The 1053835-nt window shown below is 40.5% G+C and overlaps 3 protein-coding genes and 1 pseudogene across 5 annotated transcripts; 2 read left to right on the top strand and 2 right to left on the bottom strand.

Moving 5' to 3' along the window:
* Positions 1-86477: 86477 nt before the first annotated feature.
* ASTN2 (astrotactin 2) lies at positions 86478-657087 on the bottom strand. 3 transcript variants are annotated; one of them, XM_075184700.1, is made up of 22 exons: positions 656583-657087; positions 562325-562512; positions 521003-521357; positions 504782-504889; positions 477127-477273; positions 409779-409946; positions 405741-405825; positions 391345-391419; positions 390146-390283; positions 328421-328571; positions 311311-311477; positions 306556-306744; positions 295544-295668; positions 292617-292721; positions 291992-292171; positions 206207-206472; positions 191436-191569; positions 188811-188959; positions 141825-141966; positions 104785-104885; positions 102020-102203; positions 86478-87145 (listed from the first exon to the last, which is right to left on the bottom strand). In XM_075184700.1, the coding sequence occupies exons 1-22, from the start codon at positions 656863-656865 to the stop codon at positions 86908-86910; spliced, it is 3678 nt and encodes a 1225-aa protein (XP_075040801.1). In that variant the 5' UTR covers positions 656866-657087; the 3' UTR covers positions 86478-86907. The 3 variants fall into 3 exon arrangements, with proteins under 3 accessions (XP_075040801.1, XP_075040802.1, XP_075040803.1); XM_075184701.1 differs by lacking the exons at positions 521003-521357; positions 656583-657087 and having other exon boundaries at positions 562325-562411; XM_075184702.1 differs by lacking the exons at positions 504782-504889; positions 521003-521357; positions 562325-562512; positions 656583-657087 and having other exon boundaries at positions 477015-477142.
* Positions 236712-251840, top strand: TRIM32 (tripartite motif containing 32). Its single transcript, XM_075184703.1, has 2 exons — positions 236712-236790; positions 247802-251840. The coding sequence occupies exon 2, from the start codon at positions 247808-247810 to the stop codon at positions 249737-249739; it is 1932 nt and encodes a 643-aa protein (XP_075040804.1). The 5' UTR covers positions 236712-236790; positions 247802-247807; the 3' UTR covers positions 249740-251840.
* LOC142101412 (E3 SUMO-protein ligase NSE2-like) lies at positions 402812-403487 on the bottom strand (annotated as a pseudogene).
* A 229371-nt stretch (positions 657088-886458) lies between the features above and the next one.
* Positions 886459-892264, top strand: TLR4 (toll like receptor 4). Its single transcript, XM_075186055.1, has 3 exons — positions 886459-886612; positions 888770-888936; positions 889026-892264. Exons 1-3 carry the CDS (start codon positions 886541-886543, stop codon positions 891343-891345), a joined length of 2559 nt encoding a protein of 852 aa, XP_075042156.1. The 5' UTR covers positions 886459-886540; the 3' UTR covers positions 891346-892264.
* The last annotated feature ends 161571 nt before the right edge of the window (positions 892265-1053835 follow it).

The raw sequence follows: 1053835 nt of genomic DNA, 5'->3' as shown, positions 1-1053835 counted from the left end.
TATATCCCATACAGCCATTTTTCCTTACTGTGTCAGGTCAAGTTGAAATCAACCCAAACAACCAGTCTGCCTTAAATCTTGTCTTCAGCCTGCTATTACACCCTCAGGCTTCGTCCTTATAAACAAATCACAGGGACCAAACTAGAACCTATCATGAGATAGGTTTATACCTCGTGGTAAAGTCTAGCATAGGACTCGGATATCTGAGATTATTCATTTTGCAAAAAGTACACAGATCAGAATAGACTGCATTCAAAGGAGACTTCTGCCAACATCTAGTCATTAATGTACTTGTCTTTTAAATAATCTATAGGATTTAACAGGTTTTGTCAGTATTATATTTTACGATCAATCCATAGAAAAAAAATCTTTCCCTGAATGTTAATGCCATTCATGGATGGGTATTCCTGCTCATTCTTGGAAACACACTGCCCTTTTTTAATTTCCATTATCAAGATTTCTTTTTTTTCCCCTTTTTAACCATTATAGAAGAATTGTATAGTTCATGTTTGTCATATGTGTTTGTGGGTGCTGTGTTCTAGCTATTTTCATATAAATTAATTACACTTATGTGAAATATAATATATATACATTGGAGATTCAGAATTCTCAAGCAGACCAGTAGATGATAAGGCTACAATGAAAAAAACATGTTCAATAAGTAGCTTATACGTTTGGTCTCCTTTTGTTTTGTGATAGCCTGAACAGCACACCGAGAAATATTCTTGGCGGGCCAGTCTTGCATAGCAATGCTTATTGTATATACTGCTGAACAGTCTCAATTGGGGTTCATATGCAAAATCACATTTTATGCAGGATAGATCATATTTTTGTGCTGCTGCTAAAAGAAAGAGTGTTCATTTTTTAAAGCACTATGCTGGCGCAAAAAATGGGTCTGAAGATGTCTAAGGAACAGAGATCTTTTGGAAAAGAGATGGGATTGTCCTGTGTTTAAGATCCCTGAAGGATTAGGGCATTCCCTGAGGGTGTTTTTTTAGAGCAGGTTTCAGCTACCTCCCTTCTGGTTTCAATTTCACTGGCTTGAAACTGTCAGTTTTGTTTTAGTTCGTTTTCCTGTGTTTTTTTTAAAAAACAAAAACAAGTTACAAAAATCATTTGTTTGTGGCTGATAATGAGTGATCATTTTTATTTAAACTGCACGGTCCAAAATGAGATGCAAAATATATGGTTTAAAGGGACGTAATGTAACTAGTTGCAAAGCAGAGAGCTACAACCACACTGCCCAGGTGGCGTTGGCTTACACTATGATTATTAGTCTTGTGTATTAACATCTTTCCCAGTGCGTGAGATTTATTATTAAGTGTGTGATTGTGCTTATCTTAGAAAAAAATGGACACAAATAGTTGTTTGTTACCAGTATTTCATTAAACACTAGTTACTGCATTTAGAATCTTACTATAGCCATATCCATTGATTCTCCAGAACGCTGCTAGTAGCTTACAAAAGAAAGCCGATTACTCAAAACCCACCTATTTACTGCAATGCCATTTTGCCATAGGCACAAACCAACTACTGCACTCAACTGATCTGTCTTTCAATATTTACTCATTAAATAGGCTCTACGCACTTGTCTTGTATCTGATTAAAATGCTTCAGAATGCAAAACTTAAATATTTAAAGAACAAAAATGTTGGGGGTGGTAGGAAAATAAGTGTTATTCTAAAACAAGAATACAATTAGACAGTAGAGGTGAGCACACAGACCATTTAAGTACCTGAATAAGTGTTGGAAGTGAATACATCAAACTATGTATTTATAATATGCAAAACTGCACAATTGCTCTTTTGCTGAGCATTCCACTAATTTATGTTTTACTAATTTGCAAATTATTTGCAAAAATCCATTGACAAACAAATGCAGTACCTGACAAAGGGATTCAATCCCCTTGTTTCAAATGTTGCTGGATTAGATTATTGTCAGCAGATCATTGAAAAAAACAAAAAAAACTGACCCATGCGTATTAATATTCGGCAGCGGTGCTTATTGCTACAGTACCAGTATTAGAACATTTGGGGTTTTTTCACCCATTCCTCTTGACATATTTAATCCAGTTTATTTATATTTATTGGAAAGTGCAAGTCGATCACAATTTTCTAATTCTGCCACAGAATATCGATAGAGTGGAGATTGGTACTTTGAGTGGGCCACAAGGACATTTAGCTTTTATCCTTGAATGGCCACAATGTAGATTTGGCCCTGTACTTGGAATCATTCTCATGGTGAATTTTATTCTAATCTTAAATTTCTTAACAGACTGAAACAAATTACCTAGCTATGTTTCTATGTACCGTTCTGCATCGATTTATCCCTTAGTTCTAACAAGTTTTCCTGTCCATGCTGATGTAAAGGATCCCCACAGCGGGTTGCTGCAGATACCTTAAACCAGTGTAGATTATGTTTCTTGGCAAATTTGTAGTGCTAGATCAGCGATAGGCAAACTACGGCCCGCAGGCCAGATCCGGCCCACTTAGAGGTTCTATCTGGCCCGCCAATATTTTAAAAAATGTCATTAAAATATGCATAAAATTATTAGGGCCGACCCTGTGTGTCAGAACCTTAGTTTTTATGCCTTCCCAGCTATTTCCTTCATTACACTTCATCCTCCTTCCTAAAAGGACACTTCGTATGTCACTCACTGAAACACCTGCCCGCCCCCTAATGGCTGAAAGTCATGTGAGAAGAGATGGGCTGGGCCATATACTAAGGCGTATTTTGATTGGCTGCTGTGTTGTCAGTTAGTGGCTCACCAGAAAGACGGATCTGCAACAACCTGCTGAAATAAGTGCTGTGTCTGTACGATCGCTGCACTTATAGAGGTAACACTGCGATATAACACCCTCCCGTCCTATTCAAAACATTTGTATTATATATTTCGATATTTGAGTTTTTTAATAAATTATATTGGCCCGCCTAAAGTTTTTCTTTTTTATTTGGCCCGCTCCTGAAAAAGTTTGCCCATCACTGTGCTAGATTATCACCACATATAACATTTTACATATAAAAACTGTCTGGATTTCATCTGACCTCAAACTCTTTCCTCAGATCTTAGCTAGATCAATCTTATGTTGTATAACAAGCTTCAGACAGGCGTTGAGAATTGGCTTCTCTTTACACCCTCTCGTATAGGCCAGTTTTATGCAGAACACTTCAAATAATTGACTGTAATAAACTTTCAGCCCTGAACTCTGTAGGTCTGTCAAAGTGATTGTTGCCTTCTCAATGGCTCTCCATACAAGTCTTCTCTTGTTCATATGTTGAAGTATGAGAGACGTGTCTTTTCTAGGCAGTAAGGGTCATTTGTGAAGTGCCAAAGTGTAAACACGCAGATAAAATGCTTTTTTTGGGACATCTTTTGCATGTATTTACACTAGTGTGACTAGTTTTATGGAAGAGCACATGGTTTTCTGCTTGAAATTGGTGGCATTTGTGAAGGGCGGAAAGGTTTGTACTGGCCGATGGGGGAAGTTGGGAGGAATAAGGGCTTTTCATTCTAAGTGTGCATTAAGCGCATACGTGTACCTACATTTGCACTGATGTGTAAGAACAACATTTCGTTTTTTGGGATGGAAATATTTAAATGAAATAAAGGGGAGGAGAGGGGGTATAACCTCTTTCTTTCCACAAAAAGACTTGAATTTTCAAAATGACCTCAGTAATGGGGATACTTATAATGGGTTGTCTTTTTCCCCTTGCTTTTACATTTGTAATAAAACTTCAAACACAAAAAACACATGTAATGAAAACAGTTTACATGTCATCACTGTTGTTATTAATTTAAGACAAAATCAGGCTAAACCAGACAGTATTTTAGGGGAAAACTTAAAATTTAATTGAAATAAGGGGGTGGTCCTAAACTGGTAATAAGTTGGACTTTGATGTGGCATTTTTAATTCATTCATGTTCTGCAGCATCGACCGATCTGCAAAACTAGGCACTGATTGCTTTTATGGGGTGTTTCCAAAAGCAGTGATACAGGCCTGCAAATTAAAATATGCTTGAAGGACAAGTAGCGTAAGTGCTTCGTCACATAAAGCAACATTGAAAGACCACATGATTTGTGGTTTGCAAATGACCGCTAGTGCCTGTACTGAAGCTTAAACTTCTTTATTATTGGATCACCAGGGTAGCCAATCACTTGGGGCTGAGAGTTGGCCGCATTTGTGCCACAAAATATGTTCACTAAAAAAGCTGCAATTGCTGGTATATACAAAGCTGCAAGATATTGAACCAGTAGCATAAGTGCTCGGTTTACACCAGGCTCACTTAACAAACACTTACATACATGTTTATAACCATTTGTTTTGTGTGCAAAATATATATTCTTTATAAAGCTACAAAAAAACTTCAATATCATCTCTAATTCAAGAGAAACACTTTTAAAAGCATTATATATTTTATATATATATATATATATATATATATATATATACATACACGCACACAAATATATCTATATATGTGTGCTCAACAAAGCGCCTATCAGCGTCAGTGGTGCATTTGCAAACAGCCACAAGTGGTTCGCTATTGCTATATCCTGCCCATGATTTGCAAATAATACAGATTTGACAGGTGCACATATGTCTGTGTCCCGTTCTGCATCTGTTGACAATCATGTGAACATGCCCTTACTGTACTTGGCCTACGCTAGAACACCCATTCTCTATCCTGTCGCGCCTCTCCAGGAGTAAGTGCCAGAAACACAGAAATCAGCAGAGGTACATATGTGTGAGGCCACTTTTCAGGGCTTAAGTAGCAAGATTTCATGCAAGATCTGCTACACAAACTGTAGTAGGACTCACTCTGCATTGGGTCCTATAACTCTAACTTCTGTAGAACGCTCTACATTCTTTATTCATGTACCTATGCTTCAGATTCACTGCCTGATCAATGATACTTAAAAAGAATGGGGTTTTTATCTGTATAATCTTTTGAGATACTGTATTAACTATAAATTGCAGAAGATCTGAAAAAAACAAGAATAAGCCAAATATTATTTATTTCAACCCTTACTCTTAGAACATCTGCAGTTCTTAGAGGAGAGTCTGGTTAAGACCCCATGGGGCCTTAGACAAGACACTGCTCCTGCTCCTTTTGTCCAAAAAATCCACATAAAACCAGTTTAGGGTAATCAGAGCACCTAAGTGCCCACTGACCCCTAGAATAGAGTCTTTGTCACATAATGGATGGTCTGGCTCTTTTTTAAAGAATTAATTTACTGCAAATTAAAAAATTAAAGATCTTACGGAAACATATGTTTTCGCCTTCTTTTCCCCATTGATTGTACATGGCTGCTGAAAATCATGTATATATCAGCAAAGCATAATTTAATAAAGTGTCAATTTGAGGATGTTAACAGCAATTTGCCTCTTTATATTTGCAGTGGTTAGTTTTAATATATGTGTGCTGTGGATAATAAATGGAAAAGAGTAGGGTGAAGTATTTAGCAAAGAAGTGACGTGCAGTTTTATCTCAAACCAGGTCTGAGTGCTCTACCCCAGTTTACACCAGCAGTTAATTGGAACTAATATTCGCTGCATTGTGACAAATATGAAATTATCTGCCTGTGTTAAGGTTAATATAGTGTTTGTGTGTCTGTGTGTGTGTGTAGCCAGACGCACTGTTGATTGCTTATCTGTATATTTTACATGCTAAGTCTCCATATAAAAACTGTGATCTCCTCAAAAGAAATGTAATGTACCTATATTATGGAAATTGCTCTTCCTTATTTATGTATTGTAATGGAACTTTTATTTGTAATATTATGAAATCTGTTACTTTTTTTGATCAAGAAAAACTGAAAATATTGACGTATCTTAAGAACATGTTACCTACTGTAATTTTAATGTCAATTTCTCCTCTTCCTCATCCTCCCCCTTCCACACCTCATGTGTGTATTTGTGCTGCTCTGTTGTTGTATTTAGAGATTTTTTTTGTTTGAGAAAAAAATATAATTGAAAACCTCCAAGCAATATATAAAGATGTAAATAGTAGAGCTTATTTATTAAGAATGTCATACATTTAATTTATATCTACACAATGTTATTTTTAAATTATTTTACTTTCATCCAATACAGTTTTTAACTATTATTTTGTCATTATTTCATTGGGGTTTTTTATGTTAATCACATACGGTACACAGGTCAAGTTTAATTCTGAAAATGGTTGAAATCTTATTTTATTTTTTGTTTGCATACCTTGTATGGTAATGTATATTGTTACGTGACACTTATGTATTCATACTTTTTAAATATTTAGATTACCTTTTTGTTCTGGCAGTTAAAGGTTTTGTAGGAGGGTCCAAGTCTTTTCATCTATCAAGATGAGACATTACAGATTTACAACTTGAAGACAATCTCTTATAATAGCTTTCTGACTAGTATCTCTAAATATGCAATGCAACATTGCATGATAAAATCACCATTGTAAATCAGCCATTAAAGTATAATACTTAATTTTCATGCAATGCTGATATGTTCTTAAAGGGACACTACCACCAAAAATAATATAAATAAAGTTATGTTTAATAATTTTATGTCTATCAATTTAGTGAATGTATTTACTTTGTGTGAAGGTGTTTTTCGCTTTACATAATTCACAGTGACTTTTAAGGAACTTTAAAATGAAACAAACAAATAGAGCATATATGAAACAGCAAACATGAAGTGCTTGATTACATTGTTCTGTTTAACATAGCTCTTGAACTAGGAAAAATGTAATTACATTTTCCAGATTGTTTCCTACCCCTGAAATGTACAACTGACCCGAAATCAATCTGTATATCTATAAAACTATCTATCTATTATTATTATCATTTATTTATAAGGTGCTGCAGATTCTGTAGCATCAGATACAGAAGTATGTAACAATTAGTTAAGGTAATACACATAAGTATGAGTGTAAGTAATGCTATGGGGACTCACACAGAGTGCAGCAAAAGACATGACAGGATGTAGCGAGGGAGTCAGATAGTAGACAAATATGAGACAATAGGTGCTGAGGAACCTGCCCACGAGAGCTTACATTCTAGAGGGATGGGTGGTGAGAGATAGATAGATAGATAGATACTATCTATCTATCTATCTAGTCATCATTTTTCAAATCCCCTGCACCAAGCTGAGGAGATAGATAGTTACCTCCTCACTCCCACCAACAACACCAGTGTAGATGTGGTCTTTCTAGCCTCAAATGGTGCTGTGTGAGAAGAGAAAAATGCCTACCCCCGGACCTTTGGTGGGATGCAAGTTAATTGTCATGGCCCACAAGCTAGTGTTGAAGGTCCTACCCATCATTCTAATGTTGGATGGAAACAGGGCAGTGAGATAGTGCTTAGTCTAGTTCTTGAAGTTCAACACTACCCCTTGGAGCCAGGTGGGGAAAGTTGTCTACTTGATGATTTCTCCAACCCCTAGGGTGTGCTGTATGGTATCTACAATATGGCACGGCCTGGTGATGGAGATGGGAAGAGATGGGGCAAAGCACCATCCCCAAGGCAACTGTTTCAGACCTTAACTACCCTCCCTTTAATGGAGGAAAAGACTTGATAAAGCTAACCTCCCCTACCCCAAAAAAATCATACCTTGTTTTTTAGATTTTTTTGTAGTCTAAAAAATAAGCAACAAAGAAAAAAGGTACATAGAAATCAAAGCAAAGTAAAAAAAATGTGTCCCAGTGGTAACAACTTTTCAAACTGATTAAAGCTTTTCCAAGGAGAAACAATGGACTCCAGATATGGATCCCATTGTTAAGCTGGAGGCCATCCCAGGGAGTAAGTGTAGGCTTTGGCTGGGGGAATATATTTTAATAAATAGATACAACAATATTCAGCATATTTAAATAGGGATTTTATAAATATATGTATGTGCTTATTATTTTCTTGTTTGCTTTACATTTCTAGCCCTTACCTCATAGAAAGGCTGGGTAAAATCACGTGGCTACCTAAAAAGTAACAAATTTCATGAAGCGAGTTTGGGATGCAGTATCCCAGTAATAGACCCTATCACTCACTGGTCACAGAAGATTAGCATTGGGGTTAAAGAGCAGTGCCGTAAAACGATAAGCAGCAATAACTTTTTTTTTTTTTAGCGGAATCTAAAACTGACAAATGGCACCAAATCAGGAATTAATAATGAGAATTATATGCAATGCATGAACACCCAAATCCTTCTGAAGTGCTATCACTCTTTATTTTATTGTATTCACAGAAGGAAAGAAAAAGTAATTTAAACTGAGATTTATTTAAGTGGTACTGCACAGTTTTTAAGCAGTTTGTGTATATATTTAGTGGGTCAGGTGTTTTACCAGGTAAATACATTTTCTGTACATAAGACGAGGCAAAAAATAGTGGCTTTGTAAGTCTTGTGTTTAAAGAGCATAAAAAGAGTTCACCAGGCAAATTTGGAGCGATGGCTTTTGTATTGGCCTGGAGAGGATCTTAATTTCGTAAGAGTGTAAACAGGTTGTATTTCTACTCCTATTAAAATTACATGCAAAGTTATTTATTCAATGTGACAAAAGATTCATGCAAATCTGCTCATGGGAAAGAAATGTGAAAGCAGAAATAAAAGGCCACACAATATCATTCAGCCCCTTAGTCCTCACACATCTCTGAGCTAGTTAATCACAATTATAATCAAATAGGCAATTACAAGAATTTGACAAATGGGATGTGGCATAGAAAATTAGATTCATTGACTGCATTTATGTATGGAAAAAAATATCCAGGACCCACACCAGTTACCCATGAAAAGGAAATTGAGTCAGTTGAAGACTGGAAAAATGTTATCTGGTCTGATAAATCTCAATTTCTGCAGAATAACACACCGTTTTAGCATGGACCAGAATCACTAAGGAATGTTTCCAGTGCCTTTTTGAATCCATCTTACTAACAATTCAGACTGTTCTGGGGGTAAATTAGGGGTCCTACCCAGTATTATAAAAAAACGACTTGGAAACACAAAATGCGCTTTTACTACACCTGGATTCTCTGCCATAGTGTCACCAGCCCTGGCTGGTATAGCCTAGGGCTGGTATTGGCATTTACAGAGGGACCCAACACTTTTGTCCCTCCGATTTTGCCAGTACCAGGAGCATAACATAGAATACGCTTGAAGGGTGCCTTATTAAAATGAACGCATTTTGCATACTCTTCAGAGTCACACATATCTTAAAAAAACATGCAGATCTGAATACAGAGTAAACTAGTTGACACTAATATGCTTACTCTTTAAGCGTAAATTGCTTCCAACTACAGATAAGGCCCTGAGTATATACACAGATCAGCCACAATATTAAAACGACTGACATGTGAAGTGAATAACATTGATTATTTAATTACAATGGCACCTGTCAATAGTTGGACTATATTAGACAGCAAGTGAACAGTCAGTTCTTGAAGTTGATGTGTTGGAAGCTGGAACAATGGGCAAGCGTAAGGATCTGAGAGTCTTTGACAAGGGTCAAATTTTAATAGCTAGTCAACTGGGACAAAGCATCTCCAAAACGGCAAGGCTTGTGGGGGTTACCATTATGCAGTCATTAGTGCCTAGTGGTCCAAGGAAGGACAATCAGGGAACCGCTGACACTGCCATGAGCGCCCAGGGATCAATGATGCGCTAGGGGAACAAGGCTAGCTCATCTTGTCCAAACCCACAGAAGAGCTACTGAAGCACAAAAGCTAATGCTGGCTATGATAGAAAGGAGTCAGAACACAGATGTGTAGCTGCAGACCAGTCATATTGTAAATGCTGACCACTGTCCACTACCGACAGTGGTCAGCACCTACAATGGACGCTTGAGTGGCAAACTGGAACATGGAGCAATGGACCATGGAACAATGGACCATGGAGCAATGGAAGAAAGAGGTATGCCTGGATGAATCACATTTTCCATTATATCATTTAGATGGCCGGGTGCATGTGCGTCATTTACTTGGGGAAGACATGGCACCAAATTCCCCAGATCTTAATCCGATAGAGCATCTGTGGAATGTGCTGGAAAAACAAGTCTGGGCCATGGAGGCCCCACCTTGCAATCTACAGGACTTAAAGAATCTGCTGCTAGTATCAAAGTGCCAGAAACCACAGGTCACCTTCAGAGGTCTTGTGGAGTCCATACATAAACAGGTCAGAGCTGTTTTGGCGGCATGAGGATGACCTACACAATATTAGTCAAGTGGTTTTAATGTTGTGGCGCATTGTTTGGCATGTTGTCTGCACAAGAAACAATATAACAAGAGAGTAAAATGTCCATAAATAAAGGTTTTTTTTAAGTGCACTCCCTTTTATAAAGTTGGCAGCTCTTTTTGAAATATCCCTGTTTGTTCCACCAGGAATGGAATCTAAAATCTAAAAGAGAAAAGAAAAAAAGGCACTTCCTAGTGGAGTGTTGCTATCTTTTATGATTTCATCTCTAAAAAGAATCACTTGCCATAAAAAAGTGAAATTATGCTGTTCCATATAGTATAATGAGTCACTGTTTCTTCAATTCCTCAATTCCTCATAGCAGAGGATGGTAGCATAGTAATAAAAAAAGCAAAAACACAATGGTGAATATTTTTTTTTACTTCAAGAAAACCCCCGTGCACAAAGCATAACCGAGATAAATCCGTTATAACAATACCTTTGGTATATTTTCATGCGCTTTTGGAATGTTATTCATCCAAATCTTCAGATGGCTGCATCTATAGTCAAGAAATTTATTGCAATCCACCTTTTTATAAAAAGTTTCAAGTCTCAATTCCTTTATCACTAGCCCACAGAGCTATATCAAGAAACCGAATATGTGAAGGGTGACATGTGCTTATATCAAGAAACCGAATATGTGAAGGGTGACATGTGCTTGTGAATTTTAAATTATATTTGTTATTATTCAAATGATTAACAAACTTATTAATAGATGAAACATCCCCTTCCCAAATAAAAGCAAATCATCAATATGTCTGCCATAGAGTCCTGATTTTCACCAAACCCACCACCCCAAATTGTACTCCAGCTCAAACAAGCCCATATACAGGTTATCAAAACATGGAGCAAATATGGTCCCGATGGCAGTACCCAGTGTCTGAAGGTAAAACTGTGAATCAAGCAAAAATAGTTGTGGGTAAGAATAAATCTAATGTATTCCAATACACACTCATGTCATGCATCTCGTAACTTCTCATTACCTAATAAAAACGGCCTGACCATCGTAATAACTGCCTCATATGGGGTACTGCTGAAAAGTTATTCTATAACAAGTCAGGAAAAAATTATTGAAATTCTGAGAAATCCCTATACTCGTTTTAATAGCATACTGCATGTAGGCATATCTACAGGCCCGGCGCTCCCATTAGGCAAGGTTAGGCAGTTGCCTAGGGCGCCGGGCTCTGGAGGGTGGCACTGAAGTGGGGGACCCAGTGATAATTTAGAAGTAAATGCTGGCGGTGCGATCGCCTAGGACAGATCGCCCGCCCGCCTGCAATAATGCGGCGCTGCACTGTAGCATTTGAAAATTTACCCAGCGCCTGGTTCCCGGCTTCTGGCACCGGGTAGTGACGTCACGACGCTGCCGCCTGCCGCTGCGAGTGTAGAGGAGCAGAGGACAGAGAAAGAAGAAAGAAGCGAAAAAGGAAAGAAAATGAAGAAACGGTGAGTACAGGAAAGAGGAGGCTACAGAAAACAGGAAGGGATGGGTGACAGATGCTATAAATATGGGGGAGAGAACGGAGGCTACAAAAGGGGGGAATGGAGGCTATACAAGGAGGGAAAATGGAGGCTATACAAGGGGAGGAATGGAGGCTATACAAGGAAGGGGAAATGGAGGCTATACAATGAGGGGAAATGGAAGCTATACAAGGAGGGGAAATAGAGGCTATAAAAGGAGGGGAAATGGAGGCTATTGGAGGCTATACAAGGAGGGGGAATGGAGGCTATACAAGGAGAGGGAATGGAGGCTATACAAAGGGTGAGAGAGAATGGAGGCTACAGAAAGGGGCAGAGAACAGAGGCTACAGAAAGGGGAGAGAATGGAGGCTATACAAAGGGGGGAGAATTGAGGATACAGAAAGGGGGGGAATGGATGCTACAGAAAGAGGGGAATGGATGCTACAGAAAATGTGTGTGGGGGAGAATGAATGCTACAGAATATTGGGGAGGGGGAGGAGGCTGGAGAAAATAGGGAATTGGGGGATTACAATTAGAAATGTCCTTGAGTTAGAGACTATGGGGTCTTGTACTAAAATAGTGTCATGACAAAATGCAGCGATGCATAATGAAGCACAGCTTTAATTCACCTTGCTGGGGCTACTCTAGGATAGTTAAGGAACTATTTATGTTTTTTAGTATTTGCCCTCTATTTGGCTCTGCTTTGTTGTCCTCTATTAGTATAATTAATTTTACATCTGCAGAATACATTAACAAATGCAAATAAAATAGAACGGTCTAGATTATCTGTCATTTAGTTTACCTTTCTCTATTTATTTGCATGTGTTAGTATATTTAATATATCATCTACAGAATACATTAATAGACAGCAACAGAGGAATTAATGGGCAGGGGGGCATGTGAGTGAAGCTGGTGTTATGTGGCTAGCATATGTGACACAAGCTGATAGGCAAGGGGTGACATATGTGAAAATAGCTAGTGGGCAGATGGGCATGTGTGAGTGAAGTTGGTGGGCAGCGGGGTACATGTCAGTGTGTAACCGGTGAGTGATGTCAAGTTTTCTTTTCTTTTCTTTGTTTTGTTCTGAAGTCTAGCATTTGGAGCCTCCCTTCTAGATATCCTGTGTTTGCTCCTGGGCAGAAGTGAAGCCTGGACAACATTCTGCATCAGACATCAGTGCTGCGTCAGACATTTGGGCTGCATCCTAGCCAACCAAGAGGAGGTAAGAGTTATTATTTTTAAGTGTGTTAGGGGCTGGGAAAATAGATTTTTTTTTTTTTTTTTTTGGGGGGGGGCGCCAAGCTTAAGCTTTGCCTAGGGTGCCGGGCAACCTTGCACCAGCCCTGCATATCTAAAGCATAACAGTGCACAGTATAACTTAAAAGTATATGACATCAAAATACAAGTCCCTTATTGGATCCATCGGTGCCTTTACTAATAAAACTGGTCATTCCCTGCCTGATATTTAATCAATTCAGACTGACACTGCTGAGATAATTTGAAAGTTGGATTAGTAGTTTGTCCTTTCAAATGAAGTATTGTTAAAATCTCTATTTTGATTGTGATGATGCATAATATGTAAGGAAGAATATATAATACCACATCACTTTCGGGAACTTATGTTTTAAAATATTTTAAATGTTTTTAGAACTTATATTTGTTACCAACCTTGGGAACATAGTTACATTTTGGATGTATTGTGACCTAAATAGGTTTCATTTACTTATATATATATATATATATATATATATATATATATATATATATATATATATATATATATATTCTGCACTTCTTTCTCCTCTCTCTTTTTTGCATACTACTACTCTGTGCGGATTGGCAATTGCACATACTGGAAGCAGGTTTATATATATATATATATATATATATATATATATATATTCAAGGGCTGCTGCGTTTGGATGCAGCAATAACCACAGAGAAAAGACAGGTCAGACATTCGCATCTTCTGAATACCACCAATCCCCAAAGTTCAGCAGCTAGATAACTGGACACAGTTAGTTCTAGTAGAAATCGCACCGCACTAAGTGAATCACTATCCCCTTATTCATTAGCTAATTGTAAAATGATGTTTCTTGGAAAAGTTCTTGTTCAAATGATCTGAAGTTTTATTCAACAAAATACAAATCCCTTATATGAGACACAGCTCAGGGATGGAAGCGCACAACTCAAATGCCATACCTAAAATCCCTCAACTTATACTTTTTCCCTAAACAGGATATACTTGCGTCACACTAAATATAAGCTCAGTATACATTTTCTTACTATGATGTCTTTTTGGAAAAAACAAGTCCATATAAGGTATAAGATGAACTTGGTCTGTAGCTGTGATGTTACCCGTCTTGTTGCGTACACATTTTTTCCTGTTGCTGTGTCACATACACATTTTCAAATAATAGCTGTCATATATATATATATATATATATATATATATATATATCAGCATTGAAATTCTTTGTCATGATTCATACACAATTTGTTAAATTTGGCTTCTTCATTAAAGTTACTTTTAGATAATATTGACTATTTTTTATTCCAAATGCAGCAACATGTATCCAGCAACTTTGCGGACGATAATATCTGTTTATTTTATACAAATCTTATTAGTTATTGTCTGCAATTTACTATATTATACACAGATAGATACACCTCTTTCATCCATGTGTATGATATAGGGATATTGATTATTCCTTTTGAATTATATCACTATTAGATATCCACTGGTTTTAGACCTAAGCTATATCAGACTTTTGATTTGGCAATTGAAAAACTCAGAAAATAGTGAGTATACTCACTGACCAGATGCTCTAATGGATTAATGAACATCTTTTTAAAATATGATAGTTCCTTATAGGATCAATATGCACAAGGTATAGCTCAACGTAGAGAGAAGTTGAAGGAATTCAAAGGTATAGATCATTTTCAGAAATCTTATGAGAAATCTAAAAGTGATTTGGACACAACTAAGAAACCAAAAATAGAAAGGAAGGGAAATAAATTCACACGTGACAGAAATGATTATATTCAGAACAGAAAATGTAAATGGGACACACGCAAATATAGGAAATCCACTGTAACATATAGCACTTTGGAAGTTGAAACCTCAGAAGGTGAGATCTCTGACACCTCACCCAGAAATAAGGATTTACCCTACCCAAGCAGGGATTTTTTGGGAATGGGCTTAAAAAATCTAGATAAAGTAGTTGGAATAAATACAAACCGATATGAAGGGAGTGGGAGGGGGGGGGGTCAGAAGAAGTCTAACAGAATGAAAAAGGAGGGACAAGGTGCCCCACAATTCTTTTGGGGGAACAACAGACGATTGAGACACTGGAAGACACATTGAGAGTGATTAATTTATCTGACAAAATTCTTAACTCCCAACACATTGATCTTTTAAGTAGAAACGTAACCTTCTCTCCAACTCAGCCCTTTAACAGACTTGAATGGGAGATAGACCTGACTTTATTTTCCAGGAAACTTATAATAAAGAGAACATATTACAAGTACTGATGCTAAAATTGACAAAATGAGAAAAATGGCTTTTGAAACAGATGATAAAATGCATACCTTTAGAATATTAGAAGAACTAGAGGGACTGATTAAGAGACTATTGCAGATATCAATACAGTTATAGCTGTAACATAGTTACAGAAAAAAATCAACATTCTCCCCTGATATATCTATATGTCCTTAAGTGCAATTTTATAGGGTTCTGGTATCTAAACATTTGGACAGATTATTGTTGAAGTCCAAATATCAATTTAAAATCCATAAGAATTTGAGCAACAATAAGCCCTTCAAGAAATTGAAAGTTGGGATGACATTGTGAAAATGCCCTCTGATAAGGGAGATAATATCGTCCTATGGCCTCACTCGAAATATAAGGCAAAAGCTTATCGCCAATTGAATCATACAGATTGCTACAAACATCTCTTATTCAACCCTACAGCTAATTTTCTGACTTTATACACTGATTCATAAATAGCATACAATGAAGGTAACATTTTTAAAACTGATTATGAGTTTTTCCTAGTTGAAAATCCCAAGATACCAACATTGTACATATTACCTAAAATTCATAAACATGAAGAAAATCCACATGGTACACCTACCATCTCAGGGGGAGGGGGGTTAATGGAGAATAGTAGGTTTGTTGACTTACATCTCCATCAATATTTAATCAGTTTACAATAATACTTGAGAGATACACTTGATATGTTGTCCAAGTTACATGGTGTTTCAGTGAATCATGAAACTAAACTGGCATTGAATGACATTATTTCCATGTATACCAAAATTGCACATGAACGTTGTATGTTGTACAATGTAATATATTAATATTAAACATTGTACTTCAAAAGTCCCTTACTTTTTGAGCATGGAAATTAAAAGTGATCTGAGTGACTTTATTTCACACTGTAAAAGTTTGTATTAACTAAGATCTATTTCATCTTTGATGAGGGATTCTACTTGCAGATCAGATGTATAGGGACATCTTGTGCCCCTACATATACAAGCCTCTTTCTAGGTTGGTGGGAAAAAGAGAAGGTGTTTAATGAGGAGAGTGAGAAATATATCAGCCATATAAATCTATGACTTAGATATATAGATGATATATTGATTCTATGGAAAGGTGATGAAATTATTTTTCATGAATTTACCGAGGTATTGATTATCATTGAATTAAATCTCAGGTTAAGTAAAGATATTGATGCTACTACAATTTTCTTGACTTAACAATTTACAAAACTATTGAAAGTAAATTAAGCACTGCTATCAGTTTGTTGCACTTTTGAAGAGCACACTTCCCTTCTGTAATCAAAAGAGTTCCGAAAGGAACTGTTCAGATGAACAGACATTTACTAGGAGATCTGAAGATTAAAAATCAGATTAAACCGTAGGGGATACAGTCAGGGCCGCTGAGAAGGGGGGGGGCGGGTACTAATTACTCGGGCCTGGGCATGTCAGGGGGCCCGACGTTTTTTGTTTTTTTAAAAAAAAAATACATTTTTTTCTTCTTCTTTTTTTTGTGGCGGGGGGAGGGGGGGCTTGGTCATTGGTGGGGGTAGCAGGGTAGTTAAAAAAAACCAAAACCATACTCACGTGATCGCGGCACCGCCGTCCCTCCTCCCTGCTGCTCTGTGCTCCATTCAGACTGTCTGAATACCGGGTGTGACATCATCATGTCATGCCCAGCATTCAGTCAGTCTGGAGCAATGGAGCACAGAGCAGAAGAGAAGACCAAGAAAGAAGAGAGAAGAAAAGGTAAGTGAAGGGAGGAAAGCAGGGGGGGGACAGAGGGGTTCAAAAATGAGGGGGGGGCTTAGAGGGGTTAAAAAACGGGGTTGCAGGATGACACAGAGGGGTTAAAGAAAAGAGGGACAAGCAGCATGGCACAGAGGGGTTAAAGAAAGGAGGGACAAGAGCAGTATGGCACAGGAGGTTAAAGAAAAGAGGGACGAAAGCAGCATGGCACAGGGGGTTAAAGAAAGGAGGGACAAAAGCAGCATGGTACAGGGGGTTAAAGAAAGGAGGGACAAAAGCAGCATGGCACAGGGGGTTAAAGAAAGGAGGGACAAAAGCAGCATGGTACAGGGGGTTAACGAAAAGAGGGACAAAAGCAGCATGGCACAGGGGGTTAAAGAAAAGAGGGCCAAAGGCAGCATGGCACAGGGGGTTAAAGAAAGGAAGGAGAAACGCAGAAAAGCACAGGGGGTTAAAGAAAGGGGGATGAAGGCAGCATGGCACAGGGTTAAAGAAAAGAGGGACAAAGGCAGCATGGCACAGGGGGTTAAAGAAAGGAAGGAGAAACGCAGAGAGGCACAGGTGGTTAAAGAAAGGAGGGACAAAAGCAGCATGGCACAGGGGTTAAAGAAAGGAGGGACAAAAGCAGCATGGCACAGGGGGTTAAAGAAAAGAGGGCCAAAAGCAGCATGGCACAGGGGGTTAAAGAAAAGAGGGACAAAGACAGCATGGCACAGGGGGATGATGAAAGGAGGGGGCAAAGGCAGCATGGCACAGGGGGATGAAGAAAGGGGCAAAGGCAGCATGGAGGGTGCAGTGTGATCATAAGGGGGCATAGCATGGTGATGATAAAGGGGCACAGTAATGTGTGTGTGATGGCACGGAGCTTTTGGCAATGTAGTGTGTGTGAGGTAGATGGTGGCTAATTAATGGTTGCTATTTTGTTTGCGGGGTAATGGGAATACTATTTTAATGTTGGGGCTGGAGGAAGGCCTAATTATTAATCATGGATGCTATTGATTTAACAGTGGGGCTGGCTGTAATTTTCTAAATGTAGCCATTTTTTTTTCCAAATAGGTCCTCCAACATAACAGGTTTGCGGCGCTGCGGAAACCTTGTGGCGCTCAACAAATAAATGATAATAATAATAATAATTCCAGGATCCGGACAAGCCGCAACTAAAGAAACCAGCAGCCACATGTGGTAAAAGTGAGAAGAACAGGTAGGACAGAGCAGCATAGTGTGTGAAATGTTGTGATTCTAGTAGGGACAATGCCAATGTTTGGTGAGTGTTTGGTGAGCCCAGTGGGCGCAGGCCAAGACTGAACTCTTTGTGTACACAATGCATTCTTCCTATACTACACAAGGGTGGTAGATGTCCTGAAAGTCAGGAGTGCTTGTACAAATGTGACGGTCCAGTGAATTCAGGACCTAGTGATTTTGATGTGCTAGCCACGCCCCAATGGTGCATAGCCACACCCCCAATCGTGTGACCACACCCCTGAATTTTTTTTTGCTTACTCAACTATAAGGGGGGCCCCATGAATTTGTTGTACCAGGGCCCTGAATTCCTCTTGGCAGCCCTAGAAACAGTAATAGGAACATCAAAAGGGATGTACATTCAGTGAGTATTAGCGATAGATAGTCATTGATCCATTTACCATCTAAAGCTAAGATTAAAGACTCTAAATTGCGAATGATAGAACTTTCTGTTCGGAGTGGAAGGAAAGCATCAATGTTTTCCAGAAACACTGGAATATTCTCCTTCTGATTGATGACCTAAGGGAAAAATTGGAGAACAGAATCTCTATTACTTGAAGGAGATCAAGAAACTTAAAAGATCAATTAGTCCATAAAAAACTTCTAATAGACCATTTTTAATAGACCAATATTTATAGATGTGACATCTGTAAAGTGCGCCAGTTCAAACGAAAGAATATACTAGGGATGCCCAGGCTCGGTTTTCCAAAAACTGAGCCTACTCAAACATTCCAAATCCGAGTACCGAGCAGAGCCGGCTCGGTTTTTTCCCACATCCTCGGAACTGAAATCGAGGCAAAACGTCTTTGTCGCATTGTCAGATCTTGCAGGTTTTGGACTCCATAAGTACCTCCCTACCTAAAGATTCAGCGCCATTTCTCAGACAGACACATGAGGGGGAGCAGCATTCTTAGCAGTTTCCAGTGCCATTGCTCACACAGAAACAGGAGGGGTGGCATGGTTCTTGTTATTCTCCAGTACAATATTTTATAATAATATATTTTTATAAAAGCATAAGCCGCCTAGATGAGGCCTGGTATCTTTTGTTTTTTGTTTCCATGTATTTCTGAGTGAATTTTACTTGGAGGAGGAACGAAAAAGATCATGCAATAGAGTTGACTACAATCTTCTTGGGTATAAGCATAGTACCATAGAATGAAAAAGATCATGCAATAGAGTTGACTACAATCTTCTTGGGTATAATCATAGTACCATTTGGGACCAAAGAGATTAATCACTTTGTCACTGATATTTGGTGTATATGCTGTGAAGGGGGACACCCATGAGGTGTCAAGCTTTTTTATAGATGTATGTGTGATATTTTAGTCTTTTTTTATGTGGAGCCACTGTTCTTATACTTGGAGTGGTGTATATAGAGGTGTATATAGAGGAGGAAAGAAGATTACACCTTAGATTTGGACTGCGCTGTGGAGGTCACACAATATTGTGTTGTATTACTCTGTTTGCCTCAATCTAGTGTGTCATGAAGCCAGTTTGGAATAGACCTCAAAGCCCCGCTCTATATAGACTTACCCCCAGAGAGGTGCAGAGTCAGTAGAGAGGTATTCAACAGCGATCCCCGCAAGGGAATATGAACTTAGCTGCTCTGTAGCCGCAGGTCGCGGTCCTCTAAGAGGGATTAGAGAAGGGTGAGATGGAACCGTGGTATGGAGCAAAACTGCTGGACGATAAATGCAGAGGTTCAGGTGAACCGCAGTGAACCGAAGTGTTCAGGTCTTTAGAAAGCGAATAGCTGAGAACAAGACTGATTATGAGGCACAAGGTTCCTGCAATAATACCACAGTTCTTGATCTTGCAACAGGAACACAGGATGCCAACTGAGAGGTGGTGAACTGCAGAGAATTGATGAACTGAGATCCCTGGAAAGCGAATAGCTTGAGAACGGGACAGATGATGAGGCACGAGGTTCTTGCAATAATACCACAGGTCTTGAACATGGAACAGGTAACACAGGATACCGATGAGCAGACAGGAGACAGAGAGAACAGCATCCTAACAGGTAAGGAGACCTGAAGATCTGGCAACTTAGAGAAGCAGGGGCTTTAAGTAGACAGAGCTGACAGGCAATTAGCCAATCAAGAGAATGAAGGAAGTTTTGAAAAGACCAGGGGGTAAATGTATCAAGCTGAGTGTTTTCCAGCGGGTTTAAAAAGTGAAGATGTTACCTATAGCAACCAATCAGATTCTAGCTGTTATTTTGTATAATGTACTAAATAAATGATAGCTAGAATCTGATTGGTTTTTCAAACCCGCCGGAAAACTCTCAGCTTGATACATTTACCCCCAGGTGTGCGCATGCTCAGTTCAGACCAGCAAGTGAATGTAGGAAGTGATAACCAAGGGAAACAGGTACGAACAGTACGACACAGAAAAGGGTGCTAGGATAAGACCTGCTGTGTGTAAAACAGCTGCCCCCAAAAAACTAGGATACAAGCCTAGACCAAAAACAGAATAGTAATAGAAAATGAGGAGCGCTTGTAATAACACTTTACATCAGATTTATTAAAATACATAAAATATGCAACATTTATAATAATGACCTTCAACACCACGGAGAATGTAGTGTACTAAACAAGGGATAGAATATGACAATTAAGTCTATAATCCTATAGTACATAATACTCTTAGAAAATCATCTTCATATAATATTCACATTCCATTTCAAGTAAAGCAAAGCTGGTAACCAAACTTGCAGATTTGAAGCAGTTCGCAGAAGCGGAGATTATATTAGCAGAGCTTGGTGCATTTCTGTTAACGTATGTTTCTCTTGGCAGAGTAGAAATTCAAAAGTGAGACATAATTATTCAAACATATCCAGCCTGTGGATTAACGAAAACACTGAAACGAGTGTTCCCTTGTGGGAATATATTCAAAAAGTCTCAATATTAATGCCCATATAGCGATGGTAGCTTCATATAGAGTCACACCGATAATTTGTGTAAACAGCAAATTCCCGTTTTGCATATATACAATCAACAGGTCCAATAGAATGAATCGTAATTCAAACCAGCACTGTCCAGCAAACTGCATATAGTTCAAAGGTCTCACCTATGGACCACAGCCTATTTGGAGCTCATCGTGCGTATGGGAGAGAGATCGTCTATTCCTTTGTACGGCTTCACAAGCCCTCCTCTATGGAACCGTCTCTTTCGTATACTGTATGTAGTGAAGCACGTATCGGACCTAGTGTACACTGTTAAAAAACCCCGGGGTCACTTCTCCACTAGTGAAAGCCTATTTTAGGCAAGCTTGACGCGTTTCTCGGCTATAGCCGTTTCCTCAGAAGCTGAACAGTGTCCAAAATGCAGGTTAGCTGGTGCAATGTGTGACATAGGCCAACGCAATCTCTCTTTTTTATTAATTGCTCTGTGCCATTGCTCACATAGAAATTGGAGGGGTGGCAGTGTTCTTTTCAGTCTCTAGTGACATTGCTCTATGCCATTGCTCACATAGAAACAGGAGCAGTGGCAGTGTTCTTGTTTGTCTCCGGTGATATTTCTCTGTGCCATTGTTCACACAGAAACAGGACGGGTGGCAGTGTTCTTGTCCCACTCCAGTGTCATTGCTTTGTGCCATCGTTCCTTTACAAACGGGAGGGGTGGCAGTGTTCTTTTCAGTCTCCAGTCTTCAGTGCCATTGCTCTGTGCCATTGCTCAAACAGAAACAGAAGGGGTAGCAGTTTTCTTCTCGCTCTCCAGTCTCCAGTGCCATTTCTCACACAGAAACAGAAGGGGTAGCATTGTTCTTGCCAATCTTTAGTCTCCAGTGCCATTGCTCTGTGCCATTGCTCACATAGAAACAGAAGGGGTAGGAGTGTTCTTGTTAATCTTTAGTTTCCAGTGCCATTGCTCACACAGAAACAGAAGGGGTAGCAGCTTTCTTGTCACTCTCCAGTCTCCAGTGTCATTGCACAGTGCCATTGCTTACACAGAAATATTTCCTTTGTAAAAGCCGATCTGGAAAAAAACAGTAAGGCAGTAGAAGAAACTCTATTTTCGTAAATGACACAAATCCCTGAGAAGAGTCTAACCATGTTAGACTTATGTCTAAGCCTGACCTTTCTGATACTGTACTCATAAAGAAGCCTCCTTTCACCATATCTGCAAATGTGTGGATGAGCAGCCCAAATGTAGCTGGTGATATAGAAACTGATTATGCCACTTTGGATTTGCAACAGGATGAGGGGGATATTTGTGTAGCTGTCGATGGCGCCTATGAGGATGTTGATGATGATGTTGTTTGTGTAAGTCTTGCATCAGTGGAAGCAGTTCTTGCCAGTGATAAGAAAAAGACCATTGCCATGCCTGGACATAAGACCAAAAAATTCACCTCTTATGCGTGGAATTATTTTCACCCAAATCCTGCCAAAAGTTGTCTAGCCATTTGTAGTGTAGTGTTTGCAAAGCCACAGTCAATAGAGGTAGGGACCTTAACCATCTAGAAACCTCATCCATGTTATGCCATTTAAAGAGAGTTCATGGAAGCTTTTGAGAAAATCAGAAACTCATGCTAAAAAAATAACAACAAGCAGTCCAGCATCAGCTAGCTTCCTTCTCTCCGCTAGATCCCAGCACCTGCAATCTACACCGACAACACCTTCCTCTTCAATATCCTCTATCACTAGTGATCGGTGTTTGTCCTGCATGCAAGTTGCTAAGGCTAGATGACTCCTCCCCTATCCAGGATTCCTCTGAAGAATTCTTCAGGGTTAGGCCCACCTGCTGCTGCTGCTGCTGGGGATGGATCATCCCAGAAGCAGACCAAGAAGAAGACTACTAGTAGTTTACAACAATTAAAAAAGGACTGTTAAACAATTCTTTGCAAGAGGAAGAAAGAACGATAGCTTTCACCCAGTCTCACAGTGGATCACAGACGCCATGGCGACTATCCTAGTATTAGATCTGCATCCAATATCCTCAATTAATGCAGCTGGTTTTAGACAGTTAATTAAGGTCCTGTGTCCCCGTTACCAAATTCTATCTTAACACCATTTTAGAAAAGTAATTTCTCACCTGTACCAGAAGATTTACTAAAAATTTAATTATTAGGGTACAAAATGCCATTCTACCCACTGTACACTTAACCACAGATATGTTGACAAGTGGAAGTGGACAAGCTAAAGATTAAATATAACTGAGACAGCCCATTAAGTGGGTGAATCGCCTTCAGCAGCAGGAACAGCAGTGACATCTACCAAACAACACCAGATATTTCAGAGGCAGGCTACTCTGTGTATCACTGGTTTCACTAATAGGCATACCTCTAACAACCTGTTAGAAAAACTAAGGGATGCCATTGCAACATGGCTTATCCCGTTTTGATTCTCCTCAGGATATGTGATTTCTGATAATGCCACCAATATTATGAGAGCATTTCAGCTGGGTGAATTCCATCACATTTCCTGTTTTGCTCACACAATCTACTTGGTGGTACCAATCACTTCAGCCACAGAAGTTAATAGGTTGCTAAGTTAAACATCACAGTAGGGGTGTGTTTCAGATTATAAAAGACCAACCGTAGGGCTCCTTCAGTTTGCCTTGAGAAAGCAAATGTAGCGAAATGCACTTCGATGTCAGCCACGCTATTTGTTTGCTCCTGACGATTATTATTATAATAGACTAATAAATAATAGTTAGCATGACTATGTATTAAGAAATTGAATCCAGATACATTAGATATGTTTGATATGGTACCTTTAGAGAGATATTGCTTGATAGATTTCAATCTTCCAGAACCAGTAACTGAACAACTGCATATGGATCCGAGAATGATATAATTTAATAGGGAAAAATCAATAACCCTATATCATACATAAGGACAATAGAGGTTCCATTTAAATCACTAAAGGAGATTAATTACCCCTATTTGTGTATAATATGGTCAACGCAGCAAGAACTAATAAGAATTTGTATGAAATAAACAGATATTATTGTCTGCAAAGTTGCTGGTTACATATTGTCATTTGGAGTTGTCACACGCCGCTCATCCGCGGCTGTCACCTGGTAATCGGCGCGCCTACCTGTTTCCCGCTTTCTCCCCCGGCTGTCATGTCAGCAGCGGCGCTGCGCATGCGCGAATGTCCATCTCACCTTTTTCTTAACTACTCCACTCTTCCATTGGTTGCCTCACATTGGCACCCCTTTATAAGGCTCCTGCTCTAACCTCTCAGTGCTGGTTCTTCTGGTCAGTCTCATGTACCTTCGTCTGGATCTCATCTCTCCAAGTGTACTGCCGCAGATCATCACTTACCTGCTCCATTCATTAGTGGTAATCACTGCATATCACCGTTCTCATCTCTCCAAGTGTACTGCTGCAGATCATCGTTTACCTGCTCCACTCATTAGTGTTAAGGGCTGCATAACAACACTCTCATCTCTCCAAGGGGCACATTTATCATTCATCGGCAAAAATGAGAAATAGTTATCAATCCTTATCGCATGGATAAGGATTGAACTATTTCTCAAATTTATTAAAAAGCAGAGCATCGCTCACCTTTTCCACTACTTAGTAGCTATCAAATGACTACCTACTCCTTGTGTGCTCAGCTCTCTATCACTGCTCACTGGGAACTTCCCTAGAGGGCCGCGACCTGCAGGGTGGAAGCTGCAAAGCCCAAATTCCCTTGCAGGGATCCCTGGTGAAAACATTCCACCTTGTTAGACTCTGGGTGGAGTACCACCAATCCCAGCTGACAGGGAGGGATCATGTGATCCCTCCACACACGCGCTGTCCAGCTCTGCTCTTCGGAGCAGAGCTGACAGCATTGGATTTTTTCAATTTTGATAATGTACGCCAGCTTCAGCCAGAGCAGTCACTATACTGTTAAATGGTGACTGCTCGCAAAAACGATGATGTGTGCAAAGCAGCAGGTATCCATGATATCTGCTGCGATGCACCTTTAATAAGTTTGCACATCGGAACCTGATATCCACGGTAAGTGCACGATAGTGCACTACCGTGATTTCTTCAATATGCCCCCAAGTGTACTGCCGCAGAAAATCGATTACCTGCTTCACTCATTAATGGTAACTACCGCAGATCATCGTTCTCAGCTCTCCAAGTGGCACCTGCCACAGATCATTACTCTCTTATGGATAAGGATTGAACTATTTCTCAAATTTATTAAAAAGCAGAGCATCGCTCACCTTTTCCACTACTTAGTAGCTATCAAATGACTACCTACTCCTTGTGTGCTCAGCTCTCTATCACTGCTCACTGGGAACTTCCCTAGAGGGCCGCGACCTGCAGGGTGGAAGCTACAAAGTCCAAATTCCCTTGCAGGGATCCCTGGTGAAAACCTTCCACCTTGTTAGACTCTGGGTGGAGTACCACCAATCCCAGCTGATACCAGAAGGATCCCAGTTATCCTAGTGAACCCTGACAGGAGTAACTGGAGATAAATAATAGAAATTGAATAAAAACAGGAGAATTAATTATTGGGATATCATTATATATAGTATATAGATACAGTAGCATGGTTTAGCAGTTGAATACTGATATTTTAATAATACTTTATTAAACAATTAAATCAATTCGCAAATATCGTTTTTAATATTCCGCTGCTCGTCATGATTCAATAACAGATGAAATTGATTTCTTTCTTTTTAATGCATACCCATAAAAGTTGTGATTTTATATTAGTTTTAATCATAAAGTGCCTCAATTGAACACATTTTCTTATATACTTTTTTTTGCTTCAAGATAGTACAGCGAGATAGATAGGAATAAGTGGTACTGGACACAGTCAATGCAGTGTTAGGTAGCATCTTGTAGAACCAGACATAGCCAATTCAGGAATGGAGCACAACAGTCATTTAGTACTAGATAGAAGTAGGTGGATCCAGACACAGTCAATGCAGAAACAGAGGACAGTAATAGTTCAGTTCTAGGTAGCAGTAGATGGAGCCAGTCATAACACAGTAATAGATAAGAAAGTTAGGTGATTCAAGTCAACATAGAAGCAGAAGATCAAACAACTGGGAATTTATTCTAAATATGTTAAAAATATCCAGAGTAACTGATGATCAGATACAGAGGATACATGGCTTGCAACTGACTAATAAGCAAAGAACAAAGTCTCTAATAATGGTAGTCTCAGACAGCTGTAGTCTTCAGATCTTCCGAGACACTGGCAGTCTGTAATACTTCAAACTGCATAATAACAGTTCTGATAGTAGACAATAGTACTCACAGATCTCATCTTGGTATTAGAGGATCTCCAATATTCCTGATCACCTTGAATGCATCAAAAGTCCAATTGAACTGAGATAAGCCCAGAGCCCCTCAGTGCAGGCAAAGTGATGTAATAAGATTTATTTTCTAGCCAGCAGACAATTGTTTCTTATCAGCAGTTCTATGTTCAAGCTGCAGTGTTCACAATAAAATTAAAAGTAAGCTGGATGCCAAACAGCTGATTTGGAGTAGTAAAGCTGTTTTCCAAGGTAATAATTAGAGGAGAATAAGAAACTGGTAAGTGAAGAATCTCAGAGAGCAGGCTCTTCCGTTGTCCAGAGACCAGAGTAACTTCTTTTACTAACAAAGACTTTATAGAACACAAGTGGATTATAAACTTCAAGGTCAAATCGGGTCAGGAGAGAATTACACACTAATTTATTAAGACAGACGTGCAATGAATCATGCTCAGCACAGCTGAAGAAGTAATGGCAACATACACAGTCAATGATTCATGCTCACTAGAGTTAAAGAGGCAATCCCAATATCCCAATATTCTAACACAATAAGTATAGACATCAGCCTTCGGTAGTACACAGAGGTAAAAAAAAATTACACAGCTGTGTGTAGTAGCAAGATGTCCAAGTGGACAGATTAAAGGCACAGAAATAAATAAAAGACAAATAATGCATAGTCAAAATGACAGGCAGATAGCAACCATAGTCAGTACAGCGCAGGACCAAGGTACAGATAACAGGATTGCTGGACACTGGTCTCAGATATTCAATCATCTGCCAAGGGATCCTTGCACTGACTGGATCTTACCTGCACAACATCAATAAATACATCAGAATAGTGCTTCCTGTGTCTCTTTAGGTCCAAATAAGCTACCACAGCTATTTAAATCATAATTCATAGATAGTCTCTAGTATTGCACTTTCTTCATAGCAAGCATTACTGGGCTTCAGATGACATCAATGCTGAAAGAGTTTGTGTCAGGAAGTCACAAACATTTTTTTCTCTGGGTTCATACATCCAAGGTTGCTTCTATTGAAGCTTATTTTAATATTCTATGCATGTTTACTCATAATTAGAGATGGGCTGGCTCGGTTCCCCGAGAAACGAACCCGCCCGAACTTTGCCTATCCGAGTACCGAGCCGAGCAGGCTCGGTACTCTCCCGCCTGCTCAGATTCCAAATCGAGGCCAAATGTCATTGTGACGTCGTCGGATCTCGGGGCTCGGTTCTCGCGATAATTGTAAATTTTAAATACCTGCCTCCACAGCAATCCATCGCCATTTGACAGAGGGACAGAGCAGATTGTAGTCTCAGGCTGATTAGTGCAGGGACAGAGAATATACCTTATTCTTCATCCAATTCTGATAACAATTCTGATAACAATTCTGATTACAATTCTGATAACAATTGATAGAGAAGAGAAGAGAGGAGGATAGAGGAGTCTTTTGTTCAATATTTGGCACTACAAGTGCTTTGGGGTGTCCCATATTCCCCAGTGTAAAACAACAATTTTTGTGGTGCTGAAAGTCTTATCTAACAGCACTATCTGGTTAATTGTCTGCACTCCAAGTGCTTTTGGGGTGTCCCCCATTCTTTTGCATTAATATTTCTGGCTGTCAAAAGTCCTATTTGTCAGCAGTCTAAAAAAATAATATTTAGCACTCCCAAGTGCTTTTGGGGTGTCCCCCATTCGTTTGCATTAATATTTCTGGCTGTCAAAAGTCCTATTTGTCAGCAGTCTAAATAAATAATATTTAGCACTACCAAGTGCTTTCGAGGTGTCCCCCATTCTTTTGCATTAATTTTTCTGGTGGTTAAAAGTCATATTTTTCAGCAGTATCTAAAACAATTTGTAGCACTACAATTGCTTTGGGCTCATAATGGATTCAAAGCAGTCCACATATGAGCAGATTCAGCAACCAGGTTCTGTCACCAGTCCTAATGGTAGTGTTTCCAGTACATCATCTGGAAAAGGCGATGTCAAACTACACAGTCTTTTGAAATCAGTCAAAAAAACACACACCAAAAATATTTTTACCGCGTTGAAGCGAAAAAGAAGTGTAACTGAGGAAAAGTTAAGTGCCGATAAAAAAAAAATTGCCAACATGCCATTCTATACACTAAGTGGCAAAGAGAGAATGAGTCCTACACCTTTGTCTGTTAGTGGCAGATCAAAAAATGTTACCGAGCCTACAAGTGGTGCACAACTACTTTACACGTCAAAGCTGACCTGCAAGATAACAGTAAGGCATTAGAGGATAATGTTTGCTCTGAAACAGAAATGACACCAATCCCTGTGGAAAGTCAATCCAACAGTGGGATGTCTAATCGTGAGCATTCTGTTAGTGTACCCATAAAGAGGGACCCTTTCAGCAGTTCTGCTGATGTGTGCCTGAACAGCCCGAGTGTAGCCGGTGATACACTAAGTGAGGATGAAACTTTGGCATTAGAAGAGGATGATGGGGAGATTTGGGTAGCCGACGAGGGCGCTGATGAGGATGCGGTTGATTGTGTAAGTCCTGCGCCAGTGGCAGCAGGGTGGCACCAGTGGCAGCAGTTCTGGCATGTGAGGTTCTCTAACCAATTTGCACTTTCCAAACACAAGCAGAGATGACGCAGGTGGCAGACCACAAGAGTTTGACATCTGGGCTGGTTTGAATTTTTTGGTATTTTATACAAGTGGAGGGGGGCCTAGAGAGACAGAAACCAAACTGGCTTTCTCCATTTTAATTAATATTGTATAGTCTATAACGACTGAATTTTTTTGTATTTTCTACAATTGGAGGGGGGCCTAGAGAGACAGAAACCAAACTGTTCTTTGTCCATTTCTTTACATGTTTAAGTACAAGTGTAGGGTGTAATATACATCCAAAGACGATGGCTGCATTGCCAATATTCATAGATGGAGAGGAAGACAATCTGGTTTGTGTGTTGAATTAATGAACGCCTACCAGGAATTAAACTGTTTTTTGGATAATTTATTAGCTTTACAACTACATTACTTATCCAAGAAACAGGTGGAGCACTAAATTTGGCTATTTTAGGCCCAAAAACAATGATTTTTAATCAAAATAGCAAAACAAAACCAACCAAAACCAAAACCAAAACACGCAATGACGGTTTGGCAAAACCAAAACCAAAACACGACGGTAATCCAGATCCAAAACCAAAACCAAAACACGGGGGTCAGTGAGCATCTCTACTTATAATTGCTATTTGGTGTAATGGACAGTTGTCTTAGGGAACTGCATCTTTTATCTGGGGACCACTGGGATGGCAAAGTTGATATTCTCCACAGCCTAGGGTGTTTGGGAAGAACCACTGTGCAGTTCTTTGCACGGTTGGTAGTCTCCGGAAAAGGGGATATGTTGGTTTTTTTACACCCCCACTGAGGCACTAGCCTTTTGTTCGTACAATGGCAGGTGGACCTCATACCTATAACCTCCAAGCTATAGTGGAAACTAGTCCAGGCTGTCTAACGCTCAATCTGGCTGAGGAACTGGGGGGCACACTATTCATCTTTTTTTGCTGGACCTGTGAGATGAACATAGATTTTCCAATTTGTGTACATTAGTGTCAATGGGGTTTCTAAATGTAGCATGATGTACAATATAGCAATCATATAAGTCCCTGCCCATTGGAGCTTACAGTCTAAATTCTCTAACATACACACAGACAGAGAGAGAGAGACTAGGGTCAATTTGAAAGCAGGCAATTAACCTACTAATATATCTAGATCCTTTGTGGCTTTTAATTTCTGGCCTCTATATTTCAATTATATAGATAGACCATATAGAGCGCTGTATTTTTCTTGTGAGTAATTATTCTGTTTTAATGGAGTGATATTGGCAATCTCCTTTTTTACAGCAACCTTGGTCTATTTCTTAATTTCTAAATTCCATTATTTAATATTATTTTGTTGATTTTTTATACTTGATTTATGTTAAGTTTGTTAAAAAATTGGTTCTTTCTACGCCTAATTAAATTTGTTTTGATTTCTTGACCTATTTACATAGAAACCATCAGCCAAATTAAAACCCATGAACGGAAGTGACTCGGGGTGCAGTGGAGGGAGGAAAAAGTGGATTCGACATCCACCTTCACTATCAATGCTCTCTTACTAAAACTAGAGATGCACAGGCCCGAAAAGAACCCACCCAAACTTGTCCGATTTGATTACTAAGCCGAGCCGGCTTGGTACTTTTGCGTGCCCTCAGAAGTGAAAAAGAGACAAAACATTATTGCTGCGTCAAATTAACAGTCTAATAGAGAAGAGAGAAAATGTGTTTAGAGGGGCACTCATAGGTTTTGTTTAATATTTTTCATAAAACACCATATTTGCTTTATTAATATACATTAAGATCATATCCTTTAAGTAAGTAAGTGAAAAAGAGACAAAACGTTATTGCTGCGTCAAATTAACAGTCTAATAGAGAAGAGAGAAAATGTGTTTAGAGGGGCACTCATAGGTTTTGTTTAATATTTTTCATAAAACATCATATTTGCTTTATTAATATACATTAAGATCATATCCTTTAAGTAAATTGTACTATTCAAACACTGTTAGCGAAATAATAAAAAAAGAAGAAATGAATGTAAATGAATAACAAGGACTAATTCACAGTTAAAATAGCAGCAAATAGCTGCTAACGCAAGCCACCTCAACTCCTGTATTCAAAATATTAAGGTTGACCAAATTAATGATATTTATATTCACAGAGTGCACCTTATAATGTTATTTCCTGTGAATAAGAATTAATTGAAATTGTTCAGCCAAATTGCCTCGATGCTGATACTGCTGTATTTACTTCACAAAAATCGACATAGGGAATTTTATATTAGTATTACTGTATTAGGTTGTGTTTGTCTCATATACAGCCAAAATATATGCTAATAAAATGTTTGCAAAAATATTAGTACTGAGATGTTTATTGAGCAGATATCTGCATAAGATAAACCTTATAAGAGTCACCACAGTGGTTTCTAGTTGTCTCACGGACATTCAATTTAAATGTTTCATATAGGCGTCCATGTGACACTCATCAGCGTCCTCTAGCATAGGTATAGTTGAGGTAGTATACACTAACTGTGTGCTGGTAAATACAATTGACTAATGATATCCCCTATAAGCCAGTTAATATGCCGACTAGTCTGCAGAGACATTCACGCCGCAATAACTAGGTGTTGTCTTATAGACGCCAATATGATAGTTTCCTGCATCCTGTCACTGATACAATGCCAATCATTTCAATTTGTATTCAAATAGAATCACCATACGGACATATGTTCTTAATCTACTAAAGCTGTTTAATGAGGATATCAATACCAAAGTGTTTGTTTCCCAGACATATACACTGTGTGCTTTCATAGATATCGCTATATGAAACTTTTTCTGCCAAGCATATTACTGGCGTCTTATGCCACCTCAGATCAATAGTCAGACGTAATAATCATATAATTTCTTTAAATGGTCAATACTGATCTAATAATATAAAGTAGAGTAAGTGGCGAGCGTGCCACGCCGACGCGCATTTCGCTAAATTCTTTTTCAAGTAAAAAAAACACTTTGCCTTAAAAAATACTTTAGCGAAACGCGCTGGAGGCAGCCCGGGAAAAGTCATGGAGACAGGAGTGAGAAGAGGTGATCAGTGAAGCAGTGAGGCGGCGGCCAGAGGCAAAGCGGAGGGGGCGGCTAGGAGTGTAGGTAGAGATGAGATTGGAGATGTAGGGAGGGGAGGATTGATTATGAGCTTTAAAGTTGAGGGTGAGAAGTTTAAATTTAATTCTGTAGGCCATGGGGAGCCAATGTAGTGACTGTTGGAGGGAGACAGCAGAGATAGAGCGGTGGGAGAGAAAAATGAGGAGGGCAGCATTGAGGATAGACTTAAGAGGATCAAGACGAGAATCAGGTAGGCCACAGAGAAGGAGGTTACAGTAGTCAAGGCGAGAGATTACAAGCGAGTGAACGAGGGTTTTTGTAGCTTCTGTGGTGAGAAAGGGGCAAATTTTGGATATATTCTGAAAGGAAAAGCTACTTCTGTGGAAGTAGCAGGATTTTGAGAGGGACATAATGTGAGGCTTGAAGGAGAGGGAGGAATCAAGGATGACCCCAAGGCATCGGACTTGAAAGACACAAACGAGGGTAGTGTAATTAACAGAAATAGAAAGGGGGGGGGAGGTGGGAGAGTCCTGGCAGGGGAGAAGACGATAAGTTCAGTATTGGAGATATAGTTTAAGGAAGCATTGGGACATCCATGATGAGATGGCTGAGAGACAGCAGGAGACATGAGACAGAAGAGAAGGGTAGAGGTCAGGGGATGAAAGATAGATTTGGGTATCATCAGCATATTGGGGGTACGGGAGACAAAAGGAGCAGATGAGGACACCTAGGGAGGAGTTGTAGAGGGAGAAAGCAAGGGGCCAAGAACGGAACCTTGAGGAACATCAACAGGTAAGGGAAGGGGGGGTGTGGAGTCATGTGTAGAGACTGAGAAGGAGCGATTGGTGAGGTAAGAGGAAAACCAGGAGAGGACAGTTGTACAGAGGCCTATAGAATTAAGAGTTTTCAAAAGGAGTGTGTGGTCAACGATATCGAAGGCAGCAGAGAGGTCAAGAAGGATAGGAAGGGAGTAGTGTCTATTGTGTTTAGTAAGGAGGAGGTCATTAGTAACCATAGTGAGGGCAGTTTCAGTGGAGTGGAGGGGACAAAAACCGGATTCGAACGGGTCAAGGAGTGAGTGAATGAGAAGAGAGAAAGGAGGTGAGACGGTTGTAGACAACGAGTTCAAGGAGTTTGGAGGCAAAAGGAAGAAGTGAAATAGGGTGGTAATTAGAGAGAAAGGCGGGATCAAGGGATGGTTTCTTGAGTATGGGGAAGACAAGAGCATGTTTAAATGAGGAGGGGAAGATTCCAGAGGAGAGGGATAGGTTGAGGAGGTGGGCAAGGTGGGAACAGGCTTCAAGAGAGAGGTAGTGGAGGAGGTGGGAGGGGATTGGGTCCTGTGGGCAAACAGAGGGGGGAGAGGAGGAGAGAAGGATATGCACTTCATCTGCAGATACCAGAGTGAAAGAAGAGAAGGAGGGTGAGCTAGCAAGAGGGAAGGGGAGAAAGGAGATAGCAGTTGCATAGGAGGGTGGGAAGGGGGACAGAGTGGGCAGGGAGGGGTGAGAGGGTGGGGTAAGAAGGGACTGCTGAGAGATGTCATGACATATAGACTCAATCTTGGAGGGTAAGTGGGTAGTGTGAGAGTATAAAACAATTAATAGTTATTAAGATGTACAAATATATGTGTGAAATACCTTAAAACTATACTTCAGATGCAGGACTACGCCTTGAAGAAAAACAAGTGTTTCCTATAGAACAGACAATAGCAGGATGCCAGACTGAAGGAAACGGCCGGGAGGAAAACCACGTAGTACTGAACAAAGGATGTTGCCTTATATGTATTGTTGTTGCAAAGAAATATTTGCTGAGCTAACGAGATTTCCTTAAATGTACTTGTTAACCAGTTAATGCTGAACCCTAGGTATGAATAAAGGGCCAGCCTGGAAAGACCCTCAGAGCTGATATTGAAACTGCAACACCTTGTTTGTGTTTCACTTCTTCACTCTCCTGTCGACAGTATTATACCAAATAGGAAATCTGGTTATCAGAGATTGATAGTAGGGACACCAAGACTCGGTACCCCGACATTTACTGGGTACTTTGTCTGGGATACTCTACATACCAGGACTGACCAGAGACCTCCTCAATCTTCTGGAACAGCAGACAAATCCGTGCGGTGAGTAGTTGAAGTTTTGTGTATTTGCACCTCTCTACTCTATCTGCTCTTCCTGTAAGATATAGGGTGGGGTTCAGTAGGGGATGGTATAACGGGTATTTGAACAATTACTGAATAACCTGTTTTCCTGACATATTTGTTTTTTGTGAAAAATAGATAAGTGAATGTATGTGTTTGTGTCGATACAGGATGTATATAAAAGGATGCAAATACATAACTTATTAATTGACCTCGATAATCAAAGACATTCCTCTATACTTGTTGCTGAGACCTCGCCTTGTTCTGTGTAGATGATTGTCCTTGGGTTTGAGAGGTCATTATAAGAATCTTTCGCTCCTGTAAAGATTGAGTGATATTGTACTGATAAGAGATGTATACGGGGACAACATAACCTTGAAAAGACTAATCTGATCAAAGACTGTACCTTGCAGATGTGACAGAGGCTTGACCTTGTTTTGTGTAACGTGCGATCACTGGGCCAGCTGTCAGTCTACAAGGGTTCTCAGCTCTCTTAGAGGTTGAAAGAAGCAACCACTGAGTAACATGGTAAAAGTGCAGAAAGGTTCCTCACTGATTCTGGAAAGGGTCCTTCGCATTTCCTTGTAGGTACCTCTGTGGAGGGGCGCCTGAGGTCGGAGGATAGGTCTGTCTACTTTTCACTGTCTACTGTCTATTGTCTACTGTTCACTGTCTATCGTCTTAAGAAAGATTAGCTGACACCTTCAGAAGAAGTAGCTGAGTGTATTGGTGGAATTATTTTAATAGTAATAATTGTGCTAATAATAATATATTGTTTCATAAAAACATCAAGGGGAACGGAGGGAATCAGAGACATGCTGTAGGGAGTATAAATGTCAGAAAATAATCTTAGTTGTCCAGACTGTAAATGTGTTGTTATAATTCAAAAGGTATTGACGATACAAACTAGTAAATTGATAGCGGTGATAGGAACTGACACCAATTGTTCAGTAACATATGGTAAACATAAGGAGGGAATTTTTAATCCAATGATATATACAGCAATAGTTGGAAACTATTCAAAAAGAACATAGTATATGGATTACTAGGAATACGAAAGAACACCAAGTATCAGCATGGGTAAGGGCATGTAGAGAAATAGAACAAGAACAAATGGTAAAGGAGGAGATCTTAGAAGACATCCAGGGTCATACAATTGTAAGCACCCCTTCTACTCCGCCACCCCGAAGTGCACCATCAGACCCACATAATCACACATTAGAAGGGATGTCAGGATAATTGTTCCACAATAATTAGTTTGTAACACCAGTAAAATACCCCAGTCTTAGAACATGGGGTGTGAAAGGGGATAAAAAGTGTCCATCTTGTGGATTTTGTATCCCCAAACTGTGATAATCAGGTATCAGTTAAAGGAGAACCATGTGACTCCCTCCTAGAAAACTTAAATAGAAAACCTCCTCTGTGGTCACCCTCATCACATTGGACTAGGAGTAAGGTTAATATCTGCAATTGTGGTCAGGTTGACTCCAAGGGTACCAAATGTAATTGTGGGAGGATTACAATGTATCCACTGGAAGTAGGGCCACCCCCATATCTTCATAGTACTGTCTCCAGTTACCCAATTACTATACAGACAGTGCACAAACCAAATCCAGAATTTGATCAATTAAACCACCCCGATGCACCTAGATTAAGAGTTACTCGAAGACAGGAACAATATAGACCTTGGGCACCGGCGGAATTAACTGATATAGTAAGGAAAGCCCCAGATTACAGGAAAAATCCCCTAGCCTTACATAGATATATAGAAAAACTGGTGACAATTTGTAAAATGATAGTTGGAATGGGTAGTGTAAATGATATACTTGCAATACCTGTTGGGGATGGAATAGTGGCAGCCCCAATAGGAATAGAACAGAGAACAGAAGAGTCTGGTAATCTATTCCTAATCAGGTTGAGATGCTGGTGTGAGGCGCAACAGCAGAGAATGTCAGCTGTTCCAGAGGGTAGACAGAGGAGGGACCAGTCAGTGAAAGATTATTATGATCAAGTTCATCAGGCACATCTGGATAGGGGATTCCAGGAAGATAACCTTATACATCAGTGGCTACTGCGTACCGCTTTCCTACAGGGACTCGAAGAATCCCTAAGGAGTGAGTTAATGGCCAAAAGGCCAGAGGCTAGTACAATGACAGTAGCTTCCCTGTTAGAAGTATTAAAGGCTATAGAGGATCAGAGAGAAGAGAAAAAGAGAAAGAGCCAAGAAAAGTCCTCTCATGTTACTGTCCATGTGGTTCAGGAGACTCCCAGACCAAAAGGCTTTAACCAGAAAAAGAGAGTCACTGGGGAAGAGGCAAAAAGAAAGGGATTATGTTTCTTTTGTAACCAACCAGGTCATATGAAAAGGGATTGTCAGAAATATAAAGTCTGGCAGCAGAAAAATACCCACCAAAACCCAGAAGCCTCAGCATTTATTACCTCCACACCCAATCCACACCCATAGGAAATAGGCTACCCAGTGTCAACCCCCCCAGCAACCCACTATTAAAACCCCAGGGCCCACAGGAAAAATTCAGTTGGAATTACCCCAAGGGGAAATTATTGATTGCATAGTGGACACTGGAGCAAGCTGCACTGTATTGATGGCCTCAGAGATACCATAATAATACATGAGTAAAGTAAAAATCACTGGCACAGGTTTATCAGGGGATGGAGTTCAGCTTAAACATAGCGAACCAGTATTTGTTAAATTACAGGATAAGACTTTAACGGTACCTGTACAATTTCTAACTTCAACTACCTGTCCAGTCAATCTATTAGGGGCTGATATACTGTCAGCAATACAGGCCAAAATAACATACAAGGATGAGAGGGTTCAGATTACTTCCCTGTCAGAAGATCATAGTTGTCAGCTGCACACTGCCATATATTTGGTTCAAAGTATTCCCCAAGAAAAACCAAGCTCAATACCCCTGTGGCTCAGTGAAAAAGTGCCACAGGAAGTGTGGTCATGGGGAAAGACAGATGTGGTATTAGTTAAATGTACAGCCTGTACATTTAAAAATGAAACCAAATACTGGCCCCATTAAGATTAGGCAATACCCCCTGTCTCAACAACAAGCAATAACCAAACAGGTAGTGGCATACCAACAGGCTAAAGTTCTCAGGGAATGCAGGTCTACCTGGAATAGTCTCCTTTTCCCAGTAAAGAAGTTAGAACCTGGAAAACCACAGGAATATAGAATGGTTCATGATCTTAGAGAAATTAACAAAAAGATGGTGATTGATGCACCTATTGTACCCAACCCGCATACCCTCCTCAATCAGATCCCTGTATAAGCAGAGTATTTTACTGTTATAGATCTTGCAAATGCATTTTTCTCTGTCCCTCTTTCAGAGGACAGCCAGCTTTGCTTAGCATTTACACATCAGGGAAAACAATACTGTTGGACTCGATTTCCACAGGGAGAGCCACCTCACCATCAGCATTTTCAGAAGCAATGGACCTCATATTACAGGATGGAGACCACAATATTCATCCACACAACTGATCCAATATGTAGATGAATTAATTCTGTGTTGCCAAATGATTGAGGGGTGTCAGGAAAAGACTATATCCTTAATTAACTTCTTAGGGCAGCAACATTGCAAGGTATCACCAATAAAAATACAAGCAGCGCAGATTAAGGTAATATTTTTAGGACATTGCATCTCACAAGGTACCAGACACCTCACACAGGACAGGATAACTGCAATCCAGCAGGTAGAGCCACCACAGAACACCAAGGAATTAAGGGCATTCCTAGGTTTGGTAGGGTACTGCAGGGAATGGATTGCCGGAGCACCCCTCCTAATGCAACCCCTCTATGATGCTCTTAGTGAGGTAAAATGGTCCAGGATATATTTAACTGAATCACAACCAACATTGTTTGAAACATTAAAACAAGCCATTGTGCAGGCACCAGCGTTAGGATTACCACATTATGATAAGCCATTTACCTTGTTCTGCAATGAATCTAAGGGACATGCACAAGGAGTCCTTTCACAGGTACACTCACATAAACAGAGACCGCTGGCTTACTATTCATTACATCTAGACAGTATCACAAGAGAAGCCCCTTCCTGCATAAGGGCGGTGGCAGCCGCAGCCTTGCTAAAAGATAAAGTGGCAGACATAGTACTAGACCACCCCTTAACTATACAGGCCTCACATGCAGTTACAGAAATACTAAACCAAGCAAGAACAAAGCATCTGTCCACAGCAAGGCTCACTAAGTATGAGGTGTCATTATTAAGTCATGCACATGTAACAATTAAAAGGTGCACAGTTTTGAATCCTGCTACACTGTTTCCAGTTGAAGCAGATTCAACAGAGGGGAGAGAGGTGGGTGGGGACCTACCCACCCTTGATAAATCAGAAAGGGGGGAATGTATCAGTACCAGACAAAATACACACAAAATTTTTCCCTTTTCTGAGTCACATGACTGTACTGAACTAATGAAACTAGAAATGAAGGAGTTAGAAAATGTGACAGATGTCCCTATACCTAATGCAGATTGGAACTTATTTGTTGACGGTTCCAGGTATTATTATGAAGGGTCACCACACATAGGGTATGCTGTGACCACCCTGGAAGAGACTTTGATACAACAACCACTCCCAGCTTTCTGCTCAGCGCAGGAGGCGGAGTTGCATGCACTCACTGAGGCATGTATAATATCAAAAAACCAAACAGCTAACATATACACAGACTCCAGGTACGCAAATGGCGTGGCCCATGACTTTGGGCCAATATGGAAGAGCAGGGATTTTGTGGGGTCAGCAGGAAAACCTATCAAGCATGCAGAACAGATAAGGGCTCTGTTTAGAGCTCTGCAGCTACCCAGAAAGGTAGCTATATTGAAAGTCCAGTATTGGAAATGCCAAGGCAGATGCTGTTGCTAAACAGGCAGCCCTTATGCCCAGGGTGCAGGTCTGTCATGTGACACAGGGTGAAAACCCTGTAGAGCCTGTAACCCTTGACATACTGCAGAAGTTCCAGGAACAAGTCTCCTCAATAGACAAAAAAGCCTGGGAAAAGGAATGTGCTACATGTCAGGGAGGGCTCTGGAGAACAGATAATAAGTATTGTCTGCCCGGAAGCCTATACCCTATGATGACTCAATTGGCACATGGGCTGGTCCACAATTCTAAAGAAGCTATGACCAATATTGTCTTAGGACATTGGATAGCACCAGGATTCAATGCAGCTGCTACGGCATATGCAGCAGCCTGTGTGATATGCAGAAAATACACTCCAGGTCAAGTAGTGAAAACACCACAGAAGAACACACCAAAGCCATTGTACCCATACCCATTTCAGAGATTGCAGATTGACTATATACAGCTACCTATGGTAGGAACATATGAGTATGTCCTTGTGTGTACAGATCTATTCTCAAATTGGCCAGAGGCCTGGACAGTGGCGAAGGCAACAGCTATTATTATTATTATCATTTATTTGTTAGGCACCACAAGGTAACCACAGCGCCGCACACAGTACTAACAGTAGACTATACAGGGTGAAACCATACAGAACAATGAACAAAAAGAACCAATACTTCAGAAACTCCGGCCAGTCATATGCAGTAAAGACGGAGCGGAAGAACAGGTATGGAGACAGGAGGGGAGGGGGCCCTGCTCATACGATCTTACATCCTAAGGGAGGGTAAACAGACCAGGCAGAAGAACAGCTAAAAACACTGCCAAGAAACTGATAAGTGAAGTAATTTGCAGGTATGGAATGCCTGAAACAATAGAATCAGACCGAGGATCGCATTTTACGGGGGAAGTAATGCAAAATATAATGAAAGATATGGGGATACAGCAAGCCTTTCATACCCCGTATAGGCCTCAGGCAAGTGGAAAAGTTAAATGGCACATTAAAGTTAAAAATTCAGAAAATGATTGCAGAAACAGGAACAAACCTGGGTAGATTGTCTACCTTTAGCTCTATATTCAGTTAGAACTAAGGGGGTTTTGGGTTTTGGGTTTTGATTAGCTTGAGGTTTTGGGTTCTGATTTGTTTTGCCAAAACACCTGACGAAAGGTTTTGGTTCTGATTTCGGGTTTTGGGTTCTGATTTATTTTTTAAAAAGCATAAAAAGCGCTAAAATCCAGTTTTTTGGTTATTTTCCACTCCTACGCTATTATTAACCTCAAACCCATTCAATAACAATCATTTCCACTAATTTTCAGTCTATTTTGAACACCTCACACCTCACAATATTGTTTTTAGTCCAAAAACGTTGCACCAAGGTAGCTTTCTGGACTGCGTAGTGGAGTGGCCCCGGTACCCAATTTGGTACCGAGGCCACAATACCTCCTCCAACCATGGTACAGAGCATTCATCATTGAGATCCCATCAAGTATGTCAAAGACAGACAGGGTCGAAGTGTTATTTGTTGACTTTGGGAACAAAAAAGCTGTCCCTGTTGCAAATCTTCGTGCAATGAAGTGTGACTTTTTCATTTAAAGGCTCAAGCTTTCAAGTGTAGCGTTTATAAGTTATATTATACTTTTGGTTTAATTTGTTGAATTTGTTTTAATTTTGTTTTACTTTGTGCTCATGGCAAACGATTGTTGAACGGTCACATAATGCCAAAAAAAGAGTTGCAAGATGGAATTGTCCTTGGGCCCACCCACCCACCCTGATGTTGTTGAAATAGGACATGCACACTTTAACAAACCAATCATTTCAGCGACAGGGCCTACCAAACTACTGTAGCTAAAATGATTGGTTTGTTTGGGCCCCCACACAAAAAAAGCTATTCATCTCTCCCTGTACAAACTAAACTGGCTCTACTGAGGCAAGATGTCGTCCTCATCCTCATCCTCTGATTCCTGGCCCCCTTCAGTGTGTACTTCCTCATCCTCACACATTATCAATTCGTCCCCGCTGGACTCCACAACCACAGGTCCCTCTGTATTAACTGGAGTGCAGTGCTGTACTTGATTGAGGAATTGATAATTCATTTTTATGAACATCATTTTTTCAACGTTCTGAGGAAGCAACCTCCTTCGCCGCTCACTGACCAGGTTACCCACTGCACTAAAAACTCTTTTTGAGTACACACTGGACGGGGGACAACTCAGGTAAAATAGAGCCAGTTTGTACAGGGGCTTCCAAACAGCCTTTTTTCCTGCCAATAACAATATGGACTGTCTGACATGTCTATTTGGATGGTGTCAGCAAAATAATCCTCCACCATTTTTTCAATTGTGACAGCATCCAATGCAGCGACAGTAGACATGTCTGCAATGGTTGGCAGGTCCTTCAGTCCGGACCAGATGTTGTCTGCATCCCCGCTAGCGGGTCTTTTAGGAAAACTGAGTTTTTTTCTCGCAGCCACAGGTGTGGAAGAATATTAAGGTGGAGCTGTTGGTATGTCACGGTCCTCTTCAGAGAACAATTTCCTGACCAGCAGGTCTTTGCACCTCTGTAGACTTGTGTCCACCGGAAACAGAGACACAACATACGCTTTAAACCGAGGATCAAGCACGGTGGCCAGAATGTATTCCTCTGACTTTAAAAGAGTGACCACCCTCGGATCCTGGCAAAGCGTACGGAGGGCTTCATCCACAAGAGCTACATGCTTGGTGGAATCGCAATGGTTTACCAGCTCCTCCCTCACTTTCTCCAGCTGCTTCTGCAACAGCCTGATCAGGGGAATGACCTGACTCAAGCTGACAGTGTCGGAACTGACTTCTCGTGTGGCAAGTTCAAACGGCTGCAGAACCTTGCACAACACGGAAATCAGTTTCCACTGCGCTTGACTCAGGCGCATCCCCACTCCTTTTCCTATGTCGTAGGTGACTGTGTAGGCTTGAATGGCGTTTTGCTGCTCCTCCATCCTCTGCAGCATATAGAGGGTGGAGTTCCAGCGCGTCACAACCTCTTGTTTGAGGTGATGGCAGGGCAGGTTCAGACTTTTTTGATGTTGCTCGAGTCTGCGGTAGGCACTGGCAGAATGCCGAAAGTGTCCAGCAATTTTGCGGGCCACCGCAAGCATCTCCTGCACACCCCTGTTACTCTTGAGGTAATGCTGCACCACCAAATTAACGGTGTGGGCAAAACATGGGACGTGCTGGAAATTGCCCATATGTAATGCCCGCACAATGTTACTGGCATTGTCTGACACCACAAATCCCCTGGAGAGTCTAAGTGGAGTAAGCCACTTCGAGATTATTTCCCTCAGTTTTTCTAAGAGGTTGTCAGCATTGTGCCTCTTACTAAAACCTGTGATACACAACGTTGCCTGCCTTGGCATGAGCAGCCGTTGTGGAGATGCTGCTACTGATGCAGCTGCTGCTGTTGCTGCGGAAGGCGATGCATCTACCCAGTGGGCTGTCACAGTCATATAGTCCTTAGTTTGCCCTGAACCACTTGTCCACATGTCCGTGGTTAAGTGGACAGTGGGTACAACCGCATTTTTCAGAGCACTGAGGACACTTGTTCTTACTTCTCTGTACATCTTTGGTATCGCCTGCCTAGTGAAGTGGAATCTCGACGGGATTTGGTACCGGGGACACAATACCTCCATCAACAGTCTAAATCCCACTCCACTGATGGCGGACACCGAACGCACATCTAACACCAACATTGCTGTTATTGACGCAGTTATCTGCTTTGCCATAGGATGTCTAGTGTCGTACTTGGTGCTCATGGCAAACGACTGTTGGACGATCCATTGTTTGGTGAAAGACGTAGCGGTCTTACGACTTCCCCTCTGGAAAGATGACCGACTATCAGCAGCAACAGCAGCAGTGGCAGTAATAGGCGTACCGCTGCAGGATTCCTCGGATAATTCCCGTATTGAAGAGGACTCAGTCTGGCTGGTGACATGGCCTGCAGGACTAAATCTGATGGAGATCGTGGAGGAAGTTGACGAGGAGGGTGTTGGTGGTATGTATCCAACAGGACCAAGGGATTTAGGTGTCCCTGGACTGCTGACGGTCCTAGCCACAGGTCCTGAACTAAACACTGAATTATGAAGGTTCTTCAGGTGACGTATAAGTGAGGATGTCCCTAGGTGGCCAAGATCCTTACCCCTGCTTATTTGAGCTTTATATAAGCTACATATGGCAATACATTTGTTGTCCGGATTCGGATAAAAATAACTCCAGACAGAAGAGGTGAATTTTTTGGTCTTCTGACCAGGCATGACGATGGGCTTTTTCATCCCATGGACAACAACTGTTTCCCCCCCTGGTGGCTCATTTATGATAACCACATCAGCATCCTCCTCGTCAAGTTCCTCCACAATGCCAGCTAAATCAATAGCCTCCTTGACACCTTGATTATCCAAATCTGGATCTACACTGTGGGTCATCCTTCCAGCATATGCAGAGGGTGGGCTGCAAATTGGGGATGGAGTCACCTCTTCCCGTACAGTGATGGGAAAGTCAGGCTTCGCAACCACCAACACCCTTGGACTCGCCTTGGGGATATGTGATGTCATCTGTTTAGAAGGCAGAGTTGTTTGCTGTGTTGTTGCTGACAGCATAACTCTTTCAAAAAAAATTTGGGGGGGAGGAGGTCTTAGATCCTTGGGTGAAGCTGAACCACTAGTCCTGAACACGGGCCAGAGCCTAAGCCGTTCCTTGCCACTCCGTGTCGTAAATGGCATATTGGCAAGTTTACGTTTCTCCTCAGATGTTTTTAATATTCTTTTTTTGCTAATTTTAGAGAACTTTGGTTTTTGGGATTTTACATGCCCTCTAGGAGATTGGACATCGCCCTTGCCAGATGACGTTGATGGCATTTCATCATCTATGTCATGACTAGTGGCAGCAGCTTCAGCATTAGGAGGAGGAAGTGGGTGTTGATCTTTCCCTACTTTATCCTCCAAATTTTTGTACTCCATTATATGCAGCACAAGAGAGTGTACCCCTAAACCACACACACTCGGCAAAGCCTTTACAAATTATCTGCGGCACAGGAGAGTACCACTGTACTGGAGTTATACAGCAGTACCTAGTATTTTAAAAATAATTTTTTTATATTTTTTTACAACTATTTTTGTATAATTTTTTTATAATTTTTTAATTTATTTTCTTTTTTTTTTTTTATAATTTTTGTATAACTTTTTAATTTAGTTTTTAGCAGAACAGAGCACAGGACACAGGCAGCACCACTGGACTCAGCAGGACAGAGCACAGGACACAGGCAGCACCACTGGACTCAGCAGGACAGAGCACAGGACACAGCCCCACTGGACTCAGCAGGACAGAGCACTGGACAAAGCACAAAAGTACCACTAAGATTAAAACAAGGACAGGAGCTCCCTAACTGCAACCTCTCTCACGAGTGATCGCAGCCAGAATGAAGATGGCGGCCGCTAGCGCTGAATTTATGACATCCGAGTCTCGCGAGATCCGACGCGAGACTTGGATGTCATAGCCTCGGTTTGGCTCCGTTTGGCGCCCAGAAGTTCCCGAACAGTGCTCAGATACTGTCGGATCCGCACTGTTCGGGTGGGCTCGGTTTTTGGAAATCCGAGCCTGCTCATCCCTAGTTAGAACAACACCAGGAAAGAAGCATAAGTTGTCCCCTTATGAAATATTGTTTGGGGGAGTCCCCAAGACAGGGTGTTATTTTCCTCAGCAATTGCAACATAATCATGCAGATCTAACTGATTATTTAATACAGCTTACAAAGATAATGACTAATGTGCGCTCTCAAGTTTTCTCCTCCATTCCAGATCCAAATAACCATATAGGAGCCACATGCCTTGCAACCATGAGATTAGGTCTACCTAAAAAGGCACATGAGGAAAACTTTGGAACCCAGATTTGATGGTCCATATCAAGTGGTCTTGACCACTCCCACTTCTGTTAAGTTAGGAGGAAGAGACACCTGGGTCCACACGTCTCACTGCAAAAAACTGACGGTGAAAATTGAAGCACCATGAATCCTTTCTGTGTGATAATGTGCATAGCACTAGTTACAGTACAGATAATATATATACAGATGTATACGCCAGGAAATAAAGTTCAGAAGGTAGACTTAACCAAATGTGCAGGTATGATATGGAATAAATCAAGTAATCAAGAAGAATGTGTAGGGATAGGTAGAAGCAGGATAAAGATTCCATATCCCTGTTGTAGGTTAAACTTTACATTTACTGGTGGCGATGGGTTTGTAGAAACAGCAGGAAGGAATGAACCCCATTATTTTTGGGCACCAGGAGAAAATGATACTATGATCATGACTAATAGTACTCCCATCATATGCTGCACTGAACCATTTATCAAATTAAAAGGGTATAACCAAGCCTGGATAGAAGCCCTCAAGTGTGTAAATGGCTCCAATAATAATACAGTACCAATAGGAAGGGCGTGGAAGGGAATAGGGGATTTGATGATGATGTGTACCAACAGTACTGAGATACCAGGGGAGTATGTACTCATGGAAAAACTATACATATTAGACCCCAAGCCAAGAGTCATTAATGATACTCTAATCAAGGTGCCTTCTACTTGCAGAAATATAGGTACTAGGAAATATGCAACCCAGCACACTTCCAATATCACATTCCCTCTTGATCCCAAGTGCCAAAATAGGAAGAAAAGGGAGTGGTATGATACATTATTGGGGGTAACAGGTACTGGAATGGGGGTGCTTAACAGTATAGACATAGAAACATTGAGTAATAACATGAGTGCAGCAGGAGAAGATATAAACAAGGTAATCACCATGCAGACACAGTGGATGCCTACAGTTTTCATGCCTTTGCAGAAACTAGTATTATGGGACAAAGAATATTTACAGATATTTAATGCAACATTTTTCAATTCCTTAGGAATTTTATTTTTTTTATTCATTTTTATTTATAAGGCGCCACAAGGCATCCGCAGCGCCGTACAGAGACAAACAAATTACAATACAATGGGAGACAGCACAGTACAGTAAACAGTAAGCACAGTAACTCAGTAAGCTTAATGCACAGCTAGAGAGGGCGGGGAAGGGGGAGGTAGAATCCGCAAATGACGGGGCCCAAGAAGGAGGGCGCGGAAGACAGGGAGACCCCCAGGGGGGAGGAAGAAGCGAGAGTGGACGTGGAGTAGAGCCTTGAGGAGGAAGGCTAAGTAGCTGGAGAGCAGAGTTAGAAGTGGTGGAAACAGGAGGAGAGATAGCCCTGCTCAGAGGAGAGTACAATCTAAGGGGAGGGGTGGACAGACAGAGAGACGCAGGGGAGAGAGGGAGAGTAGGGGGATGGAGGCAGAAGATAAGGCAGGAAGTTAAGTGGGAGACAGAAAGGCTTTAAGAAAAAGGTGGGTTTTTAGGGCCCGTTTGAAACTGGACAGGTTAGGGGAAGTTCTGATGGAGGGAGGGAGCTTGTTTCAGTGGAGGGGGGCAGCGCGGGCGAAGTCTTGGATACGCGCGTGGGAGGAGGTTATAAGGGGGGAAGAGAGGCGACGGTCAGAGGCAGAACGGAGAGGGTGGGGTGGAGCATGAATAGAGAGGAAGGTGGAGATGTAGGGCGCAGTGGAGTTGGCGAGGCCCTTGTAGGTGAGTGTAAGGAGCTTAAAGAGGATTCTGAAGGGGAATGGGAGCCAGTGAAGGGCTAGGTAGAGGGGGGAGACAGAAGAGGAGCGGCGAGAAAGGAAAATAAGCCTAGCGGCAGTGTTAAGAACAGATCGAAGGGGATCGAGATGAGAGTGGGGGAGGCCAGTGAGGAGGAGGTTGCAGTAGTCCAGGCGGGAGATGATCAGAGAGTGGATAAGGCATTTGTTGGCATCTTGGGAGAGGAAGGGCCGGATGCGAGCGATGTTACGCAGCTGGAAGCGGCAGGATTTAGCAAGAGAGAGGATGGGGGGGCCAAAGGAGAGAGAGAAGTCAAGGATGACACCAAGGCAGCGAATTTGGGGGACATGGGAGATAGAGGTGTTGTCGACAGTGATGGAGAGGTCAGAAGGGGATGAGGTAGGAATAGATGTAAATATCTCCTTGATGTTTAACTGGACTGAATGCTCAATTAAGACACTGTATCAGAGAATACAAAAGAGTAACGCTCAAACTCAACTAATGCCTAACAATGAACTGGTATATAGTGTTATGCCTTCAGCAGTTATGTATTTATATATGTATGTATTCTGTGTAAACTCCATCTAGTGGTCAGCTTGGTATTAACTTAAATTGAACTCTCAGAGCCTCTGTAGCTTATTCACCAAAGCGCCATGGGTAGCTACGGCATCCGTTTTAGATATTACATGCTAGAAGCAAGAGGAGCAGTATATCTCTCCCCTTAGCACAGCATCAATGGTAAGATTGCTCCCTAGTTATGCACTTTTGTCATGTGTTTTCATGTTTGCATTACAATACATTTGTTCATGTTGTAAATGTATTTCCTTGTTTCTGTATTACAGTTTTACCACTTGAATTATAACATTCTTAACTACTTGAATAAACAACATTGAAGTAGGAGTGGTTATGCTGTCTGTCTGATTATATTCAGGCTAAAGAGAAGATTATAGTGAAGACAGAACAGTAAAACATTGGCTGTCAGCAAGTGAAACACATATATTCAGATTAACAGACCTGCTACACTGCCAGCTCAGTTATCTGCATATGACAAACTCAGCAGTTGTCTACACAGTCTGCAACACAGTGGCCACTCAGCAAGAGGAGTGCAGCCACTTGACTTCACAGAAACCTACAGATTGTCAGTGCAGCCATCCTGATTCAGCAATAAAGCAGTTCCTGCATAGTCAAACACCTCCTTAAAGGAGCCAACACTCTGACTTCTCAGAAACTGGCACTCAGTATATGCAGTTACCTGTATACTGCAATATAGTGATCTCTATACAGTCAAACACCTACCTCTTAACATCATGTCACAGAAAACGACACCTTCATACAAAACAAGGTCTCAAACCTGTGGTTCCTCAAAATCTTCATCTGTCACCAACGCAGCCATCATTGCCCGCGCAAAAGCTGTAGCCGCGAAAGTACGCTCCAACTTTGCAGAGCAAGAAATGCAATTGAAAATAGAGAAATCACGCTTGGAGGCAGAGAAATCACGTCAGGAGGCAGAAATGACAATAGAGAAATCACGCTTGGAGGCAGAGAAATCACGTCAGGAGGCAGAAATGACAGTAGAGAAATTACGCTTAGAGGCAATTATGGGAAAGCTTGCTGCAGAAAAGGAAGCCGCAGCTGCCATTGCTGAAGCAGACTGCAGATCGCCCTGCTATAAAAGGCACCATCAATGTACTTGACTCAGAGCTAGGATCCCAAGATCCACTGCAACGCACATCGGAATATGTCCATCAAGTCTCCAAAATGAGTAGCAACCCTCCAGAAGCACAAGGTATGCAAACAGACTTTATCAGTGAAAAAAGTCTAAAACGCTGTGCAGGTCAACCACATGTGAACAACAAACCGCAAATTTACAAGCAAGAGAAATCTACACAAGGTGAAACCACGAGGGACATCCCTCCCCCACTCCAAGAGTTTGAGTCTGTAAACTACAACAAAAGGCAGCGCCTCCTGCAGACAAAAGTGGTATGGCACAAGCCGGCTGGAAACAGACAATCCTAGCAGGTATGATCACACACCACTTGCTCACTATGTTCATACACCGACAGCACATCCTAGAGCCAACCAGGACACACTAGACTTTGCCAAGTTTCTTGCACGACGAGAGCTAGTAACACAAGGACTTTCAAAGTTTAATGATCGACCTGAGAGCTTCAGAGCTTGGCAATGCAATCAGAGGCTTAGACCTTTCATATAGCGAGGAGATAGACCTCTTAATTAAATGGCTTGGAAATGAGTCTGTTGAACTTGCTAAAAGGATCAGAGCAATTAATATAAACTTCCCAGAGTCTGGCCTTAAAATGATCTGGGATAGACTTGATGAATGTTATGGCTCACCAGAAGCAATAGAAGCTGCACTATTCAAAAGAATTGATGATTTCCCTAGATTACCTAACAAGGGTTACCAGAGACTTAGAGAACTGAGTGACTTATTAATGGAGCTTCAAGTAGCAAAGTCTGAAGGAGACTTACCGGGACTCACCTACCTTGATACAGCAAGAGGCATTAACCCCATAGTTCAAAAGCTACCTTACAGGGGTCGTGGCTAAGACGCCATCTCAGACAGACACGTTTTTGGGCTCTCCCTGTCAACGAGCTCTTAAACCAGACAATATTTGGGCTTGAATACTGCCAGAGTTGCCCAGACGGCGTGTGACGCTAGCTGAGACCTCCGGGGATGTTTGCCTACTTTCTGGGGCTCTGGAAGATCGCTTGCAGCCGGCTGAATATCTCGCGCTGAGTGCCCTCTCATAGGCTGGGCTTGCTGGCATCCCACTGGTTGCTTAGCTCCTGCCTGAGTAGCCCCTCCGACCCCACTGACTCCTTTCCGGGCTTCCAGCCGTTCGGAGCGCATACGGCGGGATAAGGGGCCTATTTCCGGCAGAGTACCTGGGCTGAAGTTGAGAGCTGCCCGGCGGACCCTCCACTTCCGTTTTCGCTGCGGGACTTCCGGTTTCGCCGCGGGACTTCCGGTCGGACGGAATTGAGCTGAGTCGGCATCCCTGCATTGGGACTTACACTAAAATAATAAAGCGCCCACCTTCTCAAGGCTACCATCGCCTTGTTGCGGGGTCCTTCCGCTGATAGAAGCAAAGTGCAGCCCTCTGACCACTCAATCAAGAGAGACACACAGCCAATTGCAAATCTTCCCTTATGTACAAAAATGGAATAAACATTCCTGAACTGCTGTAGTAGGAGTCCCCCAAACACTGGTGGTCTCAGCCGTACCCACCTCTTGTTGGGTTTCTAAGTCAGGTGTGGAACACCATAAAGGAGTCTCTGATCCCTCTCAACTGCTGTATACTGCAAGTCACCACATAGAAGACCATCGCACTCCAGCCTCACAGTAAAATTGTTGGTAGGCTCTCCTGGAGTCATATTAGAGTCACCAGACCATCCAGAGAGAAAACTAACAGCGGGACACTAGGGTACATACTACCCCTCTACTTAACTGTCCCACAACTTACTATGTCCACTTAACCCACATGGGTTTGTTCCCCGCCCGTCTGCCTCATACTCAACATTTGCAAACGGTTTCCCAGAGATTCTGAACTTAACATGAATAAATCTACGGGTAAAGGCCGCAAAGGCGCACCAGTTGAGATAACTCAGCACTTCTGCCGTCAGGACAAAGCACATACTTCATCTTCTCCTAACTCACCCTCGGAGTCCCAGAGCGACCAAGACCCTCCTACCACTGCTTCTCCCTCAACCAAGGAGGACTTTGCTGAATTACGAAATTTAATCGTGGAGCGCACTAACGCCTTTTCCGTTGATCTTCAGAAGGCTATAGACGATCTCAAAACAGAAATGGTCGCAATCTCCAAAAGAACCTCGGTTCTGGAAAACAAGATGGAGTCGTCACTTACATTCCAAAATGTAGCCTCAAAAGATATAGACTTCCTGCTAAAGGACAACGATTTCATGAGGGACAAGCTTGAAGATGTTGAGAACAGGGAACGACGCAATAACCTCAGATTACGCAACATCCCCGAATCAGTGGAACCTACGGATCTGGAGGACTATGTGAGTAGGTTCTTCTCTTCTCTGGACTCTGCCTTATCCAATCACCCTATGCAGATCGAACGGGTTCATAGGGCCTTGAGACAACGCCCGAAAGATTCCGAACCCCCTTGTGATGTGATATTGAGACTACTATCCTTTAAGACCAAGGAACTTATTACCAAAGCGGTTCGGAATTCTTCATATACTCTTTACGAAGGGTCCCGTATCCAAGTTTTTCAAGATCTTGCCCCTTCAACGATAGCCAAGAGACGCGACCTCAGGGAGGTTACCAGCATCCTTAGAGAAAATGGATACAAATACCGCTGGGGTTTCCCTTTTCGTTTGATTATTGAAGTCGAGACCCGTCAAGAGTCAATCCGAACACCGAACGAAGGAAAAGACTTACTCCGCAAGCTCCATCTCTTCCGTCTTGACAGGATCGTGGGTGGCGATGCCCAGAGCTCCTCGCAACAACCTCCTTGATTTGTAAATCTATGTCTCTGTTAGAGGAGACGTGAAGTAATATTGTGCCTTAACTTGCTCTGTTTGTATCTGCTTTTATTCTTCTAACAAATGTCAATATTTTCATGTTGCTCTCATAATTACCGTAGATATTGTTGTCTCTGGTTACAAGTTTAGCTTCGGTTTAACCTTATTATGTTATTTATGTACGGGCGGGGGACGTGTCCTGTCCTCCTAGCCACGCACCCACATACCTTGGGATTTTCTTAGCAGTCTATCTGATAGTTTATATTTTACACGCACTCCCGTACTCTGTGCCTTGGTTCTGATAATTGAATAGGCAAACTTTGCCTTGTTTTTTAAGTTAATATAGCTTTTTTAGGCACTGTCCTAGTAGGTCTCTCCTCTGCTATTGAGGTCTGAACCTACACCCTTGCCTTTCTTCTTTCATAACTCCTCCTTCCTTTACTCTTCTTTCCCTTCCCTTCCCACTCCCTGCTCCCCTCCCCCCAACCCCTCTCCCCTGGTACTCCAGTTCGAGGGATAACATCTTTATTCTTTGTGTTTCTCCTAAGAATACCGATCATGACTCTTACAACACTCTCCCTCAATGTTAAAGGGTTAAACACACCTCAAAAGCGCTCTATGCTATTCCATACATTACGAAAACTTAATTGTGATATAATTTTTTTGTAGGAGACTCATTTCAAAGCGGGTGGCCATCCTTCCCTGTCCTCAAGAGGATATCCTGATGCCTACTATTCCTCTCATTCTACAAAGAGGAATGGTGTTGCCATTCTTCTCCGCAGTTCAGTTCCATTTGTCGTGTCAGCAGTTAAGGACGACCCTGAAGGCCGGTTTCTCTTCCTGACGGGAAAAATTGGTCATCTAGATATAACCTTTGCCAACATTTACGCGCCAAATACAGGTCAGACAGCTTTTTTCACACACTTTTTCTCGGAACTACACCATTTCCGTAAGGGTTTGCTTTTACTCGGGGGTGACTTTAACACTGTTATGTCCCCCCTCCTAGACAGATCCGCTTCTAGGCACACCTCCCCCCATCTTCACATACAAAACATCTGCAGAAACAAGTGACTGAGGCCGGCCTATTTGATATCTGGCGAGCGTTATATCCCTCTTCAAGGGACTACACATTCTACTCCTTTCCCCACCAAACCTACTCCCGGATTGACATGTTTATGGGCTGCTCAAACATCTTCCAACATATAACTAGGGCTGATATAGTTCCCAATACGTGGTCCGACCACTCTATATTATCATTAACGGTTGACCTTTTTCAGAACCCTCGGGGCAGAACCTCCTGGAAATTGAACGAGACTCTTCTTAAACTCCCCGGGTTTAAAGATCTCATATCTGATTCTATCACAAAATACTTTGAGATCAATTCAGACCCAGAGATTCAGATCTCCACTATATGGGAAGCCCACAAGGCAGTCATTCGGGGGGACATCATTCAGTTTGCCTCCCGCAGGAAAAAAGAACGTAACGCAACGCTTGATAAACTTACTCTTCAACTTAAAAATTTAGAAACAACACATAAGGAGTCTAACTCCCATTCAGTTTTGAAAGAAATCCAAAAGACTAGGGACGAAATTCAGTCAATTCTCGCAGAGAGAACAGAACGCCAGCTTAGATGGCTTAATCAAACATTTTTTGAAAAAGGCAACAAGGCCGATTCTCTTTTGGCCAGGAGACTGAGAGCCAAACGGGGCTCCCAAATAATCAATTCTATCAGAAACAAAAAAGGGGACCTATCTTACGATCCAAGGACCATAAATGAAACATTCCACAAATATTATGAAAATCTGTATAACATTCATAAGGACCAAACCTCATTTAAAGCCCCCCCTCAAGCCATCAATACCTACTTAAATAATTGTTCTCTTCCTTCCCTATCCTCCCGCCAGGCTTCTACTCTTAACGAGGCTATCTCCAATGAAGAAGTAATCCTTGCACTAAAGTCACAGAAGAACTCCAAAGCCCCCGGTCCTGATGGCTTTATGATGCTTTATTATAAAACATTCTCCAAAGAACTAGTCCCTCATTTGACGCATTTGTTTAATTCCATTATGACGGGGGGTAAATTCCATACGGAATCCACGCGCTCCACTATAGTGGTGATTCCTAAACCTAACAAGGACCCGACCTGTTGCCCCAGCTACCGTCCCATTTCACTAATCAACTCTGACGTTAAACTTTTTGCCAAAATTCTGGAAAATCGTTTAAATGCCTATTTACCAACACTGGTCTTCCCAGACCAAGTAGGTTTTGTCCCCAACAGGCAGGCTTTAGACAACACTAAGCGTACTATAGACATCATCGCCCATATTAACCAGAATAAGATCCCGTCAGTTGTTTTGGCATTAGACGCCGAAAAGGCCTTTGACAGACTCTCGTGGCCTTTCATGTTCAGCACGTTAAGTCATTTCGGTTTAAACGGGGCCTTTCTTTCGGCCATCCAGGCCCTATATCATCGCCCCACCTCATCGGTATTGACCAATGGGCTCCTATCCCAGGCTTTTTCACTAGGTAATGGCACTAGACAGGGGTGTCCCTTGTCCCCCCTCTTATACGCTTTATGCATAGAACCTTTAGCTGCCGCCATTAGAAGAAACCCGGACATATCAGGGATTCAAATTGGTCCTCGTCATTTCAAAATCTCCCTATTCACTGATGACGTACTATTAACACTCGCAAACCCCCTCATTTCACTCCCAAATCTTCTTAAAGAACTTAAAGAATATGGATCCTTATCAAACTATAAAATAAATAATTCTAAATCGGAAGCCCTTTTACTCCAAGTCCCTATCGTCACCAAAAATATTCTCGAATCTTCGTTCGATTTTTAATGGCGCCCAAAGGTGCTACGATATTTAGGGGTTCAGATCACGAAAGAATACAAACAGCTATTCCACGCCAACTACACCCCCTTATTTGACTCAATAAAAAGAGACCTGGCCAGATGGGACTCGCTTTTTGTCTCCTGGTTTGGTAGGATTAGTGTGATAAAAATGAACGTCTTATATCTTTTTCAGACCTTACCAATCCCTATCCCGGGTACCTTTCTAACGAATCTGCAATCTTCATGCGGTACATTTATCTGGCAAGGGAAAAAATCAAGACTCAAAAGGTCCTGCCTAGCTAAGCCCACCCAGTCAGGGGGATATGGACTTCCGCTCTTTGAGTGCTACTATCATGCAGTTAACCTCAGTCATATCATTTCCTGGCAGTCTGCTCTGGGGATCAAGAGATGGGTCGATCTAGAGAACGCACATACACCAGATCACAATCTGAATTCGCTCCCCTGGCTCCCTAGAGCTCAAAGGCCGGCCTCAGTGTACTCGCACCCCTCCATACAGTTCACACTCAACCTATGGGACAAGCTCCATAGAAAGTGGGAGCTCACCTCATTTCCTTCTCCTCTTACTCCACTGTGGCATCACCCGGATTTTCCAGCAGGAAATATGCGGTCATTCTTGCGCCCCTGGCAAAAGGCTGGTATCACTCAGTTTACTCACATTATGGGATATTTTGCTCCCCGCACTTTCCCGGATCTAAGAGAAAAAAAGGGCCTTCCTTCATCCTTACATTTTGCTTACACTCAAATCCGAAGCTTTATTCAATCACTCCGTAGATCTTCCAAGCTACGTACCCTCACTCCTTTTGAGAGGAGCTGTGTGTATAGACCAGGAGATTCAGGACTAATATCTCTGATATATCATAATTTCCTGGAACCAAAAACTGACACTGCGGAATCGTTTGAGGTGGCATGGCTTCGGGACACTGGTAGAGCTCTGGATCAGAAGGGATGGTCCCGGCTACGGGTGAGAATCTCCAAAATCTCCATTAATACCTCAATACGAGAAAACACATTTAAAGTATATACAAGATGGTATCTAGTGCCTTCAAAGCTCCACATAATATATCCAGGCACTTCTGACTCATGCTGGAGAGGGTGTGGGGAGGTGGGCTCATTCTACCACATCTGGTGGACATGCCCTAGAGTTTCAAATTTGTGGTCCCAGGTGGCTGACCTAATGACAAGAATTCTAGAGGTTGAGGTTTCACCTGACCCAATGGTTATGCTGTTATGCTCCCGGGTCGAAGGCCTAACTAAACAGGCAGATAGACTTGTTCAACACATTTGTGCGCGTAAACGTTGGCCTACAGATAGCGAAGGAATGGAAGTCCCTTCATCCACCCAGCCTCCAAAGTGTAGTTTCTCGTGTGTGGTACATGGCCTCTATGGAATACATCACCAGCCTTCTCCACGACAAAATTATAAATTTCAAAAAGGTATGGAATTTCTGGTATTCTTTCCATCAAGCAAATATGCCCGCTACTTAAAAGGCTGTTTCTTCAGAAGCTCTTACCAGGTCCTTGCATAAATAAAGAGTTTAAATAATAAAAAAAAAAAGCTACCTTACAATCTGCAGGAACAATGGGTCACCCATGGCTCCAAATACAAACAGCGGAACAATGTGCTATTTCCCCCATTCTCTGTTTTCGTGGACATTGTACACCAGCTAGCTAAGATCAGAAATGATCCTAGTTTTGTCTTTACCCTATCAGGTGCTACCCCAATACTACCTAGCCCACGCAAAACATCAGTTGCAGTTCACAAGACTAATGTGTATCCTCCAGATTCCTTCCACAAGTCTTCCAGATATATCAGTAAAGAGTCTAAAGACAAGGATCCTAGCAAACAGTGTACTCTACATCGGAGACCACATCCTCTCCTGAAATGCAGAACCTTCAGAGAGAAGTCCCTGGAGAACCGCAAAGCCTTCCTTCGAGAAAACGACATCTGCTACAAGTGCTGCTCTTCAACATCCCACTTCGCCAAGGACTGTAAGGTCAGTGTCAACTGCACAGAGTGCAACAGCACAGATCACAACACAGCTCTACACCCTGGGCCTCCCCCATGGACTTTATTACACAGTTAAAGTGACACCGAGCATGGCGGGGAGCACAGTGGAGAGGGAAGGAACACTACTACAGTCACACCAGAGATCACTTCACAATGTACTGAAGTCTGTAAAGAAGCCATAAGCGGCAGATCTTGTTCCAAAATCTGTTTAGTAAGAGTCTACCCAAAGTGCCAGCCAGACAAAGCTGTCAAACTCTATGCAATCCTAGACGATCAAAGTAACAAGTCTCAAAGTATTAAAAGTATCAAAGTAGCCATATCAACCTTCTTTGAAATCTTTAGTATCAAAGGCCCCAACACTCCTTACTCCTTAAAGACTTGTGCAGGGATTTTTGAGACAACAGGGAGGAGAGCTACTGGCTATCAAGTCGAGTCCATGGACGGAAAGACTTGTCTTCCCTTACCAACTATCACTGAGTGCAACCAGATCCCAGATAACAGGTCTGAAATATCTACACCAGATGCAGCTATTCATCATGCACACTTGAAACGTATAGCACACCTGTTACCAGAACTAGACCCTCAAGCCCAGATAGTTCTACTCATAGGAAGAGATTTCTTAGGGGTCCACAAAGTCAGAAGCCAGATCAACGGTCCATACAATGCACCTTATGCTCAACGACTAGATCTGGGATGGGTCATAATAGGAGATGTATGTCTGGGAAACGTACACAGACCATCTTCTGTTAACAGCATGCTTACCCATACCTTGGAAAATGGACATCCTTCTATTTTCCAACCATGTCACAATCGCTTTCTCATAAAAGAATTGCCACACTTTCCTGTCATAGACTCCTCTAGTGACAATCACGTCTGTGACAACTACCAAGATCATCTAGGGTGCACAGTCTTCCAAAGAACACAGAAGGATGATCAGGTGGCAATGTCAATTGAGGACAAACAATTCTTAGAAATAATGCAGAATGAACTAGTCAAAGATGAGGCAAACAGCTGGGTTGCACCTCTACCCTTTAGAAACCACAGACCTCGCCTACCTAACAACAGAGAACAAGTACTTAAACGCTTCTCTTCACTTAAACGTAACGTTCACAGGAAACCAGAGATGAGAGATCACTTCTTCTCTTTCGTGGACAAAATATTTGAGAATGGCCATGCTGAGATAGCTCCCATCCTCAAAGATACAGAGGTACAGAACCAGAGACTCTGTGTATTCTCTGATGCTTCAGTTAAAGCAGTAGCAGCTGTTGAATATCTTAAAACTGTGGACATAAAAGGACAATGTCATATCGGGTTTGTTATGGGCAAAGCAAAGTTAGCACCACAACCAGAGCACACCGTACCCAGACTGGAACTTTGTGCTGCAGTACTAGCTGTTGAGTTAGCTGAACTCTTTGCATTTGAGTTGCCTATTGAGCTTGCAGAAGCAGAATTCTACACAGACAGTAAAGTAGTGTTAGGCTACATTAACAATGAGATCAGACGATTTCATGTTTATGTCAGCAATCGAGTGCTACGGATAAGGAGATCTACCAATCCAAAACAGTGGCACTATGTATCTACTGTTCACAATGTTGCAGACCACGCTACAAGAGCTGTCAGAGCCAATCTCCTTAAAGACACTTCATGGCTCACAGGACCTGAATTCCTGTACAAAGCAGATTGGAACAATCCAGAAAGTTACACATTTGAGTTAGTAGACGCAGGCTCAGATGCTGAAATCTGTACACAAGTGACTACAATCCATACCACAATTTCAGATTGTCAATTGGAGCCTCACAGATTTCAAAGGTTCTCAACTTGGGAAGCACTTGCCAGAGCTTTTATTTGCCTAACCCACATAGCTCGGTCATTTAAAAATGCCACACCTGTAAATGCAAATGGATGTAAGGGTCAAAATACTTACATAGTAACAGAGACACAACAAACCAAGAACCTCATTATCCGTGTTGTGCAACATCAAGCCTATACTAGAGAGATTGACTGTATTACCAGTGGAAAACCTATTCTTAGAGACAGCGTCCTGAAGAAGCTAGACCCATTCCTCGACAAGCATAATTTGCTAAGAGTAGGAGGTGGCCTTGAAGAAGCAAACTTAGGTTTCAATGAGAAACATCCATTAATCATTCCTGGAAGTCACCACGTTACTTCTTTAATTGTGCAACACTATCACAATGAAGTCAAACATCAGGGACGATTATTTACCGAAGAGGCTCTACGATCAGCTGGGTTCTGGATTATTGGAGCAAAACGACGTGTAAGTAACATAATCTTCAAATGTATCACTTGTCGCAGACTTCGTGGTACTTCCCACACTCAGAAAATGGCCAATCTTCCAGCAGACAGGCTTAGTACAGAACCTCCCTTTTCTAATGTTGGTCTTGATGTATTTGGTCCCTGGACTGTCATCACCCGACATACAAGAGGTGCGAATGCAAGCAGTAAGCGCTGGGCAGTTGTATTCACCTGTATGGCTATCAGAGCTGTTCATATTGAAGTCATAGAATCAATGGACACTTCAAGCTTCATTAATGCTCTTAAGACGTTTCATTGCCATCCGTGGTCCTATAAAACACATCCGCTCCGACAGAGGCACTAACTTCGTTGGAACAGCCAAAGAACTACAAATTTGCTCGAACATCGAAACGAAAGGTGTGCAGAGATACCTTAGTGAACAGGGTTGTGCATGGACCTTCAACCCACCTCATTCTTCTCATATGGGAGGGACCTGGGAAAGAATGATCAGCATAATTCGCAGAATCCTTGATTCCATCTTCTTACAAGTAGGAACTGCAAGACTCACTCACGAGTGTTTAACAACCTTCATGGCTGAAGTCTCAGCTATTGTCAATGCTAGACCTCTGATTTCAGTTTCTAATGACCCAGAAGACCCATTCCTGCTTACTCCTGCTACTCTTCTTACCCAGAAAACTGGGACTATCCATGCTCCTCCTGGAGAGTTCAACACCAAAGACTTATATAAACGTCAATGGAGGCAAGTACAAAGTCTTGCAAACACCTTCTGGGACAGGTGGAAGAGACAGTAGATCTCTACGCTGCAATCAAGGGACAAGTGGCAAGATTCCAAACCTAACTTAAAACCTGGTGACGTTGTGCTCGCCAGAGATTGTCAATCACAGCGTAATGAGTGGCCTTTAAGTCTTGTCACCAAAACATTCCCAAGCAAAGATGGGAAGGTCCGTAAGGTCGAGGTCAAGATTTGCAAGCACGGAGAGACTAAGTTATTTCTTAGACCAGTATCTGAGCTAATCTTGTTGTTACCTTTGGAGGACTTAAGTGGTGGCATCAATTGATACCAGGCGGGGAGTGTTATGCCTTCAGCAGTTATGTATTTATATATGTATGTATTCTGTGTGAACTCCATCTAGTGGTCAGCTTGGTATTAACTTAAATTGAACTCTCAGAGTCTCTGTAGTTTATTCACCAAAGCGCCATGGGTAGCTACGGCCTCCATTTTAGATATTACATGCTAGAAGCAAGAGGTGCAGTATATCTCTCTCCTTAGCACAGCATCAATGGTAAGATTGCTCCCTAGTTATGCACTTTTGTCATGTTTTCATGTTTGCATTACAATACATTTGTAAATGTATTTCCTTATTTCTGTATTACAGTTTTACCACTTGAATTATAACATTCTTAACTACTTGAATAAACAACATTGAAGTAGGAATGGTTATGCTGTCTGTCTGATTATATTCAGGCTAAAGAGAAGATTATAGTGAAGACAGAACATATAGAAATATGTTTAATGTAGCTACGCAGCTATGGATTCAAACCGATGGAATGGGTGTGAAGTGTACAGAAAACTGGTGCATAGGAAGTTTTCAGACATACAGTATACTGAGGACTGAGATAATGTATAAATTCCTCATATTACCTGTCCCACTTTATGCCCAGGTTGGTGGAACACAATTATGGACCCCGCAGATAAAAGGGGAGTATATAGATGATAAAAACAACACACATAACTTAGGATTGTGTTCAAATACAGACAATGGAATAGTGTGTTCTCAAAACACTAAAGTTTATGAACCTTGTAAGCTAGAACATCCAACTAGTGTCTGTAATTCTCCATGACTGGAGAAATGATATCTTTATAGAAGTAGCACCACAAATAGTGTGCTTAGTAACCCATGATAAACAAACTATAGAAATGTATAACTTGACTAATCCATTTTCAGGATGTTTTCAAAATGTTACTCATCTAATATGGAGAAATGAAACATATATTCTATAAGGACAGGAAAGACAATATATATCAGCAATTTATCCCAATTAAACTACCCTCCTATAACTTGACTATTAATCTTCAGGGGATAATCAATGCTATAAACAGCACCCAGCACCTGGCAGAGCATTTGGCACAGGTAAACTATTCAGCTAATCATGCACAAATGCAGACAATAATAGAACACAGGAATAAAAATATGTAGCTCATCAATTAAAAGATAGTCTGCAACACCATTGGTGGGATGTGTTCACAGGTAATTCCCCCACTGCAACAGGTATTTTTAAGGTAATGCTCCATCCAATACTGGTAATAATAGTGGTTTTGATCCTGTTGATTGTGTGGAATTGTTATTTGTCCTGTAAGTTTAGAAAAATGGTTAATCAGGCCATGACATGGTACCAACATATTTTAGTCAAACTCATAAAGTATGTACCTCATGTAAATAGAATAACCCCTATCAAGCAAAAATTACATGTGTATACTGCAGTGAAATACTGCTAGGGAAAGAATACATGATGCAAGGATACTTTCTCTTGTGAATGATTAATTCTCTATCCACATGGAGACTTTAGGTCAAAATCAGGGTAAATGTAGCTTGAGGACCAAGTAGCCCTGTATCATGACATGATAGGAAGGGTCAGGAAACACATGTATATTTGTTTAATTTAATAAAAAGAGGGGATTGTGAGAGTATAAAACAATTAATAGTTATTAAGATGTACAAATATATGTGTGAAATACCTTAAAACTATACTTCAGATGCAGGACTACGCCTTGAAGAAAAACAAGTGTTTCCTATAGAACAGACAATAGCAGGATGCCAGACTGAAGGAAACGGCCGGGAGGAAAACCACGTAGTACTGAACAAAGGATGTTGCCTTATATGTATTGTTGTTGCAAAAAAATATTTGCTGAGCTAAAGAGATTTCCTTATATGTACTTGTTAACCAGTTAATGCTGGACCCTAGGTATAAATAAAGGGCCAGCCTGGAAAGACCCTCAGAGCTGATATTGAAACTGCAACACCTTGTTTGTGTTTCACTTCTTCACTCTCCTGTTGACAGTATTATACCAAATAGAAAATCAGTTTATCAGAGATCGATAGTAGGGGCACCAAGCCTCGATACCCCGACAGTAGCAAAGTCGACAGCAGAGAGCATGAGGGAGGGTGGGAAAGGGGGAGGGGAGAGGAGGGAGTTGAAGGTGGCAAAAAGCCGATAGGGGTTGGAGGATTGGGAAGAATTGAGAGCTTTAAAGAAGGATTGTTTAGAGAGTGATAGGGCCGTACTGTAAGAGGCAAGTATGAATTTGAAGTGGAGGAAGTCAGCATGAGTGCGTGACTTTCTCCAGAGCCGTTCTGCACTGCGAGAGAATTTTTGAAGATAGCGGGTAAGTTTAGAGTGCCACGGTTGTGGTGGGGACCAATGAAGCTTGATGGTGACAGCTGGGGCGACAGAGTCAAGTGCAGTGGTAAGAGTGCAAGAAAGAGTGGTGATGGGGGAGAGGAGCGAGCTAAGGGAGGAAAAAGTGGTAGGATCAACTGTGTCAAGATTACGCCTGATGAGAGTAACCTTGGGGGATGGGGATGGTGAAAGGGGAGGAGAGATGCTAAAAGAGAGGAGATGGTGGTCAGAGAGAGGAAAAGGTGAATTAATGAGGTCAGAGACAGTACCAAGGTGTGAGAAAAACAGATCTAGGGAGTGGCCATTGCATTGGCGGGAGAGGAGGTCCATTGAGAGAGACCAAGGGAGGAGGAGAGAGAGAGAAGTTTGGAGGCAGCAGGGTCTGAGGGATTGTCTATAGAGATATTATGAGGGAGTAAAGTGATCAAGGAATTGGGAGACAGGACCGGGAGGACGGTAGATAACAGCAACACGGATGTGGACTGGGTGGAATAGGCAGATAGAGTGAACCTCAAAGGAGGAAAATGAGTGGGAGGGTTCAGGAGGAAGAACCCGAAAAGAGCAGCAGGAGGAGAGAAGTATGCCAACGCTGCCACCTTGCTTGCGGTGTGAATGTCTCTGCAAACTAGTCGGCATATATACTGGGTTATAGGGGATATCATTAGATAGTCAATTGTATTTACCAGCACACAGTTAGTGTATACTACCCCAACTATACCTGTGTTAGAGGACGCTTATGAGTGTCACATGGGCGCCTATATGAAACATTTAAATTGAATGTCCGTGAGACAACTAGAAACCACTGTGGTGACTCTTATAAGGTTTTTCTTATGCAGATATCTGCTCAATAAACATCTCAGTGCTAATATTTTTGCAAACTTTTTATTAACATGTATTTTGGCTGTATGTGAGACAAACACAACCTAATACAGCAATACCAATATAAAATTCCCTATGTGGATTTCTGTGAAGTAAATACAGCAGTATCAGCATCGAGGCAATTTGGCTGAACAATTTCAATTAATTCTTAATCACAGGAAATAACATAAGGTGCACTCTGTGAATATAAATATCATTAATTTGGTCAACCTTAATATTTTGAATACAGGAGTTGAGGTGGCTTGCGTTAGCAGCTATTTGCTGCTATTTTAACTGTGAATTAGTCCTTGTTATTCATTTACATTCATTTCTTCTTTTTTTTATTATTTCACTAACAGTGTTTGATTAGCACAATTTACTTAAAGGATATGATCTTAATGTATATTAATAAAGCAATATGATTTTATATGCAAAATATTAAATTAAACCTATGAGTGCCCCTCTAGACATATTTTCTCTGTTCTCTATTAGACTGTTAATATGACTTTCATGTGCGGGTGCACCTCTTCTGCGGCTTTATAGGTATAATCATATAGGAATTTAATAAAATTAACTAGCATATAGACCCTCTGTTGAAAAAAGGTTTTCCTGGTGCAATATACACACAACTTTAGGAAGTTATTGTTGCGTCGTTGGATCTCGCAAGTTTTGGATTCTATAAGTATCGCCCTCCATGGAGATCCAGCGCCATTTCACAGAGGGCCACAGAAGGGGTAGCAGGGTTGGTGGCAGTCTCCAGTGCAGTTGGGCAGCGTTAATACTTAAAAAAATAAAAGGAGGGGTGGCAGTGTTCTTCAAAGTATTCAGTGACATTGGATAGAGTTCTAGCTCACACAGAAACAGTAAAGGGGGCAGTTTTCAGTGCTGAAAGACACATAATAGAGTTGGCAGTGTTCTTCAAAGGCTTCAGTGACATTCTACAGAGATATAGTTCACTCATAAATAAGAGAGGTGGCAGTGGTAAGTGCTGAAACATAAATTCATATAATAGGGATAGCAGTGTTATTAAAAGACTACCGTTACATTTTACTGTGCCATAGCTCACCCAGATATAGGAGAGTTGGCATTGTTCAGTTGTCACGGGCACTAGGAGTCTTTACCCAGGGATCACCAGGTGATGGACTTACCAGAGCAATATAGGTGGTAATATGGTACTCTGGTAGCGGGGTGATCACGGAACAGGAGACAGCAGATGGTAGAGAATGCTCGTGGAAAGTCTATGACTAGCAGCACTGGTAATATATAAGTAATAGTACACGAGGAACTGAATGGACAAAGGAAACGTGAGAGTAGTCAGTGGTCTGCGGATAGCAAGTTGTACCACTGCTATAGTGAGGAGGAATGTCCAGAAGTAACGAGGAGGTGATGAGAGTCAGCGGTCTGCGTTAAGCAAGTTGTACCGCTGTCTAGGTGAAGGAATGGAATCCAGGTGGAGGTATCCGGAGAGTCAGTGGTCTGCGTTAGCAAGTTGTACCACTGCTATGTGGAAGGATACTGGAAACAGGTGACACAGGGAACAGGAATCAGTGGTCTGCCTCTAGCAAGTTGTACCACTGAAATATATATGTGAGGAGGAGCACGGGGAGATAAATGTAATGCAGAGTATACACGGGCACACTGAACTTGATCCCACGATGATATGCACAAAGTATAAATAACTGAGCAGCACTGCACAAATATACAAAGTCACAGGAACTATCCAGACTACAAGGTAACACAGTCAAATGATGGCAATAGTCTCAGTGGATAGGCAACTCCAGAGAAGAATAACTCAGTCCAGCAAGGTATGCAATACACGAGCACAGTCAATGATAAGTATGCATACTGTGGTTCAGAAGAGCAGGCTGTCAGACAGGAGTGCAGAGATACCTGAGCGGCAGGAGGCCGGCAGGATGCGAAGTCCCAGGGAAATGGAAGCGGAATCCAAGTAGGTGCAGCGCACAAGGTAGGTAGACCAGCAACGATGGAAACAATACTCAGGAAGCAGTAGTATATAGGACTGGTCGCCTGGAGATCACTGAAGAGTAGAAGTGGTAAGGCAGAGAAGACAGCAGCGGAGCGTTGATCCAATGCAGACAGGCGAGTTGACACAGGCAGGAACACTGTAGAAGCACGGAGAGCGGATCAGCTGGCTGCAGACACGAGGAGTACTGGAGAGTAGCGATAAGGAGGACACTGCAGATACACGGAGGTAGCGGATAGGAATCAGCAGGTGCAGTCACGATGAAACACGAGAGAGTTGAGGTAAGCTGGAACTGTTGAACACGGAGACAGCGGATAGGAATCATCTGGTGCAGTCTCGATGAAACATGGGAGAGTTGAAGTGAGCTGATAACTGTAGTGCACGGAGGCAGCGGATAGGAATCAGCTGGAGTAGTCACGATGAAACACGGGAGAGTTGAAGTGAGCTGATAACTGTAGTGCACGGAGGCAGCAGATAGGAATCAGCTGGAGTAGTCGCGATGAAACACAGGAGAGTTGAAGTGGTCTGGAAACCACAGGAGAGTTGAAGTGGTCTGGAAACCACAAGGGAGTTGAAGTGGTCTGGAAACCACAGGTATCAGCTGGGCTGAATACACGAGGAAACACAGGAACACCTTCAGAGGCTCATGGGGAATGAGACTCCAAGATCAGGCAACGAGGTATAGACAGCAGGTGCTTTAAATAGGGAGTGTTGCCTGATCAGCCAATTAACTAAAAGGAACAGAAACTGAAGGTTTGAAAGGGCTGCACATGCGCAGACCCTCAGGATGGTGGACGGCCACGGTTCCTAAACATACGGGAAGAAGCACTCACAGTCTGGTGAGTGACATCAGTGCTGAAACAGAAATTCAAATAATAGGGCTGGCAGTGTTATTAAAAGTCTCCAGTGACATTCTACTGTACCATAGCTCATACAGAAACAGGAGGGGTGGCAGTGTTCTTCAAGGTCTCCAGTAACATTTTATATAGTTATAGCTTACACAGAAACAGAAGAGGTGGCAGTTTTCAGTGCTGAAAGACAAATTAGAGGGTTGGCAGAGTTCTTCAAAGACTCCAGTGACATTCTACAGATATATAGTGCACCCAGAAATAGGAGAGGTGGCAGTGTTTAGTGCTGAAACTGAAATTCAAATAATAGGGCTGGCAGTGTTATTAAAAGTCTACCGTTACATTTTACTGTACCATAGCTCTCAGTAATATGAGAGGTGGCATTGTTCAGTGCTGAAACAGAAATTCAAATAAAAGGGCTTGGAGCTTTATTAAAAGTCTCCAGTCACATTTTACTTTGCCATAGCTCATCCAGAAACAGGAGAGGTGGCAGTGTCCTTGTCACTCTCCAGTCTCCAGTCACATTGTTTTTGCCACTCTCCAGTCTTCAGTCACATTGTTGTTGTTGTCATTCTCCAGCCTCAGTGTCATTGGTAACACAGAAACACGGGTAGCAGTCAGTGTTCTTGTCAATCTCCAGTCTCAGTCATGTTGATACTAATCCCTCTACATCATGTGCTGTAGCTTATGTTCAAGTGCATAGTGGTTTTATGTCAAGGAAACAAAAATGTAAAAAAAGCTTGTACCTTTTTAAAGAAAAAAACACCTCTCTAATAAAGGTGAAGGTTTACTGAAGAAACAAATAAAATTGCAACATGCCATTCTACCCAAAATGTTACAATGGGCTTAAGGCAGCTAAGGTAACAGTGCTGTCAATTAACTCTACAGTGGAAAGATGTTGTTGTCATCATCTACAGTTTCATCCTAACACAATATTAATTCATCACGGCAGGAAACCACCATTACGGAAGTCTCTGTAACATAAATGTCAAAAACAAAAATGTAAAAAAAAAAGATTTTACCTTTTTATAGAAAAAAAAACATCTTTAATAAAGGTGAAGCTTTACTGTAGAAAAACATAAAATTGCCAACATGCCATTTTACCCAAATATTAATAAGCATACCAGCATCTCAGTAAGATCCCAGCACCTGCAATCTACTGTGTCATCATCAGTGTGTACATCATCCTCACACAATACTAATTCTTCATCTCAGCTGGCATCCACCATTACAGAAGTCTCTGTACTTTGATGCAATTGCCAGTAACAGTCTTCCCCGAGGAATTTGTGTGATGTTATTGCATTAGATATGCTTAATGTTTGTAGACACTCCCTTATATGTTTAAGCTTGAATATTTAGTGATGGTCCCTAAGACCATGGGGAATGCTGGGAAGTGGGTGTGGGCAGTGTGCAATGTACCCGGAGTCTGCAAATGGCTGAATAAAGAGCTCAGCAGTGCCCACCCATGCTTCAGTGTCCTGATGAACTGATTTACAAGTATATTAACAAAACATGGTGTCAGAAGAAGTTTTAACTGGACTGCTAGAGCTCAGAGTGTGAAAGGATCCTGCAGAAGTCTGTAAAGCTGTGACACGCAGTGTCTGAATATCTGCCTTGTGCTCTGGTCACATCAAACAGTGAGTAACTATGGATAGGCTGTCTCTATTAACAAAACAATTTGTAGTTCATTTTACGACAGAGCTGTAATGATTTTTGGCCAATTCTTTTACACCAGACCAAGGGGTATAACTACTAAACTGAGGGTTTGAAAAGTGGAGATGTTGCCTAGAGCAACCAATCAGAGTCTAGCTGTCATTTTGTAGAATGTGATTGGTTGCTTAAGGTAACATCTCCACTTTTTGAAACCCGCAGTGACTCATCTACATTACCACTGGGTGTCTTGGGAATGCTGAGTTTTTCCTAGCAGTAGCCAGAGAAACTGAGGGATGGATGAGTCGTTGTCATGTACCACTTAAGCTGTCAGGTTGCTGACCAGGAGCTCATTGCATTTCTTGAGATCTGGTTCAGGTGGAAAGAAAGAGAAGACATAGGGCCTGATTCATTAGTGATCTTATCTTGCGCAAAAGTTAAGATGCTTATTTTTAAGAAGAAACGGGGAAATAAGAGTGAAGTTAATATGGATTTTCATCTTAATTTATGAAATTCTTCACTTGCGCAGTGGATTTTGCTTCTTATCTCCCTTTTCTGAGCATGCACAGAGTGGATTTGCTTAAGATAAGCAAGAAAGACAGATAAGATCGCTAATGAATCAGGCCCAATAGCTCTTAAACCTAGGATCATGCACAGTTGCCAAAATGTTGTGATGCGATTTCAAGATGTTGATAACTCTGGGATCCTGGCGAAGCGAATACAGCACTTGATCTACAAGTCCTACATAGTTAGCAGAATTGCTTAGTTTCATCTCCTCCTTCAATTTCTCTAGCTGCTTTTCCAAAAGTCTAATTAGGGGAATCACTTGACTCAAGCTAACAGTGTCTGAACACACGTCACAGGTGACTACTTAGAATGGTTTCAGCACCTTGCACAATATGGAAAGTATTCTCCACTGCCCTGGATGAAAAGTACATTCCCCCCCTAAAATTTGATTCTTTTTGCAACAGCTGAAATCTCCTACATGCTGTTGCAGAATGCTGAAAACTACCAAAATTATTTCGGGACATACATCATCTTGCATGTCACTGTCATTTTTTAAAAAGCTCGGTACCACCAAACTGATTGTGTGAACAAAACAGGGAATGTGATGGAATACTCCCGCTGTAATGCTCTCACAATATTGGTGGCGTTATCAAAAATGACATGTCCTCAGGACAGTCCAAGCAGGATAATGCACGTTGCAAAGACATCCCTTATTTTTCCAAGCAGGTTGTCATTGGTATGCCTCTTAGTGTAGCTGGTGATACATAAATGTAGGATACCACTTTGTATTTGCAACAGGATGAGGGGGATATTTGTGTAGCCGACGACAGCGCTAATGAGGATGTTGATGAGGATGATGTTGTTTGTGTAAGTCCTGCACCAGTGGAAGCAGTTCTTGCCAGTGATAAGAAGAAGGCCATTGTCATGCCTGGGAATAAGACCAAAAAATCCACCTCTTTTATGTGGAATTATTTTTATCCAATCCTGACAACAGTTGTCTAGCCATTTGAAGCGTTTGTAAAGCCACACCGACAACACCTTCCTCATCAATATTTTTATTAGTGATCAGAGTTAGTCCTGCATCCAAGTTGCTAAGTCTAGATGACTTCTCCCCTATCCAGGATTACTCTGAAGAATTCTTGAGCGTTAGTCCTGCTGCTGCTGCTGCTGCTCCTGCTGCTGAAGGTGCATCTTCAACCCAGAAGTAGACAAAGAAGAATAATACTAGTAGTCTACAACAATGGACTGTTAAACAATCCTTCACAAGAGGAAGCAGGTATGAAAGCTGTCACCCAGTTGCAAAGCAGATCATGACAACTATGCTAGTATTAGATCTGTGTCCAATATCTACCATTAATGAAGCTGAGTTTAGACAGTTAATTGAGGTCCTGTGTTCACGTTACCAAATTCCATCACAACACCTTTTTACTAGAAGAGCAAGGTTCCATAAAATGTAACTATTGGGCTACAAAATGCCATTCTACCCACTGGAAACTTAAAAAAACAGTTATGTGGACAAGCGGAAGTGGGCAAACTAAAGATTATATGACTGTGACAGAACACTGGGTTGATGAATTGCCTTCAGCAGCAGCATGTGCCCAACAACGCCATATTACTCTGAGGCAGGCTACTCTGTGTATCAGCGACTTCACTAAGAGGCATGCCGATGACAACCTGTTTGAAAAACTAAGGGATGTCATTGCAACATGGCTTATTCCGTTTGGACTCTCTTGAGGATATGTCATTTATGATAATGACAAAAATATTGTGAGAGCATTACAGCTGGGTGAAATTCAACACATTCCCTGTTTTGTTCACACAATCTACTTGGTGGTACAGTGCTTTTTGAAAAATGACAGGGATGTGTAGGAAATGCTGTCTGTGGCCCGAAAAATGTCAGGATATTTTCTTCATTCTGCAACAGTATGTAAGAAATTGTAGCAGCTGCAAAAACAATTTATTTTGCTCTGCCACCAACTGAAGCAAGAGGTGGTAACAAGGTGGAATTCCACACTTTATATGCTTGTGAGGATGGAGGAACAGCGAAAAGCCATCAATGTTTAATCCACAAGCAATGACATTGGGACAGAGAAGTAATGTATTTTAGTCCAGCGCAGTGGAGAATACTATCCGTGTATTCTCCACTGCAAGATGCTGAAATGATTCAAAGTAGTCATCTGTGAAGTGGTTAAGACACTGCTAGCTTGAGCAAAGAGATTCCCTTATCTAGACTTTTTGAAAAGCACCTTGAAAAATTGAAGGAGGAGATGAAACCAAAAATTACACTAAGTATGTCAAACTTGTAGAGGAAGTACTTCAATCGCTTTGCCAGGATCGAAGAGTTATCAACTTCTGGAAATCGGATCACTACATTTTGGCAAATACGCTTGATCCTAGGTTTAAGAGCTCTGTCTTCTCTTTATTTCCAACTGTCCCAGATCACAAGAGATGCAATAATCTCCTGGTTAGCAAGCTGACAGTTGAAGTAGTACCTGACACAATGGCATCCCCTCCTTCAGTTTCTCAGGCTACTGCTGCTAGAAAAAAACTAAGCTTTTCAAAGAGACCAAAGGATAATGCAGATGATTTAGTAGAACATTTAGACATCTGGTCTGGCCTAAAAAAATTGCCCTAAAATCATGGCACCTCTGACATAACTCCAGCTTTTCCTACTATCAATATCCAAAGATTGATGGAGGATTATTTTAACGACAGAAAATAAATAGACACGTCGGACAGTCCCTTTACATACTGGGAGATAAAAAGGCGATTTGGAGACCCATGTACAAACTCACTTTGCTATATCTAAGCTACCCACCCTCCAGTGTATATATTTGGAAAGTGTTTACAGCAAAGCCGATAACCTTGTCGGGGATTGGCGTAGGAGGTTACTTCCTAAAAATGAGAAAAAGATGTTCATCAAAATGAACTACAAATTCCGCAAGGAAGGCCTTTACTGGCATTTAAATCAAAGTACAGAGACTTCTGCAAGTCTGTGTGAGGATGATGTACACACGAAAGAGGGTGAAGAGGATGACAATGTAGATTGCAGATGCTGGAATCTAGCTGAGAGAAGAAAGCTAGCTGATGCTGGAATGCTTATTAATATTTGGGTAAAATGGCATGTTGGCAATTTTATGTTTTTTTACAGTAAAGCTTCACCTTTATTAAATATGTGTTTTTTTCTTTAAAAACGTAAAAGCTTTTTTTTTTACATTTTTGTTTTTGACATTTATGTTACAGAGACTTCTATAATGGTGGTTTCCTGCCGTGATGAATTAATATTGTGTTAGGATGAGGCTGTAGATGATGACAACAACATCTTGCCACTGTAGATTTCATTGACAGCACTGTTACCTTAGCTACCTTAAGCCTATTGTTAGCTTGTGTTGTGGGGGGCCCAAACAAACCAAGCACTTCATCCACAAAAGTGGCACTGCTTGTCGCTGAAGTGCTTGGTTTGTTAAAGTTGCATGTCCTTTTTAAGATCCATTATAAGTGTGGGTGGAAGAACCCAAAGACAATTGCATCTTACACCACACCACTTTTCCTTTCGGCTACCGCTGTGTGTCAATATTACTTACATGTCCTATTTACTATTTTGTGGTTTGCAAAACTCAAAGATACCCATTGATGATGCAGATGATTTAGCACAATATTTTGACATCTTGTCCTGTCTACTCTGAATTGCTCAAACTTAGTGACACCTCTGCCATAACTATTCCTAATCCTACTATCAACATCCAAAGAACAGTGGAGGATTATTATTATTTTTTTAACGGTATAAAGACAATAGTTTTATTAAAAAAGAAAAAAGTTGTTTGCAGAGATAATGCAAGCATGGATGTTTAAATAGACGTGTATATGTATTTCTCAAACCTTACACCTTGCTGCTGTCTCATCAGTATTGCACAAAGTGTTTGTAATCTGCACTGTACATCAAAGGTACCTAGCTATATTTTAATTTTTTTTGGGATTCAGGCTGATTCAAAGCTCAGTGATGACCTTGCTTTTCGCTGTGAATTTAAATGACTCTTTATAGTGCATTGTCTGGAAAAAGATCCAATATACTCGTGTCATGGCGATCACAGCCAATTTTTTGACACCCGGCGGATTTACTCTTCAGAAGTTTATTGTCAATCATTCTTATAATTGCTTCTCTCTCGTACGTGTGACCACATACTTTGTTGTTCACCATCTCCAACTGTGTTATAGGAGTGCTCTGTGTGACAGTGATCTCCTCGTCTTCATCTTCCAAATCTTCATCTGCAGGGGCTGTTGACACACCCATTTGTTTTCTGAGGTCTCTTACCTGTTCTTTATACTGGACATATTTATCATCCTTCCTCAGGGCCTCCTCTGTATTATTCTTCTGAAGCACAGTGTATCTCTCGTGTGCAAGCTCTCTTAAATTTGGGATCTCATCCGGTGGATCACATTTTTTGTATGGTCTCCTCAACTGCATCTATATATCGGTTTAAATCGCTGTTAAATGCAGCCTATTCCAACATGACGGATTCCATGCTGCCCACATGTTCCTTGTCCTTGTTCCATGCCACTCCAGTTGTAATATCCATTCCTGTGTCATCATAAGTTTGTCAGTTCTTCAGGGGTTGAGAGGGAGGTATCCAGAGAGGAGAAGGAGATTAAAGCTGCAGCACGAGCAGACATGGTTTAATAATGTAGAGTTCACTGACAGCACTGTTGGGCTTAAGGCAGCTAAGCTATGGATAGCTTGTTTTGTGGGGCCAAACATGTTTATGTTTTTCTACAGTAAAGTTTCACCTTTATTAAATATGTGTTATTTTCTTTAAAAAGGTAAAAGCTTTTATTTGTTTACATTTTTGCTTTTGACATTTATGATACAGAGACTTCTATAAGGGTGGTTTCATGCAGGGATCAATTAATATTGTGTTAGAATGATGTAAACACTGATGAGGGTGAGGATGAAACTGAAGATGATGACAACAACAACATCTTGCCACTGTAGAGTTCATTGACAACAATGTTATCTTAGCTGCCTTTAGCCATTCTCAGCTTGTTTTGTGGGGGGTCACAAGTACTTCAGCCACAAAAGTGGCACTCCTTGTCACTGGAGTGCTTGCTTTGTTAAACTGTACATGTCCTTTTCAATATGGTACATAAGGGTAGGTGTGGCAATGTTTCCTAGATTTGCTATGAACTGCCATGTGTTTGTGTCGTTGCTCTCTCGCTTAGTATCCAGCCAGCTCGCTGTAGTCTATGTGCGAAAGTGGATAAGTGTCACGGTCACTAGGATACTCAACTCAGAATTCTGCCAATTGTTGTCTACTTCACCAAAGGCGCGGAGTCTAACGCAGTGGCTGGTCTTCACCAGGGACCCCCAGAAAAGGGTATGGGTTTAGCAGCTTCCACTGCGCAGGTCGCGGCCCTCAGGAGAGTGTGGCAGGGTCAACGGACATAGAGCTATATAGAGAGAAGGTTGAGGATAAGGCAAACTAGATATTAGGAGGAGATGAGGTGCTCTGCAGATTGCAGGTAGTAACACTGGAGTAGAGGAGATGATCTGCAGCTGGCAATAGAGGTAATAGAAGGAATAGGGATACTCTGCGGGTTGCAGGTAATAACGCTGGAGTAGAGGAGATGATCTGAAGACTTGCGGATTGTAGATTTCCACAGACATGGAGATGAGGTTAGCCGGCCAGCAGGTGAGAAGATAGGAGACACTGCTATGAACAGAGGATGACAGGTATTACCACAGATGTGGAGATGAGGTTATCTGGCCAGCAGGTAAGAAGATAAGAGACGCTGCTATGAACAGCGGATGGCAGGTATTATCACAGACATGGAGATGAGGTATCCGGTCAGTCAGTAAGGTGATCCAGAGACGCTGAGACGTTGAGTAGGTCAGGAACCAGGAGGTGAGTAAACCACAGCTACCTCAGCAGAGTGAGGACCAAGAACAAACATTGAGAGAAGGTCAAAGGTGCCTTAAATAGGGGAAGGCTGCCAGAGGGCCAATACGGAGTGAGGAAAGTTTTTTAGAGTTCGTTCTGGTCTGCACTAGTAACTGGCAAAGCCCAAAAAGAGCTTGATCGCATTGAGACATGTAGGCAAGGGCCAAGGCAAGACTGCATTCCCTTTTTCAGGGTCCATCTCCAGGCCCACCCCGGACACTAGGTAGCCCAAGAAGGGAATCTGAGATAGTTCAAAGGAGCACTTCTCCAATGTACAGAACAACTGATTTCAGAGACTGACGACAGAGTCTTGAGAGGACTTCTGCAGCATGTTGTCGATGTAAAGAGAGGTCTTGGGAGAAAATCAGGATATCATCCATGTAGCAACCACACAAACATAGAGCAGGTCCCGGAAGATTTCATTCACAAACCCTTGGAAGACAGCTGGGGCATTACACAAACCAAATGGCATGACAAGATATTCATAGTGTCTGTCCTGGGTGTTGAAAGCTGTCTTCCACTCATCTCCAGCCTTAATCCTGACAAGGTTATATGCACAGCGGAGGTCAAGTTTGTTGAATATCCGGGTGCCCCTGATGCGGTCAAAAAGTTCTATAATCAAAGGAATTGGGTAACGTTTTGTTACAGTTATGGCGTTAAGGCCTCAATAATCTATACAGGGTCTTAACATGCCGTCCTTCTTCTTAACGAAGAAGAAGCCTGCTCCGTTAGGAGAAGTGGAAGGTCAGATAAATCCTTGCTGGAGGTTCTCCTTGATGTAATTTGACATTGCCTGAGTCTCAGGTAGAGAAAGGGGGTACACCCAACCTCTAGGTGGAATTTTACCAAGTTGTAGATCCACGGGACAGTCCCAGGATCGATGAAGAGGAAGCCGTTTAGAACGTTTCTTATCAAATACATCAGCAAAAGGGGCGTACTGAGAAGGAAGACCAGACGGAAGAGAGCTTAGAGATGAATTAGATACTTTGACTGAGAAAATCCAGGATAGACATCTGTGAAGACAGGCTGGGCCCCATGATAAAACTTGAGGTGAGATCCAGTCTACTTGCGGTGAATGGAGCTGAAGCCAAGGGAGTCCCAGAACGAGAGGGTTAGTAGTAGCGGGAAGGACCAACAGAGAGATTTGTTCTCGATGGAGAGCAGCTACTTGGAGAGAGAGAGGAGTGGTACGTTCAGTGATGACTCCGTTGGGGATTCGTGAACCATCAATGGCCGTGATGACGATGGTTTTTTGTAATGGAATGACTGATAGGGACCACTGGGTCACTAAGGAATGGCAGAAAAAATTACCAGCTGCTCTGGAATCCAAGAGTGCCTGAGATGTAAAAGAACCGGTAGGAGTGATGGAAACAGGGAAGGAGCAAGTCTTAGAGCAAGAACAGATTGGAGAGGGTTCCAGAGACTCTAGCCTGACCTCTCCGGAACAGGTTAGGGCTTTGCCTGGGACAGGAATTTAGCACATGACTTGGATCAGCACAATAGATGCATAGTTTTGTAACGATACTGGTGGTATTAACTGAAGCCCAATAGCCAAGTAGATATTCAGAGAGTAGTCAGTTGTTTGCCGGGTTGGTACAAAAGCGGGTGGTCAGACGTTTGCCCGGTCGGTACACAAGAGGGTAGTCAGACGTTTGCTGGGTCGGTACACAAGCAGGTAGTCAGACGTTTGCCGGGTCGGTAGACAAACAGGTAGTCACAGATGCAAGGTAGAGTAGCAGGTAGCAGGAGCTGAGCAAGCAGAATACTCAAGCATATGTCTGAACCAGGAAGTGCCATTTATAGGCCCAAACAGGAAACATCATCCAAGATGGTTTCTCTTTGATTCCAAACTGGCCATCTTGGATAAGGGCAAATCTAAGGGCAAGTTTGCAAATGCAGAGACCTCTAGTGGTTGGAGGTGCAAATGTCAAAGTAATTCCTTACAAGTTTATTCCTCAAGCGTCATTCCCGCTCCTCTCGTGTTAGTGTAGAACACCCCAACTCCATGGGTTCCCCCGGTGGAGAGGGATGTCGAAATCGGGGTGCTAACCAGCCAGGTGTACGTAGAGAAGATTCCTTTTCAGAGGTTCTCTCCTGAAAGCTCATATCCACACGGTTACATAAAGATATTAAGGCATCCAGAGAAGTGGGTAATTCCTGAGAAGCCAGTACATCTTTGATTTTATCTGAAAGGCCTTGCCAGAAGGCAGCCACTAGTGCCTCGTTATTCAACTGGAGTTCTGAAGAAAATGTGCGAAATTGAATCACGTATTGTGCTACTGAACGATGTCCTTGTCGTAACCGAAGGATACTGGAGGCAGCTAAAGTGACCCGTCCGGGTACATCAAAGATTCTCCAAAAGGTGGCTAAGAAAGCAGTACTATCACTTAAAAGGGGGTCATCTTTTTCCCAAAGAGGGGAGGCCCATGCCAGAGCCTGCCCAGAGAATAGAGAGATGATATATGCCACCTTAGAACGCTGGGTAGGAAAATTTTGTGGCTGGAGTTTAAAGTGAATGGAGCACTGATTGAGAAATCCCCTATAGGATTTTGGGTCTCCATCAAAGTTGGAGGGAGTAGGCAGATGTAGCAAAGAAGGTGTATGCACCAGGGGTCGCTCAGCAGGCTGAAGAGCCACAGGAGGATTCTGAGCGGGAGGCAGGGAAGAAACTTGCTGGAAGTCCACCCGAGACACTAGAGATTGGAAGCACTGTAGTAACTGTCGCTGAACAGCATCTTGTGCTCCCACCGAGCCACCAGGTGTTGCATCAAATCCTTAGCTGAAGATTCCGTGCCTGAGTCTCTCATGGTCTGTTCTTACTGTCATGGTCACTGGGATTCTCGACCCAGAATTTTGCCAATAGTTGTCTACTTCACCAGAGGCGCGGAGTCTAACACAGTGGATGGTCTTCTCCAGGGACCCCCGGAAGAGGGTATGGGTTTAGCGGCTTCCACTGCGCAGGTCGCAGCCCTCAGGAGAGTGTGGCAGGGTCAACAGACATACAGCTATATAGAGAGAAGGTACAGGATAAGGCAAACTAGATAATAGGAGGAGATGAGTTGCTCTTCGGATTGCAGGTAGTAACACTGGACTAGAGGAGATGATCTGCAGATGGCAATAGAGGTAATAGGAGGAATAGGGATACTCTGCGGGTTGCAGGTAGTAACGATGGAGTAGAGGAGATGATCTGATGACCTGCCGATTGTAGATTACCACAGACGTGGAGATGAGGTAATCCGACCAGTAGGTGAGATGATAGGAGACCCTGCGAAGAGCAGCAGATGGCAGGAATTACCACAGACGTGGAGATGAAGCTCCGGCCAGCAGGTTAGATGATAGGAGATGCTGCTATGAACAGCGGATGGCAGGTATTATCACAGACGTGGAGATGAGGTATCCGGTTATTCAGTAAGGTGATCCAGAGACGCTGAGACGCTGAGTAGGTCAGGAACCAGGAGGTTAGTTAACCACAGCTACCTCAGCAGAGTGAGGACCAAGAACAGACATTGAGAGAAGGTCAAAGGTGCCTTAAATAGGGGAAGGCTGCCAGAGGGCCAATACGGAGTGAGGAAAGTTTTTTAGAGTTCGTTCCGGTCTGCACATGCGCAGAACCATTCCTAAGATGGCGGAAGGCCTGGCGCTGCAAGGATGCCAGCAGAGAGGTGAGTGACCTGGATCTAGGTTTAGAGGAACCAGAGACCCGGCGAGTGACAATAAGAAAAATATTGTAACATGTGAGGTGGTCAAAATTGACTAGATATGACTGTAAATTAGTGTTATTGAGGTTAATAATAATGTAGGAACAAAAAAAGAGCAAAATTATGTAATTTTAGCATATTTTTGCTATTTTTCTAAAAAACACAGATCCAAAACCAAAACACGCGAGGGGGTTTTTGAAAAAAACAAAACAGGAACTTAATCCAGATCCAAAACCAAAACCAAAACATGAAGATCAGTGAACATCTCTATCTAAATCCCTTAACCATCTCCAAGGCAGACTTAAATGATTTAGAAAGCACACTACAGAAATTTTTCTGGGATAGTGTCAATAACCGACCCATCCGGCAGAAACAACATATACTCGATCCACTAGAACTTCCCTGCAATTTAATCACAAAATGTGGAGCAAAGAAAGTGCCATAAATACGTTCCCCACACAGTGACAGGGAGTTCAAGTCCCTGACCCGACATGCCTGGGAAACCTTCAACCAGACCTCGATATCTTCGAAACCAAGAGGAAGACTTAGGTGTCCCTCATACTTGGCCCAGAATTCTTCTACCTAATCCTGTCATAGAGACATGTGGATATATTTAAACACATCCATGTATTCATGAGCTTTTGTTTCTAAGTAGCAGGTTGCGAAATGTACACACCCCTCAACCAGTTATGATAAGTTTTGTAACTGGTTTAACCACTGTAATGGCGAACATGTCTACATGACAACCCTACTAGATCTGTCAAATGCACCCTGCTAAAAATGGCTGGACTGGCACAGTGCACAATTTCGCGCCCAGTAGTCCCAAGGTCCCTGATGACCGACCAGGTTCCTCCTCCACACACCCGAGTCATCTTTGTGTCAAAATGCTTGTGCAAACTCCTAACAAGCTTGTTGGTGCAGACTCCAGACCCTGACAAATCTGCACTAGAACTGCGACAATTGACGAATGCAGGTAACATATTATCAACAGAAAGTAAATCACCCTTGCCCATCTGTGAGAGTCAACCTCAGAGCTGAAAGCAGATGCCAGGCCCTGGTCACTAGATAAAAAAACAAGTTCGGTCCTTTTGGTCAATGAACACATCAGCCCTGATCGCGCACCTTGGAGACTCCTGTTGGGAGTGGAGAGTTATCACCAACATCAGGGGATACAAGAACAGCTTTCATCAAAGGGGAAGGGGCCAGAGCCAGAAGCGGGGTGCTCAAGCATGAAAGGCCCACCAATCTCGCGATTCAGAAGCACATCTAAAAACTAGCATTCCTTTATGCCGTGCATCGAACCACCGCTTCATACATTGCAATGTTTGTATGGTACTGCAATTTGCCAGTTAGAGAAAAAAAATGTTGCTTGATGGGCTGATATTACTTTGATAAATCATACAGTTTAAAAAACCAAATAAAAACAAAGGGGAAAATAGACGCAATTGAATTGCAGTGTGGAAAACCACAACCCTAGAGCTGCTAGGTCCTGGTAGTCAATACTCAAGGATTATAAATGGAAAAAGACAGAGCGGGGATAATAGAGACGCTTAATCCTAATCAAACTCTAATGGGAGTCTCAAAATATTGTGATAGGTTTCAATATATTGAAATGTCAGTTTTGTTCAAGGAAATTGTGACTCAGATGTCACAAGTCTGCAACTAAGAATTTCCACTCCGCATGGAGAATGGAGATATGTGAAAAGGCAATCAAAGATCTCAGAGATATAACAATGCATAGGACGTCACAGTAAATACAGACTAGCTGTGAATAGCAGTGGACACTGCAGAAGAGATGTAGGCAATCTGAGCTGAAGAGATGCAGGCAATTGCGCTGCGACACACCAGTGTGCATCGCAGCACAATATGCGTACTGCCTGAAAGGGTAACCTTCCACCCCCAGACCGCGCCGTTGGCCGGAAGATGCGGCCACTCAACCAGCGAGGAGCCAAGTGGCAGCAATGAGGGCTGGAGAGAAAGAAAGGAAAAGTCTGTAGAAGAGCCACTAGGGCTCTCTATGGGACCAATTTGGACACTAGGTAATCGAGATAGAAAAATGGAAAACAGAGGAGCTGCTTCTGATTCCAAGTGAGCAGAAGAAACTGAATGGGGCAGGGGGTGATGAGCAGAAGCAAGCAGGATAAAAGGAGAGAAAAAGGCCACAGTGCGCAGAGGACAGACTGAGGGAGGAAAGCAGGAGAAATAAAAAAGGAGAGGGCAGAAAAGAAAGACCAAGAAAGGGAAACAACAAACACAGGCAGGTAGAAGAGAAGAGGTACAACTTATCATCATCATCATTTATTTATATAGCACCAGCAAATTCCGTAGCGCTTTACAATTATTCTCCCAACTTGTTTATAATGTGGCATAAGAGACTTCTCACAGTGACAAAGGAAATGGGCTTATCTGAGACACAATTTGGCTGCTCACTTTACCCCTTAGAGACGGACAAATAAATTTACAAGCACGATCAGCTTTTCATTTCTCTATGACTTAATTCAACCCTTAGTTATAATTGCAATAATCTAAAACATACTTGCCAACTTTTCCTCATTGGCTTCAGGGAGATCCCGGGGGAGGTTGGCATGTGGGGGCGGGGCTTGACAAATTGCATCATTTTGGCCCCGCCCCCTAAACAATTGTCACAATTTTGGCCACTTACAGCAGGAGGCGGGACTAAGATGATGCAATATTTGCATCATTAAGAACTCCCCCGCCACTTATCTACTGCAGGGCGAGAGCCGGGAGGTTGACCTGCTCTCCCGAGAGTCCGGGAGGTCTCCTAGAAATGCGGGAGTCTACCGGACATACCGGGAGAGTAGGCAACTATGCGTTAAAGAAAAGCAGCTAATGAGACTCTAGAGACTCAAGTGTCTTTCACATTTCTGTCTCCATTACTAAAGTTATATTGTCTTACCTATCAGTCTTTGATTAAATCTTGGTCTCCATGAAAATGGCCACCTCCGTAGGCATCAATACATGGACATAGGACACAATTTCAGAACTGTGTCATCATGCCACAGATGAAGAAGCCAACCACATCTTGTACTGGCTCAGCATCAGGGAGAATGCCAGACTCTTCAGGGAGTGAGGAAGATCACCCCTATTTCAGGGAGTCTCCCTGACATTCAGGGAGAGTTGTCAAGTATGATTTAAATTACAAATACAGTCACAAGTGGTTATGGAGGAGTTCCACGTCACTCTCAATCTCTAACAGCTATGCAATTTCTGCTGCTCATTCTGAATACCGAAACTGAAAAATAAAACATATAAATCAAAAACATATAAATAGAAGTCTAGAAGGCAGAATAACATATACGAATATTGTTTACACAGAATAAATGATTGTGTGCACCTAGTGCCTGAAGTAGAAGAGTGAGACCAGGCAAATATCTCATGGAAACTAATGAGAAAGTAAGGAACTTATGTAAATGCACCAGTCTTGACTCAGGAGAGATAATACACTCCAAAAATCCTTAAGGTGCATCATGAGTCCCAGAACAATAGAATAAAATTCTAAGCACTTTGAAACAGCAGCTAGGTCTAGTGAGATGCAGTGCCAAAATGTTCCTTATTAATAGAGAGCTCTCAGGTATTGCTGCAGTTATTATGCTGATCATCTGCAATCTTGAATCAAGGATTTTTTTTACTCACTGATACATAAGCCAGTATCTTAGCATTTTAAGGGAAACCCAACATGCATACAGGCAATAGAATGTATTGTAACAACGATATTCCTGCTGTCATTTTGCTGATGACAGAAATCAGATATACACTTACTGCAAGAACTGGGTACACTACTTACCTGATTGTCTTCTTACAAATTACGGTTATTGGTACTACAACTTTCATCCTCATTATCTTCTTTAGAGTGAGAGTTGTCTTCATCAATAATTTTCTACTTGTTATCTTCTTCATTATTAAAGGTTGCAATTATACATTTTGCTACCTTATTTATTTTAGATTCAGAGCCCTAGTTATGGTCCAGAATGAGCATCAAGCAAGATTTAACTTCTCCTATTTAATCTATGTCTCTTGTATTCCAATTCTTGTATCAGGGTGTGTGCCTGTAGGAATCAGTATAAGTAGCATTTTTTTTAAAACTACTCCAAACGTAAGGGACCTATGATCACGCTGCCCAGAGTCGTTTGCGTGCCCGCCTACTTGGGGACCTAAGACCGGCTCTGATTTTAAAGGTGGTTGGAGGCGACTTCTGACTCGTTTGTAGCCCCTGACGACGGAAGTACTGGTGCAGGAATGATTGTGTTGCTGGATACCTTGTCAGGGACAGGATTAAAAAAGCGATATTCATCAATATGTTCACGATCACAGATATGAGCAAAAAGAATTTGGCTGAAGCTAAGGATAAGAATGGTATAGGAGAAGATGCATACAAGTCCTTCGAAAACTGGTCAAGTGGTTACTGCATTTTTGCCGCCATATACATTAAATATATAGACCAGATGAAAAAAACGGACGTCTGGCGGTATTTACACATGATTAAAGATATGTATCAGATGGATGACCGATTAATATGGCGCTTCTATGATGACATGTTTAGAAAGAAAAAGAGTGGACTAGCATTCCTTTAGGTAGTAAGGACATTGACACCTGGCTTGACTTGATGTGTCCTAGCAAAACAGGCGTCAAACATCTTGGGTCATAAGTGATTCCATTCAGCGGGGAAGGGGACAGCAACCCTCCCTCCCAAAAATAAATACTTTCCATTCAACGCTGGATTCTGTTCCCGCGGCACTGTGTACAAATACCACCACGTGTGCTCAAATTGCAGAGGATCACATCCCGCCATGGAATGTACTAGGCGCATATCCACCGCTGGCTGGGGACGAGGAGCTCAGGCGGCAGCTACGCATTAAAGCCCCTTAGCCAATTGACCTGTTAGCTCTAGAAAGATGGCTTAGCCTGTACCCGATAAAGAGAATGCTTTCTTTTTACAGCATGGTTTTAGTTTTGGTTTTAGACTCCCAATCCAAGGTAGTCTATGTCCTTCCATTCCCTGGAATTTAAAATCTGCATGAAGTTTTCCCGTATTACTGTCGGAAAAAATAGCAAAAGAAGTTAGCTTGGGCAGTATGCTGGGCCCATTTACAACCCCCACCCTATACCCGATTTGATAGTGTCTCCAGTTGGGGTAGTTCCAAAGAAATCCCCCGGAAAAATTAGGCTCATCCAACACCTGTCTTACCCTTTTGGCAACTCAGTAAAGGATGCCATAGACCCAGCCCACAGTACAGTTAATTATCATTCATTTAAATCAGTTTTAACGTTAGTGCAGGAATTTCGCCATGGTCCATTACTAGCCAAACTAGATATAGAATCAGCACTTAGATTATTAATGCCACATCCAGAATCATTTAGATTCATGGGTTTTAGATACGTAGATGGATTTTATATTGATCGCTGTCTACCCATGGGGTGCTCCATTTCATGCGCTTACTTTGAGAGCTTCAGCACTTTTCTTCACTGGGACTTGCAAGCGGGAATGGGTCAACATAGAATAGCACATTACCTGGACGATTTCTTCAAAATCAGTCCCTCGGGTTCCCCTCAGTGTGGCAACATATTGCATGCAGCCCAAGCCTTGTTCATGGTGCTGGGAGTACCCATTGCTCATGACAAAACAGAGTGCCCAGTCTCCCGCCTGTCCTTCTTAGGAATAGAAATTGATAAAGCAGCAGGTTGCTGTCATCTACCACAAGACAAAATTCAGAGAATGATCCAAGCCATTGGAGACATTCAAAGCTCACAATCCAGCCAGCTAAAACAAGTTCAATCCCTTTTAGACCTTTTTAATTTTGCATGCAGGGTCATCCCCATGGGCTGGGTTTTCTGTAGGAGGCTCCAAAGAGCTATAAAGGGGATGTCCAGACCTCATTACCTGATTTGCTTGTCAGCAGAGATTAGAGAAAATCTGAAAGTATGGGTTAGATTTCTTCAGAATTTTAACGGCACCTGGATCTGGCCCACTGCACCCGGTTTCCAACAAGCAACTTGACCTGTATATGGATGCATCAGGATCCCTGGGTTTTGACATTTACCTGAATGGAGATTGGTGTGCAGCATGCTGGTCAGAAGCTTGGCATCAGAGTGGCATCGCCTCCAACCTTTTAGGAACGATTATTGTAGCAGTAGAACTCTGGGCCCCTATCCTGCGTGAAAAACACATAGGGCTAGATTTACTAAACTGCAGGTTTGAAAAAGTGGAGATGTTGCCTAGAGCAACCAATCAGATTCTAGCTGTCATTTTGCAGAATGTACTAAATAAATGATAGTTTAGTAACTATACCCCATAGTCTTTTGGTGTGATAATCTGGGAGTTGTATAGGCGGTAAACAAGCAGAGTGCTTCATCCGTACATGCCACTAGACTCCTCCGACATCTCATTCTCCACTGTCTGGAATGCGACATTTCATTTACATCACAACATGTTCCAGGCTTAAAAAACAGTATTACTGACTCCCTATCGCATTTCCAATGGCGGCGTTTTAGGGCATTAGCACCGCACGCTAATCTTATGGGAACAACGTGTCCCTCTTATGTTTGGCAGATTATCAGGCTGGCATAACAGGACTAGTGAAGAGAGCCCTGGCACCTTCCATGAGACTAGCATACCAGGCGGCGTGGTGTCAGTGGTCCAATTTCCTGAACTCGAGGGAGATCCAGGAGTCAGGTCATACAGATTCCATTATGGCTTTTATGTGGGAACGATATAGTGCAGGCGCGTCCAAGGCAGCTATGGCGGCTAACTTATCGGGTATATCATTAATGTCCTGTCTTTATAATGTCCCGGACGAGACAAAAAGTTTCATAGTGGTAAAAGCCCCAAAAGTTTGGGCTTGAGAGAGACCAGTTCCGGAAGACCTGAGGGGACCAGTCGACCTCCAGCTGTTGCGACAACTAATGCTTGTTTTTCCAGACAGCCTTTGCACTGGTGTTTTTTTTGGCGCATTTAGAATTTCAGAGCTAATAGTGCAGTCCAAGCTTCACTCCCTCTCAGGCCTATAGACCCAACATGTAGTCATTCAAGATGCTAAAGTATTATGTAAGATAATAAGGTCCAAAACAGACCAGGCTGGTAAAGGCTCATGGATGCACATATACCTACACGCTTACACGGAGATTTGTTCAGTGAAGTTGACTAAACAATGTTCTAATAATAGACCTGCCCATTCCCCCATTTTCCTAATGCATTTAGATAACACCCCACTCACGAGGTTTAATTTCAGGCAATCTTTAATAGAGCCCTAAGTTTTAGGAGTTTGGACCCAGCACAGTATGGCACCCATTCCTTTTGGATTAGGGAAGCCACGTCAGCAGCCTTAAGTGGTGCATCGGTAGTGGCCATTAAAACATTGGGGAGATGTTGGCTGACACAACACATAAAACAACGTGGCCCGCCTGATATCCTAGTACTACATTTAGGATCCAAGGACCTTGTTAAAGGGAATTCAATTGACCTGATTCTCAGATTACTCAAGGACCTGACATACATCAAAACCAAAGGGCCGACCATCAGTTTGATATGGTAGTGGAGGTCCGATATCCCCTTGAAGGTAATGTAAAAGGCAGTCAAAAAATTTAACCGGGAAGTAAGCTTACACGTTAAACAATTGGGTGGCTCCATAATTGAACACCCCTTGTTAGCTACAGGACAAACACAGCTGTTTTGCAGGGATGGGGTTCACCTCACAGACGAGGGTTTAGTTATAATCATTCAGCGGATCTATAGTCACTTAGGAGTTTTTTGTGTTGGTTAGGCAGTGGCGGGCTGTCAGTCCCCTAAGGACGTCCAGCGTAGAAGGAAGTCACTGTGGGCAGCGGCTGATTGTTACAGCATTATCACTGATTTACTGCAGGTGCTACCTCCTTCAAGGAAAGTGACTCATGGTCATTTTTGGTGAGGATCCCTTGGCCCACTTTTGAGGGGGGCCATTGTGTAGTCGGGAGGGGGTGCAGTTATTACTCTGACGTCAGATTTAGCGCTGGCCAGGCAGTTAAGAATTTATCCCGTTAAGTGGAGTAGGCCGCTAGCCATCCATGCTTGGTTCCAAATATCAGTATGATTTAGCTGCTTCACAGTGCACTTTCACTGCCACTTATTCATTTAATTAATTAATTAATTAATTCTTTAGCCACTTTCATAAGTCTCAGTGTTGTTAATCTTTATATAAGTTAAGTGAGTGGTATATGTTTTAGGAGGTTATGGTTAAGAGAGTGAAACACATCCAGGTAATGCAGTTTATAAATCTATCCACACATTTTAAATTTACCTCCCCTTCCTCCAATGCAACATGGTTTTGCCCAGGTGCAAAGTTACTCTTTTTTTTTTTGCTTTGCTCTCCATAATGACTCAGGCCCAAAGACTATTCAGATTGGTTTGACATGACCAGTTCCTCATAAAATCATGCTGCCTCTTTATTACCAGCTGTCTCTATCTGTATTGTATTTTAGAATATTATCTCTTGAAATAATTACTTACAACTGATGCCAGACTCACTTGTTTATGATTTTCTAGTTTAAATTTTAAGCCGTTTTTAAATATTGGTAGCACTCTTGCTTTCTGTCTTGTGGTGCTGTTTCAATTATGATGGAGACCACAAATGAAATAGCAATATATCTATTCAGTGGCGCACGCAGGGGGGGTTTCTGAGTCTCTAGAAACCCCCCCTGCGCTAACTAAGTGGCCACTGTCCTATACAGCAGCCGCGGCGCTGTCAAAGAAGCGTTCGCGGCGGTGCTATATTGTATACAGCACCGCCACAGACGCTTCTTAGACAGTGCTGCGGCTGCTGTATAGGACAGCGCTGGCGAAACCCCACCCCCCCCCGACAATCCTCCGTGCGCCCCTGCTATTATCAAACTTAACCCCCTTTGCACATATTGCTGAATGTCATCTGTTTCAGTCTTCTGCCATTATGATTAATTGCATTTGTTATTTCACTTATGTTTATTTCATGTATTTGTATAGCGTGCTATGGAGTCAGTGGTGTTTTAGAAATAATGAATTATGAATTCTTTTTGTGTTATTGTTACCTTCCTTAGCAATCACTTTCTACCTTTGCTATCTTGATTTCTATCTTACAAAATCTGATAGTTTTCTTATAATTATCTAACGACTGATGCGTTATAATGCATTATATTCTCTGTTACTTTACATGAACAGCTCTATGAGTGTTAGGACAGACAGTTAACACAACATTTGTACTGTAGGAAGATGTTTAATGCACACAGGTTGTAGAACTATACACACAGAATTGAGCAGGTTAAGTGAACTACAAAAGCAAGAAAAATTATAAAATTCCCTGCATCATTTCCACATCAACTGGAAAAATCAAAAGGAATAATGAAAAGATTAGATCGGGCACAACTCAATCCAAGGAGTAAGTTGTATAGCAGTGCCTTGCTGGTACTCTTCTGGGCGTTTTACTAAAATATGTATTAAAAGAAAAAAATGTCTCTGTCCAGTAAGGTTCTTAAAAATGGGTATGTGTCTCCATAGCACCTTATCTGTCCTTAGCTTATAAAAGTTGCTATGACCATTTTCTTGGCTGTTTTTGACATAACCCTGGCATGACCATCAATGCTCTTGCCAGTCCATCCAGAGCAGGGTGGGGTTTCTTGGCCACACTCACCGGCCTTTTGAGTCTCCATACGTATTACGAGGCATGGATACCATTTTTTCTTCACATGTAAATTTGCTGTCCCTCAAAATGCTGTACAAAACAAAACCTGATGTTCGGAGGTCTTCACTGTGACAGATTAGGTAAGGAATATTATCTATCCGTCTTTGGATATGTGCACTTCGCAGAAGTCCGGAACAATGGCTGCTTACTTTTTCTAGTCTTCTGAGAACCAGGTGGGCTTTCCTGAAAAGAGTGAAAACACATAAAATGTAATGTATATCGGAAGTCACTGAAATATCACAAAATTGAAAATGTGAGACACTTTATATCAAAGAGCTGCTAAAAGCATTACCTATAAAAGGTAAATGTTAAAGAAATGTGTTAGAACAAAAAAAAAATCACTGTTTTGAATGATAATTCTCCTATTAGTGGATTCATCTTGATTATATATGTCGCCTAGGACCCATCCAGTATCTGCTGATGCTAGAGGACTCAGTCCATCTGTAGCTGTTTAATAGAGTTTTTTTGAAGTGTTTCGCATGGCTTTGCAGTGCATTCATTTTCCCTGCAAAGCATAATTAAGTGTGAGCTGGCTGTCAGCTTCATTTAATGTGGAGGTTTTCTGGGGTGGAACCACCCCTATTTGCTATACATGGGGGATTTGATTAAGTAGGGGTCAACTTAAAGGAACATTACCTTTTTCTTTGTTTTTATAGAAATAAGGTTCCTATGAGCATAATATACAATAGGTTATTATAAGCCTGTTTCTGTCTCTTGTGTATGAACTGCTCTATATACATGCATGATATAAGTATTCTATAAAAATACATTATCTCCAGGCCAAGATTTTAACTTGCTGCCACACTAGGCCATTCTGCTGCCTACTTTCCCTACTACTGTCCATTGTTACACAACTCCATGGACCGAACCTCAACCATGTCTTATCTGAGAAACATGTATTTTTACTAGTAAGTGAAAAATGATAACTGTTTGCTTAAACTGACATGCAAGTAAAAATATGGTAAGATAATTAAACAAGACTCAGCTGACTGCCTTTGCAATTCGGGCTCCCTAGGCCTGTTCACAATTTGGAGACTATTTATCTGTATATACATAATTGCCAACATATTCATTCTGCTTTCAGGTCAGAAAAATGGGTGTGTGTCTCCATGGCATCAAACTTGGCCCGTAGGGGGCCAAGTGGGAGGGGGGGGCGTGGCCACGTGAATCACATCATTAAACCCCGACCCTGCTGCTTGATGCTGCGATTCTCAATATAATACAGTGAGGAGCGGGGCAAGTATGACACGATTCCCTGTAATATATGTCATTCCCATCTCCACCCACTTCACCAGGGAAGTGGATAGGATGCAGCAGTTTGCACTGCTCACCCGGGTGCCCGGGAAACCTCCTAGAAATCTGTGAGTCTCCTGGATATCCCGGGAGAGTTGGCAACTAAGCTATACATGTATATACTGAAAAGAGTACACAAAAAAAATTGTTGACTATGCATACAATAAATAAGAACATAGCAGGGAAACATTATTAAATACTATTGCTGTGCATGTAACTACCAAAGCAAAGAAACAGGCATTAGGTCCTGATGCTGACACATGTAGGTTACACTCAAAAAAGACACCTGTAAAAATAGCGTATTTATGCTCATATGCTGAGTGTTAAGCATCTCAAGATGAAACTAGCTCTGCACCTGCAGCATATATGTCAGGTTTACGACAGACTTACATCAGGCATACATACACCCACAAAAGCATACGCACAACCAAGTCATAAGCACAAACATTTGTTTTTATAGCAAAAGACACATTCACTATTAGGAGTCACATTTGTCAGATGATCGCAACTCTGCTCACATACACGTGCACTCTCTTCGTGAGAATATGCAGTGCAAATTGTTGCAATTTATGCTATGCAAACGGACCTTTGTTTAACTCAGCACCTAGCCCTTAGTTTCTTAATTAGAAATGCTCGGGCTCGGTTTTCGGAGAACCGAGCCCACCTGAACATAGCCGGTCCGAGTTAAAACGTCATCGTCGCATTGTGGGATCTCGCGAGTTTTGGGTTCTATAAATACCGCCCTCCACGGAGATCCGGCGCCATTTCACAGAGAGACACAGAAGAGATAGCAGGATTGTTGGCAGTCTCCAGTGTAGTTGGGCAGCATCATAGCTAAAACAGAAAATGGAGGGGTGGCAGTGTTCTTCAAAGTCTCCAGTGACATTCTACAGAGATATAGCTCACACAGAAACAGGAGAGGTGGCAGTGTTCAGTGCTGAAAGTCAAATAATATGGCTGACAGTGTTCTTAAAAGTCTCCAGTCACATTCTAAGAAGCGGGGATGAGCTAATTTTGTGTGAGGATGATGTACACACTGATGAGGGTGACGATGAGGCTGAAGATGATTACAACAACATCTTGCCACAGTAGAGTTCATTAACAGCACTGTTAGCTTAGGTGCCTTAAGCCCATTGTTAGCTTGTTTTGTGGGGGCCCAAACAAACCAAGCACTTCACCCACAAAAGTGGCAGTCCTTATCGCTAAAGTGCTTGGTTTGTGAAAGTGTGCATACCCTTTTAAGATCCAACATAAGAATGGTGTGAGAGCCAAAGGACAATTCCATCATGCAGCACTTTTCCTTTTGACTATCGCTGTGTGCCAGTGGTACCTACATGTGCTATTTACTATTGTGTTTTGCAAAACTCAAAGACACCCATTGATGATGCAGATGACTCAGCACAACATTTTGACATCTTGTCTGGTCTACTGCGAGTTGACCAAAAGTAGTAGTGACACCTCTGCCGTAACTTCACCTGATCCTACTATCAACTATCAACATCCAAAGAACAGTGGAGGATTATTATTTTTTTTTTAGCAGCATAAAGACAACAGTTTTATTAACAAAGAACAACGTTGCTTGCAGAAGTAATGTAAGTATGGATCTCTAAATAGATGTGTATATGTATTACTCAAACCTTACACTTCGCTGTTTCATAAGTTTTGCACAAAGTGTTTGTAATCTGCACTTTACGTCAAAGGTACCTAGCTATATTTTAATTCTTTGGGATTCGGGCTGATTCGAAGCTCAGTGATGTCCTTGTTTTTTGATGTGAATTTCAATGGCTCTTTTTAGAGCATTGTCTGGAGCAAGATCCAATATACTCATGTCACTGTGATCAGAGCCAAGTTTTTGACACCTGGTTGATTTATTCTTCTGAAGTTTGTTTTCAATCAGCCTTTCAATTGCTTCTCTCTCGTACGTGTGACCACATACTTTGTATTTCCTTGGATTCACCATCTCCAATTGTGTTATAGGAGTGCTCTGGGGGACTGCAATCTCCTTGTCTTTATCTTCCAAATCTTCATCTGCTGGTGACACATCCATTTGTTTTCTCTGATCTCTTAGCTGTTCTTTAAACTGGACATATTTATCATCCTGCCTCAGGGCCTCCTCTGCATTATTCTTCTGAAGCGCAGTGTATCTCTCGTGTACAAGCTCTCTTAAATCTGGGATCTCATCCGGTGGGTTATGTTTTAACTTAAGTACGGTCTCCTCAACTGCATCTATATATTGGTTTAAATCTCTGTTCAATGCAGCATATTCCAACATGACAGATTCCATGCTGCCCATATGTTCTCTGTTACAGTCTGTCTGAAGCAGATCTAATGCCACTCCAGTTGGCATTAGATCTCCATTGCATTCCACAGCAATATCCATTCCTGTGTCTACACAAGTTTGCAAGCTCTTCAGGGATAAAATAGAGGTATCCACAGAGGAGAAGGAGATTAAAGATGCAGCACGAGCAGATATGCTTTAATAATGTTCATTGACAGAACTGTTGGGCTTAAAGCAGGTAAGCTATTGGTAGCTTGTTTTGTGGGGGTCCAAACAAACCAAGCACTTCAGCCACAAAGGTGGCATTCCTTGTCACTGGAGCTCTTGGTTTGTTAAAATGTACATGTCCTTTTCCATATCGTACACAAGGGTGGGTGGGAGGACCCAAGAAAAATTCCATCTTGCACCACTTTTCTTTTCTACCACTGCTGTGTGGCAATGTTTCCTAGATGTGCTATGAACTGCCATGTGTTTGTGCCATTGCTCTGTCACGTAGCATCCAGCCAGCTCGCTGCAGTCTTTGTTTGAAAGTGTATAAAAATAATATTGTGACCTGTGAGGTGGTCAAAATTAGCTGGAAATGACTGAAAATTAGTGTTATTGAGTTTAATAATAATGTAGGAACAAAAAAAGAGCAAAATTATGTGATTTTAGCATATTTTAGCATTTTTTCTTAAAAAATTCAGATCCAAAACCAAAACACAAACTTAATCCAGATCCAAAACCAAAAACAAAAAACACAGGGGTCAGGGAACATCTCTACTCTTAATAGGGCATTGGGCTACCAAAAAACTGCCTTAATGCTTCTTAGCAGAGGAAGTACCTGCCATGAACCAGGCATTATAGGTGGTGCACTCCTCATATTTTTTCTGAAGTCTAAAATCTGGCCGTTTCTACAATGAGGGAGAGTGAGGTATTTGTCTCAAGTTGCTGTCCTCTAACCCTAATCCCTTCAGCTTGAGCCAGAGAAATATTTGTACAAAATATATAAATATATATCTTGTAGTAGGTGATAACCATATGAAATGTAGGATGATATATAGGAGGTTAATATGTATAGAAGAGTATTTCCACCTGCATACAAATACACATCCCTTTGTGAATACTCTATATAGCTGGGAAAGAGCATTTATTCACACAATTATTGTTATAATCATTGTAATTGTTTTTTATGATTGATTATAGTTGAGCGCCTGTCAATGCAAATTCTTATTTATTTTATAATTTTTTGTCTTTGGGCTTAGTGGAAGCCCTTTATTTGCGTTCTGGGCAGTCACTTATCTTTGGAGCGCTATGAATATTTTGTTTTCCTAAGTCACTACTAAGTTACTACAACCTCTAAGAATGTAATTGATAAATAATTTGCAGATGTATAATATCACACATGCAAACTTTTGTTATTACTTTTTTCATTTTTAGATTTAAGATTTGTGTTAAGTTGCATAATTATTGTTATTTTATGATAATTAGGTTAAACTAAACTGAAAGTTTATAGTTCTATACTTTTTTATTGTTTTAGGTGTGTACATATCCTTCAGCCTGATAAATCTGTCAGTATACTCTAGATTTAGACAGTTAATACTCCTATAAAAGCACAAACAGAGAAAACATTGCTAATCCAGAATTCAAAGTGATCCACAGGACTAGCCAAGAAAGGAATCCACTCCATCAACGGACTATGAAGAAAATCAGTAGAACGTTTACTCCTAACAAAGAATTATGTTTTGCCTGAAAACTGTAGGGTCCTTCCACTAACCCTGATGTGAACACCACCTCCCACCATAAGCCCCAAGTGACACCACATCACATTGCCTTAGAATGTCGCACTAAATGAGATCCCTGCTAAGAGATTAATACCACACCTGTTGTAATGATACTTAGGGCACTGACGATAATGGGCCTGATTCATGTCCGAACCTAAGTCCATTTGTGTGCCATATCTTGCGTGAATTTGGTCTGTGCATGCTCCAGAAAAGAACTTACACCATTTAGAGCAATTTCATGTCAAATGCAAATGACACATATGACTGCCTACAACTTGAAGGGCAGAATAGAAGTAGAAAGGGGCGGACAAACGTTGCAATGTACAGTAAAGGGCATGTATAGGCAATTCCCATGCAGATGCAACCGATTCAAGTCCTGGGCATCGCTCAAGTATGTTTGCTTAAGCCGTATCCTTTACACCATCTACAGACAGGTGTAAGTGCCCACTGATAGTGATGACAGACGCGGCATCATCTTTGTATTAAACACTACACATATGCATGCCACTATATAGCACAGAACATATGTTTGTAAGAAAGACTTTAAAATCGCATTGTGTATGTACAGTACACATTAAGAACATTCTAATTTATGTATATTTATTAAAGATTACAGTAATTAGATTCAAAATGAAACGCATCTCAAGATCTGCACAGATTTAAATATAGGCAGAATTATGCTCAAGTTACATGCTCTTCTTCTTAATAGCAAGTTCTGTGCAAGTTGCATTCGGATATGAAACAGGCCCAATGTGTTTATTCCTTAATTCTTGCAAGTTTTAATTTTTGGTTACAAAACACAAAATAGAGATAGTATTATACTACCGTGTGGCCCATTTATATACATTATAGCTATCTACAGGAATCCATCATAAATAAACAAATGAAAAAGAAAAACGCATCTTACAGTAAGGAAAAAGTAGTATATAATTGGATTGCAACCCCTGAAAATCTGAAGATGATAGTGGGCCCTCTGCAGTGGTAGAACTACATTGGGTGCAGCTGCTAAGGGTCCACACATGTTCAGAACAGGTCCCCACTCTGCTCTTTTAAAGAGAGATGGTTTACAAACATTTTTATATAGGCCCCAGCAATGCGCTCCTCCATCCATGACCCTCTATATTCTAGTGAGATGCAGACAGCAGGCACACCCTTTTATTTGGGCCTCACAACTGCAGCCTGCTAGTCAGGCTGTTCTCTCTCTCTTTCCTCTATTTACTCCAGGGACTCTTAAACCAGCTCTTACATGAGTCAGACCTATTAGAAAGCTGTCTTTCCAGCACTCTCAGCATTCAATCTTCTCAACAATGTCCTCCGGATGGTGCTGTGTTTCTCTGGCTATCTGTAATGGAATTCAAACAACAATTGAAGAGCAAAGCCATTCTGGTTCTCAAAAATTGTCTTGTGGACCTTACTCCTGCCATTTTATTAAATATTGAAGTTTGTTTCAAAAAAAGTGTGCATCCAGAATTCTTTCTACAATAGACTCTTCATGTCCATCCACTTGAACAGGATCTGGAACAGGCAAGATGAAAACAGAAAATGGATTAAAAATAACTGGTTTCAGTAAAAAGATACAATAAATCAGATGAACCTTCGTGGAATCTGAAAGTCCAAGCCTATAGGCAGCTGGACTGACCTTGGCTAAGAAATTAAAGCGGCCTATGACTTTGGGGCCTACTTTAGTTGTAGGCATGCTTACTTTTAGATTTCAGGTAGAAAGCGAAACATTGTCATCATTTTTTTAGACTGGTGCAGCTTTATGGCGCCTATCAGCAAATCTTTTGCAAATGTCCTGGGCATGATGCAATGCTTTATTTTAATTAAGGGTATTTTGTACATTCTCTTTTCTAGAAGTAACAACAAGAATGGAAGAATCTTAGGGATCATGTTTCGCTGGTTCCCCTTATTAGCATAAAATAGGACTTTTATTAGTGGATGGGTGTTGGGAGTTGTATGAACTCTCAGCCAACAGAAGAACATTAATTCCGTCATATTGCAGATGGCAAATATAGCATTGTAGATATTGTTCCAACGTCTGCTTGTGCGTTCTGTCTAAACATTGGATTGAGGATATAAGGTAGTTGATAATTTAATATTAATGTCAAGAGTAGAACAAAATTGCTTTAAGAAACATTAAGTAATTTTCACTTCCCAATATGATATGATATCATCCGCTACTCCATGTAACTAAAACCCTGATTAGGAACTCAGCTGTTTCATTCACGGCAGGAAGTCCTTGACAGGGGACAAAGTGTGACATTTTTATGAGTTAATCAACAACCACTAGAATTGTAGTCATTCCTTTAGATCCACAATGAAATCCATAAAGAGTAAATCCCATGGATGAGATGAAACAGGCAAAATTTATGAAAGTCCAAGAGGGGAAGTATGAAGAGCCATAAACCTTGCAGAAATACTGTATGATGATGCAAACTTTTTACCAGCCTCCTTGTATCCTGGGCCACTAGAAATACTGAGAAAATAATTGATGGGTCTTATGGCCTGGCAGTTTAGAGTCATGCAAAAATTCAGTACTTTTAATCGTGCTGCTTCTGGTAAATATAAACGATGTTCATACTTCCATATTTTATTTTAGGTTAAGTGTAAGTCTAATGGGGGAAATAAAAAGTCCGGATTCATTTTAAGAACCTTCTTTGATGTCAGATAATCATCATCATCATCAATTTATATAGAGCCACTAATTCCGCAGCGCTCTACAGAGAACTCATTCACATCAATCCCTGCCCCATTGGAGCTTACAGTCTAAATTTCCTAACACATACACTGACAGGCATAGAGAGAGACTAGGGTCAATTTGATAGCAGCCGATTAACCTACTAGAATGTTTTTGGAGTGTGGGAGGAAACCGGAGCACCCGGAGGAAACCCACGCAAACACGGGGAGAACATACAAATTCCGCACAGATAAGGCCATGGCCGGGAATTGAACTCATGACCCCAGTGCTCTGAGGGAGAAGTGCTAACCACTTAGCCACCGTGCTGCCCATATAATAGCTCACCAGCGCCAATAGCATCCAGGAAATTTGATAAGGAGAGACCTGTCTCTTCTGTCTTAACCAGGGGTGAGTTATAAATAAATTCTCTACATATGGTATCAGCTTTCCCATTACAAAATCCAGGTCTGTAAAGAATGACAAAGTCAAAGCGATTTTGGAATAAACTCCATCTGGTTTATCATGGTGAAACTTTCTTTGGAGACACAAACTTTAAATTCCATTGGTCTGTGAGCACAATTATTTGATATGTAATGCCTTCTAGCAGATGTCTCCATTCAGTAAATGCAGCCACAATATTGAACAGTTCTTTATTCTCCACATCATAATTCTTTTCTGAGGCAATAATTTGACGGAAGAAAAAAGCACATGGCTGCAACAGCATCTTCTCTCCTACTCTCTAAGACAATATTGCCATGACTGCAGAATCCCAAGCATATGCCTCAAAGATAAAAGAAAGTTCTAACTTGGGATATATTTATATGTGATCATGTGATCTGTAGTAAAATTTGTCTTTAGCAATAGAGAGCCTTTTCAGCTTCTGGAGACAAATAGAAGGATACTCCCTCATTGCTTAGTTGAGTGACTGATGCCACACATCATATGAACCTTTGCACCACCTTAACAGTTCTTGGACTAGGCCAAACTATTATGGCATGAACTGTGCTTGGATCCATTCTCAAATCTTGGTGCAAGATGACATAGGCCAATAACTAAACCTGTTTTGATGTAACTCACACTTTTCCAGTTTAATGTCTAAATTATGTTTGTGTAGATGCTCTGGCACAATTTGAACTTGTTGTTGATGTTCTTCTTTGGAAGTCTGATAAAAAATAGTAAGTCTATAACAAATTGGTCAATTTAAATCCCTGAAAACTCTGCCTCTGATATTGAAATGTTGCAGAAGCATTGCACAATCCAAATGACATCACAAAATATTTGTAAGCATCCTCCTTCGAGAATCTGAATTATATTTTGCTACTGAGCATGTCCCCTGACGTACTTCCAATCATGCTATTTTCAGCAGTATGCTTTCAATTTAGATCATTAGATCATCAAAAGTTTGTGTTATTGCTTTAATAAATTGATCAACTTTCTCCAGCATTGGACAATAGATTTTGATATAAGAAGAAGCCTATGCCAAAGTAGAATCTTTAAGCAGTAAAGGGACACTCTGTAACTTTTCAGACTTAAAATGGAAATTGTGCAGTTCAAAGTGCATCTTACACTGATTAATAAACTCACAGAACTTTTGAGGGTCCCCTCTGAATAGGGCTGGAGAAAAAGTAGCAGAACATGATGAAACTGCAGACAATTGTGGTGATTGAGTCTTCAACTCAGTATGATTTCCATGTTGGGGCTTTCTAAATATAAATTTGTGAAAACCATTATGTGCACCCAGGGCTTTTTGTGAAGTAACTTGAACTTCCTACTGTAAACTGTAAATCGAGAGTTACAAAGCTTTCTTTCAGGAAATTAATCCTGCCAAACCATCAATTAACACAGTGGCTAAAATTGTCACACGCTGCTTAACAGATATATTTAAATCTGACTCCATTGCAAGACTTGAGTATCCTATCACAGTACTGGTATGTTAGCTGAAGTCCAATGGTTGAAAGTAGATATACAAATGTAAGCCCGATTGATGAACAAGCAGCTAATCCCATTATGCCAGAGTCAGTACATGAGCAGTTAGTCAGACGTATGCCAGGTTCAGTACACAAGCAAGAAGCTAATATGTCACAAGACACATGAGCAGGTAGCAAGGTTTCAATCAGGAAGTGCCTTCTAATAGGCACAAACAGGAAAGAGACTCCAAGGTGGATTTCTCAGAGACAGTACTGACCATCTTGGCTAAGGGCAAGTTCAATAATAATAGTGACCTCTGGTGGCTGGAGGTGAAATTATCTACGAGGCTCGATGATGCAGAGCTCTGCCTCTGATAGTAAAAATGACCATTGTAGCCTCATATAACCCTATTTTAGTGATCTGTAAACCTCTTCAGATTGATTTAACCTATGCATATGCCATTGATTAGGCACACACAAAATTACAGAAATGATCCCGTTTTAAAAAGTACATTTTTCCTTCTTTCAGGGTATCAGTTCTGCCAAAACCCTATAAGACGGTTAACAAGAACTGGTTCATAACTGGCTACTCTGATACTTGCTAATAATATTTTAGCTGTTAATGCAATCAGTAAATATATGCTGGCTTTGGGCTTCTCTACCATTTATGTAAAAAATGGAACATAAACAGTGGCCAGAAAAGCCTCATATTGTTTAAAGATGAATGCGGGATAGTAAAATTGTATCTTTCCTTTTTTCAGATATTTTTTAGCAATGCTTACCAAAAACTTGATATGCATTGATTCAACTATATGATGATCATAGAAGTGTTTTTGCGACTGAGACGTGGTAACTTATTAATACAATTTTCAAAGTTTTTGTAGTCTAAAACAAATGGATATCGGATTATAAAATAAACCAAGACAAAAGGAAAGCTTTGTCCATATCTCAGAGCACCAAATTACATTAATACAGCTTAATTTTCCTTCCAAATTGAAACTTCTCTCCATTACATGTTAAGATGTTCAACTTACCCCAACGTAAAAAATTTTACACCAACTATGACCCCATGCTATTGTGAACAGCCTCTCTAGAAGGAGAATCTACTCAAAATCATAAATAGTTTGTTTAAATTAATGCCTTGCTCTGTGTTTATTTCAGACCTCAACAATAGAAGCTCCCTTATATACTCTGAAAAAAAATGCAATTAGATATATTTTATTTTTTTAGGACTATAACAGGCCCCAAAGAAAAAGGTCAATATACCTAATCGGGATGGTGATGCCCAAAATTTCCTATACTATTATTATGTGACACACCTCAGACAAGTGATTTCTTGAATGCCCCTAGTAGCTAACTCAAGGTGAGCCTACATTGAATAATCAACCTTTAGTTCATGTCAAAAATTTATGTCCATATGGGACAAGCCTCTAAGGCATTAAATCAAAGTCGGTCTCTAATGCTTCATTTGAACATGTGTGTGTAAAGTCATGGGGTTTAAAGAATCATTCCAATGTGTATGTCTTCTTGTCCTCTCTACCCACAGAGAATTTCCCTATACATATATGAAAACACTCAATATCCACTTGGAAACCATCTGTCTCTCAAACTCTTCTGTACACTGGTCAGGCAGTGCTAACTGTGGAACAATATACTATATTTTCAGCTAGCTGACATTTTACTATCCATCTTATGGTTCCACGTACCATTAGATCTATTTTATATTTACTAGCATAACTAATCCCCAAAATTAATCATGTTTTGACAAATGTCTGTTGTCTCATATGTATCAGTAAGATGTAAAATTCCCTTCTCGGAGGGTAACCCTAAAACACATTTGAGTAAACTATATAGAATTGCTGACTGCTAGGGTTCAATAATGTAATCCTCTTTTTGAGAATCTTTGGAATTTTTGTAACTTAACCAATATTGCATACATTTAAAGCACTGTGGATATGGCACTGTACCCACTTATTATTTTGACACTGCCAACCACCCCTTTCTATGAATTTGTCCTTTGTTACTGTTCTGAATTTTTTCTTTTGTGTTAACGTGACTGTGCATGCTTTGATTCAGATTAATGAGGTATAAAAAACAAATTTGATTAAAAAAAATCTATGCACTCAAACTGACATAATTATTAGTTCAAAGTAAAATTAACAGCAAGATATAACTTTCAAAAATCTTCAACATGTAATATAAGTGGTCTGTGCAAAGTATAGAATTAGCGCAAGTACTTTGTCATTATACTAGACATGTTGTTACATGAATGTGTATTTTGGTTAGTCTGCTTTTTTGCTTTTTAAACTATAAACTTTTATACATTTGAACATTGAATTACCTTTTATTTTATGTATCATTTTATAAATTTGCATTCTGATGATAATTCTCTGGCATGTGGACAAATCAATTAATTTCTATTAATCTATTTTAGCTTTAATTTTAATTTAAGCAGTTCTAAGAATGCGATCTGAAGCGCTGAGATTCTGTGCAATGAATACAGTATTTTATGAAGTATATTATGAATACCAGAAATGAGTCAGATGTACAGAAAAGAAAAGGTGTGACCTGAATGTAAAAAAAAATGACCTATGAAATCATAGTATTGACTGCAAGTCAAATCATGGATGAGATGGTTATGGCAGGACAGAGAAATTAGGGTGTTTGGGAAGAGGAGATTTGCTGGTTTGTAACTCTTTCCAGCACACTATTGCGATAGGAAAAGGAGGGCCACATGGAAAGGAAAGAAAAGTCCATTCAAGCCCAAACATCTGGAAACAATTTTATTCTTTGAGAATAACATGTAAGCCGTCATTTAGTAGATTTCCCAGACCCCAGTGCTTGTATTTAGCTATAGGGAAGATCAGGAGGATTCAGTGACAGGCGTACAAGGCAGATCTCTAGCACTTGTTCTCTACACTTGAAATAACAAAAAAATAACTTTTGATGAAATAAAGCTTTCAGCAATTCAATGATAAACACTAATACAAAAGTTTTAAAAATGTCAAGGTTAACAATATAAAGAAAATGTGACACAAGGTTCTACAGGAAGGAAGACTCATTAGATTCTTATGTTAACATCTATATTATGCAGGGTTGGTGCTGAGATCTCTGGCGCCATCCCCATGCCTGGAGTTGGCCCATGCTCCATGAAGCCCCTTTGGCACACTACAGAGCATGGAAAATGGGTGGCTTCACTGCACATGCACTGCTCCCCATACTCCCACACTTGTTTCGATACCCCCACGCTTGTCCAAATATCTGCTCTGTTATCTGCAGAGTGGGGACTTGGAAATTTAGGTTGCACTTTGTGATGAAAAAAAATCAACAATTCTGAGCAGGTGGGCTTGTGGGGTACCCCCAGTAAGCCCTCAAAAGGCCCAAAATTTGGGGAGAGTTGGAGACCTTGAATGATCACCAGAAACTCTAACAAGCCTATTTTCAGCACTCATAGGGGTAGATTCAATTCCCAGCAGTGTTCGTGCATTATTACCGTTACTATGGTGATATAAACGCAGATTTTTGCTCACGGTTAACAGATCTGAAATCAAAAATCAGTTGAGAAATGACCGTAGTAACGGTAATAATGTGCAGCTATTACCGTAGTAACAGTAATAGTGTGTGCGTCACGTTACTTTCACGAGTAACGCTCCCAATTGAATTCCCCCCATAGAGTGGGTACGTTAGTAACTAATATTGCAGTTAATATTACATTAATCTCAGAATAAATATACAATATTATTAGTTCCTTACATAACATGACACAGTTACTTTCAAAATGTTCAGCTTTACATGTGGTTTGCAAGAATCAATTAAATGATTGAACTAAGTAAAATGTTTCATAGCCCCGTCACTAACCTTCCCACCCCCAATCAAGACTGCTTTTTACACCTTTATCATGGCTAAACTTCATTGCAAAGATTGATGTTTCTAAATATCAATTTGCAGAAGGGGCTAGAGAAAAAGTAAAACTCATCATGTGTGTTTTCTTTAATAATTTGCTTAAAAAACTTTAAAAAGGGTACTTTTGTCCTTACTTGAATGCATAATGGAGTACAGAAAAACAATGAAATATGTACACTGAATTTACAAAATGTAATTAAATGTGTTTAAATAATTACACAGATTGTAGAAAGATGAGAAAGACCAGAAATGTACCCCTATATGTACATGCTCAAGCATTACATGTGCAGTAATATAACAAAATTGCAGTTCAATACAACTTCTACATATATATTGAGAGCAAGAAAAAGTTTTCCTCAATACAAAATCATGTTACAATGCCAGGGGTGCAAATGAGTTTATTATTTTGCACATAAGATAAATACTGGCCATTTTTTCATATAGCACACAAATACTTCATAGCTTATTTATACACTGAAATTTAACGTTGATCTAGAACATGCCTTACCCCAACAATACATCTGCCATCACATTTTAAATTTATCTCCCCCTCCAATGTCAATGGTTTTGCCCAGGTGCAAAGTTGCTCCTTTTTTATGCTTTGCTGTCCTTTAAGAATCAGGCCCACCATGTTGACTGAAAAGCTTTGCTATAATAAAGGAACAGTTTAAAACTCAGCCTTCTCTGTAGCGTGACAAATATTTGATTCATATTCTGTTCCAACTATTTCTAGAGTTCTTTACTCACTGAATCTGAATCTTCATCTATAATATCATTCACTTATCTTTCAAGCTCTCTGGAATTCATTTTATACCATAAAGAGCAGGGTTTTCACTACCGTTTGAGCAGTTTGTAAATGTACATGTATGCCACGAACTGGCAATTTTCCAATTATATACTATACTATGGAATATGCTTATATAAATAAGGCACAGTTATATTTTTAATAATAATAAAAATAACTTGATGTATATTAATTAATGTCAAATATTCTACAACTTCATGATTAGAATAAAGTTGATGTCAGTGTGCAGTGACTGTAATTATTATTATACTTTATTCAGCGCCAACATATAAGGCAAGAATACTTATTACTCACATAAGTCCCCAGTGGAGCTTACAGTCTAAACTCTCTACCACTCAATAGATGGTAGATTTTTATCCTTTTTCTTAACAGTGGAGTGCAGTAAGCTGAAGGATGACTGTTTGTGTGTTACAAAGTGGAGTTTTCCTTACCGGGGTCCCAGTTCATCTTCACTGCGCCACACAAAGTCTCCAAATTTCTCATAGAGGGCATTGTAATGATGCTGGACTCGGAGAAGCATTGAAGCAGAAACCTCCATCAAGGTGTTGTATGCTATCTGCTGCTCTTTCCCGCTGGTATATCCGTTGTACAAAGTATAAATTCTATCAGCGATTTCTGTAATGGAAATGTTTCATTAAAGTACAAGTTGTCCAGAAAGCAGAAGTTGGAATGCAAAGCATTATGCGAATGTATCAATATACCTCACCACTGTGAACAGTATTAATAAGTACTAGTCATGTATTAGTAATGTACACATTAAAAGTGAACACCAGGAGTGGTAGGGGATGCTGATTTTCTATGTACTACAAAGTATATATGGCTGTTACACCTGCCCCTTTCTATTCGTGCAGCAAACTTCTCTTTCAAGGCTGGCCCCAAGACTGATATAAATATGTGCATGCTTACTGTGGGAGTCCAACCCAAGTGTGGTGTGGGTTGGGATGTGGAAGGGGCCACTGAACATGGGAGCACAGTGCAGTTTCCCCCTGCTTGGAAGCCCATTACAAAGAGGAAATATTATTTTCCACTGGAATTTGACTTAAAATAAATAAGTACAACAGCAGTGGATTGTTTAGACACCACACGAATACACAGGCTTATCAAATCAAGGTAGAACAAAGAAGCTGTTATTTTGCAATTGTATATACATATAGTGGATATGTAACATGCACACACCTTTATTGCAATTGCAGGTGTTTGTTATATAAAGCCTGTAATCAAGATAAGTCATACAAGACCTTTCTCTACCTTTAATGTGAACTTGCAACCAACAAAACTCAAGTGAAAAACAAATATTAGGAAAAAGGAGTGAAAATAAAAAAGTTATAATACACGCTCATGATTACTTTAAGCCATAAATGAGAATAAACTAAACAGTATTTTAGGGAAAAGACTATAAAAATGTATTAAATGAAAGGTGTGGTTCTAAAGTTCTAGGAGGTTGGACTTTCACAGGAATTTTATACTTTTGCACAGTGTGTCTTTGGAGATTTGTCTGCCTTCCTACAACATAGGCATACATCTTTAAAATGTTATTTTTACATTAAACAGATAAATGCATACACATGTTCTGTGCTATCTAGTGGCACTCAAAGTAAAGTTGCTTTTTATAATTACAAATATATGTAATGTACAGGCTGAGAATTGTAGACAGCAATGTCTACCATCTATGAGTTTCAAGATGGTGGCCTCTTTGGGTGATGCAAACATTTGCATCTTCTGATTGGATGAGCTGGGTGGCTTTGAGCATTTCTAGCTAAATGAGAGATATTGTGCCTCATATACATGCTGAAAATAGATTTAGTTCTGCAGATTTAAGGGAAGGAGTGAGTGTATTTATGAGGGTGACCCCTCAATCCCTTTTTCCCCCAACAAATTGTTTTCAATGTTATACATCCTTGAAGGTGGTGGTAATAAGGACTCAGTCTCTCTCTTTTTATGGAACACCTTTGAACCTTATAAGTGTACTTTACACAGAAAAGTGCATTTCTAGGCATATATTTTAAAAAATGTAATATGAATATTCAAATATATATAATTGTAAAATATGTAATAAAGACAGATTTGATGCCCCCTCCCACACATGACAAATTTAAGAACTAAGGGCCTGATTCATTAAGGATCTTAACTTAAGAAACTTCTTATTTCAGTCTCCTGGACAAAACCATGTTACAATGCAAGGGGTGCAAATTAGCATTCTGTTTTGCACATAAGTTAAATACTGGCTGTTTTTTCATGTAGCACACAAATACTTAATAGCTTATTTGTACATTGAAATTTAAAGTTGATATTTGTGTGCTACATGAAAAAAACAGTCAGTATTTAACTTATATGCAAAACAAAATGCTAATTTGCACCCCTTGCATTGTAACATGGTTTTGTCTAGGAGACTGAAATAAGAAGTTTCTCAAGCTAAGATCCTTAATGAATCAGGCCCTAAATGAGGCTTGACCAAGCAGTATTTTACAAGAAAAAAGTAAAACTTCTAATTAATAATGACATACAATCCTACAATCCTGCAAAAGTCAGTACAGAGTTTACAGGGCAGATGTCAAATTCAGGATGTGGACTTCAATGTTTGTAAACGCTAGGACGACAAGGAAGCACATTTGCTCAATTTGAAATCTAATGCATACATTTCAGAGTATGTAAATGACCCGCACTGAGATTTGATTTCTCCTCTCATAAAACGAAGTTGAATATAATGTGACATTTTATTTTTATAGACTTATGCTCGTGTGATGACAGTGATATTGTTGCACTGTGATTGGCTCTTTTTATTTGCTTACCAGATTCTACTAGGGGTATTTTTATTCATCATATCTCAACTGAGGTCGATTAGAACATTTATTTGTTGGACCAAAATTTAAGATATTTGTACCGATTTCAATTTTGGATGGAGTTTGCACACAATACTCAAGGCTGACTGTAACTTTTCAAAACAGCCACATTAGTGTAATACACAGAGACTATAAACTCCTAAGTGCACTCATTTGAATCCTAGTACATTTCTCACTGGCAGTCCTCATTTGTTAAAAAAAAAAAAGAAGGTGACCACCTGAAACATTAAATACAGAAATATATGAAAATGCAACAGGTCAGTATGCATATTTATAATTTGCATCAATAGCATTGAATAAATGCGTTTCTTCAAATATTGTGCAAACGATGCTTTAAAATGTCTTGTATAACATACCTTCAGCTTTACTGTCATCCACCAAAGAGCAAGCTGTGCGCAGCGTAACCAAACTTTGTGCCGAGTGCCGCCCATGGCTATCAACAGCAAACAGACTAAACCTGTGGGGTAGCATAAATGAGAGTATGATGTCAATCATCCATTGTAAACATTATGAGCTACAGTGAGATGATGGGGTTGAGATGATAAAAAGTTAAATATTTTAAAATGATAATTTTTTAGAAGAAAACATTATAAACCCTTTACAAAACTCACATAGAGTAGTAGTGGATTTCTGTGTACTTTAATTAAATTGTACAAAAAATATTTCTGTGTTTATCCTTTTTACAGCCTTTAAATCAAGTTTTTTCTAATAGCAAATGATTGAGTGCTGGAGGAATATTTGTGTTCATTTGTAATGTGTGGCCTCACACACATACACTTTGCCACGGGCTTGGCATATTTTTTTGTATATGAAAAATAGACATAAAGAGCGGTAGTAGCAAAATATTTTTTCTCCCAAAGTGGTTTAAAGCATTTCCAACATGCTTTATTCGGATCAAGTTTTCAACCATTCACAGCTCAGAGTAGAGTCCATATAATAGACTATCTTCGGAGACTTTCTCAGAGTGCTCCAATACGATGCTGAAGGAAGAAGCAAGAGCAGTATGGCTAGTTGTGTATTGGGCAGGTGTCACAAAGGCTAGCTCTAAGTTTGGCTGCTTTAATTAACACAGGTGCACAATGGATGTTGTATAATTGCCAGTTTTTATTTTTCACTACACACACACACACACACACATGTAATAGTGTCAATATTTATTTGATAATAAATGTATAATATTTCTTTTAAATGAAGCTTTAACTGCATTTGAATTTGATTCTTCTACATAGCATATCCCATCAGGAAGTTTGCATCATTATAAAGCAGCAACTCAGATACATGTCTACAGTTGCCACCAGAAGGTGAGAACATTTCTTGTTTTTATATAGTATTCTGCACTTATATCTACTGCATTATTGGAAGGAAATTGGGAACTTAAAATGGTCCTGGAAAAATACTGAAAGTGGCCTCATGTAGGTGGGAAAAAATAAACTGTAGGCAGGGCCAACAAAAAAAGTAGGTGGAGGTAGCACACCAGTTCTAGACACAACAATGGTAAACGAGGCCAATGCAACAGGCAATGATAGGTAGAGTCACAGCAATGACATATGGATTCTGTGGAAGTAGACAAAGCATTGGAAAGGTACATGGACCAAACACAAGTAGGCAGCGTCATCACACCAATGGGTGAAGTACATGCATCGGCTACATGAGTGGTGTAGCTTAATCCAGCAGCCGGTTTAAAGGGCGGGGCACAGGGGACACACGCCCTGGGTCCTCCATCCTCAGGGGACCCCCTGGTGCCTAGCACCAGGTACAGTTCCTTATTTCATGCATTTGTAGACAAGTTACAGTCCCTGGATAAAAACATTAATTAAATAACACCTGATAAGTCTATGGCTACTCCGCGCCGGACTATCGGGGCACCTTTCTCCTCCCCCTTTTTAATCTCTCTTATTACAACCTTTATAAAGAAGAGAGGAGGGTGGGTAATACATTTTTGCACCACCCTCCTCTAGAAGTGATCAGTATCACATATACTAGCACTTGGATTGGCTACAATAATTAACACAGAGGCACTGTGGAAGTTGATGAATTGCCAGTATGGTACCTCATTAATTAACTTCGGCAAAATAGCCCCTATATATTTTCTTGCATTATTAGTTTTTCATTAGGATATAAGGAAAACCTGTTCTTTTGTAACAAGTCCTGTTTGCTAAAAGCATATATTAAAGGTAACCTGGATTTGGTTAGCATGATTAATGGTGAGTCTATATGGCAGGCCTCCAAGAAATCATTCTAAGCAGCCCAGACTAGCTACCTTTAGTTTAAAGCATATGAGGAAAGGGCAAACGTTTTGCTTTGCATGTGATGTGCTGGGCAAGCATAATTTTGACTCCATTAACCACTACACAGGAATGTGCAGGAATGGGAGACGGAATAACATTTCTAAGCCTTCTAGTGAAGGGACAAATTATTTATCTTAAGTGTTGTTTAAATGTGAAAAGTTGAATGTAAATAATGCTGTTATAGTTTTTAAGATTTTTAATTTGAGATAAAGCAGGAGAGTTATGTCTGTGTTCAAAGCTAAAACACAGAAAATTGGGCTGTTAAAGTTGTATGCAACCTTAACAGACTTCATTACTAAGTATTTTCATATGTTTTCCATAAAATATAACATATACATCATTATACATCAGTAATGATGTCAGCGATTACATCATATTGAACATATAGATCATTTAAAAAACAAGATTAACTTTCTGATGCCACACAACATTGCTTATGACATCAACGATTACATAAGCAAACACCTCACCAAACAAATTGTTTATGTTAGTAAATAACACTCAGGGTGTTTCAGGTGAAGAGTAGTGCACCAGCTGGAGGTATACTAACCTTTACTGCATAGTTATTTTATTAGTTTGACCAACTAATAAAATAACTATGCAGTAAAGGGTAGTATACCTCCAGCTGGTGCACTACTCTTCACCTGAAACACCCTGAGTGTTATTTACTAACATAAACAATTTGTTTTTATATCACTAGTGCATGTTAGATAATAACAGTACATGTCTATTGGTTTCTATAATTTAGGGCAGATATGCAACTTGTGTTAGTAAATAACTCATTGTACTAAAAACAAATTTGTATAATTATTTATTAGCACAAACGTGCATAGGAACTACTAGCTATATACAAAATTCAAAAACATATTCCGCCGACTGTATACTGATATCATTTCCTGTCTTCCCCCAGACTAAGGGCTCTATTTATTAAAGGGTGAAAAGTTCTATCTCCAGCAACAACGGATAGTCTCCACTGGCAAAAAGATTTGATGAGCTTTGCCGATGACAGCTTCCCCATTAAAAGTAGAATGATAAGCAGTGATAGAAAATCAACCTTATCACCGCAGATTGATAAATAGGCCCCTAAGTTTGTTAAAAGAAATTTTATTCATAGACACTAAATACGAATTGATCTTGTTAATATAGATTGTATATAGATTATTGTAAGGCGGCACTTCAGACAACACTTATTTTAACTTAAAAACACCAGCTAATAGCATGGCAAGGAAAGGGTGCTGTTTATTTAGGCTGCAGCTAAGGACATGTGAATACAGAGATTGAGAAAGAAAACAGTTTTAAGTGGCCCATTTTCATTACTTATTTTGGTTGGCTGGACACAATGGGGTGCATTTAGAAGTGGGTGCATTTGCACTTTGAATGTATATAGGAAAAGATGCACAAAAAGAGTTTTTTAATGTATAGGCTCAGTAAGACGCCAAGATGCGTCAAGCTCCAAATCCACAATAGCGTAGAGATGCGGCTTGACAGTGTTAGTAATTAATACTAAAGTCACATTACCCTATTTGTATACAATATAATAATGTAATGAGGTATTATATACACAAAACAGAATATTAACTGGACAGTTATTAATAAATGTGAAAGTCACATCTTCAATATAAGATTTAATTAAATACAAACACAAATTAAATTAAATTATGTTAAATACAAATATATGTTGTTTTCCCCTTTATGAAATGAATTGGGAACCTTGTTTTCTGTAATAGTCCAAATGGAACTCTCAATTAAATAGATGGCAGCGACTTCATATAATATAGCTGAGATTTACGATTGGTTGATTGCCAGAGAGTTTAAAATGCAATCAGCCAATTGAAAGCTGCTAGATAGTGCTACTAATCATCATCAATGTGTGGAAGTTGAATAACAATCTGGATATACAATGGAGTTTAAAAGTCATGTTGTACATACTGTAGATCTGTTTTTTTTATGAACTTTGTTTTGTACAGAGATGAATATGTTTATGCAAAATGTTTTCCTTGCTTCTAGGAACATGACTTTTTCAGTACGCATTAATTAGCACCAGTAATTATCTAAACATTGATAAGATAAATAATGTTTCCTAAACCAGAGATAAAGCCTTTTCTTGTTATGTTTAAGACAGGCACATTCTGTGGGTGAAGATGCATGTAATTATTATTTAGCCAAGGTTAAACGCCTCTCTGCGATAGATGCCAAAATTATTGCTTATAAAACTTATGTGAAAATGTATAATCTTTGCCTTCTGATCTGATTAAGACTTGGTGGTACATGTGTATGAAAATAAAGATGGTATGAGTCACAATATGACCAACTGATCAGTCTTATCAGTGGCGAAGCTACCATTGGTGCAGCAGGTGCAGTGCACCAAGACCCATGGAGATAATGGGGCCCGCTGCACGGGGAACTAGTGAGCTGTGGGCACAGATTATCTCCTCCCTGTTTCCCTGCATCGGGGCCCACAGCTCTCTAGTTCTGCCTCTGAGTCCTATGTTATAGAAGAAAATATTTACAAAGAACATAACCAAATTGCATGTTTCACTGAATCTTTGAATAAAATAAAATAACACAACTTGTGCCGGGAACAAACATGACACATGCCTACACATTTAATTGCTATTCATTTTCTGAATTGAAAAGACTGAAAAAATAAATAAAAAGAATTTGGCATATGAAAAAGATTAGGTACACCTTCAGTTGATTTAGTAGCACTTCAAAACGTGATTGACGTATTAAGCAAATTAGGTCAGGTGAATATAGTTCCAGAGTTTAATTAACATCTCAGGATATTCTGTTTACTAGCAAAAGCTATGGGCCCTTCGATGCAGCTGAGTGAGGACTTGAAAATAATAATAATTGACAGGGCCAGGGGAATATGGCAGGAGGGAGCCACTCTTCCAAAGCGCCGCACTACCTTGTCTCTGGTGAAAACAATATTTACACTTGTCTTACCCTAACTTACCACGGTACTTCTGAAAAAAAGAACACAGTCATCTACAACATGAGAGGGAATATTAAGGCTGCCATGGAGTATCTTGAGAAAAAAAAGTATCACTGAGTATAGTTTACTTATTTCCTCTTCCTACTCTATGGCAGTCCTTACCAATAGGATGTATCCAATAAATACACTGGGGTGGACTAAACAGGAATCATTAGTCTCAACAATAGAGATCTTGCATTTAAAAGTATTTATTATTCAACAGCCTGGAGAACCATTCTTCCAAACCATTCTTCTGTTGCTATATTCTGTCTAGAAAACATATATAGTAAAGCCAGGTCTGCAGATCTACATAAGGCATTTGCTTAAGCTTGAGCTCCATGTCCGCATAAAGTTGCCAGTGACCTTGTTGAATGTGTCAAGGCACCTCCTGCTTGTTCTTCTTAAAGGTTGTTCTTCTGTACTATCCCTTGCAGGATAAATCTTGCTAATACCACGTACACACTGCCGCCCCAGCAATATCCCGGGTATATGAACTGGGTGACAGAGCCTCCCACCCTGGCAAATTCCCGGGTCGACCGGGTTCACACTGAGCCCGGGTCTGCCCGGGTCTCCCTGTTAACATCACAAGAGGAGCTTTGACTTTGGCTCCTCTTGAGATGTTGATTGTTATTATTTATTTACCTTTCAATAGTTTTCGGTGAGAACCAGGTCTCATCATTCAGACTGGCACCTACCCGGGTCGGACCTGGGAATAACCCTTCAAAAGACCCAGGTTCAATTCCAGGGTCATACGACCCGGGTAGATGCAGGGGACCCCCCCATTCACACTCAGCCTCGACCCCCAGCAATAACCCGGGTTTTTGGCAGTGTGAACAAGGTATAATATATCTTTTGATTTCCTTAGTGTGGATCTTCCAGGATTGCAAATAGATGATTTCCTATATTTCTCTGTCCTTTAAATATACCATGAGATTGCTCTCACCTTTCCCTTTCATCAGTAGATTCTGGGAGGTATGATTTTCTGGTTTATATGGAAATTTGAACCTACTTTAGGTAGAAAGTCCAAGTTCGTTCTAATTATCACATTGTCACTGTATATACAAAGACAGACAAAAAAAGGACATGTGTACATTGGGGCACTCGGAGGACCAAATATTAAAATATATTTCAAACGTTATTGATATGTATTAAAATGTTTCTGAGATAAATGTTCTGTGTGATTCTTAAAAACAATACAATTAGCGAAATAATAAAACATGAAAATTTAAATTAGAGACCAGAAAAATTACTGTTAAGACTAGCACTGCTATGTTGCGCCACAAGCTTCTATAATATAGTGATATATACTGCCATTGGTGTGGGTTATACAAGATGAACAATAAACTTGAAATCACTGCTGCCTAAATAATAACAGCAGGATCTTGATATTGTTCCCATCAGAGAGATTCTATGCCTATGTGTGAGTGGGGTATTCTAGTATAATAACCTTCCCCTTCCGTCACACTGCAAATGAACACTGTTATAAATTTCTCTAGCAGGTATATCTATGCCATTACAAGTATGTGTAGCCAGTTAGGGGACTCCATAAGAACTCACCCCAAGTTATGATATGTAAATCGTGAGTCCTTGGTATAATATCTTAATCCTCCTCCTGTAACGCTAAATGAACTCCTATGACGGCAGTCGGGGTTAATGAAACTATCCTAGTCGGATTCAATACATCTTCCCCTAATTATTATACCCCACAGAAAAATTATGGCTAGCAAGTATCTATTGTTATAATATATCTAAATAGAGGCATAGTTTATAGAGAGACGGGGGTGCGTGTATAGCCAATGCGCATTTCGCTAATGATAGCTTTATAAAGACAACCCGACTAAGCCTTTTTATTGGATATTTATAGTAGAGGGACTTTCCATCCGTGATGTCATGCTTAGCAACATTGTTAGTAACTAGAACAAACGCTCATTAGCTGACGTTGCTGCTGACCAAAGAAACAAGAGAGGACATCCACCGTCCAGTGATTCTGATTCGATGGCAGGAAAATGTGCATACAGTATAATACGAACTGAGACCCTAGTTTTATAACAGAATAGTTATCTCAGTCTTTGTTTAAGATGTATATGCCAGTCTTGGTAAGTGGATTCAGAAACCCATATTATTTATGAAGATCGGATGTACAGATTACCAGTCAGATAGAGCAGAGAGGAAGAACAACTCCATTATATTCATATTAAAATGTCCATAGAACTTATCAATATATAATGGTCATTAGAAGGACTTATATTTAATACAGAAAAGATTACCATATATGTAATAAGCATAACACAACCACCCTGTTAGTATGCCATAAAAATAAGAAAAGGTGAGTTTTGTGCCATAAATGGTTAGTGTACCAAATAAACACATATACACATACGATGAAATAGAAAAAATAAGTGAAATATCAAAGTAGGAATCCATTACCAAGGATGGTGATTGTCAGAGTACTATAAATGATCGTAGTGAGCCATATGAGATTAAAAAGCAGTACTGGACAGAATAGTAGCTCAAAAAGATTTATAAAATAAGAATGTAACAATATTCTTTATTCCAAAAGGGATATTCCATGCAGCCACCCTAAGTGATGCCTGTTAAATCCAAAGTCATCTTGAAGAGTACAAGTCTAAAAACTAAAATGTCATAGTAATGTGTTACAATCAGCAGGGTTGGACAGATTAGAATCTTAATATTAGACTGTGAGTCTCTATGTACATTCATGCCTACATAGTTGTATCAGTAAGTATATAGTCCAAGATCATAAATAAATCATAAAATTATTGTGGTCATTAAGACCATGTGGGCCAAACTGTCCATAAGGAAAATTCTCTTTCATTCCCTCCTTAGAACTTCCTGATCGAGGTCTCTCCCTCTCAGACCCAACTTGATCTGCTCCATGGCGTAGGCCTGGAGTCCATGTGGGCTACCGTCATGGCATTTCATAAAATACCTCGCAACCGTTGTCAATTATTTGAAATTATCCACATCCATTTATCTCGTTTGATATTGCCCACATGTTCCAGAATTCTTTTTTTGAAAGGTCTGCTTGTCATGCCCACATAGTGTAGATTACAGGGACAGGTCAAGAAGTAGATTACATTAGGAGAATTGCAATTCAAAAATCCTTTAATCTTCCACGTTTTTAAATAGTGGTTCCTATATTCTTTAGTTTGGACCATGAATTGACATGCCCGACAGGTACCACATTTATAGAAACCCATGGGTTTATTGGAGGTTCCAGTTTTAGAAGGTAAGGTACCGTGCACAATACAGTCCCTCAGATTCCTAGACCTACGCCTATCTCCCAAAAGCTTCCCAAGATCATCATTAGACTTAAGAACACACCAGTGTTTTTGAAAAATGTTGGCTATTTGCTGCCACTCAGAGCAGAACGCGCCAATCATACGGATCTTTGCATCAGTGTTCTTAGTTTTGGGAGGTGGATAAATGAGGGTCTCTCTACTCCTTTTGTATACAGATATCTTGGCCTTCCGGATAATCCGTTTGCTATATCCTCTACACTCCAACCTGGTTTTAAGCTCATCTGCTCTGTGGACATAAACATGTTCATCCGAGCAATTGCGTTTCATCTGAAGCAATTCAGCTTTAGGTATGCCCCAGATTACTGCTGAAAAATGTGAATTGGTGGAGTGCAGTAAGCTGTTAGTGGGCATTTTTTTTACGATATATGTCGGTACTTAGTTGGCCCTCTGACGTTTTCGAAATCACGTCCGTATCCTTCCTTTTTCTTAATCTTGCACCCCGTCCTCACACCTCTTCGTATCGGTTTGGGTTTAGTCCCCCTCCACCTTCTCTGCATCGCAGCCTGGGGCCTAAAAAATCCCGCACTGATGTTCATTCCTCTCTGGATTTTAGAGAATGATCAGAGGTTTCTTTTTCAGACAATTCTACTTCTGAAGTACTGTAGCCCGATACAGATCTTTTAGCTTTCTGAGCGTCTCATTTAAATACCTTGTTGTTAGAATAATCATTCTGATCTCTTGAAACTTTATTTTGTCTTTTGTCAATGATTATCCTTTCAAATTGATCTAGTTCTTTTCTGAAATTGTCATATTACTTCTGGAACTGATCTAAGTTCTCATATTGTTTAAGTTTTACTCCTAATACCGTAATCTCCGGAGAGTATGTATTCAATAGCTAACTATCATGTTCTACCAGAATATTCATCAGCTCATTTGAACACTTAGTTAAAGCTACCTCCCATTTCTTTTTAAGATCTTCATTGGCCAATTCAAACACTGGATAGAATTTAGGCCTTAGACCTCTTGGGATCATTTGGTGTTTCAAATAATTATTGAACATAGTTTTGTTCCAAAATACCTTGGTTTACATAAATATGAGGTTTTCAACTCATATAATAATTGGGACCACCCTTTAATTGAGCTGTTGGAAATAAATAGTGACAAATCAGAATTCAGCATCAACATCTCCCTGCCATTTCTCTTGTCTTTTGATAAGATCGCCACTTATACTGAAGGCTGCCATGGGTCTAGTTGTTTGTATTACTATTTCATAAATACAAATTTTTCACTTATATAATCAAGTCACTAAAAAGAGAAAATGTACTACAAGAGGAATATATCACACCAGGTGGACCTGACTCCTCCTAGATGGTTGATTTGAATCAAATGTCACAAGGCTTTATATCAACCAACATATTGCCAACAATCACAGGAGTGGTTGCACCCATATCGATCAGTAACCATAAAGACAGACAAAGAAAGGAAATGTGTACATTGAGGCACTCTGAGGACAAAATAATAAAATATATTTCAAACTTTATTGATATGCATTAAAATGTTTCTGAGATAAATCTTCTGTGTGATTCTTAAAACAATACAATTAGCAAAATATTAAAACATGAATATTGAAATTAGAGACCAGAAAAATTACTGTTAAGGCTAGCAGATAAACACTGCCATGTCGAGCCACAAGCTCCTATAATATAGTGGTATATAATGCTATTGGTGTGGGTTATACAAGATGAACAATAAACTAGGAATCACTGCTGGCTAATTAATAACAGCAAGATATTTGTATTGTCCCCATAAGAGAGATTCTATGCCTATGTGTGAGTAGGGTATCCTAGTATAATAACCTTCCCCTTCCGTCACACTGCAAATGCACACTGTTATAAATTACCATAGCAGGTATATCTATGCCATTACAAGTAAGTGTAGCCAGTTAGGGGAGTTCATAGGTAAATAATCCCACCCCAAGTTATATTTAAATGGGGTGTCCTTGGTATAATATCCTTATCCTCCTCTTGTAACGCTAAATGAACTCCTATGATGGCATAAAACTATCTTAGTCAGGCTTCAATAAATCTTCCCCTAGTTATTATACCCGCAGCAAAATGATGTCTAGTAAGTATCTATTATTATAATATATCTAAATAGAGAGGCATAGTTTATAGAGAGCCGGCGGCGCATGTATAGCCAATGCGCATTTCATTAATGATAGCTTAATCAAGGCAACCCGACTAAGCCTTCCTATTGGATATTTATAATAGAGGGACCTCCCATCCGTGATGTCATGCTTAGCAACGTTGTTAGTAACTAGAACAAACGCTCATTAACTGATATCAAGGCTGACCAAAGAAACAAGAACTATTCAATTATTTTTTAACGCGGCGCGGTGAACTGTCAAATCTGCAGTTTTATCTCGCCCCTCTCATGGCTGTGCAAAAAATTAAAAACATAAGAAATCTTTTGAAATCATGTAATAATGTAAAAAAAAAAAAAAAATTATGTTTCTCAGCAATGTATAACATAAGAAAGGTGAATTTTTTTTACAAAAAGCATGTAATTTTTTTTTTTATAAAATTAATAAACACAATAATCAATAATTAATATATGTATGTGTGTACTAATACGTATGTACTAATGTGTTTAATGATGCTATAGACAATTGTTTAGTAATAAAAATAAAAGTATGGTAAAAAAAAAAGGGCTGTATGTAGATATTGTAAAATAGAAGGTAGTGTAATATAATACAAATGTTTGCCCATGCATTTTTTTTATTCTAGATGGCCGTTTCTAACCCCTCTGTGCCATGCTGACCCCTGTTTTTTAACCCCTCTGTGCCATGCTGACCCCTGTTTTTTAACCCCTCTGTACCATGCTGACCCTTGTTTTTTAACCCCTCTGTACTCCCCCGTTTTCCTCCCTTCACTTACCTTTTCTTCTCTCTTCTCTCTTGGTCCTCTCTGCTGCTCTGTGCTCCATTGCTACAGACTGACTGAATGCTGGGCTTCAAATGATGACGTCACACCCGGCATTCAGACAGTCTGAATGGAGCACAGAGCAGCAGAGAGGAGGGACGCCGGCGCCGCGATCAGGTGAGTATGGTTTTTTGTTTTTTTTTAAACTAGCCTGCTCCCCCACCAACGACCGACCCCCCCCCCTCCCCCGCAAAAAAAAAAAAAATGAAAAAAATCTAGTTTTGAAAAAAAAAAAAAAAATCATCGGCGCAAGGGCCCGGGCCAGGCCCCCTGATATGCCCGGGCCCGGGTAAATAGTACCCGCCCCCCTCTCGGCGGCCCCGGGCGGCAAGGCCAGTAAGGATGCATTGCTATCAGTTACACTCCTTCTTTCTCTATTTTCCTCAATGTGTAACTTTGAGGTATACTGAAGGGAATACAAAACTCACATTGTAATTTCAAGATTTTGTCTGTGTTTTTTCCATTGCCTTGGGATCCTTGTGACAAGAGAAAAATTGTAGTGCTCTGGGATTTCAATTTGCTTTTGCCATTAGGTCTAATTGAGGTAACCCAAATATTTTTGTTACGTGTAAAACACTTCTTGGTTTCGGTGCCTGCTAAAGTAGTCTGCCAGTATGTTGGCTATGCTGCTATGTGCAGGGATGCTAGGGATTGTCAGTTGCTTTTCTTCCACATGTAAGGACTGGGGTTACATCTGCTGTCATAGCCATCCTCTTAGTGCCACCTCATCCACCGCTGTGCAATTGTCCGAGAATATCTTTAAATGTTTGTTCAGCAATTGTGGCTGAAATTGTTACATTGCTCACCATACTGCCCTTGCTTCAAATATGTGTCATCACTATCCATTCGAGTGGTGATAGTGCAATCTATTTGTTTTTCAGGGCTGGACTTAAGCACCAAAAGAGATACTTCCTGGTCTGGTATTCTGATCAGTTGATCTAGGGACTGGAATTGCAATCACAATTCTTATAGCACTTCTTGTTGTCTAAGGCAAATTCTTATTGATGACTGTTGTTGTTGTTGATGAACTTGGAAGGCCATCTGCTATCAATTCTAGAGTCTGTCCTCTGACATAGAGACTTTGTTCTTTCTGGTATAAATTAGGTTGCATATATAACATGACTTATCTGATATTTCAATCTATTAATATAAGTAGCAACTGATATAAAACTTTTTCAGACAAGGTAAAATTGTCCATATATTCTAAGATAGCTGTAACATTAGTGTTCAAAGCAAAAACAAAGTAACATATACTGTGTAAACTTCACTACACATATATTTTGTTGCTGTGTCTCTTATTTTATTATTGATAATGGTACAGCTTAATGGGGTTAGAAGCTGTGTAAACACAATATATTCTCAACTGTATTTAACAGAGGCAATAAGGGAATGATCATTTATTTAAATAACAAGTATCATGTTAGCAAATTATTTTTATTTTATAGTTTTAAGAACATCCTTATAAATGTATTTTCTGTTTAAGAAAATATATTGTTATGAGCGTTTTGTCGCTATCCAATAACGATTGTTGAATCTTGGTTTGTGTTTCCAACGCACAAATATTTATTCTCAAAAAGTAGCAGAATAATTCAAGCGAAATAATAGTAAGTACAGCTGTTACTTATCGCAGGCGCTCTGGATTCAGTGAACAGTCATTCAGTCCTGAAGTCTGTGGTCTAGGTGTGACTGAACTCTGGATGAGGAGCTGCTGCTTATATGCAAACAGAGATACAGTAAAACAATGCAAAGGTGTGGCTGGCTTCTATTGGTCCAGGCATCAGGAGGGTGCAGGGGGTTGCAGATCATAGGCTAGTTTAAGCTCAGGAATCCAAAGGAGGGGGTCATCTCTCCAGGGGATGGGTTCTGATCTTCCCGCCAAGATTTCTCATCATAATAGTCCATATTTCCTTAACATCAGTAACTTGCGTATGCACTCTGCGATCCCTTTGCAGAGTGAACCGGACAGTGGGAAATGCGAAGGGGATTAGTATGATACCACACATGACTTGATTCCTTCAACGTGTACCATATGTTTTACTGATATGCATATAACTTATACTATTACACATAAATACTACTATATTTCGACATAAATGACTATGTGTTGCAACTACCATTAATGTGTACTATTTTACAAGTGTGCGTGTTTGTGCGAATGTGTGTAAAAGACTAAATACTGTTGTTGCCACGTGTTGGAGCTGCGTACGCCCTTCCATGCAGTAGCGTGCCCTTTCATGCCGTAGCGTACCGTACGCATCTTTTCAAACAAAGACAACCAAGTTTGCTCGATTTTAATTGAAATGACTTTATCCAATTTGCTGACTTCGACAATATATATATTTTTTCAAATGTATTTTCGTTAATGATTATAATATTAACAGTTATTAGTGTCTTTGTTTTTTTCTATGCGTTCTGATGAGACTTTATATTGCACATATGTATTGTGTGTATCATACAATACACCAGAGCTCACTTATACCCGTATTCAAATAAGACGTTTTTTGAGGTCCGCTTGTACTTGAATACGGATGTATGTGTGTGCAATTTCCATCCGTTTAAAAAAAAAATTTACTTTGCCTTTCTTAATGAATAAGACCCATAAACTGCAAGTACCAATGTAAAACTGTTCATACACTGGCTGATCCCACCTTCAGGCACCTGCATTTCTGTCAGATTATGTACATGGAAGTGGATGCAACTATAAAATATGGACGTTCTACACTCGACACTTTTAGCGAGGTTGAATAATGATGAATACACAGTTAGAAGCCGTCTTTGGCTGATCTCTGTCAGATGTAGATCTAAATATGTGGTCTTTGTGCCCATACATGTTGTGATTTAGGTCTAAAATAGTCTAATTGCAGAATTTCAGCAGATATTTCTGATTTGTTTACAGATGATAAGGATAAGAACTTATATTTCTTTATTATTATTATTATTATTCTTTATTATTACTTTCATATTTTACCTTCTTGCTGCCTGGACTGTGTTTGCACTTCAACTTGCTGTTATTAAGCAGCAAGAGAGTTTGACTCTTCCCCACCCACTGAGGAAGCTTCTAGTTGTGGAGGCAAGCACAGTAAATCCAGTGAAAAGAGAGGGATCTCTAGAAAAATGATGAGATATGTGCTTAAGTTACCTAGAAACACAAGGTGACATAAGCACATACACTTATAACTAAAGGAGCTAAGAACTAAATGTTTGTAAATATATATTTATAGGACAATGATGCTATTCCTTCCTATCCAAATGCCTTTGAGTTTGAACATTCAGACTGACTCAGAATAGTGTCAGCATGACTCAAATTTATAATAGCTTCCACACCATATAGCTTTAGTGTATTTGATGCCTGTAACTGTTTCTGGTAAACTATGTGTTTGTCATTTTTGACATAACCATTTCTTTAACCATTTCAGATACTAGGATATATACACACTGGCTGCAGGGTGTTTACCCCGTTTGTGTGCCTAAAGTTGAGTTGGACACCGATGTATAAAAATGTATGCTCAAATAAAGCTGCATATTAAAATACCATATTTACACCCATATTGTCAAGGCTTAGTAGAGTTGGATCCTTGGTCTGCCCAGTTTAGCACTACTTCCAGCAAGGCACGGAATCTAACGGGCAGATGTTTTTCACCAGGGACCGCCGCAAGGTGGTTTGGTCTTAGCTGTGTCTACTCCGCAGGTCACAGCCCTCACTGGAAGTATCAGGCGAGACCTTTGAGGTAAGTCCTAATTATAAAATCAATTAAAATGCCATTGACCGGCACTGGTTGAACCAGATATCCCACTGATGCTGAACTATATTTATGAACAAACTTTGATGACACTTACCACCGCTAGAAACTAACATCTCAACACATTCAATTGTCAGAAAATATAAATTAAAGGTGGTTCTCAATGAGGTATGTGTGATGGATGGGGTTGTGTATGTGCAAATAGATAAAACCAAAAGAACAGCACAGCACCTATATGTAGACACATATTATGGTACACAAATGTTGCATGATGTGTGCTGCATGCAGAATGGCTAATTATAGGATATCTGTTTAGCTTGTGCAGTGAGAAGCTATCAGCATGATAATATAACTAGGCACCAATTTTTCAAATCTTCTCAATTAATATGTAGCAATACACTTTGAAGTTAATATAAATGATGGGAAGACTTTAATCAAACCATACTAGCATAAGAACAATATTTAATTTATGTGTTAGTCCATTTAGAAAAATTCATATTATATAAGCTTTATTACATATTTTTCTTCCAAGCCTGAGGGGTCTGATACATTATAATTGTTATTTTTTAATGAATACAAATAAAATTAATATTTTTAATATTTCAACTTGGTGGATTAGGAGTGTCTCTATTAAACACATTCTAATCTTCAAGTCTAAGAATTAGCCTTGAGGTAATGTCAAGAGAGCACCCACATTATAATAATTCATATGATCACACTAGGAGGTAAATGTATTAAGTAACGGATTCTGTAAATCACCGATATTCGGCGAATTTGCAGAGGAAATTTAAAACGGCAAGGGCTTTCAAGGCAAGTACCCCGGACCCACCTCCATTACTCTTTTAATGTCGGCATAGTGATTAGCGACATTATTAATGTTGCAAATCACACTAGCGGTAATGGGAACCTGTCAGTACAGTGGAATAGTAGGAATTTAGCCTGCCGACATTTTCATGTAGGGAGGTTAAATGCCGAGATTTCATGTGCCAGAATCCTGACCGCCACTGTGGCAAAGCAGTAAATTTAGAACAAGGGGCTCTTGGTCATGTGACCTACAGTTCAGGAAAGTCATCTGCATCCATATTTTTTAATCCTGGTTTAAATTACATATGTTTCTTATGTGTTTATATATTTAACTGGACACACATATTTAGCTATTGCATAAATAAATGTGAAAAGAACAAACTAAAACATCCACAAATGGGGTCCACATAATAAGTTCTGTTATACCTTTTCAGAACCGAATTAGCTGTAACTGCATCCTGGGAATTGGATGTCTAACATCACCACACAGTCTCTCTTAGTCTTTGCCTGAGGAATAGGTTACTGTATATTGTTCATGATCTTGACCTTTGGTTTTGTCCAACTGTGAACTCTGAACTCTGGACCAGCTTTGTTCCTGATCATACATTTGCTACAAGACCTGACCTTGGCATGTCTCATTTCTGAACCTATTCTGGCACCCCTTACCCTTGGTCTGTTCTAAATCTTGCTTTTTCATGTTCTGTGTCTATACCTTATCACTCCCTACGCAACTATACTTATTGAGTGGCCATGATTACTGACAATTTGAAAAATATGAAGTCAAAATCAAGAACCAAGGTTTAACTAAACTCTTCCTGACCTTCACTTCTAAGTTATGATGTCGAACACAATGGTGCATAGGGTTACTTGCTTATACAACTTTATGAATACCGTTAAAGAAACTCAATATTGTTACCTCCTTGTTAAGTCTTTTGAATGCCCATCTGAGTAAAGAATGTCTGATAAAGAACTCTATGGACATTCTTTTATTAACCCAGCAAGCACAGCGTGTACTGAACCCTCCCTCATGATGGTATCCAGCGCCCCTTGTGTCTTTACAAGTGTGGTAGTTGGTAATTGAGGGCTTTTGGGAAGTGTCTACAAGCTTCAGCTACATAATCTAAAAAAATAATAATCTGTAAACATTTTATTTATTTAGGTTAAACATGGATTATAACTTCCTCGGATAGTTACACTTGAAGCTCTCAGAAAGACAAAATATTACTGCTATTAAATAATTGACATGAACAAATAGCAATGTGTGCACAAACTGTGAACAAGAAAACTACATAGGGTAAAAGCAAGAAAAAAAATAATATCTTAGTCACTACAAGTAGAAACAAAAGTGCAATTACTACACAACCTGAAATGGACATGCATGCAGTTATATATGTACAGTACCACTAGATGGTGATAAAGAATACTTGTTACTCTTACAGGAAGTAAGAACACACATGACAATTAACCTAGTTTAACTAATAAACAGCAGGCTTCTCTGCCTGTTTTTTGTGAATGCACCCTCACCTCTCTCTACTATTATCTGATTACCAAGTGAAGTAGTAATGCTTTTGAAGTCTATGAAGAAAGAAAGTGTCACTGTGACCATTATTCAAACTCAATGATTTAATGTGCCAGAATGATAGCACTTCTTTGCCTTTCTGTTTATGGGTGAAGAGGTTTGATAGCATGAGCTGCATTATTTAAGCAAAAGTATTTGAAAAAAAGGTATTTTATGTATGTTAATATTTAATTATGTAATTATTGCTAATTATAGTAGTAGAACAGGCCAATTTTAGGAAAGAATAAATAATTGGATTTAACCTGCCATCATTGAGGTTGGGTCATAATGACCTGGGACATTTTAAATTATGAATATCTTTTTACTTAGTTATGCGATGTTGCCAAACCTCTCAGTAGCTGAAGTTAGGGCCCAGGATCTTGCTTCCTATTTCAAGGACAAGATTGGTAAAATCAGACTTGAAATGGTATAATCTCCCTCAACTACCAATCAGTTCAATTCCTTTCCAGCATTCACTGACACCCTCTCTTTATTTAATCCCACAAATGAAGAAACAGTTTCTACTCTCTTCTTATCTTCCTACTCTACCTCCTGTCCTCTTCATCCCATACCCTCACAAATTGTAGAACCCTGTTTCATGTGCTCATTCCACCTCTAACTAAAATCTGTAATATCTCTCTCTCTACTGGTATCTTTCCATCACTATTCAAGCAACCAGTGATTACTCTTTTTCTAAAAAAAAACAAAACTCTCTCAAATTACCGCACAATCTCTCAGCTCTCATGCCCTTCCAAACTTCTCGAGCGAATTGGCTACACTCGCATCATACTTTTCCTTTGTGCAAACAACCTATTGGATCCTCTTCAATCAGGCTTTCGCTCTCAACACTCCACAGAGGCTGTGCTGACCAAGGTTGTCAATGATCTGATCACAGCTTAAACTAAAAGTGATTACTCTCTTCTAATTCTCCTGGATCTCTCTGCTGCATTCGACACTGTTGACCACTCTCTCCTCAAATAGACGCTACAAACCCTAGGTCTTCAAGACACTGTCCTATCCTGGTTCTCATCCTAGTTTTCTAATCGCTCTTTCAGTGTTAATTTCTCTGGAACAACCTCCACTCCGCTTTCTTTATCAGTTGGAGTAGCACAAGACTCAGTCCTAGGTCCTCAGCTATTTTCTATCTACACCACTTCTCTAGGAAAACTAATAAGCTCCTTTAGATTTCAGTATCATCTCTATGCGGATGATACACAAATTTATCTATCCTCTCCTGATCTCTCACCATCAGTGTTGTCTCACGCTACTGACTGTCTTTCTGCCATTTCATCTTGGATGTCCTCTTGCCAACTCAAACTCAATCTTTCAAAAACAGAATTAATAATATTCCCACCCAACAATAGAAGCTTCCTGTCTGACATTTCTATTTCTGTTGACAACATGACCATAAATCCCACTCCGCAAGCTCGCTGCCTAACTGTAATCTTTGATTCGCAACTATCCCTTGTTCCACACATCAACTCTATATTTACATCATACTGCATACATCTAAAAAACATTTCCAGATGTACATATCTCACACAAGACATTGCAAACACTTTAATTCATGCACTCATCATCTCTCGCATTGACTATTGTAATTCCCTCCTTACTGGTCTTCCCAAAATCAGACTCGAGCCCCTACAATCTATTTTGCACTCAGCGGCAACATTGATTTTCCTTGCAAATTGTTTTACATCTGCTTAGTTACTCTGTCAGTCTCTACATTGGTTGCCTGTTTTTCAAAGAATCCAATATAAAATTCTTCTACTAACATACAAGTCCATCAACAAAAATGCACCAGCATACATCTCCTCAATTGTCTCAAAATATCTCCCAACTCGACACCTCCATTCTGCACAAGATCTGCATCTCTCTTCCACTCTTATCACTTCCTCACATTCTTCATTACAGGACTTTTTTCAGGCAGCACCCACTTTATGGAATTCACTCCCTTGCACCACAAGTGTTCTCTGAAAACACACCTCTTCAGACAAGCTTATAATATTCCTCTACCACCCTCTTAATTTCCCTAGGTTACCCTATTACCACCCTCTACACAGCTAACACAAGGCAACAACCCTCTGACCAACATAGTTGTGTGACTGAGCATACAGCCCACTAAATACTTTGTAACCTGTGCATTCTAGCTGGACAAATATTTAATATGATGTAGCACTTACCCTTCTGTTTTAAACCATTGTCCCATAGATTGTAAGCTTGCGAGCAGGGTCTTATTACCTCTACGTATGCATGTATTACCCAGTATTGTTTTATTGCTGTTTGTTCCCAATTGTAAAGCACTACGGAATCTGCTGGCTCTATATAAATAAATGTTGATGATGATGATGAAGATGCCTCCAAACCTGTTTCCCACTAGCAGTCAGTCAGCTGATGACAGCGCAGAGAACTAGACGGGCACAAACTCCAAAAATGTTATTATGAACCAACCTCTATGTGGGTGTAACAATTTTGTGCCAATTTAGTATGTGATGTTTTACATAAAAATAAAAGACAAATTCTTCCAGAGTTTACTAAAACATGTGGTAGAGATGGTTATTCATCTATATTTGGCTTTCAAAAAGATGTTATGATTGTGTCCCATATTCCTAAGAAAAATAATATGTCAACTTTACACCATGATGAACAAACTGATGAGTTAACTGGAGAAAAGAAGGAACCAGAAACAAACACATTTTATAACTTAACAAAAGGTGGAGTAGAGGTACAATTCGAGAATGGCCCCTGACTATTTTTTATACCATGCTAAATATGGCTGGAATCAATACAATCACAATATATTGGTGTAATAATAATGGTGTGAAGCAAAATCAACATAAATTCATCAAAACCTTGGGTCTTGCTCTCCTAAATGAACATTCGAGCATCTGCAAAGATGTATTTCATTTACCAAGAGAATGCAGCAAAAGAATTAGCGATTTCACTGGAGAATCTTCAGAGGAGCCACCAGCAAAAGTACCAGGAGTTCGAAAAAGACGTCAAGTGTGCACCGCTAAATAAGATTGTAAAACCTCTTATACAAATTTATATGCCCAGAAAACCATAATTCATGTTGCAGTGATTGTAGTGATAAGCTGGGTGAAACTGATTAGTTGTAAGACTGATTTTGTTTTTGTATTGTTTTAATTTTCAAAGATATGCTTAAGTCAACGAAAATGTCAGATGCCGTCCCTGCATCCCCTCACTCACACAGGAACAGTCGTCTGCTGCTTACTTCAGGGCCGCATCTGGTTTCTTAGCAACCAGGCGCACTAGTTCCGGCCATCGGTCCACTCCTTGTGAGCATGCGCATCCCGTTGCTAGGCAATAGGACTTTATTCTGAGACCCAGCAGTGCTTTCTTACGTCACAGCCGCTGGTATTATTCGTAGACATTCTTCCCTATATAAATGAGACTTTGGCACCACTAGGGTGCCAGAGTATCAGGTCACCCTATGCTCCAGCGCTCCAGGTTCTGCGTCCTACTTTTGGTTGACCTCCCGGCTTCTGACTCAGCTGCTCCTGACCCTGATTTTGGATATTCCATTGGGCCCTGTTTGCTTATCCTGGTATTTGACTTCTGGCTTCCATACTACCCTTTTGGTTTAATCCCTTGTACCTTGCATCCCGCATGGCTTGACTTTGGACTGTTTAAACTACGCTTATTCACTTGCTACTTCATTTGTAGCTGGCTTGGAGAACCACGACCTGCACATCATCATTATCATTTATTTATATTATTATTATTATTATTATTATTATCTCCAACATATTCCGTAGCACTTTACAATTGGGAACAAACACAGTAAACTAATAAACAAACTGGGTAAAACAGACAAAGAGATGAAAAGGCCATGCTTGCAAGCTTACAATCTATGGGAAAATGGGAGTTTGAAACATGAGGTTAAGTCTAAATTTTGTATTTCAGTCCAGCCAGACTGCAAAGGAAAAAGTGACTCATAAGCTAAATGATCCTGTCACACAACAATGTTGGTCAGGGGGTAGTTGTCTTGTGTGAAATTGTGTAACGGGTAGAAATAGGGTATTGTAGTGAGGTTAAGAGGGTGGTTGAGGAATATTATAAGCTTGGCTGAAGAGGTGGGTTTTCAGAGAAGGCTTGAAAGTTTGTAGACCAGAGAGTCTTATTGTGTGAGGGAGAGAATTTCATAGAGTGGGTGCAGCCCGAAAAAAGTCCTGTAATCGGGAATGGGAGGATGTAATGAGGATGGATGAGAGACGCAGATCTTGTGCAGAACGGAGTTGCCGAGTTGGGAGATATTTTGAGACAAGAGTGGAGATGTATGTTGGTGCAGCTTTGTTGATGGCCTTGTAGATTAGTAAAAGTATCTGTATGTTTCAACCAGTGTAGAGACATACCGAGTGATTCAGCAGAGGAATAACGATTTGCAGGGAAAATCAATCTTGCAGCTGCGTGCAAAATAGATTGTAGGCATTTCCTGCAAGAAAACTCATACCCTCCTTACAGGGGTCCCTGGTAAAGACCAGGGGATAAATGTACCAAGGTCCGATTTTGCAAATCCAGCAATTTTATCGTGAGAGTTGAAACTCACAGATGTATGAAGCTGAGATTTCATGCAAAATCGCCAGAGTTGTGCTTCTGTCAAAATCATTATTTGCAAAATCGCCAGAGATCAAACTCCCGACTGTTTGCCACTGCAGCTATACAAGTCTCCAATGTATGAAGCTGCGAGTAAGCAAACTCAGGAGAGTTTGCTTTCAAACACGCCAGATACAACACGCTGCATGCTAGCAGCGTGTTGTATAAACACATCACTGTTACACTGCCCTGGCAGCTGTAAAAATGGTGAAGAGTAGAAGAAAGTTAAAAAAAAAAAAAAAACGTGGGGTCCCCCCGCTATTCCTGCTTAACCCTAGTGCTGCCTGACTACTACTGGTTCCGTGAAAATAGGGGAAACATTTTGCGTGGGGTCCCCCCGATTTTCACTTAACCAGCACTAAGCAAACCAGCCTGGGGTGGCGGCACTATAGCAGTGGGACACGCAGCAGGGGTCCCCCTGCCATAATGACTAACCAACCCTAGACTGTTCAGCCCTGATAGAGTTAAAATAACAAACGGACGCCATTTTGTTTTGTGGAACTACAGGTCCCAGCCAGCCATGGATGTCAGGGCATGTTGGCATTTGTGGTTCTCCAAGTGCCAACATGCCCTGGCTGCCGTGGGTATGCTGGTGCTTGTAGTTATACAAGCAGCAGCATGGCCACACTATTTTGGGCAACCTGGCTGGCTGGGACTTGTAGTTCCAGAAAACAAAATGGCGTCTGTTTGTTATTTTAACTCTTTATCACCATTATTACCCTACTACCCACAGCCCAGGGGTAGTAGGAAGAGCCCTAGTGCTATCAGCACTGGGCTAGGGGTCTCTAGGGGGGGCCCGCTCATTTTTTTTGGCGGACCCCACTCCCTAGGGAATCCAGTCCAGGGCTGAACAGTCTAGGGTTAGTTAGTCATTATGGAACTTTCATCTATTCTTTACAGTTTTTACAGCTGCCCTCCTGCAGCTGTATGAAAGCCAGTGTAACAGTGATGTGTTTACAACTCGCTGCTACAACACAGGAGAGTTAGCTAAACTCGGGAGTGTTTACATCGCAGTAAATCGCCAGAGATGACCAGCGATTTTGAAGATCAGTGTCAAAATCGCAGCTTGATACATTTCAGGTTTTTTTTACTAATATCGCGGTTTCACACCCGCGATTTGCTGAGATTTTAACACGCTGTCAAAATCGGACCTTGATACATTTACCCCCAGGAGGCGTGTTAGTCTCCGTGCCTCCAAGTTTAACTGTGTCAATACTGTCAAGTGGCCATCAATCACCAAGCCCATGACAGAAAAAGTTTAATTTTAGATGAAAAGTTTATTTTTAGTTAAGATATTTGCAATAACACAAACGTTGTCCATTTCATTGATTTTTTTTAAGACAACGTAGAAATAAAAATAAGTTCCTTCTCTATTCTCTATGACTTTTTTTATGAAAATATCTCATTCAATAGTTCATTATTCCAAATATACAGTCAAGGCCAAACGTTTTGAGAATGATACAAATATTATTTTTCACAAAGTCTGCTGAAGAGTGGTCTCATGAAGAGTGGTCAGATGAATTGCAATTAATTTCAAAGTCCCTCTTTGCCATGACAATGAACTTTATTCCAAAAATATTTCCACTGCATTTCAGCCCCACCACAAAAGGACCAGCTGACAGCAAGTCAGTGATTCTTCTGTTAACACAGGTGAGAGTGTTAACGAGGACAAAGCTGGACATCACTCTGTCATGCTGATTGCATTAGAATAACAGACTGGAAGATCTAAAAAAAAACATGGTAATCTGCAAGGAAACACGTGCAGTCATCATGATTCTTAAAATTTCAAAATCAGGCATAAAATATACCCGGGTCATAATGACCCACCTCAACATCCATGTTACAAGTTTCCACCACAATGACGTTGGGTTAATTTAACATTCTATACTTATTTTGCTAGCTTTCCTGTACCAACACCCACTTATTCATTTGAAACCATAGAAGTGAGATGATGAACAGAAGAATTTGAAAATGGAAATGGATTGCCCAATTTAAAACCAGTTTTTGGAGCATGGTATTCACAAAATACCCTTAAATTCAGTGCACACACAGTAAATTCAGATTTAATTACATCCAAACTGTATTTGAGAGCCATTGTTGTAGACGCAAAAGATCTCATAAACTGGCCACACTCTGAGATCCTGGTGTTCAGATCTAAAGTCGATTACACAAGCTGATGGTCACTTTTAGAGTCAATGGGGACTGTTACAGTGGTTGAAAAATGACTGCTCGCATAGGCCAACAGTGGTTATTTAGTAACATTTCCGATAATGATTTAATCGCTTTAATATGATCATCTTTGGACAAGGCAATAGTTTTGGAGCCACATATATCGAAGTGTGTGGTCAATATTAGATTTCTACTTTTTGTTCTTATTCTCACCAGCTACACTGAAGAAGGGATAAATGTGATAAAGATACCCATAGCAGCAATGCTTAATACATGTCCTCTCATCTTTTTACATTTCTTTATTTCTTACATCATGGAATCAAAATTGACTTATTCTGTAATTGCTGTCAATGATAAATTAAAACAAATATTGATCAAGACCCATCAGGTTAACTAGGGACTGTTGGTAACCAACAATTTTTAAATCATTCCACATATTCTCTTTGGTATTAAAGTCTATACTTTGACTGGGCAAGGCCAAGACCAAGACTGGACCAAGACATTGAATCAGCATCTAGAATGTGTGGGATATAAATATTCAGTCTTTTTTCCAAGATTTATTTCCAGCCATTTTCCAGGCTATTTTGACAAGTTTTTCAGTCCCTAAAGTAGAAAAGCATCTTCATTGCATTATGCATTCACCACCGTGCTTCCTGGTAGGGATACTTTTCTTAGGATGATATGTGGTGTTAGTCATGTGCAAAACAAAGTGCCTACCATTGAGATCAAAAAGTTTACTCCTGGTCTCATCTAAGCATAGAATGTTCTTTCACTTGTATCAGGGTCTCTCACATGCATTCTGGCAAACTCTAGGCAAGATTTTAAGTGAGTTCTTCTTTTTTGCCCCCCTCCTGTGTGGTGTATATTGGTGAACTGCCTGGACTTCTATGTTGTCAAAGGGACAGTTTCTCCCTTCTCTCCAAGGAAGACTGTAATTCTCTGAGAGTTATCATAGGTGTTTTGGTGGTATTAATGAACTGATGAACAGGTATTTTTCAGTTGTATCACTTTAATTATATAGGGATTGGACTGTAATCAATTTATTATGTGATCTCTGAAGACAACTTATTGTAAAAGGGTGACTGTTTATGCAATCAATCAGTGTCTTAGTTTTATTTCTTAGTTGCTGACTAAAAAAAAGTTCAGTTGTTTTTGTATTTGATATTACATATTTTGTGTTGATCAGTGGTAAGAATTCCAGAAAGAATAAATGATTATTTCATGATAGAAATGTGGTCCTCTGTAGAGAGGGCGCTGATGGTGGCCTTTCCGTCTTCAGATAAGATGCAGCCAACCCGAAGGCAGAGATAGACAAGTCACCCAATAAAGTCAAGACCCAGGCAATGATGACGTTGTTAAAGGGAGAAGTAGGATGAGGGAAAAAGGTAGATTGAGTTTTTTGGTGTGATCAATTATTGACATTATGCGGTAAAATTTGAGCTAAGGTTATCAATTCTCCTAAACAATAATACTATTCTATTACTAAACAAATTGTATACCTGGATTTATACATCCCAATCTTGTTTTGTTTACGATGGTATCATTTCCTAATACAGTATGACATAAAAAAATTAGTTTGCAAGAAAACCTTTTAAAATCACTAAGATGCAACAAATCTATTGCAATAGTGCCAATTGTGTTTGAATGATTAAAAAATATTCTACAGTACTGAATAGTGCATATTTTTCTTATTTCAATAATAAAAGCCAAGAGTCTTAACAACTTGTGGGATCCAATGAACTACTGAGTAAGGCACAAGTCTTTGATTATATTTTGTGTTACATATTATATTAGATTGTATGTGTTTACATAGCTTTCCCTTCGCATATTGTCTTACTTTGCTGAAACATTTGGTAGTGTTCACTCTATCACTATTTTCCATGCATAACAATATTCACTTTCTCAACAGGCCAAAGCTGTAATGTCAGCACTTAACTTATCCAGCAGTGAATGAGTGATGATTGTGCCTGTCTAGGGATGCCTTTCAGGTTGACTAGTGACTCCACAAGGCATTGTTCTTGAAGCGCTGATTCTGAGTGCAGCCTCTGCGGTTTGGCTCAGGAGTATTGGCCTTATATGATAGTCTTTGTCTTTTGTTGCTCTATTCATCATTAACTCACTCTATTCTCACTGTCCTCTAGTCCTTTACACCAGCAGCAGACCCAAATGGGTCCAGGAGGTGCAGCACATTCTGGGGGTCCCAGGAAGCTAAGTCCCTAGCTGTAGCTCAAAGTGCTTCAGCTAGCGACAGGCAGGGGCTGCTGTCCCGGGACCTGGTCTCTCCCTCTCTGGTACTATTTTTGGCCAGAAGGGAGACACAGCCCAGTCCATGGAAGTAACTTTGAGATTTATCTTTTAAATCTCCTGCCCCAGACAGACAGGCACCAGGAGAGGAGAGTGGGCTGAACTCTCCTTTCACTGGCAGCTCCTGGACAGGGGGAAAGCATACTCCTCCCTGCCACTAGCAGCAATGTTAAAAGGTGTTCAACTCTCTGGGTTGATTCACATGCAGGCTGCATGAATCAACCCAGATTGGTTAAAGGGACAGGAGAATGGATTACCTCCTGCTAAGACTAGTTCCAAATGTGTATAATAACGGCTCTGTTTTGTATTAAAAATCTTTCTTGTTTCTTCTGACCTCTTGATCACTGGTAGCTTAAACCAGTGTGAAAGCAAATAAACATCTCTTGCTTCAAAGAGCTGCTTGAAAATTTCTCCATGCTGAAATTCCTGTGACCTACAGAATAGACCCAACTCTAATCCGTTCCTGGTTGTACTGATGTTTGGACCCAGCCTTCTAGAACCACCGCTCTGCCCGTTATCCAGCAGCTCTGGCCAGTGTGATAGGCCATCCGCAGCAACCCTGATCTATAGGTAGAGGTCAGGGGTACCAGTCCAGGTGCACCAGCAAGGGGGTAAAGTAGTAACGACAGTTACCCAGAAGGAACCCGGTTCTGGATGCCGGAAAAGGAGTCCAGTGGTGGCAGGAACATAAGCCCCTCCTACTGCGGTTAGAGGGCGCATTTGGGATAAAGGGAGGGAACGTTGGCAAAGTAAACCTAGCAGGTTTCCAGCAACAACTGACAGGGTGGCATTGGCGGTCCATCCTGTCACAGCAATCATCCAATCAGAAGCAGATAGCTATAGCAGGTGATCGCTTTCATCAGCAGTAGAGCTATGCAAATGGGTGTATGTTCAACTCTGCATGAGGCCATAATCCCTACATACTTCTGTACTCTATCCTATATATACTCTATCCAATATTTTTCAAAAAAAGTAAGACAAGTATATGTTTTCTTAAATTACCTTATATTTCTCAATAAGGTATACAACTATATGTTTCTAAAAATTATCCAGCATTTCTCAATAAGATATAACAACTATGGCGTAGATTCAATTGCTAGCGATGTCTGTCTGCGCACATTGCCAGCCATTATGGTAGGAATATCCGCTCATTTTTCTCTATGGGCTGTGAGGAAAAATGAGTGGAGATTCCTGCCGTAACATCGCATGATGTGTCTCTGTGAACTCTCCGGAGACTGAATCCCCCTTATGTGTTTTAGAAATGATATTTAATTTCTCAAAAAGGATACAAGTATTTTCTAAACTATTGTATATTTCTCAATAAAGACAAAATAATTATGATGTCTATTTATCTGTCACTCTCTGTTTTGTCTTTACTGTCAACTTTTACCGCTACTCATGTCACATCTATGTTATTTTTCTTTTAAATCTGTTCCCTGTTATAATTTTCTGCCGTCGTCTCTTTTTATCTGTCTTTAACTGACTCCTGCTGCTTATTCAGTCTCTCTGAAAGCTTCATTGCTTTCTGTCACCTCTATGTTATTTTACTTTTAGATCTGTTCTATCTTTTTTGCTCTTTTATCCATTTCTTACAACCTATTTTTTATTCTAAGCTACCAGTTTTCTCTTCATCATTTTTTTTACCCATATCCTCTCTTTCTTTCAAACATATACTCTTTCGCCTAAGTTTTTGTGGCTCTTTATTTCCTCTCAGTCAGTGCCCCTTGTACACTATTTCACTTTTGTTTCCTCTATGAGTCGATGAGGTAACTGCCACAGCATGCCGATCTTATTGTCAGCAGCCGGCAAGAGTCCCTTCATCTCCAGCTAAGCAGGAAAGCAGCGAGAGATTTTTTCAAATGCAGGGTAGGGGATCAAGTGGAAGCAAAAATGTCGGTTGGTAGTTTCTATTGCAGCTTCTCCGTCACATCAACCCTTCTAAAACCAACCAGCTATCTCTCCCTCAAGTACTAAAAATGACGAAGCTGTCAAGAGTTTTAAGGGATAGTTCGTAATTTGAACGGCATTTCATAAGAAAATAAAAAAACAAAGGCATACCTCTCAACATTTACAATCACGAAATATGGACAAAATAACCCCTATCCCATTCCACCCAAAGTCCGCCCACAAATAAACACCTTTTTAAAAAACTTTGGTTCAGCAGCGCCTATTTTCCAGCCTTGCGAAAAGGGATGCCCTGTCAAAAACATACTTGCCAACTCTCCCGGAATGTCCGGGAGACTCCCGCATTTCGGGTGGGTCTCCTGGACTCCCGGGAGAGTGTGGCAATCTCCCCCATCTGCCCGAATTAGGGCCAAAATGCCGCAATGGCATTTGCCCCGCTGCCAAATGATGCGTTTTGCATCATTACATCACAGGGGCGGGGCCAAAATGATGCAATTTCGGAGCCCCGCCCCACGCACGCCCACCTTCCACCGAGAGGCTCCCGGACACCAACTGAAAAAAGTTGGTAAATATGGTCAAAACCAGTACACTAAGGTGGTATGCCAAAGGTGTAAATACTTTTTAAGCCTTGCGAAAAGGGATGCCCTGTCAAAATCATACTTGCCAACTCTCCCGGAATGTCCGGGAGACTCCCGCATTTCGGGTGGGTCTCCCGGACTCTGGCCTTTGGCCCACAGTACTTTAATTGCCTAGTCTACAATACTCTTGCCTGGCAGAGGAACATCTCCTTGATTGCAATCTGCATACCGAGAAAATAATACCACCCAATATTACTAAAATAAAGGACATAAAATGATACAAACAAAAAACAAAGCTTAACAAATGAAGGCTCTGAAAAAAAAGATTTGCCCTTTTGGTTATTTAATAGAACAATTGTGCTGCTGAAAGAAAAGAAACTCCGTCATGAGGATTAAGAATGTTTCTATTAGATATAGAGCACATGTAGGTCGCATGTCTGCTTGCTCCTAGCAATATCATAGTCACACAGGTGTTTATATGAGTAGGCTGGACTTCTGCAGTGCTCTCACACATATATGTGTGTAAGACAAGAGCCAGAACACACTGTTTATCTAGAAAGGCCCCCACTCTATCTGTAACAATATGATAAAATTCCCAATGCTCAGTAGGAAGAAAAACGCAACATTTTATTGTGTTTGCATGCAAACTAAATATTTTAAATCTTTGACTGTTTTGGACAAAAAGAAAATCATTTGTGCATAAATTCTATAAAGTAGCAAAGACATGAATGTTTATGGCATTATTTTCTATGGCAAAATATTGAAATAAACATTCACTTTCAAAAATATTCAGAAGAGTCTCCCAGTTCCCCAGCATTGCCGCTTTAAAACCACGAATAGAATAGATGCCCTTTTAAGTGATGTCAAAACGGTGTCTCAGCATTTCTTGTCTTCAGAATTTATCTGTCATTTTTAAGGTCAGTGTATATTTATTTCTGGTTAGCCATGTAACCATTTTAAAGTCGCTATAGTAAGTGTCAGGGTTATCATTATTTTCTTCTTTCTTTCCTCCAACCTCTAAAGTTTCCACTATTTGCTGTAAATAAAATTACCAGTAATACTGGCATATCACTATATTAGAATATACTCGCTGTCATTTTTTCCGTATCCGGGAGATCCCAGAGAGGAGGTCAGGTGGTGACATAATTGTGTCACAGTTGCACCGCCCTCTGGTATGTATTCATTGCTAAGTGTGGAGAAGGACCTGATGACATGAATCACGCCATAAAGTCCTGCCTCCACAAAAATAAGGAAGGATGTTAGAAAGGCTAACAAACCAAATGCTATGTGATTAGAGGAGACTAGAATGCATTTAAGAAGCTCTTGCTGTATATCAATAATTACAATATTTTCTTGAAACACAGAACATGAGATACAGACAAACACAGGGTGGTTTCCTAGTGCCTGGGGAACTGTATGATTGAGGTGGCTGGACCCTGCCCCCAGGACCAGCCACTTTGCAGATTGTGTGTAGATCGTTTCTGTCTACACTGTTATCAGCCATCTCTCCCCTGCTGTGTGTCCCCGCCCCTTTCTCTCCCACTGCCACCATGTCTGGTGTGTGCAGCAGGAGGACACAAGACACAGCACTAAATGAAAAGGGTAAGTACAGGGGCGGAACTTTCCCGGTAGGCCTATGACCTAATGTGGCCGCCTGTCTGGGGGTTTTTTTCCGTTGAATTTTTTATTTATTTTTTGTTTTGAACAAGGCCTTCAATTGGTCGAGGATCTCCTGTCCCTCCCCCCCTGTGAGCGGCCTATAGCCACAAGAACTGGATATCACATGGAACGCGCACCATGTGACAGGTGCCATCCCATGTGAGCAGAGAAGCACAAGGTAAGTGTGAGAGCAGCGGCGGGGGGGCTAATGGTACTGTTTATGTGTGCGCGGAGGGGGGGCTGATGGCAGTGTGTGTGAGTGGAAGGGGGGCTGATTCCAGTGTGTGTGTGTGTGAGCGGAGTGGGGGCTGATGGCAATGTGCGTGTGTGTGAAGGCAGCGGGTGGGGCTGATGGCAATGTGTGTGTGAAGGCAGCAGGCAGGGGTTGATTGCAATGGTGTGTGTTGGCAAAGGGGGCTTGTGGCAATGGTGTGTGTTGGCAAAGGGGGCTTGTGGCAATGTAGTGTTTGTGTTGGCAAAAGGGGCTTGTGACATTGTAATATGGGTGTGAGGTAGGTGGTGCCCAATTAATGGGTGCGGTTTTGTTTGTGGAGTGATGGTGGGGCTATTTAAGATGGGGTAGTTTGGGGGCTATTAATTGAAAGTGGGGGTGAGTTTGGGAAGAATGAGGTCTATTTATTAAATGGAATTTTTAACTATTTAATGCCAGTGATGGTTGCGGTAAATAGGTATATTTATTAAACATAAATGCTATCAATTTATTGCTGGGGCTGTGGACGTTCTCTATTTTAATTTAGGTGGGAGGTAGGCTAGAAATTTAATGGTGGATTGCAGGTTGGAGCTAATTATTTAATGATGGGTGCTACTAATTTATTTGTGGGGTAACAGTGGTGCTATTTAATTTCCACCCCATCTGTAATTTAATGGTGGGGTGGTTTGGGTCTGTCAATTGAATGTGAGGCTGAGTTTGGGAAGAGGGCTATTTATTAAATATGAATATGAATTATTTAATGCCGGCATGGTCATGGGAAATGGTTATATTTATTAAATGTAAATGCTGTTAATTTATTTATTAAATGTGAATTCTAGCATTTTAATGTTGGGGCTGGAGGAAAGCCTATTTATTAAATGTGGGTGCTTTTGATTTAACACCGGAGCTTGTTAGAGTTTTCTAAATTTCATGTACTCATTTTTTTTTTTCAAATAGGGCCTCCAGCATTCCAGGATCCAGACTAGCGGCAACTGATCAAAAGACACCAGCAACCACAGGTAGGGAGAGCAACAAGAACAGGTAGGAGAGAGCAGGACAGTCTGCCAACTGTATTTTTCTATATTGGCAGTTCCTCCGCAACATGTTATTAAATAAACATGAATATGTACATTGTGATGACATTTTCTTTTACTGGGTTGCTGCTGCTAAATTTAGTTGCTCATTTTGTCCTACTTTCTATGTATTAATGTACTCATCACTCGTACACAGAGGAGGCAGCCATTACGTGGGTGAACCAATAAATATACCTCCCATCTGAGTCCCTATTTCAGCGGGACAGTCCTGATTTAGGGCTCTGTCCCATGAGTGGGAATGTTGGGACAACGTGGTATGTAATTGGCAGACTAGCAATATTCAGCCCTCCGATGACATAATCGACTTTGTATTAATCCTGCCTCTTTTTATGTTTGCCCTGCCTACACTTGATTTAGTCCCGCCCACATGAGGCCACTTCCAGATTTTTTTTCAGGGCCACTTTATTTTCCAAATCCACCTATGGGTAAGTGTGTGAATGTGTATGTGTGTGTGAGAGTGAGTGTGCGTTTGTGTGTGGGGGGGGGATTTAATGTGCTTTTAATGTAAGTGGGGGGATTTCAAGTATAAGTACAATAGTACATTTGCAAACATAGGCTTGGAGAGGCTTCTAATATAAGTGTGGGGGAAGGGGGAATAGGGATTTTAAAGTAAATGTAAGGGGGGTACTTTATGTGATGTGAATGGTGTGTGAAATATTAATTTCATAGTAAGTTGAGAGTTGAAGCTTTTAATTTATTGGTGGGGTGAAGGTTGGGGATATTTAATTTAATAGTGGCATTATGGCAGCCCTATTTTGAGTGGGATTTTGGGACTATTCATTTAATGCTGGGGTGGTTTAGGTGCTATTAATTGAATGTGTGGCTGAGTTTGGGGAGGAGGAAAGCTATTTCTTAAAAGTGAATTCTAATTATGTTTAGAAGGAAATAGGTTTATTTATTAAATGTAAATACTATTAATTTAATGTTGGGATTGTTTGGGTGGAAATTGAACTTTTTATTAAAGGTGAATGACATTAATTTACTGTCCTGGTTGGTTGCTGGGAGACCTAATTATTAAACGTGGGTGCTTTTGATTTAATATCGGGCTGCTTTGGGGAAGGGAGGCCCACTGTGTTCACTTATTGCTAGGATTTATATATCATGTACCTGTCCTCTCTCCAAACAGTGACCCAACATTCCAGGAACCAGACAAGCAGCAACTGAGCTTAGGACACGAACACCAGCAACAAGTATTGAAAGCAACTAGAGCAGATAGGATAGAGCAGGACAGTCTGACAACAGGACTTGACTGTTGGGACAGTTGGGTGGTATGTCCCGCTTCACACGGCTCTGCTCGAAAAGGGAGAGCTGGGTGCAGTAGTGCACGTAGCTTTGCCCGTGTATATGATGGGGACAGGAAGAGTTGAAGAGCAATAGAGCAGGAGAAAAAAATCACTGCACCAGGTATAAATATTTGACCCTTCCCCTTAATATATCATACATTTTGATTGTTTAGTATCCTAAAGGGTGCACCCAGCACATATCAAAGTATCAAAGATAAAAAAAAAGGGTGAGAAAAGAATGTGTATTTGAGGGGCACACAAGGGTGAACATATGTTAAAATATTAATTTTATTAGATATACATTAAAATTAAGAATTGGTTGAGAAAGAACGAAACAACTAAAATCATTGATTAAAATGAAAAAAGTTTTTGTGGTGAATTTAAAAATGCAAAATCAATTGCATATCCTCAGCTACTACCAATATAACATTATAACATTAGGCACATGAATATAGGTGCAATTCACTTATAAGATGGTCTCCAAATAATTTATTACTCACTTATAGATCTTAGATCAATTCTACAAGGGGTGGGAATTGCAATTACTATCTATGAATTCCACTGTATCTGTCCTAAAGAGTCATAGTTATTTCGCTCTTTCTCAACCAATTCCTAGTTTTAATGTATATCTTATAAAATTTATATTTTAACATTTGACCACCCTGGAGTGCCCCTCAAATACACATTTTTTTCTCCCCCTTTTTTTTCTTTGATAGATTTGAAGAGCAGCCAAGCACTATCTAAAATTATAGCTACGCCCCCATGCATGCTGGCTACGCCCACTGGTGGCGTGGTGTGGAAACCCCTCTCTACAATTCCTGCATTTGCCCTTATAAGCTGGATAGTGGGAATGACAAGTGGAAGGAAGGAATAAGAGAGAGTGGTTAGGGAAAGAGTAGGAAAGAGTAATGATTGCAATTAGCACATTAGTGAACACATTTACATGAGAGATTTCCTTTCATATTCCTCATTCAACTTACATGGTGAAGTTACACCCCAACTACCACACCTTTGTTACACACTTACAGTAGAAGAGGAGCACTTAAAAGTGTATAAAAAACTGGCCTACATGTATATGTAACGTCGGATTTCTAATAATAATAATATAATTTATTGTGTGCAACCCAATTTGCAATATATATTATTATATATATTATTGTTATTATAAAATATTGTTTATTTGCAAATTGCTAAAAAAAAATACTATAGAAATGATATGGGCTATTGAACCTTTAAAAAGGCTGGTGGACATGTTAGGAAAGAAGATCTGTGAAGTTTATGCTGATTCATTGCAAACTGTTTTGTAACTGATCATGTGACCTCAGATGACATCATTTTGTAAGACACACCCACCATTGTCAACAGTTTATAAATGAGTACGTAGCCCATTCATGAGTCTCTCTCTCCTAGAAATCATGAAAGACCAGGTTGTATGCAATCTATATGCTATGAGCTTTATAACTCTGTAACTGTACATTTGTTTTGAAAATTAATTCAACAGAGGCATCATTGCAGACCCTGGCTGCACACAAAGCATGTTTGCAGGCAGAGTTTACCGTAAAAGCAAAACACAAATACAAACTTATCTTGGGAATAACCAGGGCCGGATTAAGGGAATGGAGGCCCCTGGGCTAAGGGGGCCTCCATTCCCCCGTGAGGCCCCCCCCCCCGTGATCCGAGCTACCCGCTCTCCCCCCCAGTGATCCGAGCCGCCCCCCCCCCCCAGCACTTACCTCCTTCTCCGGCGCGCTGTACGCTCTTTACTGAGGAGATCTCGTGAGAGTGAGACTCACGAGATCTCCTCAGTAAGGAGACTACAGCGCGCCGGAGAAGGACCGCAGTGAAAGTGCTCAGCAGCACTGATCGCGCCGGGGGCACCCCCGGCCGATCAATACTGCTGCTGAGCACTTTCAAGGGCCCCCTGGATGCCATAGGCCCCTGGGCTGTAGCCCAGTTAGCCCTATGGTTAATCCGGCCCTGGGAATAACTGGTTAATAAGTTCAGTAATGTATCACTCACAAAATCACATGCCAGTTAAAAATATCAATAGAGTAACGAATTTTAGCAATATCTATGCAGTTTTTCCCATGCATATTAAGATAAATAAAGCTCCAGGTCCAGATGGCATACACCCAAGGGTCCTTATGGAGTTAAACTTGGAAATAGCCACACCGCTATTCTTAATTTTCAGAGATTCAATCTCATCAGGCTCAGTACCAAGGGATTGGCGAATAGCAGATGTGGTGCCGTTGTTTAAAAAGGGGACGAGATCACAACCAGAGAATTATAGACCTGTAAGCCTGACATCAATAGTGGGGAAACTACTGGAAGGTATTTTAAGGGACAGTATTCAGGATTACTTGGTACGCAATAAAATTATTAGTGGGAATCAACATGGATTTGTGAGGGATAGGTCATGTCAAACTAATCTAATTAGTTTCTACGAGGAAGTTAGTGGGAACTTAGACCAGGGCAGGACAGTAGATGTGGTCTACTTAGATTTTGCAAAGGCCTTTGATACAGTGCCACACAAGAGGTTGGTTTACAAAATAAGGGAACTGGGTCTAGGAATCAAAATTTGTACTTGGATCGAAAACTGGTTAGAGAATAGGGAACAGAGAGTTTTGATAAATGGAACATTTTCTAATTGGTCAAAAGTCTTAAGTGGAGTACCTCAAGGTTCCGTGCTGGGACCACTCCTTTTTAATATATTTATTAATGACCTTGGTGATGGTTTAGAGAGTAAAGTTTCTATTTTTGCAGATGACACTAAACTCTGTAAGGTAATAAAATCAGAGCAAGATGTAGCTTCTCTACAGAGGGACTTAAAAAAACTGGAGGATTGGGCGGCCAAATGGAATATGAGGTTTAACACAGATAAATGTAAGGTTATGCATTCAGGGATCAAAAACAAGAACGCAATCTATAAATTAAATGGAATTAATTTAGGAGAATCTATAATGGAAAGGATTTGGGAGTGCTCGTAGACAGTAGACTTAGCAATAGTGCTCAATGTCAAGCAGCAGCTGCAAGGGCAAACAAAGTATTGGCATGCATAAAAAGGGGCATAGATGCAAGGGAAGACAGTGTAATTTTGCCACTGTATAAATCGTTGGTAAGACCTCATCTTGAATATGCAGTACAGTTGTGGGCACCACTCTATAAAAAAGAGAATTTGGAACTAGAAAGGGTTCAGAGAAGGGCGACAAAATTGATAAAGGGTATGGAGTCATTAAGTTATGAGGAAAGGTTAGCCAGTTTAGGCATGTTTACTTTAGAAAAGAGGCGTCTAAGGGGAGATATGATTACTATGTACAAATATATTAGGGGTCAATACGGAGAGCTTTCATAGGAACTTTTTACCCCAAGGACCATACACAGGACACGTGGTCATCCCCTAAGGTTAGAGGAGAGGAAATTTCACAACCAGCAAAGGAAGGGGTTCTTTACAGTAAGGGCAGTCAAGATATGGAATTCATTGCCAGGGAAGGTTGTGATGGCAGATTCAATAGATATGTTGAAGAAAGGGTTAGACAAATTTTTAGCAGAAAGGTGTATCCAGGGATACGACCATTAATTTAAAATAAAGGATAGTAGTGGATATAGAGTAAAAATTGGATTGCAATATTGAGTCTGGGGGGATTTTCAAAATTGAAACAGATTGGCGGTTGCTTACTCTGGATTAATTTCAAATATAAGTGCAGGATCGCAGGAGATCCAAAATAGGTTGAACTTGATGGACTGGTGTATTTTTTCAACCTCATCAACTATGTTACTATGTTACATATATTTGCTTGATTTGTGTGTGTTTAAATTAATCAATAGTCCAAAGAAAGCAATAAAAATGACCATAAATAGACATCTACCACAGTGCTTATGTTTTCAGTTACTTTACTCAATAGACATTCTCACATATATATTATCATATTTGTTTATATACTATATGGACTTGTTTTTTATCTTACTTGTAAATACTATCAGCTTCCAAGCACTTGAAGATGACGGAATAAAGGTTGTTGTCTGCAGTCCCACCGTGACTCCGCCCAGCTGCAATGCAGGCGGTACCCAAACCAGACAATAAATCATCAGTGAGGCTCAGGGACTCTCCTGGTAATATACAAGAGGAGCAAAGGGATATAAAATTAGATGCATGAGGTGATCATAATAACACAAAGGAAGAAAACAATAAACTAACGTGATATTAAACATAAATATATTTTGAAGCAGCTAAGTTTTAAGGACATGGGTGCTTTAAATCAACATTTCCAACAGATAGCATAACAAATAAAACAAACTATATTAAATACTTGGCCCATATCTACCATATCATATATTTGCCCTCTGTAACAGGTTATTTCAGTGACACAATGTCATAAAAATAGAGAAGCATTTTTTTTTTTTACTATACTATAGAGTAAATAGGCAAATTCTATGCTGACCTTCATTGTAGTAAACATAGAGAAACTATAGGGGCATAAACCAAATGCAACATTGTGACATCTTCACTGCTTAAAAGAGATCTGAAGCCAGCAAAGTTGTGAATAAACTGCATAAATTCCTTATTTTCTACAAATATTGAAGTTAACGAGGCTTCAGAAAAAGAAATTTGGTGCATATTTCACATACATTAAACTACATGGCTGAATAATATCTTATAGAACAGGAAACGATTCGTGAAATGTGTTAATAGCATAAGCAATTCAGAAAAATAGAAATAATGTTGTTCAGGAGTTCATAGTTGCCTACTCTCCTGGAATGACCGGGAGATTCCCGAATTTTTGGGATTCCTCCCGGACTCCATGGAGAGCAGAGCAAACTCCCGGATCCTGGGCAGTTCAGTTAGTTCAGTGGAGGGGCGAGGCTTAGCTACGCGATTCACATGTCGTCACGGCCCCGCCTCCTGCTATGATAGGCTCAGCGGTCCACGGCCCCAGAATCACTTGTGAGCTCTCTCTTCCCTGAAGACAGAGGTCACAAGTTGGCAAGTATGCAGTAGTTTCCAGCCTCTTTAACTATTATTCTTACTGCTAAAATTAGAGTATGTGCAGAATACCAGAGAATGTGCTTTAACATAATTATTTCTATTGTTTTTAAAGGACAGATTAGCCATAGAAGTAATTGAAATGCATTGACAAGTCCTGAAATATAAGAAACTGAGATCTAATACAAAGATGTTCTTTTTTTTCCTTTGCTGGATTTGTAAGGTAAACAATACAGGTATTCAAACTATTATTATTATTCTTTATATATATGGTGCCGCAAGGTATAAGCAGCGCCGGAAAAAATACAAAAATACAATACAGACAGTATATCAGGGTACAACAGGACAGAGTAAAACGAGTATAACCAAGACTTCAATATCTCCAGGCATAGCAAGTACAGTGGTGTAGGAGTAGAAGAAATGGAACTGAGACAGAAGGGAAGAAGGCCCTGCTCATAAGAGCTTACATACGAAAGGGAGGGAAAACAGACAGCAGCAGGAGAGGAATCCGTAGAGGGGATCAAGCAAAGGAGGAGTGTCAGGCGCCGTCTCCGCATTGACACTTGGTGCAGGAAACGAACGCCTGCACTTTTATCGTCAGCCGCATCCCTATCCCCGCTCAACTGTCAGCGTGTCTGACCGCCAAATCTCCATCACCCAATCAGGATGCACCTTATGGTATATAGAGTACCCTCTTACACATGTTGGGTGCCAGAGTATTGGTTCACTCCTGCTCCAGCGTTTCCTGAACTTCTGATCTAGTGTTCTTCGGTTCTGACTCAGATTCCTGTTACTATTCTCCTGTGTTTCGTTTTGGTATCTCGCTGCCTGGCTGGTTTGACTATTTGGCTTGACCTTACTTCTCTCTGGACCCTCCCTGTGTAGGGAGGTTTGGCTCTGACCTGGACTACCTGACTACGCCTGTCTACTACTGTCGCTACACCGGTGACTGTCTTGGAGAACCGCGATCTGCGTACCCTCTGCAGCTAAGCCCAAACTCCCTTGTGGGGGTCCCTGGTGAATACCAGGGGTACGTTAGACTCCGCGCCTCCCTGTTAAGTCGCGCTAATACCGGTTAGCGGCCCTCTCTGAAATTCCGTGACAAGGAGACAGGGAGGTGAGGAGAACAAAGAAGGAGGAGATTAAGTGGAAGGCTATTTGGCCTTGAGAAACAGATGGGTTTTGAAAGACCGATTGAGGGAGCTAAGATTATGGGACAGACGGATGGAGGGAGGTTGTTCCAATGGTGAGGGGCGGAAAGGGAGGTCTTGAATTCTAGCATGGGATGAGGTGATCAGTGCAGAGGAAAGCTGACGGTGACTGGCCGAGTGCATGGAATGTGCGGAAGTATGGATAGAGACGAGGTTAGAGATATAAGGGGCAGTGCAATGTGAGAGGGCCTTGTAAGTGACTGTGAGGAGTTTAAAGAGGATTCTGTAGGGGAAAGGGAGATAAGGCAGAAAGGGGAGGCAGAGGAATAGTGGCGTGAAAGAAAGATACGTCTTGTAGCCGCATTAAGAATAGAGCGAAGAGGGGCGATATGGTAGTGGGGGAGGCCAGTGAGGAGAAGGTTACAGTAATCGAGACAGGAAATGATGAGAGCATGGATGATGGTTTTGGCGGCATCCTGAGAAAGGAAGGGCTGGATGCGGGCAATATTCTGTAGTTGGAAGTGAAAGGATTGGGCAAGAGATTGAATGTGGTGGGCAAAGGAGAGAGAGGAGTCAAGGGTGACTCCAAGGCATCGGAGTTGGGGATCAGCAGAGATGGTAGTGTTATTAACGGTGGTGGATAGTTTACAGCAGGGTTAAGATTTAGAAGGATGGAAAACAATGAGTTCAGTTTTTGCAATGTTGATTTTGAGAAAACATGAAGATATCCAGGAGGAAATGGCAGAGAGGCAGTCAGAAAATGAGATAGGAGGGGGAGGGAAAGGTCAGGAAATAAGGTAAAGGTGAATGTCATCGACATAGAGATGGTACTGGAGGCCAAAGAAATAGATGAGATCGCCCAGGGAGGTAGTATACAGTTAGAAAAGAAGAGGGTTGAGAACAGAGCCCTGAGGCACTTCAATGGGGAGGGTGGAAGGGGATGACAGAGAAGGAGCGGTTGGCAAGATAAGAGGTGAACCAAGTGAGGGCAGTGCCATATAGGCCAAGAGAGAGAAGGGTCTTGAAGGAGGGGTTGGTCCCAGTATTAAAGGTGACAGATAGATCCAAGAGAATGAGCAGGGAGAAATCGCCCCTGGATTTGGCCAATAGGAGATAATTTGTAACGTTGGCCAGGGCGGTTGCAGACAATCCGTTTGAGTAGTTTGGAGGCAAAGGGGAGAAGTGATATTGAGCGGTAGTTAGCTAGAGAAGTTGGGACCAGGTTAGGTTTCTTAAGAATGGGGGAGATAAGGGAGTGTTTGAAGGAGGAGCAGACAATGCCAGTAGAGAGCGACAGATTGAAGAGGTGTGCAAGGTGGAAACAGGCGGTGGGGGAGAGAGAGCGAAGGATGTGGGATGGGATGGGATGGGATCCTGTTGGCAGGTAAATGGGGGAGAAAACAGAATTAGAGAGTAGACTTCATCACCCCATGTGGGGTGGAAGGAGCACCATAGTTGGTTATTGGAGGAATATGAAGCGATGGAAGTGGCCGGAGTGAGAGACGAGGAGATGTCCAGTCTGATAGACTCAATTTTAAAGGACAAAAAGGAGATGAATTCGGTGGCAGAGAGGGAGAGCGGGATGAGGGGGGGAGGAGAGAGTTAAACATAGCAAAGAGGCAGCGGGGATTGGAGGACTGAGAAGATACATAATGAAGGATTGTTTGGCAAGGGTGAGGGCGGAATTTAAGGAGGAGAGGATAAACTTAAGAAAATTGGGCAGGGAGCGAGTTTTCCTGAAGAGGCGTTCAGCAGTGAGAGTGCACTTCTGAAGGAAGCGGGTAAATTAAGTGTGCCAGTGTCGGGGTAGTCGATGGCGGCGGTTATCAGAAGGGGCTGGGGCAAGGGCATCCAGAGCAGTAGTGAGGGGGAGGTTGTAGAGAGAGTTTGTAGAGAGAGTCGCCTGGTCAGGTCAGACAGGATAGGAAGAGGGGAGAGAGGCGTGTCAAGAGAGGAGGAGAAACAGGAAGGGTCCAGAGCATCAAGGTTGCGCTTGGTGAGGGTAGATTTAGGCAGGGGGGTACAGGGGAGGACGACAGAGTAAAGGAGAGAAAGCGGTGGTCAGAGAGAGGAAAGGGGGAATTAGAGAATTCCCATATTAAATATTATACCAGCTGCTTGGCAATAAGCCCGCGCTTGGTATATACCGAGTGCGGGCTTGTTTTTTCTCTGGTTTTGCTTCACAATATTGCCTTATAATCATAGCAGCTGTCCATCAAGCCTATTTTAGGCACATTTGGGTGTGGCTCACAATCCAGCCCTTGCTAGATGTAAATAGCTGGGAGGTGAGTGCATCTGATTTTAACTGCATTTTAATGGTGTTTAAAGCATATAGGTCAGTGTAGGACCTGCATATAATGAGGTGCCCTTGATGCTAGAATGCAGGCTTAAATGTTTTGATCAAATGAATATGAACTAATACCTCATGTTTTCATTTTGCTAGATACACACAGATATGCAGTGTAAAGGATAAGCGCTGACAACTGTCTTCTTGTAGGAGAAAGGAGAAGGCTCACGCCGCCTATTGGATGATCATCCGGTCTGGTGGAGTGGGTGAAGGAGAGGCTTCCATGGGAAAGAGTGGTGGGGGAAACAGTGTCAGTGCCAGGCGAGGGAGACAGTGTCAAAATAAACAAACTGGTTCTAGTTTAGATCAATTACAACAATGACACAGCCTTTATCACACATTATCAATATTATATAATGGTACAAAATCAGTGGACTGAGAGGGCAGAACAATATATAATAAGATAGATGAATACTGAGGTGAATGCACTAACAAGTACTTTTATAAGTAGTTCTGTATTTTCAGAGCATATGATGCCAATCATTGGGGGTGACAAAACACAGTTCAAACCCATCTGTTAACTGAGGATAATTATAAAAAGTGCACTCAGCTGCTGGTAGCCATGTTACACATGCATAAAAAAACAAAATATCTCAATATTAAAACAAATACAGTCAGTAAAATGTATTCAGTATGGTGGACACAATGATCCTTATTTAGAGTTAGATAAGAGTGCAAATTTGCCCCTTGAGAAACCAGGTTGTGATGCAAGAAGTGCAAATACTATGTTTTTGCATGCAGGAAAAATACTGCCTGCTTTTGCATACACTGTAGTGCACAAATACTGTACAGCTTTATTTTTACACTGTGATTTAAAGTTCAACAAGGCTGTGCTCTGCTCCCGACTCTTTCTGCCCATGCACAGCTTGATTTTGTCAAGTTGCAAATAGATTAACGTACGACTGTAAAGGAGGCTCAATGTGTCAAAAAGTAGCCATAGTTATGCCCTTTGACATATGGTAACATCATTGTAGTTGGCACTGTTGTGATCCACTCTGAAAAAAATTCAATAGGTTATAAACTGATAACCAATAGAGCTATATTTATAATGCTAATCAATAAAAAAAATACAAAATATTTCACAAACTAAACTTAAAAAAAACAAAGCAAATGTTGCTTATGAACCAAAAACTATGAGTATACTATATTTAGAAAAGCTGTGTGTTGCGTAGGCGGACACATTGATAACAAGTGTGGATGATATAAGAGACAATGATTGAAGCAGCTGTAGTTAAGCATGTAGGAGTTAGGTTACACTTCTCTGAACCACAACTATGCAGCACTCCATCAAAATGTTAAAAAAAAATAGCATACAGGAAAGGAGCAAGAATTAGGCAATATAAAATATTCCACTCAAATTGTGCATCCAGCAAGCAGGAATAACAGGTCTGGCCAGGTGTAAAAAAGACTCTCTCACCCCCTATAAATACCAGTAGCAGGATAAGTATATATAGCGTTGTAAGTTAAGGTAACCCAAGAGCATATCGTACGTCCAAAATAATCCATTACAGAAAAGCCTTTTAGGTAGTAGAGAAAGTAGTTTGGTCAGGATATGGCTTGTATGGGTTTGTCTACTACATAGGACTAAAGCACAAACATGCGAGATGTCACTGTGACATCATAAGGCATATGAGAAGGTAGATCTTAAATGCCAAAATACAGCTTTCTGACAACTTGTGCATGAAGTATGCATAGCTCCCTGTTGACACTGACTGGCAGCAGTAAGCAGAGGCTTACCTCTTTACTGGCTAGTTTAGGTCCCTTCTGTGCATGCCTGATCCAGCATAGCCAGGTCACACATGCGCACTGCACTGGATGCCAGGTCTTAGGCTTCAAGTAGCAGATTGAAAGAAAATGAAAAAATAGACTATAAAAGAAAAAATATAGTTACAAAATAGAAAAAATATAGTTATAAAAACAGGGAAAAAAGTAACAATTTTGCAATAATTTTAAATGGAAAAAATGCTTTGATTAAATATAACATTTCTTCCTCTATCGCTGCTGTAGTAATCATCTTAAGATAACAATCGCAATCAGTGGATCGGAAAAACCCCTTTTCACTGGCTTTAGGGCCTTTCTACTTAAGATAAATAGATCCCTTTTTCTGCAACGCTCTACAGGAAAGAAAAAAATGCTGAAAGTACAAACTTCTTTCACATAGAGCTGTGTTTGACGCAACCATCTTCTTTTATCAGTTTGATAGGGCAGCACGGTAGCTTAGTGGTTAGCACTTCTCCCTCACAGCATGACTCCGCTTTCCTGCCACACTCCAAAAACATACTGGTAGGTGAATTGGCTGATGACAAAATTACCATGTGTGCGTATTAGGGATTTTAGACTGTAAGTTCCAATGGGACAGGGACTAATGAGAATGACAAATATTCTCTGTACAGCACTGCGGATTTGGTGGTTCTCACCCCTTTTCTGGGCTATTGAGGGCCCTAATCTCTGCATCAACTCTCAGTCTGCAACTTCCTGCTTGCCTTCATTCCACTCCACACATCGTAACACTCACCCTAACAAACGCAGTCTTGTATGGTGAACCTCAAATGTGATGTTCGAGCACAGTAGTGTTTGCAGCTCAAATTAAAAAAAATATATAAAATACTCTCATTATCATAAAATATTATTTAAATAGTGTTTAAAAATAATAATATTTAAAAACACCAACTTAAATGTCAAACCTCGAACTGGAGAGGCGAACCCTAACTGCTAAAAGCAAATTTCAAACTACAAATTAAAATCAGAGTCAATTAGAAATTGTACTGTGCACATGCTCATGGCCATTGAACTTCTGCTGCTCAGAGAAATCTGATTGGCTACAGGTTCTTCTATCCTTGCCCATTTCCATAAAGAGGACATCCTGGATGAGCATGAAACTAAATACAATAGGATACTCAGAAATTAGTCAAACTGTTATGGCAAAATCCGTTAAGCTAATGAGACCTCTTGAACCGCTTTTTCACTAATAGCAGCCCCCTTTCTTGTTGAGCATGATTTCCTTGCTAATACTCGGTTGCCCCAGGTCTTGTTTATTAGTAGTAGGGGTATTTCTCTGGGTATTGCATATTCTCTGGGTATAGGCTTATTCACTTATATATTTTAGTGACTCATCATCACCTTCAACTACTCACTCAGTAATTCGTCAAAATAAAATGAATATCTTTCTCAGATTTACAAAGGTTCAATAATCACTTTATATAAATTTTCTTAATTTTTTACAGTTACATTCACTAATTTATTTTGGATATTTATCATTTTTCATCACTTTTACCTTGAATCATTCACACATTTTTAATTTTCATATCACAATAAGGGCACAGCCTTTTCCCCTCTCTTCAGTATAAATATGCAATTTTTTGTTCGATTTATTACATTCCTCCTATAATGCCAGGCTATTGTTAAAACCTGTCCCTATGTTACAATATACTTACCTAATTATGTCTGTATCATCACTGTTGATTACCTACCTTCAGAAATCCCATGAGGCAGAGAAGATAATAAAATATTTCCTTCTCATATTATTTTTACGTTATAGGATCATTTCTTATGTTTATAAATAAGGGTTATATGGACATACTCACCCAGCTATTCATCTATTATTCATTATTTTTAAAGTAATGAAAATTCCCATATGAGGAATCCTTATGTATGCACATATGCTGGATTGTAAGCAAAATGATAATAAATTATAGCATGTAAAGATTTCTGACATTTGAGAACGATGTAATTGAATCTCTCAACATTGTTATAAAACATCTATTACAAGGATATTCATGATTTCAGATCTCTACTAGACGGACAATCGTACCAATCACAAATGATTACAAATGCATTGCTAACAACGTCACTACGATTGACGTCACCCCTGTAGGAGGGTCTTTCACTATAGAGAGCCAATCAATGCCGTTCATTGGCTTGCCTAGTTAAACCCTCTAGCCAAACGCACGTCGGCGGACGCCGCATTTGCTGCACCTTACTCTATATGTCTCTAACCTCTAGAATAACTCATTTAGATTATCAAAAGACCAATAATATGGTTCAGTTCAGACTTTCAAATGGTCACATGGGCATGCCCTTTATATAATCTGCTGTCTTGAAGTATTGAGTTTACCGAACAGTAGTTCCATTGCCCACAGCTTAAACAGGAACAAGCAATCTTGCATATATTTCCACAGTATAAGTCTCTTTTATATTAAATTTAATCCTTATGATCTGATGGATAGTATATTCCGAAATATGTTGGCTTTCATCCATTGAATTAAGGAAAGTCAAACTACATCTTTGACATACACATACGATTAGGACCCACTGTTGTAGGCAGATTGAAAACAAGAGTAGACAGTAAGGGTTAACTGGAACAGTATGCAGAGTTCTACGATAGATGAGGCTAGTGTCACCAGAGTGATACCCGATGAAAGAGAGGATTTGCAGCGGTCAAGAGCAAAGTCCAATTGGCAGGTCGAGGTCAGGGGCAGGCAGCAGTCAAAAGCGAAATCCAAATAACATGCCGAGGTCAGGGGCATGAGAGAGAGTCATGTCATAACAGAGAAGCACACACAGCGCAGGGTTCAGCACATTGGTTCAGAACAAACAACCACCAGCATAGGTGTACAGGAGAGGAAGCCTAATCCTGGAGGGTCAATAACAGGAGGTCTGGAGGACAATCCCCTGGATATCTGACATCAACTATCATTACTTAGTGACCAGCACTGAAAGGCAGAAGAGTGGCAGTGTCTGACTGTGAAACACTGACTGTCATTACTAGGTAATGGCTGTGAGCGCAGCGAAGCTGCTGATCATAACACAAGCACAGCATAAAAATTAAACTGTTCCTTACATTTAAGACTGTCTGGGTAATGCAGCGTTGTGTCTTCATACCTCCTTTGTCAGCAAGGACTTAGCATATATTTAGGACTCAAGTGTGTTGCAAACACAGTTGGTTAATAATTTACCTTTGAAGAAGTTGTAAGACTAAGAAATTAAATATGCAAGGAATGGTGTTTTATGCTGAAAGATTCTTTCATTTTGGATGAGGATATGTGGAACTGGATTTGTGGGCTCGTAAAAATGTTTTATTTTGCTGCAAGGTGTATAAATTGTCCTAGGAGATCATATTACAGAAAAAGCTCACTGAACATTCCAATTATTATATATTACATTTATCACCAGATTATTTTGGATCCTGTTGCATAAGAGATGTGAGGTATGGATTCCTAATTAACAGTTTAGGCATTGTCTTTTTTGCTACTAGTTCTCAATGCTGATGTGAATATTTGTTAACACTGTATGAAACTATATTTATGCGATTTTCTATTGTCGGTTGTATATTTTAGTGCACAGTAGAACTAGTATATGTTATATTTTATATGGGTTGCGTTTAAATATTATTGATTTTATTGATTCACAGGTTTGGAATTATTATTTCATATTTACCTTTATAGTTATGTAGTATTTTTTCTGTCTTAAGAGCTAAAGTGGTTTGAATTCTCAGATACTTTAGCAATATTTCTTTTGTATTTTTGTCACTGTGTATCAGATACAGGTGCTATATCTGAGTTGAGATAAATTAAATTTTCTGCCATTTGGGGGGAAAATGTTGTGCTCTTTTGTTAATAGTTAGTTAACATTTGGCCTATATACTGTATATACTGCCTGTAATGCTCTGAAGTACAGGGTGGAAAATACAGAAGATGCAGCTACTATGGTCCGGGAGGTGAAGGGGACCTTTCCTCTCTGAAGCCCTCACAGCACCCTGCTTTGATCTTCTGACAGCACAGGCCTAGGGGTGGAGTGAGGGCCTCCAAGGGGAAACTGGCATTGCTGCTCCGATCTCTGCTCCAGGCCAGAACAGCCGCACTCTCTGTAGTTCCACCTTTGATCTTCAGAGCATTACTCACCACTTGTGTTCACTGGTTACATTAAACTTTTTTTTTTTTAAACCACTGACCGCCTGGCCGCAGTAGAATTACTATGGGGGAATGGCCCTACAAATCTGAGGTGACTTTTTAACCTTGCTGGTTATGGAGGCCCCATGTGTGCCACCATCGTTGAAACTGGACTCTCACTGTAAGTCAACTGACAAGGTAGGGGAGGTCTAGATAGGATATTCCCTGCTACTAAAACTATTAGAACCAGTATTATCTGTATCTAATAGCAGCTTGGATGCAAATTGATACTAAGGTTAAGATAGCAACAGCTCCTAATAATTTTAAATTTTCTAACAATGGGGCATTTATCAGATTCTCTGCACACTATATGGGGTCTAAGTATGAAACATCTTCAAAATGAATAAAAAAACAAAAATACATAAATAAAAAGCTGAAAACATTTTTTAAAAAAGACCCTTTATCCCTCCTTAACCCATTCTAAGCATGACCCATCTCAAGAGTAAGCAATTTGTATTGCTAACCCTATTTCTAACCCTATTCCTAATACTCTTTTTCCAAGTTTAGAAAATATGCCTGGACCCTTGTGCAAATGTAGCATATTATAAGTATAATACTATTTAATCTGTTGTGTGATGGTCTAATATAGCTTTACATTTTAACTTAAATTTTTTGAACACAATACAAATACGTTTTGTACATTGATTATATGACACCTGTTAAATTGATTCATTTGTTAAAGGTTACTTTAATCTGCAAATACGACAGAACCACTAACAAAAAATGGATATTTCATCAGGTTTATTGTCTTTGATTAATAAGTGTGTTTGTGCTTTTTCTAATGACAGGAAGGAAACCAGTGAAAATGATCAAAACATATGCAGATATAATGCTGTTTGCATGGCCTAATGAGCAGTAAATGTCGCTACAGCATATTAACATCATGCCATCAGTACATGCAATCATGGAAACAAAAAACAGAGATCATTCTGTTTGTGGAGTTTCTTGTGCCATGACATCATTGTCTTGTAAAGGCTTTGGTTACAGCAATATTGACAGGAGAGGTTGGATAGGATCCTAGCCGTCTTGTCCCGAACAGACTATCAAGTGCCGTCTCTCAGCAACGACGTCTTAGTGAGAAACACAACTGGTGGAGAGAGTAATCCACCCAATTTTATATCATGTATATTTTTATAAACCTATATAGGTCTGCGAAATGAAAACAGGGAAAAGTGTCTTATTTACAAAGGAAATAAACCTGTTTATTAAAAGTGGTATCAAGCCTGTGAAAGCATTAGCTTATGCTAGTTTACATCAGTCCTACAATCTGTGTTTGCGAACAGGAGACACTTATTAAGTTATCTTTATGACTTCACAGTGAAAATGATCTGCACTGATCTTATATTGTGTATAAGCAAATTAAATGTAGATAGGTGAAAAGCAGGCAAAACAAATGTATACTGTAACATATATTGTTCTTAATAGGACAGTTTGGGTTTTGCTTTCACAAAATATTGTGCAGTTGTTTTCAAAAAGCAGCATATAAACGATTTTCTATGTACAAAGATGGTCTTACATCCAAAATGATTTTGTTATTGTTATTATTATTATTATTACTATTATCATTTATTTATATTGTGCCAGCATATTCTGTGGCGCTTTACAATTGGGAACAAACACAGTAATATACCAATATTAGAGGTATTTAGCTTATAAGTATAATAAACAGTTGATTATTGCAATTTTCTAAGTCTAAGCAAGTTTACATATTTATAAAAGGAACGTTTGTATTTATATGTGTTAACACGTAACATGTGGGCCTCCTGTTTGGGTTTATTCAGTCACATCATGAATTGGCAACTCTCAAGTTATGTAAATTGGTATAAAGATGCATAATAAGGGAAAACTGACACCTAACATTGCTGTTTCATAATTGACACAATTACTGTTAATAATATTATTGCAAAGTTTAAATGTATGCAGACTAGCAGATTTCTTCAAAGTGTCTGACACTTCAATTAAGGAAGTAAAAGAAAATTGTATGGTGGTTGAAGAAATGATGGTCATATTGCTTAAACAACTTTCTAAAGCCTCAATAGTATTTGGATGTGTGGTTTTATAAAATATATAGTTTAGTGTTAAAAGAAAAAAGTTCCAATAGTGCTGTCAAGTTTGCTGAAATCAGCAAGAATTGACAGCAAAAAAAATAAAAAAAATTCTGCTTTCCAAAGTGTTATTAGCCGCCCGCAAACTCACAACAACTCACTGGTTGCTAAGGAGCTGGGGATGCTACTCCCTGCTTGCAAGCACTGATTGCTCTGCCCCTTATTTCCTCGGCTGGATGCTAAGCAGCTGGGACACTGCTTCTGAATTAAGCGATCACATAATTGCATTCACCGTATTAAGTTGCTGGGGAGCTTGCTCTTAGGGGGCATTCTGATTGGCTCTCATTACTTATAACATTTGTGCCTGCACTTTGTGAAGCCTGCTGTTTGCTGAGACATACCTATTAATTACCTTTTGCCTGACCTTGGATATGCTCTATCTGCTGCCTGTCTTCACCCTTGGCTTATTTTTGGGCCATGCTTGCTCGCTGCTTGTCCATACCTTTTGGCTTGTCTCTGGTTATTCCTGTTCGCTGCCTGCCCTCCACTATTTGCTTCTCCCCTGGTATGTCTTCTGTATACCACCTGGTGTACTACTACTAATTACAGTTTTAATACCTCATCACTACCTGATACCTATGATTAAACTCTTTCTACTGTGAGTATAAGTCCTGGGAGAGTACCTGGGAGAATATCCTTCTATGGGAAAGGTGGTTTGCTATAGATGTTCTAAGAATTTATTTGGTTTCCAATGGGAGTCATCACACAAAGAACCAAAGTTCAAACTACTTGAAACATGGTGAGCTTATAGTCAGTTTGCTTTTACGAACTTGTGTCTTTTTCAACAAATGTTAATTCAGAGGGAGGACAAACAGCCCCTACCCCTCAATAAGGCAGCAATCAATTTAACCTACCAGGTGTAAAATGGCCTCCCTGGCTTTAAAATAATATTCTAACTACATCATAAATGCTGATTACCAATTTTAGCTTCATATACAATTTTTTGTAAAAGGCAACCAAACCATTATCTTCCCAATAAGTGATTCTGTCACAACCATCTTGGTAGTGAATTTCCCAGGGTGACAATCTTTATAGAGAAGTAACACTTTATATGCTGGTGTTGTAACCGTTTTTGTGGAAATATGAGAAGATACAAACACACCCACATCTGTTCTGCCTCTCCTGGTGTAAAATACCTTTTAAATCTAAAAACAGATACATTTTGAAATGCATGCACAGTACAGAAGTGTATATGTTTATACCACAATAATTAATGTATGCCCAACTCTTAATGAAGCTCACTGCTTTTATTACGCATATTTTTTACCTTATTTCCTTTCTACATATTTTGTTGCATACATTGTATTTAGTTAATTACGTATTGCCCCCTTCAAGTTTTGGTCATTTAAATATTGTTTTATGTACCTGCATCTCTACTTTTGCAAAACATTTCTTTAAACTGCTCACTGTGCTTTTATTTAAGGAGATATTATCCCAGTCTGTGAGCGCTAAACCTTTTTCTTAGCTGATTAAATGTAATCATTGAAAATGAGTGTTTGCTGTAGCTCCAAACTTGCATATTCTATTTGAGATATAAAACCCCCAAAGAGTCAGCTGAAAGGGCCATAACTGCAACAAGCAACCTGCCATGGTCCCGCGATTTGGCCAGGTCAAAAGCGGGAAGGGAGGAGTTTTAGCAGCTCATGACCGCAAGGGGCAGGAAGATAGTTGAAAGCAATTAGTGAACTCACTACCTCATCTTCACACAGTAAGCAATGCTACCCAGCCCACCCTGGATAAGATAGTTGAGGTGAGGGGGTGGGCTGTTGTAAGGTAGTTTCAGGTGCAAAATTGTAAAAAAAGAATTGACAAATAATTTTACTCTACAAATAATTGGAAATTTGTTAATATGATGTGTGTAACAGCCTATGTTGTGGTTAAGGGTAGGAGGCTTATTGGTTGTCAACAGTAGGGGTGGGGTTGTATGGGGAAATAAACTGTTTATTTGGATGTTAGGGGAGATCCTGGGATTGGCCAGGATGGCAGTCCTGGAGGGGTTCTTGGGCCACGGTTTTGGTTATTATACCCCAGTTTGGATTTGTCACCAGGATAGCAGGTGTCAGATGGCAGGTTGATGGGCAATGTTAACATTACTTTTGGATTGTGGATTATCCAGCGCGGTGTACATGGCATGGTGGGCAATAAGTTTCCCTGGTATGCCCTTCCACTTAAATAGCCTTTTTAAAAAAAGGATGTGGCCATTTTTTTTCAACTTCTATCTACTGTAGTATTGTATGAATGATGGTTGTCTGTTTACGGGACAGAGAAGCAGATAGCATCCCTGTCTAAGGTGATGTGCCTATTTTTGCACAGATGCAGTTATTTTTAGGTGTGTCAAGAAGGCAACGTCTACTGCCAGGCAATTGCAAAAGTTTACATCTTCAGATGGGAAGTGCTGGGCACATCAGGAAAATTATAGCTGTAAAGCCTCTTTCCTTGGCAAAAGCAAGTAGTACACTTATTAAGCCATAAACAAAAAAGTAGAAATAAATGAAGGGGGGTAAGAATAAAATGTTAGTAAGCTGGAGATGGATTTGGTTTCCCAAAAGTGGAATGAAGCCATGGTTTACGTGTGCACTAGCCAGTCACAGAAGTGCATTTGCCAAAAACGTAACATGCTCAGTGTCCACATAGTTTACTGTTAGTAAACTACCCTTGCCGATTGTATTTTATTTATGAGTGTGATTATAACTTAAGATTAGAACAAGCATATTGTGGCCCAAAATGTTTGAACTGCACTATATATAGTGGTCAAATTGAAAATTTTGAAATTGTAGTAAGGAAAGTTAGGGGTAAATGTATCATAGTACGGTTTTTTCAACTCGCAGGAAATCGGCGAGTTGACAGCTAAAATTTAAAGTGGCGCTAACTTGTAAAGGCAAACTTGCCTTTAAAAGCCAGCGCCGCTTCAAATTTTAGCTGTCAACTCGCCGATTTCCGGCGAGTTGAAAAAAACGGACTATGATACATTTACCCCTTAGTGTTATGGAAAATGTAAGTGAACAGAATTTGATAGCTTTACAATGAAGGCAGTAGGATAAGTATACCAGTCCACTTCTTTCACTGACTATATACAAATGTTTGGTATGTAAAAAAAACTTTGCATGAAAGAGAGCAATGGTAATGCCACCACAGGCTTTTGAGACTAGCAATGGCTCTTCTAGTTATATAACATTTTATAGCATATGACAAAAGATACAAATCAAATGGTCTTGGTAAGACTATTTGTCTACAAAGTCCTTTTGTCTACAAGACATTTTTCTCCTACATCACTTTTTTTTTTTTTACAAGGCTTTTCGCATCTGTATTCTCAGCCCCAGTGGGGTTTTTGCCCAAATACAATTCAACATTTGTTTGGTGACCTAATAACCTTTGAGGATGACCTTGTCATAATAAAACTACCATAAAACTAGGTAAATAAGAAAAATGTAGAGGGACTCTGGGGACCACACACAAAAAGTTAAAATTATGCTCAATCCAGTTATTATTAATCTTCATGTTTCACTTTATGCTTCATATAGCCAGAATTGTGCAATGATTCATCATAATGAACATTTAGGCATAATGTGCCTGTAGATCTAATTGTTCAGCCTTTTTAGTTTTTATTTAAACAATAAATATAGATATAATTTTAAAATGCATTTTAAAAGTGTAAGTGTTTTTTAATGTTTTTGTTTTATAATTTGTTGATATTGTTTCTGTAGTTTGTTTTATTTGTTCCTGTCAAATAAAATCATATGAGTAGGTTTATTCCATTTGATTCTGCAAATTAATCCAAAGTCTTTGAAATGTATACAATCCAAGAAATTAGGAAAATAAAATAATTGGTTCTCTCAACTATCTATGTAGTTAGGATTTTCAAAAAGTTAAAATTAAAAGTAGTCACTGATCCTAAATTAAGCAAGGTTCAACCCCCTCCCAATACTTGCAATATCAAATATCTATTGTTGACTGGTGACATCTGGTGGACTGCTGGATACTTAAATATGATTTGTTTGGATATATCGCAGCAAGCTTACAGTAGTTGACTTGAATTGTTTTCCCGTTCCTTTGTGTAAATTGCCCTGGATAAGCACCTTCTTGTCCACTGTCTAAGGTTGAATACGCATTAAGGCAGGGGTCAGGGAACTTTTTTACCTTTTACCCACAAATATATTTAGATATGCCAGCTTTACTCCTTTGATTTGAAAGGAAGGAAATCATATATTATTAATTATTGGAATTGAAAATGTTATTGAATCTATTCAAAATTTCTTTGAAAGCTTCAACTTCAAAACTTCAGGTTTTGGAGAAATGATATTGCTTCATTTTTGATACGAGAGCATCAATATTGGGGCATTTTGATGTCAAAGCAATTTGGATACAGTCTTCAGCGTCCAATTCTCTGCTTTGTTTTTATGTTCGTTAGAGTGGAAAATACTTGTTCGCAAAGGTAGGTTGTTTCAAAAGGCAACAACTTTTTGACTGCCTCCTCATGTGCAAGTTTGAATGCCTTTGCAGTTGTTGACATCCAAAAATATGACAGATCTGCTTTGTTTTCAAATGCAATACATGCTACATTATTGCATCAAAGTTAAAGAAGTGCCTCTGCCAACCCTTGAGGCTCTTCTGGTACAACAGCAATTTCACATTTAAATGGGTCTACAATCCAACTGACAGCATGTGAATCAGCAGCATTACCCCCAGGAATTTAATTTTTACCCCATTTGGGGTAATTTACCCCTGTTTCCTAACCACTGCACTAAGGGGTTTTCAGATGATTATCAGGCAAATCACACAATAAACAGCCCAATATTGCATTAGTGTGTACACTCCAACGATGAGCGATTATTGTTCGAAAGTATATTGCATCGTTTAATTTGATTTATGATCAGCAGTGTCCATAGATCTCTATGGAGTGTGCAGCCACGATCATTCAGCCGGTGGTTATGACAGATGAAGAGCACAGATCTGAAGGTAAATCATGTAAAATGTGTTTAATGTGTACACTTGAACTGCCGTGCTGATTGGGACTTTTTTATTTAATCATTGGTAAAATCATTAAGGTTATCGCATCAGGACAAATTTTCTGTAGTGTGTACCCAGCCTAATATTATTTGGCTTTCACTATTTGTGATGGAGAGGACATGAAATACCCCAGTACATATTATATTAAAAAAAAATATGCAGTGGAAAGTCAGGACAATGTAAAAAAAATGCAATTTAGCTTTATACTGTACATATACTACATATTAAAATTTGGGTGTTTAATCCCCTGCAAAAATCTATCAACTGGTATCACTTGAATCCAGATAAAATACAAAAGAGACTTTGGGCTAGATTTACTAAACTGCGGGTTTGGAAAAGTGGAGATGTTACCTATAGCAACCAGTCATATCGTAGCTTTAATTTATTTAGTGCATTCTACAAAATGACAGCTAGAATCTGATTGGTTGCTATAGGCAACATCTCCATTTTTTCAAACCAGCAGTTTAGTAAATATACCCCTAAATGCTGTCCTTGGATTGTTGATTTCCAGGACTAGGTGAGGATCTAAATGAGAGCCACAGATAATGTCTTCCAGGGTCAGGTCATTAGCAAATTAACATAGGCCACTCTCACAAGCACACAGCCCTGGCATTGAGCCACTTGTAATCTTAATTAGGAGAAATTCTAACAGGACAGAAAGTAGAAAACTAGTCTTTTTGCTGATGACTCGCTCTTAAGTTAAACATTTTAGGTAAAACAAACAAACGTGTTCATTTGATGTACAGAAAAAATTGCAAACTGCAGTATAAAACTGATCTGGACAGTTGGGGACGCCTAAAACCCTACTGCTTAAATTCCTCTTCCTATACCAGTGCCTGTTTCTGTTTGGTCAGACTGCAATCACAAATCTTCACCCTCATTTGTAACAAAGAACTTGCCCAATTTCCACAAAGTACCATGTATTTCCTTAGTAGAATGGGGTGAGGGGCTGTTGGTTCCCTCACTCCTTGGTATCCTGCAGTGAGTTTAAAGCCTAACAATGTGTAGCCTTAAGCTACTTTGTATTGCAAAGTATACCAAAGAATGGATCAGATTTATGTTGGAATGTTGACTTATAGGGGTTATAAGCATCACCTACACCATAATTGTTTGGGGACATATGGCAGCATAATGCAGTTTAATGAACTAAGTACTGTTATTATTGAACTATGTACAATGATGATACTCACAGTATGATCCGAATGGTTTTTAGGTCATACATGGCAGCTAATTATAAGCTGTATATGAACACCAGGCAATCAAAATCAAATGCAGAATAGCACAAGAGAGAGCAGGGTAGTGGTGGCACAATAAGCTGAGTTTGCATGGAGAAAAGCATTAACAAACATCAATACTCACTATAACTACACTGAAACTGGGTGAAAAAGAAGTCTGAGGAGAGAAAGAGAGAAAGAGAGCTGCCAATTGTTTCCACATTCACTGGTTAAGTAATACTGGGAGACCTGGAATTACCTCCCTTTAGGGGAGTCTTTTAGCATCCCAGGGAAGGTCCACACCAAATTTGTTGATCAATGTTAGGTGTTGCAAACTATTAGATCCAGGCAATACTAGATTGCATAGTGTTGGTGGGCAGGAAAAATCAGGCCTTTCTTTTACTCGGATGGGTTTTCTAAGGATAATAAATTCATAAGTACATAAAAAAAAGAAATAAAAGCAGTAAGAAAGAAATAAGACATATAAAAAACAAAGAAAAGTTGAAAAAGCACAAAAAATTCCTTGTTCTTTCTAAGACATAAAATGAGACAATATTTGTTCTTCCCCAACCAGCCCTTCCCACGCTTTCTTAAACACTAAGAAACTGTACACACATCTACATTGTGCAAAATTAGACAAAATAAATATAATATTGTTCCTGGATCCCATAACTTTGTCAGACTTTGTAAAAAGTACATATTAATACACATTGTGGCTCATGAAAAGCTGGATGCATTTGCACTCTGAGCATATACAGGAAAAGATGCAAGCATGAAAAACCACATATGTATGGCAATGAAATGGCAACAGTCTTTAAAAGGCAATGTTCTCTTTAGCAGGTGAGTAACAATAAACCAGCATGTAGCAACTCAAAGTCCAAACATAGCACGATGACAGTCTCAGTACAGTAACAAGCTAGCTAAACTTCACAGCTTTAGATCACCACTGTTCCAAGATGTTAGGATTACTCAGACCAGATTATTACCTCTTCAATCTAACTCTCCAAACTAGCACACCACTCTGTTTGTGGGTTTTGGAGACAAAACCTCAGCTCCCAGTCTCACCACCAGATAACACCAACTGAAACCCCTCATGCACTGGCATGTACTGGCGTGCACATTTTTATAGGGACAAAAATGGCCTTCTTCCATCTGAGTAATAGAACACACCTTTGCAATCAAGACCTATTTTTACTATCAAAATGTGCATTTGGATTAAAGGATTAAAGTCAATTTTACCCTGTCAAGGACAAACACTTTGATTTAACCTATTCAATTAGTAAAGTTCTGCTAGATATGCTTACATTAAAGTCATGCAAAATAAAATATTTTCTATACACAGCATAATACAATACCCTCTTGGCTTTCAATACAGTTTGTTATTAATTACACTGAGGAAGATAGTTTGCTATTTACTGTGCAACAATATCCAAGCTGCTGACTTCTACAATAGAATGTTGATCAAGGCCTGGCTGAATAATTGGATTAAGACACAAGGTTTAGAATATTAACCTAATTGTAAAAGTATGCATACCCTATCTAGTAACTATGCACATTTTACCATCTACATTATGACATTACTCAAATAATAACTATGCTCAAAGTCTGCCATTTATCTTACATAGAATAGTTATTGAAAACACACTGCTAATTTGTTACCTGTCACCCACCTGGTGTAATTTAAACAATACGTCCAAAAGTACCAAATTTACAGATAACATAAATTCATATGAACCATGACAGACACGAAATGATGATGATGATGAAAGTGTGGAGATATTGCAGAAATGTGGCTTCAGTGTGTTAGTGGTAAATATGAAAGTCACATTACCCTATTTGCACATAATATAAAAATATAATGAAGTTTCATATAAGAGAAAACAGCTTCTTGACACAGCTATTGAGACACATTTACCACATAAAATATAACTAAATACAAGACAAAATACAAACTAAATAAAATAAAATAATACATCTGTTGGTTTGACATTAAGGAGGAGATTCAATTCTAAGCAATGTGTCTCCAGAACAGTCCACGGAGACACATCAATATGATGCCAGGCTGAAATCTCTGCTCTTTTTTTCTCCCCCGTTCCCATAGAGGTGAATAGAAAAATGAATGGAGATTCCTTACTGTAAAGGTGGCAATGTGCACAGTTGAATATTTAAATGTCCGGCGGCACATCGCTTTGAATTAAATCTCCTACTAAAAATCAAATGGGAAACGTTTTCCTACCACTATTCAAATGCAAATATCAACATATATATAAATTTTAGCTATAGGGGTCAATCTGCATTTAGCCAATCAGAAGTGGGTAGGTAGCGCTGCTGATTTTAAATCATCATTAAATCTCATTCACCATATCTCATAAAAGATCCGCCTCCTGACAGGTGTATATGAATATGCGTCTAAGTCTATTTGAGTCGCAATTACATGAACACACCCTTATAGTACTCTTACTACATGCCCTTCCTTCCCCTGTTCTGCCTCTCAAGTCGTAAGGAGTTGGAAGTGCAAGATGTGACAAAATCTGCATATGGATGTATAGGCATGCATGCACATTAAGATGATGTGTAATTTACTCAACACAAGCCCCATTAAGTATGTGGTACACTACTTGAGTGAAAATAATCATATCAAAATAATGTGTATTTATTGTTTTCCTAGTTTTCCCTGTATAATTTCCATGGCATAAATATAAATATGTTCTATTAAGCTACCAAAAGAATGCCCTATCTACCTTTACAAGCAAAACTGTCAGATCATCAAAATTGGTCTGCTCAAACATGGGCAAAAGAAAAAATATTGTGCAATGAAAGGGTTTAAAAACATTTAAAAGGTATACATTTTAAATCCATCTGCTTAACACCAAAATGTTTCTCTTACCTCTATTAGTAAATAGCAAGTTTTCCTTGATTGGCCCAGGGAATTAATCTAACTGTTATTAGGTGGTCAGTAAACCCACCACACTCACCCTATTTAACAGCTGCCTCATTGGTAGATTTGTTTTACTGTTGCCTGTTTCAACACAATTAGAAATCAGAAATGATTGATCTGAGACTTTTTTGTTTAAAACCTCAATAAATATGTTACTATGAGTGCAAAGGCAGCCCAATTTTATGGTGATATACAGTTTATGAAACCCACTCAAATATTTAATAAAACTATGTATTGTTTTGACAATTTGACATGCTTTAATTGTATAATAGATATTAAAACTGAAAGTAAGTACATTATTGAGACAGCAGTGATCTTTTGGTACTATGGTTAAAGCTTCGGATAAGTATATATATATTCTGGGCTTGGGTTATGTCTACTTTAAAAAATAGGCTTTTGTTAGATTTATAGGAGATATTGCTTCATCTACTGCTAAAACTAGAGCTATTGATAGCATTAGCTTAGGTTGTATCACAAAAAAGCTAATGTATTTATTGTCTTATTTAAAAATACTGCTATTGATTTTCACAAGAAGTAGAGTTCTCCTTTTTTAGTCATTACTTACAAGCAAACTTAACATTTCAAAAATGTACAATGTGTTGATCCAAAAAATACAATTTCCAGTGAAACAGTTGACAATATAGCCTCACAAATAAACTTGTGTTTTGAGGATGACTCTGGAAAACTTCTGTCCCTGGAGAAGTTCCCTGGGGCAAAGATGGCCTGATAAGATGTACGGCCTTAAGGAAGAGAAAATTTCTCCTGGATGAAATATAATGGTAAGTTGAGGCATTAAAAGATTTTTAATCTATGTTAATGCCATTGAATGATAAATAGAATGCTACGAATCTGGTAACCATAGTTTATATGCTTGGCTCTCATGATGTTTGTTAAGATTGTTCCTCTGCTCTATCCTTGGTGTAGTTGCATAAATGAGGAAGCAGAGGCGGAACTAGCTAGCTGTGGGCTCCGATGCAGGGAGGCAGGAACTGGGGCCTGCAGCTGACTAGTTCCCTGTGCAGCGGGCCCCTTTATGGGCCCTACATGGGCCCTGGTTCACCACACCTGCTGCCACTGTGAGGAAGACCACTCTGCTAGTAGGGGGTTTACCTCAAACACCATATACATGGGCACTTGTAGCATGTGTAAAACTGGACATATCCATGTCTGATCCTCACTCAACTAAAATAAATTAAAATTTTATGGATTATAATAAGGGATAATAAACGTTACAGCATAACTTTTCATAGGAGTAAAAAACAAATCAAAACAGCAACATATAAATAAACAATGACTTTCACTCAAATGGGTAAGTTTCAAATGGTTTTGCACAGTGCATTTTTCATATACATAAGTTTGAATTGTTTAATGTAAATGCGATTTAAAATAATGTTAATAGACACTTTGGGGTTATGCAGGTTGAGGCTGAGTGGAAGCATCCATACACATAATTAGCAGTGCTATTAAGAGGCGCTTGGTACACTACAATCCCTGTGCAACAGATGTTAGCTGGTAACTATTTATACAGAAACATGACTCATACTTGCCAACTCTTCCGGAATGTCCGAGAGACCACTGAAATCCAGGTAGGTCTTCCGGACTGTCGGGAGAGCAGGCAGTTCTCCAGCATCCTGCCTACTTCCTAGTGAAGTGGGCAAGATGGGAGCTTACATGAGGTGATTGTGTCATTTTGTCCCCACCTTCTGCGACAAAATGTCAATTCCGTTGCTGGGGTGGGGCAAAATCATGCAATTGACAATTCCTCACCCCCTTCTGTTCTCCAACCACGCCCCTTACCCGGCATCTCCCGGAGCTCCTTCTATCAAAGTTGGCAAGTATGAAAGTATGACATCACTTGACATTTGTGGTCATCAATATTTTGTAAGGGCCTTCATGTATCAACCAAGAATGGTAACTACCACTGTAGCAGCAGCACCTACTACTATGATAGATACATCTCTGAATGTGTGCCGAATCCCCGACCTTCTTGAATTTTGTTTGTATTTTCCTCTCTTTTGAATGTGTTACAATACATTTTATGGAGAGTACCTTCTGTGAAATAAGGGCCTTGTTATCTTTCTGTTAACTCACAGGAGTGAAAAAGAGCTCCTTGTTTAATGTCTTAATTAAAGCAACCCTAAACATATGCAGTACAAGGCTTCAGTTGCTAAGGTAATTAATGCTTTTCATTTCCATTCAGTTGAAGACACCAAACTGCATTATTATTTGATGTGAGTATCTAATTGAAGAAAGGGAGGATGTTGTGTTTCGCTTGCAGTCTATGAAATGAATCGGCTATATGCTTGATCATTTCATAGGTGTTCAAATCAAATGTAAAACAGAATAATGTATACATGATTCTGGTTGGATATAATCAATTTACATAGGTGATTAATAGCTATTACAAATTTGTGATCTTACTGGCCAAATTACACATTTTATCAAATCATTTCATTCATCAACATCTGCGAAAACCATTTTATAAAATGAGTTACTGACGTAGCAGCAGATGCAGATTTGGATCTCAAACTTGAAATGTTCTTTATTGAGCAGTCAAATATAGTAGCATAAATACAAGTTTATGGTATATTTTAACAAGTAGACAAAATGAATTTAATCTTGTACATTTCACGTAAAAAGAAAACTGCTCTTGCAGTTTGCCTTCATTAAGAGTGAGTATATGTGTTCAAATAAATAGATTTGTGCAGTCTACATACTGAATAGTACTAATTACAGTTCATAGAGGGCTGTATTTACACGCTGCATCAGACGTGTTTGTCCATTAATGAAGGACCCCTTCTGCTACTAATTCTCTTTGGCTCTGGTTTCACTCGGTGTCCTTAAGTGACTTTCTCCTTTAGTAAAACCCCCAGCGCTATGTTTGCTTTTTAAAACAGGGATGTAATGAGTCCCCTCAGACTGTGCCTGGCTTGCAAAGCAATGAAGGAGAGCTAGTCAGCAAATCTGTGTGTAACATGACCCCTCCCTCCCTCTCTATCTCACAGGGGAGGTCCTGGTCCTGCTGTTTACTAAGGTAATGTAAGAGGAAGAAAAAGGAGGGGGTGGGGGCAGGAATTGTGGAATTTCTATGATTCTCTGAATCAAGGTAAGTTTTTTGTTTTATAAGGATCCTGCAAAGTATGCAGGATGTAGTAATAACAACTATTCACAAACCTCTGTTTGAGACACCTCTTGACCATTGTGAAGTGCTTATTACAACAATTTATCCTGTAGAGAAACCCTCCATTTTATTTTTGTGCCTTATTCTTTACACCTTGCAGCTACGCATGCAGCCTTTCTACCCTTTCCAGGTGCCTCCTGTTCTCTCCATGGCTAATATGTCAGCTGCTCTGGAAACGCATGAACTGTTGAAGAGAGAGATCAGTTGGCAATGAATATACTGTTAGATTCCGTGAAGAATATCTAATGCAGGAGCCCCCTCTCTTGGCCAACAGTTTAAAGAACTGTGCTATAGAAGCACAACAGAACAGTCTAACCATAATTTATTCAAGTTCTACTTATTGACTTTTGGATGTTATAGCTATGCATTCATAATGTACTGTATGATCTTTAACAGTTCCAAAAGTGGTTAGACAAGAATGACAGATGTCAGACATAGGGCTCACAGGGTTCCACTTATCAAGACCCCGCAATATGGAAAATTTGCTCTCTGCTTATTATAGCGATAGAAAATCTTCTTTCACCCAATTTACGAAGTACATTTCGCCGGGGTAGCCGAACGATGTTTAGCTCCCTGGTATATTGGCTGGCAGTGGTAGGAGACTGTTTCCCCAGTCAGTGCAGGGTCCCTCTGCGCATTGCCGGTTCACACATGTGCATTGGAACTGGAACCACTTTCGAGACAAAAAAATAATAAAGTTCCAAAAACTATATATGTAAAAAATAGAAAATATTTTTTTTTAATATCTGTAACTTTTGTAAAAATGCTTTATGGAAATAATAAACATTATTATTTTTTTGCTTGTCCCCAGCTATATAGTGAGTGGAGTTTATCTGTGTACTACATGGATGAAAATATATGGCTGGCAATGGTTAGATTTATGTAGAGTAAGCTGGGGGAAAAAGATAGAGCCAAAACATAAAACCAGCTTTGGACCTGCCCCATGCCTCTTGTGCAGGTGCGACTAGATTTGCTTGGAAACCCATGGGTGTTGGGGGTGTAGCGGGTACGCGGGAACACTTTTTAGGAATTTCTTTGCTGTGCAGAGGGTGCACTACCATTTCCCTTTCTGCAAAAGGACATGAAATTTACACCAGCTCATAGCGGGTTGTCTTTGGGTCTCGTCCTATACTTTAAACAAGCCCAATTTTGTGACTACTACATGGCACTTTCAGGTACACCGAACAATGTAATATATGGAAATTTCCATCCTCTGTCACAGGAAAATATATTATGGCAAACAATCTGCAGTGACATTCTGCTATAATGTTCACTGAGACGGGTAGAGTTTTTGGAGAGTGCATATCTATTTGGAGTACCAGCTATAGTTGCATATAGCATAGTGAGAATAGCAGAGAGTGGCAGGGGCTACTTGTACTTGGTGTGAGGTGGCCATCAGAACGAGACAGGAAAGATAAGTGTTTTAGATTGTCATTGAAGCACTGCATATGAGCTAATTGATATAATTCCTTAACAGTTTGGCCAAATATTTATTGATTCAGTTAGTGGAGTCAGGTCCTCGCTTAGCCTGGGATGCCATGTTCTGGTGATCCATCACAGCCTTTTGCGTCTGCACTTCTCAGCAGGTCTAACCCTTCAGCATCCTGCCTACCTACCCATACTACCTTCCAATCACTACCCTTCAGTATCCTGCATAGCTACCTTCTAGCATTCTACCCCTCTTCCATTTACTGCCATAGGAGTTCTGTCCTCTCCTCTCCCTCCTTCTTCACTTCCAACAGACAGGATTAATTTGTGCCATCCACATATCTCATTTACCCTTCCCACCCACATTTCCTTCTCTCTTCGTCACCTCTAATAACTAAACCTGTTGACCCTTTAAACTATCTTCTTCCTCCCATTACCTGTGTTTACCCATCTACGATTCTCTCTCCACTGTTTATTTCACACAATCCTACCATATGTCTTGTCCTAACTGCTTCCCCCTTCCCCCCATGGCCTTCGCCTTCCCCCTTTCACTTTCCTCTACTTCCCCACTCCCATACTCCTTAACATCACCATTGCTTTCCATCTGATACTCGCCCTCCCCTCTTCCTCACTTCTACCCCTCCCTCCTGCAGTTCTAAGCCCTATGCTATTTCCACTATCTGCCCACTGTCCTCTTTCCACCATATTCCTCCCTCTCTGCTCCTCCAACCACTTCCCATTCTCTCTGCCCCTTTATCTGCGCAATTCATGACCTATGCCTCTTTCACACCTTCAGATTCCTTGCCCTCACTGACACCTGAATTCCAAACTCTGGCACTATCTCTGCTGCCGCCCTCTCCAATGGTGGACTATCCTTTACACCACAGTCCAGGCCCTGATGGCCACCATGATGGTAGCGTAGGTGTCTTACTACCTCCTGGCTACATATTCAGCATTGTGCCCCCTAAAACCTCACATCCTGGACCTCGTGTTCTCTCACCTCTTTGATATCTCCGATGTCTCCGAGTTCCACATTTCCCCACTCCCTCTCCCAGACCCAAATCTGTAAAGACACAATGCAACCACTCATGATCTCATCAAACCCTCCTGCCTTTCAGCCTCCCTTGAACTACACCTCATCCCTCTCCTCCCTGTCCAGCTCTAAATCAGCAAACTCCTTCTACTATTTCATTGTCTCTGCAGCCCTGAATGAAGCCAACCCTGCCACAATATTCACCTCTGATGTTCCAGAACCCAATCCTGGTGTCACGGGCACTAGGAGTCTTGCCCAGGAATTCACCAGATGACTGGGCTTACCAGAGTGAAGTTAACACAACGGTCCTCTGGTAGCAGGGTGACTAGCGGAACATATATCACAGCAGATGGAGAGAGAATGCCAATAAAGAATAGGAAAGTCAGTGACTTGCAGCTATCTTGGTCAATGAGTCAGCGACTAGCTGATATTGTGGAAAGGCAGATTTGAACACGGAGATCAGGATGGACGTGAGCAGATGCAGGGAGGTAGCAGGGAAGTCAGTGGTCTGCGTACAGCAAGTTGTACCACTGCTTATGGTGAGGAGACTTGTCCAGGTGCAGGTAGGTAGCGGGGAAGTCAGTGGTCTGCGTACAGCAAGTTGTACCACTGCTTATGGTGAGAAGACTTGTCCAGGTGCAGGTAGGTAGCGGGAAAGTCAGTGGTCTGCGTACAGCAAGTTGTACCACTGCTTAATAGGTGAGGATGTGTACAGGTGTCGATGAGTGGAAGCATACAAAGGATAATAGGATGCAGACACTGAGAGCACAGAGGAACTTGATCCCAACAGATATGCAGCGTATCCAGCAAAGTCTATAACGGTATGTGTGGCGCTGCTTGGTAGAGACTTGCTCAGCACAGATATGCAGGCCAATAACGGATAGTCAATCACAATTATGCATATAACGACTGAGTAGTACGGTTTGTTCCAAACAGATATGCAGCATAACAATAACAGTCTATAGCGGGTATGGATACAGCTGCTGAGAGGGGAAACTTGTCCTAGCGGATATGCAGAGTAAACGTAGAAAGTCAATAACAGATAGGCATACCGCTATTCAGTAGAACAGTCTGTCCACAGGAAGATGCAGGGACTGCAGAGACGCTGAACGGCAGAGACGAGTGTAGGAACCACAGGTGAGTAGAACCGGTAATCAGAGTCCAGCTGAGGACACAGGCAGGAAACAGGAGACTGTAGCAGGTATGGAAACCAGCGATGAGTAGCACAGGGAATCCACAGGAACTGAAGACACTAGTAGTACACAGGAGACAGTAGCGGGTATGGAGACCAGCGATGAGTAGAACAGGAATCAGCAGGAAACTGAAGACACTAGTAGAACACAGGAGACACCTTCAGAGACTCACAGGGAATGAGACTCAAGATCAGGCAATGAGGTAATGAGCACAGGTGCCTTAAATAGGGAGAGTTGCCTGATCAACCAATTAGATTAAAAGCAACAGTCACAAGATTTCTTGGGTGCTGCGCATGCGCAGTCCATCAGGATGGCGGACGGCCGCGGTTCAAGATAGGTGCCGGCAGGAAGGCTAGGGAGCCACGCACCAGCGTAGAGGCACTCACGGTCCGGTGAGTGACACCTGGTGCTCAAAGCTCCCTCTGTTGAGCATTTCTGGAGGAAATCTCGTTCTGATGCAGAAGTTATCGACTTCAAATTCATCCCGTCTTCATAGTACAAAGCCCTCTCGCTTGCTAAACTGACCTGCTTAAGAACCTGCATCTCCTCCCAGTCCAACAACACCAATCACCTCTTTGCCAACATCAACTCGTTATCTGCCCCCCATCTCCTTCCACCTTTACTATCCCTCATCAACCTCATACTTTAAGGGGAAAATCTACTCCATACATCACAACATCTCCCTACAGCTTTTCCTTTTATCATGCCCCCACCACAAATCCTCTGTCACTCTCTCCACCTTCCCTCCTGTCACTCCTCTCTTCCCCCTTGACATGTACCCTTGACCCATCTCCCACCTCCTTCAGTCTTTCTTGTCTGATGCTTGCCATGACCTAGCCCACCTCTTTAACATGTCCCACTCTACTGGCATCTTCCCTTCAAATATGCACTCATCACATCCATTGTCAAGAAACTATCTCTTGACCCTGTCTTTCTTCAGCTACTGCCCCATATCCCAGCTCCCCTTGCAATCTTCTTGAATGGCTAGTCTACAAACATTTAACAGATTTTCTCACTGTTCACTCTCTCCTTAACTCATTAAAATTAGGCTTTAGCCCTCTCCACAGAGGCTGGACTCATCTAGGTGACAATTGATAGTCATAAATAAGTGAAAGGGCCACATCTCTGTGCTCGTTGACAGCTTTGACATTTTTGGAACAGTTGGCCACCCTCTTCTCCTTGACACCCTTCACTGTATTAGCGTTCTCTGCCCTCTCCTAGCTTGCATCCTAACTCTCTGATTGCCCCATCAGCAGCATCTCCTCTTGGATGGCTGGTTTATCTCAAGCTTAACATTACCAAAACTGAGCCTGTCATCTTTCCATTTACCAATGTCACATCCCCTCTTCCAGATTCTCTCACACTTTATAACTTCACTCTCAACCCTGTTCCCCATGAACACTGCTTAGGGGGTCATCATTGGCTCCACAGTCAAGTTCTAGTCTCACATCCTCAAGCAATCCTCTTCCCTCCTTCACAACATTGCATGATTCGCCCTTTCCTCTCCCCTGGTTTCACCAAGACCATTGTCCATGCTTTTATCATCTCCCACATTGATTAGTGAAATATCATTCTCTCTGGCCTGCCTGTCACCTATCTGTCCCCCTGCTGTCTGTCTTGCAACATCACAACTAATCCTCCTCTCCCACCATTCCACTTCTTCTGTCTGTAGCTGCAAAGCCCGCCACTAGTTCCCCATTCCTTCCAGATTATAATTCAAACTGCTTACTCTCACCTATGAAGCCCTCTACAATGTCTCCCCTCTTACAACTCTGACCTTGTCAAGAAATACTCTCCTACTCATCAACTCCATTCTGCTCATGACATTCACCTCTCCTCCACTCCTACGACCACCTCACATTCCCTCTTCCTTTTCACCTTTGGAATTCCCTGTCCCGTCTGACCAGACTCTCCTCCAAACTCAATTTTTTCATGTGCTCCTTAAACCTCTTCATGTTTGCCTATCCTGCCCCATTCTAATTTAACTTCATCTTCATCCTCCACCTACCCCATCCATTTGTTTCCCACCACTTCTATTGTTTCTTTTTTCCCCTGCCCTCTAGTGTGTTTGCTCTCATGAGATACTAGATATCATCTCCGGTCCTCATCTCCTTGTCCTCATGGAAAGATTTCATTACGTTCTGCTCTGATGTCTAATGTAATTCCATTTTTCCCATATTTTATACTAATAAAATATTTTTTTTCTCTTCCTCCTATATGTATTTGTATGAACTAACCTGCATGCTTCCGTTTTATGTATTACTGATTGTTCAGTGCTGTCAAATAAATAAATATTGATGATGACTATCAGTGCTTACAAATGCATCTTTAATTATTTGAATAAATATTCGTAACAGCACTTAATTTATTTGTTCTATTCATTCAAATTAAAACTTCCTCCTACACTGTAGTGACATCACTAAGTCATTAATGGAGTTATTTTACAGCAGCTATTTAAAAAAAATCACCCATTTTAGCATTTTTTTTAATATGTTATGTTCTTACATCATGAAATCAGAGTGGATTTATTTGGGAATTCGTATCATTGATCAACACAAAATACTCTGAAATGTCAAATGAAAAAAACAAACACTAAAGCTTTTACTTAATTGCGAATAAAAAACAGATAATTGATTGCATATATATATTTAAAGAAATAGAGATTGGTGGTGCCCAACGGTGAAATGGATAAATAGATTAAAAGCTGCCAAAGCCCAGCTAGCAATAGGGTCTTGGAAGGCTGCCACCTTCTCCATTTTCTGTGGGAGTGAATAATATGGACATTTATTGCTTAATTGTCTTTTATGCTTTTACATTAGGTCTATTTCATTGATGTGTTTGTTACTGCTTAAGTGATTTACCACTTACTCCCTTGAGCAAAAATATAAAATATCCCCTACAGTGCATATACTGTACATATACTGTATGTATATATATATATATATATATATATATATATATATATATATATATATATATACACATATGTACGTATGGCAGGGCCACCCCTGCCTCCCTCTTTGCTATACATGCCCCGCCTCCCTCTTTGCCATACATGCCCCCTCTCTCTTCGCCGTATATACCGCCCCTCATTACAGTGTTCTTAAAAAATATAAATATTAAGGAAAATAAATATAAATATAGATGTACCATAAAAATGATATAATTTTTTTAAATAAAAATAAATAAAATTGATAATAAAGGTAAATTAGAACTAAAAATCAATATACATGTAAAATTAAATATAATAAACTAAATATAGGATATATTTGGGATTTAAAAAAAGAAAAAGAAAATCAATATAAAAATGTCTACAGAGGAAATATAAATATGTAAAATAATATGAAAAATAAAAATAAATATAGAATTCATTTCAATTATGAGGATAATTAAAATAAATATAAGGTAGAGAAGCTGATTAAATATGATGCTGAATTAGGCTACAGAAAATATGTAAAAAGGAAAAAAGGGAGAGAAAAGAGTTTTAAAGGCTTAACTTCAGGCTTAAGTGTTGGTCAGCGGTGTTTCTGTATGTAGCGGCGTCCGAGCGTCTTCCGGTTTTGGTGCATCTTCTGGTCTAGCTGAACTTCCTGTTTTCTGTCTGCGTTCCACTGTCTGCTTTTGCTGGGGGACCCGCGTGTTTCGTACTTCCAAAGAGGTCTTCATCTGAGAGGAGGGCTAAGGGGCCAGACAGTCCAGGGGGCCTGGACAGACCCCTCCATCTATCCGGCCCTCCTAGTCTGTCAGGGCCCCTTACAGCTGTACTGGCCACACACCCCTTGATGGCGGCCCTGTATATATATATATATATATATATATATATATATATATATATATATATAAATATATATATATATAATCTAACAAAATGCTACCAGTACAGCACATGCCAAAAACCTATTCAAAGGCACAGTGCAGAGCTCAATAGATAATTAAGTATAAAGAAAATCGGCCAATGCTAAAATATACCAGCATTGGTAAAGGCAACAAATAATTTATTGAATCTCATCGTCAAAACATTATTATATAGCAAGGACCTTTCTGAAGGATTATTACTAAAAGCATTATGTACCATTGGAACATAATTATAACCAATATTCCTCTGAGTAAAGGTATCAAAGGGCCTTCCTTATTCTTTTACAGGACGGGGAAAACCTTACATCTGAATTGGAGCAACATGATCTACCAGCCCCTACTGCTAAGATGTCCTAGCTGACCAGAAAACTACGGTAACCTGAATTGACTATTCAGATTTACAAAAGATTAGGCTGCAGCAGCAGATATGTGGTATATCTAATCTTCTGCTGTTGTGATATATTATATTCACAAAGAAAAAAAAATATTGAGTGTGTTTTTTCTGTTCTTTTTCCTTTTTTTTTTTTTATAAATCCATGGTGTGTTATGTGGTACACATCCTATTGTGTATTCTGAATAAATTGGAACAATATTGCTTTGTGATACAATCTAAACTGACATATTTATTGACATGTATAATGTGGCAGTACCTCTACGTGATAAATTATATGTAAGAAAGAACAGCAGAATGTTCAAAGAACAGATGGAATTACACAGATCCTCCCGGAAAAAAAAGCTAGATTCTGTACTATGGAAGATAGAACCTCTTTGCCACCTGCGATAAGGCATTTTTTGACAGAGTTATGTGACTTTAAATTCATCCCAATTGATCATATTCCCTCTCCCCCTTGAAACTTGAAGGGGATCAGGATAAGTTGTTGCACAGGAAGAGATACAATTGATTTACCATCTGGGAACATAATCACTGAGAGGACTAAATTAAGAATTTAAACTTGGGTCCTGATTCAAAGCCGAAAACAACTTGCGCATAAGCTGCGGTTCAAAAAAGAGCATGGAACATGTGTGTAGTTCAGACCATATTCAAATCCAAGCCTATCTCAAGATATGTTTGCCTTTGAATATGGGTGCAAGTATGTTCTGCCTACACTTTCAGTATGTAGACACACAGAACAGATTGCAGTATACACAGAAGTGTATGTACAATAAAAGGTCACATCAGATCACATGAAAATGATTTGATCATGAAATAAAATAAAAACTAATCAGCATAATCATTTTTAGAAATATTAAATTGCAAATAATATATTTTTTAACATTAATTACCTAAATAAAGATTCTTTCAATGCGTATTGTACATACAATGTGTTTTTACAATCTATTTTACTTGCATAAGATCTTCAGAGCAAGCTAGTGGCACACATATGTGTACTTTTTAAATCAAAGACTATGCTGTGACAGTCATCTCTATCAGTCGGCATTTACACCTGACCTGTAGTGGGTGCAAACGATACGGCTGAAATCATGCGTGCTTACAAGAAACCCAAGACTTGAATCGTCCACATCTGCGTTGGAACGCCCTTATTGTACATGGCCTATGTTAGTTTGTCGCTTCCCTTCCCCATTCTGCCTCTCAAGTCATAGGCAGTAGTAAGTGACATTTGCTTTCAGACATGAATTGCATGAAACTGCGCTCATTGGCATAAATCTGTTTCTGGGCATGAGCAGAGAGCTATTTTACACAACATACGCTATGCAAGTGGGCATATAATCAAACAAAAATCAGGCCCTTTATGTCTATATTTGATCCCTACATAGCTCTTTTGTTTCTTTGGATTTTACTTAGTCTCTATTTTTCTGTTTATTTTGCAGACCCTTAAGGAAAGTCTTTGCTACAGGACATACATATATAGAGATATATATAAAATTAAAAAAATTCATTGACTGAAGTCCACCTGTCTACAATTCTGGTGTTTCAATTGAATTACCCATCTGTGAAAGGTCCCACAGTTGGCTATTGGATTTCCAAATAAAAGCTTTATTGTGAATATCAGAGAACATTTAAAGCAAGTCCAAGAAGAGATATTGATAATAATAAATCAGAGAAAGAATATAAGATATTTCAAATACATTTAATATCACCCAGTTCACTTGCAAGTCCACAACAAAGAAACTGAAATGTGAATATGTTGAGAACAGTCTCTTCTCCAAAACTGAGAATCCATACAAGAAGGACACTTGTTAGTGATGCCACCAAGAGGCCTACAGCAAATCTAACAGGGCTAGAGTCTACCAGGGTAGAGATGGAAGAACTTGTCCATGTGATAAATATAACCCAGGCACTTCAGTAATCTGCACTTTATTTCATTTGAAAGAAAGTATACAGGAGGCCTAGAACCTAAGAGAAGATGTATATTCCAGCAGGACAAAAGTATACAAGCAGAGCCACTGGAGTGGTTTGAATACAAAGAAAACAAACAATGGCTTGGGGTGGCCCAGTAAAAGTCGGACCTTAAACCTATAATGAATATTCTGATGGGGCTTCAGCATATTGCATAGACATATTGGTAAAAATTGAAGTGTAGTGGAGGTGTAGCCTGACAGCCAAGATGGCAGGATGCAGTCTGTGACATACCCTGTCTATCCTGCCTCACATCTGTAGCATGAGCCCCAATTTTCCTCTATGGTACCTATCTGCAGCTTCAGGAGGCGGAAGGCCCACGTTTGGTGTTATCATCTGGCTGGATTGAGCCTCCTCCTGGGTCTCGGCCTACCTTCATCGCCAGAACACCTTAGTCACGCAAATCTCCTACCTAGGATCCAATCTTATTACCTGTCGGATAATAATTTTAATAATTTTTAATAGATGTAACATTAAAATTATTAGATAACAGGATAGTATCTGGATAGTATCTGAAAATTACTATACCAATAGGTCTTAACATCATTATTTTTTCTGAAAATACAATTTTGACAACACCGGTGTGTATGCTCACTTTCGCATATGCATAGTCATTATAGCCAGCCTGATCAACTGGCAGTTCATTATTATTATATTGAGTTGTATTTTATATTGATGTTCATTGGTTTTCAAACCCATTACTATTTAATTGGCACTTTGATGAATTTTGTGCCAATTATTTTGTTTCTGGTCCTTTTATGATACTCCATTGCGGTTTCAGTTTTTTATATTTCTACCTATAAGCTCTGTTAATCTATTAAATTATTAGATACCAAGCTTTGCGCTATTTCTGTATTTTATATTTGCTCTGTCGTGTTTTAGCAGGATCCAGAACCTGCACAGATCAGCTGCAGCTTGATATCAACAATTAAGGTTAACTAGCGCCCACTTACAATTTTTTGGTTGTTTGAATAATAATAACACTTGCCGGATGTGAAGCTTCAATGCCTGTGACAAGATATGCTCCTCCTTCAGGAACAACAGGAGGACCAAGAAAATTGGGTTCAACGCAATAGCCTGAGAATCCAGGGTGCCCACTTCTCTGGAATAATATCTGAAATGTCTGTTTGTTCGACCTATCTCCAGCGACCCCTGAGGACCACCTCCTATTGGATAGAGCACATAGGGTCCTTAAACTAAATTTGCAGGACTCCTCCCAGCCTCGAGATATTATTCTCTGGTGCCATTAATATACCACCCAGGAAGCAATCTTAAGGGAAACACGTAAATATGGCTGTCTCATTCGAGGGAACATTCCTTCCAAATTTTGCAGGACATTGCTAGGGTCACACTACTCAAGAGGCGTGAATTCAAACCCATTACAACCTACAAGACAACAATATAAGGTACGGATGGAGATTTCCCTTCCGTGTTCTACTTTGGCACCAAAATAAATTTCAATCTGCTAAAACTCTGAACTCTGGAAGATGTCCACCATCTCCACACTACTATGGAACTTCCCACTCTGGCCCCCCTCTCTGCCCCTTTGTGGTCGGGCTCTATCAACGGTACTTCTGATCTCTCCTCAAAACATCAGTGACTCCCTCAGAAAGATTGGTCAACATTGTCAAGAGCTGCCAAGTCTTCCGCCTCTAGATCCACAACTTGAAGTTTTGTTTTATATTAGGCAGATTGGGCCCAGTCTCTCTTCTTTCGGCTCCACCTGGAAAACTGTCATTCTCTCTTCTTTTCAAGTGGACCTGCGGTCATCATATCCATACTATGTTGATGGATCTTCTTGTCTCTCCTCTGTTCACCTCATACTTGTGTCTCTTTGCATTGATTTAGAATTATTTCTAGTTTCGTTGTAGCTTAGGATATTCCACCTCACCTCCCCCACTCACGTTCTCATTTAGGTACTACTTTATTATTATTATTAATATTTATTTATAAGGCGCCACAAGGCATCCGCAGCGCCGTACAGAGACAAACAAAATCACAATACAATGGGAGACAGCACAGTACAGTAAACACAGCAACTCAGTACGCTCAATGCACAGCTAGAGAGGGCAGGGAAGGGGGAGGGAGGATCTGCAAACGACGGGGCCCAAGAAGGAGGGCGCGGAAGACAGGGAGACCCCCAGGGGGGAGGAGGGAGCGAGAGTGGACGTGGGGTGGAGGACCCTCGAGGAGGAGGGCTAAGTAGCTGGAGAGCAGAGTTAGAAGTGGTGGAAACAGGAGGAGAGATGGCCCTGCTCAGAGGAGCGTACAATCTAAGGGGAGGGGTGGACAGACAGAGAGACGCAGGGGAGAGAGGGAGAGTAGGGGGACAGAGGCAGAAGATAAGGTAGCTGAAGCCGAAGGAGCTGATGAGTTCACCCAGGGAGGAGGTGTATAGAGAGAAGAGTAAGGGTCCCAGAACAGAGCCCTGAGGGACCCCGACTGGAAGGGTGGATGGGGGGGAGAGAGACCCAGAGGTGGTGACAGAGAAGGAACGGTGAGTAAGGTAAGAGGTGAACCAGGACAGGACTGGGCCGGAGAGGCCAAAAGACTGGAGGGTGTGAAGGAGGAGGGGGTGGTCAACGGTGTCAAAGGCTGCAGAGAGGTCAAGGAGGATGAGAAGGGAGAAGTGGCCCCTGGCTTTTGCAGAGAGGAGGTCATTGGTGACTTTAGCCAGGGCAGTTTCAGTGGAGTGGAGGGGGCGGAAACCAGACTGGAGAGGATCAAGGAGGGAGTATTCAGAAAGGTAGGAGGTGAGACGGCTGCAGACGAGCCTCTCGAGAATTTTGGAGGCAAAAGGGAGAAGAGATATGGGGCGATAGTTCGAGAGAGAAGTGGGGTCGAGATTAGGTTTCTTAAGAATGGGGGATACGAGAGCATGTTTGAAGGAGGAGGGGAAGATGCCAGTGGAGAGGGAGAGATTAAAGAGGTGAGCGAGGTGGGAGCAGGTGGTGGGGGAAAGGGAGCGAAGAAGGTGGGAGGGGATGGGATCCAGGGGGCAGGTAGTGGGGGGGGGAGGATAAAATGAGAGAGTGGACTTCCTCGCCGGTGGTGGGACGGAAGGAGTGGAGGGGAAGGTGGTTGGGGGGGAGGACAGAAGAGTGGGAGGGGTGGAAGAGAGAGTGGAGGAGGAGATTTCAAGTCGGATGGCCTCGATTTTAGAGGAGAAGAAGGAGGCGAAATCAGAGGCAGTCAGGGAGGAGGGGGTGGGGGAGGGGAGGGGGCCAAGAGAGTGCTGAAGGTGGCAAAGAGGCGGCGGGGGTTAGAGGACTGGGAAGAGATGAGGGATTTAAAGAAAGATTGTTTAGCGAGTGAGTAGGCAGAGCTGTAGGATGAAAGGATGAATTTAAAGTGGAGGAAGTCGGCCAGGGAGCGGGATTTTCTCCAGTGACGTTCAGCGGAACGGGAGCATTTTTGGAGGAAGCGGGTAAATTTGGAGTGCCAGGGTTGGGGTTTGGAGCAGCGGGGGTGGACGGAGTGGGCAGGTGCGACCGCGTCCAGAGCGGAGGTGAGGGTGTGATTGTAGAGGGAGACCGCCTGGTTGGGGCAGGCCTGGGAGGAAAGGGGAGAAAGGAGGGTATCGAGAGAGGAGGACAGAGAGGCAGGGTCAAGAGCATCGAGGTTGCGTATGGACAGAGTAGGTTTGGGCAGGGGGAGGGGAGCAGGAGAAGAGGAGAGAGAGAAGGAGAGAAGATGGTGGTCGGATAGAGGAAAGGGAGAGATGGAGAAGTCGGAGAGATTACATAGGTAGGAGAAGACAAGATCAAGGGAGTGACCAAGGCAGTGGGTAGAGGAGGAGGTCCATTGGGTGAGACCAAGGGAGGAAGAGAGGGTGAGCAGTTTGCTGGAAGCAGGGTAGGTGGGGTTGTCGATGGGGATATTAAAGTCACCGAGAATGATCGAGGGGAGATCGGAGGAGAGGTAGTGAGGAAGCCAGCTAGCAAAGTTGTCAAGGAAGAGGGAGGTGGGGCCAGGGGGGCGGTAGATGACAGTGACGCGGAGATGGATGGGGTAGAAGAGGCGGATGGAGTGAGCTTCAAAAGAGAAGGAGAGGGAGGGTTCAGGGGGAATGACACGAAAAGTACAGATGGAGGAGAGGAGGAGGCCAACTCCACCGCCAGGGCGGGCACCAGGCCTGGCGGAGTGGGTGAAGGAGAGGCCACCATAGGAGAGGGCAGCGGGGGAAGTAGTATCAGAATCGGAGAGCCAGGTTTCAGTAACGGCAAGAAGGTTAAAGGAGTTGGATAGAAAGAGGTCGTGGATAGCAGTCAGCTTGTTGCGGACGGATCTGGCATTCCAGAGGGCACAGAAGAAAGGGGGAGAGGAGAGGGGGGAAATGGGGATGAGGTTAGCAAGATGAGCAGCGCGCGGGGGATGGCGGGGAGGAACGGGAGAGGTAGGGTCGGGGGGAGAGTATGGGTATGGAGTGAGAGCGGGGAGGCATACTAGGGAGAGAGAGTAACAGAACAGTGAGATAGTGGGGACAGTGAAAAACAGGTAAGAACAAAGGCAGGAAGACAATGAAAAGGTGGAAGATAATAACGAATTAGGGCGTGGAGGGCATGGAACAACAGTACAGTGAGATAATAAGGACAATGAAGACAGGTAAGAATGATAGCAGAACAGTAAGATAGTAAGGACAGCGGATAACAGGTAAGAATAAGCAGGGAGACAATAGCAAGATGGAGGACAATAACCAATTAGGGCATGGAAGGCAAAGAATAATAGAAGGAGAGGTAATAAGGACAATGGAAATAGGCAAGAATAATAACAGGTAAAACTAGTTGCTGGTAAATATAAAATCAGGAAAAACAAGATAAAGGCATATAAATAGTAGAATAATAACAGGTAAAAAGTAGAAACTTGTAAATGTACAATCAGGAAAAACAAAATAATGCCATATAAAATAATATTTTAAATGCAGTCGATGCAGGTAAGCCAGGGATTCAGCAGGAGAAGGGTTAATTGACAAGCCGGGTCGGTACACAGTAGATCAGTTGATGCAGATAAGCCAGAGATTCAGCAGGAGAAGGGTTAATTGACAAGCCGGGTCGGTACACAGTAGATCAGTTGATGCAGATAAGCCAGGGATTCAGCAGGAGAAGGGTTAATTGACAAGCCGGGTCGGTACACAATAGATCAGTTGGTGCAGATAAGCCAGGGATTCAGCAGGAGAAGGGTTAATTGACAAGCCGGGTTGGTACACAGTAGATCAGTTGATACAGATAAGCCAGGGACTCAGCAGGAGAAGGGTTAATTGACAAGCCGGGTCGGTACACAGTAGATCAGTTGATGTAGATAAGCCAGGGATTCAGCAGGAGAAGGGTTAACTGACAACCTGGGTCGGTACACAATAGATAAGTTGGTGCAGATAAGCCAGGGATTCAGCAGGAGAAGGGTTAATTGACAAGCCGGGTCGGTACACAGTAGATCAGTTGATACAGATAAGCCAGGGACTCAGCAGGAGAAGGGTTAATTGACAAGCCGGGTCGGTACACAGTAGATCAGTTGTTGTAGATAAGCCAGGGATTCAGCAGGAGAAGGGTTAACTGAAAAGCCGGATCGGTACACAGTAGATCAGTTGATGCAGATAAGCCAGGGATTCAGCAGGAGAAGGGTTAACTGACAAGCCGGGTCGGTATACAGTAGATCAGTTGGTGCAGATAAGCCAGGGATTCAGCAGAAGGGTTAATTGACAAGCCGGGTCGGTACACAGTAGATCAGTTGATACAGATAAGCCAGGGACTCAGCAGGAGAAGGGTTAATTGACAAGCCGGGTCGGTACACAGTAGATCAGTTGATGTAGATAAGCCAGGAATTCAGCAGGAGAAGGGTTAACTGACAAGCCGGGTCGGTACACAATAGATCAGTTGGTGCAGATAAGCCAGGGATTCAGCAGGAGAAGGGTTAATTGACAAGCCGGGTCGGTACACAGTAGATCAGTTGATACAGATAAGCCAGGGACTCAGCAGGAGAAGGGTTAATTGACAAGCCGGGTCGGTACACAGTAGATCAGTTGATGTAGATAAGCCAGGGATTCAGCAGGAGAAGGGTTAACTGAAAAGCCGGGTCGGTACACAGTAGATCAGTTGATGCAGATAAGCCAGGGATTCAGCAGGAGAAGGGTTAACTGACAAGCTGGGTCGGTACACAGTAGATCAGTTGATGCAGATAAGCCAGTGATTCAGCAGGAGAAGGGTTAACTGACAAGCCGGGTCGGTACACAGTAGATCAGTTGATGCAGATAAGCCAGGGATTCAGCAGGAGAAGGGTTAATTGACAAGCCGGGTCGGTACACAGTAGATCACAGTAGATACTTGGTGTGCTTTGTTTCCTTACCACTGCTAATTCTGTTCTTTTTTATCCTCTTCTCTCCACTTGCTCTTTAGCTGGTGTGACTCTCGCTAAAGGTTCTGGAGCAGCTCTCAATACTGCCAAGAATGATCCTTAGTATATTCTCGCACAATGTCAAAGGTTTGAACAGCCCACACAGATGCCCAAAACATTTTCTCACACTTAAACAACACAGGGGTGATCTGATTTTCCTAGAAGAAACACATTTTACAAAGTGTATACCCCCCAATTGAGAACCCAACTTTATCCCTCTACTTATCATGCTTGAAATGCTAGACAAAAAAGAGGGGGATTGTAATCCTCATAGCATTGCATATTGTTTTCTAACAGCTTGATACTCATGCAGATCCAAAGGGCAGGGATCTGATCCTGGTGGGTAGAGTTAACAACACCCTATGTACTGTAGTGAATGTTTACTAATCAAAACCAGCGGCAATTTTTTGAGTAAGCTTGATTCCCTCCTTTTGCAAGTGCATAGAGCAGTGGTTCCCAAACTGTGCGCCGAATCAGGCCCTATATGTTTAATTCTGTGGTTCATAACACTTATTCATGGCTGAACATGATCTACCTCAGCCATGAACTGACACTCAATCTTCAATCTGCTCAAATACACCCTATGGTCTGGTCAGACCGTACTCCAATTTCTGCAATTTCCCAGGTATTGCATTTTGCCCTCGTCCCTCCACATGCAGGATTGATGAATCTCTCCTGCATTGTTAGGAGTCTGACTGTAACTCGTATCTGGCTGCAGTACCTCAATCCCACCAGAAGTGTTCCTGTTTTACCCTTGAACATTCCACCTCGCCTGCAGGAGTTAATCTCCTTCTCTGATTAGTGCCTGCACCTGTTCCTCTGCTTTATATACCTGCCTCAGTCATTGCTCCTTTCATTTCATAGTTTGTTCCTGGCTGCTGTTGTTTATCTGTTATTCTTGTGATGATCTGCTACATTTTGTTACTTCGGTTTGACTTCTGCCTATGACCTGATCATCCATAATTGTTGCCTGAATTGACCCTTTGGCTGTCCCCGAGTACACATATCGCTGCCTGGGCTGACCCTTTGTCTGGTATTTGACTCTGTCTTTCGTCTACAATTCCACTTCCCAGCCTCAGGTTTCTGATGTCTGTTGTCTGCTCCTTTGGATTTACCTCTGCTCACTGTGTTCAACCATCCATATTTGCAGCTTGATCTGGTCTCTACTTGTACTGTGTTTCTCTCCAACACCATCTCCATACAGGTCACTTCAGGTATTACACCCAACCTTGAATGTGTGTCGCTATAGACTGAGCTATAAATCATTTTCTGCATCTGTGGCTCAAACCTGGTTGACCTGCTACCTTGTATTATGGTTAACCCTTCATATCCTGGAACTGTTGTTGTATGGACTAACCATGTTATTTTCATATGTTTGAAACACACCAATGCTTGTCCAGAGTTGATGTTCATAGGTTCTCTGCACCAATTGGCTTTCCATGTGTATCTGCTTTAATAAACATACTTTATTTTATTCAAACACTTCTGTTTTCCCTAGAGTTCATATTAGGAATCATAACATGCACAACCCCTCTTATTTCCTTCAACTCTGCACCTTTTGACGGAATACTTCCAACATAACAACCTCCCCGTGGGAAGCCCATTAGGCGGTATTGAGGGGACACCTCCTCAATACCGCCTCCCAACATAAGAAACTCAGAACATCAAAACGCCAGTCCCTGGCCAGTAAGCTTCAAGATTTGGGAAGTCAACATAAACTCTCACTGAATCCGATACTGCTAGAAAAACTCACTAAAGTTAGATCTGACCTCTATCCCCTTCTTTCTGAACATACTGCTGCGACTCTGAAATGGTTGAAGCAGACCTATTATGAAAAGGGAGACAAGGCAGATAGGATTTTGGCCTCTAGGCTGCGGGCAAATAGCTCTTAAAACCTCCTCATGCAGCCCAGATCTGATCAGTAAAGAGTTTAACTCTTTTTACTCTCAACTATATAATCAGGACAGCCTGCATTCCCGTTCTAGCCCCTCAGAGGATGCCATCACTGAATTCCTGGCCTGTGCTAAGCTCCCTAAACTCTCCCGCCTGATGGCACTCCAACTGAATGAGAACACTTCCATGGAAGAGATCCCTGCTGTTTTAAGGCCCAAAAGTCCTCCAAAGCCCCTGGCCTGGATGGCTTTTCCGCAGCCTGTCACAAGATATTTTCCCACATCTTGGTCCCCCGCTTCCGCTCCCTGTTTGATGCTTCAACCCCCCAAAACAATGCTGTAAGCCCTTATTGTGGTGATTCATAAGGATGGAAAGGATCCCTGAGAATGTGCTAGCTATAGGCCTATATATCGCTCCTCAATTCTGATGTTAAGATCCATGCAAAAAAGATCTGATTCATTATAATCAAATGAAATTTATCCTGGGACGCCAGGACAGGGACAATACCAGGAGGGAAATTGATCTCATACAAATCATTAACCATCAGCGATCTCCAGCGATGCTTTTGTCCCTTGAAGCTGAGAAGGTGTTTAACTGGATCTCCCGGAACTTTATTTGTCATGCCTGAGTAAATATGGATTGCCAACTGAACAAATTTGGAGTGTCAAGATTTGGGTTTAGAGATGTAAAGGTGGGCAGCAGAGTTAAGAGCAGTGGTGAGGGTTTCAAGTGAATAGGTGAAAATAGCAGTATCAAGTGCATCAACAAAATTTCATCTAGAAAGGGTAGATTTGAGCTTGGGGAGGGGTGCAGGAGATGAGGAAGGAGTAAGGGAAACAAAATGGTGGTCGGAGAGTGGGAAGAACTGACTGACGTGCGTGTGACTGACTAACTGACATGCATGTAACTGACTGATTGATGTGCATGAGACTGACTGACATGTGTGTTACTGATTGACTGATGTGTGTGCAAATGACTGATGTGTGTGTAACTGAGTGATGTGCGAGAGACTGAATGACAGTATTTTGTATATCGTGATTATTTCTAAACCGTGTATGATATTGTAAGCCAATGTTTGTTTTAACTGTGATTATTATAGAGAAATTACATATTCTGTAGGTTGTTATGGGTCACTGCACCTTTTTATTCAGTTACCTGTGCACCAGTCTTCATAAACGTTTCCTGCAGTTTTAATTTAATAGCTTTTGTACAATTCTGTAATTTAAGACACTGCATTAATCAAAAGAGATGAGCAATTGTATTCCCTTATCCAGTAAAATGACATACAATGCTCTAATTCTAGTTTTGACTCAGATTTGCAGAAAATATTTTACAATCTATTTTGTCATAGTACATTTCAATATACAAACAATAAAATGTTTTCATTACAAGTATATACTACTGTTTATAGATATACTGCTATTTATACAAAATAGGGGCTCAGGGCTGAATTGCTTTCTCTTCCCAAATGCCAGTCTCATGCTAGATCTGCTGATCAGAATATAAATTCAGACTGAACGGGATGGAAGATCAATAAGAAGCGTGTTGGGTACAGCCCTTTACTGATACTTTACAGGACCCTAAAGTGGGAAGGGGACAGACAGAGGGAATTAAGGTGCCTGAAATTAAGAAAATAATAAAACTACTAAGATGATTCAACTATGGTATATACATACTTGCCAACTTTAAGTTTATCCCCTCTGGGAGATCCCAGAGTAGAGGTGAATTATTTTATCATGGGTGCAAAGCCAAAATGATGCAATCTGTGCACCTGCCCCCTCCTCTCTAGCATTTCACTTCCGAATCGCATATTCGAGGCCCCCGTCCTGCAGAATGTGGAAGAATGGACTGCTCTCCCAGGAATTCTCGAGACCTAGCAGGATTTCAGGAGTCTCCCAGACATTCTGAGAGTGTGGGCAAGTATGGGTTTATAACACTAGTCCAATTAGACAGTTCTTCTTCTCCCCTGGGCCTTAAGTAATGTGTGGAGTGATATACATTACATGGCCAAAAGTATGTGGACACGTCTTCTAGTTAGTGTGTTTGAGGCTGTTATACTAGCAAAGGGGTGACAAACTCTTTATTAATGCCCGTGGTTTTGGCCTAGATGTTCATCAAGCACCTATGGATGTGATGTTTGGGTATCCACATACTTTTGGCTATGTAGTGTATATGTGGTGGTCTTGATGGGGTTCCCAGATAAATTACATATGTTGAGACCTCCAGCTTTTGATTATGAATGTTTGAACTCTGCATTCACTGTTCACTTAAGATTTTTCTTATTTAAGAGTTTTCTTATAGTTTGAATCAGTGGAGCAGTCTGAATCAATAGTCAAAGTGGACATTTAGAAGTGGTGATATGAAAAAGGTAATACAAATGTAAGTCAATGGAATTTGATAGTTTTACAATGAAGACAGTAGAAGTGGTGGTATGGCATACCAGCATATACAACCCCACTTTGTCCACTGGTCTCAATACAAATAACTACAAAAGTAAATACATGAATGCTTCCGTTAATTGAAGTATACAAAGTGAATTCAGAGTAGTTGCTGTAATATAAGTGTGGTTGTGAGGTAGGGTTAGATATAAAAAAGCTAGGCAGGCTTGGTTGCCCAATGGTTTGGCAGTCATGCTAGGGGAAAAGAACTCAGTGACCTTGAGTGGAAGTTGATAATAGGGGTACATTTGGCTGGCTCTACAGTTATGAAAGGAGCAAATACAGAGAATAATCCCCAGCGCACAGCTGTTAGCCAGTAACAAAGCTGCTATTTCTACTCGTGCATAAAAATGCAGAATTCTTAGTTACACACATTTGCAAATGTATGCTAAGCCACCCGCCACTTCACGGCGCCCATCAGTACTGATACCAGAGCATGCCTATCAAGCAAACAAAACAGAAAGGAAAGTTGCTTCTCAAGTTCTGGTATCACTGATGAGGAGTACTGGTGCTGTATTGCCATTTGGAGGTTTTTGGGGTACCTCTGAGTAAGTTAGCTCTCAATTTAAAAACACATATATGTATGACCCAAAAATAGGGACTTTCATTGATTAGAATTAGGACCACCCTATTGGCAGGAGCGCCATGAAATTGCTGGTAGCTTAGCACACATTTGCAAATGTGTGTAATTAAGAATTCTGCATTTTTATGTACAAGTAGAAATAGCAGCTTTGTTACTGGTTAACAGTGGTGTGCTGGGGATTTTTCTCTGTATTTTCAGGATAACCCCACCATTTCAAGCACCTGCTGTTAAACCTATAAATTGATTGAACAACTTTCCTTTCTGTTTGTCTACAGTGATGAAGACTGCCCTAAATGCTACGTATTATAGAAATACTGGGAAAACTCATGCTCTAATGGCATTGTAGAGAAAAACATGACTTTGTGCAAGCATAGAATCAGTTCCAGTGCAAATATGAGTAGCCAGTATAACATACAGTTCCTCAAGAACTTCACAGAAAAGAATACTAAAGTCAGGTTATAATGCATACATTTAAAACACCTACATATGCATAGGTAGTAGTGAACAGTCATGAATGTATGTCATCCTGTCCTGAAAAAGCAGTGAAGGTTGGTAACAGTTCTGTTATATTGTGAAATTCATTCATTTGGAACGGGTTAGGTCCACACACAGATATAAAAGGTTAGTAAGGGCCCACAAGAGACACTCTGTAGGCTTGGAACATTCTGGCAGACAGTTTTTCCAACATAATCATTAACAACAAAACATCAACTAATGAGAACTATTGTTGATGAATTGTGTTGCATCTCTCCAACATACAGTAGTTTTTAACACTTGAAGAATCTATGTTAAAATAACTATAAGTATGTTTAAATGACAGTATTTACATTCAGGAATTGGATTTGAATTACATAATTATTTTTGTTTCTACTATTAACTATGTCCTTTGAACAAGCAGTGCCTAGCGTACCTGTGTACAGCTCTGTGTCTGTGTATTCATCTACTTTCTTGTGATGAAGGATGTAATCTGAAACTTTGGTCCCTATAGCAGCTTGAACATCCAGCCATTCGAGAGCTACAACAGTGCTTGAGGGCTCCATAATGGGAGAGAGACGAAACCTGCAAAGAGGCACCAAAAAGAGAAGGACTACAAATATAATGTGTTAACTTAAAAAGAGAACAAAGAGTGTGGGCATAAAATAAGTGGCATAGACCAAAACGTTAAAATTGTCTCTGTAATTTAACAACTCCACTTAAAAAACAAACAAAACAAAAATGAACAAAAATAATAATTAAAAGAAATCTGTATGCAAAGGGATGTATGCAGCTGTTTTTTTTTATTGGTTAGGTACATTTTCTGTTAGTCTGCATCGTCCCTCTGGGAAAACATTTAAACTGCAGGGGAATGTTTTTCCTTAAACATCATTTTACCACCATTGTTGTCTAAAACACTAAGGGGCTCATTTAGCGCTCCAAACATATGCGTAAAGATTCTGTTACGACAAAAAAATCTTATTTATGTGTGTATGTTCCGTCACAAATATCGCAATATAAGTCTAACTCAAAACGTAATATTTATCCAACCATCAAGGGTACAAATGTGTATATTTACGCTTGAAGTTAGTGATGCGGCTTGACAATATTAGTATTAAATGTGAAAATCGCATTGCCCTGTTTTTACACAATATAATAATGTAAAAAAGAGAGAATAGTGCCTTGACAGTGTACTTAGTAATTGTGAAAGTCGCATTTTCCATATAAAATGTTATAGAATTCTAATGCCCACATCCACTGTTTACCACTTTAAAGTGGTCCAAATGAAAATGACCAAAAAGAATTCTGAATAGACATCTGTGACTTGTATATAATAAGCCGCAACTCTAATAAATAAAGTACTGCCACTTCTAGCGTCAATATGTATACAGCCAATCAGAAGTGGCTATATAGTACTGCTGGTGCCATCACCATCATCACCACCACATATTTTTACACCAGGGGGTAAATGTATCAAGCTGCGAGTTTGCAACTCCAGCGATTTTCTCAGGAGAGTTGAAAATAGCCGATGTGTGAAGCTGAGTTTTCATACAAAATCGCCAGAGTTCTGCTTCTGTCAAAATCGCTACTTGCAAAATCGCCAGAGATCAAACTCACCACTGTTTGCCACTGCAGCTATACAAGTCTACAATGTATGAAGCTGCGAGTTAGCAAACTCAGGAGAGTTTGCTTCTAAACACGCCAGATACAACACGCTGCTTGATAGCAGCGTGTTGTATCAACACATCACTGTTACACTGCCCTGGCAGTGTTAAAAAGTTAAAGAACAGATAAAAGTTAAAAAAAAAAAAAAAGCGTGAGGTCCCCCCGCTATTTATGCTTAACCCTAGTGCTGCCTGACTAGTGCTGGTCCCGTGAAAATCGGGGAAAAATTTTGCGTGGGGTCCCCCCGATTTTCACTATACCAGCACTAGGCAAACCAGCCAGGGTTGGTGGCACTATAGCAGGGTGACGCGCGGCAGGGGTCCCCCTGCCATAATGACTAACCAACCCTAGACTGTTCAGCGCTGGGCTGGATTCCCTAGGGAGTGGGGTCCGCTGAAAAAAACGAGCGGGCCCCCCCTAGAAAGAACCAGCCCAGTGCTGATAGCACTAGGGCTCTTCCTACTACCCCTGGGCTGTGGGTAGTAGTGTAATACGGCGCTAAATGGTTAAAAAAAAAAAACTGACACCAATTTTGTTTGTGGAACTACAAGTCCCAGCCAGCCAGGTTGCCAAAAACAGTGTAGGAGTAGGAGGTCCGTTTCGCAATGCTCTTACGCTGTTTGCGTAAGAGCTAAGTACTGTATTGTGGTATTTTCCCACGCTATTGGGGAAATCACATATTACAGTATTAAGCGCTTATGCAATTAACGTAGCGCATTGCGCATGCGCTACGCTACTTGCGTAACCTGTATACAGCGATTTGCCGCGATTTCAACACGCTGGCAAACTCGCAGTTTGATACATTTACCCCCAGGCCTCCAATACTGGCAAAAGGTACACATTCTAAAAGGAGTATCTGGGAATGCGCCCAGGTCAAATTAGGGCGCATCTCCAGGGGTTGCAGTACACTAATGTGAACATGACCTTAATATACTTAACTTGCCCGTCCCCGTTCCTCCTCTACAGGAATAAGCAGATGCAAGTCTATGATAAGCACAAATCTAGATACACACCTTTTCTTTTTATTCATGTGCAGTATAGAAATATACACAGATTGACATACGCCCAACTTTAAGTCAAGTTTGGCTTTAGGTATAGAAAGTCATTGTTCACAGTGACGGCAGGTGAAGCAGGGAACGTGTCTTGTAGCCTACAATCCCATGTAGGGCAAATGGTTTCCCATGGAAATAATTATAAATAGTGATTGGAGAAGAGGTGTGTCTACAGTAGATAACAAAGCCAGGTCAGTAATTCTTTTACATAAATTACTATTTGTGTTTACAAAATAACTGGGTACTGAGTAGCTGTAGGTTGGGAATCAGTTTTTTTTCCATTTAAATTTTTCATTTGGGAGTTAAGGTCATGTTAGACACATACAATCTCGATATCGACTTACATAGGTGGGGGGAGGGGACTGCAGTTTGGTAATCCATTGTCGTCAAAGGCAGAAAGATCGCATCGACACCAGTCTTCAATGACTTCACCCTTCCCAGAACACCAGTATAAGCTCATGAATGCCTTTTTAAGCACCTGCAGAATGGAAAGCACTAATTAAAATGTGTTATTCTTATAGTCTCTACCCATTATGCCATAGCATTACCATACTGTTAGATATAATTTCATAATAATATGTATTTCATTTTTACATGCATTGAATGTGCTCAGAGTGAAATTCCAATGCTTTGAATCCCCCAACCCACAAAATAATGTTCAAATGATTCTAAATTGTAAAAATAATACGTACACAAGGTGACCAGACCAGCTCTAACCCATATACAGTATTTATTGCATAATGAAGCATCAAAACTCCTGGTGCCCAACTGACCATACCTTTTACTCCCTGTGTGGCAAAGGGTTTGTGGACTTTATTATGTTAGCCAAGAAGCAGAAACAGAAATCACCACCTGGATAGCTGTTTTATATTCTTTCACATTCTGATGGATGAAAGAGGTCAGGCTAATTGCCAAGAAAGAAGGAGTAATGGTGGTGAGAGCTGCTGCTCAGACTGCCATTGTGATGCTAAGTATTCATGTAATTTGGCATGACTCTATTGGTGTTTAAACGGTGGCATGGTGCGGAATTCTAAATATCCACAGATGGTAATCAATTCGAAGCCAGCAGCCTAACCTTCACATCATGTGAAGCCAGTGGCACTGGGGCAGCACTATTACTGAAGAGATCATCATCATCATCATCATCATTAATTTATATAGCGCCACTGATTCCGCAGCGCTGTACAGAGAACTCATTCTCATCAGCCCCTGCCCTATTGGAGCTTACAGTATAAATTCCCTGACATACACACACAGACAGACAGAAAGAGAGAGAGACTAGGGGCAATTTTGATAGCAGCCAATTAACCTACTAATATATTTTAAGAGTGTAGGAGGAAACTGGAGCACCCGGAGGAAACCCACGCAAACACAGGGAGAACATACAAACTCCACACAGATAAGGCCATGGTCAGGAATTGAACTCATGAACCCAGCGCTGTGAGGCAGAAGTGCAAACCACTTAGCCACCGTGCTGCCCAGAGATAATCTGTTGGAGGATGCAGTAACTGTACGTACATGAAGTCATATTATTGGCCACTTCTAAAACTGGTTATATCACTACTACTTCTAGTGACATTATCGGGTGGTATCATTGCTACATTATTACAGACAAATACTATTGGTGTCATTATTAGGGACTATTACTACAACTGGTGACAGTATTGGGAACTACTCCTATTGACAACATTAGGAATTTCTACAAGTAGCATCCGGCAATATTACTATTGGAGACATTATTGGGTATGTCTAATGCCATTATTGGATATGACCATTACTGGTATCATTATTGGGTATTAATTCGACATGGGACTTATCACTAGCCCCTAACGCTACTGCTGGCTAGAGGAAGGGGCTTCTATAAGTTAATGTGTAAGCAGCTGTGGCTGCTGTATTAAACTTTTGATATTGACCTGTGGCCCAGGTCTGTCTAGCAACATCATTGGTATAGGAACTGACACATCACAGGGAGTGTTATGTCATGTTTCCTGTACACACTACCTTACATTTCTGAAAGCAGAGTACACAGAGTAGATATTCTGCACCCAGAGCAAGTGTCCAAGTGAAGAACCTCAGTCCTGGGGGTAAATGTATTAAGCAGCGCTTTTTGCAAGTCGCCAATATTCGGCGACTTTGCGTGGCGACTATGCATGGCAAAAACTGCAAGTCTTGAAAGGCAAAATGTTTATATAGATACAGTATTGTAAACATATATATATATATATATATATATATATATATATATATATATATATATATATATATATATAAGTATGGCAGAAAAGTGAATCTCTCCTTCATTTGGCAGTTCATTTGGTCCACATTAGCATTGCTCATTGCGCTGACTATGGTAAAATAAAGGGTCGAGGTGATTATATAGTGACCGCATTTCACACAAACGGAGAATGCTTATTTATTCATACCCCCAGTAGAGTGTGCGCACACACACACTAAGGCCAGTCTATTGAGAAGTTAATTAACCTATCAGTATATTTTGGACTGTTGTAGTGAAAACAGGAGCATTCAGAGGAAACCCACAGAAGAACAGTGAGAGCATGCAAACTCCAGTCTAAGCCACCAGCCTCGAGAAGCTACATTGCTAACCACTGTGTTGCCCTTAACTATAAAATGTATATGTCTGAAAATGATAAACACAATGCAATACATAGGTGATTCATTTTACTCTTTCATGTTAGGGAACAAAAAAAAGCTTCTGATTGTAATTACCATGTTACAGACTGAGTGAGATCACTTCCCTTTTAAGCTTACCAAAAATTAGTTTTATTGACACCTCACAAGATTAAAGCTCATATCCTAAATCTCTTTCCTTGTGAGTCTATTCTAACTTGGTACAATTCCTCACACCATGTCCATTGATTTAAAAAAAAATAAAAATAATACCACAAGACCAACTACTTATAAATAGAGATGCTCACTGATCCCCGTGAAGTGGTTTTGGTTTTGGATCTGGATTAGCTTCGTGTTTATGTTTTGGTTTTGGATTGGTATTTTTTTAGACAAATTGCTAAAATATGCTAAAATCACATAATTTTGCTCTTTTTTTGATCCTACATTATTATTAACCTCACTAACACTAATTTAAAGTCATTTGCAGTCAATTTTGACCATCTCACAGCTCACAATAGTATTTTCATACACTTTTTGACAAATACTGCAGCGATCTGGCTGGATGGTAAGCGACAGAGCAATGACTCAAATACACGGCAGTTCCTACTACATCTAGGACACATTGGCACACAGCAGTGGAAGAAAAGAAAAGTGGTGCAAGATGGAATTGTCCTTGGATCATTAAACCAGTTATGGTTCTTTTGATTGCTCCACCTGTTTTTTGGATAAGTGAGGTAATTCTACAGCTAATACATGGCAATGAGCACTGACCTCCCGCGAGATGCGTGCTTTTATCAGACACACACCAATCCAGGGTGCCAGACAATGCACTAAAAAGAGCCATTGTAATTCCCAGCAAAAAGCCAGTTCATCAGTGATCTTCGAATCAGCCCCATTTCCACAAAATTATAATCTAGTTAGGTACCATTGATGTAAAGTGCAGATTACAAACACTTGATGAAACAGTAGCAAAGTGGAAGGTAATACCTATACACGTCTACTTAGACATCCATGCTTACATTACTTCTACAAGCAACGTTGCAATTTGTTAATAAAACTGTTGTCTTTATAGCGTTCAAAAAAATTTAAAATAGTCCTCCACCATTCTTTGGATGTTGATAGTTGATAGTAGGATCAGGTGGAGTTACAGCACAGGTCTCACTAATTCTGGTCAATACTTTTACAGTAGACAAGACCAGGGGGTAAATGTATCAAGCTGAGAGTTTTCCGGCGAGTTTGAAAAGTGGAGATGTTGCCTATAGCAACCAATCAGATTCTAGCTGTCATTTTGTAGAATGTACTAAATAAATGATAGCTAGAATCTGATTGGTTTTTCAAACCCGCCGGAAAACTCTCAGCTTGATACATTTACCCCCAGATGTCAAAATGTTGTGCTAAGTCATCTGTATCATCAATGTGTGTCTAAGATTTTTGCTAAGCACACAACAATATATAGCACATGTAGGTAACATTGGCACACAGCGGTAGCTGAAAGGTAAAATGGTGGAAGATGGAATTGTCCTTGGGTCCTCCCACCCACCCTTATGTATGATCTTAAAAAAGACATGCACAGTTTAACAAACCAAGCACTTCAGCCACAAAAGTGCCACTCCTTGTGGCTAAAGTGCTTGGTTTGTTTGGGCCCCCACAAAACAAGGTAACAATGGCTTTAAGCCACCTAAGGTAACAGTGGTGTTCATGAACTCTACTGTGGCAAGATGTTGTTGTCATCATCCTCAGCCTCATCCTCACCCTCATCAGTGTGTACATCATCCTCACACATTATTAATTCATCACCGCTGCAATCCACCGTTACAGAAGTCTCAGTATTTTGATGTATTTGGCGGGAAAGGCCTTCCTTGTGAAACTTGAAGTTCATTTTTATGAACATCATCTTTTCCACATTTTGAGGAAGTAGCCTCCTATGCCGATCACTGACAAGGTCCCGGCTGTGCTAAAAACTCTTTCCGAGTACACACTGGAGGGTGGGCAGCTTAGGCAGTGCAAAGCGAGTTGGTATATGGGTCTCCAAATTCCCTTTTTTTCTCCCAGTATGTAAAGGGACTGTCTGATGTGTCTATTTCTACGCTGTCATGAAAATAATCCTCCACCATCCTTTGGATGCTGATAGTAGGATCAGGTGGAGTTACGGCAGAGGTATCACGTTTTTTGGTCAATTCTTTTAGACCAGACCAGATGTCAAAATTTGGTGCAGAGTCATCTGCATCATTCCTGGGTCTCTGGGAGAAGCTAAGTTTTTTTCTAGCAGCAGTTAAGTGAGAAACTGAAGGAGGAGACGCCGTCCTGTCACATGACACTTGAGCTGTCATCTTGCTCACCAGGAGCTCCTTGCATCTCTTCAGATCTGGGTCAGTTGGAAACAAAGAGAAGACATAGGTCTTAACTTGAGGATGAAGCACAGACGCCAAAATGTAGTGATTCAATTTCAAGATTTTGATAACTCTTGGATCCTGGCAAAGCGAATCTACAAGTCCGACATACTTAGCGGAATTGCTTTATTTAATCTCCTCCTTCAGTTTCTCAAGCTGCTTTTCCAAAAGTCTAATTAAGGGAGTAACTTGACTCAAGCTCGCAGTGTCTGAACTCACTTCACAGGTGACTACTTCAAATGTTTTCAGCACCATGCACAACACAGAAAGTATTCTCCATTGCGCTTGACTAAAATACATCTCCCCTCCTATCCCAATGTCATGGCTTGTGGAGTAAGCGTGAATGGCTTTTCGCTGTTACTCCATCCGCAGAAGCATACACAGGGTGGAATTCCACCTTGTCACCACCTCTTGCTTCAGTTGGTGGCAAGGCAAATTAAATTGCTCTTGCAGCTGCTGCAATCTCCTACACACTGTTGCCGAATGCCAGAAATGTCCAGATATTTTACAGGCCACAGATAGCTTCTCCTGCAAGTCTCTGTCATTTTTTAAAAAGCTCTGCACCACCAAGTTTAGTGTGTGAGCAAAATAGGGAATGTGATTGAATTCACCCAGCTGTAATGCTCTCACAATATTGGTGGCGTTATCAGAAATGTCATATCCTGAGGAGAGTCCAAGAGGGATAAGCCATGTTGTAATGACATCCCATAGCTTTTGTAACAGATTGTCAGCTGTATGCCTCTTAGTGAAGCCGGTGATACACAGAGTAGCCTGCCTCTGACAAATGTGACATACCTGGGTACAGGCTGCTGCTGTTCCTGCTGATGAAGGCAATCACCAACCCAGTGGGCTGTCACAGTGATATAATCTTTAGTTTGCCCAGTTCCGCTTGTTCACATATCTGTGGTTAAGTGTACAGTGGGTAGAATGGCATTTTGCAGCCCAATAATAACATTTTTACGAACCTTCTGGTAGAGGTGAGGGATAGCTTTTCTACTGAAATGGTGAAGTGATGGAATTTGATAACGGGGACACAAGACCTCAAGTAACTGTCTAAAACCAGCTGCATTAATATTGGAAATTGGACGCAGATCTAATACGAGCATAATCGCCATGACGTCTGTGATCCGCTTTGCCACTGGGTGACAGCTTTCATACTTGCTTCCTCTTGCAAAGCATTATTTAACAGTCAATTGTTGTAAACTACTAGTAGTTTACAACAATTGGTCTGCTTGGTCTTGGTCTGCTTCTGGGATGAAGATTCACCCCCAGTAGCAGCAACAACAGCAGCAGTGAGACCAACTTACACAAACAACATCATCCTCATCAACATCCTCATTAGCGCCCTCGTCGGCTACACAAATATCCCCCTCATCCTGTTGCAATTCCAAAGTGGCATCCTCAATTGGTGTTTCACTGGCTACACTCGGGCTGTTCAGGCACACATCAGCAGAAATGCTTCTTTATGGATACGCTATCTGAATGGTCATGATTACACATAGCACTCGTGCATGGACTCTCCTCAGGGATTGGCGTCATTTCTGAATCAGAGCATACATTTTTGTCACTCACCGGACTGTTAGTGCCTCTAGTTTGGGACATGGGTCTCTCTCGCTCCTGCCGGCGCCTCTGCTGAGCCGCGGCCGTCCGCCATCTTGACTAAGATTGCGCATGTGCAGAAACCATGAACTGTTAAAACCTCGCTTCTAGTCTCATTGGTTAATTAATCACCTCTCATTACTTAAGGCACCTGTTGCCCTATTACCTTTGCCTGTTCTTGGTTCTCATTCCCTTGAGACTCTGAGGTGTTTCCTGTTTCTGCTCGTGTTATCCGTTTGCTGTGGACAAGTCTCCTCTTCACATCGGTAGTATAACTTACCCGCTGCAGACTACTCTCGCTACTCCGTTACATGCCTGCACCTGGACAAGTCTCCTCCTTACATCAGTGGTAAAACTTGCCAATTGCAGACCACTCACGCTACTCCGCTACATGCCTGCACCTGGACAAGCCCTCTCTTCACATCAGTGGTACAACTTGCCAATTGCAGACCACTCACGCTATCGCTAGGACAAGTCTTCTCTACACATCAGTGGTAAAACTTGCCAATCGCAGACCACTCACGCTACTCCATTATATGCCTGCACCTGGGCAAGTCGTCTCTTCTCATCAGTGGTATAACTTGCCAATTGCAGACCACTCACGCTACTCTGTTACATACCTGCGCTGGACAAGTCTTCTCTACTCATCTGTGGTGAAACCTACCAGCTGTAGACCACTCATGTCTCCTTGTGACATAGCTACTATTCTGTATGGTACCTATTAGTTGGACTAAAGTCTACAAGTGCCTCGATATTATAGCTGCAAGTCGCTGACTCTCCTACCGCATTGTTGATTGGTCGTTGCCTAACGTTATCCAGTTATCAAGTACTGGCCTGCTATATGCTACCTGCGTGCTAAGGCACTTGGACTCTTTCCTCATTGTATACTGCTTACTAGTCTGCTGTACCATCACAGTTCCATGGTGCAGAGACTCAGCATTTATACCATTGACATTCCTTTTCTCTATTCTGTTGTATGGTTCCACTAATTCACCACACTACCCAGAGGACCGCAACCTGCACAGTGGCAGCTGCAAAAAAACATACTTCCTGCGGGAGTTCCTGGAGAAGACCAGCCACTGTGTTAGATTTCGCACCTCTGGTAAGTGTAGCTACACCTGGTGAATTCTGGGTAAAACTCCTAGTGCCCGTGACAATTTTCCTCGAATGCCTTATTGTTTTCTTCCAGCTCGACTTTTACACGTAACAGTATTTGTGCACCACTTTTGGAGTCCGAATTACTTGGTTTTGCTTGGTCACGAGTGACCTTACAAGAAGATGCCTCAGTAACAATTTTTGATCTCGCACTCATAGAGAAAGGCGAAGGCCTCATTCTTTCTTTACCACTGTGTGAGTAGAATGGCATGTTGGCAATTTTGTTTTTTTCAGCAGATAACTTTTCATGGATTACAGCTCTTTTTTTGTTCACCAGGGTAAAAGGTGTTTTTTTTAAATGTTTTTTTCCCTGAGTTAAAAAGACTATATATTTTTACATAGGCTTTACCAGATGACGTACAGGGATTACTATCATCAGGACTGGTGGCAGCAGCTGCTTGCTGCTCCTGCTCTTCTGTGTACTGTTGTGAATCCATTTGGATAACACCCTACACTTTTTGGTGCAAATTCAGAAAAAAAGCCTGATAGGACTTGTATATTTGTATTTCAGCAATGACAAATTGAGCAATGGAGCTCTTGTCTTGGGTGTATATAACACCCTACACTTTTTGGTGCCCATTCAGAAAAAAAGCCTGCAAGTACTTGTTTTTTGTATTTCAGCAATCACAAATTGAGCAATGGAGCTCTTGTCTTGGGTGTATATAACACCCTACACTTTTTGGTGCCCATTCAGAAAAAAAGCCTGCAAGTACTTGTTTTTTGTATTTCAGCAATCACAAATTGAGTAATGGAGCTCTTGTCTTGGGTGTATATAACACCCTACACTTTTTTGTGCAAATTCAGGAAAAAAAGCCTGCAAGGACTAGTAGATATTATGTGTATTTCAGCATTACAAATTCAGCAATGGAGCTCTTGACTTTGGGTGTATATAACACCCTACACTTTTTGGTGCAAGTTCAGAAAAAAAGCCTGCAAGGACTAGTATATTATATTTGTATATCAGCAATGAAAAATTCAGTAATGGAGCTCTTGTCTTGGGTGTATATAACGCCCTACACTTTTTGGTGCAAATTCAGAAAAAAAGCCTGAAAGGACTTGTATATTTGAATTTCAGCAACGACAACTAGCAATGGAGCTTTGCTGAACATTGCTACCACCCTCCTCTTTCACTTCTGTAAATTTGCCTGCCCAACTGCTCTACACTCTATCCTACCCCTTCTGTATCCCTCTCTCAAATGGCGCTAGATCGCCGTGGAGGGCGGCATTTATAGATTCCAAAACTTGCGAGATCCACGTTCGGTGGGCTCGGTTTCAGGAAACCGAACCCGCCCATCTCTACTTATAAACAAAGCATCTATATTCAGTTAATTTTAAAATTTAGGTAGACTACATTTATATCCAATTTGTTGTATTTAGGTACACAATTGCAATTGCATGGTCATTTATGAATCACTAGAAGGATGCAGGGCCATTGATATTGCTTGACAGTAGACATCAATCGAAACACCTCACCAACTGTACAATGTTCTATGAACAGGGAATTATTTTATAGCATTTTAGTTTGCACTTTGCATCAATATAGGTTATATTAACTACCTATTGTTTTCAACTACAGGCAATACTTATCTAAAGTATGAGATCAAGCAAATAACCATGTTGTTTCTTCCTCAGTTTTATGAGAAAGTACAGTACCCTGATAATGATAAATGAACCAGCCATACTGCTTTGTTGTCTGAATTTGTTAAGTTGGTGGTGCACAGTTATAGCATGAACAGGTGCATTGGAATCTCTCTTCTCTGAAAGTGCAATGCATGAAGTACAGCTCTTCACATTTTAAAAACTACTTTGCAAAGTCGTAATCAGGGTTTCTCTACCTTCTTACCAGGTAACCCCTTGTGTCTATAATACATTTACCCAGTGCCCCTTCATAGTTTTAGAGGTTTACCAAATACTATTTTTCCTTGTTTAAATGTTTACCAAATACTATTTCTCCTTGTTTAAATCTGTAAATGTTTATCAAGTATCCCGTTGCATTTGGAAATGTTCACCAAAATATGACTTTATATCTCCTCTTCATCTTTCCTCCACCCTCCTCGCTCGGGTATCCGACTGCCTCTCCACCATCTCCTCCTGGATGTCCGAGTACTTTCTCAAAATCAATATCTCTAAAACTGAACTCATTGTCTTTCCTCAGCCCAGACTCCCATCCCACGATGACCTCTCTATTGTCGTCAACAACACCACCATCTCCTCTGTCACCCAACTTCGCTGCCTGGGTGTCACCCTCGACTCCTCTCTCTTTTGGCCCCCCACATTCATTCCCTTGCCCAAGCTTATCGCTTCCAACTATGCAACATCGCCCGCATCCGTCCTTTTCTCTCTAAGGATGCCCCCAAAACTATCATCCACGCACTCATCATCTCCCGCCTTGATTATTGTAACCTCCTCCTCACTGGCCTCCCCCACTCCCGTCTCTCCCCCCTCCGCTCTATACTCAATGCGGCCGCAAGACTCATCTTCCTCTCACGCCGCTCCTCCTCTGCCTCCCCTCTCTGCCTTGCCTTACACTGGCTCCCCTTCCCCTACAGAATCCTTTTCAAACTCCTCACCACCACTTACAAGGCTCTCTCCAACTCTACTGCCCCTTATATCTCTAACCTCCTCTCCATTCACACTCCTGCCCTTTCCCTGCGCTCGGCCAATGACCGCCGCCTCTCCTCCACCCTTATCACCTCTTCCCACTCCAGAATCCAAGACTTTTCCCATGCAGCCCCCCTTCGGAATGGCCTTCCTCGTTCCATCCGTCTCTCTCCTACTCTGTGCTCCTTCAAACGTGCACTCAAAACTCACCTCTTCCTCAAAGCCTACCAACCATCTACTTAACCCCCATCTCCTCCCTTTGCTCATCCTCCCTTATCTCTTCTTGCCTCAACTGGCTCCTTGTCACGATCCGCCTGGCAGCTCCTACCTTTTGGACTTTATTATTTGTATTTGTTCTTTTTATGTGTTTGCAGCAGTACCTCTGATGTCCAGAGGTGCTGCTAATGTGCATTTCTTGTGCTTTAAGGGTTAACCTTTCTGTTCTCCAATTATTCCATGCACCTGGGTGTGGTCTCTTTTTCCCTTTATATACCTGTTACTCCCAGCACACAGGGCTGGTTATTGTTGTCCCATCCTGTGATGTCATATCCTTGTTGCAACCTGTGGATTCTTCCTCCTGCCTTGCTCCTCTGGTTCATGTCTGCCTGGAACCTGTTCATACATCCTGCTTCCCTGCTGGTTTCTGAACATTCTTATTATTTCCTGCATCAGCTTGCACCTGGTATTTACTACTGCTCTCGATTACCTGCTGTTTATACATTTTTCTGCAAATAAACAGAGTGTTTTCACCATATTCGTGACTCCTAGCTGTACTCCTGTTGTAACCGTGACAGTATAACCAGCCTACAAAACAGCTTTAGAGTCAGGTGAAAGTTTTGTTTTATTCTGGGACCTTTTTTCTGCAATCAAGTTTTCATTTATTTTTTGCAACATGTCTGTTTCACCAATCATGGAATTGTCACTGCTACAAACTTTACAGATGGACATTATATTGCTACGTTCTCAGCTTGCTAGATTTTCCTCTTTACTTGTGGACCCACTCATGAGACAGTCAGATTCTGCCTCTCTTAATTCAGGAGCTGCTGAGCTGCCTCAATCCACCTTCTCTGCTGATGAACCTGTGCAAACAGCACCTCTTAAAGGTACTTCTACAAATTTGCTGTTTTCTATGAACTATGGGGTAACAAATTCCCAGTACACAGGTGGTCCCCGCCCCCATCTGACCGAAGAGGAACGGCGGCGCAGGATAACATACAAGTTGTGTCTCTACTGTGCCAGCAATGCACATTTCTTGCAGGACTGTCCTGTCCGTAGACCACGTCAGCTTACTGAACCATCTCCTGTTATTTCCTCTCCGCATTCCAAAATTGTTTATGTTCCACCATTTCTGTTCTCTGGGAAAAGACCCAATCTGCCTGCTCCAGCCGCCTGTCCTGAGGCGCCAGCACCAGCCGCCTGTGTCGAGGTCCCAGCCTCTGTCTCCTGTGTCGAGGTCCCAGCCTCTGTCTCCTGTGCCGAGGTGCCAGCCTCTGTCTCCTGTGCCGAGGTGCCAGCCTCTGTCTCCTGTGCCGAGGTGCCAGCCTCTTGTCTCCTGTGCCGAGGTGCCAGCCTCTGTCTCATGTGCCGAGGTGTCAGCATCTGCCTCCAGCTCTGAGGTCACATCATCTGCCTCCAGCTCTGAGGTCACATCATCTGCCTCCAGCTCTGAGGTCACATCATCTGCCTCCAGCTTGGGGCCTGCTGCCACTGTGTCCGGTCCTGAACCTGCTGCCACTGTGTCCGGTCCTGAACCTGCTGCCACTGTGTCCGATCCTGAGCCTGCTGCCACTGTGTCCGATCCTGAGCCTGCTGCCACTGTGTCCGGTCCTGAGCCTGCTGCCACTGTGTCCGGTCCTGAGTCTCCTGCCACTGTGTCCGGTCCTGAGTCTCCTGCCACTGTGTCCGGTCCTGAGTCTCCTGCCACTGTGTCCGGTCCTGAGTCTCCTGCCACTGTGTCCGGTCCTGAGTCTCCTGCCACTGTGTCCGGTCCTGAGTCTCCTGCCACTGTGTCCGGTCCTGAATCTCCTGCCACTGTGTCCGGTCCCGAGTCTCCTGCCACTGTGTCCGGTCCTGAGTCTCCTGCCTCTGTCTCCGGTTCCGAGTCTTCAGCCTCTGTCTCCAGTTCCGAGTCTTCAGCCTCTGTCTCCAGTTCCGAGTCTTCAGCCGCTGTCTCTGTTCCTGAGCTTCAGCCTGCTCCTTAAAGACTCTTCCAGAGGGGGCACTGCCCTTAAAGACTCCTCCAGAGGGGGCGCTGCCCTTAAAGACTTCTCCAGAGGGGGCGCTGCTGTTACAGTCTTCTCCAGAGGGGCCGCTGCTCTTACAGTCTTCTCCAGAGGGGCCGCTGCTCTTACAGTCTTCTCCAGAGGGGCCGCTGCCCTTCCAGTCTGCTCCAGAGGGGGCGCTGCCCTTCCAGTCTGCTCCAGAGGGGGCGCTGCCCTTCCAGTCTGCTCCAGAGGGGGCGCTGCCCTTCCAGTCTGCTCCAGAGGGGGCGCTGCCCTTCCAGTCTGCTCCAGAGGGGGCGCTGCCCTTCCAGTCTGCTCCAGAGGGGGCGCTGCCCTTAAAGACTTCTTCAGAGGGGGCGCTGCCCTTAAAGACTGCTCCAGAGGGGGCGCTGCCCTTACAGTCCGCTTCAGAGGGGGCGCTTCCCTTACAGTCTGCTCCAGAGGGGGCGCTGCCCTTACAGTCCGCTCCAGAGGGGGCACTGCCCTTACAGTCCACTCCAGAGGGGGCGCTGCCCTTACAGTCCGCTCCAGAGGGGGTCCTGTCCCTCCAGGCCACTCCAGAGTTGCCAGTCCATGCGGTCCAGCCCGAGTTGCCAGTCCATGCGGTCCAGCCCGAGTTGCCAGTCCATGCGGTTCAGCCTGAGTTACCACTTGGTGCTGTCTGCCCTCAGGCTTCTCAAAGTGCTGTCTGCCCTCAGGCTTCTCAAAGTGCTGTCTGCCCTCAGGCTTCTCAAAGTGCTGTCTGCCCTCAGGCTTCTCAAAGTGCTGTCTGCCCTCAGGCTTCTCAAAGTGCTGTCTGCCCTCAGGCTTCTCAAAGTGCTGTCCCTGCCAGGCCTGCTGGCAAGCCTTCTGCCCAGTCCGGGCCTGCTCCCAAGTCTGCCGCCCAGTCTGGGCCTGCTCCCAAGTCTGCCGCCAAGTCCAGGCCTGCTCCCAAGTCTGCCTCCCAGTCCGGGCCTGCCCCCAAGTCTGCCGCCCAGTCCGAGCCTGCCCCCAAGTCTGCCGCCCAGTCCGGGCCTGCCGCCAAGTAGTCTGCCAAGTCCCAGCCATCTGTTGCTGAGGGTGCGTGCTAACTCTGAGCCGTTGCCTTTCTTTGAGGGGCACATTTCCCAACTTTGTGCCCTTCTGAAATTTGCTGCCTCTTATATGCCCTCCATACCAGAGCTTGTTAACAACCCTAAGGGATGGGTACTGTTCCTTATTTCATATTTTAAAGGAGAAGCTTTGGAATGGGTAAATCCATTTATTGAAACTGATCATTCCATACTATTGGACTTACAACTGTTTGTTGAGGCAGTAATCAAAAAGTTTTCTCCAACCCCTGCAGTGCCATCTTGCGGTGCCTCTACATTATCAGCAGTACCACCCATCTCACCTGGCCAAGTGATCCCTTTGTGCTCCTCCCAGTTGGCGCAGATCCCAACTCCAAGGAAGGCCCGTAAGAGAGGAGGACGTAAAAAGAAAGGAGGTTCTACGGTGCTTCAACTTCCATCTGGCATGGTCTCCTTTGCCTCTCCACCCATGGACGAGGACTTTTCTACCGGGCCCCCAATTCTGGACTTTGATTCTGATGAATGCAGACATTGGTGGTAATTTGGGCGTCTGGAATCCGCCCTTAAGGAAGGGGGTACTGTCACGATCCGCCTGGCAGCTCCTACCTTTTGGACTTTATTATTTGTATTTGTTCTTTTTATGTGTTTGCAGCAGTAACTCTGATGTCCAGAGGTGCTGCTATTGTGCATTTCTTGTGCTTTAAGGGTTAACCTTTCTGTCTCCAATTATTCCATGCACCTGGGTGTGGTCTCTTTTTCGCTTTATATACCTGTTACTCCCAGCACACAGGGCTGGTTATTGTTGTCCCATCCTGTGATGTCATATCCTTGTTGCAACCTGTGGATTCTTCCTCCTGCCTTGCTTCTCTGGTTCATGCCTGCTTGGAACCTGTTCATACATCCTGCTTCCCTGCATTAGCTGTTTACCTGATGGTTTCAGAACATTCTTATTATTTCCTGCATCAGCTTGCACCTGGTATTTACTACTGTTCTCGATTACCTGCTGTTTATACTTTTCTGCAAATAAACAGAGTGTTTTCACCATATTCGTGACTCCTAGCTGTACTCCTGTTGTGCCTGGTCTGTTTACCCTCCCTTAGGATTTAAGCTCGTATGAGCAGGGCCCCCTCCCCTTCTGTCTCCATACCTGTTCTTCTGCTCCGTCTTTACTGCATATGATTAGCCGGAGTTTCTGAAGTATTGGTACTTTTTGTTCATTGTTCTGTATGGTTTCACCCTGTATAGTCTACTGTTAGTACTGTGTGCGGCGCTGTGGATACCTTGTGGCGCCTAACAAATAAATAATAATAATAATAATAATAATTTGTTATTCCACTTGCCTGCAGCTGCAGAATTTTGTAGCACCTTACAAATTAATAATGCTTACTAATACAGAAATTTACCCCTTCAATCAGTTTGAGTACTCCTTGAGCCCCGGACTAGTTAGCGGAGATAAAATATGTTTGTTCACCTCTCGTGTAGCATTATCTTGAATTAGGTTGTACAGTGGAGTGATCCGGTTAATCTCCAGGAGCACTGGGATGGGGCTGACTTGTTCCTTTCCAGCTCGTCGGCACAAATGGCAGCTGGATGGGCAACGTCCCTTCTCTTCACAGTGGATTTCTACTCCCATAATAAGCTGGTCATCAGACAACATCTGCGCAGTCAGCAGCCCTGAGAGGTAAGTGATGAATGGCATGGACTTCAGTTCCTTTTTGCTGCCCAACTCGGTGGTTTCTATGAATGATTAAAGTAGAATAATTGTTTATTAAAAGTACATAAAAAACTTAATGTATGTCAATTTAATCACAAAATATTATTACAATTTACAAACAAAAGCCAACTATGTCAATAAGCTCTTTGTGCCTCCATATACCTGTTATTATTACGCTGCAATTCCAGGTTAACAAGTATTTCTAGGTCAAATATTTTCAAGGTAAGTTAAAAGAAAAACTGCTGGTAGAGGTAATATAGTGAATTAGCTAACCATATAGTAATAATATTACAATTGCTTCATGTACAATGTTAACGTCACATAGACGAAGATGATTATGATGCGATAATCAATGTGGTATTACACTGCCATCTACTGGAGTAACATGAGCAAGATAAAGGCATGAACTTTTATCACTGCCTTAGTACTTGACATAGAAGATGCAAGTTACAACTGTCTCAAATATAGTTAATTTACAGTGTAATTTATACAGCAAAACTCAAACAAAAGCCTCCAAACTAAATATTAATGTTAAACCATCCTTCTAACTAAATTGTGTTTTCATGCTGAAGTAAGGAGGTATAGTTTCAGTATCATCCAGCGTATAGTTGCAAATAAACATAACATATGCAGTTGCTTCTCACTAACATCCATTGTGCCTTCTATTGAAAATGAATTAAAACCCAAACGATGTTCAACAAGTAATTTGTATTAAGTATTTTATTTTTATCAGCCCTTTTATTTATTGACAAGGTGTTCTCACTATTTTGTTTTCACAATAATGTCCATCTTACACACATCTACATTCACAGTTTACTGTATATATATTGTGACAAAAAAATGAAATCGTGTTTTGGGCAGATATGTTTGTCCCAGGTTTCTGACCCACCTGTTTTAAAAACCCCAGGAAAAGGTTTATCTATATTTAAACGGCTTACTAAGGGATTTTGACCTTTGTTAAAAACTAGCAAATATGTTCCCGGGGTTATGAATGGAGATAGAGGGTGGACTCCATGCATAAAGTCCAGCCTGAGGATAGGCTGATCAGCACTTGCACCTGTGTAAGGGTATTTAAAAGCAGTCAATGAAGACATCCTCTCTGCTCTACATGGGGGAAGGACTGCAGAGTCTATATAAGAGAAAGCCTGATATTGATTATGAGTAAACTATATGTGCTGGTACTTTTAATGTTTTCTTTTATGGTTTGACAATCAGGTACGACTTGTACTTAGTTAATACCGGACAGATAAGGTGTTTATTTTGAAACTTTGTTTATCCTTTCTTCTTAATAAAACTGACTGAGGCCAGCTGTACCAAAACCTTGTATGATTTCTCGGCTGCTGTACACTACCATCTACACCAGGAGATGGCACCTGTTCCCCTAGCCCAGATATATATATATATATATATAAATATATATATAGAGAGAGAGAGAGAGAGACTAGTCGTTTCCCTGGGAACCTGCAGGCTCAGACTACAGACAGGGTTCAATCTGCACACTCTTCCACACACACTGCACAGGAACACAGGTGGAACACCTGGGTGTAATTAATTAAGGGAACAGCTAGTGTAGTGCTTGGGAGGAAGATTAAATAGCTGGACTTGTGCTGTGGGTGGTGCGACCGATGCCAATGAGTGGCTGGTGTCCAGTTAGGGGACTATCTGTCTAGTCAACATTAAGGTCACATGACTTTGTAAATATTTTTGGTGTGACTGCTGAAACTACTACAGTAGCTATTCATTCCATCCTGACAAGCCTGAATAAAACATCAAAGTGGTTCAGCAAACCTGTGTCAGTAGCATTTGTTTTGTGTGTTTTTCACAAGTGGCGTCATCATGGGATTTGTAAAAGGGCAGCCAGAGCCTGCTATCCACCCAGACAACAAATACAGGGTAGTGAGTGATGCAAAACTTGCTTACCACAATTATATTTGCTGCAAATGTGGAAAATGCATTGGTGTTGAAAACTTTAAACACAAAGCAAATGTATAAAGTTTTTTTGGATTGCAAGTACAGAAACTGTTTACTACAAAAATAGTTGCTGCAAATATGAGAAATGCATAGGTGATACAAACCTTAATCACAAATGTGTAAAATTGTTTGATGGTTGTAAGTGTGAACTACAAGTGACATAATAATGCATTTTCCACAAACAAAACTGTTTAATTTATGCTTAGGGAAGCGAAATTTCACTTTCCTACACACCAAAACAGTGATATGGAGGAACTCTTGAGGGCTTTGGTGAATGTAGCCACCACGCAGCAGTGCACACAACAAGCAGAGCAGGCCCAAATGCTGCAGGTCGCAGAAGCCGAGACAGAAAATACTAAGCTCTTGCGTGAAGAGCTAGCTCAAGTGAGGTGTCCGTTTTGCAGAAAATGGCGGCCTCAGATGATGTGGATGTATATCTCTTAGCCTTTGAGAGAATCTCCACAAGACTTAAATGGCTGCCAGGAGTCTGGGTGGAAAAACTGGCGCTATATTTGAGCGGTGAAGCTCAGCGGGCTTACGTTGATTTGTCTGATGAACAGGCTTCTGTCTATCAGCAAGTAAAGGCTGAGATTTTGGCCTGGATATGATGGACGCAACACAGTGAATAGATTACAACACACAGGAGCTGGATACAAACTTGCTACATTAAGGCCACCATAACCAGGAACCACCTATGTTCCACCTGCACTGCACTTGGACCTGGCAGCGACACTGTGAACACTCGGCTTAGGGAAAGCTAAGAGGACCACCTGAGAAACTACACTCTACACCAAGAGTACTCCAGCAGGAAAAGCAATAAGGCCAAGAAAAAATGCTATTGTCCAAGGTATATTCTGCAAGCAATGGCTGGAGCTGCTATCTTACCATTTCCATACCAAGCAGTTTCATTCACAAAAGAGCTATAAACACTATTTAGAAATATCCCTTCATTTTTATTTTCTTGGTGAGAAAGTCTAATTATAATTAAATTTGCCTTTTTAAGGGTCTGGGAAGGATTTCTACATAAACAAAAAGCTTATACACACAAGTAACAAAAGCATGTACTAAGTTAAAGAGATTAATTCCCTTTAGCATCATATATGCAAACAATGCCAGGGAGGTAAGTGCCAACTATTGTCAGCACAACATGGTAGTGGGTACTACATTAAGAACAGCAACAGACCTAATGTTTTTCTATACAAAATGATGTCAGGTGTATGGGCCACTATCCAAATAATACCAAGGCAAACATGGTCAGAAAGATCACTGATGATCTTTCCAATACTCTGTGGAGGGCGACACAGTGGCTGACAAGACGTTTGTAAAACCATAAAAGCACCAGGCATATTACTAGAATATGAGATCTCAATCCAATGTAGCATCTGTGGGATGGAACAAACTATTCATTTGTCACATCTTTATTGCTTAACTGATATATAAGAGCAGCTCTACAGTTGGCTGGGAGGAATATCAATAAAAATGGGGCTCAAAGAGGATGGAAATTAGGGTAATGTAATGATGAGGGTGAAGCTTAGTCAGGACAATCTATAATAAAAAGGTAGCAAACAAAAAATGGTTGCCAAGAAAGAACAGAGAGGAGAAGTGGATCCTCTGAGTTCACTGACAGGACACAAGAATGATTGTCAAGTTGTCCTCCACCATAGCAACCCCAGCATATCTTGGTAACTACCATAGTATCACAAAGAAAAGAGGCTGAAAAGCTTATTCAGATGATCCAAAGGGGTACCTTAATCTATTTATAACTGTCCCACCTATATTATATTAGAAAGATAATGTTTAGAATGTTGAACCCTTTAAAAACATACTTTATATTGCTTTATTTCATACACGTGTTTGTTTCAGTAAAACGCCAATTTGATTTATACAATCCTGACATACAGCTAACGGTTTATCTTCTCACCCACACTTTCAGTTGCTGAAAGGGGACCATCGCCTTTTTAAGTTTTATTATTGTATTAATGCTGTCATGAGAATAATAGGCGACTTATAAAAGACAAATAATAAAACCTGCACACTTTACTATCAGCATGGAAATCTAGTACTAAGGGCCTGATGTTGAGTTGCCTGCAAAATGGCTGCAATTTAGAAAGATGGCGTTTTTATATCCATAATGTAAAGCAGAAAAAAATGTGCAATGTTCCACATTAGAAATATATGTGCCATATTTACTGCACGCGTACTTACAATACATTCAACACAAAACGTAAATGTATGCATAGCGTCAATTACACTATGCAAATCAAATTAAAATTAACTCATATTAACTCTAGTTTCATTAACACTGCTTATTTAAAGCGTGCTGTCTTCTTACGTATTACAATCAATTCAGATGTGCTTACTTGTATATAACACTTCTTAATGTCTTAAAGCATCAATGCTAGACTCACATGTAAATGGTTTATTGACTGCAAAACATCACAGGCCTGATTCATTAAGGAAAGTAAAGCAAAGAAAATGAGTATCTTTGCACCTTGGCAAAACCATGTTGCATTGGTTTTGCCAAGGTAAATGTAAAATGTGGGGAGATTTATAGTTGGAGTAGGGAATGTCCTAGATCAGCTTTAAAATTCTGTGTAAAAATAAAGCTATCAAGTATGTGTTTGCTACATGAAAAAACAGACAGTATTTTTCTTATGTGCAAAATTATAAACTGATTTGCACCCCTTGCATTGTAACATGGTTTTGTCTAGAATCAAATTTACTCCTTTTTTTGCTTTGCTCTCCTTAATGAATCAGGCCCCACATGTGTACTCTGTGTGATCTATTAACACCCCAATCTATTAGTTCAACTCTTATTAAGCAGCGCTATGTAAGCCTTATGGCTAGATTTACTAAAGGGTGGTTTGCTCAACTCGCCGCTTTTTGGCTAGTTTGACGGCAGTTTTGAAGCCGCCGGATTTACTAAAGCCCAAACCGCCGTCAAAACGGCCAGAAAAGACATCTTACAAAACCACCACTTTACATTCCGCCATCCCGATTTTAACAATGTTGAACATACAAACAGCCGGGTTTACTATGGAGGGGTTTGACAAACCACCAGAAAAAAGCCATTCAAACGACCAAAATAAAAGAGGTGGTTGTGAATGGCGAGATTGACCTAACAGCATACAGTTTCTGCTATTTTGCCAGTGTGAACATAAGTTAAAGGGTTTTTTTGGTTTTTTTTGTAATTCGAAAAGTGTTTTGTTTTTTTTTGGTTTAGGTGTAATCTGTAAGATTAACCCATATTTCTTTGCTTTTCCTGAGCACAGTTCTGCTCATGTGCAACCTTTAATATTCAGTGCTAAGTGTCAGACAGGTGGCAATGCGTAAGTACCAAATGTGCCAACTTTTTTGCACGCAGTATAATAGTGTTTTACAGGCAGGACAGACAGATTTTTGAGTTTAAATGAAACAACATTTATTGTGGTACCTAAGCTCAAGTATACATGAATTTTGCATAAACAATGTTCACACTCAATTTCTGATGTGCGTAGGGTACATGTAACAGAAGTATAATAGACTGTAAATAATTCAACATTTTTCAGAACTGAGAAAAGAGAGTCGTACATTTAAAAAATCAGAACCAAATATTTTACAGGTTGTTGGGTAAACCACACACATAAGGCTACCTACGCCTTTTGGCAGGTACATCAGAGGTTCGGATGACACTCTCTCCTCTTCCTCGGCCCCCCTTGTGCGAGCACCTCTCCTTGGAGAAGTACTTTGCACGGAGCCTCTAGCCAAACTGGTTTCAGTAGAGGACACTGGCAAAGGTAACCTTACCATTATGTCCTGGTGAATTTGGGCAGCCATACGATTCACATTGGCATTGACCTCCTTTACTGTGGTGTGTAAGGCCTCCACAGCACCAGTCATTTGAATCATGCTGACATTGGATTGCTCTATAGCTGCAGAAGGAATTAGGCTAGTACTGCGGTAGGAACGCCTCAAATGTCCAACAATATGAGACATTTGTCTGGTTTGAGTGTCCATAAACTGAGACTGCAGGACCTGAAAATTGGCGATGGATTGGGCCATTTCTCGCCCTATATCCAGCTGAGGAGGTGCAGTTTGTTGCTCTGGTGTCTGTTACGCAGGGTCAGTTGTTTGTTCCTGGCACCTAGACATGGGGACATCTACCACCTGTAAACTGATGACTGTGTCTTCCTGTGTGTCGTCAAGAGGTGACATCTGCGGTGACTGGCGCTGGCCTTGTAAAGATGATGAGGTTCCTGTGGAGAAAAGACCAAGGTAAGTTTATAGAAAATCACATGCTTGTCATTTTAATTTTGGACACTGCAGGCAAACACATAAACATTGTTTAATTACAGACTCTTTTCAAAACTCAACTTTCCTGACTAGTTGGCATATAGGTCCTGCTTAAGGATGATACTCCTCTTTTAAGCTAGTAAAAGCTCATGTATCCTATGTGTTAGGCTGAGGCCACAGTGAAACCAAATTAATTTGTTTCCCAAACAAGAGAGTGTAGGCTGCAAAATGTTGCAAGATGTTGCAAGATGGTGGAGTGGGGTAAACTATTACTCCTTTTGCTCAGCCCCTGTGTAGTACTTCCAGATGAATTCTACAAACATATATCAACCAAGGTATTTCACATTTCCACAAGCATTTACGCATAACAAATGCTTGAAAACAATGTCTTTGCGCAAAATCTGCAACACTCACCAGTTTGCTCTTCAGGGGCAGAATCCCTGACAGAAGGTGGAGGAGTCGATTTTGGACTCGGAGTGGACTCTTTTACAGGCGAATCTGAATGTTTGAATAATACCAAAAACTGTATTAGCAGTGGAAAACATTTACTCATGTATGCAGTGTACTTTGAAAAAGTGCATTTAGTTATTATACAACAAACCCTTTTTTAATTAAATGCTTCATTGCAAAACACTTATAGTAAAATATGAAAACAACTCACCACTTCCTTGACCAAAAGAGGGTGCATCCGTGTCCTGGACATTTACACCTTCCACAATTTCACGGGGCAGTATCTCACGCAACTCCTCCTCATAACTTGTATGTTCCACATGAAGTGGTGGGCCACCACCTGTGCGTCTTGCTGCCATCCTCTCCTGAGCCATTTTTTCTTTAAGGCGTCTCTTGATGTCTGAAAATCTTTTGCAGCAGTGAGACACTGACAGCTTTAAAGGTCCCACCGCATTCACAGCCTCACATGTTTCTATCAAAGCCGCCGACGGCTTGGAAGCTTACATACCGCTGTTACATTGACGGTGGATTCACATTGAACCTTAAAACCTCCCAATAGTAAATCCGGCTGTTTGACCAAAATCACCGGAAAAACATGGCGATGCATGACGGTTCAAACCGCCACCAAACACGATTTACTAAGGGCTAGTAAATCTAGCCCTTAGTCTCAAGGAAGATTACATTAGTAGAATTTGGAGAATGAAAACGGTGTTATTGAAGTATGATAGAAAGATATTTAATACATTTTTCCACTAATGGTTACATCTCTTTTTTACACCAGTTCCTTTATGTATTACCCATTGTCAATGTTATGTAACTGCCCCATTTGTAAACAATAAACACTTTAGCAACTACACTATTAATACCTTATGAGCTAGATGTGCAGTCATGGCCAAAAATATTGGCACCCTTGAACTTTTTTAAAGGAACTCACAATTTCCTCTAAACATAAGTTGAAATTAACAACAGTATCTGGTCTCCAATATTTGGTCAGTTCTTCCTCTGTTAATATTACAGAACCTTGGTTTTGGATTTGGAATTTAAAACTGTATATCCTTTTAAATCATAAAATGAAAAGAAATTGCCTTACAAATTTATTAACACTCTAAGGGGGGTATTCAATTGACCGCAAGTTTTTTTTTTAAGACCGCGTTGTCATTTTAACGCTATTTTTATCATTTTCGAGTGGGTTAACTTTACCCTCAATTCAATTCCATTTTTAACGCTCCGTATTTTTTCATGAAACAGTCCTCTCGCGCTCCAGTAGAAGGTCTATTGAAAGTATAGGGTGTGAGAGAGGCAGCCACGTTAAAAGCTATTCAATTGTTTTTTAACGTGGCACATTAAACAGGCAAATATGCTGTTTTATCTCGCACCTCTTTGGGGTGTGATAAAAATAAAAACCTAAGAAAACTATTTAAAACCATGTAATAATGAAAAAAAAAGGATAAACTATGTTTATTAGTAATGCTTAACATGCAAAAGTTGATATTCTTGTGAAAAAAAACAAAAAAAATAAAATAAATAAAAATCACTAATAAAATATATTTATGTATGTTTTTGGTACAAATATGTATGTACTAATGTGTTTTGACATGGTATAGATGATTCTATAGTAAACATAGTTAAACAAAAAATATGCTAAAGAAAGTACTGTAATGTAGATATTATCAAATAGAATGGTTGTCTAATGCAATCTAATGTATGAAAATGTATGCCAATCCTTTTTTTTGTGTTATACATGATCACGTTAAACACTCTCCTTCACTCCCCTAAAAACTCGCAAACACAATGATTAACGCGCGGGTACAGCGTTCCCTCTTTTTCAATTGAATTGTACGAGTTTTCACGCTGCGTTAACTAAAAACGGTCGCTATAGCAGTTACAAACCTGCGTGTGATTTTTTTTTTTTTTAACGCTTCGGGAAAAAAAATTGAATACCCCCCTAAACCTAAGAATAACTGTAATTAATTTGTTAATGTAGCTATGAATGGGCATCCTGTATCTCTCTACTGGCAGTTTAGTCCACTCTTCTTGTGCAAACTGCCCTAGTTCTCCCAGATTTAAAGAGTGCCTTCTCCCAACTGCTGTTTTCCGATTGTGTTAAGGTCAGCTTGAATCTGTTTGACATTTGATCAAGATGCTTTCTTCACCATTTGAGCAATCCTTTGCTGCAATCTTTGGTCAATTTCTCTCTTGCAGTCATGTCCAGGGAGGTTGGCTACAATGCCAAGGGCCTTAAACTTCCAGACAACATCACACACATTGTAAATGTGACATCAAGGTCCCTGGAGATTGATTTATAGCCTTGAGATTGCCCATACTTGCCTACAATGTTCTGTCAGACGTCCTCAGATGGTTCTCTTGCTTTCTTTTCTCCATGATCACTGCAGTACACACAGAACAGGAGAATGAGTCATATTCTCTAATCAAACTTGTTTAATGAGTTATTTCTACATTGCAGTCACCTGTAACTCACCACAGGTAAGATCAGTCCAAAGCAAAGGAGAATTACCTGCTTTGAAATCTAATTATATCTAACTACTCCTAAAAGGTGGCAATAATTTTGCCCCATTTAGGGATTTATATATAGACTAAGCTATGACTTAGAAAATTTCCCTGCATTTTGTGTTTTATTCCATTGCCAACCAAAGAAATATATGCGTGGAAAACAAAATATTTTTAATTTTAACAATGTTCTGGAAGGAATGGTTCATTATTAAAAAAACTGCAATGGCAACAATATTCTTGGACACAACTGTAAACCCAACTGTTCATGCAACACTAACACCTTTATCACACTGTTTATGAAAAACACATTCACTTCAATTGAACAAAACCACACAAATTATTTTCAAGAAAACAGTCAGATGTCAGAGGTGATAACAAAAAGTATTTATTATTTAAAATGCTTTTTTATAATATTTTTTTTAAGTTTTCAATTTAGAAAAAACTATATCAAACGCTGTCCTCCAGTAAGTCTAAACACTGGAGAATGTTGCCCAGGTATTTCTATTTCTCAGCACAGGCTCTCCAAATATGCTCTCTGCTGTGCCTGGGAACTTCTGGCAGCAGCTACTCTTCACCAGTATCTGTGGATGATACAAAGGGAACACATTAGTTTTGCAATCATCATTTATTTTCATTTAATCAATCATTCCTTAATTACACACTATGTACATCATTTTGGTGAATGGAGTTTGGTTGTAATGTTTTTTCCCTTTTTATTCACTATATCCTTTTGGATCATGCAATCATCAAAGGCGTATGCAGCAAAGTAACTATTAGGCAGGGCTCTATTTTACAGAGCAGAAAGTTTGTTTTCATGCCCAGAATATGCAAAAAATGTCTAGGTATTACACTGCTTACACACATTTGGTACATAATGCCATAGGAGTGCACTTCGCAACCAGATAGATTTCTCCAAGACTTGTTTTTTGGCAGCAATTACATACTTTTTTTTTGTCAGGGGACAAACAAATGAAAACATAAGATAATAAACTTCAAATAATGCAAACACTTAAGTTACACCTATACTATCAATTGTTTTGGTCAACAATGATTCATCTAAGGCCTACAGTGTTATGAGAAGATGCTATTATTATTATTATTTTTTACTTTCAGACATAACGGTAATTGCCTCTTCCCCTTGTGGTCCCTCCTTCACCACCTCATCTGTCATCTCCTGTGTCACCTCCTCTGTCCCCCTTCTCCTCTGGGGCCTGGGCTGGCTGTGCAGCCTGCTCTCTAAATTGTTGTCCTGTGAAACACAAACAAGTTTTGGGGGGTTTGTTATTATTAACTACACAGCTATAATGCACATTTATGTCCAAGGTAACAATAGTTTAGGTTTAAGAAAGGACATAAAAAATATTTGAATGATTTACTACAACCTTCAAATGGTGCATACTCATCATCATCATTTATTTATATAGCGCCAGAAAATTCTGTAGCATAAAATAGACATAAGTCTAGTATAATCATACAGGAAATGACACTGCTGGTAGTAAACCTGCCATGTTCTGTACAGAAATTAACACAATTCTGGGAAGGGGAAAAACACATTTCAAGACAGAGTGTATCGTGTATATAGTAGTACATTTAAGTGCCAATAGCTGCAGACTCAGCATATACAATGGCATAAACTTAGCCAAACACCACTGTAATGTAATTTCCTAAGCATAAACATTTGCGGGCATTAACTTTGTTAGGGAGACCCACATGCAATAATAGGTGTAAAAAAAATAAGTAACATTTACATACCTCTACAGGAGTGTTTGACTGCACAAACCCCCACAAACAGCATGCACTCAATCACATAACCAATGAATTAAGTGGCATCAGCTGTAGAGGTGATTATGGAATCTTCCAGTCAGAAGCGAGTAATTCATGTGCCGGTCTTCATCATTATCATTATCACCATGAATTTGCACCTATCCTCTAGCGGGTGCAAAAGATTCAGCTCCTGACAGGTGTATATGCATCTCTGTGCTGGTCTGCCTGAAGCTGAAAATATGTAATGCAAGGGATTAAGATATAGCTCAGGCCGAGCTTTCTGGAAAAGAGCATCAAGTCTTTATTCCATTCAAATCTATTGAAATGTCGAGAGGGCGAGAAAAAGAAACTCTTTTCTAAGAGGGAGATCTGATCTGTACTAATGGGTTTGTCTGATAAATTGATGACCCTCATAGTGTCCCCTAGAAGCGTGTTCTCCTGTTGTTGTGTCTCTGAGGGGATAATTGCTGTATAGGAGGTTCCTGGTCTTCCAGGGCTTTTTTTTTTATCCCCCTTGTATCTCTTCCCCACCTTAATAATGGTTTAGTAATAATGGTCCTCCTTCCCTTTGTCTTGGGCCTGTGCTTAAAAAATCCCGTATTGATGTTTGCACCTCTCTAATTGTAGGGGAGTGATCAGAGATCTCATTTTCAGATGATCGACCTCCCATAATCGATCAGATCTGTCTGATCTTTTATCAATAGTCCTTTGACACACAGACTATACCATTAATATATAATTAGTTACAACAAAACTTGGCATACAGGCTATTACTTCAATTTATAACTTTAATTATGGTCACTCTTATGAGGCATTACACTCCCCATTTACTCTGTCTTATGTTATGGTCACATTATGTATTTCGCTGTTTATGATCTGTATGGATGCATATGGTACTTATCTAAACGCAGATTGTTAATAATAGCTATAATCTAAGGAGAACGACTATGCCCATGATTTCATCATCACTATCATCACTCTGTTTAACATCATGTTCATAATGTGTGTGAAGATACCGGGTGTATCTGGCCCAATGCTACCCACTTCACGCTGGCTGGCTGGCCACGCACGAGTGCCTTCCAATGCCAGGGAAATCTACCCAGCACCTTCTAGGATTTGTATGGTCCCTCAGGCAAAATGCAGTTATAAACATACAACAGTATATTTATTGTCATACAAACAACACTAGAATCTTATGTACACAGAGTAAATAAATGCCAGGCAGGTTTACCACATTATCTGTCCCTTACCCCAATAACTTAAGGAGATATAGTCATGGCTGCAGGCATATTTTCCCACCCAGCTGGAGTGGGGGTGTAAGCTGCCCTGTGTCATAAGATGAGTCAACAATCAAACTGGGCCACTCCGGTGCACACATCCATGGTAGGAGAGTTGTAGTCCAACATCCCTTGGGTGCCTTATCCACCCTTAATTGCCCAACTGTAAATAGTCCCTTGGCCTGTCCTCTGTTTCTGGAGACCATGCTCCCCTCCCCCACACATTCGAGTGAAAACTGCCAAGTGGCAGGCAAACTTTCTGGCTCCTTGTCCGTCTGTTTCTGGCAAACATCCAATCCCCCCTCCCCCAAACACTCAAGGGACAACTGCCCAGTGGCAGGCAAACGTGGTGGCTCCACTAATTCTTTGCTTATGGGGAATCCTCTGTCCCCCTCCCAAAGCACTTGTGGGTGCCCCTGTAAGTATGTTGGTGTGCATCTCCCCTCCCCTGCTACCACATCCAACTGTTGCACTACTTCCCTCGCCTCTGGCGCATCGGGGTAGTGTGAATCCTCATTGGACACAGACTTGTCCTCCGGGCAGTAAAACAAAGTGGATGGTCCAGTGCAGGCCTCTGGTATTGGGTCCTGGATTCATAGATTTGGAGCTGGAGTACGATGCTTCAAAGCTTGTGGGGCTGGTGAATCTTGCTGTGCTAGTGCCCTCTCAGCCACCCACTCAGTCAACATCTCCTCATCTGCCAATTCTGCATAGGGGAAGGCATAAGTGTAGTTTTCCCAGGGCCCCATGGTAGTGGCCTCTGACATGATAATTTCTTTATCCTCTAACATTAATTCTGTCATACAGTCTGTTCTCATGATTTCTGCTGAGATCATATGTTGAGCAAGTTTATGATTCTCTTCTGCCACAATTGGGTACAGCTGTACATCACTTGCCCCGGAGAGCACACATATGGTATCCTGCGTTACTTCATTAACCAAAACATTTTCAGGCACAACAGGGGTGGATAACTGGTCTTTTCTGTAATTCTGTTCTAACTCAGACACAGTCTCAGGTTCCAATAACACTGGCAATTTATCAGAATATGCTACTACATGGTACTTACTTGGTAGCTCTTTTCCATCCAAGTCACCAAATGGGAGGATTTCTCCTAATCCTTTCTGAGTAGTCAGAGGTACCACATCCTCACCAAGCAGTTCTTCTCCAGTCTCCCCCAAGATAGTAGCTTGGGCAACTGTGTATATTCCACTGGGATTGACCTCCCCCTGATTTACAGACTGAGCAGCCATTTTTTTAGAGTGTGACAAAAGATATTGCAATTGGCATTCTTCAGTATTCACTCGATAACACTGATCCTGCCACATTTCAGTGTCCGTAAGTCCTTGTCCCCATACCTCATCCTCTGCTTCTTCAAAACTCTGTTGCAGACATTGCATTTGTTCCCAGAGAGGTATGTGGGGACCCAAAGTGAGCATCCATTTCCTATAGACACTAAACGCATTGATGGGATTCTCCTGATCTTTTAAAAGACGTTTCATCCCTGTGCGTGCAGTACAGATAAGGTACACCCCGGATCTGGCATTCCACTATCAGTTCCTCCATACTCATTGTCTCTAGTGGATCTGTAGAATCTGTTAATAAGACAGATTCTATTAGTACATTTGCAGCGGATACATCAGGCATGTCCCTGTGCTGTAACAGTCCATTTCCATCTTGTTTGTACTGCTGAATATTGTTGTAACTGGATTTTTCCCTTGGCCAGATTCTGCATAGCACAAGTAACTTCATTTGTAAAATCATCCCATTCTGGTTCATCCCCAAAATTACAGGCACTTGCATCCTCTTTCAACATTAGGAACACATCCAACAGGTTCTCCAATTTCTCCTGTAGACTGGCTCCTTCCCACATAATAATCTTTGGGCACTCCTCATCCCAATAATCCAAAATGTGCTGCATTGTGGTGGGCTGGTGCAACACATCCATATCCCCATCCTACAGACACTCCCACAGTCCATCATCCCAGTACACCTTTCTCCTGGTTGTACTGGACTGCTTTATCCCTTCCTTTGGGAACTTTTTCAACACTGGGCTGTGATCTTCTCTCTTGTTCCAAGAGCTCACACCCATTTTACTTCCAGGGATCACCTCACTGTGATTTCCCCTCTTTGAGACATGGTTCCATCTTCCGCTCTCCTCTGGCGGGGTGCGCCTCCCCTTATCAAATCGGCACTTAGGCGGCATCTTCCCTCGCCTAAAGCCCACAACGCTTTTCGTGACACTTTCTACCTTAAAGCCTTTAGAAGTAAGTTCAGGATAATGTGGTAACTGGTTTCTAGTGCTAACTGCTCTGCAGAGCCCTGGAATGTATCACGATACAGTTCCCCTGCAGCTCTACCCAGAGAGGACCTGGGACTGAGTGACCCCACTGCTTGCCACCAAAAATGTGAAGATACCGGATGTATCTGGCCCAATGCTACCCACTTCACGCTGGCTGGCCACCCACGGGTGCCTTCCTATGCCAGGGAAGTCTACCCAGCACCTTCTAGGATTCGTATGGTCACTCAGGCAACATACAACATTATATTTATTGTCATACAAACAACACTAGAATCTTATGTACACACAGTAAATAAATGCCAGGCAGGTTTACCACATTATCTGTCCCTTACCCCAATAACTTAAGGAGATATAGTCACCTGCTGTCCAGACTTCACGACCCATGGATCCTTCTCAGCTGCATATATAGAGACTAGTTAGAAAACAATAATTCAAAACTAGATGCACCTTTATGAATGAAATCCCAGCATAAACACCCTTCCTACCTGGAGTCGCTCCTTATATCTCAGGTCTAATTTCCAGAGTCTTTCTCCTCCCTATGCAACCCCCTGGGTCTATTCTTCTAAACCATTGGTCAGTGCTAGACTAGGGGGGGTTGGAGAGGGCAGTGAAGATGAGCTGTCCTTCCAGAGAGCCTCCCCTGTTAGAAGGCCTGTCTGTACTAGCCTGGTGTGAACAATGGACACTAATTAGTTTTCCTACTCCAGCACATGGCAAACTGATCCCTACCCATAATCCCCCTGGCTTCACTTTAAAGACAACAGCAACCTTACTGCAAGTCATCAATACAATACACAATATACATATGTACACTGAACTACAATGTCCCCTTAGCCACATGTAATTGGACAATGCAGTTGTAGTCTGGTGAGCTGGGGAACAAAAGGCATGGGCTATAAAAAGTACTATAATCCACATTATGTGAGAAATGAGACACCGAATGCTCACAGGGTTATCACACTCATTTCGTCACAATGTGTCTTTCGTTTTTCGCGTTATGTATGGATGCACACTGTACTTACCTGAATCGCACATTGCTAATACACATCTATACTTATGAAGATCTATCACGCCTATAGTTATATGGTACACCACAAAGTATATGCCTCTAGGTTATTTGATCAGAGGCACTGGTAAACGGGCGATGTACACATATGAATGAACCACAATGGATGCTTTTGGAGATTCACTTGGTCTCTAACATATGTTGCTAGGAATGACGTCATTAGGAGGAGGTCCCCCATGCTATAAATAGCCAATGATAGGGCTAGTTCGAGTTGCCTTGACAAAGCCTCTATTAGCGAAACACGCGTCGACTTGACATGCGCCTCCAGCTTACTCATTACATGCCTTGTTCTAACTAAACTTTGCTACTATATGCATTATCAGGATATTGAGAAATAAATTTAAGTGTGGAGTTGTGCCTACTCCGTGATAGGAATCTATAAGATAGTTCCCACGGTGAAAGAATATTGTACTGGATACGATCCACTCCATTACTAGTACTCAGGACTGATACTGACAATCCCTCATTCATCTGATAGTCTTCATTATCTTTATAGAGTGCATCCATTTATATTAGAATGGATGCACTCTCTACAGGGATTGAAATAAGAGCATATCTGTAGGAGTTAGACGGTATAGGGTCTATATAATCCATACAAATATCCCTTTTTATTTATTCCATCTAACCCTGGGATTCAGCTTAAGGGTTAAAACTTTATACTATTGGCATATCATAAGCGACAGGGAGACTCTATATGTATACCAATTATGTAGATTTGACTACAATTATATACATTGGGAGCTGTGAGGTGCTTTCTAGCAGTTCCTTCTGCTAGTGTTATCAGCATAACTTTTTGGTTTATATCACTACTTTTCCTTTTTTAATATTTCGCTAATTTGTCTCTCTATTTAATATACTGATATTATTTTAATGCATACCAATAGAAATTTGATATGTTTTACTGTTATTGGTTCATAGAGTGCCCCATTTATACACACCACTTTTCCTTGTACTATGCTCAAATACAGTAGCTAACCAACAACTAATGGGCAGCCTTGTAAATATACAGAATAAAAGGATAAGGTGTTGGTGGCGATGGCTCAAGCATGCAACGAACATGTCAATTGTTACATGTGAGTTGGGTGCAACAGCACACCATTATCGTCCAAAGTCCTAATTTGGAAGCTTTGACACCTTACATTTTGTTCACTCTGTCATACCAATATACAACTGGAATCAATGTGCAGCTTGAAAATAATAAAAAAAATATGAACATTACAATGTTCACCGATATGAAATGTATTGTACTTTCTTGTGGTGTATTAACTGTCAGCAGGCACATGTTTGTGTTTGTACATGTATATATATATATATATATATATATATATAGACCCTGCGCCGCCGGGTGCCTCAATTCACCAGGTGGGGAGAGGGGTAGTAAGCCTCACAGTTAGAGTCTATCTTACCATTTTCTAATTTCTCAATGAAGGGAGTCTATCCAAGTCGTACTCTCACTTCATTCTGTAGATCCTTGCAAGATTCACAAGGGGTCAACTTACTAAATCCCAAACTGACTCCCTAAAAGTAACTTGTGGAAACTCACACACGCTTACTGGTAAGGGTATAAGCCACTTGAAGCATTTATTTTGGAATATTTTAGCCTAAAGGCCTGAAACATGATAAATAGTGCAGGACTATCGCAACAACACTATATGGGTCCCCGGGCAAAGCAGTGCACTGGGGCCCCTAGCCGATGCAGATAGGAGCGAGTACATTTAAAAAAGTGATTATATATATATATATATATATATATATATATATATATATATAGATAGATAGATATATATATATATATATATAGAGAGAGAGAGATAGATATACATATATATGTATATATATATATATATATATAATCCCTTTTTATCTTTAAATGTACTCGCCCAGTGACTCTTGAAGTGCAGCAACTAAAAAATCAAATCCCTCCTTCACTTATCTTTCAACCGCCCTGTTCTCCGTTTGCACCCCTTCTCTTATTTTTTCTTATTCTTTGTCTTCTGCTTCTTTGAATCCACGCTTGTTTCTCCATTGCTTCTCATGCCGTGGCTCCTCCATGCTGCGCTTCTCAATGAAAATGTCGAGCGTGATGAAGTCACGCCCCACATTGAGTGCGAGTGCAGCACGGAGGAGGGGAACAAGGAGGGAGCCGGATCACCACCTGACTGCGAGACCGCAAAAGGTAAGTTGTTAGGTATTTTTGCAGGATTTTTTTTTGCAGTATTATTTATTCTAATTATTCTATTTAAGAGCCCTGCCTATCGTGCCCAGTGGAAAAGATGGCCCTGAAATAGTGGGCGGTGTACAATAAGTTTAGTCTCTGATATGCTGGAATAGATGCAGGGTAATGTAACCCCAAGATGATAAGTGGATAATAACAAGATACATAGGAAAAATAGGAATATGTGGAAAATTATGTACAGTAGTAATACTTGAAGACAAAATGACAATATCCAAATGCAACTGACATAAGCAATATCAGTACACTAAATGAATGAACAGTAGCAATGTTATCCAAGACACTTTAAATGACTCTTAAGTGAAGTAGTACATCAAAATCACATCTCTTAAATACCCTTTGCTTAAATCATGGGCTAGCATGGTAGTAAAGAGATGTATTATTTTTAACACTAGAGATATGGATGAAATGAAGAAGTTAACAATAACAGCAAGTGTACATTCTGGATCATAAGTGGGCTGAAATTTTAAAACAATGAGGCAGCAATAAACAGAGTTAAAACCATCATCGTCATGATAAATATGAAGATGAAAAAGAATAATAATAATAACAACTAGAACGGTAGCAACTCTGACAATGCATTTGAGGATAATTTGCAATATGTAGAAGACAGTGATAATGGTAGTTGCACCAACACTAGTATTATGAAGAAAATGATGTGTTGGGTGAAACATCCAGTTCTAGGGGTAACTGGAGATTCATTGTCTGTCCCTTAAACAAATAAGGTCAGTAGAAATTCATTGAGCAATTAGTACTTTTACATTTAAAGTATAAGGGGTAGGGTAATACCAGCAGTATATGGCAATATAAGGCTGTATCACAAATGGTCTGTAACACAGGTAAATGGCTCCCGCTGTGGTGCAGTGAAAAAATTGTCAGGTTACTCAGACATGCAGCAGACACCGACAAGTTCTGGGAATCCAGAGGGCTCTTTAAACACAAATTAAAAAAAATTGAAAATGACTCTCCTGTCAGCCACAGTTCCAGCAAACTTCAGTGCCCAGCATCAACCAGTAATTTTAAATTAAAAGAAAAATTAGAAAATATTGTAGAAATTAGAGCAAAGTTTATTTTCAATACCGTAAAGCAGAAATTCAGGACCATCATAATTACTTAGTAGTTCATAGTAAAACAAAAAAAGCATATTAAAAATATGACATGATTTTTAAAAAGCTGTACACTTTTTGAGACAGAAATAAAAACAATTAAATCTAACTACACAGTAAAAACTTTTAAATGAGAGGCAGAAGCGTATGTTCTTACAATTCAACTATATGCATAACTGACTAATTGAGGAACTTCTTCAGAAGTTTATTTAAATGTTTCCAATTTACACAAAATAAAATGCAAGAAATAATACAAAAATGTGGTCTGTAAATACATCAGGAGCTTCTTAAAGGGGTGGGAACACATTCTTTGATTAAAGTACAGATATTCCGCAATACAAGAAACTTAGTATTGATGGAAGTCAGTACAGCAACAGCTCAGAATGCAATTTCTATCAAAACCATAACTTTTTTGGGGGGAAGATTCATCTTCAAATACATATACTGTGATGCAGTTTATAGATGAGAGTTAATAAGTTAATGTTACAGAAAGGCAATGGTCTTGCAATAGATGACTGAAAGAATAATGTAAGTATAATGTGTGGTAGACACAATTCTATCCTCATAAAATTTAGAGAACAAAGTTAAGATTTTGTTGTTATCAAGTGCATTTGCCATTCCATCCAGTTGGGTCATCAAATGCAATTGGTATTTTGCCATTTAATATTCAATACATGGGCTTGATTCATTAAGGAAAGTAAAGCAAATAAATGAGTAACTTTGCAGCTTGTCAAAACCATGTTGTATTGGAGGGGGAATGTAAATTTCAAATGTGAGGAAAGAATTATAGTTGGAGAAGGACATGTCCTAGATCAACTTTAGCTTTCAGTGTAAAAATAAAGCTATCAAGTATTTGTGTGCTACATGAAAAATTAGCCAGTATTTAACTTGTGTGCAAAATAAAAAACTAATATGCACCCATTGCATTGTAACATGGATTTGTCTTGGAGAAAACTTACTCATTTTTTTACTAACTTTCCTCAATGAATCAGGCCCATGGAGTCCCAACCTTCCTCATTATTTTCACATAGTACTTTATAGAAACAAAATCACCAACACCTTTATACAGCAATAAATTAAGGTGAAGCTCCACTAAAACTACAGGTTTTCTCTCAGTGTGCTCGTGATCAGTGTAATGAGTCGAATCTCCACTTCCAACTGGTTAGACAATGAAAAAATATATTGAACTGCTCTACCAAACAACCAGTCCACAAACTGTGCCTCAAAATCCTAAAACATATCCCTCAAAATCAAACAGAATAAATAAGCGTCTGAATTTGAGAATACAAACCCATTAAATATTTTCAAAGAATTAATGATACTTTAACACTCTCCTTCATGGAATTTAGAGAAGAGCAGTTTGGATTCGGAAAAATCTGACAGATCCGAGATTCATGGATCCGAGTATAAACAAAACACGACTCTATTCTTCCAATCAAAATCAGATCTGGAAAGGAGGCAAAGTGTAATTTCCGGGAAGGATTCCAAAACTTGCGATTTTCAAAAAATAAAAATATATATAGCCCTATCTCTATTCTCATCTGCCATTTTAGAACAGACAGCATGTAGGGAGGAAGGTGGCTTGCAGACTGTGTTTCTAAAGTAGCGTGCGAGTGAATAGAGCATTAGACAGGGTGAAATAGAAAGTTCCACATAGAAAACAATTGCTATGATTAATTTTAATGCAGTTTATTTCTGTAGTGATCAGTCAGGTAGAATAGTTTGCTGATCGATTGGGTGTCAAGTCTGTCAGAGCGTTTAGATAAAGTATAGGCCGCTGTGTATACTATAGCACAGTATTATATATATATATATATATATATATATATATATATTATATATAATATACTATGTATATTATATAGACATCATTCTGAATTGATATTTCTATTTAGTTGGTCATCATTCTGCAATAGTATTTATTTCTGATTATATTTAGAGGAGAAAAACAGGGTGCTGTTGCTCTGATTAGCACACCCCAAAAAAGTTACATTTAGTTAATTTAAAATCCAAAGTTTTTCTAAGGAAAGAAGCCACCTTGTGAGGGTCAGTATTAGAGAAATCTTTATGAAGCAAGCAAAAAACAGGGTTTGACTGTGAGCAGCATCCACCAAAAAAACCCAATTATTTATTTTAAAATATTTTCTCTTTTCTAGTCAAAGCAATTTTATATTTGGTGAGGGGCAGTGTCAATGACTTCTTTAATAAGTGGCCAAAAAAACAGGTGTTGTGTTTGAGTGTGAGCAGCAGTGCAACAATACCCCTCAAAAAAACAATATATTTATTTCATCTAAAATCTACTGTTCTCGTTTTTGTACTCAAAGTAAATTCTGTCATGGGGAGTCACTGACATCTTTAATAAGCAGACAAAAAATGGGGTATTGTGCTTGAATGTGAAAAACAAACTCCAAGCAGCACAACTTCCCCAAAAAATATAAAATTTGTTTGTTAAGAAATAATTATTAAACTGCCATGTATTTCTGTCACTAATTTTAACAAGTCAGCTCACTGCTGACTATGGGCAAAATTGGTGTGAATTTGGACAGTTGTGAGGAGATCATTAGAAAATAGACTGGAAATGACTGTTAACGCTATAAATAGTAATATAGAAGCAAAATCAGATCAAAATCACATAATGCTACTTATTGTTCACAATTTTTAATTAAATCCAGATCCAAAACCTTCAGGATTTTTGGGTAAAACCAGTACCGAAACCCAAAAAAAAGAAAAGAAATTGTTTTAGAACCAAAACATGGGGATCAACGCAACAAAATATAATCTGTTTTGATTCTGACCTGACAAACTTGTGCATGTATTTACCTCTTTTCCAAATAGAATATGGATTGTAATTCCACATGGAACTCAAAATTTAGAATATTTTAATTGTTTCTTTTAGACTATAAGAAAGTTTGATTACCTATTTCAATTGTAAAGCACATTTAACAACTGCCTACAAATAATCAGCTGCTAAGTGTATCTTTGTTGTTGACCGTAAAATGCTTCACTTGCTAGGTTTGCTATAAAGCATATCATGTGACACTGCTAAATTTCTGGTTTGAAGGATGCCACTTGACAAGGATGCCACTATGGGTGAGGATTTTTCCGTTAGGTTCCTTTGCCCTATCTACTGGCCTTGTCCTTCAGTAATGCAGCTGTAGAACATTTTCTGAGATGAATATGATAAAAAAAAACAAGTTAAGAAACAGAATGAAGCATTGCTTACTTGAATAAAATGTCCTTCACATAAGGTCATAGACGCAAAGAAATAAAATCTGTTGCAATCAGTTTAAACCCAGCAAACAGATGATTCATGTTTTCTACAGCAGCACTTATCAGTCAAACTATGTCTTAGATACAGAGTTTGATGAATAATGTTAAAGTCATCGAAAAAAGGACTTTCCATTTGTAAATGGTTGAAAAATGTTGAATGGTTTAGTTACATTTAAAAAGATAAAACATTATTTATTTTTTTATGTTTCAGGGACATTGTTTTCTGTTTAGCTGTTGTGGAAAATTAAGATAAATGTCAGTAGAACAAATAAGAACAAACACATTTTCAAACAAATCTAACGTGTTTATCATGTTAGACATTCACAGTACAGTCACAAAATAATAATGTTGTTTGGCCAGGATTTCTGGTTTTAAAGTAACATAGTAACATAGTTGATGAGGTTGAAAAAAGACACCAGTCCATCAAGTTCAACCTATTTTGGATCTCCTGCGATCCTGCACTTATATTTGAAATTGATCCAGAGTAAGCAACCACCAATCTGTTTCAATTGTGAAAATCCCCTCAGACCCAATATTGCAGTCTTATTTTTACCCTATATCCCCTACTATCCTTCATTTTATTTAACGGTCGTATCCCTGGATACACTTTTCCGTAAAAAATTTGTCTAACCCTTTCTTAAATTTATTTATTGAATCTGCCATCACAATCTTCCCTGGCAGTTAATTCCATATCTTGACTGTCCTTACTGTAAAGAACCCCTTCCTTTGCTGGTTGTGAAATTTCCTCTCTTCTAACCTTAGGGGGTGACAGCGTGTCCTGTGTGTAGTCCTTGGGGTAAAAAGTTCCCATGAAAGTTCTCTGTATTGACCCCTAATGTATTTGTACATAGTAATCATATCTCCCCTTAGACGCCTCTTTTCTAAAGTAAACATGCCTAAACTGGCTAACCTTTCCTCATAACTTAATGACTCCATACACTTTATCAATTTTGTCACCCTGTTCTGAACCCTTTCTAGATCCAAATTATCTTTTTTATAGAGGTGTCCAGAACTGTAATGCATATTCAATATGAGGTCTTACCAACGATTTATACAGTTGCAAGATTACACTGTCTTCCCTTGCATCTATACCCCTTTTTATGCATGCCAATACTTTATTTGCCCTTGCAGCTGCTGCTTGACATTGAGCACTATTGTTAAGTCTACTGTCTACGAGCACTCCCAAATCTTTTTCCATTATAAATTCTCCTAAATTCAATTTAATTTATAGATTGCGTTCTTGTTTTTGATTCCTAAATGCATAACCTTACATTTATCTATATTAAACCTCATATTTCATTTGGCCGCCCAATCCTCCAGTTTATTTAAGTTAAAGTTCTCTCTGTAGAGAAGCTACATCTTGCTGATTTTATTACCTTACAGAGTTTAGTGTCATCTGCAAAAATAGAAACTTTACTCTCTAAACCATTACCAAGGTCATTAATAAATATATTAAAAAGGAGTGGCCCTAACACAGAACCTCGAGGTACTCAACTTAAAACTTTTGACCAATTAGAAAATGTTCCATTTATCACAACTCTCTGTTCCCTATTCTCTAACCAGTTTTCGATCAAAGTACAAATGTTGTTTCCTAGACCCAGTTCCCTTATTTTGTAAACCAACCTCTTGTGTGGCACTGTATCAAGGCCATTGCAAAATCTAAGCAGACCACATCTACTGTGCTGCCCTGGTCTAAGTTCCCACTAACTTCCTCGTAGAAACTAATTAATTAGTTTGACATGACCTATCCCTCACAAATCCATGCCGATTCCCACTAATGATCTTATTTCGCAACAAGTAATCCTGAATACTATCCCTTAATATACCTTCCAGTAGTTTCCCCACTATTGATGTCAGGCTTACAGGTCTATAATTCCCTGGTTGTGATCTTGTCTCCTTTTTAAACAACGGAACCACATCTGCTATTCGCCAATCCCTTGGTACTGAGCCTGATGAGATTGAATCTATGAAAATTAAGAATAGCGGTGTGGCTATTTCTGAGTTTTGCTCCATAAGAACCCTTGGGTGTATGTCATCTGGACCTGGAGCTTTATTTATCTTAATATTCTTCAGTCGCCTTTGGACTTCTTCCTTTATCAACCAAGTATTAATTAATGGTACGGTTTCATTTCCATCTTTATGTATTATTTCTACCGTTTGTTCCTCTCTAGTAAATATTGAAGAAAAGAAAGTGTTTAATACCTCTGCTCTTTCCTTAGTATCATTTATCAATTCACCCATCTCACCTCTTAGGGGTCCTATATTTATCTTTTTTAATCCTTTTTCCATTTATATACTTAAACTTAAACTTTTTGGGGTTTGTCTTTCTTTTGCAACGTGCCTTTCATTTTCTAATTTAGCCAATCTAATTTCCTTTTTGCACGTTTTATTACATTCCTTGTACCTACGGAAGGACTCCTCTGACCCTTCAGACTTAAACAATTTAAATGCACGCTTCTTCCTTTGCATTTCTTCCCTTACCTTTTTATTTAGCTACATTGGTTTAGACTTAATCCTTTTACATGTATTTCCCATAGGAATGAACTTATACGTGTATGTTTCCAACAACATTTTAAAGACAGCCCACTTTTCTTCCGCATTTTTTCCTTCAAAAACTTTGCCCCAGTCTATGCACTTTATAGACTTCTTTAGCATATTAAAATTTGCCTTTCTAAAGTTTAAAGTCCTAGTTGATCCCTTATACCGTTGCTTCTGGAAACTAATTTCAAATGAGACCATATTATGATCACTAAGTGTTCCCTTACTTTAATATTTGATATTACGTCTACATTATTTGTTATTACTAGGTCCAGAATAGTCTGGTTCCTAGTTGGTTCCTCTACTAATTGGGACATGTAATGGCCTTTTAGCGTGCTCAGAAACTTATTTCACCTAGCTTTACTGCAGGTCTCAGTACTCCAATCAATGTCCGGATAATTAAAATCCACCATAATTAAAACTTGACTTAGTTGTGCAGCCTTTTCAATTTGCTGTAAAAGTTGGTCTTCCTCACTCACACTAATATCTGGCGGTTTATAGCACATTCCTATCAGCAGCTTCTCTGAACTTTTTCCTCCGCTGGATATTTCCACCTACAATGCCTCTAAATTATCACCAATATTCTCGTAAATAACTTCCTGAATACTTGGTTTTAACTCTGGCTTAATATAAAGACATACTCCTCATCCCCTTTTATTTACCCTATCCCTCCTGAAGAGAGTATAGCCTTCCAAGTTGACTGCCCAGTCATGTGTATCATCCCACCAGGTCTCCGTAATACCTATATCATACTGCTCATTCATTGCTACTAGTTCTAACTCCCCCATTTTACCTGTCAGGCTTCTTGCATTTGCAAGCATACACTTAAGTCTATTGCCTCCCTTAGGTATTTCTTTTTGCTTTAAAAAGGGCCTCTCCTTATCGGCTATGCTTCCCTTTCCCCCCTCTCCACCCCCTTGACTCTTGCTAAATTCCTCCTTACTACTCTCAATGTCTATCCCATAAATACTTGCTTCCCCCCCCCCCCCCAAGCCTCGTTTAAAATCGCATCCAACCTTCTAATCATCCTCTCCACTAGCACAGCAGTCCCCTCTTCATTCAGGTGCAATCCATTTCAACAATAAAGATGGCAACTGACCGAGAAATCACCCCAGTGCTCTAAGAATCTAAAACCTTCCTTCCTACACCAATCTCTAAGCCACACATTAACCTCCCTAATCTCCCTAGACTAGCACTTGGCACAAGTAGTATTCCCATACTACCTTGGATGTCCTTGCCTTAAGTTTGCAACCTATGTCCCTGAAATCATTCTTTAGGACACTTCTTCTTCCTCTAACTCGGTCATTAGTGCCAACATGCACCAAAACCGCTGGGTCACTCCCAGCCCCTCCCAAGAATCTGCCCACCCGATCCGCAATATGCAGAGCCCAAGCACTTGTTCGGCATGCACGGTCCCAGTAACAGATTGCCCTATCTACCTTCCTAATTATTGAATCCCCTACCACCACAATCTGCTCAATGTCAAGCAGCAGCTGCAAGAGCAAATAAAGTATTGGTATGCTGGAGAGACCGCTCCCCTGGTTGCTAGAGGAAGCAGTCTCACCCAAATCTACCAATTTTGAACTGCCTTCTACAGTATCTTCATCCAATCTGGCACTGAACAGAAATACTTAGGGCAATTTGGGCAAATTAATCTTTGGTTAACTAAGGATGTCTCAAAAATAGCATGTTGGGTGTACTTGAGAGTGAAAAAACCCTTCTCTGGTAGGATTTTTTTTCAGGCGTTTTCCGTTTTGTTTGTAAGCATCAGGACTCGTTCACAGCTATATGCTGCCTATTTGCTTTCCAACAACTAACGCCAAAAAAGCACTTTAAAAGTAAGATGAATGGTTTCTTAAGGGCTCATTCTAAAATATTTATCATGTGTTACTGCACAACGCAGGAAAAGCTCATCAATAAAACTCATCTGAACATGCACTATTTTTCTATTTTCCCAGCATATATTAGTGAAGAAGCTCTTGGTGACAAAGATATATGTTATGTTGTTAAACTTCTCTTTTTTCAATATACAATATTGGATATTTTTTAAATAACTGAAGGAAAGGTTTGAAGTAGCCTTTGATTACATATTGAAATGGCACCAGGCAACCCTGACAGGAGAGTTTGACAGCAATGCCCATCAATGGGACTGCTGACAGGAATTCTGCTGTGCAGAGAAAAATATCTCACAGCTCAATCACCACTATCTCAAAAATCTACAGTTCCTATAAACTTGTCAAATTATATTGCGTGTCTCTGTATATATATATCTACACTATATCTGGAGTAGAAAAAATGGAATGGACGCCTAAATGTCATTTGGCTCCGCTCCCGAACCTTCAATCAGTTTTCCACCAATTACAGCAGGGAGCGGGGCCATAATGACGCGTGATTCACGTCCTAAGCCCTGCCCCCTGCCACTTTACTGTGATCTTTAGAAACCGGGAGGTTTGCCTGCTGTCCCGGAAATTTGGGAGAGTAGGCAACCATGCCTAATAGTGTAGCAGCTTTAGGATGTAGACTCAAAGCTAATAATATATGCATGCAAGATTTATGAAAAATGAAGACACTTTTATTTCAAACCAGAGTTCCCAGTTGTTAATGTAGACTCCATGGTATATAGCGGGAAAGAATAGAAACAACCAGGAATAGTGTATTACCGTTTTTATAAGACTGACGTGCACACCAGTCCCTACCAATAGTGTTTAGGCATACCAGAAATAAATGTAAAATGCGCTTATCGGTAGGAAGACTGGGTTCTTTTACACATGTCGATAGTGCTGGGTACCTGTTTGAGGTGCTGGGATAGGCAGACAGCCATGAAGAAGTTAAAGATCACTGTTTTATGGCTGCCATGTCAATTCCCCGGCTCCGGTCCTCAGTAATTAAAATTTTCCTTAGTTTGTTTCTTCAGGTTGCTATTTTATAGCAAGATCATCATCATCATTTATTTATATAGTGTCACTGATTCTGCAGCGCTGTACAGAGAACTCATTTCCATCAGTCCCTGCCCCATTGGAGCTTATAGTCTAAATTCCCTAACTTACACACACACACACAGACAGACAGAGACTAGGGTCAATTTTGATAGCAGCCAATTAACCTACTACCGTGTTTCCCCAATAATAAGACCTACCCCGATAATAAGACCTACCCTTACTTTCATAGACTGGTCCAAAATAAGCCCTACCCCGATTATAAGCCCTAGCTAAAACCCCATTTTGCCTGTGCTACAATACAATGCCGCCAGCTCCGCCTTCCCCCCTGCATGAAATGGATGCCGCTGTTAAAGATTTAACAGTGGCATCCAATCACAGCTGCAGCGTCTCACAGTGAGTGTGCACCCACCCCTTGTTTTCTGTGAATGCAGCTGGCGTGCGTGCCAGCGTCATTTACAGCAGCGCTGCAGAGGAAAGTACAGAAAAAGAGGAAAATTAAGAAAAAAGGTAAGTAAAGTATTGTAAAGCAGGACTGAGGGGCATGATGGAGGAAAAAAGCAGGACTGTGGGGCATTATGTGAAAAAAAAAGCAGGACTGAGGGGCATCACACTTACCTGTTTATTGAAAATGTTGTTAAATTGTTAATTAAAATAAGCCCTACCCCGAAAATAAGCCCTGTGCAGTATTTTTTTTGCAAAAAAAAAAAAATAAGACTTATTCTCCGGGAAACACAGGAGGTAGGTTCTTCCTCCTCCCCCTACCCTCTCCCCGTAGGAGTCCCGCAGGGCTCTGTTCTTGGCCCTCTACACTTCCTCCCTTGGTGCTCTCATCTCCTCTTTCGGTCTTCAGTATCACCTTTATGCTGACGACATTCAACTCTATATCTCCTCTCCTGATCTTTCCTCCACCCTCCGCGCTTGGGTATCCGACTGCCTCTGCGCCATCTCCTCCTGGATGTCCGAGCGCTTTCTCAAAATCAATATCTCTAAAACTGAACTCATTGTCTTTCCTCCGCCCAGACTCCCATCCCACCATGACCTCTCTATTGTCGTCAATAACACCATCTCCTCTGTCACCCAACTTTGCTGCCTGGGTGTCACCCTCGACTCCTCTCTCTCTCTTTTGGCCCCCACATTCATTCCCTTGCCCAAGCCTGTCGCTTCCAACTACGCAACATCGCCCGCATCAGTCCTTTTCTCTCTCAGGATGCCACCAAAACTATCATCCATGCACTCATCTCCCGCCTCGATTATTGTAACCTCCTCCTCACTGGCCTCCCCCCCTCCCCTCCTGTCTCCATACCTGTTCTTCCGCTCCGTCTTTACTGCATATGACTGGCTGGAGTTTCTGAAGTATTAGTACTTTTTGTTCATTGTTCTGTATGGTTTCATCCTGTATAGTTTACTGTTAGTACTGTGTGCGGCGCTGCGGATACCTTGTAATAATAATATTATGTTTTTGGCGTGTGGGAGGAAACCGGAGCACCCAGAGGAAACCCACGCAAACACTCAACACATACAACAAACATACAAACTCGACACAGATAAGGCCATGGTCGGGAATTGAACTCATGACCCCAGCGCTGTGAGGCAGAAGTGCTAACCACTTAGCCACCGTGCTGCCATATTTGTACAGTATCATGTTAATACCATGAAAACCAGTCACAAGAGAGGTTTTAGAATGTAAAATCTTCTCTGTCTCTCTAACTCCTCTGCCAGGGGCAAAACTGGAGACTCCAGTGTCCCCTTAGACTGAATTTGCACATGCGCCAATTTCCTATACCCCATGCGCCTGTTCCGATACCCGCTCTAATTAAAGCACTGATTTGGACAGAAGGGGGCATGTCGTCCATGCTGAAAAGAAAATTTGGCGGGTTTCTATGTTCTGCCAATCATGCCCTCTGCCATCACATGAAATGCTGAGACTGAGCTGTGCGTCTGTGTGCGACTGCTAGCAATCTTGCATGTCTTCCAGAGAGATTTTGAAAATGAGGTACTTTGTAGGACGAATGATTTTTCCCATATTTAAAACGTACTTAACTTGTTATTGAAAGAAAAAAAGGCTATGTGGCGTTGCTGCATTTAAGTATCCAGTCACTTAAAATGGCACGTATGCTTTACCTCCTACTAACTTTTTTTAAAAATAATACCTTACAATGCAGAATACTAATAAGGAAGTTTGTATGATTGTCTTAGAAATGTAACGGCTCACCAAGAAATGTTACATCTGCATAGCAATCCATCCCGAATGTCTACTTATCATGCGTCTAGGTCCTAGCCAGCACTACCCGTGATCTGCCTGGTCTAACTATAAGAGCCAGCAAACAGTTATCAGACCCGCCGCCAACACAGAAATGTACTCATTACCGAAGGTCTGCAAATGATTACACACAGACACAACTGAGAAGGGAAGAATGTCTTGGCGGCTGGATATAGACAGGGGCTTACTGTCATCAGTTACACGATGTATTATCCGAAGATCTACATTTCTTCTGTATGTTGCATATCTCAAGCTCGCGGATCGTCAGTTAGTAATCACCCACTCACTCGAGAACTACATCTCCCGCCCTGCTTTGAGGCTAAGAGGAAGTGACATCACAGAGTGCGCTTTCACCCTGTCTCGGGAGTGGTGCAAATAGGTGCAGGTAAGCTTCGATAACTGAGCAACGATATGGCACAATATATATATACTATAGGTAATGCAATGTATCTGTTATTTGAATCTTTGTTTCGTCGTGCCACGAAGGTAATATAATAACGGGTTGTAAACTGCATTAGATGTGGATACTCAGGTTAGAAATAAAGTTCCACTAATCTTTCTATGAGCAATCACCTGGTAGTAATATAAATTATATATATATATATATATATATATATATATATATAATTTTTGTTTTAATTATAAAGTTACAGACATATACTTATCAATAATAACCATATTTTGAGCACTAACCTCACAGGACTATTTCACAGTACAGTGTTGACGTTCGTTGCATCTTTGTAACTAAATATACTTGTCTAAAAGCACAGGTAACCTAATGCATACTCTTAGCACTGTAAAATATTGGTTTATATTAAAAATGGATTAAGTATTTCCCATTTATTATGCAGTTTAAATAGAATGTATGCTTGCTGTTTTATAATTTTAATCAGCTGAGGTATGATTCCTTTAACCTGCAACCAGACCTAGGCTTACAATACTAATATGCAATAATAATATCTGTTAAATTCTGAAGTATATACTGGATAAAAAAGTCTGTTCTGGCGTTTGAAGCCAATAATACCACTTTCATACTGCCGGCCCGGGTATATGAACCCAGGATATTGCCGGGGGACAGGCTCCCAGACAAGCAAAATCTTGGGTCAATCGGGTTCACAATGAACCTGGGCAGACCCAGGTCTGACAAAAAAAAAAAAAAAAAAGAAATAATAAAAAAGTCCTTTTACCTTAGTATTTCCTCATCGCTGCCTGTCCGGCAGGTTACATGAAGAAATTACGTCATTTCTATTGGCCCAGGAAGAAAATTATACATTTAAAGCAGCAATAGCGGACCCTATACCTGAATTACATTATACAGGTGTAGGTCTATGCTCGACGTCATAGTGCAGGCTTCCTGGGTCGGACCCGGGAATTACCCTACCAAAAGACCCGGGTCAGCCGACCCGGGAATTAGACATAGAGTTGTTCATACTGCAGCCTCGATCCCCGGCAGAAACCCGGGTCGAGGCTGCAGTATGAAAGGGGTATAACAAATGCTTTCCACTTCTTCCTCTCGGGATAAGGCTGACAAGTCTTGATCAGAGAAGCATGTCCATGCACGGAGTCTTGGGCAGTGGCCTATCCCACCCAAGGAGCTGGTTTAAGGCTTTCAGGAGCATGGGGCACAGGGGGGGAGTTTGTGGTCTAAAATTAAGAGTATAGTGTCACCATTCACAAGATGGAGAGAATCACTAACTAATATTTAAATCAATCTATAGTTCCTTTCTCCCTTTAGGGCTCAAAGCACTTTCCACTTGCATGATACAACATAAACATACAAGATATTAGAATACAGAGGATTTTCGTATCCTGAAAGTACAGGTGCATTAATTAAACAGTATTGCAGAGGTACAAGTAATGTTGTAATACTGGGGTTAGAGGCTGCACCCCTTATGTAAACCAAATGGCCATGCACTGCCTTTATGGCAATAGGCAGCTTGCAACCAACTGTGCAGAAGATTTGAGCTGGTCCTGCTGGCGCACCCCTACGGCTGCCCATTCTGAACTTTGGTTGGTATTGTGTATTACAGAACCGGTGAAGTACCATAAATAGTAGCTATGTATACTGAGTTACAGCTGTACTACAACTCAGCCCTGAGTTGTAGTACAGCTGTAAAATCAACTTAATAATGTGTCATGTATGTAAAACATATTGTACTGTAAGTAATATCACTATCTTTACACCATAACCCGTTAGTGATGGGAAAGACATTGAACACCTTAACCACTCAACAAAAGGCGGCCTCTACAACTATATTATTAGCTATGCAAGTATATTATAATGCTGCATGGCTAGAGATTTAACATGAGTTTACAGTGCAAAATTAAAAGTCTGCTGTATTGATATTTTTGGTTTCGGGGGGGGGGGCACAGCACAGGCCAGAAGGATGACAAACAAGGTAATGACAGTGGTGTGTGGTACCCACCTTATCTTTGGGTTTAATGTATTTGTACAGCACTCTGCACAGATCCAAGTAACCTTCATGGCACTCAAAGTCCTGCTCACGACCTGTGCTCGAACTACAGCGCCTTGTACTTGTTGGTGGAGAATTCCTTGAACCTCTTAGTTATCTTCCAGAATTAATTTTTAACTATCACATAACTCCCCACAGTGCACATTCACAGTTCTACCAAATGTCCCATCACTCATGTTCACCTCTTTTGAAGTACATACTGTTAGGATTTTTAACCCATTGTCTATGCGTTTTGGTGTCATCTATCGCCCCCCTGGACCACACCAACAATTTCTTCTTTCTCTGCATGGCTCCCTCACTTATCTTCCGACATTCCCACCATCATCATGGGTGATTTCAACATCCATATTACTAATCCACGTTCCAATGCTGCTGCTTCACAACTGCTCTCTGTAACCTCACTTGACCTCCCAGTGGATTGAATCCACTACTCATCAGGATGGCCACTGTCTTGATCTTGTTTTCTCTAGACAATGCTCAGTTTCTGATTTCCTTAACACTGCTTTCCCCTTCTCGGATCATCACCTTATCAGCTACTCGCTCACCTCCAGTTCTTTACCCTCCCCAGTGTCAAACTCTTCCAAGCCTTCTCACACCAACAGGAATATTAACTCTATTGATTTTCAACAGTTTTACACCCCTCCAACACTTTCTTTCCCCAGTTTTTACATTCTCCTCCCCTGATACGGCAGTACCTCATTTTCACTAAACCCTAGCAACTGCCCTTGATCAAGTGGTTCCAGCGACTCTATATACTCCATGTAGACTTTGTTGTCAACCAGACACACTAAAGTAAAACGAAATCTACAAAAACATTCTTGTAAAGCAGAACGTCACTGGCGTAAATCTTGTACCTCTAATGATTTCATCACATATACTGCTATCTACCACTCCTATCGAAATGGAACAAACATACTTCCAATCTCTCATCTATGCTCAGGCTTTTAACCCATCCCAAACCTTCCGACTACCATCAATGCCCAGGATTTTGCTTCCTATTTCTAGGATAAAATTGTTAAGATCAGACTTGAAATGGTATCATCTCCCTCGACAAGCAATCGGCTCCATTCCTTTGTAGCACCCTCTGACACTCTCTCTTCATTTGATCCCACAAATGAAGAGGATGTTTCTACTCTCTTCTTATCTTCCTACTCTACCGACAGTTCTCTTGATCCCATACACTCACAAATTGGTAGGTTCCTGTCTCCTGTGCTCATTCCACCTCTAACTAATATCTGTAATCTATTGTTCTTTCTACTGGTATCTTTTCATCACTATTCAAGCACGCAGTGATTACTCCTATTCTGAAAAAAACAAAATTCTGACCCAAACTCTTATCTTATTTTGCCTGTGTATTAGTGCTGACCCTCGAGCTCCCCTATGCCAACTGTCAATTCCAACCATTTTCCCAGATCCTTGTGATTGGCTGGCAGTGAATGGGTGCCTCTGGGACTCCTGGCTTTGATCACTTAGTGACTTTTACCCTTCCTACTCTCCACCCACCTATTTGGACTAAGACGGATCAAAAAATAACATTTTATATTTAATGCTTAAAATGTGTTTTGGGCAATATTTTATTTAGTTAAAGTTAGTTTTAAAATTGTGTGTGCTCCCTTATTTTTTTTCTGTGGCATAAATAGCCCTTCTGCTCCACGGGAGGTTTCTGTCCTCCCTGAGCTTGCCTTAGGTTTGACAGGTGTACCACCCCAGTATCCTAGGGCCACATGGTTGGGGGAGCAACACGTCCTTTCTTTCAACCCTGCACTGGCTAGCCTGGGGTTGGCTTTCACTGTAAATGAGATAACCAAAGCTCATGAGCTCCATGGTATAGTGGAAACCAGCCCAAGCTGTCTAGCGCTTATGCTGATTGAGGATTTGTGGGCAGGAAGGCTCGCTGCCAATTTATTTCTCACCGTGCAAACCATGTGAAATGTGTGCACACTGCAAACGCCACTGAAAATATGGAAGAAGCTTTGTGATTTCTAAAACATTGCTGTTTAAATCACATTTTTTAAATTGGTAAAAGTCATAAAAAATTGCATGAGTTTGATCAGATAGTTTTAATATTCTGTGGTTTAATAGTGATTTTAAAAAAAATAGGTTGTGCCCCCCCCCCCTTTTTTTATTTTGCCTACTTATGTTTTGTTCTCTACAAGATGTTTTCTTCAGCAACGGCAGCAGTTTACCCAAATAAAAACATGACATTAATTTATATGAAGTGGCAATATCTCCCTATCATGGTGTAGGCTTCTGCAGACATTGCTAATTCCAGGCTCCAGGTGCTGCACGATAACAAGCAAACACAACAGGTCATGTATTGGCTATGCACAGATAGTATGTAATTCCACAGCTGGAGAGCTCACACAATATTAACACATTTTTCATGCACCATTTCCAAAGCATGACCTGGGGTGAGCAATTTATCTAAAAATAATATTGTAACTGCCAATAGATCTCTCTTGTTTTGATGTTTAAATTATGTAGCTAAATTGCTCTTATCACATGGAACGGCTGGCAGGTTACAGCTGTAAGTGTTCAACTGTGAGATTAACTAAGCTTCAGCTCTGTATTGGTTCTTTTATTAGTTTTTGCTTTACTGTTTCCTATTTTCTACGGCACATACCAATTTTCTGATCTGAATTCCCAAATACGCTCAGTTGGCCACTCAAAATTGGACATAGATACTAAACCTCTAGTATAGGTGTTGGTAACACCCTGTGGTGAGTCGCACATAAGGAAACGGCTGCCTACATATGTTTGAACGGAGAGCACCAGTAAGTGGCATAATGAGCTGGGGGCACTACTGTGTGGCACAATTTTAAAGTTTATTTGTTGGTTACCCGTTACTATTAATATTATGTTATTAGCATGATAACATAATAAAGTGTGTGTATGCATGTATGTATATGTATGTGTGTGTGTCATTATATATATATATATATATATATATATATATATATATATATATATATATATAATTTTTACATTTAATCAAGGGGTGATACCTATCTGTAAATCCTGTATTACCCAGTATTGTTTTATTAATGTTTGTTCCCAGTTGTAAAGTGCTACGGAATTTGCTGGCGCTATATAAATAAATGATGATGACAACATATCAGAGGGCATTTTAAACAAGTTTAGGTGAAGCATTGGAGGGCTGTCTGTTGCCAGTCACTGGTCTAGAGGGGGGTGGGTTATACAAAAGTGCCATTGGAGAAGGCTTACTTAGCAGATGCGTGCTGAAACTTGCCATAGGTAAGGCCTTTCTAACTTATTTTACCATTACATAGAGATGTGAAAGTAGGTGACGCTTACCCTTATCTGTATGAATTACATTTTTCTCAAGAAGCTTAGTTCGGAGGTCATGACATTAATGTAGGTGGGATAAGGTTTGCTGGTATAACAGCTAATTTGCATCTCTGCATTGATGAATAAGTATGCATATTGGGGAGATTTACGTTCATTGTTGAAAAGTACAAGTTGCCTTAAAGTATAGCAACCAATCAGACATTTGCTTTTCTTTTACAATGAGTGTTAGAAAGATTTAAAAAATACAAATAGTTAATGTTGGTAAATAACCCACATGGTGTACACAATAGAACACCAAGGGGTAGATGTATGAACCACCGGTTTCTGCAAGTCACCAGTAATTGTCGATGACTTTTAAAGGCAGTCGCCGCTGTAAAAAATTTCCACTGCAAAGTCGCTGATATATAATTTTAGGGTGACTTATTCAAGGTGATGATTTATATCAGTAATGTGATGGGAAGAATGTGATATCCATTATGTAATAATGTTTAAAGTTTTCTTTGTGATTTAACCAGTGACATCAATTATGTAATTTGACGTATTGTATGAGTGATGTCATCAGAAAATCCTTGGGGGCGTAATGTATATATTTTTTCTATTTTTGGCCAGGAAATCTATCTTTGCTTTTAATTAAGTTTTATTTAATGTATGTGTATAATGTACTAATGGAGCCCGTCATGCTGGGCATATGGCAACTGGTCCCAACCCATTAATCCCTCCCACTAGGTTGTATGAAAGTTGGCAGTGTGTTACAGGTGAATGGCATGATTGACAATTGCACCATATATAAAACTTCTGTTTGTATGGGTTTGTTGTTCAGTTTGGCCCCCAAACATTTTTTATGTGGAGTAAAATTACAGCTCTTAACATTCCAAGAGGTATTTGTTTCCGAAGGAAAGTATGACATTATATTGGTAATTGTATGATGTCCGTGTATAGATTTCTGCTCTGTGTAATGTATAATATAAAGGTGGTATAAAAAAATATATATGTGTGTAATTTATAAGTGTATAGACATGTACCCTATGAAAATTTTGTCCCAGAAGTTATCCTGAACACCTCCGGGCATGGCGGAGAGATGTCATGCTTACTGTATAGGGTGCTCCACCATCGTGTGGAATGCAGTGGACAGGCTTTTGAAAGGTTAAAAAAAAAATAACGAATTATAGTGACCGAAAATTAATTTCCCTCAAAATAATCCATGACAGCCCTTACTGATGGCTTATCCCTTATTCAGCTTAGTAGAGACAGGAAAACAAATTGACACCCACAAAGGTGTGTATATATAGTAACTCTTCCTCTTACCACTTGTCTTTCTATAACATCTCAAGGTGCCACTAAAAAAGATAATCATCTACAACATGAGAGGTGAATTTAGGGTCGTTATAAATTATTTCAAGGATACAAAATTATTGATGTGACAGGATGGACAGCCTATGCCACCCTGTCTGTTTTTGCTGGGAACCGGCTGGGCTTACTTTGCCACAGTTCAAATGCACCCTTCTTGCTGCAGTAGGAGGGGCTTACAATGCTGCCACCACTGAGCTCGTTTATGGCGCTCAGAACCACGTTTTTTCTGGGTAACTGTCACTGTTAGTGTACTCCTGTGCTGGTACACTTGGGCTGGTAACTTCAGACCTCTTAGTATGGATCAGGATTGCTGTGGATGGATCCTCCCTGGCCTATCACACTGACCAGAGCTGAAGGGTAGCGGCAGAGCGGTGGTACTGGAGAGCTGGGTCCAGGAACAGCCGGTGAATGGATTAGATTTAGGGTCTAATCTGCAGGTCACAGGATTACAGCACTATTGAAGAAGTTGTCAAGCAGGGTCTTGAAGCAAAGAGTGATGTTTTATTTAGCTCAGGTGCCCTGATGAGGACTGTTCCACTGATTAAAAAGGTATCAGTGGTCAGGTCAGATGGAACATCAGAATTAAACAGTTCAGTGTACAGGACAGTGCTTTTTATACAGATTTGGACACTTGGCTATTTGGCTATTTTTAGAATCAGGTTGTAACCTGTTTACCAAAACATAGATTTACATGCATTGCAAACCTAACAATATTTACACTTATCTGTGATATCTTACAAATTCAGTGATGTCCTGCATCTTGTTTTTAGGCACAGAAAATTTAGTAGCAAGGTCTTAATTAACCCTTCCTGTCTTCAAAAGGCCTCACACATCAAAAGGCCTGATTAACATATGGGCCTTTCTTCAGACAGTTCAGAATACACATTCACACAAAACATCACAAACCCCAAACAAGCCATTTTCCCACATCACAGTACACAAAAGGCTTCCATCCACAGAGGCTTTTCTACAACATGAGAGGAGATATATACCTTAAGAAAAATTTCCTCTAGCAAGGCTAAACAAGAAACTAATTTATTCCCCTTGTCTCAGAAATTAAAGATTTCCTTACCAAAAATATACACAATATCAAAAATAAGTGAATGTGCAATTATATAAATAAGCGCCCTGCACTATTTCCTATAAATAAGTTATTTATAAGTGATCCAGTCACAATTGTAATTTGCTAATTTCATCTTCCTGCTCCAGGTGTTATTGATGGGATGTACCAAGATAATACCATAGTGAGGGTTAACTGGAACAATCAGTATCAACAATAGAGTTTCTGCATTTAAAATTTCTATTCAACAGCCTGGAGAATCCTTCTTCCAAATTGTGTGCCGTTTGTTGCGGCAATATTTAACAGATAATGTCTGGAAGACGTATTTAGTGAAATCCAGCCTACAGCTCTACATGGATCAGAGTCATTTTTTGAAGCCTGATGTTCCCATGAAGTCACAACTGCCTTTGTTGAATGTACCGTCAATACTTTTGGCACCTCTTGCTCCTTCCTCTTATTGACCTATCACCTGTCTGATCCATCTTGCTACTTTCTCTTTTTTATGGTTTTCATCCTTGGCATGGACCTCCTAGGATTTGAAATAGTTTATCTGTTTTTCTATATTTCCGTCCTTGAAGTATACACCAAGATTGCTCTCACTAAGTCCTGTGTGTGTAATTTCTTTTCCCTTTTATCAGTAGTTTATGGAAAAGGACTGGAAGCACAATTTTCTGGTTTATATGGAAAGTTTGCATTCAGGCAAAAAAGGTTTGTTCTTTTTATTACTTTGTCACTGTATATGTTAAGGAATGGCTGTTTGCACCATAATATTTGAAGTTCACACACTCTTCTGGCAGATATGATTGCCACCAAGAATAAGACCTTTAACGTAAGCCATTTGGGGTGACTCTTCTGCAGAGTTTCAAACTGTTCTGATACTAATTACTCAAAACAGATTTAAGTTCCCATGGTGTGACAGATGTAGGGACGAATCCTTTTAGCTGTTTGGAGAAATTTCCTCTCTAGCTCATCTGTTAAGATTTTATCCAGAAATAGACTGAGTGCTAAAACCTGCACCTTGTACTCTATGCTAAGTTCTTCTGCAAACCTTCCTGAAGTCCAGTACTTGGGGTATAATTGCAGCATTCACAGGGTTAATCATTTTGACCCTGTGCCAGCTTATACACATTCTCCAAACTCTAATATGCTCTTGAAGATTTTTTTTTTAATTTTGTAGTAATGCTTCTGATACCTTGTTCAAGACTCCCTTGTTCTTGAGTATTGACCATTCAATCTCCAGGCTCTCAAGGAAAGCTTTTGGGGTTTGGATGGCAGATGGATCCTTGATGTAGCAGATCTGGAAGATGAGGCAAAGGCTAGTAATTTCTTTCTTCTGAAAATAATACATGCTATGTAATCTTTTGACATTTGTTTGTATATTTTACAGTTGCTCCCGTTCTTTATTTAGGATCTCATTATATATCCCTCTGTACTAAAAAGACTCTTCATCTATCTTCATAAAAAGGTTCCTTGTAAATCTGCTGGGGCTGGTATGTCTTTAGGCTTCTTTGGGGCAGGTTTCATGCTGCAGGCTGTGTACTCTGATACAGTGGTGCTGTGTTCCCAGTCAAGCTGGCACAGCCTTCAAACGCTGCTGGTGCCATTCCTAATGCCAGTGACTTATGGTCTCCCTGCCTGATGACCTGGTGCTAAAGCCTTCTCATGCTGCCAGAACCCAACACCAACTTCCAGACCAAAGATGGTGGGATTGCCACCCCCATCACAGTGGGCCTGCCAAAGTTGGTGCAACAACAGGACCCTCTGGTTTTCACCAGAAAAATAAATAAAAACTACACATACTACGACTGCCTCACTCCGCTCTGCTAAAGAGACAGGAAAAAGACAAGTGGAATACCTTCTGTAATTTTTCCCTTTTTCTGTTCAGCTGAATAAGGTATAACCTGTCAGTTAGGACTGCCATGGAGTAGAAATTTGAAATATATATGTATGTAACTTTCCCCATACACAATGCTTCAAAAAGTACTCTTGAGTGGATAACATCTTTAGTTCAGGCCAAGTTAAGGTATTGATAAAGTAAACGAGCGTTTGGGAGCATAGCATTATACTTCTGAACTCTTATGCTTAAAAACATGGACACACACATCGGCGGGGGCGTAACCACATCACAAAAGGGTTGAGGTTAACTCTTACAAAGGCAGCCCTTTAAACTCCTCGCCTCAAAAGACACATCCATTGCTTCACACACCACTGACAGAGCGGCAATGAATGAGGACATTTCTCCCAATATTCCAATCTGCGGGACATCACTGCCTCGTTTCGAATAGAGGGACAGTGCCATGAATGAAATAAGGATTGTTGGGAGGTATGTAGTATTTTGGAGGTGGTGGAATAAGTTGTACTGGATGGTTATGTCCTATGAAATACACATGACCAATTGCAGCTATTCCTGTGTCTTCCTGCATCTGAACTAATTGAAATGCAGTGATTAAGCATGGTTTGATTTCCAGTTTCAAATGGCTGACCGGGAAACGCTAATTGCTGAGAGGATGTTAATTTTATAAATTCATACAACTGTTGAAATATCTCTGCAGTCAATATATCGAAAGGGAAAATGTACCTAATTATAAATAATAATTTTCACATTCCAAGTGAAACATTTGAACAAAAATGATTATGGAAAGAGAACCTTTACTTTCTCTGCTGTATTGGTTTTTTTCCTTTTGAGATGCATTATAAGCATAGATATTTGTAAAATTAGCTCAATCAGTGGTTAAATTATCAACATAACTTCTAATGTATTTCTCCGATTTTACACTTTGTTTCATAAAAACATGGGAGGCTTAAAATTATAATTAATTTTTCTTTTCAATTTTTATCAGTATAATGTCCGTTTTAGTCTTAGGTTCTTTTTCATCATTTACATAGCTTTTATGTAAAAAAACCATTCACCTAGGTTTTTATCTATATTTAAAAGATTAAGGAGTTTTACGGCTAAAATATGTTTGCTCTTTAAAATTCGCATGTCATTTCATCAAAGAAATACTCAAACCTACACCTAATTGCAATGTATAAGGAAACCCTAAATGGGTACAGAAATACAATATGTAGAAGATAAGATGTTTAAAGAAACATGATATGGAAGTAACCACTTTCCACCTTTTGTTATCAACAGGCATAATAATAACAACAAAAATAGTTCCTTAATTTGATTTCAGAATTTAATTTCCATTATTTCTCCGTAGGAAATCATGGCTGCTGCCTCATCTTTTAATGTGGATGCTCTTCGAGAGGTGCTGGAGTGTCACCTATGTATGGAGACATACACAGAAGAACACTTGAGGCCAAAGCTTTTGCAGTGTGGTCATACAACATGTAAACAGTGCCTTGAGAAGCTTTTAACCAGTACTATCAGTGGAGTGCGCTGCCCTTTCTGTAGCCGAGTAACCCGTGTCACAAACTTGTCTCAGTTGACTGACAACTTGACTGTCTTGAAAATCATTAATACTGCAGAGCTAGGCCAGGCTGTCACTGGATTGATGTGTAAGATGTGCAACCGAAGGCTACCACGCAGCTACTGCAAAAACTGTGCTTTAGTATTATGTGTGATATGCAGAGAAGAAACGCACACTCCTTCAGATCATATTGTACTTTCAATGTCAGACGCCGCAAATGAGCGCCGACGCATTTTACAGGATAGGCTCACTTGTCTCAGACAGTGCATGCAGGACCTGGAAAAGAGAAAAGCATCTCTGGACAGCCTTTCATCACATGTAAAGAGCAAATACAAATTAGTTATGCAAGATTACAGCAAAGAGGAATTCAGTGTGCAGGAGGAGCTAGCTCGATCACGCAAACATTTTGTAGCTTCTTTATATGAAGTAGAAAAATTAAACAACCAAGTGCTGGATGAGCAAGCATACCTTCTAAACATCTCTGAAGTACAGATTGTGTCAAGGTGTGATTACCTTATTCTAAAGATAAAACAATCAGATTCAGCTCTCATGGAAGAGCTGGAGGAAGAAGAGCCTAAGCTTGCAGCTAATTTGCCCCAAGATCTCACCTTGCAAGATGTAGAGTTTCTGAAGGTAGGACATGTTGGGCCTATACAGGTAGGTCAAGTGGTCAAGAAACCATACAGTGTGAATCTGCAAGAGCCTACTCCTGAGGTGTTTCCTGTGGTTATGTGCAATGAAATGGAGACACTTCCAGAAGTTGGCAATGTCCAGAATTTGACATCTCCCATCATGCAGCTTGAAGATACTGCACACAGCTTGCAGCAATGCCAATTTCTGCGAAAGATGGGCTCTAAGGGTAACATGCCAGGTATGTTCAATCTTCCTGTTAGCCTGCATGTTACAGCACTGGGAGAAGTGCTTGTGGCTGATGGAGGTAATTGCAGAATCCAGGTCTTCAACAGAAAAGGTTTTTTGAGAGAAATTAGATGGAGCCCAACAGGCATCGACGCCTTTATGCTAAGTTTTCTTGGGGAAGATCTTCCCAACTTGATACCATTATCGGTAACTATGAACTGCCATGGACTGATAGGGGTAACAGATAACCATGATAACTCTGTGAAGGTATATACAATGGAAGGAAAGTGTATTGCTTGTCACAGATGCCAGCTAAGCAAGCCTTGGGGAATTACAGCCATGCCCTTCGGTGAGTTTGTAGTAACTGATGTGGAAGGAGGAAAGTTGTGGTGTCTGACTGTAGACCGCAGCCTTGGCATTGTCAACTGTAGTTGTCTGTGCAGTGCTGTGCGTCCAAAGTTTGTGACTTGTGACCAAGAAGGGACTGTATTCTTTACCCAAGGACTGGGTCTAAACCTGGAAAACCGTCAGTGTGAACATAATCTTGAAGGTGGCTTTTCTATTGGCTCTGTGGGCCCTGGCGGTCAACTAGGAAGGCAAATCAGTCACTTCTTCTCTGAGAATGAGGACTTTCGTTGCATTGCAGGAATGTGTGTTGGGACTCGTGGAGATTTGATTGTTGCTGATAGTGGACGGAAAGAGATTCTTCATTTCCCTAAAAGTGGAGGGTACAGTGTCTTAATTAAGGAGGGCCTGACATGTCCTGTTGGCGTTTCTGTGACTCCAAAGGGACAACTACTGGTGCTGGATTGTTGGGATCATTGTATTAAAATATACAGTTACAATACACGTAGGTATTCCTCACCTTGATGTAGAAATATTTTGACATGGAACTTTTTTTTCTTTTACAGCATGTACTACACACTGAAAGTCTTTGCTTTAAGGCACTTTAAAATAAATAAAAAAAAAAAGGAATCTGCACCACTCAGCATTTTACACATTCACCTACAAGTAGATTTGAGTCACAAAAGTTCAAAGGAAATTGTTTACCGTATAACAGCTACAAGATACAGAACTTTATTCAGTATCTCAAACCACTAAAAGTATGGATGACGATAAAGGCTTTTCATGCTGTAACAATTGTTTTAAAAAAAAAAAAATCAACAACCTTGTATGTATGAATGTCCGATTTCTGCAAGTCGCCGGAAATCGACGACTTTGCAGTGAAAATTTAAAAGGGGCGATGGCTTGTAAAGGCAAACTCCTTTTTGTTTTCCTTAATTTATCTGCAGGGGACGTGTCTTTTTACATGTGATGACACAGATTGGATCCGCTTAAAGTAATCTATTTTGTTTTCGAGTCCCAACTTTCAACCCCAATACATCATGCACACACTTCTGGTTTACTTTTATTTTGTTTAGCTGTAACAGCTGACAGTCTGAGGACTTCTTACCCTAGGCTGCTAGACAGGAATGTATTCTTCTGACTATAAGTAGTGAATGAAGCACATTTCACCACCCATACCATTCATAAGCAAGCAGGTGAGTGACTTATTAGGATGCGTATGGGCCAGTGAGTTTCCTATGCACAACATATGTTGAAGTGTTGACTTTCCCTAGAAGCCAAGGGAAACCATCTCCAGACTTGCAGTTAATAAAAGTAGCTGCAACTGAATAGTAAATATAGGTTGGGAGGGGTGGGGGGAATTCTATTATTGCCAATGTGGGGATTCTATTGATAACCTTTATCACAACTTTAACATTTAGGTATTACGTCTGTTATATTATAGGACCAAATCTCATATTTTTTTGTGGTTTTTTTTTTTTTGTTTTTGTTTTGCATATCTTCAAGCAATTATTTCCACTTATGCTGGCCACACACGTGCCGATCCTGCCACTCGATCTGAGCATCAGGATCAAGTTCCAATTTGGCCATACACATTGGATGCTAAATAGGACGAGATATACTCATTTATTGCATATGCTAAGCAACAAGTGAATTTCTTCAAGCTTAACTTGTGCCTAATTCCAATGATACTGGCCCAGTCTGCCTATTTCCACATTCTGACTCCACCCCACCCTGGTCTTCGTTTTGCCCCTCCATTTTAGATTGTAAAGTCTTATAAGCAGGGCCCTCTTTCCTCCTGCCTTTTGCTCCGAACTGTGCTTCCTTACAATATGCCTATTGCGTGTTTAGTGCTACTCTTTTTATGTTTGTTTTGTGCCTTGCCTAAAATGTTTTGAATATTATGCTTAATTTCTGGGTATTATTGCATTAATGCTTTATAAATATTTTGCCTTTCCTTTTTCTATACATTGCTTGTTGGATCTCTCTGTTTTATGTACTGTGCCCTATATCCCCACTGTACGGCAGTGTGGAATTTTTGTGGTGCCATATAAATAAACAACATACTAATGTAGCTGATATGCTTGACTTCCTGAACATGGAATTCCTTGACATGGCCAGAATGAAAAGTCCCAGCTTAAATTGTTAAGAAACAAATTGGGATCTTCTATATGTTAAAATTACCTTTAAAGTCTTTGGGGCAGATTCAGTTGGCTGCAGGGTGCCGAACATTGCTGTCCAATACAGTAAGAAATCTAAATCTCCACTCATTTTCTCTTTGCATCTCTATGGAACGCAAAGGAAAATGAGCGGAGATTTGAGTAAAAACATCAAACCGATGTGTCTCTCGAACAGTCCGTAGAGACACATCACAACACCTTGTGCCGAATTGAATCTGCCCCTTAGTGATTTTGCCATCCAAATGGTGAAGTAATGCTATAATTCTGTTTTTTTGTATTGCTCTTTTATTCCGATTAGGTCCTTTCCAAAGTGCGTACTTTGCAATGTAGGACAGAATATATCTTCTTCTTTCCTTTGAACGGTAAATGTTTGTAGTATATTGATATTTGGTTTGTGAGAGTTTGAAGCAATTCTGTGTGTTATTAAAACTAGTTGTAATACAAAAGCATCATATTTCATTTCATAAATTCATCCATATAATCTGTGTTAATTACTGAGTAAATACTGGTGAATATTTGTCTATTATATTATAGCAGAAACTATAGGTTATGCATTGTACAAAATAGTATTACAGAAGAATGCAGAAAACACTGTTAAAGGATCAGTAGATACGTAGGGGCTGGGCTACAAAGGCGTCAGAATTTGGTGTTTTCACTACTAATTTTACAGTCGACCTGCCAAGTCTGCATAAAACCACACTATTGCATAAATCAAATTTGGACTTCTTTAGCTGATATCTAGAAGTGAATTGGTCTATATGCAAAACCTCCAATAACATTCAAGTTCTCTAGGAAGAGTTCAAGCATTAATTCACAGCGAATATAATTTTTCAATGTATGTATGGAAGGAAAGTATGCACAAAATTAAAATAACAAATCCATGCAGTGAAAGCGGGTTAAGTCACTTGGCTATAGTTTTATACAGTCTATAAAATAGAACTGAATCCAAAAAAAAAAAAAAAAAAACATAATTTCAAACTACTACACTCACTATGGTGAGGGCTGCTAAACAATTTAGCGAGCAGGGCAATGCCATGGACAATGTGGAGAAAGATGGATCATTCCATTTCGGTTCATATAGGTGTGTCCACTAATCCATCTCCAGATTTTAACGAAAAAAATTTCCGTTAAGAGAGGATGTCCAAAAAACTATTTCTGCCACATATCTTGACTGTCTGATCATTTTCAATGTATTAAACTATTTACTAATAGTGGCTTGCTTATTCCAGTTTATTTGAAGTATTACAGGTGTTTATTAAGAAATTGCCACAAAATTTTGACTCCTAAAGTAACCTTGTCTCCCGAATCCAAAACGCCAAACCAAATTACTGTATCTGCCTTACTTTTCGAGTTACTGCAAAAATGCAAGCTTTTGGAACAGAATTAAAAATGCTAGGTTAAATCAACATTAGCTATCCCAATTCTTTTGGCGCTTAACAAAGGTATACATTATTACTCCAAAAAAAACAGCATGGTACTGTTTTATAGTGGAGAGAAAAAATAATGAAGTTGAGGTTCAATTACTGTTGCATCGCATATATAATTTACACAAAAATCCATGCTTGCTTAAAAAGTATACCCAAAAAGTGAACAAACTGAAGCAATGTGATAACCCTCCTATACAGAAACTGATGGGAAGGGGATTCCCTTTCAAAACTGAACTTTCCAGATAGAGGGAGACAGAAGGATAGTCACCCATGGCAGCTTCTCCTCCAAATTGCACATTTGGTAGTCTTTTAAATACTGACTGCCATATTACTATCTACTCAAAAACCATTGGATTACATAGCTGGGACTACTTTACAGATTAAGAAAAAGAACTGGTTTCAAATGCAACCAGTGATTCTGGAACCTCAATCTGCTACTATCATGAAAAGGTACTGCTGTTAAACTATGAAGAGTTTCAGAAAACAGGCTGTAATCCTTTCTTATCTCATAAAAAAGGAGCCAGAAAAAGCTTAAGCGTTGTGTCACTGAAGTGGGCCAAAGAACAAGGTGAGCATCAACTTTTTGCTTTTATTAACCAAGACAGAAACTTTGCCCAAAATGCAGAATTCAACTGTCGCACTCTAAAGAATAAACAGACATAGATATGCCAATAGAAGAAGTTCAATCCCCAGCGAAGAGTTTAACTGAACCTGCAGAAACAGATGAGCTCAATGAACGTATTACAAAGCATGGTTGTACACCAATGAATTGTATGGGGTAAAGAAAAGACACCGGGGTGTAAATGTTACAAGCTCTGATTTTGAAAATCCGGTGATTTTCTTGGGAGACGTGAAACTCGCCGATGTATTAACCAGAGATTTGATGTAAAATCACCAGAGATGTGTTTCTGTCAAAATTGCTGTTTCAAAAATCACTAGAGATCGAAGTCTCAACTGTTTGCCACTCTAGCTATACAAGTCTCCAAATGTATGAAGCTGCAATTAAGCGAGTTTGCTTTAAAAATCGCCAGATACAACACGCTGCTTCCGACGCTAATGAGTATAATATAGCTGCGAGCTATATTTATACTGTATGGGGATTTCCCACACATTTTTCATTATTTATTTTTTTTGTCTTTCAACATTTAACAATTTTTTTTTTTTAACTTTTCACAGCTGCCAGGACCTGCGGCTCTATAGACAGGCAGTGTAACAGTAATGTGTTTGTTAATATCGCAGCTAGGAAGCAGCGTATTGTCTATGAAAATTTTAACGGGAGAGTTGACTAAACACAGGCGTGTTTGAAATCCCAGCAAAGCACAAGAGATGACCAACGGTTTTGAAGATCAGAGTAAAAAAATGCAGCTTAATACATTTTACAGTTATCACCCACAATTTGCCGTTATTTTTAATCTCGGAAAAAATCGTAGCTTGATACATTTTTCCCTGGGAGGCATACGCTAAAAGAAAGAAAGAGAGCAGGCAAGTACAGCGCCATTCAAGAAAAGCTTACTGAAATATTGTCTCTTCCTAGCACATCACTATAATTACCCCAGGAAGTATGCAAATGTTCAGGTTGTGATGATTTACAGAGTTTGATATAGGAATTAAAGCAAAAGTGTGAAGAGGCACCAACAAGAAGTAATAATAATATTAACTCTGGCACCAAACATCTGGACAATTAAACAGACTGCAGAATAATTTAATGTCAGAATATATGCTAAAACAATCAAGAAAACTTAAAGCAACCCATGGCATACTGGCAGAATCTAGAAAATATAGAGGGAAAGCCCTTCTTGTAAAAATCATTCATCAGGTATGGCAGTTTTATAAAGTGGATAAACATTCTCGGATGTGCCCTGGAAAGGAAGAGTTTTTCTGTAAAAGTTCCAAGAGGAAAAAGAATTCACAAACATAAAAAGCTACTCCTAGTAAACTTGAAAGAGCTTTTCTTTCTTTCAATTATTGCTTGCTGCTCTACCTCTAAAGATGGACTACAAAGACCTAACTGAAATCCTTGTTTGTTCTTCAGTCTCCAAAACTTGTATGCTTCATCAATATGACAAATGCCCAGGTCTGGAAGCCCTTCAGAAAATAGTTGAAAAACTTTTTCATGGTAGTGACATGGATGATGACAACACAATTGTCTATAAGCAGTGGCCCTACCCTGACCAAAGTAAATTGGTTACAATCACTAGTACTTAATACAAGACTGCAAAACCAAGCTGCATAGCCATCTAGAAACGGCAAAGACTGAGGCTGAAATCTGTGATGAGTACGTGTTCCTGCCAATTAATAATGAAGAGCTACCCATATACCCCTTGTCATCAGATGACATGAAGACAGCAGGTATCAGTTTGTGTCACAATAACCACAGCCACAAAAGGGATCTGCAACCTGGAACATACATAGCAGCAGTGTATGATAACATCTGGTACATTGGGTATATTATTCACTGTAATGGGGAGGAACAAGATGTGCTGGTACACTTCATGAAACGAAACCAATCAACAAATGTGTTGTCCTGGCCTTCAAGAGACAAGTGTTTTTTATTACTTTTATTCATGTCTTCTGTGTAACTAAGTGCCTACTATCCAAGGTAGTAGTGGAAGGCAGTATACACTGTCTAATAAACAAATATTCCTGGGGCTAATAGATTATGTAAATATATGTAATTCTCTAAATATCACTGTCTGATTTGATAACCGGAAATATAACACATATATTGTAAAAATTATATTTAATAAATAAAAGGCGTCTCCACATCAATAGCTGTATATACAGCAATGAATATAGTGATTTCTAATAAAGTCAATTACACTTGATGGGTGTTCCCCGTACTGTATGCAATTCTCATCACATGGAAAAATTGGACCAAATTGTTCCTTATTTCATTGTTGCGTAAGTACTTGCGTTCTAATGTCTGTGAGTTCAGCCGTTTGCTTCAGTAAACATACTGCAGTGATGAATAAAAATCCTGCTTTAGGATAAATGTGTTCAATAAGTTCCCTCCGTCCCTCACAGCACAGGGGAGTGGTTCTCCATTGTTCATAGTTCCCTTCCTGATTCTTTGGAGCGCAACCTGCATCTCAAAAGCCTAACTTTCATTTTCGGCGGTTACACTGTTGAACGCATGACGTCTCATGCGTTCCACTGCGGGTTAGCATGCCGAGGGATATGGTTAAACTCTGTGAGTGAGGTCAACCGAAAGATGATTCATTTCTGCTTGATAATAAAGGTTCCTGTAAGTGATATAAATTAGAGAACACCTCTAATACCATTATGGAGGTATTTCCTCTCTAGAAAAATCCCTAGGTCGCCGTCTATATTCAATCCTCTCAGGGCTAGAGTGCAAGCATCAAAAATCCACCTTGCCTTCTCTCTGGATATCTTTGTATTGTGGTCTCCCCCCTCTCCAAGATTTTTTTATTTTCCTTATGCCTACAAATTTTAAACTTGACGGATCGGCATTATGTTTGAGGGCATAATGGTTAGACACACTGTGTGTTTCCATTTTATTTTTAATATTTTTTACAGTGTTTGCCAGTCCTGGTTTTCAGACTTATGGTATGTCTGATATATTGTAAATCACACAGACATGTCAAAAGATAAATAATCTCTGTGCTGTCACAGATCATCTTGTCTTTTTTATCAGAAATTTGCTCACATTGGAAGTAGAGACAAATTCTGTAGTTGGTTTGGTGCTGGTGGAATGTGTAATCCTACAAGCCTGGCATCTGTTGCAATGATAGAATCCCGCTTTATCTTAGTTCAGCCAGGTACCACTCCTGTTATTACCATTAATGGGGATTGCACTCCTAACCAATTTGTTCTTTAAGTTTTTGACTCTTCTTGAATACAATAAGTGGTTTGTCTGGTATTAAGCCTTTTAATTTCTCATCCCCTAGTAAGATGGGCCGGTGTTTCTGCACTTTTTACGGTTGGGAGTCTGATCACTATACCATGTGATGAATCTGACTGTCTCTGTACCTTCTGATTTACTTTTCTTATCCCAGCCTTTCAAAAGCTCTAGTCTATCAAAATGTTTCATTTTTTCAAACTGTTCATTCACCATTACTGGATCATATTTATTTTCAATAAACTTCTCCCTCATCTCTCCTGCCTGTCTAACATAATCCTCATTTTTCGAACAATTTCTCCTAACTCGTAGGAATTGCCCGCTAGGATTACTGCGCAACCAGTTGATGTGATGATTGCTTGACGCTGGTAAGTGATTACTGCAGTCAACTGGTTTTTGAAATGCTCTGGATTCTATTTTTCCATCTTCTATGAATATTTCTAAATCAAGAAATTCTATTTTCTCACTGCTGATGGTAGCTGTAAAATGTAAATTGAGAGAATTCGTATTGATAAAATCAATGAACAAATTCAAATTCTCCCTGCCACCAGTCCAAATACAAATCACGTCATCTAAGTAACGTCTCAACTCTGATATTTGTTTGGCATAGGTTTTTGTGACACGATGCATCACCCTCTCTGTTGTAGCTGGGAACCGACTGGGCTTACTGTGCCACTGTTTCCTTTCTTTATCTCATGCGCCCTCTAAGCACAGTAGGAGGGCCTTAAGCTGCTGCCACCACTGGACTCCTTTCCTGCATCCAGAACCGGGATCCTTCTGGGTAACTGTCACTACTAGTTTACCCCTTGCTTGTGCACCTGGGCTGGTACCTTTGACTTCTTCCTATAGATCATAGTTGCTGTGGATGGATCCACCCTGGCCTATCACACTGGCCAAAGCTGCTGGGTAGTGGGCAGAGCAGTGGTACCAGAATGCTGGGTCCAAACCTCAGGACAGCCGGGAACGGATTAGAGTTGGGTATAATCTGTTGGTCACAGGAATTTCAGCGTGAAAGATGTCAAGCAGGTCATTGAAGCAAGTGAGGTTTATTTGCTCAAGTGCCCTGATAAGGACAGTTCACACCGGTTTAAGGTACCAGTGATCAAGAGGTCAGACAAAACAAGAATGATGCATTTCAGTACAAACCAGTGCTGTTTTATACAGTTTTGGACACAGCCTCACAGGGTAAGCCAGCCCCCTGAAGTCTGAGTTATTTTTAGTATCATGATGCAATAGGTTTCCCCAAACATATATTTAAATGCAATTTATGCTTGTTGTGATTTCCTGCATCCTGTTTTATAGACAGGATATCTAACAGCAAGTCTAATTAAACCTTCCTGCGTCTTCAGGTGTGTTGGACACTCACACCTCAAAAGGTCTAATTAATATGGGGTCCTTCATAGAGCTGCAGAATACACATTTCCTCCCCTGGCATATGCCTCAGAAATAAATACATTTCCTCCACTCTACTGCTACCTTGGGAATTCCCAAAGAAAAGTTACAACCCGAACCAAGACCTTTCCATATAAAACACATCCCAATGTAACACGATAAGGGCATTTGCAATTATATACATTGGTGCCTACACCACGAACTGAAATACATTTCTACAATAATAGCTACATTATTCAGCCACAAATAAATTATTTATAAGTGATCCAGCAACAGGGTTATTCTGCCAAATGGTATGGTTCTCCCATTGTGCGATAAATAGATTTGCATACCCCTTCGCAAATTGTGTGCTCATAACACTGTAGAAATATTAAAAATAAAGTGGAAACACACAGTGTATCTAACCATTATGCTCTCAAACATAATGCCCATCCATCACGTTTAAAATGTATAGGTATAAGGAAAATGAAAAATCTTGGAGAGGGTGAGACTACATTACTATCAGAAAATTCAAGGATTAATTGTATCCTAGATTCTGTTGGGATTGATGCTACTTCTCCTAGGGGTGCAGAGTCTAACAATGTAAAAGGTTTTCGCCAGGGATCCCCGCAAGGGAATTTGGACTTTGCAGCTTCCACGCTACAGGTCGCGGACCCCTAGGGAAGTTCCTAACAAACCCTGGGAGATAAAGGTAATGGTCTGTGGGCAGATTCACAGAGACAGCTGGTGCGATGGGCTACAGAGCGTTACCACTGAGGAGTGGATGGAACACGCTGGAGGAAATAGTCTACAGACAGGATTCACAGGAACAGCTTGAGGACACATGTGGAGCCAAGTCCTAAAGGCAGCAAGCTGACTAAAAGAACCAGCACCCAGGACAGAGAGGAGAGGCTTGATATAGTGCTGCCAATGAATGGACAGCAAATGGGAGCGAGACAGAGTCTTGAAGGGGAAGCGGTTCTGCACGTGCACAGAACAGTCAATGACGTGACTGCTGACAGCCGGACTGAGAGGAGAGGTAAGTGCGCCAGACCCCGGACAGAAGCTCCGGGGGACCGGCATATGACAATTACACATATATACAGAGAGGAGGCTAGGTGGATTTTTGATGTTTCCACTCTAGCCCCGAGAGAATTGAATATAGACTTTGACCTGGGGAGTTTTCTAGAGAAGTAATTTTTATTGATCACTGCAGTATGTTTTTTGAAGCAAACCACTGAACTCACAGATATTAGAACTTAAGTACTTACGCAACAATGAAATAAGGAACAATTTTTGGTCCGATTTTTTTCCATATGATATGAGAATTGCATACAGGACTGGGAACAGCCATCAAGTGCAATTGACGTCATTATTATTGATTGAATTAGAAATCACTATATTCATTGCTGTATACACAGCTATTAATGTGGAGACGCCTTTTATTTATTAAATATAATTTCTACAATATATGTGCTGTATTCCTGGTTATCAAATCAGACAGAGTGATATTTAGAGAATTACATATATTTACATAATCTATTGGCGCCAGGAATATTGATTTATTGTGTATAATAGGAGAGTGGACCCCCTGTGAGAGAAGTTTTCTTGTTGATCTAGGTGTTGAATACAGCTGCCTGAGTTTATTTACAGAAAAAGGGAAGCGCTACAGTTTTTTTATTTATTTTGATACCCTAGTATACCCTGTCTGCTGACACTTTAAGGAAAATTACAGACCGTTACAAAAGGTTCCAAACAAGTGGAAATTAATGTGATTGTTCACTCAATTTCAGTTATGTTTAAATGTCATGGTTTCTTGTGTAAAGTATGTATATGGTACAACAATAATCGAACATCAACTTCATTATTTTTTTTTTTCTCCACTATGAAACGGAGTACGATGCTGATTTTTTTTTTTTTATTTATTTTTTTTTTTTTGTGGTAGTAATGTATACCCTTCTTAAACACCTAAAAAAAATTGGGAAAGCTAATGTTGATTTAGCCTAGCGTTTTTAATTCTGTTCCAAATGCTTGCATTTTTGCTTTAACATGAAATGAAAGGCAGATACAGTAATTTTGGTTTGGATTCATGAGGAAAAGTTGCCTTAGGGGTCAAAATTTCATGGTGATTCCTTAATAAACAACTGTGATGCTCCAAAACTGGAATACATATGCCGCAATTAGTAAATAGTTTAATACATTTAAAAATCTGTATTTTAGAAACTAATGGTCAGGCAGTCGAAATCTTTTGCAGAAATAGTTATTTGGACATCCTCTCAACTAAAATTTTTTTGTTAAAATCTGAGATGGGTGTTACATTTCTTTTTTTTTTTTTTGGGTGATCTGATGTGGAATGACCCAGATAGCATATATTTTTAATTCTACTATAATTTAGGGTTGGTGCTTAAATTCTAGAAAAACATCTTACTCCGGAAAAGCAAATGTCAGAAGCATTCTGTATAATAGATCTCATTCTGGTATATGCTACAAGAGCATACAATGCTGTATTAAATCGCTCTGGTTACATTAAGATGACACAGGGAACAAGCAGCAATCAAATGCTTCCAGCTTAGACACTGTTTTTGCAGTAGCAGCTGTATAAAATATCCCCCACATATCAATTTTGCAAAGGGAACACTGTGTTAAAGGAGGACCTTAAGCTTTACAAAATTTTAAAATATATTTATTTGGCGGTTAGTTTATTAAGGCACCACTCTTTTTAAAAGCTAAAGTAAGCAAAATGTGTAAATATATCAAGGGAATAAAAAGAAATCAACTGCAGCATACTTTGTTGCTAACAGGACAAGTTACGTATCGATCTAAGTAAGTGACTTGGGATTCGGGATAGCCGTAGGCCTGCAGCTGAAATTATGCTGCTCTCATACCATACACAAATGAACATAACATTTGTATTATTGTAATGTACACTATAAAACCCTGGTATTGTAAATTTCATCATCACTATATGTAATAGCATTGTAGAAACCAGTGACCTAGACTAGCTGACAAAAAGAGCTTTATTTTTAAATTTCCTGTATGTATATGGAGTTACATAAATATGACCAATAGTAATGAACCACATAAAATTGATTTCATTAACTACTTGAGTCATTTTAAAGGTGCCCATATATTTTTTGTGTGCTAATCTGTGTTCCTAGATACGACGGGTCAACATCGTTAAAGCGACCGATATTAATATTAACGGTTAGATGTGATCATCATTTGACCTCACTTACCACCCAACATTTGAAAGATCCTTATTGGATCAGGGTCTTTGGACCTTTTGGCTCCATACATGCTGGTACCTGTAGCTAGTTTAACTAAAAATGGCCTATGTGGCCTTTAAAGTTGTAGCATGTACAGTATAGGCACATTTTATATTATGAAAAAAAAGATTGTGATTCAACAATAGAGTGCAAACTTGTAATTAAAGCAAATGTTTGGTTGTTATAATTTGATTGATTTAGACAGATCAATGCTAGTTTTGATTGTTTGCTATTGGTTTTAGCACACACATTCGTTCAAAGTTAGTAAATCACACTCAGTTTCTTTCAACGTTTACATTTTTTGTTAACACCCATATCTTGGAATTCCACATATGAACATGGACAATTGCCATGTCATTTATAATTGTTCTTCTGCCAGGAATTCTTTTGTGCACTATATATTGGCAACTTAAGTATTCCAATGCCATAAAGATAATATATTGGAATGGGAATGCTCATAGTATTGAAACTTTATAAAGTTGGCATGTTGCCACTAATTCATCTGTGTCCATTAAAAATAGTCACAAGGTATACAGATTACATGAGTCAGACAGAGTCCACTGCTACATTTCAGGTAGCTAGTATACATTGCTAAAATAAATATTTTAACATAGCCTAATCCACGCTCTCAGATCTTCAGTTCTTTCCTATTCCTATTGAACAGCTCCTTTTATTTTAACCAAGTATTTTTATTGAGATTTTAAGTTACAGTATACAAATAACATACCCAACATCCTATCTAACTAACCCTGATCCCTACCTATGTCGCTGTAAACACTGTACAGCAATGTCTTGTAAAAGGTAATTATGTATTTAAAGAGTGGGTTGCTCAGATTTTTTTCTACTGATCTTAGGGCACAGTGAAGGGGTCACAGGTAATGTGGAGGATCTTAGGGCACAGACAGATCTTAGGGCACAGCGAAGGGGTCACAGGTAGTGTGGAGACTATACATTCCCAAATGTTGGACCAGAAAGATTAAACTGGGCATGAGCATAGAAGATGCCAAAAAGTGGCTGCAGGATTACCGCATTTGGGGCACTCCAGGGAGGTGCAACGCCCCACTGCAGCCTAGCCGATGTTACATATACTCGGTGTACCATGTAAAAATGGATCTACTGGAACCTAAGACAAGAGGTGGCATGTCTAGTACCTCCCACCACCATTCTCCACTCCTTGGAAAGAACCCCCAGATTGGCCTTCCATTTCTTATTGAGCGGATCTAGTCCTCCGGAGGCAACAATAAGGCATAGAGCACAAATCTAGTCCTACCCGACCTCACAGACCGTAATACATTTTTAAACAGAGAATCTGAGATCTGAAGCAAATCCACAAGAAACTGGGCACTCTCCGCTGCAGATACCGTAAGAACCGGCTATTGAGTAAGGGAAGGCCATTCTCAATTGTTCATATGTAGCTAACTGATTGTCTATATATATTTGACCAATGGTGTGAACTCCCGCCCCTCTCCACAACACTGAACCTTCCAACCCCATCAGCTCCCTGAAACCAGCATTTGAGCACAAGGGAATGTCCGGGTCTATCCCTTCACCTCCCATGAGAGCATGTGCTATTGCCCAAATCATTGATGCTTTTCGTATTATAGGGGCCACCTCACTGGGTCTGTGCTTACATAGCAAAACCTGCAAAGCTCAAAGAGAGGGGTCTGTCTGCTAGCCCAAGAAATGAACTGCTCCTTTAATGTGTTAACCTCTGGCACATCCTCCCATCCACTCTGTCATTCAGGTTTCTGTTCTTGACCCTCTGCTTTTGTTACTCTACACCTGTTCTTTTGGGGGGATAATATGTTCATTCAGTCTCCAGTACCACCTCTATGCTGGGTTGATGGGATATCTGCCCCCTGTTCCAGTCCCATAATGGGCCACCTGCTTTTTGTTTCAACTTTAAACTATTCCTAATAGACTTGCCACACTGGCTAAAATTTGCCAACCCTCGCCTAATGATAACGCCAAAATCTACCTCTCCTAACCTTCTGTACCATCTTGTGTCGTCAACTCTCTGCTATCTCCACATGAATGTTCCACCACTACTTAAAACTCAATATGTCACAAACAAAGTTTAACATCTTCCCTATTCTCTACCTTCCCCAAAATCTCCCACACTATCAATAACACCACAGTTTCCTTATCTCCCAAGCCCGCTGTCTTAGTGTCACACTTGATTCTGCCCTTTGCACTGAGATGTGGCTGCTTCAAACCCAGAATTGACTTGCTAATATTTCTTGAAGCATGTGGAAAACCATATGTGCGCTGCAGGGCCGTAACTAGGGCTGTGCAACAGGGGTGACCGGCCAGGGCGCAACGCTGATGGGGGGCACAATTTTGGAAAATTTTAGGTCCATTTTGTTAAAATTGAGGGCTAGGGGGGCGGCATTTGTTTTTCTCGCCCTGGGCACTAGAATTCTAAGTTACTGCTGTGGTGCACTGTAATTAATAATTTGACACAGGCAAAACTGAAAAATACAAATATTGATGAACCCCCAGTTTTACACTTTCTTGAAAATCTCCCATACCCTAATGCATTTTAATGGGTCAAGTTTCTGACTTTTACCATAACTTTTCCACATTTTACACGACATAATTTGTGTTTTGTTTCCCTTTCATTGTTAAGTACCGCAAATCATGTTTAAAAACTGTGAAAGTTATTCAATACCATATATAGATAGCTAGCTGTGTGTGTGTATGTATATATATGTATATATATGTGTGTGTGTGTGTGTGTGTGTGTGTATATATATATATATATATATGTGTGTATATATATATATGTATATATATGTATATGTATATGTATATATATGTGTATGTATGTGTATATATGTGTATATATATATATATATATATATATATATATATATATATATATATATATGTATATATATTAGTGCATATATTTTAAAGGACAATGTTTGCTAAGATAAGGACAAATCCCTTTTTTTTTTTACTCCAAATAAAGTTTTTTTTATGCAAATGTCTTTTTTTTATGGGAAATTAAAATATTGAGCTATTTCTACATCTAAGAGCAAAATGTTTCATATAATGGTCATTAAGTTGCATTAAGTGGCCTCCCCTTATTTTACTTGCACTTGGGAAATAACACTTTTCTCTCATTTTACACTTTCCTGGATATAATAGTTTTTAGGTCCCTTGAAAAAATAAAATTATACTGCTCTGCTTTTGTCTTAGACCTATTAAAGCTGGATTTTGTTATTTTTTTTTTTTTATTTTTTTTTTTTTTAAATCCAGTAAAATTTTATTGCATTTTTTTTACTTTTTACAACAAAAAACCTCAAAACATAGGCTGGTATAGCAAACTAAAACCCACACAGGGGCACAAGCAGTGTCAAGTATTTATGAACAGCACAGTCAAAATGCATTATAACTCAGATTTTATGGACAGATTATGCACATTGTCTAAAATACAATATAAAATGAGGTAATAAATAACATAGCAATATTGACAGAAAATACAAAGCTTTGACCTTCATAATAAAGGCGGCTGGGTGTCTGCTCTGAACACTGCATTAGGAAAGTTACACCTCCCTCAATCCTTCTGTAACATGGGGATGTTCTCCACCTGTACCAGATCCTTTCATATTTATCCACTAGATTCCTACTGGTGTACATGAATCTCTCATGGCCTACTGTGTCATTAACAAGATCGATCCAACTCCTCACTGTCGGGCCTTCCGGTGCCATCCACTTCCTAGCTATGACCACTTTTGCCAGCATAAGTATCGTATTAATGAGCAATCTAATTATCTTATGGGTATTTTTGTCCAAACCCAAACCAAATATACATAGTTTTGGCATCATGGCAGATACTCCCACCTCCAACCTGTTAATACAAACCCCCACCTCTCCCCAAAAGTATGAGACCAATGGGCACTCCCAGAGCATATGCCAAAAATTCCCTCTCTCACTTCCACACTTAGGACACAGAACCACCTGACCCCCGCTAAATTAAGAGAGTCGAAGAGGAGTAAAATACGCTCTATGCAACAGGAAAACCTGGACCTGGCAAAACTTAACCGATGCAGTGACTTGTTTCGGACTACACAATATAATATCCCATGCCTTATCACTAAATTGCCCAAGATTCCCCTCCCATCGGCGCCACAGTTCCGGCAATCCTCCCACACCAGATCCTTCCAACAGCAATGAATACAAAGACGAATTTTGCCGCCTTGCATCCAACCTTGACAGCTGCACCCTCAATGGATCTACATTAAAACTTGGGGCAGATCCCCCGGACTGTGAGGCTAAAGCATGTCTCAACTGCAGATACCTGTAAAAGTAACCTTGAGGTAGCTCATGTAATCCCTGTAATTGCTCAAACGAGTGCAGTATCCCATTCTCATACAGTTGTCCAATATGTAATATATTATAAATACGACAAGCTCCAGCTCCCTCCATCCTAACCAGCTCACCAAAATCCAGATTATCCCAGAGTGGAGTACATGGATCCCAGTCCAATTCACCCCCAATCCGAGATGAGAGTCGCCACACCTTCATGGCTTGTTTCAGTAAAGGAGGATCACCCCCAGCCTTTCTACCAGCTAAGAGAAACTGCACCCGTGTATGTTTAGAGCCTGTCCAGGAGACTAAAAAAATCATGCAGATCCACACCCATCCGCGACCGGAACCATACCTCAATATGTGCCAGCTTAGAAGCAAAATAATAGAGCCACAGATTCGGCAGAGCCAGACCCCCTGACCCTCGGGAACGATACAAAGTAGTAAGCTTGACCCTTGCTCTCTTGCCCACCCACACCAAAGAAGCCATGAGACACTCAATACATCAGAATATACTATGAGGGATATAGACCGGCGACTGTTGCAAAACATACAAACATTTTGGCTGAATTATCATTTTAACAAGATTAATTCTACCTGTGACCGTTAGTGGCAGCTGCTTCCACACCCAACCTGGCTCTTGAGATAATCAATCTGAGGCTGGACATTACGTTGGATATACTGACCCATATCAACAGAAATCTAGATACCAAGATACTTAAATACCGGAGTCCATTTGAGAGGAGTCTAAGACTTGACCTATAGGGTAAGTACCCTTAATCGGAGTCACACTAGATTTGTCCCAGTTGATCAAAAGCCCTGAGTACCTACCGAAAACCGAGACCACGCGGAGTAACGCAGGTAAGGACTTATTAGGATATGACAGAAAAAGCAGCATATCATCTGCGTAAAAGGCAATCGTGTCCATCCTGCAGCCCATCTTCAACCCAGTAATATCTGACTGCATCCTAACAATACATGCCAGTGGCTCTATGGCCAAGGCAAATAGGGTGGGAGACTGAGGGCAACCCTGTCTTTTACCTCTAGCCATGACAAACTGACGAGACATGAAGCCATTTACGCAGTGTCTAGCTGTAGGGCAAGAGTACAGTAACCGTACCCATTGAACAAAAACCGGTCCAAACCCAAATTTCAATAGCACCGTCCACAGGTACCTCCACTCCACAGAATCAAAGGCCCTAGCAGCATATAACGACACCACCACCGCCCCCTCCTCAGCAGAGTATGGCAACTGCAGCTGACAAAAAAGCCTACGCAAATTTATAGCCGTTTGGCCACAGTGCACAATCTCACCAATCACCCGACTCAAACGCGGCGCTAAAATATTTGTCAATATTTTAATATTCGTTGTCAATAGTGATATAGGTCTGTATGACTGCTTCTTATACAACTCTATAGGAACCCCGTCTATGCCCGGAGCCCTGCCATTAGGAAACGAAGATATAACAGCTGCAATCTCCTAAGTGATTGACAAATCCAGACTTTCCCTGCTATCTGCACTTAGCTCGGGTAAGGAAACAGCCGCCAAATACATGTCTAAATCAGGATCAGAGTATTCAGCCCTAGATGCATATGCATCTTTAAAATACACATAAAAACATCACTAATCTCTTCAGTTACAGTATGCACAACACCCAGGGTATCCGTAATTCCCGCCACAACAGTCGCCGCCCTCTCTGATCTAGCCAAATATGCCAGAAACCTGCCACGTTTATCCGCTTCAAAGTACTGAGTATGCTTAGCAAATAACAACTTACGTCTTGATTTGTCTAACAAGTAGTCCAACCATTCCCGCTGTAGCGCTAACCAAGCCAGTCTCTCAGAAGCCATATGAGAAGAGAGATACACCTCCTCCAACCGCAAAACCTCCTTTTCCAATCTATCACCTCTCAGCCTAGACCGGCGGTCCCCAAAGTGTGCACCACGGCTCCCAGGGGTGCCGCGGCGCTGTCACTGGGGTGCTGTGGGCCAGCCATAGAAAAAAGAAAACACAAAAACTTACCAATCCGCGCTGCGCCGGGACCCAGCATCCTCCTCTCTCACGCAGCTGTCACTGACGTCTATATTCAGTGACAGCTGCGGGAGAGAGGAGGATACTGGGTCCCGGCACTGCGCGGATTGGTAAGTTTTTGTGTTCTTTCATTTTTCTATGACTGGCGCGGGGCAGAGGGGGCAGAGTGAAAGGGATCGTGTCAGCGTAGCAGAGGAGGGGGACAGCGGGGCAGAGGAGGGGGATGCAGAGGAGGGGACAGTGTGACGGGGCAGAGGAAAGGGACAGCGGGGCAGAGGAGGGGGGACAGTGTGAGAGAGGGCAGAGGAGGGGACAGAGGGCAGAGGAGGAGACAGCATGACAGAGGAGGGGGACAGCGTGACAGAGGGCAGAGGAGTGGGGCAGAGGAGGGGACAGCGTGACAGAGCAGAGGAGAGGGACAGCGTGGCCGAGGAGGGGGACAGCGTGAGAGAGAGGAGAGGGACAGAGTGCAGAGGAGGGGACAGAGTGCAGAGGAGGGGACAGCGTGACCAAGGAGGGGGACAGCGTGAGAGAGGGCAGAGGAGGGGACAGCGTGACAGAGGGCAGAGGAGCGTGACAGAGGGCAGAGGAGGGGGACTGGGGCAGAGGAGGGGGGACAGCGTGAGAGAGTGCAGAGGAGGGGACAGCGTGACAGAGAGCAGAGGAGGGGGGACAGCGTGACAGAGGGCAGAGGTAGGGGTTCCGTGTCTGGATGCAGAGGGGGCATTTTTGCATACAACTAAATAAGTATTTCTGTCCTGACCTAAATACTTATTACAATTTTTTGACCCAACTACTTCTAAAACAGGACTGCTCAATAATTATTTTGGAGCGGTGCCTTGATAAAATTTGGAGACTCTAAGGATGCTGCGCACTGCAAAAGTTTGGGAACCACTGGCCTAGACTCTTTTTTGAAACAGTTAATACTTCTAATTAGGGAACCTCTTAAAAAAAGCCTTGAATGAATCCCAGACAAGAGGTGGAGCCGCTGTATCCACATAGTAAAGTACCCTTCCCATTGCGATTCTGAAGGGGTTAAGTCTCCAAAATACTTGACCTCGAGAGGCATGAAGCTTTACAGTGAGTACCAACGGGGAGTGATCTGAAATCCCGCTTGGTAAATATGCAACATCCGAGACAGTCGGCTGCAACCCCTTTGATAAAGTCCTAAATCAATTCGGGAAAAGGCATTATACGAAGTAGAGTAACATGAAAAACGAACCTCTACCGGATGTCTCAGACGCCACATGTCCACCAAGCTCATCACTTCCACCAGATCAGCAAATTTTGATTTTCTAGCATGTATAGTATCCCCCACCTCACTCCATCTATCAACATTAGGATCCAACACATTATTGAAATCCCCACCACAAATCACTGGAGTGTCAGGAGACAGAGAGATAAAATCACTGCATTTCTTTAAAACTTCTCCACTATAAGGGGGCGGGACATAAACTGACAGTAAGTTTATACGTTTAGAATAAAAAATACCCCTTACAAAAACATATCGACCTAATGGATCGGATTCCACCTCTTCCAAAACAAAATTTACTTTTTTACGTATAAGAAGGGATACTCCTCTAGAGTGACCCGTATGAGTAGCATGATAGGCCCATCCAACCCACGGTTTATTAAGGGCCAACAATTTACCTCCCACTAGATAAGTCTCAGTGAGGCATATAACATCCTCCTCATATTTTTTTAATTGAGATATGACCAAGGACCGTTTAATTTTATCATTTAGGCCATGAACATTCCAAGTCAGGAATTTAATAAATCCCCTGTTCATCTTCCCATTTGCCATAACACCAGGGAATACACATGAGACATTTCCACATAGAAATCAAACCACTCCAACTCAGGCAGACACCCAGCCACCAGTCAGCCGCATTAACATATATCAAAACAGTTAACCTCATCATCTGACAGCATTTGCATGGAGAAAGAATACCATATCTGACACTGCATAGAACTCTAACATATCTACCCCTCCCTACCATATCCAAACAACCCCCCTCCCCGTATATCCACCCCCAACTAAGACATACCTGGATCCCATTACACCTACCCCCCATCTCCTCAAACAGCGTACACAGCTATCTCCACGTATTTATGAAAACACTGGTATACACCGAAAACAGGAGAGGGAGGTCGTGACCCTTTAAGCAAGGGAAGCCACCCAGCCCACAACTTTACCCTACTTCTTCTCCAGCACCCCACCCCCACCCGATCCACTATCACCAAATATAAGATCCAACATTTTTTCAAAAATATCACCCTATAATTGACATCTTCGTTAACATCCAATAACTTCTATATTAATCCAAGCGTTTCAATATGTATAAACATAAATCAAGGTGATATACATTCACGGAGCTTATCTCAAACATTTTAACTATCAAAGGTATACACTTTTTAATAGCACCATTTCAGTCCAGGAGGTCAATACGTCACCAGAAGCATCTTCAATCCGGACGAAGACATCTAGGAGCTCTCCTATCCAACCAGTGAGTCACCTCCGACGGTGATCCAAAAAAGAGGGTAGTTCCATCTGCAACCACCCGCAATCTGGCCGGGAAAAACATAGCATACGGCAATTGCATTTCACGAAGGCAACGTTTCACCTGTATAAATTGAGCTCTGCTCTTTTGTACATCCACCGAGAAGTCAGGAAATACAGCCACTCTTTGGTTTTGATACATTAAGGGAACCTTTGTCTGAGCCAGGTGCAGAATAGCATCCCAATCCTTATAGTGTAGCACTTTAGCAATAAATGTGCGTGGCTGCGCACCAGGAGGCGGCCTCTGAGTCGAAATCCCATGCGCCCTCTTCACCGCAAACTGGGCCGTGAACTCCTCTCTGCCGAATGTCTGGATCATCCAATTCTCCAAAAATTTCTCCAGAGCATCACCCTCTGCCTTTTCAGGGAGACCCACCAGCCTAATATTGCTACGTCTGAGGCGGCCCTCCATGTCTGACATTTTTTATTTAACCGACACCATCTGAGCCTCCAAACCAGCAACTTTCTGTGGCAAAGTGTTAGGCTCACCCGCTCCGTCGCGCCGCACTTCCAGGTAGTCCCGGCAGCGATCACCTGACTTTCCGCTCTGACACACTATCTGTGTCAGAGCAACGAGTTATCAGCGTCTGTCTTCCCTCTGGTGTTTCCTCCTTGTGTGCTCTCAGCGTTTGTCAGGATCAGGATTTCTTCAGTGTACCGACCCGGCTTGTCTCCTGACTACTCTCCTGTATGCTCCCTGGCATTCTATTTGAGATATATCGTGTACCGACCCAGCTTGTCTCCTGACTACTCTTCAGTCTGCTCCCTGGCACTACTATCTGGATTGTTTGTGTACCGACGCGGCTTGTCTCCTGACTACTCTTCAGTCTGCTTCCTGGCACTGCTATCTGGACTATTCTGTATCATGGACCGGAGAGATTCCTGCTTTCCACCCGGCTGTACGTTCTAGGATACTACGGTTAGTGTACCTCGCTGTTACTTCTAGTGTGCTACTGTTACCTTGCTGTCCATCTCATAGAATCTTATCCTTACGTTGGTAGGCTAACCTCGGGGCCGTGACCTGCGGTTCTCCGGCAGCTAAACCCATCCTGCCTTGCGGCGGTTCTTGGAGAAGACCGGGAGGGCCGTTAGACTCCGCGCCCTGGGAAGGCCGGCTCAAATACCAACTAAGGTAATTCCGAATTGTAACACAAAGGAACTGTAGTATCCTCTAGTATTGAGATGCGGACCTCTGCCACACGGTCACGAATCTTCTGAAAATCCTGCCGCATCAATGATAGGTCAACCTGCACCTCTCCAATTTTATCCATTACCTTCTTTTCAGAGGCAGCGATAGCTTTCAGGACCTCTTGAAGAGTAGAATCAGCAAGTAAATCTGTATCTTTGGAAGAATGAGGCGCCTGCGGCTCAAGTACAGGACTTCCTCCCGATGCTGCGGAGGAATTGGAACATGCATACTTCTCCAGCTTACTAGCAGCAGTAACATTTGTAGAGTGTTTTCCCATAATAACGCCTTCTATTTAGCCAAAAGCAGATGCAGTATAAGGTTGTATATAGGATGATCTCACTGCAGGTGTTCAGAAACAGGTCATTCAGGCCTCAGCTGAATCCAGTAATTTCAAAGAGGGATGTGGCCACTACAGTACTGAATAAGGTGAGCTGTATATAAATCAAACAGTACCTTCACAGCAATGGCTCAGATATGAGGGCCCTCAGGCAATTCTAATGATCCCTGTGTTGTCTCCAAATAGGGGGTCTCAATCATTTTCCTCAGAAAGCCCCAATACACAGCAGTTTCCAGATATCCACACCTCCAGCACCAGACATATATATATATATATAGACCTGCCTCCTTTACACTCTCCTCTCCAAGATGGAGCCGCGGCCCACGCTATGGCGGGAAGATCCTCTCCATCTATCCTCCACACCACCAGTGATCACAGGGCTGCCTTCCCCACCTCCAGCAATCCCCACAGGAGACACATAAGTGGGAACCCCCGACAATGGCAGGATTCAGGTCGACCGCTGCCAGGCTCTGCACACAGCTCTCCGTGACAGCCGCCCTGACCCGCTGCCACACATTATTTTTAGATCGGAGGGAGCAGGGGGACCTACACTGCCGAACCAGACAGTTTCAGCCTTGAGGGAGCAGGCCAGGATGGTATGATCAGATATTTTGGCCGGGGAGCTTCAATGTATGCGACCTTCGCCTTGCTCCTCCAGGCCACGCCCCTGGATTATGTTCTATCTTTACATTTAATTTAACCAACGAAATTTGGAGGAAAATAGCCTTGATAAAGGCTACCATGCTGGCTGCAGTTTACAGTGTATGTCAGTTAATGCCAGTTGTAAAAAATAAAAGCATTCTAACCAGGAAGAATCATATCTGTGCAAACAGTAATGGCCAAAGCAAAACACATATATGTTCTACTTAAATGATTATTACTGGAAGAATACTCTCTGTGCTCATACAGAAGACGACATTGCTTCATCAATACATGCCACTAGCTGGGTGGGAGATGGAATGATAAAGATGTCACCAAGTACAGTGATGTAGGCCCTATCCCCTGAAGCCTTTTGGTGGATGTAACATAAATAATTATTGCACCTGTTGCCATTCAAATATAAACACCTTAATATTATTCTATATTCATATTAGCCCCTTAATATAATGAACATTAAAAATTGCACTATAATTTAATTATTAATTTTGTCCCTAAAATCATGAAATAAGTTATTTTGATTGCCACAATAATTCATAAATCATGGCCTAATCTGTGTGGAGTTTGTATGTTCTCCCGTGCTTGCGTGGGTTTCTTCCGGGTGCTCAGGTTTCCTCCCACAGTCCAAAAACATACTAGTAGGTTAATTGGCTGCTATCAAACTGAACCTAGTCTGTGTGTGTGTGTGTGTGTATGTATGTTAGGGAATTTAGACTGTAAGCTCCAATGGTGGCAGGGACTGATGTGAGTAGGTTTCTCTGTACAGCGCTGTGGAATTAGTAGCGCGATGATGATGATGATAAATCAATAATGCCTCTTCTTATGTTATGAATGGCAATATCACCCCTCTTAACCACCTGTTTTGCTGGCTTTGTGAAACCGCCACTTCATACATACGGTGGTTTCTATGTAGTAAAGGGGAAGAATCGGGACACTGGTGTTGAACATTTTGCTGAATGTAACACTAATTTTTGGGCATTTTATCAGTGTTTTTACCTTTATTTCATCCAGTGGTTTAAAACCCATCTGTAAAAACACTTTATTAGTTGGTGTAAGCTCAGTTATTTTTACTCTATTGCTGAAAATATGTTAGACCTCTAACCTGCCTCTGACCTACATTTTCATGCTAGCAAGGCAGCTATTCCTTTTTATATTACTGAATAAGCACAGATATCTCTGGACAGGAATAAAGGAATTTGCTAGGTAACAACACTACTAATATCCGTCATATATTTAACAATTTACATTCTTTCTACTCATGTGTGTAACAGTCAGTAGACCATAGGTGCAAAACATACAACCCACAGGCCGATGGTGGACCCAACCACAGTAAGTGTAATGACCTGTTGGGCCATATAAAGAGCACTTATGGATTGGACCACCAGTCCTCATGTTCACAGATAGTAGAAACATTTATATAGAAACATTACCTCCCATCAGGTCCTTATTTGAAAAGATGAACCAGCAGGAAAGACGATGTATACTATTAGTGTTGTAGTTAAGTATTTGTCTTTTTTTACATTATACATCATATGTGGTTCAGCATATTATTGTTGATACCAGATATGGCTCAATTTTCACCAATTGGCACAAAATATGGCTTAGATTTCTCTTGTTGAAGCCAAATGGATATATTTTTTACTATTTGGCACTTATGACCTTTTGGTACACACAGCTAGCAGCAGTGAAATGATTCATAACTCTTTAAGGCAAGGATAGCTTAATTTTCTTTTTGTTTTTCCACAAGCATAGGCATTTTTCATTCTTCATTTCAGTAGTGTGTCCACTCAAGGAAACAAAGATAGGGATACTCTGAGCCACAGCTTGCCGCCAGAGTCGTTTGTCTAGCACTGACTAGGAGGGAGGGTGTGTAGACATTCCCCCAGATCATATGCCACACAGTAGTGAGCCCAATTCATAATATGCCACACAATAGTGGCCCCAGTTCATATTATGCCACATAGTAGTGCCACCAATTTCATATATACACACATTATCCCATATATTAATAAAAAATATGTAGGCGGCTCTATTTTGCTATCTGTGACCTCTGGAGTCAGTACACTGTACATCACCTATTTTATTAGAGATGGGCGGGCTCGGTTCCCCGAGATCCGAATCCTACCGAATTTAGCCTGAGTACCGAGCCGAGCACGCTCGGTACTCTCCCTCCCCGTTCGGATTCAAAATCGAGGCAAAACGTCATCGTGATGTATTCGTATTTCTGAGCTCGGTTCTCGCGAGATTTGAAAAGCATAAATACCAGCCTCCACAGCAATCCATTGCCATTTAACAGAGGGAGAGAGCAGGTTTAGGTCACACTGGCTATATCAGCGCAGGGACAGAGCAGTAATTGGACACATTATTGTTTCTATTCAATACCATTGTAATCTTAATACCAGTTGTTACAGCAGTAAGAGGAGGATAGAGGAGGGTTTTTGTTCAGTTTCTGGCACTCCAAGTGCTTTTGGGGTGTTCCCCATTCTTTTGCATTAATTTTTCTGGTTGTGAAAAGTCCTATTTGGCAGCAGTGTCAAAAAAATATATTTAGCACTCCCAAGTGCTTTTGGGGTGTCCCCCATTCTTTTGCATTAATTTTTCTCGCTGTCAAAAGTCATATTTGTCAGCAGTATAAAAAACAATTTTTAGCACTACAAGTGCTTTGGCCTAATTAAAATGGATTCAAAGCAGTCCACATATGAGCAGAATCAGCAAACAGGTTCTGTCACCAGTCCTGATGGTAGTGTTCCCAGTACGTCATCTGGGAAAGGCGATGTCAAACTACATAGTCTTTTGAAATCAGGCAAAAAAACACACACCCAAAAAAAATTAACAGTGTTGAACCGAAAAAGAAGTGTAACTGAGGAAAAGTTAAGTGCCGATGAAAAAAAAATTTGCCAACATGCCATTCTACACACGCAGTGGCAAAGAGCGAATGAGGCCTTCGCCTTTCTCTATTAGTGGCAGATCCAAAAATGTTACCGAGCCTTCTTCTTGTACGATAACTCGTGACCAAGCAAGACCAAGTAATTTGGAGTCTACAAGTGGTGCACAGCTACTATTACGCGTCAAAGCCGAGCGGAAAGATAACCATAAGGCATTAGAGGATAATGTATGCTCTGAATCAGAAATGACACCACTCCCTGTGGAGAGTCCATCCACCAGTGGTATGTCTAATCGTGAGCATTCTGTTAGTGTACCCATAAAGAATGGGCCTTTCAGCAGTTCTGCTGATGTGTGCCTGAACAGACCGAGTGTAGCCGGTGATCAGGGCCGGACTGGCCATCTGGCACTTCTGGCAAATGCCAGAAGGGCCGATGGCTATATGGGCCGGCCTGACTCCTCCTCTCTTCATGGTAGCTGGTTCCTCCCCGGGAACCAACTACCTCTGTTGCGCTCCCTCCTCTGCATTTACAAGCAATCTGGACACTTCCTAGATTTTTTTTTTCTGAATGGGTGTCACGGGGGTGCCGCGATTTTCGGGGGGTTCACGGGGGTGCCACGATTTTCGGGGGGTTCACGGGGGTGCCGCAATTTTCGGGGGGTCACGGGGGTGCCGCGAATCTCAGAGGGGGGGTCACGGGGGTGCCGCAATTTGCTCTCGGGGATCACCAGTGTGAGAGAGCCAGGGAGTAGGGGCTGCTGGGAGAGTGGGTGAGAGAGCGAGGGGGTGCTGGGAGAGGGGGTGAAAGCCAAAGGGGAAGGAGGGGGTGTTGGGAGAGGGGGTGAAAGCCAAAGGGGAAGGAGGGGGTGCTGGGAGAGGGGGTGAGAGAGCCAGGGAGGTAGGGAGTGCAGGAAGAGGGGTGAGAGAGCCAGGGGATAGAGGGTGCAGGAAGACTTGTGAGAGAGCCAGGGGGTAGAGGGTGTAGGAAGACGTGTGAGTGCCAGGGGGGTAGACAGTGCAGGAAGACGTGTGAGAGTGCCAGGGGAGAAAGTATTGCAGGAAGACGTGTGAGAGTGCCATGGGAGAAGGTGGTGCAGGAAGACGTGTGAGAGAGCCAGGGGAGAAGGTGGTGCAGGGGGTTAAGTGAGAGGGACAAAGGAGAAGATGATGCAGCAGCATAGGTAAAAGAAAGTGTAAAGGGAGAGACATCTTAAGATTGGGAATGTCAGGGATAGAGCCGTCATAAAACACAAATAGTAATGAAGAATGGGAATGCACAGAGGGGACAATTCACTTATATTTTCCATACCCCCACTTCTAAATTTCCGCTTCGACCACTGCCCTCTGTCCCTGCTCCCGACTGCCTGTGTGAGCTGACAGCTGCTGATCCCTCCTCGCCCAGTGCACCCAGTAAGAGAACAGAACACAGGATGCTATAATCAGGTAAGTTCAAATATTTTCTCGTGTGCAATGTGTTTTTAACCATCCTTTCTTGAACTGGGGGCACTACTGTGTATCCAATGACATTTAAAACACTATGTATTGCTCATTATTGCGCTGTAATGTTTCTTGCATATTTATCTGTACAAAAATTTTTAATTAAGAGGAAAAAACATTGCTTGTCATAAATTTTATCTGATTGTGTCAATATATCTATTTATGTTTGCATTGTAAATGGTGTATTAAGCTGCTCCTGGGACTTACACACTCAGTATCTGATATGCTGTACCAATTTATATTTGTGAATGAGTTTTTGTATGGGCACTACTAATGATTTGTGGGCACTACTATGGCATAATGTTATTTGGGGACACTATTATGGCATAATATGACCTTGGGGCACTACGATGTGGCATAATATGAACTGGGCAAGTCTTTCATTGTTGAATATGACGGGAGCCCAAAGAAGTTGCTGTATCGGGGTCCAAAATTCCTCTTGTCGGCCCTGCCTGTGAGTCAAGGGGATAGACGTCTCCAGGTAAATAATCTAAATGTTTCCTATCTAATCAAACTGATGGATCACATCCAATTATCTCTCACCCACCTCCAATATTCCCCTTAATTTATATACTGTGTTATTTAAAATGAATAGAAAAAAGACGCATATCCAGTTACTAAAAAAAAGTTAGTAAAAAAAAATATTTTTCTCTGACATTTTGCTGTAGATGGAAATACTTTTAATGTGGTCGTGTGGGTTCAAATGATCATTCAATAGTTATGTTTTTTTTTTTTAGATATATGTTAGAGTTTTATTTCATGTGGAATGATTCATGAGAAATCTGCCATTACTATTTAATTGAGGGAAAAGGGTACCTGTTACCTATATGTGTGTATGTATTCTGTTGTTGCTCTCTTGTGGGAGATTTGAAAAAAGCAAAACATTGGTTTCCTACAGTGGCGCCTGTATAATTGGTGGTATTGCTGTAGTATGGGGTGGCGTGGTGGTGGCAATGTTCTAGTGTGTTTGGGGCTTAGTATTGTTAATAAGTTGGAGAGGGTATTGCTGTAATGTGAGGATGCTGTAATGTGGGGGGTGATGCCGGATGCTGTAATGTGGGGGGGGGGGGGGGTGATGCCAGATGCTGTAATGTGGGGTTGATGCTGGTTGCTGTAATGTGGGGAGTGATGCTGGTTGCTGTAATGTGGGGGGTGATGCTGGATGCTGTAATGTGGGGGGTGATGCTGGATGCTGTAATGTGGGGGGTGATGCCGGATGTTGTAATGTGGGGGGTGATGCCGGATTTTGTAATGTGGGGGGTGATGCTGGATGCTGTAATGTGGGGGGTGATGCCGGTTGCTGTAATGTGGGGGGTCATGCTGGGTGCTGTAATGTGGGCGGTCATGCTGGACGCTGTAATGTGGGAGGTTATGCTGGACGCTGTAATGTGGGGGGTGATGCCGGTTGTTGTAATGTGGGGTGTGATGCTGGTTGTTGTAATGTGGGGTGTAATGCCGGTTGCTGTAATGTGGGGGTGATTGATGTAATATGAGTGTGTGTGCGGGGTTATTTATTGCTGTAATTTGGGCACTAATAATGTATTGTAATGGTATTTATTGATGTAATTGGGGTGCTAACAATGCAATGCTGAGGGTCATTAGGAGAAATAAATACCCCCACACACACTCACTCATACTACATCATATTGTACAGCACTAGCAACGCGCACTGCGCCAGCATCAGTGCGCAACAATATAGTGCATGGAGCTCACAACACGTGGGCCTGTGTGCTATAAATGCCAGGGCTGATTTTTAGTCCCAGTCCGGCCCTGCCAGTGATACACCAAGTGAGGATGACACTTTGGAATTAGAAGAGGATGAGGGGGAGATTTGGGTAGCCGACGAGGGCGCTAATGAGGATGTGGTTGATTGTGTAAGTCCTGCGCCAGTGGCAGCAGCGTGGCACCAGTGGCAGTAGTTCTGGCATGTGAGGTTCTGGCACCAATTTGCACTTTTCAAACACAAGCAGAGATGACGCAAGTGGCAGACCACAACAGTTTGACATCTGGGCTGGTTTGAAGGATTTGACAAAAAAATTTGCGACCTTGCACATAACTCCAACCAATCCTACTATTAACATGCAAAGGATGGTGGAGGGCCTAGCAGGGATTAAACTCTATTTTTCCTAATTTGCACTAATACGATTTGGGTGTAATATACACTCAAAGTCTAGTGCTCAATTGCCAAGAGTCATTGATGAAGAGGAAGACAAGCAGGCTTGTCTGTAGAATTTGCAGGCAAATTCTACTGCGTTATATAGGTAACACCCAAAGAGAAGAGCTACATTGCTCTATTGCTAATTGTAATTGCTGAAATAGAAATAATAGGGCTGACACTCTTGGTGTAAATCTGCAGTTACATTTTGTTGTACCATAGCTCACTCAGAAACAGGAGAGGTGGCAGGGTTCAGTGCTTATCTTCCTCAAACAATACTAATTCATCCCACCACCATAGAAGTCTGTGTACTATGATGTAATTGCCGATAATGTCCTTCGAAATGGAATTAGTAGTTCATTTTAGGGCAGAGCTGTCACGATTCTTTTACAGCAGAATATCTAAATGTTGTGCGGAATCATCTGCATCACCACTGGGTGTCTTGGGAAAGCAATTTTTTGTACAACAAGCAGTTGCCTGAGAAACTGAAGGAGAAGACATCTAAACAAAATGTCGATAGGTCTTGGATCCTTGTGAAGCAAATTAAGTATTTTGTCTACAATTAAAATATAGTTAGCACATTTACTTTGTTTTATGTCACGCGCTAAATTTCTGTAGCTCCTTGTGAAAATGTATTATTATGGCAATCACTTGACTCAAGCTAACCGTGTCTGCACTCTCTTCACAGGTGATTACTTCGCTGGACTAAAGTACATTCCCCTCAAATGCTAGTCTTCTTGCAGCTGCTGCATTCTCCTACATGCTGTTGCAGAAAACTGAAATTGCCCCTAAATTTTTCCGGACACAAACAGCATCCCCTGCATGTAATTTTTTTAAAGTTCTGTAACACCAAGTTGATTGTGTGTGCAAAACAGGAAATGTGATGGAATTCAACCCCGCTGTAATGCTTGAACAATATTGGGGTCGTCATCAGAAATGACATATCCTCAGGAGAGTCCAAGCAGGTTTAGCCGTCTTTCAATGACATCCCTTAGTTTTTGGAACAGATTGTCAGCTGTATGCCTCTTAGTGAAGCTACTGATACACAAAGTAGCCTACTTCTGAAAAAATGTGATGTACTTGGTTGGGTACATGCTGCTGCTGTCCCTGCTGGTGAAGGCGAATGACCAACCCAGTGGCCTGTCACAGTCATATTGCCCACATATCTGTGGTTAAGTGTACAGTGGGTAGAATGTAATTTTGTAGCCCAATGATTACATTTTTAAGAACTGTCTGGTAGAGGTGAGGAATAGCTTTTCAAGTAAAATGGGGTTGCCATGGAATTTGGTAATAGGGACAGAACACCTCAAGTAACTGTCTAAAACCAGCTGCATTAATAATGGACATTGGACGCAGATCTAATACTAGCATAGTCCTTATGGCGTCGGTGATCCGCTTTGCGACTGGGTAACAGATTTCATACTTGCTTCCTCTTGCAAAGGATTGTTTAACTGTAAATTATTGGTTCTGGGGATATTGATGATGAAGGTGTTGGGGGGGGAGGTAGATTGCAGGTGCTGGGATGTAGATGAGAGAATGGAGGAAGATGATGCTGGACTGCTTGTTGTTATTTTTTTTAACCTAAGTTTCTGATTTTCCCAACAGCTTTCCAAGAACTCACTGAAAAATGACGTAACATGGATGAGGATCCCAGATGGTTAAGGTCCCTACCTCTACTGAGTGTGGCTTTAAAAACGCTACAAATGGCTAGTCAACTGTTGTCAGGATTTCTGTAAAAATAATTCCACACTTAAGAGGTGGATTTTTGGTATTATGCCCAGGCATACCAATGGCCTTTTTCTTATCACTGGCAAGAAATGCAGCAATTTTTCTTTGAAAGTGTATGTAAATCATATTGTGACCTAGGAGGTGGGCAAAATTGAATGGAAATGACTGGAAATTAGTATTAGTGAGGTTAATAATAATGTAGGTACAAAATAATACCTAAATTCTGTTATTTTAGGCCAAAAGAAAGTATTTTTTTTAACAAATAGCAAAACAAAACCAAAACACGCAATGACGGTTTTGCAAAACCAAAACCAAAACACGGGGGTCAGTGAGCATCTCTATATTTTATATATTTATGCCATCTTTAATAATGCAGCAGTGTCAAGTTTTCAGACTAGTACATTTGTAGTCAGTCCACTTCCCAATATATCAAGTGGGAGTTGGGAACATCTGGAAAACATTTCAATTTTATATATGGTAAAATATATGCATTGTAAAACATTATTCGTACAGCTTGGTACTAATCTTCCTACCATTTCCCCCAAATGTATCATTACATGTCAGCAGCTTTTTAACATGTGGTACCTGTGATCTCGTATACCAGCAGGTTTTAGTGGCAGCAGAGCTAATGTTTTAAACTTTAAAAGAGTTTTTGTTAAAATGAAGGTATTTTCTTTACAGTTTCAATGAGCTGTGAATGTGCCAGAGTTTTGCAAAGTAACATGGGAGGAGCTGCTGCGGCTGGGAATGCACAGCAGCTCCGTTGCGGCTATCTTGAATGATTAGAGAGAAGCAGCTGTGGTAACGTACCGGTGACCCCACTATAATGCAGCTGTGCATTAGGATGTGCTTTGGCACACCCAGCACCCTTTTTGCACATGCCTATGTCCACAAGCTATCCCCAGGATTACCTCGTTGAGTGGATTGTTGAACATTAGGGTGAGTTTGTGTATGGTAATGCTTATTTACTTCCAGGTCTCCAATCCAATACCAAAATACTGCCATAATAACCCTAGAGGTGGGTTAGGGGCAAATAGAGGGCATATGGAGTAATTTTGGGAAGGGTGGGGATCCCGGGGGCCATAAGGGTCAACTGATCAGTTTTCTCCATCTATGGTGTATTAGGTAAGGCTGGACTTCTTGATATTTGCTGATTGATAGCTGGTTACTGTGGAGGGGTCAAGTATGTTTGTAGCCCACTAGCATGCAGTCTTCTCCAGGTACGGCCCTCACAGAGATTTGAGTTGTGCATCCCTGCTCTAGATTATATACTTGGGCAATCTTATTAAAAGGGCACAAATATCTTAAAAAACCACAACAACCAATTTCATATGAGCTTTCATTACTTTGTTTCCTTTGGGCAGATTTGGGGGTATATTTACTAAACTGCAGGTTTGAGAAAGTGGAGATGTTGCCTATAGCAACCAGTCAGATTCTAGCTGTCATTTTGTAGAATGTACTAAATAAATGATAGCTAGAATCTGATTGGTTGTTATAGGCTACATCTCCACTTTTTCAAACCCGCAGTTTAGTAAATATACCCCTTGATCTTGAGAAATGTCGTTGATAGGAGTTTTCGAAGCACTGGCATAATGGTGAGAAAGCTACTCAATATCATATGTGACTAATCCATGTTTTACTATTCCCATGCGTAATACTAGATATTAAAGTATAATTTAAGATATAATCACTTCAATGTATTTTTCAGTCATCAAAGCAAATATTAGTGGGTCCTGTCCCATTACACATAATTGGAGTGTGTTGTATTGGATAGATTGGACATATGTATACTGCTTTTATAAAGCACAAAGAAAACATAAATCAATACAACCTGAAAACAAACAGGGAATTTTCCCAATCTCCCTACCTGTTGACTAAAGCCTCATTTGCTGTTTAGTGTTTATTTTGTCCTTGTTAAAAAAAAAAAAAAAAAAAAAAAAGAACATGTTACAGTCAGTACATTATTGTACCTCTGTGCTATCAGTCAGGCATTACATATTATAACTTTTATGGAACAAACCTACCATTCCACGAGAAAAAGAGAAAGAAAAAAACCCAGCACCAATCTTAACCGTAAACACCCACTGTGGAAACACAACACATAACATAATGAAAGTATGTAAATCACATAGGAATTATAGGGACACTTGTGGGGGTATTCAATTGACGGCGGGATCGCCAAAAATCCCGTACTCGAAAGATATTACCGTTAATACGGTAATATCTTGCTGGATTTCAGCTCGCGGCTCCCTGAGCTGCGAGCTGAAATCCAGCAGGTAAATTACCGTATTAACGGTATTTACGCGCAGCATTACCGTATTAACGGTAATTTTTTTAGAGCGTGGGATTTTCGGCGATCCCGCCGTCAATTGAATATGCCCCATGGAGTCAAAAAAGGTCACTGATACAAACATGGTTGTTTGATAAATGACTCCTTATGTGTGGCTGTATCTATGTTTTATATAATGTTAGTTGAATATCCATGGTTGGCCTAAGGTGACCTTTGTGTATCTATCAACAACACAGAGAGAAAGGATTAAATACTCTGGGTGAATTGTGGTGGTTAAAAAATGTTTTGAAAACCTTAGTAACACCAAATTATTAATTCTGCAAAGGTCTCTGTAATTGGGAAATAAATATAAAGAATGAGAAAATGCCATTATGCACCTAAAACAGGTCGTGTTTAAATGTATTAATATGCTTTCATTAGTGCTGCACACAGTATTTGAGTCAAATAAATGTAATTGTTGAGTAGGTATAGTAACTCCCTGGAGTGTTTTAATGACTAGTATTATGTTTTGTTTGTCTGCAAGGAAAGACATATCATTGACAGTAGCATTAAAACTTTAATTGGAATAGGAGCCATAATCCATTAGCCTATTTTAAGACTTTTGATGTCTTTACTAACCTCAGGAATTATATATGAGGTTAAAAGGTCTGGAACTGATTTTGCAGTATTTAGAAAACACAGTGTGATATATTGGTAGCTTTTATGTTCTACTGGATAAGAAAAATATTAACACATGGGGACATGAAGGTAGATTTAGTAAAGGCTGTTTCTTTTTTTCCAGCGGTTTCAACACTGCCAAACTGTAGGTAAAACAGCTGAAAACCATAGTTTATCTAAGCACCACTTTACAAACCACCATCCTGATTTTTAACATGATCAAAATACAAACAACAAGATTTACTAAGCTTAATTTGAACAAAACACCAGGAAAACAGCAAAAACAAAAGAGGTGGTTGTGAGAGGCAGGAATGCTCAAACTGCATGCTCCTTGAGCTATCTCATACTTACCAGCTTTCTTCAGCTTTCTTCCGTGAGCCTGCCGTTGGAGGTGGGAGTGAGCGGGCGGGGCGCCAAATATCGCGTCATTTTTGGACCCGCCCCCCTGTGACGTAATGACGCAAACGCGTCATTTGACAGCGGGGGGCAGGGCCAAACGCCGCGATTCACCCGGAATCGCGGCGTTTGGGACCTAATTCTGCCCACTTCACTAGGAACTGGGCACTTCCTAGTGAAGTAAGCAGAATTCGGGAGATTGCCACACTCGCCCAGGAGTCCGGGAGACTCTCGCAAAATGCGGGAGTCTCCCGGACATTCCGGGAGAGTTGTCAAGTATGAGCTATCTTGTCATTTTGAACATAAGAGAAGGTATCATTGACTTTTTAATTATGGGACAATCATTAGTTATTGATTAAGGGACACAATTAATTTATAATTAACTTATGTGGCAAATTTTATTTTTTAATGTGTGGAGAGGCAGAATGAAGGGTATGCAGTTAGTTCACAGTGACTGTAGCATTGTCCCCTGGAGATTCAACCTATTTAGAGTAGCCCAGATCTCCAGATACATCTGTTTTTGTTGCTTTCTGTGGTTGTAGTGAGGGAGAATACAGAGATTAAGTTGCTTGACAGATGGAGCACCAGGTTTAAAGGCAAGCAAAACATGCCGTGCAGTCACATGTGTAATATGACATCATTGCACACCTGGATGCATGCTACATATTGGTGCCTACAACATTACATCATCGCTTATGCACTGATATGCACAATATACACAGCTAAATTCCTTTGCCGGCAAGGATGAACTCCACACTACAAACAAAGGGGAAAGAGCAAGGATAAAACCAACAACATTGTAGAATATCAAAACATAGGTAGGGGATCAAGTCATTATTAACCTGTGAATGCCTGCCAAATTATTTTTTTTAAGTGGCGTTGGCATGTGCTTTAAACCTACGAGCCATGTTTTCGTGATGCAAATTTGAAGTATGGTCGACGGGTGAGATCTAATATGTCCCGATCGAAAGGATGGGCTTTATTTGATCTTTTAAAAACACCTCAATTTGCATCAGACCCACTAATAAGGATGGGACGATTATTGTACAAAACTATATTGACTACAGGTGGAAGGTTCTTAATCAATTATTGGATACATCCACTTAATCACTATTAACTGGTGATCCTCCGAAGTCCTTTAAAACCAACTTGGAATAAAACATTGAACTAGCGGTCACTAGGGGTTTCATTGATGACCCAACATTGAGATATTGGACTACTCACTTCCCTTTATGTATGTGATTTATACATTGCTCAAGATTCATAAGTACAGTACTACACAGGGCTTTCTTTTACAGTCACTTTCTCAGTTCATTGACTTTCACTTAAAACCCCTTATTAAAATATGTTCATTTTATACAGGATCCTTTGCACTTTTGTCTGAGATCTCAGAGCTTAATATGGGCATACTAAATTTCCTGTTGGTCACCATGGATGTCAAAAGATTGTACATTTTTATCCTACACTTTGCAGGAATTGAAGGAACATGGAGACGTTTGATCAATAACAACTACCGACAAGAGGGTCCAAATTAGTTTATTTATCGATATACTACAGATGACCCTAAAGCGCAATTACTTTAAGTTTGAACAGTTATTTTTTCTACAACATGCATTATTTTGAGCAGGAACATATCTTGCAGAAATATGGAGAACATGTCGACTATTATAGGAGATATATAGGTTATTTTTCTGTGGTCAGGGACGGAAATACAATTCTCTTGACTTCCCTGTAAAATTTACCATTGAATACAGAGATGCAAGTATAAATTTGTTGGATCCGGAGATTATTAAAAACAAGGAAAGCCTAATTACAATTCTTTATAAAAAGTTGGTTGCCTGGAACTTTTTTCTACATGCCCAGCTGTTTTCACTCAATACAATTTACAAAAAGGACTACAATATTCTCAATTTCTTTGAATTTTGAGGATTAACACTTGTCCCAACAAAGCAAATCAACAGCTGGATGAAATAATTTATCTTCTGTTTACACAACTTATTTGTTCATTTATTTTTATCATTTTAGTTCAGTGAGATATTTTCTGCTTTTAAGTTTATTGATGCATTGTGTTCTGCAGTTACATATGAGTTTGGATCCAAAGTTCACCTCTGTGTTGAGTCCCTCGCTGGATTGTTTTGTACACATTCCTTGCATTGGCATTCCTAATGATATTAATGTACTAATTTTCCATATATGTTTATTTTAATTCTGCATTTGAGTTAGGAGAAACGAAAACTATCTTTGCATTGGATTAGCTTGTTGTATTCTCACATGAATTTATTTTTGTCAGGCGCCGTCCCCGTATGAACAGTAGGCACCAGGGATGGCTGCTTTCCTTTCCCCCGCGAGCAACGGGACGCTCCTTCCTGACTTCGGTCCGGCAGCGCGGGCGCATGCACAAGACGACCTTGCTGCCTCTTCCTGTTGGCAGTCACCTGTTCCTGACTGCCAATTCCACTGCCACCAATGAGTTTTCACGTTCATCTATTTAAAGCTGGCTCTGGCACCATTAAGGTGCCAGAGCATCTAGGTCCACCTATGCTCCAGCGTTCCTGCAGGCTTCCCAGCATTCTGCCTGACTTCCTGGATTCTGACTCGGTTCTGTCTGACTTTGCCTTTGGATCTCCCTGTATCTGCATACTTCTTCTGGTTTTGACCTCTGGCTTCCTGACACTGATTTTGCCTGTTTCCTCTATACCACTATTGCCCGTATGGTTTGATCTCGGCCTGCACAACAACATCTATTCACCTGTTACTTCGCTGGTAGCTAACTGGGAGGGCCGAGACTTGCATGATTCTCGCAGTGAACTCCAAACTCCCTTGCGGGGGTCCATGGCGAAGACTGGAGGCTTGTTAATCTCCGCACCTCCTAACTTAGCAGCACAAATACAAGCAGATAAGACCTTCAGGATCAACAATTTTCATCTTTGCACCCTGGGTGCCAACATACTGTAGTCTATACCTCATTGATCACTGTATGCGGATGCCATGAGTTTAATTTTACACTGCTACCAGTCTCGTTATTGACCGCTCGGCTAGGTTACTCATGTTGCCTTGCAACTGATCAGCTGATCAGCCACACTGTCTAGACATGTGCATTACACTTTTACTCTGGTTGGATCCCGGTTACAACTGGAGGTGAGTGCTCCTATACCTGGATCGGTGAATCAGACTATGTATATTCTCAATAGCATTTGCGTGCCAGTAGTGCTGTTTACCTCAGATAGATGTTGACTAGCCTCATTATGTATTTTGTTACATATTGACTAGTAAAGTGGGCAGAATGGGAGCCTCAATGTGATTCACGTTTTATTGGCCCCGACCCCTTGGCATCAAAATTCAGTTATTCACCATGCCCCTCCCCCTTTGACCCTCCCTCTTCACCCCTCCTCTGGGATCCCCCGGAGGGCAACACTACAAAGCTGGTAAGTATGAATTTATGTGCACCAAAGTGATCCACATAAATTTGAGCGCGGATATTTGTAAATAATACTACAAATAATCAAATAGACAGCGGCTTACATGCTTAAAATATGTTGACAAATACCCACTATTACTTCATACATAGAACATACTTGCCTACTTTCTAAATGTGATTCCTGGGAGGTCTGAGGACAGGTGGGCATGTGGGGGGCATAGTCTGGAGATTTGTGTCACTAAACCCCACCCCCTAAGCGTTCGTCACACTTTTGCTCTATACCAGTAGGGGGCGGGGGCACGATGATGCGTTAATCACTAAGCCCAACCCTTCCAATTCACTTTACAGGACAGGCCGAGATACGGGAGGTTGCTCTGCTCTCCCAGGAATGCGGGAGGACTCCCAGAAATTCGGGAGTCTCCTGGACATTCCGGGAGAGTAGGCAATTATGACATAGAACGATACTAGCTTAGTTTAGAAATTAAACAATGATGATCCCTTCATTGAGACCAACTCGTGCTAGGATATTGCATTCATTTATCCAAAATTTTTGGGATAATTCTTGCTCTCTATTACCGCCTCCTAAGATTTTTTGGTACAAATTCAAACTCCATAAAAGTGAATGTATCCAACCAATTTTTATGAACTGAATTAATATGTCTAGGAAGGCTGTGTGTAGCAATCTAATTTTTAATATTGGACCTATGTTGTTTTTTTCGGGTTTTTAAAAACATTTTGATTTTCCTCTATAGGTTTAATTGCACCCACATCTGAAAATATATATGACAAACAGAATAGGCAGATTTTGAATATTACTGATGTAGGCAGATATTATTTTGTCACATCTTTACTACTGATATTTTAAAACATATTACACTATTAGAATTATACTGTTATTTTTAGCTTTTAATAAACATTGTGAGATGGTGACTGGTAAAGTCTGTGAAAGAAGGAATTTGTTCTCTTAGGACATTGTTATTTGTGTTTTAGAATGGGTGAATTAGGTTAAAGGTCACCTTGGGTAAGATGTCATAAAAGGAGGGTGTGTCTCTAAAGTTGTGGTGGAGAAGAATTGTGAAATGGCCCAATATCACAGTAGTGTGTACCCTGCAAGGATGAACGATTATCGTTCCAAAGGCCATCATATTGTTGAACAAGATTTTCAAACTGAACTAAAAATATTGTTCAACAATGGAACAATGTTAATCCAATTGTGCATTTTGTATGCACTCACAACTGTCTTGTATACACACTGCAGGCAGATCTGAGCTGGGAGTGGAAAAGGGCAGGGTGCTGCTGAAACTTTCTGCTTTTTCTTCACAAAAGTCTGTCTCACATAACAGTTCCTGGAGACAGCTCAACATAGACACAAACTGCTAGATCTCAGCAGAAGGTTCCCAGCAGCTTCCCAGTAACCCTGAGCTAGCCAGCATTAACCAAGCCACCGCTTGGAACCATAAACGACCCCAGTATTTGCCTGTAGAGTACAAGCCACCCTAGCAGATCGCCAGCTTTGTCACTTTGTAACAGTGCTAAGAGTATTCTGTAAATACTGTGATACTTTGTTTATCACATTGGCCACTTTGTAATGGTTTTAGCTCCGGGTTGCATTGGGTTAAAGATCACCTTACCTTTCAGCAGTAGAAGTGGATGAGTCTGCAGTGTGAATCTCTTAAATGGGTGGTGTTGGGTTACTGGGACTCTTGGCTCAAGCTGCTTAAAGGCTGTCAGGGCCATGGTTTCCCCTACAGCAGGACCAAAATGTAACAAAAAGGGCCCTCTGACATACACATGTGATAAGGACATTTAGTTTCCCAGTGAGTCTCTTTGCTTGGATAATGGTCCGTGCACAAGACAATTGCAATCAAAATGTTCCTTCCCTGTATGATGCTTCCATCACTCCCCTGTTCTTATATTCTTCATGTGTACCTGGTGGTTACCTTATGTTACCTTAGGTCTCGTCTTCCCCCTCAAATTGGAGAAATGAGAGTTTGTCCTGTGCCCAAGTCTCCAGGTGTGAAAGGAAGGACTTTGATTCTACTTGATTTAAATACCAAAAACCCTATCAGGATTGTTAGGAAGAACTTCCTCTCTGTTCAGTTGGACCTCTCTATCTTGCGTAACGGCTGGCTGGATATTCTAAGGTAAGCCCACAGTGTAATATTTATACATAGAAAAGAAAAGCTCATGTCAGTCTATGAAACTGATACTCCATTTCTAATACTGCCATTTGAAATACTGCTGTAGTGAAAGTGTTGATCCATATGGGGGGTATATGACAGGGAATTTTCTCTGTCTGCAGACAATATCTTTATACCTGTATCTGAGCAGCACAAAGGCGAGTTCACTTTGGTCTCGGAGATGGCTATCCCAGAAGGTGTACTGCTCAGGAGAAATTTGCAGAGTCTCAAACTTTTCAGCCAATGGTTATGACAGATGAAGAGCACAGAGCTGAAGATAAATTGTGTATAGTGTGTACACATGAATGGGCATGCCGAATGGGACTTTTTGTCTCCTGTCGTTGTTAAAATCGCTAAAACTATTGCATCGTTAGAATTTTCCTGTAGTGTCTACCCAGCCTTACTGTTTGATTATGCACAGACCAGAAGCATAGTAACTTTTGTTTTGATGGCAATAAAAGCCAGCCAGTCTGGATTTAAACCTGTACAAGTGGCCTATTTGACTGTCCATGCTGCTAAAAGCTGCTGAGCCTACCTGGAATAGATCGGCCAGCTTGTCCAACATCAATTATCCCTGTCTGCTGGGCAGACAAGCCTTTTAAACTTTAAAGTCCTCCAAGCTCTAGTCTGATTAACAGGTGTCAAACCCATGTCCACCACAACAACCTGAGTCTGACACCTCCCACTTCCCCTAGATAAATGTGGCCAGAACAGGTGTTCTCTTTGGCCTGTCTATAAGGCCTCATTATAGCCACACCCTGGAGCTTGAGAGCTGTGAGAGAAGACTCTTTCCTAAACACATACAATTTTTCTTTCTTCAATCCGTTAATTCAATTGAACATTCATTAATTATCATTATTTCAACCATTTCACAATATATATGTGGTTATAATGTGCTATATACAGCAGCATTTAATGCTTACATTTTTACATTTCAACTATTACAACTATGTCCTGTATGTCCCTGTTTTATGTATGCTCTGTTTTCTTCACTGACTAGTACTGTGGCACATATGCTGACTCACTATTAGATAAAAAGTACAGAGGTAATAAAAAATGTTCTATGTATATTTGTGCTTTGTGTTTTCTTGCTGTCCAGGTGGACAACACATGCAGCAGGAGGCAGAAATCATACTGTATGTTCTGTCACTGGCAGTATTTTCCACGCTGTTCTTGAGAAACTGACATGTGGATGGGATTTACAACAACAATGGTAAAGCACAACAATTGGGGCTGGGGTGTGTGAGCAGGAGGACCATTCAGAAGCTATGGACACTGTGGCTTTTAAATGGCCCTAACGCTCACTCTCCTCTTTTGCAGCCCTTTTAAATGAAAATGTAACCACTTTATGAGAATTTAAAGAGAATCCACCAGTTTTTATTAAAATACATTTTTACATAGCGCATTTTTACTATGTGTACATTTGTCATTTCTGGAGGCAAGTGTAGAGAGCAGATACCTAATATTGGTGGCTAATATGAAAAGTATATCCTCAATCCTGGGGGTTAGTGTAAAGCTGACAGCCAATCCTGGTAGCTGGCGTAAAAGGAGACCCCAATTTTAACGGTGAGTGTTGAAGGCAAACCCCAATCCTTTTGGCTGGTGCAAAGCAGACAGCCAATCCTAGTAACTAGCGTAAAGCAGACTCCCAAACTAGTAACTTGTGTGAGAGGCAAGTCTACATCCTTCTGGCTAGTGTGGGAAACAGACAGTCTGATTCTAGTGTCTAGTGTAAAGCAGACCAATAATCATGGCAGCTACTGTGCAAAGGAGACCTCCTTGTGGCTAATGTTGAAAGGAGATCTCCAAACCTTGAGATTAACGTGGGAAGCTGACTCCAACCCTGGTGGCTTGTGCAGAAAACAGACTCCCAATTGTGGTGGGTATCATGGAAAACAGACTTAATTCCTGTTTGCTAGTATAGAAAGAAGATGGTGGATAGTGTGGACAGTAGATCCCAAGTCCTGGTGGCTAGTGTAGAAAGTAGTCTGCATACATTGTGGCTATTTTCTAGAGCAGGCCCCAGGCCTATTGGCTACAGAAAGATGCAGACTCTATCACTTACCTGATCCAGCTAATGCTCCTCTCTCTTAAGTCCACTTGTTGCCAATTGCAAGTTATCATTGTAGGTTCCTCCTACAGAGAACTCTTATTGGCTGTCAGAGTTCATTACAGTCGGTAAACCTACAAATTGTCATAAATAAGGCCTCTGCTATACTACTGCTGCACTTAACATTCTGTGTCTTTCTACTTTGTTTCTCCTAACTACTAGCTGGGGTTTAAGATGGTACTTTATGACATATGGAATACATCCTAAGCCTGCTACTCTACCATATTTTTTTTTAACTGTGTCTTGTAAGCTCAGGAAAATATATCTTACCTTTCTGGTACTGAAGCCAAAGTTGCTGCTGGACTTTCTTGCTAGGGAATCGGATGGTACAGGTGAGCTCTGAACCATAAAGTGCCTCTGAAATGTAATGAGAGCCATAGATCTGTAGTATGCTCTGTAACTCTTCTTGACTACTGTGAGGACTTATGATCTTCAGCACATTGGCAAATCCTGTAAAATAAATGTTTGATGTTTTCTCCTATACCATTAAATGCAGCACAGTATAATGACTCATCACCAGTGTATTTTAATTATATCATGTGTATAGCCGCACTAGTAAATTGCAAAATGGGAATCACTGTGTAGAAATACTTTCTATGTTTACTTCTGAAGGGATGTTTTGGATAGCTGGCCAGCCACATCTGTTGATTGGTCTGAAGAATGATAAAATTAGTAGGATGAATAAAAGTGGACTAGTCTGTCTATTTAATTCAGCTGCCTCCACAATAATAGTAAGGGACCTCTTTTAACTGGTTGGTTCCAAAGAATCTAAACTGGATGCAATGTACCTCAAATTCTGCTTAATACAAGAATAACAGTATTATTAACATTTTATAAACATTTTAGTTAGCTATTTCAAAGTGCATTGCTGCAAAACATCCCCAAACGAGCTAACCTGTGGATAGTGAGATTGAGTTGAGCTTCACTTTATAGAGGTTGCTGCGTACTCTCCACTGCTGGACTACAGGATATCCCATGGCTTCATTAAACCTCACTTCACCTAAGAAGAGTGAGCAGAAAGGGTGTTAAAATTCTAAACAGAAATGATGATAAGAAAGATTTGAGATTCCAGGCTGAATGTTAAGAAGTGATACAACAATCTAAGTGTGTTTTCATTTCAATGATTGTTATTGCTATTTACCAAAATGTAGTCATCCAATTCTCCAGAGTTCAGCAATACCAAATATATTGGCTGTACTCAACGACTTCGTTTATAAGACTCAGGGGCGGGCTGGGCCGGGGGGCAGGGGGGCATCGCCCCCCCGGGCCGCTCAGAATCACGGCTGTTAGGGCCGCTCGCTCCCCGGAAGTAATATCAATGTGATGCGGCCGCATCACGTGTCATGTGATGCGGCCGCCTGTGCGGCGTGTGCCCCCCGGGCTGACGGACGTCAGCCCGCGCCTGATAAGACTAGATATATGGGTACAGTAATTTTTGTTATTGTTTTTTTAAAACTTTTTTTACATGCATTCGTATGGATCCATTATTAATAATTTGTTGCGTGGGAGGTCTAATTCACATGTATCATACATCTACATGGATCTGTCTTCCTATTTGACAATTCTACTGTCATGGCTTTCCTTTAAAGCCATATTTCCCAAGTCCGGTGCTCAGGGACCTGTAACAGTCCATGTTTTCCATTTCTCCTTGCTGGAGCACAGACATGGTAGTTACTGACTGACACATTGTACCACTTGTGGATCTTTTAGAAATGATTTTACTTGTAATACTGTGAGACTTGGAAAACATGCTCTGTTAGGAGTCCTTGAGGAATGGATTTGAGAAACACTGCTTGAAAACCACAGATCTGCTGGTAAGTTCAGTTTGATTGCGGTTTGCAATGATTGTATTACTAACCACCCAGGTTGTAATTCACACTGTGTTCCTGCAAAGGGCATGATTAGAAATGTGTGGGCGCAGTAAAGTTTTTGGGCTCCTTACCAGGGTGGCTGGGCACCTCCTTTTGCTATATGCTGCTCTACACTTCCTGCTTAGATAGGAAGAAAACATCTGAACTCCCTTCTCCTCTCAGAAGAATCTAATTCTGAAGCCCTAGAATGCTGAACCACTTTCTTTGATTTTAAATCATGGCAGTGGTCACACATATACCTCCCAACTGTGATGATTTTGGCTGGACATCCCGATTACCGTCCCACAAAAGGGGTGTGGCATTTTACAAAAATTTGTCCATTTGTGGGCGTTGTTTGGGTGGAATGAAGCAGGGTTTATTTTGTCCCGATTTTGAGATTTTAAATGTTGGGAAGTATGGGCACACAGCAGCTCAGAAAGCCCTATGCTTATGGCAGACATCACACTATTCTCCTATCAGAGGGTTTCAGGGCCCACAGGCTTGGTTAGCAGCTATACAAAGCCTGGCAGCTGATTCGCTGACTAACAGCTACCGTTTCTATTCAGGTAGTTACACACACATGGTTCCTGCAAATTTAGCAAGAGATATACAGCCTTCATTTTTCCTTGACATTTATAAACATCAAGCTGCAGAGCAGCTTTACATGGATATAGAAGAAGTTTTTACATACTACCCAACTCTCCCTGAATGTCAGGGAGACTCCCTGAAATAGGGGTGATCTCCCTCACTCCCTGTAGAGTCTGGCATTCTCCCTGATGTTGAGCCAGTACAAGACGTGGTTGGTTTTGCCGTCTGTGGCATGATGACACAGTTCAGAAATTGTGTCCTATGTCCATGTATTGATGCCTATGGAGGTGGCCATTTTTATGGAGACCAAGATTTAATCAAAGACTTACAGGTAAGACAACACGACTTCAGTAATGGAGACTGCAATATAAAAGACACTTCAGTCTCTATAGATTCATTAGCTGTTTTTCTTTAACGCATACTTGCCTACTCTCCCGGAGTATCCAGGAGACTCTCACATTTCTGGGAGACCTCCCGGGCTACCGGGAGAGCAGTGCAACGTCCCGCTTTTCAACCCCCGCAATAGATAAGTGGTGGGGGGGGGGCTTAATGCCAAATATTAAGTCATCTTAGCCCTGGGTCAAAATGATGCGCTTCATCAAGCCCCGCCCCCACACACCCACCTCCCCCAGGATCTCCCTGAAGCCAACCAGGATAAGTTGGCAAGTATGAGTTAATAACATGCTCCTAGTTAGTTTAGAAATTGGAATTGTGTATAGAGACATGCAATGACAATCAATGGATGTATGTTCAGTCTATACAATTACTCTGATGATGAAGACATGGGAATTCTTCACTGGGTGCTTTTAGAATAGATTCGCCTTATACAATATATTGTTAATATTATAACAGTGCATAGTCATAGGTAAATGTTACAGAAAACAGCATTCCTGTGGAATTGTCTATTGATACAAAGTAATATTGCCAGTAAAGTCACAGCACACATAACTTGCATAATATACTTTTTCATTTGAGGTTTCTGTCCTATGTTTGAATAAATTTAAACACTTTACAAGACCTGTGGGAGTGGCTAGAACTATTCCATATATATCTTTATTTTTTTTTAACAAAGTCCTGCTAAGAATTGAAGGTGTAATTTATCCTCATGCTTCATTTATCTAAAAATGTGTTTTCTCAAATGCCAATTCAGATGTCTTTTAATCATATTGTGTTCCGCAATTAATTGATCAATCTCTGATGTTTACAATGTAATTGAATTGTGCAATTTAAAGTATTAATGAAATCGGTAACCATGCTTATATTTTTCAAGGTCTATACCTCTGTAGGCTGCTGTGTAAAAAAAAAAACACCATTGTTTTATTTTGTTATTTGTAAGCTAAGAGAAGAACATTTCACATTATACAGCAGATATCAACACATTTACCTGTAAGCAGCACTATGTCAGGTCGTGGTTCTGATAGCACTCCTCTACACTGTTCCTCCACAGAGAGTGGGATAACAAGTAGTCCATCAGCCAGTTGTGGGAAATCCTTAATGAAATTATTCTCCCTATGGCAGACAGAACACATTGAACTAATCAAAGTACTCCTCATTCTTAAACACATGTTAGTGTACATACATACTTTTCAACATATTGAACCTCCCTCTGTAAGGTCCGAGGGACAAGCGAGGGTTGCTGAGATATTGTATATATATATATATATATATATATATATATATATATATATTTATATATATAGTCAAACACACATACTTGTTTTTATTGCATCGTGAGGACCCATGTCTGGAACATGGCGTATAGAGACACCCCTTTCCTAATGCCTTTTCGACAGTACAATCATAGGGCTATGTGTAAGAACGGTTTGTCACCAGAGTTACCACATGAGATTTACACTTTGACTTTGCATAAAGTACTGACACGGACTGCAAGATGGGGAAAGTGTCATGTATTTTGACTGTCTGAAGACATCCACATGCCCGCTTACACCAACACCTAGCCATGGAGGCTACAGCCCTGTTCAACCACTTTGCATCATTACAACAAGTTTGATCGCTCTTTAAAGCTGTTATGCAGTTCTTTATGTTGAATTTCTCTCCTGACCAGTTCCGGTCTTTCAGTATGGATGGTTCAGCCATAAGGCATGCAACACAGTCTCGCTTTCCGGGCACCTGGCATGTCTGTATAAACCTCATCAGGTGTTTCTCCACCACCTGGACCTCCTCTCTGTCCCAGGATTTCCTCTGCACTTCTTTGTAACCTGAATGGAAGTAGAGTGGTCCCTTATGGCTTTGCAAAATACAGAGAAGGCAAAGTTCTTCTGCCTTGCAAAACTGTGTGCTACACCTATCTGTGGAAGCCAATGGTTGGGCACTGGTCCCATGTTGCCATGTCAATACACTGCCTCTCTTCTGATGTTGAAGTGTCGACTAAACACTTGGCCACTTGTCCCTCTGTCATGGGGGATTGCTCATCATCCAATATGTCGCTCTGTAGCTGGACTAGTTATGAAAAGAAACAGATATGTAAATGACCGAGGTTAAAGTCAAAAGAATACATCAGACACCAGATTTTACACTTACTGTCTGGATCAATGTGCATCTCGTCCAAATGCTTGCCAGTCTGCCACTCTTGAGAGCTATTAACAGTTTGCTGATCTTGGCGAGTTAGAAGGTACCTTCTGGGAGACGGTAATACTGCCGGTGCATCCTTATGTTGTGCCCAAGGAAGTCTGCCAACTAATCCAGTTTTGTGTCGTTTAGGTTGAGCACCCCCGGAGAGAGGGGCAATGTGTTTTTGAAGCTTCGTGGAAGACAGCGTCTGGGGATGCTTGGCCCCACACTCTCGGGCAAACAGTCGTATGCAATCGGAGCCTCTGAAGTGTGACAAGGCAGCTGGTCTGGTGAACATGTAGACATTTTGGCTATCCACGCCACATTTGTCAAGCTTTTCTGCAAGAAGTTCCATTGCAGCTTAGGGACTATTCTCCTTCGTTTTCCTCGAATTTCAATGCGAGTGAAGTGCTGGCAGAGCTTCCACTCAACCTCAGAAAGCGCTAGGGACACAGCTTTGTGGAGATCCGAGGTATCTCTTAAAGAGAAGGTAGTCAGCAATATTATTGAAACTTCCCCTTCCCTTCTTCGATTGAACAAAATCACCTGTGCCAGGGTGACATTTGTAAGTAGTGCCCAGTGGTTAACTATAGACTCGGTGGATAGCCCATTTCGGTAGGCTTGCTGTTTCTCATCGAGGTACAAGTGCATCTTTTTCACATATTCTGTGAAAGGTAAGAGCTGAGGCATGCTCCACTTGGATTCCTTAATAGTTTTCAAAGCAGCCGATGAGATCAACTCGTTTCATCTTGCCTCATATAGCTTCCTGAAATTTCATGGGCTTTCAATCGCAGCAGTGCAGCCCTCCATCATGGCTCGGCATTCCAAAATGCTCGCTATCTTTTGCAGGCCATGCCCGATCTTGAGTGCCAGCGAGGGTGTTTTAAATGTACCTGCCTCTTCGTCATAGCCAGCTACCAGCTTCACAGTGTCGATTATGAGCAGAAAGTTTGAAGGGGTGGTAAAGTCTTCCATCCTCTTCAAAGGGGTAGCTCTTCTGGCCTTTATCAATAGCCTGCACTAAGCTTCTGACGGATGTACTCGTGCCTGCCAAGATCTGATCCGACCTGGTTGCACAGATGCTGTCCCATCTACATGATGCATCGAACATTTTAAACTGTGAGTAAGACTTCATCCTGGGTCATGTCACTCAAGAGCTTCCAAAAGCCATCACTGATGTCAGGCGGAATTGGCTGAGTAAAGGCGCACAGTGACTGGACTCTGTTCTTGCTAGGTGTGAGTTTGTTGCCCCTTCGGTTTAGCTTACATCTCTTCATGTGTCGTCACAGGTATTTCCTTGCAGACAACCCCTAGCAGGCTACACAGTGCATGAAGCCTTCCGCACCCATCTCTTTGTCTGGAAGTTTGCACGGGACCAGAATGCCATGGCCTGCCCTCATTGCCTCAGCATTGTGTGCAAAGTTGCCCCTATTGCGAAGATGTGCCGTTTGCAAGCACCTTTCTTTTGAGTGCTTGGGGAATTTCAGGGCCCAGGCTTCAGTCTCATTGCGGTGAACATGTTCCATGTGCCGGGCAATTTTTAAGAGAGGTTTCTCACAGTACAGGCAGTACTGCTTTTTGTTATACACCCTGGAACCATCAGTGTTTCTGGATAGTGTTTGGACAGACACCATGTTGTTTCTCTGACCCTCTGTGTTTAAAACATGGATAGCAGAAGTTCAAGAATGATCAAACATAGAACTCATCTCTGGGTACCTGCACACTGCTGCGCTGGTGGGCAATGGGGCATCACCGCTGGTGTGTGAACAACTCTCCTCCGAAGTGTCAGGGGCATACTCATCTCCACAGCTCTCTGGGCTAAAGTCAGAGCTACTGGTGGGCTCTGTCATGCTTCATTGTCCCCGATTTACCTTCAGTAGCAGACGGATTCACCTGTGTCTTTACCCGCTAGGTGTACAAAGCGCCGACAGGATGCAGTTATTTCCTTTTCCTGCTCCTGCTATACATTTGGACGGAATACTGGCCTCTAGTGGAGGGATGCACACACACTCTTTCTCCCCTCTACATTGGACAGACGCACACTTTTGTTCTGACAAATGTGACTCGCAGGGACATAGCAGATTTTTATGCTGAGTATATCAGCAAGGTCCCCTGCATTGATTAGCCTTGAGAAGCTTTGTGAGGACCTCAATTTTTGTCCCCACTACGACTCAGGTCCCCACAGTGTTTGGTGTGTAAACAGGTCAATGTCCCTACAAGCATATGAATGCAAGTACACACACACACGCACACACACACACACACACACACACACACACCGATCAGGCACAACATTAAAACCACCTATCTAATATTGTGTAGGTCCTCCTCGTGCCGCCAAAACAGCTCTGACTTATCGAGACATGGACTTCACAAGACCTCTGAAGGTGTTCTGTGGTATCTGGCATGAATATGTTAGCAGCAGATCCTTTAAGTCCTGTAAATTGTGGGGCCTCCATGGCTCAGACTTGTTTTTCCACAGATCCTCGTTCGGATTGAAATCTGAGGAATTTGGAGACCAAGTCATCAAATTGAACTCTTTGTTATGTTCCTTAAACCATTCCTGAACAATTTTTGCAGTGTGGCAGGGTGCATTTTCCTGCTGAAAGTGTCCACTGCCATCAGGAAATACCGTTGCCATAAATGGCTATACTTGGTCTGCAACAATGTTTAAGTAGATGGTACATGTCAAAATAGCATCTTCATGAATGCAAGGCTTCCCAGCAGAATATTTCACAGAGCATCACACTGCCTACTTCGGCTTGCCTTTTTTAAATAGTGCCTTCTGGTGCCGTCTCTTCTCCATGTAAATGACGCACACGTACCTCCACCTGGTGTAAAAAATAACTTGATTCATCAGACCAGGCCACCATCTTCTATTGCTCCAGGATCCAGTTCTGGCGCTCATATGCCCATTGTGGGCACTTCCGATGATGGACAGGGATCAGCATGGGCACTTGGACAGATCTGTGGCTAGGAAACTCTATATGCAGCGAGCTGCACTGCACTGTGTTTTGACACCTTTCTATCATAGTCAGCATTAACCTTTTCAGCAATTTGTGCTACAGTAGCTCTTCTGTGGAATTGGACCAGATGGGCTAACCTTCGCTCCACACACATATAAATGAGACTTGGGTGCCCATGACCCTGGCACCGGTTCACCGGTTGTCCTTCCTTGGAACAGTTTTGATAGGTAGTAATCACTGCACAGTGGGAACATGCCAGGAATATGCTCTGACCCAGTCGTCTAGCCATCACAGTTGACAAAGTCGCTCAGATCCTTACACTTGTAAATTTTTCCTGCTTCTAACACATCCACTTCAAGAACTGACTGTTCACTTGCTGTCTAATATATCCCACCCCTTGACAGGTGCCATTGTACCAAGCTAATCAATGTTATTGACTTAACTTGTCAGTGGTTTTAATGTGGTGGATGATGGTTGTGTGTGTATTGTGTATATATGCACAAATGAACTTGATGCTTCTTGTTATTGAGTTAGTCTATGGCATTGTGAGATCGAAACCCTGGAAATTGCCCATTTGCAAAATCTTAATGCTGCTACTGATAATGAGTGGTTAATGAAATTACAGAATACCATTACTGGTTTTAAGGCCTTTTGAAATTTAAAAAAACTAAGTAAAGATTGTAAAGAACACAAGGTATATCACTGGGTATTAGATTCTGAAATTAAATGCCCTAGCGGCTCTACTTCTGGGCATAGCAAAAAACGCTTACAGAGGTACTTCACTAATATTAATGGACCATCAAAAACATTGCAGAGAAACAGACCTCTGTAAATCCAAGTGATGTGAGAGGAGGCAGCACAATAATAAAACCAAACACTGAAGGTGCACCTTTCCTTCTGAGTTCACACTTAATGACTGTGAAATGTCACCTTTTATTTCAGGTTTTGCTCAGAGAAGATTTGATTGGAGACATATATAAATAACAGACAGCTCAAGCTGAAGGACTAAAGAACGTGTCTTTAATACACCAAGTTACAATCCATCAATTTCAATATTCATGTGTTTAGTTAAGAGAGATAACTAAGTGCACTTAAATCACTTAAGCAAAATAAAGAAATAATCATTTATCCAGCTGACAAAGACAGCCCCACAGTTATTCAATACTATTACAATTCTATCCAGGAGATCAAATGCCAACGTTCTGATGTCACTTGTTATAAAGTTTAGAAGCTGGATCTAACCAGTGGATATATGAATGAAATTGACTATTATATAACTATGAATCTGTAACAGCTGGATTGTTGCTCACACTGCTAAATTTCTTACCCAAAGTTATTCTAAGATTCCTGTGATTCTCAGGCTACCTATGGTATGCAAATCTTCAGTTGATCCCCTAGGACATACTATCATTTCAACCTGGAGATCATTGTGCCAACCTTCAACACAGTTTGTGTAATTTTTCTTTCATCTCATAGCAAACTCTAGTGTAAGGTATGTTGCTGCCAGTAATTATTTCCTTGTCAAAACTAAGACTGCCTGTCCATTACAAGAGGGCTGTATGTTAGCTACCCTTTATGGAGGTAGCTTGTACACTAATATAATACATGAAAAGCAATTAGGCTGTTCATGATGCTATTGTTAACACTGAATTACCAAGGACCACCAGTTGAGTGTCTTATGTTGCTAACTGACATTATTCTACATAAGAACAATTTTCTTTTTGTGACTCTGGATTACCTACAACTGCAGAGGACTGCAATGGGGTCAAACACGGCCCCCACTTATGCTAACATTTTTATGACCGAATATGAAATGAAATATAATTTGATTGACCCTAATTATTCAAGATCAATACACTTTACATTTGTTATATAGACAAAGTGTTTTTGTTCAAACCTCTTTATGCTCTTTTGTTGAACAGCTCAACCTTCTTTTGGGTACCATCCAGTTCACAATTACGTTCAGTACAGAAACTGTCAAATATCTGGACATAACTGTTGTCAAATATAAGGATGGGATTCAGACATATCTATATAGAACAGAAACTGATAAGAACACCTGCATATTACCTTTATCCCAGATGTTATGTGTGGTACACATCACCTCTGAAGTTGAGCTACTTAATTGAAATGGTGAGCTATTTATCTCTAGAGAATATGACCCTATTGAAATCAAACAAGCTATTTATTCTTGCTAAGGATGTGAAAGGAATCAGTGTTGGTTTCCAAATATGTGACCCAAAAAAGGACATTAGACTACAATTTCAACTGTTTACATGCATTTTCACCATCTTTCAGTGAAGTTATTTTAAGACACTGGCATGTCATGGGCTCAGGTCATGTTCTCTCTAAATAAAAGTAAGTGAACCTCCTATGTTTTGTTATCACTGAGGCAACAATTTATGAGATCAACTCATCTGTATGAATGTACATCCTAATTCTAAATCTGGATCAGGAAATTGACAGGAGGCTTGAAACCAATGTCCTCAAATATGCTGCTTGTGTGAATTGCCATTTTCTGCTTGTTGTTTTAATTCGGTACACCCTGTCAGGGTCTGTCCCTCTCAAGTACAGACTTGTAAGAGTCATTACATTATTTATATCATCCAATGTCCATGTAAAAATGTATATGTTGTAAAGTCTATACGAACGGCTAAAAAATGTTTTGCTATTCATAGGTCTTCAGTTAAAAAGCTATGCTAAATGGGACCGCTGCTGATACCACTTTACTGATAGTCACCAGGCATTTTGTATATGCACGCCAGGCATCAAGGTCATGCTGTGAAACATCTTATGTTCATGCTCGTTGACCTTATTCCCCCATTACCCAAAGGGAAAATTTCTTCTTCAGCTTGAACTCAAATGGATTGAGAGACTTGCCAGCATGGCACTTGATGGATTTCATGAGGATTATAATCTTGCTTTATATGTGATATATTAGGTTCTATAAGTGTTCTTTCAGACATGGAACTAACAAGCTGTGGGACCTGGTGCAGGGAGATGGGGAGGAAGGAACCGGCGCTCCCGACCCTCTGCATCTGCCATGCAGCAGGCCCCATTATCTCCATGGGCCCCGGTACACCGCACCTGATACACCAATGGTAATTCTGTCACTGGTTTCTTATTAATCTTATATTTTGTTTTCATCTATTCTTACTCTGTCGATTCCTGCTGATAGGTATAATTTTTCTTTTCTTTCTCTTTTTAGAAGTTCCTTTCTTAGGGGTGTTAAATTTCTCCTATTATATGCATTCATGTGTTTGCATGTACTTTATTCCTTTTAGTGGTGCTATGCCTCTCTAGTCATACTTCAATCTACCTATATTGTGCTTTATTTTTATTGGAACTGTGCACCACCTACTTTTGGTTTGTCTCTGTGCTGTGTGTCATGACAGCTTGTTTTATTAGTGCCCTGGCAGCTTTCTTTTACTTCTGCTGCTTTATATGCCTGCAGCATTACTTCAATTACTTGGTTAACCAGCGTGACAGGGCGCTGTATCTCCCTGTGATCGTTTCACAGATTGATGGCATGCTGAGAGGGTGTGGCACTCCTATGTTCTATTTTGCTGCCATTAGTTGTTTATAAGTTGCTAGTTTGTCATGCATGTTGTGCCTTGATTTAGATATATATGTAGTGTTCGAAATAGCAGCCGTTGGTACTCAGCCTCTGTGTATGCATGAATAAAGAATTTGATTTTGCTGCTGGCTTCTTGGATCTCCATGCTTGATCTCCTCACCTCTCTCTTACCCTGTCCGTGTACTTGCTCCCCTAGCGCGTTATCCCCTCCACTGACTCCCCTTGTGCCTGCAGTCTGTTTGCCCTCCCTTTAGTATGTAAGTGCTTATGAGCAGTGCTCTTTTACCTTCTGTCTCTATACCATTTCTTCTCCTCCAAATTCACTGTGTTAGCTATGCTTGGAGCTATTGGAGTCTTGGTTTTATTTGTTTATTGTTCTGTACTGTTTTACCCTGTATGGTCAACTGTTTGTACTCTGTATGGCACTGTGGAAATCTTGCAGCGCCTTATAAATAAAGGATAATAATAATAGTTACAAAGAAACTGCTGTACACACACACACACACACACACACACACACACACACAAATTATCATTACTATACACTGAATGTTATATCTATGGTTGAAAATATTTCCCTTTCATTTTGATATTCTCTTGTTTACTTCATATCTTGAAACACTAATGAAAGCAGCACTTTTATTCATAGTCTTTATTGTGCTATGCAGCAGTTTCTGTGATTAATTTTATTGAGAAAGATTAACATATATCTTGACAGGCATAAAAAAAATCCTTTATCAAATGTTTGACCTCTTTTACACACTGACATATTACTTCCAATTGATTATCTAGCATTCTACCGTGCTACTCAGGTCAAAAGATTCAGATTATGTATGCATGTCAGAAAATACGGTCTCTGTAAAAATAAGCACAAATCCACGGTTGCAACAAATTTGAGAAATATTAATTAGTAATAGGTATTCAAAAAAATGTTGGCCAGAAATTTAGGGATATATCTGTCTGTTTTATTGTTTAATGCTTACTCCATAATTGATTATTAATTAGGTTATTTATTTTGCTTCTTTAAGGGTGCAATTGACCTTGATCACATTAATATTCATAGAGACATAGTAATTTCTCACATATTTCTGTTCTAACAGACTATTCAAACAATACATTGCCTGCATCCCAATACATAATTTAAAACAGTTATATGCTGAAAAGGGGGCATGATGGGGATTATGTTTTTCGAATACTTAGCAAGCACAGCAATATGTATGAGCCAACCGCTTGTGTTTGTCCCTATATTATAAGGTTGATACAGACCCATTGTTTCCTCCTACAGAGAGCACATGCTTATACAGTGCACATAAGTGCTATATTTCATCCCTAAGTAGCAGAAAAATAAATAACAATGGCAGTTTTTTATCATCAGTTTTGAAATAAAAATGAAATAAAATTACATTTGCACCAAAATGAAACCACAAATATATGTATATTGCCTTTAGCACATTATTATACAATACTCATTCTTTTAACAGTAACGTTTTTTACTGTATGTTAAAATAGACACAGAATTACACATGTAGGGCCTGATTCATTAAGGAATGTAAGTTAAAAAAGGAGTAAGTTGTCCGCTGGACAAAACCATGTTACAATGCAAGGGGTGCAAATTAGTTTAATATTTTGCACATAAGTGGCTCTTTTGTCATGTAGCACCAAAATACTTGATAGCTTTATTTTTACACTGGAATTTCAAGTTGAGCTAGGACATGTCCTATCCAACTATGAATCTGCAATCACATTTTAAATTTACATCCCTCTTCTATGCAACATGGTTTTGCCAAGGTGCAAAGTTACTCATTTATTTTTTACTTTCCTTTCCTTAATGAATCGGGCCCATAGTCTGCTACTGCTGTATATGTTTTGTCCTTTTAATATTCCATAGTTGGTGAATGCCAAATCTTATCAACTGCTCAAAGAAAATGTTTTTTTTATTTATTATGAATAAAAAATACTATATGTAATGCTTTTTCTACATCTGTATGGATCCTTTTCTGGTGTGTTTGCAGTTAATCACAGTCATAAATCTCTGACACTACTTCATTTGTTCACCCACACATGTGGTTTTTTGTTTACAAAGCAGAATTTGATCTTCCTTAAAGGTGCCATATAATGAATTTCAGAATGCTTCGAATCGTTCACCTATTTCAAGGTGTGGGGAATGTATGTGCTGTCTCAACATATATAATTAACTGTATGGTTGAACCAAGAGTAGCATTATCCTAGTGAGGTATAGATGATTTATAACCCTATGAAATCATACAAACAATTATCTTAGCACTTGCAGGCAATAATTCATGTGATCTTTTAGGTTTCAGCACCTGCAAAATAATTTATATGTCCATGCGGTTTTGGTCAATCCACCTGGATAAAAGGCTGTTTTTTAGACATGGTTCTGACAGCCAAGACAGCATTGTGGTTTGAAAATAAGGTAAGTATTTAATAGGGAGTCACCGTTATTATTATTATTATTATTATTATTATTGTCATTGTTATATATATAGCGTCAATCATATATGCAGTGCTCTACAGAGAATATGAAGTCATTCACATAAGTCCCAATCCCATTGGAACTTACAATCAAATTTCACTACCACACACAAACATACACACACACACACACACACACACACACACTAGGGTCGATTTTGTCAGAAGCCAATTAACCTACTAGTATGTTTTTGAACTATATGACAAAACTAGAGCACTCAGACGAAACCTCCACATACACACGAGGAGAACATACAAATTCCACACAGATAGGGCTCTGGTCAGAATTGAATCATGACACAGCAAACGTGCCTCCGTGCTCTTACACCCATGTGCATGCTGCTACTTGCGGTGACAAGTCTGCATTATAAATGGTACCCCATCTTGAAATAATATGTGATTCCCCGTAATAGTTAAATTATTTTTGCCCCTGTTATAAATCAAATAGTGTTGCACCCATAATGAAATAATTTAATTTAATAAGTCAATGGCGACTCCCTAATAAATATTTACCTTATTCTTTTTTCTGTCCTGACAATAACTTACGATTTGACTAATCTTGCCTATCACAATCACATCTAAAAAAACTCAGCACAATTTGTATACTTTACATGTGTAAAAGTCAGGATGGCCATTTCAACTGACGCTTTGAAATCATATGGTTTGATGCGGTTTTGCCTTTAGCAAATCTCACAGTTTAAAAACCGCACATAAAACTGCTAATGAACATGCATTTTTTCCAAACCGCACTTTAGTAAGCATCTCCCTAAATCTTTTATTCGGTCTCACCTGAAACTCATCTGGAAAACTTGACCTTGATTGACTCTCTGGGTCTTGTTGTCAAACCCATGTAGCATCTCTCCAAACAGTGTGTCATTCAGGTGACTTTCTGGACGTAAACACTTAGAACCGTCACAAATATCCGTCACCATTAGACAAGTTCTGCCATCTGGAGCTAGTCGATATTCCTCAACACAACTAGACATAAATAAAACATATATCATTACGCATATATTTAAACAGATATAAAGAAAAAATTATTGAACACACCTCTGTATAATCTGTAACAAAAACACTTCAACATGTTATCGAATAATGTTAATGTAGACCTTTTACTTTCCTCTCCTCTACTTCTTAGAGCATATATTTTCATTATTCGATTATTTATATAGACAAACTCAGTTCTTTGAGGATTTAAATATATATCTGGTGTATTTTCATTTAAAGTCCATATGCTGACTCTTTAACCTTTACTCTCTGCCCAGAGCTATCTTAACACATGGGCACACTGGGCAGTTGCCTGGGGGCCCCACAAGCATAGGCATGCTAACTTTTCAGTATATTATTGCAGGAGATTTATTCAGAACCTTCAAACCCTCTTTATTAAAACCTTTAGGTGGGCTAATCACCTCGGTATCAGTTGTTATCTGTACATGCAAACTTGCTTTTGTGAATACATATCTTTACCTTGACAAAAACAACATACAACGTAGACAAAATCAACAGACGTCATTTTTTAAAGCAGTTTTCTGCAAACAAATTTCACAAATGTTTTTATTGAACACTTGATTTATAATAAATAATTCATTAATGATTTTGTACTGTGCCATCTCCATTTGTATGATTTACCAACTGAGTACCATTTTTATGTTGAACTTCTTGTTTTTCAACTTAATGTCTCATGTTATAGTGTCCAAACGTTTCTGTGGATTAATCTCTGCTGTACTGCATGTTTTTTAATGTTTAAACACTGATTTTGTAGGCGGTACTAATAAATAAGCTTAATTTTATTGATAATTTACATTTTTATTCCTGTGAGTGAGTGTGTAAGTAGTGCCCTGGTTCACTGTTTTGCCCAGGGACCTATAATGCTGTTAAGACAGCCCTGTCTCTACCTCCTGTTAAAATGGAAGTACATTTTTTTAGAGCTCCCCATCTTTCTAATCTGACCCCCATGAAGCAAGTAGGGAATGCCATTACCTAGTGCCAGAAATGGCTTAGGGCTCAGGAGAATACCCCTCATTTGCTATGTAAAGGGGACAGATTCCAAAAGTAATCTTCCCCTTTAGTTTACACAAACTGTTCACTCTTCTTCATGTCTCACGCCACTGTCATGCCTTAAATGTCCTTCAGTAATCCCATAACCTATTTGCCCCTTATGTACTCTATTCTTCAAGCTAGCATTAAGAGTAGCTAATTGACTTCTATCACGCCAAGAATTTGCAGGGTTAGTTATTTAAAATGTTATTGTGTACAAATACAAGTAGTGCCTTGCCTACAAAGATTCTGGAAAATGCATAAACTGTCTATATAAAGTTTTCACTCCCTATGGCATTTTTCGCAATTTTTTCTTACGTCATAGCATTAAAATAAATTTATTTGTTAATTCTAACCACTGATCAATATAAAATACTCTGTATCAGAAAAACAGACTATAATTTATTACATAAATATTTATCCCCTTGTTTTAGTAGAAGTTGAACTTATACAATTGAGTCTATTTGGCTTAGTCGCTACCATCTTTGTGCATTTGGACATTACAATATCCACCCATTCTTTGTAATATTGCTTTAGTTGAATCCGGATGGATGGGTAATATTGTTGGTGAACATAAAATCCCAACTCATTCCATAGATTATATTTTTTATGGGATTGAGGTGTGGAATTTAACCATTCCAGGATATTGTTTTTTATCTGTGTTCTTTCTATTTTGGTGTGGCTTTTGCTGTACTCACAAGTCCTACATGTCTAGTAGAGTGCAGCATGTTTTCCTCCTGGATTTGACTGTCTTGCTTCATCCACCCCGTCGCAGAGAAGCATCCCTTTAGCACTATGCTTCACAATATGGATAATGCATTAATTGTAAACAGACCCGACTACAACCAATTCATTTTGTGACTTCTGAAGAAAATTGATTGAGTTTATTTTGGTGTATGCTGGGAAAAGGGATGACTATGTGTATAATCAATTATGTTGTTTTTTATTTGTAGCTAATTAAAAGCAAGCTTTAGTTTTTTTTATGTGACAAAAAAGAGCAATTTGTGACCCTCAGTGCTACGAATAAACCAATTTTTATTCAATGACGTAGAAAAAAAATCCCTGTAAAATGCCAAGGGGTGAGTACTTTAAGTTTTTAAAGTCACTATATATTCAGATATCCAAGAATAAATAAGCCAAGATGTTTACATTGTTGCTACAATGTTGTAGTTCTTTGTAACTGTTCACCTTTAGTGCTGCATAGAAGCTGATTTTATATCTGGTTGTCAACTTTAAAGGTGCTTTAAGTAATAGAGAGAGCTCTGGAGAAAAGGAAAAACTCCAATTGATCAAGTGTCAGTTTAAACAATAGGATTCCTAAAGGTAAACATTGCATTTACCAATTTTTGAGGTGATTTAAGGCATGGTATCACTATAGTTTAAAGATGTTGAACAGAATTTTGACATTTTCTGACGTCCACATTTGTTTATGAAAGATCAGCCAGCTTGTAGTTTTTGTAGATCAAACGTGAAACAATGCCTTAAAATCACCCGAATCACCGTCGGACGTAAGTGTGTGCCGTATCCTGCGTGAAATTGCTCTGTGTATGCTCAGAAATGGACCTAACGCTAGTAAACACAAGTGCATGCAATTTATGTCCAAATGCAAATGAAACTCCGACTGCCTACGATTTGAAGAGCGGAACGGTGGAGGTAAGGGGCCTTACTGTACATTGCATGCACCTTCGTCATATTCAGGCTTTGGACATCTCTGAGGTATGTTGTTTTTAGCAGTATAACTTGCACCAGCTACTGGGCAGGTGAAAGTGCCTATAGATAGTGATGATAGTGGTGTATGCATGTCAGAACATTTGTTTGCAATCCAGAGAAACTTTTATGTACAGTATGCATTAAGAATAGCTGCAGACTTTGTGAAAAATAATACTTGTATCATTCTCAAAACTTTTGGCCATGACTGTACTTTCCTTAATGAATCAAGCTCCAAATGTTGTTGCCTACTTTTAGATCACCAGCAATACATTATATAAATTATTTAAACATGAAAGGTAATGGAGTATATTATTGTTTTCAAATTTTATATTATTATTGCATTTGTAGATTATAACTGAGTTTTTTTTTAATTTCAAACACAACTACTTTGAGAAAAACTTCAGGAATTTCAGGAGTGATATATATTACACATGCAATATCAGGAGCCAAAGAATAGTAAACAAGTTAGAAGTCTACATATTCAAATCTAAGGTGAATAATGCATTTTAATATTTTCCTTAGATGAGATGTGGCCAGTAACCTTTGACTGTGCAATTCAAATTGTGTTTTCTTTTAACTTTTGGTATTCTTTCATAACCTTCATGTTTTTTCTCATCCTATGTTTTTATGTCCTGTTTTGCACCCATTTTATTTAATATGCCTACTTCGTTATGCCTATGGCCACCCATTTGGTGGCCCATTGTTGAACTGCACGTTAAGTGTGTAGTAGGTGATGAAAAAAACAATTGAGGCCTATTTATTAAACCATAAACCAGTGTTTCCCAAACCCAGTCCTCAGAGACCCCTAACAGTGCAGGTTTTCCAGGTCACAAGTGAAATAATTAGTACCACTTGTGGATCTTTCAAAATGTGTCAGTCAGTAATGAATACACTTGTGCTCCAGCAAAGAGATATGGAAAAGAAGTACTGTTAGGGGTCCTTGAGGACTATGTTTGGGAGACACTGCCCTAAAACATGTGGGAACTGCCTTTTTCCGTATGGCATTTTTAGTAAATTTTTGCTTTAAGAAAAGCCTAACACAGGAGATGAAGGAGATATCTCCTGCATTAGGCAAAGTACTGCATTAAACCGCAGTCCCCATTATACTCAATCTGGGCAAGTTTATTAAGCTCTGAAAAGCTTAGCTTTTTGGAGCTTGACTCCGATGACTAACGCCATCTGAACATGGTGTTAGCTGTTCAATGCTATGGGGAGAGCATCCGCAGGAGAGGGATCTCGGGCAGCGTTGCTACTTTCTCCTGCAGTCAAAGCACAGAGTCTTTCTTAGAAAACAGTCATCAGTGGGACAGCCTCCTGTCGGACACACTGTCCTTACATGACTTGCATATTAAATTGCCCCAAAAAGTCATCTGTAATCATTGCAATGACAAATGATACTTAGCGGGGCACAAATAGGATAATTATTAAATGGGCCCCTAAATGAGTTCTGCTTTTTGCACTGTGATAAACAGTTCCTATAGCAGTTTTTAGGGAAAATTGTCTTATTTTTTTCAGAAATTATTAGTTAATGGCCATAAAAATTTATAATAGAAATTCTGGAATACATTTAGATATAACTTATAATACAGGAAGGCAGGCACAATCAAGATAGTCCTAACACATAGCTCCATTTTATTAATAAATACTGGGTCATACCACAATGAATTACCTATCATATTTACCAAACATGTGTTAGGCTGTTCCCAAGCATTACCCTGTAATAATCAGGCACCTATTCTTGCCACACTTTTTCTACTGACTTTTGTCTTTGTTTATGTCTGTGTGGTAGGCTCTCACCCGCAGAACATGTATATAGCATTCTCGCTCGGATCGTCTGGGAGGGAAATCATCTGTTGTAGACAAAGCTGTTCACAGCCTCCGTTGGATCCATCTGAGCAGTCAATTCCTTTGGTGTATTCATAGCAGCCACTTCCATCCTTCATTGGCTTCAGCCCCGTAGGACACTATAGGAAAACGAGTAAAAATGTCTAAAATGAAAGTATATCCTAATCTGCAGGATCTTAGCTAAGTAGGGGATTATAACCAGAGATCTCAGAGGTCTATGCAATCTTAATGTTGAAAGGGAGTTGAATTTGCATGTAGAAAGGCAAAACATATTTGTTAAGCTTTTATTACGTATCAGTGGAGATCAAGCAATAAATATGCATGTTACAGCCAGTTTAAAAAAATAGTATAAAATATATCATAAATAAAAGAGCTTATGTAACACTTTTATTATTTATATAAATGGCAAGGGCAGGCAACGAGGAAGGGGAAGGTGCAGCATGTCTTCATCAATGAAGAGATGATAAAGAAATGAGATGAAGATATTAATAAATATTAATTATATTAAAGAGTCTAAAAAATGAAAAAAGACATTAAATGTATTATCAGCGTTTTATTTATTGAGGGATTTATGAGCACCTGGAATCTGTAATGGGTAGGGGAAGAATTCTGGTAATGGAGTGATAGTAAGTCAGTGAAAGATCTAATTAGATTTTAATTTTCAGACCAGAACTTTACAAATTTAGGCCAGTTTCACCTGCTGTGAGCAAAAGAACAGATGTGGGAACATTGTTCCCACAACCTTTAGATTGTACACTCCTTTGAGCAGGGCTCTCCTACCTCCTGTTTCCATCACTTTTAACTGCGCTCTCCAGCTACTCAGTTCACCCCCTCTCTAACCCTCTGCCCTCTGTCTCCTCTCGCTTCTCTCCGCTCCCCTCAGTGACTCTTTACCTGTCATCCGTGCCCACCCTCTTGGGCCATAGTTACCTGCCTGTACTCACTTTTCCCCTCCCTCTCTTTCTTGCTGTGACTGAGCCTCCAGAGTTATAGTGCTTACTGTTACTTGTACTGTGCTGTTTCACCTTGTACTGTGCCATTGTTTGTCCTTGTACGGCGCTACGGATACTTTGTGGCGCCCTATAAATAAAAATTAATAATAATAATAGTTGCCAACAATGATCCAAAGACAATGGTAAACACACACAAATCCTGGAAGGAACAAGATACGATCTATAATGATTTTTAGAGGAATGCTCTTTGATTTTGGTGTATCTTAAAGTTGTACGTCATTTCTTACGTATTAAAGACCAGTCTTCATAAGTAAATGTAACAATCTCGTGTTCCCATTTTGTTTTGAAGGAATGTTTTTCTGCTGAAGATGGGACAGTCATTATTTTGAATATAAATGAGTTTAGAAGTTGAATGAAACATAGGCAAAGATTCTAAATTTGAACGAAATATCTTTTGATGTTGGGGATAGATGGAATAATAAAAATGCTGTATTTATAAATATTCATAAAAATGGTTATCAGAAAGATTTAATTTAGTTTAAAAATCAGACAATTCAGGGTTTATTATCTAAGATAGATCATTGAGGAATCAAATTCCATTTTGAAACCAATTAAGAACATTGAATTGGGAACTAAAAGCCCGATGTAAAATTGGACGCATTTTGCGTACACAATCCAGACTTAAAATGCGTCCAAAAGTCCCAGCAGTTACAGGGATATGCTGAGGTGCATGTATCTTAAGATAGGTGAGACTCTGTACACTACGTAAAATATGTGTGTTTGAGGAAGATATGCTTAAAGCGTATCATGTGGTAGGTAGAGAGCAGTCTTCACCATCAACGCGATGATGATCACTGGCATATTATTGTGATTTATCTAATAATTTACATTTTTAAATAAAAGCATGCCTCCCCTTGCAAAAGTGCTGCCAGAGCATAAGCTAGGCTGGTATCTGCAATTTTGTGGGAGACCCCAAAACGCTACCAGCACTAGGTTATGAAAGACTGGGCTGGTGACTATAGTAGGGAAACACACAGTATGGGGTACCCTTGTCATTATGTCACACAGCCCTAGCCCGTTCAGCACAAACAAATGCTCCCTCCTTTCCTAGGAGAAAACATAACCGTACTGCAGCACTAGGGCTCTTCCCTGGTATGGTCGGTATGGGGTAATAAATGTGTTTAAAAAAAGCTAAAAGTATCTTTTTGCTGTTGAACTACAGGTCCCAGCAAACCTTGTTATGTCTAAACTGTTTAGTTATGCCTCAAGTGGGACTCCACACCGCGGTTTCCCTGCTATAATATCCCAGCCCAGCCTGTCAATGTTCTGATTTGCCCCAACCAGAACTGACACTATTAGCCTAGGCTATGACTGCAGGTTTCATTTTGGGGGAGGGAAAAATATTTTGTTCAATCGTTTTTTTTATTCAAGGTCCTAAATGTTCAGCTACATAACACGTAACACGAGTGTTTCACTGTCTATCTGCTCTGGTGACCATAGATTCCCACTGTCAGTAATAAGCAGCACCAATAGGTCTAACATTGGGAGACCGCACCTCATTTGACTGACAGAAACTCATTGGAGTACATGTAGTTAGGACTTGTACTCAACATTAATAGCACAGTTTTCTGTGTTTTTTTTGTTTGATGTCAATAGAAAAATAATTGTTTTTGTAACAACATATTTTGTATTTATTCTATTTTAATTTTATTATTAGTAGATATACTTTACTTCTGTATGACCATATCAATCTATTAAGTAATGTAGGGCAGGTATAACAAATTTGCCTGAGGTAGTGATAGTAATTTAATGTTTCATACTTGAATGCTGCCCCTGGAGTAATTAGTGTATCATCAACATGTCCTTCATTTGTAATTCCCTGTTGTTTAACTAAGATTCAGTCATTTGGCTTATTTTTTAATTATAGCACTGAAAACTCTCTCCTAGGAGAGCAACTTTGAAACACATCATATCAATCAGAATGAGAACTAGAGATTTTCCTTCCTCTTAACTTGTCCATGTCAGACATCTGTCCTTGAGCATAAAAAAGAAAATGTTAAAATGAAGTATCCAGTTCCAACAGATAGTAAAAGTTATTATAGATATTGAGAAAACCTTTTTCATAAGTGAGACAAAACCTAACCAATCTAACTTGGGAAGCGGAGCCCATACAATTATGTGCAAAAATGGGGAGAACCCAAACTAAATGATGAAATCCTTAAACAATAATCCCCCAAATGTACTTGCTCCAAAAATCCAATGCAATGTAAGTAATAATTTTAATAATCAACAAAATTATATAGAGACAATGCATAACATGTTAATATTGTTGATTGATCATCCTTAATCAGTAATATGTACACAAAAAGAAAGTAGGAGTGGTGATTCTATGACATGGTCATTATAGATTTATTAGAATATAAAAATATTAGCTGTAGGGAGCCCATGATCATTGAAAAACACACACAAGTATATCAGTGTGCTACTGACACTATTTTCCTGACAAAATTAATGTTGTAATAAATATCCTTGTAATTACAAATGCTAATTCAGGATGACAACACAAATTTAAATATTATAAATAGTGTTTCAGCTGAAAAACATCTGCATGCATTGTATTTAATCCTCACCACCATTTCAAAAAGGTGAACGAAAGATGAATGGAACACAAGTTTCAAGTTTTCATGAATTACAATATTTTGTGGCTAGTGAAATATTTGACGAATGTAGGGGTCAGAAAAGTTCTGTTAACAATGTTTGAAAAGAAACATGGGTTTATCACATAGACCAAGATTGCAACAACTCCTCTTTGCCCCTATAATTTAGTGTTATTTCTTTAGAAGCATTTACTATTCCTTCTACCAAAACAGTGCTGCATGCAATTGACCACTGTGTTATTAGGTAAATAAGGGTACAAGATCAATATAAAGGTGTCACTCACCGGACCGTGAGTGCCTCTTCCCGGACATTTAGGAACCGTGGCCGTCCACCATCCTGAGGGTCTGCGCATGCGCAGCCCTTTTCTATACTTCAGTGTATACCCCTTTAACTTAATTGGCAGATCAGGCAACCTCCCTATATTAAGCACCTGTGGTCACTACCACGTTGCCTGATCTTGGAGTCTCATTCCTCATGAGTCTCTGAAGGTGTTCCTGTATTACTCGTGTATTCAGCGCTGCTGATTCCTGTGGTTTCCAAACCACTTCTACTACTGTGGTTCCATACCACTTCTACCATCAACTGTATCATCATGACTGTTTGCTGATTCCTATCCGCTGCCTCCGTGCACTACAGTCTTCTATACCAAATTCATCGCTATTGTATATCTTTGGGACTGTTGCTGATTCCTATCCGCTGCCTCCGTGCACTACAGTCTTCTATACCACTTCAACGTTATTTTATATCAATGTGACTGTTTACTCATCGCTATCCGCTGCCTCCGTGCACTCCAGCTTTTACCTCACTCACCTGCTTCTCATCAAGTCTGTTTGCTGATTCCTATCCGCTGCCTCCGTGCACTACAGTCTCCTGCTTGCAACTCGCCTGTGTTCAACATCGTGACTGCCAGCTGATTACTATCCGCTGCCTCCGTGCACTATAGTCTCATCTCATCTTTGCTGTGACTTCCTCGAGACTGCCGCTTTCATTACCATCTGCTACACTTCGTGATCAACAGCTCCTGCCCTGCGCTGCACTCCTGTTTCCCATCGCTGTTGGTTCCTGTGGTTGCTACTGGTTACCTCCGTGTGCCGCTGAGTCCTGCTGCGGTGGTCAACGCTATCGTCCATCTCCTGCTGATCCACTCTCCACGCCTTCACGTGTTCCACTGGTCTCTACCCTCCTGTCAGCATTGGATTTGTATCTCATCTACTACCCTCTGCTGGATCATCTCCATTCTCCTGGGTCCCCTATGAGTCCAGTTCCACGTGTTGCTGACTCCTGTGGATTCGTGTCCCTGTTGGTCTACTCACCTGTGTGCTGCACCTGCTAGACCGCTGCTTCACCTATCCAGGGACGTCCTATCCAGTCGGCCTCCAGCCGCTCAGGTACCGCTGCAATCCCATCTGACTGCTACTGCTGAACCACGGTATGCATACTTCTCATTGACTGTGCTGTGTATTGCATATCTTGCTGGACTGTGTTTGGTTCTCTCTGGAGTCTGCTATCCGCTGAGTCTATTGCCATCATTGACTGTGTTATCATTGTGCTGGACTACTTCAAGAGACTTTCTAGATTGCAGACCTGATCAGTCATTTATATATATATATATCTATATTGTGCATATTACTGTGGATCGTGTATAAGGTGCCTGTGTATATCCTGTGTTGCAGTCTTCCCCCGTGCACCTCCTCACATATATATTCAGTGGTACAACTTGCTGATGTCAGACCACTGATCCCTGTTTCCGGTATCACCTGTTCCATTATCCTCTCACATAGCAGTGGTACAACTTGCTACCGCAGACCACTGACTACCTGGATACCTCCACTTGGATTCCATTCCTTCACTCAGACAGCGGTACAACTTGCTACCCGCAGACCGCTGACTCTCATCACCTCCTTGTTTCTGTTGGACATTCCTCCTCACTATAGCAGTGGTACAACTTGCTATCGCAGACCACTGACTACCTTCACGTGTCCTTGTCCATACAGTTCCTTGTGTATCATTACCTCATTATTACCAGTGTTGCTAGTCATAGACTTTCCTGAGCATCTCATCGGCCATCATTTCATGTTCCGTGATCACCCAGCTACCAGAGTACCCTATTACCATCTACATTGCTCTGGTAAGCCTACCATCTGGTGATCCCTGGGTAAAGACTCCTAGTGCCCGTGACAGTAAGATCAGGCCATGACAGACCCAGATGTGGAACCTACCGCCAAAGAGATGCTGCAACATCTGGTTAGCCGTGTGGAGCAACAGGATGCCCGCCAACAGCTGTTACTTCAGTGTTATCAGTCATTAACCTCCCAAGGAACATCTGGACAGACTGTGACAGCTACTACTGAAGCTCCTGTGCTTTCCTCCGTTTCCCCATTGCCATCCCAGGTGTCTATAGCTTCCACGCTTCACCTGCCTACTCCGTCAAAGTACGATGGAGACCCCAAAACTTGTAGGGGTTTCCTTAACCAATGTTCAGTCCATTTTGAGCTCCAACCTCAAAATTTTTCTACCCATCGTTCCAGAGTGGCCTATCTTATCTCTTTGTTTTCAGGACAAGCCCTGGCTTGGGCCTCCCCTCTGTGGGAGAGGAACGATCCAATATTACAAGATAGTGCCAAATTCATTTCTACATTCCGAAGTGTGTTCGATGAACCAGGTCGTGTGACCTCCGCTGCTTCCAGCATCCTCCGTCTGCGACAAGGATCTCATACTGTAGGCCAGTACGTCATTCAATTTAGGATCTTAGCCTCTGAACTTCAGTGGAACACTGAAGCCCTAGTTGCCGCCTTCTGGCAGGGGCTTTCCGATAAAATTAAAGATGCACTGACTACCCAAGAGCTTCCTTCGTCACTTGAAGATTTGATCTCTCTATGCCATCGTGTTGATATGAGATTTCGTGAAAGAGAGGCTGAGAAAACGACTTCTGCTAAAGCACCTTTTCGCTCTAACCCTCAATTTCGTCCAGTGTCACCCGCTGTGATTCCCATGGAGATTGGACGTTCCAAGTTATCTTCTGAGGAGAGGAAACGAAGAGTCAAGAATAGACTCTGTACCTATTGTGCTGATTCCACTCATGTCCTCAGCTCCTGCCCTAAGAGATCGGGAAATGCCAGGCCCTAACTAGTTCTGGAGAGGTGAAGTTAGGGTCCCTGGAGTCCTCTCCATCGTCTATGAAATCTAAAGTCTGCGCTTTTGATGTGACTATTTCCTTTGCTACCAAGACCTTTGAGTCACAGGCATTGATTGATTCCGGAGCAGCAGGAAATTTTATTTCCAAATCGTTAGTTAATCAATGGTCTCTACCAATGATTACCTTAAAAACTCCCATTACTGTGACGGCTATCGATGGATCACGTCTCATCAACGGTCTCATCACCCAGAGTACGTCTCCAGTAACCCTTCAGATTGGTGCTCTGCATCATGAAGAGATATCGTTTTTAATTCTTCCTGTTACGACAAGTCCGATTGTCCTAGGCCTTCCATGGCTTCAGTGTCACTCTCCCCAAATTGACTGGCGCACCCCTCAAGTCACGTCTTGGGGGCCTGAATGTCACCATCATTGCCTTTCCCAAGTCATTCCTCTCAAGGTACAGCAAGCTTCCATTTCAGCTATTTCACCGGGACTCCCTCCTCAATATGCTTCATTTACCGATGTTTTTGATAAAGCTCAGTCTGAACGTCTTCCTCCTCATCGTTCTTGGGATTGTCCGATTGATCTTCTTCCTGGCAAGACTCCTCCCAGAGGCCGGGTCTATCCACTCTCGTTACCTGAAACTCAAGCTACATCTGAATATATACGGGAGAACCTCCAGCGTGGGTTCATTCGACCTTCCACCTCGCCCGCTGGAGCTGGGTTCTTCTTTGTCAAAAAGAAGGATGGATCATTACGCCCTTGTATAGATTTTCGTGGACTCAATGCCATTACTATCAAGAACCGGTATCCCATTCCGTTGATCACTGAGCTATTTGACCGCATCAAGGGAGCCCGTATTTTTACTAAGTTGGATCTTCGTGGTGCTTACAATTTAATCAGAATTCGTTCCGGTGACGAATGGAAGACGGCGTTTAACACCAGAGACGGGCATTACGAATATCTGGTAATGCCTTTCGGGCTATGTAATGCCCCCGCTGTTTTTCAGGGCTTCATTAATGAGATTTTTCGGGACTTATTATATGTATGTGTCGTCGTCTACCTGGACGACATATTGATTTTTTCACAGGACCTGCCTTCTCACCACCAACATGTGGCAGAAGTCCTCTCCAGGCTACGGAAAAATTCGTTGTTCTGTAAATTAGAAAAATGTTCATTCGAATTACCCCAGATTCCATTCTTGGGGTATATTGTTTCCGGAGTTGGTCTGAAGATGGATCCTGACAAAGTAAATGCTGTACTACATTGGCCCCAGCCAACTACTCTTCGTGCCATCCAGCGTTTTTTAGGTTTTGCCAATTACTATAGACGCTTCATTCAAGATTTTTCTTCCATTGCATCTCCTATTGTGGCCCTGACTCGTAAAGGGGCTAATCCTAAGCAATGGTCTACTGAGGCTATTCAAGCCTTTCAAACATTAAAAGAGTCCTTCTCTTCGGCTCCAATCCTTCGTCAGCCTGATGTGACACTCCCTTTTTTCCTAGAAGTAGATGCCTCTAATGTGGGCTTAGGAGCTATTCTCTCCCAACGCTCGGAACAGCAAAAATTCCACCCTTGTGCCTTCTATTCTCGGGGTCTCCTACCCGCAGAGAAGAATTATACCATCGGAGACAAGGAATTACTGGCTATCAAAGCCGCATTAGAGGAATGGAGATACTTGTTGGAGGGAGCTCGCCATCCGGTGACGATCTTCACGGATCATAAGAACTTGTCATATCTCCAGTCTGCCCAATGCTTGAACCCTCGTCAAGCAAGATGGTCTCTTTTCTTTTCCCGTTTTGAATTAATAATTACCTTCAAACCAGCTGCCAAGAACAAAAAAGCTGATGCCTTATCTAGAGCCTTTGCTACGTCCTCTGATATAGAAGAGGTTTCCAACCATACCATTCTAGACCCCAAATGTATCTCACTGGCTGCTTCATCCACCAAAACGCTACCATTTGGGAAGACCCTCGTGCCTTCTACTCTAAGGAGGAAAATCCTTTCGTGGTTCCATGCCTCTCGTTTTTCTGGACACGCCGGTGAACACAAGACTTTTGAGATCCTCTCTCGAAGTTACTGGTGGCCTTCAATGAGGAGAGACGTCAAAGAGTTCATTGCTTCCTGTGAATTATGTTCGCAATTCAAATCCTCCCGCAGAACCCCAGCAGGGTTGCTGCGACCACTACCCATTCCGTCCAAACCATGGACCCATATTAGTATGGATTTCGTTACTGACTTACCACCTAGTAAGAACCATAACACTATTTGGGTGGTAGTGGACAGATTTTCGAAGATGGCTCATTTCATCCCTCTGTCTGGTTTGCCTTCCTCGTCTATCCTGGCTGAACATTTCATTAAAGAGATCTTCCGTATCCATGGATGTCCATCTGAGATTGTGTCTGATAGAGGAGTACAATTCGTGTCCAGATTCTGGCGAGCCCTTTGTAAAACCTTGGGCATACGATTAGCACTCTCATCTTCTTACCATCCACAATCCAATGGACAAACCGAACGTGTCAATCAAGATCTTGAGACTTTTATAAGGATATTTTCATCAGCCAATCAAGACAACTGGGTAGAGTTACTCCCTTGGGCTGAGTTCGCCCATAACAACATGTACCATGAGTCATCATCCAAAACTCCATTCTTTGTGGTCTACGGTCACCATCCGTCTTTTCCGGAATTTCCTGCCCTCCCGCCCACCCAAGTTCCTGCGGTGGAGACTGTTTGTCAGACCTTTAAAAATATCTGGTCTCAGGTTAGAACCTGTTTAAAGAAGACATCTGTCAAATATAAATCTTTCGCTGATAAGAAGAGGCGGGCTATTCCACCACTAAAAATTGGAGATCGTGTCTGGTTATCCACAAAAAATATTCGTTTGAAGGTTCCATCCATGAAATTCGCCCCTCGTTTTATTGGTCCATATAGGATCATTCAAGTTATCAATCCAGTATGTGTGAAACTCCTTCTTCCTAAGAGTCTTCGGATTTCTAATGCCTTCCATGTATCTTTGCTCAAACCTCTTATTATCAACCGTTTTTCAACTCCTCCCTCAGCTCCGCAGCCAGTTCAAGTCCATCAGGAGGAGGATTTTGAGATTACCGAGGTACTAGATGCAAAAATTTCGCGAGGAGTCCTCCACTTCCTCGTTCATTGGAAGGGCTTTGGTCCTGAGGAGCGCTCTTGGATCAAAGCTGAAGATCTTAATGCTCCTGCCCTTTTGAAGAAGTTTTACTCCAAAAATCCGGACAAGCCCGGTTCCAGGCGTTCTGTGCCCACCTTTAAAAGGGGGGGTACTGTCACTCACCGGACCGTGAGTGCCTCTTCCCGGACATTTAGGAACCGTGGCCGTCCACCATCCTGAGGGTCTGCGCATGCGCAGCCCTTTTCTATACTTCAGTGTATACCCCTTTAACTTAATTGGCAGATCAGGCAACCTCCCTATATTAAGCACCTGTGGTCACTACCACGTTGCCTGATCTTGGAGTCTCATTCCTCATGAGTCTCTGAAGGTGTTCCTGTATTACTCGTGTATTCAGCGCTGCTGATTCCTGTGGTTTCCAAACCACTTCTACTACTGTGGTTCCATACCACTTCTACCATCAACTGTATCATCATGACTGTTTGCTGATTCCTATCCGCTGCCTCCGTGCACTACAGTCTTCTATACCAAATTCATCGCTATTGTATATCTTTGGGACTGTTGCTGATTCCTATCCGCTGCCTCCGTGCACTACAGTCTTCTATACCACTTCAACGTTATTTTATATCAATGTGACTGTTTACTCATCGCTATCCGCTGCCTCCGTGCACTCCAGCTTTTACCTCACTCACCTGCTTCTCATCAAGTCTGTTTGCTGATTCCTATCCGCTGCCTCCGTGCACTACAGTCTCCTGCTTGCAACTCGCCTGTGTTCAACATCGTGACTGCCAGCTGATTACTATCCGCTGCCTCCGTGCACTATAGTCTCATCTCATCTTTGCTGTGACTTCCTCGAGACTGCCGCTTTCATTACCATCTGCTACACTTCGTGATCAACAGCTCCTGCCCTGCGCTGCACTCCTGTTTCCCATCGCTGTTGGTTCCTGTGGTTGCTACTGGTTACCTCCGTGTGCCGCTGAGTCCTGCTGCGGTGGTCAACGCTATCGTCCATCTCCTGCTGATCCACTCTCCACGCCTTCACGTGTTCCACTGGTCTCTACCCTCCTGTCAGCATTGGATTTGTATCTCATCTACTACCCTCTGCTGGATCATCTCCATTCTCCTGGGTCCCCTATGAGTCCAGTTCCACGTGTTGCTGACTCCTGTGGATTCGTGTCCCTGTTGGTCTACTCACCTGTGCGCTGCACCTGCTAGACCGCTGCTTCACCTATCCAGGGACGTCCTATCCAGTCGGCCTCCAGCCGCTCAGGTACCGCTGCAATCCCATCTGACTGCTACTGCTGAACCACGGTATGCATACTTCTCATTGACTGTGCTGTGTATTGCATATCTTGCTGGACTGTGTTTGGTTCTCTCTGGAGTCTGCTATCCGCTGAGTCTATTGCCATCATTGACTGTGTTATCATTGTGCTGGACTACTTCAAGAGACTTTCTAGATTGCAGACCTGATCAGTCATTTATATATATATATATCTATATTGTGCATATTACTGTGGATCGTGTATAAGGTGCCTGTGTATATCCTGTGTTGCAGTCTTCCCCCGTGCACCTCCTCACATATATATTCAGTGGTACAACTTGCTGATGTCAGACCACTGATCCCTGTTTTCGGTATCACCTGTTCCATTATCCTCTCACATAGCAGTGGTACAACTTGCTACCGCAGACCACTGACTACCTGGATACCTCCACTTGGATTCCATTCCTTCACTCAGACAGCGGTACAACTTGCTACCCGCAGACCGCTGACTCTCATCACCTCCTTGTTTCTGTTGGACATTCCTCCTCACTATAGCAGTGGTACAACTTGCTATCGCAGACCACTGACTACCTTCACGTGTCCTTGTCCATACAGTTCCTTGTGTATCATTACCTCATTATTACCAGTGTTGCTAGTCATAGACTTTCCTGAGCATCTCATCGGCCATCATTTCATGTTCCGTGATCACCCAGCTACCAGAGTACCCTATTACCATCTACATTGCTCTGGTAAGCCTACCATCTGGTGATCCCTGGGTAAAGACTCCTAGTGCCCGTGACAAAAGGCTAATGAAACAACAAACAGAAACATAGGTGTCGTGAACATAGAGAACTTATAGTTATTTATAAAGGTTAACCCATCACATAATTGTGGGGAATAAGGCCTAAATCATAACTGCAGTGTAAATATGGTATATCAATTGAATCCATTGATAAGTTGAGCTCCTAAAGTGTAAAATGTGAAGTCAGAAAGTCTTTTGTGTGTGTATTCAGTGACTCTGCACATCCCCATGTTAGCAGATAGCAGTGTCACTTGTAGCAGCTTCAAAGAGCCCCTGCTGTGAGCTATATCATGACACAAATTAGTTTGGACACCTGAATAGACTTTGTGGGGCTGGTCACAACATCATTGCAGCCAAAGACAGCATTTGAAGGCCTATACAGTTGTATAGAAATATGAGCTTCAAAGGAAAATGTCATCATAGTTCAAATTTTGGGAAATCTGGGTGCCACTTCATACTGAGGAGCAGAAATCACACCAGGGTTGTGAATGACAGGTGCTGGCGGTATCCGGGAACAGCTATAATCACATGTCTGTAGGAAAGGTATGTCACATTATCATAATTTCCTCATGTTTGGTATTTAAATGTGCAGGAGATTATGACTGGTTTATTGAAAGGGGGTTATGTCTCTGGGATATATCTGTGAAGAATTACCAAAGGTCAAACTTTCAAAATATATGTGAGCAAACTATAGTGACATCCCTGCCCCCCCATTAGCATTTACCACTGCCCCTGTGAAGACCGTCCCATTTCATTTTGCTTAAAAAACCTGTGTTGGGAAGGAGCAACTTGTCAGTCTTTTGGGAAAATAAATCCAAATTGATAAGCTGTCCATCTTTCTAGCCAATTTCCCATGCCACAGATTATACAACTCATGTAAGTGATATTCTGAATGTAACCCCTTTTATTTTAAACTGCTTTGCTTGTGTATGTTATGTCAATTGTATATTCATTGTTTTTTTTTATATCTGAATGCCCTGCACCTTTGTATATTAAATCTATAAATTTGTTAAGTTGCGTCCTTGGTACTCTAACAAATCCATTAGCCTGTTAAGAAGAATATAGCTCGACCAAGTTAACCCTTTGAATGCCAGTGTCTGATTTGTTAATACATTTGATTAACCAGCTTAGTGTGTGCTTGCATGTACATTTGTGTAACAGTCTGGAGGTGTGAAGAGTTAACCCTTTGTGTGCTGGTGTGGGCCTTGCTAGTCTGTAGGTAGCCAGAAGCCTTGTGTGCCAGTGCGGGACAGTATATTGGGGTCCTATTGCCTGCATTCAATAGGTGGTGGCAAAATCTGAAGTGTGTGGGAGTGTGAGAATGCTGTTGTGGGGTGAATCAGCAGGTCTATAACCTGTTTGATAGTGTCACCTGTCCTCACTCAAGTGTTGTCTTGCAGCGCCGCTGCCCAGCACTTCCGGGTGATGGCTCATGTGATGACAGTCTGGGGTGGGTTTTTCAACCAGCCCTCATTCCAGCGACGTCTCGTCGTGCTGCTGCTCGGCTCTTCTGGGTCGCGGTGTTATGACTGCCTAGGTTTTTTATCCTGATGCCTAATTAGAACTGCACCTGTCGCACTGCTTCAAATACCTGCCTGAAGCTGTGCTCTACTCAGTTCATCCGTTTGTTCCTGGCTGCTGCTCTTGTGTTTGCTCCATTGCTTGATCTTCTGTTGTGACCCTCGGCTTGATTCCTGGACCTTGCTCATTTGCCTGTTGCTCTGATCTTTGGCTCGACTTCTGGACATCGCTCATTCACTTGTGACTTTGATCTCTGCCTGGCTATTTGGATTTTGTTTGTCTGATCTCTGCTAGATCCCTGGACTCTGTCTGCTTCCCTGGACAGCCTTGTGCCTTCTGGACTGGGTAAACTTATAATACCTGTTCCTGCCATTTTACTATACAGTTTCTTCTGGAACCTGTTCTTATCTGTGGATTTGAGTTATCTTTGTTTATGTATTTACCTGACTAAAGACACTTTGCTTTTAATAGTTCAGTTTTTCTTCATGAATGCACTAGGAATCATAACAGGCGGCTCACGTGACTGCGGCTGGGGTGGGAGTTTCGAATCTACTTTTGGTATTTAACTGCACTCTGACACTCACTCAGTGTCAGAGGAACGTTGTTGCCAGCTCCTGACTGCTGGGTTGTACCTAGTTCCTTGATCCTGATTTCTTCCTGTGTACCAGACCTCTGCTTTGCCTGAACACGATCCTGTAAGCCTCCTGTGTACCAGACCTCTGTCTGTTAGATCTCGTTCCTAATTACCTCATGCATTTCTTGCTACCAGTTCTCTACGCAGTTCTACTCCCTGGGGCACCTTAGATGACCGCGACCTGTGGGTTCCTGGTGGAAAAGTCCATCCTGCCTTGCAGTGGTTCTTGGTGAATTCGGGGGAATCCATTAGACTCTACACCTCTTGGTCTGCCTGCGCCAATCAGGGATATTACCTAGGTCCTCTGCTTCAGATCCATAACAGATAGGTAGATAGAAACTTGAGTGCTGGAATCGTGTGTAACCTCATGCAGCGAACACCCAAAGTCATCGCAGCTGGGAAGCGTGTTCGTGCCAATGGATAGTTTATGCAGCAAAGATGTAACAAGTAAACAAATCCCCCATTTGTCTCAGATTGGCTAAATAGCAAGTGAAACCACTATTTAACATCATAATAAATCCTCCCCTGCAGTGGTTTGCTATGTAAGAAGGTAGGTACTTCTCCAATAGTGCAGACACAGTGACAGACAGGTTTGCAACCTGGCTCTGCAGGAATAAGCTGTGTGGATTGGTTGAGTCATTCACACAGGGGCATAGTCAATTATAACACAATAACTCAGAGCTGTAAGGATAGCGTATAGGATGGAGCTACTAAATGGTATTGGCGCAATTGAACAAGGAGATGCGTGACTCCTGCAAGGAGGTTTGGGCTTGGCTGCAAGAGATGCGCAGGTCACAGTTCTACAAGACATTTACCAGTGTATCAGAGGTGAGAATAGTCAAAACAATCTGGGTCAAGCCAATCAGGAAACGCGTACAAGTACAAAGGGAGATCCAGAGAGGGTGGTCAAAATAGTCAAGGACAAACCAAGAGAGCAGAAGCATCAACTCACAATCCAGAGGAAGGGTCAAAAACAAGCCAGGTAAATAACTAAGAGCCACAACAAGATGCAGGATACACAAGGAACACTGGAGGCAGGTAAGACCTGATACTCTGCCACTAATGGTGACAGAGTCAGGTATAAATTCATGCAGCTGAACGCTGATAGGAGGGATGTGTGGAGGTGGTCACTGACTGTCGACAAGTGCCGAGGAAAGCATCCCATTACCTGGCTTGGATCTAATTTTATTCAGGAATTGAACTAGAAGATGAGTATGAAGATCATCTTTGTGCACTCTGGATCTCTCCTCAGGGCTGTAGTCTTTCCAATGAATAAGGAACTAGGTCTTGCCCAGAAGAAGACTTGAATCCAGAATAAGTTCTACTTCATATTCACCGTCTAATGAAATCTTGATAGGGGAGGAGCCAAAGATTCCTTAAAAAGATAATTGAGGAGTAGAGGCTTAAGCAAGGAAATGTGGTTAAAATTAAGTTGAATAGTGAGAAAAATAAAGACCAATGGGCCTAGCAAAGATTTAGGCGTTGAGCCTCTCATAATTATGTTTGATTTTTGTGATCTATCATAACAGTAACTGGGTGTTAAACCCCTTCCAAAAGGTAGCACCACTGTTCTAGGGCGGTCCAGGAGTTCTTTGTCACCAATGCCAAAATTCTTTTCACAGGAAGAGAATTTCTTGGAAAGGATTCCACAAGGTACGAGACATTTGAGAGATGATCTCTGTGAAAGGACTGCACCTATACCAACCTCCAAAAAAATGGTTTACTTTGATCAGGTTGTTTAAGAACTGGGGCAGACATGAAGGCTTTTTTTTAAGGATTTGAAGGCAGAGATTGCTTCCTGAGGCCAGACTTTAGACAGACCTCCTTTCCTGGTTAGGGAGGTGTTAAGAGCGATAAGTGCAGAGAATCCTTTGGTGAACTGGCGATAGTAATTCACAAAACCAATGAAACATTGGATGATTTTGAGACCACTAAGTTGAGGCCAGTTAAGAACAGAATCCACCTTCTTAGGGTCCATGTGAAGCCAGGTCCCGAAGACCAGGTAACCAAGAAAGCGAACTTGGAGTTGTTCAAAAAGGCACGTTTTCAAGTTTACAGTAGAGACAATTGATTTGTAGTCGAGACAGTACCTCCTTAAATTGCTTATGATGAGTGGAAAGATAAACTACCACGGACTGTTAAAGAAGTTCTTGGAATAACTTGTTCATAAATTCTTGAAACACTGCGGGGGCATTGCAGAGCCTGAAGGGTGTTACAAGATATTCAAAATGTTACATGTAACATGTTAAATACGTGTGCATTTTTTTTATTCATCAAGGAGTATTTTTGTGTGTTGTGTTTTCGTTTATATTTGTTTTTTCAGATGGATACTGAATATGGGACCATTTACCCTTAAGTCAGTATACTTGCACCCTATTCCTCAATGGCAATAAAGAAAGGTCTGTACTCTTTCGGTGACATGCCTTTCCATCTTTTGGGATAGTTTTAGAATATACCAAGTCCCAGAATCAGGGGGAATTGGTTAGCAAGCAATAGCAACGGCTCCCATTTATACCAGAAAGAACCTTTGATGTAGTAGATATATTTAACATCACCACAACTCCTTTGGCTTTAAAAAAGTGTGTAAATCATTCCAGTAGTAATTTCTTGTAGTAATTTATGTACATATAATCACATATTCATTTGTTTTCATTTATTGTGAAATAGTTGTTGAGGAAGAAAAAAGACGTTCACTGTTTCATCATAAAAATCCCTAGTTAATCCAGAGGAAGGCAAAATAAAGCATAATTCAATTTGACTTAAGGAGAAGAAATTCCTTTCTGATCCAGTATTGGCCTAGGACAATTTCCAGTATCAACATATTGAGTTGTATTATTAATTGCATTGATTATGATGGATAGCTGAAATTATAATAATAAATAGTGATTTTTTTTTCTGTGGTCATTTCATATCACAAAGGTAAAAAATGTATCCATCTCTACATCCACTCACCACACATCCTGTGGAGTCCACCCTGCGTTCTGAGACACACTTGAAATTGCGTGAACAGCCACCATTACTGAATGAACAGTCCCGGACTGGACCAAAGGATGAGAGGAGGTCATCAACAGTTTCAAAATGGGTTGCCAAAAGGGCTTCCTCTCTGTAGAAGAGATATATACATAACTTTGTTTATTAAAGGAAATATAGTCGAAAAAGGGGTAACTTTTATACAAAATAATATTTACAATATTTAAAAACATGTATGTTTAACATTTTAAATATTGCTACACATTTTGAACACTTTTATGGAGAAGCTACTTACATATTTTACTTTGCTGGAGATAGTGGACAAGGTCTGCAGTGTTCTATGCAGAATTTTCGATAAGATAATAACAATGCTATCCATGTAATTATGGTCTAAACACTCATATTACTTGCAATGTATATTTCTCCCAAACATGTGGCACTTTATACTCCATTATTTCCTCTCAATTTAATATTAAACATTCCAAACAGGGCCTTGTTTTGTTTTGGCCCCTGATCCTTCTCATCGCTGGCACACGTTATTCTGGCACACCCTGTCTGTTTCAAATAAATAATTGTAAATAAGGTACAAACTTCACATGAAATTATAACTGTACTGGAAAATCAATCATAAGGACAGTATTAAGAGGGGCACAGTGCATAGCTGGCACTTATAGCAATATTTGGGTAAGGGTCTGGTGATGCTGTTCTCTCCTCCATTGCTTCATCTCTGCTTGCAATACAGCAGAACGGGGGGCTTTCCTGAGCACGCACAGTCCAGCCCATGTTCCAGACTTCTGCATGATCAAAAGAGGCCTCTGCTCTTTTGAAAGCAGATCAACGACATCAGCAGAGGTGTCGAAGTGGAGTGGGGGCCTCGAGACAGGGGCAACTCAGCATTGCAGGCCCTCCCACTCATCTCCGGACACTATAGCTGGTGCAGTCTCAAGCAGACATAGATACTTTGGCCAAAGTAATGTACATTCGTGTTTTTTTTTAAATTAGTTATTGCTGGTGTTGTCCAATCTTGCTATTTAGGCAGACAATGTTACATTTTGGTGAAATACTCTTCCAGGGCCAAGCCCAGCCACCCGACTCCCATGTGGGTACAGAACAAGTTGGGACCATATTTTTTTTTTTAGATCAAATGTTAAAATAGTATTCAAAATAGGAAGGGGGTACACAAGTTGTTCTTCTACCTTAGGCCCAGACTTATGTGACCTGCCAACAAATCTAGGCCTGTATGTAAAACAATGTAATATTAGAGATGAGCATCTAGGATTCAAAGAAATTGAGTGACCTGAATTTTGGGGTACCGAGTCTAGCAGAGTCATTACTCAACTTCTTGCACCGAATTCGGTTCTGAAAACTAGGCAAAATGTAATTTCCAATACAATGTCAGGTTTTGGATCGATATTGTTCATATATATATATATATATATAGTTCTCCCACCTGTTCTCTGCTACCATTTTAGAAATGATAGCTTGTGGGTAGGATGTTTGCCGAAATTGTGTGCCCTTAAAGTTGGTTGTAGAGGGTTGGAAAGGGTGAAAGAGGCAATCTATCTTGAAATACTTGTGATTTTACTGCACAAGTATTTCAAGATACATTTACTTACTTTCCGCTTCCTCGGATCTGAATCGAGGCAAAACATCATTGTTGCATCGTCTGATCTTTTGGCTTTTGGATTCCATAAGTACCTCCCTTCCCAGCAGATCCAGCATTACAGTTACAGTTAGCAGTGTTCTCGGCACTCTTCATTCTCCAGTGACATTGTTCAGAGCCATTGCTCATACAGAAACAGAAGGGGTAGCAGTGTTCTTGTCACTTACAAAAATTAATTGGAAATGACTGAAAATTAATGTTATTGAGGTTAATAATAATGCAGGAACAAAAAAAAAAGTGCCAAATGTTGTGATTTTAGCATTGTTTAGCATTTAAAAAAAAAATACAGATCCAAAACAAAACCAAAGCCAAAAAACATGAGGACGGTTTTGCCAAAATCAAAACACGAAGTTAATAGAATATCCAAAACCAAAACACGGGGGTCAGTGAACATTCCTATTATCTACCTCTCAGCATTTTGAATTCTGAAAGTGAGACAAAATAAGCCCATCCCCCAAACTGCCCAAGCTCTGCTACAAATGGACATATTTTGGAAAAACCCCAGTTCCTTTTAAGCACAACCCCTTTTGGGGCCTGTGAATCTGATGTCCCAGCAAATTGGGAATTGGTTGCCTCACATAATGACCTGTATTCCTCACACCATTCTCTACAAAGTGAAGTTTTGTTCCTGAAGGAAAACGTTGCAGACTTAGAGGACCGCTCCCGTAGGAATTACATCAAGATCAGATGCATCCCGGAATCTGTATCAAATTCAGATATACAAGACTATGCTGTTTCAATATTCAGAAAGTTGTTACCATCCGTGGATGTCAAAGGCTTTCTCATTGACCATATACACTGTCTTCCATGCCCGCATTCTGCACCAGGGAATGTCCAAAGAGATACTCTGCTTAGGGTTCACTTCTTCCATGTTAAGGAGGCTATCCGCAGAGCGGCACGGGAACCGAGCAATGTAGCAGTGCTTATTGTTCTGCAGCTCTTCCAAAATGTCTCACTTGCTACTATCAACCAAAGACGAATTCCCCAGCCAATCACGTCAGCCCTATGAGAAAACGATATCTCTTATAGATGGGGCTTTCCGGTCAATCTGCTGGTTTGCTATGAGGACTCTACCTATGTCATTTCTTCCATTGAGCCTGGCACCAAGCTTCTGGAGGAATGGTGCATATTTCTACCTCCTAGACCTACTGCAAGCAAGTCACTGCCCCAACCAGAATGGTCCCACATTACTAAAGACTGAGGTTTACTGTTATTGCTCCTGATGAAGCCTTAAAAGCTCCAACTGCATTTTGATAATATAAGTATAACCACTGTTAGTATCACTGTTTGATATGTTATGTTTCAAGTTTGTTATATAAGCTATGAGGCGTTGCAATAGACATATTTATATAAGATGAACTGTCGTTTAATGCCCAGTGTCAGACGTGCTAGAGCATGCCCCATCGGTCCTCGGGGGGCTGGTCCCTTCCACGGGTGGATGGGCCATGGATATGATGTCTCTATAGATGTTTTTAAATCTGTTATCTGCTATTTGCAACGTGTTTGTTAGGAACTATCAAGCCAGTACAATGAAACTCGGGGTCTGCCCTGAAGGCCCGGTGTTCGCTGGAGCCCCTAGTGGTGGGGACAGACTTGGCCGCGGGACGACAGGGGGTCGGGTAACATATACTGACTTAAGGAGAACCCAGTAGTGGAGTGATTGGCAGACAGTAGCGGCCAGGAAAACCAAGGTCAGAGGTCACAAGCACAGGTTCGAAATCCAGGGACAAGCGAAAGGTCAGGTGCACTAGCGGAGGAGCAAAAGGTAATAATAAAGCAGAGTGAGAACAAGCAGGCAGCAGAACTGAGGACAGGACGCTATAACCGGCAGTGAGGCTGCAGACCTCACTGCCTTAAATACCAGTATCAGCCAATCAGAGCTTAGCTCTGATGTCACATGAGCAGGCTCTGATACCCACAACATAAATCAGCCCACAGGCTTGTGAGTGCCTCTGTGCATGCGCCCGGCTGTCCCCAGCTGCCGGGACGTAGCGCTACTGCTGCTAGCGTCCGACCGTTGCCTTGGCAACGGTCGGGTGAATTCAGGAAGTGACATCCCGGTCGCCATAGCGGCGGCCGGGACGCCTACAGGAAGAAGGTAAGAGTCGCTGCGGTGCCCGCGGCCGCCGCGACTGCTAACAGTGTTAAAGGTATCATTTGTGGTTGCTATACTGCTTTCTCTTTCCCCCTCCCCTTTTTTGGGTGCTCTGTTGGTGGGATCTTTTCTAACCACCCCTCCAAATGTTAACTAATTTGCCACACTCTTCCCCATTTGGCAAATCTCTGACCCCGTTTCTCGGGTCAGTTCAGTTTATTACCCTTTTTTCTCCATTCCACCCATCCCATCTAAAACCCTCCCCTTCCCCCTTAGTAACTCTAACTCTAGATCTCAAGTACAATATATATTTTCTCATCGCAAATCTTCCCATTGCGGTTCTTTAAAGTATGTTTTATACTTTGAATGTCAAGGGTCTTAATTCTCCCAACAAACGTCGCTTAGCACTGACTACATTTTATAAACATAAAGCAGATGTTGTAGCTCTTCAAGAAACACATTTTTCCTCCCATGCCCCCCCCCCCTCCAACTGAGGGATTTGAGATATCCGTTGGGTTACTTTGCAAATGGCCATTTCAAAAGGAATGGGGTGGCTATCCTATTCAACGCCAGCGTACATTTTCAAATCCACCTAAAAGTAGAAAATAAATCTGGGAAGTTTATCATTTGGTGGGACCGGCATAAGCCGGTAACCATAGTTTCACTATATGCGCCCATCTCCCGCCAAATCCCCTTTCTTAAGGATCTGTGTGATGAGGTACAAAAAGTGTGCAAGGTTCATTTGGTTATGATGGGCGAATTTAACTTGACCCTAGACCCTAAGCTAGATAAGTATAGACCCCAGAGGCTGACTGGCTCTGATTCTAACCTTGGCCCCTCTACTGCTTTTCGTAAGCTCTTAGCGGAACATATAGTCTACCTGCATCTGAGTTATTTAAATATTTGCAAATTAGACATTAGGTGGGGACTATCTCTAGAACTCCCTACGTTTTGTCTTTGCCACCAGCTCCTGTTTTGGATAGGCTAACAAAAGGTACCACTAAAGGAGGAATAACATTCTGGAACCAATATCTTCAGTCCTTGGTTCCAAACTCCAAAGCCCCGGCCCATCTCCGCTGGGAAGCAGAAATTGGTTTAACCCTTACACCGAAACAATGGCAAAATATTTACATATCCTCACATTGCATGTCAAAATGTATTAATCATACTGAAATGCAGGTCAAGCTTCTCAATCGGCTTTACCTCACTCCAGACCGGTTACATATGATATGGCCAAGCCAATCAAAATTTTGCTGATGTCAATGCAAACAGATAGTCAACGTTTTTCATGTCTTTTGGAATGCCTGGTGATTCAGCCGCTCTGGAGAGAGGTCTTTGCCCTGATATCCACTGTCTTAGAACCTACTATTACACCAGATCCAGTTGTAGCTTCTCCATATATATTCGACCATCATTCCCAAACATGATCGCTATCTCTTAGGACATATACTAATAGCTGCTAGAGTGGCGCTAGCTCAGAGTTGGAAGTTCCCCTCCCCACCCAGTATCACTCGAGTTGTGTCAAAAATTCAATATAGCTTTGAGATGGAGACAACTTATATGCCCTATACTTCATCCGCTTCAGACCCCATAATGAAATGGTTTAGATGGCATGAGTATGTTATGGACGGCCCTGGGAAATCTCGTGATGCCCCTGAATCTTCGACTTTCCCTCACTAGCAGCCCTTATATAGGACCTCAACCCAAAGAAACACGCTTCACCTATGTGATACTCTGGATGTCTATGATTCACTATGTTCTATTTCTATGAGCCATAAGGGAGAACTATACTATCACACGCCGGGTGTGCGGGCAGCACACCCGATACCCGGCAGACTTACCTGAATCCGGCGCTCCGCTCCGTCCTGGGCGCCGCCATCTTGGATTCGGGTCTGCGCATGCGCAGACCTGACAGCTTCTTTAAAACTTCTACTCTCCTCTCATTGGTGGATTCTAATGGCGGTTAGTTTAAAAGGCACTTCCTCCTTACCTACAGTGCCTGTTCTTTGAGTCACCTCCTGGTGATAGAAGTGGCTTCCTGTTAGCTTCCAGCTATTCTCTTCCATCCTAGTCTGCAGAGCTGACGCTCATCTCTGGACATCGTCTCTACATTTGACTACAGAGCTGACGCTCATTCTACTGAGAATATTGGACAAAGAAATAGAGAGTGTATCCCCTATATACACTCTCTTTTTCTTTGTCCAATATTCTTAAACAATCAGTGTTAGGGTGCACCCTTTAGTTTGTTATAATTGAATAATTGAGGAACTAATATATGTTCAATAAGATTGGGGTTATTGAATATTTGACTTTATTGATAAACTTGGTGCGGTTATCTTTGTACCGAATGCTCATTCTACTGAACCTTTTACCACATAGTGGTCTGCAGAGCTAACGCTCACTCTACTGGACTCTCCGCCACATAGTGGTCTGCAGAGCTGACGCTCATCTACGGACATCATCCTTACGTTTGTCTACAGAATTGACGCTCATTCTACTGAACTTTTTACCACATAGTGGTCTGCAGAGCTGACGCTCATTTCCGGACATCGTCCCTACATTTGTCTACAGAGCTGACGCTTATTCTACTGAACTTAACACCACATAGTGGTTTGCAGAGTTACACCGAACTGCATCATCTCCTTTGCCTTTCCTTATTATAATTACCACTCTTACTACGGTACATCCGAGTCTCTTCGTAGGAACCGTGACAGTAAGAACAGGCCAAATAACGTGGTCATTAATATGACAGAATCTAACGTGCAACCCTCTGCTGAGGATATACTTCAGCACTTGCTCGACCGGGTAGAGCAACAAGATGTGGTCCAACAACAGCTATTACAGGGCTTCCAGAGTCTTGCTGTTCATTTTGACTCACTACAATCACCACCACCTGTTCAAGCGGCCAGCTCACCGGCACCTGTTCCCACAGCTGCTTCCAATTCGTCTCTTCGGATTTCAACTCCTTCCAAATTTGATGGAGATCCTGCCACCTGCCGTGGGTTCTTGAACCAGTGTTCAATACAATTTGAACTCCAACCACAGAATTTTCCTACCCAGCGCTCAAAAGTAGAATACCTAATATCCTTGCTCTCAGGTCAAGCTTTAGCCTGTACCTCACCTCTCTGGGAACTTGATGACCCGATCCTGGCGGACAGTGCTGCCTTCATTGCCGCTTTTCACAGGATTTTTGACGAACCAGGAAGGGTTACTTCTGCAGCATCTAGTATTCTTCGCCTGCGTCAAGGATCTCGCTCAGTGGCCCAGTATGTTATTCAATTTCAAACATTGTCGTCAGAGTTACGGTGGAACAACGAAGCATTAGTAGCCACCTTCTGGCAGGGGCTATCTGACAAAATCAAGGACGCTTTGGCTTCCCAAGAACTCCCCACTACTTTAAATGCCATGATCTCGCTATGTAACCGTGTGGATCTACATTTCCGCGAAAGATCTTCAGAGAAGGATTCCTCTCGGCGTAGTTCCGCCAGACTCGCACCTCGGTTCACTCATCCGGTAACAATGGAGGAACCCATGCAAATCGGGCGCTCTCGATTAACTCCAGAGAAACGTGATAGAAGATTAAGGAATAAGTTGTGCCTTTATTGTGCGGATCCGGATCATTTACTGAATGCCTGCCCCAAGAAGTCGGGAAATGCCAGACCCTAACCTGCTCCGGAGAGGTCAGATTAGGGCTTTCCAAAACCTCTCCCTCCTTTGGTGTTCCTAATGTCTGCTCCTTCCCTATTACCCTTCACGGTCCCTGTGGTCCCATTCACACTTCTGCTATGCTGGACTCTGGAGCAGCCAGAAATTTTATCTCTTTCTCTTTAATTTCGCAGGTTTCTATACCAACTGTACCATTAGAAATTCCTGTTTCCATCACGGCCATCGATGGCTCCCATATAGCTAATGGTACCGTGAAAACCCGGACCAAACCCATCGTCCTTCAAATAGGAGCATTACATCGAGAAGTAATTACCTTTCACGTGCTGCCGTCTACTACTACTCCCGTCATCCTGGGTCTACCATGGCTTCAGCAGCACTCCCCTCAACTTGACTGGTCCACCTCGCAGATTCTGTCTTGGGGTCCTACTTGTCGCCTGAAATGTTTGACTCCGGTCCAACCTATTGGCTCCATTTCTACTTCCTCTAATACCAAAGTCTCCATTCTGCCCAAGCAATATCATTCCTTTTTAGACGTTTTTGACAAGCTTCGCTCTGAGCATCTGCCGCCTCATCGCTCGTGGGACTGTCCTATTGAACTGCAGTCGGGCAAAATACCTCCTCGAGGTCGAGTGTATCCACTCTCCATACCTGAGACCTCTTCTATGTCAGAATATGTTAAAGAAAACCTCTCCCGAGGCTTTATCTGCCCCTTTTCATCACCGGCGGGAGCAGGGTTTTTCTTTGTTAAGAAAAAAAGATGGATCGTTAAGACCTTGCATCGATTACCGTGGGTTAAATGCCATTACAGTCAAAAACCGATACCCCATTCCGCTTATCACAAAACTGTTTGATCGCATCAAAGGAGCTAAGATCTTCACCAAGCTAGATCTGCGGGGCGCTTATAATCTCATCAGGATCAGAGCAGGAGACGAATGGAAGACGGCTTTTAATACCCGCGATGGGCATTACGAATATCTTGTAATGCCCTTTGGGCTGTGCAACGCCCCTGCCGTGTTTCAGAGTTTTATCAACGAGATATTTAGAGATCTTCTCTACCTCTGTGTCGTGGTATATCTAGACGATATTTTGGTTTTCTCTCCTGACATCACCTCTCACCGTAAGCATGTGAAGGAAGTTCTGTCCAGATTACGATTAGATTAAGAGTTGTCATCAACTCTTTTGCAAACTGGAAAAGTGCTTCTTCGAGCTCCCTCAGATGCCGTTCTGGGTTACATCGTCTCTGGATCCGGATTACAAATGGACCCAGATAAAGTCAAAGCAATTTTAGAATGGCCTCTTCCCCTTGGGCTGAAACCTATTCAACGTTTCCTCGGATTCGCCAACTACTATAGGCGCTTCATCCAGGGCTACTCTACCATCGTTGCACCTATTGTGGCTCTAACTCGAAAGGGTTCCAACCCTAAATCCTGGTCTTCAGCTGCGATCGAGGCCTTTGACTTCTTGAAAAAAGCTTTCGTCTCTGCACCTATCCTCCAACAACCGGATGTTTCCTCTCCGTTCTTTCTGTAGATTGATGCCTCCAATATGGGCATCGGGGCCGTCCTTTCACAGAAATCTCCTCTGAACCAATTCCATCCGTGTGCCTTTTTCTCTAGAAAATTCCTCCCTGCTGAGAGGAACTACACCATAGGGGATAAGGAATTGTTGGCAATCAAAGCAGCACTAACGGAATGGCGACATCTCCTTGAGGGAGCCCTACATCCAGTGACTATCTTCACGGACCATAAAAACTTGCTCTACCTCCAAACCGCGCAGTGCTTAAACCCCAGACAAGCACGCTGGTCTTTATTCTTTTCTCGCTTCGAACTTCGCATTACTTTTAAACCTGGCATTAGGAATAAGAGAGCTGACGCTCTTTCTCGTGCTTTTTCTACTCATGAAGTCACGGAGGAGGATCCTGTCCAGCCCATTCTGGACCCTAAATGCCTAGTTTTAGCTACTCAGTTTAAACCCTCTAAACCCCCCACCGGGGAGAAGTTTTGTTTCTCCTAATCTTTGCCATAGACTGCTGAAACATTATCACTCTACCATTTTCACTGGACATACTGGTACCCGCAAGACCATTGAATTGATATCCAGAAACTACTGGTGGCCCAGTCTTCACACTGACGTTAAGGACTTTGTCTCCGCCTGTAGCGTTTGTTCTCAGAATAAGTCCACTCATCAGTCTCCCGCTGGTTTACTACGTCCATTGCCCATAACTCATGAACCATGGACCCATATAAGTATGGATTTTATTACCGATCTCCCACCTAGTAAGAACTGCACCATCATATGGGTGGAAGTAGATCGATTTTCTAAAATAGCCCATTTCCCTGCACTTCCGGGTCTTCCATCCTCTCCAGTCCTGGCATCCCACTTTGTCAAGGAAATATTCCGCCTACATGGCTGTCCACTCGACATAGTCTCAGATCGAGGTGTGCAATTTGTTTCCAAATTCTGGAGAGCTCTCTGCAAATTATTGGGGATCAAACTGAGTTTATCATCTGGATATCATCCTCAATCCAATGGACAGACCGAAAGGGTGAACCAGGATTTGGAGACCTACCTCAGGATGTTTTCTACCGCCAACCAGGATAACTGGGTAGATCTTCTACCATGGGCGGAATTTGCCCATAACAACGCCTTCCATGAGTCTTCTTCTAAATCCCCTTTCCTGGTGGTCTATGGACATCATCAGTCTCTTCCTGAATTTGCACTAGGTGCCCGCAGCCAATTCTCTATACAACAAATTCCTTTCCATTTGGACGCAAGTAAGAGCTTGTATTAAAAAGACTTCTACACGTTACAAATTGGCTGCAGATAAAAGGCGTAGATTTCTTCCCACCTTCAAGATCGGTGATAGGGTGTGGCTCTCCACCAAGAATATACGCCTCAGAGTCCCCTGCATGAATTTGGCTCAGCGATTTATTGGTCCATACAGTATCTCGGGAATCATTAACCCAGTCTGCTTCAAGTTGCGTTTACCGGTATCTCTTCGTATTGTGAACTCCTTCCATGTGTCTCTTAAAAACCTCTGAAAATTAATCGATTTACATCAGTAGCTCCTTCCATCACTCCAGGGGCCCATCAAGAGGAGGAGTTCGAACTCAAACAAATCTTGGACTCAAAAAATTGTAAATGCGGTTTGAAATACTTGGTTGACTGGAAGGGCTTCGGCCCTGAAGAGCGCTCTTGGGTGCGCGCCTCCGACATCCACGCTCCCTACCTGCTGGATAAATTTCACAAGAAGTTTCCCTTGAAACCTTGCAATAAACGTGCGGTGCCCGTCTTTAAAGGGGGGGGGTACTATAACACGCCGGGTGTGCGGGCAGCACACCCGACACCCGGCAGACTTACCTGGCTCCGGCGCTCCGCTCCGTCCTGGGCGCCGCCATCTTGGATTCAGGTCTGCGCATGCGCAGACCTGACAGCTTCTTTAAAACTTCTACTCTCCTCTCATTGGTGGATTCTAATGGCGCTTAGTTTAAAAGGCACTTCCTCCTTACCTACAGTGCCTGTTCTTTGAGTCACCTCCTGGTGATAGAAGTGGCTTCCTGTTAGCTTCCAGCTATTCTCTTCCATCCTAGTCTGCAGAGCTGACGCTCATCTCTGGACATCGTCTCTACATTTGACTACAGAGCTGACGCTCATTCTACTGAACCTTTTACCACATAGTGGTCTGCAGAGCTAACGCTCATTCTACTGTACTCTCCGCCACATAGTGGTCTGCAGAGCTGACGCTCATCTACGGACATCGTCCCTACGTTTGTCTACAGAGCTGACACTCATTCTACTGAACTTTTTACCACATAGTGGTCTGCAGAGCTAACAGCTCATTCTACTGGACTCTCCACCACATAGTGGTCTGCAGAGCTGACGCTCATTTCCGGACATCGTCCCTACGTTTGTTTACAGAGCTAATGCTCATTCTACTGAACCTTTTACCACATAGTGGTCTGCAGAGCTAACGCTCATTCTACTGGACTCTCCGCCACATAGTGGCCTGCAGAGCTGACACTCATCTACGGACATCGTCCCTACGTTTGTCTACAGAGCTGACGCTCATTCTACTGAACTTAACACCACATAGTGGTCTGCAGAGTTACACCGAACTGCATCATCTCCTTTGCCTTTCCTTATTATAATTACCACTCTTACTACGGTACATCTGCCGAGTCTCTTCGTAGGAACCGTGACAGATACGTATGCTATATATCTGTCAGATATTTATCTGACCCCCTTTTATGTGTATTTGTCTCCCCTCCCTTTCTTTATTTCTGTACCCCATATGTCTTTGAAAATTTCAATAAAAATTATTGATGAAAAAGGAAAAAGCTATTCTTATTCTTCTTGGTCTCGTCTGTATAGAAGTTTCATCCCCAGCAGCAGCATTCAAGGATTGCATTAGGGGATTCAGTTTGCATTTGAAAATTGTATGCTGAGCCACGTTCTAATAATGAGGAGTTTGATGATGAAGGTGTCGACAGTGAAGATTGCATTATGTGTCTATACATTCTGCTGCTAGCTGATGCTGGATTGCTTGTTACTATACATGATTTTCCACTTTTTGACAAAATACTTGAATGAACTCACTGCAAATACCATAACAGGGAGGAGGTGGTCAACTCTCCTATCTTTCCTTATTGTGGTGTCCCAGTCTACAGATGCCTTGACAAAAGTTGTCTGGGATGGGATAAAAAAATTCCACATGCAAGAGGTGGATTTTTTGGTCTTTTGCCCAGGCACGACAATGCGCTTATTATGGGCATGAGGTGGTACTACTGGTGACTGCCTTACTTGGACACATCCTCCTCATTCCCAGCCAAGGCCTTATCTGTGAGGAGTTTATATGTTCACCCTGTGTTGCGTGGGTTTCCTCCAGGTGTTCCAGTTTCCTCCCACACTCCAAAAACATACTGGTAGGTTAATTGGCTGCTAACAAATTGACCCTAGTCTGTGTGTGTGTGTGTGTGTGTGTTTGTGTGTGTTAGGGAATTTAGACTGTAAGACCCATTGGGACATGGACTAATGTGAGTGAGTTCTCCTTACAGCACTGCGGAATTAGTGGCGCTATATAAATAAATGGTGATGATGATGATATCTTGTTCAAGTACAACACATTTCAACATTTTCAGATCGACAATTATCCCCCTCATCTTGTTGCACATTAGAAAGTTCCAAAGTAGCATCCTCAAATGTCTAAATCATCATCCTTATTAGTCATCTCCACATATCCACATGGTTGTGAAATTTTGGAAGGAGTCTGCCCAATAATTACAGTGTCAGAATCTGAAATGTCAGACTCACATATAGCACTCATGGATACCCTTAGAATCTCCTCAGGATTCTCTAAATGCCCATTTTTACTTCATCCTCAGTGTTCTTTTCATACAATTATGTGCCTGTTTTGGAGATGACAGGTCTATACTCATAGTGAGACGGTGATACTTGGGAAATTACAGAAGACACATGACCATATTGGGCACTCACTTTTTCAATTGCCATTCTAATATGTGTAAGAGCAGTAGCAGGACCACTACCACTACTAGCAAGGTGTGTTCTTGGTCTGAGGCTTTTATTGCCACTGTGTGTGGTGTATTGAATGTTAGCTATTTAAATTTTTTTACACAAATCACCATATTTATAAGTAACTTTTCCCTTAATACTTACAACAAGAGCCTCAATAAAACAACTTAATCTTTCTTCACCCTGTCACCCTGTTCAACCCTATCCAACCCACTTCATGAGCACACAATTACAGTAAACAACCTCCCCACGTGCTATCAATTTTAAAATGGCAGCTGAGAACAGTAAGGCTTTTTATAGTGGATATCGATCCAAAACTCACTCAAGTTAACTTTTTCCTGGAAATGCCATTTTGCCTTGTTTTCATGATTCAGATTCACTCTGTACCCCAAAATTCTATTCTGCTGGATATCACCAAATCCGAACCGATCATCCCTAGCTAGTGCACATGAGTTTTCGTTTGTGGTGTGGTATTTAAAACAAAAAAGTGTGCTGGTTTTTTTTTTTTTCGCTTTTACTGTTAAGACTGAGGGAATGAAGGATTAAGGAAAGTAAGGCAAAAAAAAGCCATAAATGTTCTCAGGGACAAACCATGTTATAATGCAAGGGGTACAAATTTGTTTATTATTTTGCTTATAAGTTACATACTGGCTTTTTTTTCATCTAGCACACAATTACTTGACAGCTTTATTTTTACACTGAAATTTAAAGTTGATCTTGGACATTCCCTATCCCAACTATAAATCTGTCCCCATATTTTAAATTTACCTCCCCCTCCAATACAACATGGTTTTGCCAAGGTGCAAACTTAGTTCTTTTTTCTGGTTTGCTCTTCTTAATGACTCAGACCCTGAACGGTTATTATGATTGTCTTTGATTGCCCATTATTATTATTATTATCCTCATTACAAAGTATAATCTGCTCTCATAGTTACGTATAACTAAGCTTGTGTCTGAACCTTCATTTATACACATATAGTAGCTAAACCTTTATTCACCACCAGAGAGACTCATGATACAATTCCTAATCTATACATCCTCATAACACAAGTTATTGGATCAAGAGCTGGTCCACTTTGTGACCAAAGTTTTCATTCACAATTCAGACCCAAAAGAGAAAATCAAAGCAAGCATTGCACATGAGTACCACACTCCTCAGATCCTGACTCAGACCTATTACCCACTGTTTTATTTTCCGTATAAAACACACAAAGAAACACGGTGGGAGAGAAGACTGACTATTTTTGTGTAACCTTTAAGTTTCTGCAAGTCAGCGAGTCATACCTCCCTTATTACTTGTCATTATCCCAGACTTGTTAGTGTACGATATACCAGTATCTGTAATCATATCTCAAGATACCGTAGTCACACTCATTAGCCTTACCGGTATTGATTGTGTGGTATTCTCCAATATACCTAAGCTCAATTAAGTTATCTTTTCTACATTCAAAACTTATCAAATTATAAACTATTTAAGGTGTCTTTCACATCATGTATGGGCTCAGTGGCACCCACAGCTAGGCCATTGTCCACAACATGATTCACACCTGAGTAGAGGAGATCTGGAGGCCTGTAACATGGTGAATTAAAAGATAGTATCTGTTAAATCCCCCTCCCTCCCTTTGCTTTCCCATAGTCCAGTGTCTCTAGGTCTACTGACTCTTTAGGTTCACTACGCTTTTACAATAGCAGCCACCTTTTCACAATGTTCCATACAGGGAAGAAGGGAGACCAAAAGGCATCTCCTCCCCTGGACATGGTACTGGGTGCTGGGGTACAACTGGTTATAACAAGCCTGGTTACAGACTTCTCATCAGAGGCTGAAAAGAGTCATAGATGACTTAAAAATAGCAATAACATCATTGGCACACTGAATAGAGGCCCTCAAAACCAAAACCGATGAGCTGTGCCAATCACAAATGATCTAAGAGTTCTCTGTACAGTGCTGCGGAATTATTGGCGCTATATAAATAAATGATGATGATGATGATGATCTAAGAAAGAGATGTCATTCATTCCGAGATAGAAAACTTCAAGGAGAAACAGGAAGACCTCCAAAAAAGATTGCGGTGGAACATTCCATGGTTACGTAATGTACCTGTAAATTTTGATGCCTCCACTATTCAAACTTTCCTCAGAGCTGTTACTACATATTTTACCTAAAGCCTCTGAAGCTGATTTAATGTTGGACAGAGCCCACGGTGCTAGAGTCCTTACAAAACCTAATGACATTCCAGTCTTCCCTCCCTCCACCTCGCACCATCAGCCGTTTCCTTGCCATTCACTTTCTTCATCCTCCATCCCCTCCATTTTCCCTCTACACTTCCCCAGACACTGTCTCACCTCAACTATCTTAAACCCACTGTACCATAAAGCACTATATCTATACCATATAGCAGGCTTGGCTAACCTGTGGCACTCAAGGTGTTGTGAAACTACAAGCCCCAGCATGCTTTGCCAATATATAGCAGCTTATTGCTGGAAGGGTATGTTGGGATTTGTAGTTTCACAACACCTGGAGTGCCGCAGGTTAGCCAAGCCTGCCATATAGCATCTGTACCTTCTATAGGTGCTAATCCATGGTCCTCTGGATCTACTGGTAATTTCTTCAATATCAAAAAATAAATTCACCATGAACCTTGAAATGGTCTCCAGCTGCAACTCCCTTATCTCATTCCTTCCTGGATTGCCCTTCACTTCCCTTGTGGGTGAATTGGCAGATTGCAAAACCTAATGACAAAACTTTCCTTTATACACACTGCTGTTTTACAGTTTGCTGTCAAAGTCGGATATCAGCGATTTGAAAAAATCGGAGTATAATAAATTTACCCCGGACTCACTGCCATTTTAGACTTTTTAAGCAGGGACAATTGGAATTACAAATTGGGACATGGTTTACAAGCATTTTAGGATTAAAAGCTGCTGACTAAAGAAGAAGAAATCTGATTGATAAGTATATTGAGGTTTTCTTATTTTTGATAAAAGTCTGTGGTATGAATGAGGGTGTTTACTGTATTTATTGGGATTTTATTATTTTTAATAAAAGTATGTGGTTTTAATGAGGGTGTAGTGGTTTTGTAAACATTTTGTTTTGTGGAACTACAGGTCTCAGCCAGCCATGGCTGTCAGGGTATGTTTGCACTTGTGGGTCTCCAAGTGTCAGCATGCCCTGGCTGTCAAGGGTATGCTGGTGCTTGTAGTTATACAAGCATCAGCATGCCCACACTGTTTATGGCAGCCCGGGCTGGCTGGGACTTGTAGTTCCACAAAACAAAATGGCGTCTGTTTGTTTTTTTAACGTAATCTTTGCCGTTATTACCCTACATCCAGTGCCCAGGGGTGTAGGAAAAGCCCTAGTGCTTTCAGCACTGGGCTAGTTATTCCTAGAAGGGGTGCCCATTTATTTTTTTCCCACTCCCTAGGGAATCCAGCCCAGCGATGAACAGCCTGGGGTTGGTTGTCATTATGGCACGGGGACTCCTGCCGTGTGTCCCCCTGCTATAGCGCCACCTAGCCCGGCTGGTTTGCCTAGTGCTGGTTATGTGAAAATCGGGGGGACCACACGCTAATGTTTCCCCGATTTTCACGAAACCAGCAGTAGGCTGGCAGCACTTGGGTTAATAGTGGTCAGGCGGGTGGAACCCCACGCATTTTAAAAAAAAACAACAACTTTGATCTATTTTTAAACTTTTACAGCTGTCGGACCTCTGGCTCCATAGGCAGACAGTGTAACAGTGATGTGTTTACTAATCACACAGCTAGGAAACACAGAGGAGTTAGCTAAACACAGGCGTATTTGACATCGCAGCAAAACGCCAGAGATGACCAGCGATTTTTAAGATCAGAGTAAAAATCGTAGTTTAATACATCTGGCGACTTGGGGGGCTAAAATCAAGATTTTACGCGATTTTAAAACGCTGAAAAATCAGACCTTGATACATTTACCGCCTGATCTCTGTTCTTTTCCTGTTCATTCTCTCTTTTTTATTTATCCCTGTATTATAATATTTTTACTTATCCATGGGTCTTTGATCCCTTTCCATCTAATGTTGTATCTAGATCCGATCCTTTGTCTGCCCTGATTATTGCACTGGTACCTGATCTCTATTTTGTTTGTGACTGTGTTTCAACTGTTTGTATCACTTTGACTGTCCCTGAACCCTTATTCAATACTCATCTGACAAATGCTACCCATGTGGCAATATTGCAACATTTTTTTCATATGGCATATATGTAAAACTACTAACACTTACTTTTTTTACAAGCAATAATTTTTGTTTGTACTACACCATATATACTAAATATCCTATACTAGAACTATGTAAAGTCATATAACAGTACATTTAGTAAAATACAACTATATAGAACATGGAACAGATACATTTTGGTCAGTGAGATGTCCTTCGTGAATAATGGCAGAAAGGGCAGAATCACAGTGAATAAATACCTGAGAGTGTTTATTTATGCTAGCCATTGACTAATAAATACCATGGGAGAATAAGCATATGGGATGGTTGAATGATGGTAATTTGATTAGTTGCTGGTATAGTTATATTTTTATATACAAAATTTTATCCACTTTAAGGTGTTGGGATTTCCCCCCTTCATGAGCTGGCATTTCACATTTATCAATGTGTCTATTTAAATGGGCATCACTTTTTATTTCTTAGTCTACTAAAGTGCATTTTATATTGTTTTTTTCAGGACATATAGGACATTCTTTTGATAGAACATTTGTAAAAATATCTTTCTATTTCATGGGTATTACATTGGTAAGATTTATTAAACATTAATTTATATTGTACCAGCATACTCTGCAACTTTGAGTACTACCAAACAGAAAAAGAGATAAGAGGGTACTGCTCGCAAGTTTATAATCTATAGGAGTATGATACATGCGGATAAATGCGGATAAATGTTACAGATTGCAATATTGGTCCAGCCAAAATGCAATGGAAAACATGATTAGTCTCGTGGTATAGCGTCACCAGCAGGAGTGGGAGGGATGGCCGAGAATTTGGGAAGAGGAGGATGAAAACCGTCGACCACTGGGAAGAGTGTAGTGGAACTAGATTTCCTCTAATAAATTGTTATGAGCAAACTCAGCCCAGGGCATAAGATCGGGGCAGTTGTCTTGGTTAGTGGAGGAGAAAATTCTGAGGAAGTTCTCCAGATTTTGTTGACCCTTTCCGTTTTCCCATTCAACTTAGGATGGATGGTAGGCCAAGGAGAAGCTCAATTGAATGTTAAGGAGTTTGAAAAGAGCTCGCCAAATTTGGAGATGAACTGGACTCCGCAACCATACACTTTCTCAAGTGTAGTACAAACTTTCCTTGCAGATCCCTCACAGCTATTCTCTGTTCCATAGCCTGTTAAACGTCTTTATGTGGTTGTTTTTGTTATGGAACAAAGGTTTTGCCTGAAGGTGGAACAGTAGATGGTGCTACAGAGGAGGAGAGAAGATACATAGGATCCAGGATGGGACGATTATTAAACTCTTCTGAATCTTGAATGTAATTTAAGTCTGTGAAAGGGTTTCTGCATTTTTGTTCTTATGACCAGGTTTGCAAGTTATACAGATGTTGCATCGTGAAAAGAATAGAGACCAGTGGGCCTGGCGGGTGGTTTGAAGTTACAAGAGGTTTTTATGGTCCGTGAAGATAAGTGTAATAGAGTGTGTAATACCCTTACAGCGCTACATAAACCACTTCTGCAAATCAGTGAATTGCAACCTAACACCTAGGTATAAATAACAGATAGAAAAAATGTATAAATCACTTTTTTGCGCTGTAGTTTCCCAAACAAGACAAAATTGAGTAAATATTGAAAAAAACAATAATGAATATACTTATTGTTGTTGATATGAAATTAGATTCCCTTCAGATGATCATACACAAGTTTTTACGTTGACAATCAGACCATATGAAAAGAAAAAGAATATACAATAGTGTAACACCGTAGAATACAATGGTGTGTATTTCTGAGTCCAAATAATATATATAAAAGTTAAAAAAATATCCAATCTTATTGTTGTTGCTTTCAATCAATATTTCACCATAGGTAACAAAATTATTATTCCAAGTTGATATATGATGTGGGATACCCCACAATTCAATCTACTTACAATGTAGATTCTTTAAAATTGGCACTTCAGAGTATTAATCTCCGCTCCTCCTTTCTTCTCCAAAGTTTCTCAGTAAATATATGGAAGAAAGAGGTATACCTTTTAGGTTATAGTTAAAAACATTTATTTAATAAAAACATACATGTTCATACCGCGGAGTAATGAGTGGTCAGTATTTCACATGTAAGCCATCCCAGCGGGTAGATCGTGTGCACAGAGAATGATCCACAGGAGAACAGTAACGTCCCAATAGCTGCACAGTTCTAAATGAGCAAGTCTACACGCTGAACAGTCACTGGAATCCCCGTCTGAGCGAGTCCCGTCTTGGCCGGCATACACGGAAGAAACACAGCAGCAATCACCAACTAGTTTCGATCCTAATCACTGGATCTTTCTCAAGGTAATGAACATAGTGAGCTGTGTCTTCTTTTATAGGTCACTGTGATCACATGATCAGATCCAAAGATATAAGGAAGCGCCAATTTCAAACAAACATTGTTTCCATTGTATAAACGTTCAATTTGTCATAGCAAAGAAAGATATATACTAGCAAGTTATCAGATACTTCATGTTATATTGAATTAATACAGTACAACTATAATGTAATTATTCCTGGAATAAGATAAGCAAAAGAGAGAAAAAAATATAGGTGGAGTTAATTCATTCTAAAAAGTATTTCAACTCAAAGGCCTAGATTTACTAAGCTGCGGGTTTGAAAAAGTGGGGATGTTGCCTATAGCAACCAATCAGATTCTAGCTTTCATTTATTTAGTGCTTTCTACAAAATGACAGCTAGAATCTGATTGGTTGCTATAGGCAACATCCCCACTTTTTCAAACCCGCAGCTTAGTAAATCTAGCCCAAAATCTTTGTTTAATCCAGTTGGTATCAAGGTGTTAAGTCTAAATATCCACATCATTTCTCTCTGAGATAATTTATTACTAATATCTCTACATTTCCAATCTCCTTACACTAGGTCTATGCCTATAAAGTTCTTTATATCCCTAACGTCACATCCGTGGTGGTCTTTAAAGTGCATGGATAAGGAATGTTGCTCATATCCTATTTTAATGTTCCGAATGTGTTCATATATGCGTCTTTTCAGGGGGCGTGATGTCTTTCCCACATAACATAATCCGCATTTGCATTCTATTATATAAACAACATTGCATGAGTGACATGTAATAAAGGAATCTATTTTGTACGAATTGTTATGAACAATAAATTCTTCTATTTTGCTGTTACTATGGGTGATTTGTCTACAGGGAAGACACTGTCCACAGCGATAAAATCCCTTTGACTTAATCCTCCCTTGTCTGGGAGACTCAACCAAAGCTCCCTTGACTAGTTTGTCCTTTAGGGTTTGCGATTTTCTATATATAAAGGAAGGTTTGTTTGGAAGGATTTCTGCAAGGTATGTGTCTTTTCCCAGAATATGCCAGAATTTAGATATAATATGTTCCATCTTTTTATATGTATAACTGTAATTAGTGATAAAGGATAATTGAAAGTCCTTTTCATTAGATTTTTTAGAAGGTTCTAAAAGGGACTCTCTATCAATCATTTTAATTTTTTCTTTAGCTTTGTAAAGTTGTTGATCATCATATCCTTTGGTTAGAAAGCTCTTATACATTTTATCCATCTGTATAGTACAGGATGTATCATCTGTACAGTTCCTTTTAATCCGAAGGAACTGTCCATATGGAATTCCCCTCAGCCAGTTTTTATGATGTTGACTAGAAGGTAGGATATGTGCATTAGTATCTGTGGGTTTTTGATAGCATTGTGTATGTATTTTCTCATTCTCTATATAGATATGTAAGTCTAAAAAATGGACTGAGGAGTTGCTAACATTGAATGTATACTTGATGTTCCAATCATTGAAATTTAGACTAGAACAGAAGATATCCAAAGAGAATCTGTCCCCATTCCAGACAAACAGTATATCATCTATATACCTCCTCCAAGATACCAGGTTTGCTCCGAGTCTATCATTAATAAAAAGATGTTCCCAATGCGCCATAAATAAATTGGCATAGCTCGGAGCGAACCTGGTACCCATAGCTGTTCCTGTCTTCTGGAGGAAGTATTCTCCTTTGTAATAGAAATAGTTGTTTTCCAAGATGAAATTAATTCCCTCCAAGAGGAAGTTCTTTAAATTCTCATCTATGGTGGATTTATCCAGAAAGAATTTAACCGATGTTATGTCCCTTTGGTGCTCGATTATAGTGTACAATGAAGTGACATCAGCTGTCACTATGTGCATATTAGAGCTCCAAGGGGTATTATCAAGATGATTTAACACCTCTCTAGTGTCTTTTAAATATGAGGGATTGTTTTGCACTAGAGGCTGTAGATAATAATCAATATAGGCAGATAAATTGGCTGTTAAGCTATTCACCCCAGAAATAATGGGGCGGCCCGGTGGGTGAACTAAATCTTTGTGGATTTTTGGAAGGACATATATATAAGGGGTGGTATGCGAGTGTCCTCTCAAAAAATCACCCACCTCTTTATCAATAGTACCCATATTTTCATATTTAATAATACAATTTTCAAATTGTTTCTTAATCCTATTGGTGGGGTCACTCTTTAATTTACAATAGGTAGTCTTATCTGTCAATTGTCTATTGATTTCTGTTAAATAATCAACTTTGTTTAAGATAACAACCCCTCCCCCTTTATCGGCGGGTTTTATGACTAAATCAGGATCATCCTGAAGTCCCTTTAGTGCTAATCTTTCTTTATGTGACAGATTGTGATGAATTTTCTCTTTCTTTTCATACAAGTTTTTTAATTCGTCAGCCACAAGTTTGCCAAAGGTCTCTATATATGGGCCCTTGATGTGAGATGGATAGAATGTTGAAGGTTTTTTAAACTTAGTCTGTTTATCCAAATTACAATTCACAGGGTCAAGATCTTTATTTACAAGGTCAAGATTTTTGTTTTTCATCTGGAAAAATTTCTTAATAGTTAACTTTCTGATAAATTTCTGTAGATCTAAGAAAGTTCTAAAGGGGTCCAATCCTGAAGTAGGTGCAAATTTTAGCCCTTTTGAGAGAAGTGACAGTTCTTCCTGACTAAGCTTGCGTGAGCTAAGATTAAAAACATTACAGGGTGTGTCTGAATGGGTAGAGTCTGAAGCAGCTTTACCTTTGGCTAGCAGTTTTCTAGCCTTCAATTTCTGTTTAGGCTTAAGAAACCTAATTTTATTGTTTCCACCCCTATGTCCCCTCTTTTTCTTAGTGTTTGTACTCTTATTTAGGGGTGTCTAATTTTCCTCAGTTATTGGAATTGAGACTTCCTTTCCCTCCTCCTCTGTCCCTGAGGTTTCTTTTTCTTCCATGTGGAATGTGAGTGAGGAAAAGAAGAGGGGAAGTCATCTTTTTCCCTTAAGATGTCAAACCTATTATGAGATTCGAAATTTATAGGTTGGCGACGTTCTTTAAAGTTTCTATTTCTAGATTTCTTTGATGGATTGAACCATTCTGAAGGATCATGATTGTCTCCCCCCTTGGATGTAGAGGGAAGATTGTCAATATCATAATCAGGTGGACTAAATTTCTGCTGAGATTTAGATGGATTTTCATCCCTATGGTCAATCTCCAGAGTGGAATAGTCCTTTTTTTCTCTTAGTGAGTAGTTGTTTCCATGAGTCTTATGTTGTTGAGTATCTCTGACAAATTTCTTATGTTTTTTTGAAATGAATAATTTAGTGTCACGAGAAATTTTGTCTCTAATAGTGTGTAATTTTAATTTAACATCATTGAGGTCCTCAAATGGGTTAATGAGGGATTGTAAACACAAAATTTCTTCTTCCATTTGGCTAAGAATTTTTCTTTTATCTATAAGGATAAGTTCCATTAAGGAAAAGGAACAATGTTTTAATAACAAGTCCCATTTTTCTTTAAACTCAGTTGATGCAGAAGTAAAAGAGGGATTTTTTTATGATTTGCAATCCCTTCGGTACAATTTGATCAGATATATATTGCTCCAAGGTTACTACTTCCCACCAAATTCTATTTTCCTTAAGGAGTACAGTTTCTAATTTGCCCATTGTGATGTTAGGGATATAAAGAACTTTATAGGCATAGACCTAGTGCAAGGAGATTGGAAATGTAGAGATATTAGTAATAAATTATCTCAGAGAGAAATGATGTGGATATTTAGACTTAACACCTTGATACCAACTGGATTAAACAAAGATTTTGAGTTGAAATGCTTTTTAGAATGAATTAACTCCACCTATATTTTTTTTCTCTCTTTTGCTTATCTTATTCCAGGAATAATTACATTATTGTTGTACTGTATTAATTCAATATAACATGAAGTATCTGATAACTTGCTAGTATATATCTTTCTTTGCTATGACAAATTGAACGTTTATACAATGGAAACAATGTTTGTTTGAAATTGGCGCTTCCTTATATCTTTGGATCCGATCATGTGATCACAGTGACCTATAAAAGAAGACACAGCTCGTTTACCTTGAGAAAGATCCAGTGATTAGGATCGAAACTAGTTGGTGATTGCTGCTGTGTTTCTTCCGTGTATGCCGGCCAAGACGGGACTCGCTCAGACGGGGATTCCAGTGACTGTTCAGCGTGTAGACTTGCTCATTTAGAACTGTGCAGCTATTGGGACGTTACTGTTCTCCTGTGGATCATTCTCTGTGCACACGATCTACCCGCTGGGATGGCTTACATGTGAAATACTGACCACTCATTACTCCGCGGTATGAACATGTATGTTTTTATTAAATAAATGTTTTTAACTATAACCTAAAAGGTATACCTCTTTCTTCCATATATTTACTGAGAAACTTTGGAGAAGAAAGGAGGAGCGGAGATTAATACTCTGAAGTGCCAATTTTAAAGAATCTACATTGTAAGTAGATTGAATTGTGGGGTATCCCACATCATATATCAACTTGGAATAATAATTTTGTTACCTATGGTGAAATATTAATTGAAAGCAACAACAATAAGATTGGATATTTTTTTAACTTTTATATATATTATTTGGACTCAGAAATACACACCATTGTATTCTACGGTGTTACACTATTGTATATTCTTTTTCTTTTCATATGGTCTGATTGTCAACGTGAAAACTTGTGTATGATCATCTGAAGGGAATCGAATTTGATATCAACAACAATAAGTATATTCATTATTGTTTTTTTCAATATTTACTCAATTTTGTCTTGTTTGGGAAACTACAGCGCAAAAAAGTGATTTATACATTTTTTCGGTCCGTGAAGATAGTAACCAGATGTTGAGCAGCTTCCAGAAGATATCGTCACTCCAAGATGGCTACCCAGTACTTCCTTACCCTGATGGCATAATTCTTTTTCCGCAGGGAGAAACTTGCGCGAGTAGAAGGCGCAAGGATGAAGCTTGTTCTAAATAGAATTTTGTGAAAAAAATTGCCCCTTCTCTCACGCATCAACCTCAAGGAAAAAGGGTAAGGTGGTGTCAGGTTGTTTGAGCATTGGTCACATGGAGATGGCTTTCTTGAGAAAATTGAAGGCCTTAAGAGCCTCTGAAGACCAGGTCTTGGTATTGACTCCTTTACAAGTGAGCAGGGCCGGACTGGGAGTAAAAATCAGCCCTGGCATTTCAAGCATACAGGCCCATCTCTGTTGATGAGCAGGACAAAATCGTGTGCCGCTGTGCAGCAGCAGCGCCATCAGGGGCGTGGCCACATTATGTTGGGGGCGTGGTCAGCATGGGGCATTGATACATACATTATAATAAAACATTTCATTTATCAGGCCCTCCCCATCATGCCACCCCCCCACCCCAGAAACACATTACAACACCCCCAGCCCACTGTACTTATCTATGCTTCTGATGCTGCTGACATCCATCAGAGTGGGAACTTCCTGTAGAGTGAGCAGGGAAGCTCTTAGTCTCACAAGATTAATAAATTCATGAGACTTAGAGCTCCTCGGCTTCCTCTGCAGGCTGTGTCCTATCCAGGGACTGGGAGTAGCTATTCGCTCCCTCCTGCTAACCAGAGCTGGATTAAGGCTTGGGGGCCCTAGGCACTTAAGACAGGGTGGTGGGGGAAATCCTGATTGACCTTTGTCAAAGACATCTGAAAAGGTAAAATATTGAGAGGGAGAACAGATGTTTCCTTGTAGGGTGAGGGAGACACCGAGCAAAGAGGTTTCAGCTGCGAGAGGCATTGTGACTTGCAGGATGCCCCCCACAAGCCAGAATTTGGGAGTAGGTTCAATCCACTTGAGGTGAGTGTAATTAGAGCCATGGAAGACCTAGGATAATAGGGCTTGTGGTGCGAGAAAAGAGATCTATTCCAGGTGTAGACACCTACTTGGAGGGTAAAGGATTCTGTAGCATACTTATGATTCCATTGGAAATACGGGACACATCAAGGGCTTTGATAATGACTGGATTCTTTAAGGGAACCATGGGAGAATGAAATTAAATTTACAAGTTGCTCCAGAGTCCAGAAAAGTAGAGGAATCAAACGTGCTGGAGGGACAATGAAGCGTGACTGGAATGGAACAAATAAGTGGGCTACTGGAATTAGGAGATGATTTAAATGACGCCAGCCTGACCTCCACAGAGCAGGCTAGGGCTTGGCGTTTACCAAGCGCTTTGCACAATAGTTGCAGAGATTGTTCCTCTGTCTCCTCTTGCGTTCCCCCGGAGAGAGTCAAGAGCGGGCCAATTGCATGGGTTTGTCTGCAGGAGTTAGAGGCTGAAAGCGTGATGCCAATTTGAAAGTGGGGAGACTGGAAGGTTCTTTTGCAGAAGATCTCTTTCAGAACTGAATATTGATCCTATTACATAGAGAAATTAAGGCATCCAGGCTAGGTGGTAGCTTCTGGAAAGCCAAAACATCTTTGATGTGGTCAGAATAACCCTGGCAGAATGTTGACACTAATGCATAATTTTTTACTGGAGTTCAAATGATAAGGTGTGAAACTTGTCTAGGCTTGTCGAAAATCTTGTGGGAGGGTGAGGCAAAGGCGGCACTATCACCGGGTAGCTGATCATTCTGCTCCCACAGGGCGGAGTCCCAAGCCAAAGGTTGACCTGATAACAAGGATATTATATAAGCCACCTTTGCCCTGTCAGTAGGAAAATTTTGTGGTTGGAGTTCAAACTGTATTGAACACTGGTGCAAAAAACCTGACAAGTTTTGGGGTCATCATCGAACTTAGACAGTTAAAGTAGTTGTAAGTTGGAGGGAGTGGCAGGGGCCACCTCCAGAGCACAAGATTCAGCTGCTGGCCGAGAAGATGGAGTAGGCAGAGCAGCCTGAAGGGTATCTAAGCCAAGACTTGAAGGCACTGCAGAAATTGACGCTGAGTGTCGTCCTGTTGTTCCAATCTCCATACAGGGTACTGTAACATATCTTTCGGAGATGGTTATCCTGAGGGATCCATTCTTTGGTCTGTCCTTAGTGTCACCAGCAATAGGATTGTCAGACCGTCTTGGTTTGCCTGGCGTAGCTCTACCCAACCCAGAGGCGTGGATGGTTGATGGTTTTCGCCAAGGACTTTGCGGCTTCTACCTTGCAGGTCGCGAAGGTGCTAGGCGAAACTGGTGGGAGAACATGCACACTAACGGCCTGATTCATTAAGGATCTTAACTTAAGAAACTTCTTATTTCAGTCTCCTGGACAAAACCATGTTACAATGCAAGGGGTGAAAATTAGTATTCTGTTTTGCACATAAGTTAAATACTGACTGTTTTTTCATGTAGCACACAAATATAAACTGTAAATTTCAGTGTACAAATAAGCTATCAAGTATTTGTTTGCTACATAAAAAAACAGAGAGTATTTAACTTATGTGCAAAACAGAATACTAATTTCCACCCCTTGCATTGTAACATGGTTTTGTCCAGGAGACTGAAATAAGAAGTTTCTTAAGTTAAGATCCTTAGTGAATCAGGCCCTAAGAGAAGAGATGGTCAGACTGGAAGTGAGAGTGATCCGTCGGTCCAAGTAAGTATAAGAGACCTGAGGACAGCTTGGGAGCTTGCTGGATAAAAAGTAGCTATAAGCTGCGGCTGCAGTATTAACCACTGTGAATAACTGGAAGCGGGAAAGCTTGCTGAAGACAGAGGAACGACAATCTGTGGCTGCATTATTAACCACGGTGAGTAGCTGGAAGTTTGGTAGCATGCTGAATTCAGAGGAGCGATACTCTGTGGCTGCAGTATTGACCACTGGAAGCTTGGAAGCTTGCTGAATACAAAGGAGGGATAATCTAAGGCTAACCGATGTGGGTAGCTGGAAGCCTGTAAGCTTGCAGCATACAGAGGGGGAGATGGTCTGCAGCAGCAGTAACAGAGAACCTCTAGAAGCCATGTCTAAGTAGGGTGTAGACTCAAAAAACAGGCACCATCAAGCAGTAGCAGGTGCATTAAATACCCTGCAGCTAATGAATTGAGCTCCAATGAATGAGTGGAGAAGGTGATAGAACATCGGGTCTGCGCATGCACAAGCCTGAAAGCAAGAAGGGAGCCGCGGCTCTCAGCACAAAAAGAAAATGAAGGATGTGGGCTGGTAAGCATGCCGGACCACGACCAGGATATCCGTGGGTCCGGCATGTGACACAATGTTTTAGCATCAGGATGTAATATATTTTCCTAACTTGGATTTAATGTAATTTAAAGTTAACATAATTTACATCAATCTTTGATTTCCTAAATTACTTGCTGCTAGGTTTCCTATCTATCTAAGACATGGGATAAAAAAGTAACAACCCCCTGCTGTGCATGCAGGCTAAAAACATGTGTTGGTCACTGACATGAAAAGACTTAATTAGCATGGGAGTTCCTTTCTTACAAAAACAAATTTCCTCCAACATATGCCTACTGCATCAGAAATCAATAAATTTTCTATTCAAAAACCAGTACATTTACAATGATATAAATCAGCTGCACCACTAATTAAATACATTTATAGAATACGTTATTTTGAAGTGATCCAGCCACACCCACCCTTACCCATTGTGCCTATTTTCCAGACAATTATTATCTAAACACAAGGGAAATTGAGATAGCCCCTTAGGACATGTGGCAGCATCCAAAATCCACTCCCCCTTTTCTAAAGAGCGGTATCCTAATGTAATTTCTGTCTTCTAAACCCCCAATCAGATGTTGTTTAGAATCAGCAGTCAATTTGGGCCCATGTGAGATGAACTTTGCTGCCAATTAATTGTAAGGGGGCCTGCACATAAAAAACACAATGTAGGTACTTCTACAGCCTAGCGTTGCCAAAGCGAGCTTTGTTTTTGTTTTTCTAATAAATGTGACATTGATATTACTAGGCAATATCAGAACTTCAAAAAAACAAATTAAAAATACATAAATATTAATGAACACATTTGCATAAGAAACAATGCATATAGAACATCAAATATCTGTATAATTGCATGGCTAACATGAATGGGTTACAAAGAAATACAAAGATTAAAGGAAAACACTACATACAGTATGTAAGTTTGTTTTTTTAGAGATTACACTTGAAAAATAGACCACAAGGGATGAAAAAATACAAGTTTCTATTCTTAACAAATTTAGTTTCACATAATTACAAAAAAATCAGATATTTCCTAATATTTCATGTACAAATTATCTTCAGTGTAAGAATACCAAATTATAAAGGTGTGACAAAACTATAGAAGCCACGATCTATAGTGTATATTTTAGTTCTACATCCCCCTTATGATATACTACCCTAGCACATGTGTTGAAGGTACCCATATACACAAATTCTTAGTTTAAGAGAAGGTGGACAGGCCAGACAAATATTGGGGACTAGCATAATTTTGTGGGTATCAGGCAACCATCACAGTCTTTTCACACAAGATTTAGTGACACATTTTACACACAATCTAGGTATGGTGGAGAGTAGATTAGGGTAGGAAATTTATAATTTAATGCTGTACTTATTTTTTACAATTTATTTTTTGTAATTACTTTTAAAAATTGTTTTATTTCCTTGATTTTTTTTTTTTTTACCCCAATAGTGAGGAGAGGATCTAATGGATCCCAACAACTTATGTCACTCACTTCCTCTTTTGGTTTTTGGAAACTTCCTTGTCCTTGTATACTCCAAGTTCTGCTCCAGCTCTAGTTTCTATAAAAGACTGGAGAGTTAAGATATGTAGTGTAATTTGCAAGAAGCGGGGGGTGGCTATTTTGATCCACAGCAGGATCCACTTCCTGCACTCTAATTGCTTATGCAGACTTGGAGGGTCTCTTCCTACTTGTGGGAACCATAAGCAGAAGCCTTTTTTCGCTAGACTTTTTAGGTGCATTGAGTGATTGGCACGGGGCCACGTGATAGTGCGTGGCAATTTTAATGTGGTTCTTGATCTCGCCCTGGAGAGGTCTTCCCCCTTCTCCTGGTTGGGTACTTCTCACTCTTTAGACTCAACCTCTCTGATCACATTGCTCAATCAATACCGTATGTACGACTCCTGTCGACTTTGCAATTCTAATGCCAGGGTCTATACTGACTTCCCTGCCCCTCACCAATTATACTCTTGTATAGACATGCTACATGTCTTCCACTTACTTCCTAGGTGAACCAGGTGGGCATTACCCCGCTCTTCTGGACTGATCAGTCAGGGGTGTTACTCCTCCTCTACCCCTTCTCACTGCCACAGTGTAGTAGGTGGCATCTCAATAACTCCCTCCTGCTTAATCAGTCCACCCTCTTAGATCTTAAAACCTCAATCTCCAATTACTTTCTAGAAAACTATAACCCAAACATACCTCCTGGTATTATATAGGAGGCTGATAAAGCCACCATTCAAAGCCACCTGATTAGCCTGACTAGCATCTGCAAAAGAAGGGCCGTGGATGTGATGTCATCCCTAGAATGTAAAATTGCAATATCTCTTACAACTAGACCAATCAAGACCCTACCCTCCTCACTCAAATTAATACACTGACAGGCCAACTTAATGCCCTCCTTTCCTGAAGGGCTGCTATCACTATGTAAAACCTCCAGCAGCGGTACTATGACATAGCCGACAAGGCTGACTCGCTAGGAAAATTTGCAAGAAATTAGCCCTGGGTCATATAGACAAACTTGCCATCCACAAAGGATGCCACTACAAACAATCTGACGACGATAGTCCAGGAGTTCCGGTACTTTTACTCCTCTCTTTATAACCTCTCATTGGCCCCTGCATCGGTGGAGCCCACTTGGTACCACAATAGAGGAGTACCTCGCATCTACTCACACCAATCATCCCTGAAATTGGACATTACTTTGCATGAGGTCCTGGTAGCTATCACATTCCTAAAAGCCTCCTCAGTTTCAGGCCCTGATGGTTTTACTCCACAATATTATAAAAAATTTGCCGGGGATCTAGGACCTCATATAACACAATTCTTTAACAAACTTTTGGAAGTGTCTGCTTTCGACCCTGCCACTACTAGAGCTAATATCATTGTTATCCCGAAGCCAGGGAAGGACCCGTCCTTATGTACTAGCCACAGCCCCATATCACTACTTAACGTGGATCTAAAATCTTCGCAAAAATTCTGGCTTTTAGACTGAACCCTCATTCTGACCAGGTGATTTTTATTCCTGGGCACCAAGCCCGTGATAACACCAGAAGAGTAATAGATTTGATCTACACGATCCATAGTGGTAAGCTTCCCTCTTTACTTATGTCGCTTGACGCTGAAAATGCATTCGATTGCATCTCTTGCTCTTTTATGGTCGGGTTGTTGGGGACGATGGGGTTCCTAAGTACATTTATGACTGGCATATCAGCCCTGAACTGTTCCCCATTGGCTACAATCCCTGCGAACGGCCTGACCTTGGCCCCCTTTACCATTTTCAATGGCACACGTCAGCGATGCCGCCTCTCCCCTCTCATCTTTGCCTTGATAATAGAGCCCTTGGCCAACAGGATCCGAAATAACCAGCAAATAGTGGGCATACCAGTGGGCTCCTTTACTCACAAAATAGAGCTCTACATGGACGAAGTCCTCATGACAGTCTCTAATCCTGGTTGAGTTGGACATCTAGTCATTTTTAAATCATTTCATCAAGATCAGCTCAGACAATGTGTGGTCCACAATTGCAAAGTCCTGTGAAACGGAGAACCACAATAAAATTTCTTGTATGGTTATATAATAACAGTCCAGACCAACAGAGGATAAAATAGGCTATGATGCTTGTAGATGTCAACTTTGCTTATGAACTGGTCCACAAATGCAAAGTCCTGTGGAAATAATCACACAATGCCAATCTTGTATGGCTAAATAATGCCAGTCCTGATACAAGTGCTGGGTGTGGGATAGAAAATCCTGATTTAGACTTGGGCAGATGAATCCAACGGATAAAAGCCAGAAATAGGGACTGGTAAACGGACTTACCCTTGATTCTTACAGGGCTACAGCCTCGCTGCGATGTATTCTCCGTGTACCTGGTTCCCTTCTGCACGTGTCTGGCTGGTTACCATGGGGACGCCTAGCGTCTTGCTGCCGAGCGGGTATCCCGACTCTTCCGGGGTGTAGTGCGCATGCGCATGCGACGACTGGATGCAGTATTGGAGCGGTGTTAAATCAAATCCACAGATGTAGTATGTTGTTCAGGAAGTGTGTGGTAAATGTTAGGGTGTGCACCCAACGCGTTTCACCCTGTTGGCTTCCTCAGGGATTGTAGTTGAAGTGAAAGAGGTTTTGGGAATTTGAATGGGCGCCATTTCCGGTGGGTTGCCGCTGATTGGCTGTTCATCCTCGTCCTACCATAGGTTGTTCCTTATGATGGACGGGTGTCCCGCCCAATGGGCAATCACAGATTGAACAATTGTTCTTTTTGACAGCATAACAGCTGATATCGCTTAATGAATGTATATAACGTCCTAGTGTTAATGGAAATGATCCCACATATATTGTAATAAAGGTCAGTCCAACCAAATACGTGGTGTGGTTCAGTAACCATATATTTAAAAGTATGGGGCTAGTAATACCCCCTTGTTAATAACCATAGATCAAACAGTATTGTACTGTGTAGCTGTCCATATAAAAAGTATGGTGGTATATATAGGCTCCCCCTTATGGAGCAAATGGATAAACAGTTAAAACAATAGAGGACTGGCTCACATAAAGTAAAATAGAATAGAACAGGCCCCCAACTGATCTCTATATTACAACATTGCCATGTATGATAAACAGTATGCTGCCAATTAAGTGAAACAACCGGGGAATTTTGTTTCGCCCACCTTCTACTACAAGGTGAGAATGGATATTGCTTTTGTGAGTAACCAACTCTCAGAGAAAATGCCCTAGTTCAAAATCGATGTTAAGTCCTTCTGGCACAAGGGTTTTCATCCTATAGATGTATTGGGATTCTTCCTTTGATATACATTTAATATAAGGTTTGTTGACTTTCTTAATGCCAATAAACTGTAAAAGTGACGGATCTTGTGAATGATGTTTTGTGAAATGATCAGAAACGCTGTGTTTGTCAAAACCTTTTTTGACATTCCTCTGGTGTTCGGAAATTCTAATGTGCAGCTTTCTGATAGTCCTTCCAATGTATTGGAGCCCACAGGGGCATTGTAGGAGGTCGCTGACCCCTGTGGAGTCACATGTGATTTTGTCCTCTATGGTGAAGGATTCCCCAATAGAGTGTGAGGTATATTGGGTAGAGGGTTTGGTATGTCTTACGCCACTCTGTTTGCATGCTGCACATCTATTGCAGTGAAAAAAAACTTTTGTTTTTTCTTTAAGCCAAGTCTCATTTGTATTAGATTTGTTTCGAGGGATGGTACTTTGTACTAGTTTTGTTTTAAGGCTGTTTGCTTTCTTATATATGAATTTTGGTTTGTTTGGAAGGATCTCTTTCAGTTTATCATCTCCTAGAAGGACTCTCCAAGTCCTAGACTTTTATGTTCCTCCGAGCAATGAGTTGCTGCTTGAGAGCTCCTTTCCATTTAACTGGCGCCTCTTAAAAATCAAATATCATGGGATTGTCGAAGTAATAATTAACAAAAACCCTATATTACCAATTAGTTCAATAGAATGAACTAATGAACTTGAATTTTATGTGTCTGTGCTTTTAAGAGGAAAAGTACTGACCTTTCTCTTACATATTGCACAATGCAAGAACAACAAGTTATATAATGGTCACATTTCAAAATATAAGGCCAAAAGACATATTTGCTCCAAAATAGGTCAAGATGACCCTTCCAAAAGACCCCTCCCAGAACATGTCACTTTAATGAAGATTAATGATAGAGACTTAGTGTGCCAGCAGTGATGTAAGCTGAGAAGGTGTGTTTTTAAGTAATGATGAGTAACATTTTCTATAAAAGAATGACTTAATCAATAGAGCTCTACGTGAATGATGTCCTTATGACAGTCTCTAATCTGACAGTGTCTATTCCCCCCTCCTGGCTGAGGGGGCCGGTATATAGATTGTCAATTTTAATTTGAGACCCTGGGCGTATGTCTGCTTCGCCCAGTATGGCTGTATCTATGCATAATATATTTTTAATAAAAAATGGAAATATTATATTTTAGAAACCTGATCATCTTATTTAGAGATTTCATTGCCAAGAAGAGGAATGTAGCACCCGGGCAAAAGTGTGCCTGTAGAGTTTCAATCCTGATTGCATGAAACTCTGAAAGTGGTGCTGGGGAAAATAACAAAAAAGTTATGAAATGTGTTTTCCAGAGTGTTATGGCAACCAGTGCGGCATAAACTTGTAGAACTATAGCAGAAGAGGTTTTCACCTATAGCAGCCGCCTTTCCCGTAGAGACTGGTTATGCTCACAGGTACTCGGATGCCCCCAGGACTAACACTCAGGGTAGTACAAGTTTATGTTCACATGACAGTGCACAGGTACAGGAGGAAATACACAGAGCAGGGATCGGCCAGAGATCTGCGGAGTGGACCGAGCACCTGTAGAGACCTTAGGTGCTAGCTGGGTCAGGGCCACAGACAAAGGTTCAGACTCTGAGTACAGGCAGGCGGTCAGGGTCACAGGCAATAAATATTGGGGTTAGATCAGCGCTCCTTATACAGGATGTCGATGTAGCAGCCACTAGGGATAGGGAAAAGGGGACTGGATGGAGGGCTGGGGGACAGGGATGAAGTTAAGGATAAAGGGTAGCTCAACCCTGTTGGACAATACCAAAGTAGATTCCCTGGGCGCTTGTGAGATGGAATGGCTAACAGATTACAGCATAAGTATAAGACATTTAATGATTACAAATGTAAATGGTGAGTTGCAACTCAGATACCAATATAATATACAATATAGATATGTACAACCATTCAAGATCAAAGGGTTATTCCATATTAATAATTGCAGATAACAGGTAGAATGTGTGGTCCACAATTGCAAAGTCCTGTGAAACGGAGAACCACAATAACATTACTTGTATGGTTATATAATACCAGTCCAGACCAACAGAGGATAAAATAGGCTATGATGCTTTTAGATGTCAACTTTGCTTATGAAATGGTCCACAAATGCAAAGTCCCGTGGAAAATAATCACACAATGCCAATCTTGTATGTCTAAATAATGCCAGTCCTGATACAAGTGCTGGGTGTGGGATAGAAAATCCTGATTTAGACTTGGGCAGATGAATCCAACAGATAAAAGCCAGAAATAGGGACTGGTAAACGGACTTACCCTTGATTCTTACAGGGCTACAGCCTCGCTGCGATGTATTCTCCGTGTACCTGGTTCCCTTCTGCACGTGTCTGGCTGGTTACCGTGGGGACGCCTAGCGTCCTGCTGCCGAGCGGGTATCCCGACTCTTCCGGGGTGTAGTGCGCATGCGCATGCGACGACTGGATGCAGTATTGGAGCGGTGTTAAATCAAATCCACAGATGTAGTATGTTGTTCAGGAAGTGTGTGGTAAATGTTAGGGTGTGCACCCAACGCATTTCACCCTGTTGGCTTCCTCAGGGATTGTAGTTGAAGTGAAAGAAGTTTTGGGAATTTAAATGGGTGCCATTTCCGGTGGATTGCCGCTGATTGGCTGTTCATCCTCGTCCTACCATAGGTTGTTCCTTATGATGGACGGGTGTCCCGTCCAATGGGCAATCACAGATTGAACAAGTGTTCTTTTTTGACAGCATAACAGCTGATATCGCTTAATGAATGGATATAACGTCCTAGTGTTAATGGAAATGATCCCACATATATTGTAATAAAGGTCAGTCCAACCAAATACGTGGTGTGGTTCAGTAACCATATATTTAAAAGTATGGGGCTAGTAATACCCCCTTGTTAATGACAATGGATCAAAAAGTATTGTACTGTGTAGCTGTCCATATAAAAAGTATGGTGATATATATAGGCTCCCCCTTATGGAGCAAATGGATAAACAGTTACAACAATAGAGGACTGGCTCACATAAAGTAAAATAGAATAGAACAGGCCCCCAACTGATCTCTATATTACAACATTGCCATGTATGATAAACAGTATGCTGCCAATTAAGTGAAACAACCGGGGAATTTTGTTTCGCCCACCTTCTACTACAAATATTAAGAGGTGAGAATGGATATTGCTTTTGTGAGTAACCAACTCTCAGAGAAAATGCCCTAGTTCAAAATCGATGTTAAGTCCTTCTGGCACAAGGGTTTTCATCCTATAGATGTATTTGGATTCTTCCTTTGATATGCATTTAATATAATCCCCTCCCCTCCAAGGTTTGTTGACTTTCTTAATGCCAATAAACTGTAAAAGTGACGGATCTTGTGAATGATGTTTTGTGAAATGATCAGAAACGCTGTGTTTGTCAAAACCTTTTTTGACATTCCTCTGGTGTTCGGAAATTCTAATGTGCAGCTTTCTGATAGTCCTTCCAATGTATTGGAGCCCACAGGGGCATTGTAGGAGGTAGATGACCCCTGTGGAGTCACATGTGATTTTGTCCTCTATGGTGAAGGATTCCCCAGTAGAGTGTGAGGTATATTGGGTAGAGGGTTTGGAATGTCTTACGCCACTCTGTTTTCATGCTGCACATCTATTGCAGTGAAAAAAAACTTTCGTTTTTTCTTTAAGCCAAGTCTCATTTGTATTAGATTTGTTTGGAGGGATGGTACTTTGTACTAGTTTTGTTTTAAGGCTGTTTGCTTTCTTATATATGAATTTTGGTTTGTTTGGAAGGATCTCTTTCAGTTTATCATCTCCTAGAAGGACTCTCCAATGTTTCTGGATAATATGCTCTACTTGTTTGGAATCGTGACTATAGGTATCTATAAAGGGGATACCAAAGTCTGCCCCCTTTTCCTGTAGTTTACACAGGATGTTGGTTCTGTCTGTTTCTCTAACATTGAGTAAGGATTGTTCTACAATTTCACGGTTATTATTCCTCTCAAAGAACCTTTCCTTAAGTACCTCCGCCTGTTTGTCGAATTCTTCTATTTTCGAACAGTTCCGTCTTATTCGTGTGAACTGTCCTTTAGGAATGTTTTGCAGCCAGTTTTTATGGTGCCCACTTGTTGACAGTATATACGAATTCGAGTCAACCTCTTTAAAAAAAAGTTCTGGTTTCTAGATGATTCTCATCTACGTATATCTGGAGGTCTAGAAAATTGATGGCTTCTGTGCTGGTGTCAGCAGTGAAGTGGAGATTGAGGTGGTTGGTATTTATGTACTTAAGAAAAAGAGCTGTTCTGGTGGTCCTGTCCAAATGAACAGGACATCGTTGATGTATCGACACCATAGGTGTATGTTAGGAACTCTTCCAGCCGGCACAACACAACCCGGAGTCTACTCTGTCAGTCAGGTGTTCACTGGAGCCCCTGATGGTGGGGACAGACTGGGCTGCAGACTGACAGAGGGTCGTGAAGTGTGTACCGGCTGGGGAGAACCCAGGCAAGAAGAGTCAGGTCCACGCAGAGGTCAAAAGGCCGGCAGCAGGTATCAGTATTGATGAACAAGCTGAGGTCAGAGGTCACAGGCAGAGAAGCGGAACGGGTAAACGAGCCAAGGATCAGGGTCACAGGAAACACAAGCGAAGTCCAATACAAGCCAAGGGTCAAACACGGGTAGTCAAAACGTAGGTAACAGGATACAGGAACTGGAACAAGCAGGTCAGCAGACTGGAGCACAGAAGCTATAACCGGCAATGAGGCAGCAGACCTCATTGCCTTAAATACAGACACAGACCAATCAGCAGTTGAACACACTCCTGCAGGCTAATTTACTAGTATCCAGCAGGGCCAATCAGGGCTTGCCCCTGACCTACACAGTTGCAGGCTAATGCCTGTTAATAAGCCTAATCAACCCACGGGCTGCCTGCTATGCGCATGCGCCCGACTACCAGCACCGCCGGGATGCAGCGCTAGTGTACTAGCGTCTGGCCAGTTGCCCTGGTAACGGCCGGACAGGAAGAGGAAATGACGTCCCGGTCGTCAAGGTGACGGCCGGGACGCTGGGGCGCATGAGAAGCGAGCCGCGGCGGCTGTGAGTACCGCCGCGGCTCGTGACAGTGTATGTGTTGAATATATGGGTTATTGGTCCATATGGTGTTGTTCTCCCAAACAGCCACAAACAGGTTCGCGTAACTGGGTGCGAATTTAGCGCCCATAGCTGTTCCGCGAACCTGTTTAAAGTATTGTCCTTCGGACCAAAAATAATTGTGCTTGAGTGTGAAAGATATGGCCTTGATGAGGAAGTTGATCTGTTCTGTGGGTAAGGTGGATTCAGTTGTGAGGATATCACTTATGTGCGTACAGCCTAGTCCATGGTCAATCACGGTGTAAAGTGAGGTAACATCGCATGTTGCTAGTATGTATCCCTCTCTCCAAGTGGTGGTCTTAAGGATGTCTAGCAGGTGCCCTGTGTCTCTCAAATAGCTTTTTTGTTGGGACACCAGGGGTTGCAGATAGGTGTCTATATAACTCGAGAGATTAGCGGTAAGTGACCCAATCCCTGATACGATGGGTCTTCCTGGTGGGTTTTGTAGATTTTGATGTATTTTGGGTATAAGATAGACAACAGGGGTTCTGGGAAATTTCACATAAAGGAAATCAAGTTCACTTTTAGTGAGGATGCCTCTTTCGAATGCTGGTTTAAGAAGTCCCAGTAGTTCAGTTTGGAAGATATTAGTGGGGTCTGACTTAAGGGGTTCGTATGTGGTGGTGTCACTGAGTTGTTTGTTGAGTTTCTCCAGATATTTCTCCTTGTCTTGGATAGTGATCTCCCCCTTTATCAGCCGGTTTGATAATTAAATCTGAATTTTCCTGATTTTTTTTAAGTGCTTTTGTCTCCTTGTTGGTGAGGTTGGTGTATCTAGAGTGGTCTTTCCGGGTGATCTGGAGTTTGTCAATATCTTTCTCAACTAGTTTTTGAAAAGAAGTGATAAATAGCCCTTTAAGATGATGTGGGTAGAAAGTGGATTGCTCTTTGAGCTTGCTGTGTATGAATTCAGTGTTCTGTATTGAACTGGGTGTGGACCCATTTGTCTTGTCCGTCCCTAAAAATATTTCTTTAAGGTTAGTTTTCGGACAAATTTATGTAAATTGATATAAGTATCAAACTTATTGAGGGGTTGATCATGGGCGAACTTGAGCCCTTTATCAAGTAATTTTGTTTGTGCTTCAGTTTGGGGTACTTTACTGAGGTTAAAAATACCCTTCCCAATGGTGGTTATTTTCTTATTTTTGGCCTGGAGCTCCTAGCAGTTCTGCCTCCTCGTCTTCCTCTGACGGTTTTGACCTCTTTTTTCTTCTGGGAGTGGGATTTAATGGTTCTATCTGCAGATGTTCGGTTTCTGCGCATATTGGAAAGGGATCTGGTATGGTAATGATCGGTTGTGGTGGGGGGGCTTTTATTAAATCTAAAAAAAGGTTTAAATTTTCCTCAACTTCAATATTTGTTTGATGTTGTTGCAAAGACTCTAGTTGCTTGAGTTTGTCAAAAAAACTGGATTGTGTATTTTGGACCTCCTTTTGGTAGGAATTCCTACCTTTTTTAAAACTGTCTAATGCTTTCTTGTGATGGTTGTTTTTATAAGGAGTGGTTTTCCGATGATATTCCAAATTATTGGGATTGAGGGGTTTATATATTCTTTTTGTGTGGCTGTTTGGGGAATGTATTTGATTAGTGGTGATCTTGGGGTCCTGTAACGGTTATTCGGGTTACGGTTCCTTGAGGGGTAATTGGAAAGGGATCGGTTTCTTTCTTTTTGTTTGGTGGGTTGTCTATAGCTTTGTGTCTTAATTGGTTTTGGTGTGTCAGAAGGTATTGGGTCCTCGTAGTCTTTGGTGTCCCTCAAAAATTTCCTCTCCTTAATCTTAATGATGTCTTCTTCTATTCCTTTGATTTTATTGAAGGTTAATGTTTCCAAGTTGATGTAGTCTTCCAAATGTTGTATAGGTTTGAGTGTGTTTTGTATACTTGCTATTTCTTCCTCTATATGTTTAAGAGCCGTTTGCCTCTCTAAAATGATGAGCTTCATCAGTGAGATTGAACATGTTCCAAGAATTGCATTCCATGTGCTCATGAACTGGGGATTGTTTTGGTTGAATGTGGGTTTCTTGTTTATTCTTAGACCTCTCGGGATAATGTTGTGCTTAATGTATTTAGACAAGGTGGTGGCTTCCCACCAATACTTTAGCTCTTGTGTAAGGAGATGTTCGTACCTAAGAAAGTTCTCACAAAAGGTGCTTTCATTATTGTGAGTTTCTAGAACAATGGTGTCTTTATGTTTTGAAAATAGGCCATCTACTCTGGCTAATCTTTCTTGCCGCCAGGTGTGTATCATGTTATGATAGGGGTGCAGCTGATACTGTTGAGCTGATGATAGATATAAATATTGGGGTTAGATCAGTGCTCCCTATACAGGATGTCGATGTCACAGGGTCACAGGCAAGAATTCAGAGTCCGAGTACAGACAGAAGGTCAGGGTCACAGCCACAGATTCGGGGTTCAGGAACAGGCAGAGGTCAAACACGGAAAAACAATCTAAGGTCAAATACCAACACACCACAGAAGCAGGCAGCAGTACTGAGACAGAACGCTATAAACGGCAGTGAGGCTCAGTTCTCACTGCCTTAAATAGTACCAAGGGCCAATCAGGTTCCGGCATAATTAATTACTGGCTCTGCGGCCAATGAAAGAACAGAGTGCCCATAAAGTTAAACCTAATCAGCCTTTAATTGGCTCAGCCCTAACAGCCCTGCGCACGCACACCCGGCTGTTTGACAGGTGGCCAGGCGCGACGACAGGGAGCCTGAAGCGTACCAGTTGTTGCACAGGCAACCAGGATGAGGAAACCGAAAGTGACGCCCGGGTCATCATAGAGACGGCCGAGACGTCACTAAGAGGAAACAGGGAGTCGCGTCGGTGCCCGCGGCCACCCCGGCTGCTGACAGTATCCCCCCTTGAGGAGGGGTCAAGGAACCCTGACATCCAGGCTTTGTGGGAAATTTCTTAAAAAATTCCTTAATGAGCCTCTCAGCGAGGAGACACCTCTGTGGTATCTAACATTGTTCTTCTAGGCAATAAGCCTTCCAGTACACAAGGAACTGGACCTGACCTTAAACTTTTCTTGAGTCCAGAATTCTCTCCACGATTAACTCATGATCACCATTCACAAGCAGAGGCCGAGGCCTATTTAAAGGAGGCTGATTGAGCTTGCTAGGGGACACAGCTTTTTTTAGAAGAGAGCAATGGAAAGTGCAGGGAATTTTTAAAGAAGGTGGTAGCTTAAGTGTGAAGGCCACTGGGTTGATCTTTTTCACAATCATAAATGGTCCAATGAATTGGGGTCCTAGTTTCCTACATTGATGCCTCAATTTGATGTTTTGTGTAGACAACCAGACTCGATCCCCCACTTTCAGTAAACACGACCACGATGACGATCTGCAAAGGACTTAGACTTGTAAGAAGCTTGACGTAATGTAGAGTGCACCTTTTTCCAGACGGACTTTAGCCGAGATGTAAAGGCAGGAGTCCTGGAATCACCAGCAAAAATAACAGAGGAGACGGAGTTCGCTTTCAGGTGGAACCCGGGGTTACAGAAGAATGAGGATGTACGTGTTGCAGAATGGCAAGAATTGTTATATGCAAACTCTGCCCAAGGTAAGAGAGAGGACCAGTTTCATGAAACTTGGAAACATAGATGTGCAGGAACTGTTCCAGGGATTGATTGGTTCTTTCCGTCTGACCATTCAATTGTGGGTGGTAAGCTGAAGACAAACTGACTTTGATCCCGAGAGAGTTGCAAAAAGACCTCCAGAACTGTGCTATAAACTGGGACACTCGGTCCGAGACGATGTCTTCCAGAAGGCCGTGGAGACGGAAAATATGTGCAATAAATAAAGTGGCCAAGCTTCTGGTATCCGGCAGCTTGGGTAACGGTACAAAGTGTGCCATTTTGATCAAACGGTCAACGACCACCCAGATGGTGTTATGACCCGAGGACCATGGGAGATCGACAATAAAATCCGTTGAAAGATGTGTCCAAGGCCTACGCGGAGTAGGCAAGGATAGCAATTGACCAGGAGAACGGTTCCTAGAGGGTTTGTTTCTGGCACATTCTGGACAGGCGCGGACGTACTTCTCCACAACCGAAGACAAGGAGGGCCACCAAAGCCAGCGGTAAAGTATTTTGATGGTCCTATGGATTCCTGGATGACCTACAGAGTGGTTGTCGTGGCCTTCAATGAGGACGGACTTTCTCAGATGAACCGGAACAAACAATTTATTTGTAGGAGTTTGGGCTGGAGCAAATTTTTGGAACTGGCGGATAGTGGCCCCAAGATCTTGAGTTAGACCAATATGAATGGAGGATGAGGGAATAATAGGTAGCGGGCCAGGAGGCTGAGGGTGGCATGCCATGAAGCGCCGAGACAAGGAGTCAGCTTTGGTGTTCTTTGAACCTGGACGAAATGTGATGATGAAGTTAAACTGGGTGAAAAACAAAGGCCAGCGGGCCTGCCGAGGATTTAGGGTTTTGACAGTCTGAATATACTAGAGGTTTTTGTGGTCAGTGAAGATTGTAATGATATGTGTTGGTCCTTCTAACCAATGCCGCCATTCTTCAAGGGCCCACTTGATGGCCAACAATTTGCGGTTTCCAACGTCATAGTTAATCTCAGCGGACGAGAATCTACTGGACAGACATGCAGAAGGATGCAATTTCTTACTTTGTGGATCTCTTTGGGAAAGAATGGTGCCTCAACCCACATCTGAGGCATCCACTTCCACAATAAACGGGAGTCCGGGGTCTAGGTGCCTAAGAACAGGTGCAGACGTGAAGGCAGCTTTAAGGGCTGAAAAGCTCGCCAATGCCTCTGGAGACCAATTAGCCGGGTCAGCACCCTTCTGGGGGAGAGCAGTGATAGGAGCCACCAGGAAAGAAAACAAGCGTATTAACCTCGTTAATAGTAGTTGGTGAAGCCAAGGAACCTTTGAATTGCTTTCAAGTTAGTAGGGCAGACCCAGTTCTGGATTTCTTGCACCTTACCGGGGTCCAAGGAGAAACCGGATGATGAGATAATATATTCTAAGAAGGTCACCTTGGAGACCTCGAACTCACATTTTTCCAATTTTGCATAGAGATGGCGTTGCCGTAATTTTTCCAGAACCTCCCGTTCTTGTTGACGGTGCTGAGACAAGGATTGAGAGTAAATTAAGATGTCATCCAAATAAACCACCACTGTTTTTCCAAGGAATTCACGTAAGACGTCGTTGATTAGGTCTTGGAAGAGTCCCGGGGCGCTGCACAACCCAAATGGATTCACCAGATACTCATAATGTCCGTACTGAGAATTGAAGGCCGTCTTCCACTCGTCTCCCTCTCTAATGCGTATAAGGTTATAAGCACCTCGGAGGTCAATCTTTGAAAAAATGGTAGCAGATTTGAGCTGGTCAACTAACACAGAAATTAATGGCAAGGGATATGTGTTTTTGATCTTAATTTTAGTTAGGCCGCAGTAATCTATGCAAGGTCTCTGACTGCCATCTTTTTTGGCCAAGAAGAAACATCCAACTCCTACTGGAGATTTGAAAGGGCAGTTAAATCCTATTTTTCGGGGTCTCCTCTACGTACCGTTCCATAGCTTGGGTCTCTGGGACACATAAGCAGTACAGATGCCCTTTGGGCAATTTAGAACAAGGTACGAGATCAATAGCACAGTTATAGTCCCGATGAGGTGGGAGAGAGTCAGCCTTCTTTTTACAGAACACATCACCGAAGTCCTGGTAAGGTGCAGGTAACAATTCCAGATTGGGCTGTAAAACTCTAAGAGGTAGGGTCAAGCATGTGGAAGAGCACTCAGGACTTCAACGGATGATCTCCCCCTTTTTCCAATCAATAAGGGAATTATGACTTTGCAGTCAAAGATACCCCTGAATCAATGGAGCGGAGGGACAGGTGATCAGGAAGAATGAGAGCTCCTCTGTATGGAGATCGCCTACAGATAAGCAAATCAATGGAGTCTTAGCGAGTATTCAGCCCCCAACCAAGGGGTTACCATCCAAGCCGCAGGCGGTAATGCTCGAACCCATTTTGACTTCAGGAATATCTGAGCCAAGATAACATCCAGAAAGTTACCAGCTGCACCACTATCGAGGAAGGCTGACACCTCGGTAGAACGATCTCTGAAGACTAGGCGTACATTGACTAACAAGGAATTTTCTGAAGAGATTACTTGGAGACCTAAGTGCACCTCTTCACCAGCGCTTAGGTTTAGGTGTGTTCCGACTTGATAGGACAGGAACGGACTAGGTGGCCCTGTTGACCACAATACATGCAGCAACCCAGAGAGCACCGCCTGGAACGTTCCTCAGGAGGCAGACGGTAAGCGCCCAACTGCATGGGTTCAGGGGTTTCCAGAAAGGTAGAACCAGACTTTGGTGGTGAGCAAGGAGGTATAGATGACTCTCACTCAGCTTTCCTCTCTTTGATTAAGGGATCAATTCTGATTACAAGTTGCATCAAACTTTCAAGTGAGGTTGGCGTAGGATACTGAACTAAAGAGTCCTTGATTTGTTCCGTCAGGCCTAAGCGGAACTGACTCCACAGCACCGGATCATTCCACTTATTATCAGTTGACCACTGCTGGAATTCTGCACAATACTCCTCAGCAGATCGACTTTCTTGCCTTAATGCCCGAAAATGGGACTCAGCTGAGGCCACTCTGTCTGGGTCGTCATATAGCAGACCCAAGACCTGGAAAAAGCCATCCACAGTTTGTAAGGAGGGAATCGCTGGTGGAAGGGTGAAGGCCCAGGACTGGGGATCGCCCTGGAGTAAGGAGATTACCCACTCTCTGCTGTTCAAGGCCAGAGGAGTGTGGTCTCAAGCGAAAATATAACTTGCAACTCTGCACACAGAGAATCGGTCGGGCAGGTTCAGTTTCGGCTCTGTAAAGATGCCAGAGGAGACCTGTTGAACCTGCGGGTTTCTGGAGGACTCTTCTTGTGCTGGCAAGTGATGAGATATATTCTGGACAACTTGTGACAAGGCCTGGATCTGATTCGCCAGGACGTGGGCTGGAGAAAGGTTTGGCTCACTGTCTTCCATGACAGAATTGCCTCCAATCTTCTTGAGCCGGTTATAATGTCATGGCAACCAGTGCGGCATAAACTTGTAGAACTATAGCAGAAGAGGTCTTCACCTATAGCAGCCGCCTTTCCCGTAGAGACTGGGTATGCTCACAGGTACTCGGATGCCCACAGGACTTACACTCAGTGTAGTACAAGTTTATGTTCACATGGCAGCACACAGTTACAGGAGGTAATACACGGAGTAGGGACCGCCAGAGATCTGCAGAGTGGACCGAGCACCTGTAGAGACCTTAGGTGCTAGCTGGGTCAGGGCCACAGGCAAAGGTTCAGAGTCCGGGTACAGGCAAGCGGTCAGGGTCACAGGCAAGGATTTATAGTCCGAGTACATGCAGAAGGTCATGGTCACAGGCACATATTCGGAGTCCAGGAACAGGCAGAGGTCATACACGGAAAAGCAATCTAAGGTTAAACACCAACACACAACAGAAGCAGGCAGCAGTACTGAGACAGAACGCTATAACCGGCAGTGAGAATATTGTGAGTACAGATGCATATCGGAACCATAATTAAAAAGATACTGGAATTACAAAGAGCTATGGTTCCAGAGGACGGGTCTGGTAAGAAAGCTACTTAAGAATTAATAACTGTCCTGCTGTCTATGTGTAAAATACTTCATCTTATTTTAGAATTGCAAACCTTACTTCAGCTGTGTTAATATTATTGATCAGTGAATTGTTTGTTCCATAAATGATAAAATGACATGGCATATCTGTCTCGTACTTCTGTCATTCTGGGGCTATCCACTCAGCTCTATTTCAATAAATGCTGGACATTTAATAAATGCTGGACATTTAATTTTGTTATCACCTTGGAGACAGAGGTGTGAATAAATATGTATATGTTGTCGAAGTCAGCAAATTGGATAAAGTCATTTCAATTAAAGTCTAGCAAACTTGGTTGTCTTTGTCTGAAAAGATGCGTACGGTACGCTATGACGTACAAGGGCACGCTACGGCGTGAAAGGGCGTACTCATCCACTACACGTGGCAGCAACAGTAATTGGTCTTTTACCATACATTCGCACAAACACGCATACTTATAAAATAGTACACATTATTGGTAGTTGCAACACATAGTCAGTTATGTCGAAATATAGTAGTATTTATATGTTATATCAGAGTTACATGCATATTAGTGAAATACACAGAACGGGTTAAAGGAATAACATCATGAGTGGTATCATAATGAACCTTGTTACATATCCTACTGTTTGGTGCGCTCTGCGAGGGAATCGCAGAGTGCATACGCAAGTTATGAATGATAGGGAATTATGAACTACTTAAGACTAAGGAATTCTGGCGGGAAGAGCAGAGCATACCCCCTGCAGAGATGACCCCCTCCTTTGGATTCCTTAGGATGAACCAGCCAATGATTGACGACCCCTTGGACATTCCTGAGACCCGGACCAATAGATGCAAGCCATACCATCTTCATTGTATTACTGTACTTGATTGTGTATATAAGCAGCAGCTTGTGATCCAGAGGGCAGACTTCTTGTCCCCAGACTTCAGGATTGAATGACTGCACTGGATCCAGAGCGCCTGCGTTAAGTAACGGCTGTATTTACTATTACATCGCTTGAGCATATTTTTTCCACTTATTGCGAATAAATCTTTGTGCGTTGGAAACACAAATCGAGGTTCGACAATCGTTATTGGTTAGCGACAATACGCACATTACAATTTGGGGGCTCGTGAGCTTTGGAGGTTTCGTTGCCGATGATACGCAAGACCAACGGATTTCGGTTCCTCAACAAAGGGTGGAGACGCGTCATAAACGGGTAAGAACGCATGGTGTTCAAAACCTGAATTTTACTCTGTGTTGCGAAACCGAATGTCCGTTTTGCATTATCTAGGGCACGCTAACTAGAACCTAGGGACAAAAGAGAAAACTGTTTCTTTTTTCTGTCATTGTGCGTTTTAACTGTATTGCATTGTTTAGCGTATGTGTACTTCCTGCTGTGCGTACGCGAACTTCCGGTAAACTTGCCACGTGGTTAAACAATCGTGTTGATAGTTATTATACATGCATAGTATAATTACTTGTGAAAGCCTCTGAGACATTATTACTATTGTTGGGAACTTTTGATTTTCTGCGCAGAAAAGGTGTATAGTGTGTGATGTTGTAACGTAGATACACTGTTTTATTGTTGAGGTGCTCAGTTGCTGTCTGACGAGGCGGATTGCCCAACTGAAGGACGGTATACAGGGCAGGTATACCGAATGCGAAAACTGGGTTTTCGCAAAGCGCTACCAATAGATCGCAAGGTTTGCTAATAATTAGTATTGGTAGGCAGTGCGATCCGGTCGCACCGTTAGTGCGAATTGATGAAGCAGCTAGGAGGAATTATACTGGAAAGGCAGGTTGATTGTATCGACTTTGCGCTCCCAGCGATAATAAACTCAGCAGATTTTGTGGTTTAGCCAGGGTATCGAGGAGCTGATAGCCCTTGGGGCCCACAGTGATATTTCTGTATTAGGGAAAAGCGAGTGAGCGCGGCTAAAGGAAATACGTTCACCGAGGATTATAGATCTCTAGCGGTGAGTATAGCAACAGAGTTGAAATTATTAGGTGGAAAGAACAGAGCATTGCGGTGTGTCTGTATTTCACATTTGGCCGGAAGGAACAGAGCATTGCGGTGTGTCTGTGTTCCGGGTAGAAGGTATATTGTTCAACATGGGTGCTAAGCATACGCTAGAGATGGTCAGTGTACTGCCTAAGGAAGGCCCTATTGGTTCAGCGAGGTTTCTCATGTGTAAGAAGTATGGTGCATATGCAACTGTGTATTGTGACACGTGGGTCGGGATGACCAAAGCTTGTGATAGGCCTTTCCCAACAATAGGGAGTTTTAATGCAGAGGTACTGAATACTGTAAAAGATAGAATATGGTTGATCAAGTCAACGAAAAAGAGAAATAGACATAATGATTGTTTAAAATTGTGGCAAATGGAAGGTAACACGTGGCAGAGCAGCGAATGCAAACCGGAAATAGGCGTGGCGAAAAGCGCGCGCAAGGCGGATGTAACCATTGAGAAGCGTGGCGAACTCAGCGCAAGCGCGCCCCCGCCACCTTATGTGGCGGGAGGGGTAAGTACAGCCGTTGTTAAAACTGAAAATAGAAAAATTACTAACTTGTACCCTGTTTTAAATCAGTTTCAATCAAGTGTATCTGAAAACGAAGATGAACCCACTGTGATTTCGGCCATTGCCCATGCTGTTAATGTACTAGAGGCTCAGCGCAAGTATGAGAAAATGGCTGAGATAGGTGAGAGTAGCGTGATCACTAGGAGTGAAAGTGTTCTAAATCTAGGGCCTGTAAATCCTGTAGCGTCCCCTGAAGTTAGTGTACCAGAGGGTGTGTTCCCGGTCCGCACAATATCAGTTCCCAATGGGAAACCGGATAAGGATGGTGTAGTTCCTTTAAGAAATGTTACAATGCATTGTCCCTGGACTAGATCAGAATTACGTTCCATTATGACTGAATTCCCAGATCCTAGAAAAGAGTTAGCTAAATGTCAGAAATTTGTTAAAGACTTAGGGAATGCTCATGAACCAACCAGTAAGGATTGGCGGGTAGTGTTGAGGGCATGTCTTCCTCCCAATACTAACATACAAAAATTTATTGGAGATTGTTTGTTGGAGGAAGATGACACCCTGACTGATGAGATTAACCAACGGAATATAGAACAAATTGTCAAACACTTAGCCATCTGTTTTCCAGTAGTAGTAAATTGGAGTAAGATTTTCACCATTAAACAAAAGGATAGTGAAACTGCCTCAGATTACTTTGCTAGAGCTATAACAGCGATTGCACGATTTACTGGGATATCCAACATAAGTGAGGACCCACATCACAGAGAGGTAGCTGTAGGGGTACTGATGGATGGCCTTAGGGAAAATTTAAAGACGAGAGTACAAACCACATTACCTAATTGGAGAGGCGTCACGGTAGACTTCCTTAGGGAGTCTGCTGTGGAGCATGACAAGAACCTTTTTAGAAAAAGGGAAGAGAAAAGTGATAGGTTAATGACGGTAAGTATACAGGCTCTAGAAGGGGTGCATACACGACCACCAGCATACAACCCATATAACAGGAAACCTAAAGTGATCAGGTGTTTCAACTGTAACGAGGAAGGACATTACAGGAAAGATTGTAATAAAGAAAGACTCAATACACATAGGGGTGGGTCACATAGATATCCTCCAAGAAAGGATTCACATAGACTAGAAGACTCACATCTACCCGCGCATATTACGGCAGCAAATGCTGCGCGGGAAATCAATAGTCAGCGCTAGGGGTCAGGTCATACCTGTAGTCTACAGCCAGTGAGGTTAACTGAGAGTCAGAGTGAAGAACCAACAATGATAGTTGACATAGCTGGCAGGAAACAAACTTTTCTTGTAGATACAGGGGCGGCCCAATCTGTGATAACCTCTCCTTTCAATCTACAGGTGACCAGCAAAACTATTCCAGCTATGGGGGTGACGGGAAAAGTGTTACATTATCCTCTAACTAAACCCGCCGAAGTTACTATCGGGCCTCTGCATACTAAGCATTCGTTTCTCTTGGCTGCAGCGGCTCCTACTAACTTGCTAGGGAGAGACTTGTTATGTAAAATGGGATGTGTCATATACTGTACTTCAGATGGTGTGTTCCTAGATATACCCGAGAAGGTTGCACATGAGGTACAGGACATATTGGACACCCCTCCAAGGTTAATGTTACACTCTCCTGTTATAGAACAAAGTCCATCTCAAGTAAAGGGGATGTTGCTGGAAATACCAGGTTCCCTATGGACCAGAGATGGACAGGACACTGGACTGATGGCAAACGTAGCCCCTGTCATGGTCAATCTAAAAAGCGGTAGGATAGCTCCAAAAATCCCACAGTATCCATTAAAACCGGAGGTGGAACTAGGGGTATATCCTGTTATTGAGAGGCTGTTACAACAAGGGATTTTAATTCGTACAGCCAGTACAGCAAATAGTCCCATTTTCCCTGTGAAGAAGAGTGGGGGAAGGGGCTATAGATTAGTCCAGGACTTAAGGGGAATTAACAAAGTTGTTGAGAGCCAATTCCCCGTAGTGCCGAATCCAGCTGTCATCCTCATGCAGATTCCACCGTCTGCCAGTCATTTTACTGTCATTGATCTATGTTCTGCTTTCTTTTCAGTCCCTCTTCACCCTGACTGCCAATACCTTTTTGCATTCTCCTACAGGGGAGTGCAATACACATGGACCAGACTACCCCAGGGGTTCATTGACAGCCCCAGTATTTTCTCCCAAGCCTTACATGACTGTTTGCAATCCTTTCAACCCCACAATGGGTCTGTTCTAATTCAATATGTGGACGATTTGTTGTTGTGCTCTGATTCTTTTATGTCATGTTTACATGATACTAAATTGTTGTTGCTTCATCTTTCACAAACAGGGCACAAGGTGGCAAAGGATAAATTACAGCCATGTCAGACTAAGGTCAAATACTTAGGACACTGCCTCACTAAGGGGCTAAGATACCTGACAACCGACAGAATTGAGGCCATACAACACATGACCCTGCCGCAGAGCCAGAAGCAGATTCGTACTTTCTTGGGGATGTGTGGATACTGTAGGTCCTGGATCCCAGGTTTTTCTATTCTGGCATTACCATTGCAGGAGCTAGTCTCTTCCTCAAAACCAGAACGTGTCATACACACAGAAGAGTCGGAGCAAGCGTTCTTTAATCTTAAAGATAGTCTGACAAGAGCACCTGCATTGGGAATACCTGATTATGAAAAGCCTTTTGAGCTATTTTGTACAGAAGCTGATGGCTGTGCAGCAGGTGTCCTCACACAGAAACATGGTGACGCTAGCAGACCGGTAGCATACTACAGTGCACAATTAGACAATGTGGCAAGGTCACTCCCAACATGTCTCAGAAGTGTAGCAGCAACGGCCCTTCTAGTAAGTAAGAGCGAGGATGTAGTATTAGGACATAATTCAACCATCTATACACCCCATGCTGTATCAGCTCTGTTAAATTCAGCCCAAACCAGACATGTTTCTTCAGCTAGATTCACAAAGTGGGAACTAGCCCTGATGGCACCCTCAAACATCACCATCAAACGATGTAGCACCCTAAATCCAGCTACATACCTTCCGTATGTGTCTCAAGAGACACAAAGGGTGGGAGGTGAGGAGACCCTGGTTGATGATGAGTTAGGCAAGAATACTGACACGCATGACTGTATGGAACACCTGAATCAGACCTTTACTGCAAGGCCCGACATATGTGACACCCCCTTAGAAAATGTAGATTTTACGTTTTATACAGACGGAAGTTGCCATAGACAGACAGAGACAGGAGAGCTATGTACTGGTTACGCTGTTGTAGACGATCAGGATGTGGTAGAAGCTGAACCCCTTGGTCCACCTCACTCAGCCCAGGTGGCGGAACTAGTAGCACTAAGGAGAGCGTGTGAATTGGCAGAGGGTAAATCAGCCAACATATATACTGACTCTAGGTACGCCTTCGGGGTAGTGCATGATTTTGGGGCCCTTTGGCGTCTTAGAAACTTTACGACAGCAGCAGGTACACCAGTGGCACACTCACAACACATAAAAGGACTTCTGACAGCGATACAGTTACCCAGATCAGTAGCCGTCATAAAGTGCAAAGCCCATACCTTTGAAGAAGACCCAGTGTCATTGGGCAACAACAGGGCAGACGAAGCTGCTAAATGGGCAGCAGGGCAACCTATGACTGTATCGACCGAGACTATGATGGTTTTTCAGACATTAGACACGCAGAAATTAATTGAAATGCAAGATTTGTGTTCCCTGCAGGAGAAGGCGGTCTGGAAGGCGAAGGGATGTGGTCAAGAGTCCTCAGGACTCTGGAGGGATGGACAAGGTAAGCCTGTAGCTCCCCGAACATACTATCCAAGCCTGGCTGAAGCAGCACACGGCCTGACTCACCTGGGTAAAGAAGGTATGTGCAAACTGGTGAGAGCATACTGGTGTGCTCCCGGATTTTCCTCTCAAGCTGGTAAGAAAGCAATGTCATGTCTTACTTGTTTGAGGAAAAATGTTGGGAAAACTATTCCAACTGAGCCATCCCACATCCCTCCTACAGACGGACCTTTTCAGGTAATACAAATTGACTATATCCAACTACCACCGTGCAGGAATCTGAAGTATGTGTTAGTGTGTATTGATGTGTTTTCCGGGTGGGTAGAAGCATATCCGGCAGCCACTAATACTGCTGTGTTCACTGCAAAGAAAATTGTACAAGACTTTGTGTGTAGGTTCGGTATCCCTAGAATCATTGAAAGTGATAGGGGTACCCATTTTACTGGTGATGTCTTCCAAAATATGTGTAAACTCATGGGAATCAGTAGCAGACTTCACACCCCTTACCGACCACAAGCCAGTGGTAAGGTGGAGAGAGTAAACGGTACTATCAAGAACAAACTAGGTAAGATAATGGCTGAAACTGGGTTGGCATGGCCTGAGGCTTTGCCGTTGGTCCTCCACAGCATTCGAACCCCTCCTAGACCTCCTCTTAATCTGTCCCCCTTTGAGATACTGTTCGGACGACAACCTCATTTGATCGTGAGTCCACAAGACGACTTAAAGTGTAATAATGAAGTGACTGTACAATATCTTATAAGAATGAGTAGACAGCTGAAACAACAACAACAAAAACTAAAAATGCTGTCACCTGGTATGCCAGAAACGAACTGTCATGATGTTGAACCTGGAGACTATGTTATGATCCGCAATTTCTTACGTTCAGGTTGTTTAACAGACCGTTGGGAAGGCCCGTACCAAGTGCTGCTGACCAGTACTACATCACTGAAGGTTGCAGAGAGAGACACTTGGGTCCATTCCACCCACTGCAGGAGAGTCCATAATCCAGAGAAAGTGCAAGACAAGACTCAGACCGACGACATAGAGCTGTCACTTGTGAGCCTGTTCCGGGAGACCTAAAGCCTGCAGTTAAGACACCTGAACCAGAGACGTTGCCTCAGAACTATCTTTCCAGCGATGGAGTGGCGGCTTTTGTTTTTCTTTTGTTCCAGGATTTTCCTTGTTTTTACTTTTTCTAGGACATTCTATTTTTGTGAAGGAGAATGGAGGATGGAGGAGAGTTCTGGGAGTGATACGGATGAAATGGAGGCCGAAGAAAAGTTAATAGGATATCCTGAGCAGCCCATTATCAAACTTGGTCCAGGGGTTATGAAAAGGTCTGCTAGCTCAGGAACTCGGAGGCAGTGTGAGGGGCTATTGTCTGATGAGTATTGTATCTGCAAGTTCTGCAACTCCCTAGTTGACGAGAGATGCATCCAACGATGCCAGTCCCCCAGTACTCTGAATATAGGCAGACATCCTTTGGAGGATTATCACTCCCTGGTGGGTAAGGTGCTAAACCAAACTGAGTGTTGGGTGTGCTCTCACGTGCCTCAAGGGCAGCATAACATAGGACTAGTGCCATTCCCGCTAAACATATCCGAAGTACTCGAATTAAGGGGTGGGAGGCCCATAGAAGGGAGGTACAATAACACTAGGTCCCCTAGTCTGACGCTTCGACAATACTCCATAGGCAGATCTTTGCTGTGCCTAAACATATCTCATGCAAAGCGCCTGGAGAATTGGGAGGCTGACCTATCAGATCAGACAATGGCTCGCCACACTCATTTTAGAGAGAGACTCACAAGGTCACTACTAGGCAGGAATGCTGATGGAAGTCACAAGTTAGGGCGCATAACCAAACATAAGAAGGTATCTATTGGAAAAGTCTCTACAGATAAATGTGAAAATATCATTAATGCCGACACGTGTCTAGAGCAGATGGAGACACTAGGCATGGGTAGTTTTATCAAAACTCTGTGTGATATAATTCATGGGCATACTGTTCCTTATGTTCTCCCTGATGATGTGTATTTTGTTTGTGGGAGGAAAGCTTATTCCTGGGTGACTCCGAGTTCCAAGGGCTTGTGTTTCTTAGCTAAACTGGTTCCTGAAATCATGACTATTACTCATGAAGAAATGGTAGATATTCACAAGACTACATCACCACCATACATACACACACAGTATGAACACCGTGGCAAGAGAAATATGATTCCTGGTGAGGAACCCATAGCCACAAAATTGATTAGTGAAACTGCTGGTTTCCAAGTTATGGTTGCTCTAGATCTCACCAGGACCGCTCGGGGAACATTAAACTTTAAATATATCCAAGACCTAGCTAAATTAATAGATAATATCACCGAGATGTATGATGACACTTTCAGGTATACTGGAAGGGAGCTACAAGCGTACAAGAAGGAGTTGGTGCAACATAGACTGGTACTAAATTATCTCACCTCTATTACTGGTGGGTACTGTGTAACACTGGCCACCCAGTTCGGTGTCAAATGTTGCACGTACATTACTAATAATACGGAAGACCCTAAAGAGGTTATAGACCGGAAGATGGATGAAATTTTGCAGCTGAAATGGGAATTTCGAAAGAGCCATAATTCTTCGTTATATGAGGTCGGGGAAAAGGTGGCGGGTTGGTTCTCGTGGTTGAACCCAGCAAAATGGTTCTCCGGTCTGGGGGAGTGGGTACAGGAAATGATTGCGAGTGTAGGTAAGCTCCTTCTCCTTATACTGGGTGTCATCTTAGCAATTGGTTTAGTTGTCAAATGTGTTCCTACTGTGTTGAAGTGTGGAAAACGGTCTCATAAGAGTAAAGAGACTGAAAGGGTGGTACCAGATACCGAGATCATGGTCTGTGAAGAAGTATTGTATAATCCTGAACTTGAAACGGTGATTGGGTGATAGTTTATTACACTATCAAAGGGTGGAACTGTCGAAGTCAGCAAATTGGATAAAGTCATTTCAATTAAAGTCTAGCAAACTTGGTTGTCTTTGTCTGAAAAGATGCGTACGGTACGCTATGACGTACAAGGGCACGCTACGGCGTGAAAGGGCGTACTCATCCACTACACGTGGCAGCAACAGTAATTGGTCTTTTACCATACATTCGCACAAACACGCATACTTATAAAATAGTACACATTATTGGTAGTTGCAACACATAGTCAGTTATGTCGAAATATAGTAGTATTTATATGTTATATCAGAGTTACATGCATATTAGTGAAATACACAGAACGGGTTAAAGGAATAACATCATGAGTGGTATCATAATGAACCTTGTTACATATCCTACTGTTTGGTGCGCTCTGCGAGGGAATCGCAGAGTGCATACGCAAGTTATGAATGATAGGGAATTATGAACTACTTAAGACTAAGGAATTCTGGCGGGAAGAGCAGAGCATACCCCCTGCAGAGATGACCCCCTCCTTTGGATTCCTTAGGATGAACCAGCCAATGATTGACGACCCCTTGGACATTCCTGAGACCCGGACCAATAGATGCAAGCCATACCATCTTCATTGTATTACTGTACTTGATTGTGTATATAAGCAGCAGCTTGTGATCCAGAGGGCAGACTTCTTGTCCCCAGACTTCAGGATTGAATGACTGCACTGGATCCAGAGCGCCTGCGTTAAGTAACGGCTGTATTTACTATTACATCGCTTGAGCATATTTTTTCCACTTATTGCGAATAAATCTTTGTGCGTTGGAAACACAAATCGAGGTTCGACAATCGTTATTGGTTAGCGACAATACGCACATTACAATGTGTAAATAAGTCTTTTTGTGAAGACAGTAGACTAAAGACAGTCGATTTTTTTATAGTGCCTGTTAATACTTGTAAAATAATCAAATGTGGTTTTAAAGACTTTATAGATAAATGTCCCGTTGCAAGCTAAATGTTAACTTTTCTTAAGTTTATCTTGGGAATGCGCATTCTAGAGTTTTTATGTGTGTGATTTCAGTGAAACAGCTGGGTTTAATAATGTGTCCAATTGTTAAACGTTGAAGAAATAGTGCCTTTCCCTTTCACTTTCAGAACGGCAGGGAGATAGAAAAAATAAAAATTAAACAGTTTTCATATTCAGTAGAAAGCTTGTGATTGATTGGTCTAAGTTGTATTTGTATTTGTGTTAGAAACAGTTGTTGAACATCATAAAAGATTGTTAGAAAATATGCTGGTTTTATGAATCTGGAAGATGTCCAGATTAAATTTAAGATTTAAAGAGCTTCTATGGAGGTATTAAGTGAACAAATAGTATTTGACAGTTTTATAGAGGCATAAGATGAATACTTAAACAAGCTCTTTAATATGTTTTAAATAGTGATTTTGCAGATGTAATATATGTTAAAATATTCTCAGAGGATTTGCCCAATATTTTTGACATGTTGTGTTGTCTAGTGTGAACCGAATCTCCGATCATAGAGCACAATGTGTGCGTGTTTAAACTTTGAGATCAGAAAATAATTGCAATGAAAAATAGTAGTTATTTTGCTTTGAAAATAGCATCTGTGTAGGGTTACATAGTGAGATGTTTTTAATTGTGTCAGTTTTTCGTTTGTTTGAAGTTTCTCATGTTACAAAGATGTCTCTCCTCCCATCTCCCTCATCCTATGAAATGAGGTGACTGGTTTATTCCCATGCAAAGAGGAGGAGCTCAGAATATGGAAATTTCCTGTGTTCTGAGCCTGAGCACAGTTTGTACCTCAGAACGGACAAATGACTGGACCCCGCCCTGCTTTTCAATGCAGATCTATTTATTAGTCATAGATTTGTGCAGTTTTGATTTTTAATGCAAATAAGAACCTTTCAGAATATTTTCTTTTGTTGTTATCTACAGGGGGGTTCAATCTTTATGAGGTTTCATACACAGTTCTTATTATTTGTTATAATGTTTGCAAATAATTTGCAATCTTTTGTACCCACAGGTGACCAGAATATGTGAATGATGTTCTGCTGTGAAGATACTAAACAATTATTGTGTTTTCTTTCAGAAGTATCCAAGAAGGAGAAAATTAATTTATGTACTAACAAGGTTAAATTGTTTGACACCTGGCCAGAGATATTTAGATTTCCTAAAGGGTGGTCCCGATATTTGAACACCCTCTACCTCAGAAAAAAAAAGAATGAAAGAAAAAGAAATAAAAGCAGTACATTTATTTCTTTTTTTCTTAAGATGTTATGCTGGTCGTATTTTCTGGTTTCTAATTATTTATATTCATGTAGACTCTTAATGCTGGTTGTATTTATATTTGACCTTGCAAGTATAAATATTTTAAAAAAAAAAAGATATGTAGCGCGCTTAACAAATAATAAGCATTACGAAAGAACTCATTGGTGTGTACACAGAATGATTTCCTTTGTCAATACAATCCATATTTATTAAGAGGTGCTCTTCTTGAATATTGTTTTGATATATGAAAGAAGCATAGAAAATGTAGCACAATTTTTTGTTAGTTTTGGGGGTATATTTACTAAACTGCAGGTTTGAAAAAGTGCAGATGTTGCCTATAGCAACCAATCAGATTCTAGCTGTCATTTTGTAGAATGTACTAAATAAATGATAATTAAAATCTGATTGGTTGCTATAGGCAATATCTCCATGTTTTCAAACCTGCAGTTTAAATATACCCCTTGGAGTGCAAATGTTTTGTAATAAAATTGTTCAATAGAAATGTGGAGGGTATTGTATATAAAGACTGAGAACTGTAAATTGTACACGTGTGCACAACGACCACTAGGAACAAGACGGAGAACTTTGACCTCGTACTGCAGGCAGGAAGAGCCCTGGAGTATATCATTACTTTATTCACTTTAAAACCTGTTAGAGCAACATGTACCATTTTAGAGTTGTTAAATGATTTTGTACTATGTAAGTTTGAAGTATGTTAAAGTTTCTAAATGCCAATGAGAGATACAAGTATACATTTGGAATGATTGAAAATGCTGCAGTAAACAACTAGAAATCCACAGAGGTCTTGCTTGATACGAAATTCTGAGATATAAGTGCAGGTGAACAGATTTTCACCAAATAATTTTCATTTATTTGACCTTAATGGCGATTCACTTCTCTAGTATTAACCAAGGCTTCTAACCCCCTGTCGCCTCTTTGCTACCTTCAACTCCCTTTTATGCCCATCTGCACCACCTCTTCCTTCCTCACAGTCCATAATTTTGCCACCTACTTCCAAGACAAAATTCACCCCATTTTACCAGATATTTCCTCATGTATTATCCCACACATTCCACCAACTTTCTCCTAAATTCTCCCATCTACTCTCAGTTCATTCTTTCCAATATCAAAGACATAGGGCTAGATTTACTAAGCTGCGGGTTTGAAAAAGTGGGGAAGTTGCCTATAGCAACCAATCAGATTCTAGCTGTCATTTTGTAGAAGGTAATAAATAAATGAAAGCTAGAATCTGATTGGTTGCTATAGGCAACATCCCCACTTTTTCAAACCTGCAGCTTAGTAAATCTAGCCCATAGTCTCTCCACTCATCTCATCATCTTACCCTACAATCATCCCATTACATGCTCACCTCTAGTTCACCTCTTCAACCTGTCTCTCTGCACTGGCACAATTCCATGTGCCTTTAAACAACGTTCATCTCACAAATCCTAAAAAATTGATAATTCAACCAAACCTCTATATCTAACTACAGCCCTATTTCTTTCCTCCACTTTAACCCCAAACTACTTGAGTGATGTTTACAACTGTCGTTTCACTTTCTCTCCTCTCACTCCATTCTCGAGTCTCTGCAATCAGGCTTCTACTCCAACATTCCATTGACACTGCACTAACAAAAATGATGATTTATCTGTTTACAGCAAAGTCTAAGGGTCACTGCTTCATAGTCATACTCATGGTTCTCTCTGCTGCTTTTGACATTGTTGATCAACCTTTACCCCTGCACATTGTTCCCTTCTTTGGCCTTTATAACACAGCTCCCTGGTTCCATCCTCACCTATCGAACTGCCCATTTAGTATCTCTACCCCTGGCACATCCTTCCTTCCACTTTATTTACCTATTGAGGCATCTCAGGGCTCTTTTGTTTCATCCTGCTTTTCTCTTCTCTTGGGGAACTAATTCACTCATTCAGCCTCCAGTATCATTTGTTTACTATATTGTGTAGCCAACTTTCAGTATGTTATCTCTACATGGATGTTCCAAGCTACCAAAAGCTCGACATATCCAAAACAAAGCTTATTATCGTCACTCCTCCCAGACTCACCACCTCCCTTCAAAACTCCCTTACCGTCAATAACATCACAATTGTCTCAGTCTCCTAAGCCTATTTGATGGCACACTTGGCTCTGCCCACAGCTTTATTCATCACATCCAGTCTCTCTCCCAGTCCTGTAACCCCCCCACCTTAGAAATATTGCCAGCATATGCCCTTTTCATACCCAAGATGCTACCAAAATTGTTATCCAGTCTCTCATCATCTCTTGCCTTGACTACTGCATCCTCTTTCAACCTGGCATTCCCTTTACCCATCTATCCTCACTTCAATCCAAGTTAAATGTTGTAGCAAGACTGATCTTCCTCTCCACATCTGCTGCACCACTGTGAAAATCTCTACGCTATTCTTAGATCTACCACTGACCTGTGCCTTGCCTTATTTCTAGTTAACATCTTCCACTCCTGGCTGAAAAAATACTCATGTTCCCTACCAAGCACAATCAGGCTCTCATATGGCCTATAAATCTTTAAATGCTCTCTGAAACTCCATCTCTTTGTTAGAACTTAACCTACTCCCAGATATACTACCCAAACTAAACATCCTCACAACTGTCCTAATCTCCTCTCTAATCCACTCTCATTCCTCTTGTTTTAGCTGTGCCCTCTTTCAATTAGATTGCAATCTTTCTCATCAGTAGGACCCCTCCTACCCTTTACTTTCATGTCTGCATTAATTTTGTCACTGTTTTATGTATGTCCTTATTTCCCCCACTGTCCAACCCTGTAGAACACTGTGGCACCATACAAATCAGTAATAATAATAATAGTAATAATAATGGATCTCCCCTGTACAGTAAATTATTAGATCCATTCCTCATATGAAAGCTGTTGTTAAATGAAGGTAACACTGTGCAGGAAAGATGGACATCCTCTTCACTTGTTTAGGGGCTGCCACTGCACAGGGAATTCCAGATTACATCATCATGCTGGTTATCCCGACATCCCCTGTTGCCAAATGGTGGCAAGGGATGTCACGTTCAAAGCAAATGCAGTTTTCTTGTGATTGATGGGGCAGAAACAGTTCTTGCCCCTTCACTGACAGCCCATTTCAAATAATGGACATTCATGTGGAAGTGCATGTCCACTATTGCAGACAACTGTAAATATAAGCCTGGTATGGGTGTATTGAACCCAATGTGAATGTACAGTGGCCAGTGAGGAACAGTTTAAGCACTGACGATGCCACTTTACTCATTTCACCTATAGCCTGATTAGTAATTAAATACCCTTTAGCCATCTCTGAACACATTTTCATGAATTCATTCATCAACCTTCAAAAATAACTCTTATTCGGGAGAATAGACTTCTCCTTAATGTCATTTAAATGGCAGACAATGATTTGCTCCCTGGGATTTTATAACATGACAGAGGCTCTTGCTAATATTTCAGTCTTGTTAATGTAACCCGCCGGACCCTCTGGCTCTCTTACCTGGGTCAAGTACACAAGTTGAGCCTCCTTCATCGAGCCAGGAGGCTCAAAGAAGGAGGCTCGATGGACCTATCATCGCTGCCTCTTGGCTCGCATGTGCACTCCCGTCTTTTATCTTATCTTATTCTCTTGCATTAGTTGGTTGATTGATTACCACTCCCCCTTATGCAGTTGCCTATTTAAAGCACCTGTTCTGGCAATATGGTGACGATCTTCATGTCCTGTTAGCCTGCTTGCTGCTGGATCATTTTGGTTCCTGTTTCCAAGTGTTTCCTGGTGAATCTTAGCATTTAGCTTTCTTATGTAATCCTGCTATCTTGTATATGCCTCATAACTAATCCTGGTATCCTGTATCCGGTGCTTCTCCGCTAATCCGGGTTTCCAGCGTCCTATGCTTCTCAGCTAATCCTGCTATTCAGTATCATATGCTTCTCAGCTAATAATGGTATCCAGTATTCTGTGTCTTTTTAGCTAACCTTGTTACCAGTGTCCTGTATCCAGAACTCCTTTTCAATTACCGGCTTCCTGTGTTCGGATCTACTCTGCTTTTCTGATACCTTCATTTGCTGGTGAACACTCATCTTACGTCAGTTTCACCTGGTATCCATCCAAAGAACAGCAAACTGCATAGTGCTAGCAGCGAAGACCAAACCTCCTTGCAGGGGTCCCTGGTAAAAATGTTCGCCATGCTAGATTCTGCGCCTCCATGGTGGGTGGACCTAAACCAGCCAGATTGAGAGAATCCTACCACTCTTGTGACAGTTAGGATATATGATCTTCTGGTCAGCATGTGAAGAGCTATAGAAGTGGAGATTTTTAAACTATATGTCCTAAGGACAGAGTTCTGTAAATAACATAACCCAGAAGTTTCCTAATTAGGAGTGTATTACTTGCATATTGTACCTGAATTTTGCAAAATAAAATTATATATAACTTCAGTTGTCCCAAGACAGCATAATAAAAACCTCGAAAGCATTGCTGTTTAAACAAATTAAAAACAGATTGAATCAAGTGTACAATATGATAAGTTCCTGTTTCAAAAACAGAACATTAAAAAAGATTTAAACAAAGCAATTACATTATACCTAAACCAACTATTGTTTTAAACATATTGGGCCTGATTCATTAAGGAAAGTAAAGCAATAAAAGAGTAACTTTGCACCTTGGCAAAACCATGTTGCATTGGATGGGGAAGCAAATTTAAAATGCGAGGGCAGATTTATAGTTGGGGTAAGGAATGTTCTAGATCAATTTTAAATTTCAGTGTACAAATAAAGCTATCAAGAATTTGTGTACTACATGAAAAAACAGCCAGAGATTTACTTATGTGCAAAATAATAAACTAATTTGCACCCCTTGCATTGTAACTTGGTTTTGTCCAGGAGAAAATTTACTCACTTTTTTGCCTTACTTTCCTTAATGAATCAGGCCCAATATATTCAAGTCTATTATACAATGTTAGTTTTTATAGAATCTTACCGGACATCAGCAGGATCATCAGTCACCAGTACATCTGTCTTACAGCTGGCCAATGGACTAATTGATAGCTCCATTGGGGACACAACAAAGCTTTTACTGACTGGGAGCCATACACCTTGTCCCAAGCTGTATGTGGACCTATAATGAATAAATTTGCTATTAAACAAGGAATTATTCCAGAACTTGTGTTAAAACTCTATAAATTATGTTACTTTTCAAGTTCAATATATTTCTTTAAAAACATTCTGTAAAATAATAATATAGAGGTTCTTATTTTACCAATTGGCATAAATATGAATGCTTTCAACAAACAAATTTGTAAAAAATATATTTGCAGACCTTCAATACAAACTATTGATTTCAATGGTATGCATTGAAAAATACAAAACATAAGACATAATAAAATACCATTATAATGCCCAAGCAATGTTAATTAGTAGAGGTAATAATATATATAGGCTTCTGCTGCCTAGCAACCGACTAGATGCCATCAGCATAGAGAAAGGAAGCTGGTTGGCAACACTTGGCAATCATTTCGGAGTGAAGTGGCGCTCAGTGCTGTCTGATTGGTCTAAGCTGTCAGTTGACATTACCAGGCAACCGGCTCAGAGGATAGTGGTGCCCATTGGTAACACTAATATTACCCCTTCTTGTGACACCTTAGGGTGTTGACAATATACACAGAAGAACGGAGAAGTACTGGATGATGCATGAGGAATATTATTATTTGTCCAGCTGTTAATGTGCTAGTAAGCATGTACAGTAGCCCCAGGTGGCTGTCAAGTTCTACTGTAGTGAGGGGGGATGTAAATGCCTTATCTGCTACCTGTTCAAATTAGATTAATATGCAGCCAGCTCACAAGTAGATTGGTTAGAAACACTTTTAATTTATGTATTTATGTATTTCTTATAGAAGGCAACAAAAATTTTAATAACAATTATTTGCAAATTATGTTAATGTTAATTGGGGCATTGAAATTAAACACATTGGTGAACTTTTAATGCAACTAAGAATGCAGGTTTTCTGACCATTATGTATTTGCTTATGGTCTCCAGAAATTGAACAATATTATGTGTACATAATTGGGATGTCTACATAAATTAATTGAGTCCTTGCCAGATCAAGTGAGACAGCTGAGCTACTGAAAATATTTGGAGACACGGTGCAGTAAAAATCCATTTTAAGTGAAGTCACTTACCTGAGGGTTTTCTCAGGTGCTTGCTGTCCTGTTACTAGATCATAACCTCTTTCCAGTGTGTTGTAAGGCCATGGCCTAAAGAAAGAGGGCAATATTGTGTTATTTGCAGACTGCCATAAAACCTTGCATTGAAAAGCCAGCATATTAAAATGCAATATATTATCACAAACCCATCATTTCGTTTATGATACACTAATAGAACACAGTGCCAAGCTACACTAGATTACTGTTGCTCATTTTCCATTATGGTTTCACTGTCCTTAGTTCCTCTCAGAGACACATTGTAATTTCCTTTTCACTCTGTGTAGCACAGTCAAAAATGTCCAATTTACATTTACAGATAAGTACCAGATTGTAACTGCCATTGACAAGTAGAAAATTACCCAGGAGACTTAGAAGCTGGCAACTGTTATAAACTACTGATTAAAATTATTCCAGGAATCGTTTTTGGCCAACAGATGAGACCATATTATATTCATGACTGGCCAGAAGAATGCCTATAAATACCCTTTGAAGCTTAGCTGAACCCTTAAGTTTGAGTAAATAGAAATATTAAAGGGTAAAATAGTGATGTAAAAAATGGTAAGATAGTGTCATAATGAATATTAACTTAAAATACATCTTGTGGGGGTTAATAGGCTCGGCAGAACCATGGCAATGGCTTTTGGAGCTGCACTTGAACCTATACTTTGTGGAATACTCTGGAAGATCACATACACCACTTACTTGCGATTGGATCAGATAAGTGTCAATATCATAGGCTTGTACTGCAGTCACAACTCTCATCTTCAATAAGCCCTGGCCTACTGAGGAATTTAGTAATTTTCTTGTGTGACTCAAGCATGAGGGTCAATATTCTCTATCCTTCCCTACTCTTTCTGTAGATTACAACTGTACAAAGAAGGAACAGGCATGCAAAAAACTAAAAGGTCCCTAGGCATAGCTCATTTTTATTTTGTTCAATTAATTGAGAAAATATATACCATTGAATACTCAAATTATTATACTCAATGTATGTCCCTTGAAAGGTCCTATTATATGCAGTCCAATAGCAGTGTGTACTCTTAGATGACATTGCAACTGCAGGCTCTGATGAACAGAATTAGCTATGCAGTAGCAACCGGCATAGTAAAAGACGCTGGTTAACTCTATTTAACAACCAGTTTAGATCAAAGCAGCGAGCAGGACGTCATTTGTCATTACAAGGCAACTGGCTCAGTGTGTAGTGGCTCCTGCCACTTCTTCTAATACAAATAAACTTTTAGTTGACTATTTCATATCAGCCATAAGAGCTGAAAGCACAAGAGTTAAAAATGCAAGATGTGGAATATGCATTCAACAATTTCAAGAATAGAACTATTAAACTGGTAACAGGTAACTGGGAAAAAGACATTGATGCCGAGTTTGCTACCAAGCGCTAGACTGGATTCACCAGTATTCCCAAGGGCCCAGCAGGAGCTAGAGAATACAATAGTCACACTAAATGAATCCATGAGCGAACTGTGTCAAGAATTTAAATGAATGAAATCAATGTTTTACAAAACTAATATGAAGAACTCCAAAGGAGCAAGTGGAGATTACGTCCATTTGCATAGCAAAACGTAAGCAAATTTGTACTGCATATGCTCACAAAAAATGTGCACGGCAAATGTAGATCTGACCCCTCATGCTTGTTGAGGCAGAATGAGAGGGAAAAGGGCTACGCAAATGAAGTCTTTGCAAAATTGAGAAATTATATACCTGTCAGCAGTGTGAGTGCTGGTGCAAATATACACTGATGATGATGATGGTGGTCGTCAGCACTAGCCACTTCTGATTGGGTTATTGTGAATTAACCTCTGAAACTCTTTCTTCCTTGATCGTTGGTATTATATGATTTTGTAGGTGCATTTAAAAAAATATTTTTTTGATGTATTCATTTGAACACAAAAAGGAAGATTAAATCTGCTGTAATACAGATGTGTTTTATTTAAATCAAACTTAATTGCGAATGCATGTGATTATGACCTGGTTTGGTGTAAGTGTAACTGAGTGTAAATACGCCTGACGTAAACCTGACACATATGCTTCTAGTGCAGAGGTTAGGGTAAGTACGCTTTTTTAAATGCATTATTTATAGCTTTTCTTTTTGTACGCATATGTGTCCAACTCAGCATCAGGCCTTATAACTCTGTGGTAGAGCCACTATGGAGTCCAAAAAAGCAATGCATTCTGGCAGCTCACATTTTTGTCACAGTGAGAAATGGAAAAGCCCATGTTCAACTGTTGAATTTCAGAAATGAACCAGTGGGGCTGATAAAAAGACAAGCTTAATCGTGTAGCAGCTTGCTACTTAATCATGTGCAGTAGAAACTAGCCATGCAGTGATCTCTGTGATTGCTAACGCTAAATCACAGGATGCTACAGCAAAGAAATAGTGGGAAGAGATAGATGTGGGCACTGTAGAGACTACATGGAGATGCGGGCCCAGGTAGTGAGACAGATCAGAGAACAAGGTGACTCGTTCAGTTGACACCCTTTATATTTTGGATTGTAAATGAAAAACATAAGATCAATATACAAGGCAATCCCCAAATTAAGGAAATATTCTGGCCAATCCCCTTGTCATACATGTAACCATAAAGTAAATGGTCAAGGAAATGTTTGAGCTTCAAATTATATTGGAAATAATGTAATAAATAATTATTTGGGACATAATGTATAGGCTGCATCCCTTGTATTAGTAAGAAAACAAGATGGCAGTATACAGTTATGTATAGATTATCGAAAATGCAGTGAGGTTACCAACAAAGATTCCTTTATCCTAGGGATTGGGAAGGTATATATATATATATAGAGGCCTTGGGTTTGGCTGCTGTAGTCTCTACCATTGATCTGACCAGTGGATACTGGCAGATAGTATTAACTCTAGAGGGCTTTTATGAATTCAACAAAATACCCTTTGGATTTTTGTAATTTACCTAGAACTTTCCAACATTTATTAGAACACTGACTTGGCAACATAAATTATGACAATGTACTACTATACCTTGATGAAATAATTATTTACAGAAAATTTTATTAAGAACACTTGACACATTTGAGAGTGGTCTTTGAAAATTTGAGATAGTCTGGACTCACAATAAAAGCATCTAACTTTCTAAAGACAGCGATTCAATGCTTAAGACACATAGTGAACAATAAGTCAGTGATTTAACTTGAACACAGATGCCAGTGATAAAGGGCTGCAGGTGGTGTTAGCTGAAGAAAATGAAGCAAAAGTACTAGTTATGCCTTATTCCAGTAAGAGCTCCATAATTCTGGGAGAAATGATGACTAATTCAAATGCAGACACCATGTCCTGGCTACCTGAATTAGAATGTCCAGAGTGGTGGGGAAAAAGTTTGTTGAACTACTTGATGACTACTTTTTTGAAAAAAGAGAGTTGCAATGGGATATATCATCATGAATGAAGAAAAAAAAGGCTACATATTGAAAAAGAAGGGGGAGAGAATGCGGTAAGGAAATCAGGTAGAGAATGGAATGAAAAGGACATACCAACATAGGTAGCAAAAGAAAGCAGGCACCTGATAGATATAAAAATAATAATATAGAAAGGACAGCAGGCACCAAAATAAGATATAGAGAAAAAGGGAGAGGGCAAGTATAACCAGTACTAAAGTGACAAATATAATGATTCCTTGAAGGAAGGGAAAGAGCCGACATACAGTAAGTTGAAGTATAGAGTAAGATATTAGTTTGATTGAATAGTAGGTTACAAAGGAATAAGTGATAGAGGGGAGTTTCAAAAGAGTGAATTTACTGGGAGTAGCCACAGGTAGAGAAAGAATAGGCCCATGGACAAAGCACTAATCAATATAGAGTGGTAGAGTTGATAGGGTATAGTGAGAATTAAGTAGAAGAGGGCCACCAAGCTACATAAACAACTTTACAAAGCAAGCTGCAGAGGCAACAACTTATTGACAACGCCTGAAGCCACAACTTCAATGTACCTCTAAAGATAGTAAAGAACTTTGCAAACCAAAATCTGTAATCCTAAACTGTGGGGAGATCTGCACTTTCTATATGTAAGAGTGTAGTTTGCTGCTGCTCAGGGAAAAAGGTGGAGGGGGATTCCAACCCTTTGCATTAATAAAGCAAGTATAGGAATTTGCAGGGCGCAAAGAGTAATTGTGTAAAGGTCAAGTGGGTATTTAATATCAAAGATACAGGGTAAATTAAATATAATAGCATTCAACATACAATATCGCTACAAATTTGACCATCTCAATACTTTGCTCTGGAAAGACTTTGAACATTTTACCTTGGCTCTATTAATTGAACGGAAATCATTAATTTTCCATCATTTTAATTGATTTATTGTAGGAAATCTCCTGCTGTATAGAATTTTGGCCAGAACAATATTGTACTGTATATTGAGTGTTATTAAATATATTTAATTTACACTGTACCTTTGATATTAAATAGCCACCTGATCTTTGCACAATTACTCTTTGTGCCCTGGGAATTCCTATACTTGCATAATCTGAAATTGATCATTTTGGAATTTAATATTAAATCAATATATATATGAACTTCAAATTACAGGATATAATCTATTGTCTAGTGTGCACCTCATTTTGCAGGGCAGGTCTGTTTTCCAATGCCCAAAAGGGATGTGGTCTCACTAGAAATCACCTTTTTGAAAGGATTAAATTCTAGTATTATTAGACTAGTGCTGTGGTCATGGTTTTCATTCTGATCAAGGAACTATCTATGTGGAGTTTATAGGCCTGATTCATTAAGGAAAGGAAAGAAAAAAAAAGTATTAACTTTGCACTTTGGCAAAACCAAAGTTACATTGGAGAGGGAGGTAAATGTAAAATGTGAGGAGAGATTTATAGTTGGGGAAGGGCATGTCCTAGATCTTTATATTTCAGTGTAAAAATAAAACGATCTAGTATTTTGTATGCTACATGAAGAAAACAGCCAGTATTTAACTTATGTGCAAAATAATAAATTCATTTGCACCCCTTGCATTGTAACATGGTTTGTCCAGGAGAAAATGTACTAATTTTTTGTCCTACTCTCTGGTCTCTCTGTATTATACATGTATGAAATTCACCCATATTTGTGTTTGGTAGAGAATTTAAGCTGTAAGCTCCAGAAGATGAAGCACTGGTATTCTCTGTGAAGTGCTGTGTAATAAGTTGGCGTTATATAAATTAAATATAACAATAACAATAATAAAATAGTAATAATAATAATAATAGTGTGGCATTTAATATCTATATTTTTATTTCCATTATTTTTACGTTTTACATATCCGTTTTCCATCTTGATTTCATGTGTATCGAATAAATTTGAAATTATTTGAATGAATAAAAACAGCGCACACATTGAAATGTACACCCTTTATATTTTACATTACCCTGCATTAATATATAGATACAGGTTATTTATTATCTATTGCGCTCTAAATGTAATGGCCACGTATTTCACTACTGTTTTGTGCAGTGCCCTGAAGTGGTTTATTATTCATAACAATTTCGGTTTTCAAAAATGAATACTGTATGTTATTGATTTAGTACATGGAAATATGTTTATGTTTATATTGATTCAAGAAGAAACAATATTCAGGCACTCAGTTGACTTTAACCTGCTAGTTATAATTTATCCACCAATATATCATGTAAATGCTGCTCTGTATAGGGAAACTGTAATTCCCACATTGAGCACAAGTAAAGCGAAGAAAACAGCACTGAGCACATAATGATAAGCCAATATCTTATGTGCTCAGTGCTCTGATTGAGTATATCAAGATTGTACATAACCACATATAAGAGTGTTTTTTATAAAAATTAAATAAATTGCACTCTCCAATTTACTTGGAACCTAAAGAACTAGGCATCAATTCACTGAACAATCTGCACTGATTTAATGTTATATTTTACATTTGTGAGAATCATTTGGTAATTTTAAGTGACTGCTCTGAACATCAATATGGGAGTTTCTGGAAATGTTTGAGCAGATCTTTCTTTAAATTGTAATTCAAGACTTTTTATGCAGGAGCAGAGTACATGTTGTTAGAGATGCTCGGGCTCGGTTCTCCGAGAACCGAACCCACCCAAACTTCGGGGATCCGAGTAACGAGCAGAGCTGGCTCGGTACTTTTGCATACCCTAAGAAGTGAAAATGAGGCAAAACATCATCACAGGAGGGGTAGCAGTGCTCTTGGCAGTCTCTGTTGACATTGCACTGTGACATAGCTCACACAGAAACAGAAGAGGTGGCAGTTTACAGTACTGAAAGCAAAATTGTAATAATAGGGATGGCAGTGTAATTAAAAATCTCCACTGACATTCTACTGTACCATAGCTCACCCAGAAACAGGAGAGGTAGCAATGTTCAGTGCTGAAAGCAAAATTGTAATAATAACGCTGGCAGGGTTTTTCAAAGTCTCCGGTGACATTCTACTGTGCCATAGCTCACCCAGAAACAGGATGGGTGGCAACGTCCTTGTCACCCTCCAGTCACATTTCTCTGTGCCATTGCTCACTTAAGATACAGGAGGGGTGGCAGTGTTCTTGTCACTCTCCAGTCTTCAGTCACATTGTTCTTGTAACTCTCCAGTCTCAGTCATGATGATACTAATCCCTCTATGTCATGTGCTAAAGCCTATGTTCAAGTGCACATTGGTTTAAAGTCAGGGAAACAAATTTTTTTTTTAAAAAAAAGCTTGTATCTTTTAAAGAAAAAAACACCTCTCTAATAAAGGTGAAAGTTTACTGTCGAAAAACATAAAATTGCCAACAGGTCATTCTACCCAAAATATTAACAAGCATACCAGCATCAGCTAGCTCCCTTCTCTCTCCTAGAACCTGCAATCTATACTGTCATCATCCTCACCCTCATCAGTGTGCACAACATCCTCACACAATACTAATTCATCCCCGTTGGAATCCACCATTACTTTGATGTAATTACCGGTAATGGTCTTCCCCGTGGAATTTGTAGTTCACTTTACGACAGAGCTGTCACGATTTTTGGGTAATTCTTTTAGGCCAGACCAAATGTCAAAATGTTGTGCTGACTCATCTGCATCGCCACTGGGTGTCTTGGGAAAGTTAAGTTTTTTTACTAGCAGCAGTTGCCAAAGAAACTGAGGGAGGGTGAGTCGTTGCATCATGTACCACTTAAACTGTCAGCTTGCTGATCAGGATGGCATTGCATCTCTTGTAATCTGGGTCAGCTGGAAAGAAAGAGAAGACATAGCTCTTAACCTAGGATCATGCACAGTTCCCAAAATGTAGTGATCCGATTTCAAGATGTTGATAACTCTCGGATCCTAGCGTAGCGAATAAAGTACTTGATCTACAGATCCTACATAGTTAGCGGAATTGTTTCTTTTCATCTCCTCCTTCAATTTCTCTTGCTGCTTTTCCAAAGGTCTAATTAGGGAATCACTTGACTCAAGCTAACAGTGTCTGAACTCACTTCACAGATGACTACTTAGAGTGGTTCAGCACCTTGCACAACATGGAAAGTATTCTGCACTGTGCTGAACTAAAGTACATTCCCCCTCAAATTCGATTCTTCACGCAGCAGCTGCAATTTCCTACATACTATTGCAGAATACCGAAAATGATCCAACTTATTTCTGGACACAGACAGCATCTCCTGCATGTCACTGTTATTTTTTAAAAAGCTTGGTACCACCAAGTTGATTGTGTGAGCAAAACAGGGAATGTGAAGAAATTTTCCCGGCTGTAATACTGTCACATATTGGTGGCATTATCACAAATGACATATCCTCAGGAGTGTCCAAGCGGGATAAGCCATTTTGAAATGACATCCCTTAGTTTTTCAAGATGGTTGTCATGGGTAATGCCTTTTAGTGTAGCCGGTGATACACAAATGTAGGATACCACTTTGTATTTGCAATAGGATGAGGGGGATATTTGTGTAGCTGACTAAGGAGCTAGTGAGGATGTTGATGAGGATGATGATGAGGATGATGTTGTTTGTGTAAGTTCTGCACCAGTGGAAGCAGTTCTTGCCAGTGATAAGAAGAAAGCCATTGTAATGCCTGGGCATAAGACCAAAAAATCCACCTCTTATGTGTGCAATTATTTTTAACCAATCCTGACAACAGTTGTCTAGCCCTTTGTAGTCTTTGTAAAGTCACACCATCAACACCTTCCTCATCAATATCCTCACTAGTGATCGGATGTTGTCCTGCCTTCAAGTTGTTAAGGCTAGATGAATTCTCCCCTATCCAGGATTCCTCTGAAGAATTCTTGAGTGTTAGTCATGTTGCTGCTGCTGCTGGTGGTGGATCTTCATCCCAGAAGTAAACCAAGAAGAAGAGTACTAGCAGTTTACAACAACTCACTGTTAAACAATCCTTTGCAAGAGGAAGCAAGTATGAAAATTGTCACCCAGTTGCAAAGCGGATCACAGAGGCTATGGCAACTATGCTAGTATTAGATCTGCCTCCAATATCCCAAATTAATGCAGCTGGTTTTAGACAGTTATTTGAGGTCCTGTTTCCCTGTTACCAAATTCAATCACAACACCATTTTACTATAAAAGCAATTCCTCACCTCTACCAGAAGGCTCCATAAAATGTAATTTCTGAGCTACAAAATGCCATTCTACCACCTGTACACTTAACCACAGATATGTGGACAAGCGGAACTGGGCAAACTAAAGATTATATGACTGTGCCAGCCCACTGGATCGGTGATTTGCCTTCATCAGCAGGAACAACAGCAGCATGTACCCAACAATGCCAGCCTATTCAAAGGCAGGCTATCTGTGTATCAGCGGCTTCATTAAGAAGCATACTGATGGCAACCTGTTTGAAAAACTAAGGGATGTCATTGCAACATGGCTTATCCCGCTTGGACTCTCCTGATATGTCATTTCTAATAACACCACCAATATTGTGAGAGCATTACAGCTGGGTGAATTCCATCACATTCCCTGTTTTGCTCAATCAACTTGGTGCAGAGCTTTTTGGAAAATGACAGGGGTGTGCAGGAGATGCTGTCTGTGGCCCGTAAAATATGTGAACATTTCCGCCATTCTGCAACAGCATGTAGGTGATTGCAGCAGCTACAAATATAATTTAATTTGCCCTGCCACAACTGAAACAAGAGGTGGTAAGAAGGTGGAACTCCACCCTGTATATGCTTCTGAGGATGGAGGAACAGCGAAAAGCCATCCACGCTAACTCCTGAAGCACATTGGGAAAGGAGGGGGAATGTATTTTACTCAAGAACAGTGGATATTACTTTCCGTGTTGTGCAAGGTACTGAAACAATTTGAAGTAGTCATCTGTGAAGTGAGTTCAGACACTGCTAGCTTGAGCCAAGTGATTCCCTTAATTAGACTTTTGGAAAAGTAGCTTGAGTAACTGAAGGAGGATATGAAACAAAGCCATTCCGCTAAGTATGTCGGACTTGTAGATCAAGTACTTTATTTGCTTTACCAGGATAGAAGAGTTATCAAAATCTTGAAATCGGATCACTACATTTTGGCGAGTGTGCTTGATACTAGGTTTAGGAGCTATGTCTTCCCTTTGTTTCCAATTGATCCAGATCTCAAGAGATGCAAGGAGCTCCTGGTGAGCAAGATGACAGCTCAAGTGTTACGTGACAGGACGACGCCTCCTTCTTCAGTTTCTCAGTCAACTGCTGCTAGGAAAAAAATGTAGCTTTCCCAAAAGATCCAGGGATGATTTACATACTGGGAGGGAAAAAGGGAATTTGGAGACCCATGTACCAACTCACTTTGCAATACCGAAGCTGCCCACCCTCCAGTGTGTACTCATAAAGATTTTTCAGCAAAGCTGCGACCCTTGTCAGCAATCGGAATAGGAGGCTACTTCCTAAAAATGTGGAAAAGATGATGTTCATCAAAATGAACTACAATTTCCACGAAGAAGGCCTTTACCACCAATTACATCAAAGTACAGATACTTCTGTAATGGTGGATTCCAGCGGGGATGAATTAATATTGTGTGAGGATGATGTAGACACTGATGAGGGTGAGCATGAGGCTGAGGATGATGACAACAACATCTTGCCACTGTAGAGTTCATTAACAGCACAGTTAGCTTAGGTGCTTTAAGCCCATTGTTAGCTTTTTTGTGTGGGAAACCAAACAAACCAAGCACTTCAGCCACAGGTGTGGCACTCCTTGTGGCTGAAGTGCTTGGTTTGTTAAAGTGTGCATGTCCTTTTTAATATCCAACATAAGGTGGGTGGGAGGACCCAAGGACAATTCCATCTTGCACTGTTTGACATTTTTGGCTTGGTCTATCCTCTTGTGTAACAGTTGACAATTCAGGTTTCAACAGTATCATTAGGTCGCCAATTCACATGGTGCACAGTATTATTAGGTAAACTATTCAAATTTGGACAGTATTATTAAAGGGCTAGGGATATGGTTAAGGAGAGGTCTAGGGACAAGGATAGGGAAAGGGACAGGTCTAGGGATAGGGATAGTGACAGGTCTAGAGATAGGGACAGGTTTAGATTTAGGGATAATACTGTCTACATTTGAATTGATGCCCCAATAATACAGTTGATGTCATTATATTGTCGACTTTATAACCTTGTCTACTCTGCTGACCATCAATCATATTTTGTCAATCCAATATAAGGGTGGGTGGGAGTTCCAAATGTCCTATGAACTGTCATGTGTCTGTGCCATTACTAATCGACAGAGCAACCAGGCAGCTCGCTGCAGTCTTAGAGTTCATTGACAGCACTGTTAGCTCAGCTGCCTTAAGCCCATTGTTAGCTTGATTTGTGGGGGCCCAAACAAACCAAGCACTTCAGCCACAAAAGTGGCACTCCTTGTGGCTAAAGTGCTTGGATTGTTAAAGTGTGCATGTCCTTTTTAAGATCCAACATAAGGGTGGGTGGGAGGGCCCAAGGACAATTCCATCTTGCACCACTTCTCCTTTCAGCTACCGCTGTGTGCCAATGTTACCTAGATGTGCTATAACCTTTTATGTGCTTTGCAAAACTTAGCTTTCCCAAGACACCCACTGATGATGCAGATGACTCAGCACAACATTTTGACATCTGGTCTGGTCTACTTTAAAATAATTGACCAAAATTCCTGACACCGCCGCCATAACTCAACCTTATCCTACTATCAACATCCAATGAATGGTGGAGGATTATTATTTTATTTTTTTAATGGTATAAAGACAACAGTTTTATTAACAAATAGCAACATTGCTCTCAGAAGTAATGTAACTAGCATTGATGTCTAAATAAATGTGTATATGTATTACTCAAACCTTACACTTTGCTGCTGTTTCATTATTATGGCACAAAGTGTTTGTATTCTGCACTATACGTCAAAATACTGTAATCTGCACTATACTGCAATATACGCTATATTGTAATTTTTTGGGGATTGGGACCAATTTGAAGCTCAGTGATGACCTTGCTTTTTGCTGTGAATGTCAATGAGTGGCTCTTTTTAGTGCATTGTCTGGAACAAGATCTGTTATACTCATGTCAGAATGATCACAGACAATTTTTGGACACCAGGCGGATTTACCCTTTTGAAGTTATTTTTCAGTCATCCGTTCAATTGCTTTTTTCTCGTACGTGTGACCACATATTTGTTTTTCACTTGGTTTACCATCCCCAACTGTGTTATAGGAGTGCTCTGGGTGAATGCGATCTCCTCGTCTTCATCTTCCAAAGCCTATTCTGCAGGGGTCGGTGACACACCCATTTGTTTTCTCAGGTCTCTTAGCTGTTCTTTAAACTGCACATATTTATTGTCCTGCCTCAGGGCCTCCTCTGCATTATTTGTCTGAAGTGCAGTATATCTGTCATGTACAAGTTCTCTTAAATCTGTGATCTAATCCAATGGGTCACGTTTTAACTTATGTGCGGTCTCCTCAACTGCATCTATATATTGGCTTAAATCTCTGTTCAATGCAGCGTATTCCAACATGACGGATTCCATGCTGCCCACATGCTCCATGTCACAGTATGTCTGAAGCAGATCTAGTGCCACTCCAGTTGTAATATTAGCTCCTGTGTCTACATAAGTTTGGCAGTTCTTCAGGGATTAAGGGGGGTATCCAGAGAGGAGAAGGAGAATAAAGATGCTGAACAAGCAGACATGGTTTAATAATGTAGAGCTCATTGACAGCACTGTTGGACTAAAGGCAGCTAAGCTATTGGTAGCTTGTTTTATGGAAGTCCAAACAAACTAAGAACTTCAGCCACAAAAGTCGCACTCCTTGTTTCTGGAATGCTTGGTTTGTTAAACTGTGGGAGGGCTTAAGGACAATTCCATCTTGCACCACTTTTCTTTTTTTTCAGCCACTGCATGGCACTGTATGGCAATGTTTTCTAGATGTGCAATGAACTGCCGTGTCTTTGTGTTGTTGCTCTGTCGCTTAGCATCCAGTCAGGTCGCTGCTGTCTTTGTCCAAATGTGTATGAAAATAATATTGTGACCTGTGAGGTGGCCAAAATTTACTGGAAATTACTGGAAATTAGTGTTGTTATTAGTGTTAATAATAATGTAGGAACAAAAAAAAGAGCAAAATTATGTGATTTTAGCATATTTTGGCAATTTTTAAAAAAAAAAAATACAGATCCAAAACCAAAACCAAAACACGTAAGAGCAGTTTTGCCAAAACCAAAACCAAAATACGGGGGTCAGTGAGCATCTCTACATGGAGGAAATGTAAACAATCATATTTTTCAATACAATAAAATATGAATTTGATATGAAAAAAGAATCACATTTGTCATCTAGTTGGGTATAGATTGTGTTTATCTTTGTGCTTTTTATTATATATTTTTTAAGTTGTGAGTTTTTCAAGGGTTAGGTTAATTTTCATATTAACAGCTTTATGTTTTTACCACGCACTTTCAAACTCTTTAACTGTCACTTAAGTTGTTTAATCGTCTGTGTGATCTCTCCTCTTTAGCATGAAGTCTAATTTAAAGTTAGGAACTGATCAACGGATCAGTCATTAGATTAGACAAAACATAAATCTTTAGGTAGTGTAATATAGTTCATAATTTAAGTAGTTAAAATGTCTGATAGTGTTATTAGTTATCAGCGATATTCAGCCTAATCATGGTTGTCATCATTAGCACCTACCTTTCCCCTTAGAACTGAATGTGGAAACCCGTATTTGATTGCCCAAGGGGCTTGAGCATAAAACTATAACAACTTGCCAATATATGTAGCACTAACACAATCTGGCAAATGTAGTGACAATAAGGTCAATTCAATCAGTCAAAGCAGTACAAAATCATTATATGAAAAGCAGGATCGGAAACATGCAGAGCTCGAAAGCAGGTAGCAATGGCTCAGTAGACAAATGCAAGTACAAATAATGCAATTTTAACAAAGTACCAAATTTTTATGGATACTAAACCCATAACTGGCATATATATAGGTGTCATGTCCCAAGTGAAGCGCAAGTTATGTCAGGATGTGTGAATGCGCTCATCTACATATTTGCATAGAGCAGCAATGGTGATAAACACTGTATACATTCACCTAAGTAAACACTAATCAGGTAAGCACATTCCAGCAGTTAGATTTTGTCTCACTAGCAAGCAACCGAACATTAGCTGTGCATAAGTTTCCTATCAACATATTTAGAAAGCTCACTCAATGTGCAATAGCTAATAAAAATTCTTGACAGTATAAAAGCTTGCCCTGAGAAAACATGTGTTAATTGTCCAAGGATTTTTGAAATATTATATCTGTGTTATGGGGATTCATTAAATATTGAAATATTATATGTGTTAGGATTGATCTAATGATGTTTGACTTAAAACCGTAAAAATAAAGATATACAGTATATTTATTAGTTTATTCCCTCTTTTTCTTTATTTTGGAAACGTATACCATTTATATTACATGTGTACTATTAAAGAAATAGCTATTTCTATAATACTACATCCTACTTGTTATCCTTACATGATCCAGTTTAATTGCTCTAGCCAATTAAAAGATGTATTGTAATTGTTGTTACCCATGTTACATTTCTATAGGTTTTATTAAATATATTATATATCATACAAGATTTAAATTTGAATAAAGAGTGCCAACATTTTTATTTTTCTAGTTTTTAAATAGTTACTTTTCTCCAACTATGAATTTACTGGTTCTTTTGGTATAATTATACTATGTTGTATCACATTACAAAAGTGAAATGCATTAAGTTTAATCATTTATCTTTTCATTATATATAATATATTTTTTTATTTTTCAGTCTTGTTTTTATTTTGTTTTAATAATAAAGGTTACACTTTATTAATCAATGTATTGATCTCTGTGTCCTTACTGCCCAAACCCCTAAAAAGCAATTCAGCCTAAATATGTGTTGTGTGTTTGAAAAAACTTACCCTTGGCTCTGCCCCCAATCGCTACGCGTACACAAGTATGGATGATTTGGATCTGGAGAGTAACCCTCATGGCAGCTGCATTCACCTATGAACACATAGGAGAACCACACTCATGTAAAATACAAGTCATAGGAACATAAGTCAGAAGATGTTTTAAGTTAATATAACTCCTGATTTTCAAATCTACACTTATGTATACCAGTGTTATATTTTTTAAAAATGCAGAAATCCTTGGCTAAAATGCTAACAAGAGCAAAATAAAAAAGAAAGACTAAAATTATAAGTTGAATAAATAAAAGTGTTAACTTTCTGCCTAAGTTGCAGTATCTGATGTTGGTTTGTGCTGGCTCTATCAGGTTTTTTGTAAGTTATTTGCTACTTGTACTGCTTTATACACAGATGGCTTTATAACAAAGCATGATGAGGTGGCTGCCTCGGAATGGTAGCAGATGATGAGATTTTCTCTTGCCAGGGTGAACACTATGAAAATAGAAATGTGCATCTCCGCAATGTGAATTTTTCTGCTGTGCATTATGGGGTTTTCCCTCTTTGTCCTAATACTAAGCCAACTCACGTACTTGTAAAAAGTTACTAGCTACTTGTATTCCCTTGATCAACCCCCCCCCCCCTATTAATTTAATGGTGCAGCATGGTGACTCAGTATTTAGCATTGCTACTTAATATCACTGGGGTCATGGGTTTGATTCCAAACGGGGTTCTATCTATGTGGAATTTGTATATTCTCCCAGTGTTTGCGTGGGTTTCCTCCGGGTGCTCTGGTTTCCTCCCACACTCCATAAACATACTGGTAAGTTAAATGGCTGCTATCAAAAATGGACTCTAGTGTGAGTGTGACTGTGTGCGTGTGTGGTAGAGGATTTAAAGTTCCAATGTAGCAGGGACTGATGTTTCTGTCTGTCTGTCTGTCTGTCTGTGTGTTAGGGAATTTAGACTGTAAGCTCCAATGGGGCAGGGACTGATGTGAGTGACAAATATTCTCTGTGCAGCACTGCGGAATTAGTGGCGGTATATAAATAAATGATGACGGTGATGATGAATGATCTGTATAGCATAACATAATACGATTGTGTAATATATATAAACAATATTAATAATTATACATATTTACTGTTATTTTTTCATTTGATTCTCTGCTTTGATTGAGTAACTTTTGGGAGATAAGGAAAACAGGGGTTTTATTTTATTTATATATCTGCTCTGTAAGTTTTAAGGATTTAATTGTATTGCTGTACATCAGATTGACATCAAATTTTTGTGTGTACCTCATGTCTGGAATGTTTTCCTATTGGGAACCAAAGCTTACTCTTCTTTTTAGAATGTATAAAATGAAGTCTTTTTATGCATGGAAAAAGGATTACAGACCTTTGCAATGGCAGTCATGTACATACACACAATCTTTGTTCCAATACAAATAAATTATCTCACTTGTCTCACACTAAACTTTTTGCCCAAGCTGTAGAAATGGGAATCACAACCAAAACAGTCCACACTAGATGCCTGATCCATCAAGGCACGCATCGGTTGCTTTTGAGAGTATCGCGCGCATAATCACTCTGCGCAAGTCCAGAACCGTTTTAAAACAAACACATGCTATACTCAGTATCGGTATCTTAATGAATCAGGCCCTAAATGTTTACTGCCACCACTGAAAGTTAATTAATGATGTCTTCATACTCAAAGCAAAAATTTAAAACTAGAAATCAAGTGAACTTCCAATCAGAGAAGAAATGGTTATGATCTTATTGAATCTCCATAATGAATATAAAAAAATTGAATATTCAATTTCAGATGTTCCTTAAAAAAATCCTTATAATTAACTTTTTAGGTCCTTGCCCAGTAGTGATTTATTTACTCCTTCATACTGGATTTTGCCCTGAAATCTGCCAGCCCAGCCATACCTCAGCCTGTATTACCAATTATTCTATTGATCACAGCCAGTCTTTGCCTCAACTTATTTACTGACCATGTTACAGATTTCTGCCTGTCCTGACTTTTGCCCTGTATCTTGAACTGTATCCCACTGCTCTTTTTACCGTCTGCTGCCTACTTCTGTGTCCTGTCCACCCTCTACAGCAGTAATGTGTTCAATAAGTCTCTACTAACACGAGTTAAGCTATGGGGGCATCAAGGTGCTTTGGAACAAATTACATCCCTTGGAAAGGGGCTGCTATAGGTGAAGACCTTGTGAACCAGGTTCTAAGGGTTTGTTACACCATCTGAAATTGCGCTAACAAAGTTTATATTGCAAGGTCGCTGACAGAGACATCAAGCCTTCATCTCACTGGTAGTCTGTAACAACAACCAATTTTAATAATGTGACCAATATTTTCAATGCTGCAATGATCAATTACCTCTAATTAAACTACATATAATTTATAGTGAAAATGTAATTCAACATGGTTAAATTACTTGATGTGTGTGTTGCTAAGAATTTATAAGGTTATTAATTTAATATCTAATAATTATACAATTATGCTAAAAAATACAAACAGTAGTTTGCACAAAATCTAGCAATGATAAGACAATGCCAGCATGAGTAGAGGTGTGAAATATTGAAAAATCATGTTATGTCGTCACAGCATTAGTTTATTTTTAAAAGCAGGATTTGTTTACATAAAGGGGAGCTATCAAGCAGTACAAATGGGAATCCACCAAATCTCACAGTGACAATAATAACAATATATAACAAGCAATAATAATGTATCTAACCTTTCTGAAAATGTATCTATATTAATACACCTGAAATGTAGCAAATTAGACACTGCTGAATGCCAGCAAAGAGGGGACAAACTGGGGACACATTGCCTTAAAGTTTATCCAGCAAGGCAGCACCTGCTCTGCAAAGGAGTAACTTCCTTTATTGTAAGAAACTGTAACCTCTCTGTACTTATATGCCAATCAGTATTCACCCATGTTCTCTCCATTTATACTCCTCTCCCCTGCATGCTTTCTTCCACTCTCAATACTGCCCAAACTCCCCTTTTGCCATTAATCAAGACCATTCATCTTTAATAGTTTGTCACTGCCAATATTGTACACTGTTTCCTCATTAGCTTCACTATGCCATGAAACATTCATAGTATTTGCAGTGTTTTTGTGCTCCCAGCTTCATATACATATCTAAAACCACCCTCAACCTCTAAACTTTTATGCTACATTCAATCACTGAGGTCTATTTTGTAGTATTTTCTAATGTTGTCCTAATTCCTGGATGATCTATATATCTAACTGAAGAATGTGGTGATGGAAAATGGTTTGATTTAAAAGTCTATTTTTTGAAAGCGGTGGGTTCTTAAGTGGTAGGAGGTTGGATTTTGATGTGGCTTTAACACTTTTACACAGTCTGCCTCTGGAAGTGTCTCCTTCTCTCTGCACATGTAGGTACAATTCTAGCTTGTGGACTGGCTTCCTGAGAGTGTAGAACAGGTGTGCACATTGATGTGCACTGAGTGGACCATTGAGGTGCATGGCTGCAAAGCCAAGGTGTTATGCTGTGTACATTGTGTGCATTTTGTAAATTGCCTCCTGTGTTATGTGAAGAATGAAGCTCACACTGTGTATCACCTAATTAACCACCTTGGTAAACGAAAAAAAAGTCGCAAATTACCTTTCAAATTTGCTTTTTACAATATTAAATATTCCTTACATGCACATCTGGAAAAATGTATTTTAAATGTTTGACTGATATTTAGCAAAGGCAGAATTAAAGGAGACCTATTATAAAAAAAAATAGTAATCCAGAATCAATTTCATATCCAGGTATTCAAATCTGTGGTTTTGTGGTTTGAATCAACTTACTACACACAACTACTAACTGTACACATTTAAAGACATTTAAAAACAGATACATCTTGATATGGAAAGTTAGTTCATTATGTTGGTGCAGAAACTCATGACCAGGTACTACTTATTAATAAATATTTATCTTCTACTTATATTACATGAAAGCTGACTGTAGTAAAAATTACTTGCATGAAGCAAGCGCCTTAATTAACATTTTGTCAACCCTGGACTCACCTGTCTCTGGGTCACATATCTGCTCACAGGCATCTATAGTTCTTTGGCCACAAAGATCTTTTACCCATGGAGAGCTGGCATTCACTTGGTAGAAGAGTAGCAGCTGGGCTGGGTTCACCCAGTTTGACAAATCAAGAAAACTGCCTTCACTGATCACAAAGCTGCTGCCTGCAGATGAAATAGGGAAAAACTATAGAAGGTATCAACAACTAAGTAATTGTGTATTGATAGGCAATAAAATTGGAACATATTAAAAATAGTAAAAAAAAAGTCTACTGTGTGGGCATTTTAAATCAAATCAAATAAATAGAGTGAAAGAGTCAATAATGTAAAAAGTTCCATTCTTTTACAATTGGTTATATACATTCTCTAGCAGAGTGTATCCAGTATATCCAGTCCCTCACTGCTAATTCATCTGCCTGATGTCTGTGAGTTAAAAATTAATGGAGCAAATAGATTTTACTGGTGATGATTTCAAACTGTCTGACATCAGTTATATACAGGACAGCCTTCAGATACAGGTACAGTTAGATACATGGGCAGCACAGTAGCTTAGTGGTTAGCACTTCTGCCTCACAGCACTGGGGTCATGAGTTTGATTCCCAACCATGGTCTTATCTGTGTGGAGTTTGTATGTTCTCCCCGTGTTTGCGTGAGTTTTCTCCGGGTGCTCCGGATTCCTCACACAATCCAAAAACATAATAGTAGGTTCATTGGCTGCTATCAAATTGACCCTAGTGTGTGTGTGTGTGTGTGTGTGTGTGTGTGTGTGTGTCTGTGTGTGTGTATGTATGTTAGGGAATTTAGACTATAAGCGCCAATGGGGCAGGAACTTATGTGAATGAGTTCTCTGTACAGCGCTGCGGAATTAGTGGCGCTTTATAAATAAATGATGATGATGATATGCTAGAGAGTGTATATAAACAGTAAAAGATATAAGTGAACTTGTGTTTACAAAATCTAAATCTGTTATTCTGAATTTAGAAAAGGAAAAGACTACAAAGATAGACTTGTACTTTAGAAAAAAAACTGTAAACAAATATAAAACATATGTAAAACACTCAGTCATATGTTATAAATATTCATGGCAATATCAGATACAGTATGTTGTATTAACCAAATGTACCCATGGAACAATTTGCAAGCAACAAACATAGGAAAAGTGATACATACAACACAAACATTCTCAACATGTACATGTGAGAAATATATATATATATACATTTTATTCATTTGGATCAATGAGAGAAATTGTGTTTAATATTTTACAAAAAATCAATAAAACTGTCAGATGCAGGGGCATAACAGTATATCAGCGGGTCCCATAGCAAAACTTGGGGGCGGGGCTAGAGGTGGCGGTTCATCCTGCCGAACTGAGGATGCGCTTCATTGCTGAATATACTGACCTTCGTCCATGATCGGAAGAGCAGATAGTCTGGCATTGCCAGGCACCCCTCACCCCTAGCCTCCATAGATGCCTCGGCCCCTCACCCCTTGCAATGACAGTAGTTCTGCCACTGGCCAGATGTGATTCAGCATTCTGGTAATACATACTAATAATGATATTTCTGATAGGGCAAAGTTTGCTGCCTTGAGCTGTTTCATTGCATATTTTAATTAAATTTTATTTTTGTGTTTAAGGAATCTGAGGGGTAAATATATTATGCTGCGTTTTTTTTCTGACAAATTTCCGGACAAGTTTCTGGATAAATTTAGAACTGCAATGTCTTTAAAGGCAGGTTTTGACTTTAAAGACATTGCCGTTTTAAATTTGCCCTGCAAAGTTGCCGAGCATCGGTGACTTGAAAAAAGCGCAGCATAATACCGTACATTTACCCCTAAGACTACAGTAATGTAAAACAATGAATTCAATTTTATATCCGAAATATGATTTGAAGGAAAGACAAACTATTTTACAGTCTCGTGTAAAATAACAGTGCTGCGAACTATAAGAATAAATTAGTAATCATTAAAACATAGTTGTGTAGAAAAACTTGAAATGGGAAAGTTTAATTAATTTATATACAGTGTCATTAATTGTGTATAATTCTGTATAAGTTTAGAACCAGAACAATCATCAATTAATATTTTGTTTTATAAGTAAAAACAATTCCATTGGAAAAAAGTCATACAGATGTAGTTTTAAGAATATTATCATTACAATTTCTTTAATTGTTAATGACTTCTTCCAGAGCTGAAAAAAAATTGGTGCCGTTGTTATCATTAAATACCCGATAGATTTAAATGAGAAGGACGTTTCCCTTTGTCAATTTCAAAAATCATTATTTGTCAGTCTTGGCTAGGTGACGTGATGAATGACAAATTAATAGTGGCAAGTGAATATGAGAAGTAATGTGTGGTGAATATGAGATCTGTTAATTATAAAAGGTGATGAGCTGTCCTGATTTCAGGGGGACAACCCGACTTTAGGGTTCTGTCCCGATGTCCTACCCGGGGACATGTTTTCCCCGCGGGTGAGAATGTTGGGGGAAGGAATTATATAATGGGCAGCCTAATGCTAAAGCCTGCTGTGGAATTCCATTAGTCTGTATATTAAGACAAGCAAGAGCTGTAAAAGCATGGGGTTCACAAGTGATTAGATGCCATGTAAGTGGCATTCTAGGTTAGCCTGTGGAATTACAAATATAGCTGAAAGAACATGTGTATTATACTCCAATTTATGAGTAATCTTTGTTTCACACATCCCATATCAACCTCCATTATTACCTCAAAAGAGATAATAAAATAGTCCTAAAGCGCTCATGCTTCTGATGTTCCAATTCAGAGAAAGGCTATAGATGAAAGCAAAAGGACATCAAAGAGTCTTAGCAAATAAAATAAAAAATGGGATGTATCATTACTCTCTCAATCCATGTATTAGAATGAATCAGTTATGCCAAACTGCTAGCCACAAAATTGTATAAGTTATTGCAGAAAACTGCAAACAGCCGAGAATAAAAATGCAGAACTGAGAACAAAATTAATCTTTGACATTTAGCTATATAGACTCTACTTATTCTTTTATTTCTCCTACTTAATTATGATATACATAATTCTGCAGTGATTTGTCCACTTCTATACAGAAACTTTATATCCACAGTCATTTCTGGTTCCTCTCTTGATCATATGACTACGTACAGTTCTTGCCACACTGAATACGGTCCCTATATCCTCACTTTAGGGCTGAGCTGGTCGCAAAATGGGAGTAAAGAAAATGTGCGCATTTCTTCTTATTTGCAGAGCTGCACACATCTCGAGACATGTCTGCTTCTTCATCAGCAGCATATATGCCTGGTTTATGATAATTTATCATCATGAATGAGTATTTTGCACCTGCCTTCCTAACAGGCATATATGCATGTTTCAGCAGAACTGCATGAGCTGCATTTGCGGCAACGGCCAACTGTAGAATGCCCCTTCCTTCTCCTGTCCAACCTCTCCAGCTGCAGACAAGTGCCAGAATTGTGCAAGTCTACATAGGTGCATATCTGGTCACGTGCAGAGTGATTTAACACAAGATACTCCAGTTTGCACAACGTATGTCCCACTCTGTATCCACCACTTTGTCTCTACTGCCTTATATAAGTAAAGTTGTTTAAATGGTCCGTATCCGTAAGCAGTGTGAAAGCTGTTGAAAGTGGTAGCAACAAATGCAGTAAGATTTTTTTCTTGTTTACAAGTCATTGACACTACTACCTACATATATTGTCGCTAAACAGTGGACGTCATTTGATCTGGTGCATCTTAATTCATATATAGCAGACAAACTAGAGAAATATTTGGGACCCATTTATCAAGTCAAGATCAATGACAATAAGAATTTAAGAATAAACAATTTAATCAGTGCAATTAACCAGAAATTGGCATTAGGTTAAAGTGGTCACATATACTGATAATGTATACAGTGGCTATAAAAAGTAATCACTCTTTTGGCATTTTCAAAATTTTCGTTTCTTATATTATGAAATAATTGAGAGTCATTCTTCTTAATTAATTACAAATAAAAATAATTGATTACCTAAGTATCCACCTTCTTTCCTTGTTTTAATACTTGGTAGATGCGCCAATTAGATCTAAGGGTCTATTTGAGCAAGTCTCTTCTACCTCTAAATCTTGGTCTTGACAGAGCACATTATATTCCTCCACTTCATATGTGGGTCACCACATGCTTTTTTGGCAAACTGTAGATGAGATTTTAGGTGAGCTTTCTTCAACTATGGTTTCCTTTTGCCATCCTCCCATACAGCCTATATTTCTTCTGCCCATGTTATTGTTGTCCCATGGACATTTTTCCCATCTCTTCCATAAGTCTGGCAAAGCTGACATATACCTATTGATGTCTTGCCTAACAAGTGTTCTGCTTGTACGCTCAGTCTTGGAGGATGGCCTGTTCTAGACAAATTATGCCACAGTTGTGCCATATACTCTCTATACATTTCTTTATGAAGGACTGGAAAGTGCCCCAGGGCATATTGAACATCTTTCACATCATCTTATATTCTTCCCCTGATTAGTGCTTTTGAAAAAAAACTTTCTCTGATTTGTTTTTAAAGTACTTTGATCTTTGTGCTTAAGCTATTATTTGGAATGCAGTGACCAACTATAGGACCGCCCATAGACAGGTGTATTTATGTTTAAATCGATTCTGTAATGTTAATTGCACACAGGTGGACTCCAGTCAATTCATTAGGGACGTCTGAAGACCACTGATTTCACTATAATGTATTTATCTATCTTCCCAAAATGTGTGAATACTTATAAAAATCAATTTTTGTATTTGCAATTAATTATGAAAAAGTTTTTAAGTTTTTTGTTTTCATTGCACATTACATATTGTATGGTGCAGTTCAGTAGTCAGGATGTTCAGAAAAACCACAACAATCCCAGTACACAAAACTCAAAGCACATATTCATGTACACATCTAAAGCTTAAAAAGTGTTGCTATACCTAATGATGTAACAGAGGAATTTATTATTATCTATATCTATTGGTATCACGGCTAACAGAGTACAATCGTATGGTGGTAGAAGTTTTGGGTGCATTGTAGCTGTAGTTTTGGGAAAGACAACAAAATCCCAAAGAAAACGTATAGACAGAACCAGACAGTACATTTTTGCCAGTATTTTCCTGCGGTAAAGTCCTATAAGTGTTTCCTATATCACTATAAATTTTGGGGTCCCTGAAAACAGATTATCCTTTGCAGCTCTATGCCTTGGCCCTGTCTCTTGTTTCCTCATTCTTAACCATAACCCTGCTCCCTAGTTTACCTAATAATCATCCAAAATATAAATTCCAAGGACCTGAGTCATTAAGGAACGTATCTCTCTGTTTTTTGTGCGTATCGTACGCAGTTCCCTTCTGCACATGCCCAGAATGAAGACACTCAGCCATCAATGAAAGCAAGTCCGCTGCGTATGCCAGCGCAAATGACAGTTACGATGGTCTACGATTTCAGTGAGTGAACGGGGTGGGGAAGGGGCGTGTGCCCGTACTCGATGCACAATGTGGGTGTGCCAAACTCAAGCAAATGCAGCCACATCGGAATGAAGCTCTGCAGTTTCCTGTTTCTCTGCCGTATCTCTTGCACCAGCTAAGGGGCCAGACTAGGTGATGAGTCAGTATCGTATGTATGCTATAACATGTGTCTGCAACCAGGAGCAACTGTAAAAATGTCTTTTAAGTACAGTAAACATTAAGGACCTAACCCTATTGTTTTCAATGGAAAAAAAAAATTATACATTTTTTTTATATACAATTTCCATTTCTAATCATTAATGATTATATTATTGACAGGTAACATTAATTGATTCATATTTTTTTTTCATGTGCTTTCTCTTGAGATTTCATATTCCAAATATGTATTGTACGCATTCTGCAGTGTCTGGTCTAGTACAGCGGAGTGAACCTACACCCATAGTCAACACCACACGTATCTTGAGATCCGTTCCTTGCTGACTCAGGGAGTATGCAGAGCCGATTTACATGCCATTGAGAACAACTGCACGATGTGCTCAGTATGCTGCCCTAATGACTCAAGCCCTAAATGTCTGTGGTACTATGTTTGAAGAGCAGAAGTGGCAGAGTGCTACACACCGGTGGTAGTCATATTATCCCCACTGACTATGCTAACAACCTTTTCAACGACAGGAAAATAGCGATGAGTGTGACAGTGACGAGCTAAAAATACGGACTTACCATATATTACTGACAGCCACCTTTTTTTGGCAGCTTTATTTCTCTCCACAGCAAAAATGTGACTTTTACAAACATCTACACTAAGAAAGTACATCACTTGTAATGGTCCTACTGAAAACGCCGCATTTAAAGCGGCAATGGCCAGACCCAACACCTTTATAATGTAATCCAGGCACTGGGTCTGGCCATTTTTGCTGGGGGGAGAAATAAAGCTGCCGGAAACAGTGGCTGTCAGTAATATGGTCAGTCCATATTTTCAGCTCGTCACTGTCACACTCATCGCTATTTTTTTGTTGGTGAAAACTTTGTCTGCATAGTCAGTGGGGATAAATCCTACCACACCCCTGCACACAACATCCTACATAATTAAAAATTGATTATGCACAGTTTTCTCCTCCAAATATTCTCATATCTTGATGCTAAAAGGAATGTGGCTTTATGCATACAAAGATTTTATTCTAATAATCTAACTTTTACAGATCCTACAAACCTATTGAACAATAGAAATATACTAGATATACTTCATCTTTAAAATATGACCAGAAACATATGTTAATTATGACTATGCTGCACTAGACAATGCAATTATTTTTAAGCACTGGGTGATCAAAAGGATCAAACATGGATTAACATATTTGAACAATATTTTTTTTTAATATTGCCTTATTTTATTTTTGTTTGACACACAGGGATATTTTATTATAAATTTTCATTGAATGTTGTTAGTTGTAACAACAATTGTTAAATAAAAATTATTGAAAATATAAGGGGATATACTCTACTGATCATCAGTATCAACAAACAAGTAGGGCTAGATTTACTAAGCTGCAGGTTTGAAAAAGTGGGGATGTTGCCTATAGCAACCAATGAGATTCTAGCTGTCATTTTGTGGAAAGTACTAAATAAATGAAAGCTAGAATCTGATTGGTCGCTATAGGCAACATCCCCACTTTTTCAAACCCGCAGCTTAGTAAATCTAGCCCGTAGTGTCTTCTTACACTATTTGCATTGTGACTCTGTTAAACTAACAACAGCCACTACATTTAGTATTGTCTTAGATGAATATTGATATGCTGATTATATGTACAGTTTTTAACTAAGGATCAACTGATTTTAAGTTGATTTTTTATTTTTATTAATAACCTGGTTTTATAGGTATTTTACAATTACTAATTAAGGATCAATTTATTTCAATTTACTTTATTGCTCTTTGGATTTATTTTTATTCCCTTAAAATTTCACACAATTTCAGTTTTTAATTAGATCAATTGTATCTTGATGCATATCTGAAGACGTTATTGGACAGAAAACAATTTGACTTTAATGCACCTCATACATTTGAATACATTGGAATGCTGATTTGATATTTGCTTGTATATTTCATACTGTTATACTACACAATTGTTGTTTATGTTTTTAATTGATACAGTATTGTTCATTTTGCAACTGTTTCTATTGCTATTAGGAGCACGCTAAGTGCTAGAGATACCACATTTAAATTGTTCTTAAGATACATATCTTCTGATAGCACTAACTAAAATGTTCTCATTAAAGTGTAATTATTTGCCTTATGTTTTAGCATGATGTCTGGTTGGGACCTTGTGAGCCTTCAATGTGCACTGCCAATATGCTTTAGTAGGAAAGGGAAAAAGTCAGGACTAAGCACAGCCTACTTGTGTTTCTTTGGGCCACCTCCTCATTAAAGCAAAATTTACAAAACACTGTTGTTCAATTTCTTGCATCATATTATTTTAATATTAAAAATTCATGGCAGATAGGGCATAAAGGGTATTTTGTCCATTCTTAACCTTTTGTTTACATTGTATTCCTTTGCAATTAGATGCCACCAAATACTTAATGCCACTCTGGGACCACAGATAAAAAAATAGCCTTTTTGTGCTTAGAATAACCTCATATATGTATGAGGGTCATGCCTCAAAGTTTGCCTTCTCCTTTCCATTGCCATTTTAGAAATTTAAAAATGTTTTGGTTGTGTGCTCCAATAGGTGCCTACATTTTGATGTCTCTCAGTGCAGCAAACTTCTTTACTTGCTTTCAATTCCACCATCTTCTTACAAATAGATGCCCAATTGGTGCACAAAAACAGGCACTAAGTGCAGAAACAGATAAACTCAAATATTGCCTGTATCTCATCTATCCATTGAAAATTTGAGTATGACTGAGTTGTCTTGTGACTCAATCATTAATTATTTTCATTACTAATAAAATGCACATTTTAAATAACTCATTTCAATCAATCAGGCATTTGTATTCATGCAAGCTTGCATTAGATTGATCATTGGTCAGTATGAGTAGTGAACAAGTCAATTGTTCTCCAAATTTAAAGCCAAAGTGCATCATATTATAATTTGAGATTGCTAGGATAGATTTTTGCTTCTGAAGCACAAACGTGCACCAAATCATGAGAAGCACCATTCTTATTGATTAGTATGATGTGAACGATACAAAGAACAGCAGCTGAGCACGCCTGAGATGGTTGCCTCACCATTTGTAAGCATGTAAAGTGCTTTGAGTCCTAATGGGAGAAAGGTGCTATATAAATAAATAATTATTATTTTAAAGACGTAGTCGTATAGTAATAATGACTTTTAATAACCAGAAACAAATAGTTGATGATATTTGACATAGTTACAAATTTTGTTAAAGGTAAATACTTTATTCAATAATGACTATGGAACAAATGATTAATATTTACCCTGATCTGAAGCAGCTGTATACATAGTATAAATGACAAAATGGCAAGAACTGCATAAATGATGGACAATACATATATCTAAAAGAAGGACCACAGGTGTGACTCATGCAGAAGTTTTTGGAACACTACAGTCAGACTTATAAGGCATTGCACTTCATAGTAAACCATGGGAATATGACCTACCTCATTTCTGCCTTTTGTTTATGATGACTTTCATCTCTGTGCTAGGCATACTTAGAAATTACTCAAGCCTAACCAGTAAGATATATCTATCTATCTAGCTATCTATCTATCTATCTATCTCAGGGATGCACCCAGTGGTGGTGGAGGTTCTGGGTGGTGGTGGGAGGGGGGGGGGGGGTCCCTGGTGCCTGGAAACCCCCCTCCCAGCTTGGGGCACTGTATGCTTGAGGTAGCTTGCCTCATGTAGATGATGGAGATAGGAATTGACTGTGTATATGATGGGGATAGGAAGAGTTGGAGAGCAGCCCAGCACTGTCTAAAATTATAAATACACCCCCATTCACACTGGCCATGTCCATTGGCTGCATGCCATGGAAACCCCTCTCTAGAAATCCTGCGTTTACCACTGTATCTATCTATCTATCTATCTATCTATCTATGTATCTATCTATCTATCTATCTATCTAACCTTTGCTAACTGTTATGGTTTTATGCTTACACTTCTAGTTATTTACCAATTAATCCCTCGCCATTTCCTGCTTAATACATGTGTCACTTTCTGGCAAAGGAGAAGATTCACTCTAGTTTAGATAAAAAGGATCCTGTACCATTGTGCCTTGGAAGAGAAAATGGAAAAATTAATTTAAAACAATTTCTGTCTGTAACACACATATATGTAGGCAAATTATGATTTGAAGTTTTAAGGAGACCAGAATATTTTATTTAGTAATTAAGTGGCATTTTACCACTGCTACTATATTATCTATGAAGTATTCTTGGAGATGTGATTAGTACATTGTGCACAGTACATTGTAGGATATGCCCAGTGCTAAAATTTTGTCTCCTGTGTATCTAAGCCAAATACTTAGGGCCTGATTCATTAAGACACGCACAATGAATATATTGTGCCTTTTTTTAGAAAAAACAAGACGCACATAAATCGGCACACGCACGTCCATATTCAACAAGGAGTGGATGTACAGATTTGTCTGTTGATGAATATGGGTCTCGGTCCCCTCTGCTCTAACAGACACAATACACTGCAGGATACACCCAATAGATATGTGGAATATAAAGACTTAAAAGAAAAAAGTCAACAAAAAACTATTCAATTAATGTCACCTGTCATATAATCATTAATGACAAATCATAAAATACATTTATTAGGATATTATTAATGTCTACTGTAGAAATAAATCATGTTTTACACTTGTTCCTGATTGCAAGCACATGTTCTAGCGTTCATATGTAACCATCATAATTAGTAATCAGCACTTACACAAGATCTGTAGCTGGTGCAAGTGATACACCAGAAACACTTGTACCTTCCAAAGCTTGAGTCGGACGCTATTGCGTGCACTCGAGCATGGCATGCCCTTACTGTACATTGATTACTTGTAAACACCCATTCCCCCTCCCTGTTCCGTTGCTAAAATCATAGGCTATAGTAAGGGTCCTTTACACTCGAAGATGAATTGGATGTTGCTGAGTTCCCCAGCGTGCGGTTAGTTTCTGGGCATGTACAAAGCGAATTTACGTGAAATGTGGCGCGTATCGGCATTTACGTTCCTTAATGAATCAGGCTCTTAACGTTTCCAGAGAAGCATCAAAATTGGTTTCAATTGTTTTGGATAATAATGTCTCATTGTCAGGTCTGTAAAAAGTGTGTGTTAATTTTCATATGACTGGCATATAACTGCTTCTTGTTCTTTTCTTCTTGTTGTGACTTAAATGAGACTAAGTAAGCAGGTAAGCTGGATAATGCTGTCAACAGAATGTAAAAAGAAGCATTTAGTTGTATTGTATTCATGTCCCCTTCTTTTCTGTCTTATATTTTTATCATTGAACGATAAATTGCTCAGCCAGTTAAAAATAGAAAAAAGAAAAGGTTGATTAATGCTGCTGTAAAAGATTGTTGAAATCAACTATCAATACTCTGTTCTAAACTTTCCCCCACAAGCAAAATGTCCTTCAGTGAGGACATTATGTGTCAATGTTTGTCACAACTGGATACTACTCTGTTTCCTCAATTTATTCCCTTTTGCATTCTTTAGAAACCAAGCATAAGCGATAAAGCATGGACAAGATAAGATATTGATGCTCCCAAGTTACATTTTGTCATAAAATTCAGGTCAAGATAAGATATTGATGATCCCAAGTTACATTTTGCTAATATAGTTATGAGCAAAAGTACCACAACAACATATGAATGTTCCTGACTGTATTAAAGAAAAAATAACATTGAAAATAAAACATATAAATAATAAAGGAATATGACTAAAACCCAGTCATACAATGGATTTCTAGAAATAATTAGTACATAAAAATATAATTGATTATTTATACTTAAATGTAATATCTTAAGCACACTGTTCTGTTTTGAATAGTCATTATGAAACTATATTTAAAAGGTTCACCGTCAGCAAACAATTATTTCAGTCAACCTATAAATTAAACAGTGATACACATTTTTAAACAATCATTATTTTAATATTAATATGGCTATATGCAAAAATATTTTTAATGCACAAAGTCTAATGATAAAGCTTTTTTAGGTTTTATTTATATTTAACACAAAGTCCTAGAAAACCTATATATGATTCTTGTCCCCAAAGTATTGCTTTCAGTATATAACTTGTTTTAAATATTTGTATTATACAGTTTTTGTTATTTTTCCTTTCTCTTCTCCTTTTCAATTTTATGAAATTTATGACAATTTTATATTTTAACCTGTGCATGCCATGTTTGTGCCTGTAACTAATATATGCTAGGTTATGTATAATTAGAAAAAAGCAATGCAAAACACAAAAACATAGTTCCATAGCTAAAAGCAACAAATAATACAAGTCATGGACATATTAATACATTTGCAGAGAGGGATTGTCACAGGGATCACTAGGATAATAACCCAACAGGATATATTCTGATGTGAGAATGATTGTATTAGCTACCCATCGAACCAATTACTGCATTATAACAGAGGAATATATTAAACGAAAATGTACGTGGGTAGTTTGAAAAATAGGTTCTGTGTATGAAGTAATCCTATTAAAATGTAAGTGTAGTGAAAGGAAAATTGTAATAAAAAATTAAAGATTTCAAAAAGCAAACAAGTATTTTTTTTTGCAAATGTATTTATTTAAATTGACAAAAGGGATATACATATATATATATATATATATATATATATACATATATTTAAATATATAATTACATATAAACATATATATATTCCTTTTTTCTATATATATATATCAAGGTGCTGGAAACATTCCCTAGAGATTGTGGTCCATGTTGACATGATAAATCCATGTAGTTGCTACAGATTTGTTAGTTTCAAGTTGCACCACATCCCAAAGGTGCAATTGCTATTGCATTGAGATATGATCACTGTGGAATGTATAGATTCAGATGGAAGAAGAGGTGGAACTTGGGTATTAATTTAATGGTGAGGGTGGGTGATAATCATTTAATAGTGGGTAGGAAATATTAATTTATTGGTGGGGACAATTTATTTAATGGTGAGGACTATTTAATTTAATAGTGGGTCATTGTACTGACTTAAGGTGGTGTGCTGACATTATTTAATTAATGCTAGGATGGCTTGTGGGTTTGTTATTTTAATGTGGGGCTAAATGCCAATTTTTTATTGTTGGGGCAATTTGGGGGGGACATAGGTGTTTTTATTAAATGTGAGTACCATTAATTTAATGTCAAGAAATGGTGGGGGGGGGATTAGTCTATTAAACCTAAATACTATTGATTTAATGTTGGGCTAATTGGTGGGGTTAGGTCTATTTATTAAATTTAAATGCTATTAATTTAATGTCAGGGCTGGTAGGGAATCGATAGGTCTATTTATTAAATGGGAATGCTATTAATTTAATGTATTTTTCTAAACAGGACCCCAACATTCCAGGATCCAGACAAACAGCACCTGAACTTAAAAGACCAGAAGCGCAGCATAGTCTGCCAACTGTCGAAATTCTGATGGGACAGTCCTGATATTGTGTGACTATCCCACTCAGTCAGGACTTTGTTGGGCTGTATGTCCGGCTTCATACTGTACTGCTCATTAAAGGCAAGCAAGACACATTACAGTTAGATGCAATAAGCTCACCCTTAATAAGCAGTACAATGTGAAGCAAGACATCCATACCAACTATCCTTGCAGTCAGAACAAAGTCTGGACTGAGTGGGACAATCACATAAAATTGGGACTACCCCAACAGAGTCAGGACAGTTGGCTATCATTGCCCGTGTATTTGAAGGGGATGGGAAGAGTTGTAGAGCAGCCTAGTACTGTCTCCAATGATAACTATGCCCCTTTCATACACTCTTGTGGTGCAAAATGGAAACCCACCCTCTGCAAATCCTGCGTTTGCCCCAGACTCTAGAGCCTGTTGTGCATGAACATCCCAGGAGATCAGCAGTTTCTGAGATACTCTAACCAACCTGTCTGAAATCAATAAACATTCCATGGTCAAAGTCACTTAGATCACATTTCTTTGCCATTCTGGTGTTTGGTATGATCAACAACTGAACCTCCTGACCATGCCTGCATGCTTTTATGGAGTTGCTGCCTCATGAATGGCTGACTAGATATTTCCATTAACAAGCAGGTGTACCTAATAAAGCATTTATATTACCAAAAATGTTTCTACACAGTTCATTTAGATTTCTGATGAGATAATACTTATTAGACTCACTGAGACTGTACAGGGTGTGAAGTTAGGTGATTTTTAAAATATATAGCTCTATACAATGTTTTTTAAGATAAGTAATCAGTACATTTAAGGCCCGATGGTCCTAACTGTTACTCCTAGGTAGACTTAAAAGTCGGCTTTAAATATGCAACAAAGAATTGGGAGGGGAGTGTAAGTTGGAAATAATGAAAATTGTGGGGAGGGTTTAAAGAAGAACTATCACAAAATTGAAAAATCATATATACACCTTTAAGTGCAATTAAGCTTTGAGTCTATTTCCATCTGTACCAACTTTGTACATCTGGACACTGCAATGTTTTGTAATATTTGTTGCCTTTATCAGGTGTAGTGTAAACTATTGATATTTCACAGTTTCCAAGACATTTCACAGATTCTTGATGGGATTGACGTCTTTGAATGGGAAACTCCAGGACACTGACTGTTTCTTGTTTAAGCCACTATAATGTGGCTGTTGTGGTTTGCTTAGGGACATATCCATATGGAACAAGTTCTAGATATTTTGTAGACGACAGGCAGCTTCCCCCCACAGTTAATCTATACAGATTTGTCATGGAGTTACCATAGGCCTCTTGGTGGCATCCCTAATAAATGCCATTCTTGCATGAATTCTATATTTTGAAAGATGTTCTGTTCTAGACAAATAGTGCATCAGCAGTAATCAGTCCAGTTTATGAGCTCTGGTGCTAGGTTTAATTTTATTTTTGGGGGGTAGTAGTTCTTCTCAAAATTTGCTTAAAGTTTTTGTTCACCTTTTTTTTTTTTACTAGTAAAGACACATATTGATGATCATCACCATCACTACATATCTTTACACCAGGGCTCCTGTAGATGCAAAAGATACTCAGAATGGGCTGCATGTCCAGGGGGCATGCCACACTTACTGACCATGAGTTGCACTTTTATACCCTTGATCCACCACTCCAGGTGTAAATTTTGCATTGTTTTATTGTGCATCTACAGTAAAACACAACAGAATTTTATGTCTGAGAGTTGGATTTACAACTCTAAATCAGGCCCAAGGAATCTATTGTCATATTTTTTCTTGCTAAAAAAAATGTTTCTGCTTGCACTAAAACTTGACTATTTGTACTAAGCACAAGTATTTGTAGCTAAGTGGAAATCCTATTTGGTGACCTCTGTATAATGTAAAGTCCTATTCAACACACCCCAATTACTGGGTTAAACATAGTCATTCACATTTGAATGGCTGAACCTTTCCAGCCACAATATGTGCAGAGACTGGCAGACTGAGTAGCTTATGCAGGTCCTTGTAAACCAGAGGCAGCACCCACAAATCAGACTGTCAAGGTTAAAGACAGACAGTTAACAACTCTAGCTAAACTGTAACTATAGGCAAATTAGTTGTCCCTAGATACATCCATGCCTGGGGTCCTCACTGCAAGATTGTGCCCTGACACACAGTGCCACGTGATCCACTAACATCAGATCCCTTAAACCACATCTCATCCAAACATTACAGATGTGGAAATTACATTTTGAAGAAGTGTGTCTGGTGAGCTATTCTGTTGAAATGCTATGAGTTGTACAAAGTAGAATATCTTAACTCCTTCATGTGTGTTACACAACATGCACTGGACACAGAAGTCCTGATGTAGAGTTGGTTTCAATTTACATAAAAGCGCAGATGCAAAATGTGTCAAAATAAGTTGCATTTATCCAAACATCCTTCCAGGTCTGCATCAAATGCACATGAACCTGCACCCCAGTACCCGCAAGAGATATGCTTCCTGACAGGCGTAAATGTGTCTGCGTCCAAGCCAGACTCTGTTGCATTTACATTAATATGCCATTACTGTACTTAGCCTATATTTACATACCCCTTCCCTTTCCCTGCTCACCTCTCTAAAGTATGGAGTTGTAAGTGTAGATTTGCCTGATTCCACATAGAGAATTTTTCTTATGCATGTACAGTAGATTGGTATTGTAACAGGATGAACCGCCTATGCCAGTCTGTTGTTGCTGAGAACCGCTGGGCTTACTTTGCCACCGTTCCTTTTCTTTATCCCAATTGCGCTCACTAACCGCAGTAGGGGGGGCTTAAGTTGCTGCCACCACTGGACTCCTTAACAGCATCCAGAATCGCGTTCCTTCTGGGTAACTGTCACTGCTAGTGTACCCCCTTGCTGGTGCACTTGACCTCAGGGGCTGATAGGCCATATAACCTACTGGGACTTTTTCCGGCAGGCCGATGGCCTCAGGAGGCCGCCTAATGTCTTTACTAAGGTAAAAAAATAATAATTATTATGTGGAGCGACTCTCCCCTGGACCGGGGGCGGCGGCGGCACGCGGGGGGGGTATTGGTGCAGTGGGTGGTTGTCCCTTCCTCCCGGACCAGCCACCGTCCTTACTGTGGCTGGCCGAGGATCTGTTTGTGTCCCACCCTCCGCCCCTTACCTCTGTGGCCATGCCAGGTGCCATCCCATGTGTACAGAGAGGAGACTCCACAGCAGCTGCAGCTGTAACAAGGTATGTGTGATTGGGGGCAGATGGGGGGGCTGTTAAGTGTGATGGAGGGTAGAGGGGGGCTGATAGGTGTGAAGGAGGGTGGGGGGGCTGTTAGGTGTGAAGGAGAGCAGAGGGGGGCTATTATGTGTGAGGAAATGGGGCAGTCTTAATATATTGTATGATATGAGGGAAGGGAGGGAGGTTATCTTAATAGTACATGGGTGGGAGGTAGGCTATTAATGTAATGGTGGAATTTAAAATTTAATGGGTGCTATTTTATTTGTGGGGTGGTGGTGGGGCAATTGCATTTATTGGTGGCGCTTTTTAATACTGGAGTATATTAAATTAAGATGAGGTGACAGGACCTTTAATTTAATGCTGGGAAGGCTATTAATTAAATGTGAATATTAAATATTTAATGCCAGGGATGGTTGTGGGAAATGGTTATATTAAACGTAAATGCTATTAAGTTATTGTTTGGAGGGAGGGAAATAGGTTTATTTTTTAAATGGGAATACTATTCATTTAATGTTGGGGTTGGTTGGAGCGAAATAGGTCTATTTATTAAATGTGTATATTATTAATTTAATGTCAGGGCTGGTTGGAGGGAAATAGATCTATTTATAAAATGGGAGTACTATTATTTTAATTATTTAATGGACTGTAGGGAGGCATAATTATTAAATGTGGGAGCTATTTTGATTTAATGCCAGGGTTGGTTGGAGTTTTCTAAATTTCATGTACCCATTTTCTTTTCCAAATAGGGCCCCCAACATTCCAGGATCCAAACAAGCAGCAACTAGTCTAAAGAAAGCAGCAGCCACAGGTGGTAAAAGTGTCAAGAACATGTAGGAGAGACCAGGACAGTCTGCCAACTGTCCGGAATCTTGTGGGGCAGCCCTGAATTTGGGCATCTGTCTAGTTTAGTCAGGATTTGGTCCGAAAACAAGGACAGTTGGGAGGTATGTCCTGCTTCACACTGTACTGCTCGTGACGGCAGAGCTGCGTGTACCTAACAGTAGTGCACACAGTTTTGCCTTGGTATTTGTCTAAAATGTATCTAAAATAACTCACTGTCTTAAGTGCCCCAGGCCCCCCAGAGCCTTATTCCAGCTCTGGTGATACTTTAATGGTTCTTGCATTGATTCCATTAACTGCCTTCTACAATTGCACTGACAATATTATTAATCCTTCCTCCTTTGCACTTACTACATTGGAATAGCTCTCCCCTTCACTTATACCATTGTCTGCCATCCCTCCCTATTATTAACTCAAACCACCTCCAATCACTGGGCACATTTAGGGCTCATACACAATTGTTAAAAAAAGAAGTATTTTCTTGCAGATGCTTGAAGCATTTCCCCTTTGTGGTGATCGCACTGGATAGCCATTTATTATAAGGTTTATTTTTAATGCACTTTTTAAAACACACAGTACACATTATTATATATTAAAGAGAGAAGTTTGGATGGTAGTTTGCATCTCATGACATCAGGGGAAGATGCAACAGTGCGGTGAGGTGCTCATATGCTGCTCTATGTTTTGCAATAGTTAAACTTATTAAACAAAGTCAGATATGTTTCTATGAAGGGAATATTGAAAGGTTGTGTTAGTAGACAACTAAACAAGTTTGAGCACAGAGGCATAAACCTGTCGCAGATAATATAAAAGGATTCATGTATTTTTATAACACAGAACTAGTAGCTTTTTCCCTGCATTGATTTAGAAATGAGCCACTGTGTCTTAAGTCATCACATCTAGGTTTTCCTGAATGTTACTACAACCAAATTCTAGTAGTTCTTAACCCTGCCTACTTTTGTGTTGGCCCCACCTACGGTTGATTTGGTCCCACCCAGATGAGGCCACTTCAAGAATTTTTTCCAGGGCCACTTTAAGTTCCTAATCCACCCCTTCCTGACCAGTTATATAAAGTGCCAAGCGATATAATAAAATAAGTACATTTTTAATACACAATATCAATAATCAGTATATCTGCAATGACATAAATTGGCACACTGTACTAATAATTTAAATATATTATTGCAATAAGTTATTTAGAAGTGATCCAGCCACAGGTATTGTTTGCATAAATTAATGCATATATCCAATTCTACATCAAGCCCAGAGACCATTGACCATCACACTACTAATCCCCAAAGATAATATGTTATGGACAGCATGGTCGCTTAGTGATTAGCACTTCTGCCTCACAGCACTGGGGTCATAAGTTCGATTCTCGACCAGGGCCTTATTTGTTATTTTGTATGTTCTCCCCATGTTTGTGTGGGTGCTCCGGTTTCCTTCTACATTCCAAAAAACATACTAGTAGGTTAACTGGCTGCTATTAAATTGACATTAGTCTGTGTGTGTGTGTGTGTGTGTGTGTGTTAGGGAATTTAGACTGTAAGCTCTGATGGGACAGGGACAAATATGAGCGATGTGAAGTTAGTGGCACTATATAAATAGCTGCTGCTGCTGATGGAATGGTTCAAACGGTTTCTAACTTCAATTGCATGTGTTTAGCTTCTGGCTTTATTTTTCTGTATCACTTTGGAATAACATAGAGCATGAATGCAAACTATTTAATGGATAATTTTTTCATCTAATGACTACATTGACATACTAATGACCACATTTCTATGAGATGTATTGTCCAGTAATAACTATAAATAGAGCATGCTGGATAAACTTTTCCTTTGGACCCTGTAGGAATAATTGGATATATTTAAAAAAAAATCTTATTTCTTTTTATTCCTTTATAAATTCATATAAAAGGAAAAAAAATAAGTGGGGAAGAAGGACATATACAGCTGACAATGAAACAAAGGGATGCTACAGCGTAAGTACATGATTACATGCCAAAATCAAAGCATTGTCTAAAATACTGTGTGAAGCCCAACATAATAAAGATTTTAAAACAACTGTAAACAATCTAACTGTGCCTATGTGTCACATTGTCTACATAGTTGGGTATGTGTTAAGTCATTGCAATAGCTATTTAACAAAACCTTACATTCTTGACTACATAAAGCAATTGCTCATCAGGCAGATTTGCAAAATATACCTCCCATATTGCATTTACTGACATATCTGTTCTTAAATATGTTGCATAGTAAGACCCTACATAGGTCAGAATTTAACCCCTTCACGGTCTGTGAATTTAGCATTCTCCAAATTTAAAAATCTGCAGGCCTATTTATCAATGATTGCTACATGAGTTTCTGCATGAGTTCTTTTTTCTGCTGAGATAACTTTCACCAATGCGACAAGAGCAGTATGTCGCCCATCACAAATAAAGGCTAAGCCCGCCTGGCATCCCCTCTCTACCAATAATGTAATATTGATCATGTACTGCTGTATGGTGATGGTGTTTCAAACACAGTCGCCTGGGGTAGGCACACACTTTTCACACAGCAGCCTTAAAAAGTCACAGAAATGGGGCAGCACGGTGGCTAAGTGGTTAGCCACCGTGCTGCGCTGGGGTCATAAGTTCAATTTCCGACCATGGCCTTATCTGTGTGGAGTTTGTATATTCTCCCCGTGTTTGCATGGGTTTCCTCTGGGTGCTCTGGTTTCCTCCCTATCGCCAAAAAACATACTAGTAGGTTAATTGGCTGCTCTCAAAAATTGACCCTAGTCTGTCTCTCCTTGTCTGTCTGTCTGTGTGTGTATGTTAGGGAATTTAGACTGTAAGCTCCAATGGGGCAGGGACTGATGTGAGTGAGTTCTCTGTACAGTGCTGTGGATTCAGTGGCGCTATATAAATAAATTGTCCTGGTACAAATAGCCTCACCTAGTTATATTAAAGATGAAAACAAAATAAAACAACAAAATAAATCCTAGCCTGACTAGCTCTAACTAACACATTAGAGAATCCCTCTCCTTGTGTAACAGGACCTAACGACCAACTCACAAACAATCAACAGATGGCCAGTTTAGCTTACTTACAAATAAATAGCAGATTATAAACATACACAAGAGAGGAAAGACAGATACCACACATTTGCAAACATAGTTTCTGTCATTATACATACACACTCACATACATGCTTATACATATATGTAGACACACACAACGGGATCCCTGTGGAAATACACAAATAAAGGATTAATCAAATATGGAGGTAATTTAGTAATACAACGAGGTAAAACATTACTGGGATTTTAAACTGTGAACTCACTTCTGAGAGTTTAGTAGTATCAAGTAACTTCTTGCCTGGTGAACTACAATTCACTATATGTAAGGATTATATGTAATGCATATCTAGGGGCAGATTCAATTTCCTATAGAACAAGGCTGGTTGCGCACTGTTACTGTTACTACGGTAATAGTTGTGCATTATAACTGTTACTACGGTAATTCCAAACTGATTTCTGCTCGCAGCTCTGTGACCCGCGAGCAAAATTCCATGTTAAAATTACCGTGGTAACGATAACGGCCCGCGTTGTTCTAAATAAAAACGTGGGGAATTGAATCTGTCCCATAATCTCTGAGTTATCTCTGTAAAATAAAATATTTTGTATCCTGTATTTGTCTATATGTTTCCTAAAATTGCAGGAATGAATGGATGGTTTGTTGAAATTCATAATACATTATAGCGGAATTGATAACAAAACTGTGGGGATTTAGCAATTATCATACAATTGTGGACTATTGAATGTGGAGGTCTATATATGTGTGATACTTGGACTGTAAAGAACCTGGTCAAACAAAGGAGTTACATGGGTAGCTCCTAATTGGGACGCATTGATGTAACAACTGGGACTACCTGTCTATGGTTGTAGCAGTACAAGACGAAGGTTTTAAATGGTTGAAAAGAAAGACACTGCCTTACAATTAATTTCTTCTTAACCCTTGCTTGAGAAGTTTAGATTTATTGTTGTACTGTACGACTACAATGGATACAGCTTCTTCATTAATTCCCATTCCACTAACATAATTAAACTAAACCATTTTGAGATGGTGTTGGAAAAGAAAAAAATTCATATCTAGTGCAGTTTCAGCTCCACCATAAAGCTCTATGGAGACAGCAATATATGGCGAAAATTGGGTTACCTACTAGCAGTGATACTGATGGCAGTATCCCTTTGATGTTTAGAGATCAGGGGCGGATTGCCCATTGGGTTTACCGGGAATTTTACCAGTAGGCCGGGAACCTGATGAGGCCGACCGTCGGCTGCTTGAAGTTTTTGTTTTATTACATCTTATTTTTCAATCTGTTTTTTTTTTTTTTTATCATGGATGACGGCCGACAATCAGTGCCAGTCTAATATGGGGACGGATTGGGGGGGAGAGAGGGGGCAGAGGAGGCCCCCTGAATCAGGGGTGCCAGCAGGGTAGCATCGTTGTGGCCGCGGAACTTATCATAAACTCCGCCCCATGCGTGGCCGCGTCCTTGTCCTATCCAGTAATAAACAAAGGTCACATGGGACGCGTACCATGTGACTGGTGCTGTCCCATGTGTACTGTGCAGGAAGGAAACTGGAATAAGGTAAGTGTGAGGGAGTTTTATGTCAATGTAGCGTGTGCTAGTGTTATGGAAATGTAATGAGGGTCAGGACAGGAGACCGTATGTCAATGTAGTGTGTGTTAATGTAGTGTGTGTGGGCAGGGGGCTAATGTCAGTATATTGTGTGTGGGCAGGGGGGATAATGTCAGTATAGTGTGTGTGGGCAGGGGTCTAATGTCAGTATAGTGTGTGTGGGCAGGGGGGCTAATGTCAGTATAGTGTGTGTGGGCAGAGGAGCTAATGTCAGTATATTGCAGTATATTGTGTGTTAGGGCAGGGGGGCTAATGTCAGTATATTGTGTGTTTGGGTAGGGGGGCTAATGTCAGTATAGTGTGTGTAGGCTGGAGGGCTTATGTCACTATAGTGTGTGTGCAGGGGGGCTTATGTCACTGTAATGGAGGTGAGGGCAGGGGGCTTATGTCAGTGTAGTATGTGGGCAGGGGTTCTTATGGCAATGAAATGGGGGTGAGGACTGGGGTCATATGACAATGAAAAGGGGTGAGGGCAGAAGGGCATATGACAATGAAATGGGGGTGAGGGCAGGAGGGCATATGACAATGAAATGGGGGTGAGGGCAGGAGGGCATATGACAATGAAAAGGGGTGAGGGCAGGAGGGCATATGACAATGAAATGGGGCAGGAGGGCAGGAGGGCATATGACAATCAAAAGGGGGTGAGGGCAGGAGGGCATATGACAATGAAATGGGGGGTGAGGGCAGGAGAGCATATGACAATGAAATGGGGGTGAGGACAGGGGGGCTTATGGCAATGAAATAGGGGTGTGAGTTAGGTGGTGACTAATGGGTGATGGTGGGCCAATTTAGTTTAATAGTGGGGGGGCCTAACAATTTAAGATGAGGAGGCAGGACTTTTAATTTAATGCTAGTTTGGGCTATTAATTCAATGTGGGGCTGATTTTGGGGAGGAGGGCTATTTATTAAATGTGAATACGAATAAATTAAGGCAAGGGATGATTTTGGGAAATGGTTATATTTATTAAACGTAAATGCTATTTATTGCTGGTCCTGTTTGGACGTAGGGAAATAGGTTAATTTATTAAATGCGGATACTATTAATTTAATGTTTGGGTTGGTTGGAGGGAAATAGATCTATTGATCAAATGTGAATACTTTTATTTGAATGGAGCTAGAGGGAGGCCTAATTAATAAACGTGTGTGCTATTGATTTAACGCCAGGGCTCATTGGAGTTTTCTTAATTTAATGTACCCATTTTTTTTCCAGATATTACTCTCAGCATTCCAGGATCCAGACGAGCAACAACTAAGCTAAAGACACCAGCAGCCACAGGTAGGGAAAGCGACAAGAACAGGACACACATACTCTGGTACATACAGTAGGCGCACAGACACAGTGAGCGCACACACATACGGGGACAGACACAGTGGGTACACACGCATACTGGGCCCCGCTTACCATTTATTTGGCCCCACCCACATGAGGCCACTTTCAGACTTTTTTTCAGGGCCACTTTAATTTCCCAATCCGCCCCTGATAGAGATATGTATTCATGTATTTTGCCAGCGAAAACATACATATTTTCCAGAAAGAGGGGCTTCTTGCCGTTTGATAAATATACTTCCAGGTATGTGCCTGAAATGCATGTGAGAGCTGTAAGTACAGAAAAAAATATTGCTTAGGTACCCTGAAACTCTGACTGAAAATGGGAAAGGATCTGAGTATATCATCAGCATATGACTTGCTAGTATTGCTACAACTAATCCAGGTCTTTTGTCTCAAGCTTTAGAAGACTCTGAGAATTGAGATTTATCCCAAAGTGAGTTGAACGTGGTATATGAAGATATAGATGCCAATCTTTTGCTTTTATCCTAAACTTGTACACCTTGAATAGTGTAAGGCACCTTTCTGATATATCAGTAACTGTGCCTCTCTCCAAGAATGAGATTAACTCTGAGGTACTGCAGCACCAGACAAGAATTGTTGGTGCAGACTCTACTGGAGGGTTTGCAAACCTAGGAAGCAGATGGTGCAATTTAATAGCTAAAAAAAATACAGAAAGGGGTTGGGGACTGCCAAATCAGAAGCACGCTCAAGGTGTTACAATTTTGAATGTCTATTTATTTTTACTGTCACTTATTTTAATGTAATTTGTTAATAACATTTATTGAAAAGAAGACCCTTTAAAAGGAATGTCACTTATGGAATACAAATCCTTGAGTAGAACGAAATGCATTTTATCGAATCACATTCTTATTTTCAAATTTGATCAGGAAACTAAAAGCATTTCACCCGATCCGTGCGCTGTTACAGTAACAGCATGTTGCCAGAGAAATGAGAGAACACAAGGAAGCAGAGGCTCTTGCAAGTGAACACTGACAATGTTAATAAGGACAAAGTGTCACGAGTACGCTCCCAGCTGCCGTGACTTGGGATATTTACTGTATAAGGTTACACACGATTCCAGCTCTCAAGTCTCTCTATACCTATCACACAGGTTATTGACCTACCAAATCGACCCCCCACAACAGCGCTCTCACACCCCCACACACTTCAGGTTTCGCCACCACCTATTGAATACGGGTAATAGGACCACAATATACTGTCCCACACTGGCACACAAGGCTTCTGGCTACCCACAGGCTAGCAAGGCCCACACCAGCAAACAAAGGGTTAACTCTTCACACCTCCAGACTGTTACACAAATTGCAAGCACATACTAAGCTCAAATGTATCAACAAATCAAACACCGGCATTCAAAGGGTTAACTTTTTTGAGCTATATTCTTCTTAACAGGCTAATGGATTCGTTAGAGTATCAAGTAAGGCACCTTACTAAATTTATATATTTAATATACAAAGGTACAGGGCATTCAGACATATAGAAAAAACAGTGACACTGCTATTTTCTAACATGGGGATGCGCATAGTCACTGAATACACATACAACAGACTTTCTGACTTCACATTTTACGCTTTAGTAGCTCAATTTTGCAATGGATTCATTTGATATAGTATATTTACACTGCAGTTATGATTTAGGCCTTATTTCCCACAATTATGTGACGGGTTAACCCTAATAAATAATTGTAAGTTCTCTATGTTCATGACACAATGGTTAGGGTAAAATCTGAGAATTTTTTACCTGTTTATTCCTACTATTACCGTAAGGCACTGTGGATAGGCACAACTCCATATCTTATCTATTTTTTCTTAAAAAGAGCTGTATGTCTGATTTTGTTATTTTTTATATATGCTTCTATTTTGGAATTTATTTTGTGCCTGCCATATCCTGCTATATACATTAATTTTAACATTATTGGCAAACTGATATGTATTAATTTGCATGTTTGAAGGACCACTAGGGATAATAAAACATGTACACAATACATTTATTTACAGTAAGCAAAATATTGCACTTTGAAGAGGGAATTCAAGTCCCCGAGAATACCGCCACGCCACTGCTCGCGGCTCAGGGATCCACCAGCAGAAAGCCAGAGTTGAAATTACCATATTAACGGTAAATTATGTGCACTATTACCTTAATATCGGTAATAGTGCAGAGGTCGCGTTACTTTTTACAGTAACGCGGCCCATTGAATTCCCCCCTGAGAGTTTATACTATATTTAAAGCAGAATATTTTTTCATAAGTGAACACAGACTTTTCTACAAATCTAATCAAATAAGCTGAGCTCCTAAGGAAACCAAGCGTGTAAAATTATTTACATCAGGGACAGCAGAACTATAAAATGTATTTATGTAGCGCCAGCAAATTCCGTAGCGCTTTACAATTGTGCTTATATATGCTTGACAGTAGCACAAGATACGCAAGCATAAGGCGTGTGTCACGGTCAGAGGGCTTCTGTAGGACCCTTAGTGCCTGCTAGATTTAGTGCAACCTACAAGGAAGCACAGAGTCTACTGGGACAAAAGATATTTACCAGTGACCTCTGCAAGGAAGTTTGGTCTTTGCGGCTTCTGCGCTGTAGATCACGGTTCTCCAGGTAGAATCCTAAATGAGTAAGTTGAGAGGACCCTTCACCCATTTAGGGAGAGGGTTTGGTAATATAGAGAAATGTTCCTGTGAAAGCAGGAAAATCAAACAGCTGCAATCTTGACTAATCATAGTGGGTTTTTAGCTAGCCATCTCCTCGATATGCACCAAAGTTATTGCTCAGGGGAGATTAAGTTGGAAGTAGATAAGAAAAGCAAATTGCCCTGAGAACATTACTGATACACCACAATGGAGTTACATGGTGAGAGAAAACGGGGTGCTACTGGACTGAGTACTTTGTATTCATCACCCGTTTCTCACAATATAATGTACTTTTTAATCCTTGTCCCAGTCTAAGTATATCAACCAGAACACCGGTGTTTTATGTGTATTATTATTTCATGTTATTAGGTACATTTTTGCCCTTGCTATTACCTGCAATATTGTATGTAGTATAAATATAAAGAATATTGCCCTACTGTGTAAAACAAACAGGACAGCAGTCATTTTGCTTGTGCTAGCTAATGCAATTACCATTTGTCTTAAATGTCCATTGTTATGAGGTGCAGCTTAGATTTGGTTTGTAATCAGAACAATGTCTGAGTTAGCTAGCTGGCAACCCATGTTGATTAGCTAGGTCAACAGGTAATCTGAGAGGTAATGAGGTTAGAGTTTCTAAATGATATGCCATGTGCCTCCACAGTAATATATTGGTTGAAATAGCATTTGTCAATATAAATGTTATTGTATCAAAATGTATCACAGATTCAGATGGTGTAACACTGCTGATACAATGTGTCAAAAGTCTTATTGTTTCATGTAAGCGTGCAGTGTCATTCCCTGGTGTAATATTGTAACCTCATGTTTAGTGTATCCAGCCAAAATAGCTAATTGAGTCAAGCCATTCCATTGTATAATCAAGGTAACAGAGACAGTATGTCTAGCAGCTAAAGTGTCCACTGAGAGACCCCTACTGTAAGGGGGAGGTTTGAGACATTTGACCCTACTTCCTGTGTATACAGAGAAGAATATAGTGGAAGCAGAATGTCAAGGGAGCGATTCTAGCTTGGAGGATCCTCGTGTACAAGACATCAGCGGAAAGGACTCTGGGTCAGGCACCATGGTACTTCTGGAGGAAATCCTACCAGGGCAGGGTCTGTGTGAGCCAGTAACTGTTTTGCTAATCAGTAGTGGTAATATTGCAGAAGGATAATACTCTGAAAGAGACTGAGATTATTACTTTGGAGTGCTGACTGCAAGAGGCTGCTGGAGGATACATGCTACCATTTACCCTGTAACTTGTGAACGTCTTGTGGTGTTGTGCTGTCGTAATAAAGCCTCATTTTGGATATATTCTGGTCTATCCGAGTAAGTTGAATCTCACTGCCATCCCAGCTAAGTGTGGTATCCTCACACATGGAAATGTGACCACAAAGTTCAGTTTTGTGTAGGCACACCAGTGAATATTGAAATTTATTTTAAGCTAATTTATGAACTTTAATTTCATGCAAGTTACTGTATTACATGTATGATCTATAGCAGTTGGAATTTTATTTGCCTTCTCTTTTAATGACTGTGAATTAATTTATCTTAACCATGTTCTACTATATATTACTTTTGTTGATCTTTTATAAATTTAGACTTTTCAGCATTTTTGTTTGTGGATACATTTATTTTTAATAAAACTATCAATGTTATATTTCTCTAGTTATTTATGTCCCAGGAGTTAACACAAGAGTGTGACGATCTTTCAGTAGCCCAATATCATCTCTATCATTTTAATTGAATACATTTTGCACCTACTACATACACTTCTGTAGAAAAAATGCATTTCTAAGCATGTGGAGAAATCCATTCCTCTGTAGAAATTAAATTTGATTAAAAAAATCTACTTAAATATAATACACAGGCATTTTAATAATGGTATTCGAGTTTTCTATTTTCTCTTTTGCTTTTAGTTCCCACTTTATTATAGATTTTCATCCACACAGAACTTTTTAAATGTTAGAGTCACAATTGGGACCTGCTGAGCACCACCACTGATTAGCTTTAGTCAGATCTTAATATTGCAGTTATTTTTCAACTGCTGAATAACTTTTTGTTCCATAATTCAGTTTCCTATTTTTTTATTTGCATTTTGATAGAACTATTAAATGTTTTTCTTGGAAGTGATGTAAACTAGCACGATTTTAAAATTAGAATTGTTTGACTGCTTAATTGTATTGAATTCACAATGATCTTCATAAATCAAGAGATATACAGTTTTTATTTTGTCATGTTGAACTGATTTAGAAATTTTGGTAGATTAGATCATGTTCACATTTACTGCAAAAATTTAACTCATGTGAAATAAGATTGTTTACCAACCATTTTGAGAAATATATATGTAATATGTTGTTAATTATGGGTATACTTGGTTTGTAACATTAAGATATTGAAGAAGAATACACTTGATTCTCCCTTTTCATTAGCATTTCACTGATCCACTTCTATTGCAATTAGTCCAAATCTTCTCTTTACACTTGTGATCAGCTTGGTGGTGGACAGGAGTCCTGGGGAGTCCAGGCTATGGTTATTTCAAAATAAAATAAAGCAAAAAACTATTTCTATATTTAAATTTAATAAAGTGATGAACAATGGTTTGCGGTTTCGTGGAGAATATTATTTAATTTAGATGTACTTTAAAATTATGTATGTATCTTTTTTTTACTATTTTCATATAATGGGCAGGGGTCTTAGGGATGTTCTGAACACTGAACACTGGTGCTGCAAAATGGCAGAAATCAGCTTTGAATATCATATGGCGGAACCCCCAATATTTTCTACAAGAGGGGCTGTGACAAAAGCTCCCTCCTTTTCATAAAACTGGGGTAGCTGCTGCAACCTTGAATGCAGTGTGGTTTTAATTGATCTGTTTGATAAAAGATTCTGATATGTCACTGCCTTTTTATGTAATATAGGTAAATGTTATATGAGTATGTGCTCTATATCGCATAAATAAAAATATTTGCTTTCTGGTATACACAGGTGCAAACCTTATTATGGAAAATGCAATAGCATGGTAGTAATATGTAACCTTGAATAAAAGCCTGTAACGTGGACACCTTGTTTTGATATGACCTGGGGTACACTCCAGGGTCAAGCTAGCTTGTGCATGCGTGGCAAGAGAAACTCCACCCCTGAGACTTGACAATTCACCTCCCCCTTCTCAAACCCCATCAGGAGGGTGATTGTCCTTGCTTCAAGCAGTCAGTCGAGTTTGGATCAGGTGTCCCTCTGGCCCGAAGGGCTGGATCCAGTTCTTCCTGTTGCAGTAGCAGATCTGTGTTATCAAGTTCTTTCCCCTTTTTGTGAGAGATAGAAAAGTTAAATTCCTGTAGTGAAAGATTCCACCTCAACAGTCTTTCATTGTTCCCAACAGTTTGGTGCAACTAACTCAGGAAATTGTAATCAGTCACTACTGAAAACTCTTTTTCACACTGTCAGGGCTGTAATTTTTTCAGAGCCCACATGATGGCTAATCATTCATGTCCAATGGTGGCATAGGCTCTCTCACACCTCAACAGCTGTCTGGATATGTAGGTTATAGGTTTGAGTCATTAAAGAGAGCAAAGAAATAAAAAGGAGTAACTTTACACCTTGGCAAAACAATGTTGCATTGGAGGGGGAAGGTAAATTTAAAATGTGGGGACAGATTTATAGATAGAATAGGGCATGTCCTAGATTATCTTTAAATTTCAGTGTTAAAATAAAGCTATCAAGTATTTATGTGCTACACAAAAAAGCAGCCAGTATTTTCTTTATTTTCTTTGCATGCAAAATAATAAACTAATTTGTACCCCTTGCATTGTAACATGGTTTGTCCAGGATCAAATTTAATCCTGTTTTTTGCCTTGCTCTCCTTATTGACTCAGGCCCTATGGGTGGTCATTCCCATCATCCTCGACTTGCCTACGAACAGCTCTCAACCCTCAAGAAGAGGCATCCATCTGTAGTTTTCTGAAGACAACAGCCGCTTTCAGTTGTCTGAAAACCTCCTCCCACAGTGAAGGCCAGTCCAAGGTTCAGGCAATTCCTTTGGTGGTCTAATTGGTAAAGGTTTTCGCGATGGTGCTGTACTGGAGTATGACCTTATGGTAATACCTGGCACTGGCGATGCCTAGGAACGCTTGCATCTGTTGATAGTTGGTGTGGCAACTGCAGTTTAGGATTGCCTCTATCTTTTGCGGTTTCAAACGAAACCCTCCCACATGTTAACACAAGTACCGCATCTCTGTGATACCAATCTGGAATTTGTCAAGTCTAATAGTGAATTCAGCCTGTCGGATGCAGAAAAGGATCATTACAAAGTGCCTTGTGCTATTTCCAGGAGCTATAGAAGATAGCAAGGTTATCCAAATAGACTTGGATGAACTCTCGGCACCCTGACAGGATTGGTCCACTGTCAAATGAAAAGTGGCATGGCATATTTCTTCCCGAAGGGCATCACAGTAAATTCAAAAAGCACAAATATGGTGATCCAGATGGTCTTTCACCAGGGACATGGAGTAAGCATCTGTCAACATCACTTTATTTAGCTCTCAGTGATCTATGCAGAGTCAGGTGGTCTTGTCCTTTTTGGGGATGAGTACAGCATTGGCAGACCAGGGACTGTTTGAAGGTCCAATGGCTCTTAGAGCCAGCATCATATCCACTCACCATGGCCTTTACCTCAGAGGACATCTGATAGATGGTTTTAGTCATTTCAATGTCAACTTTGTGGCCCATGAGGAGAGTAAGCCTAGGCTGACCCATGAACTGAGCCTGTTGGGCCTCCAAAACTGCACTGACCTGTCTGTGTTTTGTCTTAGTTCAGTCAGATCCTCGGATATGGTAAGTAATGATCAGATCTTCCAAGCCCTAGGGTGGAATACTGCACACACTGCAGTATCAAGTGTGATAGTTTTGTTGCACTATGAAGTTTTTGCAACTTGATTTTGTAGACTTACAAGACTACTGAAGTTGGTATAGCTTCTTAACCCCCTGCAGGTGAAAGACAATGTCCAACTGAACTTTAAGGTATGCATTTCCTTCTACAGTGGGGCAGGTTTACTCCAACTATGTGGCAGTTGCCTGCAGCAAAGCTTCAACTTCATCTTCCATGGATGCTGAATGAATTGGTGGGAGGCAAAATAGGCTTCCCGATGAATCTCATGTGTATACATGTGGTACTTTGCTCAAGAGGTTGCTCTGTTGTCTTCTCTGAAAGTTGCTCTTTTGTTTTATTCACAAAATACAGTTTGTAAATTAACAACCAGTAAAAAATACAATAAATGGCGGTCCCAGTATCTATATGTGCACTGCTGCTCTCTCTCTATGCAAAAGTCTATACATCTGCTTGAGCATCCCCACTAAACAAGCCTCATTTTAAACACTAAAATTCTATCACCTCAGACAGGAGTCTGACACTTCATGCATGAAACTTGACTGTTATTTGAAATAACATGACTTGCTGACGGTAGTTGGAGTAAGCTGTACACTGGCTTAGCTCTTTGGCCAAGCTGCTACTTTTAATTATTCTCAGAAATATAAAGCATTGGATATTTCTGAATACTGTTGGCAAACATCACAGCTGCGCTGAGGATCAACTTCATACGAAAACAAAACTATTTTAGGATCAATTGAACTACCATCTCTGTTCAGCTGAACGGATCACGTGACTTGCGATGCGGCCGCATCATAGTGACGCAGCCGCATCGTGTGTTACGTGATGCGGCCGCCTGTGCTCATCGGATGCGGCCGCCGGTGATGTTGATAATTTATTTCATCCACGGGGGGGGAAAGGGGGGAGGCGGCCGGCCCAAACAGCCGTTAGACTGAGCGGCCCGGGTGCCCGCTGCCCCCCTGCCCACCGATCCACCCCGCCTCTGCCTTCACACACCACACTCATCAGCTTACATACATAGAAAACCTCACACCAAAAAATCCTCCTCACATATCCTCTTTATCACACTACTCCTACTGCACCCCGTACAGTTCCCACTCTCTGCTCAAACTCCTCGTTCCATTCTAAACCTTTCCATCCACCCTGTACTTGAAATCCCAACAACCTTATCCAGATATCTCCACTATCCCTTCTCCTGTGAACTATGGAATACCAGATCTGTTTGTAACAAACTTTCATCTATTCATGATCTTTTCATTTCTGAATCCCTCAATCTCCTTGCCATTACAGAAACTTCACCTCTATTTACAATACATCCCCTGCAGCTCTCCTCAATAGGGGACTCTCCCTCAGCCATAGCCCCAGACCCGGAAACAGACAAGGTGGTGGAGTAGGCATTCTACTTTCACCAAGTTGCACCTTAAAAGTCATACCCTGTGAACTCTCACTCTCTTTTCTCTAGACATTGCTGCAGCCTGGCTCATTTATTTCCTATCCTTTGACCTACCTACTCTCATACTAGGCGATTTCAACATTTCCATTGATAATCCCACTGTCACTTCTACTACTAAACTTCTTTCATTACTTCCTCCTTTGGTCTATTTCAGTAGACCTCATCTCCCACCCACTGTGATGGACACTCCCTTGACCTTGTCTTCTCTTGCTAATTTTCCTTCCATAATTTCACAAACTTAGCAGTTCCACTCTCCAACCACAACCTCCTTTCCTTCAATCTCATCTTAACTAATTCACTGCCCTCTGCACACAAATACACATGTACACAATGACACCTAAGTACCCTTAACCATATCCACTTCTCATCTTCACTAAAACAACTATTTTCTCCTATGTCTGCATTGTCCTATCCTAATCTCGCTGCCTCTTTCTACAACAAAACATTCACTTCAACCCTAGACAATGCAGCTCCAGCTACCACATACAGTCTCTGATGATTCAAACCCCAACCTTGGCACACCAAACAGACCAGGTACCTGGATGAGTGCTCCCACACTGCAGAGCGCCACTGGAGGAAATCTCGTTCCTATCTTGATTTCCTCCACTATAAATTCATCCTTTCACCTTACAGCACAATCAATTGCCAAACAAACATTCTTCAAATCTCTAATATCCACTCAGTATTCTAACCCATGTCACCGCTTTGCGACCTTTAAATCACTTCTCTACCTAACTGTACCTCTTCCTTCTTCCTCCCTCACTACCCATGATTTTGCCACCTAGTTCAAAGATAAAAACAAAACCATTCAACAAGATATTTCCTCATGCCAAATTCCACACACTCCACTCACTCAACCCACCTTCATCTACACTCCCCAATCCACCCTCAGTTCATTCTCTCCAGTAACTAAAGACAAAGTCTCAATATTTAACTCATCTCGACCCTATTCCCTCTCAACTTCTCTGCTCCACCTCCTACACTGCATGCCCACCTCTAAATCACCTCTTCAAACTGTCTCTCTCCACTGGCACATTTCCATCCTCCTTTAAACATGCGCTCATCTCACCTATTCTAAAGAAAATATTTCTTGGTCCAACCTCTCTTTCCAACTAGCGCCCTATTTTTCCCATCCCATTTGCCTCCAAATTACTTGACCGATTAGTGTACAAACGCCTTCATCTCTTTCTCTCCTGTCATTCCATTCTCGACTCTTTGCAAACAAGCTTCTGTCCCCAACATTTCACTGAGACTACACTCACAAGTGATCAATGATCTACTTACTCCAAAGTCTAAGGGTCATTTCTCCATAATCATTTGACACTGTTGAGCACCCTCTTCTACTACATACCCTTCAATCCATTGACCTTCGTGACACAGATCTTTCCTGGTTTATTTCCTACCTATCGAACCACTCCTTTAGTGTTTCTACGACTGGCATATCCTCCCCTCCTCTCCCACTATCTGTTTGGGTCCCACAAGGCTCTGTTCTTGTCCCTTTACTTTTTTTATTGTACAACTCTACTCTTCGTGCATTTATTAGCCTCCAGTTTGCTGATGACACCTAAATCTATATCTCTTCCCCTGACCTCTCCACTTCTCTACTATCTCGTGTAACCAACTGTCTTTCAGCTATCTCAACATGGATGTCTCAATGATACCTAAAGCTCAACATATCCAAAACAGAACCTATTGTCTTCCCTACTGCCAGAATCACCACCTCCCCTCAAATCTCCCCTACTGTTAATACCACCACAATTTTCTCAGTCTCCCAAGCCTGCTGCCTTGGAGTCACACTTGACTCCACCCTTTGCTTTATTCCTCACATCCAGACTCTCTCCCAGTTCTGTCAATTCCACCTTAAAAACATTGCCAGAATACGTCCTTATTTACTCAACATGCTACCAAACCTCTTATCCATTCTCTCATCATCTCCCGTCTTGACTACTGCAGCCTTGTGCTATCTGGCATTCCTGACACCCATATATCTACACTTCAATCTATCCTAAATACTGCTGCAAGACTGATTTTCTTCTCTCACTGCTCCACATCTGATGCACCAATTTGCAAATCCCTACACTGGTTACCTGTGTCCTCCAGCATTTCAATTCAAATTACTCACCATTACCTACGAAACCCTCAATAACAACACCCCTTCAGATATCTCAAATCTCACATCAAAATACTCTCCCTGCCACCCTTGTAGATCTACCTCTGACCTGCACCTTGTCTCGTCTCTGGTAACCACCTCTCACTTGCACCTGCAAGAATTTTCCCGTGTTGCTCCCTACTTATTGAATTCTCTACTACACTCAATCAGGCATTCCCACAGCCTTCAAATCTTTAGAAGTTCTCTAAAAACCCATCTCTTTTTTTTAAAGCTTACCTTATCACTGATGATACTATTCACACTTATACACCCTCGCTGCTGTCCCAATCTCCACTCTAAGCCACACTCACTCCTCTTGTTTCAACTGTGCCCTCTACCACTTAGAATGTAAGCTCTCTAATGAGCAGGGTCCTTCATACCCTTTGTTTTCATGTCTGCATTCATTTTGTCTTCCTTGTACACCCTTGTTTAATGTATGTTCTAGTATTACCGTATATACTCGAGTATAAGTCGACCCGAATATAAGCCGAGGCACCTAATTTTACTACATAAAACTGGGAAAACTTATTGACTCGAGTATAAGCCTAGGGTGGAAAAAAGCGCTAATTTAAAAACCTAAATAAAAATGATAGGTTCAATCTATGAAATCATTTTTAGCTAGATGACAAGGAACATTAATAAATGATTATAAAATCATTGGGTACAACCTAACCTAAATAAAGGGGTATATAAGGGGTAGGGATATAAATGTATGAACATGGTGGCTGTATTGTTTGTTCATTATGTAATTGCACTGTAAATTAAAAAAAAAAAAAAAAAAGGAGAGAGAGAGAGAGAGAGAGAAAGAGAGAGAGATTTTTCACTTACCCGGCAGTGGAACGCATATGCGTTCCAACAACAGGAAGTTCGGCATTTGGAACGCAAGTTTGCGTTCCAAATGCCGAACTTCCTGTTGTTGGAATGCATATGCAGAAGTTGACAGCCGAGGGACCGGACACCAGGTAAGTTCACCCGTGTATAAGCCGAGTGCCCTTTTTCAGCATACAAAAGTATGCTGAAAAACTCAGCTTATACACGAGTATATACGGTATGTATGTCCTGTTTGTCCTACTGTACGGTACTGCAGAGCACCCTGACGCCGTACAAATCTACAACAATAACACTAATAATACTAATAACATGACTGATATTCGTTTTCTGAGCCTAACTTCCACTGCACCTGTGCTGCTTGTAATATGTCTCTCACACAGCCCTTTAGTAAGCTTTTAAGCTATGTTGCAATTGTATATATTGAAAGCCAGGGTGGTTTTATTAAAAATAGTTTCAACTTTATTTCTGACAGTGAGTGAAGTAAGCCATTTTTATGTCCTTGCTCTGCTTTTCTGGCTCAGTGTTTTAAGCTCATGAATGACATTCTAAGAGATAAAGGGACAGAAATGCAATATCTACCTTGGTCACTCCCTCGACCTAGTCTTCTCCTTCCTCTGTAATCTCTCTGAATTCTCCATCTCCCCCTTTCCTCTATCCGACCACCACCTTCTCTCTTTCTCTCTCTCATCCTCTCCCGCTCCCCTCCCCACGCCCACTCCTACTCACTCCAGGCGCAACCTTGACGCTCTCGATCCTGCTACTCTGTCCTCTACTCTTGACACTCTCCTTTCTCCCCTTTCCTCCCAGGCCTGCCCCAACCTGGAGGTCTCCTTCTACAACCACACCCTCACCTCTGCTGTTGATGCCATCGCCCCGGCCCACTCTGTCAAACCCCGTTGCTCCGAACCCCAACCTTGGCACTCCAAATTCACCCACTTCCTCCAAAAATGCTCCCGTACGGCTGAACGACACTGGAGAAAATCCTGCTCCCTGGCTGATTTTCTTCACTTCAAGTTCATCCTCTCTTCCTATAGCTCCGCTCTCTCTCTCGCCAAACAATCTTTCTTTAAATCCCTTATCTCCTCCCAGTCCTCCAACCCCCGCCGCCTCTTCGCCACCTTCAACACCCTCCTGTCCCCCCCCGCCCCTCCTCCCTGACCGCCACTGTCATTGCCTCCTTCTTCTCCTCTAAAATTGAGGCCATCCGACTCGAAATCTCCTTCTCCCCTCCTCCGCCCGCCCCCCCACCCTCCCTTCCACTAGCCACCACTCCCTTTTCTCCTTCCGCCCCACAATGGGAGAAGAAGTCCACTTTCTCATTTTATCCTCTCCCCCTGTCTTCCTGTCCCCTAGACCCCATCCCCTCCCACCTCCTTTGCTTCCTTTCCCCGCCACCTGCTCCCACCTCGCCCACCTCTTCAACCTCTCCCTCTCCACCGGCATCTTCCCCTCCTCCTTCAAACACACTCTTGTATCCCCCATTCTTAAGAAACCTAATCTTGACCCCACCCCTCTCTCCAACTATCGCCCCATCTCTCTTCTCCCCTTTGCCTCCAAAATACTTGAGAGGCTCGTCTGCGCCGCCTCTCCACCTACCTCTCTGATCACTCCCTCCTCGATCCTCTCCAATCTGGCTTCCGCCCCCTCCACTCCACTGAAACTGCCCTGGCCATAGTCACCAACGATCTCCTCTCTGCTAAAGCTAGGGGCCACTTCTCCCTTCTCATTCTCTTGGATCTCTCAGCGGCCTTCGACACCATTGACCACCCACTCTTGCTCCACACCCTTCAATCCTTTGGCCTCTCCAGCTCCGCCCCCTGTCCTGGTTCACCTCTTACCTTGCTGACCGTACCTTCTCAGTCTCCACCTCTGGATCTATCTCCCCCCCTCCTCCCTTCCAGTAGGGGTCCCCCAAGGCTCTGTTCTCAGACCCCTACTGTTCTCTCTTTACCTCTTCCCTGGGTGAACTCATCAGCTCCTTTGGTCTTAAGTACCACCTTTATGCAGATGACACCCAACTCTACCTTTCCTCTCCCGATCTCTCTCCCTCCCTCCTCTCCAGGGTGTCTGCCTGCTTCTCCACCATCTCCTCCTGGATGTCCTCTAGATTCCTCAAACTTAATCTCGCTAAAACCGAACTTTTTGTCTTTCCCCCCGCTCATTCCCCCTCCCCTTCCGACCTTTCTATCACCATTCTCAACTCCTCTATTTCTCCTGTTCCTCAACTTCGCTGCCTCGGCGTCACCCTTGACTACTCTCTCTCCTTTGCCCCTGATATTCTCTCTCTCGCTAAATCCTGCCGCTTCTAGCTGCGCAACATCACACGCATTCGGCCCTTCCTCTCCCAAGATGCCACTAAAGCTCTTGTCCACTCTCTTATTATCTCCCGCTTGGATTACTGTAACCTCCTCCTTACTGGCCTCTCCCGCTCTCATCTCGCTCCCCTTCGCTCCGTACTCAATGCTGCTGCTCGGTTCATTTTCCTTTCTCGCCGCTCCTCTTCTGTCTCCCCCCTCTATTAATCCCTCCACTGGCTCCCCATCCCCTACAGAATCGTGTTCAAGCTCCTCACTCTTACTTTCAAGGCCCTCTCCAACTCCACTGCTCCCTAAATCTCCAACCTAATCTCCATTCACGCTCCATCCCGCCCTTTGCGCTCGGCTAACGACCGCCGCCTCTCTTACCCCCTGGTTACCTCCTCCCATGCTCGCATCCAAGACTTCTCCCGCGCTGCTCCCCTCCACTGGAACCAGCTCCTCCGCTCCATCAGAATTTCCCCAAACCTGTCTAGCTTCAAACGGGCCTTAAAAACCCACCTCTTCCTTAAAGCCCTCCAGTCCCCCACCTAATTGACCTCCTCCCAGTCTCCCCCTACCCCCTCCCACTCCTGCCCTCCCTCCTGTCCCCCTCTTACCTCCCTCCTTTTCATTCTCCTCTTCCCCCCTCTCCGTCTCTGCCTCTGTTCTCCCCATTCCCTCTTCCTACCATTGCGTCTCTGTCCGTCCTACCCTCCCCTTAGATTGTACGCTCTTTCGAGCAGGGCCTCCTCTCCTTTTGTTCTCCACCACCTTAACTCTGCTCTTCAGCTCCTTGTCTTTTCCACGAGGTCCTCCTGCCCTTCTACCCCACTCTCTACCCCGCTTGGGGCTCTCACCTCTCATCTAGCTGTACATTGAGCTTCGGAGTTACTGTGCTTTTTGTTAACTGTACCGTGCTGTCTCACCCTGTATCGTGTTTCTGTCTGTCCCTGTACGGCGCTACAGATAGCTAGTGGCGCCCTATAAATAAAAAATAATAATCATAATATTAATAATATCTAAGAGGGGAAGTGGAAGTTTGAAAAAGAAAATTCCTTCATGGATATAAACACTGGATCATTATCACTCATACAATCTAAATAGATTCTGTATGTTTGTATGATGTTCAAGCAGGCAGCCAATGAAAGACGTAGGAATGATAATCCAACATGCATGATACTGAAGGAAAGTAGCCTAACTTGCACATGTTATCATGCTGTTTTTTACTACTACTACTACCTATGTTCTTTCATATTTTCTTCTGTATAATGCCCTGGTTTCTTTTTGACCACATTATCTTATATTGGTGCTACCTGCAGATTCACCATAATCACAATTACATGGTTCTTCATATTTCCCTCCAGGATTCCCCCCCAACACAAAGCCCTTCTGCCCCTGATCTTAACCCACTCCTAAAATTTATTATAACGCTCCACCCACTCTTGATCTCCAAGCCTCCTCAATCCTAGCACTCAACACCCAGGTAGGGTTTCAATACATAAGCCAATTTATGTTACGCCACTTGTTTTGAGAATTTGAGACATTTGTAAGGATGATTTGGGATGCAACATTTTTCACAAAATTATATGATGATTGTTTTATTTTATAAAACATTACTGTAATGAAATAATTTTGTTTTCCATTAAAATTTCTAATTAAAAGGTGCCAAAAATGACTTTTCTGTGTCTGTCTATAAATACTTCTGAACAGTTAACATGCTTCTATCACTAATCATGACCGACATAAATGCAGACAAAACTGTATACTGTTTTCCTTCTTTTCAGGGCTCTTATAGTTTTTTTGCTTTATTTTTTGTGTTCGTTATTGTTTCCCAGTCACTCTCTACTTCCCTATCTCTACACTAATTTTCAATCATACGTTGCATTTTATGGTGAAACAGAGAAGCATGCTCTGACAGCCATGGGTGTGCTGGCACTTCTAGTTCTACAAGAGCCAACATACCCAAGCAATTTATGGCTGCCAAGGCTTGATGGCCAGAAGTGCTTTTTTTCTATAATTTAACACTTTATTACCCCAGCATCCACCGGAAGGTGTTGCAATTAGACCCAGTGCTTTAAGTACAGAGTTGGGAATGCAGTCATTTACTGAAAAGGCTGCGGCTGTGTCAAATTATGACAGAGGAACCCCACGCTGTGGAGTTTCCTGATATAGCCAGTCATAGCCTGGTGCTGATTGCAGCTTTTGCAGTGCCACTCCATGTTGCTTGTCAACCCACAATGGCTGCAATAAGTTCAGGCTAAGAGTGGAGGTGCTTAGATACATTTTGGGGGTGGACATGACATTTTTTTAATTCTACATTAATGCCAGTCCTCATTATCAACTTGTGACGTGTTTCCACAAAATCCACGGTGCATTACATTAATGGCAACATGATGCACTGGGTGTCATGTTAATGCTCTGTAGTCTTTGGATTCAGCATAATATGCAGCTAAGAGTTGAAGGTCTTTTCTCTATAGACATTGGCAGTCTTGGCATTTCTCAATGCCAAGACTGAATTCTGGCTTGCCCAGGACATATAGGGGTTAATTTAGAGTTGAACATATATCTGTAAATTGCATAAGATACGCATATTCATACTACTCAAATGCACAATAAATGCATATGCAGACTTTTGTTTATCTTTGACTTGCATCTTCTTGCATCAACTTGCACCTGAAGAGGTTGAATGGGGCAATTTAGGGCGGGTTAGCATCGGCTGAGTAAGGTAAGGGTGTGTTCACATAATTGTAAAACAACGTGATGTGGGTGCATCAGTTAATACGAGTTTTAGTAGCCATATCTCTTGCAGGTGCTGGAGGGCTAGTGCAATGATATGCAGTGTTTATGATTACTTCTGATTAGCTGATTGTGTATTAACCCTCCTTCGTATAGAAAAGGAAACAAGGGTAGTCGCACCAATTGTGAAGGAGTGGTTATACTCTTCTAAATGAAATATCTAAAATAATAACATATTTATTCTGTTTGAAGGGGTGCATCAAAACCTGTAGAATAGTACATGGGTAACTGGAGAGAAAGAAAAGGTTGGTTACTAGGATGCACTAAACACTCCACTATTTAATAGTAGGAATATTCTGAGGCTTAAATTATAAAACTTAACTTTTATTATACATATTGTAAAAAAATGTATTATTTTGTATGTTAAAACAGCGAAATATGTAACAGAAATATAAAATTGGATGATTAGATTGGAATAAAAGCTGGTCACTTCTGAGAAGTCTCAAAAACACTGATCATTGGGGCAATGAATAAGTCAGTCTTGAAGTATAATGACTATGAGTGTTATACCCTCTAGTCAATGTATAAGCTGTCCTAACTTATATCGATCTCCATATATGAAATAAATCTATGATCCTACGAAAAGGGAAAAATTCTCACAGTATGCCTCTTATCACTCTGCTATCAAAGTGATTGCATATCCGTTGGAAAATTAGATTACTATAAGCGCAGTATAAAAAGTACTGAAGATCAATTGAAACTGTGAGCACTGTGACTAGATATCAAATGTAGCAGATTTGTATCTGTTGGGGAATTTTATGAATGTGGAGAGATTTACGGCAACCTGAGAAGGTATACCCTAGGGCTAGTGTTGGATGTCAAATAATGAAGAACTATCCATAGGATGTAATAATTAGCAATTCAAAAGCTTAAAGTTGTTTTTATATGAACTGATTCAAAACAGGTGCAACGGGAAGTATCACACCCGACACCCATTTAAAACGATGTGTGTTTCCCCATACATAGGGAGATCATGATATGTTTAGACCAGGCACTTGTTATAAACACTAAGTATAATTACTTCTTTATTATATCACTTAATTAAAAGTTTGTGTTAGAGCTGATCAGAAATTGGGTGCCACGGGAAGTATTACGCCCGACATCCTTACAAATAGTATCTAGTCCAATATATAGAAAGATCGAATTGTATTAATGCCAAATACTGTATCATATGATCTTAGCCTAATAATGGCAAATAATTATAACATTTGCATTGGCACTAGGAATAGCTCATGTTTTCTATATAAGGATATTGAAAACGTTATATGAATAAACCACCAAATGATTCCTATGGAACTAGCAGTTCTAACCACTCTTTCCTGGGGTTAGACTATAATCATCAGCCAGCGTGTTAATTGTTCCTCCTTCATAACCCGCTAATAAACCCCAAAGAAAAACACAGTAGAGCTCAGCGCTATGGATCTAAGATATATATAGCTAATATACCATATTATAAGGGTTGTACCGATCAGATATAGGAGTTAGATAAGAGGACTGTCTAAATTGTAACGGACATAGATTTTATCAGAAGTGACAAGCGAAACCGACGCTTATTTCGCTTGTAGTTGCTTGTTCACGGGAACCCGATTTCGGATCAGCTCTAACACAAACTTTTAATTAAGTGATATAATGAAGAAGTAATTATACTTAGGGGCACATTTATCAATATTCACATAAAGTGAAAAGTAGTTTTTAATCCTTATTGCAATGATAAGGATTGAACTATTTCTCACATTTATGTACAACCCTGCACAGAAACAGCAGTTCAGAAAAACTGCTGTTTCTGTGATGCAAAAAATCATACTTACCCCCCTCTTCGAAAGCGCTGTCTCCGGGTCTTCTCCTCCTTCTTTTTATTCTTCAATTGCGCATGTCCAGTTCCAAGAACTGGACATGCGCACAAAGATCCCCTCTCTGTCTCTGCAACTATCGTTGCAGAGAGAGAGCGCTGATTGACAGGGAGGGATCATGTGATCCCTCCACACATGCGCTGTCCAGCTCTGCTCTTCGGAGCAGAGCTGACAGAATTGGATTTCTTCAATTCTGATAATGTACGCCAGCTTAACCCTACCAGCTGATAGTACATATTTATTTAGAATCATGACTAAATTATATGAAATTGCGGCTACCTATTTGCATTACTAAATTAAATTTACATTTGCACAACTGTCAAAAAGAAGATTTCCATTTGATTTCAGGGGGAAGGGGGGAAAGAGATATTTGTATTTAATTTGTATTTTTGTTTTTATATAATTATATTTTACATGGAACATGTGACTTTCACATTTATTAAAACCACTGTTAAGACAATATTGTCTCTTGTATACATTACATTTCATTATAGAATTATATTGTGTGTTGAATGGGTAATACAGCTAGCATTTACTGCTAACACTACCAAGCCACATTTCTACACTATCTCTTACCTTCAATTCTTGTCAGTCCTCATTACTTCCTCCCACTCCCATCTCCAAGTCTTCTCCAAAGCTACTCTCCACCTATGGGATGCCTTGTCTGGTCTTAATTAGAGATGCTCAAGCTTGGTTCCCCAAGAACCGAACATACCCCAACTTAGCATATCCAAGTACCGAGCCGAGTTGGCTCTGTACTTTTGTGCTTTTTCGGAAATGAAAATGAGGCAAAACGTCATCGTTACATCGTCGGATCTCGCAAGTTTTGGATTCTATAAGTACCGCCCTCCATGGCGATCCAGTGCTATTTCACAGAGGCACACAGAAGGGGTAGCACAGTCTGTAGAGTAGTTGGGCAGCAGCATAGGTAGAATAGGAGGGGAGGGGTAGCAGTGTTTTTCAAAGTCTACAGTGACATTCAGGAGAGCTCCATTGCTAATTGTCATTGCTAAAATAGAGTTAATAGGACAGACTTGGTCTTCTAAATATGCAGTCCCATAATGTACAGTGTTATATAGGTAACACACAAAGAGGAGAGCACCATTGCTCCATTGCTAATTGTCATTGCTGAAATACAAATACTAGGGCTGGCAGGCTTTTCTTCTGAATTTGCAGTCAAAGTCTACGGTGTTATCAAAGTGGATTCACAGCAGTACACAGAAGAGCAGGAGCAACAAGCAGCTTCTGGCACCGGTTATGATGATAGTAATCCCTCTACGTAATCTGGTAAAGCCTATGTAAAAGTGTATAGTGTTTTTAAGTCAGGGAAACAAAAATGTAAAACAACATTGCCAATATGCCATTCTACACATGCAGTGGCGAAGAAAGAATGAAGACTTTGCCTTTCTCTATGAGTGCGCGATCTGAAACTGTTACTGAGGCATCTTCTTGTAAGGTCAGTCGTGACCAAGCAAGACCATGTCATTCGGGCTCCAAAAGTGGTGTCCAAATACTTTTACGTGTAAAAGCCGAGCTGGAGGAAAACAGTAAGGCATTAGAGAAATATGTATGTTCAGCTTCAGAAATGACACAAATCCCTGAGGAGAGTCTATTCACGAGTGCTATGTGTAATCCTGACCATTCTGATAGTGTAGCCATAAAGAAGGTCCCTTTCAGCATTTCTGCAGATGTGTGCCTGAACAGCTAAAGTGTAGCCAGTGATACACCAATTGAGGATGTCACTTTGGAATTGCAACAGGATGAGGGGGATATTTGTGTAGCTGATGAGGGCGCTAATGAGGATGAGGATGTGGATGATGTTGTTTGTATAAGTGGTGCACTGGTGGAAGCAGTTCTGGCACGTGATAAGAAGAAGGCCATTGTCATGCCTGGGCATAAGGCCAAAAATTACACCTCTTATGTGTGGAATTATTTTTACTCAAATCCTGACAACAGTTGTCTAGCCATTTGTAGCATTTGTAAAGCCACAGTAATGTAAGCATGGATGTCTAAATAGATGTGTATATGTATTACCTTCCACTTTGCTGCTCTTTCATCAGTATTGCACAAAGTGTTTGTAATCTGTACTTTACATCAAAGGTACCCAACTATATTATAATTTTTTGGGAATTGGGCTGATTCTAAGCTCAGTAATGAACTTGCTTTTTGCTGTGAATTACAATGTATCTTTTTAGTGCATTGTCTGACACCCTGGATTGGTGTGGGTCTGATAAAAGCATGCATTCCGACGGTAGGGGTGAAGTCAGCGCTCGTTGCCATGTATTAGCTGTAGAATTACCACAGTTATCAAAGGAACGGGTTGAGTGATCAAATGAACCATAACTGGTTTCATGATTAAAGGACAATTCCAACTTGCACCACTTTTCTTTTCTGCCACTGCTGTGTAGCAATGTTTCCTAGATGTCCTCTAAACTGCTGTGTGTTTGAGTCATTGCTCTGTCATTTAGTATCCAGCCAGGTCGCTGCAGTATTTGTCTGAAACTGTATGAAAATAATATTGTGACCTGTGAGGTGGTCAAAATTGACTGCAAATGACTTGAAATTAGTGTTATTGAGGTTAATAATAATGTCGGATCAAAAAAAAGAGAAAAAATGTGATTTTAGCATATTTTAGCAATTTTTCTAAAAAATACAGATCCAAAACCAAAACCAAAAAACACGAGGGCGGTTTTGCCAAAACCAAAACACGAAGCTAATCCAGATTCAAAATCAAATCCAAAACCAGTTCATGGGGGTCAGTGAGCATCTCTAGTCTTAATAGACTCTCTTCCAACCTTTAGTTTTTCAAATGATCCACCAAAACACACATCTTCATGCTTGCCTACTCTACCCCCTAAATCCTCACGTTCACTCCTTCTGCTTCATCCATTCTCTACATTCATGCTTGCTCCACTTGCACAACTGTCTCTCATTACCACCTCTGCCTAAAATGTAAGCTGTCCCAGGCAAGGCCTTTTCCTCCTTATGTCTCATATCTGTCTCCCTCATACAACCTTTTTGTCATATCTTAAGTTGAATCCTTCGCTACCTCATGCTATTATTGATAGCTCATGAGCATCCATGGAGATGTTATTAAGCTTAATTGTATTCATGTAACTGTTATTATCTGTATCTGTCTTCATATTCATGGTACTCATGTTTGTCATTTCTGTATGATGATTGTCTGTCACTACGGAATCTGTGGCACTTTATAAATAAACAATGATGATGAAGATGAATATACACCATATTCACGCTGTCATGGGGAATATGTATATACCAGAGATGAGCAATTCCGGATTCCTTGACATCCAATGAAATCTGACGTTGGGGATCTCAGTAAAACCAAGTCGAGATTTGGTTTCTTCTATATATATATATATATATATATATATATATATATATATATATATATATCTATCCCTGCCTTGTGTTCTTCAGTTCTATTTTAGAAGAAACAGTGTGTAGGAAGGAGGTTAGCTGCGATGCCCTGCTCATAAACTAGCGTTAAGAGTGATCCAGAGACATAGAAAGCAGTTGCATATATATATATATATATATATATATATATATATATATATATATATATATATATATATATATATATAATAGTATTAGACAGTATATACAGACTGAGTTAGATAGATATCATTCTGGATTAAATAGCATCAACATTTCTTTGAGAAAACTGTGCTTTTGCTGTCAGGCTATTAGCAGCAGAATCTTAAAATCAAACAGATTTCTTTCCTTTAAACATGAACATTTTTCTAGTGAAAGTAAACTTTCATCATTTTGAAAATAATTGGTTGTTTGCGTGTGAGATTCAGCAGCAGCACACCCCAAAAAAGGCTATATATTATTATATTCTAATCTTTTCTATTTATCAATACTTATCTATTTTGGAAGGGACATTCTGTGAAATCTATCACCCCCTCAAACAACGCTATCTATTCTAATCTTTTTTTATTTTTCAATACTTGTCTATTTTGTAAGGGTCATTCAGTGAAATGTATATTTAAAGAAGGCTGTATGTGTGTGAGGGTCAGCAGCAGATACACACCCAAAAAAAGTAAAGAGGGTGTTCTTTGTCTTTGAGCAGCACAACCTCCCAAAAAAATATAAAACTTGTTAGAAGTAAATTGTGGAGCATGTCATAAGAATTGTAGCATAATATTTCTCCCTTTCCCTGTCTCATTGGGCGTTCCACTGGTGTGATGACAGGCATCTACAAGTAGCTCCAAACTGTTCAAGTAGCATTACTCCTCTTAGCAACCATGCATTACTGTACAGATCAGGAGCAGCCCAGTAAAAGTATTGGCAGTAGTACTACTGTTACGACCTCTACTAGTTAAAAATGTAATGGAGGAAGAAAGTTGACTTAAGCATCCTCAAAATACAAACATTATTTGTCAAATTCAATCTCAAAGAAAACTTCAACGCTTTAAGTAAGGAGGAGGATCAAGAGGGAATTTTCTGATGAATGTGGTGATTTGTCCAAAGAATGAAAAATAGCTAACATTCTATATACCACCCGCAATGGCAAGGCTCAGACTATGTCCTGCTACTCCTGGTATGCGCTGGAATGGCCATTCCAAAACAAAGTGCCAACTGCAGTTGTGCATCATCCTCAACTTCACATGCACCACCTTGTTGCTCAGAGTGTACATCTGTTACTGACACCTACAAAACTGGCAAATCAGTGTCTGATGCGCTGAGGCTGAAGAACAACTTGGGCACTCACAGAATCATGAGAAGTTTCTAATTAGGGTATCCATGAGTGCTACATGTGAGTCTGAGGTTTCACATTCAGACACTGTAATAATAGGGCAGCCTCCTTTGAAAGTCCTCATTTGGAAATGTTAGGATGGATAGTAGTAGTATTAGTGTTGATGATGATTTACCCATAGAAATTGAGGAGACTACTCTGGAAGTTGCAAAGAGGCAAGAGAATGAGGGGAATAATTGTGGATCTGAAACGAATGTGTTGTTCATGGACCATATTATGAGGAGGAGGCGGATGATTGTGTTGAAGTCAGGCAGCCACCAGTTTTACCACCAGCAAATGCCCATGAAAAGCACATTATCATTCTAGGACATACGTTGAAGAAAACCATGTATTGCATTTGGAATATTTGTATCCAAATCCAGACAACATTTGTCAAGGCATCTGTAGCCTTTGTCAGGGTTAATTAAGTAGAAGTAGGGATGTTGAACATCCTCCCTATTATGTCATTTGCAGAGAGTTCATCCAAGTTGTGTTTCCAACCTTGGAAATTGTGTATATTAGCAAGCAGTCCAGCATCATCTACCAGCCAAATGGTTAGACACTTGCAATCCTCAATGTCAACACCTTCATCATCCTCCTTCTCATTATTAGTACGTACTAGTCCAGCATCCAATTATCAAATTCCAAATAATTGCCCTAATGCATTCCTACGAAACATCCTTGTATGCTACAGATGCTGCTGCTGAGGGGGAGAAATCTATACAGAAGGGGAGCAAGATGAATATTTACACAATTGTCTGTGAAGCAAGCAGTTGCAATAGGAAACAAGTATGACAGTCAGCATCCACAATGTCAAACTCCATCTCGATTCCATTTCTCCAGAACATCAATTCCTCAGCTGTACTGTGAGGTTAAGCAAAAGTCATTCAGTCCCTAGAAAATGTCATAGTACCGCCAGTGATCTTAACTACAGATATGTGGACAAGCAGTCCAGATCAAAACAAAGACTATATGACCTTGACAGCTAACTGGGTAGGTGCATCGACATCAGCAGCATAAGTGTCTATGAGAGATGCTCTGTTACGTTCTTTCTTGATTATGAAGTAGATCAGAGAGTCAAGAGGTATCATAAAAGTAATACCTTTTTAATGAAGGAACTTATGATCTCTAAAGTGCATTTTTGCAAGGTTGCCAGATCATCTATTGTGGCACCTAGTCTAGGCCTTGTATCTTTCATTAAACTGCCATCTATTTGTGCGATATATTTTTTCCACTGCTCTGTCACTAATTTTAGCCAGCCATAGCTCTGCAGACTTTGGTCAAAATTGGAGAAATTTGTTACTGTTGTGAAGGGATCAGTAGAAAATAGACTGGAAATGACTAGAAATGTAATGTTAATGCTATAAATAGTAATATAGGAACAAAAACAGCTCAAAATGACATTATTTTACCTAGTTTTCATAAGTTTTAATGAAATACAGATCCAAAGCCAAATGCAAACCTTTCATGTTTGTTCAACAAAATTGGTAGCAAAGCCAAAACACGAAGTTGGGTTAGAACGTACACAGGTTTTGAAACCGAAACGCAAAGGTCATCGCACATCCCTATTGTATACACCTGACATATGACTAATGCAAATGCGTCTCAGTCAACATATGCATGTAATTAGGATTTTTAAGTGTGTCTTTTCCCATATACATATGCTGTGAGCACATATGTATGCACCTTTAAATAAGCTTCCTACTTACAATTTTGTTTCAAAATTATTCTATGAGTTTGCAAAGAGTGAATGAGTGCAGCCACTACCATAACCCTAGGTAGATAGGAGTGAATACAAAAGAAGTATTAAAGAGTGCAAATTCAATGTGACAACTACATTGTGTAGTTGAGTGCATAACCATTTTTTTGCCCTCCCTCTCGAAACATGAACTGTGGAATTGAGTGAATGAATTGTTTCTTGTGTCTGGGGGACCTGTATGAACTAGAAAATACACATTGGTTAAAAAAATAGTGAATGATGCGAGATTTAGAAGCTTAGATAATTAGAAGTCTTTTTACTTTACATTTCTAAATTTCTTTGTTTGTGGTAAGTTTTTTATCTTTTATTTATAAAACAGTTTCATTGTATTTTTCCTTGTGAAGAGAGAAACATGGATATACTAAAATGAGTGTTAATGAAGTTTTAAATCTCGTCACATATTATTACACAAGAATCATAATAATTAAAGGCTGTTACAGAAACATGGCTTATGGTTTAAATCAGGGGTGTCCAACCTTTTAGCTTCCCTGGGCCACATTGGAAGACGACGAGTTGGTTTGGGCCGCACATAAGATACACTAACAATAACGATAGCTGATCATCCAAAAAACCATAGAAAACATAGTTAACATATATATATGAGAAAAAAAGTGATATATATATATATATATATATATATATATATATATATACACACAAGTTAAACCTTGCATGATTCTCATGCATTCTAGTCAAATCAAGCTACTTATAGTGTTAAAAAGGTTCTTGTCATGCATTTGGGCCATAGCCCAGGCCTCAACCACCAACCACTCCCCACTGTCACCCCCGGCAACCACAAACCACTCCCAACTGTCACTTCTCCTTCAAGAAATATATATATATATATTTTAAATCTTTATAAACACTTTTAACAATTAACAAATTAAATTAACAAATTAAAAACATCTTAGTATACCAAATTTCAGCCCTTTCTGAATTTTTTTTTTCCATACACACTAAGAATTTAGTAGGTCAGTGTATAACTCCGCCCAGCAGGTGGCGCTGCAGCTTGGTTTTATTTTTTTCCACACACACACAGACAGACTAACACACGCCACTAGACATTTATATTATAGATATATGTATCACTTTTTTTTCAAATCCCCCTATACTTACCTTTCAATCGCCCTGTTCAAAAAATCCTCTCTAGTTATTATACTATAATCACTTTTTGTATTGTTTCGATGCAATATCAATAAAGTGCATTTAAGCCAGGCATTGTATATCAGGGTGCCCTGACCAGGCCTGCGGTACCTGACATATACATCACTGTGACCCCAAATTGTGACCTGTTTTGCTAATTACACCACAATGTTAGTTAAGGGATAACAACTTATAATGGACCAAAGAGAATAATATATAATGCCCCATTAGTATTAAAAGTAGAAGTATGTAGCAGGGAGATAAGGTCCATGATGCTCCAGGACCAGGTGACTTTTATTCACTGGTCACCGTCCCTTGAAATAATAAAAAAAATCCCCCTTTACTTACCTTTTAATCGGCTTGTTCTCCTCTCCTCTTCTCTTTTTTTCTTTTCTCCAATTCTGTGCTGCTGATTGTTCTTCTCGCGCTGGTGACTCCTCTGTGCTGCGCTCCGCAATGGATGTTGGGCGTGATGACATCACGTCCGACATTCACTGCGAGCACCGCACGGAGGAGGAGACAATGGAGGGAGCCGGAGTACCAGCTGACGTGACCGTGTGACCGCAAGGTAAGTATTTTCTTTTCTTTTTTTTGCAGGATTTTTTTTTCCATTAACAGTGCTGCCCCCTTGCCACAACCCAAACTCCTTCTGGGCCACATTTACAGGCGTGCTGGGCCGCATGCGGCCCGCGGACCGCGGGTTGGACAACCCTGGTTTAAATCAATGCAGGACTTATATGTACACTGAAGAAGAAATGGGGTAGGAGAGGTTGGTGGGTCGATGAGAACATGTAGGAAGAGAGAGATTGCAACCACACACACATACACACACACAAGAGCAGCCTGGACAAAATAAACCGGACTTGCCATTATTGCGGTGCAATTGGAAATCAATATGTCCTTATCGTTAGACTCAGCAGAAGGTCAACTAGTCTCTTCCTAACCTTTTTCTATCTTCATGACCACAATCACAATATTGACTAAATTATAACAGCAAATACCTTTTAACTGCCATGTTAATTCCCTTAGATCAGTCAGGCTCATTGATTACTTGCACAGTCTCAGGCAAATCTGTTCAATATCTAATATACATGTGGACTTCTAAGTCAAAGAACACCCTATCACGCCTCTGGATCTGCCATCATTGGTCCTATAGCTGAGAAACATGTCTTTCTCTTTATTTTCACCAGCCAAGCCAAAGTGTCAGGAAAAAGATTTGTAATACAAAATGGGATACACTAGTTATTGCTCCCCAGATGGGGAATACCTTAACATTCCATTAGGAATGGGCTGAAGTTTTAGCTGTATTGCAAAAGACTGAAAGTCCCTTTGAAAGCCCAGAACAAAGAGATATCCAGAAAGAGATCCTAACCCAAGTATGACCTACTTTATTGTCCCAACATTCACATGAGTTAAAATAATTATTAACCCTAGCAAGACCCCACTCTGAGGTCTATTTGTACATTTGCAGATTGATTTGATTCAAATGAAAAATGTTATTACTTTAAATATGTTTTTGTAATTGTATGTATTTAGGATAGACAGATATTGATCTTTGTGTAAATGCAATTGTAGCTAAGAATGTATAAGTTTAATTCCATATTTGGTATTTCATCATCTATCAATTACAATTAAGGTACACACTTAACAGGAGATATAACTAGGGACTTATGTAAGGTTCTAAGGAGAGAGCAGAAAAATGTATTGACCATACTCCCCACACACTACCCACAAACTTCAGGTGAAGTAGAAAAACAAAATGATATACAGGAATGTTGTAATGACTAGCCACACACTAACAGAATATGCAGCCAATACCAATGTCTAAAGGTTCCAACCAAATACCCTCAAGAGAACTTTACAAAATATAAATAGTTATGGCGATATGGCGCTGTTCTTATGTACATAGAGATTTACGAGATGGATCAACAATACCTATACAGATATTCGGAACTTGTACAGTTCATGAAGTATGGAATCCAATTAAAACAAATATATAGGTAGCAATAAATCTCAGTCTCACATTTAATCCAAAAGGAACACAATTTGCAATCTTTGAGGGGTTTGCAGTAGATCATAATGTCACAATTCTGTCCAGAATAGACAAAATTCACAGTCTCTAGAGGTTCACGGATGTACTGGATAACACTAAGTCACTTGGGATGTTGTAAAGATAAATACCCTCAAAAAATGGAAACAATAATGGTATAGTATGTCCAGATATTACACATATACACCCTGTGTAAAAAACACCTCCACACTCAGGTTCCCAATAAAGTGTGCTTTTTCCAGATTTCTTAAACTGTGAAAACCAGAATGTGGACCAATTACATAGAAAACCAGAATTATAAAAATAAGAGGGGATCTCCTTCAGCTGCTATTTGGAGCCTCTTTTGTAGATGCACTTATACACATAACAATGCAATCAGCTTCAATGTCGCTTTAGCACCACAGCTTTTCATACAATCCTTCTGGTTTCTTTTCCTCAAACACCCCCAAATATTCACATATTCCGTTTATATCCAGAACAGAGGAATGGAAGAAACAAAAAGGGACAACATAGTGCTTATCCTTTAATAAAATGTGAATTTAAAAAACAATAAAAATCCAAAATCTAAAATATTCAGCACATGGATAAATGAGTAGCAGGGCCGCCTACCAGAATCCCAAGATAAAACAGAGTGTAGCATGCAGACAGCACCGCTCTCCTCTGATGTAAATTGTGCCGGCGAGATTCCAATGTTTGGCTTATTGTACTCCAATCATCCAACGCATTTTGACCTTTCTCAAGACAGTCTTTTCTAGGCTTAAAACATATAACATATATAGCAGCAGTTTATATGTTATAAGCCTTGAAAAAGATAGTCTTGAGAAGGGTCGAAACGCGTCGGTTGATTCGAATACAATAAGCCAAACAGTGGAATCTCACCGGCACAAGTTACATCAGATGTGAGAGGAGAGCGGCGCTGTCTGTATGGAACATGCTGTTTTATATTGGGATTCTGGTAGGTGCCCTACTACTCGTTTATCCTTATGTTGAGAAGCTGAAGCAGGGGACGTGCCTTGTGTGACTTGACCTGACAGCTTGCTCACAAGGAACTGTTTGCATCTCTGAAGAGTTGTGTCAGTTGGAAAGAAAGACCTTGCATATGGCAAACCTAAAAAGTTGTCAAAATGTAGTGACCCAATTTAAAATGCTGCAAATGTTTGAGCCCTGGCAAAGTGAATAAAGCACTTGATCTACAAGGTCAACATACTTAGTTTGATTAGGGGTGTGACTTGACTCAGATTGCCTAACTCACTAATTTTTTATCATTTCAAATGGTTTGAGTAGCTTGCGTAATACCAAAAGGATTCTTGGGTGTGCTGGAGTAAGGTAACATGTCCCGTCTCTCCTTATCTCATGGCATCATGTGTAGGTCTTGATGGCTTTTTGATTTTCCTCTAGTCGCTGAAAAATATAATGTGCAAAATTCTACCTCTTGCTTCAGTTGGTGGCATGGCAGATGTCATTTTTTTGCAGCTGCTGCAAAGTTCTACATGTGGTCACTAAGTGTTGAAAATGCCCAGATATTTTATGGCACAAAGAAAGCATTTACTACAGTCATCTCCCTTTTTTTAAGAATTTTGGAACCACCAGATTAATTGTGTGTGCAAAGTATGGTATGTGTTGAAATTCACCCAAGTCTAATGCACATACAATGTTCACTACATTATCGGCAATGAGGAATCCTGAGGAGAGTCTTAGTGGGGTGAGCCACTTTGCTATGACATTCCTGAGTTTTTCCAGCAGATTGATACCGGTATGTTCCTTTGTGAAACAAGTGATACAAAGAGTAGCTCATCTGTGAATGACCTGGCATTTTGTGCTATCACTACTACAATGAAGAAATAAGGAGGAGGAGGATGTTCAGGCGCTGCTACTGCTGATGGTGATACACCTACCCAGTGGGCTGTCATGGTCATGTAGTCTTTTGTTTGACTAGTACCACTTGCCTACATATCCAGTTAAGTGGATAGTGGGTACAAGGCATTTTCTAGGTAATTAATGACTGAAATGAATAACCTCCTGGTATAGCAGAGGATTTGCTGTTTGCAAGAAATGATATATTGATCAAATTTGGTAGTGGGGACACATGACTTCAAATAAGTTATGCATGGTGGAAATTGGATGCACATGCAATGCTAACATAGCTGTCCTGGCTATAATTATTCACTGTGCAAAAGGATGAAGGCTGTCGTACTTGGTTTCATTTGCAAACAATTGTTTCAGAGATGATTGTTGTTTAAAACTATGCTTAGTCTTTTGGTCCCCTTCTGTATAGAGGTTTCAACTCCAGCAGCAGCAGCCCTAGCGCACAATTTTCTACTTGGGAATCGTGGATTTCATTAGGGGAGTCAGTTTGCATTTGCAAATTTGATGATGGACTACATACTGTGGAGGTTGATGATGAAGGTGTTGATAGTGAAGACTGGATAAGTTATCTATTCTGGTAACTGATGCTGGACTGATTGTTACTATACATGATTTTCCTGCTTTTCATAAACAAATTTAATGAACTTGCTGCAAATGATGTAACAGGGAGGAGGTGCATGGATGGTCAACATCCCTACCTCTACTTATTGTGGCATTACAAAGGCTACAGATGCCATAACAAATATTGTCTGGATTGGGATAAAAATATTTATAGATTTGTTTTGTGCCTAGGCATGACATTGTGCTTATCATGGACATGAAATGGCTGTACCAATTTTGAGAAACCTTAAGTTCAGAGGTAATAGCTGGAGTTGTGGTCTCACTGGCCTCATTAGTTGTAGTGTCCAACATTGCAGCCAAATTAGCAAAATCTCTACTGATATACTACATACATCTTTCCATACAACCCGGGTGAATTCATGGGATAATAGGCATTATTTTTGTTATGATGAATTACCGAGGGGTAAAAGTGTCATGACAAGCTTTACAGTCAAAATATACATTGTTGTGAATTACCTTCTCCAAAAATCTTACACTTGTGTTTCCACTAGCAAGGAGAACAAAAAATGATATATTTTTTTAATTATTTTGAGGCACTACCTGTGCACAAATTACACATACTGATACTTTATGTGCACTCAGTGGCCACTTAATTAGTTACATTTGTACACCTGCTTGTTAATATAAATATCTAATCAGCCAATCATATGACAGCAACTGAATGCATGAAATCATGCAGATATGATCAAGAGTTGTAGTTCAAATCAAACACCAGAATGGGGAAATGAAATGTGATCTGTGTGACTTTGATCATGGACTGATTGTTGGTTTCTCAAAAACTGCTGATCTCTTCCTTTTCACGCACAACAGTGTGTAGAGTTGTGAGAATTGTGTTCAAAATAAAAAACATCCAGTGAACATAGGTGCTATGGGCAAAAATTACTTGTTATTCAGCGAGGTCAGAGGAGAATAGCCAGACTGGCTTAAGCTGACAGGAAGGCGTAAATAAGTCAAATAACCATGAGTTCCAACAGTGGTATGCAGAAGAGCATTTCTGAATGCACATTACTTCAAACCTTGAAGTAGAAGGGATACAACAGCAGAAGACCACACCGCTTTCCACTCCTATCAGCTATTAACAGGAAACTGATGCTGCAGTGGGTACAAGCTCAACAAACTAGACAGTTGAAGATTGGAAAAATGTATTGAGTATTAACTCGATCAATTAGTCATAGAAAGATCGGTGCCGTGCAGAGTATTAGACCAATATTAGCTTTGACCAGGCTTTTTTTTTTGCCTGGTCAAAGCTTTTAGTGAAACACGCATCGGCGGACGCCATGTCCGCTGTTCAATACTCTTCATGTTACCGATCTTTCTATAAATAATTGATCGAGTTAATACTCGCCAGACTTATTTAAGAGATAATAAATGGACCACATACAAAAAAGATGATAGGGTCTAGCTAGATCTCCGCTTCTGAGTAGCCATTATGAGGGTCATTACTATTGATATAGTTTGCTGAGTTGCTGAATCACGCTAATTAGACAGCAAGACCTTCTCCTTTTGAATTAATGAATGGGATTAGGCAATGTGTATTTGATGGGATTACTTTTCCCCTATACACCTTAATAACATGAGTCTCTTCTATTGAACCAATGAAGGAAAACAAGTGATATGCATCTGATGTGATTATGCTGTTCCCATATACCTCAATATAATTAAAATGTGAGAGTATCCTGTCTCTCTATATCTCTGTAGGGGATTTTTATATCCTTGTTACACGAAAATGGTTAAATACACAGCAATTTCAAGGACATGTGTTGTTCGAAATTACCCAATTAAGCAAGAAAAATTCTGCATTTATATATATATTTTATGTTCACTAAGATCTTCTATATGATTTTTTTTATAAATTGTGGCTCTAAAAACAAATGGTGACTCAGGAAGAAAACAAAATAAGGAGGTGTAATGGAATTTGAATTATGTGACAACTGAGTATCACACAATTGTATTTGCTATATATAAAACATATAATCAGAACAGCGTCGTGTTTAGACAGTAGATTACTGTCTATCTTAACAGTTTCCATTTTGGGTCATTAATCAATATACACCTTTTAATATTTCGCTACAAGTTCCTTCTTTTGAAATAAGGAATAATCCTAATATGTTAGTATTTGGATTTTAATACATTTCAATAAAGATTATGATTTTAATATAATTGTAAATTCATTAGAGTGCCCCGAATTAACACATTCTTTTTTCTCTATGTTGACAATATGACCCAGAGAAAATAACTGATGAACACTTACACGAAATAAGAAACATGAAATATAAATTTTCAAAGGAGCACACTGGAGATGCTTATCTAGAGAGATGGTTTTCATGGCTGAACCCAGCCAAATTGTTCAACGGTATAAGAGGATGGATGTCAGGTGGGATACATATTGTACTTCAAGGACTGCTAATAATCCATTTATATATATAAGTATATTAAAGCTAAGTGTTTCTCTTCCAGAAAAATTAAAGCTATCACACTTGCCTTAACCACTGTACAGCTCATCTGATGAGTGTGACCTTTGTGGAACTCTCAGTACTACTGCCATCTGTGATCAGTGCAGAAACCAAGAACCCTTTCCTTGTATTCCACATGCTCATTACTGAAGCCTATCCTTATGAAGATATACAGCACAATAGACAATCCCTCCTATTGTGAAATAAGTGACATATAACACTTGCCGATTAAAGCTGTATATTTTCTCTCTCCCTTTCCTATTTTCCTTCCATGAAATCCATAGTTAGGGTGGGATTCTATTTGGTACAGTCACTAAACCTGAATAAATCTATAAGATTTTATTATATAAACAACCCTTAGGGAATTATATAGTGAAGTAGGGTCTAAACAGGAGCCAAAGAGGCCTACAGTCAAGGTATATATAGAGGTTAAAGATTAAATTTGAATCAAAAGAAGGGACTGAGAAATTAGAATTTAAAAGTAATTTAATAGTGTGTGTTGTGCCTTTAAGATTGCTTCACATATAATGTAAAAGTTAGAAAAAAAAATAATGAGTGCGTGGCAATGTTCCAGGAAATGTGTGGAACATGTTTAAAAGTAGACAAGAGAAGTGCTGGTAAGAAAAAGTTTATTTTAGATAAAATTGTAACTTGTAAGTCTTTTGGAATTTACTTTGCAAGGCTAAAATCATAATGGCAGTTTTATAGTTCCAATTATTTTAAACATATGATGCCAGGTGTTATATCTCTTTGCATGCTAGGGAATAGTTTGAGTGCTATATGAATGTGTAATCTTGTTTTCAATAAACTGAATAGTTAATTGAAACACCAAGAGAGGTTATGTGTTTCCTTCTGTTCTCTGGCCGATATTACATGCAGAAAGGAATCCTCTGTTTGTGTAATGGACTCAGTTTCAATCCACTGGTAGCATACCTTGGATCTGACAGCAGCATGAATGTGCAACTGACAAATGTGCAGCAACTGCGTGATGCTATCATGTCAACACAAAGAATTCTGGATGTTCTGGGGCTAAGGGTGCTCACCAGTAATAGAGGGTGTACCTAATAAAGTGGCCACTGACTGCGTGTATGCATGTTCAAATAAATTATATATGTATATATATATATATATATATATATACATATATACACACAATTATTATTATTATTATTATTATTAATTTTTATTTATAGGGCGCCACAAGGTGTCCCTGGCGCCGTACAGGGACAAAAACAAATTACAATACAAGGTGAGACAGCACAGTACAGTAAACATAAAGCACAGTAACTCAGTAAGCTCAATGCACAGCTAGTGAGGGCGAAGGGAGTATCCGCAAATGACGGGGCCCAAAAGGAGGGCGTGGAAGACAGGGAGACCCCCAGAGGGGGGAGGAGGGCCCTCGAGGAGGAGGGCAAAGTAGCTGGAGAGCAGAGTTAGAAGTGGTGGAAACAGGAGGAGAGATGGCCCTGCTCAGAGGAGCGTACAATCTAAGGGGAGGGGTGGACAGACGGAGAAACGCAGGGGAGAGAGGGAGAGTAGAGGGACGGAGGGAGGGAAGGGGAAAGAAGGGGGAGAGTCAGAGGATAAGGTAGGTAGTTAAGTGGGAGACTGGAAGGCTTTAAGAAAAAGGTGGGTTTTTAAAGCCCGTTTGAAACTGGACAGGTTAGGGGAAGTCCTGATGGAGTTATCCGTGCATGATACTCATGCATTCTAGTCAAATCAAGCTACTTAAGGTCTTAAAATGGTTCTTGTTATGCATTTGGGCCTAGCCCAGGCCTCCTCAGGGGAAGAGCGTTACTTCCTGACGCAAGCGCCCTTTTTAATGTGTGTTTATGAGGTAAAATTACCTCACGAAAATGAGTTTGAGCCCTCAACTCGTAAATTTAGCCTTTACTACCCCTCCCACGGGGGGAAGGGGGGATGATGGAAGTTAACTGACTTCACTATTCTAATTTTTTTGTCAAATAATGTCAGTATACCAAATTTCAGGTCAATTGGATGAGCCCTTTCTGAGAAAATAGTTTTTTCCACACACACACACACACACACACACACACACACACACACACACACACTAACACACGCCACTAAGCTTTTACTTTTATATATTAGATAATGCTAAGAATTTAGTAGGTGAGTGTATAACTCCGCCCAGCAGGTGGCGCTGCAGCTTGTTTTTTTTTTTTTTCACACACAGACTAACACACGCAGCTAGGCTTTTATATTATAGATACCCTGATTTGCCTTATAGCAGCTTTTAAGTGTGATTGTATGTCATTATCCATGGTTGCACAGTACTTCCCAGTTAATGTTGCATCATACGATAGAGACTTATGCAAGTAATTCTTGCCTTCTGATATGTTCGTATTTTGTTTGAAGCCAAATTACAAAACTTGCCTCATATTTGCAATTATTATACAGGTGGAAATATAGCACCTGTTTATCTTTAAAGGCAACGTCTGTTTTTTCAAAATAAAACCTTAAATGGGCATGTACAAAAATATATACATGCACAAAGAATAACAAGAAGGGAAAGCAAGGAAAAACATCTGTCCTCTCTGAAGCTCAAGGGGGAGAATTGGTGCCAAATCTGCTCTATACCATTAGTAACCAAACACTTGCTTTGATTGTCTATCTTGCACAAGCCTGATAAAACCTAATAGCTGTGGCACAATGCAAAATTTGTGGGTTTACAGAGCAGAGTGGCAACCAATATTTAAAACTATTTATACAGCCCACAATCCATCCTACCTGATTCAGTTTGACCTGTGAACACTAAACAAGAAACCTGTTATTGGGTAGATAATCCAAGATCCCCAGAAATTTGTCAATTCTTAATAATAGATATTAATAATAATAATAATAATAATAATAATAATAATAATAATAGCAGTATGTATACTGTAGACACAAAACTATTTTCACACCAACTATACACACCTTGCATTCAATAAACCATATTGTCCCTAGAGCCATTCTAATTTATTTCCACTAAATCACAATATAGCTAATTATATGCAAAGCAGATTGATAGATGTTCACTGCCTAACAATGCCAACCAGGCAATCCAGGCATTTCAAGCTTTTAGTCTCGATCATGGCTTTTAGGCTCACATTTTTAAAACAAGAAATCTGAACCCATCTTATCGCATGAAATTTGCTGAATCTATTAAACACTACTTCATTTTTCTTTTGTGTTAAATGCAATAAAGCAATCACAGTAAATCAGTTTAAAATATAAATCCTGTGTATAGACCATACTTACCAACATTGAAATATGGAGCTCAGGGAGATGCCAGATAGGGGACGTGGTGGGAGGGCGGAAGGGGGGGGGCACAGTCAATCACATAATTTTGGCCCCGCCCCTCAACAAAATCGACATTTTGTTGTGAGGGGTGGGGCCAAAATAACGCGATTCACCACGAATCATGTCATTGAGGCTCACGCATCCTGCCCACTTCACTAGGAAGTAGGCAGGACGCTGGAGAACTGCCTGCTCTCCTGGGAGTCCTGGAGACCTACCCGGATTTCTGGAGTCTCCAGGACATTTCGGAACAGTTGGCAAGTATGGTATAGACATCCACTAGGTTATGACTGAATTACACTGTATCAATGAAGTTCATTAATACATTGCTACGATGAACTTAATTGATACAATGAAGTTTATTCATTGCCTACGAGGAATCTATTTGCAGTCTTCTTATGCTCCAGTAAATCAGAGGAAAGCTGCTCCGATAAGCTACTTGCAGATAGGCACCTTTCCCATTCTTTTATATATATTTACTTTTTCATTCAGGACAAAAGAAAAGTGAATCCCAAATCATTTAGGAATGTAATAAAGATAGTAAATAAAAAATTGGGGAGTGTTTGTTTTTCTAATAAAATATGTTTACAATGGTGTTGTGTGTTTACTTACTATTAGTTTTCTTTGTGGAAGTGCAAATGCCAGCAACCCAAGGCAGGCTATAGTTCCATACAGTTCTAACTTTTTAACACATTATCTGAACTCATGCTGGCCAGGAGGGATGAGCCCCAATGCTAATCAGCATGGCGTTGTATTTCCCTGGGGGCCCCCTTTTTTACTGCCCTGATTAACATTGGCAATACAGACCTATGCTAACCTAGATGGGGCTATGCTGTAGGTCTCCTGTATATAGTGTAACCAGCCCTGCCTGGTAAAGCCTGGTGCTGGCTGCTATTTGTCACTCTATGATAGTAATAAGCTGCCGTGGCTATGAGTGCTCTTGTTGGTTTTATATTTCTTTTTTTTTGTTGGGGGAGGGGGCTACTGCATGCAGGGCCACCGAGAGGAGGAGGGTTACTATTTACCCGAGCCCGGACATGGCAGGAGGCCCGGCCTGTTCTATATTTTTTCTTTTCTTTTAAAATATTTTTTTGCGGGGTGAGGGTCGGTGGTTGGCTCCGCCCCCTTCGTTGGTGGTGGGGGGTCAGGGTATTTAAGAAAACAACAAGAAAAAAAACAAATTCTCACATGATCGCGGCTCCGGCATCCCTCTTCCTTCCTCTCTGCTCCGTTTGCACTGAATGTCGGGCATGACGTCATCACATCACGCCCGACATCAGTGAGGAGCGGCGCAGAGAGGACCCAGCAAGAAGACAGAAGACAGAAGAGAAGAGATGAAAGAAGCCAATACAAAGGTAAACAAAAGAACAAAGGTAAGGGGAGGAAAACAGAAAGAGTCGATTGATGAAGTAGGGGGTGAGAGAGAAAGGCACTGAGTGATGAAGAAGGGGGAAAGAAAGGCACCGAGTGATAAATGAGAGGGGGAGGTCAGCAAGGCACAGTGATGAAGGAGAGGGGGGGGTGCAGCATGGCACAGTGTGATGAACGGGAGGGGGCAGCATGGAACAGAATAATGAAGGGGGGCCAGGTGAAGGGGGGAAAGCAGCATGGAAGGCACAGTAAGATTATAAGAGGGCACAGCATGTCTGTGATGAAGGGGCACAGTGTGATTTTGAAGGGGCACAGTGTGATCATAAGGAGGCGCAGCTTTGTGATGATGAAGGGGCACAGTAATGTGTGTGTGTTGGCACAGGGGGCTAGTGGTATACCTACCCGATGGCCATAGGAGGCCGCCTGGAATCTTTTTAGAGGTTTTTTTTAAATAAAAAGAATTATGAGTAGTGCCCCCCTCCCCGGACCGAAGGGGGGGCAGTATGGTGCTAGGTGGCTGGCCGCTCCTCCGGGATTGGCCACCCACCTTACTGTGGCTGTGGATCCCTCTGCTGTTCTGTCTCTCCCTCCTCCTATGTCTGTGGCTGCAGTCTCTGTACAATGGTCACATGAGACATGTCACATGACAGCTGTCGTCCCATGTGTGCAGCGAGAGGAGTCTGCAGCAGGATCAAGGTAAGTGTGTGTCTGTTAAAGTGTGTGTCTCTGTTAAAGGGTGTGTCTCTGCTAAAGTGTTTGTGTCTCTGCTAAAGTGTGTGTTTGGCTGCTAAAGTGTGTGTGTGACTGCTAAAGTGTTTGTGCGACTGCTAAAGTGTGTGTGTCTCTGTTAAAGTGTTTGTTTCTCTGCTAAAGTGTGCGTGACTGCTAAAGTGTGTGTGTGTGTGTGTGGGGGGGGGTGGCTACTAAAGTGTGTGTAGGATAGGAGTGGGGCTGCTAAAGAGTGTGTCGGATAGAAGGGGGTATTGCTAAAGGGTGTAGGAAGGAGGGGGGCTGCTAAAGGGAGTGTAGGAAATGAGAGGGGCTGCTAAAGGAGTGTAGGATAGGAGGGGGGCTGCTAAAGAGAGTGTAGGATAGGAGGAGGTGCTGCTAAAGGGAGTATAAAATAGGAGGGGGGCTGCTAAAGGGTAGAATTTGAGGGTCTTAATATATTGTGTGATGTGAGGGAAGGGAGGGGAGCTGTCTTATTAGTTCATGGGTGGGAGGTTAGGTATTAATTTAATGGTGGAGTTTAGGTTGGGGCTAATTATTTAATTGGTGATATTATTTGTGGGGTGATGGTGGGGTAATTTAATTTATTGGTGGGGCAATTTCATTTAATACTGGGGACTATTAAATTAATATGGGCTGAAGGGCCCTTTAATTTAATGCTGGGGTGGTTTGGGGCTATTAATTGAATGTGGGGATGAGTTTGGGGAGGAGAGCTATTTATTAAATGTGAATATTAATAATTTAATGCCGTGATGTTTGTGGGAAATGGTTATATTAAACGTAAATGCTATTAATTTATTGCTGGGGCTGTTTGGGGGGAGGGAAATAGGTTTATTTATTAAATGGGAATACTATTACTTTGATGTTGGGGTTGGTTGAGGGAAAAAAATATATATTTATTAAATGTATATACTATTAATTTAATGTTGGGGCTGGAGGGAGGCCTTATTATTAAATGTGGGTGCTATTGATTAAATACCAATAATGGTTAGAGTTTTCTAAATTTCATGTACCCATTTTTTTTTCCTAATAGGGCCTCCAACATTCCAGGATCCAGACAAGCAGCAACTGATCCAGCAGCCACAGGTGGTGAAAGTGACAAGTACAGGTAGGAGAGAGCAGGACAGTCTGCCAACTGTCCTATCTGGTGGGGCAGTCCAGAATTTGGGTGACTGTCTCGCTTAGTCAGGATTTGGTCCAACTGAAAGGAAAGTTCAGAGCTATGTCCCGCTTCACATTGTACTGCTCGTAAAGGCAGAGCTGCGTGTACCTAACAGTAGTGCACACAGTATTGCCTGTGTATTTGTCATAAATGGTAACCCACCTGTCTTAAGTGACCCAGGCCCCCGGAACCTTATTCCAGCTCTAGCTATACTTTAGTGGTTCTTGCATTGATTCCATTGCCTGCCTTCTACATTGCATTGGTCCAATTCTCAGATCCCTTTGTTGAACATATGGCCAGCCCCCATTGCACTGACAATATCATTAATCCTTCCTCCTTTGCACTTAGTATATCACCAGCAAACCCTTGGAATAGTTCTTTCCTTCACTTTTACCATTGTCTGCCGACCCTCCCTGCACTGTTATTAAATCAAACTACCACCACCACCAATCACAGGGCACGTTTAGGACTCATACACAATTGTTACAAAATAAGTGTTTTCTTGAAAATGCTTGAAGCATTTTACCTTTGTGGTGATCGCACTGGAAAGCCATTTATCAGAAGGATTATTTTTAATGCATTTTTTGAAAAACACAGTATACATTTTTATATATAAAAGATAGAGATTTGACTGGTAGATTACAGCTCATGATGTCAGGGAAGGATGCAACAGTGCAGTGAGGTGCTTATATGATGCTGTGGCAGACTGATCAAATAGGATTCTGCCAACAAGTTTCGTAATAGTTAAACTTATTAAGCAAAGTCAGATATGCTTCTATGAAGGGAATTTTGGAAGGATGTGCTAGTAGGCAACTAAATAAGTTTGAGCACAAAGGCATAAACCAGTCGCAGATAATGTAAAAGGATTCATGTATTTTTATAGCATAGGACTGGCAGCTTTTTCCCTGCTTTGCCTAAGAAATGACCCACTGTGTCTTAAATCATCACATCCAGGTTTTCCTAAATGTTACTACAACCGAATTCCAGTAGTTCTAATCCGGCCTACTTTTGTGTTGACCCCACCCACAGTTGATTTGGAACCGCCCAAATGAGGCTACTTCAAGAATTTTTTCCAGGACCACTAAGTTCCCAATCCGCCCCTGGTGATTGCACAGTGGTTTTATGGCAATGTAGTGTGTGTGATGGCACAGGGGGCTTGTGGCAGTGTAGTGTGTGTGAGGTAGGTGGTGGCTAATTAATGGGTGCTATTTTGTTTGTGGGGTGATGATGGGGCAATTTAATAGTGGGACTATTAATTTAAGATGGAGTGGTTTGGGGCTATTGAATGTGGGGTGAGTTTGGGGAAAATAAGGTCTTTTTATTAAATGTGACTATGAATTATTTAATGGCAGTGATGGTTGCGGTAAATAGGTATATTTAGGAATAGGAAGGGAAATAAGTTTATTTATTAAATGGGAATACTATTATTTTAATGTTGGGGCTGGAGGAAGGCCTAATTATTAATCGTAGGTGCTATTGATTTATCGCCCGGGCTGTTTGGAATTTTTTTCCAAATAAGGCCCCCAACATTCCAGGACCCAGACAAGACGCAACTAAAGAAACTGTAATTACTAAAACAGTCTGTGAAATGTTGTGATTCTAGTGGGACAATCCCAATTTTTGGTGACTGTTCTGCCCAATGTAAGGAGCAGGCCCAGACTATGTACCATTATATACACACTGCATTCTTTATATACTACACTATGGTGCTAGATGTCCTGAAATTCAGGAGTGCTGGGACATATGTCACGCTCTGGCGAACGGGCACTGCACCCTTGTGCCAATGGTGTACACAACAATGCAGTTTTTCTTTTTGTAGGAGGGTGGCCTAGTGCTTTACACCTGCTAGTCCCACCCAAATGATGCATAACCATGCCCTCAATTGCATGAACACAGCCACTCTCACTTTTGCGGCGGTGAATTTTTTTTTGCCATGTTCAACTATAAGAGGGACCCAATGAAGTTTTGTACTGGGGCTCTAAATTCCTCTTGGCAGCCCTGACTGCATGTATAGTAAATCAATGCAGGAATTTATGCCTAAGAGTTCATTTTACATTCAACTCTAAATCGCACCTATTATGCATATGTTTCTACAAATTGAGTCAAGAATGGCGATCTTAAAATCATCCAGTAGTTTGTAGCATGCATTACTTACAAGTGGGCAAAGTTTCTCAAGTAAGGTTTCAGTCTGTAGCTATATATTTAATTATAATTATGGCTTAAATCAAATAACACATAAAAAAATTATTTTATTTTTAACTGGCAACCAAACTAAACTGCCTCTTAGATATGCTGTCGTGCTCAATGTATGGCACTACAGAATCTGTGGTGCCAATAACATTTAAAATTGATAATAATAAAAACTGAAAAACTTATAGTTACAAAATTATCGCAAGGTGGTATAACAGCCCCCTATGCCATACATTATAAAAAGTGTTCCTCAAATTTATTTGAGTCCAAAGAGTAGGATGACTTGCTTCATATTTCAAGCTCATGATCTGGTACAGAATATCCCTCCTCTGTAGCAAAATTGGAAATACATTTACTCTTTGGAGCAAAAGAATAAGAGAACAAGAAAATTATGAACTAAAGCATATTTTATACCAGTGACTACTTCATACAGAGTACATAAATAATTTGATAATATATATTGACGATGTTGTCTCTTTTAAATGACTGTACTTTTACACATTAATATGCTGGATAGCTTTATATCTCACCTCTCCCATTTTAATTAATTCATTGCTTTTATTTTTAAAATATTTACACAGAAAACACATGTAGCCAGAAAAAGAATTTGCAGTATCAATCGATAATTTTAAGGGAAACACACTGCAAAATAACGGAAAAATTTACTAGCTATCAATGCTGGCCTAGCATAATTTGAAGTGTATAAACTACAGGTCTAAGAGACAAATTATGGGGCCAAATGCACACAGTCCTAGAACTCTAATATACCTTAAAAAAACATGGACCATGCCCTCCCCTGAACTTCAAATATGCTAATTTATGCCAAATTCAGATAAAACTTTACCAGGAGTCCTTTTCTCCCTTTGGAGAGGCTCATATTAATATTTCTTCATAGGAAGTATTGCCTGAAAGTCTTTCTAGCACTACTCATTGTATGATTGAGATAACTTGTGGTAAGAGAATAGCCAGTTTCATGAAGGTCTACACTAGCCTCTCTTTTTTATATTTGCTTACTAACCACAGGCCACATAGTGGACTACCTTGGGCTGGATCACTGGCCTACCTGCAATTTTTTTCCCTTTAAAAAATTCCTAATAGGCTGCTGAGTCGAGTCTAACCCACCTGCTTAAATTTGCCAGCCCTCCCCTGCATAGTACACTATAATCCCCATCATGATATGCTTATTTAATCTGGTTTTAATGTAGTATTTGAGACCCCAGTCCATTCGCTATAGAGTGTGGACCTCTATAGCGAATGGACTGGGGCTTCCCTCACTGCTGGGCCCCATAGCTGGCTTACATTCTGTAACCAATATTTTTTCGCTCCTGTTTTATTATCTCTAAAAATATTTGGTGGTCCCACCACCACATTCCTCATGAGGCCAAAAGTAAAGGCACTGTTTATTTATTGTTTACTTATTTAATTTTTTCTTAAAGCCTTTCTATTTATTTTGCTTTGGATATCATTTGTATTTCCAGACTACATTTTATTCAATAGAGGTATTTCATTGATACTGATATATAATTTATGCTATTTTGTTCTTGCTGTTCCCACAATATCATATTATATACAATCTTTTGAAAAGATCAACAACCACACCTTCACCAAAGAAAATGTTCTCTATTGACAAGTATCTAGTTGTGGTAAACATTGACACACATAATACATTTAATGACATACACTGTAAAACAAAAATATTGACTGTGGGGAAATATTTAGAACACAATATTGGTAGGAAGTGTTAAACTTTCTTACTGCTCCATCTGTCCCTCCACTCCGACACCTTTCCTTTTTCCATAGCTTCTCTTTGTTATCAAATCCTTCCTCTGTGTAAAACCTCACTTTTTAGTGCCCTTCACTCTCTCACCATCTGCGATGAAGTGCTCTGGCACATGTAGTGTGACCTTCACGGTGAGTGGGCAGGATATTTGCGACCCACACACCACAGCCAACACGCAGGCACTCACCCCGACCAACGTCAGGGCTGTTCGGCTCAATGGACTCTTCAGAGCACCTGAAGTGGAAAGAGAAGAGAAAGCAACATACTCATTAATATTAGAAAATACTTAGAGATGCTTAGAGCAAACATATACAGATACTATAATAAAAACAGCCATTAAGGAATGCTTGGGGCTGTCCTGAGAGTAAAACATTAATAAATATTTGCACTGTCTAGATAAGCTAATATGTCTTTATATGCTATCAAAATTCTGTGGTTCTATGTACATTATACAGATGTTACAAACAAACACAGTTTCAGATATAAAAGAAACACAGAAAAAATCCGCACTGGGTCAGGACATCCTTATCGCCATATATTCATTCTATTGTTAATATAGGTGAGGGGATGCTCTTCTCACTAGTAAATCTCAACCACAAATATGTCATAGATAGCGCATCAGCTGGCCATATTATATTTGGCCTGATAAGGAACTACATAAGATATCTAGAGCATAATCTAGTAAATATTGATGTAAAGATCGGCAAGCGATTGACAGGGAGCTCTAGCGACACTGCCGTTTACTGGGCCCACTTCTTGGTTTTGACGTCATACGTGATGTCAGTATGACATCACAACCCAGAAGTGGGGCCAGGAAACGTCAGTGCCGCTAGAGCTCCCTGTCAATCGCTTGATAAGCTCTACATATCTTATGTAGTTCCTTATCAGGCCAACTACAATATGGCCAGCTGATGTGCTATCCTTGACATATTTCTGGTTGAGATGTAGCCGTTGAATCATACTCCTTTGGGATAACTAGTTAATTAATGGTTGAGGTTAATGCAATGGGAGATTGTCTCATTTAATATGAAATGTACCCTCATCTACACGATAAGTAATATCGCTAGCACATTGAGTTACCGGCTATCTAATTAACATCAACAAAGAATAACATTAGACATTTATTGGACTGCAAATGCAGTACTTTTTGAGAACTTTTTTGTTCTTATTAAGACAAGTATAGAAGAGATTAATAAAGTACATATCCCTCAAGTACAGTTTGCCAGCGATTTTGGGAGTGGATATTTAAGGAATCCTTTTTAGTCATGTGTAACTACTGACAGTCAATTAATTCCGTTTTCAGTTTGGGAGATACCTGGAACATGTGAAAATATTATGAGAGTATGTGTAATAAAAGTGACACCAACACACACACGGTTGAATACTTTATTAATGCAATATAATTGCCCATAAATGCTATCAGAGTTATACAAGTGGCAAGCAAACATTGTGGATATATACTAATAAATGTAGTAAGATTTATCACAACATCAATGCTTGCTAATAAGGATCTCACTCACTGGTCCCACCAAGGGGTTGATCAGTTTTATATACACAATTTTATATCAAATCACTTACTTCTTTATATGTATTAATATTTCACCGCTATGGACCAAGGTTTAATTATATGCTAGGGGAATAATCATGAATGTTTTTAACAATACCAATAATAAATATGTAAAACCATGTGTTTTATAATTTTTCTGACAGGATAGGAGTGCATTCTTATGTCCACATCATTTTGTCTTTCTTCCACAATTTCAGATATGAAAGGGAAATTAATAAAAACTGATAAACAATTAACAGCAAAAAAAAGTGTTGTAACCGATAACAACCAAAAATGTACCAAATTTGAAATTTTTAGCACGATTTTTGATACCTGAGAAATGGCAGGAACATATTTCAATCTTTCAACCACTCTATGATTGGTTGATGATTCAACCAATCAGAAGTTGTTATTATTATTATTATTATTATTATTATTATTGTTGTTGTTGATGTGTAAGACTCTACAGTTCTTAATAGTGCCAGACAGTATAGATAAAAGGACATATTAAAAATAGGCACATACATGGTAGACAATATAACTGCAAACATGAAAACAAATGGTGTGGAGGGCCATGCTCATTTGAGAGCTTATATTTTAATTGGAAAAGGGCACAGCTGAAACAAGAGGCATTAGTCTGGCTCAGAGTGGAGTTGAGGACAGTTGTGATGGTGCTTTAGAGTGGGTAATATAGGTGAGAGTAAAGTAAGCTCTAATAAATAGATGGTATTTCAGAGAGTGTTTAAAATTTGAAGACTAGGTGTAAAATTTAAGGCTGCATTGTAGGAAATTCCATATGTGGGAAGCATAGGAGTGAAAGGTAATTACCAAAGAGGAGGCAAGGATCATTTTAGAGTTAGGTCTAATGGTGAGCGGGATAATGAAGGGGGGGAACAGTGTGATAATGAAAGTGGGGACAATGTGATAATGAAGGAGTGAAATTGTGATAATGAAGGGAGGGAAACAGTGTGATAATGACAGGGGGGAAGGGAAAGAGTGTGATAATGAAGGGGGGCATTGTGATAATGAAGGGGGGTAGTGTGATAATGAAGGGGGAACAATGTGATAATGAAGAGGAGAACAGTGTGATAATGAAGGGGGGTAACAGTGTAATAATGAATGGGGGGCAGTGTGGAAATAAAGGGGGGCAGTGTGATAATGAAGAAGAGGCGAAGAGTATGATAATGAATGGGGGGACAGTGTGATAATGAAGGGGGAACAGTGTGATAATGAAGGGGGGTGGGGAAACAGTGTGATGGTGATGGGGTGAAACTGTGATAATGAAGGGAGGGGAACAGGCTGATAATGACAGGTGGTGGATTAACTGTGTGATAATGAAGGGGGCAGTGTTATAATGAGGGGGGTGGAGAAACAGTGTGATAATGAAGGGGGAACAGTGTGGTAATGAAGGGGGGATAGTGTGATAATGAAGAGGGGGCAGTGTAATAATAAAGGGGGTGGGGAAAAAGTGTGATAATGAAGGGGTGAAACTGTGATAGTGAAGGGAGGAGAACAGTGTGATAATGAAAGGGGGCTGGGGAAACAGTGTGATAATGAAAGGGGGGGAAACAGTGTGATAATGAAGGGGTTAAATTGTGATAATGAAGGGAGGGAAACAGTGTGATAATAAAAGGGAGGTGAGGAAACAGTTTGATAATGAAGGGGGTGAAACAGTGTGATGATAAAGGGGGGTTAAAGAGGTTACAGTGTGATGAAGGGGGAACAGTGTAATAAAAGAGAGGGTTACAGTGTGATGAAGGGACAAAAATGTGTTGAAAGAGAGGGCACAATGTGATGATGAAGTGGGGGCACAGTGTGATGAAGGAGATCACCATTAATGTGCCAAAAATGCTAAATTTTATTCGAAATAATACCTTTTCTTCATTTATATTATTCATATAACAATAAATGTTCGCTGTTTAATGTATGTATTTATATTAATTTATTTATGAAAGTTTATTGTATGATCTGTATTAAAAGAATAAAAGCATTATTGAATGAACAAATAATTTATAAAAGGAGGAGGCGCAAATTTATTTTTTGCAGGGGGGGGCGCTAGACATGCTAACATCGGCCCTGGTTATTAGGGTGATGTGGAAGTTAAATTGTGCTAGATGCAAAACTAGATTAGATCCTGAGATCTGATGGAAATCGGAGGAAATCAAGTTGATATGGAAGTTCAATTGTTAGATGCAAAGTTAGATTGCATCCTGAGATCTGAGGGAATATTCTAGACAGTTTAATTCCTGGTAGCTAGGTCCAAGGGGCTGGTTTACTCACTGGCAGGAGTTATGTCACAACTGTATAAAAGATGAGCTGTTTGAGCATGATTTGTATCATTCTGATGTTCCATTGGACCTGACCACTGATACCTTTAATCAGTGGAACTGTCCTTGTCAGGACCCTTGAGCAATAAACATCACTCTGCTTCAAAGACGTGCTTGACAACTTCTTCAATATTGCTGTAATCCTGTGACCTGCAGATTAGACCCTAAATCTAATCCATTCACCGACTGTTCTGAGGTTTGGAACCAAGTTTTCCAGTACCACCGCTCTGACTGCTACCCATGCAGCTCTGGTCAGTGTGATAGGGTAGGTGGGATCCATCCACAGCAACCCTGATCCATAGTAAGAGGTCGTGAGTTACCAGCCCAAGTGTAACAGCACAGGAGTACACTAGCAGTGACAGTTACCCAGAAGGAACCTTGCTCTGAGCACCATAAAGGAGCTCAGTGGTGGCAGCATTATAAGACCCTCCTACTGAGGCAAGAGGGCGCATTTGGGATAACATAAGGGAACGGTGGCAAAGTAAGCCCAGCCAGTTCCCAGCAACAACAGACAGAGTGGCATAGGCGGTCCATCCTGTCCCACAAGGTGTTTGTTTTTTACTTTATTATTCATTATCATCTTTTTTATTAACTCTATTTAATTGTATAGTTCCAGTGGTGGAGCTACATCTGGAGAGTCACAGGTGGACTAGGAATACCTATGTATTATGCCCACCACCCAGGTAGAAACGTAATAGAAACAAAAGCACACCGCTGAAAAGCTTCATACATTCCAAGTTTCATGGATCATCTTTAAGCTAATATATAAATTTTGGTGGCTAAAGTACAGAAAATCTTCTGAAAGTATTCACCTCTATTATATAACTACTCTATCTCAAAATTGGTTGAATGACTTTGCCTCTTAACAAAAAGAAGAAAACAAAAAAATAAAACCATTGCCAATGGTTCTACATGTCAATGTTCATGCAGATAGGATGCACTATTCAAAAGTTATTAGTCCCAGGTCTATCAGAAAGCATAATTGAATTTGTAACTATCAACTTATAGACTGTCCTTTTGCAATTACTTTGCTCCTTGAAACTATTATTTTGTTGGCACAGCATTTTATGAGGAAATTATTGATTTTCTTGATTTATTCATTAGATTGAATGAAATTATTTCATATTATTTCTTTCTTTTCTTTTTTTTTTCCTCCTCTAAATTTCCAGGATATGAAGTGCTTAAAAAATCCAAATCTTGTAAATATACACACATCACAGGAACACTTGGGGGTAAATGTATCATACCCCGGTTTTGTCAACTCCCGCGAGTTCGGCGTCTTCGCAGCTTAAATTTAAAGCGGCGCTGCCTTGTAAAGGGAAACTTCCCTTTAAAAGGCAGCGTCGCTTTAAATTTAAGCTGCGAAGACGCCAAACTCGCGGGAGTTGACAAAACCGGGGTATGATACATTTACCCCCTGCAGTCTAGCTAACCTGGTAATTCCTATTGTAGGCAAGAGTGAATGTTTATTGCTGTAATCTACTGTCACATTATAAGTGCATTTTATAGAGATTTTATCTATTAAACTAAGTTTGCATTTTATATTTTGGAGTCTCACTTCTCATTTTCCAGTGCCAGTGCAATGATCAGCTTTTTACCATTGTGAACTACAATAACAATATCTAAACAAACTTACAGAATTGAGAAAATCTAGATAACAAAATATATACAATAGGTAAGAATAATAAGCCTGATTCATTAAGGAAAGTTAAGTAAAAAATTAAGTAAGTATTCTTCTGGACAAAATCATGTTACAATGCAAGGGGTACAAATTAGTTTTATATTTTGCACGTAAATTAAATACTGTCTATTTTTCATGTAGCACACAAATATCAACTTTAAATTTCAGCGTACAAATAAGCTATCAAGTATTTGTGTGCTACATGAAAATACAGACAGTATTTAACTTATGAAAAGAATGTGCTGAAATTGATTAAAATTTTCAACAAATTGTTCATTGATGTTAAACATACACATACTGAGGACCAATATTTAATAAATCTCATCTTCAGTTCCATCAGTGTGAGGAATTTGCCCCCCCCCCAATGATCAGAATGGTAGGGCGCGGCGGCAACGTCAAAGGGGGCGAAGCCACAGTCTAGGAGGCGTGGTCAACATGGGGCATGGCTGTGTCACTTTAAACATGTGATATTGGGGGAGATTCAATTAGAAGAAATATACGTGCAGTGTTTCTGGAACGGCCACAGAGACACCTTGCACGTATTTTGTTAGTGAAATATCCACTGATTTTTGAATAGTTGTGCGAGCAAAAATGAGTGGATATTTTTACATACTACCAGTAAAAATGCGCAGCCGCAATATTCTTGAATCTCCCCCATTATGTATTAAAACAGGAGATGCTCACTGACCCCCATGTTTTGGTTTTGGATATGGATTATCGTCGTGTTTTGGATTTGGTTTTGCCAAACCGTCATTGCGTGTTTTAGTTTTGGTTTTGTTTGGTTTTGTTTTGCTATTTTGATTAAAAATCAATGTTTTTGGGCCTAAAATAATAAAATTTAGTGCTCCACCTGTTTATTGGATAAGTTATGTAATTGTAAAGCTAATAAATTATCCAAAAAACAGTTTAATTCCTGGTAGGCCTTCATTAATTCGACACACAAACCAGATTGTCTTCCTCTCCTTCTATGAATATTGGCAATGCAGCCATCGTCTTTGGATGCAAATTACACCATACACTTATACTTAAATATGTAAAGAAATGGACAAAGGCAGTTTGGTGTCTGTCTCTCTAGGCCCCCCTCCAGTTGTAGAAAATACAAAAAAAATCAGCCGTTATAGACTGTACAATATTAATTGAAATGGAGAAAGCCAGTTTGGTTTCTGTCTCTCTAGGCCCCCATCCACCTGTATAAAATACCAAAAAATTCAAATCAGCCCAGATGTCAAACTCTTGTGGTCTGCCACCTGCATCATCTCTGCTTGTGGTTTTTTGACTGATTTTAAAAGACTGTGTAGTTTGACATCGCCTTCCCCAGATGGCGTACTGGGAACACTACCATCAGGACTGGTGACAGAACCTGGTTGCTCATTCTGCTAATATGTGGACTGCTTAGAATCCATTATGAGCCCAATGCACTTGTAGTGCTACAAATTGTTTTAGATACTGCTGACAAATATGACTTTTGACAGCCACAAAAATGAATGCAAAAGAATGGGGGACACCCCAAAAGCACTTGGGAGTACTAAATATTATATTTTTAGTCTGCTGAAAAATAGTACTTTTGACAGCCAGAAATATTAATGCAAAAGAATGGGGGACACCCCAAAAGCACTTGGGAGTGCTAAATATAATATTTTAAGTCTGCTGACAAATAGGACTTTTGACAGCCAGAAATATTAATGCAAAAGAATGGGGGAGACCCCAAAAGTACTTGGGAGTGCTAAATATTATATTTTAAGTCTGCTGACAAATAGGACTTTTGACAGCCAGAAATATTAATGCAAAAGAATGAGGGACACCCCAAAAGCACTTGGGAGTGCTAAATATTATATTTTAAGTCTGCTGACAAATAGGACTTTTGACAGCCAGAAATATTAATGCAAAAGAATGTGGGACACCCCAAAGCACATGTAGTGCCAAATATTGAAAAAAAAGACTCCTCTATCCTCCTCTCTTCTCTATCAATTGTTATCAGAATTGTAATCAGAATTGTATTCTCTGTCCCTGCTCTAATCAGCCTGTGACTACACCCTGCTCTCTCCCTCTGTCAAATGGCGATGAATTGCTGTGGAGGCAGGTATTTATAATTTTCAAATATCGCGAGAACTGAGCCCCGAGATCCGACGACGGCACGATGACGTTCAGCCTCAATTTGGCTTCCTAGCAGGCGGGAGAGTACCGAGCCAAGAAGGCTCGGTACTCGGATAGGCAAAGTTCGGGTGGGTTTGGTTCTCGGGGAACAGAGCCCGCCCATCTCTAATTAAAACAGTGTTGCTCTCACTTACCTGTTATTGCAGTTTTCACAAAACACTCCAGACACATCATGCCCTCCCGCTCAGACACATCATAACTTCCAAACACTTCATTAACCCCCCAAATACTTCATTAACCCCCCAAACACTTATTTTACCACCCAGGAATATCATTAGCCCCCCAAATACTTCATTAAGCCCCCAAAGCACATCACTAAACCTGCCAGAACACATCATTAGCCCCCCAAGAACATCATTAACCCCATCAACATATCATGAACCCAACCCAAACACATCAGTAAACCCCCCAAACACATCATTAACCCCCCAGGAACTTCATTAGCCCTCTAAACACTTCATTAACCCTCAAGAACATCATTAACCCCATCAACACATCATGAACCCAACCCAAACACATCAGTAAACCCCCCAAACACATCATTTACCCCCAGGAACATCATTAAACCCCCCAAACACATAATTAAACCCCACAAAACACATCATTAAAACCCCAAAGCATACTTGCCGAAGTTGTGCTGATCCTGCAGAGTGAGCAGTACAGCTGTAAATCTCATGACAGCTCCCTTCCTCCCCATAGATCCAGACACTGCCCCCCACCACGCGTGTGTGCAAGCTCGTCACCCGCGCACAGGGGAAAAAAAGGACTTTAAAAAAAACAATGAAAAAAATATAGTTTACCTGCCGGCGGAGGACCGGGCCCATGTAATCTGTACCTGCTCCCCACCCTTTCGTGCTACACATTTGCTTCAATAAGTTGGAGTACCACAAAGCTCGATCCTGGGCTCTCTGCTGTCCTCTACCTAACTATTTTCTTGTAAAACATATATGCTTCTTTGAATTTCAGTGTCACCTCTATGTGGATGATACCGACATTTATCTTTTCTCTTTGGATCTACCACCATCTGCGTTGCCCGCATTGCTGAATGTCTGCTTGCCATGTCATCTTGGATATCTTCTGACCACCTCAAACTCACTCTTTCAAAAACTGAGCTAATAATATTCCCATAAGTCAACAAAAACAAGCTACCTTATAGTTGTGGACAACACAAACATAAACAATGCCACCCAAGCTTGCAGCCTCGGAACCCTGACTGGATCATAAAACCTCACTAAGCACTTGTTCCCATTGATATCTAGCTAGACCAAATGTTTATACCAGTTCTGTTTTATTACAGTGTTTGTCCCCAATTGCAAAGCACTGCATTACATAATTAAGATAAATAAATAATGGTTTCTTTGCTGCTGTGTCATCTGCTACCACATGTACAGCTGCATAAACACTTCCATAGGACAGGTTTTTTACTTAAAAGGATTCTGTGTCCCCAGCATCTAGAATATTTAGCACTGTTAGTTTTGGTCAGGAAGGCCATAAGTTAAAGGTTGCTTATAAGGCAGAAACACAAAGGGCCTGATGCAGAGTTGAACGCAAGTTGGGAGTAATTTACGGACCAATAATACATCCAACTCTGTATCTGCAGCATGTGCGACTGCTTTGCGGCTGGCATACTTCAACCCTCATACACAAGGTCGTAAATGCAATAAAGCTTTGAAAACAATTGTTTTCATATGGAAAAACACATTTACTATTAGGCTGTTATGACAAACAGTGCGGCACAAACTCATAGAACTGGTAGAAGAGGTCTTCACCTTTAGCAGCCACCTTTCCTGTAGAGCCTGGTTATGCTCACAGGTACTCAGATACCCCCAGGACTTAAACTCAGAGTAGTATAATTTTATACTCACACAGCTGCGCACAGGTACAGGAGGTAACACATGGAACAGAGGTATGCCAGCGATCTGCTGACTGGACGGAGCACCGGAGGAGATGTCAGGCCCAGCAGGGTATGTTGAGAGTGTGTGACGAAAAGCGCTGAATATGTACTTTTTATCCCCATGTCCTCCTCCAAATACATTTAATAAATAGCTCTCCTCTCCGCAAACTCAGCACCACATTCAATTAATAGACCCCAAGCTACCCCATCTTAAATAGGCTCCACAAATTAATTAAATTGTCCCAACATCACCCCACAAATAAAATATCACCCATTAAATAATTAGCCCCCACCTAAACACCACCATTAATTTAATAGCCTACCTCCCACACACATTCAATTAAGAGCCCCCCTTCAAATTCTATATTAAGAACCCCCCCTCCCTTCCATCCCTCGCACATTATATTAAGAACCCTCCCTCCCTTCTATCCCTCACACATTATATTAAGAACTCCCCCCTCACACATTATATTAGGAACCCCCCCTCCCTTTCATCCCGCGCACATTATATTAAGAACTCCCCCCTCACACACTATATTAAGAACCCCCCTCCCTCACACAATATATTAAGAGCCCTTCCTCACACAATATATTAAGAACCTCCCCGCACACTATATTAAGAACCCCCGCACACACACTATATTATGAACCCCCCTTCCATCCCTCACACACTATATTAATAACCCTACCTCCCTTCCATAACTCAACAGGTCTGCACCTCCCTTCTCCCAAGCTGTGAACTATAAAAACATATACTTTTTCTAGTCCATTGGTTCCCCATATTTCTCAGTCATATTTATACTTGTATATATTCTATTTTGTAAGTAGTTGAAATGTCTGCCAGCATGGTTTTCTTATCTTGCAAACTAATCCATTGTCTTAGCCTAGGCTAAAGGATTATTGTCCACAAGTCCTGTATGAATGTACAACACACAAGGGGGTCTCTTGTCTTTGTTTAGCCATGGGTCTCTGTGTGCTAGCACAGAGAAAAGGTCAACAGATAGATCTAGATGTTTAATTACAGAGAACTGCATTGTGTATTTAAAGGTAATGTGTCTGGATTGTGACCTCACTTGTTTAAACAACATCTGCTGTATAGTCACAGAACAATACTTGTCACTAATTAAATCAGGAGTGACTCATCTGCTATCTGCCCTTTGTCTGTATGTTTACCTGTGAAAAAGTAAACACAGAAAAGGACCAATCAGGCAGGTCCTTAAACTCCTAAGGTGGTCATTTTTGCTTTTAAAAACCAGCTCCAGAAATCAGCAAATTAGCATTCACTACCCAGTGATAGCTGAAGTCAGGCCGGCATTGAGATATAGATCTCTGCCCCTGACAGGAAAGGGACAATCGTTCCCTGAAGTACTGCCTTTGCCCTGATCTACAACTCCAGGTCTTGGGGAGCTGTGTGTATGCCAAAGGCGGAGTGACAGTGACTCAGGGTCACTACCTTTACTGGTAGCTTTAAAGGAGAGATGGGAGGAGCTTGAATGGATAGAAAGCAGTCCCTGAGAGTGACTAGGAAACTGGTGAGGTGTTTTCATTATACCCTGTATGTTGTCTGTGCCAGACCGTAGTGTTTCAAGTTATTACTTAAATATGTTTATTGTTGTTTGGTGCTACCATTTTGCTAAATAAACTTATTCATTTTATTTTGGATACTTGCCTGGGTGATTTTGAACCTTGGATAGGTCGTGTAGGTCAGTTGTGCACCGCATAGGGTTACGTTAAACCCGGTATTCTCACACACCCCAATCCCACCCTGTATTAACAAACCCCTACCCTCCACCTTCACACTTATGCGTAAACTTACACTTACCTTGTAACAACCGCTGTCTGAGAGATGCAGACAGCCTCTCCTGCCGCTCTGCATGTGCGGCTGCTTCCTCCTACCAGTGCTATAGACAGGAGTCACATGGGATGCGCATCAGGTGACAGGTGACGTCCCATGTGAGCCCTGTTTATAGCACCGATAGGGGGAAGAAGCCACACACAGGGATCCGCGGACACATTAAGGAAGGTGGCTGGTCCCGAAGGAGGGGCCTGCCACCCACTACCACACTGACCCCCTCCACTAGCTCCTGGTCCAGGGTGGACTCACAATTTTTTATTTTATTTAAAACACAAAAAAGACATTCGGTGGCCTCCTGAGGCCAGTGGCCTACCAGGAAAAGTCCAGGTAGGTTGTATGATCAATCCGCCCCTGTATGTGATTATGTTATCTGAGGTATTCATGTTAGCCCTACAGGTTCCTATTGTTTAATCATACTAAACTGCATATTGTTGAAGCTCCCTTTCCACTGCACAATAAACCTTTCTAACATGTGAAAACGTAATACTGTAAATTGCATGTAAAGACTCAGATACAGTTGTTAATTTGGCAAAATTGGGTCACAGATTAATTATAATAAATTATTGGTGGAGTAAGCAAAATTTGAAACAGCTAATACAAGTGAATACTGAACCAAATGAGTGGATGACCAAATGGCCCCAAATTCACAAAACTAAGGAACATCTCCCTTACTGAGTGACCACACCCTGTCTAGGCTCACAATGAAGTGCCCTCACAAAGCAGGTCAAGAGGCCTCCCACACAAAATTACCATGAGACACCTTATCTTCAAAGGGGGCAGTGACTTACAGTCAATCAGTGATAGCGCCGTATATATCAGTCGCTGAATGCAGTAATTTGCTGCCAATTGTACCTGCTCTGTATCAATGAGAGAAAAAGGTTAGTAACACGAAAAACAGAAAATAGACTACAGCCAAACAAGTGGAAGGCCAAATGGTTCTGAATCCACAAAACCAAGGAACACCTTCATCTTCATATCAAATGTTGTCCAGACAGACAAATAAACAACATACACCAGCAAGGAGGGAGGAGGGGTTAACCCATATACCCATTTGAAGGTAAAAAAAACTATAACACAATGGAGGCACAAAGCTACTCAGGCCTTTGCCTGAGGAAAAAGTAGGAAGAAATCTCTTCATGCCCTCACTAAAAGTGACAAGCAGCAAAACCTTGGGTTACTGGAGTAGGGGGTCATGCATACACTTTCCAGAAGGCCTGATATATGTTAAGGAGGCATCAGGTTTCCATTACCTTACTTGTTGCGATGGAAGGCATGTTAAAAGCTGCAGCTGTAGCCGCCCCAAACTTAAATGAATGGGTGTAATATTGTTTTGGGTCCAAGCCAATAATGGCAATGGACCACACAAATAAGTCAAATCAAATCGAAGTTTAGGCAGTGTGAAGCATCCCCTTGGAACAAAACATGTAAGATACCCTGTGAGAATGTGTAAAACCCTGCGGTATAAAGGCTACCGACTCTGTTCTAAATCATTTGGACATATGGGGGTAAATGTATCAATCTGAGAGTTTTCCGGCGGGTTTGAAAATCCAATCAGATGCTAGCTATCATTTATTTAGTACATTCTACAAAATGATAGCTAGAATCTGATTGGTTGCTATAGGCAACATCTCCACTTTTCAAACCCGCTGGAAAACTCTCGGCTTGATACATTTACCCCATGGTCTGAGTCTGCATGTGAATCGATGGAGACCAAAGCCCGTTACCTAAATAGTACTTCTAGGAGCTCTGAATTTCGTCAAACAGCGAATGTCCTTGCAGTAGGGCAATTTAAAAAGACAATAGCTGTAGGTGATCCCCAGACTGTAAAATATCCTTTCTGCTAATCATTATACTGTATATATATTTACAGGGCAGTAGTACCACCTAGAACACAAAGCAGAAAAGTAGACAAGTGTCGCCTTGAGGCGCACCTAAGACAGTGTTTCAGTAACAGTATGTCACGAGCCGCGGCGGTACTCACAGCCACCGTGGCTCGCTTCCTGCCTGCCCCAGCGCCCCGGCCGTCACCATGATGACCGGGACGTTACTTCTCTCCAACTCCCGACCGTTGCCAAGGCAACGGCCAGACGCTGCTCCAGCGCGGCGTCCCGGCAGCCGGGCGCGCACGCGCATACTGTGATTATTAGATTCAGCTTGTAGGACTGAATTAGCAGGCATTAGCCTGCAGGCGTGTATGACAGGGCTAAGCCCTGATTGGTCTCTAGTGTAGCAGGCAATTAGCCTGCAGGTGTGCACTGTCCAGGGGCAAGCTCTGATTGGTCCATCTAGGTATTTAAGGCAATGAGGTCTGCTGCCTCATTGTCGGTTATAGCTTCTGTGCTCCAGTCTGCTGGCCTGCTTGTTCCTGTTCCTGTATTCTGATACTGCTTCTGATTTCCCGTGTATGACCCTTGGCTTTGAATTGGACTTTGCTTGTGTTTCCTGTGACCCTGATCTCTGGCCTGTTTACCGTTTCTGCTATCCGCCTGTGACCCCTGACCTCAGCTTGTTTACCGATACTGTTGTCTGCTGACGGCCTTTGACCTCTGCGTGGACCTCACTCCGCTTGCCTGGGTTCTCCCCAGCCGGTACACACTTCACGACCCTCTGTCAGTCTGCGGCCCAGTCTGTCCCCACCATCAGGGGCTCCAGTGAACACCTGATTGGCAGAGTAGATTCCGGGTTGTGTTGTGCCGGCTGGAGGGGTTCCTAACACAGTATTAACATTTTTAAATTGTAGTGGGTAAAAGACAAGACGCTGGAATGTTCTCATTGTTTTATTACCATCTAAAAGAGTGTTATAATATGTCCTCTGATTAGAAATCAATGTAGGTAACAAGCCAGGGCCATCTTAACAACATTATGGGCCCCTGGACAGAGCAGTGCACCGGGGCCCCTAGATATAGATATAGATATAAATATATAGATGTATACAGATACAGATATAGATATAGATATATAGAGATAGATAGATGTACTTGCTCAGTGACTCTTGTAGGTTTTTTTCTTTTGCAGGATAATTTATTCTCATTAAGAGCCGTGCCTATGGGGCCCCCTTGCCCGTGGGGCCCCCGGGCAGCTGCCCATAGTGCCCAATGGAAAAGATGGCCCTGTAACAAGCGGTACGTTGTGGTGCACAAATATATATATAGATATAAGTCGATTGAAAGCACTGGGTATTCCACTCAGTAAGACATGGAAGTATTGCATCTCCATTGCATCTCCATGAAGCTAGTGTTTCAGCTAATTTATTAACATGTGTAAAGTGTAGTGAGTTAAGAACTGTACTTGGGCATGATCACGTTGTTATGGCTTCATCAAAATAGTATGGCATAATATGCCCTAAATATAGAAATGAGAGTAGCGTACTATTAACCGAGATAAGTATTTACAGTATAGAATTTTACAGAATAAAGAGCTGTCAAACATTCTTGGAATCACAAAATCATTGGAACCATGAGTCCTTAGATTGGGTGACACAAATTTAAAAACTGGCAATTTAAAAACTAGACAAATTAGGTAAAATTATACTGGGTCAACAGGGAACATGAATTGTAGAGCCCAACAAGAGAGCTATATATTGCACTCACGGGCTGTTAGAGTTATTGATAAATCTGGGTTAGTTATAATAGCATCCAGAATAGGCTCAGTCTTGTAGACTAGCTATGTCACGTAATTGGCGAGACACTGAGCAGCAGGTAGTTATGATAAACCAGCAATCCCTTCAATATTGTGTGATACAACAACACAACTTTGAAATTGCTCAAGGTAGTCACCTACAATGATAGATATACCGCGAAGGTACAATGGGTGAACATAAGGACATGTAGGGCCTGATTCATCAAGGCACGTATATGCCGATTTTGTGCATATCGTACGCAACATTACTCTATAAATGTCCAGAACTGGCAGAAACATCCATAAATGCAGTCCTTTTCCGTGCGCATGCGAGTGCAAAGGACAAAGGACACTTATTACAGCATACGACTTCAGAGAGGGAAGGGGCATTTTGCCGTAGCCAATGAACAATAGGGGCGCGCTAAACTCAATTTCAAGCAGCTACGTCCAAACCCAGCTCTGAGCATCTCAAAGTTACTTGTAATCCACATAGGTATTGAACGTATCCTGCAGCGTCTTGGGTAGTGGAGCACAGAAGACCTACACCTGAATTCAACAGCACACTTATCTTGAGATATGTGACTTGATGAATTTGGGCGAATTCAAATCCTAAATACATGCATACAATACTGAAGGCTGGTTGTGCTCAGAATATGTGCCTTGATGAATCAGGCCCGCTTAGTTGATATCCAACAGTTACAAAGATAGGTACTCATCATCCCTCATGAGCCACATCTGCGTTTTAAACCCAAGTTGATAATATCTAATTTTAGTCAATTGTGACACATGAATTAGTGCACAATTCACATGGACACATAAATGGAGGACACTAGATCCCCTGTGGATGGGTTGACTCACGTGTCATGCTATATGCTTTGTCAAGGAAAACTGAATGCTAACAGAGCGGTACAAATAAACTTGTATCAACCAATCATTAGATAACTTGATAATGACACCTCGGCTATAGGTGTACCTGCCTCCGGCTTCAAACCGTTCATAGAATTTCCATTCCTTTAATAGAATGATGTTTAAATGTACATAGAAAATTGTCTTGATATAGCCACATACTGTATGTAAATGTTAGCTATGAAATATGCATAAAGGAAAGTACATATTAAATGACAAATGTCGGCAGATGAAAATATTAAACTACAAAATGAAACCCTTTGTTGATAATGGGAGGAAGGTATAAGGTTATTTTTACATATATTAAAGGCAAAACCCCATTTAGCCCATGTCAAGGCATGCCAAGCCTCTCCTGTGTGGGAGACATAGTCCCAATGACAGTAAGCATGGTGACTCTGCGCAGTCTCATCAATTTCTACATTAGTAAAACAAGGCGATAAGCTGGGTTGGTCACTGAGCTTAATTCAAATGGATGACATACTACTTCTTCCTCATAGATAAAATGTTGCTTCTCATACGGAGATAATGAATCATGTTTTAGCTTGCCGTTGGTCCAGTATCTATGTAAGCTGCCGCAAAATATAATAGGCATGCCAGCCAAGTTGGACAAGACTTATAAGCCTCTACCCTGATAACCATCCCCAGTGATGGAATAACCTATTTTACCCTGTCACCACCCACTATCTCAAGCTGTGCGGCATAGGTGTGTGTAATGGCCTCATAAGGTTTGTGGACCATGGCCAGCATCGAAGAGCCGGAACTGTACTAAACATGACATGTCAAGTGTTATGTAGAGAAAATGCGGTGTGGGGGTCATACTCACCAAAGAAACATCACAGGGCCTGTGTCCATAGGTTCGCCTTGCTCCTGTACGTCGCGCTGAATGGCGTCGTCCATCATCTGTTGCTCCATTCAATTTGCTGTGACACTCCGGTGCGCCGCCTGAAAATCTTACTCACCCAGTAGAATCTGTGGTACTGAAGTGGAAATGTAGAGTATGTCGCAGCTGGTTAAACTGGTGGCAGGATGGGCGGACAGGGGGCAAATTGGGGGGGAAGTTGTGTTCAGGCAGGTGGGTTGGAACAATTCAACCCCAGTGTGTGGGGTGTGGAGCTGAATTCCCTCATCACCAGCTGATGCCCCTCTGGCTTCAAAGTAGAGTTACAGGGGAGCTTGGCTTGATGATTGGGTACCCCTATTTCCAGGGGTACCCCTGGAAATAGGGGTACCCAATCATCAAGCCAAAGCTGTACACCCTAGGGTACTAGACAAAAAAGGGCTAGGGAGTTCTGGGTCTGTGTCAATGTATTGCTTGACAGCTCACCACTGACATCATGTTGTGTTGGCAAGGGAGGGGTTTATACACTACAAGCAGCCCACTCACTGGGCTCACCTAATACATCAACATCCTCTGGGCAGCTAGTCTGGTGCTGATTGGGTGTAGTGCTGCCAGTGGGGGGTATACTTATTTGTCCCTCAGTGGTGGCAGTTCCAGTCATGGAAATGTGAGGGGATGAACATCACCTCATAGAAGCTAGTAACTAGCTGCTATTGCAAGCAGTAGCCCTGGAGCCACACCAGGGGCACACTTATTAAATGGTTGGTGGGGGAGAAAGGAATGAGAGCAGAGGCATAACTTCATAATGAGAAATCTGAGAAAGAAACAAGATAAGTAAAAGTACAGAAAGGTTAAATATAATTGATACAATACTATTTTTTTTCTTGAAAGCCTGGGAACAGTGCTTTCATATCCTAAGTGCCGAAAAAAGGTGTAAAAACCAAAAACGTGCGGATTTGGCTCTCCTCTAAAGAGAAAAAGCCCTAATTCCGAGCCCTGGAACCTAAAGGTCTCTTAGCGGGTAAAGGTCTTCAGAAACCCTTCACTGCAAGGTTAGGTAGCTTCACCCAGAGCACAACAAACTTGCCCATCCCACAGAAGATAGGGCATCAGTGGGTTCAGGGAGCCCGGAACCCCCCTAGACCTTCAGGGACGTAGAGCACATAAGGGCCTGCCCGCACCCTTAAAATCTGTGAAACAAAAAAAACCACAAAAGTGAAATAATAATAAGTAAATAAGTAAATAATAAATAGAAAAATAAAAAGTAAAAAAGTTTCAAGTGGTTACGGCCCCAGCGTCATGGCTGGGCTATTATAAAAAATGTTTCCACCCAGCCATAAGGCCGGGGCACAAAGGAAACCGAGTGCGTAAGAGAAGGTGGTCTAAAGTGCCAACAAAATCACAGGTTTAAGGTGAACCAGTGATTCATTGCACCCGGCTTTCAACGCAGCCTTCCAGTCCTCTGACGAGAGGACCAAGTACAGCGCTGCAACAACTGCACTTGATCTTAGCCAAAAGGCCCAAGAAGTGACACAATACTAATCCTTTGATGGACTCACACAGACTCCACAGATTTTGTGCAGGCGAATGAGGCATGAGAGCAGCCAGAGTGGGTTTATATATATAAAAAAAAAACAGAACACTCCCTCGATGGATCCTATTGGCAAGCAAGGACCTTACAGAAAAACTTAACCCTTGATAGGTAAGTGTTTGTGTATGTGAGCACAAACTTCATGAGATTAAGTGTGTTCGACTTTACTATGGGACCAGTCCAGGGGGCAAATGCCCTCCTGCTCCCTGTCCAGCCTGCCCCTGGGTATAATATTAATACAGTTAACTATACATTTAACTTGGAACACCAACATTGTAACATAAAATTTACACCAATGAACAATATAACACCATTATAACCTTGGGGAAAGCTCAACCTTCAAGTAATGGGACGTTGTCACCTTCCCAGCACCCTGGTGTTCTGGGTAACACTGAAAAGGGCTATAGAAGTACCAGTTCTTTAGTCCATATTTTGCGAGCAATGAGGTACATACAGAGTAAAGTGAAAGCAACTCCATGTTTCGTCACAGTCCTATGATCTTGTTATTCGTTTGTATAAAAGTTAGATCTCATTGGAATTTGGTTCAAGCGTCCATTCTTCTTGTATACAGTCTGAGAAAGGGATTATATTCATCATCATCATTTATTTATATAGCACCACTAACTCCGCCGCTCTGTACAGATAATATTTGTCACTCACATCACTACCAGTCCCATTGTTGCTTATAATCTAAATTCCCTAACACAAACATACAGACTAGGGGCAATTTGATAGCAGCCAATTAACATACCAGTATGTTTTTGGAGTGTGGAAGAAAACCAGAGGACACTTATTGTAGCATACAATTATCAGGGCCATCTTAACAACATTATGGGCCCCCGGGCAGAGCAGTGCACCGGGGCCCCTAGATATAGATATAGATATATAGATGTATACAGATACAGATATAGATATAGATATATAGCGATAGAGATAGATAGATGTACTTGCTCAGTGACCCTTGAAGGTTTTTTTGCAGGATTTTTTATTTTGCAGGATTATTTATTCTCATTAAGAGCCATGCCTATGGGGCCCCCTTGCAGGTAGGGCCCTCTGGCAGCTGCCCATCATGCCCAATGGAAAAGATGGCCCTGACAATTATATATTATACATGCAAACACAGGGAGAACATACAAACACTCCAAAAAGATAAGGCTTTGGTCAGGAATTGAATTCATGAGCTCAGCATGTGAGGCAGAAGTGCTAACCACTGAGCCACCATGTATTTCTATTGAAATTGGATATATTGGCATGACGCAGATTAATATTTCTTCAGCCCTCTCAATTAATATCAGTGTGCTCACAATACAGTTTAATATATTGAAAACTGATGAATTTCAGTGGAGACAATGGATAGAAGAAATTATACAGGATAAGGAGTTATTAAAAATATTAATAGTACAACTAGAGGAACCATAAATTTTGTTTAAACTCCAGCGAGGTAAATGAGAAAAGATTGAATATGAATAGTTTTTCACAGCTTCATAGTGGGAAAAGTTTAGGAAATTTATCTCTGAATGGTAAAAGTCATTTGTTAATTCTGCAGTCGGATATGTTTTACTTAATCTATTTATAATTCCATTCATCACAACTTTTGTGTACATGTCAGACAATTATGGTGTTTAAAGTAAAAGATATGTATAATTCAATAAGAGAGAAATCAAGAGAAATGTTAAAGAGGAAAGTACATTGTTCCAATCTTACTGATGTAGATACTGGTTTGTGAAGCATTTGGATAAATATTTTTCTCATGGTCTACGAATGAATGTGTACGAATGGTCTTGGAAGATCATAGGATAACATATTATCTTTTTTATGATTGGAAATATTTACATTAGTCATAATTAGGGGGAGATACTAAATATAACTAATTTTACAAAATCAAAAGCTTACTAACAAGTTTTTCATGGTTTAACTGAATGAATGTGAGTTGATCATTTAGAAAAAAGTTACAACTCATAAATCTCCTTCATTGTACACTAGTATGAGGAGAATGTGTTATGCATTATATTATTGTTATTATTATTATTATTATTATTATTATTATTATTAATAAATTATATAGCACCACCCAATTATAGTTTATTTATATAGCACCATATTACGCAGCACTGAACAGAGATTATTTATTCATCCACATTCAGTGGATTCCCCAATGGAGCTTACAGTGTAAATTCTCTACCACAAAAGCACATGAGAACATTTTTTTATTTTTAGCAGCCTATAAGCTTACCAGTATGTTTTGGACTGTGGGATAAACCTGAGCACCAGAAACCGACACAAACATGGGGATTTGAAATTATATGTATGTTCTTTATGTATATTCTTCATATATGGATCTAACACTTATCTTACCATATTAAATTCTCTTGAGTGCCAACTTCTGTTGTAATGTATTCCACAGGGGAACTGGGACATACAAAGAAAGCAGTCTTCACTGAGAGAACCACATATAGACATTGCACACAAAACAACTCTGTCACACACTAGATACAGATATTTATCTCACACACAGAACATACAGAACTAAAAGATCACTGATTTATACAGAATTTTACACATTCGGTCTCTCCCTTAAAGGCAGTTCACACACACATCTTTTATTTAAATATTTTTATTTTTAAATATTTTAATGTTTGTATCCATTTATTTTATTTGCAGCAAACACATTCTCTATTAGGCACCAGTAAAACTGCTATAACCTCTCTAGTACAGCAGAAATAACTCCCAGTCTCGCGTATAGAGGACCATTTATTTTTTTGCTTAAACATGCATACAAAAACATAATATATACCCGAGCGACAAAGAAATCACCAATCAGCATAAGTGGAGTATTCACAAACAGCTACTTATAAGCAGTTCACTAGTGTTGGGGATTGTTATCATTATCATCCACTATTTACACCTACCCCTGACCATTTAGGCGCATATACAACTTTGTTCTGGTCAGCATCTGTTTGCAGTTGCGCAAACAAGCCTCGACTGTACTCTGCCTCCTTTAGAACGTCCCTGTCCCATCTATCCAAAAGGCGTATGAAGCAGAATTGTGAAAATCTGCATGGGTGCATATGTGTGCGTCCAGTTTTCTGGGCATGCACAAAGCGATTTCACACGACCTACGCTACAGAAACTGGCAGAGTACTCACTCTGATTCAGACCCAAATATTGGACAGGTCTGCTAAATGCTTTTAATGGGCAACAAAAGATGCTAAGTGGATTCCCTACATATTCCAATCAAACACAGAGGGACACAGAAGGGGTAGCACAGTTAAAGGTAGCTCCATTGCTAATTGTCATTCCTGAAATAGAAATAATAGTGCTGACAGGCTTGGTGTTTTAAATCTGCAGTCACATTGTACTGTGTTATATAGGTAACACACAAAGAGGAGAGCTCCATTGCTAATCGTCATTGCTGAAATAGAAATAATAGGGCTGGCAGGCTTGGTCTTCTAAATCTGCAGTCACATTGTACTGTGCTATATAGGTGAAACACAAAGAGGAGAGCTCCATTGATCCATTGCTAATTGTCAGTGCTGAAATAAAAATAATAGGGCAAGCAGGCTTGGTCTTCTACATCTGCAGTCACATTGTACTATGTTATATAGGTAACACACAGAGGAGAGCTCCATTTCTTCATTGCTAATTGTCATTGCTGAAATAGAAGTAATAGGGCTAGCAGTCTTGAACTAAATCTGCAGTTACATTTTACTGTACTATAGCTCACTCAGAAACAGGAGAGGTGGCAGGGTTCAGTTCTGAAACAGAAGTTGTAATTAAAGTGCTGCCAGTGTTCTTAAAAGTCTCCAGTGACATTCTACTGTGTCATAGCTCATACAGAAACAGGAGGGGTGGCATTGTTCTTGTCACTCTCCAGTCATGATGACACTAGTCCCTCTACCTCATGTGCTAAAGCCTATGTTCAAGTGGATAATGTTTTTAAGTCAGGGAAACAAAAAAGTAAACAAAAAGCTTGTACCTTTTTAAAGAAAAAAACACTTCTCTAATAAAGGTGAAAGTTCACTGTAGAAAAACATAAAATTGTCAACTTGCCATTCTACCCAAAATATTACCAAGCATACCAGCATCAGCTAGCTCCCTTCTCTCAGCTAGGTCTCAGCATCTGCAATCTACACTGTCATCATATTCATCCTCATCAGTGTGTACATCATCCTCAAACAATACTAATTCATCCCCGCTGGAATCCACCATCACAGAAGTCTGTGTATTTTGATGTAATTGCCAGTAATGGCCTTCCTTATGGAATTTGTAGTTCATTGTATGGAAGAACTGTCACGATTTTTGGGCAATTCTTTTAGACCAGATCAAATGTCAAAATGTTGTGCAGACTCATCTGCATCACCACTGGGTGTCTTGAGAAAGCTATGTTTTTTTCTAGTAGCATTTTCCAGAGAATCTGAAGGAAGAGATATCATTGTGTCATGTACCACTTGCGCTGCAGCTTGATGACCAGGAGCTTATTGCATCTCTTGAGATCTAGGTCAGTTGGAAAGAAAGAGAAGATATAGCTCTTAAACATAGGTTCAAGCACAGTGGCCAAAATGTAATGATTCGATTTGCAGATGCTGATAGCTCTTGGATCCTGGCGAAGCGAATAAAGTCTAAAAAATACAGATCCAAAACCAAAACCAAAACCAAACAACATGAGGGCGGTTTTGCCAAAACCAAAACATGAAATTAATCCAGATCCAAAGCCAAAACCAGAAAACGGGGGTCAGTGAACATCTCTACTATTTTCCTTAACACTCCTTTCCCCCTCTTGGATCATCACCTTATTAGTTACTCGCTCACTCTCAGTTCTTTAACCTCCCTGCTGTCAAACTCTTCCAAGCCTCCTCATGCCCGCAGGGATATTAAGTCTATTGATTTTCTACAGTTTTCCACCCCTCTCCAACACCTTCTCACCCAAATTTCTACATTCTCCTCATCTGATATGGCAGTTCCTCATTTTTACCTTACGCTAGCAACAGCGCTTGATCAAGTGGCTCCAGCGACTCTTCATAGACTTCGTTGTCAACCGCGGCACACTAAAGTAACAGGAAATCTACAAAAACTTTCTCGTAAAGCAGAACGTCACTGGAGCAAATCTTGTACCTCTAATGATTTCAGCGCATATGTCACAATTCTGATAAAAGGCATACCTGCTAATGTTGGCACAGCTCAAGTAGAAGGTGCAGAGTCTAACGCACCCCTGGTCTTCTCCAGGAACCCCCGCAAGGAGGTATGGTTTTGCTGGGGGAGCCGCACAGTTCGTGGTCCTTTACTGAGCCGTATAGCGAGGTACATAAGAGAGTAGACAGGTAAGCCAGATCTGTAACAAGCTAGCAGCAGAGGCACACAGGTAGAAATACACTAGAATAGTCAGACAAGCCAGGTAAGTAACTTCCAGAAGGGGTCAAGGCACAGGGAAAATCCAATAGAGTGATTAGATAAGCCAAGTTGGTAACCTCCAGAAGGGATCAATGCACAGGGAGAATCCAATAGAGTGGTCAGACAAGCCAGGTCAACAGGAAACACTGGAGAGCAGGATAAGCTAAATAATACACAGGAACGCTGGAGCTGGAATGAGCCAATACTCTGGCACCAGCATGGTGTCAGAGTCAGTCTTAAATAGAGCTAGTGGCCAATGAGATCTCGGCAACGTGATGTCATCGGCCTGGCAATGGGACACGCATGAGTAACGGGACCGGCAGGCAATCAGATGCAGCGGAGGAAGTGACAGGCGGCTGTCCAAAAGGAGGGAAGGGACGGGGCCTGACAGCATATACTCTTAACTACCAATCCTACCGAAATGCTATGGACACTGCTAAACAAGCATACTTCCAATCTCTCATCTATGCTCCGGCTTTTAACCCCAAACACCATTTTAATACATTTAAATCTCTTCTCAATCCTCCCACCCCAAACCCTCTGACTAACATCAGTGCCAAGGTTCTTGCAATCTAGCAATTGGCTCAATTCCTTCCCAGCATTCTCTGACACCCTCTCTTCATTTGATACCACAAATGAAGAGGAAGTGCCTACTCTCTTCTTATCTGCATACTCTACCTCTTGTCCTCTTGATCCTATACCCTCACAAATTGGTAAGACCTTGTCTCGTGTGCTCATTCCACCTCTAACTAAAATCTGTAATCTCTCTCTCTACTGGTATTTTTCCATCACTATTCAAGCACGGAGTGATTACTCCTATACTAAAAAAAACAAAATTCTGACCCAAACTCTCTCTCAAATTACCACCCCATCTCTCAGCACCCATGCCCCTCCAAACTTCTTGAGAGAATTGCCTACACTTGCCTCACATGTTTCCTTTCTGAAAACAACCTATTGGATCCTCTTCAATCTGGCTTTCACTCTCAACACTCCACAGAGACTGCGCTGACCAGGGTTGTCAATGATGTAATCACAGCTAAAACTAAAGGTGATTACTCTCTTCTAGATCTCCAGGATCTCTCTGCTGCATTTGACACTGTTGACCACTCTCTCCTCATACAGACACTACAATCCCTAAGTCTTCAATACACTAACCTATCCTAGTTTTCATCCTACCTATCTAATCGCTCTTTCAATGTTAATTTCTCTGGAACAACCTCCATTCCACTTCCTTTATCAGTTGGAGTACCACATGGCTCAGTCCTAGGTCCTCTGCTATTCTCTATCTACACCACTTATCTTGGAAAACTAATAAGCTCCATTGGATTTCAGTATCATCTCTATACGGATGATACACAAATTTATCTATTAACTCCTGATCTCTCGCCATCTGTGTTGTCTCGCATTTCTGACTGTCTTTCTGCCATTTCATCTTGGATGTCCTCTCGCCAACTCAAATTCAATCTTTCAAAAACAGAATTAATAATATTCCCACCCAACAATAGAAGCTTCTTGTCTGACCTTTCAATTTCTCATGCAACATGACCATAAATCCCACTACGCAATCCCACTGCCTAGCTGTAATCCTTGACACTCCAACTCCACTCCACTCCAACTATTCTTTGTTCCTCACATCAACTCTGTATTTACATCAGGCTGCCTACATCTAAAAAACATTTCCAGAATATATACATATCTCACTCAAGATACTGCAAAATCTTGAATTCATGCACTCATCATCTCCGGCATCGGCTATTGTAATTCCCTCCTCACTGGTCTTCCCAAAATCAGACTCAAGCCCCTACAATCTATTTTGCACACAGCGGCTAGATTGATTTTCCCTCCCAATTAGTTTTTCCTCTGCTGAGTCACGTTGTCTGTCTCTACATTGGTTGCCTGTTTCCCAAAGAATACAATATAATTTTTTTTTACTAACATCAACAAAATTGCACCGACATTCATCTCCTCACTTGTCTCAAAATAACTCCCAACTCGACACCTCTGTCCTGCACAAGATCTGCGTCTCTCTTCCACTGTCATTACTTTCTCCCATACTTGGTTACAGGACTTTTTTCAGGCTGCACCCACTTTATGTATTTCACTCCCTCGAACAACAAGACTTTTCTCTAGTCTTCAAATCTTCAAGTGTTCCCTGAAAACTCACCTCTTCAGACAAGCTTATAATATTCCTCTACCACCCTCTTAATTTCCCTAGATTACCCTATTACCACTCTCTACACAGCTAACACAAGACAACAACCCTCTGACCAACATAGTTGTGTGACTAAGCGTACAGCCCACTAAATACTTTGTAACCTTTGCATTCTAGCTGGACAAATATTCAATATGATGTAGCACTTACCCTTGTTTATCAAACCATTGTCCCATAGATTGTAAGCTTGCAAGCAGGGCCCTCTTACCTCTCTGTATGTATGTATTACCTAGTATTGTTTTATTACTGTTTGTTCCCAATTGTAAAGCGCTATGAAATCTGCTGACGCTATATAAATAAATGTTGATGATCATGATGATGATCATCCATTTTGATTTGCAAAATGCTTCTTGAATCGCATTTTTTATTTTATTTTATGTGTTTATCTCTGTCGATCAAGAACAACCTTGGAATCTCTAGTTAGTGAATATACAGTATGCAATTTTCCTTTGCAAATTTTCAATTTGTTTAGAATCTTCTGTAGTAAGATACTATCCTGTTTTAAATTTCACTTTCTAAACCAATACAGTTTATTGTCATATGCAAATATCGATATCATACTTTCTGGGCCATCCAAAAGGTTATTAATAAAGACATTAAAAAAGACAGGTCCGGTATTGATCCTTTTGGTACAAAATTAAGAGCTGTAACACAGTCTGAATAAATTCAATTTATACGAATTATCAGTTTTCTATCCTTAAATCAATTATCTACAACTAGTCCTAGTATTATCCTCTTACATGAATTTAACTAAAATATATGTAGTAAAAGGAATACCTTTGTGGACATTCTCTTTTCTTTAAATTAAATGCAATAGACCCATAAAATCTATATTGCAAATATATTTCCTACCTAGCCTAAACAGCTACATACACTCTCTCATACAGCATATCTAACAGTGCTTTTATATGTTAAATCGAAGGGTCTACTGTCTTTACAGATATATCATAGTATGTACATGAGAATCATCTGTTGACACCAGAAAAATCAAGTCCTTTTGGGAGGAGGAAAAGATTGTGGTATACAGAGAACACTTCTTAAATTCACTTTTTCAACCCCCACAAACTCATTTATATAATAAATTCCCTCGATGTGAAATATTGTTCTTTTCATTTGCAAGTGCAAAACTAGGCACACTTATGATGTCCGCTCACTCTCATGATGAATAAAATACATAAATAATGCTAAAATTAACAGGATTTTAGGAGAAAAATCAGTGGGTGTGCGTCTTGAAATTTCAATGGTGGACAAGTAGGTGTTCTTGCATCATTATAAAAGCAAAGTGAGGCCACTTTTTTTTATTGTTATAAATAAATTTCCATTTTTGACTAGAGGTGGCACAGTTTTCAGCTAATGGGCTGTCATAACTGTCTTAATTTCTCTCGTTGAACCAGTATTACAAATAAAGAAGTATAATAAATCAAACGTATGCTAAACTGGAAGACTAGGAAAGTCAATTGGTCTCCATCATCATTGAATGTTTCTATGAAAGGAAGCATCCAAACGACCCAAATATTAATAATCTTAGCAAGTGACATTTGACAATCTTTTGAATGTACGTGCAGTTTACATAATCACTATGGAAATGAATATGTGCAAGGTATTCATTATGTTTCTTTCAAAGATATCTTTCATTTTATAAAGCTATAGACTTTTCATCTGAGGAGAACAGCTTTGATTACGAATAAAAGTACATTAGTAGACCACTCTTATAGACACATGCTGTTCTTACCTTTGCTTCTCTGCTGGTTTTCATGCTGCCGTCCTTGCATTGTCAACTGTGTCTCATCTCCTGTCTCTGATCCAGAGTTCTCTTCTGACTTCAGAAATCCTGTTGGATCTATGGGAGAAGCAGCACAATATGGCAAATTGTTTCTGAATAGTGTCATTGTACTTTATTAAAATATTTCATTACTTTCTTCAGTTTAATGTTATAGTATAAAAGCCTAAATTTCCTTCTTGATATAAACATCTAACTCTTATAGATTTCTAACCGATGGAGATAGTTTTAAGTTTATTATGTAATTTCATTTTATAATATGTTTTTGGCTACATATTGCTTTACACTAAGACATTTAGGAAATGTTTGCTGTGCTATATAATCTAAATTTCTTAACATCCTTTACACTGTATTTTTTTAAAAAAAGTAAACCATACACCCATTTGTGGAGTTTACCATTTAGATGCTATATGAATTTATCCTCACTGTTGATATTAATACAGTTTTATCAAGAGTCTGAATCTGAGTCTAAATGTTAATACATTTTCCTTTTCTAGTGGCATAAAAATGGGCCTTCTGAAAAATGGGAACTTTTTTTGCACTTTGAAAGTCAGACAAATGCACCATTTACATTCTATGTAGATTATTTTCATGACTTATGCCTACAATGTATGAGTAGATATGTGTCATGAACACAGAAATTACATAGACTATTATGGGCAGGATATGCAGAGATTGAACACTGTCACTGTTTGGCTCCAAGATGCAGACATCAAATGGTCACAACACTACTACTAAGAAGAACATGACCACCTCTGCATCCCTATATCCACCTAGGAACAGCTAGACCAATACAGACTATTATCATGGACACAAGTACCATAAGGCAAGCTGCTCAGTTCTCTTCAGGCAGCATCATGAGGGGAGATGATGGGGAGGCATATGCAGAGACTGATACCAGCTGGCCTGGAAGTATCTACATATTTGGTACTTGTGACTTCCCTTCATGGTATCAATTGAGATTAAACCTCTCACTGTATTTTATACCCCTTCTGCTCTCTCCCGAACAGCTAACTGCTAATTCAATCCATGGCTGTTAGCTGTTTTCGTTCCTGGCCTATACTGTACTGCTAGAATTCAGTGCAGAACAGGGAACAACAAAAACATCCTTGTTAATAAGTAGGTTTAATTGGAAAGAGTTTTTTGGGGATTTTGGAGGACTTCTCTCTAAGAAACAGGCTCTAAAGTAGGGAATGGCTTCACGCCAATGGAGCGTGTGCACTGCGCCGTAGGAGAAGATGGTAAGTAGGCTAAATGAGTTTAGGTTTTTTTAAACCTGTTCTTTGTAAATTTTTGTCACACAATTAACAGATATTTTACACTGCCCCAAGAGGGCAAAAATAAATGACATAATAAATAGTAAACCAGTATATAAAGAACAAACCCAATCGGGGCATTAGCACAATATAAATAGGTAAATGGATTATGGAACAGTGTGTCAATAAAAAACCTTAAAGAAGTGTGAGAGAGTGTGACAGTGTATATGGTATAGAAGGAGGAGGGTGAGAGGGGAAAAACGGAGGGAGGGAGTTGAGACTGAGCCCGGGTTCCCAACGACTGGGGGGCAGACAAAGTGGACCGCTAAATGAGATTTTTAAACTAGAAATTAGGGGGATGTGATGACAAAAGTGGTGTGCAATATTGTAGACACGAAATAAGGCTTAGTCAAGGGAATTGGGGAAGGAGTGGGGATACATGTGGTGATAAACATGTACGTAAAATTAAAAGGGTCAGTAAAAATATCAAATGCATGGTACTAAATTCCAGGAGTCTTCCACACAAAATAAGTGAACTAATGATTTTGGAAGATAGCTAAGATATAGTGAATATAACTGAGATTTGGTTGGTGGAAAGGTGAAGTTGGAAGGGAACAAGCATGTTCAGTAAGGGTACGAAATATTTATGTAACAACTTGTTGGAAACTTGCCCAGTAGGGGTATATTTGAGAAGATTATGACAATGTAAAGTCTTTATAGGTAGACAGATCCTAGATATACATTCAGGAAAATACACTTGTTAAGTACTGAGTGGAATATGTTTAGAGCTACCTAGCATGAACTCAAAGTACAGCATAGTAGTTCTGTCAAAGGAAGCATATTTTTTCTATCTATTTTAAAAGAAAAGTATATTTCGGAAGTGGTAGCAAAACCAATTACATTAGGGACTAGTAATCACAACATGGTAACTTTTGACTTTAGTTTCAAGAAATGTTATGCAAGATAACTACAAGAACTATGAATTGTATGAAGCTCATAGACCGGGAAAGTAAAATGAAACAGAGGATAAATGAGAAACTTTAAAATGTAAAACTAAAATATTTAAATAAATAATGTTGCATATCATATAGCAACACCATTTCTATGAATACAATTAAACCAATGTGGTTAAATAAGTAAGTATAGTAGATAGTGAAGGGAAAAAGAGAGAATTTAAATTATTATATAGTCTAGAAAGGACTAGAATGCAAATGTAAATACAAGAAGTGTAGCAAACTATGTAGAAAGTAAATCAAGTTAGCTGATTTGAAGTTGAAAAAATGGATTGCAAAATGGAAGTTTAATTATAATACATTTTTCAAGTACATAAACAGAAAGATAAATAAAACTTAGAATGTTGGGCTACTAAAACACAAAATAATTGTACAAAATAAAGCAAAAGATGGTCTTTCAAATATGTTATTTTTCTCATAGGACAAATTACCTTGTTTCTTGTCTAAAACAGGAGAAGGCGAATTTATGCCTAAACAAGATTGAAAGCACTTGGTCCAGGTGGCATCCACACTTATGTGCTAATGGAACTATGCAAAGTAATTGATGGAACATTGTTTCTTATATTTATGAACTCCACCATAACTGGGTTAGTACCACAAGATTGACTGAAAGCAGATGTGGTGCCAATCTTTAAAAAAGGGGGGAAAATAGGAGCTAGGAAAATATAGATATCACTATTAATATGGATATATTATTCGAGAGGATGTGATTCTAAAATCTATTATAAATATATGTGTAATAACAGTGTCAGCATGGTTTGATGTGATATATTATTGTTATACAAAAGCTTTACACTTTGTTCTATATAACAGTTCAGTACATAAGATGAGAAAACTTGTTCTAAAGAGAAAAGTACAAAGCCCTCAACAACACTACCCCAGCATACATCTCAAGTCTCATAACAACATACTCTCCCTCTTGCCCTCTTAGACCTACCTCTGACCTGCTCCTTGTCTAGCCTCTGGTAACCACCTCTCACTCTCGATTGCAAGACTTCTCCGGTGCTGCTCCCCACTTATGGAATTCCCTATCATGCTCAATCAGGCTTTCCCACAGCCTTCAAATCTTTAGATGCTCTCTGAAAACCCATCTCTTTTTTAAAGGTTACTTACCCCAATAACACTATTCACACTAATGCACCCTCACCCCTGTACCAATCTCCACTTTGAACCCCATTTGCTCCTCTTGTTTCAGCTGTGCCCTCTTCCACTTAGAATGTAAGCTCTCTAATGAGCAGGGTCCTTTATACCCTTTGTTTTCATGTCTGCGTTTATTTTATCTATGTCCCTGTTTTCTGTATACACTGTTTTCCATGCTGTACCGCGCTGCGGAGCACTGTGGCACCTTTCAAATATACGATAATGATAATAATAATAATAATAATAATAATAATAATAAAAGTATGTACATGGGAAGAGAAATGGATGAATGACAGAAGGCAAAAGGTAGTGTCATTAGAAAAGGAATATATTCAGACCTGGATAAATTTAGTAGTGGTGTATCCTGTGGATCAGTACTGGGACCTGTGATTTTCAATTTTTTTATTAAGGACCTTGTAGAACATGAAGTGTACACATTTACTTATGGTTCTAAACTATGTAGATGTATTTACACAGAACATTGTGATAACATGTTACAGAAAACTTTAGTCAAAATGCCACTCTGGGCAAAAAGACTAAATGTAATGTAAATAAATGTAGGGTTATTCATCTAAGGATTGTCCATCGTAATAACTATGCTACTTATACTTTAAATGGAATATAAATGGGAAACACTGAGATGGAAAAGAATTTAGGAATACTAGCTGACAGATAACCAAACATCAACAGTGTATGGCAGCAGGTGAAAGTAGAATATAATTCTGGGATACTTAACAAGAAACATAAATGCTTGGGTTGCAAACATAGTATAACCATTTACATCATGAATATAAGGTAAAGTTTTGGGCACTGTATGAAGGACAAAGGACAACTTAATAAGTTTCAGAGGTGGCAATTTCATCAATAAAGACAATGAGAGGGTTAAATTATATAAAAAAACGATGCTTATTTGACAAGAAAGGCACATGAAGAGGTTTGTCTAACAACTTTTTGTACTAAGGATCATACAGAGGATGGGGGGGAGGGGGCATCATAATAAGAAGGAATTGTTTACCGTTACAGTGGATAAGCTGTGAAATCCCTTAAACAGGAGGTGATGATAGCAAACTTTGAAACAAATTTAAAAATGTATTAAGTGCCTTTCAGACAACAAATAGTATATTTACCTATAATCTGCCATCGTTAGATTGTTTCATTTTTGTTGATACATTATGCATTATACTCTCTCCCAGTTCCATGTCAGTGCTGTATATATTTGTATGGGTATTTTTTTGTGGGACTTTAGCTGTAATCAATAGAGAACATTATAGGGATGATTGATTCACTTAATGTATCCAATTGGCATCTTTGGGGGCAGGATTGAATTATATTCCCCAGATGAGGCTAAATTGCAACTGTTACACTTTAGGCTTTGTCATGCTTTCTATTTAGGTTGACCTCTATGGACCTATGTTTTTCAATCTTACTAAATGGAAGATGAGGATTGGTAAGTGCATGAGGAAGGATGTACATATCAGACTTGACAGTAGATATAGATCTGAATATTAGACTTAACATCAAATATGGCTCTGTATAATAGAATAAGCAGCATGTTTGACTTGACACCAGAAACAAGTCTGAATATTAGCTATGGCACCAAATATAGCCCATTGTTTTGTACCTGGCACAAGATATGCCTCAGTCTACTGCAGTGTCTTTCTTTTGGAACCATCTCCTAGATTTTGGATATATTTCTTTAGATCTGTTTATACTGTAAGGGTCTGATTCATTAAGGAAAGTAAGGCAAACAGAAGGAGTAAGATTTCTTCTTCTGACAAACCATGTTACAATGCAAGGGATGAAAATTAGTTTATTAGTTTGCAAGTAAGGAAAATACTGGCTGCTTTTTCATGTCGCACACAAATACTTGATAGCTTTATTTTTACACTGAAATATAAAGAAGATCTAGGACATGCCCTACACCAACTATAAATTTTCCATCGCATTTTTATATTTACTTCCCTCTCCAATGCAACATGGTATTGCCAAGGTGCAAAGTTACTCCTTTTTTTTGCTTTACTTTCCTTAATGAATCAGGCCCTAAGTGAATCTGGACATGTCTTGCTAGAAATTTAATGACCTGGAGCTAAACCAGAAAGCTGCTTGGCAGGGAACTGTAGTCAGCTCCAGTTTAGAGGACATATAGCAAGCCAGTGCCATATTCTTACAGAACTGTCAGACGATATTACTGGGTATTATGGCTGGCATAATTCTTGTTAATCACTACAGGTATAACTACTACTGTTAGCATATTACTAGCAATTAATACTATTGATAGCACAGTACAAAAGGGGAGGCTGGAGGAAGGTTGGGGTGCACAATATAACACTGTTGCAACTGATTGTTTTAAAAATATACATCTTATGTGTTGTTATTATTATTGCCATTGATTGTAAGGCTTAACAATAATCCACAGCAGTGGCAAGTGGGGAAATAATAGCATACATAAAACAGGAACATACAAGGTAGACAGAATAAATGCATGCATAAAAACAAAGGATACAGAGGACTATCATGAAGCACACAGGAAAAGTTGGATTCTTACAATCTCTCTAGTTTAACTTTATCCAATAGTGAAGTCTAGGTGAAAGTTTTTATCAGGGACCTGCGCAAGGAGGTTTGATCTTATATGCTTACACCATGCTGACAGGAGAAAAGGGAGATAACCAACTGACAAGGACAGACAGAGGTGTATAGCGCTGGATACCAGGATCCACTGAATGGATATGAATACAGGATACCAGGATTACCTCAGAGCATATAGCAAAGGATTCCAGGATCTTCAGAATAGAGATGTATACAATATACCAAGAAACCAGGATAAAGACACAAGGACATGAATACCAGCATCCACAAGGAATACACAGGAATACAGGAGCCAAAACAATCTAGCAGTTTAGACATGAAGATCTGGCACCATATTGCCAGAACAGGTGCGTTAAATAGTCAGGAGGATGAGAGAGAATGAAGAGTAATCACCCAATGACTGAACTCGTAAAATTAGACAGATGGTGGCCGCCATCAAAAGGGTGCATCAGAGAGGAGCCAGCCAGAGGAGGCCAGGCCTGTGCACCAGATCCCAGTAAGACAGCTGGAGGCTCCGGCATGTGACTGTATCCCCTACTTAAAGGTGGGCATTGAACACCAAACAAATGGCTTGTTTGGAAATTTAACATGGAATTTCTGCAGAAGAGTAGGAGCATGATCAATCAAAAGAGTCAACCCAACCTCGTTCTTTAGGACCAAAACCCTTCCAATCTGCCAAGAATTGAATCTTCCCTCGGAAACGTCTGGAATCTAGGATCTGTTTAACTTCAAATTCTTCCCTGTACTGAATGCTGATTGCAAATAGAGGAGAAGACAAAAGAAAAAAATGATTGATAATAAGTGGTTTGAATAAAGAGGTATTGGGGATACGAAGTGAAGGTGGTAACTTCAACGTGAATGCTACTGGGTTGATCACTTGAAGAATTTCGAAGGGTCCAATGTATATGGACGAAAAATTAATGCATGAAACTTTTAAACATGTTTCTAGTAGAAAGCCATACTTTGGCTCCATTGTTTAGATCTAAAATAGCGCATAAATATTTTTTTATAGCGTATGAAGGATTTCTTGAGGTTTTTAATTACATTACACCAAACAGTAGAGAAATCCGGTCACAAAAAATGACTGCAGAAATTTCCGTAGGAGGTAAGGAAGAAAATTTTGGAACTAGTCCATACATAGTGAAGAAAGGAGTAGAAGAAGAGAAATCATGAAAAGGGGCCTGATTCATTAAGGATCTTAACTTCAGAAACTTCTTATTTCAGTCTCCTGGACAAAACCATGTTACAATGCAAGGGGAGCAAATTAGTATTCTGTTTTGCACATAAGTTAAGTACTCACTGTTTTTTCATGTAGCACACAAATACTTGATAGCTTATTTGTACACTGACATTTAAAGTTGATATTTGTGTGCTACATGAAAAAACAGTCCGTAATTAACTAACATGGTTTTGTCCAGGAGACTGAAATAAGAAGTTTCTGATGTTAAGATCCTTAATGAATCAGGCCCAAGATTATTATGTGCCAATTCTGCCCCTGGGAGTAGGTCCATCCAATTATGTTGATTAGAAGAAGTGTAGAGTCTAAAGAAAGTTTCCAAGCCTTGATTTAATCTCTCTGTTTGACCATTAGATTGGGGGTGGTTAGACGAGGAAAAGTTGAGAGGGATAGTGAGACATTTACAAAGTGATCTCCAAAATTTAGAAATTAATTGTACTCAACGGTCCGAGAGGATCTCCTAGGAGCGTCCATGTAGACAGAAAATTTCTTCGACAAACATTTTAGCAAGGCTTGAGGCAGAAGGTAAACCAGTTAGTAGGGTGAAATGAGCCATTGTAAAGAAATGATCCATAATTACCCTGATTGTGTTACATTTGTTACTAGAAAGTAGATCAGTGACAAAGTCCATGACAATGTGAGTTCCTGGTCTTACAGGAATGAGCAAAGGAAGTAGAGGACCGAAGGGTGCTTGAGGAATTTAGTGTTGAGGACATATAGAAACAAAATCCCTCACATCCAGACGAAGGGTTGGCCACCAATAGTTCCTCGATATGAACTCCAGAGTTTTTCGAGAATCACTATGCCCAATGAAGAGAGAAGAATGTTTACAACTGAAGAAGTTTCTTTTGAAATTTGGGAGGAACAAAGGTCTTGCCCTGAAGTGGAGTCACAGGGAGGTTCATAGGGGTAGAGAGGAGGAATTTGGGATCCAATATAGGACAATATTCTAGATATTCAAGACTCTGATCATCCTCAAAGGCTTGAGAGAGAGAGTGTCAGCTTTCTTGTTCCTGTCCTCTGGTCTAAAGGTAATTTGAAGAATAAATCAGGTGAAAAACAGAGACCATCAGGCTTCTTCTTCTTTTTACCCTCGATGTGACATTTGAAAAAATGAAAAACATCATAGTGTAATCTGCATTATCGGATTTCTTGTTGTTTCTTAGAGCTCATAAGTAACAAATATAATTGAAATGCTGACTATTCCTTAGGAAATATTACAATCACTTCTCAGAAAGTTTACTTGTAAATATTTATACAGCTCACTATCATATAGTAGTTAAGTGAAATGTATAAAAAAAATATCCTTCTTATTTCATTAGAGAAAACACGATCTGATTGATATAAAATCAGAATCCAGAATCCCAGTTCTCCCCTTATTCACATTTTAATCTAAAGAGACTATTTCCACTTAATCAGTAATCTCAATAATTAGAAGAAACTGTTATATAAAACAGATTTTTCTTAAAAGAATAAAAACATATTCTTTGTTACCAGACACAATCTGGATAAAAGCAAACAAAACATATATCTACTTTAGTTTCCAATCATCAACACCTTTATAGGTGTACTCATACAGTTCTCTGCAGACTGCTAATACAAAATGCTGACAACCTGCTCCACAGATGTCGGGTTTCCAGAGTCTCTTACACAGAATGTTGGATCCTCACAGCAGCATGAGAATTTATAGGTTTTATAGGCTTCACCAATCATCAGCAATTTATCAAAGACTTTTCTTCCATAATGGCTCCTCTTACGGCCACACATTGGTCACCTGAGGTGGAAGACATTAAATGTCTCAAGACTGCCTTCTCCTCCACTCCGGTTCTCCAGCAACCTGTAGCTGCCCAAACATTTTTGTTTAAGGTGGACACATTTTCTTATGGGGCAGGGGCAGTCTTATCGCAATGAGCCTCCTCAGGAAAAATTCACCTGTGTGGGTTCTTCTCCAGAAAATTCACTTCAGCCGAGAAAAATGGTGGCAATGGGAATTAAAAACTCATAGCCATCAAGTTAGCCTTGGAAAAATGGAGACATCTGTTGGAGGGGGCATAATTTCTCATGACTATTTACATGGACCACAAAAATATCCTTTATGTACAAACTGCATTGTGTTTGAATCGGCGTCCGGCATGAAGGTCATTATTTTTCTCCCGCTTTTTTCTCACCACCTTCCATCAAGGCTCTAAGAACCAGAAGGATGATGTACTGTGTCGGTCCTTTTACCCTTCAAATATGGAACCCCTGCTAAAAGAAAAAAATCACTTTGGGTCCTAAATGTATGTTGGCAGTCACCACTTCTTCCAATTCTAGGGTTCCTTCAGTTTTAATCTTCTTGCCTGCCCATCTCTGTACAAAAATTCTCAAGTGGGCACACACTATTTGGTTTTCTGGTCATGCCTGCACTTAGAAGACCAAAGAGCTCCACTCCTGCAGTTATTGGTGGCCCTTCTTACACTCTGACACGGAGGAATTTGTCTCTTCATGCTCCATTTGATAAGCACCTTACGGGCTATTGAATCCTTTACATATTCCTAAGTGCTTGTGGATTTTTTTACAGACCTCCCTCTATCTAAGGGCTGCTTAGTGGTGTGGGTAATTACCGACCCCTTCTCGAGCAGCTAATTTTGTACGCCAAAACCTTAGCTCAACTATTTATAAAGGAGATCTTTTGTCTACATGGATGCCCGTAGGAAAGTTTCTGATCGAGGGGCCAAATTTGTATCCAAATTTTGGTGAGCCTTTTGCTCTACCACCCCCAGTCGCATGACTTAACTGAGAGGACCATTAAAGAACTGGAAAAGATCCTCAGAATGTACATTTCGACTAAAGAGGATGATAGGGTTTTTACCCAAGGCTTCCCCATTTACCTAATCTACCATCTTCAAAAGTAATGGCAGTGGATTCCTTGCTCCAAGACCTGTCACGGGGGTCTCAAGTCAAAGAAAAACTCACCCACTGACAGTCTGGGGATGCGCTGTATGGTGACATCATTCCCGCTCAGCAGACTCCCAGTCTGTCATTGGCTGGGAGCCGCTGCATCACAGCAAGAAGGGAGAAAGGACAAAGTAAGTATGTGGGGGTGAAGAGGCAATGCCGGGTCCCTAACACTAACTTTATTCCTAACCCTAACTGTAATGCTAACCCTAACGCTAAGCTAACCCTAAGGCTAAGATTAACAGTTAGCTCCGATTTTAAAGCGGCACTAACTTGTTTCAGATTTTAAAACTGCATTGGTCATTCTTAAGGTAAGTCAGCATTTATTACAAGTCGAGTAAGTGGGTTTTGTGAATTTTTGGTTGTGGTAGTCACTGTCGGTATTATCAGCACCGTTAAAGTGACTACCGGTCTGCGTCATCGGAGCCATGCTGCCTGAGGCAACAGCCTCAATAAACTCGACATGCCCCCGGTGACCTGTCCTGATGTCACCTGGGGGTGAGACCTGATGATGTAATGCTCTATCCATTACAGGAAGTGTAGTGGCTCAAAACTAAAAAGGTAGCAATAAAGTATAAGTGAGTGGAAGGTTTTGTGCATTTCCTGTATATAAAATATAGCTTTGAATTATGCATGATAGTATAGGTAAACAGAGAGGTTTGTGTAGTGTAAATGCAGAAGCTGCTAAAAATGGCTGACAGAAAAGTATAAGAGAACAGGTGAGATAAATTTGTCTGATGAGTTGACCTTTTAAGGGCTGACTGTAGAGTAAAGAAAGCTGTGCAGTAGTTCAGGTGAGGTGACTAGCTAGATTGCTGTTCTTAGCAGAGTGATGATTACAGCAATTGAAAGGCGTTTGTAGCTGTCATTGTTAATTATTTTCTGACTGCTGTCATCTGGAGCTAGGGTTGTGAATCCTCACAGTAGATGGCAGAGACAAGGGTAACACCAAGACAGCTTGGTTGAGAGACTGAGGAAATTGTGGTGTTGTTAATGGTAAGGGAGATATGTGAGGATGTAGGGCTCTGGGAGGAGTCAAGTTGATGATGATCATTGGATTCTCTACCGTATCATAATTCACTTAAAGTGTGGGTATCATATGTTTAAAGTGCATTATACAATTTAAATGTATTTTCATTCAGCAGACACATTTAACATATTATGCTGTGCTGCACGCATTTTAAGATACGGATACGTACAACTCATATAAACACATATCAGTGAAAGAATAAGGCTTTAAAAGATTCTTTTCTCATTCATCTAAATGCACCTTCTGCACCCTTCATGCTTATTTAATCTCATCCCACAACACAATACAAGGAGCATTACTGTTAGCTAGCAAGTATTCAGCACAGAACACATTAGTTTTGACATTGAACACGTCTCCCATTTTGTCGCAATTAACAAACTTATTTCCCATATAAGTGCGCATAATGGCACAGAAGGCAGTCATAAAATGGGAAGAAATTACATTTGCGTGGTGTTTCCACATACTTGAAGATTTTTTAAAAAAAACATGCTGTCCTATTAAAATGAATAAGTCTTACCAAGAGGGTGTCAGGCAGAGCAGATTTCCTATTTTGATAGTGTTAAAAGCTGCAAGCAAGGTTTACGACTAGTAGATCAGGCTAAATAGTGCTTATTGAAAGTCTATGCTATTTTCCCTACACCTGTCACAAGACCAGTCAACTAACTGCTGGAAAACTGCCCATTACCCTAGAAACGGCTTTTCCTAGTTGTTTTCCTGTACCATGAAAATCACGTATGACACTATTTTTTGAATAATGTTTTGCAGAGCTGAAATATTGTTGCCACAATATAATAAATAATAATAATAATAATAATAACAACAACAACAATAAATAATATTATAGTAATCCTGGCATGTTTTACTGTAGTAAACAGGTAATAGAGGGGAACTTGAGAACTGTCACTACTATATTTACCAATTACATGTCAGCTAAAACTAAACTAACCTCATTCTATCCAAAGGCATTAGAAACATTAATAACAATAACTGAAAAATGATTTGAATATATATTGGAAACATGAAAAGAGGTATTGTGTTCCCTCGTATGCAATTCATGGTAATTAACAAATTTACAGTACATGGGCCATTACAATTGAAAATTTAGTATTGGTTATTCACTTACCATTACTTTATTTACTCTTCCCTCAGGGAAATAAACAGACCACATAAGGTCACGTCAAATACCCTTTTTATTTTACAGTAAGGGGTACATCATCCCTTACAATACATGGGAAGCAGAACAAGTTGCTTGTATATATATATATATATATATATATATATATATATATATATATGATTATTTATATTGGGAAAAAGATCCTGTAGACTTCATTCAGTAGAAATGTTTCTATTAGATCCCTGGAGCTATATGATCAAGAATATGTCATGTGATAAAAGTTAAAAATAAAACCTCTTGACTGCTTCTCCCAGCATTACCTCCCACGCAAGATATCATACTGTCCCACACTGTCTGTCAAGCATCCTGCAGTCACCTTATATAGCAAGAAAAAAAATGTTGTGACTGTAGTTATTAAGATGGGCTGATTTTAGCTATTTTCATCATATCTTTAAAATATTTTTATTAATAAATATTCAATTCAAAAGTGCTAATATCTATGTTAATTTAGATGAACAAACACCACAATTAAGGAAATACTGTAAACAAATGTTCATACAATATGCCAGCCATACTTCTTAAAAGAGAGTAATAGTCAGGCCAGCTTTGAACTAGATGGAGAGAGCAGAGATGGGGCCATTATACTTTAAAAATCCATACCTGGGTACTAAACAGCAGTAGTAGTTATATACACTTGTGCTTACATTAAAAAGAACAGAGATTAAGAATTGTAGTTATTCCATCCAAATATTGTCAGGGACAACAACTAGAACCTGACTGATAAAGAGACTTGTGTACAGCTGGATGTCAAAGTACACATTACTGTCCTGCACATGTGCACCATACATACATATGTAATATACATATTTTGTTGCATCTTACACTTACGACTCCTTAAGACTGGAGAGGTGAAAATGGGAAGGGAAAGGTAGATGAGAGTAGGCTGAGTACAGTAAGGATGTGTTCACATAATTGCATACTTGCCTATTCTACCGGTCTCCCGACAGAGCAGGCAGTCTCCCTGATCCCTGTGGAGGGGGGCGCAGTGTCATCAGTGGGTCACCATAGCCCCGTCCCCTAGTATAAAATGCTGAAATCCATGGCATTGAATAGCAGAAGCGGGGCTTAACAGAGTGATTGCATCATTAAGCCCCACCCCCGCTATTAGATGGCACAAAGGAGTTGTGCCAGCTACAGGGGGTGTGCATTGCACCAGTAGATACAAGGGATGTGCTGTTTAACAGTTTGATGGAATGGGATAAGGATCGCCCCAATTAAATAGGGGACGACAGCTACGATAATGAAGAAGAAAACCCAGACTTGGTAGAGAATGCATAATGGAGAGCAAAATGACTTTGTGATTATTGGAGTAAAGTTGTGTTGACAGATTTAACATGTTGTGCAGGAAAGAGGTCTTCTGAATACTTATTCTTTGGACTTTTCATCCAGAGGGCCTCAATGAATCATTAGAGTTTGAGTCTCTTGCATAAGACCCTAATTATTTTTGCTAGAAAGAGGTAGTGCTTTTTGGGGGGCAGAGGACACAACACTTTGATATTCTTGCAATATAGTTGTGAGCCTTTGCTATAGGGTAAATAGTAAATGTTTATTTATGAAGATTCTGCATTTTATGCATGATGAGGGAAGGGTATTTAGGAAAAATCTATCTAACATTATTAGTATAAAAGGAGACAGGGCTGTAATATAAACCTATATATACTGCATATATATATTCATAAATTGTGCAACAAATGTTTTATTTGAATGCAAGTTTTCTTTAACATTACTGGGGAGTCTTATGTGGAATTAGTTTATTAATTCATTGACTCAATGTTAAATTATAAATTCTTTATGTTTATGTTATGTGGACTCATAAAAAACTATTTTAATGTGTTGGCTGACCCAGCAATTGTACTATAAACACAGAGAGCAGACCTGCCAGGGGCAAACGCAGGATTTGTAGTGGGGAGGTTTCCAGACCACGCCACCAGTGGGCGTGACCAACATGCATGGGGGCGTGGCTATAATATTAGACAGTGCTTGGCTGCTCTCCAACTTCTCCTATCCCTATAATATACATGGGCAATGCTGCATGCACTACTGTTAGGTGCACGCAGCTCTCCCGTTTCAAGCAGAGCCATGTGAAGCTGGGGTAAGGTTCAGCCACCTCAATTATACAGTGCCCCAGACTTGGAGGGGTTTCCAGGCACTAGGAAACCCCCCTCGGTTTGCCTATGAGACCTGCATGTTATGCAAGTGGTGACTAAGTGATGTGGATGATTGAGATATAATCCTTTTGGTTGCCTTCTCCTACAAAAGACTGGGAAATAGCGCAGTCTTCGAAAAAGTCTCCTATAAGGAGACGAAAGAGTAGCCAGAGGAATCAGAGCCGCTACTTTATATCTACATTTTTAATACATCAAGCTGCATTAAAGAGATGCAGTACTTTAAAATGAAAGATTGAAAGACGTCTTTATGATGTAATGCATAAACCGGACAGTATACTAATACAAGTGGCCACTGAGTAACACACTGTGTAACCATTTGCAGTGCTATCATGGACCAGGTAGAAGATTTCATCTGCTGGCACTTCTAGTCAGCCAATTATTCCGGGATATAGGTCCATACTAGAAGAATTTTCAAACACACAATTGCTTTATATGGGGCATAAGTTCCTAATTGGATTACATTGCAAAGATCTGATTTACAGAAAATGTTGAGTGTCTAGCAGTTCATTTCCCACATATAGTGCACAGTATAGAAATACAGCTTTTGGTGATTTATTTAAGTTAGGTATAGTGCTGATCCATATATTAGGCTATTTAAATAGAGGGTTAGTTATAGTATTTTTTTAATCCTTTTTACTTATATGTTTTTAACATGTATGCATGTGGGATTTTTAATAAATGTATGAATAATTGCCACTGCCTGTGTGAAGTTTTTCATATATGCCATATCATTATCATTATATAAAGTAATACACCGTGTGAATTTATTATATATTGGAACTAATATGTTTTTAGATTGTGGGAGGAAACCAAAGAGCCTGGAGGAAATCCACGCAAACAAAAGGAGAGCATACAAACTTTACACAGATAACACCATGACCGGGAATTAAACTTATGATCCCAGTGCTGTGAGGCAGAAGTGCTAACCAATAAGACACTGTGCTGCCCACAAGTAATTTTGGGTCATGCAAATGGTTGTTCATCTTCCTGAACAGAAAGGAGTGACCCTAAAACGCCTTCCCTGCACCCATTATCGCATTTCAGTAATCTTGCTGCAATAAAACAAACAGCTTTGAACTGATCTGCCGGTGCAACTACTCCTTACTCAGCCTAATTTCTCCCATCGGCCTGTGCAACTTTCTGCTCTGTCTCCACATGGCATCATATTGCTACTCAAGTCCATAATTATCTATTTATGTATACATATTATTCACATATTACACTTTGCTTTACAGGAAATGTTTAATAATTCACATCAGGTTTGGCCCCATTGAAGCCTGCAATATTGTTATGTTTTTGAGGAAACATACAATCATACAAACTTTACACAGATAATGTTGCGGTTTTGATAGAACTCGTGCCGCCATCATTGCGAGATAACAATGCTGATCACTATGCCACCATGTCACTCATCGCACTTTTGCAGAGATCAAGGCACACAGTGTAAGTTGAAGTATATAACATTACTAAAAAGAATTATGTATCGCACCTCAGCCATTTTGCACTAGACTGATCAAAGCTAATTGCTAATTGGTTGCTACTACTCTATTGCACTTTTTGTCTGTTTTATTGAAATTTCCACAAAATCACTTCTTTTGTGTAATTATAGTATACATTGTGGCCACTCACCTCTGTTTTGTACTTTTCTTTTTTCCTCTCTTTCCTGTGTCACTTGCCTTTTGTACTTCAACTGAGTTCCACGTTCTCTACACCTAGGGGTTTCTTCCTCATCACAGTCATAATCATCCAAAATTGGGGTCTCCCGTATGGACATTCTCAACACTGAGCTGTGAGGCTGTAATTTGGATGAGCGGAAATCCCGTGAAGGAGGTCCAAGCAGTACAGAGGGGATGTAGTGAATTTCATGTGTGGCTTCGGTACTGGCACTCTTTTGAGGAATCCGGCTCCGCTTGTGCCATCGTCGTTGAGCAAACAATGCAACTGAGAAAATGAGCAGCAGCAAAAGCAATGCAATCAGGCCACCCTGCAGAGACAATAACAGTCCAAGTCTATAAACACACAGACAAATACAATTCAATCAAGCCAATCTCAAATACGTTTAAGAACAATTAAAAAAATGCCTATTAAAAGCATTGTTCGGAACACCAATATACACTGCACAGCAAACAAAATATGATTCGGTTTACCATGCACAGTTTAGCATAAAACAGTGTTTGGACCTAAACCAGGCCTGGACGGTCTGTGACTCTCCAGGTGTTGTGACCCTCCATATGCATTTGTGACATAGTTATATTCAATAAAAGTAATTTCTGAAATGTACAGGTGCGCTATTTTTTTTCTTTTTCTGGTTTGGGTGTTGCCCCAGGTCTACACCTAATTTTAAAGGATTGTGGGTCTCACTGGGTATGTGTGTGATGGGAAGATACAAACACTACTTTCATTAATTTCAATGTTTCTGTTTTTATTCAAAATACCCCCCCCCCCCCTCACTTCCTCTAGCTAAATAAGAAATGCGCCCCTATATGTACATTCTCCAGCCATGGAATGTCATTTCATTAATCCTGTCCTGCAAAACTAAAATCTCATTAAATTACAAACAATCAAAAGTTACAAATAGTAAGTATCAATGTATATCTGTAGCTAGTTGCTGGTTTCTCTTTTGGTTAATGTTTTCAGATTATTCATTACGATGATATGTATAGTAACAATACAGACTTTAAAGGATATTTCTTTTTTTATTATACAATAATATATTAACAAGATGCAGCTCTGTCAAAGGAAATATTTGAATAATAATTTAATAAAGCGAACACAACCATCACAGACTTATCATACTATTAAATATGGACACCTGGAATTGTTTCAAGTGAAATTGATTTATTATTTAAATATATTTGACTTTATGATTTTAGGAGGCATTTATCTATTATAAAAGCCAGACTTTAAATAATTTCTCAGAATACACTAATACGTTATCTTTTTAACAGTGATTTTTGCGATTTCAGGTCCCCCTGAGTCCAAAGTACTTAGGTGAACTCTTTGTTTTCTGGAATTTTGTTCTCTCTATGTAGTTTAACCCTGGGTTTTGACTTTTACTGCTTCCACTTGTATGGTACAATCAATTTCAGAGATGAAAAATGAAAAAAAGAAGGCAGAGTACTAGCTTTAAAACGGTTCCCAGGACCAATTTTGTTACCCTTTACCCCAGACTATAAAAGGTCAAATAGAGATGTAGTTTCAGCCCAATGCTCCCGTGTCACTGGTGTGCAGTGTATGATGAAAAATGACTCCATGACAAATTAGGAGTTATTGTGAGCATATGTTGGCATTTGATTGGTTGTTACATTATCTTTTTAGATTTTTATCTTTGCGTGTGTGTGTGGGGGAACCCAAAGCAAATTTTTGCACCTGGGCCCACAACTCGCGAGTTCCACCTCTGATACAAACATCCATTGGTCCTATTGTAAGAGGCTCTGTTTAAGGCAGTGAAGATAAAAATAAAAGACAATTATAAAGTGTAAATATGGGATCACAGTTCAATAAGCTAAATTTGGCTCATATATATCTAATATATATATAAGCCTAGCGGCGTGTGTTAGTGTGTGTGTGTGTGTGTGTGTGTGTGTGTGTGTGTGTGTGTGTAAAAAACTATTTTCTCAGAAAGGGCTCATCCAATTGACCTGAAATTTGGTATACTGACATTATTTGACAAACAAATTATAATAGTGAAGTCAGTTAACTTCCATCATTCCCCCTTCCCCCCATGGGAGGGGTAGTAAAGGCTAAATTTACGAGTTGAGGGCTCAAACTCTTGACTCCTTTCGGAATGCCAAGGCACAGATTAAGATTGAAAGTTGGAAGCATTATTATGCTATTGAGAAATCTGAATGTTAAGAGAGGACTGTGCAATGGCACTCGATTAGTAGTGACAGCACTGAAAACGAATGTGATACAAGCAGAAGTTTTGACTGGCAATGCTGAAGGAGAGAAGGTGATGATACCTCGGATTGACTTATGTCCACCCAAAACAGGACTGCCGTTTAAGCTAAGACGACGGCAGTTCCCTTTGAAGGCGGCATTTGCTATGACCATTAACAAGTCACAGGATCAAACACTTGACCGTGTGGGTATTTATTTACCAGAGCCTGTCTTTGGTCATGGACAATTGTATGTCGCATTTTCACGAGTACGGAGAAGCAGTGATGTGAAAGTGCAGGTTATGAAACGTTGTGTATCGAGAGGTTTTAGAACAGTAAGACGATGGAGATTAAGGATGTGGCGATGAAGATGAAGGATGAGGTGATGGAGAAGAATGATGAGGTGGGGACATGTGGACAAAACCACGTTAAAAAAAGGCGCTTACGTCGGGAAGTAACGCTCTTCCCCTGAGGAGGCCTGGCCTAGCCCCAAATGCATGACAAGAACCTTTTTAACACCTTAAGTAGCTTGATTTGACTAGAATGCATGAGTATCATGCACGGGTTAACTTGTATATATATATATATATATATATATATATATATATATTTATGAGCCAAATTTAGCTTATATATATATATATATATATATATATATATATATATATATATATACAGGGTGATTCAAAAGTCGCAGTACACCCTTTTATTTCAAATACTCTACAGGAATTGGGAAACCTGAATACTCCAGTAAGGTATGGGTGACGTGGTCTATCTTTTACGGTATGTACCAAACATGGGCGCCATCTTGAAATCGGCCAATCGGCCCAAGTCCTGTAGAGTTTTTGAAATAAAAGGGTGTACTGCGACTTTTGAATCACCCTGTATATATATATATATATATATATATATATATATATATATATATATATATATATATTAAAGTCTATATATCAGGATTGTCTTTTGCAATGAGCACACTGAATAAAGCTGGTTCTGTAGTGCAAACACTTAGGGCCTCATTGATGTCTGGACTTGGATCTGTTTGCGTAACGTATTTTGCTTAATTCTTATAGGACAGCAGGGTGGCTGAGTGGTTAGCACTTCTGCCTTACAGCACTGGGGTCTTGAGTTCAATTCCCGATCATGGCCTTATCTGTGTGGAGTATGTATGTTCTCCTTGTGTTTGCGTGGGTTTCCTACGGGTGCTCCGGTGTCCTCCCACACTCCAAAAACATACTGGTAGGTTAATTGGCTGCTAACAAATTTGACCCTAGTCTGTGTCTGTCTGTATGTTATGGAATTTAGACTGTAAGCCCTAATGGGGCAGGGACTGATGTGAGTGAGTTCTCTGTACAGCGCTGCGGAATTAGTGGCGCTCTATAAATAGATGGTACTAATAATAATTCTGCACTGTGTATGCCCAGAAGCAGATGTTACACCCATTAGAACAAATGCAGGTAATTCACATTTGCACACATCTGACACTAAGGACTTTTTACTTAAGAGGCGAAACGGTGGAGGGAAGGGGCAGACTAACATAGCCAATGTACACTAAGGTGTGTTGATTCATGTGCTGTGTTTATCATAAGCATGCTTGTTTTCAGCTGTATCTTTTACACCTGCTACATGGCTGCTGTAAATTCCAGATGACAGTGATGACCAATGTGGCATAGTCTTTTATATAATAATTACACGTATGCGTCTCAGTAGCTATCACAGAACCACGGTATACATTTAAGATTTATTTTCAAACCACATTGTAAGCATTATACATATTGAAGAATTAAATATTTAGGGCCTGATTCATTAAGGAACCTAGGCAATAAATTGAGTAAGATTTCTTACTTAAGTTTCTTGTATAAAACCATGTTACAATGTAAGGGGAGCAAATTAGTTTATTATTTTGCACATAAGTTAAATACTGGCTGTTTTTTCATGTAGCACACAAATATCAGCTTTCAATTTCAGTGTACAAATAAGCTATAAAGTATTTGTGTGGTACATGAAAAAACAGCCAGTATTTAACTTATGTGCAAAATAACAAACTTGCACCCCTTGCATTGTAACATGGTTTTGTCCAGAAAACTTAAGTAAGAAAACTTACTAAATTTTTTGCCTAAGTTCCTTAGTGAATCAGGCCCTTAGTTACATGATGTAAAATAATTTGTGAAATTAAAAAAAGAATAAAAAAAAGGATTATATTTTATATATTATATTATATTATTATACTGTTAGCAGTTGTTATTTTATTTTATGACAAAATAAAAGTTATGTAAGTTTTGATGTGAAATGATTGTACATAAGCATTTGTGTATACTTCATTCTGTTATGTGTGTCTGCGTATGGAAAGTACTGTTTATACAGCGCATATTTCTACCTATATTCAGCTACAGGGCTGGTGTAAGTGCAGAATATTAGTGTTGACGGCTATATATGCATGCTAGATAATATATTCCACAAATGTATTGGACATATCCTGCAGTGTATTGTCTGCTAGAGCAGAGCAGACCTAAACCCATATTTATGAACAGAGATATCTTCAGATCCCCTCCTTGTTAAATTCGGACGTTTGTATGTCCGATATATGTGCGTTTTTATAAAAGCGCACAATTCGTTAGTTTTGCGTTCCTTGATGAATCAGACCCAATGTTTTTGATAATGATCACATTTTACTGATATGTCATCAATTAATTTAGGTTTTCACATAAAAAGTTGATATTCTGTTGCAGAAAACAGCTGATACTACTTTAATAGTTACAAAGATTTTTAGTTATTCCAACTCAGAAGATGCATTTAAGTCTGGAAGTGTATTTTCAATCTCTAAATGTGCAGTTTAATAATTCAGAGATACACCTTCTGAATAAGATTTAATATAATACAAATCCCACAACCACATGCTGATAAGGGCATCATTGCAGTTGGCTCTTGGGTAGCTTCCAGTTAAATTGGCCAGAGCCCAGTTGCTCATAAAACTAACGAGATATGGGAGAACAGCTGTCCAAGAACATAAGTGCATTACACAGCCGGAACTAGTCCTATTTGTAGAGAAATCAAATTATGGATTACTTGATGCTGGGTTGATTTAAGACAACATTGCCTTATTTTTCTCATAGAAAATAATATTTAAAAAATTCAGCACAAATTCCCATATAAAACAAATAAAGGGTAGTGTGAAACAAGTGGGGCTTCTAATTGTGAATTTGTGCGGCTAAAAAGCTGCAAAGCTAGTAACAGGCACTCAATGACTGCAAAATATGCTGACAAGCAGAGTATGTCATTTTTCGAAGATGTGTCTGTTTTACCAAATTGTGCATACCAAGGTGCATACCGTTTTACTATTATCCTTTTATATAGCACCAATATATTATATAGCACGGAACAATACAAGGATGTTTATTTATTAACATCAGTCTCTGCCCCAGTGGAGTGTACAATCTAATTTCCCTACCAGAGGTGTACAAACACACAAACTAAGGACGTTTTTTAGCGAGTGACCAACTAACCATACAATGGGGCTGATGCTCAGTTGGACTTGAAACAGGAATAACTTACTCTTAAGAGCACAGAGAATGAGCAGATTTCCACCCATATACAGAGCTGTACACATCTCGAGAAGTGTCTGCGTCTGCAACAACAGCACATACACATGGTTTACTATAAGTCCTTATCACCAGGGCGTACTTTCAGCTGACCCATAGCAGGTGCAAATCATAAGCCTCTTAACAGACATAAATCGGTGTTTCTGCATGAGCAGCATTTGCGTGAACACATCTTTAGTGTGCTCAGTCTGCATTTGCATGCACCTTCCCTCCTCCGTCCTCCCTCTCCAGGTGCAGGCTGCAAGTTACTCCCACTTTCTGAGCAGGGCCATCTTTTCCACTGGGCACGATGGGCAGCTGCCCGGGGGCCCCACGGGCAAGGGGCCCCATAGGCACGGTTCTTAATGAGAATAATTAATCCTACAAAAGAAAAAAAACTGCAAAAAACACCTTAAAGGGTCACTGAGCAAGTACATCTATCTATCTCTATCTCTATCTATCTATATCTATAGCTATATCTATATCTATATCTGTGTCTGTATACATCTATATATCTATATCTATATCTAGGGGCCCCGGTGCACTGCTTTGCCCTGGGGGCCATAATGTTGTTAAGATGGCCCTGTTTCTGAGCATGTGCAGATCAATTTCATGCAAAATATGCTAAGTAAAGTGGCATATGTCTCATTCTGCATCTGCCCCAATGTGTTTTTGGACTGTGTGAGGAAACTGGAGCTCACATAGGTACCCTCACAAACAGAGGTAGAAAGCATAGTGTATACTTACTAAATTGCAGGTTTGAAAAAGTGGAGATGTTGCCTATAGCAACCAATTGGATTCTAGTTATTAATTATTTAGTGCATTCTACACATTGACAGCTAGAATTTGATTGGTTGCTTTAGACAAACATCTCTACTTTCTCAAACCTGCAGTTTAGTAAATATTCCCCATAATATACATTTAGGTAGCAGCTTGATTGGAAGGAAATTGTAACACATGGAGGAAACACATGCAAACATGGGGAGAACATAACACGCAGATAACATCTTGGGTGGAATTCAGATGAAGGCCCAACTACTGCAAAATAGCAATGCTAACCACTGTACAGATGTTTACTTTGGGAAAATGTTTTCTGTGAGTATTTGTGGTATTGTGATCTTAGGAAAACAGTCCTGCCTTCTATCATGTTTGAATCACCCACTTAATTGATTACAACTTTTAGATTTTTTTTTGTTTAAATACAGCTTTGAGTCAAATTTATGTCTTAATGAAGAATGAGTGTAAAGTACCAACAGGACGATCTTTATGTGGCACATTTATCTATTCTCCCTCGATTTTTAACTATCTGTGTTGGCCTGGGTACAGAATAGCTCTCTGCCATTTCACCTTGGATGTCCTTTCTCCACTTAAAACTCAATCTTTCAAAATCTGGTCTATTACTTTTTCCACTAGCCAACTTCAATAAACTCTACCCTTTAAGAACCTTGTATCGGTGATATCCTTGACTCAGTGCTATCCGTTGTCCCCCACATCCAATCTGTCTCCAAATCCTGTTACATGCATATAAGTAACATATATAATATGCATACATATGTACATATGTCACACTAGGTACTACAAAAACTTTAGCTCATGCATTAATAATCTCCTGCACTGACTATTTAAATTACTATTTTACTGGTCTTCCCCTAACAAGATTTTTCCTACAATCTATTTTGCATTCAATGGTTTGACTCATTTTCCTTCCAAAACCATTCTACTGTTGCTACACTCTGTCTCTTCACTGATTGCTTGTATTTTTTTTTAAAAAACTATTGTATTATAATGGAACAGAATCTTACAGACTTTTGTTCATTATACTTGGAACACTGTGGTGACAAAGTTTACACTACAGGGTTTTGAATATTCTACATTATCATGCCCACCACATCCCAGGGGGGCTAGGAAGAGCCCCAATGCATCTCACTGTTTTGTGCATTGCCTCTTCTTCTACAGTTACCATCCATGTGTGACCAGCCTGAGGATGGTTTTCACTGTGATAGTGTGACCCCACGCTAATTGACTCTCTGTTCATGATGGCACATTTATTTCAAAGGGGTTTCCATTGTTGGGCCATTGAAAATCTGTGTGCATCCATAAAAGTTTCTCCTCTTGCTCATTTGCTGATTTTAAAGCAAAATCAAGTGTCTGAAACCAAGGAATTGCTTTTTTTTTTTTTTTTAGCAATTTCAATGGTGATTTACTTAATCAATAATTCATAGATTAACCCATCCTATTTTATACTTAATACTGCAGAAAATCAGGGATTTCTGTGATTTTGCAAGGTTTGGCAATTTTTGGGGGTTTGAAAAACTAGTGACTTGTATGGTGATTTCCATTTAAATAACTAACAATCAGCAATTTAAATCAGTATTTTAACAAACTGTAGTTTTGTAAATTCCATCCTTGGTATTAGTACTTCAGAAATTCAAAAATCCACTTACAGAAACTATTATTCACAGATTAAAATGCAAACAAACATGTACATGCATGATATTTTTCGGTCAGATCCAGATAAGTTTAAAACACGGTGACTAATGGCTAGCACTTCTGCCTTACAGCACTGGGGTCATAAGTTCAATTCCCGACCATGGCCTTATCTGTAAGGAGTTTGTAGGTTCTCCCCGTGTTTGCCTGGGTTTCCTCCGGTTTCCTCCCATACTGGTAGGTTAATTGGCTGCTAAGAGATTGACCCTTCTCTCTCTGTGTCTGTCTGTGTGTGTATGTTAGGGAATTTAGACTGTAAGCCCCAATGGGGCAGGGACTGATGTGAGTGAGTTCTCTGTACAACGCTGAGGAATTAGTGGCGCTATATAAATAAATGATTAAGATGATGATCTATAAAAAAATGAAAACACTTGCTTCTTCTTTGACTGATGGCCCATATCAAAGTGTTATTTGGCCCTATTTGCTCTCTGTATTTAGTGAGTGTTGTCCCCATTGTCAGGAATCCCAAATATGAAGACCATGGAGAGTAGTGTAAGTGGTAAACTGGTTTTATTTTAACACAGGTCACACGGGGAAAAATGAACTGCAGTAAATGGTAAGACAGTTTGCACAAGTCCATAGAACCAGGATAGCTAAGGAACAGGAGTACTGAATACTAGGCACAGAAGGATAGCTGCAGGTACTGGATATCAGGATACCAAGTTTACCTGGGAAGCTAGAGATGCTGGACATCAACTACAGGTATAGGTTTGTCAGGATAGCTGGTTACATTTAGGAAGCTGGGTTACAGGATGACTGTGTGTACAGGTTCAAAGAGACTGGATTACCTGGTTTAGTTACTGGAGCAGGAAATATTGGTGTCCAGGTATAACTAATGAAATGCAGGAACAATGAGACTGGATTACCAGATTTAGCTGCCAGAGCAGGAAATGCATGCTACTTGCAGAGAGAAGATCACTTGGTAATGCAGGATATTTGCAGAGAGAAGATCCCTTGGTAATGCAGGGTAGTTGCACAGAGATGATCACTTGGCAGTAGTCAAATACCAGGGAGTAAGCACACGGTCAAATGAAACCAGGTTCTGGTCACAAGAGGAGGTGAAAAACGTAGGCACAAGCAGTAGTCAAATATCAGGAAGCAAGTCAGGATCAGACCACAGGACTTGCATGGAGACAATTGATGAACTGGCCCAGATTGCTGGGAGAGTCAGTCTCTTAAAGGTCAGAGACAGGTGATTAAGTTCAGAACACATGATGAAGGTTTAACCTCTTGTTGCCAGGAACAGATGAAGCCACAGCAGCCCCTAGGGAGGAGATGCTGAACTGCATCCAGGGTCAAGTCAAGACACCCATAGGGTTCAAAGATCTCTATTGTTACCTCTGTGCTCTTCAACACAGGGTTATCAAATCACAGTTAATATGCAGCTGGGGCACTTTGTGTATATATGCCCTACATGTGGTAAGTTTTAACCAGCATCCCAGGAAAAATATATATATACTCATAGAATAATAGATATGATTTAATGAATGTGACTCCATCCAAGCCACCATCTTCTTTCAGTGGTCTTGCTGTGATGTGTGTAAGAAATATTGGAGAACACTGTAAGCTGTGTTGAAGTGTGTGATTGGCTGGGGCAGTGCATCTTCCCCTCCCTCCATCTATGGGATTGTGTCTAGTGTTTCCACTTACTGCTTTTATTTTTTCCAGTTTTCTGGAAATTTGACCATGATGAAAAAAAATTACCAGGAAATTTAGAAATACCTGTAATACTAAGTTATTGTAATTTTCCTTCCCCAATACTATCCAACATATTCACCGCAGTGGCACCCCTCTGCCCCACCCCCTTCTCCTCACCCACCCTTTCTCCTACCCCACTCCTTATATTGTAAATTTCTGATCTGTAACTTTAATGGTTTTACAATCTGTACTATTTTATTCTCTATATCACACTGTTTTTTTTCTTTTGTCTGTGTTTTGTCAAATAAAAATGATAAAATAGACATTAAGTGTAGTTTTACTTTAAGGAAATTTATTGCGGAAGAAGGAAAAAATTGTAGTGCCAGAGATCAGTGCAGAAGAAAACCATATATAAGATTAAAGGTAAGTGAAAAAATTAACTGCTTATTACACTGTAACAACCATTTTATATTTCTGCCCACTTTCAAAATACAATTTTAATAAAACTATTTGTATCCAAAATCTAATTTGAAATGGGATGGCTTTCAAAGACTTATTCTACTCCACCCAATTTTACACACTATCACACCATATTACGCTCATGGGATCTGGGTGTAAATGTATCAAGCTGAGAGTTTTCCGGCGGGTTTGAAAAACCAATCAGATTCTAGCTATCATATATTTAGTACATTCTACAAAATGATAGCTAGAATCTGATTGGTTGCTATAGGCAACATCTCCACTTTTCAAACCAGCCAGAAAACTCTAAGCTTGATACACTTACCCCCTGGTGTTCTTTGTGATTCATTTTATTTCCTGGCTTTCTGGACATTTGACCATGTTCAGAAAACTTTAAGGAAATTGAGTTTCTGAAACTTTTGGTAGTGCATGCATGGTGGAGCGGAGAGGGGGCTTTGTTGTGATTTAGTCATTTTAGAGCTATCATCATGACCACCTGACGAAAAATAAGACTGCAACGTGAAAAGTGTTTGTGCTTTGTAAAAATCAAATTGTTAAAAACTCCACTTGTGGAGTGCCATGTCAATTTATTATTTTATCCAGTTGACAATCTCATTTTAATTTATGATGATTTTATCAAAATGTTACCACTTATTAATTGTTCATAATAAGGTGTATGGTTACTGGGTTTCAGTAGTTAAAGAACAAATTATGATGATTATCATCATCAACAACATGTATTTATATATCACCAGCAAATTCCATATTGCTTATCATTCGGGAACAAACACAGTAATAAAACAATACTGGGATACAGACAGACAGAACTCGCAAGTGTACAACAAATTATCATGATATGATCATGTAGCTATATAAAAGTAGATACAATGTCCCCCATAGACATTTATTTTTGGGATACTATAAGGTATCCTAGAAAATGTGTTTTATCACAAGTTTTTCTAGTATAAAGTATGTTGTTCTTATTTACAAGTCAATTACAATTATGTTCAGATTATGTATTACCCTTTTTCACCACTTGAGAGAAATATATTATCAAAAGTGCTATAGCACAGAATATTAGTATGGGCAGCTGTTCCTATACATAGTTTTCTGGTATTCACATATGAAATCAATGATTTATTAGTGCAATACATTTTATTATTCAAAATGAATTAGGTGATTGAGTCTGATCCTATAGTGTCAGGATTTATATTGAGAACTAAAGTGAACTGAATTTTTTTCCCAGCACATCCCACAGATGTTTGATCGGAATGAGATCTGGGGAACAATGTACAGGTAGGTGGTAAGTGTCAAAGTAACATCCATAAGTATGTCAGGATACGAGGTTTCAGAGCAGATCATTGCCCAAAGCATCACACTGCCTCCGCCGGCTTGCTTTTTTCCTATAGTGCCATCTATTCTCCAGGTATACTACATGGGCGCCCATAATCCTGTCGCCAGTTCACCGGTTGTCCATCCTTGGATCACTTTTGCTAGGTACTAACCACTGTATACCTGGAACACCCCACAAGACCTGCCGTCTGTGTGATGTGACCCAGTCATCTAGCCATCACAATTTGGCTCTTGTCAAAGTCGCTCAGATCTTTATGTTTGCCCATTTTTCCTGCATCCAAAACATTGACTTCAAAAACTAACTACTCACTGACTGTTCACTTGCTGCCTAATATATCCCATCCCTTGACAGGTACCATTGTAACAAGATAATCAATGCTATTCACTTCACTTGTCAGTGGTTTTAATATTGTGGCTGATCGGTATATACAAAGGTGAAGAATACAAAATATAAGTGGTGTTAGTCTCTACGTGTAACAGTGCATTAATTGGTCTACCTAAATAATAACTGTTATTATTCATATTATTATTGTCACTATGTGAACTTATTAGTGTAAAAAAGGTGCAAGTCCAAGTGTGCTATTAAACTCTATCTTTTATATAGTAATATAACATTTTTGATACCATCATACTATGGTGCAATGTTAGTTTATATTAAATTTATATTATTATTGTTATTATACAACAATTACTTAGTGATATGCTGTTTGGTGATCTATAGGTGAGGTAATCATTTTGAACATCAACTCCCAAATATTTGATATACCAAAGTATTACTTGCAGAATAATTATAAACTATTTAATTGTTTAGGAAGGCAGAGTAATTTATTATTCATCACCGTTGGTGTCAGTGCATTCAATAGAAAAATCCATTCACACCACCGGTTTAAGGACTTCTTGTGTTAGGTCAACTCCTCTGATCTCCAAACTCACCTTTTCTATTCCAAATACTTGGAAATCCTTCAACCTTCCCCCTTATGTTTGTAATGGAAATGCCTAGCAACCAATGTTAATTGTCTCATTTTCTGTTTATCAGATTCTGCACTTGTTATTGTGCCTAAGTGTTCCAACATTCATTGGTTCAGTGGTCTTGTCATCATGCAAACATACCTCTTCTCACATGTACACGTGATACAATAATCCCATCTGTCGTGTCACATGTAATGTAATTTCTGATTACATGTTTCTTTCCCAATTTGTCCCTAACCATCTATGTGCCTGGTCATGTATTGCCATGCTCTACATCTGCCACATTTGTGATATCCTTTTACCTTCGGAAGTATTTTTGCTTTCCTAACGTAATGATTGTGGACCACCATGTCCCTCACATTAGGAGACCGTCTTCAGTTTCTATAAAGATTGTTGTTACATGCTCAAATCTTTAAAAATAGGTCAGAACATAAAAATATTTTAATGACTTGAATAAAGATATTATTTTAATAGAATTTGGTCTGTTACAAAGACTGCCCCAATCAGAATATTTTTCCTTCTTTGTTGATGTTGACAATTATTATTATTACCATTTATTTATATAGTGCCACTAATTCCGCAGCGCTGTACAGAGAACTCACTCACATCAGTCCCTGCCCCATTGGGGCTTACAGTCTAAATTCCCTAACACACACACAGACTAGGGTCAATATGTTAGCAGCCAATTAACCTACCAGTATGTTTTTGGAGTGTGGGAGGAAACCGGCACATGTCCCACACTTTCTCTCACTACGCACTGTGAGCCCAGCTCCAAAAGTGGCCTTCCTCCCAAACAGTCAGCAGATAAGCATGGTTAGAGCAGCAAACAGAGGTCTCAGGGGAGTGTGGCCTGGAGTGGCATGAAAAAGGTCAGTAGAACTGTTCCACCATTCCTGACCTCCATCAATAAAATAAAAACTGCTTACCCATTACTGACCTGTACTTACAATCTAAAAACTGTTCCCACATTACTATCTCCCACAAGTTTAAACACTAAAGCGGGAACAGAGGGGCAAGGGAGAATGGGTGACGAAGCTGTACGAATTAAAAGTTGCCCTATTCCGGTTTCATTGCAGGCGCTATACTTTCTTGCTATTGAACTACCAACAAATGCTGCCTGAGATTGTAACTGGAGAAAAATGAACAGCCCAGCACACCCTTAAACAAATAAATAATAATAATAATTAGAGCTTGCTCCCCAAAAACCTTAACCAGCCTGGGCTTTATTGCTTTCTTTATTTCACACCTAGATGTAAGCCCTGAGTTCAGGTCGTGGGAAATCCACCGGTTATAAATATGACTGTACTGCCACTAAGAGCTCATTCGTTGTGGGATCCAATATGATTTATTTTTTGGAAAGACCGGAATCTATAATGAAGCGGATGCCAGAGATACCTACATGGATCTAAGTGAGCAATAAAGATGTAAACAAGGGAAGACTAGGGGAGTGCTATTTCAAATAAATATTTTTTTTTAAATGGTATATGGGTGCTTATTAACATCTTTCCATGATTCGTACATGAAGGGCATGTTAACGCTCCTTATGTACTATGCTGAGGGGAAGTAGCTGCAGATACACCTCGTAGAAATTCTGACCCCATCCATAGGTATAACCAGCCTTGTGCTGAACACCCTAGAGTTGGCATTTTGGCAGGGGGACCCCACAATGCGGCTTTCCCTGCTATAGTGCCAGTTCTAAGCCTAGTTCTGCTACTAGTAAATTGGGAGGGACCCCACGCTTTTATCCCTCTGATTTTGCCAGTACCGGCCTAGGCTAGTAGCAGTAGTGTTGGTACAGGTCATTTCGGGTGGCCCCGATGCCTTTCATCTCCCTTCCAATTTAATAAATAGGTCTGGTTAAGCTTTTTGGGTGGGGGGACATTATTATTAATTTTAGTTCTTTAAACACAACAAGATGATGATCATAAGCACGGATTTCACACCAGAGGGGGAGACAGGCCTCCTAGAGATGTATCTGTGGCTACTTCCCCCTCAGCATAGTACATAAGGAGCATTAACACACCTTTACTGTACTATGCCCTCCTATTACCTCCCCTCTTCCACCGCTCGTAGAGGTAAGCAAGGGGGAGATAATACTCAGGGCTAGATTTACTAAACTGCGGGTTTGAAAAAGTGGAGATGTTGTCTATAGCAACCAATCAGAATCTAGCTATCATTTATTTAGTACATACTACAACATGACAGCTAGAATCTGATTGATGGCTATAAGCAACATCTCCCCTTTTTCAAACCTGCAGTATAGTAAATATACACCTCAGTCTGAGAAGTAAATTCTTCTACTGTGCATGTGCAGTTATAAGGAGTGCTTTTTTGCGCTTAAGAGTTGGACATAACTCTAACTCTACATGAGCTCCACAATGTACAAAGAATCCACTTGTACTCCTTTACTAACATTGCATTTAGATCATAAAATTGCACTGAATATAATAACCTCCCAGATAGTTGCTTCATCAATATGTGGCATTATGTAGAGATCAGCTGGTGTTACGTCACAGGAGTACTTCCAGTAATGAAGCATCACCAGGAATCTTTAGATAAAAGCTAACTGCGTTTTAGTTGCTATGTATCAATAGAAAATTTTCAGCTAAATGTTAATAAATGAGTAGTTATGAGTCTGCACCATTACATATTGCATAGATAGATAGATAGATAGATAAAAATACAGGTTCACAAGCAAAACTCCCTTAAGAAATAATTGAATGACTACAAACATTACAAAGGTTTTTGTGCTGTGACAATGCAGGCCACAAAAATGCTTTAAAAGTAACTCAGACAATAATGTTAAATATGGTTGTGTTTATTTTTAAAATGAAGGGTTCAAATCTGCAGAAAAAATTACATAAGAGCTTTCTTTTAGTCATAGGTTAGCAGTAGCAGTGATGTGAAGGTTTCCAGTTACTCTTTGCCACTGAATTTGCTCCCTGCTGGGCTTTAAAAGCTTTACTGCTAATTAGGAAGCAGGTGTAACATGCAATCAATTCCAGCAGGTGAGTTAGTTTTTCTTTAACAGATGGTCTAAGATTTAAATTTTCTTATTCATATATAACATATTAGGAATTTTAAATCCAGTCCTTGCAGCATTTTTATTTAGCTTTTCCAGATCAGGTGAAATCTGCAGAGGTCAAAGTGGAAACTTAGAAGTGGTTGTATGGAAAATGTAAATGAATGGAATTTGATAGTTTTACAATGAAAGTGGTAGGAGAAGGGTCAGTATGGTGTACCAGTCCAGAACTGGCAGAACTGATTTGAAGGGGGTGCTACTGTCCATGCAGTCAGAACTTTGTCCTGCCTGGGACTGTTGGGATTATGTCCCAGTAATCGCTACTCTGGCAGTGACTGGGTGCCCTGCTTACCTGCCAATGGAGGCATGCACTATTCTTTTACCCGACAGTCCAAAACTAAACGTTGGGAGGTATGCATACAGGATATAGGTATCTGTTCTATACTTATCACTGACTTTTGACTGAATTAAGACAATAATTTTACATTAATTAAGTCCATTTACATTAATTTCATAAGTCAGCACATAGTTCAGAAGCTGACAAATATCTTACAGATGGAATGGTCATATTGACATCTCTGCTGACCTCATTGTATTGAATGTATTGCTTATAGTGGCAAAAATGATGCCCCTATAAGGATGTATATACACTGTATACTCTTCATGTGCTGACAGTGTGCAGTGATAGTGTACTTGATAGAGAAAACAATTATCTCTATCAAAGACTTCATCAGACCAAAGGGTGAATGTAGTCAAATGTTAACAGATGCCACCACGTTTAAAATCTGTAATGTGCACAAAGCTTCATAATTTTCCTTAGGTTCAAGCTTTAATTTAAGTACAGTTTATGGTACAAACATATTGGTTTTTTTTTGTTTCCTGTAATGCTTGAAACACAGGCAGTTTTTGAATGTGCTTACAGGCATATATATCATACTTGCCAACTCTCCCTGAATGTCAGGGAGACTCCCTGAAATAGGGGTGATCTCCCTCACTCCCTGAAGAGTCTGGTATTCTCCCTGATGCTGAGCCAGTACAAGACGTGGTTGGCTTCGCCATCTGTGGTATGATGACACAGTTCAGAAATTGTGTTCTATGTCCATGTATTGATGCCTATAGAGGTGGCCATTTTCATGGAGACACAAGATTTAAACAAAGACTGACAGGTAAGACAACATGACTTCAGTAATGGAGACAGAAATGTAAAAGACACTTCAGTCTCTAGAGATTCATCAGCTGCTTTTCTTTAACGCATAGTTGCCTACTCTCCCAAAATGTCTGGGAGACTCCCGCATTTCTGCGAGACCTCCTGGGCTCCCGGGAGAGCAGGGAAACCTCCCGGTTCTCACCCCCGCAATAGATAAGTGGCGGGGTGGGGCTTAATGACGCAAAATTTGAGTCATCTTAGCCCCGCCCCCTGCTGTAATTGGCCAAAATGGTGACAATCGTTTAGGGGGCGAGCCAAAATGATGCAATTCCTCAAGCCCCGCCCCCACACACCCACCTCCCCTGGGATCTCCCTGAAGCCAGCAAGGAAAAGTTGGCAAGTATGATATATATTGAGCTTTAAATAGGTGTCAGTTAAGCAGGTTTCATAGGTACGTATATTACCAAAGGCTACATACACACTGATGTTTTTTGGCATGCAGGGAAAGTTGGGACACAAAATAGCACAAAAAATGATGCAAACTTTGATTTCCATGTTTCTGACCACATCGCTCCTGTATACCGAAAAAATTCCATGATCCATTTTACTAGAAACAGAATGCTTTTTGTACCTCCCTGTTGCCTTTAATTAACCTTGGATAGATTAATGAAATAATTGAATTTAATATTGATTTAATATTGATTATTTTATTCATTCATAGTTAAATTCCTTGGGAAAATTTATGTGAAAACACAATGTTCCAGTGTGCCCAAGGTAAAATAGTTTATGTTTGGAGGTGTTGTTTGTTTTACAAAGTGGACATGTTGCATGTGTAGTTTTAATATGTCGTGGGTGATCAGGCAATGCTCATTATATGATACTCCTGCCTAGTACATAGCAACCTAGTGAATGTGTTTATTAACCTTTTAATTAAAACATTAAAATATACAGGCGACAAAGAAGTTGTTTTTATACTTTTTAAACAACTATATCAACAAATATTACTTTTATCACCTTAACTCCAATATTGAAATACGATTTGTGATATGTAATATGTAATATGTTAAAGGGAGACAGGGGTGGCAATGGGAGAGAGATGGAGTGGTCAATGGGAGAGACATGAAGGGGGCAATGGGAGAGATATGGAGGGGTCGATAAGAGAGATACGAGGGAATGAATAACACTGTTTATTTATTTATTTTTTTGAATGATGACACAATGCCCTTAATTTTAGATCTTAGGCATGGTGGCTCAGTGGTTAGCACTTCTTCCTCACAGCGCTGGGGTCATGAGTTCAATTCCCGACCATGGCCTTATCTGTGTGGAGTTTGTATGTTCTCTTCTTGTTTGCGTGGGTTTCCTCCGGGTGCTCCGGTTTCCTCCCACACTCCAAAAACATACTGGTAGGTTACTTGGCTGCTAACAAATTGACCCTAGTCTATGTGTGTGTGTTAGTGAATTTAGACTGTAAGCCCCAATGAGGCAGGGACTCATGTGAGTGAGTTCTCTGTACAGCGCTGCGGAATTAGTGGTGCTATGTAAATAAATGGTGATGATGATGATAGGAGCCCTCTTGTCTTTAGTGCCCTGGGCCCCCAAAGCCTTAATCCAGTCCTGCTCTTACTTCATGCAGTGCTGTTCTGTTCCATCCAGACAGATGCCAGCAGCGCCACGGAATCAGGATCAACAGCACAAGTGACTAGACAGTTGAGAACAACAGGCAACAGACTAACATGCCAATGTAAAGAGTACACATAGGGGGGTATTCAATAGACAGCAAGTTTTTTTTTAACACTGCGTTAATTCATTTTAGCACTATTTTTTTTTTAATTTTCGAGCGGGTTAACTTTACTGATTCAATTCCATTTTTAACGCTCATGAAACGGTCCTCTCGCGCTCCAGTAGAAGATCTATTGAAAGTATAGGGTGGTTGAGAGCCCACCTCATTAAAAGCTATTCAATTGTTTTTTAACGCGGCACATTAAACAGGCCAATATGCTGTTTTATCTTGCACCTCTTTGGGGTGTGCTAAAAATAAGAAAACTATTTGAAATCATGTAATAATGAAAAACAAGATTAAAAACTATGTTTATCAGTAATGAATAACATGTAAAAGTTGATTTTCTTGTGAAAAAATAAATAAATAAATAAAAATCACTAATTAAATCTATTTATGTATGTTTTTGGTACATATATGTATGTGCTAATATGTTTTGACATGGTATAGATGATTCTATAGTAAAAAATAGTGAAATAAAAAAAATTGCTAAAGAAAGTACTGTAATGTAGATATTATCAAATAGAATGGTTGTGTAATGCAATCTAATGTATGCAAATGTATGTCAATCCTTTTTTTGTGTTATACATGACCGTATTGAACACTTCCCTTCAATCCCCTAACAACTCGCAAACACCAATGATTACCGTGCGGGGGCAGCGTTCCCTCTTTTTCAATTGAATTCCACGAGTTTTAATGTTGCCTTAATTAAAAATGGTCGCTATAGCAGTTAAAAACCCGGGTGTGATTTTTTATTTTCTAATGCTGCGGGAAAAAAACCCAATTTGCAGTCAATTGAATAGCCCCCAAAGGGGGAAATTCAATTCCCAGCGTTGTTCTAAAATTTGCATTGAAATTACTGAACTAACGGTAATAATGTACACCCCACATTATTCTTCCCTCCATAAAACACATAAATTATACTGTTAAATTGTTTTTTTAAGACAGCTTCATTGTTTTTCTTGCTTTTTCATTTAATGTCTTTCGTTATCAATAATGGGTATTTGGTTTCCTTTCATCAACATTACGGAGATGAATGTATCATAGCAATAGCTGATAAGCTGATATGTGCCTTCAAAATGCAACCTTCCATCTGCAATTGGTCCAAAAAGAACCCACAACAGAATATAATATTTTTACAAATTTTAATGTACTGTACAGCTTGTTAATTGTGCAAAGGAAAGTACATCTGATATAGTGGTAAAATATCTCTTATACTACGGAAAATAGTTGTAAATATGACAGTCACTAGGCATAACACAGCGGAGGGAAATTAAAATCCGAAAGCAGGTCAGCTAGCAAAGGATTGGAACACAGGCAGTAGCACAATACAGAATCAGGATCTGAGGAAGAGAGGTCAAAACAAGAACGGACTGGTGCACGAGGGGTTAACAGGCAGAAGCACTTCCCAAGGACGATAAACAAGGAACAGCAAGGACAGCAGCAATAGAGCATAACAGGGAGACAGTCTGGGTATGGAATCCTGTTGCTCTGACACTGTTAGAGTGTGAGACTGAGCTTTATATACACTGCAGAATATGTCACCTCCCAGCCGCAAACATGTGACCGCCCAAACCAGGAAGTGCTGATCTAACAGAGGGAATCAGAAGCACAGGTGTATGAGCAGGGAGGTTTGTGACAGTATCCTCTCCCTTAAGGGTGGACACCCTAAAAGGCTTGCCATAAAACTTTTTGTGGAAAGTCTTAAATAGTCAAAGACAATGTACATTGGTAGCTTTAACCCAGGAGCGTGCCTCTGGGCCATAGCCCTTCCAATCGATCAAAAACTGCAAGGTGCCTCTGTATATGCGAGAATCCAAAATTTATTTGACCTCGTACTCTTATTGATTTTGGACCAGAATGGGAGGTGGAGGATTATTAGTGGTAGAGTACCGATTGGAGATAACAGGTTTCAGGAGAGAAGCATGGAACACGTTGGGAAATTTTAAGGAAGAAGGCAACTGCAACCTAAAGACAACAGGATTAATGATCTCCAAAATCTTAAAAGGACCAATAACCCTAGGGGCTAGCTTCATACTAGAGTGGACAACCAGACTTTGGCTCCGGGTCTCCAATTAGGAACAGCACACCTACTTCTATCACTGACTGTCTTGTTCCTTGTAGAAGATTTATTTAAACTTTCATTTACTTGAGTCCAAATGACTGAGAAATTCTGAAAAAGAGAGTCCATCACTGGTATACCTGAGGATGAAACCTGGGGAAGGGTGGGTAACTTGGGATACAGTACAAAGAAAGGAGAGTTTGAGATGGCCTCATGGTAGTGATTATTGTGGATGAATTCCGCCCATGGTATTAGATCCACCCAGTTGCTTTGATTGGCAAAAACAAATATGCAAAGAAATTTCTCAAGTTCCTGATTGGTTCTCTCTGTCAACCCATTAGATTGTGGGTGGTAGGCCGAAGAAAAACTGAGTTTGATGCCAATAATTTTACAAAAGGCTCTCCAAAATATAGATATGAACTGAGTACCTCGGTTGGATACAATCTCCTGAGGATATCCATGCAAAAGGAAGATTTCCCTGAGAAAAAGGTCGGCTAAGGTAGAGGCAGAGGGAAGACCCTTGAGGAGTACAAAATGGGCGACTCTGGAAAAACGATCTACGATGATCCAAATGACGGTGCAGGATTTGGAAGGTGGTAGATCAGTGATGAAATCCATTGCCAGGTGAGACCACGGACGATCTGGAATAGGCAAAGGTACCAAAGGACCATATGGTTTCTGTCGGGGTACCTTGTGTTGGGCACAAATGGGACATGCAGCAATAAATTGCTTGACATTGATGTGAAGAGATGGCCACCAGTAACTTTGATTGAGCAGCTCCCAGGTTTTCTTAGCTCCAGCATGTCCCGAGAAGCGGGAAGTATAGGCCCAGCATAATAGTTTAGTGCATTAAATAGGAGTAACGGATATTTTACCCGGAGGACAGAGAGTAGATCTTATGGGAATTAACACCACCACACTTTTAGGGTCCAATATAAATTTATTCTGTTCAGGGGGGTTCAGTGTCATAGGGATCGAAAAAACGTGACAGAGCATCTGCTTTTTTGTTTTTTGAACCCGGGCATTAGGTGAGTATGATATTGAACCGGGAGAAAAACAAAGACCATCTTGCTTGGCTTGGATTCAGACACTCTGCCATCTGTAAATACAAGAGATTCTTGTGAGCGGTATAAATTGTTACTGGAAACGAAGCCCCTTCTAGCAGATGTCTCCACTCAGAGAGAGCCAATTTGATCGCTAGGAGTTCTTTATCCCCTATGCCATAATTTCGCTCGACCGGTCCCATAAGACGAGGCGGCCTCTTCAAGAAAGAATGGACGCTGGCAGTTGGGTTGCAGCATGACAGGAGCAGAGGAAAAGACCTTCTTGAAGGAATTGAAAGCAAACACCGCTTCTACGAGCCACGCTTTAGCATCAGATGTTTTCTGGGTAAGTGCGGTGATGGGCGTGACCAAATCAGAGTAACCCCTAATAAACTGCTGATAATAATTCGCAAAACCTAATAGCACTGAGTAGCCTTCAGACTTGAATGTTGGGGCCAGTCAGTAATGGCTTTGAGCTTGGTGAGGTCCATAGGGAGTCCAGTACCAGAGATAACGTAACCCAGGAAGGGTAATTGGGTTTGTTCAAAAATACACTTCTGAAGTTTGCAGAATAAGTGGTTAGTTTTAAGTCGAGCAAGTACTTCAACTACATGTCTTCGATGATACTGAAGATCTGGGGAAAAGATGAGGATGTCATCCAAATATATCACTACATATTGATAAAGGAGGTCTCAAAAAATTGCGTTTATGAAATTCTGGAATACTGCAGGAGTGTTACATAAGCCGAATGGCATAACTAGGTACTAGGCCTTTAACGTCTCTGTTGTTAAAGGCCGTTTTCCATTCATCCCTCTCCTTTATCCGGATGAGGTTGTATGCTCCCAGAAGGTCCAATTTGGAAAAGATTGTGGTGCCCTTGATCCAGTAGAACAGTTCGGTAATTAAAGGAATTGGATATCTGTTCTTCACTGTATTGGCGTTCAAGCCCCGGTAGTCAATGCACAAACGCAGGCCACTGTCTTTCTTTTTAACAAAGAAGAAACCGGCACCAGCTGGTGAGGAAGATCTTCGGATGAATCCATGTTCTAGATTTTCTTGAATATATTCTGCCATAGCATTGGTCTCAGGGATGGAAAACGAGTACACTCTACCCCGAGAAGGGGAATTACCAGGCAGGAGTTCAAATCCGCAATCCCAGACTCTGAGTGGAGGCAGAGCGGCTGCCCTTTCTTCACAGAAAACATTGGAAAAAGCCTGATACTGGGAGGAAGGGGGGGAGGGGGGTAGATATAATTTTGGAGAAACGTCGAATTTAGACAGACGAAGTGGCGGAACCACTTTCTGGATACAATGAGAAAGGCAATAGGAACCCCAGGAAATAATCTGAGCATTGTGCCAATCTAATATGGGAGAATGCAGGCGAAGCCACGGAAGCCCTAATACCACTGGGTTGAAGGCCCTCCCTATGAAGGGATCCAATTTGTATAGTTAAGGGAACTGTACGGACCCGAATAACACCCCCTGAGATTCTACTTCCATCAATGCCGGTCAGGTGGAGAGATTGCTCCAGTGGCATAGTGGGAAGGGCCAAACGAGCAACTGTGGAAGCTGACATGAAATTACCTGCTGCTCCCGAGTCCATGAATGCTGAAAGAGTGATAGTTTTGGGACCGTAAGTGAACAGAACCGAGAAGCAAAAGGTGTCACTAGAAGAAGATGCTGGAGAGGGGCTAAGAGAACTTAAGAAGACCTCGCCTGAACCATTTAGGCCTTGTCGTTTCCAGTTTTTTTTTTGACAAAGTTTATTCTTGAATCTTCTCTCTCTCTCTCCTCCTTAGAGAGACGGAACAGACCAAATGGCATGGATTCCTCCGGCGGAGCGACGGGAGACTGGAAGTTGGCCCAACAAGGCTGAGTCTTCTCAAGTGTTTGTTCTTTAAAACGGAGATAAACCTTGTTACACAAGGAGATTAGTTCAAGAGAAGAGGGAAGTTCCCTTGAGGCCAATTCATCTTTAATTCAGTCAGACAGCACTTGCCAGAATGTCGCAATCAAATCCTCGTCATTCCAACGCAGTTCAAAAGCCAAAGTTCTAAATTGAATGGCATACTGACCAACGGAGTGTGAATCCTGGCGCAGAATCGTGGCTGCTGCATTAGAAACTCTGCCAGGCTCATCAAAGATTCTCTTGAACACATTCAAAAAGTTAGCACAATTGTGGAGTAGAGGATCATTCTGCTCCCATAGGGGTGATGTCCATGTGAGGGCTTGGCCAGACAACAATGAAACAAAATAGGCCACCTTTGCCTTTTCGCTGGGAAAGTTCCCAGGAAGGAGCTCAAATTGTATGGAACATTGAATAAGAAATCCTCTGCAGGACTCGGGATCCCCGTCAAATTTAGGAGGGTTAGGAATACGTAACTGAGAGGCCGCAGACACAGGTGGGACTGTATCCACTAGGGGGATGGACTGCAGGGTGCCGACAATGTTTCCTGAAGTGAATCCAGATGAGTGGAGAATCTTTAGAGAAACTTTATTAAATGTTCCAGATTAGCTTCCTGCTTCTCAACTCTCCCAAGCAGGTGTTGCAGGAGGTCCCTGGGAGAGGGATTGTCAGCAGGATCCAACAAGGTGGTGTTAGAGCAAACTATAATGATTGTCTTGTTGTCTGAACGCAGAGATCCCTGGGGAGATGGATACACGTGCTAGCCTGGTTTAGCACTGGTCGAACAGAGGCATGGAGTCTAACGGGTTCCCCGGTCTTCTCCAAGAACCGCCGCAAGGCAGGATGGACATTAGCGGCTGGGAACATGCAGGTTGCGGCGGCCCTCTGAACAGTCACTAGGCATAACAAAGCGGAGAGAAATGTAAACCCTAAAGCAGGTCAGCTAGTCGAGGATTGGTACACTGGCGGTAGCGAGGTACAAAATCATTATGCAGAAGGAAAGTCTATCAACAGGCCGGAATCTGGTATACAGGCAGTAGCACTACAGAATCAGGATCCAAGGAAGAGAGGTCAAAACAAGCAAGAACTGGTACACGAGGGGTTAACAGGCAGAAGCACTTCCCACGGAGGATATACAAGGAAATCCAAGGACAGCAGCAAAACAGCATAACAGGGAGTCAGTCTGGGTATGGAAACCTGTTGCTCTGACACTGTTAGAGTGTGAGAGTGAGCTTTATATACACTGCAGAATATGCCGCTTCCCAGCCACAATCATGTGACCGCCCAAACCAGGAAGTGCTGATCTAACACAGAGACAGAGGGAACCAGAAGCACAGGTGTGTGAGCAGGGAGGTTTATGACACATGTCTTGCCAACCACCGATGTGACTTTGCAAAACCGCGCTAATCCCCCCTACTTTAGTTTTGCCCCCGCTCACATGACGCCACTACTAGAATTTTCTCCAGGGCAATTTTAAGTTTCTAATCCACCCCTGGTGATGTAAACCTCTAACACTTCTTCACCTACCATGGTACAACTTTTCACCTTTACCACTTCTCCACCCACTGGGGTGCACTTCAAAGTTGCAGAGACATCTCCTAAGAGCAGATGCTAGGCATGCACCGTGAAGTTCTATGGGAAAACCAGTGCTAAACCAACATATGTTGCAGTAAGCATAGTGTGCACTTCATAAATACCTCCACTGTGTTTGAGGTCACAAACTGCAAATTAAAATCTTAAATATAATCTTTAAAGTAACTCCACACAGATAGGGCTTTGGTCTGAATCAAACTCAATGCCCCCATTTTGGGAGGTAGCAATGATAACCACTGTACCACAGTGCTCAATAAGACAATAAAGTCATTCAGTCATAAAGTGAGTAGGGGTCGCCAGATATATGCACAAATATAAAATTGCATAGTAATAAAGATTTTTGAAATTTTTAGGTAATTCAGTTAGTCAACCCCAATCGTGGAATTTCATAAGTGAGAATGAGAGAACTGAAAGGGGACTTCTCAGTTTGCAATGCACATATAATTTCAAGTTGTGTCCATGTAAGCAGTGCCCTATAGTACCCAATTTTATAGCAAGACAAAAAACAATAGCCCAACCAAAGTTAACAATGTGTGACATATTTTGGAGAAAGGACACTAATTGTGCAGCATTTCCTGTAGTACAAGGCAGAGTGCGCTACTTTCTAAATTATTTTTCACACCTAAGGTTTGACATCATTGCTATTGGCATATTAGAAGCAAGACAAGAGCCTATTGTTGATGTTTGTGGTGGTACTGGTGAAACGTTAAAGCAGATATATTGGTATTACATAACACCTTAGGAGCTTACATACTTACCATCTCCAGCAAAGCTCTGGTTTGGTACCTCCTCCTCATAAGCAGAAGTCATATGCATGCACCCAGTCTAGGATTATTACATATTTTGCTTTAAGGTTGTCTTCTTCTGTGAACAGGATAGTGGCTGCTTATATAATGGGCCTTGTTGTAGATTCACCAGCTCCACGAAAACCTCACTATAACTTAGCCAGATACCAAGGTTAGGGGATAAAAACAACTAATGTGGGTACATCATCACTGACATACAAGTGGTTGGAGCATTTGGAGAGATAATTTCACTTCCCCCATATGCCGGATGTATTAGAATACACACAGGTTTTTCCCTTTATGCTTCTTACCTACCATCCACATTTGTTAAGATCTGTGTATTGTTATTAATATGAAAAACCTCATTAAAAAAGAGTGCATTGGCTTCGGTATTACAACTTAGTTCAGTGGTATACTGCTTATAGTGTTTCTCAATTCATAAAGGAGAAAAGGAGTTCTGATTTGCAGGCCCTCTTATGGTCCACACACACAATAATAAAAATGTACACACTTTTATTTAAATCAATTAGAATATTCCAAATAAACACTTGATATTACAACCAAAAGGGTCCTTGACAAGTCTTTATGCTAGAGATCCTGTTTTGTTTGTATCTCATAAAGATATATCAAAAACAATTGTAGTTTGTTCAGAAAAAATAGCATCTCCTTCAGCAAACTAAGGGATTTTATTTATGATCATATTATATTATTTTGGTACCTTTGAGAACCCAATAAATTCTATTGGAATTATTACTATTCTTACAGTTGTGGTGTCAGACACTCACTTAATTAGCTCAGTGACTTCATGTCTCATTCCCATCAAGATAGCATTATCTTGTCTTGTTGTATTTGTTCTGTCACTGTTTGCTTGTCTCCAAAGATCTATGCTTGATGTTCATTGTATTACTTTCAGTCTTTGCTACCCGCACTAATGACGTAACATAGAAAAGTGTTAATTAGCTACCATCCCTAAATCTGATTCTCATCAGTGATATATAGTCATAATTGTTAGAGCATTTCTCATTTAAAATAATGAGACCCCTAGAACTGCTTCACCTATAGCAGTCTTCTTTCTTAGCTACGATATGCTCATGAATACACAGTGACCCACAGGTCTTATTACCCTTGGGTATTGCAAAGTTATAATAGGTGGACAGATCATGGGTCGAGGCAGCACAAAAGCAGAGTCCAATAATCAATCTGTGATGAGGGCTGGTAGCATACAAAGCAAAGTCCAATAAACAATCTGGGGTCAAGGCTATCAACGTACAAAGCAGAGTCCAATAAACAATCCAAGGTCAAGTGCCTGAGAAAGAGGCAAAGTACTATTCAGAATCCTTGTTACAACAAAGAGGTACACACTAAAGCACAGGTTCAATAAAGTGGGTCAGAGCAAACTATCACCAGCAAAGAATGTGGAAAGAAAAAGCTTCATATAGGGCACAAGGCCAATCAGTCCCTTAATTAAATCAAACAGTACGCAGGAGTGTGATGCCTGCCAGCAGCAATAATCACTAACAGACTCCAGCTGATGTTACCTAGCAACTGGAACAATGCCAGAATAATCGTTAAATCTAAGCAAATCTAAGCAAAGATGCCGCACGCCGTTGCTAGGCAAAAGGCACAGAATGAGGCATTGCCTATCTCCGCTGATTGGCTGAATGATGCCGATTGCCATTATAACTCAGCCAGCAGAGCAAACGGTGGTGCCCTCCGCCATTCTAACATCCCTATTCTTCAGTACAGTTGCTAAATCCTCTAGATGTGCACATTCTCATAAGTGTATCAGTTTAACATGCACATGTCCAATGATCCAAAAATGTTGCTCTGCATAATATTTCTACTAGATGTTCATTGAGGTTCACCCCAAAAATTTGATAATTGGCTGCTAAAACTATGGGGTATATTTACTACAGTGCGGGTTTGAAAAAGTGGAGATGTTGCCTATAGCAACCAATCCGATTCTAGCTTTCATTTATTTAGTGCATTCTACAAAATGATAGTTAGAATCTGATTGGTTGCTATGGGCAACTTCTCTACTTTTTCAAACCCGCAGTTTAGTAAATATACCGCTATATGTTATACATATGTTCTACAGCTCCCCCAATTTCATGGGTGAGTTCACACTCAAACCCAGGTGATTACCTACTCATATTTATCCAATATCACACTTTCATTGACGCTAAGATACTGATATTCTTTTAAATCCCAGAGTTATAACGGTCTTACAGTTCAGTTTCTCAAACTATATATATTGGTGACCAGGTGTATTGCTAATTTTGCTCAGATTATAAGATGACTAGTCTAGGAGAGTGGGTATGTCTGAGCTTTTTCTCTACCCTTTGTGTTTTTTCAGTAACCAGCATTTATGAGGTTTACTCTCAGATGGAAATAATACACTCCACATTTATACGGAGCAATACGTTCAATTTTCAACATAGTTTCTTGAGGCAGCAGAAAACAGTGTAACTGCTCAGGCTATATATTATCAAAAAAAAAGGTGTTTTTTTTAGCTCTTGTATTGTTAGGTAAGCTGTCATTCATGCATAGATGATTGCCTGCACAAATTTATATATTATCCCACTTTTGCTGACACTTAGACATTAGTACTCTTTTCATTCCCACTGTTAAAATGATTTTCCAAACAGATAGCCTCCTAATTTTCTTAGATCCTAAGTAAGGGAACAGGTGTAGCACAGCAGTGTTACATTTTGCGGCAGTTGCCAATATTGTTTTCTGAAGCAGCGGCAAACAAGTGCACGCTACTGACGTCAAATTCGGGTTTTCTATAGTGATGGCGTCATGACTCACCTGAAGTATGATTCACTAGTTGCTTCTTCTAGGAATCCGCTACTTCAGAAAACAGTATTCCCTACTAGTCGGTGTGACAGACCCAGGCCTTATATTGAGAATATCGTGCCAACCCGGTCTGTCCTCAGTGGGCCAACTGAACAACCATGGCCCACTCTGTTATTAAATGCCGCCCGGTGGCCAGATCTGTTATTGCTGTGGTGTCCAGAGAGGGAGGGGAGAGGCAGCTCACAGGAAGTGTGAATCAGCTGTGGACCCTGTGACATCAAAAAGTAGTGGAACGGGTTAAAAAGAGGAGGGTCAGGACCTTATCTAAAATCAGGAGGGATCTCTCCCTGTTTGCTAACTATTGTTCTAGCAAGTCTGCAACACAGTCCGAATGGCACCATCACCGCAGGGGGGAGACCACTGATGTCATGCACTATTTCCACCCCTGTTACCACCCAAACTCTTCACACCACCAATCACAAGAGGACAATGAGTGGGGGGTTGTGGAAGGGACAAAAGGGAGCTGTCTGGGGGAGGGGGGTTGTTGTTGGAGAATCTTGAGACAGCAAGGACTTGGACTGTTGAAGAGTAACCGTATTCTCGCAGGGCCTTAAAGGAATGCTTGAGGCAGGAGCTTCTTGACAGAGACCGGACAGTGTACCTCTAGGACTGATTCTGTTACCACTCCATCGGGAGACACTCGCAGATTCTGGGGAATTGGTGAGCCTACATCGGTAGGGAGACTATACCCAGGGTCCCACCAAGCTGGTGGAGAGTTGGCCGAGCGGCTGGGATCAGCAAGATACACAGACCCACCTTAAGGATCAGAAACCGTGGCCCACTTGGATTGTCAGCTGTGGATTTTATTACAAGGAGTTTGGGCCTGCTAGGACTCTGTGCTTGGAGGTAACCTGCTGGGGACTTTGTTGGGGAGTTTTTACTTGCACTGGTGATTTTCTGACACTTGATATATTTGGTGGGGGAACAAGTTTCTCCTTGGGGAGCACTGTTGTATTTTACTAAGTGTGTACACTTTGTTTAATAAAAAGGATTATTATTTCTTTCCTGTCTCCTTACCTGTGTGACCTGTGAACCTAGAGGACAGGGTATCTAGTGAGCTTTGGTTCTAACCCCGGTGTCCTCACAATTTTGGTGGCAGCAGTGGGATCACACAGTCCCAACGTTTGGGTAGAGCGCAGGGACTCGTATCCAGATACGGTCAGGCTCTGTAAGGACACAAGGCAACAGTCTGTCAGCACCAGTGTTAGTAAAAAAAAGAACCTAGCTGGGAAGTCAGCAGGAATGGCCACAGAAGCAGAGCAGATCAGTTTAAAAGCCACAGAGAGATTACATATGAAAGCAAGGAAACAACACTTGCAGGGGTTCTGCAGAACCAAAGGGGTGGACTTTGATGACACAGACGTGCGTGAAGTTCTGGTGGCCAAACTAATGGAATGGGAAAAGGCTCACCCTGAGGAGATGGAAGAGTCAGAGGTGGAGGAGGAGGAGGCCAAAGACCAGCCAAAGAGACCCCCCAGTGGGACACAACCCAGACCATAGTACCTAATAAATTCTAACACCAAATTAACTGTTAACTAACATACTAAATAAAGAACAACCTAAAATGCTATACCTAAAAAAATATATATTTTTGTAACTAATGAAAAACTAATAGTGATGATTAACTGATATCGAAAACTAAAATAGTATCTAAGAAAAGCTTATTCAACTGAATAATGATCTAAATTTATAAATTGCTTCTCATAGTTGAGAGGAGGGATGACTATGGCAAACCTTGTCAGTCCTTAAACCTTTTCTTTAATAAAAATAAAAAACACTGATTAGTTCAAGCCAAATAACATGTGACCTAGACCATGTACTTATAGTGAAGTCACTATGAGGCATAATAGATACCTTTAAACATTGCCAGCAGTTAGCAGCTAAATTATCGGGAAATAGACTGGCATTTCAACAAAGGCTAACAGATTTGTAGATATGATTAAAGAGAATGTTATGTTATACATGCTAGAGCAGCCAAGTATGTAGGAGGCGCTACTTTATTTTGTCTAATTAAGTTAATATTTATTTAGCAACAAATGTTCATATTCAAGAGGACACTTGGCTAACAGTGATCACAATATGATAACAAATTATTCCCAATGTTATGCCAATTCAATGAGAATGCAATTACAGAAAGAAAAAAATGTTGAATTAAGGGCATTTAGTTATATGAAAAATTTCATAGCAATACATTGTTATTTACCTTGGAAACAGAAGAATGGCAGCATTATATTAGGTCCTGGTGGGATATAAGAGCTGACTCGTTGTTAGGCTGTGTGCATTGCGTAGATGTGTGTGTCTCCTGTTATGTGACAAATGTGTAGGTTATTTTTAATAAGAAATTATGTATAAGAGGTTAAGGTTCAGTGCAGTTATTGTATAATTCACTTATTATCGCTATTCTACATCTATATTCATTATTCCATTGCTGGTATATAGTGGGGGCTAGTAAAATGATAGATTTATTCCTGCAGTTGGTTAGATCCTAGGTGAGTCAGAAACTATTATCAATTTGAACATGACCTTTTTTAATTTGAAAATTTTCATGACATTAATAAAAACTGGAGGGATGAGTACAGACTTAAAACTTAACAAAAAAGGGAACTGTAACTAAAGCAAATGTAATTTTAGATGGCAATAATGCACATGCATTAGAATACAACACCCATCACTGGGTATGATATTGAACTGGTGCTTTGTTGTTCATGAAATGATGATTTGGACTTCAGTGGAGAGCTCTCAGATAGATTATTCTTTTCCTCAAACCACCTTTCATTTTTATTTTCGGAAAAATGCTGTTCAATCTGTATCTGTATAAATATCCTACTCAACTTCGTTTATACTTACAGGGTTTAATACAAATTTTAATCATTTACAATAGGTATTCTTATTTATTTATTTATTTATTAACATTTATTTAGAAAGCAGAAAGGATTGGCGGAACAAACTAAAGATGAGTTCACTTGCAGTGACCTTCCCACTACACTAGAGGGACTCATTGCCATGTGCATTCTGCTTGACACACGCTTTCAGAAGTGTCAGCTTCAGAGGAAAGAGACGTCTACTCACTATCTCCTGTCAGCTCATTAGCCACGGATAATCAGTGCTGTGCCATCTGAGAGCTTTCCCATGCAGCTCAGGAGGTCTTTGTTGTACATGGACGAGAGAACTTGCACTGATCTTTAATGTGGGAGCCAAGGTTACTGGAAGAAAATGTGTCTAGAATTAAAAAGATCGAAGCCTTTTTTTTTCACTTTCCATTCTTCGATTGCAGCTATCCATCGCCCACTCCTCTGTTTACACTGAGGCCTTCTTGGATTCTGGAGACTGGTTCCTAAAATCAGCCCAATGGTCATAGAAGCTTTGGATGGACAACCCATAACCACAGTTTTGGTAACTCACAAGATCATCCTCGTGTATCAGTTCTAGGAGCTGATCTTGTTCATTACCATTCATCCCAGTCATCCTGGTTTATCACTGGTTCTACATTCACAACCCAGTGATCAATTGGAGGACCAAACAGATACAAATGTAAAACTCAAGCCATAACACTTGCCTACAACCAGTGAGAATAGCAACAGTATGTAACATTACCCAAGGTGAGGATAATCAGTCTGGTCCAAAGGGGGCTGCCTGAGAGCACCAATGGTTCATCAGGGTCTTCAGCAAACAGCAGACAGAGGCACTACCTCCCCACAGAGAATGAGACAGTCTGATCGACCTGCTACCTGGCACCATGCCCTCATGGGCAGGAAATTCCAGCTGTCTGAAACTTAAACAAGAGCCATGATCACCTATATACAGGTGAACTTAGAGTAAAGACTCATCATGGAATCCAGATCCCTCATCGGTGCCTACAACCTGATCTGTATCCAAGAGGGAGACAAATGGGAGATGACATTCAACACTAACAATGGGCACTATGAACACCGGGTCATGCCTTTCAACCTGTGTAATATCCCAGCTGTCATTCAAGCCTATATGAATTCCCTCTTTAGGGACTTACTGGAGATATCAGTTCTCATCTACCTGGATGATATACTTATCTTCTCTAGCACGCTCAAGGAACATCACAACCACATGAGAGAGGTATTGGCCAAAATATTATTTGCCAAAATGGAGAAGGGTTCCTTCAACTAGCCCAGTGCGAATTTCCTGTGACACATCATCTGAACAAAGGGCATAAGAATGGAACTGGAGAAAATTTTGCTCAATTGGCTGATTCCCAGAGGTTTGTGGGATTTAGCAATTTCTATAGACATTTAATTTGAAACTTTTTACTCTCAAGGACACTGTCACACCAAAAGGATTCTGGGAGATGCCTGAGTGGTTTGCCCAGTTTGACTACATTAGACTCCGCCCCTCCGAGAGGGGCGGAGTGTAACGGAGAGGAAGATTTTCTCCAGAGACTCCTGCAAGGAAGTAAGGGCTTAGCGGCACCATAACCGCAGGTCGCTTCCTCTCAGAAGGTAACGGGCGAAACCACGAGGAGAACCTGGTACACCAAAACAAGAAAAGATTGAAGGTAGTGGGAGTGTGGTGCAGTAGTAGTAGTAGTTGCCACAGAGATCCTGTAGAGCTGGGAAACTCCTAGATTCAGGAAGGTAGTGGAGCAAGGTTCTGCAGCAGCTGTCGCCATAGAGGTCCAGTGGAGTTGGGAAGCCCCTAGAGTCAGGAAGGTAGCGGAGCGAGGTTCTGCAGCAGCTGTTGCCACGCAGATCCTATGGAGCTGTGGGGCTCCTAGAGTCATGAAAGTAGCGGAGCGAGACTTGTCAGCAGCTGTTGCTATAGAGATCCTGTGGAGCTGGGAAGCCCCTAGAGTCAGGAAGGTAGCGGAGCGAGGTTCTGCAGCAGCTGTTGCCACGGAGCTCCTATGGCGCTGACAAGCCCCCTAGAGTCATGAAGGTAGCATAGTGAGATTCTGCAGCAGCTGTTGACAAGAAGCCCAGGAAGGAAATTGTGGACCATGCAGCAAAGTACTGGAGACTGCTCAGGTGAGAATCACTGCAGGAAGCTGGAAAATGTAGGAGTAAGAACTGGGACGTCTAACCTGGAGGTGAGACTTGAAGATCTAACACCATACTACAGCAGGAGGTGCTAGTGAGAGCTAGCAGCTGAAATGCCAGGTCTGTATTTGTACAGAACTCGGCAAGATGGCTCCCACACTGGAGAGCCGTGGCGTCTGTGCGGAGCGGCATTGAGGCAGAGAAGACAAGGTAAGTGAAGTCGGGCCGCTCGTCTGCATCAATGGGTCTGAGTGGTGACAGACACATAGACACCACAGGCACAACAGGCTTTTGACACCTTAAAAAAAATCTCTTCACCTCAGCACCCATTCTCTAGTATCCGGACCCCGAAGTAGATGCATCAGAGTGGAGAGGGAGTCTTGCTTTATCAAACTGATAACAAGAATGTGCTCCACCCTTTCTCTTTTTTTCTAAAAGGTTCACCTCTGTCGTGGTCATCTATGACAAAGAAAACCGTTAAGCTTCTAGAAAAGGCCAGATTCCTTCTCTATCCTGACCAACAACCAAAAACTGTAGTATATTCATGGGGCCAAGAGGTAGAACGCTTGACAGGCATGGTGGACTCTTTTCCTTACCCACTTCAACTTTATTATTACATACCAGCGTGGGTCCAGTAATTTCAAGGTAGGTATACTCTCCAAACAGTTCTTTCCCTAATTATCCCAAAACCATTATTCCTCCAGGCTTGAGTCTGGGAGCAACCATTTCTTTAAAGTTGTTGAACAGGATCCATGTCACAACGATAGTGCTCACCAAGGTACCTGTACAGGAAGAAAAGATATTTGTTCCACCCAGCTGCCAGCTGTAGGTTCTGCAGTGGAGACATCAATCACGATTGTCAGAGCATCCTGATATCTGGAAGACTATTGATTTGGTCCTCTGAGAATTATGGTCATTCACTGTAAGGAAGGACATTGCCTCCTTTGTTCAATCATGCAGTATTGGTGCACACACCAATGTACCATGGACACAATCTTCCGGGCTTGGTCCCTGTCCGTACCACAGAGGCCATGGACCCATGCTTCCAAGGAGGTCTTCCGGCTGCACGGATTTCCCTTGTATATAGAATCTGACTGAGGGTTTAAATTTGTGGCAAGGTTTTGGAGTGTCTTACAAGGGGCTGGAAATTTCACTCTGCTTCTCATCTAGGTACCATCTCGTCGAACAGACAACCAACCCCTCAAACAATTCCTGCTGTGTTTTGTCTCAGATGCCCAAGACGACTGGTTCCAATTGCTTGCATGGACAGAGTTCTCACAGAAAAACCTGGTGCTGGACTCCACGGGTTCCATCCGGTGCTCATTCTGTCTTCACATGCCACCTCTGGAGTTCCTATGGCAGCTTTCTGCTAAGAACAGTAATCTAGTGAGTTTCCTACTGACGAGCTTTCCTTGCTCTGCAATCAGCCATTCAGTAAAAAGGTCAAGTCAAACAGAACTGTTTCTCACCTGTTTTTTGATTGTACATCACGATTCCACCTTTTCAGATTCTTTGTTCTCATCTTCATCTCCAAGTCTTCTACCTTCTTCACTCCCTTGACTTTGTCCTATGCTTCAACTTGTACCTCACTACCAGTACTCTCAGGACTAAACGGCTTGCTCGGATGTGGAATGTATCTAATTGGTACACCAGCCAAGGGGTTCTTTCCTGGAAGTTGACGGCACCGTGCAACCCTCAAAAGTGGGTCACTGTACTTGATCTGTTTGTTTAGTGCTGCATGCAAGCCCCCTACTTACAATATCAAAATTATCCGTAATCCTCCATAATGGTCATCCCTGGTTAAGATTGTTCCCAGTCTGTGCTAAACTGATGCTTTCAGTTGTCTGGCCTTTGATTAAATGTAATGTGTCAGGGTTTTTAGCATGAACTCCAGAGTGATTGGTAATGCAAAAATAAGGTTTCTTTATTAGGCAGAGATTCACAGGCAGAGAATGGTGCAATAAATTATAAATGACAACACAGTTTAAGGCAACAGATACAAATAGCAGGACTGACAATATAGCTGATTCACTCATGAAGTCACAAATGTAGGCAGAACAGAGTAGCTGGATAACAGACCTAGGCTGGAGAAGCAGAGATAATATAATGAAAAATAAAATTTGCACCCATAAATTAATTATAAATAAATTTTGCCCCTTAATCAATAAAAAAATGATTGCCCCTAAAATTGACATGTCAATGGTGCTTCCTCTTATGGTCTGAAAGGCAAGATAGCTAAAACATCATGCAGTTTGAGCAATCTCGCCTAAACCATCTTTTTTGTTTTGGCCATTTGGATAGTGGTTTTATGGTGGTTTTGCAAACCCCAACTTAGTAAATTTGACTATTTGTATGTTCATCATTGTTAAAATTAGGATGGCGATTTGTAAAGCGTTGGTTTTTTAAAAATGCCAATTCTGGGCGTTTTAATGGCATTTTGACCTTTAGTAAATCTGGCGGTTTTAAAACCAGCTGAATGTTATGTCTCCCGGGAGACGTCTATTAGTCTGTATTGACACAGGCCTTCCCAGGGCGCGGAGTCTAATGGACCCCCCAGTCTTCACCAAGAACTGCCGCAAGGCGGGATGGGTTTTGCTGCCGGAGGCCCGCCGGTCTCGACCCCTAGGTTAGCTTCCTGATGTAATAGATGAGAAACCGGTAGATGGGAGATCCGGTGAACAGACTCTATGGTGGCAGAGTTGGGCAGGATAATTAGCTGAAATATATCAGCACTGAATAAAGACTCCTGACGCCTCTCAGTGGGTCGGAAACACTGAAGCTCACCACATATAGAAGAGTTGCAGGATTGGATACCCAGGAGCACAGCGGGGTTGGATACACTGGAGCATGGGCAACTGAGAAGAGTATAGGAATAGTCGGGTCGGATACATAGTAATTCAGCCGGGTCGGATACACCAGGGAGCGAGCAGCAGAATGGTCCAAATGGATAGCCGGGTCGGATACATGAATGTCAGCCGGGTCGGATACACAGTGGACAAAAGCAGCAGGATGGTCAAACATGAATAGACATGTCGGATACACAGAAGGTCAGCTGGATAGGCCAGAAGGAGTAGTCAAACAAGCAGAGATCATACACAGGGAAATCAGCAGGATCAGCACAGGTAATATGTAAGGGAGCCAGACGCCAAGCAGTAACTCGTTTCTCTGACACAGGCAGTGTGTCAGAGCGAGCCAGAAATAAGAGAGGAGATTCAAGCTCTCCGCCTCTCAAGTCACATGACTGCAGCCGCACACCGCCCGGAAGCAAGGGGCACTGGCTGCAATCGCAAGCAGGAATGAGGAATTGTAAGCTCCTAGCACCGAAAACTGGCGGTTTCATCAAATGCAGAAGAGTTTTGTTTAAAGCTCACATCTTACTAGTAATATAATGAGTATGAGGGAGTGAAACGTTTTCTGCAGCTGTTGGAACATGGAAAACGAACCTCCTGGATCGAAAATTTCTTTGACGGCAAGAATGCCTTTCTCTTTCCAAATTACATACTTTGGGTTAGATAATCAGTGCAAATTCCAGGTTACCTCATTTTGGTGGGTATTTAGTGTATCTAGGGCTGCCATTAACATTTTTATTAATGGCCTGCCAAGCAACAAACGTCTCCTTAAATAAAACATTCTGATACAACAAAGTGGGGACTTGGGCAGATGTAAAGGGAGAGTCGGAGAGAAAGGGAAGAATACATACACTTCTAAGGTTCCATTTGTGAAATGTTCAAGCCGTGGGAACCAAACTGAGATGTATCAAAATATTGATGCCCTAGTAAATGCTAGAATATCAGGGAAACCTACACTTCTCTATTGTTTCAATAGGTACAGGCTACGTCTCGCTATCCTAGGTTTTATCAGTTGCCAAATAAATTTGCTGAAGACAGTCGTACATTTAAAAGCATCCACATTGCTAATGCTAATGAGTAACATTTGAATAAGATAGGAAAGTTAAGGAAAAATTACACTCTTTATGACCGCTGCTCTTCCCATCAAAGATAATTGCACATGATTCCAATTAGTTAATTGAGCATTTATTTTGTTTATAAGGGAAAAAAAGTTATATTGATATAAATGGTATGGGTTTGGAATAATGAAAGTCCCCAGATTTTTAAGCGTAAGGTTAAAAATGTTAAATTGTGTTAAAGACTGCAAAGGGGGATCTGTGGTTTTGGGCTTTCTAATAAAAAGAATCTCTGACTTGTGAATGTTAACTTTATAACCCAAGAATGAGTTAAAATTAGAAATAGTCTCACGGACCGCTGGTATCGAAATGGATTGGATAAGAAAAGCAACATGTTGTCTGCGAATAAAAAAAGTTCTACTTCTGTCCGACGTACAGCAATCCCAGTATAAAGTTGGTTCTGCTGAAGTGCTACTGCCAAAGGCTTCAGGAACACTGTAAACAATAAGGGAGACAGGGGACAACTCTGACAAGACCCTCTTTGAATAAGGAATGTTGTCAAATCATCATCATCATCATTTAATTATATAGCGCCACTAATTCCGCAGCGCTGTACAGAAAACTCACATCAATCCCTGCCCCAGGGGCTTACAGTCTAAATTCCCTAACACATACAGACCAACATACAGACTAGGGTCAATTTGTTAGCAGCCAATTAGCCTACCAGTATATTTTTGGAGTGTGGGAGGAAACCGGAGCACCTGGAGGAAACCCACACAAACATGGGGAGAACATACAAACTCCTCACATTTAAGGCCATGGTTGGGAATTGAACTCATGACCCCAGTGCTGTGGGCAGAAGTAAATATACTTAGCCACCGTGCTGCCCCAAAACATAGCCATTAGCCAAAATTTGCATCAACAGTGTGGCATATAGGGTCTAAATGATGTGGATGTACTGAGAAGGAAAACCAAATCTATGGAGAGTTTCATAGAGATGGTCCCAAGTTATCATATCAAAAGCCTTTTTGGCATCTAAAGACAACAATATCTCAGGATCATCTCCATTCAACACCTTCACGGAGTGGAGAACAGCTACAACTTTACAGATATTAGAGACTGTGTTCCTGCCCCACATAAACCAGCCTGATCTCTATGGATAATACTGGATAAGATCATTTTCAATCATTTAGTCATTATCTTAGTAAGTATTTTATAATCAGTATTGAGGAGAGCCATTGGCCTGTAAGAGCCTGCTAATTCTGCATCTCTTCCTGGCTTAGGTAGCACTTTGAGGATCCCGGTATTAAAGTGCGGAGGAAGCATCCTATCAGTGAGAACAGCATTGTAAAAGGATTTCAATATTTCCGAAAAAGGCAGCAAAATCTTATATAATGCCTTTTTTAAATGTTTATTGTTGTGTATTTGGTTGAATTCCTCTAAAGAAGAAGCATGAGTGCTGTTAAACATGTTAAAGCCTGTAAATAATATTTCCAATATTTAGAATTGTATATTATTTTCTTCTAGTCAAGTCAGAAGTATTTGATCCATGTAAGACTCAGTATACATGCTGCATCATACTGTCGAAGTCAGCAAATTGGATAAAGTCATTTCAATTAATATCGAGCAAACTTGGTTGTCTTTGTCTGAAATTATGCGTAGAGCACGCTACGCCATGGAGAAGCGTATCCAGCCGCGACCAGTGGCATTAACAGGTTTACACACATTAACACGAACATACACATTTGTAATTAGTATACATTAATTGTAGTTGCAACACATAGTTATTTATGTCAAAATATAGAAGTATTTATATTTAATATTATAAGTTATATACATGTTAGTGAAAGCAAAGGTTCAGGTTGCCGGAAATATGTCATATTTAGTATCATTTTAATCCCCTATTCATCCGCAGTTGTCCGGTTCATTCGCCGAAGAAATCACACATTGCATACTCTAGTTAACGATGTTAGGTAATACATGTTTAAAATGATGCTGCCTGTATAATGTAAATAGACTAGTTTAAACCGGATTCCTGGTGGGAAAATCGGAGTGCATACCCTGGAGAGCTGACCCCCACCTTTGGATATTTTGGTTTGAACTGGCCTATGACCTGCAGTACACTGGACCTTCCTGAAGCCTGGACCAATAGAAGCAAGCCACATCATCTGCATTGTTTTACTGTATTCACTGACTGTATATTAGCAGGGGCTCTGGACTTAGTGGACAGTCTTTTTGACCACAGCCTTCAGACCTTAATGACTGTACACTGGATCCAGGGCACCTGCGATAAGTAACGGCTGTACTTGTTTTATTCGGAATTGTTATTCTGCTACTTTTGACTATTAAATTACTTTGTGCTTTGCAAATACTGTATCCCAGCTTAGAAAAAAGATACTAAAGGTGTGTGCTATATCTAACCAAGAAACAACACATAATAGTTATAAAGCATGTTGTGTACAGCTACATACCTCTCAACATTTAGAATCATGAAATCAGGACAAAATAAGCCATGCCCATGTCTCGACCAAGCCCCGCTCACAAATTGGCTAAGTGGTTAGCACTTCTGCCTCACAGCACTGGGGTCATGAGTTTACTTTCCGACCATGGCTTTATCTGTGAGGAGTTTGTATGTTTTCCCCGTTTTTGCGTGGGTTTCCTCCAGGTGCTCCGGTTTCCTCCCACACTCCAAAAACATACTGAAAGGCTAATTGGTTGTTATCAAATTGACCCTAGTCTCTGTGTCTGTCTGCATGTGTGTGTGTTGGGGAATTTAGACTGTAAGCTACAATGGGGCAGGGACTGATGTGAGTGAGTTCTCTGTACAATGCTACTGAATTAGTGGCGCTATATAAATAAATGATGTTGATGATGATGATGAAATCAGGACAAAATAAGCCATTTTCCTGTCTCAACAAGCCCCGCCCACAAATTGGCACCTTTTATGTTAAAACTCCTGCCCCTTTTGTTAAGCCATGCTCATTTAGTGGGTCTCAAATCGTGATGTTCCACCAAACTCGGGACAGTTGGGAGCTATGTAACTTACAAGTTCTTAATGTCAGGTTAGAATTTCCTCAGTCTCAACATGTGCAAAACCCCTCTAACAGCCCTTCCCTTTTCTCCTTGTGGCTTCATATTTACCTCTAAATATTACATACTTCAAAGTAAGTGTTGGAGTTTTCTATCAAGATTCTCTTCACTATGTGTACTATTTAATGCCAAACTGCCCTCCTAAAATAAAGTGCAACCATTTATTATCCTTCATGGCATATCCGCCATAATTTCTGATATGGAAATCAGGACATTTTAGGACACACTCTGTATCCATCCAGTCCCTCATTATGCTAAAACAACACCATACATTGTGAGGCTCCAAAAACAAATTAATAGTCCTTCAAAATGTATTTATCTAGCACAATATTAGGTATTACTATTGTATCAGATATAACACATCAGGATTTTTTAAATAAGATTGAACTTACCATGACAGATACGTGTAGGACATGAATCTGTTCATCTAGTTCCTGTACAGGCTCTTGCAAGGTTGGAGGGGTGTTGACTGAAGTATGCTCCCTCATGCGTAAAAATAGATGGAAGTAAAGAGTTCCATTTTCCAACCATTTCTGAGTCCAGTGTACAAGAGAAAGGTCCTCACTGCTGCCAGACATCTCTGAAAATACATATAATTATTATTATTAGATATATATCAACGTATAATCATATAATATTATCAATATGGAAAATAAAAGTCATTAGTTCTTTAAATGAAACACATAATGTAAGTGACCAGTGCAGTTTTACATGTACATTACAAAGATGACGTATTACCAGATTACCTTATTTCTGTAGCAATGTCATTATTGTGTGCAACTGAAATAAAAATATATTATTATATACATAGTGGGCCTGATTCAGTAAGGAAAATAAAGCAAAAAAAGATATTTATAGTTGTGGTAGGACACGTCCTAGATCAACTTTAAATTTAAAAATAAGCTATCAAGTATATGTGTGCTACATGAAAACGCAGCCAGTGTTTTCCATATGTGCAAAATAATAAACTAATTTGCACCCCTTGCATTGTTACATGGTTTGTCCAGGAGCAAATTTACTTCTTTTTTTCTTTGCTCTCCTTAATGTATCAGGATCAGTAAGTTTAATGACAATGATTATAGTTATGTAGTAATTAAACTAACGACTTGAATCTTCATCCTATAGGACAAGCAAGCAGCACAGGATGCAGCAGATTTTTATAAAATTGTGAATAAAGATCAAGATTTAATGCAAATATATATATATATATATATATATATATATATATATATATATATATATAAAAAGGGTAGGTATTGGTAAATTGATAAACTATAATACCATACAGAATTTGCTAACTACAAGTTTTCCAGCAAAAATTCTATTCTTCCCAAACTGTAATGTAAAAAAAGCTTCACACACAAAATTGACATGTATAATAAAGACAGCCCCAAATAGTATGGCTCTAAAGTGGTAGGGGATTGGACTTTGATTAGTATTATTATGATTATTATCGTTTTGATGTGATGAATGGATTAAACTTTTGCACAGTGTTCCCTCCATTTTTACACTTCTCCACAAACTAAACACAGTGTAAGGTGCAGAGTAGACGAGCACCTAGATGAGTGCTTGGCGGACTACCCAGACCTACTGGAGCAAAATCAAGAGGTGTTGCATTATACATCCAAAACATATGTGGAAAATAAACTCACAAAAGAACGCACAGAAAAAAACTATTCAATTGATGTCACCTCTTAATAATATAAACATTAATGATATAACATAAAATAAAACATTTTATTTTATTCTTTTTTTTCACCATTAAATAAATTTATTAGAATGCAGTTAATCTCTACTGTACATAAAATACTATTTTACAGTTGCTCCTGATTGCAAACACATGTTCTAGCATACATACTCATCAGTAGTAATCTGCACTTAGACTAGACTTGTAGCTGATGCAAGACACAAATGTCTTAGAATTGGCTAGACCTTGAATCGGATGCTGCTCCGTGCACTCGAGCTTGGCACGTCCTTACTGTACTGACATACATTGACTACTGACATACGCCCATTTCCCTCCCGTACCACCTATGAAAATGTAGACTGTAATAAGTGTCCTGTGCACTCGAAGATGAATTGAAAGCTGCTGTGTGACGTGACATTACACTCAACGAATCACCAGTCCCACTCCTTAATGAATCAGGCCCCCAATATGCTTTGTTAATGAGGCCAATTGTGCCTGGCTATGCAAAATTCAAATAAATGCAACTACACTATGACAAAGCAATAAAACAAAATTAAAACTGTATTTGAATTTGGCAAATAAGTAAATTTGTTTTCACAAAGCATGACACAACACGCAAAATGGACAAGACACAGTGCAAAATCTTTTTTGGTGACATCATGCATTTTGATTTGTGCCTATAATCATGGATTCCTGCCAAAGTGCATTTGTTTGCAGAGCAAGACAGCTGCGTTTCCAGAGGAGCAGAAATGTACACCAGCTGATGGGAGGAGTTTGGCAGAGCAAGGACATTGCTTGCAAAGTATAGAATAGGTACAGTGGTGGATGGTGGAGAAGGTTGTTTTTTATTATTTTTTTGTCATGAAATACACTTGTTAGTATTCTGTTTATGTCTACTTAACATAAAATACTATTTCACAGTTGCTCCTGATTGCAAACACATGTTATAGCATGCATATGAGACTGTGATCACTACTGATCAGGAATTAGACTAGCCCTGTGGCTGGAGCAAGAGATATGGCAGAAAAATAAGTAGGCTACGTGCTCTCGAGTTTGGTGCACCTTTTCTGTACATTCACTACAATAAAATGCCCCTTCCCTGCCACGTTCATTCCCCAATCGTTTGCTGAATAAGTGTCCTGGCTCCAGGCATGTGCAGAGTGATTGTGTGTATGTTACGCTCAAAATAAGCAGATATGTGCCTTGATGAATTAGGCCCTTAAGTGTTTGGAATATCGCAAAACTTCCATACAAGTTATTTTCACACATCACATATTACATATTACAAAAATGCATAAATGTTCTTTAGAAAGGAAGATGAAATTAACAAATGCAAACCTAAAGCTCTGTATTGCCATTTCTATAGTTCTTACTTTTAAGAAAGAAATGAACAAATGCGTTCATTTACGTTAGAGATGCTCGGGGTCGGTTTTCTAAAAACCGTGCCCACCCGAACTTAGGGGATCCAAGTAGACTCGCGAGTCGGCTCGGTATCTCCGCGCACCCTCGGATCTGTCATTGTTGCTTTGTCGGATCTCGGAGGTTTTGGATTCCATAAGAACCTCCCAAGGAGATCCAGTGCCATTGCTCACACAGAAATAGGGGTAACAGTGTTTTTGTCACTCTTCATTCTCCAGTGACATTGCTCAGTGCTATTGCTCATACAGAAACAGGGGTAGCAGTGTTCTCGTTACTCTCCAGTCTCCAGTGCCATTGCTCATAGAGAAATAGGAGGGGTAGCAGTGTTCTTGTCACTTGACAAAAATTGACTGGAAATGACTGGAAATTAATGTTATTGAGGTTAATAATAAATGTAGGGAAAAAAAGAGCCAAATTCTGTGATTTTAGTTAAAAAAAATCGGGATCCAAAACCAAAACACGCAAGGGCGGTTTTGCCAAAACCAAAACACGAAGTTAATCCAGATCCAAAACCAAAATCAAAACACGGGGGTTAGTGAACATCTCTAATTTACATCTTGCCTCTTCCCACAAACCCCCATCTGCACTTCTACTCATAATCTTTTCCCTTTGTTTGGTAGTTTTCTCTTTGAGTGATATTTAACTTGTTGCATTAATGTACTATGTACAGTATATAGTCCTTATATTTTTGCCTGGACACGTACTATTTTGATTTTTTAGCGGAAGGAAATCTTAATAAACAGCAATTTAAAATAAAAATAAATGTTGAAATAAGTTGACAGGATACAATTAATAATAGTGACAAAATGTATAAATGTAATATGTAGCATTCATTGGTTCCATTCCAAGGCACCATTATCATCTTAAAGAACTCTACTATCATCCTTATGTATGTTCCATCAACATTATCTATTGCTGTCCAGCACATGAGACTGATTGAACTTACATCACAGGAACATGTGTTGAAACACTTGATAACTTTCTTCTGTCTATTATAATATAAGAGAAATTGGGTAATGAAGTAAAAGGTGCAAGTATATCCAGAAAGATAAGTTCTTGAGTGTTCTTTAAAGAGGTATGGACTGTGCAGACATGACGATAGATATGAGGGATTGTGGGATAAATATTGTTGGTTTTATGTACCAAGAGAGTCGGGAGGTAAATGTAAGTGTTGTAAATAAGGGATAATATTTTGGTGATAAAGGGTAGGTTATCTATTGAACTATGGGGGCTAATACCAGAGTGCTTAGGGAAAATGTTATACATCCCTTAAGTGAAGAGAAAAGGGAAAAGTCATGGAAGTAGGAGTGGAGGAGTAGAAAGGGTATAGTCTATGGATATAGATTGCAAACTACAGAATGTTTCTGGTAAGGTAAGATAGTAAGAAAAAGTGGTCTGTATCAATTTGGCCTATACACCAAACCAATACAAATCATCTAATTAAGCAAATTACACACAAAAATTACTTTCCGTGATTTGTTGAAAATATTTATCCAACCTTAGTCAACGCAGTCGCTGCAGAGTGTTGAGAATGAAAGCCTGACTGACGAGGATCCAATAGGTTGTGTGAGAAAATAAAGTGTATAGTCGAGTGTAGGAAATTCTCTTGAGAAGCCTGGAGGCGCGTGGGAGCTGAGAAATGAGACAGTAATCTGACAAGACAGTTTGGGTGGGAATTTAGTTTTTTCAGAATAGGAGTAATCACTAAGTGTTTGAATAATGGTGGAAAGATACCAGTAGAGAGAGATTACAGACTTTAGTTATGGGTAGGATGAGCACAGGAGACAGGGATCTACTGATATCTGAATGAATAGAGTCAAGGGGACAAGAGGAAGAGTAGTAAGAAGAAAGTAGATACTTCATCTTTATTTGTGGGATCAAATGAAGAGAGGGTGTCAGAGGGTGCTGGGAAGGAATTTAGCTGGTTGTTTGTTGAGGAAGATGATTCCATTTCAAGTCGAATATTAACATTCTTGTAAAATGTAAGATCTTGAGCACTGACAGTAGTTGGAGGGTTTGGGGTCGGAGGATTAAGAAGAGCTTTAAATATATTAAAAAAGCGTTTGGGGTTAGAATTTTGAATAGAGATGAAAGATTGAAAGTATGTTTGTTTTGCAGTGTCCAGAGCATTTTGATATGAGTGGTAGATAGCTGTATATTTAAGGAAATAATTAGAGGAATGAGATTTACGCCAGTGACGTTCTGCTTTGCGAGAAAGTATTTGAAGGTTTTGTGTTACTTTACTTTGTTACAAACAGAGCGTGCATTCCATAAGGCACATTTAAAGGACTTTGGAAGAGATGGTAGACAGGTGATGTGTTTGAAGTTTGCTGGATTTCGGTAGTGTTCTGATATACATACAGAATAAAATATTGTAATGAAGTGTCATATAAACAAGAGAGAATAGTGTCTTGACAGTGTTATTAATAAATGTGAAAGTCACATTTACCATATAAAATATAATTAAACACAAATACAAAATACAAACACAAATTAAAATCAATTAAATTAAGTAAAATTAAATACAAACATCTGTTATCTTCCCCTTAAAAATAGTTTCCTGCCACAATTCAAATGGAAATATCAATTAAGAAATGCGAATAGATGGCCAAAACATCATGTAATATAGAAGCCACACTAATGAAGTAAGTACTATCAGCTACAGAGGTCAGTTATTCATCAGCCAATCAGAAGCAGCTAGCTAGTGCTGCAGATTGTCATCATTGAATCTTGTTGCACCAGCTCTTCAACACTGCAAGAGATACGCATCCTGACGTGTATATACACCTGCATACAGATCTACCTCAGCTGCAATTACGCAAACACGTCCTTAGTGTATTCCGCCTATGCGTACAACTTGCAAGAGTAGTTTGAGCTGTATAACACGACCCCTTATGCTCAAAGAGGTAGATTAGAGGTGTTCACATGCAAGCACAGAACAATAAGGGCATGTAGATGCAAGTTGAGCACTCCCCATTTAGATGTGTCTTATTTTGGGTTTGTCATACATTCATTACCAAGTTAGTCTACACCTACACAAAACGGGTGGATATTTGGGGCTAAATTTACTAAGCTGCGGGTTTGAAAAAGTGGGGATGTTGCCTATAGCAACCAATCAGATTCTAGCTATCATTTTGTAGAAGGTACTAAATAAATGAAAGCTAGAATCTGATTGGTTGCTATAGGCAACATCCCCACTTTTTCAAACCCGCAGCTTAGTAAATCTAGCCCTTGGAGTTATATATTTGCTCCCGACACAGCTATGATAAATTTAAGGTTGCATATATTTTAAGATGTGTGTACCTCAAAACTGAGACAAGGAAATGTAAGTGTGCAGACACATACATAAACGGCAAACTTTTGGTATCATAGAGGGCTAAACATATTTGATTTCATGGGTATTATAAGCTGGCAAAATTAGGGAATTTTTTTCCATCATTTTTCCTTTACTCAAGTATTGATACTTCAATATTTATATCAAAATTTAATAATCTAGTTTTTCTTAGTACACAGATACTAAATATGTGTATTCTATGTAAAATGGGACATCATTATATGGTCCAAGGACAAGTGTATGCTTTTTAGCTCGATTTGTATTTTTCCTCTTTGTTATGCCCCAAAGCCGGGCAGTGGGGACAACAGGATATACATAAAACAGGGACATATAAGATACACAAAATAAATTCAGACATGAAAACAAAAGGTAGGGAGAGCCATGCTCATGAGATAGTGGAACAGAGAACTACTGAAGCAAGAAGAATGAGTGTGGCTCAGAGTGGAAAATGGATATCGTCTTCCTTCTGGTGGACAAATGAAAGTAACAAAATGTCATGCTGAAAATGGGCAACAAAATCATATAATATAGGCATGAACAATGAAGAAGACACCCATTAGGGTGAATCAAGGGTGAATTCAGTCAGCTAATCAGAAGTGGTTAGCTAGTGTTAGTGACCATCATCATCATCAATGTGTATTTGCACAAGCCCTCAGGCACCTGCAAGCTGTATGGCTATTAACAGACTTGTTATTTTCTCATTGTCTCTTTTTCCAGCCCTTCCCTCCCCCATGTCACCTCTCTAAGTGTAAGGAGTTGCAAGTACCAAGTTTGCATATTGATGTAAGGAACACTTTTTTTGAGGGCATGCGCAGTACACATTTCCATTCTTTATGCTAAACAAATGGGTATATGTCCAATTCAGCATGAGACCCAATGTGAACAAGGATTAGTGAAGACTGAATAGAGATACACTATATGGACAAAAGTATTTGGACGCTTGACCATTACACCAACTGGGACTGTTATCACATTGTATTCAAATACATATACTTTAATATGAAGTTGGTCCCCTTTTGCAGTGATAACCGCTTCCATTCTTCTCAAAAGGCTTTCCACAAGATGTTGGAGTGTTTTTGTGGGAATTTGTGCCCATTCATTCTGTAGAGCATTTATGAGGTCAGACACTGATGTTGGACGAGAAGGCCTGGCTCACAATGTTTGTTACAGTTCATCCACTATTAAGGTGTTCAATGGAGTTGTGGTCAGGGCTCTGTGCGGGCCAGTCAAGTTCTTCCAAACCAAACTCATCAAGCTATGTCTTTGTAGCCCTTGCTTTGTGCGCATGTTGGAATAGAAAAGGGCCTTACCTTAACTGTTGTCACAAAGTTGGAAGCATAGCAGTGTCCAAAATGACTTGGTATTCTGAAGCATTTAGATTGCCCTTCACTGGAGATAACGGTCCTAGTCCAAACCCTGAAAAACAGCCCCATACCCTTATCCCTCCTCCACCAAACTTCACAGTTGGCATAATGCAGTCAGACAGGTAATGATCACCAGGCATCCGCCAAACCCAGACTCGCCTACCTGACTGCCAAACTTAGAAGCATGATTTGTCACTCCACAAAACCCGTTTCCACTGCTCCACAGTCCAGTGTCTGTGTGCTTTACACTATTCCATCTGACGCTTGGCATTGGTCTTGGTGACGTGAGGCTTGCATGCAGCTGCTCAGCTATGGAAACCCATTTCATTAATCTCCTGCCACACAGTTTTTGTGCTTACATTAATGCCAGCTGAAGTTCGGAACTCTTTAGCTATGGAATCAGCAGAGCATTGGCGACTTTTACACACCCTGTGCCTTTGCAGTCATTGACCCCGCTCTGTGATTGTACGTGGTCTTCCGTCGAATGGCTGAGTTGCTGTAACCCCTAAATGCTTCCACTTTCTAATATAATCACTTACAGTTGACCTTGGAATATGCAGCAGGGATGAAATTTCACGAACCATCTTATTGCAAAGGTGGCATCCTATCACAGTACCACGCTGGAAGTCACTGAGCTTTTCAGAACGACCAAATTTGTATCACAAATATTATCAAATGGAGACTGCATAGCTAGGTGCTTGACTTTATACACCTCTGGCAATGGGTCTGATTGAAACATCTCAATTCAATAATTAACAGGTGTGGCCAAATACTTTTGTCCATATAGTGTATTTGCAGACACAAATTTCTGAAACCCAGAAAGATGTCACAATGGTTTAGTGGCAAGTGAATAAGTTACAGAGGACAAAGATACAATCTGAGCAAAAATAACACATATGTTTACCCAAAATAGAATAGGATCTAATATCTAAACATTGTGACTACAGGTACATGTTATTTTAAAACAAAACAATAAACTTTTTGGAGATCTTTATTCAAACTGATATGAGCTACTATGATTTTACACTTTTTTTTCTAGAAAATATAGGTTACTGGAGTTTCTCACAATATTTTCTTTTTTTTGTTAAATTAAATCATTAATGCTATCTTTATACATTTGCTGTGGAGGTGGCTTCAGTTACATAGTAGCTTTCGATTACCTGTTTTTACAAGTAATAGTTTACTAATATATAATGTAATATAGGGCTCCCTCTTTATTCTGTCTCTTTTTTAATGCCACTCTTAATTACCACCAAGTATACTCTTTGGTTTTAGACTTTGTATAAGCTGGTTTTTTAAAGAGGGAGCACTTTATTTTTGTCTGTTTAGCCAATGAGCAATATCCATTGTTGCTGATTCCCATTTTAAAACATTACAATGCCTTTAGTAACGCTGTATATTTTTAGTCTTTGTTCCTTTGTTCTTAGATGCCTACATTTAATTACATTATTACACTATAGTTTTTGCATTGTGTATTAGAAAAATGAAAAACAAAGATACTTTACTATACCAGGTCAATAGTTTCAATAACAATACAAATTATAATATCCACAATTATAAAGAATGTGAACGAAAAACTGTGGCTCAGAAACTTCTTTATAATTGCATGGCAATATGCAGTATATAAAAGGAGAACAGATGGAACGTATCAGCTTGCATCAACTCCTTCAGAGACGAAACTTCAACTCTTTGTCACATTGATAAGTGTCACTCTACAAGCTCAATGAGTCTGATTCTATAACACTGCAGCTAAGCCAGAGAACAAAGTAGGTGGCGTGGTTGTCGTGGATCATACTGTATATTGTCAAGGGCTTAGGTTAAATGTATTTATATTCTACATTAAACAATGTAACATTTACCTAAAATTCACAATTGAGTTTTATTATTTAGCAAAAAGTGTATAAACTTTGGGTACTATGTATAAAGCCTCTGGACCACTAAAATCATGCAGAAATGGCTTTTTTCCCCACATGATTTATATATCCTGTGTATGCATCAACTGTTTTGTCACAGATGTATTTTCTATTAAGGTAATTACCGTTCTGTGCTGCAGTCCCTATCATTTTCTATGGGGCTGCAATCCTCATCAATTTAACAAGCTCTGAAAAGATTAACTTTTCAGACTTTTGCCCTGTTAGCTAACACCACCCTAGGGGGTCTATGTATTTACATTATGTCAATCAATATGCATTGCTGCAAATCGCAGAGATAAATAGTTAAACACCGCTGAAATGCACCATGCCTGGGCTACTCTAGGAGCCATGGCGAAGTAACCCCTCTGGTGCAAACTGTTTTTTCTATTTAACGGAGAGGCTTCAGGTGGATCCCATGGAAAATGACAGGTATCTTGAGATGGCTTTACCTTTCTGCAAAATGCAAAGCTTTATGCATTGCAAAACTTCACAGTCCCTATATTAATCTATGGGAACTGCATTAAGAAAAGTTAAGTGGGTTATGGCAGGAGAAAATATTTATTTCTCCTGCCAAAAACCCTTGTTACCTTTTGAGATTTTACAGAGAAAACAGTTTTTTTCTCCGTTTTAATGGGTGATTGCAGTTTAATACATAGAGCCTTCAGTCTATTAGAAGCAGAAAACAATGGGTTAGAGGAGAGGAGAGTGCGGTGTAGAGGGATCTTTCCAGATCCCTCCTCTCTGAGCTTTCATGCTTCTTCTCTCCTTCCTGCTCATCCACCTGCAGGCAACCGCGAGCAGAAATGTTTTTTATTTATATATATATTTAATTTATATATTTTATTATTTATATTTATTTTTATATTTATTCATATATTTTTCTATTGATATACACGGAGGTGAGCTCCGTGCGTCTTTCCTGCAACCGTCTCCAATTGTTATACCATAGCTGTTAGCCCTTGCTAAATAGTACACTGTGCATGCGCAACACAAAATGAAACTCTGGGACAGCCTATGCAGCCCTTCATTGCTGTGTTAGGCTGATGAAGAAGGAAACGGACGGATCGCAGTTTAGGAGGCATTTCAATGCACATAGTAGGGTGAGTAGATTTTGATGAATTGAGACGGTATAAGTTTATGTATCACTACATTAACTTGGCACACCGGCCATCAATGATAAACAGACTGCTTGGTTACAATGGAGTTTGATGAGATTTATTAATGTGAAAGAACTTTATTCAAATAATGTACATTTCAATTAATAATAAAAGCACTCTACAGTAGTCTGCATAGCAAAAGTACAACAATGTGCTGCAACTAGCATACAAACAGTAATGTGTTGAGCAGATCCAACACTTTTTCTTGAAAGAGCCTGGGCAATCCTGTCTCTACAGATATAAAGGTTAATAAACTTACTTTTCCAGTGGTTTGACAATGGTTGCCAGCAGTTCTAGTCAGCTGTGCTTCTTATTTCATTAATATTGTTTGCAGATTGTGCAGAATTAAACTATAGAAGGTCAGCAGTTAACAATGCAAAGCAAAATTACAGCCTGTGAACCTGGCTCATTTATTTAGAATACAACAGTTAGAAATGTATAACTTTATAGATATATAATAAAACATTTTATATATATATAATTGAAAATATAATACCTTTCAAGTTAATATTATATGTATATATATATATATATATATATATATATATATATATATATATATATATATATATATATATATATATAATATAAATGTCTAGTGGCATGTGTTATTCTGTCTGTGTGTGTGTGTGTGAAAAAAATAAAACCAAGCTGCAGCGCCACCTGCTGGGCGGAGTTATACACTGACCTACTAAATTCTTAGTGTGTGTGGAAAAAAAAATTCAGAAAGGGCTGAAATTTGGTATACTAAGATGTTTTTCATTTGTTAATTTAATTTGTTAATTGTTAAAAGTGTTTATAAAGATTTAAAAAAAATATATATATATTTCTTGAAGGAGAAGTGACAGTTGGGAGTGGTTGGTGGTTTCCGGGGGTGACAGTGGGGAGTGGTTGGTGGTTAAGGCCTGGGCTATGGTCCAAATGCATGACAAGAACCTTTTTAACACCTTAAGTAGCTTGATTTGACTAGAATGCATGAGTATCATGCAAGGGTTAACTTGTATATATATATATATATATATATATATATATATATATATATGTATATATATATATATATGTGTGTGTGTTTAAAATCAGGAAAAATGAACTGGCCACATATGTGTACATTGATCTTTGGTGGTTGTCAAGTATGAAATGAGGCCAAACATTCTGCACACACTGAATGTTTGCATTTTCTGCAAATGTAGCAAGTGCATTTGAATCAGTTTTGTTGCGGCGTCATGGAGGATTTTTAAGATTCATTTTTTTATGGACAACTCCATTCAATCTTATTTCAATTACAACCTTATGCCAACTTTTTGCTTATTGTGGTGGTGTTTCCACATAAGATTTAGAAAGCCTTCCCCTTTTTATGTTTTTTTAGGCCCATTTGAATTATTGTTCTCGCTTTGAATTCTAGTAAACTTATGTTTGATTTGTTGCTATTTTTGTAAAGGATCCATGCATTTACTATGAAAACATTAAGAAAATGGAAGGCAATTCTATGGTAAATTTTTTGATAACTGATTGAATGAGGGTAGTGAGCAACCATCCTATCTCGCATACATCTACTCCTCCAATAAACTTGCTGTATTGGTTGACAGCAAACAGCGTTGTTACTTGGGCATACTCCTTTCGTTCTATATCTCCATCTGGAGACAATGTCTTAGTTCTATTCCTACATCTGTAGAAATCATATGAACAATATCATTATCTGCCCACCATAGAATTGTCACATTGTCTGTTGATGTGGGCGCAAAAATTGTTCCTCTACCACATTTCGCTAAAGTTTTAGAGTTGACGAGCTTGGCGTCAGAATCTTTAATTCTGTTTCGTCTAATGGAACCTATAAGAAAAAATCCTTTTGCCATCACATTTATAACGATAAGTATAGAGGTAAAGAAACAGCTTGTGGTTTTTATCTTCTAGTCCATCAGATAATCTTATCAGAGTATCATCAATCACACTAAATTCTGTAATCATGGAGTTGGATATTTGGTATATTTCAAATGTTGAGACATAGCCGTCTTGAGATGCCCTCATCCATATAATTTGAAACCCCACTTTTTAGGTTTGGATTTTAAGTACTGTTTGCTTCTGTGTCTTCCTATGAAAGGGATGATCATTTCATCAATGGCCTGGAATTCCATTGCATTGGCGATGCAAAATGTTTCGGATAACATATCTAACAGTAAACGAACTTTGATAAATATATTGTTGCAGTCATCTGTAGGAACCTTTTGATTTCTGCAATGCATTTTTTACATTGCTAGCTCTGATTGGCTTTCACTTTCTCATAGAGCCAATCAAAGCACAGCCAGCTACAGAATCACAGGCCTGTCACAGTCCCACACTCAGTCAGCTGCCTGCATGAGCACTGTGTGTTCAGCACATCAGCTGCAGTAGTCAGTCACTGGTGGCAGGGACTGTTTTGTCATAATAAAGCCTTATTTCAGATATACTGTGATCTACCCGAGTGCGTTGAATCCCACAGAGGGTAAATGGCATCCAGGCTAAGGGTGGTATCCTCACACCAGCCATCAGTTGATGATGGACTTCCGAACTTCCGATGTCCATCCCTAGCAAGAATCCGAGGAGAAGCAGAGACTTGTGCCACGGAGCGGGAGTGAAATCATCAATAGCCACCGGCAGCTAGACACACTGGCACAATAAAATGCAAAAATACAAAAAATACATATAGAATATACACTGATACAAAAATACCCATGAGCGCTAAATGTCCACAAATGTGGATATTTACTATTTACGCTGAATTGAATAGACACAATAAAAAAAACCTGTAGATGAATACAATCAGAATTCCTAAACATATCTAGAGTATGTACCTGTTCTTTATTGCACAAAATTTAAATTATATTATGTTGAAAAAAGACACCACTTTACTGTTTCAAATTGTTGTTGAATATTTGTGAATGTGTCCCAGTCAAATGCACAGAAATTATAAATGCTTTGCATGTAAATAGATTTTAATATTGATTATATTAAATGATTTACATATATATATTGTACCACATACAATATGGGATATACCGAGCGCGGGTTTGTTGCCAAGCAGCTGGTACCATATATAATGTAGGATATACCGAGCGCGGGCTAATTTTTCTCTGGCTTTGTTTCAAAGTATTGCCTTTTTGTCATAGTAGCTGTCCATCAAGCCTATTTAAGGCACATTTGGGTGTGGCTCACAAGCCAGCCTTTGCTAGATGTAAACCCCTATACCTGGGAGGTGAGTGCATCTGATTTTAACTAGGGATGTGCACCGGCGACTTTTGGTGTCTCGTGTTTTGTGTTTTGGATTCGGATTTTCGTGATGTTTTGGGTTCGGATTTGTTTCGCAAAACAACTGCCGAAAGGTTTTGGTTCGGATTTAAGGTTTTGGATTCGGATTTTTTTTGAAAAAAGCATAAAAAGTTCAAAAATCAAGTTTTTGGGCTTATTTTCACTCCTACGCTATTATTAACCTCAATAACATTCAATAACAATCATTTCGACTAATTTACAGTGTATTCTAAACACCTCACAATATTGTTATTAGTCCAAAACGTTGCAACGAGGTATCTTTCTGGACTGCGTAGAGGAGTGGTCACCACAATATAATTTAAAAACCCCGAACTTGTATGATTCGCACCAATAAATGTATTTGGACTTCGTAGAGGAGTGATCACCACAATATAATAAGAAAACCATCAACTGGTATGAATCGCACCAAAAAATGTACCTGGACTGCGTAGAGGAGTGGTCACCACAATATAATTTAAAAACCCTGAACTTGTATGATTCGCACCAATAAATGTATCTGGACTGCATAGAGGAGTGGTCACCACAATATAATAAGAAAACCATCAACTGGTATGAATCGCACCAAAAAATGTACCTGGACTGCATAGAGGAGTGGTCACCACAATATAATAAGAAAACCATCAACTGGTATGAATTGCACCAAAAAATGTACCTGGACTGCGTAGAGGAGTGGTCACCACAATATAATTAATAAAAAAACGCTCCACGGCTCTGAATTCCCCAAAAAAAAATTCTGGACTGCGTAGTGGGGTGGCCAATTTGATACCGGGGCCACAATATAATAAATACACCCTGAACTGGTCAGAATTCCACCAAACAAGTATCTGGACTGCGTAGTGGGGTGGCCCCGGTACCCAATTTGGTACTGGGGCCACAATACCTCCTCCAAGTTCCAAGTGTAGTGTTTATAACATATTAACACTACACTAATTCTAGCACGTCAATATCTCTTGTTTTAAATAATGACAGAGCATTTAACTTTTGATTAAATTTTTTGAATTTGTTGACATTTTCTTTTACTTTTTGAACATGGCAAACGACTGTTGAATGGTCACATAATGTCAAAAAAAGAGTTGCAAGATGGAATTGTCCTTGGGCCCTCCCACCCACCCTTATGTTGTTGAAATAGGACATGCACACTTTAACAAACCAATCATTTCAGCGACAGGGCCTACCAAACAACTGTGGCTGAAATGATTGGTTTGTTTGGGCCCCCACACCAAAAACACAATTTATCTCTCCCTGTACAAACTAAACAGGCTCTACTGAGGAAAGATGTCGTCCTCATCCTCAACCTCTGATTCCTCTCCCCCTACAGTGTGTACTTCCTCCTCCTCACACATTATCAATTCGTCCCCGCTGGACTTCACAACCACAGGTCCCTCTGTACTATCTGGAGTGCAGTGCTGTACTTCATTGAGGAATTGATTATTCATTTTTATAAACATCATTTTTTCAACGTTGTGAGGAAGCAACCTCCTTCGCCGCTCACTGACCAGGTTCCCCGCTGCACTAAAAACTCTTTCCTAGTACACACTGGAGGGGGGACAACTCAGGTAAAATAGAGCCAGTTTGTACAGGGGCTTCCAAACTGCCTTTTTTTCCTGCCAGTAACAATATGGACTGTCTGACATGTCTATTTGGATGGTGTCAGCAAAATAATCCTCCACCATTTTTTCAATTGTGACAGCATCCAATGCAGCGACAGTAGACATGTCTGCAATGGTTGGCAGGTCCTTCAGTCCGGACCAGATGTTATCAGCATCCTCGCCAGCGGCTCTTTTAGGAAAACTGAGCTTTTTCCTCGCAGCCATAGATGTGGAAGAAAATGAGGGTGGAGCTGTTGGCATGTCACGGTCCTCTTCAGAGGACAATCTCCTGACCAGAAGGTCTTTGCACCGCTGTAGGCTTGTGTCCGCCGGAAACAGAGACACAACATACTCTTTAAACCGAGGATCGAGCACGGTGGCCAGAATGTATTCCTCTGACTTTAAAAGAGTGACCACCCTCGGATCCTGGCAAAGCGTACGAAGGACTACATCCACAAGAGCTACATGCTTGGTGTAATCGCAATGGTTTACCAGCTCCTCCCTCACTTTCTCCAGCTGCTTCTGCAACAGCCTGATCAGGGGAATGACCTGACTCAAGCTGGCAGTGTCGGAACTGACTTCTCGTGTGGCAAGTTCAAACGGCTGGAGAACCTTGCACAACACGGAAATCAGTCTCCACTGCGCTTGACTCAGGCGCATCCCCACTCCTTTGCCTATGTCGTAGGTGGCTGTGTAGGCCTGAATGGCCTTTTGCTGCTCCTCCATCCTCTGCAGCATATAGAGAGTGGAGTTCCAGCGCGTCACAACCTCTTGTTTGAGGTGATGGCAGGGCAGGTTCATGCTTTTTTGATGTGCCTCTAGTCTGCGGTAGGCACTGGCTGAATGCCGAAAGTGTCCAGCAATTTTGCGTGCCACCGCAAGCATCTCCTGCACACCCCTGTCACTCTTGAGGTAATGCTGCACCACCAAATTAATGGTGTGGGCAAAACATGGGAGGTGCTGGAAATTGCCCATATTTAATGCCTGCACAATGTTACTGGCATTGTCTGAAACCACAAATCCCCATGAGAGTCTAAGTGGGGAAAGCCACTGGGAGATAATTTCCCTCAGTTTCTCTAATATGTTGTCAGCGTTGTGCCTCTTATTAAAGCCTGTAATACACATTGTTGCCTGCCTTTGCACGAGCAGCCATTTTGTAGATGTTGCTACTGATGCAGCTGTTGCTGTTGCTGCGGAAGGGGATGCATCTACCCAGTTGGCTGTCACAGTCATATAGTCCTTCGTTTGCCCAGAACCACTTGTCCACATGTCCGTGGTTAAGTGGACAGTGGGTACAACCGCATTTTTTAGAGCACTGAGGACACTTGATCGTACTTCTCTGTTCATTTTTGGTATCGCCTGCCAAGTGAAGTGGAATCTCGACGGGATTTGGTACTGGGGACACAATACCTCCATCAACCCTCTAAATCCCACTCCACTGATGGCGGACACCGGGCGCACATCTAACACCAACATTGCAGTTACAGCCGCAGTTATACGCTTTGCAATAGGGTGACTACTATCGTATTTTGTGGTCATGGCAAACGACTGTTGGACGGTCAATTGTTTTGTGAAAGACTTAGCGGTCTTACGACTTCCCCTCTGGGAAGATGACCGACTAACAGCAGCAACAGCAGCAGTGGAAGTAGTAGGCGTACCGCTGCAGGATTCCTCGGATGAATCCCGTATTGGAGAGGACTCATTCTGGCTGCTGACTTGGGCTGCAGGACTGAATCTGATGGAGATTGTGGAGGAAGTTGACGAGGAGGGTGTTGCTGGTGTGTATCCAACTGGACCACGGGACATAGGTGTCCCTGTACCGATGATGGTCCTAGCCCCAGTTCCTGAACTAACCACTGAACTATGAAGGTTATTCAGGTGACGTATAAGGGAGGATGTCCCTAGGTGGGCAAGGTCCTTACCCCTGCTTATTTGAGCTTTACATAAGCTACATATGGCCATACATTGGTTGTCCGGATTTGGATAAAAATAACTCCAGACCGAAGAGGTGCATTTTTTGGTCTTCTGACCAGGCATGACGATGGGCTTTTTCATCCCATGGACATCAGCTGTTTCCCCCCCTGGTGCCTCATTTACAATAACCACATCACCATCCTCATCATCAAGTTCCTCCACAGCGCCAGCTACATCATCAATAGCCTCCTCCCGAGCCATCTCTTCCCGTACAGTGATGGGAAGGTCAGGCTTGACAACCACCATCACCCTTGGACTTGCCTTGGGGATTTGTGATAATTTCTCTTTAGAAGGCAGAGTTGTTTGCTGTTTTGTTGCTGACAGCTTAACTCTCTTCAATTTTTTGTAGGGGGGGAGGAGGAGGAGGGCTAAGATCCTTGGGTGAAGCTGGACCACTAGTCATGAACACGGGCCAGGGCCTAAGCCGTTCCTTGCCACTACGTGTCGTAAATGGCATATTGCCAACTTTACGTTTCTCCTCAGATGATTTTAAGTTTCTCTTTTTGCTATTTTTTGAGAACTTGGGCTTTTTGGATTTTACATGCCCTGTACTAGGAGATTGGGCATCGGGCTTGGAAGACGACGTTGATGGCATTTCATCGTCTATGTCATGACTAGTGGCAGCAGCTTCAGCATTAGGAGGAAGTGGGTCTTGATCTTTCCCTACTTTATCCTCCAAATGTTTGCTCTCCATTATATGTAGCACAAGATACTGCAGAATGTGTGAACTTGGTAATATTGCAGTACCAATGGGCTTATACTGCAGGATTGGTTTTGCAAATTTTGTTGTAATTAAAAAAAAAATTAATTATTTTTTTGTATTTTTTTTTATAACTTTTTTTAAATTTTTTAAACACTTGGGAATATTGGGGAAATAACTATGCCCTTAGAAGCAAAGAGCACAGGACACAGGACCACTGGACTGAACAGGACACAGCACACAGGACCCAGCAGCACCACTGAACTCAAAATTGACAGAGCACAGCACACAGCACCACTGGACTGATACTGCAGAACACAGCACAGCACAGCACAGAACTAAACAGCAAGCACCAGATCTACAAGGACAGAGGACCACCTAACACACCCTCCCTCTACCCTGATCAATGCCCGAGTGAAGATGGCGGCGACTAGCGGGGAATTTATAGGATCCGAGTATCGCGAGATCCGACAGCGGGATTATGACTCCGAGCCTCTGTTTCAAGTTTTCATTTGGCGCCAATACCCGGATCTGTCTCGGATTGGCAACGTTCGGGTGGGCTCGGATTCAGGAAATCCGAGTGCGCTCATCTCTAATTTTAACTGCATTTTAATATTGTTTAAAGCATATAGGTCAGTGTAGGACCTGCATATAATGAGGTACCCTTGACGTGGGATGCAGGCTTAAGTCTTTTGATCGAAATACGAACTAATACCTCATGTTTTCATTTTACTAGACACATACAGATATGCAGTTTAAAGGATAAGCGCTGACAACTTTCTTTCTGTTTTGTATATATATATATATATATATATATATATATATATATATATGCGCTAACCCAAAATAGCTTTTCCATTAAAAATAACCATTATTTTTAAATAGGGGTAAATATAATAAACATACACATGTATGCCACTATCTCTGAAGAGGTTAATGTCCTTAAACAGCTAGTTGTGGGAGTTAGATTTATTTTAGATATTGGAGCTTGACTCAAAGTAGCAAAGTGGAATTGAAATCTGTAGATCCATGAAATTCCAATTAATCCCTTTAATCCAGTTTGTCACTCCCAATTAATCCCATGCAGCCCTACATAGCCAACCATGCCTGTGTGTGTTTTTTTAAGTACTTAATGGTCTTGGGCCAATTTATATCTAGTGAATTCTTTTTTTTGTATTAATGGTACCAAAACATTACCTGGATTATTCCTAAAGAACAAAATAAGTAATCAGGTAAGTAAGCAAATAATTTTAACCCTGACTACTGCATCCTAACCAATACTACTGGGCTATGACCTCAACAGCATTTGAGGTCATAGCCCAGGGATAATCCAATACCAAAGAATTTTGAACTTTACATAAAAAGTTCACATTCTCTAATTGCTGCACAACATTGAGTTAGTGGTGATAATACCACTGACATTTTCAATGCTGTCATCACTGCTATTTTCTTCTAGTACGTATTATTTGATAATGCCTACAAAATGATAACAGAAAGCCAAGTAGACAAAAGAATATAGACATATGTTGTGTATTACAGATATTTACAAACCAAAGTTGGTATTTCCTTATTCTGGGAGACTAACAAATTATTTCCTATTGTGGGAGCTCTGCATTGTGTGTTAAACAGACACACTGACTTTTTATGCTTTTAATATTGGGCTTCTATCTCTAGATAAATACCTAGCCTTTTCCATAAACTGTTAATCTGTACTCCTTACAAAATTATAATTAGGAATAATATGGAATATGGTGTATAAACTGGACTCATAGGTAATAAACTGGTAGAGCTTTTCTCCGAGTCTGCATTGAAAGTTTGCACGGAAAATGATATTGGTGCTTAAGTACTCTGTAAGTATTTAAGTACTTTTAACATTAGTCATATGCAAGCAAAGGTATGAGAGCTTAGTATTTAATAATTACATTACGCTTATTCGGTAATGATAAAGTTTGACTCAGGAGTACAACTATACAATGTATGAATGTGGAATTTATCATTGAACCATGTATTACAAGCCCTATCTTGTTTACTAAAACCCACATCTATTTTGTTAATTTTGTAACCTACCATCATTCCATTGCCCTGCCTCCTAATTAGCTTTGTACATTACCATTATACTATGTTATATCATTGTGATATAATGTATACCACCAACTTGCTTATACGTCCTCATTATTTATTGCATTGTTGAAATGTAAATCCCATTGTATTTTGCAGCAACTAATTGCATGTTATCCTTACTGGTAGACCCTGACACTTCTCTCCCATACGTGTCAAAACAGGTAAAATATAAAGGAAAGCAATAGATTACCAAATTAGACATTGAATTGAATTGCAGCAAAACATATCTGTACTGATAAACATAAGAGTCTTGAGGCCCTTAGCTAATGTTTAATTACAGTCATAATGATATAGTCTGAGGCATGTATGTCAAATATTCAAAGAATATTGAAATGACCAAAGCAGCATTACTTTGGTCCTCTGCTTCGGGTAATGCCTTGGTGAGCATCTCAGAAGATGTGAATAGTATGGCTTACTTGAAATCCTTTGCTAAGAAATGACTTTATATTGCTAATAAACTAGCATGAAATATTCAGGTATGTAGAAAAAAGAAGAGATAAGGGGAGATTGTGGATATAGGATAGTTAGAAGATGAATGTATAAAAAAAAATTTTTTTTCTACTTTTGGCACTTCTCGATAATTGTACATATACACGTATTATACTATGTTATATGCCTTCTACACTCTTTTTTAACTTTTAGACAGTTTGACACTATGTAGTTAAGGGTTCACTATGAAACAGGTTATGTTGTTTTAGTTAGACTGGTGTGGAATAGTGATATAGATAAAGGGTTTTGATGTAGTGGCGTGAATAATTTTGTAATTCTAAGTATTATATTATGGAAGAATAGTAAAATAGTTTTTTAAACTTTAATAGGGATTTGGCTTTGTCCTGGGTAGTGAGATGAGCAATGTAGTTTCTGTATGTAGTTCTATCTCCTTTATTGTTGCTGGTGGTGCCCAGATGTTGTTCACCTGTGTTGATTGACCATTTTCCATTTCCTTGTTAATAAATGTAAATGTAGATAGGAACTCACAATTGCATCCAGGCTGAGCAACTGTATCTTCCTCAACGTCTTAGCAATAACAAAAACATGACTCACACAATCAGATACTGCCTAACCTGCAACTCTTTCACATGATGGTCTCCTTTCACATACTTTTACTCCTGTTCCATCACTCAAGTTGCTGTCTTTTTAGATATATACTATCCAGATTTTCAAATCCTTCTTTCTGTGTATTTATGTGATATACCATTCTCTGAATTACCCTGATATTCTACCTTTCTAATTTCTTATGCTTTGACATTTCCACCATAATCCTGAGTGATTTCCACATCACAATTGATTATAAACATTCTCCTTCTGTTTCCAAATTTAAAAAAAGAAGAATTAAGTTAGTGCTGAGAAACTCATCATTTTAATACTTTTTTAAATTACCTCTTTAAAAACACAATAATAAAACAATGTTATTAAATTTAACTTCTCAGTATTCTAAGATCCATTACATACATAGAAAACCAAAAATATGGTTAATTGGGGGTTGCTTCACAAATTTATGTATATGTTGCACACAAAGAAACTAAAATAGTGCAATAAGGGTGAACACATCCAATTTTCAAATCCAAACCATCCACATAATACCAATGTCAATCCACCCTCTCGCGGCTTGCTCTATTTATTATATTTTTTTCATTATCTAACAAAATCAATTGAAAATCTAAGACCTCAGATGTATGACTTTCTTGATATATGGGTATGAATATACTGTGTATCATGACAGTAATATATCTGGGATCTTAGATTTTCATTTATTTTGTAAGGTAATGGAATACATAATAAGGATACATTATATGAAATATGATCCAAGTTTATAGACCATATCTGTCACAGGTTGCTTAGCAACACCTATACATAAGTGTGAATTTTATCTGGGTTTGAACTAATTTTTCCAGACACTACATAACTGACATAATGGATTGGTTAGTAGTTTTACGATCCTTGGACTTATCTATTAAGATGTATTTCCCAGCACACTCATTTACAAGTGACTATAAAGTGTCAGATATTTGAATCTCTTCTTTTATTTTAAAGTTTTCTCCTATAAGGATAAAGTTTACATTTCCACTATCTTTTGAATAAGATTTAATCAACATTTTCACTGATATTAGAGAAACAGTTGCAACATGCACCACGTTCTTACGAGTTATAGGTTACCTAGCAACAAGCTAACTTATATGGCTTTCTTTAATAGGAAGTTTATAGACATCATAATTAAACCTATCACAATAGGTCTAGTAAGAGATTGTGAAAGTATGATTGTGAGACTACATGTTTGCATAATTATAGTCAAATACACATTCAGTGAAGATTCTAAAAACGTTGAATAACCGATCACATTATTGGAACATTGATATCATCATCATCATCATCATTTATTTATATAGCGCCAACATATTCCGTAGAGCTTTACAATTGGGGACAAACATAATAAACTAATAAACAAACTGGGTAAAACAGACAAAGAGGTGAGAATGCCCTGCTCGCAAGCTTACAATCTATGGAATTTATATGGAATTGATATGTTTTATATTGCCTATATTTGATATTTTAATGTTTTATATGTACATGCCAGTTTATTATATGTCTATGTAAAAGAGATCAGCTGCATAATATGGAAATTTTTGACATGGCAAAAGGTCTCTTTGCTGACTAGTATGTGATTGGCTAGGAATGAATTATATATCCATTTTATAACATAACCCTATCGTCTTGTCAAGGACACATTTATTGAAATGTTTTGGCGGGGATTACACGTGTAGTGGACTGGATTTACAACCAGGTGCTCCATAAAGTGATTGCCGGATTCCTGTAGACATACCCGACATGGCTTCATTTATGTTGATACCACCTTGTATCTGCTAGTCATCCTTACATATGTTGAAGTTTATTTATGCTAGAAGCATGTTTTATTGATTTTTGTTTTCTATTGTGTATAATTGGGGATAAAGCAAAAGTGTTTCCAAGCAACAATGCACACTCTGTAACAAAGTGAAAAAAGAAACTACTATAAATGCCTATATACACATATTTTCTGATAAGTGCATAGGTCAAGGTGATGGTGTCTGCAATACACGAAGGTTTCAAAAGCTGTGATAAAAGGTGGATAAGGGTGAGACGTGAAACATCTACCGACTTAACTCACCACAAGTGGGTCTAACCTTCATTGGAGAATGTATTAAGTCTCACCGACAGCATGTAAGGGGAAATAGGGGAAGGACAGTTCCTCAGGGTGAGCACACCACTGGGACCGACCCTCACCGGACTATACTTATGAACTGATGGTTCACCATGGCAAATCCTGCCGTCCAGAATAACTCCAGGTAGGTTGTCTCACTCACTGGGGTCTCTCAATCCCACGTCTGCCAATTGCTGCCTGCGAAGAGTCTGCCTACCTAGTCTGTCCCTGCCCTAATACCAATGACACACTCTATAACCGTTTGCACACAGACCGTGATATATATCCTATGTGTACAACTCACCAACAAAATGTACACTACACAGCAGTAAGGGGACTATAACAATAACAACAGAACAATCTTAACAGGAGAGATACAGAACACAATTACAATAAAACATGCAAACACTAGGCAATACAGTGTAATGCATTACACAATACCGCTAAGGGTGCTAGACTAGGGGTACCCTACCTATGTGCTTCTGGGGTATGGGGTATAGGCCAGGGACCTAATGCCAGTAGGACCAATTGAAGTCTAGTGGGCTGCAGCTGGTTGATGTCTAGTGGGCTGGAGCTAGCTGATGCCTAGTGAGCTGGGGCTGGTTGAGACCTAGTGGGCTGGGGATAGCTTAGGCGTAGAGCCTGGAACTGACGGGGCCCTAGTGATCTGGTCTTCCTTTTTCATTGCTCCCTATGCATTTTTTTCTGTTCCTCGCCTTCTAATCTTCAGCTTTGCCTGCTGCTAAGATCCCCTACTCATTTCTCCTCCTCTTCTTTGTTGAATTTCCCAACCGATGCGGGGTCAGAGTTTTCCTGGGTTGGTATATGGCTGGGATTTGGCCCCCTCCATTAACTAAAATTTCAAGTTTTTTAGGAGAAAAGTGTAACATTTTTTGAGAATATATTATTTCATGGCTGTTCGAATTATGGATGCTACACCCTGTACTATAAATTCCCATTTTGTATGTATGCAGTTAATGGAAGTGTATGTTTTGAGAAGACAATAGAAGCTATTTACAAAGGGATAAGATACCCCGCTACAGACATTTTCATATCTTCAATAAGTGCATAGACAAAGGTTAGCGGTGTGTGTATCACACATATTTGTTTATATGAGCAATAAAGCGCACTTGGTAATCTTAATCTATAAACACTATTGGTAATTTGCACTTCTTTGAATATCAGTGTGTTCCATAGTGGTGTGAACACAAGTTCACTACATACGACACTATGATATAATTTTTGTTTTTACATGTCATATGGGATGAAATTCTAAAGATAAGAAAAGAAACAATTAATTTGGATCAAGGTGTAAACGAAAATATATTTATTTATATTCAAATGAATGAACTGTAAAGAATTGACTTTCATACTAATAAATTGTGTGTATCCATCACAAGCCATCCATCACCATCATCTTCTTCCAATTGTTTTCTATTTTGTGACTGTGGGATTGTTTGTGTATCAGATCCTAGGAGGAGTGGGCTGCATGTGAAAGTTAGAGTCAGATATAAGTGGTTTCTTTATTTTTCTAATAAAGATACAGTTAGTTTTTAAGTGTCAATAACTATATATGCAAAACAACAGACACTTAATTAGGGCACCCACTGGTTCAGCTGACATATAGCATCCTCAGTTATATTGATCACCACAAACCATATTAATGAACAGTCTTTCCAAGGTCATACCAGCAAATCCAGCTAATAAGTAGAAGCAGTCCTTCTGTGTCAGACCATACCAGTTAGTAGCATCCTCAAATAGAGATATATTAAGTTCTTAAGTGTCAGATAATATGAGCAATGCAGGAATGGATAGACACTTAATTGAGGCATTCACTGATTCAGCTGAAATAGATCTTCATTTATATTTAACACTGCAAATCATATTAATGAGGAGTATTTCCCGAGGTCAAACCAACAAATCCAGCTTTGAAACAGTCTAATAACTCCCAAACAAGCATTACTGTGTGACTGAATCATAGCCCCACTAAGCAGTTTTACCACTGTAATTCGTCAGGACTAATATGTAATATGTGGCAGGACCCAGCATTGGATCATCTGCTAGGAGACCTAGGGTCGCCTGGTTGGTGATCCACTATGCAACAGTCACCATCAGAAGCGCACCTCTGGAATGCTGTCACCAGTAATACAGAGATCAGTGGGAAACGGGGCTGCATCCCAGTACATCTGTGGAGCCAGCCAGCATATCTGAAGAAGGAGCCAGCACATCTGAATGAAAAGTCAGCACATCTGAATAAGGAGACAGCACATCTCAGGAGACTCCTTGACGGCTGATGTTTAGATCACTGTCCTTCACTAATGCAAATGCAAACGGGAACCGGAGGCACAGTTCCTCTTCCTCAATCTGGATTAAGTTGTTAAATACTTAATCCAGATTGATGAATAGCAATTTTATGTTTTAAACCCTTCCATGCTTTTGTGATGTAAGTCTCCATCTTCCTGATTAGCTGGTGAGAGGGAGTAGCTGGCCAGGAAACAGTGTGTCGTACTTTAGTCCACAAACACATCGATAAATCCATATATACCCCAAAGATGATGTTCTTGCAATAAAACATTAGAATAGTTCATTAACCCAGGCAAAAGAACAAACAACACTCTCTCATTTGTAGGTAGGTGAGTTCGTCACACCGCCATTTAACTCCTATCGCCATCTCAGAATGGCTACAGCAGAGGCTCTACACAGAAGTCTGGGCTTTCAGTTCCACTGTGCATACATGAACTGGCAAGCCTATTTGCACATACGCATATGCTCCCAGAATGGTTTGGCGCAGCTCTAAGTTCAACGTTACCATGTGTTAACTGAGTATGACTCAGCTGACCAGGGGAAATAGTTTTGCTAAATTAGAGAAAGAGAACATTTAGAGAACATTCTTGTCTGAAGTGCCCTGGGCTTTCCATAGCCTTTCCACAGCCTTAATGAAGCTCCAGTGGCGCACAAAGGGGGGGTTACTGAGTCTCCAGAAACCCCTCCCCTCCGCTAACGGTGTGCCCCACTTAGCGGCACTGTACTATACAGCAGCCGCGGCGCTGTCAAAGAAGAGTCCGCGGCGGTGCTGCATACAACCCGCGAACGCTTCTTTGACAGCGCCGCGGCTGCTGTATAGTCCAGTGCTGCCAAAACGGAGCTGCCCACGCATGCGCAGCAGCTCTCTGTTTTTTGGGGGGTTTTTTTCCCGGTGGGAACCCCCCCTAACAATCCTGCGTGCGCCCCTGAGCTCTGATCTAAGGTACTTACAAATGTCTTATAGTTTGAAAGCAGACATTTATTACTTACTTCCTTGCTTGTTTTACTAATGTTATTGTACAAATGTTTCCAGAAAGATTGTCTATAGTTGCTAAATGGACAGTGCAAACATGACTGACTTCACAAAGAATACCGTTTTTATGTAATTATTCCGAATTGTGTGTTTGCACATGTCTGCATATTTATTTTTCTTTGTTTACTTTTAATATTTTTTCCAAACTAATTATTTTTCTTTACAACAGTAGCTCATTGCTGTGACACAATATATGCTTTGGTGTCCATGATTCCAAGCTTATATTACAGGTAATATAAACAAATGTTCTAACATTAAAGAGAGCTGCATTGTGTCTAGTTAAACATGGTTTTTCTCCACATCCATCCAGTAATTTATTAGAGCATGATGTTTCTATTTGATCAGGAAGGGGTCAGTTTCTTGATTCTTTTCAGGATGTGAGTGTCACGGTACCAAGAAGGAGTGATTGGATCCTTGCAGTTCCACTGGGATCTGCAGGACTTCACCTAGAGGTGCAAAGTATAACAGTTTCGAAGGTTTTCTCCAGGGATCCCCGCAAGGGAATTTGGACTTCGAGCTTCCACTCTGCCCCCTAGGGAAGTTCCCAGTGAACTGCGTGAGAAAGCGAAGGATTACAGATTGTTGCCCCAAAGGGAAAGGTACATGATGCTGTAATCTGGGTCAGAGATACCACTGAGGAGTAGGATAGCATGGGCTGATCCACGGTCGTTACAACGGAGGTATATAGTTGAGTGCGAAGAACTGAGGTCATTTCCACTGAGGAGTGAAAATGAGATGATCTGCAGCTGTTACCATTGAGGAGTGGAAATGATTGAGATGATCTGCGGCCATTACCACTAAGGAGTGGAATGATGGGATGATCTGCGGCTGTTACCACTAAGGAGTGGAATGATGAGATGATCTGTGGCTGTTACCACTGAGGAGTGGAAATGATTTCACAGAAGCACAGGGAGTGTAGGATCACTGGAGCGCAGGAAACACAGGATCACAGTTGAACAGGAATCGCAGAAGCACAGGGAGCTGCTTCCAGCACAGAGGTAACAGAACTGACTGAAAGAACCAGCTCATGGTATAGTGAGGGGGAGCCTAATAAAGGGCTTGTCATTCTGATCAGCGAATGACAGAGGAAGGAGGTTTTTAAAAGGACTGCCTATGAAAATGACAGCTGGCAGAAGACGGAGCGGCAGTCAGGGAACGGGTAAGTGTGCTGGCTAGCGGGCAGGCGCTGTGGGAGACTGGCGCGTGACAGTACCTCCCCCTTGAAAGGTGGTCACCGAACACCTAGGACCCGGTTTCTTGGGAAATTTATCGTGAAATTTCTTTAACAGAAGAGGAGCATAGACATCAGAAGCACGCACCCAGGAGTGTTCTTCGGGACTGATTCCCTTCCAATCCACAAGCACCTCCTCTAAAAGTCTTGGAATCCAAAACCCGTCTGATTTAAAATTTGTCACTTTGTTGGATGAGAGGAAGGGAAGAAGATGTAGAGGGGGAAGAGAACCGATTGATTATAAGAGGTCTCAGCAAAGAAATGTGAAATGCGTTGGAAATGCGAAGGGCATAGGGTAGTTGTAATTTGAAGCAGACACGGCTAAATACCTGAGCGATTTTATAAGGACCAATGTGGCAGGGAGCGAATTTCATACATGGCACCTTAAGACGAATGTTCTTCATAGAAAACCACACCTTGTCACCAACTTTCAGGAGAGGAATCGCTCTGCACTTCCAATCTGCAAACAACTTGTAATGAGTAGAAGATTTTTTAAGGGATCTTCGGACTTGAGACCACATGGATAAAAAAATCTTACTGTAGGGCATTGACTGCTGAACCTAGGGTGGGAGGGCTAAAAATTCTGGAATAAGAGGATTAGCCCCAAACACAATGGAGAACGGAGAGGCTGATTTGGACTCATGGAAGGAGTTGCTGTGAACGAATTCCATCCAAGGAAGGAGGTCTACCCAATTGTCCTGGTTGGCAGAAGAAAACATCCTAAGAAAGGTTCAAGATCTTGATTGACCCTTTCGGTTTGACCGTTAGTTTGCGGGTGGTACGCAGAGGAGAATTTCAGGCGAATACCCAGAAGATGGCAGAGGGACCTCAAGAATTTTGACACAAACTGAACTCCGCGGTACAAGACAATTTCAGCGGGACAAGCATGTAGACGAAACACCTCCTTCACCAAATGCTAAGCCAAACGTGCCGAAAAAGGTAAACCCATTAGGGGAACAAAGTGTGCCATTTTGGAAAAGCAGTCCACTATTACCCAGATGGTATTATATTTTTTGCTCACAGGTAGGTTCATAATGAAGTCCATGCAAATATGGGTCCAGTGTTTGACAGGTAATGGGAGAGGGTGAAGCAAACCTGATGGGGCTCGGCGAGGAGATTTGGGTTAAGCACAAACTGCACAGGCTGCCACGAAATCCCTAATTTCAAACTGGTATTTAGGCCACCAATAATGTCAAGAAATAAGTTGGGAAGTCTTACGAGTACCAACATGTCCAGCAAAGCGTGAGGCATGGAACCAAAGCCAAAGTCTCTTCCATAGATGAGGAGGAACAAATGTTTTCCCAGGAGGAGGGATAGGAGTAGAAGACAGGGTAGCCAAACTGAGGCCCTTGGAATCCAGGATAGGGTGTTCGAGGAAGTCCTCAAGTCCAGAGGTTCCAGTGAAAGCCCGGGACAACGCATCCACCTTCTTATTCTTAAGACCAGGTTTGAACGTAGCATGAAGGTTGAAGCGTGTAAAGAAGAGCGACCAGCGGGCCTGACGGGGATTCAAGCACTGGGCTGTCTGAAGGAAGAGTAGATTCTTATAATCTGTGAAAATGGTGGCGGGATGACGAGTCCCTTCCAGGAGGTAGTGCCACTCACTTAAGGCCAACTTCATAGCAAGCAGTTCCTTGTCTCCTATAGCATAATTTATTTCTGCTGGCTTCGACTTGTGGGAATATAACGCACAAGGATGAAACTTGCCTTGAATGTTTTTTTTGGGAAAGAACGGCTCCCCCTCCAACTGTAGAGGCATCCACCTCTAGGAAAAAAAGGAAAGGATACATCTGGTTGTTTAAGAATAAGGGAAGAAGAGAATGCTTCTTTAAGAAATCGAAAAGCCTCCCGGTGACCAAGACTGAGGGTCTGCTCCCTTCCGGGTGAGGGCTACTAGCGGTGCAACGATAGAAGAGTAACCAGAAATGAATCTTCTGTAATAATTGGCGAATCCCAAAAATCACTGGATGGACTTAAGAGTGTTCAGCTGGGGCCAGTCCAAAATAGCTCAGATCTTCTCAGGGTCCATTTGTAGACCTGATACCAAAACTATATAAGTGAGGAAGGGTAGTTTGGTGGCTTCGAAGTAGCATTTCTCTCTCTAGCTTGCAGTATAGGTGGTTCTGCGCAATCTGGAGAGAACTTAGGCTACGTGCAGATGATGAGACAGAAGATCCTTAGAAAAGATCAAAACGTCGTCCAAGTAAAACTACTACATAAGAATATAAGAGATTGCGAAAGATTTCATTGACAAAACTTTGCAAACCAGCAGGCGCATTACACAACCCAAACAGCATAACCAGGTATTCATAGTGGCCGTCTCATATGTTGAAAGCCGTTTTCCACTCGTCCCCGGACCGAATTCTGTTAAGGTTGTATGCCCCACAAAGGTCTAATTTGGTGAAGATCTTAGCATCCTTGATACGATCGAAGAGCTCGGTGATCAATGGGATAGGATATTGGTTCTTTACGATGATAGCGTTTAAGCCACGGTAGTCTATGCAAGGGCAAAGAGTTCCGTTCTTCTTTACGAAGAAGAAACCGGCCGCGGCCTGAGAGGAAGAAGGCCTGATAAAAACACAATGCAAATATTCTTTAATGTAGGGTGCGGCTGCTTCCATCTCCGTTAGAGAAACAGGGTAGTCTCAACCTTGTGGAGGAATTTTCCCAGGTAGTAAGTCGATGGGACAGTCCCAGGAGCAATGAGGAGGTAAGCGCTCGGAGTGAGCTTTACAAAACACGTCAGAAAACAAAGAGTACTAGGAATGGCAGAGCAGTGGAGGTGGATTCCAGCAAGGCTTGAACAGTCTCCAGCAGTTTGACCGGAGTCAGGCACCTTCCAGAGAAAGCAGGACCCCAGGCGAGAATTTGAGATGAGGGCCAGTCCAGGTGTGGAGAGTGTAAGTGGAGCCACGGTAGTCCAAGGATAAGAGGACTAGTAGTTAAAGGAAGAATGTGGAACAAGATTTTTTCCAAATGCAGAGCCCCTATTCGCAGGGAAAGCAATTTTGTGCGTCTATGGATAAGACCATTAGAGAGTTGGGATCCATCAATACCGGTAATGACCACCAGTTTCTTCAAAGGAACAGAAGGCAGGGCCAGTTAAGCCACAATAGATTGAGAGATGAAGTTTCCGGCTGCTCCAAAATCCAGTAAGGCCTTGGAATCAATGGATCCAGTAGGCCAATGAGGAGTTTGGAGAGGAAGTAAATGTCTCTAATCTGACATCTCCCGAGCAGGCTACGGTCTATCAGGAGATGCCCTGAATCCCCACAGTATATACACAATTTATTTTTCATTCTTCTCTCTCTCTCTTCAGGGGTCAAACAGGAGAATCCCAGCTGCATGGGCTCATCAGGGAAACTAGGCGGTTGGAAGCGAGGAGCTTAACTGAATGAAGAACGTCTAGAAGGTTCCTTCTCAGATGATCTTTCCCGAAAACGAAGATCCACCCTATTACAGAGAGAGATCAGGGCGTGTAAGGTGACTGGAAGTTCTTGAGAGGAGAGAGCGTCCTTTACCTTATCCGAAAGCCCCTGACAGAAAGCCACAACAAGAGCTTCGTCATTCCACTGGAGATCAGAGGAGGGGGTTCGGAATTCGATAACATATTGCACCCCCGAGCGTGAGCCCTGGCGTAGTCTCAGGATGCTAGATGCCGCGGAGGTAACTCGCCCGGGTTCATAGAAGATTCTTCTGAACGCCAAGGTAAAGGCAGAAGCATCATTTAAAAGATCGCCATTGCGCTCCCACAGAGGGGAGGCCCATGCCAATGCTTGCCCAGACAGGAGGAAGACAATGTAGGCCACTTTTGATCTAGATGTGGGAAAATTCTGTGGCAAAAGCTCAAATAGGATGGAGCATTGGTTTAAGAAACCCCGCAAGCCTTTGGATCCCCATCAAATTTAGAGGGGGTAAGAGGACGCAGCAGGGAGAACCTCTGGAGCCTGAACTTGAGGCTTTGACTGCCAGAGGTGGAGGTGCTACTTGTAGAGCGTCCAAATGGGTAGCCAGTGTCTGCATACATTGTAGTAGCTGAATTTGAACAACATCTTGACGCTCTAGTCTACCAACAAGATGTGGAAGTAAATCCTTTGCCGAAGGTTCAGTATCAGGATCGACATGGATGGTTCCTAGTGTCACGGTACCAACAAGGAGTGATTGAATCCTTGCGTTCCACTGGGATCTGCAGGACTTCACCTAGAAGCGCGAAGTCTAACAGTGTCGAAGGTTTTTGCCAGGGATCCCCGCAAGGGAATTTGGACTTCGCGGCTTTCACTCTGCAGGTCGCGGCCCCCTAGGGAAGTTCCCAGTGAACTGTGTGAGAGAGAAAGAGCAAAGGATTACCGATTGTTGCCCTCAAATAGAAAGGTATAGGATGCTGTAATCTGGGTCAGAGATACCACTGAGGAGTAGGATAGCGTGGGCAGATTCACAGTCGTTACCACGGAGGTATACAGTTGAGTGCGAAGAACTGCGGTTATTACCACTGAGGAGTGGAAATGATTGAGATGATCTGCGTCCGTTACCACTAAGGAGTGGAATGATGAGATGATATGCGGCTGTTACCACTAAGGAGGGGAAATGATTTCAGAGAAGCACAGGGAGCGTAGGATCACTGGAGCGCAGGAAATGCAGGATTACAGTTGAACAGGAATCGCAGGAGCACAGGGAGCTGCTTCCAGCACAGAGCACTAACAGAGAGTACAGACTGAAAGAACCAGCGCATGGTATAGTGAGGGGGAGCCTAATAAAGGGCTTGTCATTCTGATCAATGAATGACAGAGGAAGGAGGTTTTTAAAAGGACTGGCGATTCTGCGCATATGCAGAACCGCCGATGAAAATGACAGCTGGCGGAAGACGGAGCGGCGGTAAGGGAACGGGTTAGTGCCCCAGCTCCCGGGCAGATGTCGTGGGAGACCAGCGCGTGACAGTGAGTTCTGTAGACCCTTCCTCTCACATTTATTTACCAAAGTTCTTAATTGTGGTAACTTCAAAGCAGCAAACATACATTTCCCAACATTTATTTAAGTGTGGGACAGCCTTTAGTATAAAACCTATAATGTTGGCAGAGATTATAATAAGCTGACTTGTGAGCTGTCCTTATGTGAATACTTTCAAACAACTGGTAGTACTTCCATTTTAGTGTGGCTTGAGAAGGAAAAAAGATTTAAAAAATTCCCATTAAAAATAAAATAAAATCATCCTCTGGTAGAATCATGATGGGATGGAAAAATATAAACTTTTACCTGCGGTAATAGGGTGTCTTATAGCAGGACACAAGCAATACTCCATAATAATGTAGTTGCTGCTAACAGAGGGAAATATACATTATATATATGTGAGCTAAAGGAGATTTTTTTTTTTACTAATGTGATATAGTGAAACATTTTAAAAGAAACATTAACATTATAAAAAATTGCCATTGTGTACTAAATACCAATCCAATCTTATATTATTAATTGATATAAAGGGCTTCTAACTTAAACCCTTTCATACTACATTATGTAGGTATGTATCTGGCTGAGATATATACTAGCTTGACAAGCTAGTACAACTCAAAAATGGTTGAAGCATGTACCGGTGTGCACAGCCACAGCTATAATCAGAATGTCAGAATGTAGTCAGAATGTCAGATAGTCTCTGGTTTTCCCATTGTGCCAAGGAACTATTTGATTCAGTACCCCATTGCTTTAAAACAGCAGAGAATGCTGTGTTCCCCAATGCATACATTTACATTTTCGTGTTTCTTAAAAAAAAAAAAATTGAGGGTTAAGTGGGAATTGTAAGGGGAACACAAGAGGTCTCACTTGCTTTTCAGCACTGCTTTATCACATGTATGCTTTTTCAAGAGTTACATCCCTATTACATGTAATTGAACAATGACATAGACAAATAAAAAAAATATAATGGAATAGTCGGAAACTGCTACCAAAGCACAAGATTCTGTAGTACTTTCTCTTTTCCGTGCACTAGTACAAGTATGTACTTAATAATTTAACCACTCAATTTCTTTTATTAATAATATTTTTCATATGACTTTTTTATAATTAGGTGCCCAAAACTGCACCCCATACTCAAGATACAATCAAACCATTAAAATACTTTGGCAAAATCATTGTCGCAATTTATAAAACAGTGTCTCTAAACTGTGTTGTTTGGCAGCCAATTCAAAAATGCCCCAAACACAGCATTGTTTTATGCCATACTTCTGTACCAGGGTGGAACAGTGCATCTCCCCATAGTAAAATTTGGGCCTCAATAGAGTAAAGCAGGGAGGTCTCATATGAGCATGTATGAGTGCCTGTGCTGTTTAGAAAAGTTCTCCTATTATTTCTACTGAGGACAGGGCAGGGGTCTCTGGTGAATATGGGCCTTTAATGGGGGGAGGGGCTTTGAACTGACCTGGGCCCCCCTCTCCTCCTGGCCCTGTAGCCACCACACTCCCTATTGCTACGCTATTGTTACCTGCTTTGCACAGATTATGAGCAAACTTGACTGCCCTGTGTATCATTCTGACCTTAAGGTCTGGTTATGACTCCAATGATGCCATACCAAACACCTAAAATATCAGACCAGCATTGTGTAGCTTAACAAAACCCAATGCTTTAGTACTGTAAGAGGATTATCAAACATGAGGATTCACACAAGGACATTTGAGTGAGAAAAAAAATGGTATTATGGGAAGGAGTCACAATTGCTCTGTAGGCAAACTAAACTCTGTAAGCAGGCTTACAGGCTTTTTTTTTTATAGAAAATAGAAAACTTTCTGCAACTGTAAAATTATTATACATATATCTACATTAGACAAATACAAAAGGAAATAAAAATAGGGTGCTTTTGTTGTAAACAAAATATTACAGTTAATTATAGTATTTGATGTTATGATTAAAAAAACTGAGCTACACTTCTTAACACTATGGGCCTGAGTCATTAAGGCATGTATCTGCCTTTTTTGAGCATTTTGTCTGCAAAATCTGCAAAATCTGTCTTTGTATGTGCATAATTGGGACATATATCCGCCAAAGGAGGCAAGGCCACTGTGTATGTGGACACAAAGAACACTTACTACAGTCTACAATATAGGAGAGTGAACGGGGCAGGGAATGGGTTTGTGGCCAAATTTAATATACAATGAGGACGTTCCCGTGCAGAAACGTGCAAGTGAGATACAGGCGCACGCACGAACAAGCATGGTTCCAGGCGTAAAGTCTGCACCTGCTAGGTGTCTAGTTTAAATCTCCACTGTCAATCATAAACACACACAGATGCACACCGCACGTCATCTAATGGAATTGTGCATTTTGCTCCCTATACCTATTCAAACTCCTCTCCTGAAGATCCATTGGAGGATACTCATTATGATGCCATTTCGACAAAGTGGACTTTTCTGATATAAAGGGAGCTGCATTGAATTACCTAGGTATTTATTTTTTTCCACCACTACATTTACAACACTAACTCATTTATGGGTTAATGTTTGTTTACTCATACATCTACAACCTAGCATTGCACCACAAAGGTTTTTATTTTGTTTATTTCAATGTTATGTGTCTGTTTAATAGTAGTTCAAGTTTTTTTTTCTTTGTTGTTGATTTTACTCCTTATAGTTCCTCCAAGATTTCCCAATGTTGTTTTTTATTTTAATTTGCTATGCTATTGTTTGTTTTTGCTGTTGATTTTGCTCCTTAGAGTTCCTCCAAGTTTTATTTCTGTGTTCCATTTTTTAAAAAAAAATTATTTTGATTTTGTTTTACATTTATATAATGAGTCTGGCAAGCTCACTTGCGTATTTGTAAAATTTCTTATCCAAACAGCTGAAAAACTTTACAAGCCATGAGGTAATGTAATGTATCTTCTCTCTCACATATAGGGCTAGATTTACTAAGCTGCGGGTTTGAAAAAGTGGGGATGTTCAGATTCTAGCTTTCATTTATTTAGTACCTTCTACAAAATGACAGCTAGAATCTGATTGGTTGCTATAGGCAACATCCCCACTTTTTCAAACCCGCAGCTTAGTAAATCTAGCCCATAGTGTTTCTTTGAGATAGCAGTGGCCAGGTAACAGAGCAGGTGGGCAACAGCCGTCAACCCCCCAAAATCAGCAACTGGACCATCATTGCTGGCCCAGGGAGCGCATCTTCAGGCCACGTGTCAGCCTCTTTGGGATGTCTGATGCTGAGGTGATCCGTCACTATCGGCTCCCACCTCATATCATCATGAACACCCTGCGAATTGTGCAGAATGACCCAGATCCAATGCGCAATATCCAAACAGCAATACTGCCATTGACCAAACTGTTGGCAGTAATGCATTTTGCACCACTGGCTCGACCCAGACAACATTGGGGGTCAAGACAGGAATGCCCCAGAAGTCCTTCAGTCGTGTGCTGAAGGCTGCTCTGCAGACATTCTTGCCGTGGCTCAAGTAATTCATCCATCTGCCACTCAGTGAGGAGTCCCTTGTGCCAATAAATCAGCAGTTTGCCACCATAGCCAGCTTTCCACACATCATAGCGGCAGTAGATGGAACAAATGTAGCCCTAGTCGCGTAGGGTGAGAATGCTTCAATTTATTTTAAGTGGAAGCATTTCCACATGATAAATGTCCAGGCTATATGTAATCCCTCTCTTCTCATTTGAGACCTTGTAGCTATGTGACCAGGGAGTACCCATGACTCCTTTGCCATCCGGCAAGCAGGATTGTGGCAAAGGTGGCAACAGAGGCAAAGGGATGCAAGGACACATGGTGACGCATGGCTATTAGGTGCTATTTCCGTCTTTTAAATTATTTATAATGTTGTTTTTTTGCGTGAGAAACTCTTGCTATATGCTGTACTTCGAAATAGGTACACAATTGCCAATATATTGCATGTAATAATAGCAATTTTGTGGGCTTAGTTTCTCTCTTTAGGATACTGGAAGATTAGCATGGAGCAGTCAAATATGTTTTACCTTTATCTTTCAGTGTGATGTTTACCAAGATATACCACATTGCCAGCTTCCCCAAACAATCTGTCTCAACATTTAAAAAGGACCTCCCCTCTTTGTTTTTTTAAATTGGTCCTCTTTGCTTCTCTGAATAAATGAGGCTGCTATGTTGACATAGCAAATATGGCACCTATTGTAATCCAACATGTTATGTTCGCATCTATGCTTTTTGGGGCTAGTAGGTTTTCATTAATATTTTGCCATTTGTCTTCCTTGTTACCCCTTATAGGAGACAATGTGTACCCTTTTCACCCTTGGCTCCTCACTTTTATTTTGAACCTACAGACGGAGCAGGAAGTCTCCGACAACTTGGCGCAGCCACTGATCGGTTGTAGAGTGGGCATTTGACCCTTTAAACGATAGATTCCACTGTCTTGACCAGTCTGGTGCTCTTATGCATGATTCTTGTAATTCAGCCACATTTGAAGACTATGTCTTGGCCATCTTACTTTGCCTGTACGTATTTATCAGTTTTTGTGAAGAAAAAATTATAAACATAAATGTAAAGTATAACATCAAATTGTTTTTTATTTACAAATTTTAGCATTCAAGCAGTAAATCCTGGCCAAGGACTTCTGCTTCCTCTTCCATCTGATGCTCTTCACGGGCCTCCTCCACCTGTTCATCCTCTAAAGTCACCAACAGAAAACTATTAGCATCATCTTAAATTATGAGCCACTGTGTGGTAACAATTTACTCAGATAATTCTGTGCGTGTGTGAAGTGAAAAAGCTATCTTCATTACATCTGACTGTATCCACCAGCATATACATAACCTTTGTTTTTTTTTGTATGGGCCAAATGACGTTAGTTTACTTAAAGCTAAAAGCTATAATCCATTCAAATTTACCTGTTGGTGTTAAAGGCTCCAAGAGGGGTGCTCAGGATGTTGAGATCTTAATCACTTGTGTGCATGCTGTCTGCCATGTTCACTCATGTCGATTTGTGGGTCCTGACAGCAACACTTAGCAATTGCTCTTGGCCTGCAGCTCGGTATGTCAGTAATGAGCAAAAGCTCAACACTTACCGGGCAGTCTGCAGGCGGCAGGGTTTAGAACTTAAATATAAATTACAAACACCACTACATGAAAAATATTTAATATAATTAAACATTTTCCATCCATAGTTTAGCCATTATTAAGAAGGAACTTTTTTGTGTGGACAATCCCCTCCCCCACCTTATATGGTAAGATACTAGCATTACTTTAAAGTGAGCTGTGAGGCCAAATATAATTTTCCCTCTCAAGATACAGGAACAGAGAAATATAGCATGGGCCCTTTTGTGGCTAAGGTAATATTTTTAACATGAGGGAATAGACTTAAATATGACTAATATGTTCAGTGTTTATTGTCAGTGTATTAATGGTAAAGCTATAAACTATAGGAGCAACATTGAGCCAGCATGGAGGGCAGGCATCTTGGAAATATCACATAATTGGTCAGTTGCTTGTAGATACTGTATCTATGTACAACTGTCTGTATCTGTAACTGTGATATTGTAACATTGTAAAGACATTGTAGTAAATTAGGTTTAGTGTGCACAGATTGTTAGTTGTTCAATACATAGTGTGAGGACATTGTTTGTATTTGTTTGTAGACATTCCCATTCCTAATGTGTGAGATAATATTGAGAATTCTTACTTGGAAAAGACAGTTACATTGTATTTGACTGTGCCTATAATATAACTTGTGTATGGCTGCCCGATAAAGGTACAGAGTGTATTGTGTAACACTGTAAATATATTGTTGAGATAGCATTATAATTGAACAGTGTGGCTAGATGTAGTGATTCCTGCAATACTGTACAAATGTGGGTGGTTTATGAGACACAGTGAAACAGGATTAAATGTTAAATTGGATAAAATATGTTTTCTTAGGTAATATGGCACCAAGATGATATTTACAAAGATTGTGGTGTTATGTTGAAGTTTAGTATTAATATTGCCAAATACTGATTGTTGAGCTTAATACAGACAGTTTTGTGTAATTTGCTTTGTTAACATATGCTCTCAACCCCCTCCTCCTAAGGGAAATTATGAGACATGTTTAAACAGGACAATGTGTAATGACTGCTCGATAAAGAGTTATTTATGGTGGACTTGCAAGTATTGTATTGTATTGTATTACTGCAGATTTAATAAGAATATTGCTAATACTAGTTGTATAGTTTAATAAGTTAAGAACTGCCCCTGTTGCTATAGTTATAAAGGTTGCATTGTTAAACGGACTGTGATTGTGTTAGTAAGAAGTATACAGTACTTGTTATCTTGAGTGGTTTAAAACAGGCAAATAGAAGATACATCAAGTAAATACCCCTTAGGCAGCATGTGTGACACATTGGAGACGGTCAGCAGCAAATATATTGGGGAGAGAGCCAGAAGTGGAGCAAATATATTGGAGAGAGCCAAAACTGGAGCAAATATATTGGAGAGGGTCAGCAACAAATACATTGGAGAGGGACAGCAGCAAATACATTGGAGAGGGACAGCAACAAATAGTGACACTGTCTGTAATTAGACAGACAGTGTCGGCATCAGTGCATATTATTTTAAAGACGATGAGACAATAAGTATACTTGTTAAATCGTGCAAGATGGCATTGTACGTGGGGCCACCCACCTAGGGGTGATACATACATGTGTTCGACAGCTACAGGATTCGCATAATATAATTAGTGGACAGCAGAATAGACAGGGTTATAAAGTTGACAATATAATGACATCTACAGTATTACTAGGACAACAATTGAAATGCAGACAGTATTTATTAGGTTGACAATTCAAATATAGACAGTATTATGTCTAACTCTATCCCCGACCCTATCCCTAGACCTGTATCCCTGTCTGTAGACCTATCCCTATACTTAACCCTGTGCCTAGACCTGTCCCTAATCCTGTCCTTAACCATATCCCTAACCCTACCCCTAACCCTATAATAATACTGTTGATATTTGAATTGTCTACCTAATCATACTGTCCACCACGTGAACTGGTGACCCAATAATATTGTTGACACCTGCATTGTCGACTGATACACAAGCTAATAGTAAAGGAAAGCAAAAAAGAGCACTAAGCTTTTTATGTGTCCCTTTACTATTGTCCTGATATTACAGCTTCAAGAGCCTGTTAATGAGAGCTGCAGCTTAACCAGGAACTGTTTATGTAGCACCCATCTTATTGTGTGTTTATTTTTGTTACACAAGCTGACAGACCAAAGCCAAAATATAAAATAGTGCTCGAGGGAATTGTCCTTGGGTCCACCAACCCACCCATATGTTAAAAAGGACATGCCCATAGTTTAACAAACTAAGCACTTCAGAGACAGGGGCTGCTACTTTTGTGGCTGAAGTGCTTAATTTGTTTGCGCCCCCCACAAAAGAGAACATTTTGCTTGTTAGTCAATGAACAGGACAAAAAAGATAGCAGTTTAAATTACTAATGGTCATTTGGCTAACAGTGGTCATCTTCCTTGAATAGGATTGCATATTTATTCATTCATTTATTCACAGTATTGGTGGTTTTAGCTTAAATAGGATTATGTAATTATTGTTTTAATCATGCTTTTACTTGTATCCATATCCTATTATATGATTTTACTATTATGACAACTTATGATTTTTATTTGCTTTTACTGAATAAATTGTGTTGTTTACCATTATTACCTGGCAGGGTATTATAACATCTAGGCAATGAGCGCATAACCATCAGTTTAATTGTGTTTATAAGGGAGGGGTATCCTTGGTTAGTGCAGTTCCTGCACCATTGGAGAGAGTGCAGTCCCCTTTCTACTTTCCGTCTTTAAAATTATTCATTGAGGACCTGCTGCACTTCCTTAACACAGCACCAACCACTTATGCCCCATAATAGTTATACGGATCCACTGGGATTAAGATCTCGATGTGAAGTACGGTCACATACAACTTTTCTTATCACAAATGATAAACACATACCCACAATAGAAGGAACCAATTATTGTCAATTATTCCTCAACTTCGAGAAACTTCTTCACAAAGAAATGAAGACATATTCACCATTGACAAATACTTCTCAAAGTGCCTGATACCCAAAGGCCTTAAGATAAATAAAGTCCCCTCCCACAATAAAGACAATTAAATATTTATGAAAAATTGGCAATACATTTTAGATAATTGTTCCTTCAAATTAATGACCCTCATTGTTTCCCAACACAAACAAAATCTTAGAAGTCTAGAGAGTAAAATTACTGATATGGGTACAGAACTGGGTATATTGAAAAATGAACCAGTCTTTTAGGACCTGGTTAAACATATAAAAGGTAGACTAGACAAAAAAGAGAATGAATAGATACAAAAAAAACAAATATTTGCGGGACAAATATGGTATCAAAGCAAGAAAGACTAATAAAAAAAAACAAAAAAATGTGTCTAACGTATATGACCATGATTCATCAAAAAAGTCCTTTGAAGTAGGGTGGTTATAGGACCTGATCACACATCCAGATCCTAAGGAAGATATCCTAGGGATATCTAGCAATCCTGAGGACGCCATAACCTATATGCATGAACAGACCAGAATACTATACGCCACTTACAAATTCAGCAATGAGTGATTCTCAGACAGTGTGTCACTCACCGGACCGTGAGTGCCTCTTCCCGGACATTTAGGAACCGTGGTCGTCCACCATCCTGAGGGTCTGCGCATGCGCAGCCCTTTTCTATACTTCAGTGTATACCCCTTTAACTCAATTGGCAGATCAGGCAACCTCCCTATATTAAGCACCTGTGGTCAACACCACGTTGCCTGATCTTGGAGTCTCATTCCTCATGAGTCTCTGAAGGTGTTCCTGTATTCCTCGTGTATTCAGCGCTGCTGATTCCTGTGGTTTCCAAGCCACTTCTATTCCTGTGGTTTCCAAACCACTTCTACTACTGTGGTTCCCATACCACTTCTACCATCAACTGTATCATCATGACTGTTTGCTGATTCCTATCCGCTGCCTCCGTGCACTACAGTCTTCTATACCTCTTCATCGCTATTGTATATCATCAGGACTGTTTGCTGATTCCTATCCGCTGCCTCCGTGCACTACAGTCTTCTATACCACTTCAACGTTATTTTATATCTTTGTGACTGTTTGCTCATTGCTATCCGCTGCCTCCGTGCACTCCAGCTTTTACTTCTCTCACCTGCTTCTCATCAAGTCTGTTTGCTGATTACTATCCGCTGCCTCCGTGCACTACAGTCTCCTGCTGGCAAACTCGCCTGCGTTCATCATCGTGACTGCTAGCTGACTACTATCCGCTGCCTCTGTGCACTACAGTCTCCTGCTTGCAACTCGCCTGTGTTCAACATCGTGACTGCCAGCTGATTACTATCCGCGGCCTCCGTGCACTACAGTCTCATCTCATCTTTGCTGTGACTTCCTCGAGACTGCCGCTTTCATTACCATCTGCTACACTTCGTGATCTACAGCTCCTGCCCTGCGCTGCACTCCTGTTTCCCATCGCTGTTGGTTCCTGTGGTTGCTACTGGTTACCTCCGTGTGCCGCTGAGTCCTGCCGCTGTGGTCAGTGCTATCGTCCATCTCCTGCTGATCCACTCTCCACGCCGTCACGTGTTCCACTGGTCTCTACCCTCCTGTCAGCATTGGATTTGTATCTCATCTACTACCCTCTGCTGGATCATCTCCATTCTCCTGGGTCCCCTATGAGTCCAGTTCCACGTGTTGCTGACTCCTGTGGATTCGTGTCCCTGTCGGTCTACTCACCTGTGCGCTGCACCTGCTAGACCGCTGCCTCACCTATCCAGGGACTTCCTATCCAGTCGGCCTCCAGCCGCTCAGGTACCGCTGCAATCCCATCTGACTGCTACTGCTGAACCACGGTATGCATACTTCTCATTGACTGTGCTGTGTATTGCATATCTTGCTGGACTGTGTTTGGTTCTCTCTGGAGTCTGCTATCCGCTGAGTCTATTGCCATCATTGACTGTGTTATCATTGTGCTGGACTACTTCAAGAGACTTTCTAGATTGCAGACCTGCTCAGTCATTTATATCCATATATATATCTATATTGTGCATATTACTGTGGATCGTGTATAAGGTGCCTGTGTATATCCTGTGTTGCAGTCTTCCCCTGTGCACCTCCTCACATATATATTCAGTGGTACAACTTGCTGATGTCAGACCACTGATCCCTGTTTCCGGTATCACCTGTTCCATCATCCTCTCACATAGCAGTGGTACAACTTGCTACCGCAGACCACTGACTACCTGGATACCTCCACTTGGATTCCATTCCTTCACTCAGACAGCGGTACAACTTGCTACCCGCAGACCGCTGACTCTCATCACCTCCTTGTTTCTGTTGGACATTCCTCCTCACTATAGCAGTGGTACAACTTGCTATCGCAGACCACGGACTACCTTCACGTGTCCTTGTCCATACAGTTCCTTGTGTATTATTACCTCATTATTACCAGTGTTGCTAGTCATAGACTTTCCTGAGCATCTCATCGGCCATCATTTCATGTTCCGTGATCACCCAGCTACCAGAGTATTCTATTACCATCTACATTGCTCTGGTAAGCCTACCATCTGGTGATCCCTGGGTAAAGACTCCTAGTGCCCGTGACAGTAAGATCAGGCCATGACAGACCCAGATGCGGAACCTACCGCCAAAGAGATGCTGCAACATCTGGTTAGCCGTGTGGAGCAACAGGATGCCCGCCAACAGCTGTTACTTCAGTGTTATCAGTCATTAACCTCCCAAGGAACATCTGGACAGACTGTGACAGCTACTACTGAAGCTCCTGTGCTTTCCTCCGTTTCCCCATTGCCATCCCAGGTGTCTACAGCTTCCACGCTTCACCTGCCTACTCCGTCAAAGTACGATGGAGACCCCAAAACTTGTAGGGGTTTCCTTAACCAATGTTCAGTCCATTTTGAGCTCCAACCTCAAAATTTTTCTACCCATCGTTCCAGAGTGGCCTATCTTATCTCTTTGTTTTCAGGACAAGCCCTGGCTTGGGCCTCCCCCCTGTGGGAGAGAAACGATCCAATATTACAAGATAGTGCCAAATTTATTTCTACATTTCGAAGTGTGTTCGATGAACCAGGTCGTGTGACCTCCGCTGCTTCCAGCATCCTCCGTCTGCGACAAGGATCTCATACTGTAGGCCAGTACGTCATTCAATTTAGGATCTTAGCCTCTGAACTTCAGTGGAACACTGAAGCCCTAGTTGCCGCCTTCTGGCAGGGGCTTTCCGATAAAATTAAAGATGCACTGACTACTCAAGAGCTTCCTTCGTCACTTGAAGATTTGATCTCTCTATGCCATCGTGTTGATATGAGATTTCGTGAAAGAGAGGCTGAGAAAACGACTTCTGCTAAAGCACCTCTTCGCTCTAACCCTCAATTTCGTCCAGTGTCACCCGCTGTGATTCCCATGGAGATAGGACGTTCCAAGTTATCTTCTGAGGAGAGGAAACGAAGAGTCAAGAATAGACTCTGTATCTATTGTGCTGATTCCACTCATGTCCTCAGCTCCTGCCCTAAGAGATCGGGAAATGCCAGGCCCTAACTAGTTCTGGAGAGGTGAAGTTAGGGTCCCTGGAGTCCTCTCCATCGTCTATGAAATCTAAAGTCTGCGCTTTTGATGTGACTATTTCCTTTGCTACCAAAACCTTTGAGTCACAGGCATTGATTGATTCCGGAGCAGCAGGAAATTTTATTTCCAAATCGTTAGTAAATCAATGGTCTCTACCAGTGATTACCTTAAAAACTCCCATTACTGTGACGGCTATCGATGGATCACGTCTCATCAACGGTCTCATCACCCAGAGTACGTCTCCAGTAACCCTTCAGATTGGTGCTCTGCATCATGAAGAGATATCGTTTTTAATTCTTCCTGTTACGACAAGTCCGATTGTCCTAGGCCTTCCATGGCTTCAGTGTCACTCTCCCCAGATTGACTGGCGCACCCCTCAAGTCACGTCTTGGGGGTCTGAATGTCACCATCATTGCCTTTCCCAAGTCATTCCTCTCAAGGTACAGCAAGCTTCCATCTCAGCTATTTCACCGGGACTCCCTCCTCAATATGCTTCATTTACCGATGTTTTTGATAAAGCTCAGTCTGAACGTCTTCCTCCTCATCGTTCTTGGGATTGTCCGATTGATCTTCTTCCTGGCAAGACTTCTCCCAGGGGCCGGGTCTATCCACTCTCGTTACCTGAAACTCAAGCTACATCTGAATATATACGGGAGAACCTCCAGCGTGGGTTCATTCGACCTTCCACCTCGCCCGCTGGAGCTGGGTTCTTCTTTGTCAAAAAGAAGGATGGATCATTACGCCCTTGTATAGATTTTCGTGGACTCAATGCCATTACTATCAAGAATCGGTATCCCATTCCGTTGATCACTGAGCTATTTGACCGCATCAAGGGAGCCCGTATTTTTACTAAGTTGGATCTTCGTGGTGCCTACAATTTAATCAGAATCCGTTCCGGTGACGAATGGAAGACAGCGTTTAACACCAGAGACGGGCATTACGAATATCTGGTAATGCCTTTCGGGCTATGTAATGCCCCCGCTGTTTTTCAGGGCTTCATCAATGAGATTTTTCGGGACTTATTATATGTATGTGTCGTCGTCTACCTGGACGACATATTGATTTTTTCACAGGACCTGCCTTCTCACCACCAACATGTGGCAGAAGTCCTCTCCAGGCTACGGAAAAATTCATTGTTCTGTAAATTAGAAAAATGTTCATTCGAATTACCCCAGATTCCATTCTTGGGGTATATTGTTTCCGGAGTTGGTCTGAAGATGGATCCTGACAAAGTAAATGCTGTACTACATTGGCCCCAGCCAACTACTCTTCGTGCGATCCAGCGTTTTTTAGGTTTTGCCAATTACTATAGACGCTTCATTCAAGACTTTTCTTCCATTGCATCTCCTATTGTGGCCCTGACTCGAAAAGGGGCTAATCCTAAGCAATGGTCAACTGAGGCTATTCAAGCCTTTCAAACATTAAAAGAGTCCTTCTCTTCGGCTCCAATCCTTCGTCAGCCTGATGTGACACTCCCCTTCTTCCTAGAAGTAGATGCCTCTAATGTGGGCTTAGGAGCTATTCTCTCCCAACGCTCGGAACAGCAAAAATTCCACCCTTGTGCCTTCTATTCTCGGGGTCTCCTACCCGCAGAGAAGAATTATACCATCAGAGACAAGGAATTACTGGCTATCAAAGCCGCATTAGAGGAATGGAGATACTTGTTGGAGGGAGCTCGCCATCCGGTGACGATCTTCACGGATCATAAGAACTTGTCATATCTCCAGTCTGCCCAATGCTTGAACCCTCGTCAAGCAAGATGGTCTCTTTTCTTTTCCCGTTTTGAATTAATAATTACCTTCAAACCAGCTGCCAAGAACAAAAAAGCTGATGCCTTATCTAGAGCCTTTGTTACGTCCTCTGATATAGAAGAGGTTTCCAACCATACCATTCTTGACCCCAAATGTATCTCACTGGCTGCTTCATCCACCAAAACGCTACCATTTGGGAAGACCCTCGTGCCTCCTACTCTAAGGAGGAAAATCCTTTCGTGGTTCCATGCCTCTCGTTTTTCTGGACACGCCGGTGAACACAAGACTTTTGAGATCCTCTCTCGAAGTTACTGGTGGCCTTCAATGAGGAGAGACGTCAAAGAGTTTATTGCTTCCTGTGAATTATGTTCGCAATTCAAATCCTCCCGCAGAACCCCAGCAGGGTTGCTGCGACCACTACCCATTCCGTCCAAACCATGGACCCATATTAGTATGGATTTTGTTACTGACTTACCACCTAGTAAGAACCATAACACTATTTGGGTGGTAGTGGACAGATTTTCGAAGATGGCTCATTTCATCCCTCTGTCTGGTTTGCCTTCCTCGTCTATCCTGGCTGAACATTTCATTAAAGAGATCTTCCGTATCCATGGATGTCCATCTGAGATTGTGTCTGATAGAGGAGTACAATTCGTGTCCAGATTCTGGCGAGCCCTTTGTAAAACCTTGGGCATACGATTAGCACTCTCATCTTCTTACCATCCGCAATCCAATGGACAAACCGAACGTGTCAATCAAGATCTTGAGACTTTTATAAGGATATTTTCATCAGCCAATCAAGACAACTGGGTAGAGTTACTCCCTTGGGCTGAGTTCGCCCATAACAACATGTACCATGAGTCATCATCCAAAACTCCATTTTTTGTGGTCTACGGTCACCATCCGTCTTTTACGGAATTTCCTGCCCTCCCGCCCACCCAAGTTCCTGCGGTGGAAACTGTTTGTCAGACCTTTAAAAATATCTGGTCTCAGGTCAGAACCTGTTTAAAGAAGACATCTGTCAAATATAAATCTTTCGCTGATAAGAAGAGGCGGGCTATTCCACCACTAAAAATTGGAGATCGTGTCTGGTTATCCACAAAAAATATTCGTTTGAAGGTTCCATCCATGAAATTCGCCCCTCGTTTTATTGGTCCATATAGGATCATTCAAGTTATCAATCCAGTATGTGTGAAACTCCTTCTTCCTAAGAGTCTTCGGATTTCTAATGCCTTCCATGTATCTTTGCTCAAACCTCTTATTATCAACCGTTTTTCAACTCCTCCCTCAGCTCCGCAGCCAGTTCAAGTTCATCAGGAGGAGGATTTTGAGATTACCGAGGTACTAGATGCAAAAATTTCGCGAGGAGTCCTCCACTTCCTCGTTCATTGGAAGGGCTTTGGTCCTGAGGAGCACTCTTGGATCAAAGCTGAAGATCTTAATGCTCCTGCCCTTTTGAAGAAGTTTTACTCCAAAAATCCGGACAAGCCCGGTTCCAGGCGTTCTGTGCCCACCTTTAAAAGGGGGGGTACTGTCACTCACCGGACCGTGAGTGCCTCTTCCCGGACATTTAGGAACCGTGGTCGTCCACCATCCTGAGGGTCTGCGCATGCGCAGCCCTTTTCTATACTTCAGTGTATACCCCTTTAACTCAATTGGCAGATCAGGCAACCTCCCTATATTAAGCACCTGTGGTCAACACCACGTTGCCTGATCTTGGAGTCTCATTCCTCATGAGTCTCTGAAGGTGTTCCTGTATTCCTCGTGTATTCAGCGCTGCTGATTCCTGTGGTTTCCAAGCCACTTCTATTCCTGTGGTTTCCAAACCACTTCTACTACTGTGGTTCCCATACCACTTCTACCATCAACTGTATCATCATGACTGTTTGCTGATTCCTATCCGCTGCCTCCGTGCACTACAGTCTTCTATACCTCTTCATCGCTATTGTATATCATCAGGACTGTTTGCTGATTCCTATCCGCTGCCTCCGTGCACTACAGTCTTCTATACCACTTCAACGTTATTTTATATCTTTGTGACTGTTTGCTCATTGCTATCCGCTGCCTCCGTGCACTCCAGCTTTTACTTCTCTCACCTGCTTCTCATCAAGTCTGTTTGCTGATTACTATCCGCTGCCTCCGTGCACTACAGTCTCCTGCTGGCAAACTCGCCTGCGTTCATCATCGTGACTGCTAGCTGACTACTATCCGCTGCCTCTGTGCACTACAGTCTCCTTGTCACGGGCACTAGGAGTCTTTACCCAGGGATCACCAGATGGTAGGCTTACCAGAGCAATGTAGATGGTAATCGAATACTCTGGTAGCTAGGTGATCACGGAACATGAAATGATGGCCGATGAGATGCTCAGGAAAGTCTATGACTAGCAACACTGGTAATAATGAGGTAATAATACACAAGGAACTGTATGGACAAGGACACGTGAAGATAGTCAGTGGTCTGCGATAGCAAGTTGTACCACTGCTATAGGGAGGAGGAATGTCCAACAGAAACAAGGAGGTGATGAGAGTCAGCGGTCTGCGGGTAGCAAGTTGTACCGCTGTCTGAGTGAAGGAATGGAATCCAAGTGGAGGTATCCGGGTAGTCAGTGGTCTGCGGCAGCAAGTAGTACCACTGCTATGTGAGAGGATGATGGAACAGGTGATAACGGAAACAGGGATCAGTGGTCTGACATCAGCAAGTTGTACCACTGAATATATATGTGAGGAGGTGCACAGGGGAAGACTGCAACACAGGATATACACAGGCACCTTATACACGATCCACAGTAATATGCACAATATAGATATACATATAGATATAAATGACTGAGCGGGTCTGCAATCTAGAAAGTCTCTTGAAGTAGTCCAGCACAATAATAACACAGTCAATGATGGCAATAGACTCAGCGGATAGCAGACTCCAGAGAGAACCAAACACAGTCCAGCAAGATATGCAATACACAGCACAGTCAATGAGAAGTATGCATACCGTGGTTCAGCAGTAGCAGTCAGATGGGATAGCAGCGGTACCTGAGCGGCGGGAGGCCGCCTGGATAGAAAGTCCCTGGATAGGTGAGGCAGCGGTCTAGCAGGTGCAGCGCACAGGTGAGTAGACCAACAGGGACACGAATTCACAGGAGTCAGCAACACGTGGAACTGGACTCATAGGAGACCCAGGAGAATGGAGATGATCCAGCAGAGGGTAGTAGATGAGATACAAATCAAATGCTGACAGGAGGGTAGAGACCAGTGGAACACGTGAAGGCGTGGAGAGTGGATCAGCAGGAGATGGAGGTTAGCGCTGACCACAGCAGCAAGACTCAGCGGCACACGGAGGTAACCAGTAGCAACCACAGGAACCAACAGCGATGGGAAACAGGAGTGCAGCGCAGGGCAGGAGCTGTTGATCATGAAGTGTAGCAGATGGTAATGAAAGCGGCAGGCTCGAGGAAGTCACAGCAAAGATGAGATGAGACTGTAGTGCACGGAGGCAGCGGATAGTAATCAGCTGGCAGTCACGATGTTGAACACAGGCGAGTTGAAAGCAGGAGACTGTAGTGCACGGAGGCAGCGGATAGTATTCAGCTGGCAGTCACGATGATGAACACAGGCGAGTTGCAAGCAGGAGACTGTAGTGCACGGAGGCAGCGGATAGTAATCAGCTGGCAGTCACGATGTTGAACACAGGCGAGTTGCCAGCAGGAAACTGTAGTGCACGGAGGCAGCGGATAGGAATCAGCAAACAGACTTGATGAGAAGCAGGTGAGTGAAGTAAAAGCTGGAGTGCACGGAGGCAGCGGATAGCAATGAGCAAACAGTCACATAGATGTAAAATAACGTAGAAGTGGTTTAGAAGACTGTAGTGCACGGAGGCAGCGGATAGGAATCAGCAAACAGTCATGATGATACAGTTGATGGTAGAAGTGGTATGGAACCACAGTAGTAGAAGTGGTTTAGAAACCACAGGAATCAGCAGCGCTGAATACACGAGTAATACAGGAACACCTTCAGAGACTCATGAGGAATGAGACTCCAAGATCAGGCAACGTGGTGTTGACCACAGGTGCTTAATATAGGGAGGTTACCTGATCTGCCAATTAAGTTAAAGGAACATACACTGGAGGTATAGAAAGGGCTGCGCATGCGCAGTCCCTCAGGATGGAGGACGGCCACGGTTCCTAAATGTCCGGGAAGAGGCACTCACGGTCCGGTGAGTGACAGTACCCCCCCTTTTAAAGGTGGGCACAGAACGCCTGGAACCGGGCTTGTCCGGATTTTTGGAGTAAAACTTCTTCAAAAGGGCAGGAGCATTAAGATCTTCAGCTTTGATCCAAGAGCGCTCCTCAGGACCAAAGCCCTTCCAATGAACGAGGAAGTGGAGGACTCCTCGCGAAATTTTTGCATCTAGTACCTCGGTAATCTCAAAATCCTCCTCCTGATGAACTTGAACTGGCTGCGGAGCTGAGGGAGGAGTTGAGAAACGGTTGATAATAAGAGGTTTGAGCAAGGATACATGGAAGGCATTAGAAATCCGAAGACTCTTAGGAAGAAGGAGTTTCACACATACTGGATTGATAACTTGAATGATCCTATATGGACCAATAAAACGAGGGGCGAATTTCATGGATGGAACCTTCAAACGAATATTTTTTGTGGATAACCAGACACGATCTCCAATTTTTAGTGGTGGAATAGCCCGCCTCTTCTTATCAGCGAAAGATTTATATTTGACAGATGTCTTCTTTAAACAGGTTCTGACCTGAGACCAGATATTTTTAAAAGTCTGACAAACAGTTTCCACCGCAGGAACTTGGGTGGGCGGGAGGGCAGGAAATTCCGGAAAAGACGGATGGTGACCGTAGACCACAAAAAATGGAGTTTTGGATGATGACTCATGGTACATGTTGTTATGGGCGAACTCAGCCCAAGGGAGTAACTCTACCCAGTTGTCTTGATTGGCTGATGAAAATATCCTTATAAAAGTCTCAAGATCTTGATTGACACGTTCGGTTTGTCCATTGGATTGCGGATGGTAAGAAGATGAGAGTGCTAATCGTATGCCCAAGGTTTTACAAAGGGCTCGCCAGAATCTGGACACGAATTGTACTCCTCTATCAGACACAATCTCAGATGGACATCCATGGATACGGAAGATCTCTTTAATGAAATGTTCAGCCAGAATAGACGAGGAAGGCAAACCAGACAGAGGGATGAAATGAGCCATCTTCGAAAATCTGTCCACTACCACCCAAATAGTGTTATGGTTCTTACTAGGTGGTAAGTCAGTAACGAAATCCATACTAATATGGGTCCATGGTTTGGACGGAATGGGTAGTGGTCGCAGCAACCCTGCTGGGGTTCTGCGAGAGGATTTGAATTGCGAACATAATTCACAGGAAGCAATGAACTCTTTGACGTCTCTCCTCATTGAAGGCCACCAGTAACTTCGAGAGAGGATCTCAAAAGTCTTGTGTTCACCGGCGTGTCCAGAAAAGCGAGAGGCATGGAACCACGAAAGGATTCTCCTCCTTAGTATAGGAGGCACAAGGGTCTTCCCAAATGGTAGCGTTCTGGTGGATGAAGCAGCCAGTGAGATACATTTGGGGTCTAGAATGGTATGGTTGGAAACCTCTTCTATATCCGAGGACGTAACAAAGGCTCTAGATAAGGCATCAGCTTTTTTGTTCTTGGCAGCTGGTTTGAAGGTAATTATTAATTCAAAACGGGAAAAGAAAAGAGACCATCTTGCTTGACGAGGGTTCAAGCATTGGGCAGACTGGAGATATGACAAGTTCTTATGATCCGTGAAGATCGTCACCGGATGGCGAGCTCCCTCCAACAAGTATCTCCATTCCTCTAGTGCGACTTTGATAGCCAGTAATTCCTTGTCCCCGATGGTATAATTTTTCTCTGCGGGTAGGAGACCCCGAGAATAGAAGGCACAAGGGTGGAATTTTTGCTGTTCCGAGCGTTGGGAGAGAATAGCTCCTAAGCCCACATTAGAGGCATCTACTTCTAGGAAGAAGGGGAGTGTCACATCAGGCTGTCGAAGGATTGGAGCCGAAGAGAAGGACTCTTTTAATGTTTGAAAGGCTTGAATAGCCTCAGTTGACCATTGCTTAGGATTAGCCCCTTTCCGAGTCAGGGCCACAATAGGAGATGCAATGGAAGAAAAGTCTTGAATGAAGCGTCTATAGTAATTGGCAAAACCTAAAAAACGCTGGATCGCACGAAGAGTAGTTGGCTGGGGCCAATGTAGTACAGCATTTACTTTGTCAGGATCCATCTTCAGGCCAACTCCGGAAACTATATACCCCAAGAATGGAATCTGGGGTAATTCGAATGAACATTTTTCTAATTTACAGAACAATGAATTTTTCCGTAGCCTGGAGAGAACTTCTGCCACATGTTGGTGGTGAGAGGGCAGGTCCTGTGAAAAAATCAATATGTCGTCCAGGTAGACGACGACACATACATATAATAAGTCCCGAAAAATCTCATTGATGAAGCCCTGAAAAACAACGGGGGCATTACATAGCCCGAAAGGCATTACCAGATATTCGTAATGCCCGTCTCTGGTGTTAAACGCTGTCTTCCATTCGTCACCGGAACGAATTCTGATTAAATTGTAGGCACCACGAAGATCCAACTTAGTAAAAATACGGGCTCCCTTGATGCGGTCAAATAGCTCAGTGATCAACGGAATGGGATACCGATTCTTGATAGTAATGGCATTGAGTCCACGAAAATCTATACAAGGGCGTAATGATCCATCCTTCTTTTTGACAAAGAAGAACCCAGCTCCAGCGGGCGAGGTGGAAGGTCGAATGAACCCACGCTGGAGGTTCTCCCGTATATATTCAGATGTAGCTTGAGTTTCAGGTAACGAGAGTGGATAGACCCGGCCCCTGGGAGGAGTCTTGCCAGGAAGAAGGTCAATCGGACAATCCCAAGAACGATGAGGAGGAAGACGTTCAGACTGAGCTTTATCAAAAACATCGGTAAATGAAGCATATTGAGGAGGGAGTCCTGGTGAAATAGCTGAGATGGAAGCTTGCTGTACCTTGAGAGGAATGACTTGGGAAAGGCAATGATGGTGACATTCAGACCCCCAAGACGTGACTTGAGGGGTGCGCCAGTTAATCTGGGGAGAGTGACACTGAAGCCATGGAAGGCCTAGGACAATCGGACTTGTCGTAACAGGAAGAATTAAAAACGATATCTCTTCATGATGCAGAGCACCAATCTGAAGGGTTACTGGAGACGTACTCTGGGTGATGAGACCATTGATGAGACGTGATCCATCGATAGCCGTCACAGTAATGGGAGTTTTTAAGGTAATCACTGGTAGAGACCATTGATTTACTAACGATTTGGAAATAAAATTTCCTGCTGCTCCGGAATCAATCAATGCCTGTGACTCAAAGGTTTTGGTAGCAAAGGAAATAGTCACATCAAAAGCGCAGACTTTAGATTTCATAGACGATGGAGAGGACTCCAGGGACCCTAACTTCACCTCTCCAGAACTAGTTAGGGCCTGGCATTTCCCGATCTCTTAGGGCAGGAGCTGAGAACATGAGTGGAATCAGCACAATAGATACAGAGTCTATTCTTGACTCTTCGTTTCCTCTCCTCAGAAGATAACTTGGAACGTCCTATCTCCATGGGAATCACAGCGGGTGACACTGGACGAAATTGAGGGTTAGAGCGAAGAGGTGCTTTAGCAGAAGTCGTTTTCTCAGCCTCTCTTTCACGAAATCTCATATCAACACGATGGCATAGAGAGATCAAATCTTCAAGTGACGAAGGAAGCTCTTGGGTAGTCAGTGCATCTTTAATTTTATCGGAAAGCCCCTGCCAGAAGGCGGCAACTAGGGCTTCAGTGTTCCACTGAAGTTCAGAGGCTAAGATCCTAAATTGAATGACGTACTGGCCTACAGTATGAGATCCTTGTCGCAGACGGAGGATGCTGGAAGCAGCGGAGGTCACACGACCTGGTTCATCGAACACACTTCGGAATGTAGAAATGAATTTGGCACTATCTTGTAATATTGGATCGTTCCTCTCCCACAGAGGGGAGGCCCAAGCCAGGGCTTGTCCTGAAAACAAAGAGATAAGATAGGCCACTCTGGAACGATGGGTAGAAAAATTTTGAGGTTGGAGCTCAAAATGGACTGAACATTGGTTAAGGAAACCCCTACAAGTTTTGGGGTCTCCATCGTACTTTGACGGAGTAGGCAGGTGAAGCGTGGAAGCTGTAGACACCTGGGATGGCAATAGGGAAACGGAGGAAAGCACAGGAGCTTCAGTAGTAGCTGTCACAGTCTGTCCAGATGTTCCTTGGGAGGTTAATGACTGATAACACTGAAGTAGCAGCTGTTGGCGGGCATCCTGTTGCTCCACACGGCTAACCAGATGTTGCAGCATCTCTTTGGCGGTAGGTTCCACATCTGGGTCTGTCATGGCCTGATCTTACTGTCACGGGCACTAGGAGTCTTTACCCAGGGATCACCAGATGGTAGGCTTACCAGAGCAATGTAGATGGTAATCGAATACTCTGGTAGCTAGGTGATCACGGAACATGAAATGATGGCCGATGAGATGCTCAGGAAAGTCTATGACTAGCAACACTGGTAATAATGAGGTAATAATACACAAGGAACTGTATGGACAAGGACACGTGAAGATAGTCAGTGGTCTGCGATAGCAAGTTGTACCACTGCTATAGGGAGGAGGAATGTCCAACAGAAACAAGGAGGTGATGAGAGTCAGCGGTCTGCGGGTAGCAAGTTGTACCGCTGTCTGAGTGAAGGAATGGAATCCAAGTGGAGGTATCCGGGTAGTCAGTGGTCTGCGGCAGCAAGTAGTACCACTGCTATGTGAGAGGATGATGGAACAGGTGATAACGGAAACAGGGATCAGTGGTCTGACATCAGCAAGTTGTACCACTGAATATATATGTGAGGAGGTGCACAGGGGAAGACTGCAACACAGGATATACACAGGCACCTTATACACGATCCACAGTAATATGCACAATATAGATATACATATAGATATAAATGACTGAGCGGGTCTGCAATCTAGAAAGTCTCTTGAAGTAGTCCAGCACAATAATAACACAGTCAATGATGGCAATAGACTCAGCGGATAGCAGACTCCAGAGAGAACCAAACACAGTCCAGCAAGATATGCAATACACAGCACAGTCAATGAGAAGTATGCATACCGTGGTTCAGCAGTAGCAGTCAGATGGGATAGCAGCGGTACCTGAGCGGCGGGAGGCCGCCTGGATAGAAAGTCCCTGGATAGGTGAGGCAGCGGTCTAGCAGGTGCAGCGCACAGGTGAGTAGACCAACAGGGACACGAATTCACAGGAGTCAGCAACACGTGGAACTGGACTCATAGGAGACCCAGGAGAATGGAGATGATCCAGCAGAGGGTAGTAGATGAGATACAAATCAAATGCTGACAGGAGGGTAGAGACCAGTGGAACACGTGAAGGCGTGGAGAGTGGATCAGCAGGAGATGGAGGATAGCGCTGACCACAGCAGCAAGACTCAGCGGCACACGGAGGTAACCAGTAGCAACCACAGGAACCAACAGCGATGGGAAACAGGAGTGCAGCGCAGGGCAGGAGCTGTTGATCATGAAGTGTAGCAGATGGTAATGAAAGCGGCAGGCTCGAGGAAGTCACAGCAAAGATGAGATGAGACTGTAGTGCACGGAGGCAGCGGATAGTAATCAGCTGGCAGTCACGATGTTGAACACAGGCGAGTTGAAAGCAGGATACTGTAGTGCACGGAGGCAGCGGATAGTATTCAGCTGGCAGTCACGATGATGAACACAGGCGAGTTGCAAGCAGGAGACTGTAGTGCACGGAGGCAGCGGATAGTAATCAGCTGGCAGTCACGATGTTGAACACAGGCGAGTTGCCAGCAGGAAACTGTAGTGCACGGAGGCAGCGGATAGGAATCAGCAAACAGACTTGATGAGAAGCAGGTGAGTGAAGTAAAAGCTGGAGTGCACGGAGGCAGCGGATAGCAATGAGCAAACAGTCACATAGATGTAAAATAACGTAGAAGTGGTTTAGAAGACTGTAGTGCACGGAGGCAGCGGATAGGAATCAGCAAACAGTCATGATGATACAGTTGATGGTAGAAGTGGTATGGAACCACAGTAGTAGAAGTGGTTTAGAAACCACAGGAATCAGCAGCGCTGAATACACGAGTAATACAGGAACACCTTCAGAGACTCATGAGGAATGAGACTCCAAGATCAGGCAACGTGGTGTTGACCACAGGTGCTTAATATAGGGAGGTTACCTGATCTGCCAATTAAGTTAAAGGAACATACACTGGAGGTATAGAAAGGGCTGCGCATGCGCAGTCCCTCAGGATGGAGGACGGCCACGGTTCCTAAATGTCCGGGAAGAGGCACTCACGGTCCGGTGAGTGACACTCCTGCTTGCAACTCGCCTGTGTTCAACATCGTGACTGCCAGCTGATTACTATCCGCGGCCTCCGTGCACTACAGTCTCATCTCATCTTTGCTGTGACTTCCTCGAGACTGCCGCTTTCATTACCATCTGCTACACTTCGTGATCTACAGCTCCTGCCCTGCGCTGCACTCCTGTTTCCCATCGCTGTTGGTTCCTGTGGTTGCTACTGGTTACCTCCGTGTGCCGCTGAATCCTGCCGCTGTGGTCAGCGCTATCGTCCATCTCCTGCTGATCCACTCTCCACGCCGTCACGTGTTCCACTGGTCTCTACCCTCCTGTCAGCATTGGATTTGTATCTCATCTACTACCCTCTGCTGGATCATCTCCATTCTCCTGGGTCCCCTATGAGTCCAGTTCCACGTGTTGCTGACTCCTGTGGATTCGTGTCCCTGTCGGTCTACTCACCTGTGCGCTGCACCTGCTAGACCGCTGCCTCACCTATCCAGGGACTTCCTATCCAGTCGGCCTCCAGCCGCTCAGGTACCGCTGCAATCCCATCTGACTGCTACTGCTGAACCACGGTATGCATACTTCTCATTGACTGTGCTGTGTATTGCATATCTTGCTGGACTGTGTTTGGTTCTCTCTGGAGTCTGCTATCCGCTGAGTCTATTGCCATCATTGACTGTGTTATCATTGTGCTGGACTACTTCAAGAGACTTTCTAGATTGCAGACCTGCTCAGTCATTTATATCCATATATATATCTATATTGTGCATATTACTGTGGATCGTGTATAAGGTGCCTGTGTATATCCTGTGTTGCAGTCTTCCCCTGTGCACCTCCTCACATATATATTCAGTGGTACAACTTGCTGATGTCAGACCACTGATCCCTGTTTCCGGTATCACCTGTTCCATCATCCTCTCACATAGCAGTGGTACAACTTGCTACCGCAGACCACTGACTACCTGGATACCTCCACTTGGATTCCATTCCTTCACTCAGACAGCGGTACAACTTGCTACCCGCAGACCGCTGACTCTCATCACCTCCTTGTTTCTGTTGGACATTCCTCCTCACTATAGCAGTGGTACAACTTGCTATCGCAGACCACGGACTACCTTCACGTGTCCTTGTCCATACAGTTCCTTGTGTATTATTACCTCATTATTACCAGTGTTGCTAGTCATAGACTTTCCTGAGCATCTCATCGGCCATCATTTCATGTTCCGTGATCACCCAGCTACCAGAGTATTCTATTACCATCTACATTGCTCTGGTAAGCCTACCATCTGGTGATCCCTGGGTAAAGACTCCTAGTGCCCGTGACACAGTGCTAACATATGCTTCTAAGGAAGACCTGTACCACATTACCATTTTTTAGGCATAGGCCCAAAGTTCCTAGAAACGCAACTACATACAACCAAAACAATAACCCACAAAAGAAAATTACACAAATTCGAAGAGGTGGAAGGGGAGATCAAAAAACTAACACAAAACACCACGGAGGATCCATTACTCCAATAGGAATTTTAAATTGAAGTAAATATTTCCTGTCAGAATCAGAAATATGTGTCCTTAACAAAGGACTCAAGTATACACCATCTAATACTTTAATAAATTTGAGATATTCATTGATATCCATCGATTCATTAGGAAGCTTACATTGAAGAAATACTACCATAAATCCCCAATAGAACAACAGGCTATTAAAGACCCCAGCCCATACAAACATACTGGCCTCTAACCACCATCCACTTTTTAACCCAAACACATTAAAGGTAATGTGAATATTACCCTTGAGACACTAGTACTCGCAGATTTGGAACAACTTGACCTTAGGAAACACAAGACAAAAATAAATCTCACTAGTCAAGAAATGGAATCCCTCAAACAATTACAACATCTAGACCAGGTTGTCATTAAATCAGCAGAGAAAGGGGGAGGGGAATTATTCTATTAGATAAAGACAGTTATATCCAAGCAACTGTTAGATTACTTTCTGACACCAGCACTTACAAAAATTTGGACTACTATCCAACAGATTCTTTCTCCACAAAAAACATTCTAGATAGCGGTCAAGATTTGGGCATTATAAACAATAATGAGTTTAATTACATCCGTAACCACCAATCCATCATTCCGGTCATATATCATCTGCAGAAGATACATAAGAGTCTGGAGAAAACGCCCATAGACCAATAATCTCCGGAATAGGCTCCAAAACAGCAAGTTTATCACATTACATTTATACATTTTTATAATCATATGTAAAGGAACAAAAGGCTTATCTTAAAGATATAACCTATGTGTTACAGATTGTTGGCTAGTCACTTGTGACATAGCCTTTTTTTACACTGTCATAAAACATGACCTTGGGTTAAAAAGCACTAGGCACTTTTTAAAACACGCCCCTTCACTCAATACAAACCAGTTCATTTTATGTAATATACAATTAATTTTAACTTATAATTATTTCTGGTTTGAGGGGTATATTTATCTACAACTACAAGGGACAGCAATAGGCACCAGGTTTGCGCCCAGGTACGCTAATTTATACATGAGTTATTGGGAGGACCAGTACATTTGGAACAACAACAACTGGGCGGCAAATCTGTTGCTCTGGAAGCGCTATATTGATGACATATTGATTATATGGGATGGGCCAGAAGAACCTCTATATGACTTTTTACGCTACATAAACACAAAAAAATATGGGCTTTCATTCGCTGCACATCACAGCAAGAAATCCATAGAGTCCTTAGATTTAGACATTTTTATTCAAGATGATAAGATGGCCACAAAAACTTTTAGAAAAGTCCGTAGACGTTAACAGTTACATTTTATCAGATAGCAACCATCACCCGCAATACATCCTTCAGTCTGTTCACATGGATTAGACGATAATATACCCATATAAATGAAAACGTGGAGCAGGGGGAACAATTGAAAACCCAATTTCTTGAGAAAAATGACAACAGAAATATGGTAAAGCATTCTCATGATTATTTAATGTGGACAGGAAAACATTGTTGAATTCTAAAGATACAGTTACAATAGGCCCAATAGGCCCTACCCAGGAAAGCAAATCCCCAAAACGAGATAAAGTAGAGGCTATGTATTTTGCTTTCAACTACTCTAGTGGGGTAAATCAGATTACTAGAATTCTAAATAAACATTGGCATAGTTTTAAGCAAGATAAAACAATAGGAAAACTAATACCAAAACATCCACAATTGATATTTAGAAAGGCCCCAGACCTGAGGAGCACACTAACATCCAATCCTATTCGTAACAACCCTACATTATGTAACCTTAATTGGTTTCGAGAAAGAACCCCGACCTCAGGGTTCTTTCACTGTGGTCTATGCAACAACTGTAAAATTCTTAAATGTAGGAGTACACAACTCAATTTGCATTACCAGTCCACATCTGATGGTAGAACGTACAAATTATTAGAAAGCTAAAAGTCAGAATTGGGGAGCATTTTAGAAACTTTAAAAATGGTTTAGAGAATCACTATTTGTCATCATGCCACTTTAAAATAGTACATGATTTTGATCATACAGGTATTTCCTTTATTGGTATTAAAAAAGTAACCAAAAGTTGGTGAGGGGAAAACCTTATTCAGAAAATAAATAGAGAAGAAACAAAAGCTACATATAACTTGAAAACTCTGATACCAAGAGGATTAAATGTGGAGTTTGATCTATCCATTTAAATTTCATACAATTGAATTTTACAAATTTCATCACCTCCTATCAGTATTTTCTTATAGATCTACCACTCATTACCTAAGCCATGGAAAGTTCCATTGTGGTCGGCATGTGGGAGACAACAACTACTGTCATACCACCCTTCTCATGCCCAAACTCATTTCATCTTGGAAGCCAAGCAGGGTGGAGCTAGGTAAGTAACAGGATGGGATACCGTCTGAGAACACCTGGTACAGTAGGTACACTGTCTCTCAACTCTGCCCAGGGGGCCTACAGAGATTGGTTCTGGTTTATCATTATCAGGGATGATATCCCCCTTTTATATTTCCTATTTCCCCATTTTTCCTCTCCACATAATTTATTTCCCTATAAGGGAAGGCAAGTCTTGAACTTTCCTTGCTCGACCCAGGATATATGTCCTAAGTCACGTAATATCAGCTATATGATTTCACCAGTTAGATCTCTCTGTGGTTGTTTACACATAAGTTTTTGATTTCATGAACACTCATTTGGACAACCAGGTTAATAATCACCATTATAACCAGTCCCTGTATGGTGTGGTATGGGATGATGAAGATTGCAATTTTTATTTATCGCAATTGGACTAACCCCATTTTATAAAATATATAAAGAATGAATGGTGCCATTGTATTGACATCCCATTTTATTATTCTAATCAGTTTTATGTCTCATTATACTAATTACAATATAATAATAGGTGCATATGAATTCAGACATACATACCGCATTCAGTTTGGTTCAATTAATATGATTGACATTCCATCCATATTTTGTTTACATCTAATAAACCTCAATTTCTACATATTGCTATGTCTACTAGTTGTATGGGTTAGGACAAGTTGTATTTTACTTATGTCCCATTGAGTTCTATTGTTGAACTGTAATGAATTGTATTTCATATCAATTGCAAATTTTAAAATAAAATATATATAACAAGACAAAAAACTCTCTGCAACAATAAGGATAGCGCATATTGAACTACACCAAAGTAAGTTTGTATGTTTATTAACATTTCATTATCATGCATCTAATTTTGTAATAGCTAGTCCAATATACATTCTCGGGCTAAATGTATCAAGCAGAGAGTTTTCCGGCAGGTTTGCAAAACCAATCAGATTCTAGCTATTATTTATTTAGTACATTCTACAAAATGATAGCTAAAATCTGATTGGTTGCTATAGGCAACATCTCCACTTTTCAAACTCGATGGAAAACTCTCAGCTTGATATATTTACCCCCTCATCTCAGGTCATCATCTGCAGCCTTGTCCACTAAACAAGGGGACCAATCAGAGTGATCTTGGGAAGAAGGAGGGGTTTAAATACTACTGAATTAACACATACAAGCCTATATGCCCTTGATAAAGTCCAGCCCAGACATGCCCACAATTCAATCCGGACACAGGAAGTTGCAAACAGCGCGTGCGGAACGCACGCCACATATCCTCTCCCTCTGCCTCTACTCTTATGCTCCCGTGCTGACGACAGCCCACAAGGACCTCCACTACATAACACTATTATTGATTACTGGAAGAGCATGTTATTACTGATCACTGTGACTTGTGGATATTATTACAACATACCCCGGCTTTCCTGCATCTCATTGTCTTGGTTGATACCATAGCTGGATATATTTCTCTCATAGACATGGTGATGATGATGATGATGATGAGAATGATGTTGACACCTTCATCATCAGCAAGTGTCAGGATTGCAAGTGTCTATCCATTCGACTGGTAGATGATGCTGGGCTGCTTGCTACTATACACAATTTTCCACATTTGAAAACGTGACTTGAATGAACTGGAAATCACATAACAGGGAGGAGGTGCCTAGATGTTCAACATTCCTTCCACTACTATTTAATGGCCTTATGCCATAGCATGATAATGCAATTATCATAGACATTTGTTGGTGGTAACACTGGGGGCTGCCTTACTTCAACACAAGCATCATCATCCTCCACATTATCTTGTCCAGGTACAACACATTAATTTTCAGATCCACAATTATCCCCCTCATCCCCTTGCACATTTGCAACTTACAAATACAAAAGTGGAAGCTGCTCAAATCAATTTACACAGAAGCCTCCTCAATTTCTATGGGTAAATCATCATCCACACTAAACTACTACTACCCATCCTCACATTACCAAATGGCTGTAGACTTTTCGAAGGAGTCTGCTCTATTAATACAGTGTCTGAATCTGAAACCTCATACTCATATATAGCACTACTGGATACCAAACTTAGAGTCTCCTCAGGATTCTGTGAGTGCCCAAGTTGTTATTATTATTATTATTATCTTTTATTTGTTAGGCGCCACAAGGTATCCGCAGCGCCGTACATAGTACAAACAGTAAACCATACAGGGTGGAGCAGTACAGAACAGTAAACACAAAGTATCAATACTTCAGAGTCTCCGGGCAGACAAATGGAGTAAATACGGAGCAGAAGAACGGGTATGGAGACAGGAGGGGAGAGGGGCCCTGCTCATTCGAGCTTACATCCTAAAGGAGTGTGGCCGAAACAGGCAGATAGGGAGGCGGTGATGCAAGGGGGAGAGAGAGGGGACCAGAGGAGAGAGGGGAGAACGAGCGGAGGAGATGAGGGGCTAGGTGCAAGGTTGGAAGGCTTTGAGGAACAAGTGAGTTTTGAGTGCTAGTTTGAGGAGCACAGATTGGGAGCGAGACGGATGGAGCGAGGGAGGTCATTCCAGTGCAGGGGGGCAGCACGGGAGAAGTCTTGGATTCTGGAGTGGGAAGAGGTAATTAGAGTGGAGGAGAGGCGACAGTCATTTGCAGAGCGTAGGGAGCGGACGGGAGTTGTTCTTCAACTTTAGTGTAATCTTCAAGCCCTGATTTTGGAGGTGTCAGTAAAAGACATTGTCACGGGCACTAGGAGTCTTTGCCCAGGATATCACCAGATGATGGACTTACCAGAGTAATATAGTTGGTATTATGGTTCTCTGGTAGCAGGGTGACAACGGAACAGGAGAAACAGCAGATGGTGAGCGAATGCTCAAGGAAAGTCTATGACTAGCAGCAACTGGTAATGAGTAGATGAATGTACACGAGGATCCAGATGGACGAGGAAACGTGAGGAGAGTCAGTGGTCTGCGTATAGCAAGTTGTACCACTGCTATAGTGAGAAGGAATGTCCAGGAGTAGCGAGGAGGTAGTGAGAGTCAGCGGTCTGCGTATAGCAAGTTGTACCGCTGTCTATACTGAAGGAATGGAATCCAGGTGAAGATAGGTAACGGGGAAGTCAGTGGTCTGCGTGTAGCAAGTTGTACCACTGCTATGTGAGAGGATACTTGAAACTGGTGTCACAGGGAACAGGAGTCAGTGGTCTGCGTAAGCAAGTTGTACCACTGCTATATATATGTGAGGAGGGGCACGAGGAGATGAATGTAAAGCAGAGTATACACAGGGCACACAGAACTTGATCCCACGATGATATCCACAATACAACAATAACTGACCAGCGCTGCTTGAAGTATACAAAGTCTCAATAGCAATCCAGGCAATAGAAAACAAAGTCAATGGTAACAATAGCTTCAGTGGATAGGAGGCTCCGGAGAAGAACACAACTCAGTCCAGATGGATATGCAATACAACAGCAAAGTCAATGGAAAGTATGCATACCGCGGTTCAGGAGAGCAGGCTGTCAGAGCGACGTGCAGGGATACCTGAAGGCTGAAGGCCGGCAGGAGGAGAGACCACTGGAGGGTTGAAGCGGTAATCAGGTTGGTGCAGCGCACGGCAGGTAATCCAGAATCAAAGACGCAATACTCAGGAAGCAGTAGTAAGTGAAACTGGAAACATGATGAACACGGGAGAGTTGAGGCGGTCTGGTATCCAGTAGTAGTGGTAACGGAGGCAGCGGAGAGCTGACACGATAAACACAGGAGAGTTGAGACAATCAGGAACTCTGAAGTAGTAACGGAGGCAGCGGATAGGAATCAGCTGAGTGCAGGCACGATGAACACAGGAGAGTTGAAGTGAGCAGGAACTCTGTAGTAGTAACGGAGGCAGCGGATAGGAATCAGCTGAGTGCAGGCACGATGAACACAGGAGAGTTGAAGTGAGCAGGAACTCTGTAGTAGTAATGGAGGCAGCGGATAGGAACCAGCTGAGTGCAGGCACGATGAACACAGGAGAGTTGAAGTGGTCTGGCAACCACAATAGCAGTAAACAGGAATCAGCAGAAGCTGAATACACGAGGAACACAGGAACACCTTCAGAGGCTCATGGGGAATGAGACTCCAAGATCAGGCAACCAGGTAATGATCACAGGTGGTTTAAATAGGGAGGGTTGCCTGATCATCCAATCAATTAAAAGCAACAGGTATTGAAGGCTTGATAAGGGCTGCACATGCGCAGACCCTCAGGATGGCGGACGGCCACGGTTCCTGAACACACGTGAAATGGCACTCACAGTCCGGTGAGTGACAGACATACACTCGACAAGGTGGTGCACGAAAAAGTTGAGGAAGATGGATGACTGTGTTGGGCACTCTGTTTTAGAATGGCCATTCTAGTAAGTATACCAGTACTAGCAGTAGCAGGACTCCTACTAGCAAATCTGAACATAGTCTGATCCTTGTCTTGCAGCTGAGGATGGTGTATGGGATGTTAGCTACTTTTCTTTGTTGGACAAATCACCACATTCATCAAAAAATTCCCTCTTAAACTTCCACCTTACATCAATAGCTGATGTTTTCTTTGAGATTGAATTTGACAAATAGTGTTTGGATTTTGAGGACACTTTGGGCAACTTTATTCCAGCATTACCTTTTTTAATAGAAGAGATCGTCACAGCAGTACTTGAACTGGGCTGCTCCTGATCTGTACAGTGATCCATGGTTGCCAAGAAGAGTAATGCTAACTTGAATGTATTGGAGCTACTTGTAGATGCCTGCCACCACAACAGAGGAACGCCCAATGTTACAGGGAAAGGATGGAATGTTATGTTTAAACTCTTATGATACTTATCCACAATATACTTCTAACAAACAACTTTAATATTTTATTGGGGGGGTTTATAGAGGTGTTGTGCCTTTACATTTATGGGGGATGTAGCTGCTGTTAATCCTCACATGCAAACACCCTTTGTTAATATAGATGTCACTGAATGACTTTTCCAAAAATGACAAGTAGTGAAAAATAGAAATATATAGCAATTTTTTGGGATGTGAAGCTGCGTGCTGACCCTCACAAATACTCTTTATTAGATACAGATTTCGCTAAATGACCCTTTAAAAATGAACAAGTATTGAAGAATAAAAAAATAGAAAAGATTAGAATATATAGTATTTTTGTTTGGGTGTGCAGCTGTGTGCTGACCCTAACAAACACTCTTTTTTAAATATGGATTTCACTGAATAACCCTATCAAAATGGACAAGTATTGAAAAATAGAAAAGATTAGAATATAATAATATATAGCATTTTTGGGGGGTCTGCAGATGCTGCTGAACCTCAGCCGCAAACAACCTTTTTTCTAAATGGATATCACTGAATGACCGTTTCAAAACGGACAATTATTGAAAAACAGAAAAGATCAGAATATATAGCAATTTTTTGGGGGTGTTCAGTGCGTGGTGACTCTCTCAAACACACTTTTTAAAACTTTCATTTTTCAAAAAATGAAATCTGTTTTTTGGATTCTGCTGAAAAAAGACAGCAAAAGTCAGAATGATATCTGTGGCTGGATCACTTGTAAATAAACTATTTGGGGCTAGATCATGTAAAAATAATTTATTGTAGAAATGTATTTCAATCAAAAGTGCAAGCACCAATGTATATAATTGCAAACGCACTTATCGTGTTACATTGTGATGTGTTTTGTATGGAAGTGTCATTGTTTGGGATTTTGTTGCTAAAGGAAGTCTGTTTGCTGAGAGCAGGAAATACTAAGTAAGTCTTTATATGTGAAGTGACAAACACCTGTTTAACCTGTATATTCAGCAGGGGACCGCTGCCATTCTGTCTGGCGTGGCTGCATCTCAGATAATGCAAGCATCAAGTTTTAGTACATAACGGAGTAGTGTAAATATTGTTAGCTTTGCATGTAAATCCATGTTTGGGAAAACATATCGTATCCTGAAATTAAAAATAGCTCAGACTTTGTGGAACCATCACAGATCAGGGGGCCTGTCAGAGGGTTATGTTAGAACTGTATAAAAAGTGAGCTGTTTGAGCATGTAATGTATCATTCTTATACCATCTATACTTCTAGAAATATCGCTAGTACCACAGACTGGCATGTGCATTGTCCTTGTTAGGACTGCTCTAGCTAATAAACCATCTTTTGCTTCAAGAACCTGCTTGAAAACTTCTCCATGCTGAAATTCCTGTGAACTACAGATTAGACCCAACTCTAATCCATTCCTTGCTGTTCTGAGGTTTGGACCCAGCTTTCCAGTACCACCGCTCTGCCTGCTACACAGCAAGCTCTGGGCAGTGTGATAGGCCAGGGGGGATGCATCCACAGCAACCCTGGTTCATAGTAAGAGGTCAGGGGTATCAGTCCAGGTACATCAGCAACGAGGTACACTAGCAGTGACAGTTACCAAGAAGGAACACGGTTCTGGATGCCGGTAAGGAGTCCAGTGGTGGCAGCATTTCCAAGCCCATCCTACTGCAGTTAGAGGGCGCATTTGGGATAAAGAAAGGGAACGGTGGCAAAGTAAGCCCAGCCGGGTTCCCAACAGCAACAGACAGGTTGGCATAGGTGGTCCATCCTGTCACAGATTTCTATCTAGCTCAGTCTGTATATACTGTCTAGAACTATTATATATATGCAATTCAATGCATTAACAACCCATAGCCACTAGTCCGTGTAAACTGTATTTAAGATTGAAATTAAAAACATTTGATCAGCAAACTATTTTAGCTGACTAAATCTCAACTAAACTGCTTTACAATAATGACAGGATTCTATTGCTTTCCTATGTCCCTTGTTCATCCTGAACACTATTCTCTGAGCAGAGCACCGCAGCTAACCTCCTCTCCTACACGCTGTCTATTTTAAAATGGAACTTGAGAAAATGAGGGAGTACTATATATACAAAAGATGGCGATCCAAACTTTGCAAGAGTTTTTTAAAAATGTTTTCCCCGAAATGCCGTTTAGCTAGTTTTGAAATCCGAGTTTGGAGGGAGACGGGATCTTTACACTACAAAACCCTAATTTTCAATCTTTATTGTACACTTACATCATCAAGGGTATTTCATCTAACATCCCTGTATTCTTTACTGAATAACAAACAAGCGTAGACAATGATAAACTAGCTCCTAAAAGCTCCACTACTGCAATCTTTCTATTCCTAACAGGATTCCCATTCACATGCATAGCGTACGGTTTTGTACGTAGCTCCGAGAACTACCTAGCGGAAACCTGAATTACCAAAACAGTCTGAGGGGAATGGTGCGCAATTGTGAACGCTACATAAATGCTGTTACTACCGAAATCATCATGAAACATATGTAAGGATCCGTGCCTTCTGACTACGCAGAGGCAATTTACATACGTTTTACAATGCAAGTTGCACTCAATATGCTTAATGACTCAGACCCTGTATTCACATCAGGAAAATCTGATGTCAACATTATACACTTCCAGTTTTGAAACCTATTTTTTTTTTAAATGAAATGGATAAAAATATCATTATGTAGGCTGACTGGCCCAGAGGCATATGTTTTTAATTTTTGCATGGAACCCTATGCTGCTTGGCATAAAAGCAGTCTCATGGTTAGAGTTGGTGGAAGGGACTAGGTGCTCAGAGTACCTATATCCATAGGCACTTCTCCCCAACAACGTCCATCACTCACTCACAGCCTATCACTGACACCAAGGAGCAGCAGCTGACAGTGAGTGATGATGTGAATTATTGAATATGCTCTGTAAAGTGCTGCATAATACATGAGTGCTATAAAAATAAATGTTAATACATATTTTATTTTAAAAGTATGTGTTTATGAAAAACAGGGGTCTTACAGATTATTGCCCATTGATGTATAATATGCTATGTATGCATAATACAAGTCAGACCTGGTCAAGGGAATGCAGTTGGACTAAAAAATATGATCAATCTTACTGCCAGTTTGTCTGGCTGTAGAGTTGATATATTTATGATAGTTGTTCTACAGGAATTCCAATAAGAATGATGAACAAGTAAGCATTTAAGCAGGAATTTGGATTGCAGACCAATATCAGATATACATTCTATTACCTTTCTCCAATCAGCACAGACCTTGTGAATAACTATCTCCATCTCATCTGCATCTTCTCTGTTCCAGTCTGGACGTTAAATACTTCAAAAGCATTTGAGTATCTAAGTATATTTTAGACAGTTCTTTTAGTCGTCCTCCCCACATTAGTGCTCTATGCCGCCGGGCACTAATAACATGGTTTCTAAATTTGGCGTTTACAAAAATGCTGAAATGTGTGATTTAAAGCAGCAGTGTGTTCAAGAGAGAAAAAAGCAGGAGCAAATTGAAAATTTGTAGCATATAAAGTTAGTAATTATGGGCTGAATGTGTGCCAAAAACATACCTGACATGGCCGTGAGGCTATTTGTAGCAACATGTTTTTCCTCAACCTGGACATGCTGCACCTTACCTGCCAGGGCAATCCTCTTCACTCAGCTTGCCCGCTTGTATGGGTCCAGCAGCTTCTCTCTCCTGGCCTGCTAACTCCAACAGAGACGTTGCGTCTTCATTGCTTATCAACCAGCTCTGCATGAAAATCTTAAATCTGCCAAAAGACTAAACTCTCAACACGTTGGTCCTTGTTCTTTACCAGGTTTCACTTTTCAAGCACATGTAGACCAGGTTTCCAAAATGGCAAAGCAGATGCCTTATCTAGGATGTTTGAGGAAGTCTGGGAATATTGCCAGAAGGATTTATCAACTCTGCCACTGGAAAAATTTGTACTCCTCAATCGTTAAAGGTGAGAAGAGCCACAGCAAAAGAGAAGCTACAAGATATTCGGAAGATCAGGCCACTATATACAAAGTTGCTAGAACATTCTAATGGTTTCTACAAACAGTTTTCTTACATGTTTGCTCCAGCCTCTGCTCTATGACAGAAGATTCTAGAAGTATTTCTAAAAGTATTTCATGACTCTAGAATGACAAGCCACCCGGAAATTCATAAGACAACCAATCTTATTTTATAGTACTACTGGTGGCCATGATGTCCAAAGAAGTTAAACATTGTGTTTCAATGTGTTCCACAAGACTCTTCATTCACCACTTCATTCACCACCAGCCAGACTACTGCAACCCTTACCCAATCCTACAGCCCCATGGAAGGAAATATCTATTGATTTTATTTTAGAGTTACCCCCTTCACAAGTATTTACCTTTTCATATTAGATTGTTACATAACAATGGCACATTTCAGGCTCCACAAACAGTCTGGTTATCTCATAAATATATAAAAAATTCACATGGATTCAATAATATCTCATAGAGGAACACAATTTACATCTCGCTTTTGGAAGACCTTTTGCAATTCTTTACATATATTTGTATGGACCTTCAAAAGAGAGTACCACTGCACTAGGTATCGCTATGCCAGTATAATAATACCTATTAGTTCTTAGGGTTGAAAAATATCTTTACTGGAGGGTGCATTCCTACACAATAACTAATATTAGAGCAAAAAAGGAAAGGATAGGGAATAAATGTGTATTTGGAGGCACTCAGCGATCTTGTAAATATTACAATATATATTTCTTTATTGATATACTTTAAGAAAAATCCCTCCTAATCCAATAGCGAAATATTAAAATCAAAGTGACTACAGATGTGAATTAAAATAGCAAAAATAAAATTGCTATGCCCTGCTACTTTGTATCAATATGTATAAATTATCAATGTATAATGGTATAAGTCACTCCATTATTAAACTAATTTGATAACACTCAATAAATGAAATGATTGTTGTATGTGTGGTGTGAATTGATTATTGCGGTGACCTTGATTGAAATAGTTTATAGATGATAAGCTTATACGTTGCTTAAATAAGATCTCTGACAATTAATTAATTATTGACACAGTCCATTGTCACAATAATCCTGTATAGTGGTTATCGTCAATAATATGACCCCTAATGGTATAAGGACTCCATGTGGATTACAAACATGCCCTTTATATGATCTCTCAAATCCACATGCACGCTATGCTATAAAGCCCAGTGAGGGTTAAGCGTTTATATATACATATGGTGGAACACCAGGGACTAAATAGACTCCTACTCGGCTCGGTACTCAGATACCCAAAGTTCGGGTGGGTTCGGTTCTTGGGAAACCGAGCCCGCCCATCTCTAGTTTAAAGGCATATAACTTCAAAACCAGTGTACATATCAGCCTAATATATATAGGTTTTCTTAAAACCCCATGGCAGCATTTATTATTCCAAATCTCATTACAATCTGAAGCGGTCAGTTTGAAATCATGTGTTGATTTGATGGGGAATGACCCGGGTATTTCCCTGGTCTCCGGGCCTGAGGACGGTATTTTCCTGGCCTCCGGGCCTAAGGTGCCATCGATGTATGCTCTGCCTGAGTTGCCATCATTGTCTGCTCTGTCTGAGGTGCCACCAACTACTGATAATCATCGCTGCAAGGACCAGTCAACTGTTTCTGAAGGAGACATTACTCAGTTTATAACATTGATGCATCAATGTGCGAGTTAATTTTCTGATTCCGACACCACTCAGCAGGACTTAATTACTTCAGTAATTATGTCTTTTATAGGAGAGGATTTAAGGTAGGTATATTCTCTCACTGACTCTAGAGATCACATACTACAAGATCTAATGCTACCTAAAGCTCAACATGTTCAAAACAGAACTTATTATCTTCCCTCCTGCCAGAGTCACCACCTGCCCTCAAATCTCCATCACTGTCAATAACATCACAATTTCCTCAGTCTCCTACGCTCGCTGCCTTGGTGTCACACTTGACTTCGCCATCTGCTTTATTCCTTATATTCAGACTCTCTCCCAGTCCTGTCAACTCCACCTTAAAAACATTGCCAGAATATGCCCTTTTCTTACTCAACATGCAACCAAAACTCTTATCCATTCTGTCATCATCTCCCGCCTTGACTATTTCAACCTCCTGCTATCTGGCATTCCTGACACCCATATAGCCACACTTCAATCCATTCTAAACTCTGCTACAAAACTGATCTTCCTTGCTCCACATCTGCTGCACCACTTTGAAAATCCCTACACTGGCTCGCTGTGTTCTCCAGAATCAAATTCAAATTGCTCACCCTTACCTACAAATCCCTCAACAACAACACCCCTGCATACGTCTCAAATCTCATATCAAAATACTCTCCCTCCCGCCCTCTTAAATCTACCTCTGACCTGTGCCTTGTCTCGTCTCTAGTAACCACCTCTCACTCCCGCCTACAACACTTCTCCCGTGATGCTCCCCACTTATGGAATTCCCTACCACACTCAATCAGACTTTCCCACAGCCTTCAAATCTTTAGATGCTCTTTGAAAATCCAACTCTTTTTTAGAGGTGACCTTATCCCCGATAACACTATTCACACTACTGTAACGTCACAACTATCTCAATCTCCACTCTGAGCCACACTCGCTCCTCTTGTTTCAGCTGTGCCCTCTTCCCTTTAGAATGTAAGCTCTTTAATGAGCAGGGTCTTTCATACCCTTTGTTTTCATGTCTGCATCTATTTTGTCAGTCTTGTCTGTTCTTGTTTTACATATGACCTGTTTTATGAATGTTCTTGTCTACTCTACTGTACAGCACTGCAGAGCACTGTGGGACCTTACAAGTGTACAATAATAATAATAATAATAATAATAATAATAATAATAATAATAATAATCATGTTGTTTTCAATGCTGCAGTTCTAAAAAATAATTCTACCCATCACTGGTCCTCGCATTTCTTGAAGAAACTGTTTTTCCTGTGCCCTGCTTGGGTCATTCAAGAAAGAACAGGCATAAAAAGAAAAAGAAAAAAATCTGAATTCAATGTCTGAGGAGTGTCTGGAATCTGTTACTTAAAAGGAGGACTATTATAGGGCTCTCTTCTTATTTTGAATCAGTAGTATACAGAATTGCGCACTGCCTAACGAATATAAGACCGGTGTCTAAGAATCAATACACAGTAGCAGCCAGAAATTAAAAGACTGTAGTCTTAACGATAAGTCAGATAAACACAAATTACAGTGCTCACATGTCCACCAAAATGAATATGTATATGTATCTTACCACAATGATATAAAGTAAATTAATGGTTAACTAAGTCTGATCAATCCATTGTGATAGCCTCACAAGTTATACTGTATTTCCTAAGGTATTGACCTACAAATATACAATAAATAAGCACTTGACAGTATATGTAAATATGCCAACGATGGTAAATATAAAATAACAAAATGTATTGTTTTACATACAAATCCTAAAAACAAAACACTTATAGGTCTACAGTACACAACAACTTGATATAGCAATGAAAGTAAGTTTCAATATCAAATGTGCCAAAAATTGTCCGCTTCCGTTGGTGTGTAGCCTATGTTCAGATTCATTAGATAGATCAGAAACTGTACAATAATTTTAACCGGGATTGACGCCAAGACACTTGCATGACATAGCTCAGTAAGTGTCCTTCTGGGTCTGGGGTCCGGTATTATAAAATGTGGAGTTAATGGATAGGGTAGTTAGGTGGTACTTGGTATAGGTGTCATGAGTCACAGGGACTGAAGGCCACTTACTGGTATTTGCGCTGGTAAGCTAGGAGGCACAGAGTCTATACACGCCCCTGGTCTTCGCCAGGGACCCCCGCAAGGGAGTTTGGCGTTTGTTGCAAGGGACGTGCAGGTCGCGTCAGTAAGCCAAAGGTCAGATACAGAGGGAGCAATCAGGCTGAAGGGAGATCCAGAAGCAGAACCAGGGATAGTCGGGTCGGTACACAAGAGGTCAGTCAGAGAGCAGGGAAACAGGCTGGAACGTTGGAGCATAGGAAGACCTAGATACTCTGGCGCCTACCTAGGGCTAGATTTACTAAGCTGCGGGTTTGAAAAAGTGGGGATGTTGCCTATGGCAACCAATCAGATTCTAGCTGTCATTTTGTAGAAGGTACTAAGATTCTAGCTTTCATTTATTTAGTACCTTCTACAAAATGACAGCTAGAATCTGATTGGTTGCCATAGGCAACATCCCCACTTTTTCAAACCCGCAGCTTAGTAAATCTAGGCCCTAGTGTTAGAGGCAGGTTTAAATAGTAGAGCCCTATCCCTCATTTGTGGCAGTGTAGGTGGTGGCCCAAACAGCTGACCGCCAACAGGAAGTGCAGAGAAGCATCCTGTTGCTAGGAAACGGACACATGAACGGACACACTTGCGCATGGCAATCCTGAGGAGAGAGGACGGTGTCCAGTTGCCTAGCAACAGACAGTGCTGTTGGCAGAGGAAGGCATCCGTTCCTGGCACCGATGGAGAGTGTGGAAATGGCGCCTGACAGTAGGTGAGAGAGCCAGAGTAATTCCACTGCGAAACGCATGTGGCTACTTCCGCATTGTCTGTATGAAACTGGATTCCGACATGTTTCGTCACATGATCTTGACTTTCTCATGGCTGGTTGTGTATGCTAACAGTCGGCTACATAAGAGCTGCTAGTCGGCTGCCAGCATACACAACCAGCCAAAATGTCACGATCACGTGACAAAACATAAAGTCTTAAAAAACAACACAGATGCAAAATGTTGGCTTATTAATAAGTTGAAGTGCTATATTTTGGATGAAAATAATGTGTATAGTACTTCATACCATGACTCTTTAAACTACCAGTGTTCACTGAAATATATATGGGCAGGCTTTTATTTATTTGCACATCAAGAAATGAAAATATATATATTTTTTAGATTGCTTTGCATGATATACAACAGTATAAGTGATTATGTTGACAAAAAAGGTACAACATTAATTACTATTAATTAAAATTTATAGATATTACCTCAAAATTGAGTTTTATATTAAAGGTTTTGAAATGCAAATTAATTTTTAAAAGGAGATGGATCGAATAATTTTTTCTTATGCTGTAATTAGTGGCAACGGAATCACCTTATGCTGGAAACGAAATAACCATATACTGGTTCTGGAACTCAAGTAATGAAAAGGGTGTGGTTTATGGAATTGATGGCACAATTAAAAGAGCTGCATGTAGGTCATGACTAGGATGAGCAGTAATCAACAGCGCCAAAGATTTCTTCCAAGTTGCCATTAAAAAAAGTTCAACATTTTAAGATCCTATTTGTTAGTATCGAGCAGACTGATGTATGAAAACTGTGCCATGTCGAATGAGAGATGGGAAGAAATATTTTCCTTGCCACAAACATATGAAACTCATGGTGTTAAGCCAGTAGGAAAGGATTTAGTAGAATACAGACCATATTCTTCATCACTTGCTGTAAAAATACACATATTTCTACACAAGCATAATTAAACTATGGACATACAATGAGAACAGAAAGAAAGGAAATCTGATAACAAAAGTACAGGTGATTTTGTATTGATTGAGTGTGCAGGCATCTGTGAGGAAGTTTGTAGAACATGAAGTTTCATTCCTTAGGAAGCAAGATACCGATGAAGTGTATTTATTTTCCCACAAAGAGAGAATCTGTGCTTAACTATTTTGTAAAACAGCAGTAAATAAATTATAATCAATACACTTTACTTTACTGATACCAACTTGTTGATTCTGTTATCACAGCACGGTGATTCAGTTACTTTATTCAAAACAATGTGTCCAGATTATATAAGTTGTGATACTTTTACCAAAATGATGTGCATGTATCCCCCAAATGTCACCATCATGCTATAAAATAGTGCAAATATATGAGTTTAGTCTGAAAGCTGAATTTATCATTTTTGCACATGCACTTTGTAATGACATGTTTCACTAATAGTGATCCCGTTACTAATTTTGAAAGAATGCTGATTTATGAAGTAAAACTCACAAAATACAAAATACTTCAACTATTTTGATAGTATTTTACATGGGCTTTATTGTGGGCTATTGGATTATGATGATTTGCTCACATTAGTGGGGGCAATAGTGTAATGAATAGAGTTTTTTTATTGTAAAAAGGTGATTCCATTACTGATGGAATTGCCCATATGTATCAAACAATTGAAGCTAGGGAGGTGTTACCATTGACAAAAGCTACCCCTTGGGTCTGCTTGATTAATAAATATTAATATCAATATTTATTCATATTAATATTTAATTATTAATATATATTAATATTAATTTGATAAATAAAAAACAGAAAAATTGGTAACATTCCTTAACAAATCAACTGAAGAAATCTACAAACATCCCTGAAACATTATTTATGACATTAGCCAATTAAAATTTGCTCATTTTAAAACTGATTAAACATAGTCAATACATTTAAAGTAGCCCTGTTATTTACACCTAAAATCTCAATGGTGCAAACAAATGAAGATTGATACAGGTGACTGTATATAAAAAACAACAATGACAGTTTCACTCCTCTCACAAAAAGCTCCAATGGCAATAGCCATTTTTCTTATTGAGCCAATACTCTGAATAAATCTGTCCTCCTTCCTCTCCTTTACAAGAGGCTGTCTACAATACAGAGAACAAGTAAAATAGTAAATAACTAAGTAAGCATTTCTGTAACAAATGACTAATGTGGTATACGGGGAGCTTTGAATTACTCTTTAATCAAAGAAGATGGATGGTGACAGATTTACTTTTCATTAGCCTACTGACGTTAATATATTACACATCAACACATTAACATATAAAATGTGCTGAGCATTTTTGGTATCCACCACTACCAATATTTAAAGACAATATTAAAGGAAAGTTTGCTGATGGGCAAGTGCATTCATACATGCATTGAGTGTAATACGCTGTAGGCTTATGGTGCCCTTAATGAAACTTGACCAAAGTGACAAGTAGTCATATCTATGTCAAATTTGGCCAATCTTATTATCCACCAGCCTTGTTAGAGATATATGCATTTTGGGCCTGATTCATTAAAGAAAGTAAAGCAAAAAAAGAAGTATCTTTGCACCTTGGCAAAACATGTTGCATTGGAGGTGGAGGTAAATGTAAAATGCGGGGACAGATTTATAGTTGGTGTAGGGCATGTCCTAGATCAACATTAAATTTCAGTGTAAAAATAAAGATATCAAGTATTTGTGTCCTACATGAAAAAGTGGCCAGTGTTTACCTTATTGCAAAATAATAAACTAATTTGCACCTCTTGCATTGCGAAGTGGTATTGTCCAGAAGGCTTACTCCTTTTTTTGCCTATCTTTTCCTTAATGAATTAGGCAATTTCAGCACATGTTCTTTGACTTGCGGCTATTTAGATATAAAACTGCCTAATTAGCTGTCAAAAGTTCAGAATCTGCTCAGTTATGTGTTGGTATTAAATAATACATACTACATACTGCTACTTTGTTGCTCAACTAGCGCATCCAAGCAGGCAACACTGTCTCTCAGTATCTTGGAGCACTACAACACCCATCATCTAATTGTAAAGGAAAAATATTCAGCACTTGAATCAGATCTATGATTGATATGTATAGTATCAATCATATGTATAGTATCCTCCTATCCCCCTGCTGTACTTTTTGGGTCATTCCCACCGTACCTTCCCTCTCTTTCTCCTCCTTTGAAGTTCACTCCATCCGTGTCTTCTCTCCCATCCGCCTCCGTGTCTCTGTCATCTACCGTCCCCCAGGCCCTACCTCCCTTTTCCTGGATAACTTTGCTGCCTGGCTCTCCCACTACCTTTCCTCTGACCTTCCCTCCATCATACTCGACGACTTCAACATCCCTATTGACAAATGCTCAGACCCTGCCACCATCAAACTTCTTACCCTCTCTACCTGATTTGGCCTCACCCAATGGAACTCCTCCCCCACCCACTGACTTGGCCACTCCCTCGAACTAGTCTTCTCTCATCTCTGCGATCTCTCTGATCTCTCCAACGCTCCCTTCCCACTCTCGGACTACCATCTTCTCTCCTTCACTCTGTCCTCCTCCCTTGTTCCCCCCCCCCCAGCCGAAAGCCACCCTCACCAGACGCAACCTTGAAGCGATCGACCCTACCTCTTTCTCCTCCTCTTTTGATTATCTCTCTCCCCTTCCCTCCCTGACCTGCCCAGACCAAGCGTCCTCTCTCTACTGCCCTGGATGCTGTCGCCCCCACCTCTCCTATCCATCGCTGCCGCCTCATTCCCTAACCTTGGCATGCCAAACTCACCCGCTTCCTCCAAAAGTGCTCCCGCACTGCGGAATGCCTCTGGAGAAAATCTCGCTCCCTCGCCTACTTCCTTCACTTTAAATTTATCCTCTCCTCATTCTGCTCCGCCAACTCCTTGTCACGGTCACTAGGAGTCTTGACCCAGAATTTACCAGATGTAGCTTTACTCACCAGAGGCGCGGAGTCTAACACAGTGGCTGGTCTTCTCCAGGAACTCCCGCAAGGAAGTATGGGTTTTTGTGGCTCCCACTGTGCAGGTCGCGGCCCTCTGGAGAGTATGGTAAATAATCAGATACAGCTATACACAATGAGAGCAAGGACCTCCTTGAGCTGGATAGGAGGAGGAATGCCAGAAGATTAGATAGTCTCTGAGTAGTAAGAATAGTAATGACACAGCGAGAATGATGACCAGTAGTAACTGGGAATGAGAGGTTCCGAAGTGCCTAGAGTACAGATAAACTGTAACAGACGGATACTTCACAACTGAAGGAAACAATTAACGAGCAGCCAATAATACAAAGTAGAAGGGAAGTCAGCGACTAGCAGATATTACCACAGATACAAAGTAGAAACTTAGTCCCGGTAATAGATAACATACAAGGCAGCGTGGAGCGGTCTGCGGCTGACAGGTATTACCACTGACGTGGAGTAGAGACTTGTCCAGGTACAGGCAAGATACGAGGAAGCGTGGAGTGGTCTGCGGCTGACAGGTATTACCACTAGCGTGGCGTAGAAACTTGTCCAGGTGCAGTAAAGACACAAGGTAGCGTGGAGTGGTCTGCGGCTGACCGGTATTACCACTGGCGTGGAGTAGAGACTTGTCCAGGTGCAGGTAAGATACGAGGTAGCCTCCACAGCAAACAGGAACCACGAACAGGAACAGAGAACTCCTTAGTACCTCAGAGGAATGAGGACCAGGAACAGGCAAAGGTAGTAGGGCAGCCGGTGTCTTAAATAGTGAGAAGTAATTAATCATCCAATGAGGAGAGGAACAAGGTTTTAACAGTCTATAGGTCTGCACATGTCTGCACTGGTCAAAATGGTGGACGGCCGCGGCGCAAGACAGGCGCCGGCAAGGCGGAGAGAGACCTAGGTCTTGAGCCAGAGGAACTAACAGTCCGGTGAGTGACACTCCCTTGCTAAACAAACTTTCTTTAAATCCTTCATTTCTTCTCAGTCCTCTAATCCCCGCCGCCTTTTTGCCACCTTGAACTCCCTCCTTTCTCCCCCCCTCCTCCTGTCCCACTTTCCCTCTCCGCTGCTGACTTCGCCACTTTTTTCTCTTCCAAAATTCTCTTCCATCCCCTCTCCCCCTGCCCTAATCGCGCCACCCGCATCCAACAAACAACTCTGGTGCTCCTTCTACCCCACATCTGGCGATGAAGTTCACTCCCTTACTCTTTCCTCTCTACCCTCTACCTGTCCTCTTGATCCCATCCCCTCTAACCTCCTTCGCTCTCTCTCTCCCACTGCCTGCTCCTACCTTGCACACCTATTCAACCTATCACTCGCCTCAGGTGTTGTACCCTCCTCATTTAAAAACGCTCTAATCTCTCCTATCCTCAAAAAACCCAATCTTGACCCCACCTCCCTCGTCAACTATCGCTCCATCTCACTTCTCCCCTACGCCTCCAAATTACTTGAGCAGATAGTCTGCTGTTGCCTCACAAAATACCTCTCAAATAAATCCCTCCTCGACCCTCTCCAATCTGGCTACCGCCCGCTCCACTCTACAGAAACTGCCCTGGCCAAAGTTACCAACGACCTCCTCTCAGCCAAATCCAGGGGTCACTTCTCCATACTCATCCTCCTCAACCTCTCTGCGGCCTTCGACACCGTGGATCACCCCTTCCTTCTGCAAACTCTTCTCTCTCTCGGCCTCTCTGGTTCTGTCCACGCCTGGTTCTTCTCTTACCTCGCCAACCGCACCTTGTGTCTCCACATCTGGCTCTTCCTTCACCCCCTCCCCTCTCCCGGTAGGAGTCCCCCAGGGCGCTGTTCTCGGCCCCGTACTATTCTCGCTCTACACTTCCTCCCTCGGTGCTCTCATCTTCTCCCTCGGTCTTCAGTATCACCTTTATGCTGATGACATTAAGCTCTACATATCTTCTCCTGATCTCTCTCCCACCCTCCTCACTCGTGTATCTGACTGCCTCTCTGCCATCTCCTCCTGGATGTCTTCGCACTTTCTCAAAATTAATATCTCAAAAACTGAACTCATTGTCTTCCCTCCCCCCCAGGCCCCCCTCCCACCTCAACCTCTCTATCGTTGTTAATAACACAACCATCTCCTCAGTCACCCAGGGTGTCACCCTTAACTCCTCTCTCTCCTTTGCCCCCCACGTCCAATCGCTTGCCCAAACCTGCCGCTTCCAGCTGCGCAACATCGCCCGCATTCGGCCCTTCCTCTCACAAGATGCCACCAAAACTATCATCCACGCACTCATCATCTCCCACCTCGACTACTGTAACCTTCTCACTGGCCTCCCCCTCTCCCACCTCGCCCCCCTTCGTTCTGTTCTCAACATGGCTGCCCGACTCATCTTTCTCTCACGCCGCTCCTCCACTGCCTCCCCTCTCTGCCATGCCTTACACTGGCTCCCCTTCCCCTACAGGATCCTTATTAAACTCCCTACTACCATTTACAAAGCTCTCTCTCCCAGTCTACTGCCCCCTATATCTCTAACCTCCTTACCATTCACCTGCCCACTCCTTGTGCTCAGTCAATGACCGTCGCCTCTCCTCCACTCTGATTACCTTTTCCCACTCCAGAATCCAAGACTTCTCCCGAGCAGCCCCCCTGCACTGGAACGACCTCCCTCGCTCCATCCGTCTCTCTCCCAGTCTGTGCTCCTTCAAACGTGCACTTAAAACTCATCTGTTCCTCAAAGCCTACCTATCATCCACTTAACCCCTAACCTTCTTGCTCCTTCGCTAACCTCCTTCGCTCGTTCTCCCCTCTCCCCCCTAGCCCTCATCTTTCTCACAAATATAGGTATTCCATTAGTTAAGGTAATTACTCATCACACATCACATTAGACCCCATGAACAGACAATACAGATTATAATACCATTACAGATATAAACGAGTACTCATATCTAAGCATTCAAATCTGGCAATTTTATATGTTCATACTGATCTACCAATACATAATAAACCATACAATATACAATCAATCTCCATAGGGGGATATTGGCACCTAATAATCTCTACTGCTTTATATAATTCATGAATGCAATACTGCAGAATATCACATCATACTATCACCTTTTGGATAGAAATATAGGTACTATATTTTATCTGTATCATTTGGTGTATGAATGAGCAACATACAGTATATATAATGGTATGAATCATTCACTTTATGGAATGCAATTACTTGCAACTCATTAAGTTCTTTGCATCCAAATAGTTTTTAATTTCACCACCACACCTACTAGTTACATTATGGGAGTCCATACAATAATCCAATTTTAACTATATAATGGTATTGTCAATATTTAAGCTTGCTTCATCAATTTATTTACATACCAGATCCGTCAATTTGGTTATAAATATTAACATTTTCTGCATACAGTATTAGACACTTAGTATTTGGCATTCAGTTTACTTGTATCATATAATGTATTCTTTACTTTATGTACCCTGGGGACAAACAATATGAATGGAAACACACCATTCAATACAGCGATAATGAAGGACACCGCTCTGATTCCCTAAAACGAACTATTTCATTATCACACCTTAACCAATCACAGCTGACTATGAACTCTATATATATATATATATATATATATATATATATGCATGCTAAGGAGACCACCTAATCATAACATAAGCCTTGGGAAAGTCACGTTATGTGACAAAACGCATTGAACAATTAACACCACTTTTGGGATCGTCACTTCCGGGACCAGACGCGTGCGCTCCAAGCTGGAACGCACGCCAATTTGTCAATCAGGGACATCACCTTTTCACAGCTGCTCCTCATCGCCCTGGACACAGCTTTACTCTCGTCATACGCCGACCACTGACACCAACTGGAGGGATTAGCGCAAGTATCCGATGCCAATCCGTACTTAGCAATAACACATTGACTATAGTTCTCCTCCATTTTGGCTGCATCAGTGCTTGGGACTGGATTGGAAATCACTTTCCTTTTAGGTATTAGTGAAATTATACTATTATAAGGACTTGACTTTCGTTCTGATTATGATATTTCATATTGTATATTCACTCAATTCTTAGAACAGTGCAATTGCTATTGAGTATCAATTAAAGGTTTTGTTTTACAATACACTCTACAGCCACTTCCTATACACATCAATCATAGATCTGATTCAAGCACTGAATATTTTTCCTTTACAATTGTATATGGGGACTGGACTCCCCCTCTTTCTAGCTGCTGAATCCTAGAAACACTTAGCAATATATCCTCAATCCTATCTGTGCGCACCGCAGGACCTCCTCACCCATCATCTAATGCCTACAGAATAGGAATAGGTAGATAGCATAAAATCTATCATGCACAATAGGATGAATTTTGTTGTGCAGTTTTTCAGAACTAAACCATAGAGACTTTTGCATGGGCACATCTTGATAACCTGTGACTTTTGTACCTAGAAATTAGGACTAGCTGTCAAGTATTCACAATAATATAGCTAAATTTTATAACTATTGAATTGTGATGACTGAGCTCACAAAACTCAGAGTAAGGTAATGTTCCTCATATCTAGCAATTTCTCTTTTATTACCACATTCCTCTCTGTTCCTAAGAAAACTGACTATTCTATAATAAATAGCGAGAACTAAGCTGAGAACAAAATTAAATACATCTAAAAGGTGCTCCTTAAATATGGAAAAACAAACTGTAAAGTATCACGACATAAACTAAATATTCTACACACTTTTCTCTTGCTCTACCTTACACTGTTTCCTCATTTTTTCTGTCAAATTTTATTTAACTCTTATCAATAAATCAACTTTCAATGATACATAACGCTTCGAAATACATACTTTAAATGTATTCACAGAGTTAAAATACATCTAAAACGTATTCAAATCCCTAATTCATACAGCTGGGACTTTTAATAATTAGCTACTTGTTAGGAACCCCTCCAGCCGGCACGACACAACCCGGAATCTACTCTGCCAGTCAGGTGTTCACTGGAGCCCCTGATGGTGAGGACAGACTGGGCTGCAGACTGACAGAGGGTCGTGAAGTGTGTACCGGCTGGGGAGAACCCAAGCAAGCAGAGTGGAATCCAAGCAGAGGTCAGGGGCCGGCAGCAGACAACTGTACCAGTATACAGGCTGAGGTCAAAGGGTCACGAGCAGACAGAGAGGTCTGTATTCAAGCCAGAGGTCAGGGTCACGAGATACACAAGCAAAGTCCAAATCCAAGCCAAGGGTCATACACGGGTAAACAACAGCAAGTCCAATAGACAGGAACAAGGCAGAGAGCAGGTACAGCAGACTGGATACAGAGACTATAACCGGCAATGAGGCAGCAGACCTCATTGCCTTAAATACAACCCACAACCAATCAGAACCTGCCCCTAGACATAGCCACACTTGCAGGCTAATTGCCAGCACCTAGCAAGACCAATCAGGGCTTAGCCCTGAAATCCACACTTGCAGGCTAATGCCTGCTAATTCAGCCACAGGCTGAATCTGACTGATTGTCCCTAGGGCGCATGTGCGCCTGGCTGCCGGGACGCGGCACTGAGGAGGCGTCTGACCGTTGCCTTGGAGGGAAGTGACGTCCCGGTCGTCATGGTGACAGCCGGGACATTGGGACCGACAGGAAGCGAGCCGCGGTGGCTGTAAGTACCGCCGCGACTCGTGACAGTACCCCCCCTTGAGGAGGGGTTAAGGAACCCCAACATCCAGGTTTCCTTGGAAATTTTTTGAAGAACTCCTTCAGCTGTTTAGGAGCATGGAGTTGTCTCCGTGGAATCCAAGACCGTTCTTCTAACCCACGATTCCTCCACTGCAATAGGAAGTGCACCTGACCTTGCACTTTTTTGGAATCCAAGATCTTCTGAACAACGTATCTTGGTGATCTGTTTGAATTTCTCTCAGGCAAATTTGAAGACTGGATTTGAGTAGGATATAATACCGGCTTCAATAGAGAACAGTGAAATGTGTTGGGAATTCTCAACGAGCCCGGAATTCTTAACCTAAATGCGACAGAATTCACCTGCTTGATGATAAGGAATGGACCGATGAACTTAGGGCCCAACTTTTTGCAAGGCTGTCTGAGCTTAATGTTTTTTGTAGACAGCCACACTCTCTGGCCCACCTTGAAGGAGCAGATGGTACGGTGGCGATCCGATTTTTTTTTTGCGACAAATGAAGCTTGTTTCAGAGATGCCTGTACTTTCCTCCAGATAACTCTGAGATCTCTTGCAGTGGAACGGATCTCCTGGACACCAACTGGGTTGAGCGAATACAAGGAATTAGATCTGGGGTGAAAACCATAATTGCAGAAAAACTTAGAAGTTTTAGTAGATGAATGACAGGAATTGTTACAGGCAAATTCCGCCCAGGGTAACAAGGAAGACCAATTATCATGGAACTCCAATGTGTAGCATCGTAAAAACTTCTCTAAGGACTGGTTAACCCTTTCGGTTTGCCCATTTGACTGAGGGTGGTATGCGGATGATAAACTAACCTTGATTCCGAGAAGGGTACAGAAAGATCTCCAGAATTGCGCTATGAACTGAGAACCCCGATCGGAAACGATGTCAGTAGGGAGTCCATGGAGCCGAAAAATATGTTGCATGAATAAGACGGCCAAATCCCGAGCAGTAGGCAGTCTGGTTAAGGGAACGAAATGTGACATCTTGCTGAACCGATCTACCACGACCCAAATGGTATTGTGTCCTGCAGAAGGTGGTAGATCCACTATAAAGTCCATGGACAAGTGGGTCCATGGTTTTGCAGGTGGTGCCAAAGGAACTAACTGGCCTACTGGGCGGATCCTAGGAACTTTGTTTCTGGCACAAGCCTCACATGAGAGGACATGACTCTTGACATCAGCAGACATAGATGGCCACCAGACTGTACGGGAAAGGATTTCTAACGTCTTGAAAATTCCAGGGTGTCCCGCAACCCTACTGTTATGCGCCTCTGCAATAACCGCCTTCCTTAGATGGACTGGAACAAAGAGACGTCGCTCCGGAGTAGTATCCGGGGCTAATTTCTGGAATCTCTGAAGTGTCATACTCAGATCTTGGGTTAACCCGGCATGGATTACAGAAGGAGGAATAATCGGCTCTGGGATAGTGACTGGAACGTGGTGTGCCGAGAAACTTCTGGACAGGGCATCTGCCCAGACATTTTTGGAACCTGGTCGGTAGGTGATCAGGAAATTAAACCGGGTAAAGAATAACACCCACCAGGCCTGTCTGGGATTTAAACGTTTGGCTGACTGTATATATTGTAAGTTCTTGTGGTCGGTAATGACAGAGATCTGATGTGAAGCGCCCTCCAACCAATGTTGCCACTCCTCAAAGGCCCATTTGATTGCCAATAGTTCTCTATTACCGACATAATAGTTGGCTTCCGCTGAAGAGAACTGACGGGAGAAAGAAGCACATGGGTGCAGACGATTAGTATGAGGATCCTTCTGCAATAGGATGGCACCGGCACCGATGTCCGAGGCGTTGACCTCAAGAACAAATGTCCTAGCTGGATCCGGATGTCTAAGGACTTGAGCGGAGACAAAGGCCTTTTTCAGGCTTTCGAATGAGGCTACTGCTTGGGACGACCAATTAGTTGGATCCATTCCTTTACGGGTCAGAGCGACAATGGGAGCCACAATGTCAGCAAAGTTGTGAATGAATCTCCTATAATAATTGGAGAAGCCCAGGAACCTCTGCACCGCCTTAAGATTGTTGGGTTGCACCCAATCCAAAAAAGCCTGGACCTTAGCTGGATCCATGGAGAATCCCTCAGAAGAGATTACATAGCCTAAAAAGGATACCCTCTGCACCTCGAACTCACACTTTTCCAGCTTAGCGTAAAGGTGGTTCTCTCTCAATTTTTGCAGAACTTGTTTGACGTGAGTCTGATGGGCGGGCAAAGATCTGGAATAGATGAGGATATCATCTAAATAGATGACCATGAAACAACCAAGGAATTCCCGAAGAACTTCATTGATCAAGTCCTGGAACACTGCAGGTGCATTGCTAAGGCCAAACGGCATGACCAGATACTCGTAGTGGCCAGAGTGTGTATTGAATGCCGTCTTCCACTCATATCCTTCCTTGATATGGATGAGATTATATGCTCCACGAAGGTTGATTTTTGTGAAGACAGTAGCCCCTCTCAATTGATCAAAAAGTACGGAAATGAGCGGGAGAGGATAGGTGTTCTTAATTGTGATAAGATTCAATCCCCGGTAATCTATACAGGGTCTTAGCCCTCCATCCTTTTTGGATACAAAGAAGCATCCTGCTCCTACGGGAGATTTAGATGGCCTGATAAAGCCTTTCTCCAGATTTTCATCGATGTATTCCTGCATGGATTTGGTCTCGGGAACAGAGAGGGAATACAGACGACCGTTAGGTAACTTGGAACCAGGAATAAGCTCGATGGCACAGTCAAAGTCACGGTGCGGTGGTAAGGTATCAGCAGCCTTCTTGGAGAACACATCCCAGAATTCATGATATTGTGAGGGAAGCTGCTCCGGAATAGACTGAATCATACGCAGAGGCAGTGACAAGCAAGACTGTGTACAATAAGAACTCCACTGAACAATCTCTCCTTCCCTCCAGTCCATGACAGGGTTATGACGGGAGAGCCATGGGTGGCCCAGGATCAAGGGAACCGATGAACAATCGATCAGGAAGAAGGTGATTGACTCAGAATGGAGAGCTCCGATCTTCAACTGTAGTGGCGGAGGAAAATCTTGCCACCAGGCAACGGACTTCCATCTAAGCCACAGACAGTAATAGCAGATTTGAGTTTTACCATTGGAATTCCGGCAGAGCGGGCAAACCTGATATCAAGGAAGTTACCTGCAGCTCCGCTATCAATGAAGGCCAACAGGTCCACAGAGCGAGCTGAAGGTGAGCTGTGCAGGGATTAATACAGCATTTTTGGGGGAGATAATTTGCAGACCTAGGTGAACTTTCCCCTCATTCCCTAGGCATGGTCTTTTCCCGACTTATTTGGGCAGGAACGGGAGAAGTGGCCTTTTGTGCCACAGTAGAGACATAGACCTTGCGAACGTCTCCAGTCTCTTTCCTCAGAAGAGAGACGATATGCTCCTAATTGCATAGGCTCCTCATCATCCGTGGAAACAAGAATCAGAACAGATGGAGGAGAAGATGCCTCTTTTTCAGTTTTTCGCTCTTTAATTCTCCTGTCTATTTTAATGGAGAGGTGCATCAGATACTCCAATGAGGTAGGAGACGGATATTGCACCAAAGAGTCTTTGATTTATTCTGACAGGCCTAAACGAAACTGACTGCCTAAGGCAGGGTCATTCCATCCACTATCAGGTGACCATCTACGAAATTCCGCGCAGTATTCCTCTGCCGACCGCCGGCCTTGTTTCAAGGCCCATAGATGAGCTTCAGCGGAGGCCATTCGATCCGGGTCGTCATACAGTAGACCCAACGCCTCGAAGAAAGCATCTACTGACTGCATGGCAGGACTGGAAAAGGCCCAAGACTGGGGGTCACCCTGTAAGAGGGAAATGATAATCCCGACTCTTTGTTGCTCTGAACCGGAGGAGCGGGGTCTTAACCGGAAATAAAGCTTGCAGCTCTCCCTGAAATTCCGGAACAGGGATCTATTTCCGGTGAAGCGATCCGGTAAATTCATCTTAGGTTCGCAGACGGAACTCGGAGTGGGTTGTGAAGATTTCGCAGCTTCTTCTTGAGTGGACAAACGCTCAGACAATCCCTGGATCATTTGGTACAGGGATTGCACATGACCCGCTAGGGCTTGCGCCGGAGATGGTGAAGCAGACCTCATTGCCTTAAATACAACCCACAACCAATCAGAACCTGCCCCTAGACATAGCCACACTTGCAGGCTAATTGCCAGCACCTAGCAAGACCAATCAGGGCTTAGCCCTGAAATCCACACTTGCAGGCTAATGCCTGCTAATTCAGCCACAGGCTGAATCTGACTGATTGTCCTTAGGGCGCATGCGCGCCTGGCTGCCGGGACGCGGCGCTGAGGAGGCGTCCGACCGTAGCCTTGGCAATGGTCAGGAGTTGGAGGGAAGTTACGTCCCGGTCGTCATGGTGATGGCCTGGACGTTGGGACCGACAGGAAGCGAGCCGCGGCGGCTGTGAGTACCGCCGCGGCTCGTGACACTACTCAGGAATTCTCTCGTGAAAAGTCCCAATATGCAGAAATAAACTGAATGCAATGCCTTATTTATAATGGAACATTAATCATTCAATAAATAGTTTCATAATGCATAAATAGTCCTGATATAGGCAGTAACAGGATCTGTTACTCAGAGCCCAAATGTACACAGGAGTAAACTATGATTTATATATACCTTATTTGGAATGTATCAGTATTCATTCATAAAACCAAATTGATACAAGTAACATTGAAGGGGATATTCACTAAACTGCGGGTTTGAAAAAGTCCAGATGTTGCCTATGGCAACCAATCAGATTCTAGTTATTATTTAATTAGTACAGTCCACAAAATGACAGCTAGAATCTGATTGGTTGTTATAGGTAACAATCTCCACTTTTTCAAACCTGCAGTTTAGTAAATATGCCCCTTTCAGTAGTATAAAAAGTATCACTTTCAAAGTTACCAGATGAGGTTTGAAAAAAGCATTGTAGTCTAAAATTTAATTTTATATACATTTATATGAATAAATATCATTTTTATATTCAAGGTGAGTTTGCTATAGTTGTGCATTACCATACAACATCTTTTAGGATATGTGTTTATACTTATATAGGTTCAAGTGCTGATCAGATCGGATTGTTTGGATATTTTTGCAGAATTTCCCTAGATTTAGCGGCTTACCCATAACAATACATTTTATTATTTATTTATAGTGCCAGTAAGGTGTTTCCTCTTGCTTGCATACATTTATTTGAATAATTTTATATTTTGCATTTTTAGAAATATAAAATTAAGCTGTATAAGAGATAAATTATATACTTTTTTTATTATAAGGATATTTGAATTCACTGCAGAGCTCCAGAACCTGTATAAAGGTACAGTGTGCAACTTTCTCAGTGGCTTCTAATGTCCTTACAGGCTACGGCAGGATTATCTAATAGGTGAATCTCGGCAGACCTTGGAGCTCTTCATTTTACAACATGACAAGTTTACAGAGTTTGATTATTCCATACTTTTTTCCACTTCAAATACACCTCTTCGCTAAATATCAACGAATAAAGTATAGAAAATAAGAAAATGTGGTAAAAATTACATTTAACATGCAAAAAAGAGGAATTGCAATGTGCAGTTGGTCAATATTGAGACTCATATCCCTTTTCAGGGACAAATGTTTTAAAACCTGAGACTGTGTAAAAGGAATTAGCGGCAGTTGTAATCTATGTAAATGCGGCACCATTCATGTATATACTGGTCTACAGTACAGCAGGTGCAAACGCAGGATTTCTAGAGAGGGGTTTCCACGCCATGCCTCCAATGGCACGACCAGTATGCACGGGGGCATGTCTATAATTTTAGATAGTGCTGGGCTGCTCTCCAACTTTTCCTATCCCCATCATATACACAAGCAATTCCTACCCCCATCATAAACAACGGGCACACCACCTCAAGCATACAATGTCCCAGGTTGGGAGGGGGGTTTCCAGGCACTAGGAAAACTCTCTTGGGTGCTCCCCTGTAACAGGATATATTATCCACTATATAAATCTATTGCATTTTAACCATTTTTACCATATGGAAGCTTGCAAACAAGTTAAAGGGAGAAATAGTTGAGTGTTAGAAAACAGGGACCTTAAAGGTCATTTATGAAAGTACAAAGTGCAGAGCATTTCTATTTTTGTAAATCCACCTACTAGACTGCCTAGCGTAATCAAAGGTCCATGCCTACATCCCGGTATTTAGAACTGCTCCTATAAAATCAGTCTTTATTACTTTTGTGTGTCCGATTGAAAATATGCATGGTGGAAACAGTAAAAACCTCACTTCAGTGTCCTGTCTACTAAACTTTAGGATCAACCCCTTTAATTACAGCTTTTCAATTCTTGTCCAAAAATACAACTTGGCTTAGACTCATTTATGTCTTAATGAGAATGAGGGGACATCAGGGGGTAAATGTATCAAACAGTGGATTCTGCAAATTGCTAATATTTGGCGACTTTGCAGGGGAAATTTAAAACGGCAATGGCTTTCAAGGCAAAACTTGCCTTGAATGACATTGCCGTTTTAAATTTCCTCTGCAAAGTCGCTGAAGATCGGCGACTTGCAGAATCCGCTGCTTAATACATTTACCTCCAGGACTGTTTTTACTACACAAGTCACTTTTGTATGTTTGAATGTTTCTACTACAATGGTCAAAATACATCTAAAAATGTGCTTACCAGTAAAGGTGCACCTGAAAGGGATAGGACAACTCCTTTACTGAGACCGCCTGAGTATCCATAAATGTGTAACAATTTTTGGGGATGAAAATGTTGTGCTGCCTCACTAAAACGCAGGGAACACTCCCCTTAATGCATCTTCGCAGACCCCTTGATCGATATTTAAATAATTTGGTACATAAAACGAACTCTCAATTTTACATGTGAGTGCATGACTAGGTATATTCATGTGCCTAACCGAAACTCAGCAAGGAACGTATCCTGCCATCAGAAAATGCAGAGTCTTGCCTCCCAATAAGCACCACCTGCAGATCCATACATTTTCCTTTAAAAACAGGTCAGTACACGTGAAGCAAAAAAATAGCATTTGTACTGCACTTTTGGACTTTCATAAATTATCTTAATTGTCAAGGAAAAATGTTCAAACCCCAAAAATTAGGTACATTTTGCAGCTATGTGTCACCAATTGTGTTACCCTGGAAATAAGACAGTGTAAATAACATTTTTTAGAAAGAGAAAATAGCCAAAGTAACAAATAGGGGATATTTTAGTATTTTTTTTCAGGCATTAATATTATTTAAAGGATAGTGAAGTCACGCAAGCTTCTAAGACACAAAATAAATTTCTTTATGCCAGATTAAAAGTACAGCTACAGGAAGGGTGTCTCAGCCCTAGATCTCTACACCAGGGAGTGTTTAGCATTAGGGCTGGATTGCAACATTGTATGAAACTGTATATTGTGCCAGAGTCAGCTAGATTTATATACAGTAGACATGCTTTAGCTAATGGAACTATAACAACTCAACCAATGTGTCCTGGACCAGACCTCACTCTAACTTTTCAAGACAGAAACTCCATAAGCCAGCAGAAAATCATTGTTATTTTGCCACAATTTAGTGTGATGAAATATATTCAACAGCATAGGTCATATCTATGGTTAGGTCTAGAGGGCAAAGTCTAAAGATCCCTGGGTCTATCATGTCTACACTATGATGACATGTCTAAATGAGCAAATCTAGTAAATGTTCAATATATGAATCAATGTGGGAACACAAATTAGGCAGAGAGAGCTAAAAGACCAACAGATCACAAGCGAGACAACCATTAGAGAATGTATTCACCATAAAATTTTTCTGCATATACTGAAGATTTTATAATTTTCATGCGGCCACAGAACTAGATGGAGGCCCCATTGAAGAACAGTTCTAGCTGTCTGTAGGAGAGCAACCAGTGCTGATTAGTAAGAATGGCTGCCTCTCTGTGATGTCCAACATCACCCCGACCAGGATTCCTACCAACTACAGAGGTATGTCTGTCTTTTCCTATCTTTGGTGTGCTGTATCTTCAGATGATTTGCTGATGTGTTTTATAGCTAAAATTTCTGTGATTCAAAATTATTTCAAATCAGAATTATGTGCATGTCCTGCCCACCACATGTGCTCACAACACTACAGTGGGGGTTTCTGGAGATGCTTGGGCTGCTATGGGGTTTGTTACCTGCACATCACTTCGACTTTTATGATCTAGCAGACACCTATCATCTAATGTGTGTAGTTTGTGGTACACTTTGATCTCTTCGAAAATTACATGATATGTGCCTGTATTTTCCAGACTCTATCTATCTACATATCTATCTATCTATCTATCTATCTATCTATCTATCTATCTATCTATCTATCTATATATCTATATGTATACACACATATATATATATGTGTCTATATATATATATATATATATATATATATATATATATATATATGTGTGTGTGTGTGTGAATGTCTGTAGATGTATGTGTATGTATATATGTGTGTGTATATATGTATATATATATATATATATATATATATATATATATATAATATATATATAAGCCTAGCGGCATGTGTTAGTGTGTGTGTGTGTGTGTGGAAAAAACTATTTTCTCAGAAAGGGCTCATCTAATTGACCTGAAATTTGGTATACTGACATTATTTGACAAAAAAATGATAATAGTGAAGTCAGTTAACTTCCATCATCCCCCCGTCCCCCCGTGGGAGGGGTAGTAAAGGCTAAATTTACCAGTTGATGGCTCAAACTCTTGACCGTGTGGGTATTTATTTACCAGAACCTGTGTTTGGTCATGGACAATTGTATGTCGCATTTTCATGAGTACGGAGAAGCAGTGATGTGAAAGTGCAGGTTATGAATACTGCCCTTCAAGGAAGACTGATTGAGCACAGCGATAAGGTGTTTAGCAAAAACGTTGTGTATCGAGAGGTTTTAGAACAGTAAGACGATGGAGATTAAGGATGTGGCGATGAAGATGAAGGATGAGGTGATGGAGAAGAATGATGAGGTGGTGACATATGGACAAAACCATGTTAAAAAAGGGCGCTTACGTCAGGAAGTAACGCTCTTCCCCTGAGGAGGCCTGGCCTAGCCCCAAATGCATGACAAGAACCTTTTTAACACCTTAAGTAGCTTGATTTGACTAGAATGCATGAGTATCATGCATGGGTTAACTTGTATATATATATGTGTGTGTGTGTTTGTATGTATGTGTTACTGTCAAAGTGTAGAATCCTGGCCTGCTATACAATACCTATGCACAAAATGAGACCTTGGTGAACTTGCAGCTTTTAATAGTTAGCGATTAAAATGCATCACCTTAAAAAGGACACTAGTGCTTTGTGCACTATGTACTTATCTACAGCATGGAATTCACTCAAGACTCAGTTCACTCTGGAAATAATATTTTATTGAAAACATTATTTGTGTGCTATGCTAACTCCTGGGTCGGCTTCCCTCATAGGTTGCAGCTTACCTGCGGGGGGCAGCCTTCCTGGGATAGAGCACAGTATGCTGAACAAAATGCTCTCTCCCACGTGAACAGGTACTCAGCGGAACACTGTTGTTGTTTTTTTTTCACTTTATACATAGTGCATAAGGAACTATGTATTAAAGCAAAAAAAATACATCACAGAAGACAAAGCCACTTTCAATTATCTTTGATGCTTTCACATTAAAGTATTTTACATTTGAAATATTTTATAGTAATATCCTTGGATCAGTAGAATAACAAATAATTGTAATATTTCTTGGCATGTATTGATTTTCTCTCTTGTCAAATATTATAGTCTATTTTACCTAACAGCTTAAGTGTGCATTCAGCAAAAGAAACATGGTACAAATACAATCCCTTAATACCAACCCATATAATCAGTCCCAGCCACTAGGGTAGTAATGTATCTCTCTCATAAGTCATATATTGTCCACTGTCTTGACTAGCACTTTGTTAATTGGAGCTTACCGTAATAGAGGAGCAATATCAATGCCATTGTACTACAATCAATCACCTTGTAATAATCATTTCTCTAATATAAAGTTACAGGTGAAGCGTCTTTCTTTTTCTGACATATCATCATTTCCAGATACAATGGTATCCATGAAAATCCCTTTACATATCCACTGATCTCTTATGAAATATCCCTGCCCCCAGTTCATGGTGCTATGCATTTAATGTATTTATAAATGCCCTCTTGGAATAATATGCCCTTCACCAAGATGTGATTCACAAACATACAATGGATGGTCTTCCTATATGTCCTTGGATACTCAGTGTCCATAGCTATGTAACCACAATCAAACAAAACTAGAATAACCCTTTTCTATTACCCTCAATATACAAAAACATCCGTTTTAATTACTGGATATGGACAATTCACAATTTACTGTACTAATATTTGGATACATCTACAGGACACAGGACAGAAGTAACGCATCTCTGTAACTTATTAACATCTGGGCTCCAATTACAACCCCTAACCAATGTCACATAACATGTTACTAATCACCCACTTCCCCCACAAGGAGATACCGATAACCTGACATCTATGTGGACTGGCCATGGTACCCTTGGGATCTATCACCAAAACTCCACAAGGCCCAAAACGGTATCAATGTCGGTCTCAGACAGCGCACCCTCCCTCTCTCCCCGGTCCCTCACCCAGGGTGAAGTAGGGCGGCTCGGTATTGTGCAAGTCGTCCCTCACGGACACGCTCCCAGGCGCCTCGCTGTGGACATGTAAGGGAAGTCTGGAATCCCCAGGTCCGGGATGCACTGAGGACACGGCACCGGTCCAACTTAGCTCCCGCTCTCTTAGCGCTGGTAACGTGGAAACGGTCACAGTCTTTAGCAGACATCCTTGCGGGGAGGAGGAGGACTGGGCTGAGAAGGGGAACACAGCCAGGAGGCCCGAACAGAGCAGACACAAGACAGAGGGCATCATGCTGGACACGGGGTTTATCTCCGTAGCTTGTGCGTTTTAGGTCCAGCTGTAGGAGGCTCTTCCCGGGTAGTTGCTCACAGCCCCCGTACAATCTCTTCCCGGGATATCTCCCTTAACTCCAAATCTCCCAGCAACGGCCAACCAAACGCCTCTCTCATCTTACAGATGCATCTGCCCTTTAACTATATGTTTCCAGCAGCCACCTCTCAGGCGCTGCTTCTATCCACTTATTTCACGCCCTCTTAACATTATGTCTCTCGGCAACGGCCAATCACCGTCAAGCCTCCCCGTCCAGCCTATAGATGTTGGTCTCATCCTTTCTCCCATTTAAGGCTATGTCTCCTGGCAACGGCCAATCAGCAACGCCGCTATCTATTGAGATGCGCCAGTGATGTGGTACCTGTCACACCGTGTCTCACAAACCGGAAAACGGTACACAGAGAAATAATCAGTATGGTCCAACATACTGCCCGCGATACACCCTAATGCTCATTCATGCCTAAGGAGTACAGTGTGCACGGCTCAGTGTAGGGGAATACCTCAATGATGTGCAGTTTATGTTAGTGCCGGGTGTACACTAGATTTAATCTTTTTTTCTGTAATTCACTGACACTAGGATTCAACTATGACAAAATCGTGCATAAGATGTCTTACAAATGGAATATGGACTTCTGAAATACTCATGTATCCTTATATTTGAGTATCTTCTGATGTATAATTAAAGCAGGGAAATATATTACTGTCTGTACAGATGTAACCACCATAATTCCAAACAGAAATTATTTTTTCTAGAGCCACATTCGGTGGAGTAACTACCATAGGTGCAGGAGGTGCAGCTTCTACGGACCGAAAGAGCGGAAGCCATACAATGCAGGAGCACACTCATCTGAGGCCCCGCAGGAGACCCCAGCATCACAGCCCCTCACATCAACCCCAAGGCTACTCTCTGCTCTGAAGGCAACAAAGCAGAGTCCTGAGGCTATATTTACTAAACGGCGGGTATGAAAAAGTGGAGATGTTGCCTATAGCAACCAATCAGATTCTAGCTTTCATTTATTTAATGCATTCTACAAAATGACAGCTAGAATCTGATTGGTTGCTATAGGCAACATCTCCACTTTTTCAAACCCACAGTTTAGTAAATATACCCCTTATTGTGATAAGCGCATGCGCATGCGCCAGCTGCAGAAGAGTCCCCCTTTCTGCTTTTTTTCAAGCGTAGAAGAGCATGCATTACATCATGCATTTGAAACACTCAGGCATAATTGACAGTAATGGTTGATGTAGTAAAGCTTAGAAATCGAGATCATTTTTCCTGTCATACTAATGTTACCTAGTAGTGAAAAGCATATCAATCCTTCAGTCCACCTACAGCGTACCATACCTGCAGAAGTAAATGGCATAGGCAAGCGATGTGGTTTGGGGGTTAGATTGTTGGTTCCTGGAATCCCCTTGTAGACCATACATAATGATTAAAATATGTATAAAATGGTTGAAGTATAATTTATATAATTGCAAAATCCTTATATTTTAGCTGGGCATTGTGATGTGTAGTTTATTCCAGAGCAAGATATATATATATTGTATGATTTACAGTTGAATGATTTACAGTTATTTGTACACCTATATCTAATGGCGCTATTGCCATTTACAGAAAATATTGTGCCTGTCAGTGCATTTAAACATATATAGGCTAATGTAAAGTTGGAAACACTTTATATAAAAAAAACCATAAAATGTTTTAAAAAAACCCCCACAATACATAGCTCCTTTCTCACCCGCAGACAAACCAGAGTGAAGCCATTCTGTATTAGTGACATGCCCACAAGATGTAATTAGTGTTGCTGCTCCTCACAGAGCAAGTCCTTTTCCTTTCAGAGGTTTTTTTTCTCCCAAATGGATAGCAAAGCAGGAAGAAAGAAGAGGATAACCCCAGAATTTAGATGAGAAAGAAATTAAACAAAGGTTTCTGGTGGTGTTTTTATTTTTAATAAAGTACTTTTGTTACAGTGTCTGTGTGTTTATTGTACAGTGTTTTTTTACAGGTGAACTAAAGGAACCAGCAGGCCCTGGATGACAGAGAATGCTGGCACTTTTAGTTCTACAAGTGCCCACATGCTTCAGCAGCCATCGGTATGTTGGCACTTATAGTTAACCTGTAAAAAGCATCAAGGCCAGATTAAATACCACATGGCCCTGTAAATGAACATTATGAAGAACCTTTTATGAGCAACACTGAGTTGCTGGATGGGGTTTGGAGGTTATGGGTGGTGCCTCCCTCCAATCGTCTCTACCTCTCTCTCCTCTTCCACTACATGATGCACATACCATTACCTGGTTTGTACAGCATGTAAGGAAAGCAAAGAGTGACAAATACCTCCCAACTACAACTCAAGTTCCTAGCTGAGTACAACAGTTCCCCAAAACTGGGACTATCCTGATGGAATCAGGACAGTTGAGAGGTAAAGGTATTTTATTTTACTGACATTGAATGGTGACAATACAAAAACTCCATATAAATGGTATCAATCAATATAAACAGGAGACTGCACAGTGGATCCTCAAGGAGAAATAACAGATGTATTTCAAGTAAAACAAAGCAGGTATTATGTTTTTATGCATAATAATTTGCTCAGAACAAGTGTTAGATATACAATATATAGAGCATCCTAGTGATATACAATAGTGAGAGCATCCTAGTGACTGCCATACAATACAGAGAATATCCTACTGACAGATAACAAAGAGAGCATCTGTAAAGGTTACTGCAAAAGCCCTGTGCAGCTAGTAGTCTGGAACCCCAGTGGCTGGTCATAATGAAGGGATCAGAAACAAGAGTACACTAACATAAACTTTTACAGTGGATGAAATTAAAATTTGAGTATCTTCAGGATTGAATGTCTATAATAAAGTCTGTGCCAGCAATTTAGCACCAGAAATCGGTATAACGCTCTTCAGCAATTAGTGTGCTATGAGCATTGAAGAGGTGTCAGGTGTCAATGTTTGGAAGTAAACTGTACTCATAGTCAATTTATAAACCAAGGATCAGCAAGGGAATGGTCAATTTCATCTTCCTGCAGTGTATGATTTGCACTTTAGAAGCTTGTCTCTGCCAGCAGTCTGAGTCAGATCATTGAGTTAGTGAGCTGATGTTGTCACTCTGCTGTTGTACCTGAGATCCTGTATGATCAACATCTGCTCCTGAACTGGTCTGTATATGTAGATCTTGAACCGGTATGCCTATGTATCTGCAAAAATTACCTCTGCAAAATATGCTACTTGCCTGGTCTGCATACTTTGTTCCTGAACCAGTACTCCTGTGTCGATTTGTATATTTCTGACCACCGTTGATCCATTGCTTATGTACAAAACCTTCGCTAAGACTTTGACCACTTCTTATCTTTTACATGTGTAGAAGATTCCAACTTGAGACTTGAACCATTTTTATCTGCTACCTGTGTATAAGACTGTAGCTTAGGAATTTTACCATTGCTTATCTGCTATCTGTGTACAAGATTCTAGCTTGGGACTTTGACTATTGTTGATATGCTGCCTGTGTACTAGACATTAATCTTGAACCTTTTCTGTTGGTTATCTGCTACCTTTGCTATTGACATTGGCCTGCAATCCTGATTCCAGCTTGTATGTTTACTTGTCAATTATCTACATTGGAACTTCCATGCAGCAATAAGGACTTCACACTCTTATTATACTGGTATGCTACCAGCAATTGCTTTGCAATTTCCAATTAGAGGAGCTCAGCACAGATAGCCAGGCAGTGAGAAGGGGATCAGATCAGCCCAAGGCCAGCCCCCAGGAAGCTAACCTGATTAGGACAAGCCATGGCCTTTTGGTGGCTGGCACGCATCTGCTCCTGGGCCTTTTTATGAGCGGCCGCATGGAGCAGTATCTCCATCAGCCCCATTGTTAATTCTGCCCTGGCCAGCATACCAAACAATTTAGGCATGACAGGGCTTGTTGTAGTTTACTAGACCTGTAGTTCAACAGAAACTAAAGCTCTGGGGACGACAACATTGTTTATCTATTTTTTTTACATCTTTTTTTAAAACTCCTTGCAAGGTATCTGATGACAATCATCAGCAGCAGCATCATGTATCTTACATGTATCTTACATCTAGGAGTCAAGTACCTGTAACAGATACGCCCCCTGACATATCAGCGATCGTCTCAAACTCTACCTAGGTAGCAAATACGTGAATATGCTTTTATTGTGCTTGGCCTTTGTTGAAATATCCCTTCCCTTCCCCGTTCCACCTCTCTAAGCCTAGAGAGAAGTAAGTATAAGATGCGTCTGATTCTGTACAAAGGAAATATGATTACGCATTTTTTGTGCAAATCATGCACAGTAAGAAAATGCATGTGTAAAACCCTACATGAGGTCCACACCAGCTGATATCAATGTATTTTCCGAGTATTTTTTGCACCTATATATCTAATAGCCCTAATGGCAAGTATTGAAAAAAAAGTGGACCAGTGAGTGAGTTTGAACAGTAACACCAGCTGAGAGCACAATTAACTGCCTATGTATTTCTACACCTAGATAAATAAAAATACTAATGTCAAGTATACAAAACTAATTGCAGGTCAGTGTGTTTGAAAAAATAACAATAATGATCACAATGAACTGTTTGTGTATGTCTACACCTGGTTAACTAATGGAATTAATAAAAAAAAGAACAAAAAAAAATTGTGCCTTGAGGCGGCCAGTTTATTGTAGTGACGGTGTAAAGTGTGGGAAATAAAAAATGGAAAACATAAATCAGACTGCAACCCTGCAATACTGTTCACACACTATGTATAGAATGCAGTACAGAACAGTAGTTTGGGCTACTAATGCTCATAGAGAGGATTGACAGACATTTTCACACAATTCTAGATAGCTAAGTATCTAGGGAATTCAAGCTCTTTTTATAAGGCTATAGACATCTAACATTTGTTGATGCTTGCTGGTTATTTACGTTTCATGCTCTCTGATTATTCTTATTTTCTAGTTGCTGTTATTTATTCAGCACATTTTTGGTGACTCACGACCAAATGAATTCCTTGCTGTGTGTGATAATTATATCACAGTTAATGGATCTGAGGTCTTTGGTTAGATTTAACAAATCTTCTAAAAAGGAAAAGTGGAGGTGTAGCCCATAGCAACCAGGCATGTTCTAGCTATCATTTTTCTAGTGTCCTTGAAAATGATACCTAGGGCTAGATTTACTAAACTGCGGGTTTGAAAAAGTGGGGATGTTGCCTATAGCAACCAATCAGATTCTAGCTTTCTTTTATTTAGTACCTTCTACAAAATGACAGCTAGAATCTGATTGGTTGCTATAGGCAACATCCCCACTTTTTCAAACCCGCAGCTTAGTAAATCTAGCCCCTAGACTCTAATTGGTTGCTATAAACAATACCTCCACTTTTCTTTTTTAGAAGGTTTAATAAATCTATCCCCTTGACTTCTTTTTCAAATTGCCTTTGACTATTTTGCACTATGTGTCTGTGCTCCCATTTTTAATTTAGATTTTTCACTGACATGTGTAACAGCAGATACAGCATCTGATCTTACTTGTTTAACCCCATGTTGGCTCTTTAGGGGACTTACTGACCTATAAAATAAGCACATAATTTATAAACTGTATATTTTGATTTGTTATTTCAAACAAGGACTCCTTTTCCATCAGATACGTTGCATTTTCATACAGTTTTTATTTTATGCATGTATTTGATGCTTTAAGTCTCTTAGTTTTAAATTAAGTCGCAAGGAATACATAAGAAGTATGTGCAAGACACTGACATGCCACAATAGCGCTTAGGAAAAGAGTGCTGCTAGGTCTGGAGAATCTATTCCAAACTAGCCTCTAAAACTTTTAGCAGCAGAGAAACTGTTTATTTGGAATCACAACAATTTGCCCTGAACTGTTTAATCACTACAGGACTGAGTTATCACAGAGTGAAAAGTCCTACTTTGACTGAAAGAAATCCTGGTCTGTAATCACCATCACTGGATGGCAATAAAAGATTAAAATACACTTCATTTTTTTAATAGAGTATCTATTAATAAATAAACTTTTTTGTATATAAATAAAAATTAAATATATTTATTAAAACTTTTTTCCTTCCTCATTAGTGGAACTTAAGGCTGAAATATGGACTTACAGTTCCACTGTGCATGCATGAACCTTATCTGTAGAGCTCTTGCCTGCCAGAGCTCTATGTCAACCGCTCCAGGTAAGCATTGCTAGGTCTACTAAATTATGCTAAGCTGTTCTAGCAAACCTTTTGGGTAAATTGCCACGCCAAGTGATTTTTGTTTATATCGCTGCAAAAATAAAATCCTACTTATTGCTGGAGTAAAGGGCCGAATGATAAAAAGACCCCTCTGTCCCCTATGAACTCTACCGAGGGTGGAGTGTAAAGTTGAACTGGGACAGCTGTCAAGGAAAAAAAATCTTTCCAGAGAATCTCATAATAGAATCCCTCTAGCAGTCAAGATTGCAGTTGACCATGACCCCTAAGATGTCAAGAATAAGTAAGGTGCTATAATTCCTTAGAAATCTGACTCTCAAAGTCAAATTCCTTGTGATCATTACATCAGCAAAGAGAGATGGGGACCTCCGGTCTTACAGGCAAAACAGCCATTCCTGAATTTTTCCAAGGATAGGGTTTCCTGTTTCCATATGAATCAGGAAAATTGTGTTACCTATCTTTTATAGCAATCCTCAAAGCGAGAAGGAAGAAAAAAATGTACACTCTTGACCTAGCAAGGGCAATTACTGTCTATCTTTGTAGGACACAGCCTTTTAGGGTCTTGGAACATCAATTCATGCTTCCCGCAGGGGCAAAAAAGAGTAAGGTTCCATCTACCCAAATAATTGTGAGCTGGATCAGAGAGCTGAATGTCCAAGTATATAAGGGAGCAAATTTGCAGATTGCTGCAGCTCTTAGGGCACAAGCGACTAAGGCAGTGTCCACTTAATGGGCTTGTAAGGCTCACGTTTCCATAGACGATCTATACAGGGCAGCAGCGTGGTCCTCTAAGCATACTTTTATTTCTCATTATCTCCTGGATGTGCTATCTGGTTCCAGTTTTGGGGAGCATGTGTTGCAGGCTGGAATAAACAAGTTTTTTTTTTATTATTTCTGAATACCCTCCTGTGACGTTTATGTAGTATATCTAATGACTGATTGTTATTTTCTGTTGAATTAAAGTATTACAATGTATATTGTATGTAACCTTGTAATGTAATCTCAATGTGTGCTTTGCTAGATGACATGAGTCTGAACCTATGCAAGTGTCAATACTCTTTTGAAGCTAGCCAGGCCTGGGATAGATAAGGATCTTGGAGGAGTTTAAAGCCCCAAATTTGTAAACCATCTAGCTACACAAGCAGAGTAGAGGTGAGAGATTTTCTGAGGTGCCCAAACATATATCTTAGTGATAGGTAATTTACTTTGGAAAGCTCTGTGTCATTTTGGGAATCAATCTGACTTAATTGAAAATGTAATTCCTAAGGTGGTGGTGAAGAGCCTGTAAGAAAGGTTTAAAATCTTCTGCTTTAGATATTACATTGTGCATTTTCACGAGGGCGTCTATCAAGACTGAAATGTCTCATATTTCTCAATTGTGTTCCCTCACACACACCAAGGCCTAGATTTACTAAGCTGCGGGTTTTAAAAAGTGGGGATGTTGCCTATAGCAACCAATCAGATTCTAGCTGTCATTTTGCAGAAGGTACTAAATAAATGTAAGCTAGAATCTGATTGGTTGCTATAGGCAACATCCCCACTTTTTCAAACCCGCAGCTTAGTAAATCTACCCCCAAGTATCAACTAGTAGTTAGTGACTCTGGTTTTATTTCCTATTTTATTTTCTAGAACTTATGTGTGCAGCTTATTGTATGTCTTGTCATTAACTTTTTGTAACTAAGCCATGGAAACATTTTTTGAATTAAAAAAATACATTTAATCTAGCTTATTCTCCGTGATTGTTTGTGAATTTACGAAGCGCAGGGAGACTCATGCTACATGTGTATGTGATTTAAGTGTGAAACATTAATAATTGGTTTTGGTGAATACTTTGTGGTGGCAGAAAAGGTGTATTCATTGCTAAGTGACTAAGGTGATGCCAGTAACAGCCAGCTGTTCAGATTCCTGTATTTGGGACAGGCTGGGCGTTCGTGCCAAACTGGTTGGCAACTTGCTGGGATTGAAAATATTTTCTTTTTATCATAAGAACTTAAGTGAATTAGTGGTGTGTGAGTCTAGAGAGAGTCAGCATCATAGTTGACCGGAGATTATGCTCAAGTTTTAGAAAATTTTAAAAAACATACTGCGCAAATAGTTTCTGTTTCCCCCCTTCTTGTTTTCTTTTCTATTTTTTATTTGGTGGAAGTGTGAGGTCCAGCATGACTACTGACTATAATCAGATGAAAAAGGATGAGCTTTTGGCTTTGTGTGTCGACAGAGGAATTGTTGTCTTCCTCTCTGTTCAATCAAGTGGGGAGCCTACCCTGGACAGTTACCTTCATACTGCTCTCAAACAGCTGAAGGATGCTGATCCTGCAACATCGCTGCAGCTCATTCAGCAACTCCAAGAGGCTCCGAACGCTGTGCTGCTACAGACAGGAAGTCCGCCGAACACCATACTGCTGCAGTCAGGGAGGCTGCCGCTGCAGAGCGTCAACCCGAACGTGAACTCCAGCTGGAACTAGCCAGGCTCAACAGCCAGTCGGAGGACCGAGGTCCGGGTAGGAAAGAACCCAGGCACAACCAATTTCCCATGTTGGAAAAGGATGGCGACCTTGATGTGTTCCTGAGGGTATTTGAAAGAACTTGTCGACAGTTTGAGTTGGACCCCAGTAAGTGGGCCAACTATTTAACCCCTGGACTGAGAGGGAAAGCTTTGGAAGTGTTTGCACACCTTCCCCAGGAACTGGACGGCAATTATGGCGCAATTAAGAAAGCCTTGTTTCTTCTTTTCAACATAGCTCTTGAGGCTTACAGGCGGAAGTTCCGAGACTCATGGCGCAGTCCCTCTGATACCTATGCCAGACTGTTAGCACAATTATCATCTACAATGCATCAATGGATTGAGGGACTGCAGGTACTGGACTATGATAAGCTAAAGGATCTTATTATCCAGGAGCAGTTCCTCACACTGCGCCCAGCTGAGGTGAGAGAATGGGTTGTAGATCGTGACCCTCAGACATCGCAAGAGGCTGCTAGCCTGACCGACAAGTATACAGTTACCAGGGCTCCTGTAACGAAGAAGAGCTGCGAAGAACCAGGGCAATCTACGTGGAAAGAGAGGCAACCTGGGAGTCACCCTGAGTTCCTTGTCAACCAAACCAGCTGTTGCTGGTTTGGTTGACAAAACACTGATCCCAGTTTATCGACAGTGAGGGGGAGGGTCAGTCAGTCCTGACTTGAAGGTGAAGATAGAATTGTTTGGGAAAATGACCCTTTGTACAGAGAGAAAAATGTCACGAGTATGCATCCAGATGTATTTGCTGACAGGCAACTTGTGCCTCAAACCTATAGGGAAGGGTTGCTGAAAGTAGCCCATGAGATTCTCCTAGCAGGACGTTTGTTAAATAGTTTTTACTGGCCTGGCATGCTGACTGACATAACCAAGAACTGTCACTCATATTCATATCATATGTATCCTACAACTGAATAAAGGAGCGGAGACCCCCGGGGCCAAATAGGTGTTCTAGGGTAGAGAGACCAGACTGGACCCAGTGGGAGATGTCAAAGTCTAATAGTAGTATAGAGACGGAAAGAAAAGAGATATTACTTTTTTAAGGGGAGAACTCTGAGTACTCTCCAATGGTTCTATACCAGACCCTGAATGTGTAAGGAACTGAGGTTAGGGGGTTAGGTGGATGAGGTCTCAAAGTTTTAGGAAACCAAATTAGATCTGACAGAGAGCACCCTGCGAAAAGGTGTCTCTCCAAATCTACCGAAGGTTTCTGCAAAGCTGTTAGAGTCCAATCTCTAATCTGTGAGAGAATACATGCTTCCTTGTATCTAGACAAATCAGGTAATGCTAATATTCCTAGTTTCTTGGGTAAGGTCATACGGTTGCTGGACAGTCTATAGGGTTGTCCTCTCCAAACATATTGAATCATTAGAGAATGTAAACAAGTCATGAATCTCCTTGGGAATAAATAAGGAATTGTCCTGAACAGGTACATAAGCTTGGGGAGAAGCAACATTTTAAATGAAGCTACTCGACCAAGCCATGATCCCTCATATGTAATCCAGGACCTAGAAAGTTTTTGGAGTCTTGTGATTAGTGGGGGATAGTTAACCTCAAAAACCTCTGCAGTGTTTGTTGGGATATGAATCCAAAAGTAGTAAAGCGATTCATCTTTCATACATTTTTAAATCTGGACTTCAGGCGTAGAAGAGAATCTGGGGGTAAATTAATGGGGAGCACTTCAGTTTTAGTAGTGTTTAATCTGTAATATGATGCCTGGCTGTATTCTCTCTAGATGTGATGCAACGAGTCTAGAGGTGTTTTCCGGGTCAGATATAAATAAGAGAACATCATCTGCAAAGAGACACACCCCTCCTCAATTTAGCATATATTATGTTATTATGTTATTATGTGTTTTTTAGTCAAATCAATACATTTTTTTTAAAAGCAAAATTCTGTTTTCTTATTCAGAATGTGCAGTGGGGGTGTTGGTAATGCACCTGGAAACCCCTCCACCCAAAAAAAAACCATTAAAACTCTACAATTACATATAATAACATTGTTACATGTTCGAAACATATCTTTGCTCTATCGGCGTTGTATGGTCCCACAATTTTCCAGCTCCGCAGAGTTCAAAAGTAGTACATTAATATAAATTGTCCAAAAGATTCATCTTATTGTTAACACGGTATTTGCAAGAGGACAGCATTTTGGAGGCAACTGTATTGTGTGTGTGTTGGGGGAGGGGACGGGGAGTTGAATTGTTTTATGTAAGAGCAATCACTTATTAAGCCCATTAAGTCATACTTCTGCATAAAAAAAGTTTTTGCTTAGGCCAAGGCAAATGCATATTTGCCCAAAAAAATATTTGTGAGGCCTATTTTTTTTTGCAGAAACAACACACTAAAATATACTACTACATCCCTTCTCGGGTGACCCTTAGGCAGCTGTGATCCACCAGCACTAGGAACATTGGGCCAGGGGGCAAGCAAATTGCAAATCAAAATTATTTTTGTGTGTTTCACTTGTGTTTGTTTTCACATTATTTTCTGTTTGTTCCACTAAATGCACTGTTTTGAAAATAAAAAAGGTTTCCTTGGTTATTTGTACATTTATTGTAAGCATTACATTTTAAGTAAACCCAAAAGTTATTTGAAATCACATATGCCTTGAAGACAGAAAAATCTTGTGAATCTGGAGGACCAAGACAGTTGTCATCTTCCTCCTAGCCTGCAACCTCAGCGTCTTCCACCAATGGAACCCCACTTCAGATGGCAATATTGTGAAATATGCCTTTGTTAAGCCAAGAGTAGTCAGATAGTTACTAACAGCTGGATTTTCTACCAGTTCGCCCACACTTTGCCCCGTGTAGGCATCAAACTGGGATACGCTGTTTAACAGACTAAAATCATTACAGACCTAACATTTCCATTGGGTTTTGGAACAAGCGCAATAGGGCTGTTCCACTCACTAGTGGATTCTTCAATCACGTCCAGCTGGTCCATCTTTTCAATCTCCCGTCTCACGACAGCCCGTCTGGCTTCAGGAATGTGGTACAGTTCTGATTTTTGACAACTCCCAGTGAAGAGACAGTTTTGTGTTCAATTAAAGTAGTGTGCCCATTAATAGGAGAGAACACATCTCTGTTCCAGTGTATCTGTAGTTCCTCCTGGGCCTTTTCATTTGGAGTGCATAGAGCATTTAGCTGAATATGCTGTTGTCTCTTCCCTAATTATATTAGGCCTGGAGAAGAGATTCCTTGATGAGTTTTTACTTCCATATTTATGGCCATTTTTAACCCTGCGATTGTGTTTAGGAAGTGGATAGTTTATTATTTAGTAGTTTTATAGTTTATTGTAAGTTTATTCATAGTAGAGTAAATTGGATTTTGGGTATGTAGTTTGTTAGGGGGAAGATTGGCAATGTTTAGTTAACACAAAAAATGTTTTTATTTAAACATTTCATTATTGTAATGGTACAGTTTTAAAACAATGGCATTACATTTTAGATGTGCAAAGTTTTGTTTGAAGAACATTAAAATACCTTGCTAGAAACATTTTGTCTGTGCCAAGTAAAGCAGTTAAACCTTTTTGTTTTGCAGCAGAAGGCTTCCATTTATTCTCACAATAAATTACTTCTCAAGTTTAGTATTAAAGACAGTTAAAAATAGATATGGCAGTGATCTTTATGTAATTATGTCTTGTAATAACCAAGCCCAGGAGGACTCCTCCCATAGAGAAAGATGATTAATATAACTTGTGGTATGGGTTTCACTAGCAAACACAATGGGTCGACAAAAGAAATCATAAAAGGGAATGAAAAAAAGCTTCTTGGAACAATGCATATGGTGAAGCATAAAAATATCTTTTAAGTTTCTATACACTCCAAGTTTAATCTAAACAAAATTATACATATATTCAAATATTTGTGTTTACGTTTACACAGTGTTTATGCACAGATCAGCATCTATATTCTCAGCAGCATGAAAAATGGTGCTGCCACTGGCAGATCTAATGGAGATGAACTGGGAAATCTGTATTCAAGCTTACTTTACCCTTGTAATAAATATTGCTTTTCCCAGTCATGCTAAAAACAATAATACTTTTTCTGTGATTATAATTCATTTTAAATATATAGACCACAATGATTAATTAAATATCTGCATTATTATTATTATTATTAAGTTTCATTATAGCAATTGTTGTTTTTTTTTATTATTTATTATTGGTAAAATCTAATATTCTTTTTCTAAATATTCATTCATTTGAATTTTTGTATTTTTATCCCAGACTAACCTTTTTTTTCTATCGTCTTTCTTTTCTCTTTTTTCAAAGGGGAGATATTAATAGGAAACTGAAGATCATTACTTCATCAGTTATCCCTGCTTCCTATGTATACCAATTTTGTAATATTGTTATTTCACTTGCATTTACATTATGCTAAGTATCCATCTGTAGGGATACATACAGATTGTGGGCCCTTAAGGCCCTCTCTTCTTTCTTCTCTCCTTCCACTCCTTTCTCAATCCTCCCCACCTGCTCCTTAGAGGAGAGGGGGCAACAATTCACATGAAGGTTACTATTGTATTTTTAAACTGGAAAAATCTTATTATTTCTCTGAAATTATTATCTTTTTAAATGATGAATTTGAAAATCTATTAACTTAACATTAATGGTCTATATTCACCTAGGAAGAGAAGAATGGCTCTTGGAGGGTTGTGGAAGGGGTGGGGGGGGGGGAACCAAGGAGAGGAAGATTCTCAGAGGTGGAAGAGGAACACATAAAAAGACTAATAGTGCAAGAAAGCTATGAGAAGGGATGGCAGGTATGGAAGAGGCAACACCCAGAGTGAAGGGGGGGGGGCATTACTGATGTAGCCTGTGAGCCCAGATTTGGTAAAATATATGCAGGGAAACTCTACGTGTTTCCACAATTTGGTACCTAGCAGCTGCCAAGACATTCAAGGCCAATTTCACTGAGTGAACATCGACTCCCTTTATAGGATAGCAAGGGTCCTTCCTAATAGAGCATTGGAGGAGGGAGGACAGGAGGCTAGCTACATTACAGGCCAATTGTACTTTTAAACTCTTTACAATATGCCCTGCTAGCATGCTTGCTGGGGGCACGAGCAAGATTGCCCCGTATCTCTGTACAATTGGCTGCATGCTGCTTGTTCCTGTATAGAGGCAGTATGCGACTACTCTCATTACACAGGGGGCGTGACCTCTTCATGTGCACACTGCACAGGCTCACCCCCTGACCTGCTCCTCATCCACATAATGCATGGTTCCTGCACAGATCCCCCTGCTTTTCTGCTGTTGACAGTCTTCTACCCCTACCCCCTCACTCCTCACCGTGTTTCTGTCTCCCTGTTTCTATCATTTCTATCATTTACTACCTGTCTCTTCTCCCCTGTTGTGCTTTCCTCTCTGTCTGCTATTTTGTATGTGTGACTCCCCCCCCATTTGTGTGTCCTTGCATCTCTGTTTTATCTGTCTTTGTCTCTTACCCCCACTTTATGTCTGTCTTTAATTTTGTGCAATTGTGTCTCCTCATGTTTCTTTGCCTACCCTTTGTTTTATCTATCTCCCCACCTTCTTTTTACCATCCCCCAATACCCACTTTTCCCCTGTGCCCCTCACAGCTACCCCTTCTTCTACCCCCTTACCTTCTTCCTCCTCTTCTGCTGACGTCAATGGAGTCCTGGTAGCTGCCGATTGGAAGAGCTGCGGACAAACTTGAATATGTCAGGTAAGCACAATCTTCTTATTTTAATCATTTTTTCATATATTCGGGTAAATTTAATTGCCTGCGTTGTTCTGAAGAACATCGTGACTGTGCATTTTTACCGTTACTTCAGTAAATTCTCAGCTGACTTTTCCCTACACCTCAATGGGGTTCAAGGAAAAATCAGCAGAGATTTCTTGTAAAAATTCTGCAGCCGCGATGTTCTGAGGAATGAATCTGCCGCTAAGAGTCCTATTCATTAAGCTCATGACCTTTTAAGACAGGGAATCCTCATTGAAGTTGCATGTACTAAAGGGCAGATTAATTAAAGAATGAAAAGCCCTGTTAGCAATGAAAATGCGAGTTTTTGCCAGCGATAGTTATTTTTATTTCACCCTATACATCAAGGGTTTATTGCCAGCGATAAACCTGACGGTAGTAAGATGCGCCAGCTTTTTACATATTTTTTTAGGTAAGCAGACTAGCTGCTGTATTGATAAATTTTAGCAATAAGGATTTTTTTTATCACTGTAAAAGATGGCATTGAATTTTTATTTACACATTACCATTAAGGGGCTGTTCGTGTTAAATAGGCCCCTATATTTTTTAATTGGATCTTTTATGCTTTTGCACAGAATTTAAATTCAAGCTTCCTGGCCATTTGATAATGATAGTTTAGACTAGCCTTAACAATGTTATGTTGATTTAAAAGCCCAAATAATCAATAAACATTGTTTTAAGTATTTTTCTTGTGACATGGGTCTTTTTTTAATATAGTGAGAGACCTTAGAATGTTTTTCTGCAAAACATCAACAAATACCTTAAAAATTACCTGGGTCCTCACCTTTCATCTCTTAAAGGAAAATGCAATGCTCTTCTTTCTATCCCAGCTGCTAATACATTAAAATGGCTTCAACAGAGGTTTCATGACAAGGATGAGAAGCTTATATCTGAACTTAGATTATCTTATGATCCATATATAATAGCTAATGAATTCCTTTCTTTTTACTCAACTCTTTATAACATAGCTGATCAGCCCCCAAATCGATCTCTGACTATGTCAAAGCATACTTGGAGGCATATTTACTAAACTGGTTTGAAAAAGTTATCATATATTTCGTACATTCTACAAAATGACAGCTAGAATCTATTTGGTTGCTATAGACAACATCTCCATTTTTCAAACCCGCAGATTAGTAAGTATACCCATTAGACTCTTGTCTTCTTCCGAAAATCTCACCTTCTCAAGTGACAGCTATATAAAAAAGATATTGCCTTTGAAGAAACACTTGATACAATAAGAATCTTAAATCATCTTCTACCCCATGGACATGTTACGTGCACATGTCTCTCGTTTATATCTTATTTCTTTTTTCACTGTTTCCATCTTAACCACTGCAATATGATTAGATGCAGTTCCCTATTAACTGCTAGTTTTAAACATGGCGGTATCACCCTTGAAAAGGCACTTGTAGTGGAATGTGTATCGGGCAACACACCATGAGCGTGTTCTGTCCACTTCAGTTAGTGCCAAATCCTAACAATGCCATTTCATTAGATTAGGTCAATACATGCTTGGGATACTCTATAGGGGTTACAAAGAATTTATTATATGAATGAATGTTTAATAGGACTTATGTTCCCATAATTTAGTTTTTGTTTGTGCTTAGATTTCCACTAGACTAATTATATTCACATTAATTAGTGCAATTTCTCTCTACAGAGCAACACAAACACAGCGTCCTCCTCCTGAGCATGGTACTCAGCAAGAAACCCTCCAAAGTTGGAGCTAAGCAGCTCAAATACACACATATCTGCCACCTGCTCACATTTCACTCAGCTACTTACACATTTCAGTTTCACAGATGCTGTGCCTATCTACTCTCTTTAATCCATTTCTTGCCTTTAACACATTTCACTTTGCTATACAGGCATCTCACTCTGACATTCTCTCATCAAAATATGTCAAGTGCAAGCTCATGCAAAATTGACAGTTCACACTTTGCCAGACCTTGGTACTTGACCAGTTTACAGTCAGCATCTTTGACATATCACTGGGCAATTATCTGGCACATCTACAGTACATTTCCCAGTGTCAGGGCAATATATAAAATAGTATCTTGTGTATGCATGTGATACTTGTAGTCTAATGAAAGTAATTATATTGTCAGAGAAGAAGAGTGTACCAATAAATCTTGATTATAGAAATGTTACAGCTCTTTTGCATATATAGTGAGGCACTGTAATCATATAAGCAACCAAAAAGGGCTGTGATATTTCCCTATTACCTTTTCCTACTCCATTCCATAGCTAGTGTTAATTGTAGCAAGTCATCTCTTCCTCTATGCTGTACACTTCCTGACAGTTAGTGTTGGAATGCAGTTGACCTTTAGCAGAGGCAAATTCCCATTGACAATGTAATTGTCCAGTGTTACTTCCTCCAATATGTTTCGTCCTTTGGTATCCTTTCCCAAGGATGCTTTCTTACAGAGAAGAACAGTTGTTTTTAAAAGAGGTCTCTCCATTACACTTTATTTCAAGGATCAAACTGTCTTTTATTGATAAAAATATTGACTTTAAAATTGCATGCCTCATTTTTAAGCATACTGTAAAATAATGCAAACATTATTAAGGTTTAAAACAGTTATAGAAACTTAGAAACAATTTTTAGTGCCTTTTCATTTTGGCATCATATTAAGATAAGCAATTAAATCATATTTGTTGTTTTGGGCATTAAAAATTTGTTTCAGTAATAAAACAATAAAACAAGGTTTAAAATAGCTGGGACTAATGTTTTTAGCTGGTAAATCCATTTTTCCCGAGCTATAGATATCAGGGCTATAAAATATCCACCTCTCCAATTTTTTCTGATATGTTGTATACCGATAAACTTCAAACTCTTCGGCTCTTGATTGTGTGTTGTCAGAAAGTGATTTGATATGCTGTGGGTCGTTAAACCTTTCTTTATATTATTGATATGTTCTTATGATCCTTATTTTTATTTTCCTCTTCGTGCAGCCCAAATACTGGAGACCACAAATCACAAATGCAATGTTTAATTTTTCCTGTGATTCTTTTGTTTGAAAGTAATTAAATGCTTCTTGTCCATTTCTTGCATGTAATTGAAGGCCTTCAGAATTTGTTTGGAAAAAGGACATTGAAGCCAATAATTATGGGGCATTATAAATTCTATGCTTTCCATAATAAAAATGACTTCTGTTGCAAATGATTACAAAGGTGGTAATTGATATGTTTACACCTCTACATAATTAATACAGGTATATAGGGACTTGACATTGCAAGTCCCAGGTATTTAAGTGTTCTTTCATTTTAACACGTGCAGAATGTGTCTCTAATATAAATCAGAATGTGTCTCTAATGTAATGACTAATTCCAGTAAGTATGTATTAATATACCTAGTCAGATTGGATGTGCCAGAAAACGATGGGGCAACCTAGGGGCTTGTTGGTCCATCATGGGTTTTTTGAAGTTGGTAAAAAATATGTGGATTATTTACATATAAATAGTCATACTCCTTTATATTAATATTCCACATTTAGGTTCTCTTGTAAATGATTCATTCTAAAAGATTTTTATTTGTGGGGACATTTTGGAGTTTCATATACATATTGGTGTCAGCTAAGCGTTTGGTTTCTTTATGCAGGATAACAAGTCCCATTCCATTATCTGCAGGTTATATTATTTTTCTTTTGTCCTGGTATAACTGTTCCAAGGCTTTCTTTTCATTTTTGAAAGATTAAAATTGATTTAAACTTGGCTAGGGGTTCTGTTTAAGTCCATTATTATAAGAGATGCTCACTGACCCCCGTGTTTTGGTTTTGGATCTGGATTACCATTGTGTTTTGGTTTTAATTTTGTCAAACCGCCCTTGCGTGTTTTGGTTTTGTTTTTGTTTGGTTTTGTTTTGCTATTTTTGAAAAAAATACCATTTTTTTTGGTCTAAAATAACCTAATTTAGTGCTCCACCAGTTTCTTGGATAAGTGAGGTAATTCTAAAGCTAATAAATTATGAAAAAAACAGTTTAATCCCTGGTAGGCCGTCCTTAATTCAAACACTTGTCTGCAAATTATACAAACCTTGTTGTCTACCTCCTCCATCTTTGATTATTGGCAATGTAGCCATCGTCTTTGGGTGTATATTACGCCCTCTACTTGTAGCTGAATAAAAAAAAAGCAGCCTGCATAGACTGTGGAATTAGAAAGTAAAAATAAATGGACCAAGGTAGTTTGGTGGCTATCTATGCCCCAGCCCGGCCTCCACTTGTAGTTGAATAGAAAAATAGCAGCCTGCATAGACTGTGGAATTAGAAAGTAAAAATAAATGGACCAAGGTAGTTTGGTGGCTATCTATGCCCCAGCCCGGCCTCCACTTGTAGTTGAATAGAAAAAAAGCAGCCTGCATAGACTGTGGAATTAGAAAGTAAAAATAAATGGACCAAGGTAGTTTGGTGGCTATCTATGCCCCAGCCCGGCCTCCACTTGTAGTTGAATAGAAAAAAAGCAGCCTGTGGAATAAGAAAGTAAAAATAAATGGACCACGGTAGTTTGGTGGCTATCTATGCCCCCCCCCCCCGCCCTCCACTTGAAGTTGAATAGAAAAAAAACAGCCTGCATAGACTGTGGAATTAGAAAGTAAAAATAAATGGACCCAGGTAGTTTGGTATCTGTCTGCATCAGACCCCCTCTCCACTAGGAGTAAAATAGAAAACTATTCAGCCGTTATAGAGTCTAGAATATAAATAGAAATTGAGAAAGGCAATTTGGTATCTGTCTGCATCATAATCATTAACATCATCATTAGTGCCCTCGTCGCCTACACAAATCTCCCCCTCATCCTCTTCTAATTTAAAAGTGGCATCCTCAATTGGTGTATCACCGACTACACTCGGGCTGTTAAGGCACACATCAGCAGAACTGCTGAAAGGAACCTTCGTTATGGGTGCACTGTCACTAACAGAATGCTCACGATTAGACATACCACTGGTGCATGGACTCTCCCACGGGATTGGTGTCATTTCTGATTCAGAGCATACATTATCCTCTAATGCCTTACTGTTTTCTTGTAGCTCGGCTTTCAGACGTAACAGTACTTGTGCACCACTTTAAGACTCCAAATTACTTTGTTTTGCTTTGTCACGAGTGTCTGTACAAGAAGATGGCTCAGTAACATTTTTTGATCTGCCACTAATAGAGAAAGGTAAACGCCTCATTCTTTCTTTGCCATTGCGTGTGTAGAATGGCATGTTGGCAATTGTTTTTTTATCGGCAGTTAACTTTTTCTCAGTTACTCTTCTTTTTCCCTTCAACACGTTAAATTTTTTTTTGGTGTGTGTTTTTTTGACTGATTTCAAAAGACTATGTAGTTTGACATCGCCTTTCCCAGATGACGTACTGGGAACACTACCATCAGGACTGATGACAGAACCTGGTTGCTCATTCTGCTCATATGTGGACTGCTTTGAATCCATTATGAACCCAAAGCACTTGTAGTGCTACAAATTGTTTTAGATACTGCTGACAAATAGGACTTTTGACAGCCAGAAATATTAATGGAAAAGAATGGGGGACACCCCGAAAGCACTTGGGAGTGCTAAAAATTATTTTTCAGACTGCTGACAAACAGGACTTTTAACAGCCAGAAATATTAATGCAAAAGAATGGGGGATACCCCAAAAGCACTTGGGAGTGCTAAAAATAATTTTTCAGACTGCTGACAAACAGGACTTTTGACAGCCAGAAATATTAATGCAAAAGAATGGGGGATACCCCAAAAGCACTTGGGAGTGCTAAATATTATTTTTTGAGACTGCTGACAAATAGGACTTTTGACAGCCAGAAATATTAATGGAAAAGAATGGGGTACACACCAAAAGCACGCGGAGTGCTAAATATTATTTTTTTAGAATGCTGAAAAATACGACTTTTGACAGCCAGAAATATTAATGCAAAAGAATGGTGGACACACCAAAAGCACTTGGGAGTGCTAAAAATTATTTTTTGAGACTGCTGACAAACAGGACTTTTGATAGCCAGAAATATTAATGCAAAAGAATGGGGGACACCCCAAAAGCACTTGGGAGTGCTAAAAATTATTTTTTGAGACTGCTGACAAACAGGACTTTTGACAGCCAGAAATATTAATGCAAAAGAATGGGGGACACCCTAAAAGCACTTGGGAGTGCTAAATATTATTTTTTGAGACTGCTGACAAAAAGGACTTTTGACAGCCAGAAATATTTATGCAAAAGAATGGGGGACACCACAAAGCACTTGTAGTGCCAAATATTGAAAAAAAATACTCCTCTATCCTCCTCTCTTCTCTTCTCTATCAATTGTTATCAGAATTGGATGAAGAATAAGGTATATTCTCTGTCCCTGCTCTAATCAGCCTGTGACTACACCCTGCTCTCTCCCTCTGTCAAATGGCGATGGATTGCTGTGGAGGCAGGTATTTATAATTTTCAAGTATCGCGAGAACCGAGCCCCGAGATCCGACTACGTCACGATGACGTTCAGCCTCAATTTGGAATCCGAGCGGGTGGGAGAGTACTGAGCCTGCTCGGCTCGGTACTCGGATAGGCAAAGTTCGGGCGGGTTCGGTTCTCGGGGAACCGAGCCCGCCCATCTCTAATTATTATAGTGTTCTTTGAATCATACTTTTTTAGAGAAATCTTTCTTACAAACTCAAGAAAATGTATGAAATTTACTTAAGGTTGAATGTGGAGCAAATATGGGTCCCTTTCTGAGTAGATTGAGATATTATTGGTTAATGTAATGCTTCTTATACGGAATATTCCTTCATATTTGCTTATTTTCTTGTTGGTGCTCTTTTGTCTCCCTTCTCTAGTGCCTCTGTTAGTGAATTGAAGCTTTTCTTTCTCTTTATTCTATGAGTAATTTCCCTTGTATTCCCAGTGTCTATTGATTTATTTGTGCCTCAGAGGATTTGTAAAAAAGGTTTCATCTGAATTGTTTGACATATTTATGTCTAGTGTTGATTTCTGTGTTTCAGAATTCTAGATGTTTGTTCTAAGTCAGTTTCTGCATAGTGTGTACCTGCTTTGAAGAATTATTAAATTAATGTTTCTCTCATTGTTTTAAGTTTTGGTAAGTAGCTAAAATATATATATTTTTAAAACTGTTTATTTTCAGCAACAACAGGTACATAAAGTAAGAAACAGATAACAGTGGGTTTTGGACAAGAAGATAAAGATTGCGAAACCCAATACATGTTCAAGAAAGAAAATAACATGAATATGTGCTACAAGGTATCATTAAAAAGTAGGAAACATGGTCCAGAGTAGCTTGTAGCAATAATTAAATACGATTGTCTGGCTTCTTCCAGATAGTATCTGGTCTTGAGTCTAACCCTCGAAATCAGGCTGGGGAATGTACTATGTTATTGGGTTTTTCTGTTTTGGTATAGGAAGGGATAGGGGGAGGGAAAGGTTAGAGAGAGGGCTTGGGGGTGGTGGGAGAGAAAGGACTGAGATTGTAAAGGAGAATAAGAAAGGTAGTGGGGAGTGGTAAAGGAAGCCAGTTAAGAGTCCACCTAGGGTGGGGCAACCTGCACCACTACCGCCCCAGTGGTAAGAGAAATAATGTGTTACAAAGAAGAAGAATTGAGGAAAGTACTCAGGTGTCTAGAGGTGAGGAAGCATCTCACCTAGTTCCAGGTAATGAAGTATGATGAAACATGTACCATAGGTCCCAAGTCTTATGAAAATTTAATATTCTGTCCTTTAAAAGGCTTGTGATATATTCCATTGACACTATATACCTGTTATGCACGTTTTGTCGCTATCCAATAACGACTGTCGAATCTTGATTTGTGTTTCCAACGCACAAATATTTATTCTCAAAAAGTAGCAGAATAATTCAAGCGAAATAATAATAAGTACAGCCGTTATTTATCGCAAGCGCTCTGGATCCAGTGAACAGTCATTCAGGTCTGAAGTTTGTGGTCAAGATGACTGTCCACTAGGTGAAAAGCTCCTACTTATATGCAGACACAAATACAGTAAAACAATGCAGATGGTGTGGCTTGCTTCTATTGGTCCAGGCTTCAGGAGGGTCCAAGAAGTTGCAGATCATAGGCTAGTTCAAACTAAAGAATCCAAAGGTGGGGATCATCTCTCTTTGCTCGATATTTATTAAATGACTTTATCCAATTTGCTGACTTTGACAGCTCTATCCTTTGATAGTGTAAAAAATTATCACAAAATCATCGTTTCAAGTTCAGGATTGTATAATACTTCTTACAGACCATGATCTCGGGATTTCTCACCACCCTTTCGGTCTCGTTTTCAGTGTTTCCCCCAGAAGACTGTTTTCCACACTTCAACACAGTAGGAACACATTTAACACATAAATCAATTGAAAAGATGACATCAAGTATAAGGAGAAAGAGCTTACCTACACTAGCAACCATTTCCTGTACCCACTACCCTAGACCGGAGAACCATTTTACAGGGTTCAACCACGAGAACCAACCTGCCACCTTTTCCCCGACCTCATATAACGAAGAATTATGGTTCGTTCGAAATTCCAATTTCAGTTGCAGAATTTCATTCATCTTCTGGTCTATAACCTCTTTGGGGTCATCTGTATTATTGGTGATGTACGTGCAACATTTGACACCAAACTGGGTGGCCAATGTCACACAATATCCACCAGTAATAGAGGTGAGATAATTTAGTACCAGTCTGTGTTGCACCAACTCCTTCTTGTACACTTGTAGCTCCCTTCCCGTATACCTGAAAGTGGCATCATACATCTCGGTGATATTGTCTATCAATTTAGCTAGATCTTGAATATATTTAAAGTTTAAAGTTCCCCGAGCAGTGAGATCTAGAGCAACCCTAACTTGAAAACCAGCGGTTTCACCAATTTTGTAGCTATGGGTTCCTCACCAGGAATCATATTTCTCTTGCCACGGTGTTCATACTGTGTGTATATGTATGTATGGTGGTGATGTAGTCTTGTGAATACCAACCATTTCTTCATGAGTAATAGTCATGATTTCAGGAACCAGTTTACTTAAGAAACACAAACCCTTGGAACTCGGAGTCACCCAGGAATAAGCTTTTCTCCCACAAACAAAGTACACATCATCAGGGAGAGCATAAGGAACAGTATGCCCATTATTTATATCACATAAGGTTTTGACAAAACTACCCATGCCTAGTGTCTCCATTTGTTCAAGACATGTATCAGCATGGATGACATTCTTACATATACCTATAGAGACCTTTCCAATGGATACTTTCTTATGTTAAGTTACACGCACTAATTTGTGGTGTCTATCAACATTCCTGCTTATTGGTGACCTTGCAAGTTTCCCTCCAAAATGAGTGTGGTGAGCCATTGTCTGATCTGATTGGTCAGCTTCCCAATTCTCCAGACGCTTTGCATGAGAGATATTTAGGCACAGTAAAGATCTGTCTAAGGAGTATTGTCGAAGCTTCAGACTAGGGGACCTAGGGCTAGATTTACTAAGCTGCGGGTTTGAAAAAGTGGGGATGTTGCCTATAGCAACCAATCAGATTCTAGCTGTCATTTTGTAGAAAGTACTAAAGAAATGAAAGCTAGAATCTGATTGGTTGCTATAGGCAACATCCCCACTTTTTCAAAACCGCAGCTTAGTAAATCTAGCCCCTAGTGTTATTGTACTTCCCTTCTATGGGCCTCCCTCCCCTTAATTTGAGTACCTCAGAGATGGTTAGTGGGAACGGCACTAGTTCTATGTTGTCCCTGAGGCACATGTGAGCACATCCAGCACTCAGTTTGGTTTAGAACCTTACCCACTAAAGAGTGATAATCCTCCAGAGGATGTCCGTCCACGTCCAGATTACTAGTGGACTGGCATCGCTGGATGCACTTCTCTTCAACTAGGGAGTCACAAAACTTACAGATACAATACTCATCAGACAATAGCCCCTCACAATGTCTCCGAGTTCCTGAGCTAGCAGACCTTTTCATAACCCCTGGACCAAGCTTGATAATGGGCTGCTCTGGGTATTCTAGTAACTTTTCCTCGATATCTATCTCATCGGTATCACTACAAGAACCTTCCTCTGTCCTCCATTCTCCTTCAGAAAAATAGGGTGTCCTATAAAGAGCAAAAACAAGAAAAATCCTGGAACAAAAGAAAAACAAAAACCGCCACTCCATCGCTGGAAAGATAGTTTTGAGGCAACGTCTCTGGCTCAGGCGTCTTGACTGCAGGCTTTAGATCTCCCGGAACAGGTTTACGAGTGACAGATGGGTGTCGTCGGTCTCAGCTTTATCTCGCACTTTCTCCGGGTTACTGACTTTTCTGCAGTGGGTGGAATGGACCCAAGTGTCTCACTCTGCAACCTTCAGTGATGTGGTACTGGTCAGCAGCACTTGGTATGGGCTTTCCCAACGGTCTGTTAAACAACCTGAGCGTAAGAAATTGCAGATCATAACATAGTCCCCAGGTTCAACATCATGACAGTTCGTTTCTGGCATACCAGGTGACAGCATTTTTAGTTTTTGTTGTTGTTGCTTTAGCTGTCTGCTCATTTTTATAAGATATTGTACAGTCACTTCATTATTACACTTCAAGTCGTCTTGCGTAATCACGATCAAATGAGGTTGTCGGCCGAACAGTATCTCAAAGGGGGACAGATTAAGAGGAGGTCTGGGAGTGGTTCGGATGCTATGGAGGACTAGTGGCAAAGCTTCAGGCCACGCCAACCCAGTTTCAGCCATTATCTTACCAAGCTTGTTCTTTATAGTACCATTTACTCTTTCCACCTTACCACTGGCTTGTGGTCGGTAAGCGGTGTGAAGTCTGCTACTGATTCCCATGAGCTTACACATGTTTTGGAAGAGATCACCAGTAAAGTGGGTACCCCTATCACTTATGATGATTCTAGGGATACCGAACCTACACACAAACTCTTGTACAATTTTCTTTGCAGTGAACACAGCAGTATTGGTGGCTGCCGGATATGCTTCTACCCAACCGGAAAACACATTAATACATACTAACACATACTTATAGTCAATTTGTATTACCTGAAAAGGTCCGTCTGTAGGAGGGATGTGGGATAGCTCAGTTGGAATAGTTTTCCCGACATTTTTCCTAAAACAAGTAAGACATGACATTGCTTTCTTACCAGCCTGAAAGGAAAATCCAGGTGCACACAGTATGCTCTCACCAGTTTGCACATACCTTCTTTACCCAGGTGAGTCAGACCGTGTGCTGCTTCAGCCAGGCTTGGATAGTAAATTTTGGGAGCTATAGGCTTACCTTGTCTATCTCTCCAGAGTCCTGAGGACTCTTGACCACATCCCTTCACCTTCCAGACTTTTCCTGCAGGGAACACAAATCTTGCATTTCAATTAATTTCTGCATGCCTAATGTCTGAAAAACCATCATAGTCCCGGTCGATACAATCATAGGTTGCCCTGCTGCCCATTTAGCAGCTTCGTCTGCCCTGTTGTTGCCCAATGACACCGGGTCTTCTTCAGAAGTATGGGCTTTACATTTTATGACGGCTACTGTCCTGGGTAACTGTATCGCTGTCAAAAGTCCTTTTATGTGTTGTGAGTGTGCCACTGGCTTGCCTGCTGCTGTCGTAAAGATCCTAAGATGCCAAAGGGCCCCAAAATCGTGCACTACCCCAAAGGCATACCTAGAGTCAGTATATATATTAGCTGATTTACCCTTTGCCAACTCACACGCTCTCCTTAATGCTACTAGTTCAGCCACCTGGACTGAGTGAGGTGCACCAAGGGGTCTAGCTTCTACAACATCCTGATCATCTACAACAGCATAACCAGTACATAGTTCTCCCGTCTCTGTCTGTCTATGACAACTCCAGTCTGTATAAAACGTAAAATCTATATTTTCTAAGGGTCGTCACGTATGTCAGGCCTTGCAGTAAAGGTCTGGTTCAGGTATTCCATACAATCATGCGTATCAGTACTCTTGCCAAACTCATCACCACCCAGGGTCTCCTCACCTCCCACCTTTTGTGTCTCTTGAGACACATATGGAAGGTGTGTAGCTGGATTTAAGGCGCTACATCGTTTGATGGTGATGTTTGAGGGTGCCATCAGAGCTAGTTCCCAATTTGTGAATCTAGCTGAAGAGACATGTCTGGTTTGAGCTGAATTTAACAGAGCTGATACAGCATGGGGTGTATAGATAGTTGAATCATGTCCTAATACTACGTCCTCGCTCTTACTTAACAGAAGAGCAGTTGCTGCTACACTTCTGAGACATGTTGGGAGTGATCTTGCCACAGTGTCCAATTGTGCACTGTAGTATGCTATCGGTCTGTTAGCGTCACGATGTTTCTGCGTAAGGGCACCTGCTGCACAACCATCAGCTTCCGTACAGTATAGCTCAAAAGGCTTTTCATAATCAGGTATCCCCAATGCAGGTGCTCTAGTCAGACTATCTTTAAGATTAAAGAACGCTTGCTCTGACTCCTCTGTGTATACAACACGTTCTGGTTTTGAGGATGAGACTAGCTCCTGCAGTGGTAATGCCAGAATAGAAAAACCTAGGATCCAGGATCTACAGTATCCACACATCCCCAAAAAGTTACGAATTTTCTTCTGGCTCTGCGGCAGAGTCATGTGTTGCATGGCCTCAAATCTGTTGGTCGTCAAGTGTCTTAGCCCCTGGGTGAGACAGTGTCCTAAGTATTTGACCTTAGTCTGACAAGGCTGTAACTTGTCCTTTGCCACCTTGTGCCCTGTTTTCGAGAGATGAAGCAACAACAATTTAGTATCATGTAAACATGACAAAAGAATCAGAGCACAACAACAAATCGTCCACATATTGAATTAGAACAGACCAATTGCTAGGTTGGAAGGATTGTAAACAGTCATGTAAGGTTTGGGAGAAAATACTGGGGCTGTCAATGAACCCCTGGGGAAGTCTGGTCCATGTATATTGCACCCCCTTGTGAGAGAATGCAAAAAGGTATTGGCAGTCAGGGTGAAGAGGGACTGAGAAGAAGGCAGAACATAGATCAATGACAGTAAAATGACTAGCAGACGGTGGAATCTGCATGAAGATGACAGCTGGATTGGGCACTACGGGGAATTGGCTCTCAACAACTTTATTAATTCCCCTTAAGTCCTGGACTAATCTATAGCCCCTCCCCCCACTCTTCTTCACAGGGAAAATGGGACTATTTGCTGTGCTTAATGTACGAATTAAAATTCCTTGTTGCAACAGCCTCTCCATAACAGGATATACCCCTAATTCCACCTCCGGTTTTAATGGATACTGTGGGATTTTTGGAGCTATCCTACCACTTTTTAGATTTAGCATCACAGGAGCTACATTTGCCATCAATTCAGTGTCTTGTCCATCTCTGGTCTATAGAGAACCCGGTATTTCCAGCAACATCCCCTTTTCATGAGATGGACTTAGTTTTATAACGGTAGAGTGCAACATTAACCTTGGGGGAGTGTCCAATATATCCTGTACCTCATAGGCGACCTTCTCTAGTATATCTAGGAATACACCCTCTGGGGTACAGTATATGACACATCCCATTTTACATAACAAGTCTCTCCCTAACAAGTTAGTAGGAGCTGCTGCAGCCAAGAGAAACTAATGCTTAGTATGCAGAGGCCCGATAGTAACTTCTGTGGGTTTAGTTAAAGGATAATGCAACACTCTCCCCGTTACCCCCATAGCTGGAATAGTTTTATTAGTTACCTGTAGATTGATAGGAGAGGTTATCACAGATCTGTCCGCCCCTGTATCTACAAGAAAAGTTTGTTTCCTACCAGCTATGTCAACTATCATTGTTGGTTCTTCTCTCAGACTCTCAGTTAACCTCACTGGCTGTAGACTAGAGGTATGACCTGACCCCTAGCACTGACTATGGCTTTCCTGTGCAGCATTTGCTGCTATTAAATGCGCGGGTAGGTGTGAGTCTTTTAGTCTATGTAAATTTCTTCTTGGAGGATATCTATGTGACCCCCCATTAGGATTCTATCTTCCCTTTCTACAATCTTTCCTCATATGTCCTTCTTCTTTGCAATTATAACATTTCAACATTCTAGTTTTCCTGTCATGTGGGTTATATGCTGGTGGTCGTGTATGTATTCCCTCTAATGCTTGAATACTCACCGTCATCAACCTGTAACTCTTCTCTTCCTAAAAATATTTTTGTCGTGCTCCACGGCAATCTCTCTAAGAGAATCTACCGTGCTGCCCCTCCAACCAGGTGTTGAGGTTTGTACCCTTGTCTTTAGGTTTTCCTTTAAACCGTCCATCAGTACCGTTACAGCTACTTAGCTATGATGCGGATTCTCCTTTATATCTGATATCCCAGTAAACTGAGTCATTGATGCAAGAGCTCTAGCAAAGTAGTCCGCTGCAATTTCACTATCTTTCTGTTTAATGGTGTAAATTTTACTCCAATTTACTACTAGTGGAAAATAGATGGCTAAATGTGTGATAATTTGGTCTATATTCTCTTGATTAACCTCATCCATCAAGGTGTCGTCTCCCTCCAACAAACAATCTTTAATACATTTTTGTATGTTAGTATTGGGAGGAAGACATGCCCTCAACACTACCCGCCAATCCTTATTGGTTGGTTCGTGTGCATTTCCTGAGTCTTTAACAAACTTCTGACACTTAGCCAACTTTTTTCTAGGATCTGGGAATTCAGTCATAATGGAACGTAATTCTGATCTAGTCCAAGGACAATGCATTGTAACATTTCTTAAAGGAACTACACCATCCTTATCTGCCTTCTCATTGGGAACTGATATTGTGCGGACTGGATATGTACCCACTGGTTCACTATCTTCAGGATTATCTACAGGATTTGCTACTTCATTACCTTGGATGATATCCCTTCTAGTTGTTACTCCACTACTCTCACCTATCTCAGCAATTGCCCCCTTTCCATACTTACGGTGAACCTCTAACATATTAACATCATGGGCAATGTCTGAAATTACAGTGGGTTCATCTTCTTCTTTAGAAACACTTGCTTTAAACTGACTTTAAACAGGATATAACTTAGCAATTTCCTTTTTTCATTTTTAATAACGGCTGTACTTACTCCTCCCGCCACATAGGGTGGCGAGGACGCGCTTGGGCTGAGTTCTCCACGCTTCTCAACGGCTATTTCCGTTGTGCGCGCGCTTTTCGCCACGCCTACTTCCGCTGTGCACTCGCTGCTCTGCCACGTGTTGCCTTCCATTTGCCACAATTTCAAACAATCATTATGGTTATTTCTCACTTTCGTTGACTTAATCAACCACATTTTATCTTTTACAATATTTAGTACCTCTGCATTAAAACTCCCTATTGTTGGGAAAGGCCTAACACAATCCTTGGTCATCTTGACCCACGTGTCGCAATACGCCGTTGCGTATGCACCAAATGTCTTACACATGAGAAACCTCGCTGAACCAATAGACCCTTCCTTAGGCAGTACCTCGGCCATCTCTAGCGTCTGCTTAGCACCCATGTTGAACAATAGGGTTCCAGAAATATCACAATATCCTGCCACTACTTTCAACACTCTGCCACCCGCAATCTACCGCTAGAGATATTTTACTGGCCTGTGGACGTATTTGATACAAGCCGCGTCCACTCGCTTCCTCTCGTTTTAAACTAGGACCCCTAATACAGAAATATCAATGCGGACTAAAGGGTTATCAGCTCCTCGATTACCCCTGACTCTCCAACAAATCTGTTGAGTTTACTACAACTGGCAGCATCCGGTAAAGTCAATTACCGGCCTTGCCAACAGAATTTCTCCCCGTGCTCCCAAGTCGCAATCACGGCTTTCCTTGCCGTGTGGTCTGATCGCAACGCTTAAAGATACTAGTAATTAGTAAACAATGCGATTACTCTGGGGTGCGCGTTGCGAAAATTTGCTTTGTTTCCGCCACCGGTATACCTGCCTTGTATACCGTACACCAGTTGGGCACCTGCCTCGTCAGATAGCAACTGACACTCTATTTAACAATAGATCAAACCTTAGTGTATTTTAAGTCACCAAATCACAGGACATACACCTTTTCTGCGCAGAAAATCAAAGTTCACAACAATAGTAATAATGTTCCAGAGGTTTTAACAAGTGATTATACTATGCATGTATAACAACTATTAAAAACAATTGTTTAAACATGTGGCAAATCTACTGGAAGTTCACATATGCTAGGCAGGAAGTACACATACGCTAAGCAATACAATATATTAAAACGCAATATGACAATAAAAAGAAACAGTTTTCTCTTTTGTCCCTAGATTCAAGTTAGCGCTCCTTCAGATTATTCAAAACGGACATTCGGTTTCACAACACAGAGTAAAAACCAGGTTTTGAACACATTGCGGTCTTACCCGTATTTGACGCGTCTCCACCCTTTGTTGGGGAACCGAAATCCGCTGGTCTTGCGTATGGTCTGGTAACGTAACTTCCGCCGCGAGCCCCCAAATTGTTATGCACGTTTTGTCGCTATCCAATAACGACTGTCGAATCTCGATATGTGTTTCCAGCACACAAATATTTATTCTCAAAAAGTAGCAGAATAATTCAAGCGAAATAATAATAAGTACAGCCATTACTTATCGCAGGCGCTCTGGATCCAGTGAACAGTCATTCAGGTCTGAAGTCTGTGGTCAAGATGACTGTCCACTAGATGAAAAGCTCCTGCTTATATGCAGACACAAATACAGTAAAACAATGCAGATGGTGTGGCTTGCTTCTATTGGTCCAGGCTTCAGGAGGGTCCAAGAAGTTGCAGATTATAGGCTAGTTCAAACTAAAGAATCCAAAGGTGGGGGTCATCTCTCCAGGGGATGTGCTCCGATCCTCCCGCCAAGACTCCAGTTTTAACTAGTCCATTAGAATTTTATAGTCAGTATCACATTAAAGGTTTATTCCCTAACATCAATACCTTGAGTATGCAATGTGCGATCTCTTCGCCGAATGAACCTGACAGCTGCTGATGAATAGGGGATTAATATGATACCAGAGATGACACACTTCCTTTAACTTGTACCATATGTTTTACTAATATGCATATAACTTATAATATTACACATAAACACTACTATATTTCGACATAAATAACTATGTGTAGCGACTACAATTAATATGTACTATTGACAGATGTGCGTATTTGTGCGAATGTGTGTAACTGTGTAGAAAACTGTTATTGCCACGTGTTGCGGCTGCGTACACCCTTACACGCCATAGCGTGCAATACGTATCTTTTCAAACAAAGACAACCAAGTTTGCTCGATATTAATTGAAATGACTTTATCCAATTTGCTGACTTCGACATACCACATCCGAGGAACCACCCCCTGGAGGCTTGGAAGGCATGAGGACTTCCAATCTGTGGCAATCTGTAAGTGGATAGCTGCACAGAGGTGCTGTAATAGTTTGTCTCTGTTATGATTCCTAGTGCAGTCACGAAGAGCAACAGAAGTATAAAGCAAAGTGTCTATATTCAAGTAAATACATAAACAAAGATAACTCAAATCCACGGATAAGAACAGGTTCCAAAAGGGACTGTATAGTAAAATGGCAGGAACAGGTATAATAAGTTTACCCCAGTCCAGAAGGCACAAGGCTGTCCAGGGAAGCAGACAGAGTCCAGGGATCAAGCAAAGATCAGAAAAACAAAGTCCAAATAGCCAGACAGAGATCAAGGTCACAAGCGAATAAGCGAGGTCCAGAAGTCGAGCCAAAGTTCAGGGCAACAGGCAAACCAGCTGGGTCCAGGAATCAAGCTGAGAGTCACAACAGAAGATCAAGAAATGGAGTAAACACAGGAACAGCAGCAGCAGCAGTCAGGAACAAATGGATGAACTGAACAGAGCACAGCCTGAGGCAGGTATTTAAAGCAGTGTGACAGGTTGTGAATTGCTACTTGTCGACCGTCCACTTCAACTACCAGGCGAAAGCGGATGCCCCAACAATATTCATACCCATTGTCCCGGAGGTTATGGGTCACTTCTCTGAGGTCTCTCCTTTTTGCAATTGTGGAGGGGGCCAGATCCTGGAAAACTTGTATTCGACTCCCGTTTAAAAGCATGTGTGGGACATTACGGACTGCAGAGGTGATAGCATCCTTAGTTTCAAAAGACAGGAAGAGGAGAACCGCATTTCTTGGGGGTGCAGAGTTCTTTGGGCGGGGCCGCAGGGCCCTATGTACTCTTTCTATCTGGATGGCTAAGGCAGACAGAGATGGTCGAGTGAGGCAAAATTTTTTTGCTGATAATATGTTCCAAGTCCTTGGGTTCTACAGTTTCAGGGATGTTGTGGATCCATGGGTTTTTTTGTCGCTCTCTATTTTCCAAGTCCTCCAATTTAGCTTTCCTGAATTAATTTTCTCTGAGCAGGAAGTCTAAGTCATGACCCGTTTCACTTTTAAATTCAAGTGTACTTTCCATTTTGTTTTCTAAAGCCGACATTCTTTTAGAAAGGGTGACAATTTCTGATTTCAGGTCCCCTATTGCTTTCTGGAGGTCCGCTGAAAGGAAGTTGGTAGCATCTATGATCAGGAAACGCTGATCGTAGATGCTGCCCTCTACAAAAGTCAGCTTTTGTAGAGGGCAGCATGATGCCTGCGAGTTCCGAGGTCCCCAGGGCCCCTGGAGGAGATGGAGGCGAGGACGAGCCAGCAGATTTCTCCTGGCGGGAGAAATGCTGAGTGATTTCACCTGTTACTGTTCTGTGGCTTCTCCCTGCTATTTTACTCATGTTGAGAATAAGGTCATGTCAATAGATTAGAAAGTAGAGGACAGGCGGGGGGACTTAGAAAAGTCTCAGAACATAAGATCGTCTAGTGAGATGTCAGGCGGGGAATAAGGTCTGTCTGATATCTGCCGACAATAGTTGTGGAAGCGCTATCCGTGCGTGTACTGGTGTGGTTTGTCCCACCACGCCTAGCTGGTGAGTGGTCAGCGGGTGTGCAATTCTGGATTTGGGGACAACTTGATATGTTGCTCAGTGTGAAAAGTGCATTAGGAGATCCATATTGAAAGTCCCGGGTGTGAATGAAATTTGTGTAGTACAGAATACAGAATATCCCTTCAGTACTTAACTTCCCCACAAGGTGACTTCTGTGTACAGGTTAATAGGTGTTAAATATCAGGGAGGCTTTACCCCACCATGTACAGAGCAAACACACGGAATAGCAAAGGTCCGATGGTATAGGACCCAATAGATGATATAGATCTAGAGCCAATAGTTTATATAGTGACCAGAGTCTTGTCTAGTTCACTGCAGGTAAACCACAGTATTGTGTGACAGAGTTAAGGGCTGTCATTAGAGAATATTTTTCTCTTATAATATTTTACACACAAGGGCAGTGCAAAAATTGAGGTCGTATGTGTATGCGCGGTCACGCATACATTTCTCTCTGCTCACTATCAGAAACATCATTATACGCTAACATACTTACCATCCACACGATCTTCGTATAATTTCTTACAAATAAAAAATAATAATAATAACAAGCTGATTTCAGAAATAAACCGGTATCACGAATACTCTGTTGAGCTTTACAATATTGAACAGATATTTACCATCATTTAAGGACATAGAAACAGAACTTACATTCAGGAACTTCATCTGTATTAATTATATACATCATTAGATATCTGTGTTACTAACACAATATAAAGATTTATTCATTCAGATGACCTGTGCAGTTTTTGATCATGCTTGATGGTTAATTAGGGATTCTTACTGTGATTATCGTGGATAGGGAGATACATAAATATAGGTGATTCTACCACCACTACACTCTCATGTGTACTCCCATCTCATTTACCTGTCCCAGACTCCAATATTTTAATATTTCGCTTTTTAATTATTAAATTCATTTTTAATGCATATCAATAAAAAAAAAATTGGTTTTATGAGTTATGTTTATGTATTATCTATCTTCAAAAATCCCCTCAATGATATGGAATAATTTCCCAGTATTGGACTAAATATTTACGTCTTTAGTGTGCCTTCGTTGGAAGTAGTACTGCTTTTATTTTTTTATTCTAGAGTAAAGGGCTGAACAGTGTAGGTACCTAGCTGCGGGTAGTGAAGGAAATAATGCTGGAGCCATGTGCTGCAGCCGCGGCAGTCTGTCTTCCTCCAGTGTTTAGAGTAAGTGCCTAGCTGTTTGAGGATGGCTTTTAGGAGTGGGGGACAGGGCGCTCACCTTCATGGAGCAGTGCTGCAGCTGCAGGACACAGTCAATGATGTTAGTGCAGGACCCGACCTTGTGTAGACTGGAGCTCAGGCGAGGCGTCCAGGGATCCAACAAGATGGCGCTGGTAGTAGAATGTACCTAGCAGGAAAACCGTTGGTCTCCGCTGTTGTGCCAGATGGAAGCGTGCAGGCTTTCACAGTCGTGTTATCAGGTCAGTATCTGCTTCTTTAGGAGGATCGAATGTCCCCAAGCAGGAAAACCCCCTCATGGCTCCCCTTGGTAAGCAGCGTAGAGGCCGCAAACATCAGCGGGTTGTCCCAGATGGAGTTGAGCCGCCGCCCGGATGTGTTTCTGTGCAGGGGCTGTTACGGTGTGAGTGCCCAGATAGGTTCTGGTCCAGTTGTGCCGGTGGGGTGTAATGTGCCGAATTCTGTCAGAAACGGCCTGAGCTTCATCCGGTCATTTCCACTGCCAAGCCACACTCCTCGCTAAAATACTTTTCATTATATAATTCATATATACTATTAGTAGATTGAACAGTTGAGGTATTCTTAATGATGGACATATGTATCTGATTTGTGAAGCTTCCTTCCCTACTTACTGTATGTTTCTAGTTTTGTTTAAATTTTGATTTAAATATAAAATAAATTTTTGTTGTTAATCTGCTTTTGAGTAAAACTGTTTTGTTTTCTGCTAATTTTAATGTAATTTACCCATTAGTATTACTAACCCCGCTGGTACTCTTACATATCACTATGTACACCTTTGACAATTTCACATATATCTGTGCTACTATCTGTCACTTCTACTTTTCACTTTCGCAGTCTATTCCATATACACAATTCATTTACCTGGAATGACTTTTCCTCTTATTTCACTGTCAGATTTTGCCATTTATACATTACTGTTATACTATGCTTTGGCATTTGGACATTTCACAGTGCCAGTCCATGCCTACTCTCATTTTCCCTGTGCCATCCTTTGAAGCTGATGGCAATTAAACTTCTTCCTTTTTCAGACAGTGCGATTTACCCATGTCTCTGACTATTCACACTTATACGCTGCATCCAGCAACTTTGGTTTCTTACATTGCTTTCCTCCACAGCTGTGTTTCTTAACTCCAGTCCTCACGCACTCCAAACAGCTCATGTTTTGAGGATTTCTGTCTGTAGAAGAAGTAGGATAATTACTGGACCAGCCAAGCAGACCTGTGCATGATTAAAGAAATCCTGAAAACATGAGCTGTTTGGGGTGTGTGAGGACTGGAGTTAAGAAATTCTGCTCTACAATATATATATTGCATCTGTCAACTTTTGGCACTTCCACACTAAAAAGAGAAAAATAATATTCTTATTGAGGCACTCAGACTCTTCAGCAATACTGAAATGAAGTTAAAAATCATATACTTTATTACTATTTATTAAAAACGACATAACGATATAATATAATCAATCTTATGAATCTGTAACTAGTACGCTCCTATTGTATTCCCCAGGTACAGATACATTGTATTGCCATATTAATTCTATTTCTCTCTCCTCAGACTCATCAGTTGAGTGTTCTTTGCTGGCAGAAAAGACTGCACCAAGGAAGCAGGTCTCCAAAACATGGCAAGCAATAGAACCACAAACATCCGTTTGCCACCTACTCAGATGGCACCCTTCCACTTAGACATCTCAATTTCACAGATGTTCCCAATTGCTTAGCTCTTTAAGCTATTTATTAGCCCTTAATACATCTCACTTTGCTGTATAGCCATCTCACTGTGACATTCTCTTACTCAAACATGTCAAGTGACAGCCTGTGCAAAATTTGCACTTCACACATTGCTAGGCCTCGGTATTTGAATATGTTTCCTTGCAAGACTTTTACACTTATTGATCCCGGTGAACAGCTTCTTTGACATATAACTAGGCCATTATCAGGCTCATATACATTTAACAGTGCCAGGCCATGCAATTTACTTGAATGTTGCCTGTGCCAATCCTCCAACGCCATTGTCTCATAAATATCTTACTTTCCTTACCTATATGTCACAGCCAGATTTTTACACGTCAGAGCCAGTAACTTACCTTTGTCCCTTTTTCATCCCCTGCACATATATATTTCATTGTGGCATCCTCAGTATTTTAAACACCAATTGCACCTTACACAACTGCATGCCACAGTATGGAATGAGTTTTTCATCATTGACACCCTCAGGTACTGATACTTCTTACTACCTAGAACAGTAATGGCTTACCTGTGACACACCAGGTGTTGTGAAACTACAAGTTCCAGCATGCTTTGCCAATATATAGCAGCTTATTGCTGGAAGGGTATGCTGGGACTTGTATTTTCACAAACACCTGGAGTGTCACAGGTTAGCCAACACTACTCTAGAAGCCACATTAATTAATTCTGTTTTTCTCTCCTCAGAGTTATGCACCAAGGAATCATGCACCAAGAAAACAAGCCTCCAAGTATGGAGCTGGGCAATTGATATATACAAATCTATGTGCCTTGTACTCACTTTGCTATCTTCCCACTTGCACACATTCCTCTACCGGCTTACCAACTCCACATCTCACTATTATAGCCCCTGCCACTTCAAAGCACACAGTGCCATTATATGTTGGTTAGGAATCTCACTGTGGAACCTAGTGCCACAAACACATCTATCTCAGCCAACTGGTGCCACAAACTTGTTTTTATTCAAGGATCTGCCATTTGTACAGTGCACAGGGCCATCCTCTGTCAGTTAGATATCTCACTGTGGCACCTGCTGTCAATTCCCTATCTCTCTATTCTATTCAAGCCCCCATCAGATTATAAACAAACAGTTCATTCTAGTCATGTCAAGCTCATCAAATTTATTAGTTATCCTTCATATAAAAAAACAGAAAGGAGAAAAAGAACACTTCGACAACCGCACAATCCACTTCTGCAGTTGATGGACTATTCTGTATATATTGGCTTTTAATGTTCAATGTTTGCTTTCCTATTCCCTATAGTGCTATATTTTTTCTGTCTATGGCTATTATACTTTCCATAGAAACATTCCCAAGAGAGATGGCCTGCCTATCTCCTTTTAAAGGCCAGCTACCCAAATTGTTAATTTTATGGTTTTCAGGGTTTTAGCACCAAAATCGATTCTGAGGATAATTTATTGTTTTGTTTTGTTTTTTTTAAAAAAACAAAGTAAACTTTATGTATGTATTGTAGAAAAGCCGCACACGTAAAAGAAATATGCAGTCTTAGGCAAGAAAATGCCTGTACGAGGTAGAACACAATCTTTTATTTTTATTTAAAAAAGAACCAGCAAACACGCTTTACACATGCAATATATATATATATATATATATATATATATATATATATATATATATATATATCTATCTATAATATAAATGTCTAGTGGCGTGTGTTAGTCTGTCTGTGTGTGTGTGGAAAAATAAAACCAAGCTGCAGTGCCACCTGCTGGGCAGAGTTATACACTGACCTACTAAATTCTTAGTGTGTGTGGAAAAAAAAATTCAGAAAGGGCTGAAATTTGGTAAACTAAGATGTTTTTAATTTGTTAATTTAATTTGTTAATTGTTAAAAGTGTTTATAAAGATTTTAAAAAAAATATATATATTTCTTGAAGGAGAAGTGACAGTTGAGAGTGGTTGGTGGTTGCCGGGGGTGACAGTGGGGAGTGGTTGGTGGTTGAGGCCTGGGCTATGGCCCAAATGCATGACAAGAACCTTTTTAACACCTTAAGTAGCTTGATTTGACTAGAATGCATGAGTATCATGCACGGGTTAACTTGTATATATATATATATATATATATATATATATAACTGACAGAATTACATTTGGGGTGTAATATAGAAACCCCCAGGTTTTGATGAAGAGAGCGCCAGGGGAGAGACCACTGCTGATACAAACATGTTTTCTTTTAAATTAACTTGTCATATAATGCAATAATAATACCTAACTCCATTACAACTCTTACACATTCTAGGGAGGGTATTCAATTGTCCGCGGGTTCGAGCGCGGAAAAACTATTACCGTTAATACGGTAATCTCTCGCTGGATTTCAGCTCGCAGCTCCCTGAGCTGCGAGCTGAAATCCAACGAGTAAATTACCGTATTAACGTTTTTTCCCGCGCAGGATTACCGTAATAACGGTATTCCTGCGTGGACCGCGGGATTTTCAGCAATCCCGCGGACAATTGAATATGCCCCTATGATTTACTTTTAAAATTAGACAAAAGGAAGGAGCAAGATCACGACATTATGGTAGTATAAAATTATTTGCATTGGTCTCAGACCTAATCAGTGACACCATACCCCTGCCTGATACCCCCAAAACAAGTGATATTAGTAGTATTATTACACAAGAAACACAAAAATAATTGTCTTAAGAATATAAAGCATAATCATTGTAACCTTATTACAGCTGTTCAGAACTATTGATGGCTGCCTGTTAAGGACAAAAAAGAGAGATGTGCTGGCAGATTTATTTATTTATTTTTTAATTAATTTCTTCTAGATTTTAAGGAAAAAATGATATATAATTTGCTCTCAATATCATCCACTAGTTTACTCTAATAATTAGAAACAGCAGGTGGTGTAAACCCCCATGTCGATTTGGATTTTGAAATAGGCGACATTTAAAATGAAGCATCTTCTGTTGTAGGTAAGATTAAGTGCATTTCAAAATGTATTAGCTTATATTTGCACAAGGATTTTTTTCTTTTAAGAACAGATGTCACTTTATTAATTGAAATCATTTTCATTATTTTTTAGCAGATTCACCCAGTCCCCAACAAGAAATAACAAATACAGGGACATCTTTAGGTATTGAGAGCTATAAAACTTTTTTGCTATATTTTTTTTGGCACATCAATTTAGTCTTCTCAATATTTTCTTTTTTATTTCATTTCAATATTTTTCAAAACAGGCTCTGGAAATAATCAAGACTCTTCGATTATGTTTTCATAAGAGAAAAGTCCAGTCCTGATGATCGAGGTAAGTTTAGTGTTTAGTTTTTTTCTTCCTTTTAGAAAATAATTTTATTAAAATTTCATTTTGTCGAGCTACTACTACCATAAACACTACAATAGTGCTCGGGATATATAGGTACATTTTAATGGTAATGTATAGGTTATCAACTTTCTCTTTAAATAAGCCCATCCAAATACTAAATACTTATTTCATTTTTTGAAACCAATACAATTAACCTATTAATTAAGTCTCTCAGAATCATTTGTAGATTTACAAAGAAGTTCCATCACTGAAATTTGTCCACCACAAAATACAGTGCTGTTACAAGGCACTTTTGCTGCAGCTCCTCAAAGTGCCACTATGGCCCCCATGGACATACAGGCAGGGATGAGACAATATGACTCATTTCCGTGGTCAAAGTGGAAATTTAGAAGTGGTGGTATGAAAAATGTAATGGGAATGTAAGTTAATGTAATTTGATAGTTTTAGAATGGAGGCAGTAGGAGAAGTGGCGGTATGACACAATACTGTATACACACCCACTTCGACCACTGACTCAATTCACTAAGGAATTGCATTAGAAGAAGGAGTATTTCCGTCAGTAGGGCTGTATGCTGTCATTTGAGCAAAGATTTCACAGAGTTCACAGGTTCAGTGGATTGGGTCGCAGCAGAATTAAGAGAGGTGCGCAAAAGTCAGGGAGCTACCAAAAAAGGTATCTCCTTGGTTTTGCAAAATATCTTTGCTAAACAAGATTAGATGATTGCTTGCATAGAATAAATGCTAGCAAGCCATTTGTGAATGGCTGTGGCTCATACCTAAATGGATGCAAGCCACCAATAAATGGCAATTAACCATCTATTAATTTCCAGTAATTTGCAATTGATACTGTGGGAATTGCAAGCAATTGAAACAACAGTACTTCCCACTTTCTCACAGCAAGATGTTTCTGCTACATCAATTTCCAGATCTCAGGTTTTCTAAACACCACTGAACTTGGAGACATGCTGCAACGACAAGCCAAGGCAGCACTGAGGCAGCGGAAATAGCGACACAGAGGGATGAGACAAATAACGTCAATGAACAGTAAATTTAAAAACTGGCAGACTATACTTTTCCATGTTAAAAAAAAGAGGTTGTCATATTCAACATTATATCATGTGATGGCATGTTAACAATTAAACAACTGGGATATAATAAAAAATATGCATGTTAACATTGGGAAATTTACATGTGAGTATAAAAATAAAAACTAGCACTGAATTGAATTTCTCCCTTAATGCAAAATACTTGTCTTAATGCTAAATTATATGTGTGGAATGTGGTTGTTTTACTATATTTGCTTCCTTGTCTGCCTTTTTGTTGGATGACAAGTATGGATACCTGCAAGACTTAAACTAAGAAGGAATGTAATTTATGTCCAAATTGATGGAATGTAATTAATGTCTAAGATAGCAGCAAGTTGATAACCCCCCCCCCCCCTTAATTCAGATTCACATCAAGTAGTGCAGGAAGCAAGTATATCGGGGAAAAATTCCACAATATGTTTCTTCTGGATGAGACTTTCTCAAAGCTTCCTATGTCAATAGATTTGCTTGACTTATGAACACTCTGGTAGCTCTCTAATTGAAACACGCCTCCCTTACTTAATCAACCAGAAGTGTGATTGTTACACAGCACATAATGTGAAACATCATTATATGTTGTCAGAACAAATCAACAATGCTTAAAAAAAATGTTTAAATGCCAATCCTTAGCATCATCAAGTATTATAAACAGTGATTATATAAAGAGAGCTCCTAAATTTTCATAAGGAAAAAAACAGTGACACCTGACAGTTAGGGACACAACTTCTCCATTATCATCATATTGCCATTCTTCGTAAAAAGACTTACTATAATTCGCAAAAAAAACCTGTACTTTAATGGAGAGCACAGCGACAATCATGGAATTGTAAACAACAAATCGGTTATTGCTCTTATTGGACCTCATTTAGAGTCGGACGTAAAGTCTGTTTTAGGCGCATCCAAAAAACCCCCACGCCTGCATCTTGGACACAATTAGCACTTGTGACAGCTTGCGACTCACTATGAGACAATGGGAGGAACACGGAATTGTGAAGGAGTGACCATGTAAATAAATCCTAGTCACAGTGAGGCGCAGACGCAACAAACGTCAAAACAGGGCTAAAGCTGTGCGCAGGAATTAGGTGGTGCAAGCGTTAGCTAGCTGCAGGAACTGCTCGCAGCTCAGTAGGGTATTACGAGTGGGACGAAACTGGGGTTGCTTGCCACTCGCTATATCCTACCAAGCTGCGGCACACTCCCACTCCTACACTTCTTAAATAGACTTTGTGTCCGACTCTAAATGAGGTCCATTCTCTTTAGCTAACTTTGATCTAATTTCATTAATTTTACTTAATCTTTTAATCTTTATATATTGATTTAATCTTTATCCATAAAGGGACAAATCCAATATCTTTATATTTTATATTATATCTAGCCAAAAGTGCAAAACATGTATTCACGGCAAATAGGAAAAGGAAGACATTTTTGTAATAAAATCTACCTTATCTCCTAAAATAACTAGGTATAAATGTAAGGTGCTGCAAGTAACCCGTTAGAATAAAGCTTGTGCTGCAGCTCTTCAGAGACAGAATCTGAATCTGTCAGAAATACAACATAGCATACCAAAAAAAGAAGAGCGCAAAGCATCAAACAAATTAAAAAGAAACAATTTATTCTTGTAGAGAAATAGGATAAGGCTTAAAACCATAGACCTAGTATCAATATTGTGGAGATAAAAACACTGACCGCTGTGTGGTTAAAAACTTAGGCAAGTCAACCATAAACCAGAATTGATGGCCAAAAAATTGCTGTAATATGGTACCATATAAAAATACTGCCGTAGTCAATGTCCATACATAACTGGAGGAATAGGTGTAAGTAATGGTGTTCTAATCCTCTTAGGGCTTTAGTAATGATGAATAGTGTGTCCCGATATTGTATACACAGATATGTGCAATTAGCACCATTGAATATCAACAGGTACTTAACTTCTCTTCATAAGCCCGTGGATTCCAAATTACCAAGATGCGTCCTGATCCAAAGCCTCCAGTGTGGAAAGAAAGCAGCCTGAAGTGCGCTGTTATCGGCAAGCAATCCAAATCAACCCCGGGGTTGTAAACTGGCCAACACCTAGTTATACTCTGTGAGTATAAATCCTAACGCGTTTCTCGGCGTACCGCCACTTCATCAGAGGTAGATATAATGAGAGGATCCAGCGGCGCTGGTTTAAATACACAAAACTAGTCACATGACTAGTCACATGGAGCCGGTCACATGGTTGTCAGCTGACCACCCGGAGAGGTCCGGCACCTTGATGTTACTCTTTGGAACATAGGAGACCAGATACCTCCGAGACCATCCTAAAATAACTCACTGTACAGCTTTCTAGGGTCTAATTATCATTGTGTTTCCCAGCACTGGAGTAAATTATTATTATTCAAGGGTCTCTGGCAGGGACAGTGGCAGAGAAAACGGCTTGCTCCAGCAAAGTATTTGTTTACATACCTGCATATGGCTGCACTGTAATGATCCAGCTGAAAGGACATTTCTTTACAATGCAGCGCCGCTTTAAATTTAAGCGCTGAAGAGGCTGAACACACCGGAGATGAAGAATCCGTAGATTCATACATTTACCCCCAACTCTGTGGATTTTTAAAGTGATTTTATGTGACCTAATAAATGATATTATGCTATGATTCTAATTTATCTTTATGCGCATGTTTGATTGCTTGAGATTGCAGTGAAGGCAGACGTTGTGATTCCCATCAGGAATTTGATTGATGCGCTGTGTTTCAAGAAACCAGTTTGTAAGCATACACTTATGGGGGGTCCCCTGACGTGGTTATCCATTATCTGGCAACCTTGAACACACTTGGAAGAGGGATTTCTTGGAGATATTTTGAAACCCCAATTCATCTGTTAGGACTTTACTGCTTTATGTGTATTTTACTTTATGTTACAGTTTTCTGTATGATACTGGCATTCCTGTTTGTGTGACCCTTTCAGCGCTGTAAGTTATCATTTTTGCTGTGTATATCTGTTTGGGGAGCAGGTGGTTCCTTCATGATGACTTAGGCTGCTTTTTGGTATACATTAGCGCTCATTCTTGGTTTATTGCTCCACATAAATTATACATTTTAATTGTATTATCCTCAGAAAGTGTGTTTAAATAACTTTTCCATATATTAAATTATTTTTTAACCTGCTTCTCTTTTTAAATATAGATGCTTCTATCCAATCCTTCTTAAATACATATGCCAACATTTCCTTAAATAACTTTAAAGAAAGAGGTTGAGGTTGTAACCAGACTTGTAAAATACATTTTCTGCAACTGCTGAAATAATAAGAAGCAGTTTCTTACCGCCTTTTGTACATTTAAAAGATTTATCCAGAATGCCAAGGACTGCCCATTCGGGTGATAAAGGTACACAGTTCACTAACTCTTCTATACTGTATTCTTTAATTTGAATCCAAAAATGTTTTATATATAGACAGTCCCATAAATAGTGAAAGAAAGAAACCTCAGATTTATTACATTTTAGACAGTTGAATCCCTACTAATCTCTATATTATGTTATCTTTTTGGGTGATAAATATCCCCTATAAAAAAGTTTACAAAACATTTCACAATATGTGCTTGCCATTAAAGTGTGATTAGAGTATATAAATGTCTCTTGAATAGTAGAAAGGTGTACCCGTGGAAAGTGAATTAACCATTTAGACATTTTTGTTTCTTTATTATTATTATTAGTAGTAGTAGTAGTAGTAGTATTATAGTGAGGTATACATAAAAGTTTATAATTTTTTGATAGAACCTTATGCATAGATTTATGATTGCCTAGTGCAGAATCAAAAGGATTATCAGAATCTCCCAAAGAAAGTTTAGAAACCACTGAAATCACATAGTGTTGTACCTAAAGTATTGCTAAAGTAGGAAAACTTATAAAATCAAATTTAGAACAAATCTCAGAAAAGGTTAGCATTCTTTTATCTATTAGATAGACAACATCTCATACCATATCAATATCCAGACTCGAAATGGACTAGAGACTTTAGATAGATCTATCTATTTCTGGGTTGTCTATAGCATTGCAATTTCCCCATATCATCAAATTATGTGTTGTATTTTGCATCAAAATTTGTGTAATTTTTAAATAAAATGCTCTCTTAGGAGTATTAGTGCATATATGTTAAATATAGTAAACTTTTCTCTATTTATACTTAAGTCTATCAGTACATATCATCATCAGAATTTATTTATATTTATATAGCGCCACTAATTCCGCAGCGCTGTACAGAGAACTTAGCCACATCAGTCCCTGCCTCAGTGAGGCTTACAGTCTAAATTCCCTAACACACACACAGACTAGGGTCAATTTTTTGTTAGCAGCCAATTATTATTATTATTATTAATTTTTATTTATAGGGCGCCACTAGGTATCCGTAGCGCCGTACAGGGACAGACAGAAACACGATACAGGGTGAGACAGCACGGTACAGTTAACAAAAAGCACAGTAACTCAGAAGCTCAATGTACAGCTAGATGAGAGGTGAGAGCCCCAAGCGGGGTAGAGAGAGAAGTAGAAGGGCAGGAGGACCTCATAGAAGAGACAAGGAGCTGGAGAGCAGAGTTAAGGTGGTGGAGAATAGAAGGAGAGGAGGCCCTGCTCGAAGGAGCGTACAATCTAAGGGGAGGGTAGGACGGACAGAGACACAATGATAGGAGGAGGGAATGGGGAGAACGGAGGCTGAGAACGGAGGGGGGGAGAGGAGAATGAAAAGGAGGGAGGTAAGAGGAGGACAGGAGGGAGGGCAGGAGTGGGAGGGGGAGACTGGGAGGAGGGCAATTAGGTGGGGGACTGGAGGGCTTTAAGGAAAAGGTGGGTTTTTAAGGCCCGTTTGAAGCTGGACAAGTTGGGGGAAGTTCTGATGGAGCGGGGCAGCTGGTTCCAGTGGAGGGGGGCAGCGCAGGAGAAGTCTTGGATGCGAGCATGGGAGGAGGTAACCAGGGGGGAAGAGAGGCGGCGGTCATTAGCCGAACGCAGAGGGCAGGATGGAGCGTGAATGGAGATTAGGTTGGAGATGTAGGGAGCAATGGAGTTGGAGAGGGCCTTGAAAGTAAGAGTGAGGAGCTTGAACACGATTCTGTAGGGGATGGGGAGCCAGTGGAGGGATTGGTAGAGGGGGGAGACAGAAGAGGAGCGGCGGGAAAGGAAAATGTTTTTTGGAGTGTGGGAGGAAACCGGAGCATCCAGAGGAAACCTACGCAAACACAGGGAGAACATGTAAACTCCTCACAGATGGTCGGGAATTGAACTCATGACCCCAGTGCTGTAAGGCAAAAGTGCTAACCACTTAGCCACTGTGCTGCCCATATTTCTACATATCTCCCCTCAACATCCTCAATAACCTCACCTTTCACATATTGCATCTGTTTCACAAGCAAAATTGAAAACCCCCATTTTTTACTCGTAAATGGGGCTGATATACATTCCTGAATCCAAATACTATTCACATAAGAGTTTTGAGAAGCTTTCCAGTCGTCTCCTGAAGCAGGACAACATCTGAACAGGAGAATTAAGTCCTGCCACATTCCATGAAAGAATCCTCATATGAGAAGATATAGAGCTTGATGTTGATTTGCAAGTTAAATTAGACCTTATTATCTCCTTTCATTTATTGAAGTATCCTCCATCTCCTTCCATTTTAGCGGCCACATCGGAGTACCAACATCCAAAGGTAAAAAACAGAACTTTACATATGGGTGTAAATTCCATCCTTTTTTGTGATACTGATACAGAAAATCTTGGAATATGAGTATCTTATCATCTCTAACAGTTACAGATCTAGATTTTCTATATGCCACAAAAATATTTTATTTATCTCGAAACTTCAGAAATTTCAATAAAACATGTCTAGGGCGTTTAAAAAAAAAGTGATGGATATTTTCTAATCCTAAGCAATGTCCATGTTCTATTTGTATACTGCTATTGTTTTTAGACATATTCAATGCATGAGTTAGATCCATAGTAAGATACTCAATTAGGTCAGGACCTTTCACTTCTTCCAAAATACCAATAAGCCTCAAATTATTCTGCCTATTGCGGTTTTCAAAATCCTCTACTTTCTCAGTCAGAGACAAAATAGATTTTTGTTGTGTTTCAATTATATTGTGCTTAGATATTATTTTATCTTCTGTATCACTCACCCTCTGTTCTGCTTTAGAAATACGTTTAGTGTTAATTTCAAGATGTTCAATCACAGTTTTGATAGATATTTGAATCAAACCAAGTTTTTAATCAAATAAAGGCATTATAATACGTGATACTTCCTTTGCCATTTCGGTTGCGGAGATACCAGAAATAGGTTCCGATTGAGTACTACTAGAGGTATTAAGTATAGTAGACCTAGTGAAAGAGATGTTCTATATTGTGATGATGACTTATGCACCTGTTTGGATTTGCTTATTTTATTAGAAGAACGCATATTCAAATATTTTGTCATGACCTATATACAAGAAATATTTATAACTGACCTTTATGTATTGTGTTAAATCAAATTTCTATTTGATACACATTAATGGCCTGATTCATTAAGGAAAGTAAAGCAAAAAAATGAATAACTTTTCACCTGGGCAAAACCATGTTGCATTGGAGGGGGAGGTAAATTTAAAACGTGGGCACAGATTTATAGTTGGATAGGGCATGTCCTAGATCAACTTTAAATTTCAGTGTACAAATAAAGCTATCACCAATTTTTGTGCTGAAAAAACAGCCAGTATTTAATAAATAATAAAAATAATAAACTAATTTGCACCCCTTGCATTGTAACATGCTTTTGTCCATGAGAAAATGTACTCAATTTTTTGCCTTGCGTTCCTTAATGAATCAGGCCCTAAGTGCCTAACATATTTACACATTTTCACTTTCAGTATATCACAGCAGGCTTATTCTCTATGGGAACTTCATTAGTTAGAAAAATATATAGCAAACCATAGTAAAGTATTAATTCTCCCAGTTTTTGACTAATTGAAACAAATAAAATGCCCATACCTCTTATTATGAGAGATTACCATTTGGTAATCTAATTCCCTACCTAAAAGTCAAAGATGTAAATTGCAAGTTAGGTATCCAAACATACTGAATATCCTAAAATGTAATTTCTAATCTTCTCAGATCCATCTAAGAGGTTTAAGACTGCATTCATTTATAGATACAATAGAGTATCAGTTTTCATCGACAGGCATAAAAAAATACTTATTTACCACTTTTAACCTTCAAGCTTAACCCATATCTTCTTATCCCACAGCAAGTATGTCTCTTACAGAGATTCCAAAAAAAAGGCTGCAATAATGTTCTCACTTTCTCAAACTTAAAATAAATCAGTGAAGTTCTCAATTTCCTTTGTGGGTTAATGTCCAGTGGTTTCCACATCCATCCAGAGTTTTAAAGATAGCAAATTATTAGATACATATCCAAATACACAGATTTCCCTCAGATGTAATTGTCAGTCTTCTCAATATAAACTGGGTCAACTATAGATCTTTATTTAATCAACCACCAAAACATGTATATTTTCCCATGACTCCTTTAACATCTTCTTTTCCCATAGAAAAAATATTTCCAAAGCCACACATTTAGTGATCATATCTCAGATTCATAGTCTATTAATACAGATGTTCAATTTTCCTTTAATAACAGGTTTATCTTCCTCAGAGACTCTTCCAGGAGAACCAAATTTACTAATGAACCCCCCATTTGGCAATAAGTGTATAACAAATTAGTTTTACTCCTCAGGATTCCAATCGAGACCAAATGTTTACCACATAGCCATTCTCAAATTCCACTAATTCCAAGTTAAATGTTATTGCCATGCTTTTTGGAGAAAAATCAACAAAGACAGGGAGCGCAAATGATATGAACAGACATATACACAAATGTTTATACTCTTTTACGCAGTGATAGTTCCAAGATTGCTTCCCTCACTTTCCCTGTATCTTACCCTACTCCTTGGTAATCTCGTGGGTCCGGAGGTAAAGGAACCAGGTGAATCCTCCCGGGATACTGTCCACACACGTCCCCTGCTTGTTCCGGTGAGCGCGGTGAGCACTGTGTAGACTCCCTCTGACGGCGGTTCCTGTCACTACAGTAAGCTGGATGTGTCAAAAAGCAGACTGATCGACGTGTTTCGTCCGATGTGGACTTTCTCAAGATACTGCTGCACTATACTGCAAGTCTTTTTATCCATGCATCTTTATTCCTTTATTGGTTAAAATTGTTAGATAGCACTAATTAAAAGCTGGGAGTATTTCCACAGGCACACATACTATGTGTCCTTTTACAATCACATTCTACCTTTTAGATGTACATATTATGTTTTTGTACATCCAGGATAAAGGATTATAAGGCACCAAGTTAAAAATTATAAATTAAAAATTAAAAATTAAAAATTAAAAATCAAAAATCATAAAAAATAATATACTGTGTGCACATATATATATATATATGTACATACACACACATATATATATATATATATATATATATATATATATATATATATATATGTAAATATACACATGAATATAGATATCAATGATTGTAAACTGAACATAAAAATGACCATATAATTGAAAGGTCGCCTTTTTCTATAGTGAATTCCTGTTCCAAGCATTCCAGAGGAAAAATAATTAGTCATAAAAATGATCATATAAAATAACTCAACTCAAAGTCCAAATTCAGACCATATGGGGCTCGTGTTTTCATATGGAAAATCCATCTGGTTTCGGACCTTGCGATTTTCTGCACATGGTTTCCCCCTCTCCAATCTGGTCTTATGTGTTCTACTCCTACAAATTTTAGACCCTTCGGGTCTTGACTATGAACTCTAAAAAAATGATCAGAAACACTATGGGTTTTAAGACCCCTTTTGATATTGTAGATGTGTTCTGATATCCTTTGTTTGAGCTTTCTTTTTGTCATCCCTACATACTGGAGTCCACAAGGGCACTCCAACACGTATATGACTCCTTCGGTATTGCACGATATGTGAGTCTTAATTGGAAAGCATTGTGAGTTACTGATGGACTTTACTTCTTTTATACTTCTTGTAGTATTGATGTCAAGTTGTTTACATACATTACAGCCTAGGCAGAAGAAAAATCCCTTTGAAGTGTTATTGCCACTATTTCCTATTTGTGGTGGAATGCAACTTGCCGTAAGGATGGATTTGAGGTTGCTTGCTTTCTTGTATATTATATTGGGTCTTGCTGAAATGATTTTACTACACTCTTCATCCATTTTTAATATGTGCCAATGTTTTTGAATGATAGATCTGAAGACACCTATATTGCTGTTACATTGCGAAATAAATCTAACTTCTTCAATATCAGAGGGAATTTTTTCCTTATATTCCAGTAGACTACACCTGTCAATAGCTTTTACTTCATCTAAAGCTTTATTGACTCTGTTTGCATCATAATTCTGTTCAAGGAATTTTGTTTTGAGTGTCTCACTTTGTACATTGAATGTATCCATATCTGAACAATTCCGTTTTATACGTCTAAATTGGCTGCCTGGAATGTTGTAAATCCATCACCCTAGATGATTACTTGATGGAGGTACAAATTGATCACAGTCCACTTCTTTATGAAAAGTTTTGGTTTTGATTTCTTCATTTTCTATATATATAGTCAAATCTAAAAAAGATATTTGTTGTCTGCTAGTTTCTACCGTAAATTCCATGTTCAATTTATTCCTATTTATATACTGAATAAATTCTTCCAGAAGGGATAAGTCACCCTCCCAAATGAAGAACAGGTCATCTATATACCTTTTCCAAATGATGAGATGTTGCTGGTATGGATTATTCTCCCAGATACAATCATCTTCCCACTTGGATACGAATAGATTAGCGTAACTGGGCGCAAAACGTGTACCCATAGCGGTATCAGTCACTTGATTGAAATAGGATCCATCATACCAGAAATAGTTGTGCTCTAATATGAATTCTATCCCACTCATAATAAAATTGACCTGAGATGTTTCTAGATCTGATTGGGAACATAGGTAATGATGGGTATGTTCACATCCATCAGCATGTCTTATACAAGTGTAAAGTGATTTTACATCGCATGTGACTAAGTGATAAAAATCCTTCCATGAAATTTTGTCTAAAGTTCGCAAGATTGCTGTGGTGTCTTTAAGGTAGCTTCATTGGTTTTCAACTAGATCTTGTAAATAATAGTCGATATATCCAGATAGATTAGCAGTAATGCTATTTATGCCAGATACTATCGGGCGACCAGGGGGGTTACTCTTATCTTTGTGTATTTTCGGCAGAAAATAAGACACTGGTATTCTTGGATGTTCAATACATAGATGGGAATATTCCTTTTTACTTAATATCCCCAAGTGTAACCCCTCCTCCAATAGTTCTTTCAAATCTATCAAATATTTGGAGGTCCGGTCATTTTCAAGTTTCTTGTATGTGTTTTCTTCTGACAAGAGTCTCTCACACTCTCTTGAATACTTGTTGACATCCATAACCACTATGCCCCCTCCCTTATCAGCTGGTTTGATTATTATGTCCTTGTTCTTTTTTAATTGTTCCAGGGCTAGTATTTCACCTTTTGACAAATTATATTTCGATTTAATTTTTTCTGGAAGTGATTCTACATCTCTCTCTACCAACCTCTGAAATGTATCTACATATGAACCTTTCACAAAAGATGGATACAATTTGCTATTAGGTTTAAGGTCTGTATGTTTATACTCAGAAATTTCTTTATTCAGTGCATTCTCTTGAGGTTGTCTCATAAAATATTTTTTGAGACATACCTTCCTCACAAATTTATGCAGATCTAAATACATTTCAAATTTACTTGGTTGGGATTGCGGAGCAAATTTGAGACCTTTTTGCAGAAGAGATGTTTGGTTTTCAGTAAGAGTATGTTGGCTGAGATTGAATATGGAGCTTTTTTTCTCATTAGTAGACGTGGAGGATTTTTTCAATTTCTGGTATTTTCCACCTCTGGTACCTCTCCGAATTTTTTCCTTTTTATTTGGGGGGTGTGGTTTAACCCAGGGTTGATTATTAGATCGTCTGTCCCAAACAGAAGGCCTAAAAAATCTTCTGAATCTCTGGATAGGGTCCTCTTTCTCATGTTGGTGTTCCCCTTTTGAATATTATCCATAAGGGTTTTGGCTGTGTTCCCTAATTGGGTTTTTGCATTGTTCTCCCCTTGTAGAAATGATTTTCTCATAGTACCTTCTCTATGGTCTATGTTCCTCTTTGGAGTGTAGTGGAAATTATTTGCGTTGTAAGGCAAATAAGCTCTTCTCTTATCTTTATTTTTGGGGTTTTTTTTAATTAGCGGTGCTTTATTCCCAATGTTTGTGTTCTTTTTAGGTGCTGTAATTAATGCTTTAGATTTATTTATTATTCTTATCTTAGTGATATCTCCTGTCTCTTTCTCTTTAGCATCTCTTGAAAATTTCTTCTGTTTTCTAGTTATGGTTTCTTGCTCCAATTTATCTATCTTTACATTCGTCAATGCAATAAGATTGTTAAAATCTTCCAATTCTTTAAGAGGTGAAAAATTGGTTTCAATAGTATTAATTTGAGTGTTAATTTGTTCAAGTGTTGCTTTTCTATCTTCAATGATTAATCCTATAAGTTGCTTGGAACAATTATCCAGCAGGGTATTCCATCTTTCAAAAAAAGTACTTGTATTTGGTATAAATGTAGGGTTTTTTGATATCTGCAGACCTCTTGGAATCAAGTTATCTTGTAAATAATGTGTTAGTGTGGTGACATCCCACCACAGCCTAGTTTCTGTCTCACATAGTTTTTCATACTGAATATATTGTGCACAGAAATTGTCTTCAACAATATATTCTTGTGAGACACTCAAAACAAAATTCCTTGAACAGAATTATGATGCAAACAGAGTCAATAAAGCTTTAGATGAAGTAAAAGCTATTGACAGGTGTAGTCTACTGGAATATAAGGAAAACATTCCCTCTGATATTGAAGAAGTTAGATTTATTTCTCAATGTAACAGCAATATAGGTGTCTTCAGATCTATCATTCAAAAACATTGGCACATATTAAAAATGGATGAAGAGTGTAGTAAAATCATTTCAGCAAGACCCAATATAATATACAAGAAAGCAAGCAACCTCAAATCCATCCTTACGGCAAGTTGCATTCCACCACAAATAGGAAATAGTGGCAATAACACTTCAAAGGGATTTTTCTTCTGCCTAGGCTGTAATGTATGTAAACAACTTGACATCAATACTACAAGAAGTATAAAAGAAGTAAAGTCCATCAGTAACTCACAATGCTTTCCAATTAAGACTCACATATCGTGCAATACCGAAGGAGTCATATACGTGCTGGAGTGCCCTTGTGGCCTCCAGTATGTAGGGATGACAAAAAGAAAGCTCAAACAAAGGATATCAGAACACATCTACAATATCAAAAGGGGACTTAAAACCCATAGTGTTTCTGATCATTTTTTCAGAGTTCATAGTCAAGACCCGAAGGGTCTAAAATTTGTAGGAGTAGAACACATAAGACCAGATTGGAGAGGGGGAAACCATGTGCAGAAAATCGCAAGGTCCGAATCCAGATGGATTTTCCATATGAAAACACGAGCCCCATATGGTCTGAATTTGGACTTTGAGTTGAGTCATTTTATATGATCATTTTTATGACTAATTATTTTTCCTCTGGAATGCTTGGAACAGGAATTCACCATAGAAAAACGCGACCTTTCAATTATATGGTCATTTTTATGTTCAGTTTACAATCATTGATATCTATATTCATGTGTATATTTACATATATATATATATATATATATATATATATATATATATATATATATGTGTGTGTGTATGTACATATATATATATATGTGCACACAGTATATTATTTTTTATGATTTTTGATTTTTAATTTTTAATTTTTAATTTTTAATTTATAATTTTTAACTTGGTGCCTTATAATCCTTTATCCTGGATGTACAAAAAGATAGTATGTACATCTAAAAGGTAGAATGTGATTGTAAAAGGACACATAGTATGTGTGCCTGTGGAAATACTCCCAGCTTTTAATTAGTGCTATCTAACAATTTTAACCAATAAAGGAATAAAGATGCATGGATAAAAAGACTTGCAGTATAGTGCAGCAGTATCTTGAGAAAGTCCACATCGGACGAAACGCGTCGATCAGTCTGCTTTTTGACACATCCAGCTTACTCTAGTGACAGGAACCGCCGTCAGAGGGAGTCTACACAGTGCTCACCGCGCTCACCGGAACAAGCAGGGGACGTGTGTGGACAGTATCCCGGGAGGATTCAATTGGTTCCTTTACCTCCGGACCCACAAGATTACCAAGGAGTAGGGTAAGATACAGGGAAAGTGAGGGAAGCAATCTTGGAACTATCACTGCGGAAAAGAGTATAAACATTTGTGTATATGTCTGTTCATATCATTTGCGCTCCCTGTCTTTGTTGATTTTTTACCTTTTTAATATAGGAGCTGCAATACCTCAATATAGAGAGCGCTAACTTGTCAATTTCTATGCTTTTTGGAGAGCCTTATTTGATAGATTATTTGGGCTTACATACTGCTATAATAGAAGAAATTCAGAGCATTTATTGGAACACAACTGTTATAAAATATGAGCCAAGTAGATTTTTCAACAATAGGCTAAGTTTGCATCCACATTTCTGTAAATCAATTGAACCATTGTATCAATATGTATTTGGGAAGTTTTGTGAATGCTCATTGAATTCAAGTGTGCATTTTCTTTTAAACACTGACCCCAAATCCCCTTGCAGCAGTTACATTAGGGTGGGCTTCTGGGAGGCTCCTATGTGAGAACAGTGTAACATTAAACATACCAGTTAAGGAAATGTATAGGGAGTGTAGGAGATGTGTCTTCCCTCGGGAGCATACAGAGGAAGAGCTACGAGTGCAAACTCCAGTGATGAAGAAGTTGAAGATGTTGACCAAAGCCGTATTGTCCCTGAACCTGTTGCTTTATCTGCCTATCCAGAAGAAGAGGAGTTCCAGCACTGCACACTGAGGTCCGCCATTTACTAAGGCAGAAAACAAAGTTTTCGTTTCACAGGTACCAATTTGTCATTATTAACACCCATGTTATACTTTTTTCCCAAAATTACTGTTTTCCTTATTAAAAGCATACTTGAAATAGCCTTATTAAAAGTTACCTTTGTAGACATGCAATGATAGCTATCATCTCATGACCATGTATTTTCAAGGCCATTAAACGTTGATCTCTCTATTAAATTTTTCACTCCATTGTGTAGACACTTTTCTTTTCATTGTATTTGGCGAATTTTTTGTATTTTACCAAGGTGGCACACTTGTTTTTACTGGTTATTTATGTTTAAATATAAGTGGTGAACTAATGTGATAGTCTTTTAGCTTTTTTCACTATATCAACCAATTAAAATTATAATGAAATGTGATGGATTGAATTAAAAAAAGTTATGTTGATTTCTAAATGTATTCTCATCTACATATTAGTTGTGTGTATAATATTCATATTTGCTCATTTAAGGTATTGATAAGAACAACAGGTAGGCTCTCATTGAGTTAAATAATACTAGCCCTATTATCGAGTGTGTCCGAATCAATTGCGATGTGATAAGAATCATGTATAGTGATAGATGTTGTCAGAAACCTATTGGGTGTTAATTATCAGTATTCTTCAAATACTGGTCAAAAAATTGTTAAGGAGGAGGAAAGGTATGTCTCTTACTAACAATTCCCAATATTAGATCTTACTGTAGGGATACTGTTGTATAAATAAAAATAAAAATGTATTGGGTATTGTAAACAAGACAAGCATAATAAATATTTAGAGCAACATAAATATCATATTCATGTACCATAAAAAAACTCAATCTTAAAATTATGCGTAATATTAAAAACCTTAAAAGATTAAATAAAATAAATAAATAAATATATAACCTTGTGGTCCACAATCCAAAATTCCAACAGCTAGTCTTCACAAATAGATAAATGTATAAAATTACCATATAGAAATATGAGGACGTCTAACTTCAGAGAGTCCCAACTATACCACACTACAATCCTTGAAATATGCTGAAGGATTTAACAAGTGTACAGGTATAACACGATATATGGAGATGCAAGCAGTAAATGCCCCTTAGGGAGCTAATGAGGAGTGACGGCAGATGTAATATACTTGTGATAAAATTGATGTTCACAAAGTTTTTGATGTGAAAGTAGCGTGGTAAAACCGAATAAATACTTGCTGATGTTGGTCATGAGGCACTTGTCTGGGTACCCATTGAAGATCAGCTGCTGCAGTGTGTACTTGGTTGAAGAAGCCTGCGTGCGTTCCACAGTGGAACACACGTGCTGGACCAGATATCCTCAATAAGTGGGCATGGCTCACTCATTTAAGGTAATGCAAGTTTATGACCAGATCCTAGTTCCAATGTGTCTCAGAATAAGCCACTATATGAGGATGAAGATATGGAAATCAATTTCCAAAGTGGTTACAGCGGTACATGGCACCCTCAAGGAGTGAGGAGACATATTAGAAGAGATTCCAGGACTACAGGAAGAGTACCAAGGAGAAGATAGCCAAGACAGCAAGATTGTTCGGCCGTAAGAAGCGACCCAAGATCCAATTGAAGAGATAGCAGGAGAAGCTGAGATATCATCTGAACACATCTGACGAAGATACATCGCCTGTCTAAACCCAGAAAGGACTTTCCAAGTCTCATAGTAAGGTTTAAAATTATTTATGTGTTCATATAATACACCCGGGATCATTTAAAAAAATCACATTCTTGCTTCTACTTTCCAAAACTGTTGCTTTACCTGTCTCCAAGGTGTTTTTTTTGTTGTTGTCTGTTTCTCAATAATTTTTCTCTCCCAGCAGGATCTCTGGCTATCTTCAGCTCTGTGTTCAAAATCTATCAAGAACACCAGTCTTTTCCTCACCCCTCCTGTGGATTGAAGGTCCAGCCTGATTGATACCTAAGCCGGGTAAGTGTCTCTTTATGCCACTTCATGCTTCTCATACCCAAAACTGTTGCTTTTCCTGTCTCCAGGGTGTTTTTTATTTTCTATGTATTTAAAAAAAATCATCATTCCTGATAAAAACTAATCATCTTTTACTCCTTGTTACAGATTATAAGGAACCACATTAAATGATCCAGCATCCTATATGCAATTCTGAAATAATGTCATTAAGACTGTATTAAATGGACATTCCGTCAACAGCATTTCTTGAAGCAACATTGACACTATACTGAACAGACATTTCAACAATAGCATTTCTTGGAGCAACATTGATGGAGTCATGTGTGAACTAAAAATAATTTTGAATGAACTAAGTTACTTTTTAAAAATGTATTACCTTTGTACAGTAAGTGCCTCCACAAATGTTTGTAGTGTACATTTTAAACTACATGGCAATTAAAACTAAACTTGAACTTAGCTGGAACAATATACAGACTTAATGAGTATATATTTTGGTAAGTAACAAAAATTTTGTTTCCCATTAATATAATTTAAATATTTACATATGAAAGAAATCTCTTCATGTAATTTGAGCAATAATCACAATTATTAATGCACTGCTATGCATTTCTAAACAATGAATTGACAATAAAAAATATTAAATTATACCTTTGTGTCAATAAAATTTATTTGAAAGGTCTCAGTTGACATTCAGTTAATGATCAAAGTTAAATAATTGACTCAATTAATTTTTCAGATTTGATAACAAAACAAACATTTATAAATTAATAAGAATATTTTTTTTAAGAATCTAATTTGATTTAACATGAATCTTACACAAAAAAATACACCGTTTTTGTTAACTGTTAAAAACTCTTACATGTTCTGTTATTGAAATTACTTAATCAAGATATATCAGCTCATGTAGATATATACTTTTATACTGCACTTTGACACCAGTCTGCATGTTTGAAGGCAGATCATTTTGATTACAAACTGTGGCAAGAGCCCGCTACTGCTGAAGCACACACTAACAACTTCTTCCTTTTTATGTAGTTTTATTGTCAGGATGGTAAATGTTTTGACACCGTACAGATTTCACAGCAATACTTGGCGACCCTAAACGCTAGCTAGACATAGCTCAGCTCTCTCAAGACCAGCCAGCTTACCCAGCGTTGATCTCCCTGCACAAATGATATAAACAAGCTCTTATACCTGATACTCCTCCCCCAGCCTTAGCTTGATGGACAGGTGACACACCCACCTTCTCTTTAAAAGGAAACGCCCATCACTGGCTCTGTAATTCAAACAGACACACCCTGTCTGTTTGCTGAGAGGAAGGATTTCTAGTCATGTAAGTTAAACCAAATTTAAACTATTGCTTTTCATAAATAGGTCTTTATTTTCAATCTAGGTGAATTACTGCACAAATGTTTTACTCTACTTCCCTGCTTTCTCTGCATATTGCCAGCTAAATGCCTCCTTTTGTTACATATCCCTCCCCCTAGCGTCTCCAAGTAGGGGGATGCAGACTTCGCGAGGAGCGCATATTTTCGTGACAACGCATCTGCATTTTTGTGTAGAATCCCAGGTCTATGTTCTACTGAGAACTTGAAAGGTTGCAGTGCCAAGAACCAGCGGGTTACCTTGGCATTTACCTCCCGGTTGTTCTGCATCCATCTCAATGGTGCATGGTCTGTTATTAAGGTGAACTCTCTGCCTAGGAGATAATAGCACAGAGCTTCTGTAGCCCATTTTATGGCAAGACATTCTTTCTCCACAGTGGCATATTTTTGTTATCTTGGAAGCAACTTACGGCTTAGGTACAGGACAGGATTTTCTACTCCATTCTTCTCCTGTGACAGGACTGCATCTTAGCCAACACCAGAAGCATCAGATTGGAGGAAGAACCTCCGGGAAAAATCCGGTGCTTGTAGAACTGGGGAGGAACAAAGAGCTAACCGAAGATCAGACCAGGCGGTTTCTGCAGAGTCAGACCAGGTTAATCTATCTGGACAACTTTTTTTTAAACATGTCCATTAGCTGAGCAGCTCTAGTGGCGAAGTGGCTTACAAACCGCCTGTAGTAACCTACTGAGTCTAAAAAGGTTCTTAACTGTGACTTTTTCTCTGGTCTTGCCCAATTTTTGACTGCCTCCACTTTGTCTAGCTGGGGTTTGACATGCCCTCGACCAACAACGTACCCCAAATATTTGGCCTCTCTCATGGCTATGCCACATTTCTCTGGGTTAGCTGTTAACCCTGCTGACCTTAATGAAGCTAAGACCGCCTCAACTTTGGCTAAATGTGATTCCCAGTCTGGGGTATAAATCACTATATCGTCCAGGTAAGCGGCTGCATAAGCTGAGTGAGGTCGTAGCAATTTGTTCATGGCCCTTTGGAAGGTGGCAGGTGCCTTTGTTAGATCAAGGGTTGTCAAATAATTGCTACCAGCAAGATTTTCCACTAGTTCATCCACACGTGGCATTGGATAGACATCAAACTGCGACATACTGTTTAGGTGCCTAAAGTCATTGCAGAACCTAATTGTCCCATTGGGTTTCGGGACAAGCACAATGGGACTATTCCACTCACTAGTGGACTCTTCAATCACATCTAACTGGAGCATCTTCTTGACCTCCTTTCTCACGTCCACCCGTCTGGCTTCTGGAATACGATATGGCTTCTGCTTTACAATGACTCCTGGCGCAATGACAATGTCGTGTTCGATTAAGGTATTGCGCCCAGGAATGGAAGAGAAGACATCCCTGTTCCGGCGAATCATTTCTTCAGTCTGTTGTCTCTGCTGAACAGACAAAGCTGGCTCTATGGGCACTTCAGACTTTTCAATGGCAGTACTCACGACCTGAGGAGAGGTTTCCTCATCATGCCAAGGTTTAAGGAGGTTAACATGATATATTTGCTCCTCCCTTCTCCTACCTAACTAGCGGACTCTGTAATTGACAGGACCGACAGCCTCTAGAATTTCATATGGACCCTGCCAATGTGCGAAAAGTTTGCTTTCCTGGGTGGGAACCAGGACTAGGACCTTGTCCCCAGGCTTGAAAGATCGAACAACAGCACTTTTATCATAACTTTTCCTCTGTTGTTCCTGAGCCTCTTTTACATGTTGCTGCACAATGGGCCCTATATTTCCTAGCCTTTCATACATTTGGGACACAAATTGTACCAGATTTGGCTCCCTGGGACCTTGCTGCTCCCACCCTTCTTTTAACATATCCAAGATACCCCTGGGCTGTCTCCCAAACAATAGCCCAAAGGGACTAAACCCTGTTGAAGCTTGAGGTACCTCACGGATGGCAAACATTAAATTGGGAATAAGAGTGTCCCAATCTTTTTTCTCTTGAGCCACTGCTTTCCTGAGCATGTGCTGTAATGTGCGGTTAAAGCGTTCCACCAAGCCATCTGTTTGTGGATGGTATACAGAGGTGTGAAGCGCCGTAACCCCTAGCAACTGGCACATGTCCTTCATCAGTTTAGACATGAATGGAGTACCCTGATCTGTGAGAATTTCTTTGGGTATTCCCAAGCGTGTAAACATCAAAACAAGTTCTCTAGCTATGGTGCTGGACTTTATGTTAGGGGAATTGCCCCCGGATGCAGTGATCTATCGCCAGAACTTCAATAATCCGAGAAGGCGAATTCTCCTCAGGCTGCAGCCATTTCTTTAAAATTTTAGAAAGCTCAGCCACTTGCGCTCTGACTGGTTTTTCTTTAACATAGCGCCATTGGTGATAGCGCTGGGCTCGGCCTGGCCTGGAAACTTCAATGCGAGCCAATATCTCAGACTTTAGGCACAGATAGTCAGAGGCCTGTTCCTCATCTAGATCCACATAAGCTCGCTGAGCTTCACCAGTCAGATATGGCGCCAGCCTCTCAGCCCGATCTTTAGGAGGCCATTTTGCCCTTTTTGCAAGTCTCTCAAAGGACACCAGATATGCTTCTATGTCATCACCTGGCGACATTTTCTGGAGAACAGGACCAAGTGGTTCATTTCTGTCATGTCTCACCTGGCTTAACTCTTCTCTTAAGAGCCTTGTGTTTTCCACATGTGCCTCGGCAACTCGTAGCATCTGAGCTTGCTGCTGTTGCTGCGCAGCGGCCACATTCACGAGGGTTCTCAGTACTTCCTCCATGTTGATGTCTGCGCGGGTTGAGTAGCGGAAACTTGCTTCCCGGAGTATCCCACTCCTGACACCACTTGTGGCAAGAGTCGCTACTGCTGAAGAACACGCGAACAACTTCTTCCTTTTTATGTAGTTTTATTGTCAGGATGGTAAATGTTTTGACACCGTACAGATTTCACAGCAATACTTGGAGACCCTAAACGCTAGCTAGACATAGCTCAGCTCTCTCAAGACCAGCCAGCTTATCCAGCGTTGATCTCCCTGCACAAATGATATAAACAAGCTTTTATACCTGATACTCCTCCCCCAGCCTTGGCTTGATGGACAGGTGACACACCCACCTTCTCTTTAAAAGGAAACGCCCATCACTGGCTCTGTAATTCAAACAGACACACCCTGTCTGTTTGCTGAGAGGAAGGATTTTAAGTCATGTAAGTTAAACCAAATTTAAACTATTGCTTTTCATACATAGGTCTTTACATTCAATCTAGGTGCATTACTGCACAAATGTTTTACTCCACTTCCCTGCTTTCTCTGCATATTGCCAGCTAAATGCCTCCTTTTGTTACAAAACAATCACCTGTCAACTTTGCTTATCAAACTAACAGCTAATTAACTGATACATGTTAGTTTATGCATGTCACAAACAACAGTTTACATGCATTTGAAAAAGTTGCTACCATAATTTTGCTGGGTGAACTGTTGGTTTGGAAGTCAAACTGCACAATAAAAAAAGATTGTTAAGATATGCATTGAAACAGCAGTGAAATATGTTAATTTGAAATGTAATGAATAATTATTTCACAGAAAAGTTAGTTTGTATTTTCAATATCCTTACATCAAAGATGGAAGAGGCTTATATAGTTAATCAATTTAAACAGTATTGCCAGAGACATGAAAAATATCCTTACTAAGTACTAACCATGTTATATAGCTTTAGTTCCCTTTAGGATAAAAATGTCCTGTCTATATTGTGAAAAGGATTATATTATTTAATAACATTAATATTCCAATTTTCGTACAGTATATCTAAGAACAAGTGTGCTGTAACTATAAATTAAATAGAAAGGTACAATCTATTTTACATTCACAGCTGTTTTGTATACATTAAAAATTAACCAACATTTTCAATCCTAATAATAATTAAACAATGGCTGCAAAGCATTGTTCAGAAACGTTTTGAACTTATATTAATTAGACAATCTTAATTAGTTACAAAGAATAATTTTTAAATTCTAATTATCATCAATGTTTCAAGCCTATAAGTTTTAATTTAGATTTAACAAATAATTTTAAATGTGTTTGATTGCATCTTAGAGATGTGTACTTACAATCCATACAGTTTGTATATTAACAAATGTTTGTTTCATGCCTATTTAATAAAGTCGTCTCCAAGACTGCTGACCTAACACTATAGCCTGACTGAAAAAATGTACACCTAATCTAACACAATTTGGTATAAGTACTCTGAAGCCAGATAGTTGAAATATCTTAGACTATGTAAATAAGATTTGATTGAACACACTGTAAACAATACTCACTTAAGCTAGGTACACACTGCACGGTTTTCGTCCAATAATCGGCTAAATCAGCCGACATACGACCGCTCGTTCAAAAGTCGGGTCAGTGTGTGCAGTGACATGATGGTCGAAAGTCTGCCCAAATGGACGATTGTCTCCTCATTTGATTGGTCGTACCGTTTAATATTTTCATTCCAATCTCGTTTCCGTTGTGTAGTGTGTATAAACTTCCGACCGATCCACAACAGTGAGTACGAAATTACAGTCATTGCTCACGACAACATGGCTGTAAGAAGTCGCTAAAGGGACGTCCGCTCTTCCCTTTATCGTCCTAAACAAGGCTAGTGTGTATGCAGTCCATGGACCGAGCGATCGGAACATCGATCGCATGTAAAATCGTGTAGTGGTACCTCTGATGACGTCATTTATGAATGATGAAATGCGTCAGGTGTTAATAAGGATCAACAAGCACGCTTTGATACTTTTGCTCAATTATCACATCTTGTATTCTGCTCTGGAGCAATTTAATGCAGTAAGCAGACTGCTCACCACGAGAGGCGAATATGCGGGACTGCAGTGTGAGTGAATTTTAATCGGAGGAATATTAAGCCTTGTTTCTATCATAGCTCACATGGTGGGTCTGAAGATCATCGGAGCTCTCACTGCTTACACATACAGCGGAGAGTTGGGAGGTCTCGTGGAGTGAGATCTGCAGCGCTGCCAGAGATCACAGCTCAAGACGGAGCAGACACTACATTTAGAACATTTACGCTGGACAAGTGTCTTTTCATTACCAACGGAAGAGAACTATGGTATTTAACCATACATTTGCATTGGTAACAATTGCTTATTAGACCGGGTTTCTGATGATTTGTTTTCTGTCTATCTCGTGTAGTGAGATTTGCAGCGTTGCTGGATACTACAGCTCATGATGGAGCAGACAATTTAGTTAGAATATTCATGCTGGATAAGTGTCTTTTCATTACCAACGGAAGAGAACTATGGTATTTAACTGTCACGAATCAATGTAGAAATACAGCTAAGGAGCCATGAATAAGGTGAAACACATACAAGTTTATTGCTGAAGAGACTGAACAGATGATGTAATAATGGTCTTGTAGAAATTACCAGGTATACACAGTTGCAGGTAAACGGGAGGTGTGGAAAGATTCCAGGCAGCAAACACAGGGAGATGCAGAGGTAAGTACCAGGTTCACAGATGAAAACAGGTCAGCAGAATGTATGTTGAAATCCCAATGCAGCATAATCACAGGAGCAAAGCAGGAGGAAGAAACCACAGGGTGTAACATCAATAACCAGCCATGTGTGCTGGGAGTGACAGGTATATAAAAGGGAAATGAGAACACACCCAGGTGCATGGGATAATTGGAGAATGGGTTAACCCCTAATGCAACATGAAAGGCACAATAGCAGCACCTCTGGTAAACAGAGGTACTGCTGCAATAATAATAAGGACAAAAGACAGGAGCTGCCAGGCAAAGCAGCATGTAATGCATAAGCTACAGGCAGATCCTGACATTAACCACGCATTTGCATTGTTATAATTTGCTTATTATACCGGGTTTTTGGTGATTTGATATCTATCTATGAAATAACACTCCGTGGTATTAAATTATATTATTTACACACTGAGCAGTGAGGAGGATTTCTCAAATCTATAAACCATCCAAGGATTTATGAATTGAATATCTATTCTCTATCAAGATTGATACAATTTTTCAACAGTGGATAATTTCATATTGCGATTACATTTTAAGGATCGCTAGATGATCAGACCACTGAGCAATGTGTTTATAGAGTTATCTTATTACGACTGAACGAGTTTGGAGCATTATAATTCATTATCTGTTTTTCTTGAACTGGAGCAGAAGTATTATTATCAGTGCACTGATATGTTTTTCTAACATTTTATATTTGTTGTTTTATATTGATTGCAATAAATGTTAATACATATTTTACTCATTATTGTGAATTCAATTATCAATTGGGTTTATTGACATGGACTGCTAACTCAGCGCTGATTTCAGTCCTTTATAGACTACGACAAGAGCCCTACTGGAAAAAGTAACTGCAAATATCCCGACGACACCTCCACGAAGAAATGAAAAATCAAGAGAAACAGCCTTACAGACTTGCATAAGGCAGAGAGAAAATTTGGACCTCATGATTTATTTGAGAGGCATAGCCTAAAATTTTCATATTGGCAGTACTTGAACTATACTCTCTTCAGGATCAATTAAGTTTATGTGGAAAATACATTTTTCTACAAATATCGTGACAATTTTTTTTAAATTGGTTACAGATGAATAGCTTCCATCCTTTGAACTCAAGGTGAGTGTTTGCTTGGAATAATGTCTGCAATTGGACACTGCTAACCCCTGCGCTACCATGTCAAGCCCCAATGTAATTTTATTTTTTGTTGTTCTGGTTTGACCAGGAAAACATGTGGCTGATGTTAACCCCAGCACTACCATATCAAACTCCATTTCTTTTTCACATTAGGATTAAAGACACATTTGTATGCTGAGATTAAGAGGGTGCTGAATAGAATGGACTTCTGGACACACAGAAATATACAAAATTAGATAAATTTCAGACATACCGTGGATGGCAAGTATTTAAATACATAATTTTTTTTTTTTATAATTTTTAATAAATTTGTTTTTAATTTATTATTGCAGATTATAAATGCAAGAAGGATATTTGGAACCAGTGATTGCCAGCTGTAAGGTAAAGATGGGAGAAGAGAAATATCCAAATAGATTAGCCTTAATTTGAATAAAGCTATGGAAAATATCTATATGTTACTTTTTGTAACAAGTTGTTATTAGTTTAGTTTTTAAATAAAAAATGTATTACAAATTTTAAGGACAATTCTACATTCTAATATGTAAGATTTTCATGACTACATATTTTATAAGTACTTGCTAATGACTAGTGACTACAAAAAAAGTAAAAATGTAAAATATTATTTCTAAAGAAAACAGATGAAAATATGTCATCATGGCATAACACAGGGCACATCACAGGAATCCAAAAATAGAACTGGCATATTTTGGAGTTATGGAATAGGGCCTTACATTTCCAAGAAAATGTAAGTGTTTATCATTCATAACTAACTAGCTGAAGTACCTGCCATTACACTGGATTGCATTTTTAAGTTATCATCTTCCTTATTAGTCATAACAAAGAATTTTAAAAACACAATTGAACGTCGCACTACATGGATTTAATATTGATATGAATGCATTGTACATTTCATTCATTTAATAAAGCATTTTTATACTTTCAACTATTGACTCATAATAAATAGACAATTACATTTATGTGTTTAGTGGCTATATTCTAGGTGTATGTCCATGATTTTATATAATACATTATAGTGTGTACAACATTAACTTAAAGAAAACATATATGTATGCAGTCTTAGACAAGGAACAAGGGTAGTGATATGTATATAATTCATTACAGGCAAGAAGGTGAGCTTTAAGTTTAAAACAATTAGGTATATGCCTGTCCATAAGGTAATTAATATATAACAAAAGCATTTGTATTGCTTTTAACTAATATTGATGACAATAAATAGCTTAAAACACTGGTAATATATCTAAAAACATTTCACAAAACTAAAATATAAAAATATTTTGGAAAGATATCATGGTAAAATCACACAAAAATACACAATTGGTGTTCACAATTAATGCAAAAATTAGAGACGTTCACTTGATTGAGGTTTTAAGATATAAACAGGAATGAATAAATAACCAAATAATAAATTTTGGATGTTTTACTTGATAATCTATGTTTTATTATTTAAAAAAGAATAAAGAGCCTGTGATTTTGAATATTTTAAAGATTGATTGCACTCTTGCCTTTATAATTACACAGTTTTATTATTGTCGGGAAATAATCCTTGTCAGAATTTATTCTGTCAGTATGAATTTTTAGCTTGGTGAAATGTAAACTATGACAGGGAATTAATGGGTGGCTATGTGTATCATTGATAATAGATAGATGCGAGATAGATAGATGTATAGATATGAGATAGATAGAAAGATAAAAAGATAGAGAGGTAGAGAGATAGATAGGTACATGGATATATACGAGAGAGATGGATGTAAGACAGATCGATGGATATGTGAGAAATAGAAATAAGTATAGATAGATTGATAGAATACAGTAATGGATGCAAAATCGGACAAACACTAATGATATGGATAAAGTTTGAAAGAAGAATTAGGCTGAATAAAATATAAGGAATAATAAGAGGAACATTTATAAAGTAGGATTATATGTATGAAGCAATTAAAGTATAATTAAAGGTAGATGTACAGAAGTAGAAATACAGTGAAAAATGGAAGAAATCAATACTGAATAATTATGAAAATGGAAGATTGGGAACAGAGAAGAGAAAAGTTCTCAATATCCAAATATTTTTTTTGCACCTCTGATGAAGTTATGTCTAGTAATGAAACACGTTAGGGTATTGAATGGATATTGAGAACTGACCCTATTGAGCTGATTTCTATTTGGATTCTACCTTCTTTTTTTTTTATATTTATTTTCAGCAACAACACGAGGTGTTATGATACAGAAAAGAAGAGGGGAACATTAATGTTGTACATATAATAATAGTACATATCAGAAGAATGTCAATGAAACAGCATAATATACATAAGCATTTGAAAACATCCATAACGGTTATAACATAGGAATTCCTAAAGGCAATAAATGCTTATGCTCTGAAGTCCTAAAAAAGCCTATTACTTAGGCTCTCCAGCACCTACATGTTGTTGAAATTTTGTATTTTTTACTTAAAAAGGGAGGGAGTTAGGTAAAAAGGGTGAGGAAGAATGGGGCCCAGGCAAGGGGATGGAGGGGGAAGCCTAATCTCCCTTAAGAGAAGGGGAAGGGAAAGAAAGAAGAAAGAGAGAAAGGAAAAAGAAAAAAGGAAATGATCAGCTGGGGAGGGACGAGGCCTGTACAGACCCTCTCCGGGTGAAGAGAAGAAAAGGAAAGAAAAAGAAGAAAGGAGTACAGATTCACTGAGTTCCAGGAGGTGAGGATTGATAAAAAATATACCAGGAATCCCATACCTTGTGAAATTTCTCAATCCTGGATTCTACCTTCTTTTTAATTGGTAGGCATTGCTGATGTTCCAAATGGTGCACTACAACATGTGAGCCTCCTGTAAACCACAACATATTTATTGAGAGGGACTGAAGAGTCCTGGAGAGGCTTGCGTGCTTGTGCACATTGATGGCTCAATAACAGCAGCACAATTCACTACCCACGCCAGATATAATTTATTCATCCACACTCAGCTGGTACTACAATAGTCAGGGAACATCGACCAATGGGTCTTTCCCGAGGGTCCGGCCATTACAGCTGTTCTATGTGAAGATTTCTGTCTACTCCTAATGATTGGAGGTTCTGTCATTAATTGGTTGCTGGCTTTGTGGGACCTGTGAGTAGGTTATTTCCTTGGATTTTCCACTACACAGTGTTTACAGTGTTTACTATCACCTATCACTCTTTACATGCTTGTGGAATGAATATTGACTTTATCTTTAGGAGTCTCCATACTTCTCAAAGCATTTGATTATAGTTATTACTTTCTAAAACATACTATCAGCTTGAGAATAAACTAATGACTGCTCCTTTAAAAAGGATTTTGAACTGAACTATATGAACATAAAGTCTGTGACATTTTGATTTGATTTCAGTAGTTAGTTTGCTGTATATTCATAAAAATGAATGCTGTTTGCTCAATCAGTTTTTTTTCAGCAACTAATGATTATATTGATCTGTGGACAGTTTACAGAATACCTATAAGCCACAATTATTTTTGGCATAATGTCAGCAATGGAGTTTTTACTATAATAGGGTCTATCCATATTTAGTATTGTATCTTGTTTGTTTTATACTAATTGTTTATTATTGTGTAGATATATATATATATATATATATATATATATATATATATATATATATATATATATATATATATGTTTATGTTATGTTTTGGAGGTTATTAAATTATATGTCTATTTATTTGGGGCAGCACGGTAGCTTAGTGGCTAGCACTTCTGCCTCACAGAACTGGGGTCATGAGTTCGATTCCCGACCATCTGTGTAGAGTTTGTATATTCTCCTTGTGTTTGCGTGGGTTTTTCCGAGTGCTCCCACATTCCAAACACATACTAGTAGGTTAATTGGCTGCTATCAAATTGACCCTAGTCTCTCTCTCTGTGTGTGTATTGTCGAAGTCAGCAAATTGGATAAAGTCATTTCAATTAAAGTCTAGCAAACTTGGTTGTCTTTGTCTGAAAAGATGCGTACGGTACGCTATGTCGTACAAGGGCACGCTACGGCGTGAAAGGGCGTACGCATCCACTACACGTGGCAGCAACAGTAATTGGTCTTTTACCATACATTTGCACAAACACGCATACTTATAAAATAGTACACATTATTGGTAGTTGCAACACATAGTCAGTTATGTCGAAATATAGTAGTATTTATATGTTATATCAGAGTTACATGCATATTAGTGAAATACACAGAACGGGTTAAAGGAATAACATCATGAGTGGTATCATAATGAACCTTGTTACATATCCTACTGTTTGGTGCGCTCTGCGAGGGAATCGCAGAGTGCATACGCAAGTTATGAATGATAGGGAATTATGAACTACTTAAGAGTAAGGAATTCTGGCGGGAAGAGCAGAGCATACCCCCTGCAGAGATGACCCCCTCCTTTGGATTCCTTAGGATGAACCAGCCAATGATTGACGACCCCTTGGACATTCCTGAGACCCGGACCAATAGATGCAAGCCATACCATCTTCATTGTATTACTGTACTTGATTGTGTATATAAGCAGCAGCTTGTGATCCAGAGTGCAGACTTCTTGTCCCCAGACTTCAGGATTGAATGACTGCACTGGATCCAGAGCGCCTGCGTTAAGTAACGGCTGTATTTACTATTACATCGCTTGAGCATATTTTTTTTCCACTTATTGCGAATAAATCTTTGTGCGTTGGAAACACAAATCGAGGTTCGACAATCGTTATTGGTTAGCGACAATACGCACATTACAATTTGGGGGCTCGTGAGCTTTGGAGGTTTCGTTGCCGATGATACGCAAGACCAACGGATTTCGGTTCCTCAACAAAGGGTGGAGACGCGTCATAAACGGGTAAGAACGCATGGTGTTCAAAACCTGAATTTTACTCTGTGTTGCGAAACCGAATGTCCGTTTTGCATTATCTAGGGCACGCTAACTAGAACCTAGGGACAAAAGAGAAAACTGTTTCTTTTTTCTGTCATTGTGCGTTTTAACTGTATTGCATTGTTTAGCGTATGTGTACTTCCTGCTGTGCGTACGCGAACTTCCGGTAAACTTGCCACGTGGTTAAACAATCGTTTTGATAGTTATTATACATGCATAGTATAATTACTTGTGAAAGCCTCTGAGACATTATTACTATTGTTGGGAACTTTTGATTTTCTGCGCAGAAAAGGTGTATAGTGTGTGATGTTGTAACGTAGATACACTGTTTTATTGTTGAGGTGCTCAGTTGCTGTCTGACGAGGCGGATTGCCCAACTGAAGGACGGTATACAGGGCAGGTATACCGAATGCGAAAACTGGGTTTTCGCAAAGCGCTACCAATAGATCGCAAGGTTTGCTAATAATTAGTATTGGTAGGCAGTGCGATCCGGTCGCACCGTTAGTGCGAATTGGTGAAGCAGCTAGGAGGAATTATACTGGAAAGGCAAGTTGATTGTATCGACTTTGCGCTCCCAGCGATAATAAACTCAGCAGATTTTGTGGTTTAGCCAGGGTATCGAGGAGCTGATAGCCCTTGGGGCCCACAGCGATATTTCTGTATTAGGGATCCTCGCCAGGGGCGAGAAAAGCGAGTGAACGCGGCTAAAGGAAATACGTTCACCGAGGATTATAGATCTCTAGCGGTGAGTATAGCAACAGAGTTGAAATTATTAGGTGGAAAGAACAGAGCATTGCGGTGTGTCTGTGTTTCACATTTGGCCGGAAGGAACAGAGCATTGCGGTGTGTCTGTGTTCCGGGTAGAAGGTATATTGTTCAACATGGGTGCTAAGCATACGCTAGAGATGGTCAGTGTACTGCCTAAGGAAGGCCCTATTGGTTCAGCGAGGTTTCTCATGTGTAAGAAGTATGGTGCATATGCAACTGTGTATTGTGACACGTGGGTCGGGATGACCAAAGCTTGTGATAGGCCTTTCCCAACAATAGGGAGTTTTAATGCAGAGGTACTGAATACTGTAAAAGATAAAATATGGTTGATCAAGTCAACGAAAAAGAGAAATAGACATAATGATTGTTTAAAATTGTGGCAAATGGAAGGTAACACGTGGCAGAGCAGCGAATACAAACCGGAAATAGGCGTGGCGAAAAGCGCGCGCAAGGTGGATGTAACCATTGAGAAGCGTGGCGAACTCAGCGCAAGCGCGCCCCCGCCACCTTATGTGGCGGGAGGGGTAAGTACAGCCGTTGTTAAAACTGAAAATAGAAAAATTACTAAGTTGTACCCTGTTTTAAATCAGTTTCAATCAAGTGTATCTGAAAACGAAGATGAACCCACTGTGATTTCGGCCATTGCCCATGCTGTTAATGTACTAGAGGCTCAACGCAAGTATGAGAAAATGGCTGAGATAGGTGAGAGTAGCGTGATCACTAGGAGTGAAAGTGTTCTAAATCTAGGGCCTGTAAATCCTGTAGCGTCCCCTGAAGTTAGTGTACCAGAGGGTGTGTTCCCGGTCCGCACAATATCAGTTCCCAATGGGAAACCAGATAAGGATGGTATAGTTCCTTTAAGAAATGTTACAATGCATTGTCCCTGGACTAGATCAGAATTACGTTCCATTATGACTGAATTCCCAGATCCTAGAAAAGAGTTAGCTAAATGTCAAAAATTTGTTAAAGACTTAGGGAATGCTCATGAACCAACCAGTAAGGATTGGCGGGTAGTGTTGAGGGCGTGTCTTCCTCCCAATACTAACATACAAAAATTTATTGGAGATTGTTTGTTGGAGGAAGATGACACCCTGACTGATGAGATTAACCAACGGAATATAGAACAAATTGTCAAACACTTAGCCATCTGTTTTCCAGTAGTAGTAAATTGGAGTAAGATTTTCACCATCAAACAAAAAGATAGTGAAACTGCCTCAGATTACTTTGCTAGAGCTACAACAGCGATTGCACGATTTACTGGGATATCCAACATAAGTGAGGACCCACATCACAGAGAGGTAGCTGTAGGGGTACTGATGGATGGCCTTAGGGAAAATTTAAAGACGAGAGTACAAACCACATTACCTAATTGGAGAGGCGTCACGGTAGACTCCCTTAGGGAGTCTGCTGTGGAGCATGACAAGAACCTTTTTAAAAAAAGGGAAGAGAAAAGTGATAGGTTAATGACGGTAAGTATACAGGCTCTAGAAGGGGTGCATACACGACCACCAGCATACAACCCATATAACAGGAAACCTAAAGTGATCAGGTGTTTCAACTGTAACGAGGAAGGACATTACGTTAGAGATTGTAATAAAGAAAGACTCAATACACATAAGGGTGGGTCACATAGATATCCTCCAAGAAAGGATTCACATAGACTAGAAGACTCACATCTACCTGCGCATATTACGGCAGCAAATGCTGCGCGGGAAATCACTAGTCAGCGCTAGGGGTCAGGTCATACCTGTAGTCTACAGCCAGTGAGGTTAACTGAGAGTCAGAGTGAAGAACCAACAATGATAGTTGACATAGCTGGCAGGAAACAAACTTTTCTTGTAGATACAGGGGCTGCCCGATCTGTGATAACCTCTCCTTTCAATCTACAGGTGACCAGCAAAACTATTCCAGCTATAGGGGTGACGGGAAAAGTGTTACATTATCCTCTAACTAAACCCGCCGAAGTTACTATCGGGCCTCTGCATACTAAGCATTCGTTTCTCTTGGCTGCAGCGGCTCCTACTAACTTGCTAGGGAGAGACTTGTTATGTAAAATGGGATGTGTCATATACTGTACTTCAGATGGTGTGTTCCTAGATACACCCGAGAGGGTTGCACATGAGGTACAGGACATATTGGACACCCCTCCAAGGTTAATGTTACACTCTCCTGTTATAGAACAAAGTCCATCTCAAGTAAAGGGGATGTTGCTGGAAGTACCAGGTTCCCTATGGACCAGAGATGGACAGGACACTGGACTGATGGCAAACGTAGCCCCTGTCATGGTCAATCTAAAAAGTGGTAGGATAGCTCCAAAAATCCCACAGTATCCATTAAAACCGGAGGTGGAACTAGGGGTATATCCTGTTATTGAGAGGCTGTTACAACAAGGGATTTTAATTCGTACAGCCAGTACAGCAAATAGTCCCATTTTCCCTGTGAAGAAGAGTGGGGGGAGGGGCTATAGATTAGTCCAGGACTTAAGGGGAATTAACAAAGTTGTTGAGAGCCAATTCCCCGTAGTGCCGAATCCAGCTGTCATCCTCATGCAGATTCCACCGTCTGCCAGTCATTTTACTGTCATTGATCTATGTTCTGCTTTCTTTTCAGTCCCTCTTCACCCTGACTGCCAATACCTTTTTGCATTCTCCTACAGGGGAGTGCAATACACATGGACCAGACTACCCCAGGGGTTCATTGACAGCCCCAGTATTTTCTCCCAAGCCTTACATGACTGTTTGCAATCCTTTCAACCCCACAATGGGTCTGTTCTAATTCAATATGTGGACGATTTGTTGTTGTGCTCTGATTCTTTTATGTCATGTTTACATGATACTAAATTGTTGTTGCTTCATCTTTCACAAACAGGGCACAAGGTGGCAAAGGATAAATTACAGCCATGTCAGACTAAGGTCAAATACTTAGGACACTGCCTCACTAAGGGGCTAAGACACCTGACAACCGACAGAATTGAGGCCATACAACACATGACCCTGCCGCAGAGCCAGAAGCAGATTCGTACTTTCTTGGGGATGTGTGGATACTGTAGGTCCTGGATCCCAGGTTTTTCTATTCTGGCATTACCATTGCAGGAGCTAGTCTCTTCCTCAAAACCAGAACGTGTCATACACACAGAAGAGTCGTAGCAAGCGTTCTTTAATCTTAAAGATAGTCTGACAAGAGCACCTGCATTGGGAATACCTGATTATGAAAAGCCTTTTGAGCTATTTTGTACAGAAGCTGATGGCTGTGCAGCAGGTGTCCTCACACAGAAACATGGTGACGCTAGCAGACCGGTAGCATACTACAGTGCACAATTAGACAATGTGGCAAGGTCACTCCCAACATGTCTCAGAAGTGTAGCAGCAACGGCCCTTCTAGTAAGTAAGAGCGAGGATGTAGTATTAGGACATAATTCAACCATCTATACACCCCATGCTGTATCAGCTCTGTTAAATTCAGCCCAAACCAGACATGTTTCTTCAGCTAGATTCACAAAGTGGGAACTAGCCCTGATGGCACCCTCAAACATCACCATCAAACGATGTAGCACCCTAAATCCAGCTACATACCTTCCGTATGTGTCTCAAGAGACACAAAGGGTGGGAGGTGAGGAGACCCTGGTTGATGATGAGTTAGGCAAGAATACTGACACGCATGACTGTATGGAACACCTGAATCAGACCTTTACTGCAAGGCCCGACATATGTGACACCCCCTTAGAAAATGTAGATTTTACGTTTTATACAGACGGAAGTTGCCACAGACAGACAGAGACAGGAGAGCTATGTACTGGTTACGCTGTTGTAGACGATCAGGATGTGGTAGAAGCTGAACCCCTTGGTCCACCTCACTCAGCCCAGGTGGCGGAACTAGTAGCACTAAGGAGAGCGTGTGAATTGGCAGAGGGTAAATCAGCCAACATATATACTGACTCTAGGTACGCCTTCGGGGTAGTGCATGATTTTGGGGCCCTTTGGCGTCTTAGAAACTTTACGACAGCAGCAGGTACACCAGTGGCACACTCACAACACATAAAAGGACTTCTGACAGCGATACAGTTACCCAGAACAGTAGCCGTCATAAAGTGCAAAGCCCATACCTTTGAAGAAGACCCAGTGTCATTGGGCAACAACAGGGCAGACAAAGCTGCTAAATGGGCAGCAGGGCAACCTATGACTGTATCGACCGAGACTATGATGGTTTTTCAGACATTAGACACGCAGAAATTAATTGAAATGCAAGATTTGTGTTCCCTGCAGGAGAAGGCGGTCTGGAAGGCGAAGGGATGTGGTCAAGAGTCCTCAGGACTCTGGAGGGATGGACAAGGTAAGCCTGTAGCTCCCCGAACATACTATCCAAGCCTGGCTGAAGCAGCACACGGCCTGACTCACCTGGGTAAAGAAGGTATGTGCAAACTGGTGAGAGCATACTGGTGTGCTCCCGGATTTTCCTCTCAAGCTGGTAAGAAAGCAATGTCATGTCTTACTTGTTTGAGGAAAAATGTTGGGAAAACTATTCCAACTGAGCCATCCCACATCCCTCCTACAGACGGACCTTTTCAGGTAATACAAATTGACTATATCCAACTACCACCGTGCAGGAATCTGAAGTATGTGTTAGTGTGTATTGATGTGTTTTCCGGTTGGGTAGAAGCATATCCGGCAGCCACTAATACTGCTGTGTTCACTGCAAAGAAAATTGTACAAGACTTTGTGTGTAGGTTCGGTATCCCTAGAATCATTGAAAGTGATAGGGGTACCCATTTTACTGGTGATGTCTTCCAAAATATGTGTAAACTCATGGGAATCAGTAGCAGACTTCACACCCCTTACCGACCACAAGCCAGTGGTAAGGTGGAGAGAGTAAACGGTACTATCAAGAACAAACTAGGTAAGATAATGGCTGAAACTGGGTTGGCATGGCCTGAGGCTTTGCCGTTGGTCCTCCACAGCATTCGAACCACTCCTAGACCTCCTCTTAATCTGTCCCCCTTTGAGATACTGTTCGGACGACAACCTCATTTGATCATGAGTCCACAAGACGACTTAAAGTGTAATAATGAAGTGACTGTACAATATCTTATAAGAATGAGTAGACAGCTGAAACAACAACAACAAAAACTAAAAATGCTGTCACCTGGTATGCCAGAAACGAACTGTCATGATGTTGAACCTGGAGACTATGTTATGATCCGCAATTTCTTACGTTCAGGTTGTTTAACAGACCGTTGGGAAGGCCCGTACCAAGTGCTGCTGACCAGTACTACATCACTGAAGGTTGCAGAGAGAGACACTTGGGTCCATTCCACCCACTGCAGGAGAGTCCATAATCCGGAGAAAGTGCAAGACAAGACTCAGACCGACGACATAGAGCTGTCACTTGTGAGCCTGTTCCGGGAGACCTAAAGCCTGCAGTTAAGACACCTGAACCAGAGACGTTGCCTCAGAACTATCTTTCCAGCGATGGAGTGGCGGTTTTTGTTTTCTTTTGTTCCAGGATTTTCCTTGTTTTTACTTTTTCTAGGACATTCTATTTTTGTGAAGGAGAATGGAGGATGGAGGAGAGTTCTGGGAGTGATACGGATGAAATGGAGGCCGAAGAAAAGTTAATAGGATATCCTGAGCAGCCCATTATCAAACTTGGTCCAGGGGTTATGAAAAGGTCTGCTAGCTCAGGAACTCGGAGGCAGTGTGAGGGGCTATTGTCTGATGAGTATTGTATCTGCAAGTTCTGCAACTCCCTAGTTGACGAGAGATGCATCCAACGATGCCAGTCCCCCAGTACTCTGAATATAGGCGGGCATCCATTGGAGGATTATCACTCCCTGGTGGGTAAGGTGCTAAACCAAACTGAGTGTTGGGTGTGCTCTCACGTGCCTCAAGGGCAGCATAACATAGGACTAGTGCCATTCCCGCTAAACATATCCGAAGTACTCGAATTAAGGGGTGGGAGGCCCATAGAAGGGAGGTACAATAACACTAGGTCCCCTAGTCTGACGCTTCGACAATACTCCATAGGCAGATCGTTGCTGTGCCTAAACATATCTCATGCAAAGCGCCTGGAGAATTGGGAGGCTGACCTATCAGATCAGACAATGGCTCGCCACACTCATTTTAGAGAGAGACCCACAAGGTCACTACTAGGCAGGAATGCTGATGGAAGTCACAAGTTAGGGCGTATAACCAAACATAAGAAGGTATCTATTGGAAAAGTCTCTACAGATAAATGTGAAAATATCATTAATGCCGACACGTGTCTAGAGCAGATGGAGACACTAGGCATGGGTAGTTTTACCAAAACTCTGTGTGATATAATTCATGGGCATACTGTTCCTTATGTTCTCCCTGATGATGTGTATTTTGTTTGTGGGAGGAAAGCTTATTCCTGGGTGACTCCGAGTTCCAAGGGCTTGTGTTTCTTAGCTAAACTGGTTCCTGAAATCATGACTATTACTCATGAAGAAATGGTAGATATTCACAAGACTACATCACCACCATACATACACACACAGTATGAACACCGTGGCAAGAGAAATATGATTCCTGGTGAGGAACCCATAGCTACAAAATTGATTAGTGAAACTGCTGGTTTCCAAGTTATGGTTGCTCTAGATCTCACCAGGACCGCTCAGGGAACATTAAACTTTAAGTATATCCAAGACCTAGCTAAATTAATAGATAATATCACCGAGATGTATGATGACACTTTCAGGTATACTGGAAGGGAGCTACAAGCGTACAAGAAGGAGTTGGTGCAACATAGACTGGTACTAAATTATCTCACCTCTATTACTGGTGGGTACTGTGTGACACTGGCCACCCAGTTCGGTGTCAAATGTTGCACGTACATTACTAATAATACGGAAGACCCTAAAGAGGTTATAGACCGGAAGATGGATGAAATTTTGCAGCTGAAATGGGAATTTCGAAAGAGCCATAATTCTTCGTTATATGAGGTCGGGGAAAAGGTGGCGGGTTGGTTCTCATGGTTGAACCCAGCAAAATGGTTCTCTGGTCTGGGGGAGTGGGTACAGGAAATGATTGCGAGTGTAGGTAAGCTCCTTCTCCTTATACTGGGTGTCATCTTAGCAATTGGTTTAGTTGTCAAATGTGTTCCTACTGTGTTGAAGTGTGGAAAACGGTCTCATAAGAGTAACACTGAGAAAGAGACTGAAAGGGTGGTACCAGATACCGAGATCATGGTCTGTGAAGAAGTATTGTATAATCCTGAACTTGAAACGGTGATTGGGTGATAGTTTATTACACTATCAAAGGGTGGAACTGTCGAAGTCAGCAAATTGGATAAAGTCATTTCAATTAAAGTCTAGCAAACTTGGTTGTCTTTGTCTGAAAAGATGCGTACGATACGCTATGTCGTACAAGGGCACGCTACGGCGTGAAAGGGCGTACGCATCCACTACACGTGGCAGCAACAGTAATTGGTCTTTTACCATACATTTGCACAAACACGCATACTTATAAAATAGTACACATTATTGGTAGTTGCAACACATAGTCAGTTATGTCGAAATATAGTAGTATTTATATGTTATATCAGAGTTACATGCATATTAGTGAAATACACAGAACGGGTTAAAGGAATAACATCATGAGTGGTATCATAATGAACCTTGTTACATATCCTACTGTTTGGTGCGCTCTGCGAGGGAATCGCAGAGTGCATACGCAAGTTATGAATGATAGGGAATTATGAACTACTTAAGAGTAAGGAATTCTGGCGGGAAGAGCAGAGCATACCCCCTGCAGAGATGACCCCCTCCTTTGGATTCCTTAGGATGAACCAGCCAATGATTGACGACCCCTTGGACATTCCTGAGACCCGGACCAATAGATGCAAGCCATACCATCTTCATTGTATTACTGTACTTGATTGTGTATATAAGCAGCAGCTTGTGATCCAGAGTGCAGACTTCTTGTCCCCAGACTTCAGGATTGAATGACTGCACTGGATCCAGAGCGCCTGCGTTAAGTAACGGCTGTATTTACTATTACATCACTTGAGCATATTTTTTTCCACTTATTGCGAATAAATCTTTGTGCGTTGGAAACACAAATCGAGGTTCGACAATCGTTATTGGTTAGCGACAATACGCACATTACAGTATGTTAGGGAATACAGACAATAAGCTCCAATGGGGCAGGGACTGATGTGAATTATCTGTAAAGCGCTGCGGAATTATTAGCGCTATATAAATATCTGCTGCTGCTGATTTGTTGATCCTTGAGGTATTATTTTTGCATCTATCATCTATTTATATTAAAAAAAAATTACTAGTATAACATTAGATTGTCAACTTAGGTTTTTAGCGCTGTAACCAATTAAATATTTTTCTTACTGCTAATTTCGGGAGGTTTGCAGCCTAATTTGTACAGCTGCTTGATCTTTGTTTGCTATATTGAATATCTGAATTACTATCTGGGAGCCATTATCAAAGGTTCCTTTTTTTCTTGAAGCTAACTGTAGCTGCTATCTGTATACATTTCTATATGTCCATTTTGTATCAATGTTTTTATTCAAAAAGCTTTAAATAAAAAAAATTACTTTTTTGTCATTTTAAAATCCATTTAATGTGCTCTTTATTTGTATTCACAACAAAACCCCAAGTCAGATAGGCTTGGTTGTTATAAATGTTACATTTAAGATAAGGAAGTATTTGGGTTTACAGTAACTCTGATTAAAGTAGTAATTGTACTTTGCGATAGGTCAGGAAGTAACTGAAAACTTCCTAAGGGTGTAAGCTGTTCAAGTAAATCTTAGTGGTGATAGAACTGTAAGTTTATTTGTGAGTGTGAGATATCATTTTGCGAGATTTTAGCCATTGTTAGACAGACCAGGGGGTAAATGTATCAAGCTGAGAGTTTTCCGGAGTGTTTGAAAAGCCAATCAGATTCTAGCTATCATTTATTTAGTACATTCTACAAAATGATAGCTAGAATCTAATTGGTTGCTATAGGCAACATCTCCACTTTTCAAACCCGCAGGAAAACTCTCAGCTTGATACATTTATCCCCAGGGGTTTTTGTTTTGATTAAACCTTTAATACGCACATGTTACCTAGACTCAGGTGAGGCTTGTCATAACACTTGGGATTTCAAATTCATTTGTCATTTTTTATTTAAGTATTTTTTTTATTTTTTTTTAAATAAAGGTCAAAGGTATAAACATAAAAAAATGCTTTATACAAAGAACAACAATTAAGTTTTATTTTAATTTTTTACTTATGTTTTGTGATTTTGCTGATTTCTATATATCTCTTTCTTCATTTGAGAAGGGGGTGATGGTGGCTATTGATGGTATTTTGCAATGTCTGTTTTTTCCCCCGTCATATTCTGAATGTTGATTTAAAGGGGTTCCATTTCTGTGCCTGGGCTGATGACTTCGGATGGGGGTGCAGTTGGAGGACTCTGTCTGCTGTCATGGAACGTGAGGACCTGAATGATGGAATTAAAAGATCTTTGGTTCTAGCCCAGGTTAGAAAATATAGCCTAAGATAGCATGTCTGCATCTTATTGACGGCCAAGTCATGGCTCTGAAAAAGCCCTGTATGGATCAGCTTATCATGCAGTGCCTTCCCCTAATTCTCGTGGTATGTCTGTATTAATTAAAAAACACTTAGGCTTTGTGCTCCAGCAGGTTCAGATTGATCCCTATGGTCGTTATGTGTTTCTCCGGGTCTTGGTGGATACCTCTCCCATTACACTTTTGGCCATTTATGTACCTCCACCTTTCAATTCCGAGGTGCTAAAAAAAAGGCTACTGCAATCATTGCCCTCTCTCTGCATAACCCAGTAGTGTGTATGGGTGATTTCAATAATATACTGGATGCTGGTATTGACAGGTGGAGAGAGATCCCCTCTGGTGTTAGACTGGACCTCCATCTTTTGCTAGATTGGTGGCAGACATGGGGCTGGTGGATGTCTGGAGGCTCTAGTTTCCACATCTCCAGCATTTTTCTTGCCACTCTACATCATATCATGCTTTCTCCCATATTTATCTTGCTCTTGTGTCACACTTGTGGGGGAGGTGACCTACCTGCCTAGGGGTATCTCTGACCATTATCCCCTCCTGCTTTCAGTTGTCCTTACGCCAAAATCTGGCCCTCAAATTTGGAAACTTAACCCATTCTAGCTTACTCTCATGGGTATGGGAAGTGATTTAGTAGCATATTGGGGAGAATACTTTGCTCTAAATGTGGACACAGTTTAACCCCCAGTCCAGTGGAATGCCTTCAAGGCTTTTATGCAGGGTACCCTGATTGATAGAGTGGTGGGGGATAAAATGTTCTCCAGGCAGGAGGAGTCTAGACTTGAACAGGCATGTCGGAATCTTGAACAAACTTATCTTTCCACTCACTCACCCTCTGACCAGCTGCAGTAGCTACATGCTCAAAAAGAATGGGCGGATCATTTGTTGGATAAATCAAACCACAGGCTCCTTTTCTCCATGCACACTATGTACGCTCAGTGCAAAAAAAACAGTAGTCTTATGGCCTTGGTTAGGACAGAATTACACAATAATGCCATTTCTGCCATATCAATCTGCCAGGGTTCAACTTTTTCCCGTAATGAGTAAATTGCAGACATTTTCCGCAACTAATATAGTGATCTGTATGGCTCCAGGGCACACTACTCCACTCTTCAACTGAATAGTTTTTGACCGGGTACGCTTCCCCGTTTTACCTCAGATTCCCTACAGTGTCTTGTTTATGGCTGAGGCGTTGGAGACAGCGATTTCTTTCATCAGTCAGTTGGAGGTGACTTCTGTACCGCTGTCCATTTTGGAAGCTTTGATAGTGGTCATCCCCAAACTGGGTAAAGACCCCTTGATTCCAGAGTCTTATTAAACTATTTACCTTCTGACCACAAATGTTAAAATCCTTGTATTACACATCTCATCTGCTGCTATGTTTGGGACAGCTGACATAGTGGTTTTCTTGGACTACCGCTACCTCTTGGGGCGCACTCTCTGACACCATTTTGTAGGCATTGCTGTGAATGTGCAAGCCCGGCACTTTTCAAACCTCTCATGGATTCACATTGGCTGACCATAGGTCAGTTCACTATTTTAGACAATTCCTCCTATCTTCCATTGTCAGATTCTCAGGTCTCCTTCCCTGTGAGGACGCAGTTAGTCTGACTCCTGACATTTTCTGTTAGTGCCATTTCAACCTGTGTTACCTGTTCCAGGATCAAGACCTGTGGTTATTTGGTAGAACATTGTGTATTATCATCGATCCTGCTTCTAGGCTATACTGCCACCAGGACCGCAGCGCTCCAGTTCTCTGCCATTCACCACTTCCCTGTTTGAACTTGTGTTATCTGTTCCACGATCAAGAGCTGTGGTGATTCTGCAGAACATCGTGCATCATTATCGATTCTGGTTCCAGGCTACACTGTCCACAAGGACCTCAGTGCTTCAGTTTTCTGCATTTCATCGCCTCACCATCTAAGTTCGTATCATCTACCCTCAACCTAGATTTGTGGCTGTTTCGCAGAAAATCGTGCATCTTCATTAATCATGTACCTATGCTCTACTACCTACTAGGATCTCAGCACTCCAGTGCTCTGCTCCTCATTCTACCACGCTCCTCAGCTCCATCAATCTATGTACTTACCTTCTGGTGCTCCAGTTCAGCTTCTCGTCTTCATTGTATTCTGGTTGTCCGTAGCCTGCTGTGTGCCCCCTAGAGGACCACAAGCTGCAGCTAGAGAGCAGCCAAGCCCATATTCCCTTTTGGTGGATCCATGGTGAATACCTCTCTGTCATGGATCCTGAGTTTGGAATAGGCCTCGAAGCCGCGCTTTAGATAGACTTACCCCCAGAGAGGTGCGGAGTCTAACGGTAGAGAGAAATTCACCAGGGATCCCTGTAAGGGAATATGGACGTAGTTGCTCTCTTGCTGTAGGTTGCGGTTCTCTAAGGGGGATTAGAGCAGGGTGAGATGGAACCGTGAAGTGGAGCAGGCCTGCTGGAAGATAAATGCAGAAATTCAGGTGAATGGCAGTGAACCGAAGTGTTGTGGTCTTTAGAAAGCAAATAGCTGAGAACAAGCTTGATTATGAGGCACGAGGTTCCTGCAACAATACCGCAGGTCTTGATCGTGGAACAGGTAACACAGGATACCAACTGAGAAGTGGTGAACTGCAGAGAACTGATGCACTGAGATGCATGGAAAGCGAATACCTTGAGAACGGGACCGATGATGAGGCACAAGGTTCTTGCAATAATACCACAGGTCTTGATCGTGGAACAGGTAGCACAGGATACCAACTAAGAGGTGGCGAACTGCAGAGAACTGATGCACTGAAATCCCTGGAAAGCGATTAGCTTGAGGACAAGACTGATGATGAGGCACGAGGGTGTTGTAATAATGCCACAGGTCTTGATCATGAAGCAGGTAACACAGGACACCAATGTTTAGACAGGAACCAGAGAGAACAGAATCCTAATAGGTAAGGAGACCTGAAGATCTGGCAACTTGGTAGAGAAGCAGGTGCTTTAAATAGACAGAGCTGACAGGCAATCAGCCAATCAAGAGAATGCAGGAAATTTTTGAAAAGACCAAGGGCTAGATTTACTTAGCTGCGGGTTTGAAAAAGTGGGGAAATAGCAACCAATCAGATTCTAGCTATCATTTTGTAGAAGGTACTAAATAAATGAAAACTAGAATGGTGCAATGTGTGACACTTTCTTTTCGTTAGACTCTGCACCTCTCAGAGGGTAGATATCACCTGAGCAGGCTTCAAGGTTTACTCTAACATCAGACACCATGACACCTTGTTAAGGTGGTGGCTATACACCTTAATACAGTTATCTCTCAAATAATTCATCCAGACCAGACTGGTGAGTCCACACCGATAAAACTGAAGCACTTGTTTACTCACCTTCATATGCTGAAGGCCCATGGGGATGAGGCAGTGGTGGTGTACCTAGATGCTGCCAAGGCCTTTGACTCAGTGGATTAGGTTTATCTGTAGGAGGTTATAAGGAGATTCAGGTTTGAACTCAAGTTTATAGCCTGGGAACAACTGTTATATTCTTCCCCTGCTGCTCGCATTGGTATTAATGCCCATGTTATTGCCCACTTCAATTTGGGCAAAGATACACATCAACGTTATCCTCTCACCCTGGCCTTGTTTGCCATAGCTATTGATCTCCTGGCATGTTTGATTAGAGCGGATCCCGGAATTTGTGGTTTACAGACTGGGGACAGTGTGAAAGAAATTGTGTTATATGCTGATGACGTACTACTGTTTTTAAACAATGCAGATGTCTTCATTGATACTTTGTTAAGTCTAGTGGATGATTTGGTGAGTTCTCTGGCCTTACGATAGATTGGTCTAAGTCAATATATTTCCAATACAATGGGATCTGCCTCCTGTTGATGGTATGCACCACCCTTTACAGTGGATCTTTAAGTTTAATTATTTGCGGATTCAATTCACTACTATATATCCGTTAATATTGACCTAGTTATTAGTTATCTTCAGGCTAAAGTCTCCATGTGGAAAAAGCTACCTCTGTGCATGTAGGGTTGGGTTAATTTGATTAAGATGATCATGCAACCAAATTTTTATATCCCCCTACACCATGTTCCTCTCCATCTCCCTGGATGTCTATTCTCCTAAATAAATAAGCATCACTTCTCTCTGGGGTGAATAGAAAGCACTTATCAAATTGACCATGTTATATATATCTCGTGCCTCAGAGTTTCTCCCTTGCAAATTGTAAAGCTTCTATATCGCGGCACAGTAAACAAAAAAGTACAAAGGACTGAAACTCTGCACAGAAAAATCAGTACTTCATAGGGGTACTTTTGTGATTGTGAATGTAACTGCTCTTTTTATTAATTTCAAAATTATTGATTTGTTTATAGAGCAGAGGGTGCTACCTAAGAGAAAATGTTCAACATATATAAAAAAAAAAGAAGGGTTCTCTATAAACAGGAGCACTCCACCATTCTAACTTTAATGCATTGCTGTTTAAATTCATTATCGTTTATTGTACATCTAAAACTGTAATTACACACATAACCAATTGTAGGGCAAATGTTAAAATTTAAGAGAAAGTGATTAGTTGGAAAAATAGGTGATTAAAAAGAAGTAAATAACACCTCCTAAGGAAACCTTTGTTAGTGTTCTATTTTCTCCCATAAATTTCTCTCAAATAACTATTGGACTCTGAAAATTTTCTTTCTGTGAAATAATGAAACAAGATAAATTGGGTGTATCAATTATTAATATAATCACTGAGGTAATGACCTTAATGACAAAAATTATGGTATAAATGTATTAATATTGGGGCTTGATTACCCTACATTATTTGGTCTTATAATTAATTCCCCTCATAGATATCTGATCCCCCATTAAACATGAAATTAAGATCCACATGTGTTCCCCAGGACTAACTAAATTCACACCTGGGGGTAAATGTATTAATGTCCGGATTCTTCAACTCCGTCGTGTTCAGCGTCTTTGGCGATTAAATTTAAAGCGGCGCTGCATTGTAAAGGGAAACTTCCCTTTACAATGCAGCGCCGCTTTAAATTTAATCGCCGAAGACGCTGAACACGCCGGAGTTGAAGAATCCGGACATTAATACATTTACCCCCTGTTGTTTAGTACATTCACAGTTATTATTGTAGCTAGATATACTGCAAAACATCTGATCCTTGTATTATTATCCAATCTTTCCCTCTGTCAGAGAAATGTTATCCCCTACGGTCTGATATTTCAGATAGGGGTCTCAAAAATCTCATTAAGATTAGTTACTGATTGATCATGCTGAAACTTAATTTCTGTTAATAAATTTATTATTGGCTGTATATAATTAATTGGTGTTGAGAATTATCCTCTTGGGGGATTGAGTGTTCGCTTAATACTGAAATAATTAAACATAAACATGCTTTATCTATATTCCCCCAGTCAATGTGCTAGGATATGCATACCTATGTGGCAGGTAGATTTACCATTAAATGGATATTAAGTAATAGCAGGCAGATAGAATCCAAACTGTCAGTTAATCTACAGATGGGAGAGATAAAGCATGTTTATGCTTAACTATTTCAGTATTAAGCAAACACTCAATCCCCAAGAGGATAATTCTCAACACCAATTAATTATATACAGCCAATAATAATTTTATTAACAGAAAATAAGTTTCAGCATGATCAATCAGTAGCTAATCTTAATGAGATTTTTTAGACCACTATCTGAAATATCTGATTGTAGGGGATAACGTTTCTCTGTCAGAGGTAAAGATTGGATAATAATACAAAGATCAGATGTTTTGTAGTATATCTAGCTTAGAGATGTTCGCTGACCCTCGTTTTTTGGTTTTGGATTAAGTTTGTGTTTTGGTTTTAGATTTTGTTTTGGTAAAACCACCCTTGTGTGTTTTGGTTTTGGTTTTGAATCTGTACTTTTGTTTATAAAAATAGCTAAAATATGCTAAAATCACATAATTTTGCTCTTTTTTGTTCTTACATACAAAACAAGCTACCAATAGCTTAGCTATCTTAAGCCCAACAGTGCTGTCAATGAACTTTACATTATTAAACCACATCTGCTCATGCTGTATCTTTAATCTCCTTCTCCTCTCTGGATACCTCCCTCTCATACCTGAAGAACTGCCAAACTTTTATAGACACAGAAATGGATATTACAACTGGAGTGGCATTGCATCTGCTTCAGACAGACTGTGACACGGAACATGTGGGCAGCATGGAATCCATCATCTTGGGATATGCTGCATTGAACAAAGATTTAAACCAATATATAGATGCAGTTGAGGAGACCGTACTTAAATTAAAACGTGACCAACCGAATGAGATCCTAGATTTAGGAGAGCTTGTACACGAGAGATACACTGCACTTCAGAAGAATAATACAGAGGAGGCCCTGAGGCAGGATGATAAATATGTCCAGTTTAAAAAATAGCTAAGATACCTGAGAAAACAAATGGGTGTGTCACCGGCCCTTGCAGATAAGGATTTGGAAGATGTAGATGAGGAGATCGCCGTCACCCAGAGCACTCCTATAACACACTTGGGGGTGGTGAACCCAGTGAAAAACAAAGTATGTGGTCACACGTGCGAGAGAGAAGCAATTGAAAGGATGTTTGAAAAAAAACAAACCACTTGTAGCACATGTAGGTAACAGTGGCACACAGCGGTAGCTGAAAGGGTAAGTGGTGCAAGATGGAATTGTCCTTGGGACCCTCCAACCCACCTTTATAATGGATCTTAAAAAGGACATGCACACTTTAACAATTCAAGCACTTCAGCAACAAGCAGTGTCACTTTTGTGGCTGAAGTCCTTGGTTTATTTGGGCCCTCCACAAAACATGGTAACAATGGGCTTAAGGCAGCTAAGGTAACAGTGCTGTCAATAAATGCTACAGTGGCAAGATGTTGTTGTCATCATCTTCATCCTCATCCTCACCCTCATCAGTGTGTACGTCATCCTAACACAATATTAATTCAACCCACAGGAAGCCACCATTACGGAAATCTCTGTAACGTAAATGTCAAAAACAAAAATGTCAAAAAAAAGCTTTTACTTTTTAAGAAAAAAATACATCTTTAATAAAGAGGAAACTTTACTGTAGCAAAACATAAAATTTTCAACATTTCATTTTAATCAAATATTAGTAAGCATTCCAGCATCAGCTAGCTTCCTTCTCTCAACTAGATCCCAGCACCTGCAATCTACACTGTCATCATCCTCACCCTCAACAGTGTGCACATCATCATCACTCAATAATAATTAATCCCAGCTGGAATCCACCATTACAGAAGTCTCTGTACTTTGATCTAAATGCCAGTAAAGGCCTTCCTTGTGGAATGTGTAGCTCATTTTACGACAGAGCTGTTACAATTTTTGGGCAATTCTTTTAGACCAGACCAAATGTCAAAATGTGCTGCTCAATGATCTGCATCATCCTTGGTTTTCTTAGAAAAGCTTAGTTGTTTCCTAGCAGCAGTAGCCTCAGAAACTGAAGGAGGGGATGTTGTCGTGTCAGGTATCACTTCAGCTTTCAACTTGCTCAACAGGAGTTCATTGCATCTCTTGTGATCTGGGACAATAAAGAGAAGATATAGTTCTTAAAGCTTGGATCAAGCATAGTTGCCAAAATGTAGTGATACAATATCCAGAAGTTGATAACTCTTTGATCCTAGCGAAGCAATTAAAGTACTTCATCTACAATTCCTATATACTTAGCAAAATTTTTTTGTGTCTTCTCCTTCAATTTTTCAAGGGGCTTTTCCAAAAGTCTAATTAAAGGAAACATTTTGCTCAAACTATCAGTGTCTGGTTCACAGGTGACTACTTCGAATGGTTTCAGCAACTTGCACAACACGGAAAGTATTCTTCTCTGCGTTGTATTAAAATACATTCCCCCTCCTTTCAAAATGTCATGGCTTGTGCAGTAAGCGTGGATGGATTTTCACTGTTCCTCCATCCTCACAAGCATATAAAGTGTGTTATTACCACCTCTTGCTTCAGTTGGTGGCAAGGCAAAATATTTTTTTTGCTGTTGCTGCAATTTCCTATATGCTGTTGGAGAATGCCGCAAATATCCCAAGATTTTTCAGGCCACAGACAGTTACTCCTGCACGTCCCTGTCATTTTTTAAAAAAGCTCTGTACCACCGAGTAGATTGTGTGAACAAAACAGGGAATGTGATGGATTTCACCCAGCTGTAATGCTCTCACAATATTGGTGGCATTATCATAAATGTCCTCAGGAGTGTCCAAAAAGGATAAGCCATGTTGCAATGACATGCTTTAGGTTGTCATCGCTATGCCTCTTAGTGAAGCTGTTGATACACATAGTAGCCTGCCTCGGAATAATCTGGCATTGGTGGGTACATGCTGTTGCTGTTCCTGCTGCTGAAGGCAATTCACCAACCCAGTGGGCTGTCACAGTCATATAATCTTTAGTTTATCTTTTGTATCTGTGGTTAAGTGTACAGTGGGTAGAATGGCATTTTGTAACCCAATAATTACATTTTATGGAAGAGGTGAGGCATTGCTTTTCTAGTAAAATGGTGTTGTGATGGAATTTGGTAACGGGACACAGGACCACAATTAAATATCTAAAACCAGCTGCATTAAAAGTGGATATTGGACTCAGATATATTACTAGCATAGTTGCCATGGCATATGTGATCCACTTTGCAACTGAGTGTCATCTTTCATACTTGCTTCCTTTTGCAAATGAATTCCATCACATTCCCTGTTTTGCTCACACAATCAACTTGGTGTTACCAAGCTTTTTAAAAAAATGACAGAGACATGCAGACATGCAGGAGATGCTATCTGTGTCCAGAAATAATTCGGGTTATTTTTGGCATACTGCAACAGCATGTAGGAGATTGCAGGTGCTGGCACTAGGTTCGCCCCGAGCTACGCCAGCCTATTTATGAGTAGGTGGGAGGAGGACACTATTTGGAATCCTGGGTGGCACGGGGCGAACCTAGTGCTCTGGCGTCGGTATATAGATGATGTCCTCATGATCTGGCAGGGTACACGAGAGTCACTGGATGAGTTCCTTGAACATATTAAGGCAGGGCAGTTTAAGCGGATTCGTAGAAATTGCACCGATGTAGAAACATGTGTGGAACAAAGTATAAGTATGAAAGAACAGTTTTTTGAAAAAGAGTACGACCCACAATTGGTAGAGCTGGCTTATGAAACAGCTAAACAGATGGATAGACAGCAGCTTCTTACATACAAAAAATATGTAGTAAAAAGTAATTTAGGAGAATCAGAGAATTGGGGAAAGGATGTCCTATTTATTACAAACTATTCCCAATAAGCCCAACAAATTAATAAGATTCTGAGACGTCATTGGCACATCTTACAAAAATATGAAGTTCTTCGGGCAAATATACCCCAATACCCTAAGATAGTTTATCGCAGAGCACCCAATCTTAAAGCGAAATTGACACAGAAACATTTAGGCGCAAAATCTCAGCCTCAGATGTGGCTTTTTAACTTGACCCCTAAAAATGGGTTTTATCATTGTGGCAAATGCCAATGCTGCAAATTATTAAGTTATCAATCTAATCCCCCTTGTGTACATTTACTTCTTGCCGAACTGGGAAGACATTTACAGTTAAGGGTCGTTTAACATGCGATTCAAAAAATGTCATTTATGTATTAGAGTGCCCTTGCAAGATTCAGTAGGGGGGACGTACAGTGAGAAAATTGAAAGTACGAGTAGGTGAACACATAAGAAATATAAAGATTGGTTTTTCACTACATAGTGTCTCTAGACATTTTTGTGAATACCATAATTGTGACCCTACAGGCCTCAAATTCATAGCCATTACGTCTGTTAAACAGAGCTGGAGAGGTGGTAATTTTCTGAGTGTAATTAATAAAGAGGAGGTGAGGTGGATATATGAACTTCACATACTAGCACCAACCGGTCTTAATATTGATTTAAAGTTAAAATCTATATTATAATAGTTGAGTTCTACTGGATTTATTATGGTGACTATAACTCTTTAGACCTTATATGTAGGGATTTGCTCTGTAATTAATTTGAAGTGTTACATATCATTATTTGGATGAAGTTTGAAGGTAAAATAGTAAAATTTGAATTTTGAAATGTTTAGGTCCCATGGATATCTGATGTATAGGATAATTGAGTTGTATAACAACTAAGGGTGTTATAGATAAAAATGTTGTTTTATTAATTATTTATCTTTATGTCTATGTGTATTCCACATTTGACATACTATATTATATTCTATATATATATATTATTAAAGGATGGAAATACGTGGTGTATTTGTTGCATTTAGAATCTTGGGATGTGGTGGATATGTATATGGATATGTGGTTGGATATGTATATATATATATATATATATATATATATATTTGTATGTGTATGTGCTTTATGTATACAATTTTGGGTTTGCTATATATGTTATATTTATGGGATTGTGTTTTTTTATATGATGTTGACATTAGTTGGCTACTATTATTATTAAATTTTTATATGATAATTGGGTTTTAGATTAGATTATAGTACTATGTTGTATAAAATATTAGTGTTTAGGGGATTTTTATGATGTTTTAATTAGATTGTATAATTCCATAATTTTATCTATATTGTTTATATTTTTATTTATTTATTTTATCATCATTATTATTATATATATATATTTTTTTATTGCTTAGTTTGGCATAGGATGGGTTAAAATCATCACAGCAAGTCGGATACATATCATTATAAGCAACCTATCATGATAGTTTACTAATTAGGTGATTATGTATATATTGTATCTTTCTACTGCATGTCATCACTCTTGAGAAAGTTCTTTGTATAGAACGAAACGTGTAGAGGTGCTGCTATTAAACATTGTTACTTTGTTACTATTCAACCAGACTTTTTATTGGTGACATTGTGTTAGCTGTCATCAAATTTGTTCAGAATAAAGTTATTCTATCCGAGACCCCGCCTTCTCATTTCGTGAAGCAGAATGAGTGTGAACAGTGAGGAGGACACTTGATTTCTCAGTGAAACAGCTTTTGGGGCACCGCGTTTATTTCATGCAACTTAAAAGTCTGATAGGACCCGATACTTTACTTTGGCGGTTCGTGGTACGTGTCACCGAGTGGAATCAGACTCTTCTAATCCACATGTAAGTAATGGATTGCTTCATTTTTTGTTTTACCATCTTGAAGGCTGATTGTGTCTTTATTTTATACCTACATGGAACGGGATCATTACCGGTGAGGTCCGTGCATGTGAAGTTATACAACAGAAGATACGGACTATAATACACTTTATTTGGGGACTTTACAAGTTTCATATCATTGTGTTGCTTTCATTTGTGTCATTACTGCAGGATATATTTGCTAAGTGCTTCACAATATCGGTAGTTTATTACTAGTTGGCTGAGCGCTGCAGTATTTCTACAATCTATTGTTTTTTAGGAGGGTGGGATCTCCCACTGTAGCTGCACGCCAATTTGTATATATGTAGATAGAGTTAGTGCGCAGAGGTCGGTATTTTGTTTATTCAGGTGCTGGAAGAAGAATCGAATTTGAGGAGGAATGTACTTTAGCTCAGCGCAGTGGAGAATATTTCCATGTTGTGCAATGTGCTGAAAACACTCTAAATAGTCACCTGTGAAGTGAGTTAAGACACTGATAGCTTGAGTCAAGTGATTCCCCTAATTAGACCTTTGGAAAAGAAGCTAGAGAAAATTAAAAAGGAGAGGAAACTAAGCAATTACGCTAACTAAGTAGGACTTGTAGATCAAGTACTTTATTCGCTTCCGAGAGTTTTCAACATCTTGAAATCGGATCGCTATATTTTGGCAACTGTGCATGATCCTAGGTTTAAGAGCTATGTCTTCTTTTTCTTTCCAGCTGACGCAGATCTCAAGAGATGGAATGAGCTCCTGGCCAGCAGGCTGACAGCTCAAATGGTACATGACACGATGACTCATCCTCCCTCAGTTTTTTGGCAACTGCTGCTAGGAAAAAACTTAGCTTTCCCAAGACACCCAGTGGTGATGCAGATGAGTCAGCACAACATTTTGACATTTGGTCTGGTGTAATAGTATTGCCCAAAAATTCATGACAGCTCTGTCGTAAAATGAATTACAAATTCAAAAGGGAAGGCCATAACATCAAAGTACAGAGACTTCTCTAATGATGGATTCCAGCGGGGATGAATTCAAATTAATTGTGTGAGGATGATGTGCACACCGATGAGGGTGAGGATGATGACAGTGTAGATTGTACGTGTTGGGATCTAGCCGAGAGAAGGAACCTAGTTGATGCTGGTATGCTTGTTAATATTTTGGGTAGAATGGCATGTTGGCAATTTTCTACAGTAAGCGTTCACCTTTATTAGAGAGGTGTTTTTTTCTTTAAAAAGATACAAGCTTTTTTTTTACATTTTGTGTCCCTGACTTAAAACCACTATGCACTCGACCATAGGCTTTAGCACATGACGAAGAGGTATTAGTATAATCATGACTGAGACAAGAACACTGCTACCCCTGTTTCTGTGTGACCAATGGCACTGAGACTGGAGAGTGACAAGATCAATGTTACTGAAGACTGGAGAGTGACAAGGACACTGCTACCCCTCTTGTTTCTGTATGAGCTATGGCACAGTAAAATGTCACTTGAGACTTTTTAAGACCACTGACAGCCCTAGTATTACAATTTCTGTTTCTGCACTAACCACTGACACCTCTCCTGGGTGAGCTATTGCACAGTATAATGTGACTGGAGACTTTTAAAAACACTGTCAGCCCTATTATTTGAATTTCTGTTTCAGCACTAAACACTGACACTTTTCCTATTTCTGGGTGAACTATGGCACAGTAGAATGTGACTGGAGAATACTACTGCCAGTCCTATTATTTCTTTTCAGCAATGACAATTAGTAATGGAGCAATGGCACGTAGACTGTTGACTGGCAACAACACTTTGAACCTCTCCTGTTTCTATGTGAATGTCACTGGAGACTTTCAAGAAAACTGCGACCCCTCCTCTTTCTGTTTTAGATATGATGCTGCCCAACAGCACCAGAGACTGCCAAGAACCGTGCTACCCCTTCTGTGTCTATCTGTGAAACGGCTCTCCGTGGAGGGCGGAACTTATAGAATCCAAAACTCGCGAGATCCAATGATGCAACAATGATACTTTGCCACATTTTCACTTTCGAGGGAGTGTGAAAGTACCGAGCCAGCTCGGATTGGTACTCAGATAGACAAAGTTCGGGTAGGCTCGGTTTTCGGAGAACTGAGCCAGAGCATCTCTAATTTAGCTACAATAATAGCTGTGAATGTACTAGACAGGCGGGAATTTAGTTAGTCCTGGGGAACACATGTTTAATAGGGGATCTGATACCTATGAGGGGAATACATTATAGGACCAAATAATGTAGGGTAATCAAGCCATATATTGATACATTCATGCTATAATTTTAGTCATCAGGATCAATACCCCAGTGATAATATTGATACACCCAATTGATCCTGTTTCATTATTTCACAGAAAGATAATTTTAGAGTCCAATAGTTATTTGAGTGATATTTATGGGAGAAAATAGAACACTAACAAAGAATTCCTTAGGAAGTGATATTTATACCTTTTTAATCACCTATTTTTCCTTCTAATAACTTTCTATTAGTTTTTAACTTTTCGCCTACAATTGATTATGTGTGTATTTACAGTTTTATATGTACAAAAAAGGATAATGAATTTATACAGCAATACATTAAATTTAGAGTGTTGGAGTGCACTTGTTTATAGAGAACCCTTCTTCTTGTTTTCTTTCTATATCACTACACAGCGCACATGCGGAAGTGGATTGGAGATCCCCTGGCAGCTGTCTTGCGTGGATTCCTGTGTAGCTAGATTTGGTCCTCATGATCTCTCCTCCAGGTTTTGCTGGGTACAAAGATTACCAGGTCTACTGCGCTGCTGTTACAGTAGGTGGTGTTGAAATGGAATATAATGCAGGTGGCCTTGGAGGGTACCGGTATAGATCCTGACATACCCATCTGAGATAACACTGCTTTTGCTGAACTGCGTAAGTTGGGTTGTTTTCATGAATGGCGAAATGTGGGGTTTACTTCCCTTGGCCAATTACACTCTGAAGTTCTTTGTGCAGCTACAGCTATACTTTCCCCTTCTCATCATCTATTTTAATCCGGTCCCTCTTAAAGTCCTGATCCATAAGGTGAGCTCCGCAAACAATATCTATTCTTTACGCTCTTGTCCTTCCATATCTTATTTTTGATAACATTATGGACATTAAAGTTAAATGCGAGGCATTCATTGGACCCTTAGATTATGAGTAATGGGTGTATGCAATGAGAAGTGCTACAGAGGCCACATTCTATACTAGCTACCGACAAATTCAATTAGATATTCTGCATAGGTTATACTACTCTCCTCATCCTTTGTCCCAAATGGGTGCCAGGACAGATTCTAATTCCCCTAAATGTACTATGCAATCTGCTTCTTTCTGGCACCTACTTTGGGACTGCTCAAAGGGATCAGCTTTTTTGGTCGGCAGTGGTGCCTGCTATTCAAACTATGGGTATTAATATTCCCCTGCTCTTCCCTAATACTTGTATGTTTAGATTGGCTCTAGATGTATTTCTCCAAAAAATTTTTGGTCCATTATATTACCAATATATTTGTATTGCCCAAGTTTATGATTGTCAGGACATGAATGGCTAGCGAATATCATAGTTTTCATTATTGGATTGGGTTGGTTAATGAGGTTGTAGGTCATGAGAGGTACACGTATCAATCTCGAAATACCATGCACAAATATTTCAAGGTGTGGTCCAGGTGGACTAATCCAGATTTGTGGTGCAATCATTGGTAGATTATTTCACCTAGGTGTTCTCTGGTGGTGTCTCACTCTATCTGCTCTTCTCCAGCTGTTCAGTAATGGGGATAGCTTTAAGTTCTGTAATCTTGTGCTTTCTTGTGAGCTGTACTGTTATGCTACCACCCCCGTGCTGCTATTTTATTTTGCTGCTCTCCCTTGAATCTCTATTGCTAAAGTGTTTATTGCGTGGGACAATTTTCCATGCTATTATTTTTCTGAACTCTAAGATTATGGATGTTGTTATGCTGCATCACAAGTTTTCTCTCTCCAATTGGTAAATATATAGTTTTAGGATGTAAGATGTTTTGTTTTTTGTTTGCAATGTAAAACTTTCAACAAACAAGCAGGAATGTCCCTGTATCCCAGGCAAAGCCCAGATTTGGTGTCACATACGCTGAACAGCTGGATTTTGGATGGCTGGCCGCTGGACTTGCACTTCCAGGGCATGTCAAAATGCTGAAGCCTTCTCTACTGTGGGTAACGATGGATCCTAGGGTTGCTCATAGTTTTTGCAATAGTGGACATAACTCCTCCATTACATCATTATCAATGTCTTCATCTGTCTCATCATCATCTTCTCTATCTGTGACCCACTCCCATTCTTCCAGTTGCCTAATTGATGTTGCCTACGTATACACAATTTCTTTAGTTGCCGATTGTTTAACCTCTGATAATTTTGCCCAATGATCCACTCTGTGTTGCTCTCTGTGGCCATTCCTGCACCACTTTCTGCACTTGCAGCCTGCAATATTGTGTGAGGTCTCTAGACAGTGGTATAGCACTTAAAAAACAATGCACAAAATCAGTGACACTATGCGTGAAAGCCAGGGGGTTTACAGCACTGCACAATACACACTTATTTTACTCATCAGTGTCTCTGCTTCAAGCTCTGCTATGCATCCTCATAACAATTATGTCCAGTACTTGATATGGCTGCTGAGCCACCATCTTTGCTCCTCTACTTATGGGTTAGGGACAAGAAGGAATGTCAGCCTGCTATGGGTGGGTTCAGAAAGTGACAAAGTCAGCGGATGCTTTACACATGCAGCCAAACTTCGGATCTCCTGTTGGTGTACACTTTCCAGAACTTTGACCCGGGGAGCCTGTTCTGAGGCTGCATTTGGACACCCCATCACTGAATGGAATGAAACCAATGCAAGGTGGACCAGTTGTATTCTAGCCAGGGTTTAGGTGTGTTAGGGTCACAGTCGGACCTTAAGTGGTGTACGCTGGGCAGCGTGGAGCCTGTTCTGAGCCTGTATATGAACAACCTTGCCCCGATTGGGATGAAACCAATCCGAGATGCTCCATTTGTATCCTGACCAGGTTTCAGGTGGGTTAAGATCCCAGTCGGACCTCCCGTTGGTATACACTAAGAGGAACTGAGCCTGCAAATGGACACACCTGCAACGATTGAGTTGAAACCAATGCAGATGGTCTAATTGGATCCATGGACAAGTTGTAGGGGGGTTAGGTTCCCGGTTGGACCTTCCATTGTTGTGAATCTGACCTAGGAGAATGCTTTCGAACACCCATGCACCAATTGGGTTGAAACCAACATAAGGCCCAGTTGGATCCTGGTAAGGTTTTAGTGTTGGTTAGGGTCCCAGTCTAACCTCGCATTGGTGTATGCTGGGCAGAACTTTTACCTGGGGAGCCTGTTCTGAACTTTCCACTGGATGGATTTGGATGAAAACTTCACAGATTGGTAACATTGGGTCCCTGATAGCACCTCTTGCTATTGTACGCTGGGCAGAATTTTGACCTGCAGAGCCTTCCAACGGATAGATTTGGATGACATTTAATATAAAAACAAAAACGACATTGGGCAGCCACCTCTTGGGTGTGTTGGAAAAGTTGCTAAGCTGCTAATTATTTTTGAAAGGTTGACAGTTACATCCAACTCATTGTTAACTTAATAAATGGAAGATTTAAACCTGGGCAATGCCTAGTACTTCTGCTAGTATAATATATATTTGATATACTAGTGAAGTGTAATAAATATGTAAAACAGACATTTCGGATAGGCCAATAGTTGACCTTATCACACAAGTAAGTATGTATAACTGACATTGATGCAGATTTGGCTGCCAAAAACATCTTTCATGACAAGACAATGCAATTGAAGGTCCACATTCTGAGAAATTAAGAGGACAGAATTTGGCATTGGCAAATAATATATGTATAGATGGAGATATGATGGCTGACAATTTATGGTAGGTGATGGACTTAAAGAACCGTATAGACTGGTTAATTATTGTTTGAATTGAATTAGAGAAAGCAAATGTAATGGTGGCAGAGTTACAAAATCCTTCATTAAGGTGAAAGTGGACGCAAGACCTCAACTACGGACAGCAACTTTAGTGGACATTTAAAAGATGATGATAGGCAATATTACATGGTGCATGTCAAGATGGCATTGTCCTTGTGTCCACCTATCCAGCCATATGTTAAAAAGGAAATACACATAGTTTAAGAAACCAAGCACTTCAGTGACAGGGACTGCCACTTTGTGGTCGAACTGCTTAATTTATTTAGGCCCACTCAAAAGCCAACTGTCACGCTTCAAAGTAAATCACAGCTATGGTGTCCAGGATGTGATGAAGCATAAGGTGTTTATTGCTAGAAAATACAAATAAATAGTACGAACCAAATATAGTTGAAACTGTACAGGGATTTTTGATAATGACAAATTCTGGTTGCAAAGAATACTGCAGACACAGGTAGCAAGGTAAGTAGAGAGAGATCCGAAGAGGTGGTGTTAGCAGCAAAATGTAAGGGTCCGAGGGCACAGGGGCAGAGGAGAACAAAACCATAGGAAGGACAACAAAACAACAATAACCAGCACAGGAAATAGAGGGAGGCAGGTAAAAGGGAACACCCAGGTGCAGGAGATAATTAGTGAGACAGGTTAACCCCTAGTAATAACAAATGAAAAGGCATAATAGCAGCACCTCAGGTGAAAAGAGATACTAAAAATAAACATAATAAACCAAGTCCACGTTCCTGGAGATATGTGCTGCTTATAAGTAGTATGTGATGCAGAGGGCTGCAGGCAGATCCTGAAGCCAACATTATGGTTGTTAAACTGAAGAATATATAGGTATGTTAACAAATGAATCATGGGCATTTGGATAACAGTAGTCACTGGTCATCTTCCTCAATAGTGACAAACAGTAATGTTATCATTACCCTCATCATCATCCTCATCAAAGATATCTACATCAATTACATTTTCATTTACAAAAAAAAAAGAAGATACACCCAGTAGGTAACTGTTAGGTAGCATGTGTGACACATTGGAGAGGGTCAGGAGCAATATCTTTTGGTGAACAATTGGTGAAAATTTGACAGTTGTGAAGAGATTATTAGAAAATAGACTGTAAATGACTGTTAATGCTATAAATAATAATATAGGAGCAAAAACAACTCAAATCACATAATATTACATATTTTTTACAATTTCTACTTGTATCCAGATCCAAAACCAAAGCCAAAATGAAAACATTTAATGATTTTGGGACAAAACCTGTAACAAAATCAAAACACAAAGCAGTTTTAGATCCAAAACCACATCCAAACCTAAAACATAGGGGTCAGCGTGCATCTCTAATGCATATATACATATGTGAGACTGTGGTAAGATAAGTCAGTTACTCTCAGACAGTTCCCTAGGGAACAACCTCGGCGCTTGTAGTCAGCAGATAACCCTCAATATGGGAATGTTCTCTGGGTAACCCTGCAGATTGGACCACGGTTCATCAGACCGTGTTATAAACAAAAAGATACACCAAAATGTCCAGCACTGGGAATAAACCCTCTACTTCTATATACAATTGCTTTCTATAAAATGCACACTTGAGTAAAATACACAGATTTATTGAAACTTTGGGTTCCTACAGTAAATCACACAACTTCCAACTAGGAATCATACATACAAATGCAGACAACGGTATATGGTATTTGCATGATATCAATTTAGGGCTAAGCATACTAGTATAATATAACCTTTATATGTCTCATAAATTGTAGAAAGGGAGATTAATAAAGACAACTGATAGAGACTCTACAAAATAAAAACACTAATTTTTCCATCTGATGAAACTTGTATCCATAATAAACCTTAAAAATGTGAATGCATGCATGATTCAAGATTTGAAGATCTCAATTCACGAAAATTCTTGACTAAAACAAAAAATAAATATAAAAAGTAAAAAAGGTACGTTGTGTTAGAATGACTACTTCGTGTGTGTCCACAACGAACAAGTGGTCTCCAGTGGAATGGAATGAAGAATCCAAAAGTACAAAATTAGGCTTGTTCCATATATATACGATAAATGCAGTTCATAATGTCCTCCTTTCTACACATATATAGAGTCTCATGGCATAGGAGACAATAAGCCTGTAGTGTAATATAATGGTTCTTACTGCATCCTGTAGCTCTCATGGAGAGGTGCAGGGAAGCGTGATTCCAATCCACATGTAAAAAGTTCTTAAGCCATCCGGACATCCTATGGTGTTTCCACTAGAGAAGGTGCAGTGTCCAGTTCAAGCGTATAGGAACCGATATAATGTACTTTCATTCCGCTTGAATACAATACCGATGAAATCGTTGGAGCATGTGTTTATCAAAGTATTATTTCTCTCTACACAGCGCTGTGTATAATAAAGAAACCTGAAGGGAAATCCTTTGCTTACTGACGCGTTTCGTCCCGTTCCAAGCGGGACTTTTTCAAAGTTAATGCTCCGATATTCTCAGCTCCTATTTAAGGAACATAGGGGCGTGGTTATCCCCGTAAAGTATTTACATTTAAAGTGCTCTCTTCCCTTTATCCCCTCTCCACAGTCAGTTTCAAAGAACAGCTATATGGAATACTTATTTATCAGTTAGTTGTTTGTTCCACAAAATCTAGGTGATCAGATGACTTCTTGTGAAGGGTCAAAACATTTGTATCCACTCCTAAGAAGCACTTATGAAAGCCTCAAGGAGTGGAAATTCACTTCTAGTGTTTTATATGTATTTCTTCATTTTTCGCTCTTGTTCTATTAATAGTGGAACTCACCATTCCTAAAGCAGTGTTGATTTGTTCATTCTTTCATATTATCAGATGATCCATATATATAGAGTTCCTCATATCGAAAAAAACAGGGGACAAGCCCCAATCTTCTCAGCTCCTATTCAAAGAGCATAATGGCATCACATAAAAATTATCCTAATAAAACATGTCATATAGAGTTCCACCTTTTCAAAAAGTTCTCCAAATCCTATCTTATTGTGAATAGGCGTCATAATCATATTGATATATATCATATATCTATCAGTACATACAGGGTGATAAACTAGCCACATAGCAACAAAACATTCCAGGATAGTGAAGGAGGTTCATACAGGCCCATATTCCTAGTTCTAATAATGTTCTCATTCTCAAAGATCCATGAAATCTAAAGTCAACCGAACATAAACTTGATATTCTCATATCATATATCACCCATATCTTGTTTACATCCAATATATGATTTTCCCAATCACTTCTATTTGTATACAATATATGTTTTTTTTGATCATTTATATTCATAGATCGTTTACTCCGATATTTTGTTGGGTTTAATTATATATACACTCCCGAACACTTTGCTATAATAACCTGAAACAATGGATTTCTTATCCTCTATAATTGAGGTACTTAGTATTTCATATAGGGCGTATATCTAAAATGTCTGAAACCGTTATTCCAAAAATATCCTCCCATGTGAATCGCTGTTATTAAAGGTTCTAGTCCATATCATAGAAATCTAATGCCTCGTTCAGCCCATTTGGACAAAGAGTCCCTAATTTAAATATCCAAGATGATTCACATAGACAGATTTTTTTATATCTGTCTCCTCTTCTCACAGTAAGAGATACATGTTCAAGGCCAACAATCCTAAGGCATTCTGGGTTCTTTCCATGGACTTCAGAGTAATGTCTCGAAACACTATGAGTAGAAAGACCATTCAGAATGTTCCGCCTATGCTCACGGAACCTTGCTTTTAGAGGTCTAATAGTACGACCCACATACTGGAATTTACAGCTGCATTCCAGCATATATACAATATAGGGAGTGTCACAGTTAATGAATTGTTTAATCGGATATTCAGTTCCACAAGAATTGGATCTTACTTTATTGATTTTATTCAAAATATACCCACATGTCAAACATCTATTCTTGCCACATTTGTAACATCCCTTAAGTTTATCGGGAAGCCAAGTGTCACTTTTCTATTTGTTCTTGTTTCAGCATACTTGGAGCCAATATTCTCTTTAGATCCAGATTTTTCTTAAAGATCACCTTGGGCTTATCCTCTAAAAATGCTTTAGTACATTATCCTCTTTCAGAATACTAAAGTTTCTCTTGACAACATTAAGAATCTGTTTAGATTTAGCATTATATACCGAAATAAAGGCTGGATTATTGTTATCAAATTATTTTCTCTTCTTTTTTCAAACATCCGTAGGTTTTAACAACTCATCCCTATTGAGGGTAGAAGTACACTGAGCGGCTTCACCGAGAAAAATTCTCAGGATATCCCCTTTTACTAAAATTATCCAACATTATATTGGATTGGGTTAGGAAATCTTGATCTTCAGAACAATTCCTTCTAAGTCTGCCTAATTGCCCCATAGGTATGTTGTTAATCCATGGGCGATGATGTCCACTTCCATAATGTAAGTAATTACATACATCAGTAGGCTTATTATAGTTAGAAGTAATAACCCTATTGTCACATGCTGTTAAAGTGACATCTAAAAAATGAACTGTATTCTTGTCAAAAGTATGAGTGAACTTTAAATTAAATGTATTATTATTCAAAAATTCTACAAAATCCGATGCTGATTCTGCATCACCCTTCCAAACAAAAAACAAATCGTCAATATATCGGCCGTATAGGACCAGGCACGAACCTGGTCCCCATCGCCGTGCCTAAAATCTGTAAATAAAACTGATTTTCAAATAAAAAGTAATGACTTAAAATAAATCTAATCGAATCCAAAATAAATTTGCGTTTGACTATGGTTAAATCAGTGTCACTATCCAGCATTTTTCTCACAGCCTCTATTCCTCCCTCTTGGGGTATGTTCGTATATAACGCTTGTACGTCAAGTGTCAAGAAGCCATAGTCTGGCTTCCATGCTAATTGGTTCACGATGTTTAGAAAATGGATAGTATCCTTAATATATGAAGATAAACCAGGAATAAACTTCTGCAAATAATAATCTACAAAGGATGAAAGGTTTGACGTGAGTGAACCAATCCCCGATATTATGGGGCGTCCTGGGGGAGAAATCAGGGACTTATGGAGTTTAGGAAGATGGTAATAAATTGGAATTATCGGATGTTCCATATACAGAAATTGATATTCATCCTTAGATATCACATTGTTATTCAAAGCTGTAACTAACAATGTCTTTCGTTCCATCTGAAAATTCAATGTAGGGTCTTTTTGTAGCGGTAGGTAGCAGAGTGGTTCTCCTAATTGTCTGAGAGCTTCCTGAATGTATTGATTCCGGTCCATAATAATAATAACCACTCCACCCCCTTTGTCCGCAGACCTTATCACTATGGAGGTGTCTTTTTGTAATTCCTTAAGTGCCTGTTTCTCCTTCCAATGTAGGTTGGAATGGCATCTCGGATAGCCTACTTGGGCATCCTCTTTTTGGTTGGAATTCCTCCCCCTACTCCTATTTGTCCCATTACATATTGACATAAAGTCATGTAGGGTTTTGTTAGAAAAGATTGTAATTGCTGGACTCTTATGACTAGAGGATAAAAGTTAGAACTACGTTTGAAAATAGAACTAGGGACTTCCTTCCGAATGCCATCCGAGCTGTTATTGATATCAAAAATAGGCATATCTTCTGTGCCTTCTATCTTATTATTCTCCCACAATATTTCTAGAATGTCCAATCTATTCTGATCGTTTTTATCAAGAATAATAGGAACTCCCTCCACTGAATTGATCATTAATTTTTTTGTGGCAAAGTACCTCTTTCTACAAAGAGTACGTACTTATTCAATTCTATAAAGAGGTCAAACAGATTTGGTTCACTTGTTGGAGCGAAACTTAGACCCCTTGATAGTAATTTGGTTTGATGGATAGTGAGCTCTTTTTTTGACAGATTGAATATCCCCCTCGTCTCTATCTTATCCTCGTTCTCCTTGCATCGTTCCCCCCTTCCTCTCTTCCCTCTGATTCTCTTCTTCTCTTTGGTGTTTTTTGATACAGTGCATGGTAGGGATTTTGATGTAAATCCACTTTCCATTCTGGGCTTTTTCCTAAAAAATACTGATCATCTTTAGAGAGTTCCATTCCTCTCTGTTTAGGTCTAGCCCCTAAATCTCGAAGTGGACCTGAATCTCTCCTATCGTCTGTTGCTGTTTTGTTTTTCCAGGACGTGGGTCTGTTTGTCCTTCTTGGACTATATTCCTTGTCTCTAAACCTTTTCTCCCCTCTATAGTAGTTCCTACCTTTTTTATGAAAGGAAGAATCATACTTTCTAGTGGTATCTTTCTTTGTTCCATAATGGGAAGTATTGTCAGTATACTCAGGTTTAAAAAATCTCTTGTTATAAGTCCTGACCCGGTCTAATTCATAATCCACCTTATCTCTCTCAAATTTTCTAGTTTTCTTATCCACTAATTCATGTTCAAACCTTTCAATTCTTCGATTCACTGCTAGATCTCTTTCTTTAAATTCCTCACTCTCTTTATGGGGGTCTAACATTTTCTTTAAATTCTCTATTTGTTCTGTGGTTTCCCTAACCTTTTCATCTCTGAATTCCACTAATAATTTCATCAATGAAAAGGAACATGAATCTAATATACCATTCCATTTTTCTTGAAGTCCTGAATTGTCATTTATAGACAGACTTTTATTTTTCCTTAAGCCTCTAGGAATATGTTTGTTATCTATATATTTCTGTAGTGAGACACTGTCCCACCAGTGTCTCATCTCAGTTTTGAGGAGGTCCTCCAGTTTGTAAAATAACTTGGATAAATCTTCTGGTTTATTTGCCTCCCCACATCTTTTCTCTGTCCTAAAAGAACGTAGGTACTGGTCTCTCCTATTCATTCTATCTGTATAGCACGTAAATTCAGCCATATTTCAATATATAGGACTACTTCAGCTGCCTGAGGAATGATGAACCAAAAATAACACACAGACAGTTCCCTAGGGAACAACCTCGGCGCTTGTAGTCAGCAGATAACCCTCAATATGGGAATGTTCTCTGGGTAACCCTGCAGCTTGGACCACGGTTCATTAGACCGTGTTATAAACAAAAAGATACACCAAAATGTTCAGTGCTGGGAATAAACCCTCTACTTCTATATACAATTGCTTTCTATAAAATGCACACTTGAGTCAAATACACAGATTTATTGGAACTTTGGGTTCCTACAGTAAATCACACAACTCCCAACTAGGAATCATACATACAAATGCAGACAACGGTATATGGTATTTGCATAGTATCAATTTAGGGCTAAGCATACTAGTATAATATAACCGTTATATGTCTCATAAATTGTAGAAAAGGAGATTAATAAAGACAACTGATAGAGACTCTACAAAATAAAAACACTCTATGTCTCCTTTTTCCATCTGATGAAACTTGTATCCATCATAAACCTTAAAAATGTGAATGCATGCATGATTCAAAATTTGAAGATCTCAATTCATGAAAATTCTTGACTAAAAACAAAAAATAAATATAAAAAGTAAAAAAGATACGTTGTGTTAGAATGACTACTTCGTGTGTGTCCACAACGAACAAGTGGTCTCCAGTGGAATGGAATGAAGAATCCAAAAGTACAAAATTAGGCTTGTTCCATATATATACGATAAATGCAGTTCATAATGTCCTCCTTTCTACACATATATATAGTCTCATGGCATCGGAGACAATAAGCCTGTAGTGTAATATAATGGTTCTTACCGCATCCTGTAGCTCTCATGGAGAGGTGCATGCATTCACATTTTTAAGGTTTATAATGGATACAAGTTTCATCAGATGGAAAAAGGAGACATAGGGCTAGATTTACTAAGCTGCGGGTTTGAAAAAGAGGGGATGTTGCCTATAGCAACCAATCAGATTCTAAATTTCATTTATTTAGTACCTTCTACAAAATGACAGCTAGAATCTGATTGGTTGCTATAGGCAACATCCCCACTTTTTCAAACCCGCAGCTTAGTAAATCTAGCTCATAGAGTGTTTTTATTTTGTAGAGTCTCTATCAGTTGTCTTTATTAGTCTCCCTTTCTACAATTTATGAGACATATAAAGGTTATATTATACTAGTATGCTTAGCCCTAAATTGACACTATGCAAATACCATATACCGTTGTCTGCATTTGTATGTATGATTCCTAGTTGGGAGTTGTGTGATTTACTGTAGGAACCCAAAGCTCCAATAAATCTGTGTATTTTACTCAAGTGTGCATTTTATAGAAAGCAATTGTATATAGAAGTAGAGGGTTTATCCCCAGCGCTGGACATTTTGGTGTATCTTTAAGTCAGTTACTCTGACTAGTCAGTTTGAGGGATTTATATTATTATTATAATTTTTATTATTATTATTATTATTATTTTTCTTTTCACTGCAAAAGTCTGTTGGGTTGCTTGTATGCTATATTTTTTAAGACTATGACATCCAAATCTTCTCTAAATATATGTTATAATTAAGCATTTTGTTTATAAACAAATTAATACACATTCTAAAGTCTATTGAAGACTAACAGCTGTGTTTGCAATGGCAATTAAATAAACACAGGAGAAATATGTTATAATAAATTTCATAGAATTTTTTTTAAGCACTATATTAAATTATATTGATACCAACAAGATGTGTGAACAGAATAAGTCATATGAATTGATTATTTGTTAATTTTATTTTAATTTAATTACCTTATATGTGCTTTTATTGGCTGTTTTGTATACAAAAGGAAGCAATTGTCATGTGAACTCAAGCCTCTGATGAAACCGACTTATAACAAGGCGGAGAAATGCGTAATAATTTTATTTCTGAAAGGCTAGGAAAACTATCAATCTGAAATGTGTTTATATGAATAGTGATTCATTGCCAGAGACCTAGGTAGAGATAGAATCTATTGAATGTTGCGGATTGTGGATATGAAGGTAATATAAATGCTATATGCTTATACACCACACTTCAGCTTTTGTTCTGTGTGGATCCAACTAACATTTTTAATAAAAAGACACTCTGACTAATTGGCAACAATGAGCAGTGGTTGGACTTCTAATAGTTAACTTATTACTGGAGCAATGAAATTTGCACAAAGGGGGGAATTCAGTTGGCCGCGTTACTGTTAAAAGTAACATGGTCAGTGCATTATTACGGTAATAGTGCGCGTAATTACCGTTATTACGGTAGCTCTTTTTGCATGCAGCTCCCTGAGCAGCAAGCAGAAAGCCGGGTTAAAACTACCGTAATAACGGTAATAGTTTTAGCCCGGCGGTACTTGAATTCCCCCGAAAGAGTCCCAAGAGAGGGACATTTTTTTTGTTACAGATTCAATAACTGTGTGTCGAAGTCGTATAATTGGATGAACGAAAGTATATTGGTTAATATTGTTTTATCGTGCGATTGCACTCAGTATGCCACGCTACACAAGCCATAGCGTGATCACGGGGTAAAATGCGCATGCACGCACACGCACTCTAACATTTAGTTATTTATATATTTCTTATTTATAATGATTCCAATCCACAGTGATTTGTGAGCAGATAGTATTTAGTTTATTATTAGTTTATATATTATAATTATATATACACTTTAGTGTTATTTAAGGTTCAGGTTATAGGAAATGTGTCATGTCTGGTATCTGGTATATTTTAATCCCCTGTTCATCAGCAGTTGTCCGGTTCTTTCGCCGAAGAGATCACACATTGCATACTCTAGTTAGTGATGTTAGGGAATAAAACACTTAAAGTGATACCGACTACAAAATGCTAATGGACTAGTTGTAACTGGTTTCTGGGCGGGAGAATCATCTGGAATGTTGACCCTCAGCCTTGGAGGGGGTTGTTTGAACTAGCCTATGACCTGTTTACACTGGACCCACCTGAAGTCTGGACCTATAGAAGCAAGCCACGTCATCTGCATTGTTCTCTCTGTAACACTGAGTGTATATAATATAGCTGTGCTCCTACTGGCTTCAGTCATTCTCTGACCACAGTATTCTGGAGTGAAATACTGTTCACTGGTACCCGTGGGAGCGCAGCTAACGCAAGCGAATGCAGCGGTATGTATTTATCTTTTGGTATTACCTGTACTGTATTATAATTATGTATTGAGTTGTTAAATTTTACATCTGCTAAAATAAATTATTTTTTGCCTTGGAAACACAACACAATCGCTTGTGCAATGCTTATTTGAAAACGATAGAATTACTTTAATCTGTGTGTGGAAGTCGTCCCTAAGACTTGATTATTACACCAGAGATGTTTTACCAAAATATTTTTTTTTCCTTCCATTAGCCTAATACAGTAGTGACCAGACTATGGAGCTATTGATTTATTATAAAGAACAAACATTTTTCACAATGTACTGTAATAATAAAGGGATATCAATGTTAATTTAAAGCGGCAATGTCGGGACCCCGCAGGTTAAGTGTTTAAACACATGACCTGTGGGGTGGAGACATTGCCACTTTAAATTAACACGGATGGAATTCGCACTGACGTCACACTCAACTACCGGAGAGCTGTCCATTCGGAATGAGTTCCTGTCAGCCTGTTGGTGCCATCGTAAATCTGCAGAGTCGGTTTTTAGCAAGTGTGTGTATATTGCAATCGTTTTTTGCTGAAATCAGATTTTTGTGTAGGTGCTCTCTTTGTCGGATTTATCGTCATTGTTCAAGCGATTACCACTGTTTTTTTTCACATACTTTCCAATTGTGAAATTGTTGCATGACACTGCATATCTTGAGAACTTATTTAATGATGGTTCTGAATGACTGAGGCACAAGTGAAGGCAATATTTTAAATGTCTATAGGTCAGATGACTTATGTATTTTGATTTAATTTAATGTTCATTTGAGAGAAGGCTGCTTTGCAAAGGTCATTTGATCCAAAAAAATTCAAGCCTGGCTACCATTCTTCATGGAGTAAATTCCAGAAATTAATTTCAGAAGCTCTTGCTGTCAGAGGACTGTGACATTGCATATGGAGGATGTTGGACATTTTTGCAAAAATATCTTCAATGTCAGCATAAGCAAATGAAAATGACCTGAAACCTAGGATTAGTTCCAGATACTTAATGTATTGAAATAGTCTCTCTAGTTCTTGCCAAAGTTTATGTACTTCAGTACAGAAAAAAATCATGTGTTTAACAACTTTCACTATGTGTTTCTACAACCTTTGTAACATTAGGAAAGTTCCACAAAATTCCCTTTCTAATCTACAATTTTAGAAACTGCAGTTTTGTTTTGAAAGTATTTAAGGAACTAACTAGTTGGGTAATGATTTTATCATTTCCCTGAAGTTCAAGTTTGAAAGCATTGCAGTGAGCTGTTAAATCTGTCAAAAAAGCTAACTTGATCAACCATGATGCATCCTGCAGTAGAAATGTTTTTTCTCCAAGAAATTCCAAATCTCAGTTATTTCAGGCAACATAGACTGGAACCTTTCTAAGAACTGTCCTCCACCTGACATTATTATACAACAGCAGAACTTCATACCCAACTTCATTTTCTTTCAGCTGAGCTTGAAAAGTCATCTTTTCAAACTCCTTGCACAAACTGAGTTAACTACATTTGTAGTAATGTCCAGAACATCTGTCATGTTTACAACTTTAGCACACTGTGCATTCTGATTGTTGCAATATCTGGAAACTCTTGTTTTTATGGGCAGAGTGTAAGAAACCCATTGATCTTACCAACCATGGCTGGGGCCCAGGCGCGGGCTGGCAGGTTTCGACTAAGGGGTGCGCACACGCGATGCGGCCGCGTCATAATGACGCAGCCGCGTTATGTCTCATGTGATGCGGCTGCCTGTGCGCCGGTAATATTTAGAAATTATTTCATCCACGGGGGGGGGATGGGGGGAGGCAGCCGGCCCGAACAGCCATTAGACTGAGCGGCCTGGGTGTCCGCTGCCCCCCTGTCCCCCCGGTCCAGCCCGCCCCTGCTGGGGCCTCATTGGTAGCAATGCACACCAGTTTCTGAAGAGGAAGGCTTTTTCCTTAGCAAAACTAACAAATTGTTTTTAAGTGTCTCCACCTCTAGTTTTTTCTTTCTTAGGGATTATAGTCCATATTCCACCATGGAACTCTTATCAGTGAATACCATTATTGTGAACACGATCAATTGATCGATCCCATTGGCTCCATACGTCTCATTATAGTTTGGAGAGAAAGCGGTATGTCTTGGTTGTATGATTTCAATTTTATTCTTTACTTTATCATATAAAAAAATTCCAGCATCCAGGAAAGCTTGCTTCAACATTTCTCCATCTTGAAAAAGTTTCTAATGCTGCACTAAAATATTTGCAATACTAAAGCATGTTTCAGTCACTGATTGGCAATATGTTTAAAAAATGTAAACTGTTGCGCTCCTAATTAACCTTTCAAGGATCTGATTTTCATCTTTCCTATTTCACTTTTAGATAGAAAGTTATGGTTATATTTTTATATCGAATTGAAAAATGTCTCTTTAAATTGTCCTTCTTAAGTGTAGCAACACTAGCATGACATATCAAACATACACATTTTTCATTAGACATTGTGAAGAAAAAATCATATTTCCACTCTTCATTAAAGTAGTAGGTTTTTGATAGTTTAGATACATTAATTTTCAATAAAGGTATGACTAATCCAAAATGTATATGTGTATATCTATATTTTGTAGTGACCCTTGATGATGGTCAGTATTTTGAGTTGTAATGGACAGTCCTAGTGATCTAGGATTCAGGGGTGATTGTGCATATACACTTCTGACATAATTCCCATACTGTATAACACAAAAGAAAAGGAGCATGTTAATTCAGGGCCAGTATTCACTATTTTATTAACACAAAAACTAGGGATGAGCGCACTCGGATTTATGAAATCCGAGCCCACCCGAACGTTGCGGATCCGAGTCGGATCCGAGACAGATCCGGGTATTGGCGCCAAATGAAAATCTGAAACTGAGGCTCTGACTCATAATCCCGTTGTCGGATCTCGCGATACTCGGATCCTATAAATTCCCCGCTAGTCGCCGCCATCTTCACTCTGGCATTGATCAGGGTAGAGGGAGGGTGTGTTAGGTGGTCCTCTGTCCTGGTAGATCTCGTGCTGTGCTGTTTAGTTCTGTGCTGTGCTGTTTAGTTCTGTGCTGTGCTGTGCTGTGCTGTGTTCTGCAGTATCAGTCCAGTGGTGCTGTGTGCTGTGCTCTGTCCTTCTGAGGTCAGTGGTGCTGCTGGGTCCTGTGCTGTGTCCTGTTCAGTCCAGTGGTGCTGTGTCCTGTGCTCTGTGCTTCTAAGGGCATAGTTATTTCCCCAATATTCCCCTGTGTTTAAAAAAATAAAAAAAAGTTTTTTAAAAAAATACCAAAAACTACTTTAATTTTTTTTAATTACCACAAAATTTTCACAACCAATCCTGCAGTATAAGCCCATTGGTACTGCAATATTACCAAGTTCACACATTCAGCAGTAAAAGTCCAGTGGTACTGCAATATTACAAAGTTTACACATTCTGCAGTATCAGTCCAGTGGTGCTGTGTCCTGTGCTCTGTCCTGCTGAGTTCCGTAGTGCTGCTGGGTCCTGTGCCGTGTCCTGTTCAGTCCAGTGGTGCTGTGTCCTGTGCTCTGTGCTTCTAAGGGCATAGTTATTTCCCCATTATTCCCAAGTTTTTAAAAAATAAAAAAAAAGTAAAAAAAAATAAAAAATTTAAAAAAAAAAAAAAATATATAATAATTATAACCAAATTTGCAAAACCAATCCAGCAGTAAAAGTCCATTGGTACTGCAATATTACAAAGTTCACACATTCTGCAGTATCAGTCCAGTGGTGCTGTGTCCTGTGCTCTGTCCTGCTGAGTTCCGTAGTGCTGCTGGGTCCTGTGCTGTGTCCTGTTCAGTCCAGTGGTGCTGTGTCCTGTGCTCTGTGCTTCTAAGGGCATAGTTATTTCCCCAATATTCCCCTGTGTTTAAAAAAATAAAAAAAGTTTTTTAAAAAAATACCAAAAACTACTTTAATTTTTTTTAATTACCACTAAATTTGCACAACCAATCCTGCAGTATAAGCCCATTGGTACTGCAATATTACCAAGTTCACACATTCAGCAGTAAAAGTCCAGTGGTACTGCAATATTACAAAGTTTACATATTCTGCAGTATCAGTCCAGTGGTGCTGTGTCCTGTGCTCTGTCCTGCTGAGTTCCGTAGTGCTGCTGGGTCCTGTGCCGTGTCCTGTTCAGTCCAGTGGTGCTGTGTCCTGTGCTCTGTACTTCTAAGGGCATAGTTATTTCCCCATTATTCCCAAGTTTTTAAAAAATAAAAAAAAAGTAAAAAAAAATAAAAAATTTAAAAAAAAAAAAATATATAATAATTATAACCAAATTTGCAAAACCAATCCAGCAGTATAAGTCCATTGGTACTGCAATATTACAAAGTTCACACATTCTGCAGTATCAGTCCAGTGGTGCTGTGTCCTGTGCTCTGTCCTGCTGAGTTCCGTAGTGCTGCTGGGTCCTGTGCTGTGTCCTGTTCAGTCCAGTGGTGCTGTGTCCTGTGCTCTGTGCTTCTAAGGGCATAGTTATTTCCCCAATATTCCCCTGTGTTTAAAAAAATAAAAAAAGTTTTTTAAAAAAATACCAAAAACTACTTTAATTTTTTTTAATTACCACTAAATTTGCACAACCAATCCTGCAGTATAAGCCCATTGGTACTGCAATATTACCAAGTTCACACATTCAGCAGTAAAAGTCCAGTGGTACTGCAATATTACAAAGTTTACATATTCTGCAGTATCAGTCCAGTGGTGCTGTGTCCTGTGCTCTGTCCTGCTGAGTTCCGTAGTGCTGCTGGGTCCTGTGCCGTGTCCTGTTCAGTCCAGTGGTGCTGTGTCCTGTGCTCTGTACTTCTAAGGGCATAGTTATTTCCCCATTATTCCCAAGTTTTTAAAAAATAAAAAAAAAGTAAAAAAAAATAAAAAATTAAAAAAAAAAAAAATATATATAATAATTATAACCAAATTTGCAAAACCAATCCAGCAGTATAAGTCCATTGGTACTGCAATATTACAAAGTTCACACATTCTGCAGTATCAGTCCAGTGGTGCTGTGTCCTGTGCTCTGTCCTGCTGAGTTCCGTAGTGCTGCTGGGTCCTGTGCCGTGTCCTGTTCAGTCCAGTGGTGCTGTGTCCTGTGCTCTGTGCTTCTAAGGGCATAGTTATTTCCCCATTATTCCCAAGTTTTTAAAAAATAAAAAAAAAGTAAAAAAAAATAAAAAATTAAAAAAAAAAAAATATATAATAATTATAACCAAATTTGCAAAACCAATACAGCAGTATAAGTCCATTGGTACTGCAATATTACCAAGTTCACACATTCTGCAGCATCTTGTGCTACATATAATGGAGACCAAAAATTTGGAGGATAAAGTAGGGAAAGATCAAGACCCACTTCCTGCTAATGCTGAAGCTGCTGCCACTAGTCATGACATAGACGATGAAATGCCATCAACGTCGTCTTCCAAGCCCGATGCCCAATCTCGTAGTACTGGGCATGTAAAATCCAAAAAGCCCAAGTTAAGAAAAAGTAGCAAAAAGAGAAACTTAAAATCATCTGAGGAGAAACGTAAAGTTGCCAATATGCCATTTACGACACAGAGTGGCAAGGAACGGCTTAGGCCCTGGCCCGTGTTCATGACTAGTGGTTCAGCTTCACCCACGGATCTTAGCCCTCCTCCTCCTCCCCCCCCCTACAAAAAATTGAAGAGAGTTATGCTGTCAGCAACAAAACAGCAAACAACTCTGCCTTCTAAAGAGAAATTATCACAAATCCCCAAGGCAAGTCCAAGGGTGTTGGTGGTTGTCAAGCCTGACCTTCCCATCACTGTACGGGAAGAGGTGGCTCGGGAGGAGCCTATTGATGATGTAGCTGGCGCTGTGGAGGAACTTGATGATGAGGATGGTGATGTGGTTATTGTAAATGAGGCACCAGGGGGGGAAACAGCTGATGTCCATGGGATGAAAAAGCCCATCGTCATGCCTGGTCAGAAGACCAAAAAATGCACCTCTTCGGTCTGGAGTTATTTTTATCCAAATCCAGACAACCAATGTATGGCCATATGTAGCTTATGTAAAGCTCAAATAAGCAGGGGTAAGGATCTTGCCCACCTAGGAACATCCTCCCTTATACGTCACCTGAATAACCTTCATAGTTCAGTGGTTAGTTCAGGAACTGGGGCTAGGACCCTCATCGGTACAGGGACACCTAAATCCCGTGGTCCAGTTGGATACACACCAGCAACACCCTCCTCGTCAACTTCCTCCACAATCTCCATCAGATTCAGTCCTGCAGCCCAAGTCAGCAGCCAGACTGAGTCCTCCTCAATACGGGATTCATCCGAGGAATCCTGCAGCGGTACGCCTACTACTGCCACTGCTGCTGTTGCTGCTGTTAGTCGGTCATCTTCCCAGAGGGGAAGTCGTAAGACCGCTAAGTCTTTCACAAAACAATTGACCGTCCAACAGTCGTTTGCCATGACCACAAAATACGATAGTAGTCACCCTATTGCAAAGCGTATAACTGCGGCTGTAACTGCAATGTTGGTGTTAGACGTGCGCCCGGTGTCCGCCATCAGTGGAGTGGGATTTAGAGGGTTGATGGAGGTATTGTGGCCCGGGCACCAAATTTACTACCGGGGCCACTCCACTGTGCAGTCCATATTTAGGTGTATCAGATATTAAACAACGGTGACAGTTGATGCCCAATTTTTTAATTATATTGTGGCCTCGGTACCAAATTGTGTACCGGGGCCACCACACTACGCAGTCCAGATACTTGTTTGGTGGAATTCAGACCAGTTGAGGGTTTTATTATTATATTGTGGGGACCACTCTATCTATACCACACTACAACTCTATACCACTCTATTTAATACTTTAATTCTATTTAATACTTTAATTCTATTTCATACTTTAATTCTATTTAATACTTTAATTCTATTTCATACTTTAATTCTATTTAATACTTTAATTCTATTACTAATTACCATAAAGAGGAACTGCCGCTTCTATTTAATACTTTAATTCTATTAGTAGTTACCATAAAGAGGAACAAAATAAACCAATTTTACCAAAAGTATAATATGACTTAGACTTACAAACACTACACTTGAAAGATGGTGCCTTTAAATGAAAAAGTCAGTCTTCATTGCACGACTATGTGCAACAGGGACAGTTTTTTGGTTTACAAAGTCAACCAATAACACTTCGACCCTGTCTGTCTTTAACATACTTGATGGGATCTCAATGACGAATTGTCTGTACCATGTTTGGAGGAGGTATTGTGGCCCCGGTATCAAATTGGGTACCGGGGCCACCCCACTACGCAGTCCAGATACTTGTTTGGTGGAATTCTGACACGTGGAGGGTGTATTTATTTTATTGTGGCCCCGGTATCAAATTGGGTACCGGGGCCACCCCACTACGCAGTCCAGATACTTGTTTGGTGGAATTCTGACACGTGGAGGGTTTTTTAATTATATTGTGGCCTCGGTACCAAATTGTGTACCGGGGCCACCACACTACGCAGTCAAGATAGATAGATGCGTATCATAGATAAAGTACATTCAGTGGTGTGGGGCAAATTGAAAAATATTCAAAATGCACTGACATTATCAAAAACAAGAGGTTGTCACACGCTAAAACTCCAACATGTATATGATGGAGAGGATGGAGGAGCAGCCGTATGTGTAGTGTAATGCAGACCTGTTGAAGGTTTTTTATATATTTTATTGTGGTGCCCAGTGCCCACTCCTCTAGGCAGTCCAGGTACATTTATTGGTGCGATTCATAAAAGTTCAGGGTTTTTAATATATTGTGGTGACCCACTCCTCTACGCAGTCCAGGTACATTTATTGGTGCGATTCATAAAAGTTCAGGGTTTTTAATATATTGTGGTGACCCACTCCTCTACGCAGTCCAGGTACATTTATTGGTGCGAATCAAACAAGTTGATGGTTTTCTTATTATATATATTGTGGTGACCCACTCCTCTACGCAGTCCAGGTACATTTATTGGTGCGATTCATAAAAGTTCAGGGTTTTTAATATATTGTGGTGACCCACTCCTCTACGCAGTCCAGGTACATTTATTGGTGCGATTCATAAAAGTTCAGGGTTTTTAATATATTGTGGTGACCCACTCCTCTACGCAGTCCAGGTACATTTATTGGTGCGAATCAAACAAGTTGATGGTTTTCTTATTATATATATTGTGGTGACCCACTCCTCTACGCAGTCCAGGTACATTTATTGGTGCGAATCAAACAAGTTGATGGTTTTCTTATTATATATATTGTGGTGACCCACTCCTCTACGCAGTCCAGGTACATTTATTGGTGCGAATCATAAAAGTTCAGGGTTTTTAATATATATTGTGGTGACCCACTCCTCTACGCAGTCCAGAAAGATACCTTGTTGCAACGTTTTGGACTAATAACTATATTGTGAGGTGTTCAGAATACACTGTAAATTAGTGGAAATGCTTGTTATTGAATGTTATTGAGGTTAATAATAGCCTAGGAGTGAAAATAAGCCCAAAAACTTGATTTTTAAACTTTTTATGTTTTTTTCAAAAAAAATCCGAATCCAAAACCTTAAATCCGAACCGAGACCTTTCGTCAAGTGTTTTGCGAGACAAATCCGAACCCCAAAAATAACGAAAATCCGGATCCAAAACACAAAACACGAGACCTCAAAAGTCGCCGGTGCACATCCCTAACAAAAACATCAAACTTACATATGCATCGGTCAGCCACAACATTAAAACCATTGGCACGTGAAGTGAAGAACATTCATTATTTTGTTAATAGGGTACCTGTCAAGGGGTGGGATATATTAGACAACAAGTAAACAGTCAGATGATGTGTTGGAAGCAGGAAAAATGGGCAAGTGTAAGTATTTGAGTGACTTTGACAAGGGCCAAATAGTGACGGCTTGATGACTAGGGCAGAGTCTCTTCAATGCTGCTCAATAATCTCATCATTAATCGATCCTCATATAGGTTATTGCATATGTTGATTCAACCTAACCTGTCCCAAGACTTTTGGAGATATAACCAAGTCGGGTGACTGTGGCATGGGACATGGACCACATATGCGGCCAAATTGAACCTCTTTATTTACTTTTTCCCTCACCACCATCGGTAATTTCAGGGCTGATTTTAAATTCCTAGAAGTAGCAACTTCAACCTCCTCGCTAACAGGCAACCGGAAACCTTCTTCAGACATTTTAACAAAAAATCTGCTTCCTCCTTGTTAGGGTACCAAAATGAGAGCCGGATTTAGACCTCATGGGGCCCTAGACAAGATATTGGTTTGGACCCCCCTCTCCCTCCCTCTCCCTGAAACAATTCATAGCACTATATTTTTTTAACATGCTCCAAAAACAAATTGGTAGGTTAATTGGCTGCTATTAAATTGACCTTAGTCTCTCTCGGTTTGTGTGTGTATGTTAGGGGATTTAGATTGTAAGCTCCAATGGGGCAGAGACTGATGTGAATGAGTTCTTTGTACAGCGCTGTGGAACTAGTGGCGCTATATAAATAAACAGATGATGACGATTATATACCTCTATAGTCAAGCAGTGGAGTAAGATAAGCTGCCGCACAGCGGCGTCGCGCCATCATTGGGGTGTGGTCATATCGTTGGGGCGTGGCTTGCATCGTTGGAAGCATGCCTAGCAGGTGAAAAGAGCTAGGCCGCCCTCCTACAGAGAAAACCCTGCATTCATATACGTAATGTATGAATCTAATCAATAGATGCCTTTGTTTCCAATGTCATGTTGACAATGTGTTACACATTACCTGCTGGAAGCCATGATAAAGAGATGAAAGTGTACAGTAAGGTTACAAAACTAATAATCCCTTGCATAGTCCAGATAAAAGTTTCTCTGCGCCTTCATCCTCATAGTTCTTGAGCCTAACTAAAGATGAGTAACATCAAACAGTGTCTGACAGATTCCAGGATAGTGCATCTTCAACAACAGACACAAACCTGCTCCATCATACGCCCACAGAAACTGCACCCTGGAGGATCAGAAAAACCTCTTATCTGCAATGCAGCTCAATTCTCCTAATAAACTTGAGCCTGCAGCTTTAAGGGGAAAATGCAGATATTGTTCTAAACAGGCATCAAATGGATAGCCCTAATATAGAATTTTTAAAACACCACATATCACCAGATTACAGTAGCTGCCCGATATATCTATATCTATCTATCTATCTATCTATCTATCTATCTATCTATCTATCTATCTATCTATATATGTATATATATATATATATATATATATATATATATATATATATATATAAAACCTTCCCCGGTAACTGGTGGTTTTAAATGAATGAGTGTATAAGTGCAAGACTCCTGCTCTTAAAGCCTTAACTTAAACTAAAATCACAAAGATCAAACTCTTCACAAAGAAGCACACACTGAAACACACTACCTTAAGTCAAATACGACACTGCTCCTTCCTTATCTCCAGATGAGGAAGTTTGGGTGCCATCGCATTGAGTCACGTGATTTTTTTTTTTGTTCTGCCCGCATTTTTTTCCCCTCGATAACCGTCAGCGGGGGATAGCAGGCGGAGTGGAGAACCTCTCAGGCTTGGCACCCCTCCCGCCTTACTTACCCCACTCACCGCCGGTCCTATGGGGCACCCTGGGGACTGATGGGCCCTAGGCACTTGCCTAGTCTACCTAGCGGTAAATCCGGCCCTGACCAAAATAACCATTTAACCATAACATCTAAAAACCTGAAAAGGGTGACCAGGAGCAAAGGGAGAAGTGCAGCTAGCCCAGGAAAATGTGAAAGTGAGGGATAGGGATACCAATGGGGTGTGATTGAACAGTGGAGAAGGGGAGGCTTGGCAAATGGGAAAGGGAACAACTGAGGGTTAGGGAATAGAGCTATAGGGAGAATGGCTATGGAAGAGAAAACAGATGGGGAGAGAGAAAGAAGAGCAAATTGAGCAGGTGAGGGAGGCTCTCCAGAAGGGTTGGCAGTGATAAGGCACAAACCTGGCCAAGAACAAAGCTGCTGAGGTTCTCTTGAGGAAAAGTTGGGATGAGATGAGCACTGCTCAATGGGGTTGGATGACTCACAGGGCCACCGGATAGATGGGACAGCTGCAGGATGACTCACACATTAGGAAGTGCTTGCAGTATCAGAAAAATGGGCAAAGCGGGTGAGGGAGTAACAATAAAGAAACAGTAAAGGAAAAGACAAGAGGAAAGGACAAAGAATAGAATAAAAGAAAATAGAAGTTTAAAAACAAGGTGTGTAAAATGAGAGGAGCAAAAAAAAAAACAAAAGCCACAATTAAATCAGGTAATACCTAAACGGCAATCAATACAAATAAATCTAAAATACAAAATATTCCATATACACAGAATGGCAAGATTATAGTAAATGTGAAATTGACCAAATCACTTACAGACACTGTTCTAGCTGCAAACTCACAAAGCCAAGAAGAAACGATCACACACCAATAAATAGACTCGTAGATCCTTTATCCCTCCCCACTTCACACCCACTGGTCCTTTCCTATAACCAACCCAGCAGCAGAACGTTAACTGCTTCTTTAAACTCTACCCTCCCATATGCAGAAATCGAAATACAACCTTGGTGTTTTAACACCTCCTGGCTTATACAACCCTCTGTTATCTATACAAATAATGAAAAAAATATATAAGCTATACATCTATTTATTATTGAATAAAATTAATATAGTTTATTAAGAGCAGATCAAGCACAACTGACAATAATACAACAGTTTATGTTATTTATGTCATAGCACACATGATGATGCCTATCGCACTTTAGATTTTATCTGTATGAACCCGCAATTTAAACAAATTTCATAACTGAATAAATTTGTGTTTTTAAAAGCACTCTTAAAGAATTAGATCATTTTTCTTGGGGTAACATAAATATATCTTTCAGTTCACCCTGTAATATCACAGTGGTTTAAATAATTTTAATATACGAACAATAGAGAACTTCATTCTGACATTGGGGAGCAGAATAATGGTGAGAAACAGACTGGGGTGTCGTGTACTTGGTGACTATGTACTAAGATATTGACACTGGGGAACTTCATACTTAAAAAAATGAAATGTATTCTAGACACTGGGGTCAGATAATATGCTGACATTACAACTTTGTGTAGTCATGTGGCCAAATGTAAAATGAATAAAAAAATGTGCTGTGCAGGAATATGGAAACCGTTATAGCAGGCATAATGATCCTGGGCCTCACTTTCTAACAGTGTCCTATAAAATAGCTTTTTTTAATAAAATAATCATATGTCCCTTGACACTAGCATCAGGTACCTTTATGCTTAAAGCTGCACTACCATCTAAGTGTGTTAGGATCGCGGCTAACTGATATGTTTTTAGAACCAGACTAGTAGAGGGCTACACCATTAGCAGCCGCCTTTCCCGTAGAACAAGATGCGTTCGGATGTACTCGGATTCCCCCAGGACTTGACTCTATGGTAGTTGAAACTTATCAGTGTAACTGTAGTGCAGGGTAGAAAATCAGAATACTGGAGGCAGAAATCAGGGACAGGCCTAGAGCATGGGTCTGTAGCAAGCAGGATAGTCAGAATACAAGTTGAAGATCAGGGCAGGTAGCAAACACAGGAATCCAGAAATCAGGCAAAGGTCAAGAGGGCACAAGAGTTCAAGCGAGGTCTCGAAAACAAGTCAAGGTCACGACAGGAAAATCAGATCTCAGAACAGCCAAGTATCACAGATACAGGGAAGCAGGTTAGCAAGTATTCTGTACACACAGAGCACTATAACCAGCAGAGAGGATAAGGCCTCCTTGCCTTAAATACAGAAAGCAACCAATCAGAGATAGGCCCACACATACAAGCAATAATCAACATGGAGCCGCCAAATGAATAAATCAGTACTCCTCCTATTGCCCAAGGAGGTTGATTGATAATAATGCCTGGCTGTAATTTTCTGGCTATTGCCTAGGTGACGGCCCGAGATGAAACACCGGATATGATGTCCCGGCTGTCACCATGACAACCGGGAGGTGAGGGAAGTGAGCCACGGCCACGGCAGCTCGTGACAAGATGGTTAAACTTTTAAGTTCACCACTATGAAATAAATATGGTGGTAGGGTATGACGGGAAGTTCTGAATCTATCTCTACAGCACCACATAGCCTAGGTTTTTGGTGGGGCTGAAATCCGGCAGTACAGAGCAGTCTCTGGAGCTCTAGGGAGGTGATGGAACAGATCATTCATAGGTGATAATGCAGCTTTAAGTATGTAATCAAAAGACCCTCTTCAATGGTTACTGCCACCAAGTAATAGACAATTTGTACTAACAAAATAAAAATTCCAGTAAGGGGCAGATAGTAAAAGTATGTTTGCTTCCTCATGGCCTTTGTTTAGCAGTCAAATCTCCTTCTTCATAAGCTACATATAGTAATTTCTCATTGTCATTTATACATTTAAGTTTGCTGTCTTGGAAACAGCTAAGAAGGAGAAATTTGTGAAAATATTTTCAAAAATCAATAGGATTTATTAAAACATGTTTTTTATGGTTGTAATCTAATTTGCTACAGTAAAGGGTAAACTGTAAATTCCTTAGATGTCAGTATATTTCTTCATATATAAATGTCTCACTGTATGCTGCAGCATTTCTGAAAATATGTTTAAAATGTTTTTCACCTGTATCTCAATCATATTTTATACATTTATTAGCAAGTTGGTTACACATATAACATAGAACTGTTAGGAACCCCTCTAGCTGGTACAACACAATCCGGAGTCTGCTCTGGTGTTCACTGGAGCCCCTAGTGGTGGGGACAGACTTGGCCGCAGACTAGCAGAGGGTCGTGAAGTACGTACCGGCTGGGGAGAACCCAGGAGAGTGAAGTGAAGTCCAGGCAAGGGTCGAGGGCCGACAGCAGACAGCGACTCCAATAAACAAGCCGAGGTCAAGGGTCACGAGCAAACAGAAAAAGTCGGTAAACACGCCAGAGGTCGGGGTCACAAGAAACACAGGCAGGGTCCAAATCTAGGCAAGGGGTCATACACGGGCAATCCAGTAGAATATCCAAAGGACAGGAACAAGGAGCAGGGCAGGTCAGCAGAACTGGTAACAGAGCGCTGTAACCAGCAGTGAGGCTGCAGACCTCACTGTCTTAAATATCAGCATCAGCCAATCAGAGCCTAGCTCTGAAATTACATACAGCCCCTACTTAATTAATAATACCCTTATTAAATTAGCCCACAGGCTTGTGTCAATTCCTGCGCACGCGCCCGGCTGTCCCCAGCTGCCGGGATGCGGCGCTACTACCGCTGGCGTCTGACAACGATCGGGTAGACTCCGGAAATGACGTCCCGGTCGTCAAGGTGACAGCCGGGACGTCAGAGGACACCAGAAGCGAGCCGCGGCGGCTGTGAGAACCGCCGCGGCTCGTAACAAGAACAAAGCCTTTTGATTATCATATCTGTTTTCAGGATGCCTAGTTTCATCTACTTTAAATGTTTAATGTATTTAAGTCAAAATATATTACCCATGGAGGGATATTTCTGCTAACAGACAATGAAAGTATTTCACCTCAGGTAGCAGAATGCTGGATGACAGGAAGCTGGATGAGTAAATGAACACATTGTAAACTGCCTAGTTAGCAATGATAGGATAACGTGCCAGAAAAATATCCTGCAGCATTACAGGAGATAGATTATATTAGTATTGTCATATAAGAAAGTAGAAAAATAGACATGTAATGCATTTCATTATGTGCAAATTCACCTATTTATCTGCGTTACATATATAGGTGCGCACCAACCTTCCCCTTTTGGGATCTGTTCCTGTAAAATTAATTTACACCTACTCTTTATGGTTAAGCTGAAAATGTGCCTGATGAAAAGAACATAAATGTCACTTCATGGTTCTTCCTATTAACGCTTTAGAACCACTCCATTATTAATGTAAAATTTAAAATTTCTATTCTAAAATACTGCTCATTCCAGCCTCATTTATTTTTTATTTAATCATAAGAGCGGACATTTTGGCTACTATTATAATGTGTCACTTTTGTGGGATTTAATATTTTTATTACATAGGGGTATTTATTTATTTATGCACTTTTATGTATCAAATATACCTAGATGGTAAAAAAAAAACATTGAATAACTCCTTATTAGTAGCACCTCCTAAGCACCAATAAACAACAATTCTTTGTGGGGAGAAAGAGGTTCTGTGGCCAACCGCAACGGAAAATCCTCCTAAAAATTCCCACTTCGACCTGTGAATCTCATATAAATATCTGCAAAACTAAATATAGTTTTTACATGTAGGATTGAAATTTGAGGATCATTTAGCAGGGATAATCTTGATAATTGCAACTCTCCCCATCAAAAGTTGTTGAATTTTGCAGCTTCTGCAAAGGATGTCACCATGCCTACCTTTTGGACTTCCCTTATGGGAGATCCTAGAGGGGATGTCCAAAGGGCAAGATTAGGGGTGTGATGATGTGATTTGTGTATCATGACCTTTCAACTGCACTATTCAATAATGCATTTTGTGTCCGTGTGCAACTCTGGCATATTTTGCATCTTCAGGCCCCAACGACCTTTGCACGATTACCTTGATCACATCTTCACAGATTGGAGGCAGGTCCTGATGACACGGTTCAATGACAAGAATCAAGAACCTGACCATTGCCACTTCTACCACAACTGGGGATACAAAATAACCCCTACATTCTGTGACACATCTCCCATCTGCTATTCAACAGGACACACAACTCTGTGAGGTATCCACTGGACAAGCACACAAGTACGCAACAAGAGAAACACCTCCAAACAACTACCCCAAAGGAACACCAACAAGAAGCCAGTCCGGGACCACTCCACAATACAGAACAGAACAACAACACAAAACACAAAATGAATAATCAGAAAACTTCTTCACTCCAAAAATACCACACCATCTAAGTTGCACTATGACACCCAGTTTGCCTTTCAAATAGGGTCAAGACCCCTAGCCTCTTCTGAAGGCAGCAACCAAACACAGCAACACTGACCACCATGCTTTACTGTACCTCTGTCTAGATGTTTTCTTGATTATAGCCAAGAAAAGCCTCCTAGATAACTATAAAAGCATTGGGCATGGAGATGACCACAGATGATAGCAGGGGAACTCAGATTGAGTAGTTTTCACAACTCATCTGGAAGCTCTTACTTTATGTTCCTTGTCAACATACTAAGGGTTAGGTAGCTGACAAAAAAGGGCCTGCAGCCTGCGTGAAGAAGATCTGCCTTTAAATGTGGTCAGAAACAACATGAACATTTTCAGAAAATGTGTCAAGACAAAACCCTGCTAGTTTTTAAGTCAGATTCAGTCATTTCAAAGGATTTTGTAATCAGTGTTTTAAATCAGCCTTACAATATACTGTATGTACTGCTGTGTCTTTGTTAGAATGTTTTCAAATATTATTTGTTTCAACTGTATCAAGTTGGATCATCCTGTAGCTAGTTAAACACAGTTTACTATAATGTCATTTTATTTGCAGCCCTAGAATGATAAAAATATTTAATTTTGTAAGTATTTATAGTCTACTACCATTTGACCTCAAAATAAACATATTACTTCTGCAAGAATGACGTGTGCACTGTGTTTGCCTCCTTGGAATATTTTGCTTAAAGATTGCATGCTAAATCAATTTATAAATGGATTTTTCTTCTCTAAATGTATTGTCAACAATTTCTTTCTGTTTGCACCAGAGATTTGAGAATACATTTGATGAAATTAGAATTGTTTGGCTAATAAAATGACTAGCTCTGCTAGTAAACAATCGGAGATATTCACTCATATTAATGTGTTTTGTTTATATATATCTTGGTATTGTTGATTTACATATTGAACTGCCATTACTAGCTTGTTTAAAACATCTGATTTTTAAATCTCCCAAGTCAGTTATAAAACAAAGAGGAAAAATACTATTGATTTCTTTTTCTTCACTAGATGGCAGCATTTGCTCATTTTAACTCAAACTATATTCCTATAAAGAATATAACCAAATTGCTTTAAACTAAATAGGTTTTTTTTGGGACGCCACAGATTTAAAGCACTTATGGTACATAGTTACACACATTTAAGTGTTAAGTTTAGTTATCAGTCAAAGAAAGAAACTAGAGTGTACTAAATTCCCAAAGTATGTAATCTATTTACAAATACAACTCCACTTAGAGCACCGTTTTATCTTAAATGATGCAGCCAACAGCATGGCTTTAATTTGGGATTTTATTTAAAATGTACATCCTTAGTTAAAATTTGTCATTGTTTATGTACATGTTTTACAACAAGTCTCCCTAATTGCTTTAACTGGATAATCTGACAACTACCACAAACCAACTAGCAAAGACTATAAAAAATAAAGAAACTAAACACAAAAAGATGCGTTTACTCTTCTGAACTGTGTTTTGGGCATTGTGACCTTTCACACAGGATATACTAAATAAATGATAGCTAGAACCTGATTGGTTGCTATAGGCAACATCTCCACCTTTTTCAAACCTGCTGTTTAGTAAATATATCCCTAAGTTTATGAAGAAGTAGGTGCAGGTAGTAATCCACCCAACTCTCATGCCCAGCTACCTCATCTTAACTTTGCAATCTATTACACCTAATAAAAAGATTTTTGTTTGCCATAGTAATGCTTGTTGTACTTGTCAATAGCAGCCTGGCAACAATCAGTGAAAATCATATACATTTACAGCTTTTCTTTCCTTGGCAACTCCCTTAATGTTCTAATCCACTAGTCACCACTACGGCTCAAACTGTATGAAATATTTACACTTCTGTTTTGTGCTGTTAGGAAATGTAGTTTAGTCATAACAGATTTTAGACCTGTGAGCTCTTGATTTGGATGCTGTGAAGCAGGTGTAGTCCTGAAGCTTACAATACTAGTCAGACGGGACTCACTGGAGCCATGCACTGACCTCAATATTGCTTCTAGAATCCTGCTAAATCACCAGGAAGATCGATCCTAAATTAACTGTACTATTGCCAGTAAAATAAGAATCCAAACAACTTTCTAAAACATTCTTTATATATAAAGGTGCACTGCATGTTTTTCCATAAAATTGCTCAGATTAGCAACACAGCCATTTTCAATTTTGATTTAGACTGGTATAGACCCTTTATGAGAGGGACACTCCATAATGTAATGTGGACTTTATTAATTAGACTATGTGACTGAACTTTGGATTTTTACATGATTGTGTTTTGATGGACAAACACATTATTCATTTTGTACTGATGTTTCTTGGTGTACTGATGATAGACCGAGATGGTTGGGGATGTGGTATGTGCATCTGAGGGTGGCGGTAGTGTCTCTGCAAAGTACATCCCTGACCCAAAGGTAGAGAGAGTTGAGGCTCCAGCTGGGTGGAGATTCATCAGGAAGATGATATAACAAGCAAAACAAATCTTGGAAAAGGTCTTTAAAAATCCAAATAAGGGAGATATTTCACTTTTAAAATTTATGTATGTGTTTTTAATGTTGTGAACTATTTTTAATACTGCAAAAATGACCGTCGCCTCTCTTCCCCCCTGATCACCTCCTCCCACGGGCGTATCCAAGACTTCGCCCTTGCTGCCCCCTCCACTGGAACAAGCTCCCTCCCTCCATCAGAACTTCCCCTAATCTGTCCAGTTTCAAACGGGCTTTGAAAACCCATCTTTTTCTTAAAGCCTTCCAGTCTCCCACTTAACTTCCTACCTTTTCTTCTGCCTCTTCCTCCCCCCTTATCCTTATCCTCCGTTCCTCCATCTCTTACCCGTGTCTCTCTCTCTGTCTACCACACCCCTTAGATTGTACGCTCCTTTGAGCAGGATATTCTCTCCTCCTGTCTTTACCACTGTTAACTCTGCTCTCCAGCTACTTAGCCCTCCTCCTTGAGGACCCTCTTTCCCGCGTCCCTTCACGATCCCTCCTCTCCCCTCTAGGGGTCTCCCTGTCATCCATGCCGCCTTCCCTCTTGGACTCCATCGTTGGCGGATCTTCCCCTCTCCCCTCCTCCGCCCCTCTAGCGGTGCTTTGAGCTCACTGAGTTACTGTGATTATTGTTTACTGTACTGTGCTGTCTCACCTCGTATTGTAATCTCGTTTGTCCCTGTACGGCGCTACGGACACCTAGTGGCGCCCTATAAATAAAAATTATTAATAATAATAATAATAATAATAATAATAATAATACATAAAGTGGTTAAATAATAAAGTTCTTTTGTTTCTGTTCATTTGCTTTGTCCTCTTTATTTAATAGAAGTGCAAATTTCAAGTTAGATTGTAGAAATCTTTATATGTATTTATTTAATAATGAATAATACACTTTGTGGTTTTCACTACAGTGACACCCCTGTCCCCTGTAAGTTGGACCTTTTTTGGGGCTTTTTAGAATTGGTTTGAGCTTGTTTTTCACTTAGCGGTTGCTTGTTTTTCATTTCAGATTTGGCAATCCTGGTAGCATGCAGGGCTCACTGTCCCTGCTGCTTCTCTTACCTTATATCAGTGTTTCCCAAAACCAGTCCTCAAATGATGTGTTGTAGGTAGCGTTCACATATTTGTGTGTGGGACCTGGTTTAGCTGATGCCTTCCAGAAGCATTTTGGGGATGCCAAGATCCTGCAGAAAACAAATAAGCCTTTACAGTGCCGTAACTAGATATTTTTGTGCCCTGGGCGAGACAGGGCATCGGCGCCCCCCATCTAAGTGGGAGTGACATTTGTCGAGTGGGTGTGGCCAACCTAATGTGGGGGTGTGGCTAGCACTTTACTGACAGAATTCTGTTACACATATTTGCAAATCCATGATTATATATATATATATATATATATATATATATATATATAATTTTTTTATTATTATAATCTATTAATATTAACTTACTCCTGTCTTTGCTACTATAGCAGCCGCCACTCTTTTGGGAAGGCATTCCACTAAATTTTGGAAGATGTCTGCAGGAATTCAGCTACAAGATCATTAGTGAGGTGGGGCACTGATGTTGGGCACTGAGGCCTTATTCGGAGTCAGCATTTCAATACAACCCAAAGATCGATGGGCTTGAGGTCAGGGCTCTGTGCAGGCCAGCCAAGTTCTTCCACTAAAAAATAGCAGCAACCTGCACTCCAATTACTGGAAATGACACAAGAGCTGCAGGATTGGCAAGGTCTCCCTCCTTGATAGCAATACATAGCAGATAAACAATCATGCGTTCATTGTTTCTTTCTGTCAAATGCTGACAGGGAAATAATTCAATAGATAAGAAGTATTTTAAATCAGATATATTTTCATGTACACTACTAATGTGGGATCACATTTAATAAACAAATGATAGTTATGTGCAAAAAAATAAATAAATATTGACAATATAAAAAAATATAAATATATAACCTTGGATAACCTGCTATCTACTGTGACTTGTAACAGGCTAAGATTCAGCTCACTAACTAAGATGTTGGCTAAAAGCATACGTTGAGTGTACGTATAAAAGCTCATAGATATAGCAAACATATTATCTAGTATCAATAAATTGTTATTTTGTCCCAGCCCCTTCCCCACTCCTCCATTTCCTCTAGTAGTTTACTTACCGTAGAGTGTCTCTTCGCTTCTCCATGCTGGCACCTGTCGGTTCTTCTGCAGTGAAAGCAGCGTGACGGGATAAGGTCACGTGGCCACGTCAGCTGCAGGAATCCGGCGCCGCTAGACTCTATGGTTGCGGCTGTTATCTGGCACCCGTATAGGTGCTGTGTGCAAACGCGCACACAGCACCTATCATCTTCAGGAAAAGACTCATCCGTTGCGCCCCCTTAGGTTCGCGCCCTGGGCGGTCGCACCACCCGCACCGCCCTCGTTACGGGTCTGAGCCTTTATATATTTATCTATATGGTATGCACATAAGCTTTCATTGGGTGACCTTGTTCATGAGGTATTTCATTCTCCTTGGAACCTATTTTTTTTTTCATATGTTACTTCATCTGAGTGCCGGTTATCTGAGGATTTCAAGAATTGACACGGTCTATTGAGGTGGTGATAAGAATCTGTTCACCTACTGATGTGCTTGTTTTACACTTACTTTGGTTATGCATAATATTTACCATGCTTTATTATTGGTCCATATTTCTACTAATACTGCACTATCAGGCGCACCTTGCTCCATGCTGAATGTTCCAATGAACACAGTTGGAGCCATAATTCGGAAGTGGAAAGAACATCATTTCACCATAAACCGGCCATGACCTGGTGCACCTCGCTAGATTTCTGACAGAGGAGTGAAAATATTTTCAGAAGAGTTGTCCAAGAACTAAGGACCACTTGTGGAGAGCTTCAGAAAGACCTGGAATTAGCAGATACAATTGTTTCAAAGAAAACAATAAGTAATGCACTCAACTGCCATGGCCTGTATGCACGCTCACCACGCAAGACTCTTTTGCTGAAGAAAAACATGTTGAAGCTCATTTAAAGTTTGCTGCACAACATTTGGACAAGCCTGTGATATACTGGGAGAATATAGTGTAGTGAGATAAGAACAACATTGAACTGTTTGGATGCCATAATATACACTATGTTTAGAGGCGAAATGGCACTGCACATCACCCCAAAAACACCATACTAACAGTGAAGTTTGGAGGTGGGAACATCATGGTGTGGGGCTGTTTTTCTGCACACGATACTGGCATTCTCCATGTGCTTGAAGGAAGGATAAATGGAAAAATGTACTGAGACATTCTTGATAAAAATCTTCTGCCATCTAAAAGAATGCTGAAGATGAAACAAGGGTGGACATTTCAGCAAGTCAATGATCCCAAACACACAGCACAATTGGTTTCAGAGAAAGAAAATAAAGCTGCTAGAAAGATAACAGAGGGCGGGGATTTGCCCGAGGTAACATAAACGCTGAGGGGGCAGGTAAAAGAAAAGCAAAAGCATAGCAAGAGTTAACTCCACTGGGGGGCAGGGGTCAGCCATTCAGTGGGGAGGTAGGGGGCCGGATTATAGCAGGGAAAACAGGATAAGGCCAGGTGCTGGCAGTCAGCTTCCCCCTTTCACTGCTGGAGAGTTTAGGAGTGAGTCCAGTGTCTTCCCTGCTCTGCTGTCCTGGTGAGAGTTTTTTGGGTGAGCGTCCGGCCTTCTCTGCGGTCCTGGTGAGTATTACTGTGCAAACTTGTTTTATTTTGTGCTGCTGCGATTGTAGTGGTATATCGTATTATAGTATTGTATTGTATTGCTGGTCCCCTCTCGTTTTCCCCCTGCTCTCTCTTCAACTACCAACTTTATTTTCTGTTCCTTTTGCTGCATTTCTCCCCCTAATTCCTACATCTATTCCCCTCTTCTATTTCCTGCTCCTGTTGCTGCATTTGCCCCGCTATTCCGCATCTTGCCAGTGGGTTGTCAGGTATGAGCTCTGACTCAGGCTCTTCTTCCTTTGAGAGTGAGGCTCCAGCCAGGTGCAGGAGTTCGGAATCGAGGTTAATAAGGCTTCTGGAGAGAAAGTTGAGTGGTACCCGCCGGAGGGCGGAGGTGGCGAATAACAGCCCCAGTGGCAGGTTGACGGGTGATGATGTGGTGCACTGTTCCAATACAGCCGTCCTGCAGGACATAAGAAACAAGGTGCGTGGCAAGATACGCACAGGTCGGTTTGTAGACATGTTTGCCATTACCAACAAAGCTAAGGACAATTTGGCAGCAGCAATGTCACGCTCTGGCGTCGGTGAGGAGGTCTATAAGAATTTCAACAACTGGTTAGAGGGGTTCCTGGTGTTCGCAGCCTGTTATCTGGAAAGCAGGCCGGAGGAACATATGAACATCATTAAATACATATTCTTGATACAAGGTATGCACACTTGCTCCAGAGGTAACATGTGGAGATGGTATGACGAAGATTTTCGCAGGAAACAAGATGGTTTAATAGTGATGGACCTGGGCTGTAAGGATGTGGAAGTGTGGCTGGAAGTAACACAGCCCAGGTCAGAAGCAAGTGATGCGGGGGCATGGAAGCAGAGGCAACCTCCAAGTAGATTGGCCCAGCCTTTTCATGGGAAGTGTTTTGCATATAACGGGGGCCATTGTGACAGAGGGGCAGTCTGTAAGTTTAAACATGCCTGTGCCATGTGTGCAGGAGGGCACCCCAGAAGGGAGTGTACCAAGAGGAGTGGTCCAGGTGCCATGGGAAGAACACTCGCAGGAGCTCCTGCGCAGTAAGGCCTTTTCTCCCATCGTATTGTCTGAACTGGATAAATGGCTGGGTTGGTACCCCAATAGACAGGCCGCAGAGTTTTTAGGGGAAGGTTTTAGGCATGCGTTCAAGCTACCGGTAAGTGGGGATATTCATACGGGTTCGCCCAGGAACCTGAAATCTGCGCGAGAATTGCCTTTGGTTGTGCGGGAGAAAGTGGATAAAGAGGTCGAGTTGGGTAGAATGTGTGGTCTTTTTGCTACTCCCCCTATTCAAGGTTTGGTCATTTCCCCGGTAGGTGTAGTACCAAAGAAGGAGGTGGGTAAGTTTCGGCTGATACAGCATCTGTCTCACCCTCAAGGTATGTCCGTGAATGACGCGATTGCAGAAGCTGAATGTTCAGTGGTGTATAAATCATTTGAAGACGCTTTGTTGATAGTGCAGCGCTGCGGTGCTGGGGCGTTGCTGGCGAAGCTCGATAGTGAGTCAGCATTTAGGCTGCTGCCATTGCATCCATCTTCATTTAAATACATGGGTTTTCATTTGCCAGGGGGTTATTTAGTGGATAAATGTTTGCCTATGGGCTGTTCAGTGTCTTGCGCTTTTTTCGAGTGTTTCAGCAATTTTCTACATTGGTGTCTGGTTGCGGGGACAGGGCATCTGTCACGGGCACTAGGAGTTTTACCCAGAATTCACCAGGTGTAGCTACACTTACCAGAAGTGCGGACCTCTGGGTAGTGTGGTGAATCAGTGGAACCATACAGTAGAATAAAGGAAAGGAATGTCAATAGTATAAATGTTGAGTCTTGGCACCGTGGAACTGTGATGGTACAGCAGTTTAATAAACAGGATAAAATGAAGAAAGAGTCCAAGTGCCTTAGCACGCAGGTAGCATATAGCAGGCCAGTACTTGATAACTGGATAACGTTAGGCAAAGGCCAATCAACAATATAGTAGAAGAGTCAGCGACTTGCAGCTACAATACAGAGGCACTTGTAGACTTTAGTCCATCTAATAGGTACCATACAGAGTAGTAGCTATATCACAAGGAAACATGAATGGTCTACAGCTGGTAAGTTTCACCACGGATATGTAGAGAAGACTTGTTCATCGCAGGTGTGTAACAGAATAGCGTGAGTGGTCTGCAATTGGCAAGTTGTACCACTGATGTGAAGGGAAGACTTGTCCAGACGCAGGCATGGAACTGAGTAAAGTGAGTGGTCTGCAATAAGCAAGTTTTACCACTGATGTGTAGAGAAGACTTGTCCAGGTGCAGGCATGGAACGGAGTAACATGAGTGGTCTGCAATAGGCAAGTTGTACCACTGATGTGAAGGGGAGACTTGTCCAGAACCAGGCAGGTAACGGAGGTAGCGAGAGTAGTCTGCAACGGGTAAGTTTTACTACCGATGTGGAGAGAAGACTTGTCCAGAAGCAGGCAGGTAACGGAGGTAGCGAGAGTAGTCTGCAGTGGGTAAGTTCTACTACCGATGTGGAGAGGAGACTTGTCCAGAGCAAACGGATAACACGAGCAGAAACAGGAAACACCTCAGAGTCTCAAGAAATGAGAACCAAGAACAGGCAAAGGTAATAGGGCAACAGGTGCCTTAAGTAATGAGAGGTGATTAATTAACCAATGAGACTAGAGGTGAGGTATTAACAGTTCAGGGTTTCTGCACATGCGCAATCTTAGTCAAGATGGCGGACGGCCGCGGCTCAGGAGAGGCGCCGGCAGGAGCGAGAGAGACCCATGTCCCAACCTAGAGGCACTAACAGTCCGGTGAGTGACAGCATCAAAGTGTGGCCCATTACCTTGATGATTTCTTGTTCTTTGGGCCAAGTGGGTCCACGGTGTGTCAGGATTTGTTGTTTTCTGCTCAGTCATTATTTAGAATTATGGGAGTTCCAGTGGCTGCGGACAAATCGGAAGGCCGGACGGATAGATTGTCATTCCTGGGTATTGAAATTGACACCAGAACAGGGTGTTGTAGGCTCCCTGCGGAGAAGGTAGCTAAGCTGAAGGGTGTGATTGACTCGTTGCAGGGCAGGGCCAAGGCTCAGTTAAAGAAGGTTCAATCTCTGCTTGGTACACTTAATTTTGCTTGTCGGGTTATCCCCATGGGCAGGGTTTTTTTCAGGAAATTGGAGAGGGCTACAGTCGGGGTGATGAAGGCTGGTCATATGGTTAGGATTTCCAGGGAGATTAGGGATGATCTGGTCATGTGGCGTTTGTTTTTGGAGAACTTCAATGGGGTTTGTTTGTGGTTGCCTGGTTTTGGGGCGTACCTGAACGGGGAGTGGTGTGCAGCCGCGTGGCATCCGTCACGGCATCAGGAAGGGCTCACAAGAAATCTCTTATTACTGGAACTGTTCCCAATTATTGTAGCGATGGAATTGTGGGGAAATTGCCTGAGAGATAAGAGTATAGTTTTTTGGTGCGATAATTTGGGAGTAGTGCACGCCATCAACAATCAGAAGGCTACCTCCCCTCCTGCGCTGAGGCTATTGAGACAACTAGTGTTCAAGTGCTTATCGTGTAATATTACCTTTAGGGCGAGGCATGTACCTGGGTCTAATGGGATTGCAGATGCTTTGTCTAGGTTTGATTGGTTTAGGTTTCGTTTGCTAGCCCCTGGGGCTAAAGAGTCTGGTCTTTCATGCCCTGATTTTGTCTGGCAGATTATAAGGCCGGGATAGCGGACTTGGCAAGGCAGTCGATAGCGCCAGGTACCTTTAAGAAATATCAGGAGGCTTGGTCATCACGGGAAGGGTATTCTGCATCAAGAGAGGCCGCAGGTAAGACTGATCAGCAGCGCATATTGTCTTTTATGTGGCATTGTTTTCAGGCGGGTAAGTCTCAGCCTTACATGGTGTCAGCATTGGCAGGTATTTCATTCTTTTTGCAGTTGCACGGCAGGTCAGACGTTACTAAGCAGATGCTGGTCCGCAGGGCAGTAAAGGGTTGGGCTAGGATGTCCCCAGCGGTGGAAGACAGACGTAGGCCCATTGATAAAGTATTATTGGCAGGGCTGATCAAGGTTATACCGCTGGTAGCTAGCGATGTCTTTGAGGTTGCTTTGTTTAGATTATCCTTCTCAATGGCCTTTTTCGGGGCTATCAGAATAAGCGAGTTGGTGGCATCTTCCAGGTGGGCATCCGGGTCAGGGTTACTTCGCAGGAATGTGGTGGTAAAGAGTGATGACTTGGCATGTAAAATACATAGGTCAAAGACAGATCCGCTGAGTAGAGGGCAGTGGATTACCTTGCATCGGAGCGGAGACAGTACAGTTTGTTCAGTTGAGCTGGCTAGGTTGTATGAGGGCATGGCCTCCTCCCCGGGTGATAATTGGCTTAATTAGGCACCATGACGGTTCCTCTTTTACTAAGTACCAGTTTTCAGCTGTTTTCAAGAAGTGCGCTGCGAAACTTGGCTTGAATATCGCATATTATGGGATGCATTCATTCAGAATAGGAGCAGCTACCGTAGCGGCTGAAGAGGTTGCTTCAAAGCAGGACATTAAGAAGTTGGATAGGTGGAAGTCAAAATGTTTTAGGAAATATGTTCAGCCACCTGTGGCATTGTAGTGGGTGGGCATCAATTCCGGAAGGTTGACCCATGACATAGGTTGCTTACCTTGTTGAAAGGAGGCGCGGAGAGTTTTGCCATTTTCTTTTCATCGGGGGCCTGATTGGCTGTTGGCACCCCGGGGTTTCTGGTTTTACCTCCGCATGGGTCACCCTATCTTACACAAGCGGTGGTGTTTTCCTTCTCGATAGTTATTAAACGTGTTTTACGGCTCTGGTTGACACACATATCAATCCATTTTACAGGTTCCCGTCAGGATGGCAAAAATATTTGGTTGGTGGGTCATTCATTCATATTTAGGGCCGGTAAAATCTGGCCCGCTCATAACTCGGCCAGATACCCCCAGGCAAGTTCAGTGAGGTGGATAGGTCACAGGGGGCTCGGTTGGGAGTCGCTATTGAAGGTTCTAAGGGATAGCGAGGTCAGGTTTGGATGCCCTTCGGTAATTATAATCCACTTCGGGGGCAATGACTTGGGTAAGTGGAAAGGGGTAGAGCTTATAGTAAGGATCAAAGCGGATATTGGAGCGATTAAACGACATTGGCCTACAGTACACCTCATCTGGTCGGACATCATCCCTAGAATTAATTGGAGGGGAGCAGACAGGCCAGCCCATATTGAAAAGGCTCACGGGAAGGTCAACAGGGCTGCGAGGAGAATATTCTCAGAAATAGGGGGCGAGTTTTTCAGCTACCCGGGCATCAGAGCACGTTTCACAAATCTATATAGGCCTGATGGGGTGCATTTGGCAGATACAAGGTTAGAGTATTTCATAGAGCAGATCTTCAGTGTTTTGGCTATGAGGGGTCAGCTGGTGGCGGGCTTGGGTTCCTAGCGGGACCCAGCTGTGGTGGTAAGCAGCCCAGTCAGCAGACAATTTGGTCACACTCATGACGCAGTAGGCACTCTCCCCTTAAGGGGTAAGCACTTTGGGAGTATACCCCTTCGGGGTTATGGGGCTCCGCTTGGGTGGGCGGGCCCCAGCCATACCCAATCTAGTGGGGCTTAGTAGATAGCGCAGGGTGTGGCTAAGGGGCTGATTGGTCTTCTTATATTGGCCACCTTTTCTCAATATATTGAACATTTCAATAAATGACTGACCTTTCATTTAGCCAAAACAAAGTCTCTGTGTCTTTATTTCATAGTGGTATGTTCACTCTGTCAGTAACACTGTAAAGGCAGGATGTCACCCGTTAAGCGGATTATGGCCCAGCCAATCACCTGAGGACTGGTTTTGGGAAACACTGATATAAGGTAAGAGAAGCAGCAGGGACAGCAGGACAGTGAGCCCTGCATGCTACCAGGGTTAGCAACTCTGAAATGAAAAACAAGCTAAGTGAAAAACAAGGCCAAAATAAGCTCAAACAATCCTAAAAAGCCCCAAAACAGCCCAACTTACAGGGGACAAGGGTGTTACTGTAGTGAAAACCACAAAGTTTATTGTTCATTATTAAATAAATACATATACAGATTTCTACAATCTGACTTGAACTCTGCACTTCTATTAAATAAGGATATATATTTTTTTATATATATATATATATATATATATATGACTAGTCACAGGATCTATAATAACAATGGCGCTCAAATCAGAATTGTAAGTCAATTATAAAATGTCCAAATCCACCATAAACACTTCCTCCATACGAGGTGGCAGACCTTCTTCAAATTTCCGGACGGTACCCCGAATGTAAACAATCTGTAAAAAAGGCAGAAGTAACAAAAGGGCATCAAATAGTACAGTATCCTCTGGGAAGTATCCCCAAATCACCAATAGTGTGACATATGCATACCAAATGTAAGAAGTCTTTGAGCTCATCACATAATGCTGGATGTATCAATGTCAATAACTTCCATAATCTCCAGAAAAAACAGAGAAGAAATTACATATAATAAGTAATGACACATTAAGAGATAGTGGTATATTTAACCTATCTATAGACACAGTAGATAAATCACAATTAAATCTATAATGGGTTGACCTTTGCCCCGACCCAGAGACCTAACAAATTTCAAATGTACATTGACATTAATAAATACACTAGAAAACTCACTTTAAAAAGACAATTTGCTAGGAAAGAAACAGCTCTTATACCTAACTTAGAGAATTGCTCAAAATCTACGTCCAAATTATATTCTCTTGAATCAAGAAGCAGTCCCATAGACCTATTCCAAGAATTGGTAGTCAAAGTTCTATGCCAAACAAAGTATGAAATAATTTTGGCAGTAACCCCTCTAAACAGGAAATGACCACTATGAAAAAATTGAAAGCTAACAAAGAAATAGTTATTAAACAAGTGGATAAAGTAGGTGGAATAGTGTGATTGGACAGAACTGATTACATAGAAGAAGCCCTAAGACTTCTTAATGATGACAATTCTTACACAAAATTATCTAAGGACCCCACGATGGATTATATTTCCAATTTAAGAACAATCCTTATTAGAGGTTTACATGACCATGTAATTGCTAAAATTTGTTGGTCTCACACCTGATTATTTCTATCTTTTACTGTCTTCCAAAGATACATAAGAATCTAGAAAAGCCACCGGGCAGACCCATTGTGGCAGGTATCGATTTTCTTACTTCACACATCTCTGAATATGTGGATTTATTTTTAAGGAAATATGTAATAGAATTAGAATCCTATCTGAAGGATACCACAAGTGTTTTGAATATATTTGAGGACTTTGTATGGTGCACGAATTATACATGGTTAACTATAGATGTCCAATCCAGGAATACGGCTAAAGAACATCAGACAGGGATTAATGCATGTAAACATTTTCTAGATGCAGACCCCTCTCTTACTCCAGAACACAAAAACTTAATTTGTGATTTGACTTTATTCATTTTAACCCACAACTATTTTAAATTCCTGTACACGATTTACCTTCAGGTGTGTGGGACGGCCATGGGAACTATTTTCGCGCAAAGTTTCGTGAACCTGGCCATGGGATGTTGGGAGAAAAAGTTTGTTTTAAACCCCAACCCTTATTCTAAGCATATCAAAATATACAAAAGATATATTGATGATATACTAATGGTGGGGGAAGGCGATGAGGAATCTATAAAAAACTTCTTATTGTATATTGGTTCCAATGATTACAATTTAAAATTTACAGCAAACTGTAATGTCAATAGTATCGAGAATCTTGGCTTGGTCTTTTCAGGTTTAAATACTAGAATATAATCAAAGAATTATATAAAAACTGTAGATACAAATAGTTACCTACACTATAATAGTGGCCATGTTAAAAAATGGAAGAACAACATTCCTTACTCACAGTTTTACAGAATTAAAATAAATTGTAGTAATGAAATATAATGTAATGAACAATTATCTATCTATGCCGAACGTTTTAAGAGTAGAGGCTATCCAGGCACACTTATCGATGATGCTATCACCAAAGTTAACCAGGTGGAAAGATCTAGTGTGTTACAATATACGACTAAACCACACAAGACTGATAGAGTTCCCTTTATAACTAACTATAATTGTGGTGAATACAAAATTAGAACTTCAATCAGGAAACATTGGGAGATTTTGAGAATGGACCGAATACTCTTTTCGGAAAAAATAAAAATCTCAAGGACATCTTAGCCCCCAGCATGTTTAAAGATAATAAAGAGACCATTAGGACAACTTTTTGGATTTGAATGGGTTTAACAAATGCAACCGCTGTAATGTTTGTCAATATGTGAATAGTGAAAAGAAGGCTTTTTATAACCATGACAGCGGCACTAAATTAAATAAGAAACAGTTCATGAATTTCCAAACAACATCTGTGATATATATACTTCAATGTATATGCGGTCTAAAATACGTGGGAAAGACAAAGCGCCCACTAAAACTGAGAATCCAAGAACACATTCGTAATATAAAAAATAAAATTGAAAGTCATTCGGTTTATAAACATTTTATTAATAGACATGACTCAGATCCTCGCTTCATCACTTTTGAAGCATGTTCAGTTAGGACCTAGAGATGGGGACTTCCAAACCAAACTATCCCAAAGAGAAATGTTTTTCATTTTCCAACGTAACAATTTGAATCCATATGGTTTTAACGAGGGCTATGAGATTTCCCCTTTTCTTTGAATGATGTGATTTTTACAGCATTATATTCTAGTCATTGATAGTCTGATAACTTAGGTTAATTATACCTAAACAGATTATACTATGTTTGTGTCTGGGATTATATAATTTTTTTTGTTTATTCAAATTAATTTATATTGCTATGGTTATCTCATTATGAGTTTTTTTTTATAGTTTTTACACATTTCTTATAATGCATAAGCCTATTGAGTGGGTTCTATTGATATTTATACCTTGTTCTTATTATGTAATAAATCCATATATATATATATATATATATATATACAAGTTAACCTGTGCATGATACTCATGCATTCTAGTCAAATCAAGCTACTTAAGGTCTTAAAAAGGTTCTTGTCATGCATTTGGGCCTAGCCCAGGCCTCCTCAGGGGAAGAGCGTTACTTCCCGACGCAAGCGCCCTTTTTAATGTGTGTTCATGAGGTAAAATTACCTCACGAAAATGAGTTTGACCCCTCAACTCGTAAATTTAGCCTTTACTACCCCTCCCATGGGGGAAGGGGGGATGATGGAAGTTAACTGACTTCACTATTCTAATTTTTTTGTCAAATAATGTCAGTATACCAAATTTCAGGTCAATTGGATGAGCCCTTTCTAAGAAAATAGTTTTTTCCACACACACACACACATACTAACACATGCCGCTACACATGTGTGTTCATGAGGTAAAATTACCTCACGAAAATTTGTTTGAGCCCTCAACTCGTATATTTAGCCTTTACTACCCCTCCACGGGGGGAAGGGGGGATGATGGAAGTTAACTGACTTCACTATTCTAATTTTTTTGTCAAATAATGTCAGTATACCAAATTTCAGGTCAATTGGTTGAGTCCTTTCTGAGAAAATAGTTTTTTCCACACACACACACTAACACACACCGATAGGCTTTTACTTTTATATATTAGATAATGCTAATTTAGTAGGTCAGTGTAGTATATAACTCTGCCCAGCAGGTGGCACTGCAGCTTGAGCACTCTGTCACCCGGTAGTTTTTTCCACACACAGACTAACACACGCCACTAGGCTTTTATATGAAAGATTTTTTAATTTTTTTTTAATGTGAATGTCTATCTTATATTTAATTTATTGCCTTCATATCTAATTTGTACCCCTTATAAAGGTGACCACCGCTGTCCTATTTAATGTAGACACCTATTATGTGCCCCTAAGGAAAATGGCAGATGCTACTGGAAAAGTTACTAATATATAATAAGCTAGAAGTGAGCCTTTTTCCTGTCTATTCAGTGTCATTGTTCAGCCTGTAAGAGGTCTATTATGCTCACACCTAACTCACTGAGATCGCTAATAGGGAGCCATTTTTGCATGGCGATCATGCGCAGGAAATGCTGCACATTACGCATGCGCAAGATATAAGATTTCACTTTTGGATACAATATTTACCCTCCTGATGAAGTCTATATGATAAAACGCATTGAGGCTATGTAGTTCACCTACCCATATCATTGAGAGTTTACTGACTGTCCCATTGGCTATACTAATTTTAATTCTTTCTTGGACTTTTGTGTGGAGACCATGGGAAGCTACTGTATGGACCTACTGGAGAGTAAGTACTACTAACAGTAAACACTACATTTATGGATCACAGCTATAAAGCATAAGCATATATTATCTTATGTACTGTGAGTGTGCATTTTATATTTGATGTTGAATAATTTCTTGTGCAGAAATACTACACCATATGGTATTTCTATTCCCATATTTTATACCTGGTGAGCGGAGCAGTTAAACTGTAACATCAGTGGAGCTGTTTTGGATGACCAAGAAACAGCATATACAGACAAGCTGTCTTTATCCTTATATCTGCATTGGATTTACCAGGATGAGCTGATGCTGTTTATATGAAGTCATAATACAGATAAGCTGCATTTCATTTTTCTTCTGGTACTTTGCTACATGGCAGGGCCAGACTGACCATCTGGCACTTCTGGCAAATGCCAGAAGGGCCGATGGGCAGATGGGCCAGTCCGAAACTGTCCCGGGAAGTCAGTGCAAGGTGTACTGACAGCGTACACCATGCCCTGACATAGCATGCACTGACAGCCTGTCACTGGCTTCCTGGTGGCTGGCTCCTCCCCAGGAACCAACCACCAAATCACATGTGCAGCGCAGCGGGCACTGTCAAGTCGGCCGGGTCAAAGGAGCGGAGAACAGAAGAAGAAAGAAAACCAAAACAAGAAGAGATAAGAAGATGAAAAAGTAAGTACACTAAGACGGGGGGGGGGGATAAACGGTGAAGGATTCCACACAGAAAACGGGAAAGGGGAGAAAGAATTCCACACAAAACGAGGAAGGGGGGGGCTAAAGAATGCCACACCGAAAAAGGGAAAGGGGGGAAAGGATTCCACACAAAACAGGGAAGGGGAGGAAGAATGCCACACAGAAAAATGGAAAGGGGGAAAGGATGCCACACAAAACAGGGGGGGAGAAGAGAGAGGATGCCACACAGGAAGGGGGGGAGAAGAGAGAGGATGCCACACAGGAATGAGGGGGGGGAGAGGAGAAAGGATGCCACACAAAAGGGGGGGTTGAGAGGATGCCACATGGGGGGGGGGTAGAAGAGAAAGGATGCCGCACAAAGGGGGGGGGATGCTGTATAGTCCATAATTATTTCTACTGTTCTACTGGATATTTATATAAACTCACAGTTTATGCACATATAATTTAGTGTTGTTAATATGTTTACTCTGTGACGTAATATGACTTGTGATACTATATAGCATAATATAATTTGGGGCACTACTGTATGGCATAATATGATTTGGGGGCATTAATCTGGCATAATATGATTTGGGGCACTGCTGTATGGTATAATATGATTTTGGAGCACTACTGTATGGCATAGTATGATTTGGGGGCACTATTGTGGCATAATATGATTTGGGGCACTGCTGTATGGTATAACATAATTTTGGGGCACTACTGTATGGCATAATATGATTTGGGACACTAATGTATGGTATACGATTTGGGGGCACTATTGTGGCATAATATCAACTGGGGGCAGTATTGTGGTATAATATCATTTGGGGGCACTATTGTATGAACTGGGGCACAATTGTGGCATATTATGATTTGGGGCTATTAATTGTAATTGGGGCTGTTTGGGAAAAACAATGGGGCTGTTTGGGAAATTTATTAAATGTGAATAGGAATTATTTAATGGCAGTGATGGTTGCGGGAAATAGGTATATTTCTTAAACGTAAATGCTATTTCATTTATTGCTGGGGTTGTTTGGAGGGAGGTATATAGGTTTATTTATTAAATGTGAATACTAGTATTTTAATGTTTAGGCTGGAGGGAGGCCTAATTATAAAACATGGGTTGCATTGATTAAACACCAGGACTGGTTGGAGTTTTCTAAATTACATGTACCCATTTTTCTCCAAATAGAGCCTCCAGCATTCGAGGATCCAGACAAGCAGCAACTAATGACACCAGCAGCCACAGATGGGAAACTGATAAGAACACTGGTGGGGAAGTCCCGAATTTTAGTGACTGTCTCGTTTAGTGAGATTTGGTCTGACTACAAGGACAGTTGGGAGGTATTTCCCACTTCACACTGTACTGCTTGTGAAGGCAGAGCAGCGTGCTACTATCAGTAGTGCACACTGTGTATTTGTGTATTTGTCTAACATTTGTCTAATATGATAACCATGTTACATAATAGGGGCCCCCTGTCTTAAATACCCAGTGCCCCGAGCATTAATCCAGCTCTGGTTAGCAGGAGGGAGCGGATAGCTGCTCCCAGTTCCTGGATAGGACACAGCCTGCAGAGCAAGCCGAGGAGCTCTAAGTCTCACAAGATTTGGTAATCTCGTGAGACAAAGAGCTTCCCTGCTCACTCTACAGAAAGTTTCCACCCTGATGGATGTCAGCAGCACCAGAAGTATAGATAAGTACAGTGGGCTGCGGGTGTCATTATGTGCCTGGGGGGATGGCGTGATGTGGCTGGGAGGGTGTGATAAATGTAATGTCTTATTATAATGTATGTATAAATGCCCCATGTTGGCCACACCCACAACACAATGTGGTCACGCCTTTTTCGGCAGTGCCGCTGCACGGCGGCACACGGTTTCTTTCCTACTGGACCTGAGGTGGGCCTGTGTCCTTTAAATGCCAGGGCTGATTTTTAGTCCCAGTCCGGCCCTGCTACACAGTGTTTTATATAGATTAATCACTGGCATCATAACTATACTACACAATTCTATGGTCTTTTCCCTCTGTCTTTATGTTTGCATATGGTTGGAGATGATGGAAGTTATGTGACATTAATACATCAAGCATTATGTGATGAGCTCAAAGACTTCTTACATTTGGTACGCATATATCACACTATTAGTGATTTGGGGGTTCTTTCCAGAGAATACTGCACTATTTGGTGCCCTTTTGTTCCTTCTGCCCTTTTTGTAGATTATCTATCTATCTATCTATCTATCTATCTATCTATCTATCTATCTATCTATCTTTGCATGAAACAACCACAGGTATCATATAGCACTTACCTCAATATTTGAAAGAGACAATAGTCCATACAATTGTGCACCTCAATGCACTTCCTTGTATACAAGTGTCAGCCATCCTGCTGAATGGTAGGTTCAGAAAAATCTACAATAATGAAAAAGGAACAGGGCTCCCAATAGTGTAGCATGTATAAATAATGTCCAATACCCAAGGTGATATAATTTGTGTGTCGAATATATGAGTTAATGCTGCTCATCTATGTTAAGGTCCCAGGTGCTCAATCTCCAATCTGGCTGGGCTCCCAACCATATGTCATATAGAATAAATAAACCAAAGATAGTGTCTTATCTCAGCTGTAACAATGCTATCACCATATCCTCCAATTGTGTGTGAGTGTACCAAAAAGATAGATAAATCAAGCTTATTCTTTTAATTTCTAGGTAATACTTTGCTTCTTGGCTTCACTGTAGGTCTCCAGTTAAAAAATGAAAAAAGCTGCATTTGGTGTAGTGTTTTTATATATAACACTTTTAATAAAATACAACTACAATACATGCACTTACAAAACAAGATAAAATAATGATAATGTGCTTATCTGAAGTCCAAGTGTGTCACTCACTGGACCGTGAGTGCCTCTACACTGGTGCGAGGTCCTCCATCTTTTATACCTACACCTGTGTGGAATCGTGGCCGCTCGCTATCCTGCCATCTGCGCATGCGCAGGACCTGCTATTAACTTCACCTGTCCATGGAGGTGATTGACAGATCAATCACCTCACCCTATTTGAGGCACCTGCAACCCTAGGTAGGGGCCTGATCTTGAAGTCTCATTCCCAGTGAACTTCTATAGGTGTGTGCAGATCCCAAACTGCTTCCAGCTTTACTCGTTTGTACAGTTCCCAAACTGTTTCCAGCTTTCTCATACTACAGCTTCCACGCTGCTCCCCTGCTCAACTCAGCGGCGGTTCCCATACCGCTACAACGTTATCACCCTGCTGATCGTGTTACAGCTTCCACGCTGCTCCCCTGCTCAACTCAGCGGCGGTTCCCATACCGCTACAACGCTTCACTTCTCAGCTGATTCCGGATCTACACAACTGGGTATGCTCTACTAACTATTAACTATTGCCTATTTTGCTCACATACCAGTTGCATCCATTGTTGTTTATTGCACAGGGTACAGGTACCCATATAGACTGTGTTTCCGCATTGCTTCAGTTAGGACAAGCTTTCACTCAAGCTCGATATCTCCTCACGCTACTACTTGGCGTCATTGTGCATAATCTGCTGTGATCAGCTTCTCCTCACTGCAAGGCACCAACTATATACAGACTATTCATTGTGCCTTCCATCCCTGCCTCTCAAGACATTGCTCTACTCGCGCTGTTCCCATACAGCCACAGTTTGCCTTTCAACTTCACTCTCCTGCATCTGGACAAGTCCTCACTCCTTCACACAGCAGTGGTACAACTTGCTGCACGCAGACCACTGACTTCCCTTCTACATACCCGCACCTGGACAAGTCCTCCTATCACAGCGGTGGTACAACTTGCTTTTCGCAGACCACTGACTTTCCTATTACCTACCTACACCTGGACCCGACTCCTCACCATAGCGGTGGTACAACTTGCTGCACGCAGACCACCGACTACCATGCTACCTACCTGCACCAATTCTATTCTTCCCATCACAACAGTGGTACAACTTGTTGTACGCAGACCACTGACTCCTCCTCTACTTACCATCACCGATCCACGTCCACTCCTCGTGTCTACATTATCTTCAGTCTCCAGTTTACAGCTCCAAGTCGTTGACTTCCTCAGACTATCTCTACTCTCCTGCTGTTGTGTCGCTCCAATCATTCACCTGCCTGCTTTGAGGTGCGTGCCATATCCCCGCCTCTCCAGCAGAGTTCCATCTGGTGAAACTCGGGTAGCAACTCCTAGTGCCCGTCACAGTAAGAGCAGGCCATGACAGACCCAGGATTGGAACCAACAACTAAGGAGATGCTCGGCAGCATCTGATCACTCGGGTAGAACAACAGGATGCTCAGCAGCAACATCTGTTCCAGTGTTTCCAGACTCTGGCCACCCGAGCAGTTCCTCCACAAAATCTTTCAGCGACTGTTGAACCTCCAGCGCCATCTCCTCCCCCAGTGCCATCCCAGGTGTCTACTGCTTCCACATTACACCTGCCTACTCCCTCAAAATATGACGGAGACCCAAAAACTTGTAGAGGTTTCCTTAATCAATGCTCTCTCCATTTCGAACTTCAACCTCACCATTTTGCCACTCATCGTGCCAAAGTGGCCTACCTCATTTCCCTGTTTTCCGGACAGGCTCTGGCGTGGGCCTCCCCTCTGTGGGAGAGAAATGACCCCTTATTGGAGGATAGTGCACTGTTCATCTCCACTTTTCAAAAAATATTCGACGAACCTGGCCGCGTTGTTTCTGCGGCTTCTAGCATCCTCCGACTTGGCCAAGGATCACGCTCTGTGGCCCAGTACGTCATTCAGTTTCGAATACTTGCCTCTGAACTGCAGTGGAACACCGAGGCCCTGATAGCTGCCTTCTGGCAGGGTCTAGCAGACAAGATCAAAGACGCACTGACCACACAAGAGTTACCATCATCCTTGGACGACCTAATTTCCCTATGTCTTAGGGTAGACATGAGATTCCGTGAGAGGGAGTCTGAAAGAACCAGCACCTCTAAAGGGTTCACTACTCCATCACCTCCAGTTCGTCAGCTCCCTCCTCCAGTGGAACCCATGGAGGTAGGCCGCTCAAAATTAACATCTCAAGAGAGGAATCGACGAATTAAAAATAGACTCTGCATCTATTGTGCTGACCCTTCTCACAGCTTGAACTCATGTCCCAAGAAGTCGGGAAATGCCAGGCCCTAACCTGTTCTGGAGAGGTAAGGTTAGGGGCCCTGGACTCCTCTCTATCTTCAATGGATGTCAAAGTGTGTGCGTTTGATGTGACTATTCTTTTTTCCTCCAAATCCTTTAGTTCCCAAGCACTTCTGACATCTGACAGTCATGGACAGCATTGGATGTTTCATGGGATAGGTTGTTCCCACCATGTATTGAGAGTTTGACCTGTGGTGTAGCCTCCTTTGTAGTGTGGGTTCATCATGGGTGTATTCATTTCAATTTTATTTTGTATATTGTTATCATGCATGTACTGTATTTTCATCAACTAGTCTCACATGTTTTGGACAAATTACATGTGATTGGCTGTTTACGTTCACGTAATGTGTAGGTCAGCATTCATCATCTGACCCATGTTGCAGTTTTTATACACATCTGTGTTTTTATATTGCCTGATGCAGATGGCATTTTTTTATATGTATGTGTTAATTATGCCTTTCAGCAGAATGATTATAATACATTTTTTATTCCAATTTTATTTTTTTATATGTGACATCGTTATTCTAATATGCCACGATGTCCGCTGCTGATAGAGACATCGTCCATTAGACCTCAGTTTGAAAAGAAGAGCAGACAGATCATGTGAACTTCATTTGAACATCGTTATGTTCAGATGTCTGTTATGTATAAAGTTATTTTCAACCAGACCTCGTTCTGGAGGAGGGCGTGTCTGTTGAGTGAGTCACGCTGTGAACGCTCCGTCATCGCCTCTGCGTGATCAGTGGGGAAATGAAGACTATTTAAACTTGGACTTGGATTGTGAGAGTCATGCCTTGAGAAAGTCCCGGGACTGTGGGTTGAAATGCGTCGGCTGGTGACCCGGTGATCGAGTGTATAAGTGACAGTGCTGTTTAAATTGGAACTGAGCTGCAGCAGTGATTATTTGCATACATGCGCTTTCATGTTTTACACTTGGTACGGGTCCACACTATTGACTCTAATCATTCAGATTGTTTTTATGGATAATAAATGTGTTTTGAGATAATGCACCATTGTGGTTGCTTTGTTTCTTTTTCTTTTTATGTCCATATGTTGGAGTGGAGTGAGAGAGAATATATACTGCAACACTGTTAAGGGAGCAGAGAATAACCCTACAGGCGCATATTGATCTCCTTTAATGTAAGCATATACCCTAAGGGGGAGAGAATTGAAGAAAGAATCACGGGTGCTTATTGGAAGTTTTTATTGACATCACCTATCTTTGAGGATTACCATATACCCCATAGTGGTGGTGGACTTTATTTGGTGTTGTACGTTACTATGCCATGTTTCTTCTTTGTCTCTTTCTTTATTATGTACCTCGTATGACGAGAGGATTGAGGAGATACATTCCCCTGTTTTAGAGGTTCTCTGTGAGTCAAAGACGGAAGCGCCAGTGTACGTACCATTCTTTGTATTACTGGTCCTCTGAGGCCCTTCAAGCTTTCCAAAGCCTTAAAAAAGCATTTTCTACCGCTCCTGTTCTTCGGCAGCCTGATGTAAACCTTCCCTTCTTTCTCGAGGTGGACGCCTCCAATGTCAGACTAGGAGCTATTCTCTCCCAAAGATCTGAGCAACAGAAGTTCCATCCTTGTGCCTTCTACTCCCGGGGCCTGCTACCCGCGGAGAAGAACTACACCATCGGTGACAAAGAACTGTTGGCAATAAAAGTCGCATTGGAGGAGTGGAGATATTTACTGGAGGGGGCTCATTATCCTGTAACCATCTTTACCGACCACAAAAATCTCCTCTATTTACAGACAGCCCAATGTCTAAACCCTCGACAGGCGAGGTGGTCACTTTTCTTTTCTCGCTTCAAACTCATTATAACGTTCAAACCTGCTGCAAAGAACAGGAAAGCAGATGCTTTATCCCGGACATTTGCTCCTCCTTCTGACATCTTGGATTCTTCCGATCACCCTATACTGGATCCCAAATGTGTGACTTTGGCCACTTCATCCACCAATGTGCTACCGTTTGGGAGAACTCTTGTTCCGCCATCTCTAGGCAAGAGAATATTGTCATGGTACCATTCTTCACGTTTCTCTGGACATTCTGGTGAACGAAAGACTTTTGAGATCCTTTCCCGGAGTTATTGGTGGCCTTCTATCAGAAAGGATGTCAGAGAGTTCGTGGCCGCTTGCGAGATCTGCTCTCAATTTAAGTCTTCCCGCAGAACACCAGCGGGATTGCTCCAACCACTACCTATCCCTACTAAACCTTGGACCCATATAAGCATGGACTTTGTCCCCGAACTTCCTCTTAGCAAGAGATGTAATACTATCTGGGTAGTGGTGGATAGATTCTCCAAGATGGTTCACTTCGTCCCTCTAAGTGGATTTCCGTCTTCTTCTACCTTGGCTGACCATTTTATTAAGGAGATCTTTCGGATTCACGGCTGTCCGTCCGAGATTGTGTCCGATAGAGGGGTACAGTTCGTCTCCAGATTCTGGCGAGCCCTTTGCAAGACCTTGGGTATCCGACTGTCTCTATCATCGTCTTACCATCCCAAATCAAACGGCCAGACCGAAAGGGTCAATCAAGATCTCGAGACCTTCATAAGAATATTTTCCTCAGCCAATCAAGATAATTGGATAGAATTACTCCCGTGGGCTGAGTTTGCCCACAATAACATGTACCATGAGTCTTCAACAAAAACTCCTTTTTTCGTGGTTTACGGTCACCATCCGTCTCTCCCAGAGTTTTCTGCCCTCACTCCCACCCAAGTCCCTGCGGTGGAGAGACTCTGTCAAAATTTTAAAACCATCTGGACTCAGGTGAGATCATCCCTGAGGAAAGCATCAGCCAGATACAAATTCTTTGCAGATAAAAAGAGGCGAGCCATTCCACCACTCAAGCTTGGAGACCGTGTATGGCTTTCTACTAAAAATATCCGCTTGAAGGTTCCGTCCATGAAGTTTGCGCCACGCTTCATCGGGCCTTACAAGATCACTCAAGTCATAAATCCAGTATGCTTCAAGCTACTATTACCAAAGAACCTCCGGATCTCCAATGCCTTCCATGTCTCTCTGCTCAAACCTCTTGTGATCAATTGCTTTTCTGCTCCTCCTTCCGTACCTAAACCTGTACAGATTCACCAAGAAGAGGAGTTCGAGATCTCTCAGATCCTGGATGCTAAAATTTCGCGAGGAACTCTCCGATTCCTCATTCATTGGAAGGGCTTTGGTCCAGAAGAACGCTCCTGGATTCGGGCTGATGACCTCAACGCTCCAGCCCTGCTTAAAAAATTCTATCTAAAATTTCCTGGCAAACCCGGTTCCAAGTGTTCTGTGCCCACCTTTAAAAGAGGGGGTACTGTCACTCACCGGACCGTGAGTGCCTCTACACTGGTGCGAGGTCCTCCATCTTTTCTACCTACACCTGTGTGGAATGTTGTTTTATTTTGTTTATTCCTCTTAATATTAGCTGTTGAAAAATTCCATCAGACGAATACACATGCAATTCAGTCTGTTATAAGAGATTTTACTGCATTTATCATAATTCTAACCTCTGGATTCTGGAATACGAAAATTTAACTGTATTGGGATTTCAGCAATCTAAAACTACCATGTGCTACATGTGAAGGTGCACCTTCTCTTTAATATCGTATATACTAGAGATTAAATATCAGAATCCATGAAATTATTAATAATATGATATATTAGTGGGATATGGGGCCTACCCAGTGCGATACATATCTGCTTGTCATTACTGATATTATCTGCCATTTCAACTAGACTTGAATGGCAAGCATCATGTTTGAAAATCCTATTAGATAAAAATAAATGTGAGTGCATAAATCATAAACCAAGCTTAGTGTGCTCCTAAAAAAAACATACAACACATCACATGCACTACTGCCAACATGAAGGTTTAAGGATAAACAATAAAGAATAATACACATATATTCTCTTGTTCTCCGACATGAAAAATGTGTCATCTGTAATATTGAATTGTAAATAACCGTGGATGTGGATGTAACGGCTAATAATTCGCAATCATAAATATGCACGATACTCTATAGACAAAGGAAACACCAAAACAAATACTAGCCTACTCTTCTATAAGTGACACATTGTAGTAAATACACAGAAACATGGGGATATACAGAATCAACAAAGATACAGGCATGAAGCTGGATTTGCACTCATCACCCTACTGTTGGCAGCTCATTTGTCTAACCAGTAAGGCATACTTCAGATTGAAACAAACATACAACAACACAGGCACTAGTGGCAACCTAAAGTGATAATGAACAATTGCACAAACCTTTTCAGTAACAGACATAAAGGATCATGTTTTGCTTTATAAAAAAACAAAATATGAAAGTCTATGCTAATGCATATCAGAATAATTTGCAATTATAAATAAATGCAAACATATGTTAATCAGTATAAAAATAAATAACAGAGTTCCGTAACCAGCGTTGCATATACCCAGCAACAGATCTCGTCCTCTGATACCACAGTGGGCCATACACCAGCATATACTTGGCTCATTACAATCCACTATAAAGGACTGCTTCATGTACACTTGAGGTTGGTGTGGACTCTATAGTGTATTTTTTTGGTGTGGCTTTGTATAGTGAACTTTTATTTGTATTGAGAGTTACATTTTAGTTTACTCTTTTATAGACACTTTAAATGGTTGTGTGTGTAAGATATTTTATGTTCCACAATAACAGTGCATCTCTATTTTTATTTGCATTTTAATGTGTGTGTTGTTTGTCTTACAAATATTAACCCATTTTTTTCTTTTTTTTGGGTGATTTTTATGTGTTTTGGCACTTCCCCATGTTGCAAGTTTATCCAACAGATCCCCAGTCCTCCTTAGAGTGTGGAGGGAGGCCACTTCAGGTTCCAGACTTTTTTGCAGGGTAAAATCTTTTTCTAATATTGTTGATATCACACTTTTAAAATTCTCTAACATCCTAAAAATACAATTGTTGTTTGGTGATGAAAGTAGGCCTGTCTCACTTTTAAAAACATATACAAATGCATGCACCAGACTGTTTGGACTTAAAAAAAATGTTTACCTTTGAAATCTGCAATTTTGACATCGACCTGTAAGGTCGGTCTCTGCCCCTGCTGAGATTATCAATGTGACTTTTATAGCCATAGCACTTAGAAAAATAATGATGAAGCTTGATTGTTAGCGTTTAGGTTAAAATAGACCAAACTAAAGGCTTTCATTGATGAACTACCAGGCCTTAGCTGGGACATGTCTGTCTCACCTGAAAAATATGCAGCAATTAAGCATAGTCTGTGTTAACCATATATCTGACTCACTATGTGAATTTTCTTTTCTGCCCAGGTAAAGTACATAAACTAAGTGTTGTGTGTTTATTGATTTTAAGGCACTGATTTGTCAATGTTTTCTATGGAGATACCTTACATTCTCTTTTATTTTGAGGATTAGTGAGAAACAAACACTGTTTTAGTAAATAGCTAAATGTTTGTAATTTATTCCAACAGACCTTATGACGCAGCAGTTAGCACAAAGGAGGTGCAGCAAGGATCATTTCATGGAGGAAGACCAAGACATGAAGGTGTTGCATTTTTCAGCATGTAAGTATCTATAGTTAAAAATGTTATTCCTTTTAGGGTATTAGAGGACCTGTGTTACAGTTAAGGCAACTAATTGTAGATTTTACAGCTTGAAAGTACAGGTGTGTACAAAGCAAACGCAGTCAAATAATATTTTGTTTCAAAATGGCCTAAGGTTGATTTTTCTCTAATATTTTAAACAGATAAATAAGACAGTCATTATGGGTTGCAGCATGACCTCCTTTGCAAGACTTTTAACCAATGGGATAAAACCAACATGCAAAGGAATTTGCATTTACAGTTCCTTTTCATTTGATTACTGCAATTGTGTTTATAAATAAATATTAATATTTTATTTTTGCATTACTCATTCTCCTGTAAGTCTCTGCTGCTTTGGACACTGTTGAACACCCTCTTCTCCTACACATCCTTCACTCCATTGTCAATCTAGACACAGTTTTCTCCTGGGTGACTTCCTACCTCTCTAACCGCTCCTGTAGTGGACCCACCTCTGGCACATTCTCCCTTCCACTATGACTCTCTATTGTGGTCTCACAAGGCTCCTTTTTTTTCTAAATGTTGTACTTTAATATTGTACATCTCTTGTCTTGGGGTACTAATTTGGTCATTTGGCCTCCAATTCACCTCTATGCTGAGGACACCCAAATGTACATTACTTTCCCTGACCTATTTCTTTTTGCACTATCTGTTGAAAACCACTGTCTTTCTTTATTCACCCCATGGATGTCACAAAGATAGCTAACGCACATCATGTTCTATACAGAGCTCATTATTGTCCCTCATTCCACAGTCACCAACTGGCCTCCAATCTCACTCACAGTCAACACCACCACTATACCCTCTATGTTGCCTAAAATGTAATTCTTCAGTAAGTTTGTGTTAGGGAATTTAGATTGTAAGCTCCAGTGGGGCAGGGACTGATGTGAATGAGTTCTCTGTACAGCCCTGCAGAATTAATGGCGCTATATAAATAAATAGATGATGATGATAAATCTGTCTCCAGATTACAAATGTAACTCCCCGTCCAATGCAACATGCTATTGGGCCTGTTTTTTATTTTTTTTATTTTGGGTTAACATTTAATTTACTTTAATTACTGATGGAGGCCCAATCTCCAGATCAATAAGACATGTTTAGGATTCAAACTCATGACCCCGGTGCTCTGAGACAAAAGTGCTAACCACTAAGGCAACGTGGTGATGTTCACTTCCAGATGAGGTATATTGCAAATATTTTTGCAGGTGATTTTTGGGGACAATGCTCACAGTTGCCCTAAACTGATTAAAGCATATTACAAGTGCTTACCCAAATACCTTCTGTAAAATGTCTCCATAATCTGTCACTATTTAGATTCTATAATTATTTTGCAGGAAAAATGCAATATAATGCAGTACTTGTTTTTACATTTTGAAATGTCACCTAAGCCAAATGCAAGATTTGTTACAGGCCAACTGAAAGTGTCGTGTGTCTCTAATTTTTGAGATTTTTGTTTAATCACACTCAATTATCTCTGTTCCTAAATGCATGTTTCACAATGTCAGCTCACATTATTATATGACTACATGTAGGTAACTGTGAAACAGGGAGAACATTTATAAAGAAACTAATGTGTTATTCTTATTCCAACAGGCTCTCAGAGACGTGTCGAACAAGAGGCCAGGGTTGAGGAGGAGGAGCAGGAGCAGCCCAGGGATGAGGCTGAGGAGGAGGAGTAGCAGGAGCCGGCCAGGGTTGAGGCAGAGGAGGCAGAGGTGGCGGAGGTGGCGCTTGTGGAGGAGGTGGCCCTGGAGGAGAAGGTAGCAATGGGTGAATGTAAGTATTAAAAATTAACCCTATTCATAATTGTATTCCTTTTGAGACACATTGTAGTTGAGCAAAAATCATGTTTACCACATGCAATTTTCAAAATAGCTAGTTATCCATTCCACAGTTTTCAACAATGATGGCCATAAGAATAATTTATGGTGATTCAAGTAAACCCCAACCCCTAGCCACCAAACAAATGTGTATATATGAATACATCTGCGACCCCAAACCATTAATCCTCTGTCTAGTACTGTGTTTAGCATAACATTAACCTTTTACACCCTTTTGAAGTAATATATGTTTAAACAATAAGCAAAGAATGCTTTTTTTTTTTTTTTTTTTTCTACAGCTCAAGAAGACACCCAGGCTGGGGGTGCCACCAACAAAAAACATGCAATCACGTATAGTATTTTAAAATATTGGCTAAAAATACAAAAGTATTCCAAATTGTTACAAAAATAATCAATATGTTGCAACAAAATTATTAGGTTTTTAAATTATTTAGAATGTTATTTTTTGCAATATTAATGTTTTAAAAACTATTATAAAAAAAAAATCCTGAAAAATTGTGGTGTGTGTAATTTAATTTCACGAAATGTGTCGATGTTATTTTAGCCAATAATGGATGGACATTCAGAACATATTTTAATTTTTTTTTTACATTGGTCCCTTTGCATTATATCATAATTTATTTTATCATTTATATATTTAGGATTGCGCCAGCTAATCTGAGGCGCTGTCCCAATAGAGCTTACAGTCTAACAATACACACACGCACACGCACACAAACACACACACCAGGGGCGCACGCAGGATTTCCCCCCACAAAAAAAAAAAAGAGAAAAAAAAGCGAAAGCTGCTGCTTCATTTCGGCAGGTCTGTGCTATCCAGCAGCGGCGGCGCTGTCAAAAAAGCATCAGCAGCAGTGCTGTATACAATACAGCACTACCGCGGACGCTTCTTTGACAGTGCCGCGGCTGCTGGATAGTACAGGGGCACTTCTTTAGCGGAGGGGAGGGGTTTCTGGAGATCCAGAAACCCCCCTGCATGCGCCACTGCACACCAATTTGATATCAGCAAATGCAACTACTAGTATGCATGTTGATTGATCAAGTCACATGGACTTCAGGGAGGACAAAAAAACACGAGGAGAACATACAGGGCAAGATTTGATAAGCAAAGTTAGTGAATAAAAGGAGTAACTTGGTCAAAGCATGTTTGATTGCAGTTATATTACAAAAGCTGATATATATTTATAATTGGGGTAAGGCATGTCCTAGAATAACCTTCTATGTATCTGTGTGGTACCTGAAAAAAGAGTCATTCGTTTAGTTTGGTGCCTAAAAAACAATTTTTTCAAAACTTTTACAAGGTTCAAAGTTCCTCTTATTTTGTCTTTACTTAGCTTAATGGGAAACACAGCCCACACAGATAAGGTTTTAGGAATCATCTTCCTGACCCCAGTGCAGTAAAGCAGAAGTGATAACCAGGAACCCATGAGGGAAGATGAGTACATAACATACAAGCGGTAGATGAATAAAAAAAGGTTTGCAGACAATACTTGCATTAAATTCTAAGGCGCATGTCCCCTCAAAATCAACCCCCCCCCAAGTCTAAGGACATACGTAGTAATAAATGGCAGCATTCAGCATACAAGGTTGCATTTGAGAGAGAGGTAAATGTTAAATATGAGGAAAGATTAATAATGTAGGTGTGTCTTTGAACTTTACGCTCCTTGTTGAATTGAGAATTTCTTATCTCCCAGTTTGTTCTTGAAATACTTGAAATCAATAATGAATTAGGCACACTGATCTTAAAATACATATTTTCTGTTCTTTGTAAATGTTTCTTTTTACGCACCTCTAATAATTCATTATACCTATCCGGATAATAATTGTAGCAAGGTGGTTTTACAAAATTCCTGTGTTGATGTTATAGTGTCAGTATAGTGTGCTTGATAGATACATCCTCACAAGACCACAAAGTCTCACATGGAGACAATGTACCACAAGAGGTGAGAGACACTTTCATACACGATATAGATATCTGTAACACCAAGCAAATATATTTGAAATTCATAAACCATCTTAAATAAATTATATATAACTCATGGTCTAATGAATTCTAATAAACAGTTATGATCTTACTGCCTTACAATTTTTTTTAAAAGCAATCAGTGAAAGAACACGTGTGTATAAGGGGAAAATATATACAGGCTATACAACCTATAAGTACCCTCTCTAGCCACAGTAACCCACACTTACTGCTACCTCAGAGATTTTAAGATGGGTGGTGGCTAAGAGGCTAGCACTTCTGCCTTACAGCACTGGGGTCATGAGTTCAATTCTCGATTCCCAGTCAGTGGTGCAACCTGTGATTCTGTCAGGGAAGTATCATGTTGTCAGCAGAAAAAAGCCCTGTGAGTCTCTGAAGCAAGTCAGTGCATGAGAAAACAGCCGGGAGGTGCAGAAGAGTAACAGCTCTGACAGGAGGGAGCCCAGTCAGGCTTGTCAACCCTGTCCTATGAGAGAAACAGCAGAAATTTCCTGTGAAAGGTCTGAGGAGAAAACTGAATCTAAATGGATAAGTAATCCCTGTTTATTTATTATTTGATGGGACTGAGTGTGAGGAAACGGGGTGCTACTGGACTGAGAACTTTGTTTTCATCACCCGTTTCTCATGGTTTAATGTACTTTTTAATCCTTGGCCCAGTCTAAGTATTTGCACCAGAGCATCAGTGTATTATGTGTATTATTATTTCATGTTATTAGGTACATTTTGCCCTTGCTATTACTTGCAATATTGTATGTAGTATAAATATAACAAATATTGCCATACTGTGTGAAAATAACAGGACAAAAGACACTTTGCTTGTGTTAACTTATGTAATTACCATTTGTCTCAAATGTCTATTGTATGAGGTGCAGTTGAGATTTGGTTTGTAATCAGAACAATGTCTGAATTAACTAGTTAGCAGCCCATGTTAAATAGCTAGGTCAACAGGTAATCTGAGAGGTAATGAGATTAGAACTAAAACTACATGCATTGTGCCTCCACAGTAATATATTGGCTGAAATAGCGTGGGGAAATGTATCAATATGTATCAATATAAATGTTATTGTATCAAAATGTATCACAGACTTATATTGTGTAACACTGCTGATAAAATGTGTCAAAAGTCTTATTGTTTCATGTAAGTGTGCAGTGTAATTCCTTGATGTTATATTGTAACCCCATGTGTAGTGTATCCAGCCAAAACAGCTAATTGAGTCTAACCATTCCATTGTATAATAAAGATAACAGGGACAGTATGTCTAGTAGCTAAAGTGTTGACTGAGAGACCCTTTCTGTAAGGGGGAGGTTTGAGACATTTGACCCTACTTCCTGTGTATACAGTGAAGAATATAGGGATAAGAGAATGCCAGGGGAGCTATTCTAGCTTGGAGGATCCTGGTGTACAAGACATCAGTGAAAAGGACTCTGGGCCAGGCATCGTGGTGCCGCTGGGGGAAACCCTACCAGGACAGGGTCAGTGTGAGCCAGTATCCCAGGCTGGGTGACACCATAACTGTTTTGCTAAACGATAGTGGTAATATTGCGGGCAGATAAGACTCTGAAAGACCAAGATTATTACTTTGGAGTGCTGACTGCAAGAGACTGTTGGAGGATACATGCTACCATTTACCCTGTAACTTGTGAACGTCTTGTGGTGTGCTTTCATAATAAAGTCTTATTTTGGATATATTCTGGTCTACCCAATGAGTTGAATTCCACAGAGGGTAACTGCCATCCCAGCTAAGGGTGGTATCCTCACACACTCTACCTAATCTTGTTATTAGGTAGATAGGGTCTTGGTTGGAGGACCCAAAGATAATTTGTACACCCCTTTGCAGGACTTTGATAAACTATCAGGGGTAGTGATAGGGAACGATAGTTAGTGATCAGAGACTGAGATATATTGTGAAAATCTGCACTAAACAACAAAATTTACCTCAAACCAGTGACATTCGTTACAGTGAAGTACAGGGAAGAGATAGCTCACTGCAGGACTGGGCCTATGTAATAGGACGAGACAAGGAGGAAAGTGTGTGCCTAATTTCTTCAAATCATATTCCTCCAGAATAAAGACAGACTAGAGATTGAGCGTATTGGAAAAGTGAGGTATACTACAGAGTGTCACCATTAAAAGAGATTTATGTTTGACAAAGCTAAGGAAAACTCACACCAGCAACTTTATTCTGGAGCCTTTTCTAGCATAGTCTACTGTTTCTGGGATAAAGAAGTGGAGAGACATTTGCTTGTCATTAATTCCTCGTACGACCACTTAATTGCATTTTAGTGCTAAATATGTATATATTAATCTATAACATGTTAAGTTAGTGGATGCATATGTGTTGAATTTAGAATGTACTATTGCTAGACATTATCATTATCATCACCATCATCATTTATTTATATAGCGCCACTAATTACGCAGCTCTGTACAGAGAACTCATTCACATCAGTCATTATTACAGTTGGAAAATAATTGCAAGTAAACATTTAAGGTAGAGGTACCTCTTGCCTAGGTTAAGAAAAGTTAAGGTATTGTATTCTTGTTCATTTACTATATTTTATCTGTTTTAAAGGGGTACTTTTAATCTACAGTTTATATAAGAGATATTCTATTTTGGTATATATAAAGTCTAATTAGACATGAAAGATGGGGATTCAGGACATTGAAACTAAGGATCTAGCCTGTTTGTACACCCCTTCTAACCCACATAGATATTTACATATGTATTTTATGTATTAGATAGTCATCATCATCATCAACATTTATTCATATAGTGCCAGCAAATTCAGTAGCGCTTTACAATTGGGAACAAACACAGTAATAAAACAATACTGGGTAATACAGACAGACAGAAAGGTAGGAGGGCCCTGCTCGCAAGCTTATGGTCTATAGGCTTAATTATCTTAAATATCATAAAAAGGTGGGCTTCATAAAATTAAAACATTATAATTGTATCATATTTAGCATTAGTAATTCATGTTCATATTTCAGGTGCCATCACTTATCACATTAGCAAGCATCCATATATCAAGAAAAATCTAAACCTGATCTAGGGAGCAGATTAAACAAAGGAGGTTCTGGCTCACTTGATATAATAAGAGGGGGGTCACCTATAACCATTCTAGTCTCATACCAACTAGTGGGTTTGAAGCATGAGATATTCTAATTTATCAGGTAGCACATCAATAAAACTTTCCCAAATTCAAAGAACTTCTTGACTCGATATTCATTGTGCAAGGAGGACTCGAGCCAATCCATTCTAAATGTAATAGAAGGTTTTGCATGTAAAAAATGTCTAGCGACGGTGATTGATCCTGTATCCACATTTGCAATTTACTCTTCCGAGCAGAAGCTGAAATGATCAAAAGTAACTTTATGCTACCCTTCGTAAGACTGGATAAGCCCATGACAATCCCGAATACAGTCCATGCAGGTGACACCTATGTAGTACATGTTTTCTGTAGTATAGTTTATTCCTATCCTTTTCTGTAGTGTAGTGTATCTTTTCTGTATTGTATTCCTATTTGTTGGTATTAGAGGAATCTGAGAAGTTCTTAAGATGTATCCACTTATTTTCAGACAACTTGAACATTTGAAAATCCTTTAGTAGACATTGCTAGAAAGGTCTTATTCTTATCTTTTGTGTAGATGTCAGGTACAATATGTTCAAAGAAAAAACAGGAACAATTATTTTAATGATTAATAATAAAGATTAAGTTTTATATGTAAACTTTATATTAAGAATAGAATAGTGCCCCAGTATATGAGAATTATTTTCTTCTTTCCTAATTTATCTATATTTTTCATTCTCTATGGGAAACACCCCCTGCTCATATGAATAAATACGCGTGGTTACTATACTACCTAACATTCAAGTGACTAAACATTATTTATTTTTGAGCAGCCTATTCATCACATTTTGCTATTCCCCATAAATTATGGTAGATAATCTGTGCAGGATTCTCTCCAACTTTTCCTTGTCCCTCACTTTAGAGTAGAGGATACGTAGATCAATATTCCTTAAGAGACGTTTCTTCAGATACGCTTCTAGTTGACTATGAACGTGTGCATGCCCAAATTATGTGTTCTTTAAAAAAAATGCACAATACCTTTGTTTTGTGTGCCTTAATGAATCAGGCCCTGTGAGTGATGAGTGCCTTCTTAATGTTATGGATCAATCCCTAGCCCTCTCTAGCTGTGCTTTGAGCTCACTGAGTTAATGTGCTTATGTATCACTTTCTTTCAATTTTTTGTTTTTCTTGATGGTTTTGGAAAATATTTTTGTACATTTCCAGAATATTCTCATAAGATTATTCTTCTAATTCGTTGTTATAATTGCATTGCAGTATATTTTCTGTCATTGTTCTTTCTTCTTTTATATAAACTTCCACATTTGTGCAGTTCCTTTTTAATTGTTGAAATTGGTATATTCCTGATCTAGGTGGGGTGATGGATGCTTAGCTAAATATTTCATTCAACAGGTTTGATATTTGTGAAAGTGTTCAGCTCATTATTTTCTATAAAGATCTCCAAGTCCAGAAATGTTATCTTCTGGCTACTTACATTAGCAGTAATATCCAGGTTCTTATCATTAGTTTTATATACAGAAGAAATTCCTTAAAATTTCATGAAGACCCAAATCTTGGAACAAATCCGTAATATTAAAAAGGAGCTCATCACCCAAAGTGTCTCAAATCCCTTTCTTAAAAAACACAATAAAGATTGCTTTATCTTTCTTGGGATCAAGAAGCTGGAGAGGAGGTTACTATTTAGCATCTATTTCTAGATTAGAGGCTAAATGGATATATGAATTAGGGTTGCTTTCACCAACGGGTCTCAACATTGACTTTGATTTATTGCTTTTTTTTAAATGGAAAATTAAAGACTTCTATATCTTGTTATAGGCCATTTATACCTTTTATACTTTTTCATACTCGTTATGCTTTCCATGCATATTAAGATTTTGTGTGCAGCACGGTGGCTAAGTGGTTAGCACTTCTGCCTTACAGAACTGGGGTCATGATTTCAATTCCCGACCACGGCCTGTGAGGAGTTTACATGTTCTCCCTGTGCTTGCGTAGGTTTCCTCCGGCTTCTCCAGTTTCCTCCCACACTCCAAAAAAAACATACTGGTAGGTTAATTGGCTGCTTACAAATTGACCCTAGTCTCTATGTCTGTGTGTGTGTGTATTAGGGAATTTACACTGTAAGTTCCAATGGGGACAGGTACTGATGTGAGTGAGTTCTCTGTACAGCGCTATGGAGTGGTTTTATTATTAAATAAAAGTTAATAATAATAATAGCTGCCCTTTTCTTTATGCATAAGATTAAAAAAAACATTGTTTTAGATTAGCCTTAATATATGTTGTCACACATCTATTCTCGTTTTATTTTAAATAATTTTATTTGATATAATATATATATACTTATAACTTAACTTGACAAAACCAGGGGCCTGCTTCATTAGCGATCTTATCTGCTGTTTTTTGCGGATCATACAAAAATCATCTCTGCGCATGCCCAGAAAAGGGAAATAAGAAGGAAAATCCATTGTGTAAGTTAAGATTTTCTTATGTTAAGATGAAAATCCGTCTCAACTGCACTTTAAAAGTTCTCCGAACACTTAAGAAAAAAGTGTTGGGAAAGGGTGGGAAATAGGCAGAGATTGAGCGTAGATTGTACTGACTTAAGAAGAGTAGGCATTTACCTCCGAATCCATTGGAAAGATAAGAAGAAATGCTTTTCATTTTTCTTGACTTTATGCTTAAACTAAAGGAAGCTCTGGGTCATGTTTAAGTACAAAAAAAGCTGTAGCAGCAGCGCTGAATAACAACACTAAACTGTTCAAAAAGCATTGTTCATTTAAAACACTTACAACTAAATATGCACAACATACATCTTAATACACTTCACTCAGATTTTTTTATTTTATTTTATATTAATGTCAAACATTAAACAATGTACTTTTTTTAAAAAAAAAAACAACCATGGTGGATGCAAAGTTGTAATAAATTGCATTGAGAAGTGGATAATATGCAATATCTCATGGTTAGCCTAGACCTTGTTTGATATTTTTTAAAAAGGCTAATAATATGCTAGTATAAATAAAAGACATTACAGTTTAATGTGTTAAAACTATATAGATAAAATGTGCGAACATAAACCATGCGTACTCTTCCATAAAAGACACGTAGGAAACCCACACAAATATGGGGAGTATATTTAAACTCAATAGAGATAAGGCTGTCACTGAGGATTCAAACGCATGACCCCACTGTTGAAAGGTGGATTGTCTAACCACTAAGCCAGCGTGCAAGTGGAAACAATACGTGCATAATATAGACTAGAACGAAAAGCTGATCAATACACCATTGCATGCAAGTTAAGTGATATTGGCAAGCTAACGTTTTATTGTGGAAAATTAACATTTGCACACAGCAACAGCGCCTAATAAGCCACCACACTAAACTGTTGTAAAAACAATGTATTCCTATAAAACACATAAAATACAAAAATATGCACATCATACACCTGCATACACTCTCTCATAACATTTTTTTTTCTTTTTTAACTTTTATTAATGTCAATAATTATACAATGAAATATTTTAGCCTTAAATCCTTGGTAGGCGCACAGTTTTAATAATTTGCTATGTAAATTCATTAATGTATAATATAATAATAATAATAATAATAATAATAATAATAATAATAATAATAATAATAATTGGACTTTAATTTGTTTGTCATTTTTTGCTTTCTGCCTTTTTTTGACACTTATTTGTTTTTTGCTTTTATCTGTGGATATTTTCTTTTTGTTTGGATTCACTTTATTTGGAACAGCTGCTTGTCTGTGTTGTAGCTCCACACGAATTTCAACATACAATATAGGCATATTCCACAAAATGGGTCAGGAATCGAACTCATGACCCCACTGATGAAAAGTGGATTGTCTAACCACTAAGGCAACATGCATATTGAGCATCGCATACATTATATAGACTTGAATGACAAGCAACATGTTTGAAAGTAGTATTAGATAAAAATAAATGGGAGTACATAAACCATAAACTAAGCTTAGAGTGCTCCTAAAAACATACAACACAACACATGCACTACTGCCAACAAGAAGACTTAAGGATAAACAATAAATAATTACACACAAATTATCTTGCTCTCCAACATGAAAAATGTGTCATCTTAAATTTTGAATTGCAAATAAATGTGGATGCGAATTCAACTGCTAATATTTTGCAATCATAAATATACATGCACGATACAATACTCTATAGACAGAGCAAACATCGAAACATATACTAGCGTACTCTTCTAAAGGTGACACATTGGAGTAAACCCACAGAAACATGGGGATATACAAAGTCCACATAGGAACAGGCATGACTGGATTCTAACTCATGACCCTACTGTTTGCAGCTGGTTTATCTAACCACTAAGGCATACTTCTAAAGTGTTAATGAGCATAATTAAATAAACAATTAAATACACCTTCTTAGTAAAAGACATGAACGATCATGTTTTGTTTCATAAAAATGTAAATAAGTAAGTATATGCAAATACATATCAGAATAATTTGCAATCAGAAATAATGAGCAAACATATTTTAATCAGTATAAAAATAAGCAACAGATTTCTGTAACCAGCGTTGCAATGACCCAGCATCATATTTCGTCATCTAATACCACAGTGGGCCATAGACTTGCATAAACTTGTCTCATTACAATCCACTATGAAAGACAGCTTCATGCACACTTGAAGTTGGTTAGGACTCTACAGTGAAGGGTTCTGGGGTTGCTTTTTATAGTGAACTTTTAATTGTATTGAGAGTTGTATTTTAGCTTACTCTTTTATAGACTCTTTAAAAGTCTGTATTTTTAAGATATTTTATGTTCCACAATAACAGTGCATCACTATTTCCATATGTAATGTGCATTTTAAAGTGTATGTTGTTTGTATTATCCTTTTTTTTTTGATGGGGGGGTTGTTGTAAAGTATTTCAATCTAATATCTATTAAGATGATTATTGTGTGTTTTTGCACTTCCCCATGTTGCATGTTCATCCAACAGATCCCCAGCCCTCCTGAAACTGTGGAGGCAGGCCACTTCAGGTTCCAGACTGATTTTAAAGGTAAAAAAAAATTCTAATATTGCTTATATCACAATTTTAAAATTCTCTAACCTCCTAAAAATAAAATTGTTGTTTGGTGATGAAAGTAAAGGCCTGTTTCAATTTCCTAAACATATACAAATGCATGCACCAGACTGTTTTGACTTAAAAAAATGTTTACCTTTGAAATCTGCAATTTTGAAATTGAGCTGTAAGGGCTGCTTCTGCCCCTGCTTAGATTATCTGATGTGAGTTTTATAGCCATAGCACTTATAAAAATAATGATGATGCTTGATTGTTAGAGTTTAGGTTACAATAGACCAAACTAAAGACTTTCATTAATGTACTACCAGGCCTTAGCTGGGAAATGTATGCCTCACCTAAAAAATATTCAGTATTCAAGCATAGTCTGTGTTAATCATATATCTGACTCACTATGTGAATGTTCTTTTTTGCCCAAGTAAAGTACATAAATGTTGTCTGTTTTTTATTTTATGGCACTGATTTGTCAATGTGTTCTAATGGATATACCTTGCATTATCTTTCATTTGGAGGATAAATGAGAAACAGACACCATTTTAGTACATGGCTAAATGTTTGTAATTTATTCCAACAGAGCAAGGATCATTTCATGAAGGAGTATCAAGACATGAAGGAGTTGCCTTTTTATGCATGTAAGTATCTATAATTAACAATGTTAGTATTTTTAGGTTATTGGGGGACCTGTGTTACAATTAAGGCATGAAAAATTGTTGATTTTTGTACAAATTACTCACAGTCAAGTAATATTTTGCTTCAAAATGGCCTAAGGTTGATCTCTTTTTCTCTAATATTTTAAACAGATAAAAAAGACAGCCATTATGGGTTCCAGTATGATCTGCCTTGTAACACCTATAACCAATGGGTTAAAACCAACATGCATGTATTGTATTTGATAATTGTTTTGTGTTCTTTTACAAAGTAGTTTCTATTTTCAGTTTGTGTTTATTTTGTGCTTCATTAAATTACTGCATTTGTTTATAAATAAATATTCATATTTAAATTTCACAATACTCATTCTCCTGTAACTCTCTGCTGTTTTGGACACTGTTGAACGCCCTCTTCTCCTACACATCTTTCACTCCATTGTCCATTTAGACACAGTTCTCTCTTGGGTCACCTCCTACCTCTCTAACAGCTCCTGTAGTGGACTCATCTCTGGCACATTCTCCCTTCCACGCTCACTCCTCTCTATTGAGGTCTCACAAGGCTCCTATTTTTCTAAATGTTGTACTTTAATATTGTACATCTCTTGTCTTGGGGTACTAATTTGGTCATTTGGCCTCCAATTCCACCTCTATGCTGAGGACACCCAAATGTACATTGCTTTCCCTGACCTATTTCTTTTTGCACTATCTGTTGCAAACCACTGTCTTTCTGCATTAGATTCCATAGATGTCACAAAATTAGGTAAAGCAAATCAAATTCTATATAGAGTTCATTATTGTCCCTCATGCCAGAGTCACCAACTGGCCTCCAATCTCACTCACTGTCAATAACACCACTATACCCTCTGTGTTGCCTAAAATTTAATTCCTCAGTAAGTTTGTGAGGAGGATAGGAGGACGAGTTCATGAGGCAAATTATGGCCCAATAAATGTGTTACTTTGAACCTTATCAAGCCATATCCCAAAGTTATGTTTTAAATTACAGATACATATTTAAAACCATAAGTAAATTACTGTCTGCTTTTTCTGGTAGTTGCATCAAAATTTTACACCTGTTATCAGGTGCCTGCAATTACAGGTTCCTGTTATAAAGTGCCAATAATTGCGAACAGCGAAGTACATTTCTCATAAATCTGCCCCCCCCCCCTTTGTTAGAATACAATGAATGAATGACAGGCAGACATTTTGCACACATGTGCAGAAAAGATCTGCGAATGACGTGAGCTCGCCCACACATGATCTGAGAACCAATCATAGCGCAGATTATTGAAAAATACATAATTTCCAAAATGAGAGCTAGCACATTCGCAAGTCGCAAGCTGTTGGCAGAGGCCATGGACAGTATGCCTTAAGGCTGTTATATCTCAAATGAGATGAAACTGAGGGCGTGCCAGAGGGTGCAAAGATTCATCTGGTGGTAGTTCAACCAGCGCCGATCTGTGGTACAACTCCAGCGGAGCTCGAGCGACCTGCAGTGGCATCAGCCACAATTGTTGGAAGAGCTAAGGCAGGATAATATTAGCCATGAATTCTCTATTAATAGGATGAAATACTGTCATTCAAACACTTGCTCTATTTTTATAAATACTTCCAAACTTTTACCAGGACATGGTCTACCTGAACATATCAATCTGTCCACAGATTATAAAGTAACTCTCCCTCCAATCCAACATGCTTTTGGCCATGTGTCAAATTAATTTGTTAAGGGCATATTTGGGATTCAATCTCATGACCCCAGTGCTGTGAGGCAGAAGTTTTTAAGATAACACTAGGAGGCGGGCAACGCGCAATTTAGTACCAACCTTATTTTTCCATATTACAAGGCCTTACCCAAATGTCTCCCTAATCTGTTCTAAATTATATTATATAAATATTGATCATGACAATCAAAATATTAATGTAGTACTTATTATGAAAATTAAAAGATTGAAAGATTAAAAGATCCAAGATTTGTTACAGGCCATCTGAAAGTGGTGTGTGTCTCTAAATAGTCATTTTTTTATTTAAAGACACTCAATTAACTCTGTGGCTAAATGCATGATTCTCAATGTCAGCTCACATTATTATATTGCTATATGTAAGTAACAGTGAAACAGCGAGAACATTTAAAAAGAAACAAATGTGTTATTTATTTATTTTTTATTTAATCCAACAGGCCGTCAGAGCTGTCTCCAACAAGAGGCCAGGGAGGAGGAGCAGCAGCTAGCCAGGTTTGAGGCGGTGGAGTTAGAGGAACAGGAGCCAGCAGCCTCGCCAGAGAGGGTGGAGGAGGAGGCCCATGTGGAGGCTTTTGATGGAATGTAAGTGTTTTTCACAAAGAAAGAGATATTTTTGTTGGTGTGGGTAGGCCCATTGTAGTAATCATAAATCACTGTTTTCCACCTGCCATTTGGCCAATAGCTAGTTATTCATTCCACAGTTTTCAACCATGATGGCCATAATAATAGTTGTTATGGAATCAAGTTAGCACCCCACACAGATGTGTGTGTACATATATGTTATATATATATATATATATATATATATATATATATATATATATATATATATATATATATATTTTATTTTTTTTCAAAAGTCAATAACAATAATAGTGGCGCTCAATTCAAGATTGTATGGATAATAGTACAATTCTTGTTCACACCCGTAAATATCTTACCAGACAAACCAGATATCATATTTAGAAATAATAAGTATCTAGAGGACATTCTGGCCCCTAGTATTTTGGCTGAAATATGTAATGACACCAACGAAACATTTCTTGACTTCAATGGTTTTACTAAGTGTAATCACTGTAATATCTGTAAATATGCGAGTTCTGACAAAAAGTTTTTTTATAACTTTGATAATAGTGTTAAATATAATTTCCAACAATGTATTAATTGTCAAACTTCTTCAGTGATCTACTTATTAGAATGTCGATGTGGGCTTGAATATGTGGGGAAAGCTAAAAGGCCTCTCAATCTGAGGATCCAGGAACATGTTCGAAACATCAAGAACAAAGTGGAAAGCCACTCTGTTTCTAAGCATTTCATGCATATATATATGCAGACCCCAGTTATATTACTTTTAAAGGGATTGAACATGTGTCTTTGGGACCTAGAGGGGGAGATCAATGAGAGAGGTGTTTAGGATTTTTCAATTAAATACCCTCACTCCATCAGGTTTTAACGAGAGATATGAGAAAGCCCCTTTTTGTGATTTTATACCTTAAGCCCCTCCTCCCCCATTTTTTATGTATAGGTGGTATGGTAATATTTATTATTATATATCTAGATACCTTGGGCCTGAGTCATTAAGGAAAGTAAGACAAGAAAAAGGAGTAAATGTTCTCTGGGACAAACCATGTTACAATGTAAAGGGGTGCAAATTAATTTATTATTTTGCACATAAGATAAATACTGGCTGCTTTTTCATCTAGCACACAAATACCTGATAGCTTTATTTTTTACGCTGAAATTTAAAGTTGAACTAGGACATGCCCTACTCCAACTATAAATCTGTACATACATTTTAAATTTACCCCACCTCCTCCAATGCAACATGGTTTTGCCCAGATTCATAGTTACTCCTTTTTTATGCTTTGCTCTCCTTAATGACTCAGGCCCCTAGTATTTATATAATTTAATCTTTCCCAGTCTCCATTGGGTGGTATTGTACACTGCTCTTATATATAAAATTATGGTTTATAATTGGTCTCCTCTTGCTATAGACATCATCGAAATGGGATACCGTTCTTTTAGTATCCTAATTCTTACTGTCACGGTTACAAACAAAAGTACAGCTAGGAGTCACGAATATGGTGAAAACACTGTATTTATTTACAGATAAGTATAAATAACAGGTAGTCAGGAGTAGTGGTAATTACCAGGTGCAGGCTGATGCAGGAAATAATATAAATGTCCAGAAACAAGCAGGTACACAGCTAATGCAGGGAAGCAGGGGTATGAACAGATTCCAGGCAGCATGAACCAGAGGAGCAAGGCAGGAGGAAGAATCCACAGGTAACACAGGATATGACATCAGAATAGGACAACAATAACCAGCCATGTCTGCTGGGAGTGACAGGGTATATAAAGGGAAAACCACACCCAGGTGCATGGGATAATTGGAACATGAAGGTTAACCCCTAATGCACACAATAAGGCACAATAGCAGCACCTCTGGTGAATGGAGGTACTGCCAATACAAATACAATGATAAAGACAAAAAGGCAGGAGCTGCCATGCAAAGCAGCATGTAATGCATAAGCTGTAGGCAGATCGTGACAGTACCCCCTCCCTTAAGGGCGGATTCCAGACGCCCAATTACCAAAAATGTCTGAATTCATCGGAATCATAGGCCCGGCAGAAAAGTCCTCGTCCATGGATGGACGGGCAAAGGAGACTATGCCAGCTGCCAGTTCAAGCACTGCAGAACCACCTCTTTTCTTATGTCCTCCTCTCTTACGGGACTTCCTTAGAGTTGGAACCTGCGCCAACTGGGTGGAGCACAAGGGTAGTTCTCGGACTGTAGTGCCGGGTAGTGTTGCTGAAAGCACAGGTGACCCACAGGATGGCACTGCAGGGGTTGGAGAAAACTTTTGATTACTTCCTCAACAATCCGTTGTAAGTCAAACAGGATGGGATCTTGGGTTTCAATAAATGGATTTGCCCATTCCAAAGCCTCTCCTTTAAAATACGTAATAAGGAACAGTACCCGTCCCTTAGGGTTGTTAACAAGCTCTGGTATGGAGGGCAGAAAGGCTTGGCAGCAGACCCGGACTGGGCAGAAGGCGTGGCAGCAGGCCCGGACTGGGCGGAAGACTTGGGAGCAGGCCCGGACTGGACGGCAGACTTGGGAGCAGGCCCAGACTGGGCGTCAGACTTGGGAGCCGGCCTGGACTGGGCGGCAGACTTGGCAGGGACCGCACTTTGATAAGCCTGAGGGCAGACAGCACTTTGAGAAGCCTGAGGGCAGACAGCACTTTGAGAAGCCTGAGGGCAGACAGCACTTTGAGAAGCCTGAGGACAGACAGCACTTTGAGAAGCCTGAGGGCAGACAGCACTTTGAGAAGCCTGAGAGCAGACAGCACTTTGAGAAGCCTGAGGGCAGACAGCACTTTGAGAAGCCTGAGGGCAGACAGCACCAAGTGGTAACTCGGGCTGGACCGCATGGACTGGCAACTCGGGCTGGACCGCATGGACTGGCAACTCGGGCTGGACCGCATGGACTGGCAACTCGGGCTGGATCGCATGGACTGGCAACTCTGGAGTGGCCTGGAGGGACAGGACCCCCTCTGGAGCGTACTGTAAGGGCAGCGCCCCCTCTGGAGCGGACTGTAAGGGCAGCGCCCCCTCTGGAGTGGACTGTAAGGGCAGCGCCCCCTCTGGAGCGGACTGTAAGGGCAGCGCCCCCTCTGGAGCGGACTGTAAGGGCAGCGCCCCCTCTGAAGAAGACTTTAAGGGCAGCGCCCCCTCTGGAACAGACTGGAAGGGCAGCGCCCCCTCTGGAGCAGACTGGAAGGGCAGCGCCCCCTCTGGAGCAGACTGGAAGGGCAGCGCCCCCTCTGGAGCCGACTGGAAGGGCAGCGCCCCCTCTGGAGCTGACTGGAAGGGCAGCGCCCCCTCTGGAGCGGACTGTAAGGGCAGCGCCCCCTCTGAAGAAGTCTTTAAGGGCAGCGCCCCCTCTAGAGCAGACTGGAAGGGCAGCGCCCCCTCTGGAGCAGACTGGAAGGGCAGCGCCCCCTCTGGAGCAGACTGGAAGGGCAGCGCCCCCTCTGGAGCAGACTGGAAGGGCAGCGCCCCCTCTGGAGCCGACTGGAAGGGCAGCGCCCCCTCTGGAGCCGACTGGAAGGGCAGCGCCCCCTCTGCAGAAGTCTTTAAGGGCAGCACCCCCTCTGGAGTAAACTGTAGCTCAGGAACAGAGACAGCGGCTGAAGACTCTGAACTGGAGAAAGAGGCTGAAGACTCGGAACTGGACACAGTGGCAGGAGACTCGGAACTGGACACAGTGGCAGGAGACTCGGAACTGGACACAGTGGCAGGAGACTCGGAACTGGACACAGTGGCAGGAGACTCGGAACTGGACACAGTGGCAGGAGACTCAGAACTGGACACAGTGGCAGGAGACTCGGAACTGGACACAGTGACAGGAGACTCGGAACTGGACACAGTGGCAGGAGACTCAGGACCGGACACAGTGGCAGCAGGCTCAGGACCGGACACAGTGGCAGCAGGCTCAGGACCGGACACAGTGGCAGCAGGCTCAGGACCGGACACAGTGGCAGCAGGCTCAGGACCGGACACAGTGGCAGCAGGCTCAGGACCGGACACAGTGGCAGCAGGCTCCAAGCTGGAGGCAGATGATGTGACCTCAGAGCTGGAGGCAGATGATGACACCTCAGCACAGGAGACAGAGGCTGGCACCTCGGCACAGGAGACAGAGGCTGGCACCTCGGCACAGGAGACAGAGGCTGGCACCTCGGCACAGGAGACAGAGGCTGGCACCTCGGCACAGGAGACAGAGGCTGGCACCTCGGCACAGGAGACAGAGGCTGGCACCTCGGCACAGGAGACAGAGGCTGGCACCTCGGCACAGGAGACAGAGGCTGCGACCTCGACACAGGAGACAGAGGCTGCGACCTCGACACAGGAGACAGAGGCTGCGACCTCGACACAGGAGACAGAGGCTGCGACCTCGACACAGGAGACAGAGGCTGCGACCTCGACACAGGCGGCTGGTGCTGGCGCCTCAGGACAGGTGGCTGAAGCTGGCAGATTGGGTCTCTTCCCAGAGAACAGAAATGGTGGAGCATAAACAATTTTGGAATGCGGAGAGGAAATAACAGGAGATGGTTCAGTAAGCTGACGTGGTCTACGGACAGGACAGTCCTGCAAGAAATGTGCATTGCTGGCACAGTAGAGACACAACTTGTATGTTATTCTGCGCCGCCGTTCCTCTTCGGTCAGATGGGGGCGTGGACCACCTGTGTACTGGGAATTTGTTACCCCATACATCATAGAAAACAGCAAATTGGTAGAAGTACTTTTAAGAGGTGCTGTTTGCACAGGTTCATCAGCAGAGAAGGTGGATTTAGACAGATCAGCAGCTTCTAAATTAGGAGAGACAGAATCTGACAGTCTCCTGAGCGGGTCCAAAAGCAAAGTGGAAAATTTAGCCAGCTGGGAACGTAGCAATATAATGTCCATCTGTAAAGTTTGTAGCAGTGGCAATTCCAAGACTGGTGAAACAGACATGTTGCAAAACACAAATGAAAACTTGATTGCAGAAAAGGGTCCCAGAAATAAAACTTTCACCTGACTCCAAAGCTGTTTTGTGGGCTGGTTATACTGTCACGGTTACAAACAGAAGTACAGCTAGGAGTCACGAATATGGTGAAAACACTCTGTGTTTATTTGCAGATAACTATAAATAACAGGTAGTCAGGAGTAGTGGTAATTACCAGGTGCAGGCTGATGCAGGAAATAATATAAATGTCCAGAAACAAGCAGGTACACAGATAATGCAGGGAAGCAGGGGTATGAACAGATTCCAGGCAGCATGAACCAGAGGAGCAAGGCAGGAGGAAGAATCCACAGGTAACACAGGATATGACATCAGAATAGGACAACAATAACCAGCCATGTGTGCTGGGAGTGACAGGGTATATAAAGGGAAAACCACACCCAGGTGCATGGGATAATTGGAACATGAAGGTTAACCCCTAATGCACACAATAAGGCACAATAGCAGCACCTCTGGTGAATGGAGGTACTGCCAATACAAATACAATGATAAAGACAAAAAGGCAGGAGCTGCCATGCAAAGCAGCATGTAATGCATAAGCTGTAGGCAGATCGTGACAGTACCCCCTCCCTTAAGGGCGGATTCCAGACGCCCAATTACTAAAAATGTCTGAATTCATCGGAATCATAGTCCAGAATTGGGGGACCCGCAATAAAGTCCTCGTCCATGGATGGACGGGCAAAGGAGACTATGCCAGCTGCCAGTTCAAGCACTGCAGAACCACCTCTTTTCTTACGTCCTCCTCTCTTACAGGACTTCTTAGAGTTGGAACCTGCGCCAACTGGGTGAAACACAAGGGTAGTTCTCGGACTGTAGTGCCGGGTAGTGTTGCTGAAAGCACAGGTGACCCACAGGATGGCACTGCAGGGGTTGGAGAAAACTTTTTGATTACTTCCTCAACAAACCGTTGTAAGTCAAACAGGATGGGATCTTGGGTTTCAATAAATGGATTTGCCCATTCCAAAGCCTCTCCTTTAAAATACGTAATAAGGAACAGTACCCGTCCCTTAGGGTTGTTAACAAGCTCTGGTATGGAGGGCAGAAAGGCTTGGCAGCAGACCCGGACTGGGCGGAAGGCTTGGCAGCAGGCCCGGACTGGGCGGCAGACTTGGGAGCAGGCCCGGACAGGGCGGCAGACTTGGGAGCAGGCCCGGACTGGGCGGCAGACTTGGGAGCAGGCCCGGACTGGGCGGCAGACTTGGCAGGGACAGCACTTTGAGAAGCCTGAGGGCAGACAGCACTTTGAGAAGCCTGAGGGCAGACAGCACTTTGAGAAGCCTGAGGACAGACAGCACTTTGAGAAGCCTGAGGGCAGACAGCACTTTGAGAATCCTGAGGGCAGACAGCACTTTGAGAACCTGAGAGCAGACAGCACTTTGAGAAGCCTGAGAGCAGACAGCACTTTGAGAAGCCTAAAGGCAGACAGCACGAAGTGGTAACTCGGGCTGAACCGCATGGACTGGCAACTCGGGCTGGACCGCATGGACTGGCAACTTGGGCTGGACCGCATGGACTGGCAACTCTGGAGCGGCCTGGAGGGACAGTACCCCCTCTGGAGCAGACTGTAAGGGCAGCCCTCCTCTGGAGTGGACTGTAAGGGCAGCGCCCCCTCTGGAGCGGACTGTAAGGGCAGCGCCCCCTCTGGAGCGGACTGAAAGGGCAGCGCCCCCTCTGGAGCAGTCTTTAAGGGCAGCGCCCCCTCTGAAGAAGTCTTTAAGGGCAGCGCCCCCTCTGGAGCAGACTGGAAGGGCAGCGCCCTCTCTGGAGCAGACTGTAAGGGCAGCGCCCCCTCCGGAGTGGACTGTAAGGGCAGCGCCCCCTCTGGAGCGGACTGTAAGGGCAGCGCCCCCTCTGGAGCGGACTGTAAGGGCAGCGCCCCCTCTGGAGCGGACTGTAAGGGCAGTGCCCCCTCTGGAGCAGTCTTTAAGGGCAGCGCCCTTAAGCAGCTACTAATTGTTTAGCTTTTGTGGTTTATTAACATCTGGAAGGTCAAATTTAATGGCAGATCCCACCAATGAGTCTAGAGGAGGCTGCAATGTAAGTTTGAAGTTTCACCAGAGTTACTTCACAAATAAACTAAATAAGTCCAGCAACTGATCCAAAAATGGGATTAGCAATATATTTGGGAAATATGTGTTTATGACTGTGTGGGAATGTATTTTTACTTTAACCATTAAATGTGGACTGTTTGCCTGCCTCCATTAATCATTTGGAGGATAAGAGACACATTTAGATATATCTTCTCATATATATCTCTTCTCATCACCTACAAAGCGCTCCTATTCGGGGCATGATTAAGGGTTCAGGCCTCTCTAGGCTAATAAGCTCGTAGCGCGCCTTCACCTTCCACGCCATTACTACATAGTAGGTAAAAATGAACTTCATTTAATTTAAAATCCTTCAACAAAATTTTGTACCCTGAAAAATTTTACTCACCCCCCCAAACCCGTGCACCCTAGTCTGCAGCATAGTCAGCCTATTGGATGATCAGACCCTGCTCATATTGAATACTTGGAGAACTTAAGTATAAATATAAATAATAAGTTTTGGTATTTGGGCTAAATATATGAGTTTATTGAACATATGTAGGTTTTCGGGAGATAATCTATTGGTTGGATAATTTTTTTTTCGAGGGAAGGGGACATTTATCCATTTAACATTCCTGAATACAGTTGTCATCACCATCGTCATCAGTTGCTTACATTTTCCCCACACCACCTGCAAATAAAACCACTTCTTCAGGCATATATGCAACTACATACCAGTCTGAATCTATAGGCAATTGCTTTAGTCTATCACATTGGGATTGACAGGTATAAAAATGTACACAGCAAAATTAGAATGAAATCCTATACAGAGATAAATCTAATAATCATGAATGAAACTTACTAACATTTAGGTGATTACTCATAACTGGACCAACTCCACAAGAAAGGGAGATAATTTATTTCTTCTTCCTATACTAGCATTACTTTCCTTCACATCACTGAATGTACTCTTAATGTTGCTCAATAAAAAGGCCATAATATCTACAGAGCTTCCTATAAAACAGCTCATAAGCAAAGCTGTTCTTAATTCCTACCATTGCAGCAGTTAAGAGTGGGTCCACCATTTGAAATTTATGTTGATGCAGACTATCATTATGAGTTCTATCACTAAACTGCAAACTTTTAACCCAATCCTCTTCAAAGGTTAAACGCGATTAAGTCTATGATGAAGGTTCTAGAGGTTATACAGTAAAGATGTGTCTTGTGTGGACTCAGCTTTAATCTAATTACATCAGGGACTCATCTTCCCCAAACTAAATAACATAAGGGTATTTTGTGATGTGATATCTCTGGGAGTTATTTTACATTTAGTGGCTTGAATTACAATTGGGATCTGAGGCTGTGACTTGGTACGGCTCCATCCGGAGCCCTCAACAGGCACTAGGTGTGGGAAAATGTATCTGTCAGTGCATCTGCACCCTACAAACCTGCAGAAGCTAATAGTAGGAGACAGTTTTCTGGGACTAGAACATTTTCTAAACGCAAATATTTGAGATCAGATGCACCCAATTGGACTGATAGGAGATCACCGCTTCCATCTGATCGACTAGAACAGAATAAAGAGAAAATCTGTTCACCTAATAAGACATATAGGAGATCCCCTTTTGACGGTAGAAGGGATTATAATAATAGATCTCTTCCTGATTGGAATAGTGATAGACCATATCAGTCTAATAGATATGAACATGAGAGTGTGAGACCTAAAGCAAGAAGAGATACACCAAAAGATTATCGTCCAAAACCAGAGAGGAGAAATAGAAGTTGGGAGAGATCAATTAATAGAGAACAAGAGTCAGTTACTTTTTTAGGGACACGTCACTCCCAATCAGGAAAAGATTGGGTACAGAGCAATCGTTATCAAGCATTAGCAACAGGTCCACTGACAAAAAGATCAAGGCAGCTATCAAACGAAAAGGAAGAAGAGGAGGATTTCAATTAAATGGTAGAACAGTCAATAGATCGATGGAACCAATTTTGGGCTCAACAATATGTTTTAGTAATAATAAAAATAAAAATAAAAATAAAAATAAGAAGAAAAATGATGTTAAAGATAAGAGTCTTAATATTAATATAAATGGAAATGGAGCTAAATCTAAATTAAACTCTCAGCCAAATAGAGGCATTTTTAATCTGTCAAAGAAAAAACTAACTGCGGCACAGATTACATTACTAGAGAAAGGGTTAAAATTTGCTCCATTTGCTGATCCTAATCTGTTTGAATTATTTACAGAATTGAATAGATACATAAGATTATTGTGCCGGAAGAAATATTTTGCAAGTAAAACAATAAGTAAAAAAGAACCAGATTCATTAGTTCAACCCATTATTCTTGATACCAATAAGGACTTACAAGTATTATCAGATTTAGAAACATTATGGTCAGAAAGTAATGATAATGAAGATTCTCCAGTGATGATATTTGATATCAATCACCAGGATACTGCTAGGAGATCACATTTTAAGATTAAATCTGAATTCTTTCCAATACAAATGAAGAGTGCACAAATAGATTGTTTTTACAAAATCACATTGGAACAGTTTAGGAATATATGTTTGAGAGCTAATAAGAATAAAAATAAAATTGGTTCCGGACATTTAAATCTAACACGCCTAGAGAAGAAAGCTATGAAAACACTACAACTTGACACCTCTATTATTATTAAAAGTGCAGATAAAGGCGGGGGTGTGGTGATCCAAGATCTTAGTGACTATCAAAGAGAAGCGTACAGGCAATTGAATAATCGTGATTTTTATTTGAAACTCGAAACTAATTCAAGCGAGGGATATAAAATGGAGTATAAAGATCTTCTCACTGGGGCTTATAGTGAGGGAGTTATTTCAAAGCATGAGTTTAATTTTCTGAACAGTATATACCCAATAACACCGGTATATTACCATCTTCCAAAAATTCACAAGAATTTGGATTGCCCCCCGGACGCCCGATTATTTCGGGTATAGGATCATTGACTGCAAACTTATCAAGTTATGTGGACTTTTATTTACAACCTCTAGTAGTACAATTAAAGTCCTATATCAGAGATTCCACATATCTTTTGAATCTTCTTCACAATATCATTTGGAATGAGAATTTGGCTTTTCTCACGTTGGACGTAGAGTCCTTATATACTAATATTCCACATACTAAAGGGGTTGAGGTAATTAGAAAGATATTGGCAGAAAGAAGTGAACTATCTATTGAACAGCAAGATTTTTTGACTAACTCCATAATGTTTATTTTGTCGCACAATCACTTTTTATTTGAAGGGAAACACTATTTACAGGTTATGGGGACGGCCATGGGGACGCGCTTCGCCCCGAGCTACGCCAATCTATACGTGGGTGACTTTGAAGAATCCCGCGTGTGGACTGGCGAGTTCGGGGCGGACCTCGTCCTCTATGGCCGTTATATAGATTATTTATTCTTTATTTGGAAAGGGGGTTTATCACGTGCACAGGCTTTTGTCGATTATTTAAATCAGAATGATTATAACCTTAAATTCACCTATAAATATCATAAAACTAAGATGGAGTTTATGGATCTGGCCCTGGAAGTTAATAATGGTAAGATATCCACTTCTACATACTTTAAGCAAGTGGATTGTAATAGTTATCTACATTATTCAAGTGCTCATTATAACAAATGGAAGAATAATATACCCAAGGGCCAGTTTATACGTCTACGACGTAATTGTTCAGATGATACCATTTTTCTTCAACAGGCCAGTGATTTATCAAAAAAATTCTTAGAACGTGGTTATCCACCATCTTTAATTAGTCAAGCCCTCAAAGAGGTCACTAAATTAGATAGAATGACCCTGTTGATTTCCAATAAAGATAAAGTAGACTTAAATAATATGAACACTAGCTGTACTTATAAAGATAAAAGTCAACACATGAAACTTGGTAAAAAGAACTACAACACAAAGTTAGAATGGGCATTTATTTCCAAATATAATAAGGCATCTTCTAAGGTACAACAAATTATTTGTTCAAATTATACTATTCTTAAACAAGATCCTATATTAAAAGCACTCTTACCTAAAGATCCAACAGTAGTTTTTAAAAAGGCTAACAATTTGAGAAATATTTTAGCTCCTAGTTTTTTGAAACCCAAAAATAGTATATTCCAGAAGACTGACATGAAGTATGACACCACACCATCTGGTGGGCCAGCTTTGGACTGGATTCCATCCACTCCGGATGGCTCATTTAGATGTGGAGGACAACGGTGTATCACATGTAAATTTATATGTAATAGAGTTTTCTCAGTAGAATCCATTGAGGAGGGTAATAAGTACAACATACGGGGATTTATTAACTGCAATTCAACTTTTGTGATTTATCTATTAAGATGTAATTGCAATCTATACTATGTAGGGCGTACAACGAGAAAGCTAAAAATTAGGTTTAATGAACATAGAAGGAATATACTGAATGGTTTGAAGACACACAGTGTATCAAGACACTTTCTCGAAAAACATGACTGTAATCCTGAGGGCTTATCCGTTATGGGTTTGGAGTTCATTAAACCAACACCGAGAGGGGGGGATAGGTACAGAGCTCTATGTAAACAAGAAGTCTTTTGGATTTATCTCCTCAATACATTATCCCCGTCAGGTTTAAATGAAACGATTGAACTGAATCAAATAGTTTAGTTTAGTTTAGTCAATTTATTAATCCAATTAGACTTTGTTCCTTCTTTCTGAATTTTTATGGAATTTTTATGTAATTCTGTTCCGTCGATCTATTGTGATAGATCGGATTAGATTATACTTTGTTATTTTCCTCTATTATTATTGATGTGTATGGTTGGCTATACTGCTTTTTATTCATGATAGGTCTGTTCATACAAAAGTAAAAAATTACGTTTTTTATTAATGAGTATTTGTTATCTATAACGTAACTATTGGAAAAAAATTATTTTGGTCTATCTATGATCTGTACACTTTGTTTTATATACACAAAATGAGATATCTCTGTATGGGTTCCGTTAGATATTTGTATTTAACTTATTAAGCTGCACGCTCTATTCTAACAACTTTGCTAATGTTGCTAATATGCATAGTTGCTAATATGTGTAATCGTTACTAACAACTTAATAACATAAAAACTAAAAAGGTTATCTTGCTTTATGTTTATACATATATATATAAATTTGTTTTTAAGTTTATTGTCATCCAACGTGGTTTTTTCCTATATGTTTTACTGGCCTCTGTAATGTGGATTGATTGCCTATTGGCAACACTTGTTTCTGGTTTTAATTGGTATGCTAGAACCGTATATATTATTACCCAGATGACACCTGAGACCATCTCTGAGAAAGTTGCTTGTTGCAATGAAATGCGTTAGATGTGACTCTGGGATCTAGTGCTTTATACTGAATGTACACGAAAATACAGGCTTTTTACCAGCTTTTAATTTATTGCAAGATTCTTTTAAGGCTCCGTGTCTTGTACATGATTGCTGTAGGAGACTCTCACTACACACTGTGAAGTCCACTGTGAAGTCCACAATATCGGAAAGGTGTGCACAAGAGGCAATTTTGCCGACTACGCTCCGGAACCACCAAGCAGGTCATCAGTTTGGGAGGAAAGGTTATTTAGCACTTTTCACCGTGGTGCATATGAGGACGGAGTGGAGATATATAACGGGTGATTCACCGCATATTCCAGTTATCTGGTAAGGAAACTATACATCTGTTCCAATAACCCGATGAACATTGTATCTATACTGCTAATGAATTTTATACCTCCGGTACCTACCCCCTACTGATTGCATATATCAACCCTGCGGGACGCTTTGGTCAATACCTTTGAGTACTATTACTGCCTCATATTACAATATTGGTTATTAAGGTATATTGGATCACCATCTTTATTGTATATCTACACCAAAAATTGATACCGTTTAAGGTGTTTGGGAACCGGAGTGACTTTTATATCCGCACCATATCATAGCGGTTTTCCTATGGAGATTCCTAAGGATCAAGAACTTTTTATGTGTTTTTTATGTGTGTTTTTTGAGCTCCTTTCTGCACATGATTATCTTTGGCTGGTTAAAAGGATATGAGCCTGTTCCACCATTTTTTGCTCTTTGAGGAATTCACATTTGGATTACTATAGGTGCACCTATATTGTTATTAAAATCCTCAAGAGAAGTGATCAATACCATTTGAATATCGTGTATTTGGAATAAGTTCAAGTTTATGTATCTGTTTTAATAAATACTATATTTTTATTCAACCACATTACAGTGCCAGTGCTTTATGATTTGAGGACGTACTGCAATTTGTGTTTTTAGAAGCTAACAGTGACCTCCTAACAACACAATATTGGCCTCTTACTGGATTGGACTTGAAGATATATGCATTTTTGGAGTTCTCTAACAATCATCTGCAGCAGGGACTTGGGGCTGCACCTTCCGTGGAGGCTTAATTGTGAAAGTGGAGTAACCAAGAGACTGCAATAGAAGGCATTCCCTTTGCCTTGACCTCCTCATTGTACCTGATCCAGCAACCTCGCCAGACCCGCTGATTGCTCCAGGCACTTCCCCAACACCTTTTGAACCTTCTGTCTGCACCTGAGCCTATAACCTCTTCTGGCCCACCTGCAGCTACAGGCATTGCATGTACTCCCAGCCCCTGCTAGTTCCCAGCACATCGCAGGTACCAGTCTTTCTAAATCCTGTTCTGGTAATCAGCTATACCCTCCAACACCTATACATCCAGCACCTTAAACTACTCCATTCTGCATCCCAGCATCGACCCTCTAGATAGCTAACCTGCCTATGAACCTGGACTACACTAATCCCCTGCTCCTGCATCCATAAACAATGCTCTAGCTACTGATCAGCTACCCAACCTCCTGTTTATCTGTACCTACTCAACCTTCTGGTTACTCTGCTGAATTTTCCCCTCAATGGATAAGATACCTACAGACCAGTGATCTTCACTTGACCCAGCCCTCCTATGTGCCTGCCAGCATTCTATCCTGTCTCTTTGAGTGTGTTTTCTACATTTACTGTACTCTCTATTTACACTTTTCATTTTCCACTCACTCCTCTTTAGCTTCCCAGCCTAGCTACCAATTATGCCTTCCACTTACTACCCTCTGCTTCCTATCTCACTACCATCTAGTACTCTACCCCATGGTTACTCCCAGGGCTGGGATAGGGGGTACGGACACATGGTGGGCTACCTTGGGATGGGCCACTGTTTTACATGCATTTTTTTTCCTTTAAAATGTTCCTAATAGGCTGCTGAGAAAAGTCTTGCCCCCCGGGCTAAAATTTGCCAGCCATCCCTGGTTAATAAAATAAAAGGCCTGTCATCCACATTTGCCATCTAACTACCTCTTTTCCCCTTCCCTCCAACTTTTCCTCCTCTCTCCATTACATCTATTCCCTCACCCCTAGTATCCTTAATACTACTTCCCATCACCATTTTCCCACCTCTAGTACTCTCTCTCCTGTCTCTCCCACACCATCCTACATCATCCTTTGCTTCATGTCCTTTCTGCTTCCTCCTCCATCCCTGCGATCTTTGCCATTTCCAAGCTCACTTTCTGCCACCTCCAAACTCCCAAACTTCTTAGCCCCACCATTCCTTCCTTCCCTTCCCCTCCCAACATCCAGATATGCCCTTCATTAAATCCTGACTCTACCTTCTTCACTCCCCGACTCATCACAATTAATTCATCCAATTCTCCCTTCCACCCACTACACTTTCTTACTCTCCATCCTGGCTAAAGGTACATCTCCTCCAACTCTGGGCCACAACCTATCACCATCTGCCCATGGCCCTCCTTCCAGCCCTTCATGCTCCACCAACCCCTACAGCCATATCTGCATCCCTCCTTTTAAGCACCATTACTTTACCTGCACACTCTATAATGCAAGTTATGTCTGTAACTGGCTAGCTTCAATCACTGATCTTTTCTTTTCTCACTCCTTCAGCCTCCTTGCCTTCACTGAAACTTGGATCCCACCTTTTGACTTTACCTCTCCTGCTACACTCTCCTGTGGTGGGCTATCCTTTACACACACTCCCATCCTATAGGCTGCCAGAGTGGTGGCATATATGTTCTTTTATCTTCTGGTTTCAGATTCCCCATTGTTCCCACTGAAACTTCCCTCTCCCTTCGAGAGTAATACTATACATCACTTCTTCCCTATTTACCTTCACCATTTAGTCATCTACTGCCCCCTCAGGTGCCACCTTCGATAGACTTGTCACCTGGCTTACACAACTCCTTTCCTTTAACTACCCCACTCACATACTTTGGGACTTCATCATCCCCTTGATAATCCCACTGGGACTTCTGTCTCCAATGTCCTCCACCCATGGATTCACCCAGTGTACGTCTTCTCCCACTTACCATGATGGGCACTCCCTGAACTTCGTGTTCTCTGACATCAGATGCGGCCGCGTCAGCGCACAGGCGGCCGCATATCATGACAGGGGATGCAGCCACGTTATCAATGACGCGGCCGCATCCCCTGTCATGTGATGCGGCTGTCTGTGTGCCCCCCCGGCCATCCCTCTCCCATCCCGCGCATTTCCTTCTCTTTTTGCTTCATTGCCCCTCTATTCCTGCATCTTTTCCCTCTGCTATTCCCTTATTTTCCACCTTTTCCTTCCAGCTTCCTTTACGCTTCTTTTGTCCTCTATTTGTCCCCTGTCCTCTGTGTTGTTTGTTGTTCCATTCCTGCAGTCCCCTGTTCCTTGTGCTTTTTATTGTCCCATTGCCCTCGCTATATCCCCCTCCTCCGGCGTTCTCATATACCCCGTGCTCCCATCCCCCCCCTCCCCCTTCTTTGTGTTGTGTCCTGTTTCTCTGTAAGTTCCCTGTTCCCTCTTCCCCTTATTTATTCCATTCCTCATGTACCCTGTTCGCTGTGCCTTTTATCTTGCCTGGCCTTTGTTCCCTGTTTCCGGTGCCCTCATTGCTGCTTCCCTTTGGTCCCCTGCCTCTAAGTCTGTTATTGTAGAGAGGATCCGCCGCTCGCGCACAGACGCGGGCGTGCCCGGCCGCGCATGCCCAGTCGCATGCTCGAGTAGCGACGGCCATTTTGGAAGCTGGCGCTCCAGGAGCGCCCGGCCGCCGCCCCACTGCCACCAATGTAGTGCACGTGGTAAACAACCCACCCTCCCCAGCCCAAAACAATAATATCCTGGAGGTTGGGGAGGGAACTGCTGCAGGCTCTGCCGAACCAAGCACTTACATAGGCGCTGGCACCCCAGGCTGCCCCCCCAGTTCCCCAGTTTCATTGTTTAAAAGAGGGGGGATAACACCACTAGCGGGGGTCCAGTTAACACCACCAGCATTAGCGGGGACACAGACCACCCCCCACCTTCCCTGAATAACATCCCGTTTACCCCTGTGTCCCAGATTCTAGCATTGGGGACACAGGGCGGCGATGTATGCCCCCCCATCTGTAACAACCCCCCTACCTGTAGGCTGCCAGAGGCCCCTATCAATGGGCAGCAGGGAGGTACCTCCCCTTCGCTGCAGCAGCATCTGGCCCCCAACCCACCAGGCGCAGCAACAACAGCTGTTCCCACACCTCCCCCCTCCCTCTATCCTCCCCCAGTACGCTATCCCCCTTTCCACCCCCTTACCCCCCCAGCCCACCCCGTTTCCCTCCTCGGCTGCTAACCCCCCAGGCACCCCGGCATGGTCCCCTCCTCCTTTTCCTCCGCCGTGCTTCTCGGCCACCCAGCCACATCCTGTCCGCCTTTTGTAGGCCTCCCCTCGTGGCCCGTGGGTCAGGGTGCTAATCCTACGTCTTTTCCCGCTTTCGTTCATCCCTCCTTCCCTTGGATGAGTGGTACCTCTGGCTGGGCGCCTCAAAGCCAAGGGCTCCTCCCCTTTCCTTACCCCGTTGCGGACCCAGCCCTCAGCCTTACCACCTGCTATCCCCCCACCCCCTCTACCTATGCTCCTTATTTTTCCTTTTTACCCTGTCCCAGCAGTTACAGTTTAACCACAGGTGCCTTTCCTTCCACAGTTTCCATCGCGCCCGCCCCCTCAGGGCGGATTGCACGCAGACAACTGCGTTAGACCCTTCAGTGGCATCAGGTTCCCAGAACATGCAGTTGGTGGCCGGAGGGCCCGGCGCAGGGCAGGGTCAGACGTCCTCTCTGACGGGTTCTCGGGTCACCCCTTGCACGGTCGCACTAAATTTAGTTCCCCCAACTCAGCAAGCCGGCGCGGGTTCGGTTCCTGAACCCAGATTATTAGCGCATAATACAGAACCGTCAGTGCTTGCAGGGTAATCGGCTCCCGGTCCAGGGAGCTCTCTTTCTGTTTCCTCCTCTGCAGGTTCCAAAATGCATACGCATAAGGCTAAGGACGAGTTGGCAGCAGCAATATCATGCTCTGGCGTGGGTAAGGAGGTTGATGGGAGTTTTGCCAATTGTTTGGAACAGGGTGCGTGACAGATACGCATGGGCCGGTTTGTATATATGTTTGCCATTACCAACAAGGCTAAGAACGAGTTGGCAGCAGCAATCTCACGCTCTGGCGTGGGTAAGGATGTGGATGGGAGTTTTGCCAATTGTTTGAAGCAGGGTCCCTGACAGATATGCACGCGCCGGTTTGTATATATGTTTGCCATTACCAACAAGGCTAAGGACGATTTGGCAGCAGCAATGTCACGTTCTGGCATGGGTAAGGAGGTTGATGGGAGTTTTGCCAATGGTTTGGAGGGTTTCCTGGTGTCTGCAGCCTGTTATTCGGTGAGTAGGGCGGAGGGGCACATGAACATTATAAAACGCATTCTCTTGATACAGGAGATGTATACCCGCTCCAGAGATAACAAATTGGAGACGTTATGAGGAGGCATTTCACAGGAAGCAAGATGGTTTATTAATGATGGATTTGGTGTAAGGTTATGGCAACACCCAAACAGTTTGGCCCGGCCCTTTCGAGGGAGATGTGTTGCATATAACGAGAGTCAGTGTGGCAGAGGAGCGGCCTGTAGGCTTAAGCATGCCTGTGCCGCGTATGGAGGAGGGCATCCCAGAAGGGCATGTCCTAGGAGGAGCGGCCCAGGTGCCACAGATAGACCCACGGCAAGTGCTCCTGCGAATTAAGGCCTTTTCTCCTATTGCAGTGCCTGAACTGGATAAACGGCTAGGTTGGTACCCCAATAGATTCAGAGTTTTTAAGGGTTGGTGTTAAGCATGGATATAAATTGCTGGTAAGTGGATCTGTACATACATGGTCTCCCATGAACCTACAATGAGCTCTAGAGTTGCCTTTGGTTGGGCAGGAGAAAGTGAATAAAAAGGACGAGTCATGCAGAATGTGCGGTCCCTCTCCTACCCACCCGGTTCAGGGCTTGGTCATTTTCCCGGTGGGTGTAGTACCAAAGAAGGAGGTGGGTAAGTTAAGGCTGATACAGCATCTGTTTAACCCACATGGTATGTCCGTGAATGACGTGTTTGCAGAATCTGAGTGCTCGGTGGTGTATCAATGCTTGGAGGACGAGTTGTTGATAGTCCAGCGCTGCGAGGCCGGGGCGTTGCTGGCGAAGCTGGATAATGAGTCAGCATTTAGGTTCCGCCTTTGCTTGCATCTTCGTGTAAATACATGGGTGTTCGTTTGCCAGATGGCTATTATGTGGATGAATGTTTGTCTATGGGAGGTTCAATGTCTTGCGCAAATTTTGAGTGTTTCAGCAATTTTCCCCATTGGCGTGTTTTTACGGGGACGGGGCATCAAAAGGTGGCCCATTACCTGGATGATTTCTTATCATTGGGCCAAGTGGGTCCACGGTGTGTCAGGAATTGTCGTTTTCTACTCAGTAAAGGTTAGAACTATGGGAGTTCCTGTGGCGGCGGATGAATTGGAAGGTCCGTCAGAGAGATTGTCATACCTGGGTAGTGGAATGGACACTAGAGCAGGGTGCTGTAGGTGGCCCAGGGAGAGAGTGGCTAAGTCGAAGGGTGTCATTGTCTCATTGCAGGGCAAGAGTAAGGCTCAGTTAAAGCATGTTCCATTCTTGCTTGGTCTACTTAACTTTGCTTGTTGCGTTATACCCATGGGTAGGGTTTTTTGGCAGGAAGTTGGAGAGAGCTACAGTAGGGTACTTAAGCTTGTCATCTGGTGAGCATATCCTAGAAGATTAGGGACGATCTGGTCATGTGGCGTTTGTTTTGGTTAACTTCAATGGGGTTTGTGGATGTTGCCTGCCACCAATAATGTGGAGCTGCACTTGTTTACGGATGCGGCTGGCTCATATGGGTTTGAGGCTTACCTGGACGGGGAGTAGCGTGCGGCCGAGTGGCCCCCTTCGTGACGTCAAGAAGATTTCATGAGGAATGTCTGGTTTCTGGAGTTGTTCCCAATTGTTGTAGCAATGGCATCGTGGTGTAATCGCCACGGCGATAAGAATACAGTTTCCGGTTGTGATAATTTGGGGATAGTGCATGCTGTTTGTCCGCTAGCTGCTGGGGCTAATGTGATTGGCATTCTATGCCCTGGTTTTGCCTGGCAGATTATAAGGCGGTACAGTATACCTTGTAAAACATACGATAGCAACGGGTACCTTGTAGAAATATCAGTTGGCTTGGCAGTCCTGGGGAGGATCCTGTTCATCAAGGGAGACAGAAAGTAAGCCTGATCAGCAGAGTATACTGTTCTTTGTGTGGCATTGTTTTCATGTGGGTAAATCGAAGCCCTATTTGGTGTCGGCTTTGGCAGGTATTTACTTCTTTCTGCAGTGCATGGTGGTCAGGATGTTGCCGAACAGGTTTTGGCTCGCAGGGCATTAGGGGTTGGCCTAGAATTCCTCCTGCGGCGGAAGTCAGGCGTAGGCCCATTGACAGAGATGGTTGGCCGGTCTTGTGAACATCATGCCGGCGGTAGCTAGTGATGCTTTTGAGGCTGCTTTGTTTAGGTTGTCGGTTGCTATGGCCTTTTTTCTGAACATTCAGAATAAGTGAACTGGTGGCGCCCTCCAGACTGGCGATTGGGTCAGGGTTACTTCACAAGAATGTTGTGGTAAGAGCGTTAGTATGTAAAATACATAGATCAAAGACAGATCCGCTGGGGAGAGGGCGGAGGAGTACTTTGCATCGCAGCAGGGACACTGTAGTTTGGTAGTTTGTGCAATTGAACTTGCTAGGTTGTATTCGGACATGACCTCCCCCCCTCCCCTGGTGGTAATTGGCTTAGACACCGAGATGGGTACCCCCTTGCAAGGTACTAGTGTTCAGCTGTCTTTAAGTAGCGCGATGCGAAGCTTGGCTTAATACCGCAGGTTAAGGGCTCATTCCTTCAGAATAGGAGCAGCTACAGTGGCGGCTGAAGTAAGCGATGCAGAACAGTCTATTATGGCGGTGGGTAGGTGGAACTCAAAGTGTTTTAGGAAATATGTTCGTCCACCTATTGAACTTTAGCGTATCGCTGCTATTTCGGGAGGTTGACCCATGACATAGGTTGCTTATCTTGTTGAAAGGAGGCGCGGAGGGTTTCGCCATTTTCTTTTCTCCGGGGGCCTGATTGGCTGTTGGCACCCCGGGGTTTCTGGTTTTACCTCCGCATGGGTCACCCTATCTCGCACAAACAGTGGTGTGCCTTTCCGCTAGTTATTAAGTGTGTATTTCGTCTCTGGTTGACACACATATCAATCCATCTTACAGGTTCCCGTCAGGATGAGAAAAATATTTGGTTGGTTGGCCATTCATTCGTCCTTTGGGCCGGTAAAAGTGGGCCCGCTCATAACTCGGCCAGATCCCCCCAGGCAAGTTCAGTGAGGTGGATAGGTCGCAGGGGGCTTTGTGGGAGTCGCCATTAAAGGTTCTAAGGTTCTAAGGGATAGCGAGGTCAGGTTTGGATGCCCTTCGGTGATTATAATCCACCTCGGGGGACAATGATTTGGGTAAGTGGAAAGATATAGAGCTCATAGTAAAGATGAAAGCGGATATTGAAGCAATTAAACTGCATTGGCCAACAGTGCACCTCACATGGTCGGACATCATCCCTAGAATTAGCTGGAAAGGAGCAGACAGGCCAGCCCGTATTGATAAGGTTAACAGGGTGGCGAGGAGAATATTCTGGGAAATAGGGGGCAAGTTTATCAGCTTCCCGGGCATCAGAGCAGGTGTCACAAATTTATATAGACTTTATTGGGTGCATTTGGCAGATACAGGGTTGGCGTATTTCGTAGAGCAGATTTTCAGTGTTTTGGCTATGAGAGGTCAGTTGGAGGCGGGCTTGGGTTCCTAACGGGACCCAGCTGTGGCGGTAAGCAGCCCAGTCAGCAGACAATTGGGTCACATTCATGACGCAGTAGGCACTCTCCCCTAAAGGGAGTGAGCACTTGGGGAGAATACCCCTTCGGGGTTATATGGGCTCCGCTTAGGCGGGCGCACCGCAGCCTTACCCAATCTAGTGGGGCGGATTTGATAGCGCATGGGTGTGGCCTAGGTGCTGATTGGTCTGCTTATATTGGCCACCTCTTCTCAATATATTGAACATTTCAATAAATTACTGACCTTTCATTTAGCCAAAACAAAGTCTCCGTGTCTTTATTTCATAGTGGTATATTAACTCTGTCAGTAACACTGCAAAGGAACGATGTCACCCGTTAAGCGGATTAAGACTTTTTGATGGTTCTTAAATAGGTGAGATGCAAATGTTGTGATGTGAAAAACAGCAAATAACATTGTTCCGGCAATGCTTCCTTTGCGGATTATGTAGAGATGGACACATTTGCTTCATGACTGCACTCAGGAACAGATGCATACATGGGAAAACGCATTTATGTTCATATGTTCAGTTAGACGCATCTGAAGATACATGTAGCTGTACATCACTGGCATTCGTGCCAGGTATATGCCAGAAGTAACAAATGTGTATACTAGTGCAGAGGAACTGTAGAAAAATTGTAGAGATGTGGCTTGACTGTGTTAGTAGTAAATGTGAAGGTTGCTGTGAAGGAGCTCCAATATCGCTGCTGCTGTACCTGTGATGATGCAATTGCAATGGGCAGAGATGAGCCAATCATAATGGCCACTAGCGTTCCACTGCTGTCTGCACATACACTCATGTGCAGATTAAGATGTGAACTGGCTGAAAGCCAGGGAATATCTAACAAACAGAATAACATGTGGCATTTTGCCAGGGCATTTCAAACAAAGAAATTGTCTCTAACATGAGGTTTGGCAGGATGCTAGTATCAAACAAAGAAGCATGGGCTTAACAGGAAGTACAGCTAAGCATAGAGCAGTGACTCGTCATTCAGGCTGCTGTTGTGAGGGGGTGTGGTGAAGGTCACCATATCCACCTGAAGCAGTGCATGCTGGGTCAGAGTTTCTAAACCCCTGAACCAAGATATATATATATATATATATATATATATATATATATATATATATATAATCTCATGCATACTATTGTTTACTATTTTTTAGGTTTGAACATATGTTTCCTGCTTACATATGCTCTCTTCAAACACATCCTCTTTGCACACACACACACACACACACACACATAAATGCTTCCTATTTAAATACATACACACTTGCTTGTTTGCTTTCTCTCTCTCTCTCTCTCTCTTTCTCTCTACATAAGTTCACGCATACACAAAGAGCAAATACTGATAATACACTCATATACATTATTTCTGTCTTTAAGTATACGCACACTAGTACATACATATACACATACACACACACACACACACACACACACACACAAAGGATTCCCTGAATTTAAATAAACAAATGAGGATAACTGAAATATAAAATTGACACAAAAACAGAATAGGATAGCAAATAAGATTTGGTTTAACATAAACTCACTTCTGAAGTAGGTTAGTAAAATATATATTAACAACATGTCTGCTGAAGCTATAATGTATTATCTGTTATGCACTGTATACTTGATCTCAAAGTTATCTTTGTAAAGTAAAAAATTTTGTACCTTTCCGCCTGTTTGTATGTTTCGATAACTGAGAGAAAAGATGAATGGATGGTATGTTTTTATAGATAATGCAGTATAGTGAAGCAAATGATAGATTGGTATTTATTTCGTGATTATCACATAATGAACGGCTATCTGATGTGGAGGTCAATAGATGTGTAATACTTAGGCGGTGTAAAGCCTGGTCAAAGGAATCATGTAAGTTGCTCTTACAGATTTTTAGTTGAGATGCGTAAGCATTGCTACTGGGATTCCTTGTTTACGGTTGGCGTGGTACAAGGTGATTGTTAAATAAAGTTTTGTAAAATAATGCCTCTAAAGTTCATCTGAGATGTCACAGGTGCATATTGTTCGACGTCACTAAAACAGAGAAAACGTCGCAAATTGCTTTATATCCCAATAACTAATGAGATTAGTTATTATTAAGATCAAAGGAATTGTATCATTATTATGCCTAAACACACAGGATCCTATAACAGTTGCATTACCTTATTTATACATAATATAGTAATATAACAAACAAGGGAGAGTAGTATCTTCATAGTTAATAGTAAATGTGAAAGTTGCATTTATAAAATGTATTTAAAAAACACAAATGCAAAGTAGAAACACAAAATGCATTAATTTAAATGCAAACATCTGTTGTTTCTCCATCCAAAAATGAAATTCGAATCGTCTTTACTTCCGCAGTCCAAATGAAAAATATAAGTAATTTGAATAGACAACCTTGGCTTCATACAATATAGCAGCCATACTAATGCTTTAACTAGGGAGGTCTCAGTCAGCTAGCTAGTGCTGCTGATCATAGTCATTGCATCTCATCGCACCAGCTCTTTAGTAGCACCCTACAAGAAATATGCCATCTGACAGGTGTACCTGTGTCTATGTCCAGGTCTACTTGATGCGCAATTATGTAAACACGCCCTTAGTGTACTCAGCTTACACTTGCCTGGTCCTTTCCTCACCCGTTAAACAATTCCAGTCATAAGGATTAGTAAAATGCATCAAAAGCTGCATATATGTATACATATTAATAAAATAGATGTACTGTATTTCCAACTCTACATGATCTTCTTTATCTCCTTGTATGCCAACTATCAAAATATACAAATACATTAACAAGTTATTTATGTTGAACATATGTATCTGGAAAAGATAGATAAATATTTTAAATTAATATGAGATTTTTTTAATCTTTGTAAATAAAAAAAATGCACTTCAGATGGCCTAAATAAAAATATAGATATTTCTGTTTTTAGGATAATTATAAAAATGTCCCCACTTCTTCATGTTTACATTATTAGTCTTATACTGCAGATTTAAATTTGTGAATGCGTATGTTTCATCTATCTTCCAATTATCTGACTTTGACTATCATCTCGCAAGACTACTATTTATTTCCATTTTCATAATTTCATTATTATTTTTTTTTGTCCAACATTAATTTAATAGTGTGTTTGTCAGCAGCGTATTACATTTTAAATTGCCATACAATGGCAATACAGTATAAATGTTCTTACTTAACATATTATAGGAGATTTGTATGACTTTATATTTCAAGTATACGATTCTTAAGACAAACATTTATATTTATTCCAAAGCTATTATAGAATATTCATAAACTATTTACCTAAGGTTTAAATTTAAATACTCCTGAATTAATGTATTGTTACTGAATTTTTAATTGTGTATTGCAAATCATAATGGGATATAATTTGGATGTTCTACATTTTGTTAAGCATTTTCTTCTATAAGTTTCCAAATTATAACTGCTTATCACACGACTTATATATGGCATATAGATATTTCTAATAATACATGTTAATGTTATAAGTGTGCTTAAAGTATTTTACAGCCATATTGTACATTAAAATGATATTATTCTATAGAATTTTAACATTTATCACCTTAATTTTTTTCTGTTGCTTTGTGTTAATCTATAACTTACAATGAGAACTATATTGCAGATCAAATTGATCAAATTAAAGGCTAAGCTTGTGTGCTCTTAGTTTAAACAAGTACAGAAAGATTGCTTTAATATACAGTACACACAATTCCAATTAGAGTGACATAATTTTCCTAATGTTTACATTATACATGCTTACGCACCTGGACTGTCTGGGAGACTCACGAATATCAGGGAGACCTTCCAGACTCCCAGGAGAGTATCCTTTCGGATCCCGTTTCTCTGTCCTGGGAAGTAGGTAGTGCCTTGACTAAATGATTTTCATCATCAGGCCCCGTCTCCACTGAGCAAGGTTGCAAATCACGTCATTGAGCAGCGGGGGCAGGCTGTGATTATGCAAATCATGGTAGGCAAGTAAGTAGGACAGTGAAGCAGCATTGTTGTGGCCCCCTTCAAATTTTGCTATGGGACATGATGATGCCACCCCTATCCAGAAACACAAAATAAATCCTTGCAAAAACATGTTAACATATAAACTTGTGGTAAGAGTTCACTCAGCAGTATGCTCAGACTTCACAAATGTTGGGGCTAACATAATTCTAATTGTGATACCTTCAACAGTTTTAGTACAGTTAAACTGCTATCATTTAGAGCAAACTTTTTATCATTTGTGTCACCTCGCAACAGGGGACTGAGCCAAGATAACACAAATTACGTCCAACGAGGTCTGATCATTCAAATCACCCCACCCACCCTCTTTACAAGAAGAGAAAATGGGTGTTAGGTGGGTGGACTACTTTCCTGGGAGTCTGGGAGAACTCTCCTAGGCATTGTTATGGCTGTGGTATGTTTAGCAAACAATGCCTCCCCCTGGCTCAAATACAGATGAAACATCTCAGAGATAAATAGCATTAATACCCATTGCTGAATGCTTCTATCCAAAGTCACACTGAAGATTAAGTGAATGAGTGTGACTAATGTGGAGTGCTTCTGTGAATTGTCTTCATTTAAACAAGTATGCCATTAATCCTAAAAAAAGGTGCTTTATCTGTATAGATTGGTCAAGATTATTACATTGATTTATTCAGGCTCAAGTATACTTGCAATACGTTTCATTGCACTGACTTAACTATATTTTGCAAATCATTGTTTCTTTCAGGCTTAGATATACTGTATGTTGCAGTTAATCTAACAGTTCAATTTCTGCAACTATCCTAAAACTTATTTACTAATTTTATACTCCAGAACACTTACATCTACTCCAGGTATTCAAAACACAGTAACACATCCATAGAATTCACAAACTAACACATTCAGTACACATAACCTATATATTGTCTGAATTATTCATGCCTTTTCCATTACTACAGAACATTAAAGGTGATTTGTGAAGGGGGCAGTTGCCGCGAGTCGGGGGAGGGAGGGGTGGGTGCCGCCAGTCGGGGAAGGGGGGGTGCCGTGAGAGGGGGGAGGGGCTAGTTTGGTTGCTGGTCCATGAAAGGACTATGAAAAAAAACGCCGGCTCCCTGTCACTGCAGCATCACTGATGATGTCACCATGCTCTCAGTGCAGAAGAGCCAACACTGCGGGGAGCTGAGAACAGACATTAAGTAAGTGAGGGGGAGGGGGATCTGTCAGCTCCATTAGTTGTTCTCTCCCTAAGCACTGGTCTGTTATATCACATGCTGTGTGTTAGCAGCTCTCTGCTTCCAGGACTGCTCCTCCCAGCATCCCCAGCTCCTCCTGACAACCCTGCGTTCCACCAATGCTCCTGATAACTATGACTCCAGTGCCCCTCCCAACTCTCGGTGCACTGTACGGTACAGAGCCCTTTGACCTTTCCTTGCCCTGCATATCAGTTCCCTCTGTTTCTATCCAGATATGTTTCCCTTCCTTCTGATCCCTGACACCTGTCAATTCTGACTTCTGGACCCCCGAAATACAGCTGTAACCTCTGCACCCTCTCCATCACAGTAATGCTCTCTGTATAGTATGGCGGTCACAGGAATGCTCTCTGTATGGTATGGAGGTCACAGGAATGCTCACTGTATAGTATGGTGGTCACAGGAATGCTCTCTGTATAGTATGGCGGTCACAGGAATGCTCTCTGTATAGTATGGTGGTCACAGGAATGCTCTCTGTATAGTATGGAGGTCACAGGAATGCTCTCTGTATAGTATGGTGGTCACAGGAATGCTCTCTGTATAGTATGGAGGTCATAGGAATGCTCTCTGTATAGTATGGTGGTCATAGGAATGATCTCTGTATAGTATGGTGGTCACAGGAATGCTCTCTGTATGGTATGGCGGTCACAGGAATGCTCTCTGTATAGTATGGAGGTCACATGAATGCTCTCTGTATAGTATGGAGGTCACAGGAATGCTCTCTGTATGGTATGGCGGTCACAGGAATGCTCTCTGTATAGTATGGAGGTCACAGGAATGCTCTCTGTATAGTATGGCGGTCACAGGAATGCTCTCTGTATAGTATGGCGGTTACAGGAATGCTCTCTGTATAGTATGGAGGTCACAGGAATGCTCTCTGTATGGTATGGAGGTCACAGGAATGCTCTCCGTATAATATGGCGGTCATAGGAATGCTCTCTGTATAGTATGGTGGTCACAGGAATGCTCTCTGTACAGTATGGAGGTCACAGGAATGCTCTCTGTATTGTACTGTCAATTCACATTGATAAGCTGTCCATCTTCCCAGCCAGTTCCCCATGGCACAGATTATGCAACTCAAGTAAGTGCTATTCTGAATGTAACCACTTTTATTTTAAACTGTTTTGCTTGTTATTTCAATCTATTAATTGTTATTCATTATTTTTTATATCTGTATGCCCTGTACTTTTGTATATTAAATCTTTAATTTAATATGTTGCATCCTTGATACTCTAACAAATCCACTAGCCTGCTAAGAAGAAATAGCTCGACCAAGTTAACCCTTGGAATGCCAGTGTGTGATTTGTTGATACATTTGATTAACAAGCTGTGTGTGCTTGCATTTACATTTGTGTAACAGTCTGGAGGTGTGAAGATTTAACTCTGTGTTTGCTGGAGCGGGTCTTGCTAGTTCTGTGGATAGCTAGAAGCCTTGTGAGCCACTGTGGGACAGTATATTGGGGTCCTATTGCCCGTATTCAATAAGTGGTGGCAAACCTGAAGTGTCTGGGGGTGTTAGAGCGCTGTTTTTGGGGGCGACTCAGTAGGTCTATAACCTGTGTGATAGGTGAAGAGAGACTGCGGACTGGAATCGTGTGACTTCATAAGCAAACACCACCAAATTCTCGGCAGCTGGGAGCGTATTCATGAGACAGACTATTGTGAAGAACTGGTGCAAAACCTGCTTACAAGCTTTAAAAATTTGGTTACTAATATGAGCATAAAGGTACACTTTCGTCATAGCCACTTACACAGCTTTCCAGATAATCTTGGTGATTTATTAAGGAATAAGAGAGAGATTACATCAAGATATAAAAGTTATGGAGGAAAGGTATGAAGGCACATTGGAAAGAGACATGATGGCAGACTATTGTTGGTGTCTCCAAGATGATTATCCTGATAATCCACATAAAAGAAAATCGTACAAACAGCGCTTTACTAAGCATTCATTGTAATTATCCGAATCAGTTTACTATGTTTATTTTGACTAACCGGGATTGATATCACCTTAACCAGCCTGCCCCTCGTTTCTCACAAACGAGGGAGCATAACAACATGCACTTTTTATAGCCCGGTTAAAAATGCAGTGTCAAAATACATGTGGATAAGGGGACATTGTAGCCATGCCTATATAGAAGACCTTTTCACTATATGTTACTCAAGCACTGTGGGCATTGGACTAGGGTTATGCTTGCCTAAGTGCAGGCTTGGTGAGGCTTTAATACACCCTGCAAGCAGATGTCTGCATGTTGGGCTGTGTCCCGGGAATACGGGGACCACAGTGAGGTGGCCCCAGTAAGTGTAGCTGGTCCAAACCCCACAGCAGACCTTGTACAGGGCTCAAAAGCCTGTAAGGTGATAAGACTGTAGTGGGTCTTAGCCCAACAGTGTAATACAATAGAGATGCTGCAAAGATAGCCCTTAAGGGAAGAAAGGACCATAACAGTAACAATGCAACCCGCCGATGTCTCCCCGTAGATGGATGGGTTTGTTTGCCCTTGTAGCACCTCTACATAGTCTGGAAGGAGGTCTGCATTAGAAAGGAATTGGCAAGCGGGAAAAGTTGGGAATTCTATTTGATGTGCAATGTTAGCCAAAGGCCAGAGCCCAGCACCAAGGTGAAATTTCTTTAGTGGAGGAAGGCGCTGGATTGGACCGTCCATAAGATGTACCTGCTTGGGCCAAGAGACTCGAGTGCTTAGTTCAGAGGTTCCAAATCAGCAGAGAAAGGAGGCTGAAAGAAGCGTAGAGATGGCAAGGGACCATATCATGGGGCCCTGGGAAAACTATTCCTTAACCTTGGGAGGGCACTTGCAAAGCAAGAATCACCAGCCCCCCAACCTTTGGAGCACCACACTCCAGCTCCAAATTTTGGACCCAATGCCTCTATAATGTATTCCAGCACCGGATCCACCCATTGCCGCTTTAAAAACGCCAATCGCACTACAGTAACTGATCCAAGGGGGTCATCCCCTTTTGGTGTTAGTAATGGCTGATAGCTGATTGCTATGCTTTCTTTGACACCACTAGATTGATTTAATTCAATACATTTGTAACATTTCTTCATCAATCAAGTCTTCTGTGTTGCATTTCTTGGTTATTGATTGGTGAACTGTTGTCAGGGGGCATAGTGCACGGAGGACTTTGGATCAACCACTAGGTTATATCTTAAACACAAACAGAGTGATTGAAAAGCATCCGCTGCCTGGTTTTCAGCTGCCTTGAATGATTATGCAGTGTGCAGCAGTACAGTTATTCGTAATGACAGCCTTCTGCCATACCCAGTAGACTGCTCCTAGCACACTGATTGATGGATGATGCTGGCCATTAAGCAATCAGAGTAGTGGGGTGAACTTAGCACATTGATTGTCGATTTGATGGAAATATCCATCAATCAGAGTGTCAAAAGCTGTCAGATGTTCTCTGTAACACGCCAAGAGGGATTGTAATTAATTTGGGTCGTCCAACAGAAATCTGGGGTCTGATTTTCATCAGCAACAGAAATTAGTGTTGCATGGTGGTATGTTATATAAAACCACCAGAGATCTGTGGTCTATACAGTAGAAGTAAGTCACACAAGATCTGAGGTCAACTTTCTTCATTAATCTTTGTTTCCTATCTCTGAGGTATTCCGTGTTAAATAGAACAGTATTGTTGTAATCTATACATTATTATTTGTATATAAACTATAATCTTGTGTACGCAGGCTGAATTAGGCAGTGTAATGCATATAATGCTCAAGCCTGACATCAACCCCATAACAGTATGAGCGTTAGCTGCTCCAGAAAGTATGTCTTCCACCAGGCAAGTTTTATTAGCAGGAGTAAGATTAGATACAGGCCATTTGACATTGTCTATAGTATACTAAAATCATGGGTGTTTATTAATTAAAATCTCTCCCTAATGGGTTATAGGATGATTGCCATATAGGCTGATTAACTGCATATCACATTAGTATGAATTGTATAGAGGTTATTAGAATGTTCTCGGGATTGTAAATTGGTCACTAAAATACTCCCTGTATTGTATATCAGTCAGTATTGTATAGATGTTACAAGCAGTCTTTGCTTTGAATAATAGTCAGCTGGGCATGGTCAGATGGGGATGTAGTGTCACACAACTCTAGTTTTTGATTGAGGCTGTGAAAAGAACTGCTTCAAAAAGCTGGTTTTACCAGGGCTTAGGTTAGGGTAAACAACAGGTTATTAAAATTAAGTGGTAGTGCCGCTTTAGGAAATAAACTAGGCTCCAAATAGCTGTACTTTTTATGTTGGGTAATTTTGACAAGTTGCACACTGCACATTGGTGAGTGCACAGTCATGTTTCATGGTTCGTAATCACATATCAATCGGGCATGTTCAGTGCTTGCAGAAGCTTTGCACCTACCCTATCCCTCTTCATCTCCCCTATAAACACAGACATATCTTGTACTACATTGCTCCCTTATGCCCGGGAAAATGTTGTAACACTATACATTTTTTGCTGCAGACTAATAAATATGTTACACTAGTCTTTTTCCAGCAGACTTTGATATATTATGCAGCCACGGGTAGGAATTTGGCATCAACTCTTATAACCCCCTCTCACTCCTGCCTACAAGACCTCTACTGAGCTACTACCCACACATGGAAGTATTATGTAAATATCTGCTATGCCTGATCAGCAGGGCCGGACTGGCCATTGGGCACTTCTGGCAAATGCTGGCTATGTGTCACTGGGGGGGCTGGCTGGCTATGTGTCACTGGGGGGGGCTGCCTGTGTGTCACTGGGGTTGCTGGCTGTTTGTTGCTGGGGGGCTGGCTGTATGTCACTGGGGGTGCTGGCTGTGTTTCACGGGGGAGGGCTGGCTGTATGTCACTGGAGGGCTGGCTGTGTGTCACTGGGGGTGCTGGCTGTGTGTCAATGGGGGGGCTGGCTGTGTGTCACTGGGGGGGCTTGCTGTGTCTCACTGGGGGTGCTGGCTGTGTGTCACTGGGGGGCTGGCTGGCTGTGTGTCACTGGGGGGGCTGGCTGTGTGTCACTGGGAGGGATGGCAGTGTGTCACTGGGGGGGCTGGCTGTGTGTCACTGAGGGTGCTGGCTGTATGTCACTGGGGGGCTGGCTGGCTTTGTGTCACTGGGGGGCTGGCTGTTTGTCACTGGGGGCCTGGCTGTGTGTCACTGGGGGGACTGGCTGTGTGTCACTGGGGGGACTGGCTGTGTGTCACTGGGGGGGGCTGGCTGTATGTCACTGGGGGGGCTGGCTGGCTGTGTGTCACTGGGGGGCTGGCTGTGTGTCACTGGGAGGGTGGGGATGGCTGTGTGTCACTGGGGGCCTGGCTGTGTGTCACTGGGGTGGGGGTTAGCTGTGTGTCACTGGGGGACTGTGTCTCATTGGTGGGCTGTGTGCCTGGCTGGCAATTGTGTGTGTATCAGTGCATTGTGTGGAGTCTGGACCTATATATATATATATATATATATATATATATATATTTATTTATTAGTGTGTGTGGGTGCAGTATTTTAATATAATATGTGAGGGAAGGGAGGATCTTAATATAGTGTGGGAGGTAGGCTATTTAATGGTGGAGTGTAAATGGGGTCTAATTATTTAAGGTGAGGTGAAGGAAGCTTTAATTTCATGCCTGGGTGGTTTAGGGCTATCAATTGAATATGTTGCTGATTTTGGGGAGGAGATCTAATTATTAAATGTGAATATGTCTTAATAAAGATTTTGAGACTAAATGGTTCTTAATGTAATTTTGATATGCAGATTTCTCTCTACCATATGTTTGTAATTTAACGGATTCTGTATATCCTCTATATATTCGCTGTAAAGTCTAACTTGTATGGAGGTTTATTGTTGGTTTATATATTTTAAATAGGTTGTATATTTATTCGTTTACACATAGTACATGCCCGTATAGATATACCGCTCTACAGATCTTTACGGACATCAATCACCACACCTGTGGATAAACTTAGTTTTACGATTATTAGGATTTATAGAATGTTTTTATGGATATGGTCCTTTTTTATATATGGTCTTTCCATGTGCCGTTTAGAAGATTATCCCGAAGGGTCTTAATAAAGATTTGGAGACTAAACGGTTCTTAATGTAATTTTGATATATAGATCTCTCCTTACCATATGTATGTGATTTAATGGATTCTGTATACCTCCTATATTCGCTGTAAAGAATTTGTTTTTATTATGTATAGGATGCATTTTATGTCTAACTTGTATGGAGGTTTATTATTATATATCGTTGTTGGTTTGCATATTCCAAATAGGTTGTATATTTATCCGTGTGGATATACTGCTCTACAGATCTTTATGGATACCAATCACTTCACCTGTGGATAAACTTAGTTTTATGATCATTAGGACTTATAGAATGTCTTTCTGGATATGGTCCTTTTTTTATATATGATTTTTTTATATATGGTCTTTTCATGTGCCGTTTAGTACATTAAATTTCGATTAAATTTCAAGCGGTGCTGCATTGTAAAGGGAAGTTAACCCTTTACAATGCAGCGCCGCTTGAAATTTAATCGCGGAAGAGGCTGGACACGCGGGTGTTGAAGAACCCGCATATTGATACATTTACCCCCTGGGCTGATTGGAGTTTTCTAAATTTCATGTACCCCATTTTTCTTCAAAATAGGGCATCCAATATTCCAGGATGAAGACAAGAAAGAACTGAGCTAAAGAAACCAGCTGCTGCAAGGGGTGAAAGTGACCACGACAAGTAGGAGCGAGCAGGACAGTCTGCCAACTGTCCTGAATCTGGTCGGGCAGTCTTGAATATGGGTGACTGTCTCACTTAGTCAGGATTTGGTTTGACTGCAGGAACAGTTGGGAGGTATGTCCCACTTCACAATGTACTGCTTGTGAAGGAAGAACTGTGTGCTTCTAACAGTAGTGCACACAGTATTACCTGTGTATTTGTCTAAAATTATAACCATGTTACATAATAGGGGCCCTGCTGTCTTATATACCCCAGGCCCCCTGAGCCTTAATCCAGCTCTGGTTAGGGGAAGGGAACTGATAGCTGCTCTCAGTTCCCGGACAGGACACAGCCTGCAGAGCAAGCCGAGGAGCTCTAAGTATTACAAGATTTGGTAATCTCGTGAGACAAAGAGCTTCCCTGCTCACTCTACAGGAAGTTCCTTCCCTGATGGATGTCAGCAGCACCAGAAGCATAGATAAGTACGGTGGGCTGGGAGGGCATGATAAATGAAATGTTTTATTATAATGTATGTATCAATGCCCAATGTTGGCCACACCCACAACACAATGTGGTCATGCCCTTTTCGGTGCAGCCGCTGCGCGGTGGCACACAGTTTCTTTAATTTCGGGACTGAGGCGGCCCTGTGTACTTTAAATGCCAGGGCTGATTTTTAGTCCCAGTCTGGCCCTGCTGATCAGACTATCCCTAGCCCTCAAATCTTCAAAGAGTCTCACCAAAAACCCACCACATTATTAGAGCTGACCTATCTCCCTTCTAATTGAAGACAAAATCCACTGCACCAAGTAAATCATCCATCCCTCATATTTTGAGAAATGATTTTGTGATATATTTTATAATAAACTGTCTGAAGGGGGTGCACTCACACACCTATTAGGCATAGCACAAGAATAGGAAAATGTGTATAACTGAAGCTCTCTATGATTTTCAATGATACAATAAAGCATCAATCTTTATTGGTATGTATTAAAATGTGTTCAAATGCAGTCCTATTCTCATGGGCCTCTTTTGTAGCATATGATCTTAACTATAGCTAAATATTAAAAATTGTGTATTGAAATTGAACTGAATAATTGCTTTTACAAGTAAAATGGCCATAAACAACTACCATGCCACATCACTGTTATTTGTTTTTGTTATATTTCTGTAATAATTATTGTTCTGTTGCTTTAAATTAATTACTCCTAGCTGACCTGTATGTGCATCATGAAGTAATAGAAAGTAATTTTTTACAATTTTCAATCTGTCCTTCTTTCTTTATTGTCATATATTGGTTTAGTCCCTCCTACACATTCACTCACTCCTCTTGTCTCAGCTGTGCCCTCTTTCAAGTAGATTGTTAGCTCTCTCATGAATGGCCCTCTTTACCCTTTGTTTTCAAATCTGAATTTATTTTGTCTACCTTGTATGTCCCTGTTTTATGTATGCCCTGTTTCCCTCACTGTCCAGCACTACAAAGCATTTTGACACTTTACAAATCAATGGCAGTAATAATTAGAGACTCTGGATCGGTTTTCAGAAAACTGAGCCCAACCGAATATAGCTGTTCCGAGTGCCGAGAGTGTTTTTAAAAGTCTCCAGTGACATTCTACTGTTCCATAGCTCACTCAGAAACAGGAGAGATGGCAGCTTCCAGTGCTGAAACAGAAATTCTAATAATAGGGCTGGCAGTGTTCTTGAAAGTCTCCAGTGACATTCTACTGTGACATAGCTCACCCAAAAACAAGAGAGGTGGCAGTGTTCAGTACTGAAACAGAAATTTTAATAATAGGGCTGGCAGTATTCTTAAAAGTCTCCAGTGACATTCTATTGCGTCATCATATTGGATTCACGTCAGTCCACAGAAGACCAAGAGCACAAAGCAGCTGCTGGCACCTGTCATGATGATAGCAATCATCCTACGTCATCGGCTAAAGCCTATGTTAAAGTGCATAGTGTTTTTAAGTCAGGGAAATAAAAATGTAAAAAACACTTTTTACCTTGGTAACGAAAAAAACATCTGTAATCAAGGCAAAGTTACCTGCTGAAAAAAATAATATTGTCAACATGTCATGAGAAGCAAGGAGGATGCTGAGTCCCGGGCGCCGGCGGATTGGTAAGTTGTTTTTGTTTTTTTGGTCCCCTGGCGGCGGCACCCCTGTGACAGCGTTGCGGCACCCATAGGAGCCACACACTTTGGGATCCACTGTACTACGCTAACATGTAGGTGGAAACAGTATGTACATGAAATAGACTAGAAGGAAAAGCTGCGTATCACGGTCTCTCATAACAAACAGTTTAACGCCAATAATTTTGATTTATGTAATAATCAATCAATTATATGATTATTATCCAATCTGCAATGAAATATTCAAGCCTTCAATGCTTGCTACATGCACAGTTTAAATTTTGGGATAAGGAAATTCCCAACACAACACATGCATTACTGCCAACATGAAAGTTGAAGGATAAATAATAAAGTATTACACACACACATTCTCTTGTTCTCCATCTCGAAAAATGTGTCATAGTAAAATTAATAAACGTGGATGCAGATGTAACGGCTCACAATTCGCAATCATAAATATGCACAATAGCAATATTATATGGCAAAACATATACTAGCGTACTCTTCTATAAGTGACACAGGGGAGTACATCCACAGAAACATGGGAATATACAAAGTCAGCACAGATACAGGCATAATTCTGGTTTTGAACTCATGACTCTGCTGTTGCCAGATGGAATGGCTAGCCACCATACTAGCGTCCAGACTAAAGAGTACATGTTTTATATAGGCTACACTGCAACAATAGATCATGCAACATATCTGCAATTGCGAAACCTGATTCTTTACACAGAAGGAACACCTAAGTATATTAGCAAACAATGTAATCAAACAAACCTGGTGGTTTTTGAGGCCAAAACAAACACACTCACTCTCTAAATGCACCTGTGTCTGCCGTTATCTGAGCAGCGTCAGCGTATGCACCTGCAGCTACTTCATTGATTATGCTTCCCTTTAAAATCGCATTTGTTGCACCTCTTTTTGGTTGGGAGCTCAGTGGTCTTGGTTAGTAAGATAGATGAAAAATTGCTGTTTAGAGGTATTGGGGCAGTACCTTTCACAAATGAAAGCATGTTTTATGAGCTAAAATAACATTGCAATGTGTTTTTTTGTTTGATACACCAATGCTAAGTTAACTATAAGCTTAGCTACTTTGTGAAGTAAGGGGTTTACATTTGCTTTTATAAATTGGATTTTTGATGGTAGGAGGAAAGTATTGAAAATTATTTTAGATTCTCGACCTTCTTGCACTGTGTATTGTTACTTTGAATAGGGACTGCATCTTGACAGAATTATTTATAGTTTGCTTTATTTTGTGTCCCTTTTTCTTGTCTCTATTTGTTACCTGCTCCCATCCCTAACAGATTATATGAGACAATGCTTTTGTGTTGCCGAAGGCGCCTTTGCTGTTGTTGCGTGTTGTAAGTTTACAGTGGCACCCACTCTTATGTCTGTTGGGTCTCTCTTTCTGTCTCTTTATGGTGAGGTGGTCTCTGATGTGGTGTCTTTGCTCTTTCACTATGGGTAGAGTATTGATGCAAGTTGTTGTTTTTTTTTCATTTTTTTTATTCCCCCTTTCCTTGTCTCTCTTTATTACCTGCTTCCCCTCCCTAACAGATTATCTGATCCAAACTTTCTGGAAATGTTTTTAATTTGCACAAGGTGCCTTTTGTGCTTTGGTGTGTGGTAAGTATCCAGTGGCACCCACTCTTATGTCTGTTGGGTTTCTCTTTCTATTTATTTATGGTGTGGTGGTATCTGATGTAGTGTCTTTGCTCATTCACTAGGGCTTGAGTATTGACGCAACTTTTTTTTAATTTTGTATTTCAATATTTACTGCCTATACTTGCAAAAACGAAGATAGAAGATGAATTGTGATTTTGTTGTAAGTATAACTTTCATATTTGAGTCTACAGTGAAAATGAAAGCTCTAAAGGCCTCACCTAATGTTTTTGTTTGTTTGTAAACTCAGGCTTTTGTCACACATACAGGCGATCCTGGAGTTGGATGAGAGTCTGGTTCTCCAGGAGGCTTAACCTCCACAACGTCCAAACCAGCAACTGCTACAACTTCGCCGTTCTAGGAGACGTGTCTTCAGGCCAAGTGTCAGTCTCTTTGGGATGTCAGATGCTGAGGTTGTCCTTTGCTAATCGCTTATTCCTCATGTCATCTTGTACACCCTGTGCATTGTGCAGAGTGACCTTGAGCCAATGCGCCACATTCCAACAACAGTACCGCCTTTGTACAAACTGTTGGCAGTACTGCACTTCTGTGCATCTAGGTTCATACCAGACCACAGTGGGGATTGTGGCAGGTATGTCCCAGGCCACTGTCAGTCGTGTGCTGAGGGTTGAGCTAAGGGCATTCCTGTTGCGTCTCTCGCAGTTTATACATCTACCACTTGAAGAGGAGTCCCTTGTGTGGGTTAATTACCAGTTTGCCACCATGTGGACTTGGTGGGGTCGAGTGGGGATGCTTCTCTGTATATGAACAGGAAGCATTTCCAGACTATATGTGACCCGTCTCTACAGATTTTAAACCTGGTTGCCAAATGGGGGGACTAGTAACCATGACTCCTTCGCGTTTAGGCAACCGGGGATGTGGCACAGATTGCAACAGAGGCAAGGGGGTGCAAGGCCACATGGAGACACGTGGCTTCTTGGTAAATAGAATAATGTATTTACTCAATTTATTGCTATGCTTGTTTTTAAAATCATCAACTTCCAAGTTACTGTACTCTGAATGTGATCTTTGTCCTCAGATGTTGTGTTTCCACATTGTGTCATATAGAGCATGTGCCCTTTCTTTATAGTTGTTGTGGATTTTTAAAAATGTCCACGTTTTTAAATGTTCCTGGTAATATAGCCAGCTTTCGTAAACAGACATAACATCAGAGGTTACATGATGTTTGGAAAGTGCTAGTAAACTCTACAAGGCCATATGCATAAGTCAAGTTGTATTGAAATGTGTATTTTAAAAATGGTACATTATTTTTGTTTTGCTCAAATTGTTAAAGAGGTGGTTAGTTTAAAAGTATTTACTACATGTAAGATTGATATTGGTCATGGCAACCTCCCGAAAGAACGTAGAAAACACATTGTAAAAATCCTTCAGCTTCCTGTGGTTTGCTTTCCAAAATGTGATTAGTTTACAATGCTTTGTTTATTTAAGGTAATAATCCTCAATTAGCTGTCAATTTGCCTTTGCTATAATGTACTAGACATATTTATGAATGGTAGCATTTTGAGGGTGGTCATTTGTTTGTGTAAAAGTGTATTAATGTTTGTTTCTTATGTCTTTCCTCTCATCCTACATAGGAGACAATGCTTATCCCTTATGCCCTTGGCTCCTCACTCCGATGTTGAGCCCACACACAGAGCATGAGGTTGCATATAACTCGGCTCATACAGCCACCAGATCGGTCATTGAAAGGGAATTTGGCCTTTTAAGGCCTGTTTTAGATGCCTTGACCGGTCTGTTAGTGCACTGATGTATTGGCCTAGTAAAGTATGTGACATTATAGCTCTGTGTGTGGTGTTTCACAATACTGCCATCTGGAATGGGGCTCCAGGTGTGGTGGACGAGGTTGCTGGGATGGATGAGTGTTAGGAACCCCTCCAGCCGGTACAGCAAAACCCAGAGTCTGCTCTGAAGTCTGGTGTTCACTGTTGCTCCTAGTGGTGGGGACAGACTTGGCTGCAGACAAACAGAGGGTCGAGAAATGTGTACCGGCTAAGGAGAACCCAGGAATAGAGTATTCTGCCAGACAGCCAAAGTCAGGGGTCACAGGCACAGGTTCAGAATCCAGGGACAGGCATAAGATCAGGGTCACTAGCAGAGAATCAGAATCCGGGTTCAGGCAATAGATCAGGGTCAGAAGCACAGGTTCAGAGTCCAGGAACAGGCAATGGTCATACACGGGAAGTCAATTTTAGGTTAAACACCAAACACAGGGACAAAGTAGCAGGCAGCAGTACTGATGCAGGAGGCTATAACCGGCAGTGAGGCTCAGTCCTCACTGCCTTAAATAGTACAGATGGCCAATCAGGACACAGTCCTGAATCTGCAGAATGATGAATATGCAGAGCCTACAGCCAATGCAGATAGGCAGAGTGCCAGCGGTAACTTGATTCCCTAATCAGCCTTGATTGGCTGACTGAACCCAGCCTTGGACGGCTGGCTCTGTAAACCCCTGTGCGCCAGGAGCTCCCCAGCGTCCCGGTTGTTGCCCAGGCAACCGGGACAAAGATGCAGGAAGTGACGTCCCGGTCATCATAGCGACGGCCGGGACGCCCAGAAGAGCAATTCAGAGAGTAGCGGCGGTTCCCGCGGACGCCGCGACTAACAACGAGGTGGCGGAGCCTGAATCCACACTGCGGGAATCAGATCAGGGGGCCAACTTCAGGCAGTATGTCAATGATACATATTTTGGAGGAAAATCACATTTATTAGTACTGTTTCCTTTAAAGGTCAAATGTCAAATACACCAATGCTATATGATTTAATAATGAGCAAACTAAAAATATATGCAAAATTACATTCGAAACCAACAAATGGCTTGCCAAACATAAATGTGGTGTTGTCCTAATGAAATTGTATCCATTTGCTATGCTTGTAAAATCTAAGCCAACCTCTAAGTGTACTTGAAAATGCTTTAGGAATTCTACTTAAATTTGTGTAAATTATTCTTCCAACCCCCAAAATGTTTTTGTTTTTGTGTCAAAACTACTGGCTAATGTGCAAACATCAACGTCCTTAAGTGTTGAAATTAAGACTTAGCTTGCAACTGTCCTAAAAATGACCCATATGCTGTTTGAATAATATCATTGATTAAATGGCATAAGTCAATGGCAATTACCTTTCAATTATTATTGCCTAACATTGCTAGTATAAATCTAGGATAACAGTGTTCATCAAGGAATCTATATATACTATAGATTTGTAAGCATTAGACTGAAGAAAATGCCACATTTGTAAAACAAGCAATGTGTTTCCTTTGTACCCGCAGGCTGTTTCACCCACATGCCACACTATGTAGGTGCTGGCAGTGCTAAGGACCTAAAGCACTTGCCTTTGGAGTTGCAGGAGGTGCCCATGGTGTCGTAGCCAGTTGAAGAATGTAAGTATCTATAGTGCCACACAGACCACTGACTTCTCTGCTATGTATTTTGTAGAGAGTTTTGAATCATATATGTAATCAATAAACCTGAACCTGCAATAGTGTCACCAAACAGTCCCAAGCAAGTATCTGCTGATTACTACACTGCTCTGCTTCCTCTTGTACATGCAGTAAAGTCAGATGTGAGCTAATATTGCTGTAGTAATTATTTTTTTACATTCAAGAGGCAAAGATGACATGCATTTGATAGTTTTGAATTTTGTGTCTTATTAAAAGTTAAAGTATTTATCCAATGCTACAACCCTGCCTATGTGTTTCTTCACTTTGCCCTGATTGTTTGCATATCATCCAAGGAACTTTATATCGAAGACCACTGTCTTACTTGCTATGTATTTGTGGAGGTGGTGAAACAGCCAAAGATGACATGCATTTGACGCACACTGACGTCACACATTACTGCCGGAGAGCTGGGCAGTCGGAAGAAGGTCCTGTCAGGCTTCTGCTGCCATCGGAGATGTGCACAGTCATTTTCAAGGTAAGTATGTTAATATACCTGTCGATTTTTTATTCAATCGTCTTTTTCTTGTAGGTCTGATGTGTGTCAGTGTTATCGTCATCGCCAACCCGTACCCCACCCTCAGAAAGAAAGAAAAATTAGACTTAAGCCAGAATCAGGATGGGAATATCTGCAAGTAGGATCTGTAACTGTGTGGGCAATTAATAGGTTGAGCCACTTTTTGCCATAGTAAGACCAATGCCTGCTTCCACATGTGTCTAACTGTAAGGTATCACAAGTATTTGCAAAGTGTTAGACATAATAGCACTATGACTTAACAATTTCATTCTACTCACACAGCAGAGTGGCCATCCTTCAGAACGACAATCAAGCAGTAAGTAATGACCACTGGCACACAATCCCTAGGGAGATGTCAAACCTCACCCCCAACATAGGGGTATCCACCCAGGTGCATTTATGATTATCTCCATTCACTATGCAAAGTTTTCTGTGCCTAAGTAGCTACTAGGCGAGGAATATGCCATGGCTGCATGTCCATCCTGCAACCTAGAGGGAGTGTGTTATAATGGAAAGTAAAGCACTTCCAATCTGGCTAATGTTTACTGTGCACAACCATGTCACAAAGCGATGGAGACCCCAAAAATGAAAATCCAAAAAATTAACACAATCTTCCACCAATTCCATAAGGATTTTTCTAACATAATTTAATGCAAGTTAAATCAAGAACCAAAGTGACCCTATACCATTTAAGCTGTACTTTTTATCTTCAGGTCCCCCTAGAGTGTCAGCTTTAGCACACATTAACACTGGGAATTCAGTATGTCTGTTTTCATTCCCATAGCATGTCTGTACTCAGCACCATACTGTGGTTGGATATGAGCCTTAAGATTGGTCATATATGAGAGGGTGTAACATTATCTATTACACTGTAGGTCATGTATTCATTGTTCACTTATGTCAAAAGGGTAAGTGTTTGTGTATTCTCGATCTGTAGAAGCATACATCAATAAATCTTGTCAAAGTCGTATAATTAGATGAACGAAAGTATATTGATTAATATTGTTTTGCCGTGCGATTGCGATCCGTATGCCATGTAACAAAGATCCGTATGCCACGTAACACGTACATGGTGCGATCGCACGGTAAAATATGCACGCACCCACTCGCATGACAACATTTAGTTATTTATGTAATTCATATTCATATTGGATCCATTACACAGTAATTTATGAGCAGACAGTATTTGGTTTATTATTAGTTTATATATTATGATTATATGTACACTTTAGTGTTATCTAAGGTTCAGGTTATGGGAAATGTTTCATGTCTGATATCATACTAATCCCCTATTCATCAGCAGCTGTCCGGTTCCATCGCCGAAGAGATTGCATATTGCATACTCTAGTTATTGATGTTAGGGAATAAATAGCCAGAGTGATATCAGAATGTGTAATGCTAATGAATTCATTGTCACTGGAGCACATCCCCTGGAGAGACGACCCCCACCTTTGGATTCCTTAGATTGAATCAGCCTATGACCTGTTTACCCTGGAACCACCCTTGTCTGGACCTATAGAAGCAAGCCACGTCATTTGCATTGTTCTCTGTAACACTGACTGTGTATATATGATCATAGCTGTGCACCCAGCTCTCAGTCTTCACTGATCAAAGTATTCAAAGTTGAATCACTGTCCAGGGGTGCCCGTGGTTAGCGCAGCGAGCGCATGCGATAAGAGCGCGGTATGTATGTAACTTTTGGTATTGGCTGTACTGTACTGTATCATAATATAATAATGTATTGAATTGTTGACTATTTACATCTGCTAAAATAAATCACTTTGTGCGTTGGAAACACAATACAATCGCTTGGGCAATGCTTATTGGAAAACGATAGAATTACTTTAATAATCTATTTTCAGGTTTTGCTTATTTTGGCTTAACATTATCTCTCTTTGTTAACATAATGTCACGGGCACTAGGAGTCTTTACCCAGGGATCACCAGGTGGTAGGCTTACCAGAGCAATGTAGATGGTAATAGGGTACTCTGGTAGCTGGGTGATCACGGAACAGGAAACAGCAGATGATGGGATGCTCAGGAAAGTCTATGACTAGCAGCACTGGTAATATGGAGGTAATAGTACACGAGGAACTGTAGGACAAGGACACGTGAAGGTAGTCAGTGGTCTGCGATAGCAAGTTGTACCACTGCTATAGTGAGGGGGAATGTCCAACAGAAACGAGGAGGTGATGAGAGTCAGCGGTCTGCGGATAGCAAGTGGTACCGCTGTCTGAGTGAAGGAATGGAATCCAAGTGGAGGTATCCGGGGAGTCAGTGGTCTGCGATAGCAAGTTGTACCACTGCTATGTGAGAGGATACTGGAACAGGTGATACCGGAAACAGGGATCAGTGGTCTGCTACTAGCAAGTTGTACCACTGAATATATATGTGAGGAGGTGCACGGGGAGAGACTGCAACACAGGATATACACAGGCACCTTATACACGATCCACCGTAACATGCACAATATATATAAATGACTGAACAGGTCTGCAAATATAGAAAGTCTCTTGAAGTAGTCCAGCACAAGTTAACACAGTCAATGATGGCAATAGACTCAGCGGATAGCAGACTCCAGAGGAGAACCAACACAGTCCAGCAAGATATGCAATACACCAGCACAGTCAATGAGAAGTATGCATACCGTGGTTCAGAAGCAGGCAGTCAGATAGGAGTGCAGCGATACCTGAGCGGCAGGAGGCCGGCTGGATGAGAAGTCCCAGGATAGATGAAGCAGCGGTCTAGTAGGTGCAGCGCACAGATAAGTAGACCAACAGGGACACGAATCCACAGGAATCAGTAACACGTGGAACTGGACTCAAGGAGGACCCAGGAGAGTGGAGATGATCCAGCAGAGGAGTAGTTGATGAGATATAAATCCAATGTTGACAGGAGGGTAGACCAGCGGGACACGTGAAGGCGTGGAGAGCGGGTCAGCAGTAGATGGGTGATAGCGCGGTCAGCAGCAGCAGGACTCTGCGGTACACGGAGGTAACCAGTAGCAACCAATAGGTGTCAGTAGCGATGGAACACGGGAGAGCAGAGTAGACCAGGAGCTGTTGATCACGGAGAGTAGCGAATGGCAATGAGAGCAGCAGTCTCGAGGAAACACAGGAGAGCTGAGAAGAGACTGCAGTGCACAGGGGCAGCGGATAGGAATCAGCTAACTTGTCACGATGATGAACACAGGCGACTTGTAGGCTGGAGGCTGTAGTGCACGGAAGCAGCGGATAGCATCAGCTAACAGTCACGATGATGAACACAGGCGAGTTGTAGGCTGGAGGCTGTAGTGCACAGAAGCAGCGGATAGCATCAGCTAACAGTCACGATCATGAACACAGGCGAGTTGTAGGCTGGAGGCTGTAGTGCACAGAGGCAGCGGATAGGAATCAGCTCACGGACTTGATGAGGAACAGGTGAGTGGATGTAAAGTAAAGGTTGGAGTGCACGGAGGCAGCGGGTAGGAACCAGCAAACAGTCACAGTGAAATATAATAGCGTGATGTGGATTAGAGGACTGTAGTGCACGGAGGCAGCGGATAGGAATCAGCAAACAGTCACAATGATAAGTAATAGCGTTGAAGTGGTTTGGAAGACTGTAGTGCACGGAGGCAGCGGATAGGAATCAGCAAACAGTCACGATGATACAGTTGATGGTAGAAGTGGTATGGGAACCACAGTAGTAGAAGTGGTTTGGAAACCACAGAGGTAGAAGTGGTTTGGAAACCACAGGAATCAGCAGCGCTGAAAACACGAGGAATACAGGAACACCTTCAGAGACTCATAGGGAATGAGACTCCAAGATCAGGCCACGTGGTGTTGACCACAGGTGCTTAATATAGGGAGTGTTGCCTGATCTGCCAATTAAGTTAAAGGGACATACACTGAAGGGTAGGAAAGGGCTGCGCATGCGCAGACCCTCAGGATGGAGGACGGCCACGGTTCCTAAATGTCCGGGAAGAGGCACTCACGGTCCGGTGAGTGACAGTACCCCCCCTTTTAAAGGTGGGCACAGAACGCCTGGAACCGGGTTTGTCCGGATTTTTGGAATAAAACTTCTTCAAAAGGGCAGGAGCATTAAGATCTTCAGCTTTGATCCAAGAGCGCTCCTCAGGACCAAAGCCCTTCCAATGAACGAGGAAACGGAGGACTCCTCGCGAAATTTTTGCATCCAATACCTCAGTAATCTCGAAATCCTCCTCCTGATGAACTTGAACTGGCTGCGGAGCTGAGGGAGGAGTTGAGAAACGGTTGATGATAAGAGGTTTGAGCAAGGACACATGGAAAGCATTGGAAATCCGAAGATTCTTAGGAAGAAGAAGTTTAACACATACTGGATTGATTATTTGAATGATCCTATATGGACCAATAAAACGAGGGGCAAATTTCATAGATGGAACCTTCAAACGAATATTTTTGGTAGATAACCAGACACGATCTCCAATTTTTAGTGGTGGAATAGCCCGCCTCTTCTTATCTGCGAAAGACTTATATTTGTTAGATGTCTTCTTTAAACAGGTTTTGACCTGAGACCAGATATTTTTGAAGGTCTGACAAGCAGTCTCCACAGCAGAAACTTGGGTGGGAGGGAGGGCAGGAAATTCCGGAAAAGACGGATGGTGACCGTGAACCACCAGCACTTGACTTTTTGAAGATGACTCCTGAGATCCATCTTCAACGTCCGATGACGTCACGAACGCCCGATGAAGAGGAAGGCGTTCAGACTGAACCTTATCACACAGATCCGTAGATGAAGGATCCTGTGGAGGAGGACCTGGTGGAATAGACGAATGCTGTCTTTTGCATGAAACCATTTGAGAGAGACAACGATGATGACATTCAGCTCCCCAAGATGTAACTTGAGAAGTGCGCCAGTCAATCTGGGGAGAATGACATTGAAGCCATGGAAGGCCTAAGACAATCGGACTTGTCGTAACCGGAAGAATTAAAAACGAAGTCTCTTCATGGTGTAGCCCACCAATCTGAAGCGTTACTGGAGACATACTCTGGGTGATGAGACCATTGATGAGACGTGATCCATCTATAGCCGTCACAGTAATGGGTGTTTTTAAAGTAATCACCGGTAGGGACCATTGATTCACTAGTGATTTAGAAATGAAATTTCCTGCTGCTCCAGAATCAATTAATGCCTGTGACTCAAAGGATTTGGTAGCAAAGGAAATCGTAACATCAAAAGCGCAGGCTTTTAATTTCGTAGAAGATGGAGAGGACTCCAGGAACCCTAACCTTATCTCCCCAGTATTGGTTAGAGCCCGGCATTTCCTGGGACAAGAATTGAGCATATGCGTAGAATCGGCACAATAGATACAAAGTCTATTCTTTATTCTTCGGTCCCTCTCCTCTAAAGTTAATTTGGAGCGACCTATCTCCATGGGTATCACCGGAGATGAAGCTGGGTGAAATTGAGGATTTGAGAGAAGAGGTGTTTTAACCGAAGTTGTTTTCTCAGGTTCTCTTTCACGAAACCTCAGGTCTACACGATGGCAAAGAGAGATCAAATCTTCTAAAGAGGAGGGTAGTTCTTGTGAAGTCAGTGCGTTTTTAATTTTATCGGAAAGCCCCTGCCAGAAGGCGGCAATTAATGCTTCAGTGTTCCACTGAAGTTCAGAGGCTAAGATCCTAAATTGAATGACGTACTGAGCCACAGTGCGAGATCCTTGGCGAAGACGGAGAATGCTGGATGCAGCGGAAATAACACGACCTGGTTCATCGAATACACTTCGGAACGTGGAAATAAATTCGGCACTATCCTGTAACAATGGATCGTTTCTTTCCCACAGAGGGGAAGCCCAAGCCAGGGCTTGTCCAGAAAACAATGAGATAAGATAGGCCACTCTGGAACGATGGGTAGAAAAATTTTGAGGCTGGAGCTCAAAATGAACTGAGCATTGAGTAAGAAAACCCCTACAAGTTTTGGGGTCTCCATCGTATTTTGACGGAGTAGGCAGGTGAAGCGTGGAAGCCGTAAACACCTGGGATGGCACTGGGGAAACGGAGGAAGGCACAGGAGCATCAACAGTAGTTGTGGCATCTTGCACGGACGTTCTTTGGGAAGCTAACGCCTGGTAACACCGCAGTAAATGCCGTTGGCGAACTTCCTGTTGCTCAATACGGGTAACTAGATGCCGCAGCATCTCTTTGGCTGTAGGTTCCGTATCTGGGTCTGTCATGGCCTGATCTTACTGTCACGGGCACTAGGAGTCTTTACCCAGGGATCACCAGGTGGTAGGCTTACCAGAGCAATGTAGATGGTAATAGGGTACTCTGGTAGCTGGGTGATCACGGAACAGGAAACAGCAGATGATGGGATGCTCAGGAAAGTCTATGACTAGCAGCACTGGTAATATGGAGGTAATAGTACACGAGGAACTGTAGGACAAGGACACGTGAAGGTAGTCAGTGGTCTGCGATAGCAAGTTGTACCACTGCTATAGTGAGGGGGAATGTCCAACAGAAACGAGGAGGTGATGAGAGTCAGCGGTCTGCGGATAGCAAGTGGTACCGCTGTCTGAGTGAAGGAATGGAATCCAAGTGGAGGTATCCGGGGAGTCAGTGGTCTGCGATAGCAAGTTGTACCACTGCTATGTGAGAGGATACTGGAACAGGTGATACCGGAAACAGGGATCAGTGGTCTGCTACTAGCAAGTTGTACCACTGAATATATATGTGAGGAGGTGCACGGGGAGAGACTGCAACACAGGATATACACAGGCACCTTATACACGATCCACCGTAACATGCACAATATATATAAATGACTGAACAGGTCTGCAAATATAGAAAGTCTCTTGAAGTAGTCCAGCACAAGTTAACACAGTCAATGATGGCAATAGACTCAGCGGATAGCAGACTCCAGAGGAGAACCAACACAGTCCAGCAAGATATGCAATACACCAGCACAGTCAATGAGAAGTATGCATACCGTGGTTCAGAAGCAGGCAGTCAGATAGGAGTGCAGCGATACCTGAGCGGCAGGAGGCCGGCTGGATGAGAAGTCCCAGGATAGATGAAGCAGCGGTCTAGTAGGTGCAGCGCACAGATAAGTAGACCAACAGGGACACGAATCCACAGGAATCAGTAACACGTGGAACTGGACTCAAGGAGGACCCAGGAGAGTGGAGATGATCCAGCAGAGGAGTAGTTGATGAGATATAAATCCAATGCTGACAGGAGGGTAGACCAGCGGGACACGTGAAGGCGTGGAGAGCGGGTCAGCAGTAGATGGGTGATAGCGCGGTCAGCAGCAGCAGGACTCTGCGGTACACGGAGGTAACCAGTAGCAACCAATAGGTGTCAGTAGCGATGGAACAAGGGAGAGCAGAGTAGACCAGGAGCTGTTGATCACGGAGAGTAGCGAATGGCAATGAGAGCAGCAGTCTCGAGGAAACACAGGAGAGCTGAGAAGAGACTGCAGTGCACAGGGGCAGCGGATAGGAATCAGCTAACTTGTCACGATGATGAACACAGGCGACTTGTAGGCTGGAGGCTGTAGTGCACGGAAGCAGCGGATAGCATCAGCTAACAGTCACGATGATGAACACAGGCGAGTTGTAGGCTGGAGGCTGTAGTGCACAGAAGCAGCGGATAGCATCAGCTAACAGTCACGATCATGAACACAGGCGAGTTGTAGGCTGGAGGCTGTAGTGCACGGAGGCAGCGGATAGGAATCAGCTCACGGACTTGATGAGGAACAGGTGAGTGGATGTAAAGTAAAGGTTGGAGTGCACGGAGGCAGCGGGTAGGAACCAGCAAACAGTCACAGTGAAATATAATAGCGTGATGTGGATTAGAGGACTGTAGTGCACGGAGGCAGCGGATAGGAATCAGCAAACAGTCACAATGATAAGTAATAGCGTTGAAGTGGTTTGGAAGACTGTAGTGCATGGAGGCAGCGGATAGGAATCAGCAAACAGTCACGATGATACAGTTGATGGTAGAAGTGGTATGGGAACCACAGTAGTAGAAGTGGTTTGGAAACCACAGAGGTAGAAGTGGTTTGGAAACCACAGGAATCAGCAGCGCTGAAAACACGAGGAATACAGGAACACCTTCAGAGACTCATAGGGAATGAGACTCCAAGATCAGGCCACGTGGTGTTGACCACAGGTGCTTAATATAGGGAGTGTTGCCTGATCTGCCAATTAAGTTAAAGGGACATACACTGAAGGGTAGGAAAGGGCTGCGCATGCGCAGACCCTCAGGATGGAGGACGGCCACGGTTCCTAAATGTCCGGGAAGAGGCACTCACGGTCCGGTGAGTGACACATAAATAACAGGAGATCTAGCTCGGGCTAGTGACCTGTCCTCTGTAAAAATCGAGTCAGGCAAGTGTTCTGTTTCAAACACAATGGAGTGAATAACCAACATTACATTATGCTGTAACCATTTATATATATTGTGTATATTTAGCCCTGCTATTAACATTGATAATTAGTAACACATAACAGGCAAATAATGACATTTTGGAATATTGTGCTTTGAGATATATCACTAGGTAAGCTAGATGATGTTTCATAGTGTATTTACAAGCACAACAGGGTGGATTTCTGTGCCTGATGTAATCATCTTAATTATGAAATGTGTATTGTATTCCTATGTCTTAATATCCTGAGACACAGCAGTCAACACACCCCTACAGCCTGAGGCTCTTCTCAGAAATATCTGGCTGCTGTAGGAGATAATGATTCCAAGCAGCTGACGGAGGATGGAGATTGGAAGAAGGACTGTGACAACCCTTGTTCTTAATCCTTTGGCTAAAGTTACTCCAGGTCTGGTTAAATCTGTGTACTTTCTAAAAGCAAGGTGACAGTGAAGCCAGACCAGTGCCTTGCTGGCAGGCACTGGGGCTTCTCACTACCAGGAAAGCATAAGCCTTTGTTTGGATTTTCAAAGATGACCATAATAGGATGAGCATTGTATTGTATGCAAGACTCTCGTGTCCATTGCGCATACCTGTAATTGATGTTCCTGAACCATATGTTCTTTTTGTGCCTGTTGTTGGTGTTATATTAATTAAAGATACCATTGGTAAACTAGGATATCTGCCTTGTTATAAGTATTTCAACACTTACCGGTGAACACTGTAGGCTGTTCAGCCTTTGGTAGACACTGTACCCTCACACAAGCCATGATACACTGCAAGTGTTGCAAACTATGTCTCTACTTAGAAGCTAAGTTACAGTATGACAGTTTAACCACAATCCGCTAAATGTCTCAGGACTTCACACCACACAATTTACAATTAAAGCACATTACAAGGCCAACTTTTTTGCCGAATGGATTTTTTTTCCAAGTACTAAATTAGGGACCTAAGGGCCGAAAAGAAACATGTACATGCAACAGAGAGCACAGGATAATGAAACCTTTGCTTGCACTACATCTAAGTAGAACACACATCTCTGGACCACGCAATAAGGGACAGACAGCTCTAAATGTTTTGAGATTGGTCAGAAATGCGTCAATTAAGCATCCATGATACTCACTTTTAAATGTTGTAGTGTATTTTGACGTTACACACTTGTTCCTGTGGAACAAACTAATTGAGTATCCTAAAGTATGCCTCGTAATTTACTTGGTACCTTTGAATTTGGGGGTATGGTCTTGTTGTGGGTGGATGCTTGGGTATGTGTATTATTTCAGTCCACCCAAACTTTGCCAAACTAAGATATAGGATTAGTGAGTTTGCAAACACTTAGCAGGCCCATTTCGAACTGAAATGTATTGCAAGACACTTGGAAATTAGTGCTTTAAGTGATGTAGACTTAGTGTACTGATGTAACAATGTACTGACAAACGCCAATATGTAGGAGTTTGTCCAGAAAGCCTAATACGTCTACAAAAAACAACCAAACAGTTATAAAGTCAAATGTAATTTATTTTTCATTACACTATCTATGTATTTCACAGTTTCACAAATTGCCAAATAATAAAAAACAACAAAACAAAATATATATTTATTTTTCAGTTTTTTTCCACGCTGTGGTCTCAAAACCTGTCCCTGGCTTCGAGTCACCCATGATGTGGAGGGCTCAGACCAAGCATCAGAGCTCTCTTGGTCAGCAAGGTGTAACTTACGGCATGACTAAGGGCCAGGTGGATAGCCAGGGGGATAGTCAGGGCAAGGGGTGAGGAAGGGTGTACTGCTGAACGTGCCTAGGGGAATGCGAGAGCCACAGAAGGGGCAGCAGCCATGGAAGGGGCAGGGACAGTAAAAACATAAGGGACAGGGGCAGCAGCAACAGAAGGGGCAGGGGCAGCAGCCACAGAAGGGGCAGTGGCATCAGAAACAGAAGGGGAAGGAACCAGAAAAGTTGAAATTTGAAAAATATTAGGAGGAGTGAGCTGGAGGTCTAGGGTGAAGAAGGTAGTGTGTGTGGTATGGGTTGAAATGAGGAAGAAGTGACAATTACTGGAGGGCGTGGTGATTTGTCCTGGTAGATATTGTACAAGAGGTTGACAATATTTGTGAGTGTATTATTTAAAGTGGTGAGTTGGTTGTCAAATTTGTGCTCCATACGGGTGAGGGTTGTGGACATTTCTGCAACATGTATGTCTAGGGACTGAGTGGCGGATTCAAAATGATGACTTATGTGCGACAGTGTCTGCTGCCTCAAGAGTCATGCATCCTCACTCGGAGGAGCCTCCACATCCCGTGCAGGCACCCCCACTTCTGGACTGCCTACAGACACCTCCTTCGCCTCACGTTCTGTATATAGAGAAAAAGAAAATAAAATCAAAAATTACCTTCTAAACTAAGCAACCTAAAAAAAACCTAATTGAACAAGTATTAATTATGCGCAAGTGTGATGCATCCATTTTGACAATTATGACTACAGGGAATTTAGCCACAAACATGCCCTGGTATTCCAAACTAGCAGCCATGTCTATTAACTATATGTGGTTTTGACATTATGAAAGAGCCATATTTATGTTTTGAATTAGATTGGAACGACACATTAACACATTTGTAAATCAGTTTGAACATTTAATTTCCTATTATGTGCTGCACAAACAGAATATGACTGGAAATGTTGCATTAAGGCACATACTGATAGAGGTGCCACATGTTCCTAAACACAACATAAACATTAACAGACAGAAATATTAGATATTCCTCAGGTACCTAGGGGAGATAGCTGCCGTGTTAGGGGTGGTTCACAGCCTGTTTTAATTTAGCCCACCCCAACAAGAGACTCCTCGGAAAAGGCGACACTTGCACGCTCCTCTAGGGGTGTGCAGTTCTTCAGGTGGCCCCCCACTGGTTTGCTGAGCGTGCCTCCTTCCATCTGTAATTTTCTTTTTTAATCGTTGTTTATAGTCAGCACAGCAGTCGAAATATTACAAAAATATTAGCCTTTAAATTAGGGATGAGCGCACTCGGATTTATGAAATCCGAGCCCACCCGAACGTTGCCGATCCGAGTCGGATCCGAGACAGATCCGGGTATTGGCGCCAAATTCAAATCTGAAACTGAGGCTCTGACTCATAATCCCGTTGTCGGATCTCGCGATACTCGGATCCTATATATTCCCCGCTAGTCGCCGCCATCTTCACTCGGGCATTGATCAGGGTAGAGGGAGGGTGTGTTAGGTGGTCCTCTGTCCTGGTAGATCTCGTGCTGTGCTGTTTAGTTCTGTGCTGTGCTGTTTAGTTCTGTGCTGTGCTCTGCTGTGCTGTGCTGTGCTGTGCTGTGCTGTGCTGTGTTCTGCAGTATCAGTCCAGTGGTGCTGTGTGCTGTGCTCTGTCCTTCTGAGGTCAGTGGTGCTGCTGGGTCCTGTGCTGTGTCCTGTTCAGTCCAGTGGTGCTGTGTCCTGTGCTCTGTGCTTCTAAGGGCATAGTTATTTCCCCAATATTCCCCAGTGTTTAAAAAAATAAAAAAAAGTTATTTAAAAAAATACCAAAAACTAATTTAATTTTTTTTAATTACCACAAAATTTGCACAACCAATCCTGCAGTATAAGCCCATTGGTACTGCAATATTACCAAGTTCACACATTCAGCAGTAAAAGTCCAGTGGTACTGCAATATTACAAAGTTCACACATTCTGCAGTATCAGTCCATTGGTGCTGTGTCCTGTGCTCTGTCCTGCTGAGTTCCGTAGTGCTGCTGGGTCCTGTGCCGTGTCCTGTTCAGTCCAGTGGTGCTGTGTCCTGTGCTCTGTGCTTCTAAGGGCATAGTTATTTCCCCATTATTCCCAAGTTTTTAAAAAATAAAAAAAAAGTAAAAAAAAATAAAAAATTAAAAATTAAAAAAAATATATATAATTATAACCAAATTTGCAAAACCAATCCAGCAGTATAAGTCCATTGGTACTGCAATATTACAAAGTTCACACATTCTGCAGTATCAGTCCATTGGTGCTGTGTCCTGTGCTCTGTCCTGCTGAGTTCCGTAGTGCTGCTGGGTCCTGTGCCGTGTCCTGTTCAGTCCAGTGGTGGTCACACATTCTGCAGTATCTTGTGCTACATATAACGGAGACCAAAAATTTGGAGGATAAAGTAGGGAAAGATCAAGACCCACTTCCTCCTAATGCTGAAGCTGCTGCCACTAGTCATGACATAGACGATGAAATGCCATCAACGTCGTCTGGCAAGCACGATGCCCAATCTCCTAGTACAGGGCATGTAAAATCCAAAAAGCCCAAGTTCTCAAAAAACAGCAAAAAAAGAAACTTAAAATCATCTGAGGAGAAACGTAAAGTTGGCAATATGCCAATTACGACACGTAGTGGCAAGGAACGGCTTAGGCCCTGGCCCGTGTTCATGACTAGTGGTCCAGCTTCACCCAAGGATCTAAGCCCTCCTCCCCCCCCCTACAAAAAATTGAAGAGAGTTATGCTGTCAGCAACAACAACAAAACAGCAAAGAACTCTGCCTTCTAAACAGATGACATCACAAATCCCCAAGGCGAGTCCAAGGGTGTTGTTGGTTGTGAACCCTGACCTTCCCATCACTGTACGGGAAGAGGTGACTCCATCCAGCATTTGCAGCACGCCCTCTGCATATGCTGGAAGGATCACCCACAGTCCAGTTACAGATTTGGCTAATGAAGGTGTGAATGTTGTACACTGGGAGGAGGATATTGATGTAGCTGGCGCTGAGGAGGATGTTGATGATTATGATGCAGACAGATACCAAATTGCATTTCTCAATTTCTATTTATATTCTAGATTATATAACGGCTGAAAAGTTTTCTGTTTTACTCCTAGTGGAGAGGGGATCTGATGCAGACAGATACCAAACTGCCTTTGTCCATTTCTTTGTATATTTGAATTGCTAGTTCTACAGTCTATGCAGGCTGCTATATTTATATTCAACTACAAGTGTAGGGCGGGGGGGGGGGGGGGCATAGATAGCCACCAAAGTAACATGGTCCATTTAATTTCACTTTCTAGCTCCACAGTCTGTGCAGCCTGCTTTTTTTTATCTTCAAAGTATTTATATTTACAAGCCTTGCAATCTAAATTAACTAGAGGTAGTGACGTGGTAGAACTCCAAAAGGCAGTTTGGAAGCCCCTGTACAAACTGGCTCTATTTTTTAACTGAGTTGTCCCCCCTCCAGTGTGTACTCGGAAAGAGTTTTTAGTGCAGCGGGGAACCTGGTCAGTGAGCGGCGAAGGAGGTTGCTTCCTCACAACGTTGAAAAAATGATGTTTATAAAAATGAATAATCAATTCCTCAATGAAGTACAGCACTGCTCTCCAGACAGTACAGAGGGACTATGGTTGTGGAGTCCAGCGGGGACGAATTGATAATGTGTGAGGAGGAGGAAGTACACACTGTAGGGGGAGAGGAATCAGAGGTTGAGGATGAGGACGACATCTTTCCTCAGTAGAGCCTGTTTAGTTTGTACAGGGAGAGATGAATTGTTTTATTGGTGTGGGGGCCCAAACAAACCAATCATTTCAGCCACAGTTGTTTGGTAGGCCCTGTCGCTGAAATTAATGGTTTGTTAAAGTGTGCATGTCCTATTTCAACAACATAAGGGTGGGTGTGAGGGCCCAAGGACAATTCCATCTTGGAACTTTTTTTTTGGCATTATATGACCAATCAACAGTCGTTTGCCATGTTCAAAAAGTAAAACCAAATTTTAAAAAATTCAAGAAATTAAACCAAAAGTAAAATGCCGTGTCATAATTTAAAACAAGAGGTATTGACGTGCTCTAAAACTACTGTATTGTTGTTTATATTTTATAAACACTACACTTGAAAGCTTGAGTCTTTCAATAAAAAAGTAACTGTCCATTGCACGAATATTTGCAACAGGGACAATTTTAGGGTTAAGAAAGCCAACTAATAACACTTCGACGCTGTCTGTCTTTATAAACACTACACTTGGAAGTTGGAGGAGGTACTGTGGCCCCGGCACCAAATTTACTACCGGGGCCACTCCACTGTGCAGTCCATATTTAGGTGTATCAGATATTAAACAACGGTGACAGTTGATGCCCAATTTTTTAATTATATTGTGGCCTCGGTACCAAATTGTGTACCGGGGCCACCACACTACGCAGTCCATACCCTTTTTTGGTGGAATTCTGACACGTGGAGGGTTTTTTAATTATATTGTGGCCTCGGTACCAAATTGTGTACCGGATCCACCACACTACGCAGTCAAGATAGATAGATGCGTATCATAGATAAAGTACATTCAGTGGTGTGGGGCAAATTGAAAAATATTCAAAATGCACTGACATTATCAAAAACAAGAGGTTGTCACACGCTAAAACTCCAACATGTATATGATGGAGAGGATGGAGGAGCAGCCGTATGTGTAGTGTAATGCAGACCTGTTGAAGGTTTTTTATATATTTTATTGTGGTGCCCAGTGCCCACTCCTCTACGCAGTCCAGGTACATTTATTGGTGCGAATCATAAAAGTTCAGGGTTTTTAATATATATTGTGGTGACCCACTCCTCTACGCAGTTCAGAAAGATACCTTGTTGCAACGTTTTGGACTAATAACTATATTGTGAGGTGTTCAGAATACACTGTAAATTAGTGGAAATGCTTGTTATTGAATGTTATTGAGGTTAATAATAGCGTAGGAGTGAAAATAAGCCCAAAAACTTGATTTTTAAACTTTTTATGTTTTTTTCAAAAAAAATCCGAATCCAAAACCTTAAATCCGAACCGAGACCTTTCGTCAAGTGTTTTGCGAGACAAATCCGAACCCCAAAAATAACGAAAATCCGGATCCAAAACACAAAACACGAGACCTCAAAAGTCGCCGGTGCACATCCCTACTTTAAATGGTTTGATAGTCAAAAACACATAATAGTGTCCATTTACTATTTACACACCAAAATCACACTACAACTACACTGTTAAATGTGTGTGGATTTTCCAGGGTGGATAATGGACCAAAATGTGACCTTTAAATTTGTATACCGTATTTCCCCATGTATAAGACGCACCTTTTCCCAAAAATTTGGGATCTAAAAACTGGGTGCGTCTTATACAGTGGTAGCGGGGATCCACGGGAGGGGGGCAGCATTTCAGTGGTGCCAGGGGATCCAGGAGGAGGGGGGCAACAGGGGGATCCAGGGGAAGGGGGGCAGCGGTACAGTGGCAGCGGGGGGCCGATTGCAGGGGCTTAGTGCCAGCAGCTGCACACTATGTGCAGTTCCGTTTGGCAGAGAACAGCCGGCCATCACACTCTCCCTGCCTGTCTATGCCAAACGGACATGCACATAGTGTGCAGCCGCCGGAAGCAAGCCCCTGCAATCTCCGCACACTTTTTGACAGCTATCGTAATATATATTTTTTCAAATTTCGGGGCCAAAATTATGGTGCATCTTATACATGGGAGCGCCTTATACATGGGGAAATACGGTAAGTACACTTTGAGCCAACCATGGCCATTTGCTAGTTTCAAAAAGGCCTTGACAGACAAATGACTTACAGAGGCACAATGTGTGTCAAGCTCACAGTCGTTATTATGTTTTAAAGCATCAAAATAAAATTGTGGTTTAGAACAAGCAATTTCATAGTACCGTTTCTGGACTTAATGGGTCATACAGCGACACGGAGCTATTGAATTAACTTGAGTCATGATCTCTTCCCATAGAGGTGCTTTTTCAAATGCTGAAAGTCGTCTGTTGCTTGAATGTAATTTTTCAACTATTTGCTCCACAAGCACCTGTAATTCCCTGTCAGTAAAATTAAGGCGCTGCCTGGTTCTTTACGCCGGACCGGGGGACAATCTGGGCCCAGCATCAGACTTTGTTAGCTCTAATGGAAATCGAGTGTGAACACTGGCAAATCAAAAACTCATGTTACACTTTACAAATTTGAAAACCAACCAATTTCAGACCAACAATGCTATAGTCTGCTTAATCCTGAGTTTTGAATTGTAAACCTATTAGTAGAGTGTTACTATAAATGTGACACTTTGCCTGTGCAAAACCACACTATTTGAAAGCTGTAAGCACAATAACATTGCTTTATGCCTAACAATTTCGGTTCCTATTCTGCAGCAAAAATGTTTTATCTATTGAAACATATCACATCAAATCGTGCTTACTGTCATAATGTTTTTGAAGTCAAAAAAACAAATAGCATAAAGTTCCTGCCACCAAACATTCAGTAATGAGCAGGAGTGAATGAAGAGCTCAGGTGCAGTTAAATCTAAATTTTAATTGTAGGCCGCAAAGCACGGAGTACTTGTCTCATCGCTTCATTCACCACCTTTTGGATTGCTAGAAATCACAGGCAACCATTTTACACACAAGTGTAGGAAAGATCCGTATGCGATGTAAGCTCGCCCATACGTGCTCAGACAACCAATCAGAGCGCAGAGTATTGCAGAGTAGGTTTTAACCATCCAAAATGAGGTCTGCAGTCTTTGCAAGACCAGAATTGCGAGCTCTGACTGAGGGCATGGACAGCTCTTGGGCAGATACATCTCAAATGAGGCCTATCAAAGGGTCTGCAGATATCTGCGCCTGTGGTTTAATAAACGGCAGACGGTGGTGCAATTGCAACGGCGCTGGAGAGACCTCTGCTGCCATCAACCGGAACTATTGAGCGAGCTCAGGGAGGAGATTAGGAGATGTGAGTTCTCTATTAGTCACATAAATTCATGCTTAAACATTCTTACTTAGATTAATTTGTGAAAAACTTTAGCCCAAATCACATGACATGTCCTACCACTACATATTGTCACGACTAGTATAGCGTACCTGCTATCGTTGGCACTACTCGGAGGAAGGTGCGGAGTCTAACGTGCCACTGGTGTTCACCAGGGACCCCTGCAAGGAGGTATGGACTCAGCTGCAGGGAACGCGCAGGTCGCGGTCCTTCCACGAGTCAGATAGCGAAGCACGAGAAAAATGTCCGACAGGCCGGTTCGGCAATGGTGCGGGCATTGCAGGTACACAAGGAGAATCCGAAGGGGTAGTGAGTCAAGCCGGGTTAGTAATGTTCTGAAAGCGAGGTGCAAAAGGGAGATCCAAAAGGGTAGTCAAGGCAATCCGGGTCACAATGGTCACAGGCAAAACGGCAATAGTCTGGAGACAGGCAAAAGGTCAGGAGACAGATAATCACAGGAACACTGGAACGCTGGAGGACAGGAAAGGACCTGAAACTCTGGCACAGAAGGTGTGTCCATGGGAGCCTAAAATACTACTGATGCCCAATCAGTTTCAGCGCTGCAGCGCTGTCATTTATTAGCGCCGTATCGCTTCCTGAAAGCAGCGTCCCGTTGCCTAGCAACGGGAACGCTACAGAGCTGTAGCCTGGGCCGAGCGGGCGGAAGTGCCGCGCCGAGCACTCAGCGGGACCTCCGTCCCGATCTACAGGTGGCGCCTGACACATATCAGTCTTCCTCCACACTAGAAAGATAACTGTGGTGGTGGAGGCGGCCAGCCAAGAGGCAGAGGTAGATGGTAAGTATTTGCAATAAAGCCTTTACATAATTTTATTACATTTAGATGTCCATTGTACTGGTAATAAATACCGGATGTCACACATGTTCAATTAAAGTTGACATAAATGTCACAGGTTTCCATCATGATGGGCCTACAAAGTATTTTTGGAAAATACACTCTCCATGCCCCCCTCCCCTTGCCACAACAGAATTGTTTTTATATATATATATATATATATATATATATATATATATATATATATATATATATATATATATATAAAAACTGCAACACAAAAGCCTTAGGCCTCTTGCTCCAACTGTATTTTGCATCCCATTAGACATTGCTGTCAGTTTAAAGTTATGTAACAGTACACGTCTCTGCTAACCTGTGACTGTTTTCAAAATTAGGTGGCTATGGATTTATTTATTTTTACATTTTCTTTTCCAGCCCCTGAAGACACCACAATCAGAGCCAGAACCCCCCCATCGATGGGCGAAATTTGTGCAAATATATATATATATATATATATATATATATATATATATATATATATATATATAGGGAAAAAAATCAGACTGATTTAATGAACCTGTATGATTATTTTTTTTTATGCAAATGTACATAGTTTAACTTGTTTCCAAATTTTATAAATATTATTATATTATTATATAGTCCAACACATTTGTTAGCAGCAAATGAAGATAATAGCATGGATTTGGATTTTTGAGGAAAATCCACACTAAAATTAACATGGCGAGAACACTAACTCCATACAGATAAGGCACTGGTTAGGAATCAAATTCATGGCACCAGCACATGGAGGCAGAGGTGCTAGATAATAAGCCACCATGCTGACCCAGTGTTGGCTATAGTATTTTTCTATACAAGATGGGTATATAACATACAAGCAGTATATGATGAATAAAAGGTTTGCATTTGCTAGTTGCATTTCACCAAAAGGAACCTGTGCTCTCAAAGAACAACCCCCCCTCCAAGAGGTAGGCCATCCACAGTAATAGCATACACATAATGTGCCCTGGGGACCAGAATCCTTAAGGAAGGTATATGCCAAATGCCATACAAAATTCCCAACGTCACAATTTCATGTGGCATTGGAGTGGGAGTCAAATGTTAAATCTGCAGGCAGATTGAAATTTGAGAAAAATCATATCGTACATCAACTTACAATATCAGAGGAAACCCATACAAACATGGGCGAGAACATACAAACTCCACACAGATAAGGCCATGGTTGGTAATTGAACTCATGACCTCAGTGCTGTAAGGCTGAAGTGCTAGCAACTAAAACCACCATGCTGCTCGACTGTGGTCTGTATTCTTTTTTGGTAAAGCTGAGTACATAACATAACATATAAGCCGTAGATGCCGAAAAAACACTGTTTCAAGACAATGTGGCATTTAACTCCAAGGAGCCTGTCCCCTCCAAATCAGCACACCCGCTCATAGGCCATTCCTAGTAATAAATGTCAGCATGCACATAATAATGTGCATGTGACCTGTGATACATCATCCTTTTGGAAAGTTAAAACATTTTCAGAAAGGAAAAATGCAACTTGCTCTAAGAAAGTTGCATTTGACTGGGACATACATGTAAAATATGAGGACAGATTTGTCATTGTGGTCAAGCATGTAGTAGATCACTTTTGAATGACAAAGTAAAAACAAACTGGTTTGGACAAAGCTCCTGTGGTGTTTCTTTCATTATTGAATAAAGTTCACAAGCTGCACACAGATGCTACGGCCATGCTTGTTATTCAAACTGATGATGCCAGTTTTGTAAGATCGAAGTGTGAACCACTAAGGCACCTGTGAGGATCATAATTAGCATATATTTTTGGATAATTATTAAGAGTACTATTAGCTAGCACTTTCATCTGTAGCACACATGCTGTATTGTTGAGCTTCTCAAGGTTTTTTCAAAAAGAACGTTGCCTTAGTGGTTATCCAATCCACCTTCCAACAATGGAGTCATGAGTTCTATTCCTGACTCACACCCTTTCTCTGTGTTGAGGTTTTATGTACTCTACTATGTATTGATTATGGAAGAGTACGCTATGCATATTTTTTATTTTATGGTCTGGACATAATTTTAAAGGCAGAAGAATTTTAAAGAATAACATGCATATTTATTTATGCTAGCAAATTACATGTATTTGTATCTACATGAACTCAGTTCAACTCAAACACAAACAAACCCATCATACAAGATTTCTTTCATGTAGCAGAGTAAGAATGTGTGTGGATTTAGGTAATTAAAAACACTCAAAGGTCATTTGTTCTAGGTTCACAAAACATGTAATGTGAAAAGGAATAATGAGGTTACAACTGTCCTGCATAAATGCACACTGGGTTGTGTTTTAACATTTGTAAACAAACGTGTCGGACCTCCCACATTTGGCGTGATATATACATTTCTTATCTTAAAAAAGCAGATCTGGCTTTTTGAGTGAGTTAATTGCTTAAGATCCATTGCATCTTATATTCCATTACGTAAAGGACTGAAGCTGGGTGTGTTTTTCTACTTTGCGTTCCTTATTGAATTGCGAATCTCTTATTTTCTCCATTTCTACTTAAAGTACTCAGCACAACTTGCACTGAGAAAAGATAAGATCTGATCGCTAATGAATCAGTGCCATAGAGTTCATTGACAGCACTGTTGGGCTTACGACAGCTAAGCTATTGGTAGCTTGTTTTGTGGAGACCCAAACAAACCAAGCACTTCAGCCACAAAAGTGCCACTGCTTGTCGTTGAAGTGCTTGGTTTGTTAAAATGTACATGTCCTTTTCAATATTTTACAAAAGGGTGGATGGGAGGGCCCAAGGACAATTCCATCTTGCACCACTTTTCTTTTCTGCTACTTCAGTGTGGCAATGTATCCTAGATGTGCTATGAACTGCCGTGTGTTTGTGTCATTGCTCTGTCGCTTAGCATCCAGCCAGCTTGCTGCAGTCTTTGTACGAAAGTGTATGAAGATAATATTGTGACCTGTGAGGTGGTCAAAATTGACTGGAAATTACTGGAAATTAGAGTTATTGAGGTTAATAATAATGTAGGTACAAAAAAAAGAGCAAAATTATGTGATTTAAGCATATTTTAGCTATTTTTCTAAAAATACAGATCCAAAACCAAAACACGTGAGAGCGGTTTTGCCAAAACCAAAACCAAAACACGAAGTAAATCCAGATTCAAAACTAAAACACGGAGGTCAGTGAACATATCTAGTAATAATATCTTATTTTGGCAGCGATTAGAATATATGACCTTTTTGCTATAGGTAACCTATGTAATTAAAGTTGAACATGTGCTGTGATGGCAGCAATAATGGACAATTAGCCTGAAAATTAGGCTCATAATTAGCTAAATCAATCATATTATTATCAGACAAGTTACTAAATAGGGTTAGAGGTTGACCATATTGGCCTGGGTGTGTCCTGTTATATTCTGACTACACTAACATGTCTCAGTTAAGGCAGAGGAGATCTTGCTGCTTAGCCAATGTGCAGAATGGCTGCATCTCATCCAATTTGGCTACTTTGTTTTGAGCTCAGGCCAAGAAGCAGGAATAGCCCCTATCTTGCCCCTGTCTGACCTGCACTAACCAGCATGGAGCTCATGGTTTCTTGTAGAGTGACATAGGCGAGGCTGTCTAGTGCTGTATTATATTTTTTCACTTATTTAATTTAGTTATCATTATATAGTGCAATCTAACATTATAGAAAGTTCTAACATTCATAGAGGTGAAACACCCTTGTGCTGATTTATTGAAATGAATGGGAAATCTCCTGTCACATTTGAGCACTTATGCTCAGAAAACACTACTTGGGAAATTTTGTGAGCGTGTCCATTTCTATAGGACATGCTTCTGATTGACTCACACACTATGCTGAACTTTTGGTGTGTCAAAAATAAAAAAATAAAAAACAAGGAAGATCAGTAGTTGTGAAAGAGGTTCTGCTATCTTCTGGTGTATGCCCAATAGTTTCTGATAGAACTTTTGATCACATCTCTGCTAGATTAACTACCAATTCCCCTATATATCTTGCTTCTTTTCTATCCCCTCCCCACTCACCTTTTGCCTTAGTATTAACCCAGCTCAGTCACCTCTCCTATCTCCTGACAGTTAAAAAAGTGATTTTTGCAAGGAATACTTTACAATGTAAAACAAATGATCTCTTGATTACATTATAAACTGCAATATATTAGACAATATTCCGCAGCTTTTATGGGCCAGATTTCCAAGCTCTAAACAATTTTTAGGTTTAGTAAATGAAGTAATGTAAAAGATATTAAACAAAGGATTAATTAACAATAGCAGAATGTATTTACATTTAAAAAGAGGAAGCAAAAATGTATTGTCACACCCTCCCTAGTTAGAAATGGGTCTGTTTTGTTGTTGCAAAGAAGGAAGTCTAGATCAAACCAAGTTGATAGAATATAACATGACACATGATTCTATGTTTTAAGCAGTATGCTCTTATAATGTATATCTATATAAATATCTATCTATATATATATATATATATATATATATACACATATATATACATTTGTATATTAAATTTATATTGGTGAAATATCAGCTATCACTTCATTCAACACTTCAGTGAATTTCAGGAAGTGTCTGTTCTAGTATTTTCCTGTAGATTTACGTAACAACTTTTGCTTCTTGTTTCACAATGCAACACGTACGACTGAGATAAACGTATATATTTAACTCAAGCAGTGCTCTGCTTCAGGCATACCCTTTGAGGAGCAAAACAAATATATTTTTTAAGGCATGGACCGTCCTTTGATTTTACTGTTCAGTTTATGGTTTGTATTCCATAGAGCTGGCAGTTGCTGCAAAGAGGTAAGAACCTTTGAAGGGAAAACAATCTATATTTCTTATTATGCAGGCTAAAACCCGTCTAATAAAAGCCGCACACATAAACATAAAATCCTTATGGCAGTTAAATACCAATTACCAGTCTGGTCTGCTTGTCTGTCCACACCATTTGTTGATAGTTTGTTCTCAGAATAGACCAGAGTTCAACCTAAATGTGTTTAAATTGCAGTTTTTTCCTAATCTGCTGGTGATCTGTACTAATAGTTTATACTACTAATACAAACTAAAAATATCTAATAAAACACACACATAAATATAAAACATTAAGGCAGTTAAAGATTAATTATCAAGTCTGACAATTTACTATCCCATTTATTAATGTTTTATTTTTGGTGTAGGCCAGTGTTTATTTGAAATGTGTTTAGATTACAGATCTTTCTTAGTCTAGTGGGAGTGTGTTTCTAGTATGTATTTAATAACAATATTTTATAATATTTGATCCACTAGAATGAGAGATCATCCCATTGGGAATTGTAAGCTCCAATGGGGCAGGGACTGATGTGAATGAGTTCTCTGTAAAGCTCTGCGGAATTAGTGGCGCTATATAAATAAATGGTGATGATGATGATGATAATGATCCCATTTTCACCCAAATTTACTTACACAGTAAGTAAATACATGTCAAATTCAACAGCAGACATTCTAATTTCTGTCATGTAGTATTATATATTATATTTTTCCTAAATGTTTTTTCTTCATTCTAGCTTCAGTGTTTGTTTTTAGGGTGTAATTGTTTCTTAACATTTATTTTAATTTACTTAATTTTATTTGAATTGGGTATAGCTTGGTCCCATGAACATTTATAAGTTGTTTTATTGTTTGAGATATATATATATATATATATATATATATATATATATATATATATATATGTATATGCATTTTTATGTCGGTCATATTTACCATTTTGTTTGTAAGAAAAATAAATCTTACTATATTATTCATATTAGCTTCTGCATTGGGGAAAATAGCCTTCATTGTTTTGTATTGCTTCTTAGTCAATGGTTGCTCGGAAACAGAATCAAATATTTCTCGGGCACAGCAATGAAACAAGGGGCTGAGAATATTCTGAATTGTGTATATACAGTAATTGTACCTACATAGCGGATGTGTTGTCGTATCTAATGACAACAAAAATAAACACATTTGATTGATTATTTGAATTATCTGAAGGCAAAGTCCCTTTATGCCATGTAATAAAGGTATTTAATGTCCTACTGTATTTCTCTATACATTTAATATCATATTGTGTGTTGTAAAGATTCCCTTACTAGAGTGAATTGAGCCTTACTGGAATTAAATATTTGTGCTATAGTTATAGTTTTAAATCTGCCTTGTTTGTATATTGAGAGTATTTTTCCTCTGTTTTAATGTTCATGTACAAGCAAGTTTATTATGTCTATACTTATTATCACAGATTGTAAAAATACTAGTGGTATTACTCATTTACTATCTATTTATGACTTCATATATCCTCATTTGTACTAATGGTCCATTCGTAAATATTCCTACTTCAACTGGTTTTCCTTTAAATCATTGACTGAGCAAGGAATTCTACTCCCCCCATTCACACAGAGGCAAACTGTGAACAGTTATACCTTAGAATTAGAGATGAGAAATATTTTCTGCCATTTTCACATTTATTATGTTTTGTGGGGATTTCTACTTTGGTAACGATTCTTGCAAAGCGGTTAATTTTTTGAAGTGCAGTTTTGTGCTGCAGTTTTGGGCATTTTACAGTTGTTAACAGTTGTAAACTTTCTATTTTGTAGTAATCCAGTAGCAGGAGCAAGTATTTTTTTTCTGTCTCTCACCTACTTACTCTGAAGGCAAGGCCCAATGAGTGAGGAAGTGTAGTGACTTTCGCCCTCATTGCTTTGCTCTTAGTCCAAACAAGATACCGAGAGCAAAATCAGAAAAAAATAAAAATTCACCTCTCCTCATTGTAAGATAACCCTGTTTCAGGACACTATAATCTGTGAACTTTACAGTGCCAGACATGTATATGTAGTTTTGGTGAAAGGCCAAGTTGGAAAACCCGGCATTGAAATCAAACTGCTTGCCCTAATGTATTTAAGATAACACACTGTAATCAATACTTCTTTACATTTTTCCCTACAGGAAATTCTACAGATGTCCTTGAATTGTTGTAACTGCAATTTCTCTGTAGTTCCACTGAATTTGTCAAAAAATCTTAGAAGACTAGATCTTAGTTTTAACCCACTTCATCGTCTTTATAACAAGCAGTTCTCACTAGTATCCAAACTCCAGCTTCTTGATCTCACAAGGTAAGCCTTCTATATGATAACATTAATAGCAATTGTGATACATACAAATCTCCTTAATACTGTTGTACTCTGTTTGTGTCTCTGAGCAGGTGCAGTATCATTTCAATAGAAGATAATACATTCTCTGGCCTTGACAAGTTACATACTTTGATCCTGACAGGAAATCAAGTAAAGAATTGGTCTCCATTGACTTTGTCTGGCCTTTCTTTCTTAAATAGACTTATTGTAGTGGAAACATCTCTTACTTCCCTATCTGAACTCCCTTTGGGGCAACTTACCTTGCTACAGGAATTAAATGCTGCTAGAAATTTGCTGAAGACCCTGCATGTTCCCTCCTTTTTATTTTCTCTCCACACACTTGACCTTCGTGCGAACCAGATTACTGAGATAAAGGAGAATGACTTGGTAAACCTGCAAAATGCAAATATTTCCCACCTGTCTCTCATATTATCTAAGAATCCAATCCAACACATATCTCCTGGTGCCTTCAGGTTCATTTCTTTACAAATTTTAGACCTAAAAGGCTGTTTTTCTAATGCAGATATTATGAAAGCTAACTTAAATGCACTATCTGGACTTCGTTCAGGGAAGCTAGTGATTGGTCACTACAGAAATTCTTTGAATAAGATTTACTTTGATAATGGACTTCTTAAGGGACTATGTGGAATGGATGTTGAAGAGTTAACAATTAATGGCATCTACTTTACTAGTTCTAAGCCACCTTTTTTTGACTGTATTAAAAACATTACATTTTTTCGTTTGATAAATACGAATTTGGAGATCCTTCTTAATTCTTCAGCTTCAAACATTGAAAAGCTTGAGCTTAAATATTGTCTGATCCCCAGAGTACCTTCTACATTCATTACAAAGTTCATATACCTTAAAGAGATTCGAATAACAGATAACCGACGACTCCACGACTTTTATGGTGACATTAGAAACTTAACCAAGCTTGAGTTATTAGATCTGAGCAGTAATAAGTTACATCTTGAATCTTGTTGTGCTAATATTATTTACAATGTACCTGTTCTTCAACATCTGAATTTTAGCTTCAATATTCACATTGGCTTGAGAAGTGTTTACCTGAATATGCCTCATCTTCGTTCATTAGACTTGAGTCACACAAAATTGGAGGGTGTGGGACAATTTCCAATCTTTAAACTTCTTGGTAATCTTACCTACCTCGATCTGTCACACACTTCATGCCATTTTCTTATTCATTGTTCTTTTTGTGGCCTTGACAGTTTGGAACAGCTCTATATATCTCATACTACCTTTTCCGCTGAAATATTGGGTTTGGTATTCCAAAATTTGACTCAACTCCGCATCCTGGACATGTCATCTTGCAGTTTGCAGCATATTCCGACAGAGACCTTTGCTCACCTTATATTATTGCAAGTGCTGGATCTGAGTAAGAACAGGTTGCTGGAATTCAAGTCATCAGTACTTAACCCACTAATAGCACTCACAATTTTAGATATTAGTGCTAATAACTTCCAGGGTTTGTCTGAAGATACAACACAAATAATATCACAAAAAATATCACAAAATATGGCAAAATTTAACATTTCACAGAACCCATATGACTGTTCTTGCAGCCAGCAAACATTTCTGCTTTGGGTCCGTGAGCAGAACAACAGAGTTCTACGCTTCAGTGAACTCATGGTGTGCAAAACACCGGAATACCTTCATGGCTTACAGCTTAGTGATGTAAACTTGAATTGCAGTTTGAGCCTGTATATATTTGCAGGTGTATTTGCTATTGTAATAAGTAGCTTATTTGCTGTCTTCGTATATCGCTGCTATTCCCAAAAATACTTTTACCTTTGTTATTTATCCTGCCAAACTCACAAAAATAATTTTACAGAAAAAGATTATGATGCCTTTGTTATCCATTCCAGTTTAGATGAGGAATGGGTGAAGGAACAGCTGGTTCCCAAATTAGAAGATGGTAATCCATCTTTTCAACTGTGCCTGCATTACAGAGACTTCTTACCAGGTATTCCCATCACTTCCAACATTGTGAATGAGGGCATTCGCAGAAGTCGCAATGCTCTAATTATTGTTTCTCAAAACTTTATTGAGAGCAAGTGGTGCAGCTTTGAGTTTGAGATGGTCATGTCTTGGCAATTCCTGGAGAGTCAGTGTGGGGTCATTGTAATAGTTTTGGAAGCAGTTAAAGATGCACAGCTTAAACAAATGATTGGATTGAACAAGTATCTGCGCAAGAACACTTACCTCAAGTGGACAGATGGCTATTTAGAAAGGAAAGTTTTCTGGATGCGTTTAACTGAGGCATTGAGGCAAGGAAGTCAAACTTCAAGGTATGCCCCACAGCTGGAAGATACCTGTGAAGATATGTTGTGTGACAAACAATGTGAGCAGAATAAAATGAACCTAGAAAAATAATGAACTTATGCACTTATGTACAATGCACTTACTTTATGTATGCACTTATATTCCCTTACAATTTAAGGTGCCAATACAAGCTGCAATTTTGCTGGTCTATTACGTAATTTTATAACTAATGGGACACAAATTATAGTACATATGGATACAAAAAGATTGCCTAAACATATCAGCACCTGAATGGGATCGCCCAGATGTCAACCTGGATGGCAGGCATCCCCGATCAGGCGATGGCTGGATCTGATCATGCATGCTGTCATTGTCCACCCTCTCAAAGTGTCCCTTCTATGGTTCATCTGTTCTGCCTCAGTGACAAATGCTTGGATATTTCAGATTTGGCATAAATGTATATTCTAAACAAAGTACAGCCTGTGTGTCTAGCGCTTCGTTCGGTACTGCAGCCTTTAGTATGTACTTAGAGTTCCACTTAATACTCTCACATAGAACAAACAATACAGATGGTTTAATACATACACAAAGGCGCTTTCCTAGTCGCACTTCAAATCACGTCACCGGTGGTATGAACGTGAACTTCAGCATCTATTATACATACTGAAACATAGAAAGGTTTTCATAGCGCAATACTGTCTAACACATGTATCAGTAGTCTAAAAGTGGGAGATGACATGTGTCTCAGTCTGCGGGTCACCACCAATCACCCGTGCTCCCCCTTCCACCTCACGCCCCAATGGGTTTATGCTCACAAGATGCAGGTAAATGTATGGCCCCACATATCGCAGAATTCTCTTTCTGAGCCTTCCTTGACTTTCTGGAGTCTCAATACAACACTGCTGTACACCCGTCTGGGAGACACTTCACATGTGCCGCGAGACGCACGTATTCCCTCAGATATTCCAAATATCATACAAAAAGAAAGGAACAATCTAGTGTTTCACCTTTTAATAAAATCATCTAAACACAGATGTTTTCGCTTAATAAAAACAGGACCCGTACCATAATGCAGATCAAAACAGGCATGAACATTGTGAATCACATAAGCTCACCACAATCTCATCTGATATGAGGTGCCGTCGGGTCCGTGAATAAAACCAACGCGTTTCAACTTAAAAAGTCTTTTTCAAGGTTCCAATTTAAAATCCTTCCATCGCTTTATAAAGGGAAGTCCATCCGCTAGATGACCCAATTGTTGTGCGCATCCAGAAGGAGGCTTTGCTCCTCCGTCTCTCCGGAAGCCTATTCATTATCACAACGAGGTTTGGTTTCTTAAAGCGATATGCCCTCTCACTCATTAATCAAAGGCGATGATTGGCTCCTCCGTCTCCACGGAAGAATGGTGGTTTCCACCTTTCGGTATCCCTTCTTATGTTAATACAGAGTATCCCTATCTAATACAAACAGTATTCTATCTCCTCTATATGCATAAATGGTCATTGAAACATTTTATTTTCCCCCAAAGAATTGCGTTGAGTCGATTTTCCTCGATATAAAAGAGAAAAAGAATATGTCAGTATCATGTCTTCCATAATGGTCATGATCTAAACATACATATAGCCCTCATATACTGACATATATTCTCTCATGAAGACTCTATTTATACACAACTGGCATCGACCATCTATACATAGTCTCCAGAAAGTTGCTCCAACTTTTCCACATAGCTTTCTATATCCTCCCAACAGAAACCATATCAAATATGAAGGAAATATATGGTACAAGATATCATACTGTCAGGTGGATGTAGAGGAAAGAGTATAACACCATCATATCTCCCTTCTATGGGCTTGATTTCAATACATACATGCTTATATTAGAATTGTCACACATTTCCAATTCATAAAGGATGCCATCCTGTATCCATATATATGACATATACATGTGCGACTGCATCAAGGCCCTAGTCTTAAAGAAACCATTTTAGCTCAAAGTCCGCATTAAGCCCTTTCGGAATCATGGTATCTACATTGTAGATCCACTTCATCTCCAGTTTTGATAGCGAAGTTAGTGTATTCCTGTTCCTCCAATTCTCTTCAACTATCTGGAGTCCCCAGAAACCTTTGATGCATTCACACGAACTCGAGTGAGCCAGTTTAAAATGGTTTGAAAGTGCATGTGTTTCTAACCCTCTCTTGATGTTATATAGATGTTCTCTCCATCTTATTTTTAATGATCGGGTTGTTCTTCCTATATATACTTTGTCGCAAGTACATTGTACTGCGTACACTGCATTTTTAGTGTGACAGGTTATGAAATCTTTTATCTTATATTCTTTTCCATTAAGTACCAAATCCGTATATTTGCTTTGAGATGTTCTACATGTTTTACAAGCTGCACATAAACCGCATCTATGGAACCCTTTTGTTCTAATTGGCCTTTCCATGGTTTCTGGCAGATGGCTCCTAACGATCTTGTCTTTCAGGTTCTGAGCTTTCCTGTATATAAAGTGGGGTTTGTCTGGTAGCATATCGCCTATAGTGCTATCTTTCTTAAGAATTCCCCAATGTTTGGTCAGAATCTTCTCGACCTGTAGATGGTTAATGCTATAGTTAGAAAAGAATGCCCATTGATATTTAGTGTTATTTTTAGGACAGGACTTTCTCCCTTGCGTCAAAAGCTCTTCCCTTTCAGTCTTTCTAAGATTTTCCTCTGCTACATTTAGTAATTCCATATTATAGCCTTTACTGTGGAAGGCCTGCTTCATTTCTGCTACCTGTGGGTCTAAGATGTTACTCTCAGTGCAATTCCGCTTCACTCTTTTCATTTGACTCAATGGGACGGCATTTAACCAAGTCCTATGATGATTGCTAGTGTAGTCAATATAGCTTATAGTATCAGTGGGTTTGTTAAAAGTCTTGGTTTGAAGGCCCCTCTCATCTACATACACAGTAATGTCCAAAAAGTTCACACTGACCTTACTTGATGTAAAGGTTAGTTCGATACCATACTTATTGGAATTCAGATGTTGAAGGAATAAACTTAATTCCTGTTCAGATCCCCTCCATATAAAAAAGATATCGTCTATGTAGCGGAACCAGGACACCAAGCTCGCCCCGAATTCGTGACCCAGCCAGACACTCTCCGTCTCCCACCGGGCCATAAAGATGTTAGCATAACTCAGAGCGAACTTGGTGCCCATGGCCGTCCCCACACACTGAAGATAGTATTCCCCCTGGAATCTAAAGTAGTTGTGTGTCAACACAAAAACAATCCCATCTATAATAAATTCTTGAAGACTATCTACATAGGAGGTATTAACAAAGCCACTTCTCACTGCCTCAACCCCAAGGTTATGTGCAATGATGGTGTATAGTGATTTTACGTCTGCCGTGACAAGGATAAAATCCCTATCCCAGACGATCTCTGATAGGTTTCTAAGGAAATCTTTTGTATCTCTCAAGTATGACTTTGAGCTTTGGGCCACCTTTGGGCTACCTTTGGTTGTAGGTAGCTATCTAGCACTTCTGACAGATTGATAGTGATAGAGCCCGTCCCGGAGACAATGGGTCTACCCGGTGGGTTCTTGCTGTCTTTATGAATTTTGGGCAATACATATATAACTGGAACTCTTGGATGTTCTATACAGATATATTTTGCTGTATCATCATCTATGACACCTATATCCTTATATTTGGCTATAAAGGTGACTAGATCCCTACTAATTTGTTCAGTTGGATCTTTCCTCAGTTTCTTATATGTTCCCTCTGAGTCCAGCTGTAATTGGACTTCTTTCATATAGTTGTCGACATCCATCACTACCACTCCCCCTCCCTTATCTGCGGGCTTGATGACAATTTGGTGGTTATCTGACAGAGTTCTTATTGCCTGCCTTTCTTTAAAGGTGAGATTTGATGTAATTTTCTTCCCCGGTTTCTTTGTCCTTAACTTCCTAATATCATTCGCTATCATTTGATTAAAGGTTTCTATAAAGTTACCTTTAATATGTTGAGGGAAGAAAGTAGATCTATTCTTAAACTTCTTTATCTTCTCATTTTGTTCTATGATCACCTTTTCTCCTTCATTTTCCTTAATTTTAAAGAACTTTTTAATTGTCAGTTTCCTTACAAACTTTTGTAAGTCTATATGAGTTTTCAAAAGGATTGATGTCACTAGTAGGGGCGAACTTAACACCTTTTTTTAAAAGAGATTTTTCTCCTTCAGTTAGAGTATGGGAACTCAAATTAAAGATATTGGTCCCTTCCTCCCACGTAGTTTTAGGGGAGAGTATACTCTCTTTCTTCCTCCTCCTTTTGTGCCTGTTCTTTCCCCCCTTTTTTCCCCTCTTCTTCCTTTTCTTCAATCCCTTATTCTTACTTGTCTTACCTATCTCCTTCTTTTTCCCCTCTCGCCTCGGTCTAATAAAGATGAAGAGGAAGAAGGAAGACCACTGAGAGAACAAGATCTTTCTTTAGGCTCCCTTTCCAAATTCTCAAATCTATTTTGTGTCTGTGTCCTCCATGGTTTCCTATTCCATTTATTAATTGGGGAATATTTGGCATATGGTCCACCTTTTCTTTCCTCAAATTTTTTATTAAATCTTTTCTTAGAAAAGTTAGAGAAATTATCATATTCTTCTCTATTTCGTCCTCTATTTGCTGTCCTATCAAATTTATACATCTCTTTAGAACTCTGGTCTCTTTTCTTTAGTGGGCTCCTTCTGAACCTCCTCTGGTTCATAGGTGGATATATAGCTCCCTTTATAAATGGTTGGAATGCATCTCCTTCATCTCCCTTTACCGGAGCTGTGGCCAGTTTTCTATCCCTCATCAATTTTTTCTTTTTCCTATTGACAGTTTCCCTGTTGTCTTTCTCTATTCTTTTCTGTATGATCCCTTCTATTCTCTTATACTCCTCCTGATCTTTAAAGGGATGTATCATAGTATTAAGAATTTCAATTTCTTCCTCTAACTTAGATAGATCTTTCCTTCTGTCTCTAAGAATCAGATTAATCAAAGAGAACGAACAAGTTCTCAAAATAAAATTCCACTCATCCTTAAAGGATGTGGTAGCTGTTTCAAAATAGGGTTGTTTGTTAATAACTAAACCCTTAGGTATCATTTGCTCTGCCACGTATTTCTCAAGGCTTACCACTTCCCACCACATTCTGTTTTCCTTCATTAGGACCTTTTCAAGCTTGTACATAATATCAGTATAATTCTCATCACTCACATCATCTCCCATATCATTCATATCGAATGTATCTATAGTCAAGCCGCAACGGCGGTCCCTATGTGCAAACATGATGCAGCCGGACACACAGTACAAGTGGAAAAATAACAGTCTAAACAAAGTACAGCCTGTGTGTCTAGCGCTTCGTTCGATACTGCAGCCTTTCGTATGTATTTAGAGTTCCACTTAATACTCTCACATAGAGCAAACATTGTAAAGGAATACAATGTACTTGCGACAAAGTATATATAGGAAGAAAAACCCGATCATTAAAAATAAGATGGAGAGAACATCTATATAACATCAAGAGAGGATTAGAAACACATGCACTTTTGAATCATTTTAAACTGGCTCATTTGAGTTCGTGTGAATACATCAAAGGTTTCTGGGGACTCCAGATAGTTGAAGAGAATTGGAGGAACAGGAATACACTAACTTCGCTATCAAAACTGGAGATGAAGTGGATCTACAATGTAGATACCATGATTCCGAAAGGGCTTAATGCGGACTTTGAGCTAAAATGGTTTCTTTAAGACTAGGGCCTTGATGCAGTCGCACATGTATATGTCATATATATGGATACAGGATGGCATCCTTTATGAATTGGAAATGTGTGACAATTCTAATATAAGCATGTATGTATTGAAATCAAGCCCATAGAAGGGAGATATGATGGTGTTATACTCTTTCCTCTACATCCACCTGACAGTATGATATCTTGTACCATATATTTCCTTCATATTTGATATGGTTTCTGTTGGGAGGATATAGAAAGCTATGTGGAAAAGTTGGAGCAACTTTCTGGAGACTATGTATAGATGGTCGATGCCAGTTGTGTATAAATAGAGTCTTCATGAGAGAATATATGTCAGTATATGAGGGCTATATGTATGTTTAGATCATGACCATTATGGAAGACATGATACTGACATATTCTTTTTCTCTTTTATATCGAGGAAAATCGACTCAACGCAATTCTTTGGGGGAAAATAAAATGTTTTAATGACCATTTATGCATATAGAGGAGATAGAATACTGTTTGTATTAGATAGGGATACTCTGTATTAACATAAGAAGGCATACCGAAAGGTGGAAACCACAATACTTCAGTAAAGATGGAGGAGCCAATCATCGCCTTTGATTAATGAGTGAGAGAGCATATCGCTTTAAGAAACCAAACCTCGTTGTGATAATGAATAGGCTTCCGGAGAGACGGAGGAGCCAAGCCTCCTTCTGGATGCGCACAACAATTGGGTCATCTAGCGGATGGACTTCCCTTTATAAAGCGATGGAAGGATTTTAAATTGGAACCTTGAAAAAGACTTTTTAAGTTGAAACGCGTTGGTTTTATTCACGGACCCGACGGCACCTCATATCAGATGAGATTGTGGTGAGCTTATGTGATTCACAATGTTCATGCCTGTTTTGATCTGCATTATGGTACGGGTCCTGTTTTTATTAAGCGAAAACATCTGTGTTTAGATGATTTTATTAAAAGGTGAAACACTAGATTGTTCCTTTCTTTTTGTATGATATTTGGAATATCTGAGGGAATACGTGCGTCTCGCGGCACATGTGAAGTGTCTCCCAGACGGGTGTACAGCAGTGGTGTATTGAGACTCCAGAAAGTCAAGGAAGGCTCAGAAAGAGAATTCTGCGATATGTGGGGCCATACATTTACCTGCAGCTTGTGAGCATAAACCCATTGGGGCGCGAGGTGGAAGGGGGAGCACGGGTGATTGGTGGTCACCCGCAGACTTAGACACATGTCCTCTCCCACTTTTAGACTACTGATACATGTGTTAGACAGTATTGCGCTATGAAAACCTTTCTATGTTTCAGTATGTATAATAGATGCTGAAGTTCACGTTCATACCACCGGTGACGTGATTTGAAGTGCGACTAGGAAAGCGCCTTTGTGACTGTATTAAACCATCTGTATAAATGTATATTAATACAGATGGTCAAATCTGACAAAGATTTGCTGATTATTCGATTCACCTAATGTATTGAAAATTTTAGGGCAGCCAACAATTCTGTCAGAGCATTCATTGAATAACATGAAGACTGTAGATATCTTTTTAAGACTAAACCATCATAACAGTTTTCACTTTATAAACGCATTATACTGTAGGCCAGTGCAAATAAGTGAATTGAGATCTCTAAAAAATGAAAAAAAAAGCCTTGGGTGAGTTTGCCAATCTATAAATCCATTGAACATACAGCTGCTATTATTATTATTATCTTTTAATTAAAAAGCACTGACATACTGTGCAGTGCTGTACACTGAGGAGATCATGAGATAAACGTATTACACACAATGACATGAAGCAAAAACTAAAACAGACCCTGTCCAAATGAGATTACAATGGAAGAGGTCTGGGGAACACTTTATACATACATTGTAGCAGCTGCTATAAAAAGTATTCACCCCCTTTGGCATTTTTCACATTTTATTTTCTTAAATCACAATGGATTTATTAAGAGTTGATTACATCAGCATTGTACTCTTTTGCTAATATTCACGGGATATAAAAAGTCTGCATAATATTTTTGAAATTAAAGGTATTTTTGATATAAAGACTGAAATCAACATAAATCACATCAGATGTTTTTTCACCTTTAATGTGACCTTGCAACCAACACTAGACAATTTTTAGAAAAAAGTAAAAATAAAAACTAAATTACCCTGATTTGCTGTTCCTGTGGGGTTCCTGTGGAATAGCCATGGTCTGTAAGGAGCTTTGAAAACATTTACGGAATCTCATTGTTGAAAAGTAACAATCAAGAAAGGTGTGTAAAGGATTTCTGAAGCAGGGGCAGATTGGGAACTTAAAGTGGCCCTGGAAAAAATTATTGAAGTGGCCTCATGTGGGCGGGACCAAAATAATTGTATGTGGGACCAACACATAAGTAGGCGTGATTTAGAACTACTGGAATTTGGTTGTAGTAACTTTTAGGAAAACCTAGATGTGATGACTTTACACACAGTGGGTCATCTCTAAAGCAATGCAGGGCAAATGCTGCCAGTCCTGTGTCATAAAATTACATGAATCCTTTTATATTATCTGCGACTGGTTTATGCCTCTGTGCTCCAACTTGTTTAGTTGCCTACTAACACGTACTTCCAAAATTCCCTTCATAGAAACATACCTGACTTTGTTTAATAAGTTTAACTATTACGAAAGATGTTGGCACAATCGTATTTGATCAGTCTGCCAGAGCAGCATATGAGCACCTCACGCACTGTTGTTTCCCTGACGTCATGAGATGCAAACTACCAGTTAAATCTCTCTCTATATATATAATATATAAAAATGTGTACTGTGTTTCAAAAATGCATTAATAATAATACTTATAATAAATGGCTGTCCAGGTGCGATCATCAGAAAGGGGAAATAGCATCTGCAACAAAACACTTCATTTGCAACAAATATGTATGAGCCCTAAATGATACAAGTGATTGGGGGTGGTTTGGATTAACAGTTTAGGGAGGGTTGACAGACAATGGCAGGAGAAAGCTATTACAAGTGTTTGCTTGTGATATACTAAATGCAAATGATGCAGGATTAATGATATTGTCAGTGCAATGGGGGCTGGCCATATTTTAAACAAAGTGATCTGAGAATGGGACCAATGCAAGGTAAAAGGAGGCAATGGAATCAATGTAAGAACCACTAAAGTATCACCAGAGCTGGAATAAGGTTTTGGGGGAGCCTGGGGCACTTAAGACAGGGGTGGGTTATCATTTTAGATACATTTTAGACAAATACACAGGCAAAACTGTGTGCACTACTGTTAGAACACGCAGCTTTGCCTTCACGAGCAGTACAGTGTGAAGCTGGACATACCCCCCAACTGTCCTTGCTGTCTGACCAAATCCTGACTAAGTGAGACAGTCACCCAAATTCGGGACTGCCCCATCAGATTCAGGACAGTTGGAAGTCTGTCCTGCTCTCTCCTACCTGTTCTTGTCACTTACACGACCTGTGGCTGCTGGTTTCTTTAGATCACTTGCTGCTTGTCTGGATACTGGAATGCTGGAGGCCCTATTTGGAAAAAATAATGGGTACATGAAAATGAGAAAATGCAAACCAGCCCCAGCATTAAATCAATAGCATTCACATTAAATAATTAGGCCTCCCTCCAGCCCCAACATTAATATAATAGCACTTACATTTGATAAATAGATCTATTTCCCTCCAACCAGCCCTGACAATAAATTACTAGTATACACATTTAATAAGTAGACCTACTTCCCTCCAATCAACCCCAGCAAAAAATTAATAACATTTATGTATAATATTACCATTTCCCACAACCATCCCCTGCATTAAATAATTCATATTTACATTTAGCAAATAACTCTCCTCCCCAAACTCAGTCCCAGATTAAATTAATAGCCCCATATCACACAAGCTTTGAATTAAAAGTCCCTCCACCCCAACTTAATTTAATAGGCCCCACTATTTAATGAAATAGCCCACAAATAAATTAAATTGCCCCACCATCACCCCACAAATAAAATAGCACACATTAAATAATTAGCCCCCACCTAAACGCAACCATTAAATTAATAGCCTACCTTCCACCGATGTGTTATTAAGACAGCCCCCCTCATTTCCCTCATATCACACATTATAGCAACATACCCCCCTTTCCTTCACAAATTATAGTAGTCCCACCTGTCCTTCACACTCCCTATAGTTTAGTATAGGCAGCCCCCCACCTTCCTGTAGTTTAGTATAGGTAGCCCCCCCTTAGTATAGTATAGGCAGCCTCCCCTTAGTATAGTATAGGCAGTCACCCCCTTAGTATAGTATAGGCAGCCCCCACTTAGTATAGTATCGGTAGCCCCGCTTAGTATAGTATAGGTAGCCTTCCCCCTTAGTATAGTATAGGCAGCTCCCCTTAGTATAGTATGGGTAGCCACCCACTTAGTAAAGTATAGACAGCCCCCCTTAGTATAGTATAGGTAGCCCCCCCTTAGTATAGTATAGGCAGTCCCACTTAGTATTGTACAGGTAGCTCCCCTTAGTATAGTATAGGCAGCTCCCCATTAGTATAGTATAGGCAGACCCCTCTTAGTATAGTATAGGCAGCCACCCCCTTAGTAAAGTATAGACAGCCCCCCCTTAGTATAGTATAGGAAGCCTCCCTTAGTATAGTATAGGTAGCTCCCCCTTAGTATGGTATAGGCAGCCCCTCCTTAGTATAGGTAGCCCCCTTAGTATAGTATAGGCAGCCCCCTTAGTATAGTATAGGCACCACCCATTAGTATAGTATTGGCACCCCCCTTAGTATAGTATAGGCAGCCCCCCTTGGTATAGTATAGGTAGACCCCCCTTAGCATAGTATAGGTAGCAACCCCTTAGTATAGTATAGGCAGACCCCCTTAATATAGTCTAGGTAGTCCCCCCATAAAATAGTATAGGTAGCTCCCCCTTAGTAGAGTATAGGCAGCCCCCTTAGTATAGTATAGGCAGCCTCCCCATAGTATAGTATAGGCAGCCCACTTAGTATAGTATATGTAGCCCCCCTTAGTATAGTATAGGTACCCCCCTTAATATAGACTATGTAGCCCTCCCATAGTATAGTATAGGTAGCATCCCCTTAGTGTAGTATAGGCAGCCCCCTTAGTATAGTATAGGCAGCCCCCCTTAGTATAGTATAGTATAGGTAGCCCCCCCTTAGTATAGTATAGGTAGCTCCCCCCTTAGTATAATATAGGTAGCTCCCCCTTAGTATAGTATAGTTAGCCCCCCTTAGTATAGTATAGGTAGCTCCCCACTTAGTATAGTATAGGTAGCTCCCCCTTAGTATAGTATAGGTAGCCCCCCTTAGTATATTATAGGTAGCCCTCTCCTTAGTATAGTATAGGTAGCCCCCTTTAGTATAGTATAGGTAGCACCCCCCCTTTTGTATAGTATAGGCAGCCCCCCTTAGTATAGTATAGGTAGCTCACCCTTAGTATAGTATAGGTAGCTCACCCTCAGTACAGTATAGGCAGCCCCCCATAGTATAGTATAGGTAGCCTCCATTACTATAGTATAGGTAGCTCCCCCATAGTATAGTATAGGCAGCCCCCCTTAGTATAGGTAGCCCCCTTAATATAGTATAGGTAGCCCCCCTTAGTATTGTATAGGCACAACTCATTAGTATAGTATAGGCACCCCCTTAGTATAGTATAGGCAGTCCCCCTTAGTATAGTATAGGTAGACCCCCCTTAGCATAGTATAGGTAGCACCCCCTTAGTATAGTATAGGCAGACCCCCTTAATATAGTCTAGATAGCCCCCCATAGTATAGGTAGCTCCCCCTTAGTAGAGTATAGGCAGCCCCCTTAGTATAGTATAGGCAGCCCCCCTTAATATAGTCTAGGTAGCCCCCCCATAGTATAGTATAGGTAGTTCCCTCTTGGTATAGGATAGGCAGCCCCCCTTAGCATAGTATAGGTAGCAACCCCTTAGTATAGTATAGGCAGACCCCCTTAATATAGTCTAGGTAGTCCCCCCATAAAATAGTATAGGTAGCTCCCCTTAGTAGAGTATAGGCAGCCCCCTTAGTATAGTATAGGCAGCCTCCCCTTAGTATAGTATAGGCAGCCCACTTAGTATAGTATATGTAGCCCCCCTTAGTATAGTATAGGTAACCCCCCCTTAATATAGTCTATGTAGCCCTCCCATAGTATAGGTAGCATCCCCTTAGTGTAGTATAGGCAGCCCCTTAGTATAGTATAGGCAGCCCCCCCCTTAATATAGTATAGTATAGGTAGCCCCCCTTAGTATAGTATAGGTAGCTCCCCCCTTAGTATAATATAGGTAGCTCCCCCTTAGTATAGTATAGTTAGCCCCCCTTAGTATAGTATAGGCAGCTCCCCTTAGTATAGTATAGGTAGCCCCCCACTTAGTATAGTATAGGTAGCTCCCCCTTAGTATAGTATAGGTAGCCCCCTTAGTATATTATAGGTAGCCCTCTCCTTAGTATAGTATAGGTAGCCCCCTTTAGTATAGTATAGATAGCACCCCCCCTTTTGTATAGTATAGGCAGCCCCCCTTAGTATAGTATAGGTAGCTCACCCTTAGTATAGTATAGGTAGCTCACCCTCAGTACAGTATAGGCAGCCCCCCATAGTATAGTATAGGTAGCCTCCCTTACTATAGTATAGGTAGCTCCCCCATAGTATAGTATAGGCAGCCCCCCTTTGTATAGGTAGCCCCCCTTAATATAGTATAGGTAGCCCCTCTTAGTATAGTATAGGCACCACTCATTAGTATAGTATAGGCACCCCCCTTAGTATAGTATAGGCAGTCCCCCTTAGTATAGTATAGGTAGACCCCCCTTAGCATAGTATAGGTAGCACCCCCTTAGTATAGTATAGGCAGACCCCCTTAATATAGTCTAGATAGCCCCCCCATAGTATAGGTAGCTCCCCCTTAGTAGAGTATAGGCAGCCCCCTTAGTATAGGATAGGCAGCCTCCCCTTAGTTAGTATAGGCAGCCCACTTAGTATAGTATAGGTAGCCCCCCTTAGTATACTATAGGCAGCCCCCCCTTAATATAGTCTAGGCAGCCCCCCATAGTATAGTATAGGTAGTTCCCCCTTGGTATAGTATAGGCAGCCCCCCTTAGTATAGAATAGGCAGCCCACCCTCACTTACCTCCAGTTGCTCTGGCCGGCGTCTTTTCTCACATCAGACAGACAAGAAGTCAAGTCAAACTCCCTGTCTGCCGGACAGCACCGTGGGAGCCCATACAGCATCAGGCAGCCTAGCGAGTGTCTGCCCATTATTGCCTCCCTGCACACCCCCCCCCCCCCCGCGGTGGGGCCGAGCGCCCCCCCCCTCCTCCTGCGAGCCCCGCTCAGCTAAAAGATTTAATTTTTTTATTTATTTTTAAATCTGAGAAAATTAGATCCGAACTGCCTCGTTAGGCCATCGGCCTACTGGGAAACTTCCCGTTTAGGTCTATGGCCAATCCACCCCTGTTCTGAAGGCATTACATGTAACATGGAAAACTGAAAGGACAATCATCAATAAGTGGAGAAAATGTGGCACAACAGGGACATTGCCAAGATCAGGCCATCCAAAGATGATGACAGGACAAGGTGAAAGATCATCTGGGGGTCTACCATGAGGCCTATGGCCTATATTAAAGGAACTGTAGGAATTTCTGTACGGATCTGGTTACTCCCTGCATGTAACAATATTCTCCTGTATTCTGCACATCTAGCCTATGGGGTAGGGTTGAAGTCATTTCTCACAAAAAACATCCAAGCACTGTCTAAATTTTGCAATCAAATACACACAATCACTCCAAATCATGTAGGAAAATGTCTCATGGTCTGATGAGACCTTGGTTAAACTTTTTTGCCTTAGTTCTAATAGATGTTTCACAAAGACAACACAGCTCATTGCCATACTGACTGTGAAGCATGGTTGTGGCAGTAGCATCACGCTTCAGTACTGTTTCTCTTTAGCTGGGACATGGTCTCTAGTCAGGATATAGTGCATAATGAATAGCTCCAAATATCAGGACATTTTCTCATGAAATCTTCAAGTCACTGTCAGAATGCTGAAGAAGAAAGGAATTTCACCTTCCACCATGACAACTATCTAAAGCACTCATCCAAGTCAGCTATGGAATGGGTTCAGAAAAGGAAGATCAAAGTCTTGGAATGGCCCAGTCAGGTCCCAGACCTAAATTCCATTGAAAATATGTGGAATGACCTAAAGAGGCTACGCACAAGAAATCCCTTTGCAATTTGATGGATCTTGAACTTTTTTGCAGGGAAGAGTGATAAAGAATTGCAAAGTCCATTTGTGCAACGTTAATAGAGACTTATTCAAAGACTGACAGTTATAATAAAAGCAAAATGTTTTCTGCCACAAAGTATTAGTTTAGCAATATTTATGCTCTTTTTCCTAAAAAAATGTTATGTATTTTTTACTTGACTTTTGGTGCAAATTTACCTTAAAGGTGGAAAAAGTCTGATATGATTTATCTTGATTTCAGGCATTACATCCAAAAAAACCCTGATTTTTATATCCACTGTATACCTAAATAATCCCTGGTGCAATTAGTCACTTAGGGGAAATTCAAGTGCCAGTGATTTGGCGCGCGACCATTACTCTGCCTACATTGCCAGCAATTAGAGTAGGCATCTCCACTCATTTTTCCTCGCACCCCATAGAAGTGCGAGGGAAAATGAGGTTTTCTGTCAAATCACGCACGTTACAGAGATACCTTGTGTCTAATTGAATCACCACTTTAGAGTTAACAGAAACCACATGGGAGATCCATATACCAGGTGAAGAAACATTTTAGAGTCTGATCAATATTTCTTTTAGGCCTTAATGCTAGGCACTATTTTTGCTACAAACATCATGCCAAGAAACTATCCTTATAGTAAAGTGTGGTGGGAGAAGCATAAGAAATACTAATTTATTTCTGGGAATGGAAAAGGTGAAAATCGTCAAAATAAAAGACAAAATAGATAGGGCAAGATATCGACAAATGTTACTGAACAACTTGCTGAAGTCTGCAAAATACCTTTGACTTGAAAGCTTAATGACCAAAAGCAAATTAAGATCCTCGCGTGACCCAGTAAAAGCCCATATATCAATTCTGTATCTGTAGTGCTCAGATGGGCAAAGTTGGTAAAGATTTTCCCAAATAGATTCCCAGATATAAGTAGAGCTAAATGTGATGCTACCAAGTTTTAAAATACAGGGGTGATTACTTATGTAATCAATATTGTTAATTTTTATTTAAAATTTAGAACATGTGCGACTAACCCCCTTCATTTAAACGTTGATTACATGATTTATAAAAATAAAATGTGAAAAATGCCAAAGGGGGAATAAACTGTATTGCCACTGAATGTTATATAACTATAATAATCATCAGGAAGCTAAAAGGTTAAGAGAGATATTAACAGGAACGTCAATCAGACAGAGTGGATGTGTAGGAACAGCGTAATGTGAGTGAGAGGCCAGGACATAGTACAGAAAAGCCTAAGACAAGCGATGGGTAAATGTGAGGGGTAAATGAATGGAAGTTCAGTTGACCAGGCCAGGGACAAGAATTCCAAGAGGGTAGACAGGAAGGCAAGGGTCAAAACCAGAATGGGCAGTCCAGACAGGCCCAAGATCGATGCAATACAAGTGTGAGCAGGACACAGACGCAAGGGTTAACAGAAGACAGATGCAGGAACAATATGATGACTAGTAAGTTAGAATAATCTGACATTTAATTGTAGCTGGAGCGTTGAGTTCCCAGTCTTAGAGTGGCTTGTGCCTATGGCAGCAGTCTATCCCTTAGGACTCGCCTAGATATTCAGATGCCCCAAGGACTTGACTTTGAAATCGAAGACTACTTGAGGGCAGACAAGGGTGAAAGGACCAGAACTGGAGAGGGGCAAACAGGGTAACAAGAGGACACAGAAGCAGGGAACACAGACAAAATAATTAAGGCAGTGCTGATACACAACAGAAAATGATGAAAGAATACCCAAGTCAAACTGAACTATGAACTGTGACTGAAAATTATTACGACAGACAATATCTATGAGACCGAGACCAAGACTAAGATTGTAAAAACACAAAGGCAACAGACATGAATAATTAGGAAAGACCAGTTCAATAAAAAAAGTAGACACAAGAGCAATATTAGAAAATGCAACTCACCTTTTCAAGCTTGCCTATCCTACCACATCCTAACCATTCCACCCATCACCTCCTGTTCCTCATCTGCCATTTAAATTTTTATCCCAGTTAGTCCTACTGTCTTTCACCACCTCTCCCTTCTTTAGAATGTAAGCCCTCGTGGGCAAGGTCCTCTCTACCTATTGTCCTACATCTGTCTGCTGTCCCTCTTACATCCTCTCACGTCTTTTGCTTCACTCTGTGTGAGTCCCCATAGCATTACTCACATTCACCTGTGTTTCTGACATGTATTACCTCATCTATTTGTTACCTGCTTCTGTATCCAGCGCTATGGTATCTGTGTTGCCTTATAAATAAATAAATTATATATATATATATATATATATATATATATATATATAGTTGCAATATTATATCTGCTATATTGTCAAAATCCAGTTTGCAACTGACCTCCTCATGAAGAGGACTCATATTGGTTTGACACAACAAATCCTTCATAAACCCACGTTGTTTCCCTGTTATGAGTTATTCTCTGTAATATATTTCTGAATGACAGCTCTTAGAATCCCCTCGAATATTTGCCCACAACATTCTCACCACTTTCACCTATATAAAATTGCCTGATACTAAATGTATCCCTTTTTTAAATATTAGTGGCACATCTTGTTTTGCTGTTCTAATTATAATAATGTCCATAAAAAGAATACATAGAGGCAAATTAGTAACCTAAGCACACATAAGTGGATGCCATCTGGGCCACTTGCTTTATCAATCTAAATTTTCAGAATTGAATTCCATCCTTTGTTAGTCATGCAGTATTTAATGGTATGCTTAGGTCATTGCCACTCAATATATTTTATAGCATATTTCCTCCATTGTAAATGGATGCCTTTAAATGAATGCATTTAAAAGGTCAGCTTTCTTTACATACTGATCTAAGTTAACATTTATGTGCCTAATACTATTAGTTTTTGCCATAAGCTATATAATTACAACGGTACTAATTTAAGATATTTAAGAAATGTTCATTTTGTCACTGTGCTTATGTTTGAGAGATTACCATCACAGTCTATAAACATAAAATTTGTCAAAACTAATTAAATATAGCCTTTCATGGTATAGCCACTATTACCTTAATGTCTCTCTACCCTTACTTTTGATGTGCAATCCACTCTATTCGATAATATCGACTCCACATATGTGATTCTACCCTACCTGCAGCCTTAGGTAAAGTGTGAAGTTGTAACAAACTACCCACCTTCCAGCATCACTACCTTCTAAATTTACTAGAATAAAATACGGAGCCCATTGTGATGACAAGAATACAAAACATACTATCATATATCGGCAGTATTGTCATGCCTTTTGTTATTGGAGAATGGTGCATATTAAATACTTCATTATGTTTATGCTATCTCCTTATACTGTTTCTTGACAGTCTTGTTACCTAATATCAGTTTTTACACACTTTTCCTTATAAGCCCTTTCCTACTCAAGTTCTTTTACCACTCAAAATAACACAAAACACTCACAGATTTCTGTGTATCAAAGCAATATTTCAGAGTATACACAATGATCAACCTCCTATAAATAAGCCACACTCACCATGCAAATAGATATAGAAATCAAATTACCTAATATATATATATATATACCTTCAGTTGCAAATATAAACACGTATGCAATCTTAAAATTTAGAGTTTTCACATATGCCTTTTATAATACTATTTAACATAATTGTAGCATTATGAAAACCTGAAAATGAACATTTTTGTCTGCCACAAATACTAAAATGATTCTTTTGATCACCACCATTCTTTTCCCAAATATATATATATATATATATATATATATATATATATATATTTATTTACATTCCCTTGTAATTATTATTACATAATTCATTATATTAGTCAGGCAATAGTTAATATTCAAGTCAAGCAACAGTTAATATTGTGTTGAGAAGCTACAAAAATTAAACACTGATTATGATTTATTATATCAGTAATGTTCAGGCAGTCGTTACTTAATAGGTAATTATTTATTAATCCAGTATTAATATTAATAGATATATAAAATAATCATACCCCAGGGACCCTGTTTTCCAGGGATTTTCCAGGTATCCTGTATTTCTGCAGTGCAGGGAACAAGGAGTCTATCCTTTTCTATAGTGTAGGGATTTCTGTAGTGCAGGGACCTGCCTGATGTCATTGCACATACGAGAAAACTGTGTATGTCGAATCAGGTGTGGAAATGTTATTACAGCTGGCCAAGAACCTCCAATATGTATGGGCCAAAAAAGGGGAAAGGAAAAGAGAGGGTAGTATGGTGTACATGTACCACTTACTTGTGCTTGGAAAAATAATATATCAAAATAGGAGTTCCAAGACACTCAGGGGTGTATTATATAAGCAGCGGTTCCATTGATTCACTGATTCTCGGCGCTTTGCTGTCATTTTTTAAAATGCCAATTTTATTAAGGACAAAGCCCATTGCGGTTTTATAAATAATATTTTTTTATTTAACCAACATATTTTTGCTTTTTTTTGCAATAAAATATGAAGGGGTGGTGGTTCTACATCTGGAAAATAAATAGCATTTTTAAACATCACAGCATTAGTACATGTTAGAGACATATATTTGCTCTATGGTTGTAGTTTGGACCCACATTTATCTAACTCTACAAAGTTAAGAAGCACAACAGTACTATAAACTTTCATAAAGAATCATGTTATTTTTAACACAGTACTAGCCAGAGGACTGAAATTTGGAGGCACATGCAGATGTAGTTGTGGTGGGGTTGTTTTAATTAAGCACAAACAATTATTATGCCTGTGTAACAGCAGCATTTGGCTTAAAGGTATCACCAATAATACATTGTAGGAGTCCAGAAACACCACACTGATATATACTACTATATTATTAAATCAAGATACTTACATTCTTATTCAGGGTTCTGGGATATCTCCTCCTGGACCTTGTTGTGAGTATATGGGGTTTTTAGATCACTCAAGCCAACAACAGATGAATATACAGTACTTTATCAAGTAACAATGTATAGCAGTGGAATCACGACAGTCTTTATCAGGCAACATCCTCTTTACCAGGGGGGCAACAATAGTCCAGCAAGTGACAAGGCAAACTACCAAGAGGGTAGTATGAAGGCAAAATTCAAATATAGTAACAAGATTGCCAATTCCAGACAGCACTCCATTACTCCCAACCAACCTTTACTATAACAATGTGTATTTGGATTAGAGATGGGCGGGCTCGGTTCCCCAAGTTCCGAACCTGCCCGAACTTCACCTATCCGAGTACCGAGCCGAGCAGGCTCGGTACTCTCGCGCCAATTCGGATTCAAAAATCGAGGCAAAACGTCATTGGGACATCGTCGGACCTCGGAGCTCGGTTCTCACGATATGCGAAATCCATAAATACCCGCCTCCACAGCAATCCATCGCCATTTGACAGAGGGAGAGAACAGGGTTAGGTCGCAGGCAACATTAGAGCAGGGAACATTAGAGCAGGGACAGAGCAATTATTCTTGCAATTCTTCTAGCAATTCTTCTAGCAATTCTTCTAGCAATTCTTCTAGCAATTGTTATAGCAGTAAGAGAGGAGGATAGAGGCATTTTTGCGAACATTACCAACTGTTTGAGGTGCATATTCCCCATGGTGATACCACAATTTTTCTGGTGTTGAAAGTCTTATCTAGCAGCACTATCTATTTAATATTTTCCACTACAAGTGTTTTGGGGTGTCCCATATTCCCCAGTGTGAAACTACAATTTTTCTGGTCTTGAAAGTCTTATCTAGCAGCACTATCTATTTAATATTTTACACTACAAGTGTTTTGGGGTGTCCCATATTCCCCAGTGTGAAACCACAATTTTTCTAGTGTTGAAAGTCTTATCTAGCAGCACTATCTATTTAATATTTAACACTACAAGTGTTTTGGGGTGTCCCATATTCCCCAGTGTGAAACCACATTTTTTCTGGTATTAAAAGTTTTATCTAGCAGCACTATCTATTTAATATTTTGCACTACAAGTGCTTTGGGCTCATTTAAATGGATTCAAAGTAGTCCACATATGAGCAGGATCAGCAAGCAGGTGCTGGCACCAGTCCTGATGGTAGTGTTCCCAGTACGTCATCTGGTAAAGCTTATGTAAAAGTACATAGTCTTTTTAAATCAGGCAAAAAAACACACCAGAATTTTTTTTTTACCGTGTTGAAGCGAAAAAGAAGTGTAACTGAGGAAAAGTTCACTGCCGATAAAAAATTTTTTTTGCCAACATGCCATTCTACACACGCAGTGGCAAAGAAAGAATGAGGCCTTTGCCTTTCTATATTAGTGTCAGATCAAAAAATGTTACTGAGCCTTCTTCTTGTACGGTCCCTCGTGACCAAGCAAGACCAAGTAATTTGCAGTCTAAAAGTGGTGCACAACTACTGTTACGCGTGAAAGCAGAGCTGCAAGAAAACAGTAAGGCAGTAGAGGAAAATATATGCTCAGAATCAGAAATGACATCAATACCTGGGGAGAATCCATCCAACAGTGGTATGTGTAATTGTGAGCATTCTGATAGTGTACCCATAAAGAAGGGCCCTTTCAGCAGTTCTACTGATGTGTGCCTGAACAGCTCGAGTGTAGCCGGTGATACACCAATTGAGGATGCCACTTTGGAATTAGAAGAGGATGAAGGGGAGATTTGTGTAGGCGACGAGGACGCTAATGAGGATGTTGATGAGAATGAGGTTGTTTGTGTAATTCCTGCACCAGTGGCAGCAGTTCTGGCACGTGACAAGAAAAAGGCCATTGTAATGCCTGGACCTAAAACAAAAAAATCCACTACTTATGTGTGGAATTATTTCTACCCAAATCCTGACAACAGTTGTATAGCCATTTCTAGTGTATGTCAAGCCACAGTCAGTCAAAGGAGGGAACTTAACCATCTTGGAACCTCATCTATGTTACGCCATTTGACGAGAGCTCATGGCAAAGTGTTGGGAAAAGCTGAAAGTTCTTCCAAAAAAATTACAAGCACTCCATCATCAGCTAGGACCCTTCAGTCACCTACATCCCGACGGCTACAAAATACACCCACAACACCATTCTCATCAATATCCTCAGTAGCGCTCGGAGTTAGCCCTGCATCCCACTTAGTAAGGCTGGATGACTCCTGCACTATAATTAATTCCTCTGAAGAAAGCATTAGTCCCCCTGCTGCTGCTGTTGCTTCTGCTGGGGGTGAATTGTCATCCCAGAAGAAGGCCAAGAAAAAGAGAAGTCCTACATTACAACAATTAACTGTGAAACAATCATTTGCTAGGGAAAGCAAATATGACAGCAGTCACCCAGTCGCCAAGCGAATCACAGATGCCATGACTATTATGTTAGTGTTTGATCTGCGTCCAATATCCACAATAAACACAGCTGGTTTTTCACAATTAATTGAGCTTTTGTTTCCGTGTTACAGAATTCCATCGGGACACTGTTTTTCCCGTAAAGCTATTCCACAACTATACCAAAAAGTGTGTACAAATGTAGAAATTGCGCTAAAAAATGCCATTTTGCCCACTGTCCACTTAACCACAGATATGTGGACAAGTGGATGTGGGCAAACCAAAGACTATATGACTGTGACAGCCCACCGGGTTGGCCATTCACCTTCACCAGCAGGGACAGCAGCAGCATGTACACCACTACATAACATTTGTCACAGGCAGGCCACTCTTTGTATCACCGGCTTCACTAACAGGCATACAGCTGACAATTTGTTACGCAAACTAAGAGATGTGATTGATACATGGCTTATACCACTTGGACTCTCCCCAGAATATGTCATTTCTGATAACGCCAACAATATAGTGCGAGCATTACAGCTCGGTGAATTCCTTCACATTCCCTGTTTTGCTCACACCATTAACATGGTGGTGCAGAGCTTCCTACAAAATAACCGTGAGGTGCAGGAGATGCTTTCGGTGGCCTGTAAAATTTCAGGCCATTCAGGCATTCTGCCAGAGCATGTAGGAGATTGCAGCAGCTCCAAGAACAGTTTAACTTGCCATGCCACCAACTTAAGCATGTACATACTTCAGAGCATGGAGGAACAGCGCAAAGCCATTAAAGCGTATTGCACAAGCCATAACATTGGGAAAGGAGGGGGATGTATTTCACTCTTGCACTCTTTCAGTGCTGTGCAAGGTGCTGAAACCATTTGAAGTTGCGACATGTGAAGTGAGTGCAGACTCTGCTAGCTTGAGCAAAGTCATTCCCTTAATTAGACTATTGGAAAAGCAGCTTGACAAACTGAAGGAGGAGATGAAAGAAAGCAATTCCGCAAAGTATGTTGGCCTTATAGATCAAGTACTTAATTCACTTTGCAATGATCCAAGAGTAATTAAATTCTTGAACTCGGATCACTACGTTTTGGCGACTGTGCTTGATCCAAGGTTTAAGACCTACATTGATTTATTGCTTCAAAATGAGCGAGATGTGAACTTTTGCAAGGAGCTATTGCTCAGCAAGTTGTCCGCTGAACTGGGCCTTGGCTTGACGATGTGTCCTCCTTCAGTTTCTCAAGCAGCTGCTGCTCGTAAAAAATTACATTTTCAAAATCTAAGCAGGGAAGACGCAGGAAGCAGACCACAACAGTTTAACATCTGGGCTGGTTTGAAAGATTTTTCAAAAAAATGTGTGACCTTGCCCATAACTCCATCCAATCCGAGTATTAACATGCAAAGGATGGTGAAGGATTATTTTTAAGAGTTGATATGGAAATGTCAGACATTCCCTTTCCTTACTGGGAAGAAAAGCAGGCCATTTGGAAACCCATGTATAAACTTGCTTTACAATACCTAAGCTGCCCACCCTCCAGTGTGTACTCTGAACGAGTGTTCAGCACAGCCGGGAACCTAGTCAGTGATCGCCGTAGGAGGTTACTCTCAAAAATGTGGAGAAAATGATGTTCATAAAAATGAACTACATCTTCCACAAGGAAGGCCTTCACCATCAAAGACATCCAATCACTGACAGTTCTCTAATGGCGGATTCAAGCGGAGATGAATTGATGATGACGTACACACTGATGAGGGTGAGGATGAAGCTGAAGATGATGACAATAACATCTTTTTAAAACTTTCTTTATAAGTGTAGGGTGCAATCTACCCCCAAATAGGAAAGGGACTTTGGTCATTTCTATATCACGTACAGTCTTGAAAGGCTGCTGTTTTGTAAATTTTACGATAAGTGTAGGGTGTCATATACAGCCAGACACGAAACTGCCGTTGTCCATTTCTATTTATATTCTACAGTCTATAACGGCTGAATTGTTATCTATTTTACTACTAGTGGAGAGGGGGTTTGATACAGACAGAAATAAAACTACCTTTGTCCATTTCTTTTTATATTGTTCAGTCTATGCACCCTGCTTTTTTTCTATTTAACTACAAGTGGAGGAGAGGGGCTCATAGACAGCCACCAAACTACCTTTGTCCATTTCGTTTTATATTGTACAGTCTATGCAGGCTGCTTCTTTTCTATTTTACTAAAAGTGGAGGGGGGGCTGATGCAGACAGAAACCAAACTGCATTTGTCCATTTCTATTTATATTCTACAGTCTATAATGGGTGAATAGTTTTCTTTTAGACCAAAAAAACGCTACTTTTTACAAAAAAAGCAAAACAAAACCAAACAAAATCAAAACCAAAACACGAAGGTAATCCAGATCCAAAACCAAAACATGGGGGTCAGTGACCATCTCTAATTTGGATAAAAGGATTAAACTCCCTTTACCATGTCAAGGACTGACACTTTGATTTTCACCTATTCAATTACTAAAGGTCTGCTAGACATGCTGGCATTACAGTCCTGCAATAAAATATCCCATCAATACACAGAACAACACAATACCCTCTTGGCTTTCACCACAGTTTGTTATAAATAAAATTGAGGCAGATAGTTTGCTATTCAGTTGCCTTCAGAACTAGCAGGACTTCTTCCTATGGCTATGTTTACTGTAGAAACAATATACCGGCTGCTGACTACACAATAGGATGTTGACCAAAGCCTGGCTGAATAATTATATAAAGACATAAGGTTGCTACAAACAAAGTCTAAGTATATTAACCTAATTGTAAAAGCAAACATACCCTATCTATTAACTATACACATTTTACCACCTACATTATGGCATTAGCCAACTAATATTTATGCTCAAGCCTGACATCTTACACAGAACTGTTATTGAATACACATTGACAATCTGTTACCTGTCACCCACCTGGCATAATTTAAATATTGCTTCCTAATATACCATAATTCACAGATAACATCACAACATATGAAATATGACAGACACACTATGCATAATAATAACATTTCAAACCAACTGCGTACTTTAATGATTACAGGAATATTGGTTTGCGAGCCTTACACAGAATAATGTTCATAGCAGTTGCTTTATGATTTGGAATATTGTGTCCTTAGCGTTCTGAGTAAAGCCAAATATTTGTGTACAATATTTATTTATAGATGTATATAAATATATTTAATTCATTGTGTTGCCTTTTAGGTGTACATCATTTGTTTCTGCTGTTTGTTTCTCAGTAAACAGCTATTTGTTGTTTGTTACTGAGTGAACAGCTTGTTGTCTGATGTCGAGTGAATTGTTTGTGACATCATCATTACTAGACATGACTCTACAGTAACAACCACTCCACATGCAAACAGAGATACATGAACTAAGATGACCCTGAAAAGAGATCAACAACTTATCAAATTCTACTTCGAGTTATTGCATAGTCATATCTGTCAAACCAATCTTACAGTGACTCGTTTTCTATGTAGGACAAAGCAAACTTATATTATCCCTGCCATTGTCTGCATGTGTAGAAATTGTACTGCTCTTGGAAGCAGAGTGTTCTGAAATAAAGCTGGATGCTGGTACTAGTTGCATTGCATTCAAATTAGGTTTGACGTTTTATTTTACTTGTTTAATAAACCATCCATTATTTTTCACCTTTCAATTACATTGTTTGGGCAATCACTTTACTTTATCACCATGCAACAACTGGAATGACACTATGCCTTTACAAATACTATATAACGCAGAACAGGTGAATTTTGCATTGCCATTTTGTGAGTGAGCTCCTATCCAATTTGTTATTTTGCTGGCTTGTGATATATATTTGTTTTTTGCTTGGAACATCATGTCCCAGCCTGAAGATGAAACACCTAGGCCTAACCAAGCATCTGCAAAGCATTGGCAGACCATGCTGCAGCTTGTGGTGGATAGACTACACCACACTATTATTTGCAGATGTGAAGCAACACATCTGGGGGCTAACCAAGCAAGTCATTGCTGTGGCTTCCATATGCAGTCCTGTGTCTGAAATTAAAAATTGAGGTGAGTGAACTAAACTTGCCCAAAAATTATTATGCTCTGAAATCAACCTCAGTATATCTTAGCATTCAGTCTAGGAGGAGCAGGCATATGAGGGACAGATGTGTGTTTTCTGCAGTAAGTGTTTTTCTCTCAAAGTGTTAGAAAAGACAGTTAGACAACACAGTTGAACAAGCTGAATAAAATCTGAAGACATGCAGAAATAAGCTATATCTACTACAACTTGACTATACACTTCTTCTCTATCTGCACTGGATATTGCACCCAGGGCTGCCGAGAGGGGGGGGACGGGTACTAATTACCCGGGCCAGGGCATGTTAGGGGGCCCGGCCCAGGCCCTTGCAATAACGATTTCTTTTTTCAATTTTTATTTCTTCCAAACTACACATTTTTTTATTTTTCCTTTTTTTTTTGGCGGCAGGGGGGGGGCTCGGTCGATGGTGGGGGGAGCAGGGTAGTTAAAAAAAAAAACATACTCACGTCATCGCGGCGCCGGCGTCACTCCTCTCTGCTGCTCTGTGCTCCATTTTGACTGAATGCCGGGTGTGACGTCATCATGTCACGCCCAGCATTCAGACAGTCTGAAGCAATGGAGCACAGAGGAGCAGAGAAGACCAAGAAAGAAGAGAGAAGAAAAGGTAAGTGAAGGGAGGAAAATGGGGGGGAGGGGGCACAGAGGGGTTAAAAAATGAGGAAGGCTCAGAGGGGTTAAAAAATGGGGGGGCAGCATGACACAGAGGGGTTAAACAACGAGGAGGGGCATGGCACAGAGGGGTTAAAAAACGGGGGGGAGCTTGGCATGGAGGGGTTAAAAAACGGGGGGGGGGGGGCAGCATGGTACAGAGGGGTTAAAAAACAAGGGGGGGCATGGCAGAGAGGGGTTAAAAAACAGGGGGGAGCAGCATGACACAGAGGGGTTAAAAAATGGGGGGGCATGGCACAGTGGGGTTAAAAAACAGGGCGCAATGGCACAGTGGGGTTAAAAAACGGGGGCAGCATGGCACAGTGGGATTAAAAAGGGGGGAGGCATGGCACAGTGGGATTGAAAAAGATGGGGGAGCAGCATAGTATAGTGTGATGAAGTGGAGCATGCAAAAGCAGCATGGAGGGCGCAGTGTGATCATAAGGCATGGCGATGATGAAGGGGCACATTATTGTATTATTGGAGCTGGAGGAAGGCCTAATTATTAATCGTGGGTGGTATTGATTTAACGCCAGGGTTGTTTGGAATTATCTAAATGTAGCCATTTTTTTCCAAATAGGGCCCCCAGCATTCCAGGATCCAGACAAGCTGCAACTAAAGAAACATGCAGCCACAGGTGGGGAAAGTGAGAAGAACAGGTAGGAGAGAGCAGGACAGTATGTGAAATGTTGTGATTCTAGTAGGGACAATGGCAGTTTTTGGTGAGTGTTCTGCCCAATGTAAGGTGCAGGCCAAGACTGAACTCTTTGTGTACACACTGCATTCTTTCTATACTACACTGTGGTGCTAGATGTCCTGAAATTCAGGAGTGCTTGGACATATGTGACGCTCCGGCGAATTGAGAGCCTAGTGATTTTGATGTGTTAGCCACGCCCCAATGGCGCATTTGCCACGCCCTCAAATGCATGACCACACCACCGATTTTTTTTTTAGGGGGGCCCCATGAATTTGTTGTACCGGGCTCTTGGCAGCCCTGATTGCACCTAGGTTTTTTTTTCTGCATTTCTTATGTTTTTTTTGCTGCACTTTCTTGCCCTTTAGTCTAAAAACCTAATTTTAAACAAATTGCTTTTCTTATTCTGCTTTCATGCCATTATATTTATGACTATGTATTCCTTCACCCTCCCTGCAACACTCACCATTGTCCACAATGTCCCCTCAATACTCCACTACCCTCTCATTAGCTCTGATGAACTGTTTTACTATTTGCATTCAGTCACTGTTACATCTTCATCTTGCCACCAGAACATAACAGGTCAACATCTTGCAATCATCTTTCCTATCTTTCTCTCTTTCTGCAGCCCCCTCCTCCCTTTTCCACATTTCTCAGACATGCATATCTTATTCAGAACACTGAAGAATCCAGCTAGCCTCAAACACGACACCTGTCTCCCATCCCATTCAAAGTCCTTTAAATGTACTACAGGTCTGTTTGTAACAAACTTAACTCCATACACGACCTCTTCCTCTCAAACAACCTCAACCCTCTGGCAATAACAGAAATGTGGCTTACACAATCAGACACTGCCTCACCTGCAGCCCTTTCATATGGTGGTGTCCACTTCACCCACACCTCCAGACCTAGACGCAGATAAGAAGATGGGGTTATACCACTTCTTTCCCCACATTGCACATTCACAGTTCTACCAAATGTCCAATCACTCACGTTCACATTGTTACGAGCCGCGGCGGCTCTGGGCACCGCAGCGACTCGCTCCCCTCTGTTTCCTGGCGTCCCGGCTGTTGTCATGATAACCGGGATGTCACTTCCGCCTTACCCCGACCATTGCCAAGGCAACGCTCGGGACGTTCCTTATGTGTAGCGCCGCGTCCCAGCATCCAGGGCAGCTGGGCGCATGTGCAAATTAGAGATTAACCAGCAGGCCCATTAACCTTCCTGTGCCTCAGGCATTTTTTATTGGCCAGTGTTAGTATATAAAGCAGGGAGGGGCAATCCTCCCCTGCCGGTTATAGTTCCTGCTTTGCTGCTGACTAGCTTGCTGTGTTCCTGGTTTCTGTTACCATTGGATTGATTACTTGTTGCCGACCTTTTGCCTGATTCCTGACTTCGTTTGATTGCCTGTGCCCCTAGACCTTTTTGTCTGGACTCCTACGCTGCTGATTTGCCTCTGACCTCTGAACCCGGTTTTGTGTACTGGATATTCTGTCTGCTGCCGGCCTCAACCCTTGCCTGGACCTCACTCTGCTACTGTTCCTATACTCTATCGCTGGGTTCTCCCCAGTCAGCGAACAATTCACGACCCTCAGCTGTCTGCGGCCAAGTCTGTCCCTACCACTAGGGGCTCCAGCAAAAACCAGACTTCTGAGTAGACTCCGGGGTTTGTGTTGCTGGCTGTTGGGGTTCCTAACATTATAACCAGCCAAAAAAATTACACTAGGAGTGAGTGAATTGTATTGCATTCGGTCCTATGGAACCAAGTCCAGCGCAAGTGTTGGCAGGACAAATCCAGACCTTGTCCCAGATGGTCCAGGAGCTGTCCCAGTGGCAGGCTGCCAAGAACAAGCATCTAGAGCCTCACAAGCTGCTCAGTCCGCCGTGGTGGAACCCAAGATGCATTTACCTGACCTCTTTTCGGGAGATCGCAGGCTCTTCCGTAACTTCCGTGACAGCTGCAAACTCTATTTCAAATTGAGACCACTCTCGCCTGGATCTCCACAGCAGAGAGTGGGGATAATTATCTCTCTCCTACAAGGGGATCCGCAATCCTGGGCATTCAGCCTATATTCCGACAGTCCTCAGTTGCAGTCTGTGGACGCCTTCTTTGAAGCACTTGGGTTGATTTACGATGACCCGGACCGAGTGGCTTCTTCCGAAGCACAGCTTCGATCTTTAACACAAGGGCAACCTTCCGCTGAGGAATATTGTTCCAATTTCAGGCGTTGGTCTTCAGACTGTGCATGGAATGACCCAACTCTTCGTTGTCAATTCAGTCTGGGCCTCTCTAAGCAAATAAAGGACTCCCTGGTCCAGTACCCTACTGCAGGATCCTTCGAAGAATTTAGCTAGCTATTCGAATCGACAGGAGATACAGAGAAAGGAAGTCTGAAAAGGAAAGTTCTTCCTCCCTTTCTCCTATGCTTCCGCAAACTGCTCCTATTGACCAAGTCGAACCTATGCAACTGGGAGCATATCGACTATCATCTGAGGAACGGACCCGGAGGCGTACTTTGGGTCTCTGCTTGTACTGTGGAGAGAAGGGCCATCTGCTCCGTTTCTGCCCCGTTAAACCGGGAAAAGACCAGGCCAAGTGAACATGGAGAGTGTCCATTTAGGCCTACAAATCATCTCTCCAAAAAATTCTTTGCTTGTACCTGCTCAGCGCACCTTTAATGGATGAGATATTACCGTTCCAGCCTTTCTGGACAGTGGAGCTGCCGGAAACTTTTTGGACTTGGCCCTCGCCCGGTCCTTGGGTTTCGCAGCCGTTCCTCTGGAATCCGTCATCACTGTTTTTGGATTTGATGGTAATCGTCTAGATAAGGGTGAAACACATCATCGTTCACCTCCTCTGCAGTTAAAGTTGGGTGCCCTTCACTCCGAGACCATCTCTCTGTATCTAATTAATTGCCCTTTGGTTCCTTTAATTCTGGGTCACCCCTGGCTTGTTCTTCACAATCCTTGTATCGACTGGACCAAGGGTGAAATCATCAAGTGGGGTCCTCGATGTCCTTCCTCATGCTTGTCTCTCCCACTCAGAATTACTCAGATCTGCCCTGAACGGTTGCCTTTTCATTACCGTGAATTCTCTGATGTTTTCTCTAAGAAAGAAGCAGATGTTCTTCCTCCACACCGGGAGTACGATTGTGCTATATGCCTTATTTATTCCAGAGACCCAAGCCATGGAATCATATGTAAAGGAGAACCTGCAAAAAGGTTTCATACGGTCTTCCAAGTCTCCCGCCGGAGCAGGCTTCTTATTTGTGGCTAAAAAAGATGGTGGGCTTAGGCCTTGTATTGATTACAGAGGGTTTAATAAAATAACCATTACAAATACTTACCCTTTGCCACTTATCTCAGCCATCTTCAATCAACTAAAAGGAGCTAAAATTTATTCCAAAATTGACCTACGAGGGACCTACAATTTGATACGTATCTGAAGTGGCGACGAATGGAAGACCGCCTTTAATACTCAAACGGGCCATTATGAATACCTCGTTATGCCCTTCGGCCTCAGCAATGCTCCAGCTGTGTTCCAAGACTTAATCAACGATGTCCTTCGTGAATTCTTGGGTTCCTTTGTAGTGGTCTACTTAGATGACATACTGATTTATTCCCGCTCCTTAGAACTACACCGGGAACATGTTTGACAAGTACTTCTGAAGCTCCGTCATCATCATCTGTATACTAAACTAGAAAAGTGTGACTTCGAAGTCTCCAGGGTCACTTTTCTGGGATATGTCATTTCTCCTGAAGGTACAGGCAATTCTTGATTGGGTACAACCCTCTAATTTGAAGGCCATCCAAAGGTTCCTGGGATTCGGCAATTATTATAGGAAGTTTATCAGTTCTTTTTCTATTCTCATCGCCCCATCACAGCTCTGACCCGCAAGGGTGCTGATCCTAAGATCTGGTCGCCTACTGCAGTTTCCGCCTTCAAAGCCTTGAAACGTGCTTCCATGTCTGCTCCAGTTCTGAGACATCCTAACTGGATGGATAGAGTACTGGCCAGTTTACAACCCCGGGGTTGACTTATACTACTGCCGATATAGCTCACTGCGGATTGCCATTTTTATCGGATTGAAGACATGTGGCTGTAACTACTCATGGTGGATAAAGTCCACGGGCTTATGGAGCAAAGCTAAGTACCTGTTTGAACTTTTTGGTGCCAAATTGCACCTATCGGTGCTTGTTATCTGGACACTGTTACAGGGAATATAACCATTTGCCACAGATTGAGTCACAAAAGGATATAATCTTCGGCATAAGTGCCATTCCGTGATCGGTTTCTGCAACGGCAGTATATTTTTTTCTACATATGGTACCATATATCTATATATTTTTTTCTGGCCTTGGATCCGGGTATACCTTTGGACTAATTGAAGTCAGCTTGCTTACAGCTGTATATTAGCTTATTACTGCCTATATCAGTTTATTAGCTTTATATCTTATCCTATTTAAATGTTGAATGAGTATATATGCTCATAATAAATTGTTTATTTTTATTAATTTTTTATGCTTGTGGCTTTGCGCTTTTCCTATTTGTATGTATCTATTGCCTTTTGACAGAATCAGACTCTGTCTTTGAAGAGCTGCAGTACAAGCATATTAAGGGTATATTGCAGCCCCCTACATTGTTTCTCTGTTTGTTTCTATTTTGGTTGCCTTCACGCAGCAATTGGATAAAACCCTTCAGCAATGTCAACCACAGGCACCTTCTGAAACACCAGTGGGCAAACTTTTCGTGCTTGTACACCTCAGAAAGTCGGTCCTTTCACAGTGTCATGACAACAAGGCTTCTGGACATCCCCGTATTGCCAAGACCATTGAAATTGTCTCTCGTACTGTCTGGTGGCCATCATTGTCTAATGATGTAAGAGAGTACATATCATCCTGTGACCTGTGCTCCAAGAACAAAGTTTCCTGGAGTTCCCCTTCTGAGCCATTACTGGCATTACCTGTCCCGGTCAGACCTTGGACCCATGTGTCCATGGACTTCATCATTGACTTACCTCTATCCTCTGGGTGTAACACCATCTGGGTAACCGTGGACCGGTTTAGCAAAATGGCCCATTTTATTCCTTTGACCAAGTTACCTTCTGCCCGTTCTTTGGCCACCTTTTCGTCAAATAAATATTCCGTTACCATGGACTTCCGGAAGATATCGTGTCAGACCGGGCTCACAATTCGTCGCAGTCTTCTGGAAGGCCTTTTGCTCTTTCCTAGGCATCAGCCTCAGTTTGTCATCTGCCTACCACCCGTAGTCAAACAGACAGACCGAAAGGGTGAATCAATCCTTGGAGCAATACCTTCGACTGTATTTCTCTAAACACCATGACAATTGGGCTGACCTCCTTCCCTGGGCCGAATTTGCGTACAACAAGGCATGCCACACGTCTTCCCGGTACTCTCCTTTTTATTGCAACCTGGGGTACCTTCTCAGAGTCAATTCCTTATCCTCTCTATCCACCAATAGACCACCTGAAACCAGAGCCACGGCCACCCGCCTTAGGAAGATATGGAAGTCTGTGCATCAGTCTTTACTTCGAGCTTCCTTTAGGTCCAAAGTTTTTGCTGATTTACATCGTTCTGCTTGTTCATTCAAGGTTGGAGACTCTGTGTGGCTCTCCACTCGGAACATAAGACTCCGTCAGTCATGTATGAAATTAGGACCTAAATTTATTGGTCCATTTACCATCATAAAGCAAGTCAACCCAGTGGCCTTCAAACTGAAGCTTCCGGAATCTTTGAAAATTCCTAGTACATTTCACTGCTCTTTGTTGAAACCTGCCCGATCTTCCAGAAAATTCAGACCTCAACCAGTTTCGGTGGATGGACATCAGGAGTTTATAGTGAAGAAAATCCTGGATTCAAAGAATGTCCAAGGTCAGGTTCACTACTTAGTCCATTGGAAGGGGTACGGCCCCAAAGAACGGTCGTGGGTACCGCAAAGAAACCTACACTCGGATAGGTTACTCACTGAATTCTTTAGAAAATTTCCCGGAAAACCAGGTTGTCGGGGTTCCTTGACCCTCAAGGGGGGGTACTCTCATGAGCCGCGGCGGCTCCGTGCACCGTCGCGACTCTCTGCCCTCGCGTCCTGGCCGTCGTCATGGGCGTCACTTCCGGGTTGACCCGGCCGTTGCCAAGGCAACGGTCTGGACGCTTTCAGTGTGTAGCGCCGCGTTTCCGGCATTTAGGACAGCCGGGCACGTGCGCAAATAACAAAAGGGGCCAGCTGGGCAGTTACCTTCCCTGGGACTGCATCCCTTCCATTGGGCCATGCTGCTATTTAAGGCAGGGAGGGGCAAAGCCTTCCTCTGGTTATAGTTCCTGCTTTGCTGCTGACTAGCCTGCTGTATTCCTGGTTTCTGTTACCATTGGATTTGATTATTTGTTGCCGACCTTTGCCTGATACCTGACTACGTTTGATTGCCTGTGCCCCTAGACCTTTTTGCCTGGACTCCTACGCTGCTGTTTTGCCTGTGACCTCTGACCCCAGTTTTGTGTACTGGATATTCTGTCTGCTGCCGGCCCTCGACCCTTGCCTGGACCTCACTCTGCTAATTGCTCCTATACGCTATCGCTGGGTTCTCCCCTGTCAGTGGACAAATCACGACCCTCAGCTGTCGGTGGTTAAGTCTGTCCCCACCACTAGGGGCTCCAGTGAAAACCAGACTTCTGAGTAGACTCCGGGTTTTGTGTTGCTGGCTGTTGGGGTTCCTAACACCCTCTACGTCATGTCCTAAAGCCTATGCATAGTGGTTTTAAGTCAGGCAAACAGAAATGTAAAAAAAAAAGCTTTTACTTTTTTAAAGAAAAAAACACTAATAAAGGTGAAAGTTTACTGTAGAAAAACATAAAATTGCCAACATGCCATTCTACCCAAATTATTAACACGCATCAGCTAGCTCCCTTCTCTCAGCATTTGGGGTTCCTATCACATTGATATACATTTGTGCACTGTGCTACTAATCAAAATAAATTTATACAATAAGTTATCTTGAAGTGACCTAACCACAGGGATATTGGTTGATAGTGTAGTATCTTTGAGGATTACAATAATTTTGGCTTAGGTGGTATCGGGGTGAAAGTAGTTCCCTTCTATAATGCTATCAAAGGTCATCTTGAGATTGGGAATAGGGACGGAGTCAGATGTTTTTGGTATGTCATGGGATATCCGTTGGGGCATGGGACATGGGGCATGGGGCTTCAGAAGACTTTTGAGATTTAATGGATTTTTTTTTCCTCATCGGTTTTCACACTGAGTTTCTTGGATGTTGCTGTATCTATTTTCTTTAGTTTGATAGAGGTTAGGTAATCACAGATTCTGTTCAACATCTCATCATTGGTTGCATTAGGATTTTCTATATATCATGATTTATGATAATTATTATATATTTCATTTATTTTGCTGTGATAATATTGAGGAGATCTTTTTTCGTTCTTTATGGATTGAATGACGTGGGAAGCTCTTTGAGCCTTCAGTCTATTTACAGGCATAGTGTCGGCTTTGTTGTGCTTTTCGCAAAAACACTGGCTCAGCTAGTGAGGGGATTTTTCAGTTTTTTCAGACAGTATGGGCCTTATACATTAGCAAATGCAAATGCTGATACTTGCCGTCGTTTGTGCAGAATCGCACTCCACATGCTGAAATCTAGAGCATATGTCAGTGAACACACCAAGGTCTACATTTCATCTCTAAGTGCATAGGAAACTTATAATAGCATTTAATTTCATGGGCAGAAAGAGGTGGGGAAGGGGCTTATGCACAAAGCAATGTACAGTAAAGGCATTCCCTGGCATCTATGTGTGATTCAAGCTCCAGCGCACACAGAAGTACGCTGTTTTTCAGATATAAAGTTTGCACCTGGTCAAGGTCAACTCTAACTCACAGATGATAGTGATGACCAAAAACAGCATTCACAACCTCATCATCTAATGGAAGAATAAACAATACATCTGCACACTTGCGTACCTGACACCACTTATACAACAATATATAAGACCATTTTGTGAAATAGATGCTTTTTTGCAGACATTTGAATATTTTCTGAATATTGTAGGAGAATTCTACTAAAGAGGTAGCTGTATTATTTTATATTTTACAAGCACTGCATAATTTGAGCTTTTGTGTATATTTAAAATTGTCTCTGTTTTTCATATCCATTTTCATTAATTTTTAATTCAGTAAAACTACCATTAACAGGGCTTGTCTGTTTTAAAATGTTATGTGGCGGTTGTCTAATTCCTACACAATTGCATACATTTGCATTGCAGGTGTGTGCGTGTAAACTTCTTCCCTTTGTCATTTACTATATGCTGATCTATTAGCACACATTTGTCTTTTTCTTTATACTAATTTTATGAAATTGTCATGTTTCATAAATGTTATGTCATGCTTACTTTTTTTAATTATTTTTGGGGTATTTAAAGAAACTTTGTTTTGCTCATAAATAGATCCATGCTAGTTAAAAGCATGTCTATAAATACCCTGCCACCAGACCCAGGTGAGTCTGCAACAGATCAGTTCAGTGCCTTAGATCAGAAACTTTGGATTTGGGGGAGAAAGGTTTGCTTAGGTTAAGGGGAGCCACTGGCGAACAAGGGCTTAAAAAGGAAAGAGTTTGATATCACCCTTAACCAGTTTGTCCCTCGTTATATAGCCATGTTAGCAGTGGATTCCAAGTACAGAAGAAAGGGCATTGGAACAAATTTGGTTAAGAAAGCTATTTATGGTTGAAGGGGATTGTGATGAGGTTGTCCTGGAAATCAATATGACAAAATGAGGGGCATAACAATATGTACTTTTTCTAGCCCTGTTGATGTCCCTCAGCTCACCAGAGTGCAAAAGCAGTGTCTAATTACATGTGGATATGGGGACATTGTACCCATGGCTATATAGGAGACTTTTTGACTATATGTTTCTAATTGTACAAATGTATATTGTTTATTGTATACTGTTGATATTGCAGCGTTGATTGTTCTTAAATTGAAGTCAGCTGGGTTATGGGTAAGGATAGGGTGTGTTCGCATTTCAGGATACAGGTGAGCGACCAGTAGCTGTATTATTTCTCTTCCTTCTTTCTCTGCAGGAAGTCCTGATCAACTGGAACATAGTTCTAGCTGAAAAAGCTTGTAAGGGGTTAATACTGAGAGTATCATTCAATTATCTCAGCCTTGCCCCATAATTAACCTGTCTCCATTGTCCAAGCAGGGGACCAATTAAGGTATTGGAATGAGAAGGGACAGCACTGCAATAGTCCCTTTTAACAGACAGGCACTCTCAGAGGATCTCACTATCTAAAGTCACCACTGACCCATCCACTGGAGCATAGGAAACCTTCAGGGTATAGAGGAAAGAATGAGAGCAAGGGATGTTTGTTGTTTTCTCTTTGATTTGATCTTGGGAAGAACTCCAGCATTGAAGTCTAGGCTTCTGCTCAACTCAGCATCTTGCTGGTACATATGCAGCTCAGAAGAACTCCATGGGACTTGTTACATGGTGGATTTGACTCCTACCATACTGATAGAGGAGAGATTGTCAGGTCAATTGGCCAAAATTCAGTAAGTCAGGACATTCAGGAGACTGAAACTCCTTAAGCTGGGGTAAGGGACAGATAATGTGGTAAACCCACATGGCATTTATTTACTGTTTGTATATAGTATTCTAGTGATTGTTTTTATTACAATAATTGTACTGTTGTACTTTTCTAACTGCATTTACATGAGTGACTTTAAGAATCCTAGAAGGTACTGAGTAGGCTTCCCTGGCATAATCAGGCACCCCTCGGTGGCCAGCCAGCATGATGTGGATATATTTAGGTCAGATAGACCTGGTATCTATAAAATAATAATTAATGTACAAAGAGACACCAAAATCTGCAAGGTATTAGGAAATATTGTTTTTTTCGTCCACCTTTCTCACATATATCAGGCATGGGCATGGTGGAAGCCCAAACTCAGGAGAACAACAGGCATCATCCCCTCTGAAACCAGCAACTAGAGGCTTTGTGCAACATCCAAACAGCAACCAAACTCATTTCGGTTTTGCACTTCTGTGCATCTGGAACTTTCCAGACCACAGTGGGTGTCATGCAGGATTGTCCAAAGCCATGTGCTGAAGGTTGTGCTAAGGGCTTTCCTGTCACACGCCCTGCACTTCATTCATCTGCCACTTGTTGAGGAGTCCCTTGTGTCTGTAAAGTGTCAGTTTGCCACTATAGCCAGCTTTCTGCACATTAGAGGGGCACTAGATGGTACACATGTGGCTCTGGGTGGAAATATTTCATTAAATAAATTTCCATTCACTGTCCAGGCTACATGTGATGCATCATGCCAGATTTAATGCCTGGTTGCAAGATGGCAGGGAAGCGCTCATGACTGCTTTGCCTTCAAGCAATCCGGCATGTGGTACAAATTGCAAACAGAATACAGGGGATAAATGTATCAAGCTGCGATTTTGAAAATCCAGTGATTTTCTCGGGAGAGTTGAAACTGATGTATGCACCTGAGATTTCATGTAAAATCGCAAGAGATGTGTTTCTGTAAAAAAATCGTTATTTCAAAGATCAAAGTCCCGACCTTTGCCAATCTAGCTATACAAGTCTCAAATGTATGAAGCTGCAATTAAGCAAACTCTCCCTAGTTTGCTTTAAAAATCGCTACTTACATCACACTGCTTCCTAGCTGCGTGATTAGTAAACACATCACTGTTACAATGTCTGTCTATAGATCCGCAGCTCCCGCTGGCTGTCAAAAGTTTAAAAATAGATGAATGTTAAAAATAAAAAAAAAAAGTGTGGGGTCCCCGGCTTACCACTATTAACCCTAGTGCTGCCAGTCTACTGCTGGTTACGTGAAAATTGGGGAAAAATTTGTGTGGCGTGCCCAAGATTTTTACATAACCAGCACTAGGAAAATCAGGTGGGGGTGGTTGGCACTATAGCAGAGGGACACGCGTCAGTGGTCCCCCTGCCATAATGACAAACCAACCTCAGACTGTTCAGGGCTGAGTTGGATTCCCTAGGGAGTGGGGTCCACAAAAAAAGTGCAGCCCCCCCCTCTGGAAATAACCAGCCCAGTGCTGAAATCACTAGGGCTCTTCCTACACCGCTGGGCAGTGGGTGTAGGGCAATATCGACGATTATAATGTAAAAAAAAAAAAACAGACGCCATTTTGTTTTGTGGAACTACAAGTCCCAGCCATGTCAGGGTGCCATAAATAGTGTGGGCATGCTGATGCTTCTATTACTATAAGCACCAGCATACACATGGCAGCCAGGTCATGCTGGCACTTAGAGAACCACAAGTGCCAACGTGGCCTGACACTCAGGCTGAGATTTGTAGTTCCACAAAACAAATTGTTTACCAAACCACAACACCCTCATTAAAACTACATACTTTTAATAAAAATAAAAAAACAATAAAAACATAACACAGCTTCTTTTTAACCACATACATTTAATAAAAATAATAAAACTCAAAATACTCACAAATATGAAATCTTCTTCTTTTGTCAGCAGCTTTTAATCCAAATGTTTTTATAAACCATGTCCATAAATATTTAGAGATACAAATGTCCATGCTTGTAACCATGTCCATAAATATTTAGAGATACAAATGTCCATGCTTGTAACCATGTCCATAAATAATTGTAGATCCAAATGTCCATGCTTGTAACCATGTCCATAAATAATTATAGATCCAAATGTCCATGCTTGAAAATGACCTTGATATATTTACCCCCAGGAGGTGCAGGGCCACTGTCACAAAACTAGGCTCAAACTTGATAGATCTCTTGATGACACTCATGAAAATTGAAAGAGATTGAAAATCTCTTTGATGAAGATATTTGCGAGAGTGGAAGCAGAAGGTAAACCAACAAGAGGAATGAAGTGGGCCATTTTAGAGAAATGATCTACCACTACCCAAATAGTGTTGTACTTTATACTTGGTGGTAAATCAGTAATGAATTGCAAGGCACTGTGGGTCTACTGCCTCACAAGAATGGGCAAAGGAAGAAGCAGGCCATAGGGTACTCAAAGCTGTGTGGTCTTAGCTGCATCTGCTCGCAGGTCGCGGCCCTTGCTAGAGTGCTGAGCGAGACCCTTTGGGAAAGCAGGAGACAAGGAACAGTTAAGCGAAGGAAGCAAATGAAATACCGAAACAGCTGAGGGAACGTCAGTACAGTAGACACGAGGATAGGTCTGCAGGTATTTTAGTTGGAGCGTAGGCTCAGTAGACAAGCAGGCAGGATAGCAGGTTCTTGTTTGCGGCATCAGCTCACAAGACAAAATAGTATAGCTGGTTCTTGATTGGAGCGTCAGCTCACAAGACAAATAGTATAGCTGGTTCTTGATTGGCGTGTCAGCTCACTAGCTAAGTAAAAGCAGATTCTTGATTGGAGCGTCAGCTCACCAGACAAGCAGAGTAACAGGTCCTCGAATGAAGTGTCAGCTCACTGGACAAGATAGTCAGGATGGAGAGCAGCCACAACAGGAAGCGCCTTTTGTAATTTAGCACCAGGATTGCCTGGCCAATAGGGAAGCCGTTATAAGTTGCGGGTTTGCGCATGCACAGACCCGAATCCAAGATGGTGGCGCCCGGGACAGAGCGGACCGCCAGAGCCAGGTAAGTTTGCCGGGGGTCGGGTGGACTGCCCTATACCCCGGCGAGTGACAGTACCCCCCCTTTAAAGACGGGCACCACACGTCTACTGCGAGGTTCTGTAGGAAATTTTTTATGAAATTTCTCCAACAGGCGAGGAGCGTGAACATCGGAAGCACGAACCCAGGAGCGCTCCTCAGGACTGAAACCCTTCCAGTCTACCAGGTATTTTAGACCACATTTACAATACTTGGAATCTAGAATTTGTTTAAGTTCAAACTCCTCCTCTTGATGGGTTCTAGCCCACGGTAGGAGATCTACCCAATTGTCCTGATTAGCAGAGGAGAACATTCTGAGATACGTCTCTAAATCCTGGTTCACCCGTTCAGTCTGCCCGCTGGATTGAGGGTGGTAGGCAGATGATAGGTTCAACTTGATTCCCAGTAGTTTGCAGAGGGACCGCCAGAATTTGGAAACAAATTGAACACCACGGTCCAAAACTATTTTGAGAGGGCAGCCAGGCAGACGGAATATCTCCTTAACGAAGTGGGATGCTAAAACGGGAGAGGAAGGAAGACCAGGAAGTGGGATAAAGTGGGCCATTTTAGAAAAACGATCAATCACAACCCATATGACTGTACAGTTCTTGCTTGGTGGAAGATCGGTTATAAATTCCATAATGATATGGGTCCAAGCTTCTAGAGGAACCGGCAGAGGAAGTAGTTGGCCGGCGAGAAGTTGATGTGAAGACTTGCTTTATGTACAAGTACTACAGGAGGAGAGGAAAGCCTTGATATCGGAGTGTAGACTGGGCCACCAGTAGTTTCTAGAAACTAATTCCGTGGTCTTGCGGATGCCCGAGTTACCACAGAAAATGGTGGAATGGAAGTAGTTCAAGAGCTTGTGGCGGAGTCCAGGAGATACAAAGGTTTTACCAGATGGGGGAACAGGAGACTTGAGCTGGGTAGCAGACACTAGACATTTAGGGTTCAGGAGAGGATGAGACAGTTCGTCCTCCGAGAGCACGTGCGCAGGAAACGCACGGGAGAGAGCCTCAGCTCTTTTATTTCTGTTCCCAGGCTTGAAGGTAATACGGAGCTCAAAGCGGGAAAAGAACAAGGACCATCGTGCCTGTCTGGGGTTTAAGTACTGTGCGGTTTGTAGGTATAGAAGATTTTTATGGTCAGTGAAGATTGTAACCGGGTGTCTTGCCCCTTCAAGAAGATACCGCCATTCCGACAGGGCCACTTTGATTGCCAGCAACTCCTTATCCCCTATGGCATAATTCTTCTCTGCTGGAAGGAACTTCCTAGAATATAAGGCCCAAGGGTGGAATTGACCTTGGGGGGATTTTTGAGAGAGCACCGCTCCAATACCCACGTTTGAAGCATCGACCTCTAGAAAGAATGGGGGGGAGGAGGAGTATAGGTGCAGAAGCAAATGCATTTTTAAGGAAGTCAAAAGCGTTCACAGCAGTTAATGGCCAGGGTTTAGGGTTGGAACCCTTTTGTGTAAGGGCCACAATGGGTGCTACGATGGTGGAGTAGCTGTCACACGCCGGTCCCATAGCTAGGTGCCGGCGTTGTGACTTTCCCTTTAAGAACTATGATTGTGCTTGCTTCTGCTTCAGAGACATTACTTTTTCGCAGGTGTTCCTTGCTACCTTGATTGGGACCTCCTCCCGAAGCTTATTGGTTCTAGAGTACTATTTTAATCTCCTATGATTATGGACTCATTGCCTATTCTTTGTGTTACTCACGCTGCAGTGGGTTCTGGCTGTATACCTGGACTTTCCGTTGTTCATTACCTGTTCTCAGAATATTACCTAGTGCCGAAGTTACCTGTTATCATTACTCTTCATCGGCTCAGCTGTATTCCTCTCTGCAGTTCATCTACAAGCTGAAGTTACTTTCTGCTATTCATCTGCACACTGAACTATTTCATGAGTTGTCTACTACACCTGTGCTTATATCTATTGGCTCAAGTACAATTCTATCCGGCTGACTATATTGCTGCACTACGATATTGAACTACAATCAAGTTGTTTGTCATCTGTAGTTCTACGTCTGGCATGGCTTATTATTACTCTGCTGTTTATTTATTGCTGGACTTTTACTATGAACTGTTTGTCGAGCCTGTAGCCATTTCTTCAGCTCAAGTTGTGTGCTCCTGTTCAGCTGCCGCATATTGTAGTGAACTCACCCTGTACCTGTGAACCGAATCACCTGTGACCTGTAGTTCCACGCATGGTTCAGATACTCTTCACCTCGCTGTTACTTCTAGGCAACATCTTATTGCATGTCTCTATCTACACCCAATGCTTTGGATGTCGTATAACATTTACTGTTCCACTAGATAAGAACTATTGTGATACCCGTAATCACTTGCTAGTTGAATCATATTATCATTCTGGATCAGCCAAGGTCTACATACTATTCTAATTGGACTTTAGCAGGATCAGTGATTCACGTTCATCTGCTGTGTGTTTCCTATTGGATCCAAGTGTTCTACTTATCATCTCTGCGTTGAACTGTTATATTGCTTATTTCATGCTGTTGCCAACGGTTACCAACTATGAAGTAACATCTGTGATTATTCCTGTAATCTGATGAACTGCCGTGTGCTCAGCTCTGCTGAGATGTATATATATTTATATTTTAATTTCTGTTGTATCATCAATTAATATACTACGTTGCAACACTACCATCATCTCCTATGTTATTGTTATCCGTGATGCTTACGAGTTAAGAACTTTAACCTATGATTACCATCACTCTGCATACCATCGTGCTCTATCGCCACCATCCTCTACTGATACCATCTAAAATAGAGGCAGGGGATCCACAAATTATTCTGAGCCGTGACAATCACATTTACAAAGATTTGTACTAGGTATGCAGAGCACAATATAATCATTTTGATGTAAAAAAAATTCCAGACTGTTTTTTTACCTCAATCACCAATCTTCAAATTGGAGCTACGGCATTGACCTGCACAGTGATATCCTCCTAGATCCGCAGAGAGCTGTAGGTTGGTAGTGTGCAGGCTCTCCACCACCAGCTGTACAAGCACTTCTGTAACGGTCTGGAGACTGAATAGGATTCCATTGGCAAGAAGAAAGGCAGGCCACAAGAAGATTATGTAATAAAGAGTGGTCAACATCAGCTGGGTTTGGTACACAGTAAGTAAATAAGGCAAAGGGTTCAGGCAGGGACATAGTTAAGAACAATCCGAGGTCGGTACATGAGTAGTAGATAAATGGAGGCAGAATGCAGCAAGTGGAGCATGAATTAGGTTACTGGCAGGGGCACAATAATCTGAAAGGAAAGACAGGAACAGGCCAGGATTTCATAGGAAGTGAAGGGGAGGACCTAGAACATGTTGGAACATCAGGAGATCAATGAAACTGAGCTGGAACACAGAGTAAAGGCAATAAGCTTCAGACTGTAATTCTATTAATATTTAATATATAAAAAAGTCTTAATCCTGGCAAATACATCTTGTTTTGTTTTTATTTTTTAAACCACTAAAGATCTGTGGTGACAAAAAGACACAATTAGACTGTTGATAAAAAGACGGAGTAGTGTGTTTACTGCATTGTGTAAATGCATTAATTGCAGAACACTAAACATATACAATCTCATAAGTGTATACAAACATTATAATTGTAATATAAATGCCCTAAGCACAAGAACATTTTGTTTACATTTGTTATGACTGTGAAATCCGCATTTACTAGTAAATGTGTTTAAAAGTAATACCTCTATAGAGCAGAAGGCTTAATGCTCTTTATTGTGTCCATATGAATTCAAATGCCAAATACGTCAGGCTAATATGTAGTTGGTAAATCATATAATATAAGCACAATAAATTAAGGTAGCCCTATCAGCTGGAGAGGTCAATCATCCATAACGTGTCTAGCTAGTGGTACCGATTCTTATCAATCATGATGCTCTTATTTGCATTTGCCCTCCAGCACCCACAAGAGAAACACCTCCTGGCACGTGTCTATCTGCCTCTGTACAGATCTGCCTCAGTCACAATTATGAGAACACAGCATTACAGTACCCGGGCTGTGCTTATTCACCCCTTCCATCCCACATTTTGCCTCTCCAAGGAGTAACACGTGTAAGGTGCGTCTAACTCTGGGTATGATTTTTTTGCAGGCATGTGCAGTACCAATCTGCATATTTTATTCTAAAAAATAGACATAGTTCCATCTCTGCCTCAGGCCCTTTGTGTCTATGTTTAAAAAGTGACAGATAAGACCTGCATAAAAAGTGATATACTCAAAATATAAACACAACTTGAACTAGGTGTTTCAAAAAAATCTTTTTAAATAACTTTACTAGTGGCATGATCAACCCTCATTTTTAAAAGTCTAAAATACCTAAATGTCCCTGGCTTAATAAAATATAGCATAAATACATTCTGTAATAAATGGCCAGCATGATATATGGGTTATAATCAATAAACAAGAAAATTAGAAAATGTAATTGTAGGATAATGAAATAGCAGGAGATGTTTTGTTTTCATTAAAATGTATTCCCTGTCATGTTGTTATAAATGACAATAAAAAAACAATTTGCATTCATATTTTCTTATCTTCAGTGTACAGAACACAGTGAACACAGCAGCATTGTGGTGGGGTTGTAGTTGTGTCTTGCTGAGTCAGTAATGACTCGTTTGTATGGGCAGACTGTGTGTCACTGAGACATGAAATGCCAAGAGTCAGAGAGTGCAATTAGCAGCTGTTGTAATTTGAGATGTCTAGAGCTAAATATTGGATAATATACTATGTGTAATTCGTAGGATCAAAGCCTAAAACAATTTGAAATAAGTAGCTATGATTTGTATTCTCACACATGCATCTCATCCACAAAATCTTGAGAATCTATGCTATTTAACTTTCCTGTTTGCTCATTCTGCTTCATATTTTGTTTTGTGCTGTTCTCTTTTCTGTCACTTATCAATCAATTAAAGCATCCATTAATCCCTTTCTTCTACATTCATCCCTTTCCAATCCTTTCTTTTTCTCTTTATCATAATGTATACATATCTATCACTGAACAAAATTATGTGGATAATTAGTGTGTTTGGCCATTTCAGCCACAATCATTACTAACAGGTGCATAAAATCAAGCATATAGCCATGAAATTTAAATAGTCAAAAGTTAGCAGTAGAATGGGTCGTACTGAAGAGTTCAGTGACTTTCAACTTAGCACTGTTAAATCAGTTCATCAAATTTCTTCCCTGCTAGAGTTTCTGCAGTCAATTGTATGCACTATTATTGTGAAGTGACAACATCTAGGAGCAAAAACATCTCATTGTGAATACCACAGAATCTCACAAAACGGGATTGCGGAGTGCTGAAGGGTTTAGTGCATAAACTTCATCTGTCCTCGAATGTAACACTCACTCCAAACTGCCTCTGTAAGCAACGTCAGTACAAGAAGGGTTTGTTGGGAGCTTCATGAATTGGTTAGATAAGACTGAGCAGCCAAAAAAAACCTCAGATCACCATGTGTAATGGTAAACATCAACTGGAGTGCTGTAAAGCACACTGCCATTTGACCCTGGAGTAATGGAAAGGCTTCCTCTGGAGTGATGCTTCACCATCTGGCAGTTTGATGTATGAATCTGAGTTTGGTGGATGCCAGAAGAATGTTTCCTACTCAAATTCTTTCTGAAAACTGTAATATTTAGTGGAGGATGTATAATGGTCTGGAGCTGGTTTTAATGGTTTAACCTGGGACTCTTAATTCCAGTTAAAGGAAATCTTAATAATACAGCATAAAATAACATGCTAGAGACTTGTGTACTTCCAACTTTGAGGAAACAGTTTCAGCATACCCCTATGTACAATGCAAGGTCCATTGAAAAATGGTTTCCCAAGTTTTTGATGAGGAAGAACTTGGCTCGTCTGCATAGAGCCATGACCTCAACCCCATTGAACACAATTGGAATAAATTAGAATGCCAACAGCGAGTCAGGCCCTAACACTTATCACTAATGCTTTTGTGGCTGAATGGATGTTAATCCACAAAACCTATGTTTCAAAATCTTGTAGAAAGTCTTCCCACAAAAGTGGAAGCTTTTATAGCAGCAGGAGGAGATCAACTTTATATTAATGCCCATGATTTTGGAAGGAGATTTTCAAAAAGCACATATGGATGTGTTGATTGGGCGTTCAAATAGTTATGTCCATGTAGTGTGTATGTTTATATATACATCATGGCACATTCATGTTTCTGGTGATACACACACAAAAATCTTCTTACTTTATACTTGCTTTTATTGTCAGGATGGCAAAGCAACTTATTACACAAAGTTCCACACACTTTCTTGTGACCCTAACATGACCTTAATGCTAAGTTACCAGAGACCAAATCCCTAGAAACAGGCCAAAATGTTCAGTAATGGTTTCACTTACATAATAAACAACTCCGTCTTAAACACTTTACACTCCTCCCACAGCCCTAGCTAACACTTTCACATGGTCTTTATAAAAGATTTCTTATCATGTGCTCTGCTTGATTAGCCTCACTGCAGATACAACCTGTCAGCTGCTACAAGATGTGGAAAAGGTAACTGCAAACTACCTCAAAATATGTAAGTTAAATCACACTCTATACTATTATTTTGTCAGACACATGTCCTCCACCTGTATATCTTAAAACTAGGTGCACTGCTGTACACATGTGTGATATCTGCAACCTTGCCCTGCAGACTGTCAGCTGAATACTTAACATCTCTTTTAGAGGGCTGTGGAAAACCACTCCCTTTGTCACATACTCCTCCCCCTAGCATCACAAAGTAGGGTGACGCGGACTTCATGAGGAGAGTAACTTTTAGTGAAAATGCATCTGCATTTTTGTGAAAAATCTCGGGTCTATGTTCTACTGTATATCTGTGTAAAAGGGTTTCTAGGGTGACTGGGGTTTTAATCTCCCTAATAGTGCATGGATGACCATTTAATACCGTAATTTATGACTATTACCGTCAACCAACTCCTTGCAAAGGTAATTCTGATTTAACCTAAGAATTACAATTCTTATTTTCTCTTATATCCATAGGATCAATATTCATATAATAACTTCTGCTTATCTCTTCAAGAATAACCACAGACACGATATAGCTTCATTTAAAACATGTTGTACTATTAACATTCTAATTGTAAAACTTATGCATATATTATAAAACAGTAAACAGTGGTTTTATACAAACATATTTCTTTTCATACAATACATTGCAGCAAATTATTGTTGTAAAAATATACAAGTCATTGGGGTATATTTACTAAATCCCTATAGCAACCAATCAGATTCTAGCTCTCATTTTGCAGCATGTACTAAATAAATGATAGCTAGAACCTGACTGGTTGCAATAGGCAACATCTCCACTTTTTCAAACCAGCAGTTTAGTAAATATACCCCATTGTGTCTGACAAAGATGTTCACTGACCCCCTTGTCCTGGTTTTGGTTTTGGTTTTGTCAAAATCTCCCTTGCGTGTTTTGGTTTTGAATCCCTATTTTTTTCTAAAATCCCTATTTTTTTTTGCTAAAATCCCATAATTTTGCTTTTTTCCCCCTACATTATTATTAACCTCAATAACACTAATTTAAAGTCATTTGCAGTCAATTTTGACCATCTCACAGGTCACAATATTATTTTCATACACTTTCAAACAAAGACTGCAGCGACCTGGTTGGATGCTAAGCGACAAAGCAATGAGTCAAACACACAGCAGTTTATAGCACTTCTAGGAAACATTGCCACACAGCAGGGCCAGAAAAGAAAAGAAAAGTAATGCAAGATGGAATTGTCTTTGGATCATGAAATCAGTTATGGTTCATTTAATCGCTCCATCCGTTCCTTGGATAACTGTGGTAATTCTACAGCTAATACATGGCGATGAGCGCTGACCCCTCCCCCCTCCGGGTGCATGCTTTTATCAGACCCAGACCAATTCAGGGTGCTAAACAATGCACTGAAAAGAGTCATTGTAATTCACAGCAATAAGCAGCAAAGTGAAAGGTAATACATATACACGTCTATTTAGACATCCATGCTTACATTACTTCTGCAAGCAACGTTGCTCTTTGTTAATAAAACTGTTGTCCTTATACCATTCAAAAAAAATTAAAATAATTTTCCACCATTCTTTGGATGGTGATAGTTGATAGTAGGATCAGGTGGAGTTACAGCAGAGGTGTCACTAATTCTGGTCAATTCTTTTAATGTAGACAAGACCAGATGTCAAAATGTTGTGCTTAGTCATCTGCATCATCAACGGGTGTCTAAGGTTTTGCAAAGCACGCAACAGTATATAGCACACGTAGGTAACATTGGCACACAGCAGTAGCTGAAAGGAAAAGTGGTGCAAGATGGAATTGTCCTTGGGACCTCCCACCCACCCTTATGTTGGATCTTAAAAAGGAAATGCACACTTTAACAAACCAAGCACTTCAGCAACAAGGAGTGCCACTTTTGAGGCTGATGTGCTTGGTTTGTTTGGGCCCCCACAAAACAAGCTAACAGTGGGCTTAAGGCACCTAAGGTAACAGTGCTGTTAATGTATACTGTGGCAAGATGATTTGTCATTATCCTCAGCCATCAGTTTGTACATCATCCTCACACATTATTAATTCATCACCACTGAAATCCACCATTGCAGAAGTGTCAGTATTTTGATGTAATTGGCAGGAAAGGCCTTCCTCGTGGAAATTTAAGTTCATTTTTATGGGTCTCCAAATTCTTGTTTCCTCACATTATGTAAAGGGACTGTCTGATATGTTTATTTCTATGCTGTCGTTAGAATAATCCTCCAGCATCCTGCACCATCCTTTGGACGTTGATAGTAGGATCAGGTGGAGTTATAGCAGAGGTGTCACATTTTTTGGCCAATTCTTTTAGACTAGACCAGATGTCAAAATGTTGTGCTGAGTCATGTGCATCATCCCTGGGTCTCTTGGGAAAGCTACATTTTTTCCTAGCAGCAGTTGACTGAGAAACTGAAGGAGGAGACTCCGTCCTGTCACATAACACTTGAGCTGTCATCTTGCTCACCAGGAGCTCCTTGCATCTCTTCAGATCTGTGTCAGTTGGAAACCAAGAGAAGACATAGCTCTTAAACCTAGGATCAAGCACAATCGCCAAAATGTAGTGGTCTGATTTCAATATTTTGATAAATCTTGGATCCTAGTGAAGCGAATAAAGTACTTGATCTACAAATCCGACATACCTAGTGTAATTGCTTTGTTTAATCTCCTCCTTTAGTTTCTCAAGCTGCTTTTTTAAAAGTCAAATTAAGGGAATCACTTCACTAAAGCTAGCAGTGTCTGAACTCACTTCACAGGTGACTACTTCAAATGGATTCAGCACCTTGCACAACACGGAAAGTGTTCTCCACTGCACTTGACTAAAATACATCCCCCCTCCTTTTCCAATGTCAGGGCTTGTGGAGTAAACGTGGATGGCTTTTCGCTGTTCCTCCATCCGAAGAAGCATATAAAGGGTGGAATTCCACCTTGTAACCACCTCTTGCTTCAGATGGTGGCAGGGCAAATTATATTGCTCTTGAAGCTCCTGAAATCTCCTACATGTTGTTGCCGAATTCCGGAAATGTCCAGATATTTTACGGGCCACAGACAGCATCTCCTGTCATTTTTTAAAAAGCTCTGCACCACCAAGTTTATTGTGTGAGAAAAACAGTGAATGTGATGGAACTCACCTAGCTGTAATGCTCTCACAATATTGGTGGCGTTATCAGAAATGACATGTGCTGAGGAGAGTTCAAGCTGGATAAGCCATGTTGCAATGACATCCCTTAGTTTTTGTAACAGAGTGTCAGCTGTATGCCTCTTAGTGAAGCTGGTGATACACAGAGTAGCCTGCCTCTGACAAATGTGACATACTTGGGTACATGCTGCTGCTGTTCCTGTTGGTGAAGGTGAATCACCAACCGAGTGGGCTGTCACAGTCATATAATCTTTAGTTTGCCTAGATTCGCTTGTCCACATGTTTGTGGTTAAGTGTAAAGTGGGTAGAATGGCATTTTGTAGCCCAATAATTACATTTTTACAAACCTTCTGGTAGAGGTGAGGAATAGCTTTTCTAGTAAAATAGTGTTGTGATGGAATTTGGTAACAGGGACACAAGACCTCAAGTAACCGTATAAAACCAACTGCTTTAATAATGGATATTGGACGCAGATATAATACTAGCATAGTCACCATGGCGTCTGTGATCTGCTTTGTAACTGGGTGACAGCTTTCATACTTGCTTCCTCTTGTACAGGATTGTTCAACAGTCAATTGTTGTAAACTGCTAGTAGTCTTCTTCTTGGTCTGCTTCTGTGATGGAGATTCACCCAAGCAGCAGCAGCAGCAGTGGGACTTACGCTCAAAAATACTTCTGAGGAATTCAGGATAGCCTTAGCAATTTGGATGCAGGACTAACTCTGATTGCTATTGAGGATATTGATGAGGACGGTGTTGTGAGTGTAGATTGCTGGTGTCGGGATCTAGGTGAGAGAAGGGACCTAGCTGATCATGGACTGCTTGTTGTTATTTTTTTAGCATAAGTTTCCAATTTTCCCAACAGGTTTCTAGATGGTTAAGGTCCCTACCTCTACTGACTGTGGCTTTACAAACGCTACAAATGGCTAGACAACTGTTGTCAGGATTTGGGTAAAAATAATTCCACAAGAGATGGATTTTTTGGTCTTATGCCTAGGCATGGCAATGGCCTTTTGCTTATCACGTGCAAGAACTGCTTCCACTGGTGCAGGACTTACACAAAAAACATCATCCTTATTAATATCTTCATTAGCGCCCTCATCAGCTTCACAAATATCCCCCTCATCCTGTTGGAATTCCAAAGTGGCATCCTCAATTTGTGTATCACAGGCTACACTTGCGCTGTTCAGGCACACATCTGCAGAAATGCAGAAAGGGGCCTTCTTTATGGGTACACTATCAGAAAGGTCAGGATTACACATAGCACTCGTGGATAGACTCTCCTCAGGGATTTGTGTCATTTCTGAATCTGAACATTCACTTTCCTCTAATGCCTTACTGTTTCCTTCCAGCCCGGCTTTTACACGTAAAAGTATTACCAAAGAGGTACCCCAGAAGCCTCCAAACAGCAATTCAGCACCAGTACCCCCTCTCAGCAACTGACACCAACATGCCTCTCACACAAATACAGAAGTGGAAGCTGCTCAATCAATGTATAGGCTATAGCAGGTGCTTGAAAGGGTGGGGTTATCCTAAAAGGAACAAAAACACAAAATTTCCCCACAGCACACTGCTATAGCCAGCAAAAGACCAGCAATTTCTACTGTAGATAAAAATGCAAAAGTCTTAGTTGCACACAATTGCAAATGTATGTTTGGAGGCTTCTGGGGTACCTCTTTGGTAAGTTACCTCTCAATTTAAAAACACATATGTATGGCCCAAATATATGGGACTCTCACTGTTTAGAATTAGGACCACCCTATTAGCAAAAGCACCTTGGAGTGGCAGGTGGCTTTAACATACATTTGCAAATGGTTGCAACTAAAACTTTTGAATTTTTTCTACACTGACTTAAAATAAAATATAAAATAATAGATTATTTATATACTCTTCATCAATCTAAAAGATTTCAGTGCCAAGAATTAGTGAGTTACCTTGACATTTACATTCCAGTTGCTCTGCATCCACCACAATGGTACATGATCTGTTATTAATGAGAATTATCTGTCTAGAAGATAATAGTGCAGAGCTTCTGTGGCCCATTTTATGGCGAAGCATTCCTTCTCTACGAATGCATATTTTTGTTCCCTCAAAAATAACTTCCAACTCAGAAACAGTATCGGATTCCCTAGTCCATTCTTTTCCTTGACAAGACAGCGCATAAGACGACACCAGAGGCATGGGATTATGGGAAGAAATTCCGGGTAAAGTCAGGTGCTTGTTGTGTTGAAGAGGAACAGAGGGATATGTGTAGATCTGACCAAGCAGACTCTGCAGAGTCAGACCAAGCTAACCTGTCTGGACAACTTTTATTTACCATGTCTGTAAGTGGAGCAGCTCTAGTGGCTAAATGGCTTATTAAGCGCCTGTATTAACCTACTACGCCTGAAAAGGTTCGTAAATGTAATTTCTTTTCTGGTCTTGGCCAGTTTTTGACTGCTTCCACCTTTGTCTATTTTGGGGTTTTTTTGCCCTCGCCCAACAATGTACCCCAAATATTTGGTTTCTCTCTTAGCTATGGCACAATTTTCTGGATTAGCTGTCAATTCTGACCTCAATGAAGCTAAGACCGCCTGTGACATCCAGTCTGGGGTACAAATCACTATGTCATATAAGTAGGTGTCTGCATAAACTGAGTGGGGTTGTAGCAATTTATTCATGGCTCTTTGGAAAGTGACAGGTGCTCCATGCAAACCAAACGGTAGAACTTTATATTGGAAAACACCATTGGTGGGGGGTGAGGGGGTGCAGTCTTTTGCTTTGCTAAAGAAGTAAGGGGAACTTTCCAGTAACTTTTTGTTAAGTCAAATAGTTACTACCAGCTAAATTTTCTACCAGTTCATCCACCTGTGGTATTGAGTAGGCATCAAACTGAGATGTCTACTCAATATCATTGCAGAACCATATACTGCCATTGGGTTTTGGGACAAGCGCAATAGGGCTGTTCCACTCACTAGAGCTCTGCACTTTTGTCTTCTAGGCAGGGAATTCTTATTAACAACAGATCATTCACCATTGCGGTGGATGGAGAACAACTGAGAGGTAAATGCCAAGGGAACCCGCTGGTTCTTAGCATTACAACATTTCAGATATACTGTAGAACATAGACATGGGATTTTGCACAGCAATGCAGATGTGTTGCCACAGCAATTTGCGCTCCTCATGATATCCACATCACCATATTTGGTGACACTGGGTTGTGGGATATGTGACAAAGGGAGTGATTTTCCACAGGCCTCTATGAGAGGAGTTAGGTTTTCAGCTGACAGTCTGCCGGGCAAGGTTGCAGACATTACACATTTGGACAGCAGTGCACATAGTTTAAAAGTATAAAGGTGAAGGGCGTGTGTTTGACAAAATAAAAGTATAGAGTGTGATTTAACTTACATATTTTGAAGTAGTTTAGTAGTTTGGAGTTATCTTTTTCCTCAGCTAAAAACAGCTGGCAGGGTGTTTCAGCAGTGGGGCTAATCAGGCAAAGCACCTGATTAGAACTCCTCTATAAAGTCAAGGTGGGAGTGTCACCTGTCTATCAAGATAGGGCTGTGTTAGAAGTGTAAATGTTTAAGCCTGAGTTGTTCATTATGAAAGTGTGATCGATGATGAACAAGTGGGCCAGTATCTACGGAGTTGGTCTCTGTATAGCATAAGGTCCCAAGAAAGTGTGTAGAATTTTATGTTATGAGCTACTTTGCCATCCTGACAAATAGAGAAAAGTACAAAGCAAGAAGTTGTTCTTGTGTGCATCACCACAAGGGTGCCCATGCCACAATATATATACAGAGTATATGTATAAATATTAACTTCAGTCTCTCACTCCTCCTTTTATTTTTTTGTACACAGTCTGTTCCTTTAGCTCAGCATTTGTTCAACATCCCTACTATTTCAAGATCACGCTCAAACATAAATGACCTCATGTTTAAGCTCTCTGCATTATTCTCTAATCTTATTGTACATTGTTTCTAAGTAACTATCTCTTGCTACCTTTCCTACAGCATTAACAGCACATTTAATTATCCTTTGGGTGGTGTCACTTTTTAGTAAGTGCTTGAGGTTAAGGGATTAATTAGGCTTCTATTAAATATTAAAGCTTTACTGACACACTAGTGAGACAAATCCTTAGTGTGACCTGTGCTAAAACCCCTCAATATATGTGAGTGACAATGGGAAATCCAATTATATGCCCCTGTAAGGCTTTCCTCCCCAGAGACCAACAGTTCAGAAGAGAGCCTGGATGCATGATATCCTTTATTAGACAGGTTAGTACATTTATTAACTTTAGGTATTGTGCTTCTTGCTGTAAGGAAAGCACATAAAATAAATCCATAGCAGCTAAACAATCATGTCTACAAAATAATCATTATGTAATATTTAGTGCCAAAGAGACTTTATCCACCTATAAGTAATGAAAATACTGTGTATATAGTATGTACAACACAGGACTGTGTTAGTATTGGAGTTGCGGGGGCAAATAATCTACATGTCATCATTGATTATTTGTAAGGTGTCACAACAGTTTGCAGCACCAGACACGTACAACAATCCTGTATAGAACAAATTCTACATGAAATCAAGTTGTAAATAAAAACACTGTAAATACGAGATTGGTGATAAAGGTGCAGATTTGAGACACAAACAAAAGCCCTGGAAAAATGATTGAAGTGGGCCGAACCAAATCAACTGTAGGTGGGGCCAACACAAAGTAGGCACCATTTAGAACTACTGGAATTTGGTTATAGTAACACTTAGGAAATCCTAGATGTGATGACTTAATACACAGTGGGTCATTACTAAAGCAATGCAAGGAAAAATATGCCAGTCCTGTGTTATAAAAATACATGAATCATTTTGCATTATCTATGACTGGTTTATGCCTCTGTGCTCAATGAAATTAATACAAGAACTACTAAAGTATCACTACAGTTGGTATAAGGCTCTTGGGGGGCCTAGGGTACTTATAATAGGGGGGTTATCATATTAGATACATTTTAGACAAATACACAGGCAAATCTGTGTGTACTACTGTCAGGTGCACGTAGCTCTGCCTTCACGAGCAGTACAGCGTGAAGCGGGACATACCTCCCAACTGTCCTTGTTGTCAGATTAAATCCTGACTGAGTGAGACGGTCACCCAAATGCGGAACTCTCCAACAGATTCAGGACAGTTAGCAGACTGTCCTGCTCTCTCCTACCTGTTCTTGTCACTTTCACCACCTGTGGCTGCTGGTTTCTTTAGATTAGTTGCTGCTTGTCTGAATCCTGAAATGTTGGATACACTATTTGGAAATAAAATGGATAAATGAAATTTAGAAAACTCCAACAATCACCAGCATTAAATCAATAGCACCAACATGTAATTATTAGGCCTCTCTCCAGCCCCAACATTTAATAGTAGTAATCACATTTGATAAATAGTTCTATTTCCCTCCATCCAGCCCTCTCATTAAACTATTAATATATGCATTTAATAAATAGACCTATTCCCCACAACCAACCCCAACATTAAATTAATAGTATTACTATTTAATTACTAAACCTGTTACCCTCCCTCCAAACAGACCCAGCAATAAATTAATAACATTTACGTTTACTATAACCATCTCACACATCACTGGCATTAAATTATTCATATTAACATTTAATAACTAGCCCTCATCCCCAAACTCAGCCCCATATTCAATTAAAAGCCCCAAACCACCCCTGCATTAAATTAAAGGTCCCCATCCCCCCATATTAATTTAATAGGCACCACCATTAAATTAAATTGCCCCACCATTACCCCACAAATAAAATACCACCCATTAAATAATTTGCCCCCACCTAAACTCCATCATTAAATTAATAGCCTACCTACCACCCATGTACTATTAAGACAGCCTCCCCATTCCCTCACACATTATAGCAACCCTACTCTTTTCCTTCCCTCATTATAGCACCCACCATCCCTATAGTTTTGTATATGCAGACCCCATCCCTATAGTTTTCTCTGTGCAGCCCCCTTCTTATAATTTTCCTTGTGCAGCCTCCCCTATTTATATAGTTTTCTCTGTACAGCCCCACTCACTATAGTTTTCTCTGTGCAGCCTCCTGCTCCCTATAGTTTTGTATATGCAGCCTCTACCTCCTTATAGTTTTCTCTGTGCAACCCCCTTCCCTAGAGTTTTCTCTGTGCAACCTCCCACTCCCTATAGTTTTTTATATGCAGCCTCCCCCTCCCTATAGGTTTGTATATGCAGCCTCCCTTTTCTCTGTTGTCTCTGTGCAGCCTCCCCCCTCCCTATAGTTTTTTCTGTACAGGCCCCCCTCCCTATAGGCTTCTCTGTGCAGCCTCCCCCTCCCAATAGTTTTCAATATGCAGCCTCTCCCTCCCTATAGGTTTGCATATGCAGCCTCCCCCTCCCTATAGCTTTCTCTGTGCAGGTCCCAACCTTATTTTTTTCACTGTGCAGCCTCCACCTTCCCTATAGTTTTCAATTAATATCTGGTTTGTTTGCATAGCATACACATTTATTCTCTGGACTGTATTGCCACACATTTAAACAGTTATATTGATAGATATTGCTGTTGTATTTTATAGTGAAAGGAATTGTTAAAACCACTGAGAAGTTATAACCAACATTTGGGAAAGTAATTTTCTGTAAAAAAAAAAAAGGTGTATATGAATTGTGATTTGTGTGATTGTGAAAGTATAGGTTAAGGACAAAGGTTCTGTTAAGGAAACAAGGTATAAAATAATCTTTGAGACGTTGCGTTGAAAAAACGGGTGTGGTATGAATTAACAGTATTGACGATGCTGACCGAGTTTAGAACTACAAAATAACCCCCGAAAACAATAATAGCGACAAGATGACAATATGGATTTACCATATAGCAGGCACTCATTATCAACCGACAGGTTTAATGATGTACAGGTGTAAAATGCAACTTTCATAAATATCTACATAAATAAATCATATAATTTCTAATAGACACAGTGCAAATGACGCTTTTAAAGCGGCAATGGCAGGACCCACTACCTGGATTTCATTATACAGGCGGTGGGGGGGTCTTTTCTAAAGTTAGTAGTTTTGATCCAGAGGTACTGTGTACTGTTAGAGATAAAATATGATTGATAAAATCACAAAAACTGAGAATTAAACACACTGACTGTTTAAAACTGTGGCAACAGGAATGGAATATATGGCGCAAGAAAGCATGCGCAGCGTAAGGTAGCATTGTGAAACAAAGAGAAGCGAGCGCAAGTGCCCCCCCCACCCCCATATGTGGACGAGGGAAAGTAAAACCAAAACTAAAAATAATAAAAATAACATAAGTAACTTATATCCCATATTAAGTGATATAGAAGGTAATGTTTCAGAAAAAGATGATGTTGTTTCAGCCCTTGCCCAGGCAATTAATATATAAGAAGTGCCATATAGACATGGAAAGGGAGCGGTCCCACCAACAGGGACAGTGGCTGAAACCGGTGAGATTGATGTAGAAGTCAAAAGGCGGGGGAATATTCATGGCACTGAAACAGTGATTCCAGCAATTGGTCCTGAATGTAGTGATTTGGTTGGCATGCATCCAGTCCGTGCAAGAGCAGTTCCTAATGGGAAAGTGAACAAAGATGGTGTAGTTCGCATAATGCATGTAGCAAATTTGGCCAGAAATTTGGTAAAGATTTGGGTAATGCTCATGAGCCAACTAATAAAGATTGGTAAGTGGTGATGACAGCCTGTCTTTCTCCCCATACTAAAATACAAAGTTTATTAAGGATTGCATGTTAGAGGACAATAAGTCTTTAACAGATGAAGATAATCAAACCAACATAAAACATATAACTTTCCAATTAGGTGTATATTTTCCAGTAGTACTGGACATGTGTACATTTTCTAAAATCAAACAAAAGGATAGCAAAACTGCATTAGACTATTTTACTAGAGCCCTGACAGCAATGACCAAATACACTGGGTTATCAGACATACCAGATGAAGTACATTACAGAGAGAAAAAATGGAGTGGTAGCGCAAAACTTAGATCAGCACAATAGTTTAATTCTCACATAAAAATTCAATACAAATGATTATAGATGCTTCAATGTACACTGATATAGAAACTATTAAATGGAGACTGCACAACAGGTCAAAAAAGAGGACTCAGTGGAAGTCACAACATTAATGAGGATTATTGAAATATATAATACCACAGTATCAAAATCCCTCCAGATAAAGGGAAACCACATATGAAGATAAAAATAGCGACAGGATAGTTTGCAAATTACTTCACATCGCTATGGAAATATGTGTGATCACTACATGCAGATCCATACATAAAAATCAGAAAGTCTGAGCCGGCTTAAGATTTAAATTTCAGTGACCATAGCATATAGTGCCAAGAATGTGGATGGACTTAATAACTCACACTCCAGGTGCATCCTGGTGTGTAGTCCGTCTAGATTCCAAATAACTGTAGGGCCCTTGTGGGGCTTCCAAGTTGTTTCTCACTAAAGTACATGTATATTCACTCTCCTTGGAGTTTGATACGAGAGTATTGCACATCTCAGCTAGCATGAGTGACTGAATGGGATTTATTTATAATAATAATCCCCCTCCCTTTATCAGCCTGCTTTATAACAATCAGATCATTTTTCATAAGGGCATAAATAGAGCCGACTACATCTCGGAAGCTGAAAGACTGTTAGGGGACGAGGATTCGTATAGGATTCTGGAGGGAGATCCAACTATTGAATTTATTCAAGAGATAAGAGAGATCCTGGATAAAGCCCTGAAGGATAATATCCTTAATCAGGATGAATTTAGATATCTTCTACAGGAATTTCCTATTACTCTTATTTTTTATTACCTATCTAAGGTACATAAAAATTTAGAGAAACCCCCGGGGAGACCAATTATAGCGGGGATCAATTCTCTTACATCATCTGTTTCCCAATATGTGGATTTTTTCCTAAAGAAATATGTGGTGAAATTGCCTGCGTTTTTAAAAGATACCACCTCTTTATTACAAATTCTGGCAACAGTGGATTGGAAACAAAGCTATAAATGGGTCACTTTAGACGTCCAAGCCCTATACACTTCAATTAATCATATTAAGGGGCTGGAAGCTATAAGATATTTTTTGGAAAGTGATGCAGACTTGGATGTGGCTCATAAAACTTTTCTATGTAATCTAGCCCTGTTTATTCTGTCCCACAATTATTTTAAATTTCTGGGAGCTTTTTATTTACAAGTGTGTGGGACAGCCATGGGCACTACTTTTGCGCCTTCCCTGGCTAATTTGTATATGCGAAAATGGGAAGAGGAATCTAACTTTGTGGAGAATGCCTTTTCGAAATCTCTTAACTTATATCGTAGATATATTGATGATATTTTAATTATCTGGGATGGGTCTTTGGATCTCTTTCAAAATTTTCTTCAACATATAAATAATAATCAATTTAATCTTAAATTCACTTCCTCCATCAATGAGACAAGTGCTGAATTTTTAGATTTGGTCCTAGAAATCAAGGAAGAGAGAATAGAAACTAAAACTTTTATTAAAAATGTCGATACTAACAGCTATATACATTATGGGAGCAATCACATGAGAAAATGGAAGAATAATATCCCATTATCTCAATTCAGTAGAATTAAACGTAATTGTTCTGACCAGAATGTATGTAATGAACAAATTGAGGTCTATGCTGAAAGGTTCAGAGAACGAAAATAACCTGAATCTATTATCTCTGAAGCGCTAAAAAGAACTAATGACATAGAGAGAAATGACCTTTTAAAATATAAGGAAAGGGAAAAGAAAGAGAACTTGATCCCTTTTATTACAGAATATGGGAGGGGAGAAAAAAGAGTAAGATATGTTCTTAATAAATATTGGAACCTGATCTGTGTAGACCCCGTTCTAGGTCCTATAGTGCCAAAAAAAACTGATATTGTTTTTCGAAAATCTAGGAATTTGAAAGATATGGTGGCACCTAGTAATCTGAAAAGTCTGGTTTGTGAGGATAAAACTATTTTCTTAAAACACCCTAATGGTTTTTATAAATGTACCAAATGTAATGTATGTAAATTTGTTGATGGATTGAATAAGATATTCACAGACTCTGGTAGTAAACAAGAGTTTAAAATCCAAACATATATGAACTGTTTCGCTTCATCTGTTGTATATATGCTGGAATGCCCATGTGGTTTAAAGTACATTGGGAAAACTAAGAGGAATATAAAATTACAAATCCAGGAGCATGTGAGATCAATTAAAAATAAATTAGATATACACTCTATTCCTAGACACTTTACTAAACATCACAATGCTGATCCAAAGGGGCTTAAATTTAAGGCTATAGAACAAGTTTCCTTGGGCCCTAGAGGTGGAGACTTAGCTAATAAATTATCACGTAGATAGATGTTTTGGATCTACAAACTGGATACACTTAAACCAAGGGGATTGAATGAAGCCTTTGAACTAACTGCTTTTATATGATCTATGTTTTCAATTTGTAATATTAATTGACTTTTTGTCTCTTCTCTCTCTCCTCCTTTTTTTCTCTTGTTTACCTGACAGGGGGAATATGTATTTTGGAAGTTTTAATACTTCTTGATATATGAAGATATATAATGTATCTAAGTTTGAATAGAATTTTTTTTTTATATGTAAAAAAAGTAAAAAAAAAATTTTATATGTAATTTTATGGAAATGTATTTTGATTCGCTGTTAACTTTTTGCTGTACTGTGTACAAATTGATGTTTTTATTGCATATACAATAAGTATGGCAATATAGTAGATGTGTTGTATGTATTGCTTTAATGCCCTATAAAATAGTGATGGGATTTATTAAGAAATGGCTTCTGTATGGATTAGTGCTATAATCCACTAGAAAATAGCGCCCTCCATTGTACAAAAATGAGGACGTTAATATGGTATGTGAGCTGTTTTATTGATATGTACGAGGAGGCTCTTTTTGATAAAGAGATATTTTTTCTGTGTTGTGTATAAATAATATGAAACATCGTTATAATGTGGAAGCAACTTGTATCTAATACTATGAGAAAATATTCTGTACTTTGGAAAGTGATAGATCTTCCGATACCGGAAGTGACAGAGGGCCCGATACCGGAAGTGATGTCATATCGCTTAGTCCGGCCGGATCCCCGGATAATGATACTTACAGGTGTTTGTGGTTAATTTGCTTTGTGGGACTACATAAACCAGACATTTGGACTGCTATACTACACTGCATATCCTGAATCCTCTTGAAAAAGTCGAGTGACGAAACGCGTTGAGCTTTTTCCTTTGGATTACCATACCCACCTTGGCCAGGTGGTTTTGAGAGATCCATGACTACCATCTGGAAAGATTGCAGATAAGCCTATATATGTTATATATTATGTACGGGCGCATTTTATAAAATTTTATCTTTGTAATAAATTTTTAATGGATTGACTCTGTTATGAGTTTATGTTGGTACCCACATTTGAGGAATTGTTGGTAGCCTTATTTGGCATACTGCACCATAATAGTTTTGTTCTGAGTCCATAGCGATCTGAATATCTGGAGCCATAAGGACTGGACATCAAGGATCTTTACTATATAGGATGTCGGGAATCTAATTACAGATAAGCTGTTTATTATTCACTTTTTGGTACGAGGCCAATTCACTTGTTGTTGCACTGAGAAGATTACCTGTTGGTCATTTAATACACTATGAGTGGCGCTTTTCTCTTTTTTTGTCTTTTAGAAATATTTGGGCACTTGCAAATGAGTGCCTAGTTTTGAGGAGCTGCCTGTTGCATAAATTTGTATGTTTTTTATCCTTATTGTGTATGAGGTACACATATACACATAAGAATTGTCACAATTTTGGTGGTTTTTATATAAGAGCACTAAGCGCCCTTTGCTTATTATTTTTTTAAATATATATATATATATATATATATATATATATATATGTGTTTATATATATATATATATATATATATATATATATTCGTGTGCAATCCAAGCATGGTGGCTCAGTGGTTAGCACTTCTGCCTCACAGCGCTGGGGTCGTGAGTTCAATTCCCGATCATTGCCTTATCAGTGTGGAGCTTGTATGTTCTCCACTTGTTTGCGTGGGTTTCCTCCGGGTGCTCCGGTTTCCTCCCACACTCCAAAAACATACTAGTAGGTTAATTGGCTGCTATCAAGATTGCCCCTAGTCTCTCACTCTGTCTGTCTGTGTGTGTGTGTGTGTGTATGTTAGGGAATTTAGACTGTAAGCTTCAATGGGGCAGAGACTGATATGAGTGAGTTCTCTGTACAGAGCTGCAGAATCAGTGGCGCTATGTAAATAAATGGTGATGATGATGAAGTACTAGTCTTCTGGCTACTACTGTGTTTCGCATAACCTGACCCTTTATAGATGGTAGCAGGTTATGTAAACACACCTTTATCACGGCAAATGGATGAACGTATACACAGACAAAAGTATTCGGCCACACCTATTAATTATTGAACTGAGGCGTTTCAATGAGACCCATTGCCAGAGGAGTATAAAATCAAGCACCTAGCCATGCAGTCTCCATTTGCCAAACATTGTTGATTCAAAATTGGTTATTTTGTAGAGCTCAGTGACTTCAAGCATGGTACTGTAATAAAATGCCACCTTTTTTTATTATTATTAATTTTTATTTATAGGGAGCCACTAGGTATCCGTAGCGCCGTACAGGGACAGACAGAAACACGATACAGGGTGAGACAGCACAGTACAGTTAACAGAAATCACAGTAACTCAGAAGCTCAATGAACAGCTAGATGTGAGCGCCCCCAGCGGGGTAGGGACAGGGGCCGGAGGACCTCACGGAGGAGACAAGGAGCTGGAGAGCAGAGTTAAGGTGGTGGAGAACAGAAGGAGAGGAGGCCCTGCTCGGAGGAATCTAAGGGGAGGGTAGGACGGACAGAGACACAATGGTAGGAGGAGGGAATGGGGAGAACGGAGGCAAAGAAGTAGAGAGAGGGGGGGACAGGAGAATGAAAAGGAGGGAAGTAGGAGGGGGACAGGAGAGGGAGGGGGGTAGGGGGAGACTGGGAGGAGGTCAATGGGTGGGGGACGGAAGGGCTTTAAGGAAGAGATGGGGTTTTTAAGGCCCGTTTGAAGCTGGACAAGTTAGGGGAAGTTCTGATGGAGCGGGGGAGTGGGTTCCAGTGGAGGGGGGCAGCGCGGGAGAAGTCTTGGATGCGAGCATGGGAGGAGGTAACCAGGGGGAAGAGAGGCGGCGGTCGTTAGCCGAACGAAGAGGGCGGGATGGAGCGTGAATGGAGATAAGGTTGGAGATTTAGGGAGCAGTGGAGTTGGAGAGGGCCTTGAAAGTGAGTGAGGAGCTTGAACACGATTCTGTAGGGGATGGGGAGCCAGTGGAGGGATTGGTAGAGGGGGGAGACAGAAGAGGAGCGGCGAGAAAGGAAAATGAGCCGAGCGGCTGCATTGAGTACGGAGCGAAGGGGAGCGAGATGAGAGCGGGGGAGGCCAGTAAGGAGGAGGTTACAGTAGTCCAAGCGGGAGATGATAAGAGAGTGGACAAGGGCTTTAGTTGCATCTTGGGAGAGGAAGGGCCGAATGCGTGCGATGTTGCGCAGCTGGAAGCGGCAGCATTTGGCGAGAGAGAGGATGTGAGGGACAAAGGAGAGAGAGGAGTCCAGGGTGACGCCGAGGCAGCGAAGTTGAGAAACAGGGGAAATAGAGGAGTTGAGAGCAGTGATAGAAAGGTCGGAAGGGCAGGGGGAGTGAGTGGGGGGAAAGACAATAAGTTCGGTTTTTGTGAGATTGAGTTTGAGGAATCTAGAGGACATCCAGGAGGAGATGGCGGAGAGGCAGGCGGACACCCTGGAGAGGAGGGAGGGAGAGAGATCGGGAGAGGAAAGGTAGAGTTGGGTGTCATCCGCATAGAGGTGGTACTTGAGACCAAAGGAGCTGATGAGTTCACCGAGGGAAGAGGTGTAAAGGGAGAACAGTAGGGGTCCAAGAACAGAGCCTGGGGAACCCCTACTGGAAGGGAGGAGGGGGGAGACAGATCCGGAGGTGGAGACGGAGAAGGTACGGTCAGCAAGGTAAGAGGTGAACCAGGACAGGGCGGAGCCGGAGAGGCCAAAGGATTGAAGGGTGTGGAGCAATATATGTATATATGTTTATATATATGTATATATATTTGCATGGTTCAGGCAAACAATTTATTCATCTGGCTACTACTGTGTTTAGCATTACATGCACCTTAGCATAGAGTTGCATGTAATATTACACTGCACACCTCTGCAGAGCCAGACAAACTATACCCATAGAAGTCATATATGATGTCAAAATGGCCTTAGCTTGCTAACTTAATAGCCTTTCATATTTTCTAACAGCTCTGGAACACATACTCAGACATAGGGCATTCTAATCACCACCATTATGGAACGCAAAAATAATGTTCAGAATCACCTAAGCAAATGCTGCCAGAGTAAGAAAATATCAGGACTGAATGAATGCCCAAGGATTAAAAAGAGCATACAGGTGCATTTTAATGTGATTAAATGCAGGTGCATTCAATTGCGATTGACAGTGTACGATTATCATAGTGCTGGGTCCGCCCCCCAATTGCTAGGATACGATGAGTGACCGTGCAGTGATAACAAATCACAGAGCCAAATATTGGAGAGTTATTCTATAGGCAAAACGAGAGCTGCAACATTTGCAAGACGAGAGCCCTGTATATGGATAGTTTGTACCGGCCTAGAGGACTCTATATAACAAATGAGGACAAGCTCCATATATATATGGTCATCCACCTCCATATTCAGCTGCGCTACAACTGCCGGCAGATGGCTATCTAGCTCCAGCGTCACTGGAGCGATTTACCTAGGTGGCAGCCCCAAATGATAGAGGAGCTGAGGGCTGGGATCCGAAAAAGTGAGTTCTCTAGTAATTGGATTGTTTAAATTCAGCTGATAACTTTTAAGTGTTAGATTTGTTTTATGCAATGATCAAACTGGTACTAAGCTTAATTTACATATTACAAGGCTTTACTCAAATACCACCTGTAAGAGAAGTGTGTCCCTCAGACTAAACGCAGTTAAAATCATGCGGGTGAGTGACTTACCAAAGAACCTATTAGCTGTGGATTCCTGTAAGTTTCAGCCAATGAGTGCAGGAAGGGGTTGGGACTTATACACAGTTATAAGTCAGTGTGCAGAGGCTTCTGCCCTTCCTGCTTCCGGATTCCTGAGAGCTAGGCTGAGTACTGGTTTCCAGATTTCTTTTGTATTTCTGTGTGCTGTGTCCCCGCTTTTTTCTCTCCTTTATTTCACCTTGTGGTTCTGTCTTTTTATTTTATTCTTTTTATTTTACCTCCTTTCCTCCTCATTCTTCCCTTCAATCTCTCCTTTTTTCCCTCTCTCTCTGTAGCGCGGGGCTCCGTGTATTCTCCCTCCCCCCCCTCCTTCTCCCCTTCTCTCTCCGCTTGTCTCTTCCTCCTTTGTATAGCTGACAGCTATGTCTCGTCCTAGCAGGGTGAGGAGTGCCCCAGCCAGGTACAGGGACGCAGTCCCCGCAGCCCAGTCCCTCTCTTCCCCGGCGGTAGCCCACGTGGAGACAGCGCTGTCCCCTATTCCCAGCGGTGTGGCCGCTAGGGGGACTCGCAGCGCTTCTCCATTCAGATGCAGTCGGCACAGGTCCCCTTCCAGCGGGCGGCGGGCAATGAGCTCCACCGCCAGAGGTTCTCTGCTTTCTGCGGGGGGGGCACTAAGGCAGCCCCCGCAGCTGTTAAGGGGGCCAATGTTATTAACATGGGTAGCGGGATAGCGCAGGGGGACATTGGCAGGCAGCAGGACCCTCTTCCTCCTTCCATTAACCCTCAGGGCCCTGGTATCTTCCGGAGCTGGGAGGGAACAGGTGTATCGTCTGGGGGCTTATCTGAGGCATCAGTATCACAGGGGGAGGCCCCTTCTCCATATAGGGGGTTAGGCCCTATCATTCGGGACCCCCTGGTCCCAGGGGAGAGGGCGGAGTTGACCCGGACATCAGGGTTCTCTAGGAGTCAGGGAGCAGTCTTTTTGGGAAAGAGCTCTTCCCTCGGTTTCCCCGTAGCGGACACAGCGGGCGGGGATCCCTTCGTCTCTGCGGGCCCCTGTTTGGGGGCCACTGATGTTCTTGTGGGGGGTGTAAACTTGTATTCTTCCGTAGCCCCCCCCCCTCATTTGCTCTTTGCCCCTACCCCCCCTCCACGTCTCTGTCCCAGGTCAGGGGCGGGGGTCCCCCTTTAGTCCTCCTCCCATCACGGTGGACCCTGTCAGTAGCCTTCCGTGGGGCGTGCAGCCGAGTATCAGCCTCAACAGGCTGGGGGGTGGGGAGGGCTGGAATTTACCTTATCCCCTGGCTGGGGGTGTGGCTGTCCCGGGTAGTTCTTTTTCTCCTTCCCCTCCTTACCCCGTTCCTTCGGGATCCTATACTCATCATTATCCGGTTCCGGTCTCCCCTGCGGGTGCGTTGGCGACGGGTCATCAGGGGTCCCCCTGGAACTTTCCCCCTCCGTCGGGTTTGGTCGGGACAGGTCAAAACAGTCTCTGGGGTTTACCTCCTGCTGGTGTTCATCAGGTTGTTTCCCACGTTAACGTGCCTGTGTTTTCAGAATACCAAGGTCCAGGAGTATCAACTTCACTACAGCCCCCGAATCCGGCTGGGGTCACAGCTAGAGCCACGGTCCAGACGGAGGTCGCATCCGAGAATCAGGCGTCTTCAGCAGGCATACCGCTGGGAGTGTTGTCGGTTCCGGAATCTCAACAGGTTGCGATGGAGACTTCGGCGGTCCCGGAAACCACAACGAGACCGCTGACCATGCTGGATGGTCGTATCAAGGGCTTCTGATACCCACTGCACCTGCCCTTCCCGATGAAACTTGCCTGCAGTGAGACACGCCCCTCCTGTCATACCTGTGGAAGCACCCTTCTGGCACCCAGAAAGTGTGCCCCCTTGGGAACAAGCAAACAGACGCTGTTGGTCACTGCCCCTACCCATAGCTGCAACGCTGTGCCTCTTTCTGGGGAGCCCCATACTAGCAGGGGGAGCCATCCCCACTGATTCATAAACAACCTGGGGGGAAGCTCTACTACTTCCAGAGACAGTGTAATCCTGGGACCTAGCATCCCTAATGCCCGCCAGGGGGACAAGTACCCCTGAGATATGATATCTAGGCTGGGGGGCACTCCAACTCCCCCCAGCAGCAAAATGGCTGTGCTACCTAGCGTCCCGATGTGCTGCAGGGGGAGCCACTCCCCAGACGCCCTGCTGCCGCCAGGTGTAAATCGGCCTTGCCGTAACACAGCCTGCGCGCCCCGTGTCCCTGCACCGCTCGGGGACATGCAGGCATTAGAAGAGACGGCCATCACTTTCGGTTCGGCGTCACGGGCAGTGGGATAGCCCTCTGCCACTGGCAGTGTCGGGAGAACACTAACCCGCCCGCTCGCTCTCCTCATGGTGGAGCTGGGGGTTCTGCTACCGGCAGAGGCTACTAACCTTGCGCCCTCCATGATGTAAGTTTGAGGGTAGGGGGATGTCTATGGACAGACGGAGGGGCGTTTGTGTAATGGGTTGGAGGGGGATGAAAGGAAATGGCTAGTGGGGGAGGAAAACAATCGAAAATATTTAAATTAATAATATGTGGGAAAAACAGGGAGGAAAAACAGAATGGTAAAGGAAGGACAGTAGAAAAACAAGAGAGTGTGAAAAAAAGAATGGGAAAGCAAATGCAATGAAAAATGCTGAAGAATATAGGCAGGAAGCACAGGATACTCATCCTTTAATGTCCAGACTGCAGACACTACTTAATGCTACTCCATAGTTCACTATTAACTTCAGAGAATAATCCAGTTTAAAGAAACAGCCTCAGCTTTTAAATTGCCTTTGAGCACATTTCATCCCTCAGTTTTTAATCCCTAGGACCATGTAGTCTCTACCACCCTCTCAAGGGGTACCCACCCCTATGAGGAAAGCACTATAGCACTTCCCGAACCGGTGTATACTAACAATACATGAAACTAATTTGTCCCAGGTGCACTACAGGTCCCAGGATCGCCAGGCTGCCATTAACTAATTTTTAGCAGTATTACTACAAGCACAAACATATTCTATGGCTGCAAAGCCATGCTGGGACCTGTAATGACCCAAAGACACATTTAAATACAACACAGATACAAGTTTGAACATCAATTTTAATACCAAAAATGACACACACACATTATTGGTCACCTACATAAAAGTGTGATCCAAATAAAGCCAAAATCCATGTAGATTATGCAAAATCTTCTCTCCTGCAAAGTAAACTCAATTTAAATATTTTAAATATTTAAATATTTAAAATTTTAAATATTAATATGTCAAAAAATGGATATTATTAGACATATAAAATTGTAATAAAAATTTCAGTGCAGTCGATTTTAGTTGCGCTGTGACTCCTTATTGAACAACTTCGAGTTTGCTATGCAGGACAGTGAATAATGTTTATTAGTATAAAATTAATACTATTACTATTTATTAATTTGTATTATTATTAATACTGTTATTATTATCAATAATAATATATATACATTTTATACTATATATATATATATATATATATATATATATATATATATATATAATAAATACAGTTAATAAATTATTTAAACTAAATGCAAAATCTAACAACAATTCTGTACTCAGTATAATTTTCTTTTAAAATAAACCATTTGCATCTTGATACATCTCGAGTACACAGAACTAATCTATTCCTATGAAGACATTTCATTACGTACTCCTTAGTAAGTATTATAAGTGTGTAGTCCGTGTTCCTTGGTTGCCATTTCCATGATTTCCATGATTGGATGTATGTCCCTGATACATTGCTTTTCTCGTAGCATACGTCACTTGCGACCAAATTCATCTTGGTACTTATCTGGAGATCCGTTGCTTGATGAATCCAAGTGTATGTTTCTTGAAATCATGTGCGGATACTACGTTGTGCAAGTTGTGCATAGAATAAGTCCGCTAATAATCAGGTCCATAGTGTGGGTGTACTATGGATATCATTTTGGTTTTAAATAGAGATGAGTGGTTTGGATGCTGTGGAATCTGACAGATCTGAATTGTGGAGTACCGAGTCGAACCGAGTTGAACCACGTCATAAGCCAAAACGAGGTAAAACGTAATTTTAACGTAATCCAGTTTTGGATCAATATCTTTTATATATAGACCTCCCTCTTGTTCTTATCTGCCATTTTAGAAAAGATAGCATGTGGGGAGGATGGTGGCAGCAATGCTGTGCTCAGAAAATTGCTTGTAAATGGTTACAGAGGGTGAAAGAGGCATTTCATATAGCATGCAATGGCTGTGATTTTATTGCAGTTTATGTGGAGATCAGTCTGTTAAAATTGTGTGCTGATTGGGTGTGTGTCAGAGAGATTAGAGTAGCGGTTACTAGTTGTTATTAATAGGGATGTGCACCGGCCACTTTTGGTGTCTCGTGTTTTGTGTTTTGGATTTGGATTTGCTTGAGGTTTTGGGTTCGGATTTGTTTCGCAAAACACCTGACGAAAGGTTTTGGTTCGGACTTAAGGTTTTGGATTCGGATTTATTTTGAAAAAAACATAAAAAGTGCTAAAAACCAGTTTTGTGGGGTTTTTTTTCACTCCTACGCTATTATTAACCTCAATAACATTCAATAACAATCATTTCCACTAATTTCCAGTCTATTCTGAACACCTCACAATATTGTTTTTAGGCCAAAAGGTTGCACCGAGGTAGCTTGAGCACATAATGCCAAAAAAAGAGGTACAAGATGGAATTGTTCTGGGCCCTCCCTCCCACCCCTCGCGAGATTCGATGCGAGACTTGGACGACAGAGCCTCATTTTCAATTTTTTGCCCGCCGGAAATATCCGAACAGTGCTCGGATCCCGTTCGGATCCGCACTGTTCGGGTGGGCTCGGATTAGCGGAATCTGAGCCCGCTCATCTCTAGTTATTAATAGTTTATAATGTATAGACATCTGAACTATTTAGTGGTAAAAATAACACACTGTTCTTTAACTGTGAGCAACGCACACCAAACAACAAATATATTTCATTCTTTTAAAATAGAAAGTGTTTCTAGCTGAAAGCAATTTTGTCAGGGGCAGAATCAGTGAGTTTGACATCGGAACTATTTAGTGGAGAAAAAAACAGGCTGCTGGGTATGAGCAGCACACCCCAAAAACAAATATATTTCTTTCTTTTAAAATCCAAAGAGTTTCGAGCTAAAAGCTATTTTGTGAGGAGCAGTTTCAGTGACATCTTTGGCCAACAGGCCAAAAACATAGTGTTCTTTGCTTCTGAGCAGCACAGCCCCCCTCAAAAAATGATATTTTTTTTAAGAACTAATTGTGTAAATTTGCAGTGTCAGAAGAATTATAAGGTAACATTCCTTTGTTTCCCTATCTCATTTGGCGGTCTCCTGGTATTGTGGTAGCTACAAGTAGCTCCAACTTCAAGTAGCACTCTTGTTAACCATGGATCAGTCTACAGACCAGAAGCATCCCAGAACCAGTACTGGCAGTAGAAATAATTTTTTTTACCTCTAAATAATATGGAAAGAAAGTATAAGAAAGAGAACTCAAAATCCAAATACCATTTGTCTAATTCAATTTCAAAGAAAATATGAGCTCTTGATGTAAGGATTAAGAGGTAAGTTTCTGATGGATGTGGTGATATGTCCAAAAAAGGAAAATAGCTAACATTCCATACACCACCCACGGAGGCAAGAAAAGGTTCAGACCACACCCACTTGTTGATAGTAGGGGTCCTGCTACTTCTGCTACACATACTAGAATACCCATTGCACAAAAGACTGCTCAACCTGGTCATGCATCTTCCTTAACTTCCCATGCGCCATATTCCCGCTCAGAGTGTAGGTCTATCACCTCCAAAACAGCCACAGCAGTGCATAAAAAGAACACTGAGGCTTAAGAACAACTTGGGCACTCGCATAATCCTGAGGAGAGTCTAAGGGTATCCATGAATACTGTATTTAAGTCTGACATTTTAGTTTCTGACACTGCCATTATAGAGCAGCCTTCTTTCTAAATTTCTCAACCATTTGTAAATATGAGGATGAGTAGTAATAATGATTTAGTATTGAAACATTAAGTATGCTACTTTGGAACTTGTAAATGTGCAATAGGATGAGGGGGATAATTGTGCATCTGAAAATTAATGTGATGTACTTGAAAAAGACAACAAGGATAATGTTGATTGTGTTGAAGTAAGGCAGCTACCAGTGTTACCACATCATGCCCATGGTCAGTACGTTGTCATGTCAGGGCATAAGACCAAAAAATGTACCCCTTGTGTTTGGACATATAGTTTTATCCCAACCCAGTCAACATTTGTCAAGACATGTGAAGCCTTTGTGATGCCACAATAAGTAGAGGTAGGGACGTTGATTATCGAGCCAACTCCTCCATGTTATATCAATGAGTTCATTCAAGAAGTTTTTCAAAAGGTGGAAAATTGTCCATAGGAGCAAGCAGCCCAGCATCAGGTAGCAACCAAATGGATTGACATCTCATGCAATCCTCACCATCAACACCTTCATCATCATCCTCCACATTATTAGTACATAGTCCAGCATCCAATTTTCCAATTCCAACTGAATCCCCTAGTGCAATCCCTGATTCCCAATAAACATCCTTGTGCTCTACAGCTGCTGGTGGGGATACATCTATACAGAAGGGGACTAAGAAGAATAAGCAGCTAAGTATTACACAATTGTCTGTGAAGCACGCATTTGAAAGAGAAACCAAGTATCACAGTCAGCATCCTGTTGCACAGCGGATCACTTAAACCATAATAACTATGCTAACATTAGATGTAAGTCCAATTTCCGGCCATCAATACATCAGGTTTTAGCCAATTAGTTGAGGTCATGTGTTCACGCTACCAAACTCCGTCTCAAATCCATTTCTCCCACACAGAAATTCCTCAGCTGTATCAGGAGGATTAACAAACAGAATTCAGTCCCTGCAAAATGCCATGACTGTCCACTTAACTCCAAGCGGTACTGGTCAAACAAAAGACTAGATGACCATGACAGTCTACTGGGTAGTTGTATCGCCAGCAGCAGTGCTGCTAACTTCGCCGTTATCCTCGTCATCTTTTCAGCATAGTAGTGCTGTAACACAATGCCAGGTCATTCACAGGCAAGCTACTCTGTAACGCTGGTCACCATTTTTTTTCTGGATGTAGCCCGCCTTCATCTATTTACAGTCAAGGCCAAAAGTTTTGAGAATGACACAGGTATTGGTTTTCACAAAGTATGCTGCTTCAGTGTTTTTAGACCTTTTAATCAGATATTGCTATGGTATACTGAAGTAAAATTACAAGCATTTCATAAGTGTCAAAGACTTTTATTGACAATTACATTAAGTTTATGCAAATAGTTAATATTTGCAGTGTGAACCCTTCTTTTTCAAGACCTCTGCAATTTGCCCTGGCATGCTGTCAATCAACTTCTGGGCCACATAATGACTGATGGCCGACCATTCTTGCCTAATCAATGCTTGGAGTTTGTGAGAATTTGTGGACTTTTGTTTGTCCACCCACCTCTTGAGGATTGACCACAAGTTAATGGGATTAAGGTTTGGGGAGCTTCATGGCCATGGACCCAAAATTTTGATGTTTTGATCCCCGAGCCACTTAGTTATCACTTTTACCTTATGGCAAGGTGCACCATCATGCTGGAAAAGGCATTGTTCCTCACCAATCTGTTCTTGGATGGTTGAGAGAAGTTGCTCTTGAAAGATGTGTTGGTACCATTCTTTATTCATGGCTGTGTTCTTAGGAAAAATTGTGAGTGAGCCCATCCTCTTGGCTGGGCAGCAACCCCACACATGAATGATCTCAGGATGCTTTACTGTTGGCATGACACAGGACTGACGGTAGCGCTCACCTTTCCTTCTCCGGACAAGCGTTTTTCCAGATGCCCCAAAAAGTCCTTAGCAGTCCAATCCGTGTACCTTTTGCAAAATATCAGTCTGTCCCGGATATTTTTCCTGGAGAGAAGTGTTTTTTTTGCTGGCCTTCTTGACACCAGGCCATCCTCCAAAAGTCTTTGCCTCACTGTGCGTGCAGATGCACTCACACCTGCCAGCTGCCATTCCTGAGCAAGCTCTGTACTGGTGGTGACTCGATCCCGCAGCTGAATTAAATTTAGGAGACTGTCCTGGTGTTTGCTGGATATTCTTGGGTGCCCTGAAGCCTTCTTCACAATTATTGAACCTCTCTTCTTGAAGTTTTTGATGATTCGATAAATGGTTGATTTAAGTGCAATTTTACTAGCAGGGATATCCTTGCCTGTGAAGCCCTTTTTGTGCAAAGCAATGATGACTGCATGTGTTTCCTTGCAGTTAACCTTGGTTAACAGAGGAAGAACAATGATTTGAAGCACCACCCTCCTTTTTAAGCTTCCAGTCTTTTATTCTAACTCAATCAACATGACAGAGTGAACTCCAGCCTTGTCCTCGTCAACACTCTCACTTGTGCTAAGGAGAGAATCGCTAACCTGATGTCAGCTGGTCCTTTTGTGGCAAGGCTGAAATGCAGTAGAAATGTTGTTTTTTGGGATAAAGTTCATTGTCATGGCAAAGTGGGACTTTTAATTTAATTGCAATTCATCTGATCACTCTTCATCACATTCTGGAGTATATGCAAATTACCATCATGAAACCTGATGCAGCAGACTTTGTGAAAAATAATATTTGTGTCATTCTCAAAACTTTTGGCAATGATTTAAATTACCATCCTATAAGCCAGTGCTCTGCAACTATGTTTCATAGGGATTGTAGCAAGCTTTGCGCACAAAACTTTGTTGTTCGTCCTCCTCCTCATCCTACTATTTGTCTCGCTGGCTTCACTAAGAAACATACCGGTGTTAGTCTGTTGAAAAGACTCAGGAACTTCATTTTCAGCATTTAGCAACCGCATGTAAATACTTTGAACTGATTCATCAAGGAACTTAAATGCCAATGTTGTGCGTATAATCCGCAAATGTAATCTGCACATGCCAATAACCGGACCATATTCAACTAAATGCAGCAACATTTAATTCATCTTCTTTGTCATAGGACATGTCAGGCGCCATCCCCGCTTCTCCTCTCCTGCCGGGGAAGGACACCGCTTTCTGCTTCAGATGCGCCCCGTTGCTAGGGAATGGGACACCTGCTCCGGCCGGGCTCTGGGCGCATGCGCGGCTGTTGCTACTCAAGCTTGCTGTTGGCAGTCCCTGTCCACCAATAATAACTCACCCACCACTATATCAGGGAGACTCTGTCACCATTAGGGTGCCAGAGTATCTAAGTCTCCTAATGCTTCAGCACTTCTGTGGTCCTTTCTGCATCCTGACTGACTCCCTGTGTAACGAACCGGCTTGTCCTGACTTCGCTTTGGATTCTCCTCTGGTCTGTTTTGCGCTTCCTGATTTTGACCCCTGGCCTTCTGACTCCACTTTGTCCACTCCCAGGTACCTCGCTTGTTCACACGGTTACAACTTCTGCCTGTATGACTATGATTGTTCACCACTCACCTCGCTGGTAGCTTCCTGGGAGGGCAGCGACCTGCACGCCACCTGCACGCCACTTGCGGGGGTCCCAGGTGAAGACCAGTGGTGTGTTAGACTCCATGTCTTCCTCTGTAGCGGTGCTAATACCTGCAGGTGATCTTCAGTCTGAAACAGTCTGAAATATTCCGTTACAGGACATTTACTACAGCCTACAATTTCAGGGAGGGAATGGGACGGGGAATGGTCATCCCCCAATTGTCAATGTACAGTAATGATGTACCAAACTTGAGCACACACTGCCATGTCCGATTCAAGCTTTGGGTATCTCAAAAGTACTTGTTTTTCTGCCTTATCTCTTGCTCCAGCTACATGAACATTGTACATGCACAGTTTAAATAATTTGCTATGGAAATTGTTTAGAGTATAATATAATAATAATAATTTGACCTAAAATTGATTCTCAATTTTTTCCTTTGGTTTTTTTATGGCACGTAGGTTTTTTTTTGCTTTTATCTGTGGATATTTTCAAATTGTTTGGATACAATTTAATTTGAACAGCTTCTTGTCTGTGTTGTAGCTCCTAAAATTCATATAACACAACACAGGCACTACTGGAAACATGAAGGTTTAAGGATAAAAAAAATTGTAAAAAAATACACACACATTGGATTCATTAAGGAAAGTACTCATTTTTTTACTTAAGTTTTCTCCTGGACAAAACCATGTTACAATGTGTAATAACTTACTTTTTACCATTGATTATGAAGTCAAAGACAAAAGCCACCAGATCAGAGTGTTAATTTCTTTATTTCATGCAGGCATGGCTGCAGCACTCTAACAAGTATCTGAACAATAAACAATGCATTTGAACAGTCTTATATACCTTTACTGTTGCTGGGCAGATTTAAGTAACACAGGGTGGGCCTGAGTCATTAAGGAGAGCAAAGCATAAAAAAGGAGAAACATTTGCACCTGGGCAAAACCATGTTGCATTGGAGGGGAAGGTAAATGTCAAATGTGGGGACAGATTTATAGTTGGGGTAGGGCATGTCCTAGATCAACTTTAAATTTCAGTGTAATAATAAAGCTATTAAGTATTTGTGTGTTAGCTGAAAAAACAGCCAGTATTTAACTTATGTGCAAAATAATAAATTAATTTGCACCCCTTGCATTGTAACATGGTTTGTCCCAGAGAACATTTACTCCTTTTTTGCCTTAATGACTCAGGCCCGGTGTGTTTTAGCACTAACCCCCTGTTATGTGCGTATTGTCGCTAACCAATAACGATTGTCGAACCTCGATTTGTGTTTCCAAAGCACAAAGATTTATTCGCAATAAGTGGAATAATATGCTCAAGCGAAGTAATAGTAAATACAGCCGTTACTTATCGCAGGCGCTCTGGATCCAGTGCAGTCATTCAATCCTGAAGTCTGGGGACAAGATGTCTGCACTCTGGATCACAAGCTGCTGCTTATATACACAATCAAATACAGTAATACAATGAAGATGGTATAGCTTGCATCTATTGGTCCGGGTCTCAGGAATGTCCAAGGGGTCGTCAATCATTGGCTGGTTCATCCTAAGGAATCCAAAGGAGGGGGTCATCTCTGCAGGGGGTATGCTCTGCTCTTCCCGCCCGGATTCCTTAGTCTTAAGTAGTTCATAATTCCCTATCATTCATAACTTGTGCATGCACTCTGCGATTCCCTCGCAGAGTGAACCAAACAGTAGGATATGTAATAAGGTTCATTATGATACCACTCATGATGTTATTCCTTTAACCCATTCCGTGTATTTCACTAATATGCATGTAACTCTGATATAACATATAAATACTACTATATTTCGACATAACTGACTATGTGTTGCAATTACCATTAATGTGTACTATTTTATAAGTATGCGTGTTTGTGCGAATGTATGATAAAAGACCGATTACTGTTGCTGCCACGTGTAGTGGATGTGTACGCCCTTTCACGCCGTAGCGTGCCCTTGTACGTCATAGCGTACCGTACGCATCTTTTCAGACAAAGACAACCAAGTTTGCTAGACTTTAATTGAAATGACTTTATCCAATTTGCTGACTTCGACAGTTCCACCCTTTGATAGTGTAATAAACTATCACCCAATCACCGTTTCAAGTTCAGGAATATACAATACTTCTTCACAGACCATGATCTCAGTATCTGGTACCACCCTTTCAGTCTCTTTCTCAGTGTTACTCCCATGAGACCGTTTTCCACACTTCAACACAGTAAGAACATATTTGACAACTAAACCAATTGCTAAGATGACACCCAGTATAAGGAGAAGGAGCTTACCTACACTCGCAATCATTTCCTGTACCCACTCCCCCAGACTGGAGAACCATTTTTCTGGGTTCAACCATGAAAACCAACCCGCCACCTTTCCCCGACCTCATATAACGAAGAATTATGGCTCTTTCGAAATTCCCATTTCAGCTGCAAAATTTCATCCATCTTCCGGTCTATAACCTCTTTAGGGTCTTCAGTAAATTTAGTAATGTACGTGCAACATTTGACACCGAACTGGGTGGCCAGTGTCACACAGTACCCACCAGTAATAGAGGTGAGATAATTTAGTACCAGTCTATGTTGCACCAACTCCTTTTTGTACGCTTGTAGCTCCCTTCCAGTATACCTGAAAGTGTCATCATACATCTCGGTGATATTATCTATTAATTTAGCTAGGTCTTGGATATATTTAAAGTTTAATGTTCCCCGAGCGGTCCTGGTGAGATCTAGAGCAACCATAACTTGGAAACCAGCAGTTTCACTAATCAATTTTGTAGCTATGGGTTCCTCACCAGGAATCATATTTCTCTTGCCACGGTGTTCATACTGTGTGTGTATGTATGGTGGTGATGTAGTCTTGTGAATATCTACCATTTCTTCATGAATAATAGTCATGATTTCAGGAACCAGTTTAGCTAGGAAACACAAGCCCTTGGAACTCGGAGTCACCCAGGAATAAGCTTTCCTTCCACAAACAAAATACACATCATCAGGGAGAACATAAGGAACAGTATGCCCATGAATTATATCACACAGAGTTTTGATAAAACTACCCATGCCTAGTATCTCCATCTGCTCTAGACACGTGTCGGCATTAATGATATTTTCACATTTATCTGTAGAGACTTTTCCAATAGATACCTTCTTATGTTTGGTTATACGCCCTAACTTGTGACTTCCATCAACATTCCTGCCTAGTAGTGACCTTGTGAGTCTCTCTCTAAAATGAGTGTGGCGAGCCATTGTCTGATCTGATAGGTCAGCCTCCCAATTCTCCAGGCGCTTTGCATGAGATATGTTTAGGCACAGCAAAGATCTGCCTATGGAGTATTGTCGAAGCGTCAGACTAGGGGACCTAGTGTTATTGTACTTCCCTTCTATGGGCCTCCCACCCCTTAATTCGAGTACTTCGGATATGTTTAGAGGGAATGGCACTAGTCCTATGTTATGCTGCCCTTGAGGCACGTGAGAGCACACCCAACACTCGGTTTGGTTTAGCACCTTACCCACCAGGGAGTGATAATCCTCCAAAGGATGCCCGCCTATATTCAGAGTACTGGGGGACTGGCATCGTTGGATGCATCTCTCTTCAACTAGGGAGTTGCAGAACTTGCAGATACAATACTCATCAGACAATAGCCCCTCACACTGCCTCCGAGTTCCTGAGCTAGCAGACCTTTTCATAACCCCTGGACCAAGTTTGATAATGGGCTGCTCAGGATATCCTATTAACTTTTCTTCGGCCTCCATATCATCCGTATCACTCCCAGAACTCTCCTCCGTCCTCCATCCTCCTTCACAAAAATAGAATGTCCTAGAAAAAGTAAAAACGAGGAAAATCCTGGAATAAAAGAAAAACAAAAACTGCCACTCCATCGCTGGAAAGATAGTTCTGAGGCAACGTCTCTGGTTCAGGTGTCTCACCTGCAGGCTTTAGGTCTCCCGGAACAGGCTCACAAGTGACAGCTCTATGTCGTCGGTCTGAGTCTTGTCTTGCACTTTCTCCGGATTATGGACTCTCCTGCAGTGGGTGGAATGGACCCAAGTGTCTCTCTCTGCAACCTTCAGTGATGTAGTACTGGTCAGCAGCACTTGGTACGGGCCTTCCCAACGGTCTGTTAAACAACCTGAACGTAAGAAATTGCGGATCATAACATAGTCTCCAGGTTCAACATCATGACAGTTCGTCTCTGGCATACCAGGTGACAGCATTTTTAGTTTTTGTTGTTGTTGTTTCAGCTGTCTACTCATTCTTATAAGATATTGTACAGTCACTTCATTATTACACTTTAAGTCGTCTTGTGGACTCACGATCAAATGAGGTTGTCGTCCGAACAGTATCTCAAAGGGGGACAGATTAAGAGGAGGTCTAGGAGTGGTTTGAATGCTGTGGAGGACCAACGGCAAAGCCTCAGGCCATGCCAACCCAGTTTCAGCCATTATCTTACCTAGTTTGTTCTTGATAGTACCGTTTACTCTCTCCACCTTACCACTAGCTTGTGGTCGGTAAGGGGTGTGAAGTCTGCTACTGATTCCCATGAGTTTACACATATTTTGGAAGATATCACCAGTAAAATGGGTACCCCTATCACTTTCAATGATTCTAGGGATACCGAACCTACACACAAAGTCTTGTACAATTTTCTTTGCAGTGAACACAGCAGTATTAGTGGCTGCCGGATATGCTTCTACCCAACCGGAAAACACATCAATACACACTAACACATACTTTAGATTCCTGCACGGTGGTTATTGGATATAGTCAATTTGTATTACCTGAAAAGGTCCGTCTGTAGGAGGGATGTGGGATGGCTCAGTTGAAATAGTTTTCCCAACATTCAAACAAGTAAGGCATGACATTGCTTTCTTACCAGCTTGAGAGGAAAATCCGGGAGCACACCAGTATGCTCTCACCAGTTTGCACATACCTTCTTTACCCAGGTGAGTCAGGCCGTGTGCTGCTTCAGCCAGGCTTGGATAGTATGTTCGGGGAGCTACAGGCTTACCTTGTCCATCCCTCCAGAGTCCTGAGGACTCTTGACCACATCCCTTCGCCTTCCAGACCGCCTTCTCCTGCAGGGAACACAAATCTTGCATTTCAATTAATTTCTGCGTGTCTAATGTCTGAAAAACCATCATAGTCTCGGTCGATACAGTCATAGGTTGCCCTGCTGCCCATTTAGCAGCTTCGTCTGCCCTGTTGTTGCCCAATGACACTGGGTCTTCTTCAAAGGTATGGGCTTTGCACTTTATGACGGCTACTGTTCTGGGTAACTGTATCGCTGTCAGAAGTCCTTTTATGGGTTGTGAGTGTGCTACTGGTGTACTTGCTGCTGTCGTAAAGTTTCTAAGACGCCAAAGGGCCCCAAAATCGTGCACTACCCCGAAGGCGTTCCTAGAGTCAGTATATATATTGGCTAATTTACCCTCTGCCAATTCACAAGCTCTCCTTAGTGCTACTAGTTCCGCCACCTGGGCTGAGTGAGGTGGACCAAGGGGTTCAGCTTCTACCACATCCTGATCGTCTACAACAGCGTAACCAGTACATAGCTCTCCTGTCTCTGTCTGTCTATGGCAACTTCCGTCTGTATAAAACGTAAAATCTACTTTTTCTAAGGGGGTGTCACGTATGTCGGGCCTTGCAGTAAAGGTCTGATTCAGGTGTTCCATACAGTCATGCGTGTCAGTATTCTTGCCTAACTCATCATCAACCAGGGTCTCCTCACCTCCCACCCTTTGTGTCTCTTGAGACACATACGGAAGGTATGTAGCTGGATTTAAGGTGTTACATCGTTTGATGGTGATGTTTGAGGGTGCCATCAGGGCTAGTTCCCATTTTGTGAACCTAGCTGAAAAACATGTCTGGTTTGGGCTGAATTTAACAGAGCTGATACAGCATGGGGTGTATAGATGGTTGAATTATGACCTAATACTACATCTTCGCTCTTACTTACTAAAAGGGCCGTTGCTGCTACACTTCTGAGACATGTTGGGAGTGACCTTGCCACATTGTCTAATTGTGCACTGTAGTATGCTACCGGTCTGCTAGCGTCACCATGTTTCTGTGCGAGGACACCTGCTGCACAGCCATCAGCTTCTGTACAAAATAGCTCAAAAGGCTTTTCATAATCAGGTATTCCCAATGCAGGTGCTCTTGTCAGACTATCTTTAAGGTTAAAGAACGCTTGCTCTGACTCTTCTGTGTGTACAACACGCTCTGGTTTTGAGGAAGAGACTAGCTCCTGCAATGGTAATGCTAGAATAGAAAAACCTGGGATCCAGGACCTACAGTATCCACACATCCCCAAGAAAGTACGAATCTGCTTCTGGCTCTGCGGCAGGGTCATGTGTTGTATGGCCTCAATTCTGTCGGTTGTCAGGTGTCTTAGCCCCTTAGTGAGGCAGTGTCCTAAGTATTTGACCTTAGTCTGACATGGCTGTAATTTATCCTTTGCCACCTTGTGCCCTGTTTGTGAAAGATGAAGCAACAACAATTTAGTATCATGCAAACATGACATAAAAGAATCAGAGCACAACAACAAATCGTCCACATATTGAATTAGAACAGACCCATTGTGGGGTTGAAAGGATTGCAAACAGTCATGTAAGGCTTGGGAGAAAAAACTGGGGCTGTCAATGAACCCCTGGGGTAGTCTGGTCCATGTGTATTGCACTCCCCTGTAGGAGAATGCAAAAAGGTATTGGCAGTCAGGGTGAAGAGGGACTGAAAAGAAAGCAGAACATAGATCAATGACAGTAAAATGACTGGCAGACGGTGGAATCTGCATGAGGATGACAGCTGGATTCGGCACTACGGGGAATTGGCTCTCAACAACTTTGTTAATTCCCCTTAAGTCCTGGACTAATCTATAGCCCCTCCCCCCACTCTTTTTCACAGGGAAAATGGGACTATTTGCTGTACTGGCTGTACGAATTAAAATCCCTTGTTGTAACAGCCTCTCAATAACAGGATATACCCCTAGTTCCACCTCCGGTTTTAATGGATACTGTGGGATTTTTGGAGCTATCCTACCACTTTTTAGATTGACCATGACAGGGGCTACATTTGCCATCAGTCCAGTGTCCTGTCCATCTCTGGTCCATAGGGAACCTGGTATTCCCAGCAACATCCCCTTTACTTGAGATGGACTTTGTTCTATAACAGTAGAGTGTAACATTAACCTTTGAGGGGTGTCCAATATATCCTGTACCTCATGTGCGACCTTCTCCGGCATATCTAAGAGCACACCATCAGAAGTACAGTATATGACACATCCCATTTTACATAACAAGTCTCTCCCTAGCAAGTTAGTAGGAGCCGCTGCAGCCAAGAGAAATGAATGCTTAGTATGCAGAGGCCCGATAGTAACTTCGGCGGGTTTAGTTAGAGGATAATGTAACACTTTTCCCGTTACCACCATAGCTGGAATAGTTTTACTGGTCACCTGTAGGTTGAAAGGAGAGGTTATCACAGATCGGGCCGCCCCTGTATCTACAAGAAAAGTTTGTTTCCTACCAGCTATGTCAACTATCATTGTTGGTTCTTCACTCTGACTCTCAGTTAACCTCACTGGCTGTAGACTACAGGTATGACCTGACCCCTACCGCTGACTATTGATTTCCCGCGCAGCATTTGCTGCCGTAATATGCGCGGGTAGATGTGAGTCTTCTAGTCTATGTGAATCCCTCCTTGGAGGATATCTATGTGACCCACCTTTCTGTGTATTGAGTCTTTCCTTTTTACACTCTCTAGCGTAATGTCCTTTCTCGTTACAGTTGAAACACCTGATCACTTTAGGTTTCCTGTTATATGGGTTGTATGCTGGTGGTCGTGTATGCACCCCTTCTAGAGCCTGTATACTTACCGTCATTAACCTATCACTTTTCTCTTCCCTTTTTCTAAAAAGGTTCTTGTCATGCTCCACAGCAGACTCCCTAAGAGAGTCTACCGTGACGCCTCTCCAATTAGGTAATGTGGTTTGTACTCTCGTCTTTAAATTTTCTCTAAGGCCATCCATCAGTACCCCTACAGCTACCTCTCTGTGATGTGGATCCTCACTTATGTTGGATATCCCAGTGAATCGTGCGATCGCTGTTATAGCTCTAGCAAAGTAATCTGAGGCAGTTTCACTATCCTTTTGTTTAATGGTGAAAATCTTACTCCAATTTACTACTACTGGAAAACAGATGGCTAAGTGTTTGACAATTTGTTCTATATTCCGTTGGTTAATCTCATCAGTCAAGGTGTCATCTTCCTCCAACAAACAATCTTCAATAAATTTTTGTATGTTAGTATTGGGAGGAAGACACGCCCTCAACACTACCCGCCAATCCTTACTGGTTGGTTCGTGAGCATTTCCTAAGTCTTTAACAAATTTTTGACATTTAGCTAACTCTTTTCTAGGATCTGGGAATTCAGTCATAATGGAACGTAATTCTGATCTAGTCCAGGGACAATGCATTGTAACATTTCTTAAAGGAACTACACCATCCTTATCCGGTTTCCCATTGGGAACTGATATTGTGCGGACCGGGAACGCACCCTCTGGTACACTGACTTCAGGAGACACTACAGGATTTACTGGTCCTAGATTTAGAATGCTTTCACTCCTAGTGATCACGCTACCCTCACCTATCTCAGCCATTTTCTCATACTTGCAATTTTTCTATTTTCAGTTTTAACAACGGCTGTACTTACCCCTCCCGCCACATAAGGTGGCGGGGGCGCGCTTGCGCTGAGTTCGCCACGCTTCGCAACGGTTACATCCGCCTTGCGCGTGCTTTTCGTCACGCCTACTTCCGGTTTGCATTCGCTGCTCTGCCACGTGTTACTTTCCATTTGCCACAATTTTAAACAATCATTATGTTTATTCCTCACTTTCGTTGAGGTAATCAACCATACTTTATCTTTTACGGTATTTAGTACCTCTGCATTAAAACTTCCTATTGTTGGGAAAGGCCTATCACAAGTTTTGGTCATCTTGACCCACGTGTCACAATACACAGTTGCGTATGCACCATATTTCTTACACATGAGAAATTTCGCTGAACCAATAGGGCCTTCCTAAGGCAGTACACTGACCATCTCTAGCATATGCTTAGCACCCATGTTGAACAATATACCTTCTACCCGGAACACAGACACACCGCAATGCTCTGTTCCTTCTGACCAAATGTGAAATACAGACACACCGCAATGCTCTGTTCTTTCCACCTAATAATTTCAACTCTGTTGCTATACTCACCGCTAGAGATCTATAATGCTCGGTGAACGTATTTCCTTTAGCCGCGTTCACTCGCTTTTCTCGCCCCTGGCGAGGATCCCTAATACAGAAATATCACTGTGGGCCCCAAGGGCTATCAGCTCCTCGATACCCTGGCTCAACCACAAAAATCTGCTGAGTTTATTATCGCTGGGAGCGCAAGTTAATACAATCAACCTGCCTTTCCAGTATAATTCCTCCTAGCTGCTTCACCAATTCGCACTAACGGTGCGATCGGATCGCACTGCCTACCAATACTAATTATTAGCAAACCTTGCGATCTATTGGTAGTGCTTTGCGAAAACCCGGTTTTCGCATTCGGTATACCTGCCCTGTATACCGTCCTTCAGTTGGGCAATCTGCCTCATCAGACAGCAACTGAGCACAATCCACAATAAAACAGTGTATCTACGTTACAACATCACACACTATACACCTTTTCTGCGCAGAAAATCAAAAGTTCCCAACAACAGTGATAATATCTCAGAGGCTTTCACAAGTAATTATACTATACATGTACAATAACTATCAAAACGATTGTTTAACCACGTGGCAAGTCTACCGGAAGTTCGCGTACGCACAGCAGGAAATACACATACGCTAAGCAATGCAATACAGTTAAAACGCACAATGACAGAAAAAAGAAACAGTTTTCTCTTTTGTCCCTAGGTTCTAGTTAGCGTGCCCTAGATAATGCAAAACGGACATTCGGTTTCGCAACACAGAGTAAAATTCAGGTTTTGAACACCATGCGTTCTTACCCGTTTATGACGTGTCTCCACCCTTTTTTGAGGAACCGAAATCCGATGGTATTGCGTATCATCGGCAACGAAACCTCCAAAGCTCACGAGCCCCCAAATTGTTATGTGCGTATTGTCGCTAACCAATAACGATTGTCGAACCTCGATTTGTGTTTCCAAAGCACAAAGATTTATTCGCAATAAGTGGAATAATATGCTCAAGCGAAGTAATAGTAAATACAGCCGTTACTTATCGCAGGCGCTCTGGATCCAGTGCAGTCATTCAATCCTGAAGTCTGGGGACAAGATGTCTGCACTCTGGATCACAAGCTGCTGCTTATATACACAATCAAATACAGTAATACAATGAAGATGGTATAGCTTGCATCTATTGGTCCGGGTCTCAGGAATGTCCAAGGGGTCGTCAATCATTGGCTGGTTCATCCTAAGGAATCCAAAGGAGGGGGTCATCTCTGCAGGGGGTATGCTCTGCTCTTCCCGCCCGGATTCCTTAGTCTTAAGTAGTTCATAATTCCCTATCATTCATAACTTATGCATGCACTCTGCGATTCCCTCGCAGAGTGAACCAAACAGTAGGATATGTAATAAGGTTCATTATGATACCATTTATGATGTTATTCCTTTAACCCATTCCGTGTATTTCACTAATATGCATGTAACTCTGATATAACATATAAATACTACTATATTTCGACATAACTGACTATGTGTTGCAATTACCATTAATGTGTACTATTTTATAAGTATGCGTGTTTGTGCGAATGTATGATAAAAGACCGACTACTGTTGCTGCCACGTGTAGTGGATGCGTACGCCCTTTCACGCCGTAGCGTGCCCTTGTACGTCATAGCGTACCGTACGCATCTTTTCAGACAAAGACAACCAAGTTTGCTAGACTTTAATTGAAATTACTTTATCCAATTTGCTGACTTCGACACCCCTTATCCAGAATTTGTCTTTGGAGGGGCCCACTACACATCTAGTGTAATCTTGTCTACAAACACCAAGAATGTGTCTTATCTTCCTCTGTGTAAGGCCTCAATCGAACAAACTATTCTTCCCTGCAGAATATTAACTTGTATTAACTATTAAAGTATAAACACATATATATTTATTACTTAAATTCTTACAAATTACATTATATCTATGACATAATGCAAGGGATGCAAATTAGTTTTTTATTTTGCACATAAGTTAAATACTTTCTTTTTTTCCCTAGATCAACTTTAAATTTCAGTGTACAAATAAGCTATCAAGTATTTGTGTGGTACATGAAAAAACAGACAGTATTTAACTTATGTGCAAATTAAAAAAACTCATTTGCACCCCTTGCATTGCAACATGGTTTTGTCCAGGAGAAAACTTAAGTAAAAAAACTCAATTTCTTGCTTAACTTCTTTAATGAATCAGGCCCATTGTGCTTGCAAAATCAACGGCTAATAATTTGCAATCATACATGAGCATGCAAGGTACAATACTCTATAGACAGAGCTAACCCCAAAAACATATACTAGCGTACTCTTCTATAAGTTACACATTCAAGTAAACTCACAGAAACATGGGGATATACAAAGTCCACACAGATATGAGCATTAACCTGTATTCAAACTCAGTACCCTACTGTTTGCAGGTGGAATGGCTAACCACTACTGTAATGTCCACATTATAAATTGCATACACTATATTGACTAGACTGACCTAAAAAAAATACAACATGGATGCAAGTGAGAGAACTGATACATTTCACATAAGGAACACCTAAATATTGTAAACAAAATATATAAAAATATGAACACAGACACTTACTACAGCTTCATTCTTAGTTATCTGAAAAAAATTATGTGTTTGCTACTCTTCAAACATACAAAGAAACTGCATTCTCTTAGAGCATCTGCACCACAGTAGAATGTACACCTGCAGACACTTCTTTAATTATGAATCCGTTTAAAACACCATTTGTTGCACTTGTTTTCTGTTGGGAGTTTAGGCATTGTGTTGTGATCGGAAGACTGCTGGCTATAGATATTTTATTTTGCAATATCCTTAATAAACTGATAATTGCTTTTCTGGGCATTGAATAAATATGCATCTCTTCTTTTTGATGTAATGTGTTGAAATTTGTTACTTTTTGTAAATAAGTATATACTACACGTGTACCGACCTCGGCTTGCCCTCCACTACACTTCTGCCTCAATCTTTGGACTGCTACGCCTCTCTGTGTACCGAACCCGGCTTGTTTGACCTTTCTTCCATCTCATTTCCTGTTAGCCAGCCTTGCTCCCTGTCACTGGGCTCCTATCCAGTCTCCGGACCGTGACAACTTCGTTCTAAGTATTTACTCAAGCTTTGCTTGTATTTAAATTCTTCCCCTTTTCTTGTCTCTCTTTCTCACCACAAACAGATTTGCCGTCTGTGTTTTTGCGCTGTCCCACAGTGAAATTCTTTAAGTTTATTAATTCAAGGTCCCCTTTTCTTTTTCCTGTGTGGTAAGTATCCACTCCCACCTACTATTCTGTCTGTTGTGTTTCTCTTTCTGTATATTTATAGTGATGTTGCTTATGATATGGTGTTTGGTCATTTTGACTACGGTCTGAGTATTTACTCAAGGTTTTTTTTTAATTTTTTTTTGTACTTTAAAAAATGAAGGCTCAATATGATGCATGATTTTGTTGTAAGTATGATTTGCATGTTTGGAGTCTACATAGGAAATACAAAGCTGTAAAGGTCTCAGCTAACTAGTCTATTTGATTTTAAATTCTTCCTTTTGTCACACAGGAGTTTCTCGAATTGGATGAGGATCTGTTTTTTGAGGAGGATGATCCATCACACCGTCCAAACCAGCAACTGGTACAACATTGCCATCCTAGGGAGTGTATCTTCAGGCCACATGTCAGCCTCTTTGGGATGTCAGATGCTGAGGTTGTCCATCACTATCGGCTTACTCCTCATGTCATCTTGGACACCCTGCGCATTGTGCAGAGTGACCTTGAGCCAATGCGCAACATCCCGGTAGCAGTACCGCCTTTGACCAAACTGTTGACAGTACTGCACTTCTGTGCAATTGGGTCATTCCAGACCACAGTGGGGGTCACGACAGGTATGTCCCAGGCCAGTTTCAGTCATGTTCTGAAAGTTGTGCTCAGGGCATTCCTGTTGCGGCTCTCGCAGTTTATACATCTGCCATTTGATAAGGAGTCACTTGTGCGCATTAAGCAGCAGTTTGCCACCATAGCTGGCTTTCCGCACATCATAGGGGCATTAGATGGGACACATGTGGCCTTGATTCCATTGAGTGGGAATGCTTCTCTGTATTTGAACAGAAAGCATTTTAACTTCATAAATGTCCAGGCTATATGTGATCCATCTCTCCAGATTTGAGACCTGTTTACCAAATTGGGTGACCCATGACTACTTTGCATTTAGGCAATCAGGGACGTGGCACAGATAGCAAGAGAGGCAAGGGGGTGCAAGGCCACATGAAGACGCGTGGCTTCTTGGTAATTAGAGTAATGTATTTGCTCAATTTATTGCTAACCTTTTTTCACAATCATTAACTTCAAAGTGACTGCACTCTGAATGTTATATTTAGTCTTGGATGTTATGTTTCAACATTGGGTCATATAATGCATGTGTTTTATTTTATTTTTTTTAAAAACATTTGGTTGGTTTGTTTGTATACATTGTAAATACTCCAGCTAATGTAGCATGATTTACTAAACAGATAAATCACATCTAAGGTTACATGATTTTTTTGAAAATGGCAATTTGGAACCTCAATGTAAACTATCAAACTCTAGTAGGCCATATGCCTAAGTAAAGTTTTTGATAAATTAGTGTATTTTCTATATGTTATAGAATATGTTGGTAGCTTGCATTGTAAAAGAGGTGATTATTTCTAAAGTATTCCTCCCCATGACTTCCCTCCAATATCACGTAGAAAGCACATTGTAAAAAGCCTTCCGCCACCTCTGGAATGTGGATTGGCAAATGTGTTTAGTCAACAATAATGTATTGCTTCTTGTAGCAAATATTCAAGACTTACCTGCCAATGTGCCTTCACTATAGTGTACTTGTTAGATATTTCTATGTTAGCATTTGGAGGGTGGTCATTTGTTAGTATAAGAATGTACTAACGTGTGGTTCTTCTGTCTTTCTTCTCACCCTACAAAGGAGATAACGCTTATCCCTTACGCCCTTAATTCCTCACTCTGATGTTGAGCCCACATACAGAGCATAAGGTTGCATACAACTGGGCTCATGCAGTCACCAGATCAGTCATTGAACGGGCTTTTGGCCTTTGTTTCAGTCTCTTCTTAGCTTAGTGTAGTTATTTATTACAAGCAATTTGACCCCGAAACAAACTAAATAACTTAATGTATTTTTTTCAAGCTATCATCTCATTAATGTTTAGTGTAGCAAAAAATACTGCCTGGTGTTTCAAACTCAAGGTTAGCTTACAAATCTTCTTACATATGCTGTGTTAATAATATCAATTGATTAAATCTCAGAATGTTATTTGCAGGCAATGGCAATGACATGTTGCCAAAAGTAATTGCTAACACTTTTTACCAAATACAATGATGACAGTGTTACAAATGCAAAAAAAATAGATATTGACAGTGTTTGGATGTAAATATGAACCATGCAACATTAGTCAAAGAATTAATGTGTGACCATTTTAACAGCCTCTATGACCTACATGCACCACCATGAAGGTGCTGGCAGGAGGAAGGTCCCGGAGCACTGACAGTTGGAGTCGCAGGAGGTGGCCATGGAGTAGGAGCCAGTTGAAGAATGTAAGTACCGGTATTTATTGTTTGTTTAAATTTAACATTTAATCCTATTTAAAAGTGTGGGACCAGCATTCAAGTGGCGTTTTCAAAATCTGTAAGATTCAGATGTAGATTGGCCTCTCTCCACCTAGCCAACGTTAGGCAATCCACGGGTTTAATATATGATGGCACTAGTATCAATTTATCTTACAATCCACCACGACCAACACCCCAAAAACAATATATACATGAAAACCACCAGCCACTATTCTGAATACTACTGTGTTGAGCATACTGATACTTTATATGTTACTTTATATGGATGACCGCCCAGAGTGGGACTCCTCCTACCCCCTAACTGCACTTTTCGGGTCATTCCCTCTGAACCTTCCCTCTCCTTCTCCTCCTTCAAAGTCCATTCTATCCGCCTCTTCTCCCCCATTCACCTCCGTGTCTCAGTCTTATACTGCCCCTCTGGCCCCACTTCCCTCTTTCTCGACAACCTAGCAGCCTGGCTTCCCCACTATCTTTCCTCTGACCTCCCCTCCATCAGACTTTAACATCACTATTGATCTCCCCTCTGACCCTGCCTCCATCAAACGTCTCGCCCTTTCTTCCTCCCTTGGCCTCACTCAGTTGACCTTCTCCCCCACCCACTGTCTTGGTCACTCCCTTGACCTTGTCTTCTCTCATCTATGTGATCTCTCTGACTTCTCCAACTCTCCCTTCCCACTCTCTGACCACCACCTAATCTCCTTCAATCTGTCCTCTTCCCTGCTTCCCCCCTCCCTAAAACTACCCTCACTAGTAGCAATTTTTATGCTGTTGACCCTACTTCTTTTCCTCCTCTCTTAAAACTCTACTCTCTCCTCTTCCCTTCCTGGTCTGCCCTGACCAAGCCACCTCTCTCTATAACCACTCTCTCACCACTGCCTTGGACATCGCCCCTGCCACTTTAGTCCGCCGACGCCGCTTAATTCCCCAACCCTGGCACTCCAATTTCACCCGCTTTCTCCAGAAGTGCACTCATGCTGCTGAACGGCTCTGGAGGAAATCTCGCTCCCTGGCTGACTTCCTTCACTTCAAGTTCATGCTCTCTTCCTACTGCTCCGCCCTCTCCCTCACTAAACAATCTTTCATTAAGTCCCTCATTTCTTCTCAGTCCTCTAATCCCCGCCGCCTCTTTGCCACATTCACCTCTCTCCTCTCCTCACCCCTCCCCTTCCTCCTATCCCACTCTCCCTCTGTGCTACAGAGTTTACCTCTTTTTTCTCCTCCAAAATTGAGGCCATCAGACTTGATATCTCCTCCTCCCTTTCCTCTCCTGCCTCTCTCTTCCCTCCTCCCTCTTCCAACATCCTACCCTGGTGCTCCTTCTGCCCTACTACGGGTGAAGAAGTCCACTCCCTTATTATTTCCTCTCCCCCGTTCACCTGCCACCTGGACCCCATCCCCTCTCACCTTCTTCTCTCCTTCTCCCCCACTTTCTGTGCTTATTTAGCTCATCTCTTCAACCTGTCTTTCGCCACTGGCACTGTCCCCTCCTTCTTCAAACATGCCTTTATCTCTCCAATTCTAAAAAACCTAATCTTGATCCCACCTCACTCGCTAACTACTGCCCCATTTCACTACTTCCCTATGCCTCTAAACTTCTCGAGCGAATTGTCTGCAACCGTCTCACCTGTCAACTCTCAGACAAATCCCTCCTTGACCCTCTCCAATCTGGCTTCCGCCCCCTCCACTCCACTGAAACCTCCCTGACCAATGTAACTAATGATCTCCTCTCTGCTAAATTCAGGGGTCACTTCTCCATGCTCATCCTCCTGGACCTATCCGCAGCCTTTGACACCATGTACCACCCCCTCCTCTTGGAGACACTTTACTCTCATGGTCTCTCTGGTTCTGTCCTGACATGGTTCACATCATACCTTGCCATCCACTCTTTCTCTGTATTCATGTCCTGTTCATCCTCCCCCCTCTGCCCTCCTTGTAGGAGTCCCTCAGGGCTTGGCCCTCTACTCTTCTCACTGTATACTACCTCCCTAAGTGCTCTCATCACTTCATTCGGTCTTCAGTATCACTTATACGCCGATGATATTCAACTTTACATCTCTTCTCCTGATCTCCCCCCCTCCTCTCTCATGTATCTGACTGTCTCTCTGCCATCTCCTCTTGGTTGTCCTCACGCTTTCTCAAAATTAACATTGCAAAAACTAAACTCATTGTTTTCCCTCTATTTAAGTCTTCATCCGATCTGGATCTCTCCATCACTGTTAACAATTCCACCATCTCTTCTGTCTCCCAACTCCGATTCCTGGGTGTCACCTTTGACTCCTCTCTTTCTTTTGCCCCCCACATTCAATCTCTTGCCCAATCCTGTCGCTTTCAAATACGTAACATCGCCCACATCCGGCCCTTCCTATCTCATGAACCAGCCAAAACTATTATCCATGCGCTTACCATTTCCCGGCTTGACTACTGCAACCTTCTCCTCACAGGCCTCCCCCGCTCTCACCTCACCCTCCTTCGTTCTACACTCAATGCGGCTGCGAGGCTTATCTGCCTTTCTCGACGCTCCTTTTCTGCCCCCCCTCTCTGCCTTGCCCTACTCTGGCTCCCCTTCCCCCGCAGAATACTTTTTAAACTTACCCTCGCCTACAAGGCTCTCTCCCACTCTACTGCCGTTATATCTCCAATCTCCTCTCCATTCACACTCCTGCCCGGTCCCTGCGATCGGCCAATGACCGTCGCCTCTCTTCCACTCTGATCACCTCATCCCACTCCAGAATTCAAGACTTCTTCCTGTCTCTGTCTCTACCTTCTCTTCTGTTCCAACTTCAATATATTTGATCAGCCTGGAGCCTCTGAAGTCTTGGTATTACTCGTTTATTGTTTTGTACTGTTATTCCCTGCCCTGTCCATTTTGTGTACGGCGCTGCAGAAACCTTGTGCCACCTAATAAATAGATTATAATAATAATGTTACACTGGGCACCTTCATTCTGCACAAATGGGTATACAAAGTACACGCCTTAAAGTAATCTATAAGCTCATTTTGTTTTTTTATCTTTCCCAACAGTAAAAGATGTAAGGCAGTTTAGAATCCTGTATTATCACACATTGAACTATCTTGAAAATTAAACAACCCTGCCTATGTTTTTCTTCAATTAGCCATTATTGTTTGCTCATCACCCAAGGAATGAAATCACAAATAGCACCGTCTTAGTTTCTATGTATTGTGATATCATTTTTTACAAAGGTATCATTTAAATACATTTTTTATGCAATAGTCTCTGCAATCATTCCTAACGATCTCTCTGCTGCTTAGTACACTGCTGTACATCCTCTTCTCATACACACCATTAACTTCACTGTCCTTTTGGACACATTTAGACTTACTATCTATCTTACACATCCTTTATTGTTTTGGCCTCAGCAACATGCACCTCTTAGCTCACACTATATTTTGTGGTTCCAAATTTGCTTTTAGTATGTATATTTTTGATGTTAGTATTTAACCCCTCTCTTGGGCCACGCGTTTTTTCTCTACTCCCACATGTCAGCTGATATTAGTCAGATATATCTTCACCTGACCTCTGTAAATGTGGACAAAGTAGGGTAATTAAATGTTAGAATTGTATGTGGCAACGCTTCCGAGGGCAGAACATGTTCAAACCACATTTAAATATTGAAACTCCTGTTACAATCAGCACTTTGCTAACAAAACCAAACCCAAACCCAGAACACAAACTACAATCAAATCCAAAACCTTGGTGTCATATGCAAGACCACCATCTGCTTTATTCCTCACACCCAGATTCGCTGCCAGTCCAGTTGAGTCCACCAGTAAAGCACTGACACTATCCACATTTTTCTTATTTCACCTGCTTCATAAAATAATAGGCAGTTTCTCCACATCTGCAATACTGAATTATGCATGCTCAGGCAATGTTCCATTCATGCCACACATATATACACACTTCGAAACTTACTAAATGGTGGAGGTAGACACATCGTTATCTGTCACTACTTGCACACACCAGTCACATGTTTAACTGTTTTTTAGGTGTAAAAAAAATCTATGTTAAAGGTGTCCGTAGCATTTTGGGGAATATTGTCATGGTAAACCACATGAAATCACACCCAAACTGCACTTTATCTCTTACACTTAGTAATTTCTTATTAGATATAATATACAGAATATCCAGAATATACAGTGTTAACATTTAAACAGGATCACATGACCAGTTTATTAGGACAAGCTGTTGATAGGATCATTTTGCCAGTAGTGAAAATGGATCTTATTTCAGAATTAATGTAGAGATTGTCCAGTGAAATATCAATGTATTGCACTCAATGCAGAATTTGGATGGTAATATCTGCAAGCAGCAGCTGAAACTGTGTTTGTAAATAAAAGTTAGGGCCACATGTTACCATTGAAATAATAAACACAGCTTCAACATGTGGGCAAATTTTAGGTTTGCAAGCAACTTGCAAATAGATTACCATAATTGCATCATACAACTATTTAAGTGTGTTATAGGATCCTGTGTTCTGCCATAATAATGATACAATGCTTTGATCTTATTAATAACTAATCTCACTAATTATTGGGATATAACAAAATTTGCGTATTTTTCGCTCTTTTAGTCAGGTTGAATAAGACGCACTCGTGACATCTCAGATGTACTTTAGAGACATTATTTTACACAACCTTTTTGGCCTTCGCCTTGTACCATACCAACCATAAATAAGGTATCCCTGTTGTTATGTTTACACATCCCAACTAAAAATTCATAAGAGTGAGTTATGCGATCCCTGTCTTTGACAAGGCTATATACTGCTGAAGTATTACACATCTATTGAAGCCCACGTCAGATAGCCCACCATTATGTGTTAATCGCTAAATAAATACCAAGCTATCATTTACTTCACTATACTGCATTATCTATATAAACATCCATTGATCCTATTCATTCCAGTTATCTAAACATATAAAACAGGCGGGAAGGTACAAGTCTTTTACTTTACAAAGATAATCAAACATACAATACATAAATAAAAGAGAGTAGTACCTAGGGCGCTCAAGTACAATATGTTATGATAACTCTTATATGAAGTGCTTGTGTGTACTGACAGTGGGTGTTGGAGAGATGGTTAAATGGAGAGTGTATGTACAAAAAGATAATATTGCAATATACAGTTTAACAGTAAAATAAACAATAAGATGGTATGACAGTACATAGGTACGACACTGAATGGAGAGTGATATACTCAGGTTGTGTAACCAAAGTATCGATGGACTAAGATAAGACGGTGGGGTGTCTGTAGTGTCCTTTGCAGTTGTAACCGCTGGTGTACGTCAGGAGAAACTGTGTCAAACCACTGATGGCTCTGCTGTCCTCTGCGTGTATTAGTGAATGCAATTACTTTGCTGTCTTGGTGAGTGCGCGGGACAGAAGGCTCTGGTATGGAGACTGTTGATTGCAGTGTCTGGTCTCAGGAGGTCCCGATGCATGCCTATGGTTGCAGCTTGCGGGGGTGAACTAGGTTGAATCGTGGGCTGCAGGAAGTATCCGGCGTGGCTCCGAAAGCGCTAGGGATCGCTGTGTGTGATGGCTAGTACATTAGCCCGATATCCGTTGTTGTGAGCGCTATGTGCTCTGTGACTGCCGCTGCTGCCGGGTGTCTGCGTGATGTTGCGCACTGCGCATGCGCCGTGGACGATTGTTCGGGAAAAGAGAAGGGACTACATAGTAAAGTAATGCAATACAATTTAATGCGATAACATAAATTGCACTTACAGTGAGTCTTTGATATGCAAGCACGTAAAACAGGTAGAGCAAAATAGCTGGTGTGTAACTCCGACATGTTTCGTCCTCGTGGACTTTCTCAAGGAGTAATATGTTGATTGTGGCGGGGAATGTTTTAAAGGCAATGTTGCCCTTGATTGGATGAGGTGCCTGAGAAATTATTGGATTACATACTGGAGGAGTGGTTTGGCTTTGTTAGGCTAACAATGTTGTGGGGTGGCCCATGGCGCGGATAGTGCATAACATCTGATGTATCCCGGAGTAGAGAGTTTATAATAAACTAAAGATTAAAGATTGTGGGTTGTGCACTGCAGCGTGTGGCCATAACCTAAAAACCTTACATATTTGCGTGTGTCTGGATAGGAATGTAACATGAGGTGGAGCAGATATGAGTTGTTCATATTGAGGAGTATAAGTGCCTCCACATATGCATAGATAGGTCGCTATAGAGGCATATTGGTAGATAGTAACCTATAGGTGTGGGGAGGCCCCAGGTTTTGTGATGTTCTCGAGCCACATATATGGATTTTAGTCATGAGGGTAAAGCTTATGCGTTTTAATGCATATAATGGCATAGATAACTATCCTATCTATGTCAATTAGGAAAGGTATGACCCATGGATTTTGTGGGGATCGGGAGGGTAGAAAAATTGGATGATGAGGAACTTATGTATATTGGGTTAAATTCGATGGAGTATGAACTCCCAGGATCCAGTGGGTAGCAGTGGTTTAGTTATGAAAAGGAGGAATGGGTTTGAAAACAAGACTCAAAGATAGTAGTAGTTAGTGTTAAGAGTAAGGGGGTTAAGGAAATATTGATTTTAGGTCAAAATCTATGTTCAGACCTCTGGGGGTGAGGGTTTTAAGGTTGTATATCCAGGCTGCTTCTTCTCTGTTGATTTGTTTGAGGGTGCCCCCCCCCCTCTCCAGTTTTTTCCAATCTGCTTGATGGCCATGGATTTGAGGCCATCCAGATTGGAGTTGTGTATTCTATGGAAATGTTCTGACACACTGTGTTGTAGGAAGCCTTTCTTGATGTTACGGATGTGTTCACTAACTCTAATTTTCAATGTCCTGATGGTTCTTCCTACATATTGTAGACTGCATGGTCACTCTAGTACATAGATGATATTAGTGCTGTTGCATGTTAGGAAATCTTTGATGGGGAATTTATCGGGTAGTGGCTTGTGATTGGAAGTTTGAGACTGGTCTTGTAGATTTGATATGCATACATACAATACAGATAATACATGATAGATTCTACAGACATGATGTTAATACTTCAGAAGTGAGTATATAATATAGTATTCTGTCGTTGTTATTATTATTATTAACCTATACTTTAGCAATCCTCATTTGTATATTTAAGTTTCCTTTGTGTATGTATATATATTTATATATATATATATATATATATATATATATATATATATATATATATAATGTATACTGTATAAATGTGTTTAAATGTGTAAATAGAAATGTGTTTAAGCAAGCACCTGTTTATGTGTGTTTAAATAAGATTTGTGTAAAGTGGATGTGTTTAAGTGGGAATAAAGATAGATGTCTGTTTGCAAGTGTGTGTATGAAAGAAACATGTCTTCAGGCCTAAGGGATAATAAAGGCCAAGCAAAGAGAGAGATGGGGGAAGGAAGCTAGAGTCCATTGTAATGTAGATAGCAAGCAATCCTGAGATGGGGGAAAGAAGGAGCTAGCCTTTGTAAAAATATTCAGAAAGTTAATAGAAATAGAGTATAATAAGAAGATAAAAGTTAATAGAAAAGGTGGATAAAATGCAGGCATAGTATATAAGATGCAGGCAGAAACAGACAGATAAGGTATAAACTTACTGTGGAGTGTGTGTGTCCTGTAGGCTCCAGGTGGAAAAGATGTCCGCACTTCTAGATGTGTATGTGGTGTGGTCATAAGAGACTGTTTTGCCTGCTTCAGTGGCTTATAAACCTTTACCCAGAATGCATTGTTTCAAGTGGGGGTTGTTAGCTTTACCACACCTTCCACAACTGGACACTGCCTCCTTGCTCTGTGTTTCTTAGCTGTGTCTTCCTGTCCTGGGAGCACATGTTTTGTTTTGTTTGAACCTAAACTCCTGTGGAGCCACATGTGAGAGACAATTTCTTTCAGCCAGTTCATATCTTAATCTGTGCATAAGTAGTGGAATGCTAGTGGCCATTATGCGTGAATCAAGTTCCGCCCACAGTGACTGCGCCATCAGCGGCAATATAGGAGCTCCTTCACATTCTCCCTGTTGTCAGTTTACTTAAAATCGATTGTCCCTATCTATGTGTATCTTGCACTATTATATACTCACTTCTGTAGTAACCATAAAATATAACATTATAAGACAGTTTTTAAAGGAACAAAAGAAAAATCATCAAGTTCAAAGGAATCCAAATCCTTGAGAAAGTCCAAAAATAGATATCTTGGAAAGAGTCCTTGAGTAATACTTGTTAGTTGTAGATCCTGCTTAAAGTCCTAAAGCATTGGAATAAAATTCAGTGTTAACGATTTCTCTATTCCAAGGTTAGCAGAGTCCTTTTTCAAGTTATAACCAAGTTTTTCCACAAGTTCTGTATATGAATTTTCGAGCAGAAATCAGATCTAAATGATGTTTGAAGGATAGTAAAGTCTTTGAACGTTCTATTAGAGTCAAGTCCAGGTGGATAAGAATTCAGGAAGTGGGAGAGAGGGGGCCCCTATGATCACCAACTCTCACTTGTCCTCTTCCTACCGACTATGGAGGAAATAAAAAAACCTCTATGCAATTGACGACATCCCAGGAAAACCCCCTAAGAGATCCATAGTGGAAAAAGTATCCCCTCTCCATAAAAAAAATGAGACTCTTGCTGTATCTGGTGGCACATAACAACAATTTTCCATGTAGTTGGTTTAGAAACTAGTCCATAAATGAAATAGTCCATAACAGTCCATAACCCCTCTTCCTTAATAATTCGACATTTGTTGTCTTCTAGTCCTTATACACTGTTCTTTTTTGTATAGCTTTACAGTGTATTTAATTTCTTTAGTCACTCTTTTTATCTTTCTGTAGACAACCAGTAGTACAATATATAGGATTAATACCAGCAAAATGAGAACTATTATGAGATGTATGAGGCGATTGAAAAATGATGTTGCTTTTGGACTGTAACCAAATATGTTTTCCCACCAGGATCTTTCTTCCTCTAAGGCGTGCAGGATCTTTGTGATTTTGATGGCATCATGTTCCAGCTTGATGGTCGCTTGTTTCTCTGTTTCCTTGAGTTTCTCCAAGATGTTGTCCTCCTTTCTGAAGTCGAGCAGCCAGTTCTTGAGCTCTGTCTTGAAACCAAGTGGAATTTTCTGAAACGTCATAGGAGTATCTGGGCGGATATCTAATTGCTTCTCTGGAGTTACTGGTGTTCTTTCCAACTCGTCTGCTACATCGAAACCTAGAGTGGGAGTAAAAGTACAATATGCTCCTCGGAGGAGGTTTTACTCTATGGGTCCAGTTAGTAGCATAAACAGTATATGAGACATTTAGGAATTGATAACAGCACCAGTAACCTTGACCCAGATATTTTAATTTAGATGATGGTTTTGGACTAACATTCATCAAACATAATCCTACAGTATCCCAGCACTGTTGCCTGATTGAGTACTTTATCATGATTCCCTTGACACAATATAGCGTCTTCTCGTCTCCAACATCCATCCATGTCAAATAGATATGGATGTGACCCTTCATATGATAACGTGTCAGATTGGAGATGTGGATGGAGTATAATATCCCCTGACATCAGAATACCTAAATTTACTGCGGTGTACTCCTTCCTCTCTTTACCAGAAAAAGGAGCTAGAGAGGAAGCATTACAGGTCAGATTCAGGCAACCATGCCACTGCGTGAGCCACCAGTTTGTATGATTCAATGCAAAGGCAGGGGAAAAATTGCGCTATCCTCTGGCTAGGGTTGAATGTTTAATGACCATTATGGAGAGATGATACTTTATGTTTTAGATTTTATGAGAGTTCACTCTTAACCTGTGTACATGCCAGAGCCAATTGAGCTCTATCTTGTTCTCCAATGAGACACAACACCAACCCATTAAATGTTTCCTGAAGGGCTACAGATGGAGAGGTAGTGGCATCTATATGAGCATGTTGTAAGTTCTCAAGGATGGGATTTACATTGAGTTGAGTCATAATACCATCTCCTGTATGTTGTGCTAGGCTCCCAAGTTTATTCCTCAGAATCTCTAAATCCATAGTATCTAGTGTACTTATTCCCACTGCACCTTCTCCAAGAGCGATTGCAATGACATGGCACTTCCCCCTATGTTTTCTAACTCTTCAGTCATCCCTTCTTGTTTATTGCCCAAATTCTACCCATCCCTTTAGTATTTATAGTTGATTTCTCACTAGTTCCTCACATCGGTGATCCCAACAATCTACTGAAATTCTCCAGGTGTATAGCATTAATTTGAGGTTGATTATTATTGTCCATGGAGATGACAATTGGGGCCCTATCACATCTGCTAACTTATGGATAGGGATGTTACAGTCATCAAAATGTGGCCTGACTGGTTCCAAGACTTCTGTTTCATAAGGTATTCTGACTACAGTCTTACATACTTGTCCTCTTCCTTTAAAAGGATACCACTCGTCACTATCCCCTGGTTGCAAGGAGCGATATTTAACATGTTTTGTTTTGGAGAGATAAATCCACTGAGAGAACATCCAACACCCTTCATCTGCTACCTCGCAGAATGGCAATTTAAAATGATGTCCATCAATGTTGCTATGAAAGTTAATATCTCTGCCACTAGGTTCATTCCAGTCTACAGACACATATGGTCGTAGGGGTTCCATCCATCCATACATCAATTACCGGAGTATCTATGCCATTACATACTATATCCCACCTCCAGGTGTTTAGATCTAACAGAACCATTTGCCTATCTGGTTCCCAATGGGCATATGTAATAAAATAGTATCCAGCAACTTCTGGTACACACTTATCTGTCATAATTGTTATCATAAAAGACCGTATAGATGGTGATCCCTCTACCCAGATATACTTCTGATTTTCGGCATCTGTTCTAATTTTCAAAATGGCAGGTCTGTACAAGTCTTCCATGTCTACTGGCCCATGGTTGTTTTTCCACATAGCTTTGCCTGTGCTACTACAGTTCAAGTTCATTATCATAACACTAGTTTGTAAATAATCTGTGGCAGCGTGACCTTAGGCATATTTGGATTCTCTTGCGATTAACAATTGGGAATCTCTCAACATGCAGTATCCTTTTAAGGTACATATAATTAAATTAGGTCTATCAAAATATGTTCGAACCAGTAGACTATCCTGATTGTTAGATCCTATGAAGGTGGCTTTTAGAATATACCACCTGTCATATTCTCCCCCTGTAGTACCTTCTGGGTCTAGTATTCCCTGCTTTGTACACAGTAACTCTGTTACATTATTTATTTAATCAAAGGGCGTTAAATGAAGATTCTTTGATATCCACCTGACAGATTTAGTTTGCACTAAATCAATGTCCTTATAATGGTTATATTCTTTAAGGCAGAGTGTTTGCAGATCATGTTGGTTGACTGACACATTTTCTTTGGGGTATAGTGTCGGACCTTATACCCAGCATAACCATATCTCCAAAACCCATACAAATACCACTGACCTGCTACAAAGCTGTAATTAGAGAAGGGCTCTAGGATTTTCCCTTCCTTACATTCTACTATCAAAAGCTCTTTCTGGTTAGTAGAATTAGATCCTTCTCATTATTCTGAGAAGTAGCAAAACCCACTAGTACCACACCTACCAGTAGTACCAATGTTACTAGTTTGCTCAGAGGGCAGTATACTGAGCACCTCTGGGCTCCTACAGTGGAATGAGATTTGTAACAGTGTCTTCTGGGTGCTGGTGTTACAGATCTTTCCTTGGGCTCCATGATCTGCTAAGAAAAAAGGCATGGCTATAGTTCTTTTCAATAAGGACAGGTTTTCATTTTCCTTACTAGAACCTTTAGAAAGATGTTTTTCTTGTCCCACACTCCCCTATTGTTCCCAACTTAATAAGCAAACAAGTGTTCTACTGGGTTGAGGAGGCCCGGGTGATTGTTGCCTGGTCAATATGGACCCACAATACCTTGCGCCTCCTCTGAGAGTTTTTCTTGGTAGTCACTGGCCTCTGTCCCTTCAGCATGGTATCACACATTGTCTCGAGTACCTGATATTGTCGCTCCCAGTTTGCATCCCAAGGACCTGCCTTATGGAAAACTTTGACCATTACTAAATCTAATATAAGGGGCATTGAGGTCTCCCCTTGTAGATAGGGTTTGTGTAGTCTTGTTGCTGCATATGGCAGCAATCTCTTCAGGTTATCTTGTATCTGTTGTAGGAACTCATCTCTGGCTTTTGCATCCTTAATGGGATTTGACAGCTGAGGCTCATTGGGGAAGCAAAATAACATTTTGCGACCTGTCATGAGCTCAAATTGAATGATCCCTGTTTGGATGCTTCCATTGCCCTAATACCCATAAGTATTGCTGGCAAAGCTGTTACCCAAGAAGAGCTCTTCTTTAACAATGCCTTGGCTATCCGGGTCTTGATGGTCCGGTTCATACGCTTTACTATCCCTGCTGACTGGGGATGATAAGGAACATGAAATTGTTGCTTTATGTCCAGTAGTTCACAAAGTGCTTTCATGACCTTGTCAGTAAAATGGGTTTAATGATCAGATTCTATGATCCTGGGGATTCCCAAGCATGATAAAATTTGCTCCCGTAGGACCTGTGCTGTAGTTGTAGCTGAGTCATTCACTGCTTCTACCCACTGCGAGAACAGATCAACAACTACCAAGGCATAGCGACAATTGCGACCGCCTGCTGGTAGGGATCCTATGAAATCAATTTGTAAGGCTACCCATGGCCCCTCTGCTGAAGGTACACACTGTAATGCTGGTTTGAGAGCTGGTGCCCGAGGGTTGATTTGGGTACAAACAAGACATCGTTGAGTAACACACTCTCCTGTTTTGGACATTCCTGGTAAGTATAATTTACTCTTTAGCAGAGACAAAATTTTATCCCGACCAGGGTGCCCCAGGACCTGGTGATTGAGCTTTGTCAGCTCCACTTGAAGATGTGAAGGGACTACTGGGAGTTGATCTAAATTTTCTCCTGATACACAACACAGGTTACCTTGTCTTATAGACCAGGGATCCTGTGGTGAAATTCTGAGTGTCATAAGAAGAGGGTCTTTCGCCTATTCCTATTCAAATGACACTGATCCTGCTTTGAGGACTTTCCTGCATAAAGCCACCTGGAATGAGGGCAAAAATTAAGCATCATAACAAAAGATACCAGATACTGCTGCCATTTTTGCTGCTTCATCTGCTGCTTTGTTTCCTAGGATGAAGGAGTTGTTCCCTTTCTGGTGTGCAGGCACTTTGATGATTGCAGCCTCATCAGGATGTGACTTACCCCATTCCCAAAGTTCTTTTAAAACTGAAACATGCGCCAGAGGTTTATTCTGGTTGTCCACGAATCCACGTTTTTGCCAGGTCTCTAAATGTGATGTTAGAGATCGCACAACATATGAACTGTCACTGTATATAGTGCGCCGCCCTGGCAGCTGAAGAAAAAGGGCTTCTTTCACAGCCTCTAACTCAGCGAGTTGTGCTGACAGGTGACCTGGAAGTTTAACCGGGCTCTGTGTCCCAGTGGCCTCATACAAGACCGCATAACCTGTCATATATGTTCCATCCAGTAGAGAGCAAGATCTATCAACAAAGATGATTCTGTCATCATCTGCTTGAAGAAAGGTGTTGTGAGGAAATGTGGCAATAGACAGCAATAATGCTCTGTTCCACTTGTGTTTAACAATTGAGACAGAACATACAGCCTTGTGACAGATTTTTATGTTCCATCCACTAAGGTCCATTATCCAACTATCAAACTTCTGCTGAGAGACACCAGGAAGTTTATTCCAGAGTAGGAGTGTTAATGGAGAGTAAGGTGTCTGCACAGTAAATGGCCTGAACCCTACAATATGCTCTGTCACTTTGACAGTATAATGAATGGCTGCCAGCTGTTTTGCACACTAATCAAAACTCCTTTCAACTGGTGAAAGAAGTCTTGAGAAGTATCCTAGTGGTCTAATTGTTGTACCCACCTCTTGCAGGAGAGGCGCTGATATGGACTCTGATCCAGCATGTGCTTGGATGGCCAAATTGCCAACGGGGTGGAGGGTGGCTACTACCGTGGTGGAGGAGAGGTCTCTTTTTAGTGTTGTAAAAGCCTCCTCCTGTGCTTCTGCAAAACCTTTCAGTGAGGGTTTTTCACCTCTGAGTAATTCATAGAGAGGCTTTGCCTTGGTAGCAAAGTCCTCGATGAATTCCCTCATGAAATTTGCAACCACCAGGAACTTGCGCAAGTGCTGCAGGGTGCCAGGCCTGGGTAATATGACCATTGCTTCCACGCGAGCGGCCATGATACCCTGTATTCCGTGAGCAATATTAACCCCTAGAAATATCACCTCTGATCTAGCCAGGTTTGCCTTGTGAGGACTCAGGTTCAATCCTGCAAGTGACAGGAGGCCTAACAATTCCTGTAAGAGGGTTAAGTGCTCCTCCATGGTCTCTGTATTTAGGAGTAGGTCGTCATCATACTGTAACAGGCATTCTTGGCGCAAGAAAACACTTGCGCCCAGAATGCCTGTTACAGTATGATGACGACAAAAAAAACAGCAATTTTGCCAACGCCTGATGAAAGTAAGTCGGACTATTGTGAAAACCCTGGGGGAAAAGGCAGAACATGTATTGTGTGTCACGTAAAGTGAACGCAAACTTGTACTGGCAACATTCTGTCAAGGGTATAGAGAATAATACATTTGCCACATCAATGATTGAGATTATCTGGCCTTTGCGATTTATCCTTGCCATTATGTCTGGGGTTTCTGCAACTACCTGCGCTGACATGGGGGTGTATTTGTTCAGAACCCTGAGATCGATTGTGAGTCTCCAGTTGTTCGTCTCCTTCTTCCTGACATGCCATTAGGGATTGTTGCACTTTGAATTTTACTTTATGACCTCCACCTTGACTCTAGGTCAGTTACAGCTTTCAGTACAGAGTCCATGGCTTCAGGAGGGAAGCGATAATGACACTGAGGTGGTGGATCCGGCCCTTGTATGTCTACCTCAACATCAACCATCCTTCCACAGTCATTTTTCCCTTGTGCCCATGATTCCGGATACCTGTACAAAATAGGTTCAAGGTCTGTGTTGTGTGAGACCGCTGCCCATTTATGCACAAGCCCATTGTCATTCCTGTCATTTGCATTTATGAGTGGACCCAGATCATGTTGCTCTATTACACAGATCCTTGATTTTCTGGGACCTTTCCATACCATACAATTTGCCAGATCCAGTATCCAGCCCTGTTGTGTCACTACATCAGTTCGGATAATGTTATCGGATCCTGAGTAATAGCACATTGGGATTTTTAAAAAGAAATCATTGATTTTTATAATCACTTTATAAATCCTGTGGGCTGTCACCCCGCCCCCCCCCCTCCCCCTTGTTGGTGATCAAATCCAATCACAACACACTGAGAACTATCTGGATCCAAATCATGCTCCACATTGGTGATGGAAATTTCAGCTCCAGTGACAAGCATGATTTTTACCCAAATATTTTTTATTTTAGCCATGATGTGGGGTCTCCCAGAAGGACCCAATACAAGGCTGCATAGCGGAATTATATCCTTTGGGACCCCTGACTTTCAGTCTATCTGCACCAGATTTGCTATTGGAACCTTTACTGCACAGACTGAAACCTCTTTATTTTGTGGTGTTACCTGTGAAGCAGATGGTTTATCTGCTTGCACATTTGCAGCTGCTACACACTTCCGTGGTTGTGCACTAATGGACCTTTTGTTCTTGTAGAATTATTATATCTCTTTTGGAAACCGTTTGTGTTTCCAGATGTATAAAGAGATTGTTTAGGACAGTTTCTTCTCCTATGTCCTTTCTGTCTGCACTTGTAGCAGACTAGATCTTCATCCTCTGCCGGTGGAGCAGAAGGCTGAACAGCTTTAGGGCGATGTTCATGATAGGTCTGGCGGCGATCGCGCATTACTCCACCAAATATATGCTGTTCCCTAATTTGTACCGTTTTCTTGGATCTCAAAGTTTCCTGTCTGAATTCCTTAATAATTCTAGCTGCACCTGCAAGTGTAGTTTCCTTTTGAGCATTTGTTCGCAGATTGACATTTGTGCATGGAAATTTTTACACAAATATGCAAATCATGCCTGGTGGAATATGGGGCCTATGGTCGTTATTTACAGTCCTATACATAGCTTCAAACCGACCACATAAAGCTAAAGGTTCATGATGTATTCTAGGTTTGAAACTATCTAGGATATTGGGAGTTACCTCCCTATGTGGGTAGCCACAACTTGAAGAGATCCTTGCAATCTTCTGGGTCCACAGTAAATTGAGTGCAATGGCCCTCAAAAATATTGCATGAGGTGAAAGGATCTAAACTGCTATTATATTGAGGAAATTCTTTTTTGAGTTTCAAGAGGATTTTTGTTCTCTTTATATCATTATCTGTAAAAGGTTGATTCAAAGAGAAATCCTTGCTACCATTGTTGCTTGGCCCTAAGACAGGAATGAAATCTATAAGGTCCCATCCACTCTTCTGGACTTGTGCCCGTGCATCAACAGTATTTCCCACCGATGTTGGGGTGTACTCCAGTGTGCGCATCACTGGGTAAGTGACGGGGGGATCTTACATCCTGCATATCAAGTAGGGGTGCAGTGAGAGCCAAGCCAGATAAATCTGCTTGATACCCAGCTGTACTACCACTTTCCCTATTAAAAAAACTAATTTGTTATGTAGGTATTAACACTGTAGAGTCCACCCGAGGATCACTTTTAGATAGCTCTTTTATTGAATTTGAGAGATCAGTTATTAAACCTTGCATATTCATGATCATTTGGGCTCTACATTCTAAATCCTGTTGTAATTATGCCATATGGTCTTCAGTAGAAGCCATCCGATCATCTGCAGTATTAAGGTCAACGAATAACTCAGCAATTTCCTTATCTTTATAAATACAATTTTACAGCTATCTTCCTGATTTATTACATTAACTGTCTTAGTCAACATACTTCTAGCGATCATTTATGCGGTCTCCAAATTGTGTCCTCAAAAACCTGGACTAATATAACCAACATTTGCAACCTTTTACGGTTTTCTTAAACACACCTCGCTTATTAATAAACCATTTGTCATGATTGTGCACCTGGTCTATCAGTTGTGTCCATAAGTTTTCTGCAGATGTAAAACTATCTGGTATGAAAGGATTAAACATACTACCTTCTGCGAGTTTAGTGCTGTTAATGAAATCCATAGCTACCTGTTTGATGATCTTAACGACTGGTTTAACGACCTGTGTAAATACTTCCTTGTTTGTTGCGTGGAAATGAAGTCAATTGGTTCGTCTTGTAGACCTGAATTAACCCAGCCAAAATAGGCCCTACATTATTAACAGGTGAAAAAATATAAAACACGAAAATTCTACATTTTCTAGGGATTCACATTATGTCGTATCTTGTGGCAAAAATCCTGCTACAATGTTCTACACAGAGATGCATATCTGTATGTCTAACCTCCAGCAATCTCCTAACCACCCTTTGTGCATACAAATAAAGGCACATTTTTGTACAGGAGGCATGAAACAAAAAAAGAAAGCAAAAACAGATATGCAGTCTATAAAACATGAATCGTATTTCCACAACAAAACTTTTTTGCTTAAAATTAGCAGCTTCTATACACATAACTCCAAACCCCTAACTGTTTCTGTAACTCATGTCAATCTAGTGTGTATATCCCTGAGCTTGTCTTATGTAAAAAATATGTCTTAGCCCCATTAATGAGACTGTGTTTATGTCTTTTCGTATCTCTATACAAGAGAAGAGAGAGAGAGAAAAAACGATAGAGAGAGAGATACTAGCATAGATGTAAAGAATGAGCAAATAGGAGAGCAACAAATAATAGGAATACAAAAATTTGAATAGAAGGGTTTGAAAACAAACATACATGCAGAAAAGGAGATTTTACAGCAAAAATGACAGCTGGATTGGACTCTATGGGAAAATGGCTGTATTCATTTCACTAATCCCCTTAGCTATTTGCTAAACTATGACCCCTCCCATACTTGACTAGGGGGTCTTACATCAACCGGGCAATCCAGTTTCGTCCATCATTTGTTCATTAAGAACTCGGTATCACATTAAGTACATACCTTTGCAACGGACTTCCTGACTTATGACAGAGAAATGTAAAAAATTAACTCTTGATAACTCGTCTGAGATACATAAAATGATATTTTGGAGCAAAGTATGTACATACTTAATTTTTGGATAATGATTCTCAGTCGAACAAATTATCATGAGTCACTGCAGCCTAAACAAAGAGTGTTCCAATGATCCATTGTTAATTTGTCTTTCAAGAGTATTTTTCCTATTTCTCTATTCCACCCCTTTAAGCACTAAGTCTATATTTCTTTTGTGTACCCTTATCTGTGAGAAGAACAAACAAGATAGTTATCTTTAAACAACAAATGAAACAAACATTTTTATTCTTTACCATCGGCCAGCGATCAGAAAAGCAAGCATATGACAACATAAAACAAACAAGCAAAATCAACAAAGATTACTTTTTTTAAATCTGGTTTTTTTTCTAAACCTGCACACTAATACTTACCACGGTTTTAACCTTTTCCTTGCCTGGTTGTAGGACTACAGATATAACCTGACTTTTTGAGTTGACTATAGTTCTCCCTCAAAACATTTACTGCTGTGAGGTGTGCAGATGCCTGTTGGAAAACCTCTGAGACTTGTGTGCGCCTTCTTTGTGGGTGTTTATGTGACCCTCCTCTAGGATTGTGTTTTTCTTTCCTACAATACTTCCTAATATGTCCTTCTTCTCTGCATTTGTAACATCTCAATATCCTAGGTTTCCTGTTATGTGGGTCGTATGCTGGTGGTCGTGTGTACAGACCCTCTAGTGTTGGGATACTTACCATCATTACCCTATCACTTAGTGTCTCTTTCTGTTTATTTATACTTCTATCATGTAATATAGCTGACTCACTGAGAGCACTTACAGTGATTCCTTTCCAGTTTGGTAATGAAGTTTGCACCCTTCTTTTCAAGTTTTCCCTGAGGCCATCCATTAGAACTGAAACAGCAACCTCCATGTAATGTACATTATCTTTTATGTCTGATACCCCAGTATATTTGCCCATCGCTATTAGAGCCCTGCAAAAATAGTCTGTTGCATTTTCACTGTCCTTTTGTTTGATAGTAAAAATTTTACTCCAGTCCACTATCACTGGAAAATATATAGCCAATTGTGTGATTATACGTCTAATATTGTCCTGATTATCATCCTCGGTTAAGGATTTATCCTCCTCCAACATACAATCCTTAATGAACTTTTGTAAATCAATATCGAGAGGAAGACAGGCTCTAAGCACCATTCGCCAATCTTTATTAGTAGGCTCATGTGCATTACCTAAATATCTAATAAATTTCTGACTCTTGGCCAAATCTTTTCTAGGATCAGGGAAATCAGACATACTTGAAAACATTTCAGACTTAGTCCATGTATCATGTTTTAAGGGAACTTCACCATCTTTGTCAGCTTTCCCATTGGGAACTGCTGTTGTGCGGACAGCATGTAGACCAACCAAATCACTAAATCCTGAACTAGTTGCTGGAATTGCTGTTGCAGTATAATGAATGTCCGCCTTTCTATTAATTTCCATATTATTCTCACCGATTTCAGCCGCTGCCCCTGCTGGTGGGATTGTTCCTTTTCCTTGTCCGTGTGGTGCCCCCTTCACATTACCAGCATGAGCAATGGCCGAATTGACGGTGGGTACATTTCTTTCTTCTGAAACATTACTCTTAACATGACTTAATACAACATACAAGTTACTGGTTACAGTTTTTACAGTTTTGGTATTGGCTGTACTTACCGCCCCAACCACATTTGTCAGGGACGCGTTTGCGCTCAGTTCGCCACGCTTTGCAATGCACACTTCCGGAATGCTTGTTTACGGTACGCTTACATCCACTGAACATGCGCTTCCTTGCCACGTGTACCCTTCTTGTTGCCACAATTTTAAACAGCTATCATTTTCAATTCTCGTTTTTGCTGATTTAATCAACCGCACTTTATCTTTATTATTTAACACCTCTGACTCGAAACTACTTATGTTTGGGAAAGGTTTCACACACTCCCGGGACATCTTGACTTATTTGTCGCAGTATGCCGTTGCATACGCACAATATTTATTATGCATAACATACTTTGCCGAACTAATCGGCCATTCATTAGGCAGCACAACATGAACTATCTCTAGCAGTTGCTTCACATCCATTGTGAAAACAACCTATTTCTCAACGCCATGCAAAAAGGAACTTTTTAACTGTTCTTGTTTCAAACAGAGCCTGCTAGAGATTAACCGTGGACGATTTATTCAGGCTACGCCACCCACCTCTTAACTGTGGATGATTTAATCAGGCTACGCCACCCACCTCCTAACACAGAAATATCACTATGGACAACAGAAATATCAGCTCCTCGATATCCTGGCTCAACACATAAAATCTGTTGAGTATATTACTGAACTGGCAGCATTGGAGTTTACGCGCCTTACCAGCGTAATTCCTCTCGCATCTCCTCCCAATTCACAATCACGGTTGCACAATAAACCATGCGGTCCAATCGCACCGCTTAGTGATACTAGCTATTGCTAAACTTTGCGATTACTTATTGGGGAGTACGTTTCAAATATTGTGGACGATTTAATCAGGCAACGCCACCCACCTTCTAACTCATACAATTCACAAACACATACACCTTTTCTGCGCAGAAAATAAATTTCCCAAACAATGGCACTATCTTTTCAGAGATTTTACCAAGTGATTACACTATGCATATATACTAGACAATGAACACAACTGGTTAAAACACGTGGCAACAATACCGGAAGTTCACATACTCATTGCAGGAAATACACATACCCTATGCAATGCAATACCTTTAAAACGCAAAACGACAATAAAAAGAAACATTTTTCTTTCTTGTCCCTAGATTCAAGTTAGCGTTCCTTCAGATTATGCAACAATGGACATTCGGTTTCGCAAGACAGAGTGAACAACAGGTTTTGAACACATTGCGTTCTTTCCCATATGTGACACGTCCATCAATCCACCCTTTGTTGAGGAACCGAAAACCGTAAGTGTTGCATACCTGCCGATAACGTAACCTCCAAACTCAGAGCCCCCAAATTATTAAAGTAATTCTATCGTTTTCAAATAAGCATTGCCCAAGCGATTGTATTGTGATTTATTTTAGCAGATGCAAAGTTTAACAGTTCAATACATGATTGTAATATAATACAGTACAGTACAGCCAATACCAAAAGATACATACATACCGCTGTGCTACGCTGCACTCCCACGGGTACCAGTGAACAGTAGTCCACACTTGAATACTGTGGTCAGAGAATGACTGAAGCTAGTGGGAGCGCAGCTATGATATATATACATTCAGTGTTACAGAGAGAACAATGCAGATGACGTGGCTTGCTTCTATAGGTCCAGACTTCAGGTGGGTCCAGGGTAAACAGGTCATAGGCTAGTTCAAACAACCCCCTCAAAGGCTGAGGTCAAGATTCCAGATGATTCTCCCGCCCAGAAACCAGTTACAACTAGTCCATTAGTTGACTATTTATTTCCTAACATCAATAACTAGAGTATGCAATATGCGATCTCTTCAGCGATTAAACCGGACAGCTGCTGATGAATAGGGGATTAGAATGATATCAGACATGACACATTTCTGAAGCTAGTTGGAGTGCAGCTATGATATATATACATTCAGTGTTACAGAGAGAACAATGCAGATGACGTGGCTTGCTTCTATAGGTCCAGACTTCAGGTGGGTCCAGGGTAAACAGGTCATAGGCTAGTTCAAACAACCTTCCAGATGATTCTCCCGCCCAGAAACCAGTTACAACTAGTCCATTATCATTTTACAGTCTGATATCACTCTGACTATTTATTTCCTAACATCAATAACTAGAGTATGCAATATGCAATCTCTTCGGCGATTGAACCGGACAGCTGCTGATGAATAGGGGATTAGAATGATATCAGACATGACACATTTCCTATAACCTGAACATTAAATAACACTGAGGTGTACATATAATCATAATATATAAACTAATAATAAACTAAATACTATCTGCTCATAAATCACTGTAGAATGGAATCAATTTGAATATGAATTATATAAATAACTAAAGGTTGTAATGCGAGTGTGTGAGTGCGTATTTTACCGTGCGACCACAGTACGCCACGTGTAGCGTGGCATACTGAATGCAATCACACAATAAAACAATATTAACCAATATACTTTCGTTCATCCAATTATACGACTTCGACAGTGCAATTGAAAGGTGCAACACGTGTCCCTTTAAAAATATACAATTATTCCAAAACACCACCAAAGCAGGTGCACAATTCAGGTGAAAGTGATTTTACATCCTTCTGTAATGCAAGGAATACACCAAAAAATGCTCCCTTTTTATTGCTCTACGTCATTTTCAATAATCTTGCTCCATTAATTGGATTTTTTTTTATTTATTTTTTATATATACTGCCTTGCAAAACTAGGCGCACATGTACACATAGTCAGCAATTACATCACATCAAGTAAAGCATTTGCTTCTCCAAACTCCTTCCCATTGGATGCTACAAGCTTTTGCTCTTCCGCAAATTCTGTTATCTTTCTCCATAAACCCATGGGCTTTAGCAGAATTGTAAACTCACATACACAAATCAAGGCATGTAGTACCACCAAACAGGTTTTGTGCTCCACCTTGGCTGTTTTGCATGCTGAAACACATGAGTCAAATTGTTCGTTAAGACAACATGCAGTGTAAACAGTTATAGTAGCAATATATTGTCTCAGAATGATTTATAGCATATGGTTGCTTAGGTTACCAGGTACTAATAGTTTATCAAGCAAATTCATTAGCTGCAGTAATTACAGCGGCAGGCAACTCTCCATCAATAAACATTGACTTCAGCAGTAAACATCTTCTCAAACATTTTCTGTTCTTTTTTATTTTTATACTGTGGGGATAATTTGCTATTAAAATAACAGGAAACATTACTGCATAGTTTGAAGCAATAGGCACTGTTTTACAGAAAAAAAGCAGTTAAATGACAAGAAAATAACAGATTTTTCAGAGGAGCCATAGATTTTTCAGAGGAGTATACATATGATTAATATGATGCAATGATGTTATGTTATGTGTGGCATTCTTGTTGGCTAGTTGTCAGTGGTGTCCACATCTTCACTATTTTGGAGAGAGAATATTGCCAACCACGACACACAGAGAGGTGAAACCAGGACAAGAACCCAAAAAAACTGGACACTTTTAATGGAATGATCTTTATTAGTTGGATCAAAGGAAAATAAATTGATGGGATGAATGTAGTAATAATCACAAATAATAGATTAATCAATATTCAATTAGTTTCAAATTATTAAATGATCTAATACATTTAAAAGGCGATGCCTCTCAGCACAATACTTCATAGTTTTTTTTGTTAAAAATGGGTTTTGTGACCAACCCTTATTAATAGCTCCACTCCCTATCCAACTTCTATCAAGTAATTCCTTAGGTGACTAATGAAGTTGATATTGCTGGGAAGAGCTTGAATTTTAAAGTTGTGTACAGGTTGTAATTCAGGTTGACTTCATATACACAGTTCAGACGGGGTACACTGTGACATAAACACAAAAATGTCCAGCGCTGGGAAAAACACCTTTATAAACATTCCTAGATAATAAATACAGTGTATTTGAATAAAACAAGTTTAATTAGGAACAGAATGTCCCCACAATGTACTGCACAGTGAAAAAATGCCACACATAAAAGCTAAAATGTGAACATAAAAATCATGACATAGATGGATAACAGTATTACTGAAATGTGAACCTCTATAACATTCACATCAACTGGAGCAAAATGAAGCTGGAAACTAAATGGTTTCCACAATCAATATTAAGTTCTAATCTCCCACAAATAAATAATAAAACCACAGAAAACAAATAATAAAAATCTATCAAACAACAAATGCATGCATGATTCGAAAAAAATGTATATAAAAAATGTATACAGATGTGGAAAAAGACTGTAGCGTTAGGCTTGGAATAACAACCACTCCATAAATGTCCGCAGCATCCACGGGTTCTCCGGCAAAAGGTGTGATACTCCGATATAGTCAATTTGCATTAATATGCACCCACTTCACATTTGATTAAGGGGTGTATACATTAATGTCCTCTTATCGGCATGCAAAACACATTTCAATTACTTTGTGATCATCCGTATAAGATCTTACCATATTCTGAAGCCCTATGCAGAGAGCCATACAGATGAAATTCTCCCATGCGTGTCCGTAATGCCACAAGGCATCCAAATGCCGGATCGGGTTCCCGCTGACGGGGGTGCAGTATAGAAACTTGGTACTCCGGGAACCGATGTTGCGTAATGATCGTTCCACTCGTACTTACACGATGTGTTGGAGCGTGTACCTCTCAATAAGATATCTCTAATTATTATTTTGGAGGGGTACCTTGAAAAAATGATGGAGACTCTAAGGGTGCCGCGAACTGCAAAAGTTTGGGAACCAATGGCCTAACCACTAAGGAAACATGTTGATTGAGCATTACATACATTATATAGACTTGAATGTCAAACACCATGTTTGTAAGTGCTATTAGGTAAAAATAAATGTGAGTACATAAACCATCAACTAAGCTTATAGTGCTCCAAAAACACATACAACATGACTAAAGATGCTGAGGCTCGGTTCCCAGAGAACCAAACACACCTGAACTTAGCAGATCCGAGCACCAAGCCAAGTTGGCTCAGTACTTTTGCGCGCCCTCAGAATTGAAAATGAGGCAAAACGTCATTGTTACATCATTGGATCTTGCGAGTTTTGGATTCTATAAGTACCACCCTCCACGGCGATCCAGCGCCATTTCACAGAGGGACACAGAAGGGGTAGCACGGTTCTTGGCAGTCTATAATGCAGTTGGGCAGCGTCGTAGGTAGAAAAGAAAGAGGAGGGGTAGCAGTGTTCTTCAATGTCTCCAGTGACATTCAGGAGAGCTCCATTGCTCCATTGCTAATTGTCATTGCTGAAACAGAAATAATAGAGCTGGCAGTCTTGGTCTAAATCTGCAGTCACATTGTACTGTGTTATATAGGTAACATACAAACAAAAGAGATCCATTGCTCCATGGCTAATTGTCATTGCTGAAATAGAAACAATAGGGCTGTCAGTGTTCTTAAAATTCTGCAGTTACATTTTACTGTGCCATAGCTCACTCAGAAACAGGGGAGGTTGCGGGGTTCAGTGCTGAAACAGAAATTGTAATAATAGGGTTGTTAGTGTTCTTAAAAGACTCCAGTGACATTCTACTGTGCCATAGCTCATACAGAAACAGGAGGGGTGGCATTGTTCTTGTCACTCTCCAGTCTCAGTCATGATGATACTAATCCCTCTACCTCATGTGCTAAAGCCTATGTTCAAGTGCATAGTGGATTTAAGTAAGGGAAACAAAAATGTAAATAAAAAGCTTGTACCTTTTTAAAGAAAAAAACACCTCTCTAATAAAGATGAAAGTTTACTGCAGAAAAACATAAAATTGCCAACATGCCATTCTACCCAAAATATTAACAAGCATATCAACATCAGCTAGCTCCCTTTTCTCAGCTAGATCTCAGCACCTGCAATCTGCACTGTCATCATATTCACCCTCATCAGTGTGTACATCATCCTCAAACAATACTAATTCATCCGTGCTGGAATCCAACATCACAGAATTATGTGTAATTTGATGTAATTGCCGGTAATGGCCTTCCTCATTTGTAGTTCATTTTACGTAAGAGCTGTCACGATTTTTGGGCAATTCTTTTAGACTAGACCAAATGTCAAAATGTTGTGCAGGCTCATCTCCATCACCACTGGGTGTCTTGGGAAACCTAAGTTTTTCCCAGCAGCAATTTCAACGAAAAGTGAAGGAGGAGACGTCATTGTGTCATTTATCCCTTGAGCTGTCAGCTTGCTGACCAGGAGCTCATTGCTTCTTTTGAGATCTGGGTTAGTTGGAAAGAAAGTGAAGACATAGCTCTTAAACCTACGTTCAAGCACAGTTGCCAAAATGTAATGATCCGATTTGAAGATGTTGATATCTCTTGCAAAGTAAATAAAGTACTTAATCTACAAGTCCAACATAATTAGCGGAATTGCTTTGTTTCATTTCCTCCTTCAATTTCTCTTGCTGCTTTTCAAAAAATCTAATTAGGGGAATCACTTGACTCAAGCTAACAGTGTCTACACTCGCTTCACAGGTGACTACTTCCAGTAGTTTCAGCACCTTGCACAACACGGAAAGTATTCTCCACTGCGCTGGACTAAAGTACAATCCCCCTAAATTCTATTCTTCTTGCAGCTGCTGCATTATCCTACATGCTGTTGCAGAATCCCAAAATTGACCCTAAATATTTTGGGACACAGACAGCATCTTCTCTATGTCATTGTCATTTTTTAAAAAGTTGATTGGGTGAGCAAAACAGAGAATGTGATGGAATGCCTCCCGCAGTAATGCTCTGACAATATCAGAAATCACATATCCTCAGGAGACTCCAAGCAGGATAAGCCATGTTGCAATGAAATCCCTTGGTTTTTCAACAGTATTACCTCTGACCTGCGCTTTGTCTCGTCTTTGATAATCACCTTTCACTCCCGCCTTCAAGACTTCTCCCGTGCTGCTCCCCACTTACGGAATTTCCCAATGCTTAATCAGACTTTCCCACAGCTTTCAAATCTTTAGATACTCTTTGAAAACCCATCTCTTGTTTAGAGGTGACCTTATCCTTGATAACACTATTCACACTAATGCAACCTCACAACTATCCCAATCTCCACTCTGAGCCACATTCGCTCCTCTTGTTTTAGCTGTGCCCTCTATCCTTTAGAATGTAAGCTCTCTAATGAGCAGGGTCCTCCATACCCTTTGTTTTCATGTCTTCAATTATTTTTTCTGCCTTGTCTGTTCTCGTTTAACGTATGTCCTGTTGTATGTATGTCCTTGTCTTCCCTACTGTACTGTACTGTACTGTGCAGCACTGTGGTGCCTAACAAATCAACAAAAATAATAATAATAATAATAATAATATGCCTCTTATTGAATCAGATGATACACAGAGTAGCCTGCTTCTGAAAAATGTGACATTCTTGGGTACATTCTGCTGCTGTCCCTGCTGGAGAAGGCGAATCACCAACCCAGTGGGCTGTCACAATCATATAATCTTTAGTTTTCCCAGTTCCGCTTGTCCACATATCTGTGGTTAAGTGTACAGTTAGTAGAATGGCAATTTGTAGCCCAATAATTACATTTTTACAAACCTTCTGGTAGAGGTGAGGAATAGCTTTTCTAGTAAAATGGTGTTGTGATGGAATTTGGTAACGGGGACAGAAGACCTCAAGTAACTGTCTAGAACCAGCTGCATTAATAGTGGATATTGGATGCAGATCTAATACTAGCATAGTCACCATGGTATCTGCGATCCGCTTTGCGACTGAGTGACAGCTTTCATACTTGCTTCCTCTTGCAAAGGATTGTTTAACAGTCAATTGTTGTAAACTACTAGTAGACTTCATTCTTGCTTCTGGGTTGAAGATACACTCCCAGCAGCAGTGGGCCTAACGCTCAAGGATTCTTCTGAGGAGTCCTGGATAGGGGATGAGTCATCTAGCCTTAGAAATTTGGATTTAGTACTAACTCTGATGACTTGTGAAGATATTGACGATGACGGTGTTGTGGGTGTATATTGAAGGTGCTGGGATCTAGATAGAGAAGGGAGGTAGCTGATTTTCACAAAAACTTTCCATGAACTCACTTCAAATGGCAAAACATAGATGAGGTTCCTAGATGGTTAAGGTCCCTACCTCTACTGACTGTGGCTTTACATTGCTACACATGGCTAGACAACTGTTGTCAGGATTTGTGTAAAAACAATTCCACACATAAGATGTGGATTTTATGGTCTTATATCCAGGCATGACAATTGGCTTCTTCTTATCACTGGCATGAACTGCTTCCACTGGTGCATGACTTGCCACAGTAGAGTTCTTCAACAGTGCTTTTTGCTTTGATGCCCTAAGCCCATTGTTAACTTGTTTTTATGGGGGCCCAAACAAACCAAACACTTTGCCCACAAAAGTGGCACTGTTTGCCGCTGTAGTACTTGCTTTGTTAAACTGTACATGTCCTTTTCAATACCTTAAATAAGGGTGGATAGGAGGACTCAAGGACAAATCCATCTTGCACCACTTTTCTTTTCTGCCACTCCTGTGTAGAAATGTTTCATACATGTGTTATGAACTGCTGTGTGTTTGTGTCATTGCTCTGTCGCTTAGCATTCAGCCAGGTCACTGCAGTCTTTGCTTGAAATTGTATGAAAATAATATTGAGGTGGTCAAAATTGACTGCAAATGACTTGAATATAGTGTTATTGAGGTAAATAATTGCAAATAACTGTGAAATGCAAATTTAACAGGTAATAATTCGCAAACATAAATATACCTGAACGATACAATGCTATAGACAGAGCAAACACCAAAATATATAATAGCGTACTCTTCATAAGTGACACATTGGAGTAAACCCACAGAAACATGGGATATACAAAGATACAGGCATAATTCTGGATTCAAACTCATGACCCTACTGTTGGCATCTGGTTTGTCTAACTAGTAAGGCATACTTCCGATTAAAACAGACATACAGACACTAGTGGAAACCTAAAGTGTTAATGAGCATAATTAAATGAACAACTGCACACAATTTCATAGTAACAGACATAAAGGATCATGTTTTGTTTTATAAAAATCAAAATATGAAAATCTATGCTAATGCATCTCAGAATAATTCACAATCAGAAATAAGTGCAAACATTTTTTAATCAGTACAAAAGTAAAAAAAAGATTTCCGTAACCAGCATTGAATAGACCCAGCATCAGATCTCGTCATCTGATACCACAGTGGGCCATACACCTGCATATACTTGTCTCATTATAGTCCACTATAAAAGACTGCTTCAAGCACACTTGAAGTTGGTTAGGACTCTATAGAGTATTTTTATGATGTGGCTTTGTATAGTGGTCTTTCATTTGTATTGAGAGTTATATTTTAGTTTACTCTTTATAGAAACTTTAAACGTTTGTGCTTGTATGATATTTTATGTTCCACAATAACAGTGCATCTCTATTTTCATATGTAATGTGCATTTTAATTTATGTGTTGTTTACCTTATTTTAACCCAATTTTTTTTCGGGGGGGAAGGGGGTGTTGGGAAGCTTTTCAATCTAATATCTATTAAGATAATTCTTATGTGTTTTGGCACTTCCCCATGTTGCATCCAACAGATCCCCAGTCCCCTGAAACTGTGGAGGCAGGCTACTTCAGGTTCCAGACTGATGTGCAAGGTAGAATATTTTTCTAATATGGCTTATATCACACTTTTAAAATTCTCAAATAGAATTGTTGTTTGGTGATGAAAGTAAAAGCCAGTTTCCTTTTTCTAAACATATACGAATGCATGCACCAGACCATTTGGACTTAATAAAAGTTTACCTTTAAAATCTGCAAATTTGAAATCAGCCTGTAAGGGCTGTCTCTGTCCCTGCTGAGATTATCAGATGTGACTTTTATAGTCCTACCACTTGGAAAAATAATGATGAAGCTTGATTGTTATAGTTTAGGATAAAATAGACCAAACTAAAGGCTTTCATTGGTGTACTACCAGGCGTTAGCTGGGAAATGTCTGCCTCACCTGAAAAATATTCAGTAATTAAGTATAATCTCTGTTAATCATATATATGACTCACTATGTGAATTTTCCTTTCTGCCCAGGTAAAGTACATAAACTACGTGTTGTGTGCTTATTGATTTTTAAGTCACTGATTTGTCTTATATTTTTTAATGGAGATATCTTGCATTCTCTTTCATTTTTAGAGAAAGACACCCTTTTAGTAAATAGCTAAATGTTTCAAATTTATTCCAATAGACCTTATGCCCTAGCTGTCAGGTGTAGCTCAAAGGAGGTGTGGCAAGGATCATTTCATGGAGGAAGATCAACACATGTAGGAGTTGCCTTTCGTAGCATGTAAGTAACTATAGTTAGCAATGCTATTCCTTTTAGGTTATTGGGGAACCTGCGTTACAGTTAAGGGAACAAATTGTAGATTTTACAGCTTGAAAGTACAGGTGTATACAAAGTACATACAGTCAAGAAATAATTTGCTTCAAAATGGCCTAAGGTTGATCTCCTATTCTATAATATTTTAAACAGATAAAGAAGACAGCCATTATGGGTTTCAGCATGACCTGCCTTGCAACACCTCTACCCAATGGGATAAAACCAACATGCATGTTTTTGTTGTTTACAAAGGAGTTTGTTTTTTCAGTTTGTTTTTATTTTGTGTTTCATTTGATTACTGAAATTGTGTTTATAAATAAATATATTTATTTTTTGCTGCAATACTCATTGTTCTTTAACTCTCTGCTGCTTTGGACACTGTTGAACACTTTCTTCTAGTACACACCCTTGACTCTATTGTCCATCTAGACACAGTTCTCTTCTGGGTCACTTCCTACTTCTCTAACTGCTCCTGTAGTGTACCCACCTCTGGAACATTCTCCCTTCCACTCTCACTCTCTATTGAGGTCGCACAAGGCTCCTTTTTTTGTAAATGTTGTACTTTAATATTATACATATCTTTTCTTGGGTTGCTAATTTGGTCATTTGCCCTCCAATACCACCTCTAGGCCAAGGGCACCCAAATGTACATTGCTTTCCCTGATGTATTTCTTTAAGCACTATCTGTTGAAAGCCACTGTCTTTCTGCATTCGCCCCAATGGATATCACAATGATAGCTAAAGCAAATCATATTCTATACAGATCTCATTATTGTCCCTCATGTCCAAGTCACCAACTAGCCTCCAATCTCACTGTCCATAACACCATTATACCCTCTGTATTGCTTAAAATTTTAATTCTCAGTAAGCTTGTGAGGATGAGAGGATCAGATTAATGAGGCAAATTAGGGCACAAAAAATGTGTTACTTTGAACCCTATCAAAACCATGTCAGCAAGTTATGTTTTAAATTACAGACACATATTTTAAACCAAAAGTAAATTACTGTATGCTTTTTCTTGTAGTTATCTCAAAAAGTTACACTTTATTTCTACACTTACATTTACAACTCAACTTGGACAGAAACTACCACACTTATAAATCTAGTGCCTGTACTTGCGAATAGCAGAGAACAATTCCCATCGGCTCTCCCCCTGTTTGCTAGAATACGAGAAATGAATGACAAGATAAAATTTTGCACACAGATATGGAAGACATCTGCGAGTGACATATGCTCGCCCACACGTGCTTTGAGAACCAATCACAGAGTTGAATACTGAAAATAATTAACAGAATTCAAAATGAGGGCTGCCACCTTTTCCTATAGTGAGCTCCATGTATTGGCGGATGGAATGGATAGCATTCCCAGTGGCTGCTATGTTTCCAATGAAATGAAGCTGTGGGCCTACCGCATGGTTCACCACTTCATACGGCTGCGATTTCACCGCCGCAGGATTGCAGTGCAGCTCCAGCGGCGGCGGAGTGATTTACGCCGGCGCCAACCACAGCTCTTGGAGGAGCTCAGGGAAGAGATCAGGAGTTCTCTATTAAATCTCTAGATATTGAAAAAAAGCTATAAAACAAAAACTTGTTTATTTTTAAAATGACTTTCAAAGTTAATCGAGGACATGCCCTACCCCAAATATAAATCTGTCACCAGATTACAAATGTAACTCCTCATCCAATACAACATGCTTTTGGGCCTATTTTTTAAAAAATTTATTTTGGGTTAACATTTCATTTAGTATCATTACTGATGGAAGCCCAATCTCCAGACCAATATGGTATTTTTGGGATTCAAACTCATGACCCCAGTGCTGTGAGGCAGAAGTGCTAACCACTAAGGCAACACAGGGATGTTCACTTCCAGACATTTCTAATCAAACTGTGCCAGATGAGGTATATTGCAAATATTTGTGCAGGCGTTTTTTGGGGGTCAACGCTCACAGTTGCCCTAGGATGATTAAAGCATATTACAAGTCCTTACCCAAATACCTCCTGTAATATGTCTCCATAATTTAGATTCTATAATTATTTTGCAGGAAAAATACAATATTAATGTAGTACTTTTTACATTTTAAAATGTCACCTAAGCTAAATCCAAGATTTGTTTCAGGCCATCTGAAAGTGTCATGTGTCTTTAATTTTTGAAGTTTTTGTTTAAAGACCCTCAATTATCTCTGTTGCTAAATGCATGTTTCACAATGTCAGCTCACATTATTATATGACTACATGTAGGTAACTGTGAAACAGGGAGAAAATTTATAAAGAAACTAATGTGTTATACTTATTCCAACAGACCGTCAGAGACGTGGCAAGGAGGAGCTGGTGGTGGAGGAGCCGGCCAGGGTTGAGGCAGAGGAGGAGTAGGAGGTGGAGTATGTGGCCCTTGTGGAGGAGGTGGCCCTGGACGAGGAGGTGGAGATGGGTGAAAGTAAGTATTGAAAAAAAATCCTTTTCATAATTGTATTCCTTTTGAGGCACATTGTAGTTGAGCAAAAATCATGATTAACCACATGCAATTTTCCCAATAGCTAGCTATCCAGTTTAAAGTTTTCAACCATGATGGCCGTAAGAATAATTTATGGTGATTCAAGTAAACCCCACCCCCCTGGCCACCACACAAATGTGTATATATAAATACATCTGTCACCCCAAAGTATTAATCCACTGCCTAGTACTGTGTTTAGCATAACATTATTAACCTTTTCCGACAATTTAAAATTATGTAACACTTCATACCTCTGCTGATCTCGTCAAATGGGTTAAACTAAAAACACCATTTTGAAGTAATATATGTTCGAACAATAAGCTAAGCATGTTTTGTTTTTTTTCTATTTTCTATAGCTCAAGAAGACACTCAGTCTGGGGTTGAAATCCCACCAAAAAAACATGCAATCATGCATGATATGTTAAAATACAAGCGAAAAATGAAAAAATATTCAAAACTGATAAAAATCAATATGTTGCAACAATATTATTAGTTTTTCAAATTATTTAGAATGGTTTATTTTGGTAATAATGTTTTAAAAATTGCTATAAAAAAATTGTGGTGTGTGTGTCTTGTAATTTAATTTTACAAAATGTGTCGAGGTTATGTTTGCCAACAATGGATGGACATTTAGAACATACCATAATATTTATTTTACATTGGTCCCTTTGCACTACATCATAATTTATTTCTTCATTTATTTATTTATGATGGCGCCAGCTAATCTGAGGCGCAGTACAGAGAAGATAGTTTCTGTCCGAATAGAAATTACTTTTGATTGATGAAGCCAAATGGAGTTCAGGGAGGAAAAAACAAAACATGGGGAGAACACACAGGGCAAGATTTGTTAAGAAAAGTTAGTCAATAAAAGGAGTAACTTGGTCAAAGCATGTATATTGAAAAAGCTAGTATACATTTGTAATTTGTGTCAGGCATGTCCTAGATCAACTTTCTATGTATCTGTGTGGTACCGGGAAGAAGCAGCCATTAGTTTACTTTGGTGCCTAAAAAACAACTTTTTTTTCTGGGAAACAAACTCATGACCCCAGGTCTGTAAGGCAGAAGTGCTAACCACTAACTCACTGTGTTGCTGAAGTGTTGTCTGCATTGATTTGTAGGGAAGCTTAGTACATAACATACAAGGGGTAGATGAATAAAAAATAAAAGGTTTGCACACAATGCTTGCATTAAACTCTAGGGAGCCCTCAAAATCAACCCCCTGCCCCCCAAAAGTCTAAGAACATTTGTAGTAATAGATGGCGACATGCAGCATACAAAGGTGCATTTGAGAGGGAGGTATATGTTAAATATGAGGACAGATTTATAATGGGGATAGAGCATGTTGTAGTGCAACTTTGAATGTCAAAGTAAAATTCAAGTGTTTTTTTGTGTTTGTGTGTTACATGAAAAAAAAGCCATTACTTTCTTCATGTGCTAAATAATAGCCGAACACTACCCCTTGCTAATTAAAAACATCTGCTGGTTTGAACAAAGCTCCTCTTGTATTCCTTTCCTTAATGATTCAGGGCCATAAGCTGCACACAGATGCGAAGGTCATGTTTGGTATTTGAATTCATGATGCCAATGCTGTGAGACAAACCACTAAGGTTACCCTGCAGACATCTATTGCACGCATGCTGTATTGTTGTACTTCTCGCTCTAGTCTATAGAATGTATTTATTTTTTCAACTGAATGTTGCCTTAGTGGTTAGCCAATCCACCTTCTAACAATGGAGTTATGAATTGATTCCTGACTGTTGATCTTTATCTGTGTGGAGGTTGTATATACTATCCTATGTATTGATTATGGAAGAATGCTCTACGCAGTTTGCAACGTCAATGATATAAATTTTTTAATACACTAATGTTTATTTTAATATGCATGTTTATTTATGCTAGTGAATTATTATACGATTGCATCCACATTCTTAGTTCAAATCAAACACATTACAGGATCTTTCATGTAGGTGTATAAAAAGGTGTGTTGATTTAGCTCATTAAAAACACTTCAAAGTCATTTGTCCCAGGTTCTATAAAGTGTTTAAACAAATAATGAGATTACAACTGTCCTGCATAAAACACCCTGATTGTGTTTTAACATTTGTAAACAAACCCTTGGCACCTCCCACATTTGGCGTTTCCTAACACTTTCTTAACTTTAAATAAGAAGCGGATCCTAAGAAGCGGATATTAAGATGAACTACTTTCTTAAGATCCAATGCATCTTATTTTCCGTTGCGTAAAACACTTAAGTTGATTATACAAGATGTACAGGCTTCAACCAACAAATCAAATGTTTTGTATAACAAGAGGTAGAATAAAGACAGACAGTGGATGTTCAAAAAGGCCTGGGATAGTAATGCAGTATCGCTGTACCATAAAAAACTAAAGAAATAAAGACTAAAGAAATATACTGTTCCAAAGAATCTCTGCTTGTTAAGCGCCATTGATGAAGTGACACTTTTATAACAGCTATATCTTGTGAGTTAACAACTGACACACCGTCAGCTAGACAGAATCTAGCTAAAGATTGCTGATGGTTATGTAATGCGGATGGCAGGGAATAGTCTTGTATGAAGTCAAAGAAGGAAAGTGCAAGATAGAAAGGAGGAAAAATAAATATCTTTTTAAAAGGTGTCACCCAAAGACTACAAAAGAGAAAATATTCACAATATTCAAAAAGCTATTTCCATTTAAGTGTATTTAAAATATTTCCACACCAAAAAAAGTATACAGAATTTCCACATAATATCAAAATAATGACACTCAATAGTCCTAAAAACAATATGTTAGATCAGTTCATGCTTCTTTTCATCCGCTCTTTGTTTTGAGCTTGTGAGGCCAGTACCTATGTAAGTCCAGGCCTGGCATTACTTAATTGGGTACCACTTTCTTATTTGATAAATGTTGTTTTGTCCCTGACCATCATTCCTTTCTACCTGCCCTAATCTTAGTGCCTGCTTTGACCTCAATTTTTCACATTCTGATTCTGTAACACTTCTCTCAATTTGTGTATAAATCGGAATACCTGATCTGCCTCACCTGCTTATTGGTGGTTAGTTGTAGCCATATAGGTCAGTGATTATAACTATGTATACAAGACCTGAAGGAAACCAAGTATTTGTAAACAAATGAATTTCTAGCGGTATAGTGGCTTACTGGTGTCACTGGTGACCATTACATTATAATGATTTGCTTTAATTACCTATAATATGGAAAGCGTTTTGGCTCAAATTCACATGTACCAAAACCAAAATATAATATATTGAAATTCTCGAATTCTTTTGGAGAACATGTTTAATCATGTCGGTTTATCATTAACCAAGCTCAGAGAAACCTATTTGCATGCTTAACTTGCAAAATTTATTTAAGCTACTGATGTTCTATATTTTGAAAATATTACTATTAGCCCAGGGTTGTACATGAATACAGTGAAGGTCTAAGTTATATTAAACTAGGCTCAACCGAAGAACTTAAAATCCATTTAGAGTTTTTTGGGTATTACCAATTGCTTTAGGTGATTTATGAGGAATTGATTTATGATGCAGATTTGGCCTTCAATAAACTTATACAAGTATTGTGTCACGCTGATAATCTGTAGCGTTTTAATGTACAGGTAGAAGCCTCTGAAGTTGATGCTATTCTCTTGCAATATTATGAAGCAGACAAAAAATTACTTCATAGTAACTGAGAACTAGTCAACTATCATCATCATCACCATTTACTTATCTAGCACCACTAATTCCGCAGCGCTATACAGAGAACTCACTCACATCAGTCCCTGCCCCATTGGAGCAGTCTAAATTCCCTGACACACACGTCAATTTTTGTAGCAGCCAATTAACCTACTAGTATGTTTTTGAAGTGTGGGAGGAAACCAGAGCACCCGGAGGAAACCCACGCAAACACGGCGAGAACATACAAACTCCACACAGATAAGGCCATGGTCGGGAATTGAACTTATGACCCCAGTGCTGTCAGGCAAAAGTGCTAACCACTAAGCCACTGTGCTGCCATTATGCATTCAAAATGGCTTCATTGGTTGGAAAGTGCTCTCCAAACTGTTGTGGTATATACTGATTATAAAAACCTAGAATATAGTCAAATCTAAAATTTCCAAACATGCTAGATGTTCTTTGTTTTTCTTTATATTCAACTTTAACATCATCTATAGACCAGTGACAAGAAATATCAATGCTGAAATACATATACATGATGCACAATGTCAATAATAATTACATTTATTCATATGGAGCCTGCATATACTTTATAATTGGGAGCAAACATAACAATAAATCAAGTCTAGGTATTAACAGACAGACAAAGAAGTAAGAGGGTCCTGCTCACAAGCTTACAATCTATACTACAATAGGAGTTTTATACAAGAGTTTAAGTGCCGCATATAACTCATGTAAGTTTTGTGTAAAACTGTGGGTAATAATCAGATATAGTAACCTAGGGAAGTTATAAGGGTAGTTTTGGAATTTCATAAGCTTGCCTGAACGTTTGAGTTTTCAGGACACATTTGAAGGTTTGGAGGCTAGAGGAATGTCTTGTTGTGGAAGGGAGGGCATTCCACAGAGAAGGTGCAGCTGAAAAATGTTCTGCAACAGGAAATGAGAGCAGGTAATACATGTCAATGAGTGACACAGACCTTCTACAGAGCTAAGGGAGGGGTGGTTGTAATATTTTGCAACATGTGAAGAGTTACATGCTACTGCTTTGTTTATGGCCTTGTATGTTAGTAGAAGTATTTTTTATGACACATGACTTGCTCTCATGTTGAGTGAACTCGGAAACAGTGATTCTGTCAGTGAGTCACATCAACAGTGGCAATCTTAGCCTTCAGTACAGCTCATTTCAACAGTCTGCCCACTTCCTGTAATCAGAAGATGTCTTGTTTCCTGGGGGTTGCTCACACAAATTACCAGATTGTATTTCTTCCAGCCTTGATCCAGTCTTCCTTGTGTATGACCTTGGCTTTTCCCGATGCACCTTCCCAGCTCTCTGACCCTGGCTTGATTATGAACTCCTGTTACTCTTTTAACCCAGCACTTGTCTCCAGCTCTTGTGCTCTGCTAATTTATGTTTACCTTCTAGCCACTGGAATCCAATTTCTGCATTTCAACCCTGAAGGTATTTTGCATCCCAGAAATACCCTGCAAGATCAGACAGAAGTTTAAATTGGATTAGGTGAATCAATATAGGGACTGACCAAGAGGAGCAGCAGAAAAAGAACGTTTCACAAGGTAAATTAGTCTAGCTGCTGCATTCATAATAGATTGTGGGTATGAGAATCTGGTTTAGGAAAGAGCAGTAAGCAGAGCATATAGTCAATATGGAAGATTATTATTATTGCACTGCTTTGTGTGAGATACATATGTATTCTGGAAGGGATTCTTAAATGTATGTAACAGGATTTGGATATGAGAAACAAAGGACAGTTCTGAATAACACAGAGGCAGTGAGATTGAGTGGTGTGGTATGTTCTCTTGTTGTCAACAGAAAGAGAGATGTCAGGTAAGTAACTTCTGTTGGATGATGGAAATATTATTATTATTATTATTTATATTCTTAAATGCATCACCTGTCTCCCTCTCTTCCAAAATCCTTTAAATGTGCCCTTTGGAATGCATGCTCTGTTTGTAACAAACTTACCTCCGTACACGATCTCTTCCTCTCAAACAACCTAAGCCTTCTAGCAATAATAGAAACAAGGCTCACGCAATCAGACACTGCCTCACCTGCAGCCCTTTCACATGGTGGTCTCCATTTCACCCACACCCCCAGACCAGGAGGCAGACAAGGAGGTGGGGTTGGACTACTTCTCCCCCCACAGTGCACATTCCCAAATGTCCCATCACTCACATTCACATCTTTTGAAGTACATGGTGTTAGGATTTTTAACCCGTTCTCTATGCATGTTGCTGTCATCTATCGCCCCCCGGACCACACCATCAATTTCTTGAACACTTTTCTGCGTGGCTCCCTCAATTCTTATCCTCTGACATCCCCACCATCATCGCGGGTGATTTCAACTTTACTATTTCTAATCCACGTTCCAATGCTGCTTCTAAACTACTCTCACTAACATCCTCACTTGACCTCTCGCAGTGGATTGAATCCGCTACTCATCAGGATGGCCACTGTCTTGATCTTGTTTTCTCTAGACTATGCTTAGTTTCTGATTTCCTTAACACTCCTTTCCCCCTTTTGGGTCATCACCTTATTAGCTACTCGCTCACCCCCAGTTCTTTACCCTCCCCAGTGTCAAACTCTTCCAAGCCTCCTCACAACCGCAGGGATATCAACTCTATTGATCTTCAACAGTTTTCCACCTCTCTCCAACACCTTCTCTCCCCAATTTGCCCTTGATCAAGTGGCTCCAGCGACACTACATACTCCGCGTAGACTTCGTTGCCAACCGGAGCACACTAAAGTAACGTGAACTCTACAAAAACTAAATCGTAAAGCAGAACATTACTGGCGTAAACCTTGTATCTTTAATGATTTCTTGACATATACTGGTATCTACCACTCCTATAGAAATTCTCTAGACACTGCAAAATAAACATACTTCCAATCTCTCTTCTATGCTAAAGCTTCTAACCCGAAACACTTTTTTAACACATTTAAATCTCTTCTCAATCCCACCCCAAATCCTCCAACTACCATCAGTGCCAAGGTCCTTGCTTCCTATTTCAAGGACAAAATAGATAAGATTAGACTTGAAATGGTATCATCTCCCTCGACTAGCAATCAGCTCAATTCCTTTGTAGCATCCTCTGACACTCTCTCTTCATTTGATCTCACAAATGAAGAGGAAGTTTCTAACTCTCTTCTCATCTTCCTACCCTACCTCCTGTCCTCTTGATCCCATTCCCTCACATATTAGTAGGTTCCTGTCTCCTGTGCTCATTCCCCCTCTAACTAAAATCTGTAATCTATCTCTTTCTACTGGTATTTTTCCATCACTATTCAAGCATGCAGTGATTACTCCCATTTAAAGAAAAAAAATTCTGACCCAAACTCTTTTTCAATTTACCGCAACATCTCTCAGCTCCCATGCCCCTCCAAGCTTCTCGAGAGAATTACCTACACTTGCCTTACACACTTTCTTACAGCAAACAACCTACTGGATTCTTACCAGTCAGGCTTTTTCTCTCAGCACTCCACAGAGACTGCGCTGACCAAGGTTGTCAATGATTTGATCACAGCAAAAAGTAAAAGCCATTACTCTCTTCTAATTCTCCTTGATCTCTCTGCTGCATTTGACACTGTTGACCGCTCTCTCCTCATACAAATGCTACAATCCCTAGGTCTTGAAGGCACCTATCCCGGTTCTCAACCTACCTATCTAATCGCTTTTTTAGTGTTAATTTCTCTGAATCCACCTCTGATCCGCTTCCTTTATCAGTTAAAATACCACAAGACTCAGTCTTAAGTCCTCTGATATTCTCTATCTACACCACTTCTCTTGGAAAACTAATAAGCTCCTTTGGATTTCAGTATCATCTCTATGTGGATGATACACAAATCTATCTATCCTCTCCTGTTCTTTCACAATCTGTGTTGTGTTGTGTTACTGACTGTCTTTCTGCCATTTCATCTTGGATGTCTTCTCGCCAACTCAAACTCAATCTTTCAAAAACTGAATTAATAATATTCCCACCCAAAAGCAGAAGCTTCCTGCCTGACATTTCTATTTCTGCTGATAACATGACCATAAATCCCAGCCCGCAAGCTCCCTGCCTAGGTGTAATCCTTGACTCACAACTATCATTTATTCCCCACATCGACTCTATATCTTTAGATGTTACATACATCTAAAGAACATTTCCATAATACACACATATCTCACACAAGACACTGCAAAAACCTTAATTCATGCACTCATCATCTCCTGCATCGACTATTGCAATTCCCTCCTTACTGGTGTTCCCAAAGTCAGACTTGAACCCCTACAATCTATTTTGCATGCAGCGGCTAGATTGATTTTCCTTGCAAACCGTTCTTCCTCTGATGAGCCACTCTGTCAGTCTCTACATTGGTTATCTGTATTTCAACAAATCCAATATAAAATTCTTCTACTAACATACAAGGCTGTCAATAAAATTGCACCGACATACATCTTCTCACTTGTCTCAAAATATCTCCCAACTCAACACCTACGTTCTGCACAAGATCTACATCTCTCTCACATTCTCATCACATCCTCCCATTCCTGGTTACAGGACATTTGTGTGCTCCACCCACTTTGTGGAATTCCCTCCCTCACACAGTTAGACTTTCTTCTAGTCTTCAAACCTTCAAGCGTTCTCTGAAAACCAACCTCTTCAGGCAAGTTTACGATATTCCTCAACCACAATCTTAATCTCCCTAAATTACCCTATTACCACCCTCTACACAGCTAACACAAGACAACAACCCTCTGACCAACATTGCTGTGTGACTGATCACACAGCCCACTCAATACTTTTACCTTTGCATTCTAATGGTCCAGTGTGCAATGTGATGTAGCACGTGCCCTTGTGTTTCAAACTCCCAATGTCCCATAGATTGTAAGCTTGCGAGTAGGGTTCTCTTACCTCTCTGTCTGTATGTATTACCCAGTATTGTTTTATTAATGTTTGTTCCCAATTGTAAAGCGCTACGGAATTTGCTGGCACTATATAAATATATGTTGATGATGATGATTACCTTTGCTTTTGAAAGATTGTGTTTGAGGTGATGAGTGGACATTCAACATGAGATGGCAGAAAGACATTGAGTAACACCGGTCAAACCATATGGTAGAGATCCGGAGAGGATATATATTTTGTCTGCATATAGAATACAGTTATTGGATTCAAAATGTGCTTATTAGTTCTCCAACATATGTTGTATAGATTAAGAAGAGTGTATTATTATTATTATTATTATTATTATTATTATTAATAATTTTTATTTATAAGGCGCCACAAGGCGTCCGCAGCGCCGTACAGAGACAAACAAATTACAATACAATGGGAGACAGCACAGTACAGTAAACAGTAAGCACAGCAACTCAGTAAGCTTAATGCACAGCTAGAGAGGGCGGGGAAGGGGGAGGGAGGATCCGCAAACGACGGGGCCCAAGAAGGAGGGCGCGGAAGACAGGGAGACCCCCAGGGGGGAGGAGGGAGCGAGAGTGGACGTGGGGTGGAGGACCCTCGAGGAGGAGGGCTAAGTAGCTGGAGAGCAGAGTTAGAAGTGGTGGAAACAGGAGGAGAGATGGCTCTGCTCAGAGGAGCATACAATCTAAGGGGAGGGGTGGACAGACAGAGAGACGCAGGGGAGAGAGGAAGAGTAGGGGAACGGAGGCATAAGATAAGGTAGGAAGTTAAGTGGGAGACAGAAAGGCTTTAAGAAAAAGGTGGGTTTTTAGGGCCCGTTTGAAACTGGACAGATTAGGGGAAGTTTTGATGGAGGGAGGGAGCTTGTTCCAGTGGAGGGGGGCAGCGCGGGCGAAGTCTTGGATACGCACGTGGGAGGAGGTTATAAGGGGGGAAAGAGAGGCGACAGTCAGAGGCAGAACAGAGAGGGCGGGATGGAGCATGAATAGAGAGGAGGGTGGAGATGTAGGGTGCAGTGGAGTTGGCGAGGGCCTTGTAGGTGAGTGTGAGGAGCTTAAAGAGGATTCTGAAGGGGAATGGGAGCCAGTGAAGGGCTAGGTAGAGGGGGGAGACAGAAAAGGAGCGTCGAGAAAGGAAAATAAGCATAGCGACAGCGTTAAGAACAGATCGAAGGGGATCGAGATGAGAGTGGGGGAGGCCAGTGAGGAGGAGGTTGCAGTAGTCCAGGTGGGAGAGGATAGAGAGTGGATAAGGCATTTGGTGGCATCTTGGGAGAGAAAGGGCCGGATGCGAGCGATGTTACGCAGCTGGAAGCGGCAGGATTTAGCAATAGAGAGGATGTGGGGGCCAAAGGAGAGAGAGGAGTCGAGGATAACACCAAGGCAGCGAAGTTGGGGAACAGGGGTGATAGAGGTGTTGTCGACAGTGATGGAGAGGTCAGTAGGGGATGAGGTATGAGAGGGAGGAAAAACTATGAGCTCAGTCTTGGCAAGTTTTGGATGACCTACTACTGAGCCTTTTGGTATTCAAACTGATAGATAAAGTGAACAAGAAGTGGATCCAGAGAAACAAACACTGAAAGAGTGATTTGATATTATAATGAGAACAAGGGGCCTGATTCATCAAGGTACGCAAATGCATACGCATCTGTGTTTCATACTTTAAGTGATGCAAACCGTTATATTTGCGTTGGAGTTTGGGATTGAGTTGACTTTGAGTGTCGTATCTGCTGTGTTTGCGCTGCGTATGTGGTGTTTTACGTAGCTCAAGTCCCGTTTAGCAGATGCGTATGCGTTTGAGTACCTTGATGAATCAGGCCCAAGAATAGCACTATGTCCCAAAGACCAAGGGAATGTAACATTTTTATAAGACAGTATTCAACAGTGTCAAATGCAGAAGAGCAGTCTAGAAAATTTAGTAGTGAATATTGACCTTTAAATGTAATAGTGATCAAATTCATAACCAGCTTAGTGCAGTCTGTGCAGCTTGTTTGAAAAGAAAGTCTGACTGATGAGGGTCCAGTAAGTTGGATGAGGAAGACAAGAAGAGAGTAAATACTTTAAATTCATTTGTGGGATCAAATGAAAAGTAAGTGCAGAGTGCAAGGAATTAATTGAACAGATTATAACTTTGGGAATAAGTTACCAATTTCTTATCAATCTTGTCCTTAGAGTAGGAAGCAAGCTCTTGGGCATTGATGGTGGTCAAGGAGTTGATATGGGAAGTTTTGACAAGAGATTTAAATGAAGAACAGGTTTGGGGATAGAAGCCAGAGGAAAGATGAGAGAATGGAAGTATGTTTGTTTGGCAGTATTCAGAGCATTTCAATTGGAGAGATAGATAGCGACATATGTGAAATGTATATTAGAAGTATGAAACTTTTGCCAATGTCCTTCTAGTTTGTGAAATTATTTTGAAAGCATCATGTTTCTTTGGGGTGCCATGATTGTGTTATGCGCGTTTTGTCGCTATCCAATAACGATTGTCGAATCTCGATTTGTGTTTCCAACGCACAAATATTTATTCTCAAAAAGTAGCAGAATAATTCAAGCGAAATTATAATAAGTACAGCCGTTACTTATCGCAGGCTTCGATTTGCTTATATGCAAACATAAATACAGTAAAACAATGCAGATGGTGTGGCTTGCTCCTATTGGTCCAGGTTTAAGGAAGGTCCAGGGGGTTGTGGATCATAGGCTGGTTCCATCTAAGGAATCCAAAGGTGGGGGTCATCTCTCCAGGGGATGTGCTCTGTTCTTCCCGCCAAAACTCCAGTTACAAGCAGTCCATTAGCATATTATAGTCTGCATCATATTATAAGTTTCAACATCATCATCATCATCATCATTTATTTATATAGCGCCACTAATTCCGCAGCGCTGTACAGAGAACTCACTCACATCAGTCCCTGCCCCATTGGAGCTTACAGTCTAAATTCCCTAACACACACAGACACACAGACAGACAACACAGACTAGGGTAAATTTTTGTTAGCAGCCAATTAACCTACCAGTATGTTTTTGGAGTGTGGGAGGAAACCGGAGCACTCGGAGGAAACCCACGCATACACGGGGAGAACATACAAACTCCTCACAGATAAGGCCATGGTCGGGAATTGAACTCATGACCCCAGTGCTGTAAGGCAGAGGTGCTAACCACTTAGCACCTAACATCAATAACTAGAGTATGCAATGTGCGATCTCTTCACCGAATGCACCGGACAGCTGCTGATGTAAAGGGGATTAATATGATATCAGACATGACACATTTACTTTAACCTGAACCATATGTATCACTAATATGCATATAACTTATAATATTACACATAAACCCTACTATATTTCGACATAAATAACTATGTGTTGCAACTACAATTAATGTGTACTATTTACAAATGTGTGTGTATATGTGCGAATGTACATAAAAGTGTAAAAAACTGTAATTGCCACATGTTGCGGCTGGATACGCCCTTCCACGCCGTAGCGTGCTCTACGCATAATTTCAGACAAAGACAATAAAGTGTGCTCGATATTAATTGAAATGACTTTATCCAATTTGCTGACTTTGACAGCTCCACCCTTTGATAGTGTTATAAACTATCACTTAATCACCATCTCAAGTTCAGGATTATACAACACTTCTTCACAGACCTTGATCTCGGTATCTCTCACCACCCTTTCAGTCTCGTTCTCAGTGATTCTCCCAGAAGACTGTTTTCCACACTTCAACACAGTAGGAACACATATGACACATAAACCAATTGCTAAGATGACACCCAGTATAAGGAGAAGGAGCTTACCTACACTAGCAACCATTTCCTGTACCCACTCTCCCAGACCAGAGAACCATTTCACAGGGTTCAACCACGAGAACCAACCTGCCACCTTTTCCCCGAGCTTATATAACAAAGAATTATGGTTCCTTTGAAATTCCCATTTCAGTTGCAGAATTTCGTCCATATTCCGGTCTATAACCTCTTTGGGGTCATCTGTATTATTGGTGATGTACGTGCAATACTTGACACCAAACTGGGTGGCCAAAGTCACACAGTATCCACCAGTAATAGAGGTGAGATAATTTAGTACCAGTCTATGTTGCACCAACTCTTTCTTGTATGCTTGTAGCTCCCTTCCAGTATACCTGAAAGTGTCATCATACATCTCGGTGATATTATCTATTAATTTGGCTAGGTCTTGGATATATTTAAAGTTTAATGTTCCCCGAGCGGTCCTGGTGAGATCTAGAGCAACCATAACTTGGAAACCAGCAGTTTCACTAATCAATGTTGTAGCTATGGGTTCCTCACCAGGAATCATATTTCTCTTGCCACGGTGTTCATACTGTGTGTGTATGTATGGTGGTGATGTAGTCTTGTGAATACCAACCATTTCTTCATGAGTACTAGTCATGATTTCAGGAACCAGTTTAGCTAAGAAACACAAATCCATGGAACTCGGAGTCCCCCAGGAATAAGCTTTTCTCCCACAAACAAAGTACACATAATCAGGGAGAACATAAGGAACAGTATGCCCATTAATAATATCACATAAGGTTTTGACAAAACTACCCATGCCTAGTGCCTCCATTTGTTTGAGACACATGTCAGCATGGATGACATTCTTACAATTACCTATAGAGACCTTTCCAATGGATACTTATGATTAGTTACACGCCTAAATTTGTAGTGTCCATCAACAGTCCTGCCTATTGGTGACCTTTCAAGTCTCCCTCCAAAATGAGTGTGGCGAGCCATTGTCTGATCTGATAGGTCAGCTTCCCAATTCTCCAGACGCTTTGCATGAGAGATGTTTAGGCACAGTAAAGATCTGTCTAAGGAGTATTGTCGAAGCTTCAGACTAGGGGACCTAGTGTTATTGTACCTCCATTCTATGGGCCTCCCTCCCCTCAATTCTAGTACCTCAGAAATGTTTAGTGGGAATGGTACTAGTCCTATGTTATGCTGTCCCTGAGGCACATGTGAGCACACCCAGCACTCAGTTTGATTTAGAACCTTACCCACTAAGGAGTGATAATCCTCCAGAGAATGCCCACCCATGTCCAGGGTACTGGTGGACTGGCATCGCTGGATGCACTTTTCTTCAACTAGGGAGTCACAGAACTTACATATACAATACTCATCAGACAATAGCCCCTCACACTGTCTCCGAGTTCCCGAGCTAGCAGACCTTTTCATAACCCCTGGACCAAGCTTGATAATGGGCTGCTCTGGGTATTCTAATAACTCCATCTCATCTGTATCACTACCAGAACCTGCCTCTGTCCTCCATCCTCCTTCACAAAAATCGAGTTTCCTAGAAAAAGTAAAAACAAGGAAAATCCTGGAACAAAAGAAAAACAAAAACTGCCACTCCATCGCTGAAAGGATAGTTCTGAGGCAACGTCTCCGGTTCAGGTGTCTTGACTGTAGGCTTTAAGTCTCCCGGATCAGGTTTACGAGTGACAGATCAGTGTCGTCGGTCTCAGCTTTATCTCGCACTTTCTCCGGGTTACTGACTCTCCTGCAGTGGGTGGAATGGACCCAAGTGTCTCTCTCTGCAACCTTCAGTGATGTGGTACTGGTCAGCAGCACTTGTTATGGGCCTTCCCAACGGTCTGTTAAACAACCTAAACGTAAGAAATTGCGGATCATAATATAGTCCCCAGGTTCAACATCATGACAGTTCGTTTCTGGCATACCAGGTGACAGCATTTTGAGTTTTTGTTGTTGTTGTTTTAGCTGTCTGCTCATTTTTATAAGATATTGCACAGTCACTTCATTATTACACTTTAAGTCGTCTTGCAGACTCACGATCAAATGAGGTTGTCAGCCGAACAGTATCTCAGAGGGGGACAGATTAAGAGGAGGTCTAGGAGTGGTTCGGATGCTATGGAGGACTAGTGGCAAAGCTTCAGGCCACGCTAACCCAGTCTCAGCCATTATCTTACCAAGCTTGTTCTTAATAGTACCATTTACTCTTTCCACCTTACCACTGGCTTGTGGACGGTAAGGGGTGTGAAGTCTGCTACTGATTCCCATGAGCTTACACATATTTTGGAAGATATCACCAGTAAAGTGGGTACCGCTATCACTTTCAATGATTCTAGGGATACCGAACCTACACACAAACTCTTGTACAATTTTCTTTGCAGTGAACACAGCAGTATTAGTGGCTGCCGAATATGCTTCTACCCAACCGGAAAACACATCAATACATACTATCACATACTTTAGATTCCTGCACGGTGGTAATTGGATATAGTCAACTTGTATTACCTGAAAAGGTCCATCTGTAGGAGGGATGTGGGATGGCTCAGTTGGAATAGTTTTCCAGACATTTTTCCTTAAACAAGTAAGACATGACATTGCTTTCTTACCAGCCTGAGAGGAAAATCCAGGAGCACACCAGTATGCTCTCACCAGTTTGCACATACCTTCTTTACCCAGGTGAGTCAGACCGTGTGCTGCTTCAGCCAGGCTTGGATAGTATGTTATGGGAGCTACATCCTTACCTTGTCCATCCCTCCAGAGTCCTGAGGACTCTTGACCACATCCCTTTGCCTTCCAGACCACCTTTTCCTGCAGGGAACACAAGTCTTGCATTTCAATTAATTTCTGCATGTCTAATGTCTGAAAAACCATCATAATACCGGTCGATACAGTCATAGGTTGCCCTGCAGCCCATTTAGCAGCTTCGTCTGCCTTGTTGTTGCCCAATGACACCGGGTCTTCTTCAGAGGTATGGGCTTTACACTTTATGACGGCTACTGTCCTGGGTAACTGTATCGCTGTCAGAAGTCCTTTTATGTGTTGTGAGTGTGCCACTGGCATACCTGCTGCTGTCGTAAAGTTTCTAAGACACCAAAGGGCCCCAAAATCGTGCACTACCCCGAAGGCGTTCCTAGAGTCAGTATATATATATTAGCTGATTTATCTTTTGCCAACTCACAAGCTCTCCTTAATGCTACTAGTTCCGCCACCTGGGCTGAGTGAGGTAGGCCAAGGGGTTCAGCTTCTACAACATCCTGATCATCTACAATAGCATAACCAGTACATTGTTCTCCCATCTCTGTCTGTCTATGACAACTCCCGTCTGTATAAAAAGTAAAATCTACATTTTCTAAGGGGATCTCACGTATGTTGGGCCTCTCAGTAAAGGTCTGGTTCAGGTATTCCATACAGTCATGCGTATCAGTACTCTTGCCAAACTCATCATCACCCAGTGTCTCCTCACCTCCCACCCTTTGTGTCTCTAGAGACACATATGGAAGGTATGTAGCTGGATTTAAGGTGCTACATCGTTTGATGGTGATGTTTGAGGGTGCCATTAGAGCTAGTTCCCACTTTGTGAATCTAGCTGAAGAAACATGTCTGGTTTGAGCTGATTTTAACAGAGCTGATACAGCATGGGGTGTATAGACAGTTGAATTATGTCCTAATACTACGTCCTCACTCTTACTTACCAGAAGAGCAGTGCTGCTACACTTCTGAGACATGTTGGGAGTCATCTTGCCACAGTGTCCAATTGTGCACTGTAGTATGCTACCGGTCTGCTAGTGTCACCATGTTTCTGTGTGAGGACACCTGCTGCACAACCATCAGCTTCCGTACAGTATAGCTCAAAAGGCTATTCATAATCAGGTATTGCCAATGCAGGTGCTCTAGTCAGACTATCTTTAAGATTAAAGAATGCTTGTTCTGACTCCTCTGTGTGTACGACACGCTTTGGTTTTGAGGATGAAACTAGCTTCGGCAATGGTAGTGCCAGAATAGAAAAACCCGGGATCCAGGATCTACAGTATCCACACATCCCCAAGACGGTACGAATTTGCTTCTGGCTCTGCGGCAGAGTCAAGTGTTGTATGGCCTCAATTCTGTCGGTCGTCAAGTGTCTTAGCCCCTGGGTGAGACAGTGTCCTAAGTAATTGACCTTAGTCTGACATGGCTGTAACTTGTCCTCTGCCACTTTGTGCCCTGTTTGCGAGAAATGGAGCAACAACAATTTAGTATCATGTAAACATGACATAAAAGAATCAGAGCACAACAACAAATCGTCCACATATTGAATTAGAACAGACCCATTGCTAGGCTGGAAAGTTTGTAAACAGTCATGTAAGGCTTGAGAGAAAATACTGGGGCTGTCAATGAACCCCTGGGGCAGTCTGGTCCATGTATATTGCACTCCCCTGTAGGAGAATGCAAATAGGTATTGGCAGTCAGGGTGAAGAGGGACTGAGAAGAAAGCAGTACATAGATCAATGACAGTGAAATGACTAGCAGACGGTGGAATCTGCATGAGGATGACGGCTGGATTCGGCACTACGGGGAATTGGCTCTCAACAACTTTATTAATTCCCCTTAAGTCCTGGACTAATCTATAGCCCCTCCCCCCACTCTTCTTCACAGGGAAAATGGGACTATTTGCTGTGCTGGATGTACGAATTAAAATCCCTTGTTGTAACAGCCTCTCAATAACAGGATATACCCCTAGTTTCACCTCTGGTTTTAATGGATACTGTGGGAATTTTGGAGCTACCCTACCACTTTTTAATTTTACCATCACAGGAGCTACATTTGCCATCAATCCAGTGTCCTGTCCATCTCTGGTCCATAGGGACCCCGGTATTTCCAGCAACATCCCCTTTACTTGAGATGGACTTTGTTCTATAACGGTAGAGTGCAACATCAACCTTTGAGGGGTGTCCAAAATATCCTGTACCTCATGCACGACCTTCTCTGGTATATCTAGGAAGACACCATTTGGGGTACAGTATATGACATATCCCATTTTACATAACAAATCTCTCCCTAACAAGTTAGTAGGAGCTGCTGAAGCCAAGAAAAATGAATGCTTAGTATGCAGCGGCCCGATAGTGGGTTTAGTTAAAGGATAATGTAACACTCTTCCCGTTACCCCCATAGCTGGAATAGTTTTACTGGTCACCTGTAGATTGAAAGGAGAGGTTATCATAGATCTGGCCGCCCCTGTATCTACAAGAAAATTTTGTTTCCTACCAGCTATATCAACTATCATTGTTGGTTCTTCTCTCAGACTCTCAGTTAACCTTACTGGCTGTAGACTACAGGTATGACCTGACCCCTAGCGCTGACTATCGCTTTCCCGTGCAGCATTTGCTGCTATTACATGTGCGGGTAGATGTGAGTCTTCTAGTCTATGTGAATTCCTCCTTGGAAGATATCTATGTGAACCGCCATTAGAATTGTATCTTCCCTTTCTACAATCTTTCCTCATATGTCCTTCTTCTTTGCAATTATAACATCTCAACATTCTAGGTTTCCTTTCATGTGGGTTATATAGTAACATAGTAACATAGTTGATGAGGTTGAAAAAAGACACCAGTCCATCAAGTTCAACCTATTTTGGATCTCCTGCGATCCTGCACTTATATTTGAAATTAATCCAGAGTAGGCAACCGCTCATCTGTTTCAATTTTGAAAATCCCCCCAGACTCCATATTGCAATCCAATTTTTACCCTATATTCACTACTATCCTTTATTTTAAATTAACGGTCGTATCCCTGGATACACCTTTCCGCTAAAAATTTGTCTGACCCTTTCTTAAACATATCTATTGAATCTGCCATCACAACCTTCCCTGGCAATGAATTCCATATCTTGACTGCCCTTACTGTACAGAACCCCTTCCTTTGCTGGTTGTGAAATTTCCTCTCCTCTAACCTTAGGGGATGACCACGTGTCCTGTGTATGGTCCTTGGGGTAAAAAGTTCCCATGAAAGCTCTCTGTATTGACCCCTAATGTATTTGTACATAGTAATCATATCTTCCCTTAGACGCCTCTTTTCTAAAGTAAACATGCCTAAACTGGCTAACCTTTCCTCATAACTTAATGACTCCATACCCTTTATCAATTTTGTCGCCCTTCTCTGAACCCTTTCTAGTTCCAAATTATCTTTTTTATAGAGTGGTGCCCAGAACTGTACTGCATATTCAAGATGAGGTCTTACCAACGATTTATACAGTGGCAAAATTACACTTCCCTCGCATCTATGCCCCTTTTTATGCATGCCAATACTTTGTTTGCAAATGCAGCTGCTGTTTGACATTGAGCACTATTGCTAAGTCTACTGTCTACGAGCACTCCCAAATCCTTTTCCATTATAGATTCTCCCAAATTAATTCCATTTAATTTATAGATTGCGTTCTTGTTTTTGATCCCTGAATGCATAACCTTACATTTATCTGTGTTAAACCTCATATTCCATTTAGCCGCCCAATCCTCTAGTTTATTTAAGTCCCTCTGTAGAGAAGCTACATCTTGCTCTGATTTTATTACCTTACAGAGTTTAGTGTCATCTGCAAAAATAGAAACTTTACTCTCTAAACCATCACCAAGGTCATTAATAAATATATTAAAAAGGAGTGGTCCCAGCACGGAACCTTGAGGTACTCCACTTAAGACCTTTGACCAATTAGAAAATGTTCCATTTATCACAACTCTCTGTTCCCTATTCTCTAACCAGTTTTCGATCCAAGTACAAATTTTGATTTCTAGACCCAGTTCCCTTATTTTGTAAACCAACCTTTTGTGTGGCACTGTATCAAAGGCCTTTGCAAAATCTAAGTAGACCACATCTACTGTCCTGCCCTGGTCTAAGTTCCCACTAACTTCCTCGTAGAAACTAATTAGATTAGTTTGACATGACCTATCCCTCACAAGTCCATGTTGATTCCCACTAATAATTTTATTGCGTACCAAGTAATCCTGAATACTGTCCCTTAAAATACCTTCCAGTGGTTTCCCCACTATTGATGTCAGGCTTACAGGTCTATAATTCTCTGGTTGTGATCTCATCCCCTTTTTTAACAACGGCACCACATCTGCTATTCGCCAATCCCTTGGTACTGAGCCTGATGAGATTGAATCTCTGAAAATTAAGAATAGCGGTCTAGCTATTTCCGAGTTTAACTCCATAAGGACCCTTGGGTGTATGCCATCTGGACCTGGAGCTTTATTTATCTTAATATTCTTCAGTCGCCTTTGGACTTCTTCCTCTGACAACCAAGTATTAATTAATGGCATGGTTTCATTTCCATTTTTATGTATTACTCCTGCCATTTGTTCCTCTCTGGTAAATACTGAAGAAAAGAACGTGTTTAATATCTCTGCTTTTTCCTTAGTATCATTTATCAATTCACCCATCTCACTTCTTAGGGGTCCTATATTATCTTTTTTAATCCTTTTGCCATTTATATACTTAAAAAACTTTTTGGGGTTTGTCTTACTTTCTTTTGCAACGTGCCTTTCATTTTCTAATTTAGCCAATCTAATTTCCTTTTTGCATGTTTTATTACATTCCTTGTACCTATGGAAGGACTCCTCTGACCCTTCAGACTTAAACAATTTAAATGCACGCTTCTTCCTTTGCATTTCTTCCCTTACCTTTTTATTTAGCCACATTGGTTTAGACTTAATTCTTTTACATTTATTTCCCATAGGAATGAACTTATACGTGTATGTTTCCAACAACATTTTAAAGACAGCCCACATTTCTTCTGTATTTTTTCCTTCAAAGGCTTTGTCCCAGTCTATGCTCTTTATAGACTCCTTTAGCATATTAAAATGTGCCTTTTTAAAGTTTAAAGTCCTAGTTGATCCCTTATACTGTTGTTTCTGGAAACTAATTTCAAATGAGACCATATTATGATCACTGTTTCCCAAGTGCTCCTTTACTTGAATATTTGATATTACGTCTACATTGTTTGTTATTACTAGGTCCAGTATAGTCCGGTTCCTAGTTGGTTCCTCAACTAATTGGGACATGTAATGGTCTTTTAGCGTGCTCAGAAACCTATTTCCCCTAGCTGTACCGCAGGTCTCAGTACTCCAATCAATGTCCGGATAATTAAAATCCCCCATAATTAAAATTTGACCTAGTTGTGTAGCCTTTTAAATTTGCTGTAGAAGTTGGGCTTCCTCAATCGTACTAATATCTGGCGGTTTATAGCATATCCCTATCAGAAACTTCTCTGAACTTTTTCCTCCGCTGGATATTTCCACCCACAATGCCTCTATATTATCACCAATATTCTCGTATATAACTTCCTGAATATTTGGTTTTAATTCTGGCTTAATATAAAGACATACTCCTCCTCCCCTTTTATTTACCCTATCCCTCCTGAAGAGAGAATAGCCTTCCAAGTTGACTGCCCAGTCATGTATATCATCCCACCAGGTCTCAGTAATACCTATAATATCATACTGCTCATTCATTGCTACTAGTTCTAACTCCCCCATTTTACCTGTCAGGCTTCTTGCATTTGCAAGCATACACTTAAGTCTATTGCCTCCCTTAGGTATTTATTTTTGCTTTAAAAAGGGCCGCCCCTTATCTGCTATGCTTCCCTTTCCCCCCTCTCCACCCCCTTTACTCTTGTTAAATTCCTCCTTACTACTCTCAATGTCTATCCCATAAATACTTGCTTGCCCCTCCCCCCCGGAGCCTAGTTTAAAATCTCCTCCAACCTTCTAACCATCCTCTCCCCTAGCACTGCAGCCCCTTCCTCATTCAGGTGCAATCCATCACGACAATAAAGATGGCAACTGACCGAGAAATCAGCCCAGTGCTCTAAGAATCCAAAACCCTCCTTCCTACACCAATCTTTTAGCCACGCATTAACCTCCCTAATCTCCCGCTGCCTCCCTGGACTAGCGCGTGGCACAGGTAGTATTTCCGAAAATACTACCTTGGATGTCCTTGCCTTAAGTTTGCGACCTATGTCCCTGAAATCATTCTTTAGGACACCCCTTCTTCCTCTAACTCGGTCATTGGTGCCAACATGCACCAAAACCGCTGGGTCATTCCCAGCCCCTCCCAACAATCTGTCCACTCGATCCGCAATATGCCGAGCCTGAGCACGCGGGAGACAACACACCGTTCGGCATGCACGGTCCCGGTAACAGATTGCCCTATCTACCTTCCTAATAATTGAATCCCCTACCACCACAATCTGCCTGGGTCCCCTCTGTGCTGGAGAGACCATTCCCCTGGTTGCTAGAGGAAGCAGTGTCATCCAACTCTACCAATTCTGAACTGCCTTCCACAGTATCTTCATCCAATCTGGCAAATCTGCTGGGATTGCCTAGCTCAGAACTGGCATGCCTCTTCCTCCCTCTGCTACCCCTAGTAACTGTTACCCAGCTGCCTACCTGTGCATCCTCCTCTGTCTCTGCTCCACCCTGCTCAGATAACGCATCAACGGTGAGCTGTAAACTCTGCTCCAGGTTGGCAATGTCTCTCAATGTTGCAATGGTCTGCTTTAGATCAGTTACCTGGGCTTCCAAAGAGACCAATTGCTCACATTTCTCACAGAGGTATAAACCTTGGAACACTTGCTCCAAGTGTGTATACATATGACAAGATATGCATTGAGTGAGATCATCAAGCCTGCTACTACTCATCTTATTATGGCTAACCTAACTTCTTATAGCCTACAGTGAACTTTAGTACTAGCCTTTCCTAGCCACTTACCAGATTGAACCCCTTCCTGGATTCAACTCCTTACTGGAACCAACTCCACACTTTAAACAAAAACAGCACTTGAAATAAAAAAAGCAGTGAAATCACAAGCTCAATGAAATCGCTTGCTACCTCCTGTTAAATAGAGCTTGCACTAACCAGCTGTATCAACTATGCAATTAAACCACACCCACTAGCTCTAACAGAGAGAAGAAAAAAAAAAAAAGACACTTAATAAACACACAGAAAAATGAATCCCGTTCAATAAACACACAGAAAAATTCCCCAAACTATATCACTCTCTCAGCACAGCACAGCAATCCTTACTGGAACCAACTCCACACTTTAAACAAAAACAGCACTTGAAATCAAAAAAGCAGTGAAATCACAAGCTCAATGAAATCGCTTGCTACCTCCTGTTAAATAGAGCTTGCACTAACCAGCTGTATCAACTATGCAATTAAACCACACCCACTAGCTCTAACAGAGAGAAGGGGAAAAAATAAAAAAAAGACACTTAATAAACACACAGAAAAACGAATCCTGTTCAATAAACACACAGAATAATTCCCCAAACTATATCACTCTCTCAGCACAGCACAGCAATCCTTACTGGAACCAACTCCACACTTTAAACAAAAACAGCACTTGAAATCAAAAAAGCAGTGAAATCACCATATACTGGTGGTCGTGTATGTATTCCCTCTAATGCTTGTATACTCACCGTCATCAACCTGTCACTCTTCTCTTCCCTCTTCCTAAAAATATTTTTGTTGTGTTCCACGGCAATCTCTCTAAGAGAACCTACTGTGCTACCCCTCCAATCAGGTGTTGAGGTTTGTACTCTTGTCTTTAGGCTTTCCTTCAAACCATCCATCAGTACCGTTACAGCTACTTCCCTATGATGTGGGTTCTCCCTTATATCTGATATCCCAGTAAACTGTGTCATTGGTGCAAGAGCTCTAGCAAAATAGTCCGCTTACATAGAGTAAAATTCAGGTTTTGAACACATTGCGTTCTTACCCGTATATGACGCGTTTTCACCCTTTGTGGAGGAACCGAAATCCATTGGTCTTGCGTATCGACCGGCAACAAAACCTCCGCCATGAGTCCCCAAATTGTTATGCGCGTTTTGTCGCTATCCAATAACGATTGTCGAATCTTGATTTGTGTTTCCAAAGCACAAATATTTATTCTCAAAAAGTAGCAGAATAATTCAAGCAAAAAATAATAATAAGTACAGCCGTTACTTATCGCAGGCGCTCTGGATCCAGCGAAAAGTCATTCAGTCCTGAAGTCTGTGGACAAGATGTCTGATCACTGGATGAAAAGCTCCTGCTTATATGCAAACAGAAATACAGTAAAACAATGCAGATGGTGTGGCTTGCTCCTATTGGTCCAGGTTTAAGGAAGGTCCAGGGGGTTGTGGATCACAGGCTGGTTCCATCTAAGGAATCCAAAGGTGGGGGTCATCTCTCCAGGGGCTGTGCTCTGTTCTTCCCCCAAAAACTCCAGTTACAACCAGTCCAATAGCATATTATAGTCTGCATCATATTAAAGGCTTATTCCCTAACATCAATAACTAGAGTATGCAATGTGCGATCTCTTCGCCGAATGCACCAGACAGCTGCTGATGTAAAGGGGATTAATATGATATCAGACATGACACATTTCCTTTAACCTGAACCATATGTATCACTAATATGCATATAACTTTTAATATTACACATAAACACTACTATATTTCAACATAAATAACTATTTGTTGCAAGTACAATTAATGTGTACTATTTAAAAATGTTATTGCCACGTGTTGCGGCTGGATACGCTCTTCCACGCCGTAGCGTGCTCTACGCATAATTTCAGACAAAGACAATCCAGTTTGCTCGATTTCAATTAAAATTACTTTATCCAATTTGCTGACTTCGACAATTGGCAACATGTATGGTCAGTGTGGAGTGTAAAAGTATACCTGGATCCACAAGGGATGATCCTAGAGCTTGAATATGTTGTGGTACTGTCAGATCAAGAGAAGAGAATGTAGAAATTGGGGAGAGTTGCTCTAAAGAGGTGTAGGAGGAGAAGTTGATAATTATTAAAACTGAGAATTCCACAGATATGAGGAGGTTTGGTAGGCTTCAACAGCAGAGTGGTAAAAGTAATGGTATGAACTCTCAGGTGATAAATTGTTGACCTGAGAGAAAGAAGTTTTAAAGAAATCAGAAACTAACATAGTCTAGAGAAAACAAGATCAAGGCACTGGCTCTCCTGATGAGAAGAGTCAGTCCACTGTAAGAGGCTGAAAGAAGAGGTTAGAGAGAATAGTTTGGAGGCCAAGTGCAAAGGTAGACAATCAAAGGGGATGTTGAAATATCTCAAGATGATAGACTAGGTTGTTCAGATATAGCTGGGATGATTGGAAACAAACTACATCTGCTATAATTGGTCAGCAAAACTTATATAATTGTCTTGAATAAGAATCAGTCTATCATTGTATCAAACAATTTACTTTACTGATCAACAGTTTTAACATATGTAATAGCAATTGCTGACAAGTTGCAGTTACATACTTTGAAAAAGCACAAATTGCACTGAGATGAAGTCTAGCTATAGAAACGGATGATAACTTGCAGTTACATAGTTTAAAATAAGCACAAATTGCACTGAGTTGAGACAAAAATGGCACAAGCATGAGGTTGAGGTATAGAAGAGGATGGTAGTGGTTGTTGTTTGTCACAATCACAAGGATGTTGATGGTAACTGCTGACCATTAGTTGGCACAACTGAGCAGAGAGGCATGGGTTCTAACACAGGTAAGTCTCACCACCTTTCCCTGAACCCTGGCAAATGTTGGACTATATGAACTGTGGTTATCCTCGCATGAAATTATTCATACTATTGAACTTTTCCGCTTGCTGGTGCTTATGCACCTTCTACACATCAATAATGAAAATGTATATTGTGATATCAGTAGCCTTTTGTTCCTTTCAGTAAAGGCCTTCTGTGTCTAATTCCAGAGACTTTCTTCCCACTTGGTCTCTCTAAGTGCTTCTAGGACATGCCCTGTGTCTCTCAGGTAGCTCCTTTGTGTAACTACCAGAGGTTGCAGAAATGAATCAATATAGCTGGACAGATTGGTGGTCAAAGATTGAATCCCTGATACAATGGGCCTACCTGGTGGGTTCGCAAGAACTTTATGTAATTTGGGCAAAGTATAGATGACCGGTATTCTGGGAAACCTAATATATAGAAAATCCAATTCTGCTTTGCTAAGGATGCCTTTCTGGAATGCAGGGAATAAGAGATCATAAAGTTATTTTTGATAGTGACTTTTTGGGTCTCCAGGGAGGCATTGGTAGGTGACCTGATCATTAAGTTGTTTATTCAGCTCTTATTCAGGCTTATTCATCCCTGAGGAAGCTTTGTAAAGCGAAACGCATTGCTTATGATACATACATCTCTCAAATAACATCTTTATACAAGTATTACAACAGCAGTAATATCGAGCACCACTATCCGATTATGCAGAGACAGATGCATGCACATGCGCACTCGAAGCCAAGCCACAGTTGTAAAATAGAGGATTATTTCCCCCAGCACACAGCCGACACAGGGTCCTGCAGCGGGCCGGAGAGACAGAGCGACATTTGAAAAGCCCTAATAAAAGGATAAGTCCTACCACCCTTCCCTGGACCCTGGCATATTTTGGACTGTATGAATTGCGGTAAATCCTTGCATGAAAACATTTGTATCACCGGACATTTCTGATTGTTGGTGCTTATGCACTCTCTGCATGTCTATAATGATTATGAAAAATTGTGATATTTGACATTTGAAAAGCCCTATGTAATGGGTACGTTTCACCACCTTTCCCCAGAACCTGACAAATGTCGGACTATATGAACTGTGGTTATCCCCGCATGAAATTATTCATATTATTGAACTTTTCCCCTTGCTGGTGCTTATGCACCTTCTACACATCAATAATGAATATGTATATCGTGATATCAGTAGCATTCTTTTCCCTTCGGTAAAGGGCTTCTGTGTCTAATTCCAGAGAGTTTGACACTATATATATCTATGGTCCTTTTCTATTATCCTTTGCCTCTAGTTGTTTGTGAATAGATTGATTGGCTGCAAGGAAAAATTTTACATTGTTTGCCACATTATCTGTATCATGTAATATTGAGGTTGCAACCTTTGACTTTACAAATTTTGAATATGCTTTTATGCTATAATAAAAGTGTTTTATTCAATATTATCCATTTGCGCCAAGGTATTATCTTCTCTATACCACTATATTGGAAGGTTTGGGACTCCCCTTCTATATACCCCATCCCTACGGCAGCATAATTTATTCTCCATCTCATAGTACAGCCCACCGCCACTTTCTTTTCCATGGACCCGAATTAACCAGTCTGAAATGGTTGACCTATTGGTTTCCTGACAATTATAATGCGCTAATTAATTTGGCACATTTTGAGTTTATCATCATCATCAGCTATTTATATAGCGCTACTAATTCCGCTTTTTTGTACAGACAACTCATTCACATCAGTCCCTGCCCCATTGGAGCTTACAGTCTAAATTCCCTAACATACATACACAGACAGAGAGAGACTAGGGTCAATTTGATAGCAGCCTATTAGCCTACTAGTATGTTTTTGGAATGTGGGAGGAAACCGGAGGAGAAACCCACGTAAACACGGCGAGAACATACAAACTCCACATAGATTGGGCCATGGTCGGGACTCAAACTCATGACCCCAGTGCTGTAAGACAGAAGTGCTAGCCACTAAGCCACCGTGCTGCCCAGTTTATACAAATATCTGTGTTTCATAGCTAGTTACACAAATTGCAAATAGAGATGGTAGGGTTAAATCTGTCTAGCATCCTGCTGGGTACTCAGATCTGCTATGCACTTCAGCAGTGTCTTCCTCTGTGAGCACAAAGTTAGAATCCACTAATTAAACACTCTTCTGTGATGCACTCATTGCCAGTGATAGTGCTGGGCGTGCTAGTTCCTAGTTCCTGTACCTGTGTTCTCTTTGTTTCTCAGATTGCATCTGTTGTTCCAAACTCTGCATTTATTTGTATCCTGATACCTGGATTACATCATACAAGTCTTCTTGTTTGCTGCTATGTTTATATTGGTCTATTGATACCTGGATAGCTATCACGCGCCGGGTGTTCAGGCAGCGCACCCGACACCCGGCAGACTTACCTCTCCTCGCCGCCGGGTCTGCGCATGCGCAGACCCGGCGGCTGCATTAATTCTTCTGCCTCCTGCTCATTGGTCCTTCTCCTTGGCGGCAAGTTTAAAAGGCACCTCCTCTCTGTCTTCAGTGCCTGTTCTTTGAGTCACCTCCTGGTGATAGAAGTGGCTTCCCTGGTGTCTTTCTGCATTGTTGGCAGAATTTCACAGATGTCCAGAGAAACCCAGTAAAGCACCATCCAAAATAAATCACTTCAGTCACTGTCCAGTGGAGCTTCATTATATATTCCTACCACACATTAATTGTCCAGAAGTCAATTAACTTATCACTATGTCTTTCAAGTGTGGGGGGAAACCAGAGCACCCAGAGAAAAACCACATAAACGCAGGAAAAACATACCAACTCCAAAAATATAGGTAGAAATCATACCCATGTCCCAGCACAGGAATGCTACCCACTGTACCACCATACTGCCTAGAATTTGACCAGAACTGCCTCAAAAGAATCCATCTTGAATCCTGTATTGGCCTATAGAAAGGCAATCCTTGATAGAACCCTTACATTGATTGTCTTTGTGACGAAACGGGGTCTTACTGGACTTTTAATTCATCACGCATTTCTCACAGTTTATTGTACTTTTTAATCCTTGGCCCAGTCTATGTATCTACACCAGAGCATGTATGTATTATGTGTATTGTTATTTCTTGTTATTAGGTACATTTTGCCCTTGCAATTACTTGCAATATTGTATGTATTAGAAATATAAACTGAGCCATATTACATGACAGGATGGAGAGTTGAGTTAGCTAAAGTAATTAACATTGGCCTCAAATGTCCATTTATATTAGGTGCAGCATAGACTTGGACTGTTAGTAATCAGAACAATGTCTGAGTAACTGTTAAGATAGTTAGCTAGCAGCCCAAGTTATGAATCTAGGTCGACAGGTAATCTGAAAGGTAATTAGGTGAGATGATTGCAATGTGGCTTCACAGTACTATACTGGCTGAAATAGCATTGGGAAATGTATTAATGTGTATGAATATAAATGCTATTGCATCAAAATGTATCTCAGACTTAGATTGTGTAATATTGTAACCCTTTGTTAAGTGTATCCAGCCAAATAGCTATTTCAGTCAAGCCATTCCATTGTATAATGAAGGTAACAGAGACAATATGTCTAACAGTTAAAGTGTCCACTGATAGACCCCTGCCGAAAAGGAAACAATTGGTACATCTTGACCCTACACCCTGTGTTAACAGCCAGGAATATAAGGAGATCATAATGCCAATATATTCACTCTAGTTTGGAGGATCCTGATGTACAAGACATTATCAAAAATGACTCTGGGCCAATCATTATAGTGCCGCGAGAGAAAACCCTACCAGAACAGGTTCTGTGTGAGCCAGTATTCCAGGCTAGGTGATATAGCAACTCTCTAGCTAAACGGTAGTAATAATACTGTGGGAGGATAACATTTTGGAAGATACTGAGATTATTTCTTTGGAGTGCTGACTGAAAGAGGCTGCTGGAGGGTACAAGCTACCATTTACCCTGTACTTTGTGAATATCTTATGGGGTTGTGCTGTTGTAATAAAGCCTTATTTTGGATATACTCTGGTTTACCCGATTGAGTTGAATCCTATGGAGAGTACCCACCTTCCCATGGTTTCCTCATAGTCTTGTTTGTAAAGTTCCTGTTACTTGAGCATGTTCCTCTTGCATTACTGACTACATGTTTGTGTAGTGCACCAGCTTACTACTGAATACCTGCTTGTGTGCTGATCTGGCTTACCTCTGAATATTTGCCATTTCTAGACCCTGTAACAGGGACTTCCAAAAGTGACTAAGGTGGTGGTAGAGCAGGATAATTTGAGCAGTAGTACCTGACATTCTGCTAAAGGACCAGTTGATATCCAAAATAATGTTCAACTGATAGTGTATATATTTGTTTGTTTACCAAACATAAATATGAATTTTATTTTTCCTGTAAGAGAGATTTTTCTTTTGGTAACATATTATATTTTTTCAGTCTCTTATATAGTATAAGAGAAAAAAAAATCTTTTTCAAGTTTCTTCTTTTTTGTAGTATTTACACAGTGCAATCCTGTTAATTTACCCAAATGATGTAGTCAGCCAAGTCTCCTGAGTATAATGATAACAAAAATTTGCATTTTAACTTATTTTTTGCAAATTAGTGCTTTACCTAGGGGAAAGCAGGCAAAAATATTTGAAGTGTAGTGTTAGTGCAATTGAACCAGATAGTTCTCACTCATAAAACAATATTAAATGTATACTTTGTTCAAGAATTATTTATGTTCATGTTTGTGTTGTTGATATACCACATATATAATATATACGTTTTTACGTTTGTTTATTTTTTTTTCAGACAGAACCGCACAACAACTCCATAATAACAACAATAATGGGTGTCAGTTCAAACAGAATTGCACATATCTTGAATCCAAGTAAAACCTGGAGACCACACTCCTCACAGAAAAAAAGACTTTGATATTTCATATAAACTACAAATCAGAACTGTACCATTGCAGCTTCTATAGCAGCAAGTCAATAAAAGACAGATTAGCAGCATTTAAATAATATACTCATCTTCAGATGGAAAGGATGGAACATAGCTCATTGTAGGGTGGTAGGGTATGTCAAAAAAGTTCCCAACGACTGTTTCGGTACTCATGTAGTACCTTTCTCAAGGGCTGCCATAGAGATAATGATAACGAAACAGTAATTAAAGGCAAGCTAATGACTTATGGGGTATATTCCTATTTGATTAGGCATATGTTTGCCCTTATATACTGGTTATATAAAGGCAATTTTGGATCAAATAAGATGTTATTATTCTCTTCACATTGGTACTGGGCCAATATGCACATTATTTTTTATTTGCTTAGCCGGTTGCACTACCAGGCACTGTTCTATTTTATTCACTATACATTTGTATAGTGAATAAAATGCTTTGTATTGATTAGTGTGACAGGGGTATATTTACTAAACTGCGGGTTTGAAAAAGTGGAGATGTTGCCTACAAGCAACCAATCCTTTTCTAGCTATCATTTATTTAGTACATTCTACAAAATGACAGCTAAAATCTGATTGGTTGCTATAGGCAACATCTCCACTTTTTTAAACCTGCAGTTTAATAAGTATACCCCAGAGTCTGTAATTTGCATCACAACTCTGCAAGGAGCAGTTCTTCAGGTGCTAGTTAAGGTGTTGACATGCTGGCAGTTTTACAAGTGCCAGCATACTCAAGCAATTTAGGCATGTTTGCTAGGACTTGTAGTTCACCAGCAAACAAAATACTTTAATTTATTTTTCAGCACATTTATCCCCCACCACACATCAAGCATCAAGGAAGAGTTCTAGTGCTTCAGCATGGGGCTGTTTTCTCCACACTTTAATTTGTGGTCCAAATCCCATAAGAGGCTAGGGCTGGTTGGTATTAAGTCAGGGAACCACAGGCTACAAGTTTCCCTGCTATAGTGACTTCAGCCCAGCCTGTCATAGACTAGTACTGGAAGGGGCTTTATCAGTGAGACCCCCGAAATTGCTGCTACCATCCTAAGCTATAAGCACTAGTGGGAGGAGAGTAATGAGAGACAGGCGTATCTGAGGCGGTCATGACCACTACAGCGGCAGCAAGTTTGTGAACACACCTTTACTGTTCTTGGCTTACATTGAAATTACCCTTCCCTCCCCTATTCTGCCTCTCCAAGCATAGAGAGTAGTAAGTGGAAGATGCATGTGTATTAGGGAAATAAAATGGCCTTGTATTAAAGTTTACATAGGGCCAAGTTTCTTAAGCGTTTATTCATAGAACCGTGGCTTTCTCAAAGGTATCATAAGAATCAAATACATTATCTCTTTCTGGTACTTAAATAAACAATCATTCATAGCTTTCACTTTATTTTAAGCAAGCAAGCTGTTAGGCATTTCCCCAAATCAACCCTTTTGGTAGATTTGGTTAATATATATATATATATACACATATATACATACAAGTTAACCCGTGCATGATACTCATGCATTCTAGTCAAATCAAGCTACTTAAGGTGTTAAAAAGGTTCTTGTCATGCATTTGGGCCATAGCCCAGGCCTCAACCACCAACCACTCCCCACTGTCACCCCCGGCAACCACCAACCACTCCCAACTGTCACTTCTCCTTCAAGAAATATATGTATATTTTTTTTAAATCTTTATAAACACTTTTAACAATTAACAAATTAAATTAACAAATTAAAAACATCTTAGTATACCAAATTTCAACCCTTTCTGAATTTTTTTTTCCACACACACTAAGAATTTAGTAGGTCAGTGTATAACTCCGCCCAGCAGGTGGCGATGCAGCTTGGTTTTATTTTTTACACACACACAGACAGACTAACACACGCCACTAGACATTTATATTATAGATATATATATATATATATATATATATATATAGTAGTATAACCAGGGGAACAGGTATCATCTCCTGGGTGAACAGCAGCAGTAAGACACACAAAGTTTCATGATAACAGCCACAGCCAGTTTATTCACCAGCTTGTAAACAGAAACAAAACACAAATAAAATCCTAGCCAACTGGCTTCTAGCTAATACATTTATGGAGGCCCTCTCTCATGTGTAGGACCTTATGTCCCACACACACCAAACCACATGTATATTGTTGCTCACTGCAGCAGAGTGTCTCAGGAGGCAGCTCACCTCCTCCTAGATTTGAGACACTGGCTGCATATCCCAGCTGCCTTATTACAAGCACCTCACAGGTGCATCCCTTGATCAGTCTGTTAGAGACTGATAGAACAGAAGACCCGGACTGGGCCTTATGTATACAATGCTGGAAGCCTGGGACACATACCTCTGTATCTAGCCTCCTTCCAGTGACTCTGTCACAATATATATATATATATATATATATATATATATATATATATATATATAATTAAATATATAAACTAGTTATATCAAATTATAAAAAACATCCATCGACAAATTGTAAGAATAATAAATAAATGCTTTTTTCTGTAAAATTAAATGTAAAAAACATATGCCATGATCGAGTTACAAAGAAAGAAAACAACAACAGATTTAAGTATATAATTAACTGCATGTGGTACCAGGTGCCAAATACACACACACATGCATTTTTTTGCACAAAAATTGTATATATAAAATTGCACATCCTAACAATCTTAAAATGACAGCATTAGCATTCAAATTAAATAACAATAATTGCATTTACATCTACATTACATTAAATATACATCTACTATTCTAAATGTTAGTAAGATTCAGAGCTTTATCGAGGCCCTCTGGTTGTAAATGTCTGAAGCTGCACCCTCATCTGTTAGTATGGCTGACATGTTCAGTCACTGTCAGATTCAAACACTCAGGAGTAATATTATGAAAGGATAAAAAGTGCTTTGATACTGCTGACACTTTATTCAAAATATTTGTCCTATATTTCTTTTATGTTCCCAGAATCTTACTTTCAGTGTTTTAGTTATTCTGGCAATATATTGAAAATGGCAGCTACACTCTAGTATATATATAATGTGATCAGTTTAACAAGTTATATAGCTTTTTTTTTGGAAATCTTGCTTAGTCACATTTGAATAAATGTTTTCATTTTATTTACAATAAATCTAAAGTTAAGGCAAGCAGTTTATTACATCTATTGCATTCTATTAAATAATGAATTTGGGCACCTAATCTTTTTCCTTTTAGTGTTTCAACATCTTTTACTGTACCCTTGAAAAACTACTTGTGGTCAATCTGGAATTACCTTTTGTAAAATCAAATTCCGTTTGAGGATTGAGTAGTACTTGTAAAAAGTTGATATTCTATTGGATAATCTGTCAAATTTATTAAGAAATTTATGAAACTTTACCAATGTTTTTATTTCTTTCCTTTTTTTCTGTCTAATTTGTCCTAGAGGTATTTCTCTATATGGACAGTCTCCTCCCAGAGCAGTTTTCAGTAATTTAGATAGCCTTCTGTTTAAAGATTCCAACCTACTATTGGCTTTTTTTTTTTGACAAAAAGGTTCATTTGAAGCATACTTTCTTTCAGCAGCTATAAGCTGCCCTGTAGGGATATTATTTTTCCAGGATAAATGGTGTTGACTTTTATAGTGTAAATGATTCAATTTATCCACTGGTTTACAATAGTTGTTAATCTCAAATGTATTGCCTTATGCCGAAAAGGTAAGATCCAAACAATTAATCTGTATGGAACTAAACTTGTGTGTAAATTTAAGATTACATTGATTAGTGTTTAGATAGTGAATAAACTCATCAATTAAAATGACATCCCCTTCACAAACAAAAAATAAATAATCTATATGACATGCATACGTGCTTATAGTGTAGCATATTGAATACATCAGAAAATAAAATATGTTAATTATCATACTTTAATAGAAATTTATGAAGGCTTATTTCAGAGACAACTCTTATAGTACATCTTAAAGGCAATCTGATATCCTGTACATGGTATACACACTTATCTGGACCACATGGTTCTTAATAATAAACAGAGGCTAAGCAGGTGAACATGTTCAGGATTTTTTAAAGCAAGCATTTATTAAAAACACAATTAAAATATGTGAATTGGGTAAAAACTTTTAATGCTTATCTGGAATACCATCTTCCTAGTGAATGCTGGAATAATGTTTAGATAACTTTACTCTGTCCTTCTATTGTGTCCTGGATCTGGACCAGAAGCTCTTTTACACGATCAATGAGGATGTAGAGACACACAAAACACATAGGGTGGCAACCTTATGCGTTCCATCCATAACTTCATCAGGAGTGTGGCCTCCAATACTGATGAGCATTTATATAGTGAAAAGAGTCCCATAAATTAAACTAATAGTGCCCTGTTTGGGTAATGTGCCAATTAACCACATGACAGACCGTCCCACCATTTGAATGACATAATTGGGTCATGTGGTGAATTATGGAAGTCAGTTCTGTATAAAGAATGATGTCTGCTAATAACCAGAATGGCTGCGACTGTAACCTGTTATATAATCGTATTGGGACACTTTTTGGATAAGAATCAAAACAAGCAAATTAATCTACTACATAAGAATAATCAATGTCCTCTAACCCTACTTTGTTAGTAGGGTATGTTAAAATGATGGTTCCCCTAGCAAAATAAATTAATAAATGCAATCATGAAAGTAAATATATGTATATTGAAAGTATGTATGGTGTTGTGGAATAGGTCAAAGTTATGATACATAAATGATTATTATAAATCATTAAACAATAACATAATTCAATAATAATTTTATTTAATAAAAATATTTAAAGATACTGGGCTGAAAATGATGTAAACATATGTCATGTAATCTATTATCACCAATATATAAACAATGTAATATATAGGCGATTTACAATCATTAAAGAGATTGTTATATATTTTCTGCTACTAAGAGAGTTATTTGTTCCTGCTGTTCTTTTCTTCTCTATTTGATTTACACGAAAATCATTATGGTGTCAGTTCATTACTTATATAACTATGATTTCCATATGCTATGACCTTTATTTTTTAATGACAAATAGCCATTATCATCAAAAATGCATTAATTTTTACAAGTTATCAGTAGTTAGTACGAATGTACAGTTCTATATGAATATTATACCAGTGAGTGCTCACATATGTTTCAAAAAACATTATTTCAACCAAAGTCCAAAAATATGAATAAAATGTCAGTTCATGTTTTACATTTCATGTATTCACACAGTTATGAAAGATTTAACAAGTCTACACGTTGAGCAGGATATTTATGCTGAACTGCAAGTGTCTGTAAGTCTGTTCTTGTTTTCCCCTTTTGGCTAAAAATACACGTTTTGGAGTGACTCCTATTCAGTTTGATATTGATCTGTGTACAATTAATATCCACTATGGCTAATCGAAAACCTTTGACCGAGGTTGAGATTCAAGTGCTTGTGGAAGCATCTGATAGCGAAGATATATCTTAGGAAGAAAATCCTACAAGTGATGAAAGTGAAGGTGATGATTCCGAAAATGAGGATGACATTGTAGATCAACCTGTTACTCCATTTCCATACATTTTTGCAAGGATGGTCAAATAAAATGGGAACTCAATGCTCCTCGACATCCTACTGGTAGGCTCTCTAATGACAATGTTGTTAATAAAAGTCCTTAGGTAGCAAGAGATGCACGATAGCACGAATAAATGATATGGAAAGTGCATTTAATGTTATATTTAGCTTCATCGAAAACTACATAATAAAATACACAAATGTTGGAGGATGACATTTTTTGGTGACAAATCTAGCTATCATAAAAGAAGGCAGCACAGACAAACTTGCTGCTGTAAGAGAAATTTGGGAAAAATGGTCAATGTTCTTCCAAAATTATATAACCCATTTGAAAATGTGACCATAGATCAACAATTATTTGGATTTCGAGGGCGCTGACCTTTAAATCAATACATTCCTTCCAAGCCAGCGAAATATGGTGTGAAAATCTGGACTTTGTGTGATACTAAAACATTATGGGCCTGATTCATTAAAATAAGTAAAGCAAAAAAAATGAGTAACTTTGCCCCTTGGCAAAACCATGTTGTATTTGAGGGAGATGCAAATTTAAAATGTGATGGTAGATTCATAGTTGCGATAGGACATGTCCTAGGTGAACTTTATATTTCAGTGTACAAATAAAGCTATCAAGTATTTGTGTGCTACATTAAAAAGCAGCTAGTATTTAACTTACATGCAAAATAATAAATTAATTTGCACCCCTTGCATTGTACCATGGTTTTGTCCAAGGGAAAACTTACTCCTTTTTTTTTTACTTACTTGCCTTAATGAATCAGGCCCTATATGTTCTGAAGTCACTAGGTTATACTAGAAAAGAACCAGGAGCAAGACTGGAAAACAAATAAGGGATGAGAGTTGTGGAAGACCTCACAAGTGAACTAAGAGGACACAATGCTATGTGCGACAACTTTTTCACCTTATACAATCTGGCACAAAACATAACCCTATTTGTTGCTATTCGAAAATTACCTTAGCAAATCACAAATATGCAGGTGCATAGTTCAACATTTTATTTCTCTGAAAACATAATAGTAGTGAATTATGTTCCAAAAAATAGGAATGCCATTCTTTTGAGCACCTTACATATTGACAAAGGTGTAAATGATAGGCCAGACAATAAGCCAAACATAACATGAAAAAAGGCACAGTGGATAACCTAGATCAGTTTGTGAGCACATACACTTGCAAATGAAAAATTAGCCAATGGTCAATGAGAATATTTTATAATATCATTGATGTAACTGCAAACAATGCTTTTGTCCTGTGAAACATAAAGAAACTTACCAAGAGGAGATTGTTTTTGGAAGAGCTTTGAAAATCACTCATCAAGCCCCATATTTACTCAAGACAACAGATGCCACAAATAGAACAGTCATGTAAAATTATGAAATTCAATCAGGAAATTCTGCAGAGAGAGTTGGTGCCGTCAAATATGTCAGATACAGATTTTGTCTGTCAAAAAATTATAATAAAGCAAACATTACATGTACCAAGTGCAACAAACATGTTTGTAAATAAAATGTTACATATTACTACCCAAATTGTACTAACAACTAAATAATTCTTTTAAAACAAATTTTCAAAATTGTATTTCATTTTGTTTTTTTTGGAAAGAATAATATCTTAATTTAACCCAATAGAACGTCAGCGAATAGCCCTTTGATCTAATAATAATAAAAAGCATAACTTTAGGATACAGGTCATATTGACCTGAACATTACATTTATATAGTAGACACGAACAGAACAGCAGGGTTAAATAACATTTTGCTTTTATCCAGATTAATAATGGACAGATTTTATATCCAAACAATGATTATGCTCTTGTTTAAAATGAGTGGAATGCTTTTAAATAAGAATAATAACTATAATCTATATCAAAAATATTTGTCATGTGTTTCTAATAACTACATAAATATCTTTATAAGTTGTAACAATAATCAGTTACCGAATCACATCACTATTATAACCAATCAATAATTGTGTGTGGTGTTATAGCGATCAAATTCTGAAATATATATTTCCAACCAGTCAATATAAATGTTGGCAAAGTTAAGCGCAAACCTGGTGCCCATCAAAGTGCCATTAATCGGTAAATAATAATTGTGAAATAATTTGTATGAGAATCAATCGTATAGAAATCAAAATAAATTCACAATGCCTCTGTGCCTCTCATCATCTTCATCATCATCAACATTTAATTATATAGTGACAGCAAATTCCGTAGCGCTTTACAATTGGAAGCTTTCTTAGAGAGCTTAGGACCAAAACTGCAAGGGGTATCAAAGTCATACTTCTGTATTAGCTGTATGATCTACATATTTAATGCATATGTGATTAATCATATTGGGAGAAAGCATTTAATAGATAATATATTTGATTATCTAATTTGACAATGCTGTGGCATTAATCATAGAGCACTCTTGCTATATCAAGAATAACAAGAGCACTTTGGAAAACGGTTGTATTACTGGGGCAATTAGTCAAGGAAACAGCTTCTCCAGCATTAATTATGTCTCATTGGGGAGTTGGTATGAATTTTGTGAACTGGTGCACTCAGCTGTAGGTGGGAAGGGTAAACAGGTGCAGGCAGAAAAGAGCACCTGCAAAGGAATAGTATGTCAGGTTTAACAGGATGATCCATTCTATTAAATGTAGAGGTAGGCAGGACGTAGGTAAGGGTAACAGGGTACTTGACTATATAGGTAGTGGGGTTAGCATACCCCAACTATCTTAAATAAATCAATCATAATCTAGTGAAAAATATGGAAAGATAAGTGTAAGGAAAATGTTCACTTTTGCATTATCTATTTTTCAATACAAATACAATCCGCAGAGAAAGGAGGAAAAAGAGATTAAACATTTGTGCATTAATACACATAGGTTAAAGATAAACGGTGGAGGACATATGTGTGACAAAATATTAGTATAAAAGTCATAGTATAAGCCATGCAAGCTTTAACTTGCATGGTTTGGAAGTGTATTTTCCCACAGCAGGTTGACAAGTTGTGTCTGAAGTCAGAGCAAACAGAGCAGCTGATGAGAGCTCCTTTTTAAAGGGAAGAGGGGAGTGTCACCTGCCCATCAAGCTACGGCTGTGTGAGGCGTGACAGGTATAAAAGCCTGTTTGCTACACTGTTCAGTGTGATCGATGCCAGAGAAGCTGACCGGTGTATAGAAAGCTGGTCCCTGTTTATTTAGTGTTTAGGGTCACAAGAAACTGTATGGAATATTTATGCTGCCAAGTACTTTACCATCCTGACATTAAAACAAAGTAAAAAGGTAAGCGGTTGTTTGTGTGTGTTTCACCAGAAGTGTGCTATTGCCACTATACATATATATAAATATATATATATATATATATATATGCATATATATATATATATATATATATATACAAAACAAAAAAGACAGTTGTCAGTGGCTTATCCTTTACACTGCATATATGTGTGTTTCTAGCAAAATGAAAACGTCAAGGGCACCTCATTATATGCAGGTCCTACACTGACCTATATGCTTTAAACACCATTATAATGCAGTTAAAATCAGATGCACTCACCTGCCAGGTAAGGGGTTTACATCTTGCTAGGACTGGCTTGTGGGCCACCCCCAAATGTGCCGTAAATATGTTTAATGGACAGCTGCTATGACAATAAGGCAATATTTTGAAACAAAAACAGAGAAATCCCATATATATATATGGTACCAGCTCTATGGCAATAAGCCCGCACTCAGTATATCCCATATTGTACATGGTACCAGCTGCGTGGCAATATAAATGCCCTTATATTTAATATGGGATATACCGAGCGCGGGCTTGTTTATTCTCTGTATATATATATATATCTATATATGTATATATATATATATATATATATATATTATTTCATTTTCCATTTATACTTTACATTTTACATGTACCACAGCAGAATCAAGCTTAGATGTATTAGTCCCCCATAGCTGCTTTTGCTTGTCAATGTGCTTGATAATGTTTTATATATGCTTATTTGTCACAGAGCCTGAGTTTGGAGTAGGCCTCAAAGCCCTGCTCTAGATAGACTTACCCCCAGAGAGGTGCGGATTCTAACGGTAGAGAGATATTTACTAGGGATCCCCGCAAGGGAATATGGACTTAGCTGCTCTCTAGCCACAAGGTGCGTCCTCTACAGGGGATTAGAAACCGGATAGCTGACAATAGGACTGATTATGAGGTACGAGGTTCTTGCAACAATACCGCAGGTCTTTATAGTGGAACAGATAACACAGGATATCATCTGAGAAGTGGTGAACTGCAGAGAACTGATGCACTGAGATCCCTGGTAAGCGAATAGCTTGAGAATGGGACCAATGATGAGGCACGAGGTTCTTCCAATAATACCGCAGGTCTTGATCGTGGAACAGGTAACACAGGATACCGATGTGCAGACAGGAGCCAGAGAGAACAGTGTCCTATCAGGTAAGGAGACCTGAAGATCTGGCAACTTGGTAGAGAAGCAGATGCTTTAAATAGACAGCTGACAGGCAATTAGCCAATCAAAAGAATGCAGGAAGTTTTAAAAAGACCAGGTGTACGCATGCTCTGTTCAGACCAGCAAGTGAATGCAGGGAGTAAGAACCAAGGGAAACAGGTAAGAACAGTGACCAAAATGCAGGTTAGGTGGTGCAATGTGTGACATTATTGTTCATGTTATCAATAAGACCTTCAGTGTGGATTTGCAATGGCAAATGTGAAATGAGTTACTATTAAATAATATCTAAACTAATAATTGTGTATTTCTCTCATGACTGGAAGAAATAGGACCTCTGGCTTTTAGGTGTTGGACATTCTGGCTGCCACAAGCTGTCTGATCATGTAGCTGCCTGACTTTATTTATTTTTGCTTTGACATTAAAGTGTATTACATTTTGGTTATTAAAATTTGTTTTGTATTACAGTCAGATAGTATTTTATTTTCCATTTATTACACCCCAGTAAGTCTACAACTACTATGGTCCTATTGTATTGAATACACAATATCCAAAACAGCCATTTTCCTCACTGACTACACTACAGGCACTGATAAGTTTGTTTTCAAGTTAACTAAATGAATGAATGAATGAATTAATTAAAAAGACAACAAATAGCTGAAACATAGAGGGAGGGTGACAATAAATATGTACTATATTTCAGCACACTTGAAGATCACTTTTGAACCAGATGATAAATTAACCAGATCTCAATTCATAGAATTCTTTACTACTGTAAATGATCCAGAGTACAGAGTACACATTGTATTCCAACATATTTAATCATCATTAAAATCTTATGCTTTAAGTCTGCATTACAAACCATTATTAGTAGTATGCTTTTTTTCCTTACCGAGCCCCATGTAGTCTTTTTTTTTTAGCTGTGTGGGGCAACCCCTTTTCACAGCCACTTTAAACTAGTGAACAGAAATGTTCTCCTTAGAGCGTAATGTAGTTATAAATGGGGAATATATGCTATTGCACCATCCTATTACCTCCATATAAATGTTATAGAATTAATTAAACCATATACAGTAGGTCTGCAACATGAAATGAATTAAGAAAATAAAATATATTCAGTTTTTACAATAGACAATCTACCAAAATAATGGAGGAAGCCATTTTGTGCTCCACAGTGCAATACATCACTGATGTCACTGATCTCAGGGAATGTATAAGCTGCATGCATTACCTGTACTGTGACTTATTGTTGTTATTATTATTATTATTATTATTATTATTATTATTATTATTACTACTCTTATTGTAGATTTGTAAGGTGCCACAGTGCTTTGCACCACCGTACAGTGGGGAACAGGACATATATAAAACAAGGACATACAAGACAGACAAAATAAATGCAGACATGAAAACAAAGGATATGCAGGACCCTGCTCATTAGAAAGCTTATATTCCAAGAGGAAGAGGGTACAACTGAAACAAGAGGAGTCAATATTGCTTAAAGTGGAGATTAGGACAGCTTTGAGGGTATATTAGTGTGAATAGTATCATCAGGGATAAAGTAAGCTTTAAAAAAGAGATATGTTTTTAGTGAATATCTAAATATTTGAAGG

The sequence above is a fragment of the Mixophyes fleayi genome, chromosome 9 (genome assembly GCF_038048845.1).
Source record: "Mixophyes fleayi isolate aMixFle1 chromosome 9, aMixFle1.hap1, whole genome shotgun sequence".
NCBI classification, from domain to species: Eukaryota; Metazoa; Chordata; class Amphibia; order Anura; family Limnodynastidae; genus Mixophyes; species Mixophyes fleayi.
This window is presented reverse-complemented; position numbering and strand designations above follow the sequence as displayed.

Bases quoted from the DNA above. Each gene is read 5' to 3' on its own strand.
- TRIM32 (XM_075184703.1), top strand. From the start codon at position 247,808: ATGGCTGCTGCCTCATCTTTTAATGTGGATGCTCTTCGAGAGGTGCTG.
- ASTN2 (XM_075184700.1), bottom strand. From the start codon at position 656,865: ATGATGCCCTCTGTCTTGTGTCTGCTCTGTTCGGGCCTCCTGGCTGTG. The intron at 328,572-390,145 runs GTAAGATTCTAT...TCTCTTCTACAG, and splicing joins GATGATCCTGCTGATGTCCG to AGAGGAAGCCCTTTTGGCAA. The intron at 87,146-102,019 runs GTAAGGAAAACT...CACTCTTTTCAG, and splicing joins GAAGATGAACTGGGACCCCG to GAAAGCCCACCTGGTTCTCA.
- TLR4 (XM_075186055.1), top strand. From the start codon at position 886,541: ATGGACCGTCCTTTGATTTTACTGTTCAGTTTATGGTTTGTATTCCAT. The intron at 886,613-888,769 runs GTAAGAACCTTT...TTTTCCCTACAG, and splicing joins CTGGCAGTTGCTGCAAAGAG to GAAATTCTACAGATGTCCTT. The intron at 888,937-889,025 runs GTAAGCCTTCTA...GTCTCTGAGCAG, and splicing joins CAGCTTCTTGATCTCACAAG to GTGCAGTATCATTTCAATAG.